The sequence below is a fragment of the Stenella coeruleoalba genome, assembly GCF_951394435.1.
Source record: "Stenella coeruleoalba genome assembly, chromosome: 19".
Classification (NCBI taxonomy): Eukaryota; Metazoa; Chordata; class Mammalia; order Artiodactyla; family Delphinidae; genus Stenella; species Stenella coeruleoalba.
The window spans coordinates 32,087,288-33,203,585 of NC_137165.1; the positions used below are offsets into that span (position 1 = coordinate 32,087,288).

General features: G+C 38.6%; 13 protein-coding genes and 4 pseudogenes across 45 annotated transcripts; 8 read left to right on the forward strand and 9 right to left on the reverse strand.

The window, feature by feature from the left end:
- The first annotated feature begins 12,739 nt into the window (after positions 1 to 12,739).
- Positions 12,740 to 65,782, forward strand: DHX40 (DEAH-box helicase 40). Of its 2 annotated transcripts, none has more exons than XM_079906123.1 (18): positions 12,740 to 13,208; positions 14,107 to 14,274; positions 15,301 to 15,446; positions 17,160 to 17,279; positions 17,479 to 17,706; positions 18,295 to 18,361; positions 19,332 to 19,463; positions 28,407 to 28,506; positions 30,534 to 30,620; positions 30,767 to 30,949; positions 36,172 to 36,252; positions 37,655 to 37,812; positions 52,017 to 52,131; positions 52,731 to 52,839; positions 53,546 to 53,640; positions 62,022 to 62,091; positions 62,393 to 62,621; positions 64,021 to 65,782. In XM_079906123.1, exons 1-18 carry the CDS (start codon positions 13,157 to 13,159, stop codon positions 64,158 to 64,160), a joined length of 2,280 nt encoding a protein of 759 aa, XP_079762249.1. In that variant the 5' UTR covers positions 12,740 to 13,156; the 3' UTR covers positions 64,161 to 65,782. The 2 variants fall into 2 exon arrangements, with proteins under 2 accessions (XP_079762249.1, XP_079762248.1); XM_079906122.1 differs by having other exon boundaries at positions 12,741 to 13,268.
- A 10,239-nt stretch (positions 65,783 to 76,021) lies between these two features.
- Positions 76,022 to 137,861, forward strand: CLTC (clathrin heavy chain). 2 transcript variants are annotated; one of them, XM_079905172.1, is made up of 33 exons: positions 76,022 to 76,400; positions 96,055 to 96,262; positions 98,962 to 99,230; positions 99,782 to 99,943; positions 102,028 to 102,141; positions 102,567 to 102,740; positions 105,604 to 105,801; positions 106,552 to 106,752; positions 109,160 to 109,312; positions 109,805 to 109,927; positions 110,760 to 110,897; positions 111,143 to 111,307; positions 111,454 to 111,634; positions 113,292 to 113,455; positions 117,680 to 117,805; positions 118,440 to 118,582; positions 120,035 to 120,269; positions 122,778 to 122,900; positions 123,939 to 124,084; positions 124,319 to 124,502; positions 124,700 to 124,892; positions 125,340 to 125,497; positions 125,693 to 125,857; positions 125,985 to 126,092; positions 126,175 to 126,342; positions 126,481 to 126,630; positions 126,722 to 126,853; positions 126,970 to 127,080; positions 127,932 to 128,102; positions 128,480 to 128,701; positions 129,978 to 129,998; positions 133,650 to 133,725; positions 136,094 to 137,861. In XM_079905172.1, exons 1-33 carry the CDS (start codon positions 76,359 to 76,361, stop codon positions 136,216 to 136,218), a joined length of 5,049 nt encoding a protein of 1,682 aa, XP_079761298.1. In that variant the 5' UTR covers positions 76,022 to 76,358; the 3' UTR covers positions 136,219 to 137,861. The 2 variants fall into 2 exon arrangements, with proteins under 2 accessions (XP_079761298.1, XP_079761299.1); XM_079905173.1 differs by lacking the exon at positions 129,978 to 129,998 and having other exon boundaries at positions 76,024 to 76,400; positions 136,094 to 137,860.
- A 1,669-nt stretch (positions 137,862 to 139,530) lies between these two features.
- Positions 139,531 to 152,276, reverse strand: PTRH2 (peptidyl-tRNA hydrolase 2). 2 transcript variants are annotated; one of them, XM_079905710.1, is made up of 2 exons: positions 152,200 to 152,276; positions 139,531 to 142,225 (listed from the first exon to the last, which is right to left on the reverse strand). In XM_079905710.1, the coding sequence occupies exon 2, from the start codon at positions 142,223 to 142,225 to the stop codon at positions 141,686 to 141,688; it is 540 nt and encodes a 179-aa protein (XP_079761836.1). In that variant the 5' UTR covers positions 152,200 to 152,276; the 3' UTR covers positions 139,531 to 141,685. The 2 variants fall into 2 exon arrangements, with proteins under 2 accessions (XP_079761836.1, XP_079761837.1); XM_079905711.1 differs by having other exon boundaries at positions 152,181 to 152,268.
- A 194-nt stretch (positions 152,277 to 152,470) lies between these two features.
- On the forward strand, positions 152,471 to 281,001 carry VMP1 (vacuole membrane protein 1). 2 transcript variants are annotated; one of them, XM_079905408.1, is made up of 12 exons: positions 152,471 to 152,592; positions 178,011 to 178,112; positions 180,004 to 180,139; positions 181,726 to 181,816; positions 183,055 to 183,165; positions 208,907 to 209,074; positions 223,545 to 223,676; positions 254,047 to 254,127; positions 258,874 to 258,990; positions 263,816 to 263,877; positions 279,410 to 279,512; positions 280,622 to 281,001. In XM_079905408.1, the coding sequence occupies exons 2-12, from the start codon at positions 178,037 to 178,039 to the stop codon at positions 280,763 to 280,765; spliced, it is 1,221 nt and encodes a 406-aa protein (XP_079761534.1). In that variant the 5' UTR covers positions 152,471 to 152,592; positions 178,011 to 178,036; the 3' UTR covers positions 280,766 to 281,001. The 2 variants fall into 2 exon arrangements, with proteins under 2 accessions (XP_079761534.1, XP_079761533.1); XM_079905407.1 differs by having other exon boundaries at positions 152,472 to 152,588.
- On the reverse strand, positions 231,548 to 233,932 carry LOC307177669 (40S ribosomal protein S3a-like; annotated as a pseudogene). The gene is made up of 2 exons: positions 233,842 to 233,932; positions 231,548 to 233,616 (listed from the first exon to the last, which is right to left on the reverse strand). The product of its transcript is annotated as a 40S ribosomal protein S3a-like (transcript).
- A 9,115-nt stretch (positions 281,002 to 290,116) lies between the features above and the next one.
- TUBD1 (tubulin delta 1) lies at positions 290,117 to 315,565 on the reverse strand. 7 transcript variants are annotated; one of them, XM_079905401.1, is made up of 9 exons: positions 315,128 to 315,565; positions 314,088 to 314,303; positions 312,349 to 312,496; positions 311,342 to 311,558; positions 310,384 to 310,615; positions 305,536 to 305,700; positions 298,584 to 298,724; positions 297,051 to 297,234; positions 290,121 to 295,055 (listed from the first exon to the last, which is right to left on the reverse strand). In XM_079905401.1, the coding sequence occupies exons 2-9, from the start codon at positions 314,257 to 314,259 to the stop codon at positions 294,947 to 294,949; spliced, it is 1,368 nt and encodes a 455-aa protein (XP_079761527.1). In that variant the 5' UTR covers positions 314,260 to 314,303; positions 315,128 to 315,565; the 3' UTR covers positions 290,121 to 294,946. The 7 variants fall into 7 exon arrangements, with proteins under 7 accessions (XP_079761532.1, XP_079761531.1, XP_079761530.1 ...); XM_079905400.1 differs by having other exon boundaries at positions 290,122 to 295,055; positions 315,124 to 315,565; XM_079905403.1 differs by lacking the exon at positions 314,088 to 314,303 and having other exon boundaries at positions 290,118 to 295,055; positions 315,124 to 315,565.
- A 2-nt stretch (positions 315,566 to 315,567) lies between these two features.
- Positions 315,568 to 367,622, forward strand: RPS6KB1 (ribosomal protein S6 kinase B1). Of its 4 annotated transcripts, XM_079905397.1 has the most exons (16): positions 316,165 to 316,342; positions 320,591 to 320,621; positions 322,778 to 322,827; positions 324,049 to 324,169; positions 325,368 to 325,436; positions 334,950 to 335,097; positions 337,162 to 337,219; positions 338,674 to 338,774; positions 341,155 to 341,245; positions 341,429 to 341,519; positions 342,034 to 342,141; positions 342,443 to 342,505; positions 342,697 to 342,774; positions 346,061 to 346,168; positions 349,271 to 349,383; positions 350,312 to 353,214. In XM_079905397.1, the coding sequence occupies exons 2-16, from the start codon at positions 320,607 to 320,609 to the stop codon at positions 350,547 to 350,549; spliced, it is 1,452 nt and encodes a 483-aa protein (XP_079761523.1). In that variant the 5' UTR covers positions 316,165 to 316,342; positions 320,591 to 320,606; the 3' UTR covers positions 350,550 to 353,214. The 4 variants fall into 4 exon arrangements, with proteins under 4 accessions (XP_079761525.1, XP_079761522.1, XP_079761523.1 ...); XM_079905399.1 differs by lacking the exons at positions 316,165 to 316,342; positions 320,591 to 320,621; positions 350,312 to 353,214 and adding exons at positions 315,568 to 315,755; positions 367,313 to 367,622; XM_079905396.1 differs by lacking the exons at positions 316,165 to 316,342; positions 320,591 to 320,621 and adding an exon at positions 315,568 to 315,755 and having other exon boundaries at positions 350,312 to 353,218.
- Positions 347,726 to 368,205, reverse strand: RNFT1 (ring finger protein, transmembrane 1). 3 transcript variants are annotated; one of them, XM_079905410.1, is made up of 9 exons: positions 367,657 to 367,880; positions 365,907 to 366,364; positions 365,632 to 365,708; positions 364,397 to 364,497; positions 362,036 to 362,189; positions 361,252 to 361,410; positions 360,520 to 360,585; positions 357,815 to 357,916; positions 347,726 to 347,939 (listed from the first exon to the last, which is right to left on the reverse strand). In XM_079905410.1, the coding sequence occupies exons 2-9, from the start codon at positions 366,307 to 366,309 to the stop codon at positions 347,880 to 347,882; spliced, it is 1,122 nt and encodes a 373-aa protein (XP_079761536.1). In that variant the 5' UTR covers positions 366,310 to 366,364; positions 367,657 to 367,880; the 3' UTR covers positions 347,726 to 347,879. The 3 variants fall into 3 exon arrangements, with proteins under 3 accessions (XP_079761536.1, XP_079761537.1, XP_079761535.1); XM_079905411.1 differs by lacking the exons at positions 347,726 to 347,939; positions 367,657 to 367,880 and adding exons at positions 355,864 to 356,934; positions 368,088 to 368,205; XM_079905409.1 differs by lacking the exon at positions 347,726 to 347,939 and adding an exon at positions 355,932 to 356,934 and having other exon boundaries at positions 367,657 to 367,804.
- MED13 (mediator complex subunit 13) lies at positions 367,928 to 614,531 on the forward strand. Of its 3 annotated transcripts, XM_079905383.1 has the most exons (32): positions 367,928 to 367,969; positions 369,281 to 369,331; positions 480,962 to 481,140; positions 522,224 to 522,458; positions 530,593 to 530,761; positions 546,158 to 546,303; positions 547,158 to 547,355; positions 548,827 to 549,021; positions 549,635 to 549,797; positions 549,986 to 550,096; positions 558,454 to 559,137; positions 569,127 to 569,340; positions 570,378 to 570,459; positions 572,468 to 572,589; positions 574,736 to 574,826; positions 574,959 to 575,173; positions 575,453 to 575,649; positions 576,377 to 577,293; positions 584,605 to 584,766; positions 588,421 to 588,644; positions 590,280 to 590,469; positions 591,376 to 591,838; positions 593,037 to 593,256; positions 593,908 to 594,099; positions 594,661 to 594,884; positions 596,900 to 597,042; positions 602,951 to 603,109; positions 603,228 to 603,413; positions 605,410 to 605,558; positions 607,235 to 607,408; positions 610,040 to 610,140; positions 610,495 to 614,531. In XM_079905383.1, exons 3-32 carry the CDS (start codon positions 481,138 to 481,140, stop codon positions 610,625 to 610,627), a joined length of 6,462 nt encoding a protein of 2,153 aa, XP_079761509.1. In that variant the 5' UTR covers positions 367,928 to 367,969; positions 369,281 to 369,331; positions 480,962 to 481,137; the 3' UTR covers positions 610,628 to 614,531. The 3 variants fall into 3 exon arrangements, with proteins under 3 accessions (XP_079761509.1, XP_079761510.1, XP_079761508.1); XM_079905384.1 differs by lacking the exons at positions 367,928 to 367,969; positions 369,281 to 369,331 and having other exon boundaries at positions 480,789 to 481,140; XM_079905382.1 differs by lacking the exons at positions 367,928 to 367,969; positions 369,281 to 369,331; positions 480,962 to 481,140 and adding an exon at positions 520,262 to 520,400.
- Positions 614,532 to 622,564: 8,033 nt separating this feature from the next.
- On the forward strand, positions 622,565 to 676,244 carry INTS2 (integrator complex subunit 2). 6 transcript variants are annotated; one of them, XM_079905385.1, is made up of 25 exons: positions 622,565 to 623,547; positions 624,813 to 625,119; positions 626,402 to 626,540; positions 628,690 to 628,792; positions 629,628 to 629,741; positions 631,765 to 631,895; positions 632,137 to 632,310; positions 635,342 to 635,568; positions 637,242 to 637,367; positions 641,872 to 641,943; positions 642,031 to 642,145; positions 644,377 to 644,445; positions 647,007 to 647,141; positions 648,500 to 648,676; positions 650,057 to 650,165; positions 659,238 to 659,342; positions 661,515 to 661,679; positions 662,714 to 662,915; positions 665,679 to 665,804; positions 669,499 to 669,697; positions 671,783 to 672,034; positions 672,389 to 672,496; positions 672,629 to 672,734; positions 673,713 to 673,889; positions 673,993 to 676,244. In XM_079905385.1, exons 1-25 carry the CDS (start codon positions 623,529 to 623,531, stop codon positions 674,160 to 674,162), a joined length of 3,627 nt encoding a protein of 1,208 aa, XP_079761511.1. In that variant the 5' UTR covers positions 622,565 to 623,528; the 3' UTR covers positions 674,163 to 676,244. The 6 variants fall into 6 exon arrangements, with proteins under 6 accessions (XP_079761511.1, XP_079761516.1, XP_079761512.1 ...); XM_079905390.1 differs by having other exon boundaries at positions 673,830 to 673,889; XM_079905386.1 differs by having other exon boundaries at positions 623,514 to 623,830; positions 624,660 to 625,119.
- Positions 676,245 to 677,808: 1,564 nt separating this feature from the next.
- Positions 677,809 to 886,940, forward strand: BRIP1 (BRCA1 interacting DNA helicase 1). Of its 5 annotated transcripts, XM_079905392.1 has the most exons (23): positions 677,809 to 677,888; positions 679,480 to 679,602; positions 681,272 to 681,383; positions 683,020 to 683,193; positions 689,524 to 689,651; positions 690,184 to 690,222; positions 691,210 to 691,329; positions 742,528 to 742,818; positions 747,939 to 748,160; positions 750,241 to 750,440; positions 756,725 to 756,857; positions 765,115 to 765,269; positions 767,720 to 767,885; positions 768,004 to 768,144; positions 774,684 to 774,845; positions 821,603 to 821,762; positions 822,775 to 822,896; positions 853,022 to 853,134; positions 872,747 to 872,829; positions 875,076 to 875,309; positions 876,843 to 877,664; positions 880,119 to 880,198; positions 886,850 to 886,940. In XM_079905392.1, exons 2-21 carry the CDS (start codon positions 679,507 to 679,509, stop codon positions 877,577 to 877,579), a joined length of 3,588 nt encoding a protein of 1,195 aa, XP_079761518.1. In that variant the 5' UTR covers positions 677,809 to 677,888; positions 679,480 to 679,506; the 3' UTR covers positions 877,580 to 877,664; positions 880,119 to 880,198; positions 886,850 to 886,940. The 5 variants fall into 5 exon arrangements, with proteins under 5 accessions (XP_079761518.1, XP_079761517.1, XP_079761519.1 ...); XM_079905391.1 differs by lacking the exon at positions 886,850 to 886,940 and having other exon boundaries at positions 880,119 to 880,281; XM_079905393.1 differs by lacking the exons at positions 690,184 to 690,222; positions 886,850 to 886,940 and having other exon boundaries at positions 880,119 to 880,281.
- Positions 680,370 to 680,761, reverse strand: LOC307177362 (cytochrome c oxidase subunit 7C, mitochondrial-like; annotated as a pseudogene). Its single transcript has 2 exons — positions 680,741 to 680,761; positions 680,370 to 680,576 (listed from the first exon to the last, which is right to left on the reverse strand). The product of its transcript is annotated as a cytochrome c oxidase subunit 7C, mitochondrial-like (transcript).
- LOC307177905 (LYR motif-containing protein 4-like) lies at positions 722,197 to 722,888 on the reverse strand (the record flags this gene model as incomplete). Its single annotated transcript, XM_079905412.1, has 1 exon — positions 722,197 to 722,888. Exon 1 carries the CDS (start codon positions 722,413 to 722,415, stop codon positions 722,197 to 722,199), a length of 219 nt encoding a protein of 72 aa, XP_079761538.1. The 5' UTR covers positions 722,416 to 722,888.
- On the reverse strand, positions 771,849 to 772,363 carry LOC307177904 (protein tyrosine phosphatase type IVA 1-like; annotated as a pseudogene). Its single transcript has one exon. The product of its transcript is annotated as a protein tyrosine phosphatase type IVA 1-like (transcript).
- A 150,861-nt stretch (positions 886,941 to 1,037,801) lies between the features above and the next one.
- Positions 1,037,802 to 1,070,393, reverse strand: TBX4 (T-box transcription factor 4). 3 transcript variants are annotated; one of them, XM_079905583.1, is made up of 9 exons: positions 1,069,968 to 1,070,393; positions 1,064,141 to 1,064,338; positions 1,063,270 to 1,063,364; positions 1,055,047 to 1,055,166; positions 1,053,688 to 1,053,835; positions 1,043,201 to 1,043,353; positions 1,042,183 to 1,042,271; positions 1,041,815 to 1,042,050; positions 1,037,802 to 1,039,886 (listed from the first exon to the last, which is right to left on the reverse strand). In XM_079905583.1, exons 1-9 carry the CDS (start codon positions 1,070,073 to 1,070,075, stop codon positions 1,039,255 to 1,039,257), a joined length of 1,779 nt encoding a protein of 592 aa, XP_079761709.1. In that variant the 5' UTR covers positions 1,070,076 to 1,070,393; the 3' UTR covers positions 1,037,802 to 1,039,254. The 3 variants fall into 3 exon arrangements, with proteins under 3 accessions (XP_079761709.1, XP_079761711.1, XP_079761710.1); XM_079905585.1 differs by lacking the exon at positions 1,069,968 to 1,070,393 and adding an exon at positions 1,068,992 to 1,069,138; XM_079905584.1 differs by lacking the exon at positions 1,069,968 to 1,070,393 and adding an exon at positions 1,068,218 to 1,068,363.
- A 6,061-nt stretch (positions 1,070,394 to 1,076,454) lies between these two features.
- On the forward strand, positions 1,076,455 to 1,077,031 carry LOC307177772 (high mobility group protein B1-like; annotated as a pseudogene). The gene has a single exon. The product of its transcript is annotated as a high mobility group protein B1-like (transcript).
- Positions 1,077,032 to 1,103,957: 26,926 nt separating this feature from the next.
- TBX2 (T-box transcription factor 2) lies at positions 1,103,958 to 1,114,373 on the reverse strand. Its single transcript, XM_079903648.1, has 8 exons — positions 1,113,676 to 1,114,373; positions 1,112,301 to 1,112,568; positions 1,111,148 to 1,111,294; positions 1,109,879 to 1,109,955; positions 1,109,605 to 1,109,768; positions 1,108,532 to 1,109,166; positions 1,104,542 to 1,106,313; positions 1,103,958 to 1,104,024 (listed from the first exon to the last, which is right to left on the reverse strand). Exons 1-7 carry the CDS (start codon positions 1,114,071 to 1,114,073, stop codon positions 1,105,861 to 1,105,863), a joined length of 2,142 nt encoding a protein of 713 aa, XP_079759774.1. The 5' UTR covers positions 1,114,074 to 1,114,373; the 3' UTR covers positions 1,103,958 to 1,104,024; positions 1,104,542 to 1,105,860.
- Positions 1,114,374 to 1,116,298: the final 1,925 nt, after the last annotated feature.

The window sequence follows — 1,116,298 nt, forward strand, 5'->3', positions numbered from 1 at the left end:
AAACTATATTTATGCATGCACTGATTAAAAAAAATAAAATATGTGGTCTTGGACCAGTTTACCTAACCTCCCTAAGCCTCAGTGTACTGTAGGGCAAATACAAATAATAATTCTTATTTCACAGAACTTGTTGGTGTAAGAATTAAAAAAGGAACATAAATCATCTAGGATAGGACCAGACACATGGTAGTGTTTAATGAGTTTTTGGTAACCAAGGTATAAGGAATTTTCAAGGTTAATCTAGACCAGGTTATTTGATCATGTAAAGAATGTGCTAGTTTTTTGTTAACAGCATTTGTTATTAGTTATTTCCCATAATGAAACCATGATATTCTCACAAGATTCTTTCTTTAATCAGCTTTATTGAGGTATAATTTCTATGCAATAAAATTAATCAATTTTCAGCGTATAGTCTTTGAAGAATGCATACAGTTGTGTAATCACCCCCACAAACAACACATAGAATATTAACATCACTGTCAAAAGTTCCCTTACACCGTCTTTGCAGGAAGTTCCATCCTTCTACCTCCAGACCTGGCAACCACTGAATTATTTTCGGCAAAAGATACTTTTCATTTATTAAGCCAATAATTATGAAGTCTTTCTATTTGGAAGTCCTTTAGCTAGACACTTCATAGAATACAAAGATAAGTAAGACAGTGTGTGTCCTTAAATAGCTTAAAATCTAGTCTAGTTTTATGTAATTTTGAGATTACTTGTCTACAAATAATGTGGGACTGAATTTCTGTATGTATATTATTATGCCTACTAAAAAGGAATAGGAAGAACAAATATTGCAAATGATTCCCTTACTTTTTAGAACACTGAATGAGAACAGGTACCTTCATGAATGCCACTAATTATGATTTCTTTAAAAAGGCACAAATTTGTGATTGCATCATGATCCAGATAATTATTTAAAAGTAAACTGTTCTTAAATTAAGTAACAAATGGACTTCCCTGGTGGTACAGTGGTTAAGAATCCGCCTGCCACGTGTTCGAGCCCTGGTCCGGGAAGGTCTCACAGGCCACAGAGCGACTAAGCCTGTGTGCCACAACTATTGAGCCTGCGCTCTAGAACTTGCGAGCCACAACTACTGAAGTCCGCGTGCCTAGAGCCTGTGTTCCGCAACAAGAGAAGCCCCCGCAGTGAGAAGCCCGTGCACCACAACACAGAGTAGCCCCCGCTCACCGCAACTAGAGAAAGCCTTGTGCAGAGCAACGAAGACTCAACGCAGCCAAAAATAAATAAATACATTTATTTTAAAAAATAAAATAAAATTAAATTAAGTAACAAACATATCAGAAGAAAGTGTAGAAATCGTAAGTGTGCAGCTTGATCTTTCCAGGTTATTTAATGTCAACCTAGACCAACTCTCTGACCAATACAGTAAAAAGGCAACATCCTAAAGCCTTTTGGTTTAGGTAGAATAATTACATCGTTGAAAAAAAGAAAGAGATAAGAGAATAATGTTCTGCAAAGGCTCACAAAGAATTGTGGGATGGCACAATGAATGGAGAAAATGGATGGCACATTAAAATTCATGAGGAAATGCCAGTTAAATTCCATGAATAACAAAGTGATTATTGTGCAGGATCGGGTTTCTCTTTCATCACTACAGAAAGACACAAAATCATTATTGTGATCTGCCATGTGGTTTTCCTTTGTTATTAGTTGCTGGGACTGCCCTATTAAATGTTTCGTGTTACCCAGGGGAACAGTCACAGTGGTGAGGAACGGTGGTCGCAGTGCACGTGGCTTTCTATGGTTCTAATTGTAAGTGCATTTAGACCAGAGGAAAGGAACAAATTAAAAAGAAGGGCAGAACGGCTGGGTGGGCATTTTCTTGTGATTACAAAGAACCGAGTCTATCCTTAACCTTACTGCCCCTTGCTTCCCGCTTTACACCTGCCAATTCCAGAACAAGCAAAACTGGTATTTGCATTTGGAGCCTCCTTGGCCAATACAATGGGGACCACAGGTAATTTCAAAAGCGGTAATACATGCAGATTGAGGAGAAGTATTAACATCAGGAGAAAAAACAATCTGGAAAAATAATCCTTTGAAGATGTGTGTAGAGGGGTCAAAATTTTATCCACAATATAGTTTCAATATGCACAGAAAATGCTGTTCTTTATTTTCTTTGATGGACCTAATTTTCCTTGCAAACTTCCATACTGGGAGGAAAAAACCCCCCAAACTTTAAGCTTGTCAATTCAAAATAACTTTTTTTCCAGTTTAAATAATAGTCACTTTTGAATAATACGTTTTCTTTTGGGTAGGTGCAAAAATCTTTCACATTTCTTCCCCCTTACCCTTGCTTCTCTTCAACATAGTGTCTAGATGTATAGAAGGATTTGTGACCTAGTGGTGGCAAGGAGAGGAGAGGCCTCAGATGTCTGTGCGGTCTCAGGATGCAAGTTTGTCCCTGTGGCAGAACAGCATCTCTGTTGACTAGTGGCCATTGAAGGCCCCTTTGAGATGTAGCGGGTCTCACCTGACCTTTGGGCAGTGTGCTGGTATCATCACTGGGTCTGTGTTTTGCCATTTGCTCTATACACTGCATGCAGCCTCTTAGTTGCACTAGACTCATCCTCATTTCTGTGCTCTCTCACCAGGATCCCTTGCAAGTCACACAGGAGCCAGGACCAGTGCTTCAAGCTGATCCACCCACCGACTTCTGTTACTGCTGTACAATCACCGTACTGGCTTTTGCACTGAGTCAAATAGAAGCAGGGCATGAGCCCTTTTATTTTCAGCTTTCTCCTCACTCTGTCTAGCATATGCTCCTTCTCTAGAAGGTTGCCCTGGAGAAAGGCACTCAAGACACAGGGGACTAACTCCTCTTTCCCCTTTCAGGGCCACCATTCACCTTCCACTCCCTCTTTCTCTCTCTGAACAGGCTTTCTCTATATCCTCCTGCTTCACTAGAAGGAGGTGGGCACTGGATGGTTCCACCTTAATGGCAGACAGGAGTGATCCTAATAGGGTAAGTTGTCTTCCCCTGCAAGACAATTGGGAACTGGGGGTTTACAAAATATTTATTTTTCCCAAATATTGTTCCAATTTCCTTTTGAAGGAGCATGGCAAATGCTCCTTAATTATATATGCCATAGTGTTCAAAAATTATGACCACCTAGGAGAGACAAAAGAAATTTGTGATTTCATATTTTAGGCTGCTCATTATTTAGGCCTTTTATGAAAACAGAATTTCAAAAAGACTTTCAAAAAATTTCTATTTGAACCCTGAGATAGGTTACTTTAAAGAAGAGTGCATTCCAGTTCTTATTTGGAGGACTTTAATCCCATTTCTTTTTTCTTTGGCCCTTTCCTCTCTTCTCTGTCTTCTCCAACATCAAAGATTCATATAACTCTCCCAATGACAAAAGACCCACAATTGCCTTGAACCTATGGATGGTCAGAAAAACAAAAACATGGAAGCACCAAAGTTCCCGTAGGAAGTGTATACCTTTTACTTGCTTCTATTTCTTTCCTTCCTTTGAAAACTACTGAACCTTTGTGAGAAGAGTGTTTTGGATGCATCATAATATGTGCAGAAATACAGCATTGGATCTCAAGGATCTTCCACCTTCAACTTCTCTGCAGTAGAGGGTCAAAGAGATAACCAGGAAGACATGTGACATGGTACATTGTCTCTCCTATGAGCTATGTTCACAACTGATGTGGAAAAGACAACTTTGCTGTCTCCTTCAATGTCTTCATAACCAGTAAGATGCTTATAAATATTTAATTATTGATTTGCACAAATAGGCTTATTTATTGAGATATTTCTGAAATGTTTTGAGAGTTTTTAATGTAGCGTTAATATGTCAGATATATAGAAAAGTATAGAAAATAACATGATAAACATTTCTGTACTGAAGAGCAAGTCTTTTTTGTTTGTTTTGTTTTGTTTTTAGGCTGCGCTAAGCAGCATGTGGGATCTTAGTTCCCCCACCAGGGATCGAAATCGTACCCCCTGCAGTGGAAGAGCAGAGTGCTAACCACTGCACCACCAGGGAAGTCTCTTAACAGCAAATCTTAACATGTTGCCATATTTGTTTCAGATTCTTTTAAAAGAAATAAAAATTAAAAATACAGTTGAAGCAACCATCCCATCATCTCGTTCCCTTTCCCACTTACCACAGGCAACCAGTGTCCAGAAGTTAGTATGTATCTCATATTTTTTTGTAATTTTACTACATAGATATGTGTCCATAAGCAATGTTATTATTTTTTTGTGTTTAAAATTTTATTTAAAGGTTATCATGCTGTAAGTACACTTTTGCAACTTTACTAATATAGTAGAGTTTATTTCTACTTTCTTATTTTTTGTTTTCTATTTATCATGCTTTTATTTCTCTTCCTTTTCTATACTTTCCTGCCTTCTATTACGTTACTGAGTTATCTTTTTCCCCACTTTTGTTGGCTTGAACATTACACATTGAAAAATATTAACCTTGATTTATTATGGGAATAAAAAGGATTTTCTCTGGTAAACAGGTGGGGTTTCAGATTTACTTACATAAACATTTATGTGATACATAAAAAGTATCAAAAAACAAACTATGCTATTTTCTTATAGGCTTACACATTTTGAAGTCTATCTTTTCTTCACTGTAATTATATATAAGCTTTAAACTTTTTTTTGTTTTATTTATTTTTCCTTGGATTCTTTCTCTTTTGGTGAGAAGTTCATGGTTGTCAAGTATATTTTTTTCACAGTAGTAAAACTAACAAGAACTTAACTTTGCTTATGTTTTACATTTATATAACAATATACACTTCTTTCTTTTTATTCATTCAGTGTTTACCCTTAAATTTATAACATGCACACTCAACCAAGCCTAAGATATCGTCAGCCTCTTTCAAACAATATGAAATCTTAGAGGCTTCAACCCTCCCATCATTCTTTTTATTTTTAAAATTTATTTATTTTATTATTTATTTTTGGCTGCCTTGGGTCTTTGTTGCTGGGTGCGGGCTTTCTCTAGTTGCCGCAAATGAGGGCTACTCTCTGTTGCAGAGCTCGGGCTTCTCATTGCGGTGACTTCTCTTGTGGATCACGGGCTCTAGGCTTGTGGGCTTCAGTAGTTGTGGCATGCTGGCTCAGTAGTTGTGGCTCGTGGCTCTAGAACACAGGCTCAGTAGCTGTGGAGTGCGGGCTTAGTTGCTCCACCCCATGTGGGATCTTCCTGGACCAGGGTTCGAACCAGTGTCCCCTGAATTGGCAGATGGATTCTTAGCCACTGCACCACCAGGGAAACCCCATTTATGTTATTATAGTAATTTGGTTTCACCTTTTCAAATACCCTCTCAACTTAGAAATAAGTGTCAATATTGCTTTTTAACACTCAATATTAATTTAGATTTACCGATATTTTTTACTAACTATTATGTCCACAATTAGTACTTTTAGCCAATGTTTTTTCCTGGCTTCATTGTCCTTCATCTTGAAGTATATACTTGAGCATATTTTAAGCAACAATTTATTATTATTAAACGGTTTTAGTATTTGTCTGAAAATAACTTCAGTCTCACTTTGAAATGATACTTTGAGTATAGACTTCTTGATTATTTTCCCTTAACAATGTGGTAATATCTGTCATTCTATTGTCTTTCCTCTATTTTTATTGATGAGAAATCTGCTGATAATGTCTTATTTTTCCCTTGTAGGAAAGGTTTTTTATCTTGTTACTTTTAAGATTTTCTCTCCTTCTGTTGTGTTCTATGTTTCACTTTGTTTAGGTATATATCATTTTTATTTTTTCCTGTTTGTGGCTCAGTGATTATCTACTCAAATATTGCTTCTTTCCTATTTTGCTTATTCTATCACTCTGGAATTCCTTTTCAATATATATTGGGTCTTCTCAATTCTAGTCTCCATATCTCTTAATTTCTTTTTCATATTTTCCATCTTTTCATAGTTATGTGCTGCATTCTGAGTGATTTCCTAAGCTCTGTCTTCTACTTTATGATTTTCTCTTGACTTGTTTAAACTGTCCATGGACTTTTATTTCAATGAATATATTTTTATTTATTTATTTTTTTTGTGGTACGCGGGTCTCTCCCGTTGTGGAGCACAGGCTCCGGACGCACAGGCTCAGCGGCCATGGCTCACGGGCCCAGCCACTCCGCGGCATGTGGAATCTTCCCGGACCGGGGCACAAACCCATGTCCCTTGCATCGGCAGGCGGACTCTCAACCACTGTGCCACCAGGGAAGCCCTATTTTTAATTTTTTAATGTTTAATTTTATTATTTTTATAAACCTTCCTATTTGTTTTTGTAATGTTCTCTTGTTTCATTATTGATCTATTAAAAATCTTTTTAATAATTTAAAACATTTAAAAAGTTTTAATAAAAATAAAGTTAGTGACACATTCAATAAGGAGGCCACAAACAGCTGGCAGAAAGAGCAATGGCCTGAGATTTGGAAAGCTGTACCCTGGACTTTGCACTGCCTCTGTCTAGCTGTATGACCATGGGCAAGTCACTGGAGATATTAAGGTCCCCGTTTCCTCATCTCTAAAAGGGAGGCTAGCACTCTCTACAGTTTAAAAGTCCATAATTCTAGGTAGTGCAGAGATAGATAGTGTCATAGGAAAATACCTCAAAATTCTGACACTACTAAATGAAATGAAATAAGAGACAGGAAAACCGAGACACAAACTGCTCTTTTTATTGATTGATTGATTGATTCAGTTTTTTCCTTTTTTCATTTATTTAGATTTCACATATAAGGGATAGCAAACAGTATTTGTCATTCTCTGTCTGACTTATCTCATTCAGCCTAATGTCTCAAGGTCCGTCCATGCTTTCAACAACTTTTTAAATTCAAGTATAGCTGATTTACAATGTTGTGTTAATTACTGGTGTACAGCAAAGTGACTCAGTTATAATATATATACATTCTTTTTCATATTCTTTTCCATTACGGTTTATCACAGGATATTGAATATAGTTCCCTGTGCTATACAGTAGGATCTTGTTGTTTATCCAAACTGCTCTTTAAAAATAGGGTGTAATTGGGCTTCCCTGGTGGCGCAGTGGTTGAGAGTTCGCCTGCCAATGCAGGGGACGCGGGTTCATGCCCCGGCCCGGGAGGATCCGCGGAGCGGCTGGGCCCGTGAGCCATGGCCGCTGAGCCTGCGCGTCCGGAGCCTGTGCTCCACAGCGGGAGAGGCCACAGCAGTGAGAGGCCCGTGTACACCACCCCCGCCCCCCCAAAAAAAAACTTTAGAAGAAAACACATGAGAAAATCTTTCTGACCTTGGATTAGGCAAAGATTTCTTAGGTACCACACCAAAAACACAGTCAAAAGAAAAAACACTGATAAATTGGACTTCATCAAAATTAAAAACTTCTCTTTGAGAGACACAATTAAGAAAACTAAAAGGCAAGCCACAGACTAGGTCAAAATGTTTGCAAAGCACGTATCTGATAAAAGACTTGAATCCAGAATCCATAAGGAATTCTCAAAACTTAATAAAAATATAAGTAACCTCTCCCTCCCACACACAAGTGGGCAAAAGATTTGAACAGACATCTCACCAAAGATATGCAGACTACAAATAAATACATAAAATATGTTCAAAATCATTGTCATAGGGATATGCAAATTAAAACCACAATGACATACCACTACTACCTATTATTAGAATGGGTAAAACAAACAAACAGACAAACTGAAAATATCAAGTCCTAGCAAGAATGCAGAGCAACTGGAATTCTCACACATGGTTGGTAGAAGCACAAAAGAGACCAGCCACTTTGGAAAAAGGGTTTGGCAGTTTCTTGTAAACATACATTTATCATTCGACCCAGCAATTCCACTCCTAGGTGTTTACTCAAGAGAAATGAAAACATATGGTCACTCAAAAACCTGTATGTGAATGTTTATAGTGACTTTGTACATAATCACCAAGAACTAGAAACAACATAAATGTCCCTGAATTAATGAATTGATAAATTGTGATACATCCATACAGCAGAATACTACTCAGCAATAAAAAGGATTACATTTTTAATACACACTACAACTGTATTCGACTACAGCTGAATCCCAAAGTAATTATGCTGAATGAAAGAAGCTAGATGAGAAAAGAGTACATACTGTACGATTCCATTCATTTTGGAAGAGGCAAAACTAAAGAGACAGAAAACCAATTAGTGGTTGCCAGGGCCTAGAGGTGAAAGAAGTGGTTGACTACAGAGGAGCACAAGGTAATTTGTTAGAATAATGTAACTGTTTTATATCTTTATTATAGTGGTGGTTACATATCATATACACTTGTCAAAATTCATAAAATGTATACAACTATACACTAAAAATGATGCTTTTTACTACTTGGAAATTATGCCTCAATAAAGCTTACCACACCCCCAAAGACTTATACACAGGCTCTATCACAGATTTTAATGGTCATACTTGAAAGTATAAGCTCCTTTCTTTCTCCTACGAGAAAATTGTATCATAAGAAATCAATAAGGACAACAAAAACTAAAAAATTTAAACGTAAAATACTTGCAATACAAAATCTATGTGCTTTGAAATAAGTAATATTAAATATGTATGGTATTTACTTGCTGGTAATTTCAATCTTTTTCACTTTTTGATTTTACAAGTTAAATGTCAATGAAATTTTTTTTTTCTAGAGAAATAGTACTGTTTCATTTTTCCTTCAAATAATGTTGATGCTGACGTTTCTCAAATAAACCCAGCTTGCCACCTTCAGGCAAATGAAAGATTTACAGAGGCCATCACCAGTGACAGAACATCAATTTTGCAGATTTCTCAATCATCCATAATTAATAATGTTTTGGTCACCCTATTAGTGTCTTTGTGAGATTTCCTCAATCCAGAATCTTTCCCTGGCATTTACTGAAATCTTTCCAACTTTCAAAGCTCAGTTCAAATGACATTAACTCCAAAAAGTCTTTCCTCATCACTCTAACTAGTTTTTCCTCCTTTAAATATTTAGCTCCTTGACTGCTTGCAGGTAGTGATAATCTCTTACGCATATTTTTATGCCTCTTTATGGCTATTAAGAAGGGTAAATAATATAGTTGTGCATTCTAATGTTTACTGAGTGAACACATGAATGAATGAATAGGAAGTTAGAGTACCCATTGAGCTTTTATTTGAAAGAGTTCCTATTTTACTGATAGAATAATGGGAATGCCACACATTCATGCACGATTATATGCATATGTGTAAAGCATCAATTTTCATTGATAATGACTAAAAGTGCCTCAATTTTTATTAACCTCTCAATTAAATAATATTATTGATGAATGATTAATGACTGCTTGGTAAGTGGCCTTGTGATACTTACTCAAATCTTAATATCTGGACACCAAAAAAAAAATAAAAAAAGAGAGAAGAAAGTAGGATGATGTTGTTTTTTACCTTTGAACTGAAAGGTGGGTACTTCCCTAAGTTCTATGGTATGGCCATCTAAATATTTTCCTCCAAATGCCTAAATTGCTAACATCCTACATGCATGTTAATAGAATATGTAACTAGCATGGGGTCCACTACCTCACTCATAGGAAAATTCCCTATTGTTTCTGTCTAACTCTGGTTAGGGAGTGAGAGTCTTCATGCTTCCATTCCTTCCAGAACATACAAGCTCCCCTCTCTCTTTCCAGGCTTACATGTATCCAGGACTGCTAAGTGGCTAACTAGTCACAGCTTTGGTTTTTTATTTATTTTTAAAAGGAGGAATGGTCCACACTTCAGATGGCTTATCTTCTTGAATGCCTGCCGCTAGAACTTTCTAACGAAAGATTCTCTTTCTCTTGCCTACTTTGAGGGCTCCTTATTCCTTCGATCAGTTCTTCCTTTCTCATTACATTCTCCCTTCTCTCTGCCCTCTCTAGGCTCAGTCTTATCTGTCTGAGAGAGGCAATAACCAGTTCTTCAAGCATGCCCAGGTGGCTCTGATCTCGGCATTTAGGTTAGCAGTGTCATTGGATCTTTGTTTCTGCTCTGGTGAGGGCTGGGGCAGAAGAAAAGTCTTTAGTTTACAAGTAAGACAGAAATAAAGGAGGGAAATAGGGAGGAACAATCAGATTCATATTTTGGGATACAAATCTGTCACAAATGCAGGTTCATTATACCTACTTTGACTAAAAGTTTGTTCTCTCTCTTCCAGACCTTCATTCATTCTCAAAACGTGAACTTTTTCTCCCTCATCAGTACCTCTGTGTTTCAAGTCTCCTAAACACACCTTCTAATTATACCCCAATGATACCATTGACCATGAATCATCACACATACACTGTAGCAGCAGCACCTTTTTCTGGCTATTCTCTTCTCTCCTTTCATTTACCTTAGTTGATTCTAACCATACATCTCCAAATGCGTTAAATACCTTAAGTACCTTTTCAGTTTGCCCTCTATTTCTCTTCCCACCCATTTACAGTCTGGCTCCTATCTACTTCTCTTTACCAGACAACTATCGTTTTGGTCAAGTTCATGGATTAAAAAAAAATCCATGAACTTTGACACTATTGCTCACTCTCTTGACTTCCAGTTATGATTAGCTTTCTACATGCTGCCATTTGTCTGGTGTTTTTGACTTTCTGTATTTCATTGTATGAATATCTTTGATCATTTTCCTTTCTATCCCAGTTAAACTATAACAGTGGTTCTATACTCTCCTTTTTTTCTTGAAGAGGATTTAAAATCCTATTCCATTTTGTAAAATCTAATACTGAGCCTCTTTCCTGTCTTCTGGATGCTCTGAAGTAGATTGCTTAGATTCAAGAACATTTTGAAAGACTGCTTATGAAGCAATAGCAGCAGGGTGCAAGTCACACTTTTCACACTTCTTTGAATATCATTTCCTTCAGGTTTTTTTTAAATTAATTAATTAATTTTTGGCTGTGTTGGGTCTTCGTTGCTGCACGCGGGCTTTCTCTAGTTGCAGTGAGCAGGGGCTACTTTTTGTTGCGGTGAGCCAGTTTCTCATTGTGGTGGCTTCTCTTGTTGCGGAGCATGGGCCCTGGGCACACGGGCTCAGTTTCTCCGCGGCATGTGGGATCTTCCCGGATCAGGGCTCGAACCGGTGTCCCCTGCATTGGCAGTCAGATTCTTAACCGCTGTGCCACCAGGGAAGTCCTCCTTCAGCTTTTTCTTTTTCTACCCAAAGATAAAAGGAAATAGATTCAATGTTGTTGAGAACACTGACTTTTCTTCTCAGATTAAACCATGTATTTTCTGGTTTCATTCTATATTTGTATCTTGTTTGCCATTGCAATTTGTAAACTTACTGAGCAGGAAATAGTTGTTGTTCTTTCAATTTGGAATAGCCCTAAGCACATGGTTATTAATGGTGACATGTTTTAAACGTCCTTGGTTTTAAAATCAACAATGTTAAACATCATTTGAGTTTTTCACTTTTACTTTTCTTTATTCTTGGCTTGCAGGTTTTATTCTGGATACTCTCACTATGTGGTTCTCATACGAGAATGGAGTCATTCTATAATAGTTGATTTACAAACATTGGAAGAAAATATATTAGCCACCGAGATTTAGATAATTCCATCTCCCATTACAGTACAGTGGTATTAGTGTGACTTTGAAATCTAGTCGTATTACCTCTGTTTTGAGGCAAATATGTGAGCTTTGATTCCCATATATGAAAATTAGTGATAATAACCTACTTGTATGGGTTTTTGTGAAGAATAAGTGAAAAAATTTATATTACACGCTTGACTGCTAAGTGCTTAATAAATGGTAACTGTCATTGGTCTGAAATTATTCTGCTCATTTTCTTAAAAGTGACTACCATGCCCTGTACTCACCAATACCTTGCCTATACTACAAATGTATTTTTGCTTTTTTTGTGGTTTTTCTGAGTTGTGATATTTTGAATTCTAACAGAATGCAGGATGTTGGGGAATTCCTTTAATGGATGAGAGAAATCTGGGATGTTCTATTATCTCATTTATTCCTGTAGCTCCCAGGTTTGGAGATATAAAGTTGTTAGAAAGTTGCTCTCACTCACTTGCATTTTAGGAGACGTTAATCAGTCCCATTTAAAAGGAGTTGGTATACATATATTTTAAATAAGCACAGAAAAATCTTGGGGTCCAATGACATCTTTTGAAGCCTGGTTGGATAGGAGAATAGTGAACTTTAGTTAAAGTGACAACTTGAGCTGTCTTTTTTGGCAGTAAGTGTTGGTTAATTCTAACAGCAGGAATGATTGAAAAGTCCAAGAAACAATCTTCTCTCATGGATTTTGTTACGATTGACACTACTTACAAAATTGTAAGGTTCTATAACAGAAAGACCTGCTTCCCAAAGTACCTTTTCTGAAAATTCACCCCACCCCGATTGTTGCATATCTGTTTAATTTTTCAGTTCTTGTGGTTTCCAAGGAATCCACAACCATTAAAAATGAGCTTAACTCCTCTGGAGGTCAATCATTCATTCATCCATCAGCGAATTCAAAAAATATTGACGGTCCAGTTTGAATCACTTTGCTGTGCTCCATGTACCATGATTTTCTAAAGTTGTCGCCCTTGCGTCTACTTGGGGGAAAGGGGAAGAAAATAAACATGGAAATAAATTAAAATACAGGGTCCTATGAAGGAACTGGACAGCGTGGGGGACCTAAGTTTTGGACACTACGGAAATAGAAGTTCAGCTCTGCAACTCATGAGCTGTGTGCCTTGAACAGGTCATTTCAGGATGAGCAAGGTGAGAATGTCGTGGAACGCCGAACTCTAGGATGGTTCCAGCTCCTGGCAAAGGGTCACATCACGGTAGGTGTGTGAAGGTAGAATAGGCTTGCAGTGACCACTGAGAAAAAAAAGGTGTCGCCTGGTCCTTCTGCGCACAAGAGGGGAAACAGGAGGGGTCCCTTCGGGACTTCTGGGCTGGCTTCGCCGGCGGAGCCGCAGCGCACGTCGGCGTTTGGCGGGAAACACTCGAGCGTGGGCCCTCTGCTCGCGGCCGGGTCTCAACGGTTGGGCACCTCTCCGGCTGCCTCGCGCCACGTCATCGAACAGCTCCTCCTCCCCTCGCTCGAGTCGCACGCGCGGAAGTAAACACCTTGACGTCATCAGGGCGCGTCTTCGCCTTTCCCCTCCCATCTTCCCAGAACGGTGGACGTGCTCACCTCCGCTCTGGGCCAGGTCTATGTCCCGGTTTCCCGCCGTCGCGGGCAGGGCGCCAAGGCGGCAGGAGGAAGGTGAGCGATCAAGAGACCTCCAAGAAGAGCGGCCTTCGGCAGTTCCCATCGCGGATAGAGGTGCGGTCCGCGGGACACTACGGAGGCCAGCGGGAGTTATGGCATGGGGGTTCTGGGGGCGGATAAAAGTCCGCCTTAGGCAGGCAGAGAAGAGTAGGGGGGAAGGCCGCAGCGTTCTTGTCGCTCTCCAAGCCGGAGGGGAACTTTGCATCCAGTGAGGACTTTGGTCTAGAGGGGGGCGGTCCCAGACCCAAGTTGGGTGAAAACCCTGCTGGGGGACAAAAAAGTGAACCCCAACGCCGAAACGCGTACTGCTCTTAAATGGGCTCATAAAGCCTTTGTTCTCTACCCATCCATTCCCGCCTCCCCCCCTCCGCCCCTTCGTCGGGCCGCCAGCCTGCCTTTGGGTACGGTATGAGGGAGCCAGTTTCCAGGAGCCAGTTTCCATGGTTACCCACCACTTGGCCTTCTGGGATATCAGTCACTCTGAACAGGGACCTAACTTGAACCGTGAATCAGAAGCAAACACAGGTGGCTTTTAATTCAGCTGAGAGTTTTTCTGCTGTGTTCCAGGTTTTGGTCTATTGTTTAATAAAATTGGGTTTTGTGCTTCTGTATAGGTATGCTTGCAAATACATTGCCTTGTGCTAGGCTTAACTTTGTCAGCTACTTTGAGTCATGCATTAGCAAATACTCAAGTTGATTTCACTAAAAAGTTGCTCTGGGTTTATAAACCCTCGCTTGCAAATTGGATGTAGGTGATTTAACTGAAGAGTCATGGGTTGATTATTTCCAGCCCTGAAATTCTATTGTCATTCCCTTTTCAGTTTTGGGAGATTGAATGAGAGATATCTTTACAGGCCTTTGAATTGCACAATTTTTCCCCCTGTCATTACAGAAGAGAAAGGATGCACATCACAGGAGGGAGGAACTACTCCAACTTTTCCTATTCAAAAACAAAGAAAAAAGCTTATTCAAGCTGTGAGGGACAATTCATTCCTTATTGTTACTGGAAATACAGGAAGTGGTAAAACAACTCAACTCCCAAAATATCTATATGAAGCAGGTAAGTTTATTCTGGGAAAATATTGGGAGTACTTTAAAAATATCCTCTTAAAAGCTAATAGGACTTCTGTATTACACAAATGCCCATCATTTGTTTTACAGTCCCAGTTCTTGTCTTGGCACACTGTCCCTACATCTTCCTTGCTTTTTTACAGTCTTATTTTAGATTAGTTGAAATGGCATTTTCAGTTATCATAATAATTCCAAATAGAATTATAGGTAGATGTTGATTCTGTGCTATAGAATAAGGTTGTCTTGCAGTAGACTGTTGACCACTGGTACTGAAATAATTTTCCGAGGGAAGGGATATATTGATATCTGCTGCTGACATTAGTATTTCTTGGTTCTATCTCCAGAGTGTTATCAGGTAACTGTTTATTCCTTGCCTCTCCTAACACCAAGCCAGCTAACAAATTATCCTTACGGTGTCTTTCCCTTTAATACGGTAAAACTTTCTATCATAAGGTTGGTATAGAGCAAAATTATGTTGGATATTATAAAAATTTCGTAGTGTATATTAACTTACTCTAATGCATCGAATCTAAGATGCCGTCTATTAAGACACACCCCTATTTTACATACTATTAATGAAAAAAAAATGCCATCAGTTATAAGATGCATCTCCCTTTCAAAGATATTAAAATAGTAAAATATGCCTGTAGAATCTATGAAAAGTGGTATATTTAAACTTCTGTGGCAAAGTTAAATCCATTTTAGGAAGTGTGTGGAATTTTATGGATTCCTAGGGGTTAAAAATTCTTGGCTTACTCTTTAGAGTAAATCTTTAGACTGAAATTGAAAAAAATTAATTAAAATATATACATTTAGAACAGCTATTAATATGTAGTCTTATTTTTAATTAATACTTAAATTTCCATGGTGCACATGTAATACAGTGTGTTGTTAATTGGCAGAGTTTTCTTTTAGAAACACTTGAACAGTTTGTATTGATTGACCAGAAACAATTTAGCTCTAATGGGAAGCAATTGTTAACATTTTTGTGTGTTTTTACTTCTGGTTTTGATAGGGTTTTCACAACATGGTATGATTGGTGTGACTCAGCCACGAAAAGTAGCTGCCATATCTGTTGCTCAGAGGGTTGCTGAAGAAATGAAATGCACTTTGGGATCCAAAGTAGGATACCAAGTTCGTTTTGACGATTGCAGCTCTAAGGTACAAAAGTTTTGTTTGTATTTAATTAAGTACTGTAAATTTATAGAAAGAGTGAGAAAGTGATGAAAGATTTTGACTTCAAAATTCCATTTATATTTTAAAGAAACAAAGCCTCAGATTAGAATTAATTTATGTTGCCCATTGTTAATGCTCTAGTCCTGGGGTGTCTAATTCATCCCATTTTCTCCCTTCTCAATTAGTTTATGTGACAGTTACGTTGATTTTTCACAGGACTGTCATGTATTTTAGCTGTAAGGATCCTTGGCATGTAAATTACATTTGTATTCTTTAAAAATATTTTTTATTGCAGTAAAATGCACATAAAATAAAAGTTACCATTTGTATTACTTTTAAACCATTTTTAGGTGCAACAATTCAGTAGCATTAAGTTCATTCATAGTGTTGTGTAACCACTACTGCTATCTATTTTCAGAATGTTTTCACCATCCCAAACAAAAACTCTGTATCTACTAAACAGTAGCTCCACATTCACATCTCCCTGCCCCTAGTCCCTGGTAACTTCTATTCTGCTTTATGTCTGTATACATTTCCATATTCTAAGTACCCTGTACAAGTGGAATAGTACAATATTTTGTCCTTTGTGTCTGGCTTATTTCATTTAGCTGAAGTTTTCAAGGTTCATCCATATTGTACAGTTATAGTCTTGAAGTCAGTGGAAAACGGACAGCTTAATGAACAAAGTCATTGATCAAGTATTTATTGAGCATCTTCTGTATTCATGGCAATAGTTCATAGTTACAATTTATATTCCTTCAGGATTTCTTAATCCTGTACCAGATACAAAACAATCTCTGATTTGCCTATGGTCCCTGATAGGAATGGCCATCAACAGTGGCAAAGAATGACTCCCCAAAATACTGTCTTTGCCTTCCTAGTGGTCACTGCTGGGGATTTTTCTTTCTTTTTTTCTTCCTTTGTTTTATGGATATCATTGCTGTTAACTCCTCCTCTGGACCTTACTCTCAGCGTGGTTTTTTTTTTTGTTGTTGTTTTGTTTTTTTTTTTGGTGGTACGCAGGCCTCTCACTGTTGTGGCCTCTCCCGTTGCGGAGCACAGGCTCCGGACGCACAGGCTCAGCAGCCGTGGCTCACGGGCCCAGCCGCTCCGCGGCATGTGGAATCTTCCCAGATCGGGGCACGAACCCGTGTCCACTGCATCAGCAGGCGGACTCTCAACCACTGCACCACCAGGGAAGCCCTCTCACCTTGTTTTAATTCTAGTCGACTGACCCTATTTTTGTAACAGGAAAGTGGTCAAGGAAGAAGAGAGTGAGAGAAATGGTGCACCTACCTTTTCTCTTGAGTCTTCTAAAATAGCAGCTGAGACAGGGAGATGAATTCCATTTCATTATTGTTTTCCCACAACTTGCTCATCTGAAGTCATTACATTATCTTAACCACTTTCCACTGACTTCATTGTATTTCCTTATTGGTCACTTTTGTTTGCTTTATTCCAGAATATTCACCTTAGTTCCTTATCCCTGTCTCTGTATAGATCACAAGTTTCGTAATTTACCATCCATGTTAGTAGACATGTTATTAGACTATTTTATGTACTCTTATTTCATCAGATTAGTTTGATCACTTAATATCTGTACATCTGAGGGGGAAAATTTAGTTTGCAAAGCAGGGATGAATTTCTGTGATTTTATTTTTATGTATATGTTAATGTACTCTGCTGTTTGAACATTAGGAAACAGCAATCAAGTACATGACTGATGGATGTTTACTGAAACATATTCTGGGAGATCCAAATCTTACCAAGTTCAGTGTCATTATATTGGATGAAGCCCATGAGAGAACTCTAACTACAGTGAGTATTTTACTGTATCGGTTATTTATTAGACAGTTTACTTCTTTTGGGTAGCTTTGTACTGTATAGTGAATTGCCTTCTCTTACTTACATTTTAATCTATTCAAATGGGAATCCTTTGGTTAGGAGAGCAAAATATTTAAAATAAATTGGTTGTTATGTACACTTGTGACTTATTAGAAATTTACTTTTCTTTCAGGACATCTTATTTGGTTTATTGAAGAAGCTGTTTCAGGAGAAGTCTCCTAATAGGAAAGAGCATTTAAAGGTGGTAGTGATGTCAGCAACTATGGAATTAGCCAAGCTCTCTGCATTCTTTGGAAATTGTCCAATATTTGATATACCTGGAAGGCTTTATCCGGTCAGAGAAAAATTCTGCAATTTGATTGGTCCACGAGATAGAGAAAATACTGCATATATTCAAGCGGTATTACTTGGCATCCTTTTTATGTCTTTTCTATATCTATGATTCTAGTTGATTGAGTAGTTTGATAATTTATTTGTCTCTATTATTTTAATGGCAGCCCTCATAGGTCCTAGGACTTTTTTTAAAAAAGATTTATTATTTATTTATTTACTTATTTTTGGCTGTGTCGGGTCTTAGTTGCAGCACGCAAAATCTTCATTGAGGCACGCAGGATCTTTTGTTGTGGCGTGTGGGCTCTTCTTTGTGGTGCACGGGCTTCTCTCTAGTTGTGGTTTGCACGCAGGCTCCAGGGCACGTGGGCTCTGTAGTTTGCAGCACGCAGGCTCTAGTTGAGGCATGCAAGCTCAGTAGTTGTGGCACGTGGGCTTAGTTGCCCCGCGGCATGTGGGATCTTAGTTGCCTGACCAGGGATTGAACCCACATCCCCTGCATTGGAAGGTGGATTCATTACCACTGGACCACCAGGGAAGTCCCAGGTCCTAGGACTTTCGAGAATCAAGTTTAATTTTTCTGTGGAACTAGGGGAGGTGGTGGTGGTGGGGGGACTGTATTTCCACTAGCATATTATGCTTGTGTTTCTTGCTTTAGATTGTGAAAGTGACCATGGATATCCATTTGAATGAAATGGCTGGAGACATCTTGGTTTTTCTGACTGGTGAGCATTCAGTACCAGGTTTTAAAAGTTTACTATTTGTACAAGGGAGCGGGGCACCATGATAGAGTGTTACCTTTGTTGGAAAATCTAGGCTCTACTCATGTTATCCTAGCCTTTTATGATTTTCTGAGTAGTTTTAGATATTATATCTATTACAAGATATATAAGGTAATTCTACACTGCCCTAAAAACCATGAGTCTCATTAGTAAACATAGGTAAAATACACTGACTTTTAGTAGAAAGATATTAAACGGTAAAATATTAATATTTTTATTACTCTATCTTATATAGAGCTGTTAACCACACTAAACAGTCCTGGATCTGAATGATTAATTTCATTATTTCAAAAGACATACTACTAGCTCCTTTCTTCTTTGAGTGGTGGGATGGTACTGTGTGGTAGCAGTACATAAGGTGTAGAATCCATGTCTCGTAGACAAGCCTTTTTTGGAGGTCAAAAATAGAAATAGTTAAATCTCAGACTAGTGTGATTTTTCAAGTAGCAGCATCCTACTAACAGATATGAGTAATTTCATGGCTCACCTCCTACACTGCCTTGTACCCCTGTCAGAAGTGAGACATTGTAACAATCTCTTAGCCTTTTTGAGGTACTTAATTAAGCATTTTGAAATACACCTAAATGTAGTATCTCCTGGACTAGCCTCCCCTATGGTAATGATTAACTTTATTGAGTCTTCCTCAAATATACCATATTAGCAAGATGAAAGGCTTTATGACTATAAACATTTTTATTCCTTTAGAGATTTAAATTCCTTGGAAACTTTCTTCTATTTTTAATTTTATTATTGTTGAGATTGAGTACCATTTATGTGTTCATCTACCTTAGATCAAATGAGAGATTTAAAATAACTATTATGTAAAACCAATATTAATCTAGAAGGGTTTTTTTTTATTCTTAAATTGATTTTGCTGTTCAGTTGCTGACATTATTTTCTCCCCTCATTTCAGGTCAGTTTGAAATCGAAAAAAGTTGTGAGTTACTTTTTCAGATGGCAGAGTCTGTTGATTATGATTATGATGTCCAAGATACCACTCTAGATGGCTTGCTAATATTGCCGTGTTATGGATCTATGACAACAGGTAATTCCTCACTAGAACAGAAAATTTGATTTTTAAAACTTTTCATTGAATAATAACATGTATACAGAACAGTGTTCAGATCTTAGGTGTTTAGGTCAGTGAATTTCACAAAGTGAACTCACCTTTGTAACCAACACCCAGATCAAGAAACAGAGCATTAGGAGAACCAATCAGCATCCCTTTGAGAGAAGTGATTTTTTTTTTCTTGAAATCTTTTCACATTCACTTTTTCAAGACCTTGGACATCTATCCCCCTTACTATTGTTAAGAGTGGCCTATGTCTTATCCCAGCAGAACAAAAATATTGTTGGTAATTTTTTGAAATTAAGGCTATAATTCCTTGATAGTAGTACCGTAAGTCAAATCTGATTTGCCACTGCCACGGAATTTCTAGAAATTTTGTATATCCTTATATATCTGAAACAAACCAGTGGATTGTTTTCTTTTTATGTAGCTACACACATTAGTCTACTTTTCAAGTGCGATGTTGTTCTTTTTTAAGTTCAAAGAGCAAATGCAAACTCTTATTCTATTTGTTCATAATATTGTTGAATGAGGTTTAGAATTTGTTTTATAAAACTATTTTATTATGGAATTTGACTTGTAAAAGCAAAGGGAAGTTAACCTGCAGCCTCCTATTTGAAGTTTAATTGGGATTAGCATTTAATGTAATGCAAAAAGCATTTAAATGTTTTTATATTTTACGTGTAGTTTTGTTTTTGTTGAGTAGGTGGTTCTTATCCTTATATTAACGAAAAATGTTCAGGAATATATGTGTTGGTAAATAACCATAGACCATGTGCTATTTTGGAAATCTTTTTTGTGATGATATTGGGCCCTTGCTCTCAACATTGAGATCTATTTTAGATTTTTACAACTTAAAGGGAATTTGTAGGGTCATTATTAGATATTTAATGTTCTCATTGTTTTTTTTGAGATTTTATCTACTAACTTTTATAATTTACTTTATAACTGATAAGATAATTCAAAACCTGTTGCAGTTGCTTTGTTGTTAACTATTAACAATATATATATTTTTTCTTTTTCTATATAAAGTAAATAATTTCATTCTTTCCATTTTACTGCCATATTGAAAATAATGTTCTCTATCTGCCATTGCTTCTTGATTATCTTCCTGAAATTCAGTTTTTGTACTATTAAAGGTTGCTAGTGACCTCCTGTTCCTCAAATACCATGGCTTTTTTCTATTTGTATTTTGATTTTGTGTTAATATAAGTCTCCTTAAATGCTGTTGTTTAGGATAATTATTTGGTTCTCCTGACCACTATTTCTATAAGGCTGCTGTCTTCCCACGCTCCCTGGCCTTTGTTCCCTTCTGAATGTGACTGTTCCCTAAGGTTTCATCCTTAGCTTGCTGTTTTCTTAGAATTCTCTGTTTTCGAGAGGTTGGCTCCTAGGATTCATCTGTCACTTTGTGATGACTCCTGAAAGCTGTCTCTAGTTCAGTCTCCTGCACTCTAGACCTGGTGGGTCTCACAGGGCTTTCTGGTCTGTGCATCCTAGATCATACAATCCAAACAAGTGGCAACTCCTACAGGTTTTCTTTTACCTTTATCTTGTCCAGATCACTCATTTTTCTTTTTTTTTTTCTCATTGTCATCATTAGAATTGGGATCCTCAGTTTGCTTTCCTGAGCTGTTAACATATCCTGCTAACTTGTTTTCCCTGATTTAATCTACCATCCTACCTGCCATGATAAACATAATCTTCCAAAAGCACAGCTCTGATTGTGTCAGTCTCCTGTTGGGTACCTTCATCCATTTCCTATTGCCAACTGAATTATAATGCGAACTTAATAACCTGGTATTCATTATCCTTCCAGTATGACTTCTACCAGCTTTCAGCCCTAATTCCCAGTGTATGTGATTTTCTTTGTTGGTGTATATGCGTAAATGGTAAAGATGTGGGATTGGGTGTGAGTAGAGCCATTATTAAAGGGTTTTGTTTGTTCATTTTAGTTTCCCTTCCGGTTCCAAGGACACTGTAAGGGTGAGCTACTGGTGATCCATTAAGATCATAACAATATTTATTGTAGCAGTTTATAACAGTGCAAAGAGGCATTCAGATGGAGCTGATGAGGTACTAAGTAATGGGTGAGGTGGAGTTGGATGAAGTAGGGAGAGGGTGGCAGGTTCCTGGGATCTAAGGCTTTCTTTCTAAGCCTGGTAAATACAATATAGCACTTATTTTCTTTATTATTGCTACTTTGGGTTGTGGGGAGAGACACATAACATTATCATGTTATTTCCTTTATTTCCTGTTAGCTTCAGGAACAGAAAACTTGCACTGGGGAGTGAGGAGTGGGAAGAAGAGTTTCCTGCTTATAGCCTGGAGTGAGGGGGTACAAATGGACCTAGGTTTAGTGAATAAGTAAAAATTATGAGGTGGATATTTTATATTTGCTCTTATTTCTGGGCTAGCCATGAGGGTGGCTGACTGTTTCAAAGGGACATCTTAAAATACCTCCCTACTTGACATAAAAAATTCTCATCTGTCAAATGTGAAGAGGTGCTGTGGTATCCCTTGTACTACCAGGGTCATGTGACCCTGCTCCCTGGGCTGAACTCCCCCAAGCCCCAGCCTTTGCAATGTTCACTCAAACTCAAAATGTAAGAGAGATTTTTGATTCCTTTTCTTCCCACAACATTTTTGTGACTCTGTTTGCTCTTTCCTGAACTTGTACTCCTCCTTTCCCTTTTATTCTCCCCTTTCACTGGTTGAAATATGCTATTTTGTTTCACAAGTGCAACCAACTCCATAAGAACCTTTCCTGATTTCCCTCCTCACAGCTGGTTTTTCTCTCTTCTTCATTTGAACCTCATTGTGCTTTACTGTATCTCTTGTGGCATTTAACACATTTATCTTGTGTTACGATTTTCTCATCCCCTCTATGAGATTGTGAACTTCCTGAGGTCAAGTACTAAACACTGAAAAAGTCCTGACTAAGTATTTGTTAAATTGAGTTCCAGATTTTTTACTTTCTGCTGGATATTCTATTAATGTCTTACACCAAACACTATGTCTGAACCTTTTTCTTGTTTCTCTCAAACCTTTTCCCTCTTCTGACTTCCCCCTTTTTGTTTAGGTCTTACACTCCTTCAGGTTGGTCATGCATTTAGGGAAAGCTGAACCCTCACAAAAATTTATGAACTGAAATATACGTGTTACTTCATAAGTGACAGTTATTTGCATGGAATTAGACACTTTTAGCACTGACGTAATTATCTAATTCAGTGCTTCTTAGCCTTTTGTGGAGGGTGGGGATCTCAGATTTTTATTTTTAAGTAATGAAAGCCTGGCTGTTTTTCTAGAAAAATGCACATATACCCATATATATATATTTGCATAATCAGATTTTTTTATTTTACAGATAGAGGCTAAGTGATGTTCCTGAGGTCACATGGTGAATCTACATTTGATAACTGGTTATTTATTCAGTAGTGGAGAATCTAACAGTACATGTGTTTCCAGAATAGATGAAGAAAAGGAGAGGAGTTTTACCTTGGATTAGTGTACAACATTTTAAAAGGGGAAAACCTACTCATTCAGATTATTGCATAAATCCAAAAATAGTTTTTTTTCCTTCTGCTTGCAAACCAAAGCTATTACTTCAATATAGCAAGTACCAAGTGTCTAAGATAGTTTCCTTAAATGTTAAGATTAAAGATGTGGGGGAATAAGGCTAATGAGTTTCACATAAAAACTTTTAGTCTATGTGGAGTCTCCCCAAATGGGAAAAATTTTCTTTTGTCTTAAAAAGAAATATATACTTTTTAAAAACAATAAAATCAGCAAAGAAAAATAAACTTACTCAGATGCCACCAACATGATTAAGTGATAATCAGTATTAATATTTTGAGGCATATTGTTCTGACCTTTTTATTTATGCATTTAGATATATTTTATTGTTTAGTGTTTTTTTTTAACAAAAATGGATTTATTTTACATATGCTCCTTCATTTTTCTTTTTTGCCCTTTGTAGAAGTTTTAAAAGTATAGAAAAGTACAAAAAAAATCCATTTTCCACTATGCAGAACTAATAGTTGGTGTCTCTCTTTTAAGAAAAATTACTCAATTGAGGGAAAATAATACAGTTTCATTATAAAGAATTCAAGCAGTGTACAGTTTTACAAAGGTAAAAGTAATCACCTCAAACTCCATCCAGAAATAACCGTCTTTAACATTAGAAAAAACATTATTCAGATCTGTGTGTGTGTGTGTGTGTGTGTGTGTGTGTGTATGTATGTATGTGTGTACATATAGAAGGATAAGTAAGTAGTTAGATAGGTTGACAAATACTTTTTTTAAGAGAGAGATTATACTATTAGCTGCTTTTTAAAAAAGTATTTAATTTTTCTTGAATTTACTTGAAGGAATTGTTAACTTCAAGAATATCTTTCTTTACCACATGAGATAATATTTTATAAAAGAGTGCTTTAAAGTTTAAAAGGATGAAAAATATTAAGCTGAAGTTAATATCTTCTTTTTAGACTATATTTGGTTGGAGATCTTATCTGTTGCCTGATTTGAAAGATGAGCACTTAAGTACTGATATTCTTCTATATCCTCCCCTTCTGATTTTTGTTAGTTATTTTTACATTGTTCAGTTGTATTCAGTATTTACTATCAATCCTTTTACCATGGTTTTTCCATTTCTAAGTTACTTTCAGTTAATTATAGATTGGCTAGATTTTAACCTTTTTTTTTTTTTTTTTAATAGAAGAGCTCTTGGGTGTTATTTTTTTTTTTGTAGTTCTTTTGTTTAAGAATGTCTGGCTTTTGCCTTTATACTTGAGCTACATCTTGGCTGGGTTTTATGTTCTCGGGTCACACTTTCTTTTCCTTAGAACTTGGTAGACGTTGTCCAGTTGTCTTCTGGCATTGAATGTTGCTGCGGAGAAGTCTGAGGCCAACCTGATTTTTTTTCCCCTCCTTGTAAGTGATTTGCTTTTTCTGTCTGATTGCCTGAAAATTTCTATTTTTATCCTTAAAGTTCAATAGTTTTTAATTAGAATATTTTTTGGTGTTGAGTGTTTTATAGTAAAATTGTCCTGGAATTTTATGTGCTCTTTTTAAAAATCAACTTTATTGAGGTATAATTTACATACAATAAACTGTGCCTGCTTTAAGTATATAGTTCAGTGAGTTTTGACAATGTATATACCTGTGTAACTACCACCGCAAACAAGATAAATTATTCTTAGTTGCTCTTTTGATCTGCAAATTCAATTCTTTATTTCAAGGAAATTCTCTTGGGTTATATCTTTGTATATAACTCTTGCCTATTTATTGGTTTCCTACTTCAGAGTTACCAATTATTCTTATGTTGGATTGCATGTCTTCCATATGTTTTAGCTTCCTTCTAGTTACTTTATCTTTTCAACTGCACTTACTGATTATCTCAAGTCTTTTCTCTATGTCAGAAGTTTGATTTCAGCTGTATTAGTGAGAATTCTCAAGATATTTTTGACTTACCAAAAAATGACTTCGGGGGGGGTAGAGTTTGAGCTGAGCAGTGTTGTACCTCTTTTATTCTGTTCCAGAATCATCTTTTTTCCCCCTTTGATTGACAATTTCTGTTTATAGCTTTATGTTCCTTTTATACACATATTCTCTCTCTCTCTCTCTCTCTCTCTCTCTCTCTCTCTCTCTCTCTCTCTCACACACACACACACACACACACACACACACACACACACACACACACACTTTCTCTCTCTCTCAAACACGTTTCTGCTTTGGGATCAATTTGGAACAAATTCTTTGAGGACGTTTCAGTTGGCCTTAACATATGTCACATACATGTATCTTAGTAGCATTACTCCATTAAGAGCGTTCAGTGGTCTCTCCTCAGTATCCTTATTTCTTGGTAGATTTTGGAAAACCTTTCTGCCTCTTTGCCAATCCCCCCCCCCCACCGTTAATTTATACTCTAGTACCTTATTAGGTGCATGGAGGTAATCAGGAGAATTGCTACATCTTAATGAAAATATTCAGTTTCCCTTTTTCTTTGTGGAAAGTGAGAATGTGCTTTAGGATATATGTATTTAACTTTTTCCCAAACCTTTATAAACAAACATAAAATTGGCATGTGTTTATACTTGTGGAATATGGTGAAAGTATGTGGGTAAAATGTAAATGTGAAACAAACGTGAGTCTTGTCAAAACAGCAGTTTCAGGCCTTTTTTTTTTTTTTTGCGGTACGCGGGCCTCTCACTGTTGTGGCCTCTCCCGTTGCGGAGCACAGGCTCTGGACGCACAGGCTCAGCGGCCATGGCTCACGGGCCCAGCCGCTCAGCAGCATGTGGGATCTTCCCGGACCAGGGCACGAACCCGTGTCCCCTGCATCAGCAGGTGGACTCTCAACCACTGCACCACCAGGGAAGCCCCAGGACTTTTTAATTGACTGTAGTGGACAAAATGATAAACTGAAATTTTGCTTGAACTGAAGACTAAAATTAGGTACTTTTAAACATGGGTTAATTGAAAAACAGAGTTATTCATAAATATGCTCAGACTGGACATTTCTAATTTATGTAAAATTTTAGGGTAATGTGGAATTTCAAAGGTAGAAGGATCTCAATTTATTATTTATATCATGCATTTTTAAATTGATCAATTCATTGAACTTTACTGAGCACTTTCTGTGGTCCAGCCATTGTAGGTACTGGGCATATGTACCTACAATGACAATGTACATACCTGTGTAACTACCACCACAAACAATAAAAGAAAGTCCTTATTCTTACAGAGCTACATTGTAGTAGAATAGATAGACAATAAATAATAAATAAATGTGTAAACATATAACTTAAACTGCAAAGTAGTATATGATTCCTTTGAACTGTCTGAGCTACCTAAATCTAAGAAACACCTAAAAAATAATTTTTATCACTTATGTGTAAGCTGCCTTTCTAGCACGTTTTTTTTTTTTTTTTGGCGGTACGCAGGCCTCACTGTTGTGGCCTCTCCCATTGTGGAGCACAGGCTCCGGACGCGCAGGCTCAGTGGCCATGGCTCACGGGCTCAGCTGCTCCGCGGCATGTGGGATCTTCCCGGACCGGGGCATGAACCTGTGTCCCCTGCATCGGCAGGCGGACTTTCAACCACTGTGCCACCAGGGAAGCCCTCTAGCACTTTTTTACTTGTGAAATTAATTTCAGAATGATTTTTAGAAAAATAGCAGCAATACTTGACTTGGTTTTAAACTTGCCTGTCTATATGTAAATCCTGGGCAAGCTGCTTGACCTCTCTGGGCTTTAGTGTTCTCATCTGTAAAATGAGATAGTTGGCCTAGTAACATAATTTTAAAACTGTGATTGTCTGTGCCACTCCTTTTCCCCTTCATAATAGTTCAACTTTGGTCTGTTTTATATATTGCGGATACATGGATCTTTTTAAAATTTTCTTTGGAAACAGATTTTGTACTTTATTTAAAAACAGGTTTGGTTAAGATTTTCTTGGCTGCTGAAAAGAAAACAACTTGAGGTTGTTCAGGTAGAAAGAGTGAATTTTCTGAACAAATTTCCAAATATCTCGTGGAAATTGCAGCCAGGCATTTAAAATTTTTCTCTTTTTAAAGGATATATATGTACTTACTGTTCTAATGTATAACATAAAATAGTAAACACATATAAAATAAAAAGTTTAAAAGGATGTTATGAGAAATATAAATAGACATGCTAATGATTTCTTTTCATACCCCAATCGATTGACTTGTATACTCCCTGGAATTATTACTCCTAATTTTTGGATGTCATTGAAATAGATGATCTACCCAAATCCCTTGCTTGACCTCTCTAGCTTAAGTGATCTTTTCCTTCATCCCACCATGGCCACCCCTTCAAAAATTTAACGTTGTAGACTTTGTCATTATCTTCATTTCTGATCTCAGTTTTAAACCTCTTTCTGATGATTACTTCCTGTCTCTGCCAGCTCACTCTTCTGTTCCTAATTCAACAATTTTCAGATTGCATTGAGATTTGTCTTATCACTTATCTCCTTTTGCCTATGCCGTAATCATTTCCTTGCAAACATTAACTCTCTTGTCCTGTTCTCTGCTTAACCTGTCAGGAGGGCAAGTCTGGTCAAATCCACCTTTCTGCTTATTTTACACTCAGGCCTGAGAATTGCCAGCAACCCAGAAATACTCTCTTGTGAACTCTCATGGATGATTCATTTTTTATTCTCTTTAGACTAGCTTTCCTGCATATATACTAGTCACTTCCCTATGGTTCACAAGTTAATTCTTTCTCTTTGCAAGAAACTGGCTTAATCAAATTGAGCATCTCTTGGACCTTATTCCAAATTCACAGGAGAATGAGACTGGCCCAGTTGAAGGGAGATGTTTATCTTTGGTGCCACAAACTATGGCCAGAGGAGCAAGGTATCATACTATAAGCATCGCTGCTGAGGCCCACCCTTCAGAATGTGTGGATAGTGGAAATAAGGGTGGTGTTACTTGTTTAGAGTTGGAGTGATGAATTGGGCAGACACCTGAAAAAGTAAAAACTGCCTTAGCTAATCAGTCTTTAAAGCATAGAGAGGTTCTTAATCTGTTGTCCATGGATAGACTTCAGAGTCCTAAACACCCTGTTATTTGAAAATTTTTTTGTGTATGTACATATGTGACTTTTAATGGAGACAAGGCCCACAGTTTTTAAATAGTCTCTAAGGGAGCTATGACCTGTATAAAGGACTCTGCTGTAGGGTTTATTTTAGCAATGATCATCTGTGATGCCATGGATCTAGAGATCTTAATAGTGAAAGATGAGGAAAAATAGTTTTTGCTATTATATTTTGAATTCAAGATAATTAAAGAGTGAAGAAAATAACTTTTAATGGAAAGAAATGAGTTTTTCAAAACTTCAGTTTGACAAATGCATGTTGTAAATTAGTATTTTCTCTTTACATATAATTTAGATCAACAGAGAAGAATATTTTTGCCACCTCCACCTGGAATTAGAAAATGCGTCATATCCACCAATATTTCTGCAACATCTTTGACAATAGATGGAATCAGGTATAACTTTAAAATTCCTTTTAAAGCCGAGGAAGCCACTTAGCTAATCATAAAGCATTAAGTTTGTGTCTCTGTGCCCTCCACTAATTCCCTTCTCACTTTTTTAACCTGTAATCACCTATCATATTTTGTAATTATTGATTGCTCTGAATAGGAAATGGAGTAGGAGGTGCACATAGTATTTCTGTTCACACTTTTTTTTTTTTTTTTTTTTTTTTTTTTTGCGGTACGCGGGCCTCTCACCGTTGTGGCCTCTCCCATTGCGGAGCACAGGCTCCGGACGCGCAGGCTCAGCGGCCATGGCTCACGGGCCCAGCCGCTCCGCGGCATGTGGGATCTTCCCGGACCAGGGCACGAACCCGTGTCCCCTGCATCAGCAGGCGGACTCTCAACTACTGCACCACCAGGGAAGCCTGTTCACACTTTTAAAATACTGGTACTTGGTAACATGTAGCTTTCTCTTCCCAAATTTAAGATGATGTGTGATGTTTCATGGGTTTCTTTAAATGGGAAGCCAAACTTGTTTTTTCTATATTACATTACCAGCAGGTACCTAAGATGATCTGATATTCCCTTCTTACCTGTCAGCTCCACTTCACATAGTAAGCTTTGTATATCCAAGTGTTTATCTGGAGGTAATGTTGCTTGCTTTTCACCCTTCTGTGAAATGGACTTTTATTTTTCAATGTAATCAGTGATGCCATCAAATTTTGGAGTAAATTTTGTAGTGAAACACTTATCAGTCTAAGTCTAGACTGATAGCTAATGTGAAGTTCTTTCAGACTGTTGAACCACATTCCTTCTCGATATTTATCTTTTACCCAATATATTTTATGTCCTTAACTAAGTCTGCCTCTGCCACAGGAAGGCTGGACCTGACCCAGAGATCCTATATGTTTCTTTTGGGTAAAATGATCATCCAGATCTAAGAGGAAGTTTAATTTCCTCTGCTTTTCTCTTTGCTTTAAAAATAATGGTTTCATTAAGGGCTTAGGTAAGCAGCTGTCTTGAGTAAATTAAGCTCTGCCATTTTCTGTTTCCAGCAAAGGCAAAAGTCATTAAATAGCATGTTTCAGAATGTTCCCTAAGTGAATGATAGGCTTAATACTGTTCCTAACTTAGTTTTTTACCTGACTTATTCTCCGTTTAGTTGGCTTAAAGTGGCATAGTTAAAGGATAACTGGAATTAGGTTCTGAACCTGTTAGAATGGTTTAGAGCTGATTTTCAAGTTTATTTTTTTAATGGGAGAACATAAAATTAACATTGAAAAGTGAATAATTAAGTAGTATTTATTACATACATAATGTTGTGCAACTACTACCTTTATCTAGTTCTAAAACATTTCATCACCCCCAAATAAACACCTGTACACTTTAAGGGGTTGCTCCCCATTTGCGCCTCCACCCCAGCCCCTGGCGACCACCCCTTTCTGTTTCTATGGATATCCTATTCTAGGTATCTCATATAAATGGAATCATACAATATGTTACCTTTTGTGCCTGGTTTCTTCCACTCAGTATGTTTTTTGAGGTTCATCCATGTTGTAGCATGTATCAGTACTTCATTCCTTTCTGTGGCTGAATAATATTCTGTTGTATTTGTATACCATAATTTGTTCATCCTTTCGTCCCTTAATGGTTAATGGACATTTAGGCTGTTTCTACCTTTTGGCTCTTATAGTCCTCCTACAGTGCTACTATGAACATATGGCTACAAGTATTTGTTGAGTACTTGTTTTCAGTTCTTTTGAAAATTTCAGCCTAGGAATGGAACTTCTGGGTCATATGGTAATTCTATGTTTAATGTTTTGAGGACCCTCCAAACCATTTTCCACACTGGCTGAACCATTTTACGTTTCCAGTAGCAGTGTATGGGGTTTCCAATTTCTTGACTTTCAAGTTTTACACTTAACTTAAAAGTTGTTACGTAGTTGTTCGTTTGGTAGAAAAGGAGTACCCAAAGTGGTTAAAAATTAACAAGTCTTTCCTTATTTTATAGAAACTTACCTTTTTTTCATTGTACTTAGATATGTGGTAGACGGTGGCTTCGTGAAGCAGTTAAATCACAATCCCAGACTAGGATTGGACATCCTAGAGGTGGTTCCGATTTCAAAGTAAGTCTCTGTGTTAAGCCTTTTTGTTCAAAGAACAGTTGATTAGATAATTTCTGATTGGTTTGGGGAAGGAAGTGAATTACTTAGAAAAATCACAGAACATTTTGGGGACTTTGTTTTTTGTTTGTTTGTTTTTTCTTCTAAAGGAGTGAGGCCTTACAGCGAAGTGGCCGAGCTGGCAGGACTTCCTCAGGAAAATGCTTTCGCATCTATAGTAAAGATTTTTGGAACCAGTGTATGCCTGACCATGTGATCCCTGAGATTAAGAGAACTAGTTTGACATCCGTAGTTCTGACCTTAAAGTGCCTTGCCATACACGACGTAATAAGGTATGTAGACAACTTGAAAAAAAGAAAAATTTGTTAGGGAGTAAGGTTATTCCTCAGAAATTTTTTTGAAGTATTTGACTCGTATGTCCCTACGTTTCAAGGTTCAGCTAAACCCAAATACAGGGCTTCTTTGCATTGCTTTACTGGGATTTGATCCCTTGCTCGTATTCTAACCTTGGCTTAATGGAGTTTTCATGCTGATGTTTATTTGGATAATTTAATGACCACTGTTTATCTGTAATGAAAGGTGTACAGTGACCCTAATGCCACTCAGAAAGTGTTGTTTTTTTTTTTTTTTTGGTAGCATCTTTTGTATGGCCAGCATGGTACCAAGTACGATGAGAGACAGAATAATACTCTTTAGTAGGTTTTTGCTTTCACTAAGCTTAAATTATAATGGGGAAACGAGATTCGACACGAAGCAAAAAATAGAACAACTGTTAAATTAGTTAAATGTTAAAGAATATAATTAGTATAGGACAGAATATTGTAGGGGCTTGAAATTTCATATTATGAAATTTATGGTAGAAGAAATAATGAAAGCAAGTATTATCTTGGTTTTAATTTTGGTCTTAATTGGAAATGTTAAAGTGTGAGGAACGTTGAGAGAAGGTGACCATGCCTTCTTTAAATGCATAATAAGAAAGGAAGTAATTACTAGGTGCATCCAAATATGTATTGTATACTCTTAGAAAGCCATCTAAGATTTTTTTATAGTTATTATCATAAGACTAGAGGTTTTCTTCTTTTTTTAAAATTTATTTATTTTGGCTGCGCCGGGTCTTTGTTGCGGCATGTTTAGTTGCGACACGCGGGATATATTTTAGTTGCAGCATGTGGGATTCTTAGTTGCAGCATGTGGACTCTTAGTTGCGGCATGCATGCAGGAACTAGTTCCCCAGCCAGGGATTGAACCCGGGCCCCCTGCATTGGGAGTGTGGCGTCTTACCTACTGGACCACCAGGGAAATCCCGAGACTAGAGATTTTCTAGATGAGAATATAAATCCTAGAAAGAGGAAAGCAAATATGTAAAATTCTAACTGATATCATAAATAATACTAATGAGAAAGAAAAGCCATTTAAAGAAATCTAAATGGCCAAACAGATGAACCCATATTTAAAAATATTATTTATAAAGGCTAACAGCAGCATATAATCAAGAATAAATATATATTAGAAAAATAGGAACAATAATTACTCAATATCATCTGCACTGAGGTTTTTTTTTTGCGGTACACGGGCCTCTCACCGTTGTGGCCTCTCCCGTTGCGGAGCACAGGCTCCGGACGCGCAGGCTTAGCGGCCATGGCTCACGGGCCTAGCCGCTCCACGGCATATGGGATCTTCCTGGACTGGGGCACGAACCCATGTCTCCTGCATCGGCAGGCGGATTCTCAACCACTGCGCCACCAGGGAAGCCCTGCATGAGTTATTTTTTCATCTTAAGTTTTAAGACTTAGAATGTAATGAAAGTTCTTAAAATGCTAGAGACCAGAAAAAAAAAAAAAAGACTTCTCTCCCCCACCCCCCCTTTTTTTCTCCCAGTTTTATTGAGATATAATTGATATACAGCACTGTATAAGTTTAAGGAGTACAGCATAATGACTTACATACATCATGAAATGATTACCACAATAAGTGTAATGAACATCATCTCATACAGATAAAATATTAAAGAAATAGGAAAAAATTTTTTACCTCATGATGAGAATTCTTAGGATTTACTCTCGTAACAGCTTTCGTATATAACATACAGCAGTGATAATTATATTTATCATGTTGTGTCTCCCTGCTCTTTTTAAGATGTGTGCAGAATATGGGCAGGTACAACCAGAATTTGGAATAGGTGGTATAGTATTCATAGGTGACAGAAAGAAAATGGAACTTTTCAGTTATTATTTTGCCTCCCCCTTTCTCCTCCGTTAGGAATGATTTTAAAACTGAAAAGATAAGAACAAGTCTAGATAAGAAGGAATTAATGACGAATATCGATTAGGAAATAATGAGAGAAAACCTAATGACCATAAATGAGTTTGTATTGTGGCTTTAGACATTATTTCCATGGTACCAGAAGAACTTGCAGATATAATGTCAGAGATACCGTGGGGCGTCTCTGAGAAATTATGCAGAACAGGTTACCAGAAAATTGTGAGAAACTCAAAAATCAATTTTCCATTTAAGAAGAGGGCAGGTTATAGAAACAACTGCCCAGTAAGCTTCTTAGCATGATTCTTAGCAAATTCTAGCATAGATTATTGGAAGATGGTTTAAGAGAATATAATATATTTTTTAAAATATTTATTTATTTATTTGGCTGTGTTGGGTCTTTGTTGCAGCAAGTGGGATCTTTCCTTGTAGTGTGTGGGCTTCTCTCTAGTCGTGGAGCGGGCTCTAGAGCGTGTGAGCCCTGTAGTTTGCAGCACGCAGGCTCTAGTTGAGGTGAGCGAGCTCAGTAGTTGTGGTGCACAGGCTTAGTTGCCCCGCGGCATGTGGGATCTTAGTTCCCCGAGCAGGGATCAAACCGTGTCCCTTGCATTGGAAGGCGGGTTCTCTACCACTGGACCACCAGGGAAGTCCCTAAGAGAATACAATGTTGATTTGTAATCATCAATGTGAATCAAAATGGTTCACAAAGAATATGTTATCATAAACCATTTTCTTTTCAGTTTGAAGGCAGGACCATCCACTTAATGGATGCACCACAAGGATTTATTGATTGATAACCTAATGTCTCTTGTTTTCAACACAATATTTAACAAGATTACATTGACGTATTTGTGAATAAGATGTGACAGTACTGCTGAATTAGGGTATATTTGCCAAATAGCCGAATCCAGAAAGTACTGATTAATTGCTCACCAAGCCTTGATGAAGGTTTTACTGGTAGTATGCTGAATTTCACTCTTTCCTGATAAGCAGTTTTTTGTTTTTTTTGTTTGTTTTTTTTTTTTTGCGGTACGCGGGCCTCTCACTGTTGTGGCCTCTCCCGTTGCGGAGCGCAGGCTCAGCGGCCATGGCTCACGGGCCCAGCCGCTCCACGGCATGTGGGATCTTCCCGGATCGGGGCACGAACCCGTGTCCCCTGCATCGGCAGGCGAAGTCTCAACCACTGCGCCACCAGGGAAGCCCTGATAAGCAGTTTTAATGAAAATATTAAATAAAGATATTGAAGTCATGATTACCAGATTTTTGGAAAATATCTTCATTTCTAATGGGTAGATGATTAAAACCAAGATTTAGAATGGTCTCAGTAGGCCAGAACCTTGGGCAAAAATCAACAAGGTAAAAGTCTGAAGGGGTACACCTTAAATCTTACGTTTTGGTTGCACATTAAAGAAATTCAGTGCGGAAAAGATCTGAAATTATCAGATCACCACAAACTTAATATGAGCTTGCAATTATTACTATGTTTAAAGAACAATTTTAAAAATTCCACTGGCATAAACTTTGGTTATATTAATAAACCACAGTGTCCAGGTGATTGGGAATTATAGCATTCCTGTTCTGTGTTGGTCACTGTACATTTGGAGTTCAATTTTGCATGTCATCGAGTTTTATCAGGAGTTTGACGAACTAGATTGTTTCTAAAAAATGCTAAATATGGTTGGTGGGTCTCTTAGAAACCAAGTAATACAAGGAGAGTTTGACAGAATTGGTAATTGGTATAATCAAGGGAGAGAAATAATTGTAGTTTTTACAAATCTAAAATGGCTCTTATCTAGAAGAGGAAGCTGACTAGTCTGGTATTGCTCTAGGATAGGAGTCGTAAAATATGGTCTAGGCTCACTGACTGTTTTTGTAAATAAAATTTTATTGGAACACAGCCACGCCCATTCATTAATGTATGGCTGCTTTTGCTTCAGCAGCAGAGTTGAGTAATTGTGACAGCGACCATATGGCCTGTAAAACCTAAAATATTTACTATCTGGCCTTCTTTAGAAAGTGCTTGCCAACTCTTGCTCTAGCAGATACCAGGACTTGTTGGTACAAGTTGTAGGAAAGCTGACGGTAGAACAGTCTACCAGATTTTTGTTTATAAATAGAGTTGTCAATCCTCGAATGGACTTTTGTGTAAGGTATTAGACCTTTTGTCCTCTGTTGGACCTTTTTCAAGGTGGGAAATTGGAGTAGATGATTTAGCATCTCAAAACTAACGGTGGAAAAAAAAAATCCAGTGCAGAATAATATTAAGTGATTATTGTTCCTGGGGTGGGGGGATATATATTCACACTTGGTTATATGCCACTCTGCTGTCCTTTGTGAATATTATTTTTTTCCATATTTAAAGAAATATTTATTTTCAAGTGTGAAATAGATCCATGTTCTAGAGGCATCTGAATAGTCGTACTGTACTTTGTGAATATTGTTAATTGTCTTATGTTTATAAATGATATTATGGTATGTAAGAGAATGTCCTTATTTTCAGGGGATGTACTCTGAAATATTTTGGGGGTAAATTGGCATTACATTTGCAACCTGTTTGCAGGTAGTTCAGGAGAAAATAAGTACATACACATCCATACATACAATAAAGTAAATTGGTTAAATTAATTTAAGATATTTATCATTTCATTAAAAACCATTTTGAGGTACTATTAAATAATTTGTAATTTTTCGCCACTTTCAGTTAATTTTCCTTCACTGTTTTATAAAATTGTAATAAAAATTATAGATTACAGAACAGAGTAGACTTGATATTGGCTATGAAGAATGGGGAAGGGTTAAGATAAGTAGAGAGGAATGGTGAGAGTGTTCCAGCTAAGGGGGAATCAAAAAGAAGGGCTTTTTTTTTTTTTTTTGCGGTACGCGGGCCTCCCACTGTTGTGGCCTCTCCCGTTGTGGAGCACTGGCTTCGGACATGCAGGCTCAGTGGCCATGGCTCACGGGCCCAGCCGCTCCGCGGCATGTGAGATCTTCCCAGACCGGGGCACGAACCCACGTCCCCTGCATCAGCAGGCGGACTCTCAACCACTGAGCCACCAGGGAAGCCCAAGAAGGGCTTCTTGAATTAAATAGAAGAGTGTGATTCAGAAAAAAAATTTCCTCCTTTGCTGAATGCTGATCACAATCATAGAATGCTTTGAAAAAAAAAAAAAAAGACAGAGAAAAGAAAGACTTGAAAAACAGAAGTAAAACCTTTTAAAGGAATTTTCAAATCTGTATAAAATCTTGCCATGTTCAAGGAATGGAATCTCATTTTATGTCTCATTTAAACACACAGGTTTCCCTATTTGGATCCACCTAATGAGAGACTTATTTTGGAAGCTCTTAAACAACTCTACCAGTGTGATGCTATTGACAGGTAAAAAACAAACAAAAAACGAAAACAAAACCAACCACAGTAGATATTAATCTCTTTTTAAAATAGGGTTCTTTTTTTTTTTTTTTTTTTTTTTGTGGTACGCGGACCTCTCACTGTTGTGGCCTCTCCCGTTGCAGAGCACAGGCTCTGACACGCAGGCTCAGTGGCCATGGCTCATGGGCCTAGCCGCTCCGCGGCATGTGGGATCTTCCTGGCCCGGGACACGAACCTGTATCCCCTGCATTGGCAGGCGGACTCTCAACCGCTGCGCTACCAGGGAAGCCCTGGGTTCTTTTTTTTAAATTACTTATTTTTTATTTATTTATGTTTGGCTGCATTGGGTCTTCGTTGCTTCGCACAGGCTTTCTCTAGTTGTGGCGAGGTGGGGCTATTGTGATGCATGGGCCCCTCATTGCGGTGGCTTCTTCTGTTGCAGAGCACGGGCTCTAGGCACGTGGGCTTCATTAGTTGTGGCACACGGGCTCAGTAGTTGTGGCTCGTAGGCTCTAGAGTGAAGGCTCAGTAGTTGTGGCACACAGGCTCAGCTGCTCCGCGGCACGTGGGATCCTCCCAGACCAGGGCTCGAACCTGTGTCCCCTGCACTGGCAGGCGGATTCCCAACCACTGTGCCACCAGGGAAGCCCTAAAATAGGGTTCTTAATACTTTCCTTTATCATTAGTAAGTGATTTGTTTGAATTGAATGGATTGTTTTCCCTGAAATTAAAAGTTGTCCTCAATCTTTCTTCACCACAGTTCTGAAATTGTACCATAAAACTGTTTTGTTTAGTATTGATATTATTTAACAAGTAATTTCTTTCTTTTTTTTTTTTTTTTTTTTTTTGTACTTTCTGACTGCTTTCATCCAATTCTCCCTCCCTTCTCACCCACTCTGGTAACTACAAATCTGATCTCTTTTTCTATAAGTTTGTATGTTTGTTTGCTTTTGAAGTATAATTGACCTACAACACTATGTTTTTCCCTAACAAGTAATTTCTGAGTACCACTTCAGTGCCAGGCATTATGCTGGGTACAGCAAAATGATGAGACCCAGAGTCCTTGTTCTCATGATTGTGTGATAGGAAAAGATGTGGTAATTATCACTGTCTCATTTCTTTAAGGACATTTTCCGTGCTTCTGTAGCATTGTGTGTCTTTTATTATACTACTTTATTCTGCCTCATTGTTTAGTTTTTTGGATATATAGGCCCTTGAGAGCAAGGAATTTATCATCTTTATATTTCTCTTATCAATGAACACAGTGTATCATATTTCTTATCTTGAATTGAATTTCTGGAGGTAATTTAAAGTAATCTAAATTATATCTGACTTATTCTGAATGATAAACATTTCCTTTGTACTCTCCCAAGGTAGAAAGACTTAAAAACTTTTTCTTTCCATTAAGGAGTGGCCATGTGACCAGATTGGGTTTGTCTATGGTAGAATTTCCTCTCCCTCCACATCTGACATGTGCAGTAATAAAGGCTGCTTCTCTGGACTGTGAAGACCTATTACTTCCAATAGCAGCAATGCTGTCTGTGGAAAATGTCTTCATTAGACCTGGTAAGAAGTTTATTGATGAGTTTTCTTTTCTAATTAATAGATTTTATTTTTTAGAGCAGTTTTAGCTTTCTAGAAAAAATGAGGGAAAGTACAAACACAGAGTTTTCCCTATTATTAACATCTTTCATTAGTGTGGTACCTTCATTACAATTAATGAGCCAATATTGATACATTATTATTAACTAAGGGATCACTGTTTGTATTGTGAATTCTGTGGGTTTTGACAAATCTGTAATGACACATACTCACCATCAGAATATTGTGCAGAATAGTTTCACTGCCCTAAACGTTTCCCATGTTCCACTTAGTCATTCCTACATCCCTTCCCCCAAACCCTTAGCAACCACTGATCTTTTTACTGTCTTCATAGTTGTGCCTTTTCCAGAATGCCATATAATTGGAATCATACAATATGTAGCCTTTTCAGATTGACTTCCTTAACTTAGCAATGTGCTTTTACGGTTCCTCTATGTCCTTTTTTTTTTTTTTTTTTTTTTTGGAGTATGGTTGCTTTACAACGTTGTGTTAGCATCCACTGCACAACAAAATGAATCAGCCATACACATACAGATATCCCCTCCATTTTGGACTTCCCTCCCATTTAGGTTACCACAGTGCATTAGGTAGAGTTCCCTGTGCTATATAGTATGTTCCCATCAGTTGTCTATTTTATACATAGTATTGAAAATGTATATGTGTCAATCCCAGTCTCACAATTCCTCCCACCCCACCCCTTTCCCCTTTGGTATCCATACATTTGTTCTCTACGTCTGTCTCTATTTCTGCTTTGCAAATAAGATCATCTATACCATTTTTCTAGATTCCACATATATGTGTTATTATATGATATTTGCTTTTCTCTTTCTGACTTACTTCACTCTGTATGACACTCTCTAGGTCCATCCACATCTCTACAAATGACCCAGTTTCATTCCCTTTTATGGCTGAGTAATATTCCATTGTATATATGTACCATCCTCCATGTCTTTCTGTGGCATGATAGCTCATTTCTTTTTATTGCTGAATAAAATTCCATTGTGTGCAATTTGTTTATCCATTCAGATATGGAAGAACATCTTGGTTGCTTTCAAGTCTTGGCAGTTATGGATAAAGCTGCTCTAAACATTTGTGTACATGTTTTTGTGTGAACATCGATTGTCAACTCATTGCCAAACTGTATGATAAGAATATGTTTAGATTTGTGAGAAACTGCCCAACTATCTTCCGAAGTGTCTGCACCATTTTGTATTCCCACCAGCAATGAGCCTGAGATTCCTGTTGCTCCACATCCTCAACAGCTTTCAGTGTTGGCAGTGTTTTGGGTTTTGGCTATTCTCATAGGTGTGTAGTGGTATTTCATTGTTGTTTTAATTTGCAGATCCCTGATAACATATGATGTTAACTGTCTTTTCATATGTTCATTTGCCATTTGTGTATCTCCTTTGGTGAGGTGTCTGTTCCAGCCTTTTTTAATCAGGTTATTTGTTTTCTTATTGTTGAGTTTTAAGAGTTCATTGTATGTTTTGGATAACAGTTCTTTATCAGAAATGTCTTTTGCAAATATTTTTTCCCAGTCTGTGACTTGTTTTCTCATTCTCTTGACATTGTCTTTCACAGAGCAAAAGTTTTTAATTTTAATGAAGTCCAGCTTATCAATTATTTCTTTGATGGGTCATGCCTTTGTGTTATATCTGAAAAGTCATCACCATACCCAAGTTCATCTAGATTTTCTCCTATGTCATCTTGTAGGAGTTGATGTCCTTTTGTTCCAGCCCCATTTATTCAAGACTCCTTTCTCCATTGTAATTCCTTTGCTCCTTTGTCAGAGTTAATTTGGTTGAATTTGTGTGGATCTATTTCTGGGCCTTGTATTCTGTTCCATTGATCTGTTTTCCTATTCTTCTGTCTGTACCACACTTTCTTGATTATTGAAGCTTTATAATAACTCTTGAACCTGGATAGAATCATTTATCCAGCTTTTCTCTTTCCCTTCAGTATTGTTTTGACTATTCTGGGTCTTTTCCCTTTCTATATAAACTTTAAACCCAGTTTGTTGATATCCACAAAATAACTTTCTGAGACTTTAATTGAGATTATATATTTTTTAATAAGATTTTTTAAATATTTATTTTATTTATTATTTATTTTTGGCTGCGTTGGGTCTTCGTTGCTATGCACGGGCTTTCTCTAGTTGTGGCGAGCAGGGGCTACTCCTTGTTGCGGTGCGTGGGCTTCTCATTGCGGTGGCTTCTCTTGTTGTGGAGCACGGGCTCTAGGCACGCGGGCTTCAGTAGTTTTGGCACGAGGGCTCAGTAGTTGTGGCTCACAGGCTCTAGAGCGCAGGCTCAGAGTTGTGGCACACAGGCTTAGTTGTTCTGCGGCATGTGGTGTCTTCCTGGACCAGGGCTCGAACCCGTGTCCCCTGCATTGGCAGGCAGATTCTTAACCACTGCACCACCAGGGAAGCCCCTAATTGAGATTATATTGACTCTATAGATCAAATGGGAAAGAAGTGACATCTTGACAGTATTGTCTTCCTATCCATGTACAAGGAATATCTGTTTATTTAGATCCCCAGTAATTCACTGAACATTTTTTTGATTACCATATAACTAGCCCTACGAAAGATGAAACTGAAGATAAACAATTTTTTTCATTTTGTTATTCTTTAACTTAGTTTTTTGAAATAGGGAGTATATAACGTTCCTGGCTGAAAGTTAACTTCCTTTCACTGGTAAAGGAAGATAGTATGGTGAACCTTTGCCCTGTTATAATACATTAGTAATATATTAACCTTTTTTTTTTTCTACAATCAAAAAAAAAAGGTAGGTCAGCCCTTGTACACTTAGAGAATTGTTTTGAAGTTTCCATGTCTTTAGCCTTCTGCTTCTTTCCTTTCTTAGTGTGTCAGTACAGGGTACAACTTGGTTCATCACACGTGAGCTTTGCTTTCTTCTAGTGCGTGGTGGGGAGGGTTGGGGGGGTGGTTCACAATTTTTTTTTTCCAAAGAGCTTCTGAGTAGATAGTATATCTTACCTGCAACCAATACTAACAATAGTGTGCTATCTCACTGGCCAAATCCCTTTATGATTGTGAGTGTTGGGTCCAGATTGGTTTATTATTGTGATGGTTATAATGGAAGATATGTTTCTCTATAAAAATACTCTGTAGTTTAATTAGTGTGCTACCTATCCCAAATAGATTGCAGTGTAGTTTTTAAGTGTCAGAATTTTGATTCTAGTAGTACCCTAATTGCAGGGGTTTTTTTTTTTTCTAGTATAATACTATATGCAGTAAATAAGGTTGGCTGGCTTTCATTAGGTAGTATCAAAGCTAAAAATACTATTTAAAAAAACTATTACAGAGTATTGAAATGGGGGTCAAGAGCTCAGGATTCTAACCTGACTCACTGCTACCTAATTATCTGACTGTTGGCCTAGTTTTTCTGGACTTCATTTGTAAAACCAGGGAGCTGGATTAAGGTGATCCAACTCCAACAGTCTTGTAATGCCAGAAAAAAGGAAATGTTTTTCCTTGTTGGAATATTGAAATAGATGAAACTAGTCTGGTGTTACATTTTTTTGTGTGTGTGGAGGTGGGGTATAACATTTTATTGTAATACAATTTCAAACTTACAGAAATGTTGAAAGAGTGGTAAAAGAATTTTTTTTTAACTTTCATCTAGTTTCAGCAGTTTTTAACGTTCTCCTGCATTTGCTTTATAATTCTCTCTGTGCATGTATACATATACGTATTTATTTATTTTTTATTTTTTATTTTTTGGCTGCGTTGCTGTGTGTGGGCTTTCTCTAGTTTTGGTGAGCGGGGGCTACTCTTTGTTGAGGTGCGTGGGCTTCTCATTGCTGTGGCTCCTCTTGTTGTGGAGCACGGGCTTTGGCGTGTGGGCTACAGTAGTTGCAGCATGCAGGCTCAGTAGTTGTGGCACATGCACCCTAGAGCACACGGGCTTCAGTAGTTGTGGCCTGTGGGCTCTAGAGTGCAGGCTCAGTAGTTGTGGCTCATGGGCCTAGCTGCTCCGAGGCATGTGGAATCTTCCTGGACCAGGGATTGAACCCACGTCCCCCTCACTGGCAGGCAGACTCTTAACCACTGCACCACCAGGGAAGTCCCTACATATATGTATTTATAAATATGCACTTTATTTCTTTTTCTGAATCATTTCAGAGTAAATTGGAAACATTGTGCTCCCTTACCACAAAACATTTACATGTACGTTTACCAAGAACATGGGCAATCTCTTACTTAACCATAGTACATTTATCAAAATTAGGAAAGCTAACTGATACAATGCTGTTATCTAGTCCAGAGTCCATATTCAAATTGTCCATTGTCCCTAGAGTATACAGAAGTAGTTTCAGAATTGCTAAGCTATACCACTGTGAAAGGCAGTCCTGTATAAGTAGAGTTCAGTATTTGCTTATAGTTGTGTTTTGTTTTTTTTTGAGGCAAAATCTACATGTAGTGAAGAGTATAAATCCTAAGTGTATAATTCAGTGAATTTTGTGAAATAAATTTACCAATGTACCCTACACGCCTATCAAGATATAGAACAGTTTTATCACTCCAGAAAATTCTCTCAGTGCCCGTTCTCAGATTCCATCCTACCTCCCCCCAGCAAGCCACTTTTCTGACTTTTTTCAGGTTAGTTTTGCTCCTTCTGAAACTTCACATAAATAGAATTATACAGTACGTGCTTTTTTGTGTTTGGCTTCTTTTGGTCAACATATTGTATGTGAGATTCATACATGTTCTTGTATGTATCAGTGCTTTGTTCTTTTTATTGTTGAGTAGTATCCTGTTGTATACTACAATTAGTTTATCCATTATCCTATTGATGGACATTTGAATTGTTTCTTGTTTGACGCCATTTATAAATACAGCTATTTTGAAAATTCTTGTGCAAGTCTTTTGTAGATATATATTTTTATTTTTCTGAGATAAATACCTGGGAGAAAAATAGCTGCATTATTGAGTTTAACTCTAAGAAATTGCCAAATCTTTTCCCACAGTGTCTCTACCATTTAAAAATCACATCAACAGTGTTTGAGAGTGCAACTTGCACTACATGTCCTCCTCAACATTTGGTGTTGCCAATCACTTTCATTTTATATATTCTGTTATATATTAGTGATACCTCTTTGTGGTTTTAATTTGCATTTTCCTGATGACTTATAATTTTGAGCACTTTTTTGTGTGATTATTGATCATTTATCTGTCTTTGTGAAGTATCTATTATAGTCCTTTGCCCATGTTTTAAATTTAAAAAATATATATATATTGAATCTGGTAGTTCTTTATTCTAGGTACAAGTTATTTGTTAGGTATGAGTTGTGCATATTTTCTTCCCAGCCTGTGGCTTTTCTGTTTGCTTTTTTCACAGTGTCTTTTGATGAGAGAGGTTTTGAATTTTGAATAAGTCTTACGATACCAATTTTTGTGTGTGTGTGGTTATTGCTTTCTGCATGGTAAGAAATGTTTTCCTGCCCCAAGATAGTAAAAATATGCTTCTCTCTTGTATCTCTATTGATACTTCGATCCAGAAGCTTTACAGTTTCTAGCCATTAAGTTTAGGACAGTAATCCATCTGAAATTAAGCTTTGTATATGGTGTGAGGTAGGGGTCTAGATTACTTTTTTCCTGTGAATATCCACTTGTTCCAGGACATTTGTTGAAAAGATTTACTTTCCTGCATTGAGTTGCTTTGGCACCTTTGTTAAAAATCTGTGAAAAGTAGGGGGACTTCCCTGGTGGTCCAGTGGTTAAGACTCCATATTTCCACTGCAGGGGGCACGGGTTCTATCCCTGGCCGGGGAACTAAGATCCCACATGCTGCGCAGTGTGGCACGGCCAAAAAAAGAAGTTAAAAAAAAAAAACCTTATTAAAAAAAAGTCTGCAGAAAGTATATGTGTAATAGTCTATTTCTGGACTTTATTTTATTCCATAGATCTATTTGTCTATCCTTATGTCAGTGCCAACTTTGTATTGATTACATAGCTTATGATAAATTTTGAAATCAGCTAGAAAAAGAAGCAGAATATTTATATTTTCAGTATTGTTTTGATTATTCTATATTCTTTATATTTCCATATAAATTTTAAAATCAGCATATTAGTTTCTTAAAAATAAGCCTGCTAAGAATTTAGATAGAGATTGTATTGAAAACTTTGCTGGCTTTTTGCCATTTCTTAACATATCCTTGTTCTATTGTTGTCATATATATTATATTTACATACATTATAAACCCCACAATACAGTATTGTAATTTTTCCCTTAAACCTTCATATGTCTTTGAAAGAAGTTAAGAGAAGAAGAGAAAAATTAAGTCTTTTCCATAGCTAGAAGTAAAAGTCCAGGTGTTAGTTTTTAAACTCTTATTTAGAACCCTCTATCTGTGGGTGGACTGCTGACTCAGTTTTTTAGCCTTTCAGGTTGTTCAGGTCTTAAGTTTTGATTATGTGGGTTTTTTTTTTTGTTTTTTTTTTATTAAGTCCTTGAGGTGGTTTTTGGTATCTTGAAGGCCTTTATTTGGGATCTACACTTTAGCAATTCCAGGAAAAGGGAGACTTTCCTTTGCTAGCCTAATACTTGGTCTTAGATATCTATGGACATAGGTCATTATAATTCTTTAGAATGTTGAGATAATAGCCAATAGGAATACGTCTTGTATTCTGTGCTTCGATTTGATGGGAAATTTTTGAGTAAGTCTTGCCCTTTTGAAGCACGTGATATCAGTGATGTTAATGGATATGAAGCATGAATTACCCTGAAAGCCCTCAGGTAACACATAGATTTATCAGTGTTTCTAAATTCCATGCAATGAAAACATAACTGTAAAGCAATGGCCTTATCTATTGTCTTGTCAGATTTAAGATTAAGTTTATTTTCCTTAGATACTGACCTAGGCCCTCTTTTTAAAAAGTAGGTAATACATGTGTTGCTATTGTCAAATATATTACATTTCTATGTTATAGGCCCAACAATACAATTTTGTAGGTAATGTTTCATGCAATTTCTTTTAAATACATAAGGGAATAGAAGAAATAATCAATAATAATATAATCATACTCTTTTAAAAAATTTACCTACATTTTAACTTTTACCAGTGCTCTTTTTTAGTGTCATTCAGATTACCATCTTGTGTCACTTCCTTCAGCCTGAATAACTTCTTTTATTATTAATTGTAAGGCAGGTATGCTAGCAATGAATTCTTTCAGGTTTTGTTTTCCAGGAATGCCTTTATTTTGCCTTCATTTTGAAAGATAGTTTTGCTGGATATAGGATTCTTAGTTAATGGTGGTTTTCTTTCAGCATTATATTATCCCACAGTCCTTTGGCCTCCATCATTTCTATTGAAATTCGACTTTTAATTTTATTGAAGTTCTTTTGTTCACAACAAGTAAATTTTCTCTTGCTCCCTTCAGTATTTTGGCTATTATATGTCTGTGGATCACTTTGCTTTTATCCTACTTGGAGTTCATTAAGCTTCTTGAATGTGTAGATAAATGTTTTCCATCAAATTTTGGAATTTCTCAGCCATTATTTTCTCAAAAAATTTTCTGCCCCTTTCTCTGTCCTCTTCTTCTGGCACTCCCATTATGCATATGTTGGTGTGCTTAATGATGTCCCGTATTTCTCTGAGACTCTTTGGATTGCCTGATCTCTCTTGATCTATATTTTGCTGATGCTTTCTCCTGTGAGTCCAAATCTACTGTCGAGCTCCACTTAGTGAAGTTTTCGTTTTGTTTATTGTACATTTCCATTTCAGCAGTCAGCCACTGATTGGTTGGAGGTTGTTCCTAACCCCCTTAAGCCACTGGTGTTTGCACCCTTTACTGTTGGATTTATGTTGTGTGGCTTGAAGACTATTTTCACAGTTCAGGGAGTTTATGAGTTTGTCCTGTGTTCAGCCAAAGACAGAGGTTCAGATGTTCCCTCTCCTTTTGCTTCTTGGGCATCTGCACAGTCTTCCAGAGCATCAGGACAAACTATGATTTTTGCAGTTTTCTCTGATATTTCTGTTAAATGTTTGGCTGGTTTCATTTATTACAAACCCATAGGTAACATCATACTCAGTGGTGAAAAGCTAAAACCTTTTCTCTAAAGCAGGAACAAAACAAGGATGTGCACTCTAGCCACATCTGTTCAACATAGTATTGGAAGTCTGAGCCACAGCAGTCAGACAAGAAAAAGAAATAAAAGGCATCCAAATTGGAAGGGAAGAAGTAAAACTGTCACTGTTTGCAGATGACATGATACTGTACATAGAAAACCCTAAAGTCTGCATCAAAAAATTATTAGAATTAATAGATGAATTCAGTAAAGTTGCAGGATACAAAATTAGTATTCAGAAATCTGTTGATTTTCTATACACTAATAGTGAACTATCAGAAATAGAAAGCAAGAAACTAATTTATTTTAAATTACATCAAAAAGAATAAAATACCTAGGAATAAACTTAACCAAAGAAGTGAAAGACCTATACTGTGAAGATTATAAATCATTGATGAAGGAAATTGAAGATGGTACAAAGAAATGGAATGGTATCTCATGTTCCTGGGTTGGAAGACTTAATATTGTTAAAATGTCCACACAACTCAAAGCAATCTGTGGATTTAATGCAATCCCTTTCAAAATACCCGTGACATTTTTCACAGAACTAGGACAAATAATCCTAAAATTCGTATGGAACCACAAAAGACCCTGAATTGCCAAAGCAATCTTGAGAAAAAAGAATAAAGCTGGAGGTGTCATACTCCTTGACTTCAGACTGTACTACAAAGCTACAGTAATCAAAGCAGCATGATACTGGCTCAGAAACAGACATATAGATCAACAGAACAGAATAGAGAGCCCAAAAATAAACCCATGCACTTATGGTCCATTAGTCTATGACAAAGGAGTCAAGAATATATACAATGGAGAAAAGACAGTCTCTTCAATAAATGGTGTTGGGAAAACTAGACAGCTATATACATGTAGAATGTATGAAAAAGAATGTATAAAAGAATGAAATTAGAACGTTTTCTCACTCCATGTATAAAAATAAACCCCAAATGGATTAAAGACCTGAAGCCGTAAAACTCATAGAATAGAACATAGGCAGAACATTCTTTGACATAAATCATAGCAATATTTTTTTGGATCTGTCTTCTAAGGCAAAAGAAACAAAAGCAAAAATAAACAAGTGGAACCTAATTCAACTTAAAAGCTTTTACGCAGCAAAGGAAATGATTGACAAAACAAAAAGACAACCTACTGAATGGGAGAAAATATTTGCAAGTGATATGACTGAGAAGGGGTTAATATCCAAAATATATAAATAGTGCTTGCAACTAAATATCAAAAAAACAAACAGCCTGATTGAAAAATGGGCGGGGAATTCCTTGATTGTCCAATGGTTAAGACTCCGTGCTTTTGCTGTCGAGGGCTTGGGTTCAGTCCCTGGTTGGGGAACTACAATATCCCACAAGCCCTGCAGCAAAAAAGGGGGTGCAGAAGACCTGAATAGACATTATTCCAAAGAAGATATACAGATGGCCCAACAGGTACATGAAAAAATGCTCAACATTGCTAATTATCAGAGAAATACAAATCAGAACCACAATGAGATATCACCTTGACACCTGTCAGAATGACTATCATCAAAAAGTCTACACATAATAAATGTGGCGAGGATGTGGAGGAAAGGGAACCCTAGTATACTGTTGGTGGGAATGTAAATTGGTGCATGCAGTGTGGAAAACAGAATGGAGTTTCCTCAAAAAAACTAAAAATAGAACTACCTTATCATCCAGCAATTCCACTTCTGGGTATACATTTGAAGCAAATGAAAACACTAATTTGAAAAGGTAACATGTATCCCAGTTATAGCATTGTAGCAGCATTATTTACAATAGCCAAGATATGGAAGCAACCTAAGTGTTCATCAACAGATGAATGGTTAAAGAAGATATGGTGTATATATATATATACATATATATATACACACACACACACACACACACAATGGGATATATCTTAGCTGTAAAAAAGAATGAAATTCTGCCATTTGCAACAATGTGGATGAAATAAGTCAGACAGAGAAAGACAAATACTCTGTTATCACTTATATGTAGAACCTAAAAAATAAATGAATTTACATAACAAAACAGAAACAGACTCACAGATATAGAAAACAAACTAGTGGTTACCAGTGGGAAGAGAGAAGGGGGGATGGATAATATCGTGGTGTGGGATTAACAGATGCAAACTACTATGTATAAAATAAATGAGCAACAAGGATATATTTTACAGCACAGGGAAATATAGCCATTATTTTGTAATAACTTATTTTTTTAAATAAATTTATTTATTTATTTTTGGCTGTGTTGGGTCTTCGCTGCCGCACGCAGGCCCTCCCCAGCTGCAGCAAGTGGGGGCTACTCTTCGTTCAGTGCACGGGCCTCTCACCGCAGCGGCCTCTCCTGTTGCAGAGCACGGCCTCCGGGCACACATGCTTCAGTAGTTGTGGCTTGCAGGCTCCAGAGCGCAGGCTCAGCAGCTGTGGCACACGGGCCCAGTTGCTACGTGGCATGTGGGATCCTCCAGGACCAGGGCTCGAACCTGCGTCCCCTGCACTGTCAGGTGGATTCCCAACCACTGAGCCACCAGGGAAGTCCCTGTAATAACTTTAGATGGAGTATAATCTATAAAAATACTGAATCACTCTGTTGTACACCTGCAACTATTATAATATTGTAAGTCAACCATGCTTCAATAAAAATAGTTTGGCTGCTCTACTTCAATTCTTGCTGGTCTGCCTCTATTGATATTACGCCAAGCTGTCATTCTCCATGGATTGGTAGCTGATTGATCTGTTTTTGACAGTGCCCTGGGGCATAAATTGCTCCATAGTCTGATCCAAATAAAGTTAGGCACCTTGGCAAGAGCATTCCTTGGTATCATCCAGGTCTGATTCCTTGAGGCAACAATTGCTACCTGTTTCTTATTCATACTTAAAGAGACACTCTTGCTATATGTACATATATGACCTAGGCTTAATTTTTTTTTTTAATTTATTTTTGGCTGCTTTGGTTCTTTGTTCCTGTGCACAGCTTTCTTTAGTTGCGGCGAGTGGGGTCTACTCTTTGTTGCGGTGTGCAGGCTTCTCATTGCGGTGGCTTCTCTTGTTGCAGAGCACAGGCTCTAGGCGTGCGGACTTCAGTAGTTGTGGCACGCGGGCTCTAGAGCACAGGCTCAGTAGTTGTGGCGCATGGGCTTAGTTGCTCCGCGGCATGTGGGATCTTCCCAGACCAGGGCTTGAACCCGTGTCCCCTGCATTGGCAGGCAGATTCTTAACCACTGCGCCACCAGGGAAGCCCCTAGGCTTAATTTTTAAACCTGGATTGATGAAGCAGGCTTCAGCTGTTACAAAATGCAGCTTCACTTTTTGAGCATGTGACTTGCTGAGATCTTGCTACACCCTAAAATATGTATTCATTGTCCAACTGCTTTTAAGTGCATTTATAGTCTTTATAGGTTAAGCATTTCTTTCTGGCTTGCGTCTTAGTCATTGTAGATCACCTAATTTAGTTTATTATATACTTATTGGTAAAACTGGCTAGTATTTTCAGATCTAACATTGAATAAAGATTTTAAACATCAAAATGATGATTTTGCTCTAGTAAACTGTGTACACAGCGTCTGCTAGTATAGATATTGCTTTAGAAGTCAGACAGTGGAGTGAGGGCTCTTAAATGTTTTTAAGGTGGTAAACAGCATCACCTTAAAATGGAACAAATTTAAAATAACATTGTGTTGGTTTTTAAGTTTTTAATTATTTTAACTGTGACATTTTTAGAAATAAATCATACTTTATGTGTATGTGTCACTTACAGCCTTACTCCCCTGCTTCAGCTCTGAGGATTGTTGTTATTAAAACCCTTTCTGTGTAATAGTTTTATTTTCTGATTGGTTGTTATATAGAAAAGTATTAACTTATCTTCCCAAAGAGAGAAGTTCAGCTGATAGAGCCTTGTGTTGCTGCTTCAGCTTCTTATTTAGTTTTTGCCTCAGTAGCATTATTTGCATGAGTTAAAACTGATAATAGAATTTCAATCTGGGGAAAGATAATAAACTAAAGAAAATGACAAGTCTGCTGGGAAAGTAATTAAAGATGGATAGTCAAACTACTGTTTAGTCAGAGTATAAACTTGCTGAGATTGTAGGAACTGTGTGTGATATGGTTTTTTACTTTCCTATAGAAATCCTGAATTTACTATGGGACTTCTGCCAGTTTTAATTTTAATTAATTAGGTTATTTTTAAGAGAAGAGATAGGGAAAAGGAACAAAAATATGTTCTGTATTTTCTCTTGACTTTGAGAGTAACAGGGGGAGAGAGAGAGACAGAGAGAAGGTAGTAGCAATATGGGAAGGACAGCCAGAAAAGCAGTGTGCTCTCTACATTTTTTAAAGTGTGAGCAGGTAGCCACTCTTTAAACAACAGAGATCCAACACTAACCATGCAGTTAATCTTTACAAAATATAAACTGAGTTTAGAATTGTAATCCACTAAAATTTATTGTAGTTATTATGACATTTTATTAAGAGATGGTAAGCCATTTGTGTAAATTGTTGTAGTAGGTATTACAGCTAAATTGAACATTTCTAGGGTCAGCTGGAGGCAGAGAAGAGAAGAACTGAACCATAATAGGAAGCTTCTCTGAGGCTTCATAGCCCAGAGGTCGGAGGAGGCTGGGACTTTACATTTGTATGGCAGGGATACCACAGTTCAAGGATGCAGCAGCCCCTGGCTGATAGGTAGGCTTGTCTCTTAGTGTTGGAGCCAAGACAAAGTTGATGCTTGAGTCTAGTGCATAGTACCTTCTGGGCAGTGGTGTTTGGGTGCATGAAATTAGATGTTTTGGCTTAAAAATCAATATCCATGACTGGTTCAAGAGATAGTCATTATATCTTCACCTTGGCAGGGCCATTTGTATTTGCTCTCCTTTTGTCTCTAGCTGCTTCCTTCAGTTGTTACCCAGGTCACATAGGTGGAAGCCACTTAAAGCCTGGGATAGAAGACTTTATATCTTCATGAGTGTTTCATTTAATCAGATTGCTTTCTTCCTAATACCAGGAACTGATGCTTTGCACATTCACGTTGTAGTCTGTCTAAGTGCTGCTGCCTGGAATTGGGCAGCATGGTGCCTCTGCCAAATCTAGCTGCGATGGGCATACTGAACGAGTAGGGTGGGGGTTTGATGCCCTACAATGAGGGAAGAAGCCCTAGCACCTTTTGACAAAAAAGGGGGGGGTTAAGTTTAGAAACAGGCAAAACACTTCTTTGGGGTTAGAAGTCAGGATATGGGTTATCCTTGTGGACGGGAATGGGTAGTTATTGGAAGGAGAGCAAAAAAAGGGCTCTGGGATGCTGGTAATATTCTGCTTGTTGATCTGGGTGTTGGGTACATTGGTATGTTATATTTGTGACCACTCATTGACCTGTACACTTTTGACCTGTGTAGTTTTCTGTATGCATGATATACTTCAATATAAAGTTAAAAAAGAAAAGTTTGTCGTAGTTCATTTCTGCATATATGATGGTCCTAATTGTCCATAATTAGGAATTGGATAAATAGGGTCTGGTTAAATTGTGTTGTGTTCCTTATACCTCTGAGAAATACAATGTAGGTATGTTTGAGAATGAATAATTCTATATGTACTTACATTAAGCTGTTACTAATAAAGGAAATTTCAGAAGGTATATCCCACTTATGTAAAAATAAACGATTATACACAATGCTTGTATATATATAGAAAATATCTTGAAGGACACACACTAAATAATTAACAGTGGTTAGCCTTGAGGATTGGTTTATGGGTAATGTAACAGTGGGGAACATTGAACTTTTACGTAAGTATTTTTTACTGTGAGCATGGGTTACTCTTATGGTAAAACCAATACTAAATTCTAAATACTTTTTGGGAGGAATAATGTTGCTATTCTGGTAAAATCTCCAAAGTGTGATTAAAGAAGAAAAGGAATTGTGGGAGTAGAGACCCCCCCAGAAGAGTTAATGTACTTCTCCCTTATTGCACCTCAGAGGGCGAGGCAGATTTTAATGAGCTTGAATAAACAAAGTGAATATAGGCACTTGATGTAAAGTAGAACTAAACTGCCTTTCCAATTGTCGTTTTAGTTGATCCAGAGTACCAGAAGGAAGCAGAACAGAGACATCGAGAATTGGCAGCTAAAGCTGGAGGATTTAATGACTTTGCGACTTTAGCTGTCATCTTTGAACAGTGCAAATCAAGGTATGTGAGATAGTTCTTCGTACTGGAAAGTGTTAGTTTGAAATATATCTTCAATATAGTATATTATTTTAGACAGTAAGGTTCAGTGGGAATGATACTGACCTCAAGGTATTTTTGTGAACATTAGTGGGATTTCTCTGTCAGGTGACTATGACTTAGTAGTCATTTATTGCATAACATTAGTTCTCTTCTTTCTTCTCCCCTTAAACCTTTCCTGAAAACTGACCTTATAGAATTTTGGCTCTGTATAAGTAGCTTAGTTGAGAAAATGATTGGATATTTGTTAAAGCGTATATGAATAAAAAGGAACCCATTTCCAAATCATGTTTTAATTCACTTAGAGGCACCTGCATTAACTTGTTAAAGCATATATGAATAAAAAGAAACCCATTTTACGAATCATGTTTTAATTCACTTACAGGCACCTGCATTAATTTGTTTTTTCAAATTCCTTAAAGTGCTTTTTTATTAATTGGACAGGTCTCATAAAAGAGCTGACAGTTGCTATGGGTTTCTAGTTGTGTAATAGAAATGAGAACGTTAGACTGTCTTTCACTCATAGAAGATATTTTTGAGACACCAATATTTTTGTTTTGCAGTGGAGCTCCAGCTTCGTGGTGCCAGAAACATTGGATTCATTGGAGGTGCTTATTTTCTGCATTTCGTGTTGAAGCTCAACTTAGAGAACTGATCAGGAAGCTTAAACAGGTGATTGCTATAATGTTTTTTTCCTTGAGTAGCATTTTGGCAAGGCCTTCTGAGTACTCTACCCCAAACCATATATATTGTAAGGTGTTGAAGAATGGTTTGTAGGAACAGGCACCGTTCCTGACCCTGTGCGAGCACACAGCTCTATTATCCCTTATCCTTTTGGGAGGCTCTTTTCCTGGCCTTGGGTAATTTCCTCACATTCATATGCTTACCATTATTCAGTTGAACTCTTGAGGCCCTTCTGCATATCTCTGGAGTTCTCTATGCAGATCTCTTCTCTCCTGAACTCTGGCCTGGGAACTCTAGCCATCCTGGTCTTCCTGGATTCTCAGCTCAGTCTCTTTAACTCTGGGAGTTCTCCACGTTCCACTTGGGTTTTTCCTTTCCTGCACCTTCGTCCAGAATCTTTCTCAAGGTTGACTGTAAGCTGGGGCAGTTGTTGGACTTACTTCATTTATTTTCCCTACTTCATTTATTTCTCAGAGGTCACTGTCCTTTATTGCTTGATATATAGTGTTTTGGAGATGATTATTTCATATGCTTTGTCCATTTTTTGGTTGGTTCAAGCAGAAGGGTAAATCTGGTCCCTCTTACTCCATATTGGCCAGAAACAGAAGTCTTTAGAAATGTGGATTTTTCAAACTAAAAGATTATTTCAAATTGTTCTGTGAGATTTACCACTGTACATGTATTCTTTCTATAGCAAAGTGACTTCCCAAGAGAGACCTTTGAAGGCCCTAAACATGAAGTACTGCGAAGATGTCTTTGTGCAGGTTATTTCAAAAATGTAGCTCGCAGGTAAGCAGTAAGAGCTTGAGAGATGGATAGAGAAATACAACCGTATTTGATGATAATATTAAATATTTAATATTAAAGACAGTTTGATTTAAACTCTGTTTAAATCAAATTATGATGACATCAATTACAGTGACCCTTTTCATAATTGTCACTTGTGCAAGGGGAGCTGCAGTGGCTGAGAGCAAGATATTGAAGCTCTTGTGGGGCAGGAGGGGAGTCTGTAGGACAGCTGTCCAGCATGGGGTATTAGTGCCTAAGTTAAGTGACACTGGTTTGCTTGCAGAGGGGTGGCTCTTTGTGGAGTGTGAAAGCCAAATAGGTTGAGGATGGCATCCCTGAGGAAGGGTAGTTTGGTGTGGAATGTCAGGTCTTGAGCAGGATTGGGGAAGGTACTTACATGGGAGTTATTTGGTATTGAGTGTCAGAGTCTGAGTGTAGGGAGGGAGGCCATCTTTGTAGGGAAAGGGGTAAGAGTGGTGGTGATGGGAGATTCGTTATATACAGGGGAATTGATCACATAATTGAATATATTAAGGCAAATGGTGAAGGGAGTTAGAAATGCTGAAAGGGAGAAAACAAGAATGAGCCCTGTGGAGTTGATTGGAATTTCAGGTATTATGGGTTTTTTAATTAGTTAATTAATTTATTTATTTATGGCTGCATTGGGTCTTCGTTGCTGCACATGGACTTTTTCTAGTTGTGGCAAGTGGGAGCTACTCTTCGTCATGGTGTGCAGGCTTCTCATGCGGTGGCTTCTCTTGTTGTGGAGTGCAGGCTGTGGGCGCGTGGGCTTCAGTAGTTGTGGCACACGGGCTCAGTAGTTGTGGCTCATGGGCTCTACAGCACAGGTTCGGTAGTTGTGGCGCACGGGCTTAGTTGCTCCGCAGCATGTGAGATCTTCCCGGACCAGGGCTCGAACCCATGTCCCCTGCACTGGCAGGCAGCTTCTTAACCACTGCACCACCAGGAAAGTCTGGTATACAGTTTTTACTATAGTTAGATGGATGGATAGATAGATATGGTAATAAAAATAGATGGTACTGTGTGTGTGTGTGTGTAATATGTATTTGTATGTATGTAAATATGTAACCTAACTATGAGATGGACTGGAAGCAATGACACTATAATAGCAATGAATATACTTTGTGCCCAGATCTTGACTTGGAACAACCATCTGCCACATAAAAGACCCAGGGCTCTTTGGAGAAATAGGGCTGGGAAAGTACATGATGAGCCCGAAATATCTTATTTTGCCAGCAAGCAAAGTAGTGATCAGTGAAGGTTGAGGCCATGTCAGAAGTACAAAGGAGCCAGCTTGAATAGGTCCCAGCTGATCAAAGATGGGATATTTTGAGCACTGAAATAAATAATGATAGTAATGGATTATATAACCCATTGAATAAAATGTGAAATCATGGGTCTATAATCATATAAATTAATAAATGAGTAAATTAAAAGTTTAATGACAAATAGAATTATTTACATAGTTGAGCACCTCTCCACAAAACTCTTGTTAATTACAAAGGGAAAAAGTAACTTCTCACTGAAGAAGCCTGGCAGATGTTACCTAGATCAAGCAACAAATCAAAATCATGTTCCTCCTGATAGGATATAATGAAAACACAGCAACACTTCTGTGATATTCCTGCCAAAGATCTGTAACCTGAATCTAATCATCCTAAAACAGACAAAATCAAATTGAGGCACATACTACAAAATAACTAGCTGATAATTTAAAGGTGTCAAGATCATGAAGGTCAAAGGAAGACTGGGGAGTATTCCAGAATGAAGGAGACTAAGGGGCCATAAAATGTAAAGGCAGTAAATGATTCTGAACTGGATCCTTTTACTATAAAGGATATTATTAGGACATTTGATAAACTTCATTGGGTTCTGAGGATTAGATGCTAGTAATGTGTCAGTGTTAATTCCCTGGTTTTGATGGTTGTATTATGGTTATATAGGAGAATATTCTTGATTATAGGAAATGCACACTCAGGTATTTGGGGATGATGGGTCATAAGTTTGGCTACTAACTTTCAAATGGTTGAAGAAAAAAAGATTTTTGTACTGTCCAAGTATGTACTGTGTAGATATATATACAAATAATTATAATGCAGTCTGATCTGGGTTATAATAGGAATATATGTGAAGTTCTGCAGGAAATCAGTTGTGATGATTGAGCTCTAAGGCATAATTTTGACAAGTTTTTGGAATAACATATATATAGGGAAGTATAGAAGAGGATAAGAATTTAAAGTTAACACGAATTAGAAAAAATGCAGATGAAATGTTCTAATTATCATATATTTTTTTGAATTTTTGAATTTTATTTATTTTTTTATACAGCAGGTTCTTATGAGTTATCCATTTTATACATATTAGTGTATACATGTCAATCCCAGTCTCCCAGTTCATCCCACCACCACCACTGCCCACTCCACCGCCGCTATCCCCCCTTGGTGTCCATACATTTGTTCTCTACATCTCTGTCTCAATTTCTGCCCTGTAAACCAGTTCATCTATACCATTTTTCTAGGTTTCACGTATGTACATTAATATATGATATTTGGTTTTCTTTTTATGACTTACTTCACTCTGTATGACAGTCTCTAGATTCATCCACGTCTCTACAAATGACCCAGTTTCGTTCCTTTTTATGGCTGAGTAATACTCCATTGTATATATGTACCACATCTTCTTTATCCATTCATCTGTCGATGGGCATTTAGGTTGCTTCCATGACCTGGCTATTGTAAGTAGTGCTGCAATGAACACTGAGGTGCATGTGTCTTTTTGAATTATGGTTTTCTCTGGGTATATGCCCAGTAGTGGGATTGCTGGGTTATACGCTAATTCTATTTTTAGTTTTTTAAGGAACCTCCATACTGTTCTCCATAGTGGCTGTATCAATTTACATTCCCACCAACAGTGCAAGAGGGTTCCCTTTTCTTCACACCCTCTCCAGCCTTTGTTGTTTGTAGATTTTCTCATGATGCCCATTCTGACTGGTGTGAGGTGATACCTCATTGTAGTTTTGATTTGCATTTCTCTAATAATTAGTGATGTTGAGCAGCTTTTCATGTGCTTCTTGGCCATCTGTATGTCTTCTTTGGAGAAATGTCTATTTAGGTCTTCTGCCCATTTTTGGATTGGATTGTTTGTTTTTTTTAATATTGAGCTGCATGAGCTGTTTATATATTTTGGAAATGAATCCTTTGTCCATTGATTCGTTTGCAAATATTTCCTCCCATTCTGAGGGTTGTCTTTTCGTCCTGTTTGTAGTTTCCTTTGCTTTGCAAAGCTTTTAAGTTTCATTAGGTCCCGTTTGTTTATTTTTGTTTTTATTTCCATTACTCTAGGAGGTGGATCAAAAAAGATCTTGCTGTGATTTACGTCAAAGAGTGTTCTTCCTATATTTTCCTCTAAGAGTTTTATAGTCTCCGGTCTTACATTTAGGTCTTTAATCCACTTTGAGTTTATTTTTGTGTATGGTGTTAGGGAGTGTTCTAATTTCATTCTTTTACATGTAGCTGTCCAGTTTTCCCAGCACCACTTATTGAAGAGGCTGTCTTTTCTCCATTGTATATCCTTGCCTCCTTTGTCCTAGATTAGTTGACCATAGGTGCATGGGTTTATCTCTGGGCTTTCTATCTTGTTCCATTGATCTATGTTTCTGTTTTCGTGCCAGTACCATATTGTCTTGATTACTGTAGCTTGGTAGTATAGTCTGAAGTCAGGGAGTCTGATTCCTCTAGCTCTGTTTTTTTCCCTCAAGACTGCTTTGGCTGTTCGGGGTCTTTTGTGTCTCCATACAATTTTAAGGTTTTTTGTTTTAGTTCTGAAAACAATGCCATTGGTAATTTGATAGGGATTGCATTGAATCTGTAGATTGCTCTGGGTAGTATAGTCATTTTCACAATATTGATTCTTCCAATCCAAGAACATGGGATATCTCTCCATTTGTTTGTATCATATTTAATTTCTTTCATCAGTGTCTTATAGTTTTCTGCATACAGGTCTTTTGTCTCCCTAGGTAGGTTTATTCCTAAGTATTTTATTCTTTGTGTTGCAGTGGTAAATGGTAGTGTTTCCTTAATTTCTCTTTCAGATTTTTCACCATTAGTGTATAGGAATGCAAGAGATTTCTGTGCATTAATTTTGTATCCTGCAACTTTACCAAATTCATTGATTAGCTCTAGTAGTTTTCTAGTAGTTTTCTTAGGATTCTCTATGTATAGTATCATGTCATCTGCAAACAGTGACAGTTTTACTTCTTCTTTTCCAATTTGTATTCCTTTTATTTCTTTTTCTTCTCTGATTGCCATGGCTAGGACTTCCAAAACTATGTTGAATAATAGTGGTGAGAGTGGACATCCTTGTCTTGTTCCTGATCTTAGAGGAAATGCTTCAGTTTTTCACCACTGAGAATGATGTTTGCTGTGGGTTTGTTGTATATGGCCTTTATTATGTTGAGGTAGGCTCCCTCTGTGCCCACTTTCTGGAGAGTTTTTATCATAAATGGGTGTTGAATTTTGTCAAAAGCTTTTTCTGCATCTTTTGGGGTGATCATATGGTTTTTACTTTTCAGTTTGTTAGTATGATGTATCACACTGATTGTTTTGCCTATATCGAATAATCCTTGCATCCCTGGGATAAATCCCACTTGATCATGGTGTATGATCCTTCTAATGTGTTGTTGGATTCTGTTTGCTGGTATTTTGTTGAGGATTGTTGCATCTGTGTTCATCAGTGATATTGGCCTGTAGTTTTCATTCTTTGTGACATCTTTGTCTGGTTTTGGTATCAGGGTGATGGTGGCCTCATAGAATGAGTTTGGGAGTGTTCCTTCCTCTGCAGTTTTTTGGAAGAGTTTGAAGAGGTTGGGTGTTAGCTCTACTCTAAATGTTTGATAGAATTCATCTGTGAAGGCATCTGGTCCTGGACTTCTGTTTGTTGGAAGATTTTTAATCACAGTTTCAATTTCATTACTTGTGATTGATCTGTTCATATTTTCTGTTTCTTCCAGGTTCAGTCTTGGAAGGTTATACCTTTCTAAGAATTTGTCCATTTCTTCCAGGTTGTCCATTTTATTGGCATAGAGTTGCTTGTAGTAGTCTCTTAGGATGCTTTGTATTTCTGTGGTGTCTGTTCTCCTTTTCCATTTCTAATTTTATTGATTTGAGCCCTCTCCCTCTTTTTCGTGATGAATCTGGGTAATGGTTTATCAATTTTGTTTATCTTCTCAAAGAACCAGCTTTTAGTTTTATTGATCTTTGCTATTGTTTTCTTTGTTTCTGTTTCATTGATTTCTTTCCTTCTGCTAACTTTGGGTTTTGTTTGTTCTTCTTTCTCTAATTCCTTTAGTATGGTTAGATTGTTTGAGATTTTTCCTGTTTCTTGAGATAGGCTTGTATTGGTATAAACTTCCCTCTTAGAACTGCTTTTGCCGCATCCCATAGGTTTTGGATCATCGTGTTTTCACTGTCATTTGTCTCTAGGTATTTTTTGATTTCCTCTCTGATTTCTTCAGTGATCTCTTGGTTATTTAGCAACATGTTATTTAGCCTCCATGTGTTTGTGTTTTTTACGTTTTTTTCCCCTGTAATTGATTTCTAATCTCATAGGGTTGTGGTCAGAAAAGATGTTTGATATGATTTCAGTTTTCTTAAATTTACTGAGGCTTGATTTGTGACCCAAAATGTGATCTATCCTGGAGAATGTTACGTGCACACTTGAGAAGAAAGTGTAATCTGCTGTTTTTGGATGGAATGTCCTATAAATATCAATTAAATCTATCTGGTCTGTTGTGTCATTTAAAGCTTGTGTTTCCTTATTAATTTTCTGTTCAGATGATCTGTCCATTGGTGTAAGTGAGGTGTCAAAGTGCCCCACTATTATTGTGTTACTGTCGATTTCCTCTTTTATGGCTGTTAGCAGTTGCCTTATGTATTGAGGTGCTCCTATATTGGGTGCATATATATTTATAATTGTTATATCTTCTTGGATTGATCCCTTGATCATTATGTAGTGTCTTTCCTTGTCTCTTGTAACATTCTTTATTTTAAAGTCTGTTTTATCTGGTATGAGTATTGCTATTCCAGCTTTCTTTTGATTTCCATTTGCATGGAATATCTTTTTCCACCCCCTCACTTTCAGTCTGTATGTGTCCCTAGGTCTGAAGTGGGTCTCTTGTAGACAGCATATATATGGGTCTTGTTTTGGTATCCATTCAGCGAGCCTGTGTCTTTTGGTTGGAGCATTTAATCCATTCATGTTTAAAGTAATTATCGATATGTATGTTCCTGTTACCATTTTCTTAATTGTTATGGGTTTGTTTGTGTAGGTCCTTTTCTTCTCTTGTGTTTCTCACTTGGAGAAGTTTCCTTTAGCGTTTGTTGCATAGCTGGTTTGGTGGTGCTGAATTCTCTTAGCTTTTGCTTGTCTGTAAAGCTTTTCATTTCTCTGTCGAATCTGAATGAGATCCTTGCCAGATAGAGTAATCTTGGTTGTAGGCTCTTCTCTTTCATCACAGTCATGCCACTCCCTTTTGGCTTGTAGAGTTTCTGCTGAGAAATCAGCTGTTAACCTTATGCGAGTTCCCTTGTATGTTATTTTTCGTTTTTCCCTTGCTGCTTTCAATAATTTTTCTTTGTCTTTAATTTTTACCAGTTTGATTGCTATGTGTCTTGGTGTGTCTGTCCTTGGGTTTGTCCTGTATGGGACTCTGAGCTTCCTGGACTTGGGTGGCTATTTCCTTTCCCACGTTAGGGAAGTTTTCGACTATTATCTCTTCAAATATTTTCTCGGGTCCTTTCTCTCTCTCTCTCCTTCTGGGACCCCTATAATGCGAATGTTTTTGTGTTTAATGTTGTCCCAGAGGTCTCTTAGGCTGTCTTCATTTCTTTTCATTCTTGTTTCTTTTTCTGTTCCATGGCAGTGAATTCCATCATTCTGTCTTCCAGTTCACTTATCCGTTCTTCTGCCTCAGTTATTCTGCTATTGATTCCTTCTAGTGTGTTTTTCATTTCAGTTATTGTATTGTTCATATCTGTTTGTTTGTTCTTTAATTCTTCTAGGTCTTTGTTAAACATTTCTTGCATCTTCTTGATCTTTGCCTCCATTCTTTTTCTGAGGTCCTGGATCATCTTCACTATCATTATTCTGAATTCTTTTTCTGGAAGGTTGCCTATCTCCACTTCATTTAGTTGTTTTTCTGGGGTTTTATCTTGTTCCTTCATCTGGTACATAGCCCTCTGCCTTTTCATCTTGTCCATCTTTCCGTGAATGTGGTTGTTGTTCCACAGGCTGCAGGACTGTAGTTCTTCTTGCTTCTGCTCTAATTATCGCATTTTAGAATAGTGAAAATTACCTATACCCTTGAAAGGAGATGTAGCATAATATAATGTGAAGAATACTGTATTTAAGTCAGAAGACCTATGTTTAGGACTTGCCTCATCATACATTAGCTCTTTGACTTGAGAAAGCTATCTGATTTATTTGAATCTCAGTTTTGAGCTTTTAATGAAGTACCTGGCTCTCAAAACTCATAGGCTTATTTGAGGTTTTATTATGAAAGCATTTTGGAAATTCTCAAGCACAAATACAATATTATTGTTAATATTGCTATTTATTGACCAGAAATGTTTATACTTAATTAAAATGACTATTTAAGTTGTATCATTAGTTCTTTTTTTTTTTGGCTGCACCGCGCAGCTTGTGGAGTTTTAGTTCCCCAACCAGGGATCAAACCCAGGCCCTTGGCAGTGAGAGCACAGAGTCCTAACCACTGGACTGCCAGGGAATTCCCTGTATCATTAGTTTTAAGATGAATTGGTAGAGGGGACTTCCCTGGTGGCGCAGTGGTTAAGAATCTGCCTGCCAATGCAGGAGACACTGGTTTGAGCCCTGGTCTGGGAAGATCCCACATGTCGCAGAGCAACTAAGCCCGTGTGCCACAACTACTGAGCCTGCGCTCTAGAGCCCATGAGCCACAACTACTGAGCCCATGTGCCACAACTACTAAAGCCCACACACCTAGAGCCTGTGCTCTGCAACAAGAGAAGCCACCGCGATGAGAAGCACGTGCACACAGCAAAGAGTAGCCCCCACTCGCCGCAACTTGAGAAAACCTGCGCGGAGCAATGAAAACCCAACGCAGCCAAAAATTAATTAATTAATTGATTAAGAAAAAAAGATCAATTGGTAGAGAAGTTATAGTGACAGTTGAATAAATATAAACCTCTGCTTATAGCAGTCTTTGTAGTAGAACATATAATTTTTCATCGTTAGTGCTCTACAGTGAAACTTATTTAGTGCTCTAAACTTATTTCATTGCTTTTACTGTTCTTGTCTTTATCCTTTGGTTTTTTGGTTCTTAGGTCTGTTGGGAGAACGTTTTGCACAATGGATGGGCGTGGAAGCCCAGTTCACATTCATCCTTCCTCAGCAGTAAGTACCTTGTTTTTAATAAAAGGAAGAAATTTCTTCCTTTTGTAAAGGAAGGTGTAGGAATTTCTTCCTTTTGTAAAGGTATAGGAATAAATAATATACAGATGTCTTCTACTTTTCTCTTTTGAGGATAAGTTTAGCATATATCTATATTACATAAAGGTATTGGTTGGCCTATGCCTTCTGTTTGAAGAATATAGAAATTAATTCAGAAGAGTTTGGGCTGTTGGTATTTGGTTGGTCTAATGTGCAATAAGGCAGGTTATTGAATTATCATCCTTAAATGAATTCTTTTGTGTAGCTTCATGAACAGGAAACCAAACTTGAATGGATCATTTTCCATGAGGTATTAGTTACCACCAAAGTCTACGCAAGAATTGTGTGTCCAATCCGTTATGAATGGGTGAGAGACTTGTTACCCAAGTTGCATGAATTTAATGCACATGATTTGAGCAGTGTGGCCCGACGTGAAATGAGAGAAGATGCAAGAAGGAGGTGGACCAATAAGGAAAATGTAAAGCATCTAAAGGGTGAGTGAATCGCTTGTTCTAGAGCATAAGTGTCCAAATTCTCATATAATTACAGAAAAACTGTTACAGAGCTTAGATTCTGGCTCTGTCTCCTCAGAAAAGCAAAGAGTTGTCATGAGTCTCAGACTTACTTTGACTTCCTTCTTTCCTTCCAGTTAATCATGTTTTCCTTAACCCCTCTGTTCAACAACATTATTATTATTATTATTTTAATTATTATTATTATTATTTTTTGCATTTCTCGGGCCTCTCACTTGTTGTGGCCTCTCCCGTTGCGGAGTATAGGCTCCGGACGCGCAGGGCCAGTGGCCACGGCTCACGAGCCTAGCCGCTCCATGGCATGTGGGATCTTCCTGGACCGGGGCACGAACCCGTGTCCCCTGCATTGGCAGGCAGACTCTCAACCACTGCGCCACCAGGGAAGCCCCAACAACATTATTAATAACAATATCTATAGAACTTTTTTGCCACATGCTAACAAGTTGCATTACCCCATTAAATATTCACAATAACTCGGTGAAGTAACTGCATATCCCTACTTTATAGATGAGGAAATACTTAGCAGTATACAATAATTTGCTGAAAATCGCAAAGCTAATATTTGGTGAATCTGGATTTTGAATCCAAGGAATTTGACTCTGTGGCCTCTACTCTTAACTATTATGCCATATTGCTTCCCAGTAGTGCTTTACTATTTTTATTTTGTTTATAAAATTTTGTGAATTATTACTGCAGAACATCCTTTTTTTTTTTTCAGGAGATTTTTCCTTGAAATGTTAGGTCCCTAGTTGTGAGGCATAAACTGTTGTGGTACTGAACTAGGATAGAAAGCTTAATTCTCAGCTCACAAATAAAAAGAGCTTTTCAGTAAAGCTTTTTGAGGCTGATTGATGGAGCAAATTGTATTATCCTTATTTAACATCACTGAGAAATAGAATGGTGGGGAATTTTGCCCAAGGTCATTGGAAATGTTAACTACTCTGTTTTGTTGTAGTGTATAACCACACTACATGTTTGACTTAGGGTCAATTTTTCTGACTCCTCAGACCTCTATGCTCTTATTTTATTTATTTATTCATTCATTCATTTGGCTGCCCCAGGTCTTAGTTGTGGCACGCAGGATCTTTTTAGTTGCAGCATGTGGGATCTAGTTCCCTGATCAGGGATTGAACCCTGGCCCCCTGCACTGGGTGTGCAGTCTTAGCCACTGGACCACTTGGGAAGTCCTTTTATGCTCTTATTTTTATCCATCAATTATATCATTTCTTTTGAAAGGGCAAAATTTAATTTCCTTCTTTTCCCCTTAACATTAAAAAATCAGAGCATCTCTTTCTCTTAACGTTTCTAATACTGAAACTCAAAACTAAAATTTTATTGGATTAATTTGTAATGTTTTCAGATGGAATACCAAAAGAAGTCCTAAAGAAAATGCAAAGAAGAAATGATGATAAATCCATATCAGACGCACGTGCTCGTTTCCTTGAGAGAAAGCAGCAGAGGTCCCAGGATCACAGTGACACCCTGAAGGAAACAGGCTAAGCAGTGAACCCTCCAATTCAGGAAGTAGGAAAAGCAGCCAGAAAATGTGCTTCTGCTTTGCCATTTATGTCAGACAGCACTACCAAGAGGAAGTGGTCAGCAGCTGTTTTTAGCATACGAGTTAAAAGCAAATCAAAGCTCATCAGTACCAATAAATGGAATTTTCAAAGAAAAGATTGAGCTGCCATAGTCATAGGAAATGATATATGAAACCAATGAGAGACAATATATGTGATATTTTCCTCACTTCAATTTTGCTGGCCTTAACTGGTATCAAATGCTGTCAGTGAGATATTTTCAAAGAACATTGAATTGTATTTAATCAGCGTGTATTCCATTTGCATTGAAGCATTAAAAATTATTTTCCTTAAATCTCTTTAAGGCCTTCTTGTTGCTATTAGAATAGTATTATATCAGGTTATCAGGTATGTGACCATTTCCTTCTGAAGGCTGAACATAAAAGAGGTTTTTACTGAGCAATACTTAGATGTCTAACCGTTTAATTGCTACAGAGCTTTATAGATACTTAGAGAAAAGACTTAATCAATTAGTAAATAAGAAAATTGCCTATGGCAAGATTCTTTGTTGAATTAATATTAATCCTTAAGTTGATTTTTCTGGGATTATACAAATTCCTTTTTATATAAAAGTATATTGTTTAAAACAGTAGCTATAGCCATTAACCAAAGGACAGATGATATATATATGTTCTTTTTTTAGCTGTCCCTACATACTTGTATCAGCACCATGTATGTAGGTGTGACAGTGTTTCAAACAGCCCTTCCACCTGGCCTACTCTCTTGCCTCCAGCTGCTTGGGTAGGACCATTTAAACATCTATTACGCTGATCTTGAAATGGGATTTTCAAAGCAGCCAACACTGCATCACCAGTGTTTCAAATTGGAACCTTGAGGCTAGTTAGTATCACACTCAGGCCACACTCAGCACTTGTCCACTCTGTTGTTTACTGCCTTGTATTCTAGTTATTTGTGTATTTGTCTGTCTCCCCCACTAGATTATACGCTCCTTGTGGGCAGGGACTGTGTCTTTTTCATCTTTGTATCTTTCATGGCACCTAGCACAGTGCTTTGCACATAGTAGTCAATGTTTGTTAAATAAAGCTATTAGTGTCGTTCAAATTCAAAAGGCAGTATAATGTGTGTTTTTAGATATTTTCTGTAAAATTTAAGAATGTAAAATTTTAATAGATAACTCACTCTTTCGCAGTTACTTCCTTTGGCATCTAAACAATTTTCTGTTCAATATTAGAAACTTGAAGTCTTTATTGAAAAATCACATGAGGACCCAAACCCATGTTTGTTCTTGAAGTAAGGTGAGTGGTGATGGTTTCTTGGAACATTCCTAGCATTGTTAATTTGTTCTTCTAACCTTCAGTGCTCAAGACACTGTTTCAGCACATTAGTCCTATCAGTTTCTCTTCCCAGGTATGTATCAGTGCATTTCCTTAGACGTGGTGGGGGTGTATGTGGATTCTTGGAATTACAGCTCTTTTATTTCAGTAAGATTTTATTAAGCACACATTCTAAATCTATAGTCTATATCTATAATTTCATCAGTTTTCCCAATCATGTCCTTTATAGCATTTTCCCCCAGTTCAGGATCCAGTCAAGAATCGTGTATTGTATTTAATCTCCTTTAATCTAGAAGAGGTCTTCTGTCTTTGTCTTTCGCATTTAACATTTTTTAAAATTGAAGTGTAGGGAATTTGGGATTAACAGACACACACTACTATATATAAAGTAGGTAAACAATAAGGACCTGCTGTATAGCACAGGGAACTATATTCAGTATCTTATAATAACCTATAATGGAAAAGAATGTGAAAAAGAATATATATGTATGTATATATAGTTGAATTACTTTGCTGTACACCTGAAACATTGTAAATCAACTATACTTCAATTAAAAAATAATTTAAAAAGTAAACTGGAGTAAATTGACCTACAACACTGTGTTATTTCCAGGTGCACAACACAGTGATTTGATATTTCTATACATTGCCAAATGATCATCACAATAAGTCTAGTTACTATCTGTCACCATACATAGATATTACAATATTATTGACTGTATTCCCCATGCTGTACATTTCATCCCGATGACTCATTTATTTTGTACCTCTGAAGGTACAGACCTGAAGAGTGTACCTCTTGGTCTCCCTCACCTATTTCACTCATCCCCCTACTCCTCCTTCTCCTCTGGCAGCCACCTGTTTTTTCTCTGTATCTATGACTCTTTCTGTTTTATGTTTGTTCATTTGTTTTATTTTTCAGATTCCACATATAAGTAAAATCATATGGTATTTGTCGTTCTCTGACTTATTTCACTTAGCATAATACCCTCTAGGTCCATTCATGTTGTTGCAAATGGAAAGGTTTCTTTTTTTTTTTTTATGGCTAATACTCCATTGTAAATATATATACCACATCTTCTTAATCCATTCATCCATCAATAGATACTTAGGTTGCTTCCATATCTTGGCTATTATAAACAATGCTGCAATGAACATAGGGTTGCATATAGTTTTTCAAATTAGTGTTTTCTTCAGAAAAATACCCAGAAGTGGAATTGCTAGGTGTATGGCAGTTCTATTTTTAATTTATTGAGGAACCTCCATCCTGTTTTCCATAGTGGCTGTACCAACTTACATTCCCACCAACAGTGTACAAGGGTTCCCTTTTCTCCATGTCCTTGCCTACATGTATTTTTTGTCTTTCACATTTAACATTTGAATAACAGTTTTGACATTTTTTAATAATACAGGTTAGTTATTTTATAGTATATCCTCAATTTGGATTTCTCTAATGTTTTCCTCATGGTTTTGCATTTGTGACTGGAATACTGAATAAGTGATACAGTGTCTTTCCCAAGGCATTAAATCTGGAGGTACATGGTATTTGCCCCTTATTGCTGATATTAATTTTGATTAATTGGTTAGGGTGTTTTTGATTTCTTCAGTCTAGTTACTCTCTTTTTTATTATTATTAATTAATTTATTTTTGGCTGCGTTGGGTCTTTGTTGCTGCACTCAGGCCCTCTCTAGTTGTGGTGAGTGGGGGGGGGGCATTCGTCGTTGCAGTGCACAGGCCTCTCATTGTGGTGGCTTCTCTTGTTGTGGAGCACGGGCTCTAGGTGCGTGGGCTTCAGTAGTTGTGGCACGCGGGCTCAGTAGTTGTGGCACACAGGCTTAGTGGCTCCATGGCATGTGGGATCTTCCTGGACCAGGCCTCGAACCTGTGTCCCCTGCATTGGCGAGCGGATTCTTAACAACTATGCCACAAGGGAAGTCCCAAGTCTAGTTATTCTTATAATTAATAAGTAATTTGTGGGAGGGATACTTTGAGATTATGTGAAATAGCCTGTTCCTTATAAATTATTACCCTCTGTTTTTATCATCAACTGATGATTCTTGCCTGAATCAGTTTATTCTTATGGTTGCAAAATGGTGCTTTTTTTTTTTCCTATACAGGTGATCCTTGAACAACATGGGTTTGAACTGCGTGGGTCCAGTTATATGTTTTTTATTTTTTTCAATGAATACGTAGTATAGTATTGTACTACATGATCTGTGGTTGATTGAATCTGAGGATGCAAAACCATTGATATGGAGGTCTGACTGTAAAGTTATACGACGATTTTCGAATACTGGGAGGGTGGGCACCCCTAAACACCGAGTTGTTGAAGGGTCAACTGTATTTATTTGTTGACATTATATTGTAAGGAAGAGTTTTCCTCGAAGAAGAATTTCCAATAAACACTTGGTTGCTAGGAACAGCATAAATCAAGACAGAGAATTAGAAAGCCCAGGGGGTATTTGAGAGGGGTGGCAAACAGTCTAGTTTATTTGGTGCATTGAGCATAAATAGAATAATAGGTTGAAAATATTGGTTGAGGACAGATTATGGAAGGCTTTGAAAGCCAAACTATGGAATTTGGACTTACTTTGTACTATATATGAATTTGTTGGAGGGGAATGTCATCATTACATTTCTAAGGTAATTGTGACAATGGTATTTTTTTGTTTTTTTAATAAATTTATTTTATTTACTTATTTTTGGCTGTGGTGGGTCTTCGCTGCTGCGCGCGGGCTTTCTATAGTTGCGGCGAGCGGGGGCTACTCTTCGTTGCAGTGTGCGGGCTTCTCATTGCGGAGCACGGGCTCTAGGCACACGGGCTTCAGTAGTTGCAGCACGCGGGCTCAGTAGTTGTGGCTCATGGGCTCTAGAGCACAGGCTTAGTAGTTGGGGCACACGGGCACACGGGCTCAGTAGTTGTGGCTCACGGGCTCTAGAGCACAGGCTCAGTAGTTGTGGCGCATGGGCTTAGTTGCTCCACGGCATGTGGGATCTTCCCGGACCAGGGATCGAACCTGTGTCCCCTGCATTGGCAGGCGGATTCTCAACCACTGCGCCACGAGGGAAGCCCTGTGACAATGGTGTTGATAAGAAGAATTGATTTCTACTGAGAGGGCTGTGAGAAAAGTAGTATGGGAGGAATACTGGATCCAGTTAAGAAGGAGAAGGAGTCTTGGAGGAAAAGGTAGTGATTATGGAAAAGTCTGTTCTTAAAAGAATGATTCACCTTTAAATTACCAAATGAAACAAAAAGAAACAAATGAAGATGAATGTTATCACAGAAAAATGGTCAAAAGACATGGTCAGTCATTTTATAAAAGGAAACATTGAATGGTCAATAAATAAAATACTGAATCTTACTAGTAATTCGGGTAATGCAGTTGAAAATAAGTGAGATGCCATTCTTTTCCATCAGATTGGCAACAATTAATATATGCCTAAAAAGTGTTGTCATAGGATAAATTGCTCTTATTTTAGAGAACATTTTGGCAATATCTAGTAAAAGTGAAGATGTACACAACCTGTGACCCAGCAAGCCCAACTTTAAATTTATATCCTAGGAACTCTCTGAGAGTATATAAAATACTCTGTTTCTAGTAAAATTTGACTCCTATAGATTTAGAATCAGTTTGATGATTTATGTTACATACAGCATTTATAAAAATGTTATATACTTCATTGTTTCTAGCAGTAAAAAATTGAAAATTATATACATAGCTATCAATAGGGAAATGAAACTGAGATATGTTATTATGGTCGAATTCTTTACATCAGTGAAAGCGATTTTTGAGACTCCTGTTGCCTACTCTGCAGAACAGATGAACCACTTTACATTCCTAACAGCAATGTTGTAAAGTACCTGTCTTACTGTACTGTACTGTCTTACCTGTCTTGTGGTCCCTCAAAAATGTTTTCGTAATTATAGACAAAAAAGTGCCTCATTATTATGTTAATTTACATATTTAGATATTCAGCTCTTTTTCCTTAAATTGTCTACAAGAAATGAAATTAATGAAATTAACTGATTTGAATTTGATAGGGCCAGATAGTATTTTAGACTTTCAAGGCATACAGTCTCTGTTGCAGATACTGTGCTGTTGTAGTATAAAAGTAGCCATAGACAGTACATAAACAAATGGATATGGATGTGTTCCAATAAAACTTTATGGACAATGAAATTTGAATTTCATATAATTTTCACATGTCAGGAAATATTCTTTTTTTTTTTTTTTGCGGTACGCGGGCCTCTCACTGCTGTGGCCTCTACCATTGCGGAGCACAGGCTCCGGACGCGCAGGCTCAGCGGCCATGGCTCACGGGCCCAGCCGCTCCGCGGCATGTGGGATCTTCCCGGACCGGGGCACGAACCTGTGTCCCCTGCATCGGCAGGCGGACTCTCAACCACTGCGCCACCAGGGGAGCCCCAGGAAATATTCTTTTGATTTTATTTTTCACCACTTGCACTTTATTCCAGAAAAGCTACTTTTCACGAACCCATTCTAATTCAAATTATTTCAATTGAAAGAAAAGATCTTAATTTCAAGAAATACTGAATTTTTTTGGTTTTTACTTTTTCTTTTATTTATTTATGCATGCATGCATGCATGCCACGCCACGAAGCTTGTGGGATCTTAGTTTCCTGACCAGGGATCGAACCCGGGGCACAGGAGCGAAAGCACCGAGTCCTAACCACTGGACCGCCAGGGAATTCCCAACTTTTTCTTTTCTTTATAGCAGAGCTGACAGGATTGAACATGTCAGGAATCAAAAAATGTAATTTGTAATCTGTATTCTCGCAAAGATTTTCAAAGTAACCTGTATTACTTGTTCGCTGCTCCTTTAACCTGAAAATATGAATAATATAAAACTCTTGTGGGGACTTCCCTGGTGGCACAGTGGTTAAGAATCTGCCTGCCAATGCAGGGGACATGGGTTTGAGCCCTGGTCCGGGAAGATCCCACACGCCGTGGATCAACTAAGCCCGTGCGCCACAACTACTGAGCCTGCGCTCTAGAGCCCGCGTGCCACAACTACTGCAGCCCGTGTGCCTAGAGCCTATGCTCCTCAACAAAGAGAAGCCACCGCAATGAGAAGCCCGCACACCGCAACAAAGAGTGGCCCCTGCTCGCCGCAACTAGAGAAAGCCCGCGCACAGCAACAAACACCCAACTCAGCCAAAAAATAAATAAGTAAATTTATATAAAAAAAATAACTTGTGAAGCTATTGAAGATTTTTCAAAGAGAAGAATCATATTATTTGTCCAGATAAAATCTAAGATGTGTTTCTCAACCTAATATTACTTGGTTCTCAGCTAAATCATGAGAAGTAAGATGGGATAACCCAAAATACAGCCTAGCACAATTTGGTGCTTTTTGTATATGGTTGGTATTTATAAATGATTGTTGTGCTAACTCCAGGTGTGATTATTAACAACATAAGTTGGCCTGGGCTTCAAATTAAATAGGTAATATAGTTGATAAATGCTATAATAGCTTAAGAAGTAGGGTAAATAGATTTTAAGGTGAGTTTTTAAGTAAGGGTAGGACTTGGACTAGAATGAAAAAGGAGACAGAATTTGTGTGGTTGGAGAGAGGAATAAGAGATAAACAGTGGAAAGATTATCAGTGTCACCTTGAGAAGGGCTTTTAAAAAATGAAGCGTTTTGAGGTTTCCAATTCTGTAACTAGGGTTAACACTAAATAGGTCATATGAAGCATAATTTGAGTGCCACTCATTCTTGCAGATAGAAAAATTTGAAAGTCAGCTTGGACTGGGGTTTTCTTTTTACAGTGTGCAGCACTTATAGACTGCCATTGTGTGCTAGTTTGCTACTCCATCTAGTTCCCATTCAAGAAATGGTATTTTTAAGGTCTCTGCAGTAATGAAGAGTATAATCTTATCTCTATATCTGATCTGATGGCTTAGCTTGATAGACCCAAAATATGGAGACAATAAAGATCTGTCTTTATCAGGTTAGTTCTCACCCTTTGGAAAGCTTTATATTTGCGTGACCAACTTTATAAAGTGGCATAACCTAGAGACGTTTTCATGCCTTTTGGTGCTAATAGGGCTGGCTTAGAAAAGAAAAATAAAATTTAAATCAGTAAATATGTAGGAAAAAAATAAGGGCGGTGTATTTTTCATTACTGGAGTGTCATGGAATGAACAGTAATTATATGGTTGTATACTGTACAACATTAAACTCACAGTTATTTGGAATATGAGCAACAAGGAAAAGGAAGTAAACAGGCTTTGGGTTTGTTTTACATAATGCACTTTTATCAGCCATGACACATTGAGGTATAAGGCATTTAAAAAACAGTAATTTCTCGTGTGTCCTATATTTGGTACATATTGAGATCAGGCTAAATATACACTAGCAAGAGTAGTATACCAAAACTTCACAGTGATTAACCTGAGGCCTTTAAGATTCAGAATTTATTTCCCCATATAAAAATATTTTTTAAAGCCTTTCAAAAGATTTTAACATTAAGTATTTAACTTTTCATTGTTATGTACTGAAGTGTTTGTTGACCGAGTAAATGACATTTCCTTGACTTTGCTATTATTGAGTTAATGAAAACTTTGTTTACCAAATCTCAGTCCTTAATATTCTCTTCTGAGGAGGAGTTTATCACCATTACAAGGGTGCATAGGTGCACTGCTACTTGGAGAACTATCTATCCTTGGAGTGTGACAGAATTTTAAGATTGCTGACAGAACATGTTTGTTGTGGGTTCTACCCTGCTTTGGAGACAGTAATAACTCCAGGAGGTAAAAAGAGACAGTTCTACATATTTAGAAAGGGGGGGAAATAGCCCAAAACAATCATTCCCACATCCTGGCCCTCATGGCCCTTTCATTCTGTAGATCCTCTCAAGCTTCTTTTACCTTTTGTTTTTCCATTTGAAAGGGATGTTGTGACTAGCATCTGTTGATCAGTAGTGTTATAACTCTTCTGGTTTTTCTTTCCCCAAAGCTCTGTGTATCACTATATTTGAACCAACTTTCCTGAAATGACTTTTTAAGGTAATGTTATGAGCTACTTCATTCCTCTGCTGGGATCTGATTTAACCTTTAGAAAACATGGGAGGGGCCTATATAATATGCTAGATTCCAGATTGTATTTCCACAGGGCTAGTCTTGACTGTTCACTTGGAACATGCTTGATCCTGACACAGAATAGATTCACTACAGATCTTATTGCTGTCCATGACACATTATAAAACTTGTGTATATAAATTAGGTTTAGCACAAGCCTGAGCAGTGAGTGATAACTGAGTTTAAGTTAAGGTCCATTTCATACTAATATAAGACCGTGAAAATTTTCTTCTTGCTTTGTAAATGTTTTTTTTGGGTGAGCTTTGCCTATAATCAGTGCCTTGTACAGGACCAAAATAAAGTGGTTATTTATGTTGACTGATACCTGAGCCACTTATTGGCCTTTGATAGGGTCTTTATCTAATCCTGCTGGGATTCATATCAGTGGCCCTAGGGGGCTGAGATGTTTCTCAAAGATACCGTTTAAATGGCAAAACCACTCATCTTATTTAGGTAATGCTAAAGTATATCCCTCTTGGTTTCATTAAAATCTGAACTTTAAATATTTGGTACAGTGGGTTGGGTTTAAACTTCTGCTTTAAAATTAATCTCTTAATGTTTGAGAAACGCCTTTACTTTGTGGCTTTTGCAATGCAGCTAGTTCACGCTGTTTTTAAAAGGTCAAGTTAAAAGGCAGGGGCCTTAAATCCAGGGTTGCTTGAAGATGAAAAACTACAGCCGAATCCTACAATGAAAAGTTTTTCTGATGTGTCATTCCCATTGGAGGATATATATATATGTACATATATGTAAAACAGGTCCTGGCATAAAATATAAAATTAGGGACACAATAAAGTTTTCTTGTATAGGTTTTGAGAAACTGGCATTCCTCAAAATAGCAGATGAGCAATGCAGTTTTTGCTAATGGCACTTGCTGTGACTCAGAGCAAGGACCTACTATTGAATATTCTGCTAAAAATACCTTCAAATTCAAAGAATTGGACGATTTATTAACATGGCTACTTTACTAAAACATTTTCTGAAACCAAAAGCCATGATGATAATACATTTATAGCCTTATTAAAAGACTTTGTCATAGTTGGATAACCTAATAAACCAGAAAACTTTTTTTTTTTTTCCTACCTTCTCTAACTTAAGGTAGTGCCTGAAAACAAAGGCATTCAGTTACTGTTCAGGTAACTGTTAACAATGATTCAGCCTTCTGGGCTTCTAAACCAAGTATTGACAACCTTTTGTCCTGCCTCTACACCTTTAGCAAAAACAGTGTGCTACCATAAAAAGCTCTCTCATTACCTCAGCCAAAATCATTAATCTTTAAAAGGCATTGGTTTGGGTTTTGGGTTGGTTTTTTTTTTAACGTTTATCATGTAGTACATTTTTTTCTCTTGAAAATTTTTGGAGTTATTGATTTGAAGGAAAGTGTTCAAAATGAGCTGGTATACTGTAATCTATTTTTCTTCTCTCTAAATGATTCTGAAAACAACACATTCATTAGATTTCTGTGTGATGACACAGCAGTCACTCTCAGTGCAGTTTTGGTTAGATATTCCACACCAAATATCCAAGCTAAAATCAATTGCTTTGCGGATTCTCAACGTCTTTAAAATTACAGGTCTGTCTGAAAATGCAAGACAGGTATTAAGAAAGAAAATTTTGGTGGCCAGTTCATAATATAGCTCTTGTAACCCAGATTCTGAGATTGGAAATGTAACTTGATTAAGCTACTGCTTTAACTGTAATAAAACAGTAACTCCTTTAGATTTTTAATTTAGAATTTGTATACTTCCAAAAAAGATTCAAAGTAGCTATACTATTAAAGTGGTATTAGAAAGGTCATTTCGAATGCTGCAGAATACAGAACATCTTCAAGTATTTGGCTTAACAAAACATAATGAAATTTTGCCAAGCATAAATATTCACTCTGATGACATGGTGGCAAGGCTTTTCTTTGCCCAACAGTCTCTGTCTGCTCTCTTAACTGCCAAAGATTCTCTCACCCTCGGTATGTGAGGTATACTTTGGGAAAAACATTAAAAGCAATTTAAATGATTAAGCAAATTCTCAGCAAAACTGCTTAACACACAAAATTCTTGTATACCTAATAGAGTTTTCTGTTTAACTGGAAAGGTTACTAAAAATAATGTGTACTTGAATTCTTCCTCAGGATCTTTCTGGAACAGCAATCACATCTCTTTAAGATGAAAAGCATGGAACGAAATTCTTTTATGCTTTATTGTATTTGTGCTATTATGAAATATTATTACAGCTTATACTTTAGCAATAAAGTACTGGTAAGATTATTAATCGATAATGAATACCGTAGATACCTTAATGCTGTTAGAAGACACGATGCCCCCAGCTTTGAAGCGTTTGCATTCCCAAACACTGCTAGTTTACACTGTTGAGGAGGTCCCACTGAAATACAGCGCTAATAGTTAATCCCTTTCTCCAAGAGTGTACCTTAGCCACACCGAGGAAAAACATTAAGGTTTTACAAACCACCTTTAACCTAATTATCTAAATCTTTGAGGCTCATTAATTATTTGATATGGCTGGAAAAAAAAATCCTGCTATAATTTTAGTCCAATTTTTTAGCGTATTTATGACACTCAAATTCTTCACCAAATTTCTCAGCTAGACCCATATATATGTACATCCGCCAAAATGTCCGCAGAAACGTTAAGAAAGGCTATCACAAGGCCAGTTTGAGATACCTCATAAATGGCCTTCACTGCCCTTTGAGTCAATTGTTTAACGTCCCAAGAGACTACTAGTTCTGTTAGAACCTAAGCGTCAGCTTCTCCAACCCTCAGAAGGGCGTGCGTAAGGACAGATAGGATTTTTAAACCCCATTTCAGTGTTTCAGTGCCCCCCTCCCTGGGCTATAACAAACCACCCACCACAAGAGACTAGGCGGGGGAAGAGCGCTGCAGCCGGCTGCCAAGAGCGCTCTGCAGGGGGGCCGTTTCCCTGAGTCACGGAGAGGGCGGGAGGCTGGGCCCATCTGCCCACGCCACGTCCCCTTCGTAAGGGACTACGTTTAAATACGCAGGGCCCACTGGGAAAGGGAGCAGCACCGCCATTCCTCAAGGCGGCCCAACAGCCACCTCATTCCCAGGAGACGCCGCACTTCCCTAGAACTCGCTCTGCATTCCGGCAGCAATCAGCAGACCTTTCCTGACCAGCATCACGTGCACCCGGAAGTACGTGGGTGAGACCCAAAGCGCCCACGGAAATGACGTTGGTCGCCCCTAGTCGCATGATGTGGCAAAATGTGAAAAAAAAGGGGGGGGAGGGAAAAGCAGGCGGCTGGGGAAGGTGATGAGACAAAAAGTAGTCCCTCCGATTCCTCTATTTATCTCCGTGTCGCAGCAGTAAGCGAGGCCCTCAGCGCCCTGCGCCCCACGCTCCGAATTCCTGCGCTCCGATGCATCGCGGCGCTCCGTGGAGGAGTACATAAGGCGGAGGGGGTGAGGTGACCTGGGCGGAGTTCTGTCGCCAGGATCCTTCCGCAGGGCTAAACCGTTTCCGGAGTCTGCGCTGCGCCCGGTTCCGCCATTGCGGCTCTCGCGGACCCTGGAGCCTCCGCCCCCGACCTGAGCTCTTTCGTCTGCCTGCCAGTTTCCTGCGTCCCCGGAGACTCTCCTGCTGAGCCCAGCCTCCCCCCTCCCCCTTCTCCTCCTCTCCCTTGGAGAGCCCGGGCAGCCACTGCCCCACAGCCCCAGTGACAGGAGGAGACCATACACCCCCGACAGCGCCATGGCCCAGATTCTGCCAATTCGTTTTCAGGAGCATCTTCAGGTGCGGTGGGCCCGAGCTAGTGAGGGCTGTGGAAAGAGGGAGGTAGGAAGGAAGAAGCTGGAGTCTGAGCCCAAGCAAAAAGAGGAGAACCGGGGGGAGGGGGGATGGTGGTGGTGGTGGTATCGGTTCCTGGGGTAGATGGAGGATGGGGCACTATCTTGGAAAGCTTGAAGGGTTAAATGATGTGGGGCTTGGGTGGAAAGGAAGCGAGTCGGGGTGCATAGGGCAGTGAGGCCATACCTGGGTTTGAAGGCCTCTCTATCTTCGCTTCCTGGATGGCAAGAACTGCGTATAATAACCCTTCCACCCCGGTTTTATTCAGTTCATTCATTTGGGTACGTTGCGGGGCGTGGGGGGGGGGGCGTTCTCCCGCGTTTCTTCCGGAGCAAGAATTCTCTTCCCCTAGGGCAGCGCAGGCTGTCACCTCCCATTGCCCTCTTCCCTTTCCCCCATCGTGTCTGCACCCGGGAGTTGTGGCGCGGGTGGGTTGGGGAGAGGCAACCTTTTTTCTTCCTCCCTCTGCGGCTCTCAACGGGAAAGGCACCTTCCCCGGGCATGCGGAGAACGGCAGTGGCTCCTCTCTTGCCTTCCCCGAGGCAGTAGGAACTGGGAAGCTCACTGAAGGAAAAAAAAAAGAGGATAGAATGGGGGAACGTATTTCTCAGGGCGGTGTCAATTTCGGAGTGCGTGGGGTCAAGGTTCCTAAGGGGACTCGCCTTTTTTCACTTTCTTGATGTCTCTGGGCATGGTGCGGCTTTTATCCCCTCTTCGGTTCTAGAAGGGAGAAAAGAGTTGTTCAGAGGTTATCTTTGGAGCAGCTAGTTGGCTTGGCGTGAGTACTTTCCTCAGGATTGCATGGAATTGAACGACCCCTGGGGATAGAGCACACCTGCCCTGAGATATGCAAGGTTATTTGGTCTGTAATTGGTTTCCTTTAGTAGGTTCTAGAGTTCTTCCCCATGGTGCATTATCCTGTAGGCAACAGACTGTCTTATCTGGCAGCTTGCCCGTAGCGGGCCCGGGCAGGTGATCATTGGAGGACTTGACTGAATTAAGTCTCTTCTAAGCTTCTGATTTTCCTGGTTCACCAATCTGGTTTTACTTTGGCTGAAATAATTTATTAATAAAGTACGCTTTCTTTCTAATTACCTCCTTAAAGAGGTCTGTCTCAGCTCAGTCATTTGAAGGACTAATTCGTAATGATAAGAGATGCCAGTGGTTTGACATGACACTAATACTAGTGGCCTCTTGGACACTTTACCATTGAAGGCTGTTTACTTTCTGACATTGTTATAACAATAAATAAATGTTAATTAAAAGGTTTAATATTCTGGCTATCAACATGATTTCATTTTTTTTACAGGTATCACCTTTGCTTGCATCAGCAAGGCTTCTTTGTCTTGAAATGTAATGAATTATAAATCTTTACTCAAAAAATGAGTTAAGTAATGTACTTTATTCAGTCATTTTTGGTTTTCAGATAACTCATCTGATGTAATAGAACACTATCTTACAAAAGGTTAAAAAACATTGTGACAGAATGGACACAGAAGTTTTTGTTTATGCTCCATCCAAATTTGTATTGCTGTGGTTACTTCTGTTGAATGTGGAGTGTTAGGAAAATAACGTTTTTGAGTGTGAGGGGAAAACACAACCTTGTCCTGACACTCAAGTGCTTCTGGAATATAATCTTCCTGCAGACAAAAGTGTGTAAAATCATACACAAGAAAAGCAGTTATAGTTGCTGTTTACTTTACAAAACAGATATAGCCCGCTAGTAAATCTTGTTTCTTGACTGTTGGTGGTTTGAGCAATAGTTTTCCATTTCTATTAATGAGGAGACAAGGTTGTTGAATAATCCCAAAGACTGGACTCCAACCATGTCACTGATTGAAGACAGATTTAATATGGGTCTGATTTCTAAGTGGTTCAGAGTTTTTGCAGACACTTGAGTGAAGCCATTTCCTTCTCAAATACTTGAAGAGTTGCATATAAAGTTGCTTTGCAAATAAACTTGAAGAATTCAGTCATTCAGTTTTTGGAGTAGTATATATGCCATGACTAAGTTTAAGCGTGCTTTGGTGACTGTGTACTCAAGCTGATAATGATTAATTATTGTGCAGAGCCCCAGTCACCAACCTCTTCCAGGATAATATAATTCCTGACTTTTCATTTTTATCCCTTGCTGTATAAAAATTAATAAGGATTATTTTAATTGGCAACTTAGGTCTTTGACCTCTCAGCCCCTGCCAGTTTGCTAAGTAGCAGAAAACTTTCTGAAACACTTAGGATAAAAATTGGGAACAAGAATTGAGGAACCTGTGAAATCTTCAAAGCGTGAACTGTAAATAAATTTATTTTTATACCATGGAACTACTTTGGCCAGCTGAAGGGTCTGTCATCAAGGACTCAGAAGTACATCAAATGAAGCTTAATATTTTAAGTTATAAAGGAGTTTTTATTTCTTTTTTAGGATGTTGAGGCTGATAGCAGTGAACAGATGAGTGCCTATTTGAGCAAGATTTTGCTAGGATTGCAGGTTCTGAAAAAAATCCTAGGCTACCTATAGTGTTGCCTGCAACTCTGATTTCTTGGCTTATTAAGTATCTTTATGCCAATTGACATATTCTGCTGTATTCCCAGGTTCTTTGGGTCTGAAATTAAGTCTCCCAACCCTGCTCTTTTCCCTTTGATCCATAAATGTGTTGTGCATTCAATGGTAGGGGTTCTTGCTATGATTATTTTAATTTGCAAAGAGAAAGCAATGCTGAGTATTACTGGGATATGTTATATGCTTAACCGTACTTCCTGGAAGAGGCATACTGCTTGGAATTATGTTGCAGTCTACTTTAGGAATAGCTTCCGAGTTTAAGATGTATCAAGGTTTTCAGAATTTTCCTAATGGTCAGTTTACTCAACTTAAAGGGGTGTGGCTAATTCTAGTGAATGTGCTTTCACTCTGTTTAGGAAATAATTTAAGGCCTGAAACTGTGTGTAGAATCACAATCATTTTCATTTTGGTGTGCAGTGAAATACATGATTTCAGGAACCTTAACTTAATGATATTTGAATTATATTTAACAGGATGTTTTTCTGTCTTTGTTACTGCGTGGCTTTTGCTTTTTGAGAGTTACTATCCAATAGAACTTTCTTCCATGATGAAAATTTATACTAGCTACATAGCCATATTGAGCACTTGAAATGTGGTCATTGTGACTGAGGGACTAAATTTTTACTTTTATTTCTTTTCAATTAATGTAAATGTAAATAGCTACATAAAGCTATTGACTACGACATGGGACTGCGCAATTACAGGCCATTCTGATGTGCTTTTTAAGAGTGAAGATTTATCTGGCCACCTATATTTCTATGTTTAGAACATTTTGTTACTAAAATTAAAACATTCACTAATAGAAAGTGTTGGTTGAATACTGTCTCTTTTGGGAGGTGATTATGAACAGTGACTAGTGAATGGAAGGAGCAGCAGACTTTCTTGTGAGAGTCTGTTGTGTCCTATGAATGTGGCTGGGTGCTTCCACGTCTTCATCTAATTCCCCCAGATATCCTTCTTAAACAGTAGGAGAAAGTGAGACTCAAACTAGTGCCCTAGGGAACCTGTCAGAGTGGGATTTGAACCTAGGTCTTCTGACACTAAATATTTTGAAGAAAAATAATGATTGACCTTAAGAGGAGAAGTTATTAGTATCCTAGTGTGCTGTTTTATCTGTTGGACTTTTCCTTGAGAAGGTGACTTCTCTTCTGGTTTAACATGTGGTTAATGATGCCATATAGTAGACAGATCAGGGGTTTGGAGGTTGTTGAGACCAGTTCCATCCAGTAGAAAAATATGAGCCACATCTGTAATTTTACATTTTCTAGTGGCCATATTAAAAGTAAAAAACAGGTGAAATTAATGTCTCATTTAACTCAGTGTACCCCAAATGTTATAATTTCACCATGCAATCAGTATAAACTTTTCAGATGAGATATTTTACATTCCTTTTTGGGGGGTACTGAATTTTCAAAATCTGCTGTGTATTTTACACTTAGAGCACATCTCAATTCAGACCCTATTTTCATTGGATATATTTGACCTGTATTTAGCTTTCATAAAATTTACAGTTGAAAAAGCAGGTTTGCACATGTAGGTTGTTCCAAACATAAGTTTTCCATAATTGACTCGATTAACAGTTACTATTTAATTTTAATTAACTTAAAGTTGAATTACTATTTAATTTTAATTAACTTAAACTTGAAAATTGAGTCAGAGTAGCCACATTTGAAGTTCTCAGAACCACATGTGGCTTGTGAAATGTCGCTACAGTATTGGAGAAGGCAGGTTAAGACTAACCTCTTGCTCCTTTTTCTCTGTAAAATATGTGTACTACCTCACAAAGTTACCGTGAAGATCTGAGATCATGTATGTGAAAGTACTTGGTGTAGCATTTGAAGGGTATTAATTGTTGGCTATATAATTTTTGTCCAGTATATTCTATTCAGGTATCTATCTCTTAACCAGTGACAACATTTTATTTTGCAGATTTAAGACCTAGATTTTTATGGTTTATAAATATTTGGTACTCACCTGAGATTTGAATATTTACTATATACCAACAATTATGTTACACTCGGGACAAAGTGGTGAACAAAACTGACTGCAGCTTGCATTTGTGCTTGCATTGATTAGTTGGCAGAGGCTGTCCACACATAATTGTAACCATGGATGTTACTGAATGTTTGATATTGTGCAGGATTTAATACAAATATTCATATGACACAAAATTGATTCTGCTCTGAAACTGCTCAAAAGGAAGAAAAAATTTTAATTAATCTTTTATAATAGCCCGTGAGTGCTCACATGTGCCGTTGGTACATCTTTAATTAGTGTTCCTTGGTCAGACTCCTGATAAACCACATCTGATAAATTACCCACCTGGAATGCCAGTCAGGCCTTTGTTAGTATTTATATGTCCTATAAGATGGTAGTGCAGAAGTGTATGTTCTCACTTAGATAGGAAGTGAGTTCATAGCTGATATTTTAGTCCTTCATATTAGAACAAGGCTGTTTTTTAAAATTTATTTACATAGCCATGCTAAAGCTATTTCATAAAATCAAATTCTAAGCCGTAGCAAAGTTTCCAGTTCTTGGGTATCTTTTCTTTTTTTCCCCCACCCTTACTTGGCCAAGTGCCTGAGGCTAATGCTCTTAACTCAGGGGGTGGCAGGAGGCTTGGATCTGAATGTATTATGCAAAACCCATCTGTCAGACTCAGATTTTTGTGTCTCTTCTTTTGTGTTATGAAAGACATAATTTAAGATAGTTTACATAATTTATGATAGTTTATCCTAGTTCAGAGGGAATAACTATTCATCAAATCCTAATTGTCCTGAAATCTACAAGATCAGAATAAATTGACCATTATAGCTATTTGAGCACCTACTGTGTGCCAAGACCTCTGCTAAATCTTTTATGTTCATGATCTCATTTGATTGGCAAGAACATCCCTTCAGGTAGGTAGGGTTAGCCTTATTTTGCAGATGGGGAAACTGAAGTTCATAGCAGTTAACCTGTAGAGTCACACAGCTAGTGAGTGGGTGGTAATATTTGCTCTTCTTTCATTGTGGCACATTGCCTCATTTGGTGAATGATCTGTATAATTTGTATGTATGCTGTGGTGTTCTTTGATGTATACATTCTACTAGTATGTTTTTAGGTCAGTAGTTTTTATGAGAAAATTAGGGGCCAGTGAACCAACACCTGGATTTTCTATGCCTTAAACGGTTATTGAGATGATGTTTTTTAAAGGGCTTTATCCAAGTTCCCACTAAAAAATTGTGCAGAATGATTGGAATCAGGTTAACTTGTAATAACCAAGATTATCTATATCCCTGTCATAAGGCTAAACTTCTCAAATTTCTCTTAGACTTTTCCTTAGTGACAAGAGAGTGAATATGTTCCAGCCTGAAGCCACTTGTGAAAGCAGGAAACTTCTGCTTTCTATTTTACTGTATTATTTATGTTTTTGTGTTTATTCTAATGTAAAACGTGAATAGAACTCAAGGAAGACTGTTATGCTTGGGGAGGGAGGATGGGAAAAGTGGGAGTAGAACATGCTTCCTCAGTTTGAATAGCATAACCGTAGAGGGGAATATGGTTACACATTTGTAGGATTGTGCTTTGGAGACAGAACTGCCAGTAATACTGGTACTTCCTTTTCTGAATCATTGGGTAAGTAAGGACTTTTCTTTAAGTTCTGAAGTACAGCAGATTTTATTATTTATTTATTTGGCTGCGGCATGCAGCATGCGGGATCTTAGTTCCCTAACCAGGATCGAACCTGTGCCCCCTGCACTGGAAGCGCGGAGTCTTAACTGCTGGACCACCAGGGAAGTCCCCTGAAGTACGGCAGATTCTAAAGCTTATTTTTGAAAGAATAGGAACTGGGTCCATTAAAACCATATGGTCACGTTAAAAAATTTAAATTCTGCAGTATACCGTTGTGGAAAATGTTTCACATGTTTAATCCGAGCTCTTATCTTTTTAGCTTTTCTCAACTTCCTCTTTTATTATATTTAAAACAATACTTTCTGGCAGTTGTAAAGTTAGCCTATAGTATGTGGTTGTATTTATATCATGATACTTAGCCCATACAGATATTAATCCTTAGCCCCTATGCTGGAGGGGAGTCTCTCTTTATCCAGTTGAGTTGAACATATATGCTATGCTCAAGGAAAAAATTACCCATTTATCCAGTTATTGAAGACAAGATCTTAGAGTTACACCAGACTCTCTTCTTCTCATTTTCTACATCCAGTCCATTTCTGAAGTAGGGAAGGTGATTGCAGTGTTTAATGACCCCCGTCTGTTGAAACTGGGAATCATGGTAGATGAAAAATGAGAATTGGGTTGAGAGTTGCCTTCGTCTATTTCTGACCAGCTGCTCATCTGAGAAAGAGGACTTAAAAACCACTAAAGTGGACAGAGGGAAGCCAAAGACTATCCACATATGTTCAGCCTGGCAAAAAACTAACTTTGGGTAGATCTCATTATTTGAGGATTAATAATTAGGGAAATAAACCTATAGGGAGAACATGGTTTACAAAATCCATCTCTTTCCCAACTCTCTACAGTACTTTACATTCTTTCCTATTGAACTATGCAAATCTAAGGCAGGTGTCTTTTTTTAACCATAAAATATTCCGCAGGAAAAAGTTTCCTTATATTAAAAGTCTTACCAAGTGTCTGTATTACTGAGTCCTTTACAGTTGCTTCTGTTTGAATTGAATACTACAACACTGTTCAGGGAAGGCTACCATGGACTTGAAATCAGCTGGATTGGTAAGAGGTAAATTTAACACACCTAATAATTATTCCTCTCTGTATGGCTTCACAATTACAACTGTTGGATGTTGTAAGCAAACATTTTAAATTTCACTCATAAACCAGTCCATTAGGGAGGTGTTTCTGGAGACTGTAATCCAAAAACAAGTGTAAAAACACCTCTCCTAATACAGAAATAGAAATTTGAGGCATGTTATAAATTTCCCATGATGGTACCATAATGAATTTTTAAAAAGCACTTTGATGGAATGCAGATGACTTTCCACTGCTAACGAAGACACTGATGTAAAAAATGCGCATGAAGAGTTTAAAATGGTTTCTGAAATATGAACAGTAGAAAAACATTTCCGAGTTAATTATTTTATAATTTTAAATGTCTATATAAACTGTCAAATGACTACATGAATTATATATTAAGCACATCTAAAATTAAAATTAACCATTTTAAAGTGAACAATATAGTGGTATTTAGTAAGTTCAGTGTTTTGCAACCATCACCTGTATCTAGTTCTAAAACATTTCATTACCCCAAAAGGAAACTTCATATCCATTAAGCAGTCTCCTTCCTCCCTCCTCCCATCCCCCAGCAACCACTAATATGCTTTCTGTCTCTATGAATTTATCTATTCCTATAAATGGAATCATACAATGTGTGACCTTTTGTTGTCTAATTTCCTTCACTAAGCATACTGTTTGAGGTTTATCCATGTAGTATGTATCAGTACTTTACTCATTTATGGCTGAGTAATACTCCATTGAATGGATATGCCACATTTTATTTGTCCTTTCATTGATCCATGAACATTTGGATTCTTTCCACCTGTTGGGTATTGTGAACAGTGCTGCTGCGAACATTACAGGTTTTTGTTTGAATACATATTTTTAGTTCTTTTGGATATATACCGAGGAGTGGAATTGTTGGGTCATATGGTAACTCTATATTTTAACTTTTTGAGGGACTGCCCAACTTTTTCACAGCAGCTACACCACTTTACATCCCCATCAGCAGTATATGAGAGTTGCAATATTTCCACATTCTCTCCAGCAGCTATCAAAAGCTTTTTTGGATGACCAGGGAATAGTCTACTTGGGAAAATGAATACCCTATTTGGTGTTTTTTACTTCCATGTGTTCTCTCCCAATCTTTGTAGCTCTGCCCTCCCTTAAATCGTGTGTCCTGCTTTAGATTGCATTTCCATAACCAGTCATAGCTTGGGTAGCATTCAGTTGTTATGTGCCAGCTGAATGGCATTTATACAGGAAAGGGCATAACCTTGGGGAGTCATACCTATCTGCAAGGTTTGAGGTGTAAAAACTTCCCTGTATTTCCCTGCAGCTTGGTCAGAATTGATATGTGATATTTCATCAAATTATCGGATTATTATTTTTAAAGAACGAGTTACATTTAAAGGTTTTTTAATTTTCCAGTTAGTAGTTGGCTACAAGTAGGAAAGATTCTTTGAGTCTCTTGATAGTTTACCAAAGCTAGTAGTCTTATAGTTCCTGTCTCCAACTGTGGTTCCTTCCTGAATGTATTACTTAACAATATGGAGTGACCAGAGTAAAAAAATTCTCCTGGGCTTCCCTGGTGGTGCAGTGGTTGAGAGTCCACCTGCCGATGCAGAGGACACGGGTTCATGCCCCGGTCCGGGAAGATCCCACATGCCGCGGAGCGGCTGGGCCCGTGAGCCATGGCCGCTGAGCCTGCGCGTCCGGAGCCTGTGCTCCGCAACGGGAGAGGCCACAACAGTGAGAGGCCCGCGTACCGCAAAAAAAAAAAAAAAAAAAAAAAAAAATTCTCCTGGGAATGATTGCCTCAAACACTAACATGGAGTAGAAATAAATCTATATGTTTAAGTGTGGGGTCCACAAGGGCATTTTTATTTGTTGCTTAAAATGTGTGGAGCACATAGAAAACAATGGCTGGTATACTGTTGATGAAAGAATTAAAGGAATGCTGCACTTTCAGCATTTTTATTTATTTCCTGTAGAAGACAGAAACTGCAGTTTTTATTTGACATTCTGCTAGTTTCCTGGAAGGGCTCAATGAAGTTACTGTTGTCAGCATTTTCTTCACTGTGATTAATATTAGTGAAGGTAGAGGATGTTTTGGAACTTTTAAAGGAAGTTATGCTGAGTGAAATCCTTGGGATAGGAAGTTAACCACATCTTCAAGCACCTAAAAATATCTGTATTGGGTGACATCCAAGTATCAGCAGGACTCGAAAATTGTTGACCTCTTAACTCTATAGCAGTAACACTTAAGTCTTTGTCAAGATACAAGATTCATTTACAGAAAAGGTAACTGAAATAGGATTATACATAGAGCATAGCACAAAATGTCCTTGTCTGAAATACAGTAGCTGTACATGCTTCCTTTACATTCTAACAATTCAGATGAAACGAGGAAGGAACTGGAAAGTGTAAAGCCAAGCACTAATTGTGAAACATAATCCTTAATAATGCTGTCATAAACACAAATTTTCTTTTTTTTTTTTTTTTGCGTTACGCGGGCCTCCCACTGTTGTGGCCTCTCCCGTTGCGGAGCACAGGCTCCGGACGCGCAGGCTCAGCGGCCATGGCTCACGCGTCCAGCCGCTCCACGGCATGTGGGATCTTCCCGGACCGGGGCAGGAACCCGTGTCCCCTGCATCGGCAGGTGGACTCTCAACCACTGCACCACCAGGGAAGCCCCATAAACACAAATTTTAATGTATTTTGATTTTCAGCTGGTAAATGAGTTCTGTTCTGAGTCTACTAGTCATTCATTAGGAAGCATACTTACCGGGTGTGCTTATAAAGAAGTCTATTTCCAATGAGTGTTCCTATCTGATCACATGTAATAAGCGCTGGTTGAAATTAGTAAGCTCAAAGCAAACTTATTACTCCTTTAATTATGTGATATTTGTAGGCACAGACACAACTGTGATTGATTGCTGAGACAGACGTTGTGCTGATGGAGAGTATCATCTTTAGCCAGTCAGAGAATTGGGCATTGAAAAAGTAGTCTGGTTTTCCTTGGTTGAATTGTCATATGCCAGAATTTTCTACCCTTTTTATTTTATTATTTTAACTTCTGGCTGCACAATGTAGCTTGCGGGATCCTAGTTCCCCGACCATGGATCGAACCCGCACCCCCCGCAGTGGAAGCTTGGAGTCCCAACCACTGGACCACCAGGGAAGTCCCTCTACCCTTTTTAATACATGTATACTATTGGATTAAATATATACATATATATATAGATAGATAGAGAGAGAGAGTCCATTCAGTTCCTTTAACAATATTTTCATAGTTTGATCACTAATGTAGTCTACTAAGATGCTGACTCACCATCAGTGGGTTTCCTGATTCCTTGATATAAGAAGGCTTTGCTAGCTGTCTTTAGTAACAAGAATTTTGAAAAAAGCAAGTTGGGCTTCCCTGGATTTGACTATGTAATGTTAGTAGCATGACATCAGACCCAACCTGTTTTAGAATAGTTGTCATGATACCATAGTCCCAGAGCTAAATAACTGTAAAAGGATAGAAATCCCTAAAATAGAGTGCTTATGTGCCCCCACTGTGTTCTAAGTGCTTGCTGTATGTTAAATCACTTAAAACCTTTTGTGCAGCACCTAGGCATGCCTTGCTCCCCCTCAAACAGGGATGGACACTTTCTCTTTTCTGTTTGTCACATGTACAATTAAATCGAGTACAGTTTCAAAACCAAGACAAGAAAAAACAAAGCTTAAAGCATTAAAAACTGATGAGTATGTAACTTAGATTTCTGAATCTAATACTGCTGAAGTTAAAACAATTTTTTTTACCAGATTTAATTTTAATACAATCTCTTTCACAGTTAACATTGTTGAAACTGGGGATTCATCTTACCGTTGTATACTCTTTACCCAAAAGCTTTATGATATTGATGAGCATCTTAGAAACTGAGGCAGTGGTAGTTTCTCAGGCACAGAGATGGGCCTTTCTTTTCTCATGTTCTCTGAAGGAATTACATCTTATTATTATCTGTACCTTCTCAGTACTTCTCAGTCCCTTATAACTTGGGCCTTAGCTATTTGAATGTTTAGTGATTTCTTGAAAGAGGCACCGAGACTTAGGTGTGCTGTTCCTTGGGCTCTTTCTTGTGCTACCATTGAACTTTGTAGATTTTTTTTCCCCAAAGCCTCCCACAGATATCTGGACTTTGAAACCTGAAAGTTCTAGTTTTCCCTGCTTCCCCTTGTCAGAAATCCTTATATAAGATGAAAGTGTTTCTTTGCCAACTAGCCTTTATATTTTACCAGAGTTTAATGTAAAAGAAGTTCTCCCTTTCTCCTTGTCGGATTCCCAAGAAAAACTTCTGAAAACAGTGCTCTCCAGTAGAACTGTGCAATGATGGAAATGTTCTGTATTCTGTGCCTTCCAATACAGTAGTCACATGTGATAGTTGAGTACTTGAAATGAGATTGATGTGAATGAGGAACTGAATTTTAAATTTTATTTACTGAACAAAATTAAATAGCTGCATGGACCAGTGGCTGCCATACTGGACAGTGTAGCAAACCTCTCAGTTCTGATAGGGCAGACATTATACAGCTCCTTTACAGAGCATAAACTCTTTCTCTGGAATTATGTCACTCTTTGAATGGTTTGATTTTCATCTTTACCTTTTGAAGTTGTGTTCTTCCTTCCTGCCCTACAGGTAAATTGCCTAATAAAAGTCTAATCCCTACAATTGCAATGTAATTTTCAAGTTCTGTAACCTATAAGAGCAGAGATTCATCCCTCTTTTAAAACTTAAAAAAAAAAATTGCAAGGTTTTATAATACTGGGAAGAGCATATACCCAATCATCTAGATTTTTAATAATATTTTGCTGTATTTGCTTTTTTGTTTTAATTAAACATTTTTTAAAATTCAGGCTGTTGTGACATTTTATAAATATTCCAGCATGCATCTTTAGAAGATAAGGACATTTTCTTACAATCACGATATCATTATAGCATCCTAATAGTTAACAGTTCCTCAGTACCTAAAAACCAGTCCGAATTCACATTGGCCCCAAATGTTATTTGGTTTCTTTAAAGCAGGATCCAAGCAAGATCTACATGTTGCTTTCAGTTGCGACTCTTAAGTTTCTTGTAAGAAACGTTTTATTCATACAGAGTTTGAGATTTACGGAAAAGTTTGAAGAATGGTACAAAGATTCTTTGTACACTTTACCCAGATGTGTCAGTTCTTATCATTTTTTACATTTGACTTATCCTCTTTAGCCTCTCTACGTACATTTTTTACTGAACTGTTTGAAAGTAGTTTGCTGATGTGATGTCTCTTTGCCACTGCATACTTTAGTGGGGGTTTTTTTGTTTTTTTTTTGTTTTTTTTTGCGGTACGCGGGCCTCTCACTGTTGTGGCCTCTCCCGTTGCGGAGCACAGGCTCCGGACGCACAGACTCAGCGGCCATGGCTCACGGGCCCAGCCGCTCCGCGGCATGTGGGATCTTCCCGGACCGGGGCACGAACCCGTGTCCCCTGCATCGGCAGGCGGACTCTCAACCACTGCGCCACCAGGGAAGTCCTAGTGTGTATTTAATAAGAATAACAAAATGGTCTTCTATAGCCATACTGCAGTAATCGAGGTGAAGAAATTGACTTTAACAGAATACTGTTATCTCGGGCTTTATTCAGATTTCATCAGTTCCAATAATGTTCTTTATATCAAAAGAAAACTCATGATCATGAATTGCATTGAGTTGTCCAGTTTCTTTAGTTGTTTTTAGTCTGAAACTCTATTTGTATTTCAAGACGTAGATTTTTTTTTTTTTTTTTTTTTTTTTTTTGCGGTACGCGGGCCTCTCACTGTTGTGGCCTCTCCCGTTGCGGAGCACAGGCTCTGGACGCGCAGGCTCAGCGACCATGGCTCACGGGCCCAGCTGCTCCGCGGCATGTGGGATCTTCCCGGACAGGGGCACGAACCCGTGTCCCCTGCATCGGCAAGAGAACCCTCAACCACTGCGCCACCAGGGAAGCCCGGGAGATATTTTGAGACTTTGTAAATATGTGTTACTCCTCAAAATTTCATCCATTAATTTAATATCCATTGATGATCCTTGCCCAAATCAATTATTGTGTTGACTGCAAAATACTGACTTTTAAAGAATTCCATTGATCTTTCACCATTTTTTTTAAAAATTAGGGTATAGTTGCTGTACAATGTTGTGTTAGTTTCTGCTGTCTTTCACCATTTTTAAGTTAGCTTTCTTCTCCAAGAAACAACTTTTCCTTTTATATTTATTATATTAGTGTTGGACTCCTGGGTTTCATAAATCTCTTTTAATCTATAATTGTCCTGAAAAGTAATTAGCAGTATACATATAGTAAAGGAATGTTGTCCTTCTGTGTAAGAATATTTAGGCCTCCAGAATTTTAGGCATATTGAAAAGAAGAGATGGGAGAGGCTTTCATTCTTTAAGAAAGTTCTTTTATTTGAGGAGCTTAAGGTTTAGTTGGATAAATGGATCTGAAATTGTGGGGCATGGGCAGATTAGGAAAAGTTGGGAAATTTTGGTTTTGGAAAGGTTTGGTAGAAGGGAGAGAAAGAGGCAGTGTATGTCTCTGAACCAGGTAGTTTCAACTCTTCTGCACACTAAGGGGAGAAACGCTGAGCCTGCTTTCCATTTCACCTTCTATTTCTTAGCCTTGAGCTCTTTACAGTAAAGAATTTTTTATGATACTGACCTTATGCCTTTTGTTTGCATTAGCTTTCCCGGCTTGCTCCCTAAACGAAGGTGTAGGAGACATATTTGCCAAGTTTGTTAGAAAGCCTTAGCAATACTGTTCCATAGTGCCCCTAAAAATAAGAATTGAAATAAAATAGGGTTACTTAGCATGAATATGTTACATGATGCCATGTTATGTGATTTTGAAGATTCTGCTCTCTACCTAACTTTATTTTAAAAAAATTTTTTTAAGTCTTTATTGAATTTGTTACAATATTGCTTTTTTAATATAAATTTATTTATTTTATTTTATTTATTTTATTTTTGGCTGCATTGGGTCTTCGTTGCTGCACGCAGGCTTTCTCTAGTTGCAGCGAGCCGGGGCTACTCTTCGTTGCGGTGCGCGGGCTTCTCATTTTGGTGGCTTCTCTTGTTGGGAGCACGGGCTCAAGGCACGCGGGCTCCAGTAGTTGTGGCTTGCGGGCTCTAGAGCTCAGGCTTAGTAGTTGTGGTGCACAGGCTTAGTTGCTCTGTGGCATGTGGGATCTTCCTGGACCAGGGCTCGAACCCATGTCTCCTGCATTGGCAGGCGGATTCTTAACCACTGTGCCACCAGGTTAGCCCCTGCTTCTGTTTTATGCTTTGGTGTTTTTGGCTGTGAGGCATGTGGGATCTTAGCTCCCCGACCGGAAATTGAACCTGCATGCCCTGCATTGGAAGGCGAAGTCTTAACTACTGGACCGCCAAGGAAGTCCCTCTACCTAAATTTAGTTAGGCAAATTAAAGAGCAGAATTGGAAATTTTAAAAAGTAATTTCCTTTTCTTGAAAGAAAAAACAAACAAAAATTCAGTGTCTAATAAGTTAAGCACCCAGAGACCAGTAATCTTTTATCAGTAATCAAAAGAAATACACACCCAGAATTTCAGCCAACTTCTAGGACAGCTGTATTAAGCAGATAAAATGCAAATACAAAAAAAGCTTACCTTGAGCTGGCCTAACTACTGATGTGTTATATGTACTAATAGTATCTATTGAAGTTTTATTATGTGTAAGGCACTGCTCTGAAAGCACTTCACATTAAATCCTCACAATTGTGGGATATGTACTATCATCTCACATGTTTCAGGTGAGGAAATGGATATACAGAGATAATTGATTTGCCCATGATCATTTATGTGGCAAAACTAGGGCTAAACCCAGACATTTTGGCTCTTATGAGGAATCCACAGAACTAATTCTGGATAGCACTTGTAGTTTATAATCAGAGTTAAACATTTGTACAGTAATTGTCTACTTGAATGAAGAAACCCTCTGTGTTCTCTAGGTTATGGGGAATCTGAAACACTATTTTTCACTTCAAAACTAAGAATGCAGTGTCTCACTTTTTTCTCTTGGCATGTTAATCCAAATTGGGGTGAGGAGGGGAGCAGAGGGAAAAGGAATCATTTTTTTATCGTTTGTAAAATGTAATTCCAGGGCACTCCAGAGTTTTGGGTGTGCTGATTAACAGTAAATCTATTAATATTTACAGTCAGCCCTCCCCTCCATATCTGTGGTTTCCCATCCATATGAAGGACTTTCCAGCATCTGTGGATTTTTGGTATCTGCGAGGGGTCCTGAAACCAATCCCCAGTGGATACTGAGGGATGGACAACTGGACTTATTTTTTGGAATCTGAACTAGACTTACGTGTCAAGTCCTACAGTATTGCCACTTACAGACCAGTGTCCAAAATCTAGCCTGGAAACTAAACAAATTACACAGTTTGGGTGGCTTTCTTTAAAGGGGGAGCAGTTTTGTGCATGTGCCATTAGTGTTTTTTTTTAAAGGGAGAATGGAAATACATACTTTCATGTGTGCATAGGATATCCAGGATGGAAAAGTATCTCTAATTGCTAGGGGGAGAGAGGTATTACTGGAAACGTGGAGTGGGTGACTTTTCATAGTGTATATACCCTTTTGTATAGTATGAATTATTTGCCATGTACATGTAATAACTATTCAGAAAAAGTAATCCCTTTTCTTGGGCCTAAGTTTATTGACTCCATAGTCTTATTTTATAACAGCAAAATAAAAGTTCTTTGAAGTTTAAAAAAAACACTTTATTATAGAAACTTCCAAGTATATCTCAAAATAGAATGTCCCCATCTTCAACAGTAGCAACACTTTGCCAATTGAGAGGATAAAAAATGTGGCCAGAATTCTGATATTGTTGTATATTTTCTGTAAATAGCTGCAAGTTTGGAGATGCTTATACGGTCTCTGAATTTATTAGTGGTTTCTTCTACAGTCTGTAATTCAGTTTCTGTGGTCGATAGCTCATACACCATCAGACCTTTATGATTGACTAGAATATCTTATGGCTAGTATGTGCTGTTTTGAAAATGAAATCTGTTTAAAAACATTACGGTGTTTTTTGGCTTTTTTTGTCTGCGCTGAGTGGCTTGCGGGATCCTAGTTCCCTGACCAGGGATCAAACCCGGGCCTCCATCAGTGGAAGTACGGAGTCCTAACCTCTGGACCACCAGGGAATTCCCTATGTTGTATTTTAAAGTTTTAATCTGTATGAATATTGCTAGACACAGTTATCTAGTATGTGTGATAATGATCCTATTTTATGATCCTATTTTATATGATCCTTTTATGATCCTTTTATATGATCCTATTTTAAGAGTGCACCTAACCCAGAATTGTGATTAATGATGGTGACCTGTCCTATGACTGTTCTGGGATGTTTTCCTTTTGAACATATCCTAGGAAAATATGGGAAGAATTGGTGAGCGTTCTGGGCATTCTCACTGAAAAGTATCACCAGTAAGGAAAAATTCTTACTGACATTATTTGAAGAGAAGGGAGCAAATGTAACTTTCTGTTAACTGATAGGAATAGGTCACTTGAAGTTCTGTCACTTATCCTAACAACTGGGATAGGCTTTTTAGGAAGGAGAAGTTTCCTATTTAGTTGTATAAATGGGCATTACTTAAGTAGGCTCCTTAAAATGTCTAAATATGTGGATTGGTGAGAATTTGCCATCTACCTCTTGTTTAATTTTGTTTTTTAAATAAAGGGTGTATGTTTGCTTCACATGGAGTACATTCTTGATAGAGAAGACTAAAAATATATATATGCATAGCTTTCTTGGTAGAATGTGTTTAATGAGAAAAGAAAATAAGGATTACCTAAATTGTGAGGAGTACAGGAACCCCACCCGCTTTGAACCAGATCTTTGCCTTTTCTGCAAATAAAACAGCTCTGAGGCTGAAGGTCAGTGCTGAATTTTGACAACATGTGCCTTTCTTGCTGCATTTATCTGGAGATCTAGCTGGGAATAAGAAACACATATTTCTTGACTTACCTTTTTTCCTCCTCTTTGCTGCCTTTTCTAATAGTGTTTTCTTCTCTTACAGTTGTCTTGTACCTGCCTCTTATGTGGAGGGGTGAAAAGGAATCTATTAGAATCATTTATGGGTTCAATTAGTAGTGTTTGTGGTCTGCATCCTTGTTTTACTTTTAATTTTACTGTTTGACTAACACTATTTGTTTTTACTTTCTCAGACATTGTAGGATTTAAGCTGTGACAGTTGGGACTCAAAATCGCCTTAGGTGAATGCTTGGTAGTGACTTAGAAGCATAGAATTCTTATTTTACAGAGTAGTCTAGAAGATAACTTGTTGCTTTTACATATATAGTTCTGGGAGCTCTAGGATCTACTGGAATATTTTTTTAATTATTGGAAAGGTAGCTATCAATTAAGCTTAAGAGTCTGAGGACTGGTCTACTCAGAAAAACGAATGTACCCACCTCACGTGAAACTAGACGAACAATTTGGTTTGTACAAGGCTTCCTTTAAGCCCACACACAGTGTCTTCATATATTGTTGAGGACCACTTATATTTATCTTCCTCCATTAGTTCTGAAACTAAAAGTCACTAAAAGTTAAAGTTAGGAAGAAATTAAAATTGATAATTCATAAAGTTTTGTTGTAACCAAACTCATATATAAGTTACATATCTCACAGCTTGTGTATTTGCCTTGCACTGCAGCAGATACTTGAGCTTGTACAACTAGTTAATCTTCTACTTTATTACCATGTTTGTGGTAATAGTTAGACAATTGCTTGCCTCCTTGCCCTGGTATTCAGTGACTTAAGTTACTGTAACTATACTTCATAATTGGTTGTGCCTGCAGTCATTGAGGTATAAGAGGGAAGTGAAAGTAAAATGTAGTCTCTTAATCTTATGTTATATCTTTTTGAGATCCTGGTCTGGTTATAGTTAAGCACTATTGGCAGAAGAGTTTGACAAAAGAATTTAAGTTAAATACATTTAATTTGGCTCAGCCAGTCCACAAGAGAGTAGTGACAGTGATGGTCTCTGGGAAGGGAAATAGGCTATCTGGGGAACAAAGGCAGGAGGAAGACTTGATTTTTTTTTTTGCTTCCTGCGCTTTTAAATTTTTGTTTGATTTTGTTCTATGTGAATTTGTTATCTATTGGAGGAAAGGAAAAAAACAAAAAACCCTAGGCTGGTCAAAGCTAAGAAAGCCTTCCGATAGCCTTTGAGTGGTACTTAGTCTATTATACTACATTTAGTCACTCAGAGAAATGACCCACTCTGGTAGAAGTCTTCTTTTAACAAGTGCCTTTTGTTCTTAATACACTTAACTAGTTTTCAAAGACCTGCTGTCTTTAGGTCCTATATATTCGCTTAGCAAATACTTTAATAGCTTCTGAGTACACAAAGCAAATCTGATTCCATTATTTTCCTTGTTAAAATCCTTAAGTAGCTTCCTTTACCTATAGAATAAATTCAGAATTCTTACTGGGGTACATTTAGCTTATCAGTCTAGCCCTTGCTTGTGTTTATAACCTTAATTCTCTACTCTGAAAGCCTTTCATAGTCTATGTTCCCAATGTTACAAAAGTACTTACAGTTCCCTTAGCAGACCACACTTTTGTATCTCTAGGCCTTAGCATTTGTTCTTCCTTCTGTTGAGCGTTCACGTTCATTCCCTTGCCTGTAGGCCTCCTTTGACAGGATCTCTTTTTCCTATCTTGGTTTTGGCACTTTTTGCAAAGTATTGTTTGTCTGCTCTGGCTAATCCAAGTTCCTTTAGACCAAGAACCCTGTGAAATTTTTAAATCTCTCATTTTATGCTGTAATTTAATTTTCAGATTCCTGAGGTCCAATGCATATGAACAAGTAACTACTAATTGCTAAAGGGGATTAGAGAGGACAGATGCAGTAGTTCAAAGATCTTAAACCAAGAAGCATTGATTACCTCAGGTCCCTTAACCCATAAAGGCTAGCTCTCAGATGTAGCTCTTTCCTTTATCTTTGTATCTATTTATTCTGCCTCTTAGTTGTAAACAGAGGGTTATACATCTCAAGTTACAACTACAAGGTTATAACAAAACAATTGAATGCCATATTTGTTGGAAGAGAGAAGGTCCATTATAGTAATTGCCTCACTTGAATCAATGGAGTTGTCACTGTTGACCTTGAAGCAATAATGGTTAAGTGAGGATTTGTAATGATAACAATACATGAATATCAAGTCTTTCTAATTCGCTTTGTAATATGATTTATTAATATTTTTTGTTTTTTTCCCTCAGCTCCAAAACCTGGGTATAAACCCAGCAAACATCGGCTTCAGTACCCTGACTATGGAGTCAGACAAATTCATCTGCATTAGAGAGAAAGTAGGAGAGCAGGCCCAGGTGGTAATTATTGATATGAATGACCCAAGTAATCCAATTCGAAGACCAATTTCAGCAGACAGCGCCATCATGAATCCAGCCAGCAAAGTAATTGCACTAAAAGGTATAAAAAGATCGTGGGGTTTTTTTCTTAAAACTCTTTTCCATGTATAATTTATTCAAATACAATAATTAGGATCTATTTTTTTAGTATATTGATTAAATTTGGTTAAATAGATCTGCAAAGTTAAAGCTGTTACTGTATTTGATTTTTAACTACTTTCATGACTTACTAGGCATATTTCTGTGAGATGTCTTACTTTCTACGCATAAGATCTACTTGGAAAATTTTAAGTTTTAGATTAAATGAATTTAAATTTTATACCTACAGTGTGATAAGATTGTACTGAAAACATAACTCCATATACAGAAGACATAAGAAATTAGTGATTCATATTCTGGAATAAAATGTACTTTACTAATATTAGCACCTAAACATTGCAGAAGTTTGTTGTGATGATAAACTTGCTCTTCATGCTGTGCCTTTTTTATGCTTCAGGCTTGTGTTTCATTTAGATTATCAAGTTCTAAAAATGGCTTGAATTTACACTCATTTTTAAAAGTGTGTGTGTGTATAGGTGGGTATTAAATTTTTGGAATCAACGGTGTTAGAGTTTATTCAGACTAACTTTTTAATTGTCACAACAGGGAACTGTACAGCCTGTCAATCTAAACAGAGTTCAGAGAACCTCATACTCTCTGGGAGTCTATGTTAATTTTTTGCCTTTGAACTATAGACTGAGTGAAATTGACCGTTTAAAACGGGTTTTTAAGAGGGCTAGGTAACAAACTGGCTGAATCTGAAAGGCACATTTAATTGCCTATTTTTTGCTTTGTCGTTTTTCTTCTCGGTTGTAGGAGGAAGAGTTCAGATTCCTAGTAATTTCTTGATAAATTTGTGGGTGACTTGTTAGAGGTGCTGAAGTATTTAAATAGACTTTTAAATACATTTTTTTCCCACATGATTTATACTTTGTATTTAGTAGTAACTCTGGTTGGAGATTAAATTGGTTGGCTGAGGGTCGGGGGGCAAGCATATTCAAACAAATAAGTCTCCATTACATATCCAAGATAGGAGTTGATCTCATCTCAAGGAAAGATGGTCCAGCTTTTACCTGGGATACTTGCTTTGTGGCAGTGATCTATTATTTGCTTCCATTAAACAATACATATTATACTTTAAGGTATTAAGCTCCCTTCAGCCTCCTTAAAGAATTTAAATTCAACTGCTTAGCAGCTCTCACACCTCTATTAAAAGGCCATCGTTTTAATTTTCTCAAAATTCTTTGCTATTTTTAATGTTATTGTTATTTTATCACATTTCTTAATGCTTTCTTATGTGTGCAGATGGTGAGTTATCTTAAATTAGATTGTATTAGTTATTGTCCTGTTCTATAAAAAGAATAAATTGAAATGATTTGTGCCTGTATGTCTACATTACAGAGTTAAGCTGTCATCCCTGCCCTCCTCCCGAAACCACCCCACCAACCCCTTTCATGTAAAGAATAAAATGTATAATTAACTAGGGGTTGGGGAAGACAGCAGAGGAAAGTACGTCATTCCCAAATACTGCTTCCCTCTGAATCCAGTTTCAAATCCCTTGGTTTCTTTTTATAAACAGGACTATAACTCTCACAATTGTTCAAGTCTGGTTGTGGTTTACATATTGTGTGGGATGGGAATAACATTCTTCATTTTATGGAAGAAGCTTTTACCCATGTAGTAATTAGGAAGGGTCGTGGTACAAAGCTGTATGTTTTGTGTCCCGTCCCATCCCTCTCTCCACCCCCACTCTCACCCCCATACTATCTTATAATTTTTGTTCTTCAGGAGCCAGATTCTCTATGGCTCAGTAATGGAGTTTTCCTTAGTCTCCAAGGACTAATCTGAATTAGATAGCCTAGTGTCAGCCGTGGGCTTTTGACCTCTAGTCATTTAAACCAAATCACTTTTCGGACTGTGATGGATTTCAAATTATAAGTACAAGCCTTTGCATCTGACTCAGTGAACTGTTAACATTCAAGGCAAATTTCATCCTTCTTTTACTAAATGTTTGCTGTCTTAATTGGATGAAGCTTGAATTTTGTTCTTAGCTCTAGTATATTAACATCTGAAACTGTCCTCCTTTGTCTCCCTCTCCTTTTCTCCAGCACCCCTACCTTCCCTTTGTATCTTAAACCAACTAAACGTAGCATGCACTTCTCTTATGTGCTAGTGGTACAAGGTAGAGTTGAAGTATATCCTCTTCCAAAGAGAAGTTTCCACGAGATGTAGTTGAATGGTGGGGGGGTGGGGGTGGGGCGGGGAAGGCTGCCTTTTAAAAAGTAGACATTTTCCCCATGTGCTTGAATCAGATTTGCTTTGTTCTGTGTACCTACCACTAACTCACTTTATGGGTAAGCATTCTTAATTAAGCATGAAGATTACAACTTGTTTTCCATTGTTAAGTGAGCTGTTCTTTAGACTCATTTTTAGTTGAGATTTAGAATTCTCTGGAAGTCATACTGTCTGTTTAAAATGTCTTGATTAGAGGTGATAGAGTTTTTGCGTCACAGTTAGGTGTAGACTACCCAGTTTCAGCTATCTCTTCAATGGTTGCTAGTCTGTCAGTGTGACTTCTGTAGTTGGTTATTAGTCTCATGATAGAACCATTTTGTTTGGCGGTTACAGATTTTGCTGCAGAGAGAGTCTAGTCTAGCTAGATATTAATTTATCCTGAACTTTGCTTTCTTAGTGATTCATAATTCTTAATTTTGTTTTTAGCTGGGAAAACTCTTCAGATATTTAACATTGAAATGAAAAGTAAAATGAAGGCCCATACCATGACCGATGATGTCACCTTCTGGAAATGGATCTCTTTGAATACGGTTGCTCTTGTTACGGACAATGCAGTTTATCATTGGAGTATGGAAGGAGAGTCTCAGCCGGTGAAAATGTTTGATCGTCATTCTAGCCTTGCAGGGTGCCAGATTATCAATTATCGTACTGATGCAAAGCAAAAGTGGTTACTTCTGACTGGCATATCTGCACAGGTAACATTTTTCTAGTTTTTAATAAAGAAAAGGTTTAGAGAATTAATGGGCTCAGAATGCAGTTTATTTTGAAATTAGGTTGTCTTTGCAAATCTGATTTATTTTGGAAGACTGTTTTTTTTTCCTTCCTTTTTTTTTGTTTTTAGGAAATAGAGGTTGCTGGCTTAATGCTTTTATACTAACATACAGTTCAGAGTACTCTTACCAAGGTGTTTTTAGGTCTTATTTGCAGGTTGAGTGGATAATGAGTTCCTGTATGAATGATTTGGAATTTATTGTGGATATTTACTGCAAAATGAGTACTCCTATATCTTTTTTTTTTTAAAGATAGTGTAAAGAGATGGTTGTATATGAGGCACATTTTAAACATTCATGTTAACGCTTTAATAAGAGAGTGTTTGCAGCTAAATTTTAAATTAAGAGGTATCAAATCTACATTGAGAGACTAACAAGGAATTGTAAATTCTTGTAAGGCATTCTAGTTATTTCAGTAGCTGTTGAATCTGGGAGTTATTGGGTCCCCAAACTTTATTCTGCTTGATCTTTTGTAGCAAAATCGTGTGGTAGGAGCTATGCAGTTATATTCTGTAGATAGGAAAGTGTCTCAGCCCATTGAAGGACATGCGGCTAGCTTCGCACAGTTTAAGATGGAAGGAAATGCAGAAGAATCGACGTTATTTTGTTTTGCAGTACGGGGTCAAGCTGGAGGGAAGGTAAGTTTTGCCTTTGGAAATTGTTTTAGTGAGAACTTATCTTTTTTGTTTTTCTGTTACTAATTAATTTGTTACCTAATTTCAAAATAGTCTTCTCCCTTTCTTGCTAATTTGTTTTTAACATTCAGATTTGTGGTGACTTAATTTGTTTCAATTCTGTTTCTAGTGATACTTGTCCAAAATGAATGTTCTTTAACAACTTATTTGTATCAGCTGTTTATAGTAAGACTTTATTTTCATTGCCTTTACCAAAGGCCTTAATTTGATGTTTTTCAACTTTACTGTGCATAAGAATCACTAGGGTGGCTAAAATGTACATTTGTGTGCCTTCCATCTAGAGAGTCTGATTCAGTAAGTGGAGCTCATAATGTGCATTTTAAAAGCTCTAGGTGACTAGATAGAATGTGGACCACAATTTCAGTACCATTGCCTTAAATCAGAGCTTCTCAACGCTGACTATACATTGAAATCACCTGGACAAATTGAAGTACTTTGTAAGGTTCTTAGTTTCAGACAACAGAAACAGGGTGTGGTTGATTAGAGCATAAAAAATTGAATGAAAGGATAATGGATAGTTTTCAATAGCTAGGAAGGTTAAGAACCAAGCTTGGAAAATTAGGAGGAATAAGGGAGAATGGGCAGCAGCCAAAAGTCCTGACACAGAACTCTGCGGACCTGCTGCTGCTATGATTGCACTGCTGGATGCCACAGTTAGCACTGCTGCCCCTGGAAACTCAGTTTGACTGCTTTTCTCATTGCCATAGCAGAATCTCTGAAGTCTTAATATTTTTCCATGCTAAGTAGTTTTTAAAAATCAAGACAGAGATTGCCTAAAATATGGTAATCAATAGCCTTTAAGCTGGATGGCTAGTCATCCTAGTTAAGGATGAGACCACCCTAATAACTTTCATATGGTTATATATCTTGGAAACGGAATTATTTATTGTTTTAGTCCATTCTTGACATGACTAAGCATAATATATAATACTCTTTCATTGACATTATTTGCTTTCTCTTGCCTCGCTCACTGATGTGAAGCATCGGACATTTAAAATCAGAATGTTCTCATCCAAATTTGTGAGGTGTATGTGATTAGAGCGACAACTCAGCCAGCTTAAGTGCATACTTACCTAAAGTGCATACTTTAGAGTAGGTGTGGGCAGAGAAGAATTTAACAACTTAAGTTAGATTTCTATTTGGAAAAACTAAATTATAATCAAAAGCCCTTTTGTGGATATTGTTTCACCATTCTTAATTTAAAGTAGATTGAGGTGTGATTGAGCTATTCAACTGACTTTTTAAAATTTTTATCTTGAAATAATACATATTATTCATGGGAAGCTGCAAAGACAGTACAGAGAAATCCCATGCCCTTTACCTAGTTTACCCCAAAGGTTACATAGCGATGTAGTACAGTAGATAAACCAGAAGTTGACATTGGTTCAATTGTGTCATTTTATCATGAATAGATTCAAGGTACATACTATTCCGTCACCACAAAGATTTCCCTCTTGCTACCCCTTTACAGTCACAACCACTTACCTCTCCCTTACACTCTTTAACTCCTGAAAACCACTAATACTCTCCATTACTAGAATTTTGTCTCTTCAAGAATGCTATGTAGGGCTTCCTTGGTGGCGCAGTGGTTGAGAGTCCACCTGCCAATGCAGGGGACGTGGGTTCGTGCCCTGGTCCGGGAGGATCCCGCGTGCCGCGGAGCGGCTGGGCCCGTGAGCCATGGCCTCTGGGCCTGCGCGTCCGGAGCCTGTGCTCTGCGGCTGGAGAGGCCACAGCAGTGAGAGGCCCGCGTACCGCAAAAAAAAAAAAAAAAAAAAAGAATGCTATGTAAATAGAATCATATAGTATGTGATCTTCTGAGAGTGCCTTTTTTGTGTGTGTTCTCACGGGGCACAGTGTCCGTGAACGTTCATTTTATTACTGAGGAGTTCCATGGTATGGTTGTACCATATAGTTTAATGTTCACCTATCATAGGACATTTTGGTTGTTTTTAGTTTGGGGCTACAAATAAAGCTGCTATGGTCCTTTTAGCATTTGATCATAAGTTTTATTTTCTTTTGAACAGCTACATATCATTGAAGTTGGCACACCACCTACAGGGAACCAACCCTTTCCAAAGAAGGCAGTGGATGTTTTCTTTCCTCCAGAAGCACAAAATGACTTTCCTGTTGCAATGCAGGTATTTTAAGCAAAACAAATGAACTTAAAATCTCTCCTCTTAACACAATTCAAAAACTACAACTGATAGTCAATATAATTTAAGTGGTACCTTTACTCAAAAATAGTTTGTTAGTGAAACTTTGTAAAGTAATACTCTTTCTTTAATGTAATATATAAATTGGGTTATCCCAGGTTGTTCAATATGATGTTTTTCTCTTTTATCTTATACAATTTATTAATATTCTTGTGTTTTATGTAAGAGCTTGGGATATCCCATATTTGAATTTGCTGTAAAAATGAGGAAACCATAAATACTAGCTTTTAATTTTTCATGTAAGCCTCTTGTCAAAGTTCTAGAATTTCACCATCTCTAAAATGGAATTGGACTAAATTTTCTGTTTATAGATTCATTATTTTACTGAACTGTTGATTTTCTTTATACAGATCAGTGAAAAGCATGACGTAGTATTCTTGATTACTAAGTATGGTTATATCCACCTGTATGATCTTGAGACTGGTACCTGCATCTACATGAATAGAATCAGTGGAGAAACAATCTTTGTCACTGCACCTCATGAAGCCACAGCTGGAATAATTGGAGTAAACAGAAAGGGACAAGTAAGGAAACCTTGAAAATTAAATTAAGTGATAAAATAAAATAGCACTTATTAGTGTTAGCTTTTTTCAAAAAGTAAATGGTAACTTTGGATGTCAGAAAATAATATATACCTAAAAATGCAGAAGCATGTGATAACAGTCTCTCTTTAACACTGTCTCAGAGAAACTATTTGGCATACAGTATAGCCACCTAGGATTGTGTGTGTGTCTCTATTATCAAGAGAAGTAACTCTTCATGCAAAGAAACTAGTAGGGTCACATTTGACAGACTGTGTACTTTTTTTTTTTGGCTGCACCTTGCGGCCTGTGGGATCTTAGTTACCTGTCCAGGGATTGAAGCCGGACTCCAGCAGTGAAAGCGCCAAGTCCTAACCACTGGACCAACGGGAATTCCGAGATTGTATACTTTTTATAGGGGTTTTCTTCCTATGATCTCTCCAAGACAAATTATCAACTACAAGGAAAAGAATTCTTCTTACATCTTTTTCCCTACCTCTTTAATTATTACTAAATGTTTAATGTTGGAAGGTGATATGTTACAGTAGCTATGATATGTTCAGTGAGGGTACTTGAAAAGTTATCCAATTAGGGAGTATATTAGCTGTTCTGAATTTGTCACATTTGACATACCTCCTCATACCACCTAACACAAGTGATCCTTTTTCTGTGTTTTAGTGTTTTAGTGTAATTTAAAATATACCAGGAAGTATCTTTTTCCCTAAAAAAAAAAATGGTTAAATTTTCAAAAACAGTACTGTTACTGGCCTTGCCTTTTACTAGTTTTCCTCCAAATTAGTATTTTCCCTAGATGGTAAGCAAAAGAAGTAGATAGGTTTTTTCTCCTTTATTCTGTTAATTTCCAGAAAATGGTATGTATATGAAGAGAGAAATACTCTAGAGAAAGAGAGTCTTCCCCTACTTACGCATCCTCTCCCTCAATTCCACAGCTGGTTAGGTGCTTCTGCTCTATGTCCCCAGATCTTAGGTAGCCCTCTTCATGGCACTTACCACAATGAATTACAGTTGTTTCAGTCACTATTCTCCCTTAGGAAAGGGGCTTTTCTTTGTTTAATTGTATTTCTACACCAGTCAGTGTCTGGCACAAAAGCTACTTTAAAAATTTAGTAGCGTTCATCTATTCAGTTGCATGTGTCTCTCTTGGAAAAATCAAGAATGAATGGGTCTTTTGGTGAACTAGGTTAGTGATAATTTTATAATGATAAATTTGTTAAGCCAGAGACTACTGTTTTTTGGGGGTTTTTTTGAGACTATTATTTGAACTAAAGTATCTTGCATAATTTTACCATATATATTTAATATTCATAACTTTAATTCTGGGAACTTACTGATTGTTTTCCTCCCCTTCCCCCCACAAATTTTCTGTGCCAGCTGCTTTGAATAAGAAGGTGAATGTTTACAGTAACCTTTAGGCTTCAGGGCTTTACTCTTTTGATCAGAGCCAACCAACTATAGCTGGACCTATGCCCTGAAGGAATGAGTGTGTGGTTTCTGTTGGTTGAAAAATCAAAAGTGATCAAGATGACATTGTTGCCAATATCTAGCTTACATTCTGAACTTGGTAGAACAGAGTACTTTAGAAGGTACAGGAACCTTCTTAGAAGTACAGGAACCTTCTTTGTCCCCTGTAGATCTTAAGCACTGGTTTCTAGAAATCTGCTAGTACAGTCTGAAAGTAGGATAAAGATGAAACTGGTTTGGTGTTTGGGGAAGACTACAGAAAGTATAGTTAGAAGCGGGTTTGTTCATCTCCCTTATTTTTCCTAGGAGGTAAGTATTAAATTAAAGATGGGTGGAATGCAAATGACTATAAAGAAAGTAATTCTTCCTTTTTTTAAAAGGTGTGTCTTAATACGGAGTAGAGTGACACATTGCAGATATAAGATGTCCTAAGCTTTTGGCGATGGGGGTCAGATCTGTAGAAATGAAAGAATTTCGGAGGTTAAAATTTTTTTACTTTCCTCAAAAGGAATAATAGAACAGGCAAATCGATATTACCTATCTGTTTGGTTATTGAGTTCTCATTTATTTAACAAATATTAAGCATTTACTTTGTGCTAAACACTGCCTGGTGCTAATAATACAATTAAACAAAGATAAGTCCCTTTCCTTATGTGGAATAGTGACTGAGAAACACTTAGATGAGAAATAATAGTATGAGAACTGCTGTTAGGGGTAATATAAGTAGTTTACTGGGATGTATACCCGCTCTGGTGTTGGGGAGAGGAATGGATGCATAGTGAAGGGCTCCCTTTCTCTTTGGCAATTGACAGGAATTCAGCTTTTAAGCAGTGTTCTGTGACTTATTAGGAGGACTGAGGGTAGATAATTGTTCTTCAAAAAGAAGCAATTAGAAGTTCCTCTTCACTGGTGCCACATTTATTAAGTACCTACTGTATACCTTGCAGTATATAAGGTGCCTGAGGATTCAGTGGTCCTCCCCTCATTGAGTATATAATCTGGACTCTGGGAATGTAAATGTAATTAACATTACTGAAAAATACTAGAGTTAGAAGGAATGTACCTTAAACTTCTTCCAGGTGAACTCATACCATGTTAAGAATGAATGAATGGTAGCAAAGCAGTTAGAGTTTGGACAGTATGAAGTGGGGAGTTATTTATATTATAAGATGGCCATATTTTAGGAACCCGCAAATAGCTTAGTACCCTTTAGTCTTTTCTGCCCTCTTTTTTTTTCTTTTTTCTTTTTTTTAATGGCAATAAGAAAGCAGCTGTCACAGTTTTATTACCTTTGTGACTCAGTAGTCATCAGCTCTAAATGGATTTGGTTTCACTGATGCTCACATGAACACATTGCAGCTATTCATTAGATCTTAAATTGCAGGTTCTCTCAGTATGTGTGGAAGAAGAAAACATAATTCCTTATATCACCAATGTCCTACAAAATCCTGATTTGGCCCTGAGAATGGCTGTACGTAACAACTTGGCTGGTGCTGAAGAACTCTTTGCCCGGAAATTTAATGCTCTTTTTGCCCAGGGAAATTACTCAGAGGCAGCAAAGGTGGCTGCTAATGCACCAAAGGTAAATAGTTATGAAAGTGAAGTTGCCATGATTGGATTAATGCTAATATGCTCTATTTCTAATACTGTTAGTTAGAACTAGAACCAGCTTTCCACAGAGAAACTAACCTTTTTTAGGATGTGTTTTCCAGTAGAATGAGTTACTTGTCAGTACCTCTAGATTTAATTACTTTTCTGTGCTCTAGATTTCGGTAGCTTTTTAAAACCCAGGATGTCAGAATGATATATAGATCTAACAAGCTGTGATTTACATAGATGTAATACTGTTTAGTTACTCAGTTGTTATACTGTTTGATCTTATCTGTGATAGCTACTGATTTTATTTCTAAGAGTTGAAAATTAAACAAATCCTGTTCAATTTATGGTAGGAAGAGTTGTCTCAGGTTGAGCTGAATTTATCCTCATCACCTTTGTATTATGTTGGACTGAATTAACACCTTACTCCCTGAGCAGTGTAATGAAATTTCCACTTAACCTAATGTGAACCTGGAATAATATCTAGTTGTAACTATTATTGTCTTACACATTGACATTATTATAATTAGGTTGGTATGTTCCTGATTCAGGATAATCTCATAACATTGAACCAGAAGTGTGACTGAATCTTTACTATTCAATATATTGAAGATTTGAGGTTTGGTTTTAGTAGATGGAATCATGCCTTTAAAATTGACTTAAGAGACCCATGGAGTTATTAGTGTGATGTTGGATCATCTTTAAAAGGAGTCTGTAACATTTCTGTTTCTTAAAGGGAATCCTTCGTACCCCAGACACCATCCGTCGGTTCCAGAGTGTCCCAGCTCAGCCAGGTCAAACTTCTCCCCTACTTCAGTACTTTGGAATCCTTTTGGACCAGGGCCAGCTAAACAAATATGAATCCTTAGAACTGTGTAGGCCTGTACTTCAGCAAGGGCGGAAACAGCTTTTGGAGAAATGGTTAAAAGAAGATAAGGTATATTAACTTCTGTTAACATATTTTTGCTTTGATTAAATACTATGTTAGCAAGTTAAAAACATAGGCTGTGCCAGAACGTCTCCATCCATTATTTATTGCTTGTAGGAATAGAACAAGAATAAACATTGCATGAGACGCATAAACTTGTTTCCTTTTGAAAATGTATTTATTTTGTGGCATGTTGAGGGTAGGATATCTATTTTAAAATGGAATCCAGGATTACTTGCTTGGTGGTTAAAACTACTAATCTGGAAGCAAATTGCTATCCTTTTGCTTTAGGAAAAGCTTAGTGTGAGATGCTTTGCGCATTCATATTTGTCAACGTATGTAACACTCACTTGGACCTAAGAATGTATTCCTTTCTCCCACATCCCACACTTGATATGCCCAGTAGTTTCAACCATACAACATCATATCTTTTCTTGTAGAACTTCCCAGGTATCAAAACTGTGATATTTGCTGCTAGTAACCATGTTTGGGTGTGCAAGGGAAACATGTTATATAAAACGTTGGCTCGGAAATACGTTAACAAGACAGCAGGGCTGTCTAATTAGCAGTTATACAGATTCCCAAAGAGATTTCACAGAATGTTAATTGGCATTACATGAAAAAATATTTAACTTAGTTTCTTGAAATTATTTAACTATAAATCTTTAAAAACTGTTGTTAACCAGCTTTCTTTACTGTAAGATTTCTCTATGCCTTTTAAATTCACTCAGTACTTACTAATTTCTTTTTACATAGAGTATCTAATGGTATTATGTTTTCTGGAGCACATTATGGAAAATGTGGCTTATTTGTAAGGCAACTAACAAGTTTAAACAATCCTTTAGTGGTATTATTCCTTTCATACCACCATAGAAAGCCTTTCTCCACAAAGTGGCAATATTGAATTGCCATGTCTTATGCCAGTGTCAAGAACTGAGGTGGTACTCTTTATAGCACTCTGAGTAGTGAATAACTTTTAATGTTAGACCTTTTGGCTTTAGTGTTATGTTGGTTATATTTTTACATTACTAATAGTAAGTCCTTGTTTCTTGACCCAGCTTCTGGCAATCTTATAGGATATTGGAGGATAGTACTTCGGAGTTGGGATGCTTGGACAGGAGTCTGCTGAAGAATAGTTACTAGCCACATAGCGAGTATTTGAGGTCCATCCTAATTGCTTAAGATAAGGGAGGATGGGAACAACCAAGGTAACTGAGTTGACCAATATAAGTGTGAAAGCTTTTTGGGTATCATTACCTTTTTTGGCGAATGGTCACATAGGATTCATTTGTGGTAAAAAGGACACTGGTCAACTCTTCATTAGTTAGCGTGTTTGGTTGAGAGGTGTAGACTCTGAGAGAACTTCTCATTGAATGTCGGTGATAATCATAGAAAATCAACTCTAGTATATAAAGCAGAACTCTTTTAGAGAAGCTGCTTTCCAGATTGGGCAGCTGACTAAGGCAGGTTGAATAGTACAGAGGAGGGTATCTGCATGTATACCACCTAAAAATTCTAAAATTTTTATCTGTTTGACCTCTTGAAATTAATGTCCTGCTTTATAACCTTAAATCCAAAAATCAAGAAGATAATGAAGCTTAGATCCTTCAGACATACAGATTATACCCTAATTTTAGTAATGGTCTTTATGGTAAGCCTCATCTGGCTCCTTGAATATCAGATTTTCATTTCATAACATTACATTAGGAGCTGCATTATTCTTGAAAAATTAAGACCATGTGGGTCTGATATCTGAATACTCTCAATAGTTAGAGGAGCAAGATTCTGCTTTTTAAGTATTTATATTCCTAACAAGGTAATTGGTAGTATCTGTACATGTGAAGTCTTGGTGGGTTTTTATCCTTGATTAAGTAGAATGTGTGGAGAATTCTGAGTTATTGCTGTGAATACAAAATCAAGAGTCTTGGGCTTCCCTGGTGGCGCAGTGGTCAAGAGTCCGCCTGCCAATGCAGGGGACACAAGTTCGAGCCCTGGTCTGGGAAGATCCCATATGCCGTGGAGCAACTAAGCCCGTGTGCCACAACTACTGAGCCTGCACTCTAGAGCCCACGAGCCACAACTACTGAAGCCCGTGCGCCTAGAACTCGTGCTCCGTAATAGGAGAAGCCCGTGCTCCACAACGAAGAGTAGCCCCTGCTCTTCGCAACTAGAGAAAGCCTGCACGTGGCAACGAAGACAACACAGCCAAAAATAAATACATTAATTAATTAATTAATTAATTAAAAAATCAAGAGTCTTTATAACCACAACCCCTGCATATTTATAATACATTCTGGGACAACTGAGAAACTAAGTGCCTGTCATGTTAGTTTTTATTTATATTGGAAGTAGTGTCAATTGCTGATTTATACAGCAGCTCATGGCTTACTAAACAGTCTCTTTTTCCTTTGGACAGCTGGAATGCTCTGAAGAACTGGGAGACCTTGTGAAATCTGTGGACCCTACATTGGCACTTAGTGTGTACCTAAGGGCTAATGTGCCAAATAAAGTCATTCAGTGCTTTGCAGAAACAGGTCAAGTCCAGAAGATTGTTTTATATGCTAAAAAAGTGAGTTCAATGAAACAGATTCTCCACATAAATTCATTAAAACATTAAGAGAGAAATTAGCTTATAGTAACTCTCAGTGACTTTAATAGTGAATTTCCTTAAATATTTATAATTACTTGGAAAAGTATAAAAATGCTGTTATGGCTCGCATATAGAATTACACTTCAAAAATGGAGACAGTTACTCTTGCATGGCTTATAGAATTTAAGCTGCTAGGGCATGTTTAACCTGTTAGAACAGATTTTTTTGGTGGTCAATGAGACTGAATAAGCCAATTACAAAAATGTATAGCTATTTGTTCAAATATGTTATCACCAAGGTGTCTATTTGTCTTGTATAAACCAAGATCAAATTGAGCATCTAAGTTAAAACTGAATTTGTATTTTCACCATTAGCTCTGTCTGTAGTAGCAAGATTCTATTGCAGAAAAAGCCTTTAAATGATATAAAAATGGAACTTTGTAGCAGGGCTTAAGTTTTTGTCTCTTTGTAGGTTGGATATACTCCAGACTGGATCTTTCTGCTGAGAAATGTTATGCGAATCAGTCCAGATCAGGGGCAGCAGTTTGCTCAAATGTTAGTTCAGGATGAAGAACCTCTTGCTGATATCACACAGGTAAAGGAGTTAAAATGTATTTTGTAGAAGTATAGAGAATGGGGGAGATCTGAGTTTAAACAACTTTGGAGAAGAATGGGTTAACTTTTTTATCTGTAGAAATTAGAGCTGTGTTGATCTACATGGATAAACCTTAAGTACGTTACCAAAAAAGCAAGTTGCAGAAGAGTGGACAGTCAGATACCATCTATATACAGTTCTAAAACATGCAGAACAAATACCATCTCATTTAGAGTGGTATATGTGTTAAAAATATGAAAAATATATGGGAATAATAAAACACAAAGGATAGCCGCTGCCACTAGGTGAAGGGAGAGGGAAGAGATGCATATATGAAGTGGGAGTCACAGACTCTTTCATTTTTATGCTTTTGTATATTTTAAATAGTTCATCAGGGAATTCCCTGGCGGTCCAGTGGTTAGGAGTCCGTGCTTCCACCACACGGGGTACGGGTTCGATCCCTGGTCGGGGAACTAAGGTCCTGCATGCCGTGTGGCGTGGCATGCATGCATGCATGCATGCATCAATCAATCAGTCATCAAAATTTTAAATCTATCAATTTATATTCTGCTATTATGTAGTACCTTGAAATATTTTGTGGTTGTTTTTACTAGAACTAAAAGTAACTCCAGAAGACAAAAACTTACTCTTAAATTATGACGTTATGCTGTCCAAATAATATTCTTTAAATCTGGGATTTGATCTGGCAGTGTTTTATATGTGAAGAAAGAGATAATGTTTCATTTCCTTTCATTTACATATATTGTCAACAGTATCATAAAGCAGCTTTTAAGTATCTTAAAACAATTTCCTTTAAATCTTTTTTTTGCAGATTGTCGATGTGTTTATGGAATACAATCTAATTCAGCAGTGTACTGCATTCTTGCTTGATGCACTGAAGAATAATCGCCCATCTGAAGGTCCTTTACAGACAAGGTTGCTTGAGATGAACCTTATGCATGCACCTCAAGTACGTGTTTTCATGCTTTCTAGGCATGTTTCCAACACTGCTTTTGTAGTTATTCAGAGCTTCTTAGATTATTTGAAGCTACTGACATGCCTGTTCCTCATTTTAGAAAATTTAGCTAACATTCTTTTGTACTTTCTCTCCTTTACCAATTAATTCACTGTTGAATCTTAATATGTAATCTGCATATGGAGTTACTGATATAAATGGAGTAGTAAAAAAAGCTCATCCTTTTTATGGTTTTATAGGTCGCAGATGCTATTCTAGGGAATCAGATGTTCACGCATTATGACCGGGCTCATATCGCTCAGCTGTGTGAGAAGGCGGGCCTCCTGCAGCGTGCTTTAGAACACTTCACTGACTTATATGATATAAAGCGTGCAGTTGTTCATACCCATCTTCTTAACCCTGAGGTATTTTAGGCTCTTACCTAACTATTAGTTATGATTAATTGGTATACCGAAAATGTGTTTGTGTTACTGAATGATAGTAATTTCATACCACCATTAGGTTTAACATTGTTTCATTTATTTATTTACTTATTTATTTTGTCCTCTAGTGGTTAGTGAATTACTTTGGGTCCTTATCAGTAGAAGACTCCCTGGAATGCCTCAGAGCCATGCTATCTGCCAATATTCGTCAGAATCTACAGATCTGTGTGCAAGTGGCTTCTAAGTATCACGAACAACTGTCCACTCAGTCTCTGATTGAACTTTTTGAATCTTTCAAGAGTTTTGAAGGTAATTAGGAGTTTGAGTTGTTTTAAATTATTTAAGGTAGCCAAGAGGGTTATTGTTAAACGGACAGTGTCATAGGCTATATGGACTTGTCATAGGCTGTTGGAAATTCTTTCTACAAGCTTACTTTGATGGGATATTTTAAGTCGTCTTATTCAGTAACTATTGTCAGGCATATTCTATACCAGGTTCTATACCAGGTTCCAGGGACATGCGGTGAAGAAGACTGTCTGCATGGATATTTTATAGGTGAATTAAAGGCAAAATTTTAAGATACAAATATATGTAGTAGCTTTGTCATAATTGTATAAGATGAAAATACTAATGATCAGGTATGTAATGATTGTGTTTATATTGTCTGACTCTTATAATGGCAAACGATTCTAGCCAAGGAAATTTTGTGACTTGTCCCTGTAGCAGGTTTTTCTCAACCTCAGCGATACAGACATATTGGGCTGGATAATTTGTTGTGTTGGGGGGTACATTTTTGTATGCATGCAGGATATTTAGCAGCATTGCTGGCTTCAGTCCACTGGATGCCAGGAGCATCAGCTCCACCAATTGTGACCACTAAAATGTCTCCAGACCTTGCTCAATGTCTCCTGGGAAGAAAACCATCTTGCCCCCAGTTGAGAACCACTGTTGTGCTGAGTTTTTTTTTTTTTTTTTTTTATTGCGGTACGCGGGCCTCTCCCGTTGCGGAGCACAGGCTCCGGACGTGCAGGCTCAGCGGCCATGGCTCACAGGCCCAGCCGCTCCACGGCTTGTGGGATCTTCCTGGACCCCGGGGCACGAACCTGTGTCCCCTGCGTCGGCAGGTGGACTCTCAACCACTGCGCCACCAGGGAAGCCCTATGCTGAGTATTAATGTAATCACTGTTGGTGGCTTTTAGGTTCATTAGCTAAATATCTGGTCTCTACTTACCTTTTCTTCCCTCTTCTTGTAGTACTGCTCTAGACAGAAGGAATAAGCGATTCCTACTAGTTTTCTTAATTTTTTCAGTTTCTGTGTTAACTGTGCACTACATTTATACTGTTCATTCAGTACAGTAGCCACTAGCCACATGTAGCTATGTAAATTTAAAATAATTAAAATTGAATACAATTAAAAATTTAGTTCTTCAGTCACACTAGCTACATTTCAGGTGCTCAATAGCCACGTGTGGTTAGTGGCTACTGTATTAGATAGTGTAGATATAGAATATTTGCATCATTGCAGAAAATTCTGTTGAACGGCACTGCATTAAATTCTTTTTAAGCTACTTTTGTGTGTTTCCTATTAACTGCGTATAGAGAAACACCTGCTATAGTGGACTTCATTTAAAATTTCTCATATGGAATATGGTATGATAATTAGCTTTGGTATTAAATAGCTGTCACCTATTTCTCAACTACTAGAAAACATTGAATTTTCTGTTCTGTAGGGATTAAAGTACAAATCCATTTATTGAACTGATTAGTGGACTATTTAATATTCTTATTGAGCTTTTTGAGCAACCAGTTTTTATTTGGGACTATTCAGTATAACTGTGGGGGTTTTTGCTTGTTTTTTAAATTGAGGTATAATTGACATAATGTTTTTTAATTGCTTAAGTATTTTTCAGGTCTGTCGCTCTCAAAGGTACACCTGTGCTTAATTTCAATTATTTGTTTCTTTAAGGTCTTTTTTATTTTCTGGGATCCATTGTTAACTTTAGTCAGGACCCAGATGTGCACTTTAAATATATTCAGGCAGCTTGCAAGACAGGGCAGATCAAAGAAGTAGAAAGAATCTGCAGAGAAAGCAACTGCTATGATCCTGAGCGAGTCAAGAATTTTCTCAAGGTAAGAGTAATGCATTTTCTGGTTGGGTTGAAGATCGGCAGTTCTGCAAAGGTTTGCTCACAGTTTTAAAATATTTTTTTCCCCTAAAAGTGAAATTCTTAGCATTCTCAAATTGTATGCTGAATTATTTCTTCCAAATTTAATATTCTGTGGTTTCCTTTGAAATAAGGAAGGAAATTGGTAAATAATACTTAAGAATGACCATCTGTTTAAAAGAAGAGGAAAATAACACTATCTCTAAGGAATTTCCTTTCTTTCACTTTAATTTTAGAAGAAAATTTTTGAAAAGTGATTGTAGATGCTCAGTGTTTAGAATATCATTTAGGCTCTTTTTGAATATTAAGATCAGCTTGCCCTCAGTGTTATTTTAAGGGGCCTGTATTATATGCAAAGGGTTCTGTTGTGTAAAGGACATAGGTTAATCTCTGTCGTTGATTAGCCTAACTCTAGAAACTAAATATTAATCATGTGTAATTCATAAATTGAAGGTACAATTGAACAAAAAAACCCTCAGCTTTGTGACACGAATTTGGTTATGGAGAAGTAAGAACTGCCTGTGTTGGAATGAAGAGTAATTGTTTGAAGATTCTTAGACCTTTACAGCATACCTGAGGGCAGTTAATTTTTGTTTAATGGTTAACTTAACTTTACCTTTATTCTCATACCTACTAATTACTTTGTGAGGAAGGTAAGACTTTAAAATTGGTAGTCGTTTATAAAAATTAGGAAAACTACAGAACATTCAGATCCCCCCAAAATACATATTTACGTATTTTACATTTATATTAAAAATATATTAAATGATTCCAGAGATTGTATATAAAGTTCTTAAGTATTTTTTTCGTCTGGAAGAATTTTAGATTGAAACTAAAACCAAAATGTTCATTGTGCAATTTAGTAGGAAAGAACAGGCTTTTCTTACTCCTACACTGATCATTTTTAGATAATCTATAGTTGTTTTAGCTGATTCTTCTTCTGAAGAACTTAATACCTAGATTAAATAGCTAAACCCCTAGGTGTTTTAGTGTAATGATGTAGTTAAAGTGCTGAAGTTGCCCTATGTTTTATATTAAAAGATAAACATTCTCCAGAAGTATAGCTTTATAATGTCTTGGCCATCATGAATATTCTGAGGAGCCTGGCTAGTATATGTTTGAACCCATGACTTCCTGGTGTCAGAAAAAAAACGTCCAAATGAGAAAGATTTGATACTCTGTGCTTGACTAGTGTACCCATAACACCAGTCCAGTTCCTCCTTTGAGTGACAGTACTGTTTCCTTTTTTTAAAAATACTACCAGATCCACACTGATTTGTTTTCATTAAGCTCTCAGCTTTTATGCTTCAATTGTAATTTCTTGAGCATTGGGTTGTAATATTTGAGTTGTCATATATATGTAAAGCAGGACTAAGTTAACTATTTTTACCTAATTATGATGACCTTGAGCTTCATAAAAAACCCTCAGTAAACTAGGATGTGGCCGTCTTACATTGCTTATTCCATGAGATCTAATTAGATGAGGAATCCCCCTCCATACTTGTGAATTGGATACAAGTCTGATAGAGGAGAGTGGATGTGAATTATGGGCTTTTGAAAAGTCAGACATGGTTCAAATTCCTTTTCTTTCTATAAAGCTGTTAACCTCAGGCCAGTTAACTAAGGTGCCTCAGCCTTGGTTTCTTCAACCACAAGCTGTGTTTATCAAGTACCTTGTATGCCATAGGTGTTCAAGTGATAACCGTGGTTAATAAGCTGTGTTGGTGGGCCTTGGAAATAAGGTATTGTCAGCCTTTCTAGCAGGCAAGTTTTGTTTCTTTTTGGTTTTAAGTTATTCCTGACTCCTTGAAGGAATTTTAATACCAGCCTGAGTTAGAGGAAAAAACCTAGTCTCTTATCATTAAATAATCTGAGATGGGAGCTCAGTGCTAATATGCTACTATTGGATATTCAGCCTTTCACCCCAGTAATGAGAATGAACATACTAAACCATTTACTCACTTTCCTTATTGATCTGTAGTTTGTAGCAGGTTGCTACATTTCATCATCACTGTTATTAAACTTCATTTTGGAGTTACTAGCTGTATTATAACTGGTGTTGTATGCAAACTGTGATAATAAGAAAAATACGTCTCTGAATCTAATCTTGAACATTAGACAAGTGCCAATTACATGCTAGCCACCAGGAATACAGAGGTTGATAGAATATGAATTCTCCTTTAGAGTAACCTGTAAGCAGGATGAAATAGTGTCAGTAGCATTATTTGGCTCGTGCCCTAACCTTGTGGAACTGTAGCCTTGCATAGAAAATGTAAAACTGTTCTTTAGACCCATGCCTCTTGCTACCTTTGATCTTATTTTCCAGGTTTTGTTTCAACCTCACTGGCCTGCTTGCTATTCCTGGAACTCCCCAAACCCTCTGCTGCCCCAGGGCCTTTGCTTGTGCCCTTTCCCACTTACCTCTCAGACCTTCATGACCTGCTCCCTTACCTTCTTTCAGATTTCCAGTCAAATGTCACGAGAAAGGATGTCTCAGATTACCCTGTCTAAAATAAAATCTATTCCAGTTCCATCCTCACTTCCCCCTTGTCTTGTTCTCTTTTTCTTTATAACACTTAGCATTGTCTCTTCCCACTAGAATGTAAGTCTCTTTGGGGAATGCTTACTTTGTTCCCTGCTATATCTCCAAACTTTATGTTTAAGAAAACCTGAATATGTTTATATAATTGCAATTTTGATCCTAAAATTTCTAATCATAATACCTAAAGGGTAACCTTTAAATAAAAATTTTAAATATTAATAGCATTATTTTCATATATGAAATCATATGCAAATTTAGGTAATCAAGAAAGTATCCCAGTTTTTGTCTGCTTTTTTCAAATTTAAATTTTCTTTGTGAATACAAATAGTTGTCTTCTGCAGCAGAAATCTTAAACCACCCACGCGTGAGACTAGAATACCTAAGTAATCTTAGATTACTTGCCAAGTATGTTTTCTCCCTAAGTGGTAAAATGCAGAAGGTAATATTTTATATGTATATTAAACAAGATAAAGAAGATTAGTGTGTTGATGTGTGTTTAGTAGGAAAAACTTGGCCTGCTAAAATCTTTTGCATAGGTAGATCAAACATTCTCTTTAGAAATGATTATAGCAGCTCTTAGTACAGAGTTTCCATGGTGCTAAATAATACTTGCTTTAGACTTTCCTTGATGGGAAAAATCTGCAGCTGGACTTCCACTTCAGATTTACAGCCATTTTTTTGTTTGTTTGTTTGTTTAATTCAGGATTTCTTATGACTCCAGATTTAGTTTAGTGTTCTCTGAACACTTCATAGATTAATTATAATTGTTTATAATTGGGTGACTTATAAGTGCTAGACTTAGGATTTATTCTAACCTTGCAAATAACGTTTTTTGTGGCTGTCATTGAGGAAAGTCCTGTCCTGCTTAGTTCTTCTTCAGTAGACAATCCGTAGAGGAATCATTTACTGAGGAATGTTTCACTGTATATAAATGAATTCCTGATGGAAACTGTTGTTTTTTGTGCTGTACCTAATGTCTGTGGAATGTAACAGGACATGTATCAGGTAAATGCCCAGTACAGTGTTACCTACCTGTCTATAACATCTATGTCAATCTGTAAGTAGGATTATAGCTTGGTATTTGTAACGGTAAAAGCAGTTGGCAATTTAAAGATGCTTTAAATGCTTTTTATCTTTTAAATCTTTTTTTTTTTTATAGCAACATGTGGTATATTTAAATTCATGGCCATCACTATCATGCTGCTCCTTTTAGGCTTCATTATAACAGTGTTAGAAGACGGCCATATAGATTGGAATGGGGAGGGGTAAAAAGTCATCAGTTTGAAACAAAAGTGAGCCAATATGCCTAATTTTGACAGTGTGACTATACCTCTTAAATCAACTACAAATTCAGTTGTTACTATTAATGAAAGTAGTCCCAGTATGATGATTTTATATCCTGAGCGCCACTGATGGCTCACAAGTCTTGTTACTTTTTTTGTAAAGGATTGTATGTGGAAAGGACCTGGTATTTTGCTGTGACTCTAGGTATTACTTCATAAAAATTTATGGAAACTGGGTTGGGCACTTTTAAGAGTAGCCAAGTTTATGTGAGCCTCTCCCACAAGTGTAGAACAGATTCTCATATTTTACACTGATAAACTCACAGAAGAAGAAAATTAAGGTTTCTTTTTTTTTTTTTTCCAGGAAGCAAAGCTAACAGATCAGTTACCACTTATCATTGTGTGTGATCGATTTGACTTTGTCCATGATTTGGTGCTCTATTTATATAGAAATAATCTTCAAAAGTATATAGAGATATATGTACAGAAGGTAAGTAATACTTAGATAACTTTAAAATATAATCTTGTAGATTTTACTGCTCACACTGGAAATCTTCATCCTTTTGAAACTCTGTGTCCAGTAAGAGTGGTCTGCTACAATGGCTTTCAACTTTTTTTTTTTCCAGCAGAATCCTTTCTTTGATTAAAATTTTACGTGCATTCCAAGTAGGTAAAACAAAACAGAACTGCTGTAGTTGAAAAAATTGAGTGGCCTACACCCTACTTATTTGATAGCCTTTGTGGTATCCGTATGGAGGCCATAGGCTGCAAAGCATAGTATTAAAACCATCTTAAATAAAGATATTAGAAACTTCACCTTCTAACTCCAGAAATAGAAAGGCAGTTTTGCTATGATGGAGGCCTTTTGTTTTCACAGTCATTCTGTGACTTTAGCTTCTTTGGACTTATTTGTCCTTTGGAGCAATGCTGAAGTAATTAATTAACCAAGGCAGACTTCCTGCTAAATTTCTTTGTCTAGTTGTAAATTTAGACTCAGTTTATTACTGAATTTTAAAACTGAGCTTGAAGAGGGAAATGAGTTTTATTTTTTAAAACTCCTTTTGGTTTTGCTTATTAGTAACGTAATGACATTCTTCTTCTTCTTTTTTTTTTTTAAACCATAGGTGAATCCAAGTCGACTTCCTGTGGTTATTGGAGGATTACTTGATGTTGATTGCTCTGAAGATGTCATTAAAAACTTGATTCTTGTTGTAAGAGGTCAATTCTCTACTGATGAGCTTGTTGCTGAGGTTGAAAAAAGAAACAGGTGTAGTACTGTTTTAATCTTCATAACTAAAGATAAATTATTAGTCTCTTTTAGCTTGGTAATGAATAGAAGTATGACCTGTCAGTTGCCTAAAAGCTACTCAGTAACTCATGGACCTTAATTCCCTGGAGATACCTAATTTAGAAGTGATAAGCTAGCTGTAGCTTGCTCTATTTCTGAAAAAAAAAACCAAAACTGTTTTCTGAACTATTACAGCTGTCATATAGAATATCTGTTAATCTAGTTGATCACCTTCTTTGCATATTTATACACAGAGTCAAACCATGTAGCTATATGTTTTTAATGTAAACTATGTAAAAAGCCTCCTTTTGGTTAGGTATGATACCACCATATTTAATAACTAATTCTTCTCTGATAAATTCGTCTCAAGCATGACAAAAGAAAAGAGTTCCCTGTGTAACTCTGGGTTAAACTCATTTTTAAATTGAACCTTGATATGATAATATGAATTATGAATTTCCAGTAGAGGAGAACATAGTGTGAGTGCTTCTAATACTTATACAGTGAAGTCTTTTTTTAGCCGGGACATTTTGTGTTCAGAAAGTGCTGATGTAGTAAATGAGGTTAGTGGGTTGGTACAATAGTAGGAGGTTGGTATAATAGTAGGAGGTTACTGTAGCTATGAAAAGGTTATCAAGAATGGGGTTTAATTTTAACCTGAGGTGGTACAGGTGTTCTGCTAATGGTATTCATAGAGTGTATATCTGAATGTTTCAAACATTCAGAAAATGTTTGAGAAATTTTTAAAGTTTGAGACTAAAGTGATTATAGGTTGTAACAATTTTGTTATTTAAACCATGGTAAAAGAGTGTTGGTCATCTGGACCATTGAAATATAAGCTATAACTTGGCAAAACCATGGCCCTTGGTGGAGTGATTGTATGACTGCTAGAGGTATTAAAGCTAGAGCTTCTAAAGCTACCAGATTTTTTTCCCAGTATATATTTAGGGTACTATTTCTTTTGGCTTTAGGTAATGTTGTATGTTACTTGTGTGAAAATTAAAAGGAACTTCAGATAATCAGGCCTATTTTTTCATACCACATCTCTATCCTACTCCTAAACAAAACTTATCCAAAGTCCAGCCATTTTGTCCAGTTTTAAGAACAATCTATGAGCCTATAATCTTCTTTTTTCTATATCCTGTCTAGATAATGTAGCAGATAGATCTGGGAGAGTATGAAAGACAGTCTTATATATACCTTCTGTGTAATCTTGGGCAAATCATTTAACCATCTCCAAGTCTTAGTTTCGCAATTTGTAGTAGGCGTGTTGAGAATTCAAAATAGTGTATGGGAAAGTACATTATAGACCATAAGGTACTTACATAGTGTGTCAAGAATGTGCTATTTATAATATAATATGTGTATATGTGGGGTTTTTTTGTGTGTTTCTTTTCCTTTTTTTTTTTTTTTTTTTTTTTTTTTTACTAGATTGAAACTGCTTCTGCCTTGGCTGGAGGCTAGAATTCATGAGGGCTGTGAAGAGCCTGCTACTCACAATGCTTTAGCCAAAATCTACATAGACAGTAATAACAACCCAGAGCGATTTCTTCGGGAAAATCCTTATTATGACAGTCGTGTTGTTGGAAAGTATTGTGAGAAGAGAGATCCACATCTAGCCTGTGTTGCTTATGAACGTGGCCAGTGTGATCTGGAACTTATTAATGTGAGTACTGCTAGCTGAACGTGTACAGAGAAGACTGCATTTTTTTTTTTTTCAAAGTAAATTTATTTATTTATTTTTGGCTGTGTTGGGTCTTTGTTGCTGTGTGTGGGGTTTCTCTAATTGTGGCGAGCGGTGCTGCTCTTCGTTGCGGTGCGCGGGCTTCTCATCGTGGTGGCTTCTCTTGTTGCGGAGCACGGCCTCTAGGCGCACAGGCTTCAGTAGTTGTGGCACGCGGGCTCAGTAGTTGGGGCTCACGGGCTCTAGAGCACAGGCTCAGTAGTTGTGGCGCACAGGCTTAGTTGCTCCGCAGCATGTGGGATCTTCCCCGATCGAGCCCACGTCTCCTGCATTGGCAGGTGGACTCTTAACCACTGTGCCACCGGGGAAGTCCCAAGACTGCATTTTTTAAAAACCTGATATATAATGTTGGATTAGTGAATTTTGAGAGTTTCAGAGTGGTTTTAGGTAATATGGAGCATCTTTGGAAGATACATGCTCTTTTAAAAAACTTTGCTGATAATTATGAACTTAAACTGGCTCAAGTAGTTGATTAAGCTTATATTCACCCATTAACATTTAACCCCGCTAGTTTTATCACTTATGTTCTCATACACTCATATGTACACACACACATATATGTATATGTTTATATATGTGTGTATGTATGTATAGACACATCTAAATTTTTAACCATATGAGAATAAATTGCATACCTCATGGCCTTATACCTCTTCATTGTGTATTTATTAAGAATAAGGATATTCTCTTTCATAACCACATTGTAGATGGCAACCTCAGTCAGTCTGACCCAAGTAGAATACTTTTTACAGTCTGTTTTATTCCAGTTTTGTCAATTGACCCAGTAATGTCTTTTAAAAGAAATTTTTTCCCTCCAGTCTAGGATTACATATTGCATGTACTTGTCATATCTATCTTGTCTCTTTTAATCCAAAACAATTCTTTACACTTTCTTTGTCTTTTATTGACAGACATAACTGTAAAAAGTCTTTTTCTCTATGTGTAACTTTTTATTGAGGTAAAATTCACATTACATTAACCATTTGAAAGGGAACAATTCAGTTGCAGTACATTTACAATGTTTGTAATCACTACACCTCTCTCTAGTTCCAAGTTTTCATTGCCACATGAGGAAATCCAGTCCTCATTAAGCAGTTGCTCCATATTCCTGCCTCCTTCCAGCCCCTGACAACCTCCAAACTGCCTTCCGTCTCTGTGGATTCACCTATTCTGTATATTTCTTATAAATGAAAAGTCTTTTTTAAAAAAATAGAATGTTCTTCGCTTTGAGTTTCTCTTATCGTTCCTCCTGATTAGATTTAGATTGTACGTTTCCATCCAAAATTTATTACTTAAGTGATGTTTTGTTTTTCTCATGCTATAACATGCAGAAGCACCTAATGTCCTTTTGTCCTTCATTTTGGGGGTCACTTTTTATCAAGTTGTCAATTTCTCCTATTGTATAAATAGATTTCCCCTTGCAGATATTAAGTACTTTGTGAAGAGACATTTAAGACAATGCGAGAATCCTACTGTGTGTGTGTGTGTTTGCGTGTGTGTGTGCGTGCGTGTGTGTGTATGTATGGCTCCCCTGCCCCCCAGTTTTGAATCTATTGATTCTTGTTCAACCAGTCTTAATGTGTTGGTTGCAAAATAATGATTTTCCAACTTTATCCCTTTCTCCGCATTTATCAGTCAGCATGCATATATTCATGCACTCATGAGTTCTGTGGGTTATAATCCATTGTTTTGATTTTCAAATTACTCCAGTTTTGACTGATAAAAATCCCATCAACCTGCCTCTCATGGCTTTGTGTCGTGGTCTCATTGCTCTTGGAGCACTTTTTTGTTTCCTGGCCCAACAAGTTATACCATGCTCATTTTATACCCTCCCCAGCCCTGGATCATTCATTTTTCTGGGGAACTTTGATCCCTTTTAGTGGGGAGTACCATTAGAAACCCAGATCTAGGCTCTAGGTATATTTCCTTCTAGGGTCTTCCAGTGGTCAGAGCTAGGATATAATGCATCTATGTACATACACATTAATATATGAATATATGTATGCATATACACATGGGAAAATAAACACACAAGAATAGTTAGTAAAACACTGAAAAGAAACCTATGAAGGTGCACTAGCCCTACCAGTTATTAAAGCACATTACAGAGCCTCTATAATTAAAACTTGGCATCCTGGTGCATGAATAGATAGTCTAGTAGAGTAGAATATGAAGTCCAAATATAGATCCCACATCAGGGTGCTTTTTAAAAGCCTCCAAAAATTAATAAGTATGTTTTTTCTGTTGATTGAATTTTAATAAGAAAAATATGGTTGTGACCTATTAAAGATACATGTAAAAGTAATGGATTTTTTTTTGCTATAAAAAAATAAACTAGGTATAATGATAGGAAATAACCTTTTAAAAGTAAAGTCAGTCTATAAAAAGGTTTTATCTCTTACCATGAAATTAATCTTTAATATCATTTAGGTTTGCAATGAGAATTCCCTCTTCAAAAGTCTTTCCCGCTATCTGGTACGGCGAAAAGATCCAGAACTGTGGGGTAGTGTGCTGCTGGAAAGCAATCCTTACAGGAGACCTCTCATCGATCAGGTAAAATTGGCAAATGTGTTTAAGGCTCATCTTTTTAACTATGAATAACACCTTTTGCCTCATCATATACCAAATATACTCAAATGGATCATATTTAACTATGAGAGATGGCAGTAAAAAGTAGAAGAAAATAAAAATTGTACTAAAATATATATATATCATAAATGTTAACAAAAGTGAAATATATCTTCTCGAAGAAAATACATCCCGAAAGAGAGAATTTAATTATATAAGACTTCCTCAATTCATCATAGTTAAAAGGATAACAGTAAATTAAACATTTAATAAAATGAATAAGAATTGCTATTTACTAATACCTGAGAAGTGACTCAGTTGATCAGAAACGTTCAAGACAGTGGTAAATCAGCAAAGGATAAGAATTGGTGAGAAAATACAAATGACCTAGTGGGTAAATGTTAAATAAATCTCAATAGAGTAAGCATAGACCTGCAAAGGAGATGCGGGTTTATATCTATATAAAAATTGAAAACATTTTTTAAAACCTTAAAAATTGAAGGTTGTTAATAATGGTTCTAAAATTGTTGGTAGAAGTATAAATATAGAAGGGAATAAATTAAAGAATATTAATTTTTCATTCTTAGGAAGCATTTCTGAGGAAAATTCCCAAGTTAATACAAAGCTTCCTAGAAAAAATGTTCATTGGTGCATCTGGGAACTATGCAAATAGCCAGAAATAGAGGAATTACTGAGTATATAATGCCACATCTGTATGGTTGAATTGTATGTAATCATTAAAGTGATAATGAGGAGTGGTTATTATGGATAATATTTTAATCATGGAAAAGCTAGAAATTATGTAATTAGGGTGATTTTTTTTCAAGAGAACGAAAGTATACATGTTACAGGTATATGTGGATTTATGTAAAAAGACCTTTGGGTGGTAAATTTAAAGGTATTTTATCTTGTTCCTTCTTCTCTGCCTATTTCATTTTCTACTGAGGCCAGCTTATTCTTATTAGATAATATCATCAAAACCACCTTGACTCTCAGTACTTATTCACTGTATATCCTCTGCAGGTTGTACAGACAGCCTTGTCTGAGACTCAGGACCCTGAAGAAGTGTCAGTAACTGTCAAGGCTTTTATGACTGCAGACCTTCCTAATGAACTCATTGAACTGCTGGAGAAAATTGTCCTTGATAACTCTGTATTCAGTGAACACAGGTATCCTGTGAAGAGGGATCTATTGGCTCTTTATAGTTAGTCTTTAATTATAACCTGTCAGTTTGGAGAAGGAACAGAGACAAAGATTAAAGAATGTTGTCTAAATTCTCACTTTTCTAATACCCTCTTGTCACCCTACCTCCTGAGGCGAAATACTCTTTATCTGCAGTGTTTTTTCTTTATGACTAATGAGCTTTTCAAACATTGCATTCAAATCTTTCTTTCTTATTAAAGGAATCTGCAAAACCTCCTCATCCTCACTGCAATCAAGGCTGACCGTACCCGTGTTATGGAATATATTAACCGCCTGGATAATTATGATGCCCCAGATATTGCCAATATCGCCATCAGCAATGAGCTGTTTGAAGAAGCATTTGCCATTTTTCGGAAATTTGACGTCAATACTTCAGCAGTGCAGGTAAATCTACAGATTACCTGAGTTGATTTACTAAATGTAGTACCTTGTCTTGATTCAATGTATGTATTGTCCTGTGAGAATGGGCATAATTTATTGCTGTGGCAATAGAAGAGCAATAAAATCCTAACCGTTTAAATGTAATTGCTGTGTGGTAAGATTCATTGTACTGTAACTCTGATTAAAAATTGGTTGCCTAGGTCTTGATCGAACATATTGGAAACTTAGATCGGGCATATGAATTTGCTGAACGCTGCAATGAACCTGCAGTCTGGAGTCAGCTCGCAAAAGCCCAGCTACAGAAAGGAATGGTGAAAGAAGCCATTGATTCTTACATCAAAGCAGATGATCCTTCATCCTACATGGAAGTTGTTCAGGCTGCCAATACTAGTGGTATGACTTCTCACTTTTATGTGTTTGCCACCTCAGAAAATGTACCTAAGCTAAGCATTAAGTTATATGTCTCTTCTGTATTAAGTAGGAGTTAGAGACTGCATGGCTGTTTGCCCTCCGTCTTAGTTCAGATAAAGAGAGTCTGTTTTGTGAATTTAAAAGTTCCATGGGGAAGTTTAATTTTCTGTTTTGAAGTCTCAAAATTCTCACCTATCTCTAATCCAATAACTTTAAGGAAAAAGGGGATTCAGCTATTCATTTGGTCAGTAATAATACAGAGGCATAATAGAAGTTTCACTGTTTTGATGCCTTTCACTGTTTATATTTGTTATTCTCTATACTGTCTCTTTGAAGGGGAAATTAATAGCAATTCTCATTTGCTTCAGTGAAAAGATAAATGTTGGTATGTTAGTGTTTGGGTTTACTTATTTGTTTTTCTATACCTAGGAAACTGGGAAGAACTGGTGAAGTACTTGCAGATGGCCCGTAAGAAGGCTCGTGAATCCTATGTGGAGACAGAATTGATATTTGCACTGGCTAAAACAAACCGCCTTGCAGAGTTAGAAGAGTTCATCAATGGGCCAAATAACGCTCATATCCAGCAAGTGGGTTTCCTGTTCCGATTTTTTTTTTTAGGAGTGTAAAAATAGTTGAGCAACTTCATTAGCTTAGTAGGATCAAGAAGTGGCAACTGAAAGTTTCTAAGGAAAAATATTGTTTCTTAGTATTAAATTGAGTTGTAACTTTGGAAAGAAGATTAAGTTTAGGCTTACTGAAAATGGTTTTTGTTTTTTTTTCAGGTTGGTGACCGCTGTTATGATGAAAAAATGTATGATGCTGCTAAGTTGTTGTACAATAATGTTTCCAATTTTGGACGCTTGGCATCTACTCTGGTTCACCTGGGTGAATATCAGGCAGCTGTTGATGGAGCTAGGAAAGCTAACAGTACTCGAACATGGAAAGAGGTAATCTAAACAACAGTTTGAGTGAAGAATTAAGATGCTATTTAGGAATGTTCTTTAAACTGATTAATTGAATTAACCAGCCATGTTTACACTTGAGTTCACATAATTGCAATTCTTTAAATTGTAGGTCTGCTTTGCCTGTGTAGATGGGAAAGAGTTCCGTCTCGCTCAAATGTGTGGGCTTCATATTGTAGTACATGCAGATGAATTGGAGGAACTTATCAACTACTATCAGGTAATTAACTGAGTCTTTTGTATTAACTGAGATCTTTTGCCACAGATATTCTTGTCTTTAATTGCATTTTTCTCTTATTTAGGATCGTGGATATTTTGAAGAGCTGATAACCATGTTGGAAGCAGCACTGGGACTTGAGCGAGCTCATATGGGAATGTTCACCGAATTAGCTATTCTGTATTCTAAGTTTAAGCCACAGAAAATGCGGGAGCACCTGGAGCTGTTCTGGTCCAGAGTGAACATTCCTAAGGTAACCAACCTTTAATTTTAAGGCAACTCTGTAGCTAAAATGAATACTTTAATTTTAATTAAAAGAAAGGTGTTTTTTGCTGTTAATTAGAATTAGAGACCCCTATCTATCTAAAGCAATTAAATCTTTCTTATGCAGGTGCTAAGAGCTGCAGAACAAGCTCATCTTTGGGCAGAATTGGTGTTTTTGTATGACAAGTACGAAGAATATGATAATGCCATAATTACCATGATGAATCATCCGACTGATGCGTGGAAAGAAGGGCAGTTCAAAGATATCATTACCAAGGTGTGTACCTTCTTCAGAAGAGAAAGTCTTCAGAAAGAGAAAGCTCATTAGGAAGTAACTCTACCTCATGTATGGATTTTTGCTGTTTTAGGTTGCCAATGTGGAACTATACTACAGAGCAATACAATTCTACTTAGAATTCAAGCCACTGTTGTTAAATGATTTGCTGATGGTGCTGTCTCCACGGTTGGATCATACTCGTGCAGTCAATTATTTCAGCAAGGTAATAATTTTTAAAACCTCAAAACTTCATAGCAAGGAGCTAAGACATTCTTGGATAACTTTTGTCCATGGAACTTTAGCAATGTACGACATTTGTAACAAACTCTTATTTTAAAGGTTAAACAGCTACCACTGGTGAAACCGTATTTGCGTTCAGTCCAGAACCACAACAACAAATCTGTGAATGAATCACTGAACAACCTCTTTATTACAGAAGAAGATTATCAGGTAAAACTTTTTGGTTCTTTCATGTATTCTCAAAAGTCAGGTTATCATTGAGTTGTAAAGTTGGTATGTTCTGCAGTAAAAACAAAAAGCCCATCATCCCTTAGGACTGTAAATAGTAGGTACTTGAGTGCCACAGATCTAAATTTAGTGAAGTTTTCAGGATTGGTAAATCTGATGTCTCCTAATTAAATGCCAAGTTTGCAGAATTCTGCTTAGATCTTGTCCAAGTTAATGCTTTAGAAAAATACCTAAACATCTAGACTGTAGACTGAGTTGAAAAAGTTTTTGAGCTCTTAAACTAGTCCATAAAACTTACACAGTATTAACTCTTTTAGTCTTTTTCTTGCCCAAGAGCATATTAGTACCTGTCTCTTAGTAAACTTTCCCTTGTGAAGGATTTTGCAAAAACAGAATTAAAGTTAAGCTAGTTGCCTTTGTCTTTCTCTTACTGTCAACATGGTTTTTTTTTCAGTCTCAGATCCCATGCTGATCTCTATGACTGAATATCATGTTGAGTTGTATCAGGAGTTTACCTAGAGCATAAAACCTTACCCTCCAGATTACAAATCCTTCCAATTTCATAACCATTCGCGTTAGTCCTTGATACTGAAAACTTTGGAGAAAAACATGGTACCTTTAGAAATTTTATAGTGCCTTGAAGGACTTTATTGTTAAACAGTTAGATTGAGGAATGTTGATACTTGTTCATATTACAACTTTGCGGTTTGATTCTTGAATCTAGGCTGTCGTATTACAATAATGGCTCATTGATCAAGAACGATGGGACATAAAATTTAAACTAAAATGAAATACTGGTTTGGCATTTGAATGGCTTTGTTTTATTTTTTAAGGCTCTGCGAACATCGATAGATGCTTATGACAACTTTGACAATATCTCGCTTGCTCAGCGTTTGGAAAAACATGAACTCATTGAGTTCAGAAGAATTGCTGCTTATCTCTTCAAAGGCAACAATCGCTGGAAACAGAGTGTGGAGCTGTGCAAGAAAGATAGCCTGTACAAGGTGAATAAAGTTGGTGGGGGTGGGGCTCTTAAGCCAAATACTAGATGATCTGTGTTAACCCTGGAATGGTATATTATAAGTGGTTATGGTCTATAAAAGTATTAGTTTTTGCAAGTATGAGAACTGCCTTTAAGCTCCTGCTTGAGGAGATGATAATTAAGTCGATTTCTTGATTCTGGAGGCTGTCTTATGTTTATGTCAAACGTCTCTTTGTTTTTAAAAAAAAAAAAAAGCTTTACCTTGTCTTTTCCTTTTCTTTCAGGAAATCCTTAATTTAAATGATATAACTGGGAGGTTTTTTCCCCATTGTATTACTTAGTTTACCAGTTCAGTGTATTTGAATTTAATGTTTGACCTTCATCCTTTCCTTTAAATAGGATGCAATGCAGTATGCCTCTGAATCTAAAGATACTGAGTTGGCTGAAGAACTCCTACAGTGGTTTTTGCAGGAAGAAAAAAGAGAGTGCTTTGGAGCTTGTCTCTTTACTTGTTATGATCTTTTAAGGCCAGATGTTGTCCTGGAAACTGCATGGAGGCACAATATCATGGATTTTGCCATGCCCTATTTCATCCAGGTCATGAAGGAATACCTGACAAAGGTAATGGCACCTCTGAGAACTAATTATCTTGAGGATATGTAAAATTCCATGTACAGACTTTGTTTTCAAATGTTTTTTTCTCTAGTAGAAGTAATTTAGTTGATCATAAAATATTCCTATCCTCCAGTAATTTTTAATATCTCACAAATGACATTGAATGGAAAGGGAACTCAAACATAACTTGTCAGAATGTTTACCCTCAGAATACCTCAGAATGTATTTCTGAGGGGCGAATAGTATTATGTCCATGTTGTATGGGTTTTTTTGTTTTTGTTTTTTTTTTAATGTTTGATAGAAACCTTTTTGTCAAAATAATGTCTTCCTCAAATCAATTCTTGTAACTCAGATGACCATAACTTAGTAGTGTAGATTCCCTTCTGTTTGGTCGGTTCTTGACTTTAATATGTATGTCTGTTTCCCCTAGGGAAGCTACACCTATATTCTTAATAACCTGTTAATCTTCTCAATATTTTGATAGTTTAACCCCTTATTTAAAAATATTGTAGGAGGTTAACAATTAATGACACATTTCGTAAAAGTGCATTAAACAAGCTGGGGGTATAATCATTTTATAAAATTCACTTATTCATCTTAATGTCCATTTTTGATGTTAAGATGTTTTTTACTTACCCCTGTCCTCAACAGTTACTAGCTTCCATACTATAGAACATATTTAAATGGTCCTAAAGAATCCATTTTGTCAAAGCAAAACATGCTTATTAAAATGAGAGTTTCATATCTGATCTCTTCAAAATGCCTGAGTTAAAGTAGGGGGAAGAGCACTACTAACAACCCCCAGTATAACTGAATATTTCCTTGGGCTGCCATCTAATTAGATATCATGTGTTAGTTATAATTTTTTAAGAATTAACATTTTCTGTGTATAAACTGCTTAAAGTCCAGCGTAAGAGGAAAAACATTCGCCTTGTGTCTTAGCCATAGATGAGAATAGCTTCTTTTCTTATGCATAATGCCAACTTGTGAGACCTGGCTCTAAGCTGCTGTTAACCGAAGTGCTGTAAATTTTACTAGTGATTAAGCTGCTTTCTTTCACACTGACTCTAGCATAAACTCTTCTGCGATAAGCTCTGAAGTTAAAAAAAAAAAAAAAAAAATTCTAAGTTTTGCTTCCAGTATGCCCTTATTTTCACTTTTCTCATACCTTTTTTAGTGGTTAGATGTTTCTCCCCTAAACCTTTGTTGCTGATTCTACCTTTTTATGCTCAATATGGAATTTGATTTTTTTCTAAGCTGCACCTTCTGAATTCCTTTGCAGGTTGATGCAATAAAGGAAAAGGTGAAAGTTGATTCTTTTCCATCTTTAAGTCTGGAGGACTAAGTCTAAGGAATTTGCATGATTTTTTTTCCTTCCTTTTCTACACTGCTGCTGCTGCTTTTTCCCCCGATAAATTTTCACTAAAGCCTCTGCAAGTCCCTTGAAACATAACTATAATAGAGCTCTAGGACATTAGTAGATGTTTGCTACTAATCGGCTAATAGGCTTTAGGAAGGGCAGGAGGCTAATCAGTAGTTGGTTCACAGTCTCTCTTAAATATATTATTAAAAACTGAGCATGTTGAGTTTCCATATTAATTCCAAAGTTTCAGGAAATTTCTCTTCCCTGTCAGGGTATCTGGACCATAATAGGATTTTCTCAATACTCTAAGTAAAATTAAACAGCCTCTGGTTTTATTTTGTAAGCGTGCCTGACAGTTGCTGAATTTATATATGTATATACATGCCCTAAAAGGCTTTTTGGGGTTTTTTTTGGTATTGAAGGACTGTGATCCAGTTTCTGATCTCTTGATTCTTACTAATTTTTTGCTGAAAGTAGATACGAGAGATACTAGCTGCTTCCGAAGAGACTTTCCTCATGTTTCTCCAGGTGTCCAGTTCTTATGGTGCTAGTCCATTTTCAAGAGGAATCAAAACTTTTAAAATCATCAGAGTAGCTTGCTGTAATTGTTGCTAAGCAACATGGATTATTTCTGTATATAATGAAACAATATTAACTTATACTTTCTGTAATAAGGTACATCTCTGAAGCTACAAATTTGCTCTTATCCATCCGTTGGCTTGTCCAAGGTCAAATTTAGGTACCTTTTGGTCACTGCTTCCTTCATTGGCTTGTCTCCATCCCAGTATAAATGAAACAAACTTAACAAACTTACCTCTGGTATCAAATTGTGGTGAGAAAAGGGTGGGAAGGTAAAGGACAGTTGAAACAATTGAAAAGAATTTGGAGGGGGGACAGTGCCTTGGAATTATGTTGAACCAAACTGGAGTCACCATTGGAACTTAGGGCAAACCTGAGTAAAATGCATCGTGTGTGAGGCCCTTCAGCAGCTAGTAAGCAAGGCAGTTAGAAAGCGTGTGTGTGAAAAATAGGTAATTGAACTGCAGTGTTATGCATTGTTTTAAATCAAGCATGTACAACAGTCATTGCAATTACATCATACTACTTTTGAAACTCTTAAAGCATTGCTGTGGGCTGTGTGTGTTTCTTGAGAGCCTGTATAGCAACAGTCATCTTCAGATCTCACTTCTTGCTTCAGTACTTTTGCCTTTTTTTCATGCACACATACACCAAAGTAACTGACTGCATGTTAACTTTTCCTCTGCAGCATATTGCAGTCTTTGTGGAAAAGCCTTTTACATTATAGTGAATTTTCAGTAGTACAGATGGAACTGAACTCAGTGACATACTTACCTGTAATTTTTCTTTTTTAATCCAAGGATCAGAAACTTTTGTTACAGCTCTTAACAAAAGCTTGTGTTCATAAAAGCCTTCTCTGCTTTTCTTTTTTGAGCAGTCTAAATTGGGTCAGTGGAAACAATAATTGGATGTTGCTGTGCCAGAGGCTGTCCCATTAAATAGAAAAATCAAAAATTTTTTTGCTTAGCTTGATATTACTCCTTCAAAGTTGTTACTTTTTGTTTCATCCCTATGCCCAACCTGCCTATGTCTGTGCCTGGGCATTGTGACATTGCTAGCTCTTCTAAGTCTTTAATGTACTTCTGTAATAGGACTTCTGTCTTCAACATCTGACTCAGACATTAACTTTTAAACACGTGTTCACTTTAGATTCCTTTCCTTGGAAGTCTGGAAATGTATTATGCAGTGGTGGTTTTTTGTTGTTGTTTGATTTTTCTTCTTAGAAGTTATTAACATACACGCATCCATATTTTTTTTGTATAACCTCTTTAGCTATACTTATAGTTTTGTATAACTATTTAGGTTAACAAAACCCCATCTGACTGCCCTTGATGGCACACACTGTGCTTTAAATTATAAAGCTGCAGTAATTTTTGTTTTAAGTTTGGGTGCCAAACAGTGGGTGTTTCTCATGGTACTTATACTGCATAGTAGTCTTTAATTCGATATTGGGGTAATTTGTAACACATGAGCACTTAGGTTATAAAATAGAAAAATGGTATACAAAAGCAAACTAACCCATCTTCCTAGGGTAGAAAAGCCACATTTTATCTGAAGATGTCTAGAGTCTACCTGAGCTTACTTTTCTCACATTTTGCTCCCTGACAAATTAGGATGGATTAGACCCACATTTATGGTATTTAATAGAAACAGTTAAAATATGTATAAAATACTGTCCTAACCTTAATGGCCTATGTGAGGATTGAAACACTATTTTAAACAATTTCAAATAGAGACTAGGCGCTGCTTTAACCTTTTTGGGACCCAGTCTATAATAGCCTTTTCAGTGAAGTCTGCATGTCTTTTTTTGTGAGTGATTTTTCACTATTGCCTTTTTTGAAGAACATGCAGTGAACATTCATAAAAAAGTTCTTTCCTGCACTCTGCCTTCCCATCTCAGCGCACTTAGGAAAGCTACTATAATAGATAACATTGAGATTTGAAGTTTAGTTTTACTTCAAGTATAATGATAGACCAACTATAAGACTTTTAAATACAGTCTAAGAGACAAATATAGTACAGTTTAAAAGGTAAATGGAAGTGGTATGGTGGAGATTCCCTAATCCCAGTGTCCTAATGTCATTCTCCCCAGTCCTTCACAGAATTCCAGATTCAAATCATGTTAATCCTAGAAGGAACTCTGTAGATTATCTCATTCAACTGACTCACTATATAGACAAGGAAATTTGAGGGTCAGTACAATGGTTTGCCAAGGTCACACAACTAGTTAGTGGAAGGATCTATGTATTCCAGCTCTTTTCTTCCACTAATATATTTGGACTCCTCTACAGTATTATTTCTGTCTGATACTATCCAGTTTTACTTAGAATGGCTAGCATATAGTAGCCACTTGCTTCTTTGGCTTAATTAAAAGCAAAAAATGTCTTCCTCAAAGAAGTTGGGAGAAAATCAGGCATTCCTAGTTCCTTCTTAGAAAACAGAGCATCAACACATGCAGCCTGTCTTTATATAAAAAGATTGAATGTGGAGCCACTTGAATCTTAAACTTCAGTCCACACGTAATCAGTATTGACAGAAGCTGTGCACAGTTGGCAAAAGATAGCTCATTCTGCACAAGTGCTTATCCAGTCACTAGACTCATTTCACTTTTTTGAATACCATTTCCTTTGGGGAGGGAAGTCTTGCCAGGTCATGAGTTCATTATTATTATCTTTGATAGGGTTTAAACTTCATTTGAGAAAGTGGTTCCTTCTCGTTGTCTCCCTCCCTCAGGCTGGCTGCATCCTAGCATGCCCAGTTTTAGCCTGGCGTGAGCTTTTATGGCATTTATAAATCCCTCCTTCCTGAGGGTTTATAATGACAGTGCTAAAAATCACCTTGACTGAAGTATGAACATTGCCATTGAATTTTAGGGGGGCTGAGAATGTTCTTTCTACTCTAGTCTGTTTTATTTTGACAAAATTTAACATACTAAGGCTTTTCCACTTTCTGCCATAAACTAGGTTTATAATACTTTTGAGGTGCTAATTACCATTACCTGTTTTTCTCCAGGTGGATAAATTAGATGCTTCAGAATCACTGAGAAAAGAAGAAGAACAAGCTACAGAGACTCAACCTATTGTTTATGGTAATCTCTTTCTCTCTTTAACCTCACAGAAATATAGTAGACAAACAGTTCATTCTGTGGGGATTCTATCTCAAAATAGAAATGTAGTAAGCTCTAAAGTGCAAAAAGCTCACTGAGTTAAGGAATAAGTCTATTATTTTTTTTCTGAAAACAGTCGTAAAGCGGGCATTGACATTATTCACTAAGATGATCTTTTTTTTTTTTTTTTTTTCTGTTGCTTTACTCACTAAGATAATCTTAAATGCAAAGGTAATCTCAAAAAACAGTCAGTTGGGGCTTCCCTGGTGGCGCAGTGGTTGGGAGTCCGCCTGCCAATGCAGAGGACACGGGTTCGTGCCCTGGTCCGGGAAGATCCCACATGCCGTGGAGCGGCTAGGCCTGTGAGCCACGGCTGCTGGGCCTGTGCGTCTGGAGCCTGTGCTCCGCAACTGGAGAGGCCACAATAGTGAGAGGCCCGCGTACCACAAAAAAAAAAAAGTCAGTTGAGATCATAACCTAATTTACCTAATGCCTGGTCACTGATTGCTTATTCATGAATTATTGAGAAAGATGTGTTGGTGAGCTCAATTTTCAGAAGTACAAAAGGTGAGAGAACATGCCAAGGTCATCTTAAGTGTACTTTACAGAAATAGTACATCTCTTTAAATTCTGACTAGGACAGAGAACTGGATAGCATTTCCATTTGAGAACTTTCCAGAGAGATAGGATCTTCAGACTCTCAGTGAATATTTAAGGCAATTTAATTTCTTCTTACATGTGCCTTTCTGAAATATTTCCCCTTTCCATTTCACTCATGGTGAACAGATTGATTTGAGCAACGAATTTGAAGGGTATAGTTTACAGCACTTTAAGCAGGTGGTGTTGGGAGGAGGGTATAAAATTATGGCTGCTGTATCTCAACCTGCTAAAGGGAATGATAGTATACAAATCTCTTATGCCATTATCTCTTTTTTACTATAGATAAGGACTTTGGGAATTTAGAGGACAGGGTAGTTTTGATAAAGTTGGAGAACATAAAGTAGATTCTTAGAGATGGGAGCAAGATGTTTGACATATTTGATATAGGAAACAGTAGAAACAAAAACAGGGTGGATGTAATAATTGGGGGGCATCTACTGAATTTGGCTTATCTTCAGGGTATTTAAATGCATAGTCAGTGCTTGTAGGCAGTTGAAAATGGGGTTGAGCCAAGGACAGCTGTGACAGTGCCACCTTCTCACCATTCCACCTGCCCAGCCGGCTAAGGAGAGGCATGATGTTGGCACTACTTTGGCACTTCTTTCAAGCCTCTCCTTCCCTCCCCCTCAATTGCCTTGAAGTCTCTGCTGTTTGTCAGAGATTTGCAGACTCATGGGGTTTTTCTTTGTTGTTCTTGTTTTCTCATCATTCCATTGTGATACTAAGAAACTAAGAAGCTTAATGAAAAAATAAAATGCTTATGTTGTTAAAAAAAAAAAAAAAGAAAATGGGGTTGAAATTTCAAGGTAGATGTCAGTATCAAGGTTAGAAGTGTTTTTTTAATAAACTGCTGGTTCCTGAAGAGTTCACTCACTGAAGACGGTTTTGGTTGTTATTCACAAAAAAGGAGAGACATGAGGTCACTTGTGGGAGAAATCTCGCCCTAGGTTTACGTTATAGTGGGAGATTAAGAGTAGTACCTCTTTTGCAGCGGGTGGGGAGAGGTGTTAGGTGTATTCTCCCTCTAAATAAGCCAGATTCTCAACAGGTCGTTTCCTGTATGTGTCAATAACTATTTAAACTTCATGAGAGTGTTAACTTAGTATTTGAAAGAGGTTGTATCCTCTAATGTATTTCACACCTAATGCATATTTGAATATGCCTTGTCTTTGACTTCTTTTTTTTTTTTAGTACTGGATACTTTGCTAGAAATGCATTTGGTTTTGTTACCATTTAGACATGTCCAAATCAGGAATTTAAATCTAACTATAAAAGTTCAGTTGTGTTAAAAATATATGTTAAAAAATTGTTCCCCTGTGCTAATTATATTGTCACCAAATAAAATGTGCAAACACCGTGTGGTGATAGGCTTATTGCTAGATGTCTTGCCTAAGCATGTCGAGCATGCATGTGCTTATTGCTTTAAATGATGTATGAAGTAACATAATCACTGTTACAGTTCTGGCCTTCAGCCCTGCATGGTTTTTGTTGGCTGTTTAGGCAGGACCCTTCTCAGGGTGACTGTCATGGTGAAATTGAGACAGGCAGAAGTGCCCCCACAAAATTCATTCAAAGTAGAATGAATTATGTTGCTAGAGTAGGGAGACTGGGGTGTGATCATCCTACGATGCTAACAGTTTCTCCCACCTCCTTGCCCCCCACCCCTGCTCCTTTTTGTTTTCTTCTGTAGGTCAGCCCCAGTTGATGCTGACAGCAGGACCCAGTGTTGCAGTCCCTCCCCAGGCACCTTTTGGTTATGGTTATACTGCACCACCCTATGGGCAGCCACAGCCTGGCTTTGGGTACAGCATGTGAGACGGAAAGCTGATCCTGTAGTCGCCTATTTTCATACCGAAACATCGTCTCTACCCGCTTCTCAGTTTATAACGGGGGAAAACAGGCACATGTTCTTGTAACCTTTATTTCATGAAGGACTACTTTTTGTTTCTAACTGTAAACTTGGATCACGTATGTTAAAAGCTTATTTCACATTCCACATCATTTTAGAATTTATTTTCAAAGGGGAATAGTTTCAGTGTTTTATTCACTTGGGCTTTTTTTCTTCCCCCTCATTCTTTGAAGAAGTGCTTAATATTCAATCTGTTGTGAAGAACCTGATTTGCACTCCGTAGTGTTTAAAGAAAAAAAAAAAACTCTAATATTGAATCTCTTAAATTTAGTGTATGTAAACAGCTTACAGTATGTATTGTCTAAATGCATTTAAATCTCTTTTATTCAAAGAAAAGCTAAAGCAGAAATATTGGTATGTGACCATGCAAGACTGTCAATGCCAACAAAGACAACACTAATCAGCATATCCTACACTGGATTGCAGTGCTCTCCAAATTGTTTGAAAAATGCATTACAGACAACTTGCCTGACTTTTAAATGAGCGTAAAAGGCCCTCTAACCTATGCAGGTTTCCTCATTACACATATAGAAAATGCTAGTGTGGTTTTGCTCACTTCATATGTAACAGGTGCCCTTACGTTGTGCTGTATCCTGTGCTTTTTTTGTGGGACCATTCCATTCAGGAACAAAGAGCACCATGATTCCAATCTGTGTGTATTTACTAACCCTTCCCTGAGGTTTGTGTATGTTGGATATTGTGGTGTTTTAGATCACTGAGTGTACAGAAGAAAGAATTCAAACAAAATATTGCTGTTCTTCAGTTTTGTTTGTGGAATTTGAAATTACTCATTTAAAATAAATTACTGGACTGTGGAAATAACATGTAGAATGGCAGTTTTACTTAAATATCTCTCAAACTTAAACCAAAAGAACCATTTCATATTGGATACTGAGGCAGTATAGGAAGGCATGAGAGCAAAAGTGGAATGAAGATTGGGACGTGTGAAAACACTGCATTACACTGCGTGCACTCCAGTAGTTAATAAGGTACATGCAGTTGTCTAAAGAACCAGTCAGTGCTGAAGTGGGCTACACTTCTACTACCTCCATCATTTTAACCAAGGGGGCACTTTAGGTGTTTATCTAAGTATTTCATTTATGAAGAGATCATGGATGTTAAATTATATTGAAGTAAGACTATACAAGCATGTAGTTAACATGCTGTTCTTCAGCATGAATTGTAAAGGCCCCCAAATTGTGGGTATTTTAAGTTGATTTCTTTTAAACCAGTGTTTGAATTCAAGTTTTTTTGCTTATGGCTGAGAATGTTACTCTAAGTTCATTTCACTGTTAATTCTCAATAGTTAGAGCCCCCTAACCTAGCTTTGTATTGTTCTGTAACTCTAGGTCAAGCCATTGACCATAAACTCCACAGAATGTTTTTTTAAAACTTAGAACTCCTGCTTTTCCCCACCTTCACCTCCTCCCAACCCCCCAATCTTCCTATAGGAAATTATAGTATTAGTTGAAAAAATCCCTTTTCCTTCCTTGGCTTGTCATAGGGAAAACACCTTGCTGCTCAGGTCCTGGGCATCCTGTTGTTTCTCCTGGATCTCAGCCCCCTTCCTTCATCTTTGTCAAAATCAAGAGATTTTTCTCTTTTCCCTTCCCATTTAATAGAAACAAGTTAAAATACTTTAGTAAAGGTTTTCTTACAGCATACTTAAAGAGTTTTGTTTGTTTGTTTTTTGAAGCCTTGTTTTAATCTGGTGTCTGATACTGAGTTGCCCCTAAAAACCATCCATAATGGGCTACAGTAGAAAGGGAAACTGATGCAGGATATAACTTAGGTTCAAATTGAGAGCAAGCTGAACTTCTGAGCTTGTTCCTTCACCTGTAAGTTAACACTATGAGTAATTTTCAGGATTATTTGTAGGAGTATGTTTAAATTACAAAACACCTAGCTCAATACTGGGCAGTAGTAAGTGCTATACAGTAAGAGACAATGAATTGGTAATAAACTGTAATTTAAGGGATCTTCCCTAACTTTCCTCTGAATAGGATGATGGTCGATGGTCTGGGAGAAGGAACTAAAAACAAAACCAAGAGTACTAAGAGTTCTTTACCACTCTCTAAAGGTAACTGAAACAGGAGGGAAAAAGGGGAAAGAGATTCATAGGAAACTTTTCAGGAGGTAAACAGTTATCTGCCTCCCTAGGAAGAACGCTTCTTCCTCTTCCTCCCTAGTATCCAAATATAGACATTATACCAAAAAAAAAATCTGATAATTGTTGACAGTCATTTCAACAGACATTGGTACAATAGCAAGAGACTGATGATCTCCAAGTAGGGCTGCTTTAATTTTCCATAAATTGATTTAGTCATGCAGATATTCTCACTGTCATGCAGGGGTCCCCAACACCTGGGGACCTGTTAGGAATGGGGCCTCACAGCAGGAGGTGAGCAGTGGGTGAGAGAGTGAAGCTTCACCTGTATTTACAGCCACTCCCCATTGCTCGCATTACCACCTGAACTCCACCTCCTGTCAGATCAGAAGCAGCATTAGATTCTCATAGGAGCATGAACCCTACTGTGAACTGTGCATGCAAGGGATCTAGGTTGCGTGTTCCTTGTGAGAATCTAATGCCTGATGATCTGAGGTGGAGCTGAGACAGTGATGCCAGCGCTGGGGAGCGGCTGCAAGTACAGATTATCATTAGCAGAGAGGTTTGACTGCAGACTCTCATCAAAACCCTATGAGTGGCAAGTGACAACAAGCTCAGGGCTCCCAGTGATTCTGCATTATAGAGAGCTGTATAATTATTTCATTATATATTACAATATAATAATAAAGTGCACAATAAATGTAATGTGTGTGAATCATCCCAAAACCACCCCCTGCCCCCACCCCAGTCCGTTTAAAAATTATCTTCCATGAAACCAGTCCCTCATGCCAAAAAGGTTGGGGACCGCTGCTGTAGCGGTTCTCAAACTTCTTCTTAGGATCCTTTTTATACTCAAATTACTGAAGATCCCAAAGAGCTCTAGTTTATGTGGGGTTTTATCTATTCATACTTACTGTATTTTAGTAGTTAAAACAATTTTTTTAAACTATTAACCATTTAAATATGACTAATAAACTCATTGAACGTTAACGTAAGCAATAATGAATTAACCATATTTCCCCAACCAAAAGTGAAGCAAGAAGAATGGCATTGTACTATTTTTTACAAGTCTCTTTAAAGTTTGTTGTAACAGAAGACTGCTGGACTCTCAAAACTACTTCTGCATTCAATCTGTTATGTTTTGAAGTATATGAAGAAAATCTGGCCTCATACAGATATTTAATAAGGAAAGGAAGGAGTATTTTAATAGCTTTTCCAGATACTTGTGGTTAGTTGAAATGTGGACTCTTTTTGTAGTTATATCTGCCAAACATCCAGGTCTGGTTAACTAGATTTTGTCAGTTCTTGCAAGTAAAAATGTTTGATGACAAAAGCAGCTAGTTCAGCTCAGGACTCAGCCACAAGTGTTTTTCCTCAAGATGACAGTCACACTTCAGTGTGCACCAGAAGCGTTTGATGTTACATAAAATATAAAAACAAACAGTCAAGGATCAAATTTAATAATTTTTTACTGCTTCTTCAAGGACATGAAGTGAAATTTTTTAAACTAAGTGTAGGGCAATGAAAACTACAATGACAACTGGTACAGGTAGGTGCCCCTGCCTTGATTTGTGAAAGGTGCCAGCAGTATTACCCACCATTGCTTTTTTATCATCACTGCCAATGTCAAAACAGTGGAAAAGGAAAAGAATGTCTTAGTATTAGGAAAATTGTTTTGACCCCCTGCAAGTGTCTTAGAGACCCCAAGGGCTCTGCAGAGTATACTTTGTGAACCATAAGATTATGAACCCTATAAAATAAATATGAAAGTACAGGTGAGCTAGAAAACAAACATGATGTTTCCATAACTACCAGAATTTGTGTACTATTCATCCTAGTAGATATGCCATGATTTATTAAAATAATACTTGTATCAGCCACGGCAGACCATCCTGTTGGGAATGCACTTTTGAACCTAGAACCATCAGTCTCTGAGGCAAGCCTCAGAAATTACCGAAGCCAGAATCATACATTTAGGATTGGGTTCTTTTCAACTCAGTTACATGCTGTTGCATCACTTTCCAATCCAGTATAAACATTCTATTTAGAAACAGTTGCTATTGTAGCATCCTTCACAGTTGCAATTTCTTCTGTGCTGTCAGATGCCAGTGTAAACTATAAAACTGACAAAATAGAACCTTTAAGACTGGCTGCAGTAGTCTTTAGTGTTCTGCCCAGACTCCACTGACCTTGGAGCTTGCGGTTGTGCTATATTACTGCCTATGTTGAAGTTAACTGCTAACTAATGCTAATTGCTGAAGTTAACCATGGAGAGCTGCAGTCACTTAACATGTGCCTGTTACCAAAATTCTCCCTGACATCATCATAGTTCTTAGGGATATACTGAAATTAGAAATCCTGTCAGGATCCCTTTTTGCAAAAAAGCAGTCAAGAAGCTATGTGGCTCTTGGGAGCTGGAACCTTCATATTCTGGGCAGCTGGTATAACGTAATTATTGGAATCATGTCATGCTAAGTGTATAACGATCAAAAGGGAAATAAGGTGCCCTTAAATAATTGTCCAGTTCTTAAGTTCTAGGTAAAGAAATAGTGGGATGTTGGGCTAAGCTACATGCACTTTACAATTACCATAAATTCTTACGTGGGCCCATTATCACCTTCAAGGTCCATACAAGTCACTTCGCAAGTTTCAATGCCTTCATTGTTAGGAAAGGGGGGAACTAAGGAGATGTAGGACCACTGCTGAGAAACTTTAGCCAGTGTGGGTTAGGGAGTGAACATGAAACACAGCACGGGTGGGTTATATCAGTGCTATAAAACCTCAGCTTTAAGACAAAGTTAGATTTTAAACCCATGATCTATTAATAATATAGGCAGTCATACAAAAACTGAAGGCAGGAAAAACAAACTACAGTTTGCACCTAATGGTAGTACCCCTGACCCCTGATCCTCCAAGGTGGGTAATAGAAGAGCTATTAACACACAAAGGGACCAAACCACACATAGGAAATGCTGTTTCCCACCTCGTAATCAATTTTATTGTGACCTTTGCCTCTCATCTTAAATATTTCTTGTTTCAGCACCCATCTCTTGAACCACCAGGAGTATTTATTAACCAAACTTTTGTTTTTTTTTCAGCCCAAGATAACTGTGTAACCAGGCCAAGTACATGATAGAAGAACACAGGAATGGATTTTCATCTCAAGAATACATAAGTTGGGGGAAGAAACTCAGCTTTTATTGTTAGAATTTGACAGTTTCAAACCCTTGTGGTGGTGGGATGACCATCATCATACAATATTCCACCTAGTAAAGTTTTAGGTGGCCAGTGACCTTATCAATTAGGTCTACTGGTCCTGGCCCAATTCCTAGAACAGTTCGAGAGCCTGGTGCAATCTGAGTACGTCCTGCATCTTCGATTAAACTTACAGTCAGTCCCAGAATTTCTGCATGGGTCAATAATTCAACTAGAGTTTTTTCATCAGGAGCTCTGACCACCACTTTGGGCTGGCCACAGTTTTCCCATTGTTTGAGTAATTCAGGGTTTCTCCTTCGAATTTGCTTGTAGGCAGAAACAGCAGCATGAGAGCACTGGGCAGCCACTTTCCCTTTTCCCATCTTTAAGTCACTTCGAACCACAAGGATCATTTTGTACTCCCCACCCTCTCCTAAGATGCTTGCTTCTGTTCTGGTGTCAGTGTCTGTCTCGCTCACCGAGCTCTTGGGGATCATTCTAAAGCGTTCTCGGAGTCTCCAGCCCAGGCACATGCCACAAGCAATGCCGGCAGCCATGCTGAGTGCACCAGGATTAGTCAAATATTCCATAACCAAGGGTTTGGAGAGCATCTGAAAGGAAAAGAAAGTTGTCACTATCTAGCAGTGGAAAGTTACAGGCTTATCAGATAAAACATCCTGACAGTATATAAGCAGCAATATTTTAATTCATCCAGAAAAAAGGCAAAATATGTTTTGGATCTTAGGCATGTACTATTTTTTCTCCCCTGCGTACTAGAAAAGGTTCAATACAGGTGAAGCAGTTTAGGTCATTTTGAATCTCAATGTGAGGAGTACATCTCTTTCTTGGATACAACAAAGCTCCGTTCCTCAATTTTTGCTAAGTCTTGTGGAGAAAGGAAATGTTCTGTTTTACCAAGATGCCTAAAGGATCTAGAGAAACCAAGATTAACTCACTCTTTCTGGAATATAGTGAGTGCTTATTTACTTGTGTCTTCGTACTGCATTAATTCTTAATGGGGATGGTACCAACCCCTCAGAGAAGTTCCTGGTTGTCACAACAACGGGCCTGGAGTGAGGTGCACTGCTGACAGACATTTACTAGACCTTGGCATAGAATGCTAAAAGCCTTACATGTGAAGATTTGTCCCACTGGACATTACTGTAGATGAAAAACTATTAATGTCTGAGAGTAGAACCCAATTTCATTTTGCATACGAACACAAAGTATTTTTTGCATAGTTTTAACACTCAATTTACCAGTAGTATAACTATCATATAAATCAAAGGAAGATAATCCTTTATCCTTATTATGTTAGAAATTCCTATTACCCCAGCAAAGCTGTTCATGGTATTTGAATCATCAATAAAGCACTTATATCAGTCTACATTTGAGACTGTTGGATTCATGACGCTTCAGTGTATAGGCACAAACAGTCATCAGTTTCTTCTAGTGGAATAAATAGTATCTAAGCATTTATACATTGAAATACATGGGGCCATCATGTTTGTAGAACTTACAAGTGGTGCCCTTGGAATTGTACAGTGCATAATCTGTGTGGCATAGATGGCAGTCCTGGAAATACATATTTTACCATAAAGTCCTTTTTTATTCTCTTTTTAGTTAAAATTAGAACATATTAATGTTTTTGAAATTATATGGTAGGCAAAGTATGCAATGTTATCAAATATTTTAAAATGAGAATATAGGGAATCAAACTTTTTGAGATGTAATTCACATACTACAAAATTCACCTTTTTAGCATACAATTCAGTGTTTTTTAATATATCTACAATGTTGTACAACCATCACCACTATCTAATTCCACAACATTTTCACTGCCCCAAAAAGAAACCCCTACACCCATTAGTAGTCCCTTCCCATTTCTCCCTCACCCAGTCTCTGGTAACCACTAATCTACTTTGTCTTTATGGATTTGCCTATTCTGGACATTCATATAAATCAAACCATACAATATGTGGCCTTTTGTTTCAGGCTTCTATCATCCAGCATGATATTTTCAAGGTTCATCCACACTGTAGCATGTATCAATACTTCATTCCTTTTTTTTTTAAATTTATTTATTTGTTTTTGGCTGTGTTGGGTCTTCGTTTCTGCGCGAGGGCTTCCTCTAGTTGCGGCAAGTGGGGGCCACTCTTCATCGCGGTGCGCGGGCCTCTCACTGTCGCGGCCTCTCGTTGCGGAGCACAGGCTCCAGACGCGCAGCCTCAGTAGTTGTGGCTCACAGGCCCAGTTGCTCTGCAGCATGTGGGATCCTCCCAGACCAGGGCTCGAACCCGTGTCCCCTGCATTGGCAGGCAGATTCTCAACCACTGCGCCACCAAGGAAGCCCCTTCATTCCTTTTTTTACTGATGAATAATATTCCATTGTATGGGTATACCACATATTATTTATCTGTTCATCAGTTGATGGACATCTGGGTTGTTTCTACCTTTTGGCTACTATTAATAATGCTGCTATAAATACAAGTTTTTGTGTGGACATTTGTTTTCACTTGTCTTGGGCTTATACCTAGAAGTCTCACTGCTGGGTCATACAGCAACTCTGTAACTTTGAGGACCTGCCAAACTATTATCTAAAATGGCTATATCATTTTACATTCGTTGCAAGTGACTTTATTTTTTTAAAAACTGTGTGTTGGGCCTGGTAGGGTTGAGAGCGCTTCTCTAGTGCCTTATGACTGAAGTCTCTAATTCAGAAACAAAAAAACCAATGCCTTTGCAAACAGATCTTCATATAAGTCATGGCTGTCTCCAGATCTCAAAGAAGGATTGGGAGGATTATGAGATAAATTGGGCTAACAGACCTTCAGTAATTGTTAGAGAATGATGGAGTACACTTAATATCTGAAGGAAAAGAAAATGACTATAAATTCTTTTGTCTCCAAACTATAAAAATATAATTTAACACATTACACTGCTATACTATGTATCTTGCTTTTCTAAGTCAAACGTACAGTTAATAAAAAAGTGAAACAACCCAATGTCCCCACATTTGCAATGTCAAATTCAAACCCTGCCCTCCCCAGAACAAAACTAATTTCCCTGAAATTGCTACTTAATGTTATAAAACCTGTATCTCCACTTCCTTGGAGTCCATCAGAATCCTTTACTATTCAGTTACTTTCTGAACACCTACCAAAAAATCTCTGCATTTTATAGTAGTTCATGCATCTCCTTCTCTAGTTGGATCCTGTCTGGAGCTACCTGTTTTTTTTTTTAAATGGTTCAATTTCTCCATATCCTCACTAACACTTGTTATTTTCTTTCTTTCTTTCTTTTTTAAAATTTATTTATTTTTGGCTGGGTTGGGTCTTTGTTGCTGCGCACGGGCTTCCTCTAGTTGCGCAAGCAGGGGGCTACTCTTCACTGTGGTGCATAGGCTTCTCATTGCGGTGGCTCCTCTATGTTGTGGAGCATGGGCTCTATGTGCGTGGGCTTCAGCAGTTGTAGCACACGGGCTCAGTAGTTGTGGCTCGTGGGCTCTAGAGCGCAGGCTCAGTAGCTGTGGTGCACGGGCTTAGGTGCTCCGTGGCGTGTGGGATCTTCCCCGACCAGGGCTCAAACCCGTGTCCCCTGCATTGGCAGGCGGATTCTTAACCACTGCACCACCAGGGAAGTCCCTGGAGCTGCCTTCTTAAATGGCCAACTTTTACAGATACAGAGGCAGGAATACCAGGACAATGTGGTGAGGAACGTATTTCCAGAAGCTGAGAGCACTCTGAGACAGTCCATTAGTTTTGGGAAAAAACTAATGTGGGGTAGTTGTGGGGCAGAAGGTAGTTTGAGGCGGGGTCAAGAAAGAGAAACAAAGTGAAAGCAAAGCAGAAAGATAAAGCAACAGATACAAGGGGCTGTGAAGAAAAAGGAAAGGTTTTTTTTTTTCCCTCTTAGGATGGAAAGATGAGTATATACAAATGTTGAACATATTTATATGTTAATGGATGGACCCAGAGAAAAGGTAGGTAGATGCTCAAGATAGGGAAAGAATAATTAATAATACAAAGCAGTAGGTGGGAGGCACCTAAGTCCCTGTGAAGAGATTTGGTCTTGGAAAGAAGGGACACCTTTCCCAATGTGACAGGTTTAGATGCAGGTAGGGCTGTGGATTTGGAAGCAGGAAATTGTTTCTTGGAGTTATTTTGTACAAAAGTCAAAGTTGAGAAGAGGAAGACTGAAATAAAAGTTACAGCAAAACACAGCAGGATTGCAGAGGAACATTGAAAACATGGTTAGGATTAGTAATGATTTTATAACGGTACCATACCTACCAGTTATGATCTTCTCCAGCAGTACTTAGCAGCCTGAGTATAGGTAAAAATATAGAAGAGATGACTTCATACTTCACAGAGAAAATAGAAGCCAGAAGACTAAAACCACATAACCTCTGCCTCCAAACATATAAACTAAATCTGCTGTACCTATATTCTTCCTTCATCCTCCCCATCTACGACAGATAGTTGGATTTATCCAAGTTTGAATTCTACTAAGAGTAAGCACCAAGATAAGGGGCATAAGGGAATTTAGGGTGAAGGCAAGAATGTTTGAAATGATAAGCCATGAAATCCACATTCTTATAAAATGATTTAAGGACAGGAAGGTGACAGAGGATATGCACATGCTATTAAGAAAAGGTATGATGGAAGTAAGCTGGAAAGGCAGATGGCTGTGGTTAGAGAGAGATGTCTGGGGTTTTGAGTTTGGAAATGGAACATTATAACGTGATGGAAAGTCCCGAGTGTAGCTACAGAAATAGGTTATCTGAATTATAGTCAGAAGTGTGTCATTAAGCTCATCTGCTTTCTTAATTCTTTTATTTTTATGATATATTGCCTCCTTCCTCCCACAAATATTAACTGGTTCTGCTCTAGGATCTGGGGGAATACAGGAGCACACAAAGGAGAAAAAGTCCCTTCTCTCATGGAGCTTATGTTCTGGTAGTGGTTTAGAGATGACTCAGTCCTAATTTTGAATTTCTTTCATTTTATTTTAAGAAAACTTCATGTTGTCATAGCTCAAAGCTTCAGTGGTACTTTGAATGTATTGTGTCATTTGATCCACATAACTGTAAGAAGTTAGCATTAATTCTATATATTGAAAATGAGGAAACTGAGGCAAAGAGAAGTTAAAAAAAACCCAAATGTTTGCTGACTTCCTATGTACCAGACACATACCTTGTGAGACTAGGAATACGGTGAACAATACAGGCCACTGCCAGTTGTTCAGAGATGAGTGGAGGAGAAGACAAATAATTACATGGCTGGTAAATGTTATGAAAAGGCATTAGGGAGAACTTCCTTGGTGGTCCAGTGGTTAAGAATCTGCCTTCCAGGACTTCCCTGGTGGTGCAGTGGTTAAGAATCTGCCTGCCAATGCAGGAGACATGGGTTCGATCCCTGGTCTGGGAAGATCCTACATGCCAAGGAGCAACTACACCCGTGTGCCACAACTACTGAGCCTGTGCTCTAGAGCCCTTGAGCCACAACTCCTAAGCCCACGCACCACAACCACTGAAGCCCATGCACCTAGAGCCCGTGCTCCACAACAAGAGAAGCCACCACAATGAGAAGCCTGCGCACTGCAACGGAGAGGAGCCCCTGCTCACCACAACTAGAGAAAGCTGGCGTGCAGCAACGAAGACCCAACGCAGCCAAAAAACAAAAAAACAAACAAAAAAAAGAGTCTGCCTTCTAATGCAGGGGACACAGGTTCGATACTTGGTTGGGGAACTAAGATCCCACATGCTGCGGGGCAACTAAGCCTGCGTGCTGCAACTACTGAGCCCACGTACCGCAACTACAGACCTTACGTGCTCTGGAGCCCACATACTATAACTAGAGAGCCTGTGAGCCGCAACTACTGAGCCCTCGTGCCACAACTAGAGATCCCGTGCATAACAACTACAGAGAAGCCCGTATGCCGCAACGAAGAACCTGCGCACTGCAATGAAAGATCCCACGTGCCGCAACTAAGACCTGACACAGCCATAAATAAATAAATACATACATAAATATTTTTTTAAAAAAAGGTGTTGGGGAGTACATAAAGTGCTTTAGCTCAGTGTAGGAGGTCAGGGAAGGCCTCGTCAAAGAAATATTTAAAATGCAACAAAGGATCAGTAAGAAGATAGAAGGATGGAAGATCATTTCAGGCAGAAAGAACACCAAGTGGGCAGGCCAGAGGAGAGAAATACAATATGTCAAATGACCTGAAAGCAGTCCAGACTGCTGGAAGGTGGAGAGAAAGAGCTGCAGAGAACAAAGTGAGAAAGAAGGGCAGATCACAGAAGGCCTTGTAAGCCATGTTAGATGGTTTGGAATTTACCTTAAGGACAATGAGAAGCTGCTGCAGGGAAATGATTTTTGTTTTCTAAGAGATCACCTGGGACTTCAGTATAAAGAATGAATTAGAAGCTGGTAAGAACAGATACAGGGGATTGATCAGGAGGCTGCTATAATGTAATCATAGTAACAGTTAATAATTGCTAAATTAGGTTTTATATTAGGTGTACATTAGGTATTGACACTCTACATGAATTGTCTCCTTCAATGTTCCCAACAGTCCTTTAAGGTAAATACAGATTATCCCCATTTTTTTCAGACGTGAAAATTGGGGTACAGAGAATATAAGTAGCTCACCCAAGTTCACAAAGCTAGTAAATGGTAGCCTGACTCCAGAGCCTGTGTTCTTAACACTACTCTGTTGCCTTTCCCAGTAGTCTAGATGAGATGACAGTCACTCAGAGAAGAGTAGTGACAATGGGAAAGGAAAGAAGTGGCTGAGGCACACCTGTATGATTTGGTGACTCACTGGAAGTCTGATGATAAAAGAAAGGGAGAAGTTTAGAATGACACCTAGATTTGAACAAATGGAGATTGCAAGTATACTATTTACTGATGAAGGGATTCTGGTGAAAGAGAAGGTTTGAAAGTAAAAGATACTAAAATCAGTTTTAGATATATTACGTCTGGTTTGACCAAAAGACATCCTGGTTGAGATGTCCAGGAAAAAAAAAAAAGATATATCATTTAAGAGGTCAGAAGATAAGCTTAGGCTAGAAATACATATTTAAAAGAAATTAATATGTAACTGAGATTACTGAAGTGATGAAAGTGGGTAAGGCCACTGGGTCAAGTATATCGAGGGAAGAAATGGCTAAACAGAACCTTGAGGAAACAAGCATTTAGGGATAAAAGGAGAATGACAAGGAATGACCATCATAAATGGTTAAGTCATCAGCACCTAGTTTCAGTCCTCTTTCACTGGTGTGCCTAAAATGGTGACAGGGCTGTACTGACATGGTACTTTAAGGCTCTAGACGCCTTTGCAGCCACAAAAAAAGAAAATAAAATTTAATTCTTACTAGAACCCACATCATCTCATAATGCATCTATCATTGAGTTACTACATGATGCTTACATATCAGCAGGACTTCTCTCTGATAATCTAACAACCAGACTACAAATACAACAAATATTCAATTATATATATATATATATATAAATACACACACACACACACACACACACACACACACACACACACACACACACAAACTTCTATGTCAAGAATTAGAAGGATTCTCTGCACCAATTTCTAGGTTGCAAAATAACCAAATATCCCACATACCAGACTCAGGTACTATCTGGAGAAAGGAACTACACATGAGTATATGTTGAACATACTCGTCTAAAAGGTCATGATGGAAAGTTTCGCATTTTCTCAGCTTTATTTAAAAACAGATATACCAGTAAGAGTCATCATAAACAGAAAGCAGAAAAAGTTCCAGAAATAACCAAGCTTGTTTATCACTTCTGTCCCATATCTTATGAGGTCTCTAATTCTAAAATGTTGAAATTAATACTAGCATCTCTATTCTTTACGATGTTCTAATCTCCTATCAGCCTGATCAGATCAACATCTAACTCCTGTAAAAAGTGTTTCAGCCTGTCCCCTTTTCTGCATATCTATTATAAACATGTATCAATAAACCCAGTGCTTGAGACTAAGGTAAAAATAACTATCTTAGTCTCATAGACAATCCCGGGCAATGACGGCACTGCCAAAAGAACATGTCCTATAAAACCCTCCTCTTGGTGCCTTCTAATTTCTCAGCCAGATTAAACCTCTTTCACCAATGCTCATGATTCCATTACCTTCTGAGGCATGCTACCCCCATTTATCCTGTTCCACTGGCTACCGCTCCTTGGCCTTTTCCAACCTAAAAATCCTTCCTCTTTGACCCTTAAACCACTGCCTCACTTTTCCTCTTCCCTTCATCTCTAAACTTCTTCAGTTACCTGTCTCCCTTCCCCACTCAACTGAAACTGCTAAGGAATCAGACACCAGTTAATTGCCAAACGCAGCTGCCTCTTTTTAGGCCTCATCTTGAGTTTTCTGCACCACTCACTGACAACTTTTCTTTAAGCTTTCTTCCCTTGAATTCTCTAACCCAACGTTCACCCTAGTATCATCCTATCTTTCTGATACCTTTTTTCCAGTCTCTTTTTCTGGTTGTATGTCCTCTGTTGTCTCCTGCTGTATGTATTATCCAAGCTTACACATTTGGGCCTCTCTTCAGTCTGTACCTACGTTGTCCTATACAGCAACCATTAGCCAAACGTAGTCATTTAAACTTAAATTAAAACTAAATGAAAATTCAGTTCTTCAGTTACATTTAACAATATTTCAAGTGCTCAATAGCTCAACAGCTTAAAAGTGGCTAGCTGCCACTCTATGAGTTAGCGAGATATGGAACATTTCCATGACTGCAGAAAGTTCTATTGAACAGGGCTGGTTTATATACTCTCTTTCCATTCAATCAATTAATCAAGCAATATTTACTGAGGGCCTATTGTGCACAGTTCTGGACCCTGGAGAAGAGCACTGAACAATCTAGTAGGAGGAGATAGACAATAAATAGTTTGTGAAATGAAGAATCTCACTCATTCCTGAATTAACAAATGCTGAGGATTCCTAGAGCGTCTCCCTGGGCACCACACTTGAACTTCCAACTTCTGCTAGATTTTACCACTTAGATGTCTATGAAGTGGTCTAAACTGTGTCCTACACTGAACTCAGTATCTTCCCTTCCCTCTCAAACTTCCTGTAATCTTTCCATATTTGGTTCACTTGTGCCCTAGTTCATCCTAGTCCATCTGCCATTATAATTAATTGTACTTCTAAAGCACAAATCTGATCCTGTAATTTCTCTGCTCGAAAATCACTGGATAAAAGCCTAAGGAATAAGGAAACCAAGTCCCCCTAAAACTGAGTCCCTTACCGAGTTTATGATTAATCTCTCTAACCAAAACTTTATCCCTTTTCTTGTCCGCGGTGACCTCAACCCTGCACTAACTGAATACTAACCAACCAGAGTTGATGACTAAAATTGTTGTCAATAACACTGTCAATACACTAAAACTGCTGTTGTAGATATCATCTACCACTCAGGTTGTTTCTCCAGGGCAAGATGAGCTAACAGACCTCGAGCCATAGACCACCTGGCCAGAGAATCATAAACCAGAGACATCCTGACTCCTGAAACTACAATTAAGGAAAGTCACAGAAATGTTACAAGATGATTAATTCCAGCCTCTTTGTTCTTCCCCTTTAAAAAAACCCCTAACTCAAACACCAAGTTGGAGTGGATTTGAAGCTTGTCTCCCACTCCCTTGCTTGGGGCCCTGCAATAAAGACTGTGCTTTCTTTCACCACAACCCGGTGTCAGTACCCTTTGGGTACCCGTTTGCTACCCGTTGGGTGAGTGGACCCAAGTTCGGTGGGGTAACAATAAAACATAAATCCCTTTGCAGGAATTCAAAGAACTACGCAATTTGGTTTCAACCTACTTTATCCTCCTCTCCTGCTACACAGTGTACTGTTCAGCCACACCAAATGGCTAGGTATTTTCAAGCAGCAATCTCTCCCTGAAATAATTTTCTCCAATTAAACACACAAAAAATCCTCTTCACCCATGAAGGTGTAGTTCAAACCAAACCTGTCTCTTAAGTCTTTACCACCCCCCAGTCAGTCTTAATTATTTACTTTCCAGAGCCGCTGTAACAATAACACATAACCACTGTAGAGCATAATTCTCAACGTCTAGTACAGTGCCTGGGATTGTTAACGTATTAAATACTCCTTTAGACATTATGTCTGTGTGACACAAGGAGGCAATTTTTCGATCATATTCTTGGAGGCCTTTTCTTTCCTCGTAGGACTCAACAACTTGCTACGCTGTGGGTACTCAATAAATACTCAGCAGAGTGTGAGGCCTGCTCGGTATTTTCTCACATTCGGAACGAATCCATCAATGCTGCCTCAATGGAGGCGTTGCCTGGGAACTAGAAATTCTGGGTCCTTCCCCTCCCCAGCAGCTTGGTCCTTTCTTCCAAAAGACTACTGGCCGAACCGGAACAGTGGCTCCGGCGGCCACTGGGCGGAAGACAGTTTACGAAGAAGATGAAAGGGTAAGGGGGTGGTTATAAAATTAGATAGGAAGAAACATTCCAATTGGAGACAAAATGAAGAACATCCCCCTACCTGTGAGAGGCTGACCTACCTAGAAAACCTCTCCTCCAACTCAGCAGCGGCTTTGCGTTCCTCACTTGTGGGTAACAGACCCTTCTCTCGCGCGAGTTACCCCTTCCGGGGTTCCTTGACAACAAGTTCCGGATCAAGAACCGCGAACAGAACAGTCATTCTTCCTCTCGCCCCGCCCACAAGTCCCTAACCCACACTCGAACTGAAATCCCGCGACTGTCAGCTGAGGGGGTCGAAAGGAGGGGGGAACGTTTTTCTTCTGGAGGCGGTCTCCCGGAGGGGAAACGGACCGGAAGTGACGTAAGCTAGTTCCGGTTGGCCGGAGCCCTGCGGCGGGTGTGAGAGTCAGTCGTGAGCCGCTTCCAGGATCCGAGATCAGGAGATCCGGAGAAGCCGGAGTCAGAGCGGGTAGGTAAGCGAGAGCGGGGAATTGGGGACGGACGCCTGAGGCTATCCTCAGAGCTTGGCTTCTTCTGCACTTAGACGGTGCAGATCTAGGGCACCGTGATTTTGACTTCAAGCAGTGCTTTAGAGCGCTGCTGACTGTCTCAGTCTGGCAGTAGATATTTGGGACACCTCCCCGTGGTTGGCCACCCGTACTGGACTCCCAACCATTCCCTCTCATCAAGGCGAACTTGGAAGCCGTTCTGAGCTTCTGTAGAGTACCCATCTCCTCTTCCTCTCTGGGTGTCTAGGACCTTAGAGTAAACGAGGAAGGTCTTCCTTGCTGATGACCAAGCTGTTTCTCAGCATTTGTCCGTTGGTTTCTTGCCCCCCCCCACCCCGCCAACCACTAGCACATGATTCTGTTTTGTAACCATTTCTAAACAAAATTCAGACGTGCAAGTGCCTTCTAAAGCGTTGGTGGCCAAGGGAATGGGGCCTTCCCTCCGTAGATCTCTTGCAGAGGACCTTCACGTTATTTCCCACTACTTTCATGAAGAATAGCGTTCTCTGCCTTTTCCAAATCCCTGACCCCCTGAATTTCTTTACAGTGGAGGTATTTGCAATAAAACATGAAGGTTAGCTTAATCTCTAAACTTTCAGTAAGCCGTATGTGACCCTGTGTCACGCTGCTTAAGATTACTTGTGACCTCCAGTAAGTTTTGCACTGTTGTCTTTTGTTTTCCTGCAAATTCATGCAAAACTCTCATATAGGCTCTGGCACTGTTTACCTGTCTTGATAACATAGCTCCTTTTCCTAACTTTAATGTCTTTCAGTTCTCCTTTGGGGCTTGTCAGAAATTCTGTAGACAGATTGCACTGATCCTTTGGAGAAGTTCGTACAAGTATTTCTAATGTTGTAATGATAGAGAATTTAATGTTCTGCTACTACCTGTTAATTGTATTATCATTAGCCCTGATTTTCGTTGTGTATTCTTAGCATAAATGATGATAGTAAGAAACTGCTATTTACTAGGCAACATTTTATGCATTATAGATTATTTTTTTATTGACCTTTGGAAGAGGTGGTGGTACCCAGACAAATGTGGCCAATTTGTGTACGTGTGAAATGACTTTACAGTAGAAATCTTTTATATTTTACTTATTTGCCTGTATTATTTTAAAACACTGGAGCATTTTTTTTCCTTTGAGGAATATATCCTACTTGATTAATATAGTTTAATTCCTTGATTCACAGTCCAGAATAACCAAGTTTCTGAAATACTTCAGTAAATGTTTTAATACCTTTTAGCAATTTAATGCTTTAGAGCTAGTTTAATCAATTTGTTGTTTATTTACATATTGTTCTTATTTTTGAGTTAGAAATTTTTTTCACACTTGTCTTTGAAGTGAGGCAAAAAATTTTTGAAATGTGGAATTATATAAATTAGATGTTACTATTTTTAACAGCTGGTAAATTTGCTTTTTTACTTTATAACTGCCACACCTGGTCTTATATTCTTTTTGTTCAGTCCAGTTATCCAGGGACTGATTATCCAAACTTTCTCACTTTCCAACTTCTTCCTGCCTTTGGCTTGAATTACCAGTTTTTAGGATTGCAAACATCATTAAACTTTAAATCAGAAGACCTAGATTGGAATCTTGGTTCCAACACTTACTGAGCATAGGTTGGCAAGTTACCTAACTTTCTGAGCTGATCTGAATTGTGTTGATTAAAGTACTGCTCACTTCATAGGATTTTTACAGCGATGAAGGGAGATAGTAAATGTGAAATCACTATGTAAATGAAAATATGGTGATATTGTCATTTTACTCTGAAAGCAGGAAATATATCAGTGCAGAATACTGTTACTTTGCATCATTTCAAAATTTGATGTTTTATATTAAGTGTGTTATTTATCTGAAATTTGTCACACACTTTTCTGAGATGATCTTTGCCCTCCTTTTGAACGCAATAAAAGCTAATCAGGAATAGTTTGAAACTGTAATCCACTGTATTAGTCACCTTGGTTTATAAGTAGGTGACTTCAGAATGAGTTTAGTTTTGCATTTGGGAGTTTAAATTTGATCCTTTTTGGCCATCAGGTATTGTTACTTAAGAATTTCCACGTGCAGAGGAAGTTGAACTTTTGGGCACTTACATATAGTTAACTAAAGCCTTACTTATATTATTTCACTGAAACCTATTGAAAGCAATATTTAGAATTAGAAGCAACCTCTGTGAACACAGAGTTAGATTCTTCTCATCTAACAGAGGAGAAAATTAGGGCCCAGAAACAATCAGTAATTGGCTTGCCTGAGGTCATATGGCTTAGGTAGCGCCAGAGCCTGAACTGGAACTGAGGTCCCAAGTGTTCTTTCTTTCTGCTAAGGTTGTCTCCAGGCATCTTTATTTGGTTTCGCAGTATTTCTTGGTTTGCATGAAAATGGTTTTCTTATGTATTAAAGGGATCTGTATGTGTATGTACATTTTTTTCCCTTTTTACCTGATTTTCAGTCTTGTAAATTCTAGGAAAACAAAAACTATGCTTGGCAAAATTTGTGGTGGAATGGAATAAGGATAGAAAAAAGTTAGTTCTGTTCTTCAGAATAGTTATTCTGAGTTCATGCTTCATTACTATCAGGTATCAAGGTGTCTTCTTTCTGGCAAGTGGAAAAGACAGAGGATCTTTGTAACACATGTCTCTACTGAGTGAGTGTCATTGCTAATGATAGGAGGAAACTATAATAATTTCTTTGCTCCTGATAAAAAATTTTCCCAAGCTGTTTGTAATTTTAATATAATTATTTCATTCTAGGTAAATAGCCACTGTAGAAGAGTTTATTTTTTGTCTTGGTGAGAATCCTTTTGCTTCCATTGATTTCACAAAACTTGTTTAGTCTCTGACTATAATTTAAAGAGTTTGTCAGTGTTCCAGAAATAAAAAAATCTTCTTAGTAGGTCACCGTGGTGTTTTCTCTTGTTCTAGAGGTTCATTAATAAAACCTTGGTCTTTATAGATTTTCCTGGAAGGACTACGTAGATAGTGTTAAGAGCCTAGGCTATGAATTTAGATTGCCTTAGTTCAAATTCCAGGTCTACTACTGTGCAACCCTTGGGCTAGTCTAGTTACTTAACCTCTTATTATCTCAGTTTCCTCCTAGATATTGAAGTTAGTACACACCTTTATTGTTAGGGTTAAGTGAATAGATTTAAGTAAAGCATTTAGAACAGTGCCTGGCATATAGTTAACCATGATTGTTGTGTCATCATTATCATATGGCCTACTGAGCAGTTACTAAGAACTTTTTCCAGCCCTCTTTCGAAAGCATATCTTTGTGTTCCTGCTTACTTGATTATTGTTTGCTCATTATTAATGAAGTTTCAGTAAATATATATATGTATATATTCACATTTCGTGAATGTTTTACAACATATGCGGGATTCTTAACCAAATGAGTCATTCTTGTAGGCCATTATCTCAACCTTTTTGTGTTATTAACAGTTTACATTATATGTGTAAGCCACAACACAGAATTTGAGAATTGAAATTTGGGGGTTTGATATTTAACAATGTCTTCTAGCACTTACTTTCTTTGCATGAGCAGATTATTTTGCAGTGATATCTATTGTCATATTTATCTGTTCATTCATCCAATCAGTGAACAAACATCTTGTGTCTTAAGCCTTTTACCAGGTTCTGGGAAAAACAGTGGGGAACAAAAACTAATAGATATTTTAGTTAGGAGCCTGACAGAGAGAAAAAAATAATACAAAAATGAAAGAATAAGGGCTTCCCTGATGGCGCAGTGGTTGGGAGTCCGCCTGCTAATGCAGGGGACACGGGTTCGTGCCCTGGTCTGGGAGGATCCCACATGCCGCGGAGCGGCTGGGCCCATGAGCCATGGCTGCTGAGCCTGCGCATCCGGAGCCTGTGCTCCACAACGGGAGAGGCCACAACAGTGAGAGGCCTGCGTACCACAAAAAAAAAAAAAAAGGAAGAATAAGCACAGTGTCATAAATATTATGAAGGAAACAATCAAGGGTCTGAGAGAGATTTAATGTGGATATATGCTTGTTTAAGACTCTAGTATCGTACACCTAGAATATAGTGACATGAGATGAGATAAGAAACATTCATGGTCCAAGTTATGTAGAACTTTGCAGGCCATGAAAATGAGTTTGGATTTGATTTTGAGTGTAATTAGGAAGTCATTCTACAGTTACAAGTAGAGTAGTATGATTTATAAGTAGTTTACTCTTGCTCATGTGTGAAGGATGAATTGAAGGGGACAAGAGTAGAAATGGAGAGAGACGTTAGGAGTCCATTGAGTAGTCCAAGCGAGAGATGAAAATGGCCTGGACCAGAGTGGTGGCAAAAAAGTGGAGAGCAGTGGGTGGATACTACATATATCTGGAACAGGATTGGTCCTGGATTAGATGTGAGGTGTAAGGAATTGAGAAGAGTCAAGGATGGCTGTGCCTCTGGATTCAGTAACTTGGTGGATGGTTGTGCCAAGTAGTGGGAGAGGGAAGGTTTTGGGAGGGCCAGGTTTGTTACAGGAAGAGGGCTGGGGAGGGAGAAAAAAGCGCGTGTTGAATTTGAGGTGCCTGGGAATCATCTAAGTGCTGCTATTAGGTGTTCCAATCTAGAGGTCAGGACGAAAAATACAAATTCAAGCTAGTATTTTAAACCGTGCAGCTAGATAAGTCACTTGGGGGAAACAGGGAAGAGGAGAGGTCCCAGGTCAGGTAAAAGAGAGCTGGCAAAGGAGACTAAGGAGTGTTTAAAGAAAGAATGATGGGGTACACAGAACTCATAAAAGTGGTTCCACCTAGAGAGTACTAGACAGATGAGGGACAGAGGGGAGCAAGATTTTTCATTTTTTAAAAATTTTATATGTTAGAGCATGCGGAAGTCTTTGCTTATTAAGAATTCTCTTAAGAAATGGTCAGGTCTGTCAAATGCCACTCTCTGGTCTATATGAGGAGAGAATAAAGTCCAGTAAGGTTGAATTGGTTGATCTGACTAGCTACTTCTAACCTCATCATTGTTTGGTTTTTTTTTTTGCGGTACGCGGGCCTCTCACTGTTGTGGCCTCTCCCGTTGCGGAGCACAGGCTCCGGATGCACAGGCTCAGTGGCCATGGCTCACGGGCCTAGCCACTCCACGGCATGTGGGATCTTCCCAGACCGGGGCACGAACCCGTGTCCCCTGCATCGGCAGGCGGATTCTCAACCACTGCGCCACCAGGGAAGCCCTAAACTCATCATTTGAGTCTGGTTCCTTCCAGAAACTTTCAGGTCACCACATTTGAAAAGCGTTTAATCAAGCGAATATACAAGATTCTTCTGCTCCTTATAAGTTTTTAAGATCTATTTAGAGGAGATATTATTTTTTATACATATTTTTCAATTTTTACTTTAAAGTAATTATAGGAAGTTGCAGAGATAGTACAGAGTATGATTGGTAGCTGTATGATAATTGCATGTTTAGTTGTTTTGTGTTTTGAGGGGGGCCCCGCACCACGTGGCATGCGGATGTGGGATCTTAGTTCCCCACCCAGGGATCGAACCTGGGCCCTTGGCAATGAGAACATGGAGTCCGAACTACTGGACTGCCAGGGGATTCCCTAGAGGAGCTTTTAGTACTGCTTCTATGGGGCAGAGGAATTTTCTTTTAATTTTTTAAAATAATCAGAGAGTATCTATAGTATTTCTATATCTATGAAACTGTAAGTTTTAGAAACTTAAGTGTTTGAATTTATCAGTAACCTTAATAACTATTGGTAAGTGGAACATGCCAGACAGACTCCTGCCTCAAAGTCTTTGCACTTTTTTTTTTCTTTCCCTACAGTGCTCTTACCCATATTTTTCCATGGTCCTTTTCTAATGTCAGATTCTCAGATAAAGCTTCTCTATCCACCCTGTTAAATATTGTGCACAGACACATACATATGCACACATACCAAATTTCTTTATTTTTCATTTGTAGTACTTACTACTATCTGATAATATGTTTGAATATTTGTCTGTTTACTGCTGTGTCTCTAGCATCTCACACTGTGCCTGGCACATAGTATGTACTCAGTAAATATTTGTTAAATGAGTAAATGAAAAATTTATTTTCACAGCTGTGTAATATTTCATTGTACCTTAATTTATTTATCTGTTCTCCTGACAGTGGACATTTGAGTAGTTTATAGCTTTTGCTATTAAGACCAATGTTGCTAAAAATATTATTGTACATATTGGCTCTTCACATGTGCAAGAGGTTCTTTTGGCTATGTACCTAGGCATAGAATTCTAACAAGGGTATGCCAGTATTCAGCTTTACAAGTTGTTTCCCAAACTCTGCTATTGTCGTCCTTCCTAATTCTTGCCAAAGAATGCATGTAAAGAGTGATGTAGTGGATTATAGATTCTTCTCATCATCGTATGCATACCCCTCTGCAATATGATTTTACTTCTAGAGTCTCTTATTCCATCCCTTGACTCTGTACTTGGCTTTGTGACTTGCTCTGGCCAAAGGGACGTCAGCAAGTGTGACACAATGCACTTGTACATTGGGTCCTGTCTTCTCTTACTGCTCTTTTGAACCCAGAGCCCACCATGTGGGAAAAGCCCAGGCTAACGTACTGGGGCATAGAGGACTAGCTGGACCAAAACAAGGCATCTCAGCTCAGACCTGCCTAGCTTAAGAGCCAAGCTAGCCCAGAGCAGAACTGCCCAACCTAATTCACAGAATCATGAAAAATACTAAATGATTTTTTAAGTTGCTAAGTTTTGGAGTTACGTTGTTAAACATAGCAAAAGATAATGGATATACAACACTGTAAATTAACTATACTCCAATAAAAATTTACAAAAAAAAGATAATGGATACAAATGATACCTCATTGTGATCTTGGTTTATATTTTTAGGATGTCAGTGAGGTCAAGTAGATCCTCTGCTGTGAAATACCTCTTCATGTCTTTTGCCTGTTTTAGTTTTGTAGGATTATTTGTCTTTTTCTTAATAATTTAAAATTATTATCTGCCTACTAGTCCTTTTCGGTTATATCTTTCTGTGGTTTGTCTTCTCACTTAAGATATCTTGTGATGAATTTAAATTTTAATTTCAATGTTGTCCAATTTATCAGTCTTTTTCTTTATGGTTAGCTCTTGCGTATGTCTCAAGAAATCCTTTCCTACCCCAAGGCAGAAAGGCATTTATGTTTTCTTCTGAAAGTTTTGCTTCTTGACTTTTAAATCTTCAGCCCATTTGGAATTAAATTTTATGTGTGGTTCAAAGTAGGGATCCAGATTTTCTTTTCTTTTATGGATAATCAGTTTGATCCCCACTGATCTATCTTGCCATCTCTGTCATGTAGAGTTCCAAATATACAAGAATCTTTTGAGAAGCGACATTTTCTGTTTCTTGGTCAGTTTGTCTATCGCCATACCTATAAAACACATCTTCATTATTTATTACTCTAACATATGTACAGAGAGATAGATATACTCTGGATTCGAGAACTTTGTCAGATACGTGTATTGCAAGTATTTTCTCTCATTCTGTGGCTTACCTTTTTTTTTCTTAACAATGTGTTTCAAAGAGCAAAAGTTTTTAAATTTGTTAAAGTCCAGTTTATACATTTTTTTCTCTTATGGTGCATGCTTTTTAAATCCTAAGAAATATTTGTCTACCCCAAGATCACCAAGATTTTTCCTGTGTTGTTTTGGGTTTTTTTTTTTTCTGGAAGCTTTATGGTTTTAGTTCTTGCATTTAGATCTGTGATCCATTTCAAATCAGGTGTTACATATGAGAGAGGGTCAATGTTCACTTTTTTCATAAGAATGTTCAGTTGAAGTAGACATTCTTTTCACCATTAAATTGCCTTGTACTTTTGTAGAAAAGTAATTGACCCTATGTATGTGGGTCTATTTCTGTATTATCTGTTCTGTTCCATTGATCTGTATCTATCCTTTTGCCAAAACCACACTGTCATGATTACTGTAGCTTTAAAGTAAAGCAAGACTTGAAATCAATTAGTGCAAGTCTTACACCTCTATTCCTTATCCAAATTGTTTTAGCTATTCTAAATTCTTTGCATTTCCATATAATTTTGAATCCATTTGTCACTTTCAATTTTTAAAAAAAGCCTGCTTGAGTTTTGGTTGAGATTGCATTAAAGCTATACATTAGTTTGAGGGAAATTGACATAGTAACAATATTGAGACTTCCAAATGATGAACATATGTATTTTCCTATTTATTTAGGCCCTCTGTGATTTCTTTTAAAAAAATTTTTTAGAATAGGTCTTGTATGTATTTTGTCAAACTTACCTCTAAGTCCCTCTCAGTACATGAACTTTTTTTTTTAGACCCACAAAATATTTTTATTGAATTTTTTTCTTTTTAACTGTATATCCTCCCCTTGGTATAGGTGAAAATCTAAATCTCATAAAAATAGTAGTTGAAAACAGAATTTTATATATATATATACACACACACACACACACACACATATTTATATACCTCAGAGATTGAATTGACAGTAAGCATAATTTTTCCTTAGAACCAAATGGATATATAAATCATATATGAATACCTAAGGATCATCTAAAGATGAGATATTCATGATTATTTCTAGGCCACATGCAGAACAAGTATATACATTGTGACATCAATAAATACTTTATGAATTAATGAAAACAAAAGATCTGGGCTTCCCTGGTGGCGCAGTAGGGCTTCTCTGGTGGCGCAGTGGTTGAGAGTCTGCCTGCCGATGCAGGGAACACGGGTTCATGCCCCGGTCCGGGAAGATCCCACTGCCGCGGAGAGGCTGGGCCCGTGAGCTGTGGCCGCTGAGCCTGCGCGTCCGGAGCCTGTGCTCCGCAGCAGGAGAGGCCACAACAGTGAGAGGCCCTAGTACTGCAAAAAAAAAAAAAAAAAAAAATCTCAGGAGGTTTGTGAGTCTTACAACATGTTGTCTTCAATATTTCTTTCGTTGTTTGCTAAGTGGACATAGATATCTACTTAACATTATGTCCTTAGACTTCTGCCAAAAGCCTGTGTTGAAATGACCATGCAAGGAATATTTTGGCATCTTTCATAAAACTGCAATCTGGGGACTACATGAACTTTAAAAAAATTCAACTTTCTGTGTTTTCCAAGTATATAATAGAGTATTGATTTTGACCTTTAACCTGTGACCTTGCTAAAATTCACTTATTAGTTCTAGTAGTTCTGAGCATTTTTCAGTTTTCTCTTATTTTGACCCGAGTTATTTAGAACTGTGTGCCTTAACTTCTAATTGTGTACAAATCTTACATTTTTGTTGCTAAAGTTTGACCTAATTTCTGGGTTGAGAATGTGGTCTGTGATGCCCATTGTTTGGAATTTGTTGTGACTTATTTCTTGGCTTAATTATGATAAGTGGCTTATGAAAAAATATGTATTCGCTAATTGCCAGATGCTGAATTTTATACATATCCCCCCTATATTTTATTTCTTAATTTTATTGTTAAAATCTTCTATCTTATTGAATGTCTTGTTTTTGTTTGCTTGAAATATCAGTTATGAACAGTTGCTTTGAAATCTCCCAATATAATATTGGATTTATTCATATATCTGTGTATCTTTATCTATTTTTATGTTGTAATTTTTTTCCCCCCGGTACGCGGGCCTCTCACTGTTGTGGCCTCTGCCGTTGCGGAGAACAGGCTCCGGATGTGCAGGCTCAGCGGCCATGGCTCACGGGCCCAGCCGCTCTGCGGCATGTGGGATCTTCCTGGACCAGGGCACGAACCCATGTCCGCTGCATCGGCAGGCGGACTCTCAACCACTGCGCCACCAGGGAAGCCCCTGTGTTGTAAATTTTGATGCTATATTCTATTAGGTGAATTCAAATTTAGAATTGTTGTATCTTCCTGGTGAGTTGAACCTTTTATCATTGTCCTCTTTCCCTAATAATGACTTTTGTCTTTTTTTTTTTTATTTTCAACCTTTTTTAACAATTTTATATATTTATTTATTTGTTTATTTTTGGCTGCGGTGGGTCTTTGTTGCATGCGGGCTTTCTCTGGTTACGGTGAGCGGGGGCTACTCTTCGTTGAGGGGCACGGGCTTCTCACTGCGGTGGCTTCTCTTGTTGCAGAACACGGGCTCTAGGCACTCGGGCTTCAGTAGTTGTGGCTCGCGGGCTCTAGAGTGCAGGCTCAGTAGTTGTGGCGCACGGGCTTAGTTGCTCCACGGCATGTGGGATCTTCCTGGACCAGGGTTCGAACCCGTGTCCCCCTGCATTGGCAGCCGGATTTTTAACCACTGCGCCACTAGGGAAGCCCACTACCTTAATTCTTGACCTTACTCTTACTCGCCCATCTTTTTGATGAAAATGTTTTGCTAAAATTGCACTGGTTATGAAAAACTGAATGAACATTTAAGAAGTAGATTGAGAGGGCTTCCCTGGTGGCGCAGTGGTTGAGAGTCTGCCTGCTGATGCAGGAGACATGGGTTCGTGCCCCGGTCTGGGAGGATCCCACATGCCGCGGAGCGGCTGGCCCTGTGAGCCAAGGCCGCTGATCCTGTGTGTCCAGAGGCTTGCTCCGCAATGGGAGAGGCCACAACAGTGAGAGGCCCGCGTACCGCAAAAAAAAAAAAAAAAAAAAAGAAGTAGATTGAGAGAAAATGAAAAATGGGATTTTTCAAGTTGTAATTTCACAAGTTATGCATTTTCCCTGTGAAAATAAAATCATGTTTTTACGCATAGGAACATAAGATATTTTTACATATTGAAAAGTGAGAGATGAAGAAACCTTCCCCAAAACCTATCAGACTTGCAAAAAGGGAGTCCCTAAAGTGTCTTCCAGGTTGTATCTTTTTAAAATTTGGATTTATTTTTTTTTATTTTTTTTTTTGTGGTACGCGGGCCTCTCACTGTTGTGGCCTCTCCCGTTGCGGGGCACAGGCTCCAGATGCACAGGCCCAGCAGCCGTGGCTCACAGGCCTAGCCGCTCCACGGCATGTGGGATCTTCCCGGACCTGGGCATGAACCCGTGTCCCCTGCATCGGCGGGTGGACTCTCAACCACTGCACCACCAGGGAAGACCTAAAATTTGGATTTTTACTTAAAATTTTATCTAATTAAAAGTTAGATCTGGAACAGTGGCCTTTTTCAACAGTTAGACTATGATGAGTTGAGTATACTTTATACTTCACTTAATTAAGTTGAGGGACGTTTTAGGCCAGAAAAATATACACTTATAACCTGCTAACCCATTATTAGGAGATTTATGGAGATTTTGAATTCTTTTGTTACCTAACTTGGGATTTTAACTTCTTAATTTCCCAAAGCTTTAGAAAGTTCAGAAAGATTAAAGGAATGTTTTTCATATATTCTCATTCAAATAATGACTTTTCAGAGAACACATTGTTAAACTGTTGCTACCATGTGATAGATACTCTCTGGCTCTCAAAGCCAGATGATCTGATAATCACTCTGATACTGTGCATGGTGTTGGAATTATCTTTGTCTTTATACTCCTGCACAAGCAGAAAACTATATCAAAACCTCACTGGTCAAGATATATTACTCTTCGCTTACAGTATTTATTTATTAAGTTTCCAAGCATAAATTGCAGTTTCTTAATGGTTTTACGGGAAATCTACAGCTATTTTGGAACAGTCTGTGACTCAATGTACTAAATAATCCAACCAAGGACACACACTCTGAAAGCAAGAAAGGTTACCGAAAGATATAATATTCTCTAGTTGGATATCTTTATATGCCTTGTATGATTGAGAAAGCTGACTTGATATTTTTGCAAGAAAGTAGAATCATATGATTTTCTTTTTTTTTTAACATCTTTATTGGAGTATAATTGCTCCACAATGGTGTGTTAGTTTCTGCTTTATAACAAAGTGAATCAGCTATACATATACATATGCCCCCACATCTCTTCCCTCTTGCGTCTCCCTCCCTCCCACCCTCCCTATCCCATCCCTCTAGGTGGTCACAAAGCACCAAGCTGATCTCCCTGTGCTATGCGGCTGCTTCCCACTAGCTATCTGTTTTACATTTGGTAGTGTATATATGTCCATGCCACTCTCTCACTTCATCCCAGCTTACCCTTCCCCCTCCCCATGTCCTCAAGTCCGTTCTCTACATCTGCGTCCTTATTCCTGTCCTGCCTCTTGGTTCATCGGAACCTTTTTTTTTTTTTGGATTCCATACATGATTTTCTTAAAAGGAAGTTTGTTCATTTTATTTTGGAATTCAGTGATGAAGAAAATTAGAATCAGTGGCTTCACTATATTTTGTTTTTATTTTCATCTTGGTCAATTCTCCATTAACTCATATTACTCAGTGAATTGCCATTTTCATGTCATCCTTAAATGTTTTTTGTGTCGCTTTGGGGAACTCACAGTAATTTACTTTTACATTGTTTTTGCATTACAAGGGTAGCTAATGTTTAAAATGAATGGAGTATTATAGTCTTAGCACACTGGATATACAGCCTACAAAGAACCTTTGTGAGCTGATTTTAGCAGTATTTTCTGAGCACTTCTACCAGAAACAAACAAAAAAACTCCACATGTTTTAATATCAAACGTAGATTTTAAGTGCTTCAGCTGTATTTAAAATCTGCTGGTTACAGCCTTTTAAAGCATTTCTTGCATCTAGATATATCTTCACAATGAAAATAATTTGATGTTTGAGTTATGCTTCTTTTCTATTTCTGTCTTCTCATCCCATCCACATACCTATAGAGATTATTTCAACAATTTCATTCTTAGAAACAAAACTAACTTGGATGCATGCTGTTCAAATTGATATTACAACAGTCTCACTACAGGGCTGCATTGAATGTCAAAATATGTCATGTGCTAGATTCCTTTTTGAGGAGATTTCAGTCTTTTAAACAGGCTAGTAATACTTTGGATTCATTCCCATATCTGACTCACACCGTTTAGTAACAAATTTCCAAAATTCATGCTACCTCATTAAACTGTGAAAAGTGGCTCTCCTTAAAAATGATTATTGCCTCTTACCCTACCTGCATTGGCTAGAGCTTTTTTACCCTGTAATAATTTTTTTAATATAAATTTATTTATTTATTTTTGGCTGCGTTGGGTCGTCCTTGCTGCGCGTGGGCTTTCTCTAGTTGCAGCGAGCGGGGGCTACTCTTCGTTGCAGTGTGCAGGCTTCTCATTGCAGTGGCTTCTCTTGTTGCAGAGCATGGGCTCTAGGCCTGTGGGCTTCAGTAGTTGTGGCACACGGGCTCTAGAGCGCAGGCTCGATAGTTGTTGCTCCGCGGCATGTGGGATCTTCCCAGACCAGGGATCGCCCCTGGGTCCCCTGCATTGGCAGGCGGATTCTTAACTACTGCGCCACCAGGGAAGTCCCTACCCTGTAATAATTTTTAACAGATTGTCCTTTTGGTACTTTTCAAACTGTTTGCATTGATGAAAAATAACTTATTTTTGTTATCCAACATAAACTAAGATTTTTCTGTGGATGCTTCTATAGAAATCAGTTGTGCAGTCTCTTCTATAGTATAGAAATACGGAAAACAAATGTCTGTAAGGGAACACTTGGGTAGTTTTGACTATGATTATTTTGGAAAATTGAGACATTCATGGAAAGGGTGTGGAGAAGCTAACATTAAGTGCCTGCTATGTGCCAGACTCTGTGCAGGACAATTATGTATAATTGTTTTTTGAAGTAGAGAAAATAAATAACCGAGAGTCCCCCAAAGCAACACAAAAGACATTTAAGGATGGCATGAAAATAGGAATGGGGATATTTTACAAATAAACTCAAGTGCAGAGGCTGAAATTACTTACCCAAGGCTATGCAACTAGTAAGTGATGTTGGTAGGATTCTTTTAGCTCCAAAGAAGTTAAACTACTTTCAGGTGGGAAGGGGAACACAATTAGAATAGCGTGGATGCATTCAGTCTTGGAGTGTGGAGTACAGGTGAAATGCTGCTTGCCCTGATTTGGCCCTCAAATAGACATATTGGCAGCTTTGGGACACCGAATTTATGTTCTCAGTTCTGGGTGCTGGAAGTCCAAAATTAAGGTGCTAGCTGTCTTCCTGGCTTGTACATGGCTGCCTTCTTGTTGTGTCCTCACATGGCCTTTCCTTTGTGTGCATGCAGAGAGAGTGTCTCTTTTCTCCTCTTATAAGGACACCAGTTCTATCTGACTAGGGCCCCACCCTTAGAACCTCATTTAACCTTAATTACCTGCTTAAAGGCCCCAACTATAAATACAGTCACATTGGGGATTAGGGCTTCAGCATATGAATGGGGGAGGGGTACAATACAGCCCATAACTAGCATATTCTCTCCTTACAGAGTAATTGTGTTATAAGAAATCTATATTTGGTCTTTGTCCCAGTTCCTGGCACAAAGCTCCTAAATCCTTTGTAGTTTTCCTGAGTAATGTGAGTGATAAGAACATCTTCTTTTATAATGAGGCAACTTTTGTCCGGCCCCTAGTTGCCTCCAGGATAGGGACTAGTCACCAAAAAAACCAAAGCATGATTAGAGGTTGGAACTTTCAGCCTCAACCCCCAACTTCTCTGTAGGGGAGTGGGGCTATAAATTGGCAAAAGTTTTTCAAAAATTGTTTTTTATTTTTATTTGTTTATTTTTAAATTTATTTTATTTTATTATTTTTTTGCAACTCTGGATACTTTATTGTATCAAAGAGGAACTTGAAAACAGTTACATATTATCTAGGAAATAACATAATGAGATCAATGTATATTCATGTCTGTGGGAGTTGGCCAAAGCCAAATTTATGAGAAAACATCTTGAGTAACTGAAAAAGAATAAAAACTAAATACTTAAGAGTATTAAAAGGAAACAATGAGGGCTTCCCTGGTGGCGCAGTGGTTGAGAGTCCGCCTGCCGATGCAGAGGACACGGGTTCGTGCCCCGGTCGCGGAGCAGCTGGGCTAGTGAGCCATGGCCGCTGAGCCTGTGCGTCTAGAGCCTGTGCTCTGCAACGGGAGAGGCCACAACAGTGAGAGACTTGCGTACCGCAAAAAAAAAAAAAAAAAAAAAGGAAACAATGAAATAAACCTATGGAAAACAGACTTAATAAAGTTAACACTGATATTAATATATTAAAAGGGAAAATATAGTCAGAAATTATAAGAGCTGGTTCTTTGGAAGGGAAAACCAAAACGGTAGACTAAACTATGCTAGCTGAATAAAGGAAAAAAGGGATGATACAGAAATATAAAATTCGGAATGAGAAAAGTAAATAATTGCAGATACACCTTTGGGTTATCTCCATTTTCAAAATAAATTTGAAAGCCAAAACAAAGTTACCAGAGAGCTACTTCTTTAAAAATTGCTCCAGGCCCACATTATTTCATGGGTAAATTTTTTCCCATTTTCAAGAGGATCTGCTATTAAAGTTGTTCTAGTTCACACAGAAAGTTTTCCAGTTCTCTTTATAAAGCCACAATAACACTGATAAAATCTAGCAAAGATAGCACTAAAAACAGTCACTTTTGAATATTGATGTAAATATAAATTAGTATCAAACGGAGTCCCACATTACATTAAAAGTATAAAAAATGACACTGATTTTGTAGAAATGTAGTCAATATTGGGAAATCTGTTAGTAAACAGTAAAGTAATAAAAAAGACACCTCTAATAAAATTCGACATCCATTCTTTTTTTCTTTTTAACATTTTTTTTATTCAAACAGAAAGTCACAAAAGTTATAATCATCCTCATCAGTTCACTCAGTCCCATGTAATTAATTTTTTTTATCTTGATCTTTATGAATTCATCAGTTTTCCATTAGAGTTCTGAAAATGCTCACTAATTCAGTTCAGCAGTATAGTCAGTTACCAGAAACATGTACTTGTCAGAGTCTTTTCCATGAATTCCTTGAAGATGAAACCCTTTTATAGGAACATTTTTGCAAAAGCGTCAGAGTATACCCAGAATTGTCTGTAAATGACAAAAGACTTAAAAATGACCACGGTTAAAGATTTGATGGAAGTTCATAATGCAATTGACAAGGAAATTTAGTTATTTAGTTATTTAGTTATTTCTGAGATATACATTTTAAAGTAATATTTAGTTATTTCTGAGATATACATTTTAAAGTAATAATTAGAATTATGACTTATAACATTATACCAGAACATATAAGATCCTTAGGAATTTCATGTAATGTCTGAAACATTTACATTAACATATTTCCATACAAATAACCCAAAGAAAGTTTAGTATTAGTTTTTTTTTTTTATACAGCAGGTTCTTATTAGTCATCAGTTTTATACACATCAGTGTATACACGTCAATCCCAATCGCCCAATTCAGCACACCACCATCCCCACCCCACCGTGATTTTCCCTCGTTGGTGTCCATACATTTGTTCTCTACATCTGTGTCTCAACTTCTGCCCTGCAAACCAGTTCATCTGTACCATTTTTCTAGTTCCACATACGTGCGTTAATATACAATATTTCTTTTTTCTCTTTCTGACTTACTTCACTCTGTATGACACTCTCTAGATCCATCCACGTCTCAACGAATGACTCAATTTCGTTCCTTTTTATGGCTGAGTAATATTCCATTGTATATATGTACCACAACTTCTTTATCCATTCGTCTGTCGATGGGCATTTAGGGTGCGTCCATGACCTGGCTATTGTAAATAGTGCTGCAGTGAACAGTGGGGTGCATGTGTCTTTTTGAATTATGGTTTTCTCTGGGTATATGCCCAGTAGTGGGATTGCTGGGTCATACAGTAATTCTATTTTTAGTTTTTTAAGGAACCTCCATACTGTTCTCCGTAGTGGCTATATCAATTTACATTCCCACCAACAGTGCAAGAGGGTTCGCTTTTCTCCACACCCTCTCCAGCATTTGTTGTTTGTAGATTTTCTGATGATGCCCGTTCTAACTGGTGTGAGGTCATACCTCATTGAAGTTTTGATTTGCATTTCTCTAATAATTAGTGATGTTGAGCAACTTTTCATGTGCTTCTTGGCCATCTGTATGTCTTCTTTGGAGAAATGTCTATTTAGGTCTTCTGCCCATTTTTGTTTTTGGTTTTTTTTTTGCAGTACGCGGGCCTCTCACTGTTGTGGCCTTTCCCGTTGCGGAGCACAGGCTCCGGACGCGCAGGCTCAGCAGCCATGGCTCACGGGCCCAGCCACTCCACGGCATGTGGGATCTTCCAGGACCGGGGCACGAACCTGTGTCCCCTGCATCGGCAGGCAGATTCTCAACCACTGTGCCACCAGGGAAGCCCCTTCTGCCCATTTTTGGATTGCGTTGTTTGTTTCTTTAATATGAGCTACATGAGCTGTTTATATGTTTTGGAGATTAATCCTTTGTCTGTTGATTCGTTTGCAAATATTTTCTCCCATTCTGAGGGTTGTCTTTTAGTTTTGTTTATGGTTTCCTTTGCTGTGCAAAAGCTTTGACGTTTCATTAGGTCCCATTTGTTTATTTTTGCTTCTATTTCCATTACTCTAGGAGGTGGATCAAAAAAGATCTTGCTGTGATTTATGTCATAGAGTGTTCTTCCTATGTTTTCCTCTAAGAGTTTTATAGTGGCCGGTCCTACATTTAGGCCTAGAATCCATTTTGACTTTACTTTTGTGTATGGTGTTAGGGAGTGTTCTAATTTCATTCTTTCACATGTAGCTGTCCAGTTTTCCCAGCACCACTTATTGAAGAGACTGTCTTTTCTCCATTGTATATCTTTGCCTCCTTTGTCATAGATTAGTTGACCATAGGTACATGGGTTTATCTCTGGGCTTTCTATCTTGTCCCATTGATCTATATTTCTGTTTTTGTGCCAGTACCATATTGTCTTGATTACTGTAGATTGGTAGTATAGTCTGAAGTCAGGGAGTCTGATTCCTCCAGCTCCGTTTTTTTTCCCTCAAGACTGCTTTGGCTATTCGGGGTCTTTTGTGTCTCCATACAAATTTTAAGATGATTTGTTCTATTTCTGTAAACAATGCCATTGGTAATTTGATAGAGATTGCATTGAATCTGTAGATTGCTTTGGGTAGTGTAGTCATTTTCACAATGTTGATTCTTCCAATCCAAGAACATGATATATCTCTCCATCTGTTGGTATCATCTTTAATTTATTTCATCAGTGCCTTATAGTTTTCTGCATACAGGTCTTTTGTCTCCCTAGGTAGGTTTATTCCTAGGTATTTTATTCTTTTTGTAGCAGTGGTAAATGGTAGTGTTTCCTTAATTTCGCTTTCAGATTTTTCACCATTAGTGTATAGGAATGCAAGAAATTTCTGTGCATTAGTTTTGTATCCTGCAACTTTACCAAATTCATTGATTAGCTTTAGTAGTTTTCTAGTAGTTTTCTTAGGATTTTCTATGTATAGTATCATGTCATCTGCAAACAGTGACAGTTTTACTTCTTCTTTTCCAATTTGTATTCCTTTTATTTCTTTTTCTTCTCTGATTGCTGTGGCTAGGACTTCCAAAACTATGTTGAATAAAAGTGGTGAGAGTGGACATCCTTGTCTCGTTCCTGATCTTAGAGGAAATGCTTTCAGGTTTTCTCCTTTGAGAATGATGTTTGCTGTGGGTTTGTCATATACGGCCTTTATTGTGTTAAGGTAGGTTCCCTCTGTGCCCACTTTCTGGAGAGGTTTTATCATAAATTGATGTTGAATTTTTTCAAAAGCTTTTTCTGCATCTATTGAGATGATTATATGGTTTTTATTCTTCAATTTGTTAATATGGTATATCACATTGATTGATTTGTGTACATTGAAGAATCCTTTCATCCCTGGGATAAATTCCACTTGATCATGGTGTATGATCCTTTTAATGTGTTGTTGGATTCTGTTTGCTAGTATTCTGTTGAGGATTTTTGAATCTATATTCATCAGTGATATTGGTCTATAATTTTCTTTTTTTGTAGTATCTTTGTCTGGTTTTGGTATCGGGGTGATGATGGCCTCATAGAATGAGATTGGGAGTGTTCCTTCCTCTGCAATTTTTTTGGAAGTGTTTGAGAAGGATGGGTGTTACGTCTTCTCTAAATGTTTGATAGAATTCACCTGTGAAGCCATTTGGTCCTGGACTTTTGTTTGTTGGAAGATTTGTAATCACAGTTTCAATTTCATTACTTGTGATTGGTCTTTTCATATTTTCTGTTTCTTCATGGTTCAGTCTTGGAAAGTTATACCTTTCTAAGAATTTGTCCATTTCTTCCAGGTTGTCCATTTTATTGGCATAGAATTGCTTGTAGTAGTCTCTTAGGATGCTTTTTATTTCTGCGGTGTCTGTTGTAACTTCTCCTTTTTCATTTCTAATTTTATTGATTTGAGTCCTCTCCTTCTTTTTTGTGATGAGTCCGGCTAATTGTTTATCAATTTTGTTTATTTTCTCAAAGAGCCAGCTTTTACTTTATTGATCTTTGCTATTGATTTCTTTGTTTGTATTTCATTTATTTCTGCTCTGATCTTTATGATTTCTTTCCTTCTGTTAACTTTGGGTTTTGTTTGTTCTTCTTTCTCTGGTTCCTTTAGGTGTAAGGTTAGATTGTTTATTTGAGATTTTTCTTGTTTCTTGAGGTAGGCTTGTATAGCTATAAACTTCCCTCTTAATACTGCTTTTGCTGCATCCCATAGGTTTTGGATCATCGTGTTTTCATTGTCATTTGTCTCTAGGTATATTTTGATTTCCTCTTTGATTTCTTCAGTGATCTCTTAGTTATTTAGGAAGGTATTGTTTAGCCTCCATGTGTTTGTGTTTTTTACATTTTTTTCCCTGTAATTGATTTCTAATCTCATAGCGTTGTGGTCAGAAAAGATGCTTGATATGATTTCAGTTTTCTTAAATTTACTGAGGCTTGATTTGTGACCCAAGATGTTATCTTTTCTGGAGAATGTTCCATGCGCACTTGAGAAGAAAGTGTAATCTGCTGTTTTTGGATGGAATGTCCTATAAATATCAATTAAATCTATCTGGTCTATTGTGTCATTTAAAGCTTCTGTTTCCTTATTTATTTTAATTTTGGATGATCTGTCCATTGGTGTAAGTGAGGTGTTAAAGTCCCCCACTATTATTGTGTTACTGTCGATTTCCTCTTTTATGGCTCTTAGCGGTTGTCTTATGTATTGCGGTGCTCCTATGTTGGGTGCATATATATTTATAATTGTCATATCTTCTTCTTGGATTGATCCCTTGATCATTATGTAGTGTCCTTCCTTGTCTCTTGTAACATTCTTTATTTTAAAGTCTATTTTATCTGATAGGAGTGTATAGCTACTCCAGCTTTCTTTTGATTTCCATTTGCATAGAATATCTTTTTCCATCCCCTCACTTTCAGTCTGTATGTGTCCCTAGGTCTGAAGTGGGTCTCTTGTAGACAGCATATATATGGGTCTTGTTTTTGTATCCATTCAGCCAGTCTGTGTCTTTAGGTTGGAGCATTGAATCCATTCACATTTAAGATAATAATCGATATGTATGTTCGTATTACCATTTTCTTAATTGTTTTGGGTTTGTTTTTGTAGGTCCTTTTCTTCTCTTGTGTTTCCCACTTAGAGAAGTTCCTTTAGCATTTGTTGTAGAGCTGGTTTGGTGGTGCTGAATTCTCTTAGCTTTTGCTTGTCTGTAAAGCTTTTGATTTCTCCATCGAATCTGAATGAGATCCTTGCCCGCCAGAGTAATCTTGGTTGTAGGTCCTTCCCTTTCATCACTAAGTATATCATGCCACCCCTTCTGGCTTGCAGTTTCTGCTGAGAAATCAGCTGTTAACCTTATGCGAGTTCTGTTGTATGTTATTTTTCGTTTTTCCCTTGCTGCTTTCAATAATTTTTCTTTGTCTTTTAATTTTTGCCAGTTTGATTACTATGTGTCTCAGCGTGTTTCCTCCTTGGTTTTATCCTGTCTGGGACTCACTGTGCTTCCTGGACTTGGGTGGCTATTTCCTTTCCCATGATAGGGAAGTTTTCAACTATAATCTCTTCAGATATTTTCTCTGGTCCTTTCTGTCTCTCTTCTCCTTCTAGGACCCGTATAATGCGAATGTTGTTGCATTTAATGTTGTCCCAGAGGTCTCTTAGGCTGCCTTCATTTCTTTTCATTCTTTTTTCTTTATTCTGTTCCACAGCAGTGAATTCCACCATTCTGTCTTCCAGTTCACTTATGCATTCTTCTGCCTCAGTTATTCTGCTATTGATTCCTTCTAGTGTATTTTTCATTTCAGTTATTGTATTACTCATCTCTGTTTGTTTGTTCTTTAATTCTTCTAGATCTTTGTTAAACATTTCTTGCATCTTCTCGATCTTTGCCTCCATTCTTTTTCTGAGGTCCTGGATCATCTTCAATATCATTATCCTGAATTCTTTTTCTGGAAGGTTGCCTATCTCCACTTCATTTAGTTGTTTTTCTGGGGTTTTATCTTGTTCCTTCATCTGGTACATAGCCCTCTGCCTTTTCATCTTGTCTGTCTTTCTGTGAATGTGGTTTTTGTTCCACAGGCTACAGGATTGTAGTTCTTGCTTCTGCTGTCTGCCGTCTGGTGGATGAGGCTATCTAAGAGGCTTGTGGAAGTTTCCTGATGGGAGAGACTGGTGGTGGGTAGAGCTGGCTGTTGCTCTGGTGGGCAGAGCTCAGTAAAACTTTAATCCACTTGACTGTTGATGGGTGGGGCTGGGTTCCCTCCCTGTTCGTTGTTTGGCCTGAGGCAACCCAACACTGGAGCCTACCTGGGCTCTTTGGTGGGGCTAATGACAGACTCTGGAAGGGCTCTTGCCAAGGAGTACTTCCCAGAACTTCTGCTGCCAGTGTGCTTGTCTTCACATTGAGCCACAGCCACCCCCCGCATCTGCAGGAGGCCCTCCAACACTAGCAGGTAGGTCTGGTTCAGTCTCCCCTGGGGTCACTGCTCCTTCCCCTGGGTCCCGATGCGCACACTGCTTTGTGTGTGCCCTCCAAGAGTGCAGTCTCTGTTTCCCCTAGTCCTGTTGAAGTCCTGCAATCAATTCCCACTAGGCTTCAAAGTCTGATTCTCTAGGAATTCCTCCTCCCGTTGCCTGACCCCCAGGTTGGGAAGCCTGACTTGGGGCTCAGAACCTTCACTCCAGTGGGTGGACTTCTGTGGTATACGTGTTCTCCAGTCTGTGAGTCACCCACCCAGCAGTTATGGGATTTGATTTTACTGTGATTGTGCCCCTCATACTGTCTCATTGTGGCTTCTCCTTTGTCTTTGGATGTGGGGTATCTGTTTTGGTGAGTTCCAGTGTCTTCCTGTCGATGATTGTCCAGCAGCTAGTTGTGATTCTGATGTTCTCACAAGAGGGAGTGAGAGCACGTCCTTCTACTCTGCCATCTTGGTTCCTCCTCTATTTTATTTTTATTTTTATTTTTGGCTGTGTTGCGTCTTTGTTGCTGCGTGCAGGCTTTCTCTAGTTGCAGTGAGCGGGGGCTACTCTTTGTTGCGGTGCTCGGGCTTCTCATTGTGGTGACTTCTTTTGTTGCAGAGCACAGGCTCTAGGCGCACAGGCTTCAGTAGCTGTGGCACATAGGCTCAGTAGTTGTCGCTCACGGGCTCTAGATTGCAGACTCAGTAGTTGTGGCGCATGGGTTTAGTTGCTCCACAGCATGTGGGATCTTCCCTGACCAGGGATCGAACCCATGTCCCCTGCATTGGCAGGCAGATTCTTAACCATTGCAGGGAAGCCCCCCAAAATTGTTTTTTATACTGTGAATTTATTTTGTTTGTAAAGAAGTAGACGGATTAAAAGAAAATAACTTAGTCTCCTATGCTATTTCTTACAAAACAAAATTCCAGACTTTTTTTCTAGAGAATTTTTTGAGTAGGAAATGTCTGTAGACTGTTTTCTTTTTTAGCATATTGTGTAAGAACACATTATTTGCTCAAATAAAAATTCCTGTTGAAATGTCTTTAAAAACATCTTTGAATAATTGCATAATACCATTTTTATTAAGTAAGAACTTAAATGGACCCAAGTTGTTTTGGATAAAACTCTTTCCGTCTCTTAAAGATGATACTATGGGAAGGAGTATAACTGGGGAAATGAGCTCAATTATCAGTGTTTTGCAGGGGAAAGGTTTTAGAGTGTTTTCTTCATAACACATAAGCTCTTTTGTGCCTTCTTATATCTTTTCATCACAGAGTAATTAAATGTTATTTATTGTGATGTAGGTGAAGGGCTGTTCATCTCTAAAATGAATTGCCTATAGAATTTGGCTGAATATGAGTTCGCACAGTTTTCAGAACTTAAGTATGGCTTCAAGTTGAATGATTGGAAGATGGAAAATCTTTAACTCCTTTATCATATGGTCAATTTCAAATATATTCTATTAATTTTATTAATAAAACCAGAAAGCATGATTTGTGGAATAGATTTACATTTTGCAAACTTACTGTGATGCTTTGATCTTATAGAGTTTCACAATTTATCTTCGTCTTTCTTTTTTTGTAATTGCTTGTCTTTTGAAAACATCTTCACAGAACTCTGACTTAAATTTGCAGAATCAAATTTCAGCTTCTGGTACTACTCTGAATGTATTGCCCTCTGAGCTCCCATACTTTTTCCTGTACTTTCTTTCTCCTTATCATCGTTATAAACCAGTATATATTGAGTTCATATAGAAAGGTGGGAAAATATACTAGTACTTTATGTACATTATATTATTTAATCCTCAGAGTAACCCTTTGTGTGTCGTGTTATCTCTATTTTACAAATTAAAGAAAGTGATATTTAGGGAGATTTAGAAACTTGCCAAAGCTCAAAATAGATACTTGTGAAGTTTGGGTTTGAATCCAGTTCTGTTAGATTCTAAAACCTGTTTTCTTCCCACTAAGTTATTTGCTGTATATCTGTTTCATTGTTTTATATTATAATTGAAGTCTTGTGCTCATCTGGCTTCCCTACCAGATTATGACCTGCTCGAGGAGAAGGATCTTGTCTTATTCACATTTATATCTTCAGTGCCCATTACTGACCCCAGAACTCTTATAATGAGTGTTGAATGAAAGACACTGACGTCACTGATATGGTAGCAGTGAGGCATGTGCTATGAAGTAGTTTCTCTAGTATAGACAGTTTCTAGGTTTACTGTGTCAGATACCTCCTACCCTTTCCATGTATTGCCATTTATATCTTTTCATACACACCCTTGCATGCCCAAACACACACTCTTTCATCCTCATTAATCCTGTGAAAGTGAGAATTTTTGTCCTTCTTTTGTAGATCCAGAGAATCAAGATCTAGAAAAAATGAGACTTGCTTAAGGTCACACAACTAGTTAGTGGCAAATCTGGTATGCAAATCTAGGTTTTAGACTTATAATCATCTGCTCCAGGCTATCCATCTGTGCTAATGGAAACCTATACTTTATTTCCTAATATGTTTATTTGTTCATTGAGAAATGAAGGCAACAAAACACAGGTGTCCACAAATGGATTGTGTCTAAAAGGAGAGACCTTCTGTTGGAGTGATGAATGTACGCTCTTTGTTCTGTCTTTATAGTCTTTCACTTATTTTCCTTTATGAGGCCTAAAATATGGTTAGAATTTTAGTCAAGAGATAAAATAGCTCCAGCTAACAAACCATAGGAAGATTGAACCCATGACCATGTCATATTCTAATCAGCTGAGTATAAGAGTAGCAGGACTCATGGCACATGCAGAGGACTCAGCATTGAGACTTTGAAGTGATATGCTTTTTGAGTAGAAAGATTTGCTTTACCAGCACCTGAAAGAATGATACCTGCACAGGTAATCTGGTGTTTTCGTGTAGAATAATTATGTCAGCACAATTTATATGTTGTAATACAGGTATTAAAGTAAAAATTTATATCTTATACCTATACCTGTAATATGAATCATGCTATAAAGAGTACATTTAACTTATCTTAAACTTAAACATTTTTCACCTTCTGTGCCCATATCTTTTTTTTTTTCAGTAGAATTGTTTCCTAAATAAAATTGATCTTGGATCTGTGTGTCAGCATTTTTGACATGTTTGATAATATAATCATTTTTTAAAGTAATGCTAAAAGGACAGAAAGATTGGTAAAATTTGTGTAGATAGTATGTATGGTATTCAATTTTGAATTAGAAAGACTTTAGACCTTATAGGTTATCAGTACTTGAAGGTGCTAGTATTTTATATCCTTGTGTGGACAAATTGCCTCCGAATTTTAATCTGGAAAATCACTGGGATAACTGTTTGGAAAAGGATTACAACAACATGGCTTTTATATTTTTAATACTTCTACTACAGTTTCTATACAAATTATTAAATCTTGATTATAAAAGAGAAAATTAAGGTATAAACACATTATTGAGATAGCATGTGGGGATTATTCCCATGTTGTTTCTGTATTCAGTTTCATTCAGCCACAGATGCAAAGCAGAAGTATGTAACATATCACTGGATTTTATTTTGTTTTATTAGCTCCTCAAGAGTTATTGATCTATGAAATGGCAGAGAATGGAAAAAATTGTGACCAGAGACGTGTAGCAATGAACAAGGAACAATATAATGGAAACTTCACAGGTGAAGTATGGTGGTTTGGAGGGAGAAGATCTATGGGTTTAAATGATATCTTTTCCATTGGAATAAATTAGAAATATATTATATCTAATATTTATTATCTTTTGTTAACAAAATAATATCTTATATAATAATATAGGATACATAAAATTCTTATAAATCTTGTAAAAGATTGATTATCTTTTGCTTCATCTTCATAGTAAATTAAATTATGGGTATATAAGGGCCTATGAGGGGATTTTTCACAGCGATAGCAGAAGCAGCCTGGCCATCAGCAGTGTTCTAGGTACAAGATTATTATTTTTTAATCTTGTGGTGTGGTAAATATTTATTTGGCTTTGTTTGGCACTTAGTTTTATCATGCTATGTTGTAACTTTAGAAGTAGATTATAAATTTACTTATTACGCTAATCCTAATTTTATAATTATCCAAAAAGTCAGAATGTGATTATTGTGGATTTATTTTTAAATTTTAGTTTGAAACAAATAAATTTATATTTTAACCAAACTAGGAATTTGTGGTGAATTTCAGTATATTTGACTCTTATTCACACATTTACCCTGAAAATTACAGCTATTATATAGATGATTTAAGTAGGAACTTTCCTTTTTCTGTTTAAAAGAAAATGAAAGGTTTTCCTTTTCTGTTAATTGTAATGGTTTTCTTTTTAACTTTTAAATCGTTTGGCATCTCAAACACATTGCAAATAATACTTCAGCATGGTAATATTATATCATAGAAATTTTCTTCTATTAGTAGAATTGCAAGCTATTTGAAGTAGTAGTTTCCATTTGTTTGATTTGATCACCGCATTGCCTTGCAGAACGTATTTTGCAGCACTTATTGACTTTTGGGTTACTTTGGTTGTCAATAAGTTTTGCATCGTTTCAACAGGAGTTTCAGGATTTGGAAATAGACATTGCATATATCGTAGTCTCATCCCATTAGGAGCTTTTGCATGTTATTTTTTCTTTCCTTTCTTTCAACAAGCACATACATTTATGTATTCTTCCACTACTGCCCACCCCTTTGGAATTTAAAATTAATGTTAGAATGACACACTTTCTATTCTGTACCATGGTGTGTGTTGTTTGGGGTTTTTTACTTAATATTTCCTAGAGGTTGTACATGAAGAACTTATTCTTTGTTATGGCTGCTTAGTATTTCATTGTACAAGTCTATCATATTTTAATAGCTCCTCTGTCCTCTGTTGGTAACATTTGTTTATAATATTTTGCTAGAACCAATAACACTGTATTGAATAAACTTGTACAAAAGTCATTTCTCCTTACAGCTAATCATTCTTAGAAATGGAATTATTAGGTGACAGGGTATATGCATTTATAATTTCGAGAGATGATGCTGAGAGAGTTACTATTATTACCAATAATAACTAACCTTAATTGCACATATACATACATGTATTAACTCATTTAATCTTTGCAAAACACTAAAAAGTAAGTACTATTTTTATCTTCATTTTAGAGAAGAGAAAACTGAGGCATAGAAAGGGTAATTAACTTACCCAAGATCACATGACTAGTAGATGGCAGTGCCAGGATTTGGAACCAAGTAGTTTGCATTCACGTTTTGAGCTCTAAACCACTTTGTTCTATGATATGGTGCTAAATTGCCCTTCATAGAAAGTGGGCTAATTTAGCATTCCAGTAATGTATAAGAAAAGAAACTTGTGTCCTGACAATAAAATAACTCCAAAAATAATGGTAAGAGTAGAACAGCAGGACATAGCCTAGACTTGTCACAATGTGAACCAGATTGTTTTTTGAGGTTTATATGCAGTCCTTCAGATGTGGGATGGGAAGGTAGGTGAATAATGAAAGTAACTGGAAAAAGTGAGCATCCTGTTTTAACTTCTACACTAATGTTTTTCAGATCCCTCTTCAGTGAATGAAAAGAAGAGGAGGGATCGGGAAGAAAGGCAGAATATTGTCCTGTGGAGACAGCCACTCGTTACCTTGCAGTATTTTTCTCTGGAAATCCTAGTAATCTTGAAGGAATGGACCTCAAGGTAAAGAGTCTTCCGTTTCCTTTTATATAAACCGTATTTACTAATTTTAGAAATCTTCAACAGTCTCCCTGCCACCTGCTCTATCAAAATGGGTTAATTAAATTTAGAATGTTATAGGAACATACTTATTTTCCTTTTTATGTGTAGTTTGAAGAAAAATAGATTAGGGAAACTTGTTGCTATTTGTTCACTGGATTGTTACAGTTGACCTTTGTCTCATGTTGAATCTTTTATGCAGAGGAGAGCACTGAAAACAAGAAGTTTTTTCTTCTGGCTTTACCTTCAGGAGAAATCAGGCCTGAGTACATTAAATACACTGATTCTTTAGTAGGTCAAGGTTCAGGATACATGGCACTACTGATAGTTTGAGCCAATAAAAAAGGACTCTGCCATGGAAATTGTGTTCGATCTTTAAATTTAGTGCTTGTAAGCCCTGTTTCTGATATTGTAAAGAGCAAGTTGAACTTTTACTTGCCTTAATCATTTTCTGGTTTACTTTTCCAAGTTATCTGTAATAATATCTTACCTTTTTATGTGCTCACAGTTTATAAAGCATTTTGTAACACTTTTTTTTTTTTTTTGCGGTACGTGGGCCTCTCACTGTTGTGGCCTCTCCCGTTGCGGAGCACAGGCTCCGGACGCGCAGGCTCAGCGGCCATGGCTCACGGGCCCAGCCGCTCCGCAGCATGTGGGATCTTCCCGGACCGGGGCACAAACCCGTGTCCCCTGCATCGGCAGGCAGACTCTCAACCACTGCGCCACCAGGGAAGCCCTGTAACACTTTTTAAGTTCATTTGATCCTTATAGCAATTCCATGAAGAAGGTAAAATAAGCATATGATCATCATGATTTTAAAAACAAGAAACAGAATCAGATTGGTTGAGTGTCTTACTCAAAGTACAGTACTTAAGAGACTCTGATCCAAGTCCTCTGACTAAAGGCCAGTGCCCTTTCCATTATATCATAATGCCTGTCCCAATTAGAAGTTGGGATATGTATAAAAGATTAGTTTTGGGGTATGGGAAAGGCTATGATGGAATTTCTTTTTCTTTTTTTATAAAGTTGTTTATGTTTGCTTATTTATTTATTTATTTATGGCTGCACTGGGTCCTCATTGCTGCGCAGGCTTTCTTTAGTCGCGGTGAGTGGCAGCCACTCTTCACTGCCGTGCGTGGACCTCTCATCGTGGTGGCTTCTCTTGTTGCGGAGCACGGGCTCTAGGCACGGGGGCTTCAGTAGTTGTGGCGCACGGGCTTAGTTGCTCTGTGGCATGTGGGATCCTTCTGAACCAGGGCTCGAACCCGTGTTCCCCGCACTGGCAGGCGGATTCTTAACCAATTGCGCCACGAGGGAAGGCCCTACAATGGGGTTTCTAATAAGAAATTCGATTCTATACCCAAGTATCTGGTCTTGACCCCCTTCTGTACCCCCAAGAGACCATAATGTTTAAGAACAAAAGAGCTCAATCCAGCAAGAACAACTTCTAAAGCTGAGCTAAGTAACCTAATTGCTTCAATAAGAAATGTTTTGAGAGTGATGAATCCTGAAACTGAGACATATTTCATTTTTTTTAATTTGTTTTTAAGATTATGGCATCGTCAAAGCGTTGTGGTGTCTTTTTTACTGCTGCTTGCTGTGCTTATAGCTACGTATTATGTTGAAGGAGCACATCAACAGGTAAGAGGTTCAGCACCTCTGTTTCTATTCTTGTACCTTCCCTAATCCCAGTTTCAAAATGGAGCTTTTGTGGATTTCATTGATTTTTTAAAAAAATTTATCTCATAACTGGTATCTTAATGTCTTACTTTTAAGGCCAAATATTAAAAATATTCTTGTGGTAGTTCATGGCTGCTCAGCATTTATATTGGATATATATCATTCCTTTTCACCTTTAAGGATTTAAATGTAACTTTCCTAACAGTGTTTAGTCAAAGCAGCATGAATCCTTTAATCACTACCAAAGTCTTCATATTTTTTGTAACACACTCCTATGATCCATCCAAGCTGATATACTCATCCTAGATTGAAGGTTAGGTTTTATATGTATAGAGTGGGGGGAAGTTCACTTGCCTATCATCTGTACAGCATAAATGAAGGGAAAATAGGACATTTTGTTAATAACTTGATAAAATTGCAAAACGTTAATGTATTCTATTAGGAAATAGTTCTAAAATGGTATCATTTCATATTTTAGAGCAGTTTACCTCTAAATGCATCAAAATGCTGATGGTGATTATCTCTGGGGGGGTGGAGATTATGGGTAATTGTTTTTTATTTTACGCTTTTATGTTTTTCTAGTTGTCTGTAATAAACATATATTGCCTGTAAAATTAGAACAACAAATGGCATTAAAAATGGGGAGGGAAAAATTAAAAAATAAATTAAAAAAAATAAAAATGGGGAGGAGCAGCAGTTTACCTCTAATCAGAGAAGTTTTTATACTTATAAATGCAGTAGTTGTGGCTCACGGGCTTAGTTGCTCCGCGGCAAGTGGGATCCTCCTGGACCAGGGCTCGAACCTGTGTCCCCGGCATTGGCAGGCAGATTCTTAACCACTGCGCCACCAGGGAAGTCCCTATCATGCTTTCTTAAACAAAATTTTTATAACTTTTAAGTATCTTTAAATTTTTTATTCTCATAGTTAGCAATAATTTGCATTTTTTGTATAAATGTCATTGTAATAATAGGACTTTTAAAATGTAGAAGTGAGCTTTAGTCCAGTTACATGATTTTTTTTGCCATCTCTGCTACCACATATTAAAGGAATTTGGACTCTTCAAGGAGCTTTTAATCTTAATACTTTCTTCCTATTGGAAACTTAGTTGGTTTGTTTTATTTTTATTATAGTTGATAAATACCATATTTCTGCTTAAGAATTCTGATTTTGTTTTCACCTCATCCCTTTTGTTTTTCAGTATGTGCAACGTATAGAGAAACAGTTTCTTTTGTATGCCTACTGGATAGGCTTAGGAATTTTGTCTTCTGTTGGGCTTGGAACAGGGCTGCACACCTTTCTGCTTTATCTGGTAAGAATAATTTTAATAAGCAAGATTGAAAGAGATTATGTTTTAATTGGTGCTTTTACTATAGAAGTTAAAACTCTAGGATTTTTACTTAATTACCTTTGTGGTTTATATGTATTCTAATCCTCAAGGCAGTGATTTGGAATTCTGTTTTGTTTTTCCTTTTGGGTTGAGAATTTAAAAAGAAAAGGGAGGCAGAACCCTTAGGCAAATGAGATTGTTTACTTATATTAATTCAGCCAGGAAATGTTTTTTCCTTCCAGATTTTGGAATAATGGTTCTCTTGCTTATGCAATTGTCTTTGTAATAGTTGAAGTTATTTAATTATACAAAATTCCATGTAAGACTTAGAATTAATTTGGTCAGTTATTTTCTCTGTTAATCTGCAAATGAGAAATGGTATCTTCCCTCACGTCCTCAAACACCATGTACATACTGGATAGTTATTTTGGTAATCTTATTGAGTGCAGTTAAAGAAGTATTACATGCATATAGCTAATGCTTTCTTAAACTTTTAAATCAAAGTATAAAATGTACCCCTCCTAAAAAGTATTTTTTTTTACTTAGTTGAAATGAGAGAGATAAAAGATAGGTTTTCTTTGGGATATTTGCAAATATACTGAAATAATGGCAGGGCTAGGACTAGGAGGTGACAAGCAAGACATCTAGGGCATAGAATTTACATTGGCACTTTTAGGGTCATGTAAATGTGGGGTTGATGAGTGAATGCCTCATTAAATTTTGTGCCCTGGATGCCTCTCTTGTTTCACTCTATTCCTGTCTCTGAATAATATATTGAAAACAATTTCACATTTGAAAACAGCTTGATCTTGATGGAGAAAACAGGTGAAAAGTCACAGCAGTACTGATTCTGAATATAGTTCAACAGTTCAAACACTTCCAATCTCTGTGCTTCCGTGAATTCATTTCTGAAGCAGGTATGATAAATATTAAGAAATGATTATTCAGAAGGCTGCTGAATTAATGGTCTGAAGAATAATTTAAGAATTAATCTATAAGGGGGCTTCCCTGGTGGCGCAGTGGTTGGGAGTCCACCTGCCGATGCAGGGGACGCGGGTTCGTGCCCCAGTCCGGGAGGATCCCACAGGCCGCGGAGCCACGGGGCCCCTGAGCCATGGCCGCTGGGCCTGCGTGTCTGGAGCCTGTGCTCCGCAGCGGGAGGGGCCGCGGCAGTGGGAGGCCCGCGTACCGCAAAAAAAAAAAAAAAGAAAAGAATTAACCTATAATACATAGCTTCTGTAAGTTTATGGGAGTTTAAAACATGGAATTTTAGAATTCCATTCATGATTGCTTGCTGATTTTATCCCAGATAGAAACATAAATCCTAGATAAGTAACCCATATCAGTGTTTCTTTAATAACTACATTCTAGAAGTATAATGCTATACTAGAGGTTGAGGCAGAGGGAAAAAAAGGAATTACAGGTTACAGGTTACCTTTCTGTTCTTTTCTAGACCTGTCCTCTTAGATTCCTTAGGAAAACCAGACTAAAGAACTCATTTGTAGCATTTGATTTATTTGGAAGTATTTGAAAAGCAACCCAGAGAACAGATTCTGCTGAATCTTAAAACGAATTCTAATGAACCGTATAATTCCCATAATAAGTAAGAATAAAGGAATTTGAAACATGGAAGTTTCATGTTTCCTGTTTCTTTTTATATCCTTGAGAAACCCTTATAAAATGTGTTGATGTGAAAACATTATTATTTTAATTCCACTGATCTATGTATCCAGTAGAGGATTTAAAACATATAAATAAGAATTTATTACAAAATTCATTTGCGGGAAAAGTCAAGTCTTTGTTTCCATAAACTAAGTAGTTATTTCTGCCCTTGATCAGAGTGCAGGTTTAAGGGAATGTAGTTAGATTTTTCACAAGTTTAGAAAGAATTCTTCAAGAGCTATTTGAAGGAAAGTATCACTCTCTCATTATACTCAGGGCCATATGTATTATACTAGTTAAGCAAGTGTGGAGATAAAATCAAGGAACATCTGAAGCTGTGTTGCATTATACATAAAAGCCATATAAAAACATTGTGGGATTATCATTGCTAATAATAAACTGGGGTCCAGAGTGGATCAGGCCATGTGTTTCAGAATTAGGTTAATTTGTTTTCTGTTTGTGAGTAGCATTTAGAATTATTTTAAATGCCCTAAAATTAAATAGAAGCAAAATAACCAGATTTGTGTTTTATGAATATATAATTCTGGCTATAGTGTGGGTGATAGATCGAAGGTGGAAGAGAAAATGGTCAGTTAATGGTAATCCTTCTGAGGACACAGGCTTCCATGGAGGTAGCAAGAAGTATGGAGAGGTAGAGGTATTTACTAAAAAAAAGAATATGCAGAGAAACTAAGCAGAGTGAAGGCAAAAGGTGGCATAAACCTTTAATATTTCAAGAGAGTGGTTGGAGTGGCAGTGGCACTGGATAAAACAGGGCAAATCTTAGGGAAATTTTATTTGTTTAGTGTGGAGGAAGAAGGAGCCAAAGATTACTGTTGGTTTTTGACTTAAGTGAGAAGATGTTGTTACCATTAACTGAATAGAAACCTGTCATGTGGTCACTTGTTCATTCAGTACACAGTGTAAGTTCTGAAAAGAGAAATTTAAACGGATTTGTAATTATGTTGCAAGGTAGATGAGATCTTCACCTGATCCCAGTGGGTTGCTGGTGCCAGTGGTTGGATGGAAAGGAAAGGGAAATTTGTAAAGGACTAAGAACACTTTCTTTTCCTTTCTCTTTTTAATTAATAGGCTTTATTTTTCAGACCAGTTTTAGGTTTATACAAAAATTGAGCAGAAAGGATAGAATTCCCATATACCTTTACACATACACAGGCACGCACACAGAGCATTTCCCTATTTTTTTTAACGTGAGGTATAATTGACATACAACATTGTATTTCAGCTGTACAACATAATGATAGTTTCCCCTATTATTAGTATTATTAATATTATATTTTTCACAAGTCTAATGATTAATTAGTGTTATTTCCCCTATTATCTTGCTTTACTGTGGTACATTTGTTACAACTGAGGAACCAATACTGATACATTACTAACTAAAGCCCATTGTTTACATTAGAGTTCACTCTGTGTTCTATAGTTCTGTGGGTTTTGACAAGGGCTTAATGTTATGCATTCTCCATTACAGTGTCACAGAATAGTTTCACTTCCCTAAAAATACCCTGTGCTACACCTGTTTATTCCTATGCTTCTCCTTCCCCCTATCCACAAACCCTTAGAAACCACTGATATTTTACTATCTGTATAAGTTTTGGCTTTGTTCAGAATGTCATATAGTTGGGATTATGCAGTATGTGTCTTTTTCTGCCTGGCTTTTTTCGCTTAGCAATATGGTTTTAAAGTTCCTCTGTGGTCATACAGAGTGAAGTGAGTCAGAAAGAGAAAGACAAATACCGTATGCTAACACATATATATGGAATCTAAGAAGAAAAAAAAATGTCATGAAGAACCTAGGGGTAAGACGGGAATAAAGACACAGACCTACTAGAGAATGGACTTGAGGATATGGGGAGGGGGAAGGGTAAGCTGTGACAAAGTGAGAGAGTGGCATGGACATATATACACTAACAAACGTAAAATAGATAGCTAGTGGGAAGCAGCCGCATAACACAGGGAGATCAGCTCAGTGGTTTGTGATCACCTAGAGGGGTGGGATAAGGAAGGTGGGAGGGAGGGAGACGCAAGAGGGAAGAGATATGGGAACATATGTATATGTATAACTGATTCACTTTGTTATAAAGCAGAAACTAACACACCATTGTAAAGCAATTATACTCCAATAAAGATGTTAAAAAAAAAATAAAGTTCCTCTGTGTCTTCATGGCTTGATACCTCATTTCTTTTTATTGCTGAATAATATTCCATTTTCTGGATGTACCACCACAGTTTGTTTATCCATTCACTTATTGAAGGATATCATTGTTGTTTCCAAGTTATGGCAATTAGGAATAAAGATGCTGTAAACATTCATGTGCAAGTTTTGGGGGGTATATAAGAATTCTACTCATTTGGGTAAATACCTAGGGGCATGGTTTGTGGATTGTGTATGTTAATTGGTGATATATAGGAAAGCAATTGACTTTTGTGTATTTAGCTTGTATTCCGTAACCTTGCTGTAATCACTTAATAGTTTCAGGCCTTTGTTGTCAATTCTTTAGGATTTTCTATATAGATAACCATGTTGTCTGCAAATACAGTTTTACTTCTTCTCAGTCTGTATACCCTTTCTTTTTTTTTCCCCCCTGTCTTATTGCATTAGCTAGGTCTTCCAGTCTGATGTTGAAGTGGTGAGAGGGACATTCTCCCTTGTTCCCAACCTTAATGGGGAAGCCTTTACTTTCTCACCATTAAGTATCATGTTAGCTGTAGGTTTTTGTAGATTTTCTTATCAAGTTGATAAAGCTCACTTCTATTCCTAGTTTGCTGCGAGTTGTGTTTGTTTTGGGGATTTTTTTTTTTTTTGAGAGTTTTTATCACGAATGAGTGTTGATTTTGCCAAAAGAACACTTTTTTAGACAATAGTGATCAAAAATGGATAAAAGGGGGGCTTCCCTGGTGGCGCAGTGGTTGAGAGTCCGCCTGCCGATGCAGGGGACACGGGTTCGTGCCCCGGTCCGGGAGGATCCCACATGCCGCGGAGCGGCTGGTCCCGTGAGCCATGGCCGCTGAACCTGCGCGTCCGGAGCCTGTGCTCCACAACGGGAGAGGCCACAGCGGTGAGAGGCCCGCGTACTGCAAAAAAAAAAAAAAAAAAAAAAAGGATAAAAGGCCAATATAGCAAACAAATTCAGTATGTAAAGGCTTGAAGAGCAGTATGTTAATGTTAAAAAGAAATATAAAGAGATACCCAGCATATGCCATTTCCATTTGAGCAGATTATCTTTAGTTCTTAGATCTGTTAGTTCTTGGACACAGGATTCCTTCCAGGATTCCCTAGGTATAACACGGAAAATGAAGGAAAACAAGCATTTGCAAAAAATAATTTTTAGGGAAGTCAAACAAAAGGAAGATAAAAGACGTCACTGGTTTTTGTTTATTTTCAATTACCTGGTTGGGATGGAAGTCAGATTACAAGAAGTTAACCATAGCTACTACTACTACTAATACTGAAAATGGCAAACATTTTCATCATCATTGTCATCAGAGTAATTCTAGTTGAAATCAGTTCTATTTTTTTTTTTAAATAAATTTATTTATTTATTTATTTTTGGCTGCGTTGGGTCTTCGTTGCTGTGCATGGGCTTTCTCTAGTTGTGGCAAGGGAGGGCTACTCTTCATTGCGGTGAGCAGGCTTCTCATTGTGGTGGCTTCTCTTGTTGTGGAGCATGGGCTCTAGGCGCGTGGGCTTTAGTAGCTGTGGCATGCGGGCTCAGTAGTTGTGGCTCACGGGCCCTAGAGTGCAGGTTCAGTAGTTGTGGCACACAGGCTTAGTTGTTCCGCGGCATGTGGGATCTTCCTGGACCAGGGATCGAACCTGTGTCCCCTGCATTGGCAGGCAGATTCTTAACCACTGCGCCACCAGGGAAGTCCCAGTTTATTATTTTTTATCCATATTTGGTATTCATTTTTGTGGGGAGATGTTGCATCCCCATCCTGTTGAACTCCAGCCATATGATTTGCTTTGAAATGTGAGCATAAGTGATAGGTGTTGCTTCCTGGCAGATGCTTCAAGGTTTGTCATACTGTCTTTCACCTGGAGCCTGAGTCTCTGACTGTGATGAACAGATTCCCTTTGCTAGCCTCTGATGGATATGTAGAGTAAGGGAGAAATAAATTTAGTTGTCTTAAGCTACTGAGATTTTGGGGCTGTTTGTTGTTAAAACCTATCCTGACTGATAGACTAGCTAACACTTACTGAATGTTTTCCCATGCTAGGCTTTTTGCTCAGCACTTTACATGAATTATGTCATGTAGTCCTCCCAAGAGCCACGGTAGTCAACAACCAATAGTGTAGCAAATGTATAGTAAAAAAATTTCATGAGTAAGTATAGACTGTGCATTTGTGAACTTTGGCAATTATGGAGAAAAATAGCCAGGAAACCAAAGGCAAAGCAGAATCGAATAAAGGTTTAAGAATTTGATCTCTGTTATTATTTAAGAAGCTATTCAAAACTCTGGTTAGATTTTTAAAACATAACATTTTCTTGGTGATAGATGGTTGACACAGTTTTATCCTTATAGATCACCATTCCTTTTGTTTTATATTTGTCAAATGTGATTGTATCTGGAAAGTCCTAATTACACCTCCTTTCATTTATGAGCCCTTACATAATCACTTAGGGAGATGTGACGTTAACATTCTCATGTCATACATTTTTGTGCTGATGAAATAGGCACTCTTTCCATATACCCATATAACTCCTCAGTCAAGAAAGCAATTAACTATATTAGGAGAGAAGTCTGGTCAGAAAAATGATCCTTCTTTTGACAATAATTTACAGCAAAACAGGTGAAAAAGAAACTGAGTTTAACAAAGGGAAAAGATTTAATTCATTCTCGATCATGGTTCTCTTTACTGGAAATTATGGCTTTAAAGTGAAATAGGAACATTTTTCCTGCATAGACAGACTTTCTCAATTACGTTCTTCCCAGCATGGAAGTTAACCTCTTTTGGAAGTAATCATTTAGTTAATTTTAACTCATTGTGCAACTAAATGGTGATTACAAATGTTACTGTATTTCCTTAAATATTATATACCTATATATCTGTCTTTAAAATGGAAAAGTTACCTTGATTTTTAAGTTTATCAATCAACAATTTCATTTATATTTTTAGATATAATTGAAAAGTTTTAACTTAATTCAGATGTCCTGAAAATTGTCATCACTTCTTTAAACATTAGATGTAAAAATAGTTGTTTGATTAAATTTTAAAATTAAATTTAGTGAAAATCAACAAGGAAGAATGACTACTATCAAATTTTGTAAATTGATTTGGGAAATCTAGTAGTTTGCCGAGAACAGATATGTAGCCACAAAGGAAGAGTTAGATACTGTTTATGCAGGAATAGTGATTGCTAACCAGAGAGGAAGAGGTGAAGGGGAAAGTGAATGGACTCCTTCTCAAGGCTCAAGGGGTGTTGGTTGGGCCTCTAGGTTAGTTCGTTTGTTCCATTAATTCTAACAGTCAACACATGGGCTTCAGGAGGGCTGTTAATTCCCTGAACACTATACTTGTTATGTGTCTTCGCAAATATGCATCTTTCTGGCAGAAAGGGCCTATAGTATTAGATTCTCCAGATTCTGTAACCCATAAAATGTTAAGAACCACTCTTATAGGACTTTTTTTTCTAACTATGGCTATATTAGTTTGCCACTAGGTGGCATTGCTAATACAACCAATATACTATACTATATTTGCAGGTTCTATTCTGGATAAATATGAAGCCCTCAAATAAATTAGAGGCATATTCTATTATTCATCTGTATTTATGACTATGTAATGCCAATTAATGCATGTGAATGAAAATAAGTTTTCTTAATAGTTTTGCACATTCATTAATTAGTTTCACAGTTATTAGACTTTCCATTGTGATATATATTTACATGCAGGACATACTCCCATGGCATGCATAGTTTCAGATGTAATGCCATAATTCTATCTTTTTCTTTAATATTTAAGGATATGCAGTTGATGGAGGGTGATTTTGTTATGGGACTAAAATCTTTTATTCCTATCATGGGAGATACTTAATAGGGCATATTCAGAGCTGGATTTGAATGCATAGTCAGATATTACGAACTCTGTGATATTTGGCAAATATCTTAACTTTTTAAGCCTCAGTTTATTCAACTGTAAATGGAAAAGATAATAATAGTACCTATCTCATAAGGCTGTTTGGAGGATTAAATGAAATAAAACATGTACACTTTTCATTCAGTGGCTAGTATATATAAGGTGCTCAGTAAATGTTAAGCGACTATTATAATAATTATTGTCATTTTTCTTGCTCTGATTTTATTTTTAAAACAATCATTTTCAATTTTCCTGCTTTAGCTATGATTCTTAAGAAACTATAAGCAAAATTTCCCACAATTGATTTTAATGTAGCAGAATGTAATACCATAGTTGAAAACCGCAGATTACTGTTCCATTTTCAGTGACAATAGATTAGGCCGTTTGGATCAACTTGCTTGTGAAAGTATCTTAAAAAGTTGATAAAAATTTAAAACATCTGTTTAAAGCCACCATAGAGATAAAAAGATAGCAGAGAATTACAAGGCCAACATCTAGATTAAAGGGGAAACCCAGAGAGGTGAAACCAGTTAAGTATATGGCCTTAATAAACCTGCAGGCTTTGGATTGGAACCTGATGGGCCACACTTTAAACATAAGGATGAACTAGATACAAATCAGCCCACACAGGGACTGAAGCTCAGGCTAAATCTTAAGTCTCGAGGAAAATAAAATAATCCTAGGCATCACATTATATTTAAAAAAAAAAAGTCTAGCACTCAATCAAAAGGAATCAGATATCTGAAGCAACATGATAATTTGGTCGAAACAAGAAATAAGAGAAATAGATCCATAGGGGATCTATTTAATGAAGTTATTAGATGTATACTTTAATCCAAAATCAATGTGTTTCAAGGAAGTAAAAAACAAGTTTGAGTATTTTTGCAGAGATTGAAAACTACAGAGGAGAGCAAGTGAAAATTTTGAATTAAAAAAACATTATCTGAAATGAAGAACTCAATTAATGGACTTCAGTAGACAGCAGCTAAGACAGGACTAATAAACTGCAAAATCGGCCAGAGAAAAATATCCAGAACAAAAAAAGAGAGATGGAGAAAAAGACATACTATCTTCAGAGGAATTTCAGTAAGACTGATTTGCTGTCATTGATTTTTTTTTGTTTCAGAGATGAAGGACAATTTATTTTTCACAGCAATAGCAGTAGCAAGTGCATCAGCTTTTTTTTTTTAATTGGGGTATAGTTGCTTTACAATGTTGTGTTAGTTTCTGCTGTACAGCGAGGTGAATCAGCTATATGTATACATATATCCCCTCTTTTTTGGATTTCCTTGCCATTTAGGTCACCACAGAACATTGAGTAGAGTAAAAGTCAGCTGACAGTGGAATATCTTTAAAGGTCTAAAAGAAAATAACTACCAACAGAAGATATTCAAAGTGTGCCCTGAACAGTATAAAATAAAGATACTTTCAGAAAAACAGAGCAGTTTGCCACCAGCAAACATGCTCTAAAGGAAATACTAAAAAGTGTTCTTTGAATGGAAGGAAAGTGATTCTAGATTGAAGCTCAGATTCAGGAACGAATAAAGATTAAGAAAAGGGTATATATATGGGTAAATTTAAATTAAGATTGACATTATGGTTTTTTTTCTTTTTTTGTTTTGTCTTTCTATTTTTTTGACATTATGGTTTTTAAATTTATTTTATTTATTTATTTTTGGCTGCGTTGGGTCTTCGTTGCTGCGTGCGGGCTTTCTCTAGTTGTGGTGAGCAGGGGCTTCTCATTGTGGTGGCTTCTCTTGTTGTGGAGCACGGGCTCTAGGCGCACAGGCTTCAGTAGTTGTGGCTCGCGGGCTCTAGAACGCAGGCTCAGTGGTTGCAGCGCATGGGCTTAGTTGCTCCGCGGCATGTGGGATCTTCCCTGACCAGGGCTCGAACCCGTGTCCCCTGCATTGGCAGGTGGATTCTTAACCAGTGTGCCACCAGGGAAGCCCAACATTATGTTTTTAATGATAATGTAGTGATAATGTTTTGAGAGGTTTAAAGTATTTAGAGGGAATTAAAATACATCATCTGCAAATCACATGTGGAGTAATGGAAATTAAATTATTCTAAAGTCTTTGCATTGCCCTAGAAAAGGTAAGATATTAATTTATATGCCATTAATTAATAAAGATCTATATTATAATCTTTAGGGTAAGTAGTACAAGAATATATAACTATCAAGCTAATAGGCACAAGTAAAAACCAAGTAATTTTTAAAAAGCCAAGCCAAAAGAAGGAAAGAAAGCAGACAAAAGGAACATAGAACAGGCAGGATAAGTAGTAAGCATTCAGTGGTATATTTAAATCCAAATATATCAATAAATGGAATAAATGTTTCTTCCAGTTATCCAAATAAATATTTTAAAATATTCAGCTATTTGCTAAATCCAGCCTTCATACCTAAAATATACACAGAAAGATTAACGGTAAAGGATGGAAAAAGATGAGCCATTTGATGCCAACCAAGAAGCAGCTCATGTAGTTATATTGAAATCAAAGTAAAGTATGAGGCAAGAAGAGTTAATAGATAGAATGTGTTTGTTGGTAATAATTAAAGACTCCGTTCACCAGGAAGATATAACAGGTCTAAATTTGTATTTAATAATATATACTCAACTTATGGAAAGCAGAACTTGGCAGAAATTTAGAGAAGGAGATAACTTCCACAAACTTGGAGAATAGGGAAGTGTAACACAGTTACTGGCTATACGGTCAACGTGTATGTAACAACTGTGTTTCTGTATACTACAATAAACATTTAGAGTGAAAATTTTGGAAAGCATCATTTATAATAACATTTTTTTGAAAAGCAAATACTTAGGAATAAATCTAACAAAAGATGTGCTTGGCCTCTATATAAAATTATAAAATATTGTTGGAAGCAAAAAGATTTAGGTAACAGAAGGTATATATTATTTTCATGGATTAGAAGACACAATATTGTAGCTGTTCTTCCCAATTTTGTTTACATAATCAATGCAATATCAGTCAAAACTTGAGTAGGTATTTTTGTAGAAATTGACAAAGTAATTGAAAAAAGATTTTCATCCTTGCAGCTTTGCAGTAAATCTTGATAACCAATAGGATGTGTCCCTCTTGTGTGTTTCTAATATTTCTTGATCTGGATAAAGGATACCTGTGTCTGAAATAATTCATTAAGATGATTGCATTATGCACTTTTCTATATGTACTATACTTAAATAAATACTCTGTTTTAGTACATCTGCTCTTTTGTTTTAGAATTTTGAAGTCATTTTGCGTAAATACACCTGTAATAGATGTTTAATTCGTGAGCTAATTTTGTCTGGCAAGTAGTGCAAGTTTACTGATTTCATTCATTTACTTTACTCGTGTTTTTTGTAAGTAGATCAGATGCAAAAAAAGGTTCTGTGGCTGGTAAATTTTTCTAAGATCATACCTTCTAAGCCCTCTTCTCTTGGATACTAATTTCCAGAAATCCATTAACGAATTTATTTTAGTCTTAGCATGTATGTAGCAGGTTTCCATTCCAGGCCATCCAGGAATGCTTATTTACTAGTGGAAATAATGCCCAGAGTGAAAACAAGTTAATGAAGAGAACATGGCTGCTGTTAACCTCTTTGTTGTATCTCTGTGTTTGAATGTGTCAAAATTTTCACCTTAATAATGATTTGACCCAAGGGGAGGCAGCCCAGGGGCAGCACTTTTGCTGAAAAGGGACCGTAAAGGGATAGTAAATATTTTAGGCTTGCGGGCTAGGCAATCTCTTTTGTAACTCCTCAGATCTGTCATGGTAATAAGAAAGCATCCAGGGACAGTGTGTAGGAATGAATGTGACTGTTTTCCAGTCAACCTTTATTCACAAAGAGAGGTAGCCGACTGGATTTGATCTGCCGGCTGTAGTTTGCTAACCGTTGCTCTAACTCATGGGATGACAGTAGTACACCAGAAGAAGCATATTGAGCTTGGGAGCCTTAGTGAGCTAGCCACCCTCTAAGGATTTTTACGTGAACGTTATGCATTTGATTCCTCCATTTGCCAAAAAAGGATTAGCACTTCTCCCAGATCATAATATTAGACTTAACATGATGTTTTAGAAGAGAATATAGTTGTGTGAGTGCTTGAGTGGTCTGTAAGACCATCAAGGGGAAAAAAAAAACAACTTTTCATGAAGAGAAAAGTAAAAGAATTTCTTCCAAATGAGCTGCCTGATGACAGCAAAATTTAGTTCTAATCTCATGTTTTAAACCATTGATGTGTGCAATTATTAAATACCGGTCTTCACAACACAGCACTTATTTAGAGAAATAAATAATTTGTGGATTACGTTTAGATTGATACAAACAATTAGGAGAAGTGATAGGGTAATTTCAGTAGCCACCTTAAAATTATTTCCCATTACTAGAATATATGATTCATAATATATTTATAATAATAACCTGGTAAAAAACCAGTTTAACAGGAACTTTGGTACTTCATAATGAGAAATATATCTCAGACATGCTCCTTATATGCATTCACGTTATTATTCCTCAAGTTATAAGACAAGCAGATGATTTAAGAGCCATTTGTAAACTGTATGCCATTAATGATTATAAAGTCTGTTCTATTTCACAGTAACAAAGGAAATGAGTCCTTCGGCAGGAATTTACAAATAATGTGGTACATGAACAGTTTTTGACACTAGGTGGAGCAGTTTCCCGGAGAAAGGCTTCCCAAGCCCTATATTCCTTTCAAAATAAGCCCAGCTCTTAGACAAAGAACTCTGAGAACAAAAACTATCAACAATCATTAAAAACTGTTAAAGGCACTCAAATATTGAGCTATAAATAGAAGGCTGAATATATTTTGCAGATAATTTTTCTCTTTGTCATATATTTTAACCACTGAATTCTCTCACCTTTGGGGATCAAAATGGTAGGGATTTTCTTTTTTTTTTTTTAATTTTTATTTATTTATTTTTGGTTCTTCGTTTCTGTGCGAGGGCTTTCTCTAGTTGCGGCAAGCGGGGGCCACTCTTCATCGTGGTGCGCGGGCCTCTCATTATCGCGGCCTCTCTTGTTGCGGAGCACAGGCTCCAGACGCGCAGGCTCAGTAGTTGTGGCTCATGGGCCCAGTTGCTCCGCGGCATGTGGGATCCTCCCAGACCAGGGCTTGAACCCGTGTCCCCTGCGTTAGCAGACAGATTCTCAGCCACTGCGCCACCAGGGAAGCCCTGGTAGGGATTTTCACATTAGAACTGCCCTATCTAGATGGCAGTTGGTATGTAGAAAAGTTTGGGAACTATTCAGTTACATTGTAGAGTAGATCAAGGTTTATAAGAAGATATAACATCAAGACATTATTATCTGAATGGTATTTATGAGTCATTTGTTTAATATGACGATTTTAAATTAAGAATATAGTTTTACAGATAAAAATTGGTAGTTTAAATTCACTGGAATTAAGTTAGTAGATGTCAAGGGTGTTTTAAGTACCATGAGAAACCATGGCCATAAAACTGTAAGTTCAGAATGCAGTTATCAGATGTAAAAATAAGATATAAATGAATAAAGAATTCTACTTAAAAATAAAAACAAAATATGACCTTTTTAAAAATTTTTTATTAATTTATTTTTGTCTGTGTTGGGTCTTTGTCGCTGCACACAGGCTTTCTCTAGTGGCGGAGAGGGGGGGCTACTTTTCATTGCAGTGTGCGAGCTTCTCACTGCAGTGGCTTCTCTTGTTGCGGAGCACAGGCTCTAGGCATGCGGGCTTCAGTAGTTGTGGCACACGGGCTCAGTAGTTGTGGCTCACGGGCTCAGTAGTTGTGGTGCACAGGCTTAGTTGCTCCACAGCATGTGGGATCTTCCTGGATCAGGGATCGAACCCATGTCCCCTGCATTGGCAGGAGGATTCTTAACCATTGCACCACCAGGGAAGTCCCCAAAAATGACCATTTTAGTAGAAAAAAATTTTGGAAAAAATGTTTGGCTCTTTGTTATAAAATAAGTACAGGGAAAGTTAATTGTGAGATATTTGCCCCTGTGTAAGATTCAGAGGTCTGTTTCTGCCTTAACATTTAGGATCATTTCATCACTAAAATGGGGTAAAAATTTTACATTAAAAAAAAACCAACATGTTGATCACTATCAAATGTTTAAAGAATATCTCTGTCTATAGCACCCTGTTTCCTTTAGTGAACAAGTACTTTATAGTATGTATATAATACTTTATAGTACTGTTTATATATATATATATAAAGCTGTTTCTTACACGTTTTGACTCTTGGCTGTTTATTGCCTAAAGTAAGTGTTATTTGGAGAACTGCATGGACATAGATTGAAGTGAAATAGCGAAGCAGTTTCAGTAAGAGAACTATTGTAGTAATTGTTTAATGCCACGAGGTGGAATAATTCTTTTAAAAATTGTTAGCCAACCTGTTCACTATTTTTCCTGCTTGACTTCTGATTGTTTCTCCATAGCTTACGTGTGTATCCCTTGATAAGACAGAAAAAGAGAAGAAATTGCCAAAAGTAAGGTTCTAGTGTGACTTAATATTGCTCTTTATAGGTATAATGACTCTGGCTATAAGCATGCAGTGACTCAGGGCTCTTGCGGGAAGACCAACAGGCCCTTCTTAGAAAGGGTCTGTTTGCCTTTTTTTGATGAGGGCATGATCAGCTATTCTCCCTGTCTTTCCCCAAGGAATGACTCATGTATTAACTCTTAAGAGCATCACCACATCAAAAGTAGAAACCAGGGTCTCCAGGACATAGGGCTGAGTTTTCACCAAACAGAAGGGTATGCACAGACTGACTGACTTCCTGCCCTTAAGTCACTATTTATTAATGTGTGTTTAAATGAAATCTAAGAAGATTCAGTTTTGCTGAAATCTGTTCTGTTGGGTATAATTTTAAACAATTTCTAACCTTTTTAAAAGCTCTTTTTATAAATATGTGGTCCATTCCTCCTAAACACTTAAACCAACTTTATGATCAAAATTGCTTAGGTTGGGCTTCCCTGGTGGCGCAGTGGTTGAGAGTCTGCCTGCCAATGCAGGGGACGCGGGTTTGTGCCCCAGTCCTGGAGGATCCCACATGCCGCGGAGCGGCTGGGCCCGTGAGCCATGGCCACTGAGCCTGCACGTCCGGAGCCTGTGCTCTGCAACGGGAGAGGCCACAACAGTGAGAGGCCCACGTACCGCAAAAAGAAAAAAAAAAAATTGCTTAGGTTTAGAGAAGAAAAGTGAAATATGTCTTTATTTATGGATTGATTGAATATAATAAAAATGACTTTAAAAATAGGTCCTTATAACCTGAAGCATGAACTATAGAGTTTACACATTTTTTGTTTTGGTTATTTTATGCTTATCGTAACACTTTTACTACATAATCTCACACATTGCTGTGTTACCTAGGTTGTGCAGGCATTATTATCATTATTTTCAGGCTTTTCATCAAATGAGGAATGTGAGATAGAAGTCTGATTACATCTAGTAAGTTACTCACAGGAACTAAAATCCACATTAACTAATGGCCAAATTACTGCTTTTTTACATATTACACTGCATTTTATAGGGAGGGACCAGGGGCTTAAATTTGTAAACTTGGGACCTTCTTCACAAAAAGAATATAAACACTAGTTAAACTTCTCAGTGCCCATTTGGAATCAACAGTTTTATGCTCTAGCCTTCTAGAATTTTTTCTTGTATACCATAACCTTAGGTAAGTTGTTTTCTGACTGCGATGAGAAAAGCAATGATTAAAAGAATTTGAAGAGTACAATTCCTGTTTGTAAAAGCATTTCTAAACTGCCCTAAAAGTTGGACTTAAAGAAAACAAAGGTTTTGCAAGTCATACACACAACCATCTGTCATCTCCTTTCATTTATTTATCACCCAGATATTACTAATGAATCACATTCCAGACTAACCACTGACTCCTTTTGTTCCTCAGTGAAGGAGTGTGGCAAACAAATGTTTTCCCAGTGAATCAGCAGAGGATTCTTGATTTTATTACCTTTGTCCTAAACTTTCCAGACAAAACTAATTGGGAATTTTGCCTTTGGGATCTCAGTTGACTTCTGTGTGTGGATGATGAATTAGGCTATGAACTGACATTACAGATGTGCAAACAACTCCAGTCTTTAGGAATGTTTTATCAGTTCTGAGGGAGCTGCCTACAGTGGAAGAATGTCTGTCTGTCTGTCTGCTCATCTTCCTTAAAAACCTCATACAGGGACTTCCCTGGCGGTCCAGTGGTTAAGACTCTGCACTTCCAATGCAGGGGACACAGGTTCGATCCCTGGTCAGGGAACTAAGATCCCACATGCTGCTGGGCGCTGCCAAAAAAAACCCTCATACATACACATACTGCGCTCTTAATGTGACATCATATTCTGCATCTTGGTTGGTAAAAAGGCTTGGCTAAATTAGGCTTATAATTAACTAATATGATCATTTTAGGTTTTCACTTTTTAAAAAATGTCTCTGGAAGAAAGGGCCCCCAAATGAACTGAACAATAAAGTTAAAAATCCAGAAAACACTTTTCCTTAAATGAAGCAGCAATACATAGACTAGTTTGTCATTTACTGATATGATTTTTTTTCAGGTTTTAAGATGTGACTGTCTCACACCTTTCTTACAAAGATCCTAATTTGTATTTGTGGCACCAGGACTGCTTTCTCAGGGCTTACATAGGTACTACGTTATTATCAGGGCACTACTTAGAATTGCTCTTCTCTACTGGATTAGGATATTTTTGTGTGTTATAATTTCAGGAATGATAATTTTACCTCTAGGATAATTTTTTTTAATTCTAAATTTCTCTTAATTTGAAAGAGCTAGTAGGATATTTACTATTCGTGAATGAATGTAAATTGTAGAAGTGTAACTTTTAAAATTTATCTTAAAAGAATGTCTTAAGTTAAAATACTCTTTCCACAAATACCTATATCTGCTCTTATTAGAAATCCTACCCCCTGATCTAACTGTGGTTTTGCTCTCACCCAGCCATCTTCTTGCCTGGCCAAGCACTACATCTTTTATCCTGGACAAAGCAAAATTATTCCATTGTCAAAACTTTGGAAAATATAGTGTAATGCAGCTCATGAGACTAAGATATATGAGGCTTTGAACTGAAGCAAAACCAGATGTTTGATATGTCACAAATAGCTGAACTATCTTGTTGAGTTGACTTCACTTAGCATGAGTATCCTGAAGTACCCACCCACCCCAAAAAAGGACCCTGAAAACCTGTCACTGATGAGAGTGTAACTTTTCATCACAGTCATAAAATTTGACCTTCGTATCATTAAAGGGAACTTCCATTGGCAGTAATTAGGAACTCTCAGGGGGAGTTAGTGAATGTTACTTATGACCTGGTTGGTAACTAGGAAATTCATAGAGCTTCCTGTGCTGGGGAATAACAACCTGGGCTGTACATAGCTGTTTAACTTCCTTTGATTACCACTATATAGATTAAAGGACACTGTCCTTAAATAGAAAAATTAACCTTTGAGGACTATCATTTGCTACTTTTCCTTAAGAAGTACTCCTTGTATTGATCTTTACTTGCCTTGCCACATGGCACATTCTTTTCAATGTGCTGAGATTCATTTTATACCACAGTATATGGTCTATCTTGGTGACTGGATTTCGTGTATACTTGAAAAGAATATGTATTTGGCTATTTTTGGGTGTAGTGTTCCATATTGTTCAAGTGTTCTATATCCATACTGGTTTTCAGTCTATTTATTCTATCAACTAAAAAGAGAAGTGTGTTGAAATTTCAACTCTAATTGTGGATTTGTTTATTTCTCTTTTTAGTTCTATTAGTTTTTGCTTTGTGTATTTTGACATTCTGTTATTAGGTGCCTGCACATTTAGGATTATTCTGTCTTCCTGAGAATTAGCCCTTTTATCATTATGAAATGTCCTTTTTCATCTCTAGTAATATACCCTCTCCTGAAATCTACTTAATCTGGTATTAATGTAGAATACTCTTTCTTTGTATTATTATGTTTACATGGTTTAACTTTTTTCATCCCTTTACCTTTACTTTTGGATCTGGATATTTAAAATGGGCTTTTTATGGACAGCATGTACTGAGGTCTTGCTCTTTAATGCAGTGTGACACTCTCTGCCTTTTCATTTGTATGTTTGGCCCATTTGCAATTAATGTCGTTGTCAGTATGGTTGGGTTTAAGTCTATCATCAAACTGTTGGTCCCACCTATTTTTTATTCTTTTCCTGCCTTCTTTTGAATTGAACTTTTTTTTTTGGTATATATAATGTAACCACATTACAGTATTATACTCCATTTTCTCCCTCCCATACTTTATGCTGTTGTTGTCATGTATTTTACTTCTACATATGTCATAGCTTTTGCTTTAAGCAACTAGTTCTTTTTTTAAGAGATTTTAAAATGAGGAAAAAAGGTGTTCTCTGTTTCCAGTGCTCTTCACTCAGTTTCCATCTGGTATCACTTTTCTTCTATCTGAGAACTTCCTTTAACATTTATCTCCTGGAACAAATTCTTTTGGCTTTTGTATGTCTGAAAATGTTATTATTTCATCTTTATTTTTGAAATATATTTTCCCTGAATTCTAGATTCACAGATTTTGTTTTTTCCTTTCAGCACTTTAGAGAAGTAATTCTATTGTCTTTTGGTCTGTTTCTGATGAGAAGTCCTATCTGTATTTCCCTGTAGATGACTCAGTCATAACTTGGAAATATTGTGGGTTTGGTTCTAGACCACTGCAATAAAACGAATATGGTGATATATAGCAAGTCACACGAATTTTTTGGTTTCCCAGTGCATCTAAAAGTTATGTTTACAATATAATGTACTCTATTAAGTGTCTAAAAAAACAATATATGTACCTTAATTTAAAAATAATGCTGTTGGGGGCTTCCCTGGTGGCGCAGTGGTTGAGAGTCCGCCTGCCGATGCAGGGGACACGGGTTCGTGCCCCAGTTCGGGAAGATCCCACATGCCGCGGAGCGGCTGGGCCCGTGAGCCATGGCCGCTGAGCCTGCGCGTCCGGAGCCTGTACTCCACAACGGGAGAGGCCACAACAGTGAGAGGCCCGCGTACCGCAAAAAAAAAAAATAATAATGCTGTTGGAAAAATGGTGCCAATAGACTTGCTTGACGCAGGATTGCCAAAACCTTTAATTTGTAAAAATCACAATGTCTGCAAAGTGCATTAAAGTGAGCTATGCCTGCAATGTGTTTTTATCGCCTCGGATTGCTTTTAAGACTTTCTTGATATTGCTGAATTATAGAATTTGATTCTCAGCAATTTGATTATGTGTTTTATTTTCTTTATGTTGATCTTGACTTAGGTTTGTTGAATTTCTTAAATCTATGAGTTGATGGATTGATATTTTTCATCAAATCTTGAAAATACTTGGCCATCCCTTCCCCAATGTGTGTGTGTGCGCACACACACACTTCACCCTCTCTTTCTGGGGTTCCAGTTACATGTATATTAGACTGTTTGGTATTATTCCACAGGTTACTGAGGTTCATTTCTTCCATAGCCTTTACTCTCTGTGTCCTTTAGTTCAAATACTTTCTATTGCCTTGTCTTCAAGTTCTCTAATATTTTTTTCTGTCGCATCTAATCTGTTGATTATCCAATGAATTTTCCTATTCGTATATTATATTTTCAGCTCTGTAAGTTCCATTTGGTTTTTTTTATACTTTATATATATATATATATTTTTAAACTAGGTTTATTCAGTGGACTGAATCCAATACACCCTCTACATCTGCTGTTCTTTTTTTTTTATTTTAAATTTATTTATTTTATTTTTGGCTGCTTTGGGTCTTCGTTGCTGCGCATGGGCTTTCTCTAGTTGTGACAAGCAGGGGCCACTCTTTCTTGTGGTGCACAGGCTTCTCACTGCGGTGGCCTCTCCTGTCGCAGAGCATGAGCTCTAGGCACATGGGCTTCAGTAGTTGTGGCTCACGGGCTCTAGAGTGCACACTCAGCAGTTTTGGCACATGGGCCTAGTTGCTCCGCGGCATGTGAGATCTTCCCGGACCAGGGCTCGAACCTGTGTCCCTTGCATTGGCAGGTGGATTCTTAACCACTGCACCACCAGGGAAGCCCATTTTGTTTTCTTCTTATACTTTATATTTCTTCCCTCATTGTGTTTCTCTTTTCCTTTAAATCAGGGATCAGCAAACCATTTCTGTAAAGGGCCATATAATAAGTGTTTTAGACTTCATAGGCCATAGAGTCTCTGTCAGAGCTACTCAGTTTTGCCATTACAGCACAGAATTAGACAGAGATGATACGTAAATAAATATACATGGCTGCATTCTTTGAAACTTTATTTGTAAAACTGGTGGTGGGCTAAATTTGGCCCCTGGGCTGAAGTTTGGCAATTGTTGCTTTAAATCTTTGAACATATTTATATTCACTGTTTTTAAGTCCTTGTCTGCTAATTCCATAATCTCTGACATTTCTGGGTCTGTTTCTATTGATTAATGTTTCTCCAGGTTATGTGTCGTATTTTCCAAACTGCTTCACATCATATATAGTTATTCCTTATTGGATGCTGGAATGTGGTATTAAGTTGTTGATTGTATGGATTTTGTTACCTTCTTTTACAGAGTGTCAATTTTTTGTTTTGGGGGCAGTACCAGTGGATCAACTTGATCTATTTAAGGCTTTTTTAAAAACCCTATTATGGTCTGTCTAGAGTAGCTTTTACTGTAGGCTCTTTCCAAGGTCTTCCCTGAATGTTGAGTCTCTCCACTCTAGCTAGATGAAGTTCAAGTGTTTCCCAGCCCTGTGTGAAGTCTAGGAATTGTTCAGCTTACAACCCTCTATGGTTCTTTTCTCACTAATTGTACTTTGCCTGGCCTTATGAAATCTCATCATAGCATGCAGTGGAGCTTTGTGTGCCAGAGTCTCAAGGGGACCCCCATGCACACGTGTAGAGTCCTTTCTCTGCATAGCTTTCTCTTCACTAGTATTCTGCGCCACAGATTTCAACCACTTAGCCCCCCTGAACTCAGATTTTCTTCTCAGTGCAGCAAGACCACCATGCTTTGCTTAGGGTCTTTGTCTTTGGACTATGGATTTTACTGCAGACGCAGAATGTGTCTACAAGTGGAAAGCCAGTCATCACAAGGCTTCCTCATTTGTATCCCTTCTCTCAGCAGTCAGAAGTATTATACTGCCTGTGGTACAGTGTCTGAAAAAAATTGTTCCACGTATTCTGTTTAGTTTTCCAGTTGTTTAGTGTAGGAGTGTACGTCTCTACCAGTTGCTTCATGATATGAGGCAGAAAACCCTCAGCTACAGGCCAGAATCTCTAGCTCATATATATCAATACTTGCATACTCCCATGAGAGCTGGAATGTCCTGCTCAGTACGTTGTGTTATTTTTATGTCTTATAGTGGATCTTTCCAGGTAGACTTTGCTGCTTATACTGTAGCTGTTTGTCTTTATCCCTCATCTCTTCATTTAGTATGGTTTAAATGTGATTCTTTCATATTTGATACATTGTAGTAGGAATTGTAGGTTTTAGGAAACAGACTTAAAAGGTAGTTTGAATATGTGTAACTTTTAAAATTCTCTTAATCAAAATGATTGTTTTTTAGTTTTTGTGTTTGGATTTTTCATGTAAACTAATATTTATCTTAGTTAAGTCTGTTATATTTAGGAACCATTAACCTATAATGTTGAAAAGAACTTGTGAGGTTTTCTATCAGTTAACACAGTCTAAACTAAAATGTCAAGGTACAGGTTAAATGGGCTCTTGAGAATGAACAAAGGACAAGAAGCTGAGTTATTCATGTTCATTTTGTCTGGGAACCACCACATCTGCCTCTAAGGCTGAGTAATCATGACCTATTAGTGTGGTTATGGAAAGTATATATCAGTTTCACTGTGTGAACCATCTTTTCTTTAGGGAAAATATTCTCATCAGATTGCTGAAAATTTCCCTTTTTAGAACATTTAAAATTAAAACTATGAATCAGTCTTTTATCTTGTTGGATAACCTGTTTAATCTGTTGGGGTGCATATTTTATTCTTGTTTCTGGAATAGAAATGTAGGTTTTTCCTTCCTATATAATCCCAGAAATCTTATAATTTTAGTGTCTAGGATGGTTCAATTTTTTTTCACCTAGAGTTCATTTCTAGAGGACAGTTGTAGGGATGTCATGGACAGACTCTTCAATTTCTTTTGTTTTGCCTAGTAGTATCACATTTCTCTTTTGTGTTTTCAAACAGTAAATGTGGAAGTTACAGGGGTTTTTAAAAAATATTTATTTTCTTTACTTTTTTTGGCTGTGATGGGTCTTAGTTGTGGCACGCAGGATCTTCATTGAGGCACGCGGGATCTTTCGTTGCAGCATGTGGACTTCTCTCTAGTTGTGGCACACAGGCTCCAGGGCACGTAGGCTCTGTAGTTGTGGCGTGCAGGCTTCAGAGCACATGGGCGCTGTAATTTTGCGGCAGGTGGGCTCTCTCATTGAGGCACACAAGCTCAGTAGTTGTGGTGTGTGGGCTTAGTTGCCCCGCAGCATGTGGGATCTTAGTTCCCTGACCAGGGATCGAATCCATATCCCCTGCATTTGAAGGCGGATTCTTTACCACTGGGCTGCCAGGGAAGTCCCCCCCCACCTTTTTTAAATTGCATCTGATGTTAGCTATAAGTAAGTGTACAGTGAGAAATTTTTCACTAATTATTTAGTTACTCTGAATTCTAGAGACTTTAAACTTGGGTTTGTGTGTGTGTGTAGGATCACAAAATAATTCTTTTTTCTTTACCTGAAATCTCTTTTGTGCACATAATATTCAAAGAAACAGTTGTAGATTTCATGATTAATCACAACTTTTCAATAAAAGTTCCTTTTTGAGAGATTCTATAATCATTTTTTAAACTTATTATCACTATTTATTGATTTCTGTGAATTAAAATTCAAGAAAAAGATGAACAGACTAAAAATTCACATAAATTTTTTTTTTTTGGTCCAGAAGAAAACCTTATAGTTAATTGAGTCAGTGCTAAGTGTAGGATTTCATTTTTTAGATTTTTATTTGAACACAAAATGCAACTGTATTGAGGGAGAAATGTAGCTTAGATTTATGAATGTCTTTCTTTTTCGTATTAACATGCAACAGAAAAATTTGTTTAATGTCACCTTTTATCTAGATAGCAGTAGGAGTTCTTTCATGTTTTATTTCCATCACTACATCTTATGCACTTTGTCTTTGAGCCACAAATTCTTTCACCATGTGGTTTAAAAAGACTTTCTTATGGGCTTCCCTGGTGGCACAGTGGTTGAGAGTCCTCCTGCCGATGCAGGGGACACGGGTTCGTGCCCCAGTCTGGGAAGATCCCACATGCCGCGGAGCGGCTAGGCCCGTGAGCCATGGCCGCTGAGCCTGCGCATCCGGAGCCTGTGCTCCTCAATAGGAGAGGCCACAACAGTGGGAGGCCCGCGTACCGCAAAAAATAAATAAATAAATAAAAAGGCTTTCTTATATCCAAAGATCACTTACTGTATGTGTATCTATATATACATACATATGTATGTGTGTGTATATAATTTTATTCTACAAATACAGTACTTTTGTTCATAACAGCTAATGGCTAATACTTTTTGAGGGCTTATTATATGCCCAGCACTGTTCTAAGCCTAGTACTTTATATGTGTGTTACAGTAACATGTTAAGAATATCCAACTTCTAAAGCTTACACTTCATGAGAATTTTGGAAATTAGTAATAGATTTTATTGACATCTTGATTATGTTAGGGGTTTTTGAATTTTGGAGCTAGATAAAAACATAGGATGAATCTAATTCTTTTGCCTTGCAGAACAGTAGCTTGAGGTCCAGAAAGGTTAAGTGACTTGTCTGAGTTCGCTTATTTTCTGACACCTAATAGCCTATTAGAACCTAACCTATTTGAAACTCTAAAGGAGCTTGTTTAAAACATACAGGTTGGGGGACTTCCCTGGTGGTACACTGGTTAAGAATCTGTCTGCCAATGCAGGGGACACGAGTTCGAGCCCTGGTCCGGGAAGATCCCACATGGTGCAAAGCAACTAAGCCCATGTGCCACAACTACTGAGCCTGTGCTCTAGAGCCTGCAAGCCCACGTGCCGCAACTGCTGAAGCCGGCGCGCCTAGAGCCCATGCTCCGCAACAAGACAAGCCACCTCAATGAGGAGCCCGCACTCTGCAACCAAGAGTAGCCCCTGCTCGCTGCTACTAGAGAAAGCCTGCACTCAGCAACAAAGACCCAACGCAACCAAAAATAAAAATAAATAAATTTTTTAAAAAATCAATTAGTTAAAATAAATAAATACATAAAACATACAGGTTGGGAATTCCCTGATGGTCCAGTGGTAAAGAATCTGCCTTAAAATGCAGAGGTGCAGGTTTGATTCCTGGTCGGGGAACTGGGATTCCACATGCCTCAGGGCAACTAAGTCCGCACACCACAACTACTAAAGCTCACATGCCTCAACTAGAGAGCCTGCGTGCCTGCAAACTACAGAGGCCACATGCTCTGGAGCCCGTGTGCCACAACTACAGAGCCCAGGCACCCTGAAAGCCTGTGCGCCACAACTAGAGAGAAGCCTGCGTGCCACAACGAAAGATCCTGAAAGATCCCGCATGCCTCAACGAAGATCCTGCATGCCACAACTAAGACTCGATGCAGCCTAAAATAAAACAAATGATAAATAAATCTTAAAAAAAAAACTGAATCTTAAAAAATAATAAAAATAAAATAAAACATACAGGTTCCCATGTCCACCTATTGAATCAACTTATGCTTAGGGGACCCTGAAATTTATATTTTTAACAAAGTCCATAGTTGATTCTTATGCAGACACCTCGTCATGGCATACATGTTAATTTGGAAACCACTGTGTTTAAACCTTTATCACACATCTAAATGTTAATTCATTTTAATCTATATGATTATTATTAATTTGTAATATTTCTAAATAAAGGTACAAAGTAGCCCAAAAGCTTCCATAGAGAAAATTAATTTAAAAGAAAAACTAACTGATACTGATTCCACAGTTTTATTTTTGTTTTGGGATGTCAGTGGGAAAGATAAGTGATGTAATTACTTCATCAATTTTTTTTTTTGAAGTATAGTTAATTTACAATGTGTTAGTTTCAAGTGTATAGCAAAGTGATTCAGTTATATGTGTGTGTGTGTGTGTGTGTGTGTGTATATATATATATATATATAGTTTTTCAGATTCTCTTCCATTTTAGGTCATTGCAAGATACTTAGTAGAGTTTCCTGTGCAATACAGTAGGTCCTTGGTTACCGATTTTATATGTAGTAGTGTGTATCTGCTAATCCCAAACTCCTAATTTCCCACCCCCACCCCCACTGTCCCCTTTGGTAACCGTAAGTTTGTTTTCTATGTCTGCATCAACTGTTTTTTAAGTAAGGACAAAATATAGTATTCTCAAATTATGCCTAAAGGAATAGGGGCACAGGAGGTTTTTATCACAGGGGATGGCATTCTTACAAATGAGATATGTGGATAAATAAAATAAGAATCAAGACAGAAATCATATGGTTTCCAGGGTCTGGTGTTGGGGGAAGGAGATTGACTACAAAAGGACACAAGGGAACTTTCTGCAATGACGGGACTGTTCTGTACCTTTATCTTGATAGGTTATGGTTATACGACTGAATATAATTGTCAAAGCTTATTGAACTACTGACCTAAAAAAATGGCTCTTACTATATGTAAATTATACCTGAATAAATTTGAAATTGGTTTTTAAGAAAGCAAACCAAAGAGATTCTGGAAAGGATTATTTTTTCAAATTATCAGTTGCATCTTGAAATATTAGGTAGATTCTTGTTCTTTAAAAGCTAACATTTTTCTATTAATATAGAGTGATTAAGGTACCATTAAAATCGCATGTCTATTAATAATTGCTTTCTCTTTAATATTTCTCATCAGAGATTTCTCATATTTTTTTGTAGGGTCCACATATAGCTTCAGTTACATTAGCTGCTTATGAATGCAATTCAGTTAATTTCCCTGAACCACCCTATCCTGATCAGATTATTTGTCCAGATGAAGAGGGCACTGAAGGAACCATTTCTTTATGGAGCATCATCTCAAAAGTTAGGATTGAGGCCTGCATGTGGGTAAGATGTCCGTTTTCATATTTGTTCAAAATTAACCTCACTGTCTTGATTCTTTGTACCTCATTGAAATTGAAGCCAGACATATACCAAGTCAGTAGATAATTAATTCATAAAGTTACCAGCTACCTAGCTTCCATGTAAAAGAAACCTTTAGAGCTTCTCCTGTTCATGAATAACATTCAGAAGGAAGGCAGGAAACCTTAGGTACCAGGAAGCATTGATACCAAGTAGACAATAGCAGGGAAAAGGAGTATAGATGGTGCAACTATACTACTTTGTAAAGTTTTACTAACGTTTATAAAACTTGATAAACACATAGCAAATGGTTATATATCAGTCCAAATTAGGTAAGTATTATATGTCTCTCTCCTAGATTTAAATACTCTGTGTTTATTCTTAGAAGACTCATTTCATTTTCTGAGTTGTTATAATGCTAAAGTAAGTTCAGACATTTCTTAATAAACTAAGCTTTACTGTATTGGAGGTATCAGACTATATGGTGACCTTACTTTCAGAAGTTCCAATTATTCTTTTTATGGCTTAATATATTTTGGGAAATTTTGGACTACATGATCAATGGTAGATGTATTTTAATCTGCATATCCACACAAAGCATTTTTTATATGCTTAAATTCATTCACATGTATATCATTGAGGAATAGTTCATTTGCTAAAGACTTTCTATTACCATTTGAATTATTTTTTAATTCATCATTTGGAATCACTAAGTTTTATGTTCCCTGTAACTTTTTTTCCCCTAACAGTTTCTTATAAAATGAAAAATGTGGAACACATCACTTAAAACTCTTAATTAAAATGAACGTGAATAGAATGCCCACAGAAGAGGCAGAGTTTTCAAACACATTCAAGCGTTTATGTCGTGTTTTAAAAGAATTAAAAGGGAAATGCCATATATTGAATTTGTTGAATATGAAAGACAGGAAAAATTGTCATATTTCCTGTTACTCTTTTATAAATACTGGAAACAAATTCATTATACTAGTTGCATATGTATTATAAATTTTACCACATTAGTCTTTTTTTTTTTAACATCTTTATTGGAGTATAATTGCTTTACAATGGTGTGTTAGTTTCTGCTTTACAATGGTGTGTTAGTTTCTGCTTTACACATTTGTCTTTTGATGAAAAGCTATTAATAAGATAACTAGATACTCAGAACATGCTAGAAAAGGAGTATGTATATAGCCTTCAATTTTCTGTTGTTCTTTTGTTCTTTCAAAAATGATTTATGTGGCTAGATTAACACTAATGCCAACAAAGAAAATTTTTCATCCCAGCTGGCAGTGATAACTGCTTCTTCCAAAGTGCATATTGTCTGAAGCACTCATTTGGCCTGGCTCCATGCATGCCTCAAATTAGTTAAATTGGCTGGTGTAGTGGCTTACTTCCCCAAATAAATTTTAAGCTCCTCAAAAAATTCAGACTGTACCTTAAATTTATTACTCACAGCAATCAGCATTAGGCTTTGCTCATAGTTCAAGAATACCAATAGGGCTTCCCTGGTGACGCAGTGGTTGAGAGTCCGCCCGCCGATGCAGGGGACACGGGTTCGTGCCCCGGTCCAGGAAGATCCCACATGCCGCGGAGCGGCTGGGCCCGTGAGCCATGGCCGCTGAGCCTGCACATCCGGAGCCTGTGCTCCTCAACGGGAGAGGCCACAACAGTGAGAGGCCCGCATACCGGAAAAAAAAAAAGAATACCAATAAATACTGATTGTCTGAATGTTTGTTTGTTCTTCATATTCCCTTCTTTGAAACTGTCTTTTGTTATGTAAAAAAGGTAGCACATATCAAGTTCTGCTTAAATTCGTTCCTTTTGTTTTCACCATTTACAAAGAGTCCTTTCATCAAAGGATGCTGGGAAAACTGAATATCCACATACAAAAGAGAGAGGTTGGATCCTTATCTTACACCATATGTAAAAATTAACTCAAAATTCATCAAAGACCTAAACTTAAGAGTTAAAACTATAAGACACTTAGAAGAAAATATAGAAACAAATCTGCCTGTTGATTTGGCAGTGGTTCTTAAATAAGACATCGAAAGCAGAGGCAACAAAAGAAAAAAATAGATAAATTGAACTTAGCTAAAATAAAACTTCTTGTACATCAAAGGACACACTATCAAGAGAGTTAAAAGACAACCCACAAAAAGGGAGAAAATGTTTAAAAGTCATATGTCAGATAAGGGTTTAATATTCAATATGTTTAAAGAACTACACAACTCAACAACAAAAAGACAAACAACCCAATTAAAAAATGGGCAAAGGATTTGAATAAACATTTCTCCAAGGAAGACATACAAATGGCCAATAAGTGCACAGAAAGATTCTCAATATCATTAGTCATTGGGGAAATGCAAATCCAAACCAGAAGGAAATACCTCTTCACACAGATTAGGATGGCTATTATTTTTTTAGAAAACAAAAAATAACAAGTGTTGGTGAAGATGTGGAGAAATTGGAGCCCTCATAGATTGCTGGTGGGAATGTAAAGTGATTTAGTTGCTGTGGAAAAGAGTTTGGTGGTTTCTCAAAAATGTAAATGTACATTTACTATGTGACCCTCCTCTAATTCCATTCGTATGTAAATACCCAAAAGAACTGAAAACTGGGACTCTAATATGTACAGAAACTTGTAGTTCATTGTTCAGCAACATTATTCACATTATCAGAAAGGTGGAAACAATCCAAGTGTCTCTTAACAGATAAATGGATAAACAAAGAGTATTATATACACATAATAGAATACTGTTCAGCCATAAAAAGGAATGAAGTTCTTATACATGCTGCAATATAGGTGAACCTAGAAAAACATTATGGTAAATGAAATAAGCCAGACATAGAAAGACAGATATTGTATGATTCCACTTATATGAGCTATCTGGACAATTTAGATTCATAGAGACAGAAAGTAGGTTTGAGGTTACTAGGGTTGTGGGAATGAGAAGTTAATGTTTAATGGGTATAGAGTTTCCATTTGGGTGAAGAAAAATATTGAAAATATAATGATGATGGTTGCACAACATTGTGAATACAACTAATGCCACTAAATTTTATATTTAAAAATGGTTAACTGGGATACACTCATAAAAAGTCAATACTGGGACTTCCCTGGTGGTCCAGCAGTTAAGACTCCACTGTGTTCACAATGCAGGGGGCCCGGGTTCGATCCCTGGTCTGGAAACTAGATCCCGCACACCACAACTAAAGACCTGGCGCAGCCAAATAAATAAATAAATGTTAAAAAAAAAAAAAAGTCAATACTACTGAAGTTGAGAAATGTTGATTTAGAGTGTATTGGCCTTGATTCTTATATTTTACCCTTTCATAAAATTGATCCCATTTGTGTTCACATCCATATATTTTTTTTTCAGGGGATGTCTTGCTTGATTAAAAACTGTTATGTTATTTAAAATTTTTACCTAATTTGTACTTTACGAAGTAAAATATCTTTACAGACTTCACTATCATTATAAATATAGTAAATCAGTAAAATCATTAAAATACATAGTACCTCCAATTATAAGATAAAGACCAGGGTCTACCTCAGTTTCAACTTGTTCACATAAGTCTTTGGAGCCCATTAAAATGAATTGTTCGGTGTTGCTGATAAGTAGGTTACCTTTTTTTCAGTTTTTATCTTTTTCATCTTTCACAATTTGACTATATCACTAGTGTAAGGCTTCACAAATTTTCTTTTCAGTTATAAATTCCAATAATAGTTATTAAACCTCCAAGCATTGGAGATTCAGAGTGAGCAAAACTTAACAGTCTCTACCCTCATGGAGCTTTACATTCTAGTGAGGGAAATAATTATGGAAAACTGTATATATAAGTATTGTTGAAAAATTATATATATAAATATTTAAACAAATTGAGATAAGTGCTATGAAGGAGAAATTTATTGCATAACACAAAAATGTTTTCCTAGTCTGCGATTCAGGGAAGATTTCCTTGAAATAGCAGTGATTCAATGGATATCTAAGGATAATAAGGAGTACAGTGAGGAGGCAGGATGGTGGCAGGGCAGAGGAGAGGAAGCATGTGTGATGACTTTCAGATAGAGAACATCACCTTTTTTTTTTTTTAACTTCTTTATTGGAGTATAATTGCTTTACAATGGTGTGTTAGTTTCTGCTTTATAACAAAGTGAATCAGTTATACATATACATATGTCCCCATACCTCTTCCCTCTTGCATCTCCCTCCCTCCCACCCTCCCTACCCCACCCCTCTACGTGGTCACAAAGCACTGGGCTGATCTCCCTGTGCTATGCAGCTGCTTCCCACTAGCTATCTATTTTACATTTGGTAGTGTTTATATGTCCATGACACTCTCTCACTTTGTCCCAGCTTCACCTTCCCCTTCCCCGTATCCTCAAGTCCATTCTCTAGTAGATCTGCATCTTTATTCCCGTCTTGCCCCTAGTTCTTCTGACCTTTTTTTTTTTTTAGATTCCATATATACGTGTTAGCATACAGTATTTGTTTTTCTCTTTCTGACTTAGTTCACTCTGTATGACAGTCTGTAGGTCCATCCACCTCACTATAAATAACTCAGTTTCGTTCCTTTTTATGGCTGAGTAATATTCCATTGTATATATGTGCCACATCTTCTTTATCCATTCATCTGTCGATGGGCACTTATGTTGCTTCCATGTCCTAGCTATTGTAAATAGAGCTGCAGTGAACATTGTGGTACATGACTCTTTTTGTTGTTGTCCATTTTATTGGCATATAGTTGCTTGTAGTAATCTCTCAGGGTATATGCCCAGTAGTGGGATTGCTGGGTCGTATGGTAGTTCTATTTTTACTTTTTTAAGGAACCTCCATACTGTTCTCCATAGTGGCTGTATCAGTTTACATTCCCATCAACAGTGCAAGAGGGTTCCCTTTTCTCCACACCATCTCCAGCAATTATTATTTGTACATTTTTTGATGATGGCCATTCTGACCAGTGTGAGATGATAACTCATCGTAGGTTTTTTTTGTTTGTTTGTTTGTTTGTTTTTGCACTATGCGGGCCTCTCACTGTTGTGGCCTCTCCTGTTGTGGAGCACAGGCTCCAGACACACAGGCTCAGAGGCCATGGCTCACGGGCCTAGCCACTCCGCGGCATGTGGGATCTTCCCGGACCGGGGCATGAACCCGTGTCCCGTGCATCGGCAGGCGGACTCTAAACCACTGCGCCACCAGGAAAGCCCCCTCATTGTAGTTTTGATTTGCATTTCTCTAATGATTAATGATGTTGAGCATTCTTTCATGTGTTTGTTAGCAATCTGTATATCTTCTTTGGAGAAATGTCTATTTAGGTCTTCTGCCCATTTTTGGACTGTGTTGTTTGTTTTTTTTTGATATTGAGTTGCATGAGCTGCTTGTAAATTTTGGAGATTAATCCTTTGTCAGTTGCTTCATTTGCAAACATTTTCTCCAATTCTGAGGGTTGACTTTTCGTCTTGCTTATGCTTTCTTTTGCTGTGCAAAAGCTTTTAAGTTTCATTAGGTCCCATTTGTTTATTTTTGGTTTTATTTCCATTTCTCTAGGAGGTGGGTCAAAAAGGATCTTGCTGTGATTTATGTCATAGAGTGTTCTGCCTTTGTTTTCCTCTAAGAGTTTGATAGTGTCTGGTCTTACATTTAGGTCTTTAATCCATTTTGAGTTTATTTTTGTGTATGGTGTTAGAGAGTGTTCTAATTTCATTCTTTTACATGTAGCTGTCCAGTTTTCCCAGTACCACTTATTGAAGAGGCTGTCTTTCCTCCGCTGTATATTCTTGCCTCCTTTATCAAAGATAAGGTGACTGTATGTGCGTGGGTTTATCTCTGGGCTTTCTATCCTGTTCCATTGATCTACATTTCTGTTTCTGTGCCAGTACCATACTGTCTTGATTACGGTAGCTTTGTAGTATAGTCCGAAGTCAGGGAGACTGATTCCTCCAGCTCTGTTTTTCTTTCTCAAGGTGCTTTGGCTCTTCAGGGTCTTTTGTGTTTCCATACAAATTGTGAAATTTTTTGTTCTAGTTCTGTGAAAAATGCCATTGGTAGCTTGATAGGGATTGCATTGAATCTGTAGATTGCTTTGGGTAGTAGAGTCATTTTCACAATGTTGATTCTCCAATCCAAGAACGTGGTATATCTCCATGTATTTATATCATCTTTAATTTCTTTCATCAGCGTCTTATAATTTTCTGCATACAGATGTTTTGTCTCCTTAGGTAGGTTTATTCCTAGATATTTTATTCTTTTTGTAGCAATGGTAAATGGGAGTGTTTTCTTAATTTCACTTTCATATTTTTCATCATTAGTGTATAGGAATGCAAGAGATTTCTGTGCATTCATTTTGTATCCTGCTACTTTACCAAATTCATTGATTAGCTCTAGTAGTTTTCTGTAGCATCTTTAGGATTCTCTATGTAGAGTATCATGTCATCTGCAAACAGTGACAGCTTTACTTCTTCTTTTCCGATTTGGATTCCTTTCATTTTTTTTTCTTCTCTGAATGCTGTGGCTAAAACTTCCCAAACTATGTTGAATGATAGTGGTGAGAGTGGGCAACCTTGTCTTGTTCCTGATCTTAGTGGAAATGCTTTCAGTTTTTTACCATTGAGGATGATGTTGGCTGTGGGTTTGTCATATATGGCCTTTATTATGTTGAGGATTGTTCCCTCTATGCCTACTTTTTGGAGGGTTTTTATCATAAATGGGTGTTGAATTTTGTTGAAAGCTTTCTCTGCATCTATTGAGATGATCATATGATTTTTCTCCCTCAATTTGTTGATATGATGTATTACATTGATTGATTTGTGTATATTGAAGAATCCTTGCATTCCTGGAATAAACCCCACTTGATCATAGTGTATGATCCTTTTAATGTGCTGTTGGATTCTGTTTGCTAGTATTTTGTTGAGGATATTTGCATCTGTGTTCATCAGTGATATTGGCCTGTAGTTTTCTTTCTTTGTGATATCTTTGTCTGGTTTTGGTATCAAGGTGATGGTGGCCTCGTAGAATGAGTTTGGGAGTGTTCCTCCCTCTGCTACATTTTGGAAGAGTTTGAGAAGGGTATGTGTTAGCTCTTCTGTAAATGTTTGATAGAATTCACCTGTGAAGCCATCTGGTCCTAGGCTTTTGTTTGTTGGAAGATTTTTAATCACAGTTTCAATTTCAGTGCTTGTGATTGGTCTGTTCATATTTTCTGTTTCTTCCTGGTTCAGTCTCAGAATGTTGTGCATTTCTAAGAATTTGTCCGTTTCTTCCAGGTTGTCCATTTTATTGGCATATAGTTGCTTGTAGTAATCTCTCATGATCCTCTGTATTTCTGCCGTGTCAGTTGTTACTTCTCCTTTTTCATTTCTAATTCTATTGATTTGAGTCTTCTCCCTTTTTTTCTTGATGAGTCTGGCTAATGGTTTATCAATTTTGTTTATCTTCTCAAAGAACCAGCTTTTACTTTTATTGATCTTTGCTATCATTGCCTTCATTTCTTTTTGATTTATTTCTGATCTGATCTTTATGATTTCTTTCCTTCTGTTAACTTTGGGGTTTTTTTGTTCTTTCTGTAATTGCTTTAGGTGTAAGGTTACGTTGTTTATTTGAGATGTTTCTTGTTTCTTAAGGTAGGATTGTATTGCTATAAACTTCCCTCTTAGAACTGCTTTTGCTGCATCCATAGGTTTTGGATCGTCGTGTTTTCATTGTCATTTGTTTCTAGGTATTTTTTGATTTCCTCTTTGATTTCTTCAGTGATCTCTTGGTTATTAAGTAGTGTGTTGTTTAGCCTCCATGTGTTTGTATTTCTTACAGATTTTTTCCTGTAATTGATATCTAGTCTCATAACGTTGTGGTCCGAAAAGATACTTGATATAATTTCAGTTTTCTTAACTTTACCAAGGCTTGATTTGTGACCCAAGATATGATCTATCCTGGAGAATGTTCCATGAGCACTTGAGAAGAATATGTATTCTGTTGTTTTTGGATGGAATGTCCTATAAATATCAATTAAGTCCATCTTGTTTAATGTATCATTTAAAGCTTGTGTTTTCTTATTTATTTTCATTTTGGATGATGTGTCCATTGGTGCAAATGGGGTGTTAAAGTCCTCTACTATGATTGTGTTACTGTTGATTTCCCTTTTTATGGCTGTTACTATTTGCCTTATGTATTGAGGTGCTCCTATGTTGGGTGCATAGATATTTACAATTGTTATATCTTCTTCTTGGATTGATCCCTTGATCATTATGTAGTGTCCTTCTTTGTTTCTTGTAATAGTCTTTGTTTTAAAGTCTATTTTGTCTTATATGAGAATTGCTACTCCAGCTTTCTTTTGATATCCGTTTGCATGGAATATTTTTTTCCATCCCCTCACTTCAGTCTTTATGTGTCTGTAGGTCTGAAGTGGGTTTCTTATAGACAACATATATACGGGTCTTGTTTTTGTATCCATTCAGCCAATCTATGTCTTTTGGTTGGAGCATTTAATCCATTTACATTGAAGGTAATTATCGATATATATGTTCCTATTACCATTTTCTTAATTGTTTGGGGTTTATTATTGTAGGTCTTTTCCTTCTCTTGTGTTTCCTGCCCAGAGAAGTTCTTTAGCATTTGTTGTAAAGCTGGTTTGGTGGTGCTGAATTCTCTTAGCTTTTGCTTGTCTGTAAAGGTTTTAATTTCTCTGTCAAATCTGAATGAGATCTTTGCTGGGTAGAGTAATCTTGGTTGTAGGTTTTTCCCTTTCATTACTTTAAATATGTCCTGCCACTCCCTTCTGCTTGCAGAGTTTCTGCTGAAAGATCAGCTGTTAACCTTATGGGGATTTCCTTATGTGTTATTTGTTGTTTTTCCCTTGCTGCTTTTAATATTTGTTCTTTGTATTTAATTTTTGATAGTTTGATTAATTTGTGTCTTGGCCTGTTTCTCCTTGGATTTATCCTGTATGGGACTCTCTGGGCTTCCTGGACTTGATTAACTATTTTCTTTCCCATATTAGGGAAGTTTTCAACTATAGTCTCTTCAAATATTTTCTCAGTCCCTTTCTTTTTCTCTTCTTCTTCTAGGACCCCTGTAATTCGAATTGGTGCGTTTAATGTTGTCCCAGAGGTCTCTGAGACTGTCCTCAATTCTTTTCATTCTTTTTTCTTTATTCTTCTCTGAAGTAGTTATTTCCACTATTTTATCTTCCAGGTCACTTATCCGCTCTTCTGCCTCTGTTATTCCGCCCTTGATCCCTTGTAGAGAATTTTTAATTTCGTTTATTGTGTTGTTCATCACTGTTTGTTTGCTTTTTAGTTCTTCTAGGTCCTTGTTAAACATTTCTTTTATTTTCTCCATTCTGTTTCCAAGATTTTGCATCATTTTTACTATCATTATTCTGAATTGTTTTTCAGGTAGACTGCCTATTTCCTCTTCATTTGTTAGGTCTGGTGGGTTTTTAGAACATCACCTTTTAAGCTCATTTATTTTCTTTTTTTTTAAAGACTTATTTTATTACTTATTTATTTTATTTATTTTTGGCTGTGTCGGTTCTTAGTTGCGGCACGCGGGATCTTTTGTTGAGGCATGCAGGGTCTTCGTTGCGGTACGCGGGCTTCTCTCTAGTTGTAGCATTGGGTTTTCTCTTCTCTAGTTGTGGCACGCAGGCTCCAGGGCATGTGGGATCTGCAGTTGTGGCTTGTTGGTTCCAGAGCACATGGGCTGTGTAGTTGAGGCTCACAAGCTCATTGGTTGTGGTGCACAGGCTTAGTTTCCCCTCAACATGTGGGATCTTAGTTCCCTGAGCAGGGATCGAACCCATGTCTCCTGCATTATAATGTACATTTTACCACTGGACTACCAGGGAAGTCCCTAAACTCAATTATTTGTTAAGTTCATGGTTTTGTTTTTTGGGAGTTTTTTTCCTATTGTGGTAAAATGTACATAACATAGTTTACCATTTAATCATGTTTAAGTGCACAATTTACTGGCATTAAGTACATTCACAGTGTTGTGTAACCATCACCAATATCTACTTCCAGAACTTTTCTGTCATCCACAAACAGAAACTCTGTACCCATTAAACAGTAACTCCTCATTCCCTCCTCTCCCCAGCCCCTGGGGAGAGAGTAACCTCTCGACTTTCTGCCTCTGTGAATTTGCCTATTCTTGATATCCAGTATAAATGGAATCATACAGTATCTGTCCGTTTGTGTCTGGCTTACTTCACCTAGCATAATGTTTTCAAGTTTCATCCATGTTGTAGCATGTATCAGAACTTCATTCGTTTCTGAGGTCATTTTAAAACTGACCTTAAGGGAAACTGGAAGCACATTTTCTCTCTTTTTTTCGTTTGTAAAACAATCTGCTAATTTTACTAGAATTGGTATAATTGTGGGTTTTTTTTTTTTTTTTTGTGGTCCGCGGGCCTCTCACTGTTGTGGCCTCTCCCGTTGCGGAGCACAGACTACAGACGCGCAGGCTCAGCGGCCATGGCTCATGGGCCCAGCCGCTCCGCGGCATGTGGGATCTTCCTGGACCGGGGCACGAACCCATGTACCCTGCATCGGCAGGTGGAATCTCAACCACTGCACCACCAGGGAAGCCCGGCATAATTGTTTTTTAAACATTGCTGTAAAAGCCTTGAATTTCTCAGTGGTTCCAAGTTACCCTCCAAACTTTGGCTTCTAACCTCTGTTTCATGTTTGCAGTTGGAACATTTAATAGAAAATGGTTTTGTTTTTAAAGATTATTAACACACTGATAATGCCAAACTACTGTAATTTCTGAGTAGTCAGCATATGTAAAATTTTCTACTCCCCAGATTTTTACCATTAAACTTACAGTTCGTAACATAGAAAAGCAAGATGCTGGTGATTTACCTGTGAATACAGTTGACAAAACTTTTGAAAGCACAAAAATTTAGGATTTTTGTCCTCCCCAAAATCTTTTAATAAAATTGACACTCCAGTAAGATATTGTGTTTCTCTATTGGTTTTGCATATTTTGTGCATATTAAACTCTTCTCCAATTCAAGAAGCAAGGACTTCAGGGTAATAAATTGATATGCATGGACAGTGTTTAGAAGAGCTTTCTGAATTATTGCTTGACTAAATACCATTTGTCTTTCTTTTGCAATAAGGAAGCCAGTCATTTCTTCCCCTTAATTAAACTTGGGCTGACAGCTTTTAGTGTTCCACAATTTAGTTTTGTTTTTTTATGTTGATTTTGCAAGAATTATAAAATTGTTTTGTAAGAATCATGAAATTATGGGACTTCAGTATCTAATTTGAGATAACTGACCAAACAAACTTCTGTGTCTGGAATATAATGTGTCTTAAGGAGACCTGTCTGGATGACTGTATTTCCTTTTTATTTATATGCATAAAAATTAGAACACTGGCTGATGATCACCATTCTTACTCCTTGCTAATATGGGAAAACATGGACAGAATTAAAATATAACAATGAATATGGTCAACTAAGTATAATACAGTATGTAGCTCTTGATTTCATTTCAATCCATTACTACTTCCTTTTTAACTTTAGGGAAACTTGTCATGAGTTTGAATCATATGATTGCTTTCAGAACTATTGAACATTTGACTTAACATATTTTAAGAGAAGTTTATGTTTTGAATAAAATGTTGCAATTAACTTTTCTTCCTACTTTCTGTCATGAAAAATTTTTTTTTAAGTAGAGGGAATTATATAATTAATTCAATATATTATCACCCAACTTCCGCTAATATTAACTCCTGGCTAATACTTTCATCTAGACCCCTCCTCACACTGCTCACAATTATCTTGAAGCATATTCCAGGTAACATATCATATTTTATCTGTAAATATATCAACCTTAGGACTTAAAAAACATTGTCACGCCGAAGAGAACTTAGGAATAGTCTCTTCAAATCAGTTACCCAGTTAGTGTTCAGATTTTTCTGAATGTGTTTATTTCTTTGTTTTTCTTTTCAAATATATTCATTGATGAAACTGGATTGTTTGTCAAGTATAGTTTTCCACAGTCTGAATTTTACTGATTGTATTCCAGTTGGTGTAATTTAAATATGTTTCTCTGTTTCCTGTGAATTGATAGCTGGGTTGAGAGGCTTGAAAAAAAATTTTTTTTTTACAAGAATACACTTTATAGTCTTACGTATTCTATCACGAAGTGCAATAATGTCTGGTTGTCTTTCTGTTTATGATATTAACACCATTATTATATAAGTCCATTATTTTACTAGGGTTTATAAAATGGGGGCATTCAGTTGCATCATTTTTTTCTTTAGTTATTGACTGGAATACTTTTATAAAGAGAAACTTCTCCTTATCACCAATTTGGTTATCCTGAGATATCTTCCATATAGGTAAGACAGGATAAATAATTGATTGTTTCTCTTTATTTACCAGTTTTAAAAATAATTAGTTGGTTCTCTAACATCCTCCAAAGGTGACTAAATTAACTTCTCTTGTTTAGCAAAATATGATTTGTGTTTTCTTCCTATATCTTTCTTTGTATATATATATCTCCCCTCTCCCTCTTCTCTCTGTTCTTTAACTAAATATGGTCTTATCCTTTTGGCACTTAAGTATGTTCTTTTCATAACTCTTGGTTCACATGTGGATAATGCTTACACTTGGAGATGATTGATTTCACACACTGGAGTATAACAGTGTGATTGTAAAATGTTTGAATTTCGTAATGTCCCTTGGGGATTTTTGTCAAGGCATTTGCAGGCAGAGCCATAGGACATAGCAAAGTTGCTTCTGAAAACTACCAAAGCTTTTTCATTCACTATGACTCAAGGCAGAGAAGCATAGCTCAAAGTTAAGAATTCTCCCAGAGACTACAGGCCTCTTGCATTATTATCTATCCTGTATTTAAGCCGTATATGTCCAAACCAAGTTCCTGATTCTTTTACCTTTGTTTTCATCCTTATGTTCTAAGTTGATTTAAAAAGAAAATTCTCTTCAAAAACAAGAATCCACAAAGTAACTGAAACATGAGTCACTCAGTGTCCTGAGGAAATCAACATTTTTCCTGTGGTGAAAATTTATCCATCCTAATGTTGAGATTTCAAGGGGCTTCCTGACCACAGTGTGTTAAAAGCTTTAACTCTGAACAAAAATGTTGTATTGGGATTAAAACAACATCCTCAATATCGGAAGGTTTCCTATATATCTAACAGCTATACTAGTGAATGCTCATTAGCAAATCATTTGGATATTTGAAAAGGGGGGGAACTGACAAAAATAACAGTGTATGTATATATATATATATATATATATATATATATATATATATATATTTACATATAAAAGCTAAAAAACTAAATCAAATGAGTGGTTATAACAAAACAGAAACAGAATTTCAGATACAGAGAACAAGCTAGTGGTTGCCATTGGGGAGAGGGAAGTGGGGAGGAGGGAACAAGATAGCCATAGGGGATTAAGAGGTACAAACTACTGTGTATAAAATAAATAAGCTACAAGGAAAATAGGCCAACAGTTTATAATAACTTTAAATAGAGTATAGTCTATAAAAATTTTGAATAACTGTTTTATACCTGAAACTAATATTATATTATAAATCAACTATACTTCAATAAAAAAAAAGAAATAACATTTCAAAAGTCTAGAAAACCATGTGCTATTTCTGTTTTTTAAAATTTTTATTGGAGTATAGTTGCTTTACAATATTGTGTTAGTTTCTGCTGTTTCTTTACCAAGTTCTTGTTTAAATTATCATTTATTTGGCAAGTGAAGTTTTTAACTTGCTTTGCTGTGTGAAATTTTAAAAAGGGATGTTTTCCCAGGCTGAAACAATAAATGTCACTGCAGTTTAAAAAAAAAAAAAAACTAGTGTTTTTTTTTTCTTATTCTCTGACAGGTTTATTAGCTTTCAAATTAATGTAGGTTTTTAATCCCAACACAACAATATTGTGTTGTTTCAGCAAAGTGAATCAGCTGTACGTATACATATATCTCCTCTTTTTTGGATTTCCTTCGCATTTCGGTCAACACAGAGCACTGAGTAGAGTTCCCTGTGCAATACAGTAGGTTCTCATTAGTTATCTATTTTATACATATTATCAATAGTGTATATATGTCAATCCCAATCTCCCAATTCATCCCACCCACCCCTGCTATTTCTAAACTTAATAAAATGAAAAGAAATGTAAAAAGTAAGAACAGAGGATATAAGTAGAGATGCTAGAGAACTAACATTAATTTAGTGTCTGCAGCGTACCAGGGATTGTCTAAGAGTTTTATGTATGTTATCTGGCTTGGCATTGTGTAGGTCGATATTAGGGTATGATTTAAACTCATGTCCTCCTGATTGTGTAATATATCTTTTCCTCCCTAATACATGCATCTTAACATGCTTTTGGTGATATTGAAAAATAAAGATTTGATCCGCTTAGTATCACTGTGTTGAGAAAATCTCATGTAAGTATTTTGGTTTTTTTACGTAGGGTATTGGTACAGCGATCGGAGAGCTGCCTCCATATTTTATGGCCAGGGCAGCTCGCCTCTCAGGTGCTGAACTAGATGATGAAGACTATCAGGAATTTGAAGAGATGCTGGAACATGCAGAGACTGCACAAGTAAGATCAGTGGGGAAAAAAATAGAATACTTTAATTATCCCTTAAAGAGGTTATGATTAAGGTAAAATTTTTAATAGTTACTCTGAAGAAGAAAACTGCCAATGTAAACACATAGTTTAGTATAAAATATTTAGAAAAGCTGAAATATGAACATGATTATACTCATGATCTTAGAATAGAGAAATACAGAAAGAGTCAACAAGACAACTCAGACTAAACCAGGGTAAATTCATGTGGCCAGGGAGGTTAAGGAGCTGAAACATTATTTGTCCATTATGTGTTTATAAGTATTACCAAGCAGACCAGTGAATAAGTAAGGGGGATAAATAGGTGGACCAGACTGTGAATCCAAAATAATAGAACTTCCTAATTAATTTTTTGAAAATAACACCAAAATAGTTTACCATGTTTAGAGGAAACTTAACTCCCGATTAAGAAGGGGCAATTAAGATAAACTTATCCTTTGTTGCAGGGGGTGGGGGGGTGGGGTGGGGGGAGGCTGAGGCCTTTTTCACCTGAGCACAAACTATATATCAACATGTATCTTAGTGTTACAAAATAGGTGTTGTTTCTTTGTAGGAAAATTCCTACGAACATTATTAACTGATTGAGTCTCCATCTTAGGGAGGATAGTAGAAATCAATATAGACATAAATAAAAAGGATATAAATGAGATTCTTGAAAGTTTTCATATAAAATACATCTCACTCCCCAGATTTGATCTAAATTGTCTTATTATTGTGCATCTGTAAGTGCATGTGCCCACGTAAGTACGTATAGATTTTTTTGTTCAATGAGTTCATAGTTTTCTTCTCAGTGGAATCTGAAACCCCAAACCCACTACCCTAGAGAGGGAAAAAAATATTTTTTTTAAATGGCAGATGTCCTTTTTTTAAAAAAGCATTATTAAATGGAAATCAACTATGGATAGTTATAATTTTTAATTGAAAACAAACTTTCAAATATGAATGTAGAATAGCCAAACATAAAACAAAGCAGTCAGAGAGCTATGGCCATCTCTCTGCATGGAAAGAGGCAAATTGTCCTTGTATCTGCTTTGTTTTAACCAAATATTGTGCCTTTCTTCCTCACATCATAATGTTTATATTAATGCTAATAATTATTACTAATAATTACTAATAATACTTTTTAATTATTTTTAATGCTTTTTAAACTCCACTATCTGATTTGACCCTAGTGTTAACTCTGAGGTAGTATGGAAAGGTACCATTTTTCTAATTTTATAGAAAACTGCAAAACTAGAAATTGTTACCTCCCAAGTTTTATATGCTTAGAAGTAGAGCTGGAACCAGAACTCAGAATGGCAGCATCACTGGTAAATTCCATTTACTGAAACAATGTCCATCTATAGACATAGGTGGTTGAGTATCCCGATTTGTGATAACTGATACCTCTGTCATTTGTGGCACTAATTAATGCATGTCATTTAACATATCAAAACCTTTTATCATCTATATAAAATCAGCAAGTTGAAGTAGAATCAGTCTGAGATGGTGTGCAGCTTTAAATTTTCATGCTGTGGTTGGATACCAAACAGGTATAACTACTGTTCTCTATTAAGCCAACTAATGTATTGTGATTATTTTCCTTAAAGTTTTTTTGTTTTGGAATTAATATTTTTTTATTTGCACAGTTTCCTCAATCTCTTCTTTCTACCAGCTCTGTGAAACACTTCTCAAGATCACTTTCCACTTGGTAACGCACTTAAATTAATATCATTTCTGTTTTTCTTCTTGGAGTCATCACTCTGGATTCCCCCATCCTCCCGCTCTAGTCTGTTTGTGGTGTTTTCTTGGCCCTCTGCGCCATTGCTTCTCTCTTTATTTGGATCCCTTATCTTGCTCTTTCTTGATTTACTCCCTAATTTTAGTTGAACATATTCTGCGGTACCTTTCTGAGAAAGGATAAGTAGAAGGAAAATTCTTAAAATGCTGTATTCTTCATTCACACTTAATCAGTTAGATGAATATAGGATTCTAAGTTGAAATCATTTTTTAATTTAAAATTTGGAAGGCATTTCTCAATCATCTTCAGGCTTCTGGTGTTGATAGTGATATACCTAATGCCATGCTGAGCCTTCTTTATAGGTAATCTTTTTGGTTTTGGTTTTTTCTGTAGAAGCGTGTAGATTCATTATCTGAGGTATGGGTCTTTTTTAATATTTATTCTGCTAGGCACTCAGGAAACTTGTGAACCTAGAGTCCACTAGTTTTGGGAAACATTCTTTTTTTTTTTTTAATAAATTTATTTATTTTTGGCTGCCTTGGGTCTTCGTTGCTGCACACGGGCTTTCTCTAGTTGCGGTGAACAGGGACTACTCTTCGTTGCGGTGCACGAGTTTCTCATTGTGGTGGCTTCTCTTGTTGCAGAGCGTGGGCTCTAGGTGCGCGGGCTTCAGTAGTTGCAGCACACAGGCTCAGTAGCTGTGGCTCACAGGCTCTAGAGCACAGGTTCAGTAGTTGTGGTGCACGGGCTTAGTTGCTCTGTGACATGTGGGATCTTCCCGGACCAGGGATCGAACCTGTGTCCCGTGCATTGGCAGGCAGATTCTCAACCACTGCTCCACCAGGGAAGCCCCATTCTTGTATTTTTTTCTGTGTCAGTTTACCCTCTTTGGTCTCTACTCTTGCTTTCTGGAATTACCATTATTTTGATATTGGGGCTCCAACACCCATCATTTTAATTTTTTTAATAATTTTCCTCCTAATATTTATCTCATTTTACTTTGTATGCAATTTCCTCAACTTTACCTTCTATAATCTAATATTAAAATGTTTTTCCACTGTCATATATTTATTTTCAAAAAGCAATTTGTATTATACCTCCCCAAAAATGGCTTATCCTATCTTTTTGAAGGTACTTCATTTCTTCAAGTTTTCAATACTCCAGGCATTTCTTTTTTTTTTCCCCTTTGTCTGTTCTGTTTCCTGTTGGAAGCTTTCCTCAAAGTCTGGTGATCCTTGTTTTTCTATTTATATGTAAGAATAAGGCACATAAAACCCAAATGGAAGCTATGTGTGTGGAGGCAAGGTATAGGAGTGGCAGGCCACCTGGTTTATTGGAAACTCTGTATATCAGTTTTTGTGCATCTTTCCTTTGGGGTAGTTCAGTTTCTTAAGTGATGGATCTTCCAGTTCCTTGCCTTGGGAATATAAATCTTGCTGCTGACATTCTAAAGCTAAGCTGTAGAAGGCGGGTTAGAGATCTTCATTTACTGAGTAGACTTTCACTTAACCTACTTTGTGGTAAGACCGTGGATGCCTGCACAAAGATATCCTGAGTCCAGAACCTTTGGTATACTTTCTAGAGACTATACTTGATGTCTTTTTCGGGACTAGGGGAGGAAGCTGTCTGGCTGTGCTAAGTACTTTGTATATAGTCTCCTTGTTTTCAGCCCTACCCCAGTTTCTTCTGCAGTTCTGCTGATGATCCTTTGTGGAGTTCTGTAGTGCAAATCACTTTGCTTCTCTTCTATATCTTCCACTGCAGCCTCTCTGGTATAATCTTTTCTTCCCATCTGCCTGTCTTCATTTATTAACACTAGTTTCATCAAAGACAGAGTTCAGTGTTTCTATTTGGGATTATTATTAAGATAAAGTGTGTTCCAGTTATCTATTGCTGAGTAATAACCCCCCCCCCCCAGTATTTAGTGCTTTGAAACGAGCATAGTTTATATTGCTCACAGCTGTGCAATTTAGGCAAAATGGCTTGACTGTAAATCGGAGTATCTACCTCCAAGATGGTTTGCTTATATAACTGACAAGTTGATTCTGTCTGTTGGTTTGGAGTTCAGTTGGACTGTTGGTTTGGGACCTCAGGTTACCCTTCATGAGGCTTCTTGGGTTTCCTCATATCATGGCACCTGAGTTCTAACAAGTGTTCTGAAAGAACCTTGCTGTAAGATGCAAGGCTTCTTGTAACCTAACCTCAGAAATCCCAGTCACTTTGCCACACTGTGTTGGTGAAGTAGGTCACTAAAGCCAGCCCAGATTCAGAGAGGGGAATTAGACCCACCTCTCAGTGAGAGGAGTGAGTAAAGAATTTGTAGCCATCTTTAACCTATCACGGGGCAACGGTCTTATTTGGTCATCTTGAAATAGAACACTTACTATACAAACTAGAATTTCTCTAGGAGGGGGAATGGGATGGTAATTGATCTTGAAATCATATAATGTGAGAAACTGTTGGAAAGAATTTAGACATGTTTCCTTGAAAGGGAGAATTGATGAGCTTGTCAAATATTCAGTTGTTATACTCGTGAGTTATACTCATGCTGAGAAACTATAGAGGTAAACTTTGTCTTAGAATTAGCCAGTGAAAGTTTTCTGAGGCTCACATTGGCTCAATATTAAAAAAAAAATTCCTATAAATTTTAATTGTATACAAATGGAATTGCTATTTCAAAAAAGAATGAGTTCCTTATCTCCCTCTATGTGATACCTTTCATGGATCCATGCATAGCGACTCCCTGCGTTGAGTAGAACATTAGCTGGATGACTCATTTCATTCTTCACAATTTTTTTATTCTTGGATTATAAATAATACATTCTGTAAATTTGTTACCATCTAAAAGCTCAACTTCCAAAAATTCAGGTCTCCTAGAATTTGATGAAGAAGTAAATCACTCTTCATCTTATACGTGTAATTTGACCTCTCAAAGACTTTTACATCTTGAAGACTCTAAATCTTTATCTGCCATTAGGGTAATAATCTTTTTCCTTCATCCCTTATGGCCATGATTTTTTTTTTTTTTTTTTTTTTTTGGCTGCGTTGGGTCTTCGTTGCTGCGTGCGGGCTTTCTCTAGTTGCAGCGAGCAGGGGCTACTCTTCGTTGCAGTGCGTGGGCTTCTCATTGTGGTGGCTTCTCTTGCTGTGGAGCATGGGCTCTAGGCGAACAGGCTTCAGTAGTTGCAGCATGCGGCCTCAGTAGCTGTGACACGTGGGCCCTAGAGCATGTGGGCTTCAGTAGTTGTGGCATGTGGGCTCAGTAGTTGTGGCACACAGGCTTAGTTGCTCCATGGCATATGGGATCTTCCCGGACCAGGGATTGAACTTGTGTCCCCTGCATTGGCAGGCGGATTCTTAACCACTGTGCCACCAAGGAGGTCCCCACAATACTTCTGATGGTCATGAGGTTTGACTGTTTTCATCCTATAAAGCCAATAATTACCATCACTGTTTTAGGATAAACTTTATATTTCTTATTCCCTAATTTCATATTTGCTTATATTAAAATATCAAGTAAGCAAAACGTACACTTCTGTTTCATGTTCTTTAGTCAGAAATTATATACTCTTTATGAATATTTTATTTAAAATTTTTACCCCAAATTACAATTGTATGTACTGTCAATTATTTATATAAACTAAAAAACAATATAATAAAAGAGTAACTTATTCCTGACAATTTTGTCATCTTCCCTATTAATTTTCTAAGGTCAATAAAAATCTGTGTGTAAGGCACTTATATGAAGTGCCTTGGTACAAACACAATGAAGTAGAAGATATTTTGCCTGATTTGAATAGGAAAAACATTCAGGAACACACAGCTGGTGAATCTCAGAGCCAACACCCAACCCAGTTTTCTGACTTTGAGATTAGTGCTTTGCTTACTGTAAGCCAGCATAGCAACATTTTCATCCAGGTTAATGCAACAAAAAATGAAGAACTGATTTAAAAAATTTTTTTTCTTTCTGTTACATTTGAACTGATTTTTCTTTTCTTTCTTTATTGCCTTTCATGCTTTTTTTCACCAGTATCCATCAGTTTTGTGGCTTATTATAGATTTCAATATACGTAGGTTTATTTATCCCTACATACTTTTTCCCAGGTGTAGACAAGGGGTTATGAGGTTTTTAACTTTTGTTTATTTATTTTGCAGGTTGGGGAGGGGGCTGTTGCCAGTTTTCCACATTTTAAGTTAGCTGAGAGAGTACTAATGTTTTAATTCATTAGTCAAAGAGTTTTGCAAAATAAGTTTGTCAAATATAAGGTTTTTGTTTTTGTCTGTTCTTGCTTAACACTGTGTAGAATATTACTATATCCAAGTAAGATACCTCACCTACTTTTTTTTCGGTTTTTTTGTTTGTTTGTTTTTAATTTGGCTGAGTTGGGTCTTAGTTGCAGCACACAGGATCTTTCACTGCAGTGAGTGGGCTTCTCTCTAGTTGTGGCGTGTGGGCTCCATAGTTGTGGCAGACGGGCTCAGTTGCCCCATGGCATGTGGGATCTTAATTCCCCAACCAGGGATCAAACCTGCGTCCCCTGCACTGGAAGGCGGATTCTTAACCACTGGACCACCAGGGAAGTCCCTCCTCAGCTGTCCTGATACACTTTTGTGATGCATCCTTGTGTTTGTTTTTCATTTTCACTATGCAAATAAATTTACAAAAGTTTTGTCATTTTATGTCTAGATCAGTGATATTGCAAACTTTTTTTTTTTTTTTTTTTTTGCGGTACGCAGGCCTCTCACTGTTGTGGCCTCTCCCGTTGCGGAGCACAGGCTCCAGACGCGCAGGCTCAGCGGCCATGGCTCACGGGCCCAGCCGCTCCACGGCATGCGGGATCCTCCCGGACCGGGGCCCGAACCCGTGTCCCCTGCATCGGCAGGCGGACTCTCAACCACTGCGCCACCCGGGGGGCCCACATTTTTTGTTTTTAGTAACAAATTTGTCTTAGGCTCTTTGCTTCTGTTACTTTTTCCAGGTTTCCATATTTTCAAATTATGTTAGTGCTTATAAAGTGAAACATTCCAGAAGTATTAAAGTAAAAAGTGAAAGCGCACACGCACCTACTCCCCAAAGTAGGATAATAACCACCATATTCTAGACTGTTTTCTGTGTATGGAACACTTTTTTTTAATAAAAGCTAAAATCATACCATATATATTAGTCTTAGATTCCTTTTTCACATATATATCATAGACATTTGATACTGATTTTTTGAATTGTGTTCTTATTACAAAGTGATTACGTACAGCTCATTGTAGAAAATTGGTATTTGTATACTTAAAAAAAAATCCCTTCATTCTTTTTCTCTGTAAATATTTTTGAGTGAATCATATTCTATTTATTGTTTTATGACTTGTTTTGAATATAAAAGCATACTGTGAACATTTTTCAGTCATCAAATATTTTCCACATCTTTGGTTTTTTTAGTAATTTTGTGACTACAAAGTATGTTTATTGTATAAAATGTTGAAACCACAGAAAAAAACCCTTTCGTCTAATTGGTTCGTTTACCCATTTTTTTATATTTAGTGTATTTTTCATTTTCTTATTGATTGACATTTTTAAGGGGATTCCTTTTGTCATGTGCTGCCAGTAATTTTTCCATATTGTTCACTGTGTGTTTTACTATGTTTTGCTTTTTGGATAAAGAAGTTCACATTTTTGTCTTTATTCCAATATCTTAGATGTTTCCTTTTGGAGCCGTGCCTAAAATTATCTTCCTGAACCCTTATGATTATGTAGTAGATATTCTGCTGCATTTCCTTTTAGTATTTTTATGGTTTTATTCTTTTACCTTTAAATTTTTTATCTGTTAAAATATTTTTACCAATCATATAATGTAGGAATCGAAGTTTCTCTTTTTCAGGTCATTACCTATTTGTGTATTGTTCTAACACTATTTTTCCAGTGATTTTAAGATGTTAGTTTTCTCTTAGGTTTTTTTTTTTTTTTTTTTGCGGGACGCGGGCCTCTCACTGTTGTGGCCTCTCCCGTTGCGGAGCACAGGCTCCGGACGCGCAGGCTCAGCGGCCATGGCTCATGGGCCCAGCCTCTCCACGGCATGTGGGATCCTCCCGGACCGGGGCACAAACCCACGTCCCCTGCATCGGCAGGCGGACTCTCAACCACTGTGCCACCAGGGAAGCCCCTTTCTTAGGTTTTATTGTTATAAGTTGGATATTATATTTTTGTAAATAGTTATTAATGGTATATAAAAAGATACTAGGTTTTTATTTGGTAATCTATAAGTTTCCTGACATCTTTTTAGTTATAGCTTATTGATTGTGGTTGTGATTTTAAAGTTTTTATAGTAATCAGTTTCATAAAGATCCAAAAGTTTATGTGACGTTGGTGCTGGAATTTCCTCATAGATGCATGTATTTTGTAAAACCCCCAGTTTGACAAGAGCAATAAAAAAGTTGGATCAGCTGTAGCTAAAATAGCAAATTAAGTAAAATGAAATGGGGTGGGAAATGTGTTTTTTATTCTTGAAGGTAAAGGCCTTTGGTAGAATAAGTTTATCAGCAGGAAGAGTGAAAAAAACCTTGGCTCTCGTTGCTTTACCGTGTGCTCTCCAACTAGGTTAAAGGGTGTATATGCTTTTACTAGGAAACTGTTTCTAGGTAACAATTTTAAGGCTAAGTATTTACTTAAATTCCAGTTTTGACTGATGGTTGGATTTTGTTCTGTAGGTATTTGGGAGAGAAAATAAGATTATTAATGCATTTATTTGAATTATGATTCTTTATGGTACCTACTTTATCTTTGTGACTACAGTATTGAGATTGGGCAGTATTTTTCCACTAAGCTGACTTCCTTTTGCTCTTGGCTTTCTATCATGTTTTTACTAGATGTCTGTGGGAGGTAGACATGAATGAATGTAGCTTCCTATGACCTTGAACAATTCTAGCATCATTTATAAGAGTTACATCTAGAGAGCTGTTATGTGCTTTGTGGACTGTTTCATGCAAGGTTTAATTATTCCCCTTATGATCTTTTTCTTCTTTGTTCCTGATTTCTGTTAATGATATCACTGTCCTCATAATCACTTGGAGTCAAAATTTGAATCATCTGACTCCCTCCTCACTTCGCATATCCAGTCATTCTTCAGGCCTGTTGATTCTACCTCCACGGTATCTTCAAATTCATCCTCTCTTTTCCCTTCCCACTGCTGGTTCATGCCTTTATCACTTCTCCACTGAACATTTATAGTGACTTCCTGATAGGTCTCCTCTTTACTAGCCTTTTTTCCCCCAATCTGTTTCCACAGAAAGCAACAAAAAACAATTTTCTGAAAAATACCTCTGGTCATGGAACTTTGCTGCTCAAAAATCTTCCCAGTCCCTGGAAATTGTCTCTTGCTGTATCTGTCACTTATCACTTTCTACCTTCTTTTAGAACTGTCTGTGGGCTTTTCTCATCTTACCCAGGAGTTTGTAAGCTCCTTGAGAGGAGGCCACAAAAATATTTGTATGGTCTTGCACATACTACTCATGCAGTAGATACTTTGAATGAACTAAGAAATATCAGTTAAGAGAGAAAATGTACCATTACATGAAACATGTTCACTTAATATTCAGTCTTTTTTATTAACATCACAAATAAGATTTTTTATTTGTCACCCTTACAAGTCTGAATTTTAAACAGTTTTTTGGACTGGTGGCTCATATCCATCAGCTTGTTCAAGTTTAGCACCTGTCTCATCCCCAGTAGCTTTTCCAGAACTACTGCCTTCATCATGAAACATGAGTTTTCCCATTTCAAACTTGGGGTTTACTTTTCTAACAGAGACATCATAGAGCAGATAAATAGGTTGGCAAGCCTTTTCCATGTCTTTTCCAATGCTGTCTAGAATCAGTTTTTTGACAATTTCTTTCAAGTCATCTTCTTCTGCTTTTGGCAGACCTGTTGGTGCTAACAATGAGGTTTTCTGAATCTGATTGTTGCATTTTTTAGTAAAAACAGCACTGGATAGACGAAGTTAATAATCATCAGTAGTCTTGACATCAACATGAGCTTCAGTCATGGGCTGCCATTTTTTGACCGTGGAACACATTTTGTCATAAGCAAGATCCATGCCACGGAGATTAGACAGTTTTTGCCCTGAACATCCTCAGTAATTAGCTTGAATTTTCTAAATGCAACTTCATCATTCTGCAGATCAGCAAAGCTCACTTCAAAACATGACCCTTGGGCTTCCCTGGTGGCGCAGTGGTTGAGAGTCCGCCTGCCGATGCAGGGGACGCGGGTTCGTGCCCCAGTCCGGGAAGATCCCACATGCCGCGGAGCGGCTGGGCCCGTGAGCCCTGGCCGCTGAGCCTGCGCGTCCGGAGCCTGTGCTCCGCAACGGGAGAGGCCACAACAGTGAGAGGCCCGCGTACCTTAAAAAAAAAAAAAAAAAAAAAAAACATGACCCTTGAGGCCATCCAATGTGATTTTGGTTCCTTGAGTTTTTGTGACCAGTTTTTCCTGTGTTTTTATATTGAACATACCTGGTGCTTTCACATCATACCGATCTTTCTTAGAAAATGGATCAACCACTTTCCTCTAGGCTCCCTTTTTGCTGCCTTTTGTAAGGTGCTTATTCTTGCAGACTGCCGTGTTGCTGCTCAGCCAAAAGGGAATATTCAGTCTTACTCCACTGCAAAAGAAAATATAAAATACGGTGAACACAGAAATCATCTTACATAAAAAAGGTTGAACTGTTTTGCATCTTTGAGTTTAATAATCATCTGATTGTAAAGCACTACAGAATTTACAGAATCTTTCATTCAAAAATAAATCATCTGAGAGCAAGGGTTGAAGATAATATAGTAGACATCATTAAGTTAAATGACTTATAATTTTGAATTCACATTAAGTAAAATAGTGCTTGTAAAGTTCTATACTTTAGAAAAAAATAAAGGTTATTGTGGTGACTTGTTTATTCTATAAGCTATATAACCAAAGAAAAAGGTAAATTAAAGACATGAGGAATAAAAGAGTTTGAAAAAATAAAGTAACTTATTTGCTTGATGTACCCTAAAAGATTAGGGCAGCCACTCTTATTGAAGTAATGGGGAACGGTAGCATGGGTGGTTGTATTTTTGTGTTTAAAACTTACACAATAGCGTAGGAATGTTGTACATATTTACTTAGAAGAATATGGTTTGAATAAGTTTGCTTTCCTAAACGACATCTGTCCAAGTGACCTAGCTGGTTGGATTCTTTTTCATAAAATATTAGGTTGCTGACTGTGAAAGTTATTATCACTATAGAAAATTGAGAATTAAGTTAGAAATAAGAAATTTAAATTTCTTAGAACTTATCTTTTAAAATAATACAGTCTTTTCCTCCATATTTATAGTGGTTAGCTTTTCTTTCTATTGGGTATAATTCGTGAGTCTGTACACCACCTTAGATTAACTAGTTCCTCAAAGGCTGTTTTATAATTTCTGGATTTAATTTTATTTTAAGGGAACGTTTCTTAGCTTCTATTTAGGACAGCAGTATTTAAATTAATTAATACTTTCCACTTACACTTAGTCTGATTTATTGAAACTAAGTCCCCAAGTTAAGTTTAAATACTAATATCTTTTACTAGCTTGTATTAAATATATTTAAGGCTGAAAATACCTTTTTGGGGCGGTTTAATAGGATCCATTTCCTATTCAGAAATTTCAAGTTATTTACATTATTTTATTAGTGAAAACACATAAGTGATGAACCAAAAAGAGTTCATCAGTTGTAATATAGTTTTTTTTTAGAATACTGAGTAATATCTTTTTTTAATTGAAATATAGTTGATTTACAGTGTTTCAGGTGTACAGCAAAGTGATTCAGTTATATGTGTATATATATATTCTTTTTCAGATTCTGTTCCATTGTAGGTCATTACAAGATATTGAATATAGTGTAGTTCTCATTCTTATGGCTAGTGCATTTTCTTTGTATGCAGAATAGATTACCCAGTGAACATCCCCCGAAGTACAAGGTGATAAAGGGGTTTTTGGGGGGGGGTTGGCATTCTTTTGATAATGATAGAATATATGTTTGATCATTTGAGTTTAGAGACAATGGGAAAGCATTTAATAATGATTATTTATACATTCGCTGAAGTGCTTTAACCTTCCTTTGATGCTATTTTTTGTTAAGCACATTTTCCTATGAACTGTTTGTAGTTGCACACACCATGTCAGTGCCTGCTGGTTGTTCCTCCTGTGAAGTATCCGTTCTTTTATATACAGAGATTTATGAAAGAGTTCATGGTGTGGATGATCAGAAACCCAACAGGACTCATTTTCATATAATTTAGTGCCAGTTGAACACTCTGGGTGCTGGTTGTTGCTGGGACCTGTTTTTGACTCTGTTGAACCTTTACTGGCTGTGGTTTGTCTGGCCATCACATGACTTCTCTGAAAATTCCCCCTCCCCTTCATTTCCAGTAAACTGTTTGAGTAGGAGTGAGTCAGAGTGAAACCAGCTTCCCTGTAACCACAGGGCTTGTTAAAGAATTTGTCAACGTGGACTCTAGAGGGTTTGCATTAAGCTTTGCAGTAACTGCTATGGTTTGTGTTGCGTCAGGAGTTCCACAGAAAAGCTTCCTGTTCTCAAGATCTCTTGCTTGTTTGCAAAGGGTTAAACTGATCAACTTTACCATAATGAACATTAGAGACACATGTTAAACACATTTATTTATCACTTAAAGGCTGTGTCAAAGCTACCAAGGCTTATTGTAGTTTCTCTTTTCAGAATCACCCAACCACACCCAACAACGTTAAGTTTTTGAAAAGGCAGGCCTGCTAGATCTTCTTTCAGAGCTGGCTCATAATTTTACCACAAAGTGCCATCGAGATTAAGCAATTTTAAGTGTCTCTTTTGAAGGATTCTGTTGCAAGATATTGCAACTACTAGCACAGTTAGCTTTTTGTACACAAAGGTCACTTACTTGCATTTGGTTCAACAAGAAAAGGTAGCACTTAAAATAGTTCTGTAGTTGTAGTTTCTAAGCACACTTAGCATGAATTATGACGGAATTCTTAATACCTCATTTTATTTGCTTTCTCAGGAAGATTTCACTTTATTTTGAATTCTTCTCTTGCCCCTCCACTCCCAGACTTTTAATCTTTCTTCATTTTCTGACTCTTCTCATTTTCTTTAACCCATTCTTATAGTAGTATTAACAGGAAAGAGAGTCGCAATTTGATTCAAACTGCCAAATAAATGGCCACTGGGAAACTTGTCTGCTCGTCGTGCACTCCTGAACCCGTTTATTTTTACACGTTCGTTTCTGTATTTAACCATGTCATCTTGGCCAGACTTTTATTTTAAAAATAAATTTAAAGATTACATTTAAACTTAACCTCCTAAAAATCATTTTTATTCTGCTTACCTTTTTTGTAACAAAATAAATTTAGGGAAAAGAACATGGTAGAAAATTTTGAGCTAATTATTCCTCACAGGAAAGAATACTGCAGAATAATGGAAGTTTAAAATTGTTTATATTCTAACAATGTTCACGAGCTCTCAGTGATCAAATTAAAATAGAAGAGAAACATTAGTTTTGATGAAGAAGCATTCTAATTTAAATTAGATGATTTAAAAATGAAAATAAGAGGTTAATACAGTCATTTACAAAGCGCAATAAGTAATAAATGTTTAAGATTTTTCTTGTTAGTTTGCTTTAGACATTGGAGAAAAATATAGTTTTGTTTTATGTCTGCTTCATTCTTCTCATTTGCACACCTGTTTACAGCTATGGGGTGGAGGGGATAAGCATTAGACAGGCATTAGGTTACCTTTGTTAAACTAATTTAAAGATTTTACTCAGGTTTGTGTTTCAAACACCTTTTGTAAAATGCCTTTAGAAAGGCGCCTTTCATTGAATCTTAGACCAACAGACTGTATGTATGCTATGCTTTTGCTCGAGTTTGCAAATCAGTAACACACTAAATACACATCCACCCTCTGTTGTAACTGCTGAATGCTCCTAGGGATCCTGGCCTGAGATCAGAGTTAGTGCAAGACATTGACAGCAGAGTAACTATTATGCTCATTTCCTATTACAAAAGGTGTTTTTGTTTCTAATTCGTCAAGGTTCTTGGTTTGTCGTAACAGATAGGCAGTTCTTTCTTGCTGAGTATTTAAGAAAATTTCTCTTGGTAGAGTGTTCTTCCCATTTTCCTGTCTTGGGCCTCACCATGTAACAAACATGACTATCGTGCTTTTAAACTAAAGGGCTATGTAGAAACACCAGGAAGTAGGCATGGTAATTAATACAGTGCTCCCCTCAAAAGTAGGCATGTACTCTAGACTTCCTTGTGCACTTTCCCTGATAAGGGTCTGCATCCATTAATTTATCAAAACTTGTAAAAATTTATTTTTACTACTTCTTGAGGTAAAGACTTCAGTAAGTTCATAGGCTGTTATTTAAAGCCATGCTTCCATTTGTTTGTTTTAAATTTGCCTCTTTCACGTTATAAAGGGCGCTACCCTCATTCTAGTATTGTAAGATATTTTTTAAACACTTTTCCTTTCCTCTTTACATAACTTTATAGATTTTAATCAGTTACCTTTTCAGCCTTTCTAAAAAAATAATCATTTACTTTTTATATCTAATAACCCCAAGCTCTTTGATCATTTTAATTCGTGCTCCCCCCATGGATCTTTATCTAATCCTTTTACATTTTTTCTGACATGAAGTTGTCAGAACTGCATATGATTTTTCAGGGACAACTACACTACTGTACTTGTGTTTTTTCAGATTTCTACAACCACAGTCCTCTTTGGCAATGCATTTTGCTGATGTTTTTAATAAATTGTTTACTTCATGTTTACTTCAATAAACTGTTTACTTGGGAGACCACTCCCAGTTCCCTTTCCTTTGTTCATAACTGGAAACTTTTATAACCCATCACTTTATCTATCTATATATATATATCTATATCTATATCTATATATTTTTTTTAGCCACGTTGCGTGGCTTGCAGGATCTTAGCTCCCTGACCAGGAATCGAACCCAGGTTCTCAGCAGTGAAAGCAGTGTCCTAATCACTGGACTGCCAGGGAATTCCCCATCATTTTACATTTAAATAATTTTTCCCTAAATGTGTTATCTTACTGTTATCCACTTTGAAACTTACCTTCCACGTTTCCTTTTTCTCTCTCAAGTTTACATGATCTTTAAATATATTGCCATGATTTTGGCACTTTATAATTTTAATTTCATCTGTAGGTTTAGAACTTAAACTCTGTTCCTTTTTTCAAGACCATTTATAAACTTGTTAAGTGGGATGAATGGGTCTATCTTAGGAAAGAATCCCACTATTTACATTTCTCATCATAGAGATGATCCCATTTATCTTTATCCTTTGTTTTCGGTCTCTTAAGTTTCCTGTCCCTGACAATTTTGTAAATTCTGTACTGACCTAGTTTTCATAGCTTTGCATGTCTGAGTTCATCTCAACCATTTTTACTTTTTTCCCCCTTTTTTTCGTTCACAGTATTATTGTTTTTACGTACACAGTAGATTGTCATATGCTTTTTGTTTAAATTCCAGTTTTAATCTGGAAATAAAAGTTATTCATTAGTTACTTACAACCAAAATACAATCAATTATAAATGCTAAAAATGAAGGGTGATTTTTTTCCCCCCTAGCATCAACTAAGATTTGGTAAATACCCTTTCTGGTGAGACATGAGAAGATCACATGAGGAGATATTGGCTTCAGACAGGAAAAAAGAGAGAAGAAAAGAAAAATGCATTACTTGTGTAATGTGTCATTTCTAATAAATCTTGCATACTCAGACATTTTCCCTGAGTGTCTAGAGCGCTGTTGTTCTTCTTGGGCTACAGTGTTCGTTGTTATTTCAAGTAGAGGCCAGGCAGGCACTGATAGGAGTGGATGCCGGCCTGCCTGCCTTCCTAAGAATTACCATATGGTTTCTTTTCAACAGAAAGCTAAGCAGGGATAGAGGGAGGAAAAGGAAGCAGCAGATACTGGCTGGTTTTACTGCTGGTAGCTTGGACTGTGAAAAGGAGGAAAAAAACTCTGTGTAGTTATCTGGAACTTCCAAAAATACTGCTCTACTTTTTATCTGAAAATGTTAGCAAATGCTGATGGTCAGACCCTGAGAAAGTCTCCTGAAACCTTATTTCTTCCATCTCTTCTTTGCTTCTAGACTACCCAAGAGATATTTTATGTCTAATAGATGATTTGTGAGTTTTACGGTTAGTAATCATGGTGAGGTGACCATTACAGATGTAAATAACTAAAGAATTTCCTCTTATTTCCTGGAGACAAGAATATGTTGATTAAGAACTAGCATTCATGTGTAGTAATCTCATCCATCCTTACCCTCTTGTCATGGAGTATTTGGTAAACTACTTGGTTGCACTGCAAGGCAGATTTGATAAATTTTCAATTCTTAATGCATTTCCTTCCTTTCCTCCTTCCTGCTTTATAGCCCTCTTCCTTCCTTGATATTAACATGTTGCTCTTCTCTTTTTGAAATTAGAAACAAAACAAAACAAAAGCCTGTTATCCCCTCAACTTGTGATGTTGCCCTAGAACTGAGCTCACATAGTGTCTAAAAATTCTGACAAGGTATTTTATTTCATTGGTTCTCAGGGTTTCTTTCTTGATAGTAATGTCAAGTAATACCAGTCTAAACAATTTTGTCCCATAATCAGTTTTGTCTCTTAATTATCATGGTGATAGATATTATTATCATCATTTTGCAGAAAAAATGAAGAAACTGTGGCTCAGGGAAGTTTGAAAACAACAAAGTTGGTGCTCTATCGTTTGATGTTGCAGTAAATCTGTAGAACTGGTGTTCTTATATTGTTTCTCTTTTTCATGCTTTCCTTTTCATTTTTTCAGTTTCCGTTTCAAACTCAGTAGGTTTCCTGAGTCATCTCTTTCCCCATCTCTACCAATTGCAACCCACCCACCATCCCCATATACACACTAGATTATTTATTTATCTCTCAAGAGAAAAAACTTGCTGGAACAGTCTTCCTCTACATTCTTAGCCTGGCTTATTCCCTCACCTCCTTTAGGTTTTTAATCAAATGTTACCTTTTCTGTCAGGCCTTCTCCAACCATCGTATTTAAAATTACAACTTGCGTGCCACTCCATTTTGTAGTTTTTGTCTCCTCCCATTAAACTGTAAGCTCCATGAGGATCCAGATTATCAGTTTGATTCAGTGTTGTATCCGTTGCTCCTGTAATAGCATTTGGCATTGTAGTAAACACTTGCTAAACGTTTATAGAATTAATGGTCAAACCACAATGTCCTCATCTTTATATTCTTTATCACCATGCATGCATATACCATATATATATGGTAGTTACCAGCTTTTTTGGGTTGAATTTAATTGCTTTTAAATAAGAATTTTGGTTCTAATTTTGTCTTCTAAAATTCTGTATGGGTAAAAACTGTATGTAGTTTTCCCAAAACTCAGTACTTAAAGCTTTTCTTTTCCTCCTCTTTTCATGGTTGAATTTATTCAGTCTTCATATGTTTGAGTTATCAAAGCTACTAATTACCACAGACAGACTCATTAGAACCATCTGTAGGAAAGTAAAAAGGTTTAGATTTTTTTTCAATTGAGATTTATTATCAACTGGCAACATGGAAACAATATGAAGAGTAATTTATGTTACAACCACTTTTGAAAAGTGTTTGGCACTGTCTACATAAACATACCCTACGATCTAGCAGTTCCATTTTGTAGATTTATACCTAGAAGAAAGATGCTCCAGAAGACTTGACAAGAGTAGTCATAGCAGCATTATTTGTAATAACCCCAAACTAGAAACAACCCTAATGTCCACCAACAGTAGAATAAATAAATTGTGGTATATTCATACAAAGGCAGCAAATTGATTATTGCCACGTGCAACAGCAGGAGTGAATCACATGGACATAATGTTGACCTACAGAAGCCAGAAATAAAAGAGGACCTACTGTATAATTCCATTTATATAAAGTTCAAAAATAGGCAAGCTACATTTATAGTAATAGAAGTCAATGATAGTGGTTATTTTGGGAGAAGAAGTAATTACTAGTAGTGCCACCAGTGGGGTTTCTGGAGTTCTGGTAATGTTCTGTATCTGGATCTCGGTGGTAGTTACATGGGTGTGTTCATTGTAAAATTTCACCAAGATGTATATTTTAGATTTATGTACATTACTGTGTATCTGCTGTACAGCTAAAAAAAAAAATAGTTTTACCACCCTCCCACCAAAGTAGATTTGGTAATAAATATACGAGTACATGTAGAAATTCATTTAATTATATAGCTGATATAGCTGATATCTTTCTATTTTAGGCACAACTCTCTGAAATGTGTGTCACTCATGGACCTTTATTTTTTACTATACCCCATGTTACAGACTACATTGATTGTACTTAGGGCCTATGCGTGTGTAACTGAAATAATGTTTTGTGAAACAGTATTTACTTGTATCACATGTACTGATCTCACATTTTTATTCTGTTCATTAAAAAGATGCTATTTGTGACCAACTAAATTTTCACAATATGCAGTCTAATAAAACCATACTAAATAATAGAAATGTATAAATATGAACAGGAGCAAAATCTGAATTTTCAGATTTCTAGATGGATCAGGTTTTTAGTACGTATTAAATTTAGCTAGTTGCCAAAACAAATGGTTCTTACTATTTCAAAAAATACACAGATCTTCTGTGTTCATTTTTAGACATGACTTCATAGATTTTGATTAATGTGTGATTTGATTTTTATATGTATATGTTTTATGTGCAATCCCCCCTTTTTCAAAGGGGAAAAGATGGTGTTTATGTTCTTCAATTTTATTTTTAATGTGTCAGAGAGAAGGAAACCATATCCCATTTTTAGATAATGACAAAAGCAAGCAATAGATAATTCTAGCTAGAAAATCCAATACTGTTTTATAATCATTATTTTTAACTTCCTAAAAAGTAGTGTACCGGATGGGATATGAAGACAATAAAACAAATGTTTACTCGTTACACATTGGAGTACACAGATTTCTCGTATTTGTTATTTACAGTTTTGATTTTTGCCCCATCTGTGAACCATCTAAGGAACCATTAGTTCCTTATTGTTTTTTTTCCTTCTTTTTAACTGCTGAATCCTTATTTTTCTTAATTGAGATAAATTGACATCTAACATTGTATTAGTTTTAGATGTACAACATAATGATTTGATGTATGTATATACTGCAAAATTATTACCACAATAAGTTTAGTTAACATCCATCACCACATATTGTTACAAATTTTTTTTCTTGTGATGAGAACTTTTAAGATCTCTCTTAACTTTCAAATATACAGTACAGTCCTGTTAATCAGAATCACCATGCTGTACATTACATCCCCAGAACTTATTTATCTTTTAACTGGAAGTTTGTATCTTTTGACCACCTATGCCCGTATCACCCATCCTCCCTCCATCTGCCTCTGGCAGTCACCAACCTGGTTTTCTGTATGTATGATCTCAGGGTTTTTTTTTTAGATTGCACATATAAAGTGAGATCATATAGTATTTGTCTTTCTCTGACTTATTTGACTTAACATAATGCCGTCGAAATCTATCCATGTTGTTGCAGATGGCAAGATTTCCTTCTTTTTTATGACTGAATAATATTACAATGTGTGTCTTTCTATCTTTATGTATATATCCCACATTTTCTTTATTCATCATCAATAGACACTTAGGTTCTTTCCATGTCTTGGCTATTGTAAGTAATAATATTTCAATAAACCTGGGCGGGGGGTGTTGCAGATATTTTTTCAAGATAGTGATTTCATTTCTTTTGGACCAAAACCCAGAAGTGAAATTGTTGGGTCATATGGTAGTTCTAATTTTAATTTTTCGAGTACCCTTCATACTGGCTGTACCCATTCCCACCAACAGTGCACGTCTTTTTCTCCTCAGCTTTGCCAACATTTGTTATCTCTCTTTTTATTTTATTTTATTTTATTTTATTTATTTATTTATTTATTTTTTTTTTTTGCGGTACGCGGGCCTCTCACTGCTGTGGCCTCTCCCGTTGCAGAGCACAGGCTCCAGACGCGCAGGCTCAGCGGCCATGGCTCACGGGCCCAGCCGCTCCGCGGCATGTGGGGTCCTCCCGGACCGGGGCACGAACCCGTGTCCCCTGCATCGGCAGGCGGACTCTCAACCACTGCGCCACCAGGGAAGCCCTTTTTTTAGTTTTTAATGTTTATTTATTTTTGGCTGCGTCACATCTTAATTGCGGCACACAAGATCTTTCATTGCAGTGCACGGGCTCTTCGTTGCGGTGTGCGGGCTTTTCTCTAGTTGCGGCATGCAGGCTCCACAGTGCATGGCTTTGTAGTTGCCGCACGCGGACTTAGTTGCCCCGCGGCATGTGGGATATTAGTTCCCTGACCAGGGCTTGAACCCGCGTCCCCTGCATTGAAAGGTGGAATCTTAACCACTGGACCACCAGGGAAATCCGAACACTTGTTATCGCTTGTCTGTTCTATGATAGCCATTCTAATAGTTGTGAGGTGATATCTCATTATGGTTTTGATTTCCCTGATGATTAGTGTTGTTGAGCACCTTTTCATGTACCTGTTTGCCATATGTGCATCTTTTTGGAAAAATATCTGTTCATATCCTCTACCTATTTTTTAATCAGATTTTCTTCTATTGAATTGTGTGAGTTCCCTATTTATTTTGGATATTAACCCCTTGTTAGATACATGGTTTGCAAAAATTTTCTTCCAGTTGTTATGTTGCGTTTTCATGTTGTTGATGGTTTCCTTTGCTGTACAAAGCTTTTTAATTTGATGTAATCCTACTTGTTTATTTTTGGTTTTGTTGCCTTTGCTTTGGTGTCATATCCAAAAATCATTGCTAAGACCAAAGTCAAGGGGCTTACCCCCTATGTTTTCTTCTAGGAGTTTTATGGTTTCAGATCATATGTTCTAGTGTTTAATCCATCTTGAATTGATTTTTGTGTGTGGTGTAAGATAGGGGTCCAGTTTGATTCTTTTGCATGTGGCTATCTAATTTTTTTCATCACTGTTTATTGAAGAGACTATTCTTTCCCCATTGTATATATATATATATATTTTTGGCAGTACACGGGCCTCTCACTGCTGTGGCCTCTCCCATTGCAGAGCACAGGCTCCAGACATGCAGGCCCAGCAGCCTAGCCGCTCCACGGCATGTGGGATCCTCCCGGACCGGGGCACAAACCCATGTCCCCTGCATTGGCAGGCGGACTCTCAACCACTGGGCCACCAGGGAAGCCCCACCCCATTGTATATTCTTGGCTCCTTTGTCATAAATTAATATTTCATATATGTGAGGGTTTATTTCTGGGCTCTCTATTCTTTTCCATTGATCTATGTGTCAGTTTTTAAGCCAGTATCATACAGTTTTGATTACTGTAGCTTTATAATACAGTTTGGAATCAGAAAGCATGATGGCCCCAGCTTTGTTCATCTTTACTAAGAGTGCTTTGGCTATTCTGGGTCTTCTGTCATTCCATACAGATTTGGGGATTGTTTGTTCTATTTCTGTGACAAATGCCATTGGAATTTTGTTTGAGATTGCATTGAATCTGTAGATTGTTTTGAGTAGTATGGACACTCTAACAATATTCTTCCAACCCATGAGCATATAATGTCTTTCCATTTATTTGTGTCTTCTTCAATTTCTTTCCTCAGTGTCTTATAGCTTTCAGTGTGCAGGTTTTTTATCTCCTTGGTTAAATGTATTCCCAGGTATTTTATTCTTTTTTGGTGCAATTGTAAATGCAAATGTTTTCTTAATTTCTCTTTCTGATAGTTCATTATTAGTGTATAGAAACACAATAGATTTTTTTTTGGCTGCATTGGGTCTTTTTTTGCAGCACATGGGCTTTCTCTCTAGTTGTGGCGAGCAGGGGCTACTCTTTGTTGTGGTGTGTGGGCTTTTCATTGTGGTGGCTTCTCTTTGTTGCAGAGCATGGGCTCTAGGCATGTGGGTTTCCATAGCTGTGGCACGCGGGCTCTAGAGCACAGGCTCAGTTGTTGTGGCGCACAGGCTTAGTTGCTCTGCAGCATGTGGGATCTTTCCGGAGCAGGGCTCAAACCCATGTCCCCTGTATTGGCAGGCGGATTCTTAACCACTGCGCCACCAGGGAAGTCCCCACAATAGATTTTTGTATATTGATTTTTTATTCTCCAACTTGACTGAATTAGTTGATTAGTTCTAATAGTTTTCTGGTGGAGTTTTTAGGATTTTCTGTATATAACATCAGGTCATCTGCCAACAGAGAGGGTTTTACTTTTTCATTTCCCATTTGAATAAAAATGATAAGAGAGTAAGCATCCTGTCTTCTTCTTAATCTTAGAGGAAAAGCTTTCAGTTTTTCACAAGACTATGATATTAGCTGTGGGCTTGTCATATATGGCCTAATTCCCTCTGGACCCACTTTGTTGAGAATTTGTATGATGATTTTTCCTTTTTTTTTGAGGATTTTTGCATCTGTGTTCATCGGGGATATTGGCCAATAATTTTCTTTACTTGTAGTGTCCTTGTCTGGTTTTGGTTTTGGGGTAATGCTGGCCTCTTAAAATGAATTTGCAAGTGATCCCTCCTCTTCAGTTTTTTGGAAGAGTTTGAGAAGAGTGGTGTTAGTTCTTTAAATATATGGTGGAATTCAGTAGTGAAACCATGTGTTCCTGGACTTTGTTGGGAGATTTTTGATTACTAATTCAATCTCCTTACTAGTAATTAGTCTGTTCAGATTTCTTATTTCTTCATGATTCAGTGTTGGTAGGTTGTAGGTTTCTAGAAATGTATACATTTCTCTAGGTTGTTCAATTTTTCAGCATGTCATTGTTCATAATAGACTCTTATGAATCTTTGTAGTTATATGGTGTCAGTTGTCATATCTCCTCTTTCATTTTTTACTTTATTTATTTAAGCCCCCTTTTTTCTTGGTGAGTCTAGCTAAAGTTTTGTCTAATTTATCTTCTCCAAAAATCATCTTAGTTTCATTGACTTCTTCTATTGTTTTTCTAGTCTATTTCATTTATTTCCACTATGATCTTTGTTATTTCCTTCCTTCCACTAACTTTGGGCTTAGTTTGTGCTTTGTGTTCTAGTTCCTTGAGGTATAAAGTTAGGTTGTTTGAGATCTTGTTCTTAATGTATGCATTTATCACTATGAATATCCCTCTTAGAACTGCTTTTGCTGCATCCCTTAAGCTTTCCTATTTTGTGTTTCCAATTTCATTTGTCTCAAGATATTTTTTTAATTTCACTTTTGAGTTCCTTGACCCATTGGTCGTTCAATAGCATGTTGTTAAATCTTCACACATTTGTGAATTTTCCAATTTTCTTCTTGAAATTGATTTTTAGTTTTATACCACTGTGGCCAGAAGAGATACTTGATATGATTTCAGTCTTCTTAAATTTATTAATACTTGTCTTATGTTCTAATAAATGATCTATCCTGGATAATGTTCCATGTGTGCTAAAGAAGAATGTATATTCTGATGCTTTTGGGTGGCATGTTCTGTAAATGTCTGTTAAGTCCCACTAGTCTTATGTGTCGTTTAAGTCCAATGCTTCCTTATTGATTTTCAGTCTGGTTGATCTATCCATTGGTAAAAGTGGAGTATTGTATTGAAGTCTCCTACTGTTATTGTATTGCTGTCTATTTCTCCTTTTAGATATGTTAATATTACTTTCTTAAAAAAAATATTACTTTCTTATTTTGGTATCTCTTAGTCCACTATAATCTTGTGGGTCTCATGGACACAAGTCCTGTTGACTTTCAAATCTAGATGTTTTGGGGGCCTGTCTATCAGGTGGAAGTCTTAAAAGTTGGGTCATCAGTTGTGGGTTTGTGGGGAGCCAAGCGTTTTGCTCTACAGGAAGAAGATGGGAGTTGTGAGTTCAGAGTGTTCATGGGAGAAGGTGAGTTCAAGAGCTTCTTCCTCTGTTGGCATCCTGAATGAGAACTGTCTAATCTCTTATTAAAAGTTCTAAATCTGTAAATTATTTCTAGAATAAAATTGCTTTCCTGAAATGTGTTTATATGATGTATTCTATTTGCTCTATTATAGAATTCTACCCTAATTTCCAATTTAAATAGGAATTCCAGGGATCATCTCTGATTTAATAATGTAAAAGCTATAAATTGGATATTGAAACTTTCATTTTCAAAAGTAGTTGCACCACTCTGTTCTGATCACTTTTTTTGGTAAATGTATGTGTATTTTGTAATCCAGCATCCTGTAGGTACTGAATTAAAAATTTATAATTAGTTTCTATTGTCACATTCACTTTACTTCGTCAAATTAATATCCCTACTTTATCTTGTAATTCTAGAGTTTGTTTCTTAGCAATCTTCATCTTACAAGTTTGTGTGAGTCCATTATAATTCAAAAAAAGAACAGGGACTTCCCTGGCAGTCCAGTAGTTAAGACTTCGCCTTCCAATGCAGGGGGTGCAGGTTTGATCCCTGATTGGGAAGCTAAGATCCCACGTGGCTCATGGCCAAAAAAGCCAAAAACAGAGAACAGCAGCAATGTTGCAACAAATTCAACAAAGACTTCCAAAAAAATGGTCAACATCAAAAAAACCTTAAAAAAAAAAAAAGAATAGATGATATGTGACTCTTTTGAAATTATACTACATTTAAAGGAGACCTCAAATATGCAATATTAAAAACATCAGTTACATTAATGATATTGTTGAGGATGTCAACACTAAACTAAACTATTTTGTTCACTTTGAATTTAATAAATTAATGCTCTATATCTTTCTGTGAAAATAGCTCATAAAGAGTCCTGATAACAGGTAGGAAATTGCAGTTAGGAAACATTTTATTCTGTTTTGTTTTGTTTTGTTTGCGGTACGCGGGCCTCTCACTGTTGTGGCTTCTCCTGTTGCGGAGCACAGGCTCTGGACGTGCAGGCTCAGCGGCCATTGCTCACAGGCCCAGCCGCTCCGCGGCATGTGGGATCTTCCCAGACCAGGGCATGAACCCGTGTCCCCTGCGTCGGCAGGCGAACTCTCAAACACTGTGCCACCAGGGAAGCCCTTTATTCTGTTTTTAAGAGGAGAAAGATTTAAAAATTATGAGTTATGTTTCATTGTAGTTTCTGTGAAGATAATAATTAATCGTACCCATTAACTGTGTTCTTTACCATGTGTAAAATATTAGTCATTGTAGAAAATACTTAATTACATGGTTATTAGGATCTTAACAAGTTAATATTTCAAACTGATTGTCCATGATGCTGAAACAGCTTACAACATTAAGTCATCATTACTATTTAGCTCCATTTCTGGTTAATAGAGAATAATATGACACAACATATTTGACTGGGACACAGGAATTAACAAGTCATTTTTAGATGCCAAAAGAACTTCACAAATACAGTAGATATTAACACAAATTCCTCTTATACACAAGAAATTATTGAAACAGTTGCTCTGTGGTTTTTAGTATTGACCCTGCAGCCACTTCAGTGTCAAACCCAAGAAGAGCAATAGCTCAGCAGAAGTTTTAACATAGGGAATTCCCTGGTGGTCCATTGGTTAGGATTCCAGGCTTTCAGTGCCAGGGGCCTAGGTTCAATCCCTAGTCGGGGAACTAAGATACCGCAAGCCACACGGCACAGCCAAAAAAAATAAAAATAAGATAAAATCCTTTAAAATATATATATATTTTAAAGAAAAGAAGTTTTAACATATAACATGTTAAGAAGGCAGTTAATTTATAAAACTGCTGACCAGTTACCTCACACTGATGGTGATAGTTCAGCTCAAACTAACATAAGGTATTAACCGAATACATACTTACCTCCAGTAATAATGCATTCATTTTACATGTTTAGGGATTATCTGTTGCTTTGAAAGAAATCTTGGAATTTAATGTGATCCCTTATCATGAAAATGAAAAGATTTTCTGTTACCATTTGAAGATAAACATTATTTTATATATTTAGATCTAAGTTGACTTCTTCAGTTCAAAAATTAGTATTTTGCAAGCTAATTATTATAATTAGCTGTACAGTTTCTCTTTTCTTAATCTTAAATATATTTCTTAGGAAGACGAAATGTGAAACAAAAGTAGTGCAGGAATATTCATACTTGAAGGCATTGTCTGTTTTTCTTTATTAATCCTTGAAATATCAGTAGTAAGGACTTATTGTAACTTTTCTTCATCTGCCTTCTGTAGTCATTGGAGAAATGTTCCTGGTGTCTCTCATTCTTACTTTCAGAAGCACGATTGGTTACGTACATAATCACTATCAGTAGGAGTGGGAAAGATAATTTTATTTACTTGTATTTTGTTTATTTACTTTTAAAAAGTAGAAAATGATATATGATTACTAGTTGTAAATGCATGCTGCTTATTTAGATAGAGCTAGAGGATGAAACCCCTCTCAGGCACTTAAAATTGTGAAATACTTGAGCGTTGTGAAATGTGAATCCAGCGAAATGAAACTATTAAAAGGAATTTGGTTTTAGTTGTACAGATTTTTTTTTAATGAAGAATGACAATTGAGGAAGTAAGTAATCAGATTGAACTTGCTACACAGTTCCCACAAACGCAAAAAAAGAAAACAATTAAAATGAAATATTAATTTGATATTTAACTTGAATTTTGAATCTCACATATTAATTTGTTAAACTTTTCCTTTAAATTATTGTTGTTTATTATTATTGGCGCACAGTTTTTCTTGGCTAGTTTATTTTATCTGATGGCCTAAAAAGAATAGCAAATTTTGTTTGAAATTGTTCTTTTTAAACTTTAGTAAAAGAAGGGTTTTTTTCCTGTTTTTGTGTGCGTGTGTGTGTGTGTGTGTGTGAGAGAGAGAGAGAGAGTTGTGTTTATTGTCTAATATTATACCTATAGTACATTTTTCTCTCTTTACTTTAAAAGCAAACACAAACAAATATTTTAATGCATAGAAAATGTTAGCTTTACATCATTAGAAAGCTGTCAAATAAATGCAAATAATGAAGAAGTACTGAAGTTGTTTAAAAATAACTTCTAAAATTGCAGAGCAACAAACAAGGAACATATAATTACCTTTAAGATGTAGAACATTTTAGACAATTAAAAAATGATGTTTTTAATAAATGTTAACAAAGCCTTTAAACCCATATCAGTAAGTTTTGAATATGACTTTAAATGTGAAATAAGTTTAAAATAAAAACAACAAAATATAGTTGTGTTTATGAAATCTAAACATGAGTTAATTTACCACTGTAAAGTATTTCAGATTTGGTGCAAATACTAGTGTAATGCTGCCTTGAGTTTGTTTTCATTACTCCGGCAAGGAAAAACATCAAGAAAATTCTTCCTCGAGCTGCATACTCAGCTTCTGTTGGTTTCTTGTGATGAAAGCAACTGTGCAGACTTATTAGCTTAATTTAAATAAACTTTTATGAATTATTAATATATAAATGTAATTTTAATTCCAAGAATATTGTGAAAGACCTGGAAAATAAATTATAGGAAGTGAAAGTAGCATGGTCATGGTGTGTATGTGTGTGTGTGTGTGTGTGTGTAACACATAGTAAGATTTATGAAATCCATTTTCATTAGATGACTTTCAGACTTTTTAAAAAGTAAAACTCCCCATTAAAAAGGCACTTAACTTATTTTCCTTGTAAAATATGCCAGCTAAAAATTAATTAAAAACAAAAGAGTAAAGGGAACTTTCTATTATACTTATTTGGGTAGAGTAACGCTTTTCCTTCAAACAAAGATTCTTGAAGCACCGTTAAGGATAATTGATGATGGGCACCCAGGCATCCGAAAGAACAAGGAGTTTATTTTCATTTTTTTCTTGTCTAATTTCTGTTAAGTAAAGAGATTCTGCCAAGGGATAAAATAGTTCCTTACTTTCAGGATGTTTTAAAAAATATGATTCCTTGAACTTCTCTAGGCTTAAATATTTTTGTTAGTTTGTATGTTAGCTGATCTGCATAATGTTAAACATTTTTTCCTTTATATAAGCCAATTAGTATAATCATACCTCTTTTTCAATTTAAATGTATGGGTGTATGTATCTCTATAATAGAAAAATACCATCAGTTTAAAATGATGACACTATCATAGTCACTTGGTTGAAATAAATATAAGAATCTAAAGCCTTGAAATTAAGATAAAGGAAAACAGGATAGCATACCTTTTATATACAACACCTTGTTGATCTTGTCTACACTATTTTATGCAAAAAACTAATTTTTTGTAATTTTATATACTGAAGACTGCATAAATGCTGCGATAGAAAAATGTTCCCACATTAGTCTGACTTGGCAAATAGGTTTATAAAAAGTTTTGTTGTCTTTAAAATAAAATTTGTATAGTTTTTGTTTTGTTTTACTTTTTCTTCACAATTGAGTACCATCTTTCACTAAAGTAGATCTGCTATGAAGATATCAAGGGCTGTGAAGGAAGGCGTTTTCCTGAATTTATATTTTTAACTCTTGGGCTATATTAATTAAAATTTCATAACTAATTTATAATATAATAGTATTATTTGGTATTTTTAAAACTCAAAACATTTCTATTCATTATGGCCAGTTTTTATTTAGTGCTCTGATGAATTACAAATTTAGTAATTTGTGACTTATGTAAATTATTCAAGACAATTGGATGTATAGTTTTAAATAAGTTATATAGGAAAACTGATTTCATTATATATTCCTAACCAGTTTTTAAATCAATAAAATCAGTATTTCACTCTTAATGCAGTCAATGTTAATTTAAGAAAAAAATTAAATCTTCAGTTAGAAATATGAAAAAAAATACAGAGAACCTTTTGTAGCAGTAATTTAGTTGTTTAAAAATATTAAATCTGATATATTTTATTTACTAGACGAGTAAGCCTAATCCCAAAAAGAAAAATTCTGTCTTTGAAAATACATTGCAAAATTACAAAATTGCATTGTAGAATTTAGTTAATGATTAACTTTGATAGCCTATATGTTTGAACTTGAAAGTATTTGTATTAACTGTTAATATCTGTTAATATCTCTTTTTTTAATTTATTTTATTTGTTTATTTTTGGCTGTGCTGGGCCTTCGTTGCTGCTCACGGGCTTTCTCTAGTTGTGGTGAGCGGGGGCTACTCTTTGTGGCGGTGCATGGGCCTCTCATCGCAGTGGCCTCTCTTGTTGCTGAACACAGGCTCTAGGCACGTGGGCTTCAGTAGTTATGGCACACAGGCTCAGTAGTTGTGGCTCTTGGGCTCTAGAGCGCAGGCTCAGTAGTCGTGGCGCACGGGCCTAGTTGCTCCCCTGCATGTGGGATCCTCCCAGACAAGGGCTCGAACCCGTGTCCCCTGCATTGACAGGCGGACTCCTAACCATTGTGCCACCAGGGAAGCCCTGTTAATATCTTTTCAAATATATATTATTGGTTTAATTCCTTTGACTTTCTCACCATCCTCAGCAAGTAAGTAGGTGGAAGGTCTTTTTTTTTTTTTAATTTCAGTCTTCACTGTTGTACTTTGATACAGCTGTTCAACATAATATTATGGGTTAAAGTGGTTTTGTGTGTTTGTTTTTTGAATCTACAACTTCTGTTGTGGATTAGGGAAGTGCTTTAAACCCTCTTCCTGGTCTATGAAGGAACGTTCTACCACTTATATTATGACCATTCTATAAGATTGTTGACTATTAGAGTATGTTGAGCTAAAGAGAGAGGAGTGTTCTCTGACGTGAACACTTCTAAAAAGACATTCACACATTAGCTAATATCTTTTAATTGTATCAGTTATTTTCATTGAAATTTTGATTGGAGTATATACCATTTCAAAACCAGAAAACAGGTAAAGTCAAATTTCAGACTGGTACTTTTAAGAAAAAATATATGTAATTACAGCACCCTCATGCTAGAAAAGAAAATCGTGGAAATAAATTGGCCAGCCAAATGCATGTTTCAGCCTGGGAGGTAGAAGAGTGAAATAAAAAGAGCAGTGATTTTAGAGCCTGAAGTATCTACTCTGCCTACACCCGAGAATTATTGAAAGGCTCCAATAAAATGTTTGTGAAAACCGTTTTATATAACTAGCACAAACTGTGTAAATGTAGGATGTTCTTTGTTTTGCGGGGTAATGAATGGTTAGTTATTGCCACATAACTGTTTTTTTTCCATCTTTTGGCCAATGATCAGTAGAGGTGTCTTCATTGGCTATCTTGAAAAATCCTGTGGTTTCCTACCCTGATATTAATGAGGGAGTAAGTCTGATGAGTTAATTAAAGGAAAGAGAAAGAGATATGTGGTAGACTAGCATTTCCAAAAGAATGGGTTGGTTCATGGTTGGTTTATAACATTTTGTTCATCCCTAGCTAATCCAGAGAGAACCCAAAAAATAAAGTAACAGTGTTTTGGCTTATTCTTGAAATGTGATAAAAGTTTATCTTTAAGGATGTGTAGTTAATGTTTTATCAAGATTTTATTTGCATGTTTTTCAGTGCACCCTGCTGTGATTTTTTTTAAATCATTCATCTTATTAAATGAATCAATGATTTCAGATTATGAGACATTTGATATTATAAACTCTGTAAAGAGCCATCTTTCTTTCTTCCTTCTACTTTTCATTAATGTTTTGATATCCTCCTTTTATACAGGACTTCGCCTCCCGGGCTAAACTGGCAGTTCAAAACCTAGTACAGAAGGTTGGATTTTTTGGAATTTTGGCCTGTGCTTCGGTAAGTGAATTGTATTTAAATAGTAGATTTAATGAAGAGTGGCCCCTGCTTGCCACAACTAGAGAAAGCCCTCACACAGAAATGAAGACCCAACACAGCAAAAATTAATTAATTAATTAATAAACTCCTACCCCCAACATCTTCTTTAAAAAAAAAAATAGTAGATTTATATGTCGATCCAATTTGTTTTTAAAAGTACATGACTGGGGCTTCCCTTGGTGGCGCAGTGGTTGAGAGTCTGCCTGGCGATGCAGGGGACGCGGGTTCATTCCCCGGTCCAGGAAGATCCCACATGCTGTGGAGCGGCTAAGCCCGTGAGCCATGGCCGCTGAGAATGTGCCTCTGGAGCCTGTGCTCCGCAGCGGGAGAGGCCACAACAGTGAGAGTCCCGCATACCGCAAAAAAAAAAAAAAAAAAAAAAAAGTACATGACTGAATGAAAAAATAATTATCACTTTTAACAGGTATATAATGTTATTAATCATTCACCTTACTGATCAAATGAGCTGTTTTCTGTTGGATAGGTTTCTATGTTGTTTATTGACTTTCAAGCATTTTATCATACCATGATGACTTCAGACCTAAATGGCTTGATTCAGTAAGAAAAAAGAGACAAAATCCATCTTTCTCATGAAGAATATATAATGAAGTGCATTTAAGCAAATAACAGTGACTTCATTCTTTCCAGAGTTACAGATAGGTAGTCTTTTTCCAAAGCTTCAGGCATTAGTTATAAGGAAGAATTCATATAAAACCTCCTTAAGTGACTTTAACACCTAGCTAGGTAATTGAAACATCTGTGGCAAGGTTAAGGACATCTTTGGCTACAGTGAATTAAGAAGCTATTTGTGTCAAAAACTTAATTAGGACTTCCCTGGTGGCGTGGTGGTTAGGAATCTGCCTGCCAATGCAGGGGACACAGGTTCAAACCCTAGTCCGGGAAGATCCCACATGCCTCAGAGCAACTAAGCCCATGCACTGCAACTACTGAGCCTGCACTCTAGAGCCCACGAGCCACGACTACTGAGCCCACGTGCCACAACTACTGAAGCCCGCGTGCCTAGAGCCCACGCTTCGCAACAAGAGAAGCCACAACAATGAGAATCCCACGCACCACAACAAAGAGTGGCCCCTGCTCTCCGCAACTAGAGAAAGCCTGTATACAGCGATGAAGACCCAGCACAGCCAAAAATAAAAATAAAATTTAAAAAAAGAAAAAAGAAGTTACTAACTGTATATAAAAAAATAACTCTATAAAAAAATAACTCAATGTCTCAAATTGCAGATTTATGAAATTGACATTCCTTGATGAGTTGGTGTTTATCCTGGTCCTTTTCTAATATAATAGATACAGTTACATTTGAAATGGGGTGTTTTGGTCAAAGTTTTCTTTGGTAGTCTGTACACAATTCTTGGTAGTTCAGTGGTAGATTTGACCAGAATAACTAGATGTATCTAGTTGATATGATAAAAGCTTCAATTATAAGTAAAATTCAGAAAATTATTGTCTACTGACCCACAGTTACTTTATCCATTATGTATTAGAACTTGAATATATCCTTGAGTACCCCTTTCCTCACCTTAGCAAAGTAAATGGCCAAAAAGGGAAGACATTTGGTGCCAAAATTTCTAATGTGATATCAACATTCTAGAGATATTCTAAACTATACATGTGCCTCAATTACTATCTTTTGACCCTGGCTATACTAGAAATTTTTGTAATCTAACTTTTCTTTTCAGTGTAGAAGCTCTTTATCACAATATTGATCTCAACTATTTGAGCAATGTGTAGGTATGTTGTAGTGTGACGTAGTGGGATGAGAATTGGTTTTGGAGTCAGGCTTACTTGGGTTCCTAAACCAGGTTTGCCTCTTAGCTATGTAGTCTCAGTGTCAATTTACTCTCCTTGAGCCCTAGTTTTCTAATGTTTAAAATGGGGCAATAGGGACTTCCCTGGTGGTCCACTGTGTAAGACTCCGCACTCCCAATGCAGGGGGCCCGGGTTCGATCCCTGGTCGGGGAACTAGATCCTGCATGTATGCCGCAACTAAAGATCCTGCATGCCACAATGAAGATCCCACGTGCCGCAACTAAGACCCAGTGCAGCCTAAATAAATAAATAATTTTTTTTTTTTTAATGAGTTAGTAAGACACTCATTACAAAGGTTGATGTGAGGATTTAAGATAATATATATGAACTAACACAGTGCCTGGAAGGTGAACTAAGACAGAGCTCAACCATTTTTTATTGTTATTCATCAGCTTTGTATCAACCCCTGACTGCTTGGATGAAGAAGTGAAAGCTGTATTCCCTTTCCTCAAGGATTCTGAAGTCTAGTGAGGGAGACAGTTTAAATACAATAATAAGTGAAAGGTGCTGTGGAAGCCCAGCAGAATAGGATTAAGCTGAGAGGACTAAAGAACGATAATGTCCTTAGTTTAGAAGCTAAGAGAACAGTGTGAGAGCCATGTTGCCTGGGTTGAAATCCTGAAATCATGCTCTGCTGCCATTAATACTGGACAAATTGCTTAATCTGTCTGTCTCACTTTTCCTATAAAATGGATGTAATATCATATAGCATTGTTTTGGGAATTAAGTGAGTTGATGATGTAGAAACCTTAGAAAAGTACCTAACAACTCAATAAAAGTTAGCTTTCATTATTCCTGGGGAAAATACAAGAACCTTTGATTTATTAAAGCAAAAAATATTTATTCTTTGGCACTCATCTATGCCTGTGTCTTCCCTGCTAAAATTCCACTTTCTATACTAGCCAATCTTCTTTTTTTTTTTTTTTTTTTTTAGCCAATCTTCTTTATATTTGACTAGGAATAGTCAATAGCCAACATAAATTAATAGATCGATTTGACCCTCTAAGAACTTTTTACTAGGAAATTGTTAATACTTATATTAAAGTATTAAAAGTATGTGTACTTGATTTAAGGTAAGAAGGTAAGTAGAGGGTAAGGTAGGAAGAAGTTCGTTTTTGATAAATTTATTTATTTATTTTATTTATATTTGGCTGCATTGGGTCTCTGTTGCTGTGCACGGGCTTTCCCTAATTGAGGCAAGTGGGGGCTACTCTTCATTGTGGTGCGTGGGCTTCTCGTTGCCGCGGTTTCTCTTGTTGCGGAGCACGGGCTCTAGGCATGCGAGCTTCAGTAGTTGTGGCACACGGGCTCAGTAGTTGTGGCTCGCTGGCTCTAGAGCTCAGGCTCAGTAGTTGTGGCACACGTGTTTAGTTGCTCCGCAGCACGTGGGATCTTCCCGGACCAGGGCTCAAACCCGTGTCCCCTGCATTGGCAGGCGGACTCTTAACCACTGTGCCACCAGAGAAGCCCAGAAGTTTATTTATTAGTTAGTTATTTTGTTGTTAACATTTAAACTAAGGTAAAACTCGTAATTGAGGGAAAATCTCAAAGCTACTTAGTAGTTCTTTTAATTCTAATCTTCCTTTCTGTGTATTTAGTTAACAATTGAAAAAAGTAACATGCATATGTAACAACAAATTCGTTGATTATGCTCTTCTGAGAGTATCCAACATAAAACTTCTAATTTTTATCTACTCTGATTACATATCTTGTGTACTTTAATTTCCATTTCAATATGCTGTGGAGCCTGATAATAAAGGAAAACAATTAAAATTTTAATTCATGGAGTTGTGAGAGTCATATGAGAAAATATAAGAAATGACAGTTGTAAGGATGTGGAAGTGACATTGTTATTAAATGGTTATAAGACAGATGCAATTGCATAAAGCATTTGAATTTGGATAAGAAAAATAAAATTAAGCTATTGAATCTGAGTTTTATTAACAGAAGAATACTTGAATTCTGATTTAGTTATGTTATTGTTTTTGAAAGAACATTTGTGACAAATACCTTTTAAACAACTGGGCTTTTATTTGAAAGTCCAAACACAAAATTATATAAATTAATTAGCTTATAAATGGTTCCACCAACAGACACAGGACAAGAGTACCTCTGTGGGAGAAAAATGGATGAAGTGCTCAAAAAGAGCTTGTGGTTTCTTTGCATTTTTACATGAAATTATCTATTAGCATTCTTGAAACGTGGGAATGTTCAGAAAAGGTATTTGTTGTGAATCACTTCTTTGTCTGGGACTGAGTATTCACAACATCTGAATCTGTGCTCTTGTATTTCCACCCTTGCTTTTCTTTGTAGAATGAATCACATGACCCCATGGCCTTGGGCTGTCATAGATAGAAAAAATTCATTATTTGTATTTTACTTTATGTTGAGAAATGAAAGCATGGCCACCTATAAATGTATTTGTGAATTTACAAGAATGTTTTCTGTAGATGTGAGTACTTTCTAGATAATCTTTTTCTTCATTTATACCTCACCTTATAAAACAGCTACCAAATGGTCAAGTGTCAATGGAATTAAATTCCTGTTGATCCTTTGGCTTTATCCAGTTTTAATGTGATGAAAAAAAGTATATTTATGGGGCATTAGTCATAAGTAGTGCAAACAAAAGGACAGCTGTGTTTGCTTTGAACAAATTAAGCAACTGCCTGGGATGAATATGTGACACAACTTATAGAGACATTAGAATACTTGTCAAACTATCCAGACAGTCTAGTACTGATCACGGAACCCATACCTCTCTTTCCAGTGGTAGACAAGGCTTAACACATAATTCCACACACCTATAGGTGGTAAAATTAAACTGTTTTTTGGATTATTTATGGACATTCCATTTTAATTTTTTCTTTTTTTAAATAGATTCCAAATCCTCTGTTTGATCTGGCTGGAATAACATGTGGACACTTTCTTGTACCTTTTTGGACTTTCTTTGGTGCAACCCTGATTGGAAAAGCAATAATTAAAATGCATATCCAGGTAATTATACCCTTTTGACTCCCTGTTTAATGATGATGAACCCCTTAAAAGACACTGAAAACATATTCTCCTTGCTCTCTCCAAGGCAAATTGTTAAGATTTTGGTTCTGCTTCTTGGTTGGTAGCATGCTTAGGTATTCAGCCACGGAACATCGTTTGGAAGTTAGTGGATTTCGGGCAGGTTTTCCCTACTCCTATTGGAAAGTTGTTCCCCTTTATTATTTTTTTTCCTTGTTTTATTTCTTTCCTTCTTTTTTCCTCCCTCCCTTCCTTTCTCTCTTTCTTTCTTTATTTCACTTTTGCCTTGTGAAACTTGTTTATCCAAGAATTTTACCAAACGAAAATAGTGTTCCTGTATAGGAAAATGCACACCATATTAACATATGTAGTCCAAAGATGTTTTATCCTTACTGACCATAGGCTGAGGAAGTAGTCCCTTTCATTAATTCTACTTTTCTTTCTCACGTTCTATATATAACACTTCCTCTCAAGGCACAAATATCCTTTACAAAATACCAGCCAGATGTTAATGTGGACAATGGGGAAGAAAGGGGCCCTGAGGAGGCGAAGAGATGTGGGTTTTGGTTAGAGATGTGAGAATCTGTTGATCTTCAAAGACACTCTTAACAAAATCTTTAGGATAGGGCTGTGTGTGTGTGTGTGTGTGTGTGTGTGTGTGTGTGTGTGTGTGTGTGTGTAAATAGGGGAGAGAAAAGAGGCCAATAACTTAAATGAGAGGAAATGGATATATGCTTCTAGGACTGTGATATGAATCGATAGGTGTGGTATAAAAGGCAAATCTTACTAGAATAAAATAAAATTAACGTGGAAAGAATGTCTTCATTAATGAGGTTTGCAAGAAGGAAGCATTCACCAAAGGAAGGGCAAGAACAGTGAGTAATGTCTATGCCCTGGTCTGATTCCTTAATAATTAAAAGCACATCTATCCCCCAAGTTTTTGCTTACCACCTCTTTACCTCCAGTTCTTAGAAGAGAAGAATGAAAAAGGAAAACTTCAGCTGCTTCTACCTGCCCAGTTTCTCATATTAGACTTTGGCATTTAGGATGAGTTTATTGAGCTTGTCATCTACTCTCTGGCCATGCTAATCACTCAGAATTTCAAGGCTTTATTTTTCCTCCTTCAAGGAATATAATTGCTCCTACTTACGTTAAGTGTATTGTTCAATGACGATGGGTTTCTAAATACTGGAATGCTAGTTACTTTGGGAAAGATTTAAAATACTATAATAGGGTTTTCCAAATGATAAAATCATTTAACTTTTTGAAGTCCTTTGAAAGTATTAATACCTAAGGAACAATAACAGATTATTTTAATTCCCTTTATAACAGCAACTTTTCTAGGAATCCATAAATTTAATGTATCCTGCTTTATGTACTAACTTTCTATAAAATACAATAAAATATATTATGCTAAAAGTACCCTATAGTTATAGGGTATGTAACTTATCAGACTTTTCATTATAGCATATTCAAAAATAGTATATTTTTTTAACATTCTCAGTAGATTTTTTCAAGTTATCATAATAATGCTTAATGTTTTAATAGAGTACTTTACACTTTAAAGTGTATGCCACCCGATTTAATTCTCATAATCCTGGGATAGAGAAATTACTACTCCCATTTTGTAATTATCAAACTTAGAGAGGGAAATAGGTAATAGTTGCCTAAAAGAATAAGTAACAGCTGGAATTTGAACCAGAGTCAGCTTCAAGTTCAGTGTTCTTTCCACTCTTTTGCAATGCCTTCTTAACTGTATTTATATGATCACGAAAACTGAATTGTTTAATACCTGCTGTTTATCAGGACCTGTGCCAGGCAGTTTGCATGGTTATCTCAGAACAATCCTGTGAGGTGGTTATTATCCCCATTTCATAGATGGGAGGGACTAGAATTCAAACCAAAATCGTGCTATCTGTTAAACCTCCCCTAAAAGTTTGAAATCAGCCCACCTAGTAATGTTAATTAAGGATTTCTCTTTCTACTGGACAAGTTCAATTCCTCAGCCTGTAGAAGTTCCCTTAGAAATATTTCCTTTCTCCTAAATGATGAAGAAAATAAGGAGTCAGCATACTCATATAGTATTTCATGTACCGTATAATTTACTTATCATGTGTATTATTTATTGCCTTTCAACTTTCCCCCTACCGCCACACATACGTGTACAGAAATATAAGCTCCATGAGGGCAGAGGTTTTTGTTTCTTGGCTCCCTAAGGTATTCTAGTGCCTAGAATAGCATCTGACATGTCCTTGGCGCTCGGTAAATATTTAATATATGAATCAGTCTAAGATACTTCTTTCCATTGGAGGACCCTTCTTTTATAGATATATAGTTTCTTCTTTGTTCATTCTGGCACCATTAGTTCCCTACACCCATATATATATTTTTTTAATTATTCCTACTCTACCCTTATTTCCTCTGTGCACATGGTTGACATGGCTGACTGGGCTCTTTGGGGATCTGTGCCTTTTGTTTATTTGGTAGAATCCCCACCCAGACCTCAAGCTTGAATGATTCTGAGACATATGTTCTTAAATGTCTTGCCCAGCACAGTGAATTTTCAAGCTGTTATATATAAGAAGAAAGTCTTGTTTTGTTTCAAGAAAGTCTAATTGTGCAATTATCTGGGCATTGGCTTATTTTGAATGTTAGGAAATGATGGTAGGGAACACATGGTGGTGAAATCACTGAGAGGCAAACCATTACCTCTGTTTCTTAGTAAAAGATTTATAGCTCCTGGGCTTTCCTGGTGGCGCAGTGGTTGAGAGTACACCTGCCGATGCAGGGGACATGGGTTCGTGCCCCAGTCTGGGAAGATCCCACATGCCGCGGAGCGGCTGGGCCCGTGAGCCATGGCCGCTGAGCCTGCGCGTCCAGAGCCTGGGCTCCGTAACGGGAGAGGCCACAACAGTGAGAGGTCCGCGTCCCGCAAAAAAAAAAAAAAAAAAAGATTTATAGCTCCAATTAACTGGCTTTTAGTATGGATACTAGAAGAGTCCCCATATATTAATGCTTTTCTCCCTAAATGATCTCTTGTAATTGTCTTATTAGTTTCATAATCTTCATACACCATTTGTGTAGGATTGTTGATAAATCATCATCCATCTTGTAATTGTTTGATATCTATATGTGCTTACTTTTTTCATGAGATAAGTAAATACCTTTTTCACATTAATAGATACATAAACAAACACCAAAAAGGACTGTGAACTTATTTTTTTAGTCTTATTTCCTCACACATATCCAGCTGTGCAGCTGCCAATGTCTTTGTTAACTGTAGGACATTAAGAAAATATCATTGCCTTATTAGTCTTCTACCTGAAATAATGAGCTTTAGTCTGAATTAGCCACTTTCCTGAGATTCATAATGGATGGCTAAAAAGAAGACTATTGTTATTTATTTTATTTCTCTTCCCTCCCATTTGGTTACATAGGCTATAGTTACTATTTAACAACAGTAACAAAGCACTGGAGAGTTTGTTATCAGGAACTGGGAGAGAGAATCTAGAATTAGTCATATTTATTCAGAGAATTATTCTCAGTCCTTTAAAGCTAAACCTTAATATCACCTTCTTGAATCTCTAATTAATTGTACTTATATGACCTTTTCTTTCTCTCAACTTCTGTAACACATTGTTTTCACCGCTAATGACATTTACAGTTTATATCTTTTGTACTTAACCATCTTTCTACTGTGTATAGAAAAATTTTTTAATTTCTTCAGGGTATTGAAGAAGTATTCTTCCCATCTTTGTGTTCCCTGAAAGCCCTTAATAATGCTTATATTATCCATAGTAAATACTTTTTGTAACATTTGTTGAGTTGAAAATATTTGCTACCTGTTAGCCTAAAGGCATCTTTACTTGTAAGTTACGTATCAACATCTTTAATTAATAAAGAATACCTCAATAATACCAAATTGGCAATGACCCAGGTCTGATAATGATCCCCCAAAACTTGTTGATGCCTTTGCTTGTACCCGAAACCTGAAATTCCAGGCTCATTCAGGATCTGAGAATGGAACTTTCATGATACTTTTATAAGAACTGTCCAGGAAGGACATAGTCTTTTCAAAGATCCTCTTGATTAGATTTAGCCCAGACACCTATCATCAGGCTGATAAGCTTTAATTTCAGTGGTGGAGGCTATATGGGAACCCATGACTTTAGTTGTATACACCATTCTAAAACACATAGAACGGGCTTCCCTGGTGGCGCAGTGGTTAAGAATCCGCCTGCCAATGCAGGGGACACGGGTTCAAGCCCTGGTCCAGGAAGATCCCATATGCCGCGGAGTAGCTAAGCCCGTGAGCCACAATTACTGAGCCCACATGCCACAACTGCTGAAGCCCGCATGCCAGGAGTCTGTGCTCTGCAACAAGAGAAGCCACCACAATGAGAAGCCCGCGCACCGCAACGAAGAGTAGCCCCCGCTCTCTGCAACTAGAGAAAGCCCACGCACAGCAATGAAGACCCAACACAGCCAAAAATAAATAAATAAAATAAAATAAAACACATAGAACATGTGGAACATCCACCCAGCCTTGGGTTTCATGACTCACATTTCTCCCTCAGACATGGTCACGTATCCTGGCAAGACTAGAACTGTACTTAAGGAAAAACATCTTTAAAATACAAAGTACATAGCATTTGTCAAATGGTGTTTTGTTTTGTTTCTTAAAATTTTTTTAAATCGCAATTAGCAGCAGCATGGTCACCTTTTTAGACTATTATCAGAATTGTGAATTTATATTGTTTTTTTTTTTGATGAGAAATATTTATTTTAACTGGCATTTTCTTTACAGAAAATCTTCGTTATCATAACATTCAGCAAACACATAGTGGAGCAGATGGTGGCTTTCATTGGGTGAGTAATTCTTTAAGGACTAATATTATCATGGTTTGAATGGGAAGAAATATATAAAAAAGACTTCGTTGGTATAGAATTTTTGTGATAGCTCTTTATTTTTTGAGAAGGAAAAATCTTTTGCCCTGTTATTATTTAAATTGGAGGTGAACCTCGTTCCCTACAGCAGGGAAGGATGAAGCTCAGATTATCCTTGTTTAATTTTAAACCAAACATGTATCAAGTCATATAATTCTTGATTTAAAAGAAGCTTTGCAGTTTTAGACTTGCCCCTCCAAAGAAGTATGAAATTCTCTTTATGTAAAAGACATGTGTATATAGTTAGAGTTTAATGGTGCTTTGGTACAATGCTATGACTTTTAGCCAAAATTGGATGCCAGATACACAGTTGTATTTCATTTATATATAAATCTTACATAAAATATTAATATTTCATTAAATAAGGCATGATATTACCAAAATATGTGTTCTGAATCTATTACTTCACTAGAGAAAAATTAGGCCATTTTAAAAGGCTAAACTATCCAAAGCATTTATTTTTGTGTTTAAAGAAGTCAGACCAGTTTTAACATACGTTTTAAATGACAGTGTCACAAATTTTTTGGAGTTTACTTTGACAAAACAGTAAAGAAAGACCTGTTTAGTTAATCAAATTAATGTCAACTGGAATGTGAATCCTACCGGATATTAAATGAACCCTTTTTTTTTCAATATATGATTTTTTATTCAGTATTTACAGGTGAGAGGTTTTCTTTTCATTTAATAGTGTTAACTGCCCTATGGTGGAAAAGTGTTAAGTTGGAATGCCCTTTATGTAGTTTTAACACAAATCTCTATTTTAAAAGCCATTTATAAAACAAGATGTTTATGAAAATATTCACTATTAAACAACTGCCACTTGGTAGTGAGCTCATGAGTATTAGTTTTATTATTCTTTGAACCATGCACTATATATTATACTTACTCTTTTCTATGTATGATATATTCTATGATAAAATAGTTTTTAATATTTTCTACTTAGGTATTAATGTAATAATTGAGGAAAAACATATTCTTGAGAATATACTCAGTGGAGCCAGCTAATGATTTTATTACTTCCTAAGCTTCTGATTAGAAATATGGATTATGGCTTGTAAATTAAATTTTAATTACTCCAGTTTTTTGTTGCCTGAATTCTTACAAAGTGGTTTATAGGTCATCATATATCACATTCGAAAAGAAAGAGGGAATATTCTTGTCCCTTTTTTTAAAATAAGAAGACATTTCATCCGTTCCTACAGATTATTGTGCCACCTTGAGAGAATTCTGAGGGACATGTAGGACTACCACACAAACCACACAGACCCACACATTGTAGGAATGGCTTTGCACGCAGCATCCTACATTCTTTCTTTCTCCTTTTTCCATACTGAACATTTATAGAAGGAAGTTTTCTAGCTACTTCTACATCCTCGCCACTACCACCTTTTGTTTCCCCAGCTTTTGGAGCTTCTAAGAAGTTATATTAGTTAGCTACCTATTTCAAACACCCACATCCAGTTTCATTTCCTTCCAATCAGTTCATCATACTGCAGTTAGTAACCTTTTAAAAATCATACCTGAGCCTGTCACCACCACTGTCCTCACTCCGCAGTTCCTCCACTTCTTGAAACCCTTCACTTGTTTTCCCCTTCATTCTTAAGATAAAGCTAAAACTCCTTACTGGGTCTCTATAGCCTTGAATGAGCTATCCCCTATAGTTTTCTCTGCTTGAGTCTCTCACCATTGGTCTTTGCTCAGGCTTTTCCCTTTGTCCTGTTCAGGGTTTCTCAACCTTGGCACTATTGACATTTTAGGCCAGATAAGATGTCTTTGTTGTGGGGGACTGTCCTGTGCATTGTAAGATATTTAGCTGCGTCCTTTTCCTCTACTCACTAGATGCCAATAGTGTCTCCCAGTTGTGACAATCAAAAATGTCCCCAAACATTGCCAAATGTTCCATGGCAAGTAAACCGCCACTGTCACCACCAATCCCATTGAGAATCACTGGCCTAGATAATGTCCTTTGGATTTCAGCTACTATATTCACAAAAACACCTTCCCTGACTAGGTCACAATTACCCTCTTTCCTAGGGACCTCTTTTCTCAGCAGTATGTACTACATGCACTGACAGTTGTATTTTTACATTCATGTTTGAGGGTGTGTGATTACTGTCCTTTTACAACTAACCTGTAAACTTCTTAATGGCAGAGACCATGCCTATTTTTGTTCGCTGTTGTGTCCATAGCATCTGGCATCTTGATTGACGCATAGCAGATGCTTGATAAATATCTGGTGAATAAATGAACAGGTGCCGTCCAAATAAAGATCTGGTCAGTAAGAATCAGCAAATTATTTGTAGAGCCCAGATTCTTCTGTTTCCCCAGCCTTTGGAGTTTCTAAGAAATTATATTAATTATCTACAGTAAATAGCAATAAACGTATCTTTAAGCTTAGGCCAATGTATTAAAGTTAGAATTTCTTATTCCTTATGTTTTTCAAAATCAGTAGTCCTGGGCTTCCCTGGTGGCGCAGTGGTTGAGAGTCTTCCTGTCAATGCAGGGGACACGGGTTCGAGCCCTGGTCCGGGAAGATCCCACATGCCATGGAGCAGCTAAGCCCACGTGCCACAGCTACTGAAGCCCACATGCCTAGAGCCAATACTCTGCAACAGGAGAGGCCACTGCAATGAGGGGCCCGCGCACCGTAACAAAGAGTGGCCCCCACTCGCCGCAACTAGAGAGGGCCCGTACGTGGCAACGAAGACCCAATGCAGCCAAAATTTAATTAATTAATTAATTAATTAATTAAAAAATCAGTAGCCCCTCCCCTTAACTATCTCCTCTAGCACAGCCCCTCAAAAAAAAAAAAGAAATTCCAGTGATTCTTCTTAAAGATGGTTTTGCATAAAGTTATTCTAAGATATTCAAGGCCTAGTGGAATGGGTGGTGGTTTTGTTTTGCGTGTGTCTTATTTTAAAAACTGTTTGCAACAGACAAATGTTGCAACGTCCTGATATCTTCATCTTTTCCCCAGTACTGTCTACAGGGATTACCCATCAACTTCTTTTCTAGATAAACTATTAAGCAGTATAAATAATTAGACTTAGCTGTAATAATAATTCTTTATTACCACATGCTAATGGGTATCTTTTTCATCTTAGTCTGTAATAAAATTATCTTTTAATCAGATTCTCTAATTGAGCTTGACATGGTTTGTTTTCCTACATTTTGAAGTAGGAAATGCTATATAAGTGTTCAGATGATAATAAATGATGATAAATAGTATCACCAAACCTAGACTGAAAATTAAGTTAAACCAGGAGAATGAATCTTTAGAAGACCTAAATTTGTTCTTTTATATCATAATAAATAGCTTAGCAATTTATTTCAGAAAAGGGAAGGAGAACAGTCAGATTGATTCCCTAGACTCATTGTTGAGTTGAACTGAAAATACTACATGTAATTTGCTATAGAAACATTCTCCTTTGATTGTTCTCCCTTTTCACACTGTAAAAACTACTGATATAAATGGTGTGTGTATATATATATATATATATATATATATATATGTATATATGGCAAATCATCAAACTAAACTAGAAAGTTTGGAATACAGCCTTTTTTTGCGGGGGGCTGTGTTGGGTCTTGTTGCTGCACGTGGGCTTTCTCTAGTTGTAGCAAGTGGGGGCTACTCTTAGTTGCGGTGCGCGGGCTTCTCATTGCGGTGGCTTCTCTTGTTGTGGAGCAGGGGCTCTATGCATGCAGGCTTCAGCAGTTGCAGCACATGGGCTCAGTAGTTGTGGTATGCAGGCCCTAGAGCACAGGCTCAGTAGTTGTGGCACACGAGCTTAGTTGCTCCGCGGCATATGGGATCTTCCCGGACCAGGGATCAAACCCATGTCCCCTGCATTGGCAGGCGGATTCTTAACCACTGCGCCACCAGGGAAGTCCTGGAATCCTTTTGAAGGATGTTTAAAACTATGTGCCCACAATTAAGAGGGTGGTGAATTGCCATGGTAGAGTAAAAATCAAAAGAAAAGACCAAGAAAAAGTCAGCAACAGTTCAAATTTAAAATAAAATTATGAGATACTAAGGCAAGGAAGAATGAAAAAATGAATCCCAAGAGTAAGGACAGCTATGGAGTGAAATATGAAAAGAACACACAGGCTTTAGACAAAACCAATCTATGTTTGAATATAAACTCTGCCACAGGCCAGTTATTTATTTCCTGTCTGTATCCACTTTTAGCTGCTGTTCTCTCAAATAATATATTTTCTTTGAGTAGCATTTCTTCCCCAGTTCAGGAGGCCACTGGTAATCTTTCCAACTTCCAGTCAAAATGTAAAATGTCCTGTCTCAAAATATCTTAGAGTGTAGTTGAAATGTACTCATATCAAGTGATTTAAAATTCTAAGCCATGTGGATTTTTAAAATGCCTTTCCTCTCAATTTTTATGTTGCCTGTGTTCTCATCTCATTTTCCAAAGTTTCTACTGACTGTGAATGGAAAGGTAGCATGCTAGGTGACTACTTTGTATGCTCTCAGAGAAGATTGAGGGAAGGCCTACTTCTCCTTAAAGGAAGTTCCCATTTCTTTACTCTCTGATCAGTAAAATACCTTTTATCAGGACAAAGTTTTTCATCAAAGATTATACAAATAATTCTTGAGGGTACTATTTATTAAACATAGTGAGCACTTTACATGCAATTGTTATTACTATTTACTTCTTTTTTTTTTAACTTTTTATTTTATTTATTTATCTTTGGCTGCATTGGGTCTTCGTTGTGGTGCGTGAGCTTCTCATTGCGGTGGCTTCTCTTGTTGCAGAGCACGGGCTCTAGAGTGCAGGCTCAGTAGTTGTGGCACATGGGGTCAGTAGTTGTGGCTCACCAGCTCTAGAGCGCAGGCTCAGTAGTTGTGGCATACGGGCTTAGTTGCTCCGCGGCATGTGGGATCTTCCCGGACCAGGGCTCGAACCCGTGTCCCCTGCATTAGCAGGCATATTCTTAACCACTGTGCCACCAGGGAAGTCCCTTTTTTTGCTGTTTTGGACAATGCTTCTGTGAGCATTTCTTAGTGCAAGATAGATGAGCACATAGTGGAACCTAGAATATGATAAAAGGGACAACATAGAAGAGGGAAAAGGTGAGTGAAAGAGAGACTGGACATAAGCAAGATAACCCTTCATTGTGATAAGTTAACTTAGTTTTGTCTAGGGTCAAATTTTGTCTAGGCAGGTGTGCCTGTGGCCTGCCATGTCAGGCTACTCACCTCCCCAGGTGTCAGGGAAAGAGTTATTTAGTGTTGACCATTGCATCTCTGGTGGTGAGGTTTAGGATCAGTTTTATACAGATTTGAATGCTATACTGATGACTGAAAGAAATATCCCTTTCCCCAAACGGCTTCTAGTCTCAGGGTAACTATGGAATGGCCCAGCTACATAAGTGTGCCTTTGGACTGTGGTATTTTTAGTATAGTTTATCATGGTATGACAGTCCTAACGTCCCAGAGAGAATATAAGACCTACCTCCAAAATGTATTGTAATTTTAAGAGTAAATAATTCCCCTCCCTTGACCAGAAATAATTATTTGTAGATTTATTTCTTGGACAGTTCTGGAAAGTAATCATTAGTATCCCTGGGCTTAGGGAAAGGTATCCCTATTACCTATTCCTAAATCAAAGGGCTGTCTAGTTATATATGAAAATCTGAATAGATGTAATGAATCAGTTACATATTCTGAAAGGTTAGAACAGATAATAGCCTTGAAAAAGCCTTTTGGTTTATAGTATGTTTGGCAAGAGGACAGAGAAAAGTTTCTGAAAAAAGATTAGGCATGTAATGGAGTTTTTCACTCTCTGATATCCTAAGCTGAAGTAAGTCAGAGGACAGAACCAAAGAACCAGGGAACTTTAGAGCTTCTAAGGCCTTACATTTGTTGCAGTCTTTCTTTCTTTCTTTTCTTCCTTCCTTCCTTCCTTCCTTTCTTTCTTCTTTCTTTCTTTCTCTTTCTTTCTTTCTTTGATTTTAAACTTATTTTTATTTAATTTTAGATTTTCTCCAATGAGAGAGACCTGGACATATTTCTTAAAGAGCATGACCAAGTCTAACTTTAAAATCATGATTAAAATGACATGTTCTGATATTCTCACCAAATAGAGGATGAGAATTCCCAGAAAATAACATTAAGCATATGACTCGTAACAAACCATATGCAGAACATTGGCTCATTGTCAGGTTGCCAGAGTCTTATTGGAAGACAAAGTCCCCAGTTTTACCACACAAGAAAATTTCCATAACTCAGTCATTGAACTCGGGGGATGGGGTTGGCTGGAGCAGGGACTTTTTTACCAGATACAGAATGTTCCATGCTCTTCTTTGCTGTCTCCTATTTCTAAGTTAACTTGACATTTGACCTCAAGAGTCAGACTTGCCTGTGGCAAGAGAGATCATTTTAACCAGTGAGTAATAAAGTGCTTGAATCTTAATGTTGTTTCTTGTTCCTCACTCTGTAAGTGGTCAGAATGAGCCATATTGGTCTGGACTTTTTCTTCTACAGAAAGAAAATCTACCCTTTCATTTTATTATTTTTATTTATTTATTTATTTATTTTGGCTGTATTGGGTCTTCGTTGCTGCACACGGGTTTTCTCTAATTTGCGGCGAGAGGGGGCTACTCTTTGTTGCAGTGCGCAGGCTTCTAACTGCAGTGGCTTCTCTTGTTGCAGAGCACAGGCTTTAGGCGCGCGGGCTTCAGTGGTTGTGGTACGTGGTCTCTGTAGTTGTGGCTCACGGGGCCCAGAGCACAGGCTCAGTAGTTGTGGCGCATGGGCTCAGTTTCTCCGCAGCATGTGGGATCTTCCCGGACCAGGGCTCGAACCCGTGTCCCCTGCATTGGCAGATGGATTCTTAACCACTGCACCACCAGGGAAGTCCCTACCCTTTCATTTTAAAATACACAAACCTGGTTTATGTATTTGATTCTCTTTGACTTTTTTTGATCATTGTCAGAAAAAGTTATGGAAGTGTGGAACACAAATAACTGTATTAATCGGAGGAGGATACAGAGGTTTTAAGACCCCAGCTGCTGAGAATCAGTTGTACATGCTGATTTTAATATAATCTTCTGTACTTCAGATAGAAAATTCCTTCTTTTTCGTGTCCTCTTCCTGTAGTTTATCTTCTCTTTTGACTCTTAACTCCTTTGTATTTTTCTTATAGATATTGGGAGGCAGATAGTTAAAGGTTAAAGCAAGAACACTGGAGTTAGACTGTAAGGTGAGAAATGGACATTGTATTAGGAAGTTACTATTAACCATAATTAGAGCATTTCTGTAGAATGATGAAAACTAAAACCCAATTATATTAACCTACATAGTGGGTAAAGAAAAAGTCAGGCCAAGGTCATACCTGACGCATTTTAAGTGTTCTATAAATATTTGTTGACTAATTGAATTCATTTATTCATTATTAGGAGAGACCTCTGTGTATTTTAGGCTGAGGGAAATACTCTGGTTAAAAGCTAGAGATGGAAAATACAAATGAAGAAAAAGAAGGACGTGGGTTGGATATAACATTTAGTAAGCACTCAGTGTGCCAGATGCTTTACATTTGTTTTTATGAATATGCATAATAAAATCTATAAGGTACTTGCTATCACTGTCTTCATGGGGAAACTGAAACATATTTAAATTCATGTAAATGGTAAGAGCTGTAAGGAGATAGGATCAAAAGCCTGAGTGGTTTGATTTATTCTCCTTAACCACTTCTTCCTTCAAAACTGGAATGAAGGGACTTCCCTGGTGGCACAGTGGTTAAGAATCCGCCTGCCAATGCAGGGGACACGGGTTCAAGCCCTGGTCTGGGAAGATCCCACGTGCTGCGGAGCAACTAAGTCCTTGTGTCACAACTACTGAGCCTGCGCTCTAGAGCCTGTGAGCCACAACTACTGAGCCTGCGTGCCACAACTACTAAAGCCTGTGCGCCTAGAGCCCATGCTCGGCAGCAAGAGAAGCCACTGCAATGAGAAGCCCGCACACTGCAACGAAGAGTAACCCCTGCTCACTGCAACTAGAGAAAGCCCGCATGCAGCAACGAAGACCCAATGCAGCCAAAAATAAACAAATAAATTTTTTTTAAAAAGGAAAGCAAGTGCAATTGAGGGTTACTTTTTTTTGAAAGACGCCTGTGATAGAAATATGCTGTGAGGCAGTAGAAACAGTACACCTGATGTTTCTGGATAAAGCAGTGGTCTTCCTTCTACACAGCCACTAGGAAACTGACGGTGTCATCACCATGGTGTCATGGTGTCAGTTCTACTCAGCGCACAATGGACTAACTTGAGTACAAAAGAGGTTTTAATAATTTGAAAGGGGCACAGCTGTGAATGAAATTCAAGATGTTTTAATCCCAAATCCTGAGGTTGAATCACAACGAATTTTAGATGGTACCAGAGACTATCAACTCAAACTTGTATATATGATAAAGCCCTAGATTTTAACTCTTTCATTTCAGTCACATGGGATTACTGGATCCCATTTTTACCGGGTTAAATATGTTTATTTGCAGCCAACACCAGTTCATTTACTTGTCATATTCCTGGGTTCATGGATTAATTAGGGGTCAATTTGTATCTTTTTTTCTTTTTTCTTTCTCTAATCTCTGAGGACTTAAAGGCTATAAATATTAATGGATTTTAGCATGATGGCCTTTGGCTTCTTCAGAAAGATTGTTTGATAAATTACTTCCCCTCTGCCTTGCCTGCCTCTTCTCCTGAGCAGTCTACCTAAGGAGGAAAGACTTTTTGTTTCATTTGCAGGGAAATCTATCATTGTTGAATCAGGTCAGGAGTCTGAGATCCATTCTGAGTGACTATGAATAGAGTTCTAGTATTGGTCGGGGCCCCAGGGAAACTGGTGGTTAAATACTGTGAGAATCTTTATCAGACAGGAAATGACAACTCATTAAAGTACTAACCGTTAAGCCTGTTTAGATCCTGGCCTCCCTGCCCAGTGGGGGCAGGGCCGGGGGTGGGGTTGGTTATGGTGGTGTGGTGTTTAACTCTACAGTGTTTGACCAACATGTGCACGTTTCTGAAAACAAAGAATTATTTATAAGACTGTTATCAAGAAAGGGACTTGCTAGGCCATCTTGTCACTGAACTTCTACCTACCGTATTATCATTGCCTCTTTTGTTCAGAAGACAGATCAGCATGTAATGGAGGTGGGATAGGGAGGGGCTTTTATTTCATCCCTGAAAATATATCCTACCAGTACCTTAATTGTAAAATTTAATCTCTTTAGCAGAAGAGCCTGTAGCTTCAGTCTAGAAGAGTCTGTTTACGGCTGTACTTACTTCTCAGCTCCCAGGACAAATCTCAATTGATAGAATTCTCTGGAGTCAAATTTGACTTATTGATTTACATACAATGATCCTCACCCAATCAAGAAAATTCTAAAGACCCTGATATTCATTTAAAACATAAATATAAGTTTAACTGTGGGCACAGGATTTCAGTCTCTTGAGATTTGGCTATTCAGGTTCTTAAAGGCCCTCTTTATAGGAGCCACTATAAAGGATGGAAGGATGAGCAAAAAAGAGACACTTAATCTGGATCTTTGTAGAAATAGCTTTCTTTTCTCTAATATGTTACCTAAGAGTTTTGCCTTGAGTTGTTCTGCTAACTAAGCCTTAAGATATTTTTGACCTTTTGGGAACAAGGTATAGTATCTGTACCCCTTGTGGTTTAGTTTCCTGGTCTAAACCAGTGGTCTCCACCATTGGAGTGGGACTAAAATAGAACTTCTATTTATATTTATTTTCATCTTTGTTATTTTTTGTGTATTTTGTAATGTACATAACATTATTATGGTAGTATATGTACATATAATTTATATGGCTATACATACATGGAGGATATAGTTTACATCAATCTGATTGGCACTCCCTCAATCCACATGTCAGAATATCACAAATCATGGATTACAAACATAGGCTAGGGTTAGAGTAAGAGTTCCATGGTACAAAAGGGGCTTACAGTGGGCATGCTGCAATTTATTGTTTTTTCTATGTCCCATTAATCAGAAATATTTGCTAATGATAGCATGAAAGCTGTCATAATTAGTAAGACATTTAGTAACAATTTAAAAATTTTTAAGATTCCATCCATATTTTATCCATTTTAATTTGTATTTGTACATTTTACTATTTGCGTAAGTACAAATATCAAAAATGTTCGCAGACCATTGGTCTAGGCTCCTCTGCCCTTAAAAGCTGCTTTTGGTGCTATCAAAAAGTAGTCTACTTCAAAAGATCTCTATTATGCTTTCTGAATTATAGCAGCAGTAGACTTGATTAAACCTTTCCTTTCCCTTTCTTTTAATACTACCCCTGACCTGAATCTTCTTCTAAAAACATTTTCTCACATTCATAAGCTTTCCGCGGTTTAACTAACCACACCCTGAGAGTGTTATTTCCATGTTCTGATTAATCATTAGAGGAATGTTAAATAAATCAGCCTCAAAGTACTGCACAAATAGTGAAACGAAGGTTAAAAAAAATTTTTTTTGCACATACTTTTTTTTTCTAAGAAAGATAAAGGCTTACTGCCCTATAGCCTTACTAGGAATCCATGTCAGACAGTATATTTTCTGGAACGCCAGTGATATGACTTACACAATCACATTAATGCTAAGATCTTCAAAAAAAGTGGTTAACAAAGCAGAGCCTGTATTAAAAGTTTACTTTATTAATACCTGTTTAATTCCCATAGGCATTTCAACTGCTTAACCTTATATAGGTCCTGTGTAAATAGGGCTAAACAAGACAAATCAATTTTTAAAAAGTTTATGTTACTTCTGTGTCATTAAGCACTGTGCCCCAGTTTCATGATGGCACATAATAATAAAAAACACTCATCTGGGTGGAAAAATCCAAACAGAATCATGAACAGGAAAATTTCGGGTCTTTTAATAGCAAGTCCTAGATTGATGACTATGTCTGTAATGGAGAAGAGAATCAAAGTAAATCAAATGGTGTGTTTTTTATATCTGGTGAACCAATTTGTTTGAGACCTACAAAATTTGAAAGGAGTCCCTTGAAAACAGAATAACAATGACCGATGAATTTTTTGGAATAGGTGTCTGCTCATAAAATGAAAATTTAAGCATTGTGAAAAACTGGAGTACTCACATCACCCACTCTATGCAACCTCTGCCGATTGTGATGCTTCCTCTGGTAGATTTTCTGGCTTTTTGTGGGAACACAATGCAGACCTTTATTTATAATGAGTCAATATGGGGAGAGTTTAAAATACAGATTTCTTATCAGATAAGTGATTCCACAAACAGAGTCACAGATGCATTAAAAAACATAGAAAAATAATAGATTTTGTTTGCATAATGGTCAGGGCCCTTGACAGAATTTTGCAAAGAAGTTTGTCTTGTTTTTGTTTTAACACATACTTAAGTATATAAGCATGGCAAAATATTGTTCCCATGAAACCACTTTTGAGCTCTGAGTGGGTTTATTAGACTTCTGTGGAATTTTTTCTTTACTTTTTCTCCCTTCTTTTGTTTGCATTTTCTGAGGTGTTTTGTTTGTTTCTTTCTTTCTTTATTAAAATCAGTAACAAAAGTTCAAAAATTGCCATTAGAATAAGTTGTTGGAAACTTGTTTCTTCATGAATTATATTATCTGAAAAATGTGTGTGCCAAGAAAATAAATATCAAGATATTACTATCCACAAAAATTTTTTTACCCACTATGCTGAAGGTCTACAGCAAGGAAAAGCAGATGAGATCAATTTTATTCTTGCTTTTGTTTTCCTTTGTTTTTTCTTTTCTTCTTTAAGGTTTTCTCACCTAGAGAAAATGGCTGTTTACGTCTAGTTTAAGTATATTTAAATCCAACCACTGACTGGAAAATAGTAACTAATACTTTGAACTTAATCAGCACCTAATGACAGATGGAGAACTTCACCCACCCACCATGGGTTGAGATGAGGGTCCTTAGCCAGGTGCACAAGGTACTCTGAATTCAATGGCTTTCAGAAAATGGCATTTATTTCCTGAGCCAACTATAAAGAGACACTGAACTGTGATGCGAGTTATTCCTTCCTCATGTGTGTACCTTAAATTAATCCTAAATGTAAGAATGGACTCTTACTTGTGTCTGCTGCTTGAAAATAACTTGAGGGATGAAGTCATGAGATGGCGCTATTGTTTTCCTTAAATGTATGTTAAGAGTGAAAACTGTAATTTCAATTTTTATCTAAAGAACTTAAAGAACTTTCGTGTTAATTAAGAAAACTTTAGTGTAAGAGTGCTTTGTATAAGCTGAGGCATGTGTGGCCTTAAGCCATGGTTTGTAGACATAGAGAAATGAAAATAAAACTAAAATTTTGATGAATATATTTAAAAAAGTAAGAGGACCTGACGAATAATTCATTATGTAACACTTAATACCTAGTTTTCAAATATGTTAACTTTTTAGATTTTTTCAGATCATGTGGCATTTTTTCATAATAGTTTTGGTTAATATCTTGCTGTAAAAACTTTTAACTTCTCTATTTTCACCAGTTCCTAGTCTCTTATGAAAAACTGAATCTCCCTTCCCACCACCAAAAACTCTCTAAAGCATGTAACAAACACCATAGCCCCTTGAAAAATTAATCTCTGCATTAGCCCAAGATAATTCTTTGAAAGTTACACATCATGTAAATGTGTAATGACATATATTCTCTATCAGCTAAAAAAGTAGGTCTTAATGGACTTACAATGGCAAATCATTTATGGTTTCCAGTTATTTTGAAAGGAATCTAGAATGATTGTTGCCAGTCCCTTCCTCATTCCCCTCAACAACAACAGCAAAGTAGAACCTTTCTACCATTGGGTCTTGGTTCTTAATTTTCTCTTTAAATAATGGCTTGACCCTGGAGCCCAAGAATGATTTGAGGAAAACTGTAAGCCATATTTTTGCTTAACGTCAGTCTGAAGTTAGAGGTCTGAAGAAAGAACAAGACACATAATGGAACCCAACTCTTGGAGGACATCAAAAAGGGAATTTTCAAGTCATTTCTTGTACAACCTAGCTGTTCAAATAAGCATACAATCATTTCAGCCTCTCTAAATAAGTTTTTTTTTAACTTTCAAAAAAAAAAAAAACTGGCTTGACTATAGCCATCCTTGGGAGTTTAAAATAATGACATAAGTTATTGTTATTAAGGGTGAAAGAATCAATTTCTGGGAATTCCCTGGCAGTCCAGTGGTTAGGACTCGGCACTTTCACTGCCATGGACCTGGGTTCAATCCCTAGTCGGGGAACTAAGATCCTGCAAGCTGTGCCTGTGGCCAAAAGAATTTCTGAAGGAAAGTTCTTATAAATCTGTAATCTTCAAAGCCAATCTTTTTGTGCATTTATTTTACTGGATTTTTTTTTATATTCATGTGGTTTAGTTCAAGTGTAAGTGGATGAGCTATTTGCATTCCTTTATGCATTATATAAAGAACTACCCAAGGGAAGTCTGTTTTAAAGAGAAGGTTTGTACTATGTTGCTCCTTTGTAGAAGAATCATTACTAATAAACAGTAACAGAGCTCAGAGACAGCTTTTATGGTTTATCGTACTAATGTAAGGCCATGTAAAAGTCTATGAGAGGAGTTAACCCACAGTCTCCCTCCCTTCTCCGTTTTCTTTTTTTTTTTTTTTTTTTAATATTTACTTATTTATGTGGGATCTTTAGTTGCGGCACGCAGGACCATTTTTTAGTTGCAGCATGCGGGATCTAGTTCCCCGACCAGGTATTGAACCCAGGCCCCCTGAATTGGGAGTGCAGAGTATTAATCACTGGACCACGGGGGAAGTCCCACTTCTCCATCTTTGACGTCTGTCATACAGGTCTTCTGGAATCATCAATGCACTCATTGCTTCTACTACATATGTCTATCCAGGCCTTTTTACATATCCTTCAGTATTCATTAAAGGACTTTTTAAACAACTTCACCCCACACTGATCTCTCTTTTTTCCCTTCACTTTCTTTGGAGTATATCTTCTGTACCAAAAAGTTGAGAAATTTATTATTGATTTATAAATTCTTTTGTTTGCAAATCAGGTCGTGTGTGTATATGTGTGTGTGTGTGTGTGTGTGTGTGTGTGTGTGTGTGTGTGTGTGTGTGTGTGTGTGTGTGTTTTGAATCCCTGTAATGATTTTAAGTTCTTGGACATAGACTATTTCTTGCAGTTTTTTTCTTTCCCCATAGTACCAATTACAGTGTTGGATATAAAATAAGGACTCCATTAGGGGTGTGGTGGTTGATAATTAAAAGGATCAAAGAAAAGTGTCAGCCAGGAGTTATGTATTTGTTCACCTCTTGTAAATATAGTAGCAAGAAATTTCTCTTCCTCTACTCCTGCTTTTTGTTACAGAAAGCAGCAACTGAATTGTTCTAGAAAAAGGGCAGTGAAGTTAATTTAATACTTACTTAAAAAAGGAGAACATAAGGCACTGTTGCAAATACATAAAATACCTTTTGCTGGCCCCAGGAAAAAGATTGGGCTCATTTAGCTTTTAGCCCTATTATTATCAGATGAGAAAATAAAGGGTATAGAAAATAGAGATGTTTGGTTTTCTAAGTTGCCCCAAGTTACCATTTTTTTAAAATGCCTGCAAGCATTTCTAAAACAGAAGCCTGGTACCTACAGTTGCCAAACCGGTTTAACAGCACTACCTCCACATATTCTAGGTGAGAGGGAGCTCCGAGTACATAAACTTATCAGAGATCACTGTCCCAATCATCTCAGAACAAGTTGTTTAGTAATGTACTGTAGTTTCTGTGCAAACCACCTACCATAAACCACGAAGTGATTCAAGGTTCGCAGTTCCTTCTTTGTTCCTTTGTTAATCACTGACTTCTGACTAGTGGGAGGTGCCTCCCAAATTTGCTAATGCATTCTTTTTGGATAAGGATGACGCACAGATTGTCCTAATAAGGACTTGGATTGAGAAAGGACCGCCCCCTCTGAGAAGATGGGACAAGTCAGAGAGAGGGCGGGCAGTTTCTTTTTCAACTAGGGATGACACAAGCATAAGTCATTTCCTTATTAATCGGTTCAAACCAGTTCTTACAGGAACTGGTGGTGATAAATGTGAGACTTCTCAGAAGTCATTCATTTTATTCTTTGTACCACACCAGTGTGCAGCATCAGCTGAGAGCTGGCCTCACTCTGAGAACTAACTCTTCTACTAGAAGGGACTCTCAGCTCCTATTTTCTTCTTAAACATTTGGAGGGAGAGCTTTTTCTCCTTTATGGGGTTGTGAAAGGATGAATTCTGATCCATTGAAAAGAGTTCACAGGATTTCGCCAGCTCTGCTGATTGTTGTTGGGTTTTTTCCTCCTTCTATCTAATCCCTGCTTTTTGAGTTGAGGCGGTAAGTGGATTTTTCTTTAACATTTTTCCTGCTTTTCTTCCCAAATGTATCTTTTTCCTTGGGTTATTGTACCCTGCTTCCAGTGCTGTCCCTGGCATAGGTCCATCTCTGCAGAAGCCATTCCAGGAATACCTGGAGGCCCAGCGTCAGAAGCTTCACCACAAAAGCGAAACGGGCGCACCACAGGTGAGACTTTCCTCTATCTTCTCTTCCCCCCCACTCCCCACAGTTTCAGGGCGAAGTTACATTCACAGCACTCACTGGCATTTTTAGGCAAATAGAGTGAGGTTTGTCAGTCTTAGCAGAAGTTTGAGGCTCGGTTTACTCCCTACTGGCAAATGTGCCTTTGTCTAGATCAGAAAATGTATTGATAACTTCTATTTTGTACATCTTCTCCCAAAAACAAGCCTTGGGCTAATGAAAAATAATGGATCTGTTATGTAGAATGAGTTATTACCTTGATCTTAAATTATTTATTTATAAGTAGCAAGTATACTTTCCAAGTGAATTAAAAAGTTAAAATTTATAGCATAACAAAGTATTGGACTTACTGAGTTCATCTGAATATCTTCCTTCATTTTTGCTCTATTTTTCTTTTCACAGATGGGAAAATAATTTTTTTTAATATAAACCAAAGCTGTTAACATAACTGAACTTAAAAACTTAATTAAATTAAGCCTGCCTTTTCTATAAACAGTTTTGCAGCAAAGGAAATGACTAGAAGAGGATGAGTAAGCAATAACCTGAAATGGGAAACTTGAAGGAAGCATAGTGTTTTTCTTGTTTGGTTGGGTTTTTTTGTTTTTTGATGGCCTTACACTCTTTACGTGGCCCTTTGCTGCCCTCAGTTGACCAAACATGACTCCAGAAATAGATAACATTTATATTTTAAAAGCTGCTCCTAATCCTGGAACAAGAATATATACACGTGTAACTATCTTGACACTACTCTCTGAAAGTATCTCCATGGTGACTTCAGATAGTAAGATTTAATCAAAGACATTATGTAGTGAAAGATAAGAGATGACTTCACACTCACCCCATTCTAAATTATATGACTCAACATTGACTTTATATCTAACAAAGTGAAATCTTAATAGCTGGGTGTAAGAAAGCCTGAATGTAGATTTCACAGTAGCTGAAGACACAAGACTTTTCATTTTTAATTGTTTAGGCTTTATAAGTTGTAAGCTCCAGGTTCTCATTATTTTCGTTAAAACATGGTAGGTGGTCCCCTTTTTACTACTGAACTAATGGAGCATTTCTCGTGGATTGTTCTGCCTTTCTTCCTGCAGGGAGAAAACTGGTTGTCCTGGATGTTTGAGAAGTTGGTTGTTGTAATGGTGTGTTACTTCATCCTGTCCATCATTAACTCCATGGCACAAAGTTATGCCAAACGAATCCAGCAGCGGTTGAACTCAGAGGAGAAAACTAAATAAGCAGAAAAGTTTTAACTGCAAAAATTTAAATGGACGGGTTCTGCCTTAAATTGGGAGGACTCCAAACCAGGAAGGAAAATTCCCTTTTCCAACCTATATCAATTTTAATTTTTTTTTTCCCCTGAAAGCAGTTTAGTCCATATCTTGCACTGACAATACTCTTCCTTTGTTAAGGTAAGGTATCCACCGTCAATTCAACCCAAATTGTATTTTATTAGGGTGGAATGTGATATTAAGCAGCAAACTTAACAAAAACTGGCCTTCTACTTGTTATTTTCAAAAGCCCACATGGTACAATTAAAGAATTCCGGACACCAAAAAAAAAAATGGTTCCTAAGTATGTCCAATATGTCAAGCTTTTTAGGCTTGTCACAAATGACTTCTTTGTTTTCCTAAGTCATCAAAAGTGTATATAAATTATACTAGATTGGATAACAGTCTTGCATGTCTATCATGGTAAAATTTAATATGCCATCCTGCCCAACCCTTCCTCTCCCACCTTTGAAAAAAGGCCATTTTATGATGCATTGCACACCCTCTTGGGAAGCTGATCTTTCAATTTTGAGACAGTATAAGGAAAATCTTGTTGGTGTCTCACAAATGAGCTGACACCATTTTTTATTCTGTATATTTAGAATGAAGTCATGAAAAAACTTTATAAAGACATCTTTGATCATTCCAAAATTGTGTCCGTTTTCTTGAGCGTTTTGATATTTTTACTTCCTTTTAGCTTCTACCAACTAAATACAACCTTGCCATATCCACCTACAACCGCAGTTTCTTAAGCCTTCATTTATTTGCATGAAAGGGCCACCACCGAAGCATTTTTTGTTGGGCTGGAATTGGGCAGCTGGCTACACACTGCTGAAATGGCACCTTAGGGACTGGTATATCAAGGGGACTTCTTGTGAAAACAGGAGGGATGATAGTATGCAAATCACAGGACATGGAGAGAAAAATGACTCGTTTTTTAAAAAAACAAGCTTTCTCATATCTTAATTCTTAGCCCAGCACGTACTCTGATTTTAACAGACAGAAATCTGCTTTTATATGTAACCTCATTTTCTTGCCTTTCTTCAGTAAGTGTTTTGTTCTTATGTGATTTTTCCTTTGGGATGTTTCTGGTCGAACTTGGTCATTTTGTTTTGCTTGGGAAAAAATAAACAGTTTCACTTTTTTCCTTTAGGAAAATTGGTACTGACATTATGTTGAGTGTAGAATTGGGTTTAAGTCTCAACAGGCCAGAAATGCCTGGTTTTATCAAATCCTGCCTGAATGTCTGCTTGTTTTGCCTACCGTCGTGACATCTCCATGGCTGTACCACCTTGTCGGGTAGCTTATCAGACTGATGTTGACTGTTGAATCTCATGGCAACAGCAGTCGATGGGCTGTCTGACATTTTGGTATCTTTCATCTGACCATCCATATCAAATGTTCCCATTCAAACATTACCGAGCATCATGGTTTACGATTAAAAAAACTGGTCCTTATGTCTACTGGCACTTTGAATCTTTTATGCCATGATATCGTAGCAGTATCATGAGGATTCTATGGAAATTGGGATAGTCTCTGTGATCAAAGCTAAATAAATAAAGGTCAAGCAACGTGCCTTGTGGGTTTTGGAAAGGTTACTTCTTAACAGTCTTTTTCCCCCCACCCAGAAACTTTCTAGCAGTATGACAGTTACTTACATGAAAAGCAGTACCCAAATGCTTTATTTTAAACAGATTCACATTAACCAGTATAATTTTTTAGATTCTTTAGCGTTAGTATAAGTCTCTAAATCAGCTTCCAGTTGTGTTTCATCTCCTTCACCTGCATTTTATTTGATGTTTGTCTGAAGAAAGGAAAGAGGAAAGCAAATATGATTTGTACTGTTTGTACTAAATCTTTGGGATTTGTTGGTAAATTTATTTCAGGGTAAAGTATAAGAAAAACAAAGACTAGTTTCTTAGGCTGAAGGTCTAAGTGATTTATAATACATTTGACTTATGATGGCTTGTTCACTCTTTCAAATGAATTTGCTTTGAAAACAAATGAAGAGCAGCTCTCCTCCTTCCCTCCACTAAGTGTTCAGGTGTGACATGTTCAGGTGATTCTGCTGGATTCCAGCTGGAGCAGTTTGCTACCCTTCTGTTCCTGCGGTTGGTTTGTTCCTTTTATCCACCAAAGTGGACGCAAACAACATGATCCCAAAGACATGCCTAGTTAATTCCAGCTGATTGGAGACCAGAAAATTTGTAAATGGATGGTTTGATGTTACTGCAAATAAAAGAAAGGGCCTGGGAATTCTTTTGATTCCATCTCTACTTTGTTTAAGTCTCATTTTGTGCCTTAAATATCTGCAATGTTTTATCATGTCTCAACTCAGTGACTGACAAGCAACACAATACAGTGCAACACATCAGGGTTTATACCCTAAAGTACTGAGGAGCACCTCCCTCAAGCAATGCCATGTGGGAACTTGCAGTGTTTTCTGGATTCTCTGTATAACCATAATCCAGAGTGTGGGATTTAGAAGGAAGGGAGAATTTTAATTTCATTTGGACAATGGCCACTATTTCCATTCTCTAAAAATCCAGAAGACGACAGGCTGGAAGTGACATTGCTGAATTACACTAGTTAATTCAGTGTATATAGTAGCGAGTACTCCTTACAAACAAACTCGGCCAGTGTTCCCAGTGTGCTCAGTGCTGTCTGTAGCTTTGGTAGGACAGCTTGAGGCTTGTTACTCAAAGTGATTTCTTAAGTACAAATTACTCATTAAGCTAAAAAAAAAATAACTGATTGCCCTCTTATAAACTGCGGTGAACTGTGTTTTGACTGACCGGTGTGTCAAGAGCTCATGGAGTCCCCTTTTTAGCATCAAAAAACCTTTCCATATATTTTGAAACCCACCGTTTGCCTCCATGTGCATTAGTCTGTTAATGATGGTTTAGATCTCTGCCTCTAACATAATGTGACCTTGAGAAAGTTTTTAACTGAGCCTAGATTTCATCTATAAAAATAGAGATATATAGCCAGGTTGTCCTAAGGATTAGATCAGATAAAATGTAAAGAAGCTGTAAATGTTAGTATGTTACCAATTTTTTAATTCACCAAAGACAGCATTTGCTACACATGTAAGAATTTTACAACATTGCATTTACTCACTTCAAAAACAAAAGTAGGGCGCTTCCCTGGTGGTGCAGTGGTTGAGAGTCCGCCTGCTGATGCGGGGGACACGGGTTCATGCCCCAGTCCGGGAAGATCCCACATGCCACAGAGCGGCTGGGCCCGTGAGCCATGGCCGCTAAGCCTGCGCGTCCAGAGCCTGTGCTCCGCAACGGGAGAGGCCACAGCAGTGAGAGGCCCGCATACCGCAAAAAAAAAAAAAAAAGTAGGATTTAAAATGCTGTCTGCAGGGACTTCCCTGGTGGTCTAGTGGGTAAAGACTGTGCTCCCAATGCACGGGCCGGGGGTTTGATCCCTGGTCAGGGAACTAGCTCCCACATGCAACTAAGAGTCCGCATGCCACAAGGAAGATCCCGTGTTCCACAACTAAGACCCAGTGCAGCCAAAAGAATAAATATTTAAAAATAAGTAAATAAATGCTGTCTGCATATATGCCCTCATTTGGGAGTAGATATGCTCTGTCTAAAGAAGTTATTAATTAAATCCAAGATACAAATTAATAAAAAGAAAAGCAGAAATTAATGAACTAATGACTTGATTAGTAAGACTAAAACCTTCTTAACTAAAAATAGCTCTCCAGGCCTCTCAGCTTCTGAGATGGCCCACACTTTGTGGAGTGTGTTTCTCCCATGGCCGCTGGAGCCTGAGACGGACTGTGTTCTGTCTATGGAATGTGCATCTCTAAATAAATCCACTTCTTACCTATCAAAAAATAAAATAAAAATAGGCTCCCAGTTAGCCTAGTTAAGGTACAAAGCACAGATACACAAAATGTACTATGAATAACTGAAAATACTTGTCTAATCTTACCAGCTTTAAATGTTGACATTTTCTAATTTATTTTTATTATACAGTTAATACTAAAAAAACTAGAAGGTAGATGAGGAAAAAAGGAATGATCAGCTTTTAATACCTTGTTGGAAAAGCTCCATCTGGAATATCCAGTGAGATTTGCTGGGTGTAAAGAGGTTTTAAACAGTAAAAGAAAAATTTGATTTGGTGGCATGCCAGGTCTTTCCCAACAGACCTGAAAGTCTCATTCCTGTTACAAAAACACACAAGATTGGTTTATTTTATTGATAATTAGTTATTAATGTGCTCACAAAAAGTTAAGACAACCTAAGCAGGAGTTTAATAGCCATTTTTGAAAGCCAAGTAACATTCCGTCTCTAACTCACATGATCAAAGCGTCTCTGGTAGTCACAAAACATAGTAAATGAAATGCTACACAAAACTGCTGCATGTGAAGTGCTTTGTTCCTTTATTCTCAAAGACAGCAAGAAAAGAAAGCACATAGTGTACTTTAAAATTCTAGAAGCAGTTGAGTCATTTGTATCTGGTAGTCAGGGGCTTGGGTTCCTGTCCCTCCCTTCCCAGCAAGGCCAGGAGTTCACCTAAGGTAATGCATTTGCCTTGAGGGTGAGGACTTGAATTGCAGCATATAACCTACATATATTTGCATATTTAACCAGTACTCATAAGAGGGATTATAACAAGAACCTGTTCTGGATAGCTGCTTACTCATTGCCTTTAGAACTGTGGCGCTGGGACAGGAAAGTGCCAACTGTTTACTCATTCTCTTTGACCTACTAGCCTTCCACAGTTTGCTGTGTGGGTGTTGATACTACTAAAATAAAATTTTAAAAAAAGTTGTTTTAGATGGCCCCCACTATCTACCCAAACACCCTGGATTTATTTGAGATCTGGGATTCTAGTTCTGTAGTTGAGATACTGGCCCAAACTGTGGCCCAGAGAGAGTGAGTCAGTTCTAAGTGGCTGGCTGACTCTCTGGGAACAGAAATGAAATGCAGCTTGGAGGGTTTGTCGGCCAAATCCACAAATGTGTGGCTTTTTGAAACATTGGACATCTGTTCCTCTTAAATTAAAGAAAACCTTTCTAAAAAGCACAGAGTTGCTTGGCTCCTTGTTTCTTTGTGTCAGCAGCAGTTGCTGCTGTAATTTAGTAAGCCTAGAATCAATCCTAGTTAGAAAATTTGGAATCTTTAGGGCACACTTCAGAGAAAGTGGAACTGAATTGCTTTGGGAAGGGAAGAGATGATTTTACAGCATAGAGTCTGTTTGGAAATCCCCTTCTGGGGTAATCAGCCCAGGTGTTCAACCCGTTTGTTAACCATTTCCAAATGACTCAAAGGACATGAAGGGAAGGCTTGGACACACTCCAGCACTATTTCGACAATGTAGTATCTGTTTGTGTTGGAAACCGTATTCCTGAATTCTTGAGGGGAAGGCTCGGGCTTATTCTGGGCATTTTTGGCCGAGAGGGACCCCTGGGCCACCTGTCTAAGCTAACAGTCATGGCCTTTTGAGAGTTTCCAGGGAGGAGTATGGACAGCTTGCTTTGATGGCCTTCCACCCAAAGCCCTTTGGGGAAAAGCCTTGTTTATTCAAGGAGGCCTGTCTCTCCCCCCCCCCCCCCCCCCGACCTAATCCCAAACGTTATTTCCCTTTGTTGCCATCTATCCCCCTTTAGGGAGCAGCATGAGCAGCTTTTTCCTTCAGGCACTTTTGACTGACTCAGCCCAGCAGCGTTGCCTAATTGTGTCCCAGTCTGTTTCTGATGGAGGGAAAAGTTGTTTTTGTGGAGCGAATTTGAAAAGAGGGATGGGTTGCGCCTTTCCCCAAAGGTGGGGGAATGACTATTCAGATTACTCTTGTCTTTCTCTGGCTCCTCACCAGGTGGTGTTGGAAACAAAGAGCAGCTCAGGTTCACTTCTCTTGGCAGTTAAGTGCTGAAGCCCAACGCTCCATGTCACCAGAGAACCTTGCTGTTCTCAACCTCTTTTCACCTTAAAAAGATGAAAGCCAAAAATAACGAGAGGAGGCCCTTGTCTGCCTTTCATTTTTTTAGTGCACCTCGGAGTGTCTTGAGAATCACTTTCACTTGACTGACAGTCCTAAACCTCTTACAGCAGCCAAACTTTCTCTACCTAACCTCACATGGTTTGGCCACACTCTTGACGCTCTTCAGACTGCACTGCTCCATCCTGTCCCTTGCACCAGGCCCTTCCCACTCCCATGTCCCCTCCACAGTATGTTCTTTGTACACAATCACACAACACCAGCAATCAAGATTAGCTCCCAGGAACCTCCTCTGATGTGCCCCGTACCAGGAAGCACAGTGGATTTACTGTAACTTTGATGATTGCTTGCTTGCTTTGTACCAGGCACTGTTTCTAATGTTGTTTTATGTGTTTTGTATTTAATCTTTAAATCCTCCAACAGCCCCATGAGAAAATTAAGGCAGAGAAGTTCAGTGATTTGCTGGAGGAAGCAAGGAAGTAGAGCAAGAATTCAAATCTAGGTGTTCTGGCTCTTAGCCACTCAGTTCTGCGGAAAAGTCCAGTGCAAAAGTCCAAGCGTCTGCTTACTTGTTTCATCTTGTGATCACAAGGTAGGTGATGGGAAAAGGGAGACAGCAGAAAATCAAGGCCACAGCCGAAACAGTTTTGCATTTAAACAGATGAACAGCTTTTGTGTGTCCCTATACCAAGGGTTGGAAAAGCCAGCTCTGCTCTTAGCCATCCTGTGTGGGCAGGTTCCCAGAGTGATGTTTGCTATAATTATGATTACAAAGCAATCCGTACAAAGGTACAGACCTTTTTTCTTTTTTAAAGCACTGTCACATCTTGAGTTTTATTTGATCTTCATAACAACCCTATGAAACAGTTAGGGCCAGTAGTGGTATTAGCCACGTTGGGGAAAAAAAATTTTTTTTATTCACTTTTTAAATCTCTAATAGTTTAGGGCTTCCCTGGTGGCGCAGTGGTTGGGAGTCCGCCTGCCGATGCAGGGGACACGGGTCCATGCCCCGGTCTGGGAAGATCCCACATGCCGCGGAGCGGCTGGGCCCGTGAGCCATGGCCGCTGAGCCTGCGCGTCCGGAGCCTGTGCTCCACAACGGGAGAGGCCACAGCAGTGAGAGGCCCGCGTACCACAATAAAAAAAAAAAAAAAAAAATTCTCTAATAGTTTAAAGTACTATAGGGAAGAGGCAAAGCTGTTGAAAAATGATCTCCCTCCAGGAGTTTACAGTCTTCTTGGGGGTTATGCAAATATGCAGGTAACTACAATGTAGAGTAGTAAGATGAAGGCCATAAGAAAAAAAAAAATGGGAAGAGGAAGAAAACTGCTGACTAGGAAGGATCAGAAAAGGTTTCATGAGGATGTGGCACTTGAATTGCCAGGTAGGGGTTGGGGTGAGGGAAAAGCCCTGTGAGAGACACCAGGAAAGCGCCAGTGAGGGAGCTGTGAGACAAGGCCAATGAGCCTTCTACCTCTTATTCTCTGCCTAGCTTCGTTTTGTTTCCTTTAAGGTACCTACATATAATTCACAACTAGTCAAGTTTCTTGTTTTTGCTCATTCCTCCACTAGAACCTAAGCCACATAAGGGCAGACACTATTGTGCTCTCCTTTGTATGCTCAGAGCCAAGCACAGGGTGGGGTCACACACAGTATTTGCTGAATGGATATTGCAACAGCCCACGTGAAGCAGCAGCAGAGATTCGAAGGCAGGCAGGAGGTGCTACCTAAGTAGAGTCCAGGTAATGGTGGAGTGAAAGAGGTGGAGTATACATGAAGGATGAACCAGAGAACCCTGAGAAGACAGCAATAATCATTGATCACTGAGCCAGGAATATAGGAGGAGGACCAAGTTTGAGAGAGAGAGTCACTATTCCGTTTTGAACATATGAAGGGAAGATACCAATAGAATGGTGGGGCCTAGTATAGGGGTGTATGTCAGTTCTCCTAACTCCTCAAACCACTCCCTGTCAGAGAATAAACCTGACTTTTTCAGAGAATTCTCTAGAGTAGTATGTCCTCTGTACTTTCCTGTAAGTGATCATCTAAGCCTCACCTTGTTATGTAGCACTGTTCCTGAAGAATGGCACTGTGACTGGACCTTGGAGCCACAGGAAACTGCTTTAAAATTCCTCTCCACAGTTGTATCCTGCCTGCTTTGCCAATGGCTCCTCCCTCTGAGAACTGGGAGGATGGTAATTCCTGGATAGATTGTCTTTATAAGGAGAAAAGTTTGGCAGTGTGATTTCCTGTATATTTCTACTAGAGTCCAAGATTCCAGTAGTGCTAGCCTAGACAGCAGTGGCAGCCACCTAGAACCCAGATGTCATTAGTATTCCCAAGTAAGTACGAGGGCGTCCTCCCAACTGCCTTTGCCAAGCCAAAAGGCAGAGTCACGGCTTTATTACACCTTCTAGAGCATGTGGTAAAGGCGGCTTTCCATTTGGCTGCTTTGGTGCCGGGGTTGTTTACATGTTTCAGTGAGTGAGTTACGCTTATTGAAGTTGGCTGGATAGGAGTTCAGAATAAATGACATATGACCACAATCATACCATTCACCAGAAGCACCAGAGTTCAGAAGGAGAGAGATTTACTTCTGTAATAATCCTTTGGTAGAGAAGAGAGGCACAAAACTCGAGTATTCCACTCTCAAGAAGGTCCACAGTTTTTGAAGCCTTTGAGAATTGGGGTGTGACTGTTCCTGGCTTTCTGATGGAATCAGACAAAATAAGATGCCTATCTGGTAAAAGCACAGGTGTGCGAGTACTTTGCACAATTTTAGAAGGAAAAAAAAAAGAAGCTGAAAAATAGTCCTTGTAGAAAAATGTAGAGATCAAAGAAATTTGCAGATGTTCTGCATTTTCTTCTTCAAACATAATCTGTCTGAGCATAAAAGACATCCCTGGTCTCTGCAAGGAAGAAATAAAAGGTTCTTTCATACATAAATGATTTCCTACTTTATACACCTCTTTTCAGGCTGCTCCCAGACTTTGTGTTTGATATATTTACTAGTCTTCCCTGCAGTAGGCGATGTTCATTAGAAGAACATGTTGAGACAGTAGGACCCCAAAGCTATCTTTAACTTCTCCCTTCCTCCTCTGCCCCTGGAGCATCCTATAATTCCTACACCCTATTTCTGTGATAGTTTACAGAACGATGAGGATGCCTATTACTTCCACCCCTTGTTGCTGCCTTCTGATTCATTTGACTTATTCCTCCGTTCTTCAAACTGTCTCCAGGTCTTAACGTCCTTTGAAAAATCATTTTTGAGTTATTTTATCTTTATGTTGGTTTTTTATGGCTTTGCTTAAAAAAAAATGCAAGCCAAAGAAATGCATAATATAAAAAAAGAAGGAAATCCCCTAAGATATTATCCCAAAGAAATTACTATGAAATCTAGCATGTGTCCTTTGAGTCCTGCTCAAAAATGTTCGGAGCCTCCCATTCTTCTTGGTCTTGGGATCCTAGCAGTGGGGGCAGAGCTGGGGCAGGCAGGATCATTGGGGCGTGTCTCTCATCTGTATCTTCAGGTTAGTGATAGTTCCACCGCTGTCCTTACTGAACAAAATTAAACATAACCATGTAGATGAATCTATGTGTTTCTCATAACCACATTTAACAGTCATTTCTGTCAGCTTTGGCTACTACAGCACACAGAAAAGAAACAGTGGGAGAGGGGGAATGGCCAAACATTAGAAGGCTTAGAATTCCAGGACAAGGAATTTAGATTTTTTTTTTTTTTTTGCGGTACGCTGGCCTCTCGCTGTTGTGGCCTCTCCCGTTGCGGAGCCCAGGCTCCGGACGCGCAGGCTCAGCGGCCGTGGCTCACGGGCCCAGCCGCTCCGCGGCATGTGGGATCTTCCCGGACCGCGGCACCAACCCGCGTCCCCTGCATTGGCAGGCGGACTCTCAACCACTGCGCCACCAGGGAAGCCCAGGAATTTAGATTTTAGGCAAGGACTTGCAAACAAAGGCAGTTGTACACTCTCTTTTAATATATTGTTTGAATTTATATTGCCTTAAGTGGCTCTTAATTATATAAGATGACTTCAGAAGCAGAATATTTTTAATTACATTTCCAGGTCCTTAGTTTCATCTAATAATAGTTGTGAGATCTATTGCTAATATGGGACCTTTAATAGGCTTTATTGTGTGTCTGTAGTTTTGCAGCTTTACGTCTCTTCCACAGTTTTTCAGACGTTTATATTAATCTGTTCAACAAACAGAGAGTCTCTACATGAGTCAAGCATATGATCTGCAGCAAGGAATATACCAAATGGTGAACTCCTAAAGGGCAGGGGCCAGGTTTACCTCGTTTTTTTCTTTCCCCATCTTTGCACAGTGTCTTAACTTGCAGGTGTTCAATGGATGTTTGTGGAATTAAGCTCATATCCTGCCTCTTTCATACTGTTCACAGGAGCTGAGCTTAAGCAAGGCCCTTCTTTTTTTAAAAAAAGGAAAACTTCCATCTTTCTGCCTCATGTCATGTTTCTTACTATCATGTTCCCATGAACTCTCACCTAGTAAGGATAAGCTTTGTTCAACTCCAGTTTCTACAATTCCCAGGATTTTGCTCCTGAAGTGTCTAGAATAGCCCTGTCCAATAGAAATATCATGCAAGTCATATATCTAATTTTTAAAATTTTAGTAGCCATACTTTAAAATGTAAAAAAAACAGGTATTATACCAATTTGAATAAGTTATTTACCTTATTATGTCCAAAATATCATTTCCACGATTTAAGATATTAATATTTTACATTATTTTATTTGTATTATCTTCAAAATCCAGTGTGTATTTTACACTTACTGACCACATGTGGCTAATGGCTACCTTATTGGACAGCCAATATTGGACAAAAAGACTGGACAAAAATCTTTGAATTTCTGTGTACTTACCATGTAAATAATTAAATTCATAGGACAAGAGAGCCATGAAAGTATCCATTGTATTGGCTCCATCATTGGCAAAGGAGAAAAATTCAGGTAACACAGAATTATTTGCTAAGAGACATGTAATTTAGCTTCTTGTTTCTTTTCATGCTATCTTGTAAGCTATTCTTAGATTTTTTATCATTAGGTAAAGTCCATAATTCAAAAACCATCGAGTATTTCTTTTTTTTTTTAAATGCTTATAAGCTATTAGCAGTTCTTTGGGAATCATCATCAGTTCCCCTGACCTTCCTTTTCATCTCTTCCCTGGCTTCACTGGCTCCCTAGAGTCTAAATGATTAGGATTTTCTCTCTTTTCCCTCTTCTCCCTTGAATGCCATATCTTCTGCAACACTGACCCAACACTGCGTTCTCCAGAAACTTAAAATATTTACATTGTTTATCTTAACATTCCTGCTAGGGGAAATGGGATTCCATTTATTAATAAGGTTGACATTGCATCGTCTGAGACATTTCAGAGTGTAGGAGTAGGAAGTTATTTAGTTAAAAATATAAAGCCAGATTTTTTAGCTCACATTCCTAAAACCCATAGGAAACAGTGTGATTGATACAGATGAGCAAATATCTCTTAAATTAAATAACTGATTATTTGCAAAAATGACAAGTTAGTGGGCAAAGCCATATTTGGAAGGTAGGTGGAAGAACAAGGAAGGGTTGACTGCCAAACCTTGAGCTCATGCGGAGAGAACAGTGGGATGGGAACATATGGAGCATGTTTTAAAACAAAATTTTGGACAGGAATGCAAGTGTGATAAACATGGTGGTCAGGAGAAGAATCACTGGTATGTACACTGCACAGTAAAGTCTACAGAGCCAGTGAGGAGGCTTCAGACAAATTTAAAGCCTAGACTAAAGGTCCCAGTTCACGGTTCTTTACCTTGTACCACATCTTTACTGTAAAAAAAGAAAAAAACTGAACATGGACATGGGCAAGATAATAAGCAATAATTAGGAAGCCAGAATCGTAGCACCAGGCATGGAAAGAAACTTAAGTACCTTGTAAGCTTCTTCATTTAGACTTTGTGGTATTGATCCCCATATACTTAGCATTTGTTCAGTGCCTGGCAGTGAATAGATACTGGTTGAATGAATGAAGGGACTGAGAATAGTGAATCACGGGCACACTTACTGAGTTCTAAGTGACAGGTTAAAGAAAGGAGAAAGGGATTGTCGGCTGACTGAATAGTAGTGGTGAGGGGTTGCGGGGCGAGTACTCAAAGCTAGAAGCAAGAGGGAAGAAACAGGTTCTACCGCTTAAAGAGCTCTTAAGAAAAGCACAAATGGGGGAGAACGAAAAGGTTTGAAATTAAGAAACAGTTTGAATTTATACTGTACTCACTGCCTATAGGGGTGCATCTTGGCTGTGTGGGATAATGTCTGAGTGACACACATAGTACGCCAGTTACCCAGTAATCTAAGAAATTACATGTTCAAAGCTTTTGGCTCTCTATGCCCAGGAAGTTATGATTCTAATGTTGTCCTGGCTGATTGGCCGTTATCTCCACACAAATCAAAGTACATTTCCAATGCCACCCCTTATTTTGAAGCTTTGGCATCAACTTCTTTGTGTTAATTTTTAAGTTATCACAACTCTAATAGCAAAAATTTTTACATTATTCCAAATAGACAAGAAAAAAATTTCAATGTAAACATTTAAAACAATTTTGCAAATATTTAGGTATCCACACACACCAAATAATGCAGTTGTGCATGAAACAATAACATGCATAAGAAAGGGTCAACTCACATAAGTGAATGGCTCTTTCTAATTGGAGCTTACTTCCAATAGTCACCTGCCATTGATTCCATGAGTTGCCAAATTAGAAATATATTTGTCCCACTTGGTACCTCATGCATGCTTTTCTCAAATATAAAATGATTTCAACTTACGACCTTCTTTAAGCTTAACTTGTAGCAAAGTTCCTCAGAATCAGCCTACCCCCTAGTGAGGTAATTTGGTTACAGATCTTCATTAATGCTGGTTTAGTTCGGGAAACTGTTTCAGTCTTTGGATCTCTGCAATGCTAAACTATTACTTTTAACTTTATTTTGTAAAAATTACAATCTCATTATTTTCTAGTATTCTTGGCTTAACAAAATACAGCAGTGGGTGTGCCTTTTAGCAGTTGAACAGACCACTTTTTACATTCCTTAGAAATAAGATATGGTTCAGTATTTTAAATCATAGCAACAGTTGATAAGAAAAACAGCAAAAAGGTAATCATTTCCATATGGAAAGAAAAGGAAGAAACCACTGGTAGATTTGGCAGAAAGGGCAAAATGTTCCTATTTGTTTGCCATTTTACATTTGTTAATACATTGCATGTGATGTGTTTTATTGAACTACCCCATTCCCCTCAAACTCAGCTGCAAATTTCCAAATGTGTTCTGTCCTTCTGAATGAAACCAACATCTGTATGTGTCAGTTTCATCTAGGACAATATTTACTTGGTGGTAATTTTCTCAACATAGTGAAATTTTGGCGAAAGCTCTTACCCCTTTTACCGAAAAGAATATAACCGTCTTCCACACCAGCTAAATACCTGTAAGTAATTTTAAAGCACTGGTTGAATAAAATCAGTCTCTGCTCTGGCATTCTAAGATCTAAAAGAAAAACCCAATTTTCTGATGCCCAGAAAATTTAAGAACAGCAAACAAAGGAAACATTTGCTTATTTACTTTTGTATTTAAGCAAGATATAACGTTTATTAACGAAGTCCTGACATTTATTTTTAAATAGCTGCTTAAAGTGGAAAATCTTACCGTTTTAGAATAAAATATTCAAAAATAGATGTTCACCCTGTAGCTTTTGACAACAGCTCCCTCTTATGGTTTAAAACATTCACTTCAAAGATGAATATATTTAAATACGGAATTGCGATTTCTTAGCTTAAAATTGTGCTATGAAAGTTTAGCTCATACTTAGTGAATGCTTTTTGGAATAAAGAGGGAAGTTTCCTTTTCTGATAGTTCTAGAGTTCTAACATCTCAGCAAAGTATTCCCAAAGTTCTTTAAAGAAGTACCAATATTTTTTCTTACAAAGGAAAATTTCAAGTAGATGTTTTCATTGAAAACATGAAAGGTTTTTCTCCTTTTCTGTGGCTATAGTATGGAGAAGGAATCAGCATTTAACCTTGTTACATTAGCAGATAGGAATTTGAAAAACCTTACAGAGAAAGTAGTATTGCAAGTACTTTAGTCCAAAAATGACTTAAGGTAAATTTTCCCCATTGTTCAAAATCCGAGGTTGCAGTAACTAGCAATAACCTGTTCTAACAATGTGAAACTGTCCAAAAAATCCTCTTCTTCAATTCCAAATTTTGTGTACTGATGAATGTAGGCTCTGGTGAAAGAAACAGAAAATATGAAATAAAAATCTCAGGCAAACGAATAACTCAAAATCAAATAATAAATAGACCTTTCCTAGCTCATGAACACGTGCAGATGGCAGACTCTTTTAAAAGTCTTGCCTTTGCTTCAATGTTTACTCCAAAGGTTAGCAAACTCTCAAAGTTTGTGTCAAGCTCCCTGTCTATTTAGTGTCCAAGAGAGTGACAATAAGAAGCACATAGGAGGGGAATTCCCTGGCCGTCCCATGGTTAGGACTTGGTGCTTTCACAGCCAGGGCCCGGGTTCAATCCCCGGTCGGGGAACTAAGATCCTGCAAGCCGCACGGCATGGCCAAAAAAAAAAGAAGCAGCACATAGGAAAAAGAAGCATGTTCAGATTTGGCTGTCTACCCAGCACATATTCAACACCCTACAGGAGATGACTGTGTTCAATATAAACTCTTAAGAAGTGCCTGAGAAGTTTTATCTAAGGCGTGAAACTGTAGAAACACATTGGTCCAGTTCTAGGAATGAAGTGAAGCCTCCCAAGTGTTTTTCAGACAACACTTAATTTTCACTAATGCCAGGTGATCCTCTTAATACCTCCAGTCCCCCAAAATGTTCTGAGGCAGGAGAAGTCATGTTAAAAAGAATATCAAGGGCAGACATGAACTAAATTGATGAAATAATAGCTGCTACCATTTAATGAGAGTGGGACGAGAACTATACCAACAGAGGACACAGAGTTCACAGTCCTGAGGAGTAGGGGTTTATGGAATGGCCATGTGCAGGATGGGGGGCCCTTGGGAATCCTAGCTAATCAAAGTACAGGCTTACCCAATGATTTGAGAAATTCTGCTTTAACATTAAGTAATTGTGGCAGAGGTCAGGGAACCGGATAACAAACACATTTCTTAGTAATCAAGCAGACATTTCTTAGTACCAAGTAGAGTTGAACTTGCAATGTTTCTTACTGAGCAAGATCAGGATCTCTTCCATTCTCAAGGATCTTATTTTGGAAAACTATCTTACTGTCCTTGCCTTATAGTGAAATTTCTACTTTACTTTCATTTCATTCAGAAACTACTCATTTAGGGACTTCCCTGGTGGCGCAGTGGATGAGACTCTGTGCTCTCAAAGCAGGGGGCCTGGGTTTGACCCCTGGTCAGGGAACTAGATCCCACATGCATGCCGCAACTAAGAGTTCCCATGCCATAACTAAGGAGCCTGTGGGCCGCAACTAAGGAGTTGGTGAGCCACAACTAAGAAGCCCACATGCTGCAACTAAGAAGCCAGCAAGCTGCAACTAAAGGAGTCCTGGAGTCACAACTAAGACCTGGTGCAACCAAATAAGTAAATATTTTTTAAAAAGAAACTACTCGTTTAGTCAACAACAACAATAATACTGTGGAAAAATTATTGAGCATTTACTAGTCATGCACTGTACTAAGGGTTTCTTACATTATCATCTCATTTAATCCTCACCACATATATCCTCTCTTTTGGGTCCATTGTACAGAAAAGGAAATGAAACCTGAAGTAATGTGCCCAAAGTTTCATACCTACAAAGTACTTACTCCATGCTATAGATTGAATGTTTGTGTTCCCCCAAAATTCATATGTTGAAATCCTAACTCCCAAGGTGATGATATTAGGAGGTAAGGCCTTTGGGATGTGATTAGGTCATGACAGTGGAGCCCTCATGAATGGGATTAGAGGCCCATGAAAGCTCCTTTGCCCCTCTGCCATTTGAGGACACAGCAAAAAGACACCACCTATGAACCAGGAAGTTGGTCTTCACTGGACATTGAATCTGCCAGTACCTTGATCTTGGACATACTAGCCTTGAGAAATGCGAGAAATTTCTTTGGTTTATAAGCTACCCAGTCTATGCTCTATTTGTTATAGCAGCCCAAACAGACTAAGACACTCCAGATCCTGCCTAGTGTTTTAACATTATATTATCTGCTTAAGGTTAGGAAAGGTTTGTAGATTTATTTTTTACTTACTTTGAAGCAAACATATTCCATGCTTTGCCCACAATCGTGTCAAGTGGTTTTACTAAGAACTGGCTATTGCTGACCAACGCTGCAGACTTCTCATATTTGCTAAAGGCTCGCTGGGTTTTCCACACACTGAAAGCATGAACAGGCTCTAACCAGGAAGTATAGAGAGCTGGATCTTTAAATGCTCCTAGGGTAAAATAACAAGGCACTGTTTACATCATAAATCATCAGTTTTTGAAATAAATTAATAAACAGATATTTTTGTATCCATTTTACCAGAAATCTTTTGTTTTGCTCTTTGAAACTAGCTTTATATTGCTTTTGGATAAATGATCCATATTCATCATAAAAAAAAATCCACACCATTCAGGAAAGTATTTATTAAGAAGAAAATTTAAAAGTCAACTCAACAACTGAAATGCTACCACCCAGAGACAGACTATGAACAGTCTGCTGACCCGCTTTTGTACTATAATTTTACATATATGCCCTATGTGATATGCATTTTTCATTCACCAATATGTTGTAAACCTCTTTTCTGTGTCAGTAAATATCACTCATATTTTAAAAAGCTTCTATGAATATACCATAATTTCTTTAACACATTTCCTATTGTTGGGCATTTAGGTTGTTCCCACATTTCTGTTAGTGTGAAAGATGTTGCAATGAATATCTTTACACCTCTGTGTACCTGCATCATTTGCTGTGGGTAAATTTTTGGAGGTTAGATTACTTTATATATCCTTTTATTAACTTTCTCATTTTAAAATCTAAAATGAAGAAAGTACACCATCTGATTGACTTGATCTCTTTTTAATTACTAGTTTTTTATTTAAGAGGTATTACAGGGATGAGATTGATTTTCTTTATATCACAGCTAGAAGCAGCCAATTGGATGCTGCTGGAATCATCAGACAAGGATAATATAATCCCAGAGACTCGCCATAGAAACACAAAGAAAGCTAAGAAGAGTACTGCTCTTTCAACCTCCTGAAAACGTTGTACCAATGCTTGTCACAGAGACCATCAGTTGTCCTGCAATACCTGTTCTCCCCTTCTTCTTTAGTAACAGAACCACCAAATTTTAACTGTGCTCATAGCCACCCCTGCAGCTAGATGTGGCACATGATTCAGTCCCAGTCGAAGGGATAGAAACACAAGTGTGGTGTGTGACCCTAGAGGACCAGGCCTGCCCTTCTTTGCTTATTCCTATGTGATTTGATGGCTGAAGTTCAAACAGATGCCTTGCACTAAGGACAAAGCCACGAGGTGAGGATGACAGGTCAACCAGATTCAGGAAGAAAGAATTAAACTTGTCCTCTTGTTTACACCACATCTATTTTGGTATCCAGTCACACACTTACTGATACAATGGTTACATTTTGTTACTAAAATATGGAGTTATTATTTTCCTTTCTTTAAGAATAAATTCAGGGACTTCTTTTTTTTCTTTCTCTTTTCTTTTTTTTTTTTTACCATGCATACCATGTACATGTGCAAAACGTACATCTTAATTTTCACCTTAACTTTGCTTACCCAGCTCCGCACTATGTACGTCTTTCCCACGAAGGATGACCAAGTTAGCAATGGAAGTGTTAAAATGAGACTCCTTGTTGAGAGACATTTTACCACGCGTAGGAAGTCCTGATAAAGGAGGCCGTACCTGCCAATCAATACCTACCAAAAGAAAAAAAAGAGCAAGAGATTTTACAAATCGCCTTGAACAAGAAGAGAAAGATGTATTATAGTATGTGTATTTTATATAAATTTCCATTTGATAAGTAAAAGTTGTGGCAGGGTGGGGTTCTTCTAAAAATTTAAACATTCTTATCTGGTTGACCTAAAGTGATTCAAACTACTCAGTCCTGAGAAAGGCATGAAATAGTCTTCATCGAATATTAAAGGACGGTGGTAGGTGCAAAGGATGCAATTCTACAACGCAGTAAAAAGAAAGTAACTTCTGACACACGTGACAATGTGGATCAATATCAGAAGCCTGATGCTAAGTGAAGCAAGCCTGACTCAAAAGATTACATCCTGTTTGATTCCATTTACAGGACGTTCTGGAAAAGGCAAAACCATAGGAATAAAGTTCAGGTCAATAGTTGCTTGGGGCTTGGAGTGGAGGAAAGAGGCTGTCTACAAAGGGGTGTGAGGGAACTTTTTGGAACATGGAAATACTCTGTCTCAATTGTGGTGGTGGTTACACCATTTAAGTGTGTCAAGATTCATAGAACTATCCACCTATAAAGACTGAACTTCACTCTGTATGTCTCTATGAACAAATAAACAAAATACATATAAAAATGTTAAGGGATGTAGAAACACAAAGCAAAAATAGGATTGAAAATTGAGGGCTTCCCTGGTGGTGCAGTGGTTGAGAATCCGCCTGCCAATGCAGGGAAAAGAGGTTTGATCCCTGGTCCGGGAAGATCCCACATGCCGCGGAGCAACTAAGCCCACTAGCCACAACTACTGAGCCTGCGCTCTAGAGCCCGCGAGCCACAACTACCGAGCCCACAAGCCACAACTACTGAAGCCCGTGAGCCACAACTACTGAGCCTGTGCTCTAGAGCCTGTGAGCCACAACTACTGAGACCACATGCCACAACTACTGAAGCCCGCATGCCTAGAGCCCGTGCACCGCAACAAAGAGTAGCCCCCGCTCGCTGCAACTAGAGAAAGCCTGCGCACAGCAACAAAGACCCAATGCAGCCAAAAATAAATAAATTTATTTTTTAAAAATATACATGATCAAAAACAAAAATAGAGGGGACTTCCCTGGTGGCACAGTGGTTAAGAATCTGCCTGCCAGTGCAGGGGAAATGGGTTTGAACCCTGCTCTGGGAGGATCCCACATGCCGCAGAGCAACTAAGCCTGTGTACCACAACTACTGAAGCCCGCGCACCTAGAGCCCGTGCTCCACAACAAGAGAAGCCACTGCAATGTGAAGCTGGCGCACCGCAACAAAGAGTAGCCCCTGCTCACCGCAGCTAGAGCGCACAGCAACAAAGACCGAATGCAGCCAAAAATAAATAAAGTAAATAAATTTATTAAAACAAAAATAGGGACTTCCCTGGCGGTCCAGTGGTTAATACTCCACGCTTCCACTGCAGGGGGCACGTTTGATCCCTGGTCGGGGAACTAATATCCCACATGCTGTGCGGCACAGCCAATAAATAAACAAATAAATAAAAATTAAATAAATAAATCCCAGATGGGTTAAAATTTAAATATTAAATATAAAACTATGAAAATACTAGGAAATACTAGAGAATATTTTTATATCTTTGGGGTAAGTAAGGCTCAGAATCTATAAAGGAAGATTTACAGGTCTGCTCACATAAAAAGGTAAAATTTCCATATAGTGAAAAATACCATACAAAAGACAAAAGTGATGGACAAAAATATTTACAATCCATGTAACAAAAAAGGGGTATAAATCCACAATATTATATTTCCTTCCATCCAAGTCACCATTGATTAGAAAAAAAATTAAATTATTCACTTAGATTATTAAATTTTACACTTACTGAAGAGTTCTTTTAGAGTAAGTTTATATTTTTAAAAATCATATATCATTCTTGAGCATATATAAAAATATATATGTAACGAAATAACTTAAGGTTTTCCTAAAACTTTTTCACATTCAGTGACTTTATCACTCTTTGTTTCAGCATTAATGATGCCTATGTGTTTTCACATTATTGTGCTCTGTGCCTCCAGAAAGTAGGTGGTGCGGCATTCCTTAAGGGAATCCATGAAAACACTAAGTCACTGGCTCTTAAACTGGCTTTGCAACCATGTAAAGCACATCTGCCTTTGACTCCTGCTTAAGGAATGTTGCTAAACTTGTCTGTTTATTATGACAACTGCCTCTTCCCCACCCTAGCAGAAAACTAAAGGTTTACTTTCTGGAGAGGATATGACTGAGAGACTCTAGTCTGGAGAACACCAGGCAGAGGTAAGGGCAGGAAACATACCAAACCAGGAAAACCATGTCCCCTCCCTCCTCTTCCCCCAGATCACTGGGGCTTTGTGTAAACCCTCTGAGCAGAATATCCAACACAACAGACAGGCAAATAGAATATCCAGAAGGACAAATGTACACTGGCTGGAGAGGGCAAAAAAAACTAGATTGAAGCAGGTCAGAAGGCTCTAGGGGAGATTTCTTAAAGAAGATGAAACTGACAGAATACTTGGATACAGGCAGACCTTGGAGATTTTGTGTGCTTGGTTCCAACCACCGCAATAAAGTAAATTATCACAATAAAGTGAGTCACACAAATATTTTTGGCTTCCCAGTGCATATAAAATTTATGTTTATGGGCTTCCCTGGTGGCGCAGTGGTTGAGTCCGCCTGCCGATGCAGGGGACACGGGTTCGTGCCCCGGTCCGGGAGGATCCCACATGCCGCGGAGCGGCTGGGCCCGTGAGCCATGGCCGCTGAGCCTGCGCGTCCGGAGCCTGTGCTCCGCAACGGGAGAGGCCACAGCAGTGAGAGGCCCGCGTACCGCAAAAAAAAAAAAAGTTATGTTTACACTATACTGTAATCTATTAATTGTGCAATAGCATTATGTCTAAAAGGAAATGTACATACCTTAATTAAAAAATACTTTATGGCTAAAAAATGCTAACCATTATCTGAACTTTCAGCAATAGCAACTTTTTGCAATAGTAACATCAAAGATCACCGACCACAGATCACCATAACAAATATAATAATAAGGAAAAAGTTTGAAATATTGCGAGATTACCAAAATGTGACACAGATATGTGAAGTGAGCAAATGTTGCTGGAAAAATGGTGCCAATAGATTTGCTCAATGCAGGGTTGCCACAGACCTTCAATTTGTTAAAGAACACAGTATCTGCAAAGTGCAATAAAACAAGGTATGCCTGTATATCAAGAAAAAATTTAGGTAAGTAAAGAAACAGTGTTGAATAATTGACAGGTACATAGAAAAACTAAGCAAACAAGAAAACAAGGTAATTATTAACTCCAAAGAAAACAAAAAAATTATACAGGAAGGGAAAAGTAATCACAGGATATTTTGTTGCTCAGCTGTGAATAGCATTTACTTGGTCATGATAATGTAAAGCTGAATATCGATTTAACCCAGTGATGACACTTACTACCATATCAGAAGGATGAGCCTGTCTAGAGTGTGTTTTAGAGCTTAGGGCCCAGTGTTGGAAAAAAGCTAAATCCTAACCCTCCATGGTGGGAAGTAAATAGGTAATACCTAAATCATTGAAAAATCTGTAAATGGCAATAGATAAAAACAGTAAAAGAAATAGCAAAAGAGTTTTGAAAAATGGTTACCTCTGGGAAGGAGACAATAGAAGAAGGTTATGAACTGAAAGTTTTAACAACCAGCTTCGTAGAATTACCTGACTCTTTAATCTATGTGCATATAATAAGTTAGGGCTCCTATATGGTAGAAAACTATGTAGCTACTAAAAAGAATAAGGCATGTCTAAATGAATGAATTGGAATGAAGGCTACAAAATACTATGACAGTTGCAGAACAAAAAATACATATAATGTGATGCTAGTTTTATTTTTTAAAGTCTGTTTATATACACCCTTAGAACTTTGACTCTCTAGTCCTCACATAAATAAATTGATCCAAACTAGAAAAAATAAATCAACTAATAAATTTTAAAAATAAGGTGTTGTAAATTAAACTTAAAAATAAATAAGTAAAATCCTACACCTGTTCCACCATGGTCTGTTGGGGGTGGGGTGTACTTAAAGAGCTATACCCAGGAAATCTCACCTGAGGAAAGTAAATCCACACTGGCACCTGCTTTTAGATGACAAGATTCTGGACTTTAGGCTGATGTGCTAATAGAATGTGCTAATAGGCTGATGTGCTAACTCTGGGGGTGCTTGGGAAGGGTTAAGTACATTCTGCAAATGGGAGGACATGATTCATTAGGGGACAGAGGGCAGAGGGTGGTAGCCAGCCTCCAAGATGAACTCCAATGATCCTTGCCACCTGGTATTCAGGCCCTTGTGTGGTCCCCTCCCCATGGGATAGGGCTGACCTTAACAACCAAAAGGATGGTGCAAAATGATGGTATGTGACTTCCAAAGCTAGGTCATAAGAGACATTGTAACTTCTGCCTTGCCCTCCTTGGGCCACTCATTCCTCCTGTTGCTATAGGACATGTAGAAACAGATACACGGCTGATGATGATCTTAATGGGGTCAATCTTCATAGAGAGCATTCTGATAACATATGAAGAGTTTTCAAACTATATCCTTCAACCTGGTTAGTGACATAAATATATTTATTCATATGTTCATATTTATATGAAAACATTTAAGTGTTCAAAACTCTATAACTGTGAAAAAATGGTGACACTCTGAATTCCTATATGGGAAAATGACTAAACAAACTGGTTTATCGACCTAAGAGGGCTCAGGGCACCACGTCTTACAGTACCCTGAGGAACACTGTGTTCCTTGATAATAGGTATTGCCAGAAAAACAGGTCCTGTGACCAAAAAGTTCAGGAAGCATTACTTAAGATGTGAACTTTCTACTTATCTCCAAACGTCAGGCACTATGATCTAAAGTCTGTAAGGTAGTACAAGTAAATATAGAGGAAATCCACTTTCATAGTATTGAAACCTAACTTACTGTAATTTGTGGTAAAATATATGCTCCCCAAATAGTACATAGTAGTGACTTCCAGTTAAATGCGACAGACTGAACATACCAGTTTACTCCCCAAATCTCACTAACAACACAGGGATTTTTTTAAAAGGCATAAACAAGAAAAAATGGAAGGAAAATAATGGCAACAAAAATTTGGAAGCTGGAAAGCAAGTGAACCAATGGTTACTGACTTAGCAACCAGGGAAATCTGAACTTTCTGTCCACAGTGGAGGTCCTGGAAGCAGGCCAGGCGCTTCTAAAGGAGGAGTAGTTAAAAATCTGTATGAGAGGCAGTGAGAGCCCCAGACCCTTCCCCACTCCTGCACTAGGGGGAGTGCCCCACCCTCCATCCGAGAAGAAGGTTTCTGCTCAGGAAAGGCTAAAAACCGGTGAGGCTGTGAAAATACAGCAGTAAACAAAACAAAAATCTCTGCCCTCATAAAGTTTACATTGTACTGAGATAAATGAAAGATCCACACTAAGGAATTCCAGAATGCTAGAGACAAAGAGAAAATCCTAAAAGATACAAGAGAGAATAAAACAGGATTAGGAATCAGTTTGAAGTGGGACTTCTCAGCAGTAACACTGGAAGCTGGAAGCTATCGAGCAGTGCTTTCAAGACACTGAGTAAAAAATGATTCCCAGCCTCGAATCCTGGCCAATCAAATATAAAAGTAGGATAATGACATTTGCAGCCTTAAAATTTTTACCTTCCCTGTACTCTTTCTTAGGAAGCTCCTGGAGGGTACTATCCATGAGGGAATTAACCCAGAAAGAGGAAGATTTGAAATCTAGGAAACGGGCTAGAATAAAGAAGGAGGCAGAGATGCCAGTGCTGGCTGCTTATTAAGCCTGGAGAGTAACCAGTGCAGACTGGAACAGCAGGGTGAAGTCCTCCGGAAGGGATATCTCCAAGCAGATAATGCAAGTAATAAGATTACCTGATTGATAGGTCTGAACATGCTGAGAAGGGTTTCATTTTTATGGAAAAGTTTAGGGGTAAATTTGTAATAGGTACAAAGAATATCGAGCAAATAAATTTAACTATTAACTCTAGGAGGAAAAAATAAACTGTACATGAAATAAAATGTAATCTGTGTATACAGTACATGGCTCAACTATGAATAATATCTACATAGCAAAAATAACACAGACAATGAAAACTGATCTAACCCAAAAGTATGCTTTAACTAGATTGGGAGGAGGGAGGGAAAGGTGTGTGGATGTGTATATAGGGGGTGTTAAGAAGATTCAGTTCTCAACTTCATGCTAGGAAGGCAACTGATAATATCTAAACCTGGAAAATAAAACAAATAGCGGAATATGCAAGATATTTAGAAATATGGGGGCAAATTCCAGGAGAAACATCTCAAAACACTGAAAGCAGTTTCTGCTGGGCTGAGGGGAAGTGTGGAATAGGCTGTTCTCTTCCTCATTATAAACTCATACTGGACAATTACTTGACTTTTTTTTTTTAATTGAGATGTAATTTACACACAACGCAATGGACAGATTTAAATAGACACTTAAGTGAGTTCTGACTCCTTGATTTTTTTAAAAAAACCTATGTTCATATATTACTTTGATAAAAATAAAATAAAAATAAATGTCACACTCATCTGAAATTTTTTTGAGAAATGAAACTGTGAAGTGATTAAGAAATCCTCCCCGGATGTTCTGGTGAGTTTTTTTGCAGGAGCCTCCCTGGTCAGAAGAAGGCACCATTATTTCAACTGGATCAAGCCAGTTTATATTGAGAACTCCAGTAGAGGCATTTTTCCCAGCTTGTGGGCTGCATATTTTTAAAATACCCTTTACCTTCTTCCATTTTCGCATTAGAAATGAGCATCTGTCTCAAATGCTTGAGGAGGCCAGCCCAAGTAAATGTGCTGTATGCCAGTGAATTCTCAGACATTTGAGGAATGTTACGAACACCCAGCATCTTGAATTCTGGATGGGGAACTAAATTCTCCATTAAGTCTCCTGCAAAGAAAAAAAATCTGAACTAAATTTTTAAATTCCACGTTGTTTCCACTGACTCATACACAGCCATGATTTGATGGCTTGGGGGAACCAAATGTGTTTTCTCCTCCAAGGCCAAAATTGCTTAAAATGTAAATACAATTTCAGAGACGATGTCTATTAAAGACCACATATTTGCTTGATTTTGGCACCTATTTTAGCATGAGTGAAAAAAACACACTTTGCCAAAAGGAAACGAGAATTTCTTTTTAGCTAAGAAACTGGAAATGTCAGTGAAATATTTAGCTAAACCCCAGGAAAACAAAATAAGCATGAGACGTAATATGCTTTTACTGTCTGTCATTCAGTGTTCACTAAATAGTCCCTTAGAAATTTTCCTAGATCTCTTATTTATTTTATCTGGTTAAATAATAATCAGAACCTCTTAACATCAAACTTTACTGGGAAAGAAGACAGGATTAGTAACTCCTGAACACAGGAATACACCTATTTTTAGAACCTTGTATTTGTAATGAAACAGAATTAAGGAGAAAGGCTAATTTGTTTTTCATTCAGAGCTTATTTTATATGTTTTTAAAATATTTTTATCTTTTTAATATGTCATATATTTTATGTATTTTATATATTTTTTATATATTTATAGAAAATACCTAGAGGAGAAAGAAAAATTTTCTACCATAACATGAAATTTAAATTTTATGATAACGTTGAGTGCAAACTCATATCCTACGTCCTAATGTTAAGAACAAATTTTGACACAAATATCTCCAAAATGTTGCACAAATTGATCCTATGGCTAATGGAGTTTCCTCTAAACATAAGAATCCTCTTCTGTAAAATACCTAGAGCTGAATCCTATTGCACAGCATGCATAAACAAGCAGCAGTCAGCAAGTAATTCCTGAGGACTAATGCACAAATTAATTGTTAAAATCTGCTTTCCCCCCCAGCGTTCTTGTTTACCCACTCTCATCTTAACCATTCTTGACTTTGTCAAACCCTGTTATGGACTGACAGTTTGTGTCCCTCAAAATTCATATATTGAAATCCTTACCACCAAGGTGATGGCATCAGGAGGAGGTGGGGCCTTTGGGAGATGAGGTCTCTATAAAAGAGACCCCAGAGAGGTCTCCCGTCCCTTGTGCCAGGTGAGAACACAGTGAGAAGACGGCCATCTGTGAACCTGGAAGCGGGCCCTCACCAGGCACTGAATCTACTAGGGCCTTGATCTTGGACTTTGAGCCTCCAGAACTGTGAGAAGTAAACTTGTGCTGTTTATAAGCCAGTCAGTCTATGGAATTCTTGTTATAGCATATTCCTACACACCTTGCGGGATCTTACTTCCCCAACCAGGGATTGAACCCGGGCCATGGCAGTGAAAGTGCCGAGTCCTAACCACTGGACCGCCAGGCAATTCCCTGGACCTAAGTTTTTAAAACTGAGCAATTGAAGGATCGAGGAGGAAACAGGCTTCTTCTGGGGGAAAGCTAAGAGATCTGTTTTAGACACATTATGTTTGGGACGACCATGAAACGTGTACACATAGATGTTGGGAAGGCTGCTGGATATAGACATCTAGAGCTTAGGGAATTGGTCAGAGTTGGAGAGAAACTGGCCAGCTGGAGAAAACAAATGGTGTTGAAAGCCATGGGACTGGGTCAGTCACCTTCGGAGAGGGTTCAAGACCAGCATTTAGAGCTTAGGAAACGGAGGAGCCAAAGAAGGAGGAAAATAATGGGAATAAAAGGAATAGTCATTGAGATAAGGAGGGAAATCAGGAGAGGGGCTGTCACAAAAGACGAAGAGGAGACTCAGAAGACAAGGCATCGGCCATTCCAAATTCTACTGAGATAAAATAAGGACAGTGAACGGGCCAGTGAATTTGACAATGTGAACATGCTTGCGACCTATTAAGAAAAGCAGCTTTAGAAAAGTGATGGAAGAGAAACTAGATCAGAGTGGGTTGAAGAGTGAATAGATGGTGAAGAAATGAGGACAGGGAGAATGGAGGCCCCTTTGAGGACAGTGGTTCTAAAGAATGACAGATAAGTGGGGAAATCACGAGAGGTGATGTCAAGGGAGGGCTTCTTTGGTGTGAAAGATGCCGGAGAGCCGTTGTAATGGCAGCGACCCAGGAAAGAGGGTTAATGACATGTGAGGATGAGAGATGAGTGAGGAATTAAGTCCCTGAGAAGACAGAGGGAATGGGACCCAGAACCCAAGCGAGAGGCTGGCCTTTGATAGAAGCAGGATACTTCTCCCACTGTGACACAAGGTGAAGGGCAAGTGTGGACCCAGTGCCCTATAGTTTGTACATGGTAGTGGGAGTCAAGAGAGCGCTCATGGAACTGATGGCTTGGATTTTCTGAGGGCAGTTCACCGAGTTCATCACAATCTCCCCAAGGAACAACTGGACCAGCCTGCAGACTCAACCTCCAACCAGCTCTCCACAGGCAATGAATTTTTCAAAAATAAAGGTGATTATGCCAACGACCTCCTTAAAATCCTTCAGTGGCTTTCCCCTGCTCTGAGATTAATGAGGCCTTTAAATGGCTTACAAGGACCTGCAAGGTCGGCCCCTGCTCACCGCTCTAGCCTCAGGTTTCAATCATCCCCCACACCATTCTCTGTGCTCCAGTGACACTGGATTTCTCTCTTCCGAAAGGGCCACGCTTCCTTCTGCCATAGGGTCTTTCCACATGCTATTCCCCAACATGCTACTCCCTTCTCCCTCCCTTTGCTTAGTCAACTCCAAGTCTTCATCCAGCTTTTTGCTCAAGTGTTACTTCCTCAGGGCAGCCTTCTTTCACCTCGTCAGCCTAAGTCTGGTTCCTTCGTGACCCATTCTCTTGGATCTGTACTCCTTTCCTTCAGAGCATTTAACTCAGTTTTTAATTATATGTTCTAGTGTAATTATTTGTTTAATGTGAACACAATGTCTGCATTGGTTCCCCACTGAATCCCCAACATGTAGCATAGTGCCTGGCACATAGCAGGAAGCCAATAACTACTGGTTGAATGAACAGATGTACAATATGGTAAGTACTGTGGAATGCAGAGAAATTAACAAGACACATGTCCCCAAGGAAGCTGCAAATTAGTAGGGACTATAAAACATGCATATGACAGATCCTCTAAGGAAACACATGGTGCAGCATCTGGGAAGGGGCCAGAGGGAGATTTACTTTTGATTGCATATTCTTTTGTACTCCTTGAATAAATGTGTGTGTGTTACTTTTAAAGATAAGCAAACACACTTAAAGAAATAATAAAGGCAGAAAACATTAAGTGACATAAAAGAGATACAGAATGCCACAGGAGTTCAGAGAAAAAGGGTTACTTTAGGTAAAGGTCTCAGTAGGAAAGCTTTATGGAAAAATTATCACTTGAATTGGACCCTACAGGAAGAGTAAGGTTTCAGTAGAGGTGAAGAAGGGAAGGAGGAAGTGATTTCTAAGAAGAAGGAACACTGAGCAAAGGGACCAAGGCAGGGAAGTACCAGATTGAAGAAAAAAGTGGAGACAGGATGAAAAGTAGGTGGGGAATCTATACAGAGGCGGCAGAAGGTGATGAAAACGGAAAGTTAGGATTCAGGGCATAAGGAATTATGACAAATCTGGCAGGTAATGCATGAGCCATAGAATAAGGGTTAAGTAAAGTACAGGATTAGATCTGTGCACTGGGGAGGCTCATTTGGGGCCAGTGTGCAAGACGGATTGACTGCAGGGGGAAGAAGCAGGCAACAGTAAGGAAAGCAGTAATAGGACCACCTTAAGCCAGGAGTGTCCACGTAGATGTGAGCTTTGGTTTTCATGGGAAAAAAAAAGGAGAGAGAGGGAGAGGGAGAGGAGAATAAAGAGAACTTTGTATTCAGGGGGAGTATGCAATATTAGTTGAGAGATACTGACCAAGTGAACCAATATCAGAGAGAGGGAAGTAGGGAAGAATGCAGACAGCTGGCAGAGATGGTACCAACAGTCTGAGCATACTGATGAGATATGAGGACAGTGGGAGAAATCCAGGTGACAGGAATTGAGGAAGAGGGGGCTGGGGAGTGAAGACAGGGAAGCAAATGATGAATCCATTCAGAACATGCTAAATCTGAAGAAGCAGATGGCAACTAAGAAAACTGGGATAGGCAACTATTTGGGAAAGAGAGTAGGACTGGGGGTATAGATTACGGAGTCCTCTGCATCTAGATGATTTGAATGGATAAAGCACCACTTGACAAATAACCTGAAAAAAGAACCACTTCTGTACGGAGTGATGAAAATGATGGTTGTGCAACTTTGTGAATATGCTAGAAAACACTGAATTGTACACTTTAGATGGGTGAGTTGTATGGTATGTGAATTATATCTCAAAGTTATTTTTAAAGAACAAAAAAAAAGGGATTTCCCTGGCGGTCCAGTGGTTAAGACTTTGCCCTCCAATGCAGGGGGTGTGGGTTTGATTCCTGGTGGGGGAGCTAAGACCCCAGGTGCCTCGCAACCAAAAAGCAAAACATGAAACAGAAGCAATATTGAAACAAATTCAATAAAGCTAAGCTGCTCTTTGGGAAGGTTTTCGAAATGAGGGAGACCTGAGTATATCTTTAGGCAGAGGGGAAGAGCCATAGAAGAACAACCTTCAGGCTTTCAGAACATCAGACTTCTCTACGAGTAGCACACAGGAGGACAAATACCTAGTGGGTTTCTTCTGTAGTGAAATGAGCCTTCCCCAGAGTAAGTAGGCTGGAACACACTTCCCAGCTGATGTGCGAGGACTTGATTTATATCACGGAAGGAGATCTGCTTGATATTCATCAGTTTCGCACAGATCTTATGAACAGCATCATTCTCATGAACAAGGAGGGCATCTGAAGATCGGTACAAGTGAGAAAGTGTCAAAATGGAATTGTAGTTCTGAACAATAACCTGGAGGAAAAAAAAGGTCAAAGATAAGAAAGGCAGGAGAGAACAGTGGTTAAGAGGGTAGACTCTAAGGGCATCCTGCCTAGGTTCAAAGCCTGGCTCTTTCACTTTCTAGCTATAAGATCTTTGACAAGTTATTTAATCTCTCTATGCCTCAGTTTCCTCGTTTGTAAAATGGGGATAATAATTATACCAGCCTCCTAGAGTTGTAAGGATTAATGATAGAATGCAAGTAAAGCACTTAAGAACAGTGCCCTTATTGAGTAAGGGCTCAATAAATGATGACTATTACTATCACACTTTCTTCCTACATCATTTCCTATACTGACTTATTTCACCTCTGTTTAATTATTTCTCCTACTAGGGTGATCAATAGGAAATTGGCCTATACAGAAATTTCCTTTCAATGGAAAGAAATGAAAATTCTTTGAAGGTTGGCAATGGCACGATGAGGCCAAGGTCTCTGCTTTACATGCTGTAGCCAGAGGGACTGAACCAGGAATGGGTTCCTGAGAGAAGATGCACAATTGTCTTCTTCGGAATTTTTATGAATAAGGACACCTCATTTGTTTGGCAAAGTTAAATGAATTGTACATGAAAGTACCATATTGTATAATCATTCCTTACACAGTAACTTAACATTTCCAAAGAAAGGGTGAGATCAATCTTTTACCTACATTTAACTGCAAAGAATACAAAATATAAATTTTTCAATTGACATGTTCATACCTCACCAGTTCCATAAGGCCATATAATCTGATTCATTTTCAAAGAGTTTGAGTACTGATCTTGTAAGTTCTGTGTAACGAAGGCTCCTAGCCCTGATCCTGTGCCTCCGGCCATACTCATTATGATGAAAAAACCATTCAAAGAATCGCATTTCTCCACTTCCTTCTGGATTAGGTTCATTATAGATTCTTCATGCCTAGGTCCATGAACAGAGTATCTATGCAATGCAAAAGAAACAAACACCTTTCAATTTAACCAGAGATGGAATGCAGAGAAAGATATAGGATAGCAAAGGCTTTTTAAACCTATGGAAGTGAACTAACTCTTAAGAAAGGTACAGGTACCTGATTGATGAAATTTAAGATACACAAGTTAAATATTTTTAACAGGTGAATAGGACCGCTAGGAGAGTAAATTTACTGAGAGTAGAAAATTCTCTTTTATAGTCCATTCCTTTAGGCTGGAGACTTCAATTACCAGGTAGTTCTGCAAGTTTACGGTACAACATAATATTCAGTATTCATAACAATACTCCTAAAGCAGTGGTTCTAACTTTGCTGCACATTAGAATCACCTAGGGAAGCTCTGAAAAATCCCAACATTCAGACTTCATCCCAAACCAATTAAACCAGAATTTCTAGAAGTGAGCCCTAGGCATTGGAATTTTCCAAAGAACACTAGGCAATACTACTGCCTTGGCATATTTCCTATTAACTGGAATACCTGCCAGACAAAGATATTGTATTGACAATAAGTTAGCTGGCAGAACAACAGTGAAGAAGTAGAAAACGTTGCTGCAAGAGATCCTTGGATTCATCATTACCTGAACCTTAAGCATAGATGTACACGAGACAGAATGAGCGTCTTCTGGGTGAAGTCACACTCTACATTTTAAAACAGCAATTTCAAAATTATGTGTTTGGTATATCAACTGTGCAGTTGTAACTATACTATTAATCAACTATGCAGCTGTATCTAAACTGAAAATCATGAGGAATTATTCTTACCCATATGCCCAGTTGTTTCCAGAACCTTGTTTTTGACAGAAGCATGAATGCTGGCCATATTTCCATCGGCCAGAATGGGCAGCCTTTGACAGTGTTTGATTGATAACTTTAGGTTCCATGTCAACAAGTACAGCACGAGCAATTGGAACTAGAGAGGGAAAAAAAATCAAAAGAAAAATATTGCACGTGGCTTATTTGGGTTAACTCAGAGCATAAACTTCTAGGTCCAAAAAAAAAAAAAATCAAAGATTGAGAATAAGAAGAACTTTCCTTCTGCTTAGAAATTCAGGTGGGCAGCAGCAGGTATATGCAGATGTGTCATAATGCCTAGCATTGTGCTAGGCAGGTTGAATAAACGTGGGCTAAAATGATGACTGGGTCAAGTCTACAAACATCTGTTGAGTGCTTACTATGTGCTATGTACTGTGCTGGGAACACAGAGACAAAGACAACATCAATCCAGCCCTAGGAGGACCAGTGGGAGAGATAAAATACATCAACACTTAATCACAGTATGATGTGATATGACCCACAGCAAATCCACACTAACAGAGTAGTATTTTTATTCAGAGGTATAAAAATACCAAAGGCAAAAAAAGCATCTCAGGATTACTGAAGCAGAAGATGGAGAAAGAGGGGGTATAAGAAGTGATGGATGGGGAGAGAAAGCAGGCAGGGCTCAGATCTTGGAAGTCCTTGTATGCAATGCTAAAAACCTTGAAATTTACTTTTTAGGCAATGAGAAACCACTGAAAATGCTCAAGCAGGGGAGGAAAGATGTCTTTTTTAATACGGTAGTGTGGACGATAGACGTGATAAACACAAGAGACCAGGCAGGGAAACTCAGGAGGATTGTCTTGAAACAGTCCAGGTGAGAAAGGACAAGAGCCAGAACTAAGGCAATGAAAGTGAAGATGGAAAAGGGAGAAGAGTTTCAAGAGATGAGTAGGAGGTAAACTACGCAGATCTTGATGTCTGATGGTATGTGGGCAGTCAGAGCTAAGTTTTAAAGGAAAAATAATGAATGCCCTTGGGTATGGAGATGTTGAGTCTGAGGGACACATGAGAGACGCAGGTGATGTTCACTAATCAGTCTGCAGCTTGGAAGAGATGCTAGGCTAGAGGTTTTGAGAGTCACTAGTATAAAAGATGTAGCAAAATTTGAGAGTCACTGAAATTGCCCAGAGAGAACTATACAAGTGAGGACAGAAGAGAGGCTGAGATGCAACCACTGGAGAAGAAAAGTTCAGAGCCTAAGCAGAAGGAATTTCAAGGAGGGAGTTTTATAGTTAATGTTATCAAATATGGTAGAGAAGTTAAGTGAATTAAGGAAAGAAACACAGTTACTGGCTCTAGGAATTAAGAGATCATTGGGAATTTTTCATAGAACAGCTTCAGTGGTATTATAGAGCAGAAGTAGGATTACAGTTGGTTAAAGAGGGTTCTCCTTTGAGAATCTTAGATGAGAAGGCAAAGAGATGAGGAAGGAAAAAAGCTATAGTCAAGAGCTAAGTTTTGTTTGTTTGGTTGGTTTTAGATTGGCATGATCTGAGCATGCTCACGTGCTGAGGAGAAGATGTCACTGGAGAGGCAAACGTTAAGATAGAAACAAAGGGCTGAGAGCAAAATCATTCCGTAGTAAGATGGAAGGGGACGGGGTTCAGACACCACGTGGAGGGCCTGGCCTTGAAGAGGCTGGTTATGTCAGAGTAAAGGAGAGGTCTGTGGACCACACATACCTCCATTTTCCTCCTCACTGAAGAATCTTTCTTTGCAAGATGCTCGATATGCCTCATTCTCCCTTTTAGAGCAGAGTCCCTGGGGACAGTGTGAGTCACTAAATAAAGCATCAAACACTTCAAAACCAATCTGATTGCCACATTGACCAAGCTGCACTGTTACTATTGACATGCTGAGACACAAACCAGGCTTACTCCCCCAAAACAGTGAGCAACCTGTAATAGAAAAAATAGAGTCTTTGAGAGCCACTACATTACCAATAAAGAACAAATAAAATGCCATATATGTGAATATACATCACTAAAAATATAATTTGTAAGTACTATATGTGTCTATGGTGTTATAGACACAATAGCTATGTTGTCTAAGGAGCCAATCATTCAAGGAAGTTGGTTTCGGGATTCAGGGTTACTCTACGCAAAACCATTCATACACAGCTCAATAGTTTCCAAAATCTCATTTGTAATCGCTATTTTCCTAAGCATGCATTTAAAACAAACAAAACAAATTCTGGTTAAAGGAATTCGTAGTGTACAGTTCACACCACAGGGACAGAGCGAATGCAGAAGTGAGCTCAACAGTAGCACATTTAATTAACATTAATTTTCTCTCTTCAAAATAATGACTTTCTCCACCAATCGCCTTTCTGTTCTGGTAACTACAGTAACACAAGAAAGTCTTTGTATTTAGCTCAGATAGGACAGCAAGGAAGACGAAGCTTGGGGAAAAAAAGACCAGATGAAATATTAGAGGAAGTATCCACTACTTTTAACACTGAAAAGAGACAATTTTTGGTAACGACCTCACACCGGGTCTATGCAGCACTGGAAAGAGCTGTGGCTTGTAAGCCAGACTCTGTACTTAACAATTATCAAACAACCTTGCAAAAACAGGTATCGTTATTTTCATTTTACAGAGAAGGAAACAGGCTCTGAAAGGTTATGCGACTTTCGCATACTTACTGCACTAGTAAATAGCAAAGCCAAGTTCTCCCTTTCTACGCCGCCCCAGGAGTTCCCCATTAACCCCACTCACTGACAGCCTCAGGATCAGCCGTTTCTGTCCGGTTCAAACTTCAGAGTGGCAACCTTCTTATTATGCGCATGCTCACTTTCAATACCAAAAACATTACAGAGAACGAATGCGCATGTTCCACAGACGACGAGATTTGTTGTGGGTTTTTTTTCCTATTCCGAAAGGTTAATTACGCATGTTCAATTTCAATTTCTCAACTTCAGATATGGTACGCATGCTCACTGTCCATCAGACGCTTTAGCTGAGAATGCGCATGATCTGGCTTCCGAGCGAGGCTTCGGCTGGGCTTCTGCGCATGTTTCTGCCAGTACCTGGCTCCCAGCGATAGTTCTACGCATGTTCATTGCCCACGGTTCGGCTTCACAGAGTCCTGTACGCATGCTCGAGCGCTGAACTTGAGGAGCCAGTCTAGGGCCTAGGCGCAGACGCACTGAGCCCAAGCAGCCGGTGATGGCGGCAGCTGCGGTGGTGGCTGCGGCGGGTCCGGGCCCATGAGGCGACGACGGAGGCGGGACGGCTTTTACCCAGCGCCGGACTTCCGAGACAGGGAAGCTGAGGACATGGCAGGAGTGTTTGACATAGACCTGGACCAGCCAGAGGACGCGGGCTCTGAGGATGAGCTGGAGGAGGGGGTGAGGCCCGGGGTCCCGGGGGGCCCGAGGTGACAGGGCCGGGGCGGCGGCCCGCGCCCTGGAAGCGCGGCGCGTCCGAGAGCGCGGAGACCCAGCGGGGCGCAAGCAGTCTGCAGGAGGAGCCGAGGCGCTGCATGGCCAGAAGCGGGGGGGCGGGGGGGGGGCAGGCGGTGCGGACCTGGCCGTAGGTGCGAGGCTGCTGCGGCGCTTGCAGGTGCGGCTTGTGCCCTTATAGCCCCAGACCGGTGCAGCCGGGAGCAGTCTGTTTGTGGAGGGAACGAGGAAGGGCGCGTGGTCGATTCCTGGAGCTACTGGACTTGAGTGTGCGGGGCGCGAGTGTTGGGGGGAGGGGACTGCGCTTGCTGGGTGGCCCGTAAGTGCAGGTGAAGTGTGGAAGGGTTCCCCTAAGTGTTCCATCTTCAGACCTCCCACAACCACTTCTCTCGGCCTGTCGCTTCTCTCCTAGGAAGCGCTCAGCTGTTAGAAGTGACAGCTGAAAACTTCTGTCGGGAGTAGCGCTGCCGCTGCTGTTACAGCCACCAGGAGTTTTATTTCGGGAGCAAGGGGGCTCTGCCGCATCTTCCAGGGTTTGTTTGATTGCTTTTTTTTTTAAACCCCCTTCCTTGTGACTTTTTTTTTTTAAAGCATTTATAACGACACACGGCATTTGTAACTTACTTTTACCCCAGTTGACGATGTCTACATTTTTTCAAAATACTTGATGTAATTTAGGGGTGGAAAAAAACCAGCGTTGACAGCTGTGATTTGGCTTGCCAAAAATAAATTGGTTGCACTGAGACTTGTGAATGGTGGTGTGAGGGCTTTTCTTTCTGTAATTTAGGGTGTTAAATTTAGAATTGTTTTTCCTAATGCATAGCTTGGTTTTACCTTTGCTGCCTTAGTAGTTTGTTATTCTTTATTCAAGATTCTTTTCTCAAGATAAATTTATTGAAAAATCACAGATTGTACCTGGCGTTCAGAAGTGGTGTTGTCATGCTGAATCCCTGATTCTGGGTAAATGACCATCAATGATAACCTCACGGTAATTTAGATTCTAAATTCCATTGCCTAGATGAGTAGTGGGTTAATGACTGATGTCAGATGTTTGTTCTAACTACAGAAGGGGCTTCCCTTTCTTTTCCTCACCCTGTTTTCCTCCTTTGGCAAGTAAGTTGTTGCCTGCTTGTTGACCAAAGATTGAGATGCTATATATAAAGAATTTTGAACACTTCATGAAACTAAGTGGGCTAAAGTAATACTGCCCTTTTCATAATCAAAGGAGTCTAAATCAAAATCAGACAGTTCGGAAGGTGGGTGTTGAGATGTGTACTTTTTAATATGTTTGCATATGGAATTCCAGTTAGCCTCTTTTTTTTTTTCCAGTTAGCCTCTTAATGGAACATGTGATAACACTGAATACAATTTGAAACAGACGTAGGATTACTTTCATTACAAATAACATACTCATCGATTATATTGGCCCCATATAGCAGTGGCTTTGGAGCAGAGCAGGGGAGAAAATGATAGGAAGGGTATTTTATAAAATCTTCATCAGTTGAACTTACAGAATTTCCAGACCATGGTTTTATTAGGAGCTGGAAGTAAAATACTATATTAAGATTTCTGTTATGAACTGGGACCTCTCCTGGACATTTGTTTTGCTGGGTACAAGCAAATAGGATTTTGAGAATTTTGAACGGGTGTGGAAGAGGCCAGAGAAATTGTTGGGAATAAGAAAGAAAAAGAAATGTGGCCACCACCCTGGGGAGAGGAGCTTTGGGGAAAGAGCAAAGGTAATTAAAGAGGATTTTGAGGAAGAGCCTTCAGCAAAATATATCTTACTTAGCAATGCTTTTGGAGTTGAACTGTTTCTTTTGAGTGTGTTATTCTAAGAGGTGCAAGCTGGACAAGCAAAAAGAATTGAGGTGGAATTGGGTTGGCCACTCAAGGAGATTCAGTGACATCCAGGTTTCTCTAAAGTAAGATTTAAAATTCTGAAAAATGAGAGAAATTTAGATTCTTGGAAGATCTGACCACTGTGAATTTATAATAACATAATTAATATTCTGGCTATTTGTGAATTTATATCCAAGCTTTTTAAACATTGGTGCATATCGGAGTAGCCTCACTTCTTCATTTTATAGTAAGGAAACTGAGGCATTGGCCAGAGAGATGATTGCCCAAGACCACAGAGATAACTAGTGGTAGTATTTTCTTGACTCAATTCAGCAAGCTTCATTGCATAGCTTCTTCATTGCATTTACTAGTTTTGTTTGTAATGTACCTGTTTGTGGTTTGTCAGAGTGAATTCTGATCCCTCCAGCCATGCTCACTGACTGTGATCTAGAATAAATTGCTTAATCTCCCTGACACTTCTTTCTTCTCCATAAAATGAAGCTTACACGCGATAAAGTATATAAAGTACTCTCAAAATATCCTGGCACATTATGTAGTTAGCTAGTTTATGGAAATATAGCTTGTCAGTGTTAACTCATTGCCAAGGAACCAATCATTTAAATTTACCCTCATCTATGCCTAGAGACTTAATAAATACAGTTATACTAGAGGTGCTGCATTTTTAGAACTGTAGTTTGTTTGTTTGTTTCCTTTCTTTTTGTCATTGGTCCTATTTAGAGATATATACCTTTTTAGGTATGTTACACTGAGTGAATCTGTATTAGTAAATATATGTGTTTACATAGAATAGTTAATTCTTTAGTGAGTAAAAGATGAGATTTAATACATTTTAAATACTGTATTAAAAACAATGGGTGAAAGGGTTTTTTTGTTTGTTTTTCTGTTTCATTGGTGATAATATAATTTGGGAACAGAGTTGAAACTAAGGGAAAGTTTTCCTCTAGAGATTTTCATTAGATTATGAAAATGTTGGAAACGTCTGCTTTCTGTGGAGACACAGGTTAAAAGAGTAATAGATAATTGTGAATGCAACTTAAAAAATCCTTAATTTTTTAAAAAATAAATTTATTTATTTATTTTTGGCTGCGTTGGGTCTTCGTTGCTGGGCACGGGCTTTCTCTAGTTGCGGCGAGCGGGGGCTACTCTGTGTTGCAGTGCGGGCTTCTCATTGCGGTGGCTTCTCTTGTTGCGGAGCACAAGCTGTAGGCACGCGGGCTTCAGTAGTTGTGGCTCGCGGGCTCTAGAGCGCAGGCTCAGTAGTTGTGGCGCACGGGCTTAGTTGCTCTGCGGCATGTGGGATCTTCCCGGACCGGGGCTTGAGCCCATGTCCCCTGCATTGGCAGGTGGATTCTTAACCACTGCGCCACCAAGGAAACCCAAAAAATCCTTAATTTTTTACTCTACTAATTCAAAATTTGAAATAGTCACAGCGGCTTACTAGTAGTACGAATTTCAGATTGGGATATTAAAGTTTTATAGAGCAAAAAGTGTTTTGAAAAACAGTGCTATGTATTCAATAGATAATATGTATTCAAATATTCACGATTGTGAATATCTCATTATCAATGCTTATCTTGCATTTTAATAGATACTTACCTTTAAGTATATTTAAATAGCCCAAGATTTGGGGCCAGGTTTACTCCTTTTTCCCAATGTATCTGAATTACTGAATCTTATTTTATAAGAAAATATCTGTGAACAGCCAGGAAAGTAGATAAATGATTTAATGAATGTTTGGATTAAGGATATTTTTCACCCATTCTGTAACAATTTATTTAAGTTTTTATAAAATGTGCTCTCTTTCATTGGGACTTAAGGCATATTAACTTGAATTTATATACAATTTTAATTTAAAACTTTGTGAATAGTCATTCTGATGCGCTAGTTTGAAACAGTGTATCTTGCATAGTACCTTAGATGAGGAGGATTCTACTTTGTCAATCGTAGTGGCACACACCAAAAACACTGGATGGGTCATAAAGCTTAAGGCAGAAAAAAAATCTGAATAAAGTTTCCTGCGAAGAATTGTCAGTATGTCCTATATGGTAGCTTGATGTTTCTGCTATAAGACTTCTAAAGATAACATTGAGTAGTAGAAAAGAATTGTGCCTCAAAATGCTTCTGCTCCAGAAGGTAACGGTAGGTAGTTTACAAGCCCAGATGCAGGTGGTAAGTCAGGCCTGGCTGCCTCCGGAAATGAAACACAGCCACAGGTCATTATCTTTCTAGGTGGCTTCAAAGTCATAGTTCAGTGTTAACTACTCTGTGGTCTTTAATTTAGAATTAAGTAAAGCGAATATTTAAAAACAAACAATTACATAGTATCAGTTTTATAGAAGTTAGCCTTTTGTCTTTAAAGTGAAGCCATCATAGGTGATTGTATGAAGCACCAGAAACCAAAAAAAACCCCTTTAACCATAACCACCCCTATCTGCCCCTCCCCACACACAGAAGAAACTGTATCAAGTTGAAACTGCAAGAATTTTTTCCCCTTGATACTGCCCCCTGCATTTGCCTAGGTCTAATCATGAAACATACATCCTTGGTGTTAGACTTCATCCTGACTTGTTTACACTGTGAGCAAGTTCTGACTAAAAAACTTTTGTTTTGAGGGGTCATTTGAACATCCATTGTGTAAGAATGCTGTCAGTTTTCTTTGTGTGTCTTGACTGTGTGCTGGTATCTTTGAAGAAAGATGAGTTCACTTAAATATTTTTTGAATTATTCTAAAATTTTTAATAAAAACTTTAAACTTCTAATTTTTTAGAGCCTACTTTGTTAGGATTAACCACATTTATCATTTCACCAGTTGATGTTCATTTGAGTTGTTTCCATTTTTTGGCTATTGTGAATAACGCTTCTATGAACATTTGTGCCTAAGTCTTTGTGGAACATGTATTTTCATTTCTCTTGGGTAGATACCGAGGAGTAGATATGCTGGATCATGTGGTAAGTCCATGTTTTATTTTTGAAGAAACTGCCAACTTGTTTTCCAAAGTGGTTATACCATTTTACGTTGCTGCCAGCAGTGTATGAGGGTTCCAATTTCTCTACATCCTTGCCAAACTTGTTATTTTTTGTCTTTTTAATTATAACTATCCTAGTTGATATGAAGTGGTATCTCAGTATAGTTTTGGCTTGCCCTTCCCTAATGGCTAATGATGTTGAACATACTTTCACGTGACTATTGGCCATTTGTATGTCATCTTTGCAGAAATGCCTATTCAGATCCTAACCCATTTTTTAAAACTTTGGTTATTTATTTTTTTATTATTGAGTTGTAGAAGTTCTTTATATGTTCTTATTCTGTGGATTTTCTTTTCACTTCGTAATATCTTTTGAAGTGCAGAAGTTTTAAGTTTTGAGTAAATTCACTTTATTGACTTTTTTCATTACTCTTTTGTGCCCTTTGTGTTGTGTCTTAAGTCATTACCTACCCCAAGATTGTGAAGATTTACTCCCTCCTAGATTTCTTCTAAGAATTTTATAGTTTTAGTTCTTACATTTAGGTCTGTGATCCATTTTGATGTATGGTGTGAAGATAGGAGTCCAAAGTAAATCTTTGCATGTGAATATCTGATTGTGCCAACACCATTTATTGAAAGACTGTCTCCCATTGAATTTTCTTGGCATCTTTGTAAAAAATCAGTTGACCGTAAATGGAAGGGTTTATTTCTGGGCTCTCAGTTCTATTTCATTGATCTATATTTCTGTCCTTATGCGCGTACCACACTGTGTTAATTGCTGTTGCTTTGTAGTACATTTTGAAATCAGGATGTGTCAGTCTCCCAACTTTGTTTTCCTTTTTCAAGACTATTTTGGGCCCCTTGTGTTTCTGAGTGAATTTTAGGATTAGATTGACAATTTCTGCAAGAAAGGAACCTGGGATTTTTATAGGATTGAGTTGAATCAGTAGACCAATTTATTTAGTATTGCCATCTTAACAACGTTAAGTCTTCTGATCCATGAACATGGAATGTCTTTTGACTTATGTAGGTCTTTTAAAATTTCTTTCAGCAATGTTTTGGAGTTAGCAAATATACAAGGCTTGCACTTCTTTTGTTAATTTTTTTTCTAAGTATTTTATTCTTATCGATGCAACTGTGAATGGAGTTATCTTAATTTCATTTTTGAATTGTTCATTGCTAGTGTACAGAGGTTAATTAAGTTTTGCACTCATTTATACTACGGTCAGAATAAATGTTTGGCCAGCATGACTCCTCACAATATGAGAGTGTTGCTTAATTGTTTTGCTTTGATCAGCCATATCATACACTACAATATCTTGGACTGGCTGTGGTTACTTTAGGCTTAGTTAGGCTGTAGTTAAATAAGGTTTATAGCATTATGTTAGTCTTATTATCAAAAGCATATCAGAATAGCACTTTTTGTAAATCATTTGATTAACTCATACTTAGAATGTAGTACCTTTAGTTTTGTAATATACAAAATACATATTTTGAATAAATGTAATTTTTGAAGGAAAACAGTCACCTTTTTTTTAAAAAAATAAATTTATTTATTTTACCTTTAGCTGTGTTGGGTCTTCGTTGCTGCTGCGCGGGCTTTCTCTAGTTGTGGCGAGCAGGGGCTACTCTTCGTTGCCGTGCACGGGCTTCTTATTGTGCTGGCTTCTCTTGTTGCAGAGCACAGGCTCTAGGTGCACAGGCTTCAGTAGTTGTGGCACACGGGCTCAGTAGTTGTGGCTCTAGGGTTCTAGAGTGCAGGCTCAGTTGTGTGGCGCACGGACTTAGTTGCTCCGTGGCATGTGGGATCTTCCCGGACCAGAGATAGAACCCGTGTCCCCTGCATTGGCAGGCAAATTCTTAACCACTGTGCCACCAGGGAAGCCTGATCTCCTGGTTTTGTTTGTAGATCTTTGATGAGTAGCATCTGTAGCTTAGTTATCACATTAAAGTGAAATCCCATAGTATTGTTTGTGCACCTTATTTTGTTCATCACCACATTTACCTGTTATTAAAGTATAGAGAATTTTAAGCTGGTTTATTTCGTTCATTGTCCTTCAGTAATGGGGTGAAGCAGTAAGTTCTTTAATTTCTTGTTTATGAGGTTATTTATTTTTAAAACTTTAACATATTTTTCAGGGTCAGTTAAATGAAAGCATGGACCATGGGGGAGTCGGACCATATGAACTGTAAGTTTATATGAAAATGTTTCACTGTGCTGTCTTTCTTTTATGTAGTTTATAGCCATCATGTGATCTCAATAACCTGTTTTTAAATATTTAGTCATATATACAGACTTGGTTTATTGAGTTTGGCATGAATATCATAACATATCTGGGGTTTTGAGATCATGTATGCATTTTGAGAAAAAGATTATTCAAATTTAGAGTATACTGAATATGAGTCTGCGTGTGTTAAGGAACTTTTATTAGTTTAATATAGAGAACCACCTTTTCCTACTGAAAAAATAAAAATTTTAGAAATGCTCCCCAAATCAAATGCTTTTTTTTTTTTTTAACACTTATTTATTTATTTACTTGGCTACATTGGATCTTAGTTGAGGCACACGGGATCTTCATTTTGGCACGTGGGATCTTTAGTTGCGGCATGCGAACTCTTAGTTGCGGCATGTTCCCTGACCAGGGATCAAACCCGGGCCCCCTGCAATGGGAGCACGGGTCTTAGCCACTGGACCACCAGGGAAGTCCCTCAGATGCTTCTTATTTTGCTTGTAATACATCATCCAAACAGAGATCTGTTCAATTTTATGTCATTTTAGGCAAGCTTCATTAGGTGAGTATGGTGTTTAGTCTGCTTTGTACCCCATCTTCAAGTAAAAGACCTTGGATTGTGGGCAGACTGAGAAGATCACTCATAGAGAAAGCATTTAAGTGACAGATAAATTGCCTCCCTTTTTGGAGTCTTTAAATTAAGCAGATGTGGAAAGATGCATGGATATAATTTATTAGCAAGAATTTTTAGCTAAAGACTTGAACTAATTGGGTACCTTTAGAAAGCTCTCATTTTCTGAAGTTGCCAAATGAAGTTGGATAACAGCTGATCTCATAGACATTTTGAATGAACTAAATTTGAATAACTAGAAGACTTTTTTCCCTTTGTCAGCTTAATAAACGTGTTCTAATTTATCTTAGTTTGGGGATGCTTGATGCTTATGAAAATAAATAATCAATAGCATGTTCTGTAAACAAGCAGATAAGCAGTTATCAAGCCACCCTAATCTTGACCTACCATGTCATTGAATCATTAGCTTACTTAGAGCACGGATACTATATTTGTTATCATGCACCTTTTTCCTTTTACTTAATTGGATTATAATTCTCTTTCTAACAGTATGCTAAAGGTAGTTTAACTTTTTGCAAATTTACTTTTGGTTTTGCTTTTCTTCCCAGTGGCATGGAGCATTGTGAGAAATTCGAAATCTCAGAAACTAGTGTGAACAGAGGGCCAGAAAAAATCAGACCAGAATGTTTTGAGCTACTTCGAGTACTTGGTAAAGGGGGCTATGGAAAGGTAGGAAGTATTTTGAAATGAGAGCTGTTGTCTGTCCTGTGTGGCTTAATTTTTATACCCTGATTCCAGCACTACTCTTCAATCTTTGTTAGCTATCAGCAAAGGATATGATCACTTACCTGGTATTATTTGAGGGCTATACAGAAGTTCTCCTTTTCCTACCACCATTCACATAAAAGCCCGGCACATTGTAGGCACTCAGTCAATATTTGTGGAATAAATAAGTAGCCAGCTGTGCCAGGCAAAGTCTGCTATTAGAGGATTCATTCCTTCCTTTGGTTAAATGGTACCATCTATTGGTATCCTTTAAAAAAACAAACTACTGCTTACTTTCAAGAGGCATGGCACATTAAATTGGTATCTGTTACTGAGACCTTAATCTAAATTAGTTTTCTTGGACTTGCAGTATTTGGAGCAATAGAGTTAGGGAAGCTGAAGAATATAAGAGGGGAGAAGAAAAATGAAGAGAACCTCTTAGTTTCATAGTTTTGCCAGAGGCTTTCTAATTTAAGACCTCACCTCTGTGTGTTCTGCCCAAGAAAATTTATACCTTCCCATTCTCTATCAAAAGACAGAATTTGGATAGCATTTTAGAGTTAGGATTAAGCTTGAGAACTATTTATGCTATCGTGTAATGTTCATTTTTGCAAAACATGACATTTGTAGTTTATTCTTAGGCTTAAGGACATATTCTAATATGTTCTTATCATCTTGAATGTGTAACACATGCACTGTGAATCAGACATTTTAGCTGTTGCATGAAAATGTATTGTAGCTAGTCATTTTAAGGAATAGGTAATTGCTGTCAACTATTATTAAATAGTTATATGTGAAGCATCCCTGAGAATTTATGAAATATTTTATAATTTCTGTGTGTCTGGGAAACCTGATTATAGCTTTTTCTATGAAAACTTGGATTTTTTAAGTAACACCGAGTGCTTGTTATAGGATGGTCATTGCCCAGCTTTGCCACCAGATGTCAGCAGAACAGACAGGAAAGTCCCATGTTGTGTAACACTTTTCACTACTAAATCTTTAATATAATCTCTTAGCTCATCATTTTTGTACACAGTCGTTCATGGTACTAGTTTTTGTAAGAATACAGACTGCTATATCGTTTGTTTTTATAAGTAGGAATTAAGGGATTGTGACTAGCATAATTTAGCTTTTAATAACGCACACTTTAATTTTCATCTAGGTTTTTCAAGTACGAAAAGTAACAGGAGCAAATACCGGGAAAATATTTGCCATGAAGGTGCTTAAAAAGGTGATTTCTCCCCTCCTCCCCAACTATATTCTTAATTGCTATAAAATCCATATTTTGGTCTAAAATTCTCAGTCAAAAAATGTATTTCTGACACAATTATAAGTCTTCTTGGAATGTGGGATACACTTCATTATTGTTATTCTTGTTTTATTCTGCTTGATGAGGGTGGAGAGGAGAGCTGTTTCAGTTCTCCTCTGAGGTAACTCTTTTAGCCCTTTGTTCTGGTCTCTGTATTTCTAAGTAATAAGCAAGTTCTGCTATGACTTAATTCAGTAGTTTTAGAATTATGCATTGACTTCCTATTTTATTCTTTTTTACTCCTTTCTTCCTTTTTCCCATCCTCATCTTGCTTCATTTTCTTTCTATCTACTATTGTCTTCTCACACCTTCCATCAACTCTGTAAAACACCTTTCGGGCCATGGTTCTATGATCACACTTATTAGATAATTTACTAGTTCCATTTATTTTCCTAGAGACATCCTATAGGAACCTCTGTCCTCCTGTTCTCACCTGTACTGATAGTTATCTAGGCATAGCTATCATTACTGGACTTTCCCTGCACCACAATCCTTGGAATCCTCCTGACTCCTTCAGTGTTGGATCTTTGGTTCCTGGATTCCATATGTTCCTTTTTCTTAGTTTGTGTCTCGTTCCCTTGCTTTGGTGACCATTTACTGGTGGGTTCCTGAGGAACTGAATCAAGGTAAATTTTTGGGGAAATATTGCATATTTGAAAATTTTCTTATTATATTCTTATACTTGTTTGTATGGATGCAGTTTTGAAGTTGAAAATCATTTTCACACAGGATTTTGCTCCATTTTCGTCTAGCTTTCAGCATTTCTGTTCAGGAGTCCCTTGCCATCTGATTCCCAATCCTTAGATCTATTTTTCTTTAAGATATTTAACATTTTCTTTTTATTTTTAATGTTCTAAAATTTTGCAGTGATGTGTCTTGCTTTCATTCTTATTATTTATTTTTACTCTTTCAATCTTGAAAGTTTCAGTCTTGTAGCTCCAGGAAATTTTCTTTTATCTCTGATAATTTCCTCCTATTGGTTTCTTTTCTTGGAATTGCATTTACTTGGATGTTGGACCTCCTAGACTGATCATCTATTTTTCTTACCTTTCCGTTTGTCCATTTCTTTATCTTTTTGTTAACTTTCTGAGAGTTTTCTAGAAATTAATTTTCTAATCATTTTACAGATTTTTTTTTTTTGGCTGTGCCATGCAGCTTGTGGGATCTGAGTTCCCAGACCAGGGATCGAACGTGGGTCCCTGCCAATGCAAGCACGGAGTCTTAACCACTGGACTGCCAGGGAATTCCCTTACTGATTTTTTTTTTTTTAAGCTATCATATTTGTGGTTCCCCAAAGCTCTTTTTGTTTTTTCTTTTCATAGCAACCTATTTTGTGAGTACAGTATATTCTTTTATTCCTCAGAGGGTTTTAATTATAAATTCTTTGAAATGTTCTTTTGTTCCATGCATGTGTCTCTTTTCTAAGTTCCTGTTTTCTCTGACTTTGATTTAGTGGTTTTTTGTCATGTCAGAGGCCTTCTTTAGATGGCTGGTGTCCTTTAAGAGTGGAGCTCTGAAAAGCTGATCAGAAGTTATAGGTGTGTCGGCTTCTCTGTAGTGCAGTCATGAGATTAGCTGGCAGTTGACTAAGAACTTCCAAATATCAGTGTCTGAAGGTCTTTCTTCTGGTATGGTTCAGTGGGTACTGAGAAAGATCCTCTATTCTCTTGCCTAGAAAAAGCATTTTGGAGCTGGATGACAGAGAGGAGATGGAGATCTCACCTTTCAACACCAGATTTTCACTGAAGTCACTTTGTTTGTTTGTTTTGTTTTTAATTTTATTGAAGTATAGTTGATTTACAATGTTATGTTAATTTCTGCTGTACAGCAGTGATTGTCGCACATATATATATTCTTTCTCACCCATTATTGTTTCTCACAGGATATTTATTAGAGTTCCCTGTGCTATACAGTAGGACCTTGTTGTTTATCCATCCTGTATATACTCGTTTGTATCTGCTAATCCCAAACTGCCAAATCATCCTTCCCGCACTGCCCCCCTCGGCAACCACAAGTCTGTTCTCTATGTCTGTGAGTCTTTTTCTGTTTCATAGATAAGTTTATTTGTGTCATCTCTTAGATTCCACATACAAGTGATATCATATGGTATTTGTCTTTCTCTGTCTGACTTACTTCGCTTAGTATGATAATATCTAGGTCATCCATGTTGCTGCAAATAGCATTATTTTATTCTTTTTTATGGCTGAGTAATGAAGTCACGTGTTTACTTTAGCACTGTACTCTGTATCTGATCCTTCACTCTTTTTTTTTTTTCTGGACACTACATCACTCTAAGAGGTAGTTCCCTGGGTGGTTAGTGTGGGGATGGGAATCTTGTTGGTCTATCTGTTCCTTATAGAGATTTTCAGATAATCTCCCTGTTTTCAGTCCTCCACCTTCTGCCTTCTGCAGTCCCTAATAATTCCAGTTTTTTTCCTTTCTTTCCTTTTATTTTTGCTTCTAATTTTTGAACCCTGCTAGGGTTCTGTAGATGGATTCAACTTCTTTTGTTATGCCTCTTTGCAGGCATTTAGGTTTGATCATACACCAGTATACTAAGTCATGCACTATTGCTTTATCCCCATTCTGTCTTCACCTTTTGAGATGTGGAGTTACACGTGTTTCTTAGTTTTACTGAAGATGGATTATGTATGTTTGGTTTCTTGTTCTTTTTGTTTGGGATTGATTTCTGAAAAGAGCTCACTGTCTTAAAACAAATCTTAGTAGAAAACTATTATTAAAAGACAATCAAAATGACTTTTTAAAAAAATTATAGCGTTTGTAATATTTTGGTCCTATCTTCTTCCTGATTTTTACTTAAGTGGTACAAATGATTTCCTAATTTAATTTAATTTTTTTTTTTTTTTTGGCTGCATTGGGTCTTCGTTGCTGCACGCAGGCTTTCTCTACTTGTGGCAAGCGAGGGCTACTCTTCACTGCGGTCCACGGGCTTCTCGTTATGGTGGCTTCTGTTGTTGCGGAGCATGGGCTCTAGGGTGCGTGGGCGTCAGTAGTTGTGGCATGCAGGGTCAGTAGTTCTGGCACACGGGCTCAGTAATTGTGGCTCACGGGCCCAGTTGCTCCGCGGCATGTGGGATCCTCCCGGACCAGGGCTCGAACCCGTGTCCCCTGCATTGGCAGGCAGATTCTCAACCACTGCGCCACCAAGGAAGCCCGAGATTAATGATTTTTTATCTGTAAAATATGTTAGGTCTAAAATTAAAGACAGTATAATAATGCTTATTCTAGAAATGTTGACAGAAGTACTGGTCAAGATTCTTAGAATAATCCATTCCTTTTGATATGTTGCTTATACATGCCTGATAATCAGGGCTGAGCAAAAATTAGTCATAATTATATCTTTTTTTAAAATTAGTTAATTAATTTTTGGCTGTGTTGGGTCTTCGTTGCTGCATGTGGGTTTCTCTAGTTGTGGCGAGCAGGGGCTGCTCTTCGTTGTGCGTGGGCGTCTCATTGCCGTGATTTCTCTTGCTAGGGAGCACGGGCTCTAGGTGCGTGGGCTTCAGTAGTTGTGGCTCATGAGCTCAGTAGTTGTGGCTCTCGGGCTCTAGAGCGCAGGCTCAGTCATTGTGACGCACGGACTTAGTTGCTCCACCGCACGTGGGATCTGCCCGGACCGGGGCTTGAGCCCGTGTCCCCTGCATTGGCAGGTGGATTCTTAACCACTGTGCCACCAAGGAAGTCCCCATAATTATATCTTAAGTGAAGTATGTTTCTGGCACTGGTATCTTTAATGGAAAGAAGAGGGTGGTATCTTTAATGGAAAGAAGAGGGTGTTGGGTTTTTTTTTTTAATACTGATGGTGAGTGGGTGTGGTATATTGGGAAATCCATACACCTAATTACTTCTAATTGTCAGGCTTCCTTTTTGTGCCCAGGCATCTAAAACCTGACTTGCTTGCCTCTCCTTTTGCTTAGTTACCATTCCTTCCCACTGTTGGTTTTTGCTTTCCCCAAGCCTGCCTAGGTTCTTTCCTTGAGCAAAGAGCACTGTCTCATTCTTTCCTTGCTGTTCCTGAAAACAAGCTTACAGCAGAAAATAATGAAAGTGAAAAGGTTGCTAGGGTTAGGTCCAAGGTTTTAATTTCTAAATCGCTAGGTAAGATGACTGTGTACTCCCATTGAGTTTCTTCTTTTGATTTTGTTATCCTTAAAGCAGAGTACTAACCCTCTTGACCTGAGTATGGGTAAGAATATACCTCTTTCTAGCCTTAAAGATGAAATCAGAATAAACCAGATGTCCCCTTGTCTTAAATGAGTTGCTTACATCTGGACAATCTGTCTGGATTTAGCACTTCTGGGATTGTTTACTCATTATGAGAATGGTCCCATTTGGGTACTTGTTCATGGTGGAAAGTTGAGGAAAAGACTATTTCCAACAACTATCTCTCTACCCTACCAGTTGCAACAAAAATGTACTCTGGAAGCAAAATACTACTGCCCATGGCATTAGTTCAGCTCACACTGTAAATTTTAGAACCTTTGGCCAAAGGCTTGTAACTCACAGATTGGTCATACTTCTTTCATTCCTTCTTTTATTGAACCAACTGAGACTCTCCAGTGTGCCAGGCATTTTGCTAGACATTAGGATTTAGCACTTGAGACAAATGTAGTCTCTGCCTCTCGCTCTGCTCACTGTGTAATTCAAGGGAAGAACTGATAAGCTTAGCCTTGCAATTTCTCCTCTACTCTGGTCAAAACCTTTTCTACTTTGAGGTTTAAGCCTATACTGCTTTCTTATCTTTTATCAGTCTTTTTTCCCCCACTCCCAAGTCTTATTGCCCTGGTGTCTTCCATGTCCTTGTACTAAATAAGTAATCAATTGCCTAGCCTTCTAATTTCTTGTTGATCCCAACTCGTCAGCATTCACCTCCATTCCACTTCACCAGCCCCCATAGCTGTGTCCTCCACCCCTGAAACACTGGACTATAATAGAGCAGTAACATTCTCACTTATTTATTCCCACAATGCCTGGTCTTTGGCCCTAAGCCCTTTTAGTGCTTTGATCTTTCTGTTTTTTCTTCAAGTTCTTAGCCCCGTTCTACTTTCAGTTTATTCCTAATCTAGCCTAATCAACATGATCTGCCACTTCAGTCACCTGCTATCCCATTGACCTTATGTTCAGGAAAGTTCTAATTTAATCAGTTTATTTGTTAATGCTCCTTTATTCCTGTATCTCAGTTACTGAACATCACTGGCAGAAATCACAGAAACTTTTAAATGGCTACTGGGACAAATTCGTAGTCCCGAACTCATGTGGACACTTAGAACTCACCAAATGTCCCTAGACAACTCCTTCCATTCTCTACAACTATTAGAGCCTATACTATCAGTCCCACTATTCTTTTTTAGCAGACTGCCTCCCTTTCTATTTGAGGCTGTCAGATCTGATTCCCTTCAACTTCCTGTTCTAATCCTTGTCCCCAGTACCATATTGTCTACATTTTCACCTGTCTTTACTTCCCTCTCTCCAGGCTTAGTGGGAGATGTGTTCCTCCTTCTTTCCAAGGCTAAACACTCTCTTTATGTTTTGGATCCCATCACTTTCTGCCTGTTCAGGGTCTTTGTCACTTCTGCCTCTTTTTTCCATCCTCTATCCTAACTTCTTTCTTTATATAAATATATTCATGTCTTTGCCATATTTAGAAAACAAATCCTTTCTTCACTCGAGGTCTCTGGTAGCTTCCAGTCTCTGCCTTTCATAGCTGAATTTCTTGAGAAGTCATGTTTTATTATTTTTTTCACTCACTATATTTTGACTTCACAACTCTATTCTTTTGATGAAATGCTTGTCCCCTACATCACCAGTGATCTCCTAATTGCTGAATCCAGTGGTCTTTACTTAACTCATCCTTAATTTACCTCTCTGTTACATTGAAGCTATTGACCACAGCATTTTGAAACTCCGCTCCCTTGACTTCTATGATTCTTCTTTACTATTTCTTCATCTTCTCTTCTTGGCCTCTTCTCAGACTTTCTCAAAATTATTTATTTAAAAAATTTAAACCTTCTGAACAGTTAAAAAATAATGCATCTTTGAAATTTTTCAAACTTCCCAAAGAGTTACAAGAATAGTACAGTGATAATCAATTGTTAAGTTTGCCATATTTTCTTTGTCTGCCCCTCCCTCAGTTTCTCCTCTCTTAGTATGTATGTGTGTGTATATTCAAAGTTTTAATTTTTTTGGTATACAATTTGAAAGTTATTTGTAGACATGGCACTTCGCACTTAAATTCTTTAGTATGTATCTCTTAAGAATAAGGGCATTACATACATAACTACAGTGTAATTGTCACATTTGGGAAATTTAACATTGATATACTATACTGTTTTCTAATACATCGTCCATACTCAGACTTCCCCAGTTGTGTCAGTAATCTCCTTTATAGCTATTTTGTTTTGTTTTTAACATCCAGGATTTAATCAAGGATCACACATTGCATTGAGTAGTCCTGTGTCTTTAGTTTCCTTTACTGTAGAGTACTGTGTCTTTAGTTTCTTTTACTTTAGTTTCCTTTACTTTTTTGTCATTCACGACATTGACATTTTTTGAAGACTCTGGGCCAGTTTTGCAGAGTATCCCTAATTTGGATATGGTTCTTTGTTTCCTCATGAAAACACTTAAATTTTAAATTTAGGTTAAATGCTTTCTGCAGGAATATTTTACAGGAGCATTGTGTTCTCAGTGCATGGGCTCAGGAAGCACATAATGTTGGTCTGTCTCATTATTTGGTGAGACTGAGTTTGATCACTTTGTTAAGGTGGTGTCCACCAAACTTTCCATTCTACCAATACCTTTTTCCCTCTGTAATTAAAAAGTATCTATGGAATGAAAGTTAGAGATTGTGTTAATATTCTGTCCTAATAATCTTCTACACCCAATGGTTTTATTATCCATTGTCTCTTAGCCAAATCAAATAATACTCTGGTGATTATAAAATGGAGACTTTTCTATTTTTATCATTTTTTTCTATATTGTCATTCTTCTGTAAAGAAGAGCTTTTCATACTTGCTTTTTTAAATTTAATTTTTTTAACTAGTATGGACATTTTTTCAGTGTGTTACCCATTTCTTTCATTATTCAAATTTTGGTCCACAAATTTTCCCAGGTTTTGCTAGAGAGAGCTCCATTAAGATGGCTTCTGTGTCCTTTTAACATATCCCTGTTAGTTTTTGAGTAGTTCCTTACTTTCTGTATAATAGCGTGCTCCAGGTTTACCTTGCACTTTCCCTGACCCTGGCTTAGAACCGTTTTATTCTCCATGGAACCCTGTTTTTTTTTGCTAGAGAAACCAAGATCTGGGTGCCAAGCTATACTTTTTGCTACTGAAGTCTCATTGTTCCTGGCTCTTTCAGTACACAGAGCTAGGAAGTTTTGTTTTTGTTTTAAATCATGGCTACATATTGATATTCCTAATTTCAGTCCAATTCCGTAGGGTTCTTCTTTCCTCGGCCTACATTTGCATCTCTGTTTTTCCACAGTGAGAAAAGCCTGGTAACAACATCAGTACATTTACTCATTTGCTTAGTTGTACAATACGTGCATAATAGTTTGAGAATTATAATACCAATACTATGAGGAGCTATAAACCTACTAAGTGTGGTTTAAGATTTTTTGGCAATTTTTTTTATGCTTACATATATGTCACTAAGAATGTTCAATGTAAAGTTATTTAAATATCTTTTTTTTCCTTTTGTGGTAAAATTATCAAAGTAATAGTCAATTAAATTTATGTATTTCTGTTGTATTCAATTTTATTTCCCTCCCCCATCCAGATTTAATTTTATTTTGGAAATGTATAAAACATTAACATGGTTCAGAATTTAATAATCACAATAATGATATTTGATTTAGGTAAGAAAAGAAATGAATGATAAAACCCTTCAGGTTTTACTCAGAGGTCCCATTCCCTTTCCTGCCTTTCCACTATCATTAGCTTTTTTTTTTTTTAGATAGGTTTCTTGTTGGGATGTTTTATGTTATTGTTATTTTTTTGGACACGCCACATGGCATGCGGGATCTTAGTTCCCCAACCAGGGATCGGACCTGGGCCCTTGTCAGTGATAGTGCCGAGTCCTAACCACTGGACCGCCAGGGAATTCCCTGTATCATTAGCTTTTGGCTTAATTTAGGTGTGCTCATTATTGCAGATATAAGCATGTACCTATTATATATATTCTTATTTCCACTGTTACACAAAAGGTAGCATACTGTGTTACTGCTGTGCCATATATGCTCTTTTGCACCTTGCTTTCAGAGGTGTTCCTCATTCTTTTTACAGTTTTGTTACACAGGGTTTTCATGCAGTATCCTATGTGTGGGCATTTAGGTTGTTTCTTATGTTTCACTTTTACAAATAATATTGCAACTAATGGCCACGTATATACGCTTTTTCATGTTACTAGAGGTGTACAAGAACTTAGAATTTAAGACTTAGCGTGTCTAAAGCAATACATCATTTTCCCAAAACTTTTTTCTTTGTTTCCATTTCCTGTTATTGAATGACACCATTACTTACACAGAAACCATGGTATCATCATTTCTTCTCATATCTCCTTAGTCAGCGAGTGCTAATGATGCACTTTTACCCTTTTTTTCCCCACCTTCATTTTCTTAGTTACAGGTTTTACTTCTTGCTTAGTTTACTAGCCTTCTAACTGGTGTCATTTCTTCCCTAAAACTTCACACTGCTACTAGAACTGTCTTTCTTAAAGCCAAAGGTTATTCATTTACCTTACCTCAGCATTTCTCCTCTGCCTCTAAAATAAGATTCAAGTGCCTTTGCCTAGATGCCCAGACCTTCCATTTCCTATATGTCCAGGCCTAATACATGTCCTAACCACTTCTAACCATACTGAACTATTTTTAGATCCTCAAGACGTGTCCCGTCCTGTCAAGCCTCTTCTGCACTGGGAATGCCTTTTTTTTAATACCCTCTACATTTCATCTTAATAACTTTTTATGATACAGCTTAGGTATCTCCACCTCCAGGAAGACTTCTTGCCAGGTCAGATGTAGTTCCCATGGCACCTTGTGCTTAGCTCCATTGACTCATCTCTCTTCCCTGAGACTTTGGGCTCCTGTGGGCTAGAGACTCCTTCTGTTGGTTCTGCTTTCTTGTTAAGAGCCTATAAAATAGTAGACATTCAACAGTTAGTGAATATATGAATAAATTTGATCTGTTTACATTAAAACAGATTATTTAGGTTTTCATTTACATGTTTACTACAAAAAATCCAAACAGTGCAGATGTATATAAGAAGTGAATGTCTTCCATTACCCCATCTCAGTCTCCAGCGGGAACTATGATTAATAGTTTAATGTTGGCAAGAAAAGCACAAAGTAGGTTTTCCAGTTACTATAGGATAAAAATGTCTACTACTTTGTTCTTATAGATCATCTCTTTTCCTTTAGGCAATGATAGTAAGAAATGCTAAAGATACAGCTCATACAAAAGCAGAACGGAATATTCTGGAGGAAGTAAAGCATCCCTTCATTGTGGATTTAATTTATGCCTTTCAGACTGGTGGAAAACTCTACCTCATCCTTGAGTATCTCAGCGGTCAGTACACAGCTTGGTGTAATTATTTGCATTAGCTCCAGAAACTTGGTCAAAACATTATTTTCCAATAGAAAAATGCTTTTTCCCAATGTGACCAAATAGTTCCTAAAATTGACAAATACATTGACATAAGGAATTCAGATGTGACGAAATGTTTCTTTTTGCAGACAAATGTGAAGGAAACTTTAAAGGTTAAGTCTTTTTCCCCATCTGTAATATTTTATCTTAATCCCATTGTAATCAATTAAAAGAGCAAACAGCTAATTGATAACCATCAAATTGACTACACTTGGGTAAGATAGTATAATTCAAATAAACCACTGATTTATTTTTTTGTAAACTGACATGGAAAACTTAGAGTGTTGTTTAAGGTAATGAGTATTTTTGGTATTGCATCTTTAAACAGAAGAGTTTTTTGTTTAATGTAGTCTTATTGATAGATTTTGCAGTTTACATTGGAAATCACCCACCTTTTCCAGGGCTTACCCTGGAATTTGTGGTACCCCATAGCATTTCAAGATCACAGGGATCTATTTCCAGCAAACACACTTGAGTTTTCTGAAAAACAGATTTCACAAGAGCCTGTAACATAGAACAGAAAGTTGCAGAATTTAGTCACTTTTTTGTGACGGTTGTTTTTTTCTTGTACCTTTATTTTAACATAGTTTCAGATTTCCGCAAAAAAGTTCTAAGAACAGGACAAAGAATTCCCAAGTACTCTTCACCTAGATTCCCCAAGTGTTATCATTTTACCACATTGTTTTGTTTCATCATTCTCTTTCTCTCCCTCTCTGTATATGTACGTGTGTGTATATAGATGTGTATATACACACACATATGTGTATATATGTTCATAATTTTTTTCCTGAACTCTTTAAGGGAGTGTCACAGACATGATTTCCCTTTACCCCTAAATACTTCAATGTATATTTTTCTGAAATTAAAGACAGTATCTTACATAACTGTACTAAAATTATCAAAATAGGAAATTAACATTAATACAATAATCTCTCTCAGTTTCCTTTAATCTGGAACAGTTCCTCAGTCTTTCTTTGTCTTTCATGACCTTGACATTTTTGAAAAGTACAGTTTAGTTACTTTGTAGAATGTATCAGTTTGGGCTTATATGGTGTTTCCTCAGGATTAGATTCAGGTTATGCATTTTGGGGAGGACCATCGAAGTGACATTGTATCCTTCTCTGTGTATCAGAGCAAGAGGTACATGATATTTGTATCTTTGTTCCATTACTGTTGACGTTAACTTTGATCATATGTATAAGGTGATGTCTGCCAGTTTTTTTTTCCTGGTGAAATTTTCCTTTTGTAATTAGTAAGTATCTTGAGGAGATACTTTGAAATTATTTAAATATCTCATCTTTCATCAAACTTTCACATACAGTTTTAGCATCCATTGATTCTTGCCTGAAACAATTAACTATGATGATTGCCAAGTGATTTTTCTTACTCCATCATGGCTTCTTCATTTATTATTTGGCATTCTGCTGTAACGAAGAGCTTTCCATTTATCTATTCACTGATTTACATCATTGTGGACTCATGGATCCTAAGATTTTTCAGTAGGATATCACACTTTATTCATTGTTTATTTTGATATTCAAACAGTGCCATACTATTTACAAGGACATTGCCAAATTCATGCAGTTTAAGAGTTCTAAAAATGTGGAATATGGGCATTCACTAATTTGCAAGGATGGTTTAATTACATACTAACATTTTTCTAAATGCCAGTAAAATGTTAGAGAAGCTTTAATCAAGATTTTTTTTTTAACCGCAGGTCTGGAATCTGTAAATATTTTGAAGTTTATAGATGTAAAACCTAGAATTCCAAAACTTGTATATTTCACATAAGAATAAGAACACTGCTAAAAATGGAATACTGAGGACTTAGTTTTAAACCTGTAATGTGTAGGATCTGTTTTTTATTTTTAAAGGGTTGATGTCTTTTAATTATGGCTGAAAGGAAAGCACAAACCCTCTCATTAGAATGGATTGTTGGAAAAAAAAGATTGCTTTGTTTCTAATGTCTTTTTCTTTTCTTTACAGGAGGAGAATTATTTATGCAGTTAGAAAGAGAAGGAATATTTATGGAAGACACAGCCTGGTAAGTGAAATTTTTGTGGTTGTATGGATTCAGGTAATAATTCATATAATTAAAAGCAAAGTCCTGTTCCCACTGTGGGCAGCCAGATGATTCAGTAAATTGTTCTGGAGCCAGTTGGTCACTCAGGACTCTAAGAGGGAGAAGCAGCTTTGGGACTTGGCAGCCATTGGAGGTCACATCATTCCTTTGCCCCCAGGCTTTGGGTGGAACGTTCTTCACACCAGTTCCTAACAGAACCATTCTCACTGGGGCTTTCTTTCCTTGAATTGGTAAGCTGCCTGCCTTGGCCCTGGGTGAATGTGGTTTTCCAGTAAAACTTTATGTGTGGAGCAATGGAAAGTATCAGAAATCATCTCCTCTTTTTTTGTAGACTTTCCAGTTCCCAAGGTGCAGTCTTAGGGAGGTGATAAGCCTGCACATATCATCTGTGGATTGATTCAATGGCCAGGATGGGATCTACCCTCATATTTCTTAAGATGGCATCTGCTTCAAATTAAAAATATACACACCCTTTTGTGAGATGACAGTATTGGGTAACAATAAATCAGTTTATCCTACACATTAATTGAATAGAAAACACTTAAATGTTTTTTTCTACCTTAATTACCAAACTGCATTCCATTGTTTAATTTCAGGCCTTTTCTAACACAGAAGCTGCATTTAAGAGCCTTAGGGATGAAGTGCCCTTTTTGGAGGAGGCTCTCTGAGCCATGTTGGAGGCTGTGTTTGTGGTCCTGCTGGCTGTGAAACTGCCTCAGTCCTCTAGGACACACCCTCTCCATCCTGGAGTAATCTGCAGGATTGCAACATTGTTATGCAGCCAGTATTGCAGTGCCTTGTGCTTTTCGAATCCAGACAGGGTTGACTCAGCCCTTTATTCTTTTGAGGTAGATAAATTTGAGTGTCACACAGTTTATAGTTGTGGGCTGGCTGGCAAGAGGGAGGGCAGATACTGTGGGCGTGAGCTGTATATAAATATGCAGCTGTATTAAGTAAGGGATGCGTGGGCTTCTAAGGGTCAGGTTATAAGGTATTTTTGAAACTAAGACTTGATCTCTGAGAATAACAAAGTTCCTATTTCCTATGGGATTTAAAAATTGGGGGTGGGTGGGAGAAATTTGCTTTGATCTGAATGACTATTGGCCTAGTTCCTACATAGACAGAACAAAACACGACCAGTGACAGTTTGGCATATTCTGGACTTCTTTGCAATTTTAGCAATATGTTCTAATGATGAAATAAAACATTTTATAGTTTCACTAAACGAGTGAAACGTAAATGTCTCCATGCCTTTTGGCAGCATCCTATGCCATCTCTTTTCCCCATACCCACCCCCACTCCCACTAATTTGGTCTTTGGTGCATGTCTATTTCTTTCAAGGAATTTTGCTCCATACATAAACTGCTTTGAGTAGATTACTCTTTTTAATTTTATTAAATCACTTTTGTTTCCAGCTTTTACTTGGCAGAAATCTCCATGGCTTTGGGGCATTTACATCAAAAGGGGATCATCTACAGAGACCTGAAGCCGGAGAATATCATGCTTAATCACCAAGGTGGAGATATACTGTAAACAATTCTATAGTAAATAATCATCTTAAAATCTTCCCACACAGGTCGTGGTCATTTTCAAAGCCCCATATTTATGCGTCAGTTATTATACATTGCTCCCTCAGAACTTATAGCATCATGATACTTGTACTTATGATTGATGAGATTAAAGAGAATTGAGGATAACTGGCCACAACTACCTTTTCTAGTTTAATCCTTACTCTTTATAGCTTGTCATTCTTTTGTAATCCTTACATAAAGTGTGGTGAGCCAGAAGCCAGTCCAAATACTAATTTTGGTTGGTTCCTTAAATTGGAAAGTGAATCTTAACTTTATAAATTGAGTTTTCTTTACTGATGAAATGCATAAGTATTAGAAGCAATATTTTTATGGTAAATTTTATTAATGTGATAAAAAAGGAAAAGATTAGAATTGGACCAAAATATTTGATATAACTTTGGAGGTAAAATATTTAGTAGGCATCAGTTTATTCTTGCTGTCTGCAACAACAGACATAAAAATCAGACAGACTAATATTCTGTGCAGCTATAGCTACAGCAAAGTGAGCCTTGATCATTACTGCATGCTGCTACAGACAGTTCAACTTATGTGAGAGTAATCTGGGCTGGCTAGACTTGGCAATTCACTCACATCCCAAAGGAGCAACCAACCAACTCGGGTATCTGGGGGCTGGTGGCAGCTGCTGATCCTTAGATGTCTATCGAATGATGCAAGAGGTAGTTAATGGTTTTAAATTCTTGTACAGAAAATGGTTTATGGACAACTGATGCCAGAATAAATGTTTCAGATAGTGGGGGGTTTCTTGCTTTCCTTTCTTTTCCCCTCCCTTTTTTTTTTTTTGGAGAAGTGTACTTAACCACATACATTACAGGTATCTATGTATCTCTCTCTCCCAGTTCTGCCCCCACTGCCACAAATGATTCTGATTGTGAATTCTAAGGCAAGGGATAGAATTGGGAAGTGACTAGTTAATTTCTTTGATGCATAACCTGAGTGTATCAGGTGGCTCTGTGAAAATAAAGGTCATATTTCTTCTTCTGTGTCAGAGTAAAATACATACCTACATTTGAGTTAATAGTCCATTGCCTTTTCTTTTCTCAAAATAAACTTGGAACAGTAGGGTCCCTGGGGTTGCTGAACCACTGGATAGCTAATGACAGTTCATTAAAGCTAAACATGAACTGAGATGTTCTTTGTGTAAGGTGATGAGTTTTTTTGTTTTGTTTTGTTTTTTCTTTTTTTTTTTCTTTTTTTACACGGGCCTCTCACTGTTGTGGCCTCTTGCGTTGCGGAGCACAAGCTCCGGACGCGCAGGCTCAGCGGCCATGGCTCACAGGCCCAGCCGCTCCGCGGCATGTGGGATCTTCCCAGACTGGGACACGAACCCGTGTCTCCTGCATCGGCAGGTGGACTCTCAACCACTGCGCCACCAGGGAAGCCCCAAGGTGATGAGTTTTTCATTTTCTGGATCAAAGATGATGGTTCCATGCCATACAGCAATTTCATTTCTTTTTCCAAACTGCATTGGCAGAATAAGCTAACTTGTTATAGTGACTAAGTCTGTTTTAAGAACTGTCAGGTCACAGTTCATGGTGATAAAAGCTATATGTTTGAAGTACAGTGTCACACCTTTGTTTAACACGCAGAAGATCTTTTTTATGGTCTGTGTACGTAATCCAGACTTCATCAAGTTTTCCCAGGACTTACTTGCTCAGGATGGTAAAGGATTCTTGGTATAGGTAAAGCTAGAGCCTTAGACAAGCTGTTTTTCACCTTTTTCTCATCTTTCTTTTACCTTTACTAGATAGATTATATCATTGGCAAAGATAATTTTTTTTAGTTTGGCTGCTTTGGGTGTTTGTTGCTGCGCACGGTCTTTCTCTAGTTGCAGCAAGCGGGGGCTACCCTTCGTTGCGGTGCGCGGGCTTCTCATTGCGGTGGCTTCTATTGTTGCGGAGCATGGGCTCTAGGCACATGGGCTTCAGTAGTTGTGGCATGCGGGCTCAGTAGTTGTGGCTCGTGGGCTCTAGAGCACAGGCTCAGTAGTTGTGGTGCACGGGCTTAGTTGCTCCGCAGCATGTGGGATCTTCCCGGACCAGGGCTTGAACCCATGTCTCCTGCATTGGCAGGTGGATTCTTAACCACTGGCCACCAGGGAAGTCCCGGCAAAGATAATTTTGCCCTACCCTTAAAGAGTTATTTAGCATCCCATTTATGGATGGAACCTTGCTAGTTCTTGATGTCTCAAAAAATAAATTTAAGGCAGAAAAAGTAAAATGGAAGGATAGGTTATTGTCTTGTATGATACATTCAAATATTGCACATAGAATTCTCAGAATAACCATCTATAATCTTTCATTGTAGGTCATGTGAAACTAACAGATTTTGGACTATGCAAAGAATCTATTCATGATGGAACAGTCACACACACATTTTGTGGAACAATAGAATACATGTGAGCTGCATGTTCAAAGAAATATTACTGGTTTGGGGATAATAGCTAACTTTTACCTGGTTTAAATAATAGTGTGCTAAATTTTCTGTAGCAACACTTGGTTCTGTATATTGTTTTAAAAATTTTAATTCAGATGATAGGCAAATAGTGAATGTTTTAGGCATATTATTTTTCTCCTCGTAGGGCCCCTGAAATCTTGATGAGAAGTGGCCACAATCGTGCTGTGGATTGGTGGAGTCTGGGAGCATTAATGTATGACATGCTGACTGGAGCAGTAGGTGCACAGTTAAAAGTTGCATGTGTTATGGTCTGTGCTGAGTAGTTATTAAGTCATTACAGCAAGAGATCTTTCCTGTGCTTTTTGAAAATGTTACCAATTAAGTTATTTTAAAAAATCTAACACTACTGATGCTTCATTAGTAGTATTATGGGCCTCTGTACTTTTATAAATATTTTCATTTAGATGATCTATGTCATGGCCTGTGGTCCTGTGAAACAGAGGTAAAACAGATACTGCCCTTATTTTAGAAATGGAGAAAGTGAAGCATAAAATCAAATGGCTCACCCATTATCACACCAAGTTAATGGTGGCAACCCAGTTGCTTCCAGGACGTTGCTATTTTCTCTGTGCCATTGCTCAAAAACTACAGGTCTTTAGCAGGCATCCCATATCACAACATACATTTCTGATCTCTATGCGTAACTGACTAATTCAGGAAATGAATAATTCTGTTATTTAAAATTTGATTTTTTCTATGCTGATTTTTCTCACTCTCTTCTACTCTTAGCCCCCGTTCACTGGGGAGAATAGAAAGAAAACAATTGACAAAATCCTCAAATGTAAACTCAATTTGCCTCCCTACCTCACACAAGAAGCCAGAGATCTGCTTAAAAAGGTAGGGTTCTAAAATAGGCACTCAAACCATAAGCTTCAACTACTAGGATTTAAATAGATAGAACTGAATATACATTTTGACTACAGAATCATACACAGGTGTTGACAAAAAAGCCTACAGTTTTTGCAGGCAACGGACAAATTTGTTTGTTTAAAGGTTTTCTTTTTACTCCCAAACGATATTTAGAAGTAATTAATAAATCATACATTTGCAAGGCAAAATAGACATGCAAATTCTATAAAGAAAAATAATCAATTTGACTAGGTAAGGTTCATCAGTGTGTTTCTTTTCCTCCCTAAAGCTGCTGAAAAGAAATGCTGCTTCTCGTCTTGGAGCTGGTCCTGGGGACGCTGGAGAAGTTCAAGTAGGGATTGGCATGTTTGGTGGTTTGTGGGGAAGATAATGCTATTTTATGTATTTGTGAAGGTTATATGTAGTTGCTTATAAGTATAGCTTATTTTGTGATCGGTAACTTCAAATGGGCTGATTAGTCAGTCCAGTGAAGTCTGTTCCTCTTAACCTTTCTTCCTGCTCTTTTGTTTTGTTCTTCCCCAGGCTCATCCATTCTTCAGACATATTAACTGGGAAGAACTGCTGGCTCGGAAGGTAGAGCCCCCCTTTAAACCTCTGTTGGTATGTATTCATGAAAGCATATAATCTGAGGGACCTGGTACTTTTTTACAATAAGAAAATATCAGACCATTCAGAAACATTTTATATTTATTAATAGTTCAAAAACTTTGGTCTATCCTCTCTTCAGAATCTTTATTCTGTGCAGTTTTTTTTTTTTTAATTAATTTATTTGGTTGCACCGGGTCTTAGTTGCAGGAGGCGGGCTCCTTAGTTGCAGCAGGCATCTCCTTAGTTGTGGCATGCGAACTCTTAGTGGGGGCATTCATGTGGGATCTAGTTCCCTGACCAGGGATCAAACCCAGGTCCCCTGCATTGGGAGTGCAGAGTCCTACCCACTGTGCCACCAGGGAAGTCCCTCTGTGCAGTCTTTTCAGGAACTACTGCCAGCAGCAATTGATGGCTATATTAACTAGTTTAAAGTTGGTTGCCTAAGATGATTAAATATCTCAAGTACTTAGGACTTTTGTGTTTATTTGCTTTGTTTTGTTTTGCTTAACCCAACCCTATTTTGAATTTGCTTTTCTATAACAAAGTATCACAAACTAGGTGGCTTAAATAGAAATTTATTATGTCACAGTTCTAGAGGCTAGAAGTTCGGGATCAAGGTGTTGGCAGGGTTGGTTACTTCTGAAGGCTGTGAGAGACTGTTTCATGCCTTTCCCCTAGCTTTTGGTGGTTTGCTGGCAATCTTTGGCATTCCTTGGCTTGTAGGAACATCATCCTATCTCTGCCTTCATGTTCATGTGGCATTCTCCTTGTGTGTAGATCTGTGTCCACATTTTCCCTTTTTTGTAAGGACACCAGTCATATTGGGTTAGGATCCCTCCCTACTCCAGTATGACCTTATCTTAACTAATTACATCTGTAATGGCCTTCATTCCAAATAAGGTCACATTCTGAGGTACTGGGGGTTAGAACTTCATTATATGACTGTTGGAGGGACATACTTCAAACCATAACAATATGCTTATGAGTAAATGAGTTAGCGTATTAGTTCTTGTCTTTTTCCCATCTCAAAATTTGAGAAAAGATAGTTTCTTTTTCTATTTCTTGAGATGACGGTGGAGGAGAAGGAATAGGATAATGATGATGATTATTTGGTCCTGGAGCACAAGGTGACTTGCTTTAAAATTTCAACATATATAACTGTAAGGATAATTAACCCTCATATACCAACTATCCAGCTTCAGAAATTATTAAGTCATCTTGTTTAAACGTAAACATAACCACCGTGCTATCATCACAACTAAAAAGCTGACAGTTTCCCCAATTGTTTCTTTGTTTTTCCTGTTGGTTTGTTTCAGTAAGGATTCAGTCAAGACCTATATAGTTCGGTTACTATGTCTCTTAGGTCTCTCCATCTATAGATATCCTCTCTCAATTCCTCCTTTGAGGACTTACTGAAGAAACTGGACTGTTTGTCCTGTAGGGGTCCTCACATTGATTTTGCTGATTTTAACCCCATGTTGTCCTCAGCCATGTTCATCTGTTCCTTGTATTTCTGGAAACTGGTAGTTTAGGTTTAGTTTAGATCTGATTCAGATTAAACTTTTGGTACTATATATTTTGATCAGAAGATATAATATGTACTTACATTTTTTAAAAAAATGTTAGCAGGGGCTTCCCTGGTGGCGCAGTGGTTGACAGTCCGCCTGCCGATGCAGGGGACACGGGTTCGTGCCCCGGTCCAGGAAGATCCCACATGCTGCGGAGCAGCTGGGCCCGTGAGCCATGGCCGCTGAGCCTGTGCGTCCGGAGCCTGTGCTCCGCAACGGGAGAGGCCACAACAGTGAGAAGCCCACGTACCGCAAAAAAAAAAAAAAAAAAGTTAGTGGTCGTTGATTATTGCCTATATCAGTGGTTCTCAGCCAGGGTTGATTTGGCAATGTCAGAGACAAGTTGTCACAACTTAGGGAGGAGTGCCACTGCTACTTAGGGGATAGAGGCCAGAAATGCTGCTAAACATCCTATAATGCCCAGGACAACATCCTACAACAAGAATGATCAGGCCCAAAATGTCAGTAGAGCCAAGGTTGAGAATCTATAGCCTAGTTCCAAGATTTCATTAGGGGTTTGCAAAATTGTCTTACTCTAATACTGTTATTCATTCTTTATTAGGTGGGATTGTTCTGTGAAAAGATACTCTTGTATCAGTTGTTTGGTTTCCTTATACAGGAAAGGCAGGATAAATGTTTCTTTCCCAGTTTGCAAAATAATGAATTAGTTCCCTAACTTCCAAAATTGGCCAATGAATTGTGATTTTTTTTAGTATAATTATGAACTCATGCTGTTTAACATATTTGTGTTTCAATTCATTGCAGTTATATTTATTGATGTTCAGTTTTTCCCATCTTTAGACACTGGGTGCTTCTTTGTGTAGGTTCTTGAGTTGTTTTTTTTGGGCCGCGCAGCATGTGGGATCTTAGTTCCCCAACTGGGGATGGAACCTGTGCCCCCTGCAGTGGAAGCGTGGAGTCTTAACTGGACTGCCAGGGAAGTCCCGGTTGCTGGGTTCTTTTGACACAACCACATGGTCTGATGTTGTAACAGAGAGAAGAAATTAAAGAAACAGATCTGGTGGTTAGATCTGGGTGATAATATTCCTCCACAAGAAAATATACTCATGCAGAGTAGAATATTACTTTTGCTCCTTGAGAAATTTAAAGGAATGAAATAAGGTATGGGAAGAAACGTCAACTAGAGCATATTATGTGCTTTGTGTTTAAACTCTGCTTCAAGTTTATTACAAATTTGCCAACTGTGCAAATTGTCTCTAAAAAGGGATTTCGCCAGTGGGCTAGCCACACTGAAGCTTTGTGAGAAGGGAAGATATTCAGGTTTTTTTTTTTTTTTTTTTTGCGGTACGCGGGCCTCTCACTGTTGTGGCCTCTCCTGCTGCGGAGCACAGGCTCCGGACGCGCAGGCTCAGCGGCCACGGCTCACGGGCCCAGCTGCTCCGCGGCACACGGGATCCTCCCGGACCGGGGCACGAACCCACGCCCCCTGCATCGGCAGGCGGACTGTCAACCACTGTGCCACCAGGGAAGCCCCCAGATTTTTAATAGGAATGATAACTGTGTACTAAAGATATAGTTTGACCTTTGATACTTTTCACCTGTATTTATTTTTCAATCTGTGCCTGCTAAGGCTATTTTGCGACTTTATTACAGTTAAACCCTGAGAAAAGAGATCTATCTAGAGCCTTCTCTAATGTATGTAATGCATTTGATTGATATGTATAATGTAGTCTGTTCACCATTTTCTAATCATTTTGTTTTTTATAAAGCAATCTGAAGAGGATGTGAGTCAGTTTGATTCAAAGTTTACACGTCAGACACCTGTTGACAGCCCAGATGACTCAACTCTCAGTGAAAGTGCCAACCAGGTCTTTCTGGTGAGTTAAAGAATTTCTGATGTACCCATGGGAAATTTAAGTATGAGGATGGGCCCTTTTCAGTAGGAAACACCCTTTTTAATAAGAAAATTTCAGTTTGCTTGCTTTATAGTTTATGTAGATAACCTGAGGTGCTTTTTTTTAAAAGTTATCCCCTTATAACTTGTTGATAAGTTAGAAAATTCATTTTCATAATCCAGCATTCCATTTTAGCAATTAGAGTCAGAGTATATGATTCCTTTTTTTGAATCGCCCACTGACTTAAAATGTTTGGCTCAGCATCTTAACTGAAACCCCCACAGTCATAGCAGTAGGAGAAGAAGAGCTCATAGTAACTATTTTATTCCTGAAACAGCTAAAGATTTTTGTCTGTAGGGGATTTTTAACCTGTTGATTGTGAATATTTGACATTAAAATATATTGGTTCATATGTGATTGTAAGCAGATTAATCCTAAGGAGGAGGTATCTGTATTGATTTATACCTTGTCTCCTCAGATAGAAAAACAAAATTTTAGATTTTGATTAACAGAAATGATAGGTTTATATCTGATGACCATCATTGCATATTATTTGCCTAGTGCTTATTTTATTACTATAATTACATGTCATGTGAATATCTACCCAATTTTATATCATTTGTTTCCTTTGTCATTATCCTTTGTCATTTCCTTTTGGATTATCCCTAAGGAGAATAGAATATGGGGAAAGTAATCATTTGGAAGTTTTTTTTTCTTCCTTATTTGTTTCTGAGTTCACTGGATTTGTTGCTAACTTAATTTTCAAACTTTTTTTAAAAATAATGCTCTCAGTAAAAATAATAATAATAATGCTCTCAGTATAACACACCACAGTAGTGTTGTATCTTTGGGGGTGGAGGATCAGTTCTAAAGTTAGCATGGAATACAAAAATTGTGTATGGGCAAAATAACACTTAAGTCACCATAGTACAGTATGCTTTTCAGTAAACAACACTGAATAGTAATAATTCTATAAATGTACGATTATATGGTGATATAAGAATATACATGCAAAATATAATTTTATAGCATTTTAATTACATGAGAGGGAAAGATGAATGCATGTTATTAAATTTATGTCAGCATGATGCAAAGTTACTGTATCCCCCTTAGTACAATCTCTTATCAGTTAGGGAAGTAGGCATGATTCATTTTAATTGTGTCATTGCTTTCTTTTTTTCTTTCATGATGTGGAATTTTGTTTTCTACTGATGTGGAATTTATACCTTTGATTTAACATACAGACCTTTTCTTCAACTGGGCATTATAGAGTTTTAGCTAGTTTGACAATTGTTCTCCCCCATAAAAAAAAAAGTCTAGAAACACCTTACTACAAAGAAATCCAAAGTTGTGGTGGCAAAAGTTATGTATCTAAGCTTTCATTCCAGTTAAAGTATTGCTGATCTTTTTATTTGTTTATTTGTTTATGGCTGTGTTGGGTCTTAGTTGCGGTATCTTTGTTGAGGCATGCAGGATCTTTCATTGTGGCATCCAGGCTCTTCGTTGTGTCATGCAGGCTTTTCTCTAGCTGTGGCGTGCGGGTTTTCTCTTCTCTAGTTGTGGTGTGCGGGTTCCAGGGCACGTGGGCTCTGTAGTTGCGGTGCGTGGGTTCCAGAGTGCAAGGGCTCTGTAGTTTGTGGCACGCAGGCTCTGTAGTTGAGGCGCACAAGCTCAGTAGTTATGGCACGCAGGCTTAGTTGCCCGACAGCATGTGGGATCTTAGTTCCCTGACCAGGGGTTGAACCCTTATCCCCTGCATTGGAAGGCAAATTCTTTACCACTGGACCACCAGGGAAATCCGTGTTGAGCTTTTCTTAATTACTTAAATTGGCTAACTAATGAATACAAGAACAATTCATTTGTTAGGTTGTAGCCAGAATTCTGTACACAATGTGTATCTGTTTTAAGCGAGCACTAAAATTAATTTAAAATAGTAACAGCCCACTTATCTGGAGATTGTGGCTGTAGTAACTTCAGTTCAATTAATATTTCAATTCCTATTAGAATTCAAGGAAATTCAAAGATGATTAAGGCACAGTCTGGTCCTCTTGGTAGTTATAGCTTTAGCCCACAAGAACATGCGGGGAAACGGCCTTCGTAGTCCACATGTAGCTGTCACAACAAAGCATATGCCCTACAGAATTGCACCTTACTCTTTAGGACTTCACCCAGAGCCTTACTGAGTCTTTTTATTATAACTCAAATGCCTACTCATAAGTGACAAGAATAAACAGAAGGGAAGATAGGTATAAGATTAACTGTTAAAGGGATGAACATGAACAGCAAGATAAATGATAGCTGGTAGCCTAATAGCAAGGTCCAAGAAAGAACTAAAGCTAACAAAATTGCATTAGTGTCTGTTAAAATTAAGTTTTCACAATGCTGACCCTTATTCATCAGGAAAATCTGAATCTACCCATTCATTGGTATAAAACCAGAAAGATCACATGTGCCAAGTTAGAGAATTCTATTTTGACTTTGGCCTAATAATGAGAAACTGGGGGTGATAATCTTAGTTGCTTATATGCATGTGGCTAGGAACACTAGAATTTTCTTTGCATTTATCTTTGTATTTAACATCTTTTTTCTTTTTTTTTTTTTTTTTGCGGTACGCGGGCCTCACCGTTGTGGCCTCTCCCATTGCGGAGCGCAGGCTCAGCGGCCATGGCTCATGGGCCCAGCCGCTCCGCAGCATGTGGGATCCTCCCGGACCGGGGCACGAACCCATTTCCCCTGCATTGGCAGGCGGACTCTCAACCACTGCACCACCGGGGAAGCCCTGTATTTAACACCTTAATGTAGAGCCTGCATTTTCCTGTTTTGTTCTCCTCCTTTCAGTAGAGTGAAATTTTGTTTGCTGGCATATGCGGCTCAATAGAATTCTGCTCTCTGGAGGTCTGTGCCTCAAGAAATGACTGGAAAGAAGGTAACGGGTGTGAAATGAGATTGAGGAAACTGGATAGTATCTACATTGGTGATTTTAGGTGTACATCATTGTCTTGGTGTGTCAGAGATTGAACCACCACACTTTCTTGATGTACATGACAAAATCCTATTCTGTAGTCCACTGTTACTGTCTTTCAGGGTTTTACATATGTGGCTCCATCTGTACTTGAAAGCGTGAAAGAAAAGTTTTCCTTTGAACCAAAAATCCGGTCACCTCGAAGATTTATTGGCAGCCCACGAACACCTGTCAGGTATTCAGACTTTGTTATTCTTTTTTTTAACTTGGAAGAGCATTGCTTAAGAAATTTATGCCAAGTTACATAAATGGAAGATCTGTCATTCTCTTTGACATAAGCACAGCTCTACACCTTCTAATATTGCAAGTGACTAGTCTGTGACTAATCAATGATAATATGCTATATAGTTTACCTCCCCTCCTGAAAATAAGCCGTTGCACTGGAAAGTGTACTCTTTAACCATTCATTCAGCATTTATTGTGTACCAGGGGTTGTGCTACATTCTGGGGACACATGATTAAGACAGGAATTGTCCTTGTTCTGATGAAGCTTACAATTTAGTGAGAGAGAGTCAAAATAAACAAAGAAGGAAATAAAATATGTAATTACAAGTAGCGCCAAATGCTATGCGAAAAAAAAATAGAGTGTGGTACTAGAATGCAAAAAATAACAAGGGGACTCCTATTCATGGAGAAATAGCTAGCCATACAAAATACAGAAATACAAGGATGTTACAGGTAGAAGAACAGCTCATGCAGAAGCTGCAGAAGGGAGGAAAAAACTTGGCCTTTTTCTTGGAAACGAAAGGCAGGTCAACATTCCTGAAGTGTGGTGAGCAAGGAAGAGAATGGCAGAGGTTTGGAGAAATATTCTAAATGCAATGAGCAGCCGTTTTAAGTGGGGGAGAAAATGATTTTTTTTAAAAAGTAAGTATCATTGACGGTTTTATGAGGGCAAGTAGAGAGGTAAAAGAGACCAGTTAGGAAACTAGCAATTAGCCTAGGGGAGAAATGGCTTAACTTCTGCTTTTGTACTAATCCACACAAAAATGAAATTAAATGAAAAAAAACGGTCACATTACCCCACTCCCTTTAAATGTAAGGGAAATGTTCCTTGTTGAGATAGTACTTGAGACGAATGATAGCTCTTCCTTGTCTTAAAGCCCTGTCAAATTTTCTCCTGGGGATTTCTGGGGAAGAGGTGCTTCAGCCAGCACGGCAAATCCTCAGGCGCCTGTGGAGTACCCAATGGAAACAAGTGGAATAGAGCAGATGGATGTGACGACGAGTGGGGAAGCTTCAGCACCACTTCCAATACGACAGCCGAACTCCGGGCCATACAAAAAACAAGCTTTTCCCATGATCTCCAAACGACCAGAACACCTGCGTATGAATCTATGACAGAGCAATGCTTTTAATGAATTTAAGGCAAAAAAGGTGGGGAGGGGATGTGTGAGCATCCCGCAGGGTGAAACAAGAAGACTCAAAATGACAGTCTCGAAGAGTCAGTGTCATTACATAGAACACATTGGACAGAGGAAAAATAAACATGGATTTTAAAAAATCAATCAATGGTGCAAAAAAACTTAAGTGAAAATAGTACTGCGGAACTCTTAGGCACATCAATTAACTGATTCCTAGCAACATCGTCTCAACCTATCAAGGATTTCATGTTGATGGCTCGAAACTGACAGTATTAAGGGTAGGATGTTGCTTCTGAATCACTGTTGAGTTCTGATTGTGTCGAAGAGGGGTTATCCCTTCATTAGGCAAAGTATGAGTTTGCCTGTAATACTTGCAACTAAGGACAAATTAGCATGCAAGCTTGGTCAAACTTTCCAGCAACATGGAATCAAAGACGAAAGAAACTTAACAATTGATGTTTTACGTGCAAACAACCTGAATCTTTTTTTATATAAATATATATTTTTCAAATAGATTTTTGATTCAGCTCATTATGGAAAACATCCCAAACTTTAAAATGCGAAATTATTGGTGTGAAGAAAGCCAGACAACTTCTGTTTCTTCTCTTGGTGAAATAATAAAAATGCAAATGAATCATTGTTAACCACAGCTGTGGCTCGTTTGAGGGATTGGGGTGGACTTGGGGTTTATTTTCAGTAACCCAGCTGCAATACCTGTCTGTAATACTAGGGAAAAAAAATCTATTTAATCATTTCTACTTGCAGTACTATTATGTGCTAAGCTTAACTGGAAGCCTTGGAATGGGCATAAGTTGTATGTCCTACATTTCATCCTTATCCTGGGCCTGCATTGCACTGGAAAAATATCGCCACCTTATACCAGTATTTGGTTCAAGACGTCAAATGTGTTCAGCCTATGGCTGAAGAAGGACAGAAGAGAGGATAAAATGCATATGGAGGGCGGCAAAGTGAGAGAGAGAGGAGGGAGATCCAGGGGAAGAGGGTGTTGCCACGGTCTACCCTCTGTGTATAATCTCTTTACAGCAAATTGGTAAGGTTTTAAGTTTTACTTTTTTTTACTGTTTTTGGTGTCTGCCTTCCTTACATTTTTTCCTCAACGGTTTTAAAAGGAAAAAAGGTATTTTTTTTTTCCTATATTGGGGCTACATTTTTTGATTGTAAAAGTATTTGATGGCCTTTTGATGAATGTCTTCCACAGTGAATAAGAAAACTCAGTGGCTTAATTTAGGAAACATGTTAACAAGACACTATGTTTTTGAAAATTGTAATGAAGTCTACATAAGTGATTTACAGGTACAAAGAATAAAAATAAAGGTAACTTTACCTTTCTTAAATACTTCTGCCTTAAAGAGAGCGTTTCCCTGACTTTTAGCTGGTGAAAGGGTTTAATATCTGCAGAGCTTTATAGAAATATTATTTCAGTGCATACTGGTATAATAGATGATCATGCAGTTGCAGTTGAGTCTTACCACCTTTTTGTTTGTCTTTTATAATGTCTTCAGTCTGAGTGTGCAAAGTCAATTTGTAATATTTTGCAACCCTATGATTTTTTTTAAATAGATGCTGCTTGCTATGTTCTCCAAACCTTTTTGAGCCATAGGATCCAAGCCATAAAATTATTTATGCATGTTGAATTCAGCCAGAAAAAGCTTTGCTTATTTAAATGACGGTTCGAGTGAGATAAGATGAAATCCTATGACATTAAGCAAAAATAGAACCATGAAAAATGATTGGAAATATACCTTTTCAATTGTGGCAATAAATGAAACAATTGATAACAGCTCATCTTCGGACAGAAAGCCTTTTTTTTTTTTTTAAATCACTCCCTCTAGACCTCCTCTTCCCTTATTGCAGCAGTCTACTGAGAACTTTATAACTGTAGCTAATAAATTAGAAACTAAATAATGGTAAGGGCAGAAATTGTACTTAAAGTGCAGGTCTTTGTTCTCTGACAGTTTATGATGTCTGAAAAACAGAACCCAAAAAGCTATGGTGATATGTACAGGCTTCATTTCAGACTGTAAATGGCTTGTACTACTCTGATACTTGTTTTCAAATGAGTTTACTAACTATAGTGTTGACTGCCTGACCAAATTCCAGTGAAAGTTTTACACCAAAATATTCCTCCTCAGTCCTATTTGCTAGTAACATTTGCACTGTGATTGGCTGGCTATAACCACCCCATAGTTAAACCAGTTTCATAATTAGTACTGCCAGCAATAGTGGCAAACACTGTAACTTTCTGCATAAAAAGTATTAATTGCACACCTACCATCCACACAAATAAGTTTTTCAAACTTAACATTCAGTGAAGTTAATTTTCTGTACTGTGGCAAGTTTATTGAGAAATTGTTTCATAAATGGATATTCCTACTATGACTGTGAAAACATGTCAAGTGCCACTTTAGTGTCACAGACAGAAAGCACACACCTATGCAATATGGCTTACCCTATATTTATTTGTAAAAACCCAAGCATAGTTTAAAAATATATGTCGATAATACTAGTCTTGAGTTTCTAAGAAAGTTCTTTATGATTATTCCAGGTAAGTGTATAAAGAGATTAAGTGTTTTTCTTTCATCACTTGATTATTTTCTTTAAAATCAGCTATTACAGGATATTTTTTTATTTTATACATGCTGTTTTTTAATTAAAATATAATCATTGAGAACTGAAGTTTACTAATTTTGATTTTATAAGGTTTGTAGCATTACAGAATAAACTGAGATTTATAAACCAGCTGTGATTAACAATGTAAAGTATTAATTATTGAACTTGAACCAGATTTTTAGGAAAACTGTTATTTCTTTTTCCCCTTTATGGTCTTAACTAATTTGAATCCTTCAAGAAGGATTCTTCCATACTATTTTTTGAGATAGAAGGTAATTGGGGGGGGGAAGAATGCATGTATGATACTCCATAAATTCAACATTCTTTAAGAAATAAATGATTATAAATAAGCTGCATCTTCAATAGTATTAATATCCCAAGCCTTGGATTTTATATTTAATATAGCACCTAACTATTTTGGTTACTTAGTCATATGGTTCCTAGCTTATAAGGGCTAGATCTAAGATTATTCTCATGAGAAATGTTCGATTTATGCAGAATGGATTTTGAGGCTGTGGAAATGGTTAATTCCTCAAATAGAAACATCAATGTCCAAACATCTACCTTTTTTCATAGGAGTAGACACTAGCAAGCTGGACAAAATAATCATAAAGTATTTGTTCCACCATGACCTGTGGTCTGTTGCTGACTGATACAAAATTCTTCATGTGTGATTCTTAATTTACCACTATAGCACAAGTATTATATCAGTGGATTATCTAAAGTAACATTTGAAAGATGGGTTCATCTGTGTTTGCTCTTTAAACTATTATTTTTTTTCCTACCCCAAGTTGGCTTTGCATCTACCAGAGTAAATTCTTCAGCTGCCTTATTAGGAGTGCTTTGAGGGTAACACCTTTTCTGCTTTTCATCTTGTTTAGTTTACTGTATTAAGTATTTGATTTCAGATTGATTGAATGTAAATAGAAATTAAATGCAAATTTGAATGAACATAAAATAGAAGTGATTTTTTTAAATTATTATTATCCTAAGATAGGAAGAAATAACTATCAGGTACACATGTGGTTTCAATAATTTTTCCCATTAACATGCCAGATGTGTTCAGATTCTCATATTTAATAAACTATTTATGTGAAGAATGACAGTCATAAAACTGTTTTTGTGGCAAAATTGAAGCAATTTAAATTTATAACAAGTTTTAGTACTGATTTTATATTAGGTGTTAAACATCTGTGATTTCCAAGTTCTGTCAAATAGTAGAATTGAATTGGTTGCTTAAAAAAAAAAGTTCATGTGAAAAGTTATGTGAAAGCCAGCTTCACATAAAAACAATGGAAGACTTTCTTGTGCTAACATACAACAGTTTTTCCAGCCACATTTGTCAACTACATTACCTGATGTGTATGAACAAAATAACATAGTGGACAAATCTGTTTTTAACTAATGTCTCAATATATCTACTGTAAGATGGGTGTTTTGTGTAAACCACCTCTTATTTATGAGGTAATTCTATCACACTTGCCAAGATGGTTTCTCTACAGAAGTTCTCAAACGTACTTTTTTATAAAACATAGTAGTGACTCTTGATGTTGATAAAACAGTCTTTTAGAGGATGTGATCTGAATTCACAGAATAAATGGGGTTTGAATCCCTATTCCTGTTTTTGAGGTGAAGGAATAAAAATAAGAGAAATGCTTCTAGTTCATCAATGTTACTAGTGAATGGCAAAGCTCTCCTGTTACATTTTCCTCCTTTTAAACTCATATGTGAACTGCTTTCTTGTTTGTTACGAAAACAAAAACAAAAAACCCCACTGTCCACCAGGGACTTCTTTTGTTATTCAGTCATATTAAGAAACAAAGCTATCCATATGGCCATAGGGTAAGTAAGTGTGGTAAGTAGGTATTAGGGCTGAAGTAACCTATGTGTTTAAGGTGTTATTCTTATGTTTTTATCAAGAAGTCAGCATACCCTTCACACCCAAATTCTAATCTCAAATTGTCTTTCTCACTTATCCCCTGCTGCATACCTAAATAACAACTATTAGCTTCACCACCAAGTTAGGAAGGTGATTTAAGGCCAAGTAAGCTTGTTTTTTAGTATTTGCAGTGGTTCTCAAAGTACGTAACATAGTTAAGTATTTCATCCTGAATAAACAGGAACAGTTGCACTTATAATCTAGCAATATTCACCTGGGGAGAAAAGTTACAGGCTAATGTTCTTTTGTCAATTTGGGTGGCCATAAGGCATGAAAAGTGGTTTAACCTGTATCTGGTTGGTCACTATCCTTATTAATCCAGGTTGGTTTAATCTTTGTCTTATCAGCACTGCAAATTTGTTTTCTACCTCTGCCTCGTAGCTTCTACTTCCCCCCACTATCTTTTTCTTGTGTGCAAACTGATAGATGGTAAAAGAGAAAATGGGCAGAGGCCTTGCATCTAAATATATATGATAACCAGTCCTTTGGATTTCTGGTATAGATCCATCCTCCCTTAGAGGTTTCACAGTGAGAGAGAAAGTGCCTCATTCTCTTTCCACCACCCTGCACAAATACCTGTAGACAAACAAACCACACTCTCCAAAGCTTGTGTTGGCCTGAGTGCAAGCTTTAACCTCCCAAGTAATGGTGATTCAAGCATGAGACTCCAAAACTCTTCTGGAGAAGACTAGTTATACGGGGAAATCCTTTTTTTTTCTTTTTTTTTTTTTGGCCACGCACCATGTGGGAGCCTAGTTCCCCGACCAGAGCTCAAACCCACGTCCCCTGCATTGGAAGTGCGGAGTCTTAACCACTGGACCGCCAGGGAAGTCCCGAGGAATTCTTTTCTAAGTGTTTGAGTTGCTCTTGTTTGTCACTCAATTCAAATCATCAGTGAAGCCAGCTGTTTGTAATCCATGTGAATTATTTTAATAATCCAAGAAAGTCCGTGGCACTTTCCAAAAAGCAAGACCATGAACATTAAAGCTGATGGCAGGATTGTATGTATGAAGTCCACAAAGAAAAGGAATTTAAACCATCTGTTCTCAATGACTGCTAATCACACTACAGAAAATAATACAATATTAAAATATTTCATCCTCAGTAAATTAATCTTCCTTAGAAAAATCTGATTGTACAGGTAAAATATAGCATTTAGAGCATTCATTTAAAAATAAAAATTTTATGAGAAATTTTAGAATGGGAATTATAAAAGTCAATATTAAAGAAAATTCTACTTTCAGGTAATGTGTATCTTAAAATATTATGAAAAATGTTCTTTATTCCGAAAACAGTGTCAGGAAAGAATACCTGAATTCCTCTAAAACCACTAGTTCTAGTTATCCAGTTGTCATTTTGGTAACATTAACAAGAAAACACATTTACAATTTAACACTGCAATTATCTGTCAAATAATTAGGATAGAATAAATGTTGCATATGCATTATGTTGAACATTACTATTTTTAAATATAGGGTTCTTTCATTTAATCTTTTGAGAAGCTGGACTACACACTTGCCTTATTATAATATTCTAAAACCATTTGGAAACATTTTCCTTAACTTCCAGCCCTGAAAATCCATTCTAATGTCTTTACCAATAGTCACTGTAACCAAATAAAATTAGTGTTTTGTGGCCTTAATATTAAGTTTAGAACTTAATATATTTGAAGGTGTGATGAAGTGGCTCCATCTTGCCATTTGTTTATATGGTCTGAAATCACAGTTCTGCACAGCGGACATGTTTTCTCTCTGTTAAACCATAAGGTAATGCACTCTTCACAAAATATATGCTGTAAGGAAATTAAGAACTAGATTTTATAGTTGATAACATTTCAATTTTAAATTCATCACATTGCAGAGAATCATACTCTAGAGCTGAAAGGGAATTTGGAGGACACTAATCCCTTTATTTTACAAGTGAGAAAACAAAGTATAACATTCAAGAACACAGAGGTGTTCGTGGTAGAGGCACAAGTATTATTCTGACTTGTACTATCCATTTAACCACTTTTAATAAAATACAAGCTATCCTCAGGTGATAACTTTAAGATCAAGTATAATGACTAACAGCTTAATAAAGTCTTTGAGGGTTACTGAAATAAAGTATAGGGAAGGGCCTTATACAGTCCAGTAACAAATGCTGGTATTATTCTAAAAGACTAGTATTCAATTATTAAAAATAGTCTGTTTCCCAGTCACTTTGGTATCCAGTATGCCATTTGAATTTTTTTTTTCCCCTTTATACACTCCTCTACATAAAAATCATTAGAACTGGGCTTCCCTGGTGGCGCAGTGGTTGAGAGTCCACCTGCCGATGCAGGGGACACGGGTTCGTGCCCCAGTGTGGGAAGATCCCACATGCCGCGGAGCGGCTAGGCCCGTGAGCCATGGCCGCTGAGCCTGCGTATCTGGAGCCTGTGCTCCACAACGGGAGAGGCCACAACAGTGAGAGGCCCGCGTACCGCAAAAAGAAAAAAAAAAAATCATTAGAACTAAGGGGCAAGATTTAACTAACCTACCAAACCCCTAATCACAAATAAGAAATTAGTAGTATGTGCCCTGAATGCTACTTTCTGCTGAATAGTGTATATTTCCCTATAAGTAACATAAATGTGACGTTTGCAGATCACAGAGAAGTGCTGTATTGAGGTTGCTTAAAAATACAGTTACCTGACAGGTGAGAAGAATTGGCTTTTGAAATTCAGCTTGACATATTGAACAAATATCATCCACATCTGAACACTGTCTCTTGCTGGCAGCCACTCCGTGACTCTATAAAGATAAGAAGTTATGTTCCTACAAATTTCTTTCTTTTCTGTTCCTTAAATAGATAGATGGTACTGTATTTCTCAAATCTCCAAGGAACTAGGCATTTGAAAACTCTCCCAAAGGATATAAACATTTCAGAGCTGAACTATGTATGCAGAATGATGCCTGGATGGATCGCATCAAGGTTAACTTGCTATGTAATACATAATAGGATACTGGAAGATTGTTAGATTCATTGGATTCCCAAATAATGACAGTGCTTCAAATTCAAATGGCTCAAGAGACTAAGCGATCTGAAATATAATACAGCATTATGCAATCTATATTCATGTACTATGTGACCCAGTACTGCCAAATTGAGCCCACTTATTACCTATGACACTTTTCAAAAAAGTCAATCCAGAGCTTGGCTGGCTGAATGTAACTCATGTAGAGACTACTTTAAAAATAGGTTTCTGTGCTCCACACTGGTGATTGATTCAGTAGGTCCAGACATACCAGGATGTAACCCAGGAATCTAATTCCTGAAAGCTCTCCACATGAGTTCAATGTGAAGGAGGTTTGGGGACCACTGAACAGTATCCTGCCACTAAATCTAAAAATAATTTTAATTATCATCCTTACTTATCACAAAAGTTGGAGCATTTAGTACTACGAAAGAATGGTAAAATTTTACAGAAGAACTGTAATTGCAAAATGTCACTTGGGTAGAGTTATACTGTCAAACTGAATAATAACACAAATCTTTGAATTTCCTTTTCTTCTTAAGTCCTAAAAAAAGTTTCTGATCTCTTTAAGATCTTAATAACTTCCTTACCAAATTCAGTAGAATTTAGTCATTAACTAGATGTGACAAAATGTTACAAATGAGATCAGCTTTCTGTAGAAATGATGTGGAAAAGGTGGCTCAGGAAAAGAAAGAACACCCAAGTTTCAGTCATGGTAATGAGAGCAAAAGCATGACTTGACTCAGCAACCTGAAGCTGTGACCTAAACTTCTTGTTATCGAGGGTTAACAAAATCAAACTAAGACTCAGCGGATGAAAACATTGAAAATGAAGATATTTTTGAGATTGGTCATGCTAAAGATTCCAGAAACAAACTGAGATACTGACGGATGATCTTGGTGCCAGTTTCCCTTCAATAAATGTCATTTAGCAGCGTACACTGCAGATATGTATGCTGACAAGCTTTTAAAATAGCACGCTTGTCTGGCACTTTGCAGACTCCCTTCAGTTGAAGACACCCTGATGATGATTGCCATTTTCAGGGCAACATTAAGGAACATGAGAATCCCAGGAATAAAACAGTGATCTGTGATAGTCTCTGTATGCTTCACAGAGAAAGACTATCAAAAGTATTTCAGCTGAAGCCTTACTAGATTAATTGCTACAGCAAAGTGGCCGATACATGATCAACTGAATAAACTCAAAAGCTGAAGTCTCAATTTTATTGTATCTTATCTAAAGAAAGAAGTCTGAATAGGATGCAGCAAAACTTAATACAGGGCTTCCCTGGTGGTGCAGTGGTTGAGAGTCCGCCTGCCGATGCAGGGGACGCGGGTTTGTGCCCTGGTCTGGGAAGATCCCACATGCCGCGGAGCCGCTGGGCCCGTGAGCCATGGCCGCTGAGCCTGCGCTGCGTCCAGAGCCTGTGCTCCGCAACGGGAGAGGCCACAGCAGTGAGAGGCCCACGTACCGCAAAAAAAAAAAAACTTAATACATTACTGTCTTTAGGAAAGGGTGCCCTGGCCAGTTAGTTTACTCCACTTTGTTGGTATAATCCTGTTTTTTTTTAAACATATATTATTAGACTGGCATTCTTGTACATCAGATTCCCCTGAGTCCTGACCACATAATTGTTAAGTACCTAATGGACTGCAAAACTGAGAATCAAACTGAAACCTGGTGATCACACTTATATACTGAGAACTTCTGAGGCTACTAAATAGCAAATGAGCTATTTATCATTTGGGCTATGATACCCTTTTTCTGCAGTTTGTTACACCAGTAGAATAACATAATAAAGTTACAGTTGACATTGGAGTCTCAATTTATTGTTAAAATTGTTTTGTTATTGTTAAATTTACTGTTATTGTCATGAACTTATTTGTGCATACAGAACTGCGTATTGGGGAAATTTTTCCAGTAAGAAAATTTCAAGGGACATGATTTTTGGTAATGAGCTTTCTTCATATACACAATAAATTATAGTATAAGCACTTTCACAGAAGTTGAATAGGAGTTAATGAAAATACACAAAGCTACTATTTGTGGCTTAAATAAAGGAAGAGAAACAAAAGTTCATAAGATTTTTAAGGGAATATTTATAAACCCTTAAGAATGTCAAGTGATTTGAAAGGGCAAGAGGCAAACTCAAATATATAAGTACTTCATCAACTATCAGGTGGTTGTCAATGTGCAAGTTAAACTTACCACAGAAACAAAACCTCTGTATCATCACAGCCCCAAGTGCCAAAGTACAAGAAGTTTTTCTAAAAAACCACGTAATTATGAAATCTGCATTTGTAAAACTGCTGAACTAAAACATTTTTATAATGTAGAAAGAAAGATAAAAAGTGTTTTTTCTGATTAAAAAATACTTACTGGTCGTGTAAAAAATATTCTCAAAACCCGTCTGAAAGTTCTCAGATGTCCAAAAAAGTCCAGAAGCTGAAAGAGAAAATAATTCATTTATTCAAAGAGCCTTACCTGCTAAACTCAGAGATCAAAGCTAATATCAAATACTGATATTAATTTTATGCTCATTGCATATCACAACTAATCATTTCATTCTAAATATATTTAAAGTCCAATTATGGAATATTTTACTCAATTTATCAGTTTCAGCCAACTCTTAACCAAAATGAAGTACATCTGAATGCCCAGAGTTACAATTTGGTCAAGATAAATATAAACAACTAAATCAAAGGCAAGGCAATTTTATCTGGTTCACATGTCCTTAACCTATTTAACGTTTCATAAAGTGATTAAGCCGAGGGGAACAGGCATAGAGGGAACAGGACGAGATACTCCACTAGTTTGAGAATTATGTGTATGAGAGATGCTACTGTAGGGGATGGGTATGTTCTATTCTACTTGTTCCCCTCCACTTTAGATAATCCATGCTTAGAGGTCCACTCCCCCAATAAAATCTGAGAACCACTGGATTAAGATACCTATTTCCATTTCTAAGTAGATATAGAATCTGCCATTACTTCAAACTAGTGATATGAAGATAAACTATAAAATATATAAAGAGAAAAGCAGTCATATGTAAAATATGTAAACAGTATTATATGAATCATTATAAATGATAAGATTTATTATGTTACCTACTTTTAGTATGAGGTAGAGTAAAGCCAGCAATATCCCAAGACTCCATCCAGTTACATTACCAAACTCCCCATAGCTTATAAGGTAACGAAACCAAACTGGTACGGGGACAAAAGTTCGGTAATACTGACATAATTCTTCTAAAACCATATACCAATAACCCTAAAAAGGAAGAAAAAAGAAAACAAATAGAGCCACCCAAGGTACTTACATGCACAATGCAAATACTTCATATTGGGCTGAGAACATCATGGGTATATGGCACAATAACACAACTATAAAATTAATCTTCATAATGATAATGGTTATGACTGACAACCTCAACTTCGTTCTTTAGATATTACAGTCACTGAGTGGTCTGTTTTCAAAGAATTTCTAAAGAGTGACTGAAAATGTTTTATGTATAATAAAACATTTTGCTGATTATAAAAATTTAAAGTTTTCATTAAATATGAAAAAACACTGAATAACTGCCTAAGTCAGTTATCAATTATCAATTAACAATGCCCTGGAGGAAAACAGAAGTATAAATATATATTTTCCCATATATGATGTGGGGACTCATTTTTAGATTATTCCAAAGCAAATATAATTGATTTTATTGGAATAGATTAATATTTAGGTTCAAGTCTTTGACCAAATAGCTGCCAGTCTGAGATAATATAGATAACTAAAATTAGGTTATTGAGCAAACTGAAAAATTATAGAAGGAATCATTTAAGCAAAGACTAAATAGCATTAATATGGTCTGCTAACATCTTTCCAATAAAACATATTACTTTCTTACCTTGGATTTAAAAGGCATGATGAAAGAAGGCACCAATAAAATAAGGCATTTTAAGCCCATGAAGAGGAATTTCAGAATGAAGTCTGTAATTCCAACGATCCAAAGTACGTCCCAGAAGCTCGAATAGTCCAAAGTAGGATTAAAAAAAATTAAGCTACCAAGAGAAAAACATCAAAACTTACCAGAGCAACATAAAAAGATAAAAGTGTCGATGGGGGTTCTAAATTTGCTACCAAATATTTAATTTAATGTGTAAAAATAAGAGTTTGGCTAGATGCTAGAGTTCATGTAAATAGAATGGAAGATCATTTTGCTTATTTTAAAAAGACCTTTTAGGGACTTCCCTCGTGGCGCAGTGGTTAAGAATCTGCCTGCCAACGCAGGGGACACGGGTTCAAGCCTTGGTCTGGGAAGGTCCCACATGCCGCAGAGCAGTTAAGCCTGTGCACCACAACTACTGAGCCTGCGCTCTAGAGCCCGCGAGCCACAACTACTGAGCCCGTGTGCCACAACTATGGAAGCCCACACGCCTAAAGCCCATGCTCTGCAACAAGAGAAGCCGCTGCCATGAGAAGCCCGCACACTGCAAGGGAAGAGCAGGCCCCGCTCACCACAACTAGAGAAAGCTCACACGCAGCAATGAAGACCCAATGCAGCCAAAAATAAATTTATTTTGAAAACTTCTTAAATGTTTGAATTTCAAATCTTCCCTCCATAAAGAACGAGTCTTCCTAACTTGTCATGATTGATATCTTTCTAGCCTATAATCTAAAAAACTCACAAATACTCCGTAGCTGCCAATCTGTCTTCAATCAACTCCAGTCAGGAATCTAACCCCTCCTTTCCACTTAACTGTTTTTGTCAAGATCGCCAACTCCCTCCCTCTTGCTAAATTCGAAGGTCACTTTTTCCCCCTCTTCTCTCCTTGAAATACTTTCTTCCTAGACTTCTGACACCACTCTCTTCTAGTGGTTCTCATATGTGACTGATGGTTCCTTTTTTTAAAAAATTTATTCATTTATTATTTTTGGCTGCATTGGGTCTTCGTTGCTGCGCACGGGCTTTCTCTAGTTGTAGTGAGTGGGGGCTACTCTTCGTTGCGGTGCGCAGGCTTCTCATTGCGGTGGCTTCTCTTGTTGTGGAGCACGGGCTGTCAGCGCAAGGGCTTCAGTAGTTGTGGCACACGGGCTCAGCAGTTGTGGCTTGCAGGCTCTAGAGCACAGGCTCAGTAGTTGTGGTGCACGGGCTTAGTTGCTACGCAGCATGTGGGATCTTCCTGGACAAGGGCTCGAACCCATGTCCCTTGCATTGGCAGGCGGATTCTTAACCACTGCACCACCAGGGAAGTCCCTGATGGTTCCTTCTTAAGTCTCCTTTGCTGCTCCTCCTCTGGCTAATTGTGGGCATGTCCAGTCCTGGGCCCTCTCCTCTGTCTATACTTTCTTTCCCTGACTAGTCTTGTCAAGTTCCTTGGTTTTTAAATATCAACCATATGCTGATAACACCAAAATTTACAGCCCTAACCTCTACTCTGAGCTCATGACAAATATCTATAATCACTTTAACAGTTCTACATGGCCTCTCAAACTTAACATGTTCAAAACAAAATTACTGATTTTCCCTCAAAACCAGTTCCCTCCCCAGTCTTTCCCAGCCCAGTAAATGGCACCACCATCCAGCCAGTTGCTTAGACTAAAAAAACCCAGTATCACCCTTGATTCTTCCCCCTTACCTACTCACCCAATCCAATCCGAGTAGTACTGGCTACACCTACAAACTATATCCCAGATTTGTCCACATCTCTCCAACTCCACTGAAACCAGGACTTCTAATTATCTGATTAAAGCTGAAAATTCAGAACACTTCCATCTGACATGGAAACTTATCAACTACTGTCCTTTAGCAAGTCTTCTTCTAGAGACAAAGATCAAGTGTTCTTATCACACATACACACAAGAAGGTAACTAAGGGAGGTGATGGATATATTAATTAGCTTGATGTGGTAATCATTTCACAATGTATACATATATCAAAACATGTTGTATATTTTAAATATATAGTTTTTATTTATCAAAAATGAAAAACGAAAAAAGATCACCAACAACAACCTAATGGTATTTAGTAACTACTGATTATATAAGTAAAAATTTAAGTATCAAAAATTAAGTATTTATTGAGCACTTGCTGTGAGGCAAGGCACTGGGTATAAAAATGTGAGTAAGTCACTTTAAGCTCTCAATCTTGGAAAGAGACAGATAGGTAAAAATTGAACTCTAAGTATGTGCAAGTAAGATATATGCAAAGTGCTATGGAATATACGATTACATAAAAATGTGATTGTGCACTTGGACCTCTAATTACCTGTAATAAAGTGACTGAGAATGAAAGGTGTAATATAAAAGAACAGAAGATCCTGCTAAGAATACCAGTAACCAAGCACACTGAATCTTTGAGCACCTTTCCTGAAAAATAAACAATTTTATAATTTGTTACTTTGAATTATGCCAGAATTTTAAATATCATTAAACTATTTTAATGACTAATTTATTAACTTAGAACATTTTAATAGATTAATTTATCTTAATAAAAATACAGAATATTTGTTAAATTGTACATCATCACATTCTATTTTACATACTTTTAGTGAAAAAAACAAAACACATACTTAAACAGATTTTTAAAATACAAGTTTCCTCATTGTGTAACATTATCTATGTTTCAAAGCCAAATCTTCTACAGACTGACATAAAGGACCTACATAAATAAAAACTTTACTTCTGCGGCTTCCTATTTTTGCCTTCCCAACAAAACAGACTTTTAAAAACTGCATTTATGTTACCAGGGTTTATAAATATAATTTTAAAAATTCTCAATTCAATAAGAATTTAATAAAATGTTTTTAATCTCAGTTTTATAATTGTTTTAATTACTGGTTTAATTAAAAATTTTACTAGTTTTAAACCCTGAATTAAACTTTTATGGTTTGATAGGTTCTAACTAGGAATTTTCAGGTCAAAATGTATGATCCTTTACACAGATATAACCCTTGAAAGTTGCTTGAAATTTTATAAACTAATCCTGTTTTCCCAATAATTTACATGAATAGGAATCTTTTATAATTTCTTATGGAAAAACTTCTTGGGTTTAGTTTTCTTTAAATAAGAGAAACCTAAATAAATAGTTCAATACCCATTTATTCAGTGTACGTTTTATTTGACTATTTTAAATCTTATAGTACAACAGCTGAAGTTTTTAATGATGATTATATTACTTAGTACGGTCAAACTAACTTAAAACATGATAGCACTTGACAAATCAGATCAAATAGTGTGTTCTAAACCCTTTAATCCTTCTGTCTAGTTTTTCTTTATCAGGAACCCAATATACAAAGAAAATAAGGTGAATCAATTCCGTATTAGGACAGATCATTTATTCCAGGTCATTTAGATAACAACATTTAATATATCATGGATGGTACATTATATCTATTTAAATTTATCAAATAAACTGTCTTTATTCCTATTTCTCTCAAAAATGAGTATATAATTCTACAGGGAGAAACATTTAATAAATTTTTAGTTGCTGGTTATACTTACTCTTAGAAAGACCTGATTTACAATGCTTTTGTTTGCATATATAAAAGTTGTAAGCAGCCCAATTCCAAGAGAAATTCCTGTTAGAAAATAAGGTCCAGTTAATTGAAAGGAAAAAAAAGAGCTAACATGACATGAATTTAAAGGAAGCATATACAATTTTAAAAACTAACAGAAAATAAGAAACTGAAATACATAGGTTAAAGTAGATTACCAATAAAGAAAGAAAATTAGCTGCATATAGTAATGAAACAGCTCAATGTTTTATTATACCCTACCTGTTATATGCTGCATAACAAGTTTGACACCCAGAATCAAAATATATGGAAGACCTTTTTGCAACCACTTGAAGAGATATTGGAATTCTGAGAAGGAGCTACTACCACGATCTCCAGACTCCATCTCGGTATCATCAGGTTGCCTTGCTTCATTGTGGGAGTGACTCCGTAAGCGACTGTGTACACATCCATGGGTACAGCCGTGGACACCTGACCTTACATTTCTGGAGCTTGGATTTTCAGCACATTCTTTAGGCATGGAGTTTATCTGAATATGAACATCTCCAGAATAAAGACAGGAAGCTTCTCCTGTCAATCTTGTTTGGACACACTGGGAGGCTGAGGCATCCTCACTGCCTGCAGCTCCTGAAGGGCTGTGCAGTTGGCTACAGTTGGCTTGCATGACCCCTGAATACTTTTTCTGTGATCCAGATTTCTTTGCTTCAGGGCTCTGTCTCCTAAAAATCAAAGCGCAGAAAATATTCTAAGTGAACAGTTACGTACAGGCAATATATTGCTCACTAGGAATAATTTGTTCACTAAAGGAGAGGCTGATAGTCACAGTACATGAATTATTTCCAGGTTATCTATTGCTTATTACTAGACTCCTCCATCTTCTCCCTTTATGCGAAGGCTCTGCTGCCCTAGGCAAACTATGCTCTAGGGAACATCTGCTACCAAAAAAGTTTAGCTTCAGATGCCTCCAGTTCTCTAATGACAGAAGGAACTGGCAAAACAGTCAAAATATTGGTGCTCAGCAGATGTTAATAATATGAGTACTAGTACTCAATCATACTAGAACACTTAAATACATTTACTTTGTTCAACTGGAACAGTTTCATCTCTGATGTAGATTCTACATCTAATAAGAGTATTTTTTTTAATGTGTGGAAAGGTTAGGAAGAAAAAAGCATCAAATCTTAACTCCTCATTAAGTATCATCATGGAGAACTAATAAACATTTCATTTAGGTGACCTACAAATTTCGTTTTATGCTGAAACAGCTTTCCCAAAGCTAATAAAAAAGTTTCCAATAATTAATACCAAGAGTATTACCTTTTCCTGTCCCCCCCAAGGATGTTACCTAAATACCTTTAAAATAGGAAGACTTGGGAGTCACCATGTAATTGCTAAGTGACTCTTTATTCTGAATAAGGATAATTACGTAGTCTGCACATTAAAAATGCCACCTTTGAGGGGAGGGGCGTCGGGAAAGAGTACACTGGCACGGAAAGATCCCTAAATGACGAGTGTGGGTAGCCGTCGTGGATCCAGCTGACGAAACGCTGAGCCTTTCTGCCGTTTCTGTAGGAGGAAGCTGGGGTTAACGTCAGGGCATGTTCCGTGTCATTCTATTTCATTCCTAGGTTTGGATTTTTTTTTCTATTTTTTTTTTTTTTTTTCAGTTACTGTTGGGCGGTTTGGTTTTTAGTGCCATTCACTAGAGGCTTTCACTGATGCTCCAACGCCACGACTGCTATTTATTTCCTCCAACCTCTGAAGACCGACGCTGGACGGGAGAATTTCAGCGTCTTCTTCCACAAATAAAAACAGAACCCTCCCGCTTTCCTCCAAGTACGAGCAAGAAAGGGGAGAAAAAGGGAAGAAAAGTAAACGCAACGGGCTCTTCCGGAATCTCCAGGACAGATTTTTCCTCCCACGTTCGACCTTCGAGTGCCTCAGTTATTCTCCCCAGAGCCCATTTCGCCGCGGCCCCTCGCCTCCTTCGCCCGCTTCCCCCAGGCCTGACCTCTCATGACGATGAGCGCACCGAGTCCCGGGCAGCGACTGCAGAAACAGCGGGAGATGCCGCCTCGAGGCCTTCGGTCAAGGCCATCACCTTCAGACCCACCGCCAACAACTCCCGCCCAGCTCGGCGGCAGCGGCGGCGGCGCGCGCGCTCCCGGACGTCCTCACGCGCGCGCGCCCCGGCCCCGCGCGACGCGCCGAGGGACTGGCAGCGGCGACGGGGCGGGGCAGAGGCCGTCTGGGGGTGTTGGCTGTGAAGAGGCGGTTGTGGCCGAGAAGCGCCCGGAGGCGTCTGCGTTAAACAATAAGCGAATGTGCGTAGGTTTGTGTAACTCGCCCCAAGCCGGTTAAAGGTCTGGAAGTTTTGAAGTTAAAAATGTTTTAGCCTTCGGAACCTCCCCTCGAGGGAGGAGCGTGCTGTTGGGTGCTCACCTGGTCCTGCTCCCGGCGCGCCTGGCTTCTGGAAGCTGCCCAGCGCTTTGGTCCCGCTTGGCTCGCGTCTCCCGGGACCTCAGTTGGAGGAGCCACGTTGGCGAGGGGTCGGAGCGCCTCTGGAAGAGCTGGGCGGGGCGGGAGTGTTCTGGTGTCGGCTAGCTCAGCTGACCCAGTTGTGGCTGGACGGTGAAGTTTGAACTGAACTGGGTTTCCGTTACAATCCTAACTTTGCACTGTGAGAACAAGGCCCTGCTGAAACCTGAGGAGATAGAATCGGAGAGAAGTGGGGGACGGTTTGGGTGGTTGGAGGGGTGGAAGTAGAAGTTAGAGTTTAAAAAACTTGTCTTGTATGGGGTATAGGGGACTCTGTACTATCTTCGCTATAATTGTTAACCGAAAACTGTTCCAAAATAAAAGATTTATTAAGAAAAAGTTTAAACGAAAGAAACGAAGAACCTTGCCTCTTGGTCTCTAGCCAAAATATATTCTAAATGATACTTAATTGTATTCCATGAGTCTGCCCCATTCCCACAACCACCAATAGCCTTTCTATTTTGAACCTCAAGTTTTTTACCTTTAATTTCTAGAAATTGACGTGAAGTAAGTAACTCTTGGTGGTTAGGTCTTGAAATTAAAAATCCGTGCCACGCTTGAGGTGTGCAATCTTCCCTCACTAGAGAGGGTAAATTTTCATACATATACACACATGTCATGAGTTGAATATCTAGTGGGAAAAGTGATACTTTGTCTTTTTACTGGTCACTGATTTAAAACCATGCACAACTTTGCGCAAATTAGTTTGCTGGTGTGTGAATTTTTAGGCTTCTTAATCATGAAATTGTTTGCACCTTATTTTCTCCTATTTCAGAGTACAACTGAATCCACTGTTTAACCTGAATTAACCACTTTGAGGTTGTACTTAAATCATATTAATTTTATTACCAAACCATTTCCTTTGGTTAGAAAGGCACTCTCCCAGTCCCCACCAACCGGTATTAGATCTGTTTCCCCTTGAGATATTGCAAGATACTTGCTTTTGTGTGTGTGTGTGTATATGTCTCCATGAGCTTCACTAATGTAAGTCTTCCCGAGAAATTAGGTTTCTGGGTCAGTGAGTCTGTCTTAGTCTGTTTGGGCTGCAGTAAGATATAGCCTGGATGGCTTATAAACAACAAATTTATTTCTCACAGTTCAGAAGCCTGGGAAGTCCAAGATCAAGGTGTCAGCAGATTTGGTGTCTGGTGAGTCCTGCTTCCTGGTTTATAGACAGTGTTGTCTCGGGCTGTGTCCTCACATGGTTGGAGGGTGGTGGAGCCCTTTGGAAACACTTTTATAAGGGCACTAATCGCCTTCATGACGGCTCTGTCTTAATGCCTTAATCACCTACCCCCACCTGCTTATACTATCACATCCGGGGTCGAATTTCAACATATGGATTTTGTGGGGGACACAAAAATTCGGTCTGTAGCAAAGGCTGAAGCCAAGATCTGGGCTGTAATGAATTTTTCAAGGAGACTTATTTGTTTAATATTGATATATTTTATCATTCCAACTACAACATGGATATTTTTATTTTAAACTTTAAAATTTATGAGAATTTAAGAAACAGAAGAAAGAGACTCAATCTCACATAATCCAGCTACCACCACAATGAGGCATCAATATGTTTTAGTACATTGATAATTTTAGTATATTTGTAAATTTAGTACATTTATGTACCTTAAATATTTTCCTGAGTTTTATGACCCAGGAATCCTTTCATGTGTTTGTTGGCCTTCTGTATATCTTCTTTGGAGAAATGTCTGTTTAGGTCTTCTGCCCATTTTTGGATTGGGTTGTTTGTTTTTTTGATACTGAGCTGCATGAGCCACTTGTATAATTTGGAGATTAATTCTTTGTCAGTTGCTTTGTTTGCAAATATTTTCTCCTATTCTGAGGGTTGTCTTTTCATCTTGTTTATGGTTTCCTTTGCTGTGCAAAAGCTTTTAAGTTTCAATAGGTCCCATTTGTTTATTTTTGTTTTTATTTCCATTTCTCTAGGAGGTGGGTCAAAAAGGATCTTGCTGTGATTTATGTCATAGAGTGTTCTGCCTTTGTTTTCCTTAAGAGTTTTATAGTATCTGGCCTTACTTTTAGGTCTTTAATCCATTTTGAGTTTATTTTTGTGTATGGTTTTATGAAGTGTTGTAATTTCATTCTTTTACATGTAGCTGTCCAGTTTTCCCAGTACCACTTATTGAAGAGGCTGTCTTTTCTCCATTGTATATTCTTGCCTCCTTTGTCAAAGATAAGGTGACCATATGTGCGTGGGTCTATTTCTGGGCATTCTATCCTGTTCCATTGATCTATATTTCTGTTTTTGTGCCAGTACCATACTGTCTTGATTACTGTAGCTTTGTAATATAGTCTGAAGTCAGGGAGCCTGATTCCTCTAGCTCCATTTTTCTTTCTCAAGATTGCTTTGGCTATTCGAGGTCTTTTGTGTTTCCATACAAACTGTAAAATTTTTTGTTCTACTTTTGTGAAAAATGCCATTGGTAGTTTGATAAGGATTGCATTGAATCTGTACATTGCTTTGGGTAGTATAGTCATTTTGAGAATGTTGATGCTTCCAATCCAAGAACATGGTATACCTCTCCATCTGCTTGTATCATCTTTAATTTCTTTCATCAATGTCTTATAGTTTTCTGCATACAGGTCTTTTGTCTCCTCAGGAAGGTTTCCTCATAGGTATTTTATTTTTTTTGTTGCTGGGGTAAATGCGATTGTTTCCTTAATTTCTCTTTCATATTTTTCATCATTAGTGTATAGGAATGCAAGAGATTTCTGTGCATTAATTTTGTATCCTGCTACTCTACCAAATTCATTGATTAGCTCTAGTAGTTTTCTGGTAGCATCTTTGGGATTCTCTATGTATAGTATCATGTCATCTGCAAACAGTGACAGCTTTACTTCTTTTCTGATTTGGATTCCTTTTATTTCTTTTTCTTGTCTGATTTGCTGTGGCTAAAACTTCCAAAACTATATTGAATAATAGCAGTGAGAGTGGGCAACCTTGTCTTGTTCCTGACCTTAGAGGAAATGGTCAGTTTTTCACCATTGAGAATGATGTTGGCTGTGGGTTTGTCATGTATGGCCTTTATTATGTTGAGGTAGCTTCCTTCTGTGCCCACTTTTTTGGAGAGTTTTTATCATAAATGGGTGTTGAATTTTGTTGAAAGCTTTTTCTACATCTATTGAAATTATCGTATGGTTTTTATCCTTCAGTTTGTTAATATGATGTATCACATTGATTGATTTGCGTATATTGAAGAATCCTTGCATTCCTGGAGTAAACCCTACTTGATCATGGTGTATGATACTATTAATGTGCTGTTGGATTCTGTTTGCTAGTATTTTGTTGAGCATTTTTGCTCTATGTTCATCAGTGAGATTGGCCTGTAGTTTTCATTCTTTGTGACATCTTTGTCTGGTTTGGTATCAGGGTAATGGTGGCCTCGTAGAATGAGTTTGGGAGCGTTCCTCCTTCTGCTATATTTTGGAAGAGTTTGAGAAGGATAGGTGTTAGCTATTCTGTAAATGTTTGACAGAATTTGCCTTTGAAGCTATCTGGCCCTGGGCTTTTGTTTGTTTGAAGATTTTATTTTATTTATTTTTTTTTTTTGCGGTACGCAAGCCTCTCACTGTTGTGGCCTCTCCCGTTGCGGAGCACAGGCTCTGGACGCGCAGGCTCAGCGGCCATGGCTCACGGGCCCAGCCGCTCCACGGCATGTGGGATCTTCCCGGACCGGGGCACGAACCCGTGTCCCCTGCATCGGCAGGCGGACTCTCAACCACTGCACCACCAAGGAAGCCCCTGTTTGAAGATTTTTAATCACAGTTTCAATTTCATTGCTCGTGATTGGTCTGTTCATATTTTCTATTTCTTCCTTTTCAGTCTCAGAAGGTTGTGCTTTTCTATGAATTTGTCCATTTCTTCCACGTTGTCCATTTTATTGGAATATAGTTGCTTGTAGTAATGTCTCATGATCCTTTGTATTTCTGCAGTGTCTGTTATTCTCCCTTTTCATTTCTAATTCTGTTGATTTGAGTCTTCTCCCTTTTTTTCTTGATGAGTCTGGCTAATGGTTTATCAATTTTCGTTATCTTCTCAAAGGACCAGCTTTTAGTTTTATTGATCTTTGATATTGTTTCCTTCATTTCTTTTTCATTTATTTCTGATCTGATCTTTATGATTTCTTTCCTTCTGCTAACTTTGGCTTTTTTTTGTTCTTCTTTCTCTAATTGCTTTAGGTGTAAGGTTAGGTTGTTTATTTGAGATGTTTCTTGTTTCTTGAAGTAGCTTTGTCTCACTATAAACTTCCCTCTTAGAACTGCTTTTGCTGCATCTTATAGATTTTGGATAGTTGTTTCCATTTTCATTTATCCCCAGGTGTTTTTTGATTACCTATTTGATTTCTTCAGTGACTCATTGGTTGTTTAGTAGCATGTTGTTTAGATTCCACTTGGTTTTTTTTGTTTTTTTGCAGTTTTTTTCTTGTAGTTGATTTATAGTCTCATTCCATGTGGTTGGAAAACATGCTTGATATTATTTCAATCTTCTTAAATTTATTGAGACTTGTTTTGTGACTTCACATGTGATCTATCCTGGAGAATGTTTCATGTGCAGTTGAAAATAATGTGTATTCTGCTGTTTTGGATGAAATGTTCTCTATATATCTATTAATACCTACATTAATGGCATTAATAGATATATTAATATCTATATTGATGTTGGTCTGATATGTCATTTAAGGCCAGAGCTTCCTTATTGATTTTCTGTCTGGATGATCTGTCCATTGATGTAAGTGAGGTGTTAAAGTCCCATACTGTTATTGTCAATTTCTCCCTTTACATTTGTTAGTATTTGCTTTATGTTTTTAGGTGTTCCTATGTTGGATGCATATATATTTACAATTGTTATATCTTCTTGTTTCCCTTTATCATTATGTAATGTCCATCTTTGTCTCTACCTCAAAACAATCTTTGTTTTAAAGTCTATTCTGTCTGATATAAGTATTGCTACCCCAGCTTTATTTTCGTTTCCATTTGCATGGAATACCTTTTGCCATTCCCTTTCAGTCTGTGTGTGTCTTCAAATCCGAGTGAGTCTTTTGTAGGCAGCATATATATGGTTCTTTAAAAAAAAATCCATTTACCCACTCTGTATCTTTTGGTTTTTAAAAAATATTTATTTATTTATTTGGCTGCATCGGGTCTTAGTTGAGGCACACAGGATCTTTGTTGCAGTGCATGGGCTCTTCATTGCAGCGCGCAGGCTTCTCTCTAGTTATGGCACACGGGCTCAGTAGTTGCGGCATGTGGGCTCTCTAGTTGTGGCGCACAGGCTCCGGAGCACGTGGGCTCAGTTGTTGTGGCGCTTACCCACTCTGTATCTTTAGATTGGAGCATTTAGTCCATTTATATTTAAAGTAATTATTAATAGGTATGTACTTATTGACATTTTGTTAATTGTTTTGGTGTTGTTTTTGTAGTTCTTTTTTGTTCCTTTCTTCTTTTGCTCTCTGCCCTTGTGATGTGATGATTATCTTTAGTGTTATGTTTGGGTTCCTTTTCTTTTTTGTGTGTATACCTATTATAGATTTTTCGTTTGTGGTTACCATGAGTTTTATATATGTAACTCTTCCCCCCATATATATACACACACACACACACACACACACACAAACACACACACACACACACACACACACACATATATATGAGAATATTTTACGTTAATGATGTCTTAAGTTCAAACACATTCTAACAATTCACTACTTTTACCCCTTCCTCATGTTTAATGTTTTTGACATCATATCAACATCTTTTTGTTTTGTGTATCCCTTAACTATTTATTGTAGATAAAGAGGATTTTACTACTTTTGTCTTTTAACCTTCCTAGTAGTTTTATAAGTGGTTGATCTACCTTTTCTGTGTGTTTGCCTTTACCAGTGAGTTTTTTTGTTTCACAATTTTAAAGTTTCTAACTGTGGCCTTTCCTTTTCTGCTTAGAGAAGTCCCTTTAATATGGCCAGTTTAGTGGTGCTGAACTCTTTTAGCTTTGCTTGTCTGTAAAACTCTTTATCTTTCCTTCAAGTCTGAATGATAACCTTGCTGGGTAGAATATTCTTGGTTGTAGTGTTTTTTTCTTTGCTGAGTAGAGTACTCCTGGTTGTAGTTTTTTTCCTTTCATCACTTTGAATATAATATGCCACTCCCTTGTGGCCTGCAATGTTTCTGCTGAAAAGTCAGATTTTCCTTGTATATAACTATTTACTTCTGTCTTGCTGCTTTTAAGATTCTTTCTTTATCTTTAATTTTTGCTATTTTAATTATAATGTATCTTGGTGTGGACCTCCTGGGTTCATGTTTTTGGGCCTCTCTGTACTTCCTGGATCTGGATGTCTGTTTCCTTTCCCAGGTTAGGGATGTTTTCGGCTATTATTTCTTCAGAAAAGTTCTCTGCCTCTTTCTGTCTCTCTTCTCCTTCTGGGACCCCTATAATGCAAATGTTAATACACTTGATCAGAGGTCTCTTAAACTATCATCAATTTTTAAAATTCTTTCTTCTTTTCTCTGTTCAGCTTGGGTGATTTCCACTACTCTGTCTTCCAGATCACTGATCCATTTCTCCTTATTATCTAATCTACTCTTGATTCCTTCTGGTGTAATTTTTATTTCAATTATTGTATTCCTCAGCTTGTTTGGTTGTTCTCTATATTTTCTAACTCTGTTGAAATTCTCTTCGTGTTCCTCCATTCTTCTCCGAAGTTTGGTGAGCATCTTTATGATCATTACCTTTAACTCTTTATCTAGTCGATTGCTTCTCTTCATTTCGCTCAGTTTTTCTGGGGTTTTATCTTGTTTCTTCATTTGGAACATATTCTTCTGTCTCTTCATTTTGCCCAATTCTCTGTTCATTTCTACATGTTAGGTATGTTGGTTATATTTCCTGATCTTTAAAAAGTGGCTTTATGTAAGAGACGTACTATGGGACCCAGCAGCATGCTCTCCTTGGTCACCAGAGTTACATGCTCTAGCAGTGCTCCCTTAGTGGGTTGTGTGCGCCCTCCTCTTATGGTGGGGCTGACTGCTGTAAGCGTGCTAGTAGGCAGGGCTCCCTCCCCAGTTGGCTATGAGGTCATCCCTTGTGCTGTGGCTTCAAGGCCTGCTGGAAGGTGAGGTAGGCTTCCAGTGTGGTTAACTGTGTAGCCTGGGGAGGTGCAGGGCTGGTACTGGCCTGCTGGAGGATGGGGCCAGGTCTCTGTGCAGCTGTTTGCACAGCCTGGGGGCTTCAGGGCTGGTGCTAGCCGCTGGTGGGCGGGGCTGGGCCCCTGGCTCTAAATAGGCTGGAGGGAGGATTCCAAAATGGCGCTTGCCAGCATAGTGTTATCATGGCAGGAGGAGCTCCCAAAAAGGTGTTGCCACCGTCTCCAGCCCTAGGGTGAGTCCCAGTTGCCTCCTGCCTCTCTGGTAGGCTCTTCAAGATCCGAAAGTAGGTGTGACCCAGGCTTTTTTCAAACTACTGCCTCTGTACTGGGACTCAGTGTGCGAGATTTTGCATGTGCCCTTTAAGGGCGAAATCTCTGTTTCCTATAGCCCTGTGGCTCTCCTGAACATAAGCCCTCCTGGTTTTCAAAGCTAGATGTTGTGCAGGCTTGCCTTCCCAGTGCAGAGCCCCTGGGCTGGGGAGCCTGCTATGGGGCTCAGACCCCTCACTCCTTAGGGAGTACCTCTACAATTGTAGTACTCTACCCAGTTGTGGGTCACTAACCCCCAGGGTGTGAGTCCTGACTATACTGCATCTCTGCCCCTCCTACTCATCTCATTGTGTTTCCTTCTTTATGTCTTTAGTTGTGAGGATCTTTTTTGCTAGTCTTCAGGTTGTTCTCATAGATAGTTGTTATGTAAGTAGTTGTAATTTTGGTGTGTCTGTGGGAGGAGGTAAGTTCAGATTCCTCCTACTTCAGCCTCTTGGCCACCTCTTATATCAATCTCATTCTTGTTCATCCTAAGATTCCTTCTTAACACAAAATTCCAAGCATTAACTATAACTCAGTTGAAGTTGGTACAAGTTGGCCATGTTTCCTAAAATGAATGCTTTTAGGAAAAATGTCATAGAGCAATCTGGTTGTAGAACTTGTGTATAGGGAGGCAATTTTTGTCTCTCTCCCAAAATAAAAATATCTTTTGGGAATTGTTCCAAGGAAATTAGTTGTATGAAGTTGATTATCTTTATAACATTAAAAAGTATGTTTTCTTTGGCTTTTTTAAAGCTAAAAGTCCAAAGTATCAAAGTAGATACATTCCTTATATAAAAATTTATTTCCATCATGTAGCTCACTCTTTTACCTCCAGGAAAATAAAGATACGGATTTTTTAATTTTTATTTTTTATTTATTTAAAAAAAATAAATTTATTTATTTTTGGCTGTGTTGGGCTTCGTTTCTGTGCGAGGGCTTTCTCTAGTTGTGGCAAGCAGGGGCCACTCTTCATTGCGGTGCACGGGCCTCTCACTGTCGCGGCCTTTCTTGTTGTGGAGCACAGGCTCCAGACGCGCAGGCTCAGTAGTTGTGGCTCACGGACCCAGTTGCTCTGCAGCATGGGGGATTTTCCTAGACCAGGGCTCAAACCCGTATCCCCTGCATTGGTAGGCAGATTCTCAACCACTGCACCACCAGGGAAGACCAGATATGGATTTATTAACCTATTTTCAATTTTTTTTTTTTTTGCAACTTCACAACTTCTGTTTGTGGTACCTGTGCTTTGTCTTGAAAATACCTTCTCACTCTGCTCCAACAGTGGGTGGCTAGGGGATAGCATAAAATAGAAGACATCCCTCCCTATTGCACATGGACCCTATATATAGGGTCCCCTGGCTAAGGCTGGGGGGACTCTTGGTACATTCTCAGATCCCTGTTCAGGAGGGGGATGGGTGGCTAGGGTAGCATTACGCATGAGAGCAGGACCTCCAGGGCAGCCAGCCACTCTGGTCCTGTGCTTCCTGGTCCTTTGTGGCTTTCTGGTCCTACCTCTAGACGCAGTCTTCCCTCAGTGACATCCCCAATGCATATCTATTTTTTTTTTTTTTTTTTGCGGTACGCAGGCCTCTCACTGTTGTGGCCTCTCCCATTGCGGAGCACAGGCTCCGGACGCAGCGCAGGCTCAGCGGCCATGGCTCAGGGGCCCAGCCGCTCTGCAGCATGTGGGATCTTCCCGGACCAGGGCACGAACCCGTGTCCCCTGCATCGGCAGGTGGACTCTCAACCACTGCGTCACCAAGGAAGCCCTCCAATGCATCTTTTTAAATGTATACTTGATCCTAAAGTAATGTGGTTTAGATGGAAAAATTATTTGGATTTATCAAACCTAGAGAGTTTTGTCACAGATCAAAGAAGGTTCAAAACCAGAAATTAGTTACCTTCTAAAGTAGAAGAACTTTACAATAAACTTTAGATGCATCGTATGTCCAAAGGAAGTTCTTCGTGTTTTATAAAGGGCAGTTCAGAATAGAAGATAGGAAGGGTCTATTGGTTTGTTTAATGTTTTCAGAGCTCTTGATATGTACCTAGAGTAATTATCAAAAACATCATCTGGGGGCTTCCCTGGTGGCGCAGTGGTTGAGAGTCCGCCTGCCGATGCAGGGGACACGGGTTCGTGCCCCGGTCCGGGAGGATCCCACGTGCTGCGGAGTGGCTGGGCCCGTGAGCCATGGCGCTGAGCCTGCGCGTCCGGAGCCTGTGCTCCGCAACGGGAGAGGCCACAACAGTGAGAGGCCTGCGTACCGCAAAAAAAAAAAACAAAAAAAAACAAAAAAACAAACATCATCTGTAGTGCCAGACTCCCTGAATTCAGCTTGGAGAAGTTGCTTAACCTTGCTTTTTCTTTGTTGCCTCATTGTAATGAGTTATTGTAAGGAATTTTTATTTATTAATTTACATAATTGTGAGTATTATACACTTACATATATGCATGTATGTCCGCATACATAATACACACTCTCATGTACAGCACTTTAGTCTAAGAAAATGGTAAGCACTGTACATCTTATTTATTTATCATTACAAATTAAACTTAATACCGTTCCTTAAATGTTTACCAGTTTCAGATCTTTTCTCATGGAAGAGTATTAAAATTTATGTAAATGTTTATATATCATAATTACATATTTTTTCTTTTTGTAAATAGGTTTCTTGAAAATCTGTTTGATCAAGAAAAGAAACTCAATTTGTTCAGATCCAGAAAGAATAGATCAATTTGAAATATTCTTCATAAAATGGCTATAAAAGGCAGCAGTGCTAAGAAACACAAATTTATGAATATAGCCACATGCTTTTTTTCCTTTCAGTTTGATTTAAATTTAGTATCTTCCAACAATGGAAAATGATTTACAATAAAGAGATGAACTGGAAGGAATAGGAAAATGGAAACAAGATGTCATTTCTTTTTACTATCCAACAGATTTACCATCTGTTTTAAAATGATGTTTGAAAGAAAAAAATGTTTGACCATCCACAGTAAATGAAACAAAATGCTTTTTAAAAAATAAAGTAAAATAATGTAACACTTTAAACTGTTTTTACTACCAAACTCTCCTTTCCCTGTGAACACATTCATCTTACTGAGCAAAGGTTTATTTAAGCTACACTTACATCTATGTTGTTTTTAGCTCATTTCCTTTTAAAAAAAGCAATTGGTGAGTTTATTTCCCAGCTTAGCTGTTACAATAAAATATGAAAGGCATTTCTGTTTTGGCCTCAAGTATAGCATTATTGAAAGCTACGAGAGTCACAGCAAAATATAGGACAGCATAAAATTAAAAACTGCTGGTGTTTTCTTAGCAGCGGTTACTGCGCTTGCAGTTTTTCCCCCTCTTGCTACTGGCAGAGATCTGAAAGTCACCTCTGTGTACCAGACAACAAACTCTAAGTGTGTTTCTTAAATAATAGCTTTATTGAGATATTATTCACGTAGCATAAAATTTACCCTTTTAAAGTATAAAATTCAGTAGGTTTTAGTGTATTCACAGAGTAACCATCATCATCATAAATTTAGAACATATTCTTTACTCCAAAAAGAAACCCAGTGCCCATTAATAGTCACTCCTCATTCCCCCATCTGCCCTTCCACTAGCAACCACTAATCTATGTTCTGTCTCTGTGGATTTGCCTATTACAGACTTTTCACATAAATGGAATTATACAATATGTGGTCTTTTGTGACAGCTTCTTTCACTTAACATAATGTTTTCAAGGTTTATCCATGTTGAAGCCTGTGTCAGTACTTCATTCCTTTTTATTGCCCAGTAATATTTTATCACATGGATATGCCAATATGTTTATCCATTCACCAGCTGATGGACATTTGAGTTTCGCACTTGTTGACTATTAGGAATAACGATGCTATTAACATTCATATATAAGTTTTTATATTGGACATATGTTTTCATTTTTCTTGAGTGTATACATGGGAGTGGAATTGCTGAGTCACATGGTAACTCTGTGCTTAACTTTTTGAGGAGCTGCCAGACTATTTTCTAAAGTGGCTGTACTGTTTTACATTCCCATCAGCAGTGTATGAGTATCCCAATTTCTTCACATCCTTTCCAACATTTGTTATTATCTGTCTTTTTGATTATAACCATTCTAATAGATGTGAAGTAGAATCTTACTGTGGTTTTGATTTGCATTTCTCTGATGGCTAATGATGTTGAGCATTTTTTCATATGCTTATCATTCATTTGCATGTCTTTTCTGTAGAAACATCTTTTCAAATGCTCTTTTTAAAAATTGGGGTTTTTGTCTTCTTGTTATTGAATTTAAAATTTCTTTATATACTCTGGATACAAGTTCCATATCAGATATATGACTTGCAAATATTTTCTCCCATTCTGTAGGTTGTCTTTCACTTTCTTGATGGCATTTTTGAAGCATTAAAAGTTTTTATTTTGATGAAGCCCAGTTTATTTTTTTCCTTTGGTTGCTTATACTTTTAATGTTATATCTTAGAAACCATTCCTCAAGGTTCACAAAAATTTACTTCTATTTTTTTCTAAGAGTTTTACAGCTTTATCTTACATGTAGGTCTGTGATCCTTTTTTTTTTTTTTTTGGCTGTATTAGTTTTCGTTGCTGCACACGGGCTTTCTCTAGTTGTGGCAAGAGGGGGCTACTCGTCGTTGTGGTGCTTGTGGTCCTTATTGTGGTGGCTTCTCTTGTTGCAGAGAATGGGCTCTAAGCACGCAGGCTTCAGTAGTTGTAGCGCATGGGCTTAGTTGCTCCATGGCATGTGGGATCTTCCCGGATCAGGGATCGAACCCGTGTCCCCTGCATTGGCAGGCGGATTCTTAACTACTGCGCCACCAGGGAAGTCCATGCAGTCCTTTATGAGTTAACTTTTATATGTGGTGTGAAGTAGGAGCTCGTTAATTTTTTGCATGTGGATATCCATTTTATTGAAAGACTCTCTCTTTCCCATTGAATTTTCTTGACATCTTTGTTGAAAATCAGTTGTCCGTAAATGTAAGGATTTTTTTCTGGGCTGTAATTCTATTCTGTTGATCTGTATGTCTGTTTTTATACAGTAACACACTGTCCTGATTGCTGTAGCTGTGTGGTATGTTTTAAAATCAGGAAGTGTCAGTCCTCCAACTTTGTTCTTTTTCAAGACCGTTTTGGCTATTTTGGGTCCCTTGCATTTCTATATGAATTTTAGGATCAGCTTGACAATTTCTGCAATTGTATGTAGCTTTCATATCTTTATCTATGCATATACAAATATGTCCTCTTCAACACATTTTATACTTTTTTTTTTTTTTTTTTTTTTTGCGGTACGTGGGCCTCTCACTGTTGTGGCCTCTCCTGTTGCGGAGCACAGGCTCCAGATGCGCAGGCCCAGCGGCCATGGCTCACGGGCCCAGCCGCTCCACGGCATGTGGGATCTTCCCGGACCGAGGCACGAACCCGTGTCCCCTGCATCGGCAGGCGGACTCTCAACCACTGCACCACCAGGGAAGCTGACATTTTATACTTTTAAACAAAATTACAGTGATGTTCTGCAACTTTCTTCCTTCCCCCAACATTTTATTATGAAAATTTTTAAATATGGAGATTAGTTGAAAGAATCATACAGTGAACACCCATATATCCTCCCACCCCCCAGTCTATATTCTATAGGTAACATTTTGGTATATTCACTTTATCATATAACTAACCATTCCTGTCTGTAACCAGCTAGTCCGTCTATCTATCAAATCATCTTATTATTTTGTGCATTTCAAAGCAAATTGCATATGCTATCAGTACACTTCACCTTTAAAGACTTCAGCATATGTATTGTTAACTAGGGTTCAATTTTTCTACAACTTTTTAATGTAAAGTGAAATGCACAAATCTTGAGTATACATTCTGGTGAGTTTGACACATATATTCACTGGTGTAACCCTAACCTTTATCAAGGTATAGAATATTTTGGTAACTCCAGAAAATTCTATATGCTCTCTCCCAGTCAATTCCTGTCCTTAACCAATGCCAACAGCAATCAGTTTTTTTTTTCCACCATAGATATAGTTGTTATAGAACTTTATTCTCTTGTGCAAGGCTTATTTCACTCAGCATAATGTTTTTGAGATTCATTCATACTATTCATTAATTCATACTCTTTGAGGTTCATTCATTCTATTGTATGAATCAATAGTTCATTTTTTTTAATTGCTGAGTATAGCATCCATTGTATGGATTGCCCACAGTTTATTTATACATTCACCTGTGGATGAGTAAATTTCCACTTATCTATATCACTAAAAAGTTCTGATAACTGGCTTTTGTTTATATTGAAGTTATAATTGTTGTAATAATAATATAGTAATAATCATCTGGAAGCTTTGTAAATGTAGAAGTACTTTCTGAATTAAATAAGTGCTTTTTTTTCAGAGTCTTTAAGTAACCTATACTAGAGATTATGAAGACTAGTTGTGTTCATTTACCACAAAGGACTAAAATTTAAATCTAAAATAGCAGAGGAGTCTTAGTAACCTCCCTAACTTTATTGCTTTCTCTTCCTTTACAGCAGGACTTCTCAAACTTTCATGTTTATATGAATAACCCCAATCACCAGGGGATCTTGTTAAAATGCAAATTATGATTTGGTAGTTTGGGGTAGAGCCCAAGATTCTGCATTTCTAATAAGCTCCCAGGTTATGCCAGTGATTCTCATCCATGGAGTAGCAAATGTTTCCAACCAAATTGCACTGCTTATCTTTCTTTGAATCCATCATAAATTCCCATTGCCATGCCTTAAAATAACTATGCTTAAATTATTCAAGGTCTGAAAGGAAAAGAATCCACAAGGCAAGAATAGGATATTATGAAAAAAGAACAGGCAGATTTTTAAAAAAGCATCAGGTATTATATAAATGAAAAACATTTTCATTAAAGTTAAAAAATAATACTTCAATAGAAGGGATTGAATCTTCTCCATTTATTTATCCATATTGCTCATTTAGGACTTAACATGTTACCTAAATGATTACATAATATTTTAATAAATCTGTCCTCTTTAATTAGATCCTAAGTCCCTTCAGAGAAGAACAATGGTTTATACCTCCTTTCTTTCTCATTGCCATGTATAATGGGTATTAAATAATGTTTGATGATGAGGAAGATGAGGATGTTTTAAGCTGCAATAACAGAAAATCCACCTCAAAGTGGCATAAACAATTTAAGAGTTTATTATCTTACTTATCTTATATAAGAATTCTAGAGGTAGAGTTCATGGAATATTTGATTGAGATGCTGGCTCTGTTTCTTTGTGTTTCTTCTGGCCTTTGCCCTCCTCAATTTGTCGGTTTTGTCCTCATGCCTGCTTTCTTCATGGTGGTGAGATGGCTTCTAGCAGCAGATAAAACTGCAGTTTTCCTTGTTTATGTCCCAAAGGACATAAAAACCTCTCCTCTAACCATAGAATAAAAATCTTTCCCTGTAGTGTAATTACTTTTAATACACAGTTGCTAGGGAAATGCCATGCATGGCAATAGGATGGACCATCTTTCCCTCAGTTAGTGTGCTACTTGGGGGAAAGGAGTGAATACCTGAACAAATAAGTTTTCTTTTAGGAAGGAAAGTAGAGGAATGAATGCTCAGTATGCAACCAATAATGCCTCAATCATGAATAGGCAAATTTCAGATTCAATAAAATTTTTTTTTTTTTTTTTTTTTTGCGGTATGCAGGCCTCTCAGTGTTGTGGCCTCTCCCGTTGCGGAGCACAGGCTCCGGACGCGCAGGCTCAGCGGCCATGGCTCACGGGCCCAGCCGCTCCGCGGCATGTGGGATCTTCCCGGACCTGGGCACGAACCCGTGTCCCCTGCATCGGCAGGCGGACTCTCAACCACTGCGCCACCAGGGAAGCCCAGATTCAATAAAAATTTTGAAAGTTGTATAATGTCATGCTAGAATACAAATGGAAAATAGGGAAAAAAACCCCAACTGCAGTCATTATACATTTGTCTTTCTTTGTATTTGCTAGAATTATTTGGTCGTATGTTAAAAAAAAAACCCAACTTAAACTGGCTTTAGTTGTAAAAGAAGTTTTTATTGAAAGATAAAGGGGTCACAGACAGAAAAATAATGCTGAAGGCAGAATAGAGATATAGATCAATCTCTGAAAAACCTGGCATCAAGGGTGTAAAAGTCATGAGAGTTCACTTTCTATCTCTTCTCTGCTCCTTCTGAGCAATTCTCTTTTCTTTCTGTCTCTGCAGATTGACTGCCTTTGCTTCCCTATTCCACCCAAAGGGAAACAAGACTGCTGATAGCTCCAGATTTTTTTACTTATAGCTTTAACAGCTACTGGAGAGTGACTGGCTCAACTCTTTGGATCCAAGGTCCACATATTCTTAGATGTGCTCTGACCCACCCAGATGCCCGCTTCCAGAATTAATTATGGCCAGGGGTGCAAGGTTACATTTTGCAAGATGCTTGCTCACACAATAACAGTATGGATGCTGGGCAAATAATACTAGAGGTGTCCTGTAAACTAATGACAAAAGATTTAGGATATTCAGTATCTTCATATTATGTACCCTATAAAAAAATGACAGTGCTGAAGTAAGGCAGGAGTTAGGAGATTGCATTTTTGGCTACTAAGTAACATTAGGTTTTTAAGTGGCAAGCTGATCCCATATATTTCATTCCCTGATAGAATAATAATTGGCAGTAGGAGATTGACCTTACATGGAATGAGAAAGAAGGAGCACCATAAGTTCTCCATGTTCAAAAATATTTTCCACACATTCTATAAGTTAAAAATTGTTGTGGCTTAATGAGTCTGGGCCTATCAGAGCTGATGCTTAATAAATATTTAGTATGAGGAATTAAATATTTAAAATATATCCGTATTTTAAATTAAAATGTAACACTTAAAATTGTAAAAAAGTAAGGTGTGGTTGTGGTTAAAATTTAAGGAATTCAGGGACTTCCCTGGTGGTCCAGTGGGTAAGACTCTGCACTCCCAATGCAGGGGGCCCAGGTTTGATCCCTGGTCAGGGAACTATATCCTGCATGCATGTCACAACTAAGACTCCACATGCTGCAACAAAGATCCCGCATGCTGCAACTAAGACCCAGCGCAGCCAAAATAAATAAATAAATATTAAAAAGTAAAATACAAATAGTGCAAAAATACCTATATTGGGATTTCTCTGGTGGCACAGTGGTTAAGAATCTGCCTGTCAATGCAGGGGACATGGGTTTGAGCCCTGGTCTGGGAAGATCCCGCATGCCGTGGAGCAACTAAGCCCATTCACCACAACTACTAAGCCTGCACTCTAGAGCCCTAAAGCCACAACTACTGAGCCCATGTACCACAACTACTGAAGCCCATGCACCTAGAGCCCGTGCTCCTCAACAAGAGAAGCCACCGCAGTGAGAAGTCCATGCACCACAACGAAGAGTAGCCCCCGCCTGCCGCAACTAGAGAAAGCCCGCACACAGCAACGAAGACCCAACACAGCCATAAATAAATAAATAAATATATATATTTTTAAAAAGGACCTATATTAAAAGTAAAATTCTTTCTTCATACTGACTCCAGAAAGTAACCTCAGTTAGGAGCTTTTGATGTGTCCTCCTTTTTATCTCATTGTTTTTGTTTTATTTTATTTTATGCTTTTTAACTTTTAAAAATAATTTTTAAATTAATATACCTTTATAATGAAGCTAAACAATACAAGAATGTATAAAGAGATATAATCTCCCTTTCCTTCCAACCTCAATTGGCTGGCTGGCAAAACAATTTTAACAACTTGGGTTACATCCCTCTATCCCATTCTGCATACTTACGTACACTTATTTGGCTTTTCTGTTAAAAAAGAATGGGGGGGGCTTCCCTGGTGGCGCAGTGGTTGAGAGTCCGCCTGCCGATGCAGGGGACACGGGTTCGTGCCCCGGTCTGGGAAGATCCCACATGCCGCGGAGCGGCTGGGCCCATGCGTCCGGAGCCTGTGCTCCGCAATGGGAGAGGCCACAACAGTGAGAGGCCCACGTACCACAAAAAAAAAAAAAAAAAAAAAAAAAGAATGGGGGGGAGCTGTGGAGAGAATCACATATTTGAATCTGTAACTTCTATGCATTGTGGGCTGTCCTCTAGACCTTTGTCATCCAGTACTGTAATCACTAGCCACGAGTAGCTATTGAACACTTGCAATGTAGCTAGTCTGAATTAAACTGACTGAAGTGTAAAATACACACCAGATTTCTAAGACTTAGTACAAAAAAAGAGAATGTAAAATATTTCACACAAAATTTTTTTTATTAATTACATGTTATAGTGATAATATTTGGGGTATATTGGGTTAAATAAAATAGATTATTAAAATTAATTTCATCTATCTCCTTTTACTGTTTTTAATGTAGCTATTAAAAACTTAAAATTACACATGTGGCTCCCATTACCTTTCTACTGGACAGTGTTGCTCTGAATAGATGAAGATCCTAACACTTTAATAGTTGCATAATAGTCTGTGACAGGGATGTGAAACAATTCATTCACCATTTCCCATTGATTACATCCAAATTTTTGGTAGCTCGTTTTATCTGTTTGTGTGTTTCACTACTGTATCAATTATTTTTTTCTGTGAAACATGTCATCTAAATTAGTGACTTAAAGCAACAAATATTTATTATTTTTTACAATTCTGAGTTGGCTGGTCAGTTCTAATCTGGGCCAGCTCAGCTGGGACTAGATGGTTTAGGATGGCCTCACTCATATCTGGGGCCTCAACAAGGATGGTTGGGATAACCAGGGCCTTCTCCACATGATCTCTCATCCTCCAAGAGGCTGGTTATTAGCAAGAATGAGCAAGCTCCAATTTTCAATTGCTTTCTTCTTTTTTTTTTTTTTAACATATATTTATTTATTTGGCTGCACTGGGTCTTAGTTGTGGCAAATGGGATCTTCGTTGCCATGTGCAGGATCTTCGTTGTGGCATGTGGGATCTAGTTCCCTGACCAGGGATTGAACCCGGGCCCCCTGCATTGGGAGTGTGGAGTCTTAACCACTAGACCACCAGGGAAGTCCCTACAGTTACTTTTAAGCTTCTGTTTGTGCCACACTTGTATCATCCCATTGGTGGAAGGAAGTCACATGGCCAAGTCCAGGATTCAAGAGGTAGAGAAATAGACTTTAACTCTCAGTGGGAGGAGCGGCAAATCACACTGCAAAAAGGGCAAGCATACCAGGAGGTGTGAACAAGTTAAAGGCAGTTACTACAACAATCTATGATAGCCACAATAGTAATACCCAGTGTTCTCAGTGTATTTATCTTGCATTTCGATGCCTTTATTTCTGCAGGATAGATTCCCCAAAACTGAGACTGTTAGCTCAAATATTTTCCAAATTTGTTGAAGTAATTTATATTCCCACCAGCATCTATGAGTTTCCTTTACTCACCCTTTTCAGTACCAGATATTATCACTCTTTATGATTTTTGCCAATCAGTGTCAAGTGATATCTTATTCTTGTTTTTTTTTAAATATAAATTTATTTATTTTATTTTATTTTTGGCTGTGTTGGGTCTTTGTTTCTATGCGACGGTTTTCTCTAGTTGCGGCGAGCGGGGGCCACTCTTCATGCGCAGCGTGGGCCTCTCACTGTCGCGGCCTCTCTTGTTGCGGAGCACAGGCTCCAGACGCACAAGCTCAGTAGCTGTGGCACACGGGCCCAGTTGCTCCGCGGCATGTGGGATCCTCCCAGACCAGGGCTCAAACCCGTGTTTGAGCATTGGCAGGCAGATTCTCAACCACTGCACCACCAGGGAAGCCCCTTATTCTTGTTTTTATTTACATTTTCCTGACTAATGAGGCTGAACATCTTTTCGTATTTTTATTGAACATTTGAATTTCCTCTTTTGCAACGTGCCTATTTGTATCCCTTTTCCATTTTTCTATTGGTCATTTGTTTCTCATTAGTCTGTAGAAACTTTTTGTATGTTAGGGACTGTAACTCATATGTTATAAATATTTTCCCAGTCTATTGTTTGTTTTGATTTTATTTATGCTCCCATGATAGAAAAAACAATTTTCAAATAGTGAAACACTTTCCTTTATGATTCTTCTCCCACTGCCCAGGTAATCTATCTATCTGTCTATCTATCTATCTATCTATCTATCTTACTAAGTTTTTTTTATTGAAGTATAGTTGATTTATAATGTTGTGTTAATATCTGCTGTACAGCAAAGTGATTCAGTTATACATATATATACATTTTAAAATATTCTTTTCCATTATGGTTTATCTCAGGATATTGAATATAGTTCCCCATGCTTACAGGAGGACCTTGTTGTTTATCCATTCTATATGTAATAGTTTGCATCTGCTAACCCCAAACTCCCATTCCATCCCTCTCCCATCCCCCTTCTCCTTGGCAACCATGAGTCTGTTCTCTATGTTTGTGAGTCTGTTTCTGCTTCATGGATAGGTTCATTTGTGTAGTGTTTTAGATTCCACATATAAATGATATCATATGGTATTTGTCTTTCTCTTTCTGACTTACTTCACTTAGTATCATAATATCTAGTTTCATCCATGTTGCTACAAATGGCATTATTTCATTCTTTATGGCTGAGTAATATTCCATTTGTGTGTGTGTGTGTGTGTGTGTGTGTGTGTGTGTATACATATATATATATGTGTACACCATATCTTCGTTATCCATTCACCTGTTGATGGACATTGAGGTTGTTGCCATGTCTTGGCTATTGTGAATAGGCTGCTATAAACATAGGGGTGCATGTATCTTTTTGAATTATAGTTTTGTCCAGATATATGCCAAGGAGTGGGATTGCTGGATCATATGGTAATTCTATTTTTAGTCTTTTGAGGAACCTCCATAATGGCTGCACCAATGATTCTTCTTAATTAAAGTCTCCCCAGACACACCTCCACACTTTTATTATTTTATATTTAGATATCTAATTCATCGAAGTTCATTTTTGTACATGATATGAGGTAGAGGCTGAGTTTATCAAAATTTTCAATCAGCTATACATAATATAATCCCTGCTACAATGTCTTAATCAGATAGGGTTTTTTGTGTTTTTTTTAAGTATTTTTAAAATTTTTTTATTTATTTTATTTTTGACTGCGTTGGGTCTGCGTCGCTCCGCGCGGGCTTTTCTCTGGTTGCGGCAAGCAGGGGCTACTCTTCATTGCGGTGCGCGGGCTTCTCATTGTGGTGGCTTGTTGTGGGGCACAGGCTCTAGGCACACGGGCTTCAGTAGTTGTGGCTCACGGGCTCAGTAGTTGTGGCTTGTGGACTCTAGAGCACAGGCTCAGTTAGTTGTGGTGCATGGGCTTTGTTGCTCCATGGCACGTGGGATCTTCTCGGTCCAGGGCTCAAACCTGTGTCCCCTGCATTAGCAGGTGGATTCTTAACAACTGTGCCACCAGGGAAGCCCCAGATAGGGTTTTTTTATTTTTATTTTTTTCATGTAACATGAAGAATAGAAGCAAAAGATCAGGACTGGTGTGTGGCTCTACCATGCCATCAAGGATCTAGGCTGCTTCTCACTTTCTGTTCCACAATCCTTAGATTATGATTTTCTTTCTCATGAAATACAGTTTCTATACTCTAAGCATCACATTTATGTTATAGACAGGAAGAATTTTTCAGGGAGAAGGGTAAGAGGCAATTTCTTTTTTATCAGAAAACAATAGCTTTCCTGGAAGTTCTACCCATTAGACTTATGATTATGTCTCATTGAGTAGGGCATGGCCACCCTTATTTTCAAGAGAGTCTAGGGAGGTGAATCGTTTTGACTGGACACATTGCTGTCCTAAACAAAGTCAGGGTTCTGAATGGAAATTGTGTAGGCAGCTATCAGTGTCTGCCATAAGAAATAGGTTTATTTTCTTCCAAATGTATACTCAATTATTCCAGCACCATGTAATATATAAAACCATCTTGGTCCTTTGGTGGATTCTAATGTATAGTTTAATCAGTTTTGGACTCTCCATACTTTCTGCTGATCTATTTGTCTATTCCTGTGCCAATAGCATACTCTTGTTTACTATAGCTTCATTTTAAGTTGAATTACGGTAAGACATGTCTTCCTTTGCTGGTCTTCTTTTCCAAATATTCTTAACTATTCTCATGTATTCTTCCATATGAATGTTAAAGTTACTGTCCAGTAAAATCAATGTATCAATCAGTACATTATTGATGTAAAATCAGTGTATTCTGACTGGAATTGCATTTATATGTTAATTTTTAAAAATAAATGTATTCTGGTTGGATTGTTAATTTGGGAACAATTGACATCTTTATGATTTTAATTCTTCTTATTCAAGAACATGGTATATGTCTCCTTTTTTTAAAGTAGTATTTTATGTCATTTTAAAAGGTCTAAGTTTTTTTTTTTCATGTAGCCAAAATTTATAAAAATTTTTTCTTTATACAGTCTGAATTTGGTAACACATGCTTGAAAAGGCCTTTTCCACTCCAGGATTATAAAAATATTCATCCATGTTCCCCTTAGTATTTTTATACTTTCATATTTTATCTTTAAATTTTGATACATATGGACTTTATTTTGGTATAAAATAATGATTCAGCTTTTAAAAAAAGTCTAACCAGTTGTCTCATTACATTTATTGAATAAGTCATCTTTCTCCCACTGATCTGGAATGCTTATCATATATTGAATTCAATATGTATTTGGGTCCAGATTTGGTTTTGCACTTTGTCCTGTTTCTATACTAATACAGTAAACATTCAGCCTCTTTATAGTAGTAGGTGATTTCATCAAGACGATTAACCTTTAATTCCCTGTGAGTTCAGTATTTTTCTTCCATTTTGAGATAAGGAAGATGAGCCTAGCAAAGGTTATTTCTCATATGTTTGGATTTGGCAGAGAAGTCACTTGTCCTTTCCCCAGGGATGGCAGCTAGTCTTCATTACCTTAGGGTAGGGATGAGCATCTATATTAGAGGACACAGATGAGGTTCTGAGGTATTTTTACGGTATTAATTCAGAGACCAAGGAATGCCTGTGTCCCCTCCTCCCTTTGACGTCCCAGATTGAGGAAGCTTTAGGGAGCTACATACAAGGATGAGAATGCAATAACTCCTACTATGGAGCTGTTATGTCTTTTTCTCCCTTTTCCAAAACTAACATGGCACAGTCTTCAGAGGAGACCCCAGTAACAGGCAGAAAAGAAGAGAGACCTGAATCAGGAAGAAGAAGCAAATAGGCCCAATAAATGCCTTGGACTCTGACCGGTCATATTAACCACTCATCCTAAGAGCTTATGGGGGACTTCCCTGGTGGCGCAGTGGTTAAGAATCTGCCTGCCGGGCTTCCCTCGTGGCGCAGTGGTTGGGAGTCCGCCTGCCGATGCAGGGGACGAGGGTTCATACCCCAGTCCGGGAAGATCCCACATGCCGTGGAGCGGCTGGGCCCGTGAGCCATGGCCGCTGAGCCTGCGCGTCCGGAGCCTGTGCTCCGCAACGGGAGAGGCCACAACAGTGAGAGGCTCGCGTACCGCAAAAAAAAAAAGAAAAAAAAAAAAAGAATCCGCCTGCCAATGCAGGGGACAGGGGTTTGATCCCTGGTCCGGGAAGATCCCACATGCTGCGGAGCAACTAAGCACAGCTACTGAAGTCTGCGCACCTAGAGCCCATGCTCAACAAGACAAGAGAAGCCACTGCAATGAGAAGCCTGTGCACCGCAACGAAGAGAAGAGTAGCCCCAGCTTGCTGCAACTAGAGAAAGCCTGTGAGCAGCAGCGAAGACCCAACGCAGCCAAAAGTAAATAAATTAAATACATAAATTTTTAAAAAAAGAGCTTATGGGCCCAGGAAAGCCTTTTAGGGTTGGTAGCATGAGGAGATGGAACAGAAGTGTTCCCTTCCCTGAAATCTGCAAAAGTAAACCATATACCTCCAGTGTAACCAAAATGTTCCAGAGATTAAAAGTGAAGGTGGGGTTGGTAGTAGTTGTGGTTAGAGCCAATGTCCCCTTAGTCTTTTTGTGTTCTCAGCCTATGCATTTTCACACCTTTTACAAACCCCAGTTCCTCAGAATTTCTCACTAGAAAGTTCAAGAATTACCTTTAGGATAGTTGACCTCCTAGTTGCTGGTATCTTCCTCAGCCTTTCTGAAAATATCATTATTTCAAGATCTTTTTTGAGGTGGTTTTGCTAGGACATAATTCTAGGTTGACAGTTATTTTCCTCTCAGACTTTAAAGATACCATTCCACTGTCTTCTGGCTTCCATTGTTGCCACTGAGAAATATCCTGTTATTTTCGTTTGTAGGTAAGCTGTATTTCTCTCTACTTGTTTTAGGATCTTTTTCTTTTCTTTGGTTTTTTGTAGTTTCGCAATGATGTGTCTTGGTGTGGATTTCTTTTTATTTAGATTGGGATTCATTTAGTTTCTTCAAACTCAGAATTTGAATTTCATTAATTATGGAAGATTCTCAGTCATAATTTTTCAAATATGACCTCTCCTCTGTTCTCGCCATTTTCTCCTTCTGGCTCCAGGTGTACATTGGACCTTTCCACTTTATCATCTATGACCCATAATTTTTCTTTCATCCTTTCCATTTCTTTGTCTCTATGGTACATTCTAGGTAATTTCTTTGGGACTACCTTCTAGGTCACTATTCAGCTGTTTAATCTTTCCATTGATTTTGTACTTTTAAATATTATATTTTTTGTTTCAAAAATTCTGTTTGATTCTCTAATTACTACCCACTCTCGTGCCTTTTTTTTTTTTTTTTTTGGACATGCAAGATCTCAGCTCAACCAGGGATTGAACCCAGGCCACAACAGTGAAAGCTTCAAATCCTAACCACTAGAACAACAGGGAACTTCCATTGTTATGCTATTTTAACTAAGTCAAAATGCTTTCAGTTTCCCATATGTTGACAGTAGTTAAAGCTGGATGATGGGTATGTGGGGGATTCATTACACTTTTTTACCTACTTTTGATATGTTAAATAATTTCCATAGCAAGTTTAAAAATTGGAGGAGAGGGGGATGTCATCAAACTTTAAAAGGTTGGAAACAATTGAATAATAGGCCACATGAAACCATGGGAATTTATACTGGGGCATGGAGAAGACAGAATTGTGGGACATGGAACTTTTTTTTTAATGCAGTGGTGGATTCTGAATGGATAGAGGACAGCAGAAAGGAAGGCTGTGGTATGTGGGGGATAGGAAAGGGGAAGCTGGAAGTAGGAAATGGATTCTAACCCTTGGTGGGAGGACCCCAAAACAGTCTATTCAATTTTCTACAGGGCCTAGAATCAGAGAATCACTAAGAATCATACCATATACTACCTACATTTGTACATCATGGTTTTGCTGGTGTTTTTGGTTTCAGGGATTTTGGAAAGGTGAAAATGCTGGCTCTGCCAGGTTAGCATCATTGCTCCAGTCTGGCTCGTCTAGTATAGCCAATCTGACCTCTTGACTTAACTGGTATCCCCAACCAATCCATGCCCTGCCTTATAAAGAGAAAGAAGGTAAGAGGCAATGAGGAAAATAATAGTTCAGACTTCTTTTCTTAGGTGACAAAATTCTCTCTTCCCACTTTCTCTCCTGTCATGAAAATTTGAAGAAAAACTTTAATTTAAAGAAGTCAGTAGAGGGACTTCCCTGGTGGTCCAGTGGTTAAGACTCTGCGCTTCCACTGCAGGGGCATGGGTTCAATCCCTGGTTAGGGCTAAGATCCCACATGCCATGTGGTGTGACCCCCCCCGAAAGAGAAGTCAGTAGAGCCTCACGTTCAAAGATTTTCCACACGCAAAGCAACCCCTAAAATATGTCCTTGGAATCACCAAGGTTTCTCTTGCAAACATTTTAATAACATTTCTCTCTTTTAAAAGATGTGGTTACATATGTTATTAGATCTTTACAGTAACTCTCTTGGGTGAGGCATTTATTACTAAGTCATTTCATAAAAGGAGAAAAAAACAGTACTTTTTGCTTTACTTTAGTAACTTTGGGTTCCTCAGTTTGACATCTCATTCCTAGCACATAGTGGGAGCCCTCAATAAATACTTGTTGGATAAATGCCATTTAAAATATTATCAGGTTTATGAGATTTTTTATTTTATGTACAGTTCCAAAAAATGAAATTCTCTTTTGGCTCCCTCCAATACAGTCTTTTTGAGTAGAAAGAAATCTTTTTGCAATGATTTAGACAAGTAAATTTTTATTTGGAAAAACTGAGTTAGGCTCCTTGAGCTGTTATCCACCCCTGAAAATGTATAGTCAGGCTATCACATATAATTAATAACTTAATTGGCTACATCTTTTCATTCAGGCATGATAATAAAATAACATTATAGTGAAAAACTTATCTTAGAAGTTTTAAGGAAAAAACTCTTTAAGTCATTCAAATTTGAACCGAGACAAATAATAACTTCATTACTTTAGAATAATATTTGACATATGAAAAGTTTGATAGTGAACTATCACACTCTTTAACATTTACTGAGTGATACTTGAAGCCATTATAAATGGGAAAATAATTTATAATTGTATTGCTGCTGAGATTAATACTATCTTTTTCAGATATCTAAAACATTACAACAAAGACACACATGAGGGCGCTCTAATCAGTCAGAAACTGGAAGTGAATAAGTATTTGTTACCAGGAATTAGAATTTTAAGAAGTTAAAGCCACTACTATACTTTTAGAGATGAAAAAAGTAAGGTGCAAAGAGATTGTGAGTCTACATGCCCTATTATTTAGAGTAAATACATTGAGTATTAAAAATTTTAAGAAGTCCCTTGTTGGTGAATTTATGCTAGAGAATTTTGACCCTTATCCTGGCAAGTCTTTATTGAAAATCTTTATGCATGGCATGGGTAAAGATTTATCTATAAGGTGTAAGAAGAAACAATTAGTTAGAATATTTATTTTTATGAATTTTTGCTCCACAAAATGTTACTTGTGCTTTGTTTATACTTGAAACTCAACTGATTTCTTTGGTTACTATCCTTAGTCTTTTCCCCATCTCTGATATGTTCCTAGTTTGTTCTTTGGCTTTCAGATAAATATAAAGTTACCAGGCTGCCCGCAGATTTTCCAGAGAGAAGGCCTATAAACATCCAGAAGTATTTTATTATAAAGAAGCTATAATGAGAATATAAAATGTAAGTGTTTTTCACCCCTAAAACAGTATGTATATGGCAAGATTTGTTTTATAGGCAAATTTTCTTCAACTTAAATACTACCATTGTCACAGGAGGATTTGTTTCATTAGACACCCCACACAGCTTGGCCAGTTCCACATTTCTACTTTTTCAAGGGAGTTTCTTTTCCTTAAATAATAAACTAATTTTTTAAAACACAGAACAAAGTAAAAAAAGAAAGAAACAAACAAAACAAGACTCAGGGCTCTGAATGAAAAAGATTTCTCCTTTACGGTGCTATGTGATGGGAAAGAAAGTATATCATGAATTTTATTTTCTAATTTGTCTTTGTTAATAACATATATATATTTCAGTTCGAGACATGGCTATACATTTGATCACCTTAATTTATTTGTATTTTCCAATCAGAAACTAAGCTTTTTCCTGTCCTTGAAAGTACTTGACAATCCTACAATACAAAGCATAAGGTTTTTAAATCAAGGATGCAAATAACAGATTATATTACAAATACTGAATGTTGTGTTTTTATTCATGTTTTGTCTATATTTAGTTAAATATATCAGACAAGTAAAAATATAATAGTATGCATATGACTCTGTATGATCTGGCCCTGCCCACCTCTTCACTTCCTTTCTTATTACTCCCCATTGAGCCATTCCACATTAGTCACACTGGCCTTTCTACACAACAAACATACCAAGCATCTACCTGGAACAGCACCATTGTACTTTCTGTTCCCTCTGCCTGGAATATTCTTATTAATTTCTCTTCTTTGATCATCGGAATGAAAACTCTAAGCTAGCAGAGGTCTTGTCTGCCTGGTTTAGTAAAGGTCTCAATAGAAAATAGGTTATATGCTCAGAATAATTTTAGGAAGATTTATTTACAAAGTGGTTATTTATTTACTAAGGGGTTATTTGCAAAGATGCAATATAGGGAAACCACAAAGACTCCTACAGTATTCTGGGGCTGGTAGCAGCTGTGATGTTACCATCTTTAGGCCCAAAATGGCTAGAGGAATAATTATAGTAGTTAGTAGAACCTAAAAGGGACAGTATGTAAAGTTGCCTCTCTTGGAAGATCAGTGACTTTCATTGGAGAGACACAGCAGGCACAAGGTGCCCTCTCAGTGAGGGAGCTGAAAGAATAAATATCATGATCCCACTTTCCTTCCCACTCTGATCTCCTGCCTGGGCTCCCTGTTGGCCAAATTCAACCAAGGCCTGAGAACCCTTTTGATGTGGTCTGTTAGATCAGCCCCTATGGGCAGAGCACATGATGGAGAAGGGTGGAGAGTGAATCTGGAAGGGTAAATGGAAAACATATGTCAGCTGCTGTATTTGTAGTGTCTAGAACATTGCGAGACATTTTTTTTTTTAATGTAACAGCTTTTTTGAGGTATAAGTCACATATCATACAATTGACCTATTTAAAGTGTATAATTCAATGGGTTTTCGTATGCTCACATACTAAAGAGTTGTGCAACCATTATCATAATTAATTTTAGAACATTTCATCACCCCTAGAAAGAAACCCCATGCCCATTACTAGTCACTCCCATTTCGTCCACTTCCTGGTCCTGTGCAACCACTAATCAACTTTCTGTCTCTATAGGATTTGCTTATTCTGGACATTTCATATAAATGGTATCCTAAAATAGATGGTCTTTTATGACTGGCTTCTTTGGCTTAGCATGTTTTCAAGGTTCATCCATATTGTAGCATGCATGCATACTTCATTCCTTTTTATTGCTTAAAAATATTGCATTGTATGGATATACCACATTTTATTTATTCGGTCATCAGTTGATGGGTATTTGAATTGTTTCTGCTTTTTGGCTATTATGAATAATGCTGCTATGAACATTCGTTTACAATTTTTTGTATGACTGTGTTTTCTTTTTTTAATTTATTTATTTTTGGCTGCGTTGGGTCTTCATTGCTGCGCGCGAGCTTTCTCTAGTTGCGGTGAGCAGGGGCTACTCTTCATTGTGGTGCACGGGCTTCTCATCGCGGTGGCTTCTCTTGTTGCGGAGCATGGGCTCTAGGCATGCGGGCTTCAGTAGTTGTGGCGCAAGGGCTCTAGAGCGCAGGCTCAGTAGTTGTGGCACACGGGCTTAGTTGCTCTGCAGAACATGGGAATCTTCCCAAACCAGGGCTCGAACCCATGTCCCCTGCACTGGCAGGCGGATTCTTAACCACTGCGCCACCAGGGAAGCCCTATATGTTTAACATTTTAAGGAACTGCCAGGCTGTTGTCCAAAACTGTTGTACCGTTTTACATTCCCACCAGCAATGTATTAGGATTCCAGTTTCCCCACACCTCTCCAATACTTATTATCTTTTTTATTATAGCCATCCAGTGAATGTGAAGTGGTATATTACAGTGGTTTTGATTTATATTTCCCTGATGGCCAATGATATTGAGCATCTTTTCATATGCTTTAGGCCATTTGTATAATTTCTTTGAAGAAATGTCTATTCAGATCTTTTGCCTACTGTTATATAGGGTTATTTCTCTTTTTAAAATTGAGTTGTAAGTGTTCTTTATATATTCTAGATACAAGTCCATTGTAAATATATGATTTTAAAATATTTTTCCCATTCTCTGTGTTGTCACAAAAGTTTTTAATTTTGATAAAGTCAAATTTATCTGTTTTTTCTTTTGTCACTTGTGTTTTGGTGTCATATCTAAGATGACTTTGCCTAACCTAAGAGCACAGAGATTTACTTCTGTATTTTTTACTTCATATGTTTGGGCTGCTATAACAAAAATATCATAAAGAACAATAGAAACTTGTGGGTGGCTAATAAACAACAGAAATTTATTTCTCACTCTTCTGGAAACTGGGAAGTCCAAGATCAAGATGCTGGCAAATTTGCTGTCTGGTGAGGACCTGTTTCCTTGTTCATAGACTGCTGTCTCTCGCCATATCCTCACATGGCAGAAGGGGCAAGCGAGCTCTCTGGGTTCTCTTTTATAAGGGCACTAATCCCATTTATGAGGACTTCACCTTCATGACCTAGTCACTTCCCAAAGGTTTCACTTCTAAATACCATCACTTTGGGTGCTGGGATATAACATATGAATTTTGAGGGATACAAATATTCAGTCTATAGCAGTTGTCTTCTATGAATTTTACAGTTTTAACTCTCACATTTAGGTCTATGATCCATTTTGAGTTAATTTTATACATAGAAATTTTAATAAATATTGTTGAATAAATTAATAAATAGCATTGTTAGATTTAAACTGTTCATTATATCCAATATTGGTGCAGATATCTAAGAAATAAAAACTCTCGCACAATATTTTTGGGAATATAAACTGTGGCAACCTTTCTGGGGAACTATTTGACAATAGCTGTATAAGTTTCAAGTGCATATACCCTCTAATCCACTAATTTCATTTCTAAGAATTTATCTTACAAATATATGGTAGAAGTTCTCTTAATCAGTCTCCACTTAAACAACTCCCCAGAATAACCAACACTATAATTCCCTCTCTAAAGTACACTAACAGATACTGAACTTTACACTGAAAAAAAGCTGAAGTGGGGAATTGTAAAACTTGTGTTTTGGCAATGGTTTATGCAAGAAACATGATATAAAACTACATGTAATTAGTGAACTCATTCTCAAAATAAAAGACCCTATTTGTCAAAATATTGGAGAAGAGCACATTTATGTGTCAAGTTAATCTAAAGCATTTAAAACGTGTTGTATCAATTTTTATGATTCCTTGCTTGAACTGATTAACCAACCAACTACTGGTTCCAGTAGAGTTAGATGAGATGGCTTCTACTCTACTCATTCAAGAATATTCATTGCAGCATTACATAAAGTAGCAAAAGTTTGGAAATAACCAAATGTCCCACAGTAGGGGTGTGGCTAAATAAATTATGAAACACTTACGTAATGAAATGCTAAGTGACTATAAAACATGATGTAGATCTATTTATACTGACATCCACAGATGTTTAACATATATTAAATGAAAAATCACAAAGCAGAATGTATAATATAATCTCATCTTTATTAAAATAACTCAAAAAACTCTTCATATAATAGATAAAGCCACACATGTATGATAAGGAAAGAATGTTAAATTATGAGTGTTTTCCATTGCTGCTGCTGCCCTCCTAATCTTTCTGAGGAGGAAAGGTCCTTGATTTACTTGACTAATTAATAATGGGATCAGTCTGACTGAAAACTAGAAAAACCTACAAACTGCTTCACTTGAGAAAAGGGAAACATAAGAGACAGGGAAGAGGAAGGAGTTTTGAGAAAAGGTGGCTATGAGTTTGGAGGAAGAGACAGAGAGAGAGAGAGCAATTTTGTGATGTGGAGGAACAATAACTAAAGTGAACACTTCGGAAGTTTTATAATGACATGCAATGTAATTTTCATGTTATTCATTTTCTCAAAGATGCAATAAAGCTCTCTGTTGCTCTCCAAGGCTTTTGGAGTTGGTATTGTATTTTTAAACACAGATAGACGCTGATCTCATATTTGGATAGAAAAAAATTTTGAAAAATTATGTACCATATTCCTGGTAGTGATAATCTCTGGGGAGATAGTTTTATGGGAGAACTTTCATTTTCTTTATTGTGTCTTTCTTTAAGGTTTCAATGTTCTGTAGTGAGCATGCGTTCCCTTAGTTAATAGGAAGCAAAATGTAAAACTGGGGTTTGTTCCCTTATTTCAGGGCAAAAGGTTAAACTCGTGAAATAAAAATGACTTAATTCTAGCCAGTGCTTTTTTTTTTTTTTTTTTTTTGCGGTACGCAGGCCTCTCTCTGTTGTGGCCTCTCCCGTTGCAGAGCACAGGCTCCGGACGCGCAGGCTCAGCGGCCAAGGCTCACGGACCCAGCCGCTCCGCGGCATGTTGGATCTTCCCAGACCGGGGCACGAACCCGCGTCCCCTAGCAACGGCAGGCGAACTCTCAACCACTGCGCCACCAGGGAAGCCCCAGTGCTTTTATTTTATTTAAAGATTTTCAATTTTTAAAAAATTAACTTATGTATTTATTTTTGGCTGCATTGGGTCTTCATTGCTGCTTGTGGGCTTTCTCTAGTTGCGGTGTGCCGGTTTCTCATTGTGGTGGCTTCTCTTGTTGTAGAGCACGGGCTCTAGGCCCGCAGACTTCAGTAGTTGTGGCACGCAGGCTCAGTAGTTGTGGCGCATAGCTTTAGTCGCTCCGTGGCATGTGGGATCTTCCCGGACCAGGGCTCGAACCCGTGTCCCCTGCATTGGCAGGTGGTATCAATGAGAAAGCTTTGATCTAAAAACACTGCATATGGGACTTCCCTGGTGGCACAGTGGTTAAGAATCCACCTGCCAATGCAGGGGACGCGGGTTCGAGCCCTGGTCCGGGAAGATCCCACGTGCCACGGAGCAACTAAGCCCATGCTCCAAAACTACTGAGCCTGCACTCTAGAGCCCATGAGCCACAACTGATGAACCCAAGAAGGACAACTACTAAAGCCCGTGCATCCAGAGCCCGTGCTCCGCAACGAGAAACCACCACAATGAGAGGCCCGCGTACCGCAATGAAGAATAGCCCCTGCTCGCCGCAACTAGAGAAAACCCGTGCACAGCAACGAAGACCCAATGCAGCCAAAAATAAGTAAAATAAAATAATATAAATAATTTTTTTAAAAAATTAAGAAATGCTTTAAAAAATACAAAAATAAAACAACCAGCTGCATTTATTTTTTTTATTGAGGTATAGTTGATGTACAATGTATGTATCAAGTATACAACATAGTGATACAAAAGTTTTAAAGGTTATACTCCATGTATAGTTATTATAAAATTATAAATTATAAAATATTGGATATATTCCCTTTGCTGTACAATATATCCTGTCAGCTGCCTTTATTTTTGAAGGCATTGACTAAACTTAATTTTCATTACAGATATTTGTTCAAGTACTGTAGCACTTGGGATTGTCAGCTATGTAAGGGCTGTGTGTGTGTGTGTGTGTGTGCACATAACCACATATGGTTGAACAACTTTTATCAACTTTAGTTCATAAGCCTTTTGCAAACAGTTTCAATGACTGCTTGCTCATATATAATTTTTTCTTGTTTTAAAAATAGACTATTTTTTAGAGAAGTTTTAGGTTCAGAGCAAAATTGAGAGGAAGGTTCAGAGATTTCCCATGTACACCCTGCCCCTACACATGCATAGCCTTCCCCATTATCAATATCCCCCACCAGAGTGTTACATTTGTTACAACTGATGAACCTACACTGACACATCATTATTGTCCAGAGTTCATAATTTACATTAGTATTCACTCCTGGTGTTGCACATTCTGTGGGTTTGGACAAATGTGTGATGACATATATCCACCATTATGGTATCATATAAAGTAGTGTCACTGCCCTAAAAATCCTCTGTGCTCCAACTAATTATGCTTCTCTCTCTCCTAAACCCTGGCAAAAACTGGTCTTTTCACTATCTCAATAGTTCTGTTTTTTTCCAGAATGTCATGTAGTTGAAATCGTATAGTATGTAGCTTTTTCAGATTGGCTTACTTTCACTTAGTAATATGCATTTAAGATTCCTCCATGTTTTTTTCATGGCCTGATGGGTGGCTCATTTCTTTTCAGTGTTGAATACTATTCCATTCTCTGGAGACACCACTGTTTACTTATCCAGTTACCTACTGAAGGACATCTTGATTCCTTCCAAGTTCTGGCAATATGAATAAAGCTGCTATAAACGTTCCTGTGCACATTTGTGTGTGTGTGTGTGTGTGGACTTAAAACACAAAACTCCTTTGGGTAAATACCAAAGAGCGTGATTGCTGAATTGGTATGGTAAGAATACCTTTAGTTTTGTTAGAAACTGCCAAACTGTCTTCCAAAGTGGCTGTACCATTTTGCAGTACAAATAGCAGTAAATGAGAGTTCTTGTTGCTCCATGTCTTCGCCAGCATTTGGTGTTGTCAGTGTTCTGGCCATTCTAATTGGTGTGTAGTGATATCTCATTGTTTTAATTTGCATTTCCCTGATGACATATGATGTGGAGCATCTTTTCATGTGCTTATTTGCCATCTATATTTCTTCTTTGGTGAGGTTTCTCTTAAGGTCTTTGGCCCATTTTTAAATCGGGTTGTTTTCTTATTGTTGAATTTTAAGAGTTCTTTGTATATTTTGTATAACAGTCCTTTATCTGATATGTCTTTTGAAAATATTTTCTCCCAGTGTATGCTTTGTCTTTTCATTCTCTTGACAGGGTCTTTTGCAGAGCAGAAAATTTTAGTTTTAATGAAGTCCAGCTTATCAATTTTTTCTTTCTTGGATTGTGCCTTTGGTATTGCAACTAAAAAGTCACTGCCAAACCCAAGGTTATCTAGGTTTTCTCCTATGCAAAAAATTTATATATATAAATTTATATGTATATAAATAAATTTATATATAGATAGATACATATGGGTATATATATATTTAATTGAAGTATAGTTGGGGACTTCCCTGGTGATCCAGTGGTTAAGACTCTGCACTTCCACTACAGGGGGCGCAGGTTTGATCCCTGGTCAGGGAACTAAGATCCTGCATCCTGCATGCCGCTTGGTGCAGCCTAAAAATTTATTTAAATAAAAATAAAAAACAGAAATGAAGTATAGTTGATTTACAATGTTTCAGGTGTACAGCAAAGTGATTCAGTTTATATATATATATATATATATATACACACACACACACATATATATACTAGTATATATATATTCTTTTTCAGATTCCCGTTATAGGTTATTACAAGATATTGAATATAGTTCCCTGCGCTATACAGTAGGTCCTTGTTGTTTATCTATTTTATATATAGTAGTATGTATCTGTTAATCCTAAATTCTTAATTTATCCCTCCTCCACCTTTCTCCCTTGGTAACCATAAGTTTGTTTTCTCTGTCTGTGAGTCTATTTCTGTTTTGTAAATAAGCTCCTTTATTTTTTGAGATTCCACATATAAGTGATATCATATGATATTTGTCTTTGTCTGACTTACTTAGTATGATAATCTCTATGTCCATTCATGTTGCTGCAAGTGGCATTACTTCATTCTTTTTTATGGCTGAGTAGTATTCCATTGTATATATATTCCCACATCTTTCTTATCCATTCATCTGTTGATGGACATTTAGGTTGCTTCCATGTCTTGGCTATTGTAAATAGTGCTGCTATGAACATTGGGGTGCATGTATCTTTTTGAATTAGAGTTTTTGTGTTTTCTGGATATATGCCCAAGAGTGGGATTACTGGATCATATGGTAACTCTATTTTTAGTTTTTTAAGGAACCTCCATACTCTTCTCCATAGTGGCTGCACCAATTTACATTCCCACCAACAGTGTAGGAGGGTTCTCTGTTCTGGTCTGTGGTCCATTTTAAGTTAATTTTGTGAAGGCTGTAAGGTCTTTGTCTAGATTCTTTTTTTTTTTTTTTTTTTTGCATGTGGATGTCTAGTTGTTCTAGCACCATTTGTTGAAAAGAATATCTTTTCTCCAATGTATTGCTCTTGCTCCTTTGTCAAAGATCAGTTGACTATATTTATGTGGGTCTATTTCTTTTTTTTTTAATGGTATTATCTTTTTAAAAAATATTTATTATTACTTTTGGCTGCGTTGGGTCTTAGTTGCAGCATGCGGGATCTTTTGTTGCAGCGTGTGGGCTGTTTGTTGCAGTGCGCGGGCTTCTCTCTAGTTGTGGAGCACAGGCTCAGTAGTTGTGGTGTGAAGGCTCTCTAGTTGTGGCATGCGGGCTCCAGAGTGCGTGGGCTCTGTAGTTGTGGCATGCAGGTTCAGTAGTTGCAGCTCATGGGCTTAGTTGCTCCGCAGCATGTGGGATCTTAGTTCTCCGACCAGGGATTGAACCTGCGTCCCCTGCATTGGAAGGCAATTCTTAACCACTGGACCACCAGGGAAATCCCTATGTGGGTCTATTTCTGCACTCTGTTCTCTGTTCCACTGATCTATTTGTTCTTTTATAAATACCACAGTCTTGATTACTGTAGCTTTATAGTGCGTCTTGAAGTCAGGTGTCAGTCCTCCAACTGGGTCTTTCTCTTTTAATACTGAGTTGGCTATTCTGGGTATTTTGCCTCTCCATATAAACTAAAGAACTTGTCAATATCCACGAAATAATTTTCTAGGGTTTTGATTGGGATTGATTGACTCTATAGATCAAGTTGGGAAGAACTGACATCTTGAAAAACTTGAGTATTTCTGTCCATGAACATGGAATCTCTGCATTTATTTAGTTATTTGGTTTCTTTCTTCAGAGTTTTGTAATTTTCCTCATGTATATAATTTTGTATGTTGCAAACTGACCTTAGAAATTGTAACAAATAGTTCACCATATTTACATAGTAGGTCCAGGTTCAAATAAGCTGTGGGAACTGGGAGCCAGAAAGCAGTACTAAGGAGCTCTCAAATTTTCTTTGTTTGAAAGGGCACTTCTTCTTGGACTTTCATGTTTTAATGGAGAAAGCAGTAAAAAGTTACCAAATTCTATCCTTGCATTGAGATAGTATAACATGGTGTTTATCATAGCAGCTCTTAGTTTCAAATCCTAGTTTTGTGACCTTGAGCAAGTTAGTTCACCTATCTGTGCCTCCCGTTTTCTTATTTATAAAATGAAGGCATCATACCCTACTTTGTAAGGTTGCTATAAAAGTTAAATAAGGGAATACATATATAGCACCTGTTATATAGTTTGTACTCAATAAATGGTAGCTAGTAGTAGTTTGCCGTTATTGAATTTTCTTTCTCCAAGATTTTTAAGCTGTGTCGGAAACGACAAACAGCTATCAGCTTTACCAAATTGTACACTGAATTCAATCTGATGTAAATCTAGTTGTGATTATGATAAGGTAGTAATGTAAAAGGGTTTTGTTTGGCATTTGGTGTTTTAAAAAAATATTTATGTATTTATTTATTTTGGCCGTGCCGGGTCTTAGTTTCGGCATGCGAACTCTTAGTTGTGGCATGTGGGATCTAATTCCCCAACCAGGGATGGAAGCCAGGCCCCCTGCATTGGGAGCACGGAGTCTTATCCACTGAACCGCCAGGGAAGTCCCTGGTATTTGTTTTTTAAATTAAGTTATGAAAGGAGTTCAAAGGAGCAACAGAATCAAATATATATTTAAGTGGTGGAACAATATTCCCTTCCACCTACTTCCCCATTCCCCTGCAGTCATCAGAATTCAGTGCTTTGAGCAAAGGATGATACAAGTGAAAAGCTTTTGAGTTACAAGAACTTGAACTTTTAAGTTTCAGAAACCCAAAGCCTAAAAGATTCAAAGTATAAAGGTCTTTCCATGAACAGTGTATTTGGTAGAATAGACGCAGAACCAGGCTGCCTACTCCATTCTGGACTAATAGAGTGTTTATGGGCCCAAAAGGTTGTGGGAACAAAGGAATGTTATTCATGAGTGTGAACATGGATTGTGAGGCAATAGGCCTGAGAGAGAGCCTACCTCAGCAAAGGGGCCAGCAGACCCAAAAAGGTCAGAAGGAGGAAGGCATCCCAATACCTAGCAGGGCCCAGGTAGGAATGAACACATGTCAACTTGAATAGATGGCAACTAGAGGCCCCAATATCATGTCCATCTCCGGAATTTAGGTGCAGCTCAGGAAAAGTAGGAGAGGGACATTCTGCTTTCACTGAGATTAAGTGCCTGCCCATTGGGCAGAATGGTAGCTCAAAATAGGAATTAAGTGTAGTGATATAAAAATAAAATTAATTTCTTACACTTCTGAGTTAAGGTCTTAAATCTGTAAAAATCTAAATATGCTCCCAATGTCTTACTAGAATGTTTTGAAATGCAGTATCTTTCTTGGATCTGAAAAACTGTCTGCTGCCTTCCAAACATCGTGACTAGAAAAAAGGTGTCATTGTCCATGATGCTGAGTACATAATTACATAAAGAGTAGATGTATTAACCATACTTGTGTAGAATTAAAATAGTACCTTGATATATACTCAACAAAAATATGTACTTATATTCACTAAAAGATATGCTCCAGAATATTCATAGCAGTATTATTTGTAATAGCTAAAATCTAGAAACTCACCAGATGCCCATGGATAGTATAATGGAGAAAGAAATTGTGCTATGTTTAAAAAATGAAATAGTATGTAAGAATGAGAAGGAGCAAGCTATATATGACAGTAAGACTACATTTCACAAATCTAAGTTGGGTGGAAGAAACCATTCACAAAAGTACTAATGTATTATCCCGTTTATATCAAGTATCAAAACAAGAAAAACTATCAGTTAGCAGTGCGAATAGTAGTTATCTTGGGGGTTGTGGTGGCTAGTGACTAGAAGTGAGTCTGAGTGCTGCTTCTGGGGAGTTAGTAACATTCTATTTCTTGATCTGGTTGAGGATTATATGGATGTGTTTGTTTTGTGAAAATTCATTCATCTGTACTTGTATGTGCCTTTAAAAAATGCTGTGGCTATTATGTATGTGTTCTTCCTTATGTAAGTCAATTGTGCAGTTTCCAGTTTATGATTTGTCAAAAGAAGATAGTCAGGTAATGAATAAAAGTTAAGGACTTCCCTGGTGGTGCAGTGGTTAAGAATCCACCTGCCAATGCAGGGGACACGGGTTCGATCCCTGCTCTGGGAAGATCCCACATGCCTCGGAGCAACTAAGCCCGTGCGCCACAACTACTGAGCCTGCGCTCTAGAGCCCGCGAGCCACAACTCCTGAGCCTGTGTGCCACAGCTACTGAAGCCCATGCACCTAGAGCCCATGCTCCGCAACAAGAGAAGCCACCGCAATGAGAAGCCCAAGCAGCGCAACGAAGAGTAGCCCCTGCTCTCTGCAGCTAGGGAAAACCTGCGCGCAGCAACGAAGACCCAACGCAGCCAAAAATAAATAAATAATAACTAAATTTATATTAAAAAAGGATAAAAGTTAAGCCCTGAGAAATAGGATGATCAAAATTTTTAAAAGTTTTTTACTTTACATTATATTGATAGGTATTTTCTTCCACTTAAAAGATAATAGGTTGCTCAATATAGTAGAGCAATTTTGGAAACACTCCTGAATTTTAAAGAAAACTACATTTTGGAATACCCAGTAGTTAAGATGATTTCTATGTATGGATGCTAAGGGGTCTAAACTTGCTTTATGAAGATGGACTTTCTTGAACACCACCACTCAGATAATACAGCATTCACAGCATCAGTGAAAACTTAGCACTTTAAATCTGGCTGGATTATAGATAGAGACTGTCATGTTAGATTTAGTACAACTGTAGAATTAATACTCAAAACCCCCATGCTGCACAATTTTCCCATATGCTACATAAAAATGCTATATAGTTTTACACTCACAAGCTGCTATATTAGAGTGCTAGCTGATTTTATGCCTTCAGCTTGCTTAATGTGTTCATTTATATACAACAGAGTTTTACGCCACATTGGTCAAACAATCTATTGCAAAATAGTTTACAGTAAAACTATAATAAATTTGTACAAAGTATTGGTTTAACATTAATTTTCAAACTATGAAAGTCAGTGAACTATAAATCTGTAAATAAATTAGTAAAGCAAAAGACATAAATGACAAAAAATTGGTCACTGTGTTGTGTATGTGTTTTTTAGATAGCTCCATAGGGAAAATATATAGGAGGAAGCGTCATAAAATTTAAAATTAGTAACATAAAAATAACGTAATGCACAAAGAAGTAGACTATCTCAACAAAATTGTGAAGAAAACCACCCAAGAATCTGGTTCATAATCTTGACATACTGGCTTCACAATTCAGTTGAATGATACCCCACAAAGGAAAGCATCTTCACACTCTCGCGCTTCCAAAGATTTCTGGAGGCAAATTGATAGCACAGTCTATTTAATTCTTAGAATATCATGTTTCTGTTTGTGTGCATATGTTTGAATATCTTTACTATTTAAAAGACCACATTGAAGACATCACCTTGGGAATATGATAGTCCAAGCCCCCAGTGGATATTTGAATCCCCTCTACTACATGCTTTAAACAGTCACTCAGCCTCGATTTGATCACCTGCGGTGTTGGAAACTCACTACCTCCAGTACATTTTGATCCATTTGTTCTAGCCTTGACTGGTTACTTAGGGATTATGGCAATGCCAGTTCAGTCTCATTTTGTCAGACAAAACTTTTTTTCTAGAAGACCCTTTGAAACCCAATCTCAATGGTGTCAACTGGGCACAGGAGAGACCAAACAAGAGAGTCACTATGTTAATGAAGATACCATCATCCTTGCTAAGAAAAAAACATGAGTCCTTCATTTTGACACATTTAATTGATAGCTGCTGTCTTCATTAGGGACTAGTAGTGAGAAAAAAAAAGTTGGGGTTTTCATTTGGAAAATTATGCCATAAGGATGTACATTCCCAAGGATCCCTGAGATCCACTCTGATTGGACTAGTTTAGGTTTAGTTCGTGCACCCACCACTGACCCAGGGGCCAGGGGAATGGGATGTACTAGGCCTGGTCATGTGCTCTAACTCTAGGGTGATACCCTGTCAGATCATGTTAACTGTGACAGGGTGAGCAGTGAATCACAAAGGAAAATTATGGCTGTGGCTAGGTCTACTTTGAATGTTGTGCAGGTTGTGTGCTGCACAACTCCCAGGGTTACCTTTCACACAATCTGCAATGTGATTGGGACCCCCTTGGAGTTGTGTGGTGCACAACCTATGCAGCTGTATGCAGTAACTCTGGCTGTGACTTGGAAAAGGAATTATTATTATGCTGGAGAGGCAAATTACAAATATCCACTGTTCTGATTAACTGTATTTGCTTATCTATTTGTTCCCAAAAGGCTTAAGAGGGTACTTTTTTGGAAAAAAAAAAAAGGTAAAAATTATTTTATTATTTTTTAAATTTTTATTTATTTATTTATTTTTGGCTGCAATGGGTTTTTGGTGCTGAGTGCGGGCTTTCTCTAGCTGCAGCGAGCGGGGGCTACTCTTCCTTGCGGTGCGCGGGATTCTCATTGCGGTGGCTTCTCTTGTTGTGGAGCATGCGATCTAGGTGCGCGGGCTTCAGTAGTTGTGGCACACGGGTTCAGTAGTTGTGGCTTGCGGGCTCTAGAGTGCAGGCTCAGTAACTGTGGTGCACTGGCTTAGTTGCTCCGCAGCATGTGGGATCTTCCTGGACCAGGGATTGAACCTGTGTCCCCTGCATTGACAGGCATATTCTTAACCACTGCACCACCAGGGAAGTCCCCTATTTTATTTTTTAACCTAATTTTATTTTTTAAACATCTTTATTGGAGTATAATTGCTTTACAATGTTGTGTTAGTTTCTGCTGTATAGCAAAGTGAATCAGCTACATGAACATCTCCATATCCCCTCCCTCTTGCGTCTCCCTCCCACCCTCCTTATCACACCCGTTCAGGTGGTCACAAAGCATCAAGCTGATCTCCCTGTGCCGTGCAGCTGCTTCCCACTAGCTATCTATTTTACATTTGGTAATGTATATATGTCAATGCTACTCTCTCACTTCGTCCCAGCATACCCTTCCCCCTCCCCTTGTTGTGAGGTCCATTCTCTACTCTGTGTCTTTATTCCTGCCCTGCCCCAGGGTTAATCAGAACCTTTTTTTTTTTTAGATCCAATACATATGTGTTAGTGTACAGTATTTGTTTTACTGTTTCTAACTTACTTCACTCCGTATGACAGACTCTAGGTCCATCCACCTCACTACAAATAACTCAATTTTGTTTCTTTTTATGGCTAATATTCCACTGTTTATATGTGCCACATCTTCTATATCCATGCATCTGTCAGTGGACACTTCGGTTGCTTCCATGTCCTGGCTATTGTAAATAGTGCTGCAATGAATATTGTGGTACATGTCTCTTTTTGAACTATGGTTTTCTCAGGGTATATGCCAAGTAGTGGGATTGCTGGGTCATATGGTAGTTCTATTTATATATATATATTTTTATTTTGCGGTACGCAGGCCTCTCACTGTTGTGGCCTCTCCCGTTGCGGAGCACAGGCTCCAGACGCGCAGGCTCAGCGGTCATGGCTCACGGGCCCAGCCCCTTTGCAGCATGTGGGATCCTCCCGGACCAGGGCACGAACCCGTGTCCCCTGCATCGGCAGGCGGACTCTCAACCACTGCGCCACCAGGGAAGCCCCTATTTTTAGTTTTTTAAGGAACCTCCATACTGTTCTCGAAAGTGGCTCTATCAATTTACATTTCAATACATATCAAACTACATACAATTTACAAAAACATACGGTTTTTCTCTTTCTGACTTATTTCACTCTGTATGACAGACTCTAGGTCCATCCACCTCACTACAAATAACTCAATTTTGTTTCTTTTTATGGCTAAGTAATATTCCATTGTATATTTGTGCCACATCTTCTTTATCCATTCGTCTGTCAATGGAGACTTAGGTTGCTTCCATGTCCTGGCTATTGTATATAGAACAGCGATGAACATTGTGCTTCATGACTCTTTTTGAATTATGGTTTTCTCAGGGTATATGCCCAGGAGTAGGATTGCTGGGTCGTATGGTAGTTCTATTTTTAGTTTTTTAAGGACCTCCATACTGTTCTCCATAGTGGCTGTATCAATTCACATTCCCACCAACAGTGCATGAGGGTTCCCTTTTCTCCACACCCTCTCCAGCATTTATTGTTTGTAGATTTTTTGATGATGGCCGTTCTGACTGGTGTGAGGTGATATCTCATTGTAGTTTTGATTTGCAATTCTGTAATGGTTAGTGATGTTGAGCATTCTTTCATGTGTTTGTTGGCTACCCGTATATCTTCTTTGGAAAAATGTCTATTTAGGTCTTCTGCCCATTTTGGGATTGGGTTGTGTGTTTTTTTGATATTGAGCTGCATGTGCTCCTTGTAAATTTTGGAGATTACTCCTTTGTCAGTTGCTTCATTTGCAAATATTTTCTCCCATTCTGAGGGTTGTCTTTTGGTCTTGTTTATGGTTTCCTTTGCCGGACAAAAGCTTTTAAGTTTCATTAGGTCCCATTTGTGTATTTTTGTTCTTATTTCCATTTCTCTAGGAGGTGGGTCCAAAAGGATCTTGCTGTGATTTATGTCATAGAGTGTTCTGCCTTTGTTTTCCTTAAGAGTTTTATATTGTCTGGCCTTACATTTAGGTCTTTAATCCACTTTGAGTTTATTTTTGTGTATGGTGTTAGGGAGTGTTCTAATTTCATTCTTTTACATGTAGCTGTCCAGTTTTCCCAGCACCACTAGCTTTATTGAAGAGGGTATCTTTTCTCCATTATATATTCTTGCCTCCTTTATCAAAAATAAGGTGATCATATGTGCGTGGGTTTATCTCTGGGTTTTCTATCCTGTTCCATTGATCTATATTTCTGTTTTTGTGCCAGTACCATATTGTCTTGATTACTGTAGCTTTGTAGTATAGTCTGAAGTCCAGGAGCCTGATTCCTCCAGCTCCATTTTTCTTTCTTAAGGTCCTTTGGCTATTCGGGGTCTTTTGTGTTTCCGTACAAATTGTGAAATTTTTCGTTCTAGTTCTGTGAAAAATGACATTGATAATTTGATAAGGATTGCATTGAATCTGTAGATTGCTTTGGGTAGTATAGTCATTTTCATATTGTTGGTTCTTCCAATCCAAGAATATGGTATATCTCTCCATCTGTTTGTATCATCTTTAATTTCTTTCATTAGTGTCTTATAGTTTTCTGCATACAGGTCTTTTGTGTCCTTAGGTAGGTTTATTCCTAGGTATTCTATTCTTTTTGTTGCAGTGGTAAATGGGAGTGTCTCCTTAATATCTTTCAGATTTTTAATCATTAGTGTATAGGAATACAAGAGATTTCTGTGCATTAATTTTGTATCCTGCTACTTTACCAAATTCATTGATTAGCTCTAGTAGTTTTCTGGTAGCATATTTAGGACTCTCTATGTATAGTATCATATCATCTGCAAACAGTGACAGTTTTACTTCTTCTTTTCCAATTTAGATTGCTTTTATTTCTTTTTCTTCTCTGATTGCTGTGGCTAAAACTTCCAAAACTATGTTGAATAATAGTGGTGAGAGTGGACAACCTTGTCTTGTTCCTCATCTTAGATGAAATGGTTTCACTTTTTCACCATTGAGAACGATGTTTGCTGTGGGTTTGTCATATATGGCCTTTATTATGTTGAGGTAAGTTCCCTCTATGCCTACTTTCTGGAGGGTTTTTATCATAAATGGGTGTTGAATTTTGTTGAAAGCTTTTTCTGCATCTATTGAGGTGATCATATTGTTTTTCTCCTTCAGTTTGTTAATATACTGTATCACATTGATTGATTTGTGTATATTGAAGAATCCTTGCATTCCCAGGATAAACCCCACTTGATCATGGTGTATGATCCTTTTAATGTGCTGTTGGATTCTGTTTGCTAGTATTTTGTTGAGGATTTTTGCATCTATGTTCATCAGTGATATTGGCCTATAGTTTTCATTCTTTGTGACATCTTTGTCTGGTTTGGGTATCAGGGTGATGGTGGCCTCGTAGAATGAGTTTAGGAGTGTTCCTCCCTCTGCTATATTTTGGAAGAGTTTGAGAAGGATAGGTATTAGCTCTTCTCAAAATGTTTGATAGAATTCACCTGTGAAGCCATTTGGTCCTGGGCTTTTGTTTGTTGGAAGATTTTTAATCACAGTCTCAATTTCAGTGCTTGTGATTGGTCTGTTTATATTTTCTATTTCTTCCTGGTTCAGTCTCGGAAGGTTGTGCTTTACTAAGAATGTGTCCATTTCTTCCAGGTTGTCCATTTTATTGGCATATAGTTGCATGTAGTAATCTCTCATGATCCTTTGTATTTCTTCAGTGTCGTTTGTTACTTCTCCTTTTTCATTTCTAATTCTGTTGATTTGAGTCTTCTCCCTTTTTTTCTTGATGAGTCTGGCTAATGGTTTATCAATTTTGTTTATCTTCTCAAAGCACCAGCTTTTAATTTTACTGATCTTTGCTATTGTTTCCTTCATTTCTTTTTCCTTTATTTCTGATCTGATCTTTGATTTCTTTCCTTCTAACTTTGGGGTTTTTTTGTTCTTCTTTCTCTAATTGCTTTAAATGTAAGGTTAGGTTGTTTATTTGAGATGTTTCTTGTTTCTTGAGGTAGGAGTGTATTGCTATAAACTTCCCTCTTAGAACTGCTTTTGCTGCATCCCATAGGTTTTGGGTCGTCGTGTTTTCATTGTCATTTGTTTCTAGGTATTTTTTGATTTCCTCTTTGATGTCTTCAGTGATCTCTTGGTTATTAAGTAGTGTATTGTTTAGCCTCCATGTGTTTGTATATTTTACAGAATTTTTCCTGTAATTGATATCTAGTCTCATAGCGTTGTGGTCGCAAAAGATACTTGGTACGATTTCAATTTTCTTAAATTTACCAGGGCTTGATTTGTGACCCAAGATATGATCTATCCTGGAGAATGTTCCATGAGCACTTGAGAAGAATGTGTATTCTGTTGTTTTTGGATGGAATGTCCTATAAATATCAATTAAGTTCATCTTGTTGAATGTATCATTTAAAGCTTGTGTTTCCTTATTTGTTTTCATTTTGGATGATCTGTCCATTGGTGAAAGTGGGGTGTTAAAGTCCCCTACTATGACTGTGTTACTGTCGATTTCCCATTTTATGGCTGTTAACAGTTGCCTTATATATTGAGGTGCTCCTATGTTGGGTGCATAAATATTTACAAGTGTCATATCTTCTTGGATTGATCCCTTGATCATTATGTAGTGTCCTTCTTTGTGTCTTATAATAGTCTTTATTTTAAAGTCTATTTTGTCTGGTAAGAGATTTGCTACTCCAGCGTTCTTTTGATTTCCATTTGCATGGAATACCTTTTTCCATCCCCTCAGTTTCAGTCTGTATGTGTCCCTAGGTCTGAAGTGGGTCTCTTGTAGACAGCATATATATGGGTCTTGTTTTTGTATCCATTCAGCCAGTCTGTGTCTTTTGGTTGGAGCATTTAATCCATTTACATTTAAAGTAATTATCGATATGTATGTTCCTATTACCATTTTCTTAACTGTTTTGCATTTGTTTTTGTACGTCTTTTCCTTCTCTTGTGTTTCCTGCCTAGAGAAGTTCCCTTAGCATTTTTGTAAAGCTGGTTTGGTGGTGCTAAATTCTTTTAGCTTCTCCTTGTCTGTAAAGGTTTTTTTTTTTTTTTTTTTTTTTTTTTTTGCGGTATGAGGGCCTCTCACCGTTGTGGCCTCTCCCATTGCAGAGCACAGGCTCCGGATGCTCAGGCCCAGCGGCCATGGCTCACGGGCCCAGCCACTCTGCGGCATGTGGGATCTTCCCAGACCAGGGAATGAACCCGTGTCCCCTGCATCGGCAGGCGGACTCTCAACCACTGCGCCACCAGGGAAGCCCCGTCTGTAAAGGTTTTAATTTCTCCATCAAATGTGAGTGAGATCCTGCTGGGTAGAGTAATCTTGGTTGTAGGTTTTTCCCTTTCATCAATTTAAATATGTCCTGCAACTCCCTTCTGCTTGCAGAGTTTCTGCTGAAAGATCAGCTGTTAACCTTATGGGGATTCCCTTGTATGTTATTTGTTGTTTTTCCCTTGCTACTTTTAATATCTTTTCTTTACATTTAATTTTTGATAGTTTGATTAATATATGTCTTGGAGTGTTTCTCCTTGGATTTATCCTGTATGGGACTCTCTGCACTTCCTGGACTTGGTTAACTATTTCCTTTCCCATATTAGGGAAGTTTTCAACTATAATCTCTTCAAATATTTTCTCAGTCCCTTTCTTTTTCTCTTCTTCTTCTGGGACCCCTATAATTCAAATGTTGGTGCATTTAATGTTGTCCCAGAGGTCTGTGAGACTGTCCTCAATTCTTTTCATTCTTTTTTCTTTTTGCTGCTCTGCAGTAGTTATTTCCACTATTTTACCTTCCTGGGCACTTACCTGTTCGTCTCCCTCAGTTATTCTGCTATTGATTCCTTCTAGAGAATTTTTAATTTCATTTATTGTGTTGTTTATCATTGTTTGTTTGCTCTTTAGTTCTTCTAGGTCCTTGTTAAACGTTTCTTGTGTTTTCTCCTTTCTATTTCCAAGATTTTGGATCATCTTTACTATCATTACCCTGAATTCTTTTTCAGGTAGACTGCCTATTTCCTCTTCATTTGTTTGGTCTGGTCGGTTTTTACATTGCTCCTTCATCTGCTGTGTGTTTCTTGTCTTCTTATTTTGCTTAACTTACTGTGTTTGGGGTCTGCTTTTCGCAGGCTGCAGGTTCGTAGTTTCCGTTGTTTTTGGTGTCTACCCCCAGTGGCTAAGGTTGGTTCAGTGAGTTGTGTATGTTTCCTGGTGGAAGGGACTAGTGCCTGTGTTCTGGTGGATGAGGCTGGATCTTGTCTTTCTGGTGAGCAGGACGATGTCCGGTGGTGTGTTTTGTGGTATCTGTGACCTTATTATGATTTTAGGCAGCCTCTCTGCTAATGGGTGGGGTTGTGTTCCTGTCTTGGTAGTTTTTGGCATAGGGTGTCCAGCAATGTAGCTTGCTGGTCGTTGAGTGGAGCTGGGTCTTAGCGTTGAGATGGAGATCTCTGGGAGAGCTTTCACCATTTGATATTATGTGGTGCCGGGAGGTCTCTGGTGGACCAGTGTCCTGAACTCGGCTCTTCCAGCTCAGAGGCACAGGCCTGACACCCGGCCAGAGCACCAAGACCCTGTCAGCCACATGGCTCAGAAGAAAAGGGAGAATAAAAGAAAGAAAAAAATTATAATAATAATAATGTTATTAAAATAAACAATAATTATTTAAAATTTTTAAAATTAAAAAAAGAGAAACAGAAGAAAAGAAGAGAGCAACCAAACCAAAAAACAAATCCACCAATGATAACAAGCACTAAAAACTATACTAAAAAAAAAAAAAAATGGACAGACAGAACCCTAGGACAAATGGTAAAAGCAAAGCTATACAGACAAAATCACACAAAGAAGCATGCACATACACACTGAAAGGGAAAAATATATATATCATTGCTCCCAAAGTCCACCACCTCAATTTTGGGATGATTCCTTGTCTATTCAGGTATTCCACAGATGCAGGGTACATCAAGTTGACTGTGGAGATTTAAACCGTTGCTTCTGAGGCTGCTGGGAGAGATTTCCCTTTCTCCTCTTTGTACGCACTGCTCCTGGGGTTCAGCTTTGGATTTCCCTGTGCCTCTGTGTGTAGGTCGCCTGACGGCATCTGTTCTTCACTCAGACAGGACGGGGTTAAAGTAGCAGCTGATTAGGGGGATCTGGCTCACTCAGGCCAGGGGGAGGGAGGGGTACGGAATGCAGGGCGAGCCTGCGGCGGCAGAGGCCAGTGTGACGTTGCACCAGCCTGAGGCGTGCCGTGCGTTCTCCCGGGGACGTTGTCCCTGGATCACAGGACCCTGGCAGAGGCGGGCTACACAGGCTCCCGGGAGGGGAAGTGTGGATAGTGACCTGTGCTTGCACACAGGCTTCTTGGTGGTGGCAGCAGCAGCCTTAGCATTTCATGCCCGTCTCTGGGGTCCGTGCTGATAGCCGCGGTTTGCGCCCTTCTCTAGAGCTTGTTTAGGTAGTGCTCTCAATCTCCTCTCCTCGCGCACCCCGAAGCAATGGTCTCTTGCCTCTTCGGCAGCTCCAGACTTTTTCCCGGACTCCCTCCCGGCTAGCCGTGGTGCACTATCCCCCTTCAGGCTGTGTTCACGGAGACAACCCCAGTCCTCTCCCTAGGATCCGACCTCCGAAGCCAGAGCCTCAGCTCCCAGCCCCTGCCCGCCCCGGCGGGTGAGCAGACAAGCCTCTCGGGCTGGTGAGTGCCGGTCGGCACCGATCCTCTGTGCGGGAATCTCTCCGCTTTGCCCTCTGCACCCCTGTTGCTGTGCTCTCCTCCGTGGCTCCGAAGCTTCTCCCCACCCACCCCCTGTCTCCACCAGTGAAGCGGCTTCCTAGTGTGTGGAAACTTTTCCTCCTTCACAGCTCCCTCCCAGAGGGGCAGGTCCCGTCCCTATTCTTTTGTCTCTGTTTTTTCTTTTTTCTTTTTCCCTACCCAGGAACGTGGGGAGTTTCTTGCCTTTTGGGAGGTCTGAGGTCTTCTGCCAGCGTTCAGTAGGTGTTCTGTAGGAGGTGTTCCACGTGTAGATGTATTTCTGATGTATTTGTGGGGAGGAAGGTGATCTCCACGTCTTACTCTTCCGCCATCTTGAAGGTCTCTCTTTTGAACTTTTGAGTGTCTAAGAATAGAGGAAATACTGACTCTCCCCCACCATCTACTTCATCACCTGCCCTTGCCCCAGGTTGAAGGGGCTGTACTGACCAGAAAAGCTGAGTCATATCTCAAACACAGAGGAATGACCAGCTCTCTAGGAAAACTAATAGGATTGGGGAAGGGGTGGCCAAAGGAGACTTTAGCCATAATTCTAGTGCTTGCTTTTTTGCAAAGAGAATGTATTTTAGCATTGCTCATATAATTAGAAATATTGGGCTAAACAAAACCCATAAGCACCTGAGTACATTTTACTATATTTCCCACTAACCTTTAACCTTTATTTCTCACTTAACAATCTTTTGCTGGTTTTCTTACTGGGCTCAGATGGAATTCTGTTTTCTAACTCATCTCAAATACTTGTCTCAGAGTAATGTCCTTTGCAAGGTTCACATAGAAACTTCAGGACTTGAGGCTATTTTACCACTAAATGTCTACTCTGGCTACAGTCACTACCCATCAAGTGACCCTGTTTGGGGGTTGGGTTAAGTAATGAGGTGTCCTGCCTCAGGTTCCACTTCTTGTTTCTTCCCTCCTTCCTCTGTATGGTCCTGTAAGGATGTCTCCAAACAAGGAGCCTCTGAGAAAAAGAGCATTTCACTGAAGAATCCAGGTACCCCAGCTATTAGTTTCTCATACAGCATAGAATCACCACTTTAGCAATTGGTAATCTGCCAATTATAAAATCTTCATTTAATCCAGAAACTTTTTTCTAAAAGGGTCAACATATATAGCAGAATAAATGCTATCTTTAAGTCAAAATCCAATATTTAAGCCAAAAACATTTGGAAACAGAACTATATAATGTATTTTTATCACAATTCACTAAGAAGAGAGCAAAAGGAGATGGGTTTAGGTCTAGGTTTGCTAAAAGGAAGGACCTTCTCAAAATATAGATTATATATCAAAACAGGTTATTAGGGATTGCTTTCCTTGAGGATCTTTAAAAATAGAATAGATAATCATTCTTCTTGAATGATCTAGATGCAGACGTTAGAAGCAAGAACTGAAATAAATGCTCTCCTTCAGTCCCCTATGGTTTGTCTAATCTATGATTTCTGACAACCCTTGTCCCCACCCACTGACTTTATCCCAGGTCGTCATGGAATAGCAGAGATGTGGAAGTGGATGAGAAGTAGACACTGGTAATGACATTTGGGTTACTTCATCACAAGAATTTAGAAGAAATGATTACAGTGCTCTGTCAGTCCACCAACTGAGCCATTAGTGTAAGCTAGCAGTACAGCATAATCCTTCAGTTATTTCTAGAATCTTGATGAATCAATCAATCCATTCTTGAACAAACGAAAGAAAATAGGTAACCCATCCCCAAAGAAATATGGTAAAGCTGGGATTCCAATCTGAGCATAATATTGATCAGAACACAACAATGATATTCTTTTCTTCATACTCCTATATGATGTCCAACTCTTATTCAAAGTGTAATACATATGACATTTTTAGAAAGGTGTTTGGTTTGTGGTGTACATTTATTGAAAATTCTATAGGATGCATGTAATTGGCATAAATCTCATCATATATGAATTAATTTTTCAAGAAATGTACCTTTCTTCATTTTTATTTTTTATTTTTTATTTTATTTTTGGCTGCATTGGGTCTTTGTTGCTGCGCGCAGGCTTTTCTCTGGTTGCAGTGAGCGGGGGCTACTCTTCGTTGTGGTGCACAGGCTTCTCATTGCGGTGGCTTCTCTTGTTGGGAGCATGGGCTCTAGGTGTGCGGGCTTCAGTAGTTGTGGCACACGGGCTCAGTAGTTGTGGCTCGCGGGCTCTCGAGCACAGGCTCAGTAGTTGTGGCCACAGGCTTAGTTGCTCCGCGGTGTGTGGGATCTTCCTGGACCAGGGCTCGAACCCATGTCCCCTGCATTGGCAGGCGGATTCTTAACCACTGTGCCACCAGGGAACCCCCTTCTTCATTTTTCTACAACTTAATTTCCTCTTTCTTTAGTATCATTCTGCCAAGTGACAGATACTAAATCCTAGTCAGTTTAGGGTTCCCACTGCTCTTTTCCTCTGACATCTGGGGCCTTATATAGTGCCACAGCATCAGGGTAGGGATGGGTAGTGTCTTGTTCTTGTTCATCAGTCTATGCTAGCATCTGCTGGAGTGTACCACATCCTGTCCAGTTCCTCTGTCTTTGGCCCAAGTGGCAGTTCCATTGTCTCTCTTCCTGACTGCAGAGCCTCTCTGGATACACTCTCTTTCCCTACTTCCATGTTCCCTCACCATTCCTGGACTGCAGAAAACTAGGTGGGGTGTCTAAGCTTCTGCCCCAAGTCTGTGTTATTCTCAGGTGTGTGGAAAACATTTTGCTTCTCTCCACACCACACTGAGGCCCGAGGGATGCTTCAAGGCTGCCTCTGTCCCACCTGCCAAGGCACAGATATTTCCATGACCTCACCATGCTGGGTGAGGAGGACTCTGGTATCTTGAAACCTCCTTGGGCTCTATCTGGGGATGCACCACAGGTTTCCTCTACCCCTGTTCCTCACACCACGTGGGAAGAATTGGAGAAGGACCCTGAACTCTTTCTTAGGAAACCACCAGTGTCTAAACCTTCTTCTTTCCTTTGGATTTTCTCTCTTCATCTTCCAGTCCACGTAAACTTTATTTACTTTCAGAGGTGGCACCTACAGATCTTCCAAACTGTCCATGCTCAGAGAGCTTCAGGGTTTGGGTTTGTCATATTCAAAAACCTTTCCTGCTGTAACAGCTCTTCTCCAAGGTAATCAGTGCTTCACAGTATAGCTTTAAATGGGGGTATAAATGAACTAGCAGGAATTATAAACATATCTGTCAATATATCAAAATATGGTGCCCCACTATACTGTTATAAAAAATTTAATGACAAGAGGCAATGAGAGCTGGAAGATTTCAGTGCCAGGTAAGAAGTAGAGCGTCCCCTTCTCTGTCTGTCTCTCTCTGTCTCTCTCTCTGTCTGTCTCTCTGTCTCTCTGTCTGTCTGTCTCTGTCTTTCCCCCCTCTCCCCACCTCTGGTACCCAGCTGTTTCTTTTGGTTCAGTCTGATTTTAGTTTTTACTGCACTCTCAGGCAGGTATCTACATCAGCTGAGGTATACTTGATTGGCATCTGGAAAACCCTCTCCTGGGAAAAGGAGAGTGTATTTGTCTGCTACTTCAGGGTTTGAGTTAGAGCCTAATCCTACTAAACCTTGAGAGGGGGTGTCCCTCAGTGGATGCATGATGGCTGCCCACATACCCTTAGATAGGAAAACTGGCAAGAAAAAGTAGAAATAAATGAATCTCCCCTTGGAAATTAGTTCTTTCAACAGATTGCGTTAGCACTTGGAATCACTGCCTTAACTACTAAAATTGATTAAATTAGCAGCTCTGTATTTTGCCAAGATTTTTATAGGCTTTTTCCCCCTTCTCAACAAATTAAAACCTGGCTTGGAGGGGAGTGTAGTAGACTGGAGACATTTCTCCTCCTGTTGCTGGATGCTGGTGTAGCAAGCTTTTGACAGTTTTAAAGAGAAAATTTTAATTCTTGATTACTACTCCTTATATGTCTTATATCAAGACTGCAGTATGGGTATGTGGGAGGAAAACTGATGTAACATTGAAGAGTTTAATAAATATGTGTAATTTGGGGTTTTTTAATCATTGATTCACAGAAGTCTATTATTATTCTTATAAAGAGAATTATTTCATGTCAAAGGTTATGCTAGATCTTTGATAATATGTTAATGAGTTGAATAAAATATTCCATGATATAAATGTCAGACCTAGTGCAATCTAACAAATTTAAAACATCATTTTTAATTTGTCATAAAATATAATAACTGCTAACAATCATATTCACTGTGCAAAATGATAACACTCTCCAAAATTTAGAAAAGATATAATATTCAACTTAAATAATGCAACAAAAGGATGTGGTAGAATGAAGAAATGTGTATTATGATGTTCAAAGTGATATTATAATCTTGACTTCCAATTCAAATGAAACACATATTTTTACTAAACTCTGTATTCGCAACTTTTGAAGTATCCATTTTTGCTTGTGTTATAATTGGAAGTGAAAATAGGACACACACACACACACACACACACTATATATATATATATATATATATATATATATATATAAAATGATCAAAGGAATGTTTTTTTTTAAACTGACATGAATAAAAGCCCAAAAGGAAATCCAGTGAAGTATTATTAATGGTTATCTTTTGGATGGTGGGTATATAAACACGATTTTTTATATCTTTCTCCTTTTTGACACTCTCAAAATCTTCTATAATGAGGATGTATTTCTTTTATATTGACCAAATGAATTTAAAACTCTACTTTTAAAAGTAAGTATTTATTTCCCACACTATCACTTTTGTTTATTAAGTACAATCTTTTCCTTCTTTATGCTCCTCATGATTGTTTGGGAAGGTGGTATGAGCAAGAATTAAATGCTAAAGTGGACTCTGAGATGCATCAATCTGCTCCCTACAGTGTTACCAGGAAGCAGGTATCAGAGCAAGGATCAAACACACTTTGGTCTTCAAAGTAATAAAGACACTGAATAGTCATAATTTCAGTTTAACTCTCCTCCCTCTTTGACTAGATAGATGGCTTTGCCTTTGAACTGCCCACTGTAAGGATCCAGGTGTGTAAATGCTCAGATCTTTCTAAGGTTGACAACTGCTTCCCTTCACATTTCATTTTACACAATGATTTTGGTGTAGGAATGTCATGGTATAAAGTGGTAGGGAAATATAAAGTGCTAAAATAAGGTAAAGCGCTATAGCTAAAAGGCTGTGGAGTTGCCTGTTGATTGCTGAGGTTTCTGCAGATTTTATCTGTACACCCAGTGAATTCTACTGATGAGGAAAGCAATAGAATCCGAACAACTAGAATCAAAAGGAGAGGATGTCTTTGATCATCTATTTGACTGAAAGTAGTAGTCACAATTTACTTGAGTATTTTGTAGGTGTTAAACTCATCCAAAATAACTTTCTCATCTACTTTTAATGCAGTTGTTGGCATTGGTTTGTACAAAAAATTTGTTTAAGAGTCTAGGAAAACAGGGACTTCCCTGGCGGGCCAGTGGTTAAGAGTTCACCTTCCAATGCAGGGGGTGCAGCTTCGATCCCTGGTCAGGGAGCTAAGATCCCACATGCCTCAAGGCCAGAAAACCAAACATAAAACAGAAGCAATATTGTAACAAATTCAATAAAGACTTTAAAAATGGTCCACATCAAAAAAATCTTAAAAGTAAAAGCGTCTAGGGGACTTCCCTGGTGATGCAGTGGTTAAGAATCTGCCTGCCAATGCAGGGGACATGGGTTCGAGCCCTGGTCTGGGAAGATCCCACATGCCACAGAGCAACTAAGCCCGTGCGCCACAACTACTGAGCCTGCGCTCTAGAGCCCGCGAGCCACAACTACTGAGCCCATGTGCCACAACTAATGAAGCCTACGCGCCTAGAGCCTGTACTCTGCAACAAGAGAAGCCACCGCAGTGAGAAGCCCATGCACCACAACGAAGAGTAGCCCCGGCTCGCCGCAACTAGAGAAAGCCTGCGGTCAGCAATAGACCCAATGCAGCCATAAATAAATAAATAAATAAATAGGTAATTAAAAAAAAAAGAGTCTAGGAAAACAGGCAAATGCGTACCTTCTATTTCCCTACCACTATTTCTTCAGCCTCTATTCTTCTCCAGCCCTATAACTCTAAGAAAAATCACTATTTTATTAAACTTGTATTGAGAGACTTAGGGGAAATCCCTAGTGCTGTATCTCAGAGACCATCTTTAAAATTTTATAAATAAATTATTTAAAAGAATCTCCAAAGATTGTTTCATTGTTTCCCTGTCAGAGAGGAGACCTTGGGTAATTATTTAAGATGTTAAGTAAAAGAAAGATCCAATGTATACAACAAGATGTAGAGTAGAAATCACAAAAATATAGGTTTCCAGGACAGAATGAGCCTTGATGGGTGCCCCACTTGAGAGTGTTCAAAATATGATATAGCTCTGAAGCCTGCCAAAAAAGACTCTCACCTATTTTTTTTTTACACTAACACCTTCTGCACCTCACAGAGTCCATGTGTTAGGACTAATTGACCAGGGCAGCAAGGAGGGAGAGGACAGGCTGGAATATTGGCTAAATGGGAAACTTTCTAGGTCTGGAACATGGTCAGGAGTGGATAATGACCCCCAAGTTCTGACAGGTGCAGTCAGTCAGGCCCAGGCAGATGGAGGTGCAAGGGTGGAACCAAAAGTAAAGAAATGGTAAAGAGTTGGATAGTGGGTCTACCTGTAAGAAGGATTCTAAGAGCAGAGAGAGACCTGGTAGCCAGAAAGGGGTGGAGAGTTGGAATGGATAGACAAAGACAAAGTCAGGATCAGTTCCTCCTGTATAAAAGGGTGGTAGTAATAAAACCACCCTCAAGATATTGTTGAAATAATTAAATGAGGAAATGCCTGGAGGAAAAAAAAAAACCAAAACCTCACCAGGTAACCAAAAATGGATCCAGAGCAAGAAAGAGCATAAAAGAAATAAGCAAAGTAGATGCCCAGAGTGGATGTCCAGGATTCTTTGAATGGTTTTTATGTGCCCAAGTTTTCTAATTAGTGCTGCTTCTCATTTCTAGAATCTCAAAGCCTTCTGAGACAGGTATGTTTCCTGTCATACCTTCCAGCTAACACCAACTCTACAGAAGTATGATTTCATCACCACAACTAAAGTCAGGTTCTACATAGCAAAGCTATTTATGCAGCCCCCAAATAATGTATATCAATGGCAGTTTGTTTTCATCTGCTTAGTATTAACTACCCATAGGGGAATAATCTTTTAGGCAAGTACATCGTCTCATACCTGATCATAGTTTCTCAAAGCCAAAGGGATCATAAAAGACAGAATAGTCCAACACAATACCTGAACCATCTATAATATCCCTGTATTTGTTGTCTGGTGCTACATAAAAAATTACCCCAATATTTATCGACTTAAAACACAATTATTATCTCACACATTTCAGAGTGTCAGGAATCCTGGAGTACCTTAGCTGGGTGGTTCTGTTAACCAAAAACTGCGTTCGCCTCTTGGTGGGTGTTGAACCAAAAGATACAACCAAGCCAAATATGGGAAGAAGGGACTTCCCTGGTGGTCCAGTGGCTAAGACTCCACGCTCCCAATGCAGGGGGCCTGGGTTCGATCCCTGGTAACTAGATCCCACATGCCGCAACTAAGAGTTCGCATGCCGCAACTAAAGATGCCGCATGCTGCAACTGAAAAAGATCCTGCACACGGCAACAAAGATCCTGCATGCCGCAACTAAGACCTGGCGCAGCCAAATAATAAATAAATTTTCAAAACCAAATAACAAATGGGAGAACACTATGGGGATCTTTCCCAAAGCAGTGTCTCCCCAAACAGCAAAATTGGGGAAGTTTTAAGCTAAGGTACATGCATATTCATGAAAGGGCTTGGGCAGTCAACAGAGTCCAGGCTTGAGTTGATTGAAATCACAAGGATCAGAAAAGGTCAACATCATCATCCCTTAGGTTCCAGTTGATCTAGTGATTGAGCACTTCAGGCTAATCTTTACCATTGAAACAGAACTGAGAGTCTTTACAATTGATATATTATCTTAGCTGTTGTTACTTCTCTTCCCTGATAATAGCCATTTGCTTCTGCATTCTTTTGTTCCCTTAAGATCATTAATTACTGAGACCTATTCAACGGTAGCATTGTGGCCAGGCTTAGATTACAAAATGGCTTAGGCCAAAAATGGCTTCTCTTAATGTCAAGAAAGCCTGTGTGATGAAGGTTCCATAAAAATGCCAATAATATGGGGTTCAGAGAGCTTCCAGGTTGGTGAACACATCCATGTTCGTGGAAGGTGATGCACCCTAACTCCACAGAAACAAGCTCCTGTGCTCAGGACCCTCCCAGACCTCCTCCTATGTATCTCCTTAGCTGGCTGTTGTCTGTATTCTTGATCATATCCTTTATTATGTAATAAACCAGTAAATATAAATGTTTCCCTGAGTTCTGTGAGCCATTCTAGCAAATTATCAAAGCCAAGAAGGGGGTCATGGGAACCCTGATTTATAGCCAATAGCCAGTCTGTCAGAAGTACAGGTGACAAGCTAGGACTCGGCATCTGAAGTGTGGGGGGAGGGCAGTCTTGTGGGACTGAGCCCTTATCCTGTGAGATTTGATGCTAACTCCAGGTAGATAGTTTCAGAATTGAATTATAGGACACCCAGGTGATGTCACAGAGGATAGCTTTGTGGTGGAAAAACATCCACACATTTGGTGACTAGAAGTGTCACAAGTGAAGTGTTCTGTGTGAGTAGTAAAGGAGAAACACACAGGAGGGAAGAGTGAGTTTTTCCTACTCACATGCATAGACCATTATCACTCACTTTAATTCTTAGGTTGTAAGTAGAGGGCTGAACCTAACTTCCTTAAATTTCCTAAACATTGGAAATTTCCTAAATTCCTGCATCTATATATCTATCTATCTACCTACCTACAACTTTACTGAGATGTAATTCACATACTATACAATTCAGCCACTTAAAGTGTACCATTCAGTGGTTTTTAAGTATATTCACAGATTTATGCAACCATCATCACTATTAATTTTAGAATATTTTTATCACCCCAAAAAGAAACCTCATACCCATTTGACCCAGTAAGCACTCCCCATTGACCCCAACCCCCTAGCAGCCCTAGGCAACCACTAATGTACTTTCTGTCTCTATAGATTTATCTGTGCTGGACATTTCCTATAAATGGAATCATATGGTCTTTTGTGATGGCTTCTTTCACTTAGCATAATGTTTTCAAGACTCATCCATGTTGTAGCATGTATCATTTTTTCATTCTTTCTTATTGCTGAATAATATTCCGTTGTATGGATATACACATTTGTCCATTCATCAGTTAATGGACATTGTATTCTTTCCATTTCAGGGCTATTGTGAATAATGCTGTTATAAACATACATATACGAGTTTTTGTGTGGATGTATGTTTTCATCTCTCTTGGGTGGAATTGCTGGGTCACATAGTAATTCTATGTTTAATCTTTTGAGGAACTGCCCGACTGTTTTAAAGTGGATGAACCATTTTACATTCCCAACAGTAGTGAATAAGGGTTTTAGTTTCTCCACATCCTCATCAACACTTGTCATTATCTGTTTTTTGACTCACATAATGATGGGTGTTAAGTGGTATCTCATTGTGGCTTAAATTTGCATTTCTCTAATGACCAATGTTGAGAATCCCTACATTATGAGTATGTTTACATAATGTTGAACGTTCCCTAATGGCGAGCATCTTTTCATTTGCTCTTGGCCATTGTATATGTTTTCAGAAATGTCTATCCAGATATTTTATTCGTTTTTAGGTTGTTGGTTATTGGTCCTTTTTTCCTTTTTTTTTCTTTTTTACTCTCTTAACTTTCATATATAACATACAGCACTGTTAATTATATTTATCATCTGTACATTACATCCCTAGTACTTATTTATCTTATAACTAGAAGTTTGTACCTTTCGACTGCCTTCATCCCATTCTCCTTTCCCACACCCCTACTGGTCTTTTATTATTGAGTTGTAAGCATTTCTTAATATATTCTGGATACCAGTCCATTATCAGATATATGATTTGCAAATATTTTCTCCCATTCTGTTGGTTGTCTTTTGTCTTTCTTAATGGTATCTTTTGAAGCACAAAAGTTTTTAATTTTTGTGAAGTCCAACTTACCTTTTTTTGGGTCAGTTGTGCTTTCAGTGTCATACCTAAGAAGGCTTTGCCTAACCCCAAATCACAAAGATTTATTCTTATATTTTCTTCTAAGAGTTTAATAGCTTTAGCACTTACATTTAGGTCTAGAATCAGTTTGAGTTGATTTTTGTGTGTGGTGTGAGGAAGGGGGTCCAACTTTATTCTCTTGCATGTTGATATTCAGTTGTTCCAACATCATTTGTTGAAAGACTTATTTTTCCTTTTAAATTGTAGATTATTTTGGGTAAATATTAATACTGTCTAAAATTTGTTGAGCACTCTGTATGTGCTAAGCACTGTTCCAAGGCTTTTACATATGTTACCATATTTAACCCTTACACTAATCTAAGGGACTTTATCTCCCTATGAGGCAATGGTTGGGGAAACAAGTATGGAGAGAAGAAGGAAGCTGAATGTTACTTGCTTCTCAATGGCAGAAGGAAGAACTAGAAAAAGGTGAACCCAGCTCTTTTATTCTTTTCCTTGCTTTTAATAACAATGGCAGTAACTAGACTCCCTGATGTGGATGGAATAATGTTAAGGGAAAAGCAAAAGCGAAGGATGGGATCTATTCAAATTCTACTTTGCTGCCATCAAGAAGAATGGTATACTGATCAGAAAAGGTGATAAGATGTTTAAGAGACCAGCAATGGTGGTGGTGACGCTTAGAGAATACTGTATGATCTCAGTGAGTTTGGCCCAGAGGGATTATAGCTAAGAATGAAAGATTTTACAGGTGCAGTAACTCAGTTGTTGGCATCATTTTCACTGAAATGTGAACAACAGACATGCTGGAAGACTGAAGACTTGCTGGTTTTCAAAATGAATCAGGTGCTCAATTCTGTCAATCCTAGAAAAAAGGTTGGCAGCCAGTGCAGACAAAATCCTAGGATGGCTTTTAAAGTGGGTGGTTTGTGATTATTTAGGAAGAGAAGTGGTGACCAGTGGGAGATGGCTTGGGTTCACCATTCAAGTTGACATCAATTCGTTAGTAATCCTCTATCTGTATGTGTACGAATAAGGTGTAGTAGTTTGCAGTAACAGCTCTCCATAAATTATATTTTCAGGTTGAAAAACAATATTTGAAGGGATAGGATTGGCAATAATTTGAAGAAGTAGTACTTCTTTTCCAACAACGATTTGGCACTTTAAATTTGAATAAGGTTTAGAAAAAGATTTTATCTCTGTGTATAAGTGCATTCCTTTGTTGACATGATTAATTAGATCTGTTCTGTTTACATAAGAACATAAATATTTTAGAGTAAAATCCAATTTAATAAATGAACAAACTTATTAAGATGTAATTACTTTTCTAAGATCTATGTTTTAAAAGTCATAATTAAAATGTGGATTGCAAACTATTCTACATGGAACCTTCAGAGAGGTTTGGCTTATATTTCTATAATTTTATTTGGTTTAAAGCTAAACATGCATTAATCTGGAGTGCAAGATTTATAATTGGAGTCATTTCATACTGATAAAGCAAAGTTTTATTAAAAACAAATTATTGGGACTTCCATGATGGTGCAGTGGTTAAGAATCCGCCTGCCAATGCAGGGGACACAGGTTCAATCCCTGGTCCGGGAAGATCCTACATGGTGCGGAGCAACTAAGCCCACTAGCCACAACTACTGAGCCTGCGTTCTACAGCCCGCGTGCCACAACTACTGAAGCCCATGTGCCTAGAGCCCGCAGCAAGAGAAGCCACCGCAATGAGAAGCCCGTGCACCATAACGAAGAGTAGCCCCTGCTCGCCGCAACTAGAGAAAGCCCACGCAGCAACGAAGACCCAATGCAGCCAAAAAACAAAAGAAAACAAAAAAGAAAAAACTGTTAAAACAAAAAACAAATTATTGTTTAAGGTGGGAAATGGGGAAGAAAAGCATCTTGAGTGGAAGGAATTTCTGATTGGGCTTCATGTTTCCCCACACATAAACATATATTATTTATGGACATAAAGTATGGATGTAAATATGGATAGTATGGATATAAGTAGAAAGAGTACAAAAGTGTGCATGGAAGTAATATAAGTCAGCTTTAGGATTGTGATTATCTCTGGAGAGATAGGAAAGAAGAAGGGAGAGTTTAGGGCTTTAGTTTTACCTATAATATTTCACTTCTAAGAAGAGTAAGAAAGAGGGTGGGTTTCTCTTTTTATTTTCTGTATGTTTGAAATATTTCATTAATTGAAAATTTGAAAACAAAAAAGAAAATAAGCAGCTTAGTTTTGATTTTCTAAAGGATCAAAGTGTTTACCTCCTGTTGATTTGAAAATATGGTTAAATAAGGCTTAAAAGGTGCCTAGAGAGTTTATTTTTATTATCTTAGTGTATACTACTAATAACAACAGCTACCTTTGATTAAGTACAATACAGTGTGCCAGGCATTATGTGAGGTGCTTTAAATAAGTTCTCTATTGCTGTAACAGTAACTGTGTGAAGAAGATAGTTCCTTCATTCACATTTAACAGATGGCAAGGTGAGCTATAGTTCCAATCCATTACTGATGATAAAATATGCTAAATGAAGGGCTTCCCTGGTGGTGCAGTGGTTGAGAGTCCGCCTGCCGATGCAGGGGACACGGGTTCGTGCCCCGGTCCGGGAAGATCCCACATGCCGCAGAGCCGCTGGGCCCGTGAGCCATGGCCGCTGAGCCTGCGCGTCCGGAGCCTGTGCTCCACAACTGGAGAGGCCACGACAGTGAGAGGCCCGCGTACCGCAAAAAAAAAATATATATATATGCTAAATGAAAATTCAGACTTCCAAATGTCAAGTGTAGTATCCCAAATATAATTTCTCATGTAATAGTTTTTTTTCCCAAGTATTATCTCTATATTTTAATATATTTGCTTGAGAAAAATAAATATGGATGGGAAAAAGAAGATAAAAATTGCCTGTAATTTCACTGTCACTGAGAGGAAATTACTGCTAGATCTTGATAGGCGCCCTTTCATATGTTTTCCATGCAGAAATTTGTATGATCTTTCAAATGCTTTGAGAAGGAACTGTGTCAGGAATTTCTCTATTATTATTGCTTAATGGCATATAATATATTGGGTTGGCCAAAAAGCCCACAATAGAATAAATTTTAAATCTGACTTTTTATTCCATACATGTTTATATTTTTAAAAGCAGAGTTTAGGGCTTCCCTGGTGGCGTGGTGGTTAAGAATCTGCCTGCCAATGCAGGGAACATGGGTTCGATCCCTGGCCCGGGAAGATCCCATATGCCACGGAACAGCTAAGCCCGTGCGCCACAACTACGTTAGCCTGCCCTCTAGAGCCCGCAAGCCACAACTACTGAGCCCAAGTGCCTAGAGCCCATGCTCCGCAACAAGAGAAGCCACAACAATGAGAAGCCTGCGAACCGCAAAGAAGAGTATCCCCCGCTCGCCACAACTAGAGAAAGCCCACGCACAGCAACAAAGACCCAACACAACAAAAAATACAAACAAATAAATTAATTAATTTTTAAAAGAAAGCAGAGTTTAAAACTAAAAAAATTTTTTTAAAAATCTATAAAACATATATGAAAAACAAATTAGATAGGTAACTTTTTTTTAAATCCTCACAGGGAATTCCCTGGTGGTCAAATGGTTAGGACTTGGTGCTTTCACTGCCGGGGCCCAGGTTCAATCTCTGGTCAGGGAACAAAGATCCTGCAAGCTGCATGGTGCAGCCAAAAAAAAAAAAAAAAAAGAATAAGTAGAGAATCCTGGCACTTATTATAACAATATATCTAATGCAAAGACCAACTGGACAATTACTACATTATATCTCCCAGTAAATTTTGGAGTCAATAATGAGGATGTTACTTACTGTGGATAGTTTATTTCAAAGGGCAGGTGGCTCTTCATTTTAAGAAAAAAGGAAAATGGCTGTATAAAATATGAAAAGCAGTATTTCTAAATTTTAAATTTCTATCTTGCAGTTGTAATCCAAAATGCTCAAAAGAGAAAAGCAAAAGTTAAATAGAGAAAAGGTACAACTTATATATTGTTTCTAAAAATCCGTATAGATATCTTATATTTTTCCCAAATTTCTTTGCTTAATTCAAGAAATGTGCCATAAAGATTATCATGACATTTCTCTGCTCTTCATTCCTGGAGAATATCCCCATAAGAAATGAAACATTCAATAACAAATATTTATTAAGTACCCTCGTATTCAAGGTATTACGCTTTCATCAATTACATAAATCCAAAGCAACAGTGCAGTTTTAGACCACCCAGGTAGGATTTGTTATGTGTCATGGACAGGAAACATTGATTTCTACTTTTTTTTTTTTTTTTTTTGCGGTACGCGGGCCTCTCACTGTTGTGGCCTCTCCCGTTGCGGAGCACAGGCTCCGGATGCGCAGGCCCAGCGGCCATGGCTCACGGGCCCAGCCGCTCCGCGGCATGTGGGATCCTCCCGGACCGGGGCACGAACCCGTGTTCCCTGCATCGGCAGGCGGACTCTCAACCACTGCGCCACCAGGGAAGCCCTCTACTTTTTTTTCCAATTTTTTTTTATCATGGTAGTGTAGATATAACATAAAATTTACTATTGGAACTGTTTTTGTGTATAGTGCAGAGGCATTAATACAGTGATGTTGCTGTGCAGCCCTCACCACCATCAATCTCCAGAACTCTTTTCATCTTGCAAAAGTGCAACTCTAAACCCCTTAAAGAATAAGTCTCCATCCCCTCCTCCTCTAGCCCCTAGTAACCACCACTCTACTTTCTGACTATGAATTTGGCTAGTCTAGGTATCTCATGTAAGTGGAAGCATACAGTATTTGTCTTTTTGTGACTGGCATATTTCCCTTAGCAAAATGTCCTCGAGGTTCATCCATGTTGTAGCATATGTCAGAATTTCCTTCCTTTTTAAGGCTGAGTAATATACCATTGTATGTATATAGCACATTTTACTTATCCATTCATCTGTTGATGGACACTTGAGTTGCTTTTATGTATTAGCTATTGTGAATGATGCTGCTGTGAGCATGGGCGTACAGATACCTCTTCAGGACCTTGCTTTCAATTCTTTTGGTTATATACTCCAAAGTGGAATTGCTAGGTACGTGGTAATTCTATTTTAATTTTTTTAAGAACTTCCATACCATTTTCCATAGACACTGTACCATTTAATATTCCCATCAATGCACAGATGTTCCAATTTCTCCATATCTTTGCTAACACTTTTTTTTTTAGTTTTTGCCATTCTAATAGGTGTGAGGTGGTATTTTTCTGCAGTTTTGATTTATATTTCCCTAATGATTAGTAATTTTGAATATCTTTTCATGTTTATTAGCTTATTGGCTGTTTATATATCTTCTTTGGAGAAATGTCTAGTCAAGTCCTTTGCCCATTTTCGTGTGTGTGTGTGTGTGTGTGTGTGTGTGTGTGTGTGTGTGTGAGTTTTAGGAATTCTCTATATATTCTGGATATTAATCCTTTATCAGACATATTTACAAATATTTTCTCCCATTCTTTGGGTTGATTTTTTACCATCTTGATTGTGTCTTTTCCCGTAAAACATTTTTAATTTTTATGAAGTTGAATTTGTCTCTTTTTCCTTTGTTGCCTGTGCCTGTAGTGTCATATCCAAGAAACCATTGCCAAGTCAAATGTTATGAAGATTTTGTCCCGTGTTTTCTTCTAAGTGTTTTACAGTTTTAGGTCTTACATTTAGGTCATGGATCCGCTTAGAGTTAATTTTTGTACATGGTGTTAGGTAAGGGTCCAACTTCATTCTTTTGCATGTGGATATCCAGTTGTTCTGTTCATTATTGAGAATGGGATATTGAACTCCAGCTGTTATTGTAGAACTGTTTCTCCCTTCAGTTCTATCAATCTTTGCTTCATATATTTTGATGGTCTGTTATTAGGTGCATGAATTTCTATAATTGTTATATCTTCTTGTTGTATTGAACCTTCTATTAATATATAATGTCCTTTATCTCTTATAAGCTTTTTTGATTTAATATCTATTTTGTCTGATATTAGTATAGCCATTATACTATTGCATGGATTTTCTTTTCCATCCTTTCACTTGCAACCTATTTATTTCTTTGTACCTAAGGTGAGTTTTGTAGATAGCATATGGTTGGATCATGTGTTTTTATCCATTTTGCCAATCTGTCTTTTGACTGGAGAATTTTATCCATTTACATTTCAAGTATCAATAACTAATGGTAAGGAGGGATTTACTTGTCATTTTGCTATTTGTTATCTATATGCCTTATAGCTTTTTGGCCCTCATTTCTTACATTACTGTCTTTTTTTGTGTTTAGTTTGATTTTTTTGTAATGAGACATTTAAATCATTTCCTTTTTTTGTAAATTCTTTAGCTGTTTTCTTTGTGGTTACCATGGGGATTACAGTTAACATCCTGTAACTTTAATTATAACACTCTAATTTGAATTTATACCAGCTTACCTTCAATAACATAACAAAACCTCTGCTCCTTTAACAGTTCCATCTTTATCTCATTCAGTTGTTGATGTCAGAAAATTATACCTTTATACATTGTGTGTCTAAAAACATAAGTTAATAATATTTTAATGCATCAGTCTCTTAAATTATGTAGAAAACAGAAAGTGAAGTTACACAATACTAACTTTGATAACTGCCCATGTTTTTACCTTTACCGAGATCTTTATTTCTTCATATAGCTTTGAGTCACTGTCTAGTGTCTTTTTGTTTCAACCTGCAGGACTCATTTTAGTATTTCTTGCAGGCAGGTCTAGTGGTCACAAATTCCCCACAGTTTTTGTTTATTTGGTAATGTCTCAATTTTTTCCTCACTTTTGAAAGTCAGTTTTGCCAAGTATAAGCTTCTTGGTTGACGGTTTCTTCTAGCACTTTGAATATATCAGCCCACTGATTTCTGACCTCCAAAATTTCTGATGAGAAATCTGCTAGTTATCTTACTGAGGATCCCTTGTATGTGACGAGTTGCTTCCTTACTGCTTTCAAAATTCCCTCTTTGGCTTTGGGCAGTTTGATTATAAAGTATCCTGGTGTTTGTCTCTTTGAGTTCATCTGGGAGTTCATTGAACTTCTTGGATGTTTATATTCAGGTATTTCATGAAATTTTATAAGTTTTTAGCCATTAGTTTTTCAAATATTCTCTCTGCCTTTTTATCTTTTTCTTCCTTTTAGGACTTCCATGTTGTGTATGTCAGTCTACTGGATGGTATCCCATAATTCCCTTAGGCTCTGTTCACTTCAATCTTTTTTCTCTCTGTTTCTCGGATTCAATAATTCCACTGTCCTGTCTTAAACTATGCTGATTCTTTTTTCTGCCAGCTCAAACTTGCCTTTGAATCTTTCTAGTGAACTTTTCATTTTAATTATTGTACTTTTCACCTCCAGAATTTCTTTCTGTTTCTTTTAAGGTTTTTATCTCTTTGCTAATATTTCCATTTTGTTCATACATTGTTTTCTTTTTTTTACTGAGGTATAATTGACATATTATATTAATTTCAGGTGACATCATAATGATTCATACACTGAGAGATGATCACAATAAGTCTAGTTACCATCTGTCACCATACAAACTTACAAAAAGTTTTTTTCTTGTGATATGAATTTTTAAGATTTGCTCTTACGGCAACTTTCAAAAATGCACTATAATATTACTGACTATAGTCACATGCTGCACGTTACATCCTCATGAGTTACTTATTTTATACATTGTTTTTTTGACTTTCTCCACATATTTCTTTAGTTCTTTGAGCATCTTTAAGACAGTTGTGCTAAAGTCTTTGTCTAGTAGATTCACCATCAGGTCTTTTTCAGGGACAGTTTCTGTTTTTTGTTTTTTTCCTTTTTTTTAATAAAGTTATTTATTTACTTATTTATTTTTGGCTGCATTGGGTCTTCATTGCAGTATGTGGGCTTTCTCTAGTTGCGGCAAGCGGGGGCTACTCTTCATTGTGGTGCGCAGGCTTCTCTTGTTGCGGAGCATGGGGCTGTAGGCGCATGAGCTTCAGTAGTTGTGACACATGGGCTCAGTAGTTGTGGCTCGCGGGCTTAGTTGCTCCGCGGCATGTGGGATCCTCCTAGAACAGGAATCGAACCTGTGTCCCCTGCATTGGCAGGCAGATTTATAACCACTGCGCCACCAGGGAACTCCCTGTTTTGTTCCTTTGAATGGGCCATCTTTTCCTGTTTTTGTGTACCTTGTGGGTTTTTTGTTGAAAACTGTACATTGAATCTTATACTCTAATAATTAGAATCTAATAATGTGATAACTCTGGAAATCAGACTCTTCCTGTTTTTGGTTATAGTTTTTGTTTTTTTGATTATTGAAGGCTTTCTCTGTGCCAAGGATTAGCCTGAGGTGTAAACTTAAGGTCTGCTCAGGTCTTTTCTGAGCATGGGGCTTCCCCTGGCCATGCATGGTGACTTTCTAATTTTTCCTATATATGTGGTTGCTTTTGAATGTCCTAGTCTGGCCCTTTAGATCCCTTGAAAATCACTTCACTTGGTGGGGGGCATTTACAACAAGGGGTGTGGTGTGTGCAACAATGGCCACAGCCTCTTTATCTGCACCTATGGATTAGAAGCAGCAATCAGTGATTAGAGCACAGATCCCTGATATTTGGAGAACAGGGTTTTTTTTGCCCACTCTGGCTTCAGAAAGCTGTGTACAGGCTGCTTCAGAAACACATGCATAACTACCTGCAATGGGGCTGAAGTGTGGGGGATGCTTAGCTGCTACTGTGCTAAGAGCTGAAATTGACTAAAATTAACCACAATTTACCATTCACCTTTCCTCTGGAAGTTGTGAGCCTTCCTCTAGAGTTCCAAAATTACATCAGACAGATTCTTCCAGTACCATTCTTCCAGTACCATATATATATATATATATATATATATATATATATATATATATATCTTCCAGTACCATATATATATACATTTATTTATTTTGGCTGCACTGTGTCTCAGTTGCAGCACTCGGGATCTTTGTTGCGGTATGAGGGATCCTTAGTTGCAGTATGTGGGACCTTTAGTTGTGGCATGCAAACTCTTAGTTGTGGCATACATGTGGGATCTAGTTCGCTGACCGGGGATCAAACCTGGGACCCCTGCATTGGGAGCTCGGAGCCCTAGCCACTGGACTATGAGGGAAGTCCCTGCGTTCTTCTTAAAGAGCATCCCCAACATTTTATAGATTTCAGGATACACAAAGCTTGAATCTGCCCCTGCTGTGGCATCAAGAAAGTGACATGCTTTAATTCAAAATGATCCCTAAATTGTCTAATCTTCAGCGTGGGTCCTGACTTCCATTTTTGCTTCTTGAACACATTATTATCCCTATCCAACTCTCTGCCAATAGAAAAGTGTTACAAGATCTGGAAGGCAAGCTCACTGAAACACATCACCTTTTCCCTGCTGATAGAGTAAATTTCTAGCGTTGCCAGAATTAGCAAATAAAAATATAGGATTCCCAGTTAAATTTGAATTTCAGATAAATGTTACGTGGGACATACTAAAAAATGTTGTTTATCTGAAATTCAGATTTAAGTGGCAACCTGTATTTTATCTGGCAACTCTATGAATTTCTCAAAAATAGTCCCTCCAGCACAAGAATTAAGTTTTGTTTATCTTTCTATAGAACTAGAACAGTTCTCAGATCAGTGACAGTGGTGTTGAATACCAACATCAGTGGCTTTTCTTAACCTTTTCTGAGAAATAAATATCTAATGCAATTTATGGATCTTCTTCCCAGAAAAATGCACAAAAACAAAACACTTTCCACACAATTTCAGAGCCCTAGGCCCAACTTGTAAACTGTCCCCTCCTGCCCTCCCCCTAACTCAGATCCCTTATGTAGAGCTCCTCGTTTGTATAATGTTTTATGATTTACAAAGTACTTTTATCTTTACAACAGTCTTCTAATAAAACTAGCCCATTTTGTAGATGAAGAAACTGAGACTCGCATACCCAATAATTATGATTAGAGCTTAAATTCAGTTCTTCCCATTTCAGTTCATGGGCTCTTTGCACCATGCTAGCCTGCCTCATAAGTCTTCCCTCTTAAAATGTTCTGATTTCTGCCAGTTTTTTTTTTTTTTTTTTGGCTGCCCTGCACAGCTTGTGGGGGATCTTAGTTCCCTGATCAGGGGTTGAACCTGGGCCCACAGCAGTGAAAGCGCCGAGTCCTAATCACTGGACTGCCAGGGAACTCCTTTTACCAGTATTTTTTAATGAAAGTCAGAGTGAAAGAGTGAAAAGGACATTCGGATGAGGAGTCCTGGGTACTAGTCTTAGTGCCTTCACTAAGAAGCTATATGACTGGCTTCTGGTTTCCAGACAGCCTGCTCTCATCCTTTCTCCAGAGCATACTTCCCCTTTTGCTTAATAAAACTCTTGCTGCTTAATACTGCAAAAAACAAACAAACAAGCAGAAAAAGAAGCTATATGACTTTGGCCAAGACACTTTACCTTTCTGGGCCTTAGCTTATCTATCTGTACAATAAAGGGGCTGGACAACATTCTCTGAAAAGCGCTAATATTCTATGATTCTAAAGGCCCTTACGTTGTCCCAATTTTCCTAGCAGGCCAAAATAAAACCTACTTTTTATTATTTTATTATTTACTCTGATCTTCTAAGGTGCAGAGATTGCAGATGTACTCATAGGAATTTGGGGTTGAAAAGGCTTAGGAGTCAGAGAGATATGAAGTTGCTCTACTTGGGGGGTTCCAGGAACTATAGTATAAAAAGTTCTGTCTCCACCCAGTTCTGTTTCCAGCCAGGGTATGAAGGGAGTCTCAAGGCACAGAGGAGTGGGATGAACCCCCAATGCAGACCCTTGGTTTGCAGTGGGAGAAGAGCATTGCTATAGTTAAATTCTAGGCTTTGCTTTTACCATCACTCTTTGGCTCAGAGCCTAAGAGCTGGGAGATCCCACTCAGATCATCAGCTCTGTTCAACTGTCCTTGGCTACCTTACATGGAGCAAATGACTTAGAGCCACTGGTACTTGGAGGTACTTTCCCCACTTCCGGATTTAAAGGGAGGCTCTTTCTTTGAAGTTCAAGAGAAGAGGATCCTGGATTCTATTCCCTGGTACCCCAAAGAGCAACAAACTAAATTCCTGTGCCAAAGACTGTATTTTCTTCCCAAACATTGGTCCAACATGCCTGAGCCTAATAAACATTTGATACCTCATGGGAATCCTAACTAATAACCTTAAGTCAAAATAACGTGTCAAGAAATATCTTGGCAGCTATCTTAGTGGGTTTTCCAATTTGGAAAAGTTTCTAAGAAATCCTTACAAACCAAACTGCTATGCTTCACCTTCATGGTGGTGAAATGGTCAGAGTCAGGAAATGCCATTCCAAAGAGAGAACACAGCGTAAGAAATCAGAGACCTGCTTTGGAAGTTTTAGCCATGGCAATCGGAGAAGAAAAAGAAATAAAAGGAATCCAGGGCTTCCCTGGTGGCGCAGTGGTTGGGAGTCTGCCTGCCAATGCAGGGGACATGGGTTCGAGCCCTGGTCTGGGAAGATCCCACATGCTGCGCAGCAGCTGGGCCCGTGAGCCACAATTACTGAGCCTGCGCGTCTGGAGCCTGTGCTCCGCAACAACAGAGGCCGCGATAGTGAAAGGCCCATGCACCGCGATAAAGAGTGGCCCCCACTTGCCGCAACTGGAGAAAGCCCTTGTGCAGAAACGAAGACCCAACACAGCCAAAAATAAATAAATAAATAAATAAATAAAATTTAAAAAAAAAGGAATCCAAATCGGAAAAGAAGTAAAACTGTCACTGTTTGCAGATGATATGATACTATACATAGAGAGTCCTGAAGATGCTACCAGAAAACTACTTGAGCTAATCAATGAATTTGGTAAAGTAGCAGGATACAAAATTAATACACAGAAATCTCTTGCATCCCTATACACTAACAACAAAAACTCTGAAAGAGAAATTAAGGAAACACTCCCATTTACCACTGCAACAAAAAGAGTAAAATACCTAGGAATAAACCTACCTAAAGAGACAAAAGACCTATATGCAGAAAATTATAAGACAGTGATGAAAGAAATCAAAGATGTTACAAACAAATGGAGAGATATACCATGTTCTTGGATTGGAAGAATCAACATTGTGAAAATGACTATACTACCCAAAGCCATCTACAGATTCAATGCAATCCCTATCAAACTACAAAGGGCATTTTTCACAATGGAGACATAAAAGACCCCAAATAGCCAAAGCAATCTTGGGAAAGAAAAACGGAGCTGGAAGAATCAGGTTCCCTGACTTCACACCATACTACAAAGCTATAGTAATCAAGACAGTATGGTACTGGCACAAAAACAGAAATATAGATCAATAGAACAGGATAGAAAGCCCAGAGATAAACCCACGCACATATGATCACCTTATTTTTGATAAAGGAGACAAGAATATATAATGGAGAAAAGATAGCCTCTTAAATAAGGCTAGTGGTGCTGGGAAAACTGGACAGCTACATGTAAAAGAATGAAATTAGAACACTCCCTAACACCATACACAAAAATAAACTCAAAATGGATTAAAGATCTAAATGTAAGGCCAGACACTATAAAACTCTTAAGGAAAACAAAGGCAGAACACTCTATGACATAAATCACAGCAAGATCCTTTTGGACCCACCTCCTAGAGCAATGGAAATAAGAACAAAAATGCACAAATGGGACCTAATGAAACTTAAAAGCTTTTGTACAGCAAAGGAAACCATAAGACGAAAAGACAACCCTCAGAATGGGAGAAAATATTTGCAAACGAAGCAACGGACAAAGGATTAATCTCTAAAATATACAAGCAGCTCATGTGGCTTAATATCAAAAAAATACACAACCCAATCCCAAAATGGGCAGAAGACCTAAACAGACATTTTTCCAAAGAAGATATACAGATTGCCAACAAACACATGAAAGGATGCTCAACATCACTAATCGTTAGACAAATGCAAATCAAAACTACAGTGAGGTACCACCTCACACCGGTCAGAATAGCCATCATCAAAAATCTACAAACAGGGCTTCCCTGGTGGCGCAGTGGTTGAGAGTCCGCCTGCCGATGCAGGGGACACGGGTTTGTGTCCCGGTCCGGGAAGATCCCACATGCCACGGAGCAGCTGGGCCCGTGAGCCGTGGCCGCTGAGCCTGTGCGTCCGGAGCCTGTGCTCCGCAACGGGAGAGGCCACAACAGTGAGAGGCCCGCGTACCGCAAAAATAAAAATTAAAATTAAAAATCTACAAACAATAAGTGCTGGAGATGGTGTGGAGAAAAGGGAACCCTCTTGCACCGTTGGTGGGAATGTAAATTGATAACAGCCACTATGGAGAACAGTATGGAGGTTCCTTAAAAAACTAAAAATAGAATTACCATATGACCCAGCAATCCTACTATACTACTGGGCATATACCCTGAGAAAACCACAATTCAAAAATAGACATGTACCACAATGTGCTCTGCAGCACTGTTTACAATAGCCAGGACATGGAAGCAACCTAAGCATCCACTGACAGATGAATGGATATAGAAGATGTGGCACATATATACAATGGAATATTACTCAGCCATAAAAAGAAACGAAATTGAATTATTTGTAGTGGGGTGGATGCACCTAGAGTCAGTCATACAGAGTGAAGTAAGTCAGAAAGAGAAAAACAAATATCGTATGCTAACACATATATATGGAATCTAAAAAAAAAAAAGGTTCTGATGAACCTAGGGGCAGGACAGTAATAAAGACTCAGATGTAGAGAATGGACTTGAGGACACAGGGATGGGGAGGGTAAGCTGGGATGAAGTGAGAGAGTGGCATGGACATATATACGCTACCAAATGTAAAATAGATAGCTAATGGGAAGCAGCCGCATAGCACAGGGAGATCAGCTCGGTACTTTGTGACCACCTAGAAGGGTGGGATAGGGAGGGTGGGAGGGAGGCTCAAGGGGGAGGGGATATGGGGATATATGTATATATGTAGCTGATTCACTTTGTTATACAGCAGAAACTAACACAACATTAGTAAAGCAATTATACTCCAGTAAAGACATTAAAAAAAAAAAAAAGAAATCAGAGACCTTGGTATAGTGAATCTGGGGGAAAAGGAGGGAGCATTCCTTTTTCTCCTCTTCCTCCTCCCAGACAACCTTCATCCCTAGAGGTAGCCACAAGTCCCCTCGTCTGTGATGCCTTTACCATTCCATTCCTATTCTAGGGAGAGTTTGAGACACAGAGTATGCCAGACAGACTAATAATTTGGTGCCTCTTCAAAATAATGCATTTAGAATATTTATTCAACATCTATTTGGTGGGTTTAGGGAGAAACCAATATTTTTATTATTATATGAAAAAAGACGTTCAACTACTCCCACTGCCTGAAGTAGAGTCAGTGTTCTGGAAAAGAGAAATCTCATTTTTCTGTAATTCTTGTTCTTATTTCTATTTTCTTTTGCAATTTACTGAATCAGACTACTTGGGAGACATACCAAAGAATTTAAAATTTAGGCTTTGTTCAACAATTTAAAATTCATTCCAGTAAAAACAGCTTGGTGCTATGCATGACTTGATTTCAGAATTTCGTTTGACTTCATCTGCAGCTGCTCATGGCAAAACTAATCAACAGACATAGGTCATCTCTAGAGAGGAGGTTTTTGGTTTTTTAATTTTAATTTTTTTCATGACATTTCTTTTTTTAATTTATTTTTATTTATTTGGTTGCACTGGGTCTTAGTTGCGGCAGGCAGGCTCCTTAGTTGCAGCTTGTGGGCTCCTTAATTGAGGCTCACTGGCTCCTTAATTGTGTCATGCCAACTCTTAGTTGCGACATGCATGTGGGATCTAGTTCCCTGACCAGGGATCGAACCTGGGCCCCCTGCACTGGGAGCTTGGAGTTTTAACCACTGCACCACCAGGGAAGTCCCGATTTTTGGTTTTTTAAATTTCCATGTGAAAGTATTGTCTTTGGTGGAAGCAAAACCAAATTACTTTTTACCAGGAAGGTAAGGAGTTCTGTACAGAAACCTGAGTTAACTAGCACATTTCTGGTTTTCGTGGCATCCTGTACTGGTGCCTAAACAAGTACCTGGATCTCTCATTCCTCAATACAGCTGTGTCCCTCAAATGAACAGAGCTGCGTGCTCCCTCTGGCTTTCCACAGCCCTCTACCTTGCCTTGATTAGGGATGATACTTATCGCATGATATTGCAATTGCTTTTATATCTTTGTCCTCTACTAGACTGTGAACTTGCTTAGGTCAGAGAGAGACCATATTATCTTCATGATGACTGGTGAGCCGTCAACAAATGAGTGAATAAATGCCATAGGAAGCTAAGCACTAGGGCTGTATGTGGGACATCAATGAAAAATCTGAAGTCTCACTGGGCAGAGCCTTCTATGTGATGGTCAGGAACCCTGAGCAATCTTAAGTTGCAGAAAATTCAAAGAATTTAGTCATCCATTGGTCTTTTGTGTGTGTGTGTGCATAGTCCACATTAAGCACTCACCATCTATAATTTGATATAAAGCAAAATTAACTGTAATCCAGGTACTGACCCAGGATCTTTACACATATTTCTTGTTAAATAATCATAACAACACTGTGAGGAGGTGTTATTCATCTCTGTTTTATAGGTTAAGTAACTGAATTCAGAAAGGCTTAATAAGTTCACAATCACTGAGTCAGGAAGAGATGAAGCTGGCCTTTGAATCCACCTCTGCCTTCTCGTTCCACCATAATTCCTGTTATAGTCACACATTACATATCTCACTGTGGAGCTATACGGAACAAGGAACACTCAAGAGTTACATTAATTAGAACTTTCACATGATATTCAAGAAGTCAGAGACTAATTCTCTCCACCCTCAGCCCTGAAGTTGAAATACAATAATGTTAGACATAAAAATCTATTTTGGTTTTCCTGCAAGGTATCTCCCTCTCTTATCCATGTAGTGAGCATTAACAATTAATGGGAATTGCTTTCCAAACCATGTAACATCGTTCTTAATATTTATGATGCCCATGAAACACACAAACATCTGTTCTGTAGAGTGATAGCTATGAAATGTTACTTAAGTGCCAAGCACTCTCATTCGTGTAGATGAGTCAAAGCTTTAATCAGTTGCCCCTCCGGAGATATCTAAACAGCAAGGATTCCAAGAAGATGGGAAGAAGACAATTTTAGACTCAACTAGTCTTAAGGAGTATTAGTTCATTTTATTATGACCAAAAGCATGTAGTAATTTTAAATGGAATAAAGTTATGTTTAAATGGTGGACATGATCTTTCATATTGGGGATGACTTTCCCCAATGAATTTCCCTTTGAGAAATAAAATTAGTAGACTCGGGACTTCCCTGGTGGTGCAGTGGTTAAGAATCCGCCTGCCAGAGCAGGGGACACGGGTCCTATCCCTAGTCTGGGAAGATCCCACGTGCTGCAGAGCAACTAAGCCCGTGCACTACAACTACTGAAGCCCGCGTGCCTAGAGCCCGTGCTCCACAACAAGAGAAGCCACCACAATGAGAAGCCCATGCACCACAACAAAGAGTAGCCCCCACTCGCCACAACTAGAGAAAGCCCATGCACAGCAAAAAAGACCCAACGCAGCCAAAAAATAAAATTAAAAAAAAATTAGAAGACTCAAAAGTTCTTTTGATAGATGAGATCATTCATCAGCAGGAATGAAAGATCTAAGAAATCTGCTGTTAAAGTAGGACTGAAGAATTGGGCACATCCAAAACCTAATCAAGGTGGCTCAGAGAGCAGGCTTGGCTTGAAGTATTTACTAAGAAAGTCTTGTACTCTGCTTGTAAGGAGAACATGTTGGGCTTCCCTGGTGGCTCAGTGGTTGAGAATCTGCCTGCCAATGCAGGGGACAAGGGTTCGATCCCTGGTCCAGGAAGATCCCACATGCCGTGGAGCAGCTAAGCCCGTGCGCTACAACTACTGAGCTTGTGCTCTAGAGCCCGCGAACACAACTACTGAGCCTGCATGCTGCAACTACTGAAGCCTGTGCGCCTAGAGCCCATGTTCTGCAGCAAGAGAAGCCACTGCAGTAAGAAGACTGCGCACCTCAACAAGGAGTAGCCCCTGCTCGCTGCAACTAGAGAAAGCCTGCACGCAGCAGCGAAGACCCAATGCAGCCAAAAATAAATAAGTAAAATTAATTTTAAAAAAAAGAGAAAGAATATGTTAATGGAAGACAGTGGTCAGCTTGGATTTCTGATAGCAGCAGAGTTGAGACACTATAGCCAGTACCTTCACAGGAACTTCCTGACTATTGACAATAAATAACTTCGTGATAAAATAACTAGTATAGTTGTATACGTACATACATATATGTACAAACAAGTACTGCTACCTAGCCTTTCCCAGCTGACACTTCTTAAAATTGCAACGGACACAAGATTAACATAAGAGCAGTAGCAACAACAACAATAATGGCAACTAACAATTGTTGAGTACTTATCAAACGTCAGGCATACTTCCAAAGCTCTACATATGAATTACTCATTGAGTGTTCGCAGCAATCCCATGAAGTAAAAGGAAAACCTGATGCACACATAGGTTCCATAATATGTGCCAGATCGTGTGCCAATGAGTGGTGAAGCCTAATTCTAACCTAGGTAGGCTGTAAAGCATTCTTAACCACTTGATGGAGGTTAGAGAATGGGATGAACAATATAAATAAATTTAAATTAGATGTTCAAGCAGGGGTTCTTTTGGCTGCAAGATACAGAACTTAAACTATTTTGAATACAATGTTGAGTGAGGCTCACCCTAAGCCTAGTAAGGTATTCTTCTCCTGTAACATTTTGTATTTATCTCTGTCATTGCATTTACTGCCCTGTGTTATAATTCTCTGTTTATATGTTCATTATAATGACCCCACTTGATCCCAATAACTTCATTTTTTTCCCTTTTATTTACTACCATATTCCTCGTACAAAGAACAGTGTCTGACAGATGGTAGGTGCTGAAGAAATATTTGTTCAAATAAAAAGCAGGGTTGGGACACTGGGCAGGGTCAGGGGTGTTAGTTGATTACTTTAATAATTAAAAAAAGCAAGAAACAAAGTCAGCCAGACTTCATGGGAACTGAAAATTCAGGAACAGTGCTTATTCCCTTATCCTGCACCCTACCCATGGTGTCTTGCCTCTGCACTTTTTAGCATAAAAGCTCCATTCTCCTTTTTTTTAAATAACCTTCCTTTGCTTATGTATAATTTCTGCTCCCTCATAATTTTGGCTTTTGTGAAACTTTGGATAACCTTGGTACAAGTCTTCCAGGCTAATGCTGCAAACTCCACGCCCCCTCGAGATGAGTCGGAACTCTTCAAGTTCTGGATCCCACTACGGGCTCGATGCCTACTAATTTAGATTTTCAGGAGAAAGATTCTGAATGGTTCAGCTTAGGTCAAGAGTTTTCCAGTTGTCCAATAAGCTGTGGCTGGAGTGTTATGTGACAAAACTCGCTGTGTAGGCTTATCTTTTTGTCAAGGAGTCAAGTTTATCAGAAAGGATTGTGGGCTGGGTGTGTACCCCCAAAATAGGTTTCCTACAGATGTCAAACTGATATTTCTTTCATTTTGAAATGTAGACAATTTTTAAAACCATCAAGGAGTATAGTCTAAATTACAAAGAAAGTTTATAGTCATACATTTACTATATTTTAACAGGGAATTTCTATGGGCTGCCATTTTCCAGTTGCTCACATTTTCAATTTTGTTCTTTGAGTACTTAAAACACAGATGTATTTTCTTTCTTGTCATGCAATGAAAATGTTCTATTTTGATATGATATGTGTTATTCATAGTGTTTGCATTTTCTTTATGATATCAAGAAGTTAATCTGTTCCACTGTTTCTAACTCGTGTAGTTAAGAGCTTTTGATGGTTTCTTGTGATAATTGCATTACGATTTTCACCCTCTTATGTTTTTGACTACATAATTTCTGAAGCATTAAGAGAATTGCCTGAAATTTTACTTGTAGTTCTTGATTTAATACACATGCTGAAGATCCCTAGATTGCCCTTAATTTACAAATGAATTTCAAAAGATCACTTCTAAGTCAGTTGTTTGAAACTGAAATGCATTCTCCTAGTGTTTCACAAGAGGTTATTTAACCTATAATATATTCACTTAGTTATTCATTCCATTAGGAGCCACTATTTGCCTGGCACTGTGTTAAACAACTGTATGTACAACGTGAAAGAAACAGATACAGTCTCTGTCCCCATGAAGCTTATACTCTATGGGAGGAACACAAATTGGCAATTACATTAGGGCTAATAGTAATAGCTGACCCTGGGTGCCTAGTGCTTAATAGGTTCTCCAAAAATATTCATGGATGTGTGACTCAATAGGTTAAAACTGAGTAATTTACATTCATTATATCATTTAATCTTAACAATTCTCTGAGGACTTAACCTTTTAAAATCTCTAATCATAATTAAACTGGTTAGTAATTCCATTCAGAAGACAAATTTACAATGGATATATTTTTAAACTTTTATTGATAAATAAAATATATACAGAGAAGTGTGCCTATCTCAAGTACACCTCGATGCATTTTCAGAAACTGAAGCTGATCAAGAAACAAACTTTATCAGCATCCCAGAACCTTCCTTGTGACTCTTTGTAGTCACTACACCCTCAAAGATAAAGAATATTATTTAAAACTTAAAATATATCGGCTTGCAGTCATTTAATAAGGTATTTGAGAAGAAAGATATTTAAGTAAATTCTAATTTATCCATTTGGAATTCAATAAAATGTGTTACTAAGCTTGTTTATTTTGTTATGATTAGATTCAGCTGAACATAATTAAAAATTCAAACTAACAATGGCTTAAGTAAGGCAGTTCTTTTTCACATGAAAGAGGTTTAGAAGGAGATATTTAGGGTTGGTTTGGCAGCCCCAGAGTTATCAGACACCAGGTTTCTTGACCTTACAGATCAACCATTCTAGTATAGAGCTAGTGATGGTCCAAGATGGCTATTGGAAATCCAACTATCACATCCATATTCCAGACAGGAAAAAGAAGGAAGGGCAAAAGGACTCTACCTCCCAGCTGCTTAAGTTCACCTCCGAGGAGTGTGTCCCCAAGTCCTTCATCATATTTCTACTTTTATCTAATTGTCCAGAATTCAGTCATGAGGCCACGTGGTTTTTAAGGGTCACTGGGTTTTTAGCTGTGTACACTGATACCTCCAACAACATAGGGATTCTGTTAGTTAGGAAGAAGGAGAGAACATATTTGGAGTAGACAACTACTAGTGTTTGCTGTAGTTATGTTAATTTTCATTATAATTTCTTACCATACATCACATTGTCTAACGAAAATTTTCCTCCTAGGAAGGAAAAAAAATGGAAACTTGAGTGTTATATATAAGAAAGTGAGGGATGAGAGTTCAAAGAAAGTTCATTTACTATACAAAGTGATCTTCTAGCCAGATTCAATTTCTTGCTGGAGGCCCTGGAAGCCTCTCTCAGCCCTAGACTCACTGGTAGAATGTGGAGATATACCTTCCCTTTAATTACAGCACAGAGTCATGGTTAGAAAAATTTCTCTAGGGGCTTCCCTGGTGGCACAGTGGTTGAGAGTCTGCCTGCCGATGCAAGGGACACGGGTTCGTGCCCCGGTCCGGGAAGATCCCACATGCTGCAGAGCGGCTGGGCCCATGAGCCATGGCCGCTGAGCCTGCGCATCCGGAGCCTGTGCTCTGCAACTGGAGAGGCCACGACAGTGAGAGGCCTGCGTACCACAAAAAAAAAAAAAAAAGTTCGTTTGTAACATCTTACGGAAAAACCCAAATGAACTTTTTGGCCAACCCAATACTTTGCGGCCTTCTTGCATATCGTTTTGTTTTTTTGCATATCGTTTTTTTTGTTTGTTTGTTTGTTTGTTTTGGCAGTACGCGGGCCTCTCACTGTTGTGGCCTCTCCTGTTGCGGAGCACAGGCTCCGGACGCGCAGGCTCAGCGGCCATGGCTTACGGGCCCAGCCGCTCCGCAGCATGTGGGATCTTCCCGGACCGAGGCACGAACCCGTGTCCCCTGCATGGGCAGGCGGACTCCCAACCACTGCGCCACCAGGGAAGCCCTGCATATCGTTTTTGAACAGGTGAAATCTGGTTAGAGTGAGCCTCAAGGGCAGTTTGTACTAGTAGAGTTAAGGATGTAAACATCAGGAAGAGCAGGAGGTAGAAAGGGAGATCAACAGCTGCCAAAATGGCATGTCGCTAAAGAAGTATTGTCTGGGATTAACTAGGAGATGGTGCAGCGAAGCGAAGGTAAGAGATGAGAATTGTTGTAGAGAGAGAGAATGAAGAAAGGGAGGGAAGGGATAGAGGGAGGTTCCCAAGTAGGCAAGAGAGTTGCAGTGAGCGCATACAGGGCCCCATGCTTCAGGAGAATGGCAATTGTAGTGGAGCAAGGGCCAAGTGATTGATTCAGTGGACCTGATGGAGCACCTACTATATCGAAGTCACTGTACTAGGAGCCACGGGGGACACAGATTTAAATCAGACATGGATCCTGCCCAAAGAGTGCTGTTGGTCACCAGCCTCTATCAAGAGAGATAAGAAGACATTTGCTTAAAGTATGTCACAAGGTTCAAGGTGATCAATGCTGTGAAAGAAGGGTAAGTGATGTATTTGAGAAGTTCAGGGTAGGGGGATAGCTGAAAGAACGATAAGGTGAGGTGAGGTAGGGAGAGGGGACTGTAGAAGCTTTGAGGAGACATGCCCTTGGAGTTGGATCTTGAAGGTTGAGCAGGAGGGATAGGAGTCTTAAAGGTAAGAAGAATAGAGTTCTTGGCAATGGGAGGATAGATCTTAAGAGACATATGGGAGCTGTGAAGAAGGCATGCTAAGAGACATGGCAGGATGTCAAAATTTTATTGTCCTGCAGAGCATAGATGGGCGCTCAGGGCCTTATAATGGAGAATCTATTCTTGGGAATAGCCTCTGAAATGAGAGCAAGGAAAATACCTGCTCTTTCCCTCAGTCTGGAGTTTCTGCTTCTCTCCTAATTTCCCTGCCGTACCTCTACTTTGTCATCCCCATCTGCTGCCATCATCACAAGGAGACTTAGGGATACTGTGCTCTGTGACCTTTCAGCCTAGATGTAGTGGCTGTAGACACACCTGGAGAAGGTGGAGCAAATTAGAGAGAGACATGGGTGAAAAGAGAAAGTGGGGGGCAGAGGGAGAGAGGAAGAGAGAGAATGATGATTACAACAGTTGTCGCTTCATAATAAACTTGGTGGATTTATTCACAAGATTCTCTTGATTTGTATCTTTGAAATCCTTCCTGAGGAGTAATTTCCTTTAAGGTGCAGCAGAAGACACATTCTTCTCAAGTGCACATGAAACATTCTCCAGGTTAGATCATATATTGGGCCACAAAACAAGCCTTAATAAGTTTAAGAACTCTAAAATCATACCAAGTATATTTTCTATATACCATACTACAATGGTATGAAACTAGAAATAGGTAATAGGAAGAAAATTGGAATATTCACAAGTATGTGGAAATTAAACAACATACTCCTGAACAACCAATGGGTCAAAGAAGAAATAAAGAGAGAAATAAAAAAGTATCTTGAGACAAACAAAAATGGAAACACAATATGCCAAAACTTATGGATACAGCAAAAGCAGTTCTAAGAGGGGAGTTCATAGCAATAAATGCCTACACTTAAAAAAACCCTCGGGACTTCCCTGGTGGCACAGTGGTTAAGAATCTGCCTGCCAATGCAGGGTTTAAGCCCTGGTCCAGGAAGATCCCACATGCCACGGAGCAACTAAGCCTGTGTGCCACAACCACTGAGCCCGTGCACCACAACTACTAAAGCCCATGCCCCTAAAGCCCGTGCTCTGCAAGAAGAGAAGCCACCGCAACGAGAAGCCCACACATTGCAATGGAGAGTAGCCCCCGATCGCCACAACTAGAGAAAGCCTGTGTGCAGCAACGAAGACCCAATGCAGCTAAAAATAAGTAAATAAATACCTTAAATAAACAACCTAATTCACACCTCAAGGAGCCAGAAAAAGAACAAACTAATCTCAAAGTTAGCAGAAGGAAGGAAATAACAAAGATTAGAGTAGATGTAAATGAAACAGAAACTAGAAAGACAACAGAAAAGATCTATGAAACTAAGAGTTGGTTTTTTGCAAAGATAAACAAAACAAATCTTTGGCTAGACTGACGAAGATAAAAAAGAGGAATCAAATAAATAAAATTATAAATAAAAGAGGAAACTTATAACTGATACCACAGAAATGAAAAGGATCATGAGACACTACTAAGAATCACATGCCAACAAATTGCACAGCCTAGAAGAAATGGATAAATTTCTAGAAACATAAAACCTGCCAAGACTGAATCATGAATAGAAAATCTGAACAGATCTATAATGAGTAAGGAGATTGAAGCAGTAATCAAAAATCTCTCAACTAAGAAAAGCCCAGAACCAGATGGCTTCTCAGGTGAATTCCATCAAACATTTAAAGAAGAATTAATACCAATTCTCAAACTCTTCCAAAAATTGAAAACTCACTTTATGAGTCCAGCATTACCCTGATACCAAAGCCAGTTAAGGACACTTTTCTAAGTGAAAAGAAAATTATAGGCCAAATATCCCTGATGAACATAGATGCAAAAATCCTCAACAAAATACTAGCAAACCAAATTTAACAGCACATTAAAAGGATTATCCACCAGGATCAAGTGGGATTTCTAAGGATCCAATTTTAATTCTTCTCCATGTGATTATCTAGTTTTTCTAATACCATTTACTGTAGGAGAAGGAAACCCAGCAAGTACTTTCACCAAACTTCCCTGTTAACAGCCTTGCCAAGGGAGATTTGGAAGGTAGAAGAGAAGCAGAAGCCATTATTGTTTCTCCAACATCAAAGGCACATGGACTTCAAGAGACAACAAAATGAACTTTTTCAGTGGCCACCTGAATTCCCTCTTCCTTGGCCATGCAGGTAGCTGAGAGAGCTTTCAGGATTTCCTTATTTCCTCGGATTTTTGGTGGTTTTCCATGACCTTTGCTCCCCCAACACTTTCCGAAGAGTTATAAGCATATTATTTCCCATATTAAATCCCCTCCTGCCTGAAACACCTACAGTGGTTTCTCTCTTCTTAGTACTTTCTGATTGATACACCTGATGGAATGGAAACTTTCAGAAGAAACTAAGTATTATAGGAAAATAAACTTACATTCTTTGCACACCTGAATTTGTGGTTGGGATACACACATACTCACTTCACCACAAGCAGTTGCATCATGGATCTTTAATTAATAGCAACAACTCCTCCTCTATCTACCCTCCCCTCTGATTCATTGGACTAGGTCCAATGTAATCTTGAAATCCAAAAGAGTAGGGTTTAGGAAATGTGCCAGTTTCTGAATCCTAGGTATAACTGTATTTCAGGATGAACAAAATTTTGTTTCATACTTGCCCTCGTTTCCTTTCCATGTTTTCTTTTTTTTTTTTTTAAGAATCAACTTTATTTATTTATTGGCTGCTTTGGGTCTTCGTAGCTGCTTGTGAGCTTTTCTGTAGTTCCGATGAGCAGGGGCCATTCTTCGTTGTGGGGCATGGGCTTCTCATTGTGGTGGCTTCTCTTGTTGCAGAGCACGGGCTCTAGGCACGCGGGCTTCCATAGTTGCAGCACATGGGCTCAGTAGTTGTGGCTAGTGGGCTTAGTTGCTCCGTGGCATGTGGGATCTTCCCGGACCAGGGATAGAACTCGTGTCTCCTGCATTGGCAGGCGGATTCTTAACCACTGTGCCGAAGTCCTCCATGTTTCCTTTACCGTTGGTCTTTACCCATTTGCTAAGTCTGGTACCATGTTCTTTCCGTATTGTTTCATCTTTTCTATCCTGGCCCAACTCACCCATTAGTGTTATTAATCCAACTCTACACACAACTAAACAACTCTCCAATCACCCCAGCTTGCAGGTGCTGGGAGTAAGGAAAATAAGAAAGACATAATCCCTGCTCCGAGGAGCTTACAGAGTATTTTGAGATACTATATGTGATTTCAATTCTGATGTTACTAAAATGTTAATTGCAAAATGTCCTCTTTAAGGAGGTCTTGCAAAACATAGAATTAGATATGGTGAGACTATAATCCATAGATTTACGACTTGACTGAACTCTTGTATATCAGGTTTATTTAAAGCATGCCTACTTGGCTATTAGTGAGCTGTTCTTAATGGAAAGGAGTTGCATCAATTGATTTATTATATATAGGGCAAGATCCAAGCTAGCACTGGTTTGTATCTAAATTTGATTCCCAAAAGGTATCCAGGTGAAAGAATCATTTTTCATATGAAAGAAGAAAATTCTGAAGAACACATGATAGAGTCATAAATACTTATGTTAGCCTGAGGCAAGCAAAGTTTATGTACTACTCTTTTTGAATATTTATTTATTCCAGGAGTGGTTTAAATTAGAACTTTCACTCAAAGCCCCAAAGGCGTTATATTTTCAGCAAAACTAAAGATCACTTCCTGATAGCACTAACTGACTTATGTATGTTTTTCTTCTTATCTTATTGATTAAGAGAAGGAAGTCATAAAGCTAAGCATCTGGTTTCAGTATTAGGTTTCAAAGAAAGAGATAGACCTATACTGCAGAGAACTGATATATTGAAATCCTTTTACTCTTTTAATTTACCTCCTAAATCTAGTTGTACAGTATAACCTGTGGACCGCCCAGATAAGAAGGGGCCACCTTCAGTAATGATGCTCCTTACTTGGTATGTTCACTGAGCCCCAAAATCTTGTTCGCAAAAGTCATTGAATCCAACAGGTTCAGGTACCATTCTTTAACAAAAGGATTCTTAACTTTATGACATCAGTAAGATATCAAGAGGATTATGTGTATATATATATATATATATATATGTATATATATATAGTTCAGCATAAATATGTGTATTAGGACTCTTGGTGAAGGTAACAGAAACCGACTTAGGTAACAGAAACCAACTTAAAGTAGCTAGGAGCTGAAGAGGGAATTTATTATATCGGTTAAAGGTTATCTCAGGCTGGGATACAGCCAGGTTTCAGGAAACTAGTGTCATTGGGTACAGGGGAATTATTAAGATTCTGGCTCTCTTGTAGTCTGCTTCTCTGTGCACAGCTTGATTTTTCTCTCTATAGACCAAGTTTTGTGCTACAGAGTTTTACTTTTGTTGTTGTTGTTTTGATTGTTTTAAAATTGGGGAATCATAAAGGCCTCTGGACAAATGGCTTGCAAATGTCAAAGTCTACTCTATGTTCACAAACATATTTAAACTAATGAATATCACTTTTAAAAACTAAAAAAACTGTAAAAGGAGTGTTTGAGACCTGGCATACTAGTAAATACAGATTCAATAGGGTTGCATTTTGAGAGCTTAATTACCTATGGGAAAAGCCTTTTTACTTTTCCAGGAAATTATAGTATTAATTTCAGATTGTATTACTAATCAAAGGAATGAAAAATTATACAGAAATCTTTTAAATCATGCCTTCCAATTTATAACACATTAAACCACTAGGCTGGTTTACCCTTATTAAAACAAATTAATCTTCATTTCTCATGAAGGGAAAATTGCATGTAATATGTCTACTAAACCCTCTCCTGTACTAAGAGAGTATGAGATGTTGACATTTTTTTGGTGAAATTCTTGAGAGAAGATCAAGTTTATGGACTTTGCTTAGGGAAAGATAGTATAGACCTCTATTATTGCATTAAACATACACACCTATACAAAACAGGTAAACTGAATGTTGGTGGCAGGTAAGTCATCCAACTCAAAGCTACTTTAGTGGTAATCAGAAATTATTAAGGTATGCAGGAAATATAGAGAATAGGAGAAATAATTTTTAAATCGGTCTAGTGATTTTGAATTTATAGTATAAGGATTGAAAAATAAGACAGTATCATCAATATCATTTCAAAGAGTTCTCTCTCTTAAGATGTAGTATGAAAATATCAAACTATTTTGCTTTCTAATTGTTAATTAGTGTTTCTGGCTTGGGAACTTTCCAAACATTCTGAAAAATGTTTAAATAGCAGTAAATATATTTGCATAAAATTGGCTAAAAAAAATTTAGAACTTGATTAATATGTAAATTTAGTCCAGTGGAAATACATCTATTTCGAGTTTATCTAGTAAATCTCTCTTGCTGCAATAGAAACCCAGGTGTATTTATTTACTTTAAAATTGAGCAAATTGGTTCATAAAATTTTTGATCTGAGAAAGTGAATTTGCTTTATAATCCTACTACCAAAAAAATAAATTTTTTTATTTGTTATCAACTTAATTACATGTCCTCAAACACAAAATGAAACTAGCTTTTTCTAATATAGTTATCCTATAAACACTTCTCCTATGTAGAAATTTTTCCTTACCATCTGGAATATAAGGTTAAAGATACACACACAAATGATGTGAATAAAACACCTCTTATTAGAGCTGTGTGAATAGACTGCTCCATTTGGAGAGAACATACAAGACCAGGAATTTAAAATCCCATGCCAGGAATGACTTCCATTATTGTCTTCCAGTAATTATGTAGGAAGCCTTTTTGAGATTCACTACAAAAAATTGGCAGTTAAATTCTGGAGGCTAATTATATTCCTCACTTATCAGTCAGAAGGATTAACCAGTGACTTTTAAATCTACATTGTAAAAGTCCAGTTAAAAATTAGTCCTTTGGCGATTTATTTTTTTATTTTTATTATGTAACATTTGAGGCATACCAAAGAGTAGAAGTGACATGTCTAAATATAATGATAATGAGTGCCTGCTACCTAACCCCCAATGTAAGAACTAGAACATTACCTTTGCCTTTGCAGTATGTGCTTCTCCCTATCATATTTTTCTGCTCTACCTCCCAGGAGGTAACTATTACGATAAGTATTGTGTATTTTCCTGTCTTGGTCTGTTCAGGCTGCTATAACAAAATACCACAGACAGGATGACTTATAAGCAACAGAAATTTGTTTCTCACAGTAACGGAGGCTAGAATTCCAAAACCAGAGTGCTCACATGGTTAGTGTCCATGTCTGGTGAAAGCGTGATTCCCAGTTCATAAACAGCCATCTCTTCACAGTAACCTCACCATGGTGAAAGGGGTTAGGGAGCTCCCTCAGGCTTCTTCTAAAGGGCACTAATCGCATTCACGAGAGCTCTGTTGTCGTGACCTAGTCACCTCCCAAAGACCCCACCTCCTAATATCATCACATTGGGTTTCAACATAGGAGTTTGGGGGGGGAGCATAAACATTCAGACTATAACAATTACTCTCTTGCTTTTAAAATAATTTAATCATATATATGTATTTCTAAGCAATGTATTACTTAGTTTTGTTTGTGTGCCTTATAAAAATGATATTCTGTATGTAGTTTTTTTTAACCCAGTGTTGTGTTTCTAAGATTCATCCTAAGATTATGTTCTAAGATTCATATGCTGTTGTATATAGCTGAAGCAGTTTTATGACCTACTTTTCCCACTCATTCTTGTGTTTCTAAGCTACCTCCTTGTTGCTGCGTATCTGAGTGACCTTGAGCTTTCCTTCTGAGCCAGAGTTTTATTACCTTAAAATATAAACAATAATAGTAACTACCTCATAGGGTTGTTGTGAGCACAATAAATTATTGTTATACTTCCTTTTAAAAAAGTCTTCTGGTAGTTTATTGTTTGTTCCTTGTAGATGCCCTGGCTTTTTTCTCTGAGATTTTTTTTTTTTTTTTGGGGTACGCGGGCCTCTCACTGTTGCGGCCTCTCCCATTGCGGAGCACAGGCTCCAGACGCGCAGGCCCAGCAGCCATGGCTCAAGGGACTAGCCACTCTGCAGCATTTGGGATCCTCCCGGATGGGGGCACGAACCCGTGTCCCCTGCATCGGCAGGCAGAGTCTCAACCACTGCGCCACCAGGGAAGCTCTTTCTCTGAGATTTTTAAGGTCTTCACTTTTGGTGTCACACCATTTCGTTATCCCAGTATGTCTAGGTGTGGATTTCTCTTTATTTATCATACTTGATCTATGCTGTGCTTTATCTATGCATTTATCTTTAATGACTTCAGGAAAATTCTTGGCCGTTGCCTTTCAATTTCAATATTGCCTTTCTCCTATTTTTTTCTATTCTTTTCTTCTAGAACTCTCATTAGACATATATTAAACCTTGTTCTATCCTTCATGTCTTTCAATCCCTCTTTCATATTTTCCATCTCCTGTACTCTGTGCTGCATTCTAAGTAATTTCCTCAGATATAGTTTCCAGGTTACCAATCCTGTCTTTAGCTGTTTTTGTTCTATTTTTAACACATTCACTGAATTGTTAATTACAAAATCTATACCTATACCTATTGGCCAAAAAGTTCTATTTGGTTCTTTTACTGATCTTTTTGGTCATTTTATTTTTTTTTCTGGTCATTTTAGTAGTCTTTTGTTTCTTTATCGATTTAATTCCATATTTGATTTCTTTAAATAGTTCATAAATGGTTATTTAATAATCTGTAAATGACAGTTCCAATTCCAGTTTTTCAGTTCTTATAAATTTATTTTTTATTGTTTCTGTTGATCCTAACTCATGGTGGCTTATGTGTTGGTCGATATTTTAAAATTGTGAGCTCACATTTTATTGAACTTAACTTATGGAAATCCAAGGACCCAAATTGGGAGTGGCTTTCCTCCAGAAAGTACTTACATTTGATTCTGAGGAGTGGTCTGGGATTCAGTTGATCAGAGATCTTTGAAGCTCCTCTTGCAGAACCAGGCTCAAAGCAGGAATCTCAGGTGTAATTCTCATACCTTGCAGTGTGTCCTCATGCTTTGTCTCCTTGTCCTGGACTGGTACTGGCATTTGCCCATGGCAGCTCTGACTTTTATGACTGCTTATTGCTTCCTGTTCTTATTTGAGCTCACTTTTTTTCTTTTTGAGCTCTTTCATGAAACCCCAGAAAAGCTTTTAAATGCCTTTTAGTTTTGATTCAAGTCAGTGTTTAACTGTCTCATAGCTAATAGCCCTTCAGGTTATCTAACTTTCCAGTTGCCAGAAATACATGTCTGTACAACCTTTCTAGCTGAGTAACAATTCTAGGATGAAAGCTGTGGAGGATTCTTCCATTAGTATAATATTAAGCTTCTCCTTTCACTAAAGTCCCTGTCACAGAACTTAAGTTCTGTGCAAAAGGAACACTCATTTGAAAGTATATATGTGAATTATTGTCTATGTTACCTTGGGAAAAATCACTTATCCTGGATAAATTATTTAACCTTTCTGTTTCCATTTGTTGTACTATAAAATGGAGATATACTTACCACCATACCTACCCACAAGTTGTAAGGATAAAGTGAGAAACTGCTAAAAACAAAAACACAGAAAAAAACCTTGAAAAATAATGAGGTGAGAAACAAAATACAATGATAATTTATAGTAACTAACATTTACTGAGCACTTACTATGTTTGGCAGTTTGCTAATAAGCTCTTTATAAAGCTGTCATTGGCTGATTACAGCAACCCAATAAGATGGGTACTAATATCCTGACTTAACAGTTGAGGAAATTGAGACTCAGAAAGACTAAACGTATAAGATGATGGTACTGTAATTTAGGAGCTCCTTATTTTCATCACATCCAGTTCAGTTGTTATATTAAAGGGCAGATGATTCCTCCAAGTAAGTTAAGTACTGCCATATCTCAATTTTCTGGATGATTTTCTCTCAAGTAATGAGAAGTATTTTGCAAGGATGCATGCCCATAGAGATGCCTGTGATGTTAAAACTTCCACCCTGAAGAAGTGATGTGTTTTTGATAAAAGCAACTTGAGCTATGAAGACTCCATTGCAATTTGTACAGCTGTGTAATCGAAACTACTAAAAAGCAAGTTAATATATTATTCTACTCACAGAACAGCAGTTTGATTCCTATGACTTCTTGGCACATCTGTTTGGGATCTAAATCCTAAGCAGACTGAGCAGTCACTTTCTAAATCTTCAAAATGCTTTACTAAGCAAAGTCTTTTGTGTGGTTAAGGGGGAAAAAAATTAATAGACTCGCAAGTGAGTGGAGTAGTCTAGCTCACTGCGGAGTGTTTAGGGTAGGTGCAGGCAGACTGGGAACTTGAAGAAGGTGCACTCTGAGGTAGAGGATGGCATGCAAGCCTAAAAGCACCAGAAGGTGAACTCTCTTGCCAACTTGAGATAACTAAAGAGGGTCTTTGGGAAATGGGTTGCCCATGTTTGCAACATGTTTCATTTTTCTTATTGGCAAGAGTTCAAATTATATTCAAGTGGGCTTGATTAGAGTTGCCAGTTATTACTGGCCTGCTCACATCCCTTTCTAATAAAATCCCTACCCAATGACCTTTCTGAGTGGTCTGTGGCCCACATGACCATGACTAATTGGACACCCGGTCCAAGGGCCTGACCATAAACTATATCCAGTGACATATGCCTCATGTATTTTTGTTTAAAAGGAAAAAAAGAAGTCAAATCTTCTCTCTTGGGAACTTACAATAAGAGACACAAAGGGAAGCTACAATTTTGGTATATCCTGGAACTGGAAGGCCATAAAGGTAGAGAGGCTAGAGTGGCCACTTTTGTAGACAGGTACAAGATGAGTCAGTGAAGAAGGCCGGTCCAGAGAGAGAGTGGTGCTGATTCACTGAGAGGTCAAAAAGCCCTGAGAGGGATGACGGAGTGGCTGTTGCATACTGTCGCTACAGTTCCACCTCTTCCTTAGGCCTTCTGGTTCAGTTTACTGTATGTTTTTTCTATAAACCCTCCTTGTGACTTATGTCTTAGTGATGAGTAACTTATCTCTAGTAACTTGACTCGATCTCTGTTTCTTGCAAAGAAAAGAACCCAGTATGGATCAGACAGTTCATCACTATTCTGTCAAATGCTGCTCTGGGTGTTCATACCTAGACTATATTCAAAAGTACCCTACTTGTTTCCTGTTTTAGTAGGACTCCTGCATTGCAAGTGGCAGAAAGCCACTGACCTAAAAGGGGTAGTTTATGGGAAGAACTGAAATATCTGATGAAACTATCAAGTCTGGAGAAGGACAAGGATGCTCCTGAGCCTTAGGAACAACTGGAACCAAGGACTCAAGCCCTGTTGGAATCTAGCTCTACCTCTTGTCTCTGCTTCTCTTCCTCCTTTTTTTATTTTTTCCACTTGCTGCAGACTAACGTCTTCTACGTGATAGAAAACATGGCCTCTGAGCATCGTGATAGAAAACATGGCCTCTGAGCATCCCAGTTTTCTATAGAGCTGTATGGTTTAGTGATTAGGGAACATGGGACCCAAGTCAGCTGGGGTGGTTTTGAATGCAAACTTAGCCATCAACTGGTAGGGAGATCTTGACCTTTAAGCTTAACCTTGACTTTTGCATAACTTCTCTAAGCCTCTGTTTCCTCCTGTGTAAAATGGAGATTAAAAATAAGTGCCTATCCAGAAATAGAGACACAGATGTAGAGAACAAATGTACGGACACCAAGGGGGGAAGGGGAAGTGGGATGAACTGGGACATTGGGATTAACATATATACACTAATATGTATAAAATAGATAACTAATGAGAACCTGCTGTATAGCACAGGGAACTCCACTTCGCTGTACAGTAGAAACTAACACAACATTGTAAAACAACTATACCCCAATTAAAAAAAAAAAAGTAGGTGCCTATCTCCCAGCATTGTTGTGAAGATTATGTGTGATAATGTATGTAAAGCATCTAGCTCAGCATCTGACACTCAATTAAGTTAGTACTTAGCAAAACCAGAAAAGGCTTTTCCTTTGAGAATGTAGATCTTAGCATCTGATACAAATACATTTACAGGAAAAAGGAAGGCAGGACCTTCGGTAAATTTCTCCATCAGCAAGTTGCAGGAGGTTGAATTGCAAGGGACCAGTCAGAAGTAAGGTTTGCCAAGATCTGATAGTAGATTCTGATAGCAGCTCCTTTTAACTGTCACTGGAGGGCCCTAACAGGCCTGGGGATTCTCAAGTAGGATTTAGCTCTGAAACTCACTGCTAGCCAAGGCATAGCCATCCATGACCACCGGAGGGTGCCAGATCATCAGGATGGGGAGTTGGCACTTCACCGGCCTAGGAGGCTGTTCGTGGAGAACAAGCTGAGAGAAGGAAAGAGGACCAATAAAGAAGTGTGTACCTAACTGGCTTATATATGGAGGTATCAGGCCAGCCAGGGACCCTGGAAACCTGGGAACAAGAAAATCCAGAGCCTCAGGAAATCTCTGTATGTGCTTGGTCTGGGTTGAAGTCTCAAACAACCAAGGCTCAAAGGGAGCAGGCTGGAAAACCAGGGAACTGGTAAAACATCAAGACAAGAGGGTTGTGAGAGATAAAGAATCAAATTTGAGTTGAAGAGCCTACACAGAAGGCAAGCCAAGGCCAAGAAGAAGACAAAGATGGAGCCTGGAGATATGACCGAAGCCAAAGTCAGCAGAGGGCAAGAGCATCTAGGATGCTATCTGGGTGGGGTCTGCTGAAACTGTCAAACCAGTTTGGACTAAACTGTTAGAATGATTATTTCAGCCTTAAAGTAAACTCTGCTAATTAATTCAATCATGCTCCAATATAATAGATATTAAAACACAGTTATCTAATATGTAATTAATATATAGAATGGATTTGCCAGTTATTATCTAAGCTGCAGCTCTTTTTGCTCCATCAGAAAATTCATCATAGGATAAAGTTGTGGAAAAAAATGAAAGCGCTACTAGTCAGAAGTCCAGAGGCAATTTAAAGGATAGCATTTATTGGGCTTCAAAAATATGGAAAATATAGAAAAGTATAAATAAAACAAAAGTGATTTGTACTCCAACAATTTTAGTTGGTCTTTTAGTCTTATTTTATTTATTTATTTTTTATAAATTTATTTATTTTTGGCTGCATTGGGTCTTCGTTGCTGTGTGCGGGTTTTTATCTAGTTGTGGCAAGCGGGGGCTACTCTTCGTTGCAGTGCGTGGGCTGCTTGTTGTGGTGGCTTCTCTTGTTGCAGAGCACAGGCTTTAGGCGCACGGGCTCCAGTAGTTGTGGCACAGGCTCAGTAGTTGTGGCTTGGGGGCTCTAGAGCACAGGCTCAGTAGTTGTGGCACACGGGCTTTGTTGATGCGCGGCATGTGGGATCTTGCTGGACCAGGGCTTGAACCTGAGTCTCCTGCATTGGCAGGCAGATTCTTAACCACTGCGCCACCAGGGAAGCCCTGTTATTCTGTCTTTTACACCTACCATCACTTTACAAGTATCTCTCTATGTAACATAATTTTTTTTTTTTTTTTTTTGTGGTACGCGGGCCTCTCACTGTTGTGGCCTCTCCCGTTGCGGAGCACAGGCTCCAGACACGCAGGCTCAGCGGCCATGGCTCACGGGCCCAGCCGCTCTGCGGCATGTGGGATCTTCCCGGACCGGGGCACGAACCCGTGTCCCCTGCATCGGCAGGCGGACTCTCAACCACTACGCCACCAGGGAAGCCCAACATAATTATTTTTAATGACTGCATATGGGAGCCATGAATTTCATGTGGATGTACCGTAAATTACTTGCACACGCTTTCACTCTTACTGAATATTTTGTTTTCAATTATAAGTTATACTATGATAAATATCTTTTGTGCATAAAACTGTGTTCACATTTCTGATTATTTCTTTAGAAGCTATTCTGGGGACTTCCTTGGCGGTCCAGTGGTAAAGAATCTGCCTTATAGTGTAGGGGACGTGGGTTCGATCCCTGGTCAGGGAACTAAGATTCCAGGTGCTGCGGGGCAGCTAAGCCTGCTTGCCACAACTACTGAGCTCTCAACTAGAGCCCACGTGCCGCAAACTACAGAGCCCACGCGCCCTGGAGCCCATGCGCCACAACTAGAGAGAGAAAACCCCCCACGCCACAACTAGAGAGAAGCCCATGCACCACAATGAAGAGCCTGTGGGCTGCAACGAAAGATCCCTCATCCCTTAACGAAGATCCAGTGTGCCGCAACTAAGACCCGACACAGCCAAAAAAAAAAAATTTAAATAAATAAGTAAATAAAAAATCTTTAAAACAACAAAAAAGAAGCTATTCTGGAAAACAGAGTTGTTGGCTCACAGAGCCTGAGTGTTTTAAGACTCTTGGTATATAAGGTCAAATTGTTTTACAGAAATTTTGGCCAAATCTACATTTTTCTCTGCATTCTCACCAGCATTGAATGTTTTCTGCTTAAGTAATATGGTTTTTTATAAACAATACTAATAGAACTGTAGATTTTAAAATATTTTTTTATTCATTTGTATTTTATCTGTTATGAATTATCTGTTTATGTCTTTTACCTATTCTTCTAAATTTGGACCACACTGTTCTTCTTATGCATTTATTTAAATAAAACATAATAAAGATTTTAAAGTATATTAACCTTTTGTCATATTAACAATTGGCATTTTTAAAAACATTTATTTATTTGGTTGCACCAGGTCTTAGTTGCAGCACGCGGGCTCCTTAGTTGTGGCATGCATGTGGGATCTAGTTCCCTGACCAGGGATCGAACCCAGGCCCCCTGCATTGGGAGTGCACAGTCTTATCCACTGCACCACCAGGGAAGTCCTGGAGTTTATTTTTATTATGATACCTTGGTTAGAGAAGATATTTATTTTGTTTAATTGAATTTATTATTATTTGGCATTTCCTCTATTGATTTAATGATTATAAAGTTTTTCCTTATCTGAGAGATAAGATGAATATTCTTATCTTTTTATCTTATTGCATTTTCTTTTAGTATTTTAAGATTTTATCTTATATTTAATGCTTGAAATTAGCAGGATTTCCTTTTGAGCTATGATATAAGGTGAGAATCAATGTACTCTTATAGTTAGGCCAAGTGCTTGTGACATATAGCCACTGGACCTGGTGAAGGAGCTTCATAGCACTCAGGGTCTCCCTGGCTTGCTCCTGGGTGACTCTCGTTCTGTGCTGGTTGCCTATGCTAGGCACCATGAACATCACACACTGGATTGCTTCTGTTAGTTGTAGCCACAGGAGGATTTCCAAGGTTTTCCCTACTCCCTGGTACTTTGAAATAGGGAACCCACCTGGCCATTTCACTCCCTAGTTTATAAGAGATAGAAAAATCAGAACACTCAAAGAAAGGGGTTCACTTGGGTCTATCTCAGCTGTTCCAGGCTCTAGTTGTCCAAGCACACTGTCACAGGATACTGGATACCTTGTATCCAGTTTGATGCTTTCAAACCTCTAAGGTAGCAGTGACAATAAGTGATTCCCATTCTTAAATCAGGTAGTTGATATCAACCAGGCCAGCTTCTTCCACGTGTATTGATTGTTGCCAGAGCCATGGCTCTCTTGTGTAATATTTGGGCAACATGGCCCTCACTGCACTGTTAAGGGCATTGGTTTCAATGGTGTAGAGCTGTTTGGATCAAGGCAAGTGAAAGTTGGGAAGGAGACAAGCAAGTCATCAACTGCTATCATGCTTCATCTAACTCTGGATCTGAGGGAAACTTTTTCTTCCTTTTAAGAAGGTTAATTTTGGTCCAGGAAAGGCAGAGACCTGTGAGAATTCCAGGAATAACTCAATGCCTTTAGTGAACCTGGCTGAGTAGAAAGTACAAGGCCACCACGTAGACATCTATGAGGATCTCTAACACAGTTTTTGGAGTTGGTCTGGAGTCAGTCAGCCTGCTACTGCCAGCGGTCAAAGAACCTGTTTTGTGGGCTCATGTCAGATTGGGGAAGTATCTCCTGAACTTGTGCAGATAGAGCATGACCTCCAGGAAGCTGTACAAGTTGCTGTTCATAAATGATTAAGACGATGCATAGGCAACACGGCAATGCCACGTATTTAGACTTACTCAGTCATAGGCAGTCTTTCTTTCATTTTCCTTCCAGATCAGGGAGAAGTTGCAGTTTCCTTAAAGTTTTTATTTTGTAAAGACCGGTGCCGGATGTCAGAGATCAGTAGGAGCAGATAGTGGTCTCAGATAGAGAACTTGTAGAAGTTGTAATTCTACAGAGGCAGAATTCCGTATTTATTACAAAGGACACTGGGACTGGGATGAAGGAGGTAAAGAGACTGATAAAACTATCACAAAAGGGAGGTGGCCAGTTACACTGCTGAAGGTCTCTGACTCTAACTCTGAAGGCAGTATACGTGAAGGACACTGGATCTGTTGAATGGTCTCACTTATGTAGTAGGGAGGCTCCTAAACTTCTATCTAAAACCACTTCCCTGAAGGTCTCGTGCTCATCCAGAATTCTGGAAACCGAGATCATGGGTGTGATCTGGCTTGGATGGTAGCTGGGGTGATGGGAGGCACAAGCTATAATGATGGCAGAAATATGACAGTGAGGAGAGGGAGTGGGTTTTTCAGGATATGGTGGGGTCATGGGCCTCTAGTCAGAGCCAGAAATCCAGGGACAACACATACATTGAATGTCCCCAGTTCCTATCCATGCTGCAGTGGCCTTATATCAGGTGGGAGAGAGACCAACCAGACCAGAGAAAGCTGTCTGACCCACTTGAGTCCATCATTGTTTCAATCTAAAGACTGGAACCCACAAACCTATGTTCCACTGGCATGTGAAACATCCCTTCATGAGCCTAAGAACCAGGCTACCCCGTGGGCTGAGGTCCAGCAGACTGTCTGGTGGGATGAATGGGACCTCTTTGAACCAGGCATCAATAGATGAAGAAGGCTGCTCTTTTTCAGACAAGCCCAGCCACCCAGCCTGCTAGCTATGGAACGAATAGAAAATGTCAACTAGTTGAGTTGAAACATACCTCACTTTATTTGGCCAATTGTTTGGTTTAATTAACAGACACTTCCAGACACACTTTGTCTCAGTTGTTCTTTTCAATTTAACATTGAATCTTAATTCAGTCCTTATAAATGATGACAAAGGAATGACATTGCAATTTGCCTGTTTTCCTGAACATCTTTCTGTTACTGTAAATAAATATATTTATTTCTGTAAATAAATGAGATAAAACCATGGTTACTATTGAATACAACCATTGTAATTATTATGTTATCATGATATAGAGCATAGTGCAGGGCTAGTAATTGATAGCCTGCTCCCAGGGCAATGTTTATGTTAAACTTCCCTCTATCCACCCACCTTGGCCTTCTGAGGTAAAAGTGGAGCCCATTACTTCTCAATGACATGAATTATCTTTTTTTTTTTAGTTTTTTTTTTTTTAATATTTATTATTTATTTGGCTGTGCCGGGTCTTAGTTGAGGCATGCAGGATCTGCATTGCGGCATGTGAACGCTGAGTTGCAGCATGTGGGATCTAGTTCCCTGACCAAGGATGGAACCCGGGACCCCACATTGGGAGCATGGAGTCCTAGCCACTGGACCCCAGGGAAGTCCCATGAATTATTATTTTTGTATGTGGGGATGACATGGTATAACTATGTCCTCGGTAGATTTATGCTTTGAGTTGCTTTACAAATTGTAGTAGCAGATTTGTCCTGATTGATCAACGTTCTGCAGTTAGGGTCTATATTAGTTAGAGTTCCTCAATTGTACACAACAGAAACAGACTGGAAAATTTGAGTAGAAAATAAATGTTTTAGAAGGATAATGGGAAAGTTGGGGAATCTTCCTAGAGAAGGACAGGAACCAGGATATCTCTAGAGGTTTGGACGGCAGGAAGTCCTCGAGAGTCTAAGGGCACAGCTGTGGGACAATGGGTGCCAACCAGATATTCAGTGTCTAGGTCACATCATTCAAGATTCATATCTCAGGGGCTTCCCTGGTGGTGCACTGAAGAATCTGCCTGCCAATGCAGGGGACATGGGTTCGAGCCCTGGTCCGGGAAGATCCCACGTGCCAAGGAGCAACTAAGCCCGCGTGCCACAACTACTGAGCCTGCGCTCTAGAGCCCACAAGCCACAACTACTGAGCCCACGCACCGCAACTACTGAAGCCCAGTGCCTAGAGCCCATGCTCTGCAACAAGAGAAGCCACCGCAATGAGAAGCCCGGGCACCACAACGAAGAGTAGCCCCCAATTCTCGCAACTAGAGAAAGCCTGCGCGCAGCTACGAAGACCCAACACAGCCAAAAATTTAAAAATATTAAAAAAAAAAAAAGATTCACATCTCAGGAGAGCCTGTTGGCCTAGCTCCTTGATTATGGGATAACAAGGCAGTTTGATTTAGTCCCACCAAGACTATACACACTGGGGGCAAGGTAGTTTCCCAATCAGAGTACTGTTCCAAAATAAGCCTTGTGTGGTACAAGGGCTCCAAGCCCCAATTGTCCACAGTTGCTCTAATCCTGAATGCCCCAGGGCTTGTTCTCCTTCAGTGGCTTCTGCAGCTCTCCTAGGGTCAAATTTGAATCCTCACCACTTCTCCTGGTCACCAGGACCAGCACATGTCATTGTCCTCCACCACTGTGGCTGGGACTTTGGATGTAATGAAAAGGTTTCCTACAATTACAACTTTTATAGCCAACAGGCAAGACATTTTGCCTACAGAGAAATGACAGTTCTGTTTTTAGGCCCCGAAAATACCATATGGATCCTAAAGTTTTCAGTTCTCCAAGTGAGCTCCCCAAGTGGGAATATGTGAGTGCGCTCCTCTGTGTCACACTCAGGAATACTTCTCCCTGCCAAAGTCATCAGTATCCTAACCTGAAGTGTGTTTCATCTTATTCTAACCAACATCATGGTGAATTCTCTTCTTGATCATGCTATCCACTCTTCAAAGGTATTCCTAGGCTTATCCTCCCTCCCAGTGTTTCAGGGGTGGTATTAGTCCCAAAGTCTCCTACGCCAGTTCTCTCATGAAATGAGGACTCCTGGTTGTGTCCGCTGATGTCCCAGATATGTGCAAGTGAGGTCCTTAATGTGACAGAGTTTAAGTGTCAGCTTGTGGTAGGGCATGCAAGGCATGTACAAATAAGAGGCTCCATATTGTGCTGGGGAGGCTAAACTTATCATGGGCCAGGATACATGGTGGGGGTTGGGATTGTTTCAGTGGAGATAAATTACTTGGAACTCCAGCTTGAATCCTGTAGCAACAGAAAGCAACTAATCTGCCCTCCACCACATATGGGGCCATTCTGATAAGAATCAGCACTGTGGGAATAAGGTCAAGAGTCCAGAGGACTCCCAGGGCTGAGGAATATGTGTTACTGGTACTAAAACTCTAAATGCACTTTCCCACAGTAATACCGTTATAAATAGTGGTCAGGGTCTTTAGTATTCTTAGTACAATATTTAGGTACATTAGGGTTCTGTAAGCTTTTGTGGGCTTGCCTTGGGGCAGAGACACAATTTGTAATATTGTTTCTATAGGAAAACTAGTTCCCAGTTCCAGACAACAACCCAACAAATAAACTAATAAGCTGGGAATGGCCTATTTTGAGGCTTTTCACTGGTAAACACAATAGATTCATAAGGCTTTCATAGTCAAAATGAACTTGCAGCCTGTAGTCTAAGATATTGGCTCTGAGCCCAGAAGCCCTCCTCTGCCCCTCTGTCCTCTCTCTGCTGAATGTTTTGATTGAATTCCTCGTAGCCTCAAGAGTCCCTCAGGGGCTCTATCCCCAGATCCACCTGCAGGCGTTCCACTAAGTTAAAAGCTTAGTACAGTCGGCCCTCCATATTGATGAGTTCTGCATCCAAGGATGCAGAGGACTAACTATGGGATTTGAGCATCCATGGACTTTGATATCTGCAAAGGGTCCTGAAACCAGTTCCCCCACAAATACCGAGGGCTAACTGTACCTTTAATCCTAAATTTTTAAATGGAAACTTTTCAGAATTACAAAAAGGCATAAAGAATAATGAATGCTTATGTCTCCATCTTCAGAAACAAAGTATGAACTATATAGTTGAAGCCCTTATGGCCTGTCCCTGGTCTCATCCCATCCTGGCGCTAATCCAAGTGTTTGGGGATGGGGACTCAGCCCATGTTGTAGAGGTATCAATTTTAGGAAATGGAGAAAACAGTCAGTATGTGTCAGACCCATATTCTAGAAGGAGGCAGGGAAGGCAGTCCGGGAAGAATCAGGACAGGGTGTCTCATGAGCCGGATTTGTCTAGCCCGGCAGTTGGTCTATGTCTGACAAGCATGGAATCAAGGCCAGGAAATCAGTAATCATAGGAAAGGGTGGGCAAAAATGGAAAAAGTCTCATCAGAGAGACCACCTCTCTGAGTTCAACATTTCTAGGCTGCAGGAACAGGGCAATAATAGATAAAAGTCCATTCACTCACTCAATCATTCATTCAGTCATTCATCCAACAAATTCATCCCTGTCTAGGTCACAAGCATTAGAGGGGAGAAATATAAACAAGAACAACAACAACAACAAAAATGGCCCTGTTCTGAAGAAACCTTGATTAGAAGAGGAGAGGACATATAAAAATAGTTACAATATAATATGGTAAGTTAAAAGATAAAAGGGGGCTTCACGGGGCTCAGGAGGCAGGCTGGGTCAGCATCAAACCCGTACACCAGGTGTTAGTTTAAGAAATAATCCAGAATGAAGCTTCTTAGGGAGGGAGTAGAGGGTTTGGTGGCACAGTGAGGATCTAAGAGATGTTCTGGGCCAAAGGAAGGAGATGAGATGGCGGAGCTCAGAAATTCAAATTCAGTGGGTAAAGATGAATCAGGAGCAGACAGAGATCTGGAATGAAACTGGAGTTCAGGCACTGGACAGGTGGGACAACCGTCACCTTGTGCTTACAGGTCCTCCTTTAGCTACTATTCTAGATACCACCTTCCTGACACCACCATTTGGACTCCATAAACCGCTGTAATCCCCATACTTCTCTATTTCTGCTTCTCTTTACCCCACCAGACATTTATTTGTGTCCTTAGAACTCCTGTCTGTTGGTGAACAATTTCTCCTACTTCTTCAACTTCTTCACAGAACTAACTCTAGTAGACAAAATCTGGAGTACCTCCACAGCTCACAAACACCTCATAGCACCTCCCCTCACCCATAATGGTTCCTCCCCCAACCCTCTACTCCCTACTGGCCACAGATAGCTAGAGGTGATTTCTGTTACATGCAACTAGAGACCTAGGTAATCTCCCACCACCTTCTAGCCTGAACTGAAACCTGGCTTTCCCCTGAGGTTACCACTTCCCCTGCAGTCCTTTCAAGTAGAAGCTATTTATTCCTCCCTGCCCCACGTAGAGAGAGGCACTAGCAACATTCTTCTAGCTCCTGAAGCTAGAAATTGAGCAGTTTCTCCTCTATTCTAGTATGAAAAACCTGCCCCACTGAGATCCGTGCCATTCCACTAGCCACCTTCTCTCCTGTCATCTACCAACCTGGTTACACCCTCATATTTTGTTAAACGCCTGGCTCATTTCTTCATCCTGTGGGGAGAGGGATTTTGCTGACTTTGTGCAACACCCACTCAGTGTCCTAGCTTCTTAGTTCCTTGACCTTTCAAACTCAGTGTCTTCACTTCCCAGTCTACTTCAGTGTACTCCTGTGACCACACCCTGTACTTTGTCACCACCGGTACAGTTTCACCATGGAAAATGTAAACTCTCTATCACTATGCCTACCTGTCCAGCTCTCTCTGACACAATCTGATGGATTGAGGCCTCTACAGATTTTCAGTATGTGTTCAGCTTATTGGATAAAGCTTTTTACTTGTTTCTCATTTTACTTGCCCTTTCATCCCTGGCAGTCATTACAAACCTTCACTATTCGTCCCAAGCTCTACACAATCAGGTGAAACTCTGTTCATTTATTAATTTACTCATTAATACTATTCAACAAATATTTATTACATACCTACTATGTGCCAGGTACTGTGGCTACAGTGGCACAACTTTGCCAGTGAGGAGCTCAGAGTCAATAAGGAGGCCAATCCAATAACCACAGAACATAATTACAAACCATGATAAGACCTGGGGGTGGAGCCAGGAGGTAGAAAGGAGACTTTCAGGAAGAAACAGCATGAGCAAAACTCTGAGGCAGGGCTTCCCTGGTGGCATAGTGGTTGAGAGTCCGCCTGCCGATGCAGGGGACACGGGTTCGTGCCCCGGTCTGGGAAGATCCCACATGCCGCGGAGCGGCTGGGCCCGTGAGCCATGGCCGCAGAGCCTGTGCATCCGGAGCCTGTGTTCCGCAACGGGAGAGGCCACAACAGTGAGAGGCCCATGTACCGCAAAATAAACAAACAAACAAACAAACAAACAAAAAAAACTCTGAGGCAGCATGGAGTGTAGTTTGAGGAAATGAAACAAAAAGACCTATATGATTGGAGACAGAAAACTAGAAAGAGAGTGGAACCAGGGGAAGCTGAGTGAGGGGAGTGATAGGGTAAGATCTGCACTTTGAAAAGACCATTGTCAAGGGATGAATAGGTGGAGCCCAGGGCCTTTTTTTTTTTTTAACATCTTTATTGGAGTATAATTGCTTCACAATGGTGTGTTAGTTTCTGCTTTATAACAAAGTGAATCAGTTATACATATACATATGTTCCCATATCTCTTCCCTCTTGCGTCTCCCTCCTTCCCACCCTCCCTATCCCACCCCTCTAGGCGGTCACAAAGCACCAAGCTGATCTCCCTGTGCTATGCGGCTGCTTCCCACTAGCTAGCTATTTTACGTTTGGTAGTGTATATATGTCCATGCCACTCTCTCGCTTTGTTACAGCTTACTCTTCCCCCTCCCCATATCCTCAAGTCCATTCTCTAGTAGGTCTGTATCTTTATTCCTGTCTTGCCCCTAGGTTCTTCATGACAGTTTTTTTTCTTAAATTCCATATATATGTGTTAGCATACGGTATTTGTCTTTCTCTTTCTGACTTATTTCACTCTGTATGACAGACTCTAGGTCCACCCACCTCATTATAAATAGCTCAATTTCGTTTCTTTTTATGGCTGAGTAATATTCCATTGTATATATGTGCCACATCTTCTTTATCCATTCATCCGATGATGGACACTTAGGTTGTTTCCATCTCCTGGCTATTGTAAATAGAGCTACAATGAACATTGTGGTACATGACTCTTTCTGAATTATGGTTTTCTCAGGGTATATGCCCAGTAGTGGGATTGCTGGGTCATATGGTAGCTCTATTTGTAGTTTTTTAAGGAACCTCCATACTGTTCTCCATAGTGGCTGTACCAATTCACATTCCCACCAGCAATGCAAGAGTGTTCCCTTTTCTCCACACCCTCTACAGCATTTATTGTTTCTAGATTTTTTGATGATGGCCATTCTGACTGGTGTGAGATGATATCTCATTGTAGTGTTGATTTACAATTCTCTAATGATTAATGATGTTGAGCATTCTTTCATGTGTTTGTTGGCAGTCTGTATATCTTCTTTGGAGAAATGTCTATTTAGGTCTTCTGCCCATTTTTGGATTGGGTTTTTTGTTTTTTTGTTATTGAGTTGCATGAGCTGCTTGTAAATTTTGGAGATTAATCCTTTGTCAGTTGCTTCATTGCAAATATTTTCTCCCATTCTGAGGATTGTCTTTTGGTCTTGTTTATGGTTTCCTTTGCTGTGTAAAAGCTTTGGAGTTTCATTAAGTCCCACTTGTTTATTTTTGTTTTTATTTCCATTTCTCTAGGAGGTGGGTCAAAAAGGATCTTGCTGTGATTTATGTCATAGAGTGTTCTGCCTATGTTTTCCTCTAAGAGTTTGATAGTTTCTGGCCTTACATTTAGGTCTTTAATCCATTTTGAGCTTATTTTTGTGTATGGTGTTAGGGAGTGATCTAATCTCATACTTTTACATGTACCTGTCCAGATTTCCCAGCACCACTTATTGAAGAGGCTGTCCTTTCTCCACTGTACATTCCTGCCTCCTTTATCAAAGATAAGGTGACCATATGTGCGTGGGTTTATCTCTGGGCTTTCTATCCTGTTCCATTGATCTATATTTCTGTTTTTGTGCCAGTACCATACTGTCTTGATTACTGTAGCTTTGTAGTATAGTCTGAAGTCAGGGAGCCTGATTCCTCCAGCTCCGTTTTTCGTTCTCAAGATTGCTTTGGCTATTCGGGGTCTTTTGTGTTTCCATACAAATTGTGAAATTTTTTGTTCTAGTTCTGTGAAAAATGCCAGTGGTAGTTTGATAGGGATTGCATTGAATCTGTAGATTGCTTTGGACAGTAGAGTCATTTACACAATGTTGATTCTCCAATCCAAGAACGTGGTATATCTCCATCTATTTATATCATCTTTAATTTCTTTCATCAGCGTCTTATAATTTTCTGCATACAGGTCTTTTGTCTCCTTAGGTAGGTTTATTCCTAGATATTTTATTCTTTTTGTAGCAATGGTAAATGGGAGTGTTTTCTTAATTTCACTTTCAGATTTTTCATCATTAGTGTATAGGAATGCAAGAGATTTCTGTGCATTAATTTTGTATCCTGCTACTTTACCAAATTCATTGATTAGCTCTAGTAGTTTTCTGGTAGCATCTTTCGGATTCTCTATGTAGAGTATCATGTCATCTGCAAACAGTGACAGCTTTACTTCTTCTTTTCCGATTTGGATTCCTTTTATTTCCTTTTCTTCTCTGATTGCTGTGGCTAAAACTTCCAAAACTAGGTTGAATAAGAGTGGTAAGAATGAGCAACCTTGTCTTGTTCCTGATCTTAGTGGAAATGCTTTCAGTTTTTCACCATTGAGGACGATGTTGGCCGTGGGTTTGTCATATATTGCCTTTGTTATGTTGAGGAAAGTTCCCTCTCTGCCTACTTTCTGCAGGGTTTTTATCATAAATGGGTGTTGAATTTTGTTGAAAGCTTTCTCTGCATCTATTGAGATGATCATATGGTTTTTCTCCTTCAATTTGTTAATATGGTGTATCACGTTGATTGATTTGCATATATTGAAGAGTCCTTGCATTCCTGGAATAAACCCCACTTGATCATGGTGTATGATCCTTTTAATGTGCTGTTGGATTCTGTTTGCTAGTATTTTGTTGAGGATTTTTGCATCTATGTTCATCAGTGATATTGGCCTGTAGTTTTCTTTCTTTGTGACATCCTTGTCTGGTTTTGGTATCAGGGTGATGGTGGCCTCATAGAATGAGTTTGGGAGTGTTCCTCCCTCTGCTATATTTTGGAAGAGTTTGAGAAGGATAGGTATTAGCTCTTCTCTAAATGTTTGATAGAATTCGCCTGTGAATCCATCTGTTCCTGGGCTTTTGTTTGTTGAAAGTTTTTTTTTTTTTTTTTTTTTTTTGCGGTACGCAAGCCTCTCACTGTTGTGGCTTCTCCCATTGCGGAGCACAGGCTCTGGATGTGCAGGCTCAGCGGCCATGGCTCGTGGGCCTAGCTGCTCCGCGGCATGTTGGGTCTTCCCAGACTGGGGCACGAACCCGTGTCCCCTGCATTGACAGGTGGACTCTCACCACTGCGCCACCAGGGAAGCCCTGCTGGAAGATTTTTAATCACAGTTTCAATTTCAGTGCTTGTGATTGGTCTGTTCATATTTTCTATTTCTTCCTGATTCAGTCTTGGCAGGTTGTGCATTTCTAAGAATTTGTCCATTTCTTCCATGTTGTCCATTTTATTGGCATAGAGTTGCTTGTAGTAATCTCTCATGATCTTTTGTATTTCGCCAGTGTCAGTTGTTACTTCTCCTTTTTCATTTCTGAATCTATTGATTTGAGTCTTCTTCCTTTTTTTCTTGATGAGAGTAGCTAATGGTTTATCAATTTTGTTTATCTTCTCAAAGAACCAGCTTTTAGTTTTATTGATCTTTGCTATCCTTTCCTTCATTTCTTTTTCATTTATTTCTGATCTGATCTTTATGATTTCTTTCCTACTGCTAACTTTGGGGTTTTTGTGTTCTTCTTTCTCTAATTGCTTTAGGTGTAAGGTTAGGTTGTTTATTTGAGATGTTTCTTGTTTCTTAAGGTAGGATTGTATTGCTGTAAACTTCCCTCTTAGAACTGCTTTTGCTGCATCCCATAGATTTTGCGTCGTCGTGTCTCCATTGTCATTTGTTTCTAGGTATTTTAAAATTTCCTCCTTGATTTCTTCAGTGATCTCTTGGCTATTAAGTAGTATATTGCTTAGCCTCCATGTGTTTGTATTCTTTACAGATCTTTTCCTGTAATTGATATCTAGTCTCATAGCATTGTGGTCAGAAAAGATACTTGATACGATTTCAATTTTCTTAAATTTACCAAGACTTGATTTGTGACCCAAGATATGATCTATCCTGGAGAATGTTCCATGAGCACTTGAGAAGAATATGTATTCTGTTGTTTTTGGATGGAATGTCCTATAAATATCAATTAAGTCCATCTTGTTTAATGTATCATTTAAAGTTTGTGTTTCCTTATTTAGTTTCATTTTGGATGATCTGTCCATGGGTGAAAGTGGGGTGTTAAAGTCCCCTACTATGAATGTGTTACTGTCGATTTCCCCTTTTATGGTTGTTAGTACTTGCCTTATGTATTGAGGTGCTCCTATGTTGGGTGCATAAATATTTACAATTGTTATATCTTCTTCTTGGATCAATCCCTTGATCATTATATAGTGTCCTTCTCTGTGTCTTGTAATGGTCTTTATTTTAAAGTCTATTTTGTCTGATATGAGAATTGCTACTCCAGCTTTCTTTTGGTTTCCATTTGCATGGAATATCTTTTTCCACCCCCTCACTTTCAGTCTGTATGTGTCTCTAGGTCTGAAGTGGGTCTCTTGTAGACAGCATATATATGGGTCTTGTTTTTGTATCCATTCAGCCAGTCTGTGTCTTTTGGTGGGAGCATTTAATCCATTTACATTTAAGGTAATTATCGATATGTATGTTCCTATTCCCATTTTATTAATTGTTTGGGTTTGTTATTATAGGTCTTTTCCTTCTCTTGTGTTTCTTGCCTAGAGAAGATCCTTTAGCATTTTTTGTAAAGCTGGTTTGGTGGTGCTGAACTCTCTTAGCTTTTGCTCGTCTGTAAAGGTTTTAATCTCTCCATCAAATCTGAATGAGATCCTTGCTGTTTAGAGTAATCTTGTTTGTAGGTTTTTCTCCTTCATCACTTTAAATATGTCCTGCCACTCCCTTCTGGCTTGTAGGGTTTCTGCTGAAAGATCAGCTGTTAACCTTATGGGGATTCCCTTGTGTGTTATTTGTTGTCTTTCCCTTGCTGCTTTTAATATGTTTTCTTTGTATTTAATTTTTGACAGTTTGATTAATATGTGTCTTGGTGTGTTTCTCCTTGGATTTATCCTGTATGGGACTCTCTGCACTTCCTGGACTTGATTAACTATTTCCTTTCCCATATTAGGGAAGTTTTCAACTATAATCTCTTCAAATATTTTCTCAGTCCCTTTCTTTTTCTCTTCTTCTTCTGGAACCCCTATAATTCAAATGTTGGTGCATTTAATGTTGTCCCAGAGGTCTCTGAGACTGTCCTCAGTTCTTTTCATTCTTTTTTCTTTATTCTGCTCTGCAGTAGTTATTTCCACTATTTTATCTTCCAGGTCACTTATCCGTTCTTCTGCCTCAGTTATTCTGCTGTTCATCCCATCTAGAATATTTTTAATTTCATTTATTGTGTTGTTCATCGTTGCTTGTTTCATCTTTAGTTCTTCTAGGTCCTTGTTAAACGTTTCTTGTGTTTTCTCCTTTCTATTTCCAAGATTTTGGATCATCTTTACTATCATTATTCTGAATTCTGTTTCAGGTAGACTGCCTATTTCCTCTTCATTTGTTAGGTCTTGTGGGTTTTTATCTTGCTCCTTCATCTGTTGTGTGTTTCTCTGTCTTCTAATTTTGCTTATCTTACTGTGTTTGGAGTCTCCTTTTTGCAGGCTGCATGTTCGTAGTTCCCGTTGTTTTTGGTGTCTGTCCCCAGTGGCTAAAGTTGGTTCAGTGGGTTGTGTAGGCTTCCTGGTGGAGGGGACTAGTGCCTGTGTTCTGGTGGATGAGGCTGGATCTTGTATTTCTGGTGGGCAGGTCCACATCTGGTGGTGTGTTTTGGGCTGTCTGTGAACTTATTATGATTTTAGGCAGCCTCTGTGCTAATGGGTGGGGTTGTGTTCCTGTCTTGCTAGTTGTTTGGCATAGGGTGTCCAGCAATATAGCTTGCTGGTCGTTGAGTGAAGCTGGGTGCTGGTGTTGAGATGGAGATCTCTGGGAGATTTTTGCCATTTGATATTATGTGGAACTGGGAAGTCTCTTGTGGACCAGTGCCCTGAAGTTGGCTCTCCCACCTCAGAGACACAGCACTGACTCCTGGCTGCAGCACCAAGAGCCTTTCATCCACAGGGCTCAGAATAAAAGGGAGAAAAAGTAGAAAGAAAGAAAGAGAGAGGGGGAGAGAGAGAGAGAGAGAGAGAGAGAGAGAGAGAGAGAGAGAGAGAGAGAGAGGATAAAATAAAATAAAATAGAGTTATTAAAATAAAAAATAATTATTAAGAAAAAAAATTTTTTTAAGGAAAAAAAACGGACAGGTAGAACCCTAGGTCAAATGGTGAAAGCAAAGCTATACAGACAAAATCTCACACAGAAGCATACACATACACACTCACAAAAAGAGGAAAAGTGGAAAAAATAATAAATCTTGCTCTCAAAGTCCACCTCCTCAATTTGGGATGATTCGTTGTCTATTCAGGTATTCCACAGATGCAGGGTACATCAAGTTGATTGTGGAGATTTAATCCGCTGCTTCTGAGGCTGCTGGGAGAGATTTCCCTTTCTCTTCTTTGTACGCACTGCTCGTGGGGTTCAGCTTTGGATTTGGCCCTGCCTCTGCGTGTAGGTCTCCAGAGGACGTCTGTTCTTCGCTCAGACAGGACGGGGTTAAAGGAGCTGCTGCTTCGGGGGCTCTGGCTCACTCAGGCCGGGGGGAGGGAGGGGTGCGGATGCGGGGCGAGCCTGCGGCGGCAGAGGCCAGTGTGACATTGCACCAGCCTGAGGCACGCCGTGTGTTCTCCCGGGGGAGTTGTCCCTGGATCCCGGGACCCTGGCAGTGGCGGGCTGCACAGGCTCCCCGGAAGGGAGGTGTGGATAGTGACCTGTGCTCGCACACAGGCTTCTTGGTGGCGGCAGCAGCAGCCTTAGCGTCTCATGCCCGTCTCTAGGGTCCGCGATGTTAGCCGCGGCTCGCGCCCCAGGGCCTTTTTTAGGGCAGTGAAACTGTTCTGAATGACACTGTAATGGTGAATACATGACAATATGCATTTGTCAAAATCCATTGAACTGTATAATACAAAGTGTGAACCCCAATATGAAGATGGGCTTTAATTAATAATAATAGTATATTAACATTGGTTCATCAACTGTAGCAAATGTACCACACGAATACGAGATATTAATAATAGAGGAAACTGGGAGTAGAGTAGAGAGGAGGTATAAGGGAACTCTATGTGCTCGATTTTTGTAAACCTAAAACTGCTCTAAGAAATAAAATCTACTAATTAATAAAAAATAAATAAGGGGAAGGGAGAAGACCACTGGCTGCTGTGAGGAAAGTAGATTGGAGGCAGAGGAAATGTGGGCAAACCATTAGAAAGCTGTCTCAGAAGTCCAGACAAGAGAAGATGGTAGCTCGGACTAGAGTGGTTATAGAGAAAAAGGAGAGGGACTTCCCTGGTAGCGCAGTGGTTAAGAATCCGCCTGCCCATGCAGGGGACATGGGTTTGATCCCTGGTCCAGGAAGATCCCATGTACCACGGAGCTACTAAGCCCATGTGCCACAACTACTGAGCCTGAGTTCTAGAGCCTGTGAGCCACAACTACTGAAGCCCACGCGCCTAGAGCCTGTGATCTGCAACAAGAGAAGCCACTGCAATGAGAAGCCTGCATACTGCAACGAAGACCCACTGCAGCCAAAAAATAAATAAATAAATTTTTAAAAAAAGAAAAAGGAAAAAGGAGAGAAATGGATAGAAGATGGTATTGACAAGACTTGGTATTGGATTGGATATGGGTTGGGGACCAAGGACCACTGAGATTTCTGGCTTGCCCTACTTGATGATTGAATGATGTCCCTTGATGATTAGATGAGGATCTAGGACAACTTTATCAACACTGTTACTACTTGCTAAGAAACCACTGAACACAGATTCTCAGTATGCATGTAAATATGACGCTCATACGAAAGACATTTCATTGCCTGCTTTTCAGCTCTGACTGTGATGATTCTCCACCAGACCTTGTTTAAAAGAGGGGGTCATCGCATGAGTTTCAACCATTAACTGAAGTAGACAAGGTTATTTGGCTTTTCTGGGCCTCAGTATTTACACCAGTAACACAAGAAAGCTGAACCAGATGGCCTCTGAAGGGGAGTACAGATTTGGAGTGGGGGATGCCCGTGGTTTCTGGTAGCCAGAGGTCTTCCAAACACTGAGTACTCTGCATGACTGTCTCTCCTCAACCCCTGGGCTTTCACAGTGAATGCTAATATAGCCTATTGGTTGGTCATTGTTCTGCTCCTGGCAGAGCTACAGTTCCTGGATTCCTGCTTCCGTATTCCAGGACCGTGACTAGGGTCTCTGCATGAACCACCATAACCTCAAGTAATTATGGACCAACATCAAATACTTCTCTCTAAGTCAGTTTTGGGACACAATACCAGATGGTCCCAGAGAAACTTTAGTCCTCTGTGTGTTTTTATTTCAAAATCAAGCCTGTCTTCAGACAGCAGAACAAATGTGCCGAAATCCTATTCCAAAAACCAAAATACACAAACTCCAAGGAACCACCAGCCCTTTAGTCAATCTGCCTTCTAGAGAATGCTCTTACTATTCAGTATTCCTGGGTTTACCTCCTTTCCAGCCACACCACTAACACAGCATAGCACCTGTAGCCAATTGAGCCATGCCAACTTTGTTGCCAACCACAATCAACAAGGTAGGGAGCTGCCCCTCGATCTGAATTTCTCCACATAAACTCCTATCTATGGGATCCTACAGGGGAACTCAGGGTCATATGCTTTAGTTGTGGCCGTGATGCCTTTGCATACCATGGCTTGTCTAAAACACTTTATTGAGGGAATTCCCTGGCGGTCCAGTGGTTAGGACTCCGTGCTTCCACTGCAGGAGGCACAGATTCGATCTCCGTGGTTGGGGAACTGAGATCCCGCAAGCCATGCAGCACGGCCAAACAAACAAAAAATAAAATAAAGTACTTCATTGAGAACTGCCTAAAGTAAACACGATGACATAAGTCTGGCATAAAAACCAGCACTATGTTGAAAGCTTTGGCACTTAGGCTCAGACTAAGGACTGTCTCAGAGAATCCAAAGGCCTCTTGCTCTTGCCACATCTTCCAGCCAGCCCTAAGAAGCACACCTCATGCAAACTATCACCGATTTATCCCTACCTAAGGCTATGATACCTTCCAGCAAGGAACATGGCAGAGTTTCCCTACACCTCACTCTGGCCATGATTTGAGTGATGAACTCTGCCTTATGTTATGTTCAAGACCACTCCTGCTCTCTGCCCTGCTTCCTTCTCAGAGTCGCTGAATCAGATAAGTGCCTTCTAACTTTCTATCTCATGAATGAGAAAGCTCCCTATGGATGACATCCTTCCACATTTAGATTACTGCTCTGGAGTGTAAGCTTATTCCCCAGTGGTAAATATGTTAATTCTACATACTGTCTGCTACACTATGATTTCTTCCTTCTATGGGAAGCTTATTATTAATAGTTTGAGTCAAACTGCAGTTTCCTGGCCAGCCACTGTATTAATTGTCCTTGGTCAAATGCCAGCCCTTAGTCTGATCAGCTCTGTCTGGGGAAAGGGGAGTGTCGTAGTAATAAATATGACAACCTATTGCTGCTGCTCCTGAAGGCAGCCAGTTGGTCCACAGAGTTTCCAGCAACTGATCCCAACGCCTGGTTTGAACAAAGAAACTGAGGTAATTAGAATACACCTGAAGCACTTTTGTGATTATGTGATGAATGTCTCTGTTTCTGACCAAACAATAAGCTGCATGGGGGCACATAGTAAGTGGTCAATAGGTATTTTTCAAATTAATGAATAAATGCATAAATAAAGCTGAAAGGCGGTAGGATTAAGAGAAGTTGGGGGCGGGGGGCTTCCCTGGTGGCGCAGTGGTTGAGAGTCTGCCTGCTGATGCAGGGGACGTGGGTTCGTGCCCTGGTCCGGGAGGATCCCACATGCCGCGGAGCGGCTGGGCCCGTGGGCCATGGCCACTGAGCCTGAGTGTCCGGAGCCTGTGCTCCGCAGCGGGAGAGGCCACGACAGTGAGAGGTACACGTACAGCAAAAAAAAAAAAAAAAAAAAGAGAAGTTGGGGAAGTCAGGAGGAAACTTGAATGAGTCAAAGCTTTGACTAAGTCAAGTTATGAGTAACCTAAGTTCTGAGTAAGCAGAGCCTATTATGCAGAAAAGACACAGAGTAGATGGTAAGAAAGCCAGAAGGTAGTGAGTGGAGAGTGTGGCGACACACAGGGAGTAGCTGAGTCACTTAAAAGTAAAGATTCACAAAATCTGTGGCTGAGGTCTTGGAACTGCCTGGAATCCATAGCCACTCTCCTATCCTGTTCTTCCTTACCCTGATTGCTCATCCTTCCCTGGGTTTCCATAAATATGTATCTTTATAATAAACCATTCAGTAAAGGTAACTTGAGTGAATTGCCATTTGTTGGGGGGTCTCAGCTTTGGGCAGCCTGAGGATAATACATGAGCTCCAAGGAATCCAATTATTTGAAGCACATTATCCCTTTCTGTGGCCAGCCCATATGGAAGTGTCCTGACATGCTTGAATTCAGAGTGGAGCTGAGGCTCAGTCTACAACTCCTGCCATCCATATCTTATTTTTTTACTCCACATTTTAAGAAAACTCTCTTATCATTCTTGAGCTAGGGTAGCCAGATTTGCTTGGCCACATCTGCATTTTAAAATGGAAGATTAGAAGGAAAAAAATAAGTATTATTTTGGAATAATATTTATGAGTTATGAAGATCATTTTCATCATATCATCAATAATTACTGCTTGATTATTATGAGTCATCAGGTGGTTAATTAGACAGCCATGCCATCAATTATCCCCATGGTCCTGAGCCATTTTTGGTGCCTGTATATATTGGTTTCTATTGCTGCTAGAACAAATTACCACACCTTTAGTGGCTTAAACAACAGAAATTTATTATCTTACAGCTCTGAAGTTTTGAAGTTCAACATGGGCCCCACTGGACTAAAATCAAGATATCATCAGGGCTTCATTCCTTTCTGGAGGCTCTAGGGAAAAATCTGCTTCCTAGGCTTTTCCAGCTTCTACAGGATGCCTGCATTCCTTGGCTCATGGTACCCTTCTTCCATTTTCAAAGCCAGTAATGGTGAGTCAAGTCCTCTTTCCATCATCTCTCTCTGACCCTCCAGAGTCACATCTCCCTCTGATTGACCTCACCTGGAAAAGGTTTGCTGCTTTTAAGGACTCATGTGATTATCTTGGGCCCACCTAGATAGTCCAGAATAATCTTCCCTTCTCAAGGTGTTAACCTTAATCACATCTGCAAAATCCATTTGCCAAGTAAGGTAACATATTCAACATACTTGCAGGTTACAGGGATTAGGACATGGACATTTTTGAGGAGCAATTATTCTGCAGTTACACACTGTAGTTACAAATTCTTTTATGTTTTATTATCTCCATTTTATAGTTGGGGAAACTGAGACTCAGAGTGGTTAAATAATTTGTGCAAAGTCACATAGCTGTTAAGTGGTAAAGCTGAAATTCAAACTAGATTAGTCAGACACTAAAACCCATGCACTTTCACTATGTCACTTGGCCTCCCAAATTTTCTGTGGAACTTAGCTCATCTATATAAAAATCGATACACCACCAGACAGAAGATTCCTTCAGGGGCTTTAAGATCGACATTTTTGGACTCTTTAAAGATGTACTTGGCATTGCATATCTGAAAGGAAAACATATTTCTAGGGCAATACTCTCTATTTCTCCACTGAGGTGTAAAACCAGAAAAACTACTAGACACATTAAATATTTTCCTTAGAAAGACACTGTGGATAATCCTGCCATTTTATTAACCAGGAACGCTGTGGTCCTGAGGACTGCCCATGGGGATTTACTGATCAGATTCATGATTCAATCGAGTTTCTTTCCATCAATGACACTCAGATAAACCTGCCTCCAAAGTCAGTGAAGACAGCACTGAAATACTTTTCCAGAGAACTTTGTCAAGTCTCACCCCCACTCCTAATCATACAGTGACTTATCACCAGTAAGAGTACAGACCAGGCTCACTACAGATGCATTCTCACCGGGGTGAAAGGACTATAATGGCTGCTGAGGCTAAGAGAGCGCGTTGCTTCTGTATTGAGAGTCCTTCTCTGCTGGATCTGGGTACTGTATGTTCTCCCTTCAACTCTGCCTCTTCCACATTTCCTGTGACCCTCTCTGACGCCAGCTGTTTGACTGATCAACAGCTCTCCTCCCTGCAAATTGTTTGCATGTACTTTGGTCATCCTATCTTGCTCTGCCCTCTGATATTTATTTACTCACTCTTGATTTCTGTCGATTAATTGGCCTGTTTCTTATTGCTGCTCAAACCTTTGCATTTCTTTCTTTTTTTTTTTTTTTTTTGCGGTACGCGGGCCTCACACTGTTGTTGCCTCTCCCGTTGCGGAGCACAGGCTCCGGACGCGCAGGCTCAGCGGCCATGGCTCACGGGCCCAGCCGCTCCGCGGCATGTGGGATCTTCCCGGACCGGGGCACGAACCCACGTCCCCTGCATCGGCAGGCGGACTCTCAACCACTGCGCCACCAGGGAAGCCCACCCTTGCATTTCTTGTTGCTGCCTTGTTCTCTCATACCCTCAGCCTGCTGCCACATTCAACCTGAACACTATTTCTCTCTAGAATTCTATATAGGTAGACTGAGCATAGAGTACTTTGGAGCCAACTTCCCTTAGGCCCTTCCACAGTCAACAGCCATTCATTGAGATCAGCAATGTCTTAGGACAGTGACTTTTTCTTGATTCTATCATTTTCTTACTATTTGTGTTTTTTAATGCATAATGTGATTTTGGTGCTTAATTTTTATCCTTGAATTGCATTCTTCTGCACCTCAGAATGTGCTTCTTTGCAGAGCTTGTTGTGTATTCTTCTCTTGGTAGATGCTCATAGAGAGGGATTCATTTGTGTGCTTCACAGCAAATGCATTTTATTTTTCAGATCAGCTGAACTTCTTAACACTATTCAGTAACTGGGAAGGTGGATAATAACTGTTCTCATAACAAATCTTCCAATAATAATAACAAGCATTTAGTAAGTAGTTCACATAAGTCTCACATAATATTCCTTAATCTTCCCAACAACTCTCCAAGACTAGATCACTGTTTTACAAATAATGAAACTGGGGCTTAAAAAGGTCATGTAACATGTCCAAAGTCTCCTCACTAGCAGGTGATAGACAGATTCAGGAATTCCATCCCATTTTACCAGTTTCCAAAATGCAGATTTCCACTACCCATTATTGCTGCTGTTGGTTCAGATCCTAGTTTGCAACATTTTAGGAAAGAGAATATCAAATAGCCAGGTAAGCAGCAAAAACTACCATAGAAACAAAGGGAATTTTGATTACCCTCTCCTGATAGGATAAAATGGAACAAAGGTGGCCAAGTAGGGTAGCATCCTAGAGGGACCAGGATACGGTGCCTGGTCCCCTCAGTATCCTAGAGTGGTGCCAAGGTATGGAGCCAATATGGGTAGGAAAACAAGGGGAGGCAATGAATAAGTAGAAGCAAAGGGGACAGAAAGGACTATAGCCTAGAGGAATTCCCAGCATGGAAACAGACATTAGTGGACTTTGTTATAAGACTCCCACGTCAACTTGCATGGATTTGCCAAGTACAATAACACAGTCTGAAAGGGACCAAACTAGAACAGGGACAGAATAAGAGACAGTATATGGTGGCTCCAGCAGCAAAAAATGATTTTGAGTTCTGAGACAATAGGCTTGTTTGGTTCCTTCTATCAAGGATCTCCTGCACCCCCTATTAGGGTAATGGTGACTGAAGGAGAGGAGTATGGTTGACCTGGGAGGGGTCAGGAGGTTGTTGGCTAATGTGTGGAATTTCTCACCCAAGGCAGTGAGAGATGCCCAAATCATAGAAGCCAGCAGAGCTGAGAAATGTTCAAGGAACCAAAATCCTAGAAGCTAGAAGGAGAGTTTGGACGTAGGAAGTGAGTGAGGAATGTCACCCACACAAAGAGCCCAGAAAGGGAGGCTGGGTAGAACAGTGGAAAGAGTACAGCATTTTTATCTAAAACAGCTCAGCCCTTTCACAGTTCTTTCCCAATCCGCTAGGACTGTAAAGGCTCTATGGCCAGCCTGCGGCTGCTCACTCCCATGCTCCATTTTCTACCAAATCCACTTTCTCTGTCCTGATGGTCTCCATTTCTATCCTGTCTTCCTGTACCTACCCTCTGCTGCTCTGCCTGTTTCTTTGGCTAGGTCAGATAATTCACTAAGATAAGATAATCTAAGATAATCTTCTTGGTCCTCTATTCCAGCTTCAACCCTTGACAGTGTCCAGATTTGCTATGGCCCCATGCTCTGCAGCCTGCAGGCTGTCTTATCCAGCCAACCTGGTTAACTCATCCCAGAACACCCCCCTGAATCCTTCTCAAAGCTAGTGTTGTTCCTTCCATTCCACCTGGGAACCTGTAGAGTGTTGGCTGTGTGTCATACCACTGACCATGTCCTGCTAAATATTATGATGTTCACTTGGAGGTTGGGGGGAATGTTTCCATTACAGCAGAGGAATCTATAGGCTTTTTAGGTTAATAGGAATTGCTAGGTTTTCCAGAATGACAAATAAGAATACCAGAAAACCCATTTACTGAGCCACTAACCTTGAGTGTCCTTTATAATGACATTTTCAAGACAAGGCAAGGAAATTTTTCTTTCTGTCGTTCACTTTATTCACATATACCATATATAGGAAAATACATGAATCTTAAGTGTACAGCTGGATGAATTTTTGCAAAATGGACACACTAGTTTAATCAGTACACAGATTAAGAAACAAAACATTATCAGCATCCAGTCCTCTCATATCCCCACCTGATTACCACTCCCCATATGGTAACCACTTTTCTGACTTCTAACAGCATCGATCAGTTTCTTCTGTTTTAGAAGTTCACATAAATGGAATATATATCATGTATTCTTTTGTTTGTGGCTTTTTTGGGTCAACATTGTATCTGTAAGAGTCATCCACATTGTTGGGCATAGCAGTAGTCTGTTCTTTTTCATTGTTATATAGAATATTATATGAATATATATTGAATGAACTCTTTATTCATTCTACTGCTGTTGGACATTTGGATTGTTTCCAGTTTTTAGCTATTATGAATAATCCTGCTATGAGCATTCTTGTACATATCTTTTGGTGAACATATGTATGCATTTCTGTTGGGTATATATCTAGGAGTAGAATTGTTTGGTAAAAGTATACACACGTGTTCGATTTTAGCAGATACTGCGAAACAGTTTTCCAAAGTTGTTGTAACCAAGGATATTTTTTTATCCTTCCTAAATCTCTTGGATCCAGCAGGAAAGGGGGTGCAGCGGCAAGCAGAAATTTGGCTGGCAGTGCCAGCAAGTGCGAGTTAAAAGCAACTCTTCCCTCTCCTCTGCCATTGTTTTTGTCAGGTAGTTTTCTTTCCAAGGCAAAGGGCTTGGAAAATAGATGCCACCCAGCTGCAGTTGGCAGGTGGAATTCCACAATACCAGGGCTTAGTATGAAAGAATGTCAGCTAAGTCAATATAGGATACCAAGCCAGAGGAGTTAGAACAACTGAAAACTGGGCAAGAGGTCAAAGTCCATGTGGCCTAGAGGAGAAAGTGGAGTCCCGCGAAGAAAGAAATGGGATTGACACAAAGAAAGAGGGAGATGCCGACATCAAACTGGCATGTAGGGCCAAGAATCCAGGATGAGGAGAGAAAGAACAAGCAGGTGAAAGGTGATCGGGAATGGGTGTGTGGTTCATGACCAGCTTTTATACACCAGCCTAGAATGGTCAACCAAGTTAAAAGAAATGGGGAAAAAAAAAATCAAAACAAAATAATCTCATCCTACTGAAAACCAAAGCTGAGTAAGCCTTGTTTGGAAACGTCTTTTGAGGATAATTGCAAACTTCTGGGAACTTGAATGGAGAATGTGGGGGTGGAACAAATATAGAGTTTTCTGTCAGAGATGTAATGTTTGTGTAACACACATCTCTCCAGACCACTCTAGTTTGACACTACAATTGGATAATATGGACAGGAGCAGCCTCCACAAGAAGGTCATTGGAACCACAGGTCCCTTCTGAATCTCTCAAGGATATGGGGGGAGACAAAATCTCACATGCATTTCTGAGTGGCTATTCACTGACTCATATCATTAACCACAGCCGGTGTGCAGCCACTTCTCTGCTGAAGTAGAGAGAGATGCCTTCCTCCCACCTGTTCCATAATTAAGCCACAAAAAAGGGTGACTTTGGGCCCCGTTTCCTTGGGTGTCTTTAACGGTACAGGATGTTCATTTCACTTGAACAAGAAACTGAGATGACAATGTGAGTGATTTCACATTGCACCATACTCAAAACTCACCTCTTCTTACTGACCTCCCCCAGCCCACCCATGTCATTCCTAATACTAATTATGTGACCTCAAACAAATTACTCAACCTCTCTAATATTTAACTTTCTCATGGGTAATATGGCAAGAAAAATATCTACCTTTCAGAGTTACTGTGAGGATTAAATGAGATAATATGTAAGGGGTCACCCGTGGTGTTCCCCTACCTCCACGAGAGGAGTGACTAGTCTGGCTGGTTAGATTCCAAGACACTGACCAGGCCATTTCCCCCAGCAGATAGGGTCATGCATGATGTGTTGGATCATACGCAAGAGAAGGATCGCTCCGGGTTTTTCTCCCTTTGTCCCCATGGGACCGAGTGACAATCCAACCCAGGCATGCGCTCAGGCTTAGAGAGAGGGAACAGCTAGGTTGTAGTTACACTGTGAAGGTGTGGCCTGGTTCAGCCAGTGTCCATTTTGATTAGGCAGCATCCTAGCTGTCCTAGTGGTTAGATATTTCTAATTTGGCCCCTGAAAAAGGGCCCTGTAAGCCTCCAGTTCTAGGTATGTGACCTCAGACCACCTTATCAGAAAGTGTAAGCCTAGCTAAAATTCAGGTGTTATTTTTCTTCTGCCACTGTCTCCTGTGTGTAGTTCTCTCTCCAGACCTGGAAGGTGGGGGATGGTTGTGGTCTAAGATGGGATTCTGGTATTCTTTTTTTTCTTTAATTTTTACTAGGGTATAATTTATAATGTTGTGTTAGTTTCAGGTGTACAGCAAAGTGAATCTGTTATACGAAAACATATATCCACTCTCTTTTAGATTCTTTTCGAATTCTGGTATTCTTAAGCCTCTTGATCTAATATTAATTAATGGGACTCCAAACCAACCATAACCTTTAACATTATTAATATTAGCACTGTTTTGGTTATTTATTACTGCTTAGTAAACCACTCAAAAATGTAATGGCTTAAAACAACAATCTTGGGTTTTTGTTTGTTTGTTTTTGGCCACACGGCTTGTGGGATCTTAGTTCGCCGACCAGGGATTGAACCCAGGCTCTCGGTAGTAAGAGCACACAGAGTCCTACCCACTGGACCACCAGGGAATTCCCAACCACAGTCTTGTTGGGAATCAAGATCACGCAAGCTGTGTGGTGCAGCCAAAACAAACAAACAACAACAGTCTTTTGTTGTTGTTGTTATTAATTTCTCATGATTGTGTGGGTTGACTGGTTGGTGCTCTGCTGGTCTCATCTGGGTCTCTAACATGGTTGTAGTCAGATGGCAGCTGGGGCTGGAATCTCCAGGATGGCTTCACTTCCAGGTCTGACACCTTGTCAGGGATGTCCAGAAGGCCAGACCCAACTGGGATGGATGTTGGCAAGGCAAGAACTCACTTTCTCACCGTGAAGACCCAGGGCTTCTCCCTCTCCACATGGACTTATCAAATGGTGCTTGGGGCTCCTGCAAGCAGAGCAGTAGAAGCTACCAGACATTCTTAAAGCATAGGCTTGGAACAGACACAGTGTCACTTCTGCCATTTCTATTCCTTAAAGTAAGTCACACATCCGGCCCTGATTCAAGGGGAGGGGCTACATAAGGATATGAATGCCATCAAGTGTAGTTGACTGGGGGTCACTGATGTAATTGACTTCCATAAGAAGTATTAGTATCCGTTTCATTTACAGTCTCTAGATTCAGTAAATGTACACCAGGATTTACCTCTCTTCTGACTCAGGATAAGTTTTGTCCTGCATATGGTACGATCTCCATAAAGAGTTTCCTGAGAGTTGGGGGTCTCGGTGTATAGGACTGGTCATATAACCCCCACATATCCAGCCACTATCTTTTGTATGTGGTTTAATTTAAATCATTCAAAGAAAGCCTCTGTTGACCCACCCTCTCAAATTTGACCTCGAAGGGCTGTGTAGAGGATTAAGTAAAATCACCTGTGTAAATCGCCTGGCACTCTGTGTCAGTAAGAACTCAATAATGGTAATTATTATTTTATTATTACCAGGGTCCCTAAGGTATTGGGCTGGCCTTGGTAAAAACGTAATGAGATGACTTTGGGACGTCCCAGTTTCCCAGGGCACGTGAGTGATTAATACCCAAGAAAGCGGGTGGAATTGTTAACCTGAGATAATGGGGACAGAACAGGTTATCAGCTGCCCACATGCAAGATGAAAAGAGAATCAACAAGTGCAGTGGCAGGAAGTATCAGAAAAACAACAACAACAACAACAAGAAAAAATAGAAATAGTCTGAGATCAGGTGAATTGGAGAAAAGAATCTAGAGGATAGATATCAGAACGAAAGGAAGAACCATTTATTTCTTAGTCAGCAATAGGCCCCTAACAGGTGATAAGGGTAAGCTAATAGAGAGATTACCTGGGAGGGGAATGAGATGAGGAGCTGCCAGTTTCCAGCTTGCAAGGAAGACAGAGCCAGGTACGGACTAGACTGAGAGACAAGTGGGACCCACATTCCCTTTGGAGCAGTATCAACCTTCCAACACAACCAATTATGGATGATCCAGACAGTGGAGGACAAAGGAAAAAACAGCCCTTGGAAGGTAATAAATCAACTCTGTCCAGAGTGAGGAACCTGAGCCAATCAAAACAGCTTTGGTCTCATCATGATTACAGGGTTAGCATTTAGTCAGTTTATAACTCACTATCTAGAAACTTCCTTTTCCCACATCTATTACTCAAGCTTTCCTCTTAGTTCTCTGAGAAAAACAAAACAAAAACTAATAATCTGTTTGAGAACAAAGAGATTAAATAAGATGTAAGTAAGATCATAGAGGTAAAAAGCATTTTGTAGACTTACAAGCACTCTACAAATGGGAAGTGCTATTATTTTTAAGGGAAGCAGATTCAAGTGTTGCTCAGAGAGGGGGGTGTTAGAGCCCCATGGCTGAGGTGAGCAGCTAAAGCTGAAGAGAGAGGGGAGTTGTAAAAACCACAGAGAGATGGTAGTAAAACCATTGCTAACTGTTGACCTTCTGAGCCCTCCTCCAACCTCACCACCCCCAACCCCTCACCTCTGACCCTCACCTCTGTCCCTTTTCCCAACAGCTTTGAGAGAGAAAGTGTTTGGTATTATTTACATTCAACTAAGTTTGTGAACTGAAGTTGCAAGGAAAAAGCTAATGAATATTTAACCACTCTATTAAATTAATAAACAAAAATCTAGATACAAGTAATTCAGAAAGAAGTGCTGAGAGTAAAGCATAGATAATCATCTCTCTCCTAGCTTCATTTCTACCAGAGAAAGACGACTTTCTGAACAGAAAGGGAGCAAAACTTATGGGGAAATACTTTAGTAGTAGGCTGAAAGGAGGGCAGTCATAGCAATAATTTAATTTTATCATAAACACAGCAGGAGGGTCTTTTGGTACTAAATTAGCCTGAAGCTACAAAGCTGTAGAACTGTATCAGAAAAGATATTTGACTTTGTCTATAAGGTTCAGTATAATTTTCATTTATTCTTTAATTCAGCAAGTATTTGTTGAGTATTTATACATATGGTCTGTTTGCCCTCATGGAACTTCTTTTCTGGAGGGTGAGACAGAAAATAAAATAATACATAAACAAACAAATATGTAAGTGGAATTTCAGGTAATGATAAATTCTATGAAGATAATTAAATTGGGAAAGGGGATGGAGAATAATTGTGTACTCATAGTATATTTGTTCCCTCTGAATTTAGCATGGTAAGGGTCCATAAGTGCCAACCAAATAAATGAATAAATGACTGCTTCCTCCCAAGTTCAAGCCCTCACTACCTCATGCCTAGCATATTGTCAATCGCCAATATGGGTCATTCTGCGTACATTCTCCCTTTGTTTTCAGGCATGATGCACACCATTGCCTGATTTAAAATGCAACTTTTTAAAATAGATTTTATTTATTTATTTGTTTATTTATTTATTTTTGGCTGCGTTGAGTCTTCCTTGCTGTGCGCGAGCATTCTCTAGTTGCGGCGAGCAGGGGCTACTCTTCATTGCAGTGCGCAGGCTTATTGCGGTGGCTTGTCTAGTTGTGGAGCACGGGCTCTAGGCATGCGGGCTTCAGTAGTTGTGGCACGTGGGCTCAGTAGTTGTGGCTCACAGGCTCTAGAGCACAGGCTCAGTAGTTGTGGCACACGCGGCATGTGGGATCTTCCTGGACCAGGGATCAAACTCGTGTCCCCTGCATTAGCAGGCGGATTCTCAACCACTGTGCCAGCAGGGAAGCCCTGAGCCCCAGGTTTCTCATCTGAGGGAAGGGAATGACAACACAGTTGTATTGGTGAGGTTAGGCTAAGTTATGCTGCAGGAACAAACAATCCCAGATCTCAAGGTTTAATACACATGAACATGTATTTACCACTTATTTGATATGTCCATTGTGGGCCAGCATGGGCTTTGTTTCACCTGCACTGGTGGAGGCTCCACCCTCTAGTAAATGCCTCAGACTCCACGGCAACTAAGTCACATGATCTCACTAACAGCAAGGGAGCCTGGGAAATGTGAGTGGGCAGATAGAAGCTGTGGGGCATCCCTGGCACACCCTTTCCCATGCCCCACATTCTAGGCAGGAGGCTTAGCGTGTGGTCTGCTTGTTATGTTAAAAAATGGAGACAGTCTCTAGGTCCATCCACGTCTCTGCAAATGGCACAATTTCATTCCTTTTTATGGATGAGTAATATTCCATTGTATATACGCACCACATCTTCTTTATCCATTCCTCTCTTGATGGACATTTAGGTTGCTTCCATGTCCTGGCTATCGTAAATAGTGCTGCAATGAACATTGGGGTGCATGTATCTTTTGGAATCATGGTCTTCTCTGGGTATATGTGCAGGAGTGGGATTGCTGGGTCATATGGTAGCTCTATTTTTAGTTTTTTAAGGTACCTCCATACTGTTCTCCATAGTGGCTGTATCAATTTGCATTCTCACCAACAGTGTAAGAGGATTCACTTTTCTCCATACCTTCTCCAGCATTTATTGTTTGTAGATTTTTTGGTGATGGCCATTCTGACCAGTGGTACCTCATTATAGTTTTGATTTGCATTTCTCTAATAATTAGTGATGTTGAGTCTTTTCATGTGCCTGTTGGCCATCTGTATATCTTCTTTGGAGAAAAGTCTATTTAGGTCTTCCACCCATTTTTTGATTGAGTTGTTTGTTTTTTTGATATTGAGCTGCATGAGCTGTTTGCATATTTTGGAGATTAATCATTTGTCCTTTGCTTCATTTGCAAATATTTTCTCCCATTCTGAGGGTTGTCTTTTCATGTTGTTTATGGTTTCTTTTACTGTGCAAAAGCCTTTAAGTTTCATTAGGTCCCATTTGTTTATTTTTTTGTTTTTATTTTCATTACTCTAGGAGGTGGGTCAAAAAGGATCTTGCTGTGATTTATGTCAAAGAGTGTCCTGCCTATGTTTTCCTCTAAGAATTATATAGTGTCCAACCTTACATTTGGGTCTTTAATCCATTTTGAGTTTATTTTTGTGTATGGTGTTAGGGAGTGTTCTAATTTCATTCTTTTACATGTAGCTGTCCAGTTTTCCCAGCACCACTTATTGGAGAGCCTGTCTTTTCTCCATTGTATATTGTATATTCTTGCCCCCTTTGTCATAGATTAGGTGACCATAGGTGCATGGCTTTATCTCTGGGCTTTCTATCCTGTTCCATTGATATATATTTCTGTTTTTGTGCCAGTACCATACTGTCTTGATTATTGTAGCTTTGTAGTATAGTCTGAAGTTACAGAGCCTGATTCCTCCAACTCCATTTTTCTTTCTCAAGATTGCTTTGGGTGTTTGGGGTCTTTTGTGTTTCTATACAAGTTGTAAATTTTTTTGTTCTAATTCTGTGAAAAATGACATTGGTAATTTGATAAGGATTGCACTGAATCTGTAGATTGCTTTGGGTAGTATAGTCATTTTCACAATATTCATTCTTTCAATCCAAGAACATGGTATATCTCTCCATCTATTTGTGTTATCTTTGAGTTCTTTCATCAGTATCTTATAGTTTTCTGAGTACAGGTCTTTTGCCTCCTTTGTAGGTTTATTCCTAGAGATGTACAGCAAAGGGAAGTCTACCCAACATTCTGCAAAAACCAGCTCCCCAGCAGCCTGCGCTCTCTTGGCTGTGACAGTCAGAGCCCTGGTTTGGGTGTAAGTGATAGCACCTGGTGCTGGTGCGTGGTGAGCACCCTAAAATGCATCTTTATCATGCCACTTTTCTACTCCAAAACATTCAGTGACTTCCTATTGCCTTTTTGTTATTTTAAACAAAGTTTAAAGAAAATAGTACATTTATCTATCACTGAATCTTATTTATTGATGAATATTATTTCTCTCCTAGGTCTTACTAAAGACATGTGTTATCCTTTTAATATTATTATTAACCTGAACAACTTTACAGGAAAGAAGGTAGTAAACAGTAAACTATATTTATGTCACTCCAAACCTTTGAACTATGAAATCACTAAATGTTAGCACTGAGAATGGCCTTGAAATCAGTTGAGATCAACTCCTTCATTTCATAGGTGAGGAAACTGAGAACAAGCAGATAAATTGCTCAGATATGGATACCCAGCCAAGGGAAGGCCCTGTCACAACTAGAACTCAGCTCTTCTATTTTCTCTTTCTTTCCACTACACTACATTATACGTATATTTACATATATACATTATATGTATATTTCTACATGGTTTAATCAGTATACATGCTATTTTGTGTCTCTTCTATTTATATTACTCCAGGTACACATTTCCACATATTGACATTAAGCTAGGTTCTTGTCATTTTTGGTAGCTACATGGCATTCCATCATATCCATATAGGCTATGGTCCTTTATAAACCATCATTTTGAGTTGCATAAGAAAGAAAACTAGCCTACACTAATACTTTGTGTTAACTGTTTTCAATAATAAAATAATATCTGCTGCTGCTTTGTAAATTAAGTTTGAAAAAATCATATATTCTTAATCTGGTTTACTCATATTTTCTTTTCTAAAACCGGGCCTGCTCATTTTGTGTGTTTTCTAAGTGCCATTTGTATTTAAGTTTTTTAAAGTATGCAAATAGGTCAAGGTATAAATAATATGAAGTATGAAATTATTTTGCATTGAAAACTGCGAAACCCACTTACTACTGATTCAAAATATGTACATATTTATGTTCCTGATCATTCTTTGTAATTCATCTCTTTGATCATGGCTATTCTGCATTTGAATATATAAAAAGGGCTTTGAAACGTATTATTCTTTTCCGCCTTCCATCTGAAAAACAGAGGGAAAGAGTCTTAAACAAAGGTGAATACCTCCAAAGTTCATTCAATACTTCTCAAAATGTCTCAAGATTTATGTCTTTGGGAAAATTACGCCGTAATCTAATGATCATTTTGTGGTGTTTCAGTATCTTATTTTTCTTGAAATTCATTACTATAAGAAAAAGCAGATTTAAAAAATTTTTTCTCGTTCATATTTGAATTAGGTATTGAATGGACTGCTTTGCATCCAGAGAAAACTTTAAAGAGCAACACACTCATAAACTGAGCTTTTTAATCATTGTTATTTTTGTAGTTCCTTCATTTCAACGTTTGAAAATCACTAACCATGGATGCTGTGTAGAACTAGGAGTAGGTAAGAACTGAAGAGTAGAAGAAACTTCTCATGGGTAGCATTTCTTGCCCAAATTGTTAATAATAACTATCATTCATTGAGCCCTTACTCTAAATGGCATTGTGCTAAGCATTATTACTACATTATATCATCTAATTCTTATGACAGTTTGGTGTTATTACCCCCATTTTACATATTGGTAAACAGAGGTTTGGAGAAGTTAGGTAACTTGCCCAAGGTCACACAGCTATAGCAGAATCAGAATATAGAGCTTTAATACCAAAGCTTATGCTTTTCATACACCACACTGCCTCTGTTTGGCAAATCACTGAAGGAAAGGACAGTAGTTTACCTTTGGAAGGGTCTCATAGGGGAGAACTACATAAAGGGTGAGGTGGTTCCTATGAGAAGAATATAAGTCCTTTTATTAATTGAAATGTAACATCTATTCTGGACATATAATTTAGTAACTTATCCCACATTGAAAGATAAAGGTTTTGAATGAATGCAATGGGCTTATTAAAGAAAAAGAAATTACTGATTATTTACATAGTTTTCATGTTTTTTAAAAAGAAGCCTTCTAAAATCAAGCATGTCACATATTACACATACCTGTCCCAGAAAAAGACAGATGAATTTGTTTATGGTGAGCAGAGAAATGAAACTGGTATCACGATAATACATTTCCTCATCAATGATGACTCTTCAGCCTTTGGATCAATCTTCATTCTTAAGAGGTTCCTGACTTGCTTAACTTGTGCAATAGGGACTTTTTTTTTTAAAAAAAAAGATAGAAATTCAGAAGGCTGGCTTAATTTGTGCTGAAATTCTTTAAAATTTGACCAGGTAATATGATGTTTTTCAATACGGCATACATGATTTGGCTGCCCAAGATATATGTATTTTGAAAGTAGCTTTGTTGAGGGAAGGAGTATTAACAAAGGAACCTAGAAAGGTAGAAAACATGCTATGGTAGCCAGCCTTCAGGATAACCTAGAACAATCCTCATGTATTGGTATTCCCCTCGTACATTGAATCAGAGCTGATTTGTGTGACTAATAGATTACTGTGGAAGTGACAGTGTAGGATTTCTGAGGCTAGATAATAAAAGACATTGTAACTTCTGCCTTGGCGCCTTAGATCCCTTGCTCTAGGAAAAGCCACCTACCATGGATGCAAGGACCCCTGAAGACAGACCTATGTGAAAAGATTCTGAGGTCTCCTGCCAACAGCCAGCACCAACTTGCCATCCATGTGAGTGAGCCACCTTAGAAGCAGATCTGGTAGCCTCAGAAACTGTAAGAGATAATAAATAGTTGTTGCTTTAAACTGCTAAGTTTTAGAATAATATGTTACACAGAAATAGATATCTAATATAGATGTTGCTACCTGGAAGTGAGATTCAGCCATAACAAAATCCTAAGATGCATAAGTAACTTTGGAACTGGACAACAGACTTTGGGGAGAGTGTTAGTGAAAGCCTAAAGTACCTTGAAGAAACTGTTAATAGAAGTATCCCACTCTTTTATATGGCTACAGGTGAAGGCTTGCAGAAAAATGAGGTAATGTAATTGGAAACTGGAAGAAAGGCAATCCTTCTTATATAGTGGCAGAAAGTTCAGTAACACTGTTCCCTGCAGTAACCAAAAGGTAGAAAATGTGTCTAATGAATTGGGTGATCTAGCTAGGGAGATTTCCAAGCAAAGGTTTCTTGTTGCTTGTAGTAAAATGTGAGAGGAGAGAGGTAAACTAAAGGAAGAACTGTTAACAGTTTAAACAAAAAGGAGACAGAATTTGATGGTTTTGAAAATTCTCACCTTCTCTGAATGGCAAACAATGCTAAAATTAAGATGTAGCTTCTGAGCTACAAATCCAGGGCACTGCTAGTAAAACATGGTCCTAAGATGAAGCCAAGGGAGTGATTGTAAAATCTTTTGTTACAGTCTCAGAAAAATTTAAGGTTGTGCATCAGAATACTATTTGGCCAGACAAAAAGTCCTCTAAAGAGATTAAAGGTATGTGTCACACAGTCTCTCAATAAAATGATGAAGCACCTAGGAAGCTTAAGGACATTGTCCATCAGTTATCTCACCAGAAGCCCAAGGTAGAGAAGAGCTTATCTGAAAGATATTTGTAGGTGTGGCTTTCATCTAATGGAGTGGACCCCAATAACATTCATGGAAGGCTCATAACATTTAAAAAATAAATATGTATGAAGAAACATTGCCATCTTGGACCAAAAGGGATAGAGATAGTACAAAACGAAAAGAGGTCTTTGGATCCTCAAAGTTCCACTGGCAAGAAGTAGGCTGAGAAAAGTTCTCAGTGGTAAACATGGACTATCTTTCATTAAAAAAAAAAAAAAAAAAAAAAAAGGGAGAGAGGGAGGATGACTCAGGGGTCAGATCCAAAACTCCAGAACATGGAGCTGAGAGCCAGGGAGAATTATTCCCAGGATTTGAGACTTAATCAAGGAATGTTCAACATTTGTTCAGCTGGTTTTCAGAATTATAATGGACCAGTGATTCCTTTGTGCCCACCATTTTCCCTCTTTCTGAACAGTTACCCTGTTACACCTGTCTCACCATGGTGTGTTGGGTGTATGGAGGGGCACATAAGTTGTTGTTTTAGTTTCACAGGGGGAGAGGAACTGTACTCAAGGGGCTGTACTTAAGGAACTACACCCAAGGAGCCTCAGATGTACCTGGACCTGATTTAGAGGATGAGATGTTGGACTTTAAGCTAACGCTATAATGAGATGAGACTTTTGGTGACTTCGGGAGGAAATGAGTGTATTTTGCATGTGGGAGGGACATGAATCATTGGAGACCAGAGGATGGACTGTGGTAGCCAGCCTTCAAGATAGCCCTTAATTATCCTTCCCTCCTTGTATTCACACCCTTGTGTAGGCCCCTCCCACACTCTATCACAGTTGGTCTGTGTGACCAAAATGATATAGCAGAAATGATGGTAAGTTACTTCTGAGAATAGGTTATTAAAAAAACTGCACCTTCCATTCTGGTATCTCTGTCTTTCTCTATCTCTATCTCTTGGATAACTCCCTATTGGAGAAACAAGCTGCCGTGTTGTATGCAGCTCTAAGGAGAAGGCCACCTGGAAGAATACTGAAGCCTCTGGCCAATGGCCAGCTAGGAACTATGTCCTGCCAACAACCATGTGAGTGAACTTGGAAATCAAGTCTTCAGCCCTACTCTAGCCTTGAGATGACTGCAGCCCCAGCCAATATCTTGACTGCAACCTCATGAGAGAGCCTGAGCCAGAACCACCTGGCTAAGTCGCTCTTGGATTACTAAACCTCAGGAACTGTGTGAGATAATGAAATGTTTGTTGTTTTAAGATGTGAAGTTTCAAGGTAATTTATTATGCAGCAATAGATAACAAATACACCAGCCCAAGAGCCGGGACTTCACAGCAGAAGCTGAGACCACAGATGGAGGTCTGATGCACTCTTGCATATTGCCTCATCATCATCATGTGGGACTCGAGGGACATTGTTCCAGCTAATGATTAAGAACTCTCCAGACAATAGGGGCTTCCGGCCCCTTCCGAGAAGGAGGGAGATAAACAAAATGTAAAAAAGGTGTCTGTCAAAGACCAATCAGGAAGCTGAGGACAAGTTCCCTCTCTGGTCCGAGCCTAAGCCGGGACCAATCAGCAGGAAAACACAACCAAATCTATAATTTACATACGGGGAAGTGGGAACCTATAAAACTGACATATTCGCGCCCAAAAGGGGTTCCTTCTTCGACCTCCTGCGTGAGGACCAAGGAACCCCGGTGCACCGGCCTTCAATAAACCTCTTGCGTTTTGCATCGGCTTCCGACTCTTGTTTCCTGGGCGAGTCGAAACTCCTAGGAGACCGCGAAGGTCTAACATTTGGGGGCTCGTCCGGGATTCCACTCGCCCCGGACCACAAGAACATCGGGAGTTGGAGGTAGCAGGTAAGCTCGAGCTTGATTGTCTGTTTGTTCCTTGTTCTTTGTGGGCCATTATCGGAGGAAAGCCGTAAGAATCGGCTTATTATGGAATCTGTATCGGACCTCTGGCTAGGCAGACGTGCTAATAGCCGGCGTCCATGAGCCCTAGGGGACGCCCTGGTGGCTCATCTGGAAGGAGAGGCAAACTCTGTCTCCCCTTCACTCGGTTTCGGCAGTTCCCTTGGTGATAACTGCCATCTGAAGAGGTTTCGGTTTTGAAGCGAGCTCGCGGTGGCCCATGCGTATATGTGTTTCGTGGAGTTTTAACTATTTCTCTATTGTGGTCTATTCTTCTTCTCTGACGGACGACAATGGGACAAACTATGACGACTCCTCTTTCCCTTACCCTAAGCCATTGGACCGAAGTTCGGGCCAGAGCCCATAATTTTTCGGTAGAGGTAAAGAAAGGAAAGTGGCAGACTTTGTGTGCCTCTGAATGGCCAACATTTCAGATAGGATGGCCCCCCGAAGGATCCTTTTTATTAGACAAGATTAAGCTGCTGAAGTCTAAGATATTTAATATAGATCCCCACGGACACCCAGACCAAGTACCATATGTCTTGGTCTGGGAAGATTTAATTCTCTCCCCACCTCCGTGGGTCCGGCCCTTTGTTTCCTCAACAGGTACGTCCGCGCATACATCAGCAGCGTCGGAGATATTAGCCTTAAAGAAAAACCCCAACACGGAGAAGCTACCCGACGCCCCGGATCCACCGAAGGCGATTTATCCTGACCCGCAGTCCGATTTGCTTCTTTTGGATTCCCCACCCCCTTATCCTCCGGCCCCAAATCCCCTACCACCTAGAGGACCCCCAGCTCCACTGCCCTCGGCACCAAGGGAACCATCCATGATGGAAGAAGAAAGGGGTCCCTCAGCGGGCACTAGGAGCCGGAGGGCTATCTCCCCGGACTCCACTGCCCTACCTCTTAGAGAGTATGGCCCCCCCGACGGCCAAGGGAATAGACCTCTCCAATATTGGCCCTTTTCCTCTACAGATCTTTATAATTGGAAAATGCATAACCCAACTTTTTCCGAAAATCCACAGGCCCTTACCGCTTTAATAGAATCTCTTGTTTTCTCCCACCAGCCCACATGGGATGATTGTCAGCAGCTGCTCCAGACTCTCCTAACGACTGAGGAGAGGCAACGGGTTCTTTTAGAAGCCAGAAAAAAATGTATTAGGCTCCAATGGGCAACCTACCCAGCTGCCTAACGAGATTGATGCTGGTTTCCCACTCGTCAGGCCAAACTGGGATTTCAATGCCCCGGAAGGTAGGGAGCGCCTGAAAATGTATCGCCAGGCTCTGGTGGCGGGTCTCCATGGAGCGGCCAGACGGCCCACTAATTTGGCTAAGGTAAGGGAAGTCACTCAGGGGCCCCAGGAATCTCCAACTGTGTTCCTAGAACGTTTAATGGAAGCCTTTAGACGCTTTACCCCTTATGATCCAACTTCGGAGGAACATAGGGCTACTATAGCAATGGCTTTCATAGATCAAGCGGCCCCTGATATTAAGAAGAAATTACAGAGGCTAGATGGCTTGCAGGGATTTTCGCTTCAGGAGTTAGTAAAAGAGGCAGATAAAGTATATAACAAAAGAGAAACAGAGGAAGAGAAGGAAGAAAGAAAGCAGAAAGAGCAGGAAGCCCGTGAAATAAGACGGGATAAGAGACAGGAGAGGAATTTAAGTAAGATACTGGCCACTGTGGTTGGAGGAAGAAATATAGGGGATAGGAATAGGCAGGAAGGGCGAACGGCAGACAGAAGGCGGCCATTAGACAAGGACCAATGTGCCTACTGTAAAGAAAAAGGACATTGGGCGAGAGAATGCCCTAAAAAAAGAATGGAGGAAGGCCAACCAGAAACAAAATCTTAACATTGGAAGAAGAAGACTAGGGAAGTCAGGGCTCGAACCCTCTCCCTGAGCCCCGGGTAACTCTTAAAGTGGAGGGGGAACCTGTTCAATTTTTGGTGGATACCGGAGCCCAGCACTCCGTCCTTCTCCACTCAAAAGGTCCTATCTCAGCTAAAAGGTCATGGGTACAAGGAGCCACTGGGAATAAACAATATTCATGGACCACACGAAGGACAGTAGATCTTGGGATTGGACGAGTAACCCATTCATTTTTGATTATTCCGGAATGCCCCTATCCTTTGCTGGGAAGAGATTTACTCTCCAAAGTAGGGGCTCAAATCCACTTTCAGCCAGAAGGTCCCACCATAACTGATAATAAAGGAAGGTTACTTCAAATATTGACTATGAAATTAGAAGATGAATATAAATTATACGAGCAGCCTTCATCCTCACGAGTTAATGTTACAGATTGGGTAACTCGGTTCCCTCAAGCCTGGGCAGAAACTGCCGGTATGGGGATGGCCAAAAATCGGCCCCTGGTGCTAGTGGAACTCAAGGCAACTGCCACCCCAATAACGGTCCGTCAATACCCCATGAGTAGAGAAGCCAAAGACGGTATCCGTCCCCATATGCAGAGGCTACTAGACTTGGGCATCTTAATAAGATGTCAATCAGCATGGAACACCCCTCTCCTGCCGGTAAAGAAACCAGGAACAAATGATTATCGGCCGGTGCAGGATCTACGAGAGGTAAACAAACGGGTGGCAGACCTCCACCCCACAGTTCCAAACCCTTACAACCTCCTGAGCACTCTTCCACCTCAACATACGTGGTATACTGTTTTGGACCTTAAAGATGCTTTTTTCTGTTTAAGACTCTCTCCCCTGAGCCAACCCTACTTTGCCTTCGAATGGAAAGATCCAACATCGGGAATGTCTGGTCAGCTGACATGGACACGGCTACCTCAGGGATTTAAGAACTCCCCGACCATCTTTGATGAAGCCCTCCATCAGGATTTGGCGTTATATAGAGAATCAAATCCCCAGGTAACATTACTCCAATACGTTGATGATATTTTATTAGCTGCTGAGACCCGAGAAGATTGTATCAAGGGTACTGAAAAACTGTTAACGGAACTTGGAACCCTGGGATATAGAGCCTCAGCCGAGAAAGCACAAATATGCCAACAACAGGTCAGTTACCTGGGGTATCTATTAAAAGGGGGGCAAAGATGGCTCACGGAGAGCAGAAAGGATACGGTGGCCCAAATTCCGGCTCCCAAAAACACCAGGCAGGTTAGAGAATTTTTGGGGACGGCCGGATTCTGTAGACTATGGATTCCAGGGTTTGCTGAGCTGGCAGCCCCATTGTACCCCCTAACCAAAAAGAGCACTCCTTTCGTTTGGGGCGATAAGGAACAACGGGCTTTTGACCAAATCAAACGAGCTTTACTTTCAGCTCCAGCCCTAGGATTGCCAGATGTAACCAAACCTTTTCATTTATATGTGGCCGAAAATAAGGGCATTGCAAAAGGAGTATTGACTCAGAAATTGGGTCCCTGGAATCGCCCAGTTGCTTATTTGTCAAAAAAATTGGACCCTGTGGCATCAGGATGGCCCACCTGTTTAAAGATAATCGCTGCAGTAGCCGTTCTAGTCAAAGATGCTGACAGACTAACTTTAGGACAAAATCTAACGATAACAGCTCCTCATGCCCTGGAAAATGTAGTCCGTCAACCACCGGATAATGCCAGGATGACCCATTACCAAACCCTGTTGCTAAACTCAGATCACATCAAGTTTGCTCCAGCCACAGGACTCAATCCAGCCACCTTGCTACCTGATCCTGACTTGGAAGGCTCCACCATCATACATGATTGTCAGGAAGTACTGGCCGCAGCACACGGCAGTAGGCCAGATCTGATGGACCTGCCCCTCCCTGATGCTGATTTCACCTGGTTCACGGATGGGAGCAGTTTCCTGGAGGAAGGTAAGCGTCGAACTGGGGCAGCCGTGGTAGACGGAAAACAAGTCATATGGGCAGCGGCGCTACCACAAGGGACCTCAGCCCAATGAGCTGAATTAATTGCCCTGACGAGGGCATTAGAGATGGCAGAGAATAAAAAAGTAAACATCTACACAGACAGTAGATATGCGTTTGCTACCGCTCATATCCACGGTGCCATTTACCAACAGAGAGGGCTACTAACTTCAGGTGGCAAAGAAATTAAAAACAAAGACGAAATCGTGGCTTTGTTGACTGCACTCATGCTTCCTACTAAAGTCAGTATCATCCACTGCCCTGGACATCAAAAAGGAAATACCCCAATAATTAGGGGAAATAATATGGCTGACCAAGTGGCCCGAGAAATAGCATCGGGAGAAGTCATTTTAGGACTGTCAGATAAAGTTCCTGAAAAACCAGGCCGCGATGAAGAAATCATCCCGGCCACAACAAAAGGAACTTTGTCCCCTCAGCAAGCAGAATCCATGTTACAACAGATGCACAGATGGACACATTTGGGGACTAAAAAGATGGTAGCCTTGTTACAAAAAGCCGGGTACGAAACCCCTGAAATGACAAAATTAGCTGAACAAATTGTGCAGGAATGCGTCCCATGTCAACAGGTAAATGCTCACAAAGGGAAACTTGAAACTGGAAAGAGACTCAGGGGGGACCGCCCAGGAACTTACTGGGAGGTGGACTTTACCGAAGTGCGTCCTGGAAGGTACGGTAATAAATACCTTTTAGTTTTTGTAGACACTTTTTCAGGATGGATAGAGGCTTTCCCAACAAAGAAAGAAACAGCTGCTGTAGTAGCCAAGAAGATTTTAGAAGTAGTTTTTCCTCGATTTGGAGCACCAAAGGTAATAGGGTCTGATAATGGTCCAGCCTTCGTGGCCCAGGTAAGTCAGGATGTGGCCAGATATTTGGGGACTGATTGGAAATTACATTGTGCCTATAGACCCCAAAGTTCAGGTCAGGTAAAAAGAATGAATAGGACTCTAAAAGAGACCCTAACCAAATTGTCCTTGGAGACTGGCGGTACCGATTGGACGGTGCTCCTTCCTTTGGCCCTATTCCGGGTTAGAAATACACCTTCCCGATACCATCTTACTCCTTTTGAAATATTATATGGTGCCCCGCCTCCCCTCCTCACTTTAGGAGAAGAAATAAAACCTGATTTTCAAAATAACACTGACTTATATGCTAGGCTACTAGGACTCCAATTGGTCCAGAAAAAATACGGTCCCAACTCGCCGAGGCCTACCAACCGGGAACACCGGGAGAAACTCATCCTTTCCAAGTCGGAGACTCCGTATACGTCCGTCGGCATCGAACCCAGACGTTGGAACCTCGATGGAAAGGACCATACACCGTCCTCCTCACCACCCCAACGGCCATAAAAGTGGACGGCATCGCTGCCTGGATCCATGCTTCACATGTGAAGGCTGCACCAGCGACGGCATCATCAGGATGGCGGGCCCAAAGAACCGACAACCCGCTCAAACTCAAGCTTCTACGAACCTAAGACTTATAATTTTGGTTTTACTGCCTTTACTGACTGTAAGTGATTTTAACCCTCACCTCCCCCAACGTTTAACTTGGCAGGTAATTTCTCAGACTGGAGATGTAACCTGGTCCATTAGTCATACTGCACCCCCCTGGACCTGGTGGCCAGATCTTTTTTCCTGATGTTTGTAAATTGGCTATAGGAACACCTTATTAGGATACAGAAGATTCTCATGATATGAACACTGCCCCTTCCAAAGTTTCAGAAACTGATTGGTTTGGGCTGGGTTGCAAAAATGCAGGCAAAAGAATGATGCTTGGTATCCTCACTTTCTACGTATGCCCCGGGTTCCACCGCCCTCGATCTCTGAATTATAAATGTGGTGGAACTGAAAACTTTTATTGCAAAAGCTGGGGATGTGAAACTACCGGGGATACTAATTGGAAACCCACCTCAACTTGGGATTTTATTACTGTAACGGCTAATTATTCTCATAATGAGGATACCGGACACTGGAGTAAATGTTCAGGATGGTGTCATCCCCTTAAAATTTCCTTTAGTAATCCCGGAAAAAGAGATAAAAAATGGATAAATGGTCATTCTTGGGGCGTTAGATTTTACATGAGGGGATATGATTTAGGAATATTAATGACCCTTAAGCTAAAGATTGAGACTCCTGCTCCTATATCAATAGGCCCAGATCCCGTACTTGGCCCCCCTTTGCTTCCCCCGGCCCCTTCAACTACGTCAACAAAAAATGAGACTAATGAAACCTCTGGATCCAAAGAACCCACAGTTAAGCCTGGGACTCCTCAGGATAGGATGCTTTCTTTGGTGCAGGCAGCCTTTACGGTCCTTAATGCTACAAACCCGGAGGCTACAAAATCATGTTGGCTTTGCTATGCTGCCCCTCCCCCTTATTATGATGCTATAGGATATAGCTCCAACTATACTAATTCTACCTCCTCAGACCAATGTCGATGGAAGCAAGAAGGGAACAGTAAATTAACCCTGTCCTCGGTTTTTGGAAATGGTACTTGTATAGGAACACCTCCCCAGTCCCATAGACACCTTTGTCATGATTTTAGCCTCCCTTCAGGCTCAGGATATCTTGTACCTCCTCAAGATGGATGGTGGGCATGTAACACGGGGCTCACCCCTTGTGTCTCTTTAGAGGTTCTTAATACTTCAGCTGACTTTTGTGTGTTAGTGCAATTAGTCCCTAGACTTATCTACCATTCAGACTCATCCTTTTTAGATGAATATGTAGGAAAAACAAAAAACAAAAGAGAACCTGTAACCCTCACATTGGCTGTCCTTCTAGGACTAGGAATATCTGCCGGGATAGGAACAGGAACCACAGCCCTCATACAACAACCCCAGTATTATGCAAGTTTAAGACAGGCTGTAGACATCGACCTTCGAGCATTAGAAAGTTCCATAACTCAACTAAAGGAATCACTCACCTCACTTTCAGAAATGGTGTTGCAGAATAGGAGAGGCCTAGATTTGCTGTTTCTTAAGGAAGGGGGATTATGCGCTGCTCTAAAAGAAGAATGTTGCTTTTATATTGATCATTCAGGAACCATTACCAAAACCATGGATAAACTAAGGGAACGCTTAGATAAAAGGCAAAGGGAGAAAGAAAACGAAAAAGGATGGTTTCAGTCATGGTTTGATAAGTCCCCCTGGTTTACCACCTTAATCTCTACTCTGTTGGGACCTCTTACTGTTTTATTGTTGATTTTAACTTTTGGACCATGTATTCTAAATCGCTTGATAGCATTTATTAGAGAACGTATCAGTGCTGTACAAGTTCTAATGTTAAGACAACAGTACCAAAGTTTACGAACAGAAGGTTGAGATTCCATGATTGGAATCAATAGTCACAAGAAAAAGGGGGAAATGTGGGACTCGAGGGACATTGTTCCAGCTAATGATTAAGAACTCTCCAGACAATAGGGGCTTCCGGCCCTTTCCGAGAAGGAGGGAGATAAACAAAATGTAAAAAAGGTGTCTGTCAAAGACCAATCAGGAAGCTGAGGACAAGTTCCCTCTCTGGTCCGAGCCTAAGCCGGGACCAATCAGCAGGAAAACACAACCAAATCTATAATTTACATACGGGGAAGTGGGAACCTATAAAACTGACATATTCGCGCCCAAAAGGGGTTCCTTCTTCGACCTCCTGCGTGAGGACCAAGGAACCCCGGTGCACCGGCCTTCAATAAACCTCTTGCGTTTTGCATCGGCTTCCGACTCTTGTTTCCTGGGCGAGTCGAAACTCCTAGGAGACCGCGAAGGTCTAACATTTGGGGGCTCGTCCGGGATTCCACTCGCCCCGGACCACAAGAACATCGGGAGTTGGAGGTAGCAGGTAAGCTCGAGCTTGATTGTCTGTTTGTTCCTTGTTCTTTGTGGGCCATTATCGGAGGAAAGCCGTAAGAATCGGCTTATTATGGAATCTGTATCGGACCTCTGGCTAGGCAGACGTGCTAATAGCCGGCGTCCATGAGCCCTAGGGGACGCCCTGGTGGCTCATCTGGAAGGAGAGGCAAACTCTGTCTCCCCTTCACTCGGTTTCGGCAGTTCCCTTGGTGATAACTGCCATCTGAAGAGGTTTCGGTTTTGAAGCGAGCTCGCGGTGGCCCATGCGTATATGTGTTTCGTGGAGTTTTAACTATTTCTCTATTGTGGTCTATTCTTCTTCTCTGACGGACGACAATGGGACAAACTATGACGACTCCTCTTTCCCTTACCCTAAGCCATTGGACCGAAGTTCGGGCCAGAGCCCATAATTTTTCGGTAGAGGTAAAGAAAGGAAAGTGGCAGACTTTGTGTGCCTCTGAATGGCCAACATTTCAGATAGGATGGCCCCCCGAAGGATCCTTTTTATTAGACAAGATTAAGCTGCTGAAGTCTAAGATATTTAATATAGATCCCCACGGACACCCAGACCAAGTACCATATGTCTTGGTCTGGGAAGATTTAATTCTCTCCCCACCTCCGTGGGTCCGGCCCTTTGTTTCCTCAACAGGTACGTCCGCGCATACATCAGCAGCGTCGGAGATATTAGCCTTAAAGAAAAACCCCAACACGGAGAAGCTACCCGACGCCCCGGATCCACCGAAGGCGATTTATCCTGACCCGCAGTCCGATTTGCTTCTTTTGGATTCCCCACCCCCTTATCCTCCGGCCCCAAATCCCCTACCACCTAGAGGACCCCCAGCTCCACTGCCCTCGGCACCAAGGGAACCATCCATGATGGAAGAAGAAAGGGGTCCCTCAGCGGGCACTAGGAGCCGGAGGGCTATCTCCCCGGACTCCACTGCCCTACCTCTTAGAGAGTATGGCCCCCCCGACGGCCAAGGGAATAGACCTCTCCAATATTGGCCCTTTTCCTCTACAGATCTTTATAATTGGAAAATGCATAACCCAACTTTTTCCGAAAATCCACAGGCCCTTACCGCTTTAATAGAATCTCTTGTTTTCTCCCACCAGCCCACATGGGATGATTGTCAGCAGCTGCTCCAGACTCTCCTAACGACTGAGGAGAGGCAACGGGTTCTTTTAGAAGCCAGAAAAAAATGTATTAGGCTCCAATGGGCAACCTACCCAGCTGCCTAACGAGATTGATGCTGGTTTCCCACTCGTCAGGCCAAACTGGGATTTCAATGCCCCGGAAGGTAGGGAGCGCCTGAAAATGTATCGCCAGGCTCTGGTGGCGGGTCTCCATGGAGCGGCCAGACGGCCCACTAATTTGGCTAAGGTAAGGGAAGTCACTCAGGGGCCCCAGGAATCTCCAACTGTGTTCCTAGAACGTTTAATGGAAGCCTTTAGACGCTTTACCCCTTATGATCCAACTTCGGAGGAACATAGGGCTACTATAGCAATGGCTTTCATAGATCAAGCGGCCCCTGATATTAAGAAGAAATTACAGAGGCTAGATGGCTTGCAGGGATTTTCGCTTCAGGAGTTAGTAAAAGAGGCAGATAAAGTATATAACAAAAGAGAAACAGAGGAAGAGAAGGAAGAAAGAAAGCAGAAAGAGCAGGAAGCCCGTGAAATAAGACGGGATAAGAGACAGGAGAGGAATTTAAGTAAGATACTGGCCACTGTGGTTGGAGGAAGAAATATAGGGGATAGGAATAGGCAGGAAGGGCGAACGGCAGACAGAAGGCGGCCATTAGACAAGGACCAATGTGCCTACTGTAAAGAAAAAGGACATTGGGCGAGAGAATGCCCTAAAAAAAGAATGGAGGAAGGCCAACCAGAAACAAAATCTTAACATTGGAAGAAGAAGACTAGGGAAGTCAGGGCTCGAACCCTCTCCCTGAGCCCCGGGTAACTCTTAAAGTGGAGGGGGAACCTGTTCAATTTTTGGTGGATACCGGAGCCCAGCACTCCGTCCTTCTCCACTCAAAAGGTCCTATCTCAGCTAAAAGGTCATGGGTACAAGGAGCCACTGGGAATAAACAATATTCATGGACCACACGAAGGACAGTAGATCTTGGGATTGGACGAGTAACCCATTCATTTTTGATTATTCCGGAATGCCCCTATCCTTTGCTGGGAAGAGATTTACTCTCCAAAGTAGGGGCTCAAATCCACTTTCAGCCAGAAGGTCCCACCATAACTGATAATAAAGGAAGGTTACTTCAAATATTGACTATGAAATTAGAAGATGAATATAAATTATACGAGCAGCCTTCATCCTCACGAGTTAATGTTACAGATTGGGTAACTCGGTTCCCTCAAGCCTGGGCAGAAACTGCCGGTATGGGGATGGCCAAAAATCGGCCCCTGGTGCTAGTGGAACTCAAGGCAACTGCCACCCCAATAACGGTCCGTCAATACCCCATGAGTAGAGAAGCCAAAGACGGTATCCGTCCCCATATGCAGAGGCTACTAGACTTGGGCATCTTAATAAGATGTCAATCAGCATGGAACACCCCTCTCCTGCCGGTAAAGAAACCAGGAACAAATGATTATCGGCCGGTGCAGGATCTACGAGAGGTAAACAAACGGGTGGCAGACCTCCACCCCACAGTTCCAAACCCTTACAACCTCCTGAGCACTCTTCCACCTCAACATACGTGGTATACTGTTTTGGACCTTAAAGATGCTTTTTTCTGTTTAAGACTCTCTCCCCTGAGCCAACCCTACTTTGCCTTCGAATGGAAAGATCCAACATCGGGAATGTCTGGTCAGCTGACATGGACACGGCTACCTCAGGGATTTAAGAACTCCCCGACCATCTTTGATGAAGCCCTCCATCAGGATTTGGCGTTATATAGAGAATCAAATCCCCAGGTAACATTACTCCAATACGTTGATGATATTTTATTAGCTGCTGAGACCCGAGAAGATTGTATCAAGGGTACTGAAAAACTGTTAACGGAACTTGGAACCCTGGGATATAGAGCCTCAGCCGAGAAAGCACAAATATGCCAACAACAGGTCAGTTACCTGGGGTATCTATTAAAAGGGGGGCAAAGATGGCTCACGGAGAGCAGAAAGGATACGGTGGCCCAAATTCCGGCTCCCAAAAACACCAGGCAGGTTAGAGAATTTTTGGGGACGGCCGGATTCTGTAGACTATGGATTCCAGGGTTTGCTGAGCTGGCAGCCCCATTGTACCCCCTAACCAAAAAGAGCACTCCTTTCGTTTGGGGCGATAAGGAACAACGGGCTTTTGACCAAATCAAACGAGCTTTACTTTCAGCTCCAGCCCTAGGATTGCCAGATGTAACCAAACCTTTTCATTTATATGTGGCCGAAAATAAGGGCATTGCAAAAGGAGTATTGACTCAGAAATTGGGTCCCTGGAATCGCCCAGTTGCTTATTTGTCAAAAAAATTGGACCCTGTGGCATCAGGATGGCCCACCTGTTTAAAGATAATCGCTGCAGTAGCCGTTCTAGTCAAAGATGCTGACAGACTAACTTTAGGACAAAATCTAACGATAACAGCTCCTCATGCCCTGGAAAATGTAGTCCGTCAACCACCGGATAATGCCAGGATGACCCATTACCAAACCCTGTTGCTAAACTCAGATCACATCAAGTTTGCTCCAGCCACAGGACTCAATCCAGCCACCTTGCTACCTGATCCTGACTTGGAAGGCTCCACCATCATACATGATTGTCAGGAAGTACTGGCCGCAGCACACGGCAGTAGGCCAGATCTGATGGACCTGCCCCTCCCTGATGCTGATTTCACCTGGTTCACGGATGGGAGCAGTTTCCTGGAGGAAGGTAAGCGTCGAACTGGGGCAGCCGTGGTAGACGGAAAACAAGTCATATGGGCAGCGGCGCTACCACAAGGGACCTCAGCCCAATGAGCTGAATTAATTGCCCTGACGAGGGCATTAGAGATGGCAGAGAATAAAAAAGTAAACATCTACACAGACAGTAGATATGCGTTTGCTACCGCTCATATCCACGGTGCCATTTACCAACAGAGAGGGCTACTAACTTCAGGTGGCAAAGAAATTAAAAACAAAGACGAAATCGTGGCTTTGTTGACTGCACTCATGCTTCCTACTAAAGTCAGTATCATCCACTGCCCTGGACATCAAAAAGGAAATACCCCAATAATTAGGGGAAATAATATGGCTGACCAAGTGGCCCGAGAAATAGCATCGGGAGAAGTCATTTTAGGACTGTCAGATAAAGTTCCTGAAAAACCAGGCCGCGATGAAGAAATCATCCCGGCCACAACAAAAGGAACTTTGTCCCCTCAGCAAGCAGAATCCATGTTACAACAGATGCACAGATGGACACATTTGGGGACTAAAAAGATGGTAGCCTTGTTACAAAAAGCCGGGTACGAAACCCCTGAAATGACAAAATTAGCTGAACAAATTGTGCAGGAATGCGTCCCATGTCAACAGGTAAATGCTCACAAAGGGAAACTTGAAACTGGAAAGAGACTCAGGGGGGACCGCCCAGGAACTTACTGGGAGGTGGACTTTACCGAAGTGCGTCCTGGAAGGTACGGTAATAAATACCTTTTAGTTTTTGTAGACACTTTTTCAGGATGGATAGAGGCTTTCCCAACAAAGAAAGAAACAGCTGCTGTAGTAGCCAAGAAGATTTTAGAAGTAGTTTTTCCTCGATTTGGAGCACCAAAGGTAATAGGGTCTGATAATGGTCCAGCCTTCGTGGCCCAGGTAAGTCAGGATGTGGCCAGATATTTGGGGACTGATTGGAAATTACATTGTGCCTATAGACCCCAAAGTTCAGGTCAGGTAAAAAGAATGAATAGGACTCTAAAAGAGACCCTAACCAAATTGTCCTTGGAGACTGGCGGTACCGATTGGACGGTGCTCCTTCCTTTGGCCCTATTCCGGGTTAGAAATACACCTTCCCGATACCATCTTACTCCTTTTGAAATATTATATGGTGCCCCGCCTCCCCTCCTCACTTTAGGAGAAGAAATAAAACCTGATTTTCAAAATAACACTGACTTATATGCTAGGCTACTAGGACTCCAATTGGTCCAGAAAAAATACGGTCCCAACTCGCCGAGGCCTACCAACCGGGAACACCGGGAGAAACTCATCCTTTCCAAGTCGGAGACTCCGTATACGTCCGTCGGCATCGAACCCAGACGTTGGAACCTCGATGGAAAGGACCATACACCGTCCTCCTCACCACCCCAACGGCCATAAAAGTGGACGGCATCGCTGCCTGGATCCATGCTTCACATGTGAAGGCTGCACCAGCGACGGCATCATCAGGATGGCGGGCCCAAAGAACCGACAACCCGCTCAAACTCAAGCTTCTACGAACCTAAGACTTATAATTTTGGTTTTACTGCCTTTACTGACTGTAAGTGATTTTAACCCTCACCTCCCCCAACGTTTAACTTGGCAGGTAATTTCTCAGACTGGAGATGTAACCTGGTCCATTAGTCATACTGCACCCCCCTGGACCTGGTGGCCAGATCTTTTTTCCTGATGTTTGTAAATTGGCTATAGGAACACCTTATTAGGATACAGAAGATTCTCATGATATGAACACTGCCCCTTCCAAAGTTTCAGAAACTGATTGGTTTGGGCTGGGTTGCAAAAATGCAGGCAAAAGAATGATGCTTGGTATCCTCACTTTCTACGTATGCCCCGGGTTCCACCGCCCTCGATCTCTGAATTATAAATGTGGTGGAACTGAAAACTTTTATTGCAAAAGCTGGGGATGTGAAACTACCGGGGATACTAATTGGAAACCCACCTCAACTTGGGATTTTATTACTGTAACGGCTAATTATTCTCATAATGAGGATACCGGACACTGGAGTAAATGTTCAGGATGGTGTCATCCCCTTAAAATTTCCTTTAGTAATCCCGGAAAAAGAGATAAAAAATGGATAAATGGTCATTCTTGGGGCGTTAGATTTTACATGAGGGGATATGATTTAGGAATATTAATGACCCTTAAGCTAAAGATTGAGACTCCTGCTCCTATATCAATAGGCCCAGATCCCGTACTTGGCCCCCCTTTGCTTCCCCCGGCCCCTTCAACTACGTCAACAAAAAATGAGACTAATGAAACCTCTGGATCCAAAGAACCCACAGTTAAGCCTGGGACTCCTCAGGATAGGATGCTTTCTTTGGTGCAGGCAGCCTTTACGGTCCTTAATGCTACAAACCCGGAGGCTACAAAATCATGTTGGCTTTGCTATGCTGCCCCTCCCCCTTATTATGATGCTATAGGATATAGCTCCAACTATACTAATTCTACCTCCTCAGACCAATGTCGATGGAAGCAAGAAGGGAACAGTAAATTAACCCTGTCCTCGGTTTTTGGAAATGGTACTTGTATAGGAACACCTCCCCAGTCCCATAGACACCTTTGTCATGATTTTAGCCTCCCTTCAGGCTCAGGATATCTTGTACCTCCTCAAGATGGATGGTGGGCATGTAACACGGGGCTCACCCCTTGTGTCTCTTTAGAGGTTCTTAATACTTCAGCTGACTTTTGTGTGTTAGTGCAATTAGTCCCTAGACTTATCTACCATTCAGACTCATCCTTTTTAGATGAATATGTAGGAAAAACAAAAAACAAAAGAGAACCTGTAACCCTCACATTGGCTGTCCTTCTAGGACTAGGAATATCTGCCGGGATAGGAACAGGAACCACAGCCCTCATACAACAACCCCAGTATTATGCAAGTTTAAGACAGGCTGTAGACATCGACCTTCGAGCATTAGAAAGTTCCATAACTCAACTAAAGGAATCACTCACCTCACTTTCAGAAATGGTGTTGCAGAATAGGAGAGGCCTAGATTTGCTGTTTCTTAAGGAAGGGGGATTATGCGCTGCTCTAAAAGAAGAATGTTGCTTTTATATTGATCATTCAGGAACCATTACCAAAACCATGGATAAACTAAGGGAACGCTTAGATAAAAGGCAAAGGGAGAAAGAAAACGAAAAAGGATGGTTTCAGTCATGGTTTGATAAGTCCCCCTGGTTTACCACCTTAATCTCTACTCTGTTGGGACCTCTTACTGTTTTATTGTTGATTTTAACTTTTGGACCATGTATTCTAAATCGCTTGATAGCATTTATTAGAGAACGTATCAGTGCTGTACAAGTTCTAATGTTAAGACAACAGTACCAAAGTTTACGAACAGAAGGTTGAGATTCCATGATTGGAATCAATAGTCACAAGAAAAAGGGGGAAATGTGGGACTCGAGGGACATTGTTCCAGCTAATGATTAAGAACTCTCCAGACAATAGGGGCTTCCGGCCCTTTCCGAGAAGGAGGGAGATAAACAAAATGTAAAAAAGGTGTCTGTCAAAGACCAATCAGGAAGCTGAGGACAAGTTCCCTCTCTGGTCCGAGCCTAAGCCGGGACCAATCAGCAGGAAAACACAACCAAATCTATAATTTACATACGGGGAAGTGGGAACCTATAAAACTGACATATTCGCGCCCAAAAGGGGTTCCTTCTTCGACCTCCTGCGTGAGGACCAAGGAACCCCGGTGCACCGGCCTTCAATAAACCTCTTGCGTTTTGCATCGGCTTCCGACTCTTGTTTCCTGGGCGAGTCGAAACTCCTAGGAGACCGCGAAGGTCTAACAATAACACCTAGTACAGAACCTTGCTCATAGTAAATTTCAGTGGGTATTAAGTGAATGAATGAGTGAATGTCAAAGCCAGTGATAGAAATGGTATAAAACTCTGCTACCTTCGTCTATATTTCTATTAAATCCCTTATATACTCTTGGTAGAACCAAGAGATTCTAGAATAATCTTCCTATTTTCTTGGCTGGTCACATCGTTTGAACTCCTCTGAACCTTTTCTTGGGGGAAGAGAACAATAAAATTGCAAACCGGTTTGTATCTTGGCAGGAGTAATTATCCTGCATGACCAAAGTCCTGCCTGGAACCTTTTAGCAGGAGGAGGAGGTTCAGCAAACTGCACTTGTCTCCTCTCTCAACTTTGGCTATTCTGAGAAAAATCATCTGCTCAATAAGAAAGGAATGCTCAGCATTTTGCAGAAGTGATTTCCTCTACTTCCCTATCTTCCTTGCTGATACCTTGATGGAGGGAATAAATGTGAAACAGAAAGAAAGGATGTTCTCAGATAAGCTCCTCTTAATTAGTTCAGGCCTCTTCACTTCCTGCCTGGATTACGACAATGCCCCCAACAAGTCTCTTGGCATCTTGTTTCTAAAAACAAATCTTAGCTCAGCACTCTCATGTTTAAAGTTTTCAGTGGTTATTCATCCTCTTCTGGACAAAATCCAAACTCTTCATGATTTGGCCTTGAGGGTTACTTCTTCAGCCAAATCTTTTCTTACCAACACCAGGCTTTCCAGTCCTCCCCCTATTCCTTCTGTCCCTCTCCTTCCCCTCTCATCTGCATCTTCAAGTTCAACCCAACTCATCCTTCAAGATTTAGTTTCAACTGCCCATCCAGGAAGTTTCTCTTGAGCCCCTCACAATAGATTAGCATACTTTACAGACCTCTTTGGCCTTGGGCAAGTTGCTCTCTAAATCTCAGTATCCCAATCTAGAAAATTGGGATAATATAGTATGTACTTACCTTAGAAGCTTGTGGCAAGGTTTATAGATAATTAATGCAAAATACTTAGCACAGGGCCTGACATATATTAAGTATTACATATTAGTTGATAAATCATACCAATTATTTAATCCAATCTGTTTATTATGTTTGAGGAAACGGAGATCCAGAGGAGTCAAATGACTATCTCAAGTAGGATAAAGATAGGGGGAGGGGAATATCTGATTTGCTTATGCAGGTTTACAAGCCAAATTTCAAAGTGAGGAAATTAGGGGGAACTGGCTTCAAACTTAATATTAAAATAAAACATTTATTGAGAAATAAATGAGGTTGAGAGTAGATGCTGTACTACTAAGAAAAATGGCAAGTCAGGGCAACTGTCGAGACAATTCAGGATATTTGAGGCTTAGAACTGTAAAGTGTTCTTATTGTCTCAACTTGCTAATTTACTTTATCTGTTTATTTCTATTTTCAACTAAGAGTGTCTGTGCATTCACTAAATAAAATGGTTTGTACTGCCTCAGCCTTTTGTTTTCTATTGAATTAAGTACAACATTAAACCATTAACATGACCTTAAGGAAATCAATATTGTCCCCAGGCTCAGGACCACTCACTCCACAGCTTAATGGGTCCTTAGCTTTAAGCTTTTTTTTTTTTTTTTTTACAGTACGCGGGCCTCTCACTGTTGTGACCTCTCTAGCACAGGCTCCGTACGCGCAGGCTCAGCGACCATGGCTCACGGGCCCAGCCGCTCCGCGGCATGTGGGATCTTCCCGGATCGGGGCACGAACCCGTGTCCCCTGAATTGGCAGGCGGACTCTCAACCACTGTGCCACCAGGGAAGCCCAGCTTTCAGCTTTTGACTGTAGACTTGTGTTATCCAACACAGTAGCCACTAGCCACATGTAGCTGTTAGGCACTTGAAATGTGACTGGTCCAAACTGAAATGTGCTGTAAGTGAAAGTACATGCAGATTTTAAAGTTTTGGTTAGAAAAGCAAACCATCCCAATAATAAATTTTTATGTTGACTACATGTGAAATAATAGTATTTATGTTACATTGGGATAAATATAATACATAACTAAAATTAATGTCACCTATTTCTTTTTCTCTCTTTTAATGCGGCTACTGAAAAAATTTTAATTATTTATTTAGCTCTTATATTTCTACTGGACAGAGCTGCTCTAAACCCTGGGATTTTTCAGGATCAGGAGGGGAGCATAAGTCCTAAGGCCAAACATTGCCCTTTCCTGGACTTTCTCAGTCTCGGGTGATGTAAGTCTGTCACCCTTCCTGGAGGACTGGCACCTCCATTTTCCCATTCAGAATGGAGCCCTTAAAAGGATGAAGAAGTTAAAGAACAGTTTTATTGTTTTATTTTTTAACATCTTTATTGGAGTATAATTGCTTTACAATGGTGTGTTAGTTTCTGCTTTATAACAAACTGGACCAGCTATACATATACATATATCCCCATATCCCCTCCCTCTTGCATCTCCCTCCCACCCTCCCTATCCCACCACTCTAGGTCGTGACAAAGCACCGAGCTGATCTCCCTGTGCTATGCAGCTGCTTCCCACTAGCTATCTATTTTACGTTTGGTAGTGTATATATGTCCATGCCACTCTCTCACTTCGTCCCAGCTTACCCTTCCCCCTCCCTGTGTCCTCAAGTCCATTCTCTATGTAAAGAACAGTTTTAAATGTAGATCACTGAGTGAATCCATGTTTCAAAGAGTAGAAGACAGTAGGTGATTATTGACTCAAGGCAACCTCTCAGTGCATCTTAAGATTCCTGGTTGGCTCTCCTATTTTACTTGGATTATCTCTTTTAATTTTCACAACAACGCTAACATATATGTGCTATTATTACATGCATTTTATAAATTAGTAAATGGAAGTTAGGGAGCTAGCAGGCATGGTGTGGAGTTTTGATCCTAGTTTGTCCAACAGTCCAAGTGCCATATCTAGCAAGATTATGAGCTCCTTGTGTATCCTGTACCTTGTCCTTACATGACCTGACTGACACATTCTAGATGACAAATATGTGTAGTAAAGTGTATATATAGTATGACTTCAACCATATATGTATGTATATATATATGATATATATATGGAAAGTCATGGGCATATGGGGGGTAATATACATTTAAAATTTTTTCATCTTTACACTTTTCTGTATCTTCCAAACTTCTGACAACATACATAAACTGTTATTTCCCTTATTCTTTAAATCACACAAAATGTCATTTTAAGAGAATGTAGGTGGCTACTGACATGTTCTCTGTATGCTGACATTGCTCTTTTCTCTCCTCCCCATGATGTTTCCAGTCCTCTCACAGTTGGTGTCCCTTTCCTCCACTTTGTTTCTCAATTCTTTTTCTCTCAATCTCTCTTCTACTTTTTCACCTCTCCCTCCTGCCTCCCCGCCCCCCTCTCTCCCTTCTTTTTGAGAAGATTGACATTCAAATGAAAAGTCAATCAAATGTTACTTCCCACCTGGTGGGTTTCAGGCAGATTCTATCTGCCTCCTCTGAGGAAGGTGCTCAGGTTGGGGGGAGGGGGTGTGGGCAGTGGAGGGCAAGACTTCTAAAAAGGATGGTTTTAGATAAAATAAAAGGTGGGGGAGGACTTTTCAGTGACAAAAGCAGTGGGAACAAGGGTCTGAGGATTCTCTCAGGGAAACAGAGATGAGCAGAGGGTCTCTTACCTTACTGGGCCTGGAGATTGCTGTCTCCCAGTGTGGGAACTCAGTTAGAAAGGATGTGAACCTTAGTTGATATGAACTCCTGGATTGAATTAGTCCTGGTTGTATAATTGACTTTGATATGTGGCCTTTGGATCTGAATTGGGTTTAATAAGATTTAACTGTTTCAAAGGGCTTTATAAGAATTCATTTTATCCTTCAAATCTGATTTCAAATGCTACCTACTTTGAGATGCCTGTTCTGACTTTGGTGCTCCTCCTTCAGCACTCCTATTGTGATATAGTTGATACATACATATTAAAGCAATTACCTACTTTGTATTTTATCTTTTTTAAAAAAATTAATTAATTAATTTCTGTATTGGGTCTTCGTTTCTGTGTGAGGACTTTCTCCAGTTGCGGCGAGTGGGTGCGCGGGCCTCTCACTATCTCAGCCTCTCTTGTTGCGGAACACAGGCTCCAGACGCGCAGGCTCAGTAGTTGTGGCTCATGGGCGCAGTTGCTCCGCGGCATGTGGAATCTTCCCACACAAGGGCTCAAACCCGTGTCCCCTGCATTGGCAGGCAGATTCTCAACCACTGCACCACCAGGGAAGCCCCTGTATTTTATCTTATTCTGTGGGAAATGGTTCCTTTATTGCCTTGCTTCAGGAATCTTTAGGGATATGCATGTATCTTATTCATATTTGTATCGCAGGCCTAGCACAGACCAGGAACACAGTTGAGCATCAGGTGCTCAATAATGATTTTTAAAAATATATTAATAGCTAACATTTAGTAAATACTGTGGCAAGCCCCATGCCTTCACTGTTTCATCCACCAGACACTTTAGTGTGTCTGAAATGAAAAGTACTTTCATTATTTTTTGAAAATATTTATTTATTTATTTTTAAATTTTTGGCTGCGGTGGGTCTTAGTTGCGGTGTGTGGGCTCTTCCTTGAGGCTCGAGGGCTTCTAGTTGAGGCACGTGGGCTCCAGAGCGCGAGGAGTTTGCGGCAGGCAGACTCTCTAGTTGAGGCACGTGGGCTTAGTTGCCCCGTGGCATGTAGGATCTTAGTTCCCCCACCAGGTATTAAACCTGCGTCTCCTGCATTGGAAAGTGGATTCTTTACCACTGGACCACCAGGGAAGTCCTGAAAAGTACTTTTTTTATCACTATTTTACAATGAGAAAACTGAGAGTAAGAGAAATTAATTTGCCTTGAAGTCCAAGATCGGCAAGTGGCAGAACTTTTTCTATAGGCCTTTGGCTTCAAGATCTGGACTCTTCACCACCATGCGTGAATCTATATAGGTAGAGGAGGAAAGCTTTTTAATCTGTGGCTGAGGAAGTGACATATAAGAATCCATCATTATTTTACAGAGGCAATTAAAATTAAAAATTGGTAAAGTCCCAACTCACTGATGTCTCCAATTTTTTGAATCACCTTTACTTCTTCCTCCCTCCTTCCTTTCCCCCGTCCTTTCTTTCTGTCTCTCTCTCTCTCCTCTCCCAGCTAAAACTCTCAGGCAAAAAATGTTTGAACTCCTACGTTGAAGTGTAATCCAGTCAAGAACTAAATGTTTTGTGGGAAAGGGAACTAACGTTTTATTTGACTCCTACTTTTTACCATTCATTCATTTGCAAATTTACATCTATCAAGCACCTACTGTGTGCTAGGAACCTTTTTTAGACACTAGAGATGCAGCGGTGAACCAAAGTAAGTCCGTGTTCTCACGGAGATGATGCTCTAGTGGGCACTTACATACACTGGTTCACTTATTCCTCACAATAGCCACACCTAATGATGACAACAATAATAGATAACTCCAAACAGTGTTTATCTGTGCCGGGCACTGGGCTACGTGATTTCTTTGTGTTAACTCAATTACCACAACAACCTGTGAGGTAGGGGATATGTTTTCCTCATGTCGCAGATGAGTAAACTGAGACACAGAGAGGTAAGTGATTCGCTCAAAGTTCGAAACCAGGCAGGGTGGCTCTAACTCCCAGGCTGTTAACCACAGGCTATATTGTTCCGTTTATGTTCCTTAACATCACAACTTTCAAGTGACCGAATCCTCTCTCAGATCATCTGACTCCCAAGCCCAGGGGTTTGCTCTGCACCCCACGGCCTTGTGGAATAAATGAGAATGGCTTGGAATTTTTGCAACACTTTCTCTTCCAAAGAATTCAAACTGATTTCAACGTAATTCTCAGATTTGTGATGTGAACCCTCTTGTACTGTAAATTCTCCGGCAAGGAGAAAGATAGCGCCAGGGCCCGGGTCATCTCACACTGGCCGGGGCACCCAGCAGATGGCGCTATTTTAGTGGCCACCAGCTGGCTACCCTGTGCCCCTGGGCTCACCGCCTCTGCTGAAAGCTTCCCGGCCCTCCCTCGCTCCCTCCTCTCTCCTCCTCCCCACGGAGACCCGGGCCCATGTGACCTTCAGGCGGCCAATGGGCGAGCAGAGAGGGCGAGCTGGTCCCTGTGGCCGCCATTAAAGCGAAGGGAAAACCCGTGAATTCGGATTAAAGGGGGAAAAACACCGCCCGCTGGGCCCACAAAATGGGGGAGTCTACGGCGTCCCGGAGGTGAGGCCGCAGGAGAGCGGACGCTGGTCCGGCTTGGCTCAGGGACGACACGAAGACACAGCCAGAGAATGGTCTGAGCCCGCAGACGCCGCCACCACCTCCGCCACAGAGGAGACTCTGGGCTTAAGGACATCGCCGCTGCCGGGCCGGGGGCCTCGGCTTCTCTCCCCGTTCTCGCCCTTCCCGCCCCTCTGCGGGCGCCTCTTTGCCCGGGAGAACCCTCCAGGGCTTGGGCTCTGCCCTCTCGGACTCGATTTTAATTATTTATTGTGTAATTTATTATTTTTTCTTGTGGCAGGGGCACACATCCCCTCTGTCCCCCAGAGAGGGACGCGCGTCCGCGGGCTCCGCGGCGGCCTCAGTCCGGCCGGCGGGGCGAGCGCGGCGCGGCCCTCCCGCCTCCGGCCCTCGGCCCCGGGCGGCTGGGTGCCGGCCGGGCGGCGGGGGCTGCTCGCGGCGGCGGGGGGGTGGGTGGAGAGGGCTGGCGGCCCGGCGGCCTCCTCTTCCACCGCCCCCCCCAACCACCACCCCCCCGCCCTCCCCGGTGTCTGTGTTTCTCTCTCTGGTCGGAGGCGGCGGTAATGGCGGATGGTGGGTTGTGGCGCCGGCGGCGGCTGCTGTGAGGGACGATGAGTTCCTCCTTCGTGCCGAACGGGGCCAGCCTGGAAGATTGTCACTGTAACCTCTTCTGCCTGGTGAGTGACGGGCGGGGGCCGCGGCGAGTGGGCGGTGGGGGAGGGGCCGCGAGGTGCGCCCTTGGGCCGTGGGGGAGGGGGTCCGGGTCGGATCCAGATGCCCGAGTCCCCGGGCGAGGCCCAGCCGGAGCCGGCGCCGCGGCAAGCTCGGCACCAGCCCGGAGACGCGTTACACCCCCGCCGTCCTGGGCTCTGTTTTAGGAGTGTCGGCCTTTTTTCTTGTTTCCGACTCCTTTTTCCTCACCGTAGTCTTGTCTTCAACTTGGGCTCCTTATCTGGCAGGACGCTAGCATTTCCCTCTGTGTTTCTTGCTTAACTGTTGCTTTTCTCCTGTTGACCATGTACCCCCTCCTCCCACTTTCCACTGTCGCCCGTTCTCCCACTGCCTCACTCTGCTCATTTGGTTTCTCCCAGTAAACAGGACCCCGGAACTTAAGCACTCTTTTCGTTTTGCGTTTTTTTCATATGAGTCAAACTGTAGGGGGCTAGTTTCTTCCTTGGGTGACTTCAGACTCTGTGTAAAAAACAGTAAATGCCATTTCATATGTTTTCTCTTTTAAACTCTGCAAAGAGTTTGCCATTTTGACAATTTCTGGCCGTCTTGCTTTTATTAGAACGTTATGTTTGTGTGAGAGTGGAGCGGGCTGATGGAGGAGGTTCTGTGGTTCTGTACTGAATGTTTTGATATTTGTCTGTTCTGCCTGCGTATTTAGAATGTTTTGAGGAGGCTGCTCCTCCTTTTATTGAAAAGTCAGGGGAAGCTGGATGTAGGGAAGACAATTGTGTAGGTTGGCCCAGGTCTGGGAACATCCAATAAAGACTTTCAAAGTACCAACTGTTGCAAAATTCAGTCTTCAATTAGATAGTAGCTTAGCTTCATAAATGATTTAAAGTTTCGGTAACTTTCTTTTTTCGATTTCCCTGTCCTATGAGAAATATTAAGAGAGTGTGTGATAGGTAAGTGAATTGAGTGGGCGGAGCACAGCTAGTTGGCAAGTGTAAACTGCCAGTCGTGTATCAGCAGTTTCATTTTTGGCACCTTAGGCTTTGCACCTTTAAGTTATATTAAAGAGTTATTGAATTTGCTCTGATGAATTACTTTCACAATGCTAAGTAGAGCTCTTTAACGCCTTTCCCCCTTATAAAATGTTTTCTTGTACAATATCCATTAATCAGCATCTCTTCAGATGTAATAAGACAAACGGGTTTTACGTTTCTGTCTTCTTCACCTCAGTCTATTTTTGGTACTTTTAGGATCAGGTTCTTTGAAGATAAGACTAGCACAAATCTGATGGTTCTTTGTAAGCAGCTATTTGACTTTTCCTAAAAGGGATGTGTAAAGATTTAACAAGATTTTTTTCAAATGTAGTTCACATTTCATTAGAGCCATGACTTCTATAAACATGGAATGATGAATCTTTAAAAGTTAATTTTGGTATAAGTTTGACACCAAGAAACAAATGTAACCAGTTAGAGCAGAACTTAGGACAGAGAGTAAATGTTTACTCAGTGTGCAGCATTAAAGTACATGTTTATATTTAACATTGTTAAGTTTCTTTTATTTCTCCTTGGGACACATTTATTGACTTGCTATTCAGTGACATGTCAGCATTAATATTTTAACTGTTTTTTTCCTTTAAGTTTTGGTTGCTGAATTATCAGAATAAGCTTTTTTTTTTTTTTTTTGGTCAGTCTGCTTTAATATCGTAAGCATATGTTGAAAAATTGTAATGTCTTAATGAAATAAGGGACTTTAATAGTGAGTACTTTTGATTTTGAGTGAATACGCAGTAATAAAAAAAATCATGCTTTCTTTTCTTCAGGCTGACTTGACGGGAATTAAATGGAAAAGATATGTATGGCAAGGCCCAACTTCTGCCCCCATTCTGTTTCCGGTGACAGAGGAAGACCCCATTTTGAGCAGTTTTAGTCGCTGCCTTAAGGCAGACGTACTTGGTGTTTGGCGGCGAGATCAAAGACCTGGAAGAAGAGAATTGTGGATATTTTGGTGGGGCGAAGACCCCAATTTTGCTGACCTTATTCACCATGACCTGTCAGGTGAAAGCAACTTATTTCTAACTGACGATATAGCAATGTTGTATACTTTTCTTAAAAACATTTGTATTAAAAATTAAGATTTTTTTGGTGGAACATTGTTGAGTATGAAACCAGATAAAAATTCAGCTTCATGTTTTAGTTCACTGGGGTTATTTTATTTTACTTAAAATTATGCATATTATGGCAGGTTTTTTAAGCCTTGAATAACTTTATTCTTTTACCACCCAGCTTTCTCATGAATTTCTGGCAGACAGGGCCCAAGGAAGGCATGTTACGTTAATTAACTTAAGAAAAATGGAATTGGGGAGCATTTCCTAACAAAGTCATAAAATACTTTGGAAGCCAAGTGTAACTCATCTTTGAGTCAGTTCTGCCACTGCTGTCTTCTGTATGAATGTGTAAACAGTTGTAGAAGGATCTAGAAATGTTGTATTGTAACTTTCACGTGTTTTTTTCCCCAAGCATATAGTTACTTTATTATTTTTATTTGTGGCTGTTACATTATTAACATATGAATGCATATGTTAATTTTCCTATTCTTGGAAAGTGATACTTTTATTTTAGATACTGTTCCATCAAAGACTGTCTTTGATATGAAACAGTGCCAACTTGTTAGCTTTTACAGTGGGACATGGAATCATAATCTGAAAAGTTAGAGAAATAATCTTATGAGCAAATCAGTAAAATTAAAGTAAAATTAAATGTAAGTTGTTTTGATGTATATTAAAATATTATGTGGGTATTTTTTTTCGATGTTTTATGTTATGTGTTTAAATATGTTTTCTCCTGAAACTTCAGTTATATAAAAAAAATTTCTTCTCTAGTTTAACTGTTTTTTAGCATATTTTCTTAAAAATGGTAATACCAACACCTTAAAATATTGATTTGAACATAATGAAAGTAATTTTGGAAGATTAGGCTTTACTTGTCAGATTTTGCTGAATGCCATTGAATACTAAGAGTTTATCAGAGTGAAAGCAATTGAAATAGTAAAGAAAAATATATTAGTAGTTGTATGTAATCATATTTACTGTTCCAAGTCTGTCCTATACTGTTTTAAACAGGTGGTGTAGCCAATGGTATTTTTATAATGTTTTAGCTTTTTTTTTTAACTTGTCATTTACTTTAGAATGTTTTTACCTAAATCAGACATATCTTAGAGAATAATAAGGTCTTTGCTGATAGAGTATATTTGTCGCGCCCTTTTGTTTGCTCCAGGGACACCGTCTGCCTCCCTTTTGGGGTAATTAGTCTGCCTCTGTCTCTCTAGCTAACCCCTTTTTCATTTCTTCCCATCTGTGGCACTCTATCCCCTTCTTTTAAGCTCCCCTGAGAAGAGAGCAGCTGGACAGTAGGGGTGGCATCAGCTGCAGGAGGCAATCCTGAGTTCCAAGTGGAGGTGTAGTAGTGAGGAAAAGGGAACCGGAATGACCCAGGTGGTAACAGAAAGCTGGTTAATTTAGTTTCAGCCTGCTCTTCACAGGCAGTGTCCTTCTGTTTGCTTCAGCACCTACCAGATCTTGTGACTGAAATATTTGTGATTATGGTGATAATGGTGCCTCTCTTGTTGGTGAGGGAAGGAGGGAGGCATTCCTTTTTGCAGATTAGAATTCTCAGTTTTTCTTATTAACTCAGTAATAAAAGTACAGAGTTGCCTTTGCTTAACCCCCTTAATCTCCTTTGTGTCATCCATAGTGTATTTTTTAAAAGTAACTTTTTGTTTTAAAATAGTTTTAGATTTACATAAAAGTTAGAGATAGTATAGAGAGTTCCTGAATAACAACCCTCACCTAATTTCTTTTATTGTTAACATCTTCCATCAAAGTGTACATTTTTCACAGCTAATGAACCAGTATTGATACATTGGTATTACTTAAAATTGATAGTTTCTTTGGTTTTCTTTTATTGTTACCTAATGTCCTTTTTCTATCCTATGATCTTATCAAAGATACCATATTACGTTTAGTTGTCATGTTTCCTTCAACTGTTCTAGACTGTGACAGTTTCTGAGACTTGCTTTATTTTTGATGATCTTGATAGTTCTGAAGAGTTCGGTCAGGTTCCATAGTGCCTTTTAAATTTCTGCCTGCCTCTTACATGTAGCACATGTTTGGGTCACCTTCCTTTCAAGATTTGCTGATATGTAGAAATAGAATGTAAACTGGTTTTATTGCTAATTGGTGAAAGTCTGTTACAGCAAACCAGATCTGATTTGATACATACTTTAACTCTCAGTTACCTGTTTTGTAGCAGTAGTCGTATTTAGTAATTTGCAAAGACTTGATGATTTTTGGGTCAGGATTTGTGCTAACTAGTACTGGCCTAACTGTTAACATTCCAGAAAGATAATTTGTTCATAATGTCCTTTGAATCCCAAAGCCAAACACTTTTTTTCTTTTACTTTTTACTCTGTTCCGTCTAAGAGAATGGATAGTTGGATCAGTATCCATATGTTTTGATAGAAAAAGAATTGGAGAACAGAACTCCTCTTTGATTACAACCTTTTAAATTTTAATTTTTTTTTAAATAAATTTATTTTATTTTAATTTATTTTTGGCTGTGTTGGGTCTTTGTTGCTGCAGGCAGGCTTTCTCTAGTTGCGGTGAGCAGGGGCTACTCTTTATTGTGGTGGCTTCTCTTGTTGCGGAGCACGTGTTCCAGGGCGCAGGCTCAGTAGTTGTGGCTCACGGAGCAACAGGCTTAGTTGCTCCGCGGCATGTGGGACCCTCCCAGACCAGGGCTCGAACCTGTGTCCTCAGCACTGGCAGGTGGATTCTTAACCGCTGTGCCACCAGGGAAGCCTTAAATTTTAATTTTTTTAAATTTAAACTTTGTAGCAGTCCTCATTCATTGGTTGTGTGATAGAGATGTAAATGTGGTGGTGGGAAAATTTTAGTTTAATTCCTCTGGTCAAAAGTCTTTATATTGGTTCTTTTAAGTGTACTGTTAGTTTGCTTCAGAGCAAAGTTGTTTCATTATTATTAGTGTGTTCTCAAAGGAGAAGAGTTTTGTGGGTATTTTTATTCTGTGCCTTACCCTTTTTTGAATTTTATTGCTGTCATCATTGGCTTTTAGTTTTTCCCTTGAAACAAAAATAAAAACAACTGCTTCCTCTCTGAGGTTTGCATCTTAAAAAGAAAATCATAGTAGCTAGAATGTGATAAGACTCTTTGAGAAAACTGATACCTTGAGAACTGAAAAAACAGAATCAGTCCGGGCTAAAAATATTTATTTTTCCTGGCTCCTGTGGTATATATATGGGATTTCAGCAACATGTCCAAATACTTTTCATTATAACAGAATTTCATTGTAAATAGTGTCAAACTAAACAGGCCGTTGTTTAGTCTTAGAATTTAATTTTGGATGCTTTTACTGAAGGATTTTTTTTTTTAAATTTATTTTTGGATGCATTGGGTCTTTGTTGCTGTGCACGGGCTTTCTCTAGTTGCGGAGAGAGGGGGCTACTCTTCGTTGCTGTGCGTAGGCTTCTCATTGCGGTGGCTTCTCTTGTTGCTCTAGAGCACAGGCTCAGTAGTTGTGGCTCACGGGCTTTGTTGCTCTGCGGCATGTGGGATCTTCCCGGACCAGGGCTCGAACCCATGTCCCCTGCATTGGCAGGTGGATTCTTAACCACTGCGCCACCAGGGAAGCCCTGAAGGGTATTAATTACAGTGGAATTTAACCTTAAGTGGCAGCTTTAACAAGGTTGACAAATAGGTAAATAGCAGCCAAATATAGGAGTTTAGTGTCAGCCAAACTAAAAAATTGTTTTGTTCCCCAGGTAGCCGAAGAGAGTTAATTCATTTCTGTCTTCTATTCCATAATTTACTTGTGACCCAACTTTTTATGTTTGCTAATCTCTAGGGACAACTTTGTTTGCCATGCTTTTTTGTGTACTATCAGTTTTGAGCAGGAAAGTGTGTCTTTTAAATCTTCAAATGAAAGGTAAGCATATTAGGCTTCTTTTAAACCAAAATTTTTCAGGTTTTGCCGATCAGTAATGCTGCCAGTTTAAGGCTGTCAGTAATATTTGTTGAATGAATAGCTTATGAATGGGCAATTGTTGTTCAAGACAGACACTGAGCTACACATTGAAACATTTCTCTTTATATACACAGTATTTTCTACAGTGATCATTTTTGGCCCATTTATTATTCATTAGTGCATGTTGCATTTTAATAGTTTGGCAGACTTACTTAGGAAAAGATTCCTTTTTTACTGGCTTACCGCCGTGGAGATATTTAAAGATGTCAGTTTTGAGAAAACTGAGTACAAGTGCTAGGTATATCAACTTTTTTTTTTTTTTTCCCTCACTCATGGAAAATTATTCTGATGACCTATCACATACTTTTGCATCACTATAATATGTATCCTCAGAAAAATTTTTTTTATGGAAATCAAATTTAGCATTTGAACTTATGCATTGTTTTCTTCAAATACTTTGTAAAATTTTTTCAAGTAATGACGATTAAGAGTTCTAATGCTAAGGGTAATGGAACAGTACTAAAAACACAGAATTGAAACTGTTTTCTCTGGGGATACAGATACAAGAAGAGGAAAACATTTATTTAAATATATTAAGCAGACTTTTTCCAGTAGGCTATGGTTGATTGAGTTCAAAAGAGCTAGGTAAAGATTTGCTATGTGTTCCTTCTCCCTCCCTTTTCTGTTATAATACTGGTGTTGAGATTCAAGGACTTATTTTAATTAATGTAAGAGGTGCATATCACTATGTCTTGGGTGGCTTAGTTGTACCATTTCACTCTTTTTTTTAATATTTATTGATTTATTTATTTGGCTGTGCTGGGTCTTAGTTGTATGCGGGATCTTTAGTTGTGGCATGCGGGATCTTTAGTTGTGGCATGAGGGGATCTTTTATTCATTTTTAAATTTTATTTATTTTATTTTTGGCTGCGTTGGGTCTTCGCTGCTGCCCTCGAGCTTTCTCTAGTTGCAGCGAGCGGGCGCTACTCTTCGTTGCAGTACAAGGGCTTCTCACTGCGGTGGCTTCTCTTGTTGCGGAGCACAGGCCCTAGGCTTGTGGGCTTCAGTAGTTGCGGCTCGCAGGCTCTAGAGCGTAGGCTCATTAGTTGCTTAGTTGCTTCCCGATATGTGGGATCTTCCTGGACCAGGGATCAAACCCGTGTCCCCTGTGTTGGCAGGCAGATTCTTAACCACTTGCACCATCAGGGAAGCTCTGAGAGAATTGTTTAGTTGCAGCATGTGGGCTCCTTTAGTTGCGGCATGTGGGATCTAGTTCTAGTTCCCTGACCAGAGATCGAACCCGGGCCCCCTGCATTGGAGCGCGGAGGCTTAATCCCACCATTTCACTTTTTATATCTCTGAATACAACATGTAGAAGTACTTTTATTATGGTTATAATATCAAAATAGAAGCTTGGCTCAGTAGACTTCTTGTTGCTAAGTGACACCCCCCCCCCAAAAAAAACCCTTCAAGCTTTTCACTGAATGTTATTAGGAATTATTCTTATTATTTCCTCAGCAATGAAAAATGAAATTATGTTACTTTTGTGATGGTTGCTTAGTTACCAACCATATAGGTGAAGATATACTCAAGATATTTGTTGGCCTTAGAAAATCCTAACAAGTGGTCTGTTTGTTTTATGCGTAACTCCCATTTAGTGTTAATGAGCATTGTGGGCATTTGAGGGTATAATGTAAAATGAGTAGTAAGTTTACCTGAGTTTCTCTAGACAAAAAAATTTAGAGCAATGAGGGAGAAATGCTTGAATATTAATACCGGTTAATTTTCTAAACTATATATTCTTAAACTATTTAAGTACAGGTTTAACTGAAATAGATTTTTAAAAATAAAACCATAAAATATTCAGAATTTTATGTGAAAATTTATATAAATTGTATTTATGTAATACAGTCGTATTACTTACTATTCTAAAGATTTTTAATTTACTCTTTTGGGGAAGAAGGCAAATTCAGTCTCAAGTTTTCAGTGAATAATTTTCTGATATTTGAAGTTTATAGTGACTGTACAACTTTGAAATGTAATGGTAAACTGTGTGTCTTGGTTCTTTGTTGGTTTAAAACTTAGAAGTAGTCAGAAAAAAGATTTTGGTAGGGGCTACTTACGTATGACAAATATTACTCCATTGTGCTTCCTAGAAGGTAAGGATTTTTGAGGTAAAAGGCAATAAAAGTAAAAGTACACTAAATAGGTTATGAAGAAGTGAAGAATTCGGCATAATTCTCTTGGAATTAAGAATATGTGTACTTTTAGTAATCATAAATCACATAACTTTAGATAAATCTCTTAATGTTGTAGGTATTTAATTTTGAAATAATAGAACCTGATTAGGCTGAAAGCAGATTGCAAAAGATTCACTTTTTTTTCTCTCAGCAACTCACAAATATGCTTGTGACCTTCTAAATAAAGTGAAATCACTATGTGCCACTTCCCTTTTCTTCTAGCCTGTTTTCTTTAATAAAGTGAAACTTGTAAAATTTTGGCTTTAAATGGAAGTAGATAAGGATGTCTGTAATATAGTAGAATGTGAAGACCTTTCTCTGTTTATTATTAATGATTTAAAAATTATTTCAACTCTCAAGTATTGTCATTTTCTAAAGCTTACCTCATTTTTTAAGAGCTTACCTTTTTTGAAAAAATACAATTAGTTTATTTGAAAGACTTCAACTATAATTTAGGAAACACTTTAAAGAGCAACATAAAATCAACATTAACCTTTGTAGTGGCACAAATTTCTAGTGCAGTTAAAGTCCACTGTCATGCTTTTGAGTTAATGTTTATTCTGCCCATTTGTTTTGTAAGTTATGAATATAAACCATGTGTCACTCTTAATATGTGTCTCTGCTTTTATTCAAAAGCATCTTAGTTTATTATTTTTCTATTGGAATGTTACATTTTTAGTGTTTAATAAAGAAAGATTATTTTTACTTAAATTGAAAGAAGACCCATATTTATAAAATGTTTATAAAGTTATAGAAGTTATAGAAGGATACTAAATTATATTTGAAATAGCAGTTTAAAATATTACAAAAGTTAAAATGCTGACGGTAGTAGCTATCATTTATAGTAGGATTCCTTGGATACTTTGTTATAGGTATGAGATGGATAGAGAGTAAAAAGCTTTTTTTTCTGAACTACATCCATACTTATATCAAAATGACTGCATTTCTTTTTTCGCGCGCGGTACGCGGGCCTCTCACTGTTGTGACCTCTCCCGTTGCTGAGCGCAGGCTCAGCGGCCACGGCTCACGGGCCTAGCCACTCCGCGGCATGTGGGATCTTCCTGCACCGGGGCACGAACCCACGTCCCCTGCATCGGCAGGCGGACTCTCAACCACTGCACCACCAGGGAAACCCTGACTGCATTTTTTTTGTTGTTGTTTTTTTTGTTTTGGTAACTTCACTTGGGTGGTTAATAGATTTGCTGGAAAAATTGAGGCTGTATAGTTAGTGAAGATTGCTATAACTTTGTATCAGATGTGCCATTTAAAATTTGTCTTTGAATTTTTAAGTTTCTCCCCCCAAGTAGAGAATCCTATACTGAATAGTGAACATGGGAATCATTAGGTTGTAATGAGACCTAAGGTGGCTGATAATGCACTGCTTGTTGGGCTCTTTGCCAAAAGCCTCCTTTTTATCCATCACTTATTTTTATAGTTGAGTCATGGATTAGAATGCTGATGGACATAAAATATTTTGAGTTTAATTATTAACTGTCTAGTTTTTTTGGCAAGGTCCATTTTGTAAAGTAACTAACAAGTGAGCCAGCTTAGAAATTGGCATCTTAGGTGTAGAATATGTATTATTTCCCTTGGTTATACAAATGTCCTTTACATTTATACAGAAACCAAATCAGTCTGTTTGCAGTATATCGTTGCCTTTTTATATGGTGGAAAAATAATTTTCTGGTAATTTAATAGAATACATGGCACTTTGGCCTTTTATTCTCTATGGAGTAGCTTTGAAACCTGATATTTTAATGTCTAGAGAGATACCAAAGTGATTGTAGCTCACTATTCTGAGGTGAAGTAGGGTTTATGAATTTAGGGGTTAAACTATCACACTTTTTACTTAGCTCTAAGTAGATATAGTGCCACAGTGTTACCTTTTGTTTCTTTCATTTCTTTTATAGAAGAGGAAGATGGAGTGTGGGAGAATGGACTTTCCTATGAATGCCGTACTTTGCTTTTCAAAGCAGTTCATAATCTGTTGGAACGGTGTTTAATGAACCGGAACTTTGTACGTATTGGCAAGTGGTTTGTAAAGCCTTATGAAAAAGATGAAAAACCTATAAATAAAAGGTAAGCTATCTTATTTAAACTCTTACTTGATATTTCTTTAGGCTTGTTAATTTTAATGACTTTATAGAAAATGTGTGATAAATTAATATCTTGCAGACAGGAGGTTAAGTTTGGCAAAGTACTATAAGTATTTAGTTTTCTTGGACCCCTTCATTCTTTCTTTTACACATTTGAATAATTTTCTTGCAGTGAGGTTAGGCTGTGTGTCAATGCAGTGGCCTAAGTTTTGTTCTGGGATGGTAGAAAAAATGTGGGATGAAAAGCAGAGACTTATGCATTGAAGTATACTTTTTTTTTTTTTTTTTTTGGCGGTACGCGGGCCTCTCACTGTTGTGGCCTCTCCCGTTGCGGAGCACAGGCTCCGGACGCACAGGCTCAGCGGCCATGGCTCACGGGCCCAGCCGCTCCGCGGCATGTGGGATCTTCCCAGACCGGGGCACAAACCCGTGTCCCCTGCATCGGCAGGCGGACTCTCAACCACGGCTCCACCAGGGAAGCCCTGAAGTATACTTCTTTAGTACTAGTGGAAATACAGTCATGGTACTCCGTTAAAATTAAGCAGTATTAATATTTGTTTTGAGATGGTGATCTGTAGTCATGTTTTGGGTTGAGGTAATCCTTCTCATTCTCAAGCCTCTGTTTTTGCTCTAATTAAAGTAATTTAAATCTGTAATTTTCTATATAAGACATGTTTACTTTTGGGGTGTTTTTCAATTTTCTTCAACTTTGAATTAGGCAAATTTAGGACACTTAATTTGTAGGATAATTACAGATGCACAGAAGACTTTAAGACCTGTAGTCTTAAAAGCTTTAGGTTACTACAGTTCTCTGATTTAAATAATATAAGGCACGACCTGTTAGAAGATTTAGTCCCAAGCAGTTGTTGAATTAGTGAGACTTGAAGAGAGATGAAACAGTGGTGAGTAAGATGGGACGTGGGAAAAAGAGAAAATGAAGGAAATTTATTAGTGTTCCCTAAATGATGTGAGGATATGAAGTATTGGTTGTGACTGTAATCATTGTTGAGATGTCAGTTTTTTACATCACGTGCACATCTATTTTCATGCGCACCTGAAATTTTTTCAGACTTCTCTTATTAGTTTCAGTGAAATGGATGACCAGGTAAGCCTGGAGAAATCAAGACTCTTTTCAGTTTTTTCTCTCTGAAAATTAAAATAAACCTTTATTGTCAACAGAATAATTAATCGTACAAGTTAGGAGTGCATTCAGTTGCAAATGACAGAAAACCTAACTACCTGGCTTATGTAGGAATTGAATTTTCTCAATAGCAAGGAGTCTGCAGGTAGATAATCTGTTCAATAACGTCATCAAAAACTAAGGTTCCTTCGAGTTTTCTGCTCTTTCATCTTTAGCCTTTGGGTTTTATCGTCATGGCCCCAGTAAGTGTTGCATCTCCAAACCTCACTCACAGTGGATTCCAGGCAGGAAGAGGAAGGGAGAGAGGAAGTGAGAAGTGATGACCCTTGGATCAGAAAGTAGATTCTTTTCTGGAAACTTTAGCTGACGTTTAATTGGCTGTACTACTGAGAGAAATATTTTTTTATATGGGAACATTGCCACTCTGAGTAAAATAAGGCTGTGATTAGTAAGAAATGGAGAATAGATACTAGGTAGGCAGTTAATTAGAGGAAGGGGAATAAGTATCAGGTAGGCAATTAGCATTGTTCACTGTATATATTTATATAGTTTTAAGAAGTCAAGCTGATTACCAAGATTTAAAATGAAATGCTATAATCCTGAGCCCAGCTACTAGATGTGCTCCTCAGAGGCAGTCCCTTTTAATTCTTTTAACTGTCTTTTAATTTATGTATTTAAAAACTTATAAGCAAATACTGTGCTGATTCCTGAGTTTTCTGTTATTTCAGTTATTCAGGATTTAATCTATTGACTTTCTATTAATGGTTTAGCTATCTAACTACCCCAGATGCTTAGACATCGGCATACCTATATACTCTGTTCCCTCTTCCCTTCTCTTTTTTCCCAATATAGTTTTGAGATTTGGTAAAAACAATACCTATTGTTTCTATTACTATAATTTTATAAATATTATTTTCAGTGAGCCATTTGGTATATTAAGATTACATTCCATTTCCTCTCTATAATTTTGTTTTCCCCAGTGTTACTGATTATCTCTTTTTTCACTTAATTATCTATGCCAGGGGCTGGTAAACTACCACCCCACAGGGCAAATATAGCCTGCCACCTGGTTCTGTAAATAAAATTTTTATTGTAACACAGCCCTGTTCCTTCATTTGGATTATTTTATGTCTGCTTTCACACTACAGCAGAATTGAATAGTTGTGACAAGAGACAGATGACTCCACAAAGCCTAAAATATTTAGCCTAAAATATTTCTCTGGCTCTTTACAGATAAAGTTTGCTGAACCCTGATCTATGTACTTATTGGTAATTTGCCCCTAGGCTATGTACCAGAAGTATAAAGTCCAGTTTGGACTTCTTGTTCTATAAGGCCTGTTTCACAGCAGTCATCTTGGGAATTCTCGTCGCCTTTTTGTCTGTGTTGGATCCCTTATTTTCTGGATCTCATGTTTTCTTTTTTTGTCTTACTGTTTTGGTAGTGCCCATCTACCTGTAGTTTCCTGAAGTACATAAGAAGTAATATTTTTGAGCTCCTGAATGTCTGAATTACCTCCTTTTCTACTCTTAAGACTTTTGGGCACTAAAATGCTGACTGGAAGTCCTGTGTATGTGAATAGCTCTGAAGTTGCAGGCTTTAGTATGGTGATTGGTCAGGAACCTGGCCATTTTTATTTAGAACTCTGTTGTTATTATAGTAACCACCAGCCAGTTGTAGCTATTTAAATTTCAATTAATTGAAAAAATAAAAATTCAGTTCCTCAGTTGTGCAGACCACATTTCAAATGCTCTTATGACTGCTGGCTATTGTATTAGGTAGTGTAGGTAGAGAATATTTCTATCATTGCAGAAAGTTCTTTTGGATGGTATTGCTTCCACCAGAGCCTTTACACTTATAATTAAAATAATACCTTAGGAGCATCACTAAAGAAGTCAGTCAAGGTTTTTTTGTTTTATTTTTGGCAGTAAATGAAAGACTATACTTTAAATTTTACCATAAAGCTATGTTTATCTTCTGCCACACCTGTGGCTTTTACACAGTCTCTTTATCTCCATTTTCATTAAATATAAGCACCACAAGATTTAAGGTGGCATATTAGTAGCCATTTTATATAGCTTTAGGATGTCCTTTGGTTGGGTTCCTCAATACCTCTGAAAACCTGAACTTCTAGGGAAGCTAAGAGCTGTCACTGTTATGTTTTCTAAGGACTCAGTTCCTTTCTTCTTGTCTTCTAAGGTAGCACTGTCTAATAGAAGTATAATGTGAGTCGAAATATAATGTGAGTCGCATATGTGGTTTTGTTTTTTTTTTTTTTTTGCGGTACGCGGGCCTCTCACTGCTGTGGCCTCTCCCGTTGCGGAGCACAAGCTCCAGACACGCAGGCTCAGAAGCCATGGCTCACGGGCCTAGCCGCTCTGCGGCATATGGGATCTTCCCAGACCAGGTAATGAACCCATGTCCCCTGCATCGGCAGGCGGACTCTCAACCACTGCGCCACCAGGGAAGCCCGCATATGTGTTTTTAAATCTGGTAGTAGGCACATTAAAGAAAGTTTTTAAAAAAGTGAAAGTAATTTAAATATATTTAATCTAGTATATCTATTTCAGCATGTAATTACATATAAAGATGATATGAGCGAGGTATTTTCTTTTTTTTCTTTTCTTTTTTAACTAAGTCTTTGAAATCTAATATGCATTCTGTACTTAGAGTACACCTCGGCGTTGTCTGGTCACATTTACAAGTGCTGAATAGTCATTTGTATATTGGTTTGCATTAACAGCGCAGTTCTAGGGCTTGAAGCCCAATCGGGCTTGGTAGTGCTTATTGGTAAAAGATCTCTTCTGTCTGGCTTATGAACCCTCTTGGAATTGTATGCTAAATTGTGATTGTACTCTAGCATCTCAAAGGTAGGGGAAACTTCCATCTTATGTCAAGGTATCCACCGTTTGCCAAGTTGGGCATAGTTACTGTCTTGTTTTTCCTCCTTTTAGCCTGTCTGTGCTAGTCTATTATTAATGTCTGTCATCAGGATTATTATGCATCCTATTTCTGAAGTCTTAAGTGATGATATATAATAGTACTTATGACCCATGAAATTTCTCTGTGATGCTTGAGTCATTAGGATTTGCATGGTCAGTTTTCCACATTCTCATGCTTTCCAGAAACATTAATGAGAAAAAAAATGAAGTGCTAAGAAAGACTTTTTTTCCTCCCCATTAAGCTTTTCTTACTATCATTTCTTACTATGATTCTTAGCGATTCATACAAATCTGTCTTTTTCAACTGTTGGTTTTAGATATGAACCATAATAGAGAAATTTTTTTTCTGAAGGGGAGAAGGGAATGAGCATAACTGGCCAAGCAGTGTTTGAAATCAGGGCTTAATATGTATTAAATCAATTCTCAAATCAGACCTATTACTCCAGTTTTACAGTTGATAAATCTGAAGCATAGGGAGGTTAAGGAACTTGTCCAAGGTCATATTTCTTGCAGGTATTGGAGCTGGATTATAGGGCATGAAAAATATGAGACAGATTGTGGACCCTGTGGACCACTATATCTCCTGTACCTACATCTTTTTAAAGTTATTGGAAATAGTAAAACAGAAGACTTAAAAATTTAAAATATTAGGGAGATACGGTATTTCCTGAACACTTGAAGTTGTAAACCAGAATAATATGTCATTGCTTTCTAAGTATTCTTTACTGTATGATGTAAGTATTGTGTTCACTGAGTGAGCAGAAGTATGTACAAAATCACAGATAAGGTGTTTTATTCTGGATTTTAATATAGATCTTTTGTTCATTGAGATATGGCAAGGATACCTGATATTGAAATTACACTTATAAATTCAAGAAATTTAAAAAGTGACTGAGGGGGCTTCCCTCATGGTGCAGTGGTTGAGAATCTGCCTGCCAATTCAGGGGACACGGGTTTCATCCCTGGTCCGGGAAAATCCCACATGCCGCAGAGCCCCTAAGCCCGTGCGTCACAACTACTGAGCCTGTGCTCTAGAGCCCGCGAGCCATAACTACTGAGCCTTCATGCTGCAACGAGTGAAGCCCATGTGACTAGAGCCTGTGCTCCACAGCAAGAGAAGCCACCACAGTGAGAAGCCAGTGCACTACAACAAAGAGTAGCCCCCACTCACTGCAACTAGAGAAAGCCCCGCATGCAGCAACGAAGACCCAATGCAGCCAAAAATAAATAAATATATATATATTAAAAAAAAAAGAACTTTAAAAAAAAATTACTCTGAGGGCTACAGAAATACAGATTAATGCAGTGGTCCCCAAACTTGTCCGGATGTGGAATCACCTTGAGAGATTAAAAAAATAACCTGTGTATTAACCTGGGAGTGTGGTCTGGGCTTTGGAATTTTTAAAAGATCTCTGTGTGATTCTAATGAAAGACAGGTTTGAAAACTATTGAATTGATGGAATAAAGATCTAGGAATTAGGATGACTAGGATTTTTTTTGGGGGGGATGTTAATTATTTCAAATAATGTTAAAATGGATGATTGTGAAAGAGTTGTGCATAATTTTTAAAGTATCACCATAACGTGTTGCTATTAGATAACACAACATAAATAGAAATACAGGACCAATTACATAAATTTTATCAATCCAATGATAGAATAGGATTCTTTTTTTTTTCATTGTGGTAAAATATACATAACAAAATTTACCATTTTAGCCATTTTTCAAGTGTATGGTTCCGTGGCATTAAGTATATTCACATTGTCGTGCAGCCATCACATTATCTATCTCCAGAACTTTTTCATCATCCTAAACTGAAGATCTGCCCATTAAATGATAACTGAACTTTTTCATCATCCTAAACTGAGAATCTGCCCATTAAATGATAACTCCCTGTTTTCTCCCCCTCCCAGCCCCTGGTAACCACCATTTTGCTTTCTGTCTCTATGAATTTGACTGTTCTAAGTACCTTACACAAGTGGAATCATATAGTATTTGTCTTTTTGTGTCTGGCTTATTTCACTTAGCATAATGTCCTCAAGGTTCTCATCTAGGTTGCAGCATGCATTTTCATTTCTTTTTAAGGCTGAATAATTTTCCGTTGTATTTTTATACCACATCTTGTTTATCCATTCACCTGGCATCTGACATTTGGGTTGTTTCCACTTTTTGTCTATTGTGAATAACACTGCTGTAGATAGTGTACAAATATTTGCTTTCAGTTCTTTTGGGAATATACATAGAAGTGGAATTGCGAGATCATACAGTAGTTCTATCTTTATTTATTTTTTGAGGAATCGCTGAAGTCTTTTCCACATTGGCTGTACCGTTTTATATTCCTACGAGCAGTGCAGGAGGATTCCAATTTCTCCACATCCTCACCAACACTTCCTTTCTTTTTAAAAAAGTAGTAGCCATCCTTAGGGGTGTGAAGGGGTTATCTCATTGTCGTTTTGATTTGCATTTTCTAAATGATTAATGATGTTGAGCATCTTTTCACATGTTCGGTGGCTATTTATGTATCTTTGGAGAAATGTCTCTTCAAGTCTTTTATCCATTTTTAATTGGTTGTTAGGATGACTAGAATTTTAAGTCAACATTCCCTATAACTAGGTTTATGATTTTAAGACAAGTCACTTAACTTCATTGTGCCTTGAATTCCCTACTAGCAAAATGGGATGTCATCTTTCTGTAACTACCTAACAGAAGTACTAAAAATAGATTAGATATAGTACCTCCTAAAGCAGTATAGATAACTGTTATATTATTAGAACAGCTAACTTTATTAGCATATTTTCATTTTCTGTCTTAGAATAAAGAATCTTTTGTTTAATTTCAGTACTTAAGGAACATTTTTCTACAATAGAAGATTATCTGTTGAGGTTTCATCTGTAAAATTCTGCCTCACTCATGCCTTTTTGTTTTGGTTATTATAGTAAAAGCTCCTGGAGAGCAGTTTTACTGTATACAATACTTTATAGTAGCCTAACGGTACCTTGGAGTCTCATTGTAGTTGCACATATTTGTTTTAACTCCACTTTTCTAAGTGCTAAGTACCAAAAATTAGGTGATGTTATAAAATGATCTCTCTCCTTGAAAGACAAGACATTGTGAATTTAGTATGGCAGTATTATCTAACATTTGCTTTGGCCTATAATATTTTCTGACTAGATTACCTTTAATATAGACATACTTTGGAGATATTGCAGGTTCTTTTCCAGACTACCACAGTACAGCACATATAATAAATCGAGTCACAAGAATTTATTTGGTTTCCAGTGCATTTAAAAGTTACGTTTACACTAACCGTAGTCTATTAAGTGTGCAGTAGCATTATGTCTAAAAAAACAGTGTATATAGCTTAATTAAAAATACTTTATTTAGAAAATACTAACCATCATCTGAACTTGCAGCAAGTCGTAATTTTTTTGCAATAGTAACATCAGAGATCACTTATCACAGATCACCATAACGAGTATAATAATGAAAAAGTTGGAAATGTGAGAATTACCAAAATGTGACACAGAAATATGAAGTGAACATATGCTTGAAAAAATGGTGCTGACAGACTTGCTCGATGCAGGGTTATCATACACCTTCAGTTTGTAAAGCACTCAATTATCTGTGAAGTACAATAAAGCAAGGTATACCTCTGTAAGAATTTCAGAAATTTTATCCCATATTTAGAATGTTTAGTTTTTTCCTCCTATATCATGCACAAACTTGGCTTATTTTCAACCATTTTATAACTAGATCAGACTGTATTGGAAACATATGCTAGCAGTATAGGAGGTGATGTTTTTTTTAAAATAGGTAACTGAAAGTGAGAGCTTGCTGTTAAGTAGGGCAGTGCAGATAAATAGTGGGAGCAGAGAGATGATTCTCTTTTAGTGTTTTATGTATGAAATGAAACAGTTGAAAGCTGTATTTTTTTTTTAGACTTTTTTTTGATGTGGACCTTTTTTTTAAAAAAAATAAATTTATTTATTTGTTTGTCTGCTTTGGGTCTTCGTTGCTGTGTGCGGGCTTTCTCTAGTTGCGGCAAGCGGGGGCTACTTTTTGTCGTGGTGTGCAGACTTCTTGTTGCGGTGGCTTCTCTTTATTGTGGAGCACAGTCTCTAGGCATGCGGGCTGCAGTAGTTGTGGCACGCGGGCTCAGCAGTCGTGGCTTGCGGGCTCTAGAGCGCAGGCTCAGTAGTTGTGTGGCACACGGGCTTAGTTGCTCTGCAGCATGTGGGATCTTCCTGGGCCAGGGCTCGAACACGTGTCCCCTCCATTGGCAGGCGAATTCTTAACCACTGCGCCACCAGGGAAGTCAGATGTGGACCATTTTTAAAGTCTTTATCGAATTTGTTATAATATATTTTTTTTTATGTTTTGGTTTTTTGGCCATGAGGCATGTGGGATCTTAGCTCCCTGACCAGGGATCAAACCCACACCCCCTGCACTGGAAGGCAAAGTCTTAACCACTGGACCCCCAGGGAAGTCCCGAAAGCTGTATTTTTAAGAACTCTAGTTCACTAATTAAGTATGAGGATATAAAGTTCAGGTCTCCTAGCCTCTTTGTCTTTAAGGATAAAGAACATGAGACTGTTTTAGGTTGTTGCATAAACTTACAGATGTTCTTGGAAGTATTTGCAATTTAGATTTGGGAATTTGCTGTTGAGTTACTGAGTAAGCACACAGCAGTCATAATCATTTGTATATAGAGCATACTTACTTGATCCCTAAAACTAATCAAATTACAATTTCTCTGTGTTTCGATTATTATTGCTTGAGTCATTTCCTTAATAAATGTTTTCCTTGACATAAAGTATTTTTAGTAATTTCCCTTTATACTCTTAAATTTTGCTCCTACCAAGAAATTTGTCTTTTAATGTTACCTGAAAAATATGTAAAAAGCTTGTAATGTTAAAAAATATATATTCGTTCTAACCAGTTTAATATGAAATTTTCTTAACTTTTTTAGAGTGTTGTGTTTTTGTTTTTGTTTTGCGGTATGCGGGCCTCCCACTGCTGTGACCTCTCCCACTGCAGAGCACAGGCTCTGGACGCGCAGGCCCAGTGGCCATGGCTCATGGGCCCAGCCGCTCCGCGGCATGTGGGATCCTCCCAGACCAGGGCACGAACCCGCGGACCCTCAACCACTGCGCCACCAGGGAAGCCCTAGCGTGTTGTCTTTTAAATTCTCATATCCTTTTTGCTGTTTAGAGAGAGATGCTTTGAAAATTGATTTCTGCCTGTTTTATGTCAATACACATAATGGGCATTTCCCTCTCAAAAGTTAAACACTAGTGTTTGCTAAGATAAAAATACTATCTAGAAATTGTTATGTATTTATACATTCTGTAACTCAACCTTAACAGTTACAGAAGAATTCTATCAGAAGACACTCGAAAGAAAAGCACAAATATCGCTTCATAGGCATTCCCACATTTAGTAATGAGATTAGTTGCATATATGTTTGTTTACTTTAGGTGCATTCTTTGGGGAAAATAAATGTATGAGACTTATGAGTAATTTTTAAAAATTCTAATGTTTCAACTGGTATCAAGAGTAATGTTTGGTATTAACAAAAGGTACGAGAGTCACACTCTTGATTTAGTGTTTTTCTTGAGCTGTGTTACAACATAGGCCACACCATCGCTTTGTTGAGAAACTTTTTTTTTTCCAGCCCTACAGTTTTTGGGCTGTTTATATTTCCTTAAATTATGGTTGCAAACCAGCAAGTTGTTTTCTGAGTTCTTCTCTTTCTTTTAGTAGTTTGTCAAGTGTAACTGGTAACAGTCAAACTACATTTTCACTTGATGTGTTCCCCCAATTCTGTAAGTTCATTTAGGCATGTTTTCTGCGTTCCAGATTATTTCAGGCAACAGTTTTCTGAAGTATTTATCCATTACGTAACATGGGTTACCATTTTCCTCACTGTTTTTCAGTGTTTTATATTCCTTGCTACCAGTCCTCTGATTGCAAAACTAATGCCACATATTTAGGTTTTTGTCATGGTAGTCCCTCACCTTTGGTGCCAGTTTCTGTATCAGCTATTGCTGTGTAACAAACTACCCCAAAACATAGGGGTTTAAAACCACAGTTATGTATTCTCACTAATGTACCTACAGGTTAGCCAGGGGTTAGCCAATCTAGTCACACTATAAACCATAGTGTGGGTAGAAGTGTATTCTGTATGATTCTCATCCTATTTAGACCAGTGAGCCAGTCAAGGCATGTTCTTATGGCAATTAAAGAAGCACCAGAGGGCAAGCTAAATTTCATAAGCATATTTCAAGCTTCTGCTTGGCCAAAGCAAGTCACAAAGTGAACCTAAGTCAAAGGTTGGGGAAGTATATTTCACTTCTAATAAGAGGGACTACAAAGTCTGGATAAAGGGAGGGATGAACAAAACATGACGAAGCTACAGTAATCAAAACAGTGTGGTACTGTCATAAAGACAGACATGTAAACCAGTGGAAGAGAATAGAAAGTTCAGAAGTAAATTCTTGTGTACGTATTCAAATAATCTTTGACAAGGGTGCCAGGACCACTCAATGGGGAAAGGATATTCTCTTCAACAAATGGTATTGGGAAAACAGGGTATCCACATGTAAAAGAAAGAAGTTGGACCCTTATATACAAAAAATAACTTAAAATGGATTAAAAACGTAAGACCTATAGCTATAAAACTGCTAGGAAAAAACATAGTGGAAAAGCTTCATGTCACTGGATTTGGCAATGATTTTGTGGTTATGACACCAAAAACATAGGCAGCAGAAGCAAAAATAGACAAGTGGGACTATATCAAGCCTAAATACCTTTGTGCGTCAAAGGACATAATCAACAGGGAAAAGGCAGTTTATGGAATGGGAGAGAATATTTGCAAGTCATGTATCTGATAAGGTGTTAATATCCAGCATTATAAAGAACTCCTACAACTCCACAAAATATCAAATAACCCAATCTAAAAATGGGCAAAAGACTTAAGTAGACATTTCTTCAAAGCATGACATATACAAATGGCCAATAAGCATATGAAAGATGTTCAGCATCACTAATCAGAGAAATATAAATCCAAACCACAGTGAGATACCACCTCACATATGTTAGGATGGCTACTATGGCGAAAATAAAGAATAACAAATGTTAGTGAGGGCAGAGAAATTGGAACCCATGTGCACAGTTAGTGGGATTGTAAAATGGTGCAGTCACTATGGAAAATGATGTGGAGGTTCCTCCAAAAATTGAAAACGAAACTACCATATGATCCTACTACTACTTCTGAGTGTGTAACCAAAAGAAGCAATCCTACTTCTGAATGTGTATCCAAAAGAATCTAAAGCAGGATTTTGAAGAGATACTTGCACACCCATGTTCATAGCAGCATTATTCCTAATAGCCAAGAGGTAGAACCAACCCAAATATCCATTGATGGATGATGGCTAAGCAAAATGTGTTATATGCATAAAATGAATTATTATTCATCCTTAAAAGGAAAGAAATCCTGTTACGTACTACACCATGGATGAACCTTGAGGACATTATGCCAAGTGAAATAAGCCAGTCACAAAAAGACATACTGTATGATCCTACTTATGCGAGGTATCTAAAGTAGTCAAGTTCATAGAAGCAGAAAGTAGAATGGTGCTTTTAAGGGGCTGGTGCGGGGGGAGTAGAAAGGGGAATTGTTGTTTAATGAGTGTAGTTTCAGATTTGCAAGATGATAAAGTTTTGAAGATCTGTTTTACAACAGTATGCATATACTTAACACTACTGACTGGTACACTTAAAATTGGTTAAGGTGGTACATGTTATGTTCTGTTTTTCTACAGTGATTAAAAAAATGAGAGAGGGTTGAAGAACTGGGACCAATAACTCTATCTTCCACAGATACTAAAGTTATGATTCCTTTTATCAAGGAATTTACAACCTGGCAGGGAGTTAAACTAGTAAATAATAGTAATTCTATGATAAATATTATTATAAGCATAGAATATTATGGGAGCACAGAAGTCATGCTTAAAGGAGTCTTAAGGAATGATTAAGAAATGGAGAGAAATTTGTGGTAAACAGAGGGGTAGTTCTTGGTGGATTAAGTATCTGTCTAGAGAGTTTGGCAAGGGTCAGATTGTGAAGGGTCTAAAGGGCTGTGCTAAGGTTTTAGGGGTTTTTTGACTTAGTCCTGAAGGCATTGGGGAGCTGTTGATTTTGAGCCTCCCAGTTACATGATTAGAATTAATTTTTAGATATCTGGCAGTGGTGTAAAGAAAGATAAATTAGAGATTTTAACAGCTACTCAGACCTTAAGGAGGCAAAAACCAAAAAATAATAAATTATTTAAGAAGTAGAATCACTAGCAATTGGTGATAAATTAGCTGAACGTAGGGAGTTTCAGGAAAGTGAAAAATTTGGGATGATTTATATTTCTGGCTTGTACAACTATATACAGATATAGACTTGATAAGAAAAGGAATATGTTTGGGTAGAAATAATAGGTGGTTCAGATGTGGACTTTACAGTATTTAGTACTGTGTGCCAAGGACCTATTCTAGATGCTGGGGATACAACATTGAACAAAGGAAACAGATTCCTCCTCCAATAGCACTTGCAATCTTGGTGACTATAAGAAATAAACAAACTGTATAATATGTTAGATTGTGATTATTTTTTTAAGCCAAAACAAATCCCAGAAGAGGAATTGAGGGACAATTTAAAGTAGGGTGATCAGTGAGCACCTCACCTAGAAAGTCTTTAAACAAAAATCTGATGAAGGTGAATATAGCTATTTAGAGTGTTCCAGATGGAGTAACAGTAGGTAAAAAGGCCTGATGTGTTTAAGGAGCAGCAGAGAGGTCAGTTGAGGGAGAAGGGTAAGTATTAGAGGAAGACTAGTAAGAAATGAGATTGGCGAAGTAATAGGTATTGGGGGGTAGGCTGATGTAAGGCACCATAAGAAATAAGATAACTTTTATGATGTTACCCAAGTGTGATTCTTTTTCCCTTAGGAATTAAAAGTTTATTTTCATTATCTAGGTCTTGTTAAGACCGTATCTTAGTATCCTGTACCTGATTTTTGTTACAGCACTTACCATAACTGTAATTAAATGTGCTTAGCATAGTGTTGTGTGCTTTGCTATAAAATACTTTTTGAATAAAGCATTTTATACTTTTGAATAAAGGAATAACACTTGCCTTCACTTGGTGGTTTAGTATATCTGAATATAATACTAAGTTTAATGCAGAGTTGTTTTGAATGTGTGTGGGTGGGGAGGGTGACATGTATGTTTTGTTTTAAGCATTTAGAGTTAGGTTTGCGTTTGGTTACTTTTTTTTTTCTTTTGTCTATTTTGTAGTATAGGTTCCTTGCCACTGCTGAAAAGCAGTAATAAAATTGAGTTTATTTTAAATGAGCATTAGCAATGGTCTGTCTTTGGATGGATGGTTTTCTAAGTATATTCGTTAACATGTCTCTAATCTTGATTTGGTGATTATTTTAGATTTATATGTCGACCCTTGAACAGCACGGGTTCACTTATATGCAGATTTTTTTCAGTAGTAAATACTGTATAGTACTGCATGATCCATGGTTGGTCAAATCTGTGGATTCAGAACCTTGCATATGGAGGATGGACTAGGTTATATGGGGATATTCCATTGCATGGGGAGGGTTGGCACCCCTAACCCCCCTGTGTTGTTCAAGGGTCAACTGTACTCTTATATCAAAGCAAATGTCTGTAGTTTCTGTAATAACTCAACCGTAGTTATTCAAATAGACTTAGTTTTTTAATCAGAAGAAACAAGCTTAATTTATTTATTAAATAATGTAAATAATTTTATTTCCTATAATCATCAATTATATCTCAATAAGGCAGGAACAAAAAAATTGGCTAAATGCAGTGTGGTATCTTGGATTGGACTCTGGAACATAAAAAGGGCATAAGTGGAAAAATCTTGTGAAGAAATAAAAGACTGGCGTTAGTTAATAGTAGTAATGTGCCAATGTTAATTACTTGTTTGACAAATGTAGCATGATTATGTAAGATGTTAGGGGAAACCGGGTGAAGGGTATATGGGAACTTTCTATACTATCTTTGTAACTGTTCTATAAATTCAAAATTATTCTGAAAATAAGTTTTTTTTTTTAAAGCAACAACAGCTACTGGGATGGGGAAGAATACAGTAATCACTAATTAATGTATAGAATTCATAAATTTTTAAAATTTAAGAGTAAAATGATTCAGGTAGTACAGAATGGTATCATAAATTTAGAAAAAGCAAAGATCCTTGCTTAGTTACTCTAGTCCTGTTCCCTGGAAGTAACCAGGTTTTGTTTGTTTTTTATTTTTGTTTTTTAATTTTTTGTTTACTTCTTCTGGTGGTTACTGCCATAATTCCAGAGATGCTTATACCTCTAGGCCTTGATTGATGAACTTTAGACAGTGTCTCCTGACTCTTTACCATGAAAGATTTGTTTTATTAGTTATATTATTATTTTTTTTTTTGCGGTACATGGGCCTCTCACTGTTGTGGCCTCTCCCGTTGTGGAGCACAGGCTCCAGACGTGCAGGCTCAGCTGCCATGGCTCATGGGCCCAGCCACTCTGCGGCATGTGGGATCTTCCCGGACCGGGGCACAAACCCATGTCCCCTGCATCGGCAGGCGAACTCTCAACCACTGCGCCACCAGGGAAGCCCTTGCATATAACTTTGATTCTAGGATGCCTTCAGTTGTAAGACCATCGTTGCTTTAAAAAAACTATTCATTGGGGTTGGGGGGCGCAGTACATTAAATGCTTGGTTAATTGAATTCAGCCCAATTTCAGAAATACAAAAATGAGAAAATATATCTGTAGTTAATGTTTTTATATAGAGGGGAAAACAAACAAAAAAATTAGGTCATCTTTAATTCTATTGTACACCTAGATTTTTTTTCACCAAAGTAACCTTTTTTTCTTTAAAAAAAATTGAGACTATAAGCCTGCCTTTTCCATTAAACCCACTCCCCCACCTTTATTTATTTTGGTGGCTATATCATAATTGTAGGTGTGGGTGTACCTAACTTGTTTAACTGGTTCCTTTCTTTGCAGCTCTTTCTATTATAAGCAGTACTGTGAAGAACATTTCTTATAGCTAAATCTTTGCTCATATCTGTGGTTTTTGGGTTTTTTTTTCCCTTTAGATGATGAGATGGAATTTCTGGGTTAAAGAGAATGTACATTTTTGTGGTATAACTTCGTAAAAAAGAAAAGCAACGACTTTTTTTTGGCTATAAATCATTACTAAAATACAACTTTTTCTTCTTTATTAGTGAACACTTGTCCTGCTCTTTCACCTTTTTCTTGCATGGAGACAGCAATGTTTGTACCAGTGTGGAAATTAACCAACATCAACCTGTATATCTTCTTAGTGAAGAACATATCACCCTTGCTCAACAGTCTAATAGCCCATTTCAAGGTAGATTATTTTATTGGCTTAGTTATTTGATCTTTTATTGTTGTTTCAAGAAAAAATCCTTACTGAAATTGGTAGCGATTAATGAGATTTCCCCGATCTTTAGCCTAATGATGATTCTGATGTAGTTTACTTCTTTCCCATGTGAGTATTAAGTCAATGAAATAAGTTTTTTAATACAAATATTTAAAAAATTTCTTGTACATGAATGTTAGCGTAATTTAAAGTGTTTCTTTAAATAGCCTCTAGGTGGTGTACATGTTTATATTTTCAGAGTTATCTTGTGTTTCAGGTCACATAAGTCATTTTTAACATAGGTACACAGAACTTTTGATATAATTCTTACTGTGAAAGTGGTTGAACTCTAGAGGAAATATTTTATAAGATTGATGATTTGTTTTTAAGAACTGGCAGTATGTTCTTGTTTTAATTCTAAGCCTAGTATTTGCTCTTTAAAAATTTACATGGCAGCATATAATAAGTACTTAGATTTATTTACACACACACACACACACACGCACGCACACACACACATTATTTTTCCTCAAATTGCTTTTCCTTAGGGGAAAGTCAAGAGAAGTTGAAGGATATACAAGTATTCCAGTTTATGTAGGAATTCTGTCCATCTGAGATTTTTGGGTAGACAAAATTTTAAGTTTTTTATAATAAACTCAGTGTTGTACTTTATCTTCAAAATAATGAAGTACAATAAATTGATATTTTCTGGAATTGATCATTATGGATTTCTTTTTCTTCCTTTTTTTGAATTGCATAATTACTTGCTGTACTGTTCAGTGTCATCTTATTTGGTATAATCATCTTTAGGTACTTACTTGATATCTGTTTTGGGTTTCTAGTTATCTTAAGCCCATTTGGACTAAATGGCACTCTCACAGGACAGGCATTCAAGATGTCCGATTCAGCTACAAAAAAATTGATTGGTGAATGGAAACAGTTCTATCCTGTCTCATCTTGTTTGAAGGAGATGTCTGAAGAAAAACAGGAAGATATGGATTGGGAAGATGATTCTTTAGCTGCAGTAGAAGTTCTTGTTGGTAGGGATTCCGAGTATTTAATCCTAAGGGGGGAAATATGTGACTATATGTATTAGTTAGATTTTGCTGAATAATAATAACTCTGATACCTTAGTGGCTTTTAACAGCAAACATTTATTTCTTCCTTATTTCCTGCTTACAGTACATAAGGGCTGCAGTTTGGTTGTGGTTTGGCTCCTTGTGTCTTCTCATCCTTCAGCGTAGGTTCAAGGAGTACCCCAGTATCTGGGACATACTATTCTTACAAGAACAGAGTCCCTATTATTCAATAGGGACTGAGCCTAACCATATAAGTGTATTTAAAGCTTCTGCTAGGGATATGATGTATGTTGCATCTGTTCACACTCCATTAGGTAAAACTAGTCATATGGCCAAACCAAAGTCATTAGGGCAGGGAAATATATTCCACCTAGAGGGAAAAATGCTAAAGGTGGGAAGAAAATAATTATGAATGAATAATATTTGGAGGTTGGAAAGTTGACAGCGTGTGTGTTGCAGTATTTTAACATTTGGTAAGGCTGTTGCCTCTGATAAAAGACAGAAAATGTATACCAAAAGGACTTGTGGCTTTGATTTGCTTTGTCCAGGTCAGCGCTATTTAGGTTGGCTTTATTATATTTATCTTCTTACTTAGGGACCTAGGTTAACAAGGTAAACTATATTTGAGACATGCCAGAGACAAGGCAGAGGACATAAAGTAGGAGAGGCTGCATCGATCCTGCAAATACATCTGAAGTTCCTATTGGGTTGTGGCATCTATCACATGCGCTTACATTCCAGAGCAAGTTGCACAGCCCAGCTTAACAATGAGGTGAAGATGTATACTCCACCTTAGAGAGACATGGGAGGTGTGGGGAATGTATGGGTGAACAGATAATTGGTTGAGCAGATTAGAATTTGCAACACTGTATTTAATGGATTCATATGGTAAATGTTATATATGAGATTACCTTATTTTTTTTAATAAAAGAAATATCAGTATTCAATTTCAGTAAATTTATTACCAGAGTAGTTGTGTCAAAAACAAAAACAAAACACAAACATATATTTGGCTTTTTAAATAGAGGCATATAAAGAAGAAAACAGAAGATGGTCCGTATTTCTAGTGCCAGTTACCTTTGTTAAAGTTTTGAAATAAACTTGGTCAAATTTGCAAATAAAGATCTTTTTTTAAAAAAGAAATACACATTCATGGTTAGAAAATCCAAAAGCAAAAAGAGAAAGCTGCTTTCTTCTAAGTCTCTGTCTGTCACTAAAGGTAACCACTACTACCAGGCTCTTGTGGCTTGTTCAAGAAAAACCTTATGCCAGAAAGAGTACATTTATAAAAGTACATTAAATGTATTTTTATTTTAACAAGTGTGATCATATTATATCTACTTTTCCGTTATTGCACTTTTGAGTGAAACTAATCCCACTGCAGTCACAATAGTAATTGATTTTCTTATCCTTTTTTTTTTTTTCCTTTTAGCTGGTGTCCGAATGATCTACCCAGCATGCTTTGTTCTAGTCCCTCAGTCAGACATTCCTACTCCTAGCTCTGTGGGATCCTCTCACTGTTCAGCTTCTTGCTTGGGTGTCCACCAAGTGCCTGCTTCCACAAGAGATCCTGCTATGTCTTCAGTTACCCTTACACCACCTACATCTCCTGAGGAAGTTCAAACAGGTATTGTACTAGTTTGTTTCGTTAGCTCTAGTGATAAATCTGTTATCCTGAATATAGTAAACACTTAAAAAATAATTATTTTGGAATAATTTCAAACTTACTGAAGTGTTTGTAAGTACAGTGCAAGGAACTCTTCTCATTCAGATTCCCAAACTGTTAACATTTGCTCCATCACCTTCTGTCTATGCATACATTCCTTATAACTGATCTTTTTCTGAACCATTTGAGAAAAAGCTGCAGACATGATGCCCCATCATGGGATGATGCCCCATCACCCCTAAGTGCTCAGTCTGTTTCCCAAAATGAAGTACACTTTCCTATATGACTACTATTTAATCTTCCAAGTCAGGAAATTAACATTGATATAACACTGTCATCCAGTTCCCATTCCCTGTTCAAATTTTTTTTTTTGCTTTCTGTATTTTAAATAAAGTGACATGCTTTTTTGCCTCAAAATATAAGTAGGCTTACCAGATAGCTACTGGTAAGCTATCTATCCAGCTGTCTGTCTTACCAGGGCAAGTTATATCAGAAATTAAAAAAAACAAAAACAAAATAATGTTATTTTAAACCTACCTTTATTCTCCTACAGCCTGTTCTTTTTTGTTTTCAGTTGATCCTCAGTCTGCCCAGAAATGGATCACATTTTCTTCAGTATCTGATGGCTTCAGCTCTGATAGTACTAGCCATCATGGTGGGAAAATACCCAGAAAATTAGCAAATCATGTGGTGGATAGAGTTTGGCAAGAATGTAATTTGAACAGAGCACAGAACAAGTATGTATTTTCATCTTCAAGTTTAAAAATTGCATGTTGGTAGTTACTTGTAGATATTTAAAGTATAAACTGTTACTCATATGATTTTAATTGAAAAAATGGATTTTTAAAAATTCAACTTCAATGCTTAATTCAGGGTTACAAAAAATTTTATGAATTCTAAAGAGTTTTATAATTTCAAATCTTAGGAGGAAGTATTCGGCTTCATCAGGTGGTCTATGTGAAGAAGAGACAGCCGATAAAGTAGCATCCTGGGATTTTGTTGAAGCTACACAAAGAACAAATTGCAGCTGTTTGAGGTAGATTTTTTTTTCTTTTCCGTTTGGTTGATGTCGGTATATACATGTATGTGTGGTAGTTTCTTATGCTGTTGCATACTTAGGCCCCACTTTGTTTGAGATACCTTACGTAAACACAGTTAGGATTTTTTCCAAAAGGAAAAAATATGAGGAAAATAAAAATTCAGGAATACGGAGCTGATTGTAGAAGGACATACAAATGTATAGGTTCTTATACAGTTACCAGAGCTGGACTGTGAAAGCTTGGATTCATAGCCAAATAAAAGAATTTTATACTGAATTATGGAATATATAGCATCTGTAAGGTAAGAGGAACACAAGTCTCTTGAGAAAAGTGTTCATAAATGGCACTGTGCTTGAGAAATTTCTCCCAAGCGTTCTCATAGAAAAGATGATATATGATATACTGAGGTAAAATTTTTCTCAGTCTTTTTTTATAGTAAATACAATATTGGGTTTTGCGCAGCAGTTTCTTATAACATCCCTTTGGTCAAGCTGTAGGTGAAATGCTGAACTAAGATTCAGAAAATAAGATTCTACAAGGGACCAAAGCTGTTATGTAAAAATACAGGCTTTCTAATAGACTGTGTTGGTTGAAAGGTCGGTAGAAGAATGGATGTACTTGGAATTTTTTAGGCAATGATATTTATTTTATATATTGGGGATTTTGATGAGATTTGTTTATCACAGGCATAAAGATTATGTTGCCTAGCGTTTATTATTTTATTCTACAGATTAAAGATAGATCATATGTTTTTGCAGTCAAGTAAATAAATAATGGCATTGACATCCCTAACCATGACTTACAAATGCACAGTTGGCCACCCCTTCTTGTCATGGCCGTGAGCCAAAGGGATGGAGTGCTTGCAGGTTAGGGCTAAGGTTTTTCTTACATTAGCTCTGTTTGATTGAGTGCAGTGACAGACTCTCAAGTGTTCTGATGTGTTTTTGCATAGATTAAGTTTTCTTTTATATAGATTCTTTGGATTAAAGACTGTATAATTTTTTAAAGTCTGGCAACCTTGTTAAAAACTTGCCTCTGTTGTTGACAAGAGAGATTGGAATAAAAATATGGATAGATTAGCTCCTGTTTAACAGTTTAAAGTAGTAAAAACCACACTCACCTTGAGGGGGATAAAAACCAAACTTAGTCTTTGTTTTTGGCCGCGTTGGGTCTTCGTTGCTGTGCGTGGGTTTTTCTCTAGTTGGCAGCGAGCAGGGGCTACTCCTTGCTGCAGCGCGTGGGCTTCTCATTGCGGTGGCTTCTCTTTGCGGAGCACGGGCTCTGGGCCTGCGGGCTCAGTAATTGTGGCTCGCGGGCTCTAGAGTGCAGGCTCAGTAGTTGTTGCACGTGGGATTAGTTGCTCCGCGGCATGTGGGATCTTCCCGGACCAGGGCTGGAACCCGTGTCCCCTGCATTGGCAGGCAGATTCGTAACCACTGCACCACCAGGGAAGTCCCAAACTTAGTCTTGAAATGCAGGGCTTCAATGCATTATTTGACTAAGACCAGGGGTTGTTGGCAAACTAGGATCTGTTGACCACATTTGGCTCACCTATTTTGTATGGTGTGTGAGCTGAAATGATTTTTACAGTTGTAAATATTTGAAAAAAATGAAAGGAAAATATTTTGCGAAAGTTATGTGAAATTCTAATTTTAGTGTCCATAAATAAGAATTTATTGGGACAGAGCCACATCTGTTCATACACATATTAACTGGCTGCTTTTACAGAGTTGAGTGGTTACAAGACAGACTGTATGGCCCCCACAGTCTAAAATGTTTACCATCTGGTCCTTTACCAAAAAAAGTTTGCCAGTCCCTGGTCTAAGACCAATAGAATGCTTAAATGAAATTAGATTTTTCTTTCACTGTATTGGCATTTTTATCAAGCAGCTCTTCTTTTTTAGTTTCTAACCTAGGCATTGCTTTATTCTTTTTGAAAGATTTGGATTTTAAGTCTATTTGTCTAGAATAGTTGTAGAGGAAGACACTCAAAACGCATGTTGGTAAACGTAAGTTTTAATTCTTGCTCTGAGCCGAACTTTTATTTTTAAAAACATACTTTCTTTCCTAATTCCAGAAATTCCTCCTAGGTATTTAGAGCTTTGATATGATGAAATTTCCTATAATCTATATGTTCGACTAGCTTTGGTAAATTTACCCTTCTAGTAAATACAGTGTTTCTAATCATTTACTTTTTTATATTTTTCATAAGTAAGGCTTGAAACAGACTTGGAGCCACCCTATTATGTGTATCCTCTCCTGGTATAGAATATAGGAGGTAGCACATACATTGATAACTGACTGTACTAGTCAGCCAGTCTGTTCTCAAATCTATCCCTACATTTTCCCTGCTCTGTTCTGTTTTGCAGGGAGTTAGAATTCCTAGGCTCCCTTGCTTTTAACATGTGTTTTTTGGTTTTCACCCCCAGTTTTATTGCGATATAACTGACAAATGATATTGTATGATTTTAAGATGTCAGTGTGATGATTTGATTAGGCTCACTTGCTTTTTGGAGTTGGCTAGTTGGAGGCACTAAGAGAAGATTGGTTGATAAGAGGAGGAAAGAAGCCAGGGTATTTCCCCACCCCTTTTTTGAGCCAACTTCAGCAGCAGCTCTGTGTCCCATTAACAGCCCCTTCTTCTGTGGTCCCAGTTACCATTGGGCAGTTCCTGCTGTGGTTGTAGCACCATCCCAAGCTTCTGTGATCTGATGAGACTACTTCATCTTATTGTCCTTTCAGCCATAGAAGTGATTGAAGCTCCCCTGCTGTTACTGCTTTCTCCGTTACCTCATTTTCCTCTGTTTTGTTTTTTGATAAATGATTGTAGTACATTTACTCTGTGTGAAAGATAGGACTGGACCCTTCTCTTAGAAATTGATTTGAAAAAAAAATTGCATAAATATAAGCAGTTTGCATGATATATATGTGATTTTAAGAAATTTAAATTATACAAATACGGCTGAAGTACTGCTTGACCACTCTCTTTCCAAATCCTACTCTCTCTCCCTACAAGTAACTACTTGCCAATTAGGTATTATCGTTTCATGCTTTTCTCTGTAATATTGTATGTATATGTGTTTTTCCTCCCAACACATGAACATAATACAGATGTATTTGGCAGTTTATTTTTTCACTTCATGTGCCTTAGATCTCTCCATTCTAGTTACTTGTGGATCTGCTTTACTGTTTTAAAAAAACTTCTTGGCATTCCACTGAATGGAAGTACCATAGTGTATTTAATCATTCTGGGTTTGATGGACAAATAGGTTGTTTCCAAAGGTTTTTTTGTTTTTGTTTACTTTTTAAAAAATAATACTTTTGTGACTATTAGTTATTTATTAGATTTTTTTTTGACACTCTATGATAGATGATGTCCAAGGCTCAGGATACATTAGTGAACAAGGCTCCTGCTGTTGTGAAGCCTGCATGCTAAGGGGAGTGGGGCAGATAATTAGTTTTAAAAAAAAATTCTTAATCCTTTTAAAATTTAAGAGTGGTGAGTGCTAAGAAGGAAATAAAATCAGGTGGGTGATGTGATAGAGAGTTGTGGGCAAGGGGGCTATTTAAATACTTTGCTTGTGACTTCAGAAAGCTTCTACCAGTTTCACTCCCACTTCTTGCATATAAGAGTGCTGGTTTTTCTTACGCTTTCACTGATCTGAGAACTGTCCTTAAAATTATTTTTTTCCAATTATAGTAAGTGAAAAGCATAAAATTGTTCTAATTGGCATTTTTCAGTTGTTAGTGAGATTAAAAACTGCACATTTATGGATATTAGGCTTTAGTCTCGTGGAATGTTCATAAGAAAATTAGCACTTAGCAAGCTGTATAAGTAGAAAGCAATACAATAAATTTTAGATATTAACACTAAAATACTAGGAACTTCAACTAATAGGAAAAATAATTAAAGGAATCACTCTGATACTTTCAGGACAACTTCTTTTTTAGAAAGATTCTCCAACTTGGTTGACTTGTAATATGAAATTCAGTTGTCTCTAAAGAAGACTAGCTTTTAGAAGAAGGTCTATATAGAAGAAAGGAACTATGATTTAATGTTACCAAAGTTTTGGAGAGCCATTGCTATTCGTATATAGCCCAAATTAATAGTTTCTTTGCCTTATGGAAGGACAAAGGAATGTATGGCTGTTTACTTTTCACATCCCTTGTATACTTGGAATGTAACCAGGTAGCTCACCTCCGATTATTGGAGATTGTTTTTCTCCTTAGTGCCTTGCATAACTTGATGAGTTCTTAAACTTTCGGTTTCAAAGCTCATTTACACTCTTAAAAATTATAGGGTATCCAAACATGCTTTTATTTATGTGGGTCATGTCTATTTATATCATTTTAGGGAAATTTTAAAGCAGTGCTTAGTTTATTTAAAAAATAACAAAAGCCAGTACAAATTAACATGAATAAAATACTTTTATAGAAATCAACTATATTTTCCAAAGCAAAAAGCAGATTAGAGGACTTCCCTGGTGACGCAGTGGTTAAGAATCTGCCTGCCAAAAACGCAGGGGACACGGGTTCAAGCTTTGGTCCAGGAAGATCCCACATGCCGGGGAGCACCTAAGCCCATGCGCCACAACTACCGAGCCTATGCTCTAGAGCCCGTGAGCCACGACTGCTGAGCCCACGTGCCACAACTACTGAAGCCCACATACCTAGAGCCTGTGCTCCGCAACAAGAGAAGCCACCGCGATGAGAAGCCTGTGCACCGCACTGAAGAGTAGCCCCCAGTTGCCGCAACTAGAGAAAGCCCGCACACAGCAACAAAGACCCAACGCAGCCAAGAATAAATTAAAAAAAGAAAAAACTATATGTCATAAGATAACCTTAAAAAAAGAAACAGATTAGAAGAGATAGTTGACATTCTTTCCTTCATAAATGCCTTTAAAAATTGGTGGATATTTTACACTTACAGCACATCTCAATTTGTACTCTCCACGTTTTGAGTTCCTAGTTAGCCACATGTGACTTTGGATACCATTCTTGGACAGCACAGCTTTAGAAATAGAATTCAAAATAGGACTAATGTCTGGATATAGGGGAAAAAATATACATACACACATATATATAAATGTCTGATATAGAAAAGACAAGTTTCTAGTCAATATATTATTTTCTAACAACTGGAGGAGCTGCATTTCCTCATAAGGTAATGTGGTCCTTGTCATTGAAAATATTCGAAGAGGGGTTGGTTAGAGAAGGGGTTATTCTTACATTGGATAGAACCTACTGTTTGTTTTTTTAATGACCAATAACTTTATTAAATTTTTTAAAATGCTATTTAAAAAATATAAATAATGCACACGAATATAAAACTTAAAATAACAAGTTCTCCCTGTTATGCATGTATGTAGATCTGCCTGCCTGTTTTCTTTTCCACAAATGGAATCATGCTTTGTATACTGTTCTTCAACGTGCTTTTTTTGAAAAAGGGTTATCCTGGGTATCTTTCTTTATTAGCACATATAGTTCCACTCTCTTTTTTCTTTTAAGTTCATAGTACTCCATGATACTGTCGAGGTATAATGCTTTATTTGGCCAGTCACCTGTGCTGCACTCTTGCCGAAGACTTTTTTTTTTTTTTTTTTTTTTTTTTTTTTTTTTTTGCGGTACACGGGCCTCTCACTGTTGCGGCCTCTCCCGTTGCAGAGCACAGTCTCAGCGGCCATGGCTCACGGGCCCAGCTGCTCCGCGGCACGTGGGATCCTCCCGGACCGGGGCACCAACCCGCGTCCCCTGCATCGGCAGGTGGACTCTCAACCACTGCGCCACCAGGGAATCCCTCTTGCTGAAGATTTTTAAAGCAAATCTTAAATACCGTCATTTCACTCCTACTTCAGTATGCAACTCTAAAAAATGTTAATATTTTCTTATGTAGTTATAATTCCATTATCACACCTGGTAAAAGGAACAGTATTTTATTGGTATCATCTGATACCTTCTACAGATATGTCTCAGAAATATCTTTTTGTAGTTGGTTGGTTTGACTAGGATTCAAATAAGGAGTAGACATTTGATTGTTAAGTTTTCGAGGTCTCTCTTTTAATCCTCTTCCTCCTTTCATGACATTGACTTGGTTGGAGAAACTAGGTTAGTTGTTCTATAGAATGTCCCACATTATGGATTTTCTCAATTTGTCATGTATTTTAACTTGTTCTTCTGGTGTCATTTAACTTCTTTTATCCCTTGCATTTCTGTAAATGGAAGGTAGCTCTAGAGCCATGTCCCCTAATACTAGCTATGTTTGTAACCACTAGTGACTATTTAAATTTATTAATTTACTTGGCTACACCACTCGGCATGCAGGATCTTAGTTCCTGGACCAGGGATCGAACTCATGCCCCCTGCAGTGGAAGCATGGAGTCTTAACCACTGGACCACCAGGGAAGTCGCTGTGGCTATTTAAATTCAAAGTAACTGGATTTAAATAAAAATTTAGCCCCTCCATTGCACAAGTCACATTTCTAGTTCTCAGTAACCACATATAGAACATTTCTGTCATCACAGAAAGTTATTTTGGACACTGCTGATCTAGAGGCTTAATTAGGTTCAGGTTTAATATTTTTGGCGAGAATACTACATAGGCAGTGCTGTGTTGCTTTGTATGGTGTCACATCAGAAGAGACATATGCCTGGTTATCCCACTTTTAATAATGTTAAAACTAAGAAGGTGGGGATCAGCCTGATGCCGTCATTGTAAAGTTCTAATCATGTTTACTATGAATAAAGACAGTTTTTCTTCTTCTTTTGAAATCTCTGATCTCTTTTTTTTTCCTTGACTTATTGCATTGGCTAAAACTTTCAATAAAATTGTTGAAAAGAAATGTTGAGAGTTAATATTCTTGCTTTGTTCCCAGTCTTTGGGAGAAAATATTTAGTCTTCCATCATTAAGTATGATGTTAGTTGTAGTTTTTCATAGACGTCCTTCATTGGACTAAGTTCTAATACTTGCTTGCTGCATCTTTTTATATGAATAGGTGTTGAATTTTGTCATGTTTTTCTATATTTATTGAGATAATCATATGGTTTTGTTTTATTCTGTTACGTGATGAATAGTATTGGTTTTTTTCTTGTGAATGTTACACCTTACATTCGTGGGACAAATTCCATTTGGTTATGATGTATTCTCAGTTTATATATTACTCATTTGCTCATTTTGTTAATGATTTACATCTGTTTTCTTAAGGAATATTGATTTCCTTTTCTTATGATGTCTTTGGTTTTGGTGTCAGAGTAATGATGGATTTCTCCTGTGTCCTTTTGACATAACTGCAGTTTTCTTTGATAACTTTCATGCTTTTTTTCCCCTCCTGTACAATAAGAGGTCCCAGGCTCTGTACAAAAGGGTGTCTCAGCATGTTCCCTCAGTAGAGAGGGTTCTTTGAAAAAGTGCCTGCCACTGCTTTTTAATAGTCTTTCAAGTTACCTCTGATATAACAAAACCATTAATAAAGTATATTGTAAAAAGAAAACAAACAAAAAAAACCTAATGAATGCTTAATGCTTTAACTCCAAATCCCTACAAATTTTTTTTCTAGTTTTTTACTTAAAAAATATTTTATAAACATTAATATCAGTTGAGTTTGGAAATCTCCAAGTACACAGTATTTTTACTGCACTGAAAGAAATCTTAAACTTTGAATAAAATTATTAGATTTTAAGGTATATAGTTTTAAATTCTTCAATTTAGAATTGCTTCACATCATGAGGAATAAATTCTTTTAGGTACTTCCTTTTCTTTTTCCTTTCCAGTCAGCTTATTCTTTCTGTATTGGTAAGCCTTGGGAGAAGGAAGGTAGGTATGGTATGGGGCATCAACCAGTCAATTCCAGAACTATCCAGATGGATATAACTACAATCTTGATTGATCTAAGTTCAGTCCAGTAGAGTAAGTTTCCTAGCTGGTTGCTGTAGGATTGTAGATGATGACTGAGCTCAGCCAAGCTGTTGACATTGATTTATAACAATTACTAATGGTAAAATATCAGGTACATTCATAAATGAATAAATTTGAGGACATTTTATACCTTTTTCTATTAAAATAACTAGAATCTTATCTCTGTATTCATATACTAAGATATTTAGATTATGTAAGGCAGGTCATCTTTGGCTATCTGTTCACATGTTAAATGAGGATGAGAGATTGGCTTTTATGAAGCTTTCTGCATGCTCTTAGTTTTAGGTCACTGAACAAAGTATTTTTTTTTCTATGTAAATTCAAATAATTTTAGGATTATGTGTGAAAAACAAATGACATCCAAAATTTCTAATGCCGTTAACTTGTACACTCTGATATAATAGTTATACTATAAATCAACCTTTCTTTTAACTTTTCAGGCACAAAAATCTCAAACCAAGAAATCCTGGACAACAAGGACAGGCACCAACTTTAAGTCAGCAACAACAAGTACTTCCGAAGCACAAGACCAATGAAAAGCAAGAAAAGAGTGAAAAACCACAAAAACGCCCCTTGACTCCTTTTCACCATCGTGTATCTGTTAGCGATGATGTTGGCATGGACACAGATTCAGCCAGCCAAAGACTTGTGATCTCTGCTCCAGACAGTCAAGTGAGATTTTCAAACATCCGAACTAATGATGTAGCAAAGACTCCTCAGATGCATGGCACTGAAATGGCAAATTCACCTCAACCACCCCCACTTAGTCCTCACCCATGTGATGTGGTTGATGAAGGAGTGACTAAAACACCTTCAACTCCTCAAAGTCAACATTTTTATCAAATGCCAACACCGGATCCCTTGGTTCCTTCTAAACCAATTGAAGATAGGATAGACAGTTTATCCCAGTCTTTCCCAGCTCAATTCCAGGAAGCTGTAGAACCTACAATATATGTTGGTACAGCAGTAAACTTGGAAGAAGATGAAGCTAATATAGCCTGGAAGTATTACAAGGTCCCAAAGAAAAAAGATTTAGAGTTTTTACCACCTCAACTTCCAAGTGATAAATTCAAGGATGATCCAGTTGGACCTTTTGGACAGGAAAGTGTAACATCAGTTACAGAGTATGTATTTTTTTTAATAGTCACTATTATAATTTAAGGGTGGAAATGATGTAGGTTCTTAATAGTAGGACTCCAGAATGGTTTCAGGGTAGGATTTACAATAATAAATCCTTTGAGTATTAATTTTGCATAATTTCTTTACTGTGTTTTTTCCTCAGGGGAACTCTTTATTATGAAATATTTTAGTCACAGAAAAGTGGAGAAAATAATAACATTTATCCATCAACAAACTTAAGAATTTTACATACAGTTAGAACCCCTGTGTACTATTTTTCTTCCTCCATTTTTCCTTCCACTGTCCTGAATTTGGTATTTATCATTTCTATACATGTTTTTATTCATGTAGCTCTAGTCAATTCATTTTACTTGCTCTCTAGTATTTGTTATTAATATGCCATAATTTATCTACTCTCTTGAGATGGACATGTTGGTTATTTTCAATTTTTCACAAAGGATGTAGCAGTAAACTTTTTGTACACATTTCCTTGTGTACTTATATATAGAAGAATTCCTCTAGGGAATACAGCAAAAAGTGGAATTGTTGGGCCACGGGGTATGTCGATATTCAACATGAAGGGTTGTTGCCAAGTTACTCTCCAAACTATACTAGTTTACACCCTCATCAACCAGCAGAGTATGGGAATAGCTGTTCTACATTTTCCTCAGTACTTGGTATTATGAGACTTTTAATTTGGTTAATCTGCTGCATGCAGAATGGCCTGTTATTGTCTTACTGTGTTTTAGATTTCTAGTGAGGTTAAGCATCACTAAAAGTGTTTACAGGCCTGTATATCATATGTTTTAGTCTATTTTCGTTTCTTTTTTTCCCTGATTTATTCTTTTCATATTCTGGTTATTAATCTTATATTAATTATATGTGCCTCGGATATCATTTTTAGTCCATTTTTTTTTCTTTTCTTTTCCTCCTAATTATTCTTTGTATATTCTGGCTATCAATTTTGTATTAGTTATATGTGCTACAGATACCTTCCTCTGTTCTGTGGTTTGCCGCCTTTGTCCACAATATGTATGACATACTTTGGGGCAGAAATAGGGTTTTTTTCAGGTCTCCCTTTACTTTCTGTGTTGTTCTGATTATATTTATTATCTGTCCCACAAGCTTTTTGCATTTTTATCTATAGTGGGTTTTTAAAAAATTTTTATTGGAGTATTAGTTTACAATGTTGTGTTAGTTTCAGGTGTAAAGCGAAGTGAATCAGTTACAGTGTTTTTTTAAGGGTGAAAGTCAACCAACCATTATATTCATTTTACCGTTATATTCATTAAAATTGTCTACCTATTTATTAATGCAAGGCCAAGTAGTTTGCAAAGATTACATTTCCTTCTCTATCAGTCTCTCAAACTTTTAGGGTCTTTAGCTTAGAATGTTGAAATTTTGCAAGAATATGTGTATACATAGTGGTCTTTTATTCAGTCCTTGTACTGAACTTTTGAGGAAGGCTGGTTCAATTTGAAGTCTTTTTTGTCCCGTCACTGGGAAGTTACTCTTTTCTTGGAAAATATCTCCATTTTTTTCCCCCATTCTCTGCAGAACCTCTAGAATGAATTCAGATGTTGAACTTCTGTATTTTCTTTCATTTTCCATCTTTTTTTCCGGAGGGGATTCCTCAACTTCTAGCCCTTTTCTTAAAGTCTTAATATTTGTTTCTCATGTTTTTTTAATTTCTAAGCTTTTTTTTTTTTAAAATAGCAACCCCTTGTTTAATGTCCTGTAACTTTTTTTCCTTTAGAATTACTTTGAGTCTTTTTCTTTACTATACTGATTCTCATATTTCTTCTTACTGTTTGAGCTTACACATTTTAGAATGAGGGAATGAATAGATGAGCTGATTGGAAATTTTGTGTATAAAGGCAGAGCCTTGTTGATTGGCAGGACTTAACTCACTCAACAAATATTTTAGAATGAACTGTGTATCAGTTCCAGAAACTTTGCTTTATGGTAATGGGGTAGGGGATGTTTAGGAGGGGAGACCTTGTACCTAAACTTCCAGGATGAAAAGGATCTTGTGCCTTCACCAGGTAGTTTATTCATTTTTCTTAGAAAAGGAACCCTTTCAGGACTGGGGGGCAGGGGCAGGGGAATAAATCAGGAGTTTGGGATTAACGTATACACGCTACTATATATAAAATAGATAAACAACAAGGACCTGCTGTATAGCACAGGGAACTATATTACAATATCTTGTAATAACCTATAATGGAAAAGAATCTGAAAAAGAATATATATATACACACACAAAACAGAATCACTTTGCTGTACACCTGAAACACACAACATTGTAAATAAACTATACTTCGATTTTTTAAATGGTTATAAAAAAATAGGAACACTTTGTTTCTCCTTTTTCAGCTTTTTTTCATTTCTGTCTAGAGATGTAAGTCCAGGTTTTCTCTGGTTTTTAGGCAGTTTGGCTCTCCTGTTGTTTATATAGTTTGCCCTTAGCCCCCTCTTGCATATTGTAAGCCACGAACTTTCTCTGCTGTGTTTCGTTGATTTTGAGCTTCCCTGAGACTAAGTAAAATTCCTGATCTATTTATAGCTTCTTTCTCATTTTCCCTACTGTTAGAGATGTATTTTCTTTTAAAATTTCTTGGTTATTATTTTAGTAGACAAACCCGTGTGCTTCATCTAGCACTTTGAATCTTAAAAGCATTCTAGTATGACTTTTTTTTTAATTAAAATTAATCTGGACTTGAAATTGAGGGACTTCAGAATACCCTTATGATCATGGAAGATGACTAACTTAGTTAATAAATTAGTCAGCAGATTTCTTGAAAGCAAATGATGTCTTGGAAGCAAGCCTTAAAAGGTCTTAATCTGTGCTGGATGTAATATAAAAATCCAAGCTAACTTCAACTCTTGCCTGAAACTGTTGGTCTCCTTGATTCTATACTTCTCTTTATGTAGTCTCTATACAGCAGTCAGAGTGATCATTGTAAGTTAAATATAATGTTACTCATTTGCTTAAAACTCTTCATATTTAGAATAAAATCCATACTTCTGCCCTCATCTGTAAGGTTCTACACAATCTCCTGCATACCTAGTTCTTTACTTGTATTTACTGCTCTCCTGTTTGCTTCCTGATTTAACCACACCAGCTTTCTTGCTATTCCTTCAAAAAAGTTAAGGTCATTCTTCATGGCCTTTAGAATTGCATTACGGGGTGGGGGGAATACCTCGCCCCTTACTGTTCAGTTGAACTCAAAAGTTACCTTCTTAGGAGGTATTTCCTTGATCACAGGACCTAAACTGTGACCTCTCTTTAATCCCCAAGTCACAACCTATCATGTGTACTACTTTCATTTTCTCCATATATATAGTTATCTGAAATTATATATTTGTTAATGGTCTCTTCCCTATTAGAATGTAAGCTCTATGAGGGCAAGGACTTGGTCTTGTGCACTACTGTGTTCTTCCAACTTACATGCACGCACGCGCGCACGCCTTCCCAGACAATCCTAGGCACATAGACATTCAGCAAATGTTGGATGAATGAAATGACAATATGGTCCTAGATTACTTTATGATTTTAAAACATTTCTTTCTAGGTGTTATATTTTCTTATTTAATGTATGTAAAAATGTAGTGATGTAAATATTTTCAGTTTTAAGAACTTTAAGAGTGAGTTTTTATGGACATATTATATTCATTGGGTTTAAGAATTCTAGCCATAACTTTAGTTAGTGTATTGGCTGCTTGTGTGCATGAGCATCTAAGTGAAATGAGGGTCTCTTAGAGGTTAATACAGCTTAACCTTAAGAGTCGGTTCTAAAAGTACTTTGGCATTTTTCTCATTGAAGAAGAATGAGAAAGAAGCATAGTGTATGCTGAGTAGAATGGTTCTGGGTCATGATTATGTAAATTAAGAAAAATACATGCCTTTACCTGTTCCTGGTCACCATCTTTTTCTGCCTTATAAAAAGAAGACATAAAAGATTGAATAGAGGTTTTTTTGTTTTTAAAGTTGAATATGAATACAGTTTTGGTTATGCTAGTTACTAAAATGTGTGTTGTGTCACAAATTACTTGTAGGTAGAATCCTTGTTTTCATATTGTAATACTAGATTAGGATAGGGTAGATATCACAGAAGGTCAACCATCAGAGTCCTCACTGCTATATGAACTGAGAAATATTTGTGGAATACCCCTGTTTTATACTTGGTAGGTTAGAAGTTTTGGTCTTACGTTTTAATCATCTAGATGATTTTATTTTATCTTCCTGAAGTTACTGGCAGTAGTTCTCAATTGGAGCAGTTTCTGGCCGCTTCCCACCCCCCACCCCCACCCCCAGGTGACATTTGGCAATGACTAGAGACATTTTGGTTGTCACAGCTGGGTGTGTGCTACTGACATCTGGTAGGTAGAGGCCAGGGATGCTGCTAAATATCTTAACAGTGTATAGGACTGTCCCCCACAACAAGGAATTTTCCAGCCCAAAATGTTAGTAATGTTGAGGTGCCTTAATGTTACAAATAACTTACTCTAGAGTTCAAGTTTCTGTTAAAAGTTATTAAATTAGATACACCAAACATGTTTAATGATTAAGTTTCACTAGGGAGCTCTCTCCCATACTGCTTTAGTCTCCCCAAACCACAGTAAAATACCTGGCATGGTCTTCAGTGTTCGTGTTATGCTAAAACAAAAGTTATTTTTTCTCATAGTTAAAAAGATCGTGTTGGAATAGCTTATTAATTCAAGTACCTGCTCTTAATATTACTTGAGATGGGATATCATGTGAGGGTCAGTCATCTCCTTGTAGCAAGTTGGCAAAGCCAGTTGACAAAGTCAGATGATGTCCCTTGTCATTAAAAATAAATTCTAAGAATTACTATTACGCTTTCTTAATGTCATTTAAACAATCTTAAATTCTTTGTAGAAGCATTCTGTATTTTTAAAGATATAATATGATCAAACATATTTCTGGTAATAAGAGTAATCCATTCAGAAACCTGGTTTGTTTTATATAAAAAAATTTGTGAATTTGTGTTACCCAGTCATTGTAAATTTCTATTATCTTTTTCCATGCTTTGAGTTTTGAAAATGTTTTAAAATATATAGCAGTTAATTTTAATGAGGTTAATTAGAGGACTGTTGCAACTTCTATATTCTTTATCCTTTCTTAGGAAGATTATCTTTCTTTTTTAATTCATACTCCTCAAAGATGCACTTTTCCAGTTTGAATAAAACTGAAATTTCTATAATATACAAGATACTGTAAGGCACTGTTGGGGTATAAAGTAAATTTGGGTCCTGGCCTTAAATGAAATTGTAGTCTAATGGAAAATAGTATTAAATTCTCTGACACAGCTATATATATATAAGATATAGTAGGGATGCAGAGCCAGAGTGGAGAATAATTCCATTTATGGAGATCAGAAGCTTTATGTAGTTTTGTATGGATAGATTATAGGGTGCTGCTTAGTGGTTTGGTGTGTTATGGTGAGAAATGAGACCTAAAGAGTGGGGTAGGGTTATATAATGGAGTGGCAAAATATTATTTATAAGGTGATACAGGGGCCTCATTAGGAAATTAGAAAGACATGGTAGGGATGGAGGGATTTTATAGATGTGGAGTAGACTAAAGAACTTTATGGCCAATTAGATATATAATGAATGCAGAGGGACAAGAATGCATCAGTAGAAATTTAAAAATGGTTTCTTTATAGTAGTTGACTTCTACAGATGTGTGCCTTTTTAGAAAATTATGGAGGAGAAATTTAGACCTTTGTTTTATTTATGTTAAGTGACAACTCAGTTTTCATTTGGCATAAATAAATGAAGTTTTCCATTGATTGGTATTAAGGGGTGGGCACTAGGCTTTCATAATAGGTAGTTAAAAAGAGGTACTCTTTTTCAGTTTTAGATGGTCGTGGCTGCTTAACTAGTGCAGAGAAATTACTTCATCATTTCTAAGCATTTCCTTTATTCTTAGACTTCATGTGCAGCAGTCGATGCCAAATATTTTAGCAACTACTTTAAAGCAAAATTCCTTTTCTAATTTGTTAGAATTTATTTGGAGGGCAGAGAGAGGTTGGGGCTGGAGCATAGCATATCTCCCACACAAGATATACACATCTGTGGCAAATATCTTTATTTTCTTTTTGCTTCTAATTATTTTTAGTTTCTTTATTAGTTAATGATAACATCTATTTTAGAATAGTGGCTTAAGACCTTGTAAGTTTTAAAGAAAGCAAAATTTCTGCCAAGAAACATTACAGTTGTTTTTAAATATATTTTTTCAAGGGTCTAGCACTTAGTTTAGTAGAATTTGTGCCAGCCTTAAAGAGTCTGTAACTCTTGATTCAGAAGGAACCTTTCTAAACCCTGAACAAAGAGCTGTACTTGAGCATAGTTCTTATTATGTCTTGTTCAGTATAAAAAATACATCATGATATCTTAACCATAATATCCCTCAATAGAATTAGCTCTTACGTTGTATATAATATGTATATACCAGATTTTTATTGTATGTATCTAGTTATATAATGCATTATTTGATCTCTAAAAGATAGTTTCTAATTTTTTGTTTCATAGAAAGAAGTCTATGATGAAATAAACTTGTTTTGATTTATTGTATTCTAAATCTTAAGATTATTTTCTTTTTAAGATTTTTTTTCTTTAAGTCTTCCTTATTTGATATCTTATTTTAATGCAATAAAGCTGTACTTTTGACAGCTAGCTTGACTCAGTTTAAGGATTGGTTATGAATATTGGAGATGGTACTGGAAAAGTTACTACTAAAATTTTTTTGAGATTTATTGAATTCATTTCTTCATTAACATTTCCTGAACTGTAGCTTATCTCCTGTAATTGCCAATTCTAAAATATTGTCACACCTTGTCTAGAAGAATTTTTATTGAATAAAGACATAAAAGCATATGCCATAGGCCATGTTAAATTCTCTAGGATAGTATATGTAACTGTCACAGTGAGAGGAAGGAGATATAGTTAATGAATAATGTAAAAGTAATTTCAGTTTGCTGTGGGCATTGCAAAGCTTCCTGTTCATGGCTGTACCTAATCATTCTTTTCCAGTTTGTGTGTATTTAGCTTTATATTTGATTGAAACTATCTCTGTAGTTAACTATTTGGCTATATGTGAAAGTTCCTTTTAGAAAAGGAGAGGTGTGTTGTTCCTATTCACAAAAAGTGTATGTATACTATATAATTGGAGAGTGAAGAAATGCTAACTTGAGTTTTTAATCTGGCATCTCTTAAAAAAATAGCAATTTTAATTTCTATTTTTATCAGTTTTAAATACAGAAGGATGTGGAATGTAAATAATTTATATTTTTAATTTATTGTGACGATACTCTTGATATTATTGACTTCATTTAAATTCTTTGCATATCCCACTGTCTGTGAGAACCATTCAATAAAGTAACAAAAAGTTGTCTTTAGGTATTGCATTTGATTCACTCATTTTTATTCCTAGTAGAGCCCTGTGCAGTAGGATTTTTCCTTTTAATGTTACTGCCTACTAGCTTAACAACTACTTGCATAAAGAGTGTGGCAGTTTTTATGCTTCTGCTAGAGGACAACTTAATATGAAAAACAGTTGCTTTACTCACGTCAACACAGAGTAGTCTTTCAGCTTAGTGACTGGGGGTGAGGGGGGTAGGTTCTTATACTTTTCGCCTATGAATAGTTATGTGAATTGGCATACTTAAAATCTTTCCAGCCCTAACTCTGCCACCATGTGACGATTTCTTTCAACATAATTTTCATATCAAAGAGAGCACACCCTCTGGTTCCTATTTTCATGATGTTATTTTAAGTATTAAATAAGAAAATATATGTCAAAATAGATGGAAATGCTATTTTGAAAAGATTCACATTGATATCTGATAGACAATTCAGGAAACATTTAGGATCTAATATGGTGAGGTACAAAGCTTCTTCTAAGAAATAAATGCTTATTCATTTATAGACCAGAACTATTCTAACAGGTAATTGTAGAATATAGCCCATTGACAGTTATGTTAGCACTATGTTCCTATGGAAGAAAGTTTTTGTAGACTTGGGATTTTAGTTTGGGGATAAATCTGAGGTACATTGAAATAACAGTGACATATATCATATTTGATAGCATGTTTAGAAAATGTCAGTTATTCTTTTGATGACCTCTGTTTCAACCTTAGTGTATAGGGTATAGAGTGCTTCTAGTGCTGGACATTGGTGAATAGATTAACAAGATACGATATCTCTGTCATTCAAAGAATTTATAAACTAGCAAATACCTTTATTGATTCCAAACCTTACTTCTCTTATGATTGTTTTGTCCTGATACTCAGGACAGACAAGTAGTGGCAGCAGTATCACTTCCTAATGAATAAAGAGGATTTATTTCAAAGTACAGCATACTGTATTTTAGAATTATTAATGCAAACACAGTATCTCAATCCTGTGTGGCTTTTAGATTTCATGTATTAATTTAGCAGGTATTTATTGAGCACCTATTATGTGCCAGGCACTCTTCTAGGCATTTGGGATAGTTCAGTAAACAAAGTTAAGATCCCTGACATTTAGAGGCTTATAGTCTAGTGGGAGTGACAGACAACCATGAACATAAGCAAATTATATAGTATATTAAGAGATAAATGCTATGGAGGGAAAAACAGAGCCCGGTAAGTGAGATCAATGTTGAGGCAGTGGGCATATTGCAATTTTAAATAAGATCTTGTAGATAAGGTGACATTTAAAGACTTGAAGTGAGGGAGTTGGCCATGCAGATATTTGGAGGAAGAATGTTCCAGACAGAGAACAGCCAGAAGTGTGTCTGACCTGTTTGAGGAATATCAAGGAAGACCTTGGGAGAAGAGTAAGAGAGGGAGGAGTAGAATAATAGAAGATGAAGTTGGAGGGGAAAAGAGGAGACTGATCATGGAAAGCTTTGGTAGGATATTATAAGGACTTTGTTTTTTACTCAGGGTAAAATAGTCATTGCAGGATTTCGAGCATTATCTGACTAGAAGCCTGGCTGCCATTATTATGGCAGCATGGGAATCTCAGCTTTGCAAACCATAGAGAACATGAATTTGGGAGTCTAAAAGTGTCATGCACAAACCAAAAATGAATCATTTCTCTATTCCCACTCACTAAGCACCTTGGTCTTCAAAGATGTAAAAGTCCTGATGATTTCCAGGGTTCTGTGGTGCAGATCAGCTGCTTTTGTCTTCCCTCTCTAAGCCGTAGATTTCACCTTTCTTTGGTCTCTTTCCAGTAGTTCATCTTTCTAACTTCAGTGTTGTCTTCTTGCCTGTTCTGTTGCCCTTTGTCATTTTATTGGATATTTTAGGAGAGTATAAACATATATTTATCATTCACCATGTGGAACCAAAAAACTAATAATTGATTTTCCAACGTGATTAGTAAAAAACCTCTGAGATACTTGCGCCGAAACTCTGTTTGACGCTGTAAAACGTTTTGCTGGATTTATGGTAATAATGTTATTTTAATGAAACACAGGTCATGCTCTTAAGTTTTTTAAACTTAAAATATATCCACTCATGGCAGTAGGAAAAGGATAATCACTTTCATTGTATAAAGGTATAAATTGTATAAAAGTAGTGTCTCACTGTATAGCCCACACTTTGAGAGTTTCTGTGCTGGAACAGTTTAGATTTGAATCCCTTTCAAGTGAATGGATTTGGACAAGTTAATGCAATTGAGGACTTGGGAACAGAGTGGATAACCAAAAGACAGCACATTTTGGTGGAAAGACAATGAGACCAGGATTTTAGCTCCATTTCTCTATTGCTAAATTTGATACTTCAGTAAATCACATAACCTTTCTATGCCTCAGTTTTTTCATTTGTAAAATGAAGGATTGAAAATTAGATCATCTTTAAATAATTCTTCTTTTTTAATAATTCTAAAAAGTTTATGATACTTAAGTCATTTTGGAAATTTGTTATACTTTTATGGAGAATATGATTAATTTTCTATTGTTATTTTTTTTATGCAGGTTAATGGTGCAATGTAAGAAACCTTTAAAAGTTTCTGATGAATTAGTGCAGCAATATCAAATTAAAAATCAGTATCTTTCAGCAATAGCATCTGATTCAGAACAAGAACCTAAAATTGATCCATATGCATTTGTTGAAGGAGATGAGGAATTCCTTTTTCCTGATAAGAAAGATAGACAAAATAATGAGAGAGAAGCTGGAAAAAAACACAAGGTAAGAGAAATCAAAGTACACCAGAGTGTCACTGATGATCTGTAGCTCTGCATATAGTACCACACTTGTATTTGGAAAAAAAAAAAAAAAATCATCATTTTAACTTAGAAAAACATTTTTTAAAAATAGGTAAATTAGGCACATTGTACATAATTTAAGAGCTTGTATGGGCTTGAAATTGTAGCTGGTCTCTGATAATGAAAAGATCTTTATTTTTTGTTGTATAAGTTTTGAGGTTGGAGAAAGAGTGCATTAATTTCTGTTATATTGAAATCAGGACATTTAGGTAGACGAACTGTTTTGATTCTGAGTTAAACTATGCTGTAAGTGAATTACCAGTTTTCAAAATTGCAGTAAAATATACATCACTGAGTTTATAAAATACATGCTACTTTGAAAAAAAAAAAAAATACATGATACTTTGAATATGTGAATCAAGAACCTGTAGTGCCCCTGAAAGTAAATTGTTACGAGAATAAAGTGTGAGATGTACAAATACTTACTTGATTAAAATTTTAAAAATCAAATATTTGAGGATCTATTAAGGACAGAGAAATCTATTAAGATAACTCTGCTAGATAAGAATTTTGCCGTAAATACAAAATTGGAAATTGAAAGCTGTAAAATTGCAAAAAGGACCCAATAGTATGTTTAATACAAAGAATTCATTTCACAAAGTTTTATTTAGCCTTACTGTGTGCCAGGTACTGGACATTTTGTTCTTCTGTAAATGTGGAAACAGTAGTATCTGGGAAGGCAGTAGGTATTGTAGAAAGAACATGGACTTTGGGATTTGGCAGATTTAGGTTGAAATCCCAGCTCCACTACTTATCAGCTGTATTTCCTGGGTTATCTTTAGAACTATTTTTTGTCTGTAAAATGAGTGTACTATTTCCTTATCACGTAGGTTAGTTGTGAGAGTTATTGATGTCTGTACTACACCCAGCAGAATGCTTGATACATAGCTACTCAATAGTTGGTATATTTTATTATTGGTAAAATATGTATTTCAGTCTAATATGTAATATTGTGTGCAGGTAGAAGATGTGCCATCTAGTGTAACAGTGTTATCACACGAAGAAGATGCTATGTCATTATTTAGTCCCTCTATCAAGCAAGGTAAAACTTTAATTTTCTTTTTTAAAATACTGCATTCCAGGATTGTTACTCCAAAGTAATCTGACATTGTTGGACTTTTAGTGTTCCTTTTTGCATAATTCATATGTTTCATAGAAAGGGACCTATCTTAAAATGATGGATTTATTGTTTATCTTGTACTGGGAGAAGCAAGTTTAGGTGATAGAAATTCTGTTTTGAATTGTTGGAACGTCTTTCCTTTTTTTTTTTTTAATTTTTATTTTTGGCTTCCTTGGATCTTCATTGCTGTGCGTGGGTTTTTTCTAGTTGCGGTGAGTGGGGGCTACTCCTTGTTGCGGCGCATAGGTCTCTCACTGTAGTGGCTTCTCTGTTGTCAAGTATGGGCTCTAGGTGCTTGGGCTTCAGTAGTTGTGGCACACGGGCTTAGTTGCTCTGCAGCATGTGGGATCTTCCCGGACCAGGGATCGAACCTGTGTCCCTTACATTGGCAGGCAGATTCTTAACCCCTGTGCCACTAGGGAAGTCCCTCCTTTTTTAACAAATAAAAATAATTTTCAGCTGTAAAATGAAGGGATAGGATAAGATCATTGCCTGATATCTCTCTCAGATCTAAAAACTCAATTTATGAATTAGACTTTACTGTAATTTAGTTGTCCTTTTCTCCCCCTCTCCCCAAGTTAGAAGAACTGTTGCTGAGGTCATTAATTTAACAAATATTTATTGAGCACGTGTTATGTGTAGGCACTGTTCTCGGCACTGGAGATACAGTGGTGAAGACTCCACTTTGAAAGTGTCTGACTTGTGCTACTTGTGAATAGAATAGAGAGACATGATATATTAGTTCTTTTACAAGATCTATTTAATTTTTGATGGAGGCAGAAGAAGTTGTCCTTTGGTATGTGTCTTTTAGGGGCAAAGTTTTGTTTTAGTATTTGGAATAAATAGAGAAGGTCAGTCAGGCTCTGTGCAACCAAAAACAGGAATAAGAAAAAAAGTCCATCTGAATAAGGAAGAGATGGTCTTTCATGAAATAAATTTAGTGGTCAGTGGTTCTAAGTAGCTTAAAGTGAGTTAACAATTCGGGTTTTTTAGCCTGTTTACCTACCCTAGGATATAGGAAATGTGTAGTTGTCCCTGTGGTGTGGCTTTCTCAAAATGTGGACCGTCTGCCACATTCTGGAGCATGTTTTGAAGTGAAACTGGGAAATCTTGGTTTTTAATAAATATCCTAGATGATTTTTACACACTCTAAAAATTTCAGAACTACTGCTTTAGTGAATCTTTAGGACAATGTGCAGAGGCACTTGGAAAGTGACTTTCACCTTTCTGAAAGGGAGGGCTATTTCAAGTTGTTTAACCATTCTGAGGATGCTTTGGAAGGTTTATACACCAAATTGCTTTCTTTTTTTTCTTTCTTGTGTGGGAATGTAAGAGGAATTTAACTTTCATTTGTATTTTTATTTTTTCTAAAGTCATTTTTTTCACTAAAACTGGGGGGAAAAAAAGGAAAATAAAATTTTAGAACTGAAATGAAACTTAACTAAGGGGTACTTAAGTGAGTACTTAAGTGCCTGGCACTGGGCAAAAGTGCTTTATCTACATTCTGTCACATTTAATTCTTGTCATACTGTTAGTGTTGGCGTTGGGATTCAAATTAATAGTCTGTCTGACTCAAGAGCCAGAGAATCTGTGCTTCCTTTATATTTCAGGAAGATAGAAAAATTAAATGTGTGTGTGTTTAATTCTGTTTAATTCTGTTGTCCTGATAGTGTTTATATTTTTATTTGACATATTATTAATGTAGATTACTTAGCTGTGTTATGGATTACATAGCCTTTGGTGAGCTTCCTGGGGAAGGTATGACCATATATTTAAAAGTTTATTTCTGTGAACTAAATTTTAAACAAGTCACCATTTCTTATTGCATAACACCCTTATAAAGTTATATGTCTAGCTTAAATAAATAGAATAATACCCATTTGGTCAGTAGTAGAATTTTTGATTTTTTTTTTCTGGTTGACACATGTAGATGCTCCACGCCCTACTAGTCATGCCCGTCCTCCATCAACCAGTTTGATTTATGACTCAGACCTGGCTGTCTCTTATACTGACCTTGATAATCTTTTTAATTCTGATGAAGATGAACTGACAGTGAGTATCTTATTAATGATTACAATTATAATTTGTTTTCCTTCATTTTATATAAGTTTATTTTTCAGAAGTGATATGTGACTTGAATACTATGTTTTAGCCCTGAACAATAGAATATATTTTGGAAGAAATTAATTGGTGTCCTTTTTTAACCTCATGTTTGAGCCTTTTTTGTGTTTTTTTCTGGCTGCACCGCCTGGCTTGCAGAATCCCGACCAGGGATTGAACCCGGGCCCTCGGCAGTGAAAGCACAGAGTCCTAACCACTGGACCGCCAGGGAATTCCCTGAGCATTCTTGATATAATGTCACCTATAAACTTTGAGGGTTTTTTTTCTTTATTTTTTGTCTTTGAAGGACATGTATAATTAAGCTTAATTTGAGCTCTGCCGTATGTTCTTTTTCTCCAGTCCTTAGGAAGCAGAATTATTATTATTACTTTAATAACTAGAATTATGACTTATAACATTATACCAGAACATATAAGATTTTTAGAAATTTCATGTAATGTCTGAAACATTTATATTAACATACTTGCAAACAAATAACCCAAAGAAAGTTTAGTATTGTTTTTTGTTTGTTTGTTTGTTTGTACTGCAGGTTATTATTAGTCATCAATTTTATACACATCAGTGTATACATGTCAATCCCAATCGCCCAATTCAGCACACCACCATTCCCACCCCACCGCGGTTTCCCCCCCTTGGTGTCCATGTTTCTTCTCTACATCTGTGTCTCAGCTTCTGCCCTGCAAACTGGTTCATCTGTACCATTTTTCTAGGTTCCACATACATGCATTAATATACGGTATTTGTTTTTCTCTTTCTGACTTACTTCACTCTGTATGACAGTCTCTAGATGCATCCACGTCTCAACAAATGACTCAATTTCGAGGAAGCAGAATTATTAACCTAATCTTTGATCCTCTAGTTTTAGAAATGACCGAAAAATTGACTCAATTAGAGAATAATAAGTAATTAACATTAAAGTTATATGCCTTGTCAATTTGTTAAGGAATACTACTTCTTCTGAATTTGTTTGGCTTCACAGCCATTATTATAAGACACCTACATACTATAATAATGAAAGAGGAAGAAAAAGTAATGCTTAATCTTTAACACCCATTTGCAGGGAAAGGTGAAGATAAAAGAAATTAAAGCTTAAAATGAGATTCCCTAGAATGTCAAGTCTCTGGCAAATTAATGAATTGGGTGCTGCATTATAAAAGGGAATTCTTTTTTCATCTGCATAAAGATAGCTTGGAAACTTATATAGTACATTTGGTCTCTTCAATTAAGTGACATAAAGCAGATATCACTATACATAAACTTTTACTCCACATCCCGTAATATAGTATATTTTAGGTGAATATATCCCTGAATACTTTGATACTTTTGTACTTTCTCTACCATTCACGTATCAGCAGTGGCTCTTCTGAGGTCAAAGGTTGTGATCAGAGCTCAGTCTACATATCTAAGACAAGGTGGCTAACAGGAGACAAGGAACCAAGTTGTCAGCTCTAACAACACTGGTGACAGATTAGAGATTCTAAAACTTGTTTTGTTCGATGTATTAAAACTACCTTTAGTTAGGGATCCTATTGCTTTGTCGTATGAGATCTTTCTGAAGTTTTGCTTAGTTTTACCTGTTGTAGCGTTTTTGCAGGGCAAGAAGATTATTAAACAAGGTAAAAGTGTAAACAAGACTTTGGAGGGGTGATTGATTATATAGGAATCTTTAATGTCTTTTATTTAAAGGGACAAATGCTTTATGAGTATCTTTTACTAAGAGGCAATTCTGATGTTAATTACAAACCCTTATAGTAGGTTTTCTTACTTTTTTTTTTTAATAGGTTTTAAGTAATAGGTTGTTCTGTGTATTTTGAAAGTATTGGTCATTTTCTTGAAGGAACTTTTTCCTCTGTTATTTGGAGCATTATCAAATCAGTAGAAAAACTAATCTGGGTTATTGATTACCTAAAATGTGTTTTATGTCTTTAAATTATTTTGTATCTTTAAATTGTATCTTGTATATATTTGGCTCTAGCACAAATGGGCTCTACTTTCAAGTTACTCTGAATGATTACTGTCTTGATCACGTTGGATTTAAATTTCAGAGCAATATGTGTGTGTGTGTGTTTTTTAATAGCCTGGATCTAAAAAATCGGCGAATGGATCAGATGATAAATCCAGCTGCAAGGAGTCAAAGACAGGAAATCTGGACCCATTATCTTGCATAAGTAAGCTTCCCAAATCTGTGTTCCAGATAAATCTGCAAAATTAATCTCAACAAAGTTCTCCACCGCTTTGTTTTAAGCACAGAGTAACTTCTTTTTAGTCTTATGTTAAAATGTGTGTTTTATTAAATATAGGCACTGCAGATCTTCATAAAATGTATCCTACACCACCATCATTGGAACAACATATTATGGGATTTTCCCCAATGAATATGAATAATAAAGAATATGGTAGTATGGATACAACACCTGGAGGAACTGTTCTAGAAGGAAATAGTTCTAGTATAGGAGCACAGTTCAAAATTGAGGTTGATGAAGGATTCTGTAGCCCAAAACCTTCTGAAATTAAAGTAAGTATTTTATTTTTCTAGAAAAATAATTCACTTCCTATATTTTTGTATAGAATTAGTTTATTGCTAGATTCAAAAATCCTTTCTTAGTGATTCTAATTTCGTTATTAACAAATTTGAATTATGGTGACACTTAAGAATGCATTTAAGAAAAGAGTAGGATTACATTTACATTGTATTATTTTGTTTAAAGACAGGAAAAAAGGACTAGAGTCAGTTTGTTGTTTTTTTTGTCCCTTGGAAAATAAGATGCTAAGAGTCATGGTCTTTATATTGTAGGATTTTTCTTATGTCTATAAGCCTGAAAATTGTCAAGTTCTAGTGGGATGTTCCATGTTTGCACCTCTAAAAACTCTACCAAGCCAGTGTTTGCCTGCTATCAAATTGCCAGAAGAGTGTATTTACCGTCAGAGTTGGACTGTTGGAAAATTGGAATTGCTTCCTTCAGGGCCTACAATGCCATTCATCAAAGAGGGGTATGATTTAAATGTATAGTATTGGTATAGTATATGAATGCTTGTATAGCTTTAATTTTTTTCATAGAAGCACCTAGTATGTTGGTACCCGGAAAAAAGATACTGGTGTTTGAAAGTTCTAAAAATCATTTTCTGATTAATAGCTTATAATGGTGTTTGTTCGGTATGGTTATTAAAGTATTGGAACACGAAAGACCAATAAACTTTGTCTTTGGAAGCACCTTTTATTTTGGTCTGAAATCCTAATCACTCTCATTTGTACATTTGCCGTATTTCACACACTTTTTATATTTAAGTATCTCTGAAATTGGGGTGTCTTATAATTCGTAACATCTTAGAATTGCCATTGTCCTTTTTTTACACATAAATATCTCTAAAATTGGGTTTGTTTTTTTTAAACAGTGGCATCTTAGAATCAATGAAGTATGGGTATTTGTAGTACAAGAAATATATAGATAGTAATTGTGGATGTCTAGGTGTGGAAGAGTGTATACAAATTTTATTTATAATGGAACTAGTTAGTTGGGTCTCACCCCACAACAATCACCTAGAGTGGATGTACTAACCAAAAATACATTTTAATTGTACTTGTAATTTTTGCACTAATCGTATTTTCATAATTTTTGGTGTTATTGAAAAACATTTGGGACATTTTTAGTTGTATTTCCCATTACTAATATGTTCCTTTATGCATGTTTTTGATTCTCTTTTGCCCTGGTGACACTAGTGATGGAAGTACTATGGATCAAGAATATGGCCCTGCTTATACACCTCAAACTCATGCTTCTTTTGGGATGCCTCCTAGCAGTGCACCTCCTAGTAACAGTGGAGCAGGAATTCTTCCTTCTCCATCTACCCCTAGGTTTCCAACTCCAAGGACTCCAAGGACTCCAAGGACTCCTCGTGGAGCTGGTGGACCAGCTAGTGCTCAAGGTTCAGTCAAATATGAAAATTCAGACTTATATTCACCAGCTTCCACCCCATCCACGTGCAGACCCCTTAATTCTGTTGAACCTGCAACTGTTCCTTCCATCCCTGAAGCACACAGTCTTTATGTAAACCTCATTCTTTCAGAATCAGTTATGAATTTGTTTAAAGACTGTAACTTTGATAGTTGCTGTATCTGTGTCTGCAACATGAATATCAAGGGTGCCGATGTTGGAGTTTACATTCCAGATCCAACGCAGGAAGCACAGTATAGGTGTACCTGTGGCTTCAGTGCTGTCATGAACAGAAAATTTGGAAACAATTCAGGATTATTTCTTGAAGATGAACTAGATATCATAGGACGCAACACAGAATGTGGCAAAGAAGCAGAAAAACGTTTTGAAGCTCTCAGGGCTACTTCTGCTGAACATGTTAATGGAGGACTAAAGGAATCTGAAAAATTGCCTGATGAGTTGATATTATTGCTACAAGATCAGTGCACTAATTTATTTTCACCTTTTGGAGCTGCAGACCAAGATCCTTTTCCCAAAATTGGTATAACTAACAACTGGGTACGTGTTGAAGAGCGGGACTGTTGCAATGACTGCTACCTTGCATTAGAACATGGGCGTCAGTTCATGGATAACATGTCAGGAGGAAAAGTTGATGAAGCACTTGTGAAAAGTTCATGCTTACACCCCTGGTCCAAAAGAAATGGTAAGTATGCTAATGGAATAATTTTTCTCTTTATTTTCCTTTAGTTGTATGACTTTTCTTTCTTAGGAAAAGGTATTAAAGGCAGTTTCCCATGTAGCTGATAGAGACACTTAAATTTGGACTTAAAACTCCTTTAAGAATGATATTTTTAGGGCTTCCCTGGTGGCGCAGTGGTTGAGAGTCCGCCTGCCGATGCAGGGGACATGGGTTCGTGCCCCAGTCCGGGAAGATCCCACACGCCGCACAGCGGCTGGGCCTGTGAGCCATGGCCTCTGAGCCTGCACATCCGGAGGCTGTGTTCCGCAACGGGAGAGGCCACAGCAGTGAGAGGCCCGTGTACCGCCAAAAAAAAAAAAAAATGGTATTTTTAAAGGGAGAATTTCCTAGCAGTTTAATTTCACCAACAGAAGTATGGTTATTAGAGGTCTGTAATTATGTACTTGAGTAGGACTATAAAAGGTACTTTGCACATGTCAATTAGCAGAAAATTACTCGTTGTCTGATTTATTCAACATTCTATCACTCATTATTTATTGAGCAGCTAATATGTGCCAGGCACTGTTCTTTTACGAAGTACAGTATTAAAACAAACATATTTCCTGCCCTTTTTGAGCCTGTAATTCTCAAAATAACAAAATAAACACAAATAAGTAATTATATGATATCAGATAGCGACAAGTGCTTTGACGGAAAAGCAGGGTAAAGGAGTGGAAAAAGACAAGAATATGCTACTTTAGATGTATGTTTAGAGAAGATATTACTGAGGGACAGCATTTGAGCAAAGACCTACATAGAGTGGGGGAATGTGAGCTGTGTGGCCGAGAGAAGAGTGTTTTCAGGTAGTGCAAAGACTGTGAGGGAGTAGTGTGCCTAATATGTTTGAGAAACTGTAAGGAGGCCCTGTTGCTGGAATGAATTGAGTGATGGGGAGACTGTTAGGAGTTGGAAGGCTAAGAGATGGCCGAGCACCAAAATCATGTAGGGTCTTATGTACCATGTAAGTAAGGCCTTTATAGTTTATTCTGAGAGTTACGGGAAGCTGTAGGACAGTTTTGAGCAGAGAAGTAACATGATCCTTTTACTGTTTATTCTTTTAAAAGATCACTCTAGCTGTTGTGCTGTGGGTGGTGAAGGTGAGAGTAGAAGCAGATAGATCAGTTAGGAGGCGGTTACAGTAGTTCAGGTGAAAGATGACAGTACCTTAGACAAGATTGGAAGCAATAGAGATGTGAGTAGTAGGTTCTAGGCATATTTGGGAAATAGAACCTACAGGATTTGCTGATATAAGGAAAGATGAGGCATCAAGGATAGCTTGAGCGAATGGATGAATGATGGTACTAATTATAGAGGAGGGGAACAACTGGGGGAGAAGGTCAAGTACTTATCTGGAGAAACGAATTTTAAATTCGGAGGAGTAGTTGGGGCTAGAGATTAAAAAATGTTGTGTGTGAGTTATCAGTATTTTAAGCTATGGAGATGGATGAAAAAACTTAGAGAGTGACTCTAGATAGAGAAGTCCAAGGATGGAACTGACATTTAGAGATGGGGGAGAAGAGGAGGATCCAGGATAGGCAACAAAGGAGGTAGGAAGAAAACCAAGAGAGTGTGTTGTGCTGGTAGCTAAGTATAGGAAATGTTTGAAGAAGGAGAGAAATGTCATCCATGTCAAATACTTGTGTGTAGTTATAAAGATCTAATGAGTTAATACATATGAGCTGCTTAACACAATCCTTGGCACATAGTAAGTACTGAATTTATATAAGCTGCCATTATTAAAGTCATCATTTAGGGTTTTTTTTCAGGCATAGCCACTGGGAAACGTATTTCTAAAAAGATGTCTCAGTATACCACTCATTAACTTTTTCCTAACTTTTGGTAATTATGCAGAAAGTTAGCCTTCTTCAGAATGTGGTTTTTGTTAAGAATTTTTGTTCTTAGGTGATACATGCCATTTAATAACTTTTATTTGGTTCCTTATGTCATTTGCTAATCCAGCCATTTTTGGACACGTGCAAAACAATGTGCTTGGTATTCTGGAAGATATGAAGATATCCTATATTTAAGTTGCTTATAGACTACTTGGAGAACTAAAACTGTAATACAGGGTTGAAGTAAAAATACTCTAAATGCCCATTGACAGGAGAATGGATAATATGATAGTACAGATAGAATGTTACATAAGCTCTGAAAATGAGTAAAACTCTTGTAACAGATGAATCTTGGTAAAAGTTTTGAGGGGAGGGAGAGGGAACAAGTCCCAGAAGATTGTATATAGTGAGATATTTTTTCATAAAGTTCTAAAACAGGCAAAACTAAATGTATTTTCTAGATGCACATAAAATTCAGGATGATGGTTAATTCTTAAAAGCTGAGGGATAAGATAGGGAGAAGCACTTAATAAGATTGAGTAATGTGCTTCTTGGGCAGTGAGATCGTAGTTGTTCATAATATTATTAAGAAAATTTGTGAATAAGATAAGGCTATGCATGGACCAGTGGTTACATTTTGTTCATGATAATAGTTTGATGATTCATCAAACTCAGTATACTCAAGGATCAAATTTTTAAAGAAAAAGGTATAAATAAATGTCATATAGATTTTCAAAAAAACGGCAGGATTATTTTCAGCCATAGATAGTAGTTAAGAACATAGGCTGTGGAACCGACTACTTGGGTTTGCAACATGGCTCCATCACTATATACTATGACCTTGGGCAAGTTATTTAACCTCTGTTTCAGTTTCTTGAGATAGTGTCAATAATAGTATTTACCTCAGTGTTAGAGGATCGAATGAACTAATACATATAAAACAGACCAGTGCCTGGCACAAAGTACTCAAATATTACCAGTAGTAACAGTAGTAGTAATAGCAGCAGCAGTAGCATTAGTGGTATTCTGTTTATTTTTATTATTATTATTTGTTTTTAAGATCCAGCTTATCTTGAAAGTTGTCACAAGAAAAAAAATTTTGTGTAACTGTGTATGATGATGGATGTTAACTGGACTTACTGTGGTGATCATTTTACAGTATATACAGATAACAAATCATCACTTCTTACACCTAAAACATAACTAATGTTATGTCAGTTATACCTCAAAAAAAAATATCCAACTTATTTGCCAAGTAATAGAAAATATTGAGTTGTTAACCTTGTGTGCATTTTTTCTATAACAATAAAGATTGATGTAAACAGATTACTCTGCTGCCATAAAGATGAATTTCATCCTAAGAATTTATATTGAGAAAATAATTCAAAACAAAAAAGAAATATCTTTATATTTCAATTTAAAATTTCAACATTAAAATAAATAATGCTGCAAAACCTAAATGGGCAATATTGGAATACTTTCTCATTCAATTATAACAGCTTCATAAAATAGTATCAAACTCCTGTATTAGGACCTTTGCCCTGATTGTTTCCTCTGCCTGGGACACTGTTCTTCCAAGTATTTACATGGGTAACTCTCTTGTCTTTTTAAATTTTGTCAGAAGTCATCTTCTCCATCCTGCTCCTTTTTTTTTTTTTCCCCATAGTGTTTGCTTATTACCTTCTAATATACTGTATAATTTATTAATTATCTCTCCATTAAGTTCAGCCTATGCAAGTTCTGTTTAAGAGAAAGGGTTTTTGTCTATTTTGTTTGTTTGTTGATATGTCCAAGTACCTAGAACAGTGCCTGGCATATAGATGCCCAAGGCGTTGAAATATTTGTTTGAAGGAATTAAAAGTCTACAAACTGTAGTTTGTATAATTTAATGGTAATGTTTATTTTTCTCAAGATAGAAAAAGCTTTGTTCCAATTATAAAAAATACATACTTGCTGAAAAGAAAGTTAAGAATCTAAACAATACAGAAAAGTAGAAGTAAAAATTGCCCCCAATTTTTGCCCATCCCCATCATTACACCACTCCATGATCACTCATTTTTAAGCAACTTTATTGACATACCATACAATTCATTTAAAGTGTACAATTGAATGGTTTTTAGTATTCACAGAGTTGTGTAGCCATCACCACAATCAATTTTAGAACATTTTCATCATCCTCAAAAGGAATCCCATGTTTATTAGCAATCACTCCCCATTTTCCTCCAACCACTCCCTCCCAGCACTAGGCAACCACCAGTGTACTTTCTGTCTCTGTAGATTTGCCTCTTTTATACATTTCATATAAATAAAATCATATCCTATATGGTCTTTTGTGACTGACTTCTTTTTCTTAGAATAATGTTTTCAAGATTTATCCATGTTGTAGCATGTGTTAGTACTTCACTTGTTTTTATTGCCAAATAATATTCCATTTATGAGCATCCCACATTTTATTTACCCATTCGCCTGTTCATGGACATTTGGACTGTTTCCACTCTTTGGCTGATATGAATAATGGTACTATGAACATATGTGTACCAGTTTTTGTGTAAACATACGTTTTTATTACTCTTAGGTGGACTTGATAACTGTTTTACGTTTTGAGGAACTGCAAGACTATTTTCTAAAGCAGTGCACCATTTTACATTCCCATCAGCAATCAGTTCCACTTTTTCCATATCCTAATTAACACTTGTCCTTGTGTGTTTTATTATTATTATAATCATCTTATTGGGTTGTGAAGTATTATCTCATTGTGGTTTTGATTTGCATTTCCCTAATAACTAATGAAGTTGAGCATCTTTTCATGTGCTTACTGCCCATTTCTCTTTCCTCTTTGGAGAAATGTCTTTTCAGATACTTTGCCCATTTTTAAATTAGGTTTTTTGTCTTTTCATTATTGAGTTATAAGTGTTCTTTATATCTTCTGGATACAAGTTCCTTATCAGATTATGATTTGCACATATTTTCTCCTGTTCTCTGGGTTCTCTTTTCACTTTCTTGATGGTATCATTTGAAGCAGAAAAGTTTTTAATTTTGATGTTCAGTGTATTATTCTATTTTGTTGTTTGTACTTTTGGTTTCATATCTAAAAAGGCTTTACCTAATCCTAAGTCATGAAGATATACTTCCATGTTTTTTTCTAAGAGTTTTATAGATTTAGCACTTATATTTAGCTCTTTAATCCGTTCTGAATTAACTTTTGTATATAACGTAAGGAAGGGGTTCCATATTCATTCCTTTGCATGTGGATATCCAATTGTCCTAGAACCATTTGTTGAAAAGATTATCTTTCCCCATTAAATTGTCTTGGCACCTTTGTCAAAAATCAGTTGACTGTAGGGCTTCCCTGGTGGTGCAGTGGTTGAGAGTCCGCCTGCCGATGCAGGGGACACGGGTTTCTGCCCCGGTCAGGGAAGATCCCACGTGCCGCGGAGCAGCTGGGCCTGTGAGCCATGGCCGCTGAGCCTGCGCGTCTGGAGCCTGTGCTCCGCAATGGGAGAGGCCACAGCAGTGAGAGGCCCGCGTACCGCAAAAAAAATCAGTTGACAATAAATGTGAAGTTTTATTTCTGGATGTTTACTTCTATTGATCTATTTATCTGTCCTTCATGATCACTCTTAAAAATCATTATATATTCTAAAAACCATTGCTTTCCACCAGATCTCAGTATAGAGACCTGGCACTTGTCATAATATACAATTATATTATTTTTCATGCATTCTCCTGCACAAGATTGTAAGATCCCTGAAGACATGAATAAGAATTTATTTACACAATATTCCCAGCAGCTAGCATAGTTCCTGACCCATAGTAGGTCTTCATTAAATATATATTTTTTTAAGAATGAAAGAGTATCTATGGGAATCTCTCTGAATTAAAATCAAACTGTAGTTTCCTGAGCTTCACTCAGACCAGAATTTCTCAGGGTAAGCTCTGTGTATATGTTTTTTAAAAGTTCCCCATTTGATTATGATAAACAACCTTAGCCAATGACAACTTTTTCTAGATTTTATGTAAATAGTCACATATGAATACACATAGTTCTGTTTGTGTAAAATTATCTTCCATACTTTTAAAACCTGTTTTTTAATTTATTAGTTTATTAGTCATTTGTCCATTTCAAATAGCTCTGTTATCACTTTTTTTTTTTTTTTTTTTTTTTTTTGGTGGTACGTGGGCCTCTCACTGCTGTGGCCTCTCCCGCTGCGGAGCACAGGCTCCGGACGCGCGGGCCCAGCGGCCATGGCTCACGGGCCCAGCCGCTTTGCGGCACGTGGGTTCTTCCTGGACCGGGGCACAAACCCGCGTCCCCTGCATCGGCAGGCAGACTCCCAACCACTGCGCCACCAGGGAAGTCCTGTTATCACTTTTAATGACTAGTATTCTATTATGTATATAATAGTTTATTTAAACATAATAATTATTAAGCAGTATGTCTGAAATTAAATTACTTCTGATTCTGTACACTATTTAGATATAGGGAATTAAAACAAGAAATAAATTAGGCAATAATAATAATGAATTAAAGTTGAATGATTTAACATAACAGAGTGCTCAAACAGGTTTAATGATACAGCTGAACCATAATGGAGGGACAGATTACTTATATCAGTAATATTTCATGGTTTTTTAAAAAGCCATTTGACAATTAAGAGTGACACCCTCCATATCCATCCTGATAGTTGGTCAGAAATGTAGGCCATAATAATTTGATAATCTGTAAATCTGTTACGTCTAGGTTAATAAAATATCTTCAGATATTACAGCACTTTTTAGCAGTATGAACAAGTTTATCTGTTACTGTACAAGTTGTATACTTCAGAGTTGTTACATACAGTCTACCATTTTTCACAAGTTAAGCTTTAATCATTGTAACCGGTCTAGTCCATCTGGTCATTTTACCAAAGTGGTGGTAATGAAGGTGCATAATTTATAACTCATTTCTGTGTGAGGCAAAGTTCTTTCTAGTAAGATACCTATAAGCACCAAAAACAACCAAAATAGGGACTTCCCTGGCGGTCCAGTGGTTAAGACTCTGCGCTTCCACTGCAAGGGGCACGGGTTTGATGCCTGGTAGGGGAACTAAGATCCTGTGTGCCGAGCTGCACAGTCTAAATAAATAAATAGATAAAACAACCAAAATAAATGCAAAAAGGAAGAAATTTATTTGATTAATTTATAAATTGATCAATGAGCTAATGAATGACTTTTTATGAAGACGAGTTACAATAACTTTTTTATTGTCTCTTCTTGGTTTTAAATACCTAGAAAAATCATTTCTACAGATCATTTTAGATACAACTTACTATAGTTCTCTACACAAGCAGATGCTTAATCTTGGTGATGAAGAGCTAAACTTCCCTAGATGTCTTGTTATCATAAAAATTTTTGTGTTGACAATAGCAATTCTTATTTCTTTTTTTTTTTTTAATGGTTGTAGATGTGAGTATGCAGTGCTCACAAGATATACTTCGAATGCTTCTATCTCTTCAGCCAGTTCTTCAGGATGCTATTCAGAAAAAAAGAACAGTAAGGCCTTGGGGGGTTCAAGGTCCTCTCACTTGGCAACAATTTCATAAAATGGCTGGCCGAGGCTCTTATGGTAAGTAATTTATAGTAATGTGTATTGACTTATTTTATATCATTTCTCAGTTTTTTTGCCCAACTTTAATAAGCACATTTATCTTTAAATATTTCGGTGGCATATGCTTGACTTAAGGCCAGTGTGGTCAATCTTAGCCTTCCTTACTTTGAACGTTTTCAACATTCACTTTACTGGGTTCTCCAATCCCACTTCAGAAAGAACAGCTTGTTTTTACATATTTTACTGACCAGAAAGATTTTATGTGAAGAAAGAATCATACTGCCAAATAAAGACTGAAACACTACTTTTCTTGTAAGTTTACTATTTTACAAAATTTAATGAAAAATGGGGTAAAAAAGAGAGGGTAATACTAGTGATAAAAGGCCCCAAGGTCTTCATTTAAAAAAAAAAGAAAGAACAAAGACAGAAATTTGCCCCTTGTGACAAGAGTAACAAATGAATACTCTCAGTATGGTAAACAGTAGATTTATGGTCAACTGTAATGGAAGGAACATTCAAAATGCTTGAACTATCTGTTGAAGATTATCTCTGGGGAAAAAAAACCCAGAAAAGATTGGGAACTTCCCTGGTGGTGCAGTGGTTAAGAATCTGCCTGCCAGTGCAGGGGCCACGGGTTTGATCCTTGGTCCGGGAAGGTCCCATGTGCCACGGAGCAACTAAGCCCATGCGCCACAACTACTAAGCCTGTGCTCTAGAGCCCGTGAGCCACAACTGCTGAGCCTGAGTGCTGCAACTACTGAAGCCCATGCACCTAGAGCCTGTGCTCCGCAACAAGAGAAGCCACTGCAATGAGAAGCCCGCGCACCGCAACGAAGAGTAGCCCCCACTCGCCACAACTAGAGAAAACCCACGCACAGCAATGAAGACCCAACACAGCCAAAAATAAATAAAATTTTTAAAAACCCCAAAAAACAAAAAAGAGTGTTTCTGAAAGGTGGGATGTAATTGAAACTTTTAAAATATATTTGAAATAATAGTTTTTATTCTGAAGTCCTTGACTTTTTTTGCATGGTTTTAGAATGCATTATGTACAGAAGTAGTAGATGATTTGCTCATATTTTCCTTTTCCTCCTTTTATTAATGCCTGAATAATTTAAATTTCATTTAAAAAAACTTGATAATCAGTGAAAAATGCAGTTTAATTATAGTATTTATATATATATTTTTTCTACTTTTTAAAAAATATTTCAGTTTTATTGGAGTATAGTTGATTTACAATGTTGTGTTAGTTTCAGGTGTACAGCAAAGTGATTCAGTTATACATATACCTATATTCATTCCTTTTTAGTTTCTTTTCTCATATAGATCGTCACAGAATATTGAGTTAGGGTTTCCTGTGCTATACAGTAGGTCCTTGTTGGCTGTCTATCTTGTATACTACTAGTGTGTGTGTATGTTCATCCCAAGCTCCTGATTTATCCCTCCCTGCCACGTTTCCCCTTTGGTAACCATAGTTTGTTTTCTATGTCTGTAAGTCTGTTTCTGTTTTGTGAATAAGTTCATTTACATGGTTTTTTTTTTAAATTGGATTCCACATATGAGCAATATCATATATTTGTCTTTTTCTGACTTACTTAGTATGATAATCTCTAGGTCCATCCATGTTGCTTCAAATGGCATTATTTCATTCTTTTTTTTAATAGCTGAGTAATATTCCATTGTACATACATGCTGCATCTTCTTTATCCATTCCTTTGTCGATGGACATTTAGGTTGCTTCCATGTCTTGACTATTATAAATAGTGCTGCAGTGAACATTGGGTTGCATGTATCCTTCCAGGTTATGGTTTTCTCCAGATATATGCCCAGGAGTGAGATTGCTGGATCATATGGTAGTTCTGTTTAAGGAACCTCCATACTGTTCTCCATAGTGGTTGTACCAATTTACATTCCCACCAGTGGTGTAGGAGGGTTCCCTCTTCTCCACACCCTCTCCAGCATTTATTGTTATAGTATTTTTACGTTCTTTTTGAAGCCAAAATAGTAGACACATGCAGAGTTCTACACCTTACTGTTCAGTACATATGAGCTTTTATTTTTCGTTTTTTTTTAAATGGCTGCATATATTCCATTGTTCTGTACATATGTTATTTTACCAGTCTACTGTTCACGGACTTAACATTGTTTGCATCATTATCATTACAACTATTCTAGAATGCACACAATCCCTGGCTTAAAGCATGTGTATATTTAAAAATATATATATTGCCAAATTACTCTCTCTGATAGTGGTTTAAACTCCCACCAATAAAATGTTTGTTTCCCCAAACCCTTGCCAGTAGGGTGCTGAGTAGATGGGAGAAACTGGTTTGTTTCATTATAGTTTGAGACGTAGACTAGTACAGACTTTGAGGGTAGATTTCCTAGATTCTAAATCCCACTTCTGCCACTTCTTATGTGATACTGGACATGTTGTTTAACGTCTCTATTCGTGCTTTCTCATCTCTAAAATAAGGTTGATATTAGTATCTGCTTCATGGTTTTTGTAGGGATTAAATGAGTGAATACATGTAAAGATCTTTGAACATTACCTAGCACATAGTAAATGTTACAATTGTTTGCTATTAATTATTTTAAATTCCTTGCTCTTAATGAGATTGAGCATCTTTTTATGTATAAGAGGTATTTCTGTTTCTGTGGACTTTGTTCATATCCTTTACCTGTTTTTCTGTTAGGATGTTGATCAATTCCTTACGGATTTATAGGTCCCCTTTCTATGGTAAGGAAATTAACCTTTTGTTGTACACATTGCACATCTTTTTTCCAATTCATTGTTAATTGTTTGGCTTTGTTTATAGTGTTTTTTCATGCCAAAATTTAAAATTTATGTTGTCAGATTAATCAGTTTTTAAATGGACAGGTTTTACATTATGCTTAAAAAGGCTTTCCCCAGTCTTGAGTTTATTCAAAATAAAATGATGACAATTAGGTGACGTTGATTAAGAGGTACAGACTTCCAACTATAAAATAAATAAATCATGGGGATGTAATGTACACATGGGGAATGTAGTCAGTAATGTTATAACAACTTTGTATGGTGACGGATGGAGACTAGTCTTATTGTGGTCATTATTTCATAATGTATAAAAATATCAAATCACTATGTTGTGCACCTGAAACTAATATAATTTTTTTTAAAACCCTCCCATATCTTCTTTTGTACTAATAAGTTTTTTGTTCTAATTTTTTTACATTTAAGTGAAGGTATAAGTCACATATTTTATAAAAGGTCATTTAGCAAATTCCTAACTGTGGAAGTCTCAATCACTGGCTTTTAGGTATTTTTTGTCTTTAATTAAATATTTTTACTACTAATAATGACTACACTAACTCTTGACATTTAAATGTTCCTCTTGGGACTTCCCTGATGGTCCAGTGGTAAAGAATCTGCCTTCCAATGCAGAGGACACGGGTTCGATCCCTGGTTGGGGAACTAAGATCTCACATGCTGAGGGGCAGCTAAGCCTGCGCACCACAACTACTGAGCCCGCACGCTGCAATGGAAGAACCCGCAACGGAGATCCTGCATGTTGCAACTAAGACCTGACATAGCCAAAAACAAATAAAATTTTAAAATATTCTAAAAATAATATATAAAAATAAATGTTCTTCTTTTAAATCTTTTCTTAAAATATGTCTTTTCTTATTTAGGAACTGATGAATCCCCAGAACCACTGCCAATCCCCACGTTTTTGTTGGGTTATGATTTTGATTTTCTGGTGCTTTCTCCATTTGCTCTCCCTTATTGGGAGAGACTTATGCTGGAACCCTATGGATCTCAAAGAGATATAGCTTATGTTGTACTATGTCCAGAAAATGAAGCCTTGTTAAATGGAGCCAAAAGCTTTTTTAGAGATCTTACTGCAATATATGAGGTAGGTGCTTAAAAAGAGGTGTCGTTTTAAAACTACCTTATGATTTGTATGTTTATATATAAAATATACTGGATATTTCAGTTGATTGGTAAAGAATAATAACAATGTCAGACTAGGTGTTTAGTTCTCATAAAAGCCAGTTACATTCTTTACAGCTTTGAGCCAGACCCTTTGTGAGATGTGTGCACCATGGGTCACTGTGGAAATTGCCGTACTGGGGGAAAACCATTGAGAGCATGTATGTCCCATTTAAGATAATCTTTTTCTGAAACAAAGGGTAGCATTGTAAATGGCCAGGAACAAATTACATTTATAAAAATTCTAGTCTTGATTCTCTAGGACCTCAGGTTTAGACACTAGGCCTTACTTACCTCATATGTAAAATAAAGCTATGATAGGCCTCTCTAAGATCCATTTTATTTCTGAAATTCTTGGCTGGTCTTTTAAGTTACAATTCTCATGTTGTATCCATCATTGAGTACAATGATTATAAATTTTAAGTACCCTGGAACATACAGTCTTAACTTCATTTTATAGTCGTTCCTGAATATCCTCAGGGTATTGGTTCTAGGACCCCTTGCAGACACCAAAATTTATGGATGCTCAATCTTATATAAAATGGCTTGGTGTTTGTATATAATCTATACACATCCTCCGTTGTACTTTAAATCATCTCTAGATTACTTATAGATGATATTTACATAGCATTACATACCTAATGCTTTGTAAATAGTTGCAGACATGGGAAATTCAAGTTTTGCTTTTTGGAACTTTCTGGATTTTTTTTTTTTTTTTGAATATTTTTGATCCATGGTCGGTTGAATCTGTGGATTCAGAACCTAAGGATACAAAGGGCCAACGGTATCTCCCTTTTCCCACAAATGCTTGGAAATCTAGTCTTTAAAATTTAGTTTCTTTTACAATCTGAATCGTTAGTTTGAGCTGGTTTAGCTCCTCATTAATGTTCTACTTAACTTTAATTGCAAGATATCTGTAGTGTGTTTTGTAAAAGTAAATATTTCCAAAGAGTGTTATTTAGAACACTACTCCTGCAAAATCTTCCCAGAAAAAAGTTCCATAGTTAGATAGGTTTGGGGAGACATTTTGTATCTATTTACCTTTTAGAGATTCACTATACATGTTAGCTTATTAAAGCCTTTGAAAGTCTTACAGTAAAGAAATCCTTGTCTAAACTTACTTAATCCAGTGTTGCAAACCTGTTTGAGATTGGGCTTCCTGTAACAAACATTAGTGGCCTGCAGAATTGGAGGGAGAGCTGGATACTGCATTTATATACATGAATTGGGATGGATGTACAACTTAAAATGACTGTATATTCATGCTCAGTTATTTCTGTATTCTGCAAGTTTTCATTATTCAAACTACGTGGATCTAGTGCCATTATTATCTAGGTGTTTTATTTCATTGGAGATATTTTAATTTTGATAGAAATTCAATGGATTTCTAATGTAGAAAAGTAAAAAGACCTGTGGCACCATTTCACCTTGATATTATTATTGCAAATGTTAGTTATAAATGATAAAGCTTATTTTTAAATAGCTTAAATCCTTTACGATATGAACTAAAAAACTATAGCACACTCACTAATTCTGATTTCTGTATCTGTATTTGTAGTCTTGTCGATTGGGTCAACATAGACCTATTTCTCGACTGTTGACGGATGGGATCATGAGAGTTGGATCTACTGCATCAAAGAAACTATCAGAAAAGTTGGTAGCAGAATGGTTTTCTCAGGCAGCTGATGGTAACAGTGAAGCATTTTCTAAACTCAAGCTTTATGCACAAGTCTGCAGATATGACCTAGGTATTGAATTTGTATTTATTGTATAAGGTCATTTTAGCAAAGTATGACCCAGTCCACCAGCTTTTTGTAAATAATATTTTAATGCAACACAGCCATGCTCATTTATTTACAGATGTCTGTGGCTTCTTTTATGCTACAAGATCAGGGCTGAGTCGTTGTGACAGAGACTGTGTAACTTGGAAAGGCAAAAATATTTACTATCTGATCCTTTACAGAAAAAGTTTGTTGATCACTACGGTAGGGATCCCATCAAGTAGGAAGATTTGTGTTTTTATTTAAGTTTATTAAAATTAAGATTTTTGATTTGTTAATGGTTTAGAGGTAAAACAACTTGTAGTTCCCTCTACAACACAGAGAGACAGTTCTTTGTTGGAATTAAGAAATGACAGCTGTTGAAGACTTGCTTTTAACACCCTTGAATTAAATATCAATGGACTTAACTTTAGACTTAATCCAAAGAGACACAGAACCAAAACATTGAACCTCATTAGACATTCCTATAATTTGAACCCCATAACATTCCTCCATTTTATATTTAATTAGTTCCCAGTATAGTCACTATTCAACTTGTGACCTAGGAACTTGTTGAATGGTTTAATGAAAATTTGCTAGATACTGTTATTTTTATTTAATTAATTATGCCTTCAAAATAGAATTTTATTATATTTCATGGAAACCATTTCTTTATTTTGTATAAACTGGTTTATTTTTCAATTCCATTTAAAAATTTTTTTCACTTTGTAGGGGAAATAGAAAGCTAGTGTTTGCTACACTGTTAGCAGGCAAATTAGGGGGAGGGTAATGACCAAAAGAGTATAAACTAGAAATTATTATTCACATAGTAGATTAAATAAAGAACCAATCAGTGAAATAAAGAATTAAATATCCTGTTTTTATTGTCTTTAGGTCCTTACCTTGCTTCCCAGCCATTGGACAGCTCTCTACTTTCCCAACCAAATTTAGTTGCCCCTACAAGTCAGCCTTTGATTACTCCACCTCAGATGACAAGTACTGGAAATGCTAATATTCCATCTGCCACCCTAGCATCTACAGCAAGCAGCACTGTGACAATGACTTCAGGTGTTGCCATATCTTCTTCAGTTGCCACAGCTAACTCAACTTTGACCACAACCTCAGCTTCATCTTCATCATCCTCCAACTTGAATAGTGGAATGTCATCAAATAAACTACCTTCATTTCCACCCTTTGGCAGTATGAACAGTAGTGTTGCGGGATCCATGTCTACGCAAGCGAGTACAGTTCAGAATGGCCAGCTAGGAGGGCAACCACCATCAGCTCTACAAACAGCTGGGATTTCTGGAGAGTCGTCTTCGATTCCGAGTCAGCCACATCCTGATGTGTCTGAAAGGTATATTTAAATATACCAACCTTTGCAGAAGTATAAATATATTCTTCTTCTTGTCCAAATAACATAAAGAGCCTTTGGTCTTATCCTTGAAATTTTAGTTTTTATAATGTCGAATATTTAATCTGTAAAATTATAATGAAGACTCTTCATAAAGTCTTTATCATAGAATCTCAGGGTGGGAATGAAGACCTTAAAAACCATTTAGTCTAACTATCCTGTGATGTTTGAGTCTGTTCTGTGACGTAACTGTCAAGTAGACTTGCCTATGCAAATCACTCCAGTGATTTAGAAGTCACTATTGAATGACCCTGTTCAGTGGCATAAGAGTTGTACCAGAATTTGAATCTGTCGTTTACTGGCTATGTCACTTTAGGAAAGTTACCTAACGTTTTTGAGCATGTTTTCTTATCTGTAGAGTGGGAGCAATAGGATATAATGCATATTATGCTCTTTACAAAATGCTTCCACTTAAGTTATTTATAACAACAACAATGATGGTGACAGCTCTCTTTATTACTTTATGAAGAAGGCATTCCCTTTCGATTTATAGGTTAAGTTAGCCTAAGCTTGGTTATATCTTTCAGCTACCTGGATGCAGTTTTGCCCAAAGTTATACTTATATGTGATTAAAAGCAGACTCTTAATTACCCAGCTAGATCTTCCATTTTGAACATCTAAAAAGATTTGGAGTTTTAAAAAATCATATCACCATCAAAGAATGAAGCTTAATCACCATTGAAGTTATGAAGTATGAAATGAATATATATATTCTAAAAATGTAATAGAACATTGACTAAGTCTGGAGAATTGGTTTCTTTTTGGTCTAGCTCTGCCTCTAGCCAGCCTTGTGATCTTGGGCAGCTCATTTAACTTATTTTTGTCTTAGTTTTATCACTTAAGCACTAAGCTCTCTGACATTTCTAATGCTCTGTGGTTTTAAGAATTCTGTTTCTTCTTTTTAATGCAAGGCCTCTTAATGCCAAGGGTCTTTGTACACCATCAAATTGTGAACTTTTTGGTTCTCTTTGGAGAGAAAGCTGTCCCTCATTTTTAGAGAAGCTCTCAACACCACACGCCCCCCCCCCCCCCCCAAAAAAAAAGAAAGAAAAAAGGGTATTAAGAACCTGTTTTGATGCTATTCCGAGAAGGTACAGGAGAACTTTTTCCCTAACTGTCTTATTTCTACTTCAAATTTTAGCACAATGGATCGGGACAAAGTGGGCATTCCCACAGATGGTGATTCACATGCAATCACTTATCCACCTGCAATTGTTGTTTATATAATTGATCCTTTTACATATGAAAACAAAGATGAGAGCACTAATTCTTCTAATGTATGGACTTTGGGGTTACTTCGATGTTTTCTGGAAATGGTCCAGACTCTTCCTCCTCATGTTAAGAGCACTGTTTCTGTACAGGTGAGAATGATAAATGTTATAAGTTAATTTATTTAAAACGCTTGACGTTGATAGAAGTTTCAAAGTTACTATTCTGTATCCACATTGATTTTCTAAAGGCCAGGTTCTATTATATTGACTTTATATAAATAATATAATAGAAATCTTAGTTTATAAAAGGTAAACTTGCAGTGATACAACAGTAAGAGAATAAAAAGACCACATTAAGTATGTTAAATATCTCTCCCGTGTTACTTTTATAAACTAATTTTTAAATTCATAAGCTTAAATAGGAAAAGAATGGACTTATATAAACTAGAGTTCTAAATAAGAGGTTACAAACTAGAAGTAGAGAGAAATTAACCATATTAAGTTGTATGCAGAGAATTTGAATTATTCTTTATAGGCTACAACAGGACTATGGCAGTCAGTGGCAGTATTGATCAGTATAACTGCTATGTAGAAATGTTTAAAGATTTTTACATAGCTTATTAATAAAATTGAGTATTCATTAAAAATCTATATAATAGATAAGAAAATATCGTTCTTTAGATTATTTTAATTATGTTTTGTTTAAATTTTCTAATAAAATGTTTAGAGTTTTAGACTCACTGTTCTTTTTATTTTCTTGTGGAAAGTCTAACATTTGTAATGTTTGCCTGTAATTCTTAGATTGTTCCCTGTCAGTACCTGTTGCAACCTGTGAAGCATGAAGATAGACAAATCTATACCCAGCATTTAAAATCCCTGGCTTTTTCGGCCTTTACCCAGTGTCGGAGACCACTTCCAACATCAACCAATGTGAAAACATTGACTGGTTTTGGTCCAGGTTTAGCCATGGAAACTGCTCTTAAAAGTCCTGATGTAAGTATGTTTTCCATTACCAGAGTTATTGAAGGACTACATTTTATGATTTTATGCAAAACTAAGTGCAAGTCTCTGATTAGCTCTCATTTTCCAGTTATCTTATAATGGGTAGATATACTATATCTTTCTTTTATTTTTATTTTTTAATTAATTTATTTATTTTTGGCTGTGTTGGGTCTTCGTTGCTGCGCATGGGCTTTCCCTAGTTGCGGCGAGTAGGGGCTACTCTTCGTTGCAGTGCGTGGGCTTCTCATTGCGGTGGCTCCTCTTGTTGCAGCTTACGGGCTCTAGGCCCATGGGCTTCAGTAGTTGTGGCATGCAGGCTCAGTAGTTGCGGCTCACAGGCTCTGGAGCACAGGCTCAGTAGTTGTGGCTCACGGGCTTAGTTGCTCTGTGGCATGTGGGATCTTCCTGGACCAGGGCTCAAACCCATGTCCCCTGCATTGGCAGGCGGATTCTTAACCACTGCGCGACCAGAGAAGTCCCTATCTTTATTTTCAATAAAAAATTTTTTTGTGATTGTATAGTACCGTAGTAACTTAATTTTTTACTTTACAGAGACCAGAGTGTATTCGACTTTATACACCTCCTTTTATTCTGGCTCCAGTGAAGGATAAACAGACAGAGCTAGGAGAAACATTTGGAGAAGCTGGACAGAAATACAATGTTCTTTTCGTGGGCTACTGTTTATCACATGATCAAAGATGGATTCTTGCATCTTGCACAGATCTATATGGAGAACTTTTAGAAACTTGTATCATTAACATCGATGTCCCAAATAGGTACTTTTATTTCCTTAAGTGTATCATTGTATCATCCCTTGAAAAAAAATTCATACATGCACATTATGTTTCATTTTTAATGAATAGAAAATGGTTTGGAAGGTATATATATTAAAATATTAAGTCTTGGGATTGTGGGTGCTTTTCGTTTCTTTTGTAGTGAATATTTACATTGTATAATTTAATGGACTCAAAAATAATTTTGATTATCTCGGTTACATAGACAAAAGAGGTTAAAGCCCCTGTATTCTGTGTAATAAACCTTGAGGTAATGATTTTAGCCTAACAAATTTTGGAACATGGAACTAGAAAGCCATCTGCAAATTAAAATCTAGTAAGGCATCCTAGAACATTTACTTTTCTCATATACCATCTAAGATATAGTCCCTAATAAACTGAGTTAACTTTCTGTACTAAAAATTTTCCTCTTTAAATGTTGGAGTGTCTTCTGAAAATGGTGGTCTTCTTTTTAGAATTCTTCTTGATAGTAGTTAGGTATCATGAGCAGTTATTCATGAAGACTGTAACTAATAGGTCACAAAAGATGAGCCTCATTGAATTATCACTTAATAGACACTTGTAATAACATATTTCAAGGCTAGTGAACACTGCCTAAGAGAACCTGAAAAATCCATGAAGTAACTTTAATTTTCAGATTTGGTTCTGTTCTTTATTTTCTTCTTTATTATCGAAACGTTCTGTTCTTTTAATTTCAGAAATTGGTTATGTGCAAAAAAACTTAGTGATTATTTGGTTATAGTGGCGCTGAATATAGAAACATTAATCTGTGAAGGATGAGAAAGAGAATAGAGAAAGAATAATACCACCCTCCCAATAAAAAAATAGTGTATTGCCATTTTACTGAAAGTAGAAGTGAGATGACGGTTAAGAGGTCCAACTCTAGAGTCATAGAGATCTGGGTTCAAATCCCAGTCCTGCCACTTATTGGCTGTGTGATCTCGACAAAATTACTTTATCCGACTGAGCTGTAGCTAGCTTCTCTGTAAAATTAGGAGGATAATTTTATCTGCCTTATAGGGTTGTTAAGATGAAATGAGGTATTACATGTAAATTGATTGGACATACTGCTTGGTACATAGGAAGTACTCAATAAATGGTAGCTACTGTTGCTCAGCCACAGAGCACTTAATGTTATGTACTTGCCTAATAAAGGACGTGCATGCAGAAAACAGCATTGTTTTGTTCTGGGAAGTGTGGGGAGGGGTTTGTTGGATATTCTTCAATTTAAAGTATGAAGCAAGGGACTTCCCTGGTGGCGCAACGGTTAAGAATTCCGCCTGCCAATGTAGGGGACATGGGTTCGAGCCCTGGTCTGGGAAGATTCCACATGCCACGGAGCAACTAAGCCCGTGCGCCACAGCTACTGAGCCTGCTAACCACAACTACTGGGCCCATGTGCCTAGAGCCCGTGCTCCGCAACAAGAGAAGCCACCAAAATGAGAAGCCTGAGTGCCGCAATGAAGAGTAGCCCCTACTCGCCGCAACTAAAGGAAGCCCGTGCGCAGCAACGAAGACCCGACACAGCCAAAAATAAATAAAAAAATAAATTTATTAAAAAAAAAATAAAGTATGAAGCAAGGGTTGGCAAACTCCAGGCCATAGGCCAAATCTGGCCACACTCATTTGTTTAATTATTGTCCATGGCTGCTTTAGTGCTGCAGCAGGTTGAATTCTTGCAGAAGAATCCTGATGGCCTGCAAAGCTTAAAATGTTGGCCCTTTAAAGAAAAAGTGTGCCAATACTCTGGTATAGAGCAGTGTTTCTGGTGAATTTTGGTGGTTCTTGGACAATTTTTAAGTATATATTTTAATATGTATTAAACAAAATACAAACTATCATGCCAAACCTGTGATTTTATATATATTCTTGCTTAGGACTTGTGTAAAAACTATCAAGTATTAAAATGAAGGGACCAGTTTTTCACAAATTTGAGCTCTTTCGAAATGTCATCATAGGAATTTTAGAAATATTTATGACTCTATTCCATACAACAGGGCTCGTCGGAAAAAAGGATCTGCCAGAAGATTTGGTCTACAGAAACTTTGGGAGTGGTGCTTAGGACTTGTACAGATGAGTTCATTGCCATGGAGAGTTGTAATTGGCCGTCTAGGAAGGATTGGTCATGGAGAATTAAAAGGTAAAATTGTGCTTTTATTATTTAATACTTAAATTTCTGTGTTTTTTTGAATTTTATTTTATTTTTTTATACAGCAGGTTCTTATTAGACATCAATTTTATACACATCAGTGTATACATGTCAATCCCAATCGCCCAATTCATCACACCACCATCCCCACCCCACCCCCCACCGCAGCTTTCCCCCCTTGGTGTCCATACGTTTGTTTTCTACATCTGTGTCTCAACTTCTGCCCTGCAAACCGGTTCATCTGTACCATTTTTCTAGGTTTCACATACATGTGTTAATATACGATATTTGTTTTTCTCTTTCTGACTTACTTCACTTTGTATGACAGTCTCTAGATCCACCCATGTCTCACCAAATGACCCAATTTCATTCCTTTTTATGGCTGAGTAATATTCCATTATATATATGTACCACATCTTCTTTATCCTTTCATCTGTTGATGGACATTTAGGTTGCTTCCATGACCTGGCTATTGTAAATAGTGCTGCAGTGAACATTGGGGTGCATGTGTCTTTGAATTATGGTTTTCTCTGGGTATATGCCCAGTAGTGGGATTGCTGGGTCATACGTTAATTCTATTTTTAGATTTTTAAGGAACCTCCGTACTGTTCTCCATAGTGGCTGTATCAATTTACATTCCCACCAACAGTGCAAGAGGGTTCCCTTTTCTCCATGCCCTCTCCAGCATTTGTTGTTTGTAGATTTTCTGATGATGCCTATTCTAACTGGTGTGAGGTGATACCTCATTGTGATTTTGATTTACATTTCTCTAATAATTAGTGATGTTGAGCACCTTTTCATGTGCTTCTTGGCCATCTGTATGTCTTTGGAGAAATGTCTATGTAGGTCTTCTGCCCATTTTTGGATTGTGTTGTTTGTTTCTTTAATATTGAGCTGCATGAGCTGTTTATATATTTTGGAGATTAATCCTTTGTCCATTGATTCATTTGCAAATATTTTCTCCCATTCCGAGGCTTGTCTTTTCGTCTTGTTTATGGTTTCCTTTGCTGTGCAAAAGCTTTGAAGTTTCATTAGGTCCCATTTGTTTATTTTTGTTTTTATTTCCATTACTCTAGGAGGTGGAACAAAAAAGATCTTGCTGTGACTTATGTCAAAGAGTGTTCTTCCTATGTTGTCCTCTAAGAGTTTTATAGTGTCCAGTCTTACATCTAGGTCTCTAATCCATTTTGAGTTTGTGTATGGTGTTAGGGAGTGTTCTAATTTCATTCTTTTACATGTAGCTGTCCAGTTTTCCCAGCACCACTATTGAACAGGTTGTCTTTGGTTGTCTTTTCTCCACTGTATATCCTTGCCTCCTTTGTCATAGATTAGTTGACCATAGGTGCATGGCTTTATCTCTGGGCTTTCTATCCTGTTCCATTGTTCTGTATTTCTGTTTTTGTGCCAGTACCGTATTATCTTGATTACTGTAGCTTTGTAGTATAGTCTGAAGTCAGGGAGTCTGATTCCTCCAGCTCCGTTTTTTTCCCTCAAGACTGCTTTGGCTATTCGGGGTCTTTTGTGTCTCCATACAGATTTTAAGATTTTTTTGTTCTAGTTCTGTAAAAAATGCCATTGGTAATTTGATAGGGATTGCACTGAATCTGTAGATTGCTTTGGGTAGTATAGTAATTTTCACAATATTGATTCTTCTAATCCAAGAACATGGTATATCTCTCCATCTCTTGGTATCATCTTTAATTTCTTTCATCAGTGTCTTATAGTTTTCTGCATACAGGTCTTTTGTCTCCCTAGGTAGGTTTATTCCTAAGTATTTTATTCTTTTTGTTGCAATGGTAAATGGGACTGTTTCCTTAATTTCTCTTTTCAGATTTTTCATCATTAGTGTATAGGAATGCAAGAGATTTCTGTGCATTAATTTTGTATCCTGCAACTTTACCAAATTCATTGATTAGCTCTAGTAGTTTTCTGGTGGCATTTTTAGGATTCTCTGTGTATAATATAATGTCATCTGCAAAGAGTGACAGCTTTACTTCTTCTTTTCCAATTTGTATTCCTTTTATTTCTTTTTCTTCTCTGATTGCCATGGCTAGGACTTCCAAAACTATGTTGAATAATAGTGATGAGAGTGGACAATCCTTGTCTTGTTCCTGATCTTAGAGGAAATGCTTTCAGTTTTTCACCATTGAGAATGATGTTTGCTGTGGGTTTGTCATATATGGCCTTTATTATGTTGAGGTAGATTCCCTCTATGCCCACCTTCTGGAGAGTTTTTATCATAAATGAGTGTTGAATTTTGTCAAAAGCTTTTTCTGCATCTATTGAGATGATCATATGGTTTTTATTCTTCAGTTTGTTAATATGGTGTATCACATTGATTTGCATATATTGAAGAATCCTTGCATCCCTGAGATAAATCCCACTTGATCATGGTGTATGATCCTTTTAATGTGTTGTTAGATTCTGTTTGCTAGTATTTTGTTGAGGATTTTTGCATCTGTATTCATCAGTGTTATTGGTCTATAATTTTCTTATTTTGTAGTATTTTTGTCTGCTGTTGGTATCAGGGTGATGGTTGCCTCATAGAATGAGTTTGGGAGTGTTACTTCCTCTGCAATTTTTTGGAAGAGTTTGAGAAGGTTGGGTGTTAACTCTTCTCTAAATGTTTGATAGACTTCACCTGTGAAGTCATCTGGTCCTGGACTTTGTTTGTTGGAAGATTTTTAATCACAGTTTCATTACTTGTGATTGTTCTGTTCATATTTTCTATTTCTTCCTGGTTCAGTCTTGGGAAGTTATATCTTTCTAAGAAGTTGTCATTTCTTCCCGGTTGTCCATTTTATTGGCATAGAGTTGCTTGTAGTAGTCTCTTAGGATGTTTTGTATTTCTGCGGTGTCTGTTGTAGCTTCTCCTTTTTCATTTCTAATTTTATTGATTTGAGTCCTTTCGCTCTTTTTCTTGATGAGTCTGGCTAATGGTTTATCAATTTTGTTTATCTTCTCAAAGAACCAGCTTTTAGTTTTATTAATCTTTACTATTGTTTTCTTTGTTTCTATTTCATTTATTTCTGCTCTGATCTTTATGATTTCTTCCCTCTGCTAACTTTGGGTTTTTTTGTTTTTTTTAAAATAAATGTATTTATTTTTGGCTGCACTGGGTCTTCATTGCTGTGCACGGGCTTTCTCTAGTTGCAGTGAGCAGGGGCTACTCTTTGTGGTGGTGCAAGGGCTTCTCATTGCAGTGGCTTCTCATGTTACATAGCATGGGCTGTAGACATGCAGGCTTCAGTAGTTGTGGCTCACGGGCTCAGTAGTTGTGGCACACAGACTTAGTTGCTCCGTGGCATGTGGGATCTTCCCGGACCAGGGCTTGAACCTCTCTTCCCTGCATTGGCAGGTGGATTCTTAACCACTGTGCCACCAGGGAAGTCCCTAACTTTGGGTTTTGTTTGTTCTTTTTTCTCTAGTTCCTTTAGGTGTAAGGTTAGATTGTTTGAGATTTTTCTTGTTTCTTGAGGTAGGCTTTATAGCCATAAACATCCCTCTTAGAACTGCTTTTGCTGCATCCCATAGGTTTTGGATTGTCGTGTTTTCATTGTCATTTGTCTCTAGGTATTTTTTGATTTCCTCTTTGATTTTTTCAGTGATCTCTTGGTTGTTTAGTAACGTATTGTTTAGCCTCCATGTGTTTGTGTTTTTTAGGCTTTTTGTCCCTGTAATTGATTTCTAATCTCATAGCATTGTGGTCAGAAAAGATGCTTGCTATGATTTCAATTTTCTTAAATTTACTGAGGCTTGATTTGTGACCCAATATGTGATCTATCCTGGAGAATGTTCTGTGCACCCTTGAGGAGAAAGTGTAATCTGCTGTTTTCAGATGGAATGTCCTATAAATATCAATTGAATCTATCTGGTCTGTTGTGTCATTTAAAGCTTCTGTTTCCTTATTTATTTTCATTTTGGATGATCTGTCCATTGGTGTAAGTGAGGTGTTAAAGTCCCCCACTGTTATTGTGTTACTGTCGATTTTCTCTTTTATAGCTGTTAGTAGTTGCCTTATGTATCGAGGTGCTCCTATGTTGGGTGCATGTATATTTATAATTGTTATATCTTCTTCTTGGATTGATCCCTTGATCATTATGTAGTGTCCTTCCTTGTCACATTCTTTATTTTAAAGTCTATTTTATCAGATATGAATATTGCTACTCCAGCTTTCTTTTGATTTCCATTTGCGTGGAATATCTTTTTCCATCCCCTCACTTTCAGTCTGTATGTGTCCCTAGGTCTGAAGTGGGTCTCTTGTAGGCAGCATATATATGGGTCTTGTTTTTGTATTCATTCATCAAGCCTGTGTCTTTTGGTTGGAGCATTTAATGCATTCACGTTTAAGTTAATTATCGATATGTATGTTCCCATGACCATTTTCTTAATTGTTTTGGGTTTGTTTTTTTAGGTCCTTTTCTTCTCTTGTGTTTCCCACTTAAGTTCCTTTAGCATTTGTTGTAGAGCTGGCTTGGTGGTGCTGAATTCTCTTAGTTTTTGCTTGCCTGTAAAGCTTTTGATTTCTCCATCGAATCTGAATGAGATCCTTGCCGGGTAAAGTGATCTTGGTTATAGGTTCTTCCCTTTCATCACTTTAAGTATATCATGCCACTCCCTTCTGGCTTGTAGAGTTTCTGCTAAGAAATCAGCGGTTAACCTTGTGGGAGTTCCCTGGTATGTTGTTTGTCGTTTTTCCCTTGCTGCTTTCAATAATTTTTCTTTGCCTTTAATTTTTGCCAGTTTGATTACTGTATGTCTTGGCGTGTTTCTCCTTGGGTTTATCCTGTATGGGACTCGCTGTGCTTCCTGGACTATTTCCTTTCCCGTGTTAGGGAAGTTTTCCACTATAATGTCTTCAGATATTTTCTCGGGTCCTTTCTCTCTTCTCCTTCTGGGACCCTTATAAAGCGAATGTTGGTGCATTTAATGTTGTCCCAGAGGTCTCTTAGGCTGTCTTCATTTCTTTTCATTCTCTTTTCTTTATTCTGTTCTGCAGCAGTGAAGTCCACCATTCTGTCTTCCAGGTCACTTATCCATTCTTCTGCCTCCGTTATTCTGCTATTGATTCCTTCTAGTGCAGTTTTCATTTCATTTATTTTATTGTTCTTCTCTGTTTGTTTGTTCTTTTAATTCTTCTAGGTCTTTGTGAAACATTTCTTGCATCTTCGTGATCTTTGCCCCCATTCTTTTTCTGAGGTCCTGGATCATCTTCACTATCATTATTCTGAATTCTGTTTCTGGAAGGCTGCCTATCTCCACTTCATTTAGTTGTTTTTCTGGGGTTTTATCTTGTTCCTTCATCTGGTACATAGCCCTCTGCCTTTTCATCTTGTCTGTCTTTCCGTGAATGTGGTTTTTGATCCACAGGCTGCAGGATTGTAGTTCTTCTTGCTTCTGCTGTTTGTAAGCCATACTTTGCAGGAGAATGGTTAATTTCTGTTTTATGTTAATTCATATACTATTCTGACCATATCTCGGAATAGGTACTGAATAAAATGCAAAGGTTATAAAAATCTAGTTTTTTGTTGTGTTTTTAAAGAGTAACCACATATGTCCAGTCCACAAATGGCTTAACTCAGATTTTAAAAGGACATATTGGAACTTTATATCAGTGTTATTACTACTATTCTTGTCATCTTCCATTTTTTCCCCCTTTCTGTTTAGTGTGCAACTCATCCTGTGTTCAGCAGGTCCTAATTGATATTAATGTACATTAAAGTTGGGATAAAGGATGTTGAGTAAAGTCAGCAATAAGAGTTTTTTGACTTAATGATGACTCTTGAAGAATACATTAATTTTAAAACCATTAGGTTTTAACTTTTTGTTCTATACAGTGTTAACAATGCTGTTACTTTAGATATTTTCTTTTTTTTTTTTTTACTGTTGATACCCACAGATTGGAGCTGTTTGCTGAGTCGTCGAAACTTGCAGTCCCTAAGTAAAAGGCTGAAAGACATGTGTAGAATGTGTGGTATATCTGCTGCAGACTCTCCCAGCATTCTCAGTGCTTGCTTGGTAGCAATGGAACCCCAAGGCTCTTTTGTTATTATGCCAGGTTAGCTATCTTTAGTTTATATCAGATTTAATTCTTTATGCACTTAAGTTTCTACGTATTTTGTAAAATCGATTTTTCATTTATTAAAAGAAAAAAATACCTTTCATTTTCTTTCCAGATTCTGTGTCAACTGGTTCTGTATTTGGAAGAAGCACCACTCTAAACATGCAGACGTCTCAGCTTAACACCCCACAGGATACATCATGTACTCATATACTTGTGTTTCCTACTTCTGCTTCTGTGCAAGTAGCTTCAGCTACTTATACCACTGAAAATTTGGACTTAGCTTTCAATCCCAACAATGGTAGGTGGATTGTTCTGTACAGGTTTGCAAATATAAAATAAATCTAGATGATTGTGGCTGATTATAGGGTGGATAATACCTCCCAAAACATCTGTGTCCTGTGAATGTTCCTGAAACCTGTGAATGTTACCTTATATTCCCTCTCCCCCACCTAAAAAAAAGACTTGCAGATCTGATTAAATTAAGGATCCTGAGATGGAGAGATTACCCTGGCTTATGCAGGTGGGCCCAAAATGCAATCTTACAGATTCTTATAAGAGGGAGATAGAAATTTGACTGTACACAAAAGAGGAGAAGGGCATGTGGTGGAAACAGAGGAAAGCAAAGTCAGAGAGAAATGACTATGCCGCTGACCTTGAAGATGGATCTAGATGCTGGAAAAGACACGGAAACTGATTTTCCCCTGGAGCCTCAAGGGAGAACATAGCCCTGCCAGTACCTTCATTTTGGCCTAATGACTAACACTTTGATTTCAACCCAATAAAACTGATTTTGGACTTCTCGCCCCCAGAACTGTAAGAGAATAATGTATGTTGTTTCACGTCAGCGAGTTTGTGGTAATTTGTTGAAGTGCAACAGGAAACAGCCATTCTTCTACCTTATTGATATCAGAACTAGTGCTATGAATTATCCCATAAATGTTTACTTATTTTAAAAGTCAACATGGATCATAAAATATTTGTACAGGTTTTTTTTTTTTTAAGATGATGTCGGGGGTAGGAGTTTATTAATTAATTAATTAATTTTTGCTGTGTTGGGTCTTCGTTTCTGTGCAAGGGCTTTCCCTAGTTGTGGCAAGTGGGGTCACTCTTCATCCCGGTGCATGGGCCTCTCACTATCACAGCCTCTCCTGTTGCAGAGCACAGGCTCCAGACGCGCAGGCTCAGTAGCTGTGGCTCATGGGCCCAGTCACTCCATGGCATGTGGGATCCTCCCAGACCAGGGCTCGAACCAGTGTCCCCTGCACTGGCAGGTGGATTCCCAACCACTGCGCCACCAGGGAAGTCCCAATGTACAGGTTTATGTATGTGCTGTTGAGTTACCTGTACATGAACTTTGCAGGTCATTTTATATTCTTTTGTGTTTTGATTTGCCAGAATAATATAGTAATTTGTAAGTTTTCTAGATGAACCTATTGATCGCATTTTAGAAGAAGAGAAAATAAGTGATATTCCATTGTTGCTCTGAGTGGTTACCTTAGAAAATGGCATCTCTCTAAAATCACAAGTATGGGTATTAATTATTCTCCTCTTTTAGTGTGTTATACAGTAACTTGAATATTTTAATAGTAAAGAATTTAGGAATTAGTCGGGAATGGTCTCATTTTAAATATGTTTTCATTTCCAGCATTTGTATTAGTTTCCTATTGCTATTTGTAACAAATTACCAGATAGTTCGTGGCTTAAAACAACACACACTGTCTTACAGTTCTGGAAGTCAGAAGTCCCAAACTCAGTCTTACTGGGCTATAAAGTCAAGGTGTCTGCAGGGTTGGTTCTTTCTAGAGGCCGTAAGGGAGAATCTGTTTGCTTGCCTTTGCCAGCTTCTAGAGACCACCTACATCTCTTTCTCATGGCCCCTTTTTCCATCTTCAGTGCCAGCAGTTTAGTATAGTCACATCTTCACTGACTCTTAATGGTACTGCCTCCCTCTTACTAGGCCCCCTGTGATTACATTGGACCCACCTGGATAATCCAGAATAATCTCCCCATTTCAAGATCTTTAGCTTGATCACATCTGCAAAGTTCTTTATGGTAACATATTCACAGATTCCTGGGATAAGGATTTGGACATCTTTGGGGGGCCATTATTCAGACTACCACATGCTTATTTATGCATAGTTGATTATTTGGCTCCCAGCACAATAGTTGGCACATAGTAGACATTCGGTAGATGTTGATTAACTCATTTTGGTTAAAGTCCATTAACTCTCTCCTGTAAATGACCATAGGATATGAAAAATGGAGTATTTAATGTTTTTCTTCCTCCTATATAGATGGAGCAGATGGAATGGGTATCTTTGATTTGCTAGACACAGGAGATGATCTTGACCCTGATATCATTAATATCCTTCCTGCATCTCCAACGGGATCTCCTGTTCATTCTCCAGGATCTCATTACCCCCATGGAGGTGATGCTGGCAAGGTAACCTTGTTATAAAAGTTCAGTTTATCTAAGTGTCATTCATTAACTTAGTAATGGATTATATCAATGAAATAGAACACTTTTTTTCCTTGAAAATTAGCCAGAGCATTACAGCAGTACATTCATGTACTTCTACCTTAGAGACATCAGTATGTTGAGTTGTACGTTATTAAGAGAGTCTCTAAGGTTCTGCTTTCTCGGACTTTGTATTTTCTAGACTACTTGGCATTAATCCTTTTATATTTATAGTTTTTCTGCTACTTCACCATAGCAGGATATAGGATTATATTAACTGAGAATCAGTATATTACTCTAAGAGCTGCCATTCGTATCAGGGCTGTGACAAGGAACATAAAGGAAATAATTTTCTAATAAGAACAGAAAAAACAGACTCTCACATGCGCCCCTCCCCCGCCCCCCCTTATTTTTAGCAGCTATGGAAGCAGGCTGTCATGTTATTCTATTTGAACTCAAAACTAATTGGGCTTCATTTGAATAACATCATTATTTGAATGAAATTATATATAGTGGTTATTTGATTATTGTAATGTACATAAGTTTAAAATAAAGCATCTTTGTCCAACCTTACCTTCCTCCTTTTTCTTTTTTAACTGGAAAGAAATGAGATTACAGAAAAAAGAGAAAAAATATATAAGGAGAAGCATACCTCTTTACTAAAATCAGTTTTACCTTTTTTTTGGCTGCTCTGTGCAGCTTGCGAGATCTTAGTTCCCAGACCAGGATTGAACCCGCGCCCTCGTCAGTGAAAGTGTGGGGTCCTAATCACTGGACCTCCAGGGAATTCCCAGAAACCATTTTTGCTTTTAGCAAATTACCTTCCTTTCACATGTTGCAGCTTTCAAAAAGTGTAAGCAGCTTTTTATATTTTTTCTTTTTGGCCACTCAGCTTTGCAGGATCTTAGTTCCCCGACCAGGGATCAAACACGTGTACCCCTGCAGTGGAAGCATGGAGTCCTAACCACTGGACCGCCAGGGAGTTCCCTTAGCAGCTTTTTAATGTTACATTGTTGCTTTACCATAATTTGTTATATCATTCCCCAAACGTTGGACATTTAAGTCTTTTATTTTTTTCTGTTTTAGGTAATAATTGCAAAGAGCATTTCCATGTATATCATTTTTTTTCTTTTTATGTTTCCTTAAAATAAATACCAAAGAATGCATTGACTAATCTAAAGGATATGAGCATCACTTTAATAGTTGGCTCTTCATGTTGCCATATTTCTTTCCAAAACACTATTAACTGCATTTTATAGATAGTGCTAGATAAACAAAGCTAAATTTAATCCACCTTTTGGATTGGGGTGTGATGGTCAGGAATTAGTTGAGGGCGTATTAGGAAATAAGAAAGTTCATTGAGTATTTTGTATTTTTCAGTCAGATGCAAAGGTTTATATACACACACACTGAACACGGGCTTGACATAATAATACAAACTTGTTAAATACTTGGTATATTCATTTCCTCATGCAACTCTTAAAACTCATTATTTAATGCGAATTATGATACATAGCAATTGACTTTCTAAAATATCCTTCAGTATATTTTAAATTGAAGTAATAAAATAATGAGACTGATTGCCATAAACCATTCTGTATTTATAGCTAGTGCTAGCTATATCAAATGAACTAACACAGTTTTAATTTTGTCTTTTTAAGGGTCAGGGTACTGATCGGCTACTTTCAACAGAATCTCATGATGAAGTAACTAATATTCTTCAGCAACCATTGGCCCTTGGTTACTTTGTATCAACTGCCAAAGCGGGTCCGTTACCTGACTGGTTCTGGTCAGCATGTCCTCAAGCACAATATCAGTGTCCCCTTTTTCTTAAGGTATTGCTTTTTTTTTTTTTTTTTTTTTTGCCAATTCCTAATTGACGGCTTAAGTCCTAAGAAACAGAGAAGTGGCGTTTTGAACTCTTGTAACTTTTGTCTGAGGTCTTAAATGCATTGCCATATACGACTCTCTAGACAAGATTACAGAGAGAATTATGAATCTAATTATGAAACAACTGTAATTCTTAAATTCATATTAAGTTTAAACCTTTAAATAACTTTAAATCGAATTTCTGGGACCCTTACTCTTAGTTATTTTCAGCTGCACGTATAGACGTTTAGAGCTGGGAGAAACCTTATATTACCCTTAATCTAACTTCTTCATTTTCTCGGTGAGCATATTAAAAGTTCAGGAAAACTCATTTGTCCAAAGTCATAAATTGGTAGTAGACTCAAGATTAAAACCCGGATCTTTTCATGATTATATAGTATTATTCTTTGAATTATGTCATTCTGCACTCCTATTATGCCTCATTTTGGGAATTAAAGGTTTCATAATCTTTGTAAAAATATGTGATATTTAGATCCATTTACTACCTCCATAAAAAGCTTTCTAGCTTTGTGTAAATTGCTGTTAAAACTATTGAGTGGTTTTCAAGTAATGAGATTCTCAGACCCACAGTGACTTATTTTATCGAAACAAATTCATTAGCAAGTGATATAACAAGGTTGAGATAAATCATAAAATGGTAAAACGAGACGTGAAAGCCCTATCTAGAGTTTGTTCCTGCTGCTACTACTCCTATTCTAAAATAACAAATTTAGATCTGATTTCACTTATGTAAACCCACCAGAAGTTGACTGATTTAGTCCATAAATCATGCTAACTTAACTACTTGCCAGCTGATTTTTATTTGTAGGGTAAAAATTGAATAGTATGCTTTAGTTTTTTAGGGTTATATTTTAGTGGTTACTGTAACCAATAGGCTTGTTGCTGTCTTTTAAGCCTGTTGCTATTAAATCTTGGTTCCCTTGGCTCACATACCATTGAGTCAGTGACATTTGTGATTAAGCAATGAATTGCTGTGGCACATTCATGAAGAATACAAGAGCTGTTGATCTGAATTGACTATTAGTGAGGTAATATAATTAGAGAGTGTTGGCCAAGGTAATAGTTCTAGCATATGACTTTTCTTCCTCTTCCAGTCTATTCTTTGTGCAATGGTCTATACAGATCTCATTACAAGAACATATTCCCAAGGGGGTTTCTGCATCATAGTAAACCTTGGAGTTTCTACAAAACAAAGTGTTCTTCGGTGCTTTCGGAAGTGCTACATGTGCTTTCTGCCCCCACCCCCCTTTTGTTGTTAGAATACACATTAAAAGCTCTGAAAAACAGCAGCAAATAACATTGTTTACCTGCCATTTACCACCAAACTTACTTTAATACACAGGAAAAGGGTAACACCTATTAATAGTGTTTCACAGAACATATTTTTAAGAAACACCACTTCACAAAAAGTCCAAGGGACTATCCAGATTCTTTTCTACTCAATATTTGCAGAGAGGATAGTGTAAAGTGGGCATTCACCCTCAGATACAGTGTAACAAGATTAGGACTTCTGGTCTGAATTATCAGGTAAGGCATAACTTACCATAATTTTGTTCACCTTTTGTTTTCATACATCCCATTTTATTTCTATACCATAGGCAAATAAAACCATCTGGTATGTTTCTCTTGGCTTGGGAAAAAAATAGGTTGTTACCTAGATGATTAAAAAATCTTTTTATCATTGAAATTAGAGCACTGGTACTAAGTACATTCATTTATTTGTAGTGATCTGCCACATGAGAGACGTTTGCTTATAACTCAAATCAAGAGTTTATGGGCAGTTGAAACATATTTTTGGTTTTATTTCTGAATATACAACAAGATTTTATACGTATATTACAATTGTAGAGGAGAGAACACCTAAATATAAAAATAGTACCTTTTACAGTAGTATACAGAGTGAGACCTGTCAAGAGTTTCTACAGGGACTTCCCTGGTGGTCCAGTGGTTAGGACTGTGCACTTCCATTGCAGGGGGCTCGGGTTTGATCCCTGGTCGTGGAACTGAAATGTGAAACGAGTACCACATTCCTTTCTTTCATTCTTCATTGCCATACCTAAATGGGTGTGCCAGTTGTTATTAAGCCTCCATTGTGAAATTGAGTGGGCAAAGGAATGCATCTGTGCTCAATTCCACCAGAGGTAGCTCTGCTTAAGGTTTATCACTTCCTAAGTAAAATATTTGCATATGCTTACTTCTATTACTGTTTTCATTGCTAGGCCTAGGTTAATTTGCACAGTCTATGTAACCTAGAGACTGTACTCAGGTTTATCAATTTTGTGCTTTCTTAAACATTTACTTTACATATCTAGGCAGGTTACACTTAGCAAATAATTAGAGATCCTTTTTCAGGATTATTATGCGGTCTCAAAAGCAATAAAGCTGAAAAAGTTTTAAGTTCACACTTAAAAATTACTTATGTAATGAATTAAAGAAGAAGATCAAACATGTTTATAGTGGCTCCCATTCATTACATAGATCTAAAATGTATTTCATCAAGGAAGAGACCTTGCGAGAATAAGGTAAAACCAACAGATCTTTTCCATTTGGCTGACTGATTACCTGTTATTTTTTAGGCCTCTTTGCACCTCCACGTGCCTTCAGTGCAATCTGACGAGCTGCTTCACAGTAAACACTCCCACCCACTTGACTCAAATCAGACTTCAGATGTCCTCAGGTACAGCTCTTTTTACCATTAAGAGTTCTCCATAACAACTTTGCAAGAATACAATGTTGATCCTTATGTATTTTTCTCATTTTTGGCGGTAGTTTACAGTTATGCACCCTTGGATTGCTAGATGAATTATATATCATTCAGAGTGAGTGCTTTTCTTTCTAACACGTGTAGTCTACTTTTGAGAACAATTTTAATGAAAATCAGTTTTCTTTAGTCTCCTCAAGACTCTCTATTTCATACCTTCCACTTTTTTCTTTAAATTGACTTTGAATCTTAGATGCCATCATTGGAAATTGCTTCCAGAATTTAAAGTGCAAGTAAACACGTGACTTACATAGTTTACTTGCTTTTCAGGTTTGTTTTGGAACAGTACAATGCACTCTCCTGGCTAACCTGTGACCCTGCAATCCAGGACAGACGCTCATGTCTCCCAATTCATTTTGTGGTGCTGAATCAGTTATATAACTTTATCATGAATATGCTGTGATCTTCATCTGATGGAACTGTGCAAGAAAAGAACAAGGGAAAAAGATATTTCGCTGCAAGATTAAGTTACAATTATCTTCTCAGTGAAAGTCATTTGTGATGGGGTCTAATTCTTATTACTTCAACAAATATTGTTTTGACTTGGGGGTATGGGCGATAACCCTGTTATTTTTCATTGACTATACTGAACTCTTTAGGATGATGACTGATCATACAAAGCGTATTATAACATTTTCGTAGCAAAATTAACCTTTTTTTTCCAGTCACAGTATTTGTGAAAAGTAATGAGCCATAGTACCCAGTCATGTTAAATGAATATTAAAAGCATGGAGAAGGAAACATGAGGAACAATGAATTTCAACATATGGCTTCAGAACATCAAGATGTTCTTGTATTGGATTATAGTATCTAGTATTCAAAATGCCTGCATCTCTTATTTATTGTAAGTTTTTAAATGTATAAATTGTCTTATATTTCTTAACCTCTTTTATAAAAATTTTCCTAGAAGGTTTATACTGCCTTCTTGCTTTAAAGCAATTGGTCTAAAATATATGTAATCGTCTTAATTAAAAAGTTGCAGTAGGGTTGCTTTTAGAGTATTATTTTTTTGTAAGGGGGTGGGTGGGACAGTAAATTTGTATTGTCTTGATGTACAGTTTAATGGGGATAGAGGGGGAATAATGTCCATACCATTGTGTGTGGAGGATTTACAGCTAAGCTGTAGTTGCAGAGTACATGTACAGTAATGAAGTTCACTGTGTTTATAAATTGAAAAGGTACCAGGTCTTACAACATTTTATATATCAGTCACACCTTTACAGAATAACATGATGGCAATATACAAGTGATATTGTTAGGTGGTTTAACTTAGAATAAAATGAGAATTCTTCAGTTATATTTTGTACTATGGTTTAGGGCTATGACTAATATTTCAGGCCATTTCCAGTGAAAGAAACTTAGTTTTACAAGAAAAACATTTGCTACTGAATGCTTAAACTAATTTTGGTGTTTAATGTTACATGCTTACATTTTTTGTTGTTGTTTTAACAGTGGCACATCTAGGCATGGGAATATTATTACTTATGAAAATTATCTTCAGGATCTGCTATAAGGTTGAAATTTAGCCCAGCTCTAGGCATTTTACAAATTATTTTAAGAGCAGTCACTCTTGATTGACTTTTTTTTTTTTAATTAAAGATTGGGAATGTGTGTGAGAGTATGCATATGTATGGATGTGTGAGTGCAATCAAACTGTGGTGTAAATAGATCCTCAGTGAATTCTGGTATTCAGACTATTCCACTAGTTAAAGAACCATTTTCTAAACTTAACCTGTTTCCTTTTGCCTTTTTATTTATTTAATTTTCTTGGTTTGGAGATGGCAGTCCCAAACACCAGAGTCTGTACTTTTCTGTAACACAGCTCAGATTAAGGCAGGGCATATGCCAAGGAGGTTCTCACCTCCCTAAAGAAGGGACTTGAATTTTAGGGACTTTAATTCACCCCTTCCTTCAATACAGCTTTCCCTCTTCTTGTTTGCACATGCCAAGATAACTGCTTCTATGCAGGCTTTATCCCCTTAAAAAATCCTTTCTACAGTGCTGCTCACAAGAGAGTCCAAGTTAGCCTCCTACCTGTGTCGCTGACTTGAATTCACAGTCGCCAAGTCTACCTGTCTTTCTTGGAAGCAGTCTAGCTAAATTTTGAATTTGTATGTTCACTAATTCTCTACAAGGACAAAATTGATTGTATTTACAAAACTGTAATTTGGTATGTTTTGTTGTTTTTTGGTTGGCTTTTGTTTTTTTAACTGAAACTTGTTTTGTAAATACTATATGCTTAGCTTAAATATCACTTTCTTATGAACAATATAATTTCTTCAAATTGTGTATATTGAAACATTAGCAAGTCTTGTTTTTCCTATAGAAAAAAACAATTGGTGACAGAGGTTTTTGATCATTTCTTCAAAATTATAATGCAATCCCAATGGTCAGCATATTTTGAAGTTAAAATTTAAAGATCACATCTCTGCATTTGTTCTTAAATTATGCTAACACTACAGATTATGTTGGCATATTTTGTTCTGTACTTTAAAAAAAAACTTGTCTGAGATTTGAGGGGAAAGATGCTTATTTGGAATTTCTATTAAAACAGTATCCTTTTTTATATATTTTATTAACTCAATAGTGACTCTTACAAATAAAAGCTGTATTCTCAATTGTTTAAATCACTAGCCTATAGTAACCACACCTCAGTTTGAAAACAGATTTTTAAAAAATTATTCCCTGATAGTTTCTTTTATATGGAGCCATAAGGAAGGAACCCATTATACAATTCCTTTTTATCTGGGAATCAGGGAATAGTTCCCAAATATACAGGATTTACTGATAAGATTTTTTTTGCCCTGCATATATAAATTCACACTCAAATAGAAAATTATTAAATAGCCATTAGAAAAGGTCAGGAGATTTGGTTCAGGAAAAAAAAAATAAATTAAGCCTTTCATGCAGGATGATGGATCTGACTACTAATGTACTGTCACAGACAAGTATGGGTAGTTTTGTTTTGTTTAAATAGGTAAGCAAAGTAATATACTTTATACCAGTTGATCACCAACACCTTGACTTCTTTGTTACAGTGCTAATGTCTGTTTTTTGTGCAGTTATCCATTACAAAGCAGGGTGGGAGTTGAATATTTTGGCATTTTAAAAGATTAGTTATATAATGTCTGCTTCCAGCCAGTGAGAAACATCTAGCCATACCTTTCTTATGCAAGCCATTCAGTTATCAGGACTGTGAATTAACACTGTATGAATAAATTTCTGTACACCTTATTGTTTGGCCAGAAGGCCACCAAGTGTACTTATATGTAATCCTTAAATTTTAAAGTAGCTGTAATTTTTAAATCTTTCTAACTTTTCTTAAACCACTGAAATTAAGCTCTTACTACTTAGTCAACTATCCTCAGCTGTATTCGTACTCAATTGTCAGTATGGCACAGATTACTGTATTAAAGTATTCTCCTTTCGTCTTCATATTTACCTTCTGAGGTAATTTTTTAACTTAATGTGTTACTACAAAGATTTTCAGATCTTTAATCAAGCACTATGTTAATACTGTAATATCAAAGTACTATGTTGCATTATTTAAAATGTTCAAATTGAATACATTAAAAGGAAGTTTTTAAATGCTGTTGCATCATATAATTTGCTATTCATCCACTATGGCATCGCATATCAGTCTGTTAATACATTTAATGTTGCATGAGTGATGTTTTGGTCTGGGTTTCCTCTTAAGAGTTTAGTTTGTCTAAATTAAGGAAAAATGTTTTTGACATACATTTTTTTTTGTTTCCCCCCACCCCTCAAAAAAATCTGCTAGAAATCTTGACCTTTCGATTTTTCTTGGTGTTTTAATGGGCCCAGAACTGTGTTTAAATTTTTATATATATGTTTTCTTTTTTGTGGAGTATTAATTTAAAAACTGGATTTGGGACCTAAAATACTCCTCAGGTTGATGTATTCATGAAGTTTTAAAATAGCTTTAGTTTTCAAAGTAAACTGGATTTGTGGACCTTAAAGTTACTGAGTTTAAACTACAAATTGTAATGTCATTACTGGACATGTCCGCATCAACTCTCTCAAAATAGCTTGGTCACTTTATGAAGGGGCGTTTTAAAGTTGTTTAGCAGTGAGATTTAATATGGTCCAATTGCTTTTTTTTTTTCTTTAACGCAACAAAAAAAGAAGAAGGAACAAACACTATTGCTGCCGAATGCCATAACACTGAGTTGTACAAATTGTGATTGAGGAAATGAAAAGGTTTATACTTTTTAAAAAAAACAAAAACAAAAAAAAAACTTCAAATGGAATAAATTATTCATGAAGCCTTCATTGTGGTGTCTCATTCTGTTGAAAATATTTGTCTTAAATTTGTGTAAAAAGTAGTATTTTTATGTCACTTATAAATGAAAAGGGGCAACCTAAAAACTGACTAATGGAGTTTCAATTTCTTCATCTGAAGTATTTTATTTTTTTAAAGATTTTAATCATACCTCGGTGTATAATATACAGGAAAATTGTATATGTACCTACGTATTAATTCCTTTTAGGCTGATCGGTTTGATATGTTTTCTAGTCTAAACAAGTTACCTTCAAATATTTAAAGCTTAATTGTGTCTCTTTTAAATCACACAGATGTTTTTGAAACATAAGAAAAGTGGAGTTTTTTTTTTTTTTTTTTTTTTTTTGGCTGTGCCGCACAGCTTGGGGGATCTTAGTTCCTGGACCAGGGATTGAACCTGGGCTTTTGGCAGTGAAAGCACAGAGTCCTAACCACTGGACTGCCAGGGAACTCCCAGAAAAGTGTTGTTCACATATGAACAACCCACTGAAAATAGCTCTGCGCATTTTTTATAAGCTTCTGTTTAAAATATTTTTGTCCAAACTTAAGCTGAGTAAGGACAGATCCCAAAATTGTTGTGGTCATTTTAAAATCGTTTCTGACAGCGGAAGTAAAAAGAAAGAATCCTGTATGTTGTTGGAACATTTATTTAAAATTTTTTTGTCTTATGGTTTATATTACCTCTGATTTTTTTTCTAACTATTAAAACAGTTTAACTTTATGTTAAAGTTAAAAAGCAGGGACTTCCATGGTGGTCCAGTGGTTAAGACTCCATGCTCCCAGTGCAGGGGACCTGGGTTCGATCCCTGGTCAGGGAACTAGATCCTACATGCTGCAACTAAAAAAAATAGATCCCATGTACAGCAACTAAGACCCAGTGCAGCCAAATAAATAAATAAATAATTTAAAATAAATAAAAACACCTGCAAATCAAGCTTTTGGGGGGGAGGGGTACTCGTTGCCCAACTACATACACCCTTTCTTTACTGTTTGTAGTTTTAAGTATTGAAAACCAATCTCTGAAAAATCCTATTTTGAGTGGCTTACTGATATTTTTTCTTCAGTATTTGTTAAGAATTCAAGCTGCTTAGAGACAGACATGTTCCCTACCTTAGGCAAATATACTTTTTACATTGTGACCCACTGTGGTACATCATGGCAAAATCTAAAACTTGAAAGCTCAAGATGGTAGTGAATCCCTGGGAATCTTTTCTTGCAGAACTTCTGCCAAGTTCTCCATATGAATTAAGAACTACAGATTGAGAGGTAAAATCATGGAATATGGTGAACATTTTGAAATGTTCTACAAGGAATATATTGCACATGCAAGTGACCTTGGCATCTTGATATTAGTAGCACATTATTTACGTAAGTACAGGCATATCTCATTTTACTGCACTTCACTTTATTGTACTTGGCAGATAATGGGTTTTTTACAAATTGAAGGTTTGTGGCACCCTGCGTTAAGTCTATCAGTGCCATTTTTCTAGCAGCATTTTCTCACTTCGTGTCTCGGTGTCACATTTTGGTAATTCTCACAATATTTTTAACTTTATTATTATATTTCTTACGATGATCAGTGATCTTTGATGTTACTGGTACTATAGGCTCAGATGATAGCATTTTTTAGCAATAATGTATTTTTAAATTAAGGTATGTACATTGCTTTTTTAGACATAATACTGTTGCATACTTAACAGACTACAGTATAGTGTAAACATAACTTTTACATGCACTGGGAAACCAAAAATTTCATGTGACTTGCTTCATTATATTTGCTTTACTGCAGTGGCCTGAAACCAAACCCACAATGTTTCCGAGGTATACCTGTATGTATTTGCTAATGAACTTGATGAGGTGACTTGAAATAATATCAGCTTATTACTAAAGGTACAAATATACATTTATCACAATTCTAGAATCAAAATTACAACATGTTCTAACAATTTTTTTTCTGTTTAATGATTTTATTATCAAAATATGCCCAAGACAAAATTGTTACTACAGAACTATTAAATATTTGGAGCTATAGGGTCATTGTAGGTTTTTAAGAAGTCTGGAGGCAGAACGTCTACTTCAGGATAAAGGTAGAAATGCTGTTTGAGCTCTATTCAAGCTATTTGTAGTAAATAAATAACCTTTGAAATGTTAGGACCGTTATCTCTCAGGCATGTTAAATGTTCAGGCTTTGCTTAACAAGATATTCAGGGTGTATTGCTCTGTTAACAACTGGTTCAGATAAGTCAATTCCCCATGCCCCCAAGAACATATAGTTAAGAGTATAAAAGTCCCTTAACAAGATATTCAGGGTGTATTGCTCTATTAACAACTAGTTCAGGTAAGTCAATTCCCCATGCCCCCAAGAACGTATAGTTAAGAGTATAAAAGTCCAAAGGGCACACTGGGTTATTTGAAGGGTTCACATAAGCAAAAACAAAAGAGAAAGGAAGAGAGTCTGTGGTTTCGGCTCATGGTAAAAGATAAATTTAACTGTTGTGAAAGTATTCCTGAATCATCTATACTGATACTAAGTCTACAGTTTCCAATATCTTCCTGTGTATACGCTAGAAAACATCAATCCTGGACTGAAAACTAAAGAGCCCTCATTCTCAGGGTCCTATAGCTGTAACCAGAAATTCTGTTTAATATTGTTTGAGGTGTTTTTCTTCTTTCAGAGCGACCCACCAGCACTGTTTCAGGAATGACCTTTTGTGAAGGTAAAAGGTTGATGTTTTAAAAACTTCCTTACTTTGCCACTCTCTACTACAGAGAAAAAAAAATCTTAGTGATACATTTCAACAGTCCCCAAACCATGTAGCGTCTTATAGGCTTGCATTCAGAATGCCTGAGTTTGTCTTGATTCTGCTTTTGTTGTTTCTTGAGTAAATCTACTTTTAACTAAAGTCAACAATCTTCCTCCACAAAAACCACCTGGTCCTTAATAGTGTTCCTTGTCACTGTGAATGGCACTACCATCCATTCAGTTGTGCCAGCCACAAACTCTTGCTTGTAACCAGTCAGCAAAAACTGTTGGTCTTCTGTATTTACTGTCCTATATGTCCATTTTTGCCTCTATTGGCCTGACCTTAGTCTAAATTAGCACTATGCAATGCTATAAAGGTGATTAGGGTAGAAGAACCTTATCTGGGTGGACCACTGCAATATCCTCCTAACTTCGTCTCTCTACTTTCAGTATGTTCTTTACTTGGTAGCTTAAAACCCTTTATGGCTGCTTCTTGCTCTAAAGATAGATACCAAAAGTCTTAGATGATTTGTCCTCTGCCTACTTCTCCACAAGCCCCAGAATGGGCCTTTCTCCTGTGTTCTCCTAGCCTCCTAGGCATTTGAGTTCTTTGAAAGTCCCACGGTTATTCTTCCCTTAAGGCCTCCCCCTACTTACCATGTATACCCTTGCCTCAGATCAGGGCCCCTTGTTATATATATACTCTTATTGTTATATATTCTTATTGTAACACTATATGGGGACTTCATAGTGTTTTTTGTAGTTTATAATTGATTGCCTCTGCTACCAAATGACTCCATAAGGGCAGAAATTTGGTCTGTTTTGCATACAGTTCCAATGCAACACTTAGCATGTAGTAAGGCACTGTAATATTTTTCGTATAGACTTCTTGTAACATACCAGAAATTACACATCTTAGCTTTAGTGTGAGTTTTGCAAATAATTTAAATGAAGTTATAACATTTTAATTACTTGGAACTTTTTTCACATTAGTAGAAGTAGTTTGGCGTCACTGGATTAGGATTCTTGTACTCCTAGTTTTGCCACCTTCTTGCTTGTGACTTCAGACAAATCATTGAACCACTTCGAAGTCTCAATTTGCTCATTTGTACGTGAACTCAACCGTAACCATATCTTCCTAACCAGCTTCGTGAACCTCCAAGGAAACTGCAAAAAACACTTTGAAATTTTTAAAATACAAATGTGAGGGATGATTAATATAATACCTATGTTCTCTAGAAGAGTCAAATCCAGAATAAACCAAGGCTTGCAAGAGAAAAAAGATGCTTAATGGCAACAACAAATACGTTTCTAGCAAGAGCAAGGATGGAAAAGATACAAAGGGTAAAGTATTTAGTACTCAAGCTTTATCTCCCTTCTGTCCCAAACTACCCCCACTAAAAAGATATCAGCTTGAAGGGTCTTCAGGCTCTAAAATGTAAAATAACATGATGGAGTTAAAATCTGAGAGACAGTTAACTGATTTAAAGGAGTCTCAAGTCTCCACACCCAAACGAATTACATCCTGGGTGCTGAAAAAACTTGCAGATACGAATTCAGAAACACTGTAAAAATGAAGGGTTCTGAAAGAGTGGAAATTACAACTTGCCCAGTTTTTAAAGTTTAAAAAACTTATGTCCTAGGAGCTACTAACAAATTTACTTGACTCTAGGAACAAGATCCTCAGAAGCCAGGATAAAGCACTATGCGTTCAATAAACGAATTGATTATCTACCCTAGTAATGAGATACAAACCTTTGACCTTAAGCCCTCGGTCTACTGAGAAACATTTGTATAAACAGTTTGATAAGCCCTCTAAAGTGGTATGAGTGACAATGCAGTGCATATACAAGAGGGAATAGCTGATACCAAGCTCATATTTTATTTTCACAGCATTGATAAACTGATCACGGAAATCCACATTCAGCAGGTTATTTAAGGTTTCATAATTCATGCTTGAATTAATTTAAAAAACCAATAGTAAGTGCCATACTGTGTGCCAAGGACAAAGAAATAAATATGAATCCTGCCCTCAAAGTACTTTCTGGTGAGAGGGACAGACTAAAAATTCTAACAGTTATTCTAACAGTTACAGGGTAATATATGAAGTACTACGATGGAAAGAAGCAAAGGGTGGCTTGGGAGCACTGGAGAAGGGTACTTAGGTCTAATGAAGAGATAGGTGATTTGTCAGGAAAGGATTTCTTACAAGGGAACACTAGAAGTGAGACTTAAAGGATACTTGGGGGTTACTACATAAAGAGAATAAAAGGCATTCCACACAGGAAGAACAGTAGGGGAGAAGACCCATGAATAACATGAAGGATTTGGGAAACAAGCAGTTCAGACTGACTAAAACGGAGGCACCATGGTGGGACATGGCAGAAGTCTAGGCTAGAGAAGAGTTGGACCACGAAAAAACTGTCTTTTGAGTGCCACCTTAAAGAAAGTGAACTTTATCCCTTAGAAGGGAAGTGTTTTAGTAGTTGGGATGATTCATAATTGGTTGAACAATTATACCCAAAAAGGCTTGATTGGTGGAGCTATGTCAACTTGGAGGGATGTCTCTAATGTTATGCTACAGAACCTTGGCTGGACCCAATTGTACTCAACAATTTACCTATAAAATTAATGTAGGGCTTCCCTGGTGGCACAGTGGTTGAGAGTCCGCCTGCCGATGCAGGGGACACGGGTTCGTGCCCGGGTCCAGGAAGATCCCACATGCCGCGGAGCAGCTAGGCCCGTGAGCCATGGCCGCTGAGCCTGCGCGTCCGGAGCCTGTTCTCCGCAACGGGAGAGGCCACAACAGTGAGAGGCCCAAGTACCACAAAAAAAAAAAAAAAAAAAAAAAAAAAAAAAATTAATGCAGATATGATATGTTTAGCCAAAGCAGATAGCCGGTATAAAAGAAGAGTCCAAAGGTTCTTGACAGGCAGAAACAATTGAAGAAATTTTGTAAAATAGACACACTGTTGAGGATAATTATAAAAAGAGTTCCATGTTGAGAAAACTGGAGCTAGATATCTCCTGAGATCCCTTTACTTTTGAAATTTCGTGATTCTATTTCCAAAGAACATTGGTGCTCCTTTAAATACCTAAGTCTTCTAATTTGTTGAAGCTCATTTACTGGGCAATAATTTACATAAAAGCACCTAGAGTACCTGAAACACAGTAGATACTGTTTTTTTCTCTTTTTTTGTTTCTCTTTTTCTTTCTTCCCTTAGTCTGATTGAAAAATAGTTAAAGTAGGAAAGAATAAATCAAAGTAAGCCAGTCATGGTTGAGAGTCCGCCTGCCGATGCAGGGGACACGGGTTCGTGCCCCGGTCCGGGAAGATCCCACATGCCGCAGAGTGGCTGGGCCCGTGAGCCATGGCCGCTGAGCCTGCGCGTCCGGAGCCTGTGCTCCGCAAAGTAAGCCAGTCAGAGGTGAATGTTCACTTCATCCAGGACTTAAAGTATAGGAACTTTATAACATGTTTCATCAAATCTAAGACACCAGTAATTGCAAAACATTTTATGTACCACTAAGAAAAAAAAATGCTGTCAAGTACAGCTTAACACCTAGTAATTGTAAGATGTCCCAGTTTCAGAGATGTTAAAATGTGAAAAAAAGTCATCATAGAATTGATGAAACATGTCTTTTCATGAGGAGAAAAGGTAATGAGCCTCAGTACAACATTGGTCTTAAAAAGGGATTATTTCCTCAAACATTTAATAACAAAAAGGTATGCCATAATTATATAAGATACTCTTGATAATCCTTTGATAAGATACTCCTTTGATAATCAAAGGCTAACTTCTAGCATTATTTACCATTCTAGAAGTTCCCGAATCTGCCTTAAGTAAACATCTGATCTGCCAAGTCTTTAAAAATTGGTTTTAGTATAGTTAGGGAGTAGGCTTCAGAGGAAGCCAATCTAAAACTCAAAAGCTCATGAATAAATCTTTTTTCACTAGGATTTCTGAGTTCTATAGAATGATTACAAAAATGATTTCACTGGCAAACATTACAATGTAGATTTGAAAGACTTTTGTTGACTAAGTGGATATGAGGGGGAGAGGTTGGAGTCTAGGATGACTTCCAGGTTTCTAGCTTGAGCAACTCTGGGTGTTAGAAATATTCACTGAGATAAAAATTGGAAGAGAAAGGTACTTGGAGGAAGATAAGTATCAATACTCATCACCATTACACTCTAGATATCTCATTCAGGGAGGATATGATTTGCTATTCTCTACAGATCAAGATGGATGTACATGTTGTATCTCCATTAGTGATTACAGGATCATAAACAGAATTGGAAGAGATCTTAAAAATCACTTAGTTCGGGGCTTCCCTGGTGGCGCAGTGGTTGAGTCCACCTGCTGATGCAGGGGACACGGGTTCGTGCCCCGGTCTGGGAGGATCCCGCATGCTGCGGAGCGGCTGGGCCCGTGAGCCATGGCCGCTGGGCCTGCGCGTCCGGAGCCTGTGCTCCGCGTCGGGAGAGGCCACTGCAGTGAGAGGCCCACGTACTGCAAAAAAAAAAAAAAATCACTTAGTTCATATCCACCTCCTCCTCTTATTCATCCCCCAAACCAGTGTTTGAATTCCCTTCACTCTTGTGAAATGATCATCCAGGGAGAATGAAATTGCTTAACCTCTCACTCTCGATTCCCACAACTGTAAAATGGAAATAATATTACCTACCTCAGAGAATTAAATCAGATAACAGATACAAAGCACTAGCGCCTAGCAAGTGTTCAGTAAGTAGGTCCTTAATAGATTATCAGCCTAAAAAGTGACAATATTGTACAGTTTGTAACCCATTGTGAAATTGATTGTGAAATCAATTTTAGTGTGCAGTGACCAGCAATTTAAAGAAGTGAAATAGAATACATGACATGTAATATGTGTATCATGTCATAAAACATTTGTTTCCCTGTAAATGTGGATATACATGTATATCTGTGCTCTGGGTCACAATGTGAAATGTATTACTGTGGGCCAGGTGGAAAAAAGTTTGAGAAACACTGTAACACACATTAGTTCTTTTCTTCCTTTGCTGATTTTTCGTGTTGAAAGCAGACCTTATTTTTAGAGAGATTATCCCTTTGTCAAAGCTTTAGAAACTATTAAGTACTGTATCTCTGTAAAATGTTTTTGTTTCGGCTCCCCGCATAATATCTGCTGAATAGAAGGTGTTAAATACACATTGGTTGAATCAGGAACCAGAAATAATATGAAAATATATAGAGACTAGAGGTTCTCAGTCTACTGGGTGATCAAAACTCCTTTGAGAAGTTGTTGCAAGTTTTGGACCCTCTTTCCAGAAGAACTGTCAAACACTCACAATTTTGCACGGATTCTAGAGAATTCCTTAAACTCCATCCATTGTCCTCTAAGGATCTATGATTCCTGAGAACCCGAAATGAAGACGTTTAATTTTAATTGATGACTGTGTGTTGAGGTCGAGAGCAGAAGAAGGCTTGGGATTAGATTGCTTTTTAAATTCTCCAACAAATCCTAGGATTATAAAACTGGTGCTGAAAGGGCACCACAGTTGTATAGGCAGAGATGGAAAGAAATGTGTACAGTCTGGTTCTATTAGTGTTCTGGTCAAAGAATAGTGGGGGCAACTTTAACTTTTTTTTTTAAATTATTTATTTTTGGCTGCCTTGGGTCTTCGTTGCTTCTTGCGGGCTTTCTCTAGTTGCGGTGAGTGGGGGCTATTCTTCGTTGCGGTGCGCTGGCTTCTCATTGCGGTGGCTTCTCTTGTTGCGGAGCACGGGCTCTAGGCGCGGGGGCTTCGGTAGTTGTGGCTCTCGGGCTCTAGAGCTCAGGCTCAGTAGTTGTGGCGCACGGGGCTTAGTTGCTCCGCGGCATGTGGGATCTTCCCATACCAGGGCTCGAACCCGTGTCCTCTGCATTGGCAGGCGGATTGTTAACCACTGCGCCACCAGGGAAGTCCCAATTTTAACATTTCTTTTACACACGTTGTCATTTGAATGCCACGGTAGTCCTGTGATGATGAAACTGCAGTTCGGAGGGCCTTAATGATTTATCTAAAAGGATTCAGCTGGTATGCTCTGGAAAAGAGACAGCACGATCCTACAACTCCCAGGGGGAAGTTGGGTAGAGCACACAGAGAAGGCGGAAGTGGGTGGAGCCGCCCATGCGTGCCGTTGCATCATCGCCGACGTCTCCGGTTTTCCTTTCGCAGCAACCCTTCTTTTCAGTCCAGTACGGTGGCCGACGGGAGCCAGGCGCTGGGGATGAATGAAGGTTCTCTGTGCAGGTTGAAGCAGTCTCCTCCGCTTTCCCCTCCCTTCAGCCCGGGCTGTGCCTTTGTGCGGTGTCCTCATCGAGCCCCCATCGCACCGCTGCCCCGATTGGTCCCGGCGACTGGGTTTTTGCTGCCCAGGTCGACTCAGGGCACAGGCAGGGCTGGGGAATCCGGATTATCGCCTAGGCCCAACTTTGGACAGCGCTCTAGATTTCTACCGCGTCCCGCCTCTAGTGCCGCCTCTAGGGCGCCGAATCCCCGTGGGGTACCGGGAGGTTGGAGGGTAGATTTTAAGGTATGAAGCTTTCACTTCTCAGGCGTCAGAGCGTTTCGGGGTCCATGTCCGCAACCTGCCCGACTTTTCTCAGCCAGAGGGATTGGTTGGTTCTCGTTACGCCCGGGGCCAGACCTATGAGCACACATGTCTTGGCGCCTCGGCTCTATCAGCCCGCCCCTCTGTTAAAAGGCCAGCTCCTTTTGCTTAAAAGCAAAACGTTTCTGCCCAGCCCTCTGTTACCCACGTTTCTGCTAGTCTGTGGGTCTCAAAGGGGATGGCTTTGGCGACCTGCTACTTGCTTTTTCTGTTTCTGATTGCTCTTGAAGACAGAGAAGTGCCCAAGTGGGACTCAGCTTTCTCCCACAGCTAATTGCACCTACACAGCTGGTTTTTTGTTTGTTTGTTACTAGTAACACAGGGGATATAGGATAGTGTTAAGGTCTCCAGGGCGTTATAACTATCATAACTTCTGGCTAGTGAGGCGATTTACCAGTGCTTCCACCGACTCGTGGAGGGTGGGAAAGAGAAGCTTAACGGTTCTTCACATATGTTGGGTAGGCGTGTGAAAATAAAGAGGTACAAAAGGTGAGCGTCCTTAACTATGCTGTCCTTTTACTTGCATTGTGGCACTCATAGGACTGGTACAGTGGAGAAATTACTGGACTGGGATTTAGTAGATGAGGGTTCAGCCTTGGATTTTGCCACTGACTAGTAATACTCCTCTGGGCCTGTTACTTAATCTCTCTGGGTTTCATATTCCTTCTTTGCAAAATGGGAGTATTAGAACAGAAGGTCCCTAAGTCTGAAAGAGGCATTAATATACTCTGTTTTCTTTCTCATTTTCCAGGTGGCAGTAGAAGCATAGGGAGCCTTTAATTGTGCCAGGAATATTGCCAACATCAGGGCCTATTAAAGATAAACCACGTTTTTCAGAGGTTTTAAAAAGAGGGGAACTCATACATGTGGAGTTATACCCCTACTTTTTTTTTTTAACCACTAGGATCAACAGTGATAATGACCGAGTGTACAAGCCTTCAGTTTGTCAGTCCTTTTGCTTTTGAGGCAATGCAGAAGGTGGACGTTGTTCGTTTGGCATCTTTAAGTGACCCAGAATTAAGACTTCTCCTGCCCTGCCTGGTGCGGATGGCACTTTGTGCTCCTGCTGACCAGAGCCAAAGCTGGGCTCAGGATAAAAAACTCATCCTTCGTCTTCTCTCTGGAGTGGAAGCTGTCAATTCCATTGTTGCTTTGTTGTCTGTGGACTTTCATGCTTTAGAACAGGATGCCAGCAAAGAACAGCAGCTTAGGTAATGTAATACTATATAATATGTGGATTGATTGGTATTTATTTCGATTTGCGTGAAAAGAGGGAATCAAATTTTTTTGGAGATTTTAGGGCTTCTTATTGCAGTGCGCTCTTCCAAAAAAGAGAAGATTGGGAATCTGAACTTTGGAGAGCATTTTTTTTTTTTTTTGCGGTACGCGGGCCTCTCACTGTTGTGGCCTCTCCCGTTGCGGAGCACAGGCTCCGGACGCGCAGGCTCAGCGGCCATGGCTTACGGGCCCAGCAGCTCCGTGGCTTGTGGGATCTTACCGGACCGGGGCACGAACCCGTGTCCCCTGCATCGGCAGGCGGACTCTCAACCACTGCGCCACCAGGGAAGCCCTGGAGAGCATTTTTTAAAGTTATTTTTTATTTATAATTAAAATTCTAGGGTCTTTTGTATTTTTATTTTTTGTGGTACGCGGGCCTCTCACTGTTGTGGCCTCTCCCGTTGCGGCCTCTCCCGTTGCGGAGCACAGGCTCCAGACGCGCAGGCTCAGCGCCCATGGCTCACGGGCCTAGCCGCTCCGCAGCATGTGGGATCTTTCTAAGCCGGGGCATGAACCCGTGTCCCCTGCATTGGCAGGCGGACTCCCAATCACTGCGCCACCAGGGAAGGCCTCTAGGGTCTTTTGAATTCCATATTGTAAAATGTTGTGCTGAGAACTTTGGCTATATACACTGTTGTGCTCAGGCTAAACTGATTAGGCTAATTACTCTCAGTGGGAAGGGGGTAGGGTAAGTTCCCCTGGAGTAGAAGGATTTATTGGAATCTCCTGAGGGGCTTTTATTTTTATTTATTTTTAATTTTTTTTTGGCTCTGCCACACAGCATGCAGGATCTTAGTTCCCTGACCAGGGATCTTAGTTCCCCAACCAGGGATGGAACCCCCACCCCCTGCAGTAGAAGTGCGGAGTCTTAACCATTGGACCTCCAGGGAAGTCCTGTAGGAGGCTTGTTAAGCTTGTACTGAGTCCCCCAAATTCTGGACATTTGTTTTGTCCTTCCTCCCTCATTGTGGATCCAGTAGTGAGCCACTGTTGTTAATGGAAGTGGGTGTTAACTGTCAGTTGTAATGGAGTCTTTACACAGGTTGTGAATCTCTGAAATAGAAAAACAAAATATTTCAGAAGTAATACACTCATGAAATATAGGAAAAGAATTCATATATTCTTTTGTAGATTATTTCTGTAAAAGGTCATTTTTATGCTTTTATTTCTGTGCCAGTGTTCTCATAATTGTTTTACACGTTTGTACTTTATTAGGCATAAACTTGGAGGAGGCAGTGGAGAGAGCATCCTGGTATCACAGCTGCAGCATGGACTGACTTTAGAGTTTGAACACAGTGATTCACCTCGTCGATTGCGTCTTGTGCTTAGTGAACTTTTGGCAATTATGAACAAGGTGCGTCTATTTTAATCACAGCTCAAAATATGCATGACTTGATGCCTACACATAGAAGGTAGAAACAGGCAAGAAGGCAGGCAGGTTGCATCCTCTCGTACACATATTTCTATTTGTTATGTAAGTGTCTTCCTTTCAAAGGCTTGAAAGGATATTAAATGCCTGCTTTTAAAGGCTGTTTCTAATTACTGTTTTCTCTAATTTATGCCTATTCTGCATTCTCTATCATAAGGTTTTTTTCTGTATGGAGTCCATTCAACGGCTTCTTGATATTTAGAAAGATATATAGCTCAAGAGTTGTATAAATGACAAAATTTGAAAATATCTCTATAGGATATAATTTCTCCCATAAAGTGTTGTGAAATATGTACGTGATTCCTAAAAAATGTGTGAGATTCCTTTAGATACTGATTGAATTATGTACCTCATACGTAACGGTGACTGGGGAGTATCAAAGCTGAATTGAACGTGGGATATTTGGCTAGCTTCACTCACTAGGTGGCTGAATTGTTCCTGTATACTAAAGAAGGCTATTCAACCTCTCATCTCAGAAAAATGATAGGTTTCTTTCTTTCTTTCTTTTATTTAAAAAATTTTTTTAAAAAAATTTTATTTATTTATTTTTGGTTGCATTGGGTCTTCGTTGCTGCACGGGCTTTCTCTAGTTGCGGCGATCGGGGGCTACTCTTCCCTGCAGTGTGTGGGCTTCTCATTGCGGTGGCTTCTCTTGCTGCAGAGCATGGGCTCTAGGCATGTGGGCTCAGTAGTTGTGGCACGCAGGCTTCAGTAGTTGTGGCTCATGGGCTCTAGAGCGTAGGCTTAGTAGTTGTGGCACTCGGGCTTAGTTGCTCTGCGGCATGTGGGATCTTCCCAGAGCAGGGCTCGAACCCGTGTCCCCTGCATTGGCAGGCAGATTCTTAACCACTGCGCCACCAGGGAAGTCCCTATTTATTTATTTTTATTGAAGATTTGCAATGTTATATTAGTTTTGGGTGTACATAGGTTACTTTAGGTCATGGACTTTTGGGTGATAATGGTTAATTGAAACTCTGAATTTTAAATTTGTGAATGTTAGGAGTTACCATACAGAGAACTAAATTGGATCTTCATATTAAGATGTCTTATATAAGATTGGGCCCAGAGTTTGAGAAGCAAATGTTTTGTACTTTGAGAATCTCAAGGTCAGTTAATTTATAATAAATAAAGTTTAGTTTTATCAATTGTGGACCAAAAAAACCTAAATTCTGTTTCCAAAGAAAATGCTGATGGGGGGGCGGATTTAGTTAGTTCTAGATAGTTTTTAAGATGTGTTACAAATCTTAATTTTTTTTTCTATTACAAAGTTATTTACTTCAGCTCTTTTCTACTATACTGATAGTCTTTAATTTTTTCTTTTTCTTTTATTTTTGATTTTTCTTATTTTTTTGGTCACACCATGTGGCTTGCAGGCTCTTAGTTCCCTGACCAGGGATCGAACCCGGGCCATCAGCAGTGAAAGCACAGAGTCCTTACCACTGAACTGCCGGGGAATTCTTGACAGTCTTTAATTTTAACTAATATTTTCCTACATCTTTTTCTTAATACTGTACTTGATGCCTCTAATGAAATAAGTGACCTGCCTCCTCTGAGTGGTTTCCAGTTTTTCAGTTCAGCACCCTTCAGCATATGGGAGATGTAGCAATGAAACTTCTGTAGGAAATTTTCAGAAAAGCTGGTTGGTACTTTTGATGACCTAAATTTTTATTCTTTGTTTTTCCCACACTTCATTTAGAACATGAATTTATAGCTGTTATACTGCTTTAAGTTTATAGTTTTTTAGCTTTTTTTTGAACTACAACTTATGTAGGTAGCATTCTTAGTTCATTTCTTTGGCTTGTTTTATCTTTAATTCCAGATGTCTCCAAATATTTGTATAGATATAAATTATCAAGACTCATATTGCGTGTCTGGAATAACAATGTGACTTGACTAATTGTGGTTAAATTGGTACGTTCATCCAGTACTGCATATTCTACTGTAGTATATTAATGACTTATTAAGAGACATGGTCTGTAAGCTCAAAAAATAATTACAAAAATAGTAAGGGGTCTAATTCATTACCTGAAATTAAGAGAGTTCATCATTTCTTTTTTCTTTCTTTTTTTTAAAGGTATCTGAGTCCAGTGGAGAATTTTTTTTCAAGTCATCTGAGCTATTTGAGAGTCCAGTCTATTTGGAGGAAGCTGCAGATGTACTTTGTATTTTACAAGCAGGTACTATAATGAGTGCTAAGATAAATTTCAGATATAGTTTCTTGTTAAATGATACTGTGTAACTTCTTAACCTGGAGTGTTGTGCTATTTTAAGGTTCACCTAATTAAGAATGTACCTTAAAAGTTTAGGTCAAAAATGACTAATAGTAGGACAATGATTAAGTAAATTATATTATTTCCATAGTATAGCATACTGTGCAGCCATTAAAGTGGTGTATTTGAAGAAATTTAATAATTTTGGAAAATGTTCACAATATGTTAAATGAAAAAAGCAAGTGGCAAAATGGTAAGTAGAATATAATCCCAGTTTTGTTAAAAGTAATACCCATAGGGGGATTAAAATAAAATCTTTCAAATTACTAACTTTGAGTGATGGGATTAGAGCTGATTTTATTTATATTCTTTGCACTTTTTGTATTTTCTGGGCTCTTTATAATAGGTATGCATGATCAGAATTAAAAGATAGAGGACATAAAAATGCAGAGAAAATTTTCATGAAAGTAACTCTTTTGACCAACACTGTCCACCACAGCGATGACAGTGTTCTGTGTTGTGCTGTCTAGTACAGTAGCCACTAGCCACATGTGGTTATGGAGTACTTGAAATGTGGCTAGTGTGATTGAGGAATGAAACTATTTTTAATTTAATTTGATTTTAATTTAAATAGTCACATGTGGCTACTGGCTATCCTACTGGACAGTTCAACTCTAGACTATGAAAAGAAAGTACTTTAATTACTTTTAAAATGACATTGGTGAAATGTCAAAACATGTTTAATGTATGATACAATGAAATATCCCTCCTTAGTAGTAACACTGATTTTGTTTTCTTATAGAGCTCCCATCCCTGCTTCCTATAGTTGATGTAGCTGAAGCCTTGCTCCATGTTAGAAATGGTGCCTGGTTCTTGTGTCTGTTGGTGGCCAATGTTCCTGATAGTTTTAATGAAGGTAAATGTAATTTTAAAATGGGATATTGAAGACATTTGCTTGGGCATGTACAGGACCTTTTTTTTTTTTTACAAATTTATTTATTTTTGGCTGCGTTGGGTCTTCTTTGCCGTGTGCAGGCTTTCTCTAGTTGCTGCATGTGGGGGCTACTCTTCGTTATGGTGTGTGGTCTTCTCATTGCGGTGGCTTCTCTTGTTGTGGAGCACAGGCTCTAGGCTTGCGGCCTTCAGTAGTTGTGGCACGCAGCCTCAGTAGTTGTGCCCCGCGAGCTCTAGAGCACAGGCTCAGTAGTTGTGGCACACGGGCTTAGCCGCTCCTTGGCATGTGGGATCTTACCAGACCAGGGCTCGAACCCATGTCCCCTGCATTGGCAGGCGGATTCTTAACCACTGCACCACCAGGGAAGTCCCTAGGACCTATTGTTTGAGCTAAGAAGAAACACTTATAGGGTTTTATTTGAGATTTTATTTTTTGAAAATTTATTAGTGCGTATTCATTGTAGAAATGCTGAGTTTAGAGAATTCAAAATTGTTTTGAGGTTACAGATTTAAGTACAGTGAGTATGCAGCCATATTTTTTTTTTTTGGCCATTCGTCACCAGTGCTATAATAGGGAAGTAAAAAATACTGAAGAAATAGAATATATAATCCCTGTGTTCCGTGAACAAAGGGGAGAGAACATATATCTGTGAAATAGCCAAAGAGCAGTACGAGATATACGTAATCAGAAATACCAGCAATCAGACCTTTGTTTTTTAGCCTTATTGCTATCAGCTTGCAGAAAATTATAGGGTAGAAATTGAGAAAAATCAACTGAAATTTTCACCACTATTTCAAACTGCTAGTGACTGAAGATTGTTGTTTGGGTCTGAGTGAAATAAAAATTACATTTATTGAGCAAGGTAATTCGTGAATTGAGAGTCATGCAGAAAAAGATGCTGGATCTGGGGTGCATAATTTCTTTTTTTTTTAAAAATAAATTTATTTATTTATTTTTATTTATTTATTTTTGGCTGCCCTGGGTCTCTGTTGCTGTGCGCGGGCTTTCTCTAGTTGCAGCGAGTGGAGGCTACTCTTCGTTGCAGTGCGCGGGCTTCTCATTGTGGTGTCTTCTCTTGTTGCGGAGCACAGGCTCTAGGCACGTGGGCTTCAGTAGTTGGGGCACGCAGGCTCAGTAGTTGTGGCTTGCGGGCTCTAGAATGCAGGCTCAGTAGTTGTGGCACACGGGCGCAGTTGCTCCGTGGCATGTGGGATCTTCTGGGACCAGGGCTTGAACCCCTGTTCCCTGCATTGGCAGGCAGATTCTTAACCGCTGTGCCACCAGGGAAGCCCTGGGGGGCATAATTTCTAACCTTGTCACTCACTCTTTGTGTGATCTCCATCAAGATACTTAACTTCTCATTTGAAAAATGGAGGTATTGATAATATTTCCCTTTTGTTTCTAAGAGATTTACTGAATATTACACGATAGGTTTAGGTTGACCTTTCAGCTCTTTAAAGATGTCATTCTGTTGTCTTTGGTAATTTTTATCTTTATTCCTTTGTACAGGTTCCTTTTTTTCCTCTGGCTACTTTTATTTGTTTATTTTTTTTTTTATCCCTTCTGGCTACCTTTAAGATTTTCTCTTTATCACTGGTTTTCAGAGATTTGATTATGATGTGTCTTGGTATGATTTTCTTAGTGTTTATCCTTCTTGGGGTTTATTGAACTTCCGGGTTTTTAGTTTTCATCAAGTTTGGAAAAATTTCTTCAAATATATATATTTGTCTCTCATTCTCTTTTTCTGAGACATTACAAGTATGTTTGACTATTTGATGTTCCACAGGTCAGAGTTCATTTTTTTGAGTCTCTTTTCACTCTTGGCTTTATTTTGATCAGTTTCTATTGCTATGTTTTCAAGTTTCCTGATCCTTTTCTTCTGTAGTGTCTAATCTGCATAAATGAGCGATTCTCAAGACTGAAAAAATTGTTTCTGATATCCTACTTACAAAGCTTAAGGTAATAGAGCCTATTAAATGTTCAGTTTGTAGGGGCCTGATCAAAAATGGAGAACGACAAGATGAAGAGAGTCTTGGAGGAAGGCGGAGGACGGATGCCTTACGCTTCTTATGTAAAATGAATCCTTCTCAGGCCCTGAAGGTCCGAGGCATGGTGGTAAGAGATCTTATTATTTTTCTGAGATAAAAGCCTTTATATTAGGACCAGGAACTCTTCTCAAGATGGTTTTAGAATATTATAGAGATTTGGAATTATAGTTATAGACTATTACCTTCTTCTCTGGGTTTTTATGTTTTGTGTTATGTCCTCCCCTAAACTTTAGATGCTTTAGATTCTGGCTCATCCTGGCCCTTTTCCTTATGATACTGAATTCAGTTTGTTTTCTTTGCTCTGTTAGGTGGAAGAATGTCACTTGCCAGGTCTTGGAGTGGCTTTGACCTTGGATCATACTAAAAATGAAGCTAGTGAAGATGGAGTGAGTGACTTGGTTTGTTTTGTTAGTGGTTTACTTCTTGGAACAAATGCGAAAGTCCGGACTTGGTTTGGAACTTTTATCCGAAATGGACAGCAGGTGAGGGAGAAATACGTGTATAGACCAAGGATCAGGCTATTTTAGTAGTTAGTAAGAGAGGAAGAAACACTTTTAGAATGATGTCATTAAGTCCGTGGTTCTCAAACTTCTTAGTCTCAGGACCTCCTAACATTTAAAATAAATCATTGAGAACTCCAAAGAGCTTTTGTATGGGCTTTTTTTTTTTTTTTAATTTAATTAATTTATTTTTGGCTGTGTTGGGTCTTTGTTGCTGCATGCAGGCTTTCTCTAGTTGCGGCGAGCGGGGGCTACTCTTCGCTGTGGTGTCTGGGCTTCTCATTGCTTTGGCTTCTCTTGCTGCACAGCATGGGCTCTAGGTGCATGGGCTTCAGTAGTTGTGGCACGTGGGCTCAGTAGTTGTGGCTTGAAGGCTCTAGACTGCAGGCTCAGTAGTTGTGGCGCACAGGCTTAATTGTTCCACAGCATGTGGGATCTTCCCAGACCAGGGCTCGAACCCGTGTCCCCTGCATTGGCAGGCGGATTCTTAACCACTGTGCCACCAGGGAAGTCCCTGTATAGGATTTTATCTATTGATATTTACCATACTAGAAATGAAAACTGCAGTTTTTGAAATATTTATTTATAATTCATTGAAAAATAACAATAATAATCTCATTAAATGTGACTATAACATACTTTTTTAATGAAAAATAACCGTATTTTCCAAAACAAAAATTTACTGAAAAGAGTGGTATCATTGTGCATTTTTGCAAGTCTCTTTAATGTCTGGCCTTTGGAAAAACTGCACTGTATACTTGTGGGAAAATGAGTGAAAAAGATCTGTAATGTTAAGGAAATATTTTTGACCTTCTGGACCCCCAAAAGAATATTGGTAATCTCCAGGTTTCTGGGTCAGCCACGTGAGAACTGCTACGTGAGGTTGCTACATTAGGTCATCAATACAAGTTGTTATTGTAGTCTGTAATTTTAATATGTGTGTGTATATTATTATTATTATTATATTATTGTGGTAAAATATACATAATGTAAAATTTACCATTTGAATCATTTTTAAGTGTACAGTTCAGTGACATTAAGTACATTTACAGTGTTGTGCAACCAACATCACTATTCATTTTGAGAACTTTTTCATCATCCCAAACAGAAACTCTGTACCCATTAAACAATAATTTCCCATTCCTCCTTCCTCCCAGCGCCTAGTAATCTCTTTTCTACTTTCTGTTTCTATGAATTTGCCCATTCTAGGTACCTCGTATAAGTGGTATTTCTCTTTTTGAGTTTGGCTTATTTTCCTTAGCATAATGTTTATTTTATTTTTGGCTGCATTGGGTCTTTTTTGCTGTGCGTGGGCTTCCTTTAGTTGCGGCAAGCGGGGGCTACTCTTCATTGTGGTGTGCGGGCTTCTCATTGTGGTGGCTTCTCCTGTTGCAGAGCATAGGCTCTAGGTGCGCGGGCTTCAGTAGTTGCAGCGTGTGGGCTTAGTTGCTCCATGGCATGTGGGATCTTCCCGGACCAGGGCTCGAACCCGTGTCCCCTGCTTTGGCAGGGGGATTCTTAATCACTGCACCTCCAGGGAAGTCCCTAGCATTATGTTTTTAAGGTCCATGCATGTTGTGGCATGTGTCAGAATTTCCTTCCTTTCTAAGGCTAGTATTTTATTGTATGTATCTACTACGTTTATCCATCCATCTATTGATGAATATATATTATATTTTGCAACAGTTTTTAACTTGCAAAATATTGTACTTTTTCAAAAAACATCTCATGGTAACTCTGTGAATAGAGTCCTGTCCCTACGAAGAAACTAATGCAGAATGGTTTTTAACTTGTTGAGGTCAGTGAGCTTGACAGTAACATGTATACTGCTTAGACCCTTCTTCAGTCTTTTTTTTTTTTTTTTTTTTTTGTGGTACGCAGACCTCTCACCGCTGTGGCCTCTCCCGCCGCGGAGCACAGGCTCCAGACGCACAGGCTCAGCGGCCATGGCTCACGGGCCCAGCCGCTCTGCGGCATGTGGGATCCTCCTGGACCGGGGCACGAACCCGTGTCCCCTGCATCGGCAGGTGGACTCTCAACCACTGTGCCACCAGGGAAGCCCCCAGTCTATTTTTTTTATGCCATGAATTCACCATACTTTTCTGTATCCAAGTTTTACTTTACTTCTAGCCCATTTGAAAACTAATTTTAAACTTTGCTTTTGAAAAGGAAGTGAATGTTTCTGGTATTCCTTCTATATGTCAGGCACTGTGCTAAGCACCTGGTATGATCCGCTTGTTTGTAATTGTTCTTTGTGTGCAATAAACTTTTCTTATTTGAACCTTATATCATTAATAAAACAGGCTTACCATATTTTACTTTGAAACACTCTAAAAATAATAACTAACTTTTGCCTAGTCCTTTACAGTTTAGAACTGCTTTCATATTTATTATCTTTGTTCGTTCATCTATTTAACAAATATTGAACGCTTGCTGTATGTCAGGCACAATATGTCAGGCCCTGATGAGTAAGAGATGACTGGACATTATCCCTGCCTGAAGAACTGGGGGGGGGGGGGGGTAGACTTGTAAACTCCTAATTAGAGCACTCCTGGGAGTTAAATATTATTAATAAGATATTCATCTCCTTGTCATTTAAGACAAGGGGTTCAGAGAGGTTAACTTATATGCCTAAAAGTACATAATCAATTAATAGCAGAGCTTTTGTTTCCACTCAAGCTCTTGTGTCTTCACAATCTGAGCACTTTGTACATATGACTCCACTAGTCATTATGTATTTGAAAGCATCATTTACATGATGTTTTACATCTCAAATTGTTATTAATTTAGTATTTTCTGTACAACCAGTCCAAATTAGGGTGAGTAGAGTATTTGTCAAATCCACTGAATTTGCTGGATGGATTAAAATGAGATTCTGCAGTTATGATAGCCTCAGCCTCCTCAAATGGATCAGTTTCAAGTGTTTAAGTGGAGAGCTTTGTTTGAACTTCCTTCTGACTTAGTAAGTGCTCCATGCTTTCTTTCTTTTGTGGCCCATATTTTTCCCTTACAGAGAAAAAGAGAGACCAGTAGTTCTGTCCTTTGGCAAATGAGAAGGCAGCTTCTTCTGGAGTTGATGGGCATTCTTCCCACAGTAAGAAGTACCCGCATTGTGGAAGAAGCTGATGTGGAGATGGAGCCCAATGTGTCTGTGTATTCGGGGCTGAAAGAAGAGCATGTTGTGAAAGCCAGTGCACTCTTACGTCTGTACTGTGCTTTGATGGGGATCGCTGGACTCAAGTATTCAATAATTTGATATTTTACCTTTTTGTCATTTTACTTTCTTGTTTCTAATCCCAAGAAAGTGAGCCACAGGCCTTTTATTCAGAGGATTTGAGTTTTCTATTGGGCTTAGGTAGTGAGCTCGCCTATATCAAGAATGAAGGCCTCAGGCAAACATTCCTAGCTGGGATTTATCCATCTATTTTGGTCTGATTGTAAATAAAATTATGTAAATATGGGAGGAGCGAGAGCAGGTTAAGAAACCTATGACTCTACCACAGCTTCACATGACTATCATGAGCGATCTGTGAGTTATCCTTTACCTAGCCCATGCAGCTAGTTGAAGTAAATGTGTTCTGTATTTCCTTTTACAACTGAGATCATAGATTGTTTAAAATTGATATGATGCGATTATTAAGCACGAGATTTCTTAGTCACTGGACTACATCCTTTTGAATACTGTCCTCAACTGTTATACATATAGTCCTCACTTTGCATGTCTCTGTTAACATGAGTTTCAGTTACCACACTTTAGTTAAATAACACTGCTCCCTCAACAACTACCATGATACATTAACCAAATTATTGTATAAAGTACAAACTTTGCTGAGAGCTTTTTAAGCCACAAATCACTGTGTAAATAAAAGAGGCACATCATGAGCAGTGACCAATCACATCATTTCTTTTAAAATCTTTCAGTAACTAGTCAATGTACAAGTATTACTCAGTTCATGAACAGACAGCAAAGTGAGTAGTAGTATCATCTCCTTGTCTCTCAGTGAATAAACCCATGTGATATTTTACAGAAATGGATAATTGAAAGAGGGAATTGGCCAATAAAAATGAAAGTGTAGCAAAGAAAGTAGTTAACGCTGGAAGTGACATTTGAGCCAAACGTAAATAGAAGAAACAGCTGACTGTGAGAATGTTGACAGTGCTGCCATTTGAGAGACCCTAGATACGTAGCCAGGTGAACTTAGTGAAGACGAACTTGAGGAAAGTCATTGTGACAAAAAGGATGAAGACCCAGAGGACTGATGCTGACAAAAATCTTCACATTAAAGGAATTCTCAGATATTTCATGACTGGAAGTACAAAGGATAAAATATTGGAAGCTGATCCAAACTTAGAAGGGGGTATGATAATTCATCAAGGCTTAGAGAAGATGCTCACTCCATATTATAAGTTATACAATGAGAAGATGGCAAGGGCTGTTCAAACTACTCTTGATAAATCTTTTACAAAGAAAACACTTTAATTCCCAATGTTTCTAACATATCCAATTATAGAATGCTGTATAAATATTAGTTTTACTATTTAAAAAAATTTCCCTATTCATTGTAACCAACAGAGTTTTTAATGTCCTGACAAAAATTTTAAAAGTTGTGGAACAGCTGTAATTTTCCCCATTGATTATTAAGATCTTGATGCAGTTTCAGCTTGCATCGTTATTTTTATGGTCCCACACTACTGTGCAAAGTGGGGACTACCTGTATTTGTGTCTGAGGAAAAACACTGGTTGTGAATTCAACAGTTTTGCTTTTGACGTCTTAAGATATTAAAGATTTTATAAATAGTGAGGTACATTATAAAGCTCAAGATTTGTATCTGAAAGGTTAAACTGTTGAGAAGTCCCTTCTTCCTTCTCTCAACTGAAAAAAGCAAAACCTAATAATGTATTCCTTTTTTAGACCAACTGAGGAAGAAGCTGAGCAATTACTGCAGTTGATGACAAGCCGTCCTCCTGCCACACCAGCTGGGGTTCGCTTTGTTTCACTTTCCTTTTGTATGCTCCTGGCCTTTTCTACACTTGTCAGGTACCCAACTATATAATTGTACTATTTTCTCAAGGTCTGCTTTTGTTTATTTATTAAAACACATGTATAAAATTAATTAGGAGCTTACTACAAAATGGTCTAAGATAGGGACATTGGTATTATTTAATAAAGGGATATCAGTAGCATCTCTTGTATGCCAGTTATTTTATTTGTCTTTATCAAAGTTTCATGTACACATTGTTTAAAGGAGTCAAAAGAGTTCTTCAAGATTTGAGGCAAATTGTAGTCCTTATTCCCCCCCTCCCTGTTTCCCCTTCCCTAGAAGCAGCTTCTTTCAGTTCTTTCAGCTGATTCTTTTGGTTTTTACTACCACATCTTTATTAACATGTTTGTATTCGCTACATCCTGATTTTTCGTTTTAGGAGTATTTGTTGACTTCCCACTATGAGAATAAGGAATTAGTTCTCTCTTTTCTCTCTGTCCTCAACATATCTACACATCCTTTCTATCTTCCCATTCTCCCAGTACAGTTATTATTTTGCTTTGACCAATACATAGTTGTTTATGTTACACTATTGGAAGCTCAACCAAGCAGCAGATGATTACTTTTCTTTTGCAAAACTTGTTTCTCCATTAATAATTATCCTGTGTTTTTGTTCTTTGTTTTTCATTTGCTCTGTATTTTGTGTGCTTACATTAATGCGATCTCAAACTCTCTGCCAATCTAAACCTCCTCTCAAGATGTTCAGACTCATTAGATATTCTGCCAGTTTCATTTTCTTGAGGAAATCTCTCCTGGAACATTTTGACCTCCCATCTGAACTGGCTACCTCTGTACCTGGTACACAGCTCTCATCTGGGAATTGCTCTTCACTATTATTTTGGGGACTTGCTTCAGCTGTCCTTTGTTGGGTCTTCTGTTTCCTGCATCTTATGTCTCCATCTTTTTACTTTTTTCTTTTATTTATTTATTTAGTTATTTATTTGGCTGTGCCAGGTCTTAGTTGAGGCACTCGGGATCTTCCTTGTGGCATGCGGTATCTTTAGTTGCAGCACGTGGGATCTTTAGTTGTGGCATGTGAGATCTCTTATTTGCAGCATATGGGATCTAGTTCCCTGACCAGGGATCAAACTGGGCCCCCTGCATTGGGAGCATGGAGTCTTAACCACCGGATTACCAGGGAAGTCCCTCCATCTTTTTAAATTTCCTCCCTCATTTTGCTTCTTTAGAATGGGTATGTGAGAGGTAAATTATTTTAAGACTGGGTATGTCTGAAAATGTCTTTATTCTGCTTTGACACTTGATTGATAGTTTGATGGGGTATAGAATTCTAAGTTGGAAATAATTCCCTTTGAGGATTTTGAAAGTCTTGCTCTATTGTCCTCTAACTTCCAATGTTACTGTTGAGAAATCTGATGACATTCTGATTCCTGGTCCTTTTTGTGGCTTGTTCTTTTTAAATATGGAGTCATGTAGGATTAGCCTTTTGTCCCTAGGGTTTTTTGTTTTGTTTTGTTTTGTTTTGTTTTTGCGGTACGCGGGCCCCTCACTGTTGTGGCCTCTCCCGTTGTGGAGCAACAGGCTCCGCACGCGCAGGCTCAGCAGCCATGGCTCACAGGCCCAGCCGCTCCGTGACATGTGGGATCTTCCCGGACCGGGGCACGAACCCGTGTCCCCTGCATTGGCAGGTGGACTCTCAACCACTGTGCCACCAGGGAAGCCCTGTCCCTAGGGTTTTGAAATTTCTGGATGATATGCCTTTGTATGGGTCTGTTTTGTCTTTCATCTTAGGTTTTTTTTTTTTTTTTTTTTTTTTTTTTTTGGCCACGCCACATGGCTTGTGGGATCTTAGTTCCCCGACCAGGGTCGAACCCAGGGCCCTGGCAGTGAGAGCTCTGAGTCCTAACCACTGGACCTCCAGGGAATGCCCTTATCCTAGGTATTTAGTTAGCCTTTTTAACCTGGGAACTCACAGTGTTCAGTTCTAGGAAATTTTCTTGAACTAGTTTGTTGGTAATGTCTACCACATGGGTTTTCTCTGTTTGAAACCTCCTCTTATTTGGATATTGGACTTCCTAAAATTATCATCTTATTTTCTTATTCTTTCTTATTTTCCTTATCTTTGTCTTGTTCTGCATTTTAAAAAACAGCTTTATTGAAACACAATTTACATACCATAAAATTCACCCATTTTAAAGTGTACAACTTAATAAACAATATAATAGTTTTTAGTATATTTACAAAATCATGCAGCCATTACCACAATGTAATTTTAGAACATTTCAGTCACCTCAGAAAGACACTGCCTATACTGCCTTTTAGGATTTGTTCTCAACCTTGTCCTCTAATCCTATTTAGTGTTTAATTTCTAAGAGCTCTTTTTTATTCTGATCTTTTTTTTTTTTTGCGGTACGTGGGCCTCTCACCGCTGTGGCCTCTCCCACTGCGGGGCACAGGCTCTGGACGCGCAGGCCCAGCGGCCATGGCCCATGGGCCCAGCTGCTCCGTGGCACGTGGGATCCTCCCGGACCGGGGCACGAACCCGCGTCCCCTGCATCGGCAGGCGGACTCCCAACCACTGCGCCACCAGGGAAGCCCTGTTTCTTTTTTATACTGTCTACTGCTTCATCGTGGCATGGTTTCTCTGATATTAATCAAAATGATTGAAGGGGTTTTACTTGTTCTGTTTCTTTTCTCTAAGTTTCTTTTTTTCTGCCTTTTTTTGTTCTATATTTTTCAAGTTAGAAGCTTTTTTTCAAGTTTGGTAATTCTTGATTGTCTGTTCATATTTAAGAGTGGGAAACTAAAAAGCAGGTTAGAACTTCTGAATGCATAGATGGGAAACTCTTGGGCTTTTCAGAGTCTTAGAGAAGACTATTGTCTTGCTTGGGGAGTGGAGGCCTATAAATAAAGTGAGGGTTAAGGGCTGGGATGTCTCAGACTGCAGTATAAGCATTCACATAATTCTTCTACTTTCAGAAAGGTGCTCTAGATATCCCTGATTGTCCGTCAGTTCAGAGACACCCTCTTTTACTATATCCAGAGAATAGATCTCTAGTCTCCTCTCTACTGGGGGATGGGTATTCATCTAGGTGTGTAGAATGGAGGTGATTTGGAGGTCTACTGCTCATATAGACTGTCTATATTTAGTTTCTGTCTTCATTCTCACTCCCAGAACTGCCTGGAGTTGTCAGTTTCTGAGGCCTTTGGGGATTCTGTGGTGTAAGTGGTAGATTGGTTTTCCCACCTGTCAGTTTAGTATTCTGCTTTCTCGGGTCTGCTAAGTCAGTTATCACTCATCTGTATTGGCTCTGTCTTCCAATATTTTGTGTTGTTGTCCCTCATCATCATCCTATGCATTTATGCCTTTTAAGAAAATCCCTTTAATGTAGTTTGAATTGTGTGTTTCAGGAAGGTATGAAATTAAGTACGTGAAATGAAGTACTTTCTTTTCTCTTTACCTGAAGTAGTTTCTTGCTTTTTTAAAAAATTTATTTTATTAAATTATAATTGATTTACAATGTTGTGTTAGTTTCTGGTGTATAGCAAAGTGATTCAGTTTTATATATATATATAAAACCTGAAGTAATTTCTAAGCATTGTCTCTAATCCTCATTACTTCTGTAAGGTGGGTATTTTTATCTTTATATTATACATAGGAAAGCTAAAGTTCAAAAAGATTATTTAAATTTCTTGTTCAGGGTCACACTAACAGTGATTAGCAGAGATGGGATTCCCACTCCGATCTGGCAGGCTCTAAAGCTGTAATCTTTCTACTACATAACACTGTCTTTTATTAGTGGAATGATTTAGGTGTGGTTGAGAGTGACCTTTTTAATTTTCTTAGCTTTGGGTAGCAGGCTTTGTAGTTGCTTTTCGTTTTACCTGTTTACACTGCAATGAAGTAGAAGGAGATCAATGAAAATTATTTTTAAAAATCATAATTATTCCCTTTAAACAAGTCATTCTTGTTGGTGTGTTTTTATAACCATTTTTCATATCTGATGAGCCCCTGCCTGTTTCTTTTTACTTTTTGAATAGTGATCACTTTTTTCTCTGTCATTTTGAGTTCTGCTCAAAATGCTTCTATAAACTAAATTTCATTTTCCAGGTAAAAGATGGTCTGAGTTATTACTGTCCTTGTACTCAGTTTGTGACTTTTTGATGATTAAGTTTTAACACTAGACTTTTTTCTATATGAAATAAGTATCAGCTGTTAGTATGTACAGTTATCCTAACATTTTAATCCCAAAGGACCTTTGTTTTTCCAAGGAATGTGAGGACGTTTACTCTCTCCAACCTTCAAATGCAGTAACTGAGACTTTGAGAGGGTTTGACTATTCATATTCATAGAGAAAAGTAAAGGTTCTCATTCTTCTCTTGTAGAACTGCTTCATATCTCAATGACAATTAATGGCCAATTCAACAAGCCATTATTTTGAGGAAAAAATAATTTCTACCAAAAATAATTCCAGAATGATGTTTTATTCTTATGCTAGTATATCTGACTTAAACCAGTGACTTCTGATATGTTTTATATAGTACGCCTGAACAGGAGCAGCTAATGGTAGTGTGGCTAAGTTGGATGATAAAAGAAGAAGCTTATTTTGAAAGGTAAGACGACTTTTTGTTTCAGTTAGCTAAGTAAGTTTTTCTTATCCCTTTCTTTGGAAATTCATATTTTCTTTTCTGTTTCAACAGTACTTCAGGCGTCTCTGCTTCTTTTGGGGAGATGTTATTGTTGGTTGCTATGTACTTTCATAGCAACCAACTTAGTGCTATCATTGACTTGGTCTGTTCTACTTTGGGGATGAAGGTAATTTCTTTTTATCTTCTTTCTAAAGACGGTGTTTCTAAGCTGGACATTTTCTTGTAATGTTAAGTAAATAGATTGTTTTCATTTTGAAATAATTTTAGTTGTTTAATAGTTTGAAACTATCAAGAGCTCTTAGGAAAAAATACATTATGAAAACACTATTCACAAGAATAATAGGTGTTCTATGTAGAAAACTTAGAAAACACAATAAAGAAGGGAAAGATATAATTCCATGTTCAGAGATATCAGGTACTGTTAATAGTCTGGTATCTGTTCTTTCTTTAAATTGATATACATATTTTGTAATTTTAATGAATTTACCAATATATGATAAGTACTTCCTCATATCCATAAATATTCTAATACAATATAATATTTTTTTTTTTTGCGGTACGTGGGCCTCTCACTGTTGTGGCTTCTCCCGTTGCGGAGCACAGGCTCCGGACGCGCAGGCTCAGTGGCCATGGTTTACGGGCCCAGCCGCTCCGCGGCATGTGGGATCTTCCCGGACTGGGGCACAAACCCGTGTCCTCTGCATCGGCAGGCGGACTCTCAACCACTACGCCACCAGGGAAGCCCTAATTTTTAATGGCTGCATTGTAGTTCATCATATGGACCGATCATGATATTCTTAATGGATCTTTTCTTATTTGCCATGTAGATTTTCCAGTTTCTGAATAATGCTTAGATGAATATCCTTATGTATGTAAATATACGCACAGGCACTCATACATGTATATCTTCAAACACTTTTTGGATTATTAGGATGAAGTTCTAGAAAGCAGTACTAAGTAAAAGTATGGTGATGTTAAGCTGTTTAATGTGTATTGCCATATTATCTTCCAGAGAGATTATACCAGTTTAACTGTTCTCATTAGTGAATGAGAGTGCCTATTTTCCTAAACTCTCACCATCACTGGGCATTACCATTCTTTTTAATCTTTGCAAATATGGTGAAAAATCGTCTTACTTATTTTGCATTTCTTTGATTACTAGTAAAACTATGGTTATTATTTTTTATAGTTACAGTTTATATAGAAGTTTTTTTGGGTAGTTTTAAAAAATCTATGTGTTTTAGCTGGTTTATTTCTTTTGTGAAAGGCTTATTGATGTCCCAGGGATTTTTATTGATTTATTTTTCCTTTTAGTGATTCAGAAGGGCTCTTTATATGTAAATGATATGCTCTTATGCCTTATATAGCATATTGGGTTGGCCAAAAAGTTCCTTTGGGATTTTCTATAACATCTTATGGAAAAACCCGAAGGAACTTTTTGGCCAACCCAATATTTCATTGATTTCAAGACATATTTTACCCAATATTGAAACTGGGATTCATTTCACAGTTGATGTGTAATGTTAATGTGGTAGTGTTTCACCTCTTTTTTTCTTGAAAAGCTACTATTAAATCTGTGGTGCATCTTATAATCCTTATTGTCTTTAAAAGTGGAGAAGTACAGGGCTTCCCTGGTGGCACAGTGGTTGAGAGTCCGCCTGCCGATGCAGGAGACACGGTTTGTGCCCTGGTCCGGGAAGATCCCACATGCCGCGGAGCGGCTGGGCCGGTGAGCCATGGCCACTGAGCTTGCGCGTCCGGAGCCTGTGCTCCGCAACGGGAGAGGCCACAACAGTGAGAGGCCTGCGTACCGCAAAAAAAAAAAAAAAAAAGAAGTGGAGAAGTACAATATAATATGTCGCAGTTGATTTTTCCCAGTCTTTTTTGCCATGTGAAAATTATTATTTTCAATGTGTTCAATACATTAAATATTTCTTTTGTGGTTCTTACTTTCTTTTTCTGCTTAGAAATGTTTTTCTTTCCTTAGGTTTATAGAAACGGTCACCTATATTTTCTTCTAGTGTTTTTGTGGCCTCATGTTTTAAATTTAAATTTTTAATACATTTGGAGTTGATTTTGGGTATGGTGTCATGTGCAAATCTTTATAGGTATTATCCAGAAAGATAGCTATCCTACCTCCATTTATTGAATAATCCACTTCTTCCTACTGGCTTGAAACGCCAATAATGGTATATTTACTAAGTACTTTTATATGTTGGTTCAGTTTCTGAGGAAAACCACACTTTAATGTTGGGTTTGAGAAGCTACTTCTGAAATAGAGTATTTGAACATTAATTTTATATATCACAGTCATTTTAGATAATAAATTTACCAGAGAAAATTGTGCTTTATATATTTTATTTTCACATGCTGTTGAAATTCTTTTGGTTGTTTTAGATTGTAATTAAGCCAAGCTCCTTGAGCAGGATGAAGACTATCTTCACACAGGAAATTTTTACTGAGCAGGTACTTCTTTTAACTTTATTCTTAGGTACTTTAACTTTCTTTTACAACATTCTTTGGGGAAAAACTTGTATGTTTCAGTTTAGGAGCATTATATAGTTTTTTTAATTCCTTTTTAGTTTCCAGTGATGATTTATTTAATCTTAGAAACTTCTGTAAAGAATAATCCTATTTAAAATTTACTTTTAAAGCTATTTACTACATACAAAAGCATGTAATAAATAAATTTACATATTTTGGAGACTTTGAATAGATACTTAAGAATATAGTCTTAGATATTGATGGTAGCAGTCTCACATAGGGTAATCAACTGGTATTGTCAGGAGAAAAATAACATAGAAACCTATTTAAACCTTTTCAGCTGTGAGGTGCATGTCTAACTAGATGATAAGCTAGAGTCTAAATTTCTTATTCTAGTATTTACCTGTTCTTATTTAGTTTTAGCACTTTTGTCCATGGGTAATCCTAATGATATTTTATTTTTCCAGTGATGGAGACTATTCTTTTTTTTTTCTTTTTTAAAAATTGAATTATAGGTGATTTACAATATTGTGTTAGTTTTAGATATATAGCAAAATGATATGGTTATACATATATATGTGTATATATCTATATTCTTTTTTTATTCTTTTCCATTATAGTTCATTACAATATATTGAATATAGTTTTCTGTGCTATACAGTAAATCCTTATTGTTTATCTGTTTTATATATGATACTGTGTATCTGTTAATCCTATACTCTCAATTTATCCCTCCCCATCCTTCCCCTTTGGTAATCATAAGTTTGTTTTCTATGTCTATGAGTCTGTTTCTATTTTGTAAATAAGTTCATTTGTACTGTTTTTCAGATTCCACATATAAGTGGTATCATACAATATTTTTCTTTCTCTAACTTACTTCACTTAGTTTGATAATCTCTAGGTCATTCCATGTTGATAAAAATGGCATTATTTCATTCTTTTTTATGGCAGAGTAATATACCATCACACACACACACATACACACACACACACACACACACACACCATTCATCTGTTAATGGACACTTAGGTCACTTCCATGTCTTGGCTATTGTAAATAGTGTTGCCATGAACATTGGGGTGCGTGTATCTTTTTGAATTAGGGTTTTTGTCTTTGACGGAGACTATGCTAAAATTTAAAATTAATTCCTGGGACTTCCTTGGTGGCGTGGTGGTTAAGAATCCGCCTGCCAATGCAGGGGACACAGGTTCGATCCCTGGTGCAGGAAGATCCCACGTGCTGCAGAGCAACTAAGCCCATGCACCACAGCTTCTGAGCCTGTGCTCTGGAGCCTGCAAGCCACAACTACTGAAGCCCGCGTGCCTAGAGCCCCTGCTCTGCAATTACAGAAGCCACTGCAGTGAGAAGCCCATGCACCGCAACGAAGACCCAATGCAGCCAAAAATAAATAAATTAATTAAGAAAATAAATAAAATTAGTTCCCAGGTTCATTTATCGATTTAAATCTCATAATACAAAAATATGTATATCTTAAAAAATAAAATATTTGAAAATACTCATAGATCTGTAATTCTTGCTTCTTTTTTTTTTTTTTTGGCGGTACGTGGGCCTCTCACTGTTGTGGCCTCTCCTGTTGCAGAGCACAGGCTCTGGACGTGCAGGCTCAGCGGCCACGGCTCACGGGCCCAGCCACTCCGCGGCATGTGGGATCTTCCCTGACCGGGGCACGCGGACTCTCAACCACTGTGCCACCAGGGAAGCCCAATTCTTGCTTCTTTTAGTTTAATTAATGTTCTCGGGAATTCCCTGGCAGTCCACTGGTTAGGTCTCTGCCTTTTCACTGCCAAGGGCGTGGGTTCAATCCCTGGTCAGGGAACTAAGATCATGCAAGCTGTGTGGTGCAGCCAAAAAAAAAAAATTCTCATTCCTTTACCAAACTCTGCCTTCTCCCATCAATGCACATACACTCCCACATAACAGTCACACATAGGATGTAGGAGACTCATAAGTTATTTTTCATGTGTTTAGTTTGAACTAACTGGAAGACACCTTTGGGGAGGGTCTCTGAAAGACAATTAGTGGTCTGTGCATGACACAGTGAGAATAACAATAAAAATTCCTGTTTATATTTATGTGATACTTTATAAGTCACATATATTTTTCCAAAGAAATTTATTTCCCTCTCGCAAAAACCTTTTGAAGCAAGTAAGACAATATTGTCTCGTTTTGTAGATGTGAAAATAGACTCAGAAGATAAAATGACTTAGCTAAAGTCATTGAGCCCAGATTTTATGATTCCAAATTTTATATATTTTTTAACCTTACTCTAACCCCCATCAACATATCTGTGTTCAGAAGCAACTTTTAAAATGTAGAGAACTTTACAAATACCTAAATATTTGTATGATGCTACCTCATCACTCAAAAATAATTAAATCACGTAATAATTGGTTTTTATCATTCCTTCCTGAGGACCACATTTGTATTAAGTTTTGACAGTCTACCTGGCTAATCCTCCCTCTTTCAGAATAATTTTATATTTGGTTCTGTCATATGTATTAATACTATTTTTCCCTTTTAGGTTGTCACAGCTCATGCAGTTCGTGTCCCTGTCACCAGCAACCTGAGTGCCAACATTACTGGATTTTTGCCTATTCATTGTATTTACCAGCTTCTGAGGAGTCGTTCCTTTACAAAGCACAAAGTATCAATAAAAGTATGACCTTACATTTATATTTCCAGCTACAACCTAAGTTAGTGCTTTCTTCCCAGTTCCGTTTCAGTTTGTAGACCTTTGCTGTGGGTTTCGTGTGTGAAGTGTGTCTAGTTACTAGTCGTTTATATAGTTATAGTAATTAGGCTCTCAATTTCAGATTTTTTTTTTAAATTTTTTTTTGCGGTACGTGGGCCTCTCACTGTTGTGGCCTCTCCCATTGCGGAGCACAGGCTCCAGACGCGCAGGCTCAGCGGCCATGGCTCACGGGCCCAGCCGCTCCGTGGCATGTGGGATCTTTCTGGACCGGGGCACGAACCCGTGTCCTCTGCATCGGCAGGTGGACTCTCAACCACTGCGCCACCAGGGAAGCCCAATTTCAGATTTTTAAAACAGTATAACTGTTCAGTTATTTACAAAATGTACACTAGTACCTTTTAAATTCTCAGTAATATCGTTTAGCTATTTCATTAAACCTTAGTAAAAATTGCCGTTTTCTGTACTTGGTTTTGTTCACCAAACTGAGAAAGTTGCTGGTTAGCCATGACCAGTATTTGTACATTTGTCATAAGGATATCTAACATCTAACTTGAACATATTTTTGATATGTTTTCAATTTGTTATGTAGTTGGCTATACCAAACGGTTAAAAGGTCCTCTAAAGAAAAGGCTGAACTCCAGGAGGTAAAAGAACTCTGTTTGGACCATTTCTAAGAGGCAATTTTATTTATAAAGAACCATGAACAATATATACATTGATATATCACATTTAATTATCCTTGTTATCATGATTTAGTGAAGTTATTTTCCATCTTGATTGTATCGTCTGCTTCTTTATATTTTTAGCAATATAATAGATAAGAATTAAGAGTCCAAATGCACACCCAGCGTATCTTCTTGGCCTCTATTTGTGTAGATAGTTAATCTCCCATAAGTGGTTGTCAGAGTCACTTTCTTAATCTGTCTGAGGGTTTGTTGTGAAGAGCTATCCCTCTCGCTAAATTTCTTTCTGTTGTGGGGTCTTCTACAACAACACATATGGTGCTCTAAATACTGATATAGAAGGGACTTAACAGTGTTTTTCCCACTACTTGAAAACTAATAGATTAAAAACCCGAAGTCCAAACTCAAAACTCATCATTTTAGATTTATCTTCCACTTCACGGTATTCTCAACTTTAGGGTATAAAAGTATTTCCTATTTTTAAATCAAAGACAACTGTGAAACTGGATAATTAATAACTGCTAAAAGTTAATAGTTTCACTGATTCATAAATAATGTAATATTATATGTGCTTTTAAAATTTTGCTTGCCTTTTCTTATTGCCATAATTGATTTGGTGCCTGCAACCTTCTTTTTTAGGACTGGATTTATAGACAGCTCTGTGAAACCTCCACTCCACTCCATCCTCAACTACTTCCTCTGATTGACGTGTACATAAATTCTATACTTACTCCTGCATCTAAATCTAATCCAGAAGCCACAAATCAGCCAGTCACAGAACAGGAGATACTCAATATTTTCCAAGGAGTCATTGGGGTAAAATAGTGGCTTTTCTACATTTATTAGCTTATTTTTCTTTTATTCTTTGGACTGACTCCATGTTTTTTTCCCTGATTATTAGAGGAGAACAACTTCTAGGTGGTTCTGAATTTAAGATGGTATTCAGTTTTTTTAGATTACTTATAAATATTAAAAGAATGGTATTAGTTCCAAGTAGTTTGTTGAATAGGCACTTTTTGAGGAATTCTTTCAAGAGCTCCATTTTCCTTTTGTTTTTTTTTGGCCGCGCTGTGCCCCTTGCATTGGGAGTATGGAGTCTTAACAACTGGACCTCCAGGGAAGTCCCAGGAGCTCCATTTTAAAGCTTAAGGAGTGCTGTGGAAGTTGTGTGTTTACCAACGGACTACATGACATTTCCACACGTTCAACCAGCTTTATTTAGTTTCCTGGGGATCTGAGATCTACCTAGACTATTAATGGAAAACTTGAAGAAAATCTTTTTTCTCCAAATATACTTAACTGTCCAATATCATTTTTAGGAATTATTTTCTTTGTGGTAATTTCAGATAATACTTGAGACTCCTGTAAAGCTTTTTGAGAAGCAGCCTGATGGGGCTGCTGTTGCCTTTTTTTCCCCTATCTTCTTTTTTTTGTGGTACGTGGGCCTCTCACTATTGTGGCCTCTCCTGTTGCGGAGCACAGTCTCTGGACGTGCAGGCGCAGCGGCCATGGCTCATGGGCCCAGCTGCTCCGCGGCATGTGGGATCTTCCCGGACCGGGGCACGAACCTGTGTCCCTTGCATCGACAGGCGGACTCTCAACCACTGTGCCACCAGGGAAGCCCTATCTTCTTTTTTTTTAAAAAAACAGTAACTTTTTAAAAATTTTATTTATTTTTGGCTGCGTTGGGTCTTTGTTGCTGCACGTGGGCTTTCTCTAGTTGCAGTGAGCGGGGGCTACTCTTCGTTGCGGTGCATGGGCTTCTCATTGCGATGGCTTCTCTTGTTGCTGAGCACGGGCTCTAGGGCGCGCGGGCTTAGTAGTTGTGACACGTGGGCTCAGTAGTTGTGGTGCACGGGCTTAGTTGCTCCACGGCATGTAGGATCGTCCCGGACCAGGGTTCGAACCCATGTCCCCTGCATTGGCAGGTGGATTCTTAACTACCGCATCACCAGGGAAGCCCCTTCCTATCTTAAAAACTGTTAAGCATGTTGCTTTTCATCTCCCAAGCCATCTCAAATTTAACTTAGACTTCAAGTTGTCTCTTTGAGTTTAATGCGAACACAGCAACACTTCTCCCAACTTGTTCCAGCTTGGGAGCAGCAACACTGAATAATCTATTTTGAATGCTTTTGCTATCAAAAAGCACTCATGAAATTTAACAGTATTTTAAAGTATTTATAATATTACCTCCAGGGTGACAACATCCGCCTTAATCAGCGTTTCAGTATCACAGCACAGCTTTTGGTGCTTTATTATACACTGTCTTACGAAGAAGCTCTCCTAGCAAACACAAAGACTTTAGGTAAGTTGTGCATAGGCGAATGTTTCTAGTGATAGTTCATCTTATTTGCTTATATTTTGTTACTCTCTAGGCTGCTGTATGAGAAAATAAGGTCAAATATTCTAACAAGCTCCAGCATCATTCTACAGTCTTTGCAATGGAGGCATTGTGTACTCTGATGCATAAATACATGTATGTGTGGGCATATAGCCACCTCTTAAGGCTCAGTGCTGCTTTTAGCAGGCTGAATTAATGGATAACTGAATTGTTTGTATTTTAACAATTTTAGTGACCTTACTAACTAAATGTAAATTAAGAGATAAACCTAAAGGAACTGCAACTGAAATATTTTTACTTGATTTCAATCTGTGCCCTATTCTTCCTTCCATTAGTGTGAAGAGTAACAGTCTAATCAAAGCAGTAGAAAAAACTAGTAGTAGGTTTTCCTTTGCCATTGAAATTATCACTGAACTAGGCTTTCAGACTTAGCTATTTCATATAATATCAGAAGGTTAGATTTAGCATAAATGATATCAGTATAAAGTAGTACGTTTTCCTCTATTTGAAAAAGAATATTCACCTGTATTTTAGGCTTGTTAAATATATTTAGTTCCATATTTGAAACACAAAGAGTGTCATTAAAAAGTCGTAGGCATATAATGCAGGGAGAATTCTTTTAAGGGAGGTAATTTGTCATAGCTGAGTGGTTTTACTTTTTGAAAGTTATAAATTAAAGTTACTCTTCAGTGTGTGGCAGACCAGTTTCTTTTATTTTCCTGAAGTATTGTGTTTTAAGTATTCTGTGCATTTCTCAGCTTCTTTCTTTTCTGACTACAGGTGTCAGGGTTGTACAGATGATATACCACAACTGTAATTATAGTCTTTGTCATATCGGGGACAAGATGGGCTAATAATAAGCATTAGGGGGCTCCCACTTTTATCCACATGTAATGAATTCTGTTAAGGAATATGACACTTGTGATTTAATGGATAGTAGAGGAATGAGTTACGAGGAGGTATTCTGGGGAGAACTCAGACCATTAATACTGTAGCAGGGGACTAAGATACACCCTTAGTTTTTGTTTAAATTAATGTCTAGCAAAAAAAATCTTAATACAGAAAAGTACAGAGACTAGTGTAGCCAACTTTTGTGTATATACCATGCAGAATTAACAGGTCACTCAGAATTTTTTGGACTGGAAGGACCTTTAAAGATTATGTATCCCAGTCCCCAATGACATGCTCAGTTCAACCCTGGTTCGTGTGAAGCTGCTGTTCTTTATGCAATAGTCTGATGGATCTTAATTGGAAAGTTAAGGATTTTAGGCTAGGAGTACAACCCAGCCTGGATTGAGTCTTGGAAAAGGAACTGGGAGATTAGAGGAAAGTTGTTAGGTTTTTCTAAGATTCTAGGCAAGAGATGGTGGTGGTCTGGACTGGTAGCAGTGTATATGTATTTTTTTCTTTTTTGGCTGCGCTGGGTCTTCATTACTGCGCGCAGGCTTTTCTCTAGTTGTGGCGAGAGGGGACTACTCTTCGTTGTGGTGCACTGGCTTCTCATTGCGGTGGCTTCTCTTGTTGTGGAGCATGGGCTCTAGGCACGCGGGGTTCAGTAGTTGTGGCATGTGGGCTCAGTAGTTGTGGTTCGTGGGCTCTAGATCGCAGGCTCAGTAATGCTGCAGGGGCTTAGTTGCTCTGTGGCATGTGGGATCTTCCTGGACCAGGGATCGAACCGTGTCCCCTGCATTGGCAGGCAGATTCTTAACCATTGCACCACCAGGGAAGTCCCTGTATATGTATTTTGAGGGTAGAGCTGAGAGGTTTTGCTGATGGATTCATGAGGTTTGAGAGACAGGAGCCAAGGTTGATGTGGAGGCTTTTGGCCTAACCTATAAAATGGCTATGGACTGAAATAAATGAGCAGGTATGTGGGGGATCAGGAGCTCGTTTTGGATGTATGGAGTTTGAGATGTCTGATAGACTTTCAAGTGGGGATGTTATGGAAACAGTTGTAAATACTGGCCTAGAATTTAGGGGAGATACCAGCACTGAAGCTTTGAGATTCTTCAGCATATATATGGTATTTAAAATCATGACATTAAGTAAGATTACCAAACGGGAAGGCGTAGGAGGAGACTCAGGAGGATGTGTTGTCCTGGATGCCAAGGAAAGAATGTTTCAAAGAGGAGAGAGAGATCACCTGTGTAAAATGATGTTGATGGATCAAGTAAGGTTAGGACTCAGCTGATGACCGCATATAGCTTGCTGGAGGTCCTTTGACCTTTACAGTTTTATTAGTAAAGTGAACACTTGTTTTTAGGATGAAAGCCTGATTGTAGTGGATTCAAAAGAAAATTAGAGGAGATATACTGGAGACAGTGCGTACAGACAGTTCTTTTGAGGAACTGTAAAGAGAAGGAGAGAAATGAATGTGATAATTGGAGAGGAAAATGAGGTCAGGAGAGGACTTTTTTTTTTTCTTTTTAAGGTGAAAGAGCTAAGAGAATGTTTGTATTCTGTTGGGAGTAATCTAGTAGAGAGGGAAGGCTGATGAGAGAATTCCTGGAGGGATGTCCTTGATAAGTGAGAGGAGATGGGATGTAGAAGACAGATGGAGGGATCAACCTTTCCTTGGAGAATTTTTTCCCATAGTTCAGGAGATTTTTTTCTAGTCTAGTTTCTTATCTCCACAGGGAATAAATAATTGGAGAATATGTCACAACATGAGAGAATTTTGCTTTTCCACAGCCAAAAAAGATAAGTATTCTTCCTCAAATTTATTCCTACCTGTGAAGTTGTGTTGTAGTTTCAGTAGCTTGTTAACTGGTCTGTGGTTTTGGTCTTTATATTAAACATTATTAGCAGCCACCAGGTAGCTGTAGAAGCTCAAATATGGAATTCTGACACTTGAGATAGAGCCAAGTATTAGAATATCATAGTCATTAAAAAATGGGTTTGTATATGTACATATTTTTTCACATATGCATATTTTTGATTTGTTTTAAAATATTTATAATCCATGTGTATATATTAATTTTAGTTAAATAGTGTATTGATCCAAAAGAATATGTGTAAGAAATAATAATACAATAAATCCCTGTGTACTAATACCCAATTAAAATATGAGCATTACCATTATATTTCCAGTTTTTATACTTAAAAGTGTTTCCTATTTATTATATCTGAAGACTTTATTACTAGGTAAAAGTTTGTTTTTACATGCTTTTGAAGTAAAAACAATACTAATGAATATTGAACATATGAGAAACTGTTTATCTGCTCTTAAAGCAGCCAGTGGGATCCTAAACACAGTCTCACTCCTAAGTAGCTAAAAGTATTACTTGCTTAACTCTCTCCCTCAAGCTTAACTTCATTTAAAAACAGGGTCTGGCTGCCTTTTCTGCTTCTGTCCCGTTTCGTGTGAAGTTTCCTCCTTTGTCAGCAGCAGAACAAGACACATACTGTGGTATTTGGGAAACTGTAATGTTTACTGCCTCTGAATTCCTGAACTTGAAGTTTTTCTTTGCACCCGATAGTTAATTATTTTCTTCCTAGAAGAAAGTTAACTCTAACTGCCTCTATCAAAATGCAAAAACCTTTAAGCAAACACTGGCAGATGTTTTTTCTTGGCAGCTTGAAGTTTCAGTGCTGTAAAATCAAGTTTGACCAAAAAAGGTTCTAAGAGTTAAATGATTGTAGTGTAGAGTAACCGTATAAGAATTTTAAACTTATTTACCTGATTGCTTTCATATCTTAATGCAAAAGAACTGGCTTTTAAAATAAAAACATTTATTAAAAGTGTGTTTACTGGAGGAAATTGAGGAAGTGAAAAATGTACAAAGACCAAAGTAAAACCACCCATAATTCTGCTGCCCAGAGGTAATCACCATAGAATTTTGCTAGAAAACCCTTTAGTCTTTGCACATATGATAACTTTCACAAAGTTGGAATCATATGTTTTTAATCTACCCTTTTAATTTTTTACTTATTTATTTATTTTTTTGCGGTACGGGGGCCTCTCACTGTTGTGGCCTCTCCTGTTGCGGAGCACAGGCTCCGGATGCGCAGGCTCAGCGGCCATGGCTCACGGGCCCAGCCGCTCCGCGGCATGTGGGATCTTCCCAGACCGGGGCACGAACCCGTGTCCCCTGCATTGGCAGGCGGACTCTCAACCACTGCGCCACCAGGGAAGCCCCAGATTTGAATCTTTGAAAGCGACACGTTGGAAGAAAATTGGAAGTGTGATTGCTCATGTTGAATATATAAAACCAATGATCTTCCCATAGGCCTTTCATAATTATAGTTTAGTCTTTTACTGGAAGATTAAGTATCCTTGATGTTGTATTTCACAGAGATGTTAAAGAGAAATAATTGCTTTAGGTAGGGCTTCATGGGCTGCTAGTTCTTTGATGGAATTATTAAGATGTGAACAGGATTTTGTCTTCAGTTTCATAGGTCCAGAAACTTAAATGTTGATACTTTACCCTAAGTTGATCTTGGGGACTCTAGATCTTAATAATACTGGCTAACATTTGCGTTCTTGTTATGTGCCAAACACTACTTGAAGCTCTTTACACCTGTTAACTCATGTAAACCCTCACAACAATTCTGTGAGATAGGTACTGTTGTTGTCTTTATGTAACAGGTGAGAACACTGAGGCACAGGGAAGTTAAGTGACTTCCCTTAGTTGTAAGGGTTGGAACCAGGATTTGACCATCACTGGAACTTATATATATTTAATATTAATCCGTTTTTATTATTCAAAATAATCTATCTTTACTAGTGTATATTAGCATTTTGCCTAGTTATAATCAATCTATCTTAATACCATTTTATATTCCATTTTTCCTCTTTAATGTTATTTTGTACAAACAGTAATATTATTTTATATCCATCAAGATGGGCCACAGAGTTGTGGTTTCAAATTGGTTTTTAGTATTGAATTTCTTTTTCTTTTTTTTTCTTTTCTTTTTTCGCTTTTTTACCTTTTGACGCTCTTCCCCTATTTCTTTTACCCCTCATCCCCTGCTCCTCTGGCAGCCACCAATGATTTCTCTGTATCTTTGAAGGTTTTTTTGTTTTTGTTTTTTTATGATTCCACATATAAAAGAGGTCATATGGTATTTGTCTTTCTCTGTCTGACTTATTTTGCTTAGCATTATGCCCTCCAGTTCCACCCATGTTGTCACAAATGGCAAAGTTTCATTCTTTTTTATGGCTGAATAACGTTCCATTGTATGTATATGTGTGTGTGTGTGTGTGTGTGTGTGTGTGTGTGTATGTGTATGTATCTCATATTTTCTTTATCCATTCATCCATTGATGGACACTTAGATTGTTTCTATATCTTGGCTATTGTAAATAATGTGGCAGTGAACATGTGGGTATATATAATCTATTCAAGTTAGTGTTTTCATTTTCTTCAGATAAATACCTAGATGGGAAATTGCTGGATCATGTGGTAGTTCTATTTTTAATTTTTCGAGTAACCTCATACTGTTTTCTTTCTTTTAATTAATTTATTTTTTATTTATTTGTTTTTGGCTGGGTTGGCTCTTCATTGCTGTGTACGGGCTTTCTCTAGTTACTGCAAGCAGGGGCTACTCTTCGTTGCGGTGTGCGGGCTTCTCATTGTGGTGGCTTCTCTTGTTGTGGAGCACGGGCTGTAGGCGTATGGGCTTTAGTAGTTGTGGCATGCAGGCTCAGTAGTTGCGGCACACGGGCCCTAGAGCGCGTGGGCTTCAGTAGTTGTGGCGTGTGGGCTCAGTAGTTGTGGTGTGTGGGCTTTAGGATGCGCGGGCTTCAGTAGTTGTGGCTCATGGGCTTAGTTGTGCCACAGCATGTGGGATCTTCCCAGACCAGGAATTGAGCCCATGTCCCCTGCATTGGCAGGTGGATTTTTAACCACTACACCACCAGGGAAGTCCTTCCATACTGTTTTTTATAGTGGCTGCACCAATTTACATTCCTACCAATAGTGCACAAGTGTTTCCTTTTGTCCTTATCTTCATCAACACTTGTTTATTGTCTTTTTGATAATACTCCTTCCAACAGGTATGAGGTGATAGCTTATTGTGGTTTTGATTTCCATTTCCCCGATGATTAGTGACGTTGAGCATCTTTTCATGTACCTGTTGTACCTCTGTATGTCTTCTTTGGGAAAATGTCTATTCAGATCTTCTGCCCATTTATAAAAAATTTATTTATTTTTAATTTATTATTTATTTTTGGCTGCATTGTGTCTTCATTGCTGTGTGTGGGCTTTCTCTAGTTGCAGTGAGCGGGGGCTACTCTTCTTTGCAGTGCATGTGCTTCTCATTGTGGTGGCTTCTCTTGTTGCAGAGCATGGGCTCTAGGCGTGCAGGCTTCAGTAGTTGTGGCAGGCAGGCTCAGTAGTTGTGGCTTGCGGGCACTAGAGCGCAGGCTCAGTAGTTGTGGCGCATGGGGTTTGTTGCTCCGCAGCATGTGGGATCTTCCCAGACCAGGGATCAAACTGTGTCCCCTGCATTGGCAGGCGGATTCTTAACCACTGTGCCACCAGGGAAGTCCCCTTCTGCCCATTTTTAAATTGGATTGTTTGATTTTTTGCTCTTGAGTTATTAAATATATTTTGCATATTAGCCCCATATCAGATATATGATTTGCAAATATTTTCTCCCGTTTAGTAGGTTGCCTTTTCATTTTATTGATGGTTTCCTTTGCTGTTCTGAAGCTTTATAGTTTGCAGTAGTCCCACTTGTTTATTTTGCTTTTGTTGGTTTTGCTTTTGGTGTCAGATTCAAAAAAATCAGCCAAGACCTGTGTCCGGGAGCTTAGCACCTGTGTTTTCTTCTGAGAGTTATATGGTTTCCGGTCTTAGGTTCAAGTCTTTGATCCATTTTGAGTTCATTTTTGTGTGTGGTGTAAGATAGTGGTCTAGTTTCATCTTTTTTCATGTATTTTTATCTTCAATTTCTTTCATTAATGTCTTGTAGTTTTCAATATATAGGTCTTTCACCTCCTTGATTACATTTATTCATAGGTGTTTTATTCTTTTTGATGCAGTTGTAAATGGGGTTGATTTCTTTTTTTTTTTTTTAACATCTGTATTGGAGTATAATTGCTTTACAGTGGTGTGTTAGTTTCTGCTCTATAACAAAGTGAATCAGCTATACGTATACATATATCCCCAAATGGGGTTGATTTCTTAATTTCTCTTTCTGATTGTTTGTTATTGGTGTATTAGAAACACAACAGATTTTTGTGTATTGATTTTATATCTTGCAACTTTACTGAATTTGTTTATTAATTTTAACAGGTTTTTTCTTTCTTTTTTTTTTATTCTTGTTACCTTTATGGAACTTTGACATCCAGAAAAGCCTCCTCAGCCACTCATTTACCAACCAACTCTACTTTACTCTTTAGGAAATTATTTGGTTCTGGCACAAAGCCATGTACCCTAAGGTGCTCCTTAAATGCTAGCTCCCTCATCTTACTGTAGAGGTCCCACGTATTCACCTCAGTGTTTGCATGAGAGTCACTTAAGTGGGCCGAAATACTTGTTGCTTTTACCACCTTTTTTTTTTTTTTTTTTTTAGTTCTAACAGTTTTTTGATAGAGTCTGTAAGGTTTTCTGTATAATACCATATCTGCAAATGGTGACAGTTTTACTTCTTCCTTTTCAATCTGGATGGTGTTGGGACCAGAATTTGACTGTCACTGGAAGCTATGTTTTATTTATTTATTTTTATTTTTAATTTTTTTGCAGTACGCGGGCCTCTCACTGCTGTGGCCTCTCCCGTTGCGGAGGCTCCGGACGTGCAGGCTCAGCGGCCATGGCCCACGGGCCCAGCCGCTCCGCGGCATGTGGGATCCTCCCAGACCCGGGCACAAACCCGTGTCCCCTGCATTGGCAGGCGGACTCTCAACCACTGTGCCACCAGGGAAGCCCTATGTTTTTTTTCAACTGTGCTTTGAGATACATTCTTACTCAGTTCATAAAAGATTTGTGTGGAAAACTGGGATGCTAATTTATTAATTTACAAGGGGGATTATATCTAACCTAGAGGTATATGGTCTGTTTAGGCAATGATTCTCAACCTTTATTCTAACACTTGCACTCATATGCTTCTTATCTTCAATAAAAATTTGTTGAGCTTTACACTGTGTGGTTTGTATTTGGAAAAGAAAAAGTATATTGGAAATGCTTTTTCAAACTATGGACACCCTGGTTGAGATGCTCATATAGTTTTGTTGTGTACAAGCAAAGTGCCTTGGAATGAGATGAGGGTGTCAGGCATATAGCATATGGTGGAGATAAGACAAAGAAAGATAGCGTTGATTTGCAAGGACCTTTACTCTGTGGGATCTGGGAATCCATGGAAGGTTTCTGAGCATGGAGCCAGAGACATGTGATCTGGCCAAATCTCAATTTAAATAAGAGGACTAGGGCAGCAGTGTGAAGGATGGATCAAAGACCAGAGAAATTGGAGTCTGGGAAATTGAGCCGTAATAGTTATTTAAATAAATGATGAGTAGGCACTGATTTAGGATAGCAGAAAAAGAACAGAAATTAAGATGGATTTGTTTAAAAAAAAAAAAAAGCATGTACTTGTTAGTTGAAGGTAGAAGTTGTGAGAGAAGGAAGTCATTCATATTTCCCAACTTTCATCAAAACGAGTCACCACTAATACATAATATGATTAATTTAAGGCTGTTGGCATCATGAAGCTTTAAGCCATGCTGGCATGACTGCATTTGGTCTTCCTAACTAGATTTGGGAGAGTCTTGACTGACTTCTCAGGTTTCGGTGTTTTTTTTGTTGTTGTTTTCTAGTGCAGGGCACTTCTGCAGGTGGCTTCTCTCACTCATGATTTTTCTTCCCCCTAGTTTCAGTTTCGGGGCATTTTCCGAGATATTGCCCTTAAGTATGTTCTTGCTTGTCCTGTGTATTCATTATTGTGGTAGTGATTCTTCATGTTTTATGAACTATATTCACAGATTAAGTGAATTAAAAGTAATTTGACATTGTGTTTGTTCCCATTTGTGTTGAAGGTTAAAATTTCTACTGTTACTGACACTGTATCTTAACATTTTTTAATCTTTGACTGACAGCTGCCATGCAAAGAAAGCCCAAATCATATTCGTCTTCTTTAATGGATCAGATTCCCATCAAATTTCTTATTCGACAGGCTCAAGGACTGCAGCAGGAGTTGGGAGGTATTTGTTTTATTTGCTTTTTACTGCTAACGTTTATTGTTTAAAAGTACCTACCGTTTATGATGTTATAAAGTGTAATAGGTGCTCAATGTTTAAAGCCCAATTCAAGAGTGAAATTCCTCTTTACCTCCCTTGCTGTCTTACTCCCTGCAAACCGCTCCTCACCCCCAAGGCCCTAGTTTCATTTTGGTGTGTAATTTCAGATATTCCTTTCTATAGGGTGAATCATATGAAATTACAGGTATTCAACTATTTTTGACCTCCAAAAATGCAGTTTCATATGGTTGAAGCTAATAGATACACAAGTAAAAAATTATTTTTTTAAGCTTTAAATGGTATTATACCCATCTCTTCTGAGATTTGCTTTTTTCTCTTTGAGTCTTGGAAATCTTATCATGTCACTTCATCTAGATCTACCTTATTGTTTTTAATTGCTCCATAACATTCCTTAGTGTGGAATTACTATAATATGTTTACTGTAAAACTGTCAAATAGAAATATAGTACTATTTTTTGAAATTCAAATTTTTTCTTAAATTAACACCTTTTTATAATGTTTGAATGTGTGGGTTGTGTTTTTTTCTTTTTGGTTTGTTTTTTTGAAGTTGGGGATTTTCTTTGTCTGTCTTTGTTACGGTTGGTTTCCAGGATGAACGGGAGCTTGCTTTCGTCATCTTTAGCCAGATGTCTGCATTTATTTTTTATATCTTTGCATTATCTCTTTCTAGAGAAATGATGTTATATTTGGCAGCTGTTGGCAACTAACATGTTTTACTGAAGAGATTACGAAGTGTAGATTAATTTGCACTATTGTAAGCAGTCATTTTTGTGACTGTTTGGGAAAGTCTTGACTACACATGTACTTGTGCATTAAATTTAATACCACTTTTGATTGTTATAGTGCCTTTTCAAACAGAAGCATTTATTTTAAGCAGTTTCTATGAGAAAGGAAACAGATACTTAACCCTCTTGGGACTAAGCAGTGGTTTGATTTGATCTAAGTTGCATAATAAGGGGGTGATTGGATCTAACGTACTTTTATTACTACTGATACTCTTACTGCTAACTCTTGCAACTTTGGAGATGATGATAATTGTTTAGTAGCAGCAGCATTTATTAGGTAAATAACATAGTGACGCTTCATATGTCTAAATAGGCATTTTTACAGTATCATCATTTATTTTTCTCATTATTAATATTACACAATAATAATAATGAGTAGTCTAACTGCTGTAAGCAAAAGATTAGAAACAAGACTTAGATTTAGTCAAAGGAAGGTTTCCCGATCCTTTTGAGCTTCCTTAACCCTTCTTAAAAGAAGACAAATGCACCCTCTTGTGGGTATCGTCAGTACTGCTTGGGTTGGGTGACAGCTGTGTGACTTTGGGAACATTAATAAATATCTTTCAGCCTGTTTCTTCATAGTAGAATGGAGACAATATTGCTTACCTTGTAGGAATGTCAGGGTGAAATGAGGAAATGCACATAAAGTGTAAATTTAGGTACTCAAGTTGGGCAACTTTAATTTTACTCATCTGTAGCAATGATTCTCAACTGGGTTGGAGGAGAGGACATGTTCTCCTATAGAAGCCTATCAGAATTTCTTCTTTTAAAATCTTTTAAAATTTTTATTTATTTATGTTTTGGCTGTGCCGCTCAGCATGCGGGAGCCTAGTTCCCCAACCAGGGATCAAACCCGTGCCCCCTGCAGTGGAAGTGCGGCATCCTAACTACTGGACCGCCAGGGAATTACCAAGCCTATCAGAATTTCTGAGTGAGGCCTTTTTCAAACCATATATGATCTCCCTGAAATGAACATTCTTTTCCCTTCTCTTTTTCTCCTCCCCACTCAACTCTTGAACTACTGCTATGTCAAACTAATTTTCCTGATGGGAGACTTTTATGCTGGGATAGGGTGGAAGAAAGCTTGAGAACTTTTGACAAAAGTAGTGGCTTCCAGCTTCCTGTGTATCAATTCACTTGGCGATCTTTAAGCAGATTCCCTGGCTGAACTATTGAACAGAAGTTCTTAAGCTGTAGTATGCATGCATAAGAAGGGCAGATGCCTTTGGCTTGCTGTACATGAACGGGAGAAGAGAGAGGGGAAAGAAGAGAGAGAAGATTTTGATGTTTAAGAATAAAGAATCCAATTGACTTCTTTTAAATTTTCAAGGGTTGCATTCTGCTTTACTTCGTCTCCTTGCAACTAACTACCCACATTTATGCATTGTGGATGATTGGATCTGTGAAGAAGAAATCACAGGAACTGATGCCCTGTTAAGAAGAATGCTCCTGACTAGTAATGCCAAAAACCACTCTCCTAAACAACTTCAAGAAGGTATAATAAATTGGTATGCCTTTTACCCCTTTAGTAGTACACAGAGGTGTTAGGCCTGTGGAAATCTTAAAATCATGCAGAATTTTCCTGGAGATATAACAGGGTTTTGGTGAATATATTTAAAGTAATTCTCTTTGAGTTAAAGGATTTTTTACCATTTTTTTCTGACATGCTTGCATCTGTTTCCTCATAGGTTCTACGTTATATCACTAAACAGGTCATGTGGTTTTAGGAAAGTCCTAAAACTGGTCAGAAATAAGTACTGTGGAATAGAACAATGTATCTGCTGTTAATGGATAATAAGCTAGATCAGCACTTTAAAATAGAAATATGATGTGAGCCACACATACAATTTTAAACTTCCTATATATTGCCACATTAAAAAAGTTAAAAAAAGGCAAATTTAAATAACTATTTTGTATAACCCAGTATATCTAATATATTATGATTTCATCACATAATCAGTATAAAAAGACTGTTAGATATTTTATTATTTTTTCATACTGAGTCCATGGATTTTATACTTACAGCACATCTCATTTTGGACTAGCTGCATTTCAAGTGCTCAGTAGCCAGAAGTGGTTAGTGACTATTCTATTGAAGGAGGACGGTTCTAGCTATTTTTTACTAACAGTTGCTTACAGCCCATAAAGGGCTACCCGAAGGAAGGTGTCAAGAAGTTTGAATTTTTCAAATGAATGTTAATACCAAGAGCAATAGTTCGGTATATTTTCATGTTCCAGTCAATTTTTTAAATCAGTGTGAATTGTTGTCTTTGGGTCACTCTCACTAATGTGATTTTTAAAATGAGGTATTTTTTGTTCTTTACGAAATAACTGCACCTTAACATGAATTTTTCTTAAGGGCCTAATTTTAAGTATACCCACAACTATGACTAGAATGGAAAGTTTTACTTTTTTTAAAGCAATACTGCTTTCTTGATTTCTTTCGCCTATAGTTTGATAGAGCAATATTACTTCCTATTTGGTAAGCTGTATAGTATTTAGATTATGACTATAAAGTTTTCCTTTTAGCATTTTCAGCTGTCCCAGTAAGTCACACACAAGTGATGCAGATTCTAGAACACTTGACTCTACTCTCTGCCAGTGAACTTATACCATATGCAGAAGTATTAACATCCAATATGAATCAGCTGTTGAATTCAGGGGTTCCGAGGCGAATTCTTCAAACGGTCAATAAACTATGGATGGTTCTTAATACTGTGATGCCTAGAAGGTAATTTCAGTGTATTGTTACATGTAATAGATAAGTGTATAGCAGTGATTGTATACAATAACTTAAACTTAAATGTTGAAAAAAATTGTTAAAAAAAACTTTTTGACAATATAAATCCTTTCTGAAGACCACTAATTAAAAGAGTTGTTATAACTTTAAGGAAAAGAATAAACTCTATCTTAAGAAACAGAGAGAAACCTTGAAGTATTTCCAACTTGGGAAAGTTCTTTAAAAGGGAGTTCTCATGTAGAGTCATTTGTGGCTAATTGTGATTTAGATTACCATTGTGTCTTGCATCATTGCAGTGGCTCCAAATTTTGCTGTACATTAAAATCACCTGGAGAGCTTTTAAAACTCCTGATCCCCAAGTTGTAACCCATGCCAATTAAATCACAGTGGAACGCTGGATTTGTCTTTAGTCAAATGGGTCTCTGCTGTTCCATAGATTGCATCAAAAACACTTGGTCTGCTCTAGAAACAATACTGGGCTGGACTTACCTGAGATTCTGATTCAGTAGGTCTGGGAATATTTATACTTTTTAAGTTTGATTTTTACTTATATCAAATTAATAAATGCACGTAAGTTAAATAGTGTATAAGGTCAGCCCCCACCTTCCCATTTTAGACTATTGATCCTCAGAGACAATTATTCTTAGCTCCTTTATCTTTTAATTCTGGCATTTATGTCCCACCATGTATCTCAATCATATGCTTATAATTACTATGATTTCCTGACTTTCCAATTTAGAAATTGTCTTTTGACTTCCTACAAAATCCTTCATACAAGATGAAGATTTAGCACTCTTACTTGCTTCCCCTGTGAGTCCCTCTTCTTCCATATATTCTCCCTTCCTCCATTTCTCCCAACAGTTATATCAGAATTTTTGGTTAAAGAAATATTCAGTGTGCATATTATTATGACTACATAAGTGTTATTTATGTTGATATATATGATATCCTTTGATTACAATTTCTTTCTTAAACAACTGCCCTCCTTCATACCCCACATACACACCCTGAGTTGTTTGCCTCTTTAACATTTGTTCAGGTTTTTTGTTTTCTTTGTATCAATAACCAATTCACTCTCAAACTCTATTATTGAGTGGAAATTTACATTAATTGTTAACACATCAGGTAACATATTAGTAACATTTTTCCTTGGAAACCTTCCTTTCAGATCTTTCCACCCTTATGTTTCAATCTGGGACATTCACAGTAGCCATCTGGAATTGCTTTGTCTCTTGGTTTGAGTCCATGTTTTTGTCTTTCTTGATTTAGTTCCTTATTTAAGTGAGTGGAACTAATGCTCAAGTTGCTTCCTGGGAAAGATGTTTGGGAAATATTTTTTTTTTTGAGGCTTTCATATGTGAAAAGGTTTTTATTCTTGCCCTCACGTGATTGATATTAGGCTAGGTGTAGAATTCTAGCTTACTTTTCCTCTTAGCAATTTGAAAGCTTTATTCTATTGAAGTAATTAGAGCTTTCCTGATTACTTTTGAGTAATCTAATCTTATACCAATTCCCAATCCTTTGTATGTGACCATTGTTTTTTCTCTTAAAGGTTTTAGGTTCTTTTTCATTGTTTCTGAAATTTCATGATGATACATTTTGGTTTGGGTCTTTTTTAATTCATGGTGCTGGGCACTTGGTTGGCCTTTTTTTTTGTCGGGGGACTAATCTGATGTCTTCACTTCTAGGACAGTTTCTTGTATTTTTTTTTTTCTTCAGTAATTTCTTTCCCTCTGTTTTCTGGAATTTTTTGCAATTTGGATTTTAAACCTCTTGAACTTACTCTGATTTTCTCCTTCTTTCTCCTCTATTTTTAAATTTCTCTTTTATGTACATTTTCTGGATATTTCGTCTGTTATCTTCTGATCTTTCCTTTGAATTTAAAATATTTCTGTTATAGTCTTAATTTCTAAGAGCTCTTTCTTATCTGAGAATCTATAAATGCCTCCTATTCTTGTTTCATATACGAAATATTCTGTCCTTTAAGGAAATTAATTATAGGTTTAAGAATTTTTTTTTCTTCTCATCTCTATATTGTTTCTTTGGCATTCCTTTCTTTCTGTTTGTATATTTTAATCTTTTTCAAAGTAGAAACTTTCTTTAAATGTCTGATGATTGTTGGCTATCCACTCATTTAAGAGTGGGCAAGCTCTGTGTGTGAGGTGGGGTTGATGGACTCCTGGGCTTCACTGTAAGAGGTCAGATACCCTACATATTGGCATATTCTTCAGTAATTCTGATGTGTAGTCAGGTTAGTAACCACTTTTATAGTCTATTGATGTTTAATCTCAAAGTGGCATCTCATATTTAGATTCTGTGATGATAAATGTAGAACAATAATTTATGGGGCCAGTTACAAAGTGCTTTGGTGGATATCATTTCATTTACAGGTATTATAGTCATATTTTACAGAGGAGGAAACAGTTCAGAGAGGTTCCATGACTTACACAGAGTCATACAGCAAGTGGTATAACTTAGGTTTTAATTCAAATTCTGATTTTATATGCCATGATTATTCCCTTACAACTGTGAAGATTTTTGAAACTACTTTTGTTTATTGTTTTATCTTCATTTGTTTTAGAAACATAATAATAGGTTAGATTTCTATAGTTTTTAATTTTCCCAAGTTCATTTACACCTGTTCTCTAATTTTTTTCCTGACTATATCTTTCTAAGATAAAAGGAACTGGATGGTGGCTACAGGTTTCAATTATGATATAGCTGTTTTTGAACATATGATTATTTTCTCATCAGGCTGTGGGTAATGACAGTTAATGCACTTCAACCATCAGTAAAGTTTGTACGACAGCAAAAGTATACTCAGAATGATCTGATGATAGATCCTCTCATTGTGCTAAGATGTGATCAGAGGGTGTACAGGTATGTGTCATTTGAGTTCATTTTTACTATAGAGTTATGCTTTGGAGAGCCAAAGGAAATTGAAGAAATTCAGTTTAAACTTATATCTTCGTGTTCTTGCAGGTAACTTGGCAGTATGACCTGTGAGGTTTTTGTGTTTTTTTTGGTTGTCTATATTCATGAACTTCAGTTTAATATGTGATTAATAAACCTAGCCTTAACAAAATGTCATCTTTGGTTTTGGCAGCCCTCAATAGTGTTCTTTCTCTCAGAGTCAAGATAGTGAAAAATGATACCATTTCTCATAGCATTGTTGAAAAAAGCTTTAAAAAAACCGGTTTATTATGAAATCATTACATGCATTAAAATTGTGATCCTTTTGGAATCCTTAATTGTGATGTTAGCTTTATTGATTCCACATTTGTCTATACTTCCTTGCTAATTGCTTAACTTAATCAGTTGCTTTGAAGTAGCTTCGCCTCAAGAGGTGGGATTAATTAATTCACATCATTAATATTTGAATTTCTAGTTGCTAAGCTAAATAGTAACAAAGATATACAAGTTGAGGGGTCTGCCTTTAAAGTGATTATCACTTGTATCGGGAAATAAGATAAATACCTGAAAAGTTAAATAATATGGTCATATGCAGATGAATGGTACAGTAAATGAATGGTGTTAAAAGTTTCAGGAGGAAGTGAGACTTTGAGTAGTATTTTGAAGTATAGAAGTAGGGTTTAGATGAACAGATACTGTAATGATGGGACGTAAGAGGTCAGAGAAGGTATTGTGAGAAAAAGAATAGTGTGAGCAGAAGTGTAAAAGCAAGAGTGAAAAAGCCTTGAGTGGAAGGCTTAGTTTTTGAGAACACACTTTAGAGTTGGAATGTTAGGTTAAGGTCAGGCTATGGAGGGCCTTGAATGTTAGGCTGAAGAGGTCATTTAGGTGGTAACTTACGAAGAGAAGGTTCACACTAGATAGTTCAGCGGGGAAAGAAACTGGAGTAAAGAAGACTAACTAGGATACAGTAATATACTCATCTGCCTTTAACCCTGGGGATGAAATTCTTGAAGTGGCAAAATCTGCAGAATCAGCCAAATATGGTTTGGTGAGATCAAGGTCTGGGAGGGAAGAGGAACCAGAAGAATAAACAGTATAAATGACATTAAGTATCTATTTAATAAAAAGAAAACAACAGTAAATAACATTTCTAGAGAACAGCCATTTCTAAAACAATTTATCAGTGTTAAAAATCCACTTAAGTAGGTAACCTTTCACCTAAATCACCCGCAGTTGTTCAGGAGGCTGTTAAATTATGCTATCATAATGTATGAAATGTTTTTGTAGCCTAGATCTTTCACTTAACAACTTGTGAACCTTTTCTCATGTTAATAGATCTTCTTATGTTAATTGGCTACGTAGTATTCCACATAGATATGCTATGCTTAATTCAGTTCCCTATTGTTGGATATTTTATTTCCATTTTTTGTTATTATTGATAGTGCTGTGGTAACTATTGTGTACTGAGTATTTCCTTAGAAATGATTATTAAAAATGGAATTTTTTTTTTTTTTTTTCTTTTTACGCGGGCCTCTCACTGTTGTGGCCTCTCCCAACCGCGGAGCACAGGCTCCGGACGCGCAGGCCCAGCGGCCATGGCTCACGGGCCCAGCCGCTCCGCGGCACGTGGGATCCTCCCAGACCGGGGCACGAACCCATGCCCCCTGCATCGGCAGGGGGACCCCCAACCACTGCGCCACCAGGGAAGCCCTAAAAATGGAATTATTGAGGCAAAAGGAACATGCTCATTTTTAAGTCCTTTGATTCATGTTTTCATTATGCCACTCAGAATGGCTGAACCTGTTGACATTCCTATAGTGATGTTTGATATTGTACACTTTCCTATACAGTTTTATATAATTTTTCCAATTTGATAAGTGAAAAATAGATTCCCACTTTAATTTATATTTTTCTTAGATTGAATATTTTAATATACTTATTGGTTATTGGTATTTCTTCTTTACATTTAGCCTAGTTTTCTATTAGAATGCTTACCTTTTTTGATTTAAAGAGCTTTTTACGCATAAAGGATATCAGCTTTTTGTATATAGAGTGCAGTTTTTTCTTTTATTGTTCTATTGTTTTGCCTTTAATTTTGTTCATTTTTTAAAATTTGATTTTTTCTAAGTGATCATTTAGGTGGTTTTTAAAAATGTCAAACAATATGAAAAGATATGACATTTTGGATTTGCTTTGAACTAACCAGTGGTGATGGTGGGAAAGTGGATGGTGGGGTATGGGTGAAATAAGACTAGCGATGTGTCGATAACTGTTGCTGCTGGGTGATGAGTTCTTAGAGGTTCATTATAATATTCCCTTTTTTATGTGTGCATGAAAGTTTTCATTATATACATTAATAAGTGCACAAACAAGAAGATTAACAAGGAAAAGGTGTACAGTGAAAAGTCTTGTTCTCTCGTATCTACCCTGCTGCCATTTTTAAAGCAAAGTTCCTCTTTGAACTATTGACCAATCCCAGTTCCATCTCCAGAGGAAACTTTATTGTCATAATGGTGTGTATGTAGCTTCATTTTCTATGTATTTACAAATTTATAAACAAATATTTACTTTTTTGTTTTGGGTGGTGTTAAAAAACGTAAGTGGTTTTTGGTAGGCTCTATTTTGTTCTTTTTTTAAAAAAACTTACCATTCTGAACATCTTTTCCATATTGGTATGCATAGTTCCATCTCATTGTTTTAACTGCTACATAGTATTCCATATATACAGGCCTCTACAAACTCTGATCCAGAATGTCTGGTGGAGTTTAGGATTTTTTTTTTAATAAATACTCCAGGTGATTCTTATCTTCATTTTTGGGAATATTGCCATGGTTTATTTAACCATTGACATGTTTCTTTTTTTCCACTATTAATACATGCATGTTTACTGTAGAAAATTTGAACATTTCAGAAAAAGTATTGACATTTCTAGTGTTTCATAGTTAAAACCAAAGCTGTACTGCCTGTTTATGCACACATACTCAGTCTGTGATAGGCTGGGAAGTGGCATTGTCAGGTTTTTCTAAGGGCTTGGCTTTTAATATTTTAGTGGTTACTGATTTATCTGTTTTGGTTTCCTTTTTTACATTTAATTCTTACATCTGTTATCTCATTTAAATTTAATTTATAACAATTTTTGAGGAATGAATAACTCTATTCATTTTTTGTTTTGTTTTGTTTTGTCTTGACTGTGCTATGGGGCATGTGGGATCTTAGTTCCCTGACCAGGGATCGAAACCCATGCCCCCTGCATTGGGAGAGTGGAGTCTTAACCACTGGACCACCAGGGAAGTCCCTAGACTATTTGTCTTTGAGGACAGCTGCCTTGCAGGCTCATATCTAAGAGATTTAATGGTAGTGCCATTTTTTTGTAAAAAGGAATGCCTTTTTTCTAGGGTATATATTACATTTGATTTTAGTTGATAAGATGAAATAGATAATACTATTCATACAGTCTTGAAGTACAGAGAATTATATATATATTAAGCTTTCATTTTTGAGAATGAATATTTTGGTGGGAAAAGTGTTAACTTTCTACTCTTTTAATGGTTTCAGGTACTGTTCAGGTTTTTCTAATTATTCAAATTGATTGACCATGTTCTGACTAATTTATAAATTTATATTTTTTCTCACATATTTTTCTTCTTTCTGTGTTTAGATGCCCCCCACTGATGGATATTACTCTACATATGTTGAATGGATATCTTCTGGCATCCAAAGCCTACCTTAGTGCTCATCTGAAGGAAACAGCAGAGCAAGATAGGCTTTCTCAGAATAATACAATAGGTTTAGTTGGACAGACTGATGGCCCAGAAGTTACCAGAGAGGAATTGAAAAATGCATTACTGGCTGCTCAGGTAATAAAGTAAAATTAATCAAAAAGGCCAAGGGCTTTCCTGTTAATATAATCATTTAAATAGATGGCCTTCTACATAAAATGGTGACATATTATACATTCCTTTTATTACAGAAGGTATATTATAATGGTGTTACCTTTGCTTCTGAATTATTAAAATCAGGAATAATCTTCATGGCTTTATTTAATAGCCATTTTAGTGAGATTTATATTTTAACAAAATATAAGACTTTTGTTTCTTAAAATCAAATGGAAAAAAAATCAAATGGTGGAGACAGACAAGAAGTGTGTGTGTGTGTGTGTGTGTGTGTGTATATATATATATATATATATATATATATATAAAAAATAAAATGTCAGGCAGTGATAAATACTATAACAACACAAGTAGTTAAAGTTTGTATTTAGAAAAGTTTTATAACAATATAGAATTTACTGCAGCCTTAGGTAGTAATTTTGGACTAATGCAGGACATGCGAGATGATTGAATGTTAAGCAGTTTGAGGTCTTCAAAGTAGAAATGTTTTCTTAGTTTGAAATATATTTTCTGAAATCTTTTCATTGGCAATAAGGGGAATTAGAGTAATAATATAGGTCCACAATCCCTTATCTGTAATACAGAAATCCAAAAAGCTATGAAAACTGAGGCATTTTTTTTGGTAATTCAGTTGGCAGAAAAACCTGACCTGATATGACCTTGTTTGTGTCAAAACTTGACCTGAATTGATGTGAAGCTATTTATGGCCTTTATCCCACTTAATATGAATGTTGGTATGTTTTGTTGCAGAAATATTAATACATTTGATTACAATGTACTGCCTTAGTCTCTGCTGGAGGTGTTATATAATGTTACAGAAAAAAAAAATCTGAGTTCTAAAATAAATCTGACCCTCAGAGTTTCAGATAAGGGCTTGAGGATGGTAATAGCTACCATTTATATAATGCTTATTATATGGTGGATGCTATTCTGAGTTTTTTATGTATATTAACTCATTTACTCTTCACAACCAACCTATGAGGTATGGAGTATTATCTCCATTTTTACAGATTAGGAAAACGAGATCCAGAGAGGTTAAGTGACTTGCTCAAGGTTATACATTTAGTAAGTGGGGAAGCTGGGATTCAAGCTGGGGGAGGCTGGCTCCAGAGTCTATAAAAAAACAAACAAACATAAAACAGTAACAACCGAAAACCCGTCAAGAATGACTATAAAGTTTACTTTATAAATGATTATAATGTAAGGCTAACCTTAGTTTATAATTAAGTTATTAAACAGGTAGATGGAGTAATTGTTTTCTTCTATCCCAGGCAGTGGCAGTCTTTCAGAGATGCATATTATGTATTCATTTTCTTTTTCCTTCTTCCTGCTAGATGCAAGTGATTATAGCTCTCCTTTATAGGCAGGGGCATTAAGTAGATCACCCCTCAAGAAACTACTTTTCTATGAAATGGCACTCAAGCTTGTAGACTGAGCAATAATGAGTTGTACAGTTGGAATGGATGGTAAGGCAGAATCTTTCCAGAGCCTTAAAGAGCCTATCTTAAAATTAAAAGGAAAAAGAGCTTTGGGGAGTGACTTTTAGGCATTAATTATTAACCACCATCTTCAGAGGTGAGAAAAAGAGGGGAATACAAGATAGGATCCTGGGAGAAGTAGGAATTTAAGAGGAAGGAAAGGAGATTCCAGTAGAAGTCATTTTTTGCCCTAGGGCCTATTTTGGATGACACCGAATTCGAATACTCTTGTAGTAGATGTTCTTAAACTCGAGTTCATGTATCTGCCTTAGAGGTGTGTGACCACTCTGAAATTATGCCATATGTTGCTGTGTTTACATATGTTAATTTTTATGCTGAGAGGGTATACAGTTTGCTTCAGATTCTTAAGAGGGTTCATGGCCCTGAAAAAGATGAGAACCACTGGCCTATAGGTTGTTCACTCTTTCTCTTAGAAGTACCTCTTTGCTTTTTGTTCTTAAAGAAACAGTTATTTTTATCACATGTGTTCATGTGAAAACAAAATCAAATTTGGTTTTCAAACAAACTTCTCAGAAACTTCTTAAATTCACTGTGTTTTATTTGCTTGTAGGATAGTGCAGCTGTCCAGATTCTCTTGGAGATTTGCTTACCTACTGAAGATGAGAAGGCAAAGCGTGTCAATCCAGACAGCTTGCTAAGGAATGTTCAAAGCGTTATTACTGCCAGCACTCCAACTAAGGGAATGGAGGAAGGAGAAGACAATTTGCTCTGTAACCTTCGAGAAGTTCAGTGCCTTATCTGTTGTCTGTTGCACCAAATGTACATTGCGGATCCCAACATTGCTAAGCTTGTTCACTTTCAGGTCTGGTTTCAAAGAATGATTCTTTATGGTTGAACTTTATTTTGGGGGTAGTTCTGAAGTACTAAATTAATAGGAATCATTTAGAAACTGGAGGTCACGCAAATGATCATGGTCCTTTGCAATACGGAGAAAAATCCAGATTTTTAAAATTTGATTTCAGCCTAATAAAGTGTTCATAGAATTTATTTGTATTTTAGTGCATCAGAGAGGTGAAATGCCAGGAAACATGTAGGGCATTGTAGCTTTCTGAGCAACTGTTACATAAAGGAAGTGAAACCTTCCTTTATATTTTTATCTGTATTTGACTTGCAGCTATTTTATTTCTAACTTTTCCCCCCTTTCTTGTTGAGATAGGGTTATCCATGTGAACTTTTGCCTCTGACAGTCGCAGGTATTCCATCTATGCACATCTGTCTGGATTTCATACCTGAGCTTATTGCACAGCCAGAACTTGAAAAACAGGTAATGAGTATTTTGGAACTTTAGGAGAATTTTGATCTCCCTTTAATCTTCTAGTTATATAAAACATTTTACAATTTTTAATACTTAAAGACCTTCTTCAAAAACATGTAATATTTGGATTTTGTGTTACAGATATTTGCTATCCAGTTGCTTTCTCACTTGTGTATCCAGTATGCATTACCAAAGTCACTCAGTGTGGCTCGCTTAGCTGTCAATGTCATGGGAACTCTGCTAACAGGTGTGTAGCCAACCGACATCAATAACAAAAATTTCTAACATAAAGTAGTACATATTTTTTCTGACTTTAGTGACACCATGTTTTCTGTGTCACTAATAGTTATGCCATCTTTTGAATTATTCTTTTTGAAAATTTTCCTATGACAAATGTGATGTATAGTGTACAGGAGATGAGTAGGTAGGCAAATTGTATCTTTCATTTTTGTGAATGACTGTATATAGATTTATAGTAAATATACTAAGCATTCCACATTTTACAAATGGAAATCAAGTCTACCTTCTGAATATAATTATGTCAATAGAAAACAAGTTACAATCTATTACAAATGCTTAGAATTCAAGAAAAATATAATCATCTGTATAAATAAGAGATAAATATATAAGTTGTTTCCTTAAGTTCTAAAACATACCCTAACATTTTAACCACCTTCTAGGTTGTTAAGTAAAATGGTATGAAAATCAACTAAAAGATATGAACTATAATTCAACCTTTAAAAGTTATGGCTTAGTCAATTTCATATTCTTAGTGCCCCCATAATAATCTATTCATTTATCTTTCCATCGTATTCACTTCATGTTATAATTATTTGCAGTGGTTAAGATCTTACACTGCCTGAGTTCTATCCCAACTCCACTGCTAACTGGAGTTGAAGAAGCTTCTTAATCTCTCTAAGGTTTATTTAAGAGTTTCCTCATATATTAAATAGTATCATAGAAATACTTTTTTCATTCATAAGATTGTGGGAATTAAATGAAACAATGCATGAAGTGCACCTATCACAGTGTTTGGACATAAGCATTTATGTGTTGGATGATGGCTGACTACTAGATTATGAGCTCCCTGAAGGCAGGGGCTGGCCATGTCTTAGAAAACTTAGTATCCTCAGCACAGAGCATGGTGCTTAGTGTATTGTATAGGTCATGTATGTTGAATTTGTATCTGTAAAATGAAAAATTCTGTTTTATTTCTTTCTAACAGTTTTAACACAGGCTAAGCGATATGCTTTTTTCATGCCAACTCTGCCAAGTTTGGTCTCTTTTTGTCGAGCATTTCCTCCACTGTATGAGGATATTATGTCTTTGTTGATCCAAATAGGGCAAGTCTGTGCCTCTGATGTTGCCACTCAGACAAGAGACATCGATCCGATTATTACGCGTAAGTAGTAACTTATTTTCAAGAGTTGTTTTAATATGTCAAACAGAAAGGCCCAAATCCTTTCCAGATTTCTTGCCTTATTTATTTTTCCTTATGTTTTTAGGCCTTCAACAAATAAAGGAGAAACCAACTGGATGGTCTGGAATCTGTAAAGATCCATCTTACAAAAATGGACCTAGGGACACTGGAAGCATGGATCCTGATGTACAGCTCTGTCATTGTATTGAAAGCACAATAATTGAAATAATAAACATGAGTGTTAGTGGAATTTAAGAAAAACAAAAACAAAAAAAACTTAAAACAAAAAAATGAAGCTGTTTTGCTGCATATACCCAACATGAATTTGCATCTTATAACAACTAAACTGAATGGGAACAGTAACGTCTTGGAATCACTAAAACGATTCAATTCAACATGAATACAATTTAGAACTCTCTTGAGAATTATGCTTGCTTGTATTTGATTGGCAGTTCTTTGGATCTACTTTGCTGGTATGTTTTTTGTAGCAGCTGAGCTTTTTCTGTTGGGAATACATTTAAGAAACTCATTACTGGAAAGTGAATATGGCCTTGTATTAAGCTTTTGAAGTGAAAAAAAACTGCCATGCCTTTGATTTAATTTCTTATAAAAATAAGTCTGTGGGTAGCCCTAGTATTTACCTGTCAGCTAGTAACAGAGTATATTGATGCAATGATGAGAGGGAGAAAAAGGGAAGGGAGAATTCAGGAAAAATTAGGAGTTTAGATACCCAAATAGAAACCTCTAAACTTGCAATGCAAGTAAGAGTAATGCAAGATGGAATTCCTTTTCTCAAGAAATAGTATTGAGAAGGCTTTAAAAAAGGCAAGTAGCTTTTTGTGAATGATTTTCATGGAATTACAGATGAGGATTTTAAGATTTTACATATTTGCTTCAATTTTTACTAATATATGAAGCCATATGTTTAAAGAGATACTTGAATAATTTGGAATTTTAAGATACTGGTTTAAAAGTGTTTACAGAAACATTTTTGTGCAGAGAAGAACCTGAAAGGATGTCTCATTTAGTTTTTTTAAAGTTTATTTTTATAATGGTCAGAGGGGGGAAATACTTTGGTATCTAAAGTTTAGAGCAATAAAACCCACTGGATTAAAGAGTTCTTGGTTTGCCATTAGGATTATAATTCACATCATAATTCTAGATTTTGAAGTACAAAAATATATACAGTGTTTGGACCACAGGAAAAATTAAAAAGGGGAAAATACTGTGTTGTGGAAGGATTTTGCAGTCCTCTTTTAGGAATGTCCATTGATTAGGTAGATGCATTCAGATAACCCATAATCCTCATTTTTTTTTCTTTCTTTTTTTTTTTTTTTTTGGCGGTACGTGGGCCTCTCACTGTTGTGGCCTCTCCCGTTGTGGAGCACAGGCTCCAGATGTGCAGGCTCAGCGGCCATGGCTCACGGGCCCAGCTGCTCCGCGGCATGTGGGATCTTCCCAGGCCGGGGCATGAACCTGTGTCCCCTGCATCGGCAGGTGGACTCTCAACCACTGCACCACCAGGGAAGCCCCTCATTTTTATTCTTAATGAAGTATCCAGTGTAGAAGGTACTTCTCTTTGCTTTCTGAGATATACCTGAATGAACGCCCCCTTCCCACCCCACTTGAAACAGACCTCTTCACTTATAAAAGAAATAAGGCAGGCTAATAAGAAAGTGTGGTTTTTAAGAAAAAAAATTTAATTTCAACCTTTTCACTAGCAAATAGTCACATCTTATTTTCCTTCTGTGTAAAATGGGATTACTGCTGGCCCTACCTCATAAGGGTATAAGAACTAATTTGTATCTGTTTCAAATCATGAAGTGCACAGTATCAATGATGAGAGTATTTATAACTTTTATTAGATGCTTAAAGTTCAATTAAGTAATTTTGATGCAAAAAATAAAAGCGTACACTTAAAAACAAACTATAAGAATTTTCATATTTTTAAACAAGGCAGTTTTGTAGTCTTTTAAAATTAAGTACAACTGCTCCTGTTTTGTTTTGTTTAAACTGAGGCTTTGGAATATCTTGTGTGAGTCGGTAACCTCTAGGAATTCAGAAAAGGTTTTCTAACTAAATGCTGTGCACATTCCTGGATCAATTTTCAAAGACTGGTCAAAACCTGCTGTGTTAAAATAATAACATATGCTGTTTTTCATCACGTTTGTTGATGATGTAAATAAAATGTGTAAATATATTAGTAAATGTTAATATTCATGTATTTTAAGTTAAGGTTATAACATTTGTCACAATGTGATTTTTTTTTCAAGTGAAAAACAGATGTGTGCAGCTATTTTGAATATTGGTTTATAAACATTCATATTCTTTATCAAATGAACTTGTAGCTTTTTGTGTTTCATTTCACCACTGTTAACCTGAAAGGAACAGTTCAAGGGACTGGAATCCAGGACTTTCTGGCTCCAGAAACTATGTGTATCCCTTTTTGTTACGCTACATACATCAAAAGGCAATACAAGGTGAGAGTCAGTTGAGAGCCTTAGGAATTCAGGAGAGGAAAATCAGAGTAGTTACCCTGGAGCAGTTACTTAAAAGATTTTGATGTTTAAAAAAAATTGTAAAAGCAGAATAATAATTTGAAGGTATTTTTAAGGATTTATTTTTATAAATTATCTTCCATAGCACTGTCTTACCAGTATTTCATTTTTTTGTACTTTCCCTTCATCTTTGCTTATGCATATGTATTTTCACATAATGGAATTCCATAATACCCAGTTTGGCATCTGCTTTTTTTTCATTTAACTTTATATGGAAATTTTTTGCAAGTTGTTTGGTTTTTATAATTATTCTATTGGCTCCAGAATGACTGAATTGATATAACCATCTCCCTATTACTACTAGACTGGGAAGTTAATGATTTTTTTCCGAACAGAATGGGCACTATTATCAACTGAGGTACTACTACTTTTTCTTACTTTTAGATTACTTCTTTAGGGTAAATTTCTGAGCCTGAGATTACTAAATTAAAGGGTAGAATTTATTTTTATGATTGTACGTTTTGTCATTTTGGGAAGATATAGTAAAACAAAGTGAGGCAAACAAATCAACTCGCCTTTTGCTGCTCCGACCTGCAGCAAATCTCTGTCCCAAACTGGTTTCTCGGGATGTGAGAAACTGTCTCAGGTTTTGCTTTTGGGGGGGCACTAGTATTTGAGCCAAGTTTAGGCTAGAGTTTAAAAAAAACCCAACAGTTTCGCGACATCATGGTTAACTCCGTACCTTTGAGGAAACTGAAGTGTCCTTGGCAAAGAATAAATCGGTTTTAGGAGGCACAGAAGGCTGACAAGCCTTAAAGGAGGTACTGGAGACCTCGAGAGCGTTTCTCTGGTTGAACGTGGTATCTGAGAAAGCCTTGACTGTCAGGAGATTCTGTAGCCAGCTGTCATCGAACCTTTTCGCCTAATTTGGCTCAGCAGTCTGGCAATTTCCTCCTGGGTCTTTTTGATACTCTGGCTTCCGGAAAGTTCAGAAGTTTGAATCGGGTGCCCCTGAGGAATGCTGAGAGAACTCGGCGCGGCTTAACGGTGTTTCCTCTTCGTCGGTCTACAGACCTTAAATGTGAGACTTAAGAGTTTCCAAGAAAACTGAGGCACGGATTAAATCACCGGTTTCAAAAAGTCCAACGGAGGACGCTCTTTTAGTTTTAAATCCCTGGGCTCTGCGGAAGTCCATCACTCTCGAGGCAATCGCCTTCCGGTGCCGCCAAGTAGCTTGGGCCCTTCCTTACTGCGGGGGCTTCCGTTGGGCGCCCCCTGACCTCGAGCCGGGATTGGTTGCTTGGTTTCTCGTCTTGGCGGGGATTGGTTGTCTGAGCTCGCCCGGTGATTGGTGCTGGGAGTCGAGGGGGTGGGAGGCGGGAATTCGTCTGCGCGGGTGTTGTGGAAGTGACTGATGAGAGCTGAAGGGCCGAAAAGGTAAAGCGGACGCAAGCCCGCGACCGGGCCCGGGAGTCGCAGCCAGGTGAGGAAGAGGGGCTAGGACCTTTCTTCTCTACCAGGGCTCCGCTGTGGTTGCTCGCAGTTTTCAGCTTCCTTTTCTCCCGTGAGTGGGAGTGCAGTAGGCGTTGTTTGGGTTTTCCTCAGGGCGGGCAAGTCTGTCTGGCGGGAAGGGCGCGAACTCGGCCAGGAGAGTGCCTTCTGCTTTCGTCCACCCGCTTTGCAGGCCCGTCGGTTGACTGGATCACCAGGGCCTCGGGGGTTCCAGCTTGCCGAGGGAGGAGGGAATGTGAGGAAGAAAACCTGGGGAGCGGGGAGACTGCAGCTTACCTCCTTGGAACAGAGGCCTGTTATTAGCCCCGGGCCCCGCGTTACCTCGGGGAAGGAGGGGGCGACGGCGGGAGCCTGATCTTGGTTTGTCCTTTATTCAGTGTGTGGGGAAGCTTCCCCATTTTGAGATGAGTGTAGCCGCAACTGGGGCGCGGGGAGGGGGGGTCGATTGGTTTCTAGGTTGTATCTGAGTTACTAGGCCAGCCTTGAGCTGTTGGTTTAGATTTAGGGGTGAGATTCCACCAAATTTCATCCTCAGAGCTTCACAGAAACACTAAATGTTAGAACTGGAAAAGACCTTAGAATAGTGGTTCTTAACTTCTTTGGGAACACGTAAACTTTGGTGATGGTTGTTATTGGCTTCATCATCTGTTGAGTTGGTATTTTAACCATCTCTCCATCCCCAGATCGAATTTACCTTTTTATCACCATTGCAAATAATTTTTCAGTTGATAACGGTGTATGTCATCTTCCCTCAGTTTTCAGTTATTTCCTTAGGATATATTTCTGGGTATGAGAAATCTTTGGACTTTCTCTCTAGAAAAATGCAGTCATACACAGAAATTTCTGCATGCAGTATCAAGAGATCACAGTCTTTCAATTACATCTGTGGATCCTAGGTTAAGAAAAGGTGGTTTACAAGAGGTGGGGATTAAAGTAGATCACTTCCTCTGTATCAGATGCTGGAGTTGAGGCACATTCTGTACATTACCTTATTTAATTCTTAAGTCAGTGCCTGGCTAATTTTCATAAAAACCCTATCAGGTGGATATCTCTATTTCACAGATGAAGAAACAGGCTCTGTGAGATTCACAGTGGAATTCAAATTTAGGCTTGCCTTACTTCAAAGTCCATCTTCCTTCCATTATACCCTACTGACCTTTAAGTAAGAATTATTGAGCACCTACCATGTGCCAAGGCGCTTTGTTCCTTACAACAATTTTTAAATTATGGATTTTTACAGATAAGGATCTCAGTCTAGAGAAGTGAAGAGACATGATCAGGGTAACATATCTGAGTTGTTGTCAGAACCTGATGCAGAAACTGTTTCCTAACTCCTGGTCCACAGCTTTGGCAGAATAAGGTTACAGATCCAGATTTGTTAGATTCCAAGACATGCTCTCAACCACTGTGATTTATAAGAGTAGGAAATCCTTTTACTTCCATTTGTTTTGTTTATACATTTATTAATTCCAATTTTTGTTTCTAGACTTCTTTCCTAGTCTTAGGTATCTGTTTTTCTTTGAATGGCTTTGTTTCAGTATTGACTTTGATTTCTGTTGCAGTTAGGAATCTGAAGTAAACAGTAAAACATGATGTCTTCAGTATGTTCTGAGTATACAATTGGTGGGGTGAAGATTAACTTTCCTTGTAAAGCTTATCCATCACAGCTTGCTATGATGAATTCTGTAAGTATTGTTCAGCAGTTATTTTAAGTCTTTATTAAGATACAGATGCTTATAATTCATAACATACATTGAGTCTGTGACTACATTTTCTCAGATAGTAAATGGATTGAAAATATTTGCTGGGTTCATTGAAGAACATCTAACCTTTGGAAAAGTAATACTGATTGCTGCTAAACTGTATATGTCTATGATTAGGAGGTAAAGGAGAACATCCTGAAAAATGTTCTCAGCTCATTTAGAACTTCTGTTTACTTTACTGAATTACTTTGAAATAGAAAGTATTTACTATCTTTTACACAGACTACTATACTTTGCACCATAATTTTTTTGAGATATTTCAATCATATAGAAAATTAATATACAAACGAGTAAACCAACTTACCAGCTTTGTTAAATCTTAATATTTTGCCTTATTTACTTTATACCTTGTTTATGAGTAACAAGATAACTAATATCCTGAATTTGTTATTTTTCTTTCCTAGCCATGTTTTTATACTTTTATTGTGTATGTATGTATCCATAAACAATATAGTGTATACTTTACATTTTTATAACTTTGCACAATGATATGATGTTACACTTATCTTTCTGGAGAACTTGATTTTTTTTTTTTTTACTTAATATTCTTCTTCTTATTATTATTTTTTAAGGATTTATGCCATAAGTTTTTTTATAGACGTACCTAGTATGTTGAGTTCAAGAGTTGGATCCTTTTTTCAGAGAGATTGCACCTCTTAAAATGCTCCTCTTCATATTTGTTTCATGGATTAGTTTTTGAGCAGTTGGTGTCTTACTATAAAGAAAGGAGAAACAAATCCAGATCAGAAGTACAAAGTCATTGTAACTAGTAATCGCCCCTTGTTTTCCACTGAAAATGGTAAATTCTTCCCTGGACCCTCCTCATAGTGGCTCCTATGGACCACAGAGGTTGTGAACCTCCAGATGCTCTGTCCCAGCGTAGTGCTGTTGGAAGCCTGTGGAAGGTGCAGAGACTGAAGGCGGAAGAAATGGCAGCAGCACACCAAGCCCTCCTTTCCTCACGACCTTGTTGCCTTGTCTAACATTATTTTTAAGATGTAGCCCTATTGATTGATAACTCATTTTCACTGCTGTATGGTATTCCATTGTATGAATATACCAGAATTTTATATTTGCCCATTTTCCTCTTGATAGACATTTGGGTTGTTTACATTATTTTGCAATTATAAACAGTGCTGCTATGAACTTTCTTATACATGTTTCCTTGTGTTCCTGTGGGAAAGGTTTTGGGTGTTTACATAGGACTGGATTGCTGGAGTTCAGTATCTTTAACTTTACTAGAAATTGATAATTTCTATACAGAGTGGTTGTAACACTCCCACCAACAGTATCCTCCATTAAGTTTTCATCAAAGATATTAGTGTATTCTAGTTTTACAGAAATGATGGTGCTTGCATAAGTAAGGCACAAATTGCTTTTCATTTCTTTTGTGCTTGGTATGGTTTAAATCTAACAGAATTTTAGGGAGAGATACAAAGGAATAAAGTCTAGATTTAACTAAATTCTAGTTCTCCTTTCTGCTATTGCTCTGTTCCCTGAAGTGCATGCAACTTTACTTCTTGTTGTTGTATGGAGAGAGACTTTAATGAGATAAGTTGTTGAGTTTTTAAAATTGTTTTTGTGTCCATAGATTGTCAGAGGATTAAATAGTAAGCAGCATTGTTTGTTGGAGAGCCCCACAGGGAGTGGGAAAAGCTTAGCCTTACTTTGCTCTGCTTTAGCATGGCAGCAATCTCTTAGTGGTAAGTAGTTGGTTGATGTCTTCAGGTTGCTTATTGGGACCTGAAAAAAAAATCTAATAAAGTACTTTTTACCCAGAATGATTCAGCCATGTTCTAGCTAATTTAAATATTCTCTTTTAAGATATTTCTTTATAATCAGTTATATATCTTCCAAAAGAGTTTCAATATAGCAAAATATGTTCAGTTAATCCTAAAATAATTTTGAACATAAGATAGTCCTTTATTTGATGATTCAGCATGTATATAAGAATCTAGGATTTTATTTTTATTATTTTTCATAATACTGATTATGAAAATAAGATGATAATTTTTATATAAAAGTTGCAAGAGATGGGGCTGTCATGATTATATAGCATATCAATACAAATAATTGCTTTTTTTGAGTAAATCCTTTAATATAGCTGCTTATCTCACAACATTAGAAAATGGAATACATAAAAAAGAAAAATTCTAGTTGACCTTTCTACTTGTTTGGATGCCAGATAAGCAGAAGTTTATTGTAATATTGTTTTTATTAATTCATATTATTTCCCATAGCTTTATTGGCTAGCAAATGTCTAGTTACTTTTGTGAAAGACTATCTAATATACATAATGAATCTGAAATACAATATTGGTCACATTTTAGTTACATAATTAGATGACTCTGTCCTAAAGTATTAGGAGATTTTAAAGTTAACCATGGGTGTATATGTGTATGTATGTATGTGTGTATATATACATGTACACACATATATATGTTTTTTGAAAAGAAATAGTTGTGTTACTGGTAAGACTATTAAAAATAAAGAGTAAATATTTTATAAGCTTTTGGTTGTCCATTTTGTTTCTTATTGATGTTTATCTTTGGGGAAAATGAGATTATCTGTTAATAAATTTTTAGTGGGAGACTCTGGAAAATAAAATTAGTAGTATTTATGTAGTGCAGATGGGAAAATAATGTCAGTACTGTTTATAGAAAATAAAATAAATTATTCAGCTTTTATATATCTATGAATTGTATATTTATACGCTGTAGGCACACGAAGAACTATTACAATTTTGTATTATATTTAAGTATTGAAAATTACCTGTTTAATTTGAATATTGACTTTAAAATGTATTTTGATACATGTATCAGAAATGATATCATGAAACATGTTTTTTGAAATAGAAGTATAATGTGGGAATAATTTAACGTTATGTGTTTACGTTATTATTTTATATTGAACTTTCAAATTTTTCATTTAGGGAAATAGCAGTAATTAAGAGTATAAATAATTAAGAATATACTTTAGGTATACTTGGTATTTTAATATATCTCAATATAAATGAATACTCGAGTGGTTGTGCCTCTGTTACATTATTAATCTTTGACTGTTATTAGATTATTGTAAATCATGTAAATTGTTGATAACTTCTCTATAAATGTTTCTGGCATAAGTGTTTCTCACCTGTCCTAGTTTGATGCTGCAGGATGGGTGACCAACTTGTCCAGATTTGCCAGGTACTTTCCTGGTTTTAGAACTGAAATTCTGAATCCTGGGAAACCTCCCAATCCTGGGCAAAAAATAAGGTGGTTGCACACCCTAGCTGAAGAGGAAGATTAGTGTTTTTTTAATTAGAAATATTATAAATAGAGGTTATTTCATTTTTAGGGAAGCCAGTGAACGAAGGCTTAAGTAAAAAAGCTGAAGTACCATTGTCGTGTTGTTGTACATGCCATTCAAAGAATTTTACAAACAATGACGTGAACCAGGGAACTTCGTATCATTTCAACAGTCCAAGTATACCAACTTCTGAAAGAAATGGCACTTTGTCAACTTGTCAAGGTAGTTTATATTTTGTCTGGGTCTTTTGGTATTTGTAATAGGGGTCTTAATTATTGCTGTTATGAGACCTAATGTAGATAAATTTGGTTAGCATAATTGGTTATGTATTTCCACCTAATTTCTCTGGAATTATTTTGAATAATGCATAGAGTGGTCAGAAATCCTTGGAATATTTTATTCTTGGCCTCACTTTTTTTTTTTTTTTTTTTTCTTGGCCTCACTTTTAACTGATTCAGACATCTTGCTAGTTTAAATCATTTTTGAGGAAGCAAGGCAAAATAACTGATATTCAGAAATTGATGTTATTCGTAAGCAGTATTAATTATATGTCAGAATTTTATAAAACATTTTGATTTGTATTGTAAGGCAAAATCTAATTAGCCTCATTCACTCTTGATAAGTTTGCCTAGACTTCCGAGACCAGTATCCTATATGAGAATGAGGTATGTTTCAAATATGATCCTTAGATGTTCTTACTAGATTTATTTAAGAGAATGTATTATCAATAACATAAGACTATAAATTTAAAGAATATTTCTTTTGCTTTGACTGTATGGAAAAGATTGACCATTACTTGCCTAAGCCAGAAACCTAGGAGACATCCTGTACACTTTGGTATTCCTTATTCCTCCATGCAAATCTCCACCTCCATTGGTAACTTCCCTAGTACAAACTACCATTTGTTCTTTAGACCGTGTAATAACTCCTTTCCTGCTTTCACTCATGCCATTCCTTAACTAATCACTGGCAGGGAGAAAAGAGGTTGCCATGACTGGCTTAAGTCTAAACAGTATCCACTTCCTAAAATCAAGGATCGAGTTGTCTTCCTCTAAAGCACATGACTGTGTGGAGGATGGTAGCTGCTTGAACCGAAATGTGATTCTTTTAGGAATGAGGAAGAGGAAGTGGAATAGATGCAGGAGAGGTGACCAATAGTGTTGTCTACTCGGTTTTGACCCTTAACATTTTTGGCTTTCTTTCCGAACATTCTTTCAAAGGATTATGCTTTCTGCTGCCTTCAGAGCCTTTGCTTGTGTTAGTGTCTCTTCTGAGGAAAATTTCATCTTCAACTTGTCCTGCTCTTCCTTTAGCTCTCAGCTTAGATATCACTTCTTTAAGGCAGCCATACTGATCTTTCCGTCACACTACATTTGGTTTCCCTATTATATTCTGTCATCTCACTGTGTACCTCTCCTTCATAGCACTTGTTACAATTTGTATTATCCACGTGTCTGTGTGCATCTTTTATTAATCTCTGCTTCCCCTAGCAGACTGTATACTCCATGAGGTCAGGAACTGTGTCAGTTTGCTCGCCATTGCATACCTAGCAGTGCCTGGCATATAGTAGGAGCTAGATAAATATTTGTTGTATGAATGAATGGAATTGTTTTTAAGCTAATTATTAATATAAGAACTCTTGGCTTATAATGTTAATGTACAACCTGTATTTTTTTTTAGACAACTTTACTGAAATATTCTTGACATAACAGACTCTATATATTTAAATGGTACATTTTGATAAGGTTCGACATAAGAGTATTTCCCTGAAACTTTCACTAACATCAAGATAGTGAATATATCCATCAGCTTCAAAAGTTTTCTCATGCCCCTTTATTATCCCTCCTTTCCACCATTTTATAATTTATCCTCCCCAAACAACCACTGAGTGTTTTCGGTCACTGTAGATTAGTTTGCATTTTCTAGAGTTTATATGAATGAAGTAATACAGTTTGTATACTTATTTTGCCTAGCTTCTTTCACTTAACATAATTCTTTTAAAATTCATCCATGTTGTTGCATGTATCAACAGTTGGTTCTTTTTTATTGCTGAGTAATATTCTATTGTATGGATATACTGCAAATTGTTTATGCAGTCACCTGTTGATGTGTATTTGAGTTGTTTCTAGTTTCCGGTTGTTACAAATAAAGCTGCTGTGAACATTTGTGTATAAGTCGTTGTTATGGACATGTGCTTTCACTTTTCTGGGTAAATACCTAGGAGTGTAATGACTGGATCACTTACGTTTAACTTTAAGAAACTTCAAGTGTTTCCCAAAGTAGTTATGCCATTTTACATTTCCACCAGCAGTGTATGAGAGTTCCCATTTCTCTGCATCCTTGCCAGCACTTGGTATGGTAAATCTTTTTAGCCATTCTAATAAGCTTATAGTGGTATCTTATTGTGGTTTTATTTTGCTTTTCCCTGATGACTTGTGATGTTGAGCATATTTTCATGTGCTTATTAGCCATTTGTATATCTTCTTTGATGAAATGTCTGTTGAAATCTTTTGCCTGTTTATTGTTTTTTTCTTATTGTTAAGTTTGGGATTTCTTTATATATTCTTGAGTACAAGCTTCTTTTTTTAATCAAGTATAGTTTTAGGTTTTACTTTTAAGTCTAAAGAGTAATTTTTATATACAGTGTGAGATGTGGATCCAAGTTCGTTTATTTTGCCTATGAATATCTAATTTTTCATCAACATTTATTGAAAAGGCTACCCTTTGTCTGCTGCATTGCCTTTGTGCCTTTGTAAAAATCAGTTTTCAATACACTTGAATTTTAATGTAATTGTGAGTTAGAGTTGTTTAGAGTAGTCTCTTCAAGGATCAGATGGGGTAAATCTGGGTTGTATTCTGATGCTCTCTTTACATTTTTAAGTAAATTCTTTAAAAATATAACCTAAATACAGAAAAATGCACAAATTCTATGTGTATAGCTTGATGAATTTTCACAAAGTAAACACACTCGTGTAACTACCACTAGATGAAAAATAGGACATAGCCAACACCCCAGTGGCACTTCTCATGTTCTTTTCCTGTCACTATTCTCTCTCTCCACAGGTAGTAGCTATCCTCCCTCTGTCACCATTGATGAGTTTTGCTTCTTTATAGAAATGGAATTATATCTGTACTCTTGTGTCTGTCAGCTTTTACTTAACATATTTCTCAGATTAATTTGTGTTGTATATAGCAGTAGTTCTTATTGCTGTATTTTGTGGTATATAATAAATTATATACCATAATTTATTATTTTATTCTACAATTGTTAGACGTTTGGGTGGTTTCTAATTTTGGTTATTAAAGCTATTATGAACATTCTTGTTCATTCTGGTACAGATAGGTAAACCCTTTCTATTAGATATAGATCTAGGAATGGAATTGCTGGTCATAGTGTATGCATATGTTGAACTATAGTGGATACTGCCAACGTTTTCCAAAATGGTTGAACCAATTTATTCATCCCCCCTGCCCCGACTCTACATCCAGTAGTATATGGAAGTTACATTGTTCAACATTCTTTTTTTTAAAATTTATTAATTTAATTTATATTTTATTTTTGCCTGCGTTGGGTCTTTGTTGCTGCTCGCGAGCTTTCTCTAGTTGTGGCGAGTGGGGTCTACTCTTTGTTGCAGTGTGCGGGCTTCTCATTGTGGTGGCTTCTGTTGTTGTGGAGCACAGGCTGTAGGTGCGCAGGCTTCAGTAGTTGTGGCACGTGGGCTCTAGAGCGCAGGCTCAGTAGTTGTGGCACACGGGCTTAGTTGCTCCGCGGCATGTGGGATCTTCCCGGACCAGGGCTCGAACCCGTGTCCCCTGCATTGGCAGGCAGATTCTTAACCACTGCACCACCAGGGAAGCCCCCAGCATTCTTGTTATCACTTGATATTCAAGTCTTTTTAAGTTTTAGTCGTTATGGTGCCTGTGTGTTGTTCTCGTGAATTTTAATTGTTATCTCTGTGGTAACTAATGAGGTTGATAATCTTTTTTTTTTAATCTTTATTGGAGTATAATTGTTAGTTTCTGTTGCACAACAAAGCGAATCAGCCATATGCATACACATGTCCCCATATCCCCTCCCTCTTGAGCCTCTCTCCCATCCTTCCTATCCCACCCCTCTAGGTCATTGCAAAGCACCAAGCCAGTCTCTCTGTGCTATGCTGCTGCTTCCCACCAGCCAACTATTTTACATTCGGTAGTGTATGTATGTCGATGCTACTCTCACTTTGCCCCAGCTTTGCCCTCCCGCCCCGTGTCATCAGGTCCATTCTGTATGTCTACTTCTTTATTCCTGCCCTGCAACTAGGTTCATCAGTACCATTTTTTTTTTTTTAGATTCCATATACATGTGTTAGCATACAGTATTTGTTTTTCTCTTTCTGACTTACCTCACTCTGTATGACAGACTCTGTGTCCATCTACCTCACTACAAATAACTCCATTTCATTTCTTTTTATGGCTGAGTAATATTCCATTGTATATATGTGCCACATCTTCTTTATCCATTCATCTGTCGATGGACATTTAGGTTGGTTCCATGTCCTGGCTATTGTAAGTAGTGGAATTGCTGGGTCATATGGTAGTTCTACTTTTAGTTTTTTAAGGAACCTTCATGCTGTTTTCTATAGTAGTTTTATCAATTTATATTCCCACCAACGGTGTAGGAGGGTTCCCTTTTCACCACACCCTTTCCAGCATTTACTGTTTCTAGGTTTTTTGATAATGGCTATTCTGACCAGCGTGAGGTGATACCTCACTGTAGTTTTGATTTGCATTTCTCTAATAATTAGTGATGTTGAGCATCTTTTCATGTGCCTCTTGGCCATCTGTATGTCTTCCTTAGTGAAATGTCTATTTAGGTCTTCTGCCCATTTTTTAACTGGATTGTTTGATTTTTGATATTGAGCTCCAAGAGCTGCTTGTATATTTTCAAGATTAATCCTTTGTCTGTTGTTTCATTTGCAAATGTTTTCTCCCATTCTGAGGGTTGTCTTTTTGTCTTGTTTATGGTTTCCTTTGCTGTGCAAAAGCTTTTAAGTTTAATTAAGTCCCATTTGTTTATTTTTGTTTTTATTTCTGTTACTCTGGGAGGTGGGTCAAAAAAGATCTCGCTGTGGTTTATGTTAAAGAGTGTTTTTCCTATGTTTTCCTTTAAAAGTTTTATAGTGTCTGGTCTTACATTTAAGTCTTTAATTCATTTGCAGTTTAGTTTTGTGTATGGTGTTAGGAAGTGTTCTAATTTCATTCTTTGACATGTAGCTGTCCAGTTTTCCCAGCACCACTTATTGAAGAGGCTGTCTTTTCACTGTTGTATGTTCTTGCCTCCTTTGTCGTAAGTTAGGTGCCCATATGTGCATGGGTTTATCTTTGGGCATTCTATCCTGTACCATTGATCCATATTTCTGTTTTTGTGCCAGTACCATACTGTCTTGATTACTGTAGCTTTGTGGTATAGTTTGAAGTCGGGGAGGCTGATTCCTCAAACTATATTTTCTTTCTCAAGATTGCTTTGGCTATTGGGGGTCTTTTGTGTTTCCATACGAATTGTGAGATTTTTTGTTCTAATTCTGTGAAGAATGCCATTGGTAGTTTGATAGGGATTGCATTGAATCTGTAGATTGATTTGGGTAGTATAGTCATTTTCACAATGTTGATTCTTTCAACCCAAGAACATATATTTTCTCCCATTCTGCAGGTTGTCTTTTTGTTTTGTTTATCATCTCCTTTGCTGTGCAAAAGCTTTTGAGTTTAATTAGGTTCCTTTTATTTTTTTTTAACATCTTTATTGGGGTATACTTGCTTTACATTGTTGTGTTAGTTTCTGCTGTATAGCAAAGTGAATCAGCTATATGTATGCATATATCCCCATATCCCCTCCCTCTTGCATTTCCCTCCCACCCTCCCTGTCCCACCCCTCTAGGTGGTCACAAAGCACTGAGCTGATCTATGAGTCTGCTTCCCGCTAGCTATCTATTTTACATTTGGTAGTGTACATCCATTTGTTTATTTTTGTTTTTATTTCCATTACTCAGGGAGATGGATTGAAAAAGATATTTCTGCGATTTATGTCAAAGAGTGTTCTGCCTGTGTTTTCCTCTAAGAGTTTTTTTATAGTATCCCATCTTACATTTAGGTCTTTAATCCATTTTGAGTTTATTTTTGTGTATGGTGTTAAAGAATGTTCTAATTTCATTTTTTTACATGTAGCTGTCCAGTTTTCCCAGCACCATTTATAGGCGTCCCTCTTGAAAGCATATTTCTAAAAATGTTTGCTGTGTCTTTGTTAAAGTATACTGAGCGGTAAATAAGTGCTTTTAAAGATGTTTAGCATTTCCTATTTTAAACTATGTTATGAAGTTTTTAGAAATAAGTCTTAACATCTTTTTTAAAGTTGAAGCATAGTTTATTTACAGTATTATCTTAGTTTTGGGTGTACAGCATAGTGATTCAATATTTTTACAGATTAAAGTCTTACATCTTGATTTCAATTTTTTTCTAAAAATATTACCTAAATGTAAGTTATTTATACTGATTTTTTATGACTTCTTATATAAGACTCTCCTGAAAAAACTACACTGGCTGCAAAGCTATCTGCTAAGAAACAGGCATCCATGTACAGAGATGAAAATGATGATTTTCAAGTAGAGAAGAAAAGAATTCGACCCTTAGAAACTACACAGCAGGTAAACAGTTTATTGGCAGTGGAATAATCCCATTAGTTATAGCTGAACAAGGTAGTCAAGTATCAATCATTTTTCAGTGGCATCTGTAGAGATTATTTTGGGTAGTGTCAGATATGAATTAAATGGTAAATTATTATAATTTCATTGTATAGAGTTACTCATTACAAAGGAGTTTATTATAGTAAATTATTCATAGTAGCATGTCATTAAAGTGAAACTGAATGGTGCTTTCTTATATATAAGGAATTTGACAATAAAATATTTACTTAAGGCATGTATCAATAACAGCTACTTGGTACTTTTTAACTCCTCTGTTGTTTTTATCTAATAATGGCATTTTCTTTTGGCTAATATACCTCTGATATGAATATTTAGGTCATAGATACTTTTGGTATTGATAGTTTTAATGTAATGACAAGGTTTACTATTATTTATTGAGTTTTTAATATCAATACGTTATAAAATATGTTTATTTCTAAAAATTATTGAAGAACCGAAATTACTAGAAATTTTAAATGAAATGTTTTCATAGGTGAAAACAGTGTTTTCTCATAGAGTTCATGGCATTGAGGTAAGGAGGATGGACTTTAATAGACTTAGTTACAAATAAAAAAGATTATTAAATTAACATGTCCTTTGTAGATAATTGTATATTTTTAATTGAATATACTCAAAAGGTATTTGCATTTTTATGTAGTTTATCTGTTCCATTTACAATCTTTATTAACTTCCATGATTAAACCTTGTTTTTAGAAATAGAATGAAATCGTTTTCTAGTTTTATATTTGGAAAATCACCAATTACAAATGAAGTATCTCTAGAGATTTCTTTCCCACAAAATGTGTACTTAGAGTTGGATGTTGTGAGGTAGAGCTCAACATATAGCATTTATTCCCTGACTTCATTGGCTCTCATTTCTTTTTTGTAGGAATGGAATTATCGACAGAAATGCTTCTTTTCCTCTTTATAATTTAAGTAAATAGGTTTTGGCAAGTAAGAAAAAGCATAGATAGTTTGGAAAGAAAACAGTGGTGTTTATAAAAGAAATTTAGTCAAATACAATTTGGATTATCAAATATCTAGTAAGTAATATAATAATAGTAATCAAGTAATTTATTTCATCAGGTAGGAAATAATGAATATTTACATTTAAAGTTTTTATTCTATGTTTTTTTTTCAATTTAGAATAAGGTTTCCATTTTTATTTACTTTTATTTTCCAATTAGATATGTAATCGGACTTTGCCATAATACTATTCTTGGTATCCATATGGTGGGACTGTTTTATGGGAAGATCATTTTACAATGCTATAGTTTTGCCACATCATTAATTAAAGCTATTTTGGTCGGAATTTGAGAGGTATTACTGTATTCTGTTTTATTTAAGTCTTATAATAAGGTGCCTATTTGTTTTTAGAAACTTTTTGATTGTTGCCAGTGAGAAATAGTCATTTTTTTTAATGCTGAAAACACGTTATAGCTATTCTGATCTTTGAGAGCAACTAGCCTCATCAAACTTCCTAGTTACAATAAATTTTATTTTGGTTCTGTATTTACAGATTAGAAAACGTCATTGTTTTGAAAAGGAGGTGCACCATTTGGATGCAAAAGTTGCTTCAGGAAAGACCACAAAACTCAACTCCCCATTAGGAAAGATAAACTCCTTTTCTCCACAAAATGTATGTATTTATGCCATTGTTCAGTTTAAAGAAGGAAAATGTGGAATTTGCTAAATCCATTTTTGAAAAAGATGAAGAATAGTGTAATCAAAGAAGAGTAGAAAACAACTCAGAGGTGCTAAGTGCTGTCACATGTCTTCTGCTGTGTGAGATGGTAAACCTATGCTCTTTGTGCCCCAGTTTCCTCATTTATAAAATAAGAGAATTGGACTAGAACGAGATCTGAAAGTTTTTTTCCTCTTTTACATTCTAATGTTTGTGAACTCTACTTCCTAGAGTTCTTTCAGTGTCCTTAGGGCATTAGTTCTCAAAGGAGTAGTCCAGGGAGCTCTGGAGATTCCTGAGATTTTTTTCCAGATAGTCTGTGAGGTCAAACGTATTTTCATAGTGATGTTAAGATGTTACTTACCTTTTTTTTTTTTTTTTTACCGTCTTTGACATTTGCACTGATGGTACAAAAGCATAGGTTGGTAAAACTGTTGGTGCTTTAGCACAATAAGGGTAGTGGCATCAACCTGTATTAATAGTTATTTTCTTCACTGTTGTTAATGCACAGTTAAGAAAAGCCAGTTTCATTTAAGTCCTTGATGAAGCAGTAAAAATTACTAATTTTATTAAATCTTCACCCTTGAGATTTTTAACATTCTGTGTGAAGAATAGAGTAGTTTTCGTAAATCACTTTTGCATTCAGGAGTAGGATGGTTTTCTTGAGGGAAAGCACTTATAGGATTGTTTGGATTGTGAGCTGAACTAGCCACTTTTTTCACAGAACATTGTTTTTACTTGAAAGAATAACTGAGACTAACTTCGGTAATTCTCGAAAATAAACAAAGTGAGCCTGATAAAATTTGAGTTTTCAGTGAAAAATCAGAATTTTGAAAAATTGTGTATACTACTGTGAGCTTAGCAGTTTTCTGATACTTAAAGACTGATGATATTTATTGGTGGTGATATTGTATACGTGACTTTTTGATATTGTATAATGAAATATGTTTCATTTATATAGTTTTATATAAATGGAATCATGCCTGGAATTTTTTATTGAATTCCAAATATTGTGAAGTTTACCTTGTTGGGTACTGGATATTATTGTATTTCTATAAGTACTCTTGAGTTTTGCTCTGGGATGCAGTTAAATTACTTGGAATCAGCTTGATCCTTTTGGTTCTTGCTTTTAGGATTTGTTAGGTAGGACCTGAGCCGGGTTTAGTTTTGGGCTACCTCAGTAGAGGCTACCTCCTTTTGAGTCCTCTACCTAATGCTCCATGAATTGTGAAGTTTTCCAGCCTGGCTGGTGGGAACAGGTACTGTTCCATGCTGTCTGTGGGTGTCTCATCATTTCAGGTGGTTCTTGCCACTATCTTGGATTGTTTCCTCATTGGCATGTGCTGATCAGTACTCTAGTAGATACTTGAGAGGTCCTTCTGCAGATCTCTGGAGTGCATTCTTTGTGCAGCACTCTCCATTCTGCTTTCTTCTCTGTGAACTTTAGTCTTGGTCTCCCTGGACTCTCAGCAGTGTCTCTTCAACTTGGGTTTGCTGGGCTATATCTGGGTTCCCCTTCCCCATGCCACAGCATGCAAACTCTCAGGACAACAAGCTGAAAGAATCATAAGGCTTACTCTCATTTGTTTCCCATCTCTCAGGGATCACTCTTCCTTACCTGATGTCCTGTATCTTAAAAACTATTGTTTCATATAGTCTGTCTGTATTTTTAGTTTTTCAGGTAGGGGATGAAACAACTCACTGACAAATTCCAGAAGTCTTTAGATGGCTTATAAAGCTCCTGTTTACCGGTACAGTCTTTAGGCCATTATAAACTTTTTGCATTCTTTTGCCCCTTCTCCTCTTTCCCACTTTTTTTGTCTCACTTCTGATAATCCTTCAGGAAGCCTTCCTTGGTGTCCCCAATTTTGAGTTAGATTCTCATCTGGAATGTTCCTTGTATTTCTCAAGAACATTTTCTTTTTTTTTAATTAACATTTTATTTTATTTTATGTAATTAAATTAATTAATTTATTATTTTATTATTTTTGGCTGCATCAGGTGTTTTTTTTTATCATCTTTATTGGAGTATAATTGTATGGATATGTATGTTCCTATTACCATTTTCTTAATTGTTTTGGGTTTGTTATTGTAGGCCTTTTCCTTCTCTTGTGTTTCCTGCCAAGAGAAGTTCCTTTAGGATTTGTTGTAAAGCTGGTTTGGGCGTGCTGAATTCTCTTAGCTTTTGCTTGTCTGTAAAGGTTTTAATTTCTCTGTCAAATGTGAAATGAGATCCTTGCTGGGTAGAGTAATCTTGGTTGTAGGTTTTTCCCTTTCATCACTTTAAATATGTCCTGCCACTCCCTTCTGTCTTGCAGAGTTTTTTGCTGAAAGATCAGCTGTTAACCTTATGGGGATTCCCTTGTATATGTTGTTTTTCCCTTGCTGCTTTTAATATATTTTCTTTATAGTTAATTTTTGGTAGTCTGATTAATATGTGTTTTGGCATGTTTCTCTTTGGATTTATCCTGTATGGGACTTTTCTGTGCTTTTTGGACTTCATTGACTATTTCCTTTCCCGTATTAGGGAAGTTTTCAACTATAATCTCTTCAAATGTTTTCTCAGTCCCTTTCTTTTTCTCTTCTTCTGGGACTCCTATAATTCGAATGTTGGTGCGTTTAATGTTGTCCTAGAGGTCTCTGAGACTGTCCTCAATTCTTTTCATTCTTTTTTCTTAATTCTGCTCTGCAGTAGTTATTTCCACTATTTTATCTTCCAGGTCATTTATATGTTTTTCTGCCTCATTTATTCTGCTATTGATCCCTTCTGGAGAATTTTTAATTTCATTTATTGTGTTTTTCATCATTGTTTGTTTGCTCTTTAGTTCTTCTAGGTTCTTGTTAAACGTTTCTTGTATTTTCTCCATTTTATTTCCAAGATTTTGGATCATCTTTACTATCATTACTCTGAATTCTTTTTCAGGTAGATTGCCTATTTCCTCTTTGCATCAGGTCTTAGCTGTGGCACATGGGATCTTTCGTTGTGGCGCACAGGCCCTTCGTTTCAGTGTACAGGCTTCTCTCTAGTTGTGGTGTGCGGGCTCCAGAGTGCACAGGGCTCAGTAGTTGTGGTGTGCAGGCTCTCTAGTTGTGTCATGTGGGGTCCAGAGTGCGTGGGCTCTATAGTTGTGGCACGTGGGGTCACCAGTTGTGACACGCAGGCTCAGTAGTTGTGGTGCGTGGGCTTAGTTGCCCTGCGGCATGTAGGATCCTAGTTCCCTGACCAGGGATCGAACCCACATCCCCTGCATTGGAAGGCGGATTCTTAACCACTGGACCACGAGGGAAGTCCCTCCTTCCCAGTTTTTAACACTTAACCTTACTCTTAATATCCTCTCCACAGGCTCTTAGTTCCATTATGGACAACACCAGTTTCTCTGAGACCTCCTTGAAGACTGTGACTGTTTTATTCATCTTTTTGTTTCAAGCACCTAACGTAGTGCCAGGAACCTAGTTGTAGACTGAGTAAATGAATACCATAATCCCTGCCCTCAAAGAGCCTTCTTTTAAATTCTTGAAAATACTGAGTGGGGGAAAAGAATAGTCAGTTATCTTCAGAGAAGCCTTATGTTTGGAGAAGTCATCTCAGGAGATTTTAATGTCAGTAAAAATATATGCTTTATGTTTGCCAGTGTTTTCTTGCTCATTTTCTTTAACTGTACCTTATTGTCTTCATAGCCCTTACTATTTGAATTTATTAGTCTACTTGTTTATTATCTATTTGCCCTGTTAGAATGTAATGTCAATCTTTTTCACGGGTATCTCGGCTACCTAGAACAGTGTATGGCATATATTAGTTGCCCAATAAATATTTGTTGGTAGAATCTTAATGAATTCTTATAATGACTTTGAGGCAGGTACTATTGTTATTCTCATCTTACAGATAAGGAAACTCTGAGAAGTAAGTAATTTGCCTAAGGTCACAAAGCTGGCAAATAGTGGAGTTAGATCCTACCTAAGGAGTCTGATGCTCTGGCAAATGCTCTAATTACTTTATTATACATTCTCTAAAATGCCTCAGAAATTCTGGAGCCGTGTAAACAGTATTCTAGCACCAAGATAAGGGAAAAAATATGTAGAAGCCTCAAGGCTAAAGAAATCAAGTATAGAATAATATGATTGATAATAGCTAAAATAAGATAAAGTTTTTTGTTTTTTTAAGAATTTTTTTTGTTTCGTTTTGTTTTTACTGGTTAAGAGAATGAGCCCAAATCAGAGTGCCTGGGTTTTAATCACAGTTCTGCTCTTTACAACCTTTGTAACCTTGATTAAGGTTTTAAACTATTGCTACTTCATTTTCCCATTTGTTAAATGGGGATGGTAATAGTATCTATTTTACAGGGCAGCTAGAGGATTAAACAAGTTAATACTTATAAAGTGCTTAGATTATACCTGGCATATCTTGGAGCTTATTAAGTGGTAAGTGGTAGTAAAAGTATCATCATCAGCAGTTGTAGTAGTAGCAGCAAATACTTACATATTTGTATGTTGCTGATAAAAGGTATTATATAATACTGGTTAATAATATTAATTTTCAGAAGTTAGGTTTATAATTAGCAAATTCTTTTAATATGTGTTAAAGATGTTTATAGCTCAACCTGTTTAGGATCTAGACCAGTTGACCATAAGCAGAGCTACTGTGCTCCTGGCTGAGTATCTTAATTTTAAACTAAGTTCTTTGATTGATTTCTTGTTTTGGTTATGTACTATGTTGATCATTTATTATGATCTTCTTATTGGCAAAGTATAATTGTATCTATACATGTGTATCTATATCTTTATATCAGTTTTATTTTTAAACCAGAAGTTACAAGTTTTCTTCCTTGGCTTTAGCTGGTATAGGTCTACATTGCTTTAGAAATGCAATAATTTTTCATAGATGGGTGATTTATTACTCATAATGTTAAAGGTATGGGTTTCTGACAATTTCTTATAAGTTTGAAGATTTATTGAAGAAGCTAAATCTCAACTAACTCTAGTAACTCAAATGGTAACATTTCACTAGTCAACAGAACTTTTGTTTGTAAGAAGACATAAGTGATACATGCCATACTAATTAAGCATGCATAAAGTAAATTTGTCAGACACCAGAGTACTTTTGCAATGACAGAAAAGACCATATGGCCGAGCTCTAATATTTGTTCTTTTTTTGGTAGTCTATAGTGAAAAGCATGAATATATAAAGTAACTTTATGAAAACCCCCACAAATACTTAGGTAAAATGATCTGTATTTTCAGTGTAATTTTTTTTGTTTCTAACAAAAATAGAGTAAGCAGTGACAATAGAAACATAATTAGTACAAAATGTAAAGTTTTAGCTAATGTGAATGTTTCTTCCTTTTGTACTTTAGTAAATTGTTAGTGAATTTTAGTAAATTGTTAAGAAAACCTGTAGTTTTTTGTATTTTGGCTATCATCTTAATTTTAAAAGCTTATGGTAATATTTTTAATAAATCTTACATGGATATTTAGCAGTAAATAATACTTCTCGTTTTTCAGAGAACCAGGGCTAAACATTTTCATGGATATAATATAATAAAGAATAATGGGGATACACGTAGGGGTAATTTATTTAAAGAAACGAGTCTTTGAGTATAGTAATATGTTTTTCCCTGCTAGAAATTTACTTTGGTTTCTGGTACAACTTTTTTTCTCTTTCTCTTTTTTAATGACGGTATAATTAACATTTAATATGTTAGTTTCAGGTGTACAACATAATGGTTCAATATTTGTATACATTGCAAAATGATCACCATTAGTCTAGTTAATATCTGTCACCTTACATAGTTACAAGATTTTTTTTTCTTATGATGAGAGCTTTTAAGATTTACTCTCTTAGCTGCTGTCAAATATTTAACACAGTATTATTAACTGTAATCACCATCCTGTACATGACATCCACATGACTTATTTATTTTATAACTGGAAGTTTGTACCTTTTGACCTCCTTCACCCATTTCTTCTGCTCTTCACCGCCATCTCTAGCAGCCACCAATCTGTTCTCTGCATCTGTGAGCTTGTTTTTTTTGTTTTTGCATTGTTTTTGTTTTTAGATTTTACATACAAATTTGCCTTTCTCAGTCTGACTTATTCCACTACACGTAATATCCTCCATGTTCATCCACGTTGTCCCAAATGGCAAGATTTTATTCTTTTTTATGGCTGAATAATATTCCATTGTGTATATATACACATACATATATATGTGTGTGTATATACACACACACACACACACACACACACACACACACACACACACCACATTTTCTTTATGCATTCATCCATCTATGGACACATATTGTTTCCATATCTTGGCCATTATAAGTAATGCTGCAGTGAACATGGGAGTGCATATATCTTTTTGAGTTACTGTTTTCATTTTCTTCAGGTAAATTCTCAGATGTGGAATTCCTGTATCATATGGTTATTCTATTTTTAATTTTTCTGAGTAACTTTCATACTGTTTCCATAGTGACTGCATCAGTTTACATTCTGCCAACAGTTCACAAGGATTCCCTTTTCTCCACATCCTTGCCAATACTTGCTGTTTTTTCTCTTTTTGATAATAGTCATTTTAACAGGTGTGAGGTGATGTTTCATTGTGATTTCGATTTGCATTTCCCTGATGATTAGTTATGTTGAGCATCTTTTCATATACTTGTTGGCCATCTGTATGTCTTCTTTGGGAAAATGTCTCTTCATATCTTCTGCCATTTTTTGTTCGGATTGCTATTGAGTTGTATGAATTCTTTGTATATTAGATATTCGTCCCTTATCAGGTACATGATTTGCAAATATTTTCTCCTTTTCAGTAGGTTGCCTTTTCACTTTGTTGATGGTTTCCTTTGCTGTGCCGAAGCTTTTTAGTTTGATGTAGTCCCCCTTGTTTATTTTTGCTTTTGTTGCTTTTGCTTTTAGAGTCAGATTCAAAAAACTATTGCCAGGACCTCTGTCAAGGAGTTTACCCACCTATGTTTTCTTCCAGGAGTTTTATGATTTCAGGTCTGAGGTCCAAGTGTTTAATCCATTTTGCGTTAATTTTTGTAGGTAATGTAAGATAGTTGTCCAGTTTCATTCTTTTGCATGTGGCTGTCCAGTTTTCCGAGCACCATTTATTAAAGAGACTGTCCTTTCCCCATTGTATAACATTTTAAAATCATTGCAAAGTGGCTTGCTATAAATCACGGAAAATATTTTCTGTAAATTCTGGGATAGGTGATTTCATAAAAAGTAGAAGAAAAATGTAGTTTCATAATGTTTAATATTTATTTTATATCAGTTTCTGAAGTGAGTTTATCACCAAAACTTTTAGATAAAGTAATTTTAGAAATGCAGTCCATATTTTAGAACTTTTCTTATGTTGAAAGATCATATGCCTCATATTTAGGTATCATATTTTAATCTAGATTATCTACAGATTTGAATAAAGTAAATTGAGGAACATGGGAAAGAAACATTTCTTTTTAGGACCTGTTCCTTCAAATGGGAGGAAAAAGAGGGTGGGACTAGATTTAATATACCTTATATCCCATTTAGCTGTGATACCTCTAAATTCTAATGATGCTTTTCCTATTTTGATCCTTATAAGATTATATTAGGGAGCATTTATTTTTTAGAAGAATAATTATTTGGATTGGTATATTAATTGTTTAGTTCTCTTATCCCTACAAAGATATAAATGTTACAGTTTTCATACATTTAAAAACTGCAGTTGTATTATTTTCTGGAAAACTCTCCTCCATAAATTAAACGATAAATTAGTTTAATGATTTCTGTTTTCCTCTAAATTTGACATTAAACTTTTTTATGTTTTTCTTTTAAGTCTTAGTTTTTATGAAAATAATTTAGCTTCCAACCTGTGAATTGAATTGGGTAGTTGTCTTTTTACCTTCCTATCATCTCCAGTTTCCTCACTCTCTTCAAGTCAGAAAATGGTGTCAGTACCTCCTCTCTTAAATGAATTACCTTCCAATGTCCCCTGCTTTTTCCCTTTCCTTGCATTTTACTTATTTATTATTTTTTAATACATCTTTATTGGAGTATAATTGCTTTATGATGTTGTGTTAGCTTCTGCTGTACAACACAGTGAATCAAGTATATGCATACATATATCCCCATATTCCTTCCCTCTTGAGCCTCCCTCCCACCCTCCCTATCCTACCCCTCTAGGTTGTCACAAAGCACCGAGCTGATCTCACTGTGGTATGCAGCAGCTTCCCACTAGCTATCTATTTTACATTTGGTACTTGTATATATGTCAGTGCTACTCTCTCACTACGTCCCAGCCTCCCCATCCCCCCACCCCCATGTCCTCAAGTCCGTTCTCAATGTCTGCATCTTTATTCCTGCCCTACCACTAGGTTCGTCAGTACCATTTTTCTAGATTCCATATATATATGCGTTAGCATACAGTATTTGTTTTTCTCTTTTTGACTTCACTCTGTATGACAGACTCTAGGTCCATCCACCTCACTACAAATAACTCAATTTTGTTTCTTTTTATGGCTGAGTAATATTCCATTGTATATATATGCCACAACTTCTTTATCCACTCGTCTGTCAGTGGACATTTAGGTTGTTTCCATGTCCTGGCTACTGTAAATAGTGCTGAAAATGAACATTGGGGTACATGACTCTTTTTGAATTATGGTTCTCTCAGGGTATATGCCCAGTAGTGGGATTGCTGGGTCACATGGTAGTTCTATTTTTAGTTTTTTTAAGGAATCTCCATACTCTTCTCCATAATGGCTGCACCAATTTACATTCCCATCAACAGTGCAGGAGGGTTCCCTCTTCTCCACACCCTCTCCAGCATTTATTGTTTGTAGACATTTTGATGATGGCCATTCTGACCAGTGTGAGGTAATACCTCATTGTAGTTTTGATTTGCATTTCTCTAATGATTAGTGATATTGAGCATCTTTTCATGTGTTTGTTGGCCATCTGTATATCTTCTTTGGAGAAATGTCTGTAGGTCTTCCGCCCATTTTTGCACTGGGTTGTTTGTTTTTTTGATATTGAGCTGCATGAGCTGCTTGTATATTTTGGAGATTAATCCTTTGTCAGTTGCTTCATTTGCAAATATTTTCTCCCATTCTGAGGGTTGTCTTTTCATCTTGCTTATGGTTTCCTTTGCTGTGCAAAAGCTTTGAAGTTTCATTACGTCCCATTTGTTTATTTTTGTTTTTATTGCCATTACTCTATGAGGTGGGTCAAAAAGGATGTTGCTGTGATTTATGTCATAGAGTGTTCTGCCTATGTTTTCCTCTAAGAGTTTTATAGCATCTGGTCTTATATTTAGGTCTTTAATCCATCTTGAGTTTATTTTTGTGTATGGTGTTAGGAAGTGTTCTAATTTCATTCTTTTACATGTAGCTGTCCAGTTTTCCGAGCACCACTTATTGAAGAGGGTGCCTTTTCTCCATTGTATATTCTTGCCTGCCTACATTTTATTTATGTATTTATGTATGTATTTCTTTTTGTTCTCACCATGCGGCATGTGGGATCTTAGTTCCCCCTACCAGGGATTGAACCCATGCCCCTTGCAGTGGAAGCACAGAGAGTTAACCACTGGACCGCCAGAGAAGTCCCTCTTTACATTTTAGATTCATGTTTTTATACAGATAATTCATATCACCAAGGATCAAGGATAATTCATATTGTCAAGGATCTAGTGAGGCATCAGTCTCCGTGTGGTCAAAATATAGTTAAGAAAAAACATATTTTAGAATAGAATGTTAAAATTCTGATATTACCTTGCTCTACCGCTCATAACCATTTTCTCGAGAATTTATTTATACGTATTCTCTTAATTCTTTTAGCAAATCCTCACAATGAGTGAGGTATTCTCACAGACACATTCTTATGCTTATACCTGCTGTTTATTAAACAAGTGCTAACATTGTGTATATACTTCTAGAAAAAGTAGTGTTTATTTTTGCCTAGTGTGTAGAAAAGAGGTGGGTCCAGCAGAGTGCGCTGTTGATCTTCAGGTAAAGTGTTGGTGTTGGGCAAAGCCTTGGTCTGTTTTTCTTCCTCTTAAACCCTGCCTTTACTTTTCTCTCTGTCTCTCTTTTTCTCTCCCTCTCTCTCCTCCCCCTCTTCCCCTCCGTATCTCCCTTTAATGCTGAGGATATTCTCAGGAGAAAATGACCAATTTATTTTGAAAAGCTGTTATTTTACAAGTCATTTTCTCATAGTTTTACTGTACTTTTTATTTAAAATAACTGCTTGTATAGTGAAATAATGCTTACTGTGTTTCAGGAACTCTTAAATAGTCTAGAAATACTAATTTACCTGGTAAATACAGGTTCATGTGAGTTAATGCTTATTGCAGATCCTTTTAAGTTTTCAGTGGATTTGACAATTTTCAAAATAAAACAAAAGAATTTAATTGAATCCCTATAATAACCTTATGAGGAAGGTGTTAATATTTTCTTCAATGACAGAAGAGGAAATTGAGTCACAGATAGTTTAAGTTCATGTCACGAAGCTGATGAGTAGAGGCTGGTTTAAAACTCAGGCATTCTGGCTCTAGAATTAATCCTTTCAGCCACCTCACTATTCTGCCTCTGAATCAACTCTTCCCGATGACCTTTAGATTAAAGACAGTTCATTTATATACTTTCACAGGTAATATTATGTAGATATTTCATTTAATATTAGTTCCTCTTTCAGTCTCTCTCTCTCAACACCCTGTTCTTTTATGATGCTTACCAAAGTTTATGATTACATATTTATTTATAGGTTTCATGGTTTTACTTGCCTCCTTGCCAGGCTGTCCATAAGGACAAGTGTATTGTCTCTCTTGTTCACTTTTTTATAACCAGCATCTGGCACAGGACCTGTGCTTATATTTGTTGAATAAATGAATGGAAAAATGGCTAAAGTTAAGAAAATGTACTCTTTACCACCATTTCTTGTGGCTTACAGCTTTTACTCAGATCCATATACTTAAAAAGGTGTGACAGTACTGTTAAATAGAGGAGACTGAAAGCAGGTTTTTAAATGTTTTTTTGCTTCTTCTGCAGTACATTTTGGTTGTAGTTTATGTACTAGCACACAAAAATAAAAGATCAAATAATGATTTCAGGGACCAAGAGGTAAATTGGTGCTTAATATAAACAAAAGATTAGAAACAACTTTTGTTTTCTGTAGCTACTCTGTGACCACACTGTTAAATAATATGACCATCTAGTTGAAGTATAGTTTATTCAAGACAGCAAAATTTTTGAAAACCATTATATGCCAAACACTTAAAAACAATAACTTACATTTCTTTGACAGTTAATAATAATGATATAATGATAGCTTTTTGGAACATGTACGTGTGCCAGGCAGTTTGTACGTTCTCTCATATATCCTTACATGAACTCTGTGAAGAAAATAGAGCGGATATTAGTCTCATTTTATAGATAAGAAAATTGGAGCCCAAAGATACTAGATTATTTGACAATGGTCATAATTATGGATATATGGTAGAACTGTGATTTGAGTCTAGTTCTAAAATTGAGCTGAATATAGATTCATGGAAAGGAGAGAAAAGGAATGGCTGGGAAAATTTTTTGTTTTCCTGTTGGCTTATGAGGAAAAAACAAAGTTACTTGCCAAGAGAAAAGAGATTTTATTATTCAATATGTCTGGCCTTAAAATATCTTCTTTTAAATAGTCTACAGTTGGGGAAGATTAAATTATCTTAAACATTTTGTGTGTTTTACCTACTAAAGAGTCAAAGGAAGTTTTAAACTCAAATTTTAAAAAAAATTATGAGGAATATACATTGTTTGAAAAACCTTTAACAATATAAAGCAGTACAGAGTAAAAAGTTAAATATTCTCCCTTAAACTATTACTTCCATCCCCCTTTCTGCTTCCCAGAAGTAAACAAGAGTAACGCTTTCATGAGAATCTTTCTGGATCTTTTTGTGTAAATTTACAACAGATACTTTTCATAGTTCTGTTATAGTTAAATTTTGTTTTTTGTTTTTTTTTACATTTAACCCTCTTATTTATAGAGTTTATTTTAATATATGTATGAGGCCAGGTTCTAACTGTATTCTTTTCCAAATAGATGATCAATTGTCCTAGGGTCAACTAAAGAATAATTTTTCCTGATTTAATTTTTCCTTTGCTGTTATCATATACTAAATTGTTATATATACTTGGATTGGTTCCTGGCCTTTTTTTAAAAATTTTTAATATTTTTCAAAACATATATGTGTATAGTCAGAGTCAAAGAGTTCTACATGGCTTCAAACAAAAAGCAGTAGACCTCTGCCCTAGTTCTAGTCTCTACCAGTTCCCCCTATCTGAAGTCAGTAACTTAATCATTTTACCTGTTTATTCTGATATTTATCTGTTTTTTTAAAAAAGTAACAAGCATGTTCTGCCTTTTTCTTGAATTTTCAGTTTTGGATGCCTTCCATTTTCCTTCCATTGTCTTCCTACTGTCCTTTCTTTTTTGGGCTGCGTCAGGTCTTAGTTGCAGCACGCAGGATCTTCATTGAGGCATGCAAGATCTTTCATTGCGGTGCATGGGCTTTTGTACTTGTAATGTGCAGGCTTCTCTCTAGTTGTGGCGTGCGCTCCAGGGCACGTGAGCTCCAGAGCGCATGGGCTCTGTTGTTTGCAGCATGCGGGCTCTCTCGTTGAGGCACGTGAGCTCAGTAGTTGTGGTGGGCAGGCTTAGTTGCCCCACGGCATGTGGGATCTTAGTTCCCCGACCAGGGATCGAACCCACATCCTCTGCGTTGGAAGGCAGATTCTCTACCACTGTACCACCAGGGAAGTCCCCTGTTCTTAAAAATTTTCTCATTACTTTTTCCCCTCAAGCCTCACAATATTTGATGTTTACATTATTGTAATTACGTAAATATCATTAAAAACTGAGCCAAGTGTTAGATTATGATTACAGTTCTTTCCCCAAACTAGGTTTTATTTTTTCTAGTGCTTAATATTTGTCTTGTCATTTACTTAGTTTTCTGTATATCTGTAACTATTTATCTCCAAATTCTGATAGAGCTTAAAATCTGTTAACTCATTCAAATGTATTGGGTCAAGAATGTCCATATTTCTTAGACTCTCAATATTTAGTGAAAATAATGAAAAATACTTTTTTGATGTTGAATTTTATTATATGTATTTTAATGACATTGACCTTTTTTGAATACAAAAGCATTATCTATTCCTTAGTGAAAATTTGGAAACCACCAAAATGCATACTCAAGTTATTAACGTTAATCTTTAATTCAACTATCACCTTAGTATCAACCCCTTGTTATTTTGCTTGCTATCCTTTTACACACAGACACACACACACACACACAATTTTTTACCAATTGCTGTGTAACAAATCAACCATTTATTTAGCTTACTATTCTGAGGGTCAGCAATTTAGGCTGGGCTCAGCTGGGCATTTCTTCTGCTGATCTCAGCTGGTCCACTCATGCATCCGTGGTCAGTTGCAGGTCAGCTGCAAGTCAGCAAGGCGACTCTGCTTCTTAGGCTTGGTTGGCAGCTGACTAGGACCATGGGACCATGGCGTGGGTACCTCTCATCATCCAGCAGACTAATCCCAGCTTATATATATGGTGGCCCCAAGGTTCCAGGAACAGCAAGAGAGCAAACCCCAATGTGCAAAATACCTTTTGAGCCTCTGTTTATGCCACATTTCCTAATATCCCAGTCACCAAAGCAAGTCACATGGCCAAACTGAGATTTGAGGTAAGGAGTTCACCTCTTTTTTTATTTTTAATTAATTAATTAATATTTTTATTTTTGGCTGTGTTGGGTCTTCGTTTCTGTGCGAGGCTTTCTCTAGTTGTGGCAAGCAGGGGCCACTCCTTATCGTGGTGCGTGGGCCTCTCACTATCGTGGCCTCTCTTGCTATGGAGCACAGGCTCCAGACGCGCAGGCTCAGTAGTTGTGGCTCATGGGCCTAGTGGCTCCGCAGCATGTGGGATCTTCCCAGACCAGGACTCAAACCCGTGTCCCCTGCATTGGCAGGCAGATTCTCAACCACTGTACCACCAGGGAAGCCCAGGAGTTCACCTCTTGGTGAGAAGAGCTTCAAAGTGACCTTGCAAAGGGGACTTACATATAGAAATGAGAAGAATTTTTGGCCATTAAAAAATATATATGTATATCTGTATATAATATGCATTATGCATATACTTTTATAGAACAAAATTTGGATAGGATTTATTATTAAAAAATTTTTTTTTTATTTAGCTGCACTTCAGGTTCTTAGTTCCCCAACCATGAATCAAACCTGGGTCCTGGGAGTGAAAGTGTGGAGTCCGAAGCACTGGACTGCCAGGAAGTTCCCAACAAAATTTGGATTATAGTGTATATAGCGTATATAGCATTTATTTTTCACCTAATATATCATGGTCATAGAAAAGGCTTTTAGAAATCTAACTCTTACTTTGATGCATACTTTTTTGATACAACCTTTTTTTTCTATGTTAGGAGTTGGCAAACTACAATCCATGGGCTGAATATGGCCCACTGTCTGTTTTTATAAATTTTGGGGAACACAGTTTACATTCATTTACTTACTGTTTGTGGCTAATTTTGTGCTCTAATGGTAGAATTGAGTAGTTGTGACAGATACGATATGGCTAACAAAACTTAAAATATTTACTCTTTGGCCCTTTAAAGAAAGTTTACCAACCCTTGTCCTATGCTATTTTAATCTTGGTAAGTGAGGCCAGAAGTTGGTGGCATTAGTGAGAACCTCTTACTTTATCTGCAAATTTGCCTAAGGGCAGGATGATAGAATGGATGAATAATTGCTTGAGTGAGTTTCCTTCAGCTCCAATAATTATGATTTTTTAAGAGCTTGTAGAAGACATAATAATGACCTCTACAGTGGAAATAGAAAGGATAATTCTCAGAAATTTCAAATCTTCATCATGTTGAATGAACTTGGTGAATGTTCCAGAAAGATTTGACAGTTATTTTTCTTGATCTGTAGAAATATTTAATACGTATAGCAATCTAGCTGACGTGTGTACATATTTAGTGATAATAGAATCTATAATTGCCATTTAGAAGCTTTTCATTCATTGATAGTGGGTATGGAAAGATAACTTTACCTCAGAAAACTACTTTAATTGACGAATTGTCTGACCAGTAGACAGACAGATAGATATATAGATTTACTTATTAAAGTTTTTAAAGATTTTCACATAGTCACAAAATTATACAAAAATTGAAAATACAATACAAATATATATTTTTTCCCCTGAACCACTTGAGAGTAAGTTATTGATGTGATGCTCCATCACCCTGGAATACTTTGGTGTCTTATTTCCTAAAGCAAAGATATTCTTCAATATAACCATAAAAATCAGGAAATTATAATTGATTCATTGTTATCTAATACTCAGAATCAGATCAAATTTTGCAAGTTGTCTCTATGTAGTTTTTATAGCAGAAAGATCTAGTTCAGAATCATACATTGCATTTAGTTGTCATTTTGCTATTTTCTTCAGTCTGGAACAGTTCCTCAGTCTTCCCTTGTCTTTCATGACCTTGACACTTAAGAAGATTATAGCCTTTCTAGAATGTCTCTCAACTTTGGGTTTTATTATCATTAGATTAAAGTTATATATCTTTGGCAAGAATGTCACAGAAGTGATGCTGCATTCTACCTACTGCATCCTATGAGGTGGCAGATAGTTTCATTTTGTTTCATTACTGATGATTACTTTGATAACTTGATTAATATGATATCTGCTAGGCATCACTGTAAAGTTATCTTTCTCCCTTCATAATTAAAGAGGACTTTGTAGGGAGGAACTCTGAAACTATATAAATAGCATGTCCTCATCAAGCATTCAGTTTATTAATTTTATATTTATCTTTATGGACTCGTGATTTCACATTTTATTAAGTGAGTGATAATCTGTTACTATATGATTTGTTTAAATGCTCACGTGTGAGTTCAGTTAAGTTGCTTCTGTCTTTCTGACATGTATCCATTATCTTAGAGCACTTACTTGCTTTCTGGCATAATAAGATGTTCTACGGTCATCTCCATCTTGTCGTTTCCCCACCCCAGTCCTGGATTCATCCATTTTTTCAGAGAACCCTGGTTTCTTTTAAATACTTATAGAAGCCAAGTTTTCAGCATTGATTTTGCCCATTGCTATTGGGGTTGCTGTTCCAGGCCCTTTCAGCAGACAGAACTAGGCAATACGTGTCTTTGTAATATGTGTGTATATACACATGTGAACACATACACAGACAAATATATACTTACAGATATATATTTATATTTTTCTCTATTTATATGTTCAAAATTATGTATTTATAACAATACATCCAATTCCAGTTCAACACCAGAGAGTTCATTCTAAGTTTCTTCCTTTTTATAATTTCCAGTGAAAAATCTATTCCCAGTTTTTCAAAAAGTTAAAAATAGAATTACCATATAATCCAGCAATTCCATTTCTAGGTATATATCCCAAAGGATTGAAAGCAGGTATTGAAGCACATACCTGTACACCAATGTTCATAGCAGTATTATTCACAAGACCCAAAGGATGAAAAGAACCTATGTGTCTGTCAAGAGATGGATGGATAAACAAATGTGGTATATACATGGAATATTTAGCCCTAAAATGGAAGGAAATTCTGACACATGCTGCAACAAAGATTGAAGATATTATGCTAAGAGAAATAAGCCAGTTAGAAAAGGACAAATACTGTATGATTCCACTTATAATTTCCTTTGTGTTGCTATTATAGAAATAGAATTCATTTTTTTATATTGACCATGTAACCTGCAAATTTGCTAAGTCACTTTTTGGTTCTAGCTGATATATATATATTTTTTAAGAGCTAGCTGATACTTTTGGAGATTTTATAGGACTTCCTAAGAATACAGAGCTGTATGTTTTCATTCTCTAATAAACCTTTTACTTCTTTTAGTGTTTGGCTTTTAATATGTTTTCTTGTTTTATCTCAGTGGCTAGGATATGCCAAGGTTGAATTGGAGTGGTGAGAGTAGACATCTTTGCCTTGTTCAAATCTTAGGGGGAAACAAAACCATTAAGAATGATGTTTGATGTAGGTGTTTTGTATATGGTCTTTATCAGGTTGAAGAAGTTTCCTTCTGTTCTTAGTTTTTTTCTTTCTTTTTTTTTTGGCTGCACTGTGCAGCTTGTGGGATCTTAGTTCCCTGCAGGGGTTGAACCTGTGCCCCCTGCACTGGAAGTGTGGAGTCTTAACCACTGGACCGCCAGGGAAGTCCCCCCTTCTATTCCTAGTTTGCTGAAAGTTTTTTAATGAATGAATGTTGAATTTTGTATTTAAAATTTTATTGCATCCATTAGTAGGATCATATGGTTTTACTCCTATATCCTGTGGATATGTTGAATTACATTTGTTTGGTTTTTGGATGATGACCCAACCTCACATTCAAATGAAAGCTGGAATAAAACCCACTTGGTCATGGTTCAGTACCCTTTTTATATATTGCTAAATTTGATTTGCCAAGTTTTGTTAAGGATTTCTTGCATCTCTGCTAATAAGATATTGGTCTTTAGTGTTTTGTGTGTGTGTGTTATCTTTGTCTGGTTTTGATATGAGGGTAATGCTGACCTTATGAATTGGAAGTATTGGTATTCTTAAATTTTTGATAGAATTCACCAATGAAGCCATCTGGGCCTTGCATCTTATTTTTGGAAAGGGTTTCACTTACACATTTAATTTCTTTAATAAATATAGGACTATTCAGATTTTCTGTTGCTCCTTGAGTTGGTTTTGGTAATTATATCTTTCAAGAAATTTGTCCGTTTCAGTCAAGTTTTTAAATTTATTGGCATAATATTCAAAATATTCTCTTTTTTAAAAAAAAACTGTAGGATCTATAGTGATATGCCCTCTTCATTTCTGATACTCAGAATTCGCATTTTTTTCTCTTTATTTTTTGATCAGTCTAGGTAGAGATGTATACATTTTATTATCTTTAAAAAACGGTTTTGTTTTTATTGATTTTTCTTTAATGATTTTTCCATTTTCTATTTCATTGATTTCTACTTCTGTCTTTATGTCCTTCGTTTTACTTTTTTTAGATTTAATTTACTCTTTTTCTAATTTCTTGAGGTTGAAGCTTAGATAATTGATTTTTGTCCTTCCCCCCCCAAAACAACCATCGAAAGCTATACATTTCCTTCTGCTTTATGCGCATCACACAGATTTTGATATTATGTTACTTTTTATATCATCCCTTTTGATTTCTTTTCTGACCCAAGATTTATTTACAATAAATAAACACTAAATAGTTTAGTTTTTTCCCCAGATATGTTTCTCTTATTGATTTGTGTGGTTAGAGAACATATTTTATATGATTCCAATTCCTTTCAATTTAATAATCAGTGAAAGCTCTGAATTCTTAGGAAAAATGTGTATTCATTTATAGACTACTACTCTGTTATTTGGTGTAGTAGTCTATAAATGTCAGTTGGCTCAAGTTGGCTGATTATGTTATTCATGTCTTCTATAACCTTACTGATTTTTTTGGTCTACTTGTAAAGTAGAGAAGAGTGCTAAAGGCCCTATAATTGTGGATTTGTTTCTTTCAGTTCTATGAATTTTCGCTTCCTGGAATTTAAGCTCTGATAATAGTTGTATAAACATTTAAGATTATGTCTTCTTGATGAATTAACCCATCTGTCATTAGGAAATGTCTTTGTTCTGAAATCTATTTTGCCTAATTAATCAAATCAGTCTAGCTTTCTTATGATTAGTGTTTGAGTAGTGTATCTTTTTTCATCCTTTTAACTTATCTGTGTCTTTACATTTAAAACGGGTTTCTTGTACATCGTTCAATCTTCCTTTTTTTTTTTTGCGTTATGCGGGCCTCTCACTGCTGTGGCCTCTCCCGCTGCAGAGCACAGACTCCGGATGCGCAGGCTCAGCGGCCATGGCTCACGGGCCCAGCCGCTCCGCGGCATGTGGGATCCTCCCAGACCAGGGCACGAACCTGTGTCCCCTGCATTGGCAGGCGGACTCTCAACCACTGCGCCACCAGGGAAGCCCCCAATCTTCCTTTTTTATCCACTCTGACAAACCCTGCCTTTTAATTGAAGTATTTACACCCTATACGTGTAATATAATAATCAGTATGGTTGCTGTATATTTTCAGTGTGTCTCAGTTGTTCCTTATTTGCCTTAAAATTTTTTTTGGCCTTCTTTAGGATCAATTGAACATGTTTTAGGATTACATCTTTTCTCCACCATTTTCTTCTTAGTATAACTCTTAGCTTATTTGTTTTGGGGTTTCTCTGAGATTTACAATTTCTGTCTTAAATTTATCACGTACTTTCAAATATTTTACTTCACATACAGCAGGGGTCCCCAACCCCCACAGCCTGTTAGGAACCGGGCTGCACAGCAGGAGGTGAGTGGTGAGCAAGTGAGCGAAGCTTCATCTGCCACTCCCCATCACTCGCATTACCACCTGAATCATCCCTCTCATTGCTTGCATTGCCGCCTGAACCATCCCCCTCCGTGGAAAAATTGTCTTCTACGAAACTGGTCCCTGGTGCCAAACAGGTTGGGAACTGCTGACATACAGTGTATAAAAACTTTCTCCCACTATACTTTCATTTCCACTTTCTCATATGTAATTATTTTTTATTGGACTGTAATTGCTTTACAATGTTGTGTTAGTTTCTGCTGTACATTGAAGTGAATCAGCAATATGTTTACATATATCCCCTCCCACTTGGACCCCCCCCCCCGCCGAATCTAGGTCATCACAGAGCACCGAACTGAGTTCCCTGTGCTATATAGCAGGTTTCCACTAGCTATTTATTTTACACATTTAGTAAAATACTGTATTTATGTCAAAACCTAATCTCCCAATTCATCCCACCCTCCCTTTCCCACCCTGTGTCCACGCGTTCGTACTCTATGCCTGCGTCTCTACTCTTGCCCTGGAGATAGGTTCATCTGTACCATTTTTCTAGTGACCCGGTCCGGGAGGATCCCACATGCCGCGGAGCGGCTGGGCCCGTGAGCCATGGCCGCTGAGCCTGCGCGTCCGGAGCCTGTGCTCCGCAACGGGAGAGACCACAACAGTGAGATGCCCGCGTACCGCAAAAAAAAAAAAGATCTTGCTGTGATTTATGTCATAGGGTGTTCTTCCTCTGTTTCCCACTAAGAGTTTTATAGTGTCCAATCTTACATTTAGGTCTTTAATCCATTTTGAGTTTATTTTTGTGTATGGTGTTAGGTAATGTTCTAATTTCATTCTTTTACATGTAGCTGTCCAGTTTTCCCAGCACCCCTTATTGAAGAGGGTGTCTTTTCTCCATTGTATATTCTTGCCTCCTTCGTCATAGATTAGGTTACCATAGGTGCGTGGGTTTATCTCTGGACTTTCTATCTTGTACCATTGATCTATATTTCTGTTTTTGTGCCAGTACCATACTGTCTTGATTACTGTAGCTTTGTAGTATAATCTGAAGTTGGGTAGCCTGATTGCTCCAACTCCATTTTCTTTCACAAGATTCGCTTTGGCTATTCGGAGTCTTTTGTGTTTCCATACAAATTATAAAATTTTTTGTTCTAATTCTGTGAAAAATGCCACTGGTAATTTGATAGAGATTGCATTGAATCTGTTGATTGCTTTGGGTAGTACAGTCAGTTTCACAATATTGATTCTTCCAATCCAAGAACATGTGTATCTTTCCATATGTTTTTGTCATCTTTGATTTCTTTCATCAGTGTCTTATAATTTTCTGAGAACAGGTCTTTTGCCTCCTTAGGTAGGTTTATTCCTAGGTATTTTATTCTTTTTGTTGCAATCGTAAATAGGATTGTTTCCTTAATTTCTCTTTTTGATCTTTTGTTGTTAGTGTATAGGAATGCAAGAGATTTCTGTGCATTAACTTGGTATCCCTCAACTTCACTAAATTCATTGATTAGCTCCAGTAGTGACATCTTGAGGATTTTCTATGTATAGTATCGTATCATCTGCAAACAGTGACAGTTTTACTTCTTCTTTTCCAGTTTGGATTCCTTTTATTTCTTTTTCTTCTCTGATTACCATGGCTAGGACTTCCAAAACTGTTGAATAATAGTGGCGACAGTGGAAGTCCTTGTCTTGTTCCTGATCTTAGAGAAAATGCTTTCAGTTTTTCACCATTGAGAATGATGTTTGCTGTGGGTTTTTCGAATATGGCCTTTATTATGTTGAGCTAGGTTCCCTCTGTGCCCACTTTCTGGAGAGTTTTTATCATAAATGGGTGTTGATTTTGTCAAAAGCTTTTTCTGCATCTATTGAGATATATAGTTTTTTTTTCTTCAATTTGTTAATATGGTGTATCACATTGATTGATTTGCATTTATTGAAGAATCCTTGCATTCCTGGGATAAACCCCAGTTGATCATGGTGTTATGTTATGATCCTTTTAATACGTTGTTGGATTCAGTTTGCTAGTGTTTTGTTGAGCATTTTTATGTCTGTATTCATCAGTGATATTGCTGTGTAGTTTTCTTTTTTTGTGATATCTTTGTCTGGTTTTGGTGTCAGGGTGATGGTGGCCTCGTAGAACGAGTTTGAGAGTGTTCTGCCCTCTGCTATTTTTTGGAAGAGTTTGAGAAGGATAGGTGTTAGGTCTTCTCTAAATGTTTGATCCAATTCACCTGTGAAGCCATCTGGTCCTGGACTTTTGTTTGTTGGAAGATTTTTAATTACAGTTTCAATTTCATTATTTGTGATTTGTCTGTTTATATTTTCTAATTCTTCCTGGTGCAGTCTTGGAAGGTTGTACCCTTCCAAGAATTTGTCCATTTCTTCCAGGTTGTCCATTTTATTGTCATATAGTTGCTTGTAATAGTCTCTTATAATCTTTTGTATTTCTGCAGTGTCAGTTGTAATTTCTCCTTTTTCATTTCCAATTTTATTGATTGAGACCTCTCCCTTTTTTTCTTGATGAGTCTGGCTAAAAGTTTATCAATTTTGTTTATCTTCTCAAAGAGTCAACTTTTAATTTTATGTACCTTTGCTATTGTTTTCTTCATTTCTATTTCATTTATTTCTGCTCTGATCTTTATGGTTTCTTTCCTTCTACTAACTTTGGGGTTTTTTTTGTTCTTTTTTCTGTAGTTGCTTTAGGTGTAAGGTTAGATTGTTTATTTGAGATTTTTCTTGTCTCTTGAGGTGAGATTGAATTGATATAAACTTTCCTCTTAGAACTGCTTTTGCTGCATCCCATAGGTTTGGGGTCTTCATGTTTTTGTTGTCATTTGTTTCTAGGTATTATTTATTTCCTTTCGATTTCTTCAGTGATCTCTTGGTTATTTAGCAGCACACTGTTTAGCCTCCATGTGTTTGTGTTTTTTCTAGTTTTTTTCCTGTGATTGATTTCTAATCTCATAGCGTTGTGGTCAGAAAAGATGCTTGATACGATTTCAGTTTTCTTAAATTTTCCAAGGCTTGATCTGTGACCCAAGATGTGATCTATCTGGAGAATGTTCTGTGGGCACTTGAGAAGGAAGTGTATTCTGCTGCTTTTGGGTGGAATGTCCTGTAAATATCAATTAAATCTATCTGGACTGTTGTGTCATTTAAAGCTTGTGTTTCCTTATTTATTTTCTGTCTGGATGACTTGTCCATTGGTGTAAGTGGAGTGTTAAAGTCCCTCACTATTATTGTGTTATTGTCAATATCCCCTTTTATGGGAAAATGTAGATTTCCCTGTTAGCATTTGCCTTATGTATTGAGATGCTCCTATGTTGGGTGCATAAATATTAATAATTGTTATATTTTCTTCTTGGATCGATCATTATGTAGTGCCTTTCCTTATCTCTTTTAACAGTCTTTATTTTAAAATCTATTTTATCTGATATGAATATTGCTACTCTAGCTTTCTTGTGATTTCCATTTACTTGGAATATCTTTTTACATCCCCTCACTTTTTGTCTTTATGTATCCCTAGGTCTGGAGTGGGTCTCTTGTAAGACAGCATGTATATGAGTCTTGTTTTTGTATCCTTTCAGCCAGTCTGTGTCTTTTGGTTGGACATTTAATCCATTTACATTCAAGGTAATTATCGATATGTATGTTCCTATCACCATTTTCTTAATTGTTTTGGGTTTGTTTTTCTGGGTCTTTTTCCTCTCTTGTGTTTCTCTCCTAGAGAAGTTCCTTTAGCATTTGTTGTAAAGCTGGTTTGGGAGTGCTGAATTCTCTTAGCTTTTGCTTGTTTGTGAAGGTTTTGATTTCTCTGTTGAATCTGAATGAGATCCTTGCTGGGTAGAGTAATCTTGGTTGTAGGCATTTCCCTTTCATCACTTTAAATATGTCCTGCCAGTTCCTTCTGGCCTGCAGAGTTTCTGCTGAAAAATCAGCTGATAACCTTATGGGGATTCCCTTGTATGTTATTTGTTGCTTTTCCCTTGCTGCTTTTGATATTTTTTTATTTCTGTTTAAATTTTGTTCGTTTGTAAATTATGTGTCTTGGTGTGTTTCTCGTTGGGTTTATCCCGTAGGGACTCTCTGCACTTCCTGGACTTGGTTGGCTGTTTCCTTTCCCATGTTAGGGAAGTTTTCAACCATAATCTCTTCATATATTTTCTCAGACCCTTTTTCTTTTTCTTCTTTTTCTTCTGGGACCCCTGTGATTCGAATGTTGGTGCGTTTAATGTTGTCCCAGAGATCTCTGAAACTGTCCTCTATTCTTTTCATTCTTTTTTCTTTATTTTGCTCCTTGGCAGTTATTTCCATCATTCTGTCTTCCAGCTCACTTATTCGTTCTTCAGCCTCAGTTTTTCTGCTATTGATTTCTTGTAGTGTATTATTCATTTTAGTTATTGTGTTGTTCATCACTCTTTGTTCTTTAGTTTGTATAGGTCTTTGTTAAACATTTCTTGTATTTTCTCCGTCCTTGCCTCCATTCTGTTTCTGAGATTTTGGATCATTTTTACTAACATTACTCTGAATTCTTTTTCAGGTAGGTTGCCTATTTCCTTTAATTTATTTGGTCCTGTAGGTTTTTACCTGGCCCCTTCTTCTGTAACATATTCTTTTGTTCTCTGTTTTTTTTTGATGAGTGGGCCTGTGTTCCTGTCTTACTGATTGTTTGACCTGAGGCATCCAGCACTGGAATTTTTAGGCTGTTGGGTAGAGCTGGGTCTTTGTGCCGAGATGAGGATCTCCGGGAGACCTCACTCTGATGAATATTCCCTGAGGTCTGAGGTTCTCTTTTAGTCCAGCAGTTTGGACTTGGCACTCCTACCACAGGAACTGAGGCCTCACCTCTTACCTGGGGACCAAGATCCCGCCAGCCACATCGTGACAAATGAAAAAAAAAAAGCAGTGCAATAACAAATAATAAAAAATAAAATATTAGAGAAATAGAAAATATATTAGAAAAAATAAAAATATAAGCGAAACAAAAACAACAGGGTTAAACAGAACCACAACAGCAAAAAGAAAAGAGGGGGGAACAAACCAAAAGGAGCAGAAAAATAACAAAGAATAAAAGATAAAATAAAATTAGAAAAATAAAAAAATTATTAGAAAAAATGAAAGTATAAGTGAAACAACAACAACAAGGTAAAACAGAACCACAACCACAAAAAGAAAAAGAAAAAGAAATGGAAAAAGAAAAAAATGCCTGTAAAGCCCTTGGCTGTGGTAGATGGAGTCTAGGTGGGGCAGGGTCTAGCCTCAGATAAGGCCCTGGGTGGGGGTGCGGAGACAGGACTTAGGCCCAGTGTGGCTGGACGGGGCCTCAAGAGGGCAGAGGATCAAGTCTGGGACCTTAGTAGGCTCCTGGGGGCTCGAGTGGGTGGGGGAAATGCTTGCCTATTCTCTTCCAGTCGTCTAATCCCCTGAGGGTCTCTCCCTGTCCCCACTGATCCCCTCATTGTGAGTGGGCCCCTCCTGAGCGTGGGAACCCGTCCCCTCCTGCAGCCACCCCTCAGGGGTGCCAGTCCCATCCCACCTCCAGTTCTCCTCTCCCCTTGTCCTACTCAGTTGCTTGGGGGTTCTTCCTGTCCCCTTAGGTGTCCATGGTCCCCCACCAGTGCCTGGTAGGTGCCCTAGTTGTGGGGAGACGCAAACTCTGTGTCCTCTTACTCTGCCATATTGACTCCGCCCTGGTAATTTTTGTTATACACTTTTGTATGTATAGTGAACCATAGAGTATTTTTTTATTATTTTTTCTCTTAAATCATCAGTTATTTTTTTAATTACGAATTTTTTTTTTTTTTTTGCGGTACACGGGCCTCTCACTGTTGTGGCCTCTCCCGTTGCGGAGTACAGGCTCCAGACACGCAGGCTCAGCGGCCATGGCTCACGGGCCCAGCCGCTCCGCAGAATGTGGGATCTTCCCGGACCAGGGCACAAACCCGTGTCCCCTGCATCGGCAGGCAGACTCTCAACCACTACGCCACCGGGGAAGCCCAATTACGAATTTTTAATTGAGACTCTATAAAGCAGTTTAAGGATCACTGTAAAATTGAAGGGAGGGTACACAGATTTTCCATATATGCCCTTCCCCAGCCACCTCATTATCAACATCCCCCACCAGAATGATACATTTCTTACGACTGATGAACCTACATTGAGAGGTCATAATCACCCAATGTCCATAGTTTACATTACCATTCACTCTGGGTGCTGTATATTGAATGGGTTTGGGCAAATGTATAATAACATGTATCTACCATTATATCGTACAGAGTATTTTCACTGCCCAAAAAATCCTTTGTGTTCTGCCTATTCATCCCTTCCCTCTCTCCCTGCAAACCACTGTCAATCGCTGATCTTATTACTCTCTCCATAGTTTTGCCTTTTCCAGAATGGCGTATATAGTTGGAATCATACAGTATGTAGCCCTTCAGACTACAGCCCTTCAGTATGTAGTAATATTTAAGATTCCTCCTTGTCTTTTTATGGCTTAATAGCTCATTTCCTTTTAGTGCTAAGTACTATTCCATTGTCTGGATGTACCACAGTTTATTTATCCATTCACCTACTGAAGGACACAGTGATTGCTTCCAAGTTTTGGCAGTTATGAATAGAGCTGCCTCTCATCATTTGTGTGCAGGTTTTGTGTGGGCATATGTTTTCACCTCCTATGGGTAAATACTAAGGAGCATGACTGCTTGATCATATGGTAAGAGTAGGTTTAGTTTTGTAAGAGACTGCCAGACTTTCTTTCGAAGTGTCTGTACTACTTTGCATTCCACTGGCAATGAATGAATTCCTTTTGTTCCAGATCTCCACATTCTTGTCAGCATTTGCTGTTGTCATTTTTCCTGATTTTAGCCATTCTAATAAGTGTGTGGTAGTATCTCGTTCAACATGCATTAGTCTAATGACATACGATGTTGAGCATCTTTTCATATGCTTATTTGTTACATTTTAAAATAATTAATTAATTATTTAATATTTTGGACTGCATTGGGTCTTCGTTGCTGTGCACAGGCTTTCTCTAGTTACAGTGAGCAGGCGCTACTCTTTGTTGCGGTGAGAAGGCTTCTCATTGCGGTGGCTTCTCTTGTTGTGGAGCACGGGCTCTAGGCACGCGGGCTCAGTAGTTGTGGCTCGTGGGTTCTAGAGCACAGGCTCAGTAGTTGTGGCACACAGGCTTAGTTGCTCCGTGGCATGTGGGATCTTCCCAGACCAGGGCTCAAACCTGTGTCCCCTGCATTGGCAGGCAGATTCTTAACCACTGCACCACCAGGGAAGCCCCTATTTGCTACATTTTTGTCTTCTTTGGTGAGGTGTCTAAGGTCTTTGGCCCATTTTTAAATTGGGTTGTTTGTTTTCTTCTTGTTGAGTTTTAAGAGTGCTTTTTTGTATATTTTGGTTAATTCCTTTATCAGATGTGTCTTTTGCAAGTATTCTTTTCCCAGGCTGAGGTTTGCCTTCTCATTCTCTTGACCTTGTCTTTCACAGAGCAGAAGTTTTTAATTTTAATGAAATCTAGATTATTAATTATTTCTTTCACAGATGGTGCCTGTGGTGTTATATCTAAAAAGTCAGCACCATACCCAAGGTCATCTAGGTTTTTGCCTTTGTTCTTTTCTAGGAGTTTCATACTTTAGTGTTTTACATTTAGGTCTGGGTTCACTTTGAGTTTATTTATGTGTAGGTTGTGAGATGTGGATCTAGGTTCATTCTTTTTGCATGTGGATGTCCAGTGGTTCCAGTGCCATTTGTTGAAGAGGCTGTCTTTGCTCCAGTGTTTTGCCTTTGCTCTTTTATCAAAGTTCAATTAACTATATTTATGTTGACTTATTTCTGGACTCTCTATTCTGTTCCATCAGTGTATTTGTCAGTTCTTTTGCCTGTCATACTGTCTTGATTATAATAAGTGTTGAAGTTGGATGGCATAGTCCTCCAATTTTGTTCTTCTCCTTCAGTATTGTGTTGGCTATTTTGGATCTTTTACCTTTTCATATACAGTTTAGAATTAGTTTGTCAGTATTCACAAAATTACTTACTGGGATCTTGATTGAGATTGAATTTAATCTATAGATGAAGTTGGGAAGAACTGACATCTTAATACTGAGATACTGAGTCTTCCTGTCCATGAACATGGAATGTTTCTGCATTTATTTTGTTTTTCTTTGATTTTGTTCATCAGAATTTTGTAGTTTCCCTCCTATAGATCTTGTACATATTTTGTCAGATTTAGACCTAGGTATTTCATTTTCGGGGGTGCTAATGTAATTGGTATTGTGTTTTTAGTTCCAAAATCCACTTGTTCATTGTTAGTATATAGGAAAGTAATTGACCTTTATAAATGAACCTTGTATCCTCGAACCTTGATATAATCACTTACTAGTTTCAGGAGGTTTTTTATTGATACTTCCAAATTTTCTACATAGACGATTGGCAAACAGAGACAGTTTTATATCTTCCTTCTCAATTTTTTTTTAAAATAAAAAAATTTATTTATTTATTTTTGGCTCGTTGGGTCTTTGTTGCTGCGTGCGGGCTTTCTCTAGTCATGGTGAGCGGGGGCTGCTCTTTGTTGCAGTGCGTGGGCTTCTCCCTGTGGTGGCTTCTCTTGTTGCACAGGCTCTAGGCACATGGGCTTCAGTAGTTGTGGCACATGGGCTTCAGTAATTGTGGCACATGGGCTCAGTAGTTGTGGCTCGTGGGCTATAGAGCACAGGCTCAGTAGTTGTGGAGCATTGGCTTAGTTGCTCTGCAGCATGTGGGATCTTCCTGGACCAGGGCTCGAACCCATGTCCCATGCATTGGCAGGAGGATTCTTATCCACTGAGCCACTAGGGAAGCCCTCTCAATTTGTATACCTATATTTTCTTTTCTTGTCTTATAACATAAGGAAAGACATACAGTTGAAAAGAAATGGTGAGAGGGAATGTTATTGCCTTGTACCTGATCTCAGAAATCTTTTAAGTTTCTCACTATTAAGTATGATGTTAGCTTTAGGGTTTTTTTTGTAGATGTTCTTTCTCAACTTGAGGAAGTGCTCCTCTCTTCCTAGTATACTGAGAGTTTTTATCATGTATGTGTGGATTTTGTCAAATCCTTTTTTGCAGCTATTGATATGATCATGTGATTTTTCTTTCGTAGCCCACCAGTGTGTGATGGATTATATTAATTGATTTTCAAATGTTGAACCAACCTGCATAGCTGGGATAAATCACACTTGGTCATGGTTTATAATTCTTTTTACACACTGTTGGATTAATTTTGTTAATATTATCTTGCTATTATTTGGTTGAGGATTTTTGCATTTGTGTCCATGAGAGATATTGGTGTGTAGCTTTCTTTTAATGTCTTTGCCTGGTTTTGGTATTAGGATAATGCTGGCCTAATAGAATGAGTTGGCAGCATTCCCTCTGCATCTATCTTCTGAAAAAGATTGTAGAGAACTGGTATAGTTTCTTCCTTAAATGTTTGGTAGAATTCACAAGTGAACCTGTCTGGATGTGGTGCTTTCTTTTTGGAAGGTTACTAATTATTGATTTAATTGTTTAATACATCTAGGCCTATTCATATTGTCCATTTCTTCTTGTGTCAGATTTGGCAAATTGTATCTTTCAAGGAATTGGTCTATTTCATTAGATTATCAAATTTGTGGGCATAGAGTTGTTCATAGTATATTTTTTTAATTATCCTTAGCATCCATAGGCTCTGTAGTGATGTTGCCCTTTCATTTCTGATATTAGTAATTTTTGTCTTCTCTCTTTTTTTCTTAGTGAGCCTGGCTAGAGACTTACTGATTTTATTGATTTTTTTTCAAAGAAGCAGGTTTTTGGTTTCATTGATTTTTCTCCATTGAGTTTCTGGTTTCAATTTCACTGATTTAAGCTCTAATTATTATTATTTCTTTTCTTCTGCTTAATTTGGATTTAGTTTGCTCTTTTTCTAGTTTTCTAAGGTAGCAGCTTAGATTATTGACTTTAGATCTTTCTTCTTTTCCAATATATGCTTTCAGTGCTATAAATTCTTCTCACAACACTACTTTCACTGCCTACCATGTATTTTGATAAGGTGTGTTTTTATTTTCATTAAGCTCAAACTATTTTTAAATTTCTCTTGGGATTTTTTCATTGATCCATGTGTTATTTAGCCATGTGTTGTTTAATCCTCACATATTTTGGGATATTCTAGTTATCTTTCTGTTACTGATTTCTAATTTAATTCGATTGTGGTCTGAGTGCAGACATTGTTATGATTTTTATTTTTTTTAACTTGTTAAAGTATGTTTTATCTCCAGAATGTGGTCTGTCTTGGTAAATGGTCCACGTGAAGTTGGGAAGAATGTGTATTCTACCACTGTTGTATGAAGTAGTCTATAGACTATGAAGTAGTCTATAGACTACTTCAGTTATGTCAGTTATATCCAGTTGATTGGTGATATTGTTGAGTTCAGCTATGTCCTTAGTGATTTTCTGCTTGCTAGGTTTGTCCATTTCTGATAGCAACTCCACCTATGATAGTGGATTTATCTATTTCTCTTGCAGTTCTATTAATTTTTGCTCCATATAGTTTGACACACTGTTGTTAGGCACATACATGTTAAGGATTGGTATTTTTTTCTTGGAGAATTGGCCCCTTTATCATTATGTAATGCCCTTTTTTTTTTTTTATCTCTCATAACTTTCCTTTCTTTGAGGTCTTCTGTGTCTGGAATTAATATAGGTACTCTGCTTTCTTCTGATTAGTGTTAGCATGGTATATTTTTCTCCCTTCATTTACTTTTAATATATAAGTTTTTTCATCTCTAAAGTGGGTTTCTTTTAGACATCAAATATTTGGGTCTTGTTTTATGATCTTCTCTGACAATTTGTCTTTTAATTGGTGTATTTAGACCATTGATGTTCAAAGTGATTATTTATAAGGTTGGATTAATATTTACCATATTTATGACTGTTTTCTATTTTTTGCTTTTGTTCTGTGTTCCTCTTTTTGTTTCCCACTATTTTTATGCATTTTGTAGTTTATTGTCAAGGACCAACAAACAAAATCTGGAAATGCTCTATACAAGTGCTGAGGAGCTACAAAAGAGGGGTGGGGTGGAGGAGACACAATAATACACAACAGTCTTTTGAGGAGCTCCAGCTCTTCATTCTAACACTTGAACCAAGGAGAGACAGCCATCCTTTGTCACAAAGGCTGCAGAAGAATGGAAACCTCATTCAGTTTATCAGTTCTTAGGGCAGATACAGCAAGAGCCTATTTAAAGCTGAGGCAAAGGCCACTCGTGGTCTGCTGGGAGCCCCCATGCAAAGCAGAATGGATGCTGAAGGTGGTCCATGGCTGCCGGTGGTGGCTGGTCCCAGCTCCGTAGGTCCTGGGCTTCTCTTGATTCTAACTGACAAGCTTGTCAGTCAAATATAGTTGGCCAATGTGGACCTGTCTATGGATTATCCCAGGGTCTCTTTTGGCTTTATTCATTAGGGCTTGAATTTTTACAGGATCCTTTACATTCTTATTTTCTCTGAAGACATCTCTTATCCTCCTGATGGTGTAAGTTCTGTAGTTGTCGGCACTGAAGTGCTTGCTCTCCCTCAGCATTGCCTGGTACATATCCAGCACTCGTGCGTGGCTGGAGGCTGCAATCTCGGAACGAAAAAAACCCAGATGGTCTTCTTTGCAGAGGTCCCAAGTTCAATGCAACCTGCAGAACTTCTGCCACTGCAGGGAGCACCACTGGGACGCACGCGTGGGGCTTGGCCCAGGTAGTGGCCCAGGGTCTGGCCCAGGTGGGCTCTGGCCCTGTGCAGTGGCACAGACACTAAGTAAGTATTTTATTTGATTCCATTTTCTCTCCTTTCTAGCATAACCATCATATTCCTTCCCTCCCTCCCTCCCTTCCCCTTTTTTACTGGTTGCCCTAGGTTTTGCAATATGTATTTATGGCAAATCCAAATGTGCTTTCCCATAACACTATATCACTTCATGGGTAGTGTGAGTACCTTATAATAACAGTGTAATCTTAATTCCTCACTCCATCCCTTGTATGATTGCTGTCATTTATTTCACGCATATACAGTTGACTCTTGAACGGTGCAGGGGTTAGGGGCACCACCCCCCCAGCAGTCAAAAATCTGTGTATAATTTTTGACTCCCCCAAAACTTAAGTACTAGTAGCCTACTGTTGACCAGAAGCCTTACCAATAGATAACATAAAGTCAATTAATGCATATTTTGCATGTTATATGTATTCTTCCAATAAAGTAAGCTAGAGAGAGGAAAATGTTATTAAGAAAATCATAAGGAAGAGAAAATATATCTACAGTACTGTATCAATACTGTAAGTTTACATCATCTATAAGATGATGAAGCATCTGTCAATACCTACAACAATATTATCTTATATGTAAATGTTATATGCATTTCTAACACTGGACATCAAAAATGAAAAGATGATGTGAAAAAGAAATGTATATTTATTTAGAGGTATAAAAATTCATACGTTGATAATGAAAAAGCAGCAGTATGTTTACTTTATGGTAACTTAGTGTAATTGATACAGTTGCTTCACAGTAGCCTGACCTATACATGAATGATTGAATCATTTAAAATTGTAAGGCATAAAGTATTACAGTCATATTCATAATATGGTATTGGAAACATTGTTACATTTTTTTAAAAAACACTTACCTGTGATGATATGCTGATGTGCAGTTTCTCCAGTTATGAAACAGAGAGGAATATTATATGGTAATGTAATTCTTTGAAAGTTATAAAATAGTAAGAAAACTAACACATTAATTTTATATTAAATATCACTCACCTTATGCCTATGTAAGGATAGACTAGCATCTATGTATATTTCATGCATTTATGACATACCTTTTTCCTATTTATTTATTTATTTGTATTTCTAAGCTCCATGGTTCATCTGTGAGTTTTTTCAAATTCTTGCAAATCTTCCAAAAAATTTCCAATATATTTACCAAAAAAAACTTATGTAAGTGGAACTGTGCAGTTCAAACCTGTTTTAAGGGTCAACTGTATACTATTATTTATTGATATTATTGGTATTATTATTTTGAACAAACTGTTATATGTTAGGTCAAATAAGAAAAATGAAAGTTTTAAATTCATATTTACTATTCCTTTTTCCATGCTCTTTCTTACTTTATGTATATAAAGAATTTTTCCTCTCTTTGAAGAACTTATTTTAATATTTCTTGAAAGTTACTGGCAACAAATTCCCTCAATTTTTGTTTGAGAAAGTCTTTATTTCTCCTTCACTTTTGAAGGATAATTTCTCAGGGTACAGAATTTTAGGTTGGTGTTTTCTTTCTGTCAATGCTTTAAATATTTCACTCCACTCTCTTCTTGCTTGCATGCTTTCGAGGAGAAGTTGGATGTAATTCTTACCTTTGTTCCTCTGTGGGTAACTGGTTTCTTTCAGGATTTTTTTTTTTATCTTTGATTTTCTGTAGTTTGAAGATGATATGTTTACATGTAATTTTTTGGACACTTATCTTGTTTGGTGTTCTCTGAGCTTCCTGAATCTGTGGTTTGGTGCCTGACATCAGTTTGGGGAAAATCTTGGTCATTATTACTTCAAATATGTCTTCTGTTCCTTTCTTTTTTTTCCTTCTAGTATTTCCTTTATGCATATCTTAACTTTTGTAGTTGTCCCACAGTCCTTGGATATTCTGTTCTGTTTTTTTCAGATTTTTCTTAGGTTTTTTGTTTTCAAGCATTCTATTGATATATCTAGCTCAGAGAGTCCTTTGTCAGCCATGTCCAGTCTACTAAGAAGCCCATCAAAAGCATTTTTCATTTCTGCTACAGTGTTTTATTCCTAGCATTAAAAAAATTCTTCCTTAGGACTTCTGTCTCTCAGCTTACATTGCTTGTCTGCTCTTACGTGCTATATGCTTTATCCAGTAGAGCCTTTAGCATATTAATCATAGTTGTTTTAAATTCCTGATATGATAATTCTAACATCCCTGACATATCTGGCTTTGATGCTTGCTCAGTCTCTTCAGGTTGTGTTTTTTGCCTTTTGGTATGCCTTATAATTTTTTTCTTGTTAGCTGGACATGACATACTGGGTAAAAGAAGTTGCTATAAACAGACCTTTAGTAATTTGGTGGTGAGATATGGCAGGGAGGGCAAGTGTTCTATATCCCATGATTGGGTCTTAGTCTTTTAGTGAGCCTGTGCCTCTGGACTGGGAACTTCATAGAAGTTTCTCAGGTTTTTCACCCCCTTAGGTGGGACAGGATGGCTTGAGTGGACTGGAGTTGTTTTTTTCTCTTCTCCGATATAGAAGGGACTGCTAGACTGCTAGAGTTGGGTATTAGATTAGACTCCGATAATACCCCAGCTGGTTAGGCTCTGGTTAACTAGTTTCCCCTGAGGGCAGGCTTTGTTAAGAAGAACAAAGTGCCCTGGTATTTCAAAATGGTTCCTTTTCAACTCCCCTTACTAGGAGCACAAGGGTATATTTCTCTGATGTGTATTGTAGGAACCTGGTCTGGCTCCTGGACGTAAATGTCACAATATTTGGGAGCCCTCCATGACTGGGCACCCCTGGAATTTTTAACTCAGAGAGTTATGCATACTGAGCCTCTAGCAGTTCATCACTTACATTTCAGGTTTTGTTAGCCCAGCACTTGTTCCTGCACTGGTTTCCACTGGTGTCTCTGCTCCTGTGTGCTGTTACTCCCTGTATTCACCTGTCTGTCTCTCCAATCTTAAAGGCAATGGTTTGTCCTCCCCTCTCTTACAAACCCAGGAAAAGTTGTTGATTTTTCAGTCTTTTCAGCTTTTTACTTGTTAGGATGGAGTGGTGACTTCCTAGCTATTTATATTCAAAAATGGAAACCGGAAGTCTACCTTCGTTATTTTACATAAATTTACAAATCAGGAAAATTATTTCTTCCCTCATCTTCCTATTTGTTACTTCTGGTGCCCTTCATTCCTTTATGTAGGTTCGTTTCTATTTTGTATAATTTTTCTTTTAGCTTGAAAAGCTTTAACATTTGTAGTGCAGACCTGCTCCTAACAGATTTTTCTCAGCTTTTCTTTCCCTTCATTTAAAAAAAAAATATGATACAGTGTATGTAAGAAAATTTACCGTTTTAACCATTTTTTGTGTTCGGTTCAGTGGCATTAAGTCTATTCACATTGCTATGCAACCAGAATGTTTTCATCTTCCCAAACTGAAACTCTGTAACTATTTTTTTTGAATTTTATTTTGTTTTATATAGCAGGTTCTTATTAGTCATCAATTTTTTACACATCAGTGTATACATGTCAATCCCAATCGCCCAATTCATCACACCCCCACCCCCACCCCCACCCCCCTGCTGCTTTCCCCCCTTGGTGTCCATACATTTGTTCTCTACATCTGTGTCTCAATTTCTACCCTGCAAACCGGTTCATCTGTACCATTTTTCTAGGTTCCACATATATGCGTTAATATACGATATTTGTTTTTCTCTTTCTGACTTACTTCACTCTGTATGGCAGTCTAGGTCCATCCATGTCTCAACAAATGACCCAATTATGTTCCTTTTTATGACTGAGTAATATTCCATTGTATATATGTACCACATCTTCTTTATCCAGTCATCTGTTGATGGGCATTTAGGTTGCTTCCATGACCTGGCTATTGTAAATAGTGCTGCAGTGAACATTGGGGTGCATGTGTCTTTTTGAATTATGGTTTTCTCTGGGTATATGCCTAGTAGTGGGATTGCTGGATCATATGGTAATTCTACTTTTAGTTTTTTAAGGAACCTCCATACTGTTCTCCATAGTGGCTGTATCAGTTTATATTCCCACCAACAGTGCAAGAGGGTTCCCTTTTCTCCACACCCTCTCCAGCATTTGTTGTTTGTAGATTTTCTGATGACGCCCATTCTAACTGGTGTGAGGTGATACCTCATTGTAGTTTTGGTTTGCATTTCTCTAATAGTGATGTTGAGCAGCTTTTCATGTGCTTCTTGGCCATCAGTATGTCTTCTTTGTAGAAATGTCTATTTAGGTGTTCTCCCCATTTTTGGATTGGGTTGTTTGTTTTTTTAATATTGAGCTGCATGAAATGTTTATATATTTTGGAAATTAATCCTTTGTCCATTGATTTGTATGCAAATATTTTCTCCCATTCTGAGGGTTGTCTTTTCGTGTTGTTTATGTTTTCCTTTGCTATACAAAAGCTTTGAAGTTTCATTAGGTCCCATTTGTTTATTTTTGGGTTTTATTCCCATTACTCTAGGAGGTGGATCAAAAAAGATCTTGCTGTGATTTATGTCAAAGAGTGTTCTTCCTATGTTTTCCTCTAAGAGTTTTATAGTGTCCAGTCTTACATTCAGGTCTCTAATCCATTTTGAGTTTATTTTTGTGTATGGTGTTAGGGAGTGTTCTAGTTTCATTCTTTTACATGTAGCTGTCCAATTTTCCCAGCACCACTTACTGAAGAGACTGTCTTTTCTCCATTGTATATCCTTGCCTCGTTTGTCATAGATTAGTTGACCATAGGTGCGTGGGTTTATCTCTGGGCTTTCTATCTTGTCCCATTGATCTATGAAACTGTAACTATTAAACAGTAACTCCTATTCCCCCTTGCCTCAGCCGCTGGTAACTACCATTCTCCTTTCTGTCTCTGTGAATATGACTACTCTAGGAACCTCATATAAGTGGAATCATACAATGTTTGTCCTTTTGTGTCTGAGTTATTTCACTTAGCATGTCTTCAAGGTTCATCCATGTTGTAGCATGTGTCACAATTCCTTTCCTTTTTATGATTAAATAATATTCCATTTATGCCTGTATACTACATTTTGTTTATCCAGTCATACTTCAGTGGGTATTTGGGTTGTTTTCCTCTTTTGGCTACTGTGAATAATGCTGCTGTATGAACGTTGGTGTACAAATATCTATGTGTTCAAGTCGCTGCTTTCACTTCTTATGGATATATACCCAGAAGTGTGATTGCTGGATCACATGGTAATTCTGCTTAATTTTTTGAGGAATTTCCATCCAGTTTTCCACAGTGACTGTGCTATTTCATATTTCCACCAGCAATGTAGGAAGTTTCCAGTTTCTTTTTCTTTTTTTTTGTCCGTGCCTTGCAGTGTGTGAGATCTTAGTTTCCCAACTAGGGATTGAACCTATGCTCCCCACAGTGGAAGCACGGACCCCTAACCACTGGACCACCAGGGAATTCGCAGGAAGGTTCCAGTTTCTTCACGTCCTTGCCAGACACTTGTAATTTTCTATTTTGTTTTCTTTTCTTTTTAAATAATAACCATCCTGATGGATGTGAAATGGTATGTCTTTTTGGTTTTGATTTGCATTTCCTAATGATAGGGATGTTGAACATCTTTTCATGTGCTTATTGTCCATTTGTATATCTTCTTTGGAGAAATGTCTATTCAAGCCCTTTGCCTATTTTTTTGAATAGGGTTATTTGTTTCTTGTTGTTGTTGAGTTGAGTTCTTTGTATATTCTGGACATTAACCCCTTTTTAGATTTTACAGATATTTTTTCCCATTCTGTGGATTGCCTTTCATTCTGTTTGGTGGTGTCTTTGATGCACAAAGGTTTTTAATTTTCATGAAATCCAGTTTACCTTTTTTTTTGCTTTTGTTGCCTATACTTTTGGTAAAGTTTTATAGTTTCAGCTCTTATTTTTAAGTTTTTGATCCATTTTTAGTTAATTTTTATATATAGTATAAGGTTAGCATCTAACTTCATTGTTTTGTATGTGAGTATCCATTTTTGACAGCATTATTTGTTGAAAAAATTGTCCTTTTCCCACTGAATGGTCTTAGCACCCTGGTTGAGAGTTATTTGACTATATGTACGAGAGTTTCTTTCTGACTTTTCTATTTGATTCGATTATTTTTGTCTGTATTTGTGCTAGTACCACACTGTTCTAACATATTTAGTATTTCTAGTTGAAGTTTTGCTAGTCACAGTTTTGTCACATAATTGGTTCTTCTGTCAATTTTCAGTCAATGAGAAAATTTTATCTTGTGCAGTTATAACTAGTGTGAGATTGTTGTTGCTGTTGTTGCTACTACTAGTAATGTTCACTGAGTCTTCATTCTCTTTTGAGAATAAAATTGTGATGTCAGTATATCCTACCTCTGTATACATTGTTATCAACATTATAGGGAGTTAGTATGTCTATAATACCAGAGGAAGGCAATTTGGTATTTTAATTTTTAAAACTTACATTTTACTTATCTATCTTTGAAAAGTGATAATGTCTATGGTATAAAAAACAAGAAGAACAAAAGGGTTTATATTAAAAAGTCTCCCACACTCAGTTTCTCAGCCATTCTGTTTCCTGCCCCAGATGCAGCTATTGTTATTGATTTCTTGTGAATCCTATCAGAATTGTAAAAGCAAGGATATACATATAATATACAGACAAATTATATACATGGTGTACATGTACATACTCATATCAAACACATATATGTGTCTCTAGTCTCTCGCAAATAAGTGTGTTATCAAAGTCTTTGATCATTTTTCTGCCTGATTGGTTAAAAAATGCATCTCATACTTTTTTTTTTTCTTTGCGGTACGCGGGCCTCTCACTGTTGTGGCCTCTCCCGCTGCGGAGCACAGGCTCTGGATGCGCAGGCTCAGCGGCCATGGCTCACGGGCCCAGCCGCTCCGTGGCATGCGGGATCCTCCCGGACCAGGGCCGTGTCCCCTGCATCAGCAGGCAGACTCTCAACCACTGCGCCACCAGGGAAGCCCTCATACTTTTAATGTATACTTCTCTTTCTTGTTATGAGGGAGGTTGAGTATCTTTTCAAATAATCTGGTTATCTCCTGTGTCAATTAGGTTGTTGGTCTTTTTTTCTTTTCTTTTTTACTGTTTTACAGGGTTCTTCAGTATTAAATTAGGCCTTTATTTGTGTTATGAATTCCAGAACAGCGTTTTTTTAAAAAAATAACTGATTTGTTCTTGGTCTTTTGACTTTGTTTATAATGTTTGCATTCCAAATTCCTTAATGTATCTAGTTCTATTTCTGGACTTTTCTATTTTCTTTTTCATTGATCTATACTGTTTTGATTATTGTAGTTCATTAATATTTTATGTGTCTAGTTCCTCTTTATGACCCTTTTATTTAAGATGTCTTGGCTATTCTTGCTTATTTTTACGTATGTACTTTAGATTTAACCTATATAGTTAACAAAATATCCTTGATATATTTTATAGATTATTTGGAAGAGAACTGACTTCTTTATGATAGTAAGTCATCTACTTAAGACCATGCTTTGTTTCTGATGTTTTCTTTATTTCCTTCAGTCATGTTTAAAGTTTTCTTATTTTTTTCAGCTTTATTGAGGTATGATTGACAAAATTGTAAGATATATAAAGTATACATCATGATGATTTGATATACATGTAGATCGTGAAAGGATATCCCGTATCAAATTAATTAAGCATCCTCTTACTAACTTCTTAAATGTATTTTTAAGTTGATTTTTAAGTTGATTCTTAGTAGTTTACCTTTTATTTCTGTGTAATTGAGATTTTTTCTTCTATTACATTTTCTAATTAGTTGTAGTTTTATACATAAAGAATATTAGTTTCTCTTTGTTTCCCCCAAACCACATTTACTGTCGTTGTTGTTGTTTTTTCCTGAGCCACATTAATGAATTCTTCTATTTGTAATAGTTTCAATACATTTTCTCAGGTTTTCCAAGTATACAGTCATATCTTCTGTAAATAATGATCATTTACCTTCTTTCCACTTTTTATAATATCTCAGGAAAAAAGTGTTAAGTATAATAATAGTAACAGATTGAATGATCATATATGCTGAAAGAACAGATATAAACTCAGATAGTCCCAGGCACCCGGGAAGTATGGTCATCCTTGTCTCATTTGAGACCTTAATGAGAGTGCTTCTAGTTTCTGTAAGTAAGCATGATACTGGCTTTTGAAACCTTTTACATATGTATATAAGTTATAATAGTAAAACATATAAGTTATATATTTTTTATATATACATTATATGTTAAATGACATAAATTATATTATTGATTTAATTATATATTAATCATATATTTTTTTTTGTTAGTCATTTTATTCCTATTTTGTTCAGCATTTTCATCAAGGATTAATATTAAACTGTAAAGGTGAATAAGATTTATTTTCACATTTTATTTTTTAATATGTTAAAAGTGTATTGATAAATGTCCTAATACTGAATTATACTTTTGTTCTTGGTTTTTTGGTTTTGTGTGTGTGTTTTGTGTATGTGTAGAAGAGTCCTATTTGCTATTACATTTAGAATTCATTGTTTTAATAATTCATTAGTTTCATTTTCATCAATGGTTGTTCTGCAGTTAGTTGTGGTTTTGGTGTGCTTATGAGAGGAGGTGAGCTCGGGGTCTTTCTACTCTGCCATCTTGGGCTGCCAGATAATATTCATTAGTGATATTACACCAAATCTAGATAAACTGAGAGAAAGTTTATCTAGATCTGGTTTAGGATCAATGTTGTATTTGTTTTATAGAAACATATTTGTAAATGCTCCTTATTTTTAGAATCTTTTTTTTAGGAAATTTCATATACGAAGCAGAGAGAGGGCAGAATAATGAACCTTCTTGTGCCCATCACTCAGCTTTAACAATTATCAATATATTTTACCTCCCCTGTTTGTTTTATTTACCCCTTGCCGTTTTTTTTCTTTTCTTTTTTGGGGGAATCAGTGGAGGAAAGGGTGAGGGACTAGAATATTTTAAAGCAGCTATCAGACATCATATATCTATTTACCCATAAAACAATTTATATATTTAAAACAGATAAACACTTTAAAAAACATAGCAATGGGGCTTCCCTTGTGGTGCAGTGGTTGAGAGTCCGCCTGCTGATGCAGGGGACACGGGTTCGTGCCCTGGTCCTGGAGGATCCCACATGCCGCGGAGCGGCTGGGCCCGTGAGCCATGGCCGCTGAGCCTGCGCTCCGGAGCCGGTGCTCCACAACAGGAGAGGCTGCAGCAGTGAGAGGCCCGCGTACGGCAAAAAAACAAGCAAACAAACAAAACCCATAGCAATGACATTTAAAAAGTAATATTATAGCTGGAAAAAAACAGTAATTCTTAGTCTAATATCCATCCTGGTTACAATTTTCTTGGATTGCTTAAAAAATGTCATTTTAGAGTTGGCTTTTTAAATATCAGAATCCAAACAAGGTATGTGCATGACATTTCTTTTAAGAGAGGTGCCATTTATTTGTTGAAAAAACTGTGTTATTTGTTCTGTGGGATTCCTCATATTCAGGATTTGTTTGAATTTGTCCACCTGGTGTCGTTTAAGATTGTCCTCTATCCCCATATTTCTAGTAATGGTAGTTAGGTCTACAGGTTGAATTAGATTCAGATTTGATTTTGTCCTTGTTTTTTTCTTTTTTGTTTTTCAGAATAACACAAGTCCTGTATGCTTGCTATTAACATTACTCAGGAGGCAAATAATGTCCAATTATCTCTCCTTGTAATAATAGATCAGTACTGTGTTTTGATGTCATTTGATATTTTTCTACATCATTTTTAATGACTACATTGCATTCTTTTGAATGACTGTTCTATAATTTCTAATCTCTATGACTGGATGTTTAAGTGAGAGTCTTTTTCATTTACGATGCTAGTTACTTAGTGGGTTTAATTATTATATTGAAGATTCAGAGACGTTTTCAATTTAGGAAAATTCTCTTGTTATTTCTTTGATATTTCAACCCCTGACTTAATCAGGAGTGATTTGCTTTTGAAGAATTAGAAGCCTACTCCAGAAGGATCAAGCAAGATATACAGCTGCCCTATTGGAACTGAGAGGTTTTTAGGCAGCTTCTGTCTTCTCTTTGGGGCCTCAAGTGTGTCTTTTCTGCCTCTGTGTGCAGAGTTCTCTCATTTTTTGTAGATTTTTTCTGGATACTTATTCTCTGTTATATGACCTTACCATCACATCTCAAAATGAAAGGCTTAAAGTCTATGAAATGTTCTGGTCTGTTCCCTGTAGTTTAATCAACTCAGTCTAAATGACCCAAATACAGATTTCTAGGAAAGTGAATCTTACTGGTCTTGCTATATTTGGGAGTGTGTTTGGGCTTGGTCATGTGGTATTAATGTAGATATTGGGTCTGCCTTTTCAGCAGGGGCTATAATTGATGAACTGTTTTCAGAATAAAGAGTTGAGCACGTGTCTAAAGAGGTGCCTAGTATAACATCTTTATCATATATACTAAATTCTTACATATATGAGAATATATACTATTTTTAACCATCTTTTTTCTAAAATTTTTTGGTTATTCTCACTAGTTTATTTTCCAGATTAAGTTTAGAACCCACAGTAATAATTAATTAATTGTTAATTTTAACATTGTCTTCATCAAGTAATATAGGTATTTGAAACAGGAGGTTTTAAGAGAGTTGAATACAGCAAACTGAAGGGTTACTCTATTAGGATAGCATCTATGAATTTATTTATTTTTTTCATTTATTATTATTGGCTGCGTTGGGTCTTCATTGCTGCGTGCGGGCTTTCTCTAGTTGCGGCGAGCAGGGGCTACTCTTCGTTGTGGTGCGCGGGCTTCTCACTGCGGTGGCTTCTCTTGTTGCCGAGCACGGGCTCTAAACGCGAGGGCTTCAGGAGTTGTGGCTCCTGGGCTCTAGAGTGCAGGCTCAGTAGTTGTGGCGCACGGGCTTAGTTGCTCCGCAGCACGTGGGATCTTCCCGGACCAGGGCTCGAACCCGTGTCCCCTGCATTGGCAGGCGGATTCTTAACCACTGCACCACCAGGGAAGCCCAGGATAGCATCTATGAATAAAATTCTTACTATGCGGATTTGAATTCCATTGGAAGTTTGGCACCAGACTGAACACTGGTCTAAGTCAAAATTTTCTCTTTAGTCCTGTGGTAATATTTAAAATCTACACTTCTGCTATAGTAGCTGCTAGCCACATGTGACTATTTAATTTAATTAAAATTCAGTTCCTCAGTTGCACTAATCACATTTCAGGTTCTCAGTAGCCACATGTGGCTAGTGGCAAGTACATTCAATAGTTCAGGAAAAGAACATTCCACCATCGCAGAGAGTTCTATTGGGTAGTGCTGCTTTAGAGGCTTGTATATTGATAATAACTTGTCTACTAATTTTTAAAAAAATTTTTAAAATTTATTTATTTAGGCTGGGCCAGGTCTTAGTTGTGGCAGTCAGGATCTTTGTTGAAGCACATGGGATCTTCATTGTGGCATGTGGGATCTTTAGTTGTGGCAGGTAGACTCTTAGTTGTGGCATGCATACAGGATCTAGTTCCCTGATCAGGGATCAAATCCAGGCCTGCTGCATTGGGAGCGTGGAGTCTTACCCACTGGTCCACCAGGGAAGTCCCAACTTGTCTACTAAAGTTTTTTTTTTGCGGTACGTGGGCTTCTCACTGCTGTGGCCTCTCCCGTTGTGGAGCACAGGCCCCGGACGCGCAGGCTCAGCGGCCATGGCTTACGGGCTCAGCTGCTCCGCGGTATGTGGAATCTTCCCGGACTGGGGCACGAACCTGTGTCCCCTGCATCGGCAGGCGGACTCTTCAACTGCTGTGCCACCAGGGAAGCCCTTGTCTACTAATTTTTAATGGTGGTGAAAGACGCAAAAATGTCTATTTTGTATAAGTTTTATTTATAGCATTTTGGTCAGTATGCAGAAGATGATGTCGCAGGATGGCTTTGTTTTCTCATTTTAAAAGGGTCATTGAAGAAAGTTTGAAAAATACCAAAATACTATACAATAAAGGAGAAAATAAAAATGTCAGGCAATCCCAAGGGATAGGATTTTTGAAGTATAATATACAAGTGCAAATATCACAAGAGTGCAGCTGGATTAATTTTCACTAACTAAATAATACACATATATGTCTTTTTACCATGGGTTCTCTATTCTTGGGATCTTTTTGATTCATGGCTTGATTGTTTGGATTTCATAATCATGCAGTTTTGTTCAAGAAGAGTATATAAACATATTTCTTATTATATCACATCAAGAGGCACTTAATGCCACTTTGTCTCACTACTGCTAATGTTAAAATTGACCACTTGGTTAAACTGGTGACTACCAGGTCTCCATTATAAAGGCACATTTTTCTTTTGTAATTAATAAGTAATCTGTGGGGTGATGTTTGGAAACTATGTGAATATCTTGTTTCCCAACAGCTTTTCACCCAGTGATTTTAGCATCCATTTATGTACCTTGCAGGAATCACTTATTACATGGGAGTTGCAAAATGGTGATTTTTAAAATTTTGTCATTCTATTTATAATTTTTAGCTAGCATTCTTCTTGAAGGAAGAACTTTCCCTTTCTCTCCCATTTCCTTTCTTTGATTCTTCTTTTTTCCTTTTTGTTGTTGTTGTTGTAAATACCCCAGGTATTTCTCATGAAGTTGGTCAGTGTGACTAATCACTATACTTTGAGACTCATTGCTATAGTCACATCTGTATAAGTTCTACTATACCAGGAGAATTTTTGCTTTTTACAGGTTGGTCATCTTTATGATGTGTTTGTTCTTAAACTGAGAAGTCTTACAGAATATAATTGTTCTAGTATAAATTTAGATTAAAAATTAAAAATACCACTTTGGGTTTTCCTTGATTATAAACTTTTCAGAATCTGAGGCAACTGTGTTAAGGAATTCCCATTTACACTAGGCAAGAAAGTAAACAGTAAGTGGAGAGTAGGGTAACAAACACTTACGGTATCAAAAAACAACCGTGAAAAGGATCTGTCTTAATGTGCTAGCCCATTGCAGTTTAACATATTGCTTACAACCTTCACAATAGAATTTGAGTGACTTCAGTTACACATTCCAGGAGACTGGCAGTCTGTTACAATCAGAGTCTGAACTTTAGAGCAGGCTAATTTACAGCAATGGGATGAAGAAAGTTGTGGATTTGTATTACACACTCTCACCTGACACTGTATCTGATCCCTTACCTGCCGATTGACATCTTGAATGAGCTCTTTGAAGCAAGTTCCAGCTTAATTAAAACGTTTGCTTGGTTAGCAGTGATCTGTGAAAGCCTGTGATAAATATTGAATCAGGTTCACCTGCTGGTTGCTGTGAGTAGATAAACAGCTGCCTTGTGCAGTTTAATCATGAAACTGGCAGTAGAGTACTACTGTTTGAATTTTTAAAAAAGAATAGTGGAAAAGGTATAGTTATGTCACTTTTGCTATCTTACTAGAGTGTGTGCTTATGTGAGATTTTGCACAACAGGCATTCAGTACCTGTTTAGGTGGCTTGGACAACAGCAAATGGTTGATAAAGGTTAACAGTAAACCCTCCTTCATATGCCTCAAAGTATAATTCAGTATTCATTGACTTTTTTACCACTAACTCTTTAGGTGCATGATGCTTTGAAATAAAAAAGGGCAGTATTTTGCTTTTTTGCCAAGTTAAATCGTAGGTAAAAATGATCCTGTTAAAGCTTTAAGATTTAAGGTTATGACTTCCAGCTTCTCACAAATTATCATGAATTTTGTAGCAACTTGAAGAACTTTAGATTTTACTTTATCATATGTAAAATGGAGTTAGAAATATACATTAGTGAACTAAGTATTTTAGGATTATGTTAACATTATGTAATTAGCAAACATTAAAAGAGAAATTAATTTACAAGCAGTAGAGGAACCTTTATAAAATTATCTTCTGTGGACTGTCAACTTGTTTATTCCTTTACAGAATTAATGTGACTAACCAAGTTGGTTGTTAAGAAAATGCTATTTCTATTTTATTTCCATTGTAAAATCAGACATAAATTCTGGAATAAAGCCCTCATCCAAATAAGTCACAATTTTCTTTGAGCACATGATGAAAGTTATGGACTGACTTTCTAAAAATGCATACAAAATTGTGTTTGTAGTTTCTGGGTGATCTCAAACTCTCTCCTCTGTAACAGTCCATGGATGTAAATTAAGAACCTATTTCCTAATAAATTAGTTGAAAATTTTGATCAGGACGGATTAAGATGAAAGTTATTCTGCTAGGTATTAAGCTGCTGAGGACGAACAAGTGTATTTGCTGTTTTAGGTTCCTTTTAAGCATTTTTCAGGTATATTGTCTACTACAGTCCTTAGCTCCAAGGGTTATCTAACATAGTGGGGATTCCTAATTCTTTTCATAAAGTTTTCATAGTTTTATTCCTGTCATCAGTTTGTTTGGAAGTTTATGGGGAAAATAAAATGTTATTTAAGTCATACTCAGCCTGCTCAACAATTTTTTTTGATATTTATGTCAATACATGGGACTCTCTGGTTCATATTTTTTTATTATATACAATATTCCATAGATTGACAGAACTCCACAGTTTATCCATTGTTTTGTTGACACACTTGGCTTATTTTCCTCACTATTAAAACAGTACTGCAAAGAATATCCCTATTGTATCTGTCTTAATTTGCAAGAGTTTCTCTGGCATATATGCCTAGCAGGGTCATGCTGGATCAAAGGGTCTATGTATCCTTGATTTCACTAGATCACCAATTTGTTCTCCAAAGTGGATGTGCCACTTTATACTTGGATCAGCAGTGTATGAGAGAGTTGCTGTATATCCTCTCTACCCAGTCTGGTGGATGTGAAATGGAATCTAATTACGGTTTTAATTTGCATTTTCCTAATTAGTAATGAGGTTGAGCATTAGGTTGCACATCTTTTCAGAAGTTTATTGGCTTTTCCGCTTTTCTCTCCTGTGGTTTTCTTGTTCTTGGGCTCTTTTTCTTCTATTGGGTTTGTTTTTTAAAAATTGATTTGCTGGAATTCTTTATATATTGTGAAAAATGATCTTCAGTTGGTTATATACAGTGCACATATCTTCTCGAGATTGTGATTTCAGTCATTTTTGCTTTTGGTGTATTGTTTAAGAAATCCTTTCCTATGTTGAGATAATGAAGATATTTTCCTGTATAGGGACAGAGAGTTTATGGCCCACAAAACCTAGAATATTTATTTTCTGGCCCTTTACAGAAAAAGTTTGTTGAATCTTGCTCTAAAGAGTCTCTTATTTGAGGATTTTTGTTTTTTTCCCTTTTGGAATATAATATCCATCCTGTTAGAAAATATTTGACTTAAATGTCAACTAATAATAAGTTAAAATAGTTTTTGTGAAATAAATTGTATAGCTTATCCTTAAGAATATTGTGTAGTTGCATTCAGGAAATAATGCACTTAGAGTACCAACTTTAAACAGTTCTTTACCTCCTGAGCGAAACTGGTATTGATAAACACACCTTGTAGAACAATTAAAAAGTAAAGCCCTCTTTGTCAGTGGGGTGAAGTGACCCTTGTCATTGTCTTCTACTTGGCTTGATATATCAGGAATTCTAATGTTTCTTGAATGAATGAATGAATGAGAGAGTACATGTAGAGTGCTTAGCACAGGGACAGCCTTAATAAATGACAGCTATTAATAATGAATATATCAGGATATGTGTTTGTCACCCACAACTACCGTGGCCCAGATATTAGCATAACAAGATGATTTTTCTTTTTATTCTTGAAAAATAACAAATTGTCCTGTATTTTTTCTTTTAAAAGCTAACCTTTTTATTTTGAAGTAATTTTTTGATATGTGAAGGACTTCAAATTAGGGCATCAGTTAAGCATCTACAGATAAAATGTGGTACATGGGTACAGTATTTGGTTTAAGGACATTAGTCACAATCTATCAATTTAAAAAAATTAAGTTACAGTTATATGCAAAACACCATGCTCAATGAATGAGTAGATGAAGTAATGTAAGACAGTTTCTGTCCTCAAATAATTTGGAGTGTGGTTGAAAGACAGTGCATGCACATATGTTACTATTTCATGGACGTAGTTTTCCCTTTATTTCATACCAGTAAGATTCTTTTTGGTCTCTTTTCCTCTCCACTTCTTTATTACTTATCTTTCATATTAAATATATCCTTTTATGCTTGCTTTTAGAATTCAGTTCATAAACAGCTTTTAGATACTCCCCTGATTTATGAATTTACAAAATAACATCTCTGACAATGCAATAGTTTCTAACTACTCCTTTATTATTTTTCTTTTTAAGGCATAGTCACCATGCTAATTTTTATTTTTCCAAGTATTTAGGCATAGTAATTTTTGTTGTTGTTGTGGGGAAAGGCTGGAGAGAACTATGAAACTTTAGAGATTGATGTAGTTATCTTAATCTACTTAAACTTCTGATTGTAGCCTTGTGAAAGGAATAGTGGCAAGGAATCAGCAGTTGGCCTTTCAAGATCAAATGTTATATTCTTTCTTTATCCTTTCAAAAAATTTCAATATATGTCTCTATATAGTATGACAGGAGAGGGAATAAATAGAAATTGTTAGACACAAAATTTTCTAAAATCCTTGGTTGTTGACCTAAGAACAGTTTTGGCTACTGTAAATTTGAAATGTATTTTTAAACAATTGACTCCTGCATGTGGAACTAATAATAGAGCTGTCACACCCACATGTATCTCTTGTGTTTCTCTTTAAATGATAATAGATTTTTTTGCTGTTGGGTTAAGTTTTCTTGCCTTTTGTTGAAGTAAAAGAACTCTAGACAGTTTCCAGCTATGGGAAAAGAAGCCATCTCTTAAAGAGTTTTGTTCTTCCATACAGTGTAGCTATTTACAGTTCTTAGAGATTACAGGTGTTGGGAGCCCATGTGTTTTGTCTTCTTGACGTTCAGATATATTAGATGAGAGAGAATATTTTTTAATTTATTCTCCAGTTTCCTAATACAGTCTCTGTAAATTTAAAGAGCAAAAACAAAAGGAAGACATCCCTATGAAAGATAAACTTGATCATTTGTTAGCAGGAGAAATGCTTAGTGAAAAATATTTAATTTTGTTCATCTATTGTTTCAAAACCCCTAGGTCAAAGGGTTTCAGAGAGAGGCCAGAAAATACTAGCCTATTATTGGAGTGGAGGATATTATGACTTCCTGTCATTGCTGTTTCAGGATTCTTTCTCTAGTTTTCTTACAGAATTGAAACTTGCTGATTTTGGTACAAATAATTCTCTTTTGTTACTAAATAATTGTCTGTTTTAAGCCTCTGTTCTATTGCTACATTCATTTTTTTCCATCTTCAAATATGATTATACCGAATCCTTTAAATAGAAACTCCAATAGAAGATCACTTCTGAAGAAATAATTCCCCTTTAATATTGCAAATAAATAAGAATCACCTTTCTTAATTTCTGTATTCTACTCTACTTGTGCAACCACCCACTGAAAAACCATCTTCTTTGAGGAGTCACCCTTGAGTTCATAGATGGTAAAATTACTTCAGAGCATTTTAAGACTTAAACAGAAAACATTTTTAGTATAAAATTAGCTGTGGTTTAAAATTTTCTCAGTTATGGAGTGAAAAACTAATTTAAGTTACCTAAATAAAGCTGCTCTAGTGGGAAGAGTTTTCTGAAGCTAGTTCTTGATCTTTTACTTTTGTTAGTACAGCTACTAGCATAATATTTTAAGATAAGCAGATCCCTTTTTAAAATTATTAGTGCAAATACCCCTTTTAAGAATTAAAACATTTGAATACAAGGCAGCAAGTTATAAGTCTATATAATAGCATCCCTTTCTATTTGAAAAAATATGGAAGATATAATTATATGTAGAAGGGTCTGCAAGTTATTTGTGGTGGTGGTTGACTTACTTTGTATTTTTCTGTAGCATTTGAATTTTTTGTTTAGAAAAATAGTGGAATTAAAATAAAAGGAGTGGGTGATAAAGCTTTAAGTGGAATTCATGTTGAAAAGTGTTATATCAAAAAGTAGGTTTTCCGAGCTTTGAAAAAAGGCCACATTATAGAGTTACTTTTATGCTTGTATATAATATATCCATGTGGAATATAACAATGCATTGGTCCCTAGCATTCTAATATTCAGAGTGAATTTAACTGTATCATAGGGAAGAGATATAGTATAACTGAGTGAAAGATTGAAGGTATGGAAAAGTCAACTAATTCTGCTACCAAGAGTTACCTTAATTCTTTTACTGAGTTAATTAATTAGTGTGATCATTGCAAAGGCTAGAAAGGAATTCAGTCAGAAATATCATGATATAGTTTGCATGCCATTTTCTGTGTGACCATAAATTGTTAGATATTGCAACATATGTAACATAAACCACATGTCAGCTGTTTCCTGCCTCACTGTTGACAAGAGCCCCATTCATAACTCTTCTTTTTATCCTTTCAGTGAATAAGTAATTATTCAATATAGAAGGCAGGATATTTGGAACTGGCTATTTAATGTGGCAGCACTCTGTAATGAAATCTGCTGTTACTGGCAACCTGAGAGGGGAATGTAACAATTCCAGCATGGCTGTAACTTTATCTGCTTTGACTGACTGTTTATTTGGCACATCAGTGAACCTTTTATCCCAGTGAGTGACAGCTCCAGAAGGGTCACATTTACATCCATTCTATCATGTATTGTAATATTTAATGGCGGACAAGGTTGAGCGAGACTGGGAGTAATTTGAACTTGCTTTTCCACTGAGTTGAGGCTAAAAGACAGCTTGATCCCCAGTATTGTGGTGTAACATGCTATGACTTAGCATTTGTTTATGAAGGCTAATCTTACTGATTATAATTTTAAAAAAATCTGCAGTTAAATGGTGTGTTTGTTCTACTAAACTAAAACTCTCTAGTACAAATTCTCTTAAGCTACTGTGCTATTTAGTTTTTTTCCCTATCAGTGACCATTCCTATAAACTAACCATTTCGTCTTTCTCTTAAATGAGGCTGCATTCTGTCTCATTTTATAGTAACTGAGGTTGAGAAGGGAGTAGTTATTAAGAATTCCTGGGTTCTAATATATAGCATAAAGCTTTTTAAATTTTTTTATTTTTGAGAGTTTGGAAACAGGAGAGAAAAACCAGCTAAATACTAGACTATACTCCTGATGTTCCATAAGGTGCCTTTATATAACTATTTTAATTATGAAACGGAATTGAGTAAAATTGTCCAGGAAAAGCTATCCTGACTGGTAATTTTACTGATGGATTTACATTCCATGACAGGTAATTGAATTTCAGATGTACTTGTTCCACACAAGCAACCTGCCTTTATTATTAAATATTAATAATTTGCATTCATTTCCATACTTTTGCTAGAGAATAGTTTTCTTTTCTTGTTTTTGACTGATGCTTTAGATTCAGCTTGATATTTCTATTCTTCTGTAAGCTATATTTAAAATGCTTTCTAAGATGTTGGTATATTATAGGATATTTGAATGGACTGTGCTGTAAAGAAAAATAGCACTATCAACTCTAAATTGTAATATCACAAGTTCACTTGAAGCCTAAGCAAAAATGAAAATTGTCCTTTGTTTTATCTTATTTTTATAATTTATAAAAGAGGATAATTAAAATATACTTAAAACATTTGGAATTTGAGAGTTGGAGTAGTATGTTAGAATACAATGCAAATATGGAAACATCATTTATAATGATAAAAATGGTTTATCATTTATTTATGAAGGAGAACCAATTTGAAATTGAATTTGTAGTTTTTTCTTTAATGGCAAGTTTTAGATGATGTAACATCATGAATTTCTCTTTATCTGACGGTTGTGATTCACTGCTTATAGTTTTGATTCCATGAGAGGTTTGATAACAATTTTATGGTAGTCCAGACATTAGTTATCTTTTCTTTCCTTTGTTACAGCCCCCTGGTAACTGTTCTAGGTGCTGTTGTTCTACTAAACAAGGAGACAGTCAAGATTCTTCAAATACCACTAAGAAGGATCATGGGGGGAAGTCCAAGATACCCAAAATATATTTTGGGACACGCACACACAAGCAGATTGCTCAGATTACTAGAGAGCTCCGGAGGACAGCATACTCAGGGGTCCCAATGACTATTCTTTCCAGCAGGGATCACACTTGTGTCCATCCTGAAGTAGTAGGTAACTTCAACAGAAATGAAAAGTGCATGGAATTGCTAGATGGAAAAAATGTGAGTAAGTTAATGTATTTTAGAGGAAAAATTAGCTGAAAAGATTGATTACTTTTTAATGTGTTCATTTTATATGTACATTTACAGCAATAATCAAATAACTTACAAAAATCAAATTGATTGCTAGTGTTGATATTTTTTAAAAAATAATTTTACTATAAGAAAGTCTTTACTCAAGTTTTAAATTATGGGTTTTTGTCCTAAAGCTTGGGGATATTTATTTATTTCCTTGAAAATTAATTTTCATTTTAGTCACCCGTCTTCATACTTTCTTCTTTTAAATCTCTCTACCCAAAATAGTCAAACATGGATGTCATATGAGGAGATTAAAAACATTTAAGTGATTTAGTCTAACTAGATCTAATTAATGTATTTAACATATTTAAAAACTTCAAAATAAGGTAGTTTACATAGGCCCTCTCTTTGAGCAAATTTTTAAATGTTTTTTAATTGAGAAATGTAATGACTATACTGTCTCATAATTCTGATTAGTACAGACTTCTTTCAAAAAATTATGTTAAATTATTAACTGAAGATATGTTGATGGTTTTGAAATTTTCCAGGGATATTTAGAATAATACGAATTTTAGCTAGGTAGATAAATCTTTCTTACTAAAGACATGATTTTTTAATAATATTTTGGCAGTATTAGTTTGGCAGTCTGTGTACCAGTTTGATAACTAGTTTACTCTAAAATTGAAGTTATGGGTCTGGAATTACACCCAGAAATTATTGGTGAAGCATAAGTTGATAGTATATGAAATGACCAATGATATTTTAATATATTTTGAAAGTTGTTCTGTCTTTCTGTATTTTGTCAAACATAAGTGGTTCTACACAAAAGGCTAAGAGCTACAGCCTCTAGAGTTTCATTTAATTGATATATCACCTCCTACCATATAATGCGAATAGATTATTTTGTTTTATGCTTTTCTTTGTCAGTGCTTTCTTTTATTAGATGGAAATTTTTTCAAGCCTTATTTGGGGTTATTCAAAAGAAACTTCAACAGATATTCAAACCTGATAATATGAAGTATAATTACTAAGGGGCTTCAGTGGAAAAACTTAAGTGACTTGTTCAGAACCAGGAAGAGAATACAGAATAATTGAATCAAAACCGTTGTTGAAATTCTGTGATCATACTTGTTTTCATATCAGTTCTTTTTAATTAACTGAGGAACTGTGAAATCTCTTCACTCTGTATATTTAAAAAGTTCTCTTCAAAGAGAGATAAAAATACTAAAAAGCCAAATGGTAAAAAAAAAATAAAATAGAGAAAAGGCTCTTCATGATAAAACCCCATAAATTTTATATTTAAGTAGACTTCTTTCTGTAAGTGGCTAACTGATCTACTAAATTCCTCAAATGCTTGAAATTTGTTTTCTGGCTATAATAGTCTATGTAAGAAGACTTGCTGGCGTTGTCATTATCTTTTACTACTTGTTATTGAGAAAATTATTATGTAATTTATTATGTGTTTGTTATCCCATTAGTAAAAACAATTATAAAGTTTAAGATTGTGTATTGAAAGCAAATATTTTATGTAATCCTCTAGAATTGTGCAGTGGTGGTTATGTTTTTTGATTGGTCTTTATCCTCCAAAGTTTGAATCATGTAAAAATAAAAATCCAATAGACTTTTTCATTGGCCTTTGGGTTCTGTTTTCAAGTAAACAATTCTTTTATTTTTGAATACTAATATTATAAATAATTGAAGATACCTGCTTGTAGTTGTTTTGACCTAATTCTGCCTCAGAATGCCTAGCTCATAGGTGTACATGAACATTCTTTTTCTTGTTCGCAAGCCCTCAGGGTAATTTGGTATTGTAATGAGGGCCAATTACAAAGTCACTAAAGGTGTCTATGTTTACGATGGCTGAATTACCAAAGAGAAATGATAAATAGATACCTGACAGTTTGAGTGAAAAAGAGTTTAAAGTGTGATAACGCTTCAATTGACAGACTCCCCTCAGGGTTATATTACACTGCTAAAATGGATGAGCTTTTCTGGTTTTGCTATCAGCCTCCACAGCAGTGTCATTCTAAGTGCCCTTAAAGTGTAAACTTTCTGAGTTTTTGGCTTGATCCAAAGGCACATGTTTTTTTGTTCACTGTTTCTTTTATGCTCCTATACTGGAAAAGCAATGCACTTATCTGCTAAAAGTTAAATTTTGTTTCAACTAAGAAAAAATAGTCTTAACTAGCCCTAGAAATAACTCTAAAAAGTTATTTTAGGTATAGAAGAACATCTATTTTTTGTTAAGATGAGATTTAACAGTCCATAACCATAGACTCTGAAGGCACCTTAGTGATCATTTTGTACAAATAAAAACTTTCAGAATAGTATGGAAGATACTTGGAATGAAGAAATGGTGAATGTCATATTATTAAGCTCAATCTGTATCAAGCTCAGTATGAAAGATACTTGGCACATCTTCAACTGTCTCTTGACCTCAGAATCATAGAATTTTAGAGCTAGAAGGAACCTTACAAATGGCATAGTCAGCGGGTCAGAGGAATCTTAAAAGGCTTCTAATTCAACTACTCTTCTGATGCCTAGTCACATGAGAAAAATGGGCCCTGAAGTTTGCCCAGTGTCAGACAACTAATTAGCAAGAAAGGAAGCAAGCCTTCTAACTGCTAACCATTGCTGTTTTTACTACACTAGAAACAAAAACGAAAGATGGCATCATAGTGTGGGGAAGTTGACATGGCATGAAGGGTAAAAAGGAGTAGTAGAGATTAGACAAAGTAAGTGAAAATAATATAAAAATGAAGCAAATAAAGAAGGTTAGGTGAGCCCTTTCTTCCTAATTTTTATTTTTAATACCTTGGAGGACCAATAAGCAGCATGGCTTTAGGAGAATTAGCAGTCCTCAGCTGATCATGCCTTGTCCTTGGATTTGCTGACATTCTTTTATAGGTTATGACCTTTTTATGATTTACTCCATTTCTAGCAATGTCTAGATATTTTTGTGTATGTAATGAGGTATGAATGTTTTAAAAACATAGATTTGCCTTTTGTATAGTTCATAGATAAAAATACACACACACACACACACACACACACACACACACACACACACACACACACACACACACACACACACACACACGTACATATCCCCCCGCTGGTTAAGGACAGCAAACTGGGAAAGATAAATATTGGATTTCAAAATCACATTTAATTTTTTTCGATATATAAAATTAATGAATTAAAATGGCTCATTATTTCACCACTTAGTCCCAAATGACAATTGAAAAAGAAAAGTAACATATACATGGTTAAAGACTCAAAATTATAGAAAGGCATTAAATGAAAAGATCTCTTTTTCCAGTTCTTTCCATCCCCTTAAGGGAACTACTGTAAGGTTTTATGTGTATTCTTCTAAAACATTTAAAATATGTATTTTCTATAATGTATGTGTATAGATTATTTTTAAAGCTTAAACCCATCAGCACATAGACAAATCTAACTTATTTTTTAAGGGCTATATCTTTTGTATGAATTTTTGCCACAATTTATTTAACATATCCCCTGTGGGTAGACGTTTGGTTTATTTCCAATTTGGGGGGCTATTAAACAGTGCAGTATATATATATTTAAATGGTGAAATTTTATTTGGTAGTTACTGACAAATTTCCAGTACACTTCTAGTAGAAGTAGAAGTTTATACTTCTAATTTTATACATCTTTTAATAGGATATGCCACACCTTTGCTAGGACTGGATTTTATCAAACATCTTATTTTTTGATTGGTGTATGTTAATAAAATTTTTTTACTTCTAATAATAGAATGGCAAAGGACATTAGTAAATAGTACATGAAAGAAGGTATGCAAATTACTGTTGAAACTTTTTAGAATGTTCGTACAATGTAGTGTTAAACCTTGCTAGAAAGTGTGAAAAATACAAATCAAAACAACAGTCTTCTATTTTTACCTTTAAAATAGGCAAAGATAAGAAAAAATAATATAAATGTTGATAAAGGTGTGGAAAAAGGATAATGTAAAATGCTATACATTTTCTGGAGAATAATTTGGTGATATGGTTTTCAAGAAACTTAAAAATATTTTTACTCTCTGATCCTATAATGCCATTTCTAAAACTGTATACTAAGAAAATATTTAGAAATGAGCGTAAAAATTCTTATTGCAGATTATTTATAAAGCAAAAATTGAGAACAGTCTAAATGTCTAGTAATAAACTGGTTCATCAACTATGGCACATTAATCCAGTGTACATATATAGGCAACAATGAAAAGAAACTTGGTGATATGAAAAAATATTTCTGATAGGATTTTTAATAAAATAGGCTAAGAGAAAAAAGGAGATCCCAGTTTTGTAAAAAAAAAAATATTTAGTGGCTAGATTGTTAATAATCCTCAGTGCCTGGGGAAAATTTGCTTTGTTCTCATTATTTTAAAATTGGGTCTCATTATAGAGATATATCCACAAGTATATATGTATAGAAGAAATGTGAAATGAAATACATCAAAATCTTGATAGTACATTCTTTGTATAATGGGATTTTAGGTAATTTAGGGCTTTTTGGTACTCTTATATTTTCCAACTTTTTGTAGTAAACACTCTTTTTTCCCCTAGGACATTTCTCCTGCCCTCCTTCCCAGTTTCCATTCTTCCTTTGTTTTTAGTTATTTATATTTGATTAAGTAATACTGTCTCATGGCTCAAATTGAAAAGGTACAAAAGTGTCTATAGAGAAAAATGTCTTTCAGTCCTGTTCCCAAGTCACTTGGCTCTCATCTTTGAAAGCAACTAGTGATACCATTGCCCTTGTGTATCCTTCCAGATCCTTCCAGAAATATTTTTGTCTAATACCACTTTAATCAGAACAAAGTCACAACAAACATACTTTGAAAAATATGTTTCTCAAGTTAATTTGGGATATTTCCAGCTATACTGATCTGGAGCTCTATCTGAGTTAACTAATATAGTTCTTTAATATGGTTGTATTATAGATGTGGTGTATGTACTCTGTCTCCTCTGTTAAATCTTTACTTTGTGGCTTTAATGATGTTTCTAAAATTCTGAGGTGAACTTGTGTTATTTCTTCTGTTCTAGTATTGCTTCATATTTCAGCTATGCATTTTTTTTTAGGGAAAATTCTGCTATTTTTATCATGGTGTTCATAAAATTAGTGATCAACACATATTACAAACTCTCCAAGGGATGTGCAAGGCCTGGGATATAGAAGAATTCGTCAGCTTGGGGAAAAAACTAAAGGCATGTCCATATTACACAGCACGAGAACTAATGCAGGATGCTGACATAATATTTTGTCCCTACAACTATCTTCTAGATGCACAAATAAGGGAAAGTGTGAGTAGATATGTAAAAATTAAAAGAACTGTTTTCCTACTATTGGGATATAAGTGATGAATGTAAAGCTTTTAGATGTTTTAATGTCTTTTACTTTATTCTTTGCTTTATATTTAATTTATGGAAATGTGTAAACAGAGTAGAGTATTGAAAACATATTCTAAGGGGTATTAAAAACTGAATTTTAGACACTGTCATTTTAATTTCCAAAGTAATAAGCACTTCTGAGGACCTAGTACTGAAGTGGAATCATAACAGGGTTTTTCAACCTTGATGGTAATGACATTTTGGGCTGGATAATTCCTTGTTGTGGTGGGCTGTCTGTGCATTGTAGGATGTTTATTAGCATCTCTGGTTTTATCCACTAGGTGCCAGTGGTACCCTCGCAGTTGTCACAGTCAAAAATGTCTCCAGACATTGCCAAATATCCCCTGGGGTACAAAAAATTGCCCCCATTTGAGACCCTTATATGTGATCTCTTTATGAATAGAAAGAATGATTTTAAAACATTTATCTAAAGAATCTGTGTTTTGAAGAACTTACGTTGGGAGAATATGCATACTATGCAAATTATGCTCTGTGAACTTTGAATAAGTGAATTTGGATACAGCATTTGTGTTTATCTGCCTGGTTCTTAGAGACATCCATTTGTTACAGCATAAGACAAAAAGTGAATAACTTCATATATTCAGTTGTTATTCCTCTCTTTAGATCTGACTGTACAACTTTCATTAGCTTTCTATTTCTATAAGTTTAAAATGAATAGGCATTATGTTTAATACCCCTGCTATCCTTCCTCTTATTTGGCTGCCTTTCAGCTAGGTTTCTTTCCGTTGAGCAACGGTATATATCAATGCCAAGTCAGTCTTCCTCTGCTTAAAAATCTCTTATATCTCTCTTTGCTCATGGGATAAAGTCATATTTCTTAAGCTTACTCCCAAGATGATCAATAGTCTGACCTAAATCTGCCTTTTCAGCCTTCTCTGCTACAGACTCCCAACTTGAACTCTTCAAAAACTTACCTCAAAGTCCCCTGAGGACACCTTGTTCTTTCCTGTATCTCTGCTTTTGATTACACCTATATTGAATTGCCCTACTCTCTCTTTGTGTATCCAAATCCAAATCCTGCTCACTTTTTAAACCTCAGTATATTTCCTACTCTTTTATGGTTCTTTCTCAGCCATCTACAGCCCTCTGTATATTATTATTTCCTCAGAATAACTCAGTGGCAATTGCTTTGTGACATTTTGTATTAGTCAGGACTCTTTCAGTTGCATTTGACACAAACTCAGCTTCAATAGAGCTTAAAAAAATATACTTGACTATCGTGATGACTTTGTAATCAGGCAAGTTCTTCCCAGTAGGAACAAAGATAACCATAATCAGCTAGCTTTTTTCCAGCTAGGTAACCTGGAAAAAAGAATATGATTTCACATTAGTCACCCATAATTACTCTGATTGGCCTAGCTCGGATCTCATACCCATTCTTGAACCAGTCATTGTGACCATAGACAGATGGAATACTTTATTTAATTGACAAGCCTGGGTTCTAAGTCTACCCACATTATGAGAGTGGTGATGTCCCTTGATTAACAGCTTAACAGTCCTACAGACATCACATGGGAGTTGGGGAAGAGCACTTCTCAAAAGGGTTGCAGAAGAGACTGAAATGAAATAGATACATACTATATTGTATTAGTATTTTGAGAGTCTTTTGAATCTTGTGTTGTTATTTTCGTTTTAAAGGTTTTTTTTTTTTATTCTACTTTTTATATTATGTTGGAGATCCCTTATACCCCTTTGTGTAACCAGCCATATGTTGATCCTGGCTCACTTAACACATATTATTTTGGTTGATAGGTTTACAAGTATTTTGAGAGTGAAAAATGGAAAACTGTAATGCTGAGCTGATATTTGGTTGGCCTAAGTGCTTTAAAATTTTAAGACTGAGAATCAGTTGCTTATATAGTTGGACTTGTGATATTGGCCTATAGTATGAATTTTTTAATGAAATATCTTGCCTATTGCTGTTAAATCCATTTTGCTGAATGTTTTACAGGAAAACTCTTTTATCTTATAGATGGATATCAATCTGAAAGAACAGGTTGTCATTTTAGATGAAGCTCATAACATTGAGGACTGTGCTCGGGAATCAGCAAGTTACAGTATAACGGAAGTTCAGCTTCGGTTTGCTCGGGATGAACTAGATAGTATGGTTAACAATAATATAAGGAAGAAAGACCATGAACCCCTACGAGCTGTGTGCTATAGCCTCATTAAGTAAGAACATTTGTCTTTCAGTGTCATTTGTGCTGCCTTTGTATTAAAAACATGTTTTATTGTGCCAAGTATTTAACAATTAGTAAACTTTGACCAGGCTACTTGGGAAATGGATTGTTGTTTGCCCATTAAAGGTAGAGATAGGCTAGTCCAAACTTTTGTCTTGTTCAAAAGAATATAGTGAACGTAACTGATTTTTAAAATTGATAATTGTGAATCTTATTCCTAATTTAGCAGGATAATTTAGTAGTCCCATAGGATGTGTGTAGGATATTGGGCTGAACATTAACTAAACATGGTTTTAATGAACATATTTAAAAATTCTGGACCATGGCTTTATTTTATCGCTTTATCCTGCAGTTTGAGTAGGATTCTGGTTTGATGAGGTTCATTTAACCAAGATTTCAATACTGTAAAATAATAGATTTAGTATTTTATTTATTTATTTTTAAAATTATTTATTTATTTGGCTGTGTCAGGTCTTTGTGTTGTGGCACACAGGATCTTCGTTGTGGAATGTGGGATCTTTTCATTGCAGCACCTGGGCTCTTCTCTGGTTGCAGAGTGTGGGCTCTCTAGTTGTGGTGCATGGGCTCTAGAGTGCACAAGCTCAGTAGTTGCGGCGCATGGGCTTAGTTGCCCCACGGCATGTGGGATCTTAATTCCCTGACCAGGGATCCAACCCGCGTCCTCTGCTTCGGAAGGAGGATTCTTAACCACCGGACCACCAGTGAAGTCCTGATTTAGTATTTTATTGAAACTTACATTAGATCGTTTCCCTTTAATTAGACGTTATGTTGTTGATCTAGAATCTCTTTACCTTAGAAAAAAATGTTACCTGACACTACATCCCGTTCCATTTATTGCAGCACTTTTCTGTTCCCTTCACAGTATATTTTTTAAAAAATTTGCATGTTTATACATCCACATGTTTGAACATAAGAGGTTTACAAATTTATATTGTAAAAACCTTTTTCCCACCCCATCTTCCATCTGCTTAATTTCTGTCTTCCTGAACAAGTTTATCATTTAGTTCATATTTATGCAAAAATGAGCCAATATAGATACTTTCTCTTATCCCTCCTTTTTACCCAAATGATGGCATCTATACATACACTTTTTTCTTCTCCATTTTAAACGTAAAATATATTTTATTTTTGGGTCTTCCCTGGTGGCACAGTGGTTAAGAATCTGCCTGCCAATGCAGGGGATACGGGTTCAATCCCTGGTCCGGGAGAATCCCACATGCTGCGGAGCAACTAAGCCCATGTGCCACAACTACTGAGCCTGCGCGCCTCGAGCTCATGCTCCACAACTAGAGAAGCCACTGCAATGAGAAGCCCGCACGCCACAACAAAGACTAGCCCCCGCTCGCCACAACTAGAGAAAGCCTGTGCGCAGCAATGAAGACCCAATGCAGCGCCCTCCCCGCCAAAATATCTATATAGATGTATGTTTTATTTTTTCTGCTGTATAGCAAAGTGAATCAGTTATACATATACATATATCCACTCTTTTTTTTTTTTCGGTACGCGGGCCTTTCACTGTTGTGGCCTCTCCCGTTGCGGAGCACAGGCTCCGGATGCGCAGGCTCAGCAGCCATGGTTCACGGGCCCAGCCGCTCCACGGCATGTGGGATCTTCCCGGACCAGGGCACGAACCTGTGTCCTCTGTATCAGCAGGCAGACTCTCAACCACTGCGCCACCAGGGAAGCCCTTATGTTTTATTTTTTAAAAGCCAGGTATGATTGACATATATAAAACTATTAATATTTAATGTTTAAAACTTGATGAGTTTGAGATAAGTATACATCTGTGAAACCATCACCACGGTTTTTAACATAAACATACTCATTGCCTCTAGAAGTTTCCTCCTGCCCTCTTTATTTATTATTATTTGTGATAAGAACACTTAATATAAGACATACCCTCTTAGCAAATTTTTAAGTATACAATACAGTATTGTTAACTGTAGGCATTGTACTTCATATGTACATTTTTCTGTATCTTGCCTTTTTTCACTTAACAATATATTTTGGAGATCTTTCCATATCAAGACCCAGAAAGCTTCTCAGTTTTAAAAAAATAGTTGCCTAGAATTCCATTGCATGGATGTACAGTGATTTATTTAACCAGCCTCTGATAGTAGATATTGAAGTTGTTTTACAATCTTTTGCTATTACATTGCTGTAACGAATAACTTTGAACATATGCCCTTTCATCTGTCTGGGAGTATATCTATAGCAAAATTTTTAGAAGTGGGATTCTTGGGTCAAAGCATAGATCTACATGTAATTTTGATAGATATTTTTTAAATTTACACAGTAGATGGGTGAGTGGAAGACTAATTTATACTCTGACCAGCGAAGTATGAGAATATGAAAGTTGTTTTTTTTTCTAACCTGATGGGTGAAAAGTATCCCAGTGTACTTTTCATTTACATTTCTCTTTTTTTTAAAAAATGTATTTATTTATTTGGCTGTGCCAGGTCTGAGTTGTGGCACGCAGGATTTTTGCTGTGGTGCATGGAATCTTTGCTGCGGCATGCGAGATCTTTAGTTGCAGCATGAAGGATCTAGTTCCCTGACCAGGGATCGAACCTGGGCCCCTGCATTGGGAGCACAGAGTCTTAGCTACTGGACCACCAGGGAAGTCCCTCATTTACATTTCTCTTAATGTGTGATTAAGCATTTTTAAGGGCCATATATATGTCCTTTTCTGTCAACTCTCTGTTGACATTTCTGTCTTTGTTCTTGTTTTTACGGTTCTTTTTCTTATTGATTTGTAGATGTTCTTTGTAAATTGGCCCTTTGCTTGTGATAAGAGTTGCAAACATTTTCCCCCTCCATTTTGCTATATGCTTGTGTCTTTCCTTGTGGTATTTTTGCCACGTAGAAGTTTGTCATTTCTATTTCACAGCATAATTTGTTGAAAGAGTTGGCTGTAGTTGCTGATTCTATTTTCTCACTTCCCATTCTTTCCTTATCCATCCCAGTAGTGTTGCTGTCTGCATAATTCTACTGAAACTGTTCTTATCGAGATCTCCAGTGATCCAGAGATTGCTAAGTGCAAAGGTTATTTTTCTGTTATTTTACTTAGCCTCTCAGCATTGTTGGATACTGTTGACTACCACCTCTATGAAAAGTGTTTTTGTCTTCTGTGGAATAATAGAAAATATGTATTCAATATATTGGTCTCTGTCCCCAGTTCCTGGCACGGAAGTCCTAAAACCTTTATAATTTCCTAAGTGATAAGAGCACTAAGAGCATTTTCTGTTCTACTATTTCATTTTTGGCCCCGGTTCCTGACAGAGTTCCTAAATCCCCTGGGATTTCCTGGATGACAGGTCTGTCTTTTGTTCTAATGAGGTGATGGGTTTGTGGGCTCCTGGATGGGTCTGGTCACTAGAAAGACCAAGGCATGTTTAAAAGCTTGGAACTTTCAGCCCACCTCCCCTCTGGGAAGGGGAGAAGGGCTGGATATTGAGTTAATGTTCCATCATGTCTTTGTAATGAAGTCTTCATAAAAATACCAAAAGTACAGGATTCAGAGAGCTTCTGCATTGGTGAACACACCTATGTACTTGGAGTGGGGTGCACTTCACCTCCACAAGGACAGAAGCTTCTGTGCTTGGGACCCTTACAGACCTCACCCTATATATCTCTTCATCTGACTGTTAATCCTTTATTATAGAATAAACTGGTAAATGTTTTCCTGATTTCTGTGAGCTGTTCTAATAAATGCTCACACTTGAGGAGGGGGTCATGGGAGCCTCTGATTTACAGCTGCTTGGTCAGAAGCACAGATGACAACCTGGACTTTTACAACTGGCATCTAGGTTGGGGGTGGGAGGGACAGTCTTGTGAGACTGAGTGCTTAACCAGTAGGGTCTGTGCTAACTCCAATTAGTGTCGAAATTGAATTGAATTATAGGACACCCATCTGATGTCTCAGAGAATTGCCTGTGTGGGAAAAAACCCCACATACACGTAGAGACCAGAGGTGTTAGAAGTGAAGTAGTGAGAGTAGACCAGACACACAGGAATGTGTTTTCCTAGACGGCTTCCATGACATCTTCTGGTTTTCCTCCTCCTCACAGTTCGTTCTTTCTCAGTTGCTTTTGATAGTTCTTACTTTGTTTGATGTCTAAACGTTGAAGTACCTCAGGGCTTGGTCTTGGGACTTCATTTCTTTTCTAGTTCTGCACTCTCCTTAATTTACATAACCCTAGTGCAGTGCAAATGAGGCCTGAATCTGTGTCTGTCCCAACCTGTCCCTGGAATGCCATTTTCATATACCCAACTATACTTTCTATCTCTGTTTGGATGTAAAATTTCAACTTTCCAAAACACTCCTTTCCTTCCCCTACCTACTCCCCCCCACTGCCCCTGTCTTCCTTGTCTAAGCAAATAGTACCGACCAGTTCCTCAAATCAAAAATCTAAGTGTTATCCTTGATTACTGCTTCACCTCATGCAATTCATCAGTAAGTTTTATAAATGCCACCTACACAATATATCCCAAATCCTTCAATCTCATACCTGTCATCCCAGAATCATCCCTCAACTAGAACAACTGTAACAGCCTCCTAATAGGTCTCTCCTTTCATTTTTGTCTTTCTCCTATAATCCATTCTGGCTTATAAACTGGAATCATCTTTTAAACACTTAAAATAGATTATCTCTCTCTTATTTAAAATTTTCTGTTTAAAATCTTCCCATTGCACTTTGAAGAGAATCCAGACTTCTTATCCTGGCCCAACATGATCTGATTCCTGCTTATCACTCTAACATTGCTCATACCGTTATTCCTTTCTACCCATTGTGGTCCAACTACATTGGCTTTCTTTCGGGTCTTTAAATAAGCAAAATTTGTTAAATCACCTGAGGATCTTTGCACCAGGTGAAAATGGCATTCTTCTACTTGGAGTACTCTTTTTTCCCTGATCCTCCCATGACTGAATACTTTTTGTATTCAGTTAGAATATATGTCATCTCAAGAAGAGCTTCCTTGACATTCAAATGAAAGTAGCAGTTAGATTACATTAATCCAGTTTATTTTCATTATATCACTGTCACTACCTGATATTGTCTTGTTCATGGAATTGTTTCTGAGTTTATTTCTGTCTCTCTTAGTAGAATCTAATTTCCATGAGAATAAGGACCTTGCCTATTTTATTTACTGCTGTATTTCCACTATCTAGTATAGTGTCTGGCATAATATAGGCATTTAAGCACTCACTGAATGTACAAATGTCTGTCTGTGTGTGTGTGTGTGTGTGTGTGTGTGTGTGTGTGTGTGTAAATGAATATATTTTCTAGTAATTCTCTTTTTTGTGTTAATATTTAACACTATAATCTTTTTATTAGGCTTTTAAATTTTTATTTATTTATTTAATTTTTGGCTGTGTTGGGTCTTCGTTGCTGCACGTGGGCTTTCTCTAGTTGCGGCGAGCATGGGCTACTCTTGGTTGCAGTGCGCTGGCTTCTCACTGAGGTGGCTTGTTGCGGAGCATGAGCTCTAGGCACGCGGGCTTCAGTAATTGGGGCATGCAGGCTCAGTAGTTGTGGCTCATGGGCTCTAGAGTACAGGCTCAGTAGTTGTGGCATGCAGGCTTAGTTGCCCCACAGCATGTGGGACCTTCCTGGACCGGGGCTTGAACCCATGTCCCCTGCATTGGCAGGCGGATTCTTAACCACTGTGCCAGCAGGGAAATCCCTATTAGGTTTATTTGTATTTCCTTTTATGTGCATTTGGGATAAGCTCCTAAGAGCTGACTGTCAGTTGGAGAGACAGACAAGTAAGTAAAGCGGTGTGAGTCCACAAAACACAAATGGGGAAGCACACACATCTTTCTCTTTTTTGAGTAAAAGCTTACTTTTTTAGCTGTATATTTATTTTGCAATGTGAAACATGCATGGTATTTAAAATGTGTCTTGGGCTTCCCTGGTGGCGCAGTGGTTGAGAGTCCGCCTGCCGATGCAGGGGACACGGGTTTGTGCCCCGGTCCGGGAAGATCCCACATGCCGCGGAGCGGCTGGGCCCGTGAGCCATGGCCGCTGAGCCTGCGCGTCCAGAGCCTGTGCTCCGCAACGGGAGAGACCACAGCAGTGAGAGGCCCGCGTACCGCAAAAATAAATAAATAAAATGTGTCTTAATTAATCCACATATATGTGCTCAGAGCTTCAAGGAATACAGATCAATGTATCACATTTCTCTTTGCTCTGTTGAAGTAGTGCACATAAGGATGATACTGGTTGATGGAATTGTTTTATTTTATTCCAGTTGGTTAGAAGCAAACTCTGAACATCTTGTGGAAAGGGGTTATGAATCATCCTGTAAAGTATGGAGTGGAAGTGACATGCTCTTAAATTTACACAAAATGGGCATAACCACTGCTACTTTTCCTATTTTGCAGGTAAGTTTTTTTTCTACCTGTGAGATTTATTTAGTGAATTAGAAATGACTTAATAGTGAATAGTTAATCCAGAGTAAAGAAAAAAAAGTAGCAAGTTAATTGTTTCAAAATTTTATTTTATTATGTAAGTTCGATAATCTTTAAGTGATGGCATAAATTATGGATGAAAAAGTAGCATTATTAGTTTGAAGGCTATATGGCTTAATTAATACAGAATTAATTGCTTTGTTTAAAGCTAAAATAAGTCAGTATTTTTAGGTTATAAATATTTTGTCAATTATAAAAGTTAAAAATTTGGAAAATAAAAAGATAAGAAATTCATGTTTTATTCTCCTTAACTTAGAGGTTATAAACCTGGGTATATAGAGATTATGGGTGGGCTATGGGATACTGTGAGCCTTATGAAATTACATTCAAAATTTTATGAGTATTTACTTTTGTACATTTTTCTGGATAGAACCTTCATGACTTACATTATTCTCAAAAGAGTGTTTGTTTGGGGTTGTTTTTTTGTGTTTTTTGCAGGTGAGAATGTTTTTACTTTCTCTTTTTGTTCTTATTTATTTATATTAATTGACTTTACTTTTAAAGTGGTTGTTATAGGTTTATAGAAAAAGTGAACAAAAAAGACAGAATTCTCATATACCAGCACCCCCAACCACACACGTATTCACAGATACTATAGATTCTCTTATTATTAACATCTTGCAGTAGTAGTACATTTATTACAATTGAACCAATATTGGTTACATTATTTTTAACTAAAGTCCATAGTTTATGTTAGGGTACACTTTTTGTGTTGTACGTACAGTTCTATGAGTCATTATGAAAACATAAAGTCACGTATCTACCGTTACAGTATCATACAGAATACATTCATTGCCTTAAAAATCTTGTGTTGCACTTATTCATCCCTTCAACACACTTTATTTCCTCTGCTGAACCTCTGGCAATCACTGATTTTTGTTTTTCTGACTCCATAGTGTTGCCTTTTCCAGAATGTTATATAGTTGTAATCATACAGTATGTGGTCTTTTTAGACTGGCTTCTTCCACTTAACAGTATACATTTAAGGTTCCTCCATGTCTTTTTGTGGTTTGACAACTCATTCCTTTTTATTTCTGAACTATATTTATTGTATGTATGTACCACAGTTTGTTTATCCATTTACCTACTGAAAGACACATTGGTGGTTTCCAAGTTTCAGCAATTATGACTAAAGCTGCCATAAACATTTGTGTGCATGTGTTTGTATGGACATACTTCCTGCTCATTTGGATAAATACTTAGGAGCACAATCGCTGGATTGTATGGTAAGACTATGTTTAGCTTGCAGTAAACTGCTAAACTGTCTTCCAAAGTGATTGTACCATTTTACATTCCCACAGGCAGTGAATAAGAGTTCCTGCTGTTCCACATCCTTGCCCACATTTGGTGTTGTCAGTGTTTTGAATGTTAACCATTCTAATAGATATGTATTAGTATCCCATTGTTTTAATTTACATTTCCCTAATGATATATGATGTGGAGCATCTTTTCATATGCTTATTTTCCATCTACATATTTTATTTGGTGAGGTATCTCTTCAGATATTTTGCCTACTTTTTAATTGAGTTGTTTTCTTATTGTTGAGTTTTTTTCTTTTTTTTTTGCGATACGTGGGCCTCTCACTGTTGTGGCTTCTCCCGTTGCGGAGCACAGGCTCCGGACGCGCAGGCTCAGCGGCCATGGCTCACGGGCCCAGCCGCGGATCTTCCCAGACCGGGGCACGAACCCGTGTCCCCTGCATTGGCAGGCAGACCCTCAACCACTGCGCCACCAGGGAATCCCATATTGTTGAGTTTTAAGAGTTCTTTGGGTATTTTGTATATAAGACCTTCATCTGATATGTGTTTGCAAATATATTCTTCCAGCCTGTGGCTTGTTTTTTCATCCTATTAATGGAGTCTTCCATATAGCATAAGTTTTTAGTTTTAATAAAGTTCAAATTTTTTTCTTTGATGGATCCTCCTTTTGGTGTTGCAACTAAAAATTCATCACCGAACCCAAAGTCACCTAGATTTTCTCCTATCATTTCTTCTACAAGTTTTATAGTTTTGTATTTTACATTTAAGTCTGTGGTCCATTTTGAGTTAATTTTTGTGAAGGGTGTAAGTTCTGTGTCTAGATTCATTTCTTTGGATGTAGATGTTACTCTGTCACCATTGGTTGAAAAGAGCATCCTCTCTCCATTGGATTATCTTTGGTCCTTTGACAAAAGATCAGTTTACTATATTTGTGTTGGCCCATTTCTGGGCTCTCTATTCTTTTTTTTTTTTTTTTTTTTTTGCGGTATGTGGGCCTCTCACTGTCGTGGCCTCTCCTGTTGCAGAGCACAGGCTCCGGATGCGCAGGCTCAGCGGCCATGGCTCACGGGCCCAGCCGCTCCGCGGCATTTGGGATCTTCCCGGATCGGGGCACGAACCCGTGTCCCCTGCATTGGCAGGCGGACTCTCAACCACTGCGCCACCAGGGAATGGGCTCTCTATTCTTTTCCATTGATATACTTGTCTGTTCCTTCATCAGTTCCACACTGTCTTGATTACTGTAGCTTTATAGTAAGTCTTGAAGTCAGGTCGTGTCAGTCCTCTGACTTTGTTCTTCAGCATTGTGTTTGCTATTCTGAGTCTTTCATCTTTCCATATAAACTTAGAATTGAAACTGAGCCCCTGTGGGGCTCCTGGGCATGGAAGCCTTTCTGTCCCCCATTTCTTGTATATAGGGAACAGACTCCAGCCTCCATGACCTTCCCTGGGTTCCAAAGGGCAGATTGGAACAGTTGTTAGGGAAGGGAGGGGATGCAGAGACAAGGGAGGAGAAGCCAAGAAACTACCGGAGGCAAGATTAAAGGAACCAGAGAAGCTAATCAAGATTAGGAGACCACCTGAGATGAGATCAAAGGAGTTCAGGCCCTGCACACACCCTAATCTTGTCAGCAACCCTATCCTTGAACTATTGCTATAAAACCCCTCACCAAATCCCCCGGGGTTGGGGGACACAGTTTTTCAGGGGCATGAGCCTGCTGTATGTCCCTTTGAGTGGCAAAGCAATAAAGTTATCCTCTTCTACTTCACCTAAAACTCTTGTCTTCAAGATTCAGTTTGGCACGGTGCACGGAGACCAAGCTTTCTGCGTCAGAATCAGTTTGTCAGTATCCACCAAGTAACTTGGTGGGATTTTGATTGGGACTGCATTAAATCTGTAAATCAATCTGGGAAGAACTGACATCTGAACAATATTGAGTGTTCCTATCCATGAACATGGAGTATCTCTCCATTTATTTGGATCTTTGATTTCTTTTATCAGACTTTTATAGTTTTCCTCATATAGTTTTAAAGAGGTTTTTGAACCAAAAAAGATAAGAACTGTTGCTAACATGAACTATCATTATGGGCATATGAGTATTAAAAATATATTTTAATAAGACCGTACTTATAATTTTTGCCCTGAATTTTTAAAGTGCAATGTATCATAAGTAGTTTTTCATATGACACTTTTTCTTTTTTTTGCATAAACTTTTTGCATTCTAAAGACTTTTCATATCAACAGTAAAATGGGTTAAATAAATTGTGGGAAATTCATACAGTAGACTACTATACAGCAATTTACAAAATGAACCACTGCCACCACAACCATATGAATGAATCTTACAGACATAAGGTTGCATAAGAGAAACCAGCACAAAAGAGTACAAACTGTATGGCTTCATTTTTATGAAATTTAAGAACAGACATAGTTATGCTAATACAAGTCAGAATACTGGTTACCACGGGTTACCTTACCAGTGCAGGGGTAAGGAGTAGTTTGGGCTAAGATGGGACACAAAGGAACTTTCTGGGATTCGAGGAATGTTTTGAATCCTGATTTAAAATCATACACACAAGTGTGTGCGTGCGTGTGTGTGTGTGTGTGTGTGTGTGTATGTGCTTCTGTTTAGTGACCTATACACTTAAGATTAATGCACTCTATAAAAAATGTACAAATAAAATATATGTCAAAGGAAAAAACTTGGAAAATACAGAGAAAGATACAGAGGAAAAAAAAACTCATAAACTTAAAAATGATTATTATTAACTTTTAGATTTGTGTCTACCTATGTCTTCTTCTATGCATATATTCACTTAACATAAATTTTTGAGATGATAACATATTTATTTTTACCTCTTCATTTAGTAATATGAGTACTTCCCTATTTTAATAAAAATTGTTTCACATGATTTTTAGTTGCAGTGTAGCATTTTTGTGAGTGCACATATTCTAAATTATTTGACTAATCTGGCATTTGAAATACAGGTTGTTGCCAGTTTTCCCAGAATAAGAAAAGGTTCTGATATGAACATCCTTGAAAATATATATTTGTATGTATCTCTGATTATTTCCTTTATATATGGTAAATATTAATTCTTCGTTGCTTGTTGTATTACATGTATATTCTTGTATCTGTGGTTTGTTTATGGTATTTTTTTATAAGTTTTTAAATTTTAGTGCATTCAAATGTATCATTGTTTTTTCTTTTATGAATTGTGATATTTGAGTTTAAGCAAGCTTTTCTTACACTCTGCAACATTTTCTTCTAAAACTGTTAAGGTTTTTTTTAATAAATGTTTTCAATCAGCCTGGGATTCATTTTTGTTTATGTTATGAGATATGTAATCCATCTTATTTCCTGTATGGATTTTCTCAGCATCATTACTAAATTATCCATCCATTTCACTCTGATTTGTAATGCCACATCTGCCACATATCTGATTTTCATTTATGTATAAGCTTATTACTGGACTCTATTGTGTTCTTTGATTCTGTTTATCTAAGTTATCCTATTTATTAATCACTGTAGCATTAGAAAAATGCTGATGCATGGTAGGGCATATCTCCTCACTTGATTTTCCTTTGGAATGATCCTGGCTGTTCTTCGCCTTACTCTGCCATCTGAATTTTAGACTTAGCTTATAAATTTCTATGAACAATTCTGTTGGAATTTTGACTGGAATTGCATTGAATTTATGGATTAATTTAGAAAGAGTTGACTTATTTACAATATGAAGTTTTTCCATTCATGAACAAGATAGCATTCTAATCATTTATTCTCTCTTTCTATATATCTTTCAATAACATTTTATAATTTTTGAAAGTCTTAGGTACTTTTGGTTAATTTACTCCTAAGTTAAAGTTTGTTTCTTTTTCAAATGGTATAATTCAAAAATTGCATTTTCTAATTTTTATCGGTGTATAAGGATGGTAGTTGATTCTTACAATCAACCACTTTGCTGGATTATCCTATAGGTTCATCTATAGATTATTAAATTTTCTATGTAGACAGTCATCCTGTCTATGAATATGACTATTTTCTTTCTTTCCATTTCCTTCACATTTTATTCATTTCTTACTTTGCTAGCTTAAACTTTCAGTACATGGTTCATCACAGTAAAAAGACATCCTAATCTTGTTGCTTACTTTAAAAGGACTGTATTACTAGTATTACAGCATTTAGCAATATGTCTGCTGTATTTAAAAAAAAATTTTTTTTAACAGTTTGAGATACAATTCACATGCCATGAAATTTACCCCTTTAGAGTATACAATTCAGTGGTTTTTCATGTAGTCATAGAGTTGTGCAACTACCACTGCTGTGTAATTTCAGAACATTTTTATCACCTCAGAAAGAAACCTTGTACCCATTAGCAATTAGTCACTCCCATTTCCTCCTACCCCAGATCCTGGAAACCACTAATCTACTTTCTGTTTCTGTGGATCTACCTATTCTGGACATTTTATGTTAATGGAAACACGATATGTGGTGTTTTGTTACTGCCTTTTTTCACTTTGCGTAATGTTCTCAAGGTTCATCTAGTTGTAGGTTCAATCTATCAATACTTCATTCCTTTTTATTACCAAATAATATTGCATTTTATGAACATACTGTATTTTATTTATCCATTATCAGGTGTTTCTACTTTTTGGCTGTTATAAACAATGCAGCTATGACCATTCATAGACAGATTTTTGTGTGGACATGTATTTTCAATTCTCTTGGGTATATACTTAAGACTAGAATTGCTGGTCCATATGGTAACTTTATGTTTAACATTTTGAGGAACTGCCAAACTTTTCCAAAGGGGCTGTACCATTTTACAATTCCATCAATAATGTATGAGGATTCTAATTTCTTCCACATCCTCACCAACACTTGTTATTATCTCTTTTTTATTATAATCTTCCCAGGGGGAATGAAGTGGTATCTTCATGTGATTTGATTTTCATTTCCCTAATGACTCATAATGCCAAGCATTGTTTCAACTTATTGTCCATTTATATATCTTCTCTGGAGAAATCTATATTCAAATCCTTTGCCCATTTTGAACTTGTGTTGTCTTTTATTGACTGTAAGTTCTTTATGTATTCTGAATATGAACAATGTATTGGATATATGATTTGAAAATACTTTTTCTCATTCCATAGATGCTGTAGGATTTTTAGTTATTTTAAAAATTAGGTTAAGGAAATTTCCTTTGATCTTAAGAAATTCATCATTGTGATTATTAAATTTTTTACAAGTTAATTTTACCACAGTAACATATGAACATAATTTAAAAGTCAATTACTACTATCAAGAAAAGCATTCATTTGTGCCACTCCTCTGTCCCAATTTTCATTCCCGGTGGCTCTTTTAACTCATAGTGGCTTCCTCTGATGTTTAACCCCAATTTTCTAAATAACATGTGGATTCTGCTACTTTCGAGTTTTCAAGTTTTGATATTCTCTATTGACTTCCTATTAAGTATGATGATGATTTAGCTCCTTTACACACACACACTTTTCTCTCTCTCTCTCTCTCTCTCTCTCTCACACACACACACACACACACACACACACACACACACTCTCATACTCACCCTCTCTTTTCCTCTGTCCCTCCTTTTCTCCTTTTCCTCCCTCCTTCTTTCCCTTTCTTCACTCTCCATTTTCTCAGCATAATTATATTACTATTCAGTGTGCATATCATTATGTATATATATTATCATAGTTTATGATAGTCATCTCATGTAACTTACTTGATTAAATTTTTAATACAACTCTAGGTTTCTATGAAGTAATAATTACCTGTCTGTGTCTATGTGTGTGTTTCCCCATTTGCTTAGTTTTCTATTTGTCTATAAACCCAGCTGTCATTGTTTAGGTAACCTAGCCAGAAGTAGCCTTGGAGTTGTCTCATGATGTAGAATGTCATTCAGTCCGTTTGTTTTTACTACAGTGCCTTACCTTCAGGAGTTCAGAAGTTCTGTAGTTTTACAGAGTAAATTGCCAGTAGTCTGCCAGTGTTGGAGAGGAATAGTAGCCTTCCTGTAAGGTGTTTCTCAGGGAACTTGATTTTTTAAAAAGAACAATTTAATACTTGTTTTTCATTAATATCATTAATAATTTGTAGTGCTGAATGTTTTTCCAAGTTCATGTTGTCTTTTTTGTTCTTTGTTTCTTGACGTTTTGTTCAGTAGAGACTAATTTTACTTTTTTAAATGTCTATTATTTCACAATATATCTGAATATTGAAATTTATCTGTCTTATTTATCTTAACTATTTTCCCATTTTATTTTCATTGAACACACATTTTATTGTCAAACATCAGAGTTGTCACCAGTATCTTTTATTGCTTCAATATTCAGGGTTTTCTCTTTCACAGTCTGGGAAAACATACTTTTCTGTTTTATTATTTTGTCTTAATGTCCACACTTCTTTCTGTATTTAAGCTTACGAGCCATGTAAAAACTAATGAGCCAGTTAGCATACATTTTGTATCTAGTGTGTATTCTTTGAGTTGTTCTTTTACTTTTGCTTGTCACATAGTCATATTATTCTCAGCATCAGAGTACTCCCTGGAAATAATTCAGGCATTTAAGTGGCATATCAAATCTTTTTAAAAACTATTTGGTACATTTTTATTTAGTTCATTGCTTTTCAAAGGCACTGAATAAAACCCTAATCGCCTGATGAAGTAATGAACCTCCTAAATGTGTAACTTCTTATTTAAATAAGTCTGAAGAGAATTTTAGAATATATGGGAATTCAAAATATATTGTTAGCATTTGTGTATTAATGTTTGACTAAAATTTCAATGTATATTTCATTTGGGTTTTATTACAGTTTTAAGAATTTTGTTTTCCCCCTCTTTCCCTCCCCCCGCCCCTGCCCCGGTACACTTAATATGGTAATTCCTTATAGGGACATTTTTCTGCTATCCTTCAAAAAGAAGAAAAAGTCTCATCAGTTCATGGTAAAGAGGAGGCAAGAGAAGTACCTATTATTAGTGCTTCAACTCAAATAATGCTCAAAGGACTTTTTATGGTGCTTGACTATCTTTTTAGGCAAAATAGCAGGTAAGTGAAGATAATCTGGTCTGTATTCTTTCTCTTAAAAATATTAACCTTATTGGGTGCTACCATGTGTTTAATACCTACTAATTTTATATGAGTACATGGGATAGTGATAAACAAGTGGTATAAATATTGCTCTTACTTACAGGCACAGACTCAGTCAATTGATGTTAGTTTTTATTAATGAAAATGAGTATTGAAACCAGTTAATAAATACAGTTAATTAATTCAGCATTAAAGTCCTCTAAAACTAAATTTAAGTTTTCTTTTAAGTATAATCTAGATGTTTCTTCCAGTGTCAGAAAGTCTCTCTTATTGTGTAACTCCTCTATTTAATGAAATGTGGGAAATGAAAAGCAGTCAACTCCCCACACACTACTCCTTAAGTTATAGTACTACCTGGTTCCAGTATTTTTTTTAAGTGTTTTTTTATGGTAAAATATACACAATATAAAATTTACCTTTTTTTTTTTGCGATACGTGGGCCTCTCACTGTTGTGGCCTCTCCCGTTGCGGAGCACAGGCTCCGGACGCGCAGGCTCAGTGGCCATGGCTCACGGGCCCAGCCGCTCTGCAGCATGTGGGATCTTCCCGAACCGGGGCACGAACCCGTGTCTCCTGCATCGGCAGGCGGACTCTCAACCACTGCACCACCAGGGAAGCCCAAATTTACCATTTTTAAGTGTACATTTTAATAGTATTAAGTATGTTCACATTGTTGTACAACTACCACCACTGTCAATTTCTAGAACTTTTTCATCATCCCAAACAGGAACTCTATACCCATGGAACAGTATCTTCCATTTCCCTCTCACCACAGCCTTTGGTATCCTCTATGCTACTTTCATCTCTATGGATTTGCCCTTTCTAGGTGTCTCATATAAGTGGAATCATACAATCTAATGTTTTCAAGGTTAATCCATGTAACATATGTCATTCCTTTTTATGGCTGAATAGTATTCCGTGTGTATATATACCACATTTTGTTTACTCATTCTTACATTGATAGACATTTGTATTGTTTCTAGCTTTTGCGTATTGTGAATCATGCTGCAGTGAACATTGATGTACTAGTATCTGTTTGAGTGCCTGCTTTCAGTTTTTCTGGGTACATACCTAGCAGTAGAATTGCAGGATTATATGGTAATTCTGTATTTAACTTTTTGAGGAGCCAGTGTGCTATTTGTCATAGCAGCTGCACATTCTAGATTCACATAGTTATGCACAAGAGTTCCCAATTTCTCTACATCCTTGCCAATACTTGTTATTTTTTGTTTTTTGGATCATAGCCATCCTAATGGGTATAAAGTGGTATCTCCTTATGGTTTTTTTTTTTTAACATCTTTATTGGGGTATAATTGCTTTACAATGGTGTGTTAGTTTCTGCTTTATCTCCTTATGGTTTTGATTTACACTTCCCTAATGACTAGAGATGTTGAGCATCTTTTCATGTGCTTATTGTCCATTTCTATATCTTCATTGGAGAAGTGTCTACTCAAGTCCTTTGTCCATTTTTAAATGGGGTTTTTGTGTTGAGTTGTAGGAGTTATTCTGCATATTAATCCTTTATCAGATATTTGCTTTACAAATATTTTCTCCCATTCTGTGGGTTCTCTTTTCACTCTCTTGATAGTATTCTTCGATGCACAAGTTTTGAAATTTTGATGCAGTCCAATTAATCGATTTTTTTTCTTTTATTGCTTGTGCTTTTGGGATCCATTGAACATAGCCAAATATGATGTCATGAAGATTTTCCCCAATGTTTTCTTCTAAGATTTTTATAGTTTTTAGCTCCCAGTATTTTTATAAAATTCCCTCCACATAGTGCAGGGTTCCTGACTTGAACTTTGAATTCTGATCTCTCTAAGGGTAAAATTAACAGTCAGTATTACTGTGAGGACATGGTAGAGAATACCAAATTTTATTCTGTTTAAGCTTAGGTGTTTATAGCCTCTTATTGAGAGAAATTATAAGCTGGATGGGATCACGGAGTTCATCTGGTTTAGTACTTTCATTAAAAATAGATGAAGACTGAGATCCACACTTTAAAGGAACTTAAAAATTAGTTTCCTAAAATTTCAGTAAAAATTGTCTTTCTATTTTCTTATGCAATAAAAAAGTTTAACCCACTTTTTAGTTTCTTTAACAGTAATACTGTTAACTATTTTATAACTAATGATGTAACATAGAATGCAAAGAGCTCTGAACTAGGAGTTAGGAGGCTTGCATTTTAATTCTGACTCTGCCATGATTTATGTAATGTTTGAACATAGGGATGGGAAGTGATAAAGGGTGATATTTAAGTGATATCTAACCTCTGTAAGGGGGGACTGACTCTAAGGTTTAATGCCTTATTTCTATCAGGATTACTGAATTTTAGTGGTGTGGGTTGTTGGTGGGGGACAATGTTATCTAAAATTTTCCCATTTAATTACCATTTTATTTTTATTTAGATTTGCAGATGATTATAAAGTCGCTATTCAACAGACTTACTCTTGGATAAATCAGACTGATACTTCAGATAAAAATGGGTTCTTGGTTCTACCAAAAAATAAGAAACGTTTACGACAGAAAGCAGCAGTTCATGTGCTGAATTTTTGGTGCTTAAATCCAGCTGTGGTAAGCTTATCATGCTGTAAATGAGAATACTGTCTTCTTGCTCAATACCAACAATTAGATAAATGTGCTTGACTGTTTTAAAGATGATTTTTATGTATCTAATGTTGTTTCCTTTTAGGCCTTTTCAGATATTAATGGCAAGGTTTGGACGATTGTTTTGACATCTGGGACATTATCACCAATGAAATCCTTTTCATCAGAACTTGGTGTTACATTTAGTATCCAACTGGAGGCTAATCATGTCATTAATAACTCACAGGTTAGGTTTTTGTTGTTGTTGTTGGTTTTTTGAAGGCTCTTAGTCTTTTTACCTCAGTATAATTTATAAACAAATTAAAAGGTAACTGAAGTACTGGCAAACAAATCCTGATAGGAAAGTCAACATTTCAGTTTTAGAATAAAGGAAAATTTGTCAGCTACTTGGTAGTGTCAACAAAAGGAAATACCAATAAATAGCATTCCTTCAACCCAGTGAGTAAAAATATACACTTTCAAGGCAAAGACCGCATTGCAATTTCCTTATTTAAATAAGTTTTAAGTTTTTTAATGAAAATGAAAACAAAAATTCAACTTTTTTTTTTTAATGTAGTTCCTGATAGTTTAGTTATTTGTGTTTTTCTTTTCCATTAGACTATGGTATATCCTTATTCTAATTTTTACATCCTCATCTTTCCACTGCACCTAGATTAATACCTGGTATTAGTTAGCAAGTATTCAGCTCGTTTGAATATCTGAAATGAATTAAAAGTATTCTTATGAGTCCTGTAACTTAAGATTTTAATTTTATTATTTATTTATTTATTCATTTGTTTGTTTGTTTTTATTTTTGTCTGTGTTGGGTCTTCGTTGCTGTCTGTGGGCTTCTCTAGTTGTGGTGAGTGGGGGCTTCTCCATTGAGGTGCACAGGCTTCTCATTGTCATGGCCTCTCTTGTTGTGGAACATGGGCTCTAGGCGCACAAGCTTCAGTAGTTGTTGTGGCTGTGGGCTCTAGAGCACAGGCTCAGTAGTTGTGGCGCACGGGCTTAGTTGCTCTGAGGCATGTGGGATCTTCCCGGGCCGGGGCTCTAACCTGTGTGCCTTGCATTGGCAGGCAGATTCTTAACCACTGCGCCACGAGGGAAGCCCAGATTTTAATTTTTTATAACAATACCATGTAAATGTTACTTTAATTTTCCTAAGAATGTTTGAATTGTCATTTGTCAGTCTGCCTTCTATTTCTTTTTAGGAAGTAATTTAAAGTGGTTAGCTACATGCTTAATACCACCTGTGGGCCTAATATAATTCTAGTTCTTTATAAAGAGCTATAGTTTTCAACTAAGAAGTATTTTTGGAAATTACTGGCATTTAGTAGGTGAGAGCCTTATGCTAAACTCCTATATAACCAAGGATTGTGCTTTCCAAAATCCAGAATGCTCCTGTATAGAAACATTGATATAAGCAGTAGCAAAGGAAAAATATATGTTGCACATTTTCAAGATATTTCCTTAGAGGTTCAAATAAATATGGGAAGTATTAGTAAATTCAGCATATATTTTTTCAAAAGAATGTTATTATAGGTTCTGTGTTCTCAATCTAGTGCACAAAAGCCCGTTTAACCTGTAATGTCACTAAATAATAATTAACAATAATAATAATGCTAGTTCAGCTGGATTCTGTTACATTTCCCCCAACTTTTAAAAAGTTTTTTATTTTAATTGTGGTAAAAAACACATGCCATAAAATTTGCCATCTTAACCATTTTTAAGTGTATAGTTCAGTTTTGTTAAGTATATTCACACTGTTGTATATAACCAATCTCTAGAGCTTTTTCATATAGCAACACTGAAATTCTATTCTTAAACAGCAATTCTCCATTACCCCCTCCTCTCAGCCCCTGGTAACCACCATTACACTTTTTGTTTTTATGAATTTGACTATTCTAAATACCTCATGTAAGTGGAATCACAAGGTTTTTGTGATTAGTTTATTTCGCTTAGCCTGGTGTCTTCAAGGTTCATCCTTGTAACATGAATCAGAATTTCCTTCCTTTTTAAGGCTTAGTAACATTCCAGTTTGTGTGTGTGTGTGTGTGTGTGTGTGTGTATCACATTTTGTTTGGTCATTCATTCCTTGATCACCCCAAATTTTTACTTAATTATAACTTGAAAAATGGAAAAAATAGTATTAATATAGTGAATATCTTTATACCCTTAACCTAGATTCATCAGTTTTTAACATTTTGCATCTGTATATATATGAGACAAAGGAAGAGAAGAGTAATATTGCAAAATGTTGATGATTACATTAATTTTGGTTATGGTATTAGAAAGTAATTTGTAGACATAGTGACACCTTGCCCTTAATTAGTTTAGCATGTTTCTCCTAAGAACAAGTACATAATCTTGCATAACCACAGTATCATGATCATATCCAAGCAATTTAATATTGATACAATAGAATCTATATTTTTCCAGATATTCCCAATGTGTCTTTTGTTATTTTTTGATGATAAGTGCATTTCACCATTTATTTAATGTTTAAGCTCTCACACTAGATTTTTACAAGCTGGTGAACACTGACAAATTATTTCTCCCACAGAACTATAACCACATGTTCCGGGACAGTATAAATATATGGTTGAGCTAACGTTAATACTCATCACCATTTTATCTATTACATAATAAAACAAATTGTCAAGTATCCACATATTAAGTTACACAGCTCAAAAGACATAAAACATTATATGTCTGCTCAATTCATTAGCAGAAACTCACTTTTTTTTTGGCAAGAGAGGTTGGGAATCACACTTCAAACCAAAATAAGTTGGTAAACAACTTCAGATAAGTTTGAAAAAAAATTACAAGACTTTCAGAAATTTTATGATTAAGAATTGTTTTAGCTACAATAACAAAGTATTTCTACCTTTTAAAAACATATTTATAAATTAAAATACATATTCTACATGTTCTTCACAAGACAAAGGCAACATTTTACTAAAAATACTTAATAGCCCCCTCCCATTCTTTTTTCAGGCCCTCCCTATAAGTTACACCCCAAAGTGCAAACATTAAAATTAACTGTAAGGCTTTTTTGTCTGGAGACATTAAAGGCCTGTGCTTCCGTACAATGTAGATTTTCTATAACAGCACAAAATGAGTTTTATAGAAAGACATTAAATAATCACTGTAAGACTTGGTTAATTAAAAAAAAAGAGCAAATCTCATATATACTGGTATGAATGTAGAAGATGTAAACATATCGTGAGCAAATAACCTCATAGGCCCTACTTTCTATGTTGGAAAAGCTGGAAGGAATAAACCACATAAGGTCCAGAGTTTTCATAGTTCCTGGGATTTTAGTTCTATATCATACTAAAAATATACAAGAACTGTGCTGGGTATTTTGGCACCTAGTCTTTCTAAATTTCTTATATATTGATAAGATTCTGGCATGGAAACATTTAAAGACATGACTCAATACTGCATGATTTCAGGAAAGGTAATTTGGTACAAATGATAAGCACATTTTATTTTTTATTTATTTATTTTTTTTGGCGGTATGCGGGCCTCTCACTGTTGTGGCCTCTCCCGTTGTGGAGCACAGGCTCCGGACGCGCAGGCTCAGTGGCCATGGCTCACGGGCCCAGCCGCCCGCGGCATGTGGGATCTTCCCGAACCGGGGCACGAACCCGTGTCCCCTGCATCGGCAGGCGGACTCTCAACCACTGCGCCACGAGGAAAGCCCAATAAGCACATTTTAAATGCTGAACAGAAAGAATCCTTTGCTAAGTGGCTAAGTAGGTTGATCATAGCCCAAACATAGAGGTTGCAATTCTGCCAGGCTTGTGACCTGGTAAAACTGCTTTTCGACACTCCTATGGAAGTTTCATCAGACTTTACCAAGCCAACGTGCTGGCTAACATGTATGACAGATTCTGTCTGTCTAGGTTCCACTTCTAAGCAATGGCATCAGGCACCCCAGTTTTATTGAATGCAACAATTGTTTCTATGACCATTGGAGTCTTTGAAGCGCAGCCACATTTTAGGACGCTACTTCTCCAAATAGAAAAGTTGCTTGCTGTTAAAAGCTCCATGCCGCTTTTGTCTTATGAACTGTACTGCATCTTCATATTCCACCTTCAATTAATGCTAGGACGACAAGCAATGGACCTCTCCCAAGGCCTGCAACACAATGAAAGGCAGTACAACAACCAGGGTCTTCATGAAACTTAATTTTCACAAGACTTAACCAGTCATCAACCATCTGGTTACATGGTGGTACACCATCATCAAAAGGCCAATCGAGAACATGGATGCCTTCTTTCTCTACAAGAGTAGTGTCATAAGTTGCTTCACATACTCTTACTATTGTGGTAACCATACTTCTTAAGTTCCTCTATAAATTTATTTAAGGTTGCATTAGTTGGATTGTGTGTAATGAGAAATCTCACGTTCTTGTAAGTGACTTCCACAGGAGCTGAGCGGTTCATTCGAGCCATGTTAATTTAGTTAAAAAACACTCAATAGGCTTATGAAAGAATTTTAAAAATTGAATACAGAAATGATGCAAATAAACTGAGTCTACTTCAATATACTGCACTTGAAATTCTCAGTGCTTTCGAGTATGAAGTTGGGAGTAATGGGAAATGAAATGAACCTCCTGACAAGAAGCAGCAGTTCTTCAATCCAGTAATACTGAGGTAGTAGAAAAGGAGTTTACTGAGGTTTACCCCATCCAGGTCAGAACTCTTGTAAAAAATGCTCTGTGGATTTCAATTCAACACTTCTGTGTCCAGGTTAGCCACTCTTATGGGGGCTTCTTGGTGGAGTAGTAATGAATTTCTACAGTTCACTTGTCTGCATAGAGGTTGTGCTGTGCCTGGCAGTAGTCTCCACTGCCATTCAGAAACTCCATAAATGTGTGACCAAGAACACCACAGAACTGCCTCTCTCTAGCCTGTTCTCTTGGCATAGGTTTGGTTATCCCAAGAAAGGTCCACTCTTGTAGCTTCACTCTCAGGGCACCGAATGCTCCCAATGTGTCTTTTATACCTGTTTATTTTTCTTATTCTTGATTCAGGATCCAGTCAAGTATTATATATTGCATTTGGTTTTCAAGTCTCTTTAGTTTTTTTTTTTTCTTATTTTAAACTGAAGTATAGTTGATTTACAGTATTAGTTTCAGGTGTACAACATAGTGATTCAAAGTTTTTATAGATTATTAAAACTCCATTTAAAGTTTATACTCCATTTAAAGTTATAAAATATTGGCTATTATCCCTATGCGGTACAATATATCCTTGTAGCTTATTTATTTTATACATAGTAGTTTGTACCTCTTAATTCGCTACCCCTATCTTGCCCTTCCCCCCACTAGTAACCACTAGTTTGTTCTATTTGGAAATCTTTTCTGTTATATTCATTTGTGTTGTAATTTTTAGATTCCACATGTAAGTGATAACATACAGTATTTGTCTTTCTCTGTCTGACTTATTTCACTTAGCCTAATACCCTCCAGGTCCATCCATGTTGTTGCAAATGGCAAGATTTCGTTCTTTTTTATGGCTGAGTACTCTTCCAGTGTGTGTGTGTGTGTGTGTGTGTGTGTGTGTGTGTGTGTGTGTGTGTGTGTGTGTGTGTATACCACATCTTATTTATCTGTTCATCTGTGATGGACATTTAGGTTGCTTCCATATCTTTAACTATTGGAAATAACACTACTATGAATATTGGGGTACATGTATCTTTTCAAATTAGTGTTTTTGTTTTCTTCAGATATACTCCCAGAATTGGAATTGCTGGATCATGTGGTAGTTCTATTTTTAGTTTTTTGAGGAACCTCCATACAGTTTTCCATAGTGGCTGCACCAGTTCATGCCTCTTTAGTACTTAAAATAGTTTCCTTGCCCTTTTTTTCTGTCTTTCATGACATTTTTAAAGAATTCAAGTCACCAGTTGTCCTTAGGAATATTTTATAATCTGGAATTTTCTGATTGTTTTCTCATGATAAGATTCAAGTTAAAGTGTTTGGTAAGAATACTATATAAGTGATATTGTTGCTTCCCATTGTATCATATCAAGAAACACATACTATCAGTTTGTCTTATTACTAGTTGATCATTTGGTTTAAAGTTGATTAAACTGGTATCCATCAGATGTCATCTTGCAAAATGTACCTCAATCTTGTATATCATTTCCAAATATAAGACTATTACATTTTTCAACAATCTGAAGTGTTTATATTGTCTTTAGAATACTAATAAAATTTGTACTTTCTCTTAGTCAAATTAACTATACTAAGGCTAGACCTATGTGAATGTAGAGGAATTGCACATAACTGTAAAATTTGGTGGGTCTGATTTTCTGACTATAGATCTTTGAGCATCAGGGAATTTGTGAAACAGTAGTTCCTGTCATAATTGAATCTTAGAGACTTAACTGTAGCAGATCGTACCAGCCCTCATCTCTTATTTTGGATTCATTTCTGATTTATTCATTTCATTTGTTCCTATCATCTAACAAAATGTTGTTACCTGCTTAATTTTGTAAAGCTGTTGAGGAAATACATAAATATAACCTGTTTTTCTTTCATCCTAAGAGAATTCAGTGGTCTGCCTAAAGTAAAACTTTCATAAATTAAATCTATATATAATTAATTAAAGGTAATAGGAAAAACCCCCAACAATTTAAAAGTAAATTTTCTTTAAACTCATTGCTTGATCTTTTTTTGACATACACGTAATTAAGGCTCCCAAATTAAATGCTAATTTGCCTGCCTCATTTAAGCATAACTCTAATACTGACATATTTATATTCTAGGTTTGGGTTGGCACCATTGGGTCAGGCCCCAAGGGTCGCAATCTCTGTGCTACCTTCCAGCACACGGAAACATTTGAGTTCCAGGATGAAGTGGGAGCACTTGTGTTATCTGTGTGCCAGACTGTGAGCCAAGGAATTTTGTGTTTCCTGCCATCTTACAAGGTAAAGGAATATTTATTTTTTCTTTTGCCTTTAAAAGATCATGTGGCATAACCACCACAAGCAACAGGGGAATTACAGTTTCCTAAACTTCATATATTATTTTACTTGTTTACTAAGATGCTGCCTGATGGTTCTACCACAGATTTTTATTCTTAGAGGCAGGTTGATATTTTCATGGTTAAAGGAAAAAGCATTATTTTCACTTTGATAAATTATACTATTTGAATGTTTCAGTAATCTGAATAAGACTTTCTTTGTTGCCTATCTTTTTTTTTTGGAGTATAATTGCTTTACAATGTTGTGTTAGTTTCTGCTGTACAGTGAAGAGAATCAGCTATATGTATACATATATCCCCTCCCTCTTTGACCTCCCTCCCACCCACTTCCCCCCATCCCACCCATCTAGGTCATCTCAGAGCATGGAGTTGAGCTCCCTGTGCTATACCGGAGGTTCTCACTAGCTATCTATTAGGTTGGCCCAACCCAATATTTTACACCTGGTAGTGTATTTATGTCTAACCTAGTCTCCCAATTCATCCCACCCTCGCTTTCCCTCCCTGTGTCCACATGTCCATTCTCTACGTCTCTATTCCTGCCCTCGAACTAGGTTCATCTGTACCATTTTCCTAGATTCCACATACATGCATTAATATATGATATTTGTTTTTCTCTTTCTGACTTACTTCACTCTGTATGACAAACTCTAGGTCCATACACATCTCTACAAATGACCCAGTTTCGTTCCTTTTTATGGCTGAGTAATATTCCATTATATATATGTACCACATCTTCTTTATCCATTCATTTTTCAATGGAAATTTAAGTGGTTTCCATGTCCTGGCTATTGTAAATAGTGCTGCAGTGAACATTGGGGTACATGTGACTTTTTGAATTATGGTTTTCTCAGAGTATATGCCCAGCTGTGGGATTACTGGGTCATATGGTACTTCTATTTTTAGTTTTTAAAGGAAACTTCATACTGTTCTCCATAGTGGCTGTATCAGTTACATTCCCACCAACAGTGCAAGAGGGTTCCCTTTTCTCCACACCGTCTCCAGCATTTACTGTTTGTAAATTTTTTTTTTTTTTGTAGATTTTTTGATGATGGGCATTCTGACCTGTGTGAGGTGATACCTCACTATAGTTTTGATTTGCATTTCTCTACTAATTAGTGATGTTGAGCATCTTTTCATGTGCCTCTTGGCCATCTGTATGTCTTCTTTGGAGAAATGTCTATTTAGGTCATCCTTCCATTTTTTTTTTTTTTTTTTTTTTTGCAGTACGCAGGCCTCTCACTGTTGTGGCCTCTCCCGTTGTGGAGCACAGGCTCCAGACGCGCAGGCTCAGCGGCCATGGCTCATGGGCCCAGCCGCTCCGCGGCAAGTGGGACCTTCCCGGACCGGGGCATGAACCTGTGTCCCCTGCATTGGCAGGCGGACTCTCAACCACTGCGCCACCAGGGAAGCCCATTGTCCTTCCATTTTTTGATTGGGTTGTTTGTTTTTTGATATTGAGCTGCATGAGCTATTTGTATATTTTGGAGATTAATCCTTTGTCCGTTGCTTTGTTTGCAAATATTTTCTCCCATTCTGAGGGTTGTCTTTCCTTGTTGTTTATGGTTTCCTTTGCTGTGCAAAAGCTTTGAAGTTTAATTAGGTCCCATTTGCTTACTTTTGTTTTTATTTTCATTACTCTGGGAGGTGGATTTAAAAAGATCTTGCTATGATTTATGTCATAGAGTGTTCTTCCTACGTTTTCCCCTAAGAGTTTTGTAGTGACCGGTCTTACATTTAGGTCTTTAATCCATTTTGAGTTTATTTTTGTGTATGGTGCTAGGCAGTGTTCTAATTTCATTCTTTTACCTGTAGCTGTCCTGTTTTCCCAGCACCACTTACTGAAGAGGCTGTCTTTTCTGCATTGTATGTCCTTGCCTCCTTTGTCATAGATTAGGTTACCATAGGTGCTTGCATTTATCTCTGAGCTTTCTATCCTGTACCATTGATCTATATTTCTGTTTCTGTGCCAATACCGTACTGTATTGATTACTGTAGCTTTGTAGTATAGTCTGAAGACAGGAAGCCTAATTCCTCCATCTCCGTTTTTCTCTCTCAAGATTGCTTTGGCTATTCGGGATCTTTTGTGTTTCCATACAAATTGTAAAATTTTTTGTTCTAATTCTGTAAAAAATGCTTTGGGTCGTATAGTCATTTGCACAGTATTGATTCTTCCAATCCAAGAACATGGTATACCTCTCCATCTGTTTGTGTCATCTTTGATTTCTTTCATCAGTGTTTTATAGTTTTCTGAGTACAGGTCTTTTGCCTCCTTAGGTAGGTTTATTCCTAGGTATTTTATTCTTTTTGTTGCAATCTTAAATAGGATTGTTTCCTTAATTTCTCTTTCTGCTCTTTCGTTGTTAGTCTATAGGAATACAAAAGATTTCTGTGCATTAACTTGGTATCCCTCAACTTTACTAAATTCATTGATTAGCTCTAGTAGTTTTCTGGTGGTATCTTTAGGGTTTTCTATGTATAGTATCATATCATCTGCAAACAGTGACAGTTTTACTTCTTTTCCAATCTGGATTCCTTTTATTTCCTTTTCTTCTCTGATTGCCATGGCTAGGACTTCCAAAACTATGCTGAATAATAGTGGTGAGAGTAGACATCTTTGTCTTGTTCCTGATCTTAGAGGAAATGCTTTCAATTTTTCACCATTGAGAATGATGTTTACTGAGTTTGTTGTATATGGCCTTTATTATGTTGAGGTAGGTTCCCTCTTAGCCCACTTTCTGGAGAGTTTTTATCATAAATGGGTGTTGAATTTTCTCAAAAGCTTTTTCTGCATGTATTGAGATGATCATATGGTTTTTATTCTTTAATTTGTTACTATGGTGTATCACGTCGATTGATTTGCATATATTGAAAATCCTTACATCCCTGGGATAAATCCCATTTGATCATGGTGTATGATCCTTTTAATGTGTTGTTGGATTCGGTTTGCTAGTATTTTGTTGAGGATTTTTGCGTCTATGTTCATCAGTAATATTGGTCTGTAATTTTCTTTTTTTGTGATATTTTTGTCTGGTTTAGTATCAGGGTGATGGTGGCCTCGTAGAACGAGTTTGAGAGTATTCCTCCCGCTGAAATTTTTTAGAAGAGTTTGAGAAGGATAGGTGTTAGGTCTTCTCTAAATGTTTGATAGAATTCACCTGTGAAGCCATCTGGTCCTGGACTTTTGTTTGTTGGAAGATTTTTAATTACAATTTCAATTTCATTACTTGTGATTTGTCTGTTTATATTTTCTAATTCTTCCTGGTGCAGTCTTGGAAAGTTGTAACTTTCCAAGAATTTGTCCATTTCTTCCAGGTTGTCCATTATATTGTCATATAGTTGCTTGTAATAGTCTCTTATAATCCTTTGTATTTCTGCAGTGTCAGTTGTAATTTCTCCTTTTTCATTTCTGATTGTATTGATTTGAGTCCTCTCCCTTTTCTCTTGATGAGTCTTGCTAAAGGTTTATCAATTTTGTTTAATTTCTCAAAGAGCCGACTTTTAGTTTTATGTAATTCCTGTTTGATTTCTTCAGTGATCTCTTGATTATTTAGCAGTGCACTGTTTAGTCTCCATGTAGTTATGGGTTTTTTTTTCCTGTGGTTGATTTCTAATCTCAGTGTCGTGGTCAGAAAAGATGCTTGATACAATTTCAGTTTTCTTAAATTTTCCAAGGCTTGATCTGTCCAACATGTGATCTATCCTAGAGAATGTTCCGTGTGCTCTTGAGAAGAAAGTGTATTCTGCCACTTTCAGGTCGAATATCCTATCAATATCAATTAAGTCTATCTGGTCTGTTGTGTCATTTAAAGCTTGTGTTTCCTTATTTATTTTCTGTCTGGATGATCTGTCCGTTGGTGTAAGTGGGGTGTTAAAGTCCGCTACTATTACTGTGTTACTGTCAATTTCCCCTTTTATGGCTGTTAGCATTTGCCTTATGTATTGAGGTGCTCCTATGTTGGGTGCATAAATATTTATAATTGTTATACCTTCTTCTTGGTTTGATCCCTTAATCATTATGTAGTGCCCTTCCTTATCTTTTGTAAGTCTTTATTTTAAAGTCTATTTTATCTAATTTGCAGTATTGCAAACTATCTGCAGTATTGCTACTTCAGCTTTCTTTTAATTTACAGTTGCATGGAATATCTTTTTCCATCCCGTCACATTCAGTCGGTATGTATCCCTAGGTCTGAAGTGGGTCTCTTGTAAGACAGCATATATATGAGTCTTGTTTCTGTATCCATTCAGCCAGTTTGTGTCTTTTGGTTGGACATTTAGTCCATTTACATTCAAGGTAATTATCGATATGTATGTTCCTATTACCATTTTCTTAATTGTTTTGGGTTTCTTTTTGTGGGTCTTTTCCTTCTCTTGTGTTTCCCACCTAGAGAAGTTCCTTTAGCACTTGCTGTAAAGCTGGTTTGGGGGTGCCGAATTCTCTCAGCTTTTGTTTGTTTGTGAAGGTTTTGATTTCTCCATTGAATCTGAATGAGATCCTTGCTGGGTAGAGTAATCTTGGTTGCAGGTGTTTCCCTTTCATCACTTTAAATATGTCCTACTACTCCCTTCTGGCCTGCAGAGTTTCTGCTGAAAAATCAGCTGATAACCTTATGGGGATTCCCTTGTATGTTATTTGTTGCTTTTTCCTTACTGCTTTTAATATTTTTTCTTTGAATTTAATTTTTGTTAGTTTGATTATTATGTTTCTTGGTGTGTTTTCTACTTGGGTTTATCCTGCCTGGGATTCTCTGTGCTTCCTGGACTTGGGTGGCTATTTTCTTTCCCATGTTAGGGAAGTTTTCGACCATAATCTCTTCAAATATTTTCTTGGACCCTTTGTCTTTCTCCTCTTCTTCTGGGACCCCTAGGATTCGAATGTTGGTGTGTTTAATGTTGTCCTAGAGTTCTCTGAGACCATCCTCATTTCTTTTCATTCTTTTTTCTTTTTTCTGCTCCTCGGCAGTTATTTCCACCGTTCCGTCTTCCAGCTCACTTATTCGTTCTTCAGCCTCAGTTATTCTGCTATTGATTCCTTCTAGGGTATTTTTCATTTCATTTATTGTGTTGTTCATCATTGTTTGTTCTTTAGTTCTTCTCGGACCTGTTAAACATTTCTTGTATTTTCTCGATCCATGCCTCCATTCTATTTCCAAGATACTGGATCATTTTTACTATCATTACTCTGAATTCTTTTTCAGGTAGGTTGCCTATTTCCTCTTAATTTATTTGGTCTTGTAGGTTTTTATCTTGCTCCTTCATCTGTTAACATATTGTTTTGTCATCTCATTTTTCTTGATCGGTGGGGCTGTGTTCCTGTCTTACTGGTTGGTCTGAGTCATCCAGCCCTGGAGTTTGCAGTTAGTTCGGTAGAGCTGGGTCTTGGAGCCAAGATGAGGACCTCTGGGAGACCTCACTCTGTTTAATATTCCCTGGGGTCTGAGGTTCCCTGTTAGTCCAGCTGTTTGGACTCGAAGCTCCCATCACAGGAGCTCAGGCCTGACTCCCGGCCTGGAACCAAGATTCTGCAAGTTGCACAGCACAGAAAAAAAAAAAAGGAGCTGAACAATAAGAAAGAATAAAAAATAAAATAAAATTGGAAAAGTTAAAAATGTACTAGAAAAAATTAAGATATAAGTGAAACAACAATAACTAGCCAAAACAGAACCACAACAGGAAAAATAAAAGGGGTGGCCAGAAAATGCTTTGGCTGTTGGGAAGCGGAGTTTAGGCGGAGGTGGGGCCTAGGCTCAGGACCAGTGTGGCTAGAAAAGGTCCTGGGGGTTGGTGGCGGGACTTGGACTCAGCACAGCTGGAGGGGGCCTCAGAGGGTGGAGGTTCAGGCCCAGGACCCCAGCAGGCTCCTTGGGGTCCGAGTGGGTAGGGGCCCCATTCCCTTCCAGTCCTCTGATCTCTCAAAGGTCTCTCACCATCCCTGCTGATCTCCTCACTGTGAGTGGGCCCTTCCTAGCGTGGGAACCTTTCCCCTGCCCCAGCCACCCCTCAGGGGCACTGGTCTGGTCTCACCTGCACTTCACCCCCTCCCTCCCCCCTGTGTCGTACCTGGTTGCGTGGGGGTTCCTCCCATCCCCTTAGGTTTCTGAGGTCCCCCACCAGTGCCTGGTAGGTGCCCTAGTTATGAGGAGATGTAAACTCTGCATCCTCCTACTCTGCCATCTTGACTCCGCCTCCTGTTGGCCGTCTTTTTACTTCATGTATTTGAGTAGAAAAAAATGTTTTTTCTTGTTTTTAGAGTTGCTGTGAGTTTTAATAATATTTTCTTATGTTAAATTGAGTTATATCTTGTATTTTAGTCCTCCTAATACTCAAAGCATTAAAAGCACATACAATTCCTGAGAGTAAAATCATACGTTATGAAAATCTAAGCTAAATTTCAATGTAGAGAAGTGGCATTCCCTTTTCTTTTTTCATAGGAAGTTATTATATATGTAAGACATTAGCGTAAGTAATATATTTGAATGGGAATATTGATACTTTTGGCTCTTCTTCTGTCTACATACTGCTATGGTCTGATGTTTCTCCCCATATGTTTCTCCCCATATGTTAAAATCCTAACCCCCAAAGATGATGACATTAGGAAGTGGGGCCTTTGGGAGATGCTTATGTCATGAGGATAGAGTCCTCATGAATGGGATTAATGACTTACAAAAGAGGCTCCAGAGAGGTTCCTTGTCCTTTCCACCATGTGAGGACACAGTGAGAAGGTGCCCACTGTGAACCAGGAAGAGGGCCCTCACCAAACATGACCATGCCGGTGCCTTGATCTTGTACTTTCCAGAACTGTAAATGATAAATTTCTGTTGTTTATAAGCTACCCAGTTCCTGGCACTTTGTTGTAGCAACTGGAATGGGACTAAGACGCATAGTTTGTTCGCCAAATATGCAGTAAATTAGTTCTTCTGTAGATAAATTGAAGGAATTACTTTCAGAAGAAATTTAGTCATATAGATTTTTTTTTAATAAGAATGTCTAAAAATGGACATATACATATTCAAAATTCTTAATACAAAGCAATATTTATTCCAGAGTGTAAACACCTACACCAAAAGTTATGTTAAGGAAAACTAATAATTAAGACTGGAATTAAAGAAAAGCAAGGTCTCAGCACATTAAGAAAACGTTTTAAATTGACACCACAATGTAAATCAACTATATTTCAATAGAATAAAATTTTAAAGAAAGAAACCCTTTTTATAGTTTCCAATCACAATCACAAAAAGTGAGCCAGGAATTGCCCAGTTGAGTAAATGAACAATTTCATTTTCTGTTAGGCTTCAACAAAGTTTTTAATTACTAATTCAATCTTCTCACTAGCTTTAAAATTCTTCAGATTGTCTACTTCTCCATGATTTGGTTTTTGTAGATCATGTTTCTAGGAATTCATCCATTTTGTCTAGGTTATCCAGTTTCTTTCCTTCTGCTAGTTTTAGGTTGTTTGCTCTTCTTTTTCTAGTTTCTTAAGGTGTAATATTAGGTTATTGATTTAAAATGTTTTTCAAGTGTGCGATTACAGATATAAATTTCCCTCTTAGCACTGCTTTCTTTGCATCCTATAAATTTTGGTATGTTTTGTTTTCATTTTCATATTTGTCAAGGTATTTTCTGATTTCTCTTGTGATTTCTTCTTTGACCTATTGGTTGCTTAAAAAGTGTGCTTGATTTCCTTACATTTGAATTTTCTAGTTTTCTTTCTGTTATTTATTACTTGTTTTATTCCATTGTGATCAGAAAAGGCATTTTGTATGATTACAGTCTTTTATTGAGACTTGATTTGTGGACTAGCATGTGGTCTCTCCTGGAAAATGTTCCATGTGCATTTGGGGAAAATGTGTATTCTCCTGTTGTTTGGTGGTGTTCTATATATGTCTGTTAGGTCCAGTTGCTTTACAGTGTTGTTCAAGTTCTCTATTTCCTTATCTATCTCTGTCCAGTTTACATGCATTATTAGAAATGGGGTATTGAAATCTCCAACTGTTATTGTAGAATTATCAGTTTCTCTCTTCAACTCTGTCATTGTGTGCTTCATATGTCTTGGGTGCTCTAGTTTTGGTTTTGTTTACAATTGTTACATGTTCTTCTGAATTGGCCCGTTTTATCAATATGTAGTATCCTTTGTCCATTGTAACAATTTCTGGTGTATTTGTCTCATATTAATAATGGCATCCTACCTTTCTTTTGGTAATCATTTGCATGGAATCCCTTTTTCCGTCCTTTTACTTTTGACCTTCACATCTTTAGATCTAAAGTGAATCTCTGTCTCTTTTTTAAATTGAACTATAATTGATTTACAGTATTGCATTAGTTTCAGATATACAACGCAGTGACTTGGGTTATTACAAGATGTTGGGTATAATTCCCAGTGCTAAACAGTAAATCCTTGTTGCTTATCTATTTTATATATAGTAGTTTGAACCTGTTAATAAAGTGAATCTCTTGTAGTCAACATATAGTTGGACCATATATATTTTTAATCCATTCTGCCAATGTCTGCTTTTTGATTGGAGAATTTAATTCACTTATTTTTAAAGTAATAAATGTAAGAAAAGACTTCAGCCATTTTATTATTTGTTTTCTGTATGTTTTACAGATATTATGTACCTCACATTTCCTCCATCATTACCTTTTTTGTTTGGTTGATTTTTTTGTAGTTACACATTTTGATTCTTTTCTCATATTCTTTCGTGTATATTTCATAGGTTTTTTTTTTTTTGTGGCTAACATGGGGATTGCCTATAACATCCTAAAGTTATAACAGTCTGATTTTTTAAAAATTTATGTTATTGAAGTATAGTTGATTTACAGTGTTGTGTTAATTTCTGCTGTATAGCAAAGTGATTCAGGTGTGTGTGTGTGTGTATGTATATTTTTTCATATTCTTTTTCATTATGGTTTATCACAGTGCTATGCAGTAGGACCTTGTTTATCCATTCTGTATATAATAGTTTGCATCTGCTCATCCCAAACTCCTGATCCATCCCTCCCCCCACCACACTTGGCAACCACAAGTCTGTTCTCTATGTCTGTGAGTCTGTTTCTGTTTCGTAGATAAGTTCATTTGTGTCATATTTTAGATTTCATATATAAGTGATATCCTATGGTATTTGTCTTTCTCATTCTGATTTACTTCACTTAGTATGATAATCTCTAGGTCCATCCATGTTGCTGCAAATGGCATTATTTCATTCTTTTTTATGGCCGAGTAGTATTCCATTGTATATATGTACCACATCTTTATCCATTCATCTGTCAATGGGCATTTAGGTTGTTTCTGTGTCTTGGCTATTGAGAATAGTTCTGCTATGAACATAGGGGTGCAGGTATCTTTTTGAATTACAGTTTTGTCTGGATATATGCCCAGGAGCAGGATTGCTGGATCAAATGGCAACTCTAGTTTTAGTTCTCTGAGGAACCTCTGTACTGTTTTCCATTGTGGCTGCACCAACTTACATTCCCACCAACAGTGTAGGAGGGTTCCCTTTTCTCCACACCCTCTTCAGCATTTGTTGTTTGTAGCTTTTTTAATAATGGCCATTCTGACTGGTGTGAGGTGGTACCTCATTGTAGTTTTTTTTTTTTTTTTTGCGGTATGTGGGCCTCTCACTGTTGCGGCCTCTCCTGTTGCAGAGCACAGGCTCCGGATGCGCAGGCTCAGCGGCTATGGCTCACGGGCCTAGCTGCTCCGCGGCACGTGGGATCTTCCCAGACCGGGGCACGAACCCTTGTCCCCTGCATTGGCATGTGGACTCTCAACCACTGCGCCACCAGGGAAGCCCCTCATTGTAGTTTTGATTTGCATTTCTCTAATAATTAGTGATGCTGAGCATCTTTTCATGTTCCTATAGCAGTCTGATTTGAATTGATACCAACTTAACTTCATTTGTGTACAAATACTCCACTTGTAGACAGCTCCATCCCCCCATTATGTTACTGATGTTACAAATTATTTCTTTATACATATGTTCTTGATAACTCAGGATTATAATAATTTTTATGCATTTGCCTTTTAAATCCTGTAAAAATTAAAAATAGAGTCCTAAACCAAAATTACAATAATAGTGGCTTTGTATTTGCCCATATATTTACCTTTACCTTTATTATACCATTATATGGTCTTAAGTTGCTGTCTTGAATCCTTTCATTTCATAATGAAGGACTCCCTTTAGCATTTCTTGTAGGGAAAGTCTAGTGTAATGAACTCTCTCAGCTTTTGTTTATCTGGATATGTCATAATTTCTTTCTCATATTTGAAGGACAGTTTTGTCATATGTAGAATTCTCAGTTGATAGTTTTTTCTTCAGCATTTTAAATATGTCATCCCACTGCTTCCTGGCCTCCAAGGTTTCTGATGAGAAGCGAGCTTATGATCTTATTGAGGATCCTTGTATGTGATGAGTTGTTTCTCTCTTGCTTGCTTTTATAGCTTTTAATGCTTATTAGAAAAAAGAGAGAAATATCTTAAAATTATAGTCTAAGTTTGCACATTATAAAAAAAGAGGAAAATAAACACAAAGAGAGAAGGAAATAAGTAAGAACAAAACAATAAAATAGAAAACTGATAAATAATAGAAACAAATAAATGAAACTAAGAGCTATAGTCATTATTAAAGTATACTAATAAAATGAAAAACTTAACCAGACTGGGCTTCCCTGGTGGTGCAGTGGTTGAGAGTCTGCCTGCCGATGCAGGGGACACGGGTTCGTGCCCCGGTCCGGGAGGATCCCACATGCCGCGGAGCGGCTGGGCCCGTGAGCCATGGCCACTGAGCCTGCACGTCCGGAGTCTGTGCTCCGCAATGGGAGAAGCCACAACAGTGAGAGGCCCACATACCGCAAAAAAAAAAAAAAAAAAAAAAAAAACTTAACCAGACCAATTAAGAATAAATAAATAAATAAATAAATAGAATAGAATAGAATAGAATAAATGTTACCAATATTAGGAATTAAGAGGGAACATGGTTACAGATTCTGTTGAGTTAAAAAGATAATAGAGAAATAATTTCAAAAACTTTATGCCAGGGACGAAGTGAGAGAGTGGCATGGACATATATACACTACCAAATGTAAAATAGATAGCTAGTGGGAAGCAACCACATAGCACAGGGAGATCAGCTCAGTGCTTTGTGACCATCTAGAGGGGTGGGATAGGGAGGCTGGGAGGGAGATGCCGGAGGGAGGAGATATGGGGATATACTTATATGTATGGCTGATTCACTGTTGTAAAGCAGAAACTAACACACCATTGTAAAGCAATTATACTCCAATAAAGATGTTTAAAAAAAAAACTTTACGCCAAGCAGTTAAACACCTTACCTGAAATAGACAAATTCCTTGAAAGACACGGATTATGAAAATTGACTCAACAAGAACCAGGTAATTCAAATAAAATATCTGTTGAAAAAATTAAAGTAGTAATTCAAATTTTTCAACAAGGAAAAGTGTAGGCTCAGATGTCTTCATTGCTGAATTCTATCAAGAATACACACATTTGGGGGACTTCCCTGGTGGTGCAGTGGATAAGACTCCACGCTCCCAATGCAGGGGGCCCAGGTTCAATCCCTGGTTAGGAAACTAGATCCTACATGTATGCCGCAACTAAGAGTTCATATGCCACAACTAAGGACCCCACAAGCTGCAGCTAAGGAGCCCACCTGCCACAACTAAGGAGCCCACCTGCTGCAGTTAAGACCCGGTGCAACCAAATAAATAAATATTTTTAAAAAAGTACACAAACTCAAAAAATAGAGGAAGAAGGAGCACTTCCCAACTCATCAGGCAAGCATAACTCTGATATCAGAGCCAAACAAGGACATTACAAAAAACAAAATTGTAGACCAACACAGTCCTAAAAGTCTTTAATAAAAAATTGGTAAATTTAATCCATTAATATAAAAAGGATCATACATAGTGACTAAGTGGGATTCATTCTGGGAAGCCAATAATTGTTCAGTCTTTAAAAATCAAGCATTATAATTTACCAGAACAGGATAAATTAGAAAAAATACATGTTTATCTAAATTTTTCAGGTAAAGCATTTTACAAATTCATTGCCAATTTATGATGTAAACTTTTAGTAAACAAAGAACAACCTGATAAAGGGGAATCTATGAAAAACTTACAGCTAACATCCTGCTTAATGTTGTAAGAGTGAATGCTTTTTTGCCTAACTAGGCACAGATATCCATTCTCACTGCTTGCATTCAACATTGTATTCAGTGCAGTAAGGCAAGAAAAGGAAATAAAAGATATAAGGATTTGAAAGGAAGTAAAATTGTTTTTGGTCAGACTTCGTGATTGTGTACTTAGAAAATCCTAACGAATCTACCAAAAAGCTATTAGAATTAATAACTAAACGTAGCAACCTCTCAGTCTAGAGCAGGTCAATATACATAAACAGATTGTATGTCTATACTAGTAATGAACTATTGGAAAATAAAATTTAAAACAGTACCACTTAAAAACATTTAAAAAGCATGAAATTATGTGCATGACATGTATGACCTGAACACTAAAAAGTATAAACATTGCTGAGAGAAATTAAAGCCTATATAAAAAATCTATGTAAATGTGGAGACATACCACGTTAATGAGTTGGAAGTCTCAGTATTGCTAAGGTGTCTGTTTTCCTGAAATTTATCTATACACTCAAGCCAATCTTAGTATAAAAATAGAAATTTCAGTAGCCTTTTTCTTTAGAAATTGATATGATTCTATAATGCACACAAAAATGCAATTACTTTGATTTTTTTAACTTAGAAAAATAAATAAACAGAAAGCTAGAAGTTGTAAAATACCTGGTTTCAAGATTTACTGTAAAGCTACAAAATTCAAGACAGTTGGGTATGGGTATAAGAATAGACAATACAGTTGACCCTTGAACAATGTGGGGGTTGGGGCACCAACTTTCTGAGCAGTCAGAAATTTGCTATCACTTTACAATTGGCCCTTCATGTCTGTGGTCCTGTATCCTCAGATTCAACCAACCACTGATTGTGTAGTACTGTAGTATGTATTTACTGGAAAAAAAAAATCTGCATATTTAAGTATGAAGCAGTTCAAGCCCATGTTGTTCATGTGTATATCAGTGGAACAAAACAGAGTCCAGAAATAGATCCACATGTATATATGTATGGTCAACTGACTTTTGACAAAGATATCAGGGTAATTTAATGGAGAAGTGGCAGTCTTTTCAAGAAAACAGAACACTTCTATATCCATTTGAGATAAAATGAATATTGATACCTTATAACCTTTTATAACCTTATAAAAATTAACTCAAAAGTGATCACATACCTAAACATAAAAGCTAAAACATAACTAAAATCACCTCTTCAAAGAGCTTATCTCCAAATATAGTCACATTCTGAGGTACGGGGGGTTAGGGCTTTAACATATGAATTTGGGGGAAGAACAAAGCCCATAACAGGGTGCAAAAGAACTTTTGAGGGAAACGTAAATGTTCCATATTTTGATTATGGTAGGAGTTTCTTGGGGACATGCATTTGTCAGAACTCATTGAGCTGTTTGCTTAAAATGGTTGTATTTTGTTATGTGTAAATTATACCTCAATAAAATTGCTTTTTGAAACAGCAAAACATCAACTCAAATAAAACAGAAGAAATAAAAATTCTCATTGCAAATCTGATTAAAATTTAATTAAGATAGGGACTTCCCTGACGGTCCAGTGGTTCAGACTCCACACTTCCGCTGTAGGGGGCAAAGGTTCAATCCTTCCTTGGGGAGCTAAGATCCCACGTGCTATACCAGGCACCCAAAAATTTAAAAAATAAATAAATAAATAAAATATGTTTATCTGGAAAGGATAATATAGGATTTTCCCACACAGGAATATGGTGTGTGACTATACTACGAATTGTTTTTGTATCCTTCAGTAAAATTAGGTAGTTAAACCAACAATGAAACAATGACCTTACCACTTTGCCTTTAACAGAAGTACATAAATAGATACATTCTGCTTTTCATTAGGTTAGCTGGTATTCTACTATAAATAAATAGCTGAAAAATTAACTTTTTGATATGAAAATCTGTGTGTTTGCATGTAGTTCAAATTCACTTATAAAATGAATGTTGAATTATTTATACAAATTGACATGCCATGAGTTTTTAGTTAATCAATCTTATGTTATAGTTTATATTCCCAACAAGCTTCTACTTCACCTTCATGAAGTCTAGAATGTTTAATAATGTAGGTGCAATAGGCAGGTAAGAGTTCAGCTAAAGCAAATCATCAACCCAAAAAAAAAAAAAGGGGGAGGGAAAGATGTTACAAGATTTTAAAATGGTAAACAAAATAATGAAATTCTATTTTAATTAATGAATAATATGTCTATATATACAACATTAAGACTAGAATGCTATTAACATCTAATATTAGATACCAATCCATAATTATGACATAATGAGAATAATTGATGAAGTATTTTTTTAATGTTCTTTTTAAAATTTATTTATTTTATTTATTTTTAGTTGCATTGGGTCTTTGTTGCATGTGGGCTTTCTCTAGTTGTGGTGAGCAGGGGCTACTCTTCATTGTGGTGCGTGTGCTTCTCATTGCAGTGGCTTCTCTTGTTGCAGAGCACAGGCTCTAGGCATGTGGGCTTCAGTAGTTGTGGCATACAGGCTCAATAGTTGTAGCTCACAGGCTCCAGAGCGCAGTCTCAATAGTTGTGGCGCACGGGTTTAATTGCTCCGTGACATGTGGGATCCTTCCGGACCAGGGATCAAACCCATGTCCCCTGCATTGGCAGGTGGATTCTTAACCACTGTGCCACTAGGGAAGTCCCGATAAAGTATTATTATTGTTTTACAGATGTATAACTCACAATTTTAAAACATATCTAATTACAATGGCATAGTAAACAGCTTCCATAGGAACATCAGTAACTGATGATAAATCAACTGAAGTTTATAGGCATTAGCCCTTTTCTCTTTGTTGGATACTTTGTCTTTGATAAGATAACAGGTCCCAGGACTTTTTACATCTTAATGTAGACAGATTGATGACTTGTACACTAATGGTTTTTATCTTAATCTTGTTTAAAAGCATCTTTTTACTTTCTGATACTCTGATACCCTTTGAGTATCAATTCTGATACTCATTTTCAAAAGTTACTTTTGCTAGCACTGCTACTGATTTTACCATAGATACGTTTTTTTTTAGTGTATGTTCACCTTGTCTTGTAACAGTAAAAAAAATCTTAAAAATGACAATTGTAACATAGCTTCCTAGTAAAAGTACATTTTCTAAATAAGTGAAAATTTTAAGTAAATTTTTAAAAGTGCTGGCTTTATTATAATAAACATTGCATACTTAAATATCCTACTTTTTGTTTCTATTGATTTTCCTTTTCCGGATGTTTCATGTAAATGGAATCATACAATATGTGGCCTTTTGTGTATGGCTTCTTCACTTAGCATAATGTTTTCATGGTTTATCTGTGTTGTAAGATGAATCAATACTTTATTCCTTTTTATGGATGAATGTATTCCTTTTACTTTCAATCTGTTTGTATCTTTGAATTTAAAGTGTGTCTTTTGTAGATAGCATGTAGTTGGATCATTTTAAAAAGTCTGTTCTGGGGCTTCCCTGGTGGCGCAGTGGTTGAGAGTCCGCCTGCCGATGCAGGGGACACGGGTTCGTGCCCCGGTCCAGGAAGATCCCACATGCCGCGGAGCGGCTGGGCCTGTGAGCCATGGCCGCTGAGCCTGCGCATCCGGAGCCTGTGCTCCGCAGCGGGAGAGGCCACAACAGTGAGAGGCCAGTGTACCACAAAAAAAAAAAAAAAAAAAAAGTCTGTTCTGCTAGTCTCTGCCTTTTTAGAGTGTTTACTCCATTTAAATTTAACGTAATTATTGATAAGGTAATTTTTACATCTGCCACTTTGCTATTTGTTTTCTGTATGTTGTCTTTCTCTCCCTCTATTCCTCCATTACATCCTTCTTTTCTGTTAGATACATATTTTCTAGTGTGCCATTTAAATTTTTCTAGTGTGCTCTTTTAATTTCATTAGCATTTCTTTTACTATATATTTTTGAGTTATTTTCTTAATGGCTGTCCTGGGAATTACAATAAACAATTTATACAATGTAGTTTGAATTGATACTAAATTTCAATAGTATGTTAAAACTTAGATCTTCTATAGCTATATTATGTCCCGCTTTCTTTGTGCTATCGTTGTCATAAAAATTACATATTTATACATTGTATGCCTATCAGAACAGATTTATAATTATTGCTTTATGCATTTGTCTTTTAAATGAGACAGGAGACAAAAAGTTGCAAATAAAAATATTTATACTGCCTTTTTTTGTTTACGTATGTTGTTACTTTTACCAGTACTGTAATTCTTCCTGTAGATTTCACTTACTGTCTAGTGTCTCTAAACACTCATTCTTAAATAGAGTCTGCCGTGCACCTCTCTCAGTTGTAATCCATTGTCATTATCATGGAGCCCTTTTGATCTGATGGTAAGGTATTGGGAAAGGCAAAGCATCCTCTAATTCTTTGATTAAGTCTCAGTCCTTTAGTGGGCCTGTGTCCTTGGGCTATAACCTTCACATGTGTTTCTCAGCTCTTTATTCATCTCCTTAGATGAGTCAGGAAGTCTAGAGGGAGCTGAAGTTTGGATAATTTTCCTTTTCCCCAATTTTGGATAAGGCTGTAGCAAAGTCTTCTCCCTTACTGGGAGATTGGCATTTGTTATGGCGAATGCCTAGAGTATATTTCAAAATGGTTGTTTTCCCCCTCTCCCTGCCAGAAAAAGGAGGGTTTTTCTTAACTCTTTACTGTGATAACTTTGGGGGGGATGTTCCTGGAGGTAGTATCTACAAAATATGGGGGCCCCCTAGGGATGTGGCCCATAGGAGTTTCTCACTATTACACTAGTATACACTGTGCCTCCGGCAATTAATCCAAATTATCATTTAAGCATTCCTACCAATTTATGGTTTTAGTGTCTTCTGCGCCCAGTAGCATTTCTGGACTGTGATTCTCTGTATTCACTATCTCTTCAGATTTTAGGATAGCAGTTTGCCTTATGACCTCAGTTCTCTGATGTGTCCAAGTCATTGATTTTCAGTTTGTTCAGCTTTTTTCTTGGTGTAAGTTGGGTATGATGACTTCTGAGTTCTTTACATATTGGAGCTGAAAGTGGAAGTCCTAATTTTATCTTTTAAAATATATTTTCAACTGAGTTTCAGAATGTAGATAGAATTTACTTAAAAGATAGAACCAACACATTGTAATAGTCTTTGTCTGTACCACTGTCAACTCTTACACGTTACAGTGGCTAGAGTCATTGAATGTCATCTCTTTTGCATTTTGAAGGGGTTAGACATTGGACATGCAGAAGACATGAGAGCTTACATTAGAATTTATTTCGGGGGAAATTTGGGACATACAAATTTAAGTTTTCAAATCACACATTGCAGTGGTAAATAATTGTTTCCTGTATGTCTAGATAATTACAATCCATGTTTTACTCAAAACTTTACTCTTTTACTGAGAGAAATGAAATGAATTTCCTTTTATTATAAACTGCAGCATTTGTGTAAGGATAAAAATGAGAAAGTTGTCGTTCTAGATTCCCCTCACACACACACACACACACACACTCACACACACACACACACACTTCTTTCAGAGCCTTCTAAAGTTACTAAATATTGTAATAGTTTCATGAGGAATACCATTCCTCCACTAAGATAAATTTGATTTTGACTCTATTGTCATTTAACTAGTGGCACCACTGCTTTAGAACTCTCTGAGAGATCATTTTTATGGGTACAAGAGTTTTTAAACTCTTTTTATGGATAGAGAAGTTTCCATTAAATCATTTTGAAAAGAGACTCTCTGGTGCCAAAGTAGCAACTTGGATCTTTTTATTTGTACATTGCAGACAGTGATTTTCTTTTACATCTTTGAGTAAAAACTATTTTCCTTGAGGGGACATTTTGCATTCACCACTGATTGTCAGATAAGGAATAAAATGCAAAATGTTTCAGTCTCTATTTACAATTTTTATAAATATTGTTTAATATTAAGCTTGTAAGTTGAGAAATATTGCAATGCTACTAGTTTGACGTTTCTCATTTTTAAGCTATACTGCATTTAATTTAAAGGAGAAACCAAATTGTTCCATGTAAAACATTTTTCTTTTTTCTTGTTTAGATACGTGAAGTTTCGGTAGATTATGGATTTGCCTTATTTTAAGTGATCAACTGAGCCTTTTTAAGGAATTTTTTCCACTGTGTTAAATAAAAGGAATCTTGATGTTGTTGAACCCTTTGGGATTGTGATAAGGAGGTTGTACATCTCTGAGAAGTGAGGAGTAGTTCTTAAGAACTTCTGCTCTTTTTTATTCACTCATTTGTTTATTCCTTCATTAATGTATTCATTTGACAAACATTTATTGGGCACATACTGCATTCTGGGTAGAGACTTCAAATGACTTGGCCAAGGTCATATGTTTAATTAGTGAACGTACATGCCTTAGAACTCTTGAGATTCTAGTCCAGTTCTGTCTTCGTAATAGTATTTCTAGAGTTTGATATATGAAATATAGTTGATCTGATAAAATTAATTTGATCCATTACTTTTTGTTTAGAACAATATGCACATGTGTACAAATACCTGCATATTGGTATATTTCAGTTTTTATATTTGCTTTGCACATTTGGCTTTGCTTGTGAGCTAAACTGTTATTGTTAGGAAGATAGATACAAGAGGTACGCTGAAGGAATAGGTTGAAAAGCTGCTTTAATGAGTAAGTGATCAAATATTCTGAAAAATAGAGTAATTGGAAAGTAGCTATTTAAATAACCATTTTTTTGCTTTGTTTTGTTTTATATGCATGTATGGAGTCATGTATACCCTTCGTCTATACATGCATACATCTGGCTCCAAAAAAGCATTATAAAAATGTATTGGTTATATGTATAACTGATTCACTTTGCTGTACACCCGAAACTAATACAACATTGTAAACAACTATACTCCAATAAAAATTTTAAAATATATATTTATTGGTTATAATTTTTAAGTGAAAAATCTAGGGAGAATAAGAGAACTTAAGATTAAACTAGAGTCAAGGATGGCCATGTAACAGTTTGGCAAAGGATCAAGTAATCTGTATTCATTCTAACTGCTTGTGCATCCTTCACTCCCCAACATTGGTTCTAAATTGTATTTTCCTTGAATAAAAGCATAGTTAGAGAAAGCACTTTTGGGGGAATAACAGACAAATTGGTTAAATTTAACTTACGATTAATTTACTATACATTTCCATATTAAAGCAATTTATTTGAACTTGATGTGGGCTAGACAAAGTTGGAGGCTCCAGGCATTCATCTTGGTTACAGTCTTTTAATATCCATTTATAGTTAATCTTTGTAAAAGAGACCAATGGATTTTTCCTTGTGGCTGATACTCTCAGATTGGCAGCTTTTGAGTTTAGGCGATTTGGGTATCACCAGTTGGGAAATTACCTTGATGCAATAGTTACCCCTAAATACACTCATCAGACAGGCTGTCCCAAAGGTAATGAGACGGAGAAGCTAATAGACAAATTAAGATGCTTGAATCAGAAAGTTTATTTAAATAAATTTCAAACACGTACTTAGAAGTAAAAGGAAAGAGTTGAGGGTAAGTTAACACATTTAGGAGAGGATACAAGTGGGTGGTAGGACCACATCACCTAAATCCTGGGTTACACAGTGTTCATATGTCTTGTCTTTCATTCTCTGCCACATCAGCATTTTTTGCTGATACTGTAGCTACAAAGACTAGAAATGAGTTTGAGCAGCTTGGCCCAGTAGATGGAAAGTGCTCAAGGCTAATGACACAGCCTTACTTTATTAAAGAAAAGCAGGGACAGGTGTACTTGGCCAGAGCTCTAGCCTACCAGTTAGCCTACCGAGCAACTATGGCTTTTATTTGCCTTTCTTGGGGAAGGGTATACATGGGGCCAGGATGGGTTTCAACAATGGGTGGCTGAATTAAGATTTCATGAATAATTGAGTGTTTCATATGCCTCAGATATATTTGGTATATCTTGACTATTTATTGCTTCATGTATATATAGCATATCTTGAACACTTAGTGTCTACTTGATCTAACCATCCCTTTCCATCTGTGTTCATACATATGTGCTGTACTTATTTTATCTGTTTAACATGTCTTATAGGTTTCCAACTTCTATCTATAGTTTAAACATCTTACAAGTTTCACATATCCATTTGGTTTCTTGTCTTTTATAATAGAATTGAATATTCTCAAATACTACAACAAATGCAAATTACAGATGTGAATTCCCTCAATTTCTTGCTTTCAATTTTAAGGTGCCAGATTCTCAAGGGTTACCACGTTTTAAAACGTTTTCAGAAAAAAATATGGCATTTTCTATAGGACATAGTAAATGAATAGTTAGAGCCCATACCAGTGCATTGGTATTTACCTTGGTACAAAGTACTATTTTTGAAGAGTTTTTAGAAATAACATTTGCCTTAGTTACCTGGTTTAGATAATGCTAGCTTGAAGATGGTATAACTAGGAAATCATGGTAACATAACAGATCATAAAGGGAAAAATATCATCAAGGAAAAAATTCTACAGATAGCAGCTTAATGTAGAAAAGTCTATTGATTATATAATTTTTTAAAAAATAGAGTTTATTTTTTTAGAGCAGTTTTAGGTTCACAGCAAAATTGAGTGATCAGTACAGAGAATTTTTGTACTAGTCTCACACATGCATAGCCTAGGACATTATCGATACTCCTCACCAAAATGGTACATTTATTATACCGATGACCTTATATTGACACATCATGATCACCTGAAGTCCATAGTTTAAATTCGGGTTGCTCTTGGTATTATATATTCTATAATACTTATAGAATGAGTTTTTATAAATGTGTAATGACATGTTTCCACCATTATAGTATCATACAGAGTAGTTTCACTGCCCTAAAAATGTCCTGTGCTCCTCCTGTTCATTCCTCCCTCCCTCTAACCCTTAGCAATCACTGGTCTTTTTACTGACTTCATAGTTTTGCCTTTTCCAGAATGTGATATAGTTGGAATCATATAAGAAGTAGTCTTCTCAGATTAGCTTCTTTCACTTAGCTGTATGCATTTAAGTTTCCTCCCTGTCTTTTCATGGCTTGAATAGCTCATTTCTTTTTAGTGTGGAATACTATTCCATTGTCTGGATGTACCAGTTTATCCATTTACCTACTGAAGGCTTTGGCAGTTACGAATAAAGCTGCTGTAAACATCTGTGTGTAGGTTTTTATGTGGATGTAAGTTTTCAGTTCATTTGGGTAAATATCAAGGAGCATAATTGCTGGATCATATGGTAAGCGTATGTTTGGTTTTATAGGAAACTGTGAAATTGTCTTTCAGTGTCTGTACTATTTTGTATTCCCACCACATCCTTGTCAGCATTTGGTGTTGTCAGTGTTTTAGATTTTGGTCATTCTAATAAGTGTGTAGTGCTACCTTGTTTTTTTTGGATTTGCAATTCCCTGCTGACCTAAAATGTGGAACATTTTTAAATATACTTATTGGCCATCTGTATACTTCTTTGTTGAGGTGACTCTTCAAATCTTTGGCCCATTTTTCAATTGGATTGTTTTCTTATTGTTGAATTTTAGGAGTTCTTTGTATATTTTGGATAATAGTTCTTTATCAGATGTGTCTTTTGCCCAGATGTATATTTTCTCCCAGTCTGTGGCTTGTTTTCTCATTCATTTATTAAATACTGTTTCTACTGTTAGCTTTGGTTTGGTCCTCATCTCTAAATAAAATTATTCTTAACTGATCTTTCTCCCTTCAGTCTTTCCCTCACCAGTTTTTCCCCCATATTGATCATCATATTACTCTCCTTTTTAACCCTCAGTAAACCAGTAAAAAGTCATAACCATTTCTCATTTTTCTCTTTTATATTTTAAGTCATTATAGGAATAATTTATAGAAGCAAGAAAAAAAAGAATAGTAAAAAACAAAAGCCAACATTATTAGAAACTAAAGAGGTTAGACATAAAATCTCTTTGTAGCAAGTAAATTTTGGTGTATTAATATAAAAAAATCAGAGTAATGTCAGGTGTCTTTTTAGCAACAATGAGATGGGAAGAGACAGTCAATGTTGCTGTCACAAAATATTGTCATGAAGTCCTTCCTGCTGAGTAATTAACTGGATGAGAATACCATTGTTTCTTCTTGTCCTTAGATATGTATTGATCACATATCAATTCTTGAATTTGAGAAGTTTTGTGCAGTATATTGTTATCTGAAGATTCATAGTCTGAGATTTCACTTACACCATCCAATTTCACCATTGTCACTAGAATTGTAGTGTTGCTCTGACTCTTTTGTCTTCTTATTCATCTAATAATTATGATATATCTTCCTTTGTTGATTTCCTTTTCTTTGCTGTTGTGGACATAAATGAAAAATTTTCAGTTCTCAACACTTCAGTGAAAGCTAAAAACAGCTTACAAATATGGTGTCCTCAGTTTTCTTTTCTACTTTCTGGAAAGATGATGCAATACTTTGAACAATACTGTAAGAAGAAAGAATGGCAGATAATTATTGCATCATCCTAGGTGACTCCATCATTCTTCTCTTATTATTTTAGTTTTTTTAGAATTATTAGGAATAATTTGATCAGTAATAATGGGTAATGATGGAATTATTTGTAGGATATTGAAACAGCTGAATGTTTCAAGATGTAGGAAAAGTAATGTCAGTAAGATCCCATAATTTCTTAGAATTATAGAAGAGTTCAGTTAACCCATGTGGTAATTGCAAGATACAGTAGGTTTTATCCTATTTTATTAAAGTACATTTTCTCTTGGTTTTTTTTGGAAGTGTGCTAAGAGAAAAAAGTGATGAAATATCTTTACAAATAGTTAGAAATGTTCAGAAATGAAAAATGGATCCATTGGACCCTAATGGTATACCAAGGGTTAAAAACCTTTAATAATTCCCAGTTTTCTTTTCTTTAATAAACTTATTTATTTATGGCTGTGTTGGGTCTTCGTTGCTGTGTGCGGGCTTTCTCTAGTTGCGGTGAGCGGGGGCTACTCTTTGTTTCCGTGCGTGGGCTTCTCATTGTCGTGGCTTCTCTTGTTGTGGAGCACGGGCTCTAGACTCGCAGGCTTCAGTAGTTGTGGCACGTGGGCTCAGTAGTTGTGGCTTGCGGGCTCTAGAGCTCAGGCTCAGTAGTTGTGGCACATGGGCTTAGTTGCTCCGCGGCATGTGGGACCTTCCCAGGCCAGGGCTCAAACCCATATCCCTTGCATTGACAGGCAGATTCTTAACCACTGCACCACCAGGGAAGCTCCCCCCGCCCCACCAGTTTTCTAAAAGAAAATCCTTTGCATTTCCTGGAAGCCTTGGTTATTTTTCAGCCTTATGCCTAGAACTCCCCCATCCTATATATACTCTTTTTTAAGGCATATTGTATTATTATGAGTGCTTTCAGCTGCCGTGTATTTTCATACCTAAAAAAAAGTGGTAGGCAGAGTTCTTAAGATGGCCCCCCACAATTCCTGGCCCCTGATGTACACACTCCTTCCCTCATTTATTCAGTCAAATACTAATCTAGGTACTGTGAAGGGATTTTGCAAATGAAATTAGTTGACTTTAAAATAGGGAGATTATTTAGCTGTCTCTTATATAATCATATGAACCCTTTAAAAGCAGAGAGTTTTCTGAAGCTGGTTGCAGAAGAGAGTGTCAGAGGCATGACATCTAGGTGGTCGGGAAGAAAGCAGCATCCATGTTGAACTGACTGGTGGGAGGGTGGGGCACATAACAAGGAATTGCAGGTGGCCTCTATGAGCTGAGAGCAGTCCCAGCCAACGACTAGCAGAAAAATGGGACCAATTGTCCTACAGCCAGTAGGAAATAAATTCTGCCAATAACCAGTGACCTTGGAAAAGAACCCCAAGTCCCAGATAACTGTAGCCCTGGCCAACAACTTAATTTTAGCCCAGTGAGACCCTGAGCAGAGAATCCAGTCTGTTTTGCTATGCCTGGACTTCTGACCTACAGAAACTGAGATAATAAAATGGGTGTTGTTTTTATGCTACAGCATGGATGAACCTGGAGGACATTATACTAAGTGAACTTAGCCAATCACAAAAAAATAAACACTGTATGATTCCATTTGTGTGAGAGATCTAGAGTAGTCAAATTCATAGAGACCAAATGTAGAAGGGAAGTTGCCAGCGGCTGGGGGAAGAAGGGAGTTGTTTAATGGATATGGTTTCAGTTTTGCAAGATGAATAGAGTTTTGGAAATTGGTTGTACAATAGTGTGAATATACATAACACTACTGAACTATACACTTAAAAATGGTTAAGATGGCAAATTTTATGTTATGTATATTTCACCAAAATTTTAAAAATTATTTCAAAAAGTGGGTCTTGTTTTAAGACACTAGATTTGTGGATAATTTGTTATGCAGCAGTAGTGTTCATAGTGTTGTGTCTGCTTGAAATCCACTCTCTGACTCTTTTATTATCCAGAAATTTTATACTCTATCCAGCTCAAAGGTTTACTCTATTAAACCATCCTTAACCCTCAGGCAAAGTTAGTCACTCTTTCCTCTGCCTAACCATATACATCTATAATAGCGCTTACCACATTGTATTTTAAGCATTTTTCTTTTAGGTCTTCTCCACTAGGTTGTGAAGTGGTGTTTTTTCCAAAGCATTTCACCTTCAAGTTTTATAATGACAGGTTTACAACAGATTCAGGTTGGCAATACCTGAAAGTAGTAGGTTTTAGGAAACATTGTAGTGATTGCTTATTACTCATTTTCTTTTCTCAGCCTGGATTCTACCTTAGATTCTAATAGTGCAGGAGCACTGACCTTGTTTGGTTTACTTTAATTATTAGCCTTTTAACGAAGGGATAGAAAATGAGTTGCTTCCCCACCCCCACACACACTTTTAAACTACAATCAATCTACTCAGGTAAGAAATGAAACATATAAATGAATTTGTGTGAATAAATTTATTGATTCGAATTTCAGCCAACATTTATTAAGCCAACAGTTCTTGACTCTAAAGTAGCAAAACTGGTTAAATACATACTTTTTAACCAGATGGTTACTTCAGTCATTGATGAACCAACTATGTTGATCAATCAACAGAAATTCAGAATTCATGTTTTAAAGAGTTAAGAATTTGTTCCGTGCATAAATAGGTATTGCGTTCTTAGTATCTTCTTTTCAAGAGATTTCAACAAAGTAGGTGCGGAAATGTATGAGTTATTTCTGAAATGCTGTTTTCTTTGAAAATTTTTACAGTGTAAGTATTGTATGTTTTTATTAAAATATATCAATAAATGACTCCAAATAAGCATATCAGTATCAGTAGTGCAGCTGTAACATTTTCATAGTCCTCATTCTCTTAACAGATTTGTGAGAGGGAATATTCCTTGTCAGAGACTGTATGACCTTTCATTTCCATATAGATAGCCAACAACTACAAGTGATCTTACTTTCACTTCAGGACAGTATTCCTCCATATTATTCTTCCTAGTATATTACTGACTGCATGCATATTCATTGAATGTTTGATGCTGAGCTATAACCCAGCCTCTCTTGAGATATCACCAAATAGTTAGAGTATAGGAAATTGTTTCAATAGAAATTAATATTTTTGGTTTTCTCATGTTTTAGATATGAATACAGCAAGAATTAAGGATGTACCCATTTTTCCTTTAAAATGTTATAAAATACACTACCACTTATTTTCCATGTTTATTACTATTTAAAAGGAACTGTAATATCAGGTGCCAAAATTTATACATATGGATACATATCAACTGAATAAAAGAAAGTAGGTATTTCTTAAATATTAGTACCTCATGAAATGAATGTGAAGAATCATCTTCAGATGGAAAAGTGTGACAGGTTTTACCTATGAAATAAATTATGTGAAAAAGATTACAAAAGATGGTAGTCTGTTTAGGCAGCCTATTAAAAGCATTAAGACTTGAGTACTGGCTATTAAAGTGAGTAAATGGCAATATTATAAAGTTAAACACATGCGAAAAAACATTTTCCAGAGGACTGGGATTGTAACAATACCATTAATGAGGGCAAAGAGGTCTTAATGCAGTTTGCACTTTCTAAAGTTTCAAAAAGAGCCTTTGATTAGTGCATTATTAATGTACTGAACATCTGGAACTGTGTAAAACCTATAGACATTGAGCAAATGCAGGATTTCCCCACTAGGTTGCATTCTAACTTACTGCCTCCCTAGTGAGAAACTGGTTTTAAGAAGTTTTAAAATGACAATATCCAGATAAGGCATAAACATTCCAAAGTGTCTTATAATTTTTGAGATCTGACTCAAAAAAAAAAATTCTGAAGTTATCAAATCTAAGTGATGTGAACATCAGTTAGTAGATTAAACCATCTGATCACTATATGTAGGCTAGTCTCTGTATGTGAATAGTATTTGCTCTTTATGAGCTAAATAAACTATTTTATAACAGAGATACCTCACACTTTTCTTATATGTAAATCTTAAAACCTGAGAGATGGTTCTGTGTCAGTGTACTTTCTTCAAGTTATTTGATTTTTAGGTGCCTAGTTGGGATACTTAAGAAAATTTTAGAAGTTGAGATATGTGTGTGTGTGGTTTTTTTGTATGAATTTTCTGGCAAGGGGGAAATAATTAAGATGTATAGATGTGCAATTTGAGTGTCACCTGTAATGAGAACGGAAAAGCTGTAGACCTAAATTTTTTTTTTCACTTAAAACTGAGAATTTGCCACAGACCATTTTCACCAAAATAATCGGTATGTTTTTGCTGTAGAGCTATACTCTAGATTTGCATGTAGCCCTTGTATAATCCTGAACAGAAGGCTTTTAAGTTACTTTAAAAAAATCTTCACTGAAACAGTTAAAATAAACACATTGTGTTCTGTGGGAATGTTGTCTCATAGTTACCAAATTCCCCTACCCCTTTTTCACAGTGTTCCTTGTACCTCCATACCTGAACTAAAACCTGGATATACCCAGAGGACATGTCATTTTCTTGTCAACCCTTTCATGTTGTGACCACTTTTTTCTCTCTAGTACCTCAGGTTTCGTATCCTATTTACTCTCCATTGCTCTTTCTAAACCTTAACCTCTCCGCCTTTTTCTGAAGGAAAGAAGGAAGGAAGGAAAGAAGGAAAAAGAGAGAGAGAAACTCACTAAAAAAAAAAGCTCTGGTCTCTGAGCTCATGTCTTTTAATCATGTCATTCTTTCCCCTTCATCTTTACTGACATCTTACAAATCACATGAATACTCTTCTTTTATTATGGACTCTGGCACCTGATTTTACAGGGTTTTTTTTTTCCTCCTTACTCCCCTCTCTGACCTTCCATTCTTTTGACTCTCTGACCTTCCATTCTTTTGAATCTTCCTTTTTTATTCATTTATTAAATTAGTTCAAATATTTGTTGCCTACTTTCTGTGTGTCAAGGTACTGTTCTAGGTACTGGACAGTCAGCAGTGAGCAAAACAAACAAAAATCATTGTCCTTATGGAGGTTATATTCCAGGGGTGAGAGACAGAAAATAAACCAGACACATAGAAAGATACTTATATATTAGATGGTGTCATGGACTCAGTGTTTATGTCCCCCTCCCCCCAAATTCATACATTGAAACCCTAACCCCCAGTGTGGCTGTGTTTGGAAATGGGGTCTCTAAGGAAGTAATTAAGGTTAAATGAGGTCATAAGGGTGGGGCCTGATCTGATAACATTAGTGTTCCTATAAGAAGACATACTAGAAATCTTGCTGTCTTCCAACAACATGAGCACAGAGGAAAAGGTGTGTGAGGATTCAGTGAGGTGGCCATCTGCAAGCCTGAATGAGAGTCTCACCAGGAAATCAATCAGCCAGCACCTTGATCTTCGACCTCCCAGTGTCCAGAACTGTGAAAAATAAATTTCTGTTTAAGCCACCCCATCTGCGGTATATTTTTTTCCAACTTTATTGAGATATTATTGTTACATATGTAAGTTTAAGTTGTACAGTGTGATGAGTTGATATGTGTATATATTGTGAAACGATTATGTGGGGTTTTGTTCGTTTTTGCTTTTTGTTAGTTTTTGTTTGTTTTTTTTAATGGTAGCCTGAATGGACTAGTACGGATAATGGTAAATGCTGTATAGAAAAATAATGCAAAGAAGAGGGAAATGAGACTCCTGGGGGAGTGGATAGAGGTAGTTTCAAATTTTATGGTTCTGGAAGGCGTGTCAGAGAAGGTGACATTGAGTAAAGGCCTATGGGGGAAGAATATTCAGACAGAGGGAACCTTATGGTAGGAGAGTGTCTGGTTTGTTTGACCAACAGGAAGGCTACCTGGGCTGAAGCAGAGTAGGAGTGGGGTGAGAGGTGTAGCAGAACATGAGGTCAGAGAAGTAGCTATGGTAAAATCATGCCACAGTAGGGATTTGGATTTTATTCTAATGCAATAGGAAGCCATTGGAGGCTTTAGACTTAATTTTAAAAGGATTGTGCTGGCTACTATATGGAAATGGACTGTAGAGAGTACAAGAAGCAGCACGTGACTGTGTAGGAGTTGACTGTAATAACTCATGTGAGAGATGGTGGTGGCCTGGACCACTGTGGTAGCGGTGTTTGGAGTCTAGGTATCATTTGAAAGTGCTGGCAGGAATTGCTGATGGATTGGATGTGCAGTGTGATAGAAAGAGAGGGAGTAAGATTTTCTTGCTGGGCTTTTTTCTTTATCTGTACTCTACTGCTGGTCAGTCTCATCTATGTTCATTCTTTTAGTTATGTCTATTTGTCTTGGTTTCCCAATTTATAATTCACTTCTGACTTTTCCTCTTTAAGTACCATAGTCAAGAGAAAAAACACCTTTTTTATGTCTTCTCTACTTTCAGTAATCTACTACAACACAGCTTCACTTCTGATACCTGATGTGTGGATTTCCATACATTAAACAATTCTGTGACACCAGCTGGGTGTCCTACATTTTAACTCAGTTATGACAATATCTACCTAGAGCACAGCATCAGATACCAGAGGTTAAGAGCTTCATCCCACAAGGCTGCCCCCACTTCGGACACCAATCTCATGTCCGGGTTGTTACCTTTGTGTCTGACTGACTGGCTATAAGTTAGAAGTTCCCACAACTCCCTTCTCAAGTTCAATTAATTTACTAGAGTGGTTCACAGAACTCAGAGAAACATTGACTTACATTTACCAGTTTAATATAAAGGATATATAGATGAACAGCCAGATGAAGTATATAGGGTGAGGTCCGGAAGGGTCCCGAGCACAGGAGCTTCTGTCCCCGTGGAACTGGGGTATACTACCCTCTGGCATGTGGTTGCATTCACCAACCCGGAAGCTCTCTGAGTTCCATTCTTTTTGGGTTTTATGCAGGCTTCATTACATAGGTACAATTGGTTAAATCATTGGCCATTGGCAGTTGACTCAACCTCTAGCCCCTTTCCCCTCCCTGGAGGTTGGGGGTGGGGTTGAAAATTTCATATGGTTGGTTCCTGAAAAGAGTTCCCAACTCTGTTCCAGCCTGTGCAACATCTGTGTGTGTGTGTGTGTGTGTGTGTGTGTGTGTGTGTGTAAGTGTAAGCTTCCCTACACCAACAAGCAATTCTTAGATGCCAGCAGGATGTCCAAGATTCAACTCAATTCTGACACTATCTACCCAGAGATAGAATCAGATTCCACAGGTAAAGGGCTCATTCCCACAAGACCACCCTCTACTTCAGACACTAGTTGCAAGCCCAGATTGTTACCTATACTTCTGACAGAGTGGCTGTAAACCAGAGGTTCCCATGACCCACTCCTTGGGTTCAGTTAATTTGCTGGAACAGCTCACAGAACTCAGGAAAACTCATTTACTCACTAGGTTACCAATTTATTATAAAAGAATATCAATCAATAGCCAGATGGAGAGATACGCAGTGCGAGGCTCTGAACAGCTGAGAGGGTGAGACTGATAGTTTCATCCCGCTAATCAGGTGGTTGGCTCCATTGACAGCTAGTCCGCATCCTAAACTGTTTTGCTAAAGTCACCTCATTAGTATAACAAAAGACATCTTTATCACTCTCAACACTTAGGATATTCCAAGGATTTGGGGAGCTGTGAGCCAGGAATGGTGGATGAAGACCAAATATATATGAGCAATATATTTTGGTTACCTGAATGACCAAATGTCACTGTTGTGGCCTCTCCCGTTGCGGAGCACAGGCTCCAGACGTGCAGGCTCAGTGGCCATGGCTCACGGGCCTAGCCGCTCCGCGGCCTATGGGATCTTCCCAGACCAGGGCATGAACCCGTGTCCCCTGCATCGGCAGGCAGACTCTCAACCACTGTGCCACCAGGGAAGCCCTGTAGCTTGCTTTTTTAACTCAACATCTATAGATAGTGTTCATCCTTGTTGATACATGTGTTAACTAATTTATTCATTTATGCTACTGTTAATTAACTAATTTGTTCATTTATACTACTGTGTTGTATTTGTCTTTGCATGTGTGGGTGTGTTTATATTTTTTCAATTTACAAAATGGTGGTAAAATATACATAACCTAAAACTTGCTGTTTAGCCATTCAGTGTCATTAAGTAGGTTTACAATGTTGTACAACTATCACTACTATCCATTTCCAAAACATTTTCATCATCCCAATCAGAAATTCTGTATTCACTAAACAGTAACTCCTCATTCTCCCCTCGTCGTTCCCCGCCCCCCACCCCACTGTCCCTAGCAACTCCTATTCTACTTACTTTCTCTATGAATTTGTCTATTCTAGGTACCTCATAAAAATGAAATCATACTACATTTGTCCTTTTGTGTCTGGCTTATTTCATTTACCATAATGTTTTCAGGGTTCATCCACATTGTACCATGTATCAGGATTTCACTCCTTTTTATGGCTGAATATTATTTCATTATATGTATTTACTACTTTGTTTATCCATTCATTGTTGACGGATGCTTTCGTTGTTTCCACCTTTTTGCCATGGTGAATAATGCTGCTATTAATATTGATGTGCAACTATCTGTTTGAGTCCCTGCCTTCAGTTCTTTTGGTGATATACCTAGCAGTGGAAATTGCTGCTGGATCATATTGTAATTTTATGTTTATAAGAACTGACGAACTATTTTCCATAGTAGCTATACCATTTTACATTTTCACCAGCAATGTATGAATATTCCAATTTTTCCACATCCTTTCCAACACTAATTTTCTGTTTTTTGGATAGCAGCCTTCCTAATGAGTTTGAGGTGGTATCTCATTGTAGTTTTGATTTGCATTTCCCTAATGATTAATGAAGTTGTGCATCTTTTCATGTGCTTATTGGCCATCTGTATACCTTCTTTGGAGAAATGTCTATTCAAGTCCTTTGCCCATTTTTGAATTGGATTATTTGTTTTTGAGTTGTAGGAATTCTTTCTGTATTCTGGATATTAATCTCTTAACAGATAAATGACTTGCAGATATTTTTCCCATTCTGTGGATTACCTTTTCACTTTCTTGATAGTATGTTTTGATGCACAAAAATTTTTTAATTTTGATCAAGTCCAATTTTTTCTTTTGTTACCTGTGCTTTTTGGTGTTGTATCCAAGAAATCATTGCCAAATCCAGTGTCCTGAATATTTTGCCCTATTTTTTTTTCAAATAGTTTTATAGTTTTTAGGTCTTATACTTTGGTAATTTTGAGTTAATTTATATATGGTATAGGCAAGGGTTAACTTGATTTTTTTTTTTTTTTTTGGTATGTGGCTATCCAGTTTTCCCAGCATCATTTGTTGAAAAGACTTTTTTTTCCCCATTGAATGGTCTTGGCACCCTGGTTGAAAATCAGTTGACTGTATATTCGAAGGTTTATTTCCGGGCTCCCTATTCTGTTCCTTTGGTCTATATGTTTGTCCTTATGCCAGTAGTACACTGTTTGATTGCTATATCTTTGTAGTAAGTTTTGAAATTTGGAAATGTTAGTCCTTCAGCTTTGTCCGTTTACTTTCAAGATTGTTTTGGCTATTTGGGATCCCTTTTGATTTCATATGAATTTTAAGATATGTTTTTCTCATTCTGCAAAAAATAAAAAGTTGTTATTTTGGTAAGGATTGCACTGAATCTGTAAATTGCTTTAGGTAATATTGTCACATTAACAATATTAAATGTTCCAGTCCATGAACATTGGATGTCTTTCCATTTATTTATGTTTCTTTAATTTCTTTCAACAGTTTTGTAGTTTTCAGTATACAAGTCTTTTATCCCTTGGTTAAATTTATTCCTAAGTATTTTATTCTTTTTGATGATATTGTGAATGGAAATTTTTTTTTAGAACTTTCCTTTTATGGTTGTTCATTGTTAGTATATAGGAATGAAACTAATTTTTGCATGTTGATTTTGTATCATGCAACTTTACTGATCTCATTTATTAGCTCTAAAAACTGTGATTTTTTTTGTTTGTTTTAGTTTATGCGTGCGTGTGTGTGTGTGTGTGTGTGTGTGTGTGTGTGTATTCTTTAGTGTTTTCTAGATATAAGCCCGTGTCATCTGTGAACAGAGGTAGTTTTACTTCTTCCTTTCCAATTTGAATACCTTTTATTTTAGGGGAAAAGCTTTCAGTTGTTCACCACTGAGTATGATGTTTGAAGTGGGCTTTTCATATACGACCTTTAATATGTTTAGGAAATTCCCTTCCATTCCTAGTTTGAGTGTGTGTGTGTTTGTAATCATGAGAGGGTGCTGAATTTTGTCAGATTACTTTTTTGCATCAATTGAGATGATCATGTGGGGTTTTTTTCTTCATTCTATTAATGTAGTATATTACATTGATTGATTTTCATATGTTGAACAACCCCTGAATTCCAGGAGTAAATCCCAGTTGGTCCTGATGTATAATACTTTTGGTATGTTGCTGAATTTTGTTTGCTAGTATATGTTGAAGATTTTTTTAAATCAATTTTTAAATTTGTTTATTTTTTGGCTGCATTGGGTCTTCATTGCTGCCCACAAGCTTTCTCTAGTTGCAGCAAGCGGGGGCTACTCTTCGTTGCAGTGTGCAGGCTTCTTATTGCAGTGGCTTCTCTTGTTGCGGAGCACAGGCTCTAGGCGCGTGGGCTTCAGTAGTTGTGGCGCGCGGGCTCAGTAGCTATGGCATGAGGGCTCTAGGGTGCGGGCTCAGTAGTTGTGGCACACGGGCTTAGTTGCTCTGCGGCATGTGGGATCTTCCTGGACCAGGGATCATACCCGTGTCCCCTGCATGGGCAGGCGGATTCTTAACCACTGCTCCACCAGGGAAGTCCCATACGTTGAAGAGTTTTGCAGTGATATTCGTAAAGGATACTGGTCTGTAGTTTTCTTTGCCTGAATGTCTTTGTCTGCCTTTTGTATCAGGGTAAGTCTGGCCTCTAGAATGAGTTAGGAAATGTTCCCTCCTTTTCATTTTTTTGAAAAAGTGTGAAAAGGATTGATATTAACTCTTCTTTAATATTTGATGGAATTCATCAGTGAAGCCATCTGGTCTAGGGCTTTTCTTTGTTGGAAGGTTTTCGATTACTGATTCAGTCTCCTTACTTGTTATAAGTCTATTCAGATTTTCTATTTTCTTCATGATTCAGTTTTTTTTTTTTAGACTTATGTGTTTATAGAAATTTATCCATTACATCCAGATTATTAACCAATTTGGTGGCATACAGTTGTTCATAGTATTGTCTTATAATGCTTTTTATTTCTGTAAAGTTGCTCGTAATATCTCCACTTTCTTTTGTGGTTTAAGTAATTTGAGTCTTCTCCTTTTTTTCCTTAGCCAGTCTAGCTAAATATTTGTCACTTTTGTAACTTTTATTTGTCTATTTTTTCTATTCTCTATTTTATTTACTCTGCTCTTTCTTTTATCTTTCTGCTAATTTTCGGCTTAATTTGCTATACTGTAAAATGTACAGTTAGGTATTTGAGATCTTTCTTTTTTTTAATGTTTGCATTTACAGCTAAAATATCTTTCATAGCACTGTTTCACTGTATCTCTAAGTTATGGTATGTTTGTATTTTTGTTTTCATATGTATCAAGGTATTTTCTAATTTTCCTTGTGATATTTGGTTTGATCCAGGGATTGTTTAAGAGTGTGTTGTTTACATTGTATAGCACAGGGAATTATAGCCATTATTTTGTAATATAAGGGAATATAATCTGAAAAAATACTGAATCACTATGCTGTACACCTGAAAGCAATATAATATTGTAAATCAATATACTTCAATTTAAAAAAAGAGTGTGTTGTTTAATTTTCATTTATGTGTGAATTTTCCAGTTTTCTTTATTATTGATTTCTATTTCATTTCATTATAGTCAGAAAAACCACTCAATCCTTTTAAAGTTTGACTTGTATTGTGGCCTGACCTATGGTCTATCCTAGAGGATGTTCTGCACACACTTGAGAAGAATGTGTATTCTGCTTTGTTAGGTGCAGTGTTCTATATATGTCTGTTAGGTCTAATTAGTTTATGGTATTTTTCAAGTCCTCTTTTCCTCCTTGAATTTCTATCTGGTTGGTTTTTCCATTATTGACATTGGGATATTAAAGTTTCCTACTATTATTATAGAACTATATTTCTCTCTATTCTGTCAGTTTTTGTTTTATATATTTTGGGGCTCTGTTCTTATGCATTTCTATGTTTATAATTATTATATCTTCATGAATTGACACTTTTTCAATATATAATATTATTCTTTGTCTCTAACAGTTTTTGACTTAAAGTCCATTTTTTATGGCTTTGTGTTACTGTCTAGCATCTTTTGATTTCAACTGAGGGACTCCCCTTAGCATTTCTGGTAAGGCAGCTCTAGTGGTGATGAACTCCCCCAGCTTTTGTTATTCTGTGAAAGTGTTTCTCCTCCTCCTCCTCCTCCTCCTCCTCCTCCTCCTCCTCCTCCTCCTCCTCCTCCTCCTCCTCCTCCTCCTCCTCCTCCTCCACCTGTCCCCTTCCCTTCCCCTCTATACTCCTCCCCCTCCCATCTTTCCTTCTTTTTTTTTTTTTAATTTTTTTTTTTTTTGCCGTACGTGGGCCTCTCACTGTTGTGGCCTCTCCCGTTGCGGAGCACAGGCTGCAGACGCGCAGGCTCAGAGGCCATGGCCATGGCTCACAGGCCCAGCCGCTCCGTGGCATGTGGGATCTTCCCAGACCAGGGCACGAACCCATGTCCCCTGCATCGGCAGGTGGACTCTCAACCACTGCGCCACCAGGGAAGCCCTTTCCTTCATTTTTGAAGGACAGTTTTACTGGACATAGTGTTCTTGGTAGGTAGACTTTTTTTTTTCTCTTTCAGCACTTTGAATATATCATCCCACTCCTTTTTTGCTTTGCTCTTGCTGCTTTCAAAATTCTCTCCATCTTTGATTTTTGACAGTTTGTTTATAATGTGTCTCAGTGTAACGTTCTTTGGATTCACCTTTTTCGCTGTCTGTTGGCTTCTTGAACCTGGATATCCATTCCCTCCCTCCACCCTTTTTAGGAAGTTTTTGGCTACTATTTCATTAAATAAACTTTGTACCTTTCTCTCACTTTTTTCACCTTCTGAGACTGCCATTTGTGTATATTTGTCTGCTTGAGGGTATCCTATAAATCCTCCAGGCTTTCTTCATTCTCTTTCATTCTCTTTTCTTTATACTTGTCTGACTGGATCATTTAAATGTCCTGTGTTTGAATTCACTGATTCTTAATTTGATGGACCATGCTGCTGTTGAACCCCTCTAGTGAGTTTTTAATTTCAGTTACTGTATTCTTCAGCTCCAAAATTTTTGTTTGGCTCTGTGTTTTGTCTCTTTTTTTTGAAATTCTCATTTTGTTCATGTATCATTTCCCTGAGCTTGTTGAGCATCTTTATGATGGTGATTTTAAATTCTTTTTCACGCAATTCATATACCTCCATTTCTTTATGGTTGATTCCTGGAATTTATTTTGTTCCTTTGATTGGGCCATTTTCCCATTTCTTCATGTTCCAGATAACTTTGGGTTTGTATCTACACATTTGGAAAAACAGCCACCTCTCCCAGTTTTCTATGAACTGGCTTTGTACAGGGAAAGATCTTCACCAGTTAACTCAGCTGCAGATTCTGGAGGCCTCTCAAACCTTTTCTGTGGATGTGCCTTCTCTTGACTTGAGTGTGTAGATTCCTGATTAGAAGGATATTCCAGTTTTTTTTTTTCCAAGAACTTGTAATTTTTTGTTCCCTCTGGGTTTTGTCTGTGGTACTACAGATTCTCTGGAACTGCTGCAAGCCACCCAGCTCTCTTTTGTTCTCTGCAGGCCTTTAGAGTATGCCAGGTCCCATGAGCTCTCTGAGTTAAGCAAGCAGAAACTAGTCCCTCAGGACACACCCCCACCCCCACCCCTACCCCCCAAAAAGTGGAATGTTGTACATTCTCCACTCTTCTCTTCTCCTCATCCAAGGTAGAGGCCGCCAAGCTGTACTGGCCTCTTTCTCCTAGTCCTCTGGAGTGGCAGCAAGCTGCTCAGCTCTCTTTTTTTCTCAGTGGCCCCTTGGCATCTAGAGTATTCTGTATCTTGTCAGTATTCTGAGATATGTGGCACAGAAACCAGTCCCTCAGGCAGCTCCCTGCCTGAACATTGGACGTATGGTCCAATAATTTCCATCCTCAGGGAGAAGCTGGGAGTTGGGGATTTTATCACAGTAGTTAAGTGCTGAACCAGGGGAAGAGACTATGGCAAATGAGTGCATGCTAGTTTAAACCTTTGCCTTTGTACTCAGCGGCCCCCAACCTGGCAACATTTCCTGTTAGTGCATAGATTCAGGCAAGACAGAAACCAGTCCCCTGGGTAGCCCCCCTAAAAGTCTGCACATTAGACATGTTTCAATCTCCTTTTAACTCCCTTAGGGAGAAGCTGGGAATTGGAAGTCTCCCAGTTGCACCATGCTGAGCTGGGTGGGGGGACAAAGACAAAAGTTATGCCACGAATTTTCCTACCATCTTCGTTGCAGCTGGTTTTATATTCATCTGGGAGGTAGGAACCTCTTAACTGTTTTCTGGACTTCTCACAACAGTAACTGGTCCATGTGTTGTTGTTGAATCAGGGTTTCCATGGAGGCAAGGAGAAGCTGTTGACTTACCCCTTATTGAATTTTTAAAGTGGAGATGTGAGTAGATGAAGTGGTAGGATTTGTATTTTGAAAATATTGCTCTGGCTGAAATGTAAAGACCTAGGAGTGATAGATAAGAAACAGAAAATCCAGTTAGGAACCTATCAGAGTAGTCCTTCAGGAGATTATGATAGCTTAGATTGAACTGGTGGCTTTGGATATGGAGAGTTATTTGGAAGACAAATTAATAAGGCTTGGTAATAGATTGAATATGGGTGATGAGGGGGAGAGGGAATTGTTAAGGATGATTCATTGTTCAAAGCAACTCAGTGGATGGTGATATCCTTTGTTGATAAAAAAAATACTAGAATAGTATAAATTTGGTCTTTTATGAAACATTTCAGGTGCCTTTGAAATACCTAACTGGTGAATTTTATTAGGCCATCGGACATATGAATATTCATGTAGAGGAGCAGTTGGGGCTTTAAATACATACAAAATTTGGAGTTTTAGGCTGTGTTTATTCTGCATCTTTAGGTATGTAATATTCTCTCACTATAAGTGCCGTGAAGGCAAGGACTTTTTCTGTCCTGTTCTCTGCTTTATTCTTAGATTTCTGATGTTGTTTCTGGCACATTGTAGGGTTTAATATTTTTGTTGTTGTTTTTGTTTGTTTTCTTATCTTCATCCTCTATCGCCACTGTCTTGGTATTACTAAAAACATAAATAAGAAATAGATATTTCATATTTATATAAGATCACATAATGTATCATCTATATATGAATCATAAATTATATTAATAAAATGAAAATATCAAAACTATCACTTGAGAACTAAATATTACTGTTAAAGTTATCTGGATGCTCCTTCAAATTCCCATCACTTTGTTCACTCCCACAGAATTAATAATTGTCCTAAAGCAGGGGTCCCCAGGCCACAGACCGGTACCAGTCCATGGCCTGTTAGGAACCAGGCCGCACAGCAGGAGGTGAGTGGTGGGTGAGTGAGCAAAGCTTCACCTGTATTTACAGCTGCTCCGCATCGCTCACATTACTGCCTGGGCTCTGCCTGCTGTCAGATCAGTGGTGGCATTAGATTCTCGTAGGAGCGCAAACCCTACTGAGCATGCGACGGATCTAGGTTGCACGCTCCTTATAAGAATTTAATGCCTGATGACCTGAGGTGGAGCTGAGGCAGAGATGCTAGTGCTGCGGAGCGGCTGCAAATACAGATTATCATTTGCAGAGAGGTTTGACTCCACAGAGACCATAATAAATCAGTTGCTTGCAGACTCATATCAGAACCTTATCAGTAAGTGGCAAGTGACAATTAAGCTGCATCTGGTGGCAGGCTTTATAGTGGCAAGTAAATTGATGTACTTCAATTATACAGCTGCATCTGGTGGCAGGCTTTAAGTCAGAATCCGACACTTATTTTAGTCCACGCATGGCCTGCCCATTATTTTATTTACCACTTCCATTTACCACTCTTTCCCGCGCTGCACTCTTGTCTCAGTCACAGTTTTGGTAAGCCCACAAGCTAACCCTAGCCAAAATGACTAAAAAACAAACGTCACTGGAGAGCTTCTTTGTAGAGGGGGAAAAACCCAATGATGAGATAGCAGAATACTCTAAGACTGCCAACAGAAAGAAAGCTGCATTTGAAAGAAAATACCAAGAATCCAACTTAAATTATGGGTTCATTGCTACAGGTGATTCACATTCTCCAAGCCCGCTTTGTATATAATACGTGGTGACAGGCTATCCAGCGAAGCCATGAAAACTTCAAAACTGCTTAGCCACTTGGAGACCAAGCACCTTGAATTAAAAGACAAGACTTTGGAGTTTTTCAAAAGAAAAAAACGTGAACACGAACAGAAGCAACTGTTGAAGGCCACCACTTCATCAAATATGTCTGCACTGAGAGCATCATTCTTAGTGGCAAACCGCATTGCTAAAGCTAAGAAGCCCTTTACTATTGGTGAAGAGTTGATCCTGCCTGCTGCTAAGGACATTTGTCATGAACTTTTAGGAGAGGCTGCAGTTCAAAAGGTGGCATGTGTTCCTCTTTCGGCTAGCACCATAACTGGACGAATTGATGAAATAGCAGAGGATATTGAGGCACAGTTGTTAAGATTAATGAATCACCATGGTATGCAGTCCAGGTTGACAAGTCTACCAATGTTGACAGCAAGGCAACATTGCTTGTTTCTGTGCGATATACTTTTCAGAAGGATGTACATGAGAATATGTTATGTGCACTTTTGTTGCCAACCAACACCACAGCTGCAGAACTACTCAAGTCCTTGAATGATTACATATCAGGAAAGCTGAATTGGCCATTTTGTGTTGGTATATGCACTGACAGAGTGGCTGCCGTGACTGGACGGCTTTCTGACTACTCGGGTCAAAGAGGTCACTTCTGAATGTGAGTTTTCGCACTGTGTCATCCATAGAGAAATGCTGGCTAGCCAAAAAATGGCACCTGAATTTAACAACGTTTTGCAGGATGTGATCAAAATTATCAGCCACATTAAAGTACATGCCCTTAACTCACATCTGTTCGCGCAGCTCTGTGAGTAGATGGACACAGAGCACACACGTCTTCTCTTATACACAGAAGTGAGATGGCTTTCTAAAGGTAGATCACTGGCCAGAGTTTTTGATTTACGAGAGCCGCTCCAGAGATTTCTTTTAGAAAAACAGTCACCACTGGCAGCACATTTCAGTGACACAGAATGGGTCGCAAAACTTGCTTACTTGTGTGACATATTCAACCTGTTCAGCAAATTCAATCTGTCACTTCAGGGGAGAATGACAACTGTATTCAAGTCGGCAGATAAAGTGGCTGCATTCAAGGCAAAATGGAATTATGGGGGCGACGAGTGAGCATTGGGATTTTTGACATGTTTCAAACAGTAGCAGAGATTTTGAAAGAGACTGAGCTAGGACCTTCTTTCTCCCAGCTGGTGCATGACCACTTATCTCAGCTTTCAAAAGAGTTTGAGCATTATTTCCCAAACACAAAAGACCCCCGAACTGGGAAGGAATGGATCTGTGACCCATTTGTGATATAAGCCAGGTGAATCGACTTTGTGCTAGAAGAGAATCAGCTGCTTGAGATCGCAGATGACAGTGGCCTTAAGAGTATGTTTGAGACAACTTCAAATCTCCATACGTTCTGGATTAAAGTCAAGGCAGAATATCCTGAGATTGCCACAAAAGCACTGAAAAGCCTGCTTCCATTTCTAACATTCTATCTTTGTGAAGCAGGGTTTTCTGCAGTGACAGAAACCAAAATGAGATTACAGAGTAGAATGGACATAAGCAACACACTTCAGGTGTCACTGTCCCCCATCGCCCCCAGATGGGACCATCTAGTTGCAGGAAAACAAGCTCAGGGCTCCCACTGATTCTGCATTATAGTGAGTTGTATAATTATTTCATTATATATTACAATTTAATAGTAATAGAAATAAAGTGCACAATAAATGTAATGTGCTTGAATCATCCTGAAACCATCCCCCCCGCCCCCCCCAACCCCCCCAGGTCTATGGAAAAATTGTCTTCCACGAAACTGATCCCTGGTGCCAAAAAGGTTGGGGAATGCTTTCTTAAAGTTTATAATTTTCATTATTTTTTTAAAGTGGCTTTACCACATACACATGTATTCCACAATACATGTATTTCTAAACAATGTTACTTAGTTTTGCTTTTTTTTGAGTTTTTAAAAAATGGCATGATATTGTATATAATTTTTACCATTTTGCTTTTTTTAATCCATGACAAGTTCATTTATTTTCATTACTTATTATAATCCATTGTATTCCTAAAGCACAATTTACACATTACCGTTAATAAATATTTTTAAGACCTTTCTAGTCTTCTTATTTGTTTTTATGTTCTGCTGTTTAAATAATGCTGCTATTGACATATTGTAGAAAATGACAAGCTGATTCTAAATTTCATATGGAAAAGCAAAGGACCTAGAATAATTACAGTGTTTCTAAGTTATTTTTTTTCCATTTTGTTTTCCTCTTCAACCTAGAATTTTATGGGAGTTTTTTCAGATTTCTATATAGATAAATTTATTTGTTTGGGTATGAATGACCCTTCTGTTAATATCTATTTCCAGTGAATCTGTATGATTCCAGATTTTTTAAATTTATTGATATGTCCTTTGTGAATTTATGTATATTGTTCCACATGTAAAAGAATTATTATTTTCCATTCAGCGCCAAGTTTCCTATATATATTAGAATAAGGTTGATGATTCTTATAAATTTAAATCTTCTATATTCATATTTCATCTAATTCATTTGTAGATATCTTAGGTATGTTGAAGTCCTCTATAGTATTTAGGGAGCTGGTCAGTTTATCATTGTATTTCTTGCCAGTTTTTTCTTTCCATATTTTCAAACTATGTCTTAAGTACATAGAGATTCATGAGTGCTATATCTTGTTGGTGGATGCACTTTTTTTTTTTTTTCGTGGTACGCGGGCCTCTCTCTGTTGTGGCCTCTCCCGTTGCAGAGCACAGGCTCTGAACGCGCAGGCTCAGCGGCCATGGCTCACAGGCCCAGCCGCTCCGCGGCATGTGGGATCTTCCCAGACTGGGGCACGAACCAGTGTCCCCTGCATCGGCAGGCAGACTCTCAACCACTGCGCCACCAGGGAAGCCCGGATGCACTTTTTATGTGTATGGAATATATATCTGTGTTTCTTTTAAAGCTTTTTACTTTGAAGTCTATTTTTTTATGACAGTGATACACCTGATTTCTTTTGATAAATATACGCCTCGCATATCTTTTTCCATATCTTTATTTTCAAGGTTTCTTTGTTGTTTAATTTTAAGTGTCTCTTAAAATATATAGAGACACTTATATATAGCTGGTTTTCTTTTTTTCTCTCCCACTCTCCTTTCCTCCTTCCCTCCCTTCTTCCAAACAATCTGATTGTCTCATTTTTAATAAATGAGTTAACTTTATGTTTGCTTTGATTCTTTGGCGTATTTGGACTTATTTTCTACCATCTTATTTTGTGCGTTCTTTTACCTCTTTTCCCGTCTTGTTTACCTTATTCTATTGACTTGGGTTTTTTGCCCCCCTCCCTTTTTAGTGGTTTGGAAGTTCTGTATCCTATTTATCATTGTTTTAATAAAATATCTTTACTGTGATATAATTTGCATACCATACAATTCACTCATATAAAGTGTATAATTCAGTGGTTTTTATTAGATTTACAAAGTTCACTAATTTTAGAACATTTTCATCACTTTTTTTTTTTTTTTTTTTTTGCGATACGCGGGCCTCTCACTGTTGTGGCCTCTCCCGTTGCGGAGCACAGGCTCCAGACGCAGGCTCAGCAGCCATGGCTCACGGGCCCAGCCGCCCCGCAGGATGTGGGATCTTCCCGGACCGGGGCACGAACCCATGTCCCTTGCATCGGCAAGCAGACTCAACCACTGCGCCACCAGGGAAGCCCCTTTCATCACTCTTAAAAGAAGCCCCATACTCATTTAATCCCCTGTCTTCCACCACATTTTCTCCTTTCCCCAGCCTTGGGCAACCTCTAATTTACTTTTGTCCCAATGCATTTGCCTATTCTGGAACTTTCATATAAATGGAATTACACAATAGGTGGTCTTTTGTGTCTGGCGTCTTTTACTTAGTATGTTGTTTTCAGGATTCATCCATGTTCTTGCATGCATCAGTACTTCATTCATTTTTATGGCCAAATAATATTACATTGTATGAATATACCATGTTTTACTTATCTGTTAATCAATGGAAAGATATTTGGATTTTTCTACTTTTTGAATGTTATGAATAAGGCTGCTGTGAACACTCATATATAAGTTTTTGTGTGGACATATGTTTTCATTTCTCTTGGATATTTGTTTATGAGTGTAATTGCTGGGTCATATGGTAGCTCTATGTTTAACCTTTTGAAGAACTGCTAGACTTCTTTCCCAAGCACCCTCACCATCTTAATATTCCTACAACAGTGTATGAGAGTTCTAATTTCTCCATATTCTTACCAACACATTAACAATAGATACAACTGAAGAGCAGATTTCTGAATAAGAGTTCTCCTAGTCATGATCGATATTTTGTCTCTTGCTGCCTCAGCTTTGCTAGAGTTGCCCAAAATATACCTCTGGACCTGGCTCTAAATATACCTTTGGAAAGGGTAATAGGTGTCAGACTGCATTAATTTTTTCTTGAAACAAATTACTTTAATAACTTCTTAGCTATGTTTAGATAGTTTAAATAGTCTTTCCTTTTTAAATTAAAGCAAATTTGAATGATTTATATAGGGAAAATATTTTGCCCAAGTTATAAAATTTGCATTAACAATAAAGTTTTTCAGATCTAATGCAAACCTAGAAAAAAGTAGTTTGTTTTTGAGTGGCCCACCTTTCTCCTTTTCGTTGTCTCCTATTCTCCAAATTGTAATCTTATATGTCAGTATTATACCCTGACAATTCAGTTTTTAAAATTTAATAGAATCAAAGAACTTTAAAGCTAAAAGTTCCTTCAGATATGTCAACAAGCTTAACAGCTTTATTTTGCAGGTAAAATTTTTTAAAGACCCAGTAGTAACATGTGACAGTTTAATCTGTATTTGCTATAGAAGTTTTCTGAAGTGATTGATAGTGCATATCGTACTTTTTAATTGTGATACGCACGATTTATTTACAAACCTGTGACCATTTTCATTGTCCATAAATTTCTGAAGTTCTTAGAATCCAAAATCAGTGGATAAAATGTCTTTTCTTGTAACAAATTTTGAAATATTGCATATATCATTCTTGCTTTAAAATTTTCTAAGCTTTTGTGAACACAAAGTTAGACGTTTTCTAAAGCATGTATAACTCTTTGATATTCTGAATTCTGTTCTGTATAATGGGGAAGAATTCCCTACTGGATTTCTTTGGGGGGAATTTTGTGCATTGAACCAGTTTCTTTCTTATTTCTCAGGTTTCCCTTCTTAAATAGATGTTAGTCTATTAAAATGGACTATATTTTGGAATCATCAACTTAATGGTCTTCCTTAAGTAAAATGTTAGGTACTTCTCCAGATCTTGAATGTTCAAAACATTGAAATTGCTGTTATCTCAGACTCAAGGAAAAAGAGTTGAAATATTATCTGTGTTTTCAGAAAAAGGTATACCACCATTGAATTTCATTCTACTAAGAATCAACAATTATGCAAATTCATGACACACTTCATCTGGTTTTACATCCTTGGGATATTTTTACACTCTTCTAACTGAATTACAGCAGCCAGAACAGACTAAGAATTTGCATGGTTAGAAACTTTGATTCAGAAAGTGCATATTCAAAAAGCAAATTCTAATAGCCAACGTTGAGGCACTCGAAGATTTTTAAATTAATAATATCCCTATGTTTTTTTACCTGTTAACATGGTGTTATGGGGAATTTTTATTTTTATTGATCAGGACACCATGATCAATGTATAATATGCAGTGAACTATTTTACCAATTAGTGATTTTCTTAGTGATTAGTGTGTTCTGGCTGCTATAACAAAATACCACAGACTTGGTAGCATGTAAACAACGGAAACTTATCTCTCACAGCTCTGGAGGCTGGAAGTCCGAGATAAGGGTGCCAGCATGGTTGGGTGAGAGCCCTCTTCCTGTCAGAAGCCAGTGGCTTCTTGCTGTGTCCTCCTGTGGTGGAAGGGGCAAGGGAGCTCTGTGGGATCTTTTTTATAAGAGTACTAATTCCATTTGTGAAAGTTCTGCCCTCATGACCTAATCACCTTTAAAGACCCCACTTCCTAATACCTTCATCTTTGGGGATTAGGATTTCAAAAAATGATTTTGGGGCTTCCCTGGTGGCGCAGTGGTTGAGAGTCCGCCTGCCGATGCAGGGGACGCGGGTTCGTGCCCCGGTCCGGGAAGATCCCACATGCCGCGGAGCGACTGGGCCCGTGAGCCATGGCCGCTGAGCCTGTGCGTCCGGAGCCTGTGCTCCGCAACGGGAGAGGCCACAACAGTGAGAGGCCGGCGTACCGCAAAAAAAAAAAGATTTTGGAGGACCACCAACATTTAGACCATAGCAGTGATTTTTAAAAAAATTTGTTTTATAATCTTATTAAGATTATTTCTGAAAATAGATAAGGTAAAATTCTGAGGAAATAAACCATCTTATAAAAATTAGTTTTTTTCTCTAGAGAATTTGCAGTAATTTCTTGGTGCTTGCCTGTATTGTAATAATTGGTCCATATTGCATAGAATTCTGCATAAAACAAGTAGGTAAAGCAGTTCAGTTTAAATCATAATAATCTCTACTACTGGCTTTTGTCTTTTTTAGTTTATTTCAGCTCTTATATTTATTAACTTTTGCTTTCTTTGCATTTTCTGTTTAATTTTCTAGCTTCTTAAAAAGAATGCTTAATTCCAATAGTTTTAAATTTTTTAAATACATTTCAAGTTATAAGCATATTTCTAAGTATTGCCTTTACCTCATCCCACATGTTTCGAATTATGGGTGCTTTTTTATCATTCATATCTAAAGATGTCATGAATTTTATTGTGTTTTCCTCTCTAAACCATATGTTCTTGGGAATTCCCCGGCGGTCCAGTGGTTGGGACTTTGTGCTTCCACTGCAGGGGGCACAGGTTCGATCCCTTGTTGAGGAACTAAGATCCTGCATGCTGTGTGGTGCAGCCAAAAAAATAAAATAAATTTTAAACCATATGTTCTTTTTTGTTGTTATTTATTTTCTTTTTCTTCCAGTTTTATTGAAATATAATTGACATATAACACATATGCTCTTTCAGAATACAATCTTTAGTGTCGGGCTTGTATGTTTGTTTTTTCCCACTCACTTAATATTATTGACTTTTAATCTAAAATTGCATTGTTGTTAGGATATGTGGTTAATCTGATAAGGATTCTTTGAAATTTGTTGAAAGTCCTTTTGTAATCTAGCACGTTTATTTTTGTAAATGTTCCATTTGTGCCTTTATATTTTCTACTTGTTGGCTACCTGAATCTCTGTTTATATATTTACTCAATTCAGTTTATTAATGATGATCAAATTTTAAAACAGCATAGCTGCCTATAGACTAGGTAGAATGATCTTAAAGAATCTTCATTTAAAGTATCTTTAGTTAAAGATATTAAGAACTTCACCTTAGATTTAGAGATAACTTAAAATTTATGAATTTTGACAGAAGTAATTTTTTCCTGCTTTTGAAATCCCTAAGATAGCAATGATAGAAGCAGTAGCAGTAGCAGCAGTAATGTTAGTAGTAATAGTAATGGTAACAGCAGCCACAACAGCTAACATCTGTGGAGCTCTTACTGGGTGCCAGACATCATTCAAAGCTTTCTATATCAGTTAATGAATTTACCCAATAACAACTCTATGACATATAATTGTTTTCCTCTTTTTATGAAGTCAAACACAGAAAGGTTAATACTCTTGCCATTGTAGTCACATGGTCTTTCAACAAATAAATGTAAGTTCAGTTGGACACACACACAAAACATTTTTTTTCTTTCCCCTTTCCAGTTACTAGAAAAGTTAAAAGAACGTTGGCTCTCCACTGGTGTATGGCATAATCTGGAGTTGGTGAAGACAGTCATTGTAGAACCACAGAGAGGAGAAAAAACTGATTTTGATGAATTACTGCAGATGTACTATGATGCGATCAAGTACAAAGGAGAAAAAGGTAATTGGAAATTATTTGATGGTCAGTGAAAAAAAATTTTTCCCATAAAGTGAAAAGTTGGTGCTGTTAGAATTTTATTTGTATTATCTTTTTTAAATGAATTGCACTTGAGAAAAATTATATTTTATAATCCTAAGTGAAAAGAACATAGGTTAAAGAAATTCTTTTATTTGGAGTTGTTCACCTATGAATATTTTCACTTGAAGATGACAGTTCAGTTTTATGAAATGGCATGCGTTCAGGTATTATCCCATAGACTTCCTTACGCTAACTAAAATGTTTTGTTAAAGAAGGTAGGTAGAGTATGCATTAATATCTTCCTTACTAGCCAAATGAGCCCTACATTTTTATGTAAAAAATATACTTTGTGCTTATATTTTATTACATAAGGTAAACTTGAGTTTTCAAAACATAACTGAAGGCTAAATTTCAAAGTTAGAGAATGCCCATAAAAAGTTTGACAAGAAGGGCTAATAGTAATTTATGAACAGTGCAACATCATAAAGATATTATAACATAATTGTCAATATCCTTGTATGGTAAGTTTATACACAGAGTATTCTGTGTATGTGTGTTTTAAATACTTTTCAATATAATATTGATTCAATATGATATATAGTAAATATTAGAGTTATTTAAATCATTCTGATAACTTTACATTCTGGTGGTAAAGATAGTGATTTCAATTCAGTATTTTAAAGTTAAAACAGTTGGTTCACAGTTGCTCAGCTCACATGCAAGTTACTACTCTGACATGGTTTTTCTGTATAGTTTAACTGGGAGATACACAGTTTATAAGTTGGTTCTACCATGTTGTACCTAAATGTAATTTTGTTTCTTTTATTTATTTGAAGACATTGAATTTTAAAAACTTTATAATAGTTTTAAATTTTGTTTCTTTAAAATTTGGTATTATAATTACTTAATAATCAGATCTTTTCAAAACGACAAGAATAAGAATTTCTGGGAATTTTGAGTGTGCTTATTAAAATGTTGATTTTTGTTGCTTAAGATGGCGCCCTCCTGGTGGCAGTTTGTCGTGGTAAAGTGAGTGAGGGTCTGGATTTCTCAGATGACAACGCCCGTGCTGTCATAACAATAGGAATTCCTTTTCCAAATGTGAAAGATCTACAGGTAGGCCAGCAAAGCCTTAAGAAGTTTTATTTATCACAGAAGTTGTTGATTTTGTGTAAGGTTAATTAGACATTTTTCTTGTATCCTCAGGCATTTTATATTATTTTTTAATTAATTAATTTATTTTTGGCTGCATTGGGTCTTGGTTGCTGCACACAGGCTTTTCTCTAGTTGTGGCGAGCAGGGGTTACTCTTCATTGCGCTGCACGGGCTTCTCATTGCGGTGGCTTCTCTTGTTGCAGAGCACAGGCTTTGTTGCAGAGCACAGGCTCTAAGCGCACAGGCTCTAGAGTACAGGCTCAGTAGTTGTGGCACACGGGCTTAGTTGCTCCGCGGCATGTGGGATCTTCCTGGACAGGGCTCAAACCCATGTCCCCTGCACTAGCAGGTGGATTCTCAACCACTGCGCCACCAGGGAAGCCCCAGACATTTTATTTTAATGCTCTAGTGACTCAGAATGAGTGAGAAAGGTTTAGGAGATACGGGTTTATTTTATTTTTAACTTACCCTGTCTTCTGCTTAGTAAGAGTGATTTTCAAAGTGTGGTCCTGGGTCGGGAGCATCACTATTATCTGGGAACTTAATAGAAATAGATATTTCCAGGCTCCATCGAGACCTACTGAATCAGAAGCTTTGGAGGTAGAGCCCAGCAATTTGTGTTTTATCAAACTCTTAGTCGCAGACTGACAGGGAGCCCCCGGGGAATTCTAGGGCCCTTTCTCTATCTATCTCTATCCCTTCTCTCCAATGCCATGCCTTGCCCTGCAGATTTTAGTGGTTTTCGCTGTTTCAAGTTCTGATATTTTCCATTTCAGCTCGGCAGAAACACCATACTCTGCTTGTACTTCAGTGCTCTGTGCTACTGTCGGAAAATTATACCTAGGAAGAGAGCTGAGAATCATAGAGTTCACCTAATGGATCTTATGAGATTATTTTATCTCTGAGATTACAGTTTTAGGCTGCCTGGTGTCTACTCCCTAAAAGCAGTTGCTTTATCTGTTTTGTCCAGTTTTACAGTTACTTACAATGGGAGGGATATTCCTAAACCAGGTATTCTACCTTGGTCAGAAACAGGAGTTTTGCTTCATTATCACTAATTGTTTGCTAAACATACTTGAAAAATTATTTGTAGTAATAATTTGAAGCCTAAGGTGATGTTATCTTTATCGGGGAGGATTTTCTTTTACTTCCTACAGGAATTTGAAGTTGCTAGCAACCTGAGACCAAGACTTGAGGTTTTCTGGCCACTGAGCTGACTCTGATGAGTATAATCCATATCCCTCCCAGGATACAACCTGTTAGGATCTCATACTAAAACAAGAATTCTTTCCCTAGGCAGTTATCTTCTTTATTGATAATATTTTACTAGACACTGTGAATTATATAGTAGTAACAGTAATAATATTTCTCTAATTAGCTTCTACTCTTCCCTGACCTCTGGACCTTGTCAAAATTTCTGAAAGTCCTCAGGAGGTATTTAATCCTTTCAGCCTACAGTACTTTGGTGCCTTCTACTGCCTTTCTCCAGCCACCAGTGCTACCACTGAGAGTGCTGATGACCATTCCCAGGGCTCCTATTCTAAAGTGGCTAATGCTGCCTCTGACTACTACTACTGATGAAACAGTAGACATCCACTCAAGACAACTGTTGTGTTCACCATCAATAGTATTAGGGCTCATTCCACTGAAGCTGAGTTCTGCTGATTGTACTGCTGTCGGCAGTGGTACTGTCTTTTTTTGATGTCTTATCATTTTACCTTGGCCCTATATTACTGTACTAACGCTGCTTTGTTTAAGTGGAGAGAATCTCTTTCCCACACTTTCTACTACGCATTCTTCCCACATCTTAAATATAAATTTTTCCCCCTAAAACTAGCTCTTTCAACTTTTGCTTGTATCTTATTTCATTCTTGGACCTATGTATGAGCCCTTGAGAGCTGGAAAAGGAGCTTTATGGCTAATAACTAGGTTGTACTAAATATTACACTCACAAAGTAACAAATCCTGAAAGAATTCACATCAAACTCATAATAGTGATTGTGATTGAGAAGAGAAAGGAATGATATTGGGGGTAGTTATCAAAAGGGCTTTAGCTTTTCCTATAATAGCTGTCTTACTAAAAAACAAGCTTAAAGAAAATATGGGGAGAACACAAGTGTTTATTATGTTATTCTTTGAAAAATCCTTAAAATTAAATAAAGTGTTACTTGTGAAGGAAAAAAAAATTACATTTACCTTCTGTTTTCTCTACTGTCATTCCCAACAGCTGTGATTCTGGGTGTTGTTATTGCACCAATCTTGGATTTCTTAATGCTTTCTTTCCTCAGGATAAGTTCTTCCCAGGCAACATCTCAGTCTGTTGTTTAAAAAACAAGATACCGGTGACCTGCTCTGACATCCCTCAGTAATGGTCCTACTTGTCGTAGTTGTGCTTATTTGAATTCCAATGGCTCCAGTTGTATAAAATAGCAAAATAACAGAAGCTTCAATGAGGTCTGCATAGGGAGGAGAGGAGGGTGATTCTAAAGGAGTTTCCCTAGTGGTTCCTAAAAGGGACAAGTAGGGTGGACCCAAGAGTAGTCTGAGCTGCAGGATCAAGGGACAGACAGAAAAAGAGGAAAAGTCATTATTGGAAAGACTTGGAAGTGTATTTCTTGTTGCATATGTCTGGATCACTTCTTCCTGTCTAACAAACAATTCTAAAACTCAGTGGCTTAAAATACCAGTCATTTACTGTGGGTCAGCATCTATGAGGGTGGGGTGGGCAACAGATGATTTCAGCTGGGCTCAGTCACCCTGCTATGGTTTGACCAACATAGGTTGCACTCAACTGGATCAGCTGTGCTGATGGATCTCATCCTTTGTGGACCAACAGACCAGCCAAAGCATGTTATTGCAATGGCAGGGTACAAGAGAGCAGGCTTGACTGTGTAAGCACTTTTCAAATACCTGTTTATGTCACATCTACTAACATATTGCCCAAAGTATGTCATATGCCCAAGCCCAAAGTCAACAGCAGTGGCAGGGTTGGGGGAAGGGGGTATTTTCCACCACACATGGCAAAGGGCTTAGAATAAGGACTCCAAAAAGGAGTCCTGGCCTTTTTTTTTTAATAACTAAAGGATATTTATAAAGCATTCATTCAAAAGACTGATGTTTATAAGCTTTAAGAGTATAGATATGCAATTTTTATAATAATTAAGGACTTTTATCTTCTGGAAATGACCAGAATATAATAGTACCTGAAATATCTGAGTATATGAAATAACTCAGAGCACCATTATGGATTTCTCAAAATTTATAAATGATCAAACAAGTTATTGAAAATAATAGTATACTTCTATAAGATATAAAAGAAATACAAAGTTTGAAATTTTAATAAAGCTCACTTCATTTTTTGTTGTTGTTGCCTGTGTTTTTGGTGTTATATTTAGGAAAACATTGCCAAATCCATGGTCATGCAGATTTGCCCCTAATGTTTTTTGTCAAAGAGTTTCATAGTTTTTGCTCTTAAATTTAAGTATTTGATCCATTTTGAGTAAAGTTTTGTATATGTTGTAAAATGAGTCTAACTTCCTTATATCTAAAATGAGTCTCTTGTAGACACCATATAGTTGGATCATGTTTTTTTTTTTTTAATTAATTAATTTATTTTTGGCTGTGTTGGGTCTTTGGTGCTGCTCGTGGGCTTTCTCTAGTTGAATCGAGCAGGGGCTACTCATCGTTGCGGTGCGCGGGCATCTCATTGTGATGGCTTTTCTTGCTGCGGAGCACGGGCTCTAGGTGTGTGGGCTTCAGTAGTTTTGGCGTGCAGGCTCAGTAGTTGTGGCTCGTGGGCTCTAGAGCGCAGGCTCAGTAGGTGTGGCACATGGGCTTAGTTGCTCCACGGCATGTGGGATCTTCCCAGACCAGGGCTCGAACCCACGTCCCCTGCATTGGCAGGCAGATCCGTAACCACCGCGCCACCAGGGAAGTCCTGGATCATGTTTTTTAATTTATTCTGCCAATATCTGCCTTTCTGTTGGAGAGTTTAATCCATTTACGTTTAAAGTAATTACTGATAAGGAAGGGCTTGTTTTACCATTTAACTATTTGTTTTCTGCATGTCTTATGTGCTTTTTGTTCCTCAGTTCACTCATTATTGCCTTTTTTGTGTTTAGCTGTTTTTTGCTATGTACTATGTTGATTCCCTTCTTTCCTTTTGTGTATATTTTTCAGTTATTTTCTTAGTGTTACCTTGGAGTTAATCTCTGTCTCTCCCTTTTTATATTGTTATTGTCATAGATTACATCTTTATATATACATTGTGTGCCATTAACATAATTTACAGTTATTGTTTTATGCATTTGCCTTTTAAATCACATGAAAAAAACCAGTTACAAACGAAAAGTATGATAATATTGGCTTTTATATTTACCTACATAGTTATTTTTACCAGTGTTTTTTATTACTTCCTAAAGCACATACTTACACTGCCTTCATTATATTATATTTTAGTGTTTATAAATATGTTTTATAATCTGTTAGATTACCTCAAAGATTAGGACAATTTCTTAAATATCTTTGTCTCTACAATTAAATATTGCCTTGGAATATAGTGAATGTTCAATAAGTTGATTTAATTAATGATTAATATGTTTATTATTTAATATATTTATATTTAAAGTCTTAAATATATGTATACTTATATATTTAAATATAATTAAGTATTAAATATATACTAAATATTAAAGTAAAATTAATTAAAATAAAACAAAGTTCAGTATATTTAATATAAGTTATCAAAATAGTAATTTGGTTTTGTTGTTTGTTTTACTTGGCATTGTTATTAAAAAACAACAACCCTCCATTCCTGGACTCTTTAATTAAGGCATCATAATGATAGTAATCATTATTTGATGATAATGACTAGGACAGTAGTAAACATTAATATTACTTATAATAAGGCAGTACAGTATGTTGTTACAATCATAAATCATTAAAGGAGTTATGAAGGGAATACTCAATTCCAATAGCATTTTACACCCTAATACATAGTAGAACATAATAATGGAGAGAGTATATTAATCATACTGGCTACCACTCTTTATATTAGTGTTCTCTTGTTGTGTTACAAATTACCACAAACATAGTGGTTTAAAACAGCACACATTTCTTATGTCACAGTTTCCATGGGTCAGGAGCCTGGGTGTGGCTTAGCTGGGTCCTTTGCTCACGTTTCCGCAAAACTGCAGTCAATGTTGTTGGCTGGGCTGCTTTTTCATCTGGCTCTTGGGGTCTTCTTCCGAGTTCATTTAGGATGTTGGCAGAGTTCAGTTCCTTATAGTTGTAGGACTGATCTAGCCAGGGGCTGCTCTCATCTCCTGCAGGCTACTCAGAATTCCTCGTTATGTGGCCTTCTCACAGGCCCTCTCACAGCATGGCAGGTTATTTATGCAAGGCCAACAAGATGCTGTCTAGCTCCAGTCTCCTAAGATGGAGCCATACAACAACATAATAACAGGAGTAACTTCCTTACACCTTTGCGTTATAACATGATCTAATCAAGGGAGTGTCTACCCCATCCCCTTGCCACATTCTGTTGGCTAGAAGCAAGTCACAGGTTCTGCTCACTCTCAAGGTGAGAGGATTATACAAGACATGACTCTCTGGGAGTCACCTCAGGGTGTGTCTGCCATATTCTGGTTTTCTATAAAATGAATTGATGAACTAAATGATTTCCATAAATGGCTCTTCCAAACCTAAAACAATACTTCAAATTACTGGACCATAAATTAGGACTTCACAGTTTTCTTTTACATTAGTACTCAGCCTATCATGCAGAATAAGTGGAAATTATTTGTAAATGAGAACCTGAAATATTCTATCTTATGAAAACAAAACAATCTATTTCTGTCTTGTTTTCTCTATTGTTTTATTTGAATTCATATTTTAAAGAGTTAAGGTCAGTGTCCGAGTTAGAAAAGTGATTTGAGTGGGACAAAGAGGGCAATGACCTTAATTTTATGATACTAAAATTTTTTTCTTAAATTTGAGACAGATTATGGAAGTCAAAATTAAAATACAGTTTAAAATACTAACTTAAGACTCTTGTAGTCTCAACTGCAGAGTTAGGCTTTTAGAGAAGCAGGAAAATGTATGTTAGAGCCAAAAATATGACTTCTTTGGCTGTGACCAGGATTTCCTCTTCCCACCTTGGGGACTAGAAAGTAGAGGTAGGAAAATTTCATTTTGGAGCCAAGTGTGACTTGTTTAGTTCAAGTCATAATTTATTGCACATACCTCAGGGACCTGAAAATAAAGAAACCCACTGTGAAATGTTGATAACGGGCCACTCTGAAGGACAGGCATTAAGCTAACTTTCCTGGTGAGGATTTTTTTCACTTCCACCTTTCCCAGATGCTTCTTATCATTCTATAAGGACATACTTAATCATGTAATAGCTAAAAAGGAAACTTTCTGTGCACTAAAGCAAAGTATTTGAGGGACAGGAGAGTGAACCAAGTCCTTTATATGATTAGATGTTGGTGGAAAAATATAACTAAAAGGAAAGTTGTTTTCTTTTAATGCAATTAAGTCACAGTATAACAACACTGCCCTTTTAGTGGATATCTAAAACAAATCCTTTGGCCAATTAGTATGATATAAAAACTTAGACAGACTTCAACTTTATAATTCAGGCATCCACATTTCAAGTTGGTGGCATGGGCATAATTTGTGAGACGTTGTAAGGTACGATATTTAGAGTTTAAAATTCCATTTTATTTGTATTCTTTAGCACAATTTAGTAGTATATAAAAATATTCTCCCTTCATGGGTATTGTGCCTTTTCCTCTGAAAAAAATGCATAAAACCATGGCATGTGCCTAAAAATTTTTATGCTTTAAAAATGTTCCAGTTGGTATCTTAGATTTCTACAACAAGTTTAGTAAAATTTGATGGTAATATTCTATATCAGAAGAGCTCTTACAATTATTAAAATAACTAAGATATAAATTTTATGTTTGTGTATTATTTTGCTTTAGTAATATAGTATGTTGAATCACCAAAATAGATTTCATTTGGAAACTATTTAAAATTCCGATAGTGATCTGATTAGTTATCTCAGTATTGGCATATGATAATCATTATGAATTCCTTTTTTCATTTGGGAAACTTGTTTTAGCTCTGAAGATACTGGACTATTTAAGTATATTATTTTTTAATCAGTTTTGAAAAATTGCATTAATGATTGAAAGATACTGGCATCTATTTTAATTTTGTTAGTTATTGACTTTATATCAAACACACATAAATTTATAAGCTACCATGCATTCTTGGCATTTTATAAACCTCAGAAAAGGGCTGTTATCCTTTGCTTGCCCCAGAGGATAACAGCGTTAATAAAATTGAGTGCACATTAAACCAGTGCTTTCAAGTGTCAAAATATTATTAGATGATGGCAGTATTAGAATTCTTGAATCTGACATTTCTTTTTAAGTAGACTGTTGTTGTTCCTTCATTATTCTTGTTGCTTTGACAGCAATATGAATATTCCTGAGGAGATGAATGGAGGCGGGAATGCAAGGGATTATAGTATATCAAGACAAACTTGATTTCAGAAACAAAAACCTTTACTAATAATTTTGAGTATATTCGTATTTTCCTTTTGAATCACTTTTATCATTGTGTTAATGATCTTGAGTGTTTTAGCATTCATTTATTCATTCAGTAACAAACTTTCACTAAGAGCCTGATTTGTACTAAATACAGTTAAGTGCGGAAATAAACAAGATGCTACTTCTAATGATGTCTATAATTTAGTAAAGTACTTGAACGTGTAACAGGATGTTTTGGTTGGACAGGGTCTGGGTGTTCCAATGCTTAGGGAAAGTGAAGTTGAGCAGCACCTTTCACCTCCCATCCAGATATCCATTTACTTTGAGTGATTTGCCTAAAATAGATGGAAATTCAAATCTCAGAGAAATGAGATTTGAATCTTGTCTATGTTGAGATTCAAACATACAAACATTTGATCAAGTGGAATGGCCTCATCAAAGGCCAGATTATAAAACTATTCAAGTTATTAAGACTATTCAGAAAAGTGAAACAACCACTTTTTGAATATCTGGCTAGAGTACCAAGTACTTTATAGACTGGTGACATGGTGATACATTCACAGATTATAGCCCCTTGTCTCATGGAGCTTACACTCTTGTGAGGAATGTTGAAATTAAAGTAATAAAGAAGCAATTAATTGCAGTTGTGATGAAGACTGTAAGAAAAAAGTCACAGGAACTATGAGAATGTATAACAGGATCCTAACCTAGTCTTTAGGGGTAAACAAAGACTTCCTGAGGAAGTGATATTTCAGCTGACACAGGAAAGAAGCCTCAGAGTTATGTAGGTGAGCAGAATGGGTAAGAGTATTCTCAGCAGATAGAACAGCATATGCTAAGGCCCTGAGGTGTGAAAGAGGATAACTATTCCCAGGAATTGAAAGAAGCTGAGGAAGAGAGTGAGTTGGGGAGAATGGCATGTGAATAGAGGCTGGGAGACTTATTAAGAAGCCAAATCATTTAGGGCCCTGTGTGCCATTTTAAGGATTTGAGACTTTATTTTAAGCTATGGGAAACCAGATCCAGTAATAGAGCCTGAGGTCAGAATGTAGTGGGGTTCCGGTTATAGTGTAGCATCTGATACAGAAACCCACCTGGATCTAGCCCTGATAATAATATGTGGATACCCAAGGGAAATGGCTGTGTATATAAACTTAAAGGGCTGTAATACTAAACTCTAACATTTAGGAGTCCAGCAACTGGCTTTTGGAATTGTTAGAAACATTTAGGCCAAATCACAGATATGGAAGAAAAACCTCGTCACCTCTGAATGTCTGGAATAAGTTTATCCTCATTATTTAAACCTTTTTTTCCTCCTCAGAAAACTTTTTTTTCTAGTTTTTTTTTTTTTTTAAGATTGTTTGGCTAGAAGTATTATTAAAGCAGGTTCTAAGTATATCTTGAAATTCAAAAATTAAAATCTAGTTTAAATCTAAGTATTCCATCTACACTGACAACTTATAATTTGCCTTGGACAGAGAAAAATGAGATAACCAAACTCTTTGTTCCCATCCGTCCTGCAAAACAAACAAACAAATATAAAGTTACAAAATAAATGGATGAATTGCTGAGGTATTTTTAAATTAAAAAATTTTTTCCCCATATTTATTAAAGAAATCTTTTGGGTTTGGGGGAGGAAACATTTAAAATCACAAAATTTTCATCAAGTCTGATTGATAGCCTTTTCTTTCCAATACTCATATCATTGTATTTCCTTAGGAAAAAAGCCATACCTGAATATAGCTACAAGTTAAACCTTTGGATAATTAATAAAGCAAATAAAACTTTTGTTTGTTTTTTGAAAAATTCTGAAGTTATTTTCCTGTGTTTACCTCTTTTTTTGGTGAGAACAAGAAATTTTTAACCTTTATATTTTACTTTTGCTCTCATAGTAGGTTGAAGGTTTTAAAAGTGAGTTTATCACGCTGGGGACTTGTAAGGTTGATTGACACTTAACTTATTCTGTTGGCACAGAGCATAATCAGTAGCACTACCTCAAGGGAAACAGTGGAATTGTTTCTTAACCTCTCTGAAAATAATTTTAATTTTTTTTCTTCAGAGCAGAATTTTAGTTGTAGTAGATTTTAATCAATTTACTTAGATTCTCTTAAAGCCTACAGGGTGCAGATATATAGATGGGCTTCAGGTGAGTGTGTCACTTGTTTTTTTCCAATTATAAAGTCTTAAGGTCAAAGATAATATAAACTGTAGTAGACATCAGTGTTTACAGCATCAGTCTTTACTGTTTTTCACTGAGATTAAGGTTTGATACCTTGGGAATGAGTTCAATTTATGCTTTCTACCTTTGGGACAGATAATCCCGGTGTGCCCAGGAATATAGTAAGCTATGTAATAAGTCATAGTGTAATTTCCTATCACATCAAAATGACCAGATTTGTTCTTTAAAATTACTTAATAGCAGGGTTTCTCTAGCTTGGCAGTAGTGACATTTTGGGCAGGATAATTTTTTGTTGTGAGTGATGTCCTGTGCATTGTAGGATGTTTAGCTGCATCTCTGGACTTACCTGTAGATGCCAGTAGCAAATGTTTCTCCCTCACCAGTTGTGACAACCAAAAATGTCTTCAGATAGTGCCAGTATCTTCTGGTAGGCAAAATCACTCTCAGTTGAACACCATTGTTTTATATAGTGAAACATACAAGTGTATGTCATGAATTAAAATGAACAATCTACATTTATTTTTTTGTTATTTTTTATCAAGTTGAAAAAAATCCAATAAAACTTTTACTAAGAGCCTGATTTATACTAAAAACATTAGATGGTTTCTTATATTAACAATCTCTTGGCTTCTACCCCTTTCCCAGCCCCTGCTTCTGAGAAGCAGTGACTTTCACTTCTTTTATCTATTTCATCTGGTATTTACATCCATATAATCAATTTTAGACATTAACTATTTACTTCCTACGTGAGATAGGATTTTAGCTCACTTACTCCGCCTTTCCCTTCTTACATCCTCCCAATATCGTTAAATCACAATTTTTTATTAAATCCATAGTCAATATTCACATTATCATGACTATGAAAATATTGTTCACTGTAGTCAAATGATTTCCTTTAACTGTTTTATTTTTCCTTTTAAAAATATCTTTAGGGACTTCTCCAGTGGCACAGTGGTTAAGATTCTGCGCTCCCAATGCAGGGGGCCCGGGTTCGATCCCTGGTCAGGGAACTAGATCCCACATGCATGCCACAACTAAGAGTTTGCATTGCCACAACTAAGGAGCCAGTGAGCCACAACTAAGACCCAGCACAACCAAATAAATATTTTAAATATATATATCTTTAAAGAAATCTTTAATAAATCTGCAACATCTCTCAATACAGTTTTCCTATGAGACCTGTCAGATAATAGGTCAGTTCTTTTTCTCCCCCTGAAGACATCCCTTTTGGATCCTTCTGATCTCCTGCTTCAATCAAGACTTAAGTTGCTCTTTAAGCTCACTTAACTGCCAATATCCTGAGATTTCCCTTTGCTGTCATCCTATGAATTTGATTTGCTTGTCTTCTGTGTTAGGTCCCAAGTTTCCTGAATCTCAGACCTTGTTCCTGTTTCTTGTTTCTTATTTCATCTTTGTGGTACATATCCTCCAGCAGTTTCCCTATGCATCAATTTCCTCAGCCTTTCTGGACTCCTGCTGGCCTAACTGGCTTATTTCCCATCAGTAGCTCTGTGGGTACTTCGGTTTGAACTTTCGCCTCTCTGCTTAGTCATTTAGTCTGCTTTTCACAGTCATCTATTTGGGTTTAAAGTTACAGATGTCTTAGTTTCATTGAAGATAGAGACTATTTCTCTTTCTTATTTATCTTTTAATTTGGGGTCGGTTTTTAAGAGGCAAGGAAAGAAGAAAAAATTTTTTGCCTTCCTGAAACCAGAAGTCTTCATTACTTTCTAAGATAAAGTAGGAGACTTTGAAGTGCTATGATCCCACATGCTTTATTCCCACACTCACACCTTCACTTTTGAGAAGCTCTGAATCAAACATTCCTAACAATAATATTGCAAAGGTAGAAAGTAACAAATGTTTTTTAGAAATCAAATATTTACTTACGTTTGAAAGATGTTTCGATATAATAATATAAAAATCTAGATGGCAAAAGTATCAGAATTCATTTGTTGGGCTGTGGAGGTAATAAACAGAGTTTTAAGTATGTTTAAGTATGTTTTCAGTGTTTTCTATTACTCACGTAATCTTTTATGTGCACATTTTCTCTTGCTCAAGTTCATTTTTAAAGGTATTTAATCATGTGAACTCTGAGTTTGAGCCTCCTCTCACTGGGATTAGCTTCTACTTTCTATGCCTGCCATTGCCACTAAACTTTTGTGGAGTCCTCCCAGAGCCTCAGTGCTTAGTTTTACATCTTTTCGCATCCACAAGCCTCTTCCATGAGAGACCTCCTTATCTTCCAGTGTTGTATAGGAGCAGGTGCAGATCTCTATCACTTGCTGAATGCAGCACTACTCACTTCCCTTAACAAAACCTCTAAATATTGTCGCATTCCTTCAAGAGCCTATGGTTCCATATACAGTCTCACATTGCTTTCTTATGTAAGACAATATTTCATTTTGTTAGTTATTATTGCTAGAAGGGTTTTATTCATAGTATTTGGCTCTTGTATGAGACTTTAACAAGGGAAGCTCTAGATTGTAAGATATATGTAAGGAATAATATTTAGACTAATAGAGGACAATCAGGTACTCATTCTGTAGATTACACCACTAACATATTTTATATAGTTCTCTTCAAATACAGCTCATAGGTTGCAAAGTGGTCAAAAAATATTTTGAAGGATATTAAAGGGTGCTAATGTTAGTTATAATTTCTCAGAAAATTTAATATCAATTGCAGAAGTCATTTAGAAAAAGTTATGTTTCAAAACTAAATACTGTTCTCTATGAGTCTTGCCAATGTACATATTTTCATTGATATATGATGAAAAAGTAGCCACTCCATAAGCTGAAGAAACTTTTAAGTCACATAAAATAATGTGTCCTTATGTTGAGTAGTATAGGTTAAGCGCCTTCAGAGAGAGTTGATCTAAGTGTCAGAACTCTAAGGTAGATGACCTACGTTGTCTGTCAGTCTTATGACTTTTTTCATTTACATGCGACAATATATTACAACAGCATGCCACCCAAACCTATATTGGTTTTTAGAAATACAGGATAAATAATGACTCTCCAGCTTGCTTACCTCTAATATATGATGCTTTACAGTTTTGTGTCCATTGTCATTTCTTTCTTTCTTGAACCAGCTGTATGAGGTAATGCGGGCAGGAATTATTTTCTTCCATTTACAGAGGAGGAAACTGAGAAAGGAAGCTAAATGGGGTACTGTGACTTACCCAAGGTCAAACAACTAATAAATGTCAAAGCTTTGACTCTAAGCCATGTGCTTTTTCCATATCTCCTTTCCTCAAAAAAAAAAAAAAATATATATATATATATATACATATATATAGTATTTTCTAGAGATGATAATTTAAGCATTTTCAGGTGTATCTGGATAATATTTTATTATGGGTAGCATAACTAAATTGCAACAAAGCCTATTTTTCTTTAAAAAAATTTTAACCTTATCCCTTTACAGAATAAGCATATATTGTTGTTTCTTGCATGTCTTAAAGTATTAACTGTCTTTTTTTCTTTTAATAGAAAAATATTAATTTCTACCTTTTTCCTGGGCTCTTATCTTGACAAATTATTTTCATAATTTAAAAGAAACACTAAGATCTACTGCTTCGTACTGACAGATGTTTTTGCATTATTATTATCTAAAGCCTTTATTCAGAATTGCTTGAATGTTACTGTGTTACCAATAAACTATTCTGGGCTAGCAGCTAAATTATTTTAACCACTTGAGGTTGAATATGTTGAGAGCAAGAGATGCTTGATTTGAGGGGAATATATTTTGTTCTTTTTTTTATATTTGAAATTTTTAGGCTGTTTATTTCAACACTGACAATTTATGACACAAAGTATAACAGGTTTCTCTGCAAAAAGTGTCTTATTCAAAGCAACCTTCAAGCATATGTGAGATAAGCTATATTATTCTTACTATGTCTGTTACTATGTCTTGATTCTTATTTCTTGGTAGATTACTGTGGTCACCTCCTAGTGTAGTGTAACAAGGAGAGTAAATAACAATTGAAAACCATTTCGAGTGTGTGTGTGTGTGTGTTTGTGTGTGTGTGTGTTTATTTAAGTCTAAAAGGGAGCCTGGCTTCTTAGCTCTTGGCAGAAACCCATTTTTCCCCATTTAAAACAATATATATACTATATTTGGTTAACTTGGTGTTTCAGAAATTTTGAAAATATGCCAGATGAAATAAAACCAGCTATATTCCTTTTATCTAGCTAACTTATTTCATATACAAGCTCTTATGCTGAATTTAGAACTCTAACCATTGGAATTTATATTGTGATACCCTGATAAAAGTGTTTACACTGTGAAGATATGGAGCAATAAATGTCTAATGCACAGTCTCTGTCTTCCAGATTTGGTTTGCTATAAATGTTTACATTTTAGGTTCTGTACCTTGGCTAAATATAAAACTGTTCTTCTTGAATGTTTGCTAGACAAATGTGTTTATTTTTCTGAGGCAAAGTTTTCTTAATATTTTTAATTAGTAAGTTTAGCTGATCATTTGTTCTTAGTCTTATTACCAGGCTTGAACTTTTGTCATAAAACTTACATACAAGAAAATAGGGGCTACCCTGGTGGCACAGTGGTTGAGAGTCCACCTGCTGATGCAGGGGACGTGGGTTCGTGCCCCGGTCCAGGAGGATCCCACATGCCGTGGAGCGGCTGGGCCCATGAGCCATGGCCGCTGAGCCTGTGTGTCCGGAGCCTGTGCTCCGCAACGGGAGAGACCACAACAGTGACAGGCCTGCGTACCGCAAAAAAAATAAATAATAATAAATAAATAAAGCTTACATACAAGAAAATAAAAGTATATTCTGCCTATATTGATTGCTTTTAGGAGAGCATTTATTACTGAAATCATAATACATATGTATACGAATTGGGACAAATTCCACCGTCTTTCATATGAGGCAGTAGTAAAGAGATGCATTTATAGTTCTAGCTCATATTTATCACACCATTTATTTCTTCAGAAGCTACTTATAAAACTTGTAAAAGTCTACTCTTGTACAGAGCTATTTAAAGCCAGCACTGTTGGGTTTGACTAAGTGGAAAAAATAATATTCAAAATTGTGACTTAAATTTTTTGTTGACATATACAGTATGATCCTTTTGGTTATTTTATATATACTACTGCTATCAGTAGTATACTACTTATACTGTCTCCAATAAAACTGAGTCATTGGAGGACTTAAGGAACTTACTATTTGATCTCAAGCATTTTGTAATGTTAAAATCAGAATCCAAACCCACATAACTTCTGCTTGAATGCTATATGGGTATTTTAACATAATTCCCTAAGTCCCACTTCAGTCTTGATTATCTATCTTTGCTATTCAGGATCTCATCTCTACTTATATCAGGTTAGCCTGTGATGCAGAGATATTTTCAGCTGTCTAGAAACTACCATATTAAGGGTGTTTTTCATTTTGTATGAATGTTGAACTCCAGTTATGAAAAAATGTTCTGTGAATCAGTGTAGCATCTGAACCAGTGTGTTACAAACACAAGCTGCTACAGGAGTTAAATAGATTATTTAAATGAGTGAGCTAGTTGAGAGTTGGCATGGGCCTTCAGTTTGCAACCTCTGATAAAATAGTTTGCCTTCTCTCTGCTGTTCACATACTCCTCCAAAATTACACATAGACTAATTTATTGGGGATGGGGAGCACGTGGTTTAAACTCCTTCCAGAGTATACAATTAAATGTAGCTTTCTAATTTGGGAAAGCCTTGTAAAATGTATTTGAAAAGTAATATTAACTGGTTTAAAAGATCATCTTTCCAAACCACACTTGAGCTCACTTTATGGTGTTTACTTTCTGTCAAAACTTAGAAAAAACATTCACAGTTAACTTCCATAACATAAAATGTCTGTCTCATTAGGCATTAAAGAAGCATTGGTCAACAGGTATAATGCTATTAGACTGTATAGCTAATGTGAATGTGGACATGACCTCCCAAATAGATCAAAGACTAATCTCTTTGACAGTTACAAGATGGCAGAGCTTGCCATGGGCCTTTTGCTGCTGCACATTGAAACTATTTGTTTGGAAAGCATGCCTGAGGGATGAGAGTCTGTTTATAAGGATGAGCAGGTAAAAGTAAAATGTTGTCTTTTGACATTTCAACTAATCCCTTCTAGCCTTTGGTTTACTTAACATTTAGGCTATTTGCTGGCAGGAGAAACTGGCTTTTTCACATATGCTTTATGTCATTTTAAATTGGGCATTGATTTTCGTACCTGATAATTCCTAAGTGTACAATGAAATAGATTCTGATGTCGTTAAAAAGAGGTGTACTGTCTTTCTACCTTTTCCAAACCCTTAGTTTTGCTTTCCCTAATTAAATGTGTTCACCCAAAGACAATTTTTTAATTTATTTTTAAAAATCTGCTTCTTTATATAATAAAAAATATTTCAAAGTTAGCCTTTATATATATTTACTTTCAAAAGTTTTTTCTTTACTTTTTACCTAAAATAATTTCCCTAGGTAAAATATTGGCAGTAATTTAAAGGCCATTTGGATTGTAAAAAATTATTTGAAAATTTTCAAGAAGTTGAAATAATGTAGTCATACATAAAAGTTAATTCATTTTAATGAAAAATAAAAGACCAAGGATAGAGAATTTTGTTTATTTAATCTAATATTTGCTATATTACCTCTAAATATTTCAATTATAACTAATATTTCCTAAAGCAACTGTTGTCATAGGCAGAGTGATCATTATAAAGTATTTGTTTCAACATGGTATAGTAAATTTTGAAAATCCTTAAGCTATTATGTCTGGCAAAGGATAAATGCAAATTTGGGGGAGGGGAAATAATGTTAATATAGATAAATGCTTAGTTACATTTTGAGAGATGGTAGGAAATGTATAGTTGGATAGAATTTTTAAGTATTCTTATCTCTAAATGTTATAATATACTTTATTGCTGAATTGTCAAATTATTTTTTTAATATTACCTAATATTTCCTATGGTGCCATATTCACTATACTACTTTAAAAAGCATATTCTATGATGCTTACAGGAAAGTTTGCTTTATATTCAAGTTATAAAGTTTTAATTTAGAAATTTTACAGGTTCTTTTGAGGGGATATAAAATAAAATTCTTATATACCAATTTGAAAGCTACTTGTCAGAAGTGTACATATATATATATATATATATGTCAGAAGGTTAATAGTATACAGTGTTTTGAAGAGATTTTGTTTTCTCTTAAGTAGTTTTACAACTTCTTAAAACTGTAAATTGTTAATTTATCTTGAAAGTCTGAAATTTTTTCAAGAAAATAACTTTATACCTTTGATTAGGCTTATATTACAAAAATATACTATTTGATAAATACTTGCCCAGAAATACCACATAGGGGATCTTTAAAAGCTGACTGACTGAAAAGAACAATTCCTACTGTTTCACATTGGATTAACTAGTTGCTAGGAATTATAGTCAGTTTGTGAACTTACAATGCTAGCAGTTTGTTATGTGAATAAATTGTTGTTATTAAATTTGAGAACCATCTTTTATTTTAATTAGATTTTAATACTCATTCCATTTTTAAATAGGAGAAAGCCACAATAGAATTGAGTTACCTAAGATCTCACTCAGAGAAGCTGTAGGGTGTCCTGACTCTTGGGTTTTTACTCTTAAGAGAGCAAGCTCTGGAGAGAGACTAGATTCAAATCCCAGCTTTACTACTTACATACTGGGTCACCTTCCACATGTTACTTAATTTTTTAAAACTTATTTTTCTAATCTGTAAAATGAGGTAACAGTACCAACTTTTTAAGATTGTTATGAGGATTAAATGAGATAATAATACCTATTAAGCACTGCACTGTGCATGGAATGTTATAGTAGCTTGACAGATACTGTTATCATTTATTATTAAGATCTTTGGTTCCCTACTTTTCCAATTTTGACTTTCTGATTAGCTAACTCATTATCAATTTCTATTCTTGGTTTAGAAATTTTTTTAAAATTTTTTATTTATTTATGGCTGTGTTGAGTCTTCGTTTCTGTGTGTGGGCTTTCTCTAGTTGTGGCAAGCGTGTGCCACTCTTCATCACAGTGCGCCAGTGCGCGGGCCTCTTACTATCGCGGCCTCTATTGTTGTGGAACACAGGCTCCAGACGCGCAGGCTCAGTAATTGTGGCTCACGGGCCCAGTTGCTCCGCGGCATGTGGGATCTTCCCAGACCAGGGCTCGAACCCGTGTCCCCTGCACTGGCAGACAGATTCTCAACCACTGCGCCATCAGGGAAGCCCTAGAAATTATTTCTTTAACATGGCTTGAGCCAAGTTTATCTTCTTCCTTAAACATACTTTTCTTTTTGTCTTCTCTTGGTGGGTTACTGGATTCCTTCTCTCAGTGGCTGGAAACTTTGGAGTCATTTTTGACTTTTCCCTCTTTAATAAACCCACATCTACTTTGTCACTTAAGTTCTGTAACTCCACAATGTGTTATGAACTGGGTCTCTTTTCCATTCCCTTTGGCTTTCCAGGTAAGGCCCTCATTACTCTCATATCAAATTCATAGCATGTCTTCATTTCTCAACTCCTCTTATTTTTATATACTGTAATCAAAGTTAATATTTTAGCACTTATATTTACTTGATGGCCATTTGTACTCAATCGTTTCTGTTCTTGTAATCTCTTGCTGGGCAGAAAATATTTTTAACTTGTCTTTGTATTCCTAGTGCGTATCACAGATACCTTACACACAGCCAAAGCTATAAATATTGAATGGAATTAGTATTTTTTTAAGTTATCAAATATTTCTTCTTTTCATTATATCAATTTTTATACTTTAAATGCATATTTTTAATGTTTCTACAGCATTCTTTTTTATTTAGTTTCTTTTTTTTAAGCTTTATTGAGGCATAATTGAATATAGCATTCTTGAGAGCAGCTTAAAAAACTCACTTTTTTCATTCAGTTAGTATATGAAAAATGTGAAATCATAATACATAATTTTCTTGCCCTCAAAACTTGCATTTTCTAACACAACATTGTAAATTAACTATACTTCAGTAAAAAAAGAAGGAACTTTTATACAAGAGAGCTTTTTACAGGAAAAAGCTCATTAACTTATATATTTGAATAGGTCAATCTGATTTGTGTATACCATACATTCTGACCTTGTATAAAAGTAGTTCACTTTTGAGATGATGTAATTTTAAAGATTTTTATGAAGACCAGATGAAGGCTGGGTATGTGGTACCCTTTGGTGTGACATTTCTTTTAATAGGAATGTAGTTTTATGCCCTGTAATTAATTATGAGTCTTTTTGAAAGGGATATGATTATAATATCAAATTCAAGGACTAGATAGCAGAATTTATTATGATTTCTGTTCCAGAAAAGAAGCAGAAGTTTAATTTAACACAGTCTCTGTGTGTTATTACCTAGATAGAAAATGAACGTACATTCGGTCACTCGGAAAAGTGAGAAATTCTTGATGTCCTTTAACAGTGGAGCATTTGAGTCAATAAATATTGTATCAAATGCATTAGTACTGTTTCAACTCTGATTTTTAAATTTGTTTAGATCATCATTGACTGCTTTTTATTTATTTATTTAATTTTTGGCTGTGTTGGGTCTTCATTGCTGTGCATGGGCTTTCTCTAGTTGCAGCGAGCAGGGGCTACTCTTCGTTGCGGTCCGTGGGCTTCTCATTGCAGTGGCTTCTCTTGTTGCAGAGCACGGGATCTAAGCATGCGGGCTTCAGTAGTTGTGGCTTATGGGCTCTAGGGCGCAGGTTCAGTAGTTGTGATGCATGGGCTTAGTCACTCTGAGGCATGTGGGATCTTCCCGGACCAGGGCTTGAACATGTGTCCCCTGCATTGGCAGGTGGATTCTTAACCACTGTGCCACCAGGGAAGTCCCTCTGACTGCTTTTTTATGCTTTGATTCTTTTACACCAACCAGTGTCTTTGGTGTGTATGAAGTTATTTTGCTCCGATTGATGTGTTTCATTATTTCTATTGATCTGTCTTAAGATTTACTGACTAATTCTTCTGCCTTCTCCAATATGCTGTTAAATCCATCCAATGAATTTTTTTTAAGTTATTGTATTTTGCAGTTGTAGAATTTCTATTTGGGTCTTTTTTATATTTCCATTTCTCTGATGAGAGTCTCCAAATTTCAGTCGTTAAAACATATGTTTTTAAGTTATTTAAATATATTTATAACAGCTACTTTAAAGTCTTTGTCAACTAATTCCAATAGCTGAGCCCTTTCTAGATTGGTTTCTATTGACTGCCTGTTTTTCCTTGATTATGGATCATCTTTCTAGTAATTTCTATTGTATAGAAATTATACAATTTCTATTGTATAGAAACAAAAATATATTTTTGTTTTTGTAGGCAGTTCAATTAGTAGGTGATCATCTTGAACTTATATGGACACGATTTGACAGTATATTAGGGGAGATCTGGGAAAAGCTCAAAGTGCGGTCTTTAAATTCTGTTTCCCCTGTGGTTCTTGTTAGAGTTTGGTTTAAGTCTTTTGGGAGCTAGTTTAAAATTGGTATTGCTCTATATTGTGGTCCTTATTCCTAACATGACACCTGGCCATTTGTATGTGTGTGTTTGTGTTTTACTTGATTTTTTATTTAAAATATATATCTTGGCTAAATTTCTATGTCAAAACATATAGATCTGTTTCTTTCTATATAATAGCCCAATATTTATCTCAGAATAATTGTAGTATATTTCATTGTACTTGATGTACATTTAGATTGTTTCTTAATTTTCTTCAATACAAAGATGCAATGAGTATTCTCGTACATATTATCTATCTGTACTTGTTGGAAAATATAAATACATTTGGTAAACATTTGTCAGTATTCTACAGACAAAAACAATGGAAATATTAAATTTGCATTTCTTGGTTTACTAGTAAAGTTGAGCATCTTTTCATGTGGGTTACCAGCCATTTATCATTCAATTTGATGACTTGCTTTCTCACAGATTATTTACTTTTAGTAGTTAGATTTTGTAAACATTGATTGTGTATGAGTTCATTGTATATTAGTTAACAGAACTTTTTCTCCAGGTTTTCATTTGGCTTTCAATGTTATTTATGGTATTTTGAGGCCATGAAAGGTTTTTACTAGGGAAATAAGAGGTCCATCTTTCCAAAACCAGGATCAAGGCCAGCAGAAAGTTTGCCACAACACTGTATGGACTTCTTCCCCCCCGCCACCCCAATTTCTTTGAGATATAATCGACAAATAAAAATTCTATATATTTAAGGTGTAAATTGTGGTGACTTAATATATATTGTCAAATTACCGTAATCAGGTTAATTAACACAACCATCACCTCACATAGTTAACCATTTTTTCAGCATATGATGAGAACACTTAAGGTCGTAGCATAGTTCAAGTATACAATACATTACTATTTTTTTTTTTAACATCTTTATTGGAATATAATTGCTTTACAATGGTATGTTAGTTTCAGCTTCACAACAAAATGAATCAGTTATATATATACATATATTCCCATATCTCTTCCCGCTTGCGTCTCCCTCCCTCCCACCCTCCCTATCCCACCCCTCCAGGCGGTCACAAAGCACCGAGCTGATCTCCCTGTGCTATGCGGCTGCTTCCCACTAGCTATCTACCTTACGTTTGGTAGTGTATATATGTCCATGCCTCTTTATCGCTTTGTCACCGTTTACACTTCCCCCTCCCCATAGCCTCAAGTCCATTCTCTAGTAAGTCTGTGTCTTTATTCCTGTTTCACCCCTAGGTTTTTCATGACATTTTTTTTTTTAAATTCCATATATATGTGTTAGCATACGGTATTTGTCTCTCTCTTTCTGACTTACTTCACTCTGTATGACAGACTCTAGGTCTATCCACCTCATTACAAATAGCTCAATTTCGTCTCTTTTTATGGCTGAGTAATATTCCATTGTATATATGTGCCACATCTTCTTTATCCATTCATCCGATGATGGACACTTAGGTTGTTTCCATCTCTGGGCTATTGTAAATAGAGCTGCAATGAACATTTTGGTACATGACTCTTTTTGAATTATGGTTTTCTCAGGGTATATGCCCAGTAGTGGGATTGCTGGGTCATATGGTAGTTCTATTTGTAGCTTTTTAAGGAACCTCCAGACTGCTCTCCACAGTGGCTGTATCAATTTACATTCCCACCAACAGTGTAAGAGGGTTCCCTTTTCTCCACACCCTCTCCAGCATTTATTGTTTCTAGATTTTTTGATAATAGCCATTCTGACTGGTGTGAGATGATATCTCATTGTAGTTTTGATTTGCATTTCTCTCATGATTAGTGATGTTGAGCATTCTTTCATGTGTTTGTTGGCACTCTGTATATCTTCTTTGGAGAAATGTCTATTTAGGTCTTCTGCCCATTTTTGGATTGGGTTGTTTGTTTTTTTGTTATTAAGCTCCATGAGCTGCTTATAAATTTTGGAGATCAATCCTTTGTCAGTTGCTTCATTTGCAAATATTTTCTCCCATTCTGAGGGTTGTCTTTTGGTCTTCTTTATGGTTTCCTTTGCTGCGCAAAAGCTTTTAAGTTTCATTAGGTCCCATTTGTTTACTCTTGTTTTTATTTCCATTACTCTAGGAGGTGGGTCAGAAAGAATCTTGCTGTGATTTATGTCATAGAGTGTTCTGCCTATGTTTTCCTCTAAGAGTTTGATAGTTTCTGGCCTTACATTTAGGTCTTTAATCCATTTGGAGCTTATTTTTGTGTATGGTGTTAGGGAGTGATCTAACTTCATACTTTTACATGTAGCTGTCCAGTTTTCCCAGCACCACTTATTGAATAGGCTGTCCTTTCTCCACGGTACATTTCTGCCTCCTTTGTCAAAGATAAGGTGACCATATGTGCGTGGGTTTATCTCTGGGCTTTCTATCCTGTTCCATTGATCTATCTTTCTGTTTTTGTGCCAGTACCATACCGTTTTGATAACTGTAGCTTTGTAGTATAGTCTGAAGTCTGGGAGCCTGATTCCTCCAGTTCCTTCTTTCGTTCTCAAGATTGCTTTGGCTATTCGGGGTCTTTTGTGTTTCCATACAAATTGCAAAATTTTTTGTTCTAGTTCTGTGAAAAATGCCAGTGGTAGTTTGATAGGGATTGCATTGAATCTATAGATTGCTTTCGGTAGTAGAGTCATTTTCACAATGTTGATTCTTCCAATCCAAGAACATGGTATATCTCTCCATCTATTTGTATCATCTTTAATTTCTTTCATCAATGTCTTATAATTTTCTGCATACAGATCTTTTGTCTCCTTAGGTAGGTTTATTCCTAGATATTTTATTCTTTTTGTTGCAATGGTAAATGGGAGTGTTTTCTTGATTTCACTTTCAGAGCTTTCATCATTAGTATATAGGAATGCCAGAGATTTCTGTGCATTAATTTTGTATCCTGCCACTTTACCAAATTCATTGATTAGCTCTAGTAGTTTTCTGGTAGCATCTTTAGGGTTCTCTATGTATAGGATCATGTCATCTGCAAACAGTGACAGCTTTACTTCTTCTTTTCCGATTTGGATTCCTTTTATTTCCTTTTCTTCTCTGATTGCTGTGGCTAAAACTTCCAAAACTATGTTGAATAAGAGTGGTGAGAGTGGGCAACCTTGTCTTGTTCCTGATCTTAGTGGAAATGCTTTCAGTTTTTCACCATTGAGGATGATGTTTGCTGTGGGCTTGTCATATATGGCCTTTATTATGTTGAGGAAAGTTCCCTCTATGCCTACTTTCTGCAGGGTTTTTATCATAAATGGGTGTTGAATTTTGTCGAAAGCTTTCTCTGCATCTATTGAGATGATCATATGGTTTTTCTCCTTCAGTTTGTTAATATGGTTTATCACATTGATAGATTTGCGTATATTGAAGAATCCTTGCATTCCTGGAATAAACCCCGCTTGATCATGGTGTATGATCCTTTTAATGTGCTGTTGGATTCTATTTGCTAGTATTTTGTTGAGGATTTTTGCATCTATGTTCATCAGTGATATTGGCCTGTAGTTTTCTTTCTTTGTGACATCCTTGTCTGGTTTTGGTATCAAGGTGATGGTGGCCTCATAGAATGAGTTTGGGAGTGTTCCTCCCTCTGCTATATTTTGGAAGAGTTTGAGAAGGATAGGTGTTAGCTCTTCTCTAAATGTTTGATAGAATTCGCCTGTGAAGCCATCTGGTCCTGGGCTTTTCTTTGTTGGAAGATTTTTAATCACAGTTTCAATTTCAGTGCTTGTGATTGGTCTGTTCATATTTTCTATTTCTTCCTGATTCAGTCTTGGTAGGTTGTGCATTTCTAAGAATTTGTCCATTTCTTCCAGATTGTCCATTTTATTGGCATAGAGTTGCTTGTAGTACTCTCTCATGATCTCTTTTATTTCTGCAGTGTCAGTTGTTACCTCTCCTTTTTCATTTCTAATTCTATTGATTTGAGTCTTCTTCCTTTTTTTCTTGATGAGAGTAGCTAATGGTTTATCAATTTTGTTTATCTTCTCAAAGAACCAGCTTTTAGTTTTATTGATCTTTGCTATCCTTTCCTTCATTTCTTTTTCATTTATTTCTGATCTGATTTTTATGATTTCTTTCCTTCTGCTAGCTTTGGGGTTTTCTTGTTCTTCTTTCTCTAATTGCTTGAGGTGCAAGGTTAGGTTGTTTATTCGAGATGTTTCCTGCTTCTTAAGGTGGGCTTGTATTGCTATAAACTTCCCCCTTAGAACTGCTTTTGCTGCATCCCACAGGTTTTGGGTCGTTGTGTCTCCATTGTCATTTGTTTCTAGGTATTTTTTGATTTCCTCTTTGATTTCTTCAGTGATCACTTCATTATTAAGTAGTGTATTGTTTAGCCTCCATGTGTTTGTATTTTTTACAGATCTTTTCCTGTAATTGATATCTAGTCTCATGGCGTTGTGGTCAGAAAAGATACTTGATACAATTTCAATTTTCTTAAATTTACCAAGGCTTGATTTGTGACCCAAGATATGATCTATCCTGGAGAATGTTCCATGAGCACTTGAGAAAAATGTGTATTCTGTTGTTTTTGGATGGAATGTCCTATAAATATCAATTAACTCCATCTCGTTTAATGTATCATTTAAAGCTTGTGTTTCCTTATTTATTTTCATTTTGGATGATCTGTCCATTGGTGAAAGTGGGGTGTTAAAGTCCCCTACTATGAATGTGTTACTGTCGATTTCCCCTTTTATGGTTGTCAGTATTTGCCTTATGTATTGAGGTGCACCTATGTTGGGTGCATAAATATTTACAATTGTTATATCTTCCTCTTGGATCGATCCCTTGATCATTATGTAGTGTCCTTCTTTGTCTCTTCTAATAGTCTTTGTTTTAAAGTCTATTTTGTCTGATATGAGAATTGCTACTCCAGCTTTCTTTTGGTTTCCATTTGCATGAAATACCTTTTTCCATCCCCTTACTTTCAGTCTGTATGTGTCTCTAGGTCTGAAGTGGGTCTCTTGTAGACAGCAAATATATGGGTCTTGTTTTTGTATCCATTCAGCCAATCTGTGTCTTTTGGTGGGAGAATACATTACTATTGAGTATAGTTACCATGCTATACATTCAAATCCAAGAACTTACTCATCTTGTAACCAAAAGTCACTGATAATTTATACTCTTTAACCAGTATCTCCCCATTTCCTCCACCCCTCACCTACTGCCAACCACCATTCTACTCTTGGGTTCAATGTGTTTAACAGTTTTAGATGCCACGTATAAGTGAGGTCATGGCTATGTTTCTCTGTCTGGCCTATTTCACTTAGTATAATATACTCCAGGTTCATCCATGTGGTTGCAAATGGCAGGATTTCCTTTTTATGCCTGAATAATATTCCCTTATATATACGCGTGTGTGTGTGTGTATGTGTATATATATTTTACATTTTCTTTGCCCGTTCATTCATTCATCAATAACATGTTGTTTTCATGTCTTGCCAATGTGAAGAATGTTGTAATGAACATGAGACTGCACACATCTCTTCAAGACAGTGATTTTATTTCTTTTAGATATATACCCAGCAGTGGGATTGCTGGATTATATGGTAGTTCTATTTTTAATTCTTTGGGGAACGTCCATACCATTTTCCATAATGGCTATACCAATTTTACATTCCCACCAACAGTGTATAAGTGTTCCTTTTACTCCATACCCTTGCCGACACTTGTCATCTCGTCTTTTTTTTTTTTTTTTTTTTTTTTGCGGTACGCGGGCCTCTTACTGTTGCGGCCTCTTCCGTTGCGGAGCACAGGCTCCGGACGCGCAGGCTCAGCGGCCATGGCTCACGGGCCCAGCTGCTCCGCGGCATATGGGATCTTCCCAGACCAGAGCACGAACCTGTGTCCCCTGTATTGGCAGGCAGACTCTCAACCACTGTGCCACCAGGGAAGGCCCTCTTGTCTTTTTGATAATAGCCATCCTAACAAGTATTAGGTGATATCTCATTTTTGTTTTAATTTGCATTTCCCTGATGATTAGTGATGTTAAACACCTTTTCATATACCCATCGGCCACTTGTATGTCTTCTTTGAAAAAATGTCTATTCAGGACTTCTGCTTATTTTTTAATCAGGTTTTCTTTTGTGTTTTCCTTTTTTTTTTTTGTGGGGCGGGGTGTTGGTTTTGCATGAGTTCCTTATATATTTTAGATATAAACCTCTTATCAGATTATGGTTCTCCTGTTCCATAGGTTGTCTTTTCATTTTGTTGATTGTTTCTTTTTCTGTGCAGAAGTGTTTTAGTTTAATGTAGTCCCACTTGTTTATTTTTACTTTTGTTCCCTGTGCTTTTGGTGTCATATCCAAAAAATCATTGCTGAGACCAAGGAGCTTTTTCCTGTTTTCTTCTAGGAGTGTTATGGTCTCAGAGTATACATTTAAATCTTTAATTCATTTAGAGTTGATTTTTATATATGGTATAAGATAAGGATCCAGTTTCATTCTTTGGCATGCAGATATCCAGTTTTCCCACCACCATTCCTAAAGAGACTATCTTTCCCCATTGTCTATTCTTGGTGCCCTTGTCAAAGATCAGTTAACCATATATGCATGGGTTTATTTCGAATTCTCTCTTCTGTTCCATTGGCCTGAGTGTCTGATTTTATACCAGTACCGTACTGTTTTGATTACTAAAGTTTTATAATATAGTTTGAAATCAGGAAATGTGTTGCCTCCAGCTTTGTTCTTCCTTAACATTGCTTTGGCTATTCGGGATCTTTTGTGGTTCCATACAAATTTTAGAATTCTTTTTTCTATTTCTGTAAAAAATGTCACTTGAGGCTTCCCTGGTGGCACAGTGGTTGAGAGTCCACCTGCTGATGCAGGGGACATGGGTTCGTGCCCCGGTCCAGGAAGATCCCACATGCCATGGAGCGGCTGGGCCCGTGAACCATGGCTGCTGAGCCTGCGCGTCTGGAGCCTGTGCTCCGCAACGGGAGAGGCCACAACAGTGAGAGGCCCGTGTACCGCCAAAAAAAAAAAAAAATGTCTCTTGGATTTTGATAGAGATTTTACTAGATCTGTAGATCACTTTGGGTAATAAGGACATTTTAACGATACTAATTATTCCAATCCATAAACAGGATCTTTCCTGTTTTATTTGTGTTTCTTCAATTTCTTTCATCAGTGTTTTATAGTTTTTAGTGTAAAGATTTTCACCTCCTTAGTTAAATTTATTCTAAAGTGTTTTATTCTTTTTGATGCTATCGTAAATGGGATTGTTTTCCTAATTTCTTGGATAGGTTGTCGTTAGTGTGTAGGAACACAACTGATTTTTGTATCCTGCAACTTTACTGAATTTTATTAGTTCTAAGAGTTTTTTGGTGGATCTTTAGGCTTTTCTACATATAAGATCATGTATCTGCAAACAGACAATTTTAGTTCTTCTTCTCTGTTTTGGATGCCTTTTATTACTTTTTCTTCCCTAATTGCTCTGGCTAAGACTTTTAATAACTTGTTGAATAGAAGTGGTAAGAGTGGGCACCTCTGTCTCATTCCTGACCTTAGAGGAAAAGCTTTTAGCTTTTCACTATTAAGTGTGATGTTTCTGTGGGCTTGTCTATATGGCCTTTAGTATATGGAAGTATGTTTCCGCTATGCCTAATTTTTGAGAATTTTTATCACGAAAGGATGTTGAATTTTGTCAAGTGCTTTTTCTGCGTCTATTGAGATAATGTGATTTTTATCCTTCATTTTGTTATAGTGGTGTATCACATTTATTGATTTATGTATGTTAAACCAATGTGTATTTCAGGGATAAATCACCCTTGATCGTGGTGTATGATCCTTTTACTGTGCTATTGAATTCAGTTTTGTTGTTGTTGTTGTTACTGAGGATTTTTGCCACTATGTTTATCAGGATGTTGGCCTGTAATTTTCTCTTTTTAAAGTCCCTACATGCCTTTGTTATGAGAATAATGCTGACCTCTTAAAACGAGTTTGGAAGTGTTCCCTCCCCTTCAGTATTTCAGAAGCATTTGAGAAGAACTGGTGTTAATTCTTCCTTAAATGCTTAGTAGAGTTTCAGTCTCACCAATGAAGTTATCTGGTCCTGAGCTTTTCTTCGTTTGGGAGGTTTTTGATTACTGCGTTAATGTCCTTACTTGTTATAGGTCTGTTCAGATTTTTTATATCTTTATGATTATTCTTGGTAGGTTGATTTTTTTCTAGGAATTTATCCATTTCTTCTAAGTTATCCTTTTTTTTCACATATAATTGTTCATAGTAGTCTCTTAGGATTCATTGTATTTCTGTAGTATCAGCTGTAATCTATGCTTTCATTTGTAATTTTATTTGAGTCCTTTTTTTTTGCTTAATTAATTAGCAAAAGTATATCAGTTTTATTTATCTTTAAAAAAACAACTCTTAGTTTCATTGATTTTTTGTTGTCGTTTTTTCTGGTCTGTTTCATATATTTTTGCTCTCATCTTAGTAGTTTCCTTCCTTCTGCTGAGATTAGTTTGTTCTTTTTTCTAGTTTCTTAAGATGTAAAGTTATGTTGTTTATCTGAGATCTTTGTTTTTTCTTCATGTCGGCATTTTTTGCTATAAACTTCTCTCTTAGAACTGCTATTGTTACATCCCATAGTTTTGGTTTGTTGTGTTTCCATTTTCATTTGTATTGAGATAATTTTTAAAAATTATTTATTTTTGGCTGCATCGGGTCTTAGTTGTGGCACGTGGGATCTTCCTTGTGGCATGTGGGATCTTTCATTGCAGCATGCGGTCTCTTCATTGCGGCACTTGCGCTTCTCTCTAGTTGCAGTGCGTGGGCTCCAGAGCACATGGGCTCAGTAGTTGCAGCATGGGCTCTCTAGTTGTGGTGTGCATACTCAGTAGTTGCAGCACGTGGGCTTAGTTGCCCTGTGGTATGTGGGATCTTAGTTCCCCAACCAGGGATTGAACCCGTGTCACCTGCATTGGAAGGTGGATTCTCAACCACTGGACCACCAGGGATGTCCCTCAAGATGCTATTTTATTTCTCTCTTGATTTCTTCTTTGACCCATTGGTTGTTCAGGTGCATGTTCTTCAATTTCCACGTATTTGTGACTATTTCAGTTTTCCTTATGTTATTAATTTCTAATTTCTTACCATTGTGGTTGGAAAAGATACTTGATGAAATTTCAGTCTTAAATTTCTTAAGACTTATTTTGTGGTCCGACATATAATCTATCTTGGAGAATGTTCCATGTGCACTTGAGAAGAATGTATATTCTATGCTGTAGATTTAAACTAAATCATAACAATAATTAACATTAAATGTAAATGGACTAAACATCCCAATTAAAAAGCAGAGATTATCAGGCTGGATAAACATAAAATAATGAACTATTTTGGAATGAATTCCAAAATCATTATGCTAAATGAAAAAAAACAGACACAAATGATTACATACTGTATAATAACATTTACATAGAATTCTAAAAAAGGCAAAACAGAAAGTAGACCATTGGTTGACAGGGTCAGCAATAAAGGAAATTCTGAAGAGGGATAGGAAGGAGTTTTTAGGTAGTGAAAATATTCTAAATTATGATTGTGGTGGTGGTTACATGACTATACATTTATTAAAATTTATCTACATGTACATTGAAAGTTTGTGAATTTTGTCATATATAAATTATTTCTCAATAAAACTGATTGCTATCACACAGCTAATTAACTAAGTTCATGTAGGCATTTAGGAAATGTAAAGATGAATAGAAATGTTTTAAATGAACTGAAAAATGTTTAGTACTGAAAAACAAATCTTTCTACCCTAATTAAATGATACTCAAAATGTTAGAAGTTAATGAGTTTTTAAATGACCTTTAATTACCTACTATCTTTTTTTAATATATTTTTAAATTATTAGGTTGAACTAAAGCGACAATATAATGACCAGCATTCAAAATTAAGAGGTCTTTTACCAGGTCGTCAGTGGTATGAAATTCAAGCATACAGGGCCTTAAACCAGGCCCTAGGTAGGTAAGTGGAGTGAAATTTAATGTAATATTACTGTAATATTATCTCTGACCAGGACTGTTTGTAGAGCTAGTCTTGCTACTTTATTCCTTATAGTAAATTTGATGGAATTTTATTTCACTAGAACCCTGGGAACTGGTATATATTCAGTGATAGATGTCAGGAGTGAAAGTTGAAAGAGTCAATGGAATAATTGAAACCCAAAATAAAACTCAATATTTGCTAAAGGTTAAAGATTTATGATTGGTCAGTGAGCGTACAACAGAGTGCTCAGTAAACGTTTATAGAAGCTCACCACCAAACAATAAAATTTTATCTTGTGAACATCAGAACCTAAATGATGATTTTATGGGTAAAAAGCAAACCATTTAAGAAGAGTTAAAACAAACTGTGTTCATGGTACGAAAGAATTCACACCAACTAACAGTAAAATTTAATTATAATACTCTTTTTTCTAAAGATTCTGGTCCATTAAGATTTGTGCTCTGTGGAACTAGTTTTTAAATCACCATTTTATACCATAATTTCACAGGACATCAACACTTTAAATTTATAAATACTATAATTATTAGATTATTTATAGTCTAATTTAACACTTTATGTTCTCTATGAAATTATAATTAGTTTAACCATGTAATAGTTTTTTCCTGTGAAGCTGTACAAATAAAATTCAGATAATTCAAATAGAAGAACACAGATTAAGAGTAAAGTCATGAAAATATGGCCATTTGACACGTTTTCAGATCAGCCAGAAGACCCACAGGTAACCATTATCTGCCCTAACCAATCTAGAAATTGGACTTTTCTCAAGTGTCTTGTTTACTCACATTAACTCATTTAAACATAAGCAGACCAGCTTGCATTTGAGTTCAGATTTACCTATGCTGATGACATGACTGCAACAGCTGGATTTAAGTCCCAGAACACATCACCCACTCCCCTCCCCATCATTTCAGAATGATATTCTGCACTCGTTTCTCTTCAAACTGAGTGATTCAGTTCTATGTTTAACCTACTGCCCTTCTCTGCCTAGAAATCCCACTGGTACTTGGCATCAGGTTTCACTGGAAATTGTTCTTGAAGCATTTCATCTACTTACTTTGTCTCTCCCTGTTGATTGACCTGTTTGTTTTATTTTAATATTCAGCAAATAGTTTCTAGGGGAGCCTTAATGTTTGTTTTAAAATTCTTGCCTTTTAGTCAGTAGGCTTAATTTCAGGAAAATAAATATTTTTACGTCAGTTGATTTTTTCTCTTAATATAAGCAATGCCTTGAATTTTAAGAAACCATTTGAAGCAAAAGTACATTTGTATCCTATTTTGTCATTTATAAACCTTTTCTACATATATTAAACAGGTTGTGAAAGATGAAATTACTTGTCTAATGTTACATAGCTACTAAATGCACCTTCATGTCTTGACACCACCTACATTTAAAACCTTAAGACTTGGTTTTTCATCCTTATGCCTACCTGTATCCACTAAAATTCTCACTATTAAATATAAACATCTCACTATTAAACTGTTAAATGTACCATATCCTTTCATTATTCTTTGCCTTGGCATACAAGTTACCATACAATTCATTTGGCAAGTTTACCAATCAAAACCTAGTTGAAGAGGTCATGTCCTTTATGAAGACTTTTTTTATTTCTCCAACTAGAGTTATTTACTCCTTAGGAAACCCATAGCACTTTATACTTATCTCTATTATAGCATATATCTCATTGTTTTGGAGTAGCCTGTTTATCTGTCTCCTTCCCTAAACATGTGTTAGACATTTTTCCATTCTCAGCAACCACCTGTACCTCATCTTGGGACATAGATGCACAATAAGTACTTGTTGAATTAGTGAAAAATGCCAGGTTCAGTGCTTTTCCAGCTATACCATATTGGCCAGAGAGCTTCTAGAGCTTCAAAACATACTTTTCAAGAATTTCAGAAAAAGCATGTGTTTATAATGTTGATGTAGAATACTATAGTTTCAGTATTTTATTAATTAAAAAGTGGATAGCCCAACTGTCCTTGTACTGATTTTCAGGGAAACAGTATCAACAAATAGCAACTTACGCCAAAGAAACATCCACTAAAAATAATCAAGTGAATATTTTACATCATTTGATAAAACTCATGTGTATTGATTGACATAAAAGGTGCTTATACTAATGCACTGTTCTTATAAGGGATATGTCTAGAAGGACTAAAGTAAGCAGAAACAAATTGAGTTTAAAAAAATGTTATCTTTTTTTTAAGCTCACATGGGACTGTTAGAGTATTTGAAGTAATGTAAATCCATAAAAAGTAATAACAGCTTTCAGGAATGTACCAGGTGGTTTTGTGACCAGGTTACAACTGCACTATAAGTTTCCTAAAGGGTCTGCTTTACTAAAGTATAATCTTTGTCTCAAGTGGGCATAATTCATTTGAGCAAGGCAGTATGAAAACAATGGAAAAAAGAGAAGGTGAAACCTTTTTCTCAGAACTGTTTTGTTAACTTAAATGCCTTTCTGCCATAGGACACTTTAAACATAAACCAAAATATATTAGCACCCTGACTTTGCATTGATTTTCAACACTGTTGTATAATATTGGCAATATACATCTTCCTATCCTGCCCAATTTTATGGTTGGTCTGATGCCTCAGAACCTATGGATTACTTTAAAGTATCACACAAGAATGTCATATAAAATTTAGATTTTTAATGTCCCTATGGAATAATCAAACCTTTATGTTAATTTTCACCCCCCTTTCAAAATCCCATGATAGTTAAGGAATAAAAATGTCAAACCTATAAAGTTGAAAAGAGTGGGAGAAGAGACAATGACAGATGAGCTGTCAATAAATTTTGAACACTGGAAAACAGAATGACTTAGCAGGCAAGAGAAAGCTGAAATTTAAATCTGTAATCATGAAAGCTAACAAGATCTTCCAGATTCAAGCATGGAAAAGCTTAGGACTTGAGGGTACTCTAAGGTGTTGGTTAAAGCACTGTTAAACTAAAGAGGATTGGTTACAAGTTAGTATATGTAGTAGTTAGACAGCCCCCTCCCCCACCCAGGTTTACTCTCTGGATAGAATGAACTAGAGAATCTGTATATTCTTTAACTACAGTTACAGCTAAGGATGTATTAAAGATGTGGGGTAAGAAAAGTCTACCTACTGAATGTGAGAGCTCCGTTCTCTTTTTCTTCTCAGCTCTGAGTAGGCTGACAATCAATCTTATATCTTCACGGCAGGAAAGTACAGTGTTGCTGTCTAAGAAAACGGACCACCCCATGAATAAGGGCCACAGATAGTAACAAAGTGGCCCTGTTCCTACCTTACTGCAAGTCTCCCAGCCTATAAGTCTCACCCATGTACACAAAGCTACCAATCAGCACTTTAGTGCCTTACTCTTAAATAAGTGCATGGAGTCTTCACCAGATATTCAAAGAATGTCTGTAATATGAAAAACAGAGACCAAAACAATACCAACGAAACAAAAGCAGGGTGGAATAACTTGTAGAAAACAGAAACAGTGCAGTAGAAAAGAAGTTGGCAAACTTTTTCTGTAAAGGGCCAGATAAGTACATATTTTATGTTTTTCAGGCCACATACAGTCTGCATCCACATTCTTCTTTGTTTTTTCTTTAACCTTTAAAATGTAAATACCATTCCTAGATTGCAGGCTATACAAAAACATGATATGGACCAGATTTTCCCTGTGGACTATGGTTTGCCAACTGTTGGATAAAAGAAAACTTTAAAAAATTTTATCAGTAATACCCATAGGGGGAGGTAAGATATTGCCTCCATAAAACAAGAACAGAAAATAAGAAAAAACTCCTAGACATTAATATGGTAGCAACAAATTTTAAATGCAGAATTGGGCTTAGGAGAGAAAATTGAAATTTCCCACATCCAAAAATCAAAGAGAAAGAAAATGGGAAAGAATAACTAGAAAATTAGAGGATCAGTATGCAGGAAACAACTTCTGATAAATAGGAGCTCCATATGAAGAGACTAGAGAAAATAGAGAAAGAAACATGTCAAAGGAATAATTCAAGAAAAATGCTCAGAATTGAAGGACATACTTTCCTGATGAAAGCATCCACTCAAGTACCAGTAAAGGGGGAAAAGCTACAAAGCTCCTCACTATGCAGTTTCGAAGTACCCAAGGTAAAGAAAAGGTCCTGAAACCTTCCAGGGAGAAAAAGAAAACTCTCATACAAAAGATATAGAATCAGTATTGAAACAGACTTCTTAAAAGCAACACTAGAAGCTGAAAGACAGTTGAAAATTATCTTCAATTATTTGAGGGAAATTTTTGACTTGCAATCTAAGTTCTTAGCAATGCAAATGATCAATAAACTGTAAGACAGACTAAAGCATTCAGTATTCAGTATTAAAGGACCTAAACATTTGCTTCAAATGCACACTTTCTCAGGATCCAACTGAAAGATATTCTCTAACAAAGAAGAGAAAATTCAGAAAGAGGAATACCAAGGATGCAGGAAACTGGAGTTCCAACCCAGAAAAGTGAAATTCCCAAAACAACCAAGGAAGAAAGCTCTGGGATGAATCTGTGTGGCAGTCCCATAGTAGTTAGTCTAGATTGGTTTCTGAGGATGGAAGGTTTTGCCCTTATTGAGAAAAATTCTTGCAGCTGTGACAAAGTGGGAATTAATTAATGATAGAAACATAGAAAATTAAGCAAAAAAGGAAAGAGGGAGAGTTATTAACTCCAAGGCAGACAAAAACGTCTTGTATGGGAAAGGACATGTAATCATACTGGATCATGTAATTCACCTTTAAATGGTAATCCACTGAATATTGATTTACAAAAGAATTGTGATATAATGCTGCTGGAAGAATGGAGAGGTAGTGAAGTTATCAGTGATATGAGATAAACATCTTCTGTAGGAAAAGTCAGTAAATGATTTCTAATGGTTAAAAACCAGGAAGTAGTAGTAGTATGTTATTTAGAAATATGGAGGCAAATGACCATAAGAACTATGTAAAATATTTTCAATTACTTGTTTCTGAGATTGGGAATTGGAGATGTGGTGTGGGTAGGCAAAAGAAAATTCTGTTTTTATTAAAACAATTATAATACTATTTGACTTTTAAACTATGCTTGTGTATTTGATTAAAAATTAAAATTTACAAGCTAAAATTAACTTTTTAAAGAGTCTGGAGATTGGTTCAAGATGGCAGAGTAGAAGGGCATGCTCTCATTCTTTCGAGAACACCAGAATCACAACTAACTGCTGAACAGTCATCAACAGGAAGACACTGGAACTCACCAAAAAAGATACCCCACATGCAAAGACAAAGAGGCTGCAGTGAGACAGGAGGGGTGCTATCACAATAAAATCAAATCCCATAACTGCTGGGTGGGTGACTGACAAACTGGAGAACACTTATACCACAGAAGTCCACCCACTGGAGTGAAGGTTCTGAGCCACACGTCAGACTTCCCAACCTGGGGGCCTGGCAACGGGAGGAGGAATTCCTAGAGAATCAGACTTTGAAGGCTAGTGGGATTTGATTGCAAGACTTTGGCAGGACTGGGGGAAACAGAGACTCCACTCCTGGAGGTCACACACAAAGTAGTGTGCGCATCAGGACCCAAGGGAAGAAGCAGTGACCCAATAGGAGACTGAGCTAGACCTACCTGCCAGTGTTGGAGGGTCTCCTGTGGAGGTGGGGAAAGCTGTAGCTCACCAAGGGACAAGGACACTGGCAGCAGAAGTTCTGGGAAGGACTCCTTGGTGTGAGCCCTCCCAGAGTCCACCATTGGCCCCCACCATAGAGCCTGGGTAGGCTCCAGTGTTGGATCGCCTCAGGCCAAACACCCAACAGGGAGGGAACTCAGCCCCACCCATCAGCAGACAAGGGGATTAAAGTTTTACTGAGCTCTGCCCACCAGAGCAACAGCCAGCTCTAGCCACCACCAGTCCCTCCCATCAGGAAGCTTCCACAAGTCTCTTAGATAGCCTCATCCACCAGAGGGCAGACAGCAGAAGCAAGAAGAACTGCAGTCCTGCAGCCTGTGGAACAAAAACCACATTCACAGAAAGATAGACAAGATGAAAAGTCAGAGGGCTATGTCCAGATGAGGGAACAAGATAAAACCCCAGAAAAACAACTAAATGAAGTGGAGATAGGCAACCTTCCAGAAAAAGAATTCAGAATAATGATAGTGAAAATAATCCAGGACCTCGGAAAAAGAATGGAGGCAAAGATCAAGAAGATGCAAGAAATGTTTAACAAAGATCTAGAAGAATTAAAGAACAAACAAACAGAGATGAGCAATACAATAACTGAAATGAAAACTACACTAGAAGGAATCAATAGCAGAATAACCAAGGCAGAAGAACGAATAAGTGACCTGGAAGAGAGAATGGTGGAATTCACTGCCATGTAACAGAATAAAGAAAAAAGAATGAAAAGAAATGAAGACAGCCTAAGAGACCTCTGGGACAACATGAAACGCAACAACATTCACGTTATAGGGGTCCCAGAAGGAGAAGAGAGAGAGAAAGGACCCGAGAAAATATTTGAAGAGATTGTAGTCGAAAACCTCCCTAACATGGGAAAGGAAATAGCCACCCAAGTCCAGGAAACACAGAGAGTCCCATACAGGATAAACCCAAGTAGAAACACGCTGAGACACATAGTAATCAAATTGGCAAAAATTAAAGATAGAAAAATTATTGAAAGCAGCAAGAGAAAAATGACAAATAACATACAAGGGAACTCCCATAAGGTTAACAGCTGATTTCTCAGCAGAAACTCTACAAGCCAGAAGGGAGTGGCATGATATACTTAACGTGATGAAAGGGAAGAACCTACAACCAAGATTACTCTACCAAACGAGGATCTCATTCAGATTTGATGGAGAAATCAAAAGCTTTACAGACAAGCAAAAGCTAAGAGAATTCAGCACCACCAAACCAGCTGTACAATAAATGCTAGAGGAACTTCTGTAAGTGGGAAACACAAGAGAAGAAAAGGACCTACAAAAACAAATGCAAAACAATTAAGAAAGTGGTCATAGGAACATACATATTGATAATTACCTTAAATGTGAATAGATTAAATGTTCCAACCAAAAGACACAGGCTTACTGAATGGGTACAAAAACAAGACCCATATATATGCTGTCTACAAGAGACCCACTTCAGACCTAGGGACACATACAGACTGAAAGTGAGGGGATGGAAAAAGATATTCCATACAAATAGAAATCAAAAGAAAGCTGAAGTAGCAATACTCATATCAGATAAAATAGACTTTAAAATAAAGAATGTTACAAGAGACAAGGAAGGACACTGCGTAATGATCAAGGGATCAATTCAAGAAGAAGATATAACAATTATAAATATATATGCACCCAACATAGGAGCACCTCAATACATAAGGCAACTGCTAACAGCTCTAAAAGAGGAAATCGACAGTAACACAATAATAGTGGGGGACTTTAACACCTCACTTACACCAATGGACAGATAATCCAAAATGAAAATTAATAAGGAAAGACAAGCTTTAAATGTCACAGTAGACCAGATATTTAATTGATATTTATAGGACATTCCATCCAAAAACAGCAGATTACACTTTCTTCTCAAGTGCACACGGAATATTCTCCAGGATAGATTACATCTTGGGTCACAAATCAAGCCTCAGTAAATTTAAGAAAATTGAAATCATATCAAGCATCATTTCTGACCACAACGCTATGAGATTAGAAATCAATTAGAGGGAAAAAAATGTAAAAAACACAAACACATGGAAACTAAACAATATGTTACTAAATAACCAAGAGATCACTAATAAATCAAAGAGGAAATCAAAAAATATCTAAAGACAAATGACAATGAAAACACGACGGTCCAAAACCTATGGGATGCAGCAAAAGCAGTTCTAAGAGGAAAGTTTATAACTATACAAGCCTACCTCAAGAAACAAGAAAAATCTCAAATAAACAATCTAACATTACACCTAAAGGAACTAGAGAAAGAAGAACAAACTAAACCCAAAGTTAGCAGAAGGAAAAATATAAATATCAGAGCAGAAATAAATGAATTAGAAACAAAACAGTAGCAAAGACCAATAAAACTAAAAGCTGGTTCTTTGAGAAGATAAAATTGATAAACCATTAGCTAGACTCATCAAGAAAAAGAGGGAGAGGACTGAAATCAATAAAATTAGAAATGAAAAAGGAGAAGTTACAACAGACACCACAGAAATACAAAGCATCCTAAGAGACTACTACAGGCAACTCTATGCCAATAAAATGGACAACCTGGAAGAAATGGACAGATTCTTAGGTATAACCTGCCAAGACTGAACCAGGAAGAATTAGAAAATATGAACAGACCAATCACAAGTAATGAAATTGAAACTGTGATTTAAAATCTTCCAACAAACAAAGTCCAGGACCAGATGGCTTTACAGGTGAATTCTATCAAACATTTAGAGAAGAGTTAACACCGATTCTTCCCAAAATCTTCCATTCAAAAAAATTGCAGAGGAAGGAAAATTCTCCAACTCATTCTGTGAGGCCACCATCACCCTGATACCAAAATGAAACATACTACAAAAAAAGAAAATTAAAGACCAATATAACTGATAAATATACATGCAAAAATCCTCAACAAAATACTAGCAAACAGTATCTAACAACACATTAAAGGGATCATACACCATGATCAAGTGGGATTTATCCCAGAGATGCAAGGATTCTTCAGTATACGCAGATCAATCAATGTGATACACCATATTAACAAATTGAAGAATCAAAACATATGATCATCTCCATAGATGCAGAAATAGCTTTTCACAAAATTCAACACCCATTTATTTAAAAACTCTCCAGAAAGTGGGCATAGAGGGAACCTACCTCAACATAATAAAGGCCATATATGACAAACCCACAGCAAACATCATTCTCAATGATGAAAAACTGAAAGCATTTCCTGTAAGATCAGGAACAAGACAAGGATGTCCACCCTCACCACTATTATTCAACATAGTTTTGGAAGTCCTAGCCATGGCAATCAGAGAAGAAAAAGAAATAAAAGGAATAGAAATTGGAAAAGAAGAAGTAAAACTGTCACTGTTAGCAGATGACATAATACTATACATAGAGAATCTTAAAGATGCCACCAGAAAACTACTAGAGCTAATCAATGAATTTGGTAAAGTTGCAGGATACAAAATTTATGCACAGAAATCTGTTGCATTCCTATACACTAATGATTAAAAATCTGAAAGAGAAATTAATGAAACACTCCCATTTACCATTGCAACAAAAAGAATAAAATACCTAGGAATAAACCTACCTAGGGAGACAAAAGACCTGTATGCAGAAAACTATAAGACACTGATGAAAGAAATTAAAAATGATACCAGCAGATAGAGAGATATACCATGTTCTTGGATTGGAAGAATCAATATTGTGAAAATGACTATACTACCCAAAGCAATCTGCAGATTCAATGAAATCCCTGTCAAATTACCAATGGCATTTTTTACAGAACTAGAGTAAAAAATCTCAAAATTTGTATGGAGACACAAAAGATCCCGAATAGCCGAAGCAGTCTTGAGGGAAAAAAACGGAGCTGGAGGAATCAGACTCCCTGACTTCAGACTATACTACAAACCTACAGTAATCAAGACAGTATGGTACTGGCACAAGAACCGAAATATAGATCAATGGAACAGGATAGAACGCCCAGAGATAAACCCACGCATCTATGGTCAACTAATCTATGACAAAGGAGACAAGGATATACAATGGAGAAAAGACAGTCTCTTCAGTAATTGGTGCTGGGAAAACTGGACAGCTACATTTAAAAGAATGAAATTAGAACACTCCCTAACACCATACACAAAAATAAACTCAAAATGGACTAGAGACCTAAGTGTAAGACCGGGCACTGTAAAACTCTTAGAGGAAAACATCGGAAGAACACTCTTTGACATAAATCACAGCAAGATATTTTTTGATCCACCTCCAGAGTAATGGAAATAAAAATAAACAAATGGGACCTAATGAAATTTAAAAGCTTTTGCACAGCAAAGGAGACCATAAACAAGACAAAAAGACAACCCTCAGAATGGGAGAAATATTTGCAAATGAATCATCAGACAAAGGATTAATCTCCAAAATATATAAACAGCTCATGCAGCTCGATATTAAAAGAACAAACAACCAATCCAAAAATGGGCAGAAGACCTAAATAGACATTTCTCCATAGAAGACATACAGATGGCCAAGAAGCACATGAAAAGCTGCTCAACATCACTAATTATTAGAGAAATGCAAATCAAAACTACAATGAGGTATCACCTCACATCAGTTAGAATGGGCATCATGAGAAAATCTACAAACAACAAATGCTGGCGAGGGTGTGGAGAAATGGGAACTGACTTGCACTGTTGGTGGGAATGTAAATTGATACAGCCACTATGGAGAACAGTATGGAGGTTCCTTAAAACACTAAAAATAGAACTACCATATGACCCAGCAATCCCACTACTGGGCATATACCCAGAGAAAACCATAATTCAAAAAGACACATGCACCCCAATGTTCATTGCAGCACTATTTACAGTAGCCAGGTTATGGAAGCAACGTAAATGCCCATTGACAGACAAATGTGTAAAGAAGATGTACATATATACAATGGAATATTATTCAGTCATAAGAAGGAAGGAAATTGGGTCATTTGTAGATACATGGATGCATCTAGAGACTGTCATACAGAGTGAAGTAAGTCAGAAAGAGAAAAACAAATATCGTATATTTACGCATATATGTGGAACGCAGAAAATGGTACAGATGAACTGGTTTGCAGAGCAGAAACTGAGACACAGAAGTAGAGAACAAACATATGGACACCAAGGGGGCAAAGCGGCAGGTGGTGGGGGTTGTGGTGTGATGGATTGGGAGATTGGAATTGACATGTATACACTGATGTGTATAAAATGGATGACTCATTAGAAAATAAATAAATAAACATTAAAAAAATAGAGTCTGGAGGTTTCAATTCTAGATAAGATGGAGTAAGTACATTCTGTACTGTCTTTAAAAGCTAGACAGAATGCATGGAGCAGCTATTTGAGTACCGTGAAAAGTGAATAATAGTAGACAGATTGCGGAAGAAGACCAGAATTCAAAATACCAATGAACTGGTTGGAATAACTATATTAATATCAGGACAAAGTAGAATTAAGAGGAAAGAAAATTATTGGGGTGTTAGAAGAAAATTTACATAATGATGAAAGGGTCAATTTATCAGAAAGACATAACAATCCTAAATGTGTATGCATCTAAAAATAGAGCTTCAAAATACATGACACAAAAGCTGACATCTGAATAGAGAAATAGACAAATCCACAAGCATGGTTGGAGACTTTAAAATTCCTCTCTCAGTAATAGATAGAAGTAGTAAACAGAAAACCAATAAAGAGATGGAAGACTTAAACAATATTATTAGCCAGCTAGATTGAATTGACATTATAGAGCACTCCAGCCAACAATAGCAGAATAAACACAAGGAATATGTACCAATTTAGACAATATCCTGGGTGATAAACTTAAAATTTTTTTTAAGGATTTGAAATCATAGTGTATTCTTTGACCATGCTGCAAATAAACAAACTAGAAATCAATAACAGAAAAATAACGTAAAAATGTCCAAGTACTTGGAAATTAATAACATCTTTAAAAATCCATAGGAAAAACAGGATGTCTTAGGATAATTAGAAAATATTGTGAACTCACCAGAAATGAAAATCATCATATCAAAATTTGTGGACCACAGGTATAGCAGAGCTCACTGGGAAATTTATATCATTAAATGTTTATTTTCAGAAACAAAGATCTCTAATCAGTTATCTAAACTTCTACCTTAAGAAGCTAGAAAAGAAGAGCAAAATAAATGTAAAGCAAACAGAAAAAAGAAAAGAATATAAGTCAATGAAACTAAAAAACAATAAAATCCATTTTTAAAGCAATCAATAAAATCTACTGACTTATAGGTAAACTGACAAAAAAAAAAAGCCACAAATTGCCAATATCTGGAATAAAGGAGGTGATATTACTACATATCCTGCAGACATTCAAAGGATAATATGGGGAAATTTTTACCTGTCTCAGAGCTCACTTAAGCAGTTGTTTAACTTCACAGCTTCCTGAGACAATGAATGAAAATTGGGACAAATAACAAACTAACTGAAAAGCTTAAAGAGAAAAGCTGGGAAATGAGATTTCCATGGGGGCTTTAAAAGTTCCGACATATTCCTGAGACTCTAGTAGGAATGTTTAGGACTGTGCACATGACCAGGGATGTGCACATGCTCATAAGACCTGAGAAGGTCCTAAGCTCTCACCTCTGTGTGACCTTGAGGCTCTGCTGAAGCAGGAAGTGAAGACTAAGGTAGAGTTTTTGCCTGCCTGATCAAGGCTCAAAAATGTATCCAAAAATACATGCAAAGCCTCTTGGCAAAGAATGGGAGACTGTGGATTCCAGATGTTTAAGGAAATCTCTGTCTAATCATTAGCTGACCACTAAGCTGACCTAGCAATGGTCACACATGACAGAATACAGACTTTACAAAATGATTTCAGAAAAGTCACAGCAACAACAACAGCAGCATCAACAACAAAAATCCTTGGGGAGGGAGGAAGAATCTGATTTCTACAGTTGCCAGATTACATTATTTAAAATGTACTCTTTTCAACAAAAATTATGGCATGTGCAAAGAAGAATATATTCCCCATACACAGGGGAGAAAGCAGTCAATAAGAATTATCCCTAAGGGAGTCCAGATGTTGTAGTTAGTATATAAAGCTATTTTAAATATGATCAAGGAACCAAGGAAATTATGTCTAAACTATAGGAAACTATGAGAATGATGTTTCACCAGATGGAGAATATCAATAGTTAGATAGAATTTTAAAAAAAAAAAAAAAACCTAATGGAAATTCTGTAGTTGAAACCTACAATAAGTGAAATGAAAAATTTAGTAGAGGGGCTCAACAGCAGTTTTGAGCAGGAAGAAGAAAGAATTGGTTTCCAGTCTGAGGAACAGAAAGAAAAAGAATGAAAAATAATTAAGATAGCCTCAGGAACCTGTACAACCCCATCAAGCATACCAACATACACATAAAGAGAGTCTTAGAGGGAGAGAAGAGAGAGAAAGAAACAAAGATTTTTTTGAAAAAGTAATGGCTGGAAACTTCCCTAATTTGGTGACACATCTAATTTGATGACACATCTAAGAAAATCAGAAAACTCCAAGTAGTTTGAATTCAAAGAGATCCATACATAGAAATGTCATGATCAAGCTGTCAAAAGACAAAGAGAGAATCTAGACAGCAGCAAGAGAAAAACAACTCATTATACAAGGTATCCTCAATAATTTAAGCATATTTCTCACTGGAAACCATGGAGAGAAGAAAGCAGTGAAATGACATGTTTAAAAGGCCAAAAGAAAAAAACTGTCAGTTGAATCTATATCTAACAAAACTATCCTTCAAAAATTAAGGAGAAAGTAGAACATTTCCAAATAAACAAAAACTGAGAGAATTAATCTCTAGAAAACTTATTGTACAAGAAATACTAAAGGGAGTCTTTTTCTGGCTGAAATGAAAGGACACTAACCAGTAACTATATCCACATGAAGAAATAAAGAGCATCTGTAAAGGTAATTTCATAGGTAAATATAAAAAACAATATAACTTTTTTTTGGTTTTGTTTTTTTTGCGGTATGCGGGCCTCTCACTGTTGTGGCCTGTCCCGTTGCGGAGCACAGGCTCAGCGGCCATGGCTCACAGGCCCAGCTGCTCCGCGGCATGTGGGATCTTCCCGGACCAGGGCACGAACCCGTGTCCCCTGCATCGGCAGGCGGACTCTCAACCACTGTGCCACCAGGGAAGCCCAATATAACTATATTTTAATAACTTTTTCTCCTGTTTGATTTTTGAAAACAACTGCATAAAGCAATAAACTTAAGTCTGTGGTAATAGGCATTGTATTGGCAGTCCCAAAGACGATGTTTAGGTTCAGTTATTCACCAGGAGCAGTGATAGACTCAGCATATAGCTGTATGCACACCTAGGATTTATTACAGTGAAAGGATACAAAGCAAAAACAGCAAAGGGAATAGGCACATGGGCAAACTCCAGGGGAAGCCAGGTACAATCTTCCGAGGGTCCTCTCTCAATGGAGTCACACAGGGCACACTTAGTTTCCCAGCAATGAATTGTGGTAATGTGTGAAATAATAGCCAATCGGGAGAGCTTGTTAGAGACTCAGCACCCGGTTTTTTTATTTGGGCTGGTCGTATAGGCAGACTCTGCCTAACATTTCCCCAAAGTCTAGACTCTCAGAAGCAAAGCAGGTGTTCAGCATTAACCATATTTTTCCACAGACATTGTAGACACAGTGAGATTTTCTTTTAGTTAGTGATTGGAACCCTCCCTGAAATCTAAACACCAACCAAGGGCTACCTTATATTCAGGCCTTTCTAGGGATAAGCAACTTGGCCTGCTGTATTAACTCTTTTCTGCACAGGTATACAATGTTTAAAGATATAATTTATATTAAAGTAATAGCACAAGGGTTGGGGGGAAGAAACAGAGTTATACAGGAGCAGTGTTTTTGTATACTACTGAAATTAAGTTGCTATCAATCCAAAATAGATTTTTATAAATTAAGGTGTTTATTATAATCCTCAAAGCAACCATTAATAAAATAACTCAAATATCTATTGCACACAGAAGAAGGCAGTAATGAAGGAATAGTGGAAGAACAATAACAAAAAAGACAGAAAACAAATAGTAAAGTGGATATTTGCAAAATAGCTAAGTAAATTCTACCTTATCAGTAATTACATTAAGTGTAAATGGACTAAGCACTCCAATCAAAAGAAAAAGATTGGCAAAATGAATTTTTTTAAAAAGGACATGATCCAACTTTATGCTGCCTGAAAGATAAATGCTTTGGTTAAAAAACACAACTAGATCAAGTGTAAACAGAAAAAGACATGCAAGCAGTAAACAAAAGACAACTGATTTGGTTATACTAATACCAGACAAAATAACCTTTTTGTTACTAGAAATTTTCTAATAAAATTTTCACTCCATTAATTCAACAGTTATAGTTGGAGACTTTAATACCCCACTTTCAATAATGGATAGAATAGTTAGAAAGAAAATCAACAGAAAAGGAAAGTCTTGAACAGCACTATAAACCAACAATTACAAACCTAACATATTTATTACACTCTACCCTACAATAACAGAATGCACATTCTTCTTAAGTGTACATGACACATACTTCAGAATAGACCATATGTTAGGCTACAAAATAAATTTCAATACATTTTAAATGGTTAAAATCATAGAAAGTATCTTTTCTGATCACAGTGGAATGATAGTATAAATCAGTAACAGACAGAAAATTTAAAAACTTATAAATACGTGGAAATTAAAGAACATACTCCTAACCAGTGGATCAAAGAAGAAATCAAAAGGGAGATTAGAAAATACCTTGTGATAAATGAATATGATAACACAGTGTACCAAAATTTTGAGGGTAGAGTGAAAGCAGTGCTCAGAGAGAAATTTATTTTTATAAATGCCTATATTTAAAAAAAAAAAGAATATCTGAAATCAGTACTCTAACCTTCTACCTTAAGGAATTAAGGAAAGAAGGGCAAATCAAACCCAAGGCAAGCAGATCAAAGGAATAGTAGAGATTAGAATGGAAATAAAGGAAATAGAAAATAAAGTAGAAAAAGTCAGGGTAACAAAAGTTGGGTCTTTGAAAAGATCAAGAAAATTGACATTTAACTAGACTGACCAAGAAAAAATGCAGAAAAGACTCAAATTACTAAAATTAGGAATGAAAGAGGGGTTGTTACTGCCAAACTTACAGAAATACAAAGCATTATAAGAGAATACTTGAACAGTTGTATGACAACAAAATAGATAATTTAGATAAGTTGGACAAATTCAGGACTTCCCTGGTGGCACAGTTGTTAAGAATCCTCCTGCCAATGCAGGGGACACACATTAGAGCCCTGGCCTGGGAAGATCCCACATGCTGTGGAGCAACTAAGCCTGTGTGCCACAACTACTGAGCCTGTGCTCTAGAGCCCGCAGTTCACAACTACTGAGCCCACATGCCACAACTAATGAAGCCTGTGTGCCGAGAGCCCATGCTCAGCAACAAGAGAAGCCACCAGCCCCTGCTCGCCGCAATTAGAGAAAGCCCATGTGCAGCAATGAAGACCCAACACAGCCAAAAATAAAAAGATAATAAATAAATTTATTTTAAAAAAAAAGATGGACAAATTCATAGAAAGACATAGCTATGGAAACTGACACTCAAGCAGTAGAATGTCTGAATAGATCTATAACAAGTGAAGAGGTGGAAGAATTAGTAATACGAAAATTTCACACAAAGAAAAGCCCAGGAAAGAATGACTCCACTGATGAATTCTAGCAAACATTTAAAGAGAATCCTTTACAAACGCTTATGAAAAATAGAACAGGAAACATGTACCAGTTTATTCCATGAGGCCACTGTTGCCTGATACCAAAAGTAATCAAAGACATCACAAGAAAGCTACAGAGCAGTATCTCTTATGGTTATAGATGCAAAAATCCTCAACAGAAAAGTAGAACACTGAATCCAGCAACTTACTAAAAGGATTGTACACAGTGACCAAGTGGAATTTATCTCAGGACTGCAAGGTGGTTCAACACCCTGCCAGTTTATTGGTTCAGCTAAAATCAGTGTAATACCATATTAGAGTAAAGTACAAAAACCACAAGATCATCTCAAGATGAGAAAAAGCAATTGACAATATAACACTCAACAAAGTAGGAATCTATGCATACAATAGTTAACATCATACTGAATGGTGAAAGTTATCATTTTTCTCTTAAGTTTGAGAATAAAATAAGGATGGCCGCTCTCACCACTTGTATTCATTTTTGTGTTGGAGGTTCTAGCTAGGGCAATTAGGCAAGAAAAAGAAATAAAAGGTATCCAGACTGGAAAAGAAGTAAAATTATCTTTAAATTTGCAAATGACGTGATATTCTACATAGAAATACTAAGGAATCCATAAAAAATAACTATTTAGAACTAAAACAAGTTCAGCAAAGTTATAGGATGCATATTCACTATACAAATATCAGTTACATTTTTATACACCAGCAATGAACAATCCAAAAATGAAATCAAGTTAATTCCATTTACCGTAGCATCAAAAAGAGCAAGATACTTAGAAATAACTTTAATGAAAGTACCCTGAAAGCTTCAAAATATTGTTGAAAGAAATTTCTAAATAAATGGGAGAATTCCATGATGACAGATTGGAAAACATTATTATTAAGATAACATTCTCCCCCAAATTGATCTACAGATTTAATATAATCCCAACCAGAATTCCAACTGGATTGGGTGCAGAAATTGAGAAGCTGATCCTAAAATTCATATGGAAATTGAAAGAGACCCAGAATAGCCACAAAAAATTTGAAAAAGAAGAACAAAACTGGAGAACTGACAATTCTCAATTTCAAACTTACTGCAAAACTACAGTAATCAAGACTGTATTGTATTGATGTAATACAGACATGTAGAACAAGGGGTAAAATTGAGGGTCCAGAAACAAACCCATGCATTTACAGTGAATGGATTTTTGACAAAAGTGTCAAGACAATTTAATGAGGAAAGAATAGTCTTTTTCACAGATAATTCTTGGATAATTGGATATCCACCTGGAAAGGAATGAAGTTAGACCCCTACCTCACACCATATACAAAAGTTAACTCAAAATGGATCAAAGACTAACAAGGTATAAATTTTCTTGACCTTGGATTAGGCAACGGTTTCTAAAATATTTGCAAATCATGTATCTGATAAGGGTCTTATATCCAGAATATATAAAGAACTCTTACAGTTCAACAATAAAAATATAAATAATGCAATTTTAATTTGGACCAATAATTTAAATAGACATTTCTCCAAAAAAGGATACACACGTGGCCATTGTGCACATGAAAAGATGCAGAACATCATTAGTCATTAGGGAAATGCACATCAAAACCAAAGTGAAATACCACTTCATACCTCCTGGTACATCTACTGAAAAAGATGGACAGCAACAAGTGTTGGTGAAGCTATGGAGAAATTGGAAATCTCATACATAGCTAATGGAAATGTAAAATTATGTGACTGCTTTGGAAAAAAAAAATGTAGCAGTTCCTCTAAAAGTTAAACGTAGAGTTATACAACCTAGCAATTCTATTCCTAAGTATATACCCAAAAGAATTTTTTAAATGTATCCATATAAAAACTTGTACACAAATGTTTATAGTAGCATTATTCATAATAGTCAAAAGGTGGAAACAACCCAAATGCCCATTAACTTATGAATGGATAAATTATGGTATATCCATATAATGGAATATTATTCAGCCATAAGAAGGAACAAAGTACTGATGCATGATACAAGTAACCTTGAAAACATCATGCTAAGTGAAAGAAGCCAGACACAAAATGACATATATGATTCTAGTTATATGAAGTGTCCAAAATAGGTATATCTATACAGACAGAAAGTAGATTGTGGTTGCAAGGGGTTAGGGGGAATGATCTGGGTAATTGGGAGTGACTAATGGGCATGGGGTTTCTTTTTGGTGAGGTAAAAATGTTCTGTAATAGACAGTGGTATAGGTTGCAGAACCTTGTAAATGTAACCACTGAATTTTATTTTTAATTTTTTTTTTATGCAGCAGGTCCTTGTTAGCCATCAGTTTTATACACATCAGTGTATACATGTCAATCCCAATCGCCCAATTCATCACACCACCACCACCACCACCACCACCCCCCGCTGCTTTCCCCCCTTGGTGTCCATACGTTTATTCTCTACATCTGTGTCTCAATTTCTGCCCTGCAAACTGAAAAACCACTAAATTTTAAAAATTTTAATAATGTTTAAAATTTTAAAAATTAGCAAATTGAACCCAACAATCTATAAAAAGAATAATGCACATGACCATAATGGTTATTCTAGGGATGAAAGAAAGGCAAGCTCAGTATTTGAAATTTTGCCAGTATAATCCACCATGTTAACAGTCTAAAAAGAACAACTACATGATTATATCAATTGGTGCAAAAATTTTTTTACAAACTTATTCATTTATGATAAAAACTTGTTAAACCAGAATAAAAGTTATGTACATAAAATCTACAGCTAATATAATACTTAAGGTAAAAAATATTGTGTGTGTAAAGAATGTTTTGGGAAATATTTTCTATAATTTTTTTGTCTTTCAAAATAGAATGCATGTAACATTTTTGGGTATGTTATCAGTAGTTGGCAAAAGTAGGAGAGTTTTTAATACATCTACTTTGGTACATTGTACTGAGTAGTTTCTAAAAACTTTACTCATAATAATGACTTTGATTAAAGGACATGTCATTGATTTTGATACCTGACAGACACATCATTGATTTTCTCAACCTTCTGTCTGTCCCACTAGAAATGTGGCTTTATTTTCACTGTTACATTTATTTCATTTTCTCCCTATTTTTTATAGGTGTATTCGACACAAAAATGATTGGGGAGCTCTTATTCTAGTGGATGATCGCTTCAGGAGTAACCCAAGTCGATACATATCTGGTAAGATTCTCTGCTGGGCTTAGAGTACGAATTAGTAACAATCTTTGGTATTTAATAACTTCTATTTTTAAAGCAAAGAATTGGATAGAGAATTTGAATTACTAGATCGAACATGGAAAAATTCACATTGACTGGAAATCTAGCCTTTTAATGCTTCTGTGTTTACAAACATCTTTATAGAGGAGAATCTGGTTACTGATGTAGTATTAATCAATCAAGATCCTTCAATTTCACCAGAATGTGGGATTTGATTCAGTAACATAGCAATAATTTATTTACCATTGTCAGGGGAAAAGCTGTTCCACAGAAATGAGTTTTCCAAGAAATATTAAGTTTTTACATTTAAGCACACAAGCAATCCTTTGGTGCTTAGGATTCTTTTTATGCTTTCATTCTGGCTTATTTGAGTTTTATTGTTGTATGTGTGTGTGTTTGTTTGTTTAGAAATGCTTCAGTTGTTATAGAGTTTATATTAGAGCTAGTATTTTCTAAAAAGAAAAAAAAGCACCACTGCATGCTGCAAGATCAAGTACATGGTCATTTTTCTCCACTCAAATGAACAAATACTGTGTGCCTATAGTTTTCATCCGAATTAATACCAGGAATCCATCTGTTATTAAAGAACTGTTGGAAATACTTGCGTTTTTGTTATCTTTAGAGCTAAAAAGTTCATACCATACTATAATGAAAAGATGCTAATTTTTTAATTTGTTTCAGATTAGCTGTCTATGGGTATGGACTCTACTTTTTATATTTCAGAGCCTAATTATTATATTTGGTTCAATATTAAAACATATCCACCTGGATTGAAGCAGGAAACGCTGTTTTATTAGTCTTTTCTTCTCTTTCCCTGTAAAGCAAGCCAAGGCCAAGATATAACCAAAAACAAATGTTAAGTGCTTATGTTTAGTCAGCAGGTGGAGCTCAGATTCTTTCAAGTTTTCAAAAGCAAACTGACATTTTACACTGAAAAGGCTTTCTTTGATCACAAAAAGTTCGAAATGAAAGCAATAACTATAACGCTAAAATTTTTCAATTTGGGAAATTTTCATATTCTTATTTGGTATAATTATTTTCCCCAAGCAAACAAAAATAAAGAACTTTAAAGAAATGCTGTTTAAGTTTTTTTTTCTTATTTTAAAATCTAGAACTGAAATTTTTACCTTGTAGTTCAGATTTGTTGAGAGATTTTTTTGAATTAAGTATTTTCCATTATTTTCTGTAAGGTTTTTATTTTTTCTGAGACTCAAACTTTGAAATCTTATCTAGGCAATACAGCACAACAACATACAAATTCCATTTGATGACTAATTTTTGTTTAAATTCAACATGCAAAAGAATAGTTGATAGAAAAGCTCCATTAAACAAAAAAACTAAAGGAATGTATTTGAAATGAAAGAATAATAGTTCAAGTTGCTTGAAGCCCTGTCTTACCTTCCTCTCAACTTAAAATACCATAGTGACTTTTTAAATTACTCCAAAAGCTGATGTTTTAGTAACATCAGCAGAGAATATTTATTTTCTAAAGTCCAAATATCTGAATTTCATTCTGAAGTGAGTCATACTCCAAAACACCTTATACTGTTAATATGGTTTATTTTTATGCAGTTTTCACATGTCACAGGGTCAAACCTTGTCCCTTACAACTTGATTATTTATATATTAAAAAATAATTATGTAATAAATATTCAGATAGGACATGATTTGCCCATAAAACAGTGTTATTCCTTTTACTCCCAGAATAGTTTGATATATTTGGAATTGGAAGGAGAAGGGAAACAAACAAACAAACAAAAAAACTATGAGACTGTGATCTTGAATTTATTTTTGCTAAAGGAGTCAAATTTAAAAGTTGGAATAAAAGATTGTGTTGTTTAGAACTTGTATTTTCTCTGCAATTAAAAGGTAGGTAATTTTTTGTGGGGAATTATGATAAAATTAAATTTGCCTTATTCCCCAGTTATTCTTAATTGACAAATAATATTTTCCCATCTCCATTCTACTCCCACTGCCTCTTCCCTCCATCCAGTTGGCAATCACTGCATGTAAAGAGAAATGCTACTGATACAAGAGCCTATTGTACACACGAAGGTAAAAAGGCAGGAAAAATGTAGAGAACCACCCTGTATCCTCTAAATTCAAAGTAGATTACCTCACCAGAGAAGTTATCTAATTTTTTTTTCTTAATACATAATATCTTCACTGAATAACCAAAGTTTCTTTGCTGGGTTGACTTTTTGCCTTAGGACTTTCTAAGTGGGTTCGGCAGCTGATTCAGCACCATTCAACCTTTGAGAGTGCGCTGGAGTCCTTGGCTGAATTTTCCAAAAGACACCGAAAGGTCATTGATGTATACAAAGAAGACAGAAAATCTGTACAGGACAATGAGTCTCCGCTTGCAGTGGCTTGTTTGAAGGATAATACCTCAACTTATTTATTAGAAGCAGCAAGCCATCTATCACCAGAATATCCTAGGGAAGGTAAAGTAAAAATGTGTCTAAGAGCTACAGTGTCCTAAAATGATAGATAAAAGTCCATCTTTACCAAGAGACATCAACTCCAGAAAGGAGAAAAATATGAAAAGTTCTAACCATTTACATTTGGTAGAGAAGTCTTTCATTGCGTTTAGTGAAATGATATTTGTTATGCTACAGATTAATGTCCTTAAATATGTTGGTTATTATAAGGTGTTATCATAAAATAATTTGTATCAGAATGGGAAGAAATTTTTGAGGAGATCTACACATATTTCCTGGTTTTCCACTTAGAAGCTTTGCCACTAACTAACTTTGTGACCCCCACTCCCGAGCAAGTCACTTAACTTTTTGAGTCTTAATAAAAGGGATATCTGCCTACCTATCCCTCCAGGTTGGGTTGTAAAGATCTAATAAGATGATAAATATCACAACATTGTAAAGCACTATGCAAATGGTAATGTTTTTCTAAAGGTGATATTAAAAATTGACCTAATTTATAGATAATTGTCTTACATGAATTTCTTATTTTAGAGAAGTGAGAGTCATTTATTCTAAATGATAAAAAAATAATATTTTAAAATATCAGAATATACTGGATTAAAATATAATTTAGAAAATTAAAATATAGTTTAAAATATATTAGAATATAATACATCAGGGATTAGCAAACTATGGCCTGCGGACCAAATTCGGCCTGCTGTTTTTGTAAGTAAAGTTTAGTGGAATACAGTCACACCCAATCATTTATATATTGTACACAACAATAGAGTTGAGTAGTTGTATGTATTGCACTAGAACAGCATAATTGAGTAGTTGCAACAGATACAATGTGATCCACAAAGCCTAAAATATTTACTGTCTGGCCTATTATAGAAAAAGTTTGTCAAACTGTTCTGTATCATTGGATATCATTTTAATTGTTTTAATTAATATATAATAGTAGTTTAATATATTACTTTTTATATATTTTATAGTATATGCTTCTATCCTAGCTAAATGTCATAGTGAATTCTAGGCCATTATACTGATAATCAGGAAAGCTAGGTTCTAGTCCAGGTCTGATTACCAACCAATTCTATAACTTTAAGCAAATAACTTAGTCTTGGTGGTTGTCAGTTTCCTTAAGGGAATTAGTCTAGGTCAGTTTTTCTCAATCACTGGTGAGTGGATTTTTAAGGCATTTTTACAGCCTGTTCCCTCCTTTACTCATCCTTCTTCCTCTTCCTTTTTACCATTTCTTTTCTTGTTCACTTCTGAGGTCCCTGGTGTGGAATTTGATAGTTTACCAGACAGCATTATAACTTGGGCTGGGAACCACTGGAGACCTAAGATTCCTTTCAGAGTTAACATGTTGTGCTTGAAGATGGATTGCTTAGAATGCTTCCATTCTAAGATGGAAGTCCTGCTACTACTTGTTATGGGCTCTCAATTATGTATCCTATACAGTTATTTCAGTATTTCTAACAAAAATTGTTTTAATATAACAAATATTACATTAGGAACAGAAAGTTAACACTCATATCTTTGTATCTGTAGATGATCCATTATTATTGGAAGAGTCTGCCCAGGCAGTAGGAGCAGAAAAAATTGTGATTTCCAGATCCACAAGCCCAACCTTCAACAAACAAACAAACAGAGTTAGCTGGTCTGGCAGTAATTTTCTGGAACAGTATCTTACTGGTAAAATTCTGACTGGAACACCTAAGTTTAGGTCATCAGAGGACTGTGCCTCTAATTCTTCCACTTTCAAAACAGAAAAGGGACGTGAAGCAGTTTTGCCACTCACTGATAAATATGAGTCCTCCTCTCTGACAGTAAACACATCACTTGGACCATGCCCTCAATCGGAAACCATTGTTCCATCAATAAAGATTAATGCTACTCTCCTGAATCCAGAAGATCCAGACATTCTGTTATCTCTAGTAAGTGAAGAAGCTGAACTTTCTACTTCAAATACAGAAGCAGAGGATGAATCTATCTATTTTACACCCGAACTTTATGATCCCATAGATACAAATGAAGAAAAGAATGAACTAGTTGGAACTGATAGAGACAACAGATTGGCTAATAATTCAAATTGCATTTTAGCTGAAGATCTTTTTGAAATTAAAACTACGAAAGGAATGGATTCAGTCAGAGAAATGAAAGCTGAGGATTGCACAGGCACAAAGTTGAATAGACTCACGCATATTAAAGAAAGTAAAGTTGATGATATTGGTAGTAATGTAAAAATGACTCATATAAATGAATTGGAACTGGGAAAAAACTCATGAAACGGATATAAAGAACTTTAAACAGTCTCCTCCCAAAAATAAAGATGTGTTCCCTGGTGTTAGGTAATAATACTTAACTGTCAAGGTATAAAAACATGTCGTCATGCTTATATTAAACTCTATTGTAAATGATAATTTGTACATTGGATAAGTGACATAGCTTTTTTTTCTAATTTGAGATATATAATTCACTTTAATCCAAAGTCTATATTATGTTCAGAAATATAAGTTTTACTATTCTCAAGTTTTGATAAACTGATGCATAAAAAATATTTTCCTCCAAGTCTTCCTTAGCTAAATGCAATATTAAATTAATCAATCTGGAAGATATGTAGTTTCCTAAGGCACTTTAAATTTCACATAAATGTTTGTATTTTGTAGTCCTCTTCATCCGCTTGTTTTCATACTGATGCGTAAAAATTAATAGCAATCTAATCCAGTTACCCCTCAGTCATGTTTCACTGTAGATTTTACCTCAGATCAGTCTGAGGTTTTTTTTTTTTTAGAAATCAGTTTTCTTGAAAAGTATATTCCTGTATTAAACTGCCTCCTTATAAGTAATTAAGAATTAAGGAAGAAAACTACATGTATTTTTAATTGAAATTGTTTTACATTTTTGTTTGTTAAATCAAAACCAAGCATGTTTTAAACAAATTTATGTAAAATTATAAAATGCCAAATGAAGGACTCCAAATTTTCAATTCTAATTATTTAGCTTCATCACCATTGCGGAAAAAAGTGACATGTTCTAGCATAAAGGCTTCATTTATGCAACTAAGATAGAAAACTTCAAATACAAATTTAATAAGTAAAGCTAAACATGTAACTGTAGCTGAAAAATGTTCCCTTATAGCCCAGTAAGCTTTTCTGTAAATTTTGACTCTTGGTTTTTGTGAATGAAGCTACACTTCTGATCAAAAATGGTTATAAAAGTAGCTCTTCTCTGACATCATTCCAAAAATACATTCACCAATCTTTTCCAAGAAACATCTGTTACTCAATAGACATTTAGCCTTCTTGGAGTGATTTGAATCGAAATTTTATGAGCTGTTCAAGTTTATTATTTTCAAGTTTTATGCGGTTTATTATTTTCAAGTCAAAATTCTCAGCAGTCAGGTATCTTTTATATTCATTTGGAACAATGATTTATTATATATGCATATGTTTACTTTCATTTTGATGACATTTATATTGAATACAGCTTAATTGTTTCTATAACATTGGATGTTACAACTCTAAGCATAGTTCAAAGAAATTTAAATTGATAATTTACCAGTTAAAGAATTTATCTGCAGATTGGGATATATTCAGTCCCACCTAGTATTAGATCTTTTTCTTAGGTGATCAGTAAAAAGTTTCAAGCACTGGATTAGAAGGTAATTTTTAAATTGTTTTGAAAGGGTGAAATCATTTGTCATCTTTGGAACAGTTCTTAATCCACACATCAAGGGTGGTGTGGTAGTAGAAAAAATACCAGGTGGAAGACAAGAGACTTGGGCTCTATTCTTGGCTCTGCCACTAATTTGCTAAGTCATGTTGGCAATCACCATGCCTTTTGGGGAATTAGTTTCATCTGTGAAATGTGTACTTTAGTACTATAAAATCATGCAAATCCCTTTCAGCTTTAAAAATCCATAATTTAAAGGAATATATGTTGATATTTTATTCTGAATAAATTTTCATTTGCTTTGGTTGCAAAATGCTTAAAATAAAGCAAACCATTTGTATAAAAGGTAACATGAATAATTGTATGAATATGTACATAATAACTTGGGAAGCAAGTATTTATTTTACCAGTGCTGCAATTAAAATATTTTTGAATCCTTAAAATTGCCCTTAGAAGATTTGGTAAACTACCTGAGAAAAATCAAACACATTATTTTTTAGTGTTATTATCCAGCTTGATCTCAAATACCATCCCTTTCCCTAGATACAATTTATTCTTTCCAAAATCTAATTCTCTCCAAGGCTAAAAATTTCCATTACTGAGAATGTACATAGAGATGTGGCACAAGCTTTTAGTAATTCCAAGAGGTGCTTCAAAAATTTTGTACAATGGTATCATGGTTGAATCAGGTATATAGTCTCCTCAGATCACAGCCTTGACCAGGTTGGTATTGCAAGAAGTAAAGTCTAGCCTTTATAAAGAGTGTGAGGTAAAACATTTTCATTAGTGATAAAATACTTTTTAAAGAGATGTTTTAGAAAGTTTAAGTTAAAACATGTAAAAGCATTTAAAAGAGTATCTGGCACATGGCAAGCCCTCAATTATTACTTGGTAAATCAATCATGTATCTGGAGTACACTCTTGCTTTATACAAAGACTTCCCTAATGATGATAGATAGATAGATAGATAGACAGATAGACAGATAGGAGATAAACTGACAATAAAGAAGCATTGTGTAGTAGGAAGGGTAAGTTACTTGTCTCGTTTATTTTTTAAGGCTGAGATATATAAGATAGAAATTGTTTATCAAGTAATTTGCCTTACCCGTTCCATGCATATGAAATAATCATCTAATACTGAATTTATTTAAGGGCTGAAAATACATAGAACATTCAGGCCACGAATCAGGAAAACTACCAGCTGGAGAAGGGGCTTGGTTCATGGAAGAAAGGTACATTGTGAAGAGTAGATGCTTCATGACTTGACTTTTAAAGTTTACATGAATCATTTAAAACCTTTAATAATTGTGTTGGAAATTAATGACAACTCTTTGTGCTACTACTATGCATTTAATTATTAAGTGGTTTTTAATTTTGTATTGTTTCTAAGTTCACATGCTTTTCCATATTATTTTTCTGCAATATGACCTTCTCATGCTATGTTCCTGTAGTAAAACACATTCAAAATATTTAATTCTTTGAAATTGCTTATAAAACTCCATGAAGTCAAAACACCTATTGTAAAATCACTTGAAAGACTGGTTATTTAGTTATTTAATCTCTGATGGCATTATTTTGGTATTTGCTTACTACAGAATTATTCTTGCTCATGATCTTTTCAGCCTCAGATTTATCAGTAAGCTGCACAAGATTTTACTTTAACTGTTACGAATTTGTGGTAGAGTCTTGTCTATTTTTATAGACAAATGCAGTCAATTTTTTGTAAATAAAAAGGCAGTATTAAAACTGAACTTATTTTTTCTGAACTTTTTCATAATAAAAAATAAATTTAATACCACATCAAACAGTGAATGTCTAAGGAAGATAAAACTTTAATATAAAGTATCTGTGCAGCGATTAAACATAAAGACATCACTTCAGGAAATGGAAATTTAAATAGATGACCTAGGCTTATGATTCTCTAGCCTGAAACAATTTTCATGTCTACCAAAAAAAAAAAGCATTTTGTTTCTTAAGGTTTCATTTGATAGACCATTAGCTGCCTGGCTTCCTGTACTCTACAATGGGGCCTTGTTGTAAAATCCATGTGATCTGAGCCAGTGGATCACCTTATTGGTGAAGCCATCTTATAATGAAGTGCTTTCAGTAACTGAACTCCTGGACAAGATCCAAAACAACCCATCTTATACCAAATTCTACTCTATAATAAACAAGTTTCAATGTATTACAAGGAAAACAAAAATTGTATTCCCAGAAATTAACCTTTGAAAATCTAATGGTAAATTCTGATTAAAAGGAATATTTGTTCACAAGGCACAGTGAGGTACATATTTTAGTATGCTTTATAGTTTGTGTTTTTTAATTTTGGTCTTTTGTGATTTTGATTCTCTTGTGCTTTTACCCAAAATTTCACCATTTCACATGATTTTACATCTGTATTTACAAAGCTTAATTTAAAAGGTTTCCTTTGTCTCCTTTCTGTTACAAAGTACTGATTGTACAGGTGGCATGTCATGTATGTAAACTAAGTTAGATGCCATCGTCTTTTATGTATGATTCATATATAGTGAAAAGATTTAGAGATATTAAATACTGATTGTTGTTATTTTGGATCAAGAATTGTCTTGGTATATTTTCCCTTTTTTTCAAACTAGTGTTGTGGTATTCATATTTAAATGTTAACCATCCTTTCAAACATTGATCTCTTTTATTGTATCTGTTGTAAAAGGACCCAAGTAATCCACCTTGCCAGTCAGGATTTTATTGCTTGTGGTTACCTAAAGCAGAAGGCAGTAGGAAATATAAAAAATTACTCTGTGCCATCCTTAGTATGGACCAACCTAAATTACAGTAAGGTAGATTGATGTATTAATATTTCCATATTTCAGTCTTTAAAGTTGATTGGCAATATACATGGACTTTGTTACCATTAGACATGGAAACATGTTCTGATACCACCTGCTGACTTACTTTGGGCAAGTTACTTATCTTCTCTGGACTTCTGTTTCTTCACCTTAAAATGTTAATAAATAATAATTTCATAAGAAATAAATCAAACATTATGAGTATCAGATGCAATAGAGTGCATAAAAGATTTTTTTTTTTACATCAGACAAGGAGACAGATAACAGAATTGGGGGTCAAAAGTATGACTTTGAGTTTTGGCCCTGCTATTTACTGAGTGGCCTTGGTCATATTATTTTAACTCATTGAGCCTCAGCTTTATTTTCTGGGGGTGAAAAAAGTGAGCAGTTTCTACCTAAGAAAAGTATTGTGATGATTAAATGAGATGATATACAATATGTGAAAGTACTTTATAAATGTTGAACCACTGTCCAAATGGTAGTTGTTAGGAAACTGCAACAATAATCTAGTACAATTGTTTTCTCAGTATCCTGAAACTGCACCTTCAAAAGGACTAATAAACCTGTTAGAATTTGGTCCAAGCGCTGAAAGGCACTTGGAGCTTTATTAAAAATTCTGTGTAGTTAAATTTTGTGAAAATGTATTTTCCATTTTTTACATTTCATTTTTATATCTTAAAATGTGTGCACATTACAAACAAAAATGTCATCAGCAGAACACTGAAATCTGTAATTTGCACTGAGAACATTCTATGTACAATTCATAGGGCAGGGATTTTTGTTGGGGGTGGGGGCAGTCTGTGTTGTTTACTGCTGTACTCCCAACATTATATTTACTGACTAAATTAATTGATACATTCTATTAATAATGTATTTCTATCAGGACTTTATATATGAATACTTGGCTTTCATAAATGCCTATTTCATTTGACTAATTTCAAGACTAGTGACCCTTCTCTTTCCAAATTTGTTATTCTTACCCTAACAGCATTAAATCCCTTACATTTTCTCTAATCCTTCAGCTGTGGGCCAGAGATTGTCTTTTCTCTTTCTTTTTTTCCAAAGGGTGTGATTTTACCAATTTTAACTTACAAAGAATTTTGTACATTCTCTTTGAGATATTCATAAACAGTACTATTCTGACACATTGGATTCTAAAATAGGAGTTGGATTTCATGCTAATTGATTAGCCAAAAATGACAGCTATTTTGTAAACCTTTTAAGCCCATTATGACCCTGGGACAAAGTTAATTTTTCCTGCCTTTGTCCCAGTGTAGTATTTGTTGTTTGGTATTGCAATTAATTGTTGAGAAGTCTGTCTCTCTGGCCCACTGTGACCCCTAAGAATCCAGACACTTTTCATATTACCTGGCATTTAATCATTCATCTACTTTTTCATCTGCTGTATTTTGAGAGCCTACTTTGTATTAAGAGCAGTGCTATACTCTAGGGATGCCAAAGATGAGTATGATGAGGATATATCTACTAGGAATTCACAGCCTAATTCACATATAAGTAAACACTTATTTATAGTACAGTGTGATAGGAGCTGTAATACAGGCAAGGCAGTGTTTGTTGAGTATATGCATACTGTTAAGCACAATTAAGATTATAGAGGATCTGTAAGTTAACAGCATAATCTGTTTAACACAGGAAAATTCTTAACAGGTTTTTTTTTAATTTTAATGGAAAAATGCTCAATTTTAAAATATATTCTTGAGGAATTTCAGGATATGCTACGTTTCCTGAAGTGCCCATCTTCAGATCTCTTAACTTCTCTATTCTGGATTATTGAGTGTTAACTTACCCAAACAGAACAAAACAATAACATAACAAGTATATCTGTAGTGCCTTAGAGTATAGCATGTAGTATAGTGTATCATAGAGCTTTGACAACTGTTAGTTCATTCGGTTCTCAAAATAGCCTGCCAAAGTCAGCAACACAGGTGGTATTATCCTCATTCTTATAAATGAGGAAAATAAAACATAGTAATGAGACCACAATCAAGGTCTTGGTTGACGTATTTTTGGGCTTTGTATTGATTTTATTAGTCCACTTTTGTTTTCCAGAATCTCTCTATGAAAGGTATAGTCTTGGAATTCTGAAAGCAAGCCTCACGATCCTACTTTTTATCCTAAGGGGCATTTTCCAGAATAATTTTACAACATTTTAATAATATTAAATGAAGGTACATTAACATCCATTAAGGAGTATTAGCTTTTTGAGGGTAGAAACCATCCTGGAGAATAGTAAACTGCTTGACACGTAGTACGTGCTTAGTAAATATTTTTCGATGAAAAAAAGGAATCTCCTTAAAACAACTCAAAAAGCTTAACATTACCTTGGGTAACATAGCTAACTAGTGACATTTGAGTCAGAACTAGTACCAAAGTGTCATAACTTTCAATTCCAGTTTCTTAACACCTTACCAGCATACCTAATACCAAAGCCTCAGTTTCTGACTTCAACTCCTATGATTTCACCTCCATTTCATCTACCCTTTTCCATTGACTACACCCTACTCCATTCCTCCTCCTATACCTACTCCCTCAGTTTTCTCCCAGCTTATCAGCCTCCTTCCTTCAGTCTTTCTTCCTTACTTCCAGGTTTGGACTTCATAATCAGTCACTGGAACTATTCTCCCGCTGGTGTCCTGAACTCCTATCCACCTTTGTCATTCTATCCCAGTCCTGCAGAATCCCCAAACCTAGTTTAATATCAGTTTGTCTTTGCTGTTACTACACTGGAAAGTTGAGCACTGCTGAAGTTTATGTATAGTAGTGTGGATTGGTGTCACTACAGTAGATGGCTTCTAGTCTTGATTGGATTCTCAGCGTTGCTTTTCAGCTCATGTATTTTCCCTGACTAGTTCCCCTCTCTTCCCTAACCACCAGTAACTGGACTAAATTTACATGTTGTTTCTTTTCTCACCCCTGCTCCCTTCCCAGTTGATATGCTTCCTCTGGATAATCGTATCCTGTTTTGAACTACTTGCTGATGATTCCTGACCCATCATCCAGCTGACTGCTCAACATCCTAGATATCCCATAGCATCTCAAACTCAATTTGTATAAAACAATTCTTTTCTGAAACCTGCTCTTCCTGTTTCACTGGTGGCACCATCATCCATCTAGTTCTCCAAATATTAAATATCAGGTCATCCAAGTTTTTGAGTTGAGCAATATCGCTCAACTATCCCCTACTTTCCATCTTCACAGTGACTGCATTAATTCAGACCTTCATAATCTCTTTTCTAGACTAGTATAATGGTTGTGTTTTTTTTAATATTTATTTATTTGACCGCACCGGGTCTTAGTTGCAGTACGTGGGATCTTCGTTGCTGCGTGTGGGATCTTCAGTTGCGGCATGCTGGATCTTCACTGGCGGCATATGGGATCTTTTAGTTGCAACATGCGGGATCTAGTTCCCTGACCAGGGATCGAACCCAGGCCTCCTGCATTGGGAGCATGGAGTCTTGACTGCTGGACCACCAGGGAAGTCCTAGACTAGTGTAATAGTTCTTTACTAGTCACTTTGCCACCAGTCCATCCCCAAAAGTCCCCCTTCTACTTTGTTGCCATTTAACTAGTCTAAAAAACAAATCACTTCACTCACCTGTTTAAAATCTTTTTATATACAAGATCAAGTCAAAACTCTACATGAAAACATAACAGACTTTTTTTTTCATTTTAGTGAAGTATAGTTGATTTACAATGTCATGTTAGTTTCAGGTGTACAGCACATTCAGTTTTATATATATATATATATATATATATATATATATACAAATATATATATATATATGTTCTTTTTCAGGTTCTTCTCCCTTATAGGTTATTACAAGATATTGAGTACAGTTCCCTGTGCTATACAGTAGGTCCTTGTTGGTTATCTATTTTATATATAGTAGTGTGTATGTGTTAATCCCAGCCTCCTAATTTATCCCCCTGCCCTTTCCCCTTTGGTAACCATAAGTTTGTTTTCTAAGACATACCAGACTTTTGTGATCTGGTCTTTGCTAACGTCTCCAACCTCATCTCCTGGCACCCTGTGCTAACTTTATACTTAAGAATAGTTTTTAAAACAAACCATGCTGTTTCACATCCATTGCCTGTGCTAATGTTCTTCCATCTGTGCAGAGTTCCCTTCTCCTTTACCTGACAAACTCATACTCATCTTGAGAAGTTCAACTAAGGCATTAGTCCTCTGAAAACTTACCATGTCCTCCCAAATGCATTAAGTATACTTCATCTAACTTTCTTGCTCCCCCCTGCAGTGCACAACTTCAACATAGTATTTTCAACATTAAGTTGTTTATTTTTGCTTCTGTCTTTTGTACCAGACTTGTATGTTTGTACAAATTAAGACCTTGTTTGCTTTGGCACTCTTGCATCTGGTACATGCTTTAAAATAGTAAGTACCCAATTTATGGCACTGTTTAGTTCCACAAACTGAACTGAATCATGTTATCTTGAGACTAGCAACTTCTAGTTAAGTACTGCTTTTATTTGTTTACTATACTTTTATTACTGTTTTAATATTCTAGAGTAGGCCAGAACTTTAGAAGTCATCTACTTCCCTTATATTAAACATGAGGTAACTGAGGCCCAGAGTGATTTAGTACCTAGACAAAGGTCATTGATAGCAACACGCCACAGGGTTTTTAACATAGTTTAGTTCATATTAACTTAGCCTCTTTCTCAAGGCACTCTAAGAGAAAGGTACAATTTTAGACAACTAAGAATATAAAAATTAAGATACCAGTTATAAAGCCACTCAATCTCATTCTTTGGACTTCATCTAACTAAAGAGTTTTTTATGAGAAGCAGTACATATTGCTGATAATATATTTTAATGATAATATACTTGTTTTATTGTTACCACTATGTGCAATAATTCTCCATTGAGTTGTCTTCTGATTGACATACATATACAAACACCTTAATAAATTACTACATCCAGTAGTTTTTTGTTTGTTTGTTTGTTTTTAGGAAACTAGTATCATTGTTAGTGTGCTATGCCTTTCCTAAATATTTTTCATCTTATTCTTTTCTTAGGAATTTTTTTGGAAAGCTTTTTCTAAGAATACCTTGCTGATGAGACTCCAAAGAATCTTTCTGAATGTTAAATTAAATTGTACAAAATCCTTTTGCCATTGCTTAACTGAGTTGAGTACAGATCAGAAGAAAAAAATGTATTTTATGTCACCAATGACATTGCTGCCCTTAACCATTTAAAAGCCACATAAATGGTTTATCAGACTTCAGTGAATAATGAAGGTAAACTTAATGACTATATAGCTTCCTTGTTTTCTAAAGTCTTCAGGTGTAAATAAGGCACCTTTTTCATTTTCATGTGACTTCTAAAATGAAAAGCAATTTTTAATTCGCTTTTTAAAATAAGTTCCACTGTCTCAAGAATTGCAAAGGAAGAAAAGATAAAACAGAATCTCAAACTCTGTTCAAAACAAAAATGTATAAATAAGAAATGTCACATTGGGACAGATGAGGCATTGATCTATCTGTGTCTGATAATGACTTCCAAAAAATATTCCCAAGGGCTACAAATCCAGATCTCATGCATGTGTTGATAGTCTTGACCTGGGTAAAGGATGGGCAGTAGCTCATGGAAGCAACCTATAGGATAAAAGGTACTGGGTTCCACCAGCTCCTCCTAAAAAACAATGGGATGTATGCTTATTATATACAAACAAACGACCTATAAACCCAAGTCCTTTTTCTTTTGCATAAATAAGTCTCAGGTTGTCTACTGCCCTTTTACAATTTCTTGGCCACTTTCAAGCCTGTTCATCATGTTCATTTTTATTCTGCCAATACCTGTTTTTAATGTTCGGTAGAAGGGACTAGGCCACACATTATGATTTATCCCAGGCCCTGCACTCACTCAGAAATAATCCTAAACTCCACTCATTCCTAGAAGCAATATGGCCAGGTAGAAACATTACTTTTATTCCAAAGTCCTGTCTTCAGATAACCAAGCATCTATTATTTACCCATTTTCAACATCAGTGGATTCATCTAAACTTTCTTTTCTACCCATTTAAAAACTGAGTCATAAGTTCTGTGATAATATCCATTCATTCAATACTTAAGCAAAAAAAACACTTAAAACTATAACTTGGGATTTTCCCTGCTGCTACCCCCTCAAAGGTGGACCATTCATGACAAGTCTGAATGTTTACTTAGGTTACAAATGTCTGCAGAAACATGGTCGGATCATATGGTTCTAATAATGTCCCTTTAGTATTTTGCAGCTTTGACCAATTTCAATATTTTTTTCTGGAATTGGAAATTCTTTCTTGCGAGAATGTACTCATTTATCAAAAACTGAATATGTGGTTGTTAAGAACTTTTGGGCTTAGTGCAATATGGAAGACTATAAGAAGTTTTTTTGAGAACTACAACTCTGCGTACATTCAGTCTTATCATTACACAAATCCTTCCCATTTCATCTGTATACCCTTAAGCTTGAAGTGAAAGGCTATGTTGTTAATTTTTTTTCCTAGCTACATCATGCAATGTCTCCTCATTCTCAGTTTCCACTACTCTTTTTTCAGTGACTTCCAGACACAAATGCAATTCAGTCCCAAAAGAGATTGGGAGAGTGGAGTGTATAGAAGAGGTTCTCTCTTGATCTATTGTCTTCTCTCCGCCATAACTGAACACCTGTTATATAGCACCATTAATTCCTACCAAAGATAGCGAGTGCTCATTTAACCCCTGGAGCTCTCACTTCATAAAAACTTGGAGTTTTACTCACTTTATTAAAAAGTCAGTCCAACATAAAATATTGTCCTTGCATATTTGAGGTTTGTTTGGTGGATAGTTCAACTAAAGAATATGGAGAAACTTTTTGTCCTGAAAGCAGATGTATAATGGTGATACCTATTATTGTTATGAATGTACTGTAAAAGGAACAATGCTACTCCCACAGACATATTACAGTGTAGAAGCTTGAGCAAAATTACTTTGCTTTTTCTAATTGCTGAGGAACTATTTGCATTTAAAGTAATATTCTTTTAAAATAGTCTTCTCTTAGAATATGAATCTTCATGTATTTTCTTTTTTTTTTTTGTATTTTCTATTATAGCTTCTATTACGGGAAAGATTGCATTCTCATATTTTTATGTGATAATCAAATTTCTGTTTTAAAACTAACTGGTGTTAAAATTTTTAGAGGTACCGTTTCACAATTAATGTAAACAGATTATTCTTATTGTACAATAGACTATAGAGATTTGTTCATAGGTCTCTCAATTATACATGGTTTTATTTGAAAGCAAAGAATTACATTTTTCTCTTGAAAACAATTTTGATTCTTAGGAGGGCACTAAGCCGAAGGGATCGCGCATGAGTTTTGGATTTGGACATGTTAAATCCCAGCCTACTGTTTTCTAACTTTAACTTATACTCCCTGAAACCCAGTTTCTTTATCCATAAAATGAGGGCAATAATACTTACCTCAGAGTTGCTATGAGAGTAAAATTAAATAATGAATTTACACAATAGACATTAGCAAGTGTAAGCAATGACTCTTTTTGTAAACTTATTTTCTGTACTCGTCTATGTTAGACTAAAGATTATTAACGTTAAAATTTTCCCTTTTTTAAAAAAATACATTAATGATTTCAAAAACATTATCCAGTCTTAACATGCGGTTCACTTTCTATTAAACTTTTATAAGTGAAATTGAGATGTTGAATCTGGTAGTTCAGGGTTTATGAAAGGCCTTTTTAAATTTTCTGTAGGCATGGAGACAGGTTTATCTTTAAATGCCATCTGGAATATGGAAGAATGTTCTTTAACCATCTACCTGCAGTGTAGAAATTGTATCAACCAGTCTCTATTCCCGTGTCCTTTAATTGGTGCTGAAATAAGTGACCCTAGAAACCTTGCTGAATCAAGGGTAAGTTTATATATTTTTGTCCTTGAAATTTAATATGGAGCTGCTTATGCATAACTATACTGCTATGCTGATGACAAATATAATTAATAAGGCCCATTCTCTCTTTTAATTAAAAAATATATAAAGTATGTATACTATTAAAGATGAGCTATTCCTAGTATAGTACTTTAGTATCTGGCATTAAAGCAGAAGTATTAAAGCTAAAACTAAAAAGCCATTTAGTATGGCAGCATAGAAAAATTAGACACGTTGTGCTTCCATATTGCAGTGAAATTCTACTTTAAAAATTTGCGTTATTAAAGTAATTGTCTTATCTCTGTGTGTTTTTTAATCTGTTCATTTAAGCCTAATCAGGATGAAATATACATTGGAGACAAAGACATGAGCCAAAGATCAGCCTTGTAAGATAAGGATCGGATTTCCAATTCAAGGTACACTGCCAGCACACATCCTAAACCAAGCAGAGTCAAAGTTGTAATAGTAATGTAAGCAATTTGTTATAGACTTTACAGTTCCATCAGAGGATGGAAGTACTTTCACCAGATATGTTCTATGAATAAGACTAAGTATGTTCTTAAAGAACTATGAATAACATCACTTAAAAAAGTAAAATAAAATCCCAGGTAACCAAGTGTAGTACGATTTTTAAAAATATTTTCCTAGTGTAATATAGTGTGGCAGGTAAGAATGTGAACTCTACAGTGAGACTGGTTGGATATCAAATTCTACTTCTGCCTCTTTATTGGCTCCATGACCTAGAGCCAGTTACTTAACTTCTCTGTGCTTTAGTTTATTTTTGTGCAAAACTGGGGAAATAATAATACCTAACCAATACGGTTGTTATAAGGATTAAATGAGTTAATTCCTATAAACCACTTAGAATGGTGCCTGGAATGATGATGCAAGAGCTCATGCAACAATAATCATAATGATAATAATGGTACATTATTATTGTTATTAATATTGCTTTAGAAGTCTTTAGTTATTAAAAAGAACAGGATCATTCATTATCCCAGCATTAGCAAAATTAGAGGTTAGAACATTTACCATTTTAGTTTTTAAGTTGTCTGATGATAGGTAGGTATATGAACAACTTAAACTATAATGTTCCTGTTTTAGCATCATGAAATGGTATCATAGTCCCTTAGAAACAAGAAATGCTCTACTGCTGTGGATTTTATAAGGTGAGTTTCAATATACATTCAGAGGAAATGCCATTTATAAGCATACAGTTAATTGAATGCTCACAGGAAGAGCATAGTTAAGTACTATTCCTTGGTGGGCTGGTGAATTATGCCTTACAAGTAATACTTCTCTGTGGGAAAAAAATAGAGCTAGTCTTTCTTCCAAGGAAGGTAAAATTGGCAGTATGGGAACATTGAAAAGTTCTGGCAGGGTTATATATTTTATTTCTTTTAATTTACTCTTCCCAACTGGAAATGTAATAAAGATTTTGTAACAAGGTTTTGTTCCATTGTCTTGCCTGATAAGAAATTTAGACAGGAGGGTAAATTTAGACAGGAGGGTAAGCATAACCTTATTTTGGTTGGGACCACTGGGGATTAGCTTTCAAATATGGCTTTCTCTTTTATAGTTATGCCTATATCATATCCATCCATATCACACACTTTATTAGTGAGTTAGGACATTATATCATTTATCATATGTTAACCGAACATAACCATCACCTGTGTTGCTGAGATATAACTCACTTTTTATTCTCTTGTTTAATCTCACCTAATAGTAGCACAATAAAATTCAGATATTTTTTTGCTTGTTTTAATATAATGATTCTTTTTAAGCATTGAAGATATTTGGAGATCTAAAATCTGAAATGACTGTGTAAATGTACTACATGCAAATGAAAGATTAGTTCTGCTGTTTCTGGCTTTACTGAGGGTGGTTTTTGTAGCTATTGTTGGCATCTTATTGAGGAAAATGAGGTGTTCTCTAGAGATGTTAATATTTTTAACCTAGATGCATCATATTTACCTTAATAGCTTGTAGAAGATATATTTTTTTATATTTTTATTACCATGCAGGATAAACAAACTACATTTTCTCTGATTTACAATTCTTAACATCTCCCTTTTTCCTTTTATCTTCAAAACACCCACTGAATAATATTAGTTTTTAAACATTTTCTGTAAATCTGTTTCTTCTTATTGCCTTATTTCTCTCATTTATGCCTATTTATAACCCTTCTCTATTTTTTTGCTCCTATTTATACTAAATTAGTACTTGAATACTAGTACTCTTTAAATGACTGCATCAATAAAAAAATCACATTACACCATAAGAATATCTTGTCTGCTTTAGGTGGTATAACACTCTTATGTCAATAGAAAAGGTAGAAGGAATGTTTTTGCAGTTCACATATATGGTTTGATTATAGACCTACACGTATATAGCTTGAAACCTTTATTTCACTGGACAGCATTAGAAAACCAAGAGTAATTCAGTGGTGAGTAAGAAAATCTGGAGGGAAAAAACTCCAAAATATTATAGCAAACACTTGCATCCTATTTGGCAACTATTAAAACATTGTGTCAATCGAAAACATACAAATCCTCCTCAGTTAAGATAGCACTTCTTGGGCTTCCCTGGTGGCGTAGTGGTTGAGAGTCCGCCTGCCGATGCAGAGGACACGGGTTCGTGCCCCAGTCTGGGAAGATCCCACATGGCGCAGAGCGGCCAGGCCCGTGAGCCATGGCCGCTGAGCCTGCGTATCCAGAGCCTGTGCTCCGCAACGGGGGAGGCCACAACAGTGAGAGGCCCGTGTACCGCAAAAAAACCCAAAAAAACAAAACACTGAGATACCACCACACACCTATTAAAATGGCCAAAATCAGGAACACTGACACCAAATGGTGATGAGGATGTGGAGCAAGGAATTCATTCATTGCTGGTGGAATGCAAAATTGTACAGCCACTTTGGAAGACAGTTTGGCAGTCTTCTTACACAATTAACATATATTTACCATAGAATCCAGCAATTGCTCTGCTTGGTATTTACTCAAAAAAGTTGCAAACTTGCACGTGGATGTTTATAGCAGCTTTATTCATAACTACCAAAACTTGGGAGCAACAAAGATGCCCTTCAGTAGGTGAATACATAAATTTTGGTATATCTAGTCAATGGAATGTTATTCAGCACTAAAAAGATGAACTATTGAGCCATTAAGAGACATTGAGGAACGTTAAATGCATAGAACTAAGTGAAAGAAGCCAATCTGAAAAGGCTACATACTGTATGATTCCAACTATATGACATTATGGAAAAGGCAAAACTATGGAGACAATAAAAAGATAAGCGGTTGTCAGGGTTTGGGAATGGTGGGAAAGGATGAATAGGCAGAGCACAGAGGACTTTTATGGCAAAGATAGTATAGTATAGTGTGATACTATAATGATGGATACATGTAATTATTATAGTATCATTATGCATTTGTCCAAACCCATAGAATGCAACACCAAGAGTGAACCATAATGTAAACTGTGGACTTTGGGTGATTATGATGTGTCAATGTATGTTCATCACTTATAACAAATGTACACTCTTGTGGGAGATGTTGGTAAGAGGGAGGCTATCCATGTGTGGGGCCAGGGAATATATGTGAAATCTCTGACCTTACTCTCAATTTTTCTGTGACCCTAAAACTGCTCTAAAAGTTGTCTTAATTATTTAAAAAAAAAAAAAATCTAAGGCTGCAACACCCATATAACAGCAATTGTACTCCTGGGTATTTATCCCAGAGAAATGAAGACTCTGTTCACCCAGAAATCTGTACACAAATGTTTATAGGAGCTTTATTCATAGTGGTTAAAAGATGAAAGCAACCCAGATGTTCTTCAATAGCTGACTAAACAAACATTATATACATACTATGAAATACTACACAGCAATAAAAGGAATGAATTATTGATACACACAACAACCTGGACAAATCTCCAGAAAATTATGCAGAGTAAAAAGCCAATCTCAAAAGATTGCATACTGTTTGGTTCCACTTATATAAAATTCTTGAAATGACCAAACTCTTCAAGTGGTGAACAGACTAGTCGGGGATTAAGGAGGAAGTTCGGGTGGGAGCACATTGGGTGTGGCTATAACAGGCCAACACTAGAGATCCTTGTCACGATGGAAATATTGCATATTGACTGTTTCAATGTCAACATCTTAGTTTTGATATGCTCAAGTTCTGCAAGATATTACACTTGAGGAAACTGAGTAAAAAGTCATGGGATCGGGACTCCCCTGGTTGTCCAGTGGTAAAGAATCCTCCTTCCAATGCAGGGGACACGGGTTCGATCCCTGGTCAGGGAACTAAGATCCCACATGCTGTGGGGCAACTAAGCCCTCATGCCACAACTGCTGAGTTTGCGTGCCTCAGTGAGAGAGCCCACAAACTACACAGCCCGCGTGCCACAACTAGAGAGAGAAAATCCATGTGCCACAACTAGAGAAGCCCACATATCACAACAAAAGATCCCACATGCCTCAACGAAGATCCCACAACTAAGACCCAATGCAGCCAACAACAACAAATAATAATAATAATAATTAAAAAGTCATGGGATCTCTCTACTATATCTTACATATCAGTCTATAATTATCTCAAAATAAAAGGTTTAAATTGTTTAAATGAAGGAGAAATTCTGACATTCTCAGGTGAACAAAAACAGAATTCATTACTAGCAAACTTTCCCAACAAGAAATGCTAACTGGAGTCCTTCAGGCTAAATGAAAACACTCTGGGTGGTAACTCAAATCCTCATGAAGAAGTAAAGAGCACTGGTAAAAGTAACTACAGAAATAAGTATATATAACAGTGTAAATGTATGTTTGTTCATAATCCTTTTTATCTACCTCTTTTCAATAACAACAACATAAAATAACAATTATAAAACTGTTGATGAGCTTATAATAAAGATGTAAATTGAGTGGTAATAATAGTACAAAGGAGGAGGGAATGGAGATATCAGAGAAAAGATGGTGTATATTATTAAAATTAAGATACTATTAATCTGAAATAGATTGTTTTAAGATGCTAATTGTAATCTCCAGAGCAGTCACTAAGCAAGTAGGTAAAAAAATATGGGAAAATATGAATTTTGAGGAGAACACAATTTAGCCCATAACAGTGAGCAAATTTTTTTCTTTTTTTTCTGAAGAATTTCTTCTAACATTTCTTGCAAAGGCTGAAAGTTGTCTACTGGCAACAAATTCCCTCAATTTTTGTTTGCATGGGAAGGTATTTATTTCTTCTTCACTGTTGAAGGATAACTTAGCTGGATACAGAATTCTAGGTTTGTTTCTTTTTTCTTTTAACACTAAATATTTCACTCCACTCTCTTCTTGCTTGCATATTTCCTGAAGAGAAGTCCAATGTATTTATTATCTTTGCTCCTCTGTAGGTAATGTGTTTTCTTCCTTTGGCTTCTTTCAAGATTTTCTGTTTGTCTTTGATTTTCTGAAGTTTGAATATGATATGATTTGGTGCAGGTTTTCTGGAATTTTCCTCTCTAGTAGTTTATGAGCTTCCTGGATCTGTGGTTTGATGTTTATCATTGATTTTGAGAAATAGTTATTATTGTTTCAAGCATTTCTTCTGTTCCTTTCTCTTTTTTTTTCCTTGTGCTAATTCTCATTACACATGTTACACCCTTTGTAATTATTGTACATTTCTTAGATATTCTGTTCTCTTTCATTCGTTTTTGCTTTTAGCATTTCACTTTTGGAAGTTTCTGTTGACATTTCTTTGAGTTCACTGACTCTTTCCTGACCTGTGTCTTCAATCTGTTGATGAGCCCATCAAGGCATTGTTTATTCCTATTACAGTGTTCTTGATTTCTAGCATTTCCTTTAGATTATCTTTAGAATTTCCATTTCTCTGCTTGTATTATCCATCCATTCGTGCATGCTGTCCACTTTTTCCATTAGAGCCCTTAATATATTTATCATGTATGTTTTAAGCTCCCAGTATGGTAATTTCAACACCTCTGCCATATCTGAGTCTGCTTTTAACACTCTGTCTCTTCAAAAAAAAAGTTTATGTCTTTTAGTATACCTAGTTGTGTTTTTTTTTTAACAACCTACTTCACAGGTGTTATTGTATTCTTTTCTTTTGATGGTGTTAACAGCCACTGATACTCAACACCTAGAGCCATTAATTCATTAGGGATTGCAAAATAGTGATATTCTCTCATTCGGTTTTTATACAGAGTACTTTTATGAAGAAGAACTTCTCCTTATGTGCTATTTAGTTCCCAGAGGTACAGTTTAGATAGGAAAGTCAGGGTAAATACTTGATATCTTCCTTTACCACAATTATTATAATGAGTTGATTCACTAGCATCCTACATTTGTGATGATTTTTGGTTGTTTGTTTTTGTTTCACTATAAGCTCAGAAACTTAAACATGGTGACATATTTCAATTCCTTTCACATTTAAAAAAAAGAAGAGGGGGCTTCCCTGGTGGCGCAGTGGTTGAGAGTCCGCCTGCCAATGCAGGGGACGCAGGTTCGTGCCCCGGTCCGGGAGGATCCCACGTGCCGTGGAGCGGCTGGGCCCATGAGCTGTGGCCGCTGGGCCTGCGCGTCTGGAGCCTGTGCTCCGCAATGGGAGGGGCCACAGCAGTGAGAGGCCTGCATACCGCAAAAAAAAAAAAAAAAAAAAAAATAGAATAGGGACTTCCCTAGTGGTGCAGTGGTTAAGGATCCGCCTGCCAATGCAGGGGACATGGATTCGAGCCCTGGTCTGGGAAGATCCCACATGCCACGGAGCAACTAAGCCTGCAACTGAGCCTGCTCTCTAGAGCCCACGAGCCACAACTACTGAGCCTGCGTGCTGCAACTACTGAAGCCTATGAGCCTAGAGCCCGTGCTCCACAACAAGAGAAGCCACCGCAGTGAAAAGCTCATGCACTGCAACGAAGAGTAGCCCCCGCTAGCCACAACCAGAGAAAAGCCTGTGTGCAGCAATGAAGACCCAAAATAAAATTAATTAATTAAAATATAATAAAAACTCAAATTTTATTTACATGTTGGTTAATATAATCACTTTCAGCAGATGTTGCAGTTTGGCTTGGAAGGCAAAATCTAGACCAAAGACTTGAATAGGTACTTCACAAAAAGATGGTATTCAAATAGCCAATAAATATGTGAACCTCATCATCAGGTAAATGCAAATTAAAACCATAATGCAATACCACTATATACCTATAAGAATGGCTAAAATGAAGGCAGAAAAATGCTAAGGATTGGCAACAGTGTAGAACAGCCAGACTCTCATGACACTGTTAGTGGGAATGTGAATTGGTATAACCATTTTGGAAAACTGTTTCACAGTTTATAATAAAATTGAATATATGTATATCCTAAGCCCCAGAAATACTTTTTGATATATGCCCGACAGAAATGTGTATATATGTTTAACAAAAGACATGTACAAGATTGTAGCAGCACAATTCATTATAGCTATAAAGTGGCAACTGTAGTAGAATGGATAAATAATACAAAATTTACCATTATAGTAGAATGGATATACACATATTGTGATCTATTTGCACAATGAGACTGAATGACCTATAACTGTGCTCAAAAACATTGAAGAATTTCACAAATATAATGTTGAGATAAAAAGCCAGACACAAGTTCAAAAACAGGCCAAATTAATGTATGGTGTTTAAAGTGAAGTTAATGGACTGGAAGGAAGTGATATAGTGACCAGAAGGGGCCTTTAGGATGCTGCTTCTTGATGTTTAGTGTTTTTAATCCAGTTATTGGTCAATGGGTGTGCTCACTCTGTGAAAATCAATGTGTTTAACTTTTTATTTGTGCACTTTTCTATAGGTATGCTATTCTTCAATAAAACATTTTAAAAATACAGTTTGAGATATCCTCACCTAATCTCGTCTCTTTCATACTTTATTAACTAGTGCTTATTTAGATAAGAAACAATTATCAAACCCCGTTGGATCCAAGGCATTTTAGGAATATAAATCTGAGTGAAACAATCCCTTCAAGTTGCTCAGAAAGGACCATAGGTAGAAAAACTTAAGCAATGGGACTACTAAATCTCCGATGGCATGATTTTATCATATTTTTAGTGTTTGGAAAGCAAACCAAATTGATTTAAAACTTCTCTAAAAAATTAAATACATACAACTCATAAAGAAGTTTGGTCTTTTATTTTCCTAACTGATCAGACAAGTCAGCTGTTAAAAAGGTGACCTTTGTGTAACAAGGATTTTGTGTTTTTTTAGGGGAATCCATGTTAACACATTTGATAAACTTCTATTTTAATGCACCTTTCTGGAATACCAGTCTGACCTCAATCTGAACAAAGCCTTAGTTGATGTTTGAAGCAGTAGCTTGGTCATTTTCTCAGCCTGTACGTTTATTATTGAATGTTAATCAGATTCATCATTAAAGATTTCATCTGTCACACAAATGCATAATTGGTTATGTCTGAGTGGCCACCTTTTGTCTTGAGCAGATTGCTAAAACTGCATTAAGCATCATTAGACCAAAATGATGACATTATTAATTTGTCCTTTACTTATTTTCTAACAGGTTGGGTCTTATTATTATTGCAAACACACTATAAATAACAGTCTTAGGAAAAGCTCATGTGAATTCTTAGTTTGTAACAGGCTTTCATATTGAAAAATGCATGAAATAATTGCTAATTATGTTTATTAAACTGTTTCCTTTTGTGTATATTATAGCACACCATTCAGAATCCATGGGTTAAAAGTAGGATGAAAGTGAGAAATTTGTAAGCATTGCTCTTTTACCTTGGTATATTTTATCATCCACTTTTATGAATGAAATAATATAGAAGGAAAAAAGATTAAATATATTATTTAAACTTACATGTTAGTTTTCTCTTAAAATGAATCAATGAGATAGAAATAAGCAAAAAGTAATCATGAAAATATAATTTTTAATCAATATATTTATATCTCTACATTTTCCTACAACATATTTTTCTTAAAATCTTATTTGCTGACCCACAGAATTTTATTTGTAAAATATCTATCTAAGATTTTGAATTATATGTAATGACATCTTTCTTGTTCAATTTCTATTACTGTTGTGATTACATAAATTCAGTGGCTATGAAATGCATGAAATTGGCTGTCATTTGTGATATGACAATTTCGTCATAATTGGTTTATGCAGAATGTGCTTCATAATGATCTAGAACATCTTTGGTAATCTGTCTGCTCCTGGAGCTGAGACTTGGCCACAAATGAAATTATTGCAGCCGTGGAAATGAAATCCTCACCCGTGAAGGGTTCAGGTCGACTTAGCTTTATAATCTGGTTTAAAAGTTTTGAGTAGATGGAATTAGATGATTGTCTTTCATCTTTTCTCACCAGTGAGTTTTAGGGAAGAATATTTATTATTTTATATTTTATCAAGGAGCTGAATCCCCTCAAATTCATAAATTACAAATTTTACTAAGAATGAGTTATTGTCAAGCATTTTATACATAAAGCAATTATTATGGGCTGTAAAATTTATTACTATAGTACCTATTTGAGTGAAAATATTCACTTTAAAAATTATCTAGGGCTTCCCTGGTGGTGCAGTGGTTGAGAGTCCGCCTGCCGATGCAGGGGACACGGGTTCATGCCCTGGTCTGGGAAGATCCCACATGCCGCGGAGCGGCTGGGCCCGTGAGCCATGGCCGCTGAGCCTGCGCGTCCGGAGCCTGTGCTCCGCAACGGGAGAGGCCACAGCAGTGAGAGGCCCGCATACCGCAAAAAAAAAAAAAAAAAAAAAAAAAAAATTATCTAGTACCTTTGTTTTTTTACTATTTTCATTTAGATTTACAATACATCTGAGTTTTTTTTCCAGCTTCATTGAAGTATAATTGACAAATAAAATTGTATATATTTAAGATGTACAATGTGATGTTTTGATATTTGATACATTGTGAAATAATTACTACCATCAGCCTAATTAATATATCCATCACCTCACATCGTTACCTTTTTTGTGTGTGTGGTGAGACAATTAAGATCTACTCTCTTAGCAAATTTCAAGTATGCAATACATTATTATTAACCATAGTTACCATGTTGTACATTAGGTCTCTAAAACTTATAACTGAAAGTATGTATCCTTTGACCAACATCTCTCTATTTTTCTCACCTCTCCCTGCCCTACCCCTGGTAACCACCTTTTAACTCTCTGATTCAACGAATTAGACTTTTTTAGATTCCACATATAAGTGAGATCATGCAGTATTTGTATTTTGTGTCTGGCTTATTTCACTCAACCTAATGATGCCCTCCAGATTCATCCCCGTTGTTGCAAATGGGAGGATTTCTTTCTTTTTTAGGCTGAGTAATATTTTATATCATATTTGAATATATATGCATATAACATATATACATATACACATATACATACACACCATATTTTCTTTACCCATTCATTCATTGACAGTACTTAGGTTGTTTTCATATCTTGGCTATTGTGAATAATGTTGAAATGAACTCAGGAGTACTCACATCTCTTCAAGATAGTGATTTCATTTCCTTTAGATATATACCCAGAAATGGGATTGCTGGATCACATGGTAGTTCTATTTTTAATTTTTTTTAGGAACTTCCATACTGTTTTCCATATTGGCTATACCAATTTACATTTTCACTATAGTGTATAAGGGGTCCTTTTTCTCTATACCCTCTCCATCACTTATCTCTTATTTTTTAAATAATAGCTGCCCTAACAGATGTGAAGTGATATCTCATTGTTGTTTTGCATTTCCCTGATTATAAGTGATGTTGAGCACCTTTTAATATACCCATTGCCCACTTGTATGTCTTCTTTGGAAAAAATGTCCAGTTCCTCTGCTCATTTTTAAATGGAATTATTTGGGTTTTTGCTGTTAGTAGTATGAGTTCCTTATATATATTTCTGGATATATAGTTTCCAAATATTTTCTTCCATTCCATTGGTTGTCTCTTCACTCTGATGATTGTTTCCTTTGCTATGCAAGAGCTTTTTTAGTTTGATGTAGTCCCACTTATTTATTTTGATTTTGCTATGCTTTTGGTGTCATATCCAAAAAATTATTGCCAAGACTAATGTCAAGGAGATTTTCCCCTATGTTTTCTTCTAAGAGTTTTACAGTTTCAGGTCATACATTTGAGTCTTGAACCTGTTTTGAGTTGATTTTCATGTATGATGTAAAAGAAGGATCCAGTTTTATCTTTTGCATATGGATATCCAGTTTTCTCACCACCATTTCCTGAAGAGGCTAACCTTTTGTCATTGTGTATTCTTGACTCCTTTGTCAAAGAATTAGCTGACTGTATATGTATGGGTTTATTGCTGGGATCTTTGTTCTGTTCCATTGGCCTTTGTGTCTGATTTTATGTCTGTACCATACTGTTTTGATTACTATAGATTTATAATATAATTTAAAATCAGGAAGTGTGATGCCTCCAGTTTTGTTCTTCTTTCTCAACATTTCTTTGGTTATTTGGGGCCTTTTCTAGTTTCATATGAACTTTAGGATTTTTTTGTTTTGTATTTCTGTTTTAAAAAATGCCATTGGAGGGGCTTCCCTGGTGGCGCAGTGGCTGAGAGTCCGCCTGCCGATGCAGGGGACACAGGTTCGTGCCCCGGTCTGGGAGGATCCCACATGCCGCAGAGTGCCTGGGCCCGTGAGCCATGGCCACTGAGCCTGCGTGTCCGGAGCCTGTGCTCCACAGCAGGAGAGGCCACAGCAGTGAAAGGCCCGCATACCACAAAAAAAAAAAAAAAAAAAAAAAATGCCATTGGTATTTTTATGGGGATTGCATGAATTTGTAGATCACTTTGTGTAGTATGGAAATTTTAACAATAATAATTCTCTCAATCCATGTACAGATATCCTTCCATTTATTTGTGTCTTCTTCAATTTCATTCATTAATGTTTTATAGTTTTCAGTGTGAAGATCTTTCATGTCCTTGGTTAAATTTATTTTTAAGTATTTTATCTTTATGATGCTGTTATAAGTGGGATTGATTTCTTTTTTGGATAGTTTGCTGTTAATGTGTAGAAATACAACTGATCTTTATATGTTGATTTTGTGCCCTATAACTTTACTGAATTTATTTATTAGTTCTAACATTTTCTTGATGGAGTCTTTAGGGTTTTTATATAGAAGATCATGTCATCTGCAAACAGAGTAATTTTACTTATTCCTTTCCAACTTGAATGCCTTTTATTTCTTTTTCCTGCTTGATTGTTTGGGCTAGGACTTCCAGTACTATGTTGAATAGTAGAGGTGAGGGTGGATATATTTGTCTTTTTCCTGACCTTAGAGGAAAATTCTTCAGATTTTCACCATTGGGTATGTTATTAGCCATAAGCTTGTCATATATGGCCACCATTATGTTGAGGTACAGTCCTTCTACACCTAATTTGTTGAGTTTTTATCATAAAAGAATGTTGAATTTTGTCAAATGCTTTTTCTGCTTCTATTGAGATGATCATATGATTTTTACCCTTCTTTCTCTTAATGTTGTGCATCACATTTATTGATTTGCATATGTTGAACCATTCTTGTATTCCAGAGATAAATCCCACTTGATCATGGTGTATGATCCTTTTAATGTGCTGTTGAATTCAGTTTGCTAATATTTTTTGAAGATTTTTGCAACTATAGTCATCAGGCATTTGACCTGTAATTCTTTTTCTTGTAGTATCCTTGTCTGGCTTTTTTGGTAGGGTAATGCTGGCCTCATATAATGAGTTTGGAAGTGTTCCCTCCACTTTAATTTTTATGAGTTTGAGAAGAATTGATATTAATTCTTCTTTAAATATTTTGTGTATTTCACTTATGAAGCATCTGGTGCTGGGATTTTTTTGGGTGGAGGCGGGACAGTTTTTGATTATTGCTTCAATATCCTTAACAGTAATTCATGTGTTTGGGTTTTCTATTTCTTCATGATTTAGTCCTGGTAGATTGTACATTTTTAGGGATTTATCCATTTATTCTAGGTTACCCAATTTGTGTATAATTGTTCATAATAATCTTTTATGATCCTGTGTACCTCCGTGGTATCAGTAGTAATGTTTGCACTTTCATTTCTGATTTTATTTGAGTTCTTTCTCTTTTTTCCTTAGTCTAGCTAAAGATTTGTCAATGTCATTTACTTTTTTAAAAAACCAACTCTTACTTTCATTGATCTTTTCTACTGTTTTTCTAATCTCAGTTTCATTTTTTTCTGCTCTGATCTCTGTTTCCTTCCTTCTGCTAACTTTGAGTTTAGGTTTTGTTTGTTTGTTTGTTCTAGTTCTGTGAGGTGTGAAATTAAATTGTTTAGTTGAGGTCATTTTACTTTTTTTTTTTTTTTTTTGGCTGGGCTGAGCAGCATGTAGGATCTTAGTTCCCCAACCAGGGATGGAACCCGTGCCCCCTGCAGTGGAAGTGCAGATACTTAACCACTGGACCACCAGGGAAGTCCCTCATTGTACTTTTTTAATGTAGATGTTTATTGCTATAATTTCTCTCTAAGAACTGCTTTTGCTGTATCTCTCATGATTTATGTTGTGTTTCCATTTTTGCTTGTCTCAAGATAGTTTTTAATTTCTTCTTTGATTTCTTTTTTAACCCATTGGTTATTCAGGAACATGTTTAATTTTCACATATTTTGGGATTTTCCAGTTTTTCTCCTGTTACTGATTTCTGGTTTTATATCATTTGGGTCAGAAAAGATACTTGATAAGATTTCAGTCTTCTTAAATTTCTTAAGTCTAGTTTTGTGGCCTTACATATGATTTATCCTAGGAAAATTCAGTGTGCACTTGCACTTGAAAAAAATGTGTATTCTGCTGCTGTTGGATGGATTGTTCTGTTAGGTCCATTTGGTCTGAAGTGTAGTTCACGTTCATTATTTCCTTATTGATTTTCTGTCTGGATGAACTATACCTTGTTGAAAGTGGAGTATTGAAGTCTTCTACTATTATTGTATTGCTGTCTACTCCTCCCCGCATATCTGTTAATATTTGATTTATATATTTAAGTGTAGTGATGATGGGTACATATATATTTACAGATGTTATACCCTCTTGATGAACTCACCTCTTTATCATGATGAGATGATCTTCATTGTCTCTTGTGACAGTTTTTGACTTAAAGTCTATTCTGTCTGATTTAAAAATAGGTGCCCCCAGTCTCTTTTTGTTTCCATTTACATGAAATATCTCTTTCCATTTCTTCACTTTCAGCCAATGTGTGTCTTTATTATTTTTTTAACATCTTTATTGGAGTGTAATTGCTTTACAATGTTGTGTTAGTTTCTGCTTTATAACAAAGTGAATCAGCTATACATATACATATATCCCCATATCCCCTCCCTCTTGCATCTCCCTCCCACCCTCCCTATCCCACCCCTCTAGGTGGTCACAAACCACCGAGCTGATCTCTCTGTGCTATGCAGCTACTTCCCACTAGCTATCTATTTTACATTTGTTAGTGTATATATGTCCATGCTGCTCTCGCACTTCATCCCAGCTTACCCTTCTCCCTCCCTGTGTCCTCAAGTCCATTCTCTACATCTGTGTCTTTATTCCTGTCCTACCCCTAGGTTCTTCAGAATGATTTTTTTTTTTTAGATTCAATATATATGTGTTAGCATACGGTATTTGTTTTTCTCTTTCTGACTTACTTCACTCTCTATGACAGACTCTGGGTCCATCCACCTCACTACAAATAACTCAATTTCGTTTCTTTTTATGGCTGAGTAATATTCCATTGTATATATGTGCCACATCTTCTTTATCCATTCATCTGTTGATGGACATTTAGGTTGTTTCCATGTCCTGGCTATTGTAAGTAGTGCTGCAGTGAACATTGGGGTATGTGTGTCTTTTTGAATTATGGTTTTCTCAGGGTATATGCCCAGTAGTGGGATTGCTGGGTCATATGGTAGTTCTATTTTTAGTTTTTTAAGGAACCTCCATACTGTTCTCCATAGTGGCTGTATCAATTTACATTCCCACCAACAGTGCAAGAGGGTTCCCTTTTCTCCACACCCTCTCCAGCATTTATTGTTTGTATATCTTTTGATGATGGCCATTCTGACCCATGTGAGGTGATACATCATTGTAGTTTCGATTTGCATTTCTCTAATGATTAGTGATGCTGAGCATCCTTTTATATGTTTGTAGGCCATCTGTATATCTTCTTTGCAGAAATTTATACTTAGGTCTTCTGTCCATTTTTGGATTGGGTTGTTTGTTTTTTTGACATTGAGCTGCATGTGCTGCTTGTATATTTTGGAGATTAATCCTTTGTCAGTTGCTTCATTTGCAAATATTTTCTCCCATTTTGAGGGTTGTCTTTTCATCTTGTTCATGGTTTCCTTTGCTGTGCAAGAAGCTTTTAAGTTTAATTAGGTCCCACTTGTTTATTTTTGTTGTTATTTCCATTTCTCTAGGAGGTGGGTCAAAAAGGATGTTGCTGTGATTTATGTCATAGAGTGTTCTGCCTATGTTTTCCTCTAAGAGTTTTATAGTGTCTGGCCTTACATTTAGGTCTTTAATCCATTTTGAGTTTATTTCTATGTATGGTATTAGGTAGTGTTCTAATTTCATGCTTTTACTTGTAGCTGTCCAGTTTTCCGAGCACCACTTATTGAAGAAGCTGTCTTTTCTCCATTGTATATTCTTGCCTCCTTTATCAAAGATAAGGTGACCATATGTGTGTGGGTTTATCTCTGAGCTTTCTATCCTGTTCCATTGATCTATATATTCTGTTTTTGTGCCAGTACCATACTGTCTTGAGTACTGTAGCTTTTTAGTATAGTCTGAAGTCAGGGAGACTGATTCCTCCAGCTCCCTTTTTCTTTCTCAAGATTGCTTTGGCTATTCGGAGTCTTTCGTGTTTCCATACATTTTGTGCAATTTTTTATTTAAGTTCTGTGAAAAATGCTATTGGTAGTTTGATAGGGATTGCGTTGATTCTGTAGATTGCTTTGGGTAGTATAGTCATTTTCACAATGTTGAGTCTTCCAATCCAAAAGCATGATATATCTCTCCATCTGTTTGTATCATCTTTAATTTCTTTCATCAGTGTCTTATAGTTTTCTGCATACAGGTCTTTTATCTCTTTATGTAGGTTTATTCCTAGGTATTTTATTATTCTTGTTGCAATGGTGAATGAGAGTGTTTCCTTAATTTCTTTCAGATTTTTTATTATTAGTTTATAGGAATGCAAGAGGTTTCTGTGCATTAATTTTGTATCCTGCTACTTTGCCAAATTCATTGATTAGCTCTAGTAGTTTTCTGGTAACATCTTTATGATTCTCTATGTATAGTATCATGTCATCTGCTAACAGTGACAGTTTCACTTCTTTTCCGACTTGGGTTCCTTTTATTTCTTTTTCTTCTCTGATTGCTGTGGCTAAAACTTCCAAAACTATGTTGAATAACAGTGGTGAGAGTGGGCAACCTTGTCTTGTACCTGATTTTAGTGGAAATGGTTTCTGTTTTTCACCACTGAGAACGATGTTGGCTGTGGGTTTGTCATATATGGCCTTTATTATGTTGAGGTAAGTTCCTTCTATGCCTACTTTCTGGAGGGGTTTTATCATAAATGGGTGTTGAATTTGGTTGAGAGCTTTTTCTTCATCTACTGAGATTATCATATTGTTTTTATCCTTCTATTTGTAATATGGTGTATCACATTGATTGATTTCAGTATATTGAAGAATCCTTGCATTCTCAGGATAAACCCCACTTGATCATGGTGTATGATCCTTTTAATGTGTTGTTGGATTTTGTTTGCTAGTATTTTGTTGAGGATTTTTGCATCTATGTTCATCAGTGATATTGGCCTGTAGTTTTCTTCCTTTGTTACATCTTTGTCTGGTTTTGGTATCAGGGTGATAGTGGCCTCATAGAATGAGTTTGGGAGTGTTCCTCCCTCTGCTATATTTTGGAAGAGTTTGAGAAAGATAAGTGTTAGCTCTTCTCGAAATGTTTGATAGAATTCACGTGTGAAGCCATCTGATCCTGGGCTTTTGTTTGTTGGAAGATTTTTAAACACAGTTTCAATTTCAGTGCTTGTGATTTGTGTGCTTATATTTTTACTTCTTCCTGGTTCCATCTCAGAAGGTTGTGCTTTTCTAAGAATTTGTCAGTTTCTTCCAGGTTGTCCATTTTATTGGCATAGAGTTGCTTGTAGTAATCTCTCATGATCCTTTGTATTTCTGCAGTGTCAGTTGTTACTTCGCCTTTTTCAATTCTAATTCTGTTGATTTGAGTCTTGTCCCTTTTTTTCTTGATGAGTGTGGCTAAGGGTTTATCAATTTTGTTTATCTTCTCAAAGAACCAGCTTTTAGTTTTATTGATCTTTGCTACTGTGTCCTTCATTTCTTTTTCATTCATTTCTGATCTGATTTTTCTGATTTCTTTCCTTCTGCTAACTTTGGGGGGTTTTTTTGTTCTTCTTTTTCTAATTGCTTTAGGTGCATGGTTAGGTTGTTTATTTGAGATGTTTCTTGTTTCTTAAGGTAGGATTTTTTGCTGTAAACTTCTCTCTTAGGACTGCTTTTGCTGCATCCCTAGGTTTTGGGTCATCATGTTTCCATTGTCATTTGTTTCTAGGTATTTTTTGATTTCCTCTTTGATTTCTTCAGTGATTTCTTGGTTATGTACTAGTGTATTGTTTAACCTTCATGTGTTTGTATTTTTTACAGTTCTTTTCCTGTAATTAATATCTAGTCATAGCATTGTGGTCGGAAAAGATACTTGATACGATTTCCATTTTCTTAAATTTACCAAGGCTTGATCTGTGACCCAAGATATGATATATCCTGGAGAATGTTCCATGAGCCCTTGAGAATAAAGCGTATTCTGTTGTTTTCGGATGGAATGTCCTATAATTATCAATTAAGTCCATCTTGTTGAATGTATCATTTAAAGCTTGTGTTTCCTTATTTATTTTCACTTTGGATGATCTGTCCATTGGTGAAAGTGGGGTGTTATAGTCCCCTATTATTATGGTGTTACTGTCGATTTCCCCTTTTATGGCTGTTAGCATTTGCCTCATGTATTGAGGTGCTCCTATTTGAGTGCATAAATATTTACAATTGTTATATCTTCTTCTTGGATTGATCCCTTGATCATTATGTAGTGTCCTTCTTTGTCTCTTGTAATAGTCTTTATTTTCAAGTCTATTTTGTCTGATATGAGAATTGCTACTCCAGCTTTCTTTTGATTTCCATTTGCATGGAATATCTTTTTCCATTCCCTCACTTTCAGTCTGTATGTGTCCCTAGGTCTGAAGTGGGTCTCTTGTAGACAGCATATATAGAATTTTGTTTTTGTATCCATTCAACCAGTCTCTGTCTTTTAGTTGGAGCATTTAATCCATTTACATTTAAGGTAATTATTAATATGTATGTCCCTATTACCATTTTCTTAATTGTTTTGGGTTTGTTTTTGTAGGTCTTTTCCTTCTCTTGTGTTTCCTGCCTAAAGAAGTTCCTTTAGCATTTGTTGTCAAGCTGGTTTTGTGGTGCTGAATTTTCTTAACTTCTTGTCTGTAAATGTTTTAATTTCTCTGTCAAATCTGAATGAGATCCTTGCTGGATAGAGTAACCTTGGTTGTAGGTTTTTCTCTTTCATCACTTTAAATATGTCCTGCCACTCCCTTCTGGCTTGTAGAGTTTCTGCTGAAAGATCAGCTGTTAACCTTATGAGGATTCTCTGTTTGTTATTTGTTCCTTTTCCCTTGTTGCTTTTAATATTTTTTCTTTGTACTTAATTTTTGTTAGTTTGATTAATATGTGTCTTGGCATGTTTCTCCTTGGTTTTACCCTGTATGGGACTCTTTGCACTTCCTGGACTTGATTGACTATTTCCTTTCCCATATTAGGGAAGTTTTCAACTATAATCTCTTCAAATATTTTCTCAGTCCCTTTCTTTTTCTCTTCTTCTGGGACCCCTATAATTTGAATATTGTTCCATTTAATGTTGTCCCAGAGGTCTCTCAGACTTTCTTAAATTCTCTTCATTCTTTTTTCTTTATTCTGCTCTGCTGTAGTTATTTCCACCATTTTGTCTTCCAGGTCACTTATCCGTTCTTCTGCCTCAGTTATTCTGCTATTGATTCCTTCTAGAGAATTTTTTATTTCATTTATTGTGTTGTTCATCATTGTTTGTTTGCTCCTTAGTTCTTCTGGGTCCTTGTTAAACGTTTCTTATATTTTCTCCATTCTGCTCCCAAGATTTTGGATCATCTTTACTAGCATTACTCTGAATTCTTTTTCAGGTAGACTGCCTATTTCCTCTTCATCTGTTTAGTCTGGTGGGTTTTTTGTATTAAGTTGGTTGGCTATGTTTCCCAATCTTGGAGAAGTAGCCTTATGTAGGAGACATCCAGTGGGGCCCAGCAGCGCACTCCCCTCTGGTTAACAGCGCTATGTGCTCTAGAGGTGTCCTCTATGTGCGCTGCATGTGCCCTTCTATTGTGGTGGGGCCATCTACTGTTGGCATGCTGTTAACCAGGGCTGGCTCCTGACCCAGGTGGCTGTTAGTTCCTACCTCATGCAGAGACTGCTAGCTCATTGGTTTGTGTGGCTGGGTCCTGGTGTGGCTTGCTGCTTGGCCTTGGGGGGTCCCAGGACTGGAGTCAACCAACTGGTAGGTGGATAAAACCCTGGAACTAATAGCCTAAAGGGAGGAGTCCAAAATGGTGTTGCCAACACTAGTGTCCTCATGATAGAACAAGCTCCCTAAAATGGCTACTTCCACCATCTATATTGCCAGGGGGAGTCCCAGCTGCCTCCTGTCTCTCTGGGAGACTCTTCCAGATCAGCAAGTGGGTCTAACCTAGGCTCCTTTCAAATTACTGCCTCTGCACTGGGTATCACAACATGTGAGACTTTTTTGTGAGCCCTTTAAGAGTGGATTCTCTGTTTCCTGCAGCCCTCATGCTCTCCCATACTCAAGCCCTGTTGGCCTTCAAAGCCAGACATACTGGGGTCTTGTCTTCCTAGTCCAGGACCCCTGGATGGGGGAGCCAAATTAGACACCTTGCTCATTGAGGAGAACCTCTGCAGTTGTGATTATCCTCCCATTTGTGGGTTACCTAACCAGGGATGTGGGTCTTGACTGTATCCTGTCTCCTCCCCTCCTACCCATCTTGTTGGTTCCTTCTTTATTTGTTGAAAATCTTTTCTTCTTGTCTTTGATAATTGCTCTGTAAATAGTTGTAATTTTGGTGGGAGGTGAGCTCAAGGTCTTTCTGTTCTTCCATCTTGGCCACATACCACCCCCTCTCACTCCCAATTAGGATTATTTTTGAAAACTTTCAGCTAACCTCATACTTAATGATGAGAAACTCAAAACTTTCCCACTAAATCAGGTACAAAGCAAGGATGTTCTCTCTCATCACTCCTCTTCAACATTGTTCATTGAAATACTTAGTTATAAATCTAACAAAATATGTACAAGATCTATATGAGGAAAATTATAAAACTCTGATGAATGAAATCAGAGAACAATTAAATAATTAGAGAGATATTCCATGTTTATGGTTAGGAAGACTCAATATTGTCAAGATGTAAGTTCTCCCCAACTTGATCTATAGATTCAATACAATCTTAATCAAATCCCAGCAAGATATTTTGTAGATATCAATAAACTGATTCTAAAGTTTATATGAAGAGGCCAAAGACCCGAATATCCAACACAACATTGGGAACAAGATGTAGGACTGAGACTACCCAACTTCAAGACTTACTAAGCTACAGTAATCAAGACAGTGTGGTACTGGCAAAATAATAGACACATAGATCAATGGAACAGAATAAAGAGCCCAGAAATAGACCTCCATAAATATAGTCAACTGATATTTGACAAAGGAGCAAAAGGAGTATAATGGAGCAAAGATAGTCTCATCAACAAATGATGCTGGAACAACTGGATACTCACATGCAAAATCATCATTATGATCATCATGATCATCATCATCATCTAGATACAGACCTTACATCCTTCACAAAAGTTAACTGAAAATGGATTACAGACCTAAATGTAAAATACAAAAGTATAAAACTTCTATAAGATAACATAAGAGAAAACCTAGATTACCTGGGGTATATTGATGATGTTTTGTATACAACACCATGAAAGAAATAATTGATAATCTGAGCTTCATTAAAATAAAAACTTATGTTTTATGAAAGACAATATCAAAAGAATGAGAAGACAGTTCATAGCCTCAGAGAAAATATTTGCAAAAGATTCATCTGATAAAGGACCATTATCCAAAATATACGAGGAACTCTTAAAAACTCAACAAGAAGAAAACAACCCAATTTTAAAATGGGCCAAAGACCTTAGCAGACACCTTCCCAAGGAAGATATACAGATGGCAAGTAAGCATATGAAAAGATACTCAACATCCTATATCATCAGGGAAATGAATATTTAAACAATGAGATACCACCAGACACCTATTAAACTGGCCAAAATCAGGAACACTGACAACACCAAATGCTGACAAGGATGTGGAGCAACAGGAATTTATTCATTGTTGGTGGAATGAAAATTGTAAAGCCACTTTAGAAGACAGTTTGGCAGTTTTTTACAAAACTAAATATACTCTTAGCATGCAATCCAGCAACTGTCCTGCTTGGTATTTACTTAAAGGAGTTGAAATTTTAGTCCACACAAATTCTGCACCAGGATGCTTATAGCAGTTTTATTCATAATTGACAAAACTTGGAAGCAACCAAGAGATAACAAAGAAAGATACATTCAATAGGTGAATGGATGAATAAACTGTGATACATTCAGTCAATGGAAGGTTATAATGGAATATTATTCAGCACCAGAGAGAAAGGAGCTATTAAGCTTTGGAAGGACACAGAGGAAACTTAAATGCATATCACTAATTATAAGAAGCCAATCTGGAAAGCCTACATACTGTATGATTCTAACTTTATGACATTCTAGAAAAGGCAAAACTATGGAGACAGTAAAATGATCAGTGTGGTTGCAAGAGTTGGATGAGGCAGATAAATAGGCAGAGCACAGAGGATTTCTGGGGCAATGAAAATACTCTTTTGATGTTATAATGAAGGATACATGTCACTATATAATTGCCTAAGTCCAAAGAATATGTAACACCAAGAGTGAACCCCAAGGTAAACTATGGATTTTGAGGGATTATGATGTGCCATTGTAACTTCATCTATGGTAACAAATGTACCACTCTGGTGAGTGTTTTTGGTAATGGGGGAGGCTGTGTATGTGTGGAGGTTGGAGGGATAATGAAAATCTCTGTACCTTCCTCTCAATTTTGCTGTGAACCTAACACTGCTATTTAAAAAAATAGTCTTTAATAATATTAGTAATGAGTTCAATCAGGAATAAACTTAATTATGGTGAAAGATTAAGTACTTTTCTCTAAGAGGAGCAAAATAAGGATATCTACTCTCACCAATTCTGTTCAACATTGTACTGGAGGGCCCAGCAGTGCAATGAGAGGAAAAAAAAAAAAAGTAAAGCATACAGATTGTAAAGGAATATGTAAATCTGTTTTTATCCACAGATATCATGATCACCTGTGTAGAAAATCATAAAGAGTATACAAAAAAAAAAAAAAGCTACTGGAACTAATCAGTATGCTTAATGAGGTCTTACAATACAAAATCATTACAAAAATAAATTATATTTTTATATAGTACTATTCCTTTTAGTATTTGTCTCCCAGTGATGAATTTTTTCAGTATTCATTTGTCTGAAAATTCTCTTCTTTCACATTTATTTTTGAGGGATATTTTTACTGGGTATAGAATTCTAGGTTGTACTTATTTTCTAGAACCATTTTGGAAATAGCAATCTATTGTCTTCTGACTTCCATTGTTTTCATTGGAATGTCATCTGACCTTTCCTTCCTCTGGCTACTTCTAAAAATTTTTTTCTTTGTCTTTGGTTTTCAACACTTTTACTGTGATATTCCTAGTACACTTTTCTTTGTATTTATTGCTCCTGGGTATTAGCACTTCTTGAAAGTGTGGCTTGATATCTTTTGTGAGTTTTAGAAAATTCCCAGGAATTATCTCTTCAAATATTTCTTCTGTCCCATTCTCCCTTTCCTCTCCTTCAGGGACTTCAAAAAAGTCTCAGAATTTTTGTACCCAGCTTATTCCATGTTTACTGGAAAAAATTGACTAGAAGTGCCCTCATCTCTCTATGTTAATATTTTTTAGACTATCATGCTATAATTTTGTTGCATATTATAACAAAAATAATTCCTTACTTAAGATGGGTACCAAAGCTTTTGAATAACTTTCAAAAGAGTAAGTGTAATTTTTCTTTATTTGATTTATATCTTCTTGTGAATTAAATGAATGTTTCAGCTTTAAAAAAGAAGCATCAGGGGCTTCCCTGGTGGCACAGTGGTTGAGAGTCCACCTGCCGATGCAGGGGACATGGGTTTGTGCCCCAGTCCAGAAAGATCCCACATGCCGTGGAGCGGCTGGGCCCGTGAGCCATGGCTGCTGGGCCTGCGTGTCCAGAGCCTGTGCTCCGCAATGGGAGAGGCCACGGCGGTGAGAGGCCCACGTACCACACAAAAAAAAAGAAGCATCAATCTCAAATACTGTTTTCGTAGTTTGTATTTTATAAGCATTAACTTCTATTCACCCACACTTATGGGAAAAGTCTGTATCCTTCATTTATTACTACCAGCCAGGGATATATGATTGTGGATGCATATTTCTGTTTCAACTTTTGTTTGAGCAGCTTCCAAAACATCATCCTATAGGTTTTTAGAATCTGTGCCAATTTTAGCTCAGATTAAGTTTCTTTGTTAGAATTGCTTTTTAAAGCATCTGGATCAGAAATCATATACCTCTGCTGCATAGCAAAGAAACATTTGGAAATCATCACAGACATCATAGTAGAGGATGATGGTACTGTATGTTTTTTCTCAGTGTAGGTAAAGGCTACAACAAAAAAATTCATTAAGAATTTAGAAAGTGTTGGGTTGATATGGTTAAAACATCTTAAGCAGCTGATAGCTTGCTTTGAAAATAATAATATTGTTCCTAAAGCTATCATGGAGTATTTCTGAGTAAAAATAGATATTTCTGCTTTTGCCTATTTTTAGTGCTACACACATACACACGCGCGCTCGCGTTAAGAAGGTATGCAAGATTAAAAATTTTAGTTTAATCATAATTTTATCTTTGTTTCTTGCTCAAATTTGAATCAGAGACCTAAATTATTCTCATATCATTTCAACCAATAGCGTCCATTTGAGAAAAGAGGTTTTCTTGGGGTGGTTTAGATTTCATTAGATGACAATAATCCATGTGCTCTCCTAAAGAGAAAGACCCATCTTTATTTAAAACAAACAAACAAAAAAGGAAAACAGAAAAACAAAACAAAACAAAATCTTCAAGGGAAGGCTTCCATTTCTAATATAGTCTATTGTGTCATTTTCATAAATGGGCTAGAACTTTAAGAATAGTCTCAGAACTTTTTTACCTATGAAGCAAACTTAAATCTATGGTTTTTAGGCTCTCCAATAGTTTCCAAAATGATTTAACGGGTTTTGGAGGGATCATTTGATTATCCCATATATAGCCATAAGAAGTTACGTTTAGTTTGTGGTCTGGAAATCCAAATGATTTAGTGGATAAGCTCCTGACTGTGGAACCAGAAGAAAAGAGTTCTTTTTCTGGCTGGAGTGTGACCTTTGTCATGCTTCCTTCTGTGCTTTTCTTAAATTTAGAAATAATTTCTCTTCTATGTTTACTTCCAAAGGATAGCGCAAGCCTATGAAGTTATCAGGGTACATCACGACCTAAATGTACCTACTCGTGGCTGTATCTGGTATAATCAAATGACATCTCCAAATCTTATCAGTCATGAAATTATACTAATTATGATTAGTATGACCATTTTGGTGCCAATTAAAATGTCTGTAGTTCTAATGTTTGTGAATCAGAGCCTTCATATTGGTAGAGCTATTTTTTCAAAATCCCTGATACATTTTTTTTTCTCATCTTATTAGTCAAGGAAGATATTAGAGGAAAGGTGGACAGATTCTTCAGAGAGTAAGGAAATACACTTTTGCTTCTTTATAGTCTACCTTATCTCCACCTAAAAGACATAGCTAAAATGTGATGTCTGAAATATATGTAGCAATGAAGTTTTTATTGATTGATATAAATATGGGTGGCTTTGCTCAGCTGAATACTGCTGGTAGGAGTTAGTGGCGTATGTAATACATTATCTTATTACACTCATTTTATGGAAGCTGATCCTGATGGGACAGTGGAAGGAGAGCTTACTCTGGCTTTCTGGAAAAGCAATTAATCCTACTGCTTATGTATCAACCATGTCTTGGATCTCATTGGTGTGCTGGCACCCTTTCTCCTTTTATGAAAACAAAAATGCAGCTGCTGACCAGAAGGGCAGCTCTACAAGTGGGGCTTTCATTGTGTTAGTAAGAGATTCATATCCAGGGTTGACATCATTTCAGTTATGGCCTTTTCATTATTAAAGTTTGGAATTTCAAGTTTGTTTGTTAAAGATTTAAAGCTATAGATTAAATTACCAAATTGAAATCCACTTATTTTCCTATACTATGATAAGTGGATAGGTGTGCTGGAAAATGTATTTTTCAGATTTTACCAGCAGGTGAATTATTTTAATTGTGAAATGCATTGTATCATAAAGAAACTGACATTTTTTTCCTGAATCTTTAGCATTTCTTCTTTATGAGTAACTCTCCACATCCCTCAGTTTCTAGTAAGTAAATTTAGCAAATAAATTTAGCTCTAAGAAGAGCTACTGACTATTAAATGTTGGCAAAAATAGTAGCCAGGGCTTCTACTTAGCCCTTGTGGCAACTTTACTGTGTACATGATCTGTTTCTCAACAGTCTCTAAAATTGATAATTCTTTAAAATGTGTGGCATTTACCTCAGTATAGTCTTGTATATAAGGACTCTTAATTTGTAATCCTATCTTTTTCATGGCAGTGCATTTTTTTTGCAAAACTAAAATTAGCAGAATGCTTTTTATCTAAGGTTTAATGTAAATTCTATTTTAAATAGCAGAATTAACACTATAGTTAAAAAAGACAATTTCACAAAGATATTAATGAAACAGAAAGTTCCAACTGCAATATGTTTTATATTTTTAAATTCCTAGTGTTTTGGGTTTTTGGCATTTTAGTTCTTGCTTTTCCATTAAATCAAAGGCTATTGGGCTTCAATTTTTATCTGTATAAAAAATAATTGTAAAAAAGACCATTGAATATATATATACAGTGGCTTTTATTCCCATGCCCCATGCATTCTGCATATGTATTAGTAGATGATAGTTGGTTTTTTAAAAATTGTTGCTGTTATTTATTTTTTCTGTTATTTAAGATGAAAATAACATTTAGAAAAAGCAACTGGAGTAATGGCTGTGATATCACTCTGACATATTTTCTTTAAAGACTATTTAAATTGTTTGGTTACATATTGAAGGGAGCAGGGTGGAAATAAATCCAAAAGTTTATAATTCTTTTCTTTAATATAAATGTATTTATTTATTTATTTATTTACTGGCTGTGTTGGGTCTTTGTTGCTGCATGTGGGCTTTCTCTAGTTGCGGCGAGCGGGGGCTACTCTTCATTGCGGCTTCTCATTGCAGTGGCTTCTCTTGCTGCAGAGCACAGGCTCTAGGCGTGTGGGATTAAGTAGTTGTGGCATGCTGGCTCAGTAGTTGTGATGTGCAGGCTCAGTAGTTGTGGCGCACGGGCTTAGTTGCTTCTTAGCCTGTGGGATCTTCCTGGACCAGGGCTCGAACACATGTCCCCTGCATTGGCAGGTGGATTCTTAAGCACTGTGCAACCAGGGAAGTCCTTACAATTCTTGAGATAAAATTGTTTGTTGCTGGGTTCCAACACCAGTTCTCTGACACCAAATTGGTGGCCTGCAATTCAATTCAATTCTGATACCAATTACCCAGAGTTAGAGTCAAACTTTACAGGTTTAGGACAACATCCTTTACAAGACTACCCCCACTTCAGATGTCAGTCACAAGTTTTGTGTTTTCACCAAAACACCCAACTTCTGCCTGGTCTATTACAAATTCAGGCAGGGCTTCCCACAGCCTCCTCAGGTTCAATAATTCAATAGAATGACTCACAGAACTCAAGAAAGTGCTGTTCTTATGACTGTCATTTTATTATAACAGGTACAAATGAACAGTCACATGAAGAGATACATAGAGCAAAATCTGGAAGTGCCTGGAGTGCAGGGCTTTTGTTCCTGTGGAGTCAGGGTGTGCCACCAGTAAACCTGTATGTTCACCAACCAGGAAGTTCCCCTGGGCCTGGATGTCCAGACAGTTTAATTACATAAGCAAAATTGCTCAAATCGAAGGATACTGGTTGAATGTTCAAGCCGATCTCCTTTCCCTGAAGGTTGGGCTGGCCCAGAGTCTCAACCTTGTTCTTTTTGGTGATTAACCCTATCCTGAAGCTTTCTTGGGTCCTGTCTTGAGTAACCTCCTTAGCATAACAAAGACACTCCTATCACTCAGGAAATATCCAGGGTTTTTGAAGCTCTGTGCCAAGAACCAGGGACAAAAGTCAGATATAGGTTTTAATTATACTACAGTTACATATTATAATGGCCATAATTATAAATAGTTGTCAGTGGGATAAAACACAAAGAGATATTTAAAAAGATAATTCTGATGGAATTTCACATGCAGAGGTAATCAGTAAATTAATGGCCGTCACACTGGGAAAGTCTCTTAATGGGAGTTGCAAGTTTTCAATTTCTATTTCTACATTTAAAGTAGATTTAAAGATCCATTATAACTGGTTACTTATCTGATGCAGAATCGTGAAAATAATGTTCTGATTACAATCTTACATTTAAAAGACAACTTAAACTTCATAAAGTAAATGGCAAACATCATTCAGGGTACTTGAAATATGCAGTTTGTACCCACTGAAAACTTTTTATTTATCATTAGGCAACTTGTGTTTATGATATCCATGTCATTGCAATTTGCTAACATAAAGATCAGTATATTTCTTCAGCCACATGTTGTTAGTGCCAGAAACTCAGATCTGAAAACTGATTTTCCACAAGCCTATGCTCAAAATGCTTATCCATAGTATAATTCAAGTTATTAAACTACAATTTTCTGTAAAATAATTTGATGTTCAGATGATAGCATGATATAATAATACTGCATTGTACATATCACATTACCAAATCTTATTTTCCTTTTGTTACCCAAAAAACTGGGTTCGCCTCTTGGAAGGTATTAAGCCAAAAGACACAACCAAGCCAAAGGGTGGGAGAAAGAAGGATTTATTACTTGCAGCAAGTAAGGAGAACGCGGGGATCTGTCCCAAAGCAGTGTCTCCCTTAACAGCAAAATTGGGGTAGTTTCAAGCTAAGGGTACATGCATATTCATGAAGAAGCTTGAGCAGAGGAAAATTCAGCATAGAATTGGGGCAAAGGTCGACAGAGTCCAGGCTTTAGTTGATTGAAGTCAAGAGGGTCAACATCATCATTCCATCCTCCACCTGGGAGGGGGCCTTAGTTTCTGCAGAACTCAAAGACATGTATCAGATCGTTATGTGCATCCCTTGAGGAGGAACCAGGACTCTGCTTTATTGCTGAACTGTTGTTTCTTGACCGCTTTTTTCCTTTGCTCCTGATTTCCCTCACTTCCCTTAAGATCATGAATTACTGAGACCTGTTCAAGGACAAGCACTGTGACCAGGCTTAGATCACAAAATGGCTTAGGCCAAAAATGGCTTCTCTTATGTCAAGAAAGCCATGCCTGTTCTCTTCCTCCAGGGACCCCCTATGCTATCTGCTTACACTTTTGTTAATATCATTTCCAATTGACATAATAGATTTACTTATGAATAATGAATGAATGAATGTGTTCAGATCTTACACACATAGATACTGAACAACCATGCTGTTTTTATTTTAGAAGGGTAGGAGTTGAATTTAGCTTTCCTACTAAATTCCGGGTCTGTGTATAAATTGCTATACTAAATGTACCTTCTTTCTCCTAAAACAATCATAGGTTACAGAAAGATAGGAGGATTTACAATCTAGGAATGGCTGAGCATTAAAGTTGAGATAAGGCTGCTAACACCACCATGAGAAGAAATCAAGAATGATTTTTTTTTTAGATCCTCTTTTATCAGTAACAACCATTTCTTTCTTCCAATGGAATTGGCAAATGTAGTAAAACACATGGTTTTCAATAAATAAAATTAAATGTTTTAAGTAGTGAATTATTTGAGTGAAATTATTGCTGTATTATGGGATAATGTAGACCAACCATTAGAAAAGAGGATCAGTGATTTTAGTGGGAAAAATCAATTTCAAATAACCTAAAAAAAAAAATTTATTTAGTTTTTTAGATTTCTTGTAAGGCAATAAGATAGGAACAAAGTATACTTACTATTTATATATAAAATTCTAAACAATTATATATTATATTTTAGAGTATATAATTTTTGTTATTATTTTAAAAATATTTTTGTTATTTTTAAAATATTTTTTTAAAATATTTATTTACTTATTCATTCATTCATTCATTTGCCTGTGGTGGGTCTTAGTTGCAACATGCAGGATATTTAATTGCAGCATGCGGGATCTAGTTCCCTGGCCAGGGATCAAACCCAGGCCCCCTGCATTAGGAACGTGGAGTCTTAACCACTGGACCACCAGGGAGGTCCCCATAGTATAAAATTTTGGAGAAATGTTATATACTTTGTATTGTGTGTGTGTGTGTGTGTGTGTGTGTGTATCCTACCTAGGGAGTGATTGAATTAAAGTGTATAAGACAACTAGAGAAGTAAGTTATATGATATTGGTGTGGAATGAGTTAGCCTCTCCAATGAGGTAGAATTTGTAAGTTTTAAAGAAAAAGCATGCAAATTTCTTCCTGAAATTTTATACAAACATTCCTGAAATCAGATCTTCTTTGTTTTCATTAGGAAATTATAACTTCTTTCCTAAAACTATGGTTACCACAATTCCTTTTACAGAGAAGCAGGTCTATTTTAATGCTAAAACATCACTATTTTTTGTTTTTCTAGAGTGTAGCTGTTAAAGATTTAAAGCCTTGCTTTTGCAACCCTTCCTGTGTCTGCTTCAAGAACCAGATAAAGTTAAGTTGATGTTTTCATTCAATCCCTGATATTAGGCTGCAAGTTCTCCTTTCTCTTTTGCCCCTCCCCTTTGTATAATAGATGAAGAAAAAAATATCAATAGAAAGTACATACAAAAACAGTTAAATTATCAATGGAGATAAATTTTCAAGAAATAATTCCTCATGTTATTCCAAAACTATTAAAATTATTTCAGAAAACATCAATTTTTAATATGAAAACTTTAAACTAAAATTAGCATCCATTTGGTGATGGATGTTAACTAGAATTGTATAGATCAAGATTGTTTTACAATAGAAAAGTCATTTGTGGTCAGTGGGGCATAAAATGTGGTTTTAGATGTCAAAGTGTAATGAAATTAAATTTATGTCACTCTTTTTGCTTTCTTTTCTGTGGACTAATCATGAATCTACTATGTCACTCGAGTTTAACAGCTGGTGTTGATGAAAAGATATTGGTCTTCATATATAGTAAGGGTGGTTATAATAAACCTAGTACAATATGCTGAAAATTTTTATGAGGCAACTCATAATGTACATGTGAACTTGTCCAAAAAGAAATCAATACCTTAGTGAAGGATAAAGTTGGAAGGGATGGCTAGCATCAGAGTTTTTTGATTATTCTACCATTTGTTTTTAAATTTTTTGAAAGTAGCTATTTTAAAATTATATGTGGATTACATTTGCATATTTTCAGATGGCTATTTTGTCTTATTAGATTAGTAAACAAATCAAAGATACCTTATTAGAGAACTTTTCCCAATCTGATAGCTTCTAGGTGTTAAGAAAAATTAGGTATGATGATATTAATTTGCTGTTAACTAATGTCGTACAACATTGCTAAATGACAGTCCATCTATCAAATTAATGTCATGACATCCTACTGGTTATTTTAATATGTTATAAGGATGAAATGTGTTCTTTAGATATGTTTTACATTTGCACTAAGTAATGGAAAGTACAATATATTATGTGCCTCTGCCCAGAGGAGGGTTCTTAACAAAAATAATTGAAGGTAATAAATCTTACCCCCTTTCCCTCTGTGTTGCCCCTACCCCAATATACCTTCTACATTATTCTATTATTCTATTTCCTATACATAGCAAGCTTGCTAGATAGTAACAAAGGCTCAGCACTATTGTGTGTATTTTAGAATAAAACCCATAATACTTGCCAAAAATTTGCCTTGCCCTGAAATGTGACTTTAATAAAAGCTCTCTATGATCACTTTTATAATGATTTGATCCCAGCTTCTAAGATTGAAATGTGCTCTTGAATGATGTTGCTATTGAACATAAGACAGGTTTTTCAAATAATTAGGAACATCTACAAACTAATAAATCTCTCCTATAGTTTTAATTTGATTGTATACCTGGTAGGTGTTTTTGCTTAAGAGAGTGTGTATGAGGGTGCATGATTTATAATGTGCTTCAGTTTTTTGTTTGTTTAAATTGTCATAGGCAGCAGTGATAAAATTTGGTGCAAAGAAGTGATGCAATTCATATTTGGTGTATAACTTACCATTATCTTTAATCATGCCTTAATCTTGCCAACATTACATAATGTGAATTTTTTAAATTTGAAGATAGCTCATTTTAAGACACATTATTCTAACAACTGGTGTTCTTCATAATGCTTTGTTTTCATGTGTAAATATATAGTACATATGATTACTTTTAAAAATGATTACAGTTTCATAGCTTTTGTGTAACAATATCCAGAGCATTTTCAGTGTATATTTAATTGTCACATTTAATGTGACAATATATTGTGAAAAGTGATTTTTTAAACTATTTAAATGGGATACTTTTCAACAAGAAATAATAATGTGAATGAAAACTAATCCAATATATATGAATGTAGCCCAGGCTTGCCATTAATTTTCTTAGCCCAGGTGTTTGTTTAGTGGGAAGTCATCTCACAAAGTGATGATAGATGTATTTTACTCAGAACTGGTTATACAAGTCCAACATCTTGTACTTTTCATGCTCAAAACTGTTTGGTTAGGAACAATTGCCTATAAATGTTTAAAAGTCACAATTCAAGAAAATTGCTCATGATCTTTCAATAGAAGAAACACTTTCTAAAAGCTTTCAGTGAAAAAATTAGAACATTTAAAAACCTAGGTAGGAGTCAATTTTATTCATAATTTCATTATAAAAATATTATTAAGTAACATTAGAACAGAAATTTTTCTAAAATGGAAACACTTTACTGATTTTTCACACTTAAAAATAATACATTTTTGTTGTAAAAATCAAGCAATACAAAAATCTCAAAACTGGAAATTTTACCTATAATCTCACCTATCAGAGAAAACTATTGTTAAAACTCTGCTGTTGGGCTTCCCTGGTGGCGCAGTGGTTGAGAGTCCGCCTGCCGGTGCAGGGGACGCGGTTTCCTGACCCGGTCTGGGAAGATCCCACATGCCGCAGAGCGGCTAGGCCCGTGAGCCATGGCCGCTGGGCCTGCGCGTCCGGAGCCTGTGCTCCGCAACGGGAGAGGCCACGGCAGTGGGAGGCCCGCGTACCGCAAAAACAAAAACAAAAACTCTGCTGTATATCCATCCAGGACTTTTTTTAACAAAATACTTTTAAAATATACTTATGCATACTACTTTGCAAGCTGCTTTTTTCACTTAATATATCATGGGTATCTTTCCATGTCAATACAGATAGCAATGATAATTTTTAATGATGACATAGTATTCTGGAGATAGTTAACTCCCTATAGGTAAACCACAATTTATTTAATGAATCTCTCTATTGACGGACATTTAGGTTGTGTCCAATTTTGTGCCATTATAAACAATGTTGCATTTGTTTAATGATTTCTTTGGAATAAATTTCTAAAAATTGAAATTACTGGATTAAGTGTTTAGATATTTTAAAGTTTTATGTATCTTGTCAAATTGCTCTCTGAGAGTTATGCTCAGTTATGATCAGTTATGCTGATCGATATACAAATTTACAGTGCCACCAACAGTGTTTGAGAGTATATACCCTACCCTACCCTGAGTACAGTCCATGTTTCTAATATTTGCCCATTAGATGTGATGGAGTAGCACAACTTATACATGTATTGATAATTTTAGATTTCTTTATTTGTGCAGTACCAGGAAATGCATACCTTTTCCCTAGCTTTCTAAGTATTCATCTTTTTCTTATTGATTGGTAAGAGGCTTGTAATGACAATACCAACCCTCTGTATATCATATGTTGAAGTTTATCCTTTAACTTGATTGATGTTATGTGTCAATTTGTGGTCCATTATGCAGCCAATTTTGTTAGTCTTTTTTTTTTTTTTTTTTTTTTTTTTTTACGGTATGCGGGCCTCTCACTGCTGTGGTCTCTCCCATTGCGGAGCACAGGCTCCGGATGCGCAGGCTCAGCAGCCATGGCTCACGGGCCCAGCCGCTCTGCAGCATGTGGGATCTTCCCGGACCGGGGCACGAACCCGTGTCCCCTGCGTCAGCAGGCGGACTCTCAACCACTGCGCCACCAGAGAAGCCCTTGTTAGTCTTTTTATTGATAGTTTCTAGCTTTAGTGCATGCTAAGAAAGTCTTCCTCACCCAGGTTATGAAAATAATATATTTTATTTTCTTTTAGTGCTTCGATAGTTTTGTTCCATTTATGTCATTTCTATTCATTTTTAACTGATATATAATTAACATACAATAAATTGCACATATTTAAAGTGTACAATTTGACATGTTTTGATATATTTGTAACCCATGAAATCATCAACACAATCGAGATAATGAACATATCCGCCACCTCAGAGAGTTGTTCCATGCCTCTTTGTAGTCCCTTCGTCCCTCCTCTGATCAGCTTTCTGTCACTGTAGATTAGTTTTCATTTTCTAGAATTTTATATGAATGGAATCATAGAGTATGTTTGGTTTTTTTTTGCCTAGCTTCTTTAACTTAGCATAATTATTTTTAGATTCATCTATGTTTTTGCATATAACAATAGTTCATTCTGTTTTATTGCTGAGTGGTGCTCCATTATATGAATATACTAAACTTTATTTATTCACATGTCAATAGATGTTTGGGTTATTTCCAGTTTTTGCTGTTACCAATAAAGCTGCTATGACCACTCGTGAACAAGTCCTTGTATAGACATATACTTTCATTTCTCTTGGGTAAACATGTAAGAGTGGAATGGTTGAATATTATGCTAGGGGCATATTTAGCTTTTTGAGAAACTGCCAAACTTTCCCAAAGTCATTGTACCATTTTACATTCCTACCAACAAGGCATAAAAGTTTCAGTTCTTCCATGTTTTTGTCAACACTTGGTATGATCAGTTTTTAAAATTTTAGCCATTCTAGTAGGTGTGCGGTAGTATTTTATTGTGATTTTGTTTTGTATTTCTCTAATAATTAATGATATTGAGTATCTTTTCATGTGTTTTCATGCTGTCTATATATTTTATTTGGTGAAGTGTCTGATCAAATCTTGTGCCCATTTTAAAAAGTTGGGTTGTTTTCTTATTAAGTTTTGAGAATTCTCTCTGTATGATCTGGATTCGAGTCCTTTATCAGATATATGCTTTGCAAATATTTTTTTTCAGTCTGTACCTTGTCTTTCATTCTCATAACAGTGTTTTTCTCAACAACAGAAGCTTTAGATTTTGATGAAGTCAAATTTGTCATTTTGTTTTTTGGATCATGCTTTGGTATCATAACTAAGAAATCTTTGCCTAACCCCAGGTTGCAGAGATTTTTCTCCTACATTTTCTAGAAGTTTTTGGGTCTATGACGCACTTTGGAGTAGTGTTTGTATATGGTGCAAGATATGGGTCCAAGTTTATTTTTTTATATCCAATTGTTCCAGCAACATTTGTTGAAATGAATATCTTCTCTCCACTGGATTACCTTTACATCTTTGTCAAAAATAAGTTGTCTGTATATGTGTGGGTCTATTTCTGAACTCTCTATTTTGTTCCATCTATTTATTTATCTCTCTTCAAAATACCACACTGTCTTGATTACTGTAGCTTTATAAATCTTGAAATCAGGTAGTGTTAATCCTCCAACTTTATTCTTCTTTATTGAAGTTGAATTTACCATTCTAGATCCTTTGCATTTCCATACAAATTTTAGAATCAGCTTGGCAATTTATACAAATAAGTTCACAGGAATTTTAAGATTGCAGTTGGAAGAACTGACATCTTAAAAATATTGCATCATCCGTGCATGAACAGGTATATCTCTCCATTATTTGGGTCTTGTTTAATTTCTCTCAGCAATGTTTTATAGTTTTCATGTATAGGTCTTGCACATCTTTTGTCACATTTATTCTTAGATATTTCATATTTTATGCTATTGTTTTTTAATTTAAATTTCTGAGTGTATGTTGTCAGTATGTAAAAAAGACATCACTGATTTTTTTACACTTACCATGTGTCCTGCAACCTTGCTAAACTCACTTACTAGTTCTAGTAGAGCTTTGTATGCTGCAATGGATATTCTCCATAAATGATCATGTCATCTGTGAATAAAGACTTCCTCTCAAACAAGAAGCTTTTAAATCCTTCTACTTGTTTATTACACTGGTTAAAACCTCCAGTACAATATTGAATAGGCATGGTGAGAGGAGACAAATTTGTCTTGTTATTGATTCTAGGGAGAAAGCATTCAGTCATTAACCATTAAGTATGATGTTAGATATAGATTTTTTTTGTAAATAATTTTTGACAACTTGAAGAAGTTTTCTTTATTCCCATTTGCTGAGTGTTTTTATCAGGAATGAATGTTGGATTTTGTCAAATGCGTTTCCTGTATCTATGAGATGATCATGTAGTTCTTTTTTTTTTTTTTTTTTCATGTAGTTCTTTTTTTTCATGTGTTGATAAAATGATTTACTTTGATTTATTTTTGAATGTTAAACCTACCTTTCATTCCTGGGAGAAACCCAACTTTACTGTCACGTATATCCTTTTCATATATTGATGGATTTGATTTGCTAAAATTTTATGTATAATTTTTTTTACATCTATGTTTGTTAGGACTATTAGTCTGTAGTTTTTTCTTGTAATATTTTTGATGGCTGTGGTATCAAGGTGATGCTAGCCTCATAGAATGAGTTGACAAATTTTACCTACTTTTCACTTCTCTGGAAGTTTGTGTAGAATTGATGTTATTTCTTCCTTAAATGTTAGGTAGCATTCACAGTGGAGTTTTCTTCATGGGATTGTTTTTTAACAGTTTCACTTTCTAGATGTAGGTCTATTCAGGTTATCTATTTATTCTTTTTTTTTTAAATTTATTTATTTATTTAATTTTTGGCTGCATTGGGTCTTCGCTGCTGCACGCGGGCTTTCTCTAGTTGTAATGAGCAGGGGCTACTCTTTGTTGCAGGACGCAGGCTTCTCATTGTGGTGACTTCTCTTGTTGCAGAGCACAGGCTCTAGGCGCACGGGCTTCAGTAGTTATGGCTCGCAGGCTCTAGAGCACAGGCTCAGTAGTTGTGGCGCACGGGCTTAGTTGCTCTGCAGCATGTGGGATCTTCCTGGACCAGGGCTCGAACCCCTGTCCCCTGCATTGGCAGGCGGATTCTTAACCACTGCACCACCAGGGAAGCCCCTATCTATTTATTCTTTACTGAGTTTTAGTAGATTGAGTGAAGGGATTTTTTCCACTTAATTTAAGATATCACATTTATGAGCATAAAATTGTTCATAGTTTTCCTTTATTATCTTTTCAATATCTATAGGATCTATAACAAAGTACTTTTATTCCAATATTAGTAATTTGTGTCTTCTCTCTTTTTCCTGATTAGTCTGGTTAGAGGTTTATCAATTATATTGATTTTCATACAGTGCCGGCTTTTGGTTTTATTGATTTTCTCTATTGCTTCCTTTTCTTTTATTGATTTCTACTCTGTTATTTATTATTACCTGCTTTTGCTTACTTTGGGTTTAATCTGCTCTTCCTTTTCTAGTTTCTTAAGGTATAAGTTGAGGTCAATCATTTGAGACCTTTCTTATTAAAAATTTCTCTCTAGGGACTTCCCTGGTGGCACAGTGGTTAATAATCCACCTACCAATGCAGGGGACACGGGTTTGAGCCCTGGTCCAGGGAGATCTCACATGCCACAGAGTAACTAAGCCCATGCACCACAACTACTGAGCCTGTGATCTAGAAGCCTGCACACCACAACAAAGAGTAACCCCCACTCACCATAACTAGAGAAAGCCTGCCTGGCAGCAATGAAGACCCAACACAGCCAAAAATAAATAAATAAATATAATAAATAAATTAATTAATAAAAATAAAAATTTCTCTCTAGTCAAAATACATTCTAATTTCCCTTGTGATTTTTTCTTTGACCCATGGATTATTTAGAAGTATATTGTTTAGTTTCCAAATACCTGGGGTTTGTAAAGATGTCTTTCTGTTATTGATTTCTAATTAAATTGCATTGTGATCACAAACCATACTTTGTATTATTTACGTCATTTTAAATTTATTGAGACTTGTGTTATGGCCCAGAATGTGATCTATCTTGGTAAATGTTCTATAAGCACTTGATATGAGTGTGCATCCTGCTGTTCTTGGTTGGAATGTCCAAGGTTGATAATGTATTCAAGTCTGTGTACCTATACTGGTTTTCTGTCAACTTGTTCTATCAATTATTGAGAGGGGTTTTAAAATCTCCTATATAATTGTAGGTTTATCTATCTTCCTTTCAGTTTTATCAGTTATTACTTCACGTATTTTGGAGCTCTGTTGATAAATTGGAAACATTTAGGATTGTCATCTTGATGAACTGAAATTATGTTTTAAAGGTTATAGTCCATTTATATTTATTATAAAATATTGGTTATTTTTTAAGATTCCACATGTAAGTTATATCATACAGTATTTGTCTTTCTCTGTCTGACATTTCATTTAGCATAATACCCTCCAAGTCCATCCGTGTTGTTGCAAATAGCAAAATTTCATTCTTTTCTATGACTGAGTAGTATTCCATTGTATGTATGTGTGTATATATATATGTATACCACATCTCTTTATCCATTCATCTGTTGATGGACACTTAAGTTGCTTCCATATCTTGGCAATTGTAAATAACTCTGCTATGAACATCGGGGTGCGTGTATATTTTCAAATTAGTATTTTCGTTTTTTGTTTTTTTCAGATATATACACAGGAATGGCATTTCTGGGTACTACAGTAGTTCTAGTTTTAGTTTTCCAAGAAACCTCCATACTGTTTTCCACAGTGGCTGCACCAATTTACATTCCCACCAATGTAAATTGTATCAGGGTTCACTTTTCTCCACATCCTCTCCAACGTTTGTTGTGTTCTTTTTGATGATAGTCAAACATGAGCACCATGTTTGAAGTCCCTGAGAAAATAAAGAGCTTAGTGTATTCAAAGCCAGAGTTGCTGCAGCTCAGTGAGCAATGCTATAAGACAAGATTGGTGAAGTCATCAGGGACCAGATTATGAAAGGTCATGTAAGCTCTCTTAAGGATTTTAAATTTTATCCTAAGAAAAATGGGAAACAGTTGAAGAGTGTTAGACTGAGGACTAGCACGATCACATTGGAGTTTTGTTTTTTCTTTTCTCTAGTAGCTTTTCTTTTTTATATTTATTTATTTATTTATTTTTGGCTGCATCATGTCTTAGTTGCAGCACGTGTGATCTTCATCGTGGCATGCAGGATCTTTCGTTGCCACACATGGGCTTCTCTTTAGTTGTGTTGTGCGGGTTTTTTCTTCTTTAGTTGTGGTGCACAGGCTCCAGGGAGCGTGGGCTCTGTAGTTTGCGGCACACAGGCTCTCTAGTTGTGGCACGTGGGCTTAGTTGCCCTGCGGCATGTGGGATCTTAGTTCCCTGACCAGGGATCGAACCTGCATTGGAAGATGGATTCTTTACCACTGGACCACCAGGGAAGTCCCCAGATTGGAGTTTTAAAAGATCTCTGTGGGGGGAATTCCCTGGTGGTCCAGTGGTTAAGACTCCAGCGCTTTCACTGCCAAGGGCACAGCTTCAATCCCTGCTCAGGGAACTAAGGTCCTGCAAGCCTCATGGCGTGGCCAAAAAAAAAAAAAAAAGATCACTGTGGTTGCAATATGAAGAATGGATTAGATTTGAGGATGACCGTAGTGGAAGCATGAAAGCTCTTGCAGTGGTCTGGGTAAGAAAAAAAGATTGCGGGTTAGATTAGGGGTGATGTCAGAATAGCTGTATAGAAATGAATCTAGATCTATCTTGGAAATAGAATTAACAAGACTGAATGATGAATAAAACATGTGGGAAAAGGGATAATGAATTAATTAGAGTTTTTTTTAAGGCAACCTTTTTCTTTATTTCATTTTCAACACAATTTTAGCTCAGATAGCAATTCACAGAGGGTTTCCCAGTAACCAATCTAAGTGGTCTTTTTTTTTTTTTGAAATATAGTTGATTTACAACATTGTGTTCATTTCTACTCTACAGCAAAGTGATTCAGTTTTATATATATACACACACACACATATATATATATATATATCCTTTTAAATATTCTTTTCCATTATTGTTTATCACAGGATATTGAATATAGTTCCCTATACAGTAGGGAACTGTATAGGGGACTATACAGTTGTTTTTTATCCAGTCTATATATAATAGTTTGCACCTGCTAATCCCAAACTCGCAATCCATCTCTCCCACATCCCCTTCCCCCTTGGCAACCACAGTCTATTCTCTGTCTGTTTTGTATATAAGTTCATTTGTGTTATATTTTAGATTCCACATATAAGTGATATCACATGGTATGTCTTTCTCTGACTTACTTCATTTACTGTGATAATCTCTAGGTCCATCCATGTTGCTGCAAATGGCATTATTTCATTCTTTTTTATGACCAAGTAGTATTCTATTGTCTATATGTACCATATGTTCTTTATCCATTCACATATTGATGGACATTTAGGTTGTTTCCATGTCTTGGCTATTGTAAATAGTGACATTATGAACATTGGGGTGCATGTATCTTTTGCAATTATAGTTTTCTCCGGATATATGCCCAAGAGTGGGATTGCAGGATCATATGGCTAGTTAAGGGTACTTGGTTGCAAGATATAAACACCAACTCTGACTAACTTAAAGCAAAAAGGGAATTTTAAAAATAAGGGTTATGGTCAACCCACAAAATTGATTGAAAGATTAGAAATGATGGAGCAAGCTCAGCAGGAACTAATTGAGAGTCTTATCAGGCTACCACCACCAGAATGAATGAAGTCTAACTGATTTTTCCATCTTTGTATACTCCACCTGTGACTCAGAGTCCCAGAAAAGGCACTCCAACTAGCTGAGCTTGAGCTATATGCCTGGCTTTTGATATACCAAGACAATAAGAGTGGAAGAAAGCTTTGATTGAATCTGGGAACCCCTTCAGCTTTCATAGAGGGAGGGCAAGTTACCTTAACTTACAGTCCTCAAAATTGCACAAAATTTAGTGAAGGACATCCCCCCCTACCCCAGCCCCCCACAAAACTAAGGTGCTGTTAGAAAGGGAAATTGAATTTGGGTTAGCCAAAGAAATATCAGATGCACACCACAGAGAGGGAGGTGGCAAGGATGACTCCTTTTCTCAGACTTAAAAAACACAAATGTCTGGCTAATCCAGTTAAAGAGAAAAACCACGGGCCAACATGATGTCACTTGTGCTAAAACCTGTGATGTCAAACCTAGATCTTAATACCTAAGCTAATTGCAATTTTGACCTTCCCCAGAAATGTAATCTTAATCAGGTTGAAATTTTCTGGTCGGCATCAATCAGGTTAATCTGTCATGTGGGCCTTCTCCATCACCCCCCAGAGGAAGAAGAGGCAATCTGCATGATAAAACGCTTGCCAGTTCTCTTCTCCTCCAAAGAAGATGCATAGCCCCAAATAATCCTTTCTTTTCTTTTGCTAATTACTTCCTTGCCCCACCCTCCTTTCTACAAAAGCTTTCCATTTTGTATCATTTCTCTGAATGCCCTTCTAGTTGCTAGATGGGATGCTGCTTGACTCATGAATTTTTGAATAAAGGCAATTAGATTTACAAATTTACTCAGCTTAATTTTGTTTTTTGACAACCCTCTTCAAGTATTAAGAGGGGGCTTCCCTGGTGGCGCAGTGGTTGAGAGTCCGCCTGCCGATGCAGGGGACACGTGTTCGTGCCCCGGTCCGGGAAAATCCCACATGCCGCGGAGCGGCTGGGCCCGTGAGCCATGGTCCCTGAGCCTGCGCGTCCAGAGCCTGTGCTCCGCAACGGGAGAGGCCACAACAGTGAGAGGCCCCCGTGCCGCAAAAAAAAAAAAAAAAAGGATTAAGAGGGTCTAAATGATAGAAACATAAAAGGCCTCTTCACTCAAGGACATGAACTCTTTACAGACTCTCTAGCCTAAAAAATATATATATATAAAATAAATAATGAGGGGCACCCTTCTACAAATGGAAAAATAAGCAAACTTGGGAATAAACTGCAGTCCCCAGGGTATATTAATGATTGGAGGCCAAGTACTTCTAACCATTTGGGTCCTTATAGTCCTCTTTAATCCTCTTAAAGACTAGAAAACATTTTATTTAGTTCTCCTATTATCAAAACAATTAACTTCAGCTTCCTAGTGACCCTTAAGTCTACACGGTTTTCCTATTCTCTGTCCCACCAAACTAAATATTAAATATCTTTCTGTTGCAGAAAGGGGGACCCCTTTCAGGGCCCGAGAGTGGGCTCTTGTCTAACACTGAGAAATGAATTGTCCGAGGAGACACACATGCTGACAAAGCAAGAGACTTTATTGGGAAGGAGCACCCAGGGGGAGAGCAGGAAGTTAAGGGAACCCAGGAGGACTGCTCTGCCACTTGGCTCACAGTCTCGGGTTTTATGGTGATAGGATTAGTTTCTGGGTTGTCTCTGACCAATCATTCTGACTCAGGGTCCTTCCTGGTGGTGTGCTTAGCCAACATGGATTCCAGTGAGGATTATGGGAGGACATATGGACTGGCATCTCCTGTCTCCTTTTGACCTTTCCCGAATTCTTCCAGTTGGTGGTGGCTTATTAGTTCTGTGTTCCTTACCAGGACCTGCTGTTGTTAAGATAACTCATGCAAATGTTTATTGTGGTGCCTGGCCAGGGTGGACTGTTTCAGTCAGTGTTTCCCCTAACATTTCCTCCTGTACAATGTCCTCCCTTTCTCCCTTCCTTTTCTTCCTTCACTGATTCAAGTGAGCGATGCTGTGGAATTTGAGGTTTGCACAATTCATTGTTTCTTAGGAGTACTCTATTGAGAGGGATAACTTTTAGATTTGGGGACCTGCTCTCTGCAACCAAACAACATCTAGAGATTTATGCATCTGATATTCCACTTGGTGAGTATGGTGGGGGAACAGTATTGGTACTGTGGTCAAAAGCCCAGTTATTAGGAGTTCTGGAGAACAGATTCCATATGGAAATTCCTGGAGTCTTTAGAAAATTAGAATTGGTCTCTAAGTCATGATTATATCTTTGATCCTTTTTGAAGAAATAACACTACTATCTGGACACAGCTATGGGAGGTATCGTCACGAAGATGAACCTGGGTAAATGGGAATCACTCTAAATAAACTGAGATACTTTAACAAACATCTTGTGGGCAGAACTAATGATGAAAGACTTATCCTTTGTAGTTATGAGACTATAGTCTTTTTACCTCTTTTCCCACAACCACCTATTGATGCAACACTTGGAAGCCATTTCGGATGCTTTCTTAAGATTGCAGCTTTTCTTTCCTACCTATAAACGGGGTCTGAACCATGCTTCAGCTTGCCCTATTCCCTTGCCTAAATCTATCCTTGTCCCTAATCTTGTCTCAAACTGTCTGTTGCTTTAGTGAGTTCCAGTCTAAATTAATCCCATTGTTAATTTCCTTTGTTTGTGCCTTTTGCTGTTGTTGTTTTGCAATCACATTTTTCCAGGTCCTGCCATTTGACCATGCCACTTGCTTAATATTACTGCACCTCCAACTTGTCTGCATAAAGAAACTAATGTGGTATCTATTAGTATTTGCAGGCAGGTCTAACAGAGAAGCCTACACTGGTTGATAACTTCCTACTCTTTTTGAAGGTCATCATTACAGTTAAATCAATGAACACTTCTTTAAGGATGTAATGCCTGAAAAGTAATATGCTAGTATAAAAGTTAATAAACAGAAACCTCAATTAAAATAGAATCAGGCTTTGTAAATCAACTATACTTCAATTATACACACACACACACACACACACACACACACACACACACACACACATAGTGACCTCAACAACAACAAAATTGGTGTTGGGAGGCCAGAGGGGGAGCTCTCATGCCCAACAACAATAGCAGAGCCCAACAGGAAGAAGAAAGACCTCTTCTTCTTGCCTGGCAAGAGTACAACCAATGAGAGACTGTCACAACACAGCCAGCGAAAAGCCACTATACTTCAAACTCTCAAATCCTCCAATGGACTCTTTACTGTAGGCCTCCCAACTTCCCTTTCCACTCTTTAAAAGAATTCTCCTCTCCTTGCTGTGTGGGGACTTATTTGTGGCTTGCCAAAGTTGCAGACCCTGAATTGTAATACTATGTTGATCCTGAATAAATCTATTTTTTTTTCTGGAGAAGTAACTGGAAGTCTACTTGTTTTAGGTCAAGACTAGGCACTGGGGAGGAGGATGAGTCAAAGAAAATTCATGGTTCTTGCCCTCAAATAGCTTACTGTCTAGTGAGGGGGAGAGAAAAATAAATTAAGTTCAATATAAGTAGAAATAGGAAAACAAGCCCAAGAAACTCATGGTTGTACAGGGAGGAGTCGCCAGATGAGGATAAGGAAGACTTCGCAAAGGAGTTGGAATAAAACGATATTAAAAGTTTATATAGCTTTTCCGGGCTGCGGGGACGGAGGTGAGCCTGGCGGATCTGCGCGGCCTCGGGGCCGGAGCCTGGGTCCCCGCCCGACCCAGCGCCCGCCGCCGGCCAAGCCCCGCACCCCGCGCCTCCGTCCTGGGTCGCGGTGGCCGGAGGTGCGCCCGGGTCCGCGGGACAGGGCGGCCCAGAGGTCGCTTGTGTTTGGGGGTGGTGCGGTGAGGTTCTGGCGCCTCCGCGGAGCACCTCGGGTCTGGGGCTGGGGGCGCCGCGGCTTGCTATGCTCTGCGCACTTTCCCGGCTCTGAAGCCTCGAGAACACGGCTAGGCAGCAGTAGTTTAATGGGGAGTTTGCCTGCTGGGGTCTCAGTTCTTGGCTGGCCCCGGAACACGAGGTTGCCAGGCGTGTGACGGCAGCAGGTAGGAGTGAGCCGCTGGTGCAGCGATGAGCAGGGAAGGAAGGACACTGGCTGTTGGCCTGGGAACCTAGGCAAGAATGAGCAGCCAACACAATCCAGACCCGGTTCCGTGGGCCCAACTCGGTCCTGGGCGGCTGGTCAGTGGAATAGACCTGCAGGTGTGGCTCTTGTCACTCTAGGACTGGCTTCGGGACAGATCCTGCCGATGAGCCCAGGGCACCGTCCTCAGTTCTCCAGGAGAGCGCCCCGGAGTGGAGCCAGGGATGTGTGCCCGACTCAGCACGGCGGCCGCGCAAGTCCAGTCTGCTGTCAAGGGCAGTGGGGAGCTCGGGAAAGTCGTGGCCTTGGGAATGTCCTCTGATGAAAAAGAACCTGAAGGCTTATAAAATAACTTTTGTGTGGAACGTTGGTGTGTTGAAAAGCAGTTCTGTATGCTTTTCCTCTTTGGTGTGGATCAGCAGTGCTGAGGCAGCAGGCGCAATACAGAAGCATGAGCAGAGACCGTTTGGGATCCCCAAACTCCAGGGAAACTAAAGGTGACAGTCAGCCTAGTGAAGAGGACAGGAGGCGGTGTGGCGGGAGGCGGTGGCACCAGCCCAGCAGGCGCCCCTTGTCTCAGGGCCCTAATCCTAGCTCCAGCCGTGTGGTCAGGGAAGCTGCAAGGTCTTCTGGGCGAGCAGAGCCCACAGTCCTGAGCTGTTCTTCGCTGTGTTTGGGTCATCTCCCCCCATCCAAGGGGAGAAATCTAGGTGAGGTTTAAGAATCAGTGCTTCAAGAATGTGGATCTCATAGGTGAAACCTCAGAACACGTGTTTTCAGCACAAGGTGTTAAAGTGAACGGAAGGATTCAACGCCTTTTCAAGGAGGTGTCTCCATGTGGGCAGAACTAGAGAATAAATGGGTCTTGAATTAAAAAAAAAAAAGTTTATATAGTACTATGTATTGTTCTAAGTGCTTTACATGTATTTTTACTCTTGTAAAATATCATTTTTAAAGATATAAGTAGGATTTTAATATATAACTACAGAGGGAAGAGCATAAGTCAAAGCCCAAAAGCCTTATTCATAAGTTCTTTCTTAGCTGTAAAAAAGAAAGGTTGGACTAATATTATCTCATTCTCAAACTGACTATTAAATGATCTAGATTAGACTGATTGGAGTAGAATATGTGGCTGAAGAGAAGTACCCAGAAATAAGATCTTTTACTTGGTTTATCCCCTGTGCTACAAAAAGCTAGATTATGGAGCTACTTTACCTACTATAATGTCAACCTATACTTAATTTTCTTTTTATAAATCTCAGTAAGTAGTAAAAAAAAAATTTCCCATTCAAAGAAGATAAGTATTTTGAGGGTGTGTTGCTACAGACAATTTAAAACAAGAAGTACAAGAGAAAAGAAGAGCTGCCTTCCCAAGCTGTGAACACAGGAAGAAGCCTTAACCTATTGGGTGGTGGCAACAAAAGCAGGAGCTTAGTATTTCATCACAGAATGCAAGAATGTAATCTCCATTTATATGTGTAGAGAAGACAAGACGTTTAAACAATTTGTCTGTTGCTACACAAGGAACTGCTATTGAACAATGGATTAAATCTAGTTCAGCTAGTATATGTAATCAGATGCAGTTACAATAACCTTTCAGGTAGCTAAATAAGCAGGAGGTAGAATATATAGCTCTGTTAATTTTGGTTAACGTCAAACTACGGTATTCTGCCTGTAACCAAGCAGGCTGTCATCTTAAGACCAGGGCCAGCCCCTCTATATACAGTGCTGTGAATCCCAAGGTATATAAGTTAAAGCTGGCCACTTATGGAGATCTCTTTGAGACTATGTACATGAAATCAATAATAGGGTTAAAATTTTAAAAATTAAATCCAGAGAGTTTTCCCAGAAGTTATGTATAAACCTTCATTAGGTAAAATTTCCATTTTGAATTCTGATGAATGGAAGCCAATAGTTGGTGAAGCCAGCACCACATACTTCAGTATACTCAATACTTAAATGCTCAGTATTTTCAGCTGAGTATAAAGCAGCATCTTTCAAGCCAAGTGAGAATAATGAATGAGAAAGTTTTCATAGGTAGAAACACCAATTTTAATAAGAAACTAGAATCCCATGATGCTTTGACACTTATCCCCAATTTTTAAGTGCATGGGAAGAAAATGTATTTATCTTTGATGGCTTTGGAGAAGAATACTTTGAGAATCCAAATAAAATAAATATATATATATTTTTTATTTTTAAATCTTCAGACTTAAGCAGTGAGTATATATATATATACACATGTATATTTATACATACACAAGTATATATAAAACAAATAAAACAAACATATAATTATTTATCTTTGTTTTTATTTTTTTTGTTGTTGTTTATTTATTTTTTTATTTTTTGCGGTATGTGGGCCTCTCACTGTTGTGGCCTCTCCCGCTGCGGAGCACAGGCTCGGAACGCGCAGGCTCAGCGGCCATGGCTCTCGGGCCCAGCTGCTTCGTGGCATGTGGGATCTTCCTGGACCGGGGCACGAACCCGTGTCCCCTGTATCGGCAGGCGGACTCTCAACCACCGCGCCACCAGGGAAGCCCCCTTGTTTATATTCTTCCTCACTGGTTACATTAAAGGGAAAAACTTGATACTATTGGAAAACAAAATCTTCAAGACCTTCATAAACTCAGACTTTATAAACTGAGGAGGAGATTTCAGAGCAATGACAGGAGTTTTAATAAAGGAAATCAGAATTCCAAACGAGGAAAATCGAGCAAATTCTCAGTGTTGATGAAATGTATGGATATGGAAATTTAAGGAACAAAAGGAACTGATTTCCCATGGAGAGTCTGAGAGCCTCCTAGAAGCATTGTTTCCCTGGCCTCCATGTTGAATACAATTCCTTTTTCTTTTTATTCTGCTCTTGAAATTCCTGGCACAGTGTCTCATTTGGCAGTTGAGACTAATTTAAATTCTCTTGCTCATTGAAATTAGAAAATTTTGTCTCATTTTGAAGCACAAAATTTATATTTGTCCAGAATTATTATATTCCCACTATGAACCAATTTGCTGTCATTAGGTTTAAGTCAAAGTATATCTGTGAGTCATGTAATTTTAAATCAAATAGAAATTCCATGACTAAAATTTAATTTCTCAAAAGATGATGATGTCAATCAGTTCTCAGCTCCTAGAATACAAGAAATAGAAAATTCACTAGATCTGGCTATGGCTCAGTGGAAAATGCTTGGGGATTTAGGTTCATTTTGTTTTCCTTACTTTTGCATTTGCCTAGGTCAAATTGGGCAATATGTTGTAGGAAGAAGAAGAGAAAACAAAGGAGTCAAAGAAACCTGGGTTCTCATTCAGAGTGCCACTTACTAGCCAAGTGATATTGGACAAATTATTTAACCTTACTGAGACTCAGCTTTAAAATCCATATAATGGGGATAATAACACCTATTCTGCATTCCTCATAGGCTAGTTAGTTGTGAGAATCAAAAGAAATAATGTGATTAAAAGTTCTGTGTAAAGAGTTAAGAAGTGTCCAAATATACTATGCATTGCCATATACAAAGGGGTATATAACTATTAAGTAATTACTGCCAGAATTATAAAATGTAAATCTGATTGTGCTATTTTCCCTCTAATTAAGTGCCAGTGGTTCCCTGTTGACTGTAAGATAAGTTCAGAATACTTTGTCATGGCATAAAAAAACCTTCAGCAAATTTTATAGCTTTATCTTTCACCTCTTTCACCATCCCCCACACAGACATTCATCAGCCACACCAGCCTTCTCAGTGTTCTGCAAGCAACCACACTCTTTCACATTGCCAGTTCTTTGCTCATGCCATTCCCTCTGCTTGCCAGGAATATTCTCTACTTGTCAAGACTCAGATGGAAGATCGTAGAGAGCAATGGTTAAGAGTGGTTGGACTAAATCAGATGTGTGTTCAAATTCCTGCTCTGTTTCTTGTTACCTAATGCGGCACTGGGCAAGTTAATTTACTTCTCTTTACCTCAGTTTCTTTATCTGCAAAATGGGAAGTATAATATCTCCCTCATAGGATTGTTATGAAAATTATATGAAATGATATAATTAAAGAGCATATTATAATGTCTGACACATTGTAAACTGTCAATGAATGGTAGCTAATTATTTTTATTACTATTTTTAAATGTTTCCTTTTCTGCAAAACCATTCCTGACACTGTCAGGCAGCGTTGTTCCTTTAGCTTCATAGCACTTTTATATATACTCTGATAGCACTATGGGAACATATCATACATAGCATTTGAAATGACACTCTTGTTCTTTTATTGCTTGATTGACTACTTGATGGTCTTTTCATTGTGAATTATTATACCTTCAGAAAAGTGTTTAACCATAAATGTATATTATAACAGATAATTATAAAGTGAAACTCATGTAGCCACCTGGGCTGGACCATTTTATTTTCAGATTGTTAATCTGGGAACTGTATTTCCCAGAATCCCCTTCCCTGAATGGCTCTGGTATAGAGTTGGCCAAAAGAGCATCTTGTGTGAGATTTGGGAGATGGAGGTGAAGCAGCATCTATTACTCTCTGAAGGCCTTTGGTTCTAACCTGTCCTTGCTCTTCTCTGCTCTGCATGCAGCTCTTCTTCCCAACAGTGGTCCCAGGTTGATTACCAGATGTTTTGCTGCAGACCCTCAGAGGCAATAGCTTCTCATAGACTTCTCCACTAGTTATTTCTTTGCAGTCACATTTCAGCAGCTGGATGAGCTGGGCTTCATAGATAAGATTGGTTGGTAACACTTCCATCCTCCAACACCCTCTTAAAGAACTTCACTTCCCCGGCTCTTACAATTACCTATGGTCCAATTTCTGTAATAAATTCCTCTCTCTAACCCAAAGTTGTTCTGCTTCCCTGATTAAACTATGACTAAATACACCATTATCCAGGTCAAGAAACAGAATATCACTGGCACCCCAGAAGTGCCCCATATGTCGCTTCCTGATCACACTTGTTTCCTTTCTCCCTGAAGTAACCATGACCTGACCTTTACGGTAATCACTCCCTTGCTTTTCCTCATATTTTATCACATATATGTGTATGCACTTTTAAAACATACAATTTAGTTTTATCTGTTTTTGAACTTTATAGAAATGTAATTTTACTACATGTCCTTTTTGTGCCATGCCTCTTGCACTCAACATTAAGTTTTTAAGATTTGTTCACAGTACTGTGTGTAGCCCTAGTTTTCACAATATGCCAAAATTTATATATTCTGTTCTTTAAAACAGCAGTCCCCAACCTTTTTGGCACCAGGGGCTGGTTTCGTGGAAGACAATTTTTCCATGGACAGTACGGGGGGTGGGGAGGGGGTGGCGGAAGTGGGGGGGTGGTTCAGGCGGTAATGGGAGCAATGGGGAGCGACAGATAAAGCTTTGCTCACTCACCTGCCGCTCACCTCCTGCTGTGTGGCCTGGTTCCTAACAGGCCGTGGGCTGGTAGCGGCCCGCGGTCTGGGGGTTGGGGATCCCTGCTTTAAAAGTTATTTGTTTATGTGTCCCTATTCCATTTGATTAACAGGAACTATGTCTTATCTATTTTTGCATCCTTCCTCCATTCCAACTCTATTCAACCCAACATATAACACAGTGCTTATCTATCTCAACTGGGACCTCAACATCTAGTCACAATCCTACTGTGTTTCTTTAGGGATCATTTCCTCCCTCCTATGCAACAACTATTTCAAATATTTTACATGGTCCATAAACCTTTAACTGTCTTGCCTTCCCCTCACTTTCAGCAGATGGTTCCTCTAACTTTGCAGAAAAAAATAGATGTTATCAGATATGAACTCCTTTGACTTTGTGCCTCCAAACCTAAAACCTACCTGCACCTATATCCATCTTTTCCTCCTTCTCTCTTATTACAATGAAGAAAATGCCTTTCCTATTATTCAAGATTATTTTATGTGTTCACTGGATTCCATTCCCGCCTAATTCTCAGAGCCTTTGTTGATCATCATCTCCCTTTTCTTTATATTTAGCTACCCCTTCTAATATTTAAACTTGCTGAAGTCTCTTCTATCTTGAGAATAATATGTATTTATCTATCCACCAACTATAGTTATGTTTCAGTTACTGCACTCTTCTCCCTCACAAATTTCTCAAAAGAGTTGTCTATTTCAATTTTTCCATTCTGTCAACTCCTATTTCCTCTTTAGCCCACTGCAATCTAACTTCCTCCTGATCATCCCCTGGCTCTAAAATAGAAACTCTCGTAACTAACTTCCATTTAACCAACATAATACAAATTAACTGGTAATCTCCATTACCTTTATAAAACATACCAACTGATGCCTACAGCACACTGAACGCATATGCGTAATATGCTGCTGCTTAGTATACTTAAGGATTTTTGTTCTCACTAGATAGTGGTAGGCTTACCAAGAATCAGTTGTGTTTATTCAATCTGTTTATGCTAGGTAATTACGGAAGTTGATTATTATGTAAACCATTACTTATTGTTATATGAAATATAAATAGGAAAAAGAAAATGGTTATTTCTATGAAAATTGAATTAAGTGTTTTGGAAAAATTCATAAAAGGAAAATGGCTTTAAAATTTTTCATTGGATTGAGGTAGGCAAAAAATGATTGGGGAAAATCATATCTAGGGTTCTTCACTCAGATTGCTTTACAATCACTTTTTTCCCATTTTTTTGTTTACTGTGGTGAACTACACATAACATAAAATATACCATCTTAACCATTTTTTTTCTTAACCATTTTTAAGTGTACAGTTTAGTGGTATTAAATGCATTCATAATGTTGTGCTTTTGTCACTACCACTCATCTCCAGAACTCTTTTCATCTTGTAAAATTGAAACTCTATACCCATTAAACACTAAATCCCCAGTCCCTCCTCTCCTGCAGTCCCTAGTAACCACCACTCTGCATTCTAACTATGAATTTGACTCTTCTAGGTACCTCATGTAAGTGGAATCATAGAGCACTTTTCTTTTTGTGACTAGCTTTTTTCACTTAACATAATGTCCTCAAGCCTCGTCCATGTTGTAGCATGTCAAAATTGCATTCCTTTTTAAGTCTGAATAATATTCCATTGTATGTATATAACACATTTATGTATCCATTCATCAGTCAATAGACATTTGGGTTGTTTCTATTTTTAGCTATTGTGAATAATCTGCTATGAACATGGGTATAAAAAATCTCTTTGAGACACTGCTTTTAGTTCTTTGGGGTATACCCAGAAGTGGAATTGCTGCATCACGTGGTAATTTTATTTTTAATTTTTTGAGGAACTGTCAAACTGTCTTCCACAGTTGCTGTACCATTTTACTTTCCCACCAACAGTTTACAAGAGTTCCAATTTCTCTACATCCTCATCAACACAACCATCCTAATGGTGGTGTCTCATTGCGGTTTTGATTTGCATTTCCCTAATGATTAATGATGTTGGGGCTTCCCAGGTGGTGCAGAGGTTAAGAATTCGCCTGCCAATGCAGGGACATGGGTTTGAGCCCTGGTCTGGGAAGATCCCACATGCCGCGGAGCAACTAAGCCTGTGCACAACAACTACTGAACCTGTGCTCTAGAGCCCGCAAGCCACAACTACTGAGCCCACATACCACAACAACTGAAGCCTGCGTGCCTAGAGCCTGTGCTTTGCAACAAGAGAAGCCACCGCAGTGAGAAGCCCGCGCACCACAGCGAAGAGTGGCCCCTGCTTGATGCAACTAGAGAGAGCCCGCGTGCAGCGATGAAGACCCAACACAGCCATAAATAAATAAATAAATAAGTTTATTTTAAAAAAAGAGAGTTTACAAAAATGATGTTGTGCATCTTTTCATGTGCTTAATAGTCATTTGTGTATCTTCTTTGGAGAAATGTCTGTTCAAGTTCTTTGCCAATTTTTTTTTTTTTTTTTTTTGCGGTAAGTGGGCCTCTCACTGTTGTGGCCTCTCCCGCTGCGGAGCACAGGCTCCGGACGCGCAGGCTCAGCGGCCATGGCTCACGGGCCCAGCTGCTCCGCGGCATGTGGGATCTTCCCGGACCGGGGCACGAACCCGTGTCCCCTGCATCGGCAGGCGGACTCTCAACCACTGTGCCACCAGGGAAGCCCTGTTAATGGTATCTTTTGATGCACAAGATTTAAAAATTTTATGGAGTCTAATTTGTCTATTTTGCTTTTTGTTGTCAGTGTCTTTGGTGTCATATCTAAGAAATCACTGCCAAATCCAATGTCATGAAGATTTTGCCCTGTTTTCTTCTAAGAGTTTTATAATTTTAGCTCTTATATATAGGTCTATGATTCATTTTGAATTAATTCTTGTATATGGTATTAGGTCAAGTCCAACTTCATTCTTTTGCACTTAGATGTTCAGTTTTCCCCAGCATGATTTGTTGAAGACTGTCCTTTCCCCCACTGAATGATCTTGGCATTCTTGTCAAAAATCATTTGACCTTATGTGCGAGGGTTTGTTTCTGGCCTTTCTATTCTATTTCATTGGTCTATATGTCTGTTTTTATGCAAGTACTACACTGTTTTGACTCTTGTAGCTTTGTAGAAAGTTTTGAAATCAATAAGTGTGAATCCTCTAGCTTTGGTTTGTTTTCAAGATTGTTTTGGCAACTTGGGGTTTCTTGAGATTCCAAATGAATTTTAGGATGGATTTTTCTATTTCTGTAAAAAACATTGTTGGGATTTTGGTGGGATTGCATTGAATCTGTAGATTATTTTGAGTAATGTCAACATCTTAACAATACTAAGATGAACAATCCGTGAACATAGGATGTGTTTCCATTTATTTGTGTCTTTTTAATTTCTTTTATCAGTGTTTTGTAATTTTCATTGTACATGTCTTTCATCTCCTTAGTTAATTCCTAAGTATTTTATTCTTTTTAATACTATTGTAAAAGGAATTGTTTTCTTTAAAAAAAATTTTTAATGACATTATTTTTTTTCTACTTTTACAAGCAATATATGTTCATTGCAGACAACTAGAAATGCATAGAAGCATAAAGTAAAAATTAACACTCACCCATAATCCCCAACCCCAGAGATAACCATCATTAGCATTTTGATGCATTGGAATTGTTTTCTTTTTGGTTGCTCATTGTTAGTGTAAAAAATGCAACTGATTTTTGTGTGTTGACTTTGTGTCCTGCTACTTTGCTGAATTCAATTATTAGTTCTAATAATTTTTTTGTGTGTGAGATCTTTAGAGGTTTTTACATATAAGATCATATCATCTGTGAACAGAGATCATTTTACTTCTTCCTTTCCAATTTGAATGGTTTTCAAATTTATTTTTCTTGAGTAATTGCTCTGGCTACAACTTCTAGTACTATGTTAAATAGAAATGGCAAAAGTGGGCATCCTTGCCTTATTCCTGATCTTAGAAGAAAAGATTTCAGTCTTTCACCATTGAATATTATGTTCACTGTGGGTTTTTTATATATGGCTTTTATTATGTTGAGGTAGTTTCCTTCTATTCCTAGTTTCTTGAGTGTTTTTATCATGAAAGGGTGCTGAATTTTATCAAATGCTTTTTCTGCATCAATTGAGATGACCCTATGGATTTTCCCTTCATTCAGTTAATGTGGTGTATTACACTGATAGATTTTCATATATTGAAACATCCTTGCATTCCAGGAATAAATCCCACTTGGTCAGTGTATAATCCTTTTAATATGTGGCTGAATTTGGCTTGCTAGTGTCTTGTTGAGAATTTTTGCATTGATAAGTGTTGTTGAGCCATAGTTTTCTTTTCTTGTAATGTCTTTGTCTGACTTTGATATCAAAGAATAAGTTAGGGTGTTTTCTTTCTTCAATTTTTCAAGAAAAGTTTGAGAAGGATTGATGTTACTTCTTATTTAAATATTTGATAGAATTGACTAGTGAAGACATCAGTTTCATTGATTTTCTTTGTCAGACTTTTTATTACTGATTCAATATCTTTACTAGTTATAGGTCTATTCAGATTTTCTATTTCTTCATGATTTTGTGTTTCTAGGTTTTGTGTTTCTAGGAATTTGTCCATTTCATCTAGGTTATCCAATTTGTTGGTGTACAATTGTTCATAGTACTCTCTTATAATCCTTTTTATTTCTGTAGAATCAGTAGTAACATCCCCGCTTTCATTTTTTTAGTCTTCTCCCTGTTTTTCTTAGTCCATCCAGCTAAAGATTTGTCAATTTTGTTCATCTTTTCAAAGAACCAACTTGGTTTATTGATTTTCTCTATTGTTTTCCTATTCTTATTTTGTTTATCTCTGCTTTCATCTTCATTATTTTCTTCCTTCTGCTAGATTCATTTGTTTGGATTTCATTTGTTCTTCTTTTTCTAGTTCCAAGTTGTAAAGTTAGGTTGTTGATTTAAGCTTTTTGTTTTTTTTCCTTTTAGCCCTTTAAATATATCAGCCAACTACCTTCCAGCTTCCAAAGTATCTAATGAGAAATCTGCTGATAATCCCATTGAAAAGCTCTTGTATGTGAAAAGTTGCTTCCCTCTTTTTGCTTTCAAGACTCTCTCTTAGTGTTTGTCTATCAAAAGTTTAATTATAATGTGTCTTGGTGTGGTTCTCTTTGAATCCATCTCTTTGGAGTTCCTTGAGCTTCTTGGATATTTATTTTTATGTCTTTTTTCAACTTGGGGAAGTTTCCAGCCATCATTTCTTCAAATATTCTCTCTACACCTTTCTAGCTCTCTCCTCTTGCAGAGAACCACACAATGGGTGTGTTGGTCCACTTGATTGTGTCTCACAGGTCCCTTATACTCTGTTCACCTTTCTTCAATCTTTTTTCTTTCTGTTCCTCAAACTCAATCATTTACATTGTCCTATCTTCAAGTTTACTGATTCTTTCTTTTGCTGTCTCAAATCTGCCTTTGAATCATTCTAATGAATTTTTAATTTCATTCATTGTGCTTTTCAGTTCCAGAATTTCTTTTTGGTTTCTTTTTAGGTTTTCTATCTCTTAATTGATATTTCCATTTTATTGATACATTGTTTTCTTGACTTTCTCCACATCTTCCTTTAGTTCTTTGAGCATCTTTAAGGGAATTGGTTTTTGTTTGTTTGTTTTTGTTTTGTTTTTTTGGCTGCACTGCACAGCATGTGGGATCTTAGTTCCCTGACCAGGGATAGAACCCCACCCCCTGCTGTGGAAGCATTGAGTCTTAACCACTGGGCCTCCAGGGAAGTCCCTTAAAGTCTTTGTCTAGTAGATCCACTATCAGGTCTTCTTCAAGGACAGTTTCTGTCGTTTTATTTTTTCAATTGAATGGGTCATACTTTCATGTTTCTTTGTATCTTGTGGGTTTTTGTTCAATACTGGACATTGAATAATGTGGTAACTCTGGAAATCAGATTCTCCTCCTTCCCAAGAATTGGCTGAGTTTTGTTTTTGTTTATTATTATTATCATTATTATTATTATTAGTGTTTCTCTGCCAAGGATTAGTCTGACGTGTTTAGTGCTTCTCAGGTCTTTTCTGAGCCTGTGCCTTTCCCTGGCCATACACAATGACTTTATGTTTTCCCTCATATCTGCAGTTCCTTTTGAATGTCCTATTTTTTAATGTCTGGCTACCAAAAGGGAAAGAAAAATGAAGGGGAGATAGAAAGGTTCCATCTTTTAAATCCTCTGGAAGTCACTTCAGCTAAAGGGATGGAGGTTGCAACAATTGGGGGAGGTGCAACAACAATGGCCACAGATCCCTGATGTTTTGTGGACAGAGTTCTGTTTGCTACCTTGGCTCTTGCAAGCTGCATTGCAAGCTGCTCCTGGAATATGTGCACAGCTGCCTGCCAGGGGGCTGAGAGGTGGGGAGATGGGTAAGTGCTACTGTGCTAAGAGCTGAAATTGATCAAGATTAACCACAATTTACCATCCAAACCTTCCCTTGGAAGTTGCAAGTCTCCTGTAGACTCTTGAGTTCCAAAATAGTTACATCAAACAGATTCTGTCAGTGTAATTTTGTCTAGATGGGAGAGAGATTCCTTGTGCTTCCTACTTCACCATCTTCTCAGAATCCTCTCCATGAGTATCTTTAATTTCTTGATTTACTTTAAATAATTCCCCCAAACAGGGAATCATAGACAATGCATTTATGGATATTATTTATGCGAGAAAACTGAGACTGATTTCAATACACATATACCAACAACAGATCATAAAGAAAGGTTTAGGCCCTGTATCAAAGATTGGCAAATAAATGTACAGTTATATGTTTCAGATTAAAATAATGTGAAAGAATGTGATTTTGTTTATGATTATCCAATTTAATCACTTTTTCAATGAATTATTGACCAATTTCCAGGTCCCACTCAGAAAACATTAATTTAAAGTGTTTCTACTGTACTCTGGATAATCTATACCATATATTCTGTAAATCCAGTAGATACTTTTCATTGCCAGCCTTACCTGACCTCTTGGCAATATTTGACACTATTGACATCTGTATTTTTTAATGCTCTCTTTCTTTGGTCTCCATGCTACCACATTCTCCTGGTCTTCTTTCTGTCTGGCTTACTCCTCAGTTTCCTTTGTGGGCATCTCCTCTTCTGCCCAGCTCTTAAACATTGGTATATCTCAGGTGTTTTTCCTAGCTTTGTATTCTTTTCAGTCTGTACACTTACCTTAAATGATCTGATTCATTCCTGTTGCTGATGACTCACATATCTGTAATTCCAAGTCCAGTCTTCATCCTGAGGCACACACTTATATATCCACTGCCTACTTAACACCTTCACTTGGATAACTCTCTGGTACCTTAAACAGCATATTCAAAAATGAACTAACCACTTCTCCCCCACTGAATGATTAGAGCTCCTTCTTCAGTGTCCAAGCACGGTGAGTGGCACGATCACACCCTTATTTTCAAACCAACAACCTAATAATTGTTCTTAACTCTTCTCTGTTCTTTTCTGTGACATCCAATGAATCTTCAAGTCCTGTTGTGTTTTTTTTTTTAACCTGCTGAGTATTTCTCAAACCCATGTACTTCTCTCCATCTCTACTACCATCATTTTCTCCTAATTTTTGTAATAATAACCTACTAAATGTTCTCCCTACCTCCAGTCTCTCTTCTTACCAATTTATTCTGCAACTGAAGTTGCATACTCAAGCTTCAGTGTGTGTACAACTGAATTAGTAAAATGGCTTATTAAGCTCTGCATGGTCTGGCCTCTGCCAGTCTACTCTTGCTATTCCACCAAACACTCTAGCTCTACTGAATTTTTTTTAGTTCCTAGAACAACATCCTTCCTTTCCGTCAAGCATTCACATGCTTGCCCTCAAGCATTCCCTCTACCTGGAACACTCCTACTCATCTTTCAAATCTCAGCTTTAAAGTCATTTTCTCAAGAGAGTTAACCCTATCCCTAGACAGATCTCCCTGAAACATGTTCCCATTACACCTCTCTTTACTGTAATTACTTATTTAATATTTGTTCTCCTGACTAGATGAAGTTTCTATAAGAGTAGTGGCCATGTTTGTCCTACTCACTGCTGGATCCATAACCCAATGCCTATCACATAGTAGGTACTCAATAAATACTTGGTGAGTAAATGAATGAATAAGTAGCACTCAATAAATGTTTGTTGAATGAAACTGTTAAAAAAAATACACTGCAACTTTCTATTTGGAGCAGAATTGTCCTCAGCGAGCTCACTGACGTGGAAGATGTTATTCAAGTATTTGTAATTCTGGAATTGTTTTTGGAATTACCTTCAGAAATGCAATATGTTCTCTTAAATACCCTAGACAGTGGCAAATATTTACCCTTTGAGGTTGGATTTTATTTTGGAAGTAGCAAAATCACTCAGAGTCGAGATGGGTAATTAATCTGGGTAATACTATCAGAGGTGAAAAATTATGTGTGACTGTAAATTAATGAGTCTGACTTTTTTGTATGGCTCATAAACTGGGTCTTAAGGCAATTCCAGAAGAGAAATTTCAAAAATGTTTTGAGCAATGGCAAGATTGTTAGAATGTTTGTATAGCTTCCCAAGGGAACTACTTTGCAGGGGGCACTGCTCATTTAGATATATACAGTCAAGAATGTTTTGTTTTGTTTAATAATTCTTGTTTCCTTTAGATACAGTTTCTACCAATGTGTGAGCTTTACTCAAAGCTTCAGAAAGAGCATGATATCGTAGTATACAGAGCCCAAAAATGTTAAGTAAATGTTACTTATCATCACCATTATTGAGAACATTTAATAATGAGCAAAGCACTTACAAATTAATCATCACTGTAATTTGGCCCATATCACCACAAAGAAAAGCTACTTTAGCCCACATACTTAACTACCTCCCCCAGCAAAAATGTTATGAAATATAGAGTAATCCTTTGCCAAATAAGATAGCTCTCAAGGGTACCAACCACTGTGAGATTTGGTTGGCTCAGTTTACTGAAGTTAATGAGTGAGACCAACTGCCACAGATGGTGCCTTCAGATTCTGGTCAGACATCTCAAAAATATGTATTATTGGTCACAAGGGAAATCACGGGCAAGACCAGAACTACAGAAATAAATCTATCTTCCCTATTAAAAGGAAAAATAATAAATCTCATTTAGATCCCCCTCTATGTGCCAGAAATTATGCTAAATTAAGCACTTAATGTACAAGTATTATTTTTTCATTTCAGAAACCAAAGCCAAGAGAGGTTAATTAATTTGTCCATTATCATACATCCAGCAGTTGGAAGAGTTAGACTGGGAACTCGTGATCTACATAATGCCAAAGCCCCAGTTCTTTCCACTTTACTCAAAGTACCTAATGAACTAAGGCCACATCATATGCAAAGACAGTACATTTTAAATCCCACCACTATCACTCTAGTTCTTTTTGTGGCCCATCTTCTCACCAGTGTCTCAGTCTTCTGGTGCCTCTACTTTCTTCAAAATGAGCATCAAGAGTTTTCTATTAAGTATATTTTTCTCAACTTTTTACTGTAAAATTGAGTGTTTTCTGACTGCATTCTCAGTAACTGTTTTTGAAGAGTTATGCCTAACTTCTAACTTCATTGCCCCAAAAGTTGTTACTAAGGCTCAGATCCTGCTTCTATGACCTGCCCTATGGAAACTAACTTTCCATGATCTCTGCTTCCTACAGAATGGTAATGCACCAATCCTTTATGGGGCATTTTTCTTGCCTCCTGATATTGAGCCTTCTACGGGAAATGGGGTGGTTGATGGGACATTTCCAGTTACTAATCTGATGTCTATACCTTGTCCAAGCAAAGACTCCAACTTGGATGTTTACCTTGCTACAGACTGTCAGTTTCCCACAGAATACATTGACAGTCATAACATTTTTGTCATATCTCCATCTCGACTCTGCCATTATGTAGATGGAACCAAATTCATTTACCCCCCCCCCTTTTTTTTAACATCTTTATTGGAGTATAATTGCTTTACAATGGTGTGTTAGTTTCTGCTTTATAACAAAGTGAATCAGCTATACATATACATATATCCCCATATCTCCTCCCTCTTGCATCTCCTTCCCACCATCCCTATCCCACCCCTCTAGGTGGTCACAGAGCACCGAGCTGATCTCCCTTTTAACTTGATGCCCTTGGAGGAAAGTATTTGTCTTGGATAGGTAGCTTGACACATTATCTCTGTCTTCTAGCTTAAAACTAGCAAAAAGACTATGATGCAAGAGCCTTTAGTGCCCAATGACAAGGAAACACCCAACTAAAGGAAATTAGAAAAGAATAGTAAAGCTTTGTGTCATAAAAATCAGCAGTACATTCAAATATATACCAAACTATAATTTTTTTTATTATTTACAAGCTAGCATAATTTAACCCCACCTTTTTGTGTTTCTCCTCTTGTCTCTATTGCTGACTGATTTCATGGCATTTATTTTAAGGTCAGTAGAGTCTGTTTCCAGCACCTCATAAATTTTAACTCTTCATCTGTCCTTCATCATGATTTATTATTTATTATAAGCATCTCTTAAGTCACATCTGTTCATAGTGCTCTTTTCTGGCCCTTAAAATGATATTGAACCTTCTAAATCATGCTCTATATTCTCAAAAAGCTTTTTGGATTGTAATAGGAAGATTACACACATAAAAAAAAAAACTTGGGCTTCCCTGGTGGCGCAGTGGTTGAGAGTCCGCCTGCCGATGCAGGGGACGCGGGTTCGTGCCCCGGTCCGGGAGGATCCCACGTGCCGCGGAGCGGCTGGACCTGTGAGCCGTGGCCGCTGAGCCTGCGCGTCTGGAGCCTGTGCTATGCAACGGGAGAGGCCACAACAGTGAGAGGCCCGCGTACCGCGAAAAAAAAAACTTACCTAAGACAAATATTTTTAAGGATTTTTTTAAGGAACAGTCAAAAAGAGAATATGCAATGAAGAAAATTAATAAGGGTATTAAAATTGCTGTTTTAGCAGTTCTCTCCATCCATATATTTAGCCTACTCTCGCTCAGAGCAGCCTACAGTATTATTAGTCTGCTAATATTAATTTTCCAAGGGTTCTGGAAAGTAATTTAGTAGCAGGAATTATTCTTACCAAATATACTGGGGAACTAAATCACAGCAGGACTTGTACAAGGTCTCCTGACAATCATAGAAATAATATTTAGACATCCTGACTTCCAGTTAATTATTTACTAAAAATAAGATGATTTCTAAGGAGGTTTAACTACACATTCCTTTGTTATCTGTTAGTATACAGTATTATTACACATTAGAATACTAATATATATGTTAGTATATGTTATCTGTTAGTACACCTATTTCTTCCTTCTGCAAAGCTTTAAGTATGAAAAATAGATTCTAGCATATGATAATTAGTGATAAAAGAGTCAAGGGTTACTAAGAAGAAAACCAAAGAAGAGAAACATGTACAAAATGTTAAAACTAGTAATGATTTTCATAATTATTTTACTCTAACTCAGTGCCTTTCAAACTTTTAAAACCATGATTCACATTAATAGATACATTTTATCTTAAGACTCAAAGTAGTTACTCTCACTATGTATAATGCACCTTTGATGCTATTTCTATTTCATTTTTAAAAATTCTGATCAGGACTTAATAAATGGGTGAAAATTCATAGTTTGAAAATCACTGCTTTAAATTGTCCATATCTACCAAGGGGGAGAAGAAGAAGGAGGAGGAGGAAAAAAAAGGAATAAGTTAATGATGACACAGGCTAGTCGAAGTCAAGTTTAGTATGAGATATTTAATATGATCATTTTTTCCCTCACTGACAAATATGTACATTTTCTTCCAAAGAAACCTAGTGTACTTGAATTCATATTTTACTATGACATTCATCTGGGAATGTAGAACACTGTGTTTACCAGCTATAAATCATACAAGAAACATTTTTTTCTGAATTTTATACCCAATTTTTGAAACAAAAGACATGATACAAAAGATATTCTAACTCCATTTAAAAAAAACTTTTCCAAAGAAGGAAGTTATGTTCCATATTTTTAAGATGCCAAAGAGTCTTTACTTAGGTTTCTTGTTCGTATTTCAAGTGATAGCCCAAAAGCAAAGATGTATTTGCTTTTTAAAAAAATCAACTAGTGTGAATTTTGAATATCAGATTTCTGCTTTCACAAATAAATCATTTGTGTCAAATTCATCTGTTCCTCTTCATATGGCATATCACAAGTGTATTGCAGCTGGCTGCTTTACAAACTGGAATTTGGATTCTATTAACAGCTCTGGTGAAAGTTTCCTCTCTAGTGTCTGGGCTTCTTCATTGCTGCACACACTGAACATGGCTTTAGCACAATTACTTAAAGCTCCTTCAATTAGAAATTACAAGACAGTTGTCATCAAACTTATGTAACACGGATCAACCAAGCATCTGGGAGAATTCGTATGTGCAACAGATCCAAACCCTGCAATGCATTCTCATCTTGAAGCATATACATTGATTTTATAGCTAATGGAAAAATCAGAGGTGTCTCTGTTTTCCTGGTTTTAAAAATACACACACAACAAACCAAATCTCAAAGTAAAATGCATGTTTTGTAAAAATTGCAGTTAGGAAGTACATAAAATAGCTTTATTTTCATCAGAGTGAAATTTTAGCATTACTTTTAAGACATGAAATATAAAAATCACAAAAAATTGGTAATTTTTGAATAAGTAACATCACTGCTAAGCATTTTGAATTTTGCCATCTGGAGAAACCATTTAAAAATTCACTCTAGGGGCTTCCCTGGTGGCGCAGTGGTTGAGAATCTGCCTGCTAATGCAGGGGACACGGGTTCGAGCCCTGGTCTGGGAGGATCCCACATGCCGCAGAGCAACTGGGCCCGTGAGCCACAATTACTGAGCCTGCGCGTCTGGAGCCTGTGCTCAGCAACAAGAGAGGCCGCGATAGTGAGAGGCCCACGCACTGCGATGAAGAGTGGCCCCCACTTGCCACAATTAGAGAAAACCCTCGCACAGAAACGAAGACCCAACACAGCAAAAAATAAATAAATTAATTAATAAACTCCTACCCCCAACATCTTAAAAAAAAAAAATTCACTCTACTTCTAAGCAATATTGTGTCATATAGTAGAACAGACAGTATAAAAGGCCTGGGATTTGGGCTTAGCTCATCCATTAACTGCTAATGTAAATTTGGGTGATTTGCTTAACCTTTCTAGGCCTTGGTTTCCTAATTTTAAAAATGAAGATATTAAACCACATGGTTTCTAAATTCCATAATATCTTGGGAATAGTGAGGTGTGAGATAATTTAATCTACAAACGTTAACAGACAGAAATTATCCACTTTTTTCTTTCTGCATTAATTAGTGGGTACCCCTCATCATGTAGGTAGGAAGTAAAGCAGTATCTTTGCTTGAATGTAAGAGGATTTAATAAACCTTTTTTAAAAAATCTCTGACCCCACTTAGGAACTAAAAGAAAAGAGGTTTCCGAAAGCCTGTTCTGTTTATCTAGGCAAAGCTTGTGATCACTACAGTAAAAGAATAAATCCTGCAGAAAACACATTAGCAAAGACTGAAGTGAATAATAAGATAAAACAGTGTGCTCATCCACCCATGTCAGTGAGAAAAGGCAATGTGTTTTTATACAATTGAATTGAACAAAAATTATACTAACATATGAATCCTAGGGCTGCCAGAGAGAGAGAATGGCGACCATCTGGAGGTAAGAAGTTTCTTCTTCGTGGAATCACAGTGACAACATCATTCACAAGGGGCAGAACATAGTAAAGTATTTATCTTTCATTCCACAAGGTGGTGTGTTTTATGTATAAAAGATTTGAGGTAGTGTTTTTATTCTGAATCTAATGATGTGCTTTTTAAATGGTTTTCTTATTTTTGCCTTGTTAGTACATCACTTAATATCCTGCCTCTGGATCTAACAAATTGCCTGATGCCAATGTAGATACAAGTACTTGTTCCCAAATTGATAACATATGCCAAGATTTTCTGTATTGCCCTCCATAAACACACTTCTGGGGGTATTCTTGACCCTGATCTCAATGAGAACTTCAAATGTGTTCCCTCTCTGCAAGATCACTTTCCGTGTGCTTTTCCCCCTGTGGTTATGGCTTTAAAAATTAAATATACTTTAGAGAAATAATATGATCCTTTACTTAGAAATGTTATTTGCATATAGTATAGGACTGAATGAGATTTGTGAAATAATATTAGAAGTTACTTAAAACAAAAGTTGAAGAATTGTTGGCAATAAAGTTCACCAACTTTAACCTAAGAATCTACTTAGAGCCTTCCAAACACCTAGGATTCTGCCTTTCTTCTCTTCCATAATGACTTCTTCAACCAAAACCCCTCCCAAATACTCTCAAAAGAGTCTAAGAATAGTTTCAAGGAGTCTGGGTTAAAGGTGTTTGATTTCTGGTTCTTTATGTTTGCCTCCTAGATCTTTGTTTCAGATACATCTGTAAACTGAACATCAGTGGGTAAGGTAAGGTACAGACATTCATAAACTGCAGTGTATATTTAGAGTACATTTGCCATTCATTCATTCATTCATTCTCTCACTCATTTTTCAAATATTTATTAAATGCCTTCATTGTTCCAGGCATTGTGTGTTAAGACTGAGGGTACACAAATGTAAAATAGATAGCTAGTGGGAAGCAGCCACATAGCACAGGGAGATCAGCTGGGTGCTTTGTGTCCACCTAGAGGGGTGGGATAAGGAGGGTGGGAGGGAGAGGCAAGAGGGAAGAGATATGGAGATATATGTATATGTATAGCTGATTCACTTTGTTATAAAGCAGAAACTAACACACCATTGTAAAGCAATTATACTCCAATAAAGATATTAAAAAAAAAAGACTGAGGGTGCTAAACAGAATGAACTCTCTATTAAGAGTAATATTATAGTAATGATAGCATCAAACTTAATATTCAGCAAGATAAATGAGAAAATAACTTTATTTTAATGAAATCTTAAAGATTTTCTCTATTTTTTCATTATGGATTTGAAATCATTTTTTCATTTATTTTCTGCTTTCCTGTCTTCAACGTAGTTTAAGCTAAGAATTATTTATGGTTTAAACACCACAACTTGCCAGGAAAAAAAAATGACCAGTAAGTGCATATGAGTTTTTAGTAACTCCTAATTGTTATTCCACTCTAATGTTTGCTTTAAAATAATTTTAGAATCTCATGGTGTACTTGGGTCTTAAGATACTAGAAAAATGGAGGGAAATGTTCTCTGCCAGCAGGTCTATGGGGATTGGAACTTGGATATTATTTATTTAGAGAGGATTATAATAGATATGAGCTCAGAGATCAGGAGATGGTACACACTACAAAAGCAAATATAATTACTAATAGGATACATAATAGAAGGTTTAGCTGTGTATAAAACAGAAATGAATAGTCACTTTCCACCCTGGGAGGGACTGGTTGTCTTCTTAAACAGTGTCCTGGTTCAAAAAGTAAAACAAAGCTGTTGATCAAATGCTTTCCTAACTAGAGATTAGCTAGGTGTTTACCTTTGACAGTCGTCCTACTCAGGGTATAAAAAATGGCGTGTTAAAATGAAAAAACATTCTGTATACTGAGAGAAAACGATGCTGTTTAATGGTAAGATAATTCTTATTCAAACCAAAAATGTCCTTTTTTCTTTCACTCAAATTGAATCATCAGAATGTTCAGTATTATGCTTAAGCCAATAAAAGGAAGAAAGACTAAAATATTCAGAAGTTAAACATGTCCATACTTACACAGTTTCGTGTTAGAAATGGTTGGTTAATTATCTTATTAAGTTGCTATCCACTACAATATTTAGTGCTTTATATTTCTGAAGGGCTGCACAAATACTAACAAACTGATTCCGTAACACTCTGTAAAGTTTGTTAGTGTTGTCCCTGAGATTTCTAAAGCAAAGAGAAAAGAGATCATTTCAATGAGTGTACTTTGGGTTGAGGGGACTATAGCACGTTCAAGACACCCTTAAAATTAACCCTGTTTTGGAAGTAAGATATGCCCTTCTGGAACATTTAGGGAATCTTCAAGATTGGACATGATTATGTACCAACATAGACAATAAATGCTATAGATCAGAGTAGAGAAAACCAGATCTATAGTTTATCTTAGAGCAAAGAGCATTTTGCTTCTTAGAAACAGGAGGAAATAATATACCATGATTTTGTCTTCCACCCTAACTACTTCAGTAGTTACTTTGAGACCAGGGAAGGTAATTGCCCTCCTTCAGCTAACTCTGCACACATATGGAACATACTAGCCTTGTACTCAAAGTCAGTTACTTTAGCATCTAAGATGGGTGCAGCACTGCTTGTCAAATTTTTCCAAAACAAGAGACAGTAAAAACTAGCCTTTCCCCAGGAGCAGAACTTCAAAATTAGATGCGTGATCAGAAACTTGGAGGAAAAAAAAAGAGTTGAGGCAACACTGTGCCATTTTCTACATGAGCTCCCCGCACCCCCGGCCTTTTTAAAAAATAAATTAACTCATCATGAGATTTTCAAATGCATTCTTTTAACATATGGTAAGAGTGTAAACATACTGGATTTATTTCAGGGGAAAAAGTAACCTGATTGATTCAAACAGTACCTCAGAATTTATTCAGTAATGTCAAAAGTCACAACTTCTTTTTATCACTTTGGATTCACAAAATTGCATCAGGGGAAGATATATGCTTGAGTGTGATTGCTCCCAGACATGCATTTTTTCCTCCATCAAGGATCTGAAATAATACCAAAAAGCCAACTTGTATTTGTGTGGGTTTTGGCGGGCGCTCATCCAGAATGATTTCCCACTGAATGTTATGCCAAACCTGTAAAACAATAAGGATATATCCTGACAACAGTAATTTTCTCTCTGGCATCCAAAATTCAGATCCTTCTGTTGATAGAACTGTTCTCCGAATAAAACTATCCTGTATTGCCTCTGCTAGGTGAGGGGAGGAGTGCTGAGCAGGCAAGTATGGGAGTGAACATGTGAGAAATTAAAAGAACGTGAGCAATTGCTTAATAATAGAAGAGCTCTAATAGCAGAGATAATGGTATTCTTACACTTAGAAATGAGCAATGTGAAATTCAAAGCACAGTTTAGTTGAATGTAGAGAAAGTATACATTGGAATGAAGTCAAGTACTGCCAAGGATTAAGTCTTCATTCCTTTTCACTAGGACGAGTCCCTCCGGTGCACACGTGTCGCCACACTAATAGGCAGCAGGAGACACTGTTGCACTGTTTTCTTCCCAACATGAGAGGCCTGAGGATGAAATCAGAGATCATCTGCTTGTGAATGTGGGGAAAAGAACCCATTTTTACTGCAAGGATTTAATGTGATGTTGATGGTAAGTGACATGATCACTGAAAACAGATGCCATCTGGAGTCTCGCTGATTGATGTGCAAACCTCTGACAGCAGAAACCCATGTTGCCATTTTGCCTTCATGCTTGTCTTATTGAGATCTAGTCAGGAAAGGATCCTCTTCATTTCAAATGTTGGGACATGAATCACGCTGACAGAAAAATAAAAGGTCCTTCTATCTGGCCTTATTATTCCAAAGTGTAAGCAACAGAGGGAATTTTTCTAAAGGTGAGACTCAGAAATTTTGAAATCCCCTTTTAACAAATTATCCTCTTTAAATGAAGAACATTTTCACTAGAACCTGTTTTCTTGTTTAAAACAATGTTTTAGGGGCTTCCCTGGTGGCGCAGTGGTTGAGAGTCCACCTGCCGATGCAGGGGACAAGGGTTCGCGCCCCAGCCCGGGAAGATCCCACATGCCGCGGAGCGGCTAGGCCCGTGAGCCATGGCCACTGAGCCTGCGCGTCCAGAGCCTGTGCTCCTCAACGGGAGAGGCCACAACAGTGAGAGGCCCGTGTACCGCAAAAAAAAAAACAAAAAAAAAAAAACAAACAAAAAAAAACAATGTTTTATTGTCCTTTCAGATGGTTGCTATAACTTTTATAGTGTTCGCTATTTTTCCAGTTCTATATGTGACAACTTTGATTAACTTGCAAAATGAGGAATTATGGGCCCTCATGCTTTTGTGTGAGCTTGGATGCTGCCATAGTACAAAGAGAAAACATGACTTCACCATGTGCAGTAAAAGAGGGACTGACTTGAATTAGGAAACCTCTCAGGAAGCAGCCAGAGAGCCTCTCCACCTGAACTAAGTTTGGGAGACGTGCAGTTTGGTTTTAATTGGTGCGGTCTGACCAAGCAAATCACAAGAATGAAGTATTTATAAGATCTAGAGTGAATGGTATTCTTTAGAATCTCAAAGAACGACATATTATGATAGATACTAATCGTACGTGATTCTGTAAAGAAAAGCACTTGGCAACAACATGAGAAAAGATGGCATTGGATAATATGTTGTAGTGAGTGGAAAGGCATCTGAACCCAAGCCTATAAATACTTCATTCCAAAGGTAGATCCTAATTATATTTTCTGAATTGGTTTTTGATTGGTTGGCCCATTTTATGTTTGTTTTAATAATAACATCTATTAAAGATTTTCTACTATAAAAGCAATATATTTTTCTCTTTTAAAAATTGGATAATTATAAGCAAAACCACCCATATTTTTACTACCCAAAGGCAACCAATATACTTTTCTATGCAGAAGTTTTTATATTTTTAAATATACACCACATATAATATTTTGTATTCTGCTTTTAAAACTTACTATATCACATAATATTTTTTGTATTAAATTCTAAATTTTCTTTTATTAGCTACCATGATAATCATCAAATGAAAGTACTATCATGTTCTTAATCTTTCGATCATTGATGTTTACCATTTCTTCTCATGATAACGAACAGTTCTCTGCAAAGCTGTGTCTCTGGATCTTGGTTTATATTTATTTAACTGGTTTCCAGATATAGAATTATTAGTTTAAACTATAAAAAAATTTTAAAGGCTTTTGAGAGACACTGTGAAAGTGCTTTCTAGAACGATTGTTTCAATTTACACTCTCTCTAGCAGAGTGTGATATTATTCATTTTCATGGTTCATTCAAATGACTGATTTTTTTAACTCTTTTGGGATTCTGTGAGGCACAGTGGAATTTGGAAAGAGATGTGATTGCAGTTTGGCCCTTTGCTTAACCCCCTTAATGTCTCCATGTACAATTTTCTTCATCATGAGATGAATTATAAAATATCTCACAAAATTATTGTATGAAAAGACAATAAAAATCAATGGAAAATAACTCATAATTTAAAAATATCCCGTAAGCACCTGCTGTGTATGAGATTTTCTACATACAAGTATTTTTTTACAAGTATTTTTTTTAACAGGGAACACCTAACAAATTTTTATTTTCTCCAGATGATAGTAGTTTAGGGAAGGAGAGGATGAAAATTTTTGGTTAGAGAATCAGGAGACCCACTTTCTATTTTACTCGTGCACTAACTTACTGTGTGACCTTTTGCACAAATTACTTAACCTCTTTGGGTCTTTATTTCTTCATCAAGGAGGGCAGTGGATTTAACCAGATTATCTCTAAAGTGCTTTCTGACTCTAAGATTCTTTGATGCTATCAAAACCATTTTTCCAGAAAAGAATGACCTTTCTAACTACTCCTCCTTCCGAAATCCAAATGGAGAGTGTCTGCAATATTTATTTCCAAAACCTTTCAGTGAGTTCAAATCTATATGTCTATGCTGGCGTAACTTTCATGTTCCTATCCAAATTCACTTTAAAGAAATATCATGATGAGAGCATAATCTTTGTGTGATCCTTTTGTCAGTTAAACAAAAACAGAAGAAAGTTACAACAAAGAATCCTTTAAAAAATGTAAGTATACTGCAGAATGTGCCAATTTATTTCCTAAGTTTTGTAGCATAATGGTCACTGGTTTCAGTGGGAATTTCATACAGACCTCTCAGATTAGAATTTGGGGGTCATGACTACAGCACAGTAGATATCCTATCTCAAAAGATAGTAACACCTTATCTGGGCTGCAGGGAACATTTATCTTGTTGATTTCACTTTTGTATACACTCTTAAATATGATGCTGACAAAGAAAAAATCATATATCTTTTTCCTAGCAGGATTTTGTTACAGAACACTTAGCTAGATTATTTTAAAAATAACAGCTTTATTGAGATATAATTCACATATCATAAAATTCACCCTTTAAAGTGTATAATTCAGTAGTTTTTAGTATGTTCACTGAGCTGTAAAACCATCACCATCGATGTGTTTTTAAAACAAAATGAAAGTGTGTAGACAGTACACCAACCACTTGCTTCTGTTTATTGGATTCGGTATTACGTGTAGATTTTTTTTTTTTCACTCAAGACATGGCTCAGTTGTAAGAATTTAAACTCTTCAGAGTTAATGAAATAATTGCTGTGTTGTGGGCACATTTTCAATTTAATTCAAAATCCACCATCTATCAAATCATACTTTGAAATCTTTTGTTTACATAATATAGAAAAATTGAAAGTGTGTGTGTCTGATTGTTTTGCAATACGATGAAAGGTGAATAAGAGGCTGAGGAGGATTCATGTGTTTTTCAATTTATTTAAAATATTTAGAGTCATTTAAAAATTTTGCCTCCCCCTGTTGACTTAGAATTCTAATGGATGATTAAATATCAAGGCCAGAGGTGGTGGGGACGGGGAGGGGAGGAACATCTGAAGGTGATGGAGGGATAATAATTGTCTTTTCAAGCCATGAAAAAAACCCAGAACAGGGCTTCCCTGGTGGCGCAGTGATTGAGAGTCCGCCTGCCGATGCAGAGGACACGGGTTCGTGCCCTGGTCTGGGAGGATCCCACATGCCGCGGAGCGGCTGGGCCTGTGAGCCATGGCCGCTGAGCCTGCGCGTCCGGAGCCTGTGCTCCGCAACGGGAGAGGCCACAACAATGAGAGGCCCGCGTACCGCAAAAAAAAAAAAAAAAAAAACCCAGAACAACAAAACCCTTCTTATATTTTGAGAAAGCATAGGTATGATTCAAAGTGATAAATAATAATAACTGAGACATTTATATTTTTATCCTAAACATTTCATAAGATCAATTATGAAAAAGTTAACTAGATTTTTCTTTTACTTAAACCTCTGCAATAAGCTTGCTAGTAATCTTTTCTTAACTATTTTGTCAACAAGCTGAATAACTTACTACTGCATCGAATGACTTTTTAGTAACTTGTACTACTGATGCTATAAAAAACACAACACTACCTTTGTAAATATAGATAAAACCTTTTCTCTTTAACACTCCACTATAAACTTTTCAGTGTAGCATCTCATTTTTCTTTCCCAGCCCATCTCTTCAGAAATGAATGGGTTGTCATAAATTATTCTCTCACTGTTAAATTCTCTCACCCATGGAAAATTTGAAGTAAATCTCTCACTAGAGAGGTGAAAAAGAAGAGGCCTAACATTCTTGCTAGGACCTCAGGACAGACTGTAATGATAAGAGCCTCTTCTCTAAATGTTTATGCAAATTACTTGAAATGACCTTGAATAAGTCATTTAACATTCACATGCCTTATTTTCCTCATCCACCAAATGAGAGTGAAGAGTGGTCTAGTTAGGTGGTTGCTTATGATGATCAAAAATATAACATCAACTAATTGTATATCTTTTGTCCCTCAGAAAGACATTAAAAACTAATATTTTCAATATGACTAAATTTTCTATGATACCTTTATCTGTATTTGGGGAACTAGTTGAACTCAATCTAAAATACACTGAAACATTGGAAAGGTATAAATAAACTAACTCATATTATGGTATTGTAGAGACATTATAAACATTGATTTTTGTTCTTGAGTTTTTAGGTGAGCATTGAGATATATAAGACGCAAAGTTAGCTTGAGGAAAATAAAATGACTCATAATGAGACATAAGAAATATTCAGCAAAAGTGTGGGACAGTTAGCAGAGATTAAATACTTAGCTGAGAAAAAACAAACTTGGATACAATAGACACTGGTAATATTGGGCATGATTTTCATTTTTGTAAAATTGGTTGGTTATTTCTGGGAATGTTCTGTATTTTATAAATATGATTTATATCTTAGTTGGATGCTACTTACTGAGGCAGCGTTGTTCTCTAGAAAAAAGACTGATGCCCTCTACTGTCATCTTATTTCCTCTGCTTGCTGTCAAAACAGGAGGGAAAGGGCAAAACCCAAGAAAAGTGGTCATGGAGCAGTACTGTTAGTAGCACCCCATGGGCTGAATCATCTGCCTATGTCTGACTGTTTTATAACTTCACTCTGAAGTGAGTTCACATCATCATTAGAGGAACAAACATAACTGTTTTTAAAAGATTTTTTTAGTAATACCATCTGATAGAAATATATGCTGTGGAAATTCAGGAAAACTCATATGAGGTGGAAATATCTTTTGTATGAGATTTCTCTTGAAGTGAAACTAAAATGGATTCCTTTGGTAATCAGAAGAAACCTTAGTCAAAAATTCTTTTGGAACTAATGAGTTTTGGAACTTACTCCACGAAGCGACCAAAAATATTTAAAGTGTATGCTGACCGGACAGGCCTAGAATTGTTATTTTTTATTATTTTATCAAGGCCCATGGAAAATTCTGGCTGTAGATGGCAGCATCACACTAACACATCCATTCTAAAGCCTCCTAGGGTGAATTTGCAAGAAAGATGCTAAAAGCTCTGGTGCCTGGAGGACTACAGTTCATTCACTAGAAACCAGCCACAATTTTTCTTTGTCAAGGATGAAAACTTTCCTGGACTCTGCAAGCATCCACCTCTGAATTCACTACATTTAAATTTATCCTCAAGGTTGTGAGTGTGTTCCTTTAGTTGTGGGGTTTGGCAGACACAAAAGATATGAATTTTATTAGAGCTTCTGAAAATACCAGTTATAGGGCCTTTGAAAACCCAGAGTTGTCAGCATTTCACATTAATGGGTCTTTTATTTGTTTATTTTTCTTCCTGATTTATAGACAGCACCCCATTATAGAGGTAATATATCTTCATTTAAATAACTTTCAAATTATTTATGACTGGCAATGACTTTGAGGCTGGGGTGTTTTACTTTGTTTTATTTTTGTTAACAGGTTCATTCCGGTGCTAGTGATAATAGTATAACCTAAAATAAAGGCAGTTTTACACAGTTCTCTGGATGATTGGAATAATCTAGTTAATTGCATTAAAGACCCAAATTTTTCATGAAAAGTCCTTTTTCATTTCCAACTATATTCAAACTTAAGTTTTTAACAAAAGCAAATAATAAGTAATCAACAAATGATGAAAACACACTATGGCACATACTAAGTATGGCTCTTTTATACCTTACTTTCTTTTTTTTTTTTCTTTTTTTTTTTTTTTTTGCGGTACACGGGCCTCTCACTGTTGTGGCCTCTCCCGTTGCGGAGCACAGGCTCCGGACGCGCAGGCTCAGCGGCCATGGCTCACGGGGCCAGCTGCTCCGCGACATGTGGGATCTTCCCGGACCGGGGCACGAACCCGTGTTCCCTGCATCGGCAGGTGGACTCTCAACCACTGCGCCACCAGGGAAGCCCTCTTATTTTCATTTAATCCTTGTTACAAACCTATAGTTATTCTTATTTTGCGCATAAGGAAGCAAGCGCAAAGAGTTCAGTGACTTGCCCAAGATTTCACATCTAATCGTGGTGGAGCGAAGCTGCAATACAGGTTTTTTATTCTCAGGTCAGTTTCTTCAGAGCCATTGTAGCTGCTTCTCTGAGGAGACTGGTAAGACATGAGAGATTTAAAACAGGAAAATGGATATAATTTGTAAGCACTTGGAATGGGTAGGTGGGTGATTTTTAAAATTTGCTTCTTCATTCAATAGATATTTATTAAATGTCTGGTATGTTTTAGGCCCAGGATAAGAACTGAGGAAACACTGACATAGTCTAACATACATAGTTCTTGCCTTTTTGTAGTCTGTAGGGAGAAACTAACACACACATAGATTATAACATAACACAGTGTAGTCTATCATTGCATTTAGTACATTGTAATATGTGGTAATGTGGTAACACAGAGAAGGCAAATCTTACCTGGGATAGAGGGGAAGAGAGTTTTCTTGAAGGAAATATTTCAGTTGTGTCTTATAGGCTGGACTAGACAATTGGAAGGGATAGAGGAGGGGCATTCCAAACAGTGGAGCAGCATAAAGCAAAGACAGCATGGTACGCACATTAAATAACAATCTAGCTCTAATACTAAAGTGCAAAATTTAGAAAATAATTTTATTGAGTTCAAAGGGAAGAATCAGGGTCACTATTTTCTTGTCAACCCTTACTATAACCTAAAACCTATTATAATAATGCTAAATCTCAAGGACACTTACATTACAACCTTAACCATCAAAAATATAGTTAAGTACCTGGGAGAGGAAAGAAAATAAGAACATTGACAGTTCTTGAATAGCATTCATGCTGTCTCAACACTTCACATTAACTCTGTGATATTAATATTAATGTACCTGTTTTATGATAAGACTTAAAAACATTAAGGAACTTGCCCTTGGCAAGCTAGGAGAAGGTAGAGCCAGAGTTGGTGGTGCAGTGACTCTAAAGCCCATGGTTTTTTTATGCTTTTGTAGGAAAGGAAAAATATCTTTTCCCCCCTACCCTTCCAAGATCTTGACTGGGATCCCTGTAACAAAAGACAGATTAACAAGAGAAAAGCATACAAATTTATTTAATATGAGTTTTATGTGACACAGGAAGCTTTGTAAGGAAATGAAGACACTAAGAATGATTTTATGCAAGTGTAATGAAGAGTGGAAAGTCGTGGGAGAATGTGATAGGACAAAAAGAGTATAAGGCAAATGTAGTAAACTGGGGGAGACTTAGTAGGGCCTATTTGATCAGAGTCCTCTCAGCGTCCCTCTGTCTTCAGAGATAAGGATGCTCCTTTCCTCCAGGTACTGGAGGAGAGAACCTCTCACGTGAGGGTCTTATGACCTGCTTCAGGGAGAGGTCAGAAAGTTCTTCCTGTACTTGCTGCGTCTCAAATTCCTTTAGCTTAAGATATTCACTATGCCAACAGGTAGCAGGTCCTGAACCCCATCACTTTCTTTCCTCATAGGAGCCAAAAGTTAAGCATTGCTAAGTCTAAACACTATGACTTCCTACGCACTTCACCCGTAAGACAAGTTCTTTGAACTCTGACTCTGGTGGTTTACTTTCATAAATCACAAATCCAGTCTCATGCCTACTGCTCAACATCTCAGACATAGATTAAAAATTAACTTCCTCTCTCTGCCTCAGTCTTACCATCAGCACCACACTGCATACAACTTAAGTCATTTTCCTAAAACAGAACTAGTCACATCAATTATCCAAACAAAAACCTTTACTGCCTTCCAGTTTTCTTCATCATAAAGTTCAAACTCCTTAGCATAGTATTCAAGGCTATTCACTTAGACCTGGCTTTGTCTAGCTGTCTTTTTCTCTCCTTCCCTCCCTCTCTCCCCTTCTCCCTCTCCTTTTCCCTCTCTTCCTCTTTCTCCCTCTCCTTCTCCCTCTGTCTCTCCTACTTCTTCTGTCTTTCCCTCTCCATTTGTCTCTTCTTCTTCCTGTTTCCCCCCCCCGCCATCTCTGTGTCTCTCTCTATCTCATCCCCTTCCCTTTTACCATGACTCTTGTCACACCAGAGTATTTATTGTTCCCTGAACATAGTATGTTCTCTTCCCCTAAAGTGTAATTTTCTATCTGATATGATCTGACAAAATCCAATTCATCTCTCAAGGCATATTTAAATGTCAGCAACCCTGTGACATCTTCCCCTCTCTCCCTGGTTAAATTAATAGTTCTTCTTCATACTACCACAATACTATTGTCACCTTTATTAGTGCACTTAGTGTTTTGTTTTACAGTTAGCTGTGTACATATATGCCTGTTAAATTGTGAGTGTGTTCATGCTCATCTTAGGGTATGAAAGTCATTAGCAGTACCTCAGAAACTAAATTGATGGACACTCAGAATGTTTATTGAATGAATGAAGCTCAGTTATCTGAATTCACAGACGCATTAAATATAAAGAATTAGGGTAGGAGTCAAGATGGTGGAGTAGGAAGACACGGAGTTCTCATCTCCTCACAAGTAGGGCACCTGCCAGGTGCTGGTGGGGGACCTCAGACACCTAAAGTGATGGGAGGAATCCCCAAGCGACCGGTGAGGAATCCCCGAGGATGTGGGGGCCAAGGAAGGAGGGGAGGAAAAGTGGAGGCTGGATGGGACAGGCACCCCTGAGGGGCAGCTGGGGGAGGGGAGGGGTTCCCACACTCAGAGGGGCCCACCCATGGAGTGGGGATTAACAGGAATGGGGAGAGACCTTTGGGGTGTCAGGGGATCAGAGGGGAACGAGGCTAGGGTCTCCCCCACCCGCTTGAGCCCCAGCGAGACTGTTGGGGCCCCAGGACTAAACCTCAGCCCTCCAGGGCCCTCTTTGTCCAGGCTGAGCCTAGGCCCTGCCCCCCACCTAAGCCCCGGCCCCCAACCAAGGCCTTTTCTGGCTTTGTTTTTGCTCTTGTGGTTCTGTTTTGCCTTGTTTTTGTTTCATTTATACTTTTATTTTTTCTAACATGTTTTTTATTTTTCTAATTTTTATTTTTTTATTCTTTGTTATTGTTTGGCTCTTTTTCTTTTTCCTGCCACACAGTGCCGCTTGTGGGATCTTGATTCCCACTCTGGGGGTCAGGCCTGAGCTCCCGTGGTGGGAGCACCAAGTCCAAACCTCTGGACTAACAGAGAACCTCAGACCCCAGGGAATATTAATCGGTGTGAGGTCCCCCAGAGGTCCTCATCTCGGCACCAAGACCCAGCTCTACCCAACTGCCTGCAAACTCCAGTACTGGACGCCTCAGGCCATACAACCAGGAAGACAGGAACACAGCCCCACCCATCAAAAAAAAAAAAAAAGGGGCTTCCCTGGTGGCGCAGTGGTTGAGAGTCCGCTTGCCGATGCAGGGGACACGGGTTCGTGCCCCCGTCCGGGAGGATCCCACGTGCCGCAGAGCGGCTGGGCCCGTGAGCCATGGCCGCTGAGCCTGCGCGTCCGGAGCCTGTGCTCCGCAGCGGGAGAGGCCACAACAGTGACAGGCCCGTGTACCGCAAAAAAAAAAAAAAAAGAGAGAAAACAAAAAAATAAGTTACAGTTGAAGGAGCAAGGTAAAAACCTACAAAACCAAATAAATGAAGAGGAAATAGTCAAACTACCTGAAAAAGAATTCAGAGTGATGATAGTAAAGATGATCCAAAATCTCAGAAATAGAATGGAGGCAGAGATCGAAAAAATACAAGAAATGTTTAACAAAGAACTAAAGAACAAAGAGTGATGAACAACACAGTAACTGAAATGAAAAATACACTAGAAAGAATCAATAGCAGGATAACTGAAGCAGAAGAACAAATAAGTGAGCTGGAAGAAGAATGGTGGAAATAACTGCTGAGGAGCATAATAAAGAAAAAAGAATGAAAAGAATTGAGGACAGTCTCAGAGACCTCTGGGAGAACATTAAACTCACAAGCATATGAATTATAGGGGTCCCAGAAGAAAAAGAGAAAGAGACAGGGCCTGAGGAAATATTTGAAGAGATGATAGTCAAAAAATTACCTAACATGGGAAAGGAAATAGCCACCCAAGTTCAGGAAGCTCAGAAAGTCCCATAAAGGATAAACCCAAGGAGAAACACACCAAGACACATATTAATCAAACTAACAAAAATTAAATTCAAAGAAAACATATTAAAAGCATCAAGGGAAAAGCAACAAATAACATACAAGGGAATCCCTATAAGGTTATCAGCTGATTTTTTAGCAGAAACTCTGCAAGCCAGAAGTGAGTGGCAGGACATATTTAAAGTGATGAAAGGGAAAAGCCTACAACCAAGATTACTCTACCAAACGAGGATCTCATTCAGATTTGACGGAGGGATCAAAATCTTTACAGACAAGCAAAATCTAAGAGAATTCATCTCCACCAAACCAGCTTTACAGCAAATGCTAAAGAAACTTCTCTAGGAAGGAAACACAAGAGAAGAAAAAGACCCACAAAAACAAACCCAAAACAATTAAGAAAATGGTAATAGGTACATATCGATAATTACCTTGAATGTAAATGAATTAAATGCTCCAACCAAAAGACACAGACTGGTTGAATGGATACAAAAACAAAACCCATATATATGCTGTCTACAAGAGACCCACTTCAGACCTAGGCACACATACAGACTGAAAGTGAGGGGATGGAAAAAGATATACCATGCAAATGGAAATCAAAAGAAAGCTGGAGTACCAATACTCATATCAGATAAAATAGACTTTAAAATAAAGACTGTTACAAGAGATAAGGAAAGACACTGCATAATGATCAAGGGAACAATCCAAGAGGAAGATATAACAATTATAAATATATATGCACCCAACATCGGAGCACCTCAATATTTAAGGCAAATGCTAACAGCCATAAAAAGGGAAATAGTAACACAATAATAGTGGGGGACTTTAACACCCCACTTACACCAATGGACAGATCATCCAGACAGAAAATACATAAAGAAATGCAAGCGCTAAATGACACAATAGACCAGATAGATTTAATTGATATTTATAGGACATTCCCCCTGAAAGCGGCAGAATACACTTTCTTCTCAAGTGCACACAGAAGATTATCCAGAACAGATCACATCTTGGGTCACAAATCAAGCCTCAGAAAATTTAAGAAAATTGAAATCATATCAAGCATATTTTCTGACCACAATGCTTTGAGATTAGAAATCAATTGCAGGAAAAAAAAACTGTCAAAAACACAAACATATGGAGGCTAAATAGTGTACTGCTAAATAACCAAGAGATCACTGAAGAAATGAAAGAGGAAATCAAAGAATACCTAGAAACAAATGACAATGAAAACATGACAACCCCAAACCTATGGGATGCAGCAAAAGCAGTTCTAAGAAGGAAGTTTATAGCAATTCAATCTCACCTCAGGAAATAAGAAAAATCTCAAGTAAACAATGTAACCTTACACGTAAAGCAACTAGAGAAAGAAGAAGAAGAACAACAAAAAAAACCCCCGAAGTTAATAGAAGGAAGGAAATTATAAAGATCAGAGCAGAAATAAATGAAATAGAAACAAAGAAAACAATAGCAAAGATCAATAAAGCTAAAAGTTGGTTCTTTGAGAAGCTAAAGGAAATTGATAAACCTTTTGCCAGACGCATCAAGAAAAATAGGGAGGGCTTCCCTGGTGGCGCAGTGGTTGAGAGTCCGCCTGCCGATGCAGGGGACACAGGTTCATGGCCCGGTTCGGGAGGATCCCACATGCCGTGGAGCGGCTGAGCCCGTGAGCCATGGCCGCTGAGCCTGCGCGTCCGGAGCCTGTGCTCCGCAACGGGAGAGGCCACAACAGTGAGAGGCCCGTGTACCGCAAAAAAGAAAAAAAAAAATGGAGAAGACTCAAATCAATAGAATTGGAAATGAAAAAGGAGAAATTACAACTGACACTGCAGACGTACAAAGGATCATAAGAGATTACTACAAGCAACTATATGCCAATAAAATGGACAACTGGAAGAAATGGGCAAATTCTTGGAAAGGTACAATTTTCCAAGACTGAACCTGGAAGAATTAGAAAATATAAACAGACCAATCACAAGTAATGAAATTGAAACTAATTTAAAATCTTCCAGCAAATAAAAGTCCAGGACCAGATGGCTTCACAGGTGAATTCTATCAAACATTTAGAGAAGACCTAACACCTATCCTTCTCAAACTCTTCCAAAAAATTGCAGAGGGAGGAACACTCCCTAACTCATTCTACAAGCCACCATCACTCTGATACTGAAACCAGACAAAGATATCACAAAAAAAGAAAATTACAGACCAATACCATTGATGAACATAGATGCAGAAATCTTCAACAAAATTCTAGCACACAGAATCCAACAACACATTAAAAGGATCATACACTATGATCAAGTGGGATTTATCCCAGCGATACAAGGATTCTTCAATATATGCAAATCAATCAATGTGTTACACCATATTAACAAACTGAAGGATAAAAACCATATGATCAACTCAATAGAGGCAGAAAAAGCTTTTGACCAAGGTCAATACCCATTTATGATAAAAACTCTCCAGAAAGTGGGCACAGAGGGAACCTACCTCAACATAATAAAGGCCATATATGACAAACCCACAGAAAACATCATTCTCAATGGTGAAAAACTGAAAGCATTTCCTCTAAGATCAGGAACAAGACAAAGATGTCCACTCTCACCACTACTATTCAACATAGTTTTGGAAGTCCTAGTCATGGCAATCAGAGATGAAAAAGAAATAAAAGGAATCAAAACTGGAAAAGAAGAAGTAAAACTGTCACTGTTTGTAGCTGACATGATACTATACATAGAGAATCCTAAAGATGCCACCAGAAAACTACTAGAGCTAATCAATGAATTTGGTAAAGTTTCAGGATACAAAATTTATGCACAGAAATCTCTTGCATTCCTATACACTAACAATGAAAGATCAGAAAGAGAAATTAAGGATACAACCCCATTTACCATCTCAACAAAAATAATAAAATACCTAGGAATAAACCTACCTAAGGAGGCAAAAGACCTGTACTCAGAAAACTCTAAAACACTGATGAAAGAAATCAATACAAACAGATGGAGAGAAATATGATACAAACAGATGGAGAGATATACCATGTTCTTGGATTGGAAGAATCAATATTGTGAAAATGACTATACTACCCAAAGCAATCTACAGATTCAGTGCAATCTCTATCAAATTACCTATGGCATTTTTCACAGAATTAGAACAAAAATTTTTACAATTTTTATGGAAACAAAAAAGACCCCAAATAGCCAAAGAAATCTTGAAAAAGAAAAAGGGAGCTGAAGGAATCAGGCTTCCTGACTTCAGACTGTACTACAAAGCTACAGTAATCAAGACAGTATGGGGACTTCCCTAGTAGCACAGTGGTTAAGAATCTGCCTGCCAGGGGACGTGAGTTAAATCCCTGGTCCAGGAAGATCCCACACGCTGTGGAGAAATAAAGCCCACAAGCCACAACTACTGAGCCCACGTGCTGCAATTACTGAAGCCCGTGCACCTAGAGGTCATGCTCCACAACAAGAGAAGCCACCGCAGCGAGAAGCCTGTGCATTGCAAGGAAGATAACCCCTGCTTGCCACAACTAGAGAAAGTCCGCGCACAGCAACGAAGACACAACGCAGCCAAAAAAAAAGACAGTATGGTATTGGCTCAAAAACAGAAATATAGATCAAAGGTACAGGATACAAAGCCCAGAGATAAACCCATGCACCTATGGTCACCTAATCTATGACAAAGGAAGCAGGAATATACAAGGGAGAAAAGACAATCTCTTCGATAAGTGATGCTGGGAAAACTGGATAGCTACATGTAAAAGAATGAAATTAGAACACTCCCTAACACCATACACAAAAATATACTCAAAATTGATTAAAGACTTAAATGTAAGATGGGGCACTATAAAACTCTTAGAGGAAAACATAAGAAAAACACTCTTTGACATAAATCACAGCAACATCCTTTTTGACCCACCTCCTAGAGAAATGGAAATAACAACAAAAATAAACAAGTGGGACCTAATTAAACTTAAAAGCTTCTTGCACAGCAAAGGAAACTATGAACAAGACGAAAAGACAACCCTCAAAATGGGAGAAAATATTTGCAAACGAAGCAACTGACAAAGGACTAATCTCCAAAATATACAAACAGCTCATGCAACTCAAAATCAAAAAAATAAACAACCCAATCCAAAAATGGGCGGAAGACCTAAATAGACATTTCTCCAAAGAAGACATACAGATGGCCAAGAGGCACATGAAAAGATGCTCAACATCACTAATCATTAGAGAAATGCAAATCAAAACTACAATGAGGTATCACCTCACACAAGTCAGAATGGCCATCATCAAAAATCTACAAACAATAAATGCTGGAGAGGGTGTGGAGAAAAGGGAACACTCTTGCACTGTTGGTGGGAATGTAAATTGATACAGCCACTATGGATAACAGTATGGACGATCATTTAAAAACTACAAATAGAAATACCATATGACCCAGCAATCCCACTATTGGGCATATACCCTGAGAAAACCATAATTCAAAAATACACACGTACCCCAATGTCCACTGTACTATTTACAATAGCCAAGACATGGAAACAACCTAAATGTCCATTGACAGATGAATGGTTAAAGAAGATGTGGTACAATATATACAATAGAATATTACTCAGCCATAACAAGGAACGAAATTGGGTCATTTGTAGAGATGTGGATGAACCTAGAGTTTGTCATACAGAGTGAAGTAAGTCAGAAAGAGAAAGACAAATATCGTATTTTAACGCACATATGTGGAATCTAGAAAAATGGTACAGGTGAACCTATTTGCAGGGCAGGAGTAGAGATGCAAATGTAGGGAATGGGCATGTGGACACAAGGGTGGGGAAGGGGAGGGTGGGACAAACTGGGAGATTAGGATTGACATTTATACACTACTATGTTTAAAACAGATAGCTAGTGGGAACCTGCTGTATAACAGCTCAGCTCGGTGCTCTGTGTTGACCCAGATGGGTGGGATGTGTTGGGGGGCATGGGAAGGAGGTCCAAGAGGGAGGGGATATGTGTATACATACAGCTGATTCTCTTCATTGTACAGCAGAAACTAACACAACATTGTAAAGCAACTATACTGCAGTTAAAAAATAATAAAATAAAATAAAACCAGGCCACTTTCTCACTACATTAAAAATATATATATATAATGAATTAGGAAGGGAAAAATGAGATTACAAATTATGATAGGAATCCTGATTTTAGCAAAAATGACAGCTCTCAGCAAGGGGAAGATAGAAAACCATATAAAACACAAATAACTAAAAATACCAGTCTGGGACCGTTTCCTGTGGAGCCAAACATCCAATTTGTTTCAGTGTACCTTGAGTGGCACTATTACTACATAATACAATATAATTGTTACTAAGAGTAATGATCCTGTATCATTATGAAAGCATTTACAATTTGTTCTGTGTAGTGTGTTTAAGAAAGCATGGTAGAATAAAGATAGATGTATAGATATTAGTTCTAATGGAATAGAACTAAGAGTCCAGAAATAAACCCATGTGTCCATGGTCAACTTATTTTTGACAAGAGTGCCAAGACTATTCAATGAGGTAAGAATATCTTCAACAAATGGTGCTGGGACAACTGGAAAATAATTAAGTTGTGCTCCTACCTTACACCATATACAGAAATTAACTCAAAGTGGATCAAAGACCTAAATGTAAGCACTAGAACAGTACAGTTTTAGAAGAAAACTTAGGTGTCATTCTTTATGACCTTGGATTTGGGAATGGATTCTTAGATATGACACAAAAAGTATGGGCAACAAAAGAGAGAATAGATAAATTGGGCTTCATCAAAGTTTAAAACTTTGTATATCAAAGGACACTGTCAAGAAAATGAAAAGACAACCTAATGCATGGGAGACATTATTTGCATATCATGTATCTGATAAGCGTCTAGTATCTAGAATATAAAAAGAACTCTTACAGGACTTCCCTGGTTGCACAGTGGTTAAGAATCCACCTGCCTAAGACAGGAATAAAGACGCAGACCTACTGGAGATCGGACTTGAGGATATGGGGAGGGGGAAGGGTGAGCTGTGACAGGGCGAGAGCGAGTCATGGACATATACACACTAACGAACGTAGTAAGACAGATAGCTAGTGGGAAGCAGCCGCATGGCACAGGGATATTGGCTCGGTGCTTTGTGACAGCCTGGAGGGGTGGGATAGGGAGGGTGGGAGGGAGGGAGACGCAAGAGGGAAGACATATGGGAACATATGTATATGTATAACTGATTCACTTTGTTATAAAGCAGAAACTAACATACCATTGTAAAGCAATTATACCCCAATAAAGATGTTAAAAAAAAAAAAGAATCCACCTGCCAATGCAGGGGACACGGGTTCGACCCCAGGCCAGGGAAGATCCCACATGCAGTGGAGCAACTAAGCCCTTGCATCACAACTACTGAGCCTGCGGTCTAGAACCCGCGAGTCACAACTACTGAGCCCGCGAGCCACAACTACTGAAGACCGTGCACCTAGAGCCCTTGCCCCACAACAAGAGAAGCCACCGCAGTGAGAAGCCCACACACCACAACGAAGCATAGCCCCCACTCGCTGCAACTAGAGAAAGCCCGTGCACAGCAGTGAAGACCCAACGCAGACAAAATAAATAAATAAAATAAAAATAAAAGGTATCAAAAAAAAGAACTCTTACAACTCAACAGCAAAGGACACACAGTTCAATTTCAAAATGGGCAAAGGACTTGAATAGACAATGGTCAATAAGTACATGAAACGATGCTCAACAAAATTTGTCATTAGGACAATGCAAAGTAAAACCGCAATGAAATACCACTTTACATTCATTAGGATAGCTATAATTTTTTAAAAAAGGAAAAAGAAAATAATAAGTGTTGGTAAGGATGTACAGAAATTGGAACACTGTACTTTGCCTGTGTGAATATAAACGGATGCAGCTGCACCATTTTATATTAAAGCAGTTTGGTGGTTCCTCAGAAAGGTATAGAATTACCATATGATCCACAAATTTTGGTCCTAGAATAAAGAATTGAAAACATGTGTTCATAAACAAATCTTCAAAGCAACAAAACGTAAACAAATCTTCAAAGCAACACTACTCATAATAACTAAAATGTGAAAATAATTCAAATATCCATCAACTAATGAATGGATTCAACAAATGTTAACATTTTGCTATGTTGGCTTTAGTTTTGTTTTTCAAGAAATAAAATATTACAAGTAAAGTCCCTTTTGTATCCCTCCTTCATCCCATTTCCCTCCCTCTTGCTCTCAGAGACAGCCACTGTCCTGAACTTGGTATGTGTGACTCAATCCCATTTATTTTTAAATATTTTTTTACATGTTGAATCCATAAACAATATATAGTATTGTTTGATGTGATTTTTAAACTTTATATGAAAAGTATCACACCTATCCAGCTGCATTTTGCTTTTATCACTCAACTTTTTAAATATATTATAAAATTTATGTAATTTTAAGACCTTAAAAGACTGTCGCAAATGTCTCCTAACTTTGTCTCCCTCCCTTTAGTGTTCCGCTATCTCCAGTGCAACCCTGTTTAACTATTTCATCAGTTGAAAATTCTGATGAATCAAGGTAATATATGACATAAAAACCAATTCTGTAGTCCAAAAATACAGTCTTACTATGTTATACATATTTTTCTGTTATAACTAAAATTATAGAATTTAAGCTATAAGACATAAACCATTCAAAGAAAATCATAGTTAAAAGGTTCAACAAGTACCCAAGAATCTTTGTTTAATTATATTTCAATTTCTGGAGAACATTGGCCATATATGTAATGCAAGTATTTATTTAAAAAATTAACACTATTGAGAAATGTAAGTATATTCAAAATGTTCAAATAATTTGGCAATAAAACCATACAAAGTCAAAAGTATGGGCTAGATCATAACTATATTTAATGTCAAACACACATGGTTCTGTGTGTTTGTATCTTTAAATCAGAACTTGCAAAGTTGTATTCTCAGACCAATACTTCAGCTTCAACCATATTTGTTTTGAGAAACTAATTTTATCAAGGCGTGAACTTTGGTGTTTGATGGTTTTATACATCCTTCAGGTACCCCTACACCCCACTGGAGTCTGGCTATTTTTCATTACTGAGTATGTGACAAAGGCAACCTCTCTTTTGACTCAGGAAATACATTTATTCTGACCTGGAGTGTGATGTAAGTCCCTGATCTTCTCTTCCCTCTCCCATCTCATATTGTGCTCTTACTGTCAGCTACAAGAACTCAAAGATGGACCAGAGGTTTGGCTCCGGTACCTGAGCATTAGGTTGGCAATTCATTTATGCATCTTTCTGCCTAATGCATGATCCGCCTCAATAACAGTATTTTCCTGGGTGGTATTTTTTGTTGTTGATCATTATGCTTAAATATGGGTTCTTATATTTCCCTGTGAATCATTATATCAACATAGGTGTGGTTAGGTAAACACAAAGGAGATAAATGAGCTAAATCTGAACCTGTAGAAACACTTTATTTTCAGTGCTTATAGTAATGACTTGCACATTTGTAATATTTCTTTCTGGCTTCTTTTCATGGGGCGGGGGAGGGCGGTATTGAGTGTGCAAGCAAAAAAAAAAAAAAAAAGAAGAAGAAGATAGGTGGAGGTTGGTGGGGAATGCTTCCCACCAAGAGCTCAAGACATCTAAGGTGAAAATTGGCTTTTGAGTAACAAATATGCACGTGAAACACTTAAAAGAAAACAAAGATACCTAATAGTTCTCAGGTAGAATTAGTCATCATAACTTTGTAATACCTTCTAAAGTGTGCTTCTTTGAACTTTCAGTTGAAATGAAACCCGTGTCAATTAGCATGCAGCTTCTTGTCTTGGATATCAACACGCTTTAAAACCGGGTAGAGAAGTCAACTTCAGTGTTAATCTAGGAACACCCTAGATTAACCTTGAAACTTCTTTTAGCTTTAAAACATACAACCTCCCAACTCTACAGAAAAGTAGGTGTTCGTTGAGGAACTTTTCAGCTTGTTTGTGCTTCATCCTCATTGTTGGTTTTCATAGAGATAATAGTTCCTAATAATAATTGTTTCCAGTGAAAGGAAGTTCAAGGCAAGTTGAAAATACTTTTGAATGAGCTCAAACAATTTACAATCTCTATAGAATGCAGCACTCTCCTACTCATAGGTAATATTGTTTGATCATTGTTAACATGTTAGGTACAAGATCAGTGATTTCTGCTTGATAATACCTTTCACTTTAAAGTGTATTTAGTGTTTGCTTATCGTCTGGTTTTAATGTGGTAGAGTCATAATACATAAAAGAGTATTTTCACTAGGGACATCTTTTGGGTTACACCCATTAACACAAAAGTTGTAATGTTTTCCAAAATACCTTCATTTAATTACCAGTTATGCTGAACTTTTCACAAGTTGCATCAATGATGAATCACTTAAACTAAAATCCACGAATGTGTACAATAGAACAAAAGAGAGGCGCAAAAGAAGTTTCAGCCTCTAGACAAAAGTAGAATTTTTCAAAAGGTACAAAGAAATAACCTTTTGTCAACTTCCCATCCTATAGAAGAGCTGTAAAAGACTAAAGAGCCTAGCACCATGTAAACATTAATAGAAAACTAATATTTCAGCAGGTGTGCATGTTGCTTTTTAAACTGAATACAGTTATCCTTTGATCATATCTCTGAAAAGATTTTCTTTCCCAGATATGTTGCAGCCACTTTTCTTAAAGGTATAGCTTTCCTTTCTGGAAATTTCTTGATATCATTATTAGTTTTTGTTAAAAAAGAAACTCAATAAAAGTAATTTGAAAAGAAATTATTGGCCATTCTGCTTTTAGAATTTCTCCTCTTTAGATAAATTTACTAACTTCTGCTATTAGTCATGCCATTAACTGATATTAAGTTTTAATACAGTCAGAATTATACTTTTCTTCATAAGGTCACATTATATTAATATAATAATTAAGCACACTAATCAAGTATTTATAGTATTCCTATTCCATATTTAGGACTGGACTATGTACTGTGTTAGGAAAATATAAGAAATGGTTACTGCCTTCAAGGAGCTTACAATCTGAGGGAATGACATTAACATATATTAATATAGTATGTGCGGGATTAAAAATATACATGACACCAAAATAATAGCCAGCCAAATTGTCTACAATTAGAAAAGTCATTTAAAAAAAAACTATAAAAATTTCTTTAAGCTATAAAATATATTAACATGTTTTGAAGGTACCACCACTGCAAAATGCTTTCACCAAGTTTTGTCAAGGCCCTATAGACATAGCCTAAGGACAAACCTCTCCATCTCTGCTACAAATACTTTCATTCAAACCTGCATCATATCTTGCCTACAAGCTAGACTTCCTGCCTCTCTATAACCTTATCTTCTCTTAAATCTGTCATCCATATTGCACCCAGAACAATCTGCCTACAACTGCTTGCTTAAAACTTCAGCAATTTCTCATTGCCAACTGAATAAAGCCCAAGTTCTTTAATGTGCATGTAAGACCTCTGGCCCCTCATTGCCCAATCCTTTCTTCTGCATCGCTCCATCTAGACTTTTATGTTCTAGTTATACTGGATTTTCTTTATTGTTGCAAATACACACATACTATTTCATACCTTTGGTGCCTTTTTTTCTTATGTTCCCTCTACCTGGATTGCCCTTCCCATGAATCTTTGTTTGTCTAATTCTTACTCATCTTTTAAGACTGCAGGGCTTCCCTGGTGGCGCAGTGGTTGAGAGTCCGCCTGCCGATGCAGGGGACACGGGTTCGTGCCCCAGTTCGGGAAGATCCCACATGCCGCAGAGCGGCTGGGCCCGTGAGCCATGGCTGCTGAGCCTGCGCGTCCGGATCCTGTGCTCCGCAACGGGAGAGGCCACAACAGTGAGAGGCCCGCGTACCGCAAAAAAAAAAAAAAAAAAAAAAAGACTGCAGTTCAGGCATCACTTTCTCCTGAGGTCCTAGGTTGAACTTAAAAGTTCCTTTCTCTGTGATCCCATAATGATCTCTGAAAATCTCTATCAGCATATAATGTATGTTGAAAGCATTCATATACATATATAGAGAGGAAATGTCTTCTCTTTTATGTCATCAGTGCCTAATACTGAACTTAATGCATACATTTGTATGTTTTCTGGAGTAAACATATAATAGTTTAGTAGGTGTTTTCTTTCTTGTATATCGCTTTACTATTTTTTAGCTAATTGCCTAGGGCAAATCACTTGCCTCTTTGAAACAGTTTTTTCATCTTTAAAATGAAGATAATAACTTCTAATATTTATTGAACACCTGCTATGTTACAGGTATTCTTCTAAGTACTTTGCATGTGTGCACATCAATGCTGTGAGGTAGATACTATTATCATCCCTATTTGACAGATAAGCAAACTGAAGCATAAGGAAAGAAATTTAACCATTTTGCATAGTTAGTAAGTGGGGAAGCTGGCCTTCCAGCCTAAGCAGTCGGATTCCAGAATTCAGACTTTTAACAGCTGCACTACGCTGCAACACAGGAGAAAGGTTATCAGAAGGACCGAGTGAGATGCCAGTAAGGACACTTGGTAAAGCACATAGTATTATGCAAATAATAATAACTATAGTTTTTGAAGCACTAGTATGTGTTGTGCATAGTGCAAAGAAACTTACACATAGTATTAATTAATTTAATCCCGGGTACTGTTACAATCTCCTCTAAAGATAGACAATCAGGGCAAAGAAAAAACTGTACAGCAGTAGGTGATGCAGCCTGCATTCAAGCACAGCAGTCTGAGTCTACAGCCAAGTGTGCTTAACAGTGATGCTGCGCTGCCTCTCAAATATTAGTTATTTTAAATTAGTTGCTGTGTGCTCCCTACAGGGGAATTTTGTCACATAAATCTTCCCATTTACATTGCATGTATCTGAAATTATATATGCTTTAATCAAAGTGGGTTTCTTCCACTTGGAACCAAAAGGAAGTGTTACAAAGCAGAATATACCTGTCATGCAAGTGAGGACTTTCAGGATTGGCACCTTTAAAGAACTTGCTTACCTTCTTAAAGGCATGTATTTAAAGATGGAATAACATATATACTAAATGTACTTATGCATACGTTTTTTTTTTTTTTTTTTTTTTAGCGGTGCGTGGGCCTCTCACTGTTGAGGTCTCTCCCGCTGGGGAGCACAGGCTCCAGACGCACAGGCTCAGCGGCCATGGCTCACGGGCCCAGCCACTCCGCGGCATGTGGGATCCTCCCGGACCGGGGCACGAACCCGCGTCCCCTGCATCGGCAGGCGGACTCTCAACCACTGCGCCACCAGGGAAACCCCTTTATGCATATGTTTTAATCAGTAGAGGAAATCAACAAAAAATTCAATTGTGATTTAGAAATCAAAGTCTCCAGTTCATTATTATCTAATTCGTTACTTCTTAAATAAATACCAGCATTATATCCTCTTCTGAAGAATTATAACATATGAAATACCCAGACACATTTTTAAAAAATCCTAAATTGGGATCCACTACTTAGTGGAAATAGAGAGATATGAGTTCCAAACACCCTGACTTTAGTGGGGTTAGGTGACAAAATAGAGTGATTTCATTTTAATGCTGGTTTTTAACATTTAATTTCCTTTTATAAGAGTAGTTTGACCTTTGCGGAACATGGGAAATGTAAAAGGACTGAAAGAAAGCCCCAGGGTTCTCTCCAGAACCAACTTCTCCAGAGGATCCCTCAAGCAGGCCACCTGCTTCAGTATTACTCAGATGGAGAGGCTTATATCTTCTAACAGCAAAACTGCGAACTGAATCTCCTACATGAGAGACCTGCTGGTTAATGTCCCTAGCAGCTATATACTCAGTATAATACGGCATGTTTACCTAACGGCTTGCTACGTGCTTAACATGTGAAGTTCCTTCTCATGGCTGTTTGTTTCTGTTGGACTGTATGTGTTAAAAATAATATAAGGTCAAATTCCATAGGAAAGCATGGTTCTGATTGAATTTCCAGTCCCAAACTCTGGACCTAAGCCAGTAGGATCTGGGAATGTGTCAGGGAGAGTATGCCTTCCATGGCAGTGCTCAAAAGTGACTACTTACGTTGATTAACTAGTGGTGAAGATAGGTTTGGAAAGATATTTCAACCAGACTAATTAGCAAGCAGTCAGATGTGACAGAAAAGTGAGTAAAATATATGCCACCTCTCTGGAAGGGAACGAAAGAAATTGCACTGGGAAAAGATGGAAATAAGTAAGATGTGTGCTGGAGCCATGGTGAGAAAAGTTAGCTCCATTGCCTGCCTCATGCTGTTTAAAAATAGAAGTGAGAGCTCCTAAACATGATTTGAGTTAGACTAAGAGTCCAAGCCCTAAGTATATGTGTTTAGCTATATAATTTTTGGTGTAATTTATTATAGGCAATGTTGCCTTTAAGTCCATTTTAGAGTTTGAAACAGGACATAAAATCTAAAAAAGAAAAAAAGAAGACTTTATGATGTCCCTCCAAACTGCATTAGTCTAAATTTAAGCTCGGAAAGGATCAGTTTATTATCTTTTTAATTTCCTTTGTAAAATGCCCAGCAAAACACATGTATTCATGCTGACACTTTTTGGAGTTAACAATACTTTTATATGAAACCATCTGCCCAAGGAAACTGCCCTTTAAAAAATGGATTATGATTGTGAAAATGATGACTTCTCTCACATGGCTCAAACAACTAAAACTTTAACCATTGCTTGGTCACCCTCACACTCAATTTTTGTTTCTTAGATTTTGATTCTCATTTATATTTCCACTCTGGGACACTTTCAGTTGTCTGCCTGGAATGCCTTTCTCAACTTTTTTTTTTTTTTTTTGGTGGTACGCGGGCCTCTCACTGTTGTGGCCTCTCCCGCTGCGGAGCACAGGCTCCGGACGCTCAGGTTCAGCGGCCATGGCTCACAGGCCCAGCTGCTCCGCAGCATGTGAGATCCTCCCGGACCGGGGCACGAACCCGTGTCCCCTGCATCGGCAGGCGGACTCTCAATCACTGCGCCACCAGGTAAGCCCTTTTTTCAACCTTTTTAGCTTAATAAAATCCTGTTCATCTTTTGAGGAATATTAAATATTATCTCTTACAGAAACTTTTCTCTGTTTCCCATCCTCCATTCTTCCCCCACAGAATTATTTCCCATACTCTGTGGTTCTATAGGATCTAGTACTGCTTCTATTACAGCACTTGTCGTATTATATTACAGGTAGTATGTATTTGTCATTCTCCCAAATTAACTGTAAGCTCTTTGATGGCAGGAACTGCTTTCTTTATGGTGGAACACTTATTCTCCATGTTCAAGAAATTAACTGAAAGACTTTCACATGGTTGACAATATATTTTGAAACCAAAGGATCTTCAAAGTAGAAATTCTGGTGAGGGGGCAGCATCTTTCCAAACATTCTCCTGCTCTGTTATTGAACTAGGCTTCCTATTTGTCCACATTCTCCGCAATGTAGAGATGAGCTTTCCTTCTTACACCGGCAAATCTGTTTATCAATTGTTTTCACTGTGAGATTGAACATGTTACTTTGAATCCGTTTATTTATTCAGAAAGTATGTTTTGACTACCTACTATGGCATTGCTGAAATTTCCACCAACATTAACGCCTCGATTTTCTAAAATGCTGATAAATAATAATATCCACTACCACCACTGTTTGTACAGCATTTTGCTGCTTCCAAACTCTCTCATTTCATTAAAATTTCCAAAATGGATGGAGTGGATATTACTATTATCTCAACTTTTAAGGCCTTTCTTAGATAGCTGGCTAACTTCATTGAAGAATGCTTTTGTTTAATCTAATTACAAAATTGAAGATCTGTAAGGGACCTTGAAGGGTTCTTCCCCTTCCTCTTACAGATACGTAAAATGATATCTGGACAGATGAATTGGCTTCTCTGTCACATATTCTTAATAAATGGCAGAGTCTAAACTGCAGTAAAACCTGTCTTCTGAGTCCTATTTCTAGCCACTACCCCTACTGCCTCTAAGACAAAAAAGTTTGAGTACATCGCCCTTATTTTTGAGAAATTCTCTTTCTTCATTTTTGGGGAGTGTCATTTCTGACACGGTTTTGTAAATCTCGGTGTTCGTGTCATAGTCTTCTGCCTGGACTTGTATTCTCTTTTTCTTTTCTTTGTCTACTTTCACTCTCTGAAGTGTAACTCACACGCACACCTGCACCAGGTATTGTTACAATAACCTTTTCTATGCAATTTTCTCTCTAGTGGGCTCTATCTAACCATCGTGTTTTTCAAATCTCCTAGTTTCTTGGCCTTTAGTTCCTAATTTCAATATTCAGATAGCTAGTTGGGTCATTTTATAACATTTACCCAAAGGTCTACTGACAGAGCTGGGTGATGTGATATGTGGGCACCATTGTCTGGTACTCCTCCTTTGCTGAGAATTCAGAGAGTTTTAAACTGGAATGAATTATTAGAGACACTTGGTCTAATTCTGTTGTTTTCCAGATTAGGAGAATGAACTCCGGTGGGGGGAAAAAAAACTTGCCTAAAGTTATATAGCCTGGATCCAAATCTAGGATTCTAACAATGGTCCTTCTACTTACATTGCTTGTGGAATGAAAATAAGATCTCCGAACAAGGGCAAGGGCATTAGTTGAGTACAGAGAAGGGAAAGCGAAAAGTTTGTGCTGACAAGGCTCCCGAACTCGATAATCAGCAACTGTTTAAAAATTTTAAAAATTGACCTTAATTTGCAACTAAACCTGGAGAAGTCTTCTGAAGAGCCTGACAAATCTTATTTTCCTATTCCAATTAATCAAATTATTAGAAATGTGATCATTTTTTTCCTAAGGAAAATGATCGTCATGTGACAATTTTCTAACACTTTATGTCATCTTACCTCTAAAAGCAAGCCCTATTATTCTCTTCATGGCACATTATAGGGAAACACTGATAGTGTCTCAGCTGAGACTAGTTGAACTTAAACATAGTACATGAACCCTTTATAATTTATTAACAAGATTTGAGCATAGAGGCTGACTTTTGTAAAATTTGCTTCTGTGAGACAGAGTATTTTGCATTGATTTGGGATACTGACATTCAGACTGACACTTTCCAGACTTGAGTGTGTTCACATTTTTCATAGCTTAATTGTAAATCATCTTTCATTTAGAAGATTTAAAAACAGGCTAAAGACCTAAATCTTTTCAGTCACCCTCCTAACTGGGAAAAGCCTCTAGATGAGCCTTATTATGTTTTTTTCTAATGGATTAGAACAAATGGTTTGATACTCTTCAAATAGAACAAATACCATTGCAAGAAAAACAACTCTTTCCTCCAAGAGTTAAATGTAAAATTAGGTGTCATTATAGGGCATTTGGAAGATGTTTGAACGCCGTCTAGCCCAAGCAGGCCAAACCGCTCCACTGTAATGGGCAGCAAATCAAAACCAGAGTGGGAGGCTTGTTTTCCCCTATTTGTTTTGCTTCATTCTGCTTGATTATCTTGGCAAAGTTAAACTGAAATGGCAATGCTCTGAAGTTCTGTAAAGTTAAGCTTTTAATTAGGTAAAAGACTCTTTTGCAGCTCTTGTTGAGTGCTCATTTTGTGCTTGGAATGCTTTATTCCATACTTTGGTATGTTTTGAAAAGAGTTGTGGTACTCTGTGCCGACTCCCTCCAGTAGCCGTGAAAACCCTCCGTGGATCTTTTCCAAGTTTTATCTGCTTGGAGGTTGCTCTGTAGGTTCCTCGTGCATTTGAACATCTCTGGGATTTTCTGCACATTTGCACTGTTAAAAGAAAACTGATTTCTGCTTAAAGTTAACTCTTTAAAGATCTTCTATTTTAAATCATTTTTACATTTTAAAAAGTTTTAATTAACCCTGCCTGTAAATGGTAGATTTTTCTCAGAAGCTTTTCTACTTTAAGCTTTCACTAATACTCTCTAAAAGGTTTAGCTGATATGCACATGTTTTTATACCCGTGGTTTTAACTAATAAATGGAACATAGGAGAAAAACAGTTATCAAGTGATGGTACAAGGGCTTCCCTGGTGGCGTAGTGGTTGAGAGTCCGCCTGCCGATGCAGGGAACATGGGTTCATGCCCCAGTCCGGGAGGATCCCACATGCTGCGGAGAAGCTGGGCCCGTGAGCCATGGCCGCTGAGCCTGCGCGTCTGGAGCCTGTGCCCCACAACGGGAGAGGCACGGCAGTGAGAGGCCCGTGTACCACACACACACACACAAATGATGGTACAAGACTGTGGCTGTGTGTGTGTGTGTGTGTGTGTGTGTGTGTGCGTGTGTTAAGAAGAAAATATGGTCTTTACATTAATATTTTTCATCTGGGTAAAAATATCTTTAAATAATACTCTCATGTACTAGGACTTTAAAAGGTTCAAGTCTCCCGTATGAAGAATTCATTTAAGCAATGTAAGGATCATGAGGAAAATCTTGATCGGAATCAAATAAGTGTGTGTGTAGAAACATTAAGTCACTTTTAGAGTTTTTTAGGGGAAATCTCGAAATTGGCTTCGTTCTGAAATAGGAAATATACTGTTTCTGAATTAGTAACCACAGTTAGCGGTTACTCTATTTTTGATTAGAATCTGGTCTGCTTTTTTCCTGGAATTTAACACTTGTCTACATTATAGAAAAAGCAGCCACCATTGTGAAAATAAATCCTAAAGTATGTGTGTCAATATTCAAATGTTAAGACTGTCTACAGAAAAGAAATTGCTACCAACAGACAATCTTATCACACTTACTCTTGGGAAACAGGTGTCTGAACTGATTTGGGAGCTTTGGTTTTATTTTTGTCAGTGTTTAATTTCCTGCCACGCAGATGCACTTCACGTTAAGGGATTTATGTGATTAAGTGGCAAAATGACAAACAAGGTTTGTCTGGTTTGGTGCTCATCTTCTCTCTTTAGTTGACTAATCACCTGTGGATTCTGGGCTCTATCAGTGAGTCCCTTATGCAAGCAAGCCACCTTTATCAATCTAGACATTTGATCTGTCCGTGACCACATTGTTAGAGGCGAAGTCCGAGATAAAAGTTACAGTTTGGATTTAGGAAGACATTTTATAATCCTGGGTTGGAAATGGTTTTCTCGGTTAGTGTAAGTGTCTTTCCTCCTGGTTATGTTGACAGCAGTATCCTGCACATGTACTTCAGCTTAAGTGGGAGTCACAACACTGTTGCCAAGATTTAAAGCCTCAAGAGAGGTAAAGTAGTCAAGATCATATCTTCTCATAGCAATTCAGAATCATTTTCTTAGAAGCGAAATGTTCACAGTGAAGGCTTGAGGCCTATACAGAATCATTCTGACACCAACACTATAGTTTGCATGTCTCTCATTTGCCCTTAACTTGACACACAACTTGAGGGATTTAAGGTGATTAACAGCTCTCCCCCTCTCTTTCTCCAAGGTGATGATTACCTCCCTGCAGCTACTATCATCCTAGTGTATTAGTGGTAGTAATGACCGGGATTTATGTAACACTCTCTTAAGGAAGACTGCAAAGTATTTTATGCTTATTGCATCCTCCCTTTGAGGTATAAGCCAGAATTGTTATTTAGAGCATTCTGACGGCGAAACTGAAGCACTGTATTTACAGGACTGGTCTTAGGTCCCACTGACAGGCAGTGGCATAAGCAAGGCTTAGATTTTTGATCTCCTGATTGCTAACCCGCTATTTCTCTAACAAGAATGCTGCTCCCTCTTCATTTTTCAAAGTGAATAGGAGCCATCAGCTTTCACATTTCACCCCAAGCACTGAAAACAACAAAAATACATCTATGCACTACCTTGAATTTGTATTGTAGCACACCATTCTCTGCATATGGCTTGACATACCTTGTAACAAAACGTTTGTGACAGAATGACCTGACTTTGAGCCGTCAAAGGTGAGGCATGGCGCTGCTGAACTTTCTTTGTATAGGCTGCTCAAATACACGTGTTGCATGTTGTGAATGTGACTGGATGATGCTAGAGATGGTTTGAGCCTCTTTTATGTTTGGGGCTTCAGTTTCTCTTGTTTTGAACTTTCATTGGATTCTTTCCCTCATCAGCCCCTGTACCAAACCACATATTCACACATGACTGTAGGAGCTGACTAAACTGTTTTGCAATTCTATCGAATTCCTTATACAAAATTTGGATTATGCCTTTGGTACTTATATGTACAACCAAACCCTCTAAAACCCGGTTCCTTTGGTCAGCATCAATCTTTAACTGCCTTTCTAGTGATAAAAACACAATCTGATGAAGAGAAGAATTTGGTTTGATTCACATTTGGCTTGAAAATATGTTGTTGATAAAGGATCCCACCTAGGCATAGTTTTAAACACAGATAACTCTAACTTTTAAAAAATTTTTATTTTATATTGGAATATCATTGACTTACAATGTTGTATTAGTTTCAGGTGTACAGCAAAGGAAATCAGTTATACGTGTATCTATTCTTTTAAAAATTCATTTTCCATTTAGATTATTACAGAATATTGAGCAGAGTTCCCTGGGCTATACAGTAGGTCCTTGTTGGTTATCTATTTTAAATATAGCAGTGTGTACAAATCAATCCCAAATTCCCAATCTATCCCTCCCCCAACCCTTTCCCCCCATAACCATAAATTTGTTCTCTAAGTCTGTGAGTCTATTTCTGTTTGTTTTTTTAAAATATTTATTTATTTATTTGGCTGCGCCTAGTTCTTATTTGGGCACGCAGGATCTTTTTTTTAGTTGTGGCATGCAGGCTCTTAGTTGCGACATGCAGGATCTAGTTCCCTGACCAGGGATAGAACCCAGGCCCCCTACATTGGGAGTGCGGAGTCTTAACCGCTGGACCACCAGGGAACTCCCCTGTTTTGTAAATAAGTTCCTTTGTGTCAGTTTTTTTTAGATTCCTCATATGAGCAATATCATATATTTGTCTTTCTCTGTCTGATTTACTTCACTTAGTATGATAATCTCCAGGTCCATCCATGTTGCTGCAAATGGCATTATTTCATTCTTTTTAATGGCTAAGTAATATTCCAGATAGCTCTTATTTTGAAGTGATTATTAATGTGTTCTTTGTAAAGGAAGGGAAGGGAAGAGAAGGGAGACTTAGACACATTGAGCACTGATTTTGTGCCAGTCTCTGTCATGTATGTTTTCATAAATGCTGTCTTATTCAAACCTCCTAAAACCTGCAAGGTAAACACTATTTTCTCCCATTTTAACAGAGGAGAAAATGTAGAGTCAGAGAGGTTAAGTGACTTGGACAAGTTACTTAGTAATGAACTAATAAATAGCAGAGCTCAAATTCAAGCCCTAGTGTGTCTGATAGTTATTAGCTAATCTATACTGGAGAGGCCCTTGGGTTAGTTTAAATGCTATAGATGAATAACGTGGAAATAATGGAACTAAGGAGTTCTTAAAAAGAAAGGCCACTATATAGAGAGCTGTACCTATGCATATATTAAATATAAACACAAAAGAAATCTTTCCCAATCCTATAGGTTGTGGCAGTTGAGAAATCTTCTCACAAAACACCGCTTTTAAAAATAACTGTACTGGGCTTCCCTGGTGGCACAGTGGTTGAGAGTCCGCCTGCCAGTGCAGGGGACACGGGTTCGTGCCCTGGTCCGGGAGGGTCCCACATGCCGCGGAGCGGCTGGGCCCGTGAGCCATGGCCGCTGAGCCTGCGTGTCCAGAGCCTGTGCTCCACAACGGGAGAGACCACAACAGTGAGAGGCCCACGTACTGCAAAAAAAAACAAAAAAAACTGTACCGTTTTAAAATCTTCTGAGATAACTATGAGAAATCAGGGAAAATGAGTGTCAGAGGCTCAATGGCTTGAAAGAATCAAACATTTTTTGGATTCAGACTTTGTGGGGGAATAAATAGTAAGAGAATCTGGTGTTTTCAGTCAATATTTCAGCGTCTGGGTAAAGGAAAAATTATCTGAAAAGGGGACTATTTCTATTGACCATTTTGCATTTCTAAGCACTAACCATTTTAGATGGAGCACTTTTCTCTAGAGGCAGGAATGGATGTAAGAAAAAAAAAAACACCCTCTCCCCTTTCTAAAGGGATCTAAGCATAGACTGGGAGACATAAGATAATAGATTACTTCCAACTCTTCGCATCAATGGATTTAAGTTGTGTAAACATTAAATTTGCTTGTAATTTTGCCTTGATAAAAGCCTCAGAAAAGATGTAAGCCTCAAAAAAAGAAAAAGAAAAAAAATAGTAATCAGACCCAATACAGACTCGGCCAGAAGATAGCAGTAGGACAGGCACCTGGAGATTAAGAAGTAGTTCCAGGAATTGGGAGGAGACCGAGATTCTGCCTTATAAGCATATCTGTAGAGACTTCAGTGACACAACTATCCGTGTGCCTCTGAAAATTATTTCCAAACTTTGGCAGGCTGTAGATTGCACATGCTTGGTTGATGTTTTTCCGAATGTTTAATCCTAGAGTTGAAGCCATTCATACTCTTAACAGTAGAGGTCCTCAGTGCCACAGTTCTTCAACTAAGATGCTGAAAAATTCTCCCACCCTTGAATTATTTGGCATTTATAGGTGCTTGTGGAATTTAAGTCATTTTGTGGATACCAGTGTCTATTTTTTTACGTCATTAATAAGTGAAAAAATTTTAGCTTGCATTGTCTGATCTTCGCTTAAATTTTCACAATCTTTTGTAATAGCTGAAATGATGTGTCAAAATGAGTTGACCCAATAGTGGGATATTTGAAAAAATACATAAATTTATTATATATATAATATATAAAAATTTATTTATATATAAATATATAAATCATTTTCTTGAAATTTTGGAAGGACCATGAGAAACTATTTAGAGAAAACTTTAAAGTTTCTTGAGATGAAGGACAACAATGATTGGGGGGGTGTGCCAGTTTAGGAGTTACCAGTTTGGTTTTCTAAAAACTGCCGAATTTTTTATTGTCCTTTGTGTTAAGAACTATATATCTACAAGATCCTTGAGGAGGGAGGGGGTAGGTTTTTTGGTTTTTGTTTTTGTTTCAGGGGTTTTTACTTGAATTTACTGCCCGTAAACACAATTCATTGAGGACATCCCCACTTATCCTCTCTTTTCACCAGAATCTGACATTATCCTTAATTCCTCCCAATTCCTTACTCTCCATAGCTAAACAATCAGTACATCTTTCAATTCTATCTCCTGAATATTGCTTGCACCATTTCCTGCTTGCGCCTTTAACTTAGCTATTGAAACTATCTTCAAACTAATCTATTTCCAGTCTCACCTCCTTCTAAACCATTCCCTGCATATTTACAAAACCACCTTTCTGAAATGCCATTTCCCTGCTTAACATTTTCAGTGGTTTGCCATCACTACTCAATAAAGCCCAAATTTTCTTAGCATAGCCTGCAAGTTCTTTTATAACCTTGTCCCTAACTACCTCTCCAGCTTTATTGCTTCCTTCTCCCTTCACCGCAGCACTCAAACCTATGTTCCAACCATGTACTGAATTACTTAGCGTTCTTCAAATGCATCAAATTATTTCAACCTTTCTGTCTTTACATGCTGTAGTTCTAATACTACTATTCTTTCTTCTCTCACTCCTTGTTTGCCTGACAAACACCTAGTTCTTCCTTTAAGATCCAGGCCAAGTATCTTCTGCTTTGAAAAGTCTTTCCTGAACCCCAGGCAGGGTTAGCCCTTACCCTCTTTGTGCCAATACTCTACTGTATATATTCTTCCACTAACACACTCCCCATATTAGATAGTTACTTCTCCTGCAAGACCAGTGGTTCTGGAGGGAAGCAGGGGCATTTGGCAATATGTGGAAACATTTTTTTTATTGTCACACAGCGGAGAGGGAGTGTTACTGGCATCTAGTGGGGTAGGAGACAGAGACTCAGCCAAACGTCCTATAATGCCCAAAACAATCTCCCACAACAAAGAATTACCCAATCAAAAATGTCGGGCTTCCCTGGTGGCGCAGTGATTGAGAGTCCGCTTGCCGATGCAGGGGACACGGGTTCGTGCCCCGGTCCGGGAAGATCCCACATGCCACGGAGCGGCTGGGCCCGTGAGCCATGGCTGCTGAGCCTGTGCGTCCAGAGCCTGTGCTCCGCAACGGGAGAGGCCACAACAGTGAGAGGCCCGCGTACCACAAAAAATAAAAAAATTAAAAAAAAAAAAAGTCAATAATGCCAAGTTTGAGAAACTCTGCCAGACTATAAACTTGTGTCTTTTTTCAACTTTAGATCCTCAGGATGTAGAACAATGTCAACCAGAACTATACACTAAATGAATATGGTTCAGTGAGTAAAATATTTCATAGGATTCTCTGAAGGGAATTCATCCAAAGGTGGAAAAATAAGATTCTTTGAGAAAATTGCCAGAGCCCAAATTCAATCACATTCAAAGATGTAATTTGAAATTCATTAAAAAATTCTCTTTGTAAGGCATAGAGGCTAGATTAGAATTGGGATCTGATTATGTGCCTACTTCCTCTCTTAAAAAGTCATGTAAAATGTAAGAAAACATATGTTAAAGGAAGAAAAATTCATCAGATTAGATATTTTGAAGAATACCTACAGGAGAACACAGAGGATAAAAGGAAGAAAATAATTAAAGAAATAATAGAAGAAAGTTTCCTAGATCTAAATGAAAATAGAAGCCTTCAGACAGAAAGGGCTTATATCAGAATACCAAGGATGAAGAGAAATCTCAGAATACCCAGGATAAGGAGAGGAAAAACAAATTATCTACAAAGGAATAGATATCAGTTGGGCATTATATGTTTCATTACTAAGGCTGGATGCTAAAAGACAATGAAACAATATCTCAATATAAAGATGTAAAAGTATTTTAAAGCTAAAATCTTATTCCCACCCAAGTTAACATTTAAATGGGGGTGGGGTGGAGGTGCAAAATTAAACATTTTCAGACATATGAAGACTTGAAAGTTAATCACCCACAAACTTCCTCTTTAGAGAATTACTAAACAATGTAACTCAACCCCTCCTCCCCAAAAAGGAATTCATAGGAATATGAGAGATAAGGAACAAATGATCAGCAAAGAAACAAAACCTAAGTAAGTCTAATGATGCTCATGAATAATAAGAAATAATTAACAACAACCTGGAACTAAAACACCAGATAATTTCAGTATGGGCAATAGGAGGGAAAAGATGAGAGCAGAGGGAAGTGAATGTATGCTTGCTAAGACTGTTCTGTTGTTGGGGGCAAGAGGTGTATTGATATATAGATTAATCGTTAGGAAAAATGATAGAAAAATAAAAATGTTTAAATCAATATTTAAAATGTAAGAGTAATCATTAGAAAAATAAAATATAGCTTTAAATCAATCCAACAAAAGGCAATAAATAAGAAAATAGAAGAAATCACAGTAAATAAAAAACATAAAATAAAGTAGGAAGATTAAGTCCAAATATACCAGTAATCACAATTAATGTAAATAGGTTAACTTCTCCAATCAAAGGATAAAAATCTAATTGGGCTTCTCAAATCTTGCTGTATGCTGTTAAAAATATATATATATATAATATATATATACATATATAAAATATTAAACATAAAGAAAATAAAATAAAGAAATGGAAAAATATATCTTATGTAAATGCTAACAGAAAGAAAGCAGTATAGGAATATTAATTTCAGACAAAATATTAGTTTCAGTTTAAAAAATGTGAAAAGCAACAAAAGGGGCAAAGAGGGACTTTTCATATTGATAGAAAGTACAGTCCACCAAGAAGAAATAAAATTTTTGAACTTTCATCAACTAAGAACATAGCTTTGAAATATATAATAGTAAGTGAAATTTGATAGAAATACAAGGAGAAATTGACAAATTCACAATTAAACTGGAAGATTCTAACAACCTTTTCTCAGAAATCAGATAATCAAGTACACACACAAAAAGTAAAGATAGAGAGGATTTAAAGTACACAATCAAACAACTCTGTTTTAATGATACACATAGAATATTATACTCAACAAAGACGGAATACAACTATTTTTAAACATCCATGAAAGAAAGATTCTTAGAATTTAGCCATGTATTAAACTACAGAAGAAATTTTAACAGATACTAGAATAGAAAAATGTCTCTATGTTCTACAAATCTCTGACCACAATGCAAAAAAATAATGATTTGGAATTAATAATTAAAGGAAACCTCCCCGAATCTCTCTGCATGGAAAAAATTTAAATGTCCTAAATGCTATTGTATCAAATTACAGACTATTTAGAAATGGAAACCAATAAAAGCACAACGTATCAAAATCTGGTGGATTAGGCAAAGAGATATTTGGAGGAAATTTTCGAGCCTTAACTGCATTTATTAAAAAATAATAAAGATTTAAAATAAATTAATTTAGCATTCAACTCAGAAAACTAAGGGAAAAAACATAAAATAAACCCTAAAAGGAAGAAATAATTAATGAAGATGAAAGCAGATATTAATAGGAAGATCAAACTAGAAATCAATAAAACTAAAAATTGGAGGGTTTTTTTTTTTAAGACCAATAAATAATACAAAACTTTGGCAAATCTGATCCAGAAAAAAGAAAGCACAAATAAACTCATTGGAAAAGATTTAAAGTTGTACTTACATACCCCAAATTTGAAAATCTAAATGAAATGAAAGACTTTCTAGAAAAGTATAACTTAGCAAAATCTACTCTACAAGATAAACAATTTAATATATCAAAAATAAAAAAAAATATAAAAGTGGGAAACAGTCTTCCTCTAAGAAAGCATCAAGCCCAGTTTTTTATAGATGAATTCTACAAAGCCTTAAGGAATAACTGTTCCTTTTGATGGATAAAATGCTCTAAAACATAGAGAATGAGCTCAGGCTTTCTAACTCAGCCTCCTAGGCTGAACCCAAATCTAGACAAGGGCAGTATACACTTAGATATACACTAATGTCATTTATGAAAGATTCAAAACTTTAAGTAATATATTCAAAAATCAAATCTAATGATTATTAAAAGGTAAATGCATTGTGTCCAATTAATATTTGTCTCAGAAATGCAAAAATAATTTAATATTCTATAAATTATCAGATTAACAGAGGAAAAAAAGGTGGTCTTCAAAGTCCCCAACTCAGAAAAGAACATTTAATATAACTGAGCACCATTCCACATTAAACAAATAAAAACCAATAATTTTCAGTAAATTTGAAATAGAAGTAGACTTCCTTAACTTGATCAAGTTTATCAGAAATATACAGCAAAATGGTTCTGAAGAACCTAGGGGTAGGACAGGAATAAAGGCACAGACGTAGAGAATGGACGTGAGGACACGGGGAGGGGGAAGGGTAAGCTGGGATGAAGTGAGGGAGTGGCATGGACATCTATACACTACCAAAGGTAAAATAGCTAGCTAGGGGGAAGCAGCCGCATAGCACAGGGAGATCAGCTCGGTGCTTTGTGACCACCTAGAGGGGTGGGATAGGGAGGGTGGGAGGGAGGGAGACGCAAGAGGGAGGAGATATGGGGATATATGTGTATGTATAGCTGACTCACTTTGTTATAAAGTAGAAACTAACACACCATTGTAAAGCAATTATACTCCAATAAAGATGTTAAAAAAAAAGAAATTAAAACTAAAAAAAGAAATATACAGCAAACATATAAGCATTCCCTTCAAAATCTGGAACAAGGTAGGATGCCCACTACAATTACTGTTCAATGTTATAACTGAAAGCCAATGCAATACGAAAAGGAAAAGAAATGAGAATAATAAATATTGGAAACAGAGACAGAAATGTCATTGTTTGCAGACTACATGAGAATCTGCTTAGAAAAATCAACAGCTCTAAAAACTAAGAGAATATAGCAAAGTAGTTAACTAAAGATCATTATAGAAAGATCAACAGATTTCTTATATCCCAGAAATTACATGTAATGGATAAATTCCTAGGAATAAACCTAACAAGAAATGTGTATGACCTATATAAACTGCTGACCTTCAATGAAAGCCATAAGAGAAGAATCAGTGGAGACAAATACCATGTTCTTGTATTGGCAGACCCTAAATTGTAAAGATGTCAGATCTCCTCACATTGCCTATAAGTTTAATGCAATCCCAATCAAAATCCCAGTATTTTTCATGGAATTTGACAAGCTGATTCTCATTTAGTGAGGAGAAACTGACTGAGACCATAAGAGGACGGTTTGATACAGAACAATGAGGGGGGAATTGCCTTACCAGATATGAAAAAATACTGTAAACCTATGATAATTAAAACATTCTGACACTGGTGCAAGAATAGGCAATTAGGTTAATGGAACAAATGCAGAGCTCAGAAACACACACTCATATACAGAAACTTAGTTTATGATAAAAATGGTATTTTAAATGAGTGAGAAAATACTGCTGAGGTAATCAACTGTCAATTAGAGAAATAAAACAAAATCATATCACAATCTCACACCAAATATAAAACTAAATTCTAAATAAATTAGAAAGCTAAAATAATAAAAATATCAGGAGAAATGTAAATGAATATTCTAAATTTGGTCTGCAGAAGTCCTTCCTAAGCATAATGAAAAATCTAGAAGCCATAAAATAGATTGACAGTAAATGAAAACTACTGAAACTGAAAACACATAAAGTTTTAAAAAAATGACACAAGTGTAAACATGTATAAAAACTTTTGAACTCTATACCTACCATATGTAAATTATACCTCAAGTTTTGTTAAAAGGTAAGAAAAATGACAGGGAGAAAATAATTGCAGCATATGTAATAAATTTATTGAATGTAACATTCAAAATATAGAGTAATAAAAAGCAATCAGAGAAATTAGAAAACAAGAGTAAAAATGGCAATTGACAGAAGAAATTAAAATGACCAATTATCATCTGAAAAGATGTTCAAATGTGCTAGTAATCAGGAAAAGGCCAACATAAGCAACAATGAAATGCTACTTTCTGCCCATCTGATTGACCAAAATTTTTAAAAAGATAGATAATATCCACTGTTGATGAGTATAAACGGTAGGCACTCGTATGAATCAGTGAGAACTAGTGGAGTTTGAAAGGTGTTTTTAAGTTCTCATCACCATTTCATCAACCTGTCTCTGCAGTTTCTTGGTTTTTAACCTAGATAAATCCTTGCACCTATAAATATTGAAATATATATGGGGATGTTTATTGAAGCTTTGTTTATAATAGCAAAAAACGAAAGAGAAATAACATAAATATTCCCAGAGCTAAGTAGACTAGGGCTCTATGGATTCATGGAATATGATCCCACTTATAAACAAGACCAAATATAAAAATATATAAACACACCTATATAAGACATAAATATGTAGAAAAATAGTCAAGAAGGATATACCAAACTGTTAAGAGTAGTTACATCTTAGGGAGGGAGTAGAATTGGAGATAGGGATGGGAAGAAAGAACTTTCTGATATTTATGCTATCTACTTGTGTATTTTTAAAAATTTCATGAGACTATATTTCTCACATAAATAATTTTAAATTTACATAAATGTTTGAAATGACACCATTATTATAAAAGCAATGCCTTTTTATTATAGAAAATTCGGAGAAGGAAAATAGGAAAATAAAAATTAACCTGTAATCCAGAAATATCCACTATTAACATTTTGATGTATAGCCCGCCAAATTATTTTATTCATATACATGCATTTTAAAATAGAAATGGCATTGTATATTGTGACCATCTTCCCTAATATAAAACTACTTGTGTTCAGTATCCTTTTTAAAAGGATATATTTTCCTTCATTTGTTCAGTAAGTACTAGGAATACAATTGTGAGTTAAAGTGTAATGTATTTAATTAATCGTCTGTTGTACTTTTAGATTTCTCCCAATTTTTTGCAGTGTTGAAAGACCTCTTTAACTAAATTATTATTGTGATTTTATTTCCTCAGACTAATTCTTAAATTGCTGGAAGTGTTGTTGCTGGAGCAGATGCAATGTGCCTTTTCTAGGCCTTGGGTGTGTATTTCTACAAGACTTTTGGTAAATTACTGTTTAATACTCACCAGCAGTGCATGAGAGTAGCAGTTTCCCAGTTCCCTGACCAACACTGGATATTGCAATTTTTAAAAATATGAATTTAATAAGTAAAGTCTGGCATTTGTTTTTATTCATGCTAATCAATTCTTTGATTATGAATAAAGTTTAATACTAAGGATATTAACCCTTTGACAGTATATTGCAAACACACAAACTTTTTAGCCCCCAGCTGTAAACTAAGGTTACATTTGATTGCCTTTAGAAGTCTCAGTAATATTAATTGCGCAGTTATTATGTATGTGTGTGTGTGTGTGTGTGTGTGTGAAATACATCACTCTACATACAAAAAAATAACATTACCATCTTGGCTTGTGATTGACTCATATTCCCTTAGAGAAAAATTAATTTATTTTCCATCAGTTAACAATGTTTTAAAAATTAAAATGTTTTCTGGAAAACTACATTCTTTGGTAAACCTTTCTTCATGAGAGATTGAAATCTGCCTTAGACTTTTACATGGATTAAGTTTTAAATTAGCATAGAAGAATAACAATATGAATCAATTTGATCAAAGAAAAAGTGTCACTAATTATTTAAACAAGACACTTACAGCAGGGATTTAAAGGCAAAGCAGCGGATTTCCCTTGCATGTGGATCAAATCAGAAGTATCCCATAATTGACTCTTTACAAGACCCTGCTTCAGTATAATGGACTAGATATTAAAGCTCTAAGTATTTAAAGCTAGTTTCCGTCTTTCTCTAAATGGAGGCCCGCCACTAAGAGCTATTTTACAAGTCTGACACATTAGCTGCATCACGGGGAAATACACTGGCTCTGCTTCTAGGGCGCGGAATTTCAAGTGCTTTCAATAGTTAAATGGTGTGAAATGGGTAACGTTGAACCTGTGAGAAGCAATGAGCACCTAAAAAATAAATTCCAGATGGGAAGTTTGATGGAAAGGGATATAGATACTGTAATGGTTCTTTCAATGAATTAATTCCAAAAAGAGCTCATACGTTTTGTGTGGGGTTTTTTGTATTTTTAGCCAACTTATCTGTGCATGACTTTGAGGGCGAAGAAACTGTAATTTTCCCCTTCTATTATTTAACATTGTTTGGAAACAAAGCAGGTTTTGTAAACTATTACTGTCAGATCAAACACAGGAATAGAATAAGATGAGTCATATAAGGAGTATTTTATAACTTTCTTAGACCAGTAAAGTCAAAGGGTCAAGTCCAGACCACAGCTCTTCCTTACAGGGTAACATTAGACTAAATAACTAACCGCTTTGTATGTTAGGATTCCCACTACAGAATAGAGGTTTTGGTATCTACCACTGCAGTACATTATTCTTCAGGACAGGATGTGTTTTAATGTTTTGATCTCATAGCATCTTTAGTAGTTCACATAAAGAACAACTCTGAAGAAGAATTATAGTGTAGTGAAAAGAGTTTTAATGTTTGACTAGATGTGGGTTCAAATCCCAAATTTGCCACTTAGTAAATTATCTGGGTCATTTTACTTAATCTCTCAGGGCCTCAGTTTCCTCATTTATAAAAGAGTCATATCACTAGGAATGTTGAGGGGATTATACAACGCAATGTCTGAAAAGCACTAAGCACTAACTTGTAAGTTCTCAAAAATCATAGCTCTTATTATTCACAGTAAATGTTTATTGAACTAATTTTCTTGTAATTTTTCTTACCAATAATCAAAATAATTACTAATTGGTATTCAAAAGACGGCCCATTTTGACACTCAGATATTGGCCATTCTTTCTCCTGTACAGTATGCAGAATGTTGGAAAATATATTTGTGCTTCTACCACCCAATATAATGAATAGAATGGAGCCAATGCAACACGCTCAGAATGGGTTTTTGAAGTTCTAGCTTCACAACTTACCAACACAACTGCAAAAACCAATAGCTCCAAGGTACTGCAGTGTTCCATTAGTGTGAGAGTCACATCGGCCAGTGAAGGGGGGTTCACTCTGCAACCCCTCCTCTCCATTTGGCAGTAACTACTCGTAAGTGAAAGGTGCCGGAGGAGTCAGGATAGGGATCTGGCTCTGACTCTAGTTAAAGTTTTCCATGTTTTCATTACCAACTCCATTTTTATGGTTTAGATCTTGGCTGTAGTAAACTCCAGACTGAATAGACGCCTCACATATACATCTGAGACCAGCATTCAGTCTTAAATAGCAGACAAGTTGCCTGCAGATGCATTTTTTGAAATGGGGCATAGAAAGGGTTTTTTTTTTTTTTTTTTTTTTTTTTATGTCAGGCATCAAGCAGCCTCACAAATCATTTTTACGTGGCTTCCTGGACCTTTGTTTTTAGCAAATCCTTTAACGGGGGATTGACTCATTTGTGTATTTCTTCAATGGAAGGATTTTGCAGGTAGCTCTTCATGAGGTCTGTCACCTTCTAGGATTTGGGAGAAAGAGAGTTTTAAAAGAGTAGAGATGTTTACTTCTGAGAAGTCATTGTTTGGCACCTGCAGCCATTAGCTCAGGAACTAAACCACTGGCAATCTCGGGCATAAAAGTAGGTGTCTACGCCACAAGTCTGAGGTCCCAGGACTGAGCTGGAGACAAAGCAGTGATGTTTCAGAAACTCATTAGCATTTTTCAATATCACCGTTTCTTTTTTTCTCCAGCTTTATTGAAATCTCATTAGCGTTGCTAATAAATGGACATGGTTCCATGTTAACCTAAGAGCAGATTGTGGCCTATTCATTTTATAAACATGAATTCTGTTGTATGATGTCTGCTTTGAAAGAAAAATCATTTAAACATTATGAAATTATTTTTCATCCCTTCATGTTGGGTTTTTGAAATAAAAATATAAATGGAATTTAGGTGGCTTGTGCCTCTAAGTTAAAACATAAGCAATTCTACTTAGCCAAAAAGCCAAATTTATTGTCATTTTATTAGGCAGGTGGTATACATATTAGATGATTTCCCTCTCGGGTTTTACATTTATTTCATGTGTTTTTCTCCAAAGAACAGGAGTTATTCTGTCAAAAGTGGGGAGGTGAAACCTCGGTTAAGGGGATACTGCAAATTCTACCCTTTCAGCAGAAGTAATTTATAGTTTCATAATATTCCAGAGTTTCTCTTTGTCTTTTACATGACAATTTATGACCAAGGTATTTTCATGTTTCCCTTACTCCTTGCTACAAGCCTGAACAAATAAACTGTGTACATACAGCATCTTTTTCCCTGTGCTATTTTCCAGGTATCATCATTTTTTCTTCCCCTGGCCTCATATGACATAAGCTGGATTCTGCATTGCATTATTTTAAACCAGAAAGCACATAATGTGAAACTAAACTAGTGAGAATGAGGTTTCTGTGTTATTTTGTCTAAAACTATTCTTTAAAACAATCCAATTGTTAAAATCCATATCCTGAATACTAAAAAAAAAAGTTCTTGGCTGCCTGGATATATATATTTGGTATACCTAAAGAATGACTTTCTTCAGGCATCTGCCCTAAGGTTTTTTTTTTTTTTTAATTCTTGTTACAGGTACAAAACTGGGGGAGGAAATAATACAACAAATACCTTTCTACTCACTGCCTAACTTAAGGAATGAAACATTAGCAATAAATAGAGGTTCTCTGTGTGCCCCCTCTCCTTAGTTGCATCCTCCTTCCAATCCTCTAGATGAGGGAATCTGGAGTTTATCATTTTGAGGGATTTCTGTATATTTTTACTGCATATGTATGTATCTCTAAATGATATTTAGTATTAATATCCATTTTTAAAACTTTATATACATATTATCCTACTCGCTTACGAAACTTGCTTTTTTCTTTCAACATTTTGTGTCTGAGATTGGTCCACATTGATATATGTGGCTCTGATTCATTAAGTTTCACTGACGTAAAGTATTACTCTGCATGGTTATACCACAATCTATTTAGACATTTCCTGTCAATGGACATTCAGCCTATTATTGTTTGCTGTTATTAACATTGCTGCTATGAATATTCTTGTGCATATATTTTATGCACACATGTAAGGATTTTTCTAGAATATATCCCCAAAGTAAATGCATATTCACTTTTTCTACTTATTGCCAATTTTTTCACCAAAGTGGTTGAAGCAAATTCAACCCCCACCAGCAGGTTCTGCTTCACTATCTCACCGAAACTTAGTATTATAAGACTTTAATTTTGTTAATCTGATGGATGTGAAACAGCTCATTTCCCTGATCACTTAGTGAGGTTTAATATCTATTTGTTTATTGGCCACCCATGTTTTATCTTCTGTGAAATATAAGTTTATGTCTTTTGTCCTTGGGGGGGGCAAGGGGATTATTTGTCTTTTTCATACAGATTTGTAATATATCCTGAGCACTTATCTTTTGTTGGTTTTATGTATTACAAGTACGTTTTTCTAGTTTGTGTCTTCTCTTTTCACCTTTTCTGTGGTGTGTCCTTTGATAAGCTGAAGTTTTAATAGTTAAAATAGTCAAATATATCAATCTTTTCTTTATAGTTTATGCTTTTATGTCTTGATTACTATAGCTTTATAATAAATCTTGATTTGGGGTGGGACAATTTTCTCCACCTTGTTTTTGGAGATGTCCTTGGACAAAATGATATCCTTGGATTTTTAAAGTGTGATTATTCCTGCTTTTCTAATAGTAGGACTTTATTTGAATATCCTTTTCTAGGCTTCTGATCATTTCCACAAATGCACTGATTATATCTTTCCTGCCTCTGCTCCTCCCCTACTCTATCTCCATCCCAGTCTTTCTTCTGCCCACTCTGATTTCCAGAAAAATGTAAAAAATAGGGTTATCTCTATGCAGATTGCCAAATAAATGATCAGTTGCTCTATAAAGAGCCAAGATTCATACACTTTTAATGCTATTTAAAAATTTAATGCTAAAAGGAATCAGAGATTATTGATTTAAACCTCTTCATAAATGATATGAAGATGAGAAAATTTTTAATGAAATCAAATTTCTCTGAGTGATGGAAAACTAAGGACCAAATACAAAGAACATGTGCTTTGGATTCAGCTGTTCTTCCTCTTACTAGCTATGCTATTCAGCCTCTTTAAACTTTGTTTCTTCATCTATAGAATTATCTCAAAAGGTTTTTGTAAGCATTAAATGTTAAATATCCTGCATGATACCTGAAGTATGGGAGGTACTTAATGATGTTGTTCTCTCCCTGCCCCCGTGCTAACCTTTTCTCGTGGTGGTGAGCACAATGCTAGGGGAATACAGTTTTAGGGGATTCAAGAAAGCTTCCCAAAGAGGTGATGCTCAGCTGAAATTTGAAGAATGTGTAGTAGTTAGAGGGATAGGGAAGGGCCAAGGACACTCCAGGCCCAAGGAACAACATGTGTTTGGGAACAGTTCACAGTCTAGGTTTCTCTATGTAGACCACAGCTATCTTTTTGTTTGTTTGTTTGTTTGTTTTGCGGTACGCGGGCCTCTCACTGTTGTGGCCTCTCCCGTTGCGGAGCACAGGCTCCAGACGCAGGCTCAGCAGCCATGGCTCACGGGCCCAGCCGCTCCACGGCATGTGGGATCTTCCCGGACCGGGGCACGAACCTGTGTCCCCTGCATCGGCAGGTGGACTCTCAACCACTGCGCCACCAGGGAAGCCCTATATTTTGATAATTAATAGAGAAAAGGACTTCCAGAGGCTTCCCTGCAGGTTATGTACTATGGTGATGTGTTGGAACAAAGGGTTTAACTTTCTTTAATGAGTTTTGGATTTACGTTTCTTGCTAAGCATTTCGATTGGTTGTGGGTGTGTCAGCACAAAGGCCGTATAAAGCAGTGTACTTCAACTTGAACGCACCTCTGGGAGTTCCCAAGATCCCTTCATGGTGTCCACAAGGGCAAAACTATTTTCTTAACAATACTAAACATCATTTGCCTTTTCCACTATGTAGATATTTGCACTGATGTTTCAAAACAACGGTAGATAAAACTGCTGACACCAAATTGCAGTAGTAATCATTGCATTCTTCACCACTGCGTGCACACCACACACACACACACACACACACAGCAACAAATAAAAACAGCCAGTTTTGTTTAAGGAATCCTTGATGAAGCAGTAAAAATCATTAATTTTTATTAACTCTCAACTCAAGTATAGGACTTTTTGAATAGTCTGTGTAACAAAAAAATGCATAAAGCTCTTCTGCTGCATACTAAAGTGTAACGGCTAGCTCCAGGAAAATTACTGTGCACTGGTTTGAGTTTCAAGTTGGACTAGCTGCTTTTTTCACAGAACCTTATTTTTACTTGAAAAAATGTCTGAGAGACAAGTTGTGGTTACTCAGATTTGGCAGATATTTTCTTTTCTTTTTTTTTTAATTTTATTTATTTTTGGCTGTGATGGGTCTTCATCACTGTGCGTGGGCTTTCTCTAGTTGTGGCAAGCGGGGGCTATCTGCGTTGCAGTGCGTGGGCTTCTCATTACGGTGGCTTCTCTTGTTGCAGAGCATGGGCTGTAGGTGCGTGGGCTTCAGTAGTTGTGGCACACGGGCTTAGTTGCTCCACAGCATGTGGGATCTTCCCGGACCAGGGCTCGAACCTGTGTCCCCTGCCTTGGCAGGCGGATTCTTAACCACTGTGCCACCAGGAAAGTCCCAGATATTTTCTTTTCCTTTTTTTTTTTGGCGGTACGCGGGCCCCTCACTGTTGTGGCCTCTCCCGTTGCGGAGCACAGGCTCCGGATGTGCAGGCTGAGAGGCCATGGCCCATGGGCCTAGCCGCTCCACGGCGTGTGGGATCCTCCCGCACCGGGGCACGAACCCGCGTTCCCTGCATCGGCGGGCAGACTCTCAACCACCGCGCCACCAGGGAAGCCCGATATTTTCTTAATGATGAAAAAAGGGAGCCAGTCATTTCAACAACTAATATAGTATTTGTTGCCAATGATAAAAGCCCAGCTTCCAAGCAAGAAGAAAATTTTGTAAAATTTTAGATATTTTTAATCACATCAGTGGTGATATTAACGTGTGATTTTTTTTACATTATATAATGAAATGTGTCAACATTTGGAAGATCTGAATAACTCAGTGAACCAATATTTTCCAAATTACCAACGAATGATGTTAAAAAAAAAGGATAAATGATCCATTCTAAGTGCATGAGAGACCAATGATTTTGATGTAAGGGAGTACAAAAAGTTCATTGATAAGGTTGCAGATTCCACCTGGCAACTAAACTTTAAGAAATTACCACTTGTCAATTTTTCATGTAGCATCAAAGAAAAATAGCCACAACTATCTCCAAATCCTCCTTAAAACACTTTTTCAACTACAGGTCTGTATGAAGCTGCTTTTCTTTGTATACTTCAATCAAAACATTTCACAACAGATCAAATGCAGGAGCGGATATCAGAATCCCCTGTCTTCTATTAAATCAGACATTAAAGAGATTTGCAAAAATATAAAACATTCCTGCTATCTTTTTGTTTTGAAAATATAGTTTTTTAAAATAAATGTTACTTATATTAACATATAATGACATTAGTTTTTAATGAATTAATAAATACCTATATATAATTTTTCTCAATTTTAGTTTCTAGTACAGTAAATACTGATAGATATAACTTACATACATAAGAAGTCTTTGGGGTCCTCAATAATTTTTAAGAGTAAAGGGTCCTGAGACCAAAAAAGTTTGGTCCGCTCATATAGACAGAGAAGAAACTTTGAGATTTAAAGAAAAAAGTAACCAGCATGTTAGTATGGTTGATGCATTGTGTTGAATTAGGGCAAAACTATGATGTATTACAAGATAGCACAATGTATTAAAAAAAAAAATCACTGGAGTCAAAACTGATTTCTCCTAATTCTACCGTTAAGCAACAGTTACTTCAAGTCAAGTAACTAGAAGTTACTTCCTTTTAGGGTTGCTAGATTTAGCAAATAAAAATACAGGACGCTCTGTTAAATTTGAATTTCAGATAAACAATGAATAATTAGTTAGTATAAGAATGTCCCAAATATTGCATGGGATTCATATTTAACCGAGTGTCCTGCATTTTTTCTGGCAGCCCTACTTCCTTTTCCAGGTCTTAATTTTCTCGTAAGTAAAATGAAGATGTAGGTGAAACTCCTATATGTCTACTCTTGTATTGATGCTGGTCTTTGATGGTAAAACAAGAAAATTTAGGAATATATATTGCACTTGTATGCATGTATTAATATAAAGTTGTAAACAGTCCTTTATTGAAAGGATTATCACTTATTTTGGGGTTATTCTTCTACGATATTAATTCATAGCTTGAGTGCCTACCATCTTCAAACCCACTTCTAATTCTAATTCCATTATTCCAAATTCTACTACTTTCTGCTCTAAAGTCCAAAATTTCTTCTCCCTCTGTATCAGCAGTTATCAAAATTTTTGGTCTCAGGGTGTTATAATATCCCCTTTTTCATGATATGACTGGTATTGTTTTTCTAATGTCCTTTTGGGGCAAGTATGATAGTTAATCCTTAAAATTGTTTTTGAAATTTTACTTGTATAAAATCCAAAAGATTGGAAACCACTGGACTAGATGGGATCTAAGTTTTCGCCTAGCTTTTACATCCTATGGACTTTGCTTTGGGGAGTCAGGGGAACACGAGAGGCACGCAGACTTTTCCGCCTATACTCCTAAGCGACTCTAGCATAATTCCTTTTCTAAGCCGCATTTCCTCACTATGTAATATAAAGAGAACAGCTCTCACTCCCTTCTCCTGCACTGTTCCTTACTGGGAGAGTGAATGAAGTCATGTCTGGAAAGTGCTCTGAGCTCTTCAGAGAAGTACCTAGAAAGGGAGGGAGGTGTCGTTACCCTGTACTGGGAGCAAGAGTTGAGTTTTTAGGATAAACTGAAAAGCTGAGAGTATGTTTAAAGTATTGTTTTTGATTTGCACATCTTCGGTTTGATCCCTAACAACATGTTTTCTATGATTCCAGGAATTTTGTGATCTTAGTTCAGTGTTGACATTTTACATCCTCCCTAGGACTCTAAGTACTCTTTAAGGAATGCGTGGTTAATGCAGTAGAAAGAAAAATCCAAAATCGCACTGTATCCGAGAGCCAAAAAGTCCAGCCTTTTTATTGGCTTCCAATACTGGCCTTAAACAAACATGACTCGTTTTTCTGGAAACACCTGTCAACTTAAAACAATCAAAAAGGACAAAGCCAGAATCCTCAAGATTCACTGAATAGCTATCAGCCATGATTTCTAATCTTCCAAAGGTTGTGATTGTTTGTTTATTTTTCCATACCATTTCTTAGACTAACTTTCCCCCCAAATAAAGGCTAAATATGACGCATCATGGGCAGAGAATCCCTGATCCAAAGCCCCAGAGATAACCTGACTCGATTATTCCACATGCTCTGTATTCTCTACCAAAATAGACTTCTTTTTAACTAGAGTCCAATTTCCAATGGGTTTAACCTAGAAAAACAGCAAAAAGCTAATAAAAGCTCAGAGGCTGGTCCAAGGAAAGCATCGTGGCTGCTACACGTTTGGAGGCCTGGTCCAGCGGAGAGGTTTACAAAAGCTGCCAATTCCTCCAGTGAATTTGCTGTTCTCTGGGATGTGGCATGGGGTACCTGGTAGACTCCTGTTAAGTTCTCGTCCAGGAATAAATTATACTTGACTTCTTTCCTGTATTGCCAAAACCTGTAATAATTGTGATACTGGAGTTGCTAACAGACTTGATCTTTGAAAAGAAAGAGGGAGTGTGCAGATAACTTCTTCTACAGTTTCTTCCTACTCACTCTTCACCCAGATTAGGATTGTGACAGATTCATCTTTTGTGGCACATCTGAGAACCATATTTTATCAGAAAAACATATTTTAAACACCTGGAGTAATACCTACCACTCTTCTATTCATTCTCTACCATAGTATCCCACACTGGGGGGTTTCAGGAATTTTACTCAAGAGGTATAACTTACAGTCACTCACTCTTCAAACTTGAGTCGATTTCGCTGTTATCCGTAGCTAGGTAATCTCAGCCAGCATCAGATGGGTAATGACCTTTCTTACCTCGCTTCCCACGCCCTCCCCGCCTCCCTGTATTTATAAGATCTCTGAATTTGGTGCTCTAAGTCTTATTGTCAGGTTTAACCTCTTGTATCTACATGTACTGTATAGTACTGAATGGTAGATTTTACATCTGCATATAGTGTAGGGTCTGATCAGGAATTTCTTCTTTCTTTCCTGCCGAGTTTCAAAGTCTACTTGTTTTCCTTGTTCTCAGCGACTGACTACAGACAAATAGGTCCTACAAATTTGGCTGTCAAAACTATTAAAATGAGAGGGTTTTTTTGTTTTTGTTTTTTGCTGGATTAAGGACCTAGTATGTCTTAACATTTCTCTGAGTTCCAGGTTTCTTTGGCAGCTTCTTCTCCGTATCTTAGAAAAATTGATCGCACACTCTCTAGATGAGAGAACTTCTACCCAGTAAGTAAAACAAAAAATTATGAAACATCATGATTGTCAAGGAGGAAAGTAGACATCAAATACAAAATAGTAAATATCATTATGTAAAAACGTCTCCTTGAGGCTCAGGTTGATGTTACCATAAGAGGTCTCATTTCTAGTATACTATACATGTGGGATCCTAATATCAGTTAGTGGCTTGGGAGGGCAAAGGCCAAACAGAGAAGTTTTTGTGTGAGATGAACTCAGCCTGCTGGGTTATGATGGGCCTGAACCACTGAGAAAGTCAAGTGATTCCAAACCAACTCCTAAAACACCTTCAGAGAATTTGCCTCTCTGCTGCCAGGGTGAGTTTACTAGATCTCTCTGATGGACCGTAGGAAAAATTGATAATTATCATCATTGAAAAACAAAACTCTGGCTTCCCTGGTGGCGCAGTGGTTGAGAGTCTGCCTGCCGATGCAGGGGACACGGGTTCGTGCCCCGGTCCGGGAAGATCCCACATGCTGTGGAGTGGCTGGGCCCGTGAGCCATGGCCGCTGAGCCTGCGCGTCCGGGGCCTGTGCTCTGCAACGGGAGAGGCCACATCAGTGAGAGGCCCGCGTACCGCAAAAAAAAAAAAAAAAAATGCATTAGTGGCCGCGAGTATTATAATTAGAGCACCTACTCCTGTTAGTACTAGGTCAAACAAAGAAGGAACAAATAAAAGTTTTCCAAGTGTTTAAAAAGAAGAAGCTTAGGGACTTCCCTGGCAGTTCAGCAGTTAAGACTCTGCACTCCCAATGCAGGGGGCGCAGGTTTGATTCCTGGTCGGGGAACTAAGATCCCACATGCTGTGTGGCACAGCCAAAAAAAAAAAAAAAAAAAAAAACAACGAAGCTTAAATCTGAAAAAAAAAGAAAGAGAGAAAAAAGAAAAGTTAAGTGAGGTACAAATGTGAAAGCTCACAAAATCAAGGCTGTGGCTAAAATCAAATCACCTAATGTAGGTTCTCACCCCATGTGTTGAGATCTTTCTGTATATCACAAGGGCTTCCATTGTCAGTTTCAGGTCCTGTGTTTCTTCACACTTCTTTTAAAATTTTTGACCAAGAAGTAAAGGGTTTAGTTAGTGATAACAATGAGAGAAGAGGGAGAATGCCTTCTCGGGTCATGGAGTGGGTGGTTAAAAGTCATATCAAGAGCCTACTCTATGTTTTGTTCTAGGCTTTGTAGGAAACACAAAGATGAAAAAAATATGATATCCGTGTCCATCAGGAGCTTGCAGACTCTCGAAGAGATTCGACAGAGTAAGTGACCAAGCTCTTTGAGCTGGAGAACTGGAGGGAGGAGAGAATATCTACCCTGACGTTTCCTGGCAAGTTTCATGTTTCACAAGGTTAAAAAATTGAAAAAATACTAACCCGACTGGTTATGTGCACGACAGTGTGTGATGGATGATTCTTTTTCACTTGTGTGGTCAGGTCAGTCTAAACTTTAGGGTTCAGATCCTCCAACAGATGCAACAATCTGTCTGTCTGCATTATGTGGTTGCTCGTTTCCTCCACCCTTTTTCCTTCATCATCTCGTGTTGAACTCCCCACATCTAAGCGGAGGGCTCAGAGCAGAGTTCTTCCTGACCTTAATGATAGCAATCTCTATCTCCTGCAACAATCACAGTTTACCTGTTGGAGCCCCAAACTGGCCACTTGTTTCACACAAGGTTTCTGTTGCTTTTTGTTTTTTAAATAGAGCCGGTAATGTTCTGGATGACTCTGCAGTTAACTCTGGTCTGACCCTGCACCTCAGTGGTTTTATTAGCTGTGTGTTTGGCTCTGGGATCCTCTCCCTAGCTATTGTCGTTATTGAGACTATTTGTGTCTCCAGTGAATCTCTCCTAAATCCCTGCCTGTTATCTGGCCTGGGTATGTGTGTCTAAGAAGTGAGTGCATTCTTGTCTGAAGTATGTCCTGACTGTCTCTGATAGCAGCCATTTCTGACCTAACTTTACTGGGTACTCAGATTGATATGATTAAGATTAACGAGGCTTACTCTCAGTCATGAACCTATTCAAGGATAAACTTGTAAATCCAGGGAGTTCTGAAGATGACTTGTTACTACTTACCTTTCAACCTTTAGGGGATTTGAGGGATGATTTATAACTACTCCTTCCCCCTCCAACAATATCATTAGAAAGATGTCGTGAAAGATACTCTGCTCCTGCAGCCCACAGATTATTTTTCATGAAAAATATGCTTTTATTAATAATAATCCATAAATTATATTTATGTGTTTGTAATGAACAGTGGTTCAGTGAAGTCATTGCCACAAAGACAGGACAACACATACACCAGCTGAAAAGTATACAGCTCTCATGATTTCTATGACAAAATCCTTCCTGGGTTGGATTTTCTTCAAAATGTCCACTGAGAGGACCATATAAAATCATCTACTAGAAAGACAGACATGAAAATTACAAAACTGCACTAACACAAAGTTGGGAAAAGTGTAAGGAGCCTGGTTATATGGTAGGTCCTGTGGCACTATGTATGTGGTCATTCCGGAGAGCTAAGTTTTCCAGGTAGCTGGGTGCTTGCCATTTAAGTACACTTTTCCATTAGTTTAACCAATGCAATTTCCCTGGCTTTTTTTTTTTTTTTGCGGTATGCGGGCCTCTCACTGCTGTGGCCTCTCCTGCTGCGGAGCACAGGCTCCAGACGCGCAGGCTCAGCGGCCATGCCTCACGGGCCCAGCTGCTCCGCGGCACGTGGGATCTTCCCGGACCGGAGCATGAACCCGTGTCCCCTGCATCGGCAGGCGGACTCTCAACCACTGCGCCACCAGGGAAGCCCCTTCCCTGGCTTTTTAAACAGTTATAAGTTAATCTTCTTTTAGTGACTCAGAGCCAGGTCTATGGATGTTGAGGCAGCATGACAGTGGGAAAAGCACAGGCTCTGGTCTGCAGACCTGCATTTGAATACTGGCTCCTGCTCTTCATAGCTATGTGATCTTGGGCAAATTTCTCGAAGTTTTTGCGCTCCAATTTCTCATTTATAAAATGACAATGGTAGAATGAAACTTAACAGTGATGATTTGAGGATTAAGTGATATAATGCAGTGGTTTTTAAGTATTTCTCATCCTAAAACTCTTTTTACAAATGAAATCTTACGCAGAGCCCCATTGTGAACAAATAAAAGTGGAAATGCTCTGAGTTTTAAAAGTCACTGCATCTGGTACAGAGCCTGACATGTAGTAGATACTATTGATATTTAAATGATAGCAGTTTAGTATTGTCATCACTTCATGTGAAGATTTTATTCATATTTGTGCTTTTATCCTCATATCTGGTTTTTTAAAATTGAAGTATAGTTGATTTACAATGTTTTGTTAGCTTCTGGTGTACAGCAAAATGATTCAGTTTTATATATATATATATGTGTATATATATATGTATGTGTATATATACATATATATATATATATACACTTTTTCAGATTCTTTTCCACTATAGGTTATTACAAGATATTGAATATAGTTCCCTGTGATATACAGTAGATCCTCGTAGATCTATTTTATATATAGTAGTGTGTATCTGTTAATCCCAAACTCCTAATTTATCCCTCCCCTCCCCTTTCCCCTTCAGTAACCATAAGTTTGCTTTCTACGTCTGCTGTTTTGTAAGTTCATTTATATCATTTTTTTAGATTCACATGTAAGTGATATCATATGACATTTGTCTTTCTCTGTCTGACTTACTTCACTTAGTACGATAGTCTCTAGGTCCATCCATGTTGCTGCAAATGCCATTATTTCATTTTTATGGCTGAGTAATATTCCATTATACATATATACCACATCTTCTTTATCCATTCATCTGTCAATGGACACAGGTTGCTTCCATATCTAGGCTATTGTAAATAGTGTTGCAATGAACATGGGGGTCTCTTTTCAAATTAGAGTTTTCATCTTTCCCAGATATATGGCCAGGAGTGGGATTACTGGATCTTATGGCAATTCTATTTTTAGTTTTTTAAGGAACCTCCATACTGGTCTCCATAGTGGCTGCACCAATCTTATATCTGCTTTTTTTTTTTTTTTTCTTTCTTAACGGTACGCGGGCCTTTCACTGTTGTGGCCTCTCCCGTTGCGGAGCACAGGCTCCGGACGCGCAGGCTCAGCGGCCATGGCTCACGGGCCCAGCCGCTCCGCGGCATGTGGGATCTTCCCGAACCGGGGCACGAACCCGTGTCCTCTGCATCGGCAGGCAGACTCCCAACCACTGCGCCACCAGGGAAGCCCTATATCTGCTTTTTAATGTGGTCTTACCATCAAGTTGTCATTAGTCTCTTCTCACTGTAATCATTGTACTTGCTCACAGAAACCCTTCTCCCATCTTTTAATTCACCATTTCTTTCTAATCAGCTCTGGACTTAGACACCAGACAACCATGACTTAGAATTACATGTAAAGTAGAGCAACCAAGTTCTGCATGAGGGTTTCAGAATCCTAATGTGAGTAAAATATATGATCCCCTTTTTTTTTTTCTTTTTGTGGTACACGGGCCCCTCACTGCTGCGGCCTCTCCTGCCGCGGAGCACAGGCTCCGGACGCGCAGGCTCAGCGGCCATGGCTCACGGGCCCAGCCACTCCGCAGCATGTGGGATCCCCCCGGACCGGGGCACAAACCTGCGTCCCCCGCACCGGCAAGCGGACTCTCAACCACTGCGCCACCAGGGAAGCCCTGATCACCTATTCTGAGCTCATATTTTGTAACACAAGTCTTGGTTATTCAGAGACCTTTTCAGAAAATAGTGTGTACAGTGGAAAGAAACTGAGTTTGGGAGTAAGACCTAAATCTGAATTTTAATTCCTCTACTTGTTAGTCATATGACCTTGGGCAAGTTACTTGACCTCACTGAACCTCAGATTTATCAGCTTTAAAATAGAGAAAAGAGGGCTTCCCTGGTGGCGCAGTGGTTGAGAGTCCGCCTGCCGATGCAGGGGACACGGGTTCGTGCCCCGGTCCGGGAGGATCCCACATGCTGCGGAGCGGCTGGGCCCGTGAGCCATGGCCGCTGAGCCTGTGCGTCCGGAGCCTGTGCTCCGCAACGGGAGAGGCCACAGCAGTGAGAGGCCCGCGTACCGCCAAAAAAAGAAAAAAGAGAAAATAAAACCTGTATCATAGAATTACAATGATTAAATGAAGATATATATATATATATACATACACACACGATGTAGTGGAGTCCTAGACACATCGTAGGTGATATGCAAAAATTCATTCTCTTTCTTTACTTCACCCTTCATTTTTCCTGGTTTTTCACTGTGTTTCTGGATAGATTAAGTTGCTGACTGGCTCAGGTGAGATATAATGGTATAAATTTTGGAATATGTTAGGGAAGGGGTAGCAGTGATACCAGAGAAGAGTGAAGACCATAAGAAGCTGAGAGATGGAGTGTGGCTATCATTTCTCACCCATAAAAGAAAAAAGGAAGAAAAAGGCCAAGAAGATAAGGCAGTTTTTCAAAGATCATAGCATAAAACGTCAGTAGCACAAACATCAGTACAATATATTCAGTTACAGGATGCTGCATCCTTAAGCAGGCACTATTCTGAACTATCCTCTCTGCTCATTTTTGACATAAAATCTTGCCTGGAATCCTGTTGGTTTGAGTAGCATCAATAGTTAAAGGGTTTTGTCTGTTTGAACTCAAGTCTTCATAAAGACTTTTAAAAGGATCTTTTGAGAATAACTATGTATTACAGAATGAACTATATTTTATCAAATAGTTAATTTAAACATAAATCTATAAACACAACTATAGTAATAAATAATATATTTCTGACATTAAGCACTGGCGGAATGACTCTCTCTTGGTCCTATTCAGACCCTCTTCTTCCATTGCCTGACAGTACACTCTCTGCACATCTTCTGTGTCCCATGCTGTCTCGTAGCCCTCACTTTTCGACCTTGTCCAAATGCTTTTAGCTAATCGCAGAGAATTTTAGGCTTCTCTGTCTGCAATGGCTCAAAGTTTAGTCTTTAATTACAATCCTTTTGAACTGTATTTCCATAGCACTAGCAAAACTGTTTTGCATCTGCTCCTGAGCAGAACCATTTAAAGCTCTTACGTAGGAAGGTTTATTTTCTTTCACGGTGCTCCTTGCAAAATGTGTGCCACCACTGTCCACTCTTTATCTTGCACAGCTTTGATATCTCTTGCTCTTCCTCGCTTGCTTGCATCCTCTGTCTCTGTGTGTCTCTCTGTTTCTTCTTTTAAGGATGAGACTAGTTTCCAGGTTGAAACAACTTGAAAAGTCTCCACTGTGCAGAAGAAATTATAGTCTGGCTGTAACAAACCAGAGTTTTGTTGTCTAATTATTTCAGGCCCATCTCTATGGGAGCATCAAATATCTAAGCATATTTTACTGAGTTATGCAAAATTTCCTAGTTGTTTCCTTTGTTTTATTGTTGTTTTACCTTACTGTTTTCCAATTAAATTCTGATCATGGAACAAGAGGTTTTATAAAACAATCTCTGAGGAAAAGAAAATTACTAAAACTAAAATTGGAGAAAGTGTAAAAGAAAAAGGAATTAAGTTAGACAACTTGTTTTAATTCCTTTTAAAAACGTATACGCTCATTTGAGCCTTCATTGCACCAATTCCAAGGTACTTTCTGAGATTCTCAGTAATAAAGAAATGATACGTGCTTTCTTTAGACAGTGAGCCTTTTTTAAAGTATAAAGTCAGTCTTTTATACTGAGAACCCATAAGGTGATGAGGATTCTACCATCTCCACCAGCCCTTCTTTCTTGTTCCACAAAATTCATGGAATAGTGAAATGAGCACCAAACTTAGAATCAGGACATGGTTCAAGCCCCAGCTTTTCACGTACTAGCTATATGACCTTGGCCAAGTCACTTAACCTCTCTGAGTCTCAGTCTGTAACATGGAGATAACCTACCTTATAGGGATGCTCTGATTAAATCATGAGACCATACACTATAAAGCACCATGCAAATAAGTCATCAGTTTTGAAGTCATCAATTTCCATTCTTCTCTCCCTTGGGTTCAGTCATGGGCAGTCCTCCCAGAGCCAGTCCTCATAGGTCCTGATCCCCTCTCTTGATTCAGGAAGAAAGAGCACTGCCCTCACTCAATACTCACCTAGTGAGTGTCAAGCACTTTGCTTATATTACTTCATTTAATCTTCAAAACGATCCTGTGAGGTAGGTGCTGCAAGTATTTGAATCCAGGCAGCCTGACAGTGTCTGCACGCTTAAAGCCATGCGGATTTGAGGTACGTTTCAGGCAGGCATCATTACCTGTCACTCTTGCTGCCATGAAGGAAAAAGCTTCTGATAGAAGTTTTCTTTCAGGAGGATGTAAACTCAGCACCAGCCAAAGCCATCGGTAAATCGGGGGAGCCCTGGATACTTCAGGAATGGCGCCCTTCTGCGTCATGGGAAGGATTCACAGGAAGGCGGTAGCTGGACCTAGGATGATAGCTTGATGCAGTACCACTCAGGGCCACTTGGGAGATCTGAGGCTAGGAGGGCCTGGTAGAGGGCAGTCCAGGGCGGCACCAGAGAGCTTTGAAACCAGTAAGGCTTCCACAGGCTGGGCTCTGCAGCCAGCCAGGCTTCACACTGAACATCTCCAGATGGGCCTGCATCTGAGCTGCTTTCTTAGCTGGGCCAGAGGGAGGCTTGGGAGATCTGAGAGGAGAACAAGAGGCCCCAAAGAAAGCTGGACAGGAAGTTTCCTAGCACAGCAGAGGCCAGCAGCAGCAAGAGAATAGCACTACCCCCACCAGCACGCAACGTTCTACGAAGTGCAAAGATTGTGTCAGCGTTTCCATTTTAAACCCTTAATTTCATAGGCTTACAGCTCAAGTCATAAAAATTCACTCTGGGCTGAAGTTTGGCATCCAGTCTCTTAGCTGTTCTTGTGTGCTCAAAAACAGAGACGTTTCCAGTTTCATACATTTTGGGGACTTCTATAAACACCCCCAAAACTTCATTTGATAAAAAATGGGTTTCTAAGCTGTCGGCCTATATGCAGCGAAAGCCTGACTCTGTAAATATGCAGAAAATCTGTTTTGAAATAGTAATATTGTCCCAGTAGAAATATCGATTCCCTACACACTGAACTAGGGCAGTGGAAGTAAGTGGAATCTAATGTTATTGCATATTTAGAGTAAGATGTCATGTGACACGTGACCTTCACTGCCACTCACCACCAGGGGCTGAAGCTGTTCTCTCCCTAAAAGATATTTGGATTTCCAACTGGAGACAGTTTGGTAGAGGGTTGAAGTCAGCAATGGATTCCAGTTTTTACAAGTTATTGGATCTTGACATATTTACACCTCAATTAGACTTTCCTTGCAGGTTTAGGTACAGACAGAAAAGATAACATATGTCAACACAGCCTGACATATAATAGACTGACCTTTATCGGTAGCAACTTATTGGTAACTCAGGGACGTGAGTATATGGTAGTCATGAGTGAAAAGTCCTCTAACCTCTTCATTTTAAGATTTCCACCCATTCTGCTCTTCCCCTAATACCTCTCACTGGCCCCTGAAGCTATAAAGACATTCAAAATATTAGGTAAATTGAAAAATAAATTCCCAAGAGAAAGCTCCCAAGAGTGACGTTATAAACCTCAATCTTTGAAAAATCAGACAAGTGACTAGGAGTTAATAACTCTACACGTATGGCAGGGGTCTCCAAGACCTGTGAGAGCTCGAATCAGATAACTTAGCTCTGTAGGTAATGCTTGGGCACTTTGGCTCTTGTAACAGTCAGCCTGATTGGAGGGAAGTTAGAAGAGGCTGGTCTTCTCAAGTGCTGGGACTTTGGCAGCTAAGAATAGGAGCAATGACAGTCACTGAGGCAGATGCCTCAGCTGGAGAGAGGGCAGGGCAGGAGCAGGGCAGCCACTGTATGGACCACCCATCCCTGGGCAGGACGTTGCCCTGCTTCCCAAACACGCTGAGAGACTTGGGGAGTCAGTGCTAACCTCAGGGGAGAGAGAGGGAATGTCTGGCTGTGGGGCCTGGTTTGGGAGCCAGGAGAGGAATCCCTGGCTCTGAGCCCCAATTCCAGGCTGCCAACGTGATTTCCATCTCTGGAAACAAGTTTTCTATCAACAAAGGGATTTTCCAGAAACATCTTCTTCATTAACGGAGGCACTACTGAAATGTCCATGGAACATTTAGGGGTCAGTCAAACCTGAAGTTTAACTTTTACTTTTTAAATGTCAAAAGCAAACTGCAGATCTACGAACAGTTAACAATTTTACCTACTGCTGTCTAATCCTTTTATCCACTGCAAATTCCATTCCGAAGGGAGTCATCAAGGCAAAGTAAAAGTGTTTGGTGAATACTAACTGATTAGGGAGGGGAAGTTAGTGAAGTTTCTATTAAAACTAATGTGTTTCTAAGCCCTTCATACTCTTTCTTTCTTTATATTTTTAAATTATGCATTCAAAAGAATGCATATAAAGTATACATTAGGCAGAAGAATAAGATAAATGCTGGTATACCCAAAACACAGGCTACGAAACGAACACCATGCATATCCCCAAATACTCCTGTGAGCTCCTCCCCATTTCAAATTCTGCTCCCTCTTCCCTGGAGGTTACCCTATCCTGGTTGTCATGTTTATTACTCCTTGACTTTTCTCTAGCATGTAGCTCAGCTATGTGAGTACATATCTCTAAACTATACTGCTCAGTTTTTTCTTTTGAGCTTCATAAAAATGGTGTCATACTGTATTCTTCCACAATTTACTTCATTCATTCAACGTGCTTGCAATATTCACCCATGTTGATCTACATGGCTAAATTCATTTTCACTGCTGTGTAATATTCCATTGTTTGACCATACTAAAATGTATCCAACCATTGTCCTCTTAGATGTCTGGGTTGATTCCAATGTTTTGCTATCACAAACAGTTCTGCTTTGAAGCTCACTGTACCTATCCCTTGGGGAACATGACGAGAGTTTCTCTAGAAATTTATTTCTGCCAGGTCATAGAGTTTGCGCATCTTCAACATACTAAAAAATGCCAAATTATTTTCCAAATGTTTACACACAACCACCAGCACTGTGTATTTGTTCCACTTGCTCCATATCCTTTTAAATTCTTGGTTTTGTTTGACATTTTAAGTATTGGCAATCTAATGTATGTGAAATGTTATCCCTTTGCGATTTTAATTTGCATTTCACTGATTTCCAGTGAGGTTAAGCATCTTTTCATATGTTTATCAGTCAACTGTATTTGTTCCTTTGTGAGCCAGGTTTTCTATGGGATTGTTTGCCTTTTAGTAATTGCTAGAAATTCCTTCTATGTGCTTTATCCTTGTCACTTGATGTGTTGCAAATATATTTTCACTTATTTATGCTGACATTTGATAGGCAGAAGTTTTAACACAGTTTGTTTTCACTGTCTTTGTTCCTTTCTTCCATGGTTGCTTCTCACAGGAGGAAATACAAGCTGGAATTTAGTTCACCCTTGGTGAATGGCTCCCCTAGTCCCTCTTGGGTAGTATTGGTTGGGATGGATCTGGAGTTGATTCGGTTTGTTTTACACAGTTTTTTTTCCAAAGCAGGAGCATGTCTCTAGAGGCTCTCAGAAAGTACAGGCTTTTGTTGATAACTTTCACCTGTTTTGGGGGAATTCTGCTTAGTGTCAAACAGCCATCAGAGTCTCAGAAAGAGTCTTCTGTTCCTAAGAATCAGTAAGAAATTGGAAAAAGGAATCCTTATCCTTACTTAGGGTTCGTGGTGGTGTGGCAATATGGAGCCCCCAAACCTGGCATCTAAACCCTGTTCCAATCCTTATCCACTATGTAAGCTCTCAGAGCCTCAGTCTTGTCTGTACATGAAGACAATTACACTTGCCTTCCTCCCCTGTGAGACCCAATGAGATGATACACATCAAGTGCCTACATGACACACAGCTCTCAAAACTGTGTGTTCCCTTCACCTTAGGAAGCATAGTCCTTTGACAGCAGTCCACCTGTTCAGCGCATCTGTGATCTTTGGCCAAAAACCTTTCCTCCACTAATCTCGCCGAACCTGCACCTCACATTTGGCTTACGTGAAGACTAGAGTAGACAAATAATTGTTGTCTGGGGCTTCTGATATTTTTCTCTTATTTTTTATTTTTATTTATCTATTTTTAAAAACTTAATTTCTTTCTTTTCTTTTTGGCTGCGTTGGGCTTTTGTTGCTGCGGGCGGGCTTATCTCTAGCTGCGGCAAGTGGAGGTTACTCTTCATTGCGGTGCCCGGGCTTCTCGTTGAGGTGGCTTCTGTTTGTTGCAGAGCATGGGCTCTAGGTGTGTGGCCTTCAGTAGTTGTGGCACGGGGGCTCAGTAGTTGTGGTGCACGGGCTTAGTTGCTCTGCAGCATGTGGGATCTTCCCGGACCGGGGCACAAACCCGTGTCCCCTGCATCGGCAGGCGGACTCTCAACCACTGCGCCACCAGGGAAGCCCAGTCCCCTTCTCTTATGTTTTTAAATACTCAGAAATATGAGCACCATGTGCTTAATCATTCCAACTCAACTCTGTCACCATGTTCCATATATTTGTCAAATGAAAAGCCAGTTTTATTTTTATAAGCACATAATCTTAAGGAGGAACACTTACAACAAAGTACAATTGGACATTCTGATTTTCATTTTGTCAGTCACAAAGTCCACTCACAAATGCCACATAGACTTTCATTCATATTCTGTCTGTCTGTCTGTCTGTCTGTCTCTCTCTGTCTCTAGCTATGATCAGAATGACTCAGGAGCAGTTGCAGTGGTGTTCTGGTTAAAAGCTTCCAATTCCATCTATACTACTTTTTATCACAGAATTTAAGAAGCTTTGTAAGGCCTTTCTCCTTGGTCAATCTTTTCATCAATTGACCCTGCCCTGGGTAGTACCAGCAGTTGTGATCTTGGTAACGAGATGACCTAGCATATATGCTGCTCAGTCTTTCTTTAGTCAAATTTAATTTTTAGTAAATGTACCAGTTCAGGATCTCAGATACTTTTTGTAAGCCGTTCATTCTTTTATTTTATAATCTTTCCTGCTTGATCAGTTGCACTGGTTCATTTATCACTTTCCCATTTTGAATTATTTTAACGAATTCTACATTCATTCATTCTTCATGTAATCAACATGTGTTGGGTGTTATGTTTTACTTTAAAAAACGTGCTCTTAAATTTACTGTTGCAGAAATCATTGCTAGAGTTTAAAGTAACTCATAGCACATTTATCTGTTGTTGGTATGCACAGTGCTTTTATTACATATACATTCAGATAGTTCTATCTCATTCTACTTTCATTGATATCAAAGCCCTCCCTGGATATGGTGATTTTCAGTGTTTCTGTTTTCCTATTCTGTTCTTTGTATATACCACTCTTACAGGGTGTATTTTACACCGCTTTGTATCATAGTTATGATTTTACTTGTGTTATCTCCCCTTCTAGATTGTAAGTGCAACTTAAATGTCTGCCTGGCCACCCCCCCATTCTTTTTTTTTTTTTTTTTTTTGACCACACCATGCGGCTTGTGGGATCTTAGTTCTCCGACCAGGGATTGAACCTGGGCTCTCAGCAGTGAAGCGCGGAGTCCTAACCACTGGACCGCCAGGGAATTCCCTGGCTGCCTCCTTTTAAAGATCACTTTCTTCTGATATCCTGAGGAAAGAGGGTTTCATTTCAAGGGCACAATCTTGAATTGTCCTCCACACACTGCTGCTACCAGCCACGCTGCCTCAAGGGAGGTGATGTGGAGTAGACTTCATTTCTTTTATTGCCCTCACCCTTGGTTCCTGCAACATCACTTATGCCAGGCTGTTATGGATAGCATATCTTTATGGGGGACACAGATAGGTTAACAACGCAGTACAGCAAACAACTTAGAAGTGAACATCCCTGTCCCAAAGTCCCCAGGCCATCCCCATTACAGAGAATTTTTCCCAGAGAGAAAGGAACTTTCTTTCCTTCGGTTCCTGCTTCTTGTCATCTTCTTAGGCCCTCTTTTCTCCCTAGTCCCTCCTCATCTCTCCAGACATCTCTACCTTGTGGTCCCACCCCATCTCTTTCACAATGATGCTTTACAGAATTTCAGACCTTCTCTCTTTCTTCCACAAAGAACTTCAGCTCTCCCTGTGTCTAGCACATCTAGGCTGATCCTTTCTCAGCCAAAAAGTTCAGCCAAAGAGTTTTCCTAAACAATAATGTTATGTACCCTGAAAATCAGTTTGGCAACTTCCCTATAGTAGAAGTGGCTGCAGTCAGGTGTTTTTTCTTTAATAGCGTCATTTCGCATCACTACAAACATGAGGACCATATCTTTCACACATCATACCATCATGCATATGAGAGGCTCTGATCTTGCTGTTTCACTCTTTTGGCCTTATTTAACAAAACCAGCTGCGTTTCAACGGTATGCGAAAAAGAGAGGTAAGATAAGAAAGGAGATGACTTTCACTCCAAGTTTTCCAGCTTAGGTGACCAAGTGATTGGTAAATCATCAGCCTTTGCTTAGGACACACAGGAGGAGGAACTTTTTTTGTGGGGAAAAGAGTTCAGTTTTAAACATGTCAAGCTTCAGGTATCCATACGATCAGATATCAGATAACAATGCAGATAAATATTCAGGTATCAGATAATATTGCCAAACAGCAATAGGAATGCAGATGTTGGTCCTCAAGAGAGAAGTAATTTCTCTCTCTCTTTTTTTTAATTTATTTATTTTATTTATTTTATTTTTGGCTGTGTTGGGTCTTCGGTGCTGTGCGTGGGCTTTCTCTAGTTGCAGCGAGCAGGGACTACTCTTTGTTGCGGTGCGCGGGCTTCTCATCGCGGTGGCTTCTCTTGTTGTGGAACGCAGGCTCTCGCTGCATGGGCTTCAGTAGTTGTGGCGCACAGGCTTAGTTGCTCCGCAGCATGTGGGATCTTCCTGGGCCAGGGTTCAAACCCGTGTCCCCTGCATTGGCAGGCAGATTCTTAAGCACTGTGCCACCAGGGAAGCCCATTTTCTCTTGACTTGGGAATCATCGGTGTACGGGGCACTGGTTAAGCTATAAGAGAAGTCATGCAGAATGCCAAGAAAAAGAGAAAAACTACATTGAGAGAGACCATGACAGATATAGAACTCAGTGGATAAATGTTTCTCCTGGAAAGAATAGAATAAATGGGAACAGATGCAATAATCAAATATATAATAAAAAACATAAGGATAAAACACTAGGAGGATTTCTGTAGAAGTCAGGGTCAGGACAAGAAGGGTCGCTATCCCTACGCTTATTTATCGTTGTTAAAGTTAATTCTATCCAACAAAAAAATAGAAAAGAAGGAAGGGGTTGGGGGGGGAGAGGTGGGAAGATGATCAATGTTTGCAAATGATAAGATTATCTAACTAGAAAATCCAAGAGAACCAAATAATTACTGCTAGAACCAAGAGAGTAATAGTATCTATTTACGAAATAAAAACTGTTTTCCTACTCTTTTTCAGAAACAACCACTTAGAAAATCTAATGGAAAAGTAATAAATACCATGTACAATGAAAATGAAAATAAGGAAAGAGCTACATTTGGAGATGCAGAAGAAGAAAGTTAAAGGAACTCCTTTCTTATGGTCCCTGTTACAGGTGGAGATTACGCTGCACATTTTTGCTGTTGCTGCACGTGTGCTAGCTCTGAGTCCCCAGTTAAACCACAAGCTTTTGGACCACAGGACCTGTCCTTCCTTCTGTTTCTCATCTGAAATCTACTAGAAAGCTAAGCACAGAGGAAAAGGGCTGAAACTACCTTATTCCTCCTGTTTTTGTGCATTTTTCTCAGTTTGACATAAACTTCAAGTAGAGACTTAACAGAAGGAAATAACTACTTTGTGAACTAATGAAAAAATACCACTATATCAAAATCATTCATCTAACTCCTTTCCCCCAACTTGAAAACTAACAGTTCCACACGACAAGATTTAGTGGCCACATTCCTGTTCACTTTCTTTGCTTCAACTAAGTACGTTTTATAAAAAGACCTTTTAAAAATGAATCTGCTGGAATAGCCATAAGACAGCCTCCTCAAGCAGACTAGGGTCAAGGGAAAGAGAAAGCAAAATCTTTCAAACCAGAGTCTCCTCTCTCCTGTCACTTCTCTCTCCTCACCTTCTTGCTGGCAGATAGATTACTTGGAGCAACAAGGAAGGTAATTAGTACATGTAAATCAGACATAGAAAGACAAATACTGTCTGATCTCACTTATACGTGGAATCTAAAAAACAACAACTTCCCAAAAAACCAAACTAATAGAAAAAGAGACCACCAGACTTGTGGTTATCAGAGGCATATGTGGGGGGAGGCAGAACTAGATGAAGGTGGTCAAAAGTTACAAATTTCCAGTTATAAGTATGAGGATGTACCATAGAACATGTTGACTAAAGCTAACACTGCTGCACAGTTGCTAAGAGTTCTCATCACAGGGAGGAAAGTTTTTCCTTTCTCCTTTTTTTCTTTCTTTTCTTTTTAATTGCATCCATATGAGAAGACGAATGTTAGCTGAACCTATTGTGGTAATTACTTCACAATGTATGTAAATCAAACCATCATGCTGTACACCTTCAACTTACACAGTGATGTGTGTCAATTCTCTCTCAATAAAACTGGGGTGGGGGTGGGATCCAGGTGAATCCAGGGTGCTATATGAAGAATCATTTAAGACTATTCTAAATCACTGGTCTTTAACCTCATAGTTGACTGAGCCTAGATCCCTGCTTCAGTTAGAACAGTCACTTGAGAAGTAAAAATGCTTAAGGAAATTCAAACAAATGGGGTATCATAGTATTGTATTGTGGTTATAATCTGCATTTCCCTGATGACTATTGAAGTTGAGCACCTTTTCATAGAAGACTTTTGATGTTGACAATATTGTGACTTAGATAACCTGAAAATGCTTCAGCTCAAAAACTTCTCGAAAGATGGATAAGACGTAGCAACTTTCTGCTAAGAGAGTGGATCTTAAAAGTTCTCATCAAGAAAAAAAAAAAATGTGTAACTACATGTGTGATGGACATTAACTAAACTTTATTGTGATGATCATTTTGCAATCATGCATATATCAAATAATTAATTTGTACACCTAAAACTAATACAATGTCAATTATATCTCAATAGAAAAATATATAGCAATTTTCACTTAAATATATAGCTGAGCTTTTAAAAAAGTAAGAAAACCCCTCAAAAATGAAAAATGTAAGAGGAACTAGAAACAGTCAGTTGTAAATTTAAGCTGATGCTGGGACTACCTGGCGTTAAAGAACCTATCTTACTAACCCAGGGGCTTGAGTTTTTCTCTTTTTAATTGGTTAAGGATTGTGTTTTTTTAATAAACTTTTTTAGTAAACTTTTTTGAAGTGTAACATGCATAACAGAAATTTGCACAAATCATAATTGTACAGTTTGGTGCATTGTAATGAGTGAACACACCCATGTAAACTAGTACCCACACCAAGAAACACACTTTTTTCCTGGCACTCCAGAAGCCTCCCTTGTACCCCAGCCAATCACTACCCACCTCTCCAAGGGAAACCTCTATTCTAACATCTAACAGCATCAAATTAGTTTTGCCTGTCTGGACTTTGTATAATGAAAACACATGGTATGTACTCATTTAAGTCTGGCTATTTTGTTTAACATTATCTTTGTAAGATATATCTACAATTTTGCATTAAGTTGTCATTCATTCATTCTCATTGCTGTGTAATAGTCCAGTGTATGAATATACCACAATTTGTTTATTCTTCCTATTGCAGATGAGATGGTGTTGTTCTCACTTTTGAGTTTAATGACTAGTGCGACTGTTAAGATTCTGTACAGATCTTTTTGTCAGCACACACATGCATTTCTTTTCTGTATGTACCTAAAAGGGGAATTGCTTAGCCATCTGGTATGTTCCCATGTTCCTACTAAACATAATTGTAGGATACTGACAAACAGTTTAGTAGATACTGCCAAATATTTTTCCAAAGCAGTTATGCCAATTTATATTCTCACCAGCTGTATTTGAAAGTTCCACCAACACTCTGTATTGTTTTTTTTTCTTTTTTCTTTTTTTTTTTTGACCCCGCCTCAAGGCTTGCAGGATCTCAGTTCCTCCACCAGGGATTTAACTCAGGTCACCGCAGTGAAAGTGCCCAGTCCTAACCACTGGACTGCCAGGGAATTCCCTTGTCTTTTTCATTTTAGCCATTCTGATGGGAGTACAGTAGTATTGCATTATGGTCATAATGTGCATTTTCCTGATCACTATTGAAGTTGAGCACCTTTTCATACATTTCCTGGAAATTTGGATATCCTTTTTTGCAAAGAGCCTGTACAAGTCTTTTGCCCATTTATCTATTGGTATGTCTGCCTTTCTCTTATTGATTTATGGGAGTTCTTTATTCTGGAGTTGAGTCCATAAATATATACAAAAAATATCTTTAGGGCTTCCCTGGGGTGCAGTGGTTGAGAGTCCACCTGCTGGTGCAGGGGACACTGGTTCGTGCCCCAGTCAGGGAAGATCCCACATGCCGTGGAGCGGCTGGGCCCATGAGCCATGGCCGCTGAGCCTGCGCGTCCGGAGCCTGTGCTCCACAATGGGAGAGGCCACAACAGTGAGAGGCCGGCGTACCGCAAAAAACAAAAACAAAAACAAAAAATATCTTTAATATCTTCTATTCTGTACTTAGATTTTCATTTTCTTAGTGAAGTCTTTTGATAAAGATAAGTTTAGGGACTTCCCTGGCAGTCCAGTGGTGAAGACTCTCTGCTTCTGATGCACGGGGCTCAGGTTCCATCCCTGGTCAGGGAACTAGGATCCCATAACAAAAAAAAACTGTTATCATGGAAACTGACACTTATTAAAATTGACACTTATTACAGCTTTTTTTAAAAAAGATAAGTTTACAGTTCAATATAGACCAGTCTATCAGTTTCTTCCATTATGGTTAGTGCTTTTTGTGTTCTTTTTAAGAAATCTTTGCTTAGCTCAAAGTCATGGAGATATTCTTCTATGTTTTCTTTTAAACATTTTATTGTTTCATATTTCATATTTCGATCACAATCCAACTGGAATTTACTTTTCTGTATGGTGTGAGTCAGGGGTCAAATACCATTTCGTTCCACATGGATAACCAATCAACACAGCGCCATCATTTTCCACTGCAATGCCATGTTTTTCATAATTCAGGTATTATATATGTGTGGGTCTGTTTCTGGACTTTCTGTTCTGTTCCACTGGTCTATGAAATCTGTCTTTGCACAAGTATCATACTGCTTTAATTGTTCTAGTTTTATGACAGTTCTCCTTACCTTATAGTATAAGTCCTCCTGTTTTATTCTTCTTCAATGTAAGGGACTTGAGCTTTTAACTGACATATAATGATAGGAAAGTAGAGAAGTTGATACTGAGACTCAGGAATAGCTAAAACCCTAAAAACTTCCAGCCAGCACAAGACAAATTTTTTCCTCCTTTGGGTTTCAGTGTCTGAATTTATTCTTCCTGCATAGTCTAAGAACCCAAGTTGAAAAGTCAACATAAAAGATAATCTTCAGGGCTTCCCTGGTGGCGCAGTGGTTGAGAGTCCGCCTGCCGATGCAGGGGATGCGGGTTCGTGCCCCGGTCCGGGAAGATCCCACATGCCACGGAGTGGCTAGGCCCGTGAGCCATGGCCGCTGAGACTGCACATCCGGAGGCTGTGCTCCGCAACCGGAGAGGCCACAACAGTGAGAGGCCCGTGTACCACAAAAAAAAAAAAAAAAAAAAAAAAAAAGTAATCTTCAAAAGCAAAACCAAAACTGTTCTTGTTGTGAAACATCAGTAGACAAAATAAATAGCAGAATTAGCTCCTCCTCCCCAAGGACCTCAGATAGCAGAATTATCATCTAGAGATGATTTTAAAGCATGTTTAAGATAATTAAATACATAAAAAGAAGAGAGCACAAACAGAAAAGGCAATATTTTTTTTTAAAAAAAGACTAAACTGACTTGGAGAAGAATCAAATAGAATTTCAAGGAATGAAACATATACTCCTTAAAATTGAGAGTATTCATTGCTTCCATGAAAGTGGAAAGTCTTAGTTAAATAAATGACAGGTTTTAATCATAGAAGCATTAACATGACCCCTGATTATTGTCCTTTCCAACTGCAGGCATCAAGCAACCTTTCATCTTTGGTTGTGACATGATTAATACCAGAAGACATGGAATAAGCAGGAAATGTTCGGAATGGGCTGGGCATCCCAATTCATCTTCAGGGTATTTGTCTTAAATGTTAAAAGTGGCATTTGTAGTGAAACACCACCAAGAAGGTCATGCTCAAAAATGACCCAGAGAAATAGAAATTCAGAGGACGATTTCCTGGTGACTAAGTAGTTAGCGTTGGAGGGGGTTTTTAATGCCACATAAGCAAAATAAGTCCCATCTGGCTGATCCAGGCTTGGATTGTGTTGCAGGCAGCTGACATAATTCTCCATATTTAATTTCCCCAAGCTGGACAGTGGAACCAGGCTTTGGAGTCAGATCTGGATTTAAATTCTGGTTTTTGGTCCGGAGTTGGGCATCCAATCCCTAAGGCCTCCTTTCCCCTCCCACTTCCAGAACCCTTAACAAAAGCCTGAGTACTGTACGCACAAGGATGGTGCTTTTGCCTATCTGAGTCCTAAGGACCCTCACAAGGTGGTAGTGATGGCTATTAACAAACATTCGAGTCTGCCGCGGCCCTCGATGTTTTATATACATCCTTTCATTTCAGTCGTCACAATAACCCTGGGATAGAAACAGAGATAGAGATATAGAAGACAGAAAATCGATAGAGAGATAGAAAATTTCCCCCATTTTATTTGCCCAAGATCATATGCTAAATGGGGCCGGAGATGAGATTTGAACCCATGTCTGTTCTAGGTTCTTTCCATAACACTAAGTTGCCTGACTCGTGGCTTATTTCAATACTTTCTACATTCAACTTCCTTCTGAACAATGCATTTTCATGAAATCTTCAGCACTGACAAGGAAACAAAAGGGCTGGGCTGATTTTCTCCCAGGCGGCTCCATGGTCTTCACAACAGCCATGTTCTGTCGCAGGGCTGGCTGTTCCCCTCAGCTGTGCGTTGCTGCCTGCTCTTATGTAAACCCCTCGTCCAGGACAGGCTTTACTGATGCCGCCTTCAAAGGCAAGGCGGCCATCTGAGAGGACGAAAGAAACCAGTAAAAATGGTATTCTGGGGAGCCATCCCAGGTAGAGTTGTGTTTTTATGCACCAGCACACTTGTGAAGCAAATTTGGTGCACTCATAAGGGCAGTTAATGAAGTTCAGTTAATGAAGTTCATTAAGTTCAGTTAATGAAGTTCAGTTCTTTGTGTAAACAAGGGAGACAGCATGTGTCTGAATGTAATTCCGACTGCATCAAGGTCATTTTAGAGCTCGTGGAGCTCTATTTGTCTTAGGAAATCTCGAAAACTTTTATAGGGAATTCGGAAAATATTTTCTGCCAGCAGGAAAGATAAAATCCCTGCACACAAAGTACAGGCATGGGCCCAGAGACTGAACAGACAGACTGCTGTAAAACCCCCATTTAATAAGGCATTAAAATGCCATCGACCTGGATACATTTTAAAAAAAAGAGAGAGAGAGAGAGAAAGCTATGAAAACAAATACCATTCAAATAATTAGGATCTTATGCCTGAGGCCCGCCTTGATGCCAAGCAGAAACTTCCCTGCAGGAATTGGAGCTAAGCCTGATCCCCAAAAGGATGAACTGGCCAAGACAAAGGCAGCTCTGCACCCAGGTTTTTCCCAGTCCCCCTCTACCGCCTGCCCCTTGATGCTGCAGGCAGTGCGTTTGAAATTGTTTCCCTCGCCGACATCTTGGGTGACTCTGCAGTCCAGTGACTCGAGTGGGGAGTCCGGGCCCTGGTGGACTGCTGGCCTGTCTTCAGGAAGGGCCAACAGCATAGTCCCTAAAGAGGCCGCGAAGCTGGGAGCGTGGGCGCTTGTGCCACCTGCTCTGTAAAGTCAAGGAGGCATTTGAAGGCCACTCTCTGGGATAAATATGCTGCAACTGGGGTAGGGGTTGGAGAGTGAACATTTGTTTGTGAACGTAGCTGTGAGGGGAAAAAAGGTATCTTTTCACCAGCGCCTGCAAATACGGAAGCTGCCACAGACCTATTTCCTGCCACCCAAGCTTCTGAATAGTTGAAGGCCAGGTGCATAGCTGCATGTTTCGTTACCCACCTCCCTCAAGGTAGTTCCCAAGGGCTCAGCCCCACAAATTTGAAATAAAGGATTTGTCATTATTTCTGGAGTGACTGTTTATTGGGGGGCACCCAGTGTTGTGTACAGAACTGCCTGTTATGAAATGATGCTTAGCAGGTCTAACTGAAGGAGCTTTCCTAAAATTGAATTTTAAATCAGATTATGTCTGTGATACAAGTTGAGGGGACCTTGTATTTACTCTCATATGCATTTGTGTCACTGATCAGTAACTTTCCTTAAAGAATCCTGTAGAGAAACTCGTGACTATCTGAATGTTTCTCATATTTTATTTCTTCTTCCTGTTGTACGTTCCTTTTCTTCCAATAGATTGTAATCACCAGCAAAATTTGAAAATGAGAGCGTGGAGAAAGGGAGAGAAAAAGAAAGAGAGAAAGGAAAAAGAATGAAAGAAACAAAGTCTATGCATTCGCTGGGGTTGATTTCAATGGACCAGTTGGTTTCATTTTGCAATACAAACGAAAAATTCAGGGCTTAGGGCCTAACACTTTCATTAAATTAAGCTTTGGTGAGTTCTAATAATATAGCGGTTTATTAAAAGTGTGAACAATGTCATTGCAGAGGCCTTCCCTAAGCAGCAGCCTCACCTCATGACTCATGCTTCTTCCATGGCTGCCTGAGCTGTAAAGTTGTGGGCAGGATATTTAAGGTCCAGTGAACCAGCTTCTTGAGTCTTTCTTGCCGTTTGGCTGGCATCGTGTCCCGGTTAGCAATCTTGCCATCCAGAGGGGTAGCTGGACAGCAAACGTGAGAGAGGGGCTGGCTGCCTAGGGCTGTTGTAAAGGATGAGCCCAAAAGAGTAGTGAAAAGCTCAGAACTTAGTCCCCAGCAGGAGTCGGCTGGAGGAAATGAAACGATCGACAACACGAGAGGAGCGAGGAGCGCTGCGGCCGATTGTTCCTGATCACAGCCACAGGCTTTTCCGCATCAGCCGGCAATCGACCTCATCCAAAGCTGAGGATGCAGGCGAGGCAAGGATCATGATACGGCAGGTGATGATGCTAAATCATCCACGTCTCAGAGCTGATGAGATTGCTCAATACCTCACCACCATTCCCCTTCCTTAGTCTATAAAAAAAGCACTGTTTGTTTGTTTTTTTAACGAAAACGGAAAAATGAGCATGGATCGGTACTCACCAGACCAACAGGAAGCTTAATAATTGCAATCCCATCCATTTCTTACTAAGCATTTCTATGCAGAGCATCTCATTTGGCCCATGAACCGAACCTAGGAGGTTGGTGGCACAGGTATTACCCATATCTTTTTGTAAATGAGGACCTTGAAGCCAAGAGAGAGAGAGACTTGTCCAAGGCTTCCAAAAATATAGTGGCAGAGTTGGGACTTTCTTTTAGGAATAGATTAGTTCCCAGTGTCACTGAGTTTGGCTATGGGCTCTGAATGAAGGGGCAGAAAACGCAACCCGTCCCATCCTGGAGGCACTGGTAAAGATGGCCGGCTTCTCCTTTGCAGGGACATCCTTTCCTAACTGTTCTTGAATGTCGTCCTTACTGCTGGATAAGCCCCAAACCCTTGGGGTTGTGAGGTGCTCAGAGGGCTGGGAAGACCGAGCAGGATTCTTCCCGGCATCACCCTCTCCCCCACCCCCAGCACTGTATACCTAACTGCACATAGATCTAGGCTTTGGCATCTGTTAAAGGAGGCTTAACTGTGAGACAGGAGAAGCAATAAAGTCCTGAAAAGCAATAAAAGGAATTTCCTAGAAAAAAAGAGTCTCACATCTTTTTTTTTTTTTTTTTTTTTTTTTGCGGTACGCGGGCCTCTCACTGTTGTGGCCTCTCCCGTTGCGGAGCACAGGCTCCGGACGCGCAGGCTCAGCGGCCATGGCTCACGGGCCCAGCTGCTCCGCGGCATGTGGGATCTTCCCAGACCAGGGCATGAACCCGTGTCCCCTGCATCTGCAGGCGGACTCTCAACCACTGCACCACCAGGGAAGCCCTAGTCTCACATCTTTTAAGCATCAAAAATAAAATCTGCGTAAACTGGCATTCCATGTGGGGGGAGGGGAGCACACTTTTATCTCTATTATCTTATTTAATCTTTTCTGTAACCTTGGAAGATAGGTAGCACTTCATTGCTCCTAATTAACACATGGGGAGATGTGGCAAACATCTAATAAGTGGTGGAGCTCCAGGCTCACTCTCTCTCCACTACCTCCCTGTGCCTCTCCATCCAAAGCTCTGGTAAACCATCTCTGGAAGGTCATGCAGATCAGAGCCTTATGGCAATTCCTCTATCATCCTGTAGTCGCCATACTTTTTCTTTTTTTCTTTTCTTTTTGGCTGTGTTGTGCCTTTTTTGCTGCGCACAGCTTTCTCTAGTTGTGGTGAGTGGGTGCTCCTCCTCGTTGCGGTGCACAGGCTTCTAATTGCGGTGGGTTCTCTTGTTGCGGAGCACGGGCTCTAGGCACGTGGGCTTCAGTAGTTGTGGCTCATGGGCTCAGTATTTGTGGCTCGCGGGCTCTAGAGCGCAGGCTCAGTAGTTGTGGCGCACGGGTTAGTTGCTCCGCCACATGTGGGATCTTCCCGGACCAGGGCTTGAACCTGTGTCCCCTGCATTGGCAGGTGGATTCTTAACCACTGCGCCACCAGGGAAGCCCTCCATACCTTTTTGATCTCACCTCTGTTTAGCAAAAAGTCTTAAAGCACATACTCCCAATATATTTATATTATTTATTATTTATAACCTTATTTATTAGATATATAGATGTACGACTTACTAACATAGACATTAGATACTTGGAAAAGGATGAGATTAAAATAAATAGAAAAAGAAGTTCTAGTATTTCCTTCTGTTACTCTCCTTTGGAGAGTCCTGCTATAGATTTAGACAGATTGTGGAATATAAGTAGGGAATTCACGATTGCAGACGTTATTCACGGAATCATAGACTTTCAGTGCTGCAAAGGATATGAGGAGACTCAGAGAGAGGGCAAGTCACACAGCCAGCATGTGACAGAACTGGCGGTAGGGTCCACATCTCCTCACACCCAATCCCAAGCCCTTTTCACTGCTCTACACTGATGTAGATAGAAGCTGAAAGTTCATTTTCTTGGGCTAGAAAATGCACCGGGGTCTCCAGCATGACAGGCCAGAGCCTAAACACAATGCCTAACCCTTCAGCGCTGTGTCTGGAGTAAATTCAGGTCCATCGACTGCCCTAAAAATGCAGCCCCGGGCTTTTCAGTCCGGACCGCAGAGCACATGCGCCAGGTCAACAGCGCATGCGCTCTAAGGAGAAGGAAGATTGTGCTCTGCTGTATTTGATGCTATTAAAAGCAGCTCACAGGGCTTCCCTGGTGGCACAGTGGTTGAGAGTCCACCTGCCGATGCAGGGGACACGGGTTCGTGCCCCGGTCCGGGAAGATCCCACATGCCGCAGAGCGGCTGGGCCCGTGAGCCATGGCCGCTGAGCCTGCGCGTCCGCAGCCTGTGCTCCGCAATGGGAGAGGCCACAACAGTGAGAGGCCCGCGTACCGCAAAAAAAAAAAAAAAAAAGCAGCTCACATAGTTTCTATCATTCCTAATGCCACAAGTTATTCACTGAATTATGTTTAAAGGGGCCTCCGAATTCCTTAGAGCCAAGCCTGAAGAAGTGTCACATTAGAGCACACGGAGGAGCCCATCTAGCACCACAGCTTGAGCGCAGGTAAGATGGTGAGCGTCTCAACGGCTGCTGTCCCACAGTTCATACAGGCACCTGCTCAGGAGAGAGGTCAAGGTGTGAGGGGACGCAGGCCTGAGGAGCACCGTCATTTCCCAAGCGTGCACCCTTCCCAGAGGCTTACACAGGGAGCCATGTTTGGGGGCTTCTTGCCTTGGTTTGGTGTGGTTCTCTCTTCTTAGGAGAGAGACAAGGCCAGTCCTTTCTTGGAATAGGCTGAGTGGTCTCACAGAAGGGGGTGGGGGAGGGGATAGCTTGGAATCCCCAGAGGAGAAAGAGAGGTAGGGACATCGAAGGCAGTTGCTGGAAACAGCCCCAATCTAGTACCGCTGGGGCTTATTTGCCCCTAGGAAGCAACTGGATAAGACGACAGAGAGCTGTCAGTGAGAGCATCACACTCTGGGTGCAGGCCTATCAGGGCAGGAGGTGCTCAGATAGCTCAGGACCCCGGGAGCTGGTCTGTGACCCTGAAGCTGAGCTGCAGGAGTGCACTGCTTCCTCATCACACCCATGACAGCAGCCAGAGCAGAGGACTCAGGCCACACCAAGCTGCAGACTGAGTCCCTGGTGGAGGCAGCATTCCTATCCTGTCTTCTGCTTGGGCAGTTCCCTGACTCATGTGTCTGAACAGCCGTCACCCCGTGATGGACACTTCACAACAGCCCAAAACTCTGCAGCCTCACGCGGCTGGCGCTAGAGGGCGGGCAGCCCAGACCCAAGGCTTTGCTGCTAGGCGGATATGCCGGGCCTGATGGAAGAGAGAAAAGTTGCGCAGATGTGAGCGCTCTTTACGAAGTAGAATCTGCGTAATTCAGCAAGCATTTGGGGTGGGCAGGTGGGGAGTCAGCACTGAAGCCCAGGTTTCTGAGTCGAGCAACGGGACGTCGGCTGGTGGCTCCATTCACCCAAAAGTAGAAGGCAAGGGGAGGTTTGGAGGGGGAGGACGGGTTCAAGTTTGAACAGGGGGAGCTGGAGATCCTGACATTTCTTAAGTAGAACGGTCCAGGAGACAGACTCAGGAGAGGGAAGTGAAATTAGACTTAAGATGCATTGGCATTTGTCGGTGAAAGAAGCTGTCGGGAACAGACGGCATCACCAAGGGAGAGCAGCTAGTTAGAAGAGAAGGCTAATATATAAAATTGATAAACAGTAAGGACTTGCTTACTGTATAGCACGGGGAACTGTATTCAATATCTTGTAATAAACTATAATGGAAAAGAATCTGAAAAAGAATAGATATAGATATAGATATATGTGTCTATATATACAGATAGATACATATACCTATAACTGAACCATTTTGCTGTACAGCTGAAACTAACACATTGTAAATCAACTGTACTTCAATAATAAATAAATAAATAATGAAGAAGGCTAAAGCCCCAGACCTTGAACAAGAGCAACGTTAAAGGCCTAGGCAGAAGAAGGGGTGTCTAAGAGGGAGACCCCGGAGTCAGGAGGCAAACAAGCAGAGAGAGGGGGCCCAGACGTCAGTCTCGGGCCACCTCACTAGCAGCCGCATCCACCTCCCAGAGTTACCTCTACAGCGTTTGGGCACAGTTTCTTTCACTCCTCTTTTATTTCAGGCACTTCTATAATCTTACCTTATTTTTCTTTTTTCTTTAATTAAAACTTTTCGTTTCAGAAGTAATACATGCTCATTGTAACAAGTCAAACAAAACAGAGATGTATGAGGGAACTATTAGAAACAGTTCCTCCTAAATCCTCTGTGCCCCTACTGCGCGTGAACGCACGTGCACACACACACAGAGATACACGTCACAGGCTCACACATCACACACCTTCATACGTACTCACACATCATGCATATATACTGCACACCCATATGTGCACACACACACAGAGGTGTTTTTTGTTTTATATTTCACACAATTGGGAAACCATACATATTACTCAGAAACTATTTTTCACATAATATATCATAGAAATATATATTTATATATTTCATTCTCTTGTTGATTGCTATTTAATGATCTATAGTTGGGCTATGCCAATTCTTTTTTTTCATTTTCTAATATTCTTGAGATCATACTCTATATTACGATCCTCTTTTTTCACTTAGCTTTAAATCAATTCCCCATGTCATTAAACACACTTTGTAAACACAGTGTCAGTGACTACATCATATTCCAGAATATGGGCATATCATAAGTTACTTTCTGCCAATTTGGGGCTATTAAAAATAATACCACAATGAACATTATGGAGCATTAAGCTATGCCCACATTTCTGGATATTTTCTTTAGGATATGAACATTTTTAGAGTTTTTGTCCACACTCCCAAATTGCTTTCTCCAGAAATAACAATCTGTGCTCCCACCAGCAAGGACTAAAAGAAGCTGCCCACATCTTTTCTTAAATGTTGATTAGTTTGTTAGACGAAAGTGGTATTTTGGGCTTCCCTGGTGGCGCAGTGGTTGAGAGTCCGCCTGCCGATGCAGGGGACGCGGGTTCGTGCCCCGGTCCGGGAGGATTCCGCATGCCGCGGAGCGGCTGGGCCCGTGAGCCATGGCCACTGAGCCTGCGCGTCCGGATCCTGTGCTCCAAAGCGGGAGAGGCCACAACAGTGAGAAGCCCGTGTACCGCAAAAAAAAAAAAAAGTGGTATTTTATCACTTTCCTTTGCATTTTCGGTTATTAGTGATGTTAGTCTTGTTCAGGTTAATTATCCATTTGCCATCCTTCTCTTAAGAATGATCTGCTCACCCATGGCTCTCATTTTCCACGTCAGCCCTTCCTCCTTCCTCACCACCCTGCCCCGGATGTTTACTCCTCGCCCTGGGCTCCAAGAGCACCCTGCCCCTCCTGTTTCTGCATCGCTTCCCATCTGCTCACAAGTCTTTCCTGTCCCCTCCACAGTCCGCTAGCTGGTCTCTCTCGGCTTCTGTGCCTGTGGGTACCCCTTCTCTACCTTCCCCAAACCCCAGCTCCCGAGAACCAAGCACGAGCCTAGAATTCTCGAGCAGGCTGCCAGCGTTCACCATCGGCCTGGGGTCCGCGCAGACCGCGGACACGCACGGCAGGGTCCTTCCTGCCCTGCGCTGGGTCCAGGTAACTGGGGGGCCCCGGCCGGGCATAACCAGCTGGGACTTTGCATGACCCTATCTCATCTTTCCCTTTCCCATTTTCCTCCTCTCCCCATGATTCCAACTCAGGCTTTAATTTTCACAAACGATACAATTTGGCGGTTTGGGGTTTCTGCAGGAGAATTTCTGTGCTCCTGAGAGCACTGGGGCCTGTTTGCTCTTGTTAGAGAAGAGGGACTCCGGACGCTCTGCAGACCCCGTCAGGCTGTGGTAATAAGCAGGGGCTGTTTGAGCGGCAAAGTGTAAACCTGGTCCTTCTTAGTGAGACTTCGCAGAAATCCCACTGGAGATTTTTCTGCCCCTGCCCTGTCTACTTTCCTTCATAATGATAAATGGCTGAAAAGAAAACTATCTAATCTCCAAACTGCTGGCTTTTTTTCGACTCTTTCTTCAAGGAGAGAAGGAAGAACACCGTCACATAAAACAGAGTCCTTCATCGCCTGCTCCTCAGGATGACGGTTCTTTCCCTTTTCATCCGGGCCTGTTTCTGATCTGTGATGGGCTCGCACTGAAAGCTCCAGCAGGGCCCTCTCTAATCAGCTGCGACAGACGCGGCAGTTGCTTGGGTTGCCCATCGAAATTGAATTGATTACCCGGCCCCTTTGCCATTTTGTTCTGCACACAATTGCTTAATAGCTGTCACCTTGGCTTTCAGTCGCAGCGGGCTTCAGGCTGACTGGTTCCCATTACTCAGGATGGCCAGTGCAAGTTCATCACCTTTACAGGATGTCCCTGATTGATTCCGTATGCCTTGGAGACCTGTAATATATTTGCATAGGAGGGAGGAGGGCGTCGTCGGGGGACCGAATAGAAATCTCTTGGCCGCGGGAACTGCCAGGTTTTGCTGTGGGGCTCACCGCATTTGAATCATTACCAGGCCTTCTTGTCAGGAGTCTGGCCTCTGCTGACATAGCTGCTAATGAATTTGCAGATTTTTTAAAAATACAAAACAATCCAGCCTGTCCTAACCTTTGCCGTCGCCACCTGCCGCCTGTAGGGTGCGGGCGGCCAACAGGACCCGCGCTTTTCCCGCCTAAGTTCCTGCTGGTTTTTGAAATGATGCCCTCTCTCTCCCCACCCCCTTCCCCGGGCCGCCAAGCAGGAGAACCCGGGCTTGGAGGGAGACATCTTTCAAGTGAAATCCTTTGCGCTGGGAACTACTTCAATTAGACAGCAGGGGGAATGTTAACATGCCCTCCGGCCTTTTAAGTGGGTTTTAATTTTATGTTGTAAGATAAGACACTGCAGGGCTGGGACTGCTACTCCTCCAGCAGGCTCCATTAGTGGGGAGAGGCGAGGCCTCTTGACCCCCTGAGGCCCAGTGGAGGCTGGAAGTTGGTTTGGTTTTTTAACAATTTGTCAGTCTGACCCAGCTTCTCTTTTCATTCTCCCTCTGGTTATTCCAGGCTCTTCTGTCGCTGGAGGGGCAGCTGGGTGGCTGAGCTGCGGCTGGGAGCCTAGTCCAGCTTACTCCGGGGGCCTGGCCCTGGGCTGAGGGCAGAGCCCTGGGGGCGGCCTGCCTATGGCTCACAGTTGAACGTTCATCGTTTCTTATTTCCCTTCCCAGGCAGGGCACAGCAGCAGCAGACACTTTTCATGTGGCAGGTTTCTGGCCCCATGATGTATGACCTGTTGGCGCTACTGAATGGTGCCCTTTGTTCCAGGGTATCCCATGTGCCCCCTTTTTATTGACTTGTTGATTCAGAGGGGCAGGAAAGTTCCACAAATCCCACTGCAGGCCCTGTTCTAGCCATGTCCAGCTGGGGAAGCCCACGGACCTCATGCTTCCCAGAAAGTTGGTAGGAAGCAGCGGGCTGCCTAAAGACAACATCTCTCTTAAGAAGCGGCTTTCTTTACCTCCAAGTCAGGCAACTGTGTGTCTGGAGAGAGCCTGGGAACATACGTCTAGCTCCCAGCCCCCTACACGTGGTTGTAGAAGGTATAGAGTATCCCAGAATGCTGTCTTCACCCAGAAAGAAAAGAGCGGTGCAGGTGTGGGTTAGGAAGAACCCCCCTCTTCCCTGTCTCCTGAGCCAAGTTAAGTTTTTCTCTGTGACCAACAAGCCCAAGGTGGGAGCCGACAGCATAGGGAAAAAAGGAGCTTGGCCTCCTTCTGCAGGGAGGAGTCCAGCCAGACAGCAACCCAGGGCCACAAGGGCAGGACCCTGGGGAAACAGGAGACGAGGTTGACTTTTTACCCAGCAGGAAATCTCATCTTAATCCTGGTGAGGACCAGCTTGAAAGGGCATCCCTTACCCCTGCCTTCTCTTCTCATGGCTCCCTCCTGGAGATGGTGGGTGACAGGGAGCAGCTTTGGAAAAGGAACCATGAGGGGAGGGGGCGAGAGGCAAGGGGTTGTGAGGAGGGAGACCCAACATGCCTTCCGACACCAGCTTCTCTTCTCATCTAGGAGGGTGAACCTGGACTGGACTTTGTCTCCTTTTATCCCACCCCCATCTTGAGGCCAACGTCAGGGAACTGGCAGAGGAGTAGACAAGCGGAGGTCTCTGCCAGGCCTGGATTCCTCCCCTGGGGGAGCAGGTGGTTGATGGGCTCACATAGCTGACTGCTTGCTCCAGGAAGCCCCGGGCTCTGACTCCAGCCTGCTCTTCAGTTCCTTCTCTGAGGTAGCTGCACAAATCCCACCAAGAACTCCCCACCTGGGAGCCCGTCTCCCCCAAACCACCAGGCTGCATGTCCACTACTAAAAGGTGACAGATTCTTGCGTACTGTCTGCCCTGCCCGTCTGCGGTCTTTGTGGGCCCTGGAATCCAGGTCCATCATCTGGGGAGTAGCATGAGATCAAAGGTACAGTTGCTCCGTTGGTCCTAAATGACTTCACTCTGAGCTCAGAGGCTCCATGGAACAAACGCGCAGAGGCACTGAGGGCTCCACCTGGCCCTTGAGAAAATATATGAGCAAAGGGGAAGCAGAGACCATTGCTGAGCCAGGAAATGACAAGTCAGGAGTAAAAAGCATCCACACACTTCACAGTTGTAAAATGGCTTTATGTTCTGATATGTAAAATAAAATGTCCATGCTATATAACAAAACACTTGAAGTTCCATATCCCGTTAGCTAATGTGTCTTCTAATAAAGTGTAATCTGTAGTGTGTGTGTGTTTATACATAATTATTTATTTGTATGTTTTATCTAAACCATTCTTTGTTTTTAACATCAAATGTGTAATAAAGATTTAAATAGATGTCTTTCCAAACACCCTCTCCAACGTTCATTTTATTAAGTTTATTCATTTGTAAAAAAGCAAAGCTGAATTGGACATGTGGCCTGCATTTGTGAGATATATATATTTATATATTTTATTTTATTTATTTATTTATATAATATATAAATAGCTATTCAGCATGCAAAGAGTTTAGTGATTTCCCAAATTTGATTACAGAGTTCACACCAGCCACAGGGACGGTCTGGTGACTTTCAATGCTAAAGAGCTGAGCTGAGGACGAGATCCACCTCCCTGGAGAAGAATTATCCTTGCTCCTCTGAGCTCACTGGCTGAATTCACTGGAAGAAATGAATGTCTTCTGAGTTCTCATTTTTATTTCTGTTGGGCTTTCTTGCTCCAGAGGCGAGGATTTTCTGGGAGCAGAACGGGCTCTAGAGCTGCTGGGCAGCAGCTCCAGTGTGGTCTCCTGGGGACACTGCTAGGTCAAGTGTGCTTCCTACTGGCCAGTCGTAGGACGCAGATGGGGCCTGAGAGGTGAGTCTCGCGCACCAGAGAGGGTGAGGGGCTGGTATACTGGGGACGGAGGGGGAAGGGCTTTGTACGTTATAAGAAAACCTGAATGATGCCAGAGATGCTACTGGTTGTGTTTTCCCTCCTCTTGAAGGAAAAAGCAATGTTTTAATACCCATCAGGTGGCACTTCGCCCATGACTCTCTCTCTAAAAATTGTCCCTCAGACCTCAGAGCTCCGGGGATCAATTTCCGGGCCACTAACTGAGCAGTCAGCGCTCCTCTCCCAGAAGGGCTTCGTGGCTTAGCTGAGCCCACCTCTCAGGTGGTCTCACAGAATCTCCGGAAGCCAAAGGAATGGGCCTCCTGCTCCCAAAACAAGATTCTCAGCTCCCTTGCAAGGCCAGGACTCTTAAGATGTGCAGAGACCCCTCCCACCCCGACTTCCCCTGCGGGAGAGACCTCACCACCTGAACTCTCCACTCCCATCCCATCCTTGGGCATGTCAAGAGATATCAGATAACAGTGGATCCAGGTCCTGCAGCCAAAATCACTTCCGAGATAGTGTGTTTTTCCCTTTGTCATGGCCTCAGTCTTATGTCAGAAGATAGATGCCCTCCAAAGAAACGCTCACGCGCACTCGCACCCCACCCTTTATGATACCTTCCTGCGTTTCTTGGTAGTGCACGCCACCCTCAGAGGTTAATGCTGGGTCAACCCGGTACTGGGGCTGTGGGCGGGCCCTGAGAGTCATCCGTCAGTCCAGTTCTCGACAGTCCCCATTCCTGAATGATACTGTAAGGAGGCTTCCCGGGACAAGGAGAAGCTCTGCGAGTAGAGAAACTCGTTGGCAGCATTCAGGTGCGGCGAGGGCGGCTTCCGCTCGCACGCGGTGCCGGTGCCGGGGAAGCCGCGCTCCCTCGGGAAGGAGGCGCCGGGCCCCCGCTCTCGCTCTCGGACCTGAGACTGTGAGAGCTGATTGTAGACGCTGAAGTGGGCACTTCCGGGCGGCTGGGAGCTCGGAGCCGAGATGGGGGGCAGCCGGGGCATCATAGTGGTGGCGGTGAAGTGCGTGGGGAAGGACTGGTAAGGCACAGTCTCCACGGTCTGTACGCTGTAGCTCGTGTACGGCGACACTGACGTCCACATGTTACAGCTCAGTGGGGGCGGGGGCAAGTCGTCCACCCCGGACACACCGGCGATCTCGGTCCCTGAACCTGAGTACATGCAGGCTTCTCGTGGGGTCACCTCACTGCAGTAGGAGGGGCTCAGCATCTGTTGGTCGTAGGGAGGGGGAGACCGGAAATAATGATCCTCCCCCACTGCAGTGGGAGCTTCCAGATAAGATCTTTTGCAGGGTAAGTCCAGGTGGCGGGCACTGTCTGCCGGAAGACAAAGAAACCTCAGGAAGAGCCATTTCCGCCAGCCCAGGGCCCCGAATACCCCCGCTGGATGCTAGGACAGCCCATCCTTGTCACTCAGGGCCCCCACTGCCCCACGCTACCACGGCGCTCCCAGAACCATTTTAATCAGCTACAGCTTTTCAAGGGCGGCCGCAGCCAAGAAGTGGTCCGATCATGGGCACGCTCAAAGGCCACGGGGCGTGCTGCATCACTGGACGCTGAGCGATGTGTTTAGCCCGGCAGTGGATAGCTTTGATCCTTTGCCACCCTGACTCTTGGGGATGGTAAAAGGCCTCAATGTGCACTGGCACTCTTAGGCTAGGCTCACCCTGGCCAAGGAAAGTGCAAGCCCCTGCCAGCCCAAACCGGACCCGGAGGCTACATCTGCCTGAATTAGCCAGAAAATTAAAGCCTCCATGCTTTGGCCTCAATCCTCCACTCCCAGGAAGGCTCTAGCGAGACAAAGCTACTCACAGGCACGCTCCCATTGCTTTTAGAGGAGGAAGTACACCCTCCCTGTGTTCAAAGAAGCCCCATCAGATTGTAATTACACAGATTCCAACCTAACAGCGTTTACACAATTAAGAAATGGAGCTGTTAATAAGTAAAAGGTGACTGGTACTTTTAAGGCTAAGCTAATACTCTGTCTCAGGAAACGTGACATTAACTGCTCCAGACCATGGGTGTGTGTCTTTCAACATCCTCAGCATGAGGGCTTGACTCTCTGGACCAGCACGGGCTCCCCTGGGATACAGGGATGACCCAGGCCTGAGGACTTGGGCGGCAGCCCACTCAACAAATTTAAGAACACTTGTCGGGTCGCTTGTCTTGGTCTCCCTCCTTCTGTTTTCTCTAGGGATTCTCAACAGGAAAGAGGCCACAGACCGTAGGTAAATAAATGTTTGGCTGTGTTCCAGTAAGACTTTATTTATGGATACCAAACTTTGAATTTCATATAATGTTCATGTATCATGAAAGAGTCTTGACTTTTTTCAACTATTTAAAATGTAAAAACCATTTTGTATGACTCACAGGCTGAACAAAAACAGACAGCAGGCCAGATTTGGTCCAAAGGCCACAGTTTGCCAGCCCCTGCTCTAGGTCACTAGTTCTACTGGACCTGGTGTGGTGGGTACTCAGGGGCCTGCCTGGCTGGTCCCTAGGAGCTGGGCTGAGAGAACATTCTGGACTGCAAGCAAAAGTCCCCAAACTCATTCCCAAGACAATTCAGTGGCCCTGTGAGGACTTCTGGTGTAATAACACTGATCATTCATATTTTATAGAGGGAAAAATCGAGACCTGGCACCAGAGCACATCTGGTTCTCGGCTCAGGGCTCCTCTTCCTCACAAAGAAGCCAGCACAGACAAGTCTGTTGCCTGTCTTCCTGGTCCCCAGTCTGCATCCACAACAGCTCCCTGCCACTTTCAAGAAGCCTTTGCAGATCTGGTGTGATGCGGTGGGGAGCCTGTGCTAGGGACTCCCTGTGTTAGGATGGAGGTCGCCTCCCTAAGTGGAAACCTCGGGATTGTGACGCTTCCACCTCCTCCCACACCTAGAGACAGAGCCTGGCTGACTCGTGTCCTCTGCCCACCCTGCTGAAAGCAGCACCTGGGGCCAGGGAGGGGTACCGGTGTCTGGGGACACCAAGGCCGCAAGCTGCCTGTGAGGGTTCTGAGGGCTGCGTGGAAAGCAAGAAGCGCATCCCTGCACTGAGCCTGGCCACGGTCCCCAACCCTTCAGGCTCGCTCTCCCAGGCCACACAATAACCAGGTGTGTGTGTGTGTGTGTGTGTGTGTGTGTGTGTGTGTGTGTGCACCCATGTGTGATCACATGTGCAGTGGGCAGTGTCTGTGGGGAGAGTGTCACCCCCTGACCCTCCAGGGCTTCTAGACCAGGAGAGAGGTACCTCGTCTTTTCAGGCAGTGATAGAAGAGGCTGGAGTCCCTCTGGGCTGGGAAGGTGTTGAGGGGAAGGTCCTGGGGCTCAGCTGCAGCGAACTGCATGTGAGCCCCGTTCTCGTACTGGTAGTGCTGGAGCGCCTGGTGAGCCCCATGCAGGGGGCTGACGTCAGGCTTGGATGCCAGCTGGGTGGAGACTAGCCTCTGCCTCATGATGCTTTTGGAGATCACGGGATATTCTTTGCTGGAGGAGAGGGGAGGACAGTCAGCGGGACACGGGAAGGGAGTGGAGATACCTTGAGGGTTACGGAGTCCCTGTGCTTGAACCCGGGACACCCGGTCCACCCGCCCCACCCCCAGGCCGGAGCAGCCCCACCTCTGCAGCCGGGCCACGCGCAGGTCACTGTCGTCACTGCCCCGGAACCCCTTGGCAAAAGGGTTGTTCTCAATTTTCAGCTGTGTGATCTGTCAGGACAGGATACACGGTAGAGTCACTGCGGGGAGAGGACTGGGCTGGCCTCTGGCCCTCCTCCCCGACCCCGGGCACATTCGGAACCCCCGGCAGTGTCTGGGGAAGTTGCGTCTTGCTGAAGCCTCCTTGGCCTTGCCCTTCACGTGGCCGGCTCCTATCCCTTCCACTTGCGGCAGAACCTCTGGTTCTGTCTCCCGCTCTCCCGCCGGCTGTGCTACCTCGATTCAGCCCCTCATCATCCTCTCCCAGCGGCCTGTAGCAGCTTCCCCTGCACATCATCCCCCTCTAGTGCAAATGCCACATCAGGTTCTGCGTGACTCTTCTAAATGCAGACCTGACTCTGTCACTCTTCTGCCTAAGATCCTTCCCCTGATCTGGCCAGTCCCACTGTGCAGATGTGAAAGCCTTCTGAGAAGGATGGCGTGGGCAAAGGCGGGGGGCAGGGGAGAGTGGCCCGGGAGGGGATCGGGAGGCAGTTTGGGGTGGTCGGCCTGGGGTGGAAGGTGGGCCAGGACATGCCAGGACCCTGTGACCGCTGCCTGGGAAGGGCCTCCAGATGGCTCAGTCAGCTGCTCCCACACAGCTGGCAGTGCCCCAGGGCTCCTCTCCCTGTTCCATCCCCTTCTCTCTGCAGGTGCAGAATCCCACCGGGAGAAGAAGACTGTAGAACGAAAGGGCCCAGCACTGAGCCACAGGGCAAGCTCCACGCTCCCGACCTTTACAGTTGCCAACTCTGTCCATCCCCAGCGCAGAGACCACAGTTACTCTGTGCTGGGGGTTCAGGGATCTGGTCTCCTTTCCTGCACATCACTCCATTTCTCACTGCTCTGCAGGGCTTAGCAGGTTCCTGAGGCGCCTTCCCTGCCTGCCTCAGCCCTGCTGCAACGGGGCTTCACTTCCTGCCTCTGTGGGGGTGCTGTACCTTGTGATTCTGGTAGGAGGTCACAGAGATGAAGGAAGTTTCTGGGAACACGTGGGTGCAGAAAGCTGTGTTTTTGGAGCCAAAAGCATTGTTCTCATCAGCCTTCACGATGTGTAGCCGCGGCTGGTACTTGTGCATGGAGTTGAGGATGATCTGGAAGAGAAGGGTCTCCTCTGAGCTCCGGGTCCCCACCCTCTTGTCTTCGGCCTCATTCAGCTGGCCTGGGGCTGGCTTTCCTTGTCCTAAACACCCGGGCTCCAGGGCCTGACCACAGGGGCTGAGCCCAGAAAGGTCCAAACCTCCCTTGAAGGTTGAAGAACCAGGCCCCTGGCCCCACTTGGACTCTGCTCCAGCACCAACTCCTGGTCCCAGGACCTCCCGGATGCTACAGACCCTTCAGTGTGGAAATGGGGACACAACCATTTAAAAGCCCCAATGAACTCAGCACAGTGTAGTTGGTGGAATTCTGAGCTGTAGGCGAAAGACCAGGTGCCACTGACTCACTGTGTGACCTCAGGCAAGTCCCTCGACTTCTCTGAGCCTCAGCGCGCAGCCCGGCAGGCTGACTCTTCCCCGGGCCTCCCCCTGACCTATCCAGCTCTTCTTCCCCTGCTCACCCCTCCCCACTTATTAGGGACCTGCCTTTTGGAGAGTTGTCAGCGGTGGGCGGCGCTCAGCCCCTCCTCTCACATTTGTCAGCAACAAAAGCAGCTTCCCAGCCCAGGGTTTGCAAGATGGGGGAGGGGGGATGCTGAGGAGAACGGTGCACTCCGACCTGTTCCCTCGGGGCACTCCTTCCTTCATTCACAGAGGCCTGCTGAGGGGACACGGGACACCCAGAGGCACTGTGCCTTCAGACTTGTCCCAGGCAGCTCTCAGCCAGGAGGGGAGTGCCATCAGGAGGTAGGAGGAAGCCCGGAGGCCCCAGGCACCCCCAGCCCTTGAGGATGCCTGGGGCAAAAGGCGAAGAGCCCAGGAGACTTGGCCCAGAGCCCTGGGAGAAACACACGGTAGTTGTGGCCCCAAACCCACTCCATTTGGCTGTGCCCCACGGTAGCGCAGCATCACGTGCCATTAAAATGTATTTTTTATCGTTGACATTTACCAGACGCCCTTCCCACTGGAGGTAGGACCAGGCGTTTGGGGCATTTTATCAGCACCGCTGCTTTTGTTAACCCTTTGGCTCCTGTCCGGGCTGGGTGAGGCTGGTCCCCTCTGAGCTCCTTTCTCTCCGCAGGGAGTGCCCCTCCCTTGGGCTGTCTCTGCTGGCTCCTACCCTTCCAGGTTCCCAGGGGCCACGCCTGGGGCTGAGGCTTGGTGAAACATTTAACCCCTGAGGGACCAGAGTGCCAAGTCCCTGACTTCCATGGCAAGTCTGGGCTGAAGCCTTCGTCTGGCGAGGTTCTGCTCCCCTCACACCCTGGGGACAGAGGCAGCCCAGGGAGAGGCTCAGCCAGGGGCGTGGGTAGCCCAGGAGCTGGGCTGTAGGCTCTGACGTTCCCCGGGCTCCTCGGTTTGGCTGGGCAGCTCCGTCCAGCAGAAACTAGCTCTTCTGCACGGGCCACTCCTCACTCAGCCCTCAGTGACAAACCTCTGGACCCTCTTGGGGCAAGTACAGAGCTCCCCAAATCCCAAATCCCATCCTGCAGCTGGGGACCCACTGCCCAGCTGGGAGCCTGCCAAGCAAACCTCAGGGCACAAGTCCTGCCCGGGGAGGCCTCAACGGACTTCGTGTTCCAGGAGCCTGGGAAGGGGCCCCTCGGGAGAGGGGCTGGGGGTTGGGAAACACCTCCCAGACCCTTTAGGTTACTCTGTCATCCTGCACTGTACCCACGCTGCAGGAGCCCACAAAGGACCCCAGGGCCCAGAAGACCCAGCACCTGGCTACCCGGGAGGCAGCCTAGATGCCAGGTTTCCGCCTCTGCACCTTTGCACAGGCAGTTCCCTCTGCTGCCTTGATCTCCCTTTCCCATTCTCCCTCACCTTCTAGGCCTATCATCTCAAGGCCCAACTCTTCCAGGAAGCCTTCCCACACTACTAAGGCCTGCTCTGAACTCCCAGTTCATGAAACTCCCTTTCCACGCATTGTCTACTTGGCTTTGTGCTGCTTCCTAGCGGCCTCCCATTTCTTCTTGGCCCTTCAATTAAATTATAACTCCTCAAGAGAAAGGGTCATGTCTTTTATACCTTTTGTACCTCCAGGCTCCTCTCCTTCAAAACAGGAACAAGCAAGTGTGAGACCAGGATATGGGAGGAGAAAGACCTGGGCCATGACCACGAACTCTCTGTCCCCTCCTCCCTTGTCTTTCTTTGCTCACTAGAGACAGGATAACCTCTAAGGCACTTTTCAGGTCAAAAATAGTGATCAAACATGTGCACAGACAATCCTTCCATGACCACTCACACGCTCCAGCCCCTGACATGCAGGGCTAACCCTGCATCAGTCCAGCTCTCCTGGCAGCGGGTGGGGGGCGCCCAAGGGGAGAACACAGACGACGGGAGGACAGAACCCAAAGGAGGTGTTGCAGTCACCGTGCAGTAAGGCTGTGCCGTCCCTTAAGGACACCTGGGGACAAAAAGCACCCGCCCTGCTCCTCTGCCAGCTGGGCCGTCACAGGCTGTGACAGTCCACCAGAGCCCTGGGCATCATCAGTCCCCTCCCCCTCACTGTCACCCACCTCCAGGTCCAATCAGTGACCAAGGCCCGTGACTCCACCTGTAAAACAAAGGCTTCTCCATCCCGCCCCCCCCGCGCAGCCCTGGCTCAGGCCCCGCTGCCTCTCACTGGGCTCTGCGGCAGCCCCCTCCCTGCCGCCATCTACTTCCTCTCCATTTCACCTGCTACACATCAGATCAGGTCACTCCCTTGCTTAGAACCTCCTGGCTCATCCAGGAAGACTGTACATTGCTTGAGAGCAGGGCCCTTTGTATTTCTTCCTCTTGCCTCCCTTGTCCGCTGGCCCCCAAACTCCTGCCAGTATTTAGGGCTCAGTAAATATCTTAAGTTCATGATGCCACCTTTGATGGCTCCCTCTTGCCCCCTGGGATAAAGGCCGAATCCTTAGCCTATCAGACAAGGCCCTGGATGACACGGGTGGTGAGATTGCCAAACACACCTTCTAGGAGAGGGAATCAGACAGGCTGGCAGGGAAATCTGGGAAGAGAGCAACTGCCAGACGTGCAAGGGCAGGTAGGGGCCACTGCGGAGCCCAATCCCAGCCACAGAGAAGCCAAGAGAGGCCCGGAAGCTTCTATGGATCTCTGCCCACCAGCTGCAAGTCCTGAGCAAGCTCTCCCCCTCCAGTCATCGGGGTCCCCCATCTGTAAAGTGAGGCCTTCGACTAAGGGGTCCCAAACACCCCTCCCGTCTCTGACAGTCTGGAACTTGGACAGGTGTGTGGAAGGAAGTCCCACCCATTGAACCAATGCAGACGCAAAGCACAGCATCGGTCCCGACGGCCTGGGAGAATGGGAAGCTACCTCAGTGACTCGCGCCTGGCTTTACTCGGAAGTTCCTCAGGCGCCGCGTTAAACTGTTCAGCTAGAATCTCACATCCATATTTCTTGCAGAGGATGTTGGGTCAAATGGGCCAGCCACGTCAAAAAACCCCACTACGCGGCTGGTCCCGTCGTCATCACTGTTCTACAGAAATGGGATTCATTATGTTCTGGCTGCAAGTCGGAGGCCTGTTCTATTTTCACAGTTGTGATAGGGCCAAACGTCCATCTCCTCAGGAGATCGCCACAGCGTGCTTGGCTAACGAGGCCCAGATTTATCTGCGTTGGAATCACAGCACATCAGGGCAGGGAGGGACAGACCGTCAAGATCACTCTAGTTCACCTCCTAGTTGTAAAGACGAGGAACAGGAGGCGAGTAGTGGGAACGTGACTTGCCCAAGGACACACAGCTGGCTGGAGGTTGAATCGGGGAAGATTCCAGATGGCCCTTGAGACAGCACACGCTGCTCTCAACAACAAGCTCGGTTATTAAGGATAAGGTTTCAACCAAACACTGCGGGGGATGAGCATTCCCCAGGCCCTGTCACCCATGGTAGGGCACAGCGTATCTGGATGCTAGCCACACGACAAGTGGGGCTAATGTCTGTTTGTCATACATTAAAACCAAATTTTCTCCTGCATCACATGTTTACTTTCTAAGACGACCTTCTCCATCATCCTTCTTACCCCCTCCAGCCCTGTAAAGAGGTTTAGGAAAGAGACAGGATCCGCAACTTAGAGAAAAAAGAAAAAAACACAACAAAACTAAGACCGGAGAGACCCAAAGATTGGCCCGAAGAATATCTAGACTAGAACTGAGTCGGACAACCCATCAGCCGATTCAAGAGGCCTGGGCCAGACAGGCCTGAGGCCTCACGCCCAGGGCAGCAGCCTTCCCACCTTCTCTCCCAGTCACAGCAATGACAGCCAGCGTTGACTGAACACAGCCTCTGTGCCAGGCCCTGCGATGAGTATTCTACACACATCACACAACTGACCTTACAACATCCCTGTAAAGGAGGTATCATGATTAGCCCCATTTTAACAGGCAAGGAACTGAGGCTCAAGCGGGGGAAGGCATCTGCCCAACCTCAGACAGTGATGGGAAGCAGAGCCGGCATCACTACTCTCCGAGCCTTAGCTCGTACCTGCACCTGCACCCACGTGGCTGGGGAGGGTGAGGCCCAGTCTGGAGCCGGACGGGTGGTCTATGTCCCAGAGCGCCCGGCAAGGCGTGGCGCATTGTCAGGGCTCAGCAAACGTGGGAGGAAAAGAGGGAGACCAATGGTTCTGGGTCCCCGCTGGCTGGCATATGCTTTGGGGGGACATCAGCCTCCAGCGGAGGAAGTGCCTTCTCTGTCTAAATAATCCCCCCGTCAGCAGGTTCACTCACTCACTGCTCACCACCACTCACACTGCCAGGCACCAGGACACAATGGTGATGAAAAACCTCACGGTTTACCGCCCAGTGGGGAAGTCACACGGTAATCCAAAAATCAAGCAAAAATCAGTGGGGAGAAAAAGTCGTGGACCCCAAACTGCATTGATAATAGTAACGAACAAGATGAAACAGCTCGCAGCACATGTGTAGGACCTCGGGAAGAAAACCTGAATACGCCTTTGAAGGACAAAAATCAGACTGCAACAAAGACAAAGGCATCCCCATCAATCCTCCCTAAGTAAATTTATAATTTAAAGTGATTCTAATAAAAATACAAGCAAGTTTCTTTCTCAACACTACAAGCTGATTCTAAAGCTCATATAAAAAAATTGACAAGACCAGCCAAGAAAACTCTGAAAAAAAAGAGCAATGCAGGGGGACCAAGCCTGCCAGACACTAAAACCTATTATGAAGTCTCAACAGTTAAGGCACTGGCACACGAACAGACACAGATTCAGAAGGGGATTTAGTGTACAGAAATAAGGCATCCTAAACCAGAGAGGGAAGGGGACTAGTCAGTTATTGGTGTTGGGAACCACTGGATAGCTCTCTAGGAAAAAAAAAAAAAAAGTTGGATTCACACCTCATATAGAATGCCAGAATAAATTCCAAAAGGATCAATGGTTAAAGTGTAATAATAATTCTGTAAAATACTAGAAGAAAACACAAGCAAACTCCCTTATAAGTAAAGAGTGGAGAGGGGCTTTCAATTACTCAAAATCCAGAACCCACAGAGAAAACACCAACACATTCAATCAAAAACTTCTGTGTAGGAATACCACTATAAGCCAAACCAAAAGACAAGTGACAAACGGGGAAAACATATAAGCAATTCGACATCCCAGAGTAGGAGCGAAATCTTCCTAATTTATAAAAGCTCCTAGAATGGATAGGTGATTGAAAAAACAATCTAAGAGAAAAATGAGCAAACGATAAGGACCGAAGAGGAGATACATATAAAAAAGATGCTTTGGGGCTTCCCTCGTGGCGCAGTGGTTGGGAGTCCGCCTGCCGATGCAGGGGACGCGGGTTCGTGCCCCGGTCCAGGAGGATCCCACATGCCGCGGAGCAGCTGGGCCCGTGAGCCATGGCCGCTGAGCCTGCGCGTCCGGAGCCTGTGCTCCGCAATGGGAGAGGCCACAGCAGTGAGAGGCCCGCTTACCACACACACACAAAAAATGATGCTTAATCTCACTCATAATAAAGGAAATATAAATTGAAACTAAAACTGACATCTATATTTCACCCATCAAACTGGCAAAGATCCAAACCTTTCTCTCCCACCATGTTCGTGAGGCTACAGTGATGGTGGGAATACACATCACTGGGACTCCAGTGGAGGGCAGAATTACAAATTGCAAATCCAAGCACCCCTTGAACAGGCAATTTATCAGAAAGCATACTTGCCATAGGTATAAAACAACATATGTACAAGCTTAATCAAAAGAGCAAATAGAGGAAAACATCTAATTCCTTCAATAAGGACTGGCTACATAATGGAACGATCACATGATGAAATTCTATACAGCTGTAAAAAAAGGAATGAGGCAGCTCTACGTGACTGGAATGATCTCCATGATACACTAAGTTTACAAAGCAAGGTGCAAAGTGTTTACAGCATGTTACCTTTTGTGTGGAAAAGAAGGGATTTGAGACTCTGTATTCTGCCTGCATGTGCAAAAAGAAACACTGAGAAGAAATTAGTAACAATGGTTACCTGTGGCCAGAGCTGGAAAAAACTAGGTGGATGGGGAACCAGGGGACGGAAATGTCTCATTGCAGACGTGTTTTATTTATTCATTGATTGATTTTTAAACCATGTGAATGTATTTCCTATTCAAAAACAAATTTGACAAATAAGTATAAAATTATAACTGTGGTTAAGTACTTGGACAGAAAGGTGCATGGTGCTCTGAGAGCATATAATGGGAACCCTGAACTGTCTCCCTAAAGATGTGGCATTTGAGCTTGGATTCCAAGGCTCAGCAGTAACGAACTAGGCTAAGAGGCCTGTGGCTGGAGAAGGAAACACACTGAGGGGATGGTGCATGTGCCACTTTGTGGCCTGGGAGCCCACACCCCCAGTCCGGGGCTAATTTTGCCTCTGGAACAGTGAGACCTACTATGCCCAAAATCAAAAGCTAATCTTCAGGCTTCCCTGGTGGCGCAGTGGTTGGGAGTCCGCCTGCCGATGCAGGGGACACGGGTTCATGCCCCGGTCTGGGAAGATCCCACATGCCGCAGAGCGGCTGGGCCCGTGAGCCATGGCCGCTGAGCCTGTGCGTCCGGAGCCTGTGCTCTGCAAGGGGAGAGGTCGCAACCGTGAGAGGCCCGCGTACCGCAAAAAAAAAAAAAAAAAAAAAAAAAACTAACCTTCTACCCCGGCAATCTGGGAGTCCTAAGACACAAGAGGTGGTGAAGATGGCCATTCCCCTTCACACACACACACACACACACACACACACCCCTCACTGCAGCCATCCCCTCCCTGCCTCCAGATCAGGAGAAAAGTAAGACCCACGTGCCAGCCACCTCCATGTCCCGCTGCAGGACCCAGGCCCCACCCCAGTGAGGCCCTCTTCAATTTCCCGAAGCAGCTTCTCTTACCATCACGTGGTCACCTGGCACAGGACCCTGCTAGGCGTAGGAGGGGTTGGTGAGTAGGAGGGGAGGATGGCAGGTGTCCTCTGTAGCCAGTGGAGCCACAGCAGTGGAGCTGAACTGGAGCAGCCCAGCCCGGCCCCAGCCCCCTGATCCTTTCTGCCCCTGCCGCCTGCCTGTCCTCTGCCCCTAGGCTTACACCCAGAACCCAGGGGTCACACCCTGAACCCACCCCTCAAGAAGAGAGGGCTTTCCTGGACTCACAGCAAAAACCCACAGGAGTTGTCTAGTCAGAAGCCAACCCTGTCTTTTCAGAGCATGTGGCCCTGTGGCCGGAGGGGTTCCTGGACTCTGGGCCCTTCTCCTGGGGGAAGTCTGTAAATGGGAGACAGCTGCTAAAATCTCTGAGATACTGTGAGACCCAAGGGGAAAGTCCACAGTCCATTTGGCTGGAGAAAGTTCCCTGAGGTCTGGAAGCTTTTAGGAAAAATTGCAAGTGTGGAGGTGAACTGTGCAGAAGGACTTGTCTGGGGCAAGTTCTCAGTAGAAGATGGCTCTTTCCCAGGCTCCTGCACCAAGAAGGGCGACCGGGAGAGCTCAGCACTCCAGGTGGCACAGACCAAGGAGCAGAAAGCCAAGGTTCAAATGGGCCACTCTGCCTTGACATGTCGAGGAAGCTAGCTCATCCTCCACAGCCCTTGCCTGCGTGGTCAAAGGCTGCTCCCTCTCCGGTGATGCCCCAAATTGCTGAAGATCTGACAGCTCGAGCCCTGGGTATGGGAAGACAGGTGGAGAAGCCAAAGGAGCGCGGGACCAGGCATCAGAAGGCGGGGGTCCACGCTCTGCTCCTTTACTCCCAGCTCCTGAGACAAGCACCTCATCTCCCTGAGCCCTGCCACCCTACAAAGGGTGTTGTAACCAATAGATTGCAAGCACTGGATAAATTCGGGGATGGGGAGAAGGAAGATGCTCTGCACCCAAACCCTCCAGGGAGTTAGTATGGGGAACGTCCCTCCTGCCGAGGAGAGGAGAGCCCCAGGCAGGCAAGGAGAGTGTAGCCAGGGGCACCTCCAATGTCACGAGCCCAACAAGCAGCCCCACTGGCCCAGACTCAAGACTATATGCAGGGTTATTGCAAACCTCTTATGGACTCCAGTAGAGCCACCAGACACAAGGCAGGCTGGGAAGCCTACTGCTGGCCTATGAAGGCCAGGTCTCCTGATTCCTAAAAATCCCAGCTTTTCAACCACCTGACTCTCTCCCCTGCCGCATTCTGCAGGGGCCCAGGGAGGTGGAGGAGTCTTCAGAGGCATCCCTGCAGCTGGGAACCATGAGAGCAAGCTGTGCATCCGAAATTCTCCAGAGCTTCGGTTCCCTGGGTACTTCTGGTCACTCACCCGAAGATCCAGCTTCCGCCAAGCTCTGTGTTCACCCCAGTGGTCTGTCCCCTGGGGTCTGCGTGTGTGTGCAATCACGGGCAGAGATGTGGCTTCCCACTTCCCACCATCGAGGCCCTCGCTAACCTTTTGAGGTTGATCCCACAGCCTGGCCAAGCAGAGGAGGCCAGGTAGGAGCTGACCAGGAGCAAAGTCTTGGCCAGAATGGGAAGCCCCTCTGGCCCTCGGTTAAAAGACCCTGTGCTCTGAGAGGTGGGGGCTCGGCTGACCCTTCCCGTTGGATGGTGGCTTGTCTCTGCCCCCTGGGAGAGGCTGGGGCTACATGAGTACACGTCACCATGCACACCTGCAGGTCTCTGTCACACACCCGACGGCATGGGCCTGCCCTGCACGGGAAAGCCCACGCCCCTCGCAAAACAGGTAAGTCAGGAGTTTATTATGTTAACGAAGCATTCTCCTAATTGCTGGTTTATAGATCACCAGTGACCCAGAAGAGAACTGAACAGACTCCGAGAAAATGAGAACTGAGAGCTGCTTGCCAGTTACACACCAATCAGTCAGAGATGAAGCGTCACTGGCATTTTCCACAAGGAACTATGATTCACAGAGTTCTGATTTGCACACAGCTCCCCAGAAATAGAACTGAGGCATAAAAGAGGCACATGCCTGCACAGCGCCCACCCCTGCTTCCCCCACCACCATCCACATGGACAGTATGAGTGTTAGGGGTGCAGCCGGGGCAACTGCATCTAGGAGCCTCGACAGCACCCGCTCCACCACACCACACCCTGCGTTTCCAGGGTAACCGTGGGTAGCCTAGAGGGGCGAGGCCTGCTCCCTGGCAGATGACACCGGGTCCCTAGGCTTCTGTTTGCCACACACTTGAGCTAACAATTTCCACATAAAAAGCTTTTGTGGGCCTGCCAGGGACAGACGGGGAAAGAATGAGCTTCAGCAGTCTGGATGGGCATCAGCGGCAGGACCCCTGGGGCTCCAGAATCTCGTGACAGCCAGGTCCCGGTCAAGGCCAGGAAGGCGCTGACCCAGGAGCCCGAGCGAGGCCTTCCCTTCCAGGGCAGGTGGCTGCCGGGCCAGGCAGACGGTACACGCCAGAGACAGGCTTCGGAACCCATCAGTGACTCTTTCTCAAGAAGGTTTACTTGTCTGAGGCTCCAGCAAGGCCAGATTTGGGGAAACTGAAGCTGAGATTTGGTCCATCATCATCGTTGCTGTCATAGTTGCCATGTATTTGGAGCCTCTTAGGTACAAAGTACCTCATGCGTAATCATTTAATTCTCACATGGTCATCTCCATGCTCTAGACAAGGAAACCAAGGCTCAAAAAGGCTAAGAGACTTGCCCAAAGTTACCCAGCCAGTAAGTGCTGGGGGAAGGATGTTCTGCTGTGGGACTCAGACCCTGTGCTCCTTCCACAAACCGGCCTGGAGCTGGATCCCGAGAATGGATTCTCCAGATCCCGGATCCCTGGACCGGCCCAACCCCAACACTGGCCCCGGACTCGCCCTCAAGGCCAGGCAGTCCCATGCTTACATGGCCGAAGGGGTCCAGGTGGTTGTTTGTCAGCTTCAGCTTCTGGAAGGAGACCAGCTGCCGCATCCAGTGGGCCCCAGTGGCAGGAGAATCCGGGTGAACGTAGAGCCTTCCGGGCATGGCCGGTTCAGCCTTCCCTGCCACCATCCTGCCAACAGAGCATGGAGAAGCCAGAGCAGTTGATTGCCCTGCAGCCTGGGGGAGCCCAGATTCTCTGTCCCCTCTGAGAACAAATCCCCAGAGACCTGAGAAACAAATCACCGATGGTCCTATCAGACTGTCAATTTAGGGCTTTGGGGGTAAGAGGGAGGGACAGAGGAAAGAGTGCTGGGGAGGGAGAGCATTTCTGAACCTCCTGTATTTCACTGCAATAAGAAAGAGAAAGTGAGATTACAGAGACATGTGATGCTTTACTTGAAGGAATGGGGCTAATCACAAGTATGTTGTGGGGAGATTCAGGCACTGCCATGTATGTGTTATATTTACAATTTTTAAAATGTTATAAGTTTGGAGGTAGTTTCTCAGAGGATGTAGACAATTTTCAAATTGCTTGCCCCCAAAACAAACATAAGAAACGAACTGCTAGCTGTCCCCTGAGCCAGGAGCTGCTCCAGCCCAGAGACAGAACAGAGACAAGCCCTTGGCAGGACCTGGCCACCGAATCTGGCCTCCCGGGTCCAGGCTCTGCAGCCCTATTACTCATCTACCGCTGAGCCCACGTCCCGGGCTGTGGATTCATTCATCCCTCTCTCTCCCTGGGCGCTGTCCTGGGCTCTGGGGGCAGACAGGGTACTAACGGGATGGCCTCAGGAAAAGCAGCCCAGCGTTTTTGCACCCAGTCCCAGCTTGGTTTCGCCCTTCAATCTGACTGCTCTCTCCTGATGGGGGCACAGCATAAGAGGGAAACCTCTGCAGCCAAAGAGCAAATGAGCGGAGGAACAGGAGAGAGATGCCACAGCCCAGGTAACTGGGCCCCAACTATGGAATACCAAAGCCCCCAAGGAAAGTGGCTTCCATCTTCTGCCCCCCTCCCCGAGCACAGCACTGCTAGAGCCTAAACCTGCCCAGTGCTGGGGCTCATCTGTCATCCCAAAGCACAGGCACCCACCCTGTTCGTTCACAGCTGTGGGGCGAGCACAGACCCTTGAAATCCACCAGAAGCCCAAACACTGCGGCTCATTTTCAGCCAGCAGCAGGTGTGTGAACATTTGATGACCCTGTAGCCTCAGCAGGCCCGGTGCCCAAGGCTGTGGATCTGGCCAATCACTGGGACTAACTGGTAAGTCCCTGGGCCAAACGTCAGGTGGGGATGGGTGTGCGAGTGGGAAGGCGGGTGATGTGAGGGTCCCGGGTTCTTACCATTTGTTGTCACAGAACTTGTAGCGGTGGTCATCCGCGGGGACGATGTCGATCAGCAGGATGTACTTGGTCTTGGGGTTCATGCCTGTGACTTTTACCTTGTAGCTGGGGAACATCCTCCTGGGGGAAGCCGAGAGATGACGCAGAGGCGTGGACAGAGCACCAGGAGACGTGGCACAGAGCGGGCGAGGGGATAGAAGCCCTTAAGAGGCACTGCCCCTTTAGCAAGAGGTCTCGGCACTGGTCAGAGCTTTGTGACCTTGGGTAAGTTGCTTCCCTCTGTGGTCAGCCTCCCCCTCTACGAGGAAAGGGCTGCACAAGCTGCTCCCTCTGAGCCCCTGCAGTTGTCAGTCTGTGGTTGTGAGCAGCTAAAGCACAGAGACCCTGGTCAGGATGTGAGAGACGATCTCAACACCAACCAGGCTGCCTTAATTTCCCTCCTGTCTGTCATCCATACACAACGAAAGTTCTGGGGTGGGGGTGGGGGGGCATTACAGGGGCCCAGAGCAGAAGACCTGGGAGTCCCTGTCAGCTGCTTCCGTGAACAATGAGGTGCCTCCGCTGGGTCATGTCTCTATGGAAACCCCCAGGCCTCAAACCAACTCGTAGCAGAGCAGGAGTGCTGCTCGCTCTCCGGATGCCTCCTGTGTGTTTAGCAGAGGTGTTCATCCCTGTGAATGCCTTGCCTGGGCCTGTGCGCACTAACTGGGTGTCGGGGAAAGTCAGCCTAGGAGCCCTGAGGAGTAGAGCATGGATTCTAGAACCTCCCTGCCGTGGTCCACAGCCTGGCCCCACCACTGACACACCATGCTGCCTTGGCCAGCTTGCTTGGATCTCTCTATGCCTTGGTTTCCTTATCTCTAAAATGGGACTACCAATCTTATAGGTTGCTGTGTGGATTAAATGAGTCCAGTTACAGCTCTTACCACTGACCCCCACTGCACTCCTTCCTCTGCAGACCAGTGGTATGACCTACCTCTATGAAAATAGAGTCAGCAAAAAAGCAGAAAGTTTTCCAGGTCCTGCAGCCCATGATGAAACTGTCCAGGACCCTGAGGCTCAGGCAACATTCTAGAGAAGAGCTTCCTCAGACCCCTCAGCACACCAAACATACAACAGCATGTACCCATACCTGCGGGGTACCCTCCCCTGGTCACCAGGTCCCTGACACCGGACTTCCTCAGAGGGGAACTTCCTCAGTCCTCCTCAGATGCTCCCACCCCCTCCTAGCTGATCTCCCCCAAAGATGTCCCCAAGAGAGAGGCAGAAGCCAAACCTAACTGAAGACACTAAGGCCACTGGGAGCCAAATCCCCTGAGCGGGTAGAAGCCCAGGCAGCTCTGGGAAAGCCATCAGGGGGTCCTCCGGCTCTCACGAAGCTGAGAGACAGCACGGGAACCCTCAGGAGAAGCTGTCCTAAACACCTCAAACAGATGACTGGAGTCTCCCATTTTGTCGACAGGGAACCAGCTTACCTTGACAGAGCAGGGCTTCCAGAGGGATCCAGGCCCCCACAAGGTGGCAGACCCTACAGCAAGCCCAGGCCAGGACCCTGAGGTGGAGGGTGCCCCAGCCCGTGCACCCTCTCTCGCTGGAGGGCAGGCCCATGAGTGCTGCAGTGGGCCAGGGGTGCGGGAGCTGTGTGACCATGTGTGCGCACGAGCACATGTGCTTGCGTACACGGTGGAGTGCGCGCGTGTGCGCCTGGAGAGAGTGCGCGTTTATGAGTCTAGCGGCAAGTCTAGGGACTCATAAACCGTGTGGAAGAATTTGTCTCAGATGTCAATTGAAAGCGTTTTCAAATGTCCACCCAACCCCCTCCCCAGGAACCCAATGCTGCCTCCTGCTTACCAGCCCCCTGCCCAGCCGGCCCTGGGGCACAGCTGGAGCCTGTACCACCCGCTTCCTGGCCCAGCCTCTCTCCAGGTGGGCCTAAGGCTGAAGGAGAGGGAGGCAGCAGTTTGCTCAGTTCCCACCTCCCTGGGGGAAGGCCAAGAATCCCGTCCCCTGCAGGCTATCATTTTGTAACTGCTACAGAAACAGCCACAGAGCGGGGCAGCCCCGGCTGGGCTTGGGGTTGGCCTGGTACCAGTGCCCTGCACTCATCCTGCTTCTCCTATAATCACTGCAGGTGGCGACAGCAGAGGGCAGGCACAGCTTCCCCCCGCTCCCCCCAGCCAGCGTCCACAAAGGGGGCCAGGAGAAAACTGCTCGCTGCCACTTCAACGGTCTTCATAACCTAGGCTGAGAGGGGGGTACGGGATCCTGCCCTTGCCCTTCTACCCGCTACTGTACTTCACCACAGCGGCTCAGGAGGCCAGGCGGACATGACTAGTGCTTTGGAGAAGGCTGGCAAGGAGCCTGTCCTCGGCCTCCCAAGGCATGGGGCTGGTGTCCCATGATTTGGCCTCTCCTGGAAGCTGACCGTGGACCAGATTCCTGACGGATAACCGCCTCCAGGAGGTTTTAAGGAAGTTGGGGCAGGGAAGGAAGGTGTCTCCTAGCCACTGCCCTGCCTTTCCCTCTTCCTAGGGCAACTGCCCTCAGAAATCAGGAGGGACGATGAGATCTGTGGTTTGAATGGGGAGCTCAAAAGTCCTCTGTTCCAGGCTGAGCTGGCCTGAGCTGGCCAGCTGAGCACCGCTGCCTTCATGGAGACAGGTATCTCCGTCTCTGTTAGCGTCCAGTTTGGTGGCTGCTTCTGGGCCATGGAGAACACACCCAGTGGGGACCCTGGGCACTATCATTTCCCCACCTAGCGGGCTGCAGAGGATGAAGGTCCTGCCTGGTGTGCGGGAAAGGCTACGTGTGCAGCTGAAGCACACACTCCTCCAGCCTCGCAGGCCTCCTGCCCGAGCTGAGGGCATCTGCCCTTGGTTCCAGAGGGTCCAAGGTTGGAGCCGAGAGGCCTGGCATGGGAGTGTTCACCAGGAGGGCAGGCCTCAGGAAGCTGAACTGGGAGCTGTGGCTTCCTCTGCGCTCACCCCGCCCTGTAAAGGTCTTCTCTATTGAAACAGATGAAACCATAGAGTGAGTTGTAAATTGCTTCTGTGATTTAGGACCAAAAGAAAATGTACCTGAAAACCATCACCTATGGGGGGGGGGGGCGGAAGTGAACACCTCAGTGGGACAGGGAGGGAGGGCCAAGCAGGGAAGTAGTGACTGCACAGCCCGTACCCCACTCAGCCCTGCCACCGGCCAGCGCTGGTGACCGTGAAGCCCTGGCTCCCTGTCCTCAACACCCGGCAGCCACCCAGACCCCTGCTCGGTGCGCCCCTCCGCACCCCTTCCCCGTGCCCTGCGTGCCTTCTCTCTGCGGCCCTGGCGCCCTCTCCCGGCTCTGGTTCCCCGCCCGCCTCGGACTCCTGGTCCGCAGGCATCTGGGGCGCTCCCGGCCCCCGCGGAAATTGCTCCGCCAGGGAATAAACAAGCCGCCTGCCCCGCCGGCCCCGGGAGGAGATGAAAGCCGGGGGGGTCTCTCCTCTGATCATGAAACAGGCTCTGAAAGGGTGCGGGCGTGGGGACTTATCTACTTCATACTCGGAAATGGTTTTAGAATGAACTGCTAAGATAAGCTTCCTTGGACGTTTCTCGGTGTTGGAGGCTTGCGGGGCGCCGGGCAAGGGTTTGGGGCATTTTGATTTTGGCAACAAACCCGTAAAGACGCACTGAGAGAGAGGCCAAGTAAGTTTCAACTGGGCTCAGAGAGCCGCGGGGCACCCGGTCCCGGGCCAAAGGGGTGGCCAAATTCAAGGTGCTGACCTATTCACTCCCCACCAATCCAAGGGGGTGGGGGGCAGGAAAGAACGAACCGAGGAGACCCACCAGATTCTCTCCAGTTAGCAGAGCCCCCCAACCCCAAATCCACCACACCCCCGGCTTCCTCAGGGGGATCCGGAACCCCAGGAGCGGCTATATGTGCCTTCCCTGAAATGTAGGTGCAAAACCAAATCGAAGGGGTGAGAAGTCTGGAGAGGGGATTCGAGGTGGGGAGAGGCGGTGACTGGGAGGGCAGACAAGAGGGATTCTGGGGGCCGGTAACGTGCTGTTTCTTTATCTGGGTGGTGCTAACACCAGTGTGTTCATTTTGTGAAAGTCTGTAGAGCTGTACGATCAAGATTTGTTCACTTTTCTGCAGAAAGGTTCCACTTCAATAAAATTGATATTAAAAAATTATATGTGTGTGTGTATATATCATAAATACGTGTACACAAACACATACAGAGGCCCGTGGAGGCCAGAGTTTGAAAGGAAAGGGATGCAGGAAAGGGTAGGGGTCCACAGAAAACCCCATCCATTTTCTATCCCTAGTGTCTTGGGGTCTTAAAGAAGAATTCTGGGTGTGTTGGAAAGAGGCCAGGGCCTAGCAACTAAGGCTAAGTTTGGGGGTGGGAGGTAGGGGTGCCGTCTCTACTGAGACCAAAGCTTTTGTGGCCAAATGGTTTCTGAGAGCAATGACAGAGCTACGTAATTTATTTCCACTTTACACACACACAGAGTTTTCTACTTCACTCAAAGCATTTTTAAGAAATACTTTCCCTGAGGTGGGGGGCAGGAGAGAGGGTGTGTGGAATGGATGCTGTTTTGGAAGGCCAGTTGCTTCTCTCAGATTTTTTTGAAGACACTTCCTTCTGATAGACTTTTGCTTTCAGAAAATACTTTAGAAAGAGATCAAAGCACTCTCTCCCCAACCCACTTTCCCAGTGTCTTCAACCCTTACTTCTCTTATCACCCACGCCACTGGGCTCTGACGCTCTGTATACAGAGCAAGGGCAACTGGCTTTGAAGCCCCGGATTAAGCCGGGCCAAATCCTTGCCTCAGAATAACAAACAATACAGGTTCAACAGGAGTTCTCATCAGTAGTTCATTTTTCAAACACAAATTCACTGTCACTAACACAAGCAACATTGAACTCAACAGGCTATGAAGGCTGATAGTGGAGATTTATCTGGTGGCAAAACCATGACCTAGGAGTAGAGCAGTCAGACGGTTAGGAAATTTTCATATTGGGGAGGTTTATATTTAAATTTTGTAGAGCTCACTTTTATCTGTGTTTGGGAGAAAATGCAGTTTCTCACATGTATCAAGCTTGGCGGGGATGTGAGGAAGCAGAGAGGGCTCTGTTCTCTGCAGTTAAGGGCATAAACTCTCTGGGTGCAGGGGCCTAAGAGAGACAGAGACTGGCTAGGGAAGGCTGTGGCCCCATTATATACCTGACATCAGGGGACCCCGAGCGTTCAGAAATTGATGGCTTGAACTGCGGCTGGCATGTTAGTCACCAGCTCAAGTTGTTTGAGAATTCAAAATCACTATCCAATGAAGGGGACCTTTTTTTCCTTTGGCCTTCAGCTCTTCGGGGCTTAAGGCAGAGGCTTGTGACTAAGGACTCATACTGGCTTGAGAACATTCGGGCTCCTTTTCTCCAGCCCCCGCCCCCCCCACCCCCACCATGCCTCCACCGGCCAACCAGAGAGCAATCACGCCCCTAACCAGCCAGGGTCCCTAGGGCAGAGCAGCAACTCCACCTTGCGCAGGTCCCCATAAACAAGCAGTCAAGGGAATTTCTCAGTTAGGGGCTTGTTCTGGGGGGAGGGGCATCATTGCTTGGCTTGCGTAGACCTGGCAGCTGCCTAACTCTGCTTCTATGGGCAAGGGCCAAATGCCCTCCCTTCTCAGGGGTTGGGTTTATGTTCTCTTGGTTCTCCTCCAGCTCAAGCGGTCTAGGAATCTATGATTCAAGGTTCAGGAGAAATGTCCAGGCCATCTGCTGAGAAATAGAAGTGTCCCAGGAAGTTGATGGTAGAGACACAAAGAAGAGGACAGGGAGAGGCATTGGACAGGACGCTGAAGGGCCACAAGCCCGAGCAAAGCACAGTGCATTCCAAGGCTGCCATGGGAAGGAGGCAGCGGGGAGGAGGGGGACACGGGGTCAGAGCGGTGAAAGTGGTCTCTGAAGCCAGTGGGCAGCTACGCAGGAGAAAAAGGGTGTGTGAGAACCGTGCAGGCAGGGGATAAGGCTAGTGATTTTCCTAAGGACTAGACCTGGTGCAAGGATAACTTTCTGCCAGGGAAAGACTGTGATGAATCCCTAATGGGCCACCATCGTCATGGTCATTTAAAAATTATTATCATCATTCCCTGAGGCCTGCCTCTAAGCCTCTAGGGATGTGCCTCTTCTGTCACTAGGATCAGGCACAAATATCTGCCTGAAGCCCGTCACCTCTGGAAATGTGTGTGTGTGTGTGCGCGCGCATGTGTGCGCTCGCGTATGTGTGTTGGGGAAGGGAGGGAGGAGGACCCATGCAGGTGCAGGAAACCCCACTGAGGAGAATCACAAATGCCTTGTTTAAAATGGCAGGGGCCACGCATGCCCAAAGAACATGCTGGTTCATTTTCAAGAGACAAGGTTATTTCTGCTGCCTCAAGATGGAAGTTCTGGATCCTTCTCTTCTTTTCTTCTCTACATCCCAGCAGTAACAAGAAATAAATCCCCTCTTCACACCTATAATCCGCTCAACAATTTACCAAGCACTGCTCATAAGGCCCCTGGTTTGAGTCTCACAGTAACTGAAAAAGGAAGGATGGCAGGTAGGTCTGCAGTCACCATCCTGTTTTACCTGACACCTCTGAGCCACAGGAAGCTTGGGGACTAGCCCAAGTGCACCCAACTAGGCAGAGGCAGGCCTTGTGACACCTGATCCCCACTGTCCTCAACGACCGTTCCCCCACCAGGTTCCCCAGTGCATCCCGGGTTCCCCATCCCCAAAATGCAGCAAACTCCAGTCCAGACATTTCCTTGTTCCTTCCCCCGATAGAGGCCCTGGGTGGCCCTGCCACCTCCCTGACTTAGGCAAGAGGGCAGCCGAGTGCCCAGACCCCCTCCCCCAACAAAACAAAGGAAAATTTGCAAGGCCTCTCAGTAAGCAGACTGGAAGGACCCAGCAAACTGCCAGCTTTTTGTTTCCTCTGACCCATCATTCCCTAAGCAGTTCAGCAGAGCTCTCTAAAAAGTAGAACAAAACGCTGAGTAAATGCCAGACATTTCTCTAATTATGATGAACAGTATTCGCTAGCATTTATTGTGTGCTTACATGTGCCAGGAGCTGTGCTAAGGGCTTTACATGCAACTGTATAAAGAAAAACCTATTATTTTACAGATGGACATGAGGAAAGGGCATAGACTCTAAAGTACCTGGCCTGAGGGTGGCACAGATGGAAGCAGGTGAGTGGAACGGGTAGCCTACCCCCACCCCAGGTCTGACTCCCCCTCCCCGGCCCTTGAAGCTTCACCACCTTATTCCTCAGAAAACCCAACTACGGGTCCAGTGTCAGATAAAGGGACATTTTCACACCTAAACTGTACCCCGGGAACCAAAATCCAGTGTGAGTTTGTAGAGGAGGCAGAGTAGGGGGGAGAACGTTTCTGAACCTGAACCTGAACCTTCCAGCTTCTCCATCTGCAGCCATCTCCCTTCACCTGGTAACCGCTCTCCTTGCGATTCCAACCCCACCCAGGGTGCACCGCCCCAGCGAATCTCTCCATCATGCCCCGTTCTGCATCTTCCTCCTCTTTCCCTCTCCTCCAGGCTCTCTCCCACAGACACCAGCACATTTTAAAGATGGTTCCACTTTATAAATCATCCCTCTCTGGCAGCCACCCGAGGGCTACTCCCCGAACAACACACACACACAGGGCCCAACGGTGCCTTCCCCTTGGCCGAGGAGGGTGCTGGCAACTGGTGGAGCGGCGCCCGTGGGATGAGAGGCTTGGGGTTCGAGCTGCCCCGGGAAAAGCAATGGAAATAGGAAAACGTGGTCCCATTACCCTTTCCTCAGTCTGTTGAGGGGCATCTCCGGGTCCCCAGTCAATACAATCCTGAGAAACCCAGCAGCTCCCCAAAAGGAGGAGGACAAAGCAGCCCCCCAGGGGCCAAAAGTGCTGGAGCGGGGACCTCCAGCAACGCGACCCTGTTTGCGTTTCATTTGCATATCACTGCCCCTCCCCTCCCTCCATCCCGTGCCTCTCGATTGTGGTGTAGCCCCCCGCGGGCTTCCGAGGTCAGTTCTGATGCTGTGGCGGGACTTGGAGCTAAGGCCAGAATGGCGAAGGGGACTCCAGTCGCCCCCTGGGTTGAAGACCGAGAGGACTGCTGAGGGAGCCCCTGGGGCTCCCCACTGCCCCCATCCGTCATCCCCACCCCCGAAGTAAAACCAGCGCTGACCTGCCCGCCTTGGTGATGATCATCTCGGTGCCCGCCTCGTGAAACTTCTTCCAGAGCTCCTTCTCATGCAGGCCCACCTTGATGTTCTCGATAGTCTAGGGATGGGAGAGAGGGGACTTGTGTCGCCCTGCCCACGGCTCCACGCGGAGCCATCAGAAAGGGGAACACAGACCCAAGGGACCATGCAGGACACTGCCAGCCCCAGGTGCCCACGCCTCGAGATGTCGTTTCAAAAAATTATTCTGTACCACTGGTGAATTTTTAAAAATTTAATCAGTGGCTGAAATCCCCTTCTTCGGAGCTGCATCTACAGACGGGCCCGCAGAGGACACACTAACCGACCGTGCCAGGGTAGATGACACACTCTTGCACAAACATAAACACTGCACGTGGCCCGACATAGCCACAGGCTTGCGGGCAGACACACCAACACAGGATGGGCACACACACCCTCGGCCAGAGGCGCGCACCCGCAAACACCTCCTGCGGACCCGCACAGGCAGAGGGCGTGCACATGGTCACGGTGGTGTCCCCTAGGCCTCGGAGCTCGGCGGCGGCTCCCGCAAGCACCCGGCCAGGGGCTACTCACCCCGCCTGGTCCCAGGCTTTTGTCCCCGCCCTCTCAGGGTCGTCGGAGCTGGACTGTTTTCCTGGGCTCGCTCCGGCGCGGGCTCCCCTCCCCGGCCTGTCTCAGAGCAGCCTCAAGGGCTCGAGGTGGAGGAAGGACGAAGGGCAGAAGGCGAGCCCTGCCCAGGGGAGCGCGAACAGGCAGACAGTCCTGCCCGCAGTGGGGCGGTTGACAGACACAGGCAGCCCTGCAGACAAACCGACGCCCGACCTCCACCCGACGGCCTGCCCGGCCCGGCCCTACCTGCTCGGCGGCGGCAGCGGTGGCGATGTTGGCGCCGGGGCCCGGGGGGCTGCCAAGCGCGGCTCCGCTGAGGCCCGGCGCGGCCAGCGCGGGCTCGGGGGCGTTGGCGGCGTTGGCGGCGCTGGCCTCGCCGAGCACCGAGCCCGGGGCCCGGAAGGCCTCCTCGCTCTCCGACAGGCCCTTATCCTGCAGCATCTCCTGTGGGCACAGCACACGCGAGTCATATGCCCATGTCCACACGCGCCCGAGACCCGGCAGCCCTGGAGCCGAGCCGCGGGTGGCGGTGGGGGGTGCTTCGGGCACTGCTGGGAGGCCGCCCTGATGCACGTGGACCCCGCCCCCTCCCGAGCTGGAGGAGGGAGAATAGCGCGGTCAGGACCCTCGCCTCCTCCCTCTGGGTCTGGACCTGGGAGGGTTTGTGTGCGGTTCCAGGTCCTCCTGCCCTGGGTGTGGGGCTGTGTGACGAGTAGGTCTGGGGGAAGGACCGCCCTCTCAGCATTGCCCCAGCTGCACCCCCAGTGCGTCCTCCTGCTGGGCTCCAGTGGACCCTGGAGCCTGAAGTCTGGGTCTTTTTCGTCTGTTCCTAATAACTGGGGTCCAGGCTCACTCTTGGCCCAGGGCAGCCAGGACACCTTCTGGGTAGGGAGGAGAGGAGAGTCAGCCCAGGAGGGCAGGGCCTGGGCTCCCAGGGCTCCACAGTGGCAGAGAGGGCCTTCGGCTGAGCGGCCTCTCAGGCTCCTGGTCACTCATCTGCCCAAACCCACTCCCTCAGACAGCAGTCAGGTAGAGGCTTCCTGAACCAAAGGTTTTCCTTCCTGTACGTTCCCACTCCCTCAGATGCCTGTGTGGCACCCACGCAGGCACCCACGTCCTCACACACAGACACAGCACCTTCTCATAGCCTACAAGTCACCCAAGTAGCCACATTTTCCTAGGGCCACTCTGATTCAGGCCCCGAACTCAGCCAGGGGCCACCCCAGCCTTGCCCTCACATGCACACTGGCTGGCTCACTCACTCACACTTTAGATTTTAGCTTCAAAGGGCTCTGCTTTGAGGCAAAGGACTCAGACCCTTCCCAGCTAAGGACCAGGCCAGTTGAGTCCAGTTGACAGGCACAGCCTAGTCCTGCCCCAGGGCACAGCTACCCTTCCCCAAGCGACTAGGACTATTCACATGCCTGCTCATGTGCCTGCTTCCTTCTGGAAGCTGGTCCTGGGATATCAGGATGAGAGTCCCGCCTGCAAGGACCTGCCTGTCCTGCCTCATCGTGGGTGCAACCCTGCGTTATCCCTGCTTCTCCTTTCCACCTCCTAGCTCTTCTCCCTTCATGTGGATCTGGGCAAGTTCTGGGGAGGCTTTCTAAATGTCTGCCTGCCTTTCTTGCAGCTGAATGTTCCCTCTTTCTCCCCCTATCTTCTTTCTGTCCTCTCCTGGCTCTCCCTGGGCATTCCAAGGCCCAGGTCCCTCACCACTGGCCTCCCATCCCAGGCCTAGACATGGGCTCCCAGGGCCTCACAAAGTAAACAAGCCAAGTGCAACCGAGGAGATAAAAAGGGGCCGGGGCCAGTTGGGGCTGGGAAAAGCCCATAAAGATAAGGCTGACAGGCGGGTCGGTCCTCCAGCCACAGGCACTGAGGAGGAAGACTCGCCGGGCATGGCCAATGCCAGCACCGGCCGTGGGCCACATGCGGGTTCCGGGGCCGAACCTGGAAACCCAGGAGACCCCAGGCAAGGGGACATTGTGCAACGGGGGTAGTTGTGCGCTCTGGCCCAACGCGCTGGTTCCAACTATATCTGGGGTCAGCCGGGATGGGCACCCGCAATCCGCTGGTCCAGATGCTGCGGCCCGCGGGGCCAGGAGGGGCCGCCTGGCCTGATGCTGTCTTGGCCACTAGGTCCTCTGCGGACACTTGTCACACCCGGAGCTGTGCAGCGGCTCCCCGCGACTTGCGCCGCGCGCTCTCAGTCCTGCCCGGTGCTGAGCACATCCGCGGCCGGCGTCCACTGACGCCAGTCCCACCGCTACCACGCGGGACAAGGGCTGCGTTGGGCTTTCATTCCCCAACTCGAGGTTCGCCTCTTCCTTTTCTCTCCGCCACGCAGCCACATCCCGACATCGCGAAGATTCGCCTTCGCTGGAGCTCCCCGCTCGTTCCTTTTTCTTCCCGCCCGGCACGGCCATCCCCGCTGTCCGGTCCCGTCGGACCCCGAGCCCCGGCGCGCTGGGACGCCAATAGAGCGGGTCCCGCACCAGCCGGGGTGCGCGGCCCGCGCTCGCCCTTCTTCTGGAGCCCTCGGCGGACGCGGCCGGCCGGCTCCGCGCCCTGTGCGCTCAGGTCCGTCACTTTCAGTTGACTCGTTTTTTTAAGAAGAACAGCATTTTTCTTTTCATTTCTAGATTACTGGTGATACTTTTCTCGCACTGGGGGAATTGTTAATTTTTTATACTATTTTAATTATCTCTATTATCAGAGTAGTATTCTGGTCAATTCAATAACATTAAGACTACTTATTCTATCACACAAGCTATTAGTACATGTTATTTTTAATACTGTATGGTTTAAGTACTGGTTTGATTTGTTAATTCATCATTATCAAATATGTTGTTATTGCTTTCCTGTCACTGCTCCATCATTCTAGGGCCTCCTGGCACATTCGTAATACTATTACTAAAACCTAGGCAATTATTAAATATAGTCTTCCAATAGGTCATGTTAATCTCTCATTATTTTTATTTTTACTCTGTATCCCTGAAATGTTTCCGTGCTGCCTCCTCAGTCTCTGTTTGTACTTTGTCACAGTTTCAGTAATTTATTTACCATAACTTGTAGTATTATTGTTCTCAATATTCACATTCATTTCCTTCATGTCCTTATAATACTTCTCGTTATTTTACCATTATTTGTTTTGTTAGGATTGTTCATAATACTCCAGGTATTCTTCATCACATCGTTACAATATCTTGTTACTTTGTCATTATTTGTAATGTTATGGATCTTAATTCGCTACTTATTTTTCAATGCATCATTACTTCTTGTTACTTTGTCATAATTTGTAATATTGTTGTAGCTCTTAATACTCTGTTTTCTCATCACATTGGTACAATACTTATTACTCTACCATTATTTATAATGTTGTTGGGACTATTAAAACCTTGGTCATAAATTGTCATATTACTCCAGTAATTCTTGTTGCTGTCTTTATTTATATTACTATTGTTCTTAAGATTTTGGTTAACATTTATTTTAATAATTCACTATAGTATCAATAATAAATTATATGATAGTATTCTGTCAATACTACTAATATTAGTATTTCCCTTATTAGTATTTTCATTGTTCACCTTTTTCCTACAGTTTTATCATTTTTACACTGTTACTATTTCTTATTCTATTGATTTTAATACAATAGTTCTTATCACATTGTTCCATCACTTTGTCTATGATTCTCTCAAATTTGTGATTACAATTTTCACTTGGTTTTGAGAGTGACTGTTATTTTATTGTTGTTTTAAAGTCCGAGTACTGTATTAGTTATGCCGCTTAGCCCTGCTTTTTGGGTAATTGCTCATATTTTGATAATTCTTGATCATGGATCATTATTTATATAGTATGCTCCTTGCTTTAATTTTGACGACCCTGTTGCATCAAAGGCACTGTAGTCCAGTGTTCTGATCACGAACATTTCCACATCGATATTCGCCAAGTACCTGGGCCCTCCTCCTTGGCCTTTCTTATTCTTCAAACACCAATTTCAAGGCCACCGCTCCACTTGTCTCGTCCTAACCTTGTTCCTTTGGCGCTGGCGCTGTCGTTTCTATGTTCTTGGGCCCTTAGACCCAATTCGTCCGGTTACTAGGAGGAGAGAAGGGCTCGAGCTCCGACCGCTGGGAGTCGGGCGAGGCGGCAGCCGGATTAGAAACTCTTCTCGCCGCCCTCTTGCCGCCTTGACTGTCCCCGAGGTTCTTACCCAGGTCCTGTTACTCTCCCCCTTTCCAGCTCATCCTCCCTGGTTTCGGGGTTGCCCCTCTCCCGCACTCCCGACTCACCCCCACCCACGCCGGGACCCTCACTCACCCTAACTGCGCTGCCGCATGCGTTGGCGCCTGCGGCCCGAGGTCCGCTGCAGGCTCGGGTCCGAGGAGCCCGGGTCAGCCGGGACTCCGACTCGGGGCAGCTGGGTCAGGGTTCCGCTGCCCGCCGCGCCCTCTTGGCCGGACACATCCCGGTTCTGGAGCGGGCCCTTGATCTCCGAGGCTGCACTTTGGGGCCTCAGCTCCCTCCTCCTCCCTCCCTCCCTCCCTCCGGGGCCGCACCCCCCTCCCCGCGCTGACGTCGCTGCTGTCAATCAGTCCGCGCCCGCCGCCCCCCGGGGAGGGGGCTCGAGGGTCCCCTGGCTCCATGGTCTGGGGACCCCGAGCTCGGAGTGGTCTGCCGCTCCACCAGCGCGCGGCCCGGTGCCCTCTCCGCGGCCCTCGGGCCCCGCCGGCCGGCTCGGGGTGGGAGCCCGCATGGTTTAGATTAGAGGGCGGGGGAAGAGAGGGCGAGCGGCCTGGCGGCGCCGCGCGGCTCCCACCCGAGGCTCGACAACCGGAACGGCCGGCCAGGGGCGGCGGCGCAGCCCGCACCCTGGGGCGCCGCACGCCGGGCCGGCGGGGCCGGGGCCCACTTCCAGACGGCCGCCCTCCGCCGAGCCGCAGGCCGCGGGGCCCGCCTGCCCTCACGCACCGTGGTCCGAGCCCGCTCCCGGCCGTGCCCGCTTTATTCGTGAGCCCGCTCGGCGGCCACAGCGCACACGCGCCCCACCGCCCCGCACGGCGGCTCCCGACCTTGCCCGCCTCACATTCTCACACCTCCGCGCGCCGGCCCGCGCTCGCTCCTGCTGTCGGGTTCCGGGCCCTCTCGCGACAGCCGGGCCGGGCCTCGTCTGGGACCGACTCCGCTGCTCACCGGCCCGCGCTCGTCCGGGCCCAGCGGGCAGCGGGCGCTGGAGTCTACCGCGGGGGTCACGGGTTAGGGCAGGCCCTGCGTGCGCTAGGGCGGGGAGGAGGCCGGCGGTCCGGCCTGGAGCGGCGGCGGCGGCGGCGGCGGCGGCGGCAGCGGCGGCAGCGGCAGCGGCGGCGGCGGCGGGGAGGTGCGGCGCCGGCCTGAATCCGAGCCCAGGCCCAGGCTCCGAGGTGCCAAGGCTTGGCAGAGCCTCTTGGGGAAACTGCGGACCAGGGCCAGGACTCTGCCAGCAGCTCCCCGAGATCTCGGAGGGCTGAAGAGGAAGCCCAGTGCCTGCTCCAGTCTAGGAAGCCCAGGCGGCTTCGCACTGAGCCAGACAGCCAAGGTGCCTCCGAAAGTGAGTGCCCCTCGGCCACCTGGACCTCCCGGTCCAGCCTCTGATTCCCTCTGTCTCACTTATCTCTTTTTCTCTGTGTCTGACTCTACCTCACCACAGGCTCCTGCAGCTGCACAGGCACACAGACCCATGTGGACCTCAGCCCATGCCCAAGCCTCACAGCCTGTAACATGCCCAGAACACTGGGGCCAGGATAGGTCTGCCTGCCCACCCATCTGCAAAGGCCCCAGAGTCCTCTGTCAATAGGATTCCCAGATTAGCCCCTCACTTCTCAGCATGGGCTGTATCCCTGCCTCCATGGTGTCCCAGCCTCTCCAATCAGCCTCTGTTCCTTTCCAGATTCTGACCTCAAAATCAGATCGACGGGAACAGGACAGAGAAAATCCTGGATGGCTCTGTCCCTTTTATAATGCTAGGAAATGGAAAGCCAGAATCAGTGCTTTCCCCAGAACCCTGCACACAAAGGGGGAAGCAGAACACCACCTCAGAAAAGCCAGCTGCTGCTGTCAGGAGCCTGTAACCCAGCTCCACAAGGGCCCACTGCTCAAGAATCTTCATCTCCCCCAGCAGTACCAGATCCCACTGCCTCATCTTCCCTTCATGACTTGTCTCATGGAGTCCCAAACCAGGAAGGGGAAGTAAGGTCTAAGAGGGGTGGAGAAGCTGAATCCTCCCCCAATCCTGCCTCCTCCTGGTGTGGAGAAAGGGAAGGCCCTGGTGTTTCAGGAGACGCCTGGGGAGTCATGTTTCCTGTGTTAGGGAGAACTGGATGACATGCCCACTTCTGCGCCCAAGCCCCCTCCCATGCCCTCTCCAACAGCCTGGAGGGAAATCCCTTGCAAGTAAATAGCGTACAGACCAACCAACTACTGTGTGGAATGGTGAACAGGGAGGGCAGTGAATCACCAGTTACCATGGGAAAACTAGACTTAGGCCAGACTCTGGAAAGAGTTTGATGACAGCCACTGGAGGAAGTTCATAATAAGACCATCTAAGGTAGCTCTTTAAAAAAACTAGAGTGGAAACCTCCTATGAGTGCAAGGCTTTCTGGAGACTCATGAGAGATAATCCAAATCAAAACTGACAGTTCATGATGATGTGGAGAAATGCGATATTGAAGAGACAGGCAAGGTTTGGGTGATGAAAAGGAAGGGGTGGGGGGGCTTCCCTGGTGGCGCAGTGGTTGAGAATCCACCTGCCAATGCAGGGGACACAGGTTCGATCCCTGGTCCAGGAAGATCCTACATGCCGCGGAGCAACTAAGCCCGTGCGCCACAACTACTGAGCCTGCATGTCGCAACGACTGAAGCCCGTGCACCTAGAGGCTGCGCTCCACAACGAGAGAAGTCACCGCGATGAGAAGCCCGCGCACTGCAACAGAGAGTAGCCCCTGCTCGCCGCAACTAGAGAAAGCCTGCGCGCAGCAACGAAGACCCAACACAGCCAAAAATAAGTAAATAAAATAAATAAAAAAATAAGAAAAGGAAGGGGCAAACCAGCCAGCAATTGAGCAAGAAAAGAGCGGAGGTTATGTACACAAATTCTCCATTAGTAGGATGGAATACATTATTTTATTGATTCTAAGACACACATTTTTCGCATTTTGACATCTCTGAAATTAGGATGCATCTTAACATCAATGGTGTGTCATAGTTTAAGTAGCAGGGTTTTTTTTTCTTAGTGGTACATAAAATAATAGAATAGCATACAATTGATGAAGTATAGTATTTGCTGATAAATGGCCTGTGGCGAAAGGAAAAAGACCAATTTTTCCCCCAAGAATTATTTGAGGAGTTCAAAGTACAAAAACTCTCCTCAACTAGCTAAGTAAATAGTTGACCATAACCAAGCATCTATCACACCAACTTGGGTTGCTTAGGGGAAAGGTCTCAGATTTGGTGTAGACTGGCCTTGGTTTTGAAATCTGGTTCTGAAATCTTAGCAGCTGTATGACCTTGAGCAAGTCCCTTGACACCTACATAAAATGGGGATAATCGCACAATCTACTAGCTATTCGTGAGATTTGGCTAAGTCAATACATGTAAATGCCTGGCATGTGGTAGGTAGATAATAAAGGTTAGTTCCCAAATATTTTTAAAATTAATTTTACCCCACCTCTTTCCCAAAAAGGCTTGAGGTGGTTTATAACCAAAATAAGCTAATAAAAATACAAGTAGAAAGACAAAGTAGGGTCAAGGAAAAAGGAGAAAGAATATATGCTATCGCTAAGTGTTGACAAAGTTGCTATAATTGAGAGACAAATCTGGCTTACTAGCAACAGGGCAAAATGGTAGTTCTCCATTTCAGAAATGTGGAAACACTATTTCCTTGGTGAAGGATGGGGGGAAAAACTTTACTCTGGCCCTAAATTTTAAAGTAGCTTCTCATGTAAATGTTATTCTTATATCTTTACAGTGTTTTATCATTTACAAAGTTCATAGCTACTATCTCATTTGATGCGGTATTAACTCCGTTTTATCTCCATTTTATGGATTCATTCACCCAAAGAAATATTTATCAAGTACTTACTATGTGCCAGACACATAAACAAGAGGAAAGGCCAACTAACCATTCTATTAATTAGTTAGCCAGCTGATGAGCTAACCAGTTACTAACTGCAAATTCACTAACAAATGACCTACAAATGTACTAATTAATCACCTATATAATCAGTTCCAAAGGGAGCAGGGGCTACAGGATAAGCTAGAGAATCCCAGTCAGTACAATAAGGTGGCTTGTCCAGAACCCAGGGTGGGTTTGGTTGAAGATGATTACTTGAGTTGGCACCATACTGTAGTAAAAAGCAATTACATTTTTTTTTTAAATCCTAGGTTTTGGAGAATTTAATAAATACCAATGTCAAGCCCCAACCCTGACCAACAGAGTCAGAATCTCTGAGAATAGAGCCGAGGTTGAGAACCACTGTTCTGTGCCAATCATGGAAATCCTGTTCCATGCTCTCATAGACTCCCTTCCTTGTAGCTAGGAGTGGTCATGTGACCCAGTGTTGGCCAATGAGGCCTAAGCAAAAGACTGGCGAGGAGAAAGGATGTGGAGAATTTTTTGCTTTCTTGAAAAAGGGGAAGACATAGTCTTCTTTTCCCCTGTGGATGAGATCCTTGGAGTTCTCACTCTCTAGAGACCTTGAGGCAAGAAAGATAAAGGCCAATATGCTAAGGATATCAGAGCAAAAAGAAAGCGTCTGGGTTCCTGATGGCATCACTGAGCAGGTAAACCTGCTCTTGTAATGTGAGAAGAAATAAACCCTATTTCTTTACATCATTGTTAGTCTGAGTCTCTGTTATTTACAGTCTTACTCCTGAGGCATATGCAAAGGTCCAGCTCAGTGCTGAGTGAGTCCTTGGGCATTTCATAGTGAAAGATACATATCTTAGTGTCCATATGTGTTCTTATGCTCGTGCACATACCTTCTCATTCAAATCCAGGAAAGAACATCCCTCCACACTGCCTTCCCAGCCATGTTATTCTATGTGTGTTATAATCTAAGGCCTGGGATCCTTAGTAAGTCCCCCGAAGAGGAAAGATGGGTGAGGCAGCAGGGACTTCACCTGTCCCCTGTGGCTTTATTGTTACCCACTAACCCCAAATCTTGGTTCCAGATTCCCCAGCCCACATCCCATTGAGATGATCAAACTCAGGACAGCTGGAGTTGGGGCAGGAGCTTGCGCTCACTCTGGAAATTGGAGGATTGACTAAGGAGAATGGGTAGTGGGTGGCAGCTACTGCTGCAGGTGCTTCCCCTCTTGCCACACGTGCAGCTCTGCACACCTGACCTCTCACCCTGGCCTCCCAGGCCTTCTCCCCCAAAGAGAATTAGGAAACTTCCAGTTAGAAGGAACTGAGGACTGGGCTGGCCTGATCCTGGACCTGGGTGAGGTAAGCTGGTCTGAGCCCCTCCTCAGGACTGAGGACAGGGGCGGTGATTCACCAGTAACACAGGTGGATTCCTACTATAACTCTCACTTGAGGAACTACAGGGATAAGGAATGAATAATCACATCTGGGTTTTGCACAGTCACAGGTAGCAATATAGACCTTCTGTTCCAGAGTCCTTATCAGTAGGTGGATTCACTGTAGACGATCACACTTTCTTCCCCATTACACTATATGCTCCTGAATTGCCACTTCCTTCCATTTCCTCCAGTAAGACTTCTCTGAAATACACATTTATTTTACAATCTGTCCGAGGAAGGTATATCCGCTAGGGTTGTGTTAGGTTAAAAACAAAATCCTAAGTCAGAGAAATTATTTAATGTTTCAATCCCCTCTGCCCCTTCTTTCCTCCTCTTTCTCCCTTCCATTCTTCCTAAGCATAGATTATCCAAAACTGGCTTTTAATTTGGGCCCTCAAGGATTTCTTTGAACCAGGGGCTGAAACAAATTAGAATTCAAGAATGAAAATATGTGCACTATTAGAAAGCCCTTGGAATTTGAAGTTTAAAAGCCTGAATTCTGGTCCTCAACATGCTGTTTATAGAGGGACCTAGAGCAAAATCTGCTTTAAGCCTCTTTCCTCATCTGTAAAATGAATTTAATAATAACAGCCACCTTACAGGGTAGAAGAAAGCATGAAGTGACATCACATAGATAAAAGTGCTTCCTGAGAAAAAGAAAAAAAAAAAGTGCTTCCTGGCTTCCACCCCTCTTGCTGCAGTTGGTCCATTTTCTGCTTCTAAGCAATCAGAGGCATACCCCCGCTGTTAACTGGTCAGACCTCCATACTAAGTTTCCATTCCCTCACCCAAAGCTGGGCGGATGGAGCTGCCCAAGGAGCCCTGGGCTCAGGCGCCATGCCAACACTGGCACTGAACAGGGCACAGACCCCAGCCTGTGTGTTCCCGGGACGTAGTGCCCCTGACTGTGGCTCTTCTAGAATTCAACAAGACCTTGTTGAAGGCTGGGGTCTGTGCCCTGTTCAGTGAAGGCTGGAAGAAGTCCAGAGGCCCGACCCCCACGTCCCTGCATTTTCTGAAGTTTCTCCTTTGAACACATTCCTTTATTTATTGGGACTCATTTAACCTCAGCCATATCATTTATTTGGTAACTGTCACTCAGCCTGCTCTGGCATTAACCTCATAATCCTATTGATTTTCTCCAAGCTAGTTGGGGGCCTTCTCTACTTCTCCTTGGGCCAGCTGGGGCTGATTCCCAGTTCCGGTCATTACCGAGAAAGAGGCCCCAGACGGGTAAGGACCTGCCTGGAGGACCATCTGGGGGTTCCTTGTTTCCACCTTGGCCCTTCGAGGCTGCGAGAGACAAGATTGATGAGGCCCTGGTTGCTTAAGCGTGAGGTAAGGCGGCTGAGCGCTCACCTACACCACAAGGAGTTCCCTGACTGGCTACTGAGGCCGTCTTTCAGCACAAAAGACCTGCGCTTCACCAATCGCAGTTTCGCTTGGCCAGGAACCCCGCCTCTGTCCGCCATCTTGGATTCCGGAGGGCCCAATCACTGCGGGGGAAGCAGGGAGGGTGGGGCCGAATCTGCAGCTCGCACCGAAGTGGCCACAGGCTTGTGTCTTCTTGCCATCTGCAGCCCGAGTCTGGCCCCTCACAAGCTGCGGCTGCAGCTCCCAGACACCACCCCTGCCCGTCGCCAAGGGATTAGTGTCCGTCTGTCGTTTGGGATAGCCTTGGTGGGGGTTGTCCCAGACCAGGGCCTCCCCTTCGCCATTCCCCAGGACCACTCTCTCAAGAATCCAGCTTGGGCAGAAGGGATTGTGTTAGGGGGTCCAACAGCCTGGGGTGCTGTCTCTCCCAGAGCTGAGTGGGGTGACGGGAGTCCCCTTCCCCACCAGGCTTGAGCCACATGTGCTGGGAAGTTCATTTCCCCTTGTTCTGCAGAACGGGCTCAGGGATTGACCCCAGGAGTGACCCCAGTGTCAGGAGGTATTAATGATCTCCATACGGGCAATAAACAGGCAGACCGGCTGGCTTGGTGTGGAGGTGCCCTGGAATGGGGCCGCCTCATTAGCCTCACATTCGCTGGAGGGTAGAGGCTTGATTAGCGAGGGCTCCCTCATCTGCCTCTCCTCCCCCAAACATCCTCGAGCTCCATGGGTACGTGGTTGGAGACACTGGAGACCTCCGGCTGGTTTCTCAAGAGGCAGCCTCTTCAGGTGTCCGCTCAGCCATTTGTCCACTTCTAACAGGACTTCCAGCTTGCTCCTGATAAAGTCTCCCTTGTTTTTAAAAGCCTGCAAAGGCCAAATCCATGCATTCTGAGTCACCTCACTTTTTTGTCTACAAGAACCCAGGAACAAGAAGACCTTCCTCTTCTATAACTTAAATCTCTCCAAGCCCTGTTTTCCCAAAGAGCAAAGGGAATAAGTAGGTGGTTACCTGCCTTTGGTGCGGGTGGGCAGTCTTTAGCCACTGCCTAGACTATGAAAAACACAATCTGGTTCATCACATCTCCCTCCAAATTCATTTCCATCAGGTTGGTTACTTGTTCTAGGTGTGTGACTTAACCTCCCAGTCTCATGGGATAGACAGACTTGTAAACAAATGCAGTAATAAAACAGGCCCAGGACTATAATCTATTTCCATATTGAGTGTGATGAGACTACAAAAGAGGGAATAACCAATTCATCCTACCTTGTTCCACAGGGTTCCATGAGGAGATGACATCTGAGTCCATCTTTGGAAGATGAATATGTATGGAATCCTGAGAGATAGAGGATGTGAAAAGGGACTCCCAGGAGAGGGGAAGCACAAGTACAAAGGCACAAAGGGCATATCTGAGGAGCAGCGGGGCTGCAGTGGTGGAAATGAAGCTTTGTAGAAAGGTAAAGTTTGGAAAGGGTCCTGTAAACCCTGTTAATAACTTTATCTAGACAGCCATTGCAGGACACTGAGCTCCACAGAGACAGCACCAGGGCAAGTGAGAGCCAAACAGGTACTAGGTAACTCTGAGCCTCGCTGAGGAAAAATAATTAAACACGGGCAAGGAGAGCCTAAGAAACTGAGAGGCAAAATGTCGTCATATGCATCCTTTGCGCAAACTTGCTGGGAGAAGCACAAGAAGAAGCACCCAAATGCTTCAGTCAGCTTCTTGGAGTTTTCTATGGACTATGTCTACAAGGAGAAAGGAAAATTTGAAGACATGGTGAAGGTGGACAAGGCCCATTGTAAAAGAGACATGAAAACCTGTATCTCTTATAAAGGGGAAACAAAAAAGAAGTTCAAGGATCCCAATGTACCCAAGAGGCTTCCTTTGGCCTTTTTCTTATTTTGTTCTGAGTTTCACTCAAAAAATCAAAGGAGAACACCTGGGTCTATCCATTGGTGGTGTTGCAAAGAACCTGGGAGAGATGTGGAATAACACTGCAGCAGATGACAAGCGAGCAGCCTTATAAAAGAAGGCTGAAGGGAAAATATAGAAAGGATATTGCTGTCTACTGAGCTAAAGAAAAGCTGATGTAGAGAAAAAGAGAGTCATCAAGGCTGAAAAAAGCAAGAAAAAGAAGGAAGATGAGAAAGATGAAAAGGGGGAGGAGGAGAAAGATGAAGAAGATGATGATGAATAAGTTGGTTCTTTCTAAGTTTTTTTTTCTTGTCTTGTCTGTAAAGCATTTAACACCCCTGTACACAACTCACTCCTTTTTAAGAAAAAATTGAAATGTAAGGCTGTGTAAGATTTGTTTTAAAACCATACAGTGTCTTTTTCTGTATAGTTATGCTGCTGAATGTGTCTCTAGCTAACCCTGTCCTGGTGGTATTTTCAATGGCTGCTAACCTTGCGTGATACAGCGTTGGGATGTAAATTGGCATGGAAATTTTTTTTTTTTTTCGGTACGCGGGCCTCGCACTGTTGTGGCCTCTCCCATTGCGGAGCACAGGCTCCGGACGCGCAGGCTCAGCGGCCATGGCTCACGGGCCCAGCCGCTCCGCGGCATGCGGAATCCTCCCGGACCGGGGCACGAACCCGTGTCCCCTGCATCGGCAGGCAGACTCTCAACCACTGCGCCACCAGGGAAGCCCATGGCATGGAAATTTAAAGTAGGTTCTTGCTGGTACACAATACAAATGAGTCATGTATGGGGATAGTTTTTTCATCTTCAGTTGTCTCTGATGCAGCTTATATACGAAGTAATTGTTGTTCTGTTAACCGAATACCACTCTGTAATTGCAAAAAAAAAATAAAAAAAGTTGCAGCAATTTTGTTGACAATCTGAATGCCTCTAAGTAAATACAGTTTTTTAAAATTAGTATTGTCCTTTTCCTAGGTCTGAAACTTTTCTTATTGAGAGGAAGCTTGTCTTTTGCCTTTGCCCATTTTGGATCACATGAACTATTACAGTGTTTATCTTTTCAATATAGTTAGCTGATAAAAAGCTTTTGTCTACACACCCTGCATATGATGAGGGTAATAAAAGTTGAAATGAGACCCAAAAAACTCCACAGACTCCCCCCCAAAACCAAACCAAAACAAAAACAACAGCAAAAACGTTATCTAAGGGCAATGGGAAGCCATAAATGGTTTTTAGCAGGAAACGTTCTGGACTGATCAGATTTGTGTTTTAGACAATGATTGCTGGTAGGGTGGGAAGATCTGGGAGTGAGGAAGAGTAGCAAGAAGACCAGTTGTGAAGGCAGGGAAATTATTCAAAGGATATTTGGGAGAAGTGGAGTAGGAAAGAGGCTGGAGTTTAGGATGTCTCTGGGCAGGAATATGGTAGACATTTGTGATTTTGCACGTCCTGGGTCCACTCCTCTTTTTCAGGTTCAGAACCCCAATTGAGTTTTAGGGGAAAGAATCATTGCCATTGGTAAAGTTTGGTGGGAAGAGTTTCAGTGAAGGCGCTCCATCCCCAGCCAAGAACATGTTAAATGCTTTCTTCCTAGAATTCTAATCTTGAGCGTAAGGGCAGAAAGAATGGAGGCAGAGGAGTTGAATCATCCTTTTCGGGTCTCAGCTTCCTTACGCATACAGTTGATTTAAGCTTCAACCAACACTGCGTGGTAAGCAACAGTCCTTTTTTTTAAAATTTTGTTTTATTAAAGTGCAGTTGTTTTACAATGTTGTGTTAGTTTCCACTGTGCAGCAAAGTGATTCAGTTACACATATATATATTCTTTTTCAAATTCTTTTCCATTATGGGTTATCACAGGATATTGAATATAGTTCCCTGTGCTATACAGTAGGACCTTGTTGTTTATCCATTCTATATGTAATAGTTTGTATCTGTTCATCCCAAACTCCCAGTCCATCCCTCACCCATACCCCTTCACCCTTGGCAATATGGTAGGTAACATTCTCATTCTAGATTCTCCAGTCTTCATGCCCTGAAGGAGCCATTCACCTACACCCACCACTCAGCTCCCCAGAGCTGCTCCGGCCTCCGTCATTTCTGAGCCTGGATTTTGAGGCTTCACTTCAAGTTGGTGAGTTGCTTCATCCTTCCAGTAAACCCCTCTCTGCTTAAGCCAGCCAGGTGCATTTCAACAGCTTTGACAACAGAACCCTATCTGGTCCTGAGGACATTAAGTGAGAGAAGAGGCAGTGGGCGTGGGCAGAAATAAGTTTAGTTTTAGTCGTGACAGGACTTTAGTTGGAAATACAGGGGCTGAAGATTTGGGACACATCAGTACACAGTGGGGTTCACACTGTAGCTGATGAGGCCACTAAGGGAGAAGTTATTTAAAAAAAAGAAAAGAAGGAGTCCAAGAAGAGAATCTGGAGGGTGTGGAAAAGAAGATAGGAAACCAGCAAAGTGACCCAAGAAGAATCAGTTAAAGGGCTGGCCAAGAAGGGGTGCAGTCCTGGCAGAAAAAGAACTTTTTCAGAGCAAGGGAGAGGTTAGTATAGTGTAAAATACCGGCAAGAGTGTCAAGGAGGAGAATGTAAATGATTGGCAAGGGGAGCACCAGGGACGTTAGAAAGAGCAGACTGAGGGCGGGGGAGAGAAGAGACTACCTCCCTCCCAGACTGTTGGAGGCTCAGATGAGCTGGCTTTGGTGAACTGGGAGGGGGCCACCAAATAAGAAGCTTGCACTCTGATTTCCCGGGACTTCTGGAAAGAGCAGTAGTGCTTGCCTCCTGTACCATCCTCCCCTCTCACGGGCATTGACAAAAATATGCTGGCAAGTTCCTACACCCCACTGGAGCCCTCACCCACCCAGAGGGCCTGTCCTGGGGAGCTCTGTCTCAGTCACCTAGGAGCCCAGGGCCCAGCTGAGAGGCTGGACACAACCCTGCCGTGGCCCTGGGTTCCTGCAGTGGACTCTCCTTCACAGCCCACCCTTCCACCCCGCTGTCACTAGCGTCCAAACTCATCCAACTCATCGTCTGACATTAGAGCCCTCCAAGACCAACTCCAAACCCCCTCCCACCCCCGTCGCGCTTCTCAGAAACCAAAGTTCCCTGAACACAGCACTCTCGAAATGGCCTACACAGTCCTGTTTCTGCACCTTTGTTCACACGACACACCTTCTCTCCTTTGATCTCCTGCCTACACGCACACTTCACAGTTTCCGAAGCATCTTCACATACCTGTGTTCACAACAGCCCTGAGGAGTAGGAAAGGAGGAAGTGGTATAGTTACGCCCCTTTTACAAATAAGGAAACTGAGGCTGGGGGGAGTAAAGGGACTTTCCCAAGGTCACACAACTAGGAAGTGGCCTGTGCAGACTTCTGGAGTCCAGTGGCTTCTAGAAGCCAGGCCCTGGAATCGTGAAGGTTAGTGCAATTGTAGCCTCCTTGCCAGCACAAAAAGCCTCCTTGCCAGCCTCCTTGCCCCCAAACACCTGGCTAGAGGTGTTTGGGGGGCATCATGGGTGCAGTGGTCAAGAGCTGGCCTCTGGGTCCATAAGGCTTGGGTAACTTAGCCTCTCTGGGCCTCAGTTTCCTCATCTATAAAATGAACAAAACCCATTTACATCATCAGGTCATTAACTATTTGGGAAGCATTTAGAACACTACATAGTAAATAGATTTACTTGAAAGAAATCAGTGAACCCAGTGATTTAGGCAAGACGGCAACTGGTTGAAAAGGACTAGACCCAATCACTTGTCCACAGCTTTACAGTAATGTCCTCCTGGTAGGGACTCTGGCAGTCACAGCAGGCTGCAGAGGAAACCAAAGAGATAACCGCTGTCAGCATTTTGCCGTATTCCCTTCTCTTCTCTTTTTCTTAACTTAAAAAAATTTTTTTAATCTATTAAATTTTAATAAAACAGACCTAGAAAATTCAGTCATTAACTTTTCAGATGAGAATCATTCTGAGGAACGATTGAGCACCTTTTGTGCATATTTAAGCGCTGTTGCCCAGTTTTTATAATTTTTCAGGGTTTTGTTCCCTTCCCAACTAATATTTAGTCCATTACTTGTGCTCTTGACTACTTGTAAGAGCAAAGAGGTGGAACAACAGAAATGTTCCTTACTTAAATGATGGCCACTTACCAAACTGCATGTGATCCAAGTTTTATAAAAAATTAGACTAGAGAATTAAACACTTTTTTCATATGTTTAATTGCTGCTCGGTTATCCTCTTTGGTGAAACTTATTACCTTTTTATCCATTTTCTTCTGTCCATTTTTCTATTTATTTCTCTGCTCTTTTCTTGCTGATCTGTAAGAATTTTCTGTATATTATTTATACCAGTCTGTTGTATTGTATATACTAGATATCTGTGTGGCAAGTAGCTTCTTTCAACCTGGGGGTTGTTTTTTCACTCTCTGAATGGATCTTTCGATGATCACATGTTCTAAATTTTAACATAAATTACTACAGCAGATATTTTTCTCTCAAAAAACAATTAGTTATATCTCTGCAAGGATCCATGGCAAGGTGTGACCAGTAGTTGTCTCAGGGAGGGTAGGGTTGTGGGTGTTCTGTTTTGCTCTTCTGTGGCTTATGTCTTCCTTTGGCTCATCTGTAAATTTTTCTGTAATGGATATGTATTGCTGTTTTCATAAGAAAACTAGAAATTAGAGCAATAAGAGCAATAATGAAGGGGCAATAATAAACCCTTACCATATGCCAGTGTATTAAATGCTTGATATGAATTCCCTTAATGGGTGCAACAACATAATGTAGACACTGTTATCCACTTTCTAAAGTAAACTTTTTATTTCAGAATAGATTTATAGAAAAGTTGCAGAGATGTGCATAAACTCCCCAGATAGCTCACACCCAGTCTCCCCTACTGTTAACATCTCACGTCACGTGAATATCGTGTATTTGTCACAACTAATGAACGAATATTGATCGATAATATTAACTAAATAAAGTCCGTCCATACTTTATTCAGATTTCCTTAGTTTTTACCTAATGTCCTTTTTCTGCTCCAGAATCCCATCCAGGATATCACATTACATTTAGTCATCATCTCTCCCTAGGCTCCTCTTGGCTGTGAAGGTTTCTCCAACTTTCCTTGTTTTCGAAGACGTTGACGGCTTTAAGGAGTGCTGGTCAGGTATTTGTAGACTGTCCCTTGATCAGGGTTTGTCTCGTGTTTCTCAGGATTGAAGGAATCTCAGGATTCCTTCCTTTGGGGGAGGAAAGCCGCAGCTGTGAAGCGCCCTTCTCATCACATCCTATCAAAGGGACGTGTTATCAAGATGACTTATCACTAATGATATTGACCTCGATCACTTAGCCGAGGCAGTGTTTGCCAGGTTTCGACTAGACTAAACGTTCTCCACTCTCTTTTCACACTGCAGTTGTCGGGAAGAAGTCGCTGAGCGCGGCCCTCACTTCAGGAATGGGGAGTTCTGCTCTCCTCCTGGAGGGAAGAGTATTTATGTAAATTATTTGACGTTCTTCACAGTAGATTTATCTATTCTCCTCAAATTTATTTATTTTTTCAATCATTTATTTATATCAGTATAACCTCATGGATATTCATTTTGTACTCTGGGTTATAATCCAATACTGTGTTATTTATTTTGTCACATTGTTGCAGTTTTGGCCATTGGGAGCTCTTTCAGCTGGTTCCTGTGTCCCTTTGATATCCTATCATTAACATCCACCTTTCACAGATGAAAAAAATAAAATTGAGAGAAGATGAATTACAGCATTGAGTCACACCACGTATGACCATTAGACACCGTTGTCTCCTCTAAACACACACACACACACACACACACACACACACACACGCACACACGTTTTAAGAAATTTTGGAGTTTGGATCAATTTTGCCCTGCTTGCAAAACTTTTCTAATTTCTCTTAATCCATAATCTTTGCTATGGTTTCCTTATCATGCCTGTGTGTGTGTGTGTGTGTGTGTGTGTGTGTGTGAACATCTAGTTTGTTCCCACAGATACTTGTGGTTATATATTAATTCTGTTTCAATAAATAAATACTTTATTGTTGGGCATTTCAGTTATTCCAAATTTTTGCTAATACATACAACACAGAGAAGAAATACTTAGCTATAAAAAATTAGAAATTAAAAAGTAGATTTAAAATGCCTTGAAAAGATGGGCAGAAATGCTTAAAGACATCTAAAGGTTGCAAAACCACTTCGCAAGCAACTGAAAATTCAAAGACTTTCGAAACACTGGCTTTGGATATGTGTTCGTTTCCAAGGCCATCCTGCTGATCAGCCTGTTTTGGGCCAACTGCCAGGAGCCCATCTACCAGCCCCTGTTTCCCGGATAACCTCCTACAGCACATGTGGCCTGGACGCACTTCCAGACTCCTGTACGGTTCCTGCCCCCTCGGTCTGAGAGCTGCAGGGAAGAGCTTCCTTGGAGGAAGGCGTCACTGGCCCAGCACCATGATGCCGGCCACTCCCCCTCCTTCCTCCCGGAGGCCCTGTGATCTCGGCCAGGTGGGTGGTTTGCACCCTCATAGGTTACACCCTCCATCCTCTCCGCCCAGAGTTACCCTCCCTGCACCTGCCGCCACCTGGGTCACCCCTATATCTGCACACACCCTCCCATAACAACCCTGTGAAGGAGACAAGCACAGGAACCTGTGCCCAGAGGAGGGCCTGAGGAAACCAAGGCACAGAGGTTAAGTGAGCCAGTCAGAAGCAGAGTCAGGCAGAGCTAGAACCCAAGCGTCTCCCTCAAAATCCAGGGCTCCTTCCTACTCCCTTGCTGCAGGGGTCTCTGCTCTGGAAACTCTTCTGTGATGGGAGATACTGGCCCGAGACCCTGCCTGTCTCTCCCTGTGTTTGGCGTGGTGTCTGGGCCCGTCTTCAAGGGCAGTTATCTCCTTGCTTCTGCCAACAGAAGAGGATGCAATGGAGAGCTGAGGGGTCCCCAGCCTCTCCCCTCTGACAACAGCATCAAGGCCAGGACCAAAGTAGGTAGGAGGAAACACAAGTGCCAGGGCTGACACCCTGGGGTGCACCCCGGTGCAGCCCCGGAGAACTTAGACCAGGGTTTCTCAGCCTTGACACTATTGATATTTGGGGCCAAATAATTCTTTGTTTCAGGGGCTGCCCTGTGATTGTGGGACATTCAGCAGCATCCTGGCCTCTACCCACATCCCTACTCCAGGTTATGAAGACCCAAAACGTCTCCAAACATTGCCAGATATCCCTTGGGGGGGGCTCAAAAATCACCCCCGTTTAGAAACACTGGCCTAAACAGACAACCACTGGGTTTTCAGGACAGTGTCGGCCTTGACTGCATTTTTTCCAGAAGTATAATTTATTCAATATGTAACCAACTGTGACTTGATTTGTATACATTTAAAGAACTTTTTGCATCGTTAAATAACAAATTTTTATCAAGCATGGTGTTCTGATTTGGGGGGTTTAAAATATGGTCTCCGTGGCATGTTCTCAAAGAGAGGACAGACCTGAGCTCCGGTCCTTGGCCAAAGGTCCAGATCCTGGGGAGGAACCCGGCCAGATTTGGGAGGGGGTGGAGCTGCTGACCCAAGGTCCTGGGTCATCTCTGGCTGTGACACAAACCCTTTCTGAATGTTGTGTCCGCACTGCCACCACACAGCCTCCTGGTGAGCGGGCTTTGCCCATGAAAGCAGGATGGCTGTCTGCAGAATAGTGAGAGCTCACAGCAATGGTGACCTCGTCTCCCTGTGGCCTGAGTGAGCACAGGACGGAATTTAGCCCACCTTCACATCCATCTTCCTACCACCAGCCGCGTGGGTAATGTGCTTCCTAGGTTAGCACTGAGTTCTCAGGCCACAGGAGCAGAAACACTGTCTCATCAAAGGACCAATATGTTTGGCCCACGTTGCAGACCCTTTCAATAAAACCTTTGACCTTCTGAAAGATGGTGGGATTGGGGGAAGGGAGGTGTCTGTTTTTTGTTTTTCCCAGGATGGACCGAGTCAACTAGAGAGGGTCACTTCTGGCAGACGGGCCGAGGTCTGGGACTGGAGGGAGAGGAGGCGCTGGTGAACTTGGACTCATTGGCCAGAGGCAGGGTGGGCAGGTGACCCTCCCTTCCAGTTCAAAGTCATCTCATCTAGCTTTGTAAGGTATTCCCACCTATGCCTGAAATGGAGATCCAGTCAAGCACTTTCTCTAAACTTACCTGATCTGAAGATGTACCTGGGGCACTTGTTAAAAATAAAGATTCCTAGGCCCTTTCAGCAATTCTGACTCAGTAGGTCAGGGACTGAGCCCAGATGTTTTTAGTGCCTATAACAAACACCTCAGGCAAGTTGGGCAACACAGAGGAGGCAAATTCCTATACTTTGCCCTTGGCGTGTTATTTTCATCTAGCTCCTTTCTCTTTGAGAACTTGGCAAGTTCTCTTACAGCCCTGGGTCTCCTGAGGGTGGAACTTACCTTATCCACCTCCAGGGTCAACCAGGTACCTGCAGTGATGGATGTTCAGTACATTTTTGTGGACTAAGTAAGTTCTCAAATAGGCCTCTCCACATGCAAGTCACATGTACTATTTTTCTTGGAGTAGAGGATGCCGTATTTAGGATCCAAAGCTTTATAGAATTTCTTTTAAATCTACTTTATTGAGATATAGTTTACATACAATAAAGTGTACCCATTTAAAGTACCAGTTGGATGAGTTCTGACAAGTGTGTGCTACATTGGTATAACCACAACCACAAGATACAGAATATTTCCATCAACCCCGAGTCCCCTCCTGTCCCTTTGCAGTCAGTCCCCGCTGGGCCCCGGCTCCAGACAGCTTCTCTTCTTCCTGTCACTATAGGTTAGTTTGCATCCTCTAGAATTACACGTACACAGAATCGTACAGTATGTATTCTTTCGCATCTGGCTTCCTTCATTCAGCGTAATGATTTGAGATTCATCAGTACTGGTGGGTAAATCAGTCCTTCATATTGCCTAGTCGTAGTCCATTATATGGATATGACCCCAGTTTGTTTATTCAGTCACCTGTTGATGGGCATTTAGATTGTTTCCAGATTTGGCTGTTGTAAAGAAAACTTCTATAAACATTCATGTACAAGTCTTTGTGTGGACATATGTTTTCATTTCTCATGGAATTTTCTAGGACTGGGGTAGAGGTAGCCAGGAGTAGGGACCATCAGAAAAAGCCCTCCCTCAACTATTAAGTCAATAAACATTTATTAGGATGCTGATGTGCCAAGCCTGATCTACAGGCTAAGAAAGCCAGGTCAAAGAGAGCTCTCATGACCTTTCAGTGTGGTCAGCATCGTGGCAGAAATGCCCTCTGCGGAAGGGGCCAGCCCAGCCAAGGAGACCCAAGAGGGCCTCAAAAATCTTCAGACCACGTTCCGCTAAGGAGGCTTCATTTCGAATGCAGGTGTGTGAGGGAACATTTTTAATGGCTCGGAGGGAAAGACTCCTTAACTAAATTATCGCATTTTTTTCCTCTTAACGCCAAGGTAAATTTCCCTAAATGGGAGTTTCCACTGGGCAGGGAAAGAAATGTGGACAGACTCTTCTGGGAAAAGTGAGCCTGGGTAAGTTTTCTGGACAATCAGAAAGAAAAGTATATTAGTATATCACAAACTGGGTGGCTTAAACAGAAGACATTGATCCTCTCACGGTCCTGCAGACCAGAGTTTGGAATCACGGTGCCTGTGGAGCCGCGCTCCCTCTGGAGGTTCTAAGGGAGAATCCTTCCTTCCTCCTTCCAGCTTCTAGTGGCTCCAGGAATTCTGTGGCTGTGGCAGCATCGAATCCCTGCCTCAGTTTTCACGTGACCTTCTTCCTTGTGTCCTTTTTATTGTAAGGACACGAGTCCAGTAGATTAGTGTCCACCCTAAATCCAGGACGATATCACCTTGAGATCCTGAACTGATTACATCTGCAGAGATCCTATCCAAGTAAGGTCACATTCACAGGTACTGGGGGATAAGGATTAGCTCTATCTCTCTCAGGGTGGGCAGGGGAGGGGACACAATTCAACCCACCGCAGAAGAAAAACTACCAAGAGTTTAAAAGACTCTGGGCCAGAAACTAAATAAAATAAAAATAATAAAAGTCAATATTATTTAGAGTTTCCTATGTGCTAAGAACCGTCCTAAACACTAGACATAAATTATCCCGTTTAAACTCCTTGGCCGTTCTGAGGCAGGCGAGATCACTCGCTGCAATATGATGACGGAGGAAACCACAGGTGGTACCAGATGCTTCATTAACATGTTCACGGTTGGTCGCATAGCCTACAGATAAGCGGCCCAGGCCCAGAGCCACTGCATCACTTTACCTGCAGCAGGTGTTGAGGAGAAGTGCGTCGCAGTGCAGACTCTGCCCCTAAAGTTCTTGGAGGTCTTGGACATCTTTCTCCTTTCAGGGCTTGGGGGAGTTCTGTGTAAGGGGTGGGAGTGACCTCTCAGAGCCTAGACCTTGGGAAGCGAGCAGAGGTGGTGGGTGAATCTACTGCCGGCTGGCTATGTCCACGACTTCTTTTAACCCTTGAGTCTGGGGGCCACCATTGAGGCAGAAGGGCCAGAGAGAAACCAACACAGAATCTTGGGAATAGAAGTTGAGGCAACATGTCTGTTTTGAAACATGCATGTTAAGAGTAGGGCAGCAGGTCCAGCATCCAAAAGGCGGCAAGAATGAGGGTGCGCAGGGTGAGGCTGGCTTGCAGCTGGGGGCTGCCTTGGGAGTCCCAGCCACCTGGGGAAGAGGTTTGCCCTGCCTGGGAGCCAGGATGGGCCAGGCACCCACCTTCTTAGCCTGGTATCTAGGAATGGGCTGAGGAAAGTAAAATTCTGAAAGCACCAGAAATGACCAGCTAAGAGGCAAAGAGGAAGCAGTGGATAGAGGGGTCCTCTCCCAGTTCAGCCAGTCCTCCTTCCTCCCACTTGAAGGATTTATTCTCTTCTCCCTGTTCTTCCTTAATCAATCTACTTTCTTCAGGTAATCAATGATCTACCCATTACCCAGATCAACCTAGGAAAAGCTGAGGCCAGTAACTGACCAACCCCAGCTCCAGTGTGGAGTTGAGCAGTTTAGAAAAGCAGTCAGCACACATTCATTCATTCATTCATAGCCCAGCCGTCGCCCTCCAGGTGATTCTGATGCAACTGCCCTGCATCATCCTACCCCCTCAAAGATTCAGGCAGGCCAAAGTCATCTCATTTTCTTTTATAATAGGGTGCCCAGACTGGCAGATGAAGGAAACAGCCTCTCTCTGGAGTTTAGTAAAGCCTTTGAAAACTTTGAGGACAATGTGGGAAAATGTGGAGAAGACCAGTGAGGAAGGAGGCCGGATACAGCACGACAGTGTGCTGTCATTCCAGAGGCACAATTAGGACCAATGGCAGTTGGACGGTCACACCCAAAGAGTGTTAGTTAACAGGTTAGTTACAAATCTGGCAGGAGGTCTCTACTGAGGAGCCACAGGATTCTGCCCAGTTTGACCTTTTTAATCAACGCTGTGGAATATGGCATAGCATCCGCTCGGTAGGTGGCACAACCTGGGGGGAGATGGCAAATACACTGGATAACAGAAGGAGGACCAAACATGATTCTGACCAATCAGAAAGAGATATAAATATAAAATCCAGCACAAAGTTACCACGTATGGTTGCGTAGGCTGTTGACTACCCAAGTGCATCTTCCGAGTTGAGGGACAAAATGGGGGCTGAAATTCAGCCAGCTCTCCACTCAATTCCACCCAAAAGAAGAGGACCCTTTTAAAATTTCACATTGAAGCTATTTTATGAATTTGCAGCAATGCTGGCTTATCATTTTTTCTACTGCGGTAAATATATATATATATAACATAAAATTTGCCATTTTAATCATTTAAAAATGTTAAATTGTGGTACGATATACATAAGAGTTACCATTTTAATTTTTTTTAAGTGTACAGTTCCGTGGCATTAAGTATATTCACAATGTTTTGCAACCATCAGCAATATCTATTTCCAAAATATTTTCATCACCTGAAACAGAAACTGTACCCATTGAGAAACAACTCCTCATTTGCCCCTCCCCCCAGGCCCTGGTAATATCTGATCTACTTTGTCTCTATGAATTTGCCTATTTTAGATATTCCATGCAAGTGGAATCATACAATATTTGTCTTTTTGTATCTAGCTTATTTCACTTAGTGTGATGCCTTCAGGTTTTATCCATGTTGTAGCATGTATTGGAGCTCCGTTCCTTTTATGGCTGTATAATATTCTATTGTACGTATATACAGGCATACCTTGGAGATATTTTGGGTTTGGTTTCAGAGCACCACAATAAAGAAAATATCTCAATAAAGCAAGTCACACGAATTTTTTGGTTTCCCAGTGCATAGAAAAGCTATGTTTACACTATAGTGTAGTCTATTAAGTATGCAATAGCATTATATCTGAAAAAACAATGTACATAACTGAATTTAAAAATATTTTATTGCCCAGAAATTCTAACCATTATCTAAGCCTTCAGCGAGTAATAATCTTTTTGCAAGAGTAACATCAAAAATCACTGATCACACATCACCATACAAGTATAATAATAATGAAGTTTGGGCTTCCCTGGTGGTACAGTGGTTAAGAATCCGCCTGCTGATGCAGGGGACACGGGTTCGACCCCTGGTCTGGGAAGATCCCACGTGCTGCAGAGCAACAAAGCCCGGGCGCCACAACTACTGAGCCTGGGCTCTAGAGGCTGCGCACCACAACTACTGAGCCCGTGCACCTAGATCCTGTGCTCTGCAACAAGAGAAGCCACAGCAATGAGAAGCCCGCACGCCGCAACAAAGAGTAGCCCCCACTCGCCGCAACCAGAGAAAAGCCCATGCACAGCAACAAAGACCCAATGCAGCCAAAAAATAAAAATAATAAATTTATTTTTAAAAATAAATAATGAAGTTTGAATTACTGTGAGAATTACCAAAGTATGAGACAGAGACAGGAAGTGAGCAAATGCTGTTGGAAAAATGTCACTGATAGACTTCCTTGTTGCAAGGTTTCCACAAACCTTCAGTTTGTAAAAAAATGCAACATCTGCAAAGTGAATAAAGTGAAGCACAATAAAACAAAGTATGCCTATACCATACTTGATCCACTCATCTGTTGATGGACACGTGGGTTGTATCTGCCTTTGGACTGTTGTGAATAATGCTGTAATAAACACTGGTGTACAAGCGTTGGTTTGTGTCCCTGTTTTCAGTTCTTAAGGGTACATACATAGGAGTGGAATTGCTTGATCATATGGTAATTCTATGTTTAGATTTTTGAGGCACTGCCAAACTTGTCCACAGTGGCTGCACCATGTTAGATTCCCAACAGGATGGACAAAAGTTCCAATTTCTCCACATCCTTGCCAACACTTATTTTTTATTTTAATTAAAAAAAAAATTCTAGCCAGCCTTGCAGGTGTGAAGTGGTATCTAATGGTGATTTTGATTTGCCTTTCCTTAATGACTAGTAATGTTGAATATCTTTTTAATGTGCTTATTGATTATTTGTATATCTTCTTTGGAGAAATGTCTATTCAAGGTCTTTTGACCATTTTTTAATTGGGGTGTTTGTCTCTTTCTTGTTGAGTTGTAGGAGTTCTTTATGTATTCTGGATATTAAATCCTTATCAGATAAATGATTTGCAAATATTTTTTCCATTCTGTTTGTTGTTTTTTCACCCTCTTGATAGTGTCTTTTGTTGTACAAAAGTATTTAATCTTGTGAAGTCCAACTTATTTATTTTTTTCTTTTGTCACTTGTGCATTTGGTATCATATTTAAGAGACCATTGCCAAATCTAACATCGTAAATATTTTCCCTTATGATTTCTTCTACAAGTTTTATGGTTTTAGCTCATAAACGTAGGTCTTTTTTTTTAAAAAAAAAATAAATTTATTTATTTATTTATTTATGGCTGTGTTGGGTCTTCGTTTCTGTGCGTGGGCTTTCTCTAGTTGTGGTGAGTGGCGGCCACTCTTCATCGTGGTGCGTGGGCCTCTCACTATCGCAGCCTCTCTTGTTGCGGAGCACAGGCTCCAGACGCGCAGGCTCAGTAGTTGTGGCTCACGGGCCCAGTTGCTCTGCGGCATGTGGGATCCTCCCAGACCAGGGCTCGAACCCGTGTCCCCTGCATTGGCAGGCAGATTCCCAACCACTGTGCCACCAGGGAAGCCCAAACGTAGGTCTTTTTGATTCATTTTTTAGTTTATATATGATATAAAGTAGGAGTCTAATTTCATTCTTTTGCATGTGGATATCCACTTTTCCCAGCACCATTTTTTGAAAAGATTCTTTTTCCCATTGAATGGTCTTGGCACCTTTGTGGAAAGTCAGTTGACCATAAATTTGAGGGTTTATTTCTTGGCTCTCAATTCTGTTCCTTTAGTCTATATATCTATCCTGATGTCAACACCACACTGTTTTGATTACTGTAGATTTGTACTATGTTTTGAAATTGGGAAATGTGAGCCCCCCAACTTTCTTCTTCTTTTTAAGTTTTTTTGGCTATTTAGGATTCCTTGATATAGAATTCCTTGATATTCTATATGAATTTTAGGATGGGTTTTTCCAAACACAGTTGACCCATCGTTTTTGATTAAAAAAAAAAAAGTCAGTGTCATCTGTCCACAGTGGGGAGGGGATCTGGCATAGAACCAACTTGAGCCAATAGTGCTCTGTGGTTGCCAAAGAGCAAGTGATGTTGGGCTGTGTTTAAACCCATGCAGGAGGAGAGAGGGCCCTGTCTCCTGTGCTCTACCCACCGAGGCCCACATTTTTCTAGAGGATTCTTGAGACCATAGATGATGTTTCCAGAGACAGGATAATATATATAGTGAATAAACTCAATTGAGGAAACTTGGGATATGACTGGGTGGAGTTAGAGGAAGGGAGTGCATGGTAACTTTCAAATATTTGGACGGCTCCACCCTCTACCCAAACTTTCTCTCTCCTCTTTCACCTATAAAACAAAAGCTCCCCCTACAGGTGAATGAAGACAAACAAATGATCAGGAGCCAGCCAAAGCTGCCCTGTTTCTAACCATTGGTGTGGTTTTTAACTACTAGATCAGTTCAAATCTCTAACAAGCTGCCTACCTTGGGAGCGGGTGAGTTCCCTGGGATGAGCAGTGTCCAAACAGAGGCCAGGTGATGGGTTACTGAATCAGTACGGCAACAGGAGTCAATGACCCCAGAGACTCTTTCAATCATGGAGCAGGGCTTGTAAAAGATCTTGTCTGAGAGTGTGACCCCCTTCTCCTCCCAGGGCATCCTCTCTGTGACAGCTGCTGCAAAGTGTGCTGGGAATGATGTGGCTGCCAACAGGAATCTACTTCTTCAAGTGATGTTTCAATATCACTTTAAAAGGAGGCAGGGTGATGTTCTGGGAAGAGCAGACAGACGTAGGTTTGAATCCCAGCTGGGTCTCTAGCTATACAGCCCTGACAAGTTACCTACTCTCTGCAAGCCTCAGTTTCCTAATCTGTACAGTGGGAAAATTATACCAACTACAGCTGACCATATGCAATCTGTCAGCCCCCAGCCAGTTCTGGGGACACCAACCCCCACAGCTCTGTCTCACCCTCTTGCTGCAGGCAGGGGTGGGCATGTGACCTGGCCTGGCCAATTATGGTTGCCTTCCCCCTGTCCACTGAGTAGATATGGAACCCTCATCGGAGCCAGTCAGAGTCTCCCCAAGTGGTCTGCTCTACACACAGAGAGCAGGCCTCTCTCTTCCTCTGGGATTGAGTGATCTAAAGGCCATCTGGGCCTCAGCTGCCTTGGGCATCTTTCCTGCTTTGCAGGGAGAATGTGCCTGAGAGCAGAGCCAATATAGAGGGGAGTCAGGTTAAGAGCTGGAGCTAATGAGAGACAGCCCAGACTAATCGGACTCCCTGGACCCAGCTATGCCTAAAGTCCACTCCTATTTTTATCAATTATGTGAGCAATAAATTCCGGTTTGGGCTTAAGCTAATGTGAGTTGGGCTTCTGTCAGTAGGAACCCAAAAAGTCCTAACCAGTATATCCTTCTGCAGGGCAGTTGTGTGGATTCAAAGATATATTGTCAAGCACCTGGCACTTAGGCAGGCATTTTGTGAGAGCCCAGCAAACCTGGTTTTCTGGTGTAACCATAATGGACAACAGTGGAACAGGGTGTTTGTTCGGGTGTTTGAGACAAGCGAGAATGTGATCCCCGCTGCGCCAATCAGCGTTTCCCTGGGTTGTTCTGAGGGGTGCAGTGGGGCAATTTCTTCTCCCCTTGAGCCACGAAGCTGGATTTCTGTAACCACAGCTGTCCGCAGCCAAGCTCCCTGTCCCCTGAAGAAGCCCACATGCGGTGGGAGAGAATGACACCAACCCCCAAAGAGAAGAAATAAGAGAGCAGGTCAAGAGTGAGAGAGGGTTTCCCTGGTGGCGCAGTGGTTGAGAGTCCGCCTGCCGATGCAGGGGACATGGGTTCGTGCCCCGGTCCGGGAAGATCCCACATGCCGCGGAGCGGCTGGGCCCGTGGGCCATGGCCGCTGAGCCTGCGCGTCCGGAGCCTGTGCTCCGCAACGGGAGAGGCCACAACAGTGAGAGGCCAGCGTACCGCAAAAAAAAAAAAAAGAGAGTGAGAGAGTTGGGGACACGTGTGCCCAGCCGTGTGCCCAGCCGCCAGAGTTCTGAAGGCGGGCTGCCCCCTCCCCTGCCCTTCCAGGTACCACATAAGCCAACAAACTGCTTTTTTCCTTCAGCCTGAGCTGTATTTCCATCCCTTGCCAATGAAGGATTCCTGACTAACGTGCCTAGAGGCCAGCTGAGGTGAGTCCACAAAAGACCCACTGGGTCAGCTCTGCCGCTGGGACAGTCCGTCCCTGGCTCCCGGCGTGGGAAAGGCCAGCATCCTTTCCTGTCAAGCAGCTCTCACATCTCACGTCCCTCCTGGAGGGGACAGATAGGGCCAATGCAGGACGCTGATGTCACAGTTGAACGCCCTCCCCAACTGCCACCGTTTAAACCCTTTGACTAAACTGTTGCCTTGTCTGTAAACTGTGTCCTATCCAGTAGGCAGGCCTGTTGTAATGACTGCACAGCGTCCTGCCTAGTTTAGGGAGTAGGTTGGGTTCCCCTTTGCCCCTGGTGGGCGACAGTGAGAGCATGAGTGGTCTGGGCTGAGCGCCCATGACAAGTTTGACAGGCGGGGGCCTCGGTGATCCTCGGAGCGCCCTCACCCCAGGCCTCACCCTGTTCTGCCCTGTGTGCCCAGCACAGTGCCCTCCACCTCTTCATTCATGTGACCCCAAAGTGGTGAGAACCAGGGACAGCAGATCCCTCTGGGCCTGGCTAGTTCAGGTTTCTGAACAGGTGAGGATTCTCACTCAAATCCCTCCTACTTCAGGGGACAGACGGATGAGCTCTGGGGAGGTGGGGGCACCTGATCCAAGGAGTAGACCCGTGACATAAAAGGAAGGATCCCAAGCTCCACGTTCTGCTTCCCTGGGCTGGTCCTTCACTTTTTCCCACTTGTGGAACCTGTGCTGGGCTCTCTGGACCTCAGTTTTCCTGCCCATCACTGGGGGAGAAGGGAAGTTAGCGCTCAGCCCTGGCAGGGGGCCTGATGAGGGCACAGGAGGAGGTGTCTTCGTGTAACGGAGGAGGGGACTTCTGAGCCTCTGAAATGATGCCCTGGGACTCAGACCAGGTGTTGATGGAAGCTGCCAGCGTGGCACCTGGAAGAGGGAGCACTAACTCTAACCCTAACCCTCACCCTCACCCAGCCTGGCCCCGGGGGAGGGAGTCCTGGGAAGGGTAAGTTTCCACCAGTGAGCTAGGAAAGTGGGGAGGACCTGGAAAACAGGGTGCTGTCCAGAAACATGGGGGAATGGGCAGCCCTGGGCATTTAGGAGGTCGCCGTGCAGGGCCGGGGAGGCATCCTGAGGACAAGCCACACTAACGCCACACACCAGCCTGAGGCTCAGGCGCAGCCAGGGGCAGGGCCCAGCCTCGACGTGAGGAAAGGCGAGTTCTGCGTGCAGCTCAGCTGCTCTCGTGAAGATGCCCTGTGGCCGCAGAGTGGGGGGAAATAGGGACCACTGTGGGAGGCGTTGAGGGGAGCACTGTCGGGGGCAGAGATGCATCAAACATAGTCTACTCTTTGGGCTTCCCTGGTGGTGCAGTGGTTGAGAATCCACCTGCCAATGCAGGGGACACGGGTTCGAGCCCTGGTCTGGGAGTCTCCCACATGGCACGGAGCAACTGGGCCCGTGAGCCACAACTACCGAGCCTGCGCGTCTGGAGCCTGTGCTCCGCAACAGGAGAGGCCGCGATAGTGAGAGGCCCGCGCACCACGATGAAGAGTGGCCGCCGCTCGCCACAACTAGAGAAAGCCCTTGCACAGCAAAGAAGAGCCAACACAGCAAAAATTAATTAATAAACTCCTACCCCCAACATCTAAAAAAAAAAAACATAGTCTACTCCCAGGCCCTCAAGGGAGGAGAGTTGTTGATGGTAAAACACATTGTCTCCTTAAACCTCAGGAGAGGTTGGGTGAGGAGTGGGGGAGGGGGACAACTTACTCCCATTTCCCAGGTGAGGAAACCAGAGATATGGAGCCATTTGCCTAAGGTGACCCAGCTGAGAGGTAGCAGAGCCAGGCGGATGTCAGGTCCATCTGCCAGTCCAAGCTCTTCCTACGGTGGCCCTGCTGGAAAGCCGAGCTGGGGGAAGAATGGAAAACCGTCCCCACCACGGCACCCAGCCCCATGGCGGGTTCTGGCTCCACTGGATACGTCCGAGGTGGTGATGGAGGAGGGGATGGGGTGTGGTGGGGTGGGGAGGGCATGACCCTCAGAGAGGCTAGACTGGGCCCGGGCCCTGTTCCACCACTGTGGCCAGACAAGCTGCAGGTTTTGGATTTGGGGCTCCAAGTAGGCCCTCTCAGGGCCTCTCTCCCCAGGTCCTCTCCCCAGGACCTCTCTGCCCAGGTCTCCCAGCCACCTCCACCCTCTGGGACCTGCCTTCCTCTCGGAGGCTCCTAAGCAGAGGCCCCCTCCCCCCTCCCCCTTTGAAAGGCTTTCCCATCGTTCAGGTCGCCTCTCTATGACGTCCTCCTCTTCTGGCAATGTTCCCGTATGTTCACTAAGCATCTGCCCTGTGCCAGAAGCCTGAACCCAGCCAAAATTCTGGGTTTGGGGAAAGGAACGTACCAGGATTGAGGGAGCCCAGACTGGAGGGAGGAGCCAGATGAGGCACCGGGAAGGGAAGGACTTTTGACCTGAGACTTGGAAAATACTGGTGCATTTAGAGAAACAGGAGAGGAGGGACAGAGGGCCCTTCCACGCAGACAGGAAGTGGGGTTTCCCTGTCGTGGAAGATGAACCGCCCAAAGCTCTTCCTTCCTACCTCCCTGTGGACCTGCCATCTTGTCTGTTGGCAGCCTGAGAAAGGGGACCAGGCCATGCTTCCTTGGGACCCCTCAGAGCCCTGAGAGCAAGAAGCTCCGGAGGGAGTATTGGATAGGACAAGCGGAGATCACTTTCGGCCCCTCCTCCTGGGTCAGCTGGTCCCACATCCTACGTGAGCATGAGGCACAGGCTTCAGCACACTTGCTGGTTCCCCCAACTCTGTGTGACCATCAGGGTGGCCCCATTTCCTCTAGCCCTTTGCAGGATAAATAGACGAGTCTATTTCAGAGATGAGGACCCTTGAGGCTCAAGGGGTCAAAGCCACAGAGCTAGAGGTGCAGCTGGGATTTGCACTCAGGTCTCTCTGGCTGCACAAGGTCTTTGCTCTTACTTCCCTCAGTGTCATTGCCTGGCAGCGGGACTAGCCAGAAATTAGGATGGAGGCACAGAGAGCAAGCCTGGATACCCCCAGAGGCAGCAGCCAGCAGGCTGGGAACCCCTGACCTGAAACAGGCCTGCAGCAGTGGGTGCAAGGGCTCCGGGCCCCAGACTCCAGGCCTGGATGACTCCAGATCCCCACCTAGTGGTAGCAGGGAGCTACTGCCACACCACCCAGGCAGCTCAATGAGACACAGCTCTAGCCAGGTCACCAGTAACCCATCCTCCAGCAACAAACACCCTCTCCCTGGGCGTAGGTTCTTAGGAGAGAGAGGAGGTCCCATCAGCTGGCACTGGGGTTCATTGCCCTCATGATTTCTCTGTAGCGACATAGTCGCATGTTGGAGCTCTGTGCTCAGCCGCAGACACTCTAGCCCACAGGCCCCTCTGGCTACATCTAGCCTAAACATCCAGGTCTAGGCCAGATTCCCCAGGCTCAGGGACTTGGCAGCCTGTCACCCCAGACAGCAGGGTCTCACTGGCCTGCACTGGCCTCCAGGGTAGAAGGGGTCACCCAGCTCTGGTGGGCTCAACCCTGGCTGCTGCCCAGACCAGAAGAGAATTTGCCCTGTCCCCAGATGGCCCCCAGGCCCTCATCCTCAGGCTCCTCCAAAGGGGCAAGGCCTCCTCAGGAGGGGCAGGGAAGCAGCGTTCACTGTGCCAGGCACTGTTCTAAACAGCACCTCAGTTAATCCTCAAACAACCCCATGAGCTAGGTACTGTTATCTCCAGTTTGAAGAAGTGATGGGGGAGGGGTAAACTAATTTGCCCAAGTCACACACTCATTAAATACTAACTATAAAACAATGTGCATGGGCACCACACTCAGAAGGGAGAAGGCCAATGAGAAGCTTCCTGGAGAAGGAAGTGATTCCAGGCAGAGGGCAGAACCATGGGTGTGAGAAGTCCCTGAGGCAAGGTCAGAAAGGTTAACCTAGACCTGGGCAGGTGGACAGCAGAGCGGGCGGGGGGTGGGGCAGGGGGGAGTAGGCAGGACTCATACAAGCCCCACTGCCAGGCTAAGGAGTCTGGACTTGACCCCAAGAACACAGGAAGCCTTTGGAGGGCATTAAACAGGGCAGCGACCCCATCTCATCTGTGTTTGGGGAAGGTCCTGCTGGCAGGAGAGCTCAGTGGGCAGACACACTGGGAGGCTCCCTACCGTCGCAGGTGGAGGGGCGTGCCCTGGAGTGGGGGGTTGGAGGGGCGTCTGTTGCTCAAGGCAGGGACTCAGTGGCAGCAAATGCCCAGAGGCCAGAGAGCCCCAGAGCCCCTAGGGAACAGAGAATCACCCAGCACAGCTGGAGAGCAGGGTTTGAGGGCTGGGAGGGTCCTCAGTCCATTCGGGCTGCTGTAACAAAATTCCACAGACTGGGTACCTTCTAAACAACAGACATCTATCTCTCCCAGTCCTGGAGGCAGGAAGTGTGACCTCAGGGTGCCAGCATGGTCCAGTGAGGACCTTCATCCGTGTCAGAGGTGTCCCATTGTATCCTCACGTGGTGAAAAGGGGAAGGGCTCTCTTTTATAACAGCACTAATCCCGTTCAGGAGGACTCCATCCTTACGATCTAAGCTCCTCCCAAAGATTCCACCTCCTAACACCTCACCTTGGGAGTTAGGTTTCAACATGAATTCGGGGGGGACACAAATATTCAGACCACTGCAGCTTTGACCCTTCTCCTGCAGAGGCAAGTCCTCAGGCAAGATATACGTCCTCCTCCCTGGGCCTCAGTTCCTCAGGAGAGAGAGGAGGCCCCATTGGCCGGGACTGAGGCCCTTGGCCCTCAGGGGCTCTCTGTGCCGACTCCAAGTGAACGTGGAACTTTCGGTCCAGGGCCTGGCAAACATCCTGGCGGGGCCAGGTGTGGGCCCTGCTTCTGGAGGGTACATTTCACTTACTCATTCATTCATTTATTCAGCGAATGCTTTTTGCACCCCTTCCATGTGTTAAGCAGTTTCAGGTCTGGAGACCCAGAAATAAGCAAAGCAGACACCAGCCCTTCCTTGAGGGAGCCAATGATCTCATAGGAAACAGAGACCTTAAGCAAATATATCCCTTCCCAGAGGAGATGTGGCAACACAGAGGGGTGGGGTGGGAAAGGGCTTGGCCCCAGCAAACTGAGGGCAGAGGGAGAGCCTCAGAGCCTCAGAGAGGCTGGGGAACTGGTTTCTCCATGGAAAATCATCCCACCAAGCGTCTCCATGTAGGCTTGTCTCTGTGTGTTTGCATGAACGTGTGTCTGTGTGGTAGGTACAGGTATGTGTCTGTGTCCATTTGTGAGTCTGAGTGTGTTTCTCTATATGTCTCTGTGTGTTTGTATGTGGTTGTTAAGGAAGTGCCTCTGTGTGTTTGGGGGTGTGTCCATATATGATGATATTTGTGTGTCTGTGTGTGTGGGTGTTAGCATGCTAGGTATGGGTCTCCACGTGCATGCATGTGTGTGGGTGTCTTTGTGTGAGGGACAGGATGACCTCCTGGGTGATTTGCTAAGATCTAAGGGGTTTCTCAGAACTTGATCTAGTGATACTAAAGTCAGAACTGCTAGGGACACACCATGACAGTTGCAGGAGACCAAAGCTGGGAGAGTGGACAGCCCCCCCGAGAAGGAAATGAGACCCAAAGTGGGGCAGGGCTAAGTAAGGACCAGTCCCACAAGAGTCCGCCATGGGGGGCTGGGCTGAATGCCCAGTGGCACTTGGAGGTCCCGGGGCTGTCACCTCAGACAGCAGGGTCTCACTGGCCTGCACTGGCCTCCAGGGTAGAAGGGGTCACCCCTTCTACCCTGTAGGAAAGAGGGCTCCAGGAAAGAGCTTAGGCTTAGGGTCTGCCAGACCTTGCCATGACCCGTGACCTGCTTCTTAGCAGCTCTATAACCTTGGGCAGGCCTAAGCCTTGGTTTTCTCTTCTATAAAATGGGGATGAGCATACCCACTACCCAGCTGAGAATGCAATAAGAAAAGGCATGCCCAGCGTTGAGCACATGGTGGGTGTTCCACAGTTCCTCCTCTCGAGCTGAGGAGAAGTTGTGGTGGGACCAGAGGACACCTTGTTCTCTTGGGGACTGAAATCAACAATAAGGAGACCAAACATCCCTGAGCTTAGCACTTGCCACGTGACATTCCCCCTGCTATGGTTTACACAGAGGAAGCCCCTGCCCCCAGCAGGGGGTCCTGCCCCCTGCTGGGCTGACATGAACAGGGGAGGCCACCCTTCCCCTGGTGTCCTAGTCTTGGGCTCCAAGTCAGGCTGCTTCTCCCATGGACACGCGGCCTGGCGGGCCACAGAGGGCACCCGGCCCCTTTGCCCTTTCCCAGCCATGAGGCTGACTCTCACCCGTCGTCACTTCATCAGCTAACATTTCCAAGGACCAGGCCGTGGGATTGTGAAAGAGCTCTTCCTTTATTTACTGGATGGCCTGGGGCACTTCACTTCACCTCCCTGAACCTCACTGTCATTGGCTGGGAAATGGGGATTCGCAGTCAACAGCCTGCCAGTGAGGGTTCAGTGAAAGCCCATGCACAGAAGTGCTTTGAATGCCCCCAAAGCCTTCCACCAGCTAAGGAATTAGCCCGCTGGGTATCCCAGGGCTGGGGGGCACCTGAATGCCCTCCATCAGTATCCCCTTCTCTCTCTGGGAAGAAGCCACAGGCAGTGGGCAAACCGTGGTGTTGGGTGCCAAACCCACCCTCCACCAAGCTGTGCCTCTCCTCCAGTTTGTGCCAAGGTGGAAGGGGGTTGCAGGGCTGGGGTGGGGGGCAGGGAACCACATCCCACAAGGAGTGGAGGCAGCTGGAGCCAGCCGGTTCCCTGAGGGTTTCAGGACCTGGAATGTGGTTTCCTAATTGTGAATTCATTCTGGCCACCAGCCTCACCCCCAACCCCAGGAATCTCAGCAGCAACAGCCTGGGTCTGTGGATAACCCCGCCTACCCTCCAGGCTTGGGTTCCTCAATCCAGCCTCTTATCTGAAGACGTTGAGACTGGGGGTCACTGGGCATTGGAGAGCGAGGTCACCTGCTCACTCACAGACCAATGTGATTTTACTCCAAACCACTTATCTTCAGGAAGAGGATTTGGCCCAGAGAAGAAAGTCACATTGTCCAAGGTCACACAGCAAGACTCACAGCTTGACTTTATACCTGTCTCTCCAGCTTCAGCGGTAGATGGACATGCAGATAACTACTAAATTACCATAGGTTTGATTCTATCCTGTGTTATACATTGAAGGGGAAAGAGCTGGAGGCCTAGGGCAGGAAGGACACTCGGCTGGGGTCACACAAGAAGCTGGTAACTGTGTTGCAGCTCTCTAGCTGTGTACCCTTAGTTAATAATAAGGGAGGTAATCTCCGAGAGTGCCAGAGCTCACCTGGGGACTTTAAGCGTCAGCTGGAATCAGCCTTCCAAACCTCGGCCCCTAATCAAACTGGCAATAGGACATTGGGCCTCACACTCGCTCGTCCCCATTCAAACCTGACCCAGAACCTTGGTGGCTTTTAAACCCGAGGGAGAGATTCTCAGGCTGACCCCTGTGCCCTCTCCAGTCCCCACCGCTTCCCACTGGAACAACGCAGACCCGAAGCCTCCCCAGGGCTTCTGGCACCGGGGCCCACGGAGGCAGGACCCTGGGGAAGCAGCTCCGCAAGTCTCGCCCCTGGGTGGCAGTGGGGGACCGGGGGCCCATCCTGCCCCTGAAGACGGGTGGGGGAGGAAGGTGCCTCGGTGCACCTCCCGGCGGGAGGCCCACTGGATCCCGCCCAGCACCCGGGAGCCTCCTCAACCTGCTATCCCCCAACCCCGCACCCTCGTGGGGGCCCCGCCGGGCAAAGCAGTTCGTCCGGCGCGCGACGGGTCCAAGCCCACAGACCCGCTTCTGAGACGTCCGGAAGGCGGGAGTCAGGCGGCCTCCTGCCCCGAGAGGGATCGCAAGGGCCCTAGCCCGCCCGGCACACAGAAGGCGGCCGGTGGGTGTTTGCAGCTGGGGCTTCGCAGGTCGGAGAGCTGGCCCGGCAGGGCGGCCCCGAGGAGAAGGGAAGCCCCCATCCTGAGCCTAGGGCAATCCCATCCTTGTGTCTGCAGCCGCTGTCCAGAGCTTCCTTCGGGCTCCGCGGAGCGCCTCTGTCTCTTGGCTGGCTGCCTGTGCCCGTGTCTGGCCTGGATCGACGGTAGTCTGTGGCTCTGCCTCCGTGCCGCTCTTGCTGCGGCTCTCGGTCCACCCCAGCTCTAGCCCGGGGCGGGCTGTCCGGCTGCAGCCCGGCCCCTGGCCTAGAGCGCCATCTGGTGGGCATGTGGAGAGTTGCCACGGTCCCCGGACAGGGCTCGCTCCAGGTCCGTTCCTGGCCGGGAGCTGAGGAAGGTACCAAAAGGAGGGGCCTGGAGAAGAGAGGCGGCCGTCGGCTCTGGGAACCTGGTGCTTCAGGAATGAGTGAGAGGTGGGGTGAGCGGGTCCGCGCCTCCAGAGAACCCAAAAGGAGCTCCAAGGGCAAATCAAAGTCCCCGGCGCGTTCAGACGGAGACAGGAACGTATTCAGTGAGGGTGACCAGGCTGCACTGCCAAGGGCCCTCCTGGGGGAGTGCCCAGAGAGGACCCGGAGCTCAGGGTCCTCAACCTTTGCCCCCTACCCCGGGCGCTCACAGGTCTCCCTTCTGCTGCCCAGGCCCTAGAGCACGGAGCCCTTGGCCCCTCGACGGACCTTGTATGCCGGGCTGGTGCTACGGACTTTGGGGTCCAGGACGGCGAAGGAGAGGACAGAGTGGGATTGGATTTGGGGTACTTCCTAGAGCAGTGAGGAAGGCAGGCTCAGAGTTTAAACCTCGGTTTCATCGAGACTCTGTCCCTTGAACCGTCCTATACCCGGGAAACGGGGGTGGGGGTGGGGCAGGCGGGGAGGGGCCTGCAGCTGGGGCTTTCACCTGTGGGTGTCAGGTGGAGCACCAAGCTGAACGCGCCCCTCTGTCTGCAAGGGGTGGCCTGCGTGGGCATTCGCGGTAAGCTGCGGAGGCGGGTCCCAGTTCTGGGCCCTTGGGGAGGACAGGGCGGGGCCACTGATGCTCAAGATTTTCCACGGCAGCCTTTTTGGGGGTTGGGTTGGCGGGGATGGGGGTAGGGGTAGGGGGATGACTTGAGGGCTCGGGAGACTCGGATTGGCAGAACACGAAACAAGGTCCCCTAGGTCTCGCACTCCTCGCTGCCCATCCGCTAGGGGTCTCACGGAGCCCCCGACACCCACACCCCTAGCCTCCAAGCTCCCCTGTGAATCACACTCACAATCCCACGCCGACACGTATAATTCCCTCTCACACCCCGCAGTCCCAACGCACAGGGCCTCGCGCGACACACCAGGTCAGCAAGCCCTCCACACTCGTCCGCTGGGGATTCTGCCGTCTAGGGCGCCTTGTGCCAGGCCCTGAAGGGTTAAGGAGGTCTTGGGACACCAGAGCGGCGGGACGCGGGGAGCCTGGCCTAATTGGCGACCCCGGGAACAATGAAAGCTGGGAGGCGGGTGGCTTAATTGGGCCAGGGAGCGGCCTGGTCTTTGTCTGGGACTCGACCGCGCGGTTCCCGCAGCCGAACTCAGGCTCGCAGCTGGGACCCAGCGCAGAGGCGCGAGGGCGACTCAGGGAGGGGACTGTGCGATTGGGGGGTCAGGGGGGACGACTCTCCAAGCTGCGCTCGGGGCCCAGGGCCTCTCGAGGCCCTGAAGTATCACTCCACCCCACCCGGGGCGCTGCAGCCACCACGAGGTGAGAACGCGGCAGCAAACTGGCCGCTCTCCCCGGCTTTGACAGCGACCCTCCTCCGGTTTCCCATCTGCCCGCGGGCCCGCCCGCGGCTCCGGGTTGGTGCTGCCCCCTGGTGTCAGCAGCTCGCTCTGCAGCCTCTTCCCAATTCTTCCTAGACGGGCTGACAGTGAGAAACCGGAAGAAACCAACGCGCCCCTTTTCGAATTTTAGAGGCGTTTTTAGCTCAGAGCGACCTCGAATAAACACACTGTCCACAGAGGATTTTATTTGAGCTGAGAAAAGGGCCTTTCTGCCCCACCTTGTTCCTGAAGTGCCCGCCTCGCTGTCCTGCACGCCCGAAGGTCAGAGGCACGGAAGCCGGAGCCCACCATCCGAGAGTGGGACAGCGTTCTGGCCCTCCCACCGGTTCACTGGCTGAGCCCCTCGCCGAATTCAGCGTGACCTGTGGCCAGCTCCCTCCCTGGAAGAGGCAAACATGATTCTCTTCCTTGCAAATGTGTCGGCCCAAGAAGGTGTCCTGGGAGCTTGGAGGCCAATTCCACCTCCGCCTTCACCCTTCCTCCACCTCACCATCCTTGATGGCCCCGGTGAACAGGAAGCCAAAGTCTCAAGTCCCCCGAAGTACCCAAGTTGAGCGTCCTGCTGGGCCAGGGTGTTACGGATCTGCAAGGCTTAATGAGGAAGGAACTGGGTTTGAAAGAGTGACCGCCCGTCTCCCATCCCTGCCACTGCTAGGATTTGGGGCTGGTGACACCTGTTGGCTCGCTGAAGAAGAGAGAAGATTCCGCCCTCATGGGATAGGGACAGGAGGCAGCTGTCCTCGCAGACGTGGGCCACGGGGAAGGAGGCCTAATGGAGACTGACACAGTGGGGCTCCCTGAGAGACCACCATCTGAACCCATTATTATACAAGGGGAAAGTGAGGCAGGAAAAGAAAGAGCCTAGTGACCCTCACTCCCCACACCCCCAAGAGGGATTTAGATGATTTCCACGGGAGAACTTTCAGGCTAGACTTTGCCACTCTAGTCAACAACCCTGATACGGAGAGAACGTTTCTTTTTGAGGTTCAGGAGACAGAGCGATGGAAAAGGATTCTAGGGTCCGCGGTATATGGGGGACCATGGCCAAACCCCGTCCTCCGAAGGGAAAGAGGGAGCAGGCAGCACCCATCTTATCAGCCCCACCTACCCAGAGGCTCTGAAAGTGGGTGCAATTCCGCTGTGGTGCCCCGGACTGGGAGCGGGAGGCCAGGCGCGGAGTGGCGGGAGAGGCGGACAGAGGCTAGCGGCCAGCAGAGGGAGCCCGGCCCCCGGCCTGGGACGCGGACGCGCTGGGAGCGCGGGGGCTCGCGGCGGCTCGGCGCCGCCCGGCCCAGCCCGCAGCCCGCGCCGGCGCCGCCCGGCCTCGCAGCTCAGCTCGCTGCCCCAGCCTTGCAGCCGCCCCCGGGGAGCAGCTGCCGCCGAGCCCGGGGCGCCCAACCTTCGGTCCCCGACTCCAGTCCCGCCTGACGCGCTTGCGGCGCCCCTGCCCCGCGCGACCCACAGAGCGCACTGCGCCGTTCACTTTGCATTGTAGCGTTTTATTGTTTTCTCGAGTTTTTGTCGTTTCGTCTCGCTCCAGAGCGAAAAGTGAAAACCTGAGGTGGAGCCCGCGGGCCGGAAGAGCAAAGCCCGGGCGCAGGGGCCGAGGGGCTGGCGGGGTGGGAGCTCCTCCAGGGATCGGGGCCCTCTCCCGCAGCCAAAGACCCCCCAAGCCCTGTACAATATAGATGCTCATGTAAAATGAAAAAAAAATTAAATGCTATGAGTTAATCTCTAAATATTATGTACACAGCAATGTACACCTTTGAATAAATTAATACCAATTTGCATATTCTGGGAACCTTAAAGCTTATTTACACAAATTACCATTTATTTCATAAATATCTTTTTTTTTTTCACCCTGGGGACTCAAGGCAGAAGTGCCACTCCCTCTGCTGACCCAGGGGTGGGAGGGGCGCCTGTCTGGGTGAAGAGGTGGAAGGACTAAAAGAACAGGTTCCTCTCAGCTCAAGTCTACACTGACTTGAATCTTCACTGACCCCAGCACCCCTCACCCCAGATTCTCAAGCGGTCCCGGCCCGAGGCTAGGGGTTCTGGGGCTCCCCCGCCTGACGCCTGCACCTTCTGGCTCCCGAAGAGCCAGCCTCTGGCTGGGCCAGGGACGAGGACTCCCCACAGTGCTGGAGGACCCGGAGAGGGCCCCGCCGATGACACCTTGACACGGGAGCAGGCTTGGACCAAATCCAGTGGCTCCAAAGCGACTGCGTTCCTGGCAGCTGGATTCCTTCTGAAGCCCAGGGAAGTGTCCCAGGCCCTGGCTGGCTGATCGGGGCTTCATTCCAGCCTCTGCAGCCCGCTTTTTCTCCTTTATTTAAATAAATACCCATTCTGTGCTGTACATGTCCCAAGCAGCAGGGGCAGGCAGCTCAGGAGGCCTGCGCGGCAGCGGAGCAGCTGAGCAGCCCCTCACTTGGGCGACTCCCTGCCGGGCGAGAGGGCTCGCTGGCTCTCCAGCCCACTCACCAGCCTCTGGATGCTCTGCAGTTCACTGGCTGCCTCTTTGGCTGAGCCGCTGGGCGACAGGGCCCCGCGGGGCGGGGCCCCCGCTTTGCGGAGAGCCAGCTCGGGCGGCGGGCTGGGCTCCCGGCTGTTGCCGCCTGCAGCCTTGGAGCCCTCGGCCGCCAGCCCAGTAGTGAGGAGGCTAGTGCTAGGTGGGATGGTGACTGGGATCTGGTAGGGGCTGAAGCGCAGGCGGGGCCGGGCACTGCCCAGAAAGGGACTCCGGGATAGGGAGCCTGCGGCAGCAGCGGCAGCCGCCGCAGCACTAGTGGCTGGCAAAGCGGAGGCCGCCGCGGCAGCAGCAGCCATGTAAGTGTAGGGGTAGGGGAAGAGGCCTCCGAAAGTGGGCATTGGGATTCCCTGGAAGAAACAGAACAAGACAAGGGTTAGGCATCCTGCCTGAGGTGTTTCTGCAGGTGATCTGGGCTCTAGGGGTGGTGCTACAACTGGAAATCCTTGCCCTACAGTTTTTAGGAATATGAGACCAGAGCTCACATGACCGTAATCCCCCAAAAGCACAGGTAGGCATGAGCCGGTATGCCTATGGCCAAACCCAGTCAGAAGGGGAGCTCACTTCAGGTTATGACGCACAGACCTGGCACCATCAAGCTCTGTGCCAGGTACTACAATCGGAGTATGGGAAGGCCATTACAGGCAGCTGAACTAGCATGGGCCTTGAGGGAGGAAACAGGGCTGGCACAGGGCCACGTGGCCAGTAGGCATCTTTGGCTGTGCTGGGAGGGAGGTTCTGCTCACTTAGAACAGTGTCCTCCCCAGCCTTTCTATCCGCAGGTGCCCCGCGGGGCAGGGGAAGCACAGGCGAGGGGCGGGGTGGGGGCCTTTGTAAATTCTCCCTCTGCCTGCCCACCTGCTCAGGGGTCTCCTGCCTGGACCAGGAGAAGGATCCAGATGCCAATCAGTTTATAAACTGGCCTGAATACAAAGGACTCCTGGCGGCACCTAAGTGGCAGCTGAGGAAGGAATGCAAGGCCTTTGCCTGTGGAAAGCACAGTAGCTGGGAAACCCTGGACAAACACTGCCTGAGTCCCTGAGGCCCGACTTTTGGATTATCTGACCTTTGAGATAATGTTCACTCCACAGAGTATGTGGGTATGGGGAGGAGGGCAGGAGCTGACTGGGCTGGGCTTCCGGGGAGCCTCAGGCCTGGCTCAGGCAGGGAGAACGAAGAGAAGTAGCTTAGTCAGGAATGAGAAAATATCCTTCCTGAGAAGGTCAAGCCCTACTGAGCATTCAGACATGGTGTCTCAGAGGAAGGAGGGAGGCTTCAGATCTCCCAGGTTTGGGCTCTTCCTGATGGCCAGAGGTGAGCTATCCTGGCTTGAGAACTTAACCATTAGCCGTCCACCAAGTGATGCGTCCTGAGTGCTGAGTACTTCTGCCCTGGCCTTACACCTGTGACCAGGCTGTGTCTAGAAGCCCTGACTTCCCTGTGACCTCTCTGATGCCCATGCTTATCACTAGAATTTGTCTGAGGAGGAGGCATCACATACACACCGACTCAAGGGTGCAGATTAAACCTCCAGGCCCTGAACTCCATTTTCTGGAAGCTTCCTTGCCAGCTCAGATCCCCAGATAGGTGATGTTAGTGCCTCAGACACTCACTCCACACGCCCCCGACGCTGAGCTCTATTTAAAACTCATTTCAGAATCCCCTCCCCCCACTTTAAAAATATTTGCTTCTGAACCAAAGGAGCCTTCTCAGATCTGAACTCCTATTTTCCTTCCCTTAAGATAAGATCTCACGGGTTCAATTTGCCAGAAACCTCAGAGGGAGGAAAATGAATGTAGAGATTCCAAATCTTTCCACAGGGAATATTCCACCCAAGCAACCAAAGAGGCCGCTCTCCCCATCAGATCTTCTTATTTTGCTGCTGGCCACAGTTTCATAAACTTTCCCCTGGGAGCTCAGAATTTCAACTTGGGCCTGGGGAACCGAGCCCCTCGTCTCTGAGACATGTGGCTGGGAGAGTTGGGAAACCCGGTGTGGGGGAAGGGAGAACCCAGTCCTTTGTCAGGGCAGAGGACTTCCTGGGGGGTCTGAAAGGGGCCAGAGACATCTGGGAGGTGGGTCATTTGGGTGGTCAATAATCCAGAACATATTTCAAATTTTCCTACTCCTTTTGTCCAGCCACCTTAGCCTTTCAGGGACTGACAGTGAGCCAGGGATCTTTGTTCCCAAGAAAAATGTCCTGAGGCAGGCCAGGCAAGTGGACTTACAAAAGCCCGGGGCAGCCCCAGTCTGCCATAGCAGAAAGAGTCTAATGGGTTACACTCTATGCTAGGGTTATAGGGAAGGAAATAGGCCCAGAGAGGGTCAGGGACTTGCCCAAGGTCACACAGGAGTCAGAAGCAGTGCCCTTGCAGACCCTGGACCTACAGTCCTAGTCTCCCTGAACCTAGGTGTGTTCCAGAGGGTCCATTGGGTCTCCCCAGGAGGGAGTCCTTGCCGGCTGGAAGCACTGGAGCGCCTATGGCATCCTCAAGCCCTATGCCTGCCTCCTCTGCCCACCTCAGTCCTCCTCCCTCCATCGTGCTGCCACCAGCTCACAGGCCTTACCTGAGATGCCAGCATGTGCTGGGAGAGGTGGAACGGGAAGGGCCCGGCGGTGCTTGCCGCGCTGGCTGCGGGACCCAGCCCGCCTGCGTCCAGCCCGGTGGCTGTCCCTGGTCCGCCACCTCCTCCGCTGCCGCCGCCTGCCACCGAGGCCAGTAGGTGGCCCATGCCCATGGCGGAGAAGGCGCCGGGGCCCATGGCGAACTGTCCCGGGTGCAGAAAGAGCGGCTGGCCGGCCCCCAGAGGCCCGAAGAACTGCTGCCCGTGCAGGTGGCCGGAGAAAGCCAGGCCCGGCAGGTGTCCGGCGCCCAGGGGGGACGCACTGTCTGTCTGCACCACCAGTGGCGCCAGGCCGGGATCCTTGCCCTCGCCGGCCTCCTTGCGCCCCTCGTCCTTCCGCCGGGCTTCGACGCGCTCCTTCTCTAGGCTCCGCAGGCCAAACAGGCCGTCCCCGCCGCTCTCGGCCGGCTCCTTGGCCCTCTCGGGGCTGCGCCGCTCCCGGGCGCGCTCGGGTTCGGTCAAGCGAGGGGGGCTGCCGCCGTCCAGGGCCGGGCTGCGGCCTAGCGCCTGCCCCGCGCGCTCCTCGCTCAGCCTCTCGGGCTCTGGGTCACTGTCCGCGGCGCACGACTTCTCCTCGGCTGCGGGGAGAGAGGACGCGCGGGGTTACGGCCTGGGAGAGACAGGCGCGAAGCCTCTCCCGGTGTCGGCGCCGGGCCGGAGAGACGTGCGAAAGCCTGCTCTCGGGGAGGCCAAGTCGGAGGAGCTTCTAGGGGCTCGTCGGGCTAGGGGCAGTTGTAGGTCACCTCATCCAAGACCCTTTATGTGCAGTGGGAGAAAGTGAACCCGGTAGAGAAAACCTTACTGCGCCAGAATCACCCAGCGCCGGGGCCCTACCCCGGAGCCCAGCAGGATCTGCGGGCCACCTGGGACCGCCCTCACAGGAGAGTCCTGGGTTAGATCCCTCCCAGGCTCACTGCTGACGCTTCTCCCAGGCCTTAAGTTAGCCGGATGTGGAGCACCGAGCCACCTGGCGCCCGGTGGACACCCTCCCCTTCTCTTCCCCGCCAGATCCGCACCTCTAGTCCGGTGCAGGCGCAGGGGACTAGGCGCTGTCCCCGGGGAGGGTGGCGGTTCCCGCGCGGGGGGAGGGTCGCAGGACGAGGCGTCCGACTCGGCACCGTCGCGCTCTGGCTTGCAGTGCTCCTCGTACAAGCGCAACGACGGCAGCGTTAGCTGCTTCCTGGGGATAAGCGGACGGAGCGGGTCAGAGCGCAGCGCAGCACCCCCAACGCCCCCTTCCACGTCCTGTTCCCCCAGGCACCGCCATAGGCCGGTCCCGTACACCCTCACCTTTTCTCCCGCCGGCCATTCCCGGTGTCCCGGAAGCCCTTGGCAAACGGGTTGTTGTCGATCTTAAGCTGCGTGATCTGCGGGGACCGAGGGGGTGGCGCCAGGTCAGGATGCGGCTCTTCCAGCCTGGCCTGGGGCACCCGGAGGTCAGCGGCTGCCCACCCAGAGGAGAGCCCGGGGAGTGCACACTTGGTACCCGCCCACCTGGGATAGGACGCTCCAAGCCACAAGGCAAGGTGAGGCCGGCGGGCGGGCCTCGAGGAAAGCGACCTCCAAAAACCTTATTCGAGGCATAATCCCTCAACTTGCACACACAAGCCCAAAGCTCTGCGGCCAGAGTCGAAATCCGTCCAAGCGTGCACACAGGCCCACGAGGCCACTCAAGTTAAACTAACCCGCAACCTGAGCAGGGCGCAGACAGCAGAGCACACGCAGGTCAGCAGACACACACAAAGTCAACCACACTCACGGGCCGCGCACATGCAAGTACACACGGGCAAAACAAGCGCCCAGGAAACCAAACGAATTCACACGCCTCCACACGAATCTAAGGCACTCCAAATGGTGCGCGCATATCCGCGTGGGACAGACACAAGGACGGAAAAGACGACCGGCAGGACACTCAGACACTGTCGTTCACCCGAGAGTCGTGCACACGGGCACAGGCCTAGTGGGGCGGTGATTTGCCTCTCTAGAGAGAGGGTGTAGAAGGGCAGCAAGCAGAAAAGGCCCTTTCACTTGAAGGAAAAGCCTCTAAGCACCTCCCAAGGGGTCCCGGGCCTGGACTGACCCAGAGAGGGATGGCGGGGTGGGGGCTGTCACCTGTCCCGCCCTCTGGCTCCCCCAGGAGAGTGAAAACTGGGCCCCCTGTTCCTAGCGTTGGGTTCCTAGCAGCAGGAACGCCTGGGCAGATTGCCTCCGGCGCTCTCTTTTCATTTCAATTCCCATCCCTGAGCCAAGAAATAAACGAATAAAATGTAAAAATGTCAGCACGGCCCCGGAGTCTCCGCTAATTGCTAAGTAAATATCCCCACCCCAACGAGCGCCCAGCTGCTCGCGCGCCCGGGGGAGCTCGTGGGTATGTGTCGCGGGCTTGCGAGAGAGCCTGGGGGATTTCGGTGGCTGCTGCGCTTACAGACGTCAGGCTTGGTGCTCGGGAATGGGCCGTGAGGGAGCCGGGGGCTGCGGGCAGGTGTGAGTGGAGGGCTGGAACCTGCACGTGGGGAGGGCGTCGGTGGAGGGGCTGGGCCCGCCGCCGGTCCCGCGCACCTTGTCGTTCTGGTAGGCAGTGACCGCGATGAAGTCGGTCTCGGGGAACACGTAGGTACGAAAGGTGCTGTAGGGCAGCTTCAGGATGTCGTTGGCTCGCACGATGTGGAAGCGTGGTTGGTACTTGTGCATGGAGTTCAGGATGGTCTGCGGGGAGGGCGCGGGTCAGCCGACAGCACCCCCCCCCCCCCGCCAGCCTGTGACCCGAGCATTTCTGTTCTCTGGGGACCCGACCTCTTTCCATCTCTCTCTATTTCTCTCAGGGTTTTGCCTTCCCCGTTCCAACCCCCACCCTTCCCCGTTTTCTCCTGTCTTCTCCGCTTTTTTTCGCTCCTATATTACTTTTTCTTTTTTCTCTCATTTTTCTTCATCACAGTTTCTCTCTATTAAAAAAAAATTTACCCCAGTTGAAAACAGAAATAAAACAAAATAAAAACTCCTACAATGCCACTCTTAACCTCTCTTCCTGGGCTCACTGCTAAGACCCTAGTAACGCCACGGAGAGAAGACTGGGACCTTCGAGGGCTCACCGACTGCCCTACGTTCGGACAGGGAGTCCCTTCTGCCCCATGAACTTCCCCCCTCCCATTCGCTGGGGCCCTCGCTCAGGCAGAAACGATGAGAACCCCAAACTCCCTCCTCCTGGTCGGGCAATCTGCCTGTGGGAGGAGGGAAAGGAGTCTCAGAAAAGGTATGGAGGGGGCTGTTTTAACTTTTAAATCTCCACATTTGGGGAGAGGGATGGGAACCCAGGTCTTGTTCACGGGGAAGGGTGAGGACAAGCTGAGGTCCTGGGCAGGGCTTCCAAGCTCAGAACCTAAAGACCAGCGGCTGCACGACACAGTTCCGGCCACACCTGCCTCCCGCTGGACCCTAGGAGGGGCTTTGGAAGGCCTGAAGAGAGCTGAGGCTGTGAGCAGCCTGGAGCTTAGCGGCCCCCAACCCTCCCATTCTCCAGGCTTGCAGAGCAGAGCCCTCTGGGCCCAGGCCCAGCCGGCATAGGCCACAGGGCAGTGACCTGGGCAGGGGCACCCTGCAGGTTCGGCAAGCGTTCCCCTCCGGGGAATCCTGCGGTCTCCTCGCCTCCCCCCAGCCCCTGCAGTGCCGGGTGCTCAGTGTCCGACCCCCATCCGCACAACCACCCTGCACTCACGAAGCCGTGCTTGTCGGAGATGTTGTTGGTCAGCTTCAGCTTATGGAAGGCCACCGGCTTGGCCATCCACTGCTCTCCCGTGGCTGGGCTGTCCGGGTGGATGTACATCCGTTTGGGCATCTCTGGGTCGGCCTTGCCCGCCACCATCCAGCGCGAGTTATGGAATTTATACCGGCAGTCATCAGCGGCCACGATGTCCATCAGCAGGATATATTTGGCCTTCTTGTCCAGGCCGCTGACTCGCACCTTGAAGGGAGGAAACATCCTCCTGCAAGAAAGGGAAAGATGGAGACGTCATGGGAGCCGGCTCTCTGTCGGAGGACCCCCCCCCCACACACCATTGCCTGGCACTTCCCCACCTGTGTTCCGCTGTTGTCCCTGCTCTCCCCCTTAATACTGCCTGGGAGACACCACCTGCGGTTGTTATTCCTGGGAGACCCCATTTCTGCCTGTCAAGACCCTCTCCTATTATAAGGCTTCCCATCAGCCCTATGCTCAGACCTAGTGATCCTCTTTCTCCCTCATCTGAGATGAAAGCTGAGGTTTCAAGAAAGAAATCCAGGGCCTTTATAAATACACCCGCTTCTCTTGACTCTCCCTGAAATCCGTTCAGGGGATATATCCACTTGGGACCGAAGCTCTCAGAAATAAATTCGGATGTTGTTTGTTTGGGGGAAGGAACTGGGTTACAGCGCCGAACAAGGACCCTGACCCTGAAGTTCGGGGGAAGAGGGTGAGCCTGAGGCCTGGATTCTCCGTATCTGAGTCAAAGGCTTGAGTGGTTGGGGATTGTAGTTTTCTTCCGGCCTTAAGGCCTAGGGCGACGTGAGCGTCTGGAGGTCCTCGCTCCTCGGCGCGGACAAGGCTCCAGGCCGGGTCAGGCTGCAGCTGGGCCGGTTCGGGGCTCGCTGCCGAGAACGCAGCGACCGGCGGGAACCAGTGGGCCAGCCTGGGCCTAGCAGGGTGCGAGTCTCATTCTGGGCTCCAGGGTCGGAAGAGAGTGCGGGAGACGCTGCATCTGCCCGGAGCACCGAGCCAAACTCGCAGGCAGGAGAGCGAGGCCGCGGGGCTGAGTTGCAGCCGAGACCGCTGGAGAGCAGCCAGGGCCGAGCCGCGGGGCCTCCTCGGCTTTGGGACTCATAACGATTGGGGCTATTTTGCAGGAGCATATTTTCGTTTTCATTTGGGAGATTTCGATGCTTTGGTTTAAAAAAATTCGTTCGCTGCCAAATAAGAAAAGTCAACTTGGTTGTCTAAGCGTGGTGCGGGGGCCCGAGCGAGCAGGGAGCCGCGAGCCGCGGGCTCGGCGCTGGTGTGAGCTGTCGGGTGCCCCTCTCGCCCACCCGCGCGCCCTCCGGCCAGCCGGCTGCCCTACCTCCCGGACTTGGTGATGACCATCTCGGTGCCCAGCTTGTGGAACTGGTCCCACAGCTCCTTGGCCTCCAGCGTCACCTTGGGGTCGTCCTCCACCTCGTCCTCGGGCTCCAGGCTCTTAAGCGAGCGCAGATGCGCAGCGGGCGGATGCGGGCCGAGTGCCGAGACGTGCAGCCCCGCCTCGGCCGCCGCCGCCGCCGCCGCAGCCGCCGCCGCCGCCGCCCCCGCCAAGCCGGGGTCGGGCAGAGGCTTGGCCAGCGCGCCGGGCGGCAGTGCGAGCGCCGGGAAGAAGGAGGGCTGCGCCGCCGCCAGAAAGGCGGACATGGGGAAGTCGGCCGGCCGTGGCGCGTGAAACGGGTGGTAAGCCATGGCGCTGGCCGCCAGCGCCGGCTCTCTCATCGGGACATCCGGCCCAGGCGCCCGGGGGCCGGGGCCGGGGGCGCGCGGCTCGGACCCCCGGCCCGGGCGGCGGCGCGCGCGGAGGAAGGGCGACCCGGGTGGCAAGCGCGGTGGCAGCTCCTCCCGGTTCCCCGTCCGGCGCACGGCGAGGGACGCGGGGCTCTGGGCGCGGGGGCGGCGGGGGCTCTGCGCGGGGCTGGGCTGGGCTGGCCCGCTCCGGCGCCGGGGACCACGCGCGACTGGTTAGATCTTGTCGTGATCTCTGGAAAACTGTGACTATCTCACATGTCCTGCCCTGCTCGGATCCCCTGCGCTAACGAGCCAGGCCCCCCTTGATTGCTGATTTTACGCTTTTTGGACCAATTGTGGGTCTCCGGGGGCGGGGTTTTGACAGCTCAGGCCAAGCTCCGGCCGGGAGGGGGGGCCGGGGAGAAGGTGTCGGAAGCCTCAGCAGTAAGAAAACATGTCAACAGAATAAAATATTAACCAATGACGGGCCAGCGAGCCCCGAGACCCCTCCCCCTGCCCCGGCCCCCACCCCGCCGCCCGCGCCCGCGGTTGCCTGCGCCCGGACAGGAAAGCGCGGCGGGCCGACCCGACTTGCCGAAAGGGCCTGAGGCGGGGGGCGCCCGGGTCCCAGGGCCCTGGGGAAGGACCCCCAGCCGCAGGCCGCCCCAAGTGCAAAGCATTGACACGGCCCAGAGAGGAGAGGGGGCGCCCTCCTTCTCCCGCGCCCGGCGGCCCGGCAGCTCTGGCCCGCGCCCCAGCTTGGCCTCCGACCCCGCTCCCGGCCGTGGCGCCGCCCGGGCCCCTGCACTCCGGAGGGAGGCTGCGGGTGCTGGAAAGAGAGGCCGGTGGGCGGGCGAGTCGGGAGGCGCTGGCTGCCGAGGTCCCGGAGCGGAACCCAGGTGGCGGGAGCCGGTGAGTGGAGCCGTGGCAGAGCCCTGGAGGGGCCGGCGTGGGCGGGAGCGGGACGCGGCCTTTCACTCGGGAAACGCGGGGAACCCTTAGCCCGCGCCTCCCCTCACAGGAAGACTCAGGAGGAACCGGGAGTTCCGGGAAAACCGTGGACTCAGCCCCGTATCCGCCTGCGTCCCCGACCTAAGCAGAGCTCTCCCACTGCCGGGAGAGCGGGTCCTCGGGGCTGGGAAGGTGTGAGTGCACCTTCCGCCGAGTACAGGGCGGCAAGGCGCAGGCGGATCCAGCCCCCAGGTTCTTGACCCGCGACCCAACGAATTTTCGCCGCATCCGGTACCAAAGACACAAGTATCCCTCATTCTAAACACCGGCATCCTCTCTCCTCCACTTTCCTAGAATTTGTTTCCAGCTCTCGAAAGCTCACGTCTCCCAGGTTCAGTAATGCCGAGTAACGAGTGTGGGGGTCTGAGCGTCTGTGCGCACCTGCGGTTGAGCCTCCACCCCCACCCCCTCCTACCCCCGCCTGCCGCAGTCGTTCTCAGGCACCACCAGTATTGCCTCCCGCCCTTGGGGTGTGTATGTGTTTGTGTGTGTGTGTGTGTGTGTGTGTGTGTGTGTGTGTTTCGCGCCCACTGTGGTGGTGCCGTCTGTGCGCAGCGGGAGCCGAACTTAAGGCGTGCGCCCAGTGAAGCGGCTACACACCTGCCTCGAATCAGTCTCAGGCCTGACACTGATTCCTGGAGGTCGCGTTCTGAAGGCAAGACGGACCACGCACTAGACACGGGTGACACTCCTGCCCGCACAACCAATGCAAAGGCGGGTGAGTTCTGCCGGAGCGGGTTTGCGCCGGCGTTGTGGGCGCGTACAGCCCACATCAAACAGTGTCCCATCCGCTGCGCACACCAGTCGCGGGGAATCCTGTCGCTGCACACGCCGACCTGCCGTGTAAAATCTTATCACCCCGGCAGTGCGGGTTGGGGATCGGCCGGAACCGTTTGGCCTTCCCGAACTTTTTTTCTACTTTTCTGAGCGGACCCCGGAGAGCTCGCTACCCCCCTACCCAGCGTGCAACAGGGCGCCGCCCCCAAAGGGTTTTTCTTCACGACCTCACTCTCTACTGGGTCGCTCCTCTCTTAGTGCCTCCTCTCTGTCCAGAACGAATCTTCGACTCCGCGCTGCGCAGTCTATGCAGCCGGGGCAGGATCCGTTGCAGCTTTGCACAGGCGAAGTCCTGCCGGCTCCGTCTTAGGCGAGATGTTGCCCCTGGGGATGGATGTGTGTGGACAGGTTTGAGCAGTTGGTGAGGT

Excerpts from the sequence above, each read along its gene's own strand:
- TBX2 (XM_079903648.1), bottom strand. The coding sequence starts at position 1,114,073 with ATGAGAGAGCCGGCGCTGGCGGCCAGCGCCATGGCTTACCACCCGTTT. Across the intron at positions 1,109,956-1,111,147 it reads CTGCCTACCAGAACGACAAG|ATCACGCAGCTTAAGATCGA; the intron begins GTGCGCGGGACC and ends CGGTCCCCGCAG. Across the intron at positions 1,106,314-1,108,531 it reads AGCACATGCTGGCATCTCAG|GGAATCCCAATGCCCACTTT; the intron begins GTAAGGCCTGTG and ends TGTTTCTTCCAG.
- TBX4 (XM_079905583.1), bottom strand. The coding sequence starts at position 1,070,075 with ATGAGGCAGTGGGATCTGGTACTGCTGGGGGAGATGAAGATTCTTGAG. Across the intron at positions 1,055,167-1,063,269 it reads ATCATCACCAAGGCGGGCAG|GAGGATGTTCCCCAGCTACA; the intron begins GTCAGCGCTGGT and ends GGCTTCCCCCAG. Across the intron at positions 1,053,836-1,055,046 it reads AAGTTCTGTGACAACAAATG|GATGGTGGCAGGGAAGGCTG; the intron begins GTAAGAACCCGG and ends CTCTGTTGGCAG.
- VMP1 (XM_079905408.1), top strand. The coding sequence starts at position 178,037 with ATGGCAGAGAATGGAAAAAATTGTGACCAGAGACGTGTAGCAATGAAC. Across the intron at positions 180,140-181,725 it reads TTGAAGGAATGGACCTCAAG|ATTATGGCATCGTCAAAGCG; the intron begins GTAAAGAGTCTT and ends TTTGTTTTTAAG. Across the intron at positions 209,075-223,544 it reads GGATTGAGGCCTGCATGTGG|GGTATTGGTACAGCGATCGG; the intron begins GTAAGATGTCCG and ends TTTTTTACGTAG.
- DHX40 (XM_079906122.1), top strand. The coding sequence starts at position 13,157 with ATGTCCCGGTTTCCCGCCGTCGCGGGCAGGGCGCCAAGGCGGCAGGAG. Across the intron at positions 28,507-30,533 it reads TTGACAATAGATGGAATCAG|ATATGTGGTAGACGGTGGCT; the intron begins GTATAACTTTAA and ends CATTGTACTTAG. Across the intron at positions 62,092-62,392 it reads ACATTCATCCTTCCTCAGCA|CTTCATGAACAGGAAACCAA; the intron begins GTAAGTACCTTG and ends TCTTTTGTGTAG.
- CLTC (XM_079905172.1), top strand. The coding sequence starts at position 76,359 with ATGGCCCAGATTCTGCCAATTCGTTTTCAGGAGCATCTTCAG. Across the intron at positions 102,741-105,603 it reads GAGTAAACAGAAAGGGACAA|GTTCTCTCAGTATGTGTGGA; the intron begins GTAAGGAAACCT and ends CTTAAATTGCAG. Across the intron at positions 128,702-129,977 it reads TGAAGGAATACCTGACAAAG|GTTGATGCAATAAAGGAAAA; the intron begins GTAATGGCACCT and ends ATTCCTTTGCAG.
- PTRH2 (XM_079905710.1), bottom strand. The coding sequence starts at position 142,225 with ATGCTCTCCAAACCCTTGGTTATGGAATATTTGACTAATCCTGGTGCA.
- BRIP1 (XM_079905392.1), top strand. The coding sequence starts at position 679,507 with ATGATGTCTTCAGTATGTTCTGAGTATACAATTGGTGGGGTGAAGATT. Across the intron at positions 767,886-768,003 it reads GGTGCTTAAATCCAGCTGTG|GCCTTTTCAGATATTAATGG; the intron begins GTAAGCTTATCA and ends GTTTCCTTTTAG. Across the intron at positions 768,145-774,683 it reads ATGTCATTAATAACTCACAG|GTTTGGGTTGGCACCATTGG; the intron begins GTTAGGTTTTTG and ends TTTATATTCTAG.
- RNFT1 (XM_079905411.1), bottom strand. The coding sequence starts at position 366,309 with ATGCAAGCCAACTGTAGCCAACTGCACAGCCCTTCAGGAGCTGCAGGC. Across the intron at positions 361,411-362,035 it reads TCATGCCTTTTAAATCCAAG|GGTTATTGGTATATGGTTTT; the intron begins GTAAGAAAGTAA and ends CTTCCTTTTTAG. Across the intron at positions 357,917-360,519 it reads GAATATTTTTTACACGACCA|AGTCACGGAGTGGCTGCCAG; the intron begins GTAAGTATTTTT and ends TTATCTTTATAG.
- TUBD1 (XM_079905401.1), bottom strand. The coding sequence starts at position 314,259 with ATGTCAATAGTAACAGTGCAGCTTGGTCAATGTGGCAATCAGATTGGT. Across the intron at positions 312,497-314,087 it reads CAGTGAGGAGGAAAATGGAG|TTCCAATTGCTCGTGCTGTA; the intron begins GTATGTGTGGTC and ends TTCCCTCTCTAG. Across the intron at positions 297,235-298,583 it reads CGTACATAGTGCGGAGCTGG|GAGCATTTAAAGATCCAGCT; the intron begins GTAAGCAAAGTT and ends ATTTTACCCTAG.
- INTS2 (XM_079905385.1), top strand. Across the intron at positions 625,120-626,401 it reads AGCAAAGAACAGCAGCTTAG|GCATAAACTTGGAGGAGGCA; the intron begins GTAATGTAATAC and ends GTACTTTATTAG. Across the intron at positions 647,142-648,499 it reads AGCACAAAGTATCAATAAAA|GACTGGATTTATAGACAGCT; the intron begins GTATGACCTTAC and ends CTTCTTTTTTAG.
- MED13 (XM_079905382.1), top strand. The coding sequence starts at position 520,335 with ATGAGTTCCTCCTTCGTGCCGAACGGGGCCAGCCTGGAAGATTGTCAC. Across the intron at positions 550,097-558,453 it reads ACAAATTGCAGCTGTTTGAG|GCACAAAAATCTCAAACCAA; the intron begins GTAGATTTTTTT and ends TTAACTTTTCAG. Across the intron at positions 597,043-602,950 it reads TGGTCATGGAGAATTAAAAG|ATTGGAGCTGTTTGCTGAGT; the intron begins GTAAAATTGTGC and ends TGATACCCACAG.
- RPS6KB1 (XM_079905396.1), top strand. The coding sequence starts at position 315,615 with ATGAGGCGACGACGGAGGCGGGACGGCTTTTACCCAGCGCCGGACTTC. Across the intron at positions 346,169-349,270 it reads GTGCCAACCAGGTCTTTCTG|GGTTTTACATATGTGGCTCC; the intron begins GTGAGTTAAAGA and ends ACTGTCTTTCAG. Across the intron at positions 349,384-350,311 it reads AGCCCACGAACACCTGTCAG|CCCTGTCAAATTTTCTCCTG; the intron begins GTATTCAGACTT and ends CTTGTCTTAAAG.